This window comes from Callorhinchus milii, unplaced genomic scaffold, assembly GCF_018977255.1.
Source record: "Callorhinchus milii isolate IMCB2004 unplaced genomic scaffold, IMCB_Cmil_1.0 Scaffold2, whole genome shotgun sequence".
NCBI classification, from domain to species: domain Eukaryota; kingdom Metazoa; phylum Chordata; class Chondrichthyes; order Chimaeriformes; family Callorhinchidae; genus Callorhinchus; species Callorhinchus milii.
Window position 1 is genome coordinate 46,054,935 of NW_024704743.1, and position 964,182 is coordinate 47,019,116.

General features: G+C 41.3%; 9 protein-coding genes and 3 long non-coding RNA genes across 14 annotated transcripts in view; 7 read left to right on the top strand and 5 right to left on the bottom strand.

Annotated features, from left to right (window-relative positions):
- Positions 1-5,332, top strand: part of LOC103171707 (zinc finger CW-type PWWP domain protein 2) — a gene marked incomplete at its 5' end in the record, with an annotated part of 32,061 nt that extends 26,729 nt beyond the window's left edge. The window contains 2 exons of the mRNA XM_042346663.1: positions 268-382; positions 5,238-5,332. Of these exons, the coding sequence (XP_042202597.1) occupies positions 268-382; positions 5,238-5,332 (210 nt within the window). The remainder of the gene's footprint in view (positions 1-267; positions 383-5,237) is intronic.
- Positions 5,333-5,428: 96 nt separating this feature from the next.
- On the top strand, positions 5,429-13,334 carry LOC121848144. Its single transcript, XR_006084876.1, has 3 exons — positions 5,429-5,458; positions 8,045-8,118; positions 13,244-13,334. It is a non-coding gene; the product is annotated as an uncharacterized LOC121848144 (long non-coding RNA).
- Positions 13,335-38,678: 25,344 nt separating this feature from the next.
- On the top strand, positions 38,679-603,826 carry LOC103187487 (RNA-binding motif, single-stranded-interacting protein 3). The gene is made up of 16 exons (XM_042346715.1): positions 38,679-38,798; positions 39,615-39,838; positions 81,380-81,430; positions 274,662-274,835; positions 343,660-343,706; positions 356,818-356,876; positions 419,576-419,667; positions 490,781-490,938; positions 497,937-498,016; positions 542,718-542,824; positions 556,916-556,962; positions 559,845-559,941; positions 561,419-561,469; positions 595,304-595,414; positions 601,954-602,034; positions 603,695-603,826. Exons 2-16 carry the CDS (start codon positions 39,632-39,634, stop codon positions 603,824-603,826), a joined length of 1,494 nt encoding a protein of 497 aa, XP_042202649.1. The 5' UTR covers positions 38,679-38,798; positions 39,615-39,631.
- LOC121848104 lies at positions 86,902-88,514 on the top strand. Its single transcript, XR_006084837.1, has 2 exons — positions 86,902-87,318; positions 87,517-88,514. It is a non-coding gene; the product is annotated as an uncharacterized LOC121848104 (long non-coding RNA).
- Positions 603,827-622,032: 18,206 nt separating the features above from the next.
- On the top strand, positions 622,033-676,693 carry colq (collagen-like tail subunit (single strand of homotrimer) of asymmetric acetylcholinesterase). Its single transcript, XM_042346769.1, has 19 exons — positions 622,033-622,152; positions 628,764-628,823; positions 631,632-631,773; positions 638,971-639,080; positions 643,641-643,739; positions 650,816-650,860; positions 651,212-651,238; positions 651,721-651,792; positions 651,952-652,014; positions 654,363-654,389; positions 654,497-654,541; positions 655,552-655,587; positions 656,025-656,105; positions 665,108-665,204; positions 667,355-667,485; positions 668,930-669,049; positions 673,854-673,974; positions 674,451-674,553; positions 675,123-676,693. The coding sequence occupies exons 1-19, from the start codon at positions 622,033-622,035 to the stop codon at positions 675,190-675,192; spliced, it is 1,569 nt and encodes a 522-aa protein (XP_042202703.1). The 3' UTR covers positions 675,193-676,693.
- A 22,951-nt stretch (positions 676,694-699,644) lies between these two features.
- On the bottom strand, positions 699,645-729,466 carry plekha8 (pleckstrin homology domain containing, family A (phosphoinositide binding specific) member 8). Its single transcript, XM_007907010.2, has 14 exons — positions 729,365-729,466; positions 726,521-726,637; positions 719,646-719,801; positions 718,023-718,159; positions 714,901-715,053; positions 713,920-713,960; positions 713,404-713,546; positions 711,843-712,035; positions 707,112-707,197; positions 705,431-705,489; positions 705,148-705,278; positions 703,526-703,596; positions 701,487-701,548; positions 699,645-701,367 (listed from the first exon to the last, which is right to left on the bottom strand). The coding sequence occupies exons 1-14, from the start codon at positions 729,402-729,404 to the stop codon at positions 701,170-701,172; spliced, it is 1,587 nt and encodes a 528-aa protein (XP_007905201.1). The 5' UTR covers positions 729,405-729,466; the 3' UTR covers positions 699,645-701,169.
- Positions 729,467-729,904: 438 nt separating this feature from the next.
- fkbp14 (FKBP prolyl isomerase 14) lies at positions 729,905-741,150 on the top strand. The gene is made up of 4 exons (XM_007907012.2): positions 729,905-730,264; positions 733,331-733,482; positions 736,052-736,179; positions 738,936-741,150. Exons 1-4 carry the CDS (start codon positions 730,050-730,052, stop codon positions 739,092-739,094), a joined length of 654 nt encoding a protein of 217 aa, XP_007905203.2. The 5' UTR covers positions 729,905-730,049; the 3' UTR covers positions 739,095-741,150.
- Positions 741,151-750,445: 9,295 nt separating this feature from the next.
- On the top strand, positions 750,446-814,538 carry LOC103187492 (secernin-1). Of its 2 annotated transcripts, none has more exons than XM_042332391.1 (9): positions 750,446-750,470; positions 769,021-769,180; positions 787,708-787,889; positions 798,793-798,995; positions 800,039-800,242; positions 801,536-801,701; positions 803,486-803,666; positions 810,572-810,739; positions 812,558-814,538. In XM_042332391.1, the coding sequence occupies exons 2-8, from the start codon at positions 769,022-769,024 to the stop codon at positions 810,728-810,730; spliced, it is 1,254 nt and encodes a 417-aa protein (XP_042188325.1). In that variant the 5' UTR covers positions 750,446-750,470; position 769,021; the 3' UTR covers positions 810,731-810,739; positions 812,558-814,538. The 2 variants fall into 2 exon arrangements, with proteins under 2 accessions (XP_042188325.1, XP_042188324.1); XM_042332390.1 differs by having other exon boundaries at positions 810,572-810,731.
- Positions 786,238-805,470, bottom strand: LOC103187491. Its single transcript, XR_488904.1, has 3 exons — positions 805,447-805,470; positions 791,492-791,569; positions 786,238-786,376 (listed from the first exon to the last, which is right to left on the bottom strand). It is a non-coding gene; the product is annotated as an uncharacterized LOC103187491 (long non-coding RNA).
- A 6,493-nt stretch (positions 814,539-821,031) lies between the features above and the next one.
- Positions 821,032-858,815, bottom strand: LOC103187494 (WAS/WASL-interacting protein family member 3). 2 transcript variants are annotated; one of them, XM_007907019.2, is made up of 8 exons: positions 858,607-858,815; positions 835,259-835,367; positions 830,023-830,155; positions 828,937-829,038; positions 827,205-828,005; positions 824,273-824,482; positions 822,533-822,634; positions 821,032-821,378 (listed from the first exon to the last, which is right to left on the bottom strand). In XM_007907019.2, the coding sequence occupies exons 2-8, from the start codon at positions 835,313-835,315 to the stop codon at positions 821,338-821,340; spliced, it is 1,446 nt and encodes a 481-aa protein (XP_007905210.1). In that variant the 5' UTR covers positions 835,316-835,367; positions 858,607-858,815; the 3' UTR covers positions 821,032-821,337. The 2 variants fall into 2 exon arrangements, with proteins under 2 accessions (XP_007905210.1, XP_007905208.1); XM_007907017.2 differs by having other exon boundaries at positions 822,533-822,637.
- A 17,160-nt stretch (positions 858,816-875,975) lies between these two features.
- Positions 875,976-883,083, bottom strand: LOC121852899 (uncharacterized membrane protein YFL067W-like). Its single transcript, XM_042346785.1, has 3 exons — positions 883,066-883,083; positions 876,329-876,628; positions 875,976-876,284 (listed from the first exon to the last, which is right to left on the bottom strand). The coding sequence occupies exons 1-3, from the start codon at positions 883,081-883,083 to the stop codon at positions 875,976-875,978; spliced, it is 627 nt and encodes a 208-aa protein (XP_042202719.1).
- A 62,558-nt stretch (positions 883,084-945,641) lies between these two features.
- prr15 (proline rich 15) lies at positions 945,642-946,514 on the bottom strand. The gene is given in 2 exon segments (NM_001292293.1): positions 945,642-946,226; positions 946,487-946,514. A coding segment is annotated over 1 exon segment (327 nt). The 5' UTR covers positions 946,203-946,226; positions 946,487-946,514; the 3' UTR covers positions 945,642-945,875.
- Between the last annotated feature and the right edge of the window lie 17,668 nt (positions 946,515-964,182).

The following is a 964,182-nucleotide window of genomic DNA, read 5'->3' on the forward strand; positions in this document are numbered from 1 at the left end:
TGTTGAACAAGAGCTTCACAAACCCCCGTGAAGGGTGTAATATAAATGCAAGTTGTTGTTGAATTATTGCATCCAAAACACTGCAATATTGCCATATGATTTTGATTTGATTTCTATCTCTTGTTTTAGATATTTTAAATAGTTCAATTGTTTAATTCCATTTTCCTCTGATTTGATTAGGGTGCCACAGATTTATGTTGTTGGTGGATTCAGTTGTAACATGATGAATTGGTATGATCTTTGTACTGAATCCTTTATGTTTTACAGTCTGAAGATTTCAACAAAAGAAAAAAATTGTATGAAAGTGCAATTGAAGAAGCAAAAATGTTGGCGGGAATCAATTCTAAAGAAAGACTTGGTCAGTGCCAGTTGACTCATGAAGGTATATTCCAAATTGCTTTGATATTCATCAATTAAGTTTGATTATTTATTAATTGAGATTTTATTTGGGATTTTCTGTACTGTTTTGCCAGTAATTCTGCTCCTGTGGAACAGAAAAGCAAAAGTTTGCTTAATCTTAATATTCAGTATGAATACAAACAGTGAAAGTATGGCTTTATCATCCTTCCGGATTTTTGGCTTCTAAGCAGGAGGTGTCAGAAAACTTACCACAGGGATAACTTGCTTGTGGCGGCCAAGCATTCATATTGATGTCACCTTTTTGATACTTCGATATTGACTCTTCCTAACACTGTGAAGCAGAGTTCACCAAGCGTTGGATTGTTCACCCACTAGTAGGTTATGTAAGTTACAGGAAGACTGAAATGAAAATATACAACAATGACAACATGAACTTATATAGCGCCCTTTATGCTTCTCGGAGTACTTAACAGCAATGTGGTTTGATGCCGAGCTGGAAAGAGAAGGGAGGTGACTGAAGCCATAGTCGAAGAGTAAAGTCCTGTAAAACATAAACATCATTGTCTGAGGCTGTACCTTTCATGTCAGCAGGACGTCCCAAGGCACTGTACAGCCAGTGTTTCGGACCCGAGCTGGGGGTCAGGATTGGGGAGCGTGGAGGGCATAGGGGGGATGCAAGGTGATCGAAAGCACAGTCGAAGAGGAAGGTCTTGAGATGGATCTTGAAGGAGGCAAGGGAGGGGGTGAGGAGGAGGGACTGCGGGTTGGAGTTCTAGAGGGTGGGGGCAGAGTGGCAGAAAGCTTGCCCGCCAATGTTTGGGCGGGCGAGGTGGGGGACATGAAGCAGGCCGGAGCCCGCTGAGCGGAGGGAGCGGGCAGGATGGTAGGGGTTAGGAGGTCACAGAGGTAGCGGGTAGCAAGGCTATGGAGGGCTTTGAAGGTGAGGACCAGGATCTTGTACTGTATCCTTTGTGTGATGGAACAGTGGAGTCGGTTGAGGATGGGGTTGATAGGGTCACGGAGCCTGGTGCAGGAGAGGACACGGGCTGCAGAGTTCTGAATGATCTGCAGCCTATGGAGGGAGGAGTTGGGGAGGCCGACAAGCAAAGAGTTTGCATAGACAAGCATGGATGTTATGAATGTGTGTTTGAGGGTCTCGGCGGCCTGCAGTGTGAGACAGTGGTGGAGCTGGGTGATGTTGCGGAGGTGGGGGAAGGCAGAGTGGGTCATAGCACAGATGTGAGGTAGAAAGGATAGTTGAGGGTCAAACAAGATGCCAAGGTTCCGGACCGGCTTAGTAAGGTGGAGTGTGCAACCATGGATGGTGATGCTGTCAGCACCTGAGGTGAGGAGGTGCTGACGGGAGCCAAGCAGGAGAGCCTCGGTCTTGTTGATGTTCAACAACAACAACAACAACAAGATTCCATTTATAAAGCGCCTTTCACGTCAGGAGGACGTCCCAAGGCGCTGCACAGTTGGGTCAGGACCCGAGCAGGGGGAAATGGTCAGGGGGAGGGAAGGGAGGGAGCGAGGAGGGGGGAAATGGTCAGGGTGAGGGGAGGGAAGGGAGGGAGCGAGGAGGGGGAAGAGAGTCGAGAGGGGAGCTGAAGGCTCGGTCAAAGAGAAAGGTTTTGAGACCGGCCTTGAAGGAGGAAAGGAAGGAGGCGGCGAAGGCACTGGGGGATGGAGTTCCAGAGCCTGGGGGCTGAGAGGCTGAAGGCCCGGCCACCGATGGTAGGGCGGTTGGGGCGGGGGACGTGGAGCAGACCGGAGCCAGAGGAACGGAGGGTACGGGCAGGTAGGTAGGGGGATAGTAGGTTGGAGAGGTAGGAGGGAGCAAGGCCGTGAATGGCCTTGTAGGTGAAAGTGGTGGAAGTAGACACACATTTACATTGTATATATGTAGGACCTTTGAGACTTCTTTTTTCTGATTGCTGCTACAGAAATAATACAGCTGATGAAGATCAGAAGCAAAGTTTGCTTCTGATAATAATAATCAAATGCAAGGATTATTATTATTATTATCAGAAGCAAAGTTACTTGATATGCATCTCCTGGGCTCTGCTACATTAGAATACAGTAGAATACATTACAATGTATAGCACAGAAACAGGCCATTCGGCCCAACTGGTCATTCGGCCCAATTCCTTCTGCCCTTCCTGTCCATGTCAAATCCTACTGCTCCGCTCTCGCCTCCGCTAAATCGTCGTTCTACTCTAAGACAATCTTGGAGGCTAAGGACAACCCCAAGCTCCTCTTCTCCATCATGAACCGGCTCCTCTGCCCACTCTCTCACGCCTCACCCATCCTCACCTCAAATGCCAACTGCGAGACGATGCTGGACTTCCTCGAATCCAAAGTTGAGGGAATCCGCTCAGCTGCCTCTGTCACTGCATCTGCTACCCTCTCCCCATCTCCCCCTCCTGCCCTGGCCCCTACCCTTCCCTCTCTCCACACCTTTGAACCTGTCTCCCCCTCCTCTCTCATCACCACCATAACCCGCATGAAACCCACCACCTGCTCCCTCGACCCCATCCCTACCCCCCTCTTTACTTCCCAGCTCCACCTCCTTGCCCCTCTACTCACTGACATTGTTAACCTCACACTGTTCTCTGGTACTGTTCTCACCCCTTTAAAAAAAAACATTGTCATCACTCCTATCCTGAAAAAACCTTCTCTGGACCCTTCTCTATTCCCTAACTACCGCTCCATCTCCAACCTCCCCTACCTCTCCAAGGTCCTGGAACGATTGTTGCTTCTCAGCTTCACTCCTCCTCTCCCACCCTCGAACCCCTCCAATCGGACTTCCGTGCCACCCACAGCACAGAAACTGCCCTGGTCAAAGTGACAAATGACATTCTGTCCATCTGCGACCAGGGCTCCCTCTGCCTTCTCGTCCTCCTTGACCTGGCTGTTACTTTTGACACCATCGACCACTCTATACTCATCCACCACCTCTCCTCTCACCGCAACTTCATGGCACTGTCCATGATTGGTTCAGATCATACCTCTGACACCGCCTGCGTCTCCTCAATCGGCTTCCCCTCTAGCCCCCAGACCATCCAGTGTTCCTCAGGGCTCTGTCCTTGGTCCCCTCCTCTTCAACATCTATATGCCCCCTCTTGGTGACATCATCGGTGGTCAACTTCCACATGTATGTGGATGACATCCAACTCTACCTCTCTGCCTCCACCCTTGACTCCAGGACCACTGCTGTCCTGACAGAATGTCTGTCAGACATCAAGTCCTGGATGAGAGCTAAGTTTCTTCAGTTGAACGTCAACAAGACCGAGGCTCTCCTGATTGGCTCCCGTCAGCGCCTCCTCACCTCAGGCGCTGACAGCATCACTGTCCATGGTTGCACACTCCACCTTACTAAGCCAGTCCGGAACCTTGGGGTCTTGTTTGACCCTCAACTATCCTTTCTACCTCACATTTGCACCATGACCCGCTCTGCCTTCCCCCACATCCGCAAAGTCGCCCGGCTCCGACACTGTCTCACACCACAGGCCACCGAAACCCTTATACATGCTTTCATTACATCGAGGCTCAACTATGCAAACTCACTGCTTGTCGGCCTCCCCAACTTCTCCCCATAGGCTGCAAATCATCCAGGACTCTGCAGCCCATGTCCTCTCCCGTACTCGACTCTGTGTCCCTATCACCCCCATCCTTGCCCAACTCCACTGGCTTCCCATCACACATAGGATACAGTTCAAGATCCTGGTCATCACCTTCAAAGCCCTCCATGGTCTTGCTCCCCACTACCTCTGCGACCTCCTAACCCCCTACTACCCTGTTCGCTCCCTCCGCTCAGCGGCCTCCGGCCTGCTTCACGTCCCCCGCCTTGCTTGCTCCACTATCGGCGGGCGAGCCTTCCGCCATTCTGCACACACCCTCTGGAACTCCATCCTGCAATCCCTCCATCTCGCCCCCTCCCTTGCCACCTTCAAGACCCACCTCAAGACCCTCCTCTTCGACCGTGCTTTCCATCTCCCTGCTTCCCCCCTGCCCTTCCCCTTCCCCCACCCCGACCCTCAGCTCGGGTCTGTAACTCTGTTTGTCCAGCGCCTTGGGACGTCCTTCTGACGTGAAAGGCGCTATACATATGTAATTTTGTTGTTGTTGTCGCTTAACTGAGCCTTCAAGCATAACCTAGTAACTGTATAGATATCATGTTGCTTGCATTTGTTGACACCTTTCATTGAGAGGACATTTCAAAGCTTTTCACAAAATTTTCTATAAGGTATAGTGACTGTATATTTTATAGGTGAATGCAGCATGCAATTTAAGCACAGCAATGTCCCACAAACAGCCATGAGGTCAGTGACTCATTTTATCTGGGGTATTTCTGGTGTGGATACCAGGAGAAACTCCCTTCTCTTTTTAAATAGTGCGATGGTATCTTTAACGTCCATCTAAACAGCCAAATAGCAACTCATTTCAATGTCTCATCCGAAAAACAACACCTCTGACAATGCAGTGCTCCCCCAACACTACATTGGAGTGTCAGCCGAGACTGTGAGCTGAAATTCCCAATGTCGGGCTTGAACCGACAACTTTGTGACTCAAGGACAAGAGTGCTAACAATTGACTCTCAAAAGTCAACTTTTCTGCAAGCCTTTTTTCCTGACTCTGCCACCATTATTTCTGTAGGAACAACAATAAAAAAAAAGGTTCAAAGGTCCTGCCGATACACAATGCAAATGGCCATCCTTACTTCCAGCACTGAGTAGTGACCTCCCAGGAACAGCAACGGTGTCAGCAACAGGAGGATGATGAGGCTAGCATTATCACTATTTTTATATAATACCCAGAAAGAAAGAAATACACTCATATATATCATAAATATCATAACAGTTGATATTTTTTAATAGGAATATGGAAGAAGTTACCCCATGAAAAGAACAGAGAAGACAAGAAAAGAAAGAGAATGACCCAAGAAAAAAATAATCTTGTAAGTGAGAGCTAATTGATCTTCAATTTCAGTTTATACTGGGAAGAATGGGTCTGGCATGAAAAGGTTAACTTCTTCTTTTGATCATTGAAAGGAATTGAGAAGAGCAGTAAGCAGAACTACACCGGGAGGATTAAAAAGGTAGGTTACAATACATGATGCTAGATTTATGGTTGGTTATGTACAGTAATTATAAAGCCATGTTCTTTCTTGCCCATGTTAAATTCTTTAATTTGTTTATGGCTGCAAAAGTTTATATTAACCTTGGGACCCATGAATTTCTGAATCTTGGTTGAAAACATAAATTTTGGTTAAGGGATCTGTGGGATGTTTGAGTTTTTTCTATTGTGCAATTTGTCATTAAATATGAGAATCTTCACAAGAATATAGCATAACAGTGGAAATGTAGTAACGTTAGTAAATGGTTGCTACTAGTTGGAGGGTCAAGCAGATCAGTCGTCTGAGATGATTCCCATGAGTGGAAACAGTGATTCAACTCTGCTTTAATGAGATCTGGTTTAAAATCACGACTTAGAGAGAAAAATTAAAAGGCATACTCAATCAAGAACAATAGTTTTAGTGATTGTTGCCAAGAAATAACAAGGACGATGCTATTTTGAATTGTCTCCAACCTGGAGGGAGAAATTACAGTGGGAATAAGAAGTTCAGTTCCAAACTGTCGTTAAGCACAGAACACAATAACCGCATATTCTGCCCTGTGATAGTTATCACTGATGATGTCAACATCCTGCAGTTTTCTGTTCCCCCGTTCCTTAATTAGGGAACAGAATGAGTTTAAAGAATACCACATTTTTGATCCCATATTTAGAACATTTTAAACCAGTAGACCTAAATGATGTACTGCATGGTCTAGGAACTCCCCAGGGTGCCTATGTCAGAATACCATGCATTTGAAAACAGTACAAGTATTAATACTATTATTGTTTTGTAAGTACATGCATTAAAATACCACCACTTTATGAAGTTAATGGAGACCAGCATTTTTTTAGTCTCCTTTTCGGAATTGCTAAGTGACGTCAGGAAGAGATTGTTTTGTATGCTTTTCATGAAGCCACTCCATTAAAGGGCTCTGGCAATTTGTACTGGCCTAGGAGACAATCTGAAGCTCAACAATCCAAAATGAACAACACAATGTTCACAGAGGACTTCTACATTAACCAGCAAGGAATAAAGAAATTTTATGGTGAGGTGAAAATTGCAGCCTGTGAATGTATCTATTATCACATCACTGATGCATGTGGTGTGGAGTCCTGGAGTTTAGTGGTTGGAGCACTTGCCTCGCAAGCGAGAGGACCTGGGCTCAATTCCCGGGCAGGGCAAAACGTTAGGCAAATTTCCTTAGTCCACACGTCTCTGTTTACCTAGCAGTAAGTAGGAACCCAGTTGTTAGTCAATTGGTGGATCGCTTTTCCGGGGTAATAATCCCTTCAAAAAAACAAATTGTAAAATTGAATAATTTGGTCACTCAATCCATGACTATTTGTGGGAAACTGCTGTGCGTAATTGGCTGCCAAGTTTTGCCTGCAGTCAATTCACTTTACAGTATATTCCGTGATGCGGTTGAGACATCTCAAAGATGTGATAAGGCGCTATATCAAATGCAAGGATTATTATTATTACTACTATTATTGCGGCCAGTTGATAATTAAAGGAGAGTCACAAGTGTGGTCTCACCCAACAAAATTATCTATAGGTGATATTGCAATCCCAGGCTGCAGAATGGGAGATTGGAGTACTGATTAGTGAGATAAGTCCCAAACCAAAAAATCAGAAGAACTAACTGGATCTCATGATAGTGAACTTTTTAGTGTAATAATATCTTGAAGCACTTTGCAGAATTTACTGTAAAGTGTAGTTACTGTCTATTCTTTGTAGGCAAGTGTGGCAGCCAATTTGTGCACAGCAATGTCCCACAAGTAGCCATAAAGTGGAAGATTAATTTTAACTGGAGGATTTTTGGCCATGACATCAGGCGAAAATACCCTTCCTTGTTTCAAATAGGCTGCCTGTATTTCAGGTCTGAATTATGCATGCTGAGCTGAGGGGAAATGAAAATGTACATAAATTTATGTAACAGGGTATTTATGGTCAGCAGCAGGGCTATCAACCTTCCTCAGTGACCACACGTATCAATGATGTGGTAATTGACACATCACATCAATTTTCTTGCTGCCTTATGCAGAACATTATGTTTTTTTGGGGGGAATCATTCACTAGATCCAACAATGCTTATTTTTGGTGCACATACACAGTAATATACAGCATGGAAACTGGCCACTTCAGACAGCGTGTTCCACAATCTCACTACCCTCTGCATGAAATAGTTCCTCCCAAATTCTCTTTTAGTACACATGAATGCCCCTTGGTGGTGAAACAACGGCAGTCGATCTGTTTTGGAATGGTTCAGAGCATAGGAGTATCTGGATTAAAAGAACTAAATAATAATAATCCTTGCATTTGAAATAACATCTTATTACTTAGTCAAGAGTCGATTGTGCCCAGCAGTGTCCTACAAACATTCGTGGATTGAGTGAACAATTTTTTTTAAAAAAGGATTATTCAAGGGATGATTAACTGCAAGAAGACTTCAAGTTTGAGTATAAAGTTGAAATAATCTGTGATATTTCTAATCGAACCTTGTTTTACACTCCTTAAGATGTAAAAAATAAACATTGTATTGAAATTGTGTTGTTTTTGTATGTTTAGAAAAACTAAAATTGATACAGAAACATCTTTGCCAATAGATGAAGTAGATGAGGTATTGGGAAGAAAACCTAAGGGTACGTATGTATAGATTTCTATGATTTTAGAAAAGGTAACTGGTTATTGTTTTTATTTATCCTCTCTCTAGGTTTCCTATAATTTATATTAATTGCACATTAATTATATTGACTAATATCTACAAATCAATTTGGCAATGGTGCAGTTCACTGAACAAAACTCATTTTTTTAATATTGATTTTAATTTGTTACTGTGAGCTGCTGGGTGTTCTTACTATATCTCTTACAATGTCATTACTTAAATGAAGCATGTATAACAGCATGCAGCAGTGTTATGGGAAATCCAATTGGTACTTCCTGTTCCCCAATACAGTACTTCAGTTTGGAGCAAAAAGTACAAACCCAATTTCAGTGCCACATGCACTAATCGATTTCAAGATCCTCACATTCATTTTCAAATCCCTTCATGCCCTAGCACCTCCCTACCTTTCCAACCTGCTTACTCCCAACCTACAACCCACTGCTTCCGCTCAACTTCTGCATGTACATTGGTGGCCACACTTTCAGCCACTATGCCACTAAACTCTGGAACACTCTTCCTCTATCCTCCCACCTTGCCCCTTCCTTCCTCATCTTCAGCTTGCGCCTGAAGACCTTCCTGTTCATCCGTGCTACGGTCACCTCCCCCTCCCCTCGGCTCGGCTTTGTGCCCCTCTACTGTCAAGAGCTCTGTGACACTACATTGTGTGAGGAGAGCTATATAAATATATGTTATTGTTGTTGTTATTTCTTTAATAACATTAAAAACAATCTGTTCACATTTTTTGGGATGGCCAGTGGAGAGCTTTACATTGAGCACTGTGAGCTCCACTGTAATTTCTGGCCTGTCACATTTATACAGCACAGTTGTATCTTGGAATATTTCAGAAATCATCTCCTGCACTTGTTCAAGAAATAATAATAATAATCCTTGCATTTGATGTAACGCTTTTCACGTCTTCTAGACATCTCAAAGCGCTTTACAGAATAGACTGTAAGGTGAATTGACTGTATATTTGTGGGCAAAATGCGGCAGCCAATTGCACAGAAAGGGGCTTTGTTACAATTCACGAAGATAAATGGGATCGCAACCCCTATTCTGCACATTTAGCAGCAAATTACTGCCAAATTTGGTGATTCACTGCCAAACATGCAGAGCATAAATAATAATAATCCTTGCACTTGATAAGGATAAATAAGGTAAGTCCTGAAAGAGATTTATTTTTGACTGCATATTTCCTTCTCCATTCCTCTCTGATACATCAGACTATACATCACATCTTTTATGGGGCAGGAAAGATAGAAAACTCAGCTCACCTTGGCTTCACATGTTGCTTCAGTATTGAAATAAACCATTAATGATTTATTACCGCAGAATGTAATACAAAAAATCAATACTTTAGAAATGACATTCAATTTGTACCATGATCTCTGATAACATTTTAATGGAGAATTATTTTAATTTCTATTTTAGTGCTATCAGTGTCTCTCTCTATATATATTATGCATTAGCTTTCTGTTGTTGCAGGACGCCGAAACGCTCATACACGCCTTCATTACATCGAGGCTTGACTATGCAAACTCATTGCTTGTCGGCCTCCCCAACTCCTCCGTCCACAGGCTGCAGATCATCCAGAATTCTGCAGCCCGTGTCCTTTCCCACACTAGACTCTGTGACCCTAATACCCCCATCCTTGCCTGACTCTACTGGCTTCCCATCACAGAGGGGATACAGTTCAAGATCCCGGTCCTCACCTTCAAAACCCTCCACTGTCTTGCTTCCCCTACCTCTGCGACCTCCTAACCCCCTACCACCCTGTTCGCTCCCTCCGCTCAGCGGGCTCCGGCCTGCTTCACGTCCCCCGCCTTACTTGCCCCACTATCGGCGGGCGGGCCTTCCGCCATTCTGCACACACCCTCTGGAACTCCATCCCGCATTCCCTCCATCTCGCTCCCTCCCTCACCACCTTCAAGACCCACCTCAAAACCCTCCTCTTTGACTGTGCTTTCGATCTCCCTGCTTCCCCCCTGCCCTCCACTCTCCCCCACCCCAAACCCCAGCTCGGGTCCGTAATTCTGTCTGTTCAGCACCTTGGGAAGTCCTCCCGATGTGAAAGGCAATATACAAATGTAATTTTGTTGTTGTTGTTGCATCCAACAGAGAAGAAGCATATTTTTCATTTATTATGTGTGTGCAATTGGCAGGTTAAGTTACACAACTGAATGGCAGGCACATTGGACCATATGTTCCCTTTCTCATACCATCCCACAGGTCATTTTTCTCCTGACGCTGGTGTTTGGTCTGACTGATCAGCTTCCACTTGCGTAAGAGAAGCTGCTTCTCAATAATGTTGCATATGTTTTAGCTGTGCATGTGTGCATTGATAAAATCTTAATGAAGTGTATTTTTCAAGATCTGACCCAAATTCCAGTGACTGTTTCTGGTAATAAGCCAAGTTCTGCTTTGAACATTTGTGATGGTTTCAGAAAGGCATCTAATTGATATTTATGGGGCCAAGACGTTTCTCGAAAAATCGAAGAAAAATCCCCCATAAAAGGTACAGTGCTCTCCGTATAATTGCATGGAGTTGGAACCGGACAGATGCCAGTTAAATTATTTGGAATATGCATTTACCCAAAGTTTATTAGTAACACCACTGTCATTCTCCATACTGCCTCTGCTGTGGCTCTCCGCGTTGTCTCTCTTCAAACGTCCCACTCCGGCTCCCTTTCCATCACTCTCCACCAAACATACACTTCCCACCATCAACTCCTAAACTAATGCGATCAACTAAGCTAATTATGCAGGTACACATGAAATAGACTGGCTATCTTTCATGCGATTAAGCAAATTATGCAATTATCTGATATGCATTTGACCAAGTGCAGTACCATGCAAAGAAATAGTGAACAAAGTTTTAGTACCCAATAATTGCTGTGCATTTAAATGGAGTATGAAATTATCCGATACCTCCGGAATATCGCCAGACTACGGCACTACCTCACCCCTCAAGCTGCTGAAACTCTGGTCCACGCCTTTATGACCTCAGTGGAGTCCTGTAGCTCAGTGGTTAGAGCACTCGCTTTGCAAGTGAGAGACCTGAGTTCAATTCCAGGCAGAGGGCGAAACCTTGGGCAAGTTTCCTTACTCCACACACAACCCTAATAATAATCCCTCCAAAAACCAAAAACAATAATAAATTGGTCATTTTCAATCCACGACTGTTTGTGGGACATTGCTGTGCGCAATTGGCTGCCGCGTTCGCCCACAAATATACAGTCAATTCACTTTACAGTGTGTTCTGTGAAGCGCTTTGGGACGTCCTCTCGACGTGAAAAGCGCTATATCAAATGCAAGGATTATTATTAAGGATGGACTATGGGAACTCTCTCCTCGCCGGCCTTCCCGGCATCTCCCTCCACAAGCTGCAGGTCATTCAGAACTCTGCAGCTCGTGTACTGTCCCGCACCAGGCTTCGCGATCACATCACTCCCACCCTCGCTCGCCTCCACTGGCTCCCCATCCCCCAGAGGATCGAATTCAAGATCCTCATCCTCACCTACAAGGCCATTCACGGCCTTGCTCCCTCCTACCTCTCTGACCTACTATCCCCTTACCTACCCGCCCGTACCCTCCGTTCCTCTGGCTCCGGTCTGCTCCACATCCCCCGCCCCAACCGCCCTACCATCGGTGGTCGGGCCTTCAGCCTCTCAGCCCCCAGGCTCTGGAACTCTATCCCCCAGTGCCTTCGCCGCCTCCTCCCTTTCCTCCTTCAAGGCCGGTCTCAAGACTTTTCTCTTTGACCGAGCCTTCAGCTCCCCTCTCAACTCTCTACCCCCTCCTCGCTCCCTCCCTTCCCTCCCCTCACCCTGACCATTTCCCCCCTGCTCGGGTCCTGACCCAACTGTACAGCGCCTTGGGACATCCTCCCGACGTGAAAGGCGCTCTATAAATGGAATCTTGTTGTTGTTGTTGATACGTAATTAAGCAGGATGCACTGTACTATTTTAATGCAATTTATTACCATTTTCTGCCAAATTGCTGCGAGAAAAGTTTAATGTGGTATAAACTTTGAGTGATTGTGAGTATAAATCAGGCATCCAGCAGTAAAATTAAGTTGTTGAAGATCATTCAAGCTTAGGTGTCTAACGCCTATGGGTCAGAAACTAACGAAAACAAATGATGGAACTGGGGAAATAGCCTCTGGCTGGAACTGGGGAACTAACCAGACAGGCTTGGACTCATTCCTAGAATCTCACTGAACACAAAGTGCCAAATTACCCTCACACGGAGAAAGCAAGCTAATGCAAGAGGAGAGTAAAGCCAACAACAACAGTTGAAGCTTAGAAAGCACAGAAATCCCAACTGGTGGGACCACTGTTTAAGATGGATAGGAGGGCCTATTTCTCCCAACCCAACTATTCCCAAGACAAATTGCTTCTTCCTTAAACATTGCTTCCAGTGCACTGCCACTGCCATGCTCATAAATCCAATGTTCATTTATACTTTCCCACAAGAACTGAGCAAATGGCTACAACCACATGTAGACTATCTAAACTTGATATTCATTAAAAACAGTTTGAATCTAATTTTAATGGTTCAATCTGTCACTATTTATTGCGTCTAAGACTTTTTATTACAATTCTGGATTACATTTTTTGGTGATAGGAATTGTAGAACCTTATTTAATTCTGCTATGTCAGCTAGTTTAACATAAGGATAACGTATTGTACATAATTTTCTGCAACTTAAAACATCAGCAAATTGCAATTGTAAAGATATTGGTGAAATATAGAATATGAACTGAGATGCTCTTTAAATATGCTTTAAATCAAAATGGTGAGCAAATTTACTATTTGTCTATGGAGATACAGGAAACTATATTCAATAACAAGTAATTTCTTTTTATAAAACCATTTTGAATTTCTTTTTAAAAAAATGGTCAGTTACTATGTCTAACAATTACATTCTCCAAACCATGCACTTGCAACTCATATCTATTCCCTTCATAAACATATATATTATATTAGAATGATTTGTTTTGCATTACCCATGTGCTTTAATATATCCTCACTTCTCCACCATCATACAGACTCAAAGACAGCAATGTAACTTTAAACTGAAGGTAACCTGTATTTCATAAGATGTTTCACAGGCAGAGGATTTAATGCAGGATTTGGACGAATTGCTGACGCAGATTTCACAATCTGACAACAGTACTTGTTCACTTACATTGGAAAAACGAGGAAGCATCACAAAGCAAATCCATCAAAAAAAGGTATGATCAGAGTTAGCATTTAACCCTAATAAGTGCCTCCAATTTAGTCAATTCCCTGTTTAATGGGGTTCAGCAGAAATCAGTCTATCAGAACACTTGTTGTAGAATCCTTTGGTTAATGTAATCATTCTCAAAAGTACCATTAATTTCATGTAAAATCCTGCAAATTATCAGGTGCACTCCAGGTGAACATGCTTTTGTGTGTACCTTTCACAATCACTTAGTTGACTAAAATATACTGCCACTTTTCTCCCTGAGTTTTATTGGCTATCACTTGCACTAAATTATAATTTACAGTGTATATTTAAGCCATGAAGATAGGAAATCTACAGAAATTGTTGCAGTAAATTCAGTAAAAATTATTGCCAAATCAGTTGAATTTAGATCCCTAGATGTCATACTCAAGCTATCCCGTGCTCTGGTTAGGCTGCACCTAGAGTATTGTTAATAGCACTGATTATAGTTCTGGTCACTGCATTATAAGGAGACGGTGCGGAAGAGATGATCCCTGGTGTTAGACAAATTAGCTATTTTCTGCCTTTTCTGGACCATGACTCCAAATTTCCTGGTGAATACATTGCGATTGGCAGCCTGTTTGTTTCTTATAGGGCTCAAGGGACTCGTATCCCGCTTACTTGTATGTTAAACTGTAACTCCACACTGACTGATTTATCAAACTTTCCAAATAGCAGGGTGTCCTAGCATTTGGGCAAATTGTATTGTTCCTGCACATTTATAAATTGCCCTCTCTGAACAAACAATTTCTCTATTAAAGTACCCAATGTAGATAGTTGATAAAAAAAGCTCCATTACTGGAAAAAAAAGGCAAGCTTTATTTTGGCTTTGATAACATGACCTGAGATTGCTTAGTTTTTATAAGCAATGGCATCTTTCAACTTGATGAACATCAAGATCTGTCAAGAGATAATATTACTTATATTGGATATTGTGCCTTACCACATTGAAGGCGTCACACAACAGTGTATTTCTTTGAAGTGTGGGAACTGTTATATAGTATATTAATTTGCAACAGCAATATCCCACAATAAGTAACGTGATAACTGACTACCAGAAGCCATACTTTTTCAAAATGCAATTCATCTGATTAGCCAAACAGATTGGGAAGTCTCAATTTAATTTTTTATCTGAAGATTAAATTGGACCTGATGTGCTTGATCAAAGAGTCAAACAGTTCTTTAGTTGTAGAAATAGTGCCCAGATAAATGAATAAACCCTTTGTACCTTGTGGATCTGTGAATTGCTCTTCCTTTCTAAAGATCTGGAATGTGTTGTTACCCAACTTTGCTCACATCTTCCTTCCACACCCTTCTCAAACTACTCCAGTCTGGTTTCCATCCTGTTCACAGCACCAAGACAGCGCTCATCAAGGTTATAAATGATGTCCTGTCTCTGCAACCAGCGATGCCTTTTCCTCCTTGTCCTCTAGGACCTGGATTTGACACAGTGGACCATGCCATTCTCCTTGACTGCTCTCCTCCTTCATCCACCTCAGTGGGATTACTTGCTCCTGGTTCAAATTCTACTTGACCCACTGCCACCATTTCGTCTTCTCTAATGGTTTCTCCTCCCACCCCCAAGTTTTTCGCTTTGGTGTACCCAAAGCTCTCTCCCTCCTTTTTTTTATTTCCATGCTCCCTCGGTGATATCATCCACAGACATGGGGTCAACTTCCACATATATGCGGATGACACTCAAATCTATATTTTTTTCCTCTAGTCATGACCCTAGTCCTATTGATGTTCTGGCTGCCTGCTTGTCTGACATCAAGGCCTGGATGAGTGCTAACTTCCTGAAGCTCAATATGGAAAAAATGGAGGCCATCCTCCTTGGCTTCCGTCAGTGTCTTCACCTGTGGTTTTGACCTTAATCTTCCCTGCCTATCCTCAGACCCACCGAACCTGCACCCAACCATAGCAGGAGGCAAAATCATTTAAAAGTGTAATAAGGAAACATTTGTTCATGCAGTGGGTGGTGGGAGTGGGCAATTCATTCCGCCAGAGGGCAGTGGAGGCAGTCAATTGAAAAATTTAACGGGAAATCGATAAATACTTGATAGACAGGAGTATCAAGGGATATGGAGAGAGGGTGGGGAGGTGGAATTGAGTTGTGGATCAGCCATGATCTTGTACAGGGCCATATCATGTCTCAGGGTCTTAGCGCTTAACAGAAAGAGTTAATATGAAATGAGCCATGCTCCGCCACTGTCAAGCGCTCTGGGACGCTACCCTGCGTGAGAGCGCTATATAAATGCAAGTTGTTGTTGTTGTTGAGTGTTGTATTCCAGACAAATACAGCAGACGATCTGCATCAGCAATTTCCCACAAATGACAATGAGTAACCAATTCATTTTAATTGAATATGGATGAGAGAGGAACATGAGCTGGGGAACATTATACTTGCATTCACAACTACTGTGTACTTAAAGGTATGCAAATATTGGGCAATGTTTTTGTTTATACAGAAGTCAAATAGCTTCAATTAACTAAATGTCAGATTGAATATACCACAGCTGAAGCTCACTCAATGGCCTAGTGAATAAAGACACGGCTTGTTCCAGCATTAAGTTATACAGACAAGGTTGCAGACTGTGCTGAGTCAAAGCCAGACTCAGTCAAGCCAGCAATTGGGATCCTACAATTGTCCTCGGTGCTTTGAGTTTGAGAAGGAAAAATTAATCACACTTTCTACTGCTGATTACAATCCAGAAATTCCCATTGAATGGTGGGACATATGGGTGTTAAGTGAAGGTAGGTTTGTTATCAGCTGTGATGGTCCCTGCAGTCAAACAGCTTATCAATACATTCACTTACAAGACTCAAAAACAGCAACAGAAACTTGCATTTATTTAGCTCTCTTCACACAGGATCATAACTTGGAACACTGTAGGATGCCGAGCAAAACAGAAGGGGATAGGGAGGTTGATTTTAAGCTTGTTAGGCGAGGTAGGTCTTATAATGAGATTTAAAGAGAGATATAGATGGGGTGAGAGAACAACAATAACCAACAAACAGATTGCATTTATATAGTGCCTTTCACGTCAGGTGGACATCCCAAGGCCCTGGACAGTCGAGGGTTTGCACCTGCCTGGAGGTTGGATTAAGATGGGTGGGGGACAAGAGGGGTGGGGGTGGGAAGATGACCGATAGTATGATCAAAGAGGAAGGTCTTGAGACAGACCTTGAAGGAGGCATGGGAAAAGGTGACTCGTAGGGACACTGGAATGGGAAACAGAAAATGTATGTACAGATGTAACAATAGAACAGCACAGTACAGTAAAACCCATCTTTCAATGTTTCCTACATAAAATAAAACCAATATATGAATTGTTTTATGTATATTTAACATATAATAATGAATAAACATAGAAAAATAGCATAAACATATTATAATAATAAGCATAACAATCATAATAATGTCATAAACAGGGAGTCCTTCCAGTAATTGAAAGTATGTAATACTGACTTTCGGGAAATCTGCTCTGACACTATCCATTTCTGGAGTGGATTACCCAAGGGTTGGCGTGAGATACTTCTGGTTATCAGAAAGATTCCCCACTTTGCCCCTCAGAACCATGAAGAAATCCCATTAGAAATTGCTGTGTTTGGATCGCAATGGATTTGAATTGTAAATTGATGCTTAATGAAATTTACAGTAATTATACCACTATTAGAGCAGATATTAGAGTGTCCACTAATGCCACGAAGTTCTGTCAGCCAAAAATGCACCAAAAACTGAATAAGCAACCATATGTGAGCTTATCAGATGCATTTAATAAAAAAAAAGCTAGCCTGGAGTGATTACAAAACTGTAATCTCATTTTTTAGTTTGAAAGACAATTACTGTCCAATCAAGGTTTGCTGTCATGGATTATGATGCCATTTGAAACCCCCTAATGGAATTACTATCTTGTAATCGTTCCTAGGCATCAGTTATTTTGTTCATAAGATCATTATTTAATAGTTGTAGATTTGTTATAACAAAATGCCATGTTTACACATACATTTTTCAAATGGAATTACTCAGCTGCTTGTATGAAAAAACGTGTGTGCATCCCACTGTCACAGATTTGAGTATAAAAACATTTCAAGGCATTGTGAAATTTAACTGAATATGAAAACAGAAATATCATTTTTTTAAAGTTACCTGATTGGAGTGAAGTGGATTCTGAAGTGACAGAACTAAATGATTCCACTGAAGATGAGGAAGATTGCACTGTAATAGACGGAATAGAATTTAAGTCTGGGACATGTAGAGAAGAAATAATGCAGCAGCTGAAAGACATCAATGCACTCTTTGCCGAGCTTGAAGGATGTTTTTAATATCACTTGTATTTTTTTATTTTAAAATGATTTAAAGTCTTAGTGATCTGTTAAGCTATCTGTTAAGCTGAGGTGAATGTCCATCTTCATACAATAACACGAACACACTTGTAGTCATGTATGTTTTGAAGAAGAAAGGCTAGCCTCTAGTTCCTGTGAATGTGTTTATTAGAAAGAGTCAACTTGTTACAAAGTGGTTATTTTGCTTCACATAATAAAACTTGAACATCACCTTATGTTTTCATCTCTGCTCTCCCCTTTGCCAAAAGGATATTTTTCCCTATTGTCCATCAACAGACAATGAGAATAAGAAACATTTGCTATGATATTCCAAATTATTAATGTAACACAATGATACATCATTTTGGAAAGTTAAAGCAACAAGAATGCACTTGGGACTAATTTGTTATAATCTACAAAAAAGCAATTTGTTGGGTTAATTGTGACTTTTGATTTGTGAATATCAGAAAACATTGCATTTGGGACGATTTGCAGAATGGCTACTTACAACAGAGTCCAAGAAAAGGTGTCTTTGATTAGCAGTTTTATTAGTCCAGATTTCACACACAGGATTTAATTGCAATTTGGTTAGTGTTTCTTTCTGTGGGAAGTTGTTTGACACAGCGGTTAATTTCTCGTTCAATATTTCTGTAGTTAAAGCTGTTTTGGATTCTTCCCCCTGGGATCCCAAAACATTCTGTGCCGATTTTGTTCACGTTTTTAAAAATATAATTACATGGTCAGGTTTGGACCAACTTTTACTTAGTGTTTCTCATTCAGGATGGCAGTCAATCTTGTGCACAGTCCATAGCTTTAGAAGCATCCACTGCAGTGATTGCATAGGTGTCATTCATTTATCCCTTCATTTTGTCGGTACCGAGACTAAAAGAGGCCAGCCAGTGCCAGCATCTGGCAGCCTATTTACATCTCAGTCATCTTTGTTATCTGTCTCCTCTATCTTACAACTTTATGGAAGATGGATGAAATAGTACTGTTTTGCTCCTGCCTGGTGTTGTCCTAGAATATTTCCAGTTGTCCTAGGATATTTTTCAGAATAGACTTGTGTTTTCCTATATTACAATCTTTAACAAACAAATAATATATACACTGCCTAATTGCCTAATTGAACCTGGAAAAGAGAACATAGGATTTGTTCCTATTCTATTCTCATTTTAAACTTTTTCCTCCTTATTTTACTAGATGATGTTTCATGTTATTGTTTAACTAACTGCGTATAGTCAAAATGAGAGCACATTTATACAGTAATGAGAGATGAGGTTAGATCATTTTGAATCAGTTCATTGAAGGAACAGACTTTCCAGGTTCAATGAGGTATAGTGCCTATTATATTGTGGTTACCATTAAAGAACAAAGACTCCTATGCTTAACGTGAGTAATGTACCCTTTTCTCTCTGATTTCCTCTATATACAGCAAATTATTTTTATTACTGGCACCTTAAAACTTGACGACTATATGAATGTCACCACCTTTCTTTGTGAATATGTAATTATGATTGATAACAGCTATAGTGTATTATCACCAAGTGTAACTGCCGGAGAATAATAGAAAGAAGGAGTCAAGTTAAATTTTGGAGAATGTTAACTACAAGAATGCTTGAAATAAAAATATTAAAAGTTTGATCATTTGACACAACCTGAAGTTTCCCTATATTACAGGTGCAAGAACTGAGCAAATTGAAAAAGAAAGGCGTTGTTAGGCTGGATTTTGACTGGATGCCACAGCAAATCCTTAAGTTCCAGGCTTCAATCTTGTGACAATTCTCTCAGCGCTCTATATCTCTTGGTTACACAGTTAAGAGGAGGTAGCATTTAATATATATATATATTTATAAGGAATATAGTCAGTAGTTTTAACATTACTTTTCCTACTCTCCTGGAATGTCACCCTTCCCTCTTCCTAGTCATTTCTTTTATGTGTCTGATGTTTTACAGGCCTTCGAATCTACTTTCTGAGACCTGCCAACATGCTTTTCCATATCCTTCTTCACATAAAACTATTGATAGGCCCCACATGTACAACTCACTCATGTTTTTGAAGAGAGAATCAAAGAATATTATTGTAAAGACAAAGTCACTCCAGTATAGTAATATCACTCTGTTCTAAGGAAATAGATCCGCTAAGTTACAGTGGAGTCCTATAATTTAGTGGTTAGAGCACTTGCCTCGCAAACAAGAGGACTCGGGTTCGATTCCTGGGCAGGGCGAAACGTTAGCAGGTTTCCTTACTCCCAATGTCTCTAGCAGTAAGTAGTGACCCAGTTATGAGTCAATTGTCGGATCGCTTTTATGGGGGTAATAATTGCTTCCATTTTATTAAAAAAATTGTGGGAAAGTGCTGTGCACAATTGGCTGCTGTATTAAATGCAAGGATTATAATTAGTATATTCAGTTAAGAGCTTTGAGACATCTTGAAGATGTGATAGGCACTATATCAAATGCAAGAATTATTATATTTTAGAGTACACAATGCATTCACATAAACTCCACCTGCCAAAAACATTTCCAACTTGCTCCATAGAAGTGGCCAGATGCAGCATTTTGGGAAGAGAGCACAATGTGTATTCAGAGGAAGAAATTCCAGAAATAATGTGGGATTCCATGTTTCTGATTGCCTATAAAGTGTGGTATGTGAATAATAATGATCTTAATGTGCTTTACTGGACACAGTAGAGTGAAAAAAATATCACCTGTGTGACCTCAAAGCTATGCTCGTAGGCTAAATTGGCATCCACAAATGTCAAGCTGTGGTTTATGGCAGCATTACCTTGCCAAAGTTTTCACATTAGTTTAGGCTTCATTGTAAAGTAGATTATCTTGGTATTACCTTGCTCAGCGTCCACCCTGCCACTTTGTAGTGCTCTGAGATGTTATTCTATATGAAGAAAGCTATATCAATGCAAGTTGTAAATTTCATTTTTTCTCTCATTTCTGATTCTCCTGATTTCATCCATCACTCTGGCTTTTGAGGTAACTATTTCCCTTCAAAAGAAACAGTTGGAGTCCCATAGAGTATTGGTGAGAGCACTTGCCTTGCAAGTGAAAGGATCTGGATTCGAGTCTCAGGCAGGACAAAACCTTAGACAAGTTTCCTTACTTCACATGCCTGTTTACCTAGCGGTAAATTGGAACCTGGTCGATTGGCAGATTGCTTTCTGGGGGTAATAATCCCTTCAAAAAATATATAAATAATAAAAATTATTTCGTCACTCAATCCACACTTTAAGAAATGAAAAAAATATTATTATTGTTGCTTATATTAATGCATTGGGAGGAAGTCTCAAAGCACTTTACAGGATTACTGTAATGTGTAATGACTGTATTTTTGTAGGTGAATATATTTTATCCAGGTTTTGTACAGAATCCAGGAACCTTCTGATGCTTCACCCAAATGATAACTCTACCGATATGAGCCCATAAAGGTTCTTGGATTGTGGAGAATATTCATTGATCCCAATTCTGTATACACACTTGTCATTTTAGCAGGAGGTCACTGGATAACAATCAGGAGCACAACATGATAATAATTTTCCCTTCTGAGGCAAGGGATGCTGAGGCCAATTATCTTGCACCACCTCCTGGCCAGTTTGAGATCAGTTAGATTAGCACAGGTTACCAGTCTAATCTGGGATCCTCTTGATTTTTACAGCATTACTGAATGGCATAAAGGCAATTTTACATGGATTATATATAGATTTACCAGTGATTAATAATTTGGTTACCCATTCTAATGTAGATACATGTCTGTTATAAATTACTCTGAGATGATATCATACTGTTTAATACTGCAGNTTTTTTTTCCTGTTGTAGATTAGAAAATTCCATTAATTGTAAATTCGAAGACCGGCACAAAACACAGTATCAAGACATTACACCAGACCAAAATGGAAATTCTCCAGTTGATATCTTCTGTCATTAGAGGGAGCTCTATGATTGAAGCACTTCACTGGGGGCACCTAGTGGAAGGTGCTGCGGGATGACAGCACTGTATTCTGCAGGTGTTGCTGAATTGCTTGAGGATCTGTCACTGTTGTTTCAGAATGACGATAGCTTGGCTGTTTATAAAATCTATTCAGAAACATTAAATTATAACACAATTCAATAAAGTAACTCCATCATACTCTCCAGGACTATTGGTGTTTTGGCATTCTGGTTGAATCCAGATGACAACATGAAGGTGGCTTTAGGACTATTTGATGAACCCAACAGAACACAAGGCTGTTCTAAGCCTGTCAGTACTGTATCACAAGAACCGAGTATAATGCTATACTGTATATCACATCTTCTGGTGCAATTATGTTTTCATGCACAGAAATAGGCACTTCCATTAAACATATCAAATGTTACTTTATTTTTTCTTAGTTGGAAGTTCAAAAATTTAACTTTTGTCCTTTTCCAGTTACAAGCATTGAGAAAAAATAAAATGTGTACATTTAGAATTAGGGTTCGTGTATTGAATAACACAATGTAACAGCAACCAAATGAACAGCAGAAACTATGGATCCACCTATCACAACTCACCTTTGACCTTCCCACTTGTGAGTTTGAATAGAAATGATAATCTTGCTAAGGATTGTCTTACCTGTCAAGGTTACGACTCACAGTGTTTAGGAGATGTCTTCAATTCCAAGTCATATTAATGAGTGGATGTCTGGCCAATAACAGTATCTTGGATTATTGGGACTCTGCTTTGTGTCTCTTCACAGCTGGTTCAGTTCCAGAGAAACTTATTCTGCCACTGGGGATAAGGAGTCACATATAGGAGAGCATATAAGTTCCAGTTGTTATGTTCTGGAGTTTGTAGAGAATGGAGTTGGAGAGGCTGCTGAACAGGGTATTGGAAATGTATTGAGGTTTTAGCTGCATTGGAGGAGAGGTAGTAGCAGATATGGGTGATGTTGCAACGATGGAGGAAAACGGACTTGGTCAGAACCTGGATGAAAGGTTTCAAGAAGACATGAGGATTCAACAAAACACCACAGGCTCCATGAACTGAGTAGCATCCAGGGAGGTTACCACAGTCAACGCCTGAAGGGAAGACAGACAAGTACATGCAGGTTTCAATATTTTCAAGTACTGTTATACAAAATACAAAATAACATTTGTAAAGCGCCTTTCACGTCAGGAGGACGTCCCGAGGCGCTGAACAGTCAGGGATTAGGACCCGAGTGGGAAAGTGGGGGTGTTGGTGGGGGCGGGGGTGGGTTGGGATCAGGAAGTGGGGAGGGCAGAGAGGGTAGGAGGATGGCTGAAGGCGCGGTCGAAGAGGGGGATCTTGAGGCGTGAAGGGGGCAAGGGAGAGAGCGCGGCGAAGGGAATGTGGGATGGAGTTCCAAAGGCTGAAGACCCGACCCCCGATGGTGGGGCAGGCACGGTGGGGGACATGGAGCCAGGCCAGAGCCTACTAAGCGGAGGGAGCTGATAAATTGATAAGGACAGGTATAAATCTCTCCTTCTACACTAAACTCTACTCTTGTTTGGGAACATACTGAGCAGTGAGGAATCACCCACTTTCCTGTGATAGGAAATACTTTCTCAGATATCTTTGTGGATAGGGAATCTTGATGGATTCCACTGCCACTAAGTTTGTACGTGATACAGACACACAGTGATATTTAAGTAATAGTTTCTTCCCCATTTCTCCAATTTCCTCCCTTTCAGATTTCTCTCTACTAAAGTGCTCACTGTATAGCAAAGTGTAACACTCTCAGGCTTGTAATTTCTCATGATCTTAGCCTGAAGATTATTGTTTTAGAATTTAAGATCACGCGGAATTTCAGTTTTAACTTTGAATCCGTTTTTTTCACATTTCTTCCTCACAACTTCCACTGAATTTAAGAATTTTTCGAAAATTCTGCATGGTCTTAAATTATTAAATTTTCCAGGAATATTTGCTTCTCAACCACCAGAAGCTATCATTGAAATGGTGGAAGATGAATGATGTCAGTATTTTTCTCTTGCCTTAAGACAGAGCACCTCAATTTCACATTATTCATCCCACAGGCCAGCTGAAAACTGACAAGAACTCACCCAACTGAGGCTGACAAGATCAAACAACAGGCAGCCCTGATACTTAAGTTTGCAACCTTCTGGTTGGGGAATCTAATGCGGAATCACTTGAGCTACACAGCCTTCCAATTTATTTTAGTTTGCGAATGAGCAAATAGAACTGACATTGCATGGATATAAAATGGTTAAATATGCAGCAAGCATATGTTCTTCCAATACAGCGCATCTTGTTCTTCCAATATTTTAAATTTATCTGGAATGGTAGCTAAGCTTTTAGGAAACCTGTGGTCCGCACATTAACTAGTTACCTTCAGTGACGATAGATCAAGTGGTGAGGGAGCTTTTCATTCAAAAGTTATGCTCACCTCCAAATAATTGCATTGGTGGAATTATTATAACAATGACATCTTCTATCCATATCACTTGCCTTGCCCAACAGAGTGTTAACAAAACAGTGTACATTGGGGTCAAAAATACTATTGTGGTCCATCTGACATATCCAAAATAAATAAAAATAAAACAATAAGGTTTATAAGTAATCCAACACGACTGTATGTCTCACCCTTGCCCCACCCTCAACTACATTTTCACAAAATAACTATGTAATTCTCCCTTGAATTTGCTTACGCAATCTCCCTCCACTTGGTTAGGCTATTCCACATATTTACTGCACTCCCAGTAAAACAATTTAATCTAAACTGTCTGTTTAGCTTCCCATTTCTGAACTTGTCAAGTTCACCTTTTCTGAATATAGGACCATGTTTAATGAGCAGTTTTCCAATGCCATACATGTTGGCATAGATATTTAATATATTGAATTTAGTATATTATATTTAACCCCAAACATGTTGGCCTGAAAGAGGCAGAACAATTTTATTGACTCTTCTCAAGGTTATTCTATCCAGTTCATTGATGACATTTTTTCCAATAATTATGCTAATAATGGTTCTTACATTTGACATAGCGGCTTTCATGTCAGCACTTCCAGGGATATACTGTAAAGCATAGTAGCTATTTATACTAATTTCCATACAACAATGTCCCACAAGCAGCCATGAAGTGAATAAATCAATTCTATTTGAGAAAATGAAGGCCAGGACACTGGGAGGAACTCTCTTTTTTAGTGTTCTGGGATCTTAGCAGATATTTAGAGTGCGAAACCATGATGAGTTGTATTAGTTGTTTTGCCTACGGCTGAATTCAACAGGACAGGGTCCCTGAACATACAGAATACTCTACAACAGTGAACCTCGCATTAGATGTATCAGTCAGGACCATAACATTTAATATGACTTATGCAAAGTATGCATAATATATTCCTTAATCAATAATGTACATTGTGCATGCAACAGCAACAACAAATTACATTTGTATAGAGCCTTTCATGTTGGGAGGACGTCCCATGACACTTCAATGCAACCGGTGAGTGCGCATGCGATGATGGATCAAAACTTTGTTTCGCCAGATTCAATGTAGCCGGTCAATGCGGTCATGGCGTTATGAGTTAGGAGATAATTTGCATAGGATTTAAGATGTATTTAGGACAAAGAAACCATTATGATTTAGCTGTTTATCTGATTTATAAATAGACTAGTGCAAAGAAATCTAAATAATTTTTGGTAGGATGTTGAATGGGACTCGCGTGCATGCACAACTTGGGTGATTATATGATTTATAAAATAAGACTTATGCAAGTTTTACTGTAACTCCACTGAACATCAGTTATTATTTTTAATTTATATTTATAAGAATAATACTTGCATTTGATATAGTGTCTTTCAAGTCGTCAAGGTTTCTCAAAGCACTTCGCAGGATAAACTGTAAAGTGAATTGACTGTATTTTGTAGGTGAAAATTAAACCAAGGTCTCATCTACCTGTTCAAATGGACTTTAAAAATCTTACAGCACGATTCAGAAAAGAGAAAGAAGGTTCTGCCAGAGTCCTAGCTAACAATCCTCCAGATAAAATTAATCATTCACTCCATTGGCTGTTTGTGGGACATTGATGTATATTTGCCTGCAAAATATATAGACTCTTCATAGCAAAAATCTTGTGAATTGCTTTGAGACATTTCAACAATGTGATAAAGTGCATTATCAAATGCAAGTATTATGATTATGATTATGAAATCAAATCAATGGCACTTAAACAACACTGGAAGAAGTTGCATTGAATGGACACCAAGGGGAATGTAAAGAGCACAAGCATACTACTTCATTTGATGTGTGCTCATTGTGAAAATCTATTATAACCACTTGTGGAAAGATTGCTTCTCTAAGGGATGATGCTGAGTGTGGCAGTAAGTTTAGAAAACTTTGACAATGTGATAAACAATGGGAAATCTCATCGCTCACATACACTGTCACAATGTACTAAAGGCCATCACTTGCTTAGTGAATAGCACCATTCTGTCGAGAAAATATACAAACAGATAAGGAACACAAAGGATAAAAATCTGAAATTGTTTAACTAACACAAAGTATATGAGGGAGATACTTGAAAGTAATGAATGACATTTCACATTTCAAGTTCTCATGAAAGATCAATGTTAAAAAAGTGTAATCTGTAACACAGCTATTACTTTATAAACCCAAGTAAATGGGTTCTAAGCGCTCTGAGATGCTACCCTGCACAGAGGACACAAATATAAGTGTAAGTTGTTGTTGGAAATATTCAATAATTCGTAGGGGAAATTCCCTAAAATGTATGGTTTTCTCGGCATTTCTTATGAATAAAATCTTTAGATCCAAAACAACATAACCCTCAGCAAATGCTGAGGACATATTAGAGTTTATAGCAGAAATTGTGTGCTTGGCTATGCTACAAATAAAATAATAGAGTCAAACGGATGCTTTTCATTACAAATGAAGAGGAATACTTTGTTACAAGTTTAAATCATAATTGTTTCAAAACATTTTGATTTTATGTTTTCCTTTGTTTAAATAACATGAAATTATGTTGATTTACCTATGTAGCTATGCGTATTTGTAAATTGCATCATACACTGAAACATTGTTTCCATAAGTGATTAAAAAAGAAATCTAGAAGTCTCGAAAGAACACTGAAATTTAATTTAGATTTGATCTTTCAAAATGATTTGGTTTATCATTATAAACAGGTTTTCTCTGCATTTGTTATCTATAACATCTTTAGACATGTAACAGCATGACCCTCAGCGCATGCACAACTGAGGGAAAATTAGAGTTTTTAGAAGAAATAAATGAATTGTTTGTTTAGCTATGGTACAAATGCAGGAAATTGTGCCCTGTGGTGAATCACTTCTCTCAGGAAATGAAGAAAGCTGGATGGATTCTATGATATGGACATTGATCTGTGTAAGGAATGGGATTGAATGGTTTGTTCTATATTTTCTTCTTCACAAAGTGTTTGCCCTCAAACTGACTCCATCAGATTTGAACAAAACCTTAGTGATAGATCGTGTCAGAACACAATTAGTATTTCAAACAAAGGTGTGGGGGGTGGAGAGTGGGCAGTTCTCTCTGCTATACTGGCCTCTCCCTCCGTCTTACATTAATTCATATTTCGCCAACAAAATACACAGTCAATTCACTTTACAATATATCCTGTGAGATGTCTCAATAATGTGATAAGGTGCTATACCAAATGCAAGGATTATTTTTATTATTATTCACTCCAAAATATTCAAATTAATTAATTACTCACTTCATTGTTATGTGGAAGGCATTGCTGGGACAAATTAACCCCTCTGTTTGCTAAGTTAACAACATTCACTTCATTTCTAATTAATCTCCTATTATAAAGTGCTTTGAGATGTTTTGGTTACATGAAAGATACTTCCTAAATGTAAGTTGCTGTTTGTTCTTAGATTTTCAAATGGCCACTCTGCGACTGCTATCTCCTCATGACTTCAAGATCACCTCCTTTATATGGCCATTGAGTCGTGTAGCTCAGTGGTTAGAGTACTCGCTTTGCAAGCGAGAGACCTGAGTTCAATTCCAGGCAGGGCGAAACCTTGGGCAAGTTTCCTTACTCCACACACCTAATAATAATCCCTCCAAAACCAAAAACAATAATAAATTGGTCGTTTTCAATCTATGACTGTTTGTGGGACATTGCTGTGCGCGATTGGCTGCCGCGTTCGCCCACAAATATACAGTCAATTCACTTTACAGTGTGTTCTGTGAAGCGCTTTGGGACATCCTCCTGACGTGAAAAGCGCTATATCAAATGCAAGGATTATTATTATTATTATCAGTCCCTCATTTGGGTGAGTGATAATAACCTCATGATTTCAACAGTACATTGTTTTGGGGCACATGGATCCAAGATTTCTTTATTATATTACTGACAGTTCCTAGTATTCAGATTGTGCTCCAAGGCTATTGATTAACAACCACTTTGCAGTCACTTGCTTTTGCAGCATTTCAAAGAAGGTTGAAGAGAGGATGGCTGGTGGCCAAAGATGATCAACAGCAACATTGCAAAGCACAAGAAAGCAGAGATCTGACTACAAATCGTTCTCTTCCACAACAAGGACCATCACTCTCATGACACGAGATTGTAAAAAGCACAGTAAAGAGAAAACTGAGAAATGGCTCAATGAATGGCTTTCATGTGAGCTCTTTCATTGACCCTCAATAACGAGGGCAATGAGTGTAGAACACGATAGTCCTACAACAGCAGTGTGGCACAATAAGTCTGATTGTTACTAACCAGACATGTGTGGCAGCTTGGCTCAGTTGGTAACACTTCTGAGTCAGAAGATTGTGGGTTCAAGCTCATGCAGGGATGTGAAACTCATCTGTCTAAGCTGACCCTCCATTGCAGACCAGGGGCCTTATTGGAAGTGCTGTCCTTCAGGTAATCCAATGATTATTATTTTAATTTTTATCACTAGAACTGTTAAAAAGCAGAGTTGTGCGCTTTAGCTTTTTTGACAAAGGACTGGGACAAGATGCACAGCAGTAACTAGGACTGTACAGTAATATACAAAGTTGGTGAGTTTAACAGCATACCTCAGTAGCTCTGGAGTATGGATGATCTCCTTAATCTTCTGCCAATTTGGGAATCTCACATGAAAAAGCTTTGACCCAGTAAGATTACCTGTAGATCTCAAATACAGGCAATCCTCTACCTTTACCTTTGTATGGTCTCTCACTTGTGAGGGATATATATGTATATATATAAATTAGGAACCTTTGCAGCATTTTACAAAATTGTAAGATGTAATTTTGTGTTTCTGGATAATTGGGTTCTTTGATAAGATTGGGTATTACTGTGGATTAGCATGCTGCCCTTTCAGCTCAGAGATATAGAATTGAATTAATCCAGACGTATGGAATGAAAGACTTTTCTTTCTGAGGGCTGTAATGATCCTAAAGTGAAGTAAATTTGGGCAGTCTCAACCTAATTACCAGTAGCCATGAGTTTTCCGTACAAAATTGCTCCCAATTAGGTGTTAAGTTGGCAGCTTTACTGAGAAAAGCTACATAAGTAACCAGTGTGGGAAATGGAAATCTCAAACCAATATCCACTTGGTTGATGCTCTTTTGAAGTTGGAGTTAAGGCATAGTACTTTAAAAAGCAATGAACCAAGCACGTTATTTGTACCTATGCTGCCTATCGCTGCTCATACCATATAAGGAAAAATATTACATTGCTTCGTATTCATATCTCTTACTTAATAAGCATAACAACTACCCAAACTATTACAAGATTCATAATTTACTTATAAAATAATTCAACTCACAATTTCCAAGAAGGTGATATAAAATATTTTTGATCTTCAGTGTCCTTCTTGTAGGCTCAGCTTCATTATAATCTGTCAGTTTATCATCAATATAGTGAAGCAATTTGAAGAAGTCAATTTGAATGAAAATCTGGGAAATAAATTGTTACAGAGATTTACTGTAGCTGAGGTTGATATAATATATATGAGCCATTTTCTAATCTTTTGAGGATTCAAGAGTACAACTTGAAAATCAAGCAACCACTATACATGTTATTCTTCAGAATGCAATGGTTAGTTATCAATCATAATTCAAGATACTTCAAGAATATGATTATATAAGGATTGAGTAATATATTTAAAAATGTTTCATTCCAATCTCCCCAAAGGCTGTAGAGTGGAATTCATGTGAGCACGAATGGTATTTTTTTATACCATTTCTAGAAAGCAAGTTTAGGAAAATATGTTTTAATTTACATGACTTGGTCTAAGCGAATCTTTGATACATCAATGCACCCAATTTTTATCACCTAATTAAATGAGCCTAATGGATAGACTTAATTTACACTTTTGTATGAAAGTCTTGAAGACAATGAAATGGTGATTCTCTGATGGATGTGTACGTCTAATTCTCCAAAGGGTGGTAGCTTTAGCAGGTAAATTCTGAACAGTTTGCGCTCCCCTTTTTGAGCTGATTAGCTGCGGAAATTGCAAACGAAATTACTTTAGAGTAGAGCTGCTGGGATCACCTTGAGCATATTGATTGACACACAGTGTTAATAGTATATAGTATGAATACAGCTGGCAAATTGGCATAGTCTCTCTTCATCGAGGCTTAATAATTTGGTTTGGCCAGTGGACTGCACAGAACTTTAAAGGGATATTTTTTAAATATTATTAAAGAATTGGTTTAAATTTTACTAACTGATGTTAGGTTTTAGTATTAAAAACTAAAACCAGTTTTTAATACTAACACCTAACATCAGTTAGTAAAATTGAAAACGAACTATCCTTAGTAACAATAAAATATAGTTAGTGGATTTGTGTTAGCTGAGGAGAATTCTGCACATGCTCAGTATCTGGTGAAAGCCTTAGAGAGTGGAGAATACAGACTTAGCTTCCCACTCTAAATTGTTTTACACGACTCAGCAAAATATATGCTCACTCACCAAGATCCATTTGGAGAATCACCCCCTTTAATTCTTTGAGCTTCTTCAAACGCATGATACACTGATACCTCCTTCCGAGGTATCTCTATAGCATGTGTATGATTCTAAAAACAAATCTTGGAACTAAACCCAGTTGATCCGGATTTTGATTAAAATCTTCCCAATCATGTTTTTTTGAACCTCTGCTACCTTCCAATTTTCTATGTGATTTAAAAATCTCTTATCTGAAACTGATAAAGTATTACTTATGTCTTACTGACAAATAAATTGCCTCATAATATAAACTGTGTTTATTACTGGAAAATCCTGTAAGTCATGCTGATGTGAAACCGTGGTTCCACTCCGAAAACTCACTTGGAGCAGAGTTCTCACAAGATGATGTGATACACCAGACAGTCTAAGGAAAAAAACCTAACTTGAATCCCGAGGAGTGCTTTTTCAACTCCAACATGTCTTTCCTTCTTTCAAGGCTTTACCTGTAGAAAATATCTAGAAAAATAGTAGAAAATAGAAAATCAAGCTGCTTTTTAAATGGGTCGAATGTAATGGCCTCAATCACCTTTTGTGGCAACCTGTCCCAATCATTGATTACCATCTCAGTAAAGAAACACTTCCTGGTGTCTGTCCTGAAATTGCCCTTTACAACTCTAAACCTAACCTATCTATGTCTTCCGTTTGACTGATTTACATAGGAACATAGGAATATAGGAACAGGAGGAGAATGTTCAGTCCTTCGAGCCTGTTCCACCATTTAATTATTAATTTGAGCCTGACTGATCTGAACCTCTCAACTAATCCTTTCAATTCCAATTTCCCGCTTTCTCCCCATATCCCTTAATACCCTGACCTACCAAAAATCTATCAACCTCACTCTTGAAGGTGTGGAGACGGATCCAGCATCCACAGCCTTTTGGGGGAGAGAATTCCAGATTTCTACAACCCTTTTGGAGTGAAAAACTGCTTCCTGATTTCACTCTTAAATGGCCTGGTTCTCATTTTAAGACTCTGACTCTTTGTTCTGGATTCCCCCATCAGAGGAAATAGCTTCTCTGTATCTATCCCATCAAACCCCTTTATCATCTTAAATACCTCAATCAAATCACCCCTCAACCTTCTAAACTCAAGGGAATACAATCCAAGTTTACGCAGCCTTTCTTCGTAACTTAACCCTTTTAGGTCTGGTAACATTCTGGTGAACCTGCACTGCACCCCCTCCAGGGCCAATATATCTTTCCTGAGGTGTGGTGCCCAAAACTGAACGCAGTACTGCAGATGGGGTCTGACTGACGCTCTATACAGCTGAAGCATCATTTCTTCCATTTTTTATTCCAGGCGGCTTGAAATAAAGGCCAACATTTCATTCACCTTTTTGATTACTTTTTGCACCTGGAAACTAGCTTTTAGTGATTTGTGGATATGGGCACCCAAAACTCTTTGCTCCTCCACAGTTCTTGATTTCTCCCCGTTAAGAAAATATTCTGCTTTATCTTTTTTCGGTCCATAGTGGATGACCTCACACTTCCTTACATTGAATTCCATTTGCCACAACTTTGCCCACTCACTTAATTTGTCTAAGTCCCTTTGTAACTTCTTACTCCCATCTACACAATTTACTGAGCCTCCTAGCTTAGCTTAGTGTCATATGCAAACTTGAATATAAAACTTTCTATTCCTTCATCCAAATCATTTATATATATGACAAATAGCTGGTGTTCCAACAGAAACCCTTGGGGGACACCACTTGTCACATCTAAGAAAAAGCATCCTTTATTGCATCCTAAAGTATTAATTTGGGTTTACTGAATACGTCAAGTATTTACCTGATTTGAATTAATTTTCTTCATCAAATTATGAAACACATATACATTGCCCTGATTTTATGTCAAAGTTTGCAAAAGTGTAATTTTAGCGAATGTTCACAAAAAGGATGTGTACTTTAGGAAGAAACCTACAGGTGGCTCCCACCTCAAAGCCTCCAACCCTGAAGAGGAGAGTATTGCAATATGAAACACTCTCCTCTGCAGAAATTTCTGCTGTGTCTGGGCTCCCCCTCCAGAACCTCTCTTGCTTGGATAGTTAAATGTAGAATTCTCCTTAACTATATTTATATTTTTAACATTTAAGCATTTTCTAACATTGCATCAATAAGTTTTGGTTCCAGAAATAGTTTTCAGCTGGCTAGAAATAAGAAAGAACATGTATTTTTAAAGTGGTTTTCACAAAGCATTTCAAAATACTTAACAGCAATTATTGTTAAGTGGAGAGACTCTTTTTGTAACATCTGTTTTGTACATAACAAGGTTTCAAGGTTTTGTACAATACAAGGTAATGACTACTTAATCTGGAAGACTTAGCCAGGATACTGGGAGAACCCCCTCTTTTCAAACAGTGACACAGAAACTTTAATGTTCATGTGACAGATCCTGAGTTTAGTAACTCATCACTTCCAAAAATGCACCACTGGACAACACTGGGGCATCAGCCTTGACTATGAGCTCAAATTACAACGTGGGTCTTCGACCCAAAATCTTTAATCTAGAGGAGAGAGTGCTGCTAACTGCGCCAACTGATACCTAGAATGTGTCTTCCCACACCTCTTTGTGAGACAATGGATAAAACAATTCAATGTTGTTTAAAAAATGACACACCTGATCACTCCTTGGAATTGAACTGATTCCAAGGTGGCATGCCTGGCAATGGAATCGAGAATCGAGCCAGTTTTCTGTGGCGGTCTCGGTAGTCCAGTTCCTAAGCCAGGCGGGTCTGCAGTATTCCAGAACACTGCTGATGCCAGCACAGCCGGCCTGGCTCATCGGCAGGACCTGGAAGGGCAGACCAGTCACTGGTAGGAGGGAGTCATCCCACTCAGCTCCTGTTAACCCTGCAGCCAAAGTGCCAACGAGCTGGACAAGCAGCAGGAAAGCTTACTAGACAGCAATATCAATGGCAAGCTGCGTGGTTTAGCTGGTTGGACTCCAACACACGCTCTGGGGTCCCCAAGCCTTGGCTCTCTTTTGCCCACCTGTGCCTAATACTTTCCGGAATTAGGTAAACAGGATGCGTCCCTCCAGGGGAGAGTGCACATTCCATTCCAGCACTCAATCTCTGGGATTTCCATGTATAGCTGGGAGGCATGGAAATCTCAGCTTGGTTTGGATACTCTTAAGCATAGTGATGGATTTCCACATGTGTCAAACATCCGGCTGACCAAAAAAAACCACTGACTCTACCATTATATTTACCTTTGTACGTACCACTGAACCTGTGCTTCCTGTTGCATTTAGTAAAGTTGCCAATTTTCCAAATAGTGTTACCATGTAACAAATCATAGAAGTCAAGGACTTAATTTCTTTTCATTATGGTACATAATAATCCATTTTGTTCATGTTACATATTGTACAGCTTAACTTGCTTTTCATGGGAAGCCAGAATGTAATGGATTTGAAAATAGGTCAGTTTTACTCAGCACTAACTGATTGGGGAGCTGCCCAGCTCTTGTCCAAATTACCTTTGGGTCCAGGAAATGTAATCTGCTTTGATTTATTGATTAATAATTTAGTCAAGTCTTACTAAAATCACAACTAGGCTTTTTATAACCAAAAGATTTGTTACTCAGATGCAACACATTAGCAAACAGTTGAATTACATCATTTAGTGAGCAATAAAACTGAATATGACAGGCAAACGTTATGAAGGTGTATAGAATTGCTTTAACAAAACTCAATATAATCGCAAATTGTATCATATCGATACATTGCAGGAAAACTTTCACAGTGTAACAGAGGGGGGTGGTGGGGTCAACATTTATTCTTGATCCTCATTTAATCTCACCCAAAATCTCATTAGGCAATAATGAATGGATAAGAAAACATAAGTGTATCAGACCTCTTCTGCTACCAGTGGCTATTTTGACATGATACAAAACTGTTGCCTAAAACCAACTGTAGCATATCAGGGGATTTACTGGCCAGTAAAACTCCTGATATTCTTGCAGTTTGGGTTAATTATTGCCATTAGATAATTGCTAAAGTTTTGAACTTTGATTTTCAAGATTACACATATCACAGCAGTGACACTGATCAATGAAGCGGCCTGAGACTGAGGGAGTACTAGAAAGAGTTTAAAATCATTTAGAATAAAAATCCCCACTCTCGTCTTTCCTCGGCAATAATGTTAAAATGTTCTACTCTCCACGGATAATGTTTCCAATGCGACCCAGCTCAAATACGTATTGCATTTAGGTCTGGAAGAGTGAACTCTTGACTGTTTTCTTTGTAAATGCCACTGCCCTCCCCACTGTGCATCTAGTTCTGAGCTCAGGGGCTGGCAGGCAGGAACCGGCAGAGCAGAGAGGTCAGACCCATTTGTAAACAAAGTGTGTGGCACTGGAGTTCGACCTCACCTGTAAAGAGATAAAAGTTCTGAAATAAGATTGGCTACATTTAAAGTGGTCTTTTGGTAAGTGATGTGCTTCAACAACAATACTCAACTAGTGTAATTGAAGCCTTAAGGCCCGGAAGGAGATTAAAATCAAGACTGTAATTGATTAGATTACTTTTATTCGAAATTTGAAAAGATTCTGAAGGATGAATAGTGAAGTATTATTCCTGCTGGTTCAGTAAATCAGTAACTAGGGGCATAAATTCAATATTGTCAAGGAGTTGTTGAGGAGGAGGTTAGAAGAAAGTTTTTCACACGCAGCATTGTTCAAACATGAAATGCTGTGCCACAAAGTAGCTTTTGACACTGAAGCCATAACAACATTTAAAGCAGAATTAGCAAACATTTATAAGTAACAGTATGAAAGGGATGGAGAAAGAAATTGGGGTTTTAGCTGCTGTGGATGAATTAGTACCAGCATATGCTCGAGAGACTTCCCCTGTGCTATGGTTTCTATGATTCTATACTTTTATTACTGTTGTAAATACGCTGACAGAATCCTTTGTTGCCTCAACAATGTTTTTATACATATCGATTTAGGGGGAGCTAGGGGAACAATTGCACCCTGTAATGGTCATTTAGTGAGTGCAATCCGCTCACATTTGCAATCTAGTATGTCCGTGTCCATTATATTTATTTTATAGGGTCAACTGTGGAAAAGTCAGCATGGAACTGACAACCTGGTAAGAAGTGTGGAGAAATATTATTTGAATCCACTATTCAGGGGAAGGTGTGGGATTTTATTGACCTGACTGGTTACAGTCATATTATAACTTACAACAACAACAACTTGCCCTTCACGCAGGGAGCTTAACAGTGACACAGCCTGATGCTGAGCCGGGGGGAGGTGACCGTGGACACGGTCGAAGAGGAAGGTCTTAAGTTGTGATTTGAAAATGGAGATGGAGGGGACAAGGCTGAGGGGTTGATAGTAATAATAATAATAATAATAATCCTTGCATTTGACATAGCGCTTTTCAGGTCGGGAAGACGTCCCAAAGCGCTTCACAGAACACACTGTAAAGTGAATTGACTGTATATTTGTGGGCGAACGCAGCAGGCAATTGCGCACAGCAATGTCCCACAAACAGTCGTAGATTGAAAATGACCAATTAATTATTGTTTTGTTTTGGAGGGATTATTATTAGGCGTGTGGAGTAAGGAAACTTGCCCAAGGTTTCGCCTTGATGGAAAGAGTTCCAATGTTTTGAAGCATCGTGACTGAAAGCACAGCCACCGATGGGTCGAACAGAGGGGATGAAGGATATGCAGGAGGCCAAAGCCTGTGGGATGGTGGATACAGTGTGTATTTACCTACTGAGTCATTGAGTGAGCTCTTGGCTAGTTATTCAGTTCAATGAATTTGAGGCAAATATCAGGGGATTGGAAAATAGCAAATGTTACTCTCATCTTTGAACACGTGGCTAGAGATGAACTGTCAAACTACAGACTGATAAGCTTCAGGGCAATTGTAGTGGAAATTTTGAAACAATTGATGAAAAGTCATCTTGAGTTTCACACGGTAAGATAAATCATAGCCAGACACAATTGTTTTAGCAGTGGGAGGTTGTACTTCACAATTTATTGAATATCCTTGAGGATCTTACAGATCTAATGTTGAGATGGTGGACTTTATTTAGCAAGATTTTAGACAGGCATTTGACACACAATAGATGACTACATGTGGTTCAGGCATGTTATCAATGTGCCATCAAGGAATGGAAGCAATATATTCAATTAGATTAACAAATAATTATTTAATAGAAAGCAATGAGTAGGGGTGTATGCGAAAGTGTCTGTCAGTGAATCAGTTCTTAGCAGTGTGTCATAGAGGTTGATATGGAGACCACTATTATTTATAATTATTATAAATGATTTAGAGACCTGATTTTATGCATGCAAATTAGGAAGAGTGGCAACAGATGAGAAAGAATACAACAACAAAACTGAATATATAGGCACAAAGGTGGCAGAGGCTGTTCAATGTCCCGAAGCACAAGAAAGGAGAGTGTATAATGTGTGTTGAATTAAAATTTATCAGAAGGGTGGGACTTGGGGATTTTGGTAGGTATAAACAGTATTCCAGGCAGTTAAGACAGTAAATCAATGATAGCTAAGGGAGTAATGTAGAAAGTCAATAGGAAATTGCAAAATTGTATGGTCTTTGTGAGATCATATCTGGAGTACTGCATACAGTTTTGGTCTCTCTATGACAAAAAAGATATTCAGTTGTTGAAGAGGCTGCAGTAGAGGATTACTTGGAGTGCAGAACAGTGAGGGAAGATTGGTCACCCGAGTACTTCTCTCTTCTGAAAAGAGAAAACTTGATGGAAGTGCTTAAAATTCCATCCTATATAAATGCAAATTGTTGTTGCTAAATTGTATCATAAATATGATTTCAAAAAGAAACTAAATTAATTATTGAATCTAAAATGATTTGAGGTTATTCGGAAATAAGATGTGTCAAAGGAATATTTGGTAGGTTGAGTGGGTAAACTAGGTCAATGGTCTATTTCTCTGTGAAACTATTGATACAATATGTTGCTAAGATTTCAACCTGTAGCCTCGGTCACGTGGTGAAAATGTTTCAAAACACTTCACACTGAAGTGTAGTGACTGTGTATTTGCAGGTGAACGAGGCAGCCGATTTGTGTACAACAGCGTGCCACAAGCAACCAAATTTATCTGTGGGATTGTTGGCCAGGACACCAAGAGAAACTCCCTTCTCTTTTTAAGTAGTGCCAGGGGATCTGTAACATCCACCTGGACAGGCAGACAGGACCTTGGTTTAATGTTTCATCTGAAGGGCACCACCTCCAGCAATGCAGTACACCCCCAACACTGCACTGGAATGTCAAAGTCCCCAATGTGGGTCTTGAACCCACAACCTTCTGACTCAGAGGGGAGAGTGCTACCAACTGCCTGAGGCTGACACCGGAGTACACACCTCCTCCTTTACTTACCATCCATTTTTCTTCGCTTACCGTTCCGATATCTTGCACATAAAAGAAATATTCTGGTATGTATGTGCATTGAAAAATGGTGCCTCCCACATCCATTATTAACAAAGTGCCATCAGCCTTCATGTCGACATGTGGGGACGGTTAACAAGTTCCAGCAGCAATTTTTCTTTTTTTTAAAAAAAAAATGGGTTAAATCTTACAGTGGCACTGCCAAGTTTTAATATGCATAGTTTAGTTTTTGATATATTCGTCTTGAGGTGGTGAGATGGACCTGGGCCGCCTGCAGTGTGCCAGCACTGTGCTGCTGTGTCAGTTCTAACGCTGTGGGGGAGAGGAGCTGACAAGGCACTGCTGAGCAATGATTTTTGAAGTTGATGCAATGGACTCGGGATTCATCAAATAAGTTTTTATTATTATAACACACGGAATCCTGCGTGAGATTGTCTCCCCCCCTCTCTCTCTCTCTCTCTCTCTCTCGGAACCGGGAAGGGTAGGGGTTGAGTCAGACTGAGAGTGGAGAGCAGAGATTCCCATTGCCTCCCTGGTTTCCCCCTGTGCTCTTCCTCTCTTTACTCCCAGTTGTGCTGTGCAATGCTGCGCGGCGCGACGCGGGCAGAGTCTGAGTGCGAGAGGGAGGGAGGGGGAGAGGGAGGGAGGGAGGGAGGGAGTGAGGGGGAGAGGGAGAGCCACGGTCACACAGAGGGTATTTGAACAGAGGATCGGAACCGAAAAATAATCGTGTAAATGCCCCATCGGCTCCACGTTTCCCAGGTTTGAGAATAATTTATTGTCTCTCCATTTGCAGCGTTAGGAGGCGGTGTGTGTGTGTGTGTGTGTGTGTATATGTGTGTGTGTGTGTACATGTATATGTGTGTATGTGTGTACATGTGTATGTGTGTGTGTACATGTATGTGTGTGTGTACATGTATGTGTGTGTACATGTGTGAGTGTACATGTGTATGTGTGTGTATATGTGTGAGTGTACATGTGTGTGTGTACATGTGTGTGTACATGTGTGTGTGTGTGTACATGTGTGTGTGTACATGTGTGTGTGTGTACATGTGTCTGTGTGTGTGTACATGTGTCTGTGTGTGTGTACATGTATGTGTGTGTACATGTATGTGAGAGACAAGGGAGGCTTTAACTTTTGTTGGTCAGTATAAGCGGATCTTAAAGCTCACATCACCAGTTACATTGCAGTGATCCCGGACCCCCCCCCCCCCCCCCCCCCCTCTGCCCCTCTCCCTTCTCCTGTAACTTTGGGATGGGTCCAGAGCTCAGATGGGAAGCCGTCAGCAGCCGCCGGTACAGTAAAGTACATAGTGTAACCACAATGCAGCCGCAGAGCCCCTCAGTGGGTAGAGGGCTACTCCGGGTGGGTCAGGGGCGACTGAAGGCCATTGCACAAGGACACATTGCCAAGTGTGTGATCTGTGCAGGACCCCCCCCCCCCCCACCCCCCCCCCCCACCCCCCGGGGCAGCGGGTAGCAAATGCATTGCTGAGATCTCTGCTGTTTTTTTTTTGGTGTGTGTGTGTGTGTGTGGAGGGGAAAAAATATTAACCTCCTTTTTTTTTTGCAATGTAGTGAATTGGAAGATCGAGATGGATGTAAACGGAGTTTCTCAGTGTCGGGAAAACAGGAGCTCAGAGCCCATCCCCCACTCGCAGGGGTCTGGAGGCAGTGGCTGTCAGCAACAGCAGCAGCAGGAACAGCAGCAACAGCAGGATGGGCAGAGGCAGGAGAGTCCAGCTGTCAATGCCAACCTCACTCAGGAGAAGAGACAAGCAAATGATAAAGAAGACAAGAAGGTAAGAGCAAACTCCTTCACTAACCTCTCTGGGCATTCCCCCCCTCCTCCTCCTCCTCCTCCTCCTCCCTCTCTTCACATAACACAATCCATTCACTAATATATCATTGTGTGCTGTTAAACGTGCAACTGTACACAGTACTCTCTTACGTTTGCAGAAAGAGGAATGTCACAAAATTGCTGGCCTCCCTTCCCCAATAAACGTGCTCTTTGTTTTTCCTCACCACTGTGATAATTTGTGAGGGATCAGCGCAGATGTGGGATTACCTGAACAAAGTGGTTAGATTGCAGGAACAATAACAAGGTGAGGTTCAACATTGTCCGCAATTATTGAAAGCATGTTGTGATTTGAAAATAAATACATTAAGTGTCAAAAACAATCATGCCCTAAACTCTTCTGCATCCAAAATCCTCTATTCAGGATCATTTCTTGGAACCTGTAATTCCAAATTACCTGGAGGGGTAAAAGATCATTTAATAATTAAACTTTTACTTATTAAACATGGAGGTTTTCCGCTCTTTATTGGTTTCCATGTGATTATTTTGTTCCCTCTTGACTTAACATAGTTGCTTTTCATTCACATTGAAGTGCAGTTAATGGTGTGCTGAACAATTTATTAAAGTTTTATTTGATCAAAATGAAATGTGCTATTGAATATACCTTTGCCTTTTTGAGCTGGCATTCACTGAAATATTTGGGCAATTTACTTGTTCCACACAGTTTTCTGTTTTACCTCTAATGCAATCTATAAGATTAGCAATGTGATACATCATATTTGGTGTTATGTGTCGCATTGTTTCTGGATTATTTGACTTTACCTGGTCTCTCTATATATCAAATGCAGGGATTATCTTAATGAAAAAATTATATTTGATCAGTTATTGGATTAAAGTTTTGCTGCCATTTGAGAGTTAAATGGATTACACACCTTTATTCGGATTTGAATTCAGACGCAATCATTCCTTTTCTTCTGGAAACCCAAACATTTCGCCAATAAAGATCCAAAGCAGACTCTCTTGGTGAATTGTAGCTTTTTTCTGACAAATGGCTATAATATTTTAGGACATTGCATTTACAATGTCACGGTAGTGAATGTAAATTCATTGGAGAAGCTGTAATTTTCACATTCACCATATACATGAGCAATGCATTTTTCAGCCTAATTCACATGCGTACGTTTTAAATGCTTTTTCCTTTTGTGTTTTCCATGCAATTGGCCATAGAATCACAAGCCACAGAGGTATATTTCAACCTTTGTTTGCTTGTAGACAATTGCTGTCTCCTAGCTGTGGGCAGGCGAGCTGTTCAGATAAGGCCTGGGTTAACTCTGTGCACAGTGGTGTGTAACTTAATAAAATCATTCAAATTTACACTTTCAGCACTGCCACAAGGTGGTTTGCAAAGCACATGCATATTATTTACATGCTTGTTTGTTATTAATTTGTCAGCCTGCAAGCAAGCATCGCATAATTATTCTCTTTATTTTATCAGCCTAAAATAGAAGTTAAGTCAGTTTACCCATGACTTTTTGTGTTTGTGTACACATCCAGATGCTTCAAAACATAATATGGTCTCATAATTCTTTTGTAAGCACTGAAGGAGTATAAAGGGTTTGGCAGTGTTTGTAATGTCTGTGTTTGTGCATGACATAGTGTCCGGCAATATATTGCTATAATTGAACAAATTGTGGTTTTGTAACCAAGTTATACTTTGTAATAACTCCTGCAAAAGCCTGAAGAACAATATTGGGAGAAAAATATATGAGAAGCCCAGACATAAGGTTAAAGCTACTTGGGTTTCAGGGTTAAGATACATTACTAGCACATAAAAGGCAACCTGCATTAAATTAAAATTTAAAAGCCAAAGGACAAGCTAGGCTGGGAAACATTCCATGATTCTAAATGCATCAAAATTTAACCTGCAGATATTCTGTTCTTCACCTATATGTGAAGGAGTATAAAGTGCTTGGTCGTGTTTGAAACATGTATGTGTGTGAATTGCTGTACCAGGTGTCAGCCTGGCTCAGTTGGCAAAACTCTCGCTGCTTAGTGAGAACGTTATGGGTTCAAGCCCCTTGTCAGGACTTTGAGTTCATAGTCTGAGCTGACACTGCAACGCACTGTTGCCTTCTAGAAGGTAGCATATTTCAAATGCAATGTTAAACTGAGAACCTGTCTGATAGTTCAGGTGGACTTTAAAGATCCCTTGCCATGAATCAAAGAGAAGTTTCTCCCTGTGTCCTGGCTAACAATCCCCAGATCAAATTGGTCATTCACTTCATAGCTGTTTGTGGAACTTTGTTGTATGCAAATTGGTTGTCAGGTTTGCCTGCAAATACAAAATCATTACACTTTATAATAATTCCTGTAAAGTGCTTTGAGATCTTCTGACAATGTGATCAGGTGCCAAAATAAGGAATCTTATTGTTATATTGCTATAAATAAACAAACTGTAGTTTTCCAATTAATTGGTACTAAACACTGCATGGACAATACATTTTGTTTGATATACTTAATAATTTGAGTTTAGTTGCTGCATGTTTTGAGACATAAGACGGTCCTATCACCCTATGAGATAACAAACATTAATTACACTTGAGCTACACACGCTAGCAGCCATTTGTAATGAAGTTAATGAAAAAGTGCACGAAGAACCAAACTCTGACTAATGCTCGTCAATAGTCAGAGCACATACCTCTGTTGTCATCAGGTAGAAAAATAGCGACTATGGGCATATGGCGCTCATTCTGTTATGGGTATTGAGCCTCTCCCTGAGTTAGGGCAGCCTATGGGAATTGTATTGCACCAGATACTTGATGTAATTGGTGCCTTTTTTAAGGTCCAATCAGATCCTCCCCTCAGTTGCCCAACAGAGGACAAGTTCACCTCCAATCCTTCAATTGCATATTAGAATGGTAAATTACCCGCCAAATTGTTGTAATCGACGCTAGAGTCAGGCTTGATGGCACCACAAGTATCAAAGACGTTAAGTACGTTAAAAAATAGTATTTAAAGTGCTCGTAAAAAAAAGTATTTAAAGTGCTCGTAAAAAAAAATGTATTTAACGTGCTAGTCAATATATTTAAACAACAGAGGCATAGAAAACAAAAGGTGTGACCGTGACAGACACTTGGGGTTTAAATAAAGAGAAAAAGCTGAAAGACAATATTGAAAAGGAAATCTGCAATTTGGCTCTTCAGTCCTCTGTTTGTTGGAAGATGCATTATTTCATAAATGGTGTAGCAGAAACTGAAACACTATGTTGGTGATGTGCCAAATACCATCTAGTCTTTGACTTCAAATTAAAGATTGCGCAGAATTATGGAAAATTCTTCAATTCAGTTGTAATTTAGAAACCAGTTACTTTGAAAAAAACTGCAAATAAACAACTTCCAAATTAAGACTGAATTTAGGAATTTTCCATGATTCTTCATTAAATTTAAGATGAAATGGTCTTACAGGTTAAGATCAGGTAGAATTTTGGGTCCTGAGGGAAGTAAATTTCAGGTTTAATCGGGCATTGTCACTTTTAATGTGAGATTGATTACAATGAAAGAAAACCAGAGTTGTTATTGTAGAGGTGTTCCTGGCTTAATCTGCTATTGTGAGCTATTGTGGGCAGAGCAGCGCTAGGGGTGGAGAGAGGGAGGAGAGGACAATTTGCTTGATATAGTTACACCTTAGGTACTGCTGCTACAGTACTTATTAAGTTGTTATTCAATCTGCAAAGCATCTTATTTTTTTATCAGAGGCATAACAATCTTTTTTAAACGGTGGACTTTCGCTCACAAAATATACAATCAATTCACTTTACAATATATTCTGTGAAGCGCTTTGAGACATCTTGAAGATGTGATAAGGCTCTGTATCAAATGCAAGGATTATTATTAAATACGGATGAATAATGCGAACATATTTTTTTAAATGCAGTACAGTAAATGTATGTACTGCGTGCATTTACATGCATATTCTTTCTCAAAACCTGATAAATGGAATTATTAAACATAGTTTGTATGTGTAGAGCTAGGAAGGAAATCAGGAGCACCACTCAATGGATAAATGCAGTGTGTGATGTGATAATTCAGATAACTTCTGAGTATCCAAGCTAAACTGAGAGTTCCATGGTATCCCGTCGATACATGAAAATTCTTGAATCTGAGTTGGAATGCGCACTCTATCCTCAGATTGGCACATTGCTTACCTCATTCTGTATTAAGCGCAGGTTGGCAAGAGCAAAGGGTTGGTGACCCTAGAGTGTGTGTTGCAGTACTGTTGGAGCCTATCCAGCTAAAACTGCACAGCTTGCCATTGATATCGCTATTAGGCAAGCTGCCCGCTGCTTGTCCAGTGAGGAGTACCCTACCTGTTAGGGCTTTGCCTTGCAAGGTTAACAGGAGCTGAGTGGGAAGAATCTGCCCCTTGTGACCACCCTACAAGTCATGCCAATTAGCCAGGTTGGCTGGCCTGGTGCTCCTGTAGCCCTACCTGCTTCAGGACTCAGGCTACTGAGATCAGCGCAGAGGGCTGACTTGGACATGGAGATCCTCTCTCTCTCCACCACCCCAACCCCCAGAGGATAACCACATAAATGTATACTGTAATTGTAACAATAACTTGCGTATGTGATTTCATAAAGGCTATAGCCCAAACATATTTGTATTATTCTTGCTGTCACTACAGTTATGTCCAAATCCCTGAGTGTCCAAAAAGTCCAAATCCCTGACTTGCGATGTCCTCCCGATGTGAAAGGCGCAATACAAATCTAATATTTGTATTGTATTGTGCTTTATTTTAGACTGACGGCTTGCTCATAACTCTCTTGTCCGAAAGTTTAACCATTGGCCATTCATGTCATGACTGGTTCTGAGACATTGCTGTGTGCAAATTAGTAGCCACAGTTGGCTTCAAATACATAGTCACTACACGTGAAACCCTATGAAAGTTTTCAAGGTGATAAGTTGCTATACCTAATGCATATTATTTTTTGTAAAGGTAAATTCATTCTGTGGTTCATATGTAAGAAGATTATTTCTTGTGGTTTCTTTCATGTTGGCATCCTTTTTTAGTGTAAGCTGTATGCTTTCAGAATTTTTATTTCAGAAGCACACAATGAAATAAATGAGCTTCTTACAAAATTATGTATTATGTTAAAGACAATCGATTTTGGAGAATGCCTCACAAATGGGTTTTGTTCACAGGATGTGATTAATTGCACTTGTTTTGGCTACACACAAGAAAGACTAACTTCCATCAGGTATAGGGATAAGAAGCAGTGTTTGTGTTTGCAGGTTGGTTTCTGCCTGGACACTTAAACAATTAGACTCTGTTTATACTTACAGTTTTATTCCCGTGTGAAAATGGTATTCAACCCATGAGTCTAAAGACTAACAGCGACCAAATACTGTGATCAAACTGTCAATATACTCTGCCAGCCAGTTGACGGCTCGAACATACTTTGAGAGTAATGTTGCCTGAATATAGTCTCTTGTCAGGATTGCAATTGATATTCACTGTCCAGAATGTTCTGCCACAGGCGTGCAGTGCAGGGCGAATACACTCTGATGGTAAATGTCTTATATCACAGTTGATGTTGTGTGCGTCTCTGCCTAGTAAATGTACAATTGAGATCTTTGTTTGCCTTCAAACATGTTTTTATTGTTATTCTAAATAGCGCTGCACAGGATTTACACGTTTTGTTGGTGGTTAGGCAATAGCAGGTGTATGGTTCAATTTAGGCTACACAGTGCTTACAAATACCCACAGTACATGCATCTGTACATTTAGGTGGCATTAGTCTCTGCACTCATCTCTTGGAAGATGGTTGATAGGCAGGGGAAACCAGGGCTCAGTGTGTTTGGGGTCTGTTACATGATACCCTTGGGTAACAGGGAGATAGTGATGAGCTGGGACCTCACTAATAATTTATTCCCCGTCTCCTCCGGTTGTAAGGGTTTGAGAAGATCTGTTTGGTGTAGGACAACACAAAGGAGACCCAGTTGTCCTCCTATTTTCCAGTCTTGGCTCAGTTCTGCATTACCCGATTGATCAGATTGATCACTGACTCACTGGTGTTCACACATTTGTCACAAGGGCGCCAGATTCTGCTATATAAAGGGGATGGACACCTTTGAAACTTTTGGTAATGGTGGCAGTCTGTGGAATGAGAAAGTCCCTCCTACTGCTGGCCTCATATTGAATAGGCATTGGATTGCGGTTTTGGAGGGAGAATCAAATTATGCTTCACATTCTTTCCAGGACCTCCTGCCAGGATATCTGGAGGCAGGGGCAGCTCATAAGTATACTAGGAGTGTGCAACATAAACCACAATTCCATTACCTGGAATTGATGGATCTTATGGGGTGTGTAAGAGTCTATCTGAGCCACCTGACTCTCATTGTCCTGGAGGTGGAGGTAACCAGGGACACTTTCCAATCCACTCTTGTTTTTTGATTACATTTGACACCGAGTAATGAGTGACTGATGTGGTGGAGAAAAGGAAATGTCATTTGTTGAAGAGCATAAAAAAATAAAAGTGAGCCCTGGTTATTCAGTCCATTCCACTCACTTCATTATCCACAATGTGTTTCAGTAACTCATCAAATCCTTTCCCATTTATTTCCTTTCCTAATTTTACATTCATCTATTTGTTGAATCATGAATCTCCACTTTCCATTTAAATGCTGTATCAACCCCCTGCACTATTACTTCAGAGATGTTTGTAGCAGTTAACATTTGACACTATAATAACTAGAAAGACTTAGAAGTGAGTTTTATTGTGGGAGTAATTTAAGTGAAGGATTTAGTTCATGTACTTGTGTGTTTTATGGATTAATATGGTCTTTATATGACTGAAATAATTCAAGTGAATCTTGAAATGCAATCCTGACTCATGCATACCTCCAGCAGTCATTAATATATCCCACTTTCCCTCAATCTCCATATATGGAAGCTTTAGTCTCTTTCCAAACTATTTTCTAGTTGCTTCACCTGCATGTCCCCTAAACATGGTCGGGCAATGTCCCTACCTATAGCTTGTTCTTTGTTGGGGAAGGCAGAACGGGTCATTGAATGGGTCCGTGCCATGATCTGTTCTGCCTTCTCACAACTCTGCAACATCCCCTGGCTCTGCCACTTCCTGTCCCCTCAGGTTGCCAAGACCCTCATTCATGCATTTGTTATATCTAGGCTCAACCATGCTAACTCTCTGGTTGTCGGCCTTCCCGACTCTTCCCTCCAGAAGGTGCAGATCGTTCAGAACTCTGCAGCTCATATCCTTCCCCACACCAGGCTCTGTGACCTTATCAACCCCACCCTCGCCCGGCTCCACCTGCTCCCCATTCCCCAGAGGATCAAGTTCAAAATCCTCGTCCTCACCTTCAAAGCCCTCCACCGCCTTGCTCCTTCCTACCTCTGTGACCCACTAACGCCATATCGACCTGTCCGTTCCCTCCACTCAGCAGGCTCCGGCTTGCTTGTCCCGCCTCACCATCAGCGGTTGGGTCTTCTGCCTCTCTGCCCCCACCCTTTGGAACTCCATCCCATGATCCCTTCTTGATCCCTCCCATGTCTCCTTCAAGGCACGTCCCAAGACCCTCCTCTACGATCATGCCTTCAATCACCCTCCTACCCTTACCTTTCCTGCCCTCCATCCCTCCTGATCCCAACCCCCTGCTTAGGTCCAAATCCCTGACTGTCAAGCACTTTGGGACATCCTCCTGACGTGAAAGGTGCAATGCAAATGTGAAGTTGTTGTTGTTCTTTGTTGCAATCTTTCCTTAAGTAATTTCTGATTTGGATTTTTTATCCTCTGAATAGTATAGTTGGATGGTCACATATTTCTATTAAGCATTTATTAGTCCTCCATAACATCCGGTTTGACTGATGGAATCTGATCTTGACAAGGCTATTCTCTTGCTTAACAACTGGCCTCACTTTCGGATCCCCCATGCAATGTTGGCCCGAGTGAGACATACTTGATCTCTGCCTCATGTTGGAAAAAGTAAACTATGAATAAATCACTTTCAATTCAATTATGATCATAAAGATGAGTAAGTATGATTTGTAAGTCAAATATTTAATGATTATATCTCACTGTTGCCTTGTCTTGTGCCTTGTGCATGCTCAATAATTTGCTGTACCGTATTATCAGGTGCCCAGGTAAAACTTGTAGTCTATTACCAGTTGTAATATTAGGTCAAATACAAATATTTTATTCACACAGTAAGTACTCTCTGAGCAGAGTAACTAAAGTGTGGATGTAGCCTTTTTGTCTTAAAATTCTGAAATTCATCTTAATTTGGAAGCTGTTTATTTTCTAATAATTGTGGAAAATTGGTTTCCAAATTAAGACTGAATTTAAGAACTTTAAGACAGAATGGTCTTACAGGCTAAGACTAATAACATTTTAAGCCTCCAATCAGAAGTCAAATTAAAAAAAATCACTATTATGAACAGTGGTGGTGGGGAAGGGTTCCCATTAGGTCATTCGATTTGATCAGTGTCTTAAAGACTGAAAATTTGAGGTTGAAATGATCAATGAATGGCTGTTACAATTTCTATGTAATAATAATTGTTGTCTTTGATGTAGCACTTTTCACATCAGGTGTATTCAAAGCACTTCACATATGGGATTGCCATGTATAACCCCTAACCAGTGATGTATGTAATTTACAAGCTGTTTTCTTTGGAATACCATACTAATCAGGCAGTTTTCCCTTTTCCTTTGTCAAAATTCTTGGGTACGACTTCTGATTGACTGCACAGCTAAGAAGCCTCATGCTGATATGAAAATGTGAACTTTTGCACCAGATATAATAATTATAATTTATTGAATTGATTATGAAATCTAATTTTGCCATCTTTTCCTTGGCTGGCTAAAGGGAAGGAGGTAGATGACACTTTCTTCTGTCTTTGGTCCAATGGTTGGTTGGAGGGATCCGTCGTGCCACTGTTGTGTTTGATTGCTGGTTGCGATGTTTTAATGCAGCTTCGTGAGATGCCAGCTTAACTCAATGGTGTCCCATGAAAATGGGACTCAAACAGCTTTCCTGGGATCAGGAGGAAGATTTGGAATCTGCCAGCTAGTGGGAATCCAAGATGCTAGTACAGATCATGGGACCCCAGGCACAACAACACAACGAATGCCTGATGTCACAGTGATTAACATTGCAACAAAACCTACAGTTTGGATTCAAGCATTTTGGTCTTTTACAGGGTCATAATTTTAGCAAGACGCAAAGGACAAAGCTGCGTATTATTCAAATTTAATGATTTCACACTATGAATACTTAACAGTTTGTAAGTAACTGAACCCAAGGGTTAGATTGGACTTAGTTACATATTACTGTAGTTTCTGTGACTTTATACGACATGGTGTGGTTGTTTTTCAGTTATCAGTTATGATATTTATGTCTTACTCTTGTCTAGAGAATTTCAATGTTACAATGTGAATTTCAGAAATTACCAGGAAATTAATTGCTGCAGTCCCTCTCCTCCGGATCAGTCCCTGCCCCCCTCAAAACTGCTGTCATCACCCCCTCTTCAAAAGATCTTCCCTAGATCCCTCAGCCACTACAACTCTATTTCTAACCTGCCCTTCCCCCAAAAGTCCGAGAACGCGTTGTTGCCAATAACTCCACGCACACCTCTCCTCCCACTCCCTCTTCGAACCCCTCCAGTCCGGTTTCCGCCCACAGTACAGAGACTGCACTGGTGAAAGTCACAAACGACATCCTCTCTATCTGTGACCAGGGCTTCCTCTGCCTCGTCCTACTGAAGCTTTCCGCCGCATTCAACATAGTTGATCACGGCATCCTCCTCCACTGCCTGACCTCCATCACCCACCTCAGTGGGACCGCACTCGCCTGGTTCGAGTCCTACCTCACAAACCGCCAGCAGTACATCTGCACAAATGGCTTCTCCTCCCGCTCTCACCCTGCGGGGTGCCCCAAGGATCCATCCTTGGCCCCCCTCCTCTTTCATGGTTCACACCTCCTCCACCTACCCAACCTCCCACTAAAACTCTCCGAACCCGTACGCAACCTAGGCGTCATGTTCGACCCCCAATTATCCTTCCTCTCCCACACCCAGTCCCTCACCAGCACCGCTTTCTTCCATCTCCGACGCATTGACCGTCTCCGCCAATACGTCTCTCCGAAAGCCGCTGAAGCCCTTTGTCACCTCTCGGCTGGACTATTCAAACGCCCTCTCGCTGGCCTCCCCTCCACTACCATCCATAAAATCCAGTTTATTCAAAACTCTGCCGCCCGCATTCTCACCCGCACCAAACTCCGCTCCCCGATCACCCCAGTCCTTGCCAGACTGCACTGGCTGCCTGTCCCAGAGAGGATCGACTTCAAGATCCTCACTCTTGTCTTCAAATCCCTCTACTCCTTTGTACCCCCCTACCTCTATGACCTCCTCTCTCCTCAAAACAGTGCCCGTTGCCTTCGTTCTTCCGGGTCTGGCCTCCTCCTTGTCCACCGAGTCCTCCGCTCCACCCTTGGACAAAGAAAAAAAGGGCTCGGGAAAATTTGAGCGGAGTCTGACAAAATGGATGATGCTTTCAGAGATAGCACAGATGGGATGGTCTGAATGGCCTCCTCCTATACTGCAGAATTTTATGGTTCATTACTTATAATCACAGTTTCAGCTAGTACTCTCTTGCTGTCACCCGCAAAAAGGGTTGCACCTTGGCATACAGCTCCCCTGTGCTTTCTACTGCTCGGTTCCTCACATTTCACAAATATTAAACCACATGGAGGTAGGTTAGGAAAACTTCTCAGCACCTGATGTAGAAATGACTGGGCGAACAGTAAGTTTTATATAGAAACTGCTCAAACATCTGTCCATTGTTATTGGAGTGCATGCAGTAAAAGATCTGATTTCTGTTTTACTTATGGATTAGGCTTACTATTTGCTATATTTTACAATTATCCTGCATTTAATTTTCTGAAAAAGTGATCCTTTATCAATGAATAATTGTGGTAGTTGGAACAAATGTATCAATAATAATCATACTTAGATTTGTTTTAGTACCTATCATGTCAAACTGACAGCATTTGGTAATTGCAGTGAATCATAGCTATGTATGTATTTGTAGGTAAATATGGTAACTGGTTTGTGTACAGCAGGTCCAACGAAGGCTATGGTATGAATGACGAATTCTGTTGCTCAGCTCTTACTGGATTTCATCAAGAGGCATCACAAACTACCTTAAAAGTAAAGGACTGTATAGAGGAAGTAATTTCTGTTCAAAACCCTTCCTTTAAATTTAAAGGCAAAATATGGCCCAAAAATACATTTAATGAAATAATTATCTCTTAGCTGGTATCTCACGCACCAGCTAAGAAATGTGGTGATCCACTGGATCCAATGGGGGCCGGGGCTGGATTTGGAACTAGCTATTTTTCTGACATTGGCGGGGGGTGGGGGCGGCGGAGTCACAAGACATCAACTGTGTTGCTGAGCAGGGAGAAATTTTCTGTGATATTTTAATGCGACAAATGATAAATATTACATGTTCCTATTTTTCACCCCAATATATCGAAAAACATAATCTAGCTGTCGTGAAGAGTCTTCACTCTTCACTGTCCTTCTCAACAATGTCCTCAGGCATAAGGCTGTTTTGGTCATGTAAGAGATGGGGATGTATCCCTGAGTGACTCCATCTATTTTGATGAGGTTGGAACCTTTGGACAGGCATGGGAGCAAATTTCTCTCCAATATTCTAACAGAAACTCATTTCTTGAGGAGCAATACTATATAGTACAGCAGTAAATAGGACTGTTAATCATTATTAATATTCTCTCCAGTTTAAATTTGACCCTCCCGGCATCTTAGGTACCTTTTCACCACATCCTGTTCTTTATTCAACATGAGATGGTTATCTGCAGAAAGCAATTAAATATAACACAGGATGATGGCTGAATGATCAGGTGGATTTTCCTCCTCTCCTTCACTAATTTCACCCGTTTGATAAACCCTGAGCAACAGTATGCCTGAATTAGCAATATGCCACTTTCCATAATTAGTCAAGAACCGAGACCTCAGGGAGGAGAGGATTGCACAGCTGAAAGACAGTGTTTGAGCACATTCGGTTTGTTATTTTTCCTCAGTTGCGTCCTTGGACCAAGAGCTGGATGGTCCTGTGTTTCTAATATTTTAAAGTATATGTTACCTGGGAATGATTACAAAATAGCAGTCTAATGTTCTGTTTACACTGCTAAGAGTTGGAAAAAATGTTTATACTTCTCCACACTTAATTTATCCTCCCAAATCCCTTCTCCTCTTTCTTCAAAACCCTCTTTAAAAACTATCATTTTGAATGTGTCTTTGGTTAACACTGTTGTGATCCCCCACTGTGATCCTCATCGTCTTTGTAAATTGCTTTGAAATAATATCCTGCATGAAACGTGATTCATAAGTGTGAGTTCACAAAGTTCGTGAAGTACTTTGAGATGTTCTTGATGTTGTTGCTAAAGGTGTTATATGAAATGGATTTTTTTATTTTCATAAGTTTTCACAAATATCAAATGAAAAGTATCAATAGTAATTTACACATCTCACATTTCAGTGAAATTGGATGTTCATCTTTTAATGTTCAAAAGACAACTGATTAAATCAGTTTTTAATAACATTAATAATGAAAATAGCTGGTGCGTTCAGTGAACCACTGAGGAGTTTGAATGACCTTGGGGAAGTGAGCCCAGTTTTATTCTTGCCTTTCATGTTTGTACTGAAACCACTTTCTTCAACTGGTGTGTGTGATAGCACTCTAGGGCCTTTAGCCTCCAGGGCCCTTAGGCTCAATCCCCAGTTACAAAAATAGAAATTTACATCACCAAACAACAACAACTTGCATTTATATAGCGCCCTCCATCTGGGGGCTGTCCCAGAGGGCTCAACAATGTTGGAGCCCGATGCCGAGCCAGTGGGAGGGGGAAGGTGACTGTAGGCACGGTCGAAGAGAAAAGTCTTCTGTCACAATCTGAAAATGGGGAAAGGGGAGGGCAAGGCGAAGGGGTTGAGGGAGGGAGTTTCATAGCTTCAGAGCGTAGTGGCTGAAGGCACGGCCGCCGATGGTGGAGCAGAGGATTCGAGGGACAAGGAGGAGGCCGGACTCAGTAGAGCAGAGGCACTGGGTACTGCTGTGAGGAGAGAAGAGGTTAGAGAGATAGGGGGGGGGTGCGAAGGCATGGGGGGATTTAAACACTAGAGTGAGGATCGTGAAGTCGATCCACTCTGTGACAGGGAGCCAGTGGAATTTGGCAAGGACTGGGGTAATTGTGGTGCGGAGTTTTGTGCGGGTGACAATGCAGGCGGCGGATTTGTGAATAGTGGAGGAGGGGAGACCAGTGAGGAGGGCATAAGAGTAGTCCATTCGAGAGGTGACGAAGGCATGGACAAGGGTTCTGTCAGACAAGCTGACAGAAAATCAGAGGACTGGGGGATGCAGCTGGAGGTGGAGAAGTAGAGTTGAGTGTCATCCGCATACTTGTGGAAGTTAACCCCGTGTCTGCGGATGTCATCTCCGAGACGGAGCGTATAGATGAGGAAGACAAGGAGGAGCCTTGGGGAACCCCACAGGTGACCGGGCAGATAAACCATTTGCTTAAATGTAGTGCTGGCGGTTTGTGAGGTAGGACCCGAACCAACAGGTGCGGTCCCACTGAGGTGGGTGATGGAGGCCAGGCAGTGGAGGAGGATCTCGTGATCATCTATGTTGAATGCGGCGGAAAGGTTCAGTAGGACAAGGCAGAGAGAGCCCTGGTCTTAGATAGAGAGGACATCGTTTGTGACTTTCACGAGCGTTGTCTCTGTACTGTGGGCAGTGCGGAAACCGGACTGGAGGGATTTGAGTAGGGAGTGGAGGGAGAAGTGTGCGCAAAGTTGGTTGGCAATGATGCGTTCCAAAGCTTTGGCCAGGAAGGGCAGGTTTGACATAGAGTGGTAGTGCACGAGGTTGGAGGGTTCAGGTTTTTTAAGGAGGGGGGGATGATGACGGTGGTTTGGAAGGGGATTGGGACTGATCCTGAGGAGAGGGACTGATTAATGCTGTCTGCCAGCAATTGGCACAGGAGGGGGAGCTGGCTGATCAGCAGCTGGGTGGAAGGCAGCAGGTGGTGGGTTTCCTCAAGGTGTTGGAGGACTAGAGGAAGGGAGGAGAGACGGGCGCAAAGGAATGCAGAATGGGGGCCACGGTAGGAGCTGAGGTGGGGGGTGGGAAAAGGAGATGGAATGGAGGGGGTGGTAGGGCTCACAGGGCAGGAGGATGAGGCTGCAAGACTGATGATTTCAACTTTAGAGGTAAGGAAGTCCATGACCTCTTCAGACTTGGCGTTTGATGTAATGATTGAGGGGCGCAAGGAGGAGGTGGTGGGTGGTGGAGAATAGGATTTGGACCAAAGGAGACCATTTTGGCTGTGCTGCATTTACAGTGCTATTTAGAGTAATTTCCAAAGGGAGGGGTCCTTGGAGCTGAACTGCCAATGAAATGTCAGAATCAAATCAACCCTCTGTGACGGTCTCGGGAGTCTGGTTCTCAAGTCAGCACATTGGTGATATGGTTTTAGCTGATTACACTCCAGCAGGACTCGAACTCGCACACTGGGGTTCCTAACCCTGGCTCTTGGCAATCTGTGCCTAATAGTCTTTTGCATTAGGTAAACTGAATATGTCCCTGCTGTGAGAGACTGCATAGAGTACTGTTTTCCAGACATGATAAATTCCACATGTTGGTGGACTGCATGGAACTCTGTCTGATTTGAATACTCTTACGATGGTAATGGGTTTCCACATGTCAGAGACCTATCTGACCAACGTATAAGATACTCTCATTCTCCTGCATTTTCTCCAAACCCTTTCGTATTTCTCCTTTTCAGATACAGTACAGCCTCACTCTAAGATGCTTAACTATACTGTTAGTTTGCATATAATGAGCCTGCACTCATTATATTGTGCATGTGCACAGTTAGCCAGTTGTTTTGCACATGCTGTTCAGCTTTTCATGCTAAACTGGCAGATTTTGGCTCAATAGATCAACAACAACAACTTGCAATTATATAGCACCCTTCCTGCGGGGCAGCTTCCTGGAGTGGCGAGGGAGGGGGCAAGGCGGAGGGATTGAGGGAGGGAGTTCCAGATTTGGTCATGTCGCTTCTCACTTTACTGCACATGCGTAAAACTGGAAGTGGTATTGGCGGCTACCTCATGACCAGTAAGTCGACCATTTTAGCTTCTCATACTAAGAAAAATGGATGACTTCCAGATCATAAGTTGCCGATAATAATAATAATCCTTGCATTTGATATAGCGCTTTTCACGTCGGGAGGACGTCCCAAAGCGCTTCACAGAACACACTGTAAAGTGAATTGACTGTATATTTGTGGGTGAACTCGGCAGCCAATTGCGCACAGCAATGTCCCACAAACAGTCGTAGATTGAAAATGACCAATTTATTATTGTTTTTGGTTTTGGAGGGATTATTATTAGGCTCTGTGTGGAGTAAGGAAACTTGCCCAAGGTTTCGCTCTGCCTGGAATTGAACCCAGGTGTCTTGCTTGCAAAGCGAGTGCTCTAACCACTGAGCTACAGGACTCCACAAATGACTCCATGTCATTTACACCTTTCACAGAAAACAGGAAGTAACATTGTTATCAACTGCTGACCTAGAAGTCAGCTATTATTTCTGTTGGCTAGTTGTGCATCTGTTGTCTCACCTGCTAGCTTGCCTCAGGATAACGCAGAGTGGGATTTTGTAGATGGTTTATAATGAGACTGCACTATATTTTTTCCAATTCCTGCATTTCTAGGGTAAACAGCTTCAGTTACTCCTTTCTAAGGTTCTCGTCTGTCCGAGCTCCAATTTAGCTAGCACATTTGGTGGTAAATCATTGCCAAACTTGTGGCATGTTCACCAGGAAACATGCTGAATAAACACATTTGTAACGTGCTACTAAATGAAATGGTTGACAAGCACCATCTGAACTCTGTGACAACTGAATTTTAAAATAATTCCCATATATCTGTTGATTTTATTATAAAAGACAGGTAAATCTCATAAACTGTATACATTTTCATAATCCTTTTGCACCTGATGCTACAGAGGGATGACAGCTTAAATAAGAATAGATAAACTACTTATAGGCAGATGTCATCTAGGTATTTGAGATGATATCCACAATAGTTTTCTACAACAATATTATGTCAGGCTTTTTTCAAAAATATTAATGTTTTGTAATAATAATACTTACATTTGATATAATGCCTATAACATCGAGAACATCTCAAAGCTTGTGTGAAGAATATTTGAAGGCAAATATGGCAGCTAATTTGTACGCAGCAATGTCTCACAAACAGCCATAAAGAGAATGATTTGGCAGACACTAGGAGAAAATCTCTTGTCTTTTTAAGTAGTGCCGTGGGAACTTTAATATCATTTGAAGCGGCAGACAGCTTCAAATCCCAATTTTAATATTTCATCCAAAGAATGGCACCTCTGACAGCGTACTGCTCCATCAGACATTGCACTGTATTGTCAGCCTAAACTCTCAACCAAAATCCTAAAAGGGGGCTTGAACCCACAAAGTGACTCAGAGGCAAGAGTTCTGCCAAAAAGCCAGGTTCATACATTTAACTAGAAACACCTAGTTTCAAAAACTGCTTTGTTTTAAAGAGCACTTGTTGCCTTTGACACTGTTGACCACTCTCCTTCTCCACTGCCTCTCCTCTCAGCTCCATCTTCAAGGCCTGGTTACATTCTTACTTCTCCCATCGTCTCCACTTTGTATCCACCAATGGCTTCTCCTCTAGCCCTTGCACAGTCACGTGTTGTATTCCTCAGGCTCTGTCCTCGATCCTCTCCTTTATAATATTTACATGCTCCCACTTGGGGATATCATCAACAGACATGGGGCTAACTTCTACATGTACGTGAATGACACCCAACTCTATCTTACTGCCATTGTACTCATAATTTAAACCCCAAATAGGTGCCATTAACCCATCCTGCCTTCCCACCTCCACCACATTGCCTGCCTCTGCTGCTATCTCTTCCCTCAAGCTGCTGAAACCCTCATCCATGCTTTCATTATGTCCAGGCTCGTCTACGCTAACTCCCTGTTCACCATATTTCCCAACACTTCTCTCCACAAGCAAGTTAATCCATAAGACCATAAGACGTAGGAGCAGGAGTAGGCCATTCGACCCCTCAAGCCTGCTCCGCTATTTAATAAGATCATGGCTGATCTTCTAACCTAATTCCATTTACCCGCCCTATCCCCATATCCCTTAATCCCTCTATCCTTTAGAAATCTATCAACCTCAGTCTTGAATATGTTCAAGGTCTGAGCATCCACAGCTGAGTTGAGGAAATGTTTCCTTAACTCAGTTCGAAAAGGCTGACCCCTAATCTTAAGACTCTGACCCCTAGTTTTCTGGGGAAACAGTCTCATGGCATCTACCCTGTCAAGACCCTTAAGAATCTTATATGTTTCTATAAGATCACCTCTAATTCTTCTATATTCTAGAGAATATAGGCCTCGTTTACTCAACCTATCCTATAGGTCAACCCCTCATCCCAGGAACTAACCTAGTGAATCTATGCTGCACCCTCTCTAAGGCGAGTATAACCTTTCTTAAATAAGGAGACCAAAACTGCACACAATATTCTAGGTGCAGTCTCACCAAGGCCTTATACAACTGCAGCAAGACGTCCCTACTCTTGTACTCTAACCCTTTTGCAACGAACGCCAACGTAGCATTAGCCTTCCTAGTTGCTTGCTGTACCTGCATACTAACTTTTTGTGACTGGTGTACAAGGACACCCAAATCCCTCTGAACACTAACACTACCTAGTCTCTCCCCTTCTAGAAAATAATCCGCTTTTCTATTTTTACTACCTAGGTGAATAACACACTTCCCCACGTTATACTCCATCTGCCACCTTCTTGCCCACTCTCCTAGCCTGTCTATTTCCCTTTGCATTCTTCGTGTGTCATCCTCACAGCTTACTCTCCCACCTATCTTCGTATCGTAGAACTCTGCAGTCAGAACTCTGCAGCTCGTGTCCTCTCCCGCACTAAGCTTTATGAGCTATCTCCCAGAGGATAAAGTTCATGATCCTTGTCCTCACCTTTAAAGCCCTCCATGGACTTGCTCCTCCCTACCTATGCAACCTGTTAAAGCTTCACCATCTGCCTGCTCCCTCCGCTCTGCAGGCACTGGCCTGCTCCACGTCCCCAACCCTACCAGCTTTACTTTCGGCAGTTGAGCCTTCAGCCATTATGCCCCAACCCTCTGGAACTCCATCCCGGAGCCCCTACGCCTCGCCCCCTCCTTTGCCTCCTTCAAGGCCCTTCTCAAGACCTTCCTTTTTGACCGCACCTTTAGTCATCTTCCCTCCTCCCCACACAATCCTATAGGGTATGTTTTTTAAATAGTGCTAAAACTCAATTCAAAATTCAAATAGTTTTTCTTCCTAATTTCTGTATATCTGCCACAAAACACACAGTCACTACACTTTACAGGACACCTTCCTGACTTGAAAGGGGCTATACCAAATCTAAAGAGGATTATTAGTATTATTATTGTTATTATATTCTGTGGAATAGTGCCTATTGCATTATAATAATAATCCTTGCATTTGATATAGCGCCTTATCACTTCGTTGAGACGTCTCAAAGAGCTTTACAAGATATACTGTAAAGTGTGTATTTTGTGGGTGAAATGTGGCATCCACTTGCGCATAGCAATTTCCCATGAACAACTGTGGAGGTGAATGACTAATTTTATTTGGGGGATTGCTGGCCAGGACATTGGGAGAAACTCCCTTCTCATTTTGAATAGTGCCATGGAACCTTGGTTTAATGTCTCATCTGAGGGACGGCACCTCCGGCAATGCAACACACACTGCATTGGGGTGTCAGCTTAGACGATTTGATTCCGTGTCACGATGTGGGTTTGAATTCAAAACCTTCAGATAGAGTGCTACCACTGAGCCAGGCTGACACACATATCTTGAAAAATATCTTAAAACATCTGGAAAGTGTAGTGACTATTTTCACGCAACAATGTGCCACAATCAGCCAAAAAGTGAATGACTAATTTGACATTCACAATTTAAATGTAAATTGATGTTGTAGTTGTAATAAATTAGATAAAAAAATCAATGTATAATAGAAATGAAAAATTATGATTGCAGAAATGACAAGTAAATGTGAACCAAGGGTTGTACTATTTGGTGAATAGTTGGTGAACAGGTGTATTTCACTGCTCCCTTACTCTCCTTATCTATATCCATTAAAAAAATCCAGAACAACACTATGCCTGAATTAGCAATATCCCAATTTCCACGATCAGCCAAGTACTGAAGCCTCAGGGAGAAACAGATTGCACAGCTGAAAGATTGTAAATTGGTGTTGTGCTTTTCTTGCTGTGTGCAGATCCCACTGTTACTGCAATGTGACTTTAAAAAATAATATAATATAATTTTTAAAGTAAAAACATATTTCAGCGCCACATCTGAAATGCTCTCCAATGAACAAAACCTCTTGTTTCCCCTCTCCCAGCCTTCAAAACACTCCTCAAAAACATATTTTTCAACCATGCTTTTAGTCAACATCCCTAATTCTCAGTCTTCCTATAATAAATTGGTCACTCAGTCCACAACTGTTTGTGGGACACTGCTATGCGCAACTAGCTGCTGCATTTCACCCACAAAATATACAGTCAATTTACTTTACAATATATTCTGTGAAGCGCTTTGAGCCATCTCAATGGCGTGATAAGATTCTGTATCAAATGCAAGTATTATTATTATTCCTACCTAGGTGTAAATCTTCTTAAGACTTTTGTTCTAATTGAAAAGCACCATGTAAGTGCAACTTGCAGAGAAGTTAGCATCTGTTGCTCAAGCTCCACACCTCCAACTGCTTTAGGGATGTATGTCCGAGCTGTGTGCAGGAAGAGAGTTGCTGTACTGAGCTGTGCAACTCACCATGAAGCTTGCAGGGAGTTCCTGGTACTGGACATCTACCTAGAGAGGGCTCAAACCTTCACTTTTCGGATGTGAAATGACCAACTGGTAACCATCCTCCTGGGGTGGGGGGGTTAGGATTAGGGTTGGGTGTGGGGGGAAGGTAAACAGGGTTTCTTTAGAGCTGAACTGGCTCCAAGATGACATGATGACAGTTCAGCTTGCCTGGCTCATTGGCACACCAGTCACTGTGGACAGGGATCCTTCCCATTCAGCTCCTGTTAACTCTGTTGAATTTGGATACTCTGAAGCATGCAGATGGTTTCCACATGTGGCAAACACCCTTGATTATAAAAAAATTGTAAGATTCTCCTGAGTGAACAGAAAAATTATACATACGATTTGCCCATCCCCATTGTATGTCTTATGTAATTAGAGGCGGCAGCAAGGGTCTTACAATGAGAGCTTGGTCTGTTATTCACATGGGCTGATGCCTGGCAAAAGAAGTTCAATACAAATAAATGTAAGGCACGACATAGAGGTAATATGAATAGGTACGATATGTACACCGTAGATGCAATACAACATTGCAAGGAGGAAGCTGAAAGAGATCCCGGGGTGTTAGCTGACTTATGAATGGGTATTCTGGAAGGATGAGATCAAATGAACCAAAATGGTTCATCTGTTCCAATCTTGTGATATTGTGTACGTCATCAAGGTGAGCAGTGAAGAATTTCATCAACATGCAGAATTTCACCTGTTACCTCATTACACAATGCCAGAGACAAAACCAAACCATTTCAGACCATATGTTCAGGAAACAATTCTACAGGAAGGAGATGATTTATATTAATATAAACGAACTGTGAAATTGTCTTTTTCATTCCAAATGTTACATTGACACTAAATAATCCATTTTCAGTAATTTTGCTATCTAAGCATTCTAACTGTATAAAAGCAATATCCTTTTAAATAAAAAAACTGCATGGGCCTGAAATGTGTCCGTTTATAAAACACAAACAGAAAGCCCATTCAACAAACTCTCATCACTGAAAGTAATGAAATCTCATTGGACCCTGACATTTCTATGTTTATAAGAACAGGCATAAAACCTGGGCAGAACAGATTTTCTGAATACACAGACACAAGCTAGAATTACAGCCTGAAAGTTCTCATTGCCAAATGGGTAAATGATGATTTGGTACCATTATTGAAATTTATCAGGTAATGAGGAGGTGCTATCATTGTATTTCATATACAGTTAAAGTGTGGCAGCAGCCATAAATCCAGCTGTGGAATCTGGAAATGTGTTCACCTACAAATACACAGGCACTGTGCTTCACATTAAAATCCTATGAAATCTATGAGATATCTCAATAACCTGATGAGGTGCTATAATTGTAACATTAATCCAGTAGTGGCGTGTGGAATTTAAAGTTCAAAAGTCACCACAGGATGGAAGAGTTTGGACAAGCCTGTTGTTGGCCACACTGTGGAAACATATATACTATATGTTTTGTAGGCAAATAGGGCAGCCAATTTGTGCACAGCAAGCAATGTCCCACAAACAGCCATGAAGTAAGTGACAAATTTTATTTGGGGGATTGTTGGCCAGGACACCAGGAAAAACCATTAAACTGACATTCTGTCTGTTTAGGTGGACATTAAAGATTCCATGGTACTATTCAAAAAGGGAAGAGAGTTTCTCCCGGTGTCTTGGTCAACAATCCCCCAAATTGGTCATTCACTTCATGACGGGAACATTGCTGTATGTAAATTGGTTGCCATGTTTGCCTAGGACTTGAGACATCCTCCTGATACTATATCAAATGCAAAGATAATTATTATTGCTGTATCATTCTTCAATGGTTGACATTTTGAATACACTATCAAGCATACTGACACACAATCAGATGAAAGGACTGGATTGGTGAAGAATAAAAACAAAATCCAGTTTTAGTATTTATTTTGTTGAGGGCGTCTCAATTAAACAAAATACTAAAATAAATGCCAGATTGATACTGTGGAGAAATATCTTTAAAAAGTGGTAATGAAACCACTGAATGGGTTGGTATTTGAAAAATGTTTGAACTAAATGCACTCAGTGATACAGTACTCCAGCTGAAGGTGGACAATGGGTTCACTGCTCCAAGGATCAAGCTCTGTTTGAGAAAGAGATGCTTTTGGAGGTTAAAAAGCCTCTCTATTATCTGTGCTTCTCCTTGGCGGCACAGCACAATCCCATATTAGGATGGCTGCTCTACCGTTTGTGCAGCATATAAGGTTGCGAGTGATAAACCCACTCAACACCTAACACTTCACTTTGGCAGAACACCCTCATTGACTGGAACAACCCTTAATTAGTGAAGGCAGGAAGCACAGGAATATCCAGATGGTCAGAGAGCTCTGCCAAGGTATTCAGTCGAATATCTTCCACTTCAAGCAGGAGAGGTGGTCTGAAGGATAATCAGTTTCTGGGATCCCTGTAGTTATTGTGCAGACCTCGTGGGGATATTAGGGATATGAATCAAATGAACTCAGACGACTTGACTCGCATGACAGATGGAATGCCGTAAATCTGGTGGGCACTTCATTATATAGTGTGTCCGTCTAATGAGAAAGGGTGGCCATTCTCACTTGCAATTGCTCAGATACTTCAGGGTTATGGACTTGAACGCTGAGATTGATTCCAAGTGATGGGACATATTTCTGTGGATTACTTCAAGCACCATAGGCCATACCGAACAAGGCTTCACACAACAGAAAATTATGAATGCATTTCAAACCCCACGTAAGATGTACCACATAGGAAGAAAAACAAGTGATTTATCACCATTGCAATGCCATGAAAGCCATTATCAGTCATGTACTCTGAATGTGTCTCAGGATTTTGGAGGGAGGCGATGCTGTCGTTAAGAAATCTCTTTTCATTTATCTGCTTGCTTTATGCATTTGAGGTATCTTTTGGGGATCCCATGGCACAGTTAATTGCTTGGAATGGCATCTGAAGCACTACAATGCAGTTGGAAAAGCACACAAATAATGGTTTATTTGAGAACATATTCAAGATGTGACAACAAGTTCTTGTTCAACGGAATCCTCCATCGTGATGGGCGATCCCCTTTGTAATGGAGCTCACCATTGTCACAATATGCATAATGCACATGATATCTTTTTGAAAAAAATGAAGTGTGATATTTCCAGACATTAATAAGGCTGTCTCATTTTGTCAGCCATGCAGGGCGCAACGTCGTGCATTTCATATCATCCTTTATTAATGCAGCACTTCCTATATTTCCATTAGAAGGTCTAATCTGCAGTATTTCGCAATGGGATTCCTTCATAACAAATCCTGTTAGAATTCCCATGGACTCACAGAGAACTTAGAAAACTTCATGCAAAAATGAGAGAGAGGGGAATAGAAGGGTGGAGGCTTGTGTGGAATATAAACACCGGGGTGATCTAGTGGGCCTGTATCCGTGCTGTATCATTCTATGTAAAATGCTGGTGAAAGAACAATGCTGATAGTTCAGAAAACCAGTTACAGATGCTTTTATACAGTTATAAATAATACTTTAATTTTTTGTACCTATGATTATATTGAAGTATCTTGAAGTGCATTTCGCAGTGATTTACTTTGAACAGTTAGTGTTAACCAAATTTCATTTTGGTGAATTTTGATCAGGGAGAAATAAATACCAGGGTATCAGAACTCCGCGCTCTTCTTCAAAGTTATGCCATTGGATCTTTAATAGTATGCTATGTTTTTATACTCAGTGGCATTGAGTACAAAAGTAAAGAAATTATGCTTAAGTTTGTATAAATTATTGGCTAGGCTGTAACTGGAGTATTGTGTTTAGTTCCAGTTACCTCACTTAAGGAAAGATGTTAGGGTTTCGAGAGCATACAGAGGAGGTTTACAAGAATGATTCCGCGGATGAAGGACTACAGTCTTGAGGAGAGGCTGTGTCTGTTTTCATCGGAACAGAGAAGGTTGAGGGGGAACTTATACAAAATCATGAGGGGCTTTGTTATACCAACAACAAAATTACATTTGCATGGCGCCTTTCACATCAGGAGGACGTCCCGACGTGCTGGACAGTCATTGCTTCGGACCCTAACTGAGGCTCGGGATTGGGAAGGGAGGAGGGCAGGGGGGAAAGGAGTGTGATCGAAAGCATGGTCAAAGAGGAGGGTCTTGAGAGAGGCACGGAAGGGGGCGAGGCGGAGGGACTGTGGGTTGGAGTTCCAGAGGGTGGGGGCAGAGTAGCTGAAGGCTCGCCCGCCAATGGTGGGGCGGGTGAGGCGGGGGTCATTAAGCAAGCTGGAGCCCGCTGAGCAGAGGGAACAGGCAAGATGGTAGGAGTTTAGGAGGTCGCAGAGGTAGGGGGGAGCAAGGCAATTGAACCCTTTGATGGTGAGGACCAGGATCTTGAACTGTATCCTCTGTGTGATCGGAAGCCAGTGGAGTCAGGCGAGGATGAAGGTGATAGAGTCACAGAGCCTGATGCGGGAGAGAACACAAGCTACAGAGTTCTGGGTGATCTGCAGCCTATGGAGGGAGTAGTTGGGGAGGCCGAAAAGCAAGGAGTTTATGTGGTCAAGTTTTGATGTAATGAATGCGTGCAAGAGAGTTTAGGCCCCTACGCAGTGCGACAGTGGCGGAGCCGGGCGATGTTGCAGAAGTGGGGGAAGGCAGAGCAGGTCATGGCACAGATGTGGGGTAGAAAGGATAGTTGAGGGTCAAACAAGATGCCAAGGTTCCGCACTGGCTCAGTGAGGTGGAGTGTGCAACCATGGATGGTGATGCTGTCAGCGTCTGAGGTGTGGCGACGTTGACAGGAGCCAATCAGGAGAGCCTCGGTCTTGCTGACGTTCAACTAAAGAAAGTTAGCTCTCATCCTGGACTTGATGAGATTCTGTCGGGATAGCAGTGGTCCTGGAGTCAATGGTGAGGCAGAGAGATACAGTTGGGTATCTTACATGTGTCTATTTACCTTTGTTAGGATAAATAGAGAGAAATTATTTCCGCTGATAGGGGAGTCAGTGACGAGAAGACATTAGATGTACAATAACTCCTTATTGGATCATGTGGACACATTCCATAGAACATGATAGGATCCGTTTTTATATTACGGGGGGAAAGAGAGAATGGGGGCAGGCTTCCCTCAGGGCCTGTCAGCTCCATACTGTAGCAGGGTGAAACATTTGGCAAGTTTCCTTACTCCACAAGCCTCTGTTTACCTAGCAGTAAATAGGAACCTAGTTGTTAGCCAATTAGTGGATCACTTTTCTGGGAGTAATAATCCCATCAAAAAATACTCAATCCCCAACCATTTGTGCTCAATTGGCTGCTGCGTTTCGCCCACAAAATGTACAGTTAATTCACTTTACATTATATTCTTTGAAGCGCTTTAAGACATCTCGAAGAAGTGATCAGGTGCTATATCAAATGCAAGGAATATTAATATTATTATATAACCACAAGAGCAAAAGGAGAATTTAGGAGGAATTTTTTCACCTAGAGAGTAGTTGGATATGGAACACCCTGCCTAGTAGGATGATAGAGGTTGAGTCCATTGAAGCTTTCAAGAGGGAAATAGACAGGGAGGGGTTGGAATGGGTATGGGGATAAAGTAGCGTGATGGGTTTGAAGCAATATCCTTGCTCTGTGAGCAGGTGTAGGCTCGATGGATCAAATAGCCTCCTTCTGTGCTACAGATTTCATTGTTTAACATCCACCTGAATATGGAATTGAGATCTCTTTTAACATGTCATCTGAAGGATAGCATCTTTTCTAATGAAGCACTTAATCAGTATTGCACTGGAGTATCGGCCTAGATTACAAACTCAAATCCGAGTTTCGGTCTCAAACCTCCCAACGTTCTTATTCAAAGTACCACTGGCTTTTTGTCTTTGTCAGAGAAAAGTTTGTTCTCAATGGTTAGCACCACCAAGGAGCAGCCAATAGTGACTTGTATTGGGAGTCCTGCCTCAAAGGCTAACCATAAATAATAATAATAAGAAGAAGAATCTTTGCATTTAATACAGCGCCTCATCACATTTTCGAGACGTCTCAAAGCGCTTCACAGAATATACACAGAATATAAAGTGAATTGACTGTATATTTGTCAGCGAAACACGGCAGCCAACTGTGCATAGCAGAGTCCCACAAACAGTCATGGATTGAGTAACCACATTCTTATTTTGTTTATTTATTTTCTTGAGGGATTATTATCAGGCGTGTGGAATAAGGAAACTTGCCCAAGGTTTCGCCCTGCCGGGAATTAAACCCAGGTCTCTCGCTTGCGAGGAGAGTGCTGTAACCACTGAGCTATAGGACTCCACATAACCCCACTACACAAGATCAGCTCGGAGATTCCACATTCCATGCTACTGTAAGATATATAAGCAGGTCAACCTTGCACGTCAAAATCATGAAATATACTGTAATAAATATTATGTATCTGGCTGCGTTATAAGCTTTTTGTGCAATATTGCATAGTGGGTAGCTTCATATTTCCCTTGAGGCAGATCCTCTATAGTGAAGCTGTTAATCCAAAAACTGGAAGAGTGCCCACAGTGCTTCTTAACTTGCCTGAAGAAATGCTAGTTTGTCATTAAAGCACTGTCAGTGTCCCAGCATTTGGATGAAACACCAGGAGATGTCAACCAAGATAACAGTTAAAATGCAGGCAAGATTGTTGGGCTACTGCACGCTTGTGTGGCAATCCTGCAGCATCCTTCTTGTTGAGTTAATAGGGGGAAATGAAATGTCATTGGGATGTGTGATTATACACTGACGCAGACAGTTGCTTCACCAGATCTATGAGAGATAAATAGTTCTAGGGAACAGTTTATGCCCACTGTGTGATTTCATTTGTGAATTTCATGTAATAAAGGTCAATTTTGATTTTTCACCGTCTGAAGAATTATGTGTCATTTGGACCCAAAGCTCCAGAGGCAAGTGCAATGCCATGTCATCATCCACTAGATGTAAAATATGTTACTGTTCGTGGCACTGAAAACCCAACATTGCTAAATTGTTAAAAATAGAATAAGAGCGCCCAAAATATGATCCAGAGAGAGCTGGATTTGTTAAGTGAAACAGGAATAGGCAGATTCAGTAATGATTAAATAAGCCTCCTCAGCATGAAAGGAACTGTAATAACTAGGTTGTAGATTCAAGTTCCACATTACGATTTGAGCTTATCGTCTAGGCTGACACTTTAGTTGGGAGTAGAAGACATTTAAAAAGGTACCCTTTTTTACAATCTTTGTATTTGACATGCATCTAGAAATTTGTAACATTGCGAAGTGTTTCACAGGGAATTGGGGCTTGGGCAATGTTTGAGTGCAAGGAGGGGCAGCATAATAATAATAATCCTTGCATTTGATATCGCACCTTATCACTTTGTTGAGATGTCTCAAAGAGCTTCACAGGATATACTGTAACGTGGATTCAGTACTTATTTTGTGGGCGAAACTTAAAAGTGGTTTCTCAGCAACCTCCTTCATCCTTACCAACCTGGTAATTCCTGTTGTTTGACTGATACTGGCCTCTTCCATGTACTACGCTCTTTTTGTCCACGATCGGTGGGTGGACTTTCAGCCACTTGGCCCTGCTATCTGGAAATCCATTCACAGGTCCTTCCAGTTCCCTCCCCTCTTTGAAGGTACCCCTCAAACAACAACAACAGCAAACTTACATTTGTATAGCGTTTTTCATGTCAGGAGGATGTCCCAAGGTGCTGGACAGACAGAGTTACGGACTCGAGCTGGAGGTCAGGGGTCGGGGAGGGTGGAGGGCAGGGGGGGAAGAAGGGAGATTGAAAGCACGAAGAGAAGGGTCTTGAGACGTGTTTTGAAGGTGGCAAGGGAGGGGACGAGGTGGAGGGACTGTAGGATGGTGTTCCAGAGGGTGGGGGCAGAGTGGCGGAAGGCCTGCCCGCCAATGGTGGGACAAGCGAGGCAGGGGACGTGAAGCAGGCCGGAGCCCGCTGAGCGGAGGGAGCGAACAGGATGGTAGAGGGTTAGGAGGTCGCGGAGGTAGGGGAGAGCAAGGACATGGACTTTGAAGGTGAGGACCAGGATCTTGAACTGTATCCTCTGTGCGATGGGAAGCCAGTGAAGTTGGGCGAGGTCGGAGTGATAGGGTCGCGGAGCCTAGTGCGGGAAAGGACACGGGCTACAGAGTTCTGGATGATCTGCAGGCTGTGGAGGGAGGAGTTGGGGAGGCCGATAAGCAGTGAGTTTGCATAGTTGAGCCTCGGTGTAATGAAAGCATGTATGAGGGTATGAGGGTCTCGGCTGCTTGCGGTGTGAGATGGTGGCGACGTTGTGAGGTGGGGGAAGGCAGAATGGGTCATGGCGCAGATGTGAGGTAGAAAGGATAGTTGAGGATCAAACAAGATGCCAAGGCTCCAGACTGGTTCAGTGAGGTGGAGAGTGCAACCATGGATAGTGATGCTGTCAGCGCCTGAGGTGTGGAGGCGCTGATAGGAACCAATCAGGAGGGTCAATCAGTCTGGATCCTTGGTCGAAAAGGACGTTCGAAAAGGAAGGTTTTCAGACAGAACTTGAAAAAGGGGAGAGAGGCCACAAGGTGGAGGGATTGAGGGAGAGTGTTCCAGATTTTAGGGGTGTAGTGGCTGACAGCGCGACCTCCAGTATTGGAGCAGAAGGTGTGAGGGACAAGCAGGAGGCCGGTGCCAGTTGATTGGAGGCGCCGAGTGGTGGACTGGGGAGTGAGGAGGTCGAAGAGGTAGAGAGGTGCCAGAGAGTGAAGGGATTTGAACACGAGGGTGAGGATATTGAAGTCAATCCTTTCGGTGATGGGGAGCCAGTGGAGCCTGGCCAGAACTGGTGAGATGGGGGGTACGGAATTTGATCCGGGTCAGTATGTGGGTGGCAGAGCTGGATTATTTGAATAGTGGAGCTGGGGAGACTGGCGAGGACTATAATTGAGTAATCCAGGTGGGAGGTGACAAACGCATGCACGAGGATTCCAGCTGCATTCGGGGTAAGGTACGGTTGGAGGCGGGCAATGTGGTGGAGGTAGAGAAATGCGGTGCTGGTCAGGGACCGGATGTGGTGGAGGAAGGACAGCTGGGTCAAACCAGATGCCTAGATTGCCTACTGGTTCACTGAGTCTCAGGGAGCGTCCAGGGAGGTTGAGGAGTTCAGATCCGCAAGAGTGAAGGCATTGATGGGAGCCAAGGTATATGGCTTCCATCTTGTCCACATTTAGCTGTAGGAAGTTTGCACTCATCCAGGCCCTGATGTCTGTCAGACAAGCTGATAGAACATTGGTGGGCCTGGAGTCGATGCGGGAGGAGGTCGGGGACGTCCTCCTGACCTGAAAGGCTCTCTATAAATGTAATTTTGTTGTTGTTGTTGTTGAGGAGGCTAAATAGATTTGTGTGTCATCTATATACATGTGGAAGTTTACCCCATGTCCGTGGATGACATCGCACAGAGGGAGCATATAGATCAGTAAAAGAAGAGGGTCAAGGTTGGAGCCCTGGGGTACCCCGCAGGTGACCAGGCAGGGGCGGGAGGAGAAACCATTTGCCGAGATGAAGTGGAGGTGGTTAATTAAATAGTCCTTCACTTCATCATTGTTTATGGCACACTGCTATACTTCAAAAGCTGTTGCTTACCGCTGTTCTCACGTACAAAATACAGTCACTACACTTTACAGCATATCCTTTGAAGTACTTTGAGACGTCTCGAAGATGTGATAAGGCGCTATATGAAATGCAAGGATTATTATTTATAGTAAATCCTGTGAAGCATTTTAAGATCTTCTCCCGATGTGAAAGATGCTACATCAGATACAAGAATTATTTTATAAAGATGTTAGCATTTATAATTTTGGTACCTTGGCAAGCTTATTGTACAATGAACCTATTTCATATTAATTTGGATACTTTTTGAAGTCAGTAAATGATTTTTGTTCGCTTTCCAGTTGCCTTCACTGGATGGTGGCATGATTGACACAATTTTACTTGCGAATGTATGTATGTGTGTGTGTGCGTGCGTGCGTGCGTGCGAGTGCGTGCGTGCGTGTGTGTATGTATGTATGTATACTGATTATTCCCAGGACTATGAATTTTTACATACAATTTGTGTTTATCCTTGGCTACTTTTTATACACTTGCACAAGAGAAAAATCATTTTCAGGATTATTAATGGTTGATACTCTTTTGTGAGATTAAATGAACTGAAAGACTATGAGTCCAAAATAAACCTTTTGAAGTATTTTAGTGAAAAATCTGATTTTGGATTCACAATGCATTGATTGCCTGGTGAAAATGTAAAGAAGTAGCCAGTTAACAACAACAACAACAACAACAAGATTCCATTTATAGCGCGCCTTTCACGTCGGGAGGACGTCCAAAAGCGCTGGATAGTTGGGTCAGGACCCGAGCAGGGGGGAAATGGTCAGGGTGAAGGGAGGGAGCGAGGAGGTGGGGAAATGGTCAGGGTAAGGGGAGGGAAGGGAGGGGGCGAGGAGGGGGTAGAGAGTCGAGAGGGGAGCTGAAGGTACGGTCAAAGAGAAAGGTCTTGAGACCAGCCTTGAAGGAGGAAAGGGAGGCGAAGGCACTGGGGGATGGAGTTCCAGAGCCTGGGGGCTGAGAGGCTGAAGGCCCGGCCACCGATGGTAGGGCGGTTGGGGCGGGGGTTGTAGAGCAGACCGGAGCCAGAGGAACGGAGGGTACGGGCGGGTAGGTAGGGGGATAGTAGGTCGGAGAGGTAGGAGGGAGCAAGGCCGTGAATGGCCTTGTAGGCGAGGATGAGGAGCTTCTCTTGCAGAGTGAAGTAGACAAGCCATGCAAACTGGCAGTGGCAGTAATTATACGAAGTAGAGAGAAGTGGAGCAAATCATCACCCTCTTCTGAAACTCAATCTAATATCATCAAGGTTATAATTTCCCAATAAATATTTAGCTGTAAATATTTTGGTTGCAATGCTTAGAAAATTGCTTTCAAATGATTAATAATTTACCTTTAGTTTTCAGTAGAATCAAAATACAAAAGAAAGTGATGGTGAATGTGTATAACACATTAGACTGCAGCTGCAATATTAATAATAATCCTTGCATTTGATATAGCGCTTTTCACGTCGGGAGGACGTCCCAAAGCGCTTCACAGAACACACTGTAAAGTGAATTGACTGTATATTTGTGGGCGAACGCGGCAGCCAATTGCGGACAGCAATGTCCCACAAACAGTCGTAGATTGAAAATGACCAATTTATTATTGTTTTTGGTTTTGGAGGGATTATGTTTAGGCGTGTGGAGTAAGGAAACTTGCCCAAGGTTTCGCCCTCTGCCTGGAATTGAACTCCGGTCTCTCACTTGCAAAGCGAGTACTCTAACCACTGAGCTACAGGACTCCAATATTGTATTCAGTTTGGGGCAACTTATCATAGACAGGATAGAGTTTCATATAGGTTCACAAGGACGATACTGCAGATGAGAGAGTTTGGCTAAGGAGAGGGGAGAGAGGTCAGTACTCTTCCCATTGGGTCAGAAGAGGTTGAGGGACGATATTGCAGCACAACACTCCTGAGCCAGGCAGATGAGGACATACAAGGATACTCACTATAACACCGGTTTAATCTTAGGGGAGGGGAAAACTCATAACCAGCTGTTTACTCAGCAGTAAGTAGGAACTGGGTTCTTACTTGATTGGCAGATCGCTTTTCTGGGGGTAATAATTCCTTCAAAAAAAATAATAATAATAAATTGGTCACTTCAATCCATGACTGTTTGTAGGACACTGCTGTACGCAATTGACTGCCGTGTTTCGCCCACAAAATATACAGTCAATTCACTTTACAGTATATTCTGTGAAGTGCTTTGACACGTTTTGAAGACGTGAAAAGTGCTTTATCAAATGCAAGGATTATTATTATTATTAACAGCAACAGCAACACAACAACTGCAGAGTGGTACAGGCAGCTGGATTCATGCGTGGTGCTTCCCATCACCCTTGCAAACCCCTGCACTCGAAATCAATCCCCCAACCTCCACTCTAACCATTAACTAACCTTGGGCCAGCCATGCGGTCTAGGCCTCATGCTCTCTAGCCAAGATTCAGGCCAGGATCTCCACCCTTCCCAACCCAGCCCCAGTAAGTGAGAGAGATTGAGGCACTGTCAATTCCTTAAGAAGACACTAGCTCCATCTCTCGAACCTTCCTACCCTGAGACCCTATTGCCATCTAGAGTACAATAAAGGTGTTTAAGATAATGAAAAGGTTTGAGAGAATTATTTGTGAAAACCTCTTTCCGCTGGTCGGGTATGTTTTGGTGACAATGACTTGCCAGGATCCAAGAGCAGTGCTGATTGGATTATTTAAAATAAAGAATTGGACGGGGACATGAAGAGGATTGGTATTACAGTAAACCTCACATAAGTCATATCAGTTGGGACCATAGATTAATATGACTTATGCAAAATATGAGTTACATCAAACTTGCATAGAATATAAACTCTTGAATGGGATTGGGCAGGTATACGACTTAGCCTATAGATGACCGAAAGCGCGGTCAAAGAGTTTGGTCTTGACATATCTTGAAAGAGGGGAGGGAAGAAAGGAATGGAACTCAGGAGAGTGGGGACAAAATAGCGATGGTGAGGCAGATAGGGTGGGGCGGACATGAAGCAAGCTGGTGTTTGCTCTGCAAAGGGAATGGCCAGGTTGGGAGGACACAGAGGTAGGGTGGGTAGGGAGGTGGAATGAAGGACGTAGAGAATGTTTTCACTGGAAAAGAGGGAGCTTTCTGTGAGGAAACGACATGTCACTCAGTGTCCATCCTCGGTCCCCTCTGCGGTGGCTGAGGGTAGGCTCTGATCATCTGTCCTGACAGTGAACCACAAAATGCTGCTCTCAATTCTCCTCTCTGTTCTCTCACTCTTTTTGTTTCTCTCTCCTCCTCCTCTCATGCTCTCTCTTTCTCTCTCCACCCCACACCATCTCTCTCTCTCTCCTCTCTCTCTCAATCACTCTTTCTCAATTACTCTCTCTCTTGCCCCTCCCCCCTTCCCCTCTCACCCTTCTCCCCCTCTTCCCCCCTCTCTTCCCCCTCTTCATCCCCTCTCTCCCCGTCTTCCCCCCTTTCTCTCCCCCTCCCCACTTTCCTTCTCTCCCCTCACCATAATTTTTCATGAGGGGAAATAGTAAGGATGAAGGGGTAGAAATTGCTGGAAAAATGAAGTGACAGATTGTCGACACCCGATATTTCCTTGGCATAACAAAAGCATTGGACTATTATACTACTCTTGGGAGATGGGCAAATCTGATCATTTTGTTTCTTCTGGTGATGTCCTTGAATAGATATAAAATGTGAATCGAACTCTCCAAATCGTTCATGTAAAAAGAGGTTTATGAAATATAAAATGCATTTAAAATGAGAACCAGATAGACAAATCGAAAAAACAAATTCTAATTATTTTTTCAGCAGGTAAGGATAAACTGAACTGCATTTACCATATTGTATCTGCCAAGCATTAGATTTAGAAATAATAATAATAACAATAATAATAATATTAATAATCCTTTTATTTGATTTGATGCCTAATCTTAAATGTCTCAAAGAACTATTAAAAACTGTTTGGACTCATCAACAAATATATTTTGTAAATTAGTCAGTTAATTTCTTTCTTTACCCCATAAGGAAGCATTTGGAAAAAAAGCTCAAAGGTTATGTTAGCCTTAATTGATTTTGTTTATCAATATATAACAAATCTGGGCTATAAACCTGTGAATGTGTTCTCCTTGTGGTTTATTTTTGGAATTCTGTTTCACTCTGATATTCTACATGATAATGTGGGAATCCAAACCCAACACTGAGCTCAGTATCGACTCAATAAAAGCTGATTACAAGAGAACACTGCTCACTCAAACATTGAAATTACACTGCATTTACCCAGAAAGAATGAAAGGGTTTTTAAGTTAAAAGACTGTTAACGTATCCAGATTGTTTCATGTGAATAATCACCTCTAGTAGGGTCAAAACTAAACAGCAAAAGAGTCGTTAATCTGATAGAAGTTCCACAACTTGGCCTCCAATGCCCACAATGTGATTGTTGACCTCAGGAACTTGCCTGGGGTAGGTTTCACAAGTTCAACTGAGAAAACATGCAAAGATGAACCCAAAGAGTCATTTCTCTGTGCGGCCCAGATTATCTCAGAGGAGAGCATCATGGAGCTTCAGGCGGTTTTGATACCAATGGTAACATTGTAAAAAGAAGACACCAGGAGGGAAACCTGGAAAGAAACAACCAGACGGGTGAATGGGGTCCGATATACCAAGAGTTCCTGCCTAGAGATACAAAGGAAGTATCGTGGTGTTAGAAGGGGTGCCAAGGTACAATAATTGTTTTATTTTTTTCACTATCTTTTCTCCAACATCCCCCGGGTGACAAGAATTTGATATTCAGCCTCTTTTGTGAATGATAGAATGTTTCTCCCCTTGGCTACATTGTGCATAATACAGCAGATTTAAGTAGGGTGACTGTAAAGCCCCACCCAAATTCTTCTAACAGCAATAGTGACCTGGCAATAGTGATCACTCCAAAAGTGACCTCTGGATTACACATATATCAATTCCTGTGAAGAGCTTTGAGACATTCTCCCAACATAAAAGGCACTATACAAGATGCAAGGATTATTATTAATTGTAGTGTGCCACAGGCATGGTTGTTAGTTTGATACCTTGGTAGTTTGGTTGGGGGTGAGGCGCCATTGCTAAGGCCATAGTTCCAATCCCCGCAGAGCCACCCGTGCAATCTACCAAACCCATGGAACATCACGGGATTTTGAGAGGACCTCAAAATATGCAAGTCTTGTAGGAATCCTGAGATGTGACTGTTGATGTGCAAAATGGACCTTTTACTCTTCTGCACCCAGCATTGAGGCAGTACCAACGTTTCCTGTTCATGACGTGGGACATATGGCTGAAGCTTGGATTGCCACCACCCCATGGTCCTTCGAGACCCACCAACCACACGTTAGAGTTTCTGCTGTTAACTATCCTAAAAGCAATATGTAAATTATTGGAAGGTATCAGCAATTCCATTTTCACAACCAAAATGTACAACTGCCACTCTGGAGAGGACAAAGCTTCAGAAAAAGCAGAGCCCAAAGCAAATCTTTATTCATAGGCCCTCCCAATTCCCCGAATGGTAGTTTCTGCTCCGGCAAATTGATTACATCCAAATTCCCGTGTCAAAAATGTACAGTACACAATTTCCTTTTGCAAAGATGAAACTTGATGCAAGAGAAAATACTGTACTGTACATTTTTGGCACAAGGGAAGGGAATGAAGGAGAATATGTGAGGAGAATAGGAGGGCTGTGGAGTGCAGTATAAATACTGGCATGGATCAGTTGGGCTGAATGGCCAGAGTCCCTGCTGTATCATTCCACGTAATTCTAGATGATTCTATGTAAACTTAAGTATACTGGCTTCAAAATGTATTGCTGAATAAAGAAAGAGACTAATTACCAAACAGCTCCATTTAGGAGTTTTTGAAAATACACATGTCAGAATTCAGTTCACAGCTTCAGAAAATCTGTGTTGCATTAGTGGGCAGTATTCCAACCTACTCACCAAACTGGAGGGGAGGGGTGGAGGAAAATGTGATGTGATAATTATTGCTGGTGAGAATATCGTCCGTGATAATTTCAACAACAACAACTTGGATTTATACAGCGCCCTCCACGCCGGACGGCACCTCAGAGCGCTTTACAGTAACGGATCCCGGGACCGAGCCAGGGGGAGGGGGATGAAGGTGACCAAAGGCACGGTTGAAAAGAAACGTCTTCAGCAGAGACCTGAAAATAGGAAGAGAGGAGGTGCGAGTCGAACGGAGTGAGGAAGTGAGTTCCAGAGCCTCAGGGGGTGGTAGCTGGAGCAGAGGATTCGGGGGACAAGGAGGAGACCAGACTCAGTGGAGCGAAGGCAACGGGCACTGTTGTGAGGAGAGAGGAGGTCAGAAAGGGAGGGGGGATGCAGAGGAATGGAGGGAATTGAAGACAAAGGTGAGGATCTTGAAGTCGGTCCTCTCTTTCCACACCATATGTTGCGTTCCTTTCTCCCTCCGCCCCACCCTCCCTCCCCCCACACATGCACCGCTGTCAAGGTTTATTGGTTGGCTCTCACCTTGGGTTGAAGGGAAGATTGAACAATGTTTTATCCCAAGCAGGTGTTCCTCCTCTGGCTAACAAAGAGGCATTGGAAGACATGGAGGGATCTGGGGGGCAAGACAGGGATGGAGAAGGGAGGATAATAAATAACATTATAAGAGCAAATACATTAAATACTGTATATGGAAATTACCACATTCAGAACTGTGTATTTTTTTTCCTTATTTTGAGTGCTTACAATAGATTTTCCTCAAAGTGCTCCTCTGTTTCAGTATTTTTGACTTGGTTCAGCAGTAAAAGATTACATGTTAGAAGTGATTGTGTAAACTGGAGAAGATTATTTGTGCCGTTTTAACTTCTGAATGCCTCCTCTGCATGCATAGTTTCCTAGTGAAATCTCCGTACTAAATGGTCTAACTGTTTCTCTGTGCAGTTAATGTGCTTCAAGAGCCATCAAATCACAAACCAGACTAAATGTGATTAGACACTGTCACAGTAAATTTAGCTCTCATCTGTTACAGAAAGAATTTGGGTCAAAGGTTACTCTGTGGAGCAAAGTAGCTCTTTTAAGGTTTTTATTTGTTCTAATGGGAAATGATAGTTAAAGTGAATCATTTACAAAGCTTTTCTCAACCGTTGACTCCTGAATTAAAAAACTAGCGGGGCTCTGTGTTTAAAATGATGCTGGAGAGCTTCCTGCTGTCAGGTTGTTAAAGAGATCAGAACACATTGAGGTCTATCATGAGCCATTTTTAGTTGTGCACTTGGATGCAGTGCAGCAATGGTGACAATCTTCTTGGCTGCTGTCTCACACCTTCTTAATCCCCCTCTGAAATTTATTGACCTGTGCCTTTTCTATGAAGTTCAGCCCCCTGTGAGCTTTCTGCTGTAAGTAGGATTGTTTAGCTATTCATAGATGCGTTTGCTTTATTTTTTGATTGGCATACTGTTATTATAGTGGGACATGATTGAAAAGCATTCAGTCTTTTTAGCCTCTGCTTGAAAAGATCAGCTTGAATAGCTTTTTTTGTGCATTTGAAACTGTTTAAATGTTCCCTCAAACATTCAGCCATTGAGAGGACTTACCATGAGAAAATCATTGTAGTTTCTCTGGAGAAACTACAAATATCTCTGGGTGATATTTTACTCCTGGTCAGAAAAAATAATGGCTGATTAGCCATAGGGAAAAATTGGAGCTTCATGGCACATTCATGTGTTAAAAATATAAACCTCAATTTTCTACTGGTGCAAGTGCCTAGTAGCCATTTCTCAATTGTTGAATCTAGCAATTGAAGCAGTTAATTGACATTGGAAGACAATTTATCTTGGAAATCTACAGTTCTCTACCCACTCTGGGATTTTCCGAGCTTGTAACAATAGTCCGGGCAGGCACAAAGTCCATAGACAGTGTACAGAAAACTACAGCTTTAGCAGATTGTACAAGAGAATTCTGCATAAGACAATGGCATAAGAGACTTGTACTCCAAATGTAACTGGGGTTATTTTATTTGTGATGGAAATAGATGAAATGCAGTTTAGGGGTCACAAACGGAAGAACCTTTACAGGGGTCAGCAAAGACCTTCACCATCCATGAATCTAACTGATCTTGGCATGCTTCACCCTGATAGTGTTCGTACGGATTAATAAAGCGGAGTCCTGTAGCATATTGGTTGCAGCACTTGCCTGGGTTTGATTCCTGGCAGGGCAAAACATTAGGCACGTTTCCTTACTCCACACACCTCTGTTTACCTGGCAGTAAGTAGGAACCGGGTTGTTAATCGATTGGCAGATCGCTTTTCCGGGGGTAATAATCTCTTCAAAAAAATAATAATAATAAATAATAATAATTTGGTCACTCAATCCACAACTGTGGGACACTGCTGTGCGCCATTGGCTGTCTTGTTTCGCCCACAAAATGTACAGTCAATTCACTTTACAGTGTATTCTGTGAAGCACTTTGAGGCATCTCAAAGATATGATAAGGCTCTAAATCAAATGCAAGGATTATTATTATTATTGTTAATGGTGGCAAATCCTAAGGTATTACACCAGAGAATTGTTGCAGTTACCAATGTCAAAATATCCACTTGGGAGGTTGAAAAATTGTTCCTCAAGAAAGCAATAATGTTATTTGATGTTGGAAAAAGCACCTTGCGGCATAAACTGTGTCTCCAGCAATGCCCCCATATATCTCAACCCAGCCTGCAAGACCTTGCTCTGACCTGCGATTGCATGACTGACGTACCTGCATTTCCCTGCTGGAGATGCAGTTTGGGCCACAAAGTACTTTTTCTGGCAGTTAGATGCCAACAATAATGGATTTCAACCTGAATACAATGATGTGAAATATTCTCAATAAGTACTCGGAATTGAAAGGATACTTTCAGAATATTCACCCACAAAACACATAGTCAATACACATTGCAGCACATCCTGTGAAATGGCTTGAGATGCTTTCCCAATGTGAAACGCGCTATATCAAATGCAAGGACTATTTTATTATTATTTATATCTCAGGATTTTATTTATGTTTCACAATTGTAATAATAATCACTGCATTTGATGTCCTGCTATAATATCAAAACATCTCAAAGAGACTCAAAGAGATAATTGTTTCCAATTGCAGATCTAAATTGCTGAGTAATTTGTTACACTGTTACACTGTTACTCTGTTTGATACACTACCCAATGTACTTCTGTCTGTTCTCATTGGAAAAGTGTAACATTAAAGAAGACTTGTCTTTGACCACTGGCGCTAAAGTGTTTTGGCACAGATGCTTCCAAGTACCAGCATTTGCTAGTAATAAGGGCAGCGTCTTGGGCGCTTAGTGTAGCTTGCGTATTTTGCATCCAAATACTGGATGAAGCTGGTAAACAGGACATCTGTTGGCCGAACAGGGTCACCTGAGAGCATTTCTGAAACTCTGAGTGAGCCACACTCTGCAAAATGTGCATGAGGCAAAACAATTGAGGTCAAACCATGGCTCGGAACGAAGAAGAAGAAATCAATGTCACAGCACACCAGTGTTTGAGGAACAAAAAACACTTCTTATAATCACACACAATTGTTGGAGTGTGTTTTGTGCAAAGAAAGGCTTGTACAAGGTGATTTCTTATTCACGATCCTAAAAGTTGTAAATTACTTGAACCTTAACATGTTTAACATAGATCTAAATGATATCTAAACTTTTACACAAAGCGGTACAGGCTGAAGCTCAGAATAGAGAAGGTGAACAGCCAGTATGGATTGAATTATGCAAAGATTGTGTGACTACTTAGGGAGCCAATGGAGGTGATTTTGTTGGTAGATTCTAAAGGCAATTACCTAACTATTTTTTCAAATTATCAAGCCCATCAGAGTAAGACATGGAGTAGTGTAACTTTATATTTTTGTTTGGCCAGCTGGACAGCAATGGCCATTTCTGATCTTAAATATACTTACATTCTTCTATCACAGTTTATTCCAGCAGATTGTAGAAATAATAAAGGCACATATTATAGAGATAAGGCCAGAAAGAATCACTCCTGTTCTTTGATAGTTTTGACTAAGGTGTGAGAGAGGTTTCTATTGTGCACTAAGTCCTGTAGGTTAATGATTAGAGCACTCGCTTTGCAAGCAGGAAGACCCAGGTTCGATTCCCGGGGAGGGTGAAAGTTTCCTTACTACACATGCCTCTGTTTACCTAGCATTAAATGGGAACCCGGTTGTTAGTCAATTGGCGGATTGCTTTTTCGGGGGTAATAATCCCTTCACAAAAATAAATAAATAATAATAATTATTTGGTTACTCAATCCACAACTGTTTGTGGGACACTGCTATGTAATTGGCCGCCGCGTTTCGACCACAAAATATGTAGTCAATTCACTTTACAGTATATTTGGTGAAGTGCTTTGAGACATCTCGAAAACGTGATGAGGCACAATATCAAATGCAAGGTTTTTTTGTCTAAATTGTGCAGAATGTAACATACAGTAATAATTTTATAGACTTTAATAGTATAATATTGCAGTTTACCCTTTGGGATGTCCAAAGAATTATTGCTTTAAGACTAAATGTGTCTGTAATAAGATGTATAACACTGCGTGCCATTTCTATATCCATCTGTTGATTCACACAGTTATCATTAAGATGGTGCTGGGGTATATCCCTTTTCACTAGTTCATGGCCACCCGAGCATTTTTGAATAGAAGATGCACTTAAACTTTACGTGGGTCAGGACAGCAACATTTAACATGCCAGAAAGAATCACCCCTGTTCCTTGTTGTACAAATGTTCTCATGGTATCAACAACAACAAGGACGACAACTTGCATTTATATTGTATCCTTCATGCAGGGTAGCATCTTGTAATGCTGAGATATGATATACAATTTATAGATTTGCAAATTTGGACTGTAATTGCAGGTGCATCCTGTCATGGAAATCCAGCAATATTAAAGCAATTGTCGGATGTTTTACCTGATAGTGCACTGTTTTACCAGATTTGGTATTTGTAATACGTTAGAATACAAAGCATTGCTTTACCATGTGATTCCAGTTTCTGGCAAATAAAGTAATTTAACATAACAACATTTAATAATAATAATAATAATAATCCTTGCATTTGATATAGCGCTTTTCACGTCGGGAGGACTTCCCAAAGCGCTTCACAGAACACACTGTAAAGTGAATTGACTGTATATTTGTGGGCGAACGCGGCAGCCAATTGCGCACAGCAATGTCCCACAAACAGTCGTGGATTGAAAATGACCAATTTATTATTGTTTTTTGGTTTTGGAGGGATTATTATTAGGCGTGTGGAGTAAGGAAACTTGCCCAAGGTTTCGCCCTGCCTGGAATTGAACTCAGGTCTCTAGCTTGCAAAGCGAGTGCTCAACCACTGAGCTACAGGACTCCACAATCCACATAATGGATTGCTTTGGTAGGTTGTTAACATCTAATACATTGTTCAACAGTGAAATATAACTAACTTGTTTGTGTATATTTTGGGTATGAGTTTATGCTGAGTGGATACTGCAAATTATTTTGTAATGATGCAAATACATGAAGAACAATGCAGTGAGTACTTTGGACTCCAGTTCAAATGACACTTACATTCCTCTTTGGAAAGCTAGTTATATTCATAATGTAATTACCCCTATAGTTGGTATTATAAATGTTTGAAACAAAAATAGAAATGGAAAAAATCTTGATAGATTTGAACTGGGTTGATAAAAAACACCTTCAGCCTTACTGAAGTGCATCTTTTTTGTAGCCTTTCACACAGTATTTTCCTCGGTTTGGTGCATGTTGGTTTATTAACCTCACTATGAGCTGATTTACTGCTTTACTCTGCATTCTTCTGATTGGTAACACTTAGTGGAAAATTGTGACTTATTTGCTAATTGGGTGGATTCCTTTTTTAAAGGTCATAACAGCCGATACGGAGAAATCTCATTTGACTACCTTCGAAGTACAGGTAGGGAATGTGATTTTTGAGCTCAGTTTTTTTTAAAACATATTTAGAATGATTTAGAAGCTATATTAAAAGAAAGTGCCACCACTGCAATTAAAGGAATTGTGTTTATTGATATCATGGTATTTAACAAGAGGCACCATTTCAGGGTTTAAATTGAATCCAAGCATTTCTGCAATATGCTATTTTAAATTTTGTTGCATAATGTGAATGCCTGAAACTGCCAGCAGGTTGCATGTTGAGTTTAGAGATGGCATCAGAAGAGATGAGTGCTGCACTTAGAGAATTATTACACACAAGAATGTTAAATGCAAATTGTAACAATGGGGAGCATTGCCGATGTGATGATAAACCATCAGTTAACTATTGAAGTTACTAACATCTGTGATTTCAGTGTTTTCAGGAGAAAGTGAAAAGGAAAGAGCACATTTGTATAGATGTAGCAAATTTAATTTTATCGCTGTTAAATGTAATTCTTTTTAAGTCACATGACTATAGCACTCGTTTATTTTTCTGGTAGCAACTGTTTTATTTTGGTGGAAACATTTCATCTCCCTGTCCCTTCTCCCCACTCTGCGCTGTCTCCTCTAACCCCCTGCAGTCTCCATGCCTGGAGGCTGATTGCTCTGCCTCCAGTCTCGGCGTGTGTGTTACGGCTGCTGCCCACGACCCGAACTGCTCCAAGATGCCCCCATCCCTGTCCTCTACCCTGCATCACTCTCGCTTTGTCCTCCTCTCCCTCCGTCCTCGTTGCCTTGTATCCCCACTTGACCATCCCACAGCCTTCCTCTGCTCCAGACTGAGAATCCTCCGTCAGACTCACTGTGGCACTCACCATTGGCTGTCCAGCAGCAGATACATTGACTGCCCCATCTCTCATCATTGCCGTAAGGCTCACTGGCCCTAGACCCTAGGGGCTAACCTCTCCTCCCTCATCCATATTTCCATCCTCCCTGCCAATCCATCCCCTCTTGTCTCGCACATTCTTCTGCCAACCACCCCCGATAAACTAGCCCTACAAAATGTCTGCTCCCCTTCCAACAAGCCCTTGCCGTCTACGACCTCATTGTTGATGGAAACATTGATATCCTGACCCTCACAGAAACCTGGATCACCCCAGGCGACAGCTTCCCCTGAACTGACGCCACAACACCCGGCTATACCTTCCACCATACCCCACAACATAAACACCGTGCTAGCGATGTGGCTCATTTCCCAAGTCCTCACTTGCCCTATCCCTCTACTCCTCCGGTTCATTCCCCTCCTTCGAGCACCTGACCCTCTAACATCCCTTCAATTTTTCCCTAAAAATCCCCCTTGTTTATTGTCCCCCCAAACCCTCCCCCACCTTTGTCTTTGACATCTCCTCCCTCCTAGCTTCCCTCTGCCTCTGTTCTGAATGCCTCCTCATCCAAGGCGACTTCAATGAACACTTCACCATCTCTTGCTCTATCTCCACTGACTTCTCCTCACCCCTCTTATCTTACCACCTCTCCTTCCACATCCACTCTGCCACCCACGTTCATGGCCACCCTCTTGCCCTGGTTATTACCTGGGGCTTCAGCTTCTCAGACCTCACCATCACCAACAAAGCCATCTCGGACCATTACTTAATTTCCTTTAACTCCTCCCCACCCCCACCCAATCCACCTCCATCTCGTACTGTCACTGGAAAAAAATAACCCCCTCCATCTCCGCTGCCCTGGAGTCATCTGAACTCCTCCCCTTCTGGGTTTCCTCCTGCACCGACCTATCCTCCTTGGTCACTTTCCTCTACAACTCCACCTCCGCCTCTCTTGATGCCCTTACCATCCTCACCTCCTGAACTGCCTCCTACTCACACAAGTCATCCGTCACCTTCGCTCCCTTAAGGCTCAAGTGCAGGCCGCTCAAATCTAATTTAACGGTACATTCGCCGATCTGGCTGGACCACATCAAAACTTAGAGCTCTGTCCTCACTCCCACCCTCGCTATCCTCCACTGGCTCCCCATCCCCCAGAGGATCGAATTCAAGATCCGCACCCTCACCTACAAGGCCATTCACGGCCTTGCTCCCTCCTACCTCTCTGACCTACTATCCCACTACCTACCTGCCTGTACCCTCCGTTCCTCTGGCTCCGGTCTGCTCCACATCCCCCGCCCCAACCGCCCTACCATCGGTGGCCGGGCCTTCAGCCTCTCAGCCCCTAGGCTCTGGAACTCTATCCCCCAGTGCCTTCGCCGCCTCCTCCCTTTCCTAGCTTCAAGGCCGGTCTAAAGACCTTTCTCTTTGACTGTGCTTTCAGCTCCCCTCTCAACTCTCTACCCCCTCCTCGCTCCCTCCCTTCCCTCCCCTCACCCTGACCATTTCCCCCCTGCTCGGGTCCTGACCCAACTGTACAGCGCCTTGGGACGTCCTCCCGACGTGAAAGGCGCTCTATAAATGGAATCTTGTTGTTCACTAAATCATCCTTCTACAATAAAGCCTTGGAGGCCATGGACAACCCAGGCTCCTCTTCTCCACCACAAACTGGCTCTTTTGCTCATGCTCTCATGCCTCACCCATCCTCTTCTCCAACTCCAACTGCGAGGAGATGCTGGACTTCCTAAAGACGAAAATTGAGTGGATCCACTCAGCCGCCTCTACCCTTCCAACCGCTACCAACTGCCCTTCCCTCCGCATCTCCCCCTCACACCCAGGCTCCTACCCATTCCTCCCTCCACACCTTCGAACCCGTCTCCCGTTTTTCCCTCACCACAATTATAACCCACATGAAACCCACCACCTGCTCCCTCAACCCCGTCCCTACCCCTCTTTTTATCGCCCAGCTCCACCTCCTTGCTACTCTACTTGCAAACGTAATCAACTTCTCCTTGTCCAGTGGCACCATTCCCACCCCTTAAAAATAACCATCATAACCCCTATCCGCAAAACACCTTTCTTGGACCCATCTCTGCTCTCAAATTACTGCCCCATCTCCAAACTCTCTTTCCATTCCAAGATTCTGAATGAATTGTTGCTACCCAACCTTGTTCCTTCCTCTCCTGCCACTCCCTGTATGAACCCCTCCAATCGGACTACCGTTCTCCCCACAGCACAGAAACAGCGTTGGCTAAAGTGACAAATGACATCTTGTCAATCTGTGACCAGGACTCCCTCTGTCTCCTCGTGCTCCTTGACCTCTTTGCTGCTTTGGCACAGTTGACCATTCTATCCTCCTCCACTGTCTCTCCTCTCATCTCAATCTTCATGGTTCTGTCCCTGACTGGTTCAGATCCTAACTTTCACACAGTCTCCACTTTGTCTCCACAAACGGCTTCTCTTCCAGCCTCCCCCTATTGTCTTGTGAAGTTCCTCAGGGCTCTCTCCTTGGTCCTCTCCTCTTCAACTTGTACATGCTCCCTCTTGGTGAAATCATCTGCAGATATGGGGTCAACTTCCACATGTATGCGGATGACACCTAACTATATCTCTCCACCTCCACCTTCAACTCCATGACCACTGCTGTCCTGACAGAATGTCTGTCAGACATGAAGTCCTGGGTGAGAGCCAACTTTCTACAGTTGAACATCAACAAGACCGAGGCTCTCCTGATTGGCTCCCGGCAGTGCCTCCACACCTCAGGCACTGACAGCATCACCATCCACCGATTCACACTCCACCTTACTAAGCCAGTCCGGAATTTGGTGTCTTGTTTGACCATCAACTGTCCTTTCTACCACCACCACCACCACCAACAACAACAACAAGATTCCATTTATAGAGCGCCTTTCACGTCGGGAGGATGTCCCAAGGCACCTTCAAGGCCTTCCATTGCTTTGTTCCTTCCTACCTCTGTGACCTGCTAACTCCATATCAACCTATCTGCTCCCTCTGCTCAGCAGGCTCTGGCCTGCTCCAGGACCCTGCCCCACCCGCCCCACCATCGGCGGTCGGGCCTTCAGCCTTTCTGCTTCCACCCAATGGAACTCCATCCCTCACTCCCTTCGTCTTGCTCACTCCCTTTCCTCCTTAAATCACATCTCAAAATCCTCTTCTTCGACTGCGCATTCGGCCACCCTCTACCCTCCACCCGCCCTGCCCTCCAAACCCCTTGATCCCAACCTCTTGTTCTGGTCCAAATTCCTGACCATTACCTTGGGACATCTTCCCGACGTGAAAAACACTATAAAAATGTAATTTGTTGTTGTTGTTGATCAGCTACCTCAGGAGAGACCTGAAATAAGACTAGGGATATTATTGGTCTGTATGGCACAGGACCACAATAGGCAGTTGAGACGAGTATTTTTATCTTTCAAAAAATCAGCTATACAATCCAAATCAGTTATTCAACCAAGTTATACCCATGAACATTAGTGTGTGAATCCTATGGTTAATGGTGTTTTTCTGTTGCAAGACAAATCAAATGTGAAATTGATCAAATGTACAAATATGATGGAACATGTTTTGCGGTAAAACTGGGTGTAAAGCACGTTTTGTTCATGTCCCTTGTAATATTTATGGTTTTGCGTTCATACTTTAAGTTCTACTCTACGGATGGGGCTGAATCCACATCAGACTCTTTCACATCCAGGTGCTGTCACACTAATGAAGCATCTTAATAAACTGATCCAGGCTTAAAAGTCAACAAGGGCCGGTGATTCTTGTGTACAGTAAGGAAATGTTGATGCATTTTGCAGAATCACTATATGCACCATTTTCCTAATGACTGTAGAAGTAGGTGCCCTGGAACAGAAAAATCCTTTTGGTGGGGAAGGGAAGCCTCCACACTATCACAGGTGGCATGAGACGAGTGTCAGAGTCTGTGAGATTCCGACTCTCAGGGAAACGGTGTGCAACAAAGTGTTATGGTAGTGTGTCATTTCTGAAATGAAGTGCATAGTTTAAACCTGGAGGAAGTTCTACTTCTACATGGATGATGTCAGAAAAACTTTCATTAAAAGTAAAAAGTATCCAAGTTCTGTCAAAAAGGAAGGCTTGCTGGTCTGTCAGTGATTCAAGTATCAGGCCACCAAGAGTCTACTGATATTCCATTGTCAAGTGCATCACCTTGAAGCCATCTCAGCCCCCAAAGACTTGCCTCCTCATAAGGAGGATGGTCACTAGCTTGTTATTAGACATCTGACAAGCATAGATTTCACCCCTTGCTGCATGGAGAGGAGGTACCATGAACTTGTTTTTAATCTGCATGTTGAACATTTCCACCAGCCTCCTGCCCACAGTCTTGATACACGCCCTTAGCCATTGTGTCTTAATTCCACCACCTGAAGGTATGAAAGTCTTTGTATACAAATCAGAGAAGGGGCAGAGACATCAATATATACGTGTATTCATAAACCCAGATCCCAGGTAACTCATTTCAGTACCTGTCATCTCAAGTCTCAGAGTTTCCTCATTTAACAAACATCTTCTTTCACCATGGTAGAAGGTTTATTTAAGCATACCATATTTACTCAACACCAACTGCTTAATCCAGATCCTCACATGGGGGGGGGGGGGCTTTGCATAGAGACATGTCCAGATGTAAACCAGATCCTTTTTTTCAACACCTGCTTCCTCCTTAACCACAAATCCATCTCCCCATTTGGTCCTTGGCTTCACTAGTGGATTGAAGGAAGTCCCACAATTGCATGTACACAGGAGCTTGGAATCATGAAGGAGAACTGTTTGGACACATGTCTTATACACCACAAACTTAACCTGCACTGAGGCTTTACTATCATTGAAGAGAGACAAGAATCATCAAAATGCCTTATGTCTTTTCTCAGCATGATCCTGAAGGATAATATCCAAGCAAAAGCTGTTGACCACCACAACCCTCAGATATCGATATGAATCAACATTTATTTGTCAGGGAGAGTGTTGAAGGAGTGGAAGGTGATGATTTTGAATCCAAGAACAGCTCTTAGTGGTAGGTAATTTATCAGTATGTCAATCTATGCTCCTAAATATATTTACATCTCCACAGACTGTGTTATACACAAGTTTTGCATTGCACCCATAAATGGGATTAGTGTGTTGTGACATGATAAGCTAGCAATATTTTCTAGTATGGAAATGCATACCATATGCATTTTTACTGATAATTCTCCTTCTACTCTCTCCACAGTACAAGGCAACCCCAGTAGAGGCTTGAATTTGAGGACAAAACAATGACCGTCGCACTTCAAACAAACACCAGGCCAGAAACATGCACCTGGGGACATGTAACTAGTGTTAAGCACTGGATGAGTCACCAGGCATGGGGGAAGCTGGGGGAGCAGATGACAAAGGGCAGCTCAGGGGGTTGATAATTGAAAGTGAGGAGCATGAGGGTCAGGATCGCACTTTCAAAAAGGAGACTAAGTACTGCACAAGAGCCATATTCAAGTGCTACCTTTCAAAATTCTTAAGACTCCAGGAGGTGGACTGGACAGTAAGGAGAAGGCATGTAATGCCATCTCCCAAATAAGTAAAGTTGGGGACCATTGGTAGTCTGCAATAGACTATTATGCATTATGCATTCCATTGACTGAGTAAAAGCATCTCCTAGAAAAGTTCCCTCTGCTGTTGTATTAGGCTCTGACTTCCAGAAGCAGTTGGAACTAGTTTTTACCCTGTTGGAGAACTGTTGCGGTGAAACATGCCAGAGAGGCTCAGAAATATCAATGTTCCTCAGTCCTGCATTTGAGATCAGTGGAGTTTGTGTAACAGATTGCTACTCCTGGTGGCATAGTATATCAACACACTTAAATCACCTGTTCAGGTAGATCTGGATAAGTAACATAGACAATTAGAGCTTTTTCTTTGATTATGGAGTCTTAGGGTCGGTAGAAGATAAGGGCAGTGGACATTCTGTACCACCCCAGCTTTTCTTTTGGTAAAGTGCCCATAGTACTACTCCTTCAACAAGCATTGTACACTGTCAGATACTTCCACAATAGCCAAAGAGAAGTTCACGGTGCATGAACACAGTGCAGTGATTGCTTACACCACTGAACCTTCATGGCAGTCAAAATCATGCACAGTTTATTGCATTGTAAATGTTTGCGTTCTTTAAAAAGGTGATGGATCATTGATGGAACAACATACAAAGAGAAGTTATTGTGATGGCAGCAAAATGAAAAACATTCTGAGGGAAGAACTGCATCTTAATTATTGTTGAGTACTTTTTAGAATAAATGGTGACAATTTTATGAAAAGAACTGGATTGGTAAGATTTTTCCAAACTTGACCAGTGGCTCATCCTCAGTTGTGGTGCTGGTTCCTCAATTGCACAATAATTTCTTAACACAATATCTGTAGCATATTATACAGCACAACAAAAAGATTGCTACATTTCATGAACAATGTAAAGCAAGCCCTGAACCTTTCTTTCAAGGTTAGATACATAGAATTGGCAGCAATGTTACAAATATCAAACTAGAATGCACCTGAGCTAATCACTGACAAATGAAGTTCAGACAAAATGCAAGGACCTTTAAATATGCAGTAAAAATAGGCACATGAACTTGCCCGGGAAAGCTGAAAGAGATCTAGGGGTATTAGTTGACCCATTGCTCTCCATATCAAAACAGTGTGAGGCATTATTGAATGAGGCAAACAGGATGCAGGGCTGTATTGCCAAATCAGTTCAATTCAGATTCCCAGATGTCATGTGGTGTTATAGTCAGGCCACACCTGGAGCACTGTGTGAAGCTCTGGTCACTGCAATATAAAGGTACTGGCAAAACCCTGCAGACAATGCACAGGAGGAGAGCAACATGGACGAGTTCCTTTTTTTCAGAGGAATGAACAATAAGCTAGGGCTCTTCAGCCTTGAAAAAAGACATCTCAGTGGTGAACTTATTTCCACAATCTCATTGCCCTCTGCATGAAGTAATTCCTCTTAAATTCTGTTTTAGATCCCCCAGTCGCTATCCTATATTTGTGTCCCCTGGTTGCGGATTCCCCAACCAGTCTAAACAGTCTATTTTTGCTAACCTTATCAAACCCTTTGATAATTTTAAACACCTCTATGAGGTCTCTAGCAAAAAATGACCTAACCCAACCAGTAACCTGTCAGCACTGGCCTCATCCTCATAAATCTACTCTGTATTCTTTCCATTGCCCACAAAATACACACTCTAGAATATATTCATGTGAAGTGCTTTGAAACCTCTCAATCACATGTTAAAGTGGTATATCAAATGCAAGGATTGTTATTACTTTGCCCAATATCTTTAAGAATTTAGTCACAGACTGGATTGAGAACTTTTTATACTGAGTTGTGCTGCTCACCAAGAGGCTCACAAGGAATTTCTAGAACCTAATGAGACCTAAACCCCACACTTGTCAGATGTCTAATAATAATAGATGAACATTTGACAATAATAAATGAGGAGTATAGGTGGGGGGGTTGGTATGAGGGATCTCTTTGGGATGGGCTGTCTCTAAGTTGGCTTGCCTGGGAAAGGCATTTTGGAATGTAGTCGATCCTCTGCGCCTAATACTTTCCAGGATTAGGTGAGCAGGGTGTACACCTCGAGGACAGAATCTGCACTCCAGACAAAGGGAAATTTCCATGCGTGTAGAATTCTCAATTTGGATACTCTTTAACTGTAGTGACTCCCAGCTGATCAAGCAAAAAGTTATTTCAGGAAGTGTAGTACCCTTTGCAGTCTTTATAGCAAACCAATAAAAGAGGCAGACTAATGATGGTTTAAAACTGATTTTTTTTGTTTGTAGACACAAATGCATATGACAAATAAAACATAAAACAAAAACAGTGTAAGTACTTCTAACTTCATTCTGACTATTCTCACTTTTTTTTGCAAAATGTAACAGACCCTATGTTCAAAGCTGGAGTTTCAATCTTTTCCTTTCTTAAAGCAGATTTCACTGTAAACTGAATTGTATTTCAACAACTTCTCCTCGGTTATAGTCAGAGAGATGATATTTCCCTTGAATTCTATGTCAATCAAGAAATTCCTACTGCTGCATCCTCCATCGAGCGATTGTCTGTATTTGAATATTGAAGTGTTTTTCAAAGATGGGAAACTTCATGAAACAGATTATAAAGGTGAAATAAGCAACGGAGCTAGCTACATTAAATGGAAATACAATAGAAAGAAAAGAATAATTCAACACATCCTTAGAAGATGTGCTGGTTCACAGGCAGCAACCAGCCACGCTCTCTTCCCACATAGGCTGGGACTGTGACATATGTAGAAGGTTTTTGAAAGCAAACAAGACTTCCTTTTGTGGCAGCAAGGTTCCAGAAAGTTCAGTGAGGTCAATGATCAATTAATCTGGACAATTGATGCCAGAACACCAGAAGAACTTCCTTCTCTTTCAAATTGTGACATGAGATCTTTAACATTCACCTCAATATGAAAATTGGACCACAGTTTCACATCTCAGCCAATCTCCGACAATGTCACAGACCCCAGTATTAGACTGGAGTATTACATTAAGAACTCAAGTCCTGATGAGGTCGGAGTTCTACCGAGCCAAGTTGACACACAGTAGATCTAATGTTGCGATATAATTCACATGTGCCTTCAAAGTAAATTAAAAGCAACAGGGAAAATACGCAATTGTTTTTATTTATATCTATTATCATCAGATTTATTCAGATTAAAAATATCCTTGTTACTAGTTTACACAGCAATGCTCAAAAATATATTAAAAACATTTTCATTAAAATACAGTGATCCTGTTTATGTGGTAGGTAATCTCCTGACATAACCGCAATAACAAAACGCTGTTAACTACCTCTCCAAAGCACTTAATAACTGATGTCACCTAAGTGGAAAACCTTCTCATTGTATTTTATAACTGATTGAAAACAGTAACCAATTGAATACAAAAATGCAGGTCTCTGTGTGAGTGGTGTACTCGGTGGAATAAAATAGTTTGTTTATGTGAAATGTAATTTTACTCAAAGCATTTTTATATTTTTGGTCAACTTTGTAAGTATGATTTTTGATGTTCTCTTTTATTCCAATTAAAATTAGGTAAGGAACAATAGCACAAAATCCAACTGTATTAGTATCCTAATGTATTTCGTACCACAGTAGTTGGATTGGACTACACTCATTTATATCAATTCAGTGTTTTTCTGTTCACGTAGGACATAATTTCTGTTGGGAGTTGATTAGTTTATGCTGTTTAGGCTGTGTTATTCAGTACCTTTCCTGTGATGATTTTAGCAGGTAAGTTTCTGTCTCGTGCATAAAAAACTGCTTTAAAGTCAGAAACCCTCAACTCTGGGAATACTTGGGCATATATAGGTCATGTTTCCTTGCTGAACTTTTCATCCAATTGAAGACTAACCAACTTTTTGATCCGTCAATTGAGAAATCCAGGAAAATGTGGATGAGTTTGATGGAGCGATTGACTTCTTATTGCAGGCTCATTATGTTTCAGAGTCTTTTGCTTTTGTTATTGACCATTTGTGGGCATTGACCAGTTTCTGGGACATTGTTTTCTGAAGAGACTCTGTCTTTGTTGATTCAGAGACTTGTGTTCTTTTGTTCTGATCAGCATGGGGGTGAAGTGGTTCAATTTGCCTGGGGTAAGATATAAAGGGATTTTTCTCTTTTGCTGTCCCCTTCAACATTACCAGTTGGAATCTCACATGATGTTCATAAAAAAAGCAATGGTGATTACCATAAAATGTCAGTTGCATCACGTGAAGTCTGATGATCTGAAATATCTTTTCTTCTCCCGAAAAACGTTGACTCGTACCAGGGTATAATTCAACAGACACCAGCCGCCCACTGATAGCTTGACCCATTGGCTGTTCTTCAGTTGTGAGAATAGACAGCAGGTGTCAGCGAGCTATTTGACCGTGGGAGTGATGACAGCTAAACCTGATCCTGTCCTCACTTGATGCCCACACACACACATTTATTTCAGCATAGTCACTCAGAGGCAGGAAATCCTGGCTGATTTCTTCCCCCCCCAGCCATTCCCTTTTCTCTAAAACACAGGCTAATTGACACGTCACCACAACCATGCTATCTGGGCTGACATTTCAATATTTACTTTCTTTATTCATTGTCAAGAGAAAAGGTAAAATGATCATGCAGCCGTGGGTGTATTGGCAACAGCAACCTAGCTGCTGTTCACCAATAGGAACAGCTAATACAAAGTCTGTAGTGCCTTTCATTAATGTAATCTGTTAGCTAATAGAGGTGCTGAATTCAGCTGTAAAGTGTTTTTCTCAGGTATAAATTTAGGTATGACTAATTATTTTTTTGTTTATATCAAGTGCGGTATTCAAATTTAACAGCCATTGATTTTTCTTCACTGTTCCTGTTCTCAGTACAACTTTGGAAATAATGTCAAAGGTACTGTGATTTGAAAATACTCAATCTGCTACAATCTGCTTTGTGAAATGCCATTCAGAGTTCACAGCTCAGTAACTCTTACTTTGTACTGATCATGAAACATTATTCGCTGTGAGCAAAGAGTTATTGTTACAGGAAGTCTCCTCATTATTAAAATTATCCTGGTTCACTTTAAGTTGTAATTTCGGTATCACAGACAGCTTCCGAATAGCAATCTAATATTAATACCCAGTTTACTAAAAATACGTAAACTCAGGCCGATGCTATCTCCTGGTGCAGGCAGTCCAGAATGATTTCAGTTTCCATCCTGAAGCAGATTTGAACATATTTTCTCAATGGTCAAAGCTCTGCTGGAATCCCGTTCAATCTGTAAATGTCTGAGGTGTTAATACTATCAAACAAGAAAAGGGACTCTCTCCAGTTTTTAAATGATAGTATAAATGGGATAATAATAAATAACAATCCTTGCATTTGTTACAGCTCCTTGTTATGTTGGCGAGAAGTTCTCAACATGCTTTACAGGATGTACTGTAAAGTGGAGTGACTGACAGTGTTGTAGGTGAGTGGAGCAGCTAATTTGAGGCAAATATGTTCCACAACAACCATGGTGTGAAGGACCAAATTTATCTGTGGGATTGTTGGCTTGAACACCAGGAGAAACTCCCTTCTCTTTTCAAAAAAATGCCAAGAGATCTTTAATGTCAATCGAAACAGTGAGACGGAACCTCGGTTTAATACCTCATTTGAAAGGTCGCACCTGTGACAATGCAACACCCACCCAGTACTACACTGGAGTGTCAGCCTAAACCGTCAGCTCAAAGTCATCATGTCAGGCTTGCACCCACAACGTTTAGCTGTCAACTGAGTTAGATGTGATGAAGGAATAGTTTTGTCAGCATAGTGCAGAGTAGTTTTAAAAGCAGTGAGGTTGTGTAATTCATACTGATGTAAGGAGAATGCTGCAATTTAAGGTATTGTTTCCAAACATATCTGGTTGTTTGGAAACAATACCTTAAATTGTAGGTTTGGGGGTGAAAACTTTTTCTGTGATAAGATAACACAATGGATTTTTCACGCCCAGATTTCAGCTTTCTTTCCTTGCTCTGACTCTGTAGCTCCACATATAAATCAGACTCTATTGGTTTTTCTCAATGACAGAGTGTTGTGGTTTTGTGAATTTATTTTCTGCATACACTTAAACCTAGTTCACGCAGATTTTATGAGTGCATTCAATTGGTCTGCAACATTCAAAGGAAAATGACAGAAAAAGGCAAGTTGGCTGCATCTCCAAGTGATCTGTTCATGAAGTATAAAAGCAGTCAGCAACAATGAACTTATGTTCGTGCTCATGCGCAACATTTTTCACATGCCCCAAACAATATTAGCATTTACACATGCAGCAAAAGAGCATTAGCTTGTTGCAAATTACAGCAGTGAGCCTGTTCTCAGGCTCTGGCAGCATCAACCTCCATGGTTGCACACTTCAACTCACCAAGCCAGTCAGGAACCTAGGTGTCTTGTTTGACCCTCAACTGTCTTCCCCACATCCGAGCCATGACCCGCTCTGCCTTCCCTCACCTCTGTAATATCGCCCGACTCCGCCACTCCCTCATCCCTCAGGTCGCTGAAACTCTTGTTCATGCTCTCATCGCCTCCAGGCTCCACTATGCAAACGCCCTGCTTGTCGGCCTTCCCAACTCCTCCCTCCACAGGCTGCAGATAATCCAGAACTCTGCAGCCCCTGTCCTCTCCTGCACCAAACTCCGTGACCCCATCTCCCCCATTCTCGCCCGACTCCACTGGCTCCCTATCCTTCAGAGGATCCAGTTCAATATCCTGGTCCTCATCTACAAAGCCCTCAATAGCCTCCCCCCACTCTATCTCTGTGATCTCCTAAACCCCTACCAAAACGCCCGTTCCTTCCGCTCAGCCGGCTCCGGCCTGCTACACGTACCCCGACCCACCCGCTCCAACATTGGTGGGAGAGCCTTCAGCCACTGCCCCCAACCTCTGGAACTCCATCTCCCAGTCACTCCGCCTCACCCCCTCCTTAGCCTCCTTCAAGTCAAAACCCTCCTCTTCGACCATGCCATTGGTCACCCCCATTCCCCTCCCTTCTCCCCCCTGACCCCAGCTCAGGTCTGAAATGCTGTACACTGTCCAGGGCCTTGGGACGTCCTCCCAACGTGAAAGAACTCTGCAGCTCGTGTACTGTCCCGCACCAGGCTTCGTGACTACATCACTCCGACCCTCGCTCGCCTCCACTGGCTCCCCATCCCCCAGAGGATCGAATTCAAGTTCCTCATTCTCACCTACTAGGCCATCCATGGCCTTGCTCCCTCCTACCTCTCCGACCTACTATCCCCCTACTTACCTGCCCATACCTCCGTTCCTCTGGCTCCAGTCTGCTCCACATCCCCCGCTCCAACCGCCCTACCATCGGTGGCCGGGCCTTCAGCCTCTCAGCCCCGAGGCTCTGGAACTCCATTCACCAGTGCCTTCGCCGCCTCCTCCCTTTCCTCCTTCAAGGCCGGTCTCAAGACCTTTCCCTTTGACCGTGCCTTCAGCTCCCCTCTCGACTCTCTACCCCCTCCTCGCTCCCTCCCTTCCCTCCCTTCACCCTGACCATTTTCCCACCTCCTCGCTCTCTCCCTTCCCTCCCCTCACCCTGACCATTTCTCCCCTGCTCGGGTCCTGACCCAACTGTCCAGCGCTTTGGGACGTCCTCCCGACGTGAAAGGCGCTCTATAAATGGAATCTTGTCGTTGTTGAAAGGCTCCATACAAATGTAATCTTGTTGTTGTTTCCTGCAGAAATGCACAGGGCTAATTCTCTTTGTCTATCCACGTTAAAATCGTGGCTTCAGAGGGCCATACAGTATTCTACTCTTTTTAAGTACATGTTTGTTTTAATACATAAATAATACATCTACATGTACTTTGGTAGTTTTTTGATAGAGGAATTGCCATTTTAATATTTCTTCAGCCAATGCAATATTGAACCAGGCAGCTTATTTCATTGCTTGAACTCTGTAACATTTCCACTGTTCTCTCAGCATTGGCTATTTCTAAAAATATCCACCCCTCGATGTTGAGACCCCTGTATTTTTCTCTTTTTTGAAATATAATTCATTGTAATTTGGAAGAAAGAAATACACAATAAAAACTCAGTTTCACATTCAAGGATTTCCCACAAAAATAGTTTAGGATCAGATGATAACTCGAATGAAAATTATTCTTCCAGAATGAACAAATATATATTCCACAAGCGAGGAATGAACACCCACAGAAAATATAAAAATCTGACAGTCCTTTGGGATGTCCTTCCGACGTGAAAGGCGCTATACAAATGTAATTTATTGTAAATAATTGAATATAATAATTTTTGCTAGATCTATATTGAAATGGTTTCAATGAATATTTCAGAAATTAAAATTCTTTCACACTTGTTCAATGTCATAATAACTTCAGTTGACTTAAATTAAGCACGCCGATACCTTATCCACGTGAAAGGCGTGATATAAGTATAAATAAAGTTGTTGTTATTGATGTTGTTGTCTGAATTATAATGATGGTGAGAAGGCAAATTTAAAAGTTTCAATTTACCCATTTTCCTCATGAAACATCCTTCTTGCAGTGCTCTTGTTCTTGTCATCTGACTATTGTGTTGCACATTACCCAATGCACTGTTGTTACCTGCCATGTTGTGCTGCTTGTATCGTGTATGTTTCCTCATAGGTTAAGGTGACCATATTTTGTAAAACAAATCTGGGGACACAGTTAAAAAAAAATGAACTCACCACAATTTCTGATTATGGCAATTAATGACTGTATTTCTCTGAAGAGTTTGTCTGTTTTACAACATTCTTGTTCTTGCTCAATTTATTGCTGAACTCAAGACAGGGCAAATTTGGCCAAGAACACAATACCTCATCTGGGAATTGCCCTGGTAAGGTCATCCAATCATAGGTAGACCTTTTTAAGAAAATTGTTTCTGTATTAACCTTCCACATTAGGCTCAGAGAGCCCCAATTTCCATCTTACCATTTATGGAAGTATTGATTGAATTTGAGGGTAAAATAATGCAACTCGTCTTAAAATCCTGGAGAAATTCCATAGACCTTCTTTGTGGTTTTATACTTTCCACGATATCATTGCAAAAACTTTAATTGCAACTCATTAATGGAGATTCAGACCACCATGATTTTACTCTGTAAATTCCATCATTTTAGACTGTGTTAAGGCCAGTGCTGATTTATGGCTGGTACATATTGGCATAAGCATGCTACAGGTTGCAATAGAAAGGGCCAACATGACGGATCAGACATCTGGTACGAGGGGGAACATGCTCCTTTAAGTTTTTCTTTACTTAATCTTTATTTCTATCTATTTCTGGTGTCTGGCATATATGTCCTTGTCTTATGGCTCTGTGTGCAGTTTTTGCACTAACTCTCATCAGATCTTCTTCTGTCCAGACACCTTTCATCGCACAATTTTATTTACCAGCCTTGAGAACGGAGAAGCTTGGAGGAGTCAGACATAACAGGCCTGACTACTATTGATAAGGAAGTTTCTGGACTCAAGAAATTATATTTTATTGCACTATAGGACACCAGTTCAGGTTTCTTAGAGTTTAACAATCTAGAGTGATACTACTCTTTCTTCAAACACAACTTCCGTAGGAAGATTGTTTTTAAAGAAAGGATGCTCTTAGACAAGAGCAAATCAGGTAGTCTGCTTCTACATCTAAACAGCTCTTCAAAATGTCTTAAATCTCAAAACTAATATCTCTGGATGTCATTTCTCTACTCCTAGAAAGGTTAGAATACACATTGAATACACTCTGCATCTCTTGGATGATCAACATTTGGAATCTGTGGGTGTCAGCTTTCATCTAGGCAGATATCCGTCAGATAACTGATGAGAAACTCTGAGGCTTAGGGCGACAGCTGCTGGAAGATGTTACCTGGAGTTCCAGTTCATGAACACATCTAGGCTTGGAATCAACTTTGATTGGTTTGCAGAGAGGTAAGTAGCTGCTGCTCAAACTCCGTACCTGCGACTGGTGGAACCATCGTTCATTGGGCAGGGATGTGTGTCTAAGCTGTGGGCAGGAAGATTTGGGGCATTTGATATAGCGCTTTTCACGTCTTCTTGATGTCTCAAAGCGCTTCACAGAATATGCTGTAGAGTGAATTGACCATATATTTGTGGGCTAAACATGGCAGCCAATTGTGCACAGCAGTGTCCCACAAACAGTGGTGGATTGAAAATGACCAATTTATTATTGTTTTGTTTTGGAGGGATTATTTGGAATCTTCCACTCAACTCCTGCAAGCCAAAGCCCTAACGGGTAGGGTGGTCCTAGTAAGCATCGGGAAAGCTTGCAAGACAGTGATCTCAATGGCAAGATAAGTGGATTTAACTAGTTAGACGCTTGCAATACACCAAAGGACACCGTGGGGTCCCCACGTATTGGCTGAACCTAATAGGGGAGTCCTGTAGAATAGTGGTTAGTGCTCGTCTCGCAAGCCGGAAGACCAAGATTCAATTCCTGGGCTGGGTGAAACTCCTGGGTGGAGTCCTGTAGCTCAGTGGTTAGAGCACTCGCTTTGCAAGTGAGAGACCTGAGTTCAATTCCAGGCAGAGCAAAACCTTGGGCAAGTTTCCTTACTCCACACAGAGCCTAATAATAATCCCTCCAAAACCAAAAACAATAATAAAAACTGATCATTTTCAATCTATGACTGTTTGTGGGACATTGCTGTGCGCAATTGGCTGCCGCGTTCGTCCACAAATATATACAGTCAATTCACTTTACAGTGTGTTCTGTGAAGCGCTTTGGGACATCCTCCCGACGTGAAAAGCGCTATATCAAATGCAAGGAATATTAAATCTTAGGCAAGTTTCCTTACTCCACACACCTATGTTTACCTAGCATTAAGTAGGAACCAGGTTGTTAGGTGATTGGTAGATTGCTTTCTGGGGGTAATAATCCCTCTAAAAAAAAGTAATAATAATTTGGTCACTCAATCCACGAACGTTTGTGGGACACTGCTGTGTGCAATTAATTGGCTGTTGCGTTTTGCCAATAAAATATACATTCAATTCATTTTACGGTATATTCTATGCATTCTTTGAGATATCTTCAATGACGTGAAAGGTCCCAAATCAAATGCAAGGATTAATATTATTTTAATACTTTCCGGAATGAAGTAAGCGGGATGCATCCCTCCAGGGAGAGGGTGCGCATTCCATTCCAATAAATATCTCTGAAATTTCCATGTATGGTGGGATGCATGGAAATCTCAGTCTGGTTTTGATACTCTTAAGCATGCTGATGGGTTTCTGCATGTATCAGACACCCAGCTGAGCAAAAAAATAAAAACAGGAATCTCTTTCACTTTTGCTGATGTCAGGAAATATTGTTGTCCTTTCAGCTGCTCCTCTGGCATCGACTTACTTCGCAAACCAAAGGCACTATTCCCAGATACCAGAATCAGATGGTTGCTTTCAACAATTACTCTAATAGTGGGCAGCGTCGAAGTGGTAGTGGCACCACAGGCTGTAGGTGGAGCGATTCCAGGAAGTAATGAAGGAGCCGTGGCGTAAATCACAGTCTTTTTAGCAGAGGCTAGGAGTAGTATAATAGTAATTGTGTGAATCTTCTGTCCTGGGAGCTTAGGGAGTGTGTAAACATTTTTATAAGAAAAGAAAACAGATTCTCTATTCAACCAACTGGCTTGAGAAAAATACCTCAAGCTGTTTAGAAATGAGCTGGATGTCGGAATTTGTATCTTTTTCTTTTGAATGATTGAGGCCAAAAATCAAGTAAAGAACAAATTCTATTGCATGTGGTTCATTACTTCACAGCTTTGAACTTGGTCTCAGTGTACCTGGCAGCTTTTCCAGAGTCCGGGTCAATGTGACAGAACATCATATATACTTATTTTCGCTCATAAATAAGTGAATAACCATTAAGTCATGCTTGTGAGTTTTTTCCCGAAGACGAATGACAATCACAAATCTTTAGGCTCAGCCAAGCACTAAACTGGGTTGCAGAAGGCAACTTTTGTCCAGAGTTCCTGATCACAGCAATCTCTACTGGAAGTGCGCGCATTCATTTAGTGTTTAGATGAGGACATTATTGGGCTTGATTGTGATTTTCCGCAAGTTTTTCTTGCATTTGATATAGTGCCTTATTGTGTTGTTGAGGTGTCTCAAAGCACTTCACAGGATTTTAATGTAAACTATAGTGACTATTTGTAGGCAAATTTGTGGGCAAACATGGCAGCCAATTTGTGCACAGCAATTTCCCACAAACAGCGATCAAGTGACCAATATTTTGGGAGGATTGTTGAATACCAGGAAGAACTCCTCTTTTTAAATAGACTTTGAATTGAATATTTCTTGGTTTAATGTCTTGTCCAACAGTGAGGTGTACCTCTAGCATTGTACTGGAGTGTCAGCCTCAACTGTGAGTTTAAATGCTGATGTGGGACTTGAACCCACAACTTTCTGAGTCAGAGGCGAGAGTGCTACCAACTAATCCAGGCTGGATCTGCTTTTGATCTCATCCACACCCTCACTTGTGTGAGATACCGTAGGACAATTATTGCTCAACATATCTCAGCACAAGTCAGAGGCTTCAGGAAAGAAGAAGTAGAGAGAGAGAGAAAAAAAAAGCGAATGAAGAAAAATGCAATACTAATTGGATTTAATTATTAAGTTACTAAATTAATTGACTGAACAAGGCAGATACAGAATGCTTGCGTTAATTCAATTGGTGACTGGATTCAAAAAAATACATTGACTTGTTTTTACACTAACTTCATTAAATAATTACCGATTAAACTTAATAAAATTAAATAATTGAATCTGTGGCTACTTTGAATAATTATTTGAGGTCTGCTCCTATTGAACCTGCACTTCCCGAGACTTTCTCTACCTCCTGCAATTTCTGTGTCTAGATGAACATATCGCCATTCGATGCCAGGAGGATGTCTCAAAGCTCTTCACAGGATAGATCTGTCTCTCCTGCCATTTTGTTTCAGATCACTGGTGATCCGCCCTCCATCTGCCTCTCCCAGGAATTGTCCTGGCAGGCCCAACTCCCACAAGATTCCCTCGATTCACATGCTGCTCAGTCGTTAGGCTCCATTCTTTCCGTGTCCCTATCCCCCTCAGACTATATTTAAGATATCAAGTGCTCAATGAGTCTTAACTTTCTCCAGCTTGACATTGACAAAACTAAGACTATTCTGCTCAGCTCTTGTCAGCACCTCCTCACCTCAGGCGCTGATGTTATCAATCATACCGCACCCCATTGCAGCTGAAACCTCCATGCGAGCAGATTTGACTTTTCCAATGCCCTGGTTTCCCCAGTTCCATTCTCCAGAAAAAATTCTCCCACTAATATATCCACTTTACATCATATCCTGTGAAGAGCTTTGGGATGTCCTGCTGAGGTGAAAGGAGCTATACCATATGCAAGGATTTATTTAAGGATTTATTAATTCCAGATAATCCTGAACTTCACAGCTCTTATTCTCTCCCACACAATATCTTGTGAACCTAGCACCCCACATCCTTGCCTAGCTTCCTATTCCCCAGTGGATTGACTTGACAATTTTCATCCTTCAAATGGCTCCATGCTTTGCCCCATCCTATCTTTGAGGTCTCCTGCAACCTGGCCACTCCCTTTACTCCACCAATTCTGACCTGCTTCAAGGCCTCCACCTCCTCTAGCCCACCATTCACAGGCGAGCTTTGAACCACTTTGCTCCCACCTGCTGGAATGCTTTTCTAAACTTCCTCTGCTGTGCTTCTTCCCTCTCTATTTTCAAAACTCGTCTGAAGACCTAACTCTTTGAATGCACCTTCCACCAGCTCTGCCCTATCCCTATCCTCCCTTCAGTGCCGACTCCTACTTTGCCTTTGCAAAGCACTCTTGAAAGGCGTTATGTAAGTGCAAATTGTTCTGTTCGAAAAATGTATTAATGAGAAAAAAAGCACCAGAACAAGATTTTTAAAGTAATAATACTCCTTGTATTTCATATAGTGCCTTATCACTTTGCTGAGATGTCTCAAAGCACTTCATAGGACTTACTGTACAGTGGTATGTGTATTTTGTGGGTGATCTGTGTTTTGTATTTTATGCAGATTCACAACTGCTCTCCTGGCTCGTATCTTTATATGGATGATGATGCACAATGCAGTATCACCAACCCGATCAGCCACATCAGCACCGGCCTCGCTGTATCAGTTCTTGTGTCTTTTATGTGTTAAATGTCATGGCATAAAGGAATTACAGCTTTGGGAAATATTAGAAAAAAATCATCAGTAACGGTTGTTTGCAATCATTAAGCTTGTGGAAAGCAAAGATTTTAAATAAATGAACTTGACTTGAACATTTTACAATAAAAACAGATTTATCTATAAAAATACATTTAATCCAAAGCTGCAGCTTTTTGTCATGCTGAGTTCTCACTGTCTGGCTTAAAGGAGAATAAGTATTGGAACAAATGAGAACTGTGGTGACAACAGGTGTGTCTGTCTGACCCGAGGCTGGCTTATGAAAATCATTTCTCATTAATGATGCTTAATGTTCACAAGTGAAACCATTTTAACACAATGCAGCAACTGAGGATTCAAATTCCACCTGCTCCATCGATGACCAATTTTCAATTCCTACACCTGCACTCCCTCACTCCCTCCCTCCCTTCCCTCCCTCCGTCACCTCCCCCCCCGCCACCAGGGAGTCATCCCACTCAGCCGCTATTAACCCAGCAAGATGGACAAGCATTGATAAAGCTTGCCAGACAACAATATCAATGGCAAGCTATACAGTTTTAGTTGGTTAGACTCCAGCAGTACCCCAGCGCACACACTGGAGTCCCCAAGTCTTGTCTCTTGTCAACCTGCACCTAATACTTTCTGGAATTAGGTAAGCAGGATGGATCCCTCCAGGGAGAGAGTGCGCATTCCATTCCAACAGTCTATCTCTGAGATTTCCATGTGGAGGTGGGATGCACGGAAATCTCAGCTTGGTTTGGATACTCTGAAGCATGGTGATGGGTTTCTGCATGTGTGAGACACCCGGCTGACCAAAAAAATAGTGTGGGCACACAAATGTGGTGATGTCACTTTAACATGCTCCCACTGATCAGATGCTATGAAACCAAGTCACACAGAGAATAATCATTGCATAAAGCCAAGGGCCTTAACTCAACAGTGCACTTTATTAGAGAAATATGGGTACCCTGCAGTGATTTCACTGCTGCAATCTTGTTCTAGGGTTTAGATAACTGTAATAAACTGCAAAAAGCTTCACTCTTGTGGCTCAAGACATCATTTGGGCACCTTCATGAGATTGTTTCTGGCAGTTCCTCCCAATTATTATATTCACGACTCTCTTTATCATATATAACCAGAACCCAGAAAGGAGTCTTAAATCTTAATAGCTGGTAATCACATCAGGTCCAGACAAAACATTTATTTTTGGAGCCACACAGGGTAAATAATCTGAGATGGTTTAGCACATATCTGAGCTTTTTTAGCATTTAGCTGGTGAAACAATTTTGTCTTAAAATTTAAGATGGCCCAGAATTGAGAGAAATTCTTAATTTAATTTGGCCGTTTCTGTTTATGAACTGTGGAAAACTGAGTTCCAAATTAAAACTAGATTTAAGAATTTTCCACAGTTCTGTGCAATTTTACATTTTAAGACAATCGGCTCAGGGTAATTTCGGACCTCCCAGGTGAGTACACCTGCCTTGGTGCTCATCTGAATCTTATTGTGATACAATATATAATGTGATATAATATATGCTGCGGTACCATATATAATAATAATCCTTCCATATGATACATGACATCATTGAGATGTCTGAAAGTGCCTGACAGGAGTTATTGTGAAGTGCAGTAGCTGTGTATTTGTAGGTGAACATGGCAGTTAAATTTCACACAGCCCTACAAACAGTGTATGACCAATATTTTTCTGAAAGTTTGTTGGACTGGGACAAACTCCCTTCTCTTTTTGAGTAGTGTCAGGCAATCTTTGTGCCCATCTGAACAGGCAACAGACTCTGGTTTAGTGTCTCATTCAAAGGATAGCACCTTTAACAATACAGAGCTCCCCAGAACTGCATTGGAGTGTCAGCCTAGACTACCAGTTCAAATTCCTGATGTGGATCTTGAACCCACATGCTTGACTCGGAGGTGAGAGTGCTACCAACTGAGCCAGGCTGACATCTGTGATACAATATATACTGTAGCACAATATATATAATAATAATAATCCTTGCATTTGACATAGTGCTTTACACGTCTTCTAGACATCCCAAAGCGCTTCACAGAATATACTGTAAAATGAATTGACTGTATGTTTGTGGGCGAACGCGACAGCCAATTGCGCACAGCAGTGTCCCACAAACAGTCGTAGATTGAAAATGACCAATTTATTATTTTTTTTGAGGGATTATTATTAGGCGTGTGGAGTAAGGAAACTTGCCCAAGATTTCGCCCTGCCTGGAATTGAACTCGGGTCTCTCGCTTGCAAAGCGAGTGCTCTAACCACTGAGCTACAGGACTCCTAAAGTGTAGTGACTGTATTTTGTGGGCGAAATGCGTCAGCCAATTGCACAGAGCAGTGTCCCACATACAGTCGTAGATGAGGGACCACAATTTTTTTGAAGAATTATTACCCCAGAAAGAGATATGCCAATTGACTAACAATATTTGGTACAATATATGCAATAGTACAATATATATTGGGGTACAATATATACTCCAGCCTGCTTCATGTCCCCCGCCTTGCCCAGCCCACTATTGGCGGGCGGGCCTTCAGCCTCTCTAGCCCCACTCTCTAGAATTCTATCCCACAGTCCTTCCGCCTCACCCCCTCCCTTGCATCCTTCAAAACTCGTCTTAAGACCCTACTCTTCGGTCACCCTACTATCCCTACCCTTCCTATCCTCCACCCAGCCTGATCCCAATCACCAGCTCAGGTGCAGATTCCTGACTGTCCAGCGCCTTGGGAGGTCCTCCTGACGTGAAAGGCTTTATACAAATATAATTTGTTGTTGTTGTTCTATGATAAACTGGGACAATATATTTTGTGGTAATAATAATAATCCTTGCATTTCACGTAGAGCCTTATCATGTTGCTGACACTTCTCAAAAGTGCTTTATGTACAGTAGTATAAAATATAACAATATATACTGTGACACAGTATTTACTGGGATACAATATATACTGTGGTGCAATATATGCAATGACACTATCAAAGATGCACAGAATTCAATTTGTTCTGGATTTTCTTTCTTCAAAAACATTCTTAAAAGCAAGGAGTTCTCTTCAATAACATAATAATTAAAGGTCAAATCTGTTACATAATCTTATAACAATTTAACCATAAACATACAGATTGAATTCTTGCTTCAAAACGCAGATTAAGGAGTGAGTTATGAGGCAATTTTATTTTTCAGCATCCACTGGACAAATATAATTCTAAATTGGTCTGGAGGATTTGGACTTGAGCTGGGGTTTGGGATCATTCAGTCGGGTTACTCTTGTTCACGGTCACAACACACATTAGAATAATAGATAAAGCAGGCAAATTCACTTCTCTTTTAACTTTTCCCCAGTTTTCTTTTCTCTCCTAAAGATGCTGACGTGTGTTTGATTATAGGCCCATGGATACATTATACACATGACCATTCTTAATGTGTGAGCTCCGCAGAGTGTCAGCAGATTTTAATCAACAATAACATGGATTTATATAAGAGGGAGTGTCTCGGAGGACTCTGAGAATAAATTCCATTTGGGTCTTTAAAGACCACCTCAAGACTTACGTCTTCAACTGCACTTTTGGTTATCTTATCCCCCACCACTCCATCCACCCTCGGCCCGTTCCAGTCAATCTCAACCTTGAGTCCCCAGTTAGCTGTGTGCAGCGCTTTGAGATATCCTCCCTCCCAACAGGAAAGATGCTGTATAAATGTAAATTTTTGTGATTTTATCGAGTTGTAATTATATTCACTCTATTTATGCAACACCTTAGAGCGGACTGAATTTGGCAAACTGCTGAATTCAGTCTAAACTTTGAAGTCAACAACAAACAACAACAACAAATTACATTTATGATGTGCCTTTCACTTTGAGAGGATGTCCCAAGGTGCTGGACAATCAGGATTTTGACCTGAGCTGGGGTTTGGGATCATGAAGCGTGGATGGCAGGGAGGGTGGGGGTAGTAGAGTCACCGAGGACGCTGTCAAAGAGGAAGATCTTGAGAAGCGCCTTGAAGGAGGCAAGGGAGGGAGTAAGGTGAAGGGACTGTGGGATAGAGTTCCAAAGTGTGGGGGAAGAAAGGCTGAAGGCCAGACAGCTAATGGTGGGATGGTCTTCAGCCAGTTTTCTGTAGTTCTGAAAAGAAACATTACAGAAAACGTGCTTCAACATTAAGGCTGTATTTAAGATTTTGTCAAACTATAAACATTCTAGTTGCAACATAAATAGAATAAGTCTAGACCCAGTTGACACTTCTCTCCCCATATGCATATTGGGTGTTTGTGGTGTAGGTGGGTGTTTGAGGGACTGGAAATCACAATTAAGTCTGACTCTGCCTCCGTTTGTTGTCAATTTATGCTGATGTTTCAGTAGTGATCATTCACGAGCTGAAATACCATCTGTTTATTCCTATTTCTAGCCCACACCTGTAAAGACTATGTGTAGCATTCCTAATCCCACCCTATATGAGTTCAGCTAACTCAGCACAGAGCAACAACTGACCTGGGAGATTCTCTGCCACTGGCACCTCTAAAAACTGCCGTCATCACTCCGATCCTTAAAAATTTCTCCCTGGACCCATCCAAACTTCCAAACTACTGCCCCATCTCCAACCTCCCTTTCCTTTCCAAGGTTCTGGAATGAGTTGTTGCTTCCTAGCTTTGTTCCTTCCTCTCCTGCCACTGCCTTCACAAACCCCTCCAATCGGGTTACTGTACCGCTCACAGCACAGAAACAGCTTTGGTCAAAGTGACAAATGACATTTTGTCCATCTGCAACCAGGGCTCTCTCTGCCTCCTTGGCCTCCTTGACCTCTCTGCTGCCTTTGATACCATTGACCACTCTATCCTCCTCCACCTCTCCTCTCACCTCAACCTTCATGGTTTGTCCTTGAATGGTTCATATCCCCACCTCTGCAGCATCGCCCAGCTCTGCCATTGTCTCTCACTGCAGGCCACCGAGACCCTCATACACACATTCATAACATCCAGGCTTGACTATACAAATACCCCGCTTTTTGGCCTCCCCAACTCCCCTCCGCAGGCTGTAAATCATTCAAAACTCTCCTGCACCAGGCTCCGCAACCCTATCACCCCCATCCTCACCCAACTCCAGTGGCTTCCCATCGCACAGAGGATACAGTTCAAGATCCTGGTCCTCACCTTCAAAGCCCTCCAAGGCATTGCTCCCCACTACCTCTGTGACCTCCTAAGCCCCTGCTAACCTGCCCGCTTCCTTGCTCAGCAGCCTCTGGCCTGCTTCAAGTCCCCTGCCCAGCCTCCCCCACCATTGACAGTGAGCCTTCGGCCAGTCTGCCCCCACCCTCTCGAACTCTCCCTCCCTTGCCTCCTTCAATCATGACCCAACTGTGCAGCGCCTTGGGACGTCCTCCTGACGTGAAAGGCGCTCTATAAATGGAATCTTGTTGTTGTTGTTGTTGTTGTTCAAGACTCATCTCAAGACCCTCCTCCTCAACCATGTTTTTGGTCACCTCTCCACAAGGCAGAGAAGTACAGTGTTCTGGGAAGCACTGTTTTGTCATTGGTGCCATCCTTTGGATGAGATGTCAAACTGCTAATTGGGTGCCACGTTTGTATACCAATGTACAATTGCTCTGAAACATCTTGACAATGTGATAAGGCATGATATTAATTGCAAGGATTATTATTTTTATGTGCGGGCATTGAAGGACTCAAGCTGACTTTGTAGAAGGGAGACAGTACTGGCAGTGACAATCTGGAGCTGCCTTTGCACAAGGGAGAGAGGTAAAAAAACAAAAACACAGAGATTTATCTTGGAGAGTTTGCTGCTTGATCTGTTGGACAGCTTGTGAGTGTGAACACTGCATTTTCAGTATCAGACATTAGCCATCGGCAAGTTGTGATTTACATTTGCAGAGGCAGGGAATCAGCACAGCCTGGCATCCTTATCATTCGGGAGCCCACATTTATTGGGGATTAGAGAAATATTAAAGAGCAAGAGTAATAAAGGGATACCAGGGCAGAGCAGGGAAGTGGGATGGAAGTAAATGGTCCTGGTGCAGGAGTTAGCATTAGAGTTGCTGTGTCAGAAAATCTCCTCTTGTTTGGTCCAGGATGTCCCTATTATAATGTGGTGGTATGGATCTGTGCACTCAGGTGTTAATAAGGAGGCATGCTAAAAATCGCTACCAGTCAATGTTCATGGGGGTCATTAGACCTCCACTGAAGTAATTTCCTGTGCTTTGTGTGCTGGTTGCAGGAAGCAGCTTGATGTCACTTCCTCTGCAAAATGATGTCAGCATCGCTTTCTGCATATAGCGTGCATGCGCTGTATGCAGGAAGTGATATCAGTAGTGTCGGCGGAGACTGGAGGAACTGGAATTTTTTTCACTGGAACAAAGATGGTTGAGGGGTGACTTGAGAGATTATTTAGAATTATTAGAGTCAATGGCGAGAAATTATTTCCACTGGCTAAGGGGAAATATTTTCATGCACAGAGCAATAATGAAATGGAATGCACTTCCGGGATCAGTGGTTGAGACAGAATCCATATTGGCCTTCAATATCCTATGTAAAAGGAACAAGGCACAAAGGGATTTGAAGGCGAGTATCACGATCTAGAAATCAATCCATTCGGTGATTGGGAGCCAGTGGAGCCTGGCTTGAACTGGTGTGATGGCAGTAGGAGTTTATTATGGAAAAGTATGCAGGCAGTAGAATTCGGAATCAGTTGTAGTTTGTGGGTAGTGGAGCTGGGGACACAGGTGAGGAGGGTATTGGATTAGTCAAAGAGGGAGATGACCAATGCATGGGCAGAGGGCAAAGGCAGGTAAAATGGAACTGAAAGGGAGCTCTTGAGAGAGCTGGCGCATGCACAATGGACCGAATGGCCTTCTTCCTTCTTGTAAATTTCTATGGTTGTATGTGTACTGTACAGAAAGTGACATGATTGGTGCAGAAAGCAAGCCAGCTGGTGCCCCAAGCTGTAAAGGTCTATAGTACCTACAACCATTGTTACAAGTGTAGCCATGCTACCCATGGATATATAATAACAGGGTTTCCCTGTATTTAAAAGCCCCTCTATAATAAAGAGGTCACTTGACTGTGTACAGGTCCACACACCACTGTAATTACAAAGTGGGTAAATACTGTAATACTTTGAGATAAATATGAAGCTTTGTTCTGTAACAAAAACATTGCCCTGGGTACTCAGATGATTAAATTCCAAATTGATCAGCAGCATTTGTCAGTAATTCACATTTTTTGACAGTGAGATATTCTAAGGTTAAGACTTCATTAACAAAATTGCCAACGGCTGCTGTGTGATACTGCAAATGGAGCATTGACTGATTTCTGGAGCCCCCACAGTATTGAAGGATGGCTGCTTTTCTCTTTCTTCTTAATTCTTTAATCAGTGCTCCAAATTAGTGACATCAACTCTGGGCAGATGACACCTTCTGCTACTGCTGTTTTCATTTCTTCAATTCAGTTAAATTATTAACCTGTGGCCGCTCAAATTTCAGAAAAGTGTTGAGAAATATTTCCTTAAGAGGAACTTTTCAATTTTTTAAATGTTTTGTATGCATCAATCCTTATAAAGGCTAACACTTTTTAAAGGGGGGAGAGAATGCAGTGTCTAATATGATAGCTATCTCATGGACATCAAATGCAATTGTAATACTATTAAAGATTTTGTGCCTTTCACATCTCAAAGCACTTCACAAGATTTACTGTAAAGTGTAGTGACTGTATTTTATAGGCGAATGCCTAAATTAAATTGTGTCCTTCAAATGTGCCCTTAATGACAGATTTGCGCTTTCTGGAGAATGGCTTTGCTCACTTGCTTTGCAGATTCAAGGTCCACTCCGGGTTCTTTTTAGACTTTGATATCAAACTTATTCCTGGTTGTAAGAGTAGCAGGGAATCAGATCCCAGCTTCTTATTAAGACATGTAGTAATGAGGAGAAATTCCCCCAGGTCTGGCCTCACAAGCCCCAAGCCCTGGCAGGGGGAGATGGGAAGTTAGGGAATGATGGGAAGGGGTAGCTGAAAGCATAGTCAAAAAGGTAAACCCTAAGGTGGGATTCGAAACAGAGAGGGGAGGGATGGAGGAGGGATTTCAGGAAAGAGTTCCAGAGGGAGGGGTAAAGTGGATGAAGGCTTGCCTGCTGATGGTGGGGTGGAGCAGACCGGGGAATAAAGCAGGAAGGGTGGAGCTGGATCTCAGAGGATGCCAGAGATCCAATTGTGCAAGACTGTGGAGGTATTTGAAGGTATGAAGAGAGGGATCCTAAAGTTGATCCCCTGGGGGATAGGGAACCATTAAATTTGTGGCGCTTAGTGCAAGAAAGGATATGGACTTTGCAGATCCGTATACTCCAGAGGTTGTGGAGGGTGGAACTGAGAAACCTGGGGAAACCTGGGAACATTAAATTTGGAGGTGAGAAAGGCATTGTTAACGGTATGGCCATGTTGCAGGTGAGGTTGTGGCAGAGGCGGGCGATTTTGCAGAGTTGGAAAAAAGTGAACTTGGTCAGAGCCTGGATGAAAGTTTATGATGTCAAGATTCTGCATTGTCTCTGTGATTTGGTGGGAGAATCCAGGGAGGTTGATACGGTCAGTGTCTTATGACATATGAGGTGTTGATGGGAGCCAAGCAAGATGATTACACTTTTGTCAGCATTGAGTTAGCGAAAGTTACAGTCCTGGGGTTGAGGGTGGAGACAGAAAATTAAGAGTTGGCTGTCATCCGCGGACTCATCAAATCTGTTATGAAAAACTTGGAAATTTCACCCTCTTTTGTGGCAGAGATTGACCAATGATGCCTTAGCCAATAGCAATACTCACACTTTATATTTATTGCATCAAAATTTGTCAGAGCCCTTCACATAATGATTTCAGGCCGAGCTGACTCCTATCTTTTAATGGTGCCTCAGTATCATTCATGTGTAAATACACAGGGCTGAAGCTCACTTTTGAGTGTAGCAACTGTTGTTATTTAAGGCAGCAAATCAGCTAATCTGCACCAGCTCCACCCGATGAGCCTAATTCTAAAATTGTAGTTCTGGTGAAATTAGAGGAAGGTTTGTTGGCCAAGAAATGTGCTACCATTTAGTGTTTGCATTTCACACACTGCACAATAAACAAGCCTAAGAGAGAGAGAGAGACTTTTATTCCCGTTGTGCTGCACTATACTGTAACACACTTTTTATCTGATTCTAAAGAGAATATTGTAGTGAGAGACGGTGGCTATTGCAAGCTATTAGCATTACAGACAGACACAGGCAATTGCAAATGCTTGCTGAATCAAATTTGAATGCACTTGTGTTGTGTTAGATCTGTGTCAGAGAGATTGAGCTCCAGCTAAATTTATTTACACACGACTGATACTGAAGCAACGTTGCTGTAATTGAAAGATAGGAGTCACTGACCTGCATACAGCTTCTGCAATGATACTCAAAAGCTGTGAATTATGAATGCTTGGACTGAATTTATATGAAAGACCAGTTGGAAAAGTGGCGGGTTAAGTAGCTTGAATATTATTCTCCTTTTTCTGTCAATTTCTTTTCCTCCAAATCTTACTCTCCTGGTGGTGTTTGACACATAATTCCATTTGGTGCACAGTTCCATAGACACCAGTCACCCAGACTTAAGCATGAGCTTTGATGGTGTGTATTGGCTGGCATGTTAACCATGTGGGTGAGGGGGTGGGTGAGTATCACAACCAACTATTTCCCCACATGAATGTACATCTTCTAGTTGGGGTCTCTGGAGTCATTGCAGGAGCAGGATCTCTGTGTGATTCCCCCCACTCCCCATCCTAAACCAAGGACTCAGAAGCCAGTTGTTGCAATCTGACTGAGATCAGTTCCAGACTAACTCAGTGGAGACAATCCTGTAACTTTTGGGTCTGCAGTGGTGAACTAGACAATGCCTCTATCCACTAGGCCATTGGAGGAAAGACTCAAAGATTTCTTTAAAAAAAGAAAGTTTCTGGTCACTGATATTGACTTAACCTTTGGATATTTGCCTCTAATTAATCCATGATTGGTCTTATTTAAGTAATCCAAGCAGGACACGTTCTTCTGACCCTACATACGCCATGCTGACTGGAAGGAGCTGGTCTGAAAATCAATCATTTTGGAACATACCTTCGAGTTGGCATCATGGACTATGGCAGGGTGGTCCAACTGGCGGGTGGCATCCGCTCAGTTTCGCACACTGCATCATCTCCCTCCATTTTGACTGGCCCACCCACTCCCTCCATAACCTGTAAATATTATATTATGTGTCTGGAATGGAAACACAAAAATGTTGCTTACGCAGCCCACAGACGTTTCTCAAATTGGGCATCCGGCCCTCAGCAGCCATACAGTTGGACCCACCCGGGTCTTTGGCGTTGCTTAACTCATTTATTAGTTAATGAATCTCATTAAGAACTAACACAAAATATTTAACGGTGAGCAGGCAACTGGATAAAACTGTGAAGAAAGCTGATGGGATCATAGGTTTTATAAATAAGGGCATAAAATGTGTATCCATCATGAGTTATCATACCCAATGTTGGTCTCTGCAATTAGGAAGAATGTCAGGATTTGGAGAAGGTGTAGAGGAGATTTACAAGGATGCTATCAGGCATGAGTAGTTTGACCTCTGAGCAGAGGCAATGGGAACTGATCCAGTTTACCTTGGAACAGAGAAGGATGAGTGGAGGCCTGATAGAGACCTGCCAAAATTATGATAGGGTTAATAGAGTAGATAGGAAGAAATGATTTCCATTGATCATTGAGGCAGTAACTAGAGGGCATCAATTTAAGAAAGTTAGAAAAGTGGGACCTGAGGAGGGAATTATTTTCAAAGACAATTGTGTGGATGACGAATACCCTGATGGAAACAGTGGTTGAGGCAGAATTCAGGGAATCAAATAGATATTTTAAACAATTAATTTCAGGAGTATGGGGAAAGTGCAGGTAAATGGACCTGAATAAATTGCTCTTTCAAAGAGTCAGGATAGATACAATGGGCTGAATGACTTTCTTCTTTGTTGTAAAAGTCTATGGTTCTGTGGTAAATTGACCTCATAGAATGTCACAGCATGGAAACAGACAATTCAGCCCATCAAGATCACATTGGTGATGTTCTCCACTGGAACCACCTCCTCTAAACTCATTTCATATACTTGAATACTCTTTATCAAGCATCTTAAGAAATAACTGTTCTTCTGCAAAATATGCTGTAGATTCTTGAACTAGGCTAGATATATGTGACCATGTCATTGTAGCTGTTTCAAAAGTTGAGGATATTATGAAGTGTTATCATGTGCTCTGACCACAGTATTTTCTGGTTTTGGACCATTGGTGCTGTTGGCACACATCTTGTAACTCACAAAGCGATGTGGCTAAATTGTAGAATTGAGATCTTGTAGAAAGATACCATTCTGAAATCATTTGAATTTAAGTAATAAAATAGATTTTATTTTGTGATGAGGCAATTTTTCCACACTAACTGGGAAATGTCAATTGCATTGCTTACCCAGAATTCTCAGTAACAACCACAACAACACAATTACAATTTGTATAGCGCCTTTCATGTCAGGAGGATGTCCCAAGGCGCTGGACAGCCAGAGTTACGGAACCAGGAAGATATGATGATGACTGTGTGATCACAAAGATTGTTGTGAGCAGAGAAATAATGAACAGCGTCGGTGAGGAAGCCAAAATGGAAGCGGAGGTGATGGAATGAATCTAAAATAAATGTATTTGTGGTGTGTACACTGCAAAGTAAAAAAAGTACTTGCTCTCAATGGATATACCTTAAATGTCTCCATTATAAATATTTACAAGGGAGCTTGATACCATTCTCACCAATGTAATGCTGAACAAAATTTATCAAACAAAGGCACTGTGTTTTGGTAGTGCTGCATTTTATTTCCTGGTTTGGCCTACTTTAGTTCATGGAACTCGATCATGTGCCTTTAATGTAAACGGCCGTGAAATAGGATTATAAAGTACTTTGACCCAATTGTTGCAATGATGAGGGAGGGTAAGCTTAGTTGCCTTCGACAGATGATGCAGTGTGCTAAACGGAGCGTATCTTGACACATTTTGGGAAAGTTTGCCACAAAGTTGAACGCATCCTCTGAATTGGTGAGGAAAAGGCTCAATATCCGTGAAAAGTGAACGCAGAGGAGGAGAGGCAAGTTCAATGACACAAAGCGGGATCAGTTCAGAATTGCATGGAGGGGGAGAAATCCATATCTCTCACTAATCTCACTTCAATAGAGGTACAATTATTTTTGTTTTCTCTCAGAGCAAATGGAAGGAGTTTGTTGCTATAGCAGATAGAGCAGATCAAAGACATCTTTATGAGACTCTTCCATTTGCAACAATAGAACTCCTGCAACCACGTTATGACCTTGTATTGGCATTTGGTGCATTATTAGGCTGGGATAACATGTCGGGACAGTCTTCAGGTGGGCTGCAAAGCTGTGGGTTCAAACCCCATGTTGCAAATTGAGCTGATCATCCAGGCTTACTGGTCTAGGCTCAGTGCAGTACAGGAGCAGGATTGTCAGAAGTGCAATCCTTTAGATAAGATATTAAACTGAGGCTCTCTTTATCTGTTCAGATGGATATGAAATATTCCATGGTATCATTTTTCACAGTGTTACAGTGTTCGGAATATCAGTGCCTGGAAGCTGGAATGTCTAATTGCAGCGAGTACAGTATGACTGAAGGTACAATATTCATTGCGTCCCAGTTGCACTGGCATTTTACTTATAATAAATGCTTGAGAGGTTAGCAGAACAATGGCTTGAGACAAGTTGTACGAAGCTTGAACATTTTTATTTGATAAAACAACAGTCAGACTTGTGCAGTAGCCCAGACATATATTGCACTAACAACCAGAGTAGCTGATTCTGCTAGCCTGGGATTATGGTCAGGGTTGCTCTTGACTTCCTTCCCCCATTCCAGAAACAAAAAGTCTCTCCACAGCTCCTCCCCTATACAGACTTCAGACCATCCAGACCTCTGAAGTCCTTCTCTCTTGCACTAGACTCCATGAGCCTTTCTCCTTCATCCTCTCTCAGCTCCACTGGGTCTGCACCCATCTGTGTATTGTATTCAAGATTTTTATCTTCACTTTCAAATGCTACAGCCGTGGAGTCCTGTAGCTCAGTGGTTAAAGCACTCGCTTTGCAAGTGAGAGACCTGAGTTCAATTCCAGGCAGAGGACGAAACCTTGGGCAAGTTTCCTTACTCCACATGCCTCATAATAATCCCTCCAAAAACCAAAAACAATAATTAAAATTGGTCATTTTCAATCTACGACTGTTTGTGGGACATTGCTGTGCGCAATTGGCTGCCGCGTTCGCCCACAAATATACAGTCAATTCACTTTACAGTGTCTTCTGTGAAGCGCTTTGGGACGTCCTCCCGACGTGAAAAGCGCTATATCAAATGCAAGGATTATTATTATTATTATTATTACAGCCTCACCCCACACTAGTTTGTGATTCCTGCAACCCCACCGATCTGGGCACTCCCTCAACTCAGCAAACACTGCCTGCTCCCCCTCACCATTGGCGGGCAAGCTTTCAGCCATTCTCTGGCACCTTTCTCCATCCCTCTCTCCCCACCTTCTTTGACTATGTTTCCAGACATCTACCCTTCCCCCATCGTTCTTCAATGTGTAACATGAAAGACACTGTATATTGTAAAATGCTGTGTTATGCTGCGCTGCAGTGACTTCATCATTTTATTTTGTATATCGAAGGAGATGGAATGAGTGGCAAGGAATATTATATCACAGCCTTACTTTGTATGTATGAAGCACACATTTATCTATTTTCACATAAACAAAGTGTTTTAAATGTAAAGTCAATGTCACACACAGCTGGATGACTTGCTGCCGCCTTACCAGATCCTGGACAACACCCGTGAGGTTTTTTTTAACCTTCTGGCATCGGAGAATCTTTTTACTCGCTCCAACATCGGGAAATCAGAAGAGGCATTATTAATGTGCTTTGCTTCCTTTTTTGCAGGCTATTGATTTCCCTGTTGTCTGTTTAACCTTGAGCAATTGTTTATTTCAACTTCATTACTATTTAATAAAAGTTATTTGAAGCTTTGATTTCTTTCACCAAATCCTTGGGTCTACTTCTGATACGTTCCCACTATGGTCCAGCTCTGTTTTATTATCACCAATAACTTTAGCCCAAATTTTGGCCAGTAACAGCTTGCTTCAACCTGTGCATCTGTATTTAAGGAATTGTATTAAGACATGTTTTGAAATCCTCCCGTCCACCCCCACCCATGGCGTTTTGCTCACTAAACACATACAGCCATGCCACTGAATGGCATATAGCGTGAAGTGCTTTAAAATGTCTCAATGGTCTGATAAGGCACTAAATTAAATGCAAGGATTATTATTTATTTATTACTTTGAATTATGCTCGTATCCAAACTGAGAAACCTTGCGATAATGAACACTATGTACCCATCCCGATTAAAGGAGATCATTTTTAAGCCACCAAAATGTTTTCTCCAAGTTCACTCAGGAAATAGTGGCCTGACTCAGTCCACTCTGTGTTAGGGCAATATCCCGTGAATAAACCTTTCTTAAGCTTGGAAATTTTGATTTAGATCAGCAGATATTTCTGGAGCAAACTGTTTTTATTAAGTGGGTGTGGGCTCTAACACTATTTAGAAGTGGGAGAGGGTGGGAGATAGGGAATATTTACAGAATGTGTTTTGGGACCGTGCAAGTTTGACCCTCATGCATGGAATAGTCTTTTCTTATATGTGGTTAGGCCTCACTTTATTTCTTGTTTATTGTGGCATCTTTCTTTGTGATTTTATTTTTAAACAATAAATCCCTCCCCCAGCACCTGCCTGTGGCTTATCAAAAATTTCAAGGTGACACTCGCCGAGGGACAGTAGCGATTCCCTTAGAAGCCACAGCAAAATGAGACTATGCACACAATGTACCCATCATCCTTAACTATTACAAGGTACTGTGCCAGAGCATGTGACAATTGTGTCCAATTAGCCTTAAGAAAAGTGATTGTAGGTGATGACCTGCTGCTTCTTCCTGGCAGCAGTGTGATCGTGTTCTGGCACTATCCCTGGCTTCTTGGCTTTCCACCATCAGTGTGTCGATGATCGCTTTTGACAGGTCGAAGGTAATACCGCAACAGCGTTGCCATGCCTTGCAGCACACGATAGCAGATTATTCACAATCCTTCAAGAGAATTAGGTGCTGCGCACAAGGTAAGGTACAATGGGAGTGCGGTTGGCGCGCAGTGCACCTTTGCATTGGAAATGTGGTGCAAAATGCGACAGACAGCAAAGCAGGAGTACAGAGGATGGCGTTTGAATACAGCATTGTGCTCAATTATCTTGGATATAGTGCTTCTCTGTTGTCAGTGGTTTGCCTTAATATGACACAGGCATCTTGAATTCCACAGCATGGCTGAAATGGCAGAATTCCAGTAACAAACCAGATACTGGATACTGGGAAGCATGTCCAAAATACTCACGTATTCAAATAGAAAATGTTTTGACAACTGCATCATCTTACATCACAAATTCTTTGGGGAGAAAAATTGCATATTTAATCTGACGTTTATCTCAGGGCTTAAAAATGCTGTTAAAATATAACCTTCAATGCCAAGTTTAGGACTGAACATTCCCTTAATTTGGGAGAATAGTTTCACCGTTCACCAGTGAGCGATGGGTTTTTAGCCACTCTTGTTCTTGACCATGGGAGCAGCTTAAATACTGCTTCACAACATACCAGCTTGCTTGCTACCTAAAGCAATGTCACCAGGATTGAATCCTAATAATACTTACAATTTTTGTTATTCCTCTTTCATGTCTGAAGGACGTCTCAAGGCGCTTCACGGGATTTTACCATAAAGTGGAGGGACTGTTGTGGATAAACGCTGCAGCAATAGCAGTAATCCTGACATTTGATTTAGTGCTTTCACATCTCAAAGCGCTTCACTGGTTTCACTGTAAAATGCAGAGATTGTGCATTTTTTAGGTGAAGATTCCACCCAGTTGGCCCATAGCAATATGCCCCAGACATCCATGAAATGAATGACCAGTTTTACTTGAAGGAGGATTGTTGGCCCCATTAGGAAGAAGAAACTTCCTTCTTTTTTTGAGTGGATCTTTAACATCGACCTGAACAGACAGATGGGACCTTGATTTAATGTCTCACCTGAAGGATGATACCTCTGATATTACAGCACACCCCCAGTACTGCACTGGAGTGCCATCTTAAACTATGTGAGTTCCAAGTCTTGAGATGGGGCTTAAACCCACAACCTTCTGACTCTGAGGCGAGAGTTTTGCACGATGTGGGTGTTTTTTTTTGTCTGATAAATAATGTGTCTAATTATTTTTCTTATTTTGTCCACACTGGCATATTCCTCTCTACTATTGGTCTGGCCTCCTGTTGATGAGGTGTGGGTGCACAGAATCTGGTTCCCCTCAGTGTGAGTCTTGGCGGCAAGTATCAACACCAAGCCTAAATTTTCCTCATCCAGCTACAACGCCAGCACACAACCAGTAGACGGAGCTATAAAGGGACAAGGAGCAGGCATCCTGGCCGTTTTCCCTCTCCCTAATTTGGGGAAGGCCAGCATCAATTTAACCTCCCAATGCAACCCTTACCTGTTTATACCAAGGTATGATATAATTGCCTGGAGTGTCATTTTTTAAAGTGTCAATTACTCAGATCCTTCCTCAATAATGCACAAAACTGCATCATCCGGGAAATTAGTTAGAGACTCCTCTTGTCAATGCCCTTTTAGATAGCTACCAGTTGGATTGACTTACCCTCCAGTTTTGCCTCTCTTTATGAAGAAAGGTATTTTGTTTAGACTCAGCATGTCTGAAGATGATGCCACTGAAATGAAGTCTTCACTGCGTAGAAAATTGTGGCTTTGAACCTTTGTCCTTTTACCACTTTGCCTCCTTTCAAACATCAAGTATCAGAACAAATTGGCTGCCACATTCACCCACAAAACACAGTCACTGCACATTACAGTATATCCGATGAAGTGCTTTGGGACCACAGCTGCAACTTACATTTACATAGCGCCCTTCACACGGGGTAGCATCCCGGAGTTTTAGCATCCTCCCTTTGTGAAAGGCACTATGAATGTAAGGATTATTATTATTAATAATATTATTATTATCTCCTAGATACTTGACTATTCAACTATGGTTTCTTTCTGCTCTAAATTTGTTTCACATTTCTTTCTCAAGAGCTGGCCATTTAATTAAGTATTTTGAGACATTGTTTTATGCAAATGTAGCGATGTAACTGCAAATAAAGTTGTGGGTTTTATTATGGCAGACACGTATGCACACCAATACTATAAATGACAATTAATACAGTCATTATTTATTAAACCCCAACATACACACTCAGTAATTATGTGATAGACACTTTGACAGTAAATCTTCACTGTATAAGAAAGGTTCCTGAATAGGACTTATTGATTAATGGATTACCTAATGTTGCTTCTTTTTGTTCCATAAATTATGTTTAAAGATACCCTGACTATTCTTTTGGGCTCATCTGTGATTAGCAAGGCTTCATTAGTGAGCAGAATCTCTGCTTTTGTGTTATTGTGATTTCTTACATTCTTGTCACAAAAAAAACTCTACTTTTTTTTATATCCCTGTGCAAATATTTGGACAGCCCAAATGTAGTTCAGGAACTTCATGAGGGAAGGGTGGCTGTTATTAGCTAAGGAGTAGCTTCGTGACAATCAACTTTTGTAGATAATGTGGCTGCTGAAGTTCTATAATTGGTTGTTGGCCTGGTTTCTGTTGGATGCATTCTTGTCCCTGATTCAGAAGGCTGTGGGTTCAAGGCCCAAACTGGGACTTTGAGCTCATGTAGTCTCAGGTGATACTTCAATGCAGGATTTACTGTAAAGTGTCAGCCTAGCTCAGTTCACAGCATTCTTGTCTCTGAGTAAGAACATTTTGGGTTTAAGACCACATTGGGACTGTGAACCCACAGTCCAGGATGACACTCCAACTCAGTGTTGGGGGTAAACTGCATTATTAGTGGTATTGGCCTTCAGATGAGTTGTTAAACTGAGGTCCCGTTTGCCTGTTTGGGTGAACGTGAAAGATCTCATGCCGCTTCTTAGTGTCTTCTAATCTTGTTCTGGCTGTTTCTCATATGAGAATGGTGTAGAATGTTGGGTCACTATAAAATATATAGCAGTTATTACAGAATCAATAGTAAAAGACAGGTTACCCATCACTATGTGTTATGCACATTTTAGGTCAAAATAATAGAAATGGGATTGGGCCATTCAGTTTGTCAAGCCTATTCCACTATTTTATTAGATTATGGCAGATCTTGCAATTTTTTAACTCTACTTTTTTTTATATCCCTTAATACCTTTATTTCCAAAGTGCTGTATCTATCAATCTTCCTTTTATAAAAAATCTCAATCGATTTCTCATTTACAGTCTTCCAGAACTATCCCCTCCACATTCCCAAACACTGTGTGTGAAGAAATGTTCTCTAAATTTTGTGTATCTCAATTTATCTGACTAAATGTCAGAAAACAGTATTTCTTTCTTTCTCTCCCCCCCTCCCCATAGTACATCTTTGAGAGAACCTGAGTTAAGAAGAGTATTTGTGAGATTTTATACTACCTTGCTCACACTATTTCAAGGCTTCAATATGTAACTGTAAAGTGTAACCGTCTCTTCAACCGTGCCTTCAGCTCCCCTCTCGACTCTCTACCCCCTCCTCCCTCCCTCCCTTCCCTCCCCTCACCCGGACCATTTCCCCCCTGCTCGGGTCCCGACCCAATTGTCCAGCGCTTTGGGACGTCCTCCCGACGTGAAAGGCGCTCTATAAATGAAATCTTGTTGTGTTATTGTAATAATTTAAATTGGAATGAAACAATGTGTTGAGATTCCTATTTCATTAACAATCATTGGATGTGCTTACAATGGATCTTATAAGTTAAAGCAAAATGATCAAATCCAAATCCTTGGTGCTCTTAAAAATGTCTAGATGCTAGTTGAGGTTTATCTTAATGAGACTTCTCAATAAAAGATCCTGCTATAAGAATTCCTTTCAAACCCCTGGAAGTAAGACATAGTACTGCATATGTGATGTACTTCCTGTTACCAGAAAGGGCCCTATTTTGAAACACTTGAATTACTGTACTTATTAAGAAATTTTGTTAAAAACAATAATAATCTTTGGATTTTATACAACACCTCATCACTTTGTTGAAAGGTCTCAAAGTAGATTTACTGTAAATTGTCAGCCTGCCTCAGTTTGGCAGCTACTCTCGTCACTGAGTAAGAAAGTTGTGGGTTCAATCCCCCACGTTTGAACTTTGAGCTTACAATCTAAACTGACACTACATTGTTGTGTTGGGGGATCGTTGTGTTGTTGGAGTTGCCATCCTTTGGATGAGATGTTAAACCGAGGACCCGTCTGCCTGTTCAGGTGGATGTTAATGATCCCATGGCTACTTGAAAAGAGAAGGCAGTTTCTTCCGGTGTCCTGGCCAACAATCCCCCAAGTAAAATCTCGAAGACATGATAAGGTGTTATATCAAATGTAAGGATCATTATTATTATTCATTTGCTCCATGGCTGTCTGTGTGCAAATTGGCTACTGCATTTGCCTCCAAAACACACAATCACTACAAAATCTTGTGAAACCCTTTGAGGTGTGATAAGGCGATATATTAAATGCAAGGATTATTATTAAGTGTAGTGACTGTGTACGTATAGGCCAATGTCTATATAGCAAAGAAGAAATCTAGCAAATGAAACCCCATTGATTTGTCAGATCCCTTGTCAGCTGAATGTGTAACCTGTCTGGCAGCAGCCAACCTTGGCACACACTGATTGCTGCTGGTGATGTATTGCTTTGGGATCCCATTTCCTGACGTCAGCTTGCACTAAAGTGCACTAACGTGCAGCAAAGAAATAATATCTCTGGGTATTATGGTGCATGGCATGAGCTGTAAAGCAGAAAAGTAATTGTCAGACCTTTTAACTGCATAGGTTTTACTCTGAAATTAACCTTTTTTGTGAATCTATGGAAACCTCTTCCCTCACCATTTAGGAAGGAATAAAACGCAGGAAATTTGCCAAAAGCAAATTACTGCTTTGATACTATTTTTGACCAGTTGATACTTAATTAAATCATTAGTGCTAAAATACAAGCTCTCAACATTTATTGCAATGAAATGGTTGCTACCTCTCCTGACTCTCCTCTCCCTATCACCCCTGTGAACTCCTTGATCCTTCCCCTTGGCTTTTACCCATCCCAAGCACAGACTCAATGAACCAAATGGCATCCTTGTGTGCTGTAAATTTCTATGGTTGAATCAACCTCTAAAATGTCTGCACCTATTCAAACAGAGCTCTCTGCCTTGCCCGCTCTTTCCCATCTTCAGATCATGACTGATACCTTCCTCTTCAACTGTGCTTACCGTCACCTCCCCGCCACGGAAACTACCTAGAGTTGTGTGACATTTGTCTCCCATCCCTGAACTGTATGACCTGGATAGAATGCACCATGGGAATTTCAGTTTAAAGCAATAGTTTTAACTGCACGGTGATTCAGTGCTGATTGATTTTCCAATTGTAGAATTGGATTTAGTGCCAATTGTTTAATCAGCACGTGCTTTATCTTAAGTGAAAGGTTAATGTGTTGGAGAATTAGCTGTGCTATACAATTCCTGTGTTCATTAAAAGTGTTTATCTCATCGCTAATGTGTTGATGGGAATAAATTACACATTTGGACATTGTGAAATACTCTTGAGCATTGTGAAATACTCTTGAGGTGCTTGTTTATATATGTAAAAAAAAATTAATATGCATTTCTAATATAAATATTGCTGTAATGTAATTGGAATAATTCGTAAAACTACATTTTCTATTTGGTGCCAGTGTCTTTCTTGAGGCTTTGGAAGGTCTGCTTTATGTGATGAGTTAATCCATCATTCGTACCTTTCATGAATTCTGAATTTGGATGATTCAAGGTTGCTAATCTTGGCTGCTGGGCAATGAGAACCTTCACAGTGGTGGAATTTGTTTTTTCTTTTGTGCTTTGATGGTTTAAGTGCCACTTAATCACACTTTGCTGTCCCATTATACACCAGGTCTCCTCCACTCTAACAGTTGTCCTGCACACAGGACAACCTGTGTACAGGATAACTCCACCGTGTAGAATGTAGCACCAACATGAAATGGAAACTTAACATAAAGACAGTCAGCAATATTAATACTGCTCCAATCAAACGAGAGCCCCAAAATTCTCAATATCTTATATCAATATCTTAACCTTAAGCCGCTCCCTACTCGAACCCCTCCAATCAGGTTTCCATGCCGCCCACAGTACAGAAACCGCCCTGGTCAAGTGACAAATGACATCCTGTCCATCTGCAATCAGGGTTCCCTCTGCCTCCTTGTCCTCCTTGACCCCTCTGCTGCTTTCAACACCGTTGACCACTCTGTCCTCATCCACTGCTCTCCTCTCACCTCAACCTCCATCACAGTGTCCTTGAATGGTTCAGATTGTACCTCTCACACCGCCTGCACTTCATCTCTTCAAACTGTTCCTCCTCTAGCCCACGCACCATTTCATGTGGTGTTCCTCAGGGCTCTGTCCTTGGTCCCCTGTTCAATATCTACATGCTCCCTCTTGGTGACACGATCCGCAGGCATGGGGGTCAACTTCCACATGTATGTCGATGACACCCAACTCTACCTCTCTGCCTCCACCCTTGACTCCAGGACCACTGCTGTGCTGACAGAATGTCTGTCAGACATCAAGTCCTGGATGAGAGTTAACTTTCTTCAGTTGAATGTCAACAAGACCGAGGCTCTCCTGATTGGCTCCCGTCAGCGCCTTCTCACCTCAGGCGCTGACAGCATCACCATCCATGGTTGCACACCCCACCTTACTAAGCCAGTCCGGAATCTTGGAGTTTGACCCTCAACTATCCTTTCTACCCCACATCTGTGCCATGACCCGCTCTGCCTTCCCCCACCTTCGCAATGTCGCTCGGCTCTGCCACTTGTCGGCCTCCCCAACTCCACAGGCTGCAGATCATCCAGAACTCTGCAGCTTGTGTCCTCTCCCGCACTCGGCTCTGCGACCCTATCACTCCATCTTTGCCCAACTCCACTGGCTTCCCATCATACAGAGGATACAGTTCAAGATCCTGGTCCTCACCTTCAAAGCCCTGCATGGTCTTGCTCCCCCACTACCTCTGCAACCTCTTAACTCCCTACCATCCTGCTCGCTCCTTCCGCTCAGTGGGCTGTGGCCTGCTTCACGTCCCCTGCTTCGCTCGCTCCACTATTGGCGGGCGGGCCTTCTGCCACTCTGCCCCCACCCTCTGCAACTCGATCCCTCAGTCCCTCCGTCTTGCCCCCTCTCTTGCCACCTTCAAGACCCATCTCAAGACTCTCCTCTTCGATCGTGCTTTCGATCTCCCTGCTTTCCCCCTGCCCTCCACCCTCGCCAACATGAAAGGCGCTTTACAAATGTAATTTTGTTTTTGTTGTAATGTGATGTAGGTATTTGTTGGGTCATTATAATCACTTAGCTAGCCAAACAAAACAAAGCTCGCTCGTATTCACCTGGCATTTTCTGTTGTATCTTTTCTGACAGTCTGTGTTTGTTTTGCTTTTGACTGAGTGGAGTTAAGACGTTGGTATCTCAATCCTACACTCCGTTGGTCATCTGTACCATTAATTCTTTCTGTTATGTCTGAAATTCCTATTATTTTGCAATCCTCGAGTTAGCTGGTGAAGCAAAGCAAAGTTTCTCGGTCAGAGCAGAGAAACACGGCCTTTTGGCTTCTGTTTGTCTATTTGAATAGCAATCCATTGCGCTGCCCAAACTTCCTTGTTGAACATTGACTGTTTCCATAGATTCCCAGGATACACTAATATAAAGAGTTTGTTTCTTTACTTAGCAATCCTTGTGCTCTATCTGTAATCTGTCTCTGGCTCTAATCACATTTTATCCCTGGTTTGGTGTCAGTTTAATCTTTTTCACAGCGTGAAGTGACAAGATCAGAATGAGCAGAGGAGCTGATTTCTTCATGATGTTACACTTTGTGTGGAGTCCTGTAGCTCAGTGGTTAGAGCACTCGCTTTGCAAGTGAGAGACCTGAGTTCAATTCCAGGCAGAGGGCGAAACCTTGGGCAAGTTTCCTTACTCCACACAGAGCCTAATAATAATCCCTCCAAAACAAAACAATAATAAATTGGTCATTTTCAATCTACGACTGTTTGTGGGACATTGCTGTGCGCAATTGGCTGCCGCGTTCGCCCACAAATATACAGTCAATTCACTTTACAGTGTGTTCTGTGAAGCGCTTTGGGACGTCCTCCCGACGTGAAAAGCGCTATATCAAATGCAAGGATTATTATTATTATTATTTGTGTTTCAGCAGTTACTGTACTTTGATCCTATACTTTGATCCTATTGATTCTCCCCCAGAGAGTGAACATTTTAAAAGTTAAGTTTTTTATGAAACTAGAAGAAAATTAGTGGAAAGTGAATGCTATTTTTCTTTCTGCTCTCCTGAAGGCATTTGACTCATTTTTCATTCCCGTAGTTCCACGGGCACCAGTCAACCTTTATACCTCACTCGCTCAAGCAACATTATTCATGTAGGAATTTTGATTGTGTATATGTATGTGTGTGTGTGTTTAATCAGCTCTCTGATACCGTTTGGCTCCAAAACTCACTCCTCTAAACCAGTTCTCAGCGTTCCCACCCTCTGCATGTGATTAGCGCTAAGTGATTTTAAAAAAAAAGTGGTTTGAAAAAAAATCAACAGCAGGCAAAAATAAACAAAATCAAAATGGGAACTGTTCTTGAAGGTGCATTGATGAAAACATTCATTTGGATTATGCACACATCAGCAGTCTCTTGGACTAGTCTGGTTGTTGCATGTTTCAAGCAGAGTGCAATACTTGCACTGTGTATTGTATTTTGCATTAACCCTTTCAGTACCAAAGATGCACTGTGATTTTCATGGGGAGCATTGTTTCATGGGTTTCTCAACGGAATAACTTCAGCAAATATGTTTTGAAAATGAAATGGAACATTGGAGATGTGTGCCAAACACCAATCTCTATGCTTCTAGCTATAAATTTCCAAATAGCTGGTGTTATATGGTTTACAGGTTGCAGGAAATTTTATCTCTAAAAGACAAAAGCACCACTTCAAGTGAGTCTGTCCTGCCAAAGTCATTTTGCTTTCAGTGCTTCTGGTGGAACTATAAATGATGTGTAATGTACTCTATTCTCTGAGTGATATAAAAAACCTGTAATCTTGTATTTTTATTTAGCTGCAGAAATGTAAATGCAGTCTCCAGAGGATGTACCTCACAATTCATTATTGTCTGTTAGTTCTCTTCTTTTAGTATGTACAGCTTGGCTTCCCAATACAATTTTTAGACAATCTCTTTCAATTTGTTAAACTCGTTATACCCAATTAAATGTTTTTATACTTTAATACTCCCACTCCACCACAATGATTCTGCTATCTATATTCATTATAAGATAACATTAGCAACGAACATGCTTATACTGTTATGCTGAAAATATGTTTGTGCAGAATTAGCCTTATAGTGCTCCATTATTTGAATTCAAATAATACCTACACTTGATATAGTCTTTGCACGTTAAAATGCCCCACAGCTCTTCACAGAATGATTAAAGTTAAAATGTACTGACTGATTTTGGCAAGCATGACAGCTAATCTGCACCAGCAACTTTCCACTAACAACAATGATATCTACAACAGCAACATCCCACTAACACAAATTAATCTGTTTTTCGCCTAGAGACAAATATTAGTGAAATTCCTTGTTCTTTGTTGAAGCACATTTTTTAAACGATATTATCAAAGTAAAAACAAATAGAATTAGCTACGTTACTGAGTGTTTGTGTTAGTTTATTCAACTGAAAAGTTCATTGCGATGGACTGGAGACTGGAAGCAGTGGATGAATTATTTCACAACAGAATGTCCACAGCTAATATAGATTCTAAGTCTGATGATTATGGAAACCTCTTGCCAAGTTTTAAATCAGCGACTAGGAACTCATAGCTGCATAGATTCTTCTGGAGTGTGCATTCTCTGCTGCAGAGGGTACACCCCACTTTGGCTGTGCCCAGAGGACATAAGTGAGGGCTGAACATAATCAGTGCTCCTGCCAACTCACATTGAAAATGTCTGATAATATAGTATTGACAAATAGTAGTATAGGAGTAAAAATTGTGGCATATGAGGTTGCTAATGAAACACATTTTAAAAATGCGACCAGTCGATGTAATTATTTTATTAATTATCGACTGGTCCTCAAGTGTGCTGTAGGTGACCTGTTCTTCCCCCTCCCTCCCCCAGGACACCATTTCCTATGGTTGAGTCCTGAAGCCAGACACACTGCACAATGGAATGCCAGGTCGCAAGACACCAGCTTAAGTAAAGACGAAAGTCAAAATTAAGCTGCTGTCCTATGTACTTGTACCGATGTAGTCCAATTGTGGTCAGCTTCTGCATGTAAACATCTCCGGAACATCGCCAGACTACGGCACTACCTCACCCCTCACGCTGCTGAAACTCTGGTCCACGCCTTTATCACCTCAAGGCTGGACTATGGGAACTCTCTCCTCGCCGGCCTTCCCGGCACCTCCCTCCACACTGCAGGTCATTCAGAACTCTGCAGCTCATGTACTGTCCCGCACCAGACACCGCGACCACATCACTCCCACCCTCGCTCGCCTCCACTGGCTCCCCATCCCCAGAGGATCGAATTCAAGATCCTCACCCTCACCTACAAGGCCATTCACGGCCTCGCTCCCTCCTACCTCTCCGACCTACTATCCCCCTACCTACCTGCCCGTACCCTCCGTTCCTCTGGCTCCAGTCTGCTCCACATCCCCCGCCCCAACCGCCCTACCATCGGTAGCCGGGCCTTCAGCCTCTCAGCCCCGAGGCTCTGGAACTCCATCCCCCAGTGCCTTCGCCGCCTCCTCCCTTTCCTCCTTCAAGGCCGGTCTCAAGACCTTTCTCTTTGACTGTGCCTTCAGCTCCCCTCTCGACTCTCTCCCCCCTCCTCGCTCCCTCCCTTCCCTCCCCTCACCCTGACCATTTCCCCACTGCTCGGGTCCTGACCTAACTGTACAGCGCCTTGGGACGTCCTCCTGACGTGAAAGGCGCTCAATAAATGGAATCTTGTTGTTGTTGTTGTGAATGGTGTTGAAGTGGCCTCCAGCACATACAGGAAACCAATTGATAATTTAGCACATCACCACCTGTGTTAATTAATACCTTCACGCATTGCAATTTTCATCACGATAAAATAAGAAATCATCTGTGCATATAGTACTGGTTAAATCTAAATCCTAAACTGATAAAATAGGCAGCCAGGGTTGGCTGTATTGCTCTGGAATGTTTTTCTTCATCTCACTCTTGTTTCAGTGTGGATTTATTGTTGAAGGCCACCGAGATTGAGACTTGTTTTTAAATGAGACCTGAAGTTACTTTTGCAAGGTCTCCTGGGTCTATGGACTCAAACTCTTTATCAGTTTTCTCATTTTCAGATGTCAATTCTTCATCCACCTGCTGATTGTGTGGTTTGCTTGTCATGGGTTCAGGACAGTATTTCATGGATGAAGTGCTTCTGCATTTTCATGATAGAAGTTTTAACCCAAATGTATCTCAATTTTTTGTGTATTGAGCAGTTCCTGGTTTTCCCCTCTTTTTCTCTGAATCAAAAGCTGGTGCTGGTGCACCAGATAGATGTCAGGACAACACACAAGTTCTGCCTTTCCTGAATGCAGAAAGTCAGTAAAACAAAGCAGGTTCTCTTGTACTGAATGCTAATGAGAAAGGCTTGCAGGTTAGGGTCACAATTGACGATGTTTTCATCTCAAGTCCAGTTGTTTGGCTAAACCAGACAAGGGCACATCTGCTTCCTTTGCAGAACACCAGAAACCTTGTGAATGTTTGTTTTCCTGCAACACGGTGACTGATTTTTCCTTCTGTAATTTGAGGGGATGTAAGCCAGCAATGTGTGAGTACCCTGATAGCGACATAAGAGGGCAGAGGTTCAGGGTTACAATTTCAGAACAGACACAAAGAAATGCTTCTTTATGGAGGGGAATTTAGTGGAACACATTGAGTTTTGACATGAAAGAAGGATGTGATCAAATGGGTTGAAAGGACTCTTTCCTTGGTCCATACCTCTCTTGTAATTTTGTGAAATATAATTTGGCTTGTACCTGTTATATACTCTTTTGTCATTCTTGTGCTTTTCATTTGACAAATTATTTTTGATCATTCAGACAAGGGACGTTACTGCTGGAGGAACAGAACATTTTGCTACTGTTTCTAGTAAAAGTTAGAAATTTCTCTAAGCAATACATACAATAAACCCCCTTGTAAGAAACACTGTTATGGGAGATGGGTTCACTTTATGTATTTTATGCTCGGGAGGTTTTCTTAGTCCAAGAACATCAAGTCACCAAATTAGCGCAAAACAAAATATGAATCAAACTTTCCAACGAAATTAATGTGGAATAAAGCCATGTTGTTAGAAAACATTTTGTCATCATAGTGATAATTCGTTGAATTATGTGAATACATAATTAAAATAATTTTTCTTTTAAGAATGATGTTTCTTTCTCTATTTTACATTCTATTCTGTTCTCCACCTAACATGCCATCTATATAGTGTCCTGTAGCTCAGTGGTTAGAGTACTCGCCTCACAAGCGAGAGGACCTGGGTTCAATTCCTGGCAGGGTGAAATGCTGGACATGTTTCCTTACTCCACATGCCCCTGTTTACCTAGCAGTAAGTAGGAACCCGGTTGTTCGTCAATTGGTGGTTCGCTTTTCTGGGGGTAATAATCCCTTCAAAAAATAAATAGATAAACAAGTAATAATACTAATAATTTGGTCATTTAATTCACAACTGTTTGTGGGACACTGCTGTGAGCAATTGGCTGCTGTGTTTCGCCCACAAAATATACAGTCAATTCACTTTACAGTATATTCTGTGAAGCACTTTGAGACATCTGGAATACGTGATAAGGCATTACATCAAATGCAAGGATTATTATTATTACATAGAACAGCCTGGTTGATACCATTTCCATTCTAACACCTGACCTCTGTGACTTTAACCATTGGAAATTTTTGTTGCCTTCCTGCATTGGTGTTTCAAGACTCTTGAGTTCAATCTGAAATATTGCCCAGTGTGATTCCTTGATAAGAAATCAGAGTGATGCAAATGGAATTCATCCCAGTAATTTTAAGTACATCACAACAACAATTTATAAAGTCCTTCACGCAGTATAGCGTATCGGAGCGTTGAACAATGGCAGAGTTTGATCCTGAATTCAACTCCATCACAGTCCACTTATGGAGTTCAGTGCTTACCTGTTTCTACTTTTCATTGCCTTGAAATCCACTTGCGCCTTGGGACGTCCTTCCGACGTGAAAGGCGCTATATAAATGTAATCTTATTGTTGCTGTTGTTTACCTTAATTTTAAGGTTTTGGTGCTACTGGTAAGAGGTCTCGGTACATAGCTCATGAAATAATAATCCTTGCATTTAATATAGCGCTCTTCATGTCATCTCGACATCTCAAAACGTTTCACAGAATATGCTGTGAAGTGAATTGACTATAATTGTGGGTGAAACGCGGCAGCCAATTGCGAACAGCAGTGTCCTACAAACAGTCGTGGATTGAAAATGACCAATGTATTATTGTTTTATTTTGGAGGGATTATTATTAGGCGTGTGGAGTAAGGAAACTTGCCCAGGTTTCGCCCTGCCTGGAATTGAACCCAGGTGTCTGGCTTGCAAGGCGAGTGCTCTAACCACTGAGCTACAGGACTCCACAATAGTCGTGTCCTGTTATAGAAGTATTTTAAAATGCATTTTCAGTTTTTTTAAATTAAAAGGTATCACAGAATGATAAAATGTAGGATTGTTCAAGCAATTCTCCCGAGGTTTACATTTGGATCTTTAGGGTCAGCCACTGAGTGGAGCCCAGGGAAAGGTGCTCTTATCCTCCATCTAGTGGCTAGTCAAAGAAGGTCATTGCAAATGCCTGAGAGGTCACTTGCCCATCCTATCAATCAGCGGTTGTATGTACACAGTATGTATGTACTGTATGTGTGCACAGTGTATTGTATGTACACAGTATGTTGCAGGGGAAGGGAGGACTAGAATGTAAAAAAGAGAAAGAAAAATAATTCTCAAAGAAAAATGAATTATACATTTATATTTATATGTATAAATATATATTCAAATATATTCAACAATTATTAGTTGCACACTTAGTGCACAGACACTTATTGTACCGATTTTGCACACAAAATGTCCGAAAAACAGGCATGAAGCTAATGACCATATATATCAAATATTAAATATATTCAACGATCTACCACCTTCATCACAAAAGGTTTTCTGACAATGTGACTTTATTCAATTTTTGGTTTCAGTGCCTCCTAAATACAGTAATACTCTGAAGTCCAGTACAGGGAGAGAGGTATTAAAAAGGGAGCACTTGTCTCTAGGACAGGCAACAGAATCAATTTACTGCACAAGGTAATTGATATCTGTCCAGGATTGATCCTAATGGCAACTATATGGTTTACATTTTTCATTATTACTTCTCTGCTTTGGTCTTATTGCCCTTTAATTTTTTTTCTTTATTTCTTGTTCTAGGTACCCCTTTTTACTACATTTTATGTCTTTTTAACCATATTTTGGTTAAACCATGTTACAGGCCTGACATTTCTCATGGTTTTAGCCTGAAGACTTCAGTCTTAATATGTAAAATTGGCAAAAATTCTGAAAATGTGGGTATCGAGATTAATATTGGACAGATATCAATTACCTGTATCAATCCTCAATCGTGAGGAATGAGCGGGCAGGTTTCATGCACTAGCAAAGGCCAACCTTTAGGATTTGCCAACAAAAACACTGTCTTAATTAGTTGAATATTTCTTGCAAGAAAAGATTCAATCAAGTAGATTGAATGACGCTTAATGCTTTGAGACGATGGGATAAGTTGCTCCATCAGATAATCCCCTGAAAAACATTTAATAATAATTTGGTCACTCAATCCAAGACTGTTTGTGGGACACTGCTGTATGCAATTGTCTGCCGAGTTTCACGCACAAAATATACAATTAATTCACTTTGCTTATTCCGTGAAGCGCTTTGAGACATCTCAATGACATGATAAGATGCTATATCAAATGCAAGGATTATTATTATTATCTTGTGCAGTGAATTGATTCTGTTACCTTAATTTGGAAGACTCCTTTCTGCAGGTCTTGAAAAGAACTTAAAAACTATTTTCCAAAATTCTGGACGACTTTAATCTGAAAATTAAAACCATGAGAATTTTCACGTCTCAGGTTTTTCCACTCCTTTAAATTATTTACAATTGTAATAATTATTGATTTAATATATTGCCTACATCGTCGAATGCCTCAAAGTACTTTACAACGTTTTGGTGCATTTGTAGGTGAGCACAGCAGCTAATTTTGTACACAAAATCTCCCACAATTTTATCTGGGGGTTGTTGATTAGGACATTTGGAGAAATTCACTCTCTTTTCAAATTTCAAATAATAATAATAATAATCCTTGCATTTGATAAAGCACCTTACCTCATCTTCGAGACTTCTCAAAAAGCTTGACAGAATGTACTGTAAAGTGAATTGACTGTATATTTTGTGGGCAAAATGTGGCAGCTAATTGTGCCCAGCAGTGTCCCACAAACAGTTGTGGATTGAGTGACCAAATTATTATTTATTTATTTTGAAGGGATTATTACCCCCAGAAAGTGATCTTCCAATCGACTAACAATTGGCTTCCTACTTACTCCTATGTAAACAGAGGCTTGAGGAGGAAGGAAAATTGCCAAACATTTCGGCCCATCCGAGAATCGAACCCGGGTCCTTTCGCCTGTGAGGCAGGTGTTCTAAGCAATACTGCTCTAACCAGTAACCTGTTGGTTAGAGCACTCGCCTGTTACAGATCAAATAGTGCCTTGGGATCATTAACGTCCAACCAAACATGCAGATGAGCACTTACAATACAATATAAAATTACCTTTGTATAGCGCCTTTCACGTTGGGAGGACGTCCCAAGGCGCTGGGTTGGTTTAACTCATCTAAAGGACAACACCTCCGACAATGCAGTACTGCACATATAATGTCAGCCTACATTGTAAGCTCACCAAAATTCTGGCGTAGGCATGAACCTTCAAACCAGAGAGGAGAATGCTACCAACTGAGCTAGGTTGAGCTACCTATAAGAGTGGTAACTTCAGAATTTCAGACTGTTTTAACTTTTTTTTGCTGACTTTCAATTTCCTACATTTCTCTCTAGCTCTTTTCTTTCTTTTGTTGTTTTCTTAGTTAAGTCTTTTTCTTACTTGCCTAAATTCTGTCCATCTATTTATCATGTGTAGTTGCCTTTCATTGCCTTGCACACCCTCACGTCTATGTGTGTAAAGATAATAAGATCACAAGAGAGTTTTGGATGAAGGAATCCTTTTGGGCCCATTTCATCTCATAAATTCAGAATATTAAGTCTACTGGTTTCTTATTACAGAATCAAGCCGTTTTTTTTAACAAATACAGCATTCTGCCCTCAATCCCCCCCCTGGTAACCAATTCCAGCTGTTGCTAAGTCTCAATATAAAGAAATATTTTAATAATAATCCTTGCATTTGGTATAGCGCTTATCATGTCTTTGAGATATCTCGAAGGGCTTCACAGAATATACTGTGAAGTGAATTAACTGTATATTTTGTGGGCAAAATGTGGCAGCTGATTGCGCACAGCAGTGTCCCACAAACAGTCAGGGATTGAGGACCGAGTTATTATTTTATTACTTTAATTACATTTTTGAAGGGATTATTACCCTTAGAAAAGCGATCCTCCAATTGACCAACAACCAGGTTCCTACTTACTGCTAGGTAAACAGAGATATGTAAGGAAATCTGCCTACCATTTTGCCCTGCCTGGAAATTGAATCCAGGTCATCTCGCTTGCGAGGCAAGTGCTCTAACCAATACGCTATAGGAACTCCACGCGACAGGACTCCACGAGTCCTGGTGTCCACCCTAAATGTGTTCTTCACACCCATGATATTGGAGCCTGCACTTTAGAATTATCTTGAATAACCCATACAAAAACTTTGAGAACTGATTTGTATGTGTACAGTATCATCTTCAAATGCAGCCGTTTGGGAAATCACTTTAAAAATATAAAGAGGCTGTTCTGCAACTCTAATCTCAAATCTTGCAGAACACAGACCATACTAACTGGAAGAGATGGATTTTCCTGTTTATTTATGATAGATTAGAACTAACATAGAGATCCAAAAGAGCTTTGTCTACATCCTATTAGCTACCTACACAGTCACAACAATTGACAGAAATTGCCTATGAAGACTTCAAAATTACTTATGAAAAGCTTTGAGATGTTTTGATATTATATGCATGATGTACAATAAAATACAAATTTACATTTATGTAGTGCCTTTTACATCGAGTGAATGTCCCAAGGTGCTTAACAATAATGGTTTGGCACCCAAGCAGGGATGGGAGCCCTGTGGGGTGGGCGATCAAAGAATTAGGCTTTAAGACAAATCTTGAACAAGCTGAGGGAGGGAGTTGGATATCATAAATGGGATGGGGATTCACAAAGTTGGGGTCCATAGGCGAATATGGCAGCAATGTTCCACAAACAGCCATGAAGTGAATGGCCAACTCCACCTGGGGTCAAAAACAAGCATTATTATCTGATGGGTCATTGGCAATATCACACATGAAACAGTGTGATATTGAAGGTGAAGAATCAGAAAACATAGCACAGAAAGAGGCATTTTGGCCCATCAAGCTTGTTCTAGTATGAGCTCTTCCTATGGAGCTATCTCCTCTAGTCCCAATTTCCTGCTGGTTCCCTTTAGTTTAATAACAATTTGTTTTAACAAAACAACCCAGAAATTGTTGAAAATTTGCTTTAACCTTGGACCTGAAATGCTGAAAGAAGGTGAATGGAATTCAGAATCCTATGTTTAGTTTTCTCCAATTATCTGGTGATTTTAGAAATATTTGAGTTGTTGGCATATCATCTCACTGAAACTGAAGAAGGATGTGATACTCAGCCAGGTTCAATTGGTAGCACTATTGCCTCTGAATCAGAAGATTGTGGATTTAAGCCCCACAGTGGGACCTGAAACTCATATTGTCTAAGCTGACAATTCAATGCAGTGCTGGGAGTATGTTTCATTGTTGGAGGTGCTGTCCTTCAGATGCGATATTAAGCCAAAGTCCCTTCTTCCTGTTCATGTGGACATTAAAAATCTCACTGCATTGTTTGAAGAGAACAACATCCTGGCCAACAATTCCCTCTAAAAAATAGTCGTTCATTCCATAGCTGTTTGTAGGACATTGCTGTGTGCAAATTGGCTGCTGTGTTCACCCACAAATACACAGTCAATCCGCTTTACGGTCTATCGTCCGAAGCACTTTGAGATGTCTCAATGATGCAATATGGCGCTATATCAAATGCAAGGATTATTATTATTTAGTAGTAAAAGACGCAGGAATGAAAGAGTTAAAGCTTTCACTAAACTATATCCTACGTGCAAATTGGCGTGCTTCATAATAGAATCAGTTCAAGTGGGAACAGTTCCATTCTCAATCACGAGCTAAAGAGGCCTTTGTAAATAAATCCTCAGTCTCTAGAATGAAAGTACCAAACTGCAATTGACTAGAAAAAATGCGTGAGAGAGTTGACAATTTCCCTCTTGTTGGCTGTTGGCTATATTTAATAAAGGATTTCATAAATAGTTTAATTCTCAAGAATTCAGGATTTGCAAGTAAAATCAACTATTCCTTAGATGTATGGTCCAGAGGTTTGAACTCATTAAATAACAATGGTTTGCATTGATTTCACCAAGATAAACAAATCTGAAACTTTAACTTTGTGAAATCATTCTTCATCCACGCTTTTATCACATCCAGACTTGTCAATGCCAATGCTCTGCTTGTCGGACTCCCTTGCTTTTCCCTTCACAAGCTATCCAGATATCTGCAGCCCGTTTCTGCTCCCAGGTCAGGCTCCACAAGCCTATCAGCCCCATCCTCGCTTGGCTCCATCAGTTCCCAATACCCAGCACATCAAGTTGAAGATCCTTATTGTCAGGTTTAAATCTCTCCATGGATTCACCCCACCCTACCTCTGTGACCTCCTCAAACCCCACTGACGCCTTCAACAACAACAACAACAACAACAACAAGAATACATTTATATAGTATTGTATATTTGTATTGGTAGGGGGTTAGGAGGTTGCAGAGGTAGGTTGGGGTGAGGCCATGGAGGGCTTTGTAGGTGAGGACCAGGATCTTGAAGGATAGGGAGCCAATGGAGTTGGGCGAGAATGGAGGAGATGGGGTCACGGAGTTTGGTGATGGAGAAGACACGGGCTGCAGAGTTCTAGATTATCTGCAGCCTGTGGAGGGAGGAGTTGGGAAGGCCGACAAGCAGGGCTTTTGCATAGTCGAGCCTGGAAATGATGAAGGCATGAACAAGAGTTTCAGTGGCCTGAGGGGTGAGGTAGTGGCGGAGTCGGGCGATGTTATGGAGTTGAGGGAAGGCAGAGCGGGTCATGGCTTGGATGTGGGGAAGAAAAGACAGTTGAGAGTCGAACAAGACACCTGGGTTCCTGACTGGCTGGTGAGTTGAAGTGTGCAACCATGGAGGTTGATGCTGCCAGAGCCTGAGGTGCTGATGCACTGGCACGAGCCAATCAGGAGGGCCTCAGTCTTGTTCACATTCAACTGTAGGAAGTTTGCCCTCATCCAGGACTTGATGTCCGACAGACAGTCTGTCAGGACAGCAGTGGTACTGGAGTTGAGGGTGGAGGCAGAAAGATAGAGTTGGGTGTCATCCGCATACATATGGAAGTTGACCCCATGTCTGTGGATGATGTCACCGAGGGGGAGCATATAGGTATTAAAGAGGAGAGGGCCAAGGACAGAGCCGTGGGGGACACCAGATGTGACAGTGCGGGGGCTGGAGGAGAAACTGTTAGAGGCAACAAAGTGGAGACGATGAGAGAGATAGGAATCGAACCAGGTAAGGGCAGATCCGCAAAAATTAAGTAAAGAGGAGAGGCGGTGCATGAGGATGGAGTGGTTGACAGTGTCGAAGGTGGCAGAGAGATCGAGGAGGACAAGAGGCAGAGGGAACCCTGATCACAGATGTTCAAAATGTCATTAGTGACTTTGACCAGGGCTATTTCTGTGCTGTGGGCAGCGCGGAAGCCGGATTGGAGGGGTCGCTCAGCTAACAGTGGCCTGCCTCATGCCCCTGCTCTATCCGCCCACCATTGGTTGACAGGCTTTTAGCCATTCAGCCCCTGCTTTCTGGAACTCCATCTCAGAGTCCGTCTGCCTTCCTCCCTCCTCTCTTCAAGGTAATCTCAATACATCCCTCTTCAATGGTCATCTTTTCCCTCTCCAACCCCATCGACTCTCTCCCCCAGCTCGGGTGACCATCCAGCAATGACATGAGATCCTCCTGACATGAAAGGTGTTAAACGTAACCAGTATTTATTGTAATTGTATTTATTGTAATCCAAGTTTGTACGATGTACCTGAACAAATGTACCTGAATGTAACTTTTCCAGTTCAGCTTTTAATATAGGGTTGTTTAATTAAATGTTAGATTATGGAGTGCTGATAAATAATCTTTTCTTCATTGTTAACATATTGAAAGATTTTCCACATAATCAGTTCTAATTTATAGGTTGTGTTAACCATGTGCAAAAGTCTCTGAACAATATCCTTAACCTCGAAAATCTCTCGAATCTTCCAACTTTTTGTTTGGCTTCTGGAATGTGAGTGAATCATTGACATAACAACAACAGAATTACATTTGTATAGCGACTTTCATGTTGGGAAGACGTCCCAAGGTGCTGGACAATCAGTGTTTCGGACCCGAACTGTGGGTCGGGATCAGGGAGGGTGGAGGGCAGGCGGGGAAGCAGGGTGACAGAAAGCATGGTCAAACAGGAGGGTTTTGAAGGAGGCAAGACGCTGACAGGAGCCAATCAGGAGAGCCTCAATCTTGTTGATGTTCAATTGTAGAAAGTTAGCTCTAATCCAGGACTTGATGTCTGACAGACATTCAGTCAGGACAGCAGTGGTCCTGGAGTCAAGGTTGGAGGCAGAGAAGTACAGTTAGGTGTCATCCACATACACGTGAAAATTGACCCCATGTCTGCAGATGTCACCAAGAGGGAGCATATAGATAGTGAAGAGGAGGAGATCAAAGATAGAGCTCTGAGTAACAGCACACAGGACATTGCGGGGGCTAGAGGAGAAACCATTTATGGAGATGAAGTGGAGATGGTGTGAAAAGTAGGATCTGAACCATTCAAGGACAGAATCATGAAGGTTGAGGTGAGAGGAGAGGCAGTGGAGGAGAATAGAGTGGTCAACGGCATTGAAGGCAGCAGAGAAGTCAAGGAGGACGAGGAGGCAGAGGGAGTCCTGGTTGCAGATGGACAAAAAACAGGGCTGTTTCCTTGCTGTGGGCAGCATGGAAACCTGATTGGAGGGGTTCGTGCAGGGGGTGGTGGGAGACGAAGGAGCAATGACTCATTCCAGGACCTTGGAAAGGAAAGGGAGGTTGGAGATGGGGCAGTAATTTGAGAGCAGTTCTGACGAAGGGTCATGGACCTAAAACCTTGGCCCACTTTTCTTTCTCCATAGATGCTGCCTGACCTGCTGAGTGTTCCCAGCGATCACTGTTTTTGTTTTTGAACTTGAGAGCAGGGATGGGTCTAGGGAGGGTAACCTAAGAACATAAGAATTGCTAGATGAAAGAAGACCAAGGTCCACCCAGTTAGCCTTTGACCATCCTAGCAGTCACATGCACATGTCATGTCCCAAATGATATACTGTATTCCAAGATATTATTTTCTAAAAGAAATTATCGAATTTGTTTTTGAAAGAATCAACACTTCCTGCTTCCATTGTCTCCCTAGGGAGCCTGTTCCTACTTGCTCACATGCTGATTTATATGCAAATTGCCGCTCATGTATTACCTCTGGGAAGGGCTCTGGGATGTTACCTTGTGTGAAGAGTGCTAAATAAATGCAAATTGTTGTTGTTGTTATACCTCTGACCAGCAACAGATGAACTCAGCGTGGTGCTGTATATATGTAATGTGCTTCACAAAGTCCTGTTTTTTTATAACCAAATATGTCCCCTGGTCCCAGAACTGTTCAAATTTGTTGCTAGCAATTTGAGAGTGCAGCAGGTCTGCTGTGAAAAAGTACTAACAGCTAGCTTTAACATTGGAAGAAAATAGCAGAATTTTAATAATTTAACCACTTATTGGCGTGTGAATTTTTCACAGAAAGTTTCCTTCTGTTTTTTGACACAACAGTAGATTCTGAAATATAGAGCCATAAAATACAATGTTTTTTTTAAAAAATGGAATAAAAACTTACTTTAATGCTTCTTACCCAATCTCAAATTAGACCCCAGGGAGTGTTAGTTGATATACTGCTAACTATACCTGTGGAAAAACTGTTACTGACAAAAATACATGTATTTTCCCTGTTGGGCAGTTTGAATAGATTTAAAAGTAGTAAAATCCATTGAGTACATTTTATGCATTGTGATGGACACATTTCTCTTGTTCCCAATATTGGGGCAAGAACCCTGAAAACAAAATCAATAACTCAGCAAAGGTCAGGTAGAAGTGAGATCAGAAAATCTTATTTCACACAGAGGGCTGTAAGAATGTGAGAATCAACGCCTCAGAGGCTGTAGATGCAGAATTAATTGGGATGTTTAAAAGGTAGGGGCATAGACAGACAGATGGATGAATGAAGAGCTGGCAAATGGATGGGCACACATAAGCACATATACATACATACTTGGGAAGTTGGGCGGTAAGAGGTGTGTAAATGGGATTAAAAAAACTCTGTTGTGATCTGATATATTGATTCAATGGGCTGAATGACCTCTGAATATTCCTAATTTCATTTGTTCTGTTTTTTAAATCTTGTAGATGTTACACATTAAAAAGACTTGTTGAAAATATTTCATTCCAACATGTGTAGTTGAGAAGCTCATCCCACTAAATAAAGAATTTCAAGCCATAACTGTGACCTCGTTATGAATGTATTTCTCAATAATAGTGGAGATGAGGCAGACTTGTGTCTGGTTCCAGAGCTTGGGGTACGTGGTGCCCAGTTTCTCCCTTTTGTGCCCAGTTCTAGTCATTACAATGAGGAATCCATGTCAATTCTTTCAAAAAGATAAGGGAAGTTGTCCCAATATCCTGGCCAACAATCCTCTAGATAAGTTGGATATTCACATCATTAGCTATTTGTGGTACCTTGCTTTGTACAAAGTACTGTAAGATGCTTTTGAAACATTTTGAGATGATAAGGTGCTACAGGTTCTTTCATCTTTTGGATAATACTTACAAAATACTTAGATAATCTCTTTAGATTTAGAGAATTTAAGATGTTACTGCCTTCCATCATTAGCCATCAATTTATCACAATTGGAAAATAGTGGGGACCCAGGTCCAATGACCAACTCATTTCCCATGTGCTGGTATCAGCTATTAATTTCATAGCGCTCAAATATAGGAGAGAAAATTAGGCCTGGCAGTAGATCACATCTACTGCCTATGATAACACCATCAATCTCTTCCACTGAGGAAAATAGCACTGTTCTTCACACAGTTTTAACTTAAAGAAAAGAATTTTCCCTCTGCCACTTGTATCACATCAATAGATATTGCACAAGGAATAAAGGAAGATGTATTTGTAGCTGAAGAAGGATGGCAAACAGAATATGGGACAGATCATAGATCCATAGGATTGTGCAGAATTGGAAAAGCTCATTGCAGTCCATCTGTATTGGTTCCAAATGAACAAGAAATAATTCTACACTATTTTATCTCGTATTTGACAAAAGATTTCCTTGCCAAATAACTATCTACTGTATTTTTTTTGAATTTGCTGACGCAATCTGCTTACACCAGCTCCCTGGATAATCTGTTCCACACATTTGCCACTCTTTCTGTTAAGGAAATCTGAACAGTCTGTTCAACTTTCCTCTTCTGGGCTTGTCAGTGTCCCCTTGTTTCAAATTTATTGACCTTATTAAACATATTAACATTTAGCTTATCCATGCAATAGATATCATTAGGTGTTATTCTATTATGGAGGTTGAGCTATTTGCAGCAAAGTGATGTACGTAACAATGAAGCATCGGAAATAATTGATCCTCTGTGGTCGTCCCTGTGATCTGGTTCCTGAGCCAGATCGTTCTCCAAAATTCAAGACATTGTTGATGATAGATCAGCCAGCTTGGCTCAGCAGCAGGATTTGAAGGGGCCAGGCTAATCACTATGGGCAAGAGATTCTACTGTGGCAGGCACACAGTTTTGGTTGGTTAAACTGCAATAATACCACAATGCACAATCTGGGTTCCCCAAAGTCTTGGCTCTTGCCAACATGTGCCTAGTTCTTTCTGGAATTAGATGAGCACTTCATTCCAGCCAAAAGAAAATGTTCATGTATATATGGAACTCTTCAGTTTGGTTTGGATACTCTTAAGCACAATGATGAGTTTCTGCATGCGTCAGACACCCGGCTGACCAAATATATTGTGAAAGTCTGGAATTAAACTTCCTTTCTAGCAAAGCGGAGTGATCCTGCTCACTTCACAAGATTGCAAGAGAGGTTCAGATAAAGAAATTGCTTTCGTCATTTGATCATATAAATCCAGAATACAGACCCCTACTGTCTTCCTATTACAGTATCAAGCTTTTTTAAAAAAAATGAGTCCACAGTCATGCTCTTAAACACCCTTACTGGTAACTTGTTCCGGTTATTAATTACTCTTTGTGTGAAGAAATATTTCTTCAGAGCTGAAATTACCGTGACATTCCATGCAGTGGCATTGATAGTGTTAGCTTTAATTCCCCATTATAATCTTGCAGTGTTAAAGTTGCTACACACAACTGCGACTGGTATTTCAGTTCTCTGGGATCTATCCCAAAATTGCCCTTCACAACTCTGAACCTGTATCCTATTGTCCTAATGCCTTGGAATATCTGAATGTAACCTTGGCTCAGAACCATCCCTGTACTGACTTTTGGCAGGAGACCATTTAACTGCACGACATTTACAATAACATTGTTTCTAATTTAGTGAAACATCTACAAATTCAACTGGGAACCAGGCTGCAATATTAGCTGGGCAATTACTATTGCTCTCTAATTATTTGTAAATTGATGCATCCACATTTACTGTATGAAGACTAAGGGAACTAATCTACAAAGTAATCTACTAGCCGCCAATCATCTACAGAAAAGATTGGACCTATGAAATTCTAATGTGAATACACGTTACAGTGTGATAAATTGCCTCCTCATAAATGGTCTTTGCATTAATTATTAGAGATAAATTATCTCATGTTGGAAATATTATGATCAACTGAATCACAGTAAATCTGATAATTTACTGCTACGAACTTCAAAGGGAGACTGCAATGCTGATAACTGGTGCTTTTATTACATTCACAAAGGAGCTGGTGTAACATATACTTTTCAAGACCAGCTTCCAAAGTAATCTGGAGGCAGATGAGTCCTCCATACAAACCTCACAATCTATCTATCTCTGTTTGAAAGAGGATTAATTTCAGTTTTAAGTCTACACCATGTAGGTCAACCTCTGTCTTGCATTAGCTTTACCTCACTAGACCATGGACCCGCCTGGCTCAGGAACTGGACTACCGAGACCGTCACAGAGGGCTGGCTCAATTCCAATATTCCGTTGCCAAATGTGTCACCGTGGAGTCAGTTCATCTCCAAGGAGACCCCGCTTACCTCCCTCACAAGGATGATAGTCAATGGTTGGGGACATTCTCTACTTTTCCGTTGCTCGGCATCTGATCCCGACAGTATGAGTCTTAGAGTTTATCATACATGAAGGGCACTATATAAATGTAAATGGAGTCCTGTAGCTCAGTGGTTAGAGCACTCGCTTTGCAAGCGAGAGACCTGAGTTCAATTCCAGGCAGAGGGCGAAACCTTGGGCAAGTTTCCTTACTCCACACAGAGCCTAATAATAATCCCTCCAAAACCCAAAACAATAATAAATTGGTCATTTTCAATCCATGACTGTTTGTGGGACATTGCTGTGCGCAATTGGCTGTCGCGTTCGCCCACAAATATACAGTCAATTCACTTTACAGTGTGTTCTGTGAAGCGCTTTGGGACGTCTTCCCGATGTGAAAAGCGCTATATCAAATGCAAGGATTATTATTATTATTATTAAATTGTTATTGATTATAAATGGGAAGTTGAAGGAAGATATAAATTATCGTTTTGATGCTAAGAATAATCTTTAACATTCATTTAAAATCCTTTGCATTAACCTTTTATTTATAATAATAATCTTTACATTTTATTTAGCACCTTATCAAGTAACAAAGTAACTCAAAGTGCTTCACAGGATTTATTGTAGAGGGTAGTGACTGTATTTTGTAGACGATTTTCTGTATTAGTTCATGAGAAACCATTTTTAGTATATTATCGCACTACTTACTCACACTTTGAATTGCTGTTAATTTTAGTCCTTGAGAATTATAGGTTTGGGATCAAGAGTAGTAAGCTCAATATTAATGCTTCAATGTAATTAAGTATTGGTGATGCCCTGGAATCACTACTACTAATAATCCCTGCATTTGGTATACAAGCATTGTCTATCACACTGAAAGTCTCAATGTGATTCACAGGTAATTGCTGTCAAGGATAATGACTGTATTTGTAGGCAAACACAGCAGCCAGTTTGCACAGCAATTTCCCATAAACAGCATGAAGTGAATGACCAATTTATCTGCGGGATTGTTGGCCAGGACAGTGGAAGAAATTCCCTTCTCTTTTTGAAGAATGTCACAGAATCATTAACAACCACCTGAACACATAGACGAGACCTTGGTTTAACATTTCATCTGAAGGACTGCACCTCCAATAATAGAGCACTAACTTATTAGTGCTTTGGAGTGTTAGACTTGATTGTGAGCTCTGGTTAAAATACAAGGTGATCCCACAAACCTCTGACCGAGTGCTGGGAGTGCTACCAACTGAGCTAAGATAATATCATCAACAAAAGCCGGAGGACATGACTTCTGATTGGATGCATATTAGGTTTTGCAATACAATAATATACATTTTATAATAATAATCCTTGCATTTGATAGAGCACCTTATCAAACATCAATACGTCTCAAATGCTTAGTGTACACACTTTGTACTGTATTGTATTGTACTGTAAAATGGATTGACTGTGCATTTTGTGGGCAAAATTTTACATTTATATAGCACCATTCACATTGAGAAGACGGCTTAAAGTGCTTAACAATCCTGGCTTGGTACTGAGTTATAGATGGAAGCTGAAAGATGACCGAAAGGCCAGTCAAAGAGGTGCACCTTGAGGTAGTTTTATGCATCATTTAATTTGTTTAGCATCTTCTGTGCTCTGGCAGGCATTCAAGTCAGCTTGACTTGGAGGTAAGCATCATGACAAAAGTATGGCCGGTGGGCATTTGCCGCTGTAATGAGTTAGTCACACATTTTAACAGCCTGGATGAGCAGATAAAGTGATGTAATAGTGTATTGTACCGTAGATTCAGCTGTGAAGAGTGGGAAAAGGATTGGGCTGTGTTTTATTTAGCAAAGCAATGTCACCCTAAATGGGATGAAGACATTTCCAGTTTGTAAATGGAGCAGGAATATAATTGTGTCTATTGTTATTAATGGAAGCAATGACTGAATGTCCATGAGTAAGAGGGTGGAGAACAGCTGCAAACTTTGGAAAATTATATGTGCCAGGTCAACTGGCTGGATGAACAGTTACAGTTAATCGAGTGCAAAAGTGGTGAGACAGTATAAAAAAGGATAATTATATGTTAGGGAAATGCAGTAAATAATTGAATACTGTGTAACAAGTACTTATAATATCTAGCAATAGTGCGGGTATATTCTGAAAATTGTAGGTAGCAGGAACAACATCCATCAAGTGAATCAATGGAAAATTTGAAGTCAAATTTGCGGTATTCTGAAACATATTCTGTTCCTTTATTTTTGGAAACAAGATTAAAGCATGTTTGGGAAATAATGAGAAATAATAACTAGTGTACATCTGCAATATTGTTTGTGCCTTAGTTCATGCTTGTGCCTGATATGAAGCCATATAATACAGCCATTCACTTTTCATAAATATAACAAACCCTGCAGTAGATTCTATATCACAATTCAATGCTGCATAGCCGTTGAAGAAACTAGATAAATATGTGTGCATATTTAGAAACTTAAATAAATTCCATAACATTTTGGGCAAGATCAACTTTTAAGAAATCTTTAACATTTCTACACAACAAATTGTTAATTGACAGCTTATTTGACAAATTTATGTGCATTGCAAATGATCTAATTTCACTGAATTCGTTTTGTCTCCATAGTGCATCTTGTGCAGCTAACCGGCTTTTTATGGGTTACTTGGTCTGCATTCCAGCTTGGTGCCATAACTATCACATTTTCCTCATCAACAAATTGAGAATTTGTGGGCAAATTTTTGCAATTTTTCTGAAAGTATTTCTCAATTTAAAAACTGAGTGAGGAATGCTTCAGTAACTGGAAGTGTGTCAAATCCGTGCCTCCGACCAGAGGAAACGCCCCTTCAAAAAGAGATTGAGTTGGAGCAATGATCCCCTGAGGTGGTGTCATGGGTTTCTTAATTAAGACATCCATTCAGTAATACTGCAAAATAGGCTTCTAATTTTGACCTGGTGAAGGTGATTATGTGAGGAGAGTGCTGCAATTCATCAGTGGGTTAAGAGGAAAGTGGATTTTGTTGAGGAAGCTAATCCCTCAACAGGTGGTGGAGTCACAGCTAGGTTGACAGCCGCTGTTCTAATAAGAACCCAGATACACATGCCCCTCAGTCACTAGTTGCAGCCAGAATCCATGATACCATAGCCATCCTCAGTTGCATATGCAGTTGAACAAAAAAAGCAGAATACAGATATTTAGAAATAAGAGGAGGCCTTTCTCCTATTGAGTCTGTTCCATGAGATGGTAAAAAATATTTGAAATCCATTTCTTTCTTTTCTCCATATCTCTTCCCAAATACTATATTTCTCCTTTTTACTTTTCCTTTCCATTTTTTTCTGCCTATATGGTCTTCTTGTCCAGTCATGTTGTCATATTCATAAAATGCTTAAGTGCAATTTCCAAATGTCACCAAAGTGTGAATAAAGGCCCGAGAGTGAAAATAATATTCCTTGTATTTGACATAAAACCTCGAGTTTGGTATCTAGTGTGATGTGTGAATATCACAAAAAAGATAGCAAAACAAAAGTTACAACTCCCACCCCTTTTGTGTCCTTTGCAAATTACACCTCAATGCAGGTAATTGATCCCAACAAGACTGATGCACAATATCCTATTTTATCTTAACAGGATAACTTGCCTCATTAGTGGGTAACATTAGTAGATTACAGTTATCAGTGGGCAGAGTTAGCTGATTCTAATCCTTTACATTGGTTGTTAATTGTGGAATTAGAGAGCCATGCAATTCCTTCTGTATGCAAATAGTTAACACAATGCGCAAATTAGGTCCCAGCATTCCACCTAAATCATTTGACCAAGAACAAACAGGTGTCATTTTGCTTGGGAAACTGATTCCTTTTCAGGAAGAGGATTGCTGCCATGAAGAATCCATTTTCTCCCATCTCCTTCAGTTTTCAGGAATCTTTCAACCTTGAGGCATTCAGCAATTCTACTTTCAGACCTGGAAATAAATAACATGTGCCTAGATTAAATTCTGCACAAGCTGGTTACTGAAGCCCTGCTTTGTCCGTAGCCTGGGCACGCTTCTGCTCTTCACGGATGTCAAGACTGATGTTCTTCTGGATTGCTAAATTGTATAGAGACAGCACACAGCTTGTGGGTACCTCATCTATCCAAGTGATGGAATGTAAGTTTCACTATGCATAGTAATTGCAATGTGGCTAGGTGCACATCTCTCTGCGTGCACTCAACCGTGCAAATGTTTTTTTCTTTGGCTGCCTTTGTTGACTTCTGTGCTTCATTATATTGTGATGCAGTGGATTACAAATCTGTATCTGCAGACTGGATTTTAGGCCATTCCTGTGACCAACCAGGCCTGCGGAGTCTTAAATACAGGTAACAAATCGGTTCAGGAATTGATCACTCCAATTATTCCAAGGACTATGTCTCCGGGGGTGGGGGGTGGAGCACAGAGGGATCTTCTTTAAGCTGAACTGGCTCCAAGGTGACGTACTTGGAAACATATTTTGAATGTCAGAATCGAGTCAACCCTCTGTGACAGTTAGTTCTTTTCCTCCAGGTTTTGGGACCTCTTTTATTTAACATCTCCATAACCATAAACCACCAGGAATCACAAGCACAGTGGCTAAATTTGCAGATGACACAAAGCTAATGAAAAGTGGTAGACTGCAAAGATGAACAGGAAAGGTTACAGGAAGACTTGAACATTCTTGGGAATTGGGCAGATTGATGGCATATGAAATTTAATGTAATGTAGAGAAATGCAAAGTGCTTCACATGGGGACAAAAAATCCAGGAAGGGACTATTATTTAAATGGTAAGAAAATTATCTGTACGGAAAATTAAAAGGACTTGGGCATCCTGATTGATAATAAAATTAAGCTATCCCAACAGTGCTCGGTAGAAGTGAGTAAGGCTGTATTAACAGGGCAATATTGAGACAAAATAGTGAGGTAATCCTGCCACTTTATAAATCACTGGTACAACCGCACTTGGAATACTGTATGCAGTTCTAGTCACTGCAATATAAAAAGGATATTGCAGTGATTGAGAGGATAAAAAGGAGGGAAACCAAAATGATTGAGGGGTTGGAGGGACTGAACTACGAGGAGCGATTAGATTAGATCATGTTCACACTGGAGAAGAGAAGGTTGAAGGGCGAAATGTTTCGGTCTTTAAGATTCTGAAGTGAATAGATAATGTCGACCACGACAAGCTGTTTTATCTCGTACTGAACAGTAGAACCAGAGAACATGTCCTACGACTGAAGGGGGGTAAATTCAGAACAAATCTGCGGAAACACTACTTCAATGAATGAGTAGTAAACTTCATAGAATTATACAGCACAGAAGGAGGCCATTCGGCCCCTCGTGTCTGTGCTGGCTCTTTGAAAGGAGCTATCGAAATCCATCCCACTCCCCCACGCTCTCCCCATAGTCCTGTTAACTTGTCCTCCCCAAATAATTATCTACTTCTCTCTTAAAAGTTGATATTGAATCGGCTTCCACCACTCTTTCAGGCAATGCATTCCAGATCCAAGCAACTTGCTGTGTGAAATAATGTCTCCTCACCTCACCTCTTTCTTTTAAAAACTATCTTAAACGGTGTCCTTGGGTTACCAACCCACCCGCCAGTGGAAATAGTTTCTCCTTGTTCACCCTAGCGAATCTTCTCATAATTTTGAAAACTTGTATTAAGCCTCCTCTTAACCTTCTCTGCTCCAAGGAGAATAATCCTAGCTTCTCTAGCCTCTCTTGATAACTGAAGTCTCTCATTCCTGATACCATCCTTTGCACCCTCTCTAATGCCTTGACATACTTCCTAATATGTGGTACCCATAACTGACCATAGTACTCTAGGTGAGACCTAACCAGTGTTTTATAAAGGTAACTTATGGAAGAGGCTCCCTAGGGAGACGGTGGAAGCAGAAAATATAATTTGTTTCAAGAACAAATTAAATAGATTTCTGTTAGAAAATAATATCTTGGGATACAATATAGAGTTTAGGACACATGTCAAGCGACTGCCAGGATGGTGGAAGGTAAATTAGATGGACCTTGGTCTTCTTTCGCCTAGCAAATTCTTATGTTCTTATGGAAGGTCAGACACTGGGAGCAGATATTCTTCTCACTTGGCTTCTATAAATCTGCAAAAGCCCTAGAGGGTAGGGTGGTCCTCACTGCACAAACAGTGGGAAGCTTTCCAAACCGTGCTCTCGGTGGCAAAATATGTGGTTTTAGCTCAACCATCCTCAGCTCCTCCCTCACTACAGCCCCACCAGCCACTGCTGTGTGAAGCACTTTGATACATCCTCATGATGTGACAGCCTTCATATAAATGTAAATTGTTGTGGATATTTACAGTCTACAGTGAATGAAACCTGTGTGCTCGCTGCAATGGATTTTATGTTGCGGAGTACAATATCATGTTATAATTGCCAAGTGCAAACCTAGTTGCTGAATTTTACAAACCCCTGAATTTTACAACAACAACTTACAAATATATTTGCCCTTCATGCAGGGTGACATTTCGGAGTGCTTAATAGTGGTGGAGTTTGATACCGAGCCAGGGAGAGAGGGGTGATGAAGGACTTCCTTGCTTGTGTTATTACTTAAATTAAGTCCACGCATCACAGCCTGCACCATCCACCATGTTGACAAATTAAAGAAACTTAACAGCTCGGCATCTTTGTGGAGCGGTTGGTTACTGAAATTGAAGTGAAATATTGGCATCTAGAAGCCCTATTAGCTGTACATCCTGTGACCTTCTGGATCCAGTTTGCAGTGGTGGCCTATGAGGTGCGACTGTTACCTGTCTCTCGTGTCTCGGTAACGTGGCCAAAGGATGTTCAGTGGGCTTCTGTGATTGTGACTGCCAGAGAAACAGGTTACATTGTGACTATCAGAGAGGGTGATTGCAGGTCAGGATTCAAGAGATGCCATACATCACTGAGCACATCTCGGCTGAGTAGAAAGCAACAAAGACATTGCTGCTCTGTCAATGCCAAACTGTTGGCTTTCAGCCTATAAATTCTCCTAAAATAACAATCTCTGTTCTCTTTCCTCTTTTTTTCATGCTGCTGTAAAGCAAATATGAGAAGCACTCGATTCACAGGTGGGTATTTAAAGAAGTGGGGGGTAAGCAAGGCGGATAGGTAGGGAGGTGCAAGGGCATGAACTGATTTGAAAACGAGTGAGAGAATCTTGAAATCGATCCATTCGGTAATAGAGAGCCAGTGGAGCCTGACAAGGACTGGTGTGATGGGGGTACGGAGTTTTGTGCGGGTGAGTATCTGGGTGGCGGAGTTTTGAATTAACTGAATTTTGTGTGTGGTGGAGCTGGGGAGACCAGTGAGGAGGGCATTGAAATAGTCCAGCCGGGAAGTGCCGAAGGCGTGGACGAGGGTTTCGGCTGTGTTGGTTGTGAGGTACAGACGGAGGTGGTTAATCTGATGGAGGTGGAAAAAAGCAGTCTTGGTCAGGGAACTGATGTGGGGTAGAAAATAAAGCTGGGGATCGAATCTGATGCTTTAATTGTGCATGGGTTCAGAGAGTCTGAGGGAGAGCCCGGGGTGGTTGAAGAGTTCAGATCTGTAGGAAAGAAGCCGTTGACGGGGGCCAAAGAGTATGGCTTCCATCTTGCCGACATTCAGCTGCAGGAAACCTGCACTGATCTATGCTTTAATGTCCATCAGACAAGCTGACAGGACATCAGCGGACTGGAAGTCGCAGCTGGAGGAGGAGAAGTAGATTTGGATGTCATCCGCATACATGTGGAAGTTGATCCCATGTCTGTGGATGACATCGTCGAGAGGGAGCATGTAATTGAAGAAAAGAAGAGGGCCAAGGATGGAGCCTTGGGGTGCCCTGGCTGATGGGGCAGTAGGAAAAAACATTTAGCGAGATGAATTGTTGGTGGTTTGTTAAGTAGGACTAACCGGGCTCGTGCGATCCCACTAAAGTATCTGATCCCAAAATAAGTGGACAACAACAACTTGAATTTATATAGCGCTGTACACTGGCAGGTTTGACGCTGAGCGGGAGAGAAGAGGTGGTCTTAGGCACGGATAAAGAGGTAGGTGTTAAAAAATGGACCTCATGGGTTATTGTGTAAAGTTATAATCAATAATCCTTGCATTTGATATAGCCCCTTATTACGTCTTCTAGATGTCTCAAAGCGCTTCACAGAATATACTGTAAAGTGAATTGGCTGTATGTATTTGTGTGGGCAAAAGGTGAATAAAGTTAATACCTGGATGTGAGAGTTGATTTCTCTGAGCGTTAATGTGGTACCTCCTGTAATTCCTATGCTGGAGATTCAAATTTAACTCCTGTATGAGACACAATTAAAATGATTATTGTAATACTCCCAGCTCATCATTAAAAATAACTAACTGGTAACCTTCTACTATAGGCGAGCCTGTCACATATCGCCTTATTTACAATTTTGCTGGTCTTTGAATTAAATGAGCATTTTATGTGTATGTTTTTCAGCTTTAGCCATGTTCCTGATACCTGCAATACCTCATTTTAACTACACTAGGTTTTTCATTGGATGATTATTCATCCAAGAAATAAAATGAACATGTGAGAGTAAAACTAAATGTATTCAGGTGGATTCCCAGTTTTGCATTGTTTAGATTTTCTAGCTCTTATTTCTAGGACAAAATATTTTGAATTACCATTGACAACATTATGTATTTATTGATTTATTTGTAAATCATGATACTTGCGTCTGAAATACAAGTGCCTTTGGAAAACCTTTTGCAATATGGATGAATAAAACTGTAGTCTTGCCAGTAATCACATTGGTAAGAACCTATGGAAGGTAGAGGTTGGATTGGCTCCCCATGCCCCATATGAGCCAAATGACCTATTTAGTCTCACATTTCTGTTCCATTACTTTAGCAAAGAGATTCTTCATTGATAGCTCATAACTGGAGCTAATAGCGTATCCAACATGCAATTATTCGTGCGTACTAATGTGAATATTGCTGTGGTAAGCTTTGCGACAGTACATACAGAAATAACATACATTTTATAGCACTTCATCGCATTGATGTTGGCAAGACAGAAGCCACATTCTTCGGCTCCTGTCAACTTCTTCTCTCCTGCGGATCTGAACTTAGCCTCCCAGGCTCTCCCTCAGACTCAATGAATCCATGCGCAACATAGGCGTCAGGTTCGATCCCCAGCTTTCCTTTTTACCCCACATCCGTTCCCTGACCAGGACTGCTTTTTTCCTATTTTTCTCTGTCTGTACCTCACAATGCAGCCAAAACCTCAACCACACCCTTTGTCACTTTCCACCTGGACTATTCTGATACCCTCCTTACTGGTCTCCCCAGCTCCACTATACACAAAATCCAATTAAATCCCAAACTCTGCCACCCGGACACTCACCTGCACAAAACTCCGTACCCCCATGACACCAGTTGTTTTCAGGCTTCACTGGCTCCTAATTATGGAACAGATCGATTTCAAGATCCTTTCACTTATTTTCAAATCCCTTCATGCTCTTGCACCTCCCTACCTATCTGACCTGCTTACTCCCCACTCTCCCACCCGCTGCCTCTGCTCAGCTGGCTCCGGCCTCCTGTTTGTCCCTCATCCCCTCCGCACCACCATCGGTGTCCGTGCCTTCAGCCACTATGCCCCTCCACCTCCACCTTGCCCCCTCCCTCCTCACCTTCAAATCACACCTGAAGACCTTTTTTGATTATGCTTACAGTATCCTACCACTTCCCTCTCCCCTTGGCTCATTGTCAGTCTTCGCCACTGTCAAGCACTCCGGGACTCTACCTCGCGTGAAGGGCGCTATATAAATGTAAGTTGTTGTATTGATATGTTGCAAGTGGCAAGTGGAGTGACTTTTTTTCAGAGCCAAATGCAGCACCTATTTTTCTCAGCAAGTTCCCATCAACAGTCATGTATTTGTGGGAATAATCAATTAATGTAGTTGATGAGTTGCTACAGTTCACCTGGGTCTTTTGAAATAGTGTCTTGAGATCTTTAATGGCAACTGAACAGGCATTTTGGCAGACGTCTCCAGATTTCTTCCAAATAGTAGGAAAGCTCTTTTAACAGGCATTGTGGATTTTCTCCCAATCTTATGAAGGGTAACACTCTGCAATTCTAAGTGTGCCTCTAAATTCTAAGTATGCCTTTCTTAAAGCAGAGACCCTGTGGAATAAGCTTAAGGACGTAAGCTTAAGCCCAGAAATATCACATCCGCGACACACGAAACTCTACCCTTAGCTGTGCACCAGTCTCTGTGGACAATTCCTGTTTCACTACTGGTTACCATTCTACAGTATTTTCAGGAATTTGATCTGCTATACAAATGTAATTTTGTTGTTGTTGATAAGCCAAGGTTTGGGCCTCAGTTACTGGGAGCTAAAGGACTATGGCAGGAACAAAGAGCACTCTTACCCAGGCCTTGTCAAATTTCTTTGCTAGCATAGCATAGGAACATAAGCTTTCTACCACATTGAGTGGTATAATACCTTAGGCAATGCTTTTAACGTGATTGATGGCAGGATGGGTCAGAATTCTGGCTCTTTTAAAATGAAGATTATAAACCCAGCCTGCTGGAGTGATGTTAAGGTTAGTACTAGGATGTCAGAGCAGTTCAGCCACTATGCCCCGAGGCTCTGGAACTGCCTTCCTCACTCCCTTCGTCTCGCTCCTCCCTTCCCATTTTCAGGTCGCTGCTGAAGACCTTTCTTTTCGACCGCGCCTTTGTTCACCTTCCCCCCACTTCCCCTGGCTCGTTCCCGGGATCCGAAACTGTAAAGTGCTCTGAGACGCTACCCTGTGTGGAGGGCACTATATAAGTGCAAGTTATTGTTGTCGATTAGTATTTTGTCCTTATCACTACCGGTCCTTTGCAATCAAAAGGTGGTTCTTCTGAATCATTTGAAGTGTATGAGGATATCATCTGCTCAAGTTAAAGGAACTGAGACTGTATGTGTTGCCTGCACAAAATAAGGTTGATATCTGATAATAATTCTTGCATTTGATCACATGATCAGTAGAATTCAATATTTTATATTTTTAGCCAAAATTGTACCCCATAATTATTATATTAGCAAAATGTTCTTCAATTGTTATATCATGGGTAAAACAGACAATCTAACAAGTAAAATACTGAATGTCTGTTGTTACCAGATACCTGATTTGTGCAGGCTACTGAAAGCACAGTGTTATTGAGCATTTCCCAACAAGTTACATACAAAGTAACTGATGCTGATGATGAGAGAAGAAGACCTGAATGTGGCCTTGAAGTGTTCTTATATGGTGCATTGGAGTATTCATGTATGGCATCATTGGACAATCATAGGAAGCTTACAGCACAAAAGAGGCCATTCATTGTATTGTGCCTGGCCTGGTGCCACCTCCCCATTGGAGCTTATGACTAACCGTAAGTTCTACAATTTTTTTAATTCTCATAAACGACAGGCATCTGGTTATTTCGCTGGTTGGATTGATCCTTGTGCCCATGAAAAAACAACTGAAGAGCATTTTGTTAAACACAATTATGGGGCAAAATTTTGTTTGAAAATTTGAAATAAACACTGAATTCACCACAGCAGATATAAACTTTGTTTGTGCCACATGAATCAATTTTGGGACTCATTGTTTGATCTTTGATTCTCTGTAGTTCTGGGTAATCTATAATTTCTTTAATTTCCTTGGTCTCCGACAAGCCATCTACGTGCAGTGGTGGAGCTAGAAATAAGTTCTAATTGAAGCTAATGGTAACAACATCAGATGCACAATAATTCTCATAGCCTTAACCGTAAAATTTACATTATGCAAAATTTTGGCACAATATCTGAAATTCATTCATAATTTTGAAGCTGATTCAGAAGGGAGATGTACCACAGAACTCAAAAAGAACTGCAGAAAATCAATTTTTAAGTTGAGATTACATTTATGACTATTATGACTAAGCCTCTGCCTTTAATCCAAGTCGATCTTCATTTGCTTCAAACAGTTTACTCTTAGAAAGTGAATCTTCCACCTGACTTTGTTTGCTAAAATGAAACAACCAACCTCTTTATTGGGGGTAAACTGTGCATTGCTTCTTCTAACTTCTCTAGAATTCAGTTAATACAGTATTCCATACAGGTTTGCACTTAAATAGTACTGATTCGTAGCTCCTTTTTTTACAGGAATATATCATGAAGTTCAAACATGGTCTGGTCTTTTGAGCTCTTGCTGTTTTGATCCCAGTTCCTTTGATCTTCTGATGAAGATCAAAGAAGCAATTGGGATGAAACAACCAGTGGAGCTGTAACTATGATCGTTTGTACAAAATACCATTATATCTAGGTGAGGGGTTATATTACACCCAGACAGAATTAATAGGTTGAGTCCATCAGACACTGATCTCTACCATTATTGATTGTTGTGTTAATATTGTATTCTCATACGCTCAGCATATATTTGTCCTAACAATCAGTACAGAATACACTTCTTTGTATCTCCCCATTTTCCACTCTGCTTCATCTCCATACTTCCTGATTGGATCCACCAATCTCTAGTCCCATCTAACAGTATGGAAGGACTTTTTTTTGTAAAGAAGTAGAGGAAACTCAACCGTAGCAGAACCTATCTCAGTTTGTTTCCTCTTCTGCTGAGTTAAAATGCTGTTAGTCACTAGCATTTGCAAATACAAATCAGCATTTGTGAGCAGGCACTCCCCAGGGCTCTCCCTTTCGTGCAACAGACAGAGTCCTGAGCACAGCTGGTGACATTTGTCAAGTGAGAAGAATGTTGTGTTTCATGACGTGTTCTTGGTGATATGATGATTATTACTAGGAAACATTGCACATTTCTCCCTACGCACAATTAGTTTTACTGGAGTGCTTCTATAGTAATAGATGACAGATTAACCTTGTGATACCTTTGAGGTGTGAAAGAAGTGCCACTGGTGAGAGATCTTTTATTTACTGTGTTCATCGTGGCCAAAACACTAACGGGGAGAAATTCTTCCTAGTTCTGGATTTATGAAGCATTTTAAAGCATTGTTGAATTCAGTCTTAACATTGAAGTAATTTTTGTGTAGTTCTTAAAAGAATCTTAGAGAAAACTGACTTCCGAGTGTGCTTACTTAATTGTGAACACTCTAAAATATGGCATAAAAAGAGTAAATCTAGAGCCAGCTGGAATTTCTCCCTGTCAATTGCCTAACAAATTGCAAAACATTTTGTTTCCAGCCACTATTAAATATTTTGTGGCCAGTTATTATGGCTTCTAGTTACTCAGGAGTCTGATTTTAAATGATCCAGAAACATTGCTCCTAACCATCACGTATTTCAGTCAGACAGTTCAGAGTTTCCTAAATGTCAAACATCTGACATAGTCATACCCAAATCCAGTGAGTTTAATAAATACCATGTACAATTTAATTAAAACCATTCAAGTGGAGATTGTGCAAAATCCCTGCTAAATAGTCCGCTCAAGGCTGAAATGATTTAATATACAATGTTCACACTGAGGTTTATCATGCAGTGTTTGCTATCTTTAGAGATTTTTTTACTTCTGTGTTTTTAAGGACAATCTCAGTATAAAGTTGCAAATATGAGCTTGTTACAGATAATGAACTCCATGTTGTCAAGTCCATTGTCTCACAGTATATAATATAAATGTATCATGATGATTATAAGAACAGGAGTTAGCTATTTCACTCATCAAAATAGTTCTGCCATTTTATTAGGTGATGGCAGATTGTTTAATCTCATTTTTCTATCTTTTTGCCAGCAAAATGTAAAATGCAAAGTTACTATACTTTATATTAAATCCTGTGAAGCATTTTGAGACATCCTCCTGACATGAAAGGCACCATGTTGAATGCAAGGAGTAATTATTTTTCAGCATATTCCTTAACAACAGCTTGCTTTAATACAGTGTATTTCACACAGGAGCCCTGAAATTCCTTATTTTGTGAGTGTATTTTCATCCACTTTTTAAAAATTTCCATTCCCAATGATTCTGCATCTATGTCTTCTGTGGGTGTGCCTTCTACACCGATTGTATTGTGAAAAGATTCTAATCTTATTATAAAAAGTGCCTCAAAGATAGTAATAATCCTCGCATTTGATATAGTGTCTTAACAAAACAAAATTACATTTGAACTCCATTCTCTTTTTAGATAGTGCCATGGGCTCTTTAAGGTCCACCTGAATCAAAGGGGGCTTCAGTTTAGCATCTCATCTGAAGGATGGCATCTCTAACAATGCAGCACACAGCCCCAGCACTGCAATGGCGTGTCATCTGATAGTGTGCAAGTTCACAGTCCTTATGTGGGCCACAACCTTCTGACAGAGATGAGATTGCTACAGCTGAACCTGGCTGACACACAAGTCAACGTGCAGGATGGTGTACGTGAGCCATTATATCCAAATCAGCTCCTGCCCTAATACAATGTCCCCATACTCACTTTGCAGGTAAGATCATTACAAGCCCCCCTCTATAATTACTCTGAAGGTACTTTACTCAGTCAAAGCACCTTAAATGCCACATCAGCTGAGATCCACTGACAGCATGACCCAGTGTAAATCAAATCTAGGATAATCCTGAATTTAACAGATCAGATGGTGAATTTACTCCCTGAGCCATTTGGAGTTCCTTGCTTTGAGAACATTAAATAGGATGTTGCCTTTCATTATTGAAATTATGAATGATGAAAATATTTATTTTAACTTCAATGTAGTTTATGGTTACCCTGTTAGGCTTGATATTAAGTGAGCTGTGCTGTATGAGGAGTAATTGAAGTACTGAATCCTTTCTGTCCCAGTCTGTTTCCCATGAACTAAATGGGGATGATTTGGAAACTATGAGGAGGAAAAACAAAAACTATTTAAAGATTATTTTATACTATTATGATAATCATGGTCCAGGCAACATATTGAACTATACATATAATAACATTCCTCAGTGACAGTACTAGATAAGGTCTATCATCGAAATAACTGAGTCTTTGGCAGATTTATAAGGAAACAGCTGAGATATAGGTGGCCATTGTTTTTCGAGCTGTAGTAGTGTTATATGCTGCCAAGTATGAAAGAGAAGGGCCCCTTGCTGACTAAGCAAAGGTACCGAGCCTTCATTGCTTAACAATGATAACCTACACTTTTGTAGCATTTTCACACAGGAAAAAGTCTCAAAGTTTTCAAAAATTGAATGGAAGATTAAGCTAAGGAGGGAAATATGGTTAAATATGGTTATCATGTGGTTAAAGAGATACAGGTTTTTGAAATCCGAGGAGAGTGAGGAAGCGGAGGGGTTTCGGTAAAGAATTCCCGAAGGAGAGGGCAAAGTGGCTGAAAATGTGGCTGTCAATGGTAGGGTAGAGTGGGTAGGGATTATGAAAGAGACTGGGGGATGTGGACTGGCGTGATTGGTTGGGGAAATTGGGTGGCAGGCAATTGCAGAGATACATTTGGGCAAGGCTGAAGGCTGTGGAGACATTTTAAAGTAAGGATGAGAATCTCAAAAGTTAATTGTCTGGCAGGTAGGTAATCAGTGGAGCTGGGCAAGGAAGGGGATGATGGGGTGTGACAGGGGGATAAATCTGTCCCTGTTTTCTATGGATATAGCTGCTCCACTTATCCGTAGAAACGTGAAGGTTGTTTTTTTGACGTGTAAAAATAAGTTGTCTCAATCTGTGCAGCTAACAGTGGCTGGACTCCAATCAGGCGTGATTGACGTTCCAGGCATAATTGTAAATTGGGCACCAGCCACTTGCTAATGAATCACTATACATATAAGTGTAGAACTGGGTGCAAGAAGGAGGTGGGAGAGCTTCGTAGAAGATGACTGTACAAAGCAATGGCTTCCTTATCTAGCTAAAACCAGCCTTTTTTTTGTTTTAAAATCCTTGGTGCAAATTTGTTTTCTGGCGTGACCCTCACCTTCCTACATAGGGTTTGAAAGCTAGTATGGATAGGATACAGGCTGTAGAGTTCCTGATGGCCTGGAGTTTGTAAAAGGGGGAGCGGTGAAGGTTGGTCTTGAAAATATTGATTTGGGAGTTGACAAAGGTGCGGATGATGATTATGGCTGTGTTGGAGGTGGTCGATGTTGTGACAGTTGCAATATCCCTAAGGAGATTAATAATCGCCTTCAGTAATATTCCACCATGATGCCCCTTTTGGTTCAAAACATAATAAGCTTCAGCGAAAAAATTGCAGCAGGTAATGTAATAAATGTCACATGGTACAGAATTTGCAGTATCTTTTATCTTGTAATTAATGATTAGTTTGGAGTTGGACAACTGCAAATTTGTGCTTGTGATAATAAGCACTGGTGATAATTATCACATCACACACAATTATCACTTCATAGATTCATAGAATGTTATGGCACAGAAGGAGGCCATTCGGCCCATCGAGTCTGTGCCGGCTCTTTGACAGAGCAAGTCACTTTTACTAACCCCAATCACCAGCTTTCTCCCCATAACCCTGCAAACCCGTCTTCCCCAGATATCTATCCAGTTCTCTCTTAAAAGCTGTTATCGAATCGGACTTCACTACTCTTTCAGGCAGATCATTCCAAATTCGAACAACTCGCTGAGTGAAAAAATGTCTTCTAACCTCCCCTCTGCTTCTTTTGGTAGATATCTTAAGACTGTGACCACGGGTCACACACACCTACCAGCGGAAACAGCTTTTCCTTATCTAGCCTGTTGAAACCTTTCATGATCTTGAAGACCTCTATCAGGTCCCCGTGTAACCTTCTCTGCTCTAATGGTAAAGTCCTAACTTCTCCAGCTGTCCTCATAGCTAAGGTTCACCATTCCTGGTATCATTCTCGTGAATCTCCTCTGCACCTTTTCCAGTGCCTTAATGTCCTTCCTGAAGTAAGGTGCCCAGAACTGGACACAGTACTCCAGCTGAGGCCTAACTAGTGTTTTGTATAGATTAACCATAACCTCCCTACTCTTATACTCTATACCCCTACTAATAAAGCTCAGTACACCAAATGCCTTTTTTACTGCCTTATCTACCTGTCCCGCTACCTTTAATGATTCGTTTACTTGTACACCCAGATCTCTCTGTACATTCACCCCCCTTAAGATTGAGCTACCAAGTCTATATTGCCTCCTATCATTTTTCCTACCTAAGTGTATCACCTCACACTTATCCACATTGAAATCCATCTGCCACATGTCAGCCCATTCCACCATTCTGTGTATGTCTACTTGCAGTTGGTTACAGTCCTCACTGTTTACTACCGAAGTTAGGCTGACTGGCCTGTAATTTCCAGGTTTGTCTTCCTGCCCCTCTTTGTAGAGGGGGGTAACATTAGCCACTTTCCAGTCTCTTGGCACCACTCCTGTGTCCAATAAAGATTGAAATATAATGGCCAAAGCCTCCGCTATTTGAACCCGTATCTCCCACAGCAACCTTGGGTGAAACCCATCTGGTCCTGGTGACTTATCAATTTTGAGCCCAGTCAATCTTTTCAGAACTTCCTCTCTGTCTATAGTAATCTGATCTATTTCCTCTACCTTCTCATCCAATACTGAGGCATTTGGGGCATCCATTTTCGTTGTGAAGACAGATGCAAAGTACTTGTTCAGTACATCAGCCATGCCCTCTGCCTCCACAACAAGATTGCAGTCACTGTCTTTGATTGGTCCCACCCTACCTTTAACTAACCTTTTTTCCTTTATGTGCTTGTAAAATATTTTAGGATTCCCCTTTATGTTACCCGCTAACCTCTTCTCATGCGATCTGTTAGCCTGTCTTATCACTCTTTTAAGATCACTCCTGCATTCTCTATAATGCTCTTTGCTATCCTCAGTATCTTGCATCTTCCAATTGTCGTACGCCGCCTTCTTCTGTTTCATCCTAGACAGAATATCCCTGGTCATCCAGGCTGGCTTGGTTGTTGCACATTTCCCTTTTGTGGGAATATATCTATTTAGACCTTGAGCTATCATATCTTTGAAGATTTCCCACTGCTCATGAGTCGTTTTACCTGCTAGTCTTACTTGCGCTGCTATTTTGCTAGTCTTCCTTCATCTCAAAGGTGTATCTGCAACCTACTCATTGGATGGTCTACCTGATTGCATTGCCTCACATTCATGAAGGGAATTTATTGTATTGCTTCTCAGCTACAAAGATATTTAGTTCAGAAATTTGGTAAAAGTATTCTTTACATTTTACACCTATATATTTGAAACATCTCAAAGCATTTTACCAGGAATTGCAGTCAATTGTCATGACTATATGTTTGTAGACCAACACAACAGCCAATTTATCCAGCTGCAATAATGCTTATCACATCCAATACATAAAATAGAGAGATGCACATTAAATCCACTTTTATCCAGACATATAGTATATGTAACAGGATGGCTGTAGTGTCTTCACTGTCTGACGCTCTTGTATTATTCCAGCGTGGAGGAGAATTTGAACTTATGCTCCCATTGTCCATTGAGACAAAATAAGTCAGTTGGCACCACTCTTTTCTGACTAAAATTTAATTTAACTTCACCGATACAACCTCAACATTAGCATTAAAAGTTGCAAGAACTGTACCTGTGTGCTGCACCTCCCCCACTTGGTCTCCAGCAGAAGCAACTGTTATATAAACAGCGTTTCTCCGGTGAATCCTCTGGATGGTACACAGGCCTATGAGAATTCTGGCTGAAATTCCACCTTGTCTTAGACTGTTAAATGCCCTAGATAACCTGGCATTAGGAAATTTCTCCTGCTGTTCTGGCTAACAATCCCCTAAGGTTAAAAATCGGTCATTCACTTTCCAGCTGTTTTGTAGGACATAACTGTGCACTGATTGACTGCTGCATTCACCTTCAAAAAGAGTCACTAAACCTCACGGAAAAGCTCTGTGAAGCGCTATTTGGAAGGGTTCGACATGATAAAGCATGTCAAAAAAGCCTCAATATATATTAAAAATATGAATGACTGGGTCCGGTGTCTCGGGTCAACTTCTGGGTCATCAGATTACTGGGAACATCACTTTCCTGCACACAAGTGCTATTTGCAGGAAGTGCCAATGACATCACTTTCTTTACAAAGTGAAGTTAGAGGCATTTCGTAAGAATTATACAGCACAGAAGGAGGCCATTCGACCCATCGTGTCTGTGCCGGCTCTTTTAAAGGAGTTATCCAAATTGATCCCTCTCTCCCCATAGCCCTGCACACTTGTCTTCCCCAGATAATTTGCTGCACAGGAAGCGACGTTAGCGGTGACTGAATTTTTTGCTGAATTCAGCACCCACTTTGCACACGGCAATATCCCACCAACAGTTGTAAAAATAATGACCAATTTTATCTGGGGGCTTGTTGGCCAGGACACCAGGACTACCTTCTCTTTTTGAAGAGTGCCACCTCTAATAATGCAGACCCTCCCCCCATGTTCCCCCGCTATACAGCATTACACTGGAGTGTCAGGATAGAGCATACACTCAGTTCCAACATGGGGCTTGATCCTGTTCAATCCTCTGTCTCAGAGGAGAATGTTTAAGGAGAAACAAAGTTGAATTAATTGCTTCGCCAATGTCTTTCAGGCCCTCAATACATTCTTATTTTATAGTGATTGTTTCATGTTCCAAGTGCAGTAGGTTCTTAGAGGGGGAGGGGGAAAAGGGAAGTTCCACTGATTGGCATAGTTATCAGTCTTGCTGATGTGCATCTTTCAGAGGGGAAATTCAAATACACGGGCAAACCGAGAAATTCAGTACTATTAGAGGTAGCACTCTTCAAAAAGAGAAGGTAGTCCTGGTGTCCTGGCCAACAAGCCCCCAGATAAAATTGGTCATTAATTTTACAACTATTGGTGGGATATTGCCGTGTGCAAAGTGGGTGCTGAATTCAGCAACAAAATTCAGTCACCGCTAACGTCACTTCCTGTGCAGCAAATTATCTGGGGAGGACAAGTGTGCAGGGCTATGGGGAGTAGGAATGTGTGACAAAGAACAGTGGGATCGTGGACTGAAGTTCCAGTCAAGAGTAAGGTATAGGACAGAGTGACCATATTTAGTAAACCAAATCCCGGGACACCTAAAAGAAATTGAACTCACCACAATTCCTGATGCTGGCAGTACTGGAGAAGCTTGTTGGATTAATTGCTGTATTTCTCTGCTGAGTGGATCTGTTTTAGAATTTTATTGTTCTCGCTCAGTTTGTTGCTGAACTCAAAACAGGGCAAATTTAACCAGCGACACACTACCTCATCTGGGGATTGTCCCTGGCAACCAAGGACGTACGGTCATCCAGTGGGACCCACCGTGATGCGTGATTAGAACGTGGGAAATACAATTTGCAGCCGATAGTGTAAAAGTTGCTACATGTATTGCTGATGGTAATTTCTGTCTATTGATGGCTCTCCAGTACTGCTGTGTATCGTGTTGATGAGAATAAAGAAACAAAACTGATTGCATGGTGAGCAACATTTTCTTTTCTTTTTTTAAAAAATGGATGAACTTCATTGTCTTCAGGCTTGTTCATTGCTCATGTCCTGTGTACATTTTGCTCAAACCATAGAATGACTTGCAGGCAGGCACGCAGGGTTACTTGGATTAGACAATCAATGTGCCAAAAAGAGCAAGTGTACCAATGGGATTACATCTGCAAGCTTGTTCTTAAATAAATGACACCGGTGTTAGCCTAAGTCTCTTGGCACAGGTGAAACCCTCTATCAACTGTTTACAAAATTAATAAGCCTCTAGCGAGTACAGGGAGATAAGCAGTATGTTTTATTCTCCATTCCCCCCACCACCCCTCACACAAACAGAACAGTATTTATGTGCAATAGACTCCAAGCAAAAGCAATTGACAAGTGTCAACTCCTTTTGAAAAGAGCAGGATAAATATTCCAGAATCACAAGAGAGGTTTAGATGAATAACCCATTTGATCTACTGCCAGAATACCAAATCTACCATCTTTGTTGCAGCAGCAGACTGTTCATTAAATGAATCCATTATCCTGGCCTCGGCCAATCCACCTAGTTACTAGTTCCAGCCATTAATTATTTTCTGCATAAAGGAATCCTCAAATTGCTTTTCCAATTTCACAACCCTTTAACTGTTGTTTTGTGCCCTGCTACTTTGCTGTGTCAAAATATATAGAATTATGCTAGGTATATTTTCTCTATCCCATGAAACAATTTGTATATCTTTATGATTATCAATGCTGAAGAGTCTTAACATAGAGATTGTTGCTTAAGGCTCTTCCCTCAAACAATGGAGATCAGCTTTCTTCCGCTGCACTGCCTCTAGGGTCTGGATGCCATCTTTATGTTTTGGTAATCAGAGCCTTTCTCAGTTCTTCAGCTACAGTCTGAGTACCTCGGCATTTGTTTGCGTTCTTTATTTCTACCTCACACCATTTTGTTCTTTTTAAGATCTTAGCAAGAGGCCTCTCTGATTTCAATTCCTTTACCTTAATGATAAAACAGGAGTGGAGTTTCATGACTGTTTGTGGGATACTGCTGTGCGCAATTTGCAGCTGTGTTTCGCCCATAAAATATACAGTCAATTCACTTTACGGTATATTCTGAGAAGCGCTTTGAAACATCTCAACGACATGATAAGGCTCTATATCAAATGCAAGGATTATTATTATTAAAGATTCCAATGTTTGAAAAGGGATACAAATGAACAGATATTGTGTGGAACACAATAGTGTAGTTCCTGTGTTGTTGAGATCTAACAAGCCAAAATCAAAAGCACTAATTGTAATACGAGATTGATATCCTGGAGATATGCCTGATTGATTTTGAGGGTTGGGGACAAAGAGGGAAGGATCGGCATTCATCGAACTTTACCTTCTCAGAGGCTTCTCTTGAGGTTGTCCATTAGGTAGCTGAATGGATTGGGGATACTCATTGGTCTGTGGAGAAAAGCCTTAATAGACCAAATGGCCTTTCTTCATGTCATGCTTTCATATGCCCTTAGAGTCTTATTGAATAGCTTCATTAATGCTGAAGGGTGAGCAAATCTACTGTTCTGACTATTCATTCTTGGCTTTCTGGTATCCAATCACATACTCACTAATTTTCATCTCCTGGATTCAACCCTCAGCCTTTCTCTCCTGACTTCAGTATCCTCTCAATCTTCAGCTTCTAGCTGTAGTCTCCTGTCACCTATTAGTTTTTCTGTTATGGCTTCAGTCTCTCTCACCGCTCAATCCGCATCTCCAGCTTTAATCTACTCTAGACCATTAGGTGCCCTCCCCTGGCTTCTGGCTTTACGTTTCGCTCTTTGACACACTTCTTTCCCCCCAGCATTTTGTTTTAAATCAAGAATATTTCCTAATAATAGTAATCCTTGCATTTAAAATAGTGCCTTATAATACTGTGGAATTATTATAGTGTTTGAATAATTTGGATGCCTACAATTCTCAGTGATTATTTTAAACCATTTTTGAGGACATCCCTTAATTAAAAGGATGTATTTTTATAGGCATAAATATAAATTAATTTTAATTAGCAACCCATCAATGAAGATTTGTAGAGGTATTGCAATTTTATCTTCACATCAACCTAACTGCAGACATGGTGGACTGAGATAATTTGCATGGGTATTTCATAATAGAATAAATTTTTATATACTGTGGCTGAATATGTATTTGGCAGAGAAGGACAGATAAAACTGCTAATCTCTTCATGCTTCCTAATGCTTAAGAGGCTTAATAAAGCAAACTCAGCTGCAGAAGCATTTTAAATTGTAAAGTGAAGAGATTTACCAAAACTGAAAAGATATCATGAACCCACTAAGATCACTTTAACTTTAACCAATCAATAAATTTGCACCCATACAGTGCATAAACTTCAAGTGGAAAAACTGACAGTAATACTAAGGCTTACCTCATCAGGAAATATTTCTTTGCCACTTGCCAAGCTTTGCATTGGAGCTTCAACATTAAATGTTTGATATTGTATGGCCAGGGATTAGTGTGCATAGCAATTTGGGTCATACTTGTATGCCTTTCCTCACTCTGCAGAACGCTTGCTTTTATCTCGTTATCGTACATTTCTGTATTCTGTGGAATTTGAGTTGGATTTGATGTGCTTCAATGCATTTCAATTCAACCTAGATGAATATTATCAGGTAGTTCCCATCACACAGAGGATACAGTTCAAGATCCTGGTCGTCGCCTTCAAAGCTCCCCCCTACCTCTGCAACCTTCTGACCCCCTACCATTCTGTTCGCTTCCTCAGCTCAGCAGGCTCCGGCCTGCTTCATTTCCCCCCCCCTCACTCGCCCCAATATCGGCAGGCCTGCCTTTTGCCACTCTGCCCCCACTCTCTGGAACTCCATCCCACTGTCCCTCTGCATTGCCTCCTCTCTTGCCTCCTTCAAGACCCATTTCAAGACCCTGCTCTTCGACTGTGCTTTTGATCTCCTACAGAATATATTGACTGTATTTTGTAGGTGAAACGCAGCAGCCAATTGTGCACAGCAATATCCCACAAATAGTTTATGGATTGACTGACTAAATGTTTTTGTTTGAGGGATTATTACCCCGAGTCTTCTTGCTTTTGAGGGGAGCATGCTAACCACTATGCTGCAGGACTCCTCCATATTGCAACATGAAGCCTGGGAGAATTTTGATAATTTAGGCCACTAAAACTACTTAATAATAGTGATCTGAGTTGAATTGGAATGCCATAAAGCACATCAAAACCAGTAACAGCAAACCGATTCCATATATAGAGCAAGTCATGTTCATTACAGATTGTGTAAATTACAACAATTTATTTTAATCTTTGTTGCCAACTTTAATACTGCTAGTCACTCCATCCTTCTCCACTGTCTTTCCTCCCTAGTGCAGCTGGGAGGCTTTTTTTTACAGTCTTCATTTCTACCTGTCACAGTACTTTGTCTCATCCAATGGTTTCTCACCTTGCCCCCACAAAGCAACATGTGGTGTTCCCAGGGATATATCCTCCATTCTCTCCTTTTCATCATCTATATGCTCCCCCTTGTTGACATCATCTGCAGGCATTAGGTTCACATTGACATTTACACAGATGACACCCAACTCTTATTTCTATGCCTTTTCAGTCTCCGCCCTCGACTCCAGGACCACTGCTGTTTTTACTGATTGCCTGTTGAACATCAAGTGCTGAATGAGCTGTAGCTTTCTCCAAGTCAACATCGCCAAAACTGAGACTATCCAATTTGGCTCCCTACTTCAGCCCTCCTTATCCAGAGCTTTGTGATGTTCTTCCAATGTGAAAGGCACTGTATACAAGTGTAACTGATTGTTGTTAAATTTAGGTTGTGAACAAACATTTTAATTTGGGTTCCAACTGTTAAGCGGAAAGCGTACTGAAGGGAGGTCAGTGGAGAGTAATGCATCAATACAGCACCTGCATTTCAGTCAGATATTTAATCAGAGACTGGTTTATGTTTAACAAAACAATTAGATGAGCTTCTAAGTGTACCTACATACAGATAAGGTTACCACAGCACCAAGATTGCTTTTCCTTTAGAGTTGATGTGTAAAAAGACTAATACAACAACAAAAAACAAATTACATTTGTAGAGCCCCTTTCAAGTTGGGAGGACGTCCTAAAGCGTACTACCGTGCCTGCTCTAGGATGCATTCAATTCCCATTGAGAAAAATTAACTATTGTCTTTTTTTGTTCAAATAAAGACGCTTGAAATACTGTAAAGTGGATTGACTGTACTTTGTGGATGAAATGCGGCAGCCAATTGCGCACAGCAGTGTCCCACAAACAGTTGTGGATTGAGTGACCAAATTATTTATTTATTTATTCGAAGGGATTATTACCTCCGGAAAGTGATCCAACAATTCACTAACAACAGGGTTCCTACTTATCCTTGGTAAACAGAGGCGTGAGTAATAAGAAAACTTGCCTAAGGTTTTACCCCTCCCTGGAATTGAATCCAGTCCTCTTGCTTGGGACGCGAGCGTGCTAACCACAACACTATGGGATTTGTCTAAGAGCACTCAGTTCCAGTTATCCCTGGAAGCCAACCCCTGATATTTACCAGACAACGGTTTCAATGGTAAGCTATGGGGTTTTAGCTTGATAAGTTTCAGCAGTTTCCCAAAGCACACTCTGTGGTCCCCAAGCCTTGGCTCTTACTAACTCCTCCTGACGTGAAAGGTGCGACACCAGTGTAATTTTATCTTGTACTATATTGTACTATTGGGCAAAGCGGATATGTACCTCTAAACAGTCTTCAAAATTAAGACTGAATTTAAAATTATCCACCATCTTAAATTTTGAGATAAAATGGTCTTGCAGGCTAAGACTATTTGGAATTTTGAGATCGGTTGAATTGCTTTCTACCAAGGTTACACACAACTTAATATTGCATACAAAGGGATGGTTTTCTTTTCCTCTTTTTGTCCACCTTGTACGTGGTTCGTTCCCTTAACTGGAGGATATCTGCCGGCTTGCTCTGGTGCTCTGCCAATGTCACAGTGTACCTGGCTGCCAGATGGTGGCTGAATGGCCAGGGTCACTCACCTGCTGGGTGCCCCTTGTTTCCTGTGGGCAAACACCTGGCCTCTGGTGTGTGTCTGCCGATGGGACGGCAGGAATTGCCACGTATGGAATATTGGGCACAGACTCTTGCTCCTTCGTGTTTCATGGCCACAGACCGTTTGAAGAGCTAACAAACAGCAGTACATAGAGGCCCCTGCATTCTTCTTAAATTTGAACACAGGTCATGTAACTCAGCTAAAGTAAGGGAATATTTTGTAACTGCTGGTTAGTAGTTCTGATGTTGAACTCTACTTAAATACTGAATAATGTGGTTTGCTGCTCATGCCACTTTGTGCTTACAAAACAAACTGGAAGGTTTGCACTGGAATGCCCTCTTTTAACACTGTATTTGGGCTCCATAAAATCCCTGTCAGTATCATTCATAATATGGCATAATCACTGGTCAGCATTTCTGCAGTTATTGCACAGAAAGCCTGTTAGCTTCCCATGCTAAAAACGGCCAATTTCCAAGTCATAAGGTTATTGCTGACATCGCTTCTTGTGCGCACCTAGGAAGTGAAGTTGACAGTAACCCAATGACCTGGATTCTGCCCATTGTTTTAGCACAGCAAACTGGTTAGCTTCTTGAAGCAAGCTGGCTGGCTTTCTGCGTGCATTAATGGATTATTTGTGAAGTAAATGTCAGGGTCCAAACCCCAATTGAAGTGAACCCTCATTATAAGAAAACACATTGTAGCAATGTTCCATGTATTTTGTATTTGCGGCTTTAAGGCTTAAGAGCCTATCCTCAGAAGAGCATGGTACCATCAAATCAAGATGCAGCTTGTCACAACAGTTTCAGAACAACCTGGAGGCAATTTTGGTTTATTAAAAAAATTTGATTTACTCCGGTTTCTAAACAATAGCACTGAGACATTTGTCAAGAAGCTGAGTCATCATAAATATGGAAAAAAATGTTTATCCCATTACTGTGTTCTAGGTTGCATGGTGCCTTTATTGAATTGAATTTTATTTAATTACAGAGGGTATCAGCCAGCAAGACGACAGGTGCTCCATCATATAGCAGATGGTCAAGCTCTCAGCCACACCAGGTACTATATTCTGTGCTATTGCAAAAATAAGGCAGTAGAAATGAGAAAGCTCTTAAATGCTTGTGAACTTAAGGTCTGAGACAATAGAGACAAAAGCTCCTTTTACCGTGGTGACTTAGAAAATGTGAGTCTTTGTTACGAGAAGAATTAATAGTGATTGTAATTCTCTCCTCCTCGCTCTCGTTTGGAGTTTATTTTCTCCCTTCTAGCTTGCGCTCGCGTCATGCACTGATTCCTGATTCTTGGCTTGGAGGTCGGACAGACTAACTACTCCTGGGTCTCTTTGAAGTGCTGCTGGGAGGTGTATGACCGCAGTACCTAAGTACCCTATTTAGTGNTTTTTTTGTTTGTTTGGCCTTCTTCCTGGCTATGGATAAGCACCTACTCTCCAGTCAGTTCCCATGCACAGGTTGGCTGAGGTAGTGATCCTGTTGTGAGGAATAGTGAACACTGCACTCTTGTCCACCACTTTGTGGCTTAGGGTTTTGGAGCACAAGTCACCACACCAAAGAGTTCTTCTAAGCAACTACACTGTTGGATAAACAAGGCAGATTTACCTGGAAAGCATCATGAATGTTGCATAAACAAAGCTTGACTAACTGGTCTTACAAAATCTGAATTTGAGCAGTCAAAGCCACATGTACAAATCTTTACTTTACAAGTGGTCTGGAAGCTAGAGCTATTCAGTTGACAAGAGAAACCCGTTTGGTGTGCCTGTGTACTTGTCACTCAGTACAAATACCTAAATGTTCACCAATTGTGCTGAGAAGAATGGGTCAAAGCACAAGTCCTCTCTCACAGCAATTACAATGCAGTGCTGAATCAGAATATTTTCTCCTATTAACACCCTGTCACAGAAACAGTGCATTCCTTACACTTATGTTTATTAATTTTGACACTGGGTATAAAATTTGATGAAGTAACACAATGGGCCCAAATTAATATTTTTTAGAGTTGCATTCACACTTTCCTGCGATTTTGCAATTTTAGTTTTTGCATAGCGTTTTGTATTTACTCCCATTTTGATTCACTCAAAACCAGCGTTAAAGGCATGAATAACATCAAGAGACCAACATTTATACTTAGCCTCAGTCTGTAAGACTAGCTTCTTTTGAGATTGCACAGAAACGTGGAAAATTCTTACATTTTGTCTTAATTTGGAACTATGATTTTTGAAGAACTGTGGAAACCTAATTGAGCTTCCAAATTTTCCGCTATTCTGCACCATCTCGAGTTTTAAGACAAAACAACATCAGTGAGTAAGACTAGAATTTCAGCCGTTGGGTGTTTTATTTCATTCCTTTCTGCTGTGACTTGCAAACGGAATTTAGTGCTTGCGTGAGGGCGACAGATCAGAGACACGAAAATTTTAATTCAAATAATTTCAGTAATCTAAAAGCAACCTGCATTGCGTTCAATTTGCCCTGTTTAATCGACAAAGGCAGGCTTGTATTGGGCTGTATGCTATCCATAATTTGCATTAATTGGGTCTAATATGCAATTATTTCAACAGATTTCTTAATCAGAAATGTATAATTATCAAATTTCTAAAACATTAATTGTGATGAAGAATCCATTCAATGATGTTTTAGAATTTTGGCAAGCACATTAAGCACCTGCAATGATCTAGGAATTAGATAGTTACGCATATTAAAAAAATCTGTCAGCAAAGGCAAATTAGAGCCTCGTATCCCCTTGAATTAGCCAGTGAAAGTCTTACTTACAGGATGATAAAAAACCACATGTTTGCTCTTCTCTGAGATGAAGCAATGAAACTTTCCATCATTTAGTCAAGTTTGGGAATCACCTCACCACTTCATTTAATATTTTAAATTGAATAGCTGGCCTAGATGTCATCCTCTATCTACTTTTTAGTTCAAGTGTTAACCGTTCCTTGGAATGCTTCTACCCATATGTGGACTCGCCCGGATGTGTAAGGGTCAACGTAACAGATTGTGGAGTCTTTTCACATGTTTATTCTCTCTTTCACCATTTCTTTCTGATGCCATTTTTCTCTCTTCCCTTCAGTTTGCTTTTACTCTCTTTCCCCGGTAGGAACATTGGAAAAGTGTGGATTGCCACTCTATATTTTGGTTTTAGTCTATTCTTTCTTTGTTACAAATGTTATTCCATGGAAATGTTGATGCATTGCATCACAATATGAAGTGTGATGCAATGCATCAACATTTCCATGAAACTCGTCCTACTTTATTCCTACAATCCAGTAGCTACATATTACTGTGCAGCCCCATTCTAACATTCTTCAATATAGCATGAAATCGCTCCTAAGTCAGTTGCTCTGTGCACCACAATCATTTTGGTGCAGACAGTTAGCCCACTCTTGTTAGAATGGCTGACTTCTGGGGCATTGGGTCGCTATCAACAATGCTTCTGGTTTTGCAATGCATATGCAAAGCTTATAAACCCATTATAATGCTATCCATTGGGTCCAATGGCTGAGAGGGCCTATTATAAGGGAAGTGTGGAAAAAATGGGGTACTTCCTGATCACCAGGTTATTGCTGATGTCAGTTCCTGCATGGTGTGTGCTTTGCACAGGAAATAACCAAAAGTCATAAGCAATGCTTCCTGCATAGCACACAGCATGCAGGAAGTGGTCAGCTATGAAAGGAAGTGACATTGGTTGTGCCGTAATGACCTAGAAGTCGGCCATTTTAGCTTCCCGTGCTAAATAATATGGCCAACTTGTGGGTCATCAGGTTGCTCCAAACATCACTTCCTGCTTTGGCAATGCAGAGTAAACAGAAAGTGACATTGACGGTGAATCGATGACTTGGAAGGCGACCATTGTTACTTTTAGCGCAGGAACCGGCTTCCACAGAGCGAGTCAACTGGCTGCACAGATATGCCGTTAAACCTGCTATCACACCTTGCTAGGGTTGGGAAGGGTTGCAATTTTATGCATGCCAAACACTGTGTTGTATGGAGGCTTCACTAAATATTCAGAAATAATTGTTGCATCCTATACAGGTGATTTATGCAAGTCTTTTGGGATTAATATTAGAATACTAAAGTGACAGTTGAAAGATCTCTAGGTTACTTGATTTATTTCAGCGATTTTTATCTTGGATACACACAATTTCTAGAAACTGCCACAGGGAGGCAAGAACAATGAATTAGATTGTTACCATTTTCATCGTAAAGATTGAAGTGAATATCTTTCAGTTTTAGCTGAAATGCTGTACACTATCCAGTGCCTTGGGACGTCCTCCCGACGTGAAAGGCGCTCTACAAATGTAATGTTGTTGTTGTTGAAACCTTTTGAAGAATGGGAATGCAAACATTTGAGGGAGCAGTTAATTGTTGTTAAACTGTATACCAGCCTTTAGTTTAGGGCGTTGACTACTTGCATAGGAATTTAAGAATGTACAAGAATGGAAGAAAACATTGTCGACTTTCTGTGGTTAAGTTCGAGAAAGGGTAGTGGTATGAATGAAAGCTTAAAAGCACTGCCAATAGAAAATTACGGATATATTTGCCAAATATTGTGGGGAAATTTGGCATTATTGAGGAAAATTGTAGGGGTTGCTTGGTGCTATTGAGAGGCACGTTTTATTGCTAACCTACATTTTTGTACCTACATGATTGTTTACGGGAGGCTAGAGGTGAAGCACCAAGAAGTAAAATAGTCTAACAGCTGCTTGTTAGTTAATTGACGGATCGCTTTCCGGGGATAATAATCTCTCCTCAAAAAATAGTAATAATCATTTCGTCACTCAATCCATGATTGTTTGTGGGACACCCCTGTGCGCAATTGGCTGCCATGTTTTGCCCACAAAGCACAGTCACTACAATTTTACAGTATATTCTGTGAAGCGTTTTGAGATGTCTCGGTGACATGATAAGGCCTATATCAAATGCTAACCCTAAATCAAGGGTTATTAGTATTGTTAAAAGGGCAGCTTGATTTATAATTTATTGTGAAAGACATCCTTAGAGATGTTCTCTGTTCCATCTGTCATAACCTTAAGCTCCTTCCAGTCACTTCTGAGAGAGTGCAGGCACTACTCCTTTACTGTATGTCAGTTCCTGGAGCTTGAGTAGACCTTCTCAGCCATCTAGTGATCCAGCTTCACATTGCTCTAAATGTAGCAGCACAGATGGACAAGGCCGTGAAGATTACCATTAGAGTCCTTGGCCCTAAATCCAAGGAATTATAGTACAAAAGGATAGAAATAAGTTAAATTTATATAAAACCTTGGTTGAGTCACATATGGAGCACTGTGCAATTCTGGTCACCATACCACAGGAAGGATATGGTAGAATTGGAAAGAATATAACATAGATTTACTAGGATGTTATCAGGGATGAGTAGATACAACTATCAAGAAAGATTGGGCAGGTTGGAGCTTTGCTCCCTGGAGTTGAGGTGATTGAGAGGGGATCTGATAGAGTTGTTAAAAAAAAGTTATGAAAGGATTTGATAAGGTGGACATTAATAGGTTGCTTTCACTTGTTGGTGAGTCCAAAACAAGGAGCATAAATATAAGATATCTACTAGTAGATCTAAAAGGGAAATGTAGAATTCACTGTTGAAAGGTGTGGTTTGAACAAAATGTGTTTAAGAGGAAACTATACATACATGAGGGAGAAGGAAATAGAAGGGCATAGAACGTGGGAAGAGAAGGAGTGGAGGCTCGAATAAAGTATGTGACCATGTTTAATCCCTCAGGGACTTGCACTCCCGCATTGTGCGTTGAGTTTGTGGGCGTGAACACTCCTTTGAGCACTTCATTCACCTCTACGTCAGCAAATTATGAGTGCTCTCAATTGCTCTGAAAATGTGATGGGTTCCTTAATTTCAATTTGTCAGCATTGCTGTGGTAACTTATAGGGCTCGACGACCTGTTACTGTATCATAGTAATACAGATAATAGCAATTTCACAGATCAGACATAAATATATGTGATGTGTGCGTAGTTTTTTAATGTGGTACTTTTCATAGTACTTTACTATGCTGAGCCCTTCCCTCGACTGCAACCCACCCTCTTATAATAATCCTTGCATTTGATGTAGCGCCTTATCACAGTTTCGAGACTTCTCAAAGCGTTTCACAGAATATACTGTAAAGTGAATTGACTGTGTAATTTGTGTGTGTTATAGTCCCTAAATGTCAATGATTTCCAAGACTGGATTTACAAAGAATTGGCAAACTGTCGTGACATTGCTTAACCATACTTCACCCAGTGGGAACTGGATGCCATGGCAACATGGTGGACTAAATAAATCAATGCTTTGACTGGAAGAATAAAGACACAGGTCATGTATGTTGGAGATTGAGAGAAATAATAACATAATATAAGGAATTAATTTCCACCTATGCTGGATATTTTCCTGTTAACTTCTTCACTTGAGGTGGGTCTGATGCAATTTTCAACTGGAGACTGACTAGGTTTTATGGCAGATTTTTTCCAGTGAGACCTGACTGTTTAGTAGAAACTTTGAAAGTTAACAAAATATAGTCTCTTTCTCTCTCTCTCTGAGATTCAATAGCTAAATAAATATAGAGTGGAAAAATGTGATTATATCTAAAAAGATTAAACTATTGTAGATTGAACATAAGAACATAAAAAAATGCAAAACAAAAAAGACCAAGGTCCATCTAGTTTGCCTTCCACCTTCCTGGCAGTCACGTGCACATATGCCCCAAACTACCAACCTGGTTTGGGAGAAAAGGCCATAAATGGGAATGAAAGGATTGCTCTTTAAAGAGTCAGCATAGTTATAATGGTCTGAATGGCCTTTTGTTCTGTAAACTTGCAAGGTGCTATGGAAAGTGATCATATTATCGGTGACAATTAACTCACCAGACATAAATGCCCTCAATAGTTATTGCTGACCACATGGGATAAGAAGGCTTATTATTACAATGGGTGGGCCCCAAACTCACCTGAAAATTACTGAAGCCCAAATCTTTTCAACATTTATTCAGTTGTCCTTTTTCTATGATTTCTTGGTCTGATCGATTTCTTATCTTTACATACTTGACAGTACAAGTTTAGAGTAGCTGACATTCGGCAAATCAAGTTAAATTGCCGAATCAGTGTCTCAGCTTCAACTGAATTTATCAAATGAACCTTGGGTACATCCGATCCATAAACCAGAATATGAAGCATTGCATTTTCTACTCTTCAAAGCTGCAAACATTGCTTAATAAGATAGACCAACAGGACAAAACTTTCACATTCACTGAGGCAGGAGAAAAGGTTGCAAGGTCAAGGATGTGAAGGGTAAGTGTAGGACAAACACCAGAAAGGATTTCTTTGCACAGAGCAGCTGGAACAGATCAGGAAGGGAAGTGAAACCTAGAATATTGGATTCATTTAAGAAGCAGCTTGATGTAAAAGCAGTAAACTTGGTATTCTGTATTTATGTGATGAAATGGACTATCGAGGTCTTCCTCAGATTGCTTCTTGTGAAATAGGCATGACCGCCCACAGAATTGCATCTCAGCATTTTGTGAAAGATTTTCTTACAAGAGCTGTAAATAATGCACATCAGTAAATGTTGCACTTAGGGAAATAACTTTTAGGAAATTTATGCAAATAAGTATAAGTAAGAGTCGGATAACAAGTTACGAAAGGGTTTTGAGTTATATCCAATGTCTAAGACGAGTTACTTCATGCAGAAAATCCATAGATTTTCTTTAGAATAGGAATGTACTGTTTATAATATCGCTACAAAGTTTTCAAGACACATTGGAAAGAGGAGTTTGCAAGATGGATTTTGTATTGTGTTGTATTGCTTACTGTACCATTTGTTAAATTGTCACTTCTGCTGTGTTTATCAATTTTTATTCTATTCGGTCTAATATCATGAAAGCTGCTAAGAATGGTAGATAGTTATATTATGGAAGACCTACGGTACTTCTAAATTGGAAAGTTAGCTTGTCTTGGCTAAAAATAAATGAAGGCACTCACACAAGGACTGATTGAACTGTTTCTCATCAATATTTACCTGTTAAACATTTATTCTGTTTGTCCTTTTTCTATGATTTATTGGTCTGATTGATTACTTATTTTTCTGTACTTGACAGTACAGATTTGAAGTTGCTAGGGATCGGCAAATCAAGTTAAAATGACAAATTATTCAAACCAGAAGCAATGCCTCAAATCAACAACAACAAATTACATTTGTATAGCTCCTTTCATATCGGGAGAATGTGCTCAGCCTTCTATTCAATCCATGCTAGATCCTGCTAGATCAAGGTATTGGTAGTCCATTTCCTGAGCCAGGTGGATCCGCAGTATTCCAGGGCACTTCTGATGACAGCACAGCCAGCCTGGCTCATCGGCAGGACCTGGAAGGGCAGACCCAGTCACTGGGGGCAGGGAGTCATCTCACTTAGCTCCTGTTAACCAAGCAAACCAAAGCCCTAACGGGTAGGATGATCCAAGCTGGACAAGCAGCGGGAAAGCTTGCCAGACAGCAATATCAATGGAAGCTATGCGGTTTTAGCAGGTTAGACTCCAGCAGCACCCCAGTGCACACTCTGGGGTCCCCAAGCCTTGGTTCTTGCCCACCTGCACCTAATATTTTCTGTAATTAGGTAAGCAGGATGTGTCCCTTCAGGGATAAGGCACATTCTGTTCCAACAATCTATCTCTGGGATTTCCATGTGTGGGTGGGATGCGTGGAATTCTCAATTGGGTTTAGATACTCTTACAAAAACAACTTGCACTTATATACTGCCCTCCACGCAGGGAAGTGTCCCAGAGCGCTTAGCAGTGGCAGAGCCTGACTCCGAGCCGGGTGGGGGGAGGTGACCGTACGCACGATTAAAAAGGAAGGTTTTTAAGTGGGACTTGAAAAAAGGGAGAGAGGGGGCTAGGCGGAGGGATTTAAAGAAAGTGAGGGATTGAGGGATACTGTTAAGCATGGTGATGAGTTTCGGCTGACCAAAAAAAAATCCTTGCTTAATGACTCCTTGAATGCGCTGCATCCGAACCTTAACCTCAATAGAGATAAGTGCTTTCGGACTGATAGACAACAATTATAGGCTTTACAGATTAGCAAAAACATAATAGGTGTTACCACACCGTATGGTTTTGAATAATGGAGCTAATCCTTTTCCAGCTGATATGCAAAGCTTTTCTAGTTGATGTGTAAAGCCAATTTGTCAGCCTGGCTCAGTTGGTAGCACTCTCACCTCTCTGAGGGTTGTAGTTTGAAGGATTTTGATCTCATGGTCCAGGCTTACACTCTAATGCAAAGCTAGTAGAGTGCTAAGGAAATTCTATCAGAATCGAGTTAACTCTCTGTGGTGATCTCAGTAGTCCAGTTCTTGAGCCAGGCGGGTCCACAGTACTCCAGGGTACTGCTGATGACAGCCCAACCAGCTTAGCTCATCGGTAGGACTTTCTCTTTGACCGTGCCTTCAGCTCCCCTCTCGACTCTCTTCCCCCTCCTCGCTCCCTCCCTTCCCTCCCCTCACCCTGACCATTTCCCCGCTCCTCGCTCCCTCCCTTCCCTCCCCTCACCCTGACCATTTCCCCCCTGCTCGGGTCATGACCCAACTGTGCAGCGCCTTGGGACGTCCTCCTGACGTGAAAGGCGCTTTATAAATGGAATCTTGTTGTTGTTGTTGTTGTTCGAGGGCAGACCAGTCATTCTTCAACTCAGCTCCTGCAAACTAAAATACTATGGTTAGGGTGGTCCTAGCTGGACAGCAGCCGGATAGATTCCTGTGAAGCCTCATGCTATTTGAAGCGTCTGTTTGTAATCTGGATGTTCTATGGACATGTGAAAATGGTTTCAACCTTGATGTGGAGTTGGTTTATATAAAAAAGGAGCATGATGCAATATAATGCAATTTATATAGTGCCTTGCATATTGGGAGGACCCCCACGGCTCTTAACAATACTGGCATGAACCCGAGCCGCGGGTGGGAACCAAGGGGGCAAGAAGGGGAAACATAATTGAAAGCTGGTGAAAAAGATAGGGCTTGAGACGACAGTCCTTGAATGAGGTGTGAGAGGGAGCAAATTGAAGGGACTCTGGGATGTCTGCTGAGCTGAGGGACGCAGCTGTGTCAGTAGGGTTTGAGGAGCTTATAGAGGCAGTGTGGGACGAGTCTGTGCAGTGATTGAAAAGTGAGAACTTCATCCACTGGGGGATGGGAAACCAATAGAGCCAAGCGAGGATGGTGGTGATAGGCTTGAGGAGTCTGATGTGAGAAAAGACATGAGCTACAGAGTTCTGATGAACATTTTACAAGCAACAAATAACCAATTTTCTAATCTCTAGGGTTTGTAGATATTCTATAACCTAATAAATATTTTGAATGTACAGAGAAATAAAATGTATTGATGCGTTTCAAAACTTCTTTCTCATAGACCATTTCCAAGCTGGCATTTACAAGTTGTTTAGGGTTAAAGGGGCCTTAATGGGATTTGGTTATTTTAGTCATTGTAAAACACATCCACGTTTGGTTGATGTGGTCTTGTTCCTACCTTCTATGCTTCCTGACTTGGCTTCAGTGGTCTCCTGCTGCCTATTACACCTCTCAGCTTGGCTCCAGTGTTTCCTCTGCCACCTGCTATTCTTCCTGAAATAAAAAAAACAGAAACAATAAGCAGGCAGACATAACAGGCATCAGGAAAACAATGAAAACTAGAATGTGGTCTTTACAGTTACAAACAAAATAAAACTGAAATAAAATAGAAATAATCATTCAAAAAGCATGAAGAAGTTAGCAATATTTTTGATCGTCCCCTAGTGAAGAAAACTCTCCTTCATGGACATTATCCTCTTCGTTATTTATAACACTTTGTCTGTTTACTGATCTCACTTTCAGCACCGCATGAAAAGTTAGCCCTGGCATCTGACACAAGAAACAAGTTGGCTAATTCTCACCAAAGGATGCCTCTGCTAAAAGTATTTTGCCCAAAATTTATCCCAGCTGTTCAACTGGTGGCACCTTTGCTGCTGCACAGATCCCAATTTTAGTGCTCTATTGGGCTATCTCAACCTGAAAAGTTTCTAAAACTGTGCCACAATAATTCTCTACCTGATCGCTCCAAGACATCCGTTATCTCTCTAATCACTTGCAGGGGTCTTTTTTACCCACGTAATTACCGCCAGATAGCCATTATATCCGTTCTTTACTTTGGATCCCCCTTCCCCACCACCAATAAATAAATTTGGTCACTTAATCCATGACTGTTTGTGAGACACTACCGTGTGCAATTGGCTGCCGCATTTTGCCCACAAAATACAGTTAATTATTAATATTGAATCACTTTAGTATCCATTACACTCCCAGGTACTATTTGGCTTTTTGAATCAAATTAATTCCAATCCCTTTGTTCTAACATCTCCCGGATCAAGTATTCATGCCTTGAATGCCCAATACCATTGTATATTGTTCAAAATCTATAAGAACAATCAGTTGCTGTGATTTTACTTCATTGTAATTACTTGCCTATTTTGTAATTGGAGTTTGAGAGTGCCAATTGAATATAGCAGCAGGATAAACCTTCATCCGAAGTTCTTGTAGCAACAACTTGCTTTCTTTAGCGCCCTTTAAGTAGGATTATGTCTCAGAGTGCTTGAAGTATTGTACATCTGCTTCCTATTTGTGACATATTGCTATTTTCAGCTGTCTTTGGTGATTGGGAAATGTGCTGCAGAATAGTTTTTCTGTTACATTTGTTTTCATTGCACTTTAAATTTTGTGTGTTCAGTTATATTAAGATCATGACAGTGGAATCCTGTAGCATAATGGTGAGAGCACGTGCCTTGTACGTGAGAGGACCTGGGTTTGATTCCTGGATAGAATGAAACATTAGCCACGTTTTCTTACTCCACTTGCCTCTATTTACCTAGCAGTAAGTAGGAACTTGGTTGTTAGTCTATTGGCAGATCACTTTCCCGGGTGTAATTAATACTCTGTGAAGCACTTTGAGAAGTCTCAAAGACATGACAAGGTGCTATATCAAAACATGCAAGTATTATTATCTGTAGATTGGATCCATTGGCTGTTAATAGCACCCTGGAATTTGACAGAATCATTTGGTAACTGGTAGCATTCAGTTTTATAGATAACTTGAGGCAAGTGGTATTTGTGCTTGTAAAGTGCTTTTGCATATTCATAACACTGTGCACATGATTTTACTCCCAAAACCTCATATTTCTTCAAACACTTTGGGTCACTAGTGAGGGTGGGAGCTTAATGAAGGCAGTGTTTCAGGTAGTGGAATCACAGCTTGAATTTCATTTCAAAAGAAAAGCCCATTGTCCACATTTTCAGTGCTAGAGTATAAACAAACTCATCCAGTGACTCTATCACCCTTATTTATACACATTGAAGTACCTCTTTGACTGCACTTTTGGTCTTCTTTCCACTCCCCACCTTCTTGGGCTCCCATACCCCAGCTCAGGTGCACAGCCAGCAGTGCCAAGCGCTTTGCGATGTCCTCCAGATGTGAAAGGTGCATTGTAAATATAAATTGTATATTACATCTGCTGGAGCTCTAAGAAGTAACAACCACATTAATTTATTATCCTTTTAAATAATACTACTGAAGACAAGCTCAGCATTAGTTGCAATATATAAAAATGAATTCCTTAAATTTCTGCATTGGTGAATTTGGGATTCATAAAGCAGGATATCTGCTTTTTAAATCAAAACACATCAGAAACGAGACTGTAGCTCCCTGATGCCTGGTGAGCACTGGGCCTTACTGGACTGGGGCAGTAGTCGGGATACTGCAACTGGCTTCAGTATGCCTGCTTTAAGAAGGGGTGAGGCGAAATCTGCCATCATTTCTACACCTGATCCCTGTGCAGCGAATTCAGTTGGAGGGTAAAAATTAGTATAGGAGGAAATTAGGAGAGAGAAACACAATGAAATGACTGTGCAATTCATTGTTCTTTAAATATGCCAACAAGGTGTTCAGCATCAAATACAGTGGCTGCACTAGCAGATACAATACAATTTATATTTATAGGTGGGGGAGGACTTCTCAAAGCACTTGACACTGCTGGCTGGGCACCTGAGCTGGGGTGTGGGAACCCAAGTATAAGTGTTCACAAACCAGATTTATAATGCACTACAATTCAATTTACACTTACATAGGGCCATTCATGTTGGGAAGATGACAATACCAAAATGGGTGACAATTCTTTCTGGGCACCAGAGCTGAGAGGGGTGAGGAGGGATAAGACGATGGAAAGCACAGTCAGGACAAAGAAGTTTTGTCCTGAGATATACTTTGACAGAGTTTTGTTGCGTTGCTGAGAATTCCAGTTTGTACGTGTTGGATTCCGAAATTTGGACTGGCAAATCACCAACCCTAAGCAAGCAAAGTCACAAGAATGCCAGCAAAAAATATCAATAAAGTCACAATTAACATAGCAAATTTGTATTGCAAATATGGTGCTTTATCCCCATTATCTTTATGACTTGCCACTGCTCTTATTACTATTCTACCAATGTTGCTTATGCATAATGACCTAGTGCTGTGGCCCTTGCTATATTTGTGATCTAATTATTCACTGGCAGACCAGCAGCTAAACATGCTCACAGCACTATGAAACCGAATGAAGAGAAAAGATTCTCGTTACTGATAACAGGGTGGCTTTCAAAGGTTAATATTTTACTGGTTTGTTGAATGTGGGATATTTAAAGACTTGCACCCAGCAATCATAGTACTGAGCCTTATATTTCATATAAAATATTAAACAAAAATGAACTTGCATTTGTATTATGATTTATCAAGTTGAAAACTCTAAAAGCATATCACAAGTAATTATTGTGAAGTTAGTGGCTGTTGGTAAATGTGGTAATCATTTTGCACACTTTTATGCGACCAGGGCTCCCTCTGCCTTATCCGCTTGGTTCCAAGCCTGACTTCACTTTCCACTTTGTCTCCTCCTGCCCTTGTATGGTCACCTGTGGAATACTTGAGCGCTCTATCCTCCGCCTCCTCGTTTTCCTCATCTACATGCTCCCTTTTGAAAATGACATCCCCAGACATGGGTTTAACTTCTACATGTATACATGCTTTTCCACTTCCACTTTAGATTCCAGGTCCATTGATGTTCTGCCTGATTACTGTAAAGCTGAGCCAAAATTTTCTGCAACCAAACATGAACAATACGGAAGCCATTCCCCTCAACCACTGTCACCATCTCATTTCAGGTTCTGACCTCCTCAAACTCCCTAACCTCTCTCTTATACTCACTGAAGCAGTGCACAGTCTTAGGTTTGATCCTCAGTTCTCCTTTTTTCCCTCACAGATGGCCTCTGACAAACAATGCATTCCTTCACTTCAGCCACATTGCCTGTCCGTATCTCCCACTCAATTCCACTGAAACCTTAAACCATGTCTTTGTTACTGGACTTTTTGAATGCTGGGTTCCCCAGCTCCACCATTCATGAATTAATATTCATCTTACTGAATCCTTTCATAATTCAAACACCTCTGGTAGATCCCCTCCTCAATTATCTTCTCTCCAGGAACAACAACAAAATCATATTTGCATACCGCCTTTCGTATCGGGAGGACGTCCCAAAGCTCTGGACAATCAGTGTTTCGGACCTAAGCTAAAGGTCGGGATTGGGGAGGGTGGAGGGCAGGGGTGGGAAGGAGGGTGATCAAAAGCATGGTCAAAGAGGAGGGTCTTGAGACGGGTCTTGAAGGAGGCAAGGGAGTGGGCGAGGCGGAGGGAATGTGGGATGGAGTTCCAGAGGGTGGAGGCAAAGTGGCTGAAGGTCCGCTCACCAATGGAGGGGCGGGCCAGGCGGGGGATGTGAAGCAGGCCGGAACCCCTGAACGGAGGGAGCGGGCAGGTTGGTAGGGGTTTAGGAGGTGGCAAAGGTCGGGGGAATGAGGCCATGGAGGACTTTGAAGGTGAGGACCAGGATCTTGAACTGTATCCTCTGTGTGATGGGAAGCCAGTGGAGTCGGGTGAGGATGGGGGTGATTGGGTCACGGAGCCTGTTGTGGGAGAGGACACGGACTGCAGAGTTCTGGATGATCTGCAGCTTATGGAGGGAGGAGTTGGGGAGGTCGACAAGCAAGGAGCTTGCTTAGTCAAGCCTGGATGTTATGAATGCGTGCGTGAATGAAGGTTTCAGCGTGTATGAGAATGGAAGAAAAGCTCTAACCTATCCAATCTTTCTTGATAACTGTACCCACATTTTGAGAGTCAATCACTGCTGATGAGGACCCAATAGATTGGAAGCAAGCAGCGTTCCCAAGTGCGTGCTCATTGTTATGAAATGTTATGATCCAACATTATTTTTAATTTTTTTGATCTATTCTTAATCCATTGATGCCAGTGTTAAACAATGATATGAATCACTCTCACTGCCATCAATTATTAAACTTCAGAAAAGGCTTTGTGTCATCCACAGCTCTAGTATATATGAATTGTGCATTCTCTCCCTCTCTTAGCTCCCTTATTAAGAAACTTTGGTGATCTAACTATTCAACCGTTAATGACTGATTGCTACAATACACATCGTTATCCGATTGCAACATCTCCTGCAGAAAGCAATAAATTTAAAAGAAATCAATGGATTTAAATTATTTATAATAATCCTTGCATTTGATATACTGCCTTATTACCCAGTCAAGACATCTAAAATCGCTTCACGTGAGTTATACTGTGAAGTGCAGTAACTGGATATTTGTAGATAAAAGAAGTAGTTAATCTGTTCACAGCAATGTTCCACAAACAGCTATGAAGTGAGTGGTCAAATTTATCTTGGGATTGTTGGCCAGGGCATGGAAGAAATTTCCTTTCTTTTTTAAATAGTGTAATGGGATCTGTAACATCCATCTGAACAGGCATACAAGACCTTGGCTTAACATCTCATTCAAAAGATGGCATTCCATTGCAGGGTAATTGTAAAATTATTTAGCTAAGATTGCATTAGCACAGCAATGAAGTAGAAAAAATAATCCCAAATCTTTGGATTGAATTATAAAATTAATAATCATTGCATTTGATATAGCGCCTTATAACGTCTTCAAGACTTCTCAAAATACTTCACAAAATATACTGTAAGGTGAATTGATTGTATATTTTGTGGGTGAAACGAGTCAATTGCACACCGCAGTGTTCCACAAACAGTCGTGGATTGAGTGACCAAATTATTTTTAAGGGATTATTAGCCCCCAGAAAAGCGATACTCCAACAACCAGGTTCCTACTTACTGCAAGGTAAACAGAAGCTTGTGGAATAAGGAAACTTGCCTAACATTTCGCCCTGCCAGGAATCAAATCCAGGTCCTCTCGCTTGTGAGGCATTAAGTTACAGGACTCCACAAGGTTTGTGAAGTGACAGAAATCAGCAGAAATAGTTCTGTATCGTCAGTCACTCTTTGCGGGATGTTTAACAGCAAAAAATTACATTTGTATAGGGCCTTTCACGTCAGGAGGACGTCCCAAAGTGCATTCAGATGGGACAGTAGGTACAATAGATTAAAGCATCAATTTGGATTCATTTGATTTAAATATAGGGGGTCGGGAATGCTTTAGTCGATAAGAATATGCCTGTGGTTGATAGGGGGTGATGGGACACATTTCAGGGTGAAAGAGGAAAAGGAATGTGTTAACGGACAAAATCAAATATTTTTAAAATTGCACAGTGAACATTAGAATGAAATGTGAACACAGCCAATGAAAATATTGACATTGCTGGCAGCATTAAAACACAGTGTTAGTGGACAGTAACCATGAAGTGGGGGCCGAGAGGTTAGGAAATGTTTCACAAGGTGAGATCTACAAAGCAAGTCAGAGAAGTGACATTATCGATAAGGGAAATTACAACTCTCTTGTGAGGGGAGATATAATGGCCAAAGCCAATGGAACTGTAGCAATCTGAGTAGATATTTGTAATAACAAATTCAACAAAATGGTAATTAGCAATTGCTACTGACCTCCAGCTCAAACTGTAGATACAGAGCTGATTGGGCAAGTGAGGGAGCCAACAGGAATTGTAATGCGATAAGGGATTTCAATTTCCCAGAAATTATCAAATCAGGGACAACTGGAAAGGAAGGGCAATAAATATTATGGAAGTTATAATTAACTAATTAATATAATTGTATATTTATGTCCCACATCATTTGGACATAGGGAATAGAGGGGTATGGAGGGCAAAGCATATTATAGTTTAGAGGAGATTAGGAGGGTGTCTCATGTGGAGTATAAACATAGGCACAGACTAGGTAGATCAAATGTCTGTGTCTGTGTTGTATCACTCCATGTAATCCTATGTCACACTATCTATTCTGTGAACTGCCCTTCTCAATCTCACCATTGCTCTTCCCAACCATGATCATATCTTGAACACTTTTTGACAATTTTCTGCTTACATTGTAAACTGGAGCCTTCCTTTGTAAAAGTCACAATGAAGATTGCAGCTCTCCTCTGCCTGAACCACACACTTGAACAGATACAGACTGAAGCTGCAATGCTTCACTGAGAAATAATAAAATACATCATGTTCTGCAGAGTGTATTTGAATATCAAATGTCACTCTGAAGTGAATACCATTAAAATGCATTTGGATCTGATGGATAACTTTCAAACTAAACTGAGAGTTCCACATGTGTGTATGCCACCTACATATGGAAGGTTCCCTATGTCTAGAATTGAATGCATGCTCTCCATGGAAGGACATACCCTGCTTACTTAATTCCAGTATAATAATACCTTCACATTTGGTTCGGCACCTTTCATGTCCTAAACTGCATCACAGGAATATACTGTAAATTATAGTGACTGTGTAAGTTTGAGAAATTGAGAAAAACCAAGATTTGGGGACCACAGATGACTTGCTCCTTCCAAGTCCTGTGAATGAACCAGGCTGTCTGGTCTCTGATCAGGAGTGCCCTAGAGTACTGTGGACCAAGGAACCGGACTACCGAGACTGCCACAGAAAGTTGACTTGATTCTTACATTCTGTTGGCAAGCATATTATCTTAGACTTAGTTTAGCAATTTCAATCTCTCAGCAATCTCTCAGAATACACAAGAATACAAAGGAATTGAGGGACAAAAGAAGATCTTTAAACCCCACTGCACCACAAACCATCTTATAGCATCAAGCATCTTAAATGCTTCACTTAAAATCAAATGCAATGATTGCAGGCTAACATGGCAGTTGTTTGCATCAGCAAAGTTCCACAAATACCCATGGAGTTACAGGACCACTGAGCTACAGGACTCGTGGAGTCCTGTAGCTCAGAGTCCTGTAGCTCAGTGGTTAGAGCACTCGCTTTGCAAGTGAGAGACCTGAGTTCAATTCCAGGCAGGGCGAAACCTTGGGCAAGTTTCCTTACTCCACACAGAGCCTGATAATAATCCCTCCAGAAACCAAAAACAATAATAAATTGGTCATTTTCAATCTACGACTGTTTGGGGACATTGCTGTGTGCAATTGGCTGCCGCGTTCGCCCACAAATATACAGTCAATTCACTTCACAGTGTGTTCTGTGAAGCGCTTTGGGACGTCCTCCCGACGTGAAAAGCGCTATATCAAATGCAAGGATTATTATTATTATTATGAGGTGAACAACTAATTAATCTTGAGGATTTTTGGGCAGGACATGGGGAGACACTCTCTTTCTTGCATTGGTGTCATAGGATCATTTTTGTCCATCTGAAACGGTCTAGTTGGACCTCGGTTTAACATCTCATCACAAAATTACAGGACTGGTTTGGATAAAGAAGTCCCTTCGATCCATCTGATCTCATCTCTCCAGAACACCCACTGTTGTGTTCTCCTATCACGTATTGAGCTGCTTTTTTAATAAATCCAACCACCTTTGTGGCAACTTGTTCCAATCATTATTTACTCTCCGGGTAAAGAAATATTTCCTGATGTCTGTCCTAAAATTGCTTTTTGCAAATCCAAACCTATGACCCCTTGTTATACTGACTTGATGCATGCTAAAGTGTTGTTCGGGGTTTACGTTTTCAATCCCATTTAAAATATTATCCACTTCTATGAGGTCCTCTCTAAGTTGTCTTCTCTCAAGACCGAAGAGCCCTAGCACGTTTAATCAATGCTCATAGTTCAATCCAAAAGACCGTACAATGCAGTGCTTCCCCAAATAGATTGTTTATCAGTAGCTGATACAATCTGTGAAGGTTCTTGAGCACAGCTACTGCCATTGTGACTCAGTGTAACATTTTAATATGTGTACCTGACACATTAGAAGGCTGCAGTCCATTATTTGAAGATATGTTATCTGTAATATTTGTAAATGTAAACTAATCAACCAGTGACCTCCATGACTTTGGAGTCACTGGTAAATACATTATCCCAACAAAATCCATTTAACTTTCAGATGAATAATTGAGAAATAATCACAGACTGTCGGACACAATTTATCCTTTATTACCTTCTGAAAGATGTATCCGCCATATATTTGCAACATGTTGTGGACTAAATGAGGTTTGATGCTGTGTTTTGCAGTATCAAATGGTTTTAGATTTCATTCCAGCATTATGGATTTTCGACGCTTTTCAATGAAACCTTCAAAACTGAACCTGAAGCAATAAAAGCAATAAAGTGTGTGTGTGTTTGTGTGTGTGTGTGGGGGCGGTGCGGTGAGTGTGTGGAGGGGAGAGGGGGCTATGGAAGAGAGAGAGAAGCACTGGGGTGCGCATGGACTCAAAATATTCTGGAGGTTTTCATGAAAGGTTCTGAGCTTGCACAGTTCTAAAATTTAGAACATGCCTCATGCCAAAACATGGCTGTCACACAGTATTTGCACAGTGCAATCAGATCTCCTGTACCCTGCAAAGATGTGACTGTTTTCGGTTAATCTGATACATGTGGAAACTCATCACTATGAGTAAGAGTATCCAAACCAAACTGAGAGCTTCCACACATGTAAACCACCATATAAGATAAGATTAACTTTATCTTGTTCTCTTTTTTCCCTTTATGGTTGAATTTTATCTTACCCAATGTCCACATACCCAGTGCTCGCATATGTGCACTATCCAGGGAGATACAGCCTTGCCTTTCCTACCTCTGACCTGCTAACCCCCTATCAACCTGTCCACTCCCTCTGTTCAAAAGGCTCCGGCCTGGTCCATGTCTCATGTCCGACCCACCCTACCATTGGTGGCCGGGCTTTCAGCCTCTCTGCCCCCCACCCTTCGGAACTCCCTCACACAATCCCTTCTCCTTGCTCCCTCTCTTGGCTCCTTCAAGGCATGACTCAAGACCTTCCTTTTCGACCGTGATTTCCGCTGCTATCCTACTTCCCTGCCTTTCCTCATCCCAACCCTGCCCCTCCCCACGCACCCCCCCCTCCCCGCTCCGGTTCTGATCCCAATTGTTCAGCACCTTGGGACATCCTCCCGATGTGAGAGGTGGTTTTCCAAATGTAATGTTGTTGTCATTGGCTAGCAAATGGGATCAGGAGCCTTGGCTGACTTTCTCCCCCCTGCTCCCTAGTCCAGTGGTGCTATGGTTAATTATAACACCCCAATGTTGGCTGATGTGTGACTCTGTGTTACGTTGCATGGCACCTTTATCTGAAAACCTCAATGACCTAAAAAAAAGCCACTGCCAAAGTAGCATTGTTCTGATGGACTAAAGCGACGTATAGCTATATTTGTGGTAGAAAATGTTACACAAATAATGTTTGACCAATTTCAGTAGTGTAATAATCCCTTTAAAAAAAGAAAATTTGGTCACTCAATCCATAAATGTTTATGGGACATTGCTGTGCATTTCACCCACAAATATACAATCACTACACTTTTCAATATATTCTGTGAAGCGCTTTGAGACGTCTTGAAGACTTGATAAGGCACTATATCAAATGCCAAGGTTATTATTATTGTAATGGCAGAATTAGTGCTCTGAGTTGTCCCAAAATGAAACCACTGTGTGTTATGTACACTTTGTTACTGTTAAATGTTGAAATTCAGCTGATCTGAATGCATTTCAGCTCTGTTTACATAACAAGATCTCAATGAGCTTAGATCTGGGTGATCCAAAGTGGAAATAGTCACTTAGAATTTACTTTTCCCTGTGCCCTTATTCATTTCACGCATCAATTGATATTAAATCACCATTTTTTAAAACTTCTTTCAAAATCATTTGCCGAAGATTCACATTGAAACATTTATAAAATTCTAATGCGAATCTCTTGCTTCACAGCTCAGCCTAAATCGACTTTGAAGTTGTGGTAGTTTTAATGTTGACCTCACATTCGATTAAATAGCTCTGCACTATGAATGCTGAGGATTTTACTCCAAATTAACTGAGTAAAAAATATAAACAACAAATATAATCTTTCTGCTTGCAACCAGAGTTTCAGCCTTTCAGCTTTGGATAAAATTGGTCATTCACTTTATAATTGTTTCTGGGACACATAGGATCAAATTTGCTAGTAAAACTTTTTTTTGTATTTTCCAAGGAATTTGCCTACAATATACAATTATTGTACTTTACAGTGTCCCCTTTGAAGTGCTTTGAGATGTCCTCCGAATATGAAAGCCATAGGTCAAATGCAATGATTATTATTAATAATTGGATTGGAATAAACATAATGAAAGGAGAAGTTCTGAAATATTTCTTGGCCCTTATGATCTAGCCTTCCTGTGCACCTACACTCTGTTTAATCAGAAGTGTTGTAAGATAGATACTAAGGCATAGACCAAGATTTTATATATTGCAATAAATACTAGTTATAAATAATATAAATATTAATATTATATATCCCAAGAAAAATAAATATGGCTAAAACAGAGACACCTGAACAAATTTGGTAAAATTGAATTTCTCAGTTATTTAAACGAATAGTCACTAGAGTCCAATTGGGTGATCTCTCTCCTTTCTTCTTTTCCAAAGCTATAAAAGTGAGGCTGTGCATGGTATGCACTGGATTAGCTGAAGAAATAGCATATTTTCCTCCAGTCATTGAAGAAGTTATTTCACAGTGTTCCTATTATAAACCTCACAACTAGGCCTTTGATATGTGATCCCTTTAAAGGGTTGTGCTTATAATCTGAATAACCATTCAATGTAATGTTAGACATTGTGAAATATAATGATAATAATCTTTCCATTTGACATAGCACCTTATCGCATTATCAAGATTTCTCAAAATGCTTCACAAGATATGCTATAAACTAGTGATTGTATATTTGTAGTCAAAGGTGACAGCAAATTTGTGCACAATGTGTCCCACAAACAGTCATGAAGTGAATGATCAATTTTATCAGATAGACAATCGTATGAGTTGAAAAGTGTGACAGTGATATTGTCACTTATCACTTATGATATTGTCACTTGAATATGCTTATCACATTCTTGAAAATTAAGGTTGATCCAATCTATAAAGACTGAATAAGTGTGATCGCTGCTCCCAATGGACACCTCATCTTGAGGTCCCTGGTGTCTGCCATTGGAGTTCTGCCCATATAATGTGGCACTTGACTACTATTTTATGGGATACCAGATTGTCTGGGATTGAATTGAAGCAACACTCAAATGCTGTACTCTGTGGGCAGTAATTCCAATGTACCAAAGTTGGCGGAGGAGGAGTTACATATCTGTGGCCAATCTTCATTTAATAACTGATTTGACCAATGTGATAATCATCACCAGTAATAAATGTCACATCACATGTCACAATTTTCCACCTTATACATACTGATTTAAATACTTGTTCATCTCTCCTGTCAGAATTTATTGGCATCTTTGTGTTGAATGGATCTTTCCCAACTATAACAAATCCATCTATCTCACCTTCTGCACTGTAACAAAAACAATTCCTCTGAACAATTTCCACCAAATCATAGAATCATAAAATCATATAGAATCATAGAATCATAGAATCGTACAGCACAAAAATAGGCCATTCGGCCCATCGAGCCTGTGCTGGCTCTTCGAAAAGAGCAATGTTATGTCAATCCCACTCCCCAGCCCTTTCCCCATAACCCTGCAAACCCTGCAATCCTCTGCAAGGGTAGATGGATCTGGGTTTGATGTGCTTCCTGTCCTCCATCTAAAAGCTTTACATATTTACCAAAGAGAGAAAAGGGAATTCTTGGTCAGATGGGCATCATTTCTTGTCCAAGGGCATTTCATTTCTTGTCTCAGGGTTTGCCCACAATGGACATCCTGCGTTTAAGTCTTGGTGGTAGGTAGCTATCTCCAGGGCTTGTTAAAAGGGTATATAACAGAATAGGGAAGCAATTGCATTTATAATAATAATAATCCTTGCATTTGATATAGAACCTTGTCATGTCTTCGAGACATCTCTATTCACAGAATATACTGTAAAGTGAAATATTATTATAAAGTGAATTGACTCTATATTTTTGTGGGCCAAACTTTTATGATCCAAAATTGTCTTTCCACTGAAAAACACACTGAAGCCAAATAAAAACGATAAGTCTAAAGCTCCACCTAGTCTTAACCTATGTTGTCTTAAAATTTAAGATTGCGCAAAATTGTGCACAATTCTTAAATTGGGTCTAAATTTGTAAGCATTTTTTAAGTGTTGCAAAAAAATGGTTTTTAAGTTTAGACTGATTATAAGAATTTTCCACAATTCTGCACAATCATAAATCTTAAGACAAATTAGTCTCATAGGCTAAGAAATGGAAAATTGGGCCCAAATAGCTTAATTTTTCTTGAAAAGAAATAATTCATGGGGTGGTGGGGAGGAATGTGACATTGCCTAACAAATTTGATTGTTATCAAATGTATTATCAAATTTGTTATAATTCCTAAAGACTTTGTGCTGGATTTGAAAAGCCATCTCCTATCATTTTTATTTATCTTCAGTGTGATACCATCAACACTCTTGAGAAGCTATCCTGCATGGAAAGAGCTATGTAAGTGCAAGTTGTTTTCAATGGAAAGACAATTTGGGATCATAAATGCAAATACCTCCCGGCCCTGATAAATACTCCTCCCCTGAACCTTGGATATTTCTACCTAATGCGAAAGTCAGGTAGAGTAACTGTCAGGGTATAAAACAGACTGCTTACTGAAAAATCCTTTTATAAGCCTTTCATATCTGTAAGATGTCTTTGCATGTTGTCTAGATTGATGAAATGAAAACCTGTATGCTGATGGCAAGGATCTAACTGAAATGAATTTGGGAGGCATCAGGCTAGTTACCAAGTGGTCTGCATCTATAGCACATTACTGGCCGCAATTCAGCAAGTCTTGGCACCAAGTTGGCCATCTCATTGAGAAAGGTTGTAAGGATGGTGCAGAAAATGGAGATATTATGACGGAAAATGCTGTTCTGAGGATAAAATTAAAACAGAGAGTAGAGGGAGCATTATTCCACATGTGGCCTTTCTGTTTCTGATTTGGGAGTGCTTGAGGCTGACACTAGTTTCCGAAAGTGGAAAACCTTAGATATTCTGGGCCTTCATGACATATACAGTGGAAGCTGCTTTAACCGAACAATAGTTAACGTTGAACGCCACGTAGGTTGATCAAAACGCCTGGTCCCGATTCATTTGTATTCTTACCTGTTTTAAATACGTTGGTTAATTCGTAAAACAATACGATTAATCTGGAAACATTCCCACGCTGGTCACCACTGAATGTACTCACTCAGGCCTTCTGTGTCTCACGTCACTCCAGGAAGGAGATAGGAGGAGTCAAATTGCGATTGATTGACAGGGGACTCCAGCCATTCACAAGCAGCTGGAGTTGGGCTGTCAATCAGTGAGGAGGTGGAGGAACAGGAAGAAACAAGGGAGGAAATGGGAGGAGTGAAATTGCTGGAGCAGTTGCTGAATGGGTGAAGTGCCCATTCACAGTGGCTGCAGGTTGTCAATCACCTTGGAACCACCATTAATTGGTTCCCTTCCCGTCCAATAGGAACGTTAATGGGAGGGAGGCGGTGCCACTGCTGGGTGGGAAGAGGTAATGGTATTTCTGCTAACCTCGCTTGTTGCTTAAGTTGGACAAAACGTCCGTCCCCAATGTGTCCAGCTTAACGTCTTCCACTGTACATGATAAATAAAATAGATTTATTAAAATCAAATATTTCCGAATATAAATTTAAAGTTCAAAACTGAAATGGCTTACTCATTGTAAGTGAATTCTTCCATGTTATAGTATTAACACTATTGTTTCAGTAACTTAATGATGACACAGAGAAACCCTGTTATAACGACCTTCCTCCTCCAGTGGAACACTGTCTCACTTAGAGCTATGAGTCTACTGTGGACCTTCACTAACTGGAGGTGTGGTACACCTGGCACTGATTTCCATACTAAAATATATCTGGTATCAGGGTCATTGAGTTGCCGCATGTGTTACGGGACATTGTGCACACGCACATTATACACAGGAAGTTTTGCATTTGTCACTTGCTGTGCATAATGCAGGAAGTGATGTAATTGGTGACCTGAAGGCCTGAAAGTTAGCCCTTTTTAACCCTTTGCTTAGAATGCAGTTGAACCTAGTGGACTGTTTCTACCATCATCAGTATGACAATGCATGAGATGAAAATGTACCAAACCCATTGGCCAAGGGAACTAGTTGTACCTGTAAGTAATCAAATAGTTGTTTCTGCATCTAAGATCCCAAATTCCACCTAACTTGTAAAACTATTTGCCTTAAAATTTAAGATCATGCAGAATTGTGAAACAAATCTTCAATTCAGATTTAACTTAGAAGCCAGTTTTTTTTTAAGAACTGTGAAAGTTGGCTTCCAACTGAGACTGAATTTAGGAATTATCCACAATTCTGGGCAGCCTTAAAGTTTAAGACAAATTGATCTTTGGGATAACACTAAAATTTCAGGTCTGCAGGCTTTACGAGATTAAGCAGCAATACATTACATTAACAGTTCTCAATGCTGTTAGGAGTATCTATCTCTGGGATTCACTCCACAGCACATAGTCAGCTAAAGAGTGCAGAAGGATTTGAGGCCCTTATGTAATTTATGGAATACATATGAGCACAGGCTCTCATTGACTCTGATGAAGTTAACTATTAGGCCAGGGTGATATTTCCCTGTGATCTCCATTTAATCAGACATACAGTTGATTAGATTCCAAATCTATTCAAGCTTAGAAACCTTATGCTCTGGGTTTTGTTTTAAACATTTTGCTATCCCGCAGAGTGCATGTGTTTTTTAACAATGCACAGTTGTACGGTTTGAGAAAAATGGTGCAATCTTTCTGTGATTATAGTGACGGGGGGTGTGGGGTGTGGGGGGAAGGCAGAAGAATTCCTCCTCATTTAAGGCGCTTTTATCCTCAGATACTGTTCCAAAGGTCTATGTCACAATGTGAAACCTTGCCCAAGTGGTCGTTCTTCACTTGTCAGCTTAGACAATGAGTGCATGCAGCCTGTTCAACATTGCTGTTCTCATCCGATGCCCATACACGCACACCTCCAGTAGAGGTCACTGGATAATCAGAAGCAGAAAGCCTTGCGGATATTTCTGCACCCCCTCCCCACCTCCAATTGTGGTCCCCAAACATCCCAGCTACACTTAGTACTTTTCTGAAAATGTTGCACTGCCCTGCTCTTAGCTGCCAAAATATATCGCAGAACCCAGATCAAAAAAACACAGCTCAATTCTGACATACCAGTCAGCAATTGCAAGTTTGAGGAGAGATTCCAATTGATGACGTGCTCTAAACTTCTTTATTAGATTAGTCTTGAAGCTTCCTATTATTCAACCACCTTATCAATTTTTTTTGTTTGTTTCTTTCATATAAGTCTCCAGTGAATGGTAGGGCTTTGCTGTCCTCGGATTGTAACTGGGGATAACATGCATTTACTGTTTCTCGGTGGAAATTTAATCAGTATTAGATGTGTCAAGAAAGATCTGATACCAATCGCCCAGTGTGCATTTGTTCCACCTCACTGCATTTTTGCTGTGGTACCATTCACTGTTTTTCTATTCCTCGAATTATTAAGCTTGTCCATTAAACCTGTTTCATTACCACTATGATGGAGTAAAATACAGAAAGCAACTGGGGTTGACTTGTCATTTCACTAAAAAAATGTAGATTCTGACTTAAAATCTATTTAATTGTCTGAAAATATAGTATTTGAGGGGGAAATCTTGTACTTCTTACCTGTTTAATAACCATTTTAATAACAATCCTTGTATTTGGTAAAGCGCCTTATCATGTCGGAGGGACCTCTCAAACTGCTTCACAGGATTTATTGTGAAATGACTGAGTGATTGTGTATTTGTAGGCAATTGTGCACAGTAATGTCCCACAAACAGCCATGATTTCACTGAATGAACAATTTTATTTGGAGAATTGTAGGGACATCCTCCCGACTTGAAAACCGCTATATAAATGCAATTTTGTTGTTGTTGGACACTGGAAGAATACTCTTCTCTTTTTGAATAATGCCATGGAATCTGAACAGGCAGATGGGACCTCGGTTTTGTGTGAATGGAACTACCATACTCCACATAAGGAGCTACCACAAAAGAGCACATTTATGACAAACACGTCTACACTATTATCTGCTCCTCCAATTACACATATTATTTTTTAGTAGATAGGGCATGCAAGCAAGGTGCTCCCATTGCTGCTATGTAAGAATAGTAACCACACACCTTCACAGTACAAAAGTTTTCCAGCTAGGACCAACCTGCCTTTGTCATCTTTGACTTCCATGTATGAAGACATGCTTTCACCTCCAGGTATCATTGATGAGCCGGACTACCATGCATTTAGATTACTGCAGGTCTGCCAGTTGATGTTGGGGGAGATCCTCCTTAACTCAAATGAGCACAATTATTCATTTTATCCACCGTGAGTGAAAAGCTGAGCAGATTCAAACTGCTGCCCACACGACTTCATGGGCTCTGTTGCTCTGTGTCTGTTCCTAGTTGGCTTTGGGCAGCAATAATAATAACAATAATCCTTGCATTTGACATAGTATCATGTTGTTGAATCATATCAAACAGCTTCACAGGATTTTGATTTTATGGTGTAGTGACTATATGACTGGACTGGAGAAAGGCAGATGTTACTCCTATTTTTAAGAAAGGTAACAAAAGTGACCCAGGAAACTGCAGATCAGTAAGTTTGACGTCCATTGTGGGTAAAATTATGGAGACTTTTATTAAGGATAAAATCTTGGAGCATCTGGACAGAAATAAAATCATAAATGATAGCCAATATGGGTTCATGAAGGGGAGATCTTGCCAATCTAATTTACTAGTTTTCTTTGAGGGTGTGATAAAGGAGCTTGATAAGCATAAGGGTGTGGATGTTGCATATTTGGATTTCAGTAAGGCCTTTAATACAGTTCCTCTTGAGAGGCTGGTACTGAAAGTAAAGAAAGCGGGAATCAGTGGAGGTTTATTACAATAGATACGCAATGTTACCAGTGGAGTTCCAAAAGGATCTGTCTTGGGACTCTTTGTTTAATATATTTATAAATGATCTGGAACTAAGAGTCGCAAGCACAGTCACTAAGTTTGCAGATGATACCAAGCTAATGAAGGTGGTAGATTGCGAAGCTGAACAAGATAATAATAAAATAATAATAATCCTTGCATTTGATATAGCGCTTTTCACGTCTTCTAGATGTCTAGAAGCGTTTCACAGAATATACTGTAAAATGAATTGACATCTTCATTACATCGAGGCTTGACTATGCAAACTCACTGCTTGTTGGCCTCCCCAACTCCTTCCTCCACAGCCTGCAGATCATCCAGAACTCTGCAGCCCATGTTCTTTCCCGCACCAGGTTCCACGACCCTATCACCCCCATCCTTGCCCAACTCCACTGGCTTCCCATCACACAGAGGATACAGTTCAAGATCCTAGTCCTCACCTTCAAAGCCCTCTATGGTCTTGCTCCCCACTGCCTCGCCGACCTCCTAACCCCCTACCACCCTGTTCGCTCCCTCTGCTCGGCGGACTCCGGCCTGCTTCACATCCCCCGCCTTGCTCGCCCCAATATTGGCGGGCGGGCCTTCCGCCACTCTGCACCCACCCTCTGGAACTCCATCCCGCAGTCCCTCCATCTTGCCCCCTCCCTCACCACCTTCAAGACCCTCCTCTTTGACCGTGCTTTCGATCTCCCTGCTTCCCCTCCTGCCCTCCACCCTCTCCCACCCCGACCCCAGCTCGGGTCTGTAATTCTGTCTGTCCAGCACTTTGGGACGTCCTTGCGACATGAAAGGCGCTATACAAATTTAATTTTGTTGTTGTTGACTGTATATTTGTGGGCGAAACGTGGCAGCCAATTGCACACAACAGTGTCCCACAAACAGTCGTGGATTGAGTGACCAAATCATTATTTTTTTTTCTTGAGGGATTATTATCAACCTGTTATCCTGTAACAAGATAGGTTATAGGAGGATTTGAACATACTTGGAAATTGGGCAGATGGCGGCAGATGAAATTCAATGTGGAGGAATGCAAAGTACAGGGCAAAAAATCCTGGAAAAGACTATTATTTGAATGGAAGGAAAATAATATGTATAAAAAATTAAAGGCCTGATTGAATAATAAATTGAAGTTCTCCCAACAATGTTCTGTGACAGTAAATAAAGCAAACCAGATATTGGGATGTATTAAAGATCAATAATGGGGTAATCCTACCACTCTATAAATCATTGGTGAGACCATGTTAGAGTACTGTGTACAGTTCTGGTCACCGCAGTACAAAAAGGATATTGGAGAACAACAACAACAACAACAACAAGATTCCATTTATAAAGCGCCTTTCACGTCAGGAGGACGTCCCAAAATCGAGAAGATACAGAGGAGGGCAACCAGAATGACTGAGGGAATGGAGGGCCTGGACTAAGAGAAACGACTAAGTAAATTGGGCATGTTCACTCTGGAAAAGAGAAGATTGAGAGACAACATGATTGCTGTCTTTAAGATTCTAAAGGGGCTAAACAATATAGTTCATGACAGGCTATTTCAACTTGTCCAGAATAGTAAAACCAGAGGACACAGCCTGCGATTGATGTGGGGTAAATTCAGAATGAATCCACTCAAACACTATTTTAGTGAGCGAACAGTGAACCTGTAGAACAGACTTCCTAGGGAAATGATTGAAGAAGGAAGTGTTGATTCTTTCAAACACAAATTAGATAGTTTTCTTTTAGGAAATAACATTATGGTATATAGGTAGTTCGGGACGTATATGTGCATGCGACCACCAGGAAGTTGGAAGGTGAACTAGATGGACTTTGGTCTTTTTTCTTCTAGCATTTCTTATGTTCTTATGTATGCATTTAACCAAAGAACCATAGAAATTTTCAGTACAGAAGAAACCATTCAGTTCATTGTGTCTGTGCCAGCTCTTCTAAGCACAATCCTTACAGTTACGTTTACCTGCCCTTTCCCCATCCCACTGTAGTTCAGTCATTTTTAAATATTTAGCTTGTTCTCTTTGGAAAGCTAATATGGATTCTACCTCAACCACCTCTCCTGGCAGGGCATTTCATATTCTAACCACTCTATGCATAAAAAAATTCTCTGAAATTGATGCTCTCTAGTCACTGACCCGCTGAACAATAGACATAATTTCTCCCTATTGATTCTATCAAGGAGTCCTGTAGCGAATTGGTTAGAGCGCTCGCCTCACAAGCGATAAGACCCCAGGTTCGATTTCCGGCCAAGGAGAAACCTTAGGCAAGTTTTCTTACTCCACACACCTCTGTTTACCAAGATGTAAGTAAGAAATTGGTTGTCGATCGATTGTGAATTGCTTTCCAGGGGTAATACTCATTGCAAAAACAAATAATAATTTGGTCATTCAATCCTTGACTATTTGTGGGATATTGCTATGTGCAATTGACTGCTACATTTCACCCACAAAAATATACAATAAATTCACTTTACAGTATATTCTGTGAAGCAATTTGAGATGTCTTGATGATGTGATAAGGAACTATATTGAATGCAAGGGTTATTATTATTAAAACCCCTCATAATTTTAAAGACCACTATGAGGTCACCCCTCAACTTTGTTCCAACAGGAAAAAATCACATTCCTTTCATCTCTGCTTATAAGGCAAACAACTCATTTGCAGTAATTCCCTCTAAGCCCCTTATTTGCAGGTGAAGTTTTTCTTCTTATACCTCCCTATAGAGAAGCATGGGTGAAAGTGGGAACCAGAACGATATTTGTTCACTTTTTTTTATTTTAGTTTTTTTGCTCTAATGTTTTGAGCAATTGTATGTTGAACAGTGGTAACAAATCCCTTGCTGGAATAAGTGCGCAGATTGCCAGTGATTACTTGTGAATGACAACTGGTATATCAGCTTCCTGCCTTACAATGGACCCCTGAACAGATGTTCAGGACAAGGTGGTAATACTATAAATGATAGACAACACTAAAGAGGCAGTGCACTCTCTGTTTTATTACTATAATCACTAAAGGCAAAGCAGACTATTGATTCAAAATTCCTAATGCCACCTTCAAAGAAGGTACTTTACATGCTTGACATAGCACATAACAAAATCTATTTCTCAATGCATTCTTATGTAACATAAGATGTCTGGAGCATTTTCAAACAAAGGTTGTATGTAGATTTGATGGGTTTGTTGATAACAATACACCTCCGCCCAACAACTGGTGCCTTGTGCATTGTTTGCATTAATCACCTCATACTATGCTGGCAGTCAGGATTTGTTGGTGATTATAACCATACAGTCTCTTTCTAATTTATAATTTAAATTCACCCTGAAAAATTCATTTAATTTGACTACTCATCTCATTGTTGCTTGTGGGACCTTCCTGGCACAGATTGTCTACTGCATGTGCAACTTGTTGTTGGATTGAATAATAATCCTTGCGTTTGCATGCATAGCAACAAAGATATGAAAGATGTTAGGCAAACCCAAGTTGCTGTACTGATGGTTTTCATTGTGTTGGTATCTCATTCTTGATATCCATTTTATTTCCGGTATTTTGTCCTTTTTGTGACTTTCTGCCTCCACATTCTCATTCCTGCTAGTCTTAGCTCATAGGATCATGTTTGTCTTCAAATTTAAGACTGTGCGACTGTAGTAAAATCTTACATTCAGCCGTATTTCAGTCAGATTTCTGCAGTTCTTAAAAACAGCTAAGCTAAGGCTGAATTTAAGAATTTTGTCAAATTATGCGTTATCTTAAATTTGAAGACAAAGTGTTGTGGAGTCCTGTAACTCAGTGGTTAGAACACTCGCCTCACAAGCGAGAGACCTGGGTTCAATTCCCAGCCAGGGCAAAAATCTTGGGGAACTTTCCTTACTCCACACGCCTGATGATAATCCCTCAAGAAAAAAAAAGCAATAATAAATTGGTCACTTCAATCCACGACTGTTTGTGGGACACTGCTGTGTGCAATTGGCTGCCGTGTTTTGCCCACAAATATACAGTCAATTCACTATACAGCATATTGTGTGAAGCACTTTGAGACGTCTAGAAGACGTGAAAAGCGCTATATCAAATGCAAGGATTATTATTATATTTATTAAAATTATCTTGCAGGCTAAGGCAGGGTGGAATTTTGGGCCAGGGTATCTGTGTTACCATTACATGCTGTGCAACAATAGGCACAGTGTACGACAGTGTTGGTCAATCTCCAAGATATTTGTTCCAACACCATTGTAGGTCTGAGTGGCTCTCAATCTAGCACTTGAGCAAAGAGTCGGATTTAATTGTCAGATGAGACGACATTTGAGCCCGAGATCTCTGATTTGATTGTGAGGCCAGTGCTCTGTTGCTGAAGCTTTGGGCCAGAATTGAGTTGCAGGTTTGTGACTCTTCCACTATCTCTTGTTCCACATTCACATTTGTCTTGAACTGTTTCCCTGAATCATGTAGACAATACATTCCAAAAGCATTGAATTTCAAACATATTAATCTACATTTACAGCACCTTTGAGATTGAATGTTCTTTTAATCAAGTCGAGGATTTTGTCTTTTGAAAACTAAGCCTTGTGCTGTTGTTTCTGTTCCTCACCTGTTCTGACTGCAGAGACAACTGGGAAAAATCAGATGGGAATGATGGATCTGTATGCAAAGGTTAACATTGGGAATAAAGGCTTTCAAATGTTATAATTTTTTTGTTTACTGCCTCGTTTTTTAAAATTGTGTTTTCTTTGGGATTTTTTTTTCTTTTCTTTTTTCTCGAGCTGAAGGAGCAGTAACCACTAAGCATTTTCCCAGGCCTCTGGCAGTGCAGCTCTTGAGATGGGAGACAGGAGATACATAACAATGGATCTGGCTGCCTTTTTTGACCTTTGGGGACGAATATGCGCAGAATTTGGAACTTTTGTTTGTGGTCAAATTATGGATGCAGATCCACATCTGAACATTCTTTGGCTCATCAGTTTGCCGTACCAAACCATCAGTTTACTAAGTCACATTTTATTCAATATTGGCCCTCTGCATTCCAAATTTCAGACACCTGTGAATGTGGTGAATTCAATACTAACACTTAGTATCTGAAGTAGAGAATTGCTCCAAATTATAGGATTCAATCTCTATGTAAAATTTTACATCTTCTCTCTTTGGCATGCAGAGCAGCAGTATACAAACAAGCATAAGTATGTTTTAATAAGGAGACTGTCTCTACATCACAAGATCAGTTTGGATGAAGAAGGCACTTTGACCCATTTAATCTCATCCATCCAGAATACTCATTTGGGCTTCCTCTCAAAATGGCATCAAGCTATTTCTTAAAGGAATCCTACAACCAGATCTCAAAAACCCTTATTGGTAATCTATTGCGGTCAATAATTACTCTGTGGGTACTTCCTTGGGTCTTACGGTCATGTGCTGCCAGTTGTGCTTATGGTTGTGGTTACAGTCACCTCCCCCCCCTCCCTATCTCCCTGGCTTGGCAGAGGACTCCGCCACTGTCAAGCACTCTGGGACGCTACCCTGGGTGAAGGGCGCTATACAAATGCAAGTTCTTGTTGTTGTTGGGTCTGTCCTGAGATTGCCCTTTGCAGCCCTACATCTGTGCTCTCTTGTTCTGCTGCATGGCATTTTATAACAATAATAATACTCCTTGCATTTGGTATAGTGCCTTATAATCTTGGAAAGACTTCTCAAGCGCTTCACAGGATTTACTGTGAAATGAAGTGACTGTATTTGTAGACAAACATTGCAGCCCAATTGTGCACAGCAGTGTCCCATGAACAGTCATGAAATGATTGACCAATTTTTATTTGGGGTATCTCGAATTTCAAGATCCTCATCCTCACCTACAAGGCCATTCATGGCCTTGCTCCCTCCTACCTCTCTGACCTACTATCCCCCTACCTACCTGCCCGTACCCTCCGTTCCTCTGGCTCCGGTCTGCTCCACATCCCCCGCCCCAACCGCCCTACCATCGGTGGCCGGGCCTTCAGCCTCTCAGCCCCGAGGCTCTGGAACTCTATCCCCCAGTGCCTTCGCCTTGCCTCCTCCCTTTCCTCCTTCAAGGCCGGTCTCAAGACCTTTCTCTTTGACCGTGTCTTCAGCTCCCCTCTTGGCTCTCTACCCCCTCCTCACTCCCTCCCTTCCCTCCCCTCACCCTGACCATTTCCCAGGCATTTCCCCCCTGCTCGGGTCCTGACCCAACTGTACAGCGCCTTGGGACGTCCTCCCGACGTGAAAGGCGCTCTTTAAATGGAATGTTGTTGTTGCTGTTGTTGGCCAGGACACTGGGAGAAACTCCATTCTCTTTTCAAATAGTGCCATGGATTCTTTAACATCCATCTGAACAGGCAGAAGGGACCTTGGTTTAACATCTCATCTAAAGGATGGACCCTATGACAATACAGCACACCCCAGCACTGCACTGGAGTGTTAGCTTAATCCATGTGAGTTTAAGTCCCAATGTGGTTGTGGGATTTGAACCCACAATCTTCTGACTGAAAGGCAAGAGTGTAACTACTCAGCCAAGCTGACACACACATTTTGAAAATATTGTTCTGATTTACTTTCTCTATCCCATTTAAAATCTTATAATACACCTCCATAAGAGCCTCTGAGATGTCTCTTTTTAAGATTGTAGAGCTGGGCACCCCAATTATGTCATGACAACCAGAATTGTAACCAGTACTCTAGGTGTGGCCTGACCAGAGTACTATACAACTTGAACATGATTTCAGTGGATCTAAACTCAATAGATTTGACAATGTAGCCCAGTATGATCTTTACCTTGTTGATTTGCTGCCTCACCCTGGTTTGACATGGTGAGCGATGAGTTAACTAACACACCTAGCACTCTTTCAGCTCTCCTCCCACCCCACAAGTTATTTAAAGCTGATAGAGCCAACACCCACACTAAACATCTCCATGGGTCAAACCAGCATATTCAGGTTGAGCAGATGATGTGAACTGAAGGGGAGAGAAGAGCAAGGAAGAATAACAAGGAAGGGATATCAGCTCAGAAGTGATACATTTAATGAGAGGGAGTAGTTTACTAGAATTCTCTAGAGGCATCTGGCCTCTACTCATATCACAATAATCTCCCAGAGGGGATCTGTTATGCCTCTTGTAGTCATGGGTAATGCAAATGCTTCGGCCATCGAGAGCACTCCTAAACCAGTTCAAATCTATATGAAATTGCACTGATTCAGGTGTCATAAACATATGATATTTTCAAACTGCATCCTGTTTGTTAGCAACACAGTCCAGGGAGACCCACCAGATGCTCCATGACATTCCACTAACATTATCGTAAAGTTAGTTGAACAACTGGCTTATTCAGCACATACAAGATCCTCCAAAAGCAGTCTAATGATAACAAGGTAAAAAAATCATGATGCAGAGAAACAGACTTGACTTTCCTTGAAAGTCTAATACTCCACTCAAGGCATAGACTTTTGGGCCTGTGGGGCATGTCACATTGATAAATCAAATGTACATTAGCACAGTTCAACCTGGTTATAATGTGATTATCTGGGTCCAGTGTCTCAGCACCATGTTACGTTTGTGTTCTATGCAAGAAGTGCCCCTGACAATATTTTCTTTACAAAGTGGCATCAGCAGTGCTTCCTGTGTTTAGTGCACATGTGCAGTATGCCGGAAGTGACGTCAGCAATACTTCCTGAATATAGTAATGTCTACTTGTTCAAGTGGACGTTAAAGATCTCATGAAAAGGGGAGTTTCTCCTGGTGTCCTCGTCAGCTTATAAAATTATTGATTCCTTGATGGCTGTTTGTGGGACTTTGCGGTGTGTAACTTGGCTGCCGTGTTCACCTACAAAATACAGGCACCCACTTCATATCTTCTGAAGTGTTTTGAGATGTCTACCTGACATGAAAGGCACTTTATCAAATGCAGGTACTGTATTTTATTTATTTATGTTCGCAAAGCACAGGGAGTGACAATGATGACCTGAAAGCCAGTTATTGTTTTAGTGGGGGAAGCCAGTTCGATAGCACTTGAAGTAAGGTGTATCTGCTTCCAGTTAGCACGGTTCCACACCAGAACTCCAATTCTGTAAGTGACCTGTGTTACATCAGAATATCTCTGTCATTTTTATCCTCAAATTTTTGCTTTTATCTTTGATGTGGTAAATACAAGGAAGTAGTCCGTGCTCCGTTGATGGTGTCTGACTGGGGAATCTTTTTCATTCTGTCAGTGTCGAATTGATATGTTGTGTTGTAGGTTGTCATGCTACAATTTCAAGTGTTTTGACAAGTTTTCCCAGGGATGCTCTCTGCAGTCTTGATTGGGTTAGTGTGACATAGCAGAGTTGGAGAGGGAAGTAGTGTGAGAGCTGACAGCCACAGCACACCCAGAAAATTCCTGCAAGAAGGGTTCAGATGAAGAAGGCTTTATTGTACTTATTTGATCTCATCTTTCCAAAATATCAATCCTGCCTTCTTCCCTTTTCAGCATCAAGCCATTTCACAAATGAATATAGTTTACAAGAGACCAAGCACAGTAAGGTTCTTCTTCAACTAAGTAATTCGCATTTTGACTTCTTCTATCATTCAAGAACATGTCTACATTACCAAATATCATTGATCATCCAAATGAATTAGTATCAAGACAGTTGTGAAGTCCTGTAGCTCAGTGGTTAGAGCACTCAACTCGCAAGCGAGAGACCTAGCCTCCGTTTACCTAGCAGTAAGTAGGAACCTGGTTCTTAGTCGATTGGCAGATAAAAATAAATAAATAAAAATAAACAATAGTAATTTGTTCACTCAAACCACGACTGTTTGTGCGACACTGCTGTGTACAATTGGCTGCCATGTTTCGCCCACAAATATTCAGTCAATTCACTTTACAGTAAATTCCGTGAAGTGCTTTGAGACATCTGAGACTGTTCTACCTTGGGGAGATGTATCCTGTCTGTTTTTCAGGTGAACATTAATGTGTCCCATGGTACTATTGGAAAAGAGAAGAGAGTTTGTCTTGACCAAAAATCTTCCAGATTACTTGATCTTTTACTCCCTGGCTCTCTTTATGTCTTTGCTGTGCTGAAATGCTGTCGGTTTGCTCACAAAAACAGTTTGTACAATTAAAGAAAAGCACTTTGAGATTTTTTGCTGTTCAAGCTGCTATCACAATGCAAGTTCTCTTACCAGATCATCTCGAATTACGTGGAGCTACCCTGGTGAGTCTTTGGATTCAGGTTCATGCTTGCAAAATTCATTTGTTCCAATCTGGCGTTATTGTCATTGCCTGACTGCGTTACTGCACAGATTAATTTTCAAAATGTATCAATACTGTTTTGTCTGTTGTCTGCAGATGGCATCAGTTGGTTTGGTTTCAAATTGACTAGATTTGACTCATAACAGAAACCTATCGAATCTTCGAACAATGTCCCAGATCTATGCAAAGCTTCCACACATTCAGAGTAGCCCATGCATTATGTTTGATATCTTTAATCACTTTTTTCCATTCATTTTCTCTGTATATATACAATGTAGTCTTATGTTCATAATGTCCATTTGACAGGATTACTGGCGGGCCTCTCCTTACCTAGTAACTCCACCTCCTTGCCCCCCTACTCACATAAATAACTGATGACAGCAGAGGAGATGATAGCTCCACTAATCCCTGTCCCAGAGGGAGAGGAGGAGTTTGAGGTTATCTGAAGTGACTTGGCAGGTATTCCATTACCGCTACTCATTTACCTTCATGATGTGGAGTATGTGTTGAGGCTTATCTGTATAAAGATTTTTTTAATGGGAAAGGGTTATTTTCTTAATGAACCTTGGGCACGTAATTCTCATTTCTATCTTTCGGTTCCTGCCATCCCCTCTGTCTGTCCTCCTTTATCTAAGCAACCCCAGCCTCAACACCCCTGAATGACATTTTTGAGGAGGATGTCATTGCTTTATTCTCCTAGAGGAGGAAGAAGAAGAGTAGGAAGTCTACATGGAGGAGGAAATGTCGGGGAAGGATGGCATGGCATCCTCCTCCCACATTGTTGTATTATAGTGTGATTGCTTTGTGTTTCAGGAGATAACTAAAACAAAGTTGGTTTCGCAACACAAACCACAGCCTCCTGGTTACAAAGGCATTATAAATCAGCCAAATGGCAGAATTCATTTACAGCAAAATCAGTGCTTAAAAAGTGTTTAGTGCAATTCCGAAGTAGCCATGAAAACACAATAGTTTCTAACAGCTGAGAGCAATAAAACAAAACTCCTAACATTTCCACAGATTTATGGACTTGCCATAAGAAATAGATGCATTTACCCACAGAGAGGCCTGGCTGCATTAATTTTGATCATTTGCTTGAATAAGACTTACTTGCTATATATAAAAAAGCATATGTGAATTGAGAAAAGAGGACTCTGAAGACTGTAAAACTTTGAACAGGACAGTACTTCTTTTGTTTTGCATGTTTTGGAATAATTTCTTTCAAGACTTATTGAATTAAATCTAAAGACTAACCTCCTTACCATAATATGGAATTATCAAAAATTAATTATCAAAAATTTCTTAAATATTTGTTACTTTGGAAGAGAAGAAAAGGAAAATTGCCCTCTGGTTTTCATTACACTCACTGAACAGCTTGTTTGCTTCACAAACTATATTTGGGTGGAAAATACAATGTTTCTGAAATATTTTTATCACCTCCAAATTGGGATTAAATACTCAGTTTTCACTGATGTCTAAGGGGAAATCCATAGGTGAATTTTACTCAGAAGGTTAATAATATTCCCTGGTTGTGGTATAGCGCCTTCACACCAGGGGCAAGACCCTAACCGCTTCACAGGATTTACTGTGAAGTGGAGTGACTATGTTTGTAGGGGAATGCAATAGTTTAATTTGCACACAGCAAACGTCTCACAAACAGACAAGAAATTAACAAACAATTTTATTTGGGGGATTGATGGTCGGGACACAGGAAGAAACATCCTACACTTGCTAGGTTGTTGGAAAGCCGAACGTTTTAGCTGAAAAACATATTGGTATTTAGAAGTGAATTGGACAAATACTTTCAATTTAGGTTTGGGAGACAGAGGAGGGGCATTGTGGTATTAAACAGTCGGCTAGAGTTTAACCAAGATTTTATTTTAAAAAGTTGGTATTATACAAATGGGAGTGTGATGGATAAGAAGCATTAGAGGTATTAAAATTAATGAGAATTAATCATACTGGGGGCAGGGAGGGGGGTTATTATGAGGAAGTGAGTATATAATAATCCTTACATTTGATATAGCATCTTATCACATTGTGAAAACATCTCAAAGTGCTTCATAGAATTTACTGCAATGTGTAATGACTGTGAACTTGAAGGCAAACAGGGATGCAAGCAGACTTAATCAGACAGGGGAAAGGAAGAGGAAGTATGAAAGCTGGCTTCATGAAGCCGGGTCACACGTTTATCTTTCAGCTCATTTTTCACTGCCTGTAATTGGGATCACAGCTTTACTGAACCTCAGCGTAAAGCTTTAACCCAGCTTCAAGGTGTTGATGTTGAGAAAAAGATGAGGATGTGGGTGGGGATGGGGAAGAGCCACCTTTACACATCCTGGTATTTTGTATTCAATAGTTATGGAATCTCTCAATATATACTATACATTTTCTACCCCCACTGGCTGCTTATATTCGCAGATCACATATTTCAAAGGCTAATTTTCTCAGAAAGTCTGTTTGTCGAGTGCCTAATGAGATTCTCTACCTTCTGTGTTCACTCACTCTTCCAGGTATAATTTCCTTTCAAGTCTGTTGTTATTGACTAAATATGACTCCCCCGTAGCTCATTTCCATTGTTTGTTGTATAATTGGGCTGTCAACTATCCATCGAATGGGCAGATGCGCAGTTGAATCTACCCCTGATTATTATCCCACACTAGGTGCTCGAACAATATGATCAGTGTTACCAGAGTTACCACTGTATTTATTGACAGGTTAATGCTCTGTCCTGGTAAGGCTGCCAGCTCCCTGTAGTGACCAGATCATAAAATTTCCATTGGAATGTACATCATGACATGCTTCCTACTGAACCAAAAATGAAAACTTGAAAGGTTAATTGGACAATAATATTAGTATCCCACTGCCTCACTGTTCATATCTGAGTGATACAGGAAGTGAAATACAGGAGCAGTAGGTAAGTTTTCATACTTAGAGAAATCGATCTGTCTATATATTGGAGGGGTTTTCACTTGCCAATCTTACACAGGAATTGCCTCAATGGCACTGTCACACCAGGTAGAATGTTGACAATGAAATCCAATCTCATTGCTGTGAAATACATCATAAAAGATTCCCTGTGTCATCTCTAAAGCTTCATTCCTGGGTGTAAAACAAGGTATTCACGAGATGAAAGTCACTGCAGCATATGAGATGTCTGATTTTATGCCTGAAATACCGTAGCGCCATTCGCCAAAATAATCCCCATCTGGAAGGCCATTACACAGCTGGCATTTTGCTTTCTGACCTTTATCAGATTTTTTTGTCCCTTTTTATTTGCTGAGAAATATCCCAGGAGCAAAACATCAGCAAACCAGAGGGTGCCAAGAAAATAACTAAGAAATTTGTTAAAGGGTCAGAAAGCAAAACTTAAAATGAATGTTATTTAAATTCTAGGATAATGATTACAACACAGAGCAAACTGGTTCCACATTAAAATCTTGTGAAAAAATAAGTCAGACTAGGCTATGGGCTCAAGCCCTGAAGTGGAACTTAAACCCATAACCTTCTGATTTAGAGGTTAAGATGCTATCAACTGGTCTTAGAAAGAATTGGCGTGCTTACTATAACAAATGCTACCTAGAAATTTCAGCATGAAATTAAATATGGATCTTGAATAAAAAGTGTCCAAACACTTAGTTGTTTTTGTCAGAAGGTTCACTTCCTGTTTTCTGCCTCCAGTGGAGTAGACAGCTGTTGTTATATTAAAGAAACAAGATGGTGTCTGCAGGGATATAATCTCAGCACTTTAAAAACTTCAAATTACTGGCTGTTTGAGATCCATTTTTAAAAAAAATTGAGTTTAGTGCTGCAAAATTTTGATTTTAATATATTTAGAAAAATCTTGAAAACCACGTCTCATAACCTAAGCATGAAATAACAAATTGATCTTTGAAGCTGTTATTGAGGATTAATGGGGATTAATTGCTGTATAAATTGACTGGAATCTTGTTTGAGGAAATCTGGTCTAACTACATGTTTAGCATGTATGCCCATATTTCTTATATATGAAAACTACACAGTATTACTTCTGTCTCATAATCCCTCCGATATTTCCATTACAATAAAGCAAACGTGGCAGACAGTGACAGGAATTGCAGTAAGAACTTTGGAGTAAAGCATTGGGTGAGAGCAGATTCTTTGGTGCAATATGTAAAGTGGAGCTGGGAACGGGCTTTCTGGTTTTAAAAAGGGCAGGAGAGAACCTGTATGTATAGTGGAGAGAGAGAAAGAAAATCCGTACAATAATAATAATCCTTGCATTTGATATAGTTCCTTGTCACGTTCGAGACGTCTCAAAGTGCTTCACAAAATATACTATAAAGTGAATTTGACTGTATATTTTGTGGGCAAAATGCGGCAGCCAATTGGGGAGACAGTGTCCCACAAACGTGGATTGAGTGACCAATTTATTATTTTTTTTGAAGGAATGTAACAAGAAAATTACATTTGTATAGAGCCTTTCACATTGGGAGGAGGTTCCAAGGCCCTGGACAATCAATGTTTCAGACCCGAGTTGGGGTTCAGGATTGGGGAAGGTGGAGGGTAAGGGGGAAGGAGTGTGATCGAAGGCACGGTCGAAGAAGAAGGTCTTGAGATGGGTCTTGAAGGAGGAAATGGAGGAGGCGAGGTAGAGGGACTGTGAGTTAGAGTTCCAGAGGGTGGGGGCAGAGTGGCTGAAAGCCCGCCTGCCAGTGGTGGGGCGGGGGAGGCGGGGAATGTGAAGCAGGCCGGAGACCACTGAGTGGAGGGAGCAGGCAGGTTGGTAGGGGGTTAGGAGGTTGCAGAAGTAGGGGGGAAGCAAGGCCATGGAGGGCTTTGAAGGTGAGGACCAGAATATTGAACTGTATCCTCTGTGTGATGGGAAGCCAGTGGAGTCGGGTGAGGATGGGGTTGACAGGGAGATACCCCTAGAAAAGTGATCCACCAATCAACCAACAACCAGGTAAACTTACTTACTGCCAGGTAAACATCTACGGGATAGAGAGAGAACCTGTTCAGTGGATGGAGAGAATGGGGCCCATGGTCTAGTGGCTTTTTGCTTCTACTGAATTGAATTACTTCTTATTAGAAGATTAATCAGTAATATCAATCTCTACACATGTAATGACATTTCAGCGCACAAAGCAATAATAATAATAATAATAATAATCCTTGCATTTGATATAGCGCTTTTCACGTCGGGAGGACGTCCCAAAGCGCTTCACAGAACACATTGTAAAGTGAATTGACTGTATATTTGTGGCGAACGCGGCAGCCAATTGCGCACAGCAATGTCCCACAAACAGTCGTAGATTGAAAATGACCAATTTATTATTGTTGTTTTTTGGAGGGATTATTATTAGGCTCTGTGTGGAGTAAGGAAACTTGCCCAAGGTTTCGCCCTGACTGGAATTGAACCCAGGTCTCTCACTTACAAAGCGAGTGCTCTAACCACTGAGCCACAGGACTCCGCGATAGAAATGACAGGATATCTCCCACCCCAATTACTGTTTCTTTCTTGTCTGACACTCTGCCATTTTGCTCAATTAGAGTGCAATACAGATTTACATTTATATAGCCCCTTTCACATTTGGAGGATATCCCAGAGCCCTTCACTATTGTGACCTTGAAACCACAGACTTCTAACTCAGAGGCGAGAGTGCAACCACATTGACACCCATCTGTAACTCTTGCAAAGTGCACATTTATGCCAGTTTTTTAATAAAATCATTTCTTTCTTCCTCTCCTGAAGGCACTGCTTGAAGCTGTGATATAGTTCCACACGTGCCAGGCTTCTTCCATTTTCGCATCTGATTGACGGTTTCTCATTTGTGACCCCGCACAGTGAATGTTGGCACCCTATAGGCCATAAAGGTTACTGCAACTAAGCCTGACCCTACCCTTTCCTGCTGGCCACCCAGTAGAGTTTACTGGACAGAGAATATGAGTGGTAAACTTAGCCACGTCTTCCTGTTCCTAGTCCAAGCGCACTGAAGTGAATCGTAGCAACCCTACTGCTGCCCTAGCTGAGATCAGCTAACTTGGCATAGATCAGTTGTTGAACCCAGTTCCTACCCAGTCTATTATGGCTCAGCTCAACGCTGGGCAGTCACTATCAGCTGAGCCATTGAGGCAACCCAGGGATATGCTTTATGCAGCCCAATTGATAGCACAATGCAGCACATCACAGGAACAAAGATGTACTTTCAAAGTGTATGCTGACTTATTTTTGAGCTGCTGTAAGCATTTGCTGGGTGTCTGAAGTGGTGAATTTTGGAGACTAGTTGCATATGTTATTGTTCTGCATGAACAGTATTCTTTTGCTGGCTTGGTTAACTAAACGTTGACAATCGTTTTGTGCTTTGAAGAGCTCACTCCCCTTCCCTCTCTGATTGAATTGACAAAGACGAATGCACTCAAATAGGATAAAGAGGTTTAGGCTTATGAATGCCATTTCTGAACTCCTGCCAAGGCAGATGGCTGGTTTCTACAGAACTGAAATGATCTGAGGTGGAAGCTTTCGGTTATCTGCACCATTTAACCCAGTTTGGAAAGTTTCCTGAATTTGCAGACTTTGCGGTGGCAAACTACTTGAGGGGATACATAGAGGGTCCAGTCAGTTGTGATGTGATCAGCTGAGTTGGTCAAGTAAATCGCAGAATCACAGCTGTGTGTTATAATTTTGGGTGTTCCCGTGAATAAAAAGTGGGAACTAATTTGCGGTATTTCATTGTAATAATAATCCTTGCATTTGATATTGTTTCTTTCATGTCAGGAGTATGTCTCAAAGCACTTATGGAGGATATACTGTGGATAAAGCGTAGTACTGTATTTCATAGGCAAATTAGATTCCTCACGAAGGATTCTGAGCCGTGCAAATGGGAACTTCTGGTAACCAGAACTACGTTACACCAGTCCATGGGAACTCCGCTCTCATACAATCTACTTCTAAAGTTAGTTCCTATGAGACAGTGATAGTTCTATTAGGATTCCTTAATAAGGAATGAAGCTGTTTTGTTTTCTTGTGGGAAGGTAAATCCAATCAATTTTAAGGAGGCAGGTATCCTGATGTCCTGGCTAATTGTTCATCTGACATCAAGTCCTGGGTAAGAGCCAGCTTCCTCCAGCTCAATGTTGGCAAGACAGAGGCCCTCCTGCTTGGCTCCCAGCAGCGCCTCCTCACCTCAGCCACTGACACTATCACCATTCAGGGCTGCACTCTTCACCTCGCCGAGCCAATCCGAAACTTCGGTGTCCTTTTTGACCCTCAGCTATCCTTCAAACCTTACATTCGTGCTGTGACCCTTTCCACCTTTCCACTCCTCCGCAACATTGCCCACCTCCACCACTGCCTCTCACCGCAGGCCTCCGATACCCTGATCCACGCTTTCATTATGTCCCGGCTTGAGTACTCCAACTGCCTGCTCACTGGACTTCCCAACTCTTCCTTCCACAAGCTACAGATTATTCAGAACTCTGCAGCTTGTGTCCTCTCCCGCATCAGGCTCCGAGAACCTATCACCCCATTCTTGCCCAGATTCACTGGCTCCCCATTCCTCAGAGAATCGAGTACAAAACCCTTGTTCTTACTTTCAAGGGCCTCCATGGTCTTGCTCCCCCTACCTCTCCCACCTCATAACCCCATATCAGCCTGTCTGTTCCCTCCGTTTGGCAGACACCAGCCTGCTTCAGGTCCCCCGCACTTCCCGCCCCACCACTGGGGATCAGGCATTCAGCATCTCTGCCCCCACACACTGGAACTCTATCACGCAATCCCTCCACCTCACCCTCCCTCTTGCCTCCTTCAAGTCCCGTCTGAAGACCATCCTCTTTAACCGTGCCTTCGGCCACACTCCCACCCCCACCCCCCCTGCCCTCCTCCGCTTCTGACCCCAACTCCCAGCTCGAGACCAAAACTCCTGATTGTCCAGTGCCCTGGGACGTCTTTCCAACATGAAGGGCGATATACAAGTGTAATTTGTTATTGGTGTTGTTGTATACTTAGATGAAATTTGTTATTCATGTTCTAAATTGTTATTAAGTTAGCCTCAGCCAATGCAGTGAATTATTATCTTCTATTTAATGATGATAATCCTTACATTTGGTATAGTGTCTTTCAGAGGAGGACATGCCAAAGTGTTTCACAGGATATACTGTAAAATGGAGTGATTGTGTATTGTGGGTGAACATGGCAGCCAATTTGCGCACTGCAATGTGTCACCAACAGCCATAGAGTGAGTGAACAATTGTATTTGAGGGATTGTGGCCAGGACACGCTTTTCTTTTCAAATATTGCCATAGGATCCTTAACATCCCCCTGAACAGGCAGCCATGAAGCCTCGGTTTAACATCTCATCTGAAGGACTGCACCTCCAACAGTGCAGCACACCTCCAGCATTGTCCTCCTGATGTAGAAGATGCTACATAAGTGGGCAAAATTGCTGTCCAATTGTTTACAAATATGCATTACATTTGACAGTAATTACTGTGAAGCGCTTTTGGACCTTTTGATGTGATAATAAAATAAAACGGTAGAATCTTGCTGTAATGGGGCAGTTGGGCTTCCATAAATTTCCAACCAGTGCTATGATGGATGTGATCATTGTTTGGCGGCTCCACATTCACTGTGCATGTGTGCAGAAAAACAACAGCTCCGTCAATGCTTCAAAATGGCAGCATGTGAAAAGCCCAAATGGTCGATCTCTGGGTCACCAGATTGTCACTGCTGTTACTTGCTGCTCGCTGTGAATCACACTTGATCTTTTACATAATTATTTGGGGAGGACAAGTTTGCAGGGTTATGGGGTGGGAGCAGGGGAGTGGGATTGATTTGGATAGCTTTTTCCAAAGAGCTGATAATAGAATTATACAGCACAGAAGGAGACCACAGACATGGTGGGCTGAATGGCCACCCTCTGTGCTATATAATTCTATGATTCTATGACCTATGCTTCGGGGACAATTCTGAATATTACGAAATGCAGAGAAAGGCTCTCAAGCAACAAGAACAAATCTGCTGCATGGAGCAAAACAAGCCCATTTGTAATACAATTAAAACGTCTTAAATCCTGTTTTTGTATACTGTACTATTGACATTCTACGCAATTCTGACATCCTACGTAACTTGGTCAGTTCTAGGTTTGAGTTCCAGTGGATCGATTCAGCCTTTGACCCTCTATGTGTGTGTGGGGGTGGGGGTTGGGATTGGTTCGGGGAGTGGGATATCCTTGGGGCTGAACTGTCTCAGAGGAGACCCACAAAACAAACCCTGGCAGGCCCGCAGTAATTAATTCATGTTAGTGCTGGAGATGTGGACATATTCTCAAACCTGTGAATCAAGCACTTAACTGGTTGAGCAGTTTAGTTGGATAAGTACCATCCAAAATGGTAACATTTATTTTACTTTTTATAAATGTTACACTTCTTTCAGATATATTCTAGCATTGATCCTTTGTCAGGATTATAAATGTACTGATAGAGTTTGCTCCAAGGGCAAAAACTAACTTTGGGGCCAGTCTGAACTCGGCACAAGAGAGTCAGTAGGATCTCTGGTATATAGTGATAGTTTTGCACGTAGTGTTGCATTATTTATGTATATGGATATATTTCGACGACGTGGGAGAAAACATCTTCCTGAGTATGTACATCAATTGTTGTGAGGTTTATGCCTTTAAAAATGTGTGTGTTTGTGGGGGGGTTTGTTTATTGAGAAGCAGACTTTAAAGTTCACTTATGTTTTGGCTTCAATAGCCTTTATTTTTTGTTTTTAAACAGTCTTTATTTTCCTGGATTCGTAACGTTTGGAAGAAGTAGCCTAGAATTTGAAGATTAAGGGACTGCCATTATTGCTGTGCACAGCAATGAATCATGGAATGTGCTGGTGTCTGAGTTAATGAGACAACAGGATATGTGTGTTTTAGCAGCTGTTGGGAACTGAAGGAGTTGCTACATCTCTACTGATAAACTGGGATATCAGTCTCAAAGAGTCTTATTTATTTAATCTTATGTTGTTATATTGTATTGTTAGTTTAGTTCCTGAGCCCTCCTAGCTGTGTTTTGGAATTGTGCAAACCCTTACATTATTGAGGAATGAACCAGGCTTACGCTGTGATAGTCCTGGCTTCCTGGCTCACCACATGATCACATGGTTGAGTCTTGTGAGCACCAGCAGGTGCCTTGTCCTTTCTCACTCTGCTGCCAGGTGGAGTTGTTCTGAGATGGTGGATCACTCCGGTTCTCAAGAAGGAACAATGTCATGGCCTGACTTGCCTTCTGTCAGTTTATTATCGGGCATTGTGCCAGTCAGTTGACGCCTTTCCCTCCCAGCTGGAAAGCAGGCCACATGAGTCCTGTAAGGGTTTGGTTCTGGGGATATGGGGGAGAAATGGAAACATTTGCTGAGCAATAAACAAGTGTGTTATTCCTGTGTGAATATCCATAGGTGTTTTTCCATTGAAAGCTATTTAAAGCCACAATACTGTTCTCTTGTTTTGTTGGCATGCTTGAGACCTATCAAAAGAAGTAGCTTAAGCAACAAATACACCTATTTCATTTTGAGATGTGGAAATGTGGTTAAATCCCAGATTCCCTTTGACTCTATCTCCCTCTCTCACTTCTTTCACGGTCTGCTTCAAGACCATCTTTGACCACACATTTGGCCATCTTTTCTCCCCCTAACCTCCTTCGCTTCCTATTCCCTTGATCCCCACCCCCAGCTCGGGTGCAAACCCTATACTGTCAGTGCCTTGGGACGTCCTCCCAACATGGAAGGCGCTATATAAATGTAAATTTGTATTGTATTGTAAATTAAATTGAAAATGGTGGTTTCCAAACTCCATACTGTTCTTGCTTCAGTGTGCCTGTCATGACAACATTGGACTTGAATTAAGAGAAATCTGAATTTACAGCTTTTTTAAAGGGTCAGGTCAGTCTGGCACAATATAGAATCTGTGATAATGGTCACTCTGTGGTCACCTGTGGCAATGGTTACTATAATGCAAATGGTCACTCAGGTACAATGGATAGTGTGGTACAATAGTCATTCTGGTACTATGGTCCAATGGTCAATCTGGCATATGGTGACCCTGGGACAATGGTCATGTGGTACAATGATTTGTACTGGGATTAAGGGGACTGTGAACAACTATGCCAATCGTAATAATAATATTTGCATTTGATATGGCACCTTATCATATTGTTGAAACATCTTAAATCTTGACAGGAGTTTATTCTAAAGTGTAATAATTGTGTAGTCTGTATAATGTGGCAGTCAATTTGCATCCAGCAACATCCCACAAAATGAATGACCAGCCATGAAATGAATGACCATCTTTATCTGGAGGATTGTTGGCAAGCACACTGGAAGGAACTCCTTTCTCTTTTTGAATAGCACCACGGGATCTTTAACATTCACCTGAACAGACAGATGGGAAGTCAGTCATATCTGAAGGACAGCAACTCTTGACAATGCAATGCTCCCCCAACACTGTGCTGCAGTGTTAGCTTAGACTGAGTCCAAAGACCTGATGTGCAGTTTGATGCACATGCTTCCAGGTGCATTACTGAAGTGGAAATTATTTTTTTTGGTGGGAACAGGCTGTAACCTGGAAGAATCACCCAAAGCACATGATGCTGCTTTAATTACTCAAAGCACATGATGCTGCTTTAATCACTAAGAACAGCTCACACCTTTTCAATGTGTTGTGGGATCTCTGAGGATAGGGCTAGAGTATGGCAGGAAATACAGCAGCTTCAAGGGAAGCTGCCTGTTCAGTTGGATGTTAAAGATCTTGTGGTACTACGTGAAAAGTGAAGGAAGTTTATCCTAATGTCCTGGTCAATAATGCCCCAGATAAAATTGGTCATTCACTTTATGGCTGTTTGTATGCAAATTGGCTACTGATGTCACCCACAAATACAAAGTGGCATCACAGTAAAATCCTGTGAAGCACTTTGCGAAGTCTCGACAGCATTAAAAGACATTATATTGATAAATAATCATTTTTGCATTTGGTATAGCGCCTTTCACATCTGGAGGACATCCCAGTATTAAATGGAAAGACTGTTATTACTATAATTGTTTAACATTGAACTAAATGTAGGAGACGTTTTTTCGAAGTTGAATGTAGTTTAACAAATTGTTGGCTTCTGCAGCTGATGATTGTAGTTACATAGAATTACAATGACTTTGTGTCAGTGTTTATACATCACATGAACCTCCCATCTCTCTGAATTCCCTCTCCCATGGTCCTCTATTTCCTTCTCCCTCCTGTATGCATTTGAACATTCAGACAAAGGGCATGTTATTTTCAACAATGAGAAAAACAAGTCAGTAACTGGTGAGGAATATAAATTGGCTGACATTTTGCAATATTCGTAAATAGCAGAACCCAGAATAATACTTTAGGATGTATCAAGACATTAGAATAAGAGGAAATAGGTTTAGAGTTGTGAAGGGCAACTTCAGGACAGATACCAGAAAAAAAAATTACTCAGAGGGCAACTAATGACTGGAACAGGTTGCCAGAAGGGTAGTTGAAGTCAGGACATTGCACTCATTTAAAAAGCTTGATGCTGTGTTGGGAGGACAGAAGGTAGGTGTTCTGCAGGGATGAGATGAGAGCAGACGAGACCCCAGGAGCTTCTGTTGGGTATAACCCAGGTTAAATCTGAGATCAGGGTATTTTTGAAAATATCATTAATTAGACCCCATTCTCCACAACCTCTTCTCTACATTTACATCTGTTTGACTGGGTAATCATACCTGATCTACAATATGGCAAACACAGACACAGATGACTGGAAGAGTGGGCCTGTTACTTTAACATCTTTAATGCTATACATCCACCATGAGATGCATTGACTACCTGCTTTGGGAGCTATAAAAAAAGTCTGGGCCATTACTCAATGAAGTACAAAGCTCACAAGAGCTCACCCTGTACAACATTGAGATGGAGATTGTTGGTGGTTTCGCGACATGGTTATAATTATACGTTACCCCCCCTCATGCAAGCTTTATTTATAGAGCAGGTGTTCACTGAACCAAAAGTGCTCCCAGCACTGAATAGCCAGATGTATTGCACTTTTGATCCAGACACCTGCTCTATAAGTGAAACTTGCACAGGGTGGTGGGGGGCTTATAATTATAACCACATTGTTCTGTGTATGTGTGTGTGTGCGTGTGTGTAGATCTAGGATTTTCAGATGCCTAATTCAAGGATAGCTTGTGTATCTAGAATTGATTCTTTATTAATAATAATGATAATCCTTGCATTTGATATAGGCCTTATCACGTTAGAAGGTCATCTCAAAGCACTTCACAGATTGATTTTACTGTGAAATGGAGGGATATTTGTAGGCAAACACAGCAGCACAATTGCGCACAGTATTGTCTCACAAACAGCTGTGAAACTAGTGACCAAGTTTATTTAGGGGAATGTTGGCCAAGACACCGGGAGAAACTCCCTTCTCTTTTTATTAATGCCCTAGAGTTCACCTGAACAGACAGACGGACCTCAGTTTAACGTCTCATCCGAAGACGATAGAATGTATGGCTTTGCTGACATCAAAATAATTGACCATGAGATTATGGAACTTTAAGGAAAATGTGCACTTGTGTTACTTAATACACTGTGTATGCCAAATTACTCAGCAGCTTTGATACTTCAGGCCTGGTGCAGGTTTTGAAACCCGAGAGCCTTGTAAACTCACTAAAATAAACTAACCCCAGAGAGGCAGTGATGTGATGAAAGAAAGCATTCAGAAGCTGATGAGCTGATGTAATGTGCCAATAGGCAAGGAAGGTATATTTGAGAAGGCTGCTGTTTGTTTCCTTCACTGGTAATCGTTCAGAAATACTTTTGGGAGGTGGAGTTATTGTGTACCATGAAGCACATTTGTTAATGTGGACTAAAAACATTCTCTGGTTAGTAAGCAATCCCCCAGATAAATTGGTCATTCACTTCAGGATTGTTTCTGGCAAGTTGCTTTGCGCAACCTGACTGTTACATTTACCTCCAAAATACACATTCACTACACTTTGCAGTAAATCTTGTGAAGCTCTTTGAGATATTTTTCTGACGTAAAAGGCGCTGTATCAAATGCAAGGACTATTTTATATAAATTGTGCAAGTTTTCTCGCTGTGCTTAGAAATTACTTTAATATAACCTTAAAGCAAAAATAACATGATTTACGGTGTAAAAAGAAAAAAAGTTAGAAATGCATTTGTTATCATGCACATAGACAAATATCTGTTACTTGTTGATAATCCAGGAAATAAACTAAGTGTCAGGATTGAAACATTTTGATCTCTTTCCCTTCCTCCGAAGACAGACCTTCATCAGACAGACAGACTCTTCGTTTTCCCACCTTCACAGTGGGGTCTAACCTACAGCGATTCAATCTACGAGGCACTAATTCCTGCCTATAAAAAGGAAAATGATTCACCCCAACTTGCTCCAGAAATGGATCACCTTGGAGAGGGTTGGCGTGACGCACTTCATGTTACCATATGTTAATTACTAGTACCAGTACGAACTGTAACAACTTCAGTGTCCTAAATAAAATTAATGAAATGCTCCTTCCTCTCCTGCCACTCCCTTCTCGAACCCCTTCAATCGGGTTTCCGTGCCGCCCAAAGCACAGAAGCAGCCCTGGTCAAAGTGACAAATGACATTTTGTCCATCTGTGACCAGGGCTCCCTCTGCCTCCTCATCTTCCTTGATCTCTCTTCTGCTTTCGACACCGTCGACCACTCTATCCTCATCCACCGCCTCTCCTCTCACCTCATCCTTCATGCTCTGTTCATGACTGGTTCAGATCGTACCTCCCACACCATCTGCACTTTATCTCCACAAATGGCTTCTCCTCCAGCCCCCGCACCGTCTCATGTGGCATTCCTCAGGGCTCTGTCCTTGGTACCCTCCTCTTCAATATCTATATGTTCCCTCTTGGTCATCCGCAGACATGGGGTCAACTTCCTCTACCTCTCTGCCTCCACCCTTGAATCCAGGACCGCTGCTCTCCTGACAGAATGTCTGTCAGAAATCAAGGCCTAGATAAGAGCTAATTTTCTTCAGTTGAACGTCAGCAAGACCGAGGCTCTCCTGATTGGCTTCTGTCAGCGCCTCCACACCTCAGGCGCTGACAGCATCACCCTCCATGGTTGCACACTCCACCTTACCAAGCCAGTACGGAACCTTGGCGCCTTGTTTGACCCTTAACTAGCTTTTCTACCCCACATCTGCGCCATGACCCGCTCTGTCTACCCCCATCTCACCCGGCTCCGCCACTGTCTCACATGGCAGGCCGCCGAAAACCTCATACATTATTTCATTACACTGAAGCTTGACTATGCAAACTCACTGCTTGTCGGCCTCCCCAACTCCTCCCCATAGGCTGCAGATCATCCAGAACTCTGCAGCCCGTGTCCTCTCCCGCACCAGGGGCCGCGACCCTATTCCCCCATCCTTGCCCGACTCCACTGACTTCCCATCACACAGAGGATACAGTTCAAGATGCTGGTCCTCACCTTCAATGCCCTCCTTGTTCTTGCTCCCTCCTACCTCTGCAACCTCCTAACCCCCTACCATCCTGCTCGCTCCCTCCACTCAACGGGCTCTGGCCTCTTTCACTTCCCCCACTTCGTCCGCTCCACTATTGACCGGTGGGCCTTCTGCCACTCTGCCCCTACCCTCTGAAACTGCATCCCACCGTCCCTCCGCCTCGCCCCCTCCCTTGCCACCTTCAAGACAATCTCAAGACCCTCGTCTTCGACCGTGCTTTCTATCTCCCTGCGTCCCCCCCTGCCCTGCACCCTCCCCGACTCCGACCCCAGCTCGGGTCCGAAACTCAGTCTGTCCAGCACCTTGGGACATCCTCCCAACATGAAAGGCGCTATACAAATGTGATTTTGTTGTTGTTGTTTAAAAACAGTGATATTGCCTTTGAGGAGAGGCAAAAACTATGTTTTAAAAAATAGATGCACCAAAAATCAGATATAAAACTATCAAATCGTAATTGCAAATGTTTTAATGTGTCACAATTACCTTTGCATCTTCATTTTATCTTGCAAAAATATAAACACTGCCTAGTCTTGATTTCTTGATTTCAAGATCCTCATCCTCACCTACAAGGCCATTCACGGCCTTGCTCCCTCCTACCTCTCCAACCTACTATCCCCCTACCTACCTGCCCGTACCCTCCGTTCCTCTGGCTCCGGTCTGCTCCACGTCCCCCGCCCCAACCGCCCTACTATCGGTGGTCGGGCCTTCAGCCTCTCAGCCCCCAGGCTCTGGAACTCCATCCCCCAGTGCCTTCGCTGCCTCCTCCCTTTCCTCCTTCAAGGCCGGTCTCAAAACCTTTCTCTTTGACCGTGCCTTCAGCTCCCCTCTCGACTCTCTTCCTCCTCCTCGCTCCCTCCCTTCCCTCCCCTCACCCTGACCATTTCCCCCCTGCTCGGGTCATGACCCAACTGTGCAGCGCCTTGGGACGTCCTCCTGACGTGAAAGGCGCTCTATAAGTGGAATCTTGTTGTTGTTGTTGTTGTAGTCAGCACCTTTTTAGCCTTTGAAGAATTACGTTGCTTTGCAGTAAAATTAGTGAAATTACATGCCTCATGAAAAGCTTTTACAAGCATTGTAAGTTAACCTCAGGCCCTTATTCAACACCGATTCATGTTGAACGCAAGCTCGCCGAAGTGCTCTGCAATACTGAAGCAGGCTCCTGAAGAGCTCTGAAGCATGAGTGCTGCAAGGCACAATCAGCAGACCTAGATTTGTACTGTACTTCATCCTTAATCATTGCTGGTCCCCTTGAAAGCATGCAGGCTCTGGCACTTTGTGTGCATCTAAAACACCATCTTCGTTCAGTGCCCTATAATAGCTGAATGGCACATGTGAAGAACACTCAGTTGGATGAGGACCACTGGTCTGCCAGAGCCAATGGATCCATCCTGCAGCATTGCCTTCAGAACAGCAGGGAAAATTAGAGGGTGAACACTGATGCCAGTAACTGGCGAACCTTAATTATTAAGTAGCATTTTCAGTATCTCAAGAAAATAGTTATAATAATATTAATAATAATAATCCTTGCATTTGATATAGCGCTTTTCACGTCGGGAGCGTCCCAAAGCGCTTCACAGAACACACTGTAAAGTGAATTGACTGTATATTTGTGGGCGAACGCGGCAGCCAATTGAACACAGCAATGTCCCACAAACAGTCGTAGATTGAAAATGACCAATTTATTTTTGGTTTTGGAGGGATTATTATTAGGCGTGTGGAGCAAGGAAACTTGCCCAAGTTTTCGCCCTGCCTGGAATTGAACTCAGGTCTCTCACTTGCAAAGCGAGTGCTCTAACCACTGAGCTACAGGACTCCACAGTTCAGAAATTAAAGGAAATTAAATTAACCTGTAAATCATAATTTATTCATCTAATGCAAAAACATTTAAAAAAACTACTGATATGATGTGTGAGAGCCATGGATCTGTAAGAGTCCTTTGCTTTTCAGTGAAACATCCATTCTCTGTCAGCTGATATTCGTTCCCTGTCAGCTAATTCCTAAAAGTATAAAATGAATGAAAATAATTGAGCAAATCCCTGACTGTCCAGCTCCTTGGGACCTCCTCCCAACGGGAAAGTCGCTATACAAATCTAATTTTGTAGTTGTATTTGTAAATACAGGGCGAGCAAAAAGTCATGATACCATTGCAATGTCTAATAAGTCTTAAAAGAAACGATTATTTTTTTTAGATAATAGGATAGTATCACAACCTTTTGGTCACCGTGTATACAGGCGACGAGTGGCTTGGGCTACAGGGGGATCTACCTGTGGAATGAGTAGGAGACCGAAAGCTAGGACCAGCCGTGCCATTACCAAGTCCCCAAGAATTGACTGACATGCGCATACTCTTCACAAAGCCACACATTGGCCTTGTGGGCACTTACGCACAAGTGCCCATGAGGCCAATGTGTGGCTTTGTGAAGAGTAAGCAAATGGGACACTGCCAGCCGGCGCAGACATGGACACTGCTGCTTTCCTCCTTGCGCAGGCGCACTCCTCGGGTGATTGCACTAGCAATCTGCCACCATCCGCCCCGCCAGCCAGTCTGCCACTGGATGGGAGCCATGAGGTGAATGATCAGTTATGCTTGGGGGATTGTTGGCCGGGACACCAAGAGAAATTCCCCTCTCTTCTCAAGTTGTTCAATGGGGTCTTTCATGTTCACTTGAACAGAGCGACAGGATCTTGGTTTAGCATTTAATTTCATTACTTCAATGATGCCTCCAACAATGCAGCACATCCCCACGATTGCATTGGAGGGTCAGCATAGATTGTGAGACTTGATCCCACAACCTTCTGACTCAGACAATGCTACCGACGGAGCCAGCCAGTTTTAGTAGTCAATCCATCAAATTCTGTGTTTTTTAAAAAAAAATGTAAGCTTCTACTAAAATGTTTGTCAATTTAAAATGAATCACTTGACTTTGTAGAGCCCACCCAATCCCGCATGCTCCACCAAGAAAAACTAACAACCGACTGCAATATTTCACATGCAAGAAAAACCCATTATTTTCACACGAGAATTCCTGTCTGTCCTGAAAGGCATATTCCCCAACATTATTTGAATTCAATTCATTTACAATTAAGATTTAGCAAAGGAAATGTAACTCTTCTATTTTAATTTTTAGTGAGCGGATTTGAAATTGAACATTGTCTTTAATCTGTGACGTTGCAGTTTAACTTCCCTTTTTTTCCTTTTCCTTCCTGTAACCTACCTCCTCACTTATTTTTCTCTCAAAGCAATGCTGTACTTCATTCTGTAACTGGCCCTTTTAATTCACATTTTCTTTCCTGTGACATATAGCAGAGCAAAACACAGAAGTAAAAGAACTATATGTTTTCAGTCTCTATATACTGTACCAAAATAGATCTTGATGGGCTCACAGAGGAGGGGCAGAGACAGGTAAAGATTTTTTTTAAAAAATGTTGCGGTTGGCAAAGCAATCTAAATTAATATTACTACCTATGTCAATCAAGCCAGGAATGTAACATTCCTGCCTCCTCTGAAGAAATCACCTGGTAACCTCTACTGCTGCATATGCCAAGTATAAGCGACAATTCTTCACTGCAGGCACCAAAAAACATTTACAGTGTTTGTACTATTTTAGCTCTATTGCAAAAAAACAATGTTAGCTCTTTGCCTGTTTTTGAAAATGATTTTTGTACTGCTGTCCAGCAATACTACTTGCTTAAGAGTTTGTTTTGTCGATGATTAAGTGTGTCCAATTATTTGTGTCCAATCCCTCAAATAAAATTGGTCATTCATTTCATGTCTGTTTGTGGGACATTGATATACATAATTGTGTTGCTGCGTTTGCCTACAAATGTACAGTCACTCATTTCATAATAAATCAAATCATGTGAAGCACTTTGAGGTGTCCTTCTGACATGATAAGGCGTTAACCCAAAAGCAAGGATAATTATTTCAAATTTTCTCATCAATGACGTGTGCCTCTCTGGACTACACTTGCCTGGATGCAGTTCTGCGGGTTGCACTCCAGTACACTGCCCAAGGGTTCCCTTGTGAGCCATGATCTAGGCCAGGGCATTCGACAAGAGAGGATGTCAAAGTGAGTTTGACCCTTTCCTGTTCAGTTGCCACATTGCCAAAGCATACCCGCACAAACAATAGAGGGTGCTATAGAGGAAGCAGGAATCCTGGTTGGTTTTCCCCTTCCAAACCTTGGTATGGCAGGGACAATTATCCTTCCCATGCTGATACCAGCAAACTCAGCATGGAATGGAATTCAAACTAATGAGCTTGTGGTCTGTAAACTGCAGCTCTATACAGAACTCCAATGGGATTTCTAGCTCAAAAACTGAATGTATTGAAACCTGTACATTATGAAGATCCACTGTTGCCATAAATCCATGTTAAAAATAATACTTTCACATATAAAACGGGACTTTTTCTATGTTTGAATGAATGCTTCTCCGAATTCTTGCAAGGCCAATACATTTGTAAAACTATATTGTTCTGGGTTGTTCTCTCATTTCCTGATGGCAGTGACCCATTTAGGTCAACATCCCTCTGCTGCCCTCTTAACATGATAAGCAAGTATGACCAGGATATTGAAACACGATGACCATCAGAGCCACACCTAATCCTGTTCTCACACAGCAACAATGCTTTTCCAGCTGGAACCACTGGGTGGTGATCAAGGTTAGGAACCAGTTGGTCAACTTCACTCAGCCAGTGACACTGAGACCATTGTAGTGCCTCTCCATTGGTATGGCACTACTCAAACTCAACACAGACCAAGATTAAACCTGGAACTCTTCTGCTGTCCTTGGGTCAAACTGTACCACATAGTACTTTTAGCCACTGAGGAAATGGGGTATAATAATGGTTCGCTGGAGATAGCACCTTATGTCAAAACGTCTCAAGTAAGGAAACTTGCCCAAGGCTCAAAGCACATCACAGAATGTTCTATTAAGCGTAGTGTCTGTTTATTTTGGGGGTAACACAGCACTGAACTTGCATATAGTAAAGTCTCACAAACAGCTACGCAGTAAATGATCATTTTTTCAACTGTTGCCATGTTAAATCCATGTTAACAATACTTTCACATATAAAAATAGACCTTTCCTATGTTTGAATGAATGCTGCTCTAAATTCTTGAAGGGGGAGAATGTTTAACATCCACCTAAACGGACAGATGGGACCTCAGTTAGAGACCTATTGGATGGACAGGACCTCCAGCAACGTAGTGCTCCCCCAGCACTGCATTGAAGTGTCAGCCAATATTGCGAGCTCAATGTCTTGACCTCAGGCTTGAAGCCACAAAATTCTATCTCCGATAGTACCAACTGAGCCAAGCTACTATCGTTAACAACTACAATTTTGCACCACAACCTAAAGTACAGTCGATTGTGGCTGATAATTTTGTTTCTCCCAAGAAAATGAATGAGTAAGCAGGATTCTGTACTTTTCTCTAATTTGACTATATGTACATTTGCAATCTATATATCTTATATCTGTCCATATTTGGATGAGGCATTAAACTGAGGTCGTGTCTGTCTGTTTCCAGGTGGACACTAACAATCTTGTGACACAATTTGAAGAGTTCCAGGCTGCAATCCTTCAGATAAATTGGTCATCCGTCTCATGGCAAGCTATGTGGTTTTAGCTGGTTGAACTCTTAACACATACTCTGGGGTCCTCAAGCTTTGGCTCTTGCCAACCTGCGCTTAGTACTCTTAGTAATTAGGGTGAACCACCTCCAGGGAGAGAGTGTGCATTCCATTACAGATGCAGTGAAATTTAAAATGTGTGGGTGATGTGCATATGTGGAACTCTCAGTCTGGTTTGGATACATGATGATGGGTTTCAGCATGTGTCAGACACCCAGCTGACCCATTATTTGTGGAAATGGCTACTGTGTTTGACTTCAAAAACATCACTATATTTGACAGTCATTACTTGAGAAGTATTTTTTGCGATGTTTTGAGGTGATAACAATGAAAGTTCTTTTACAGTAGGCCCAGAGGTTCTACAGTGTTATAATTCCATATTTGAAAGCAATCTCAGCGCAGATTAAAACTGGCTTTTAACCTGCATCTGCACTGCTCGGAGCTTTGCTGTGTTTCGTGATGGAAATTAAAAGCAAGTACTTTCTTAGATTGATTTGCGATAGAAAAGGTGGGTGTCATTTGGAAGGTGAAACAGTCCCGTGTGAGAGGTCAGATGGACTCCAATAGATTTGTGAAAAGGACAGCGCGATTTAAATCCGCGTGGAACCCTTTTCCTGTTAATTAGTAGATGATGTAGATTCATAACAATGCTGCCAATAACTGAGTGCTGCAGTTACCTTATTTCTGGTAAAGTATTGGCCAGGGCAGGAGGCAATCAAAAGGCACGCAGGCTCCTTCAGCACATAAATACCACACAGGAAGGCCAAAGGAATTTAAGACCTTTTGTATCCTCGTGTTACATTTTGTATGTAAAACAATTCTTTAAGTGACTGGCAGCTCATGTTGGTTTTAAAGGAAAGGTACTGCATAACTTCTGCCTGTGTTGGGCTGTAATAACAATAACATAGCATCTTGGATACATGGTGATGGGTTTCAGCATGTGTCAGACACCAAGCTGATCCAACAGAGTCCCTAAGCTCAGTGGTTAGAGCAGTCGCCTTGCAAGCAAGAGACCTGGGTTCTATTTCCGGCAGGGCGAAACGTTGGGCAATTTTCAAATTTCTGGCTCAAGCAAGAGTTCGATTCCCGGCAGGACGAAACCTTGGGCAAGTTTCCTTACTCCACGCACTTGGTAATAAACCCTCAAGAAAAAAAACACAATAATAATTTGGTCACTTCAATCCACGACTGTTTGTGGGACACTGCTGTGCGCAATTGGCTGCCGCGTTCCGCTCACAAATATACAGTCAATTTTACTTTACAGTATATTCTCTGAAGTGCTTTGAGATGTCTAGAAGACTTGAAAAACGCTATATCAAAGGCAAGGATTATTTTTATTTATTATTTTATCTTACTTAACTTGTCTGCCGTTTTTCTCCATGCTGTTTCGTTTTGAGTGAATTATAAATAAACGTCTTCTAGACATCTCAAAGCACTCCACAGAATATACTGTAAAGTGAATTGACTGTATATTTGTGGGTGAAACGCGGAAACCGATTGTGCACAGCAGTGTCCCACAAACAGTCGTGGATTGAAGTGACCAAATTATTATTGTTTTTTTTTGAAGAAGTATCATCCTTGGAGAGGCGATCTGCCAATCGACTAACAACTGGGTTCCTACTTACTTCTAGGTAAACTGGAGTAAGGAAACTTGCTCAACGTTTCGCCCTGCCGGAAATAGAACCCAGGTCTCTCGCTTGCAAGGCGAGTGCTCTAACCACTGCGCTACAGTTCTCCATTATGCGCTATACTATATGGCGTGACACATTTTCAAATTTCTGGCTCAAACATTGTGCTAAAGGGATGCTGGCTGACTGACTCTTCCCTCGTGCTTCAGTCTCTTTCATGACTGACGGCACTGTTTTTCTCATTAAAACTAAAAACAGGATCAGTACTGTTCGCCATCTTAATGAAAAATGTCTTGAGTTCAAGTTTCAGGGCTCTCTTACACTCAAACTTGGCTGCTTCAATTGGATGCTTTAATGGACTTGGTACATTCAGCTTTCTGTGGAGAATTTATACAAGTAGCAGAAAATAGACTTAGATATTTTTATCATTTATATTTGTCTGTAAAAGGGTACAATAGAGTATTCAGATTGTACTCCAATTCAGTCACTCTGCTCCCAGTGGGAACTCTTCCAGAGGTTCATCTGATTCTGGACAACTGCTATGTTTACTCCAGGATAACAAATGGAGCCAGCACAGCTATGAAAGGCAATAGATGTTATGAAAGGCAATAGATATTTTTGGAGGGATAAGAAGAGGAAGAATAAATTGGGCTTCATAAAAGGGAGATAGATCATGCCTACCTACTGTCAAGCCTACCTACCAACCCACCACCCAACCAGCCCACCAGCATGCATCCATCCATCCATCCATCCATCCATCCAGACAGACCAGACAGACAGACAGACAGACAGACAGACAGACAGACAGACAGACAGACAGACAGACGTACAATATAGCACCTTTCACATTGGGAGGATGTCTCAAAGTGCGTCACAGGATATGCTATAAAGTGGAGTGAGAACGTATTTCATGGGTGATTGCAGCAATCATTTTGCACGCGGCAATGTTCCACAAACAACCATGAAATGAATGACCAATTTTATTTGAGGGATTGTTGGTCAGAACACTGGGAAAAACTCCCTTATCTTTTTGAGTAGTACAATAGGATCTTTAACATCCACCTAAACAGGCAGACAGGAACTTGGTTTAAAGTCTCATTTAAAAGACAATTTATCAATGCAGTGCTGCAGCCCAACCACAGAAATATATTGAACTTGATTCTACAACTTTTTTTGACTTCAGTGAGAGTGCTACCAAATGAGACAGGCTGACACACACACATGTATGAGGTATGGAGAAAGTGTGGATAAATGGGATTAAAGATCTAATGAATTGATGGAGCTTGTCCAAAGGGCTGAACAACACTTACCCGAGGTTAGTAGATTTTGCAAAAGCTGTTTGTATGTTCCTCGTTTTCAGATTGAACAGATTCCTTTACATAGGTCAATTACTTGCAGTATTTATGAGCGAAACTAAAGTGAATTTACATAGCCTTTGTCTTTCTTGGTGCCTCATACAACTGAGACAAAATGTTATCTTTAATCTTACATTTTCAAATGGCTGGATAAGGCTTGTTGAGGTATTGAAACATCTCTCCAAATATTACTCCGTGTTGACTTCTGCAGCACAATAATCTCAAGAACATGGGTTGACATTCTGGCAATGAGTTCTGCTTGTTGCACTGTGGCTAGAAGAGGCCATGGCAGAATCAGGCTGGTCTGACTCTCCTCTGGCACTTATCCAACTTGTTGCAATTATTTCTTCCTGCTGATTTCCATATAAACAAATCATGTTGTTCAGTAATCTCCACACTGCTATTACTGTACATGCTGGGGGAGGAGGAATTCATTCTTTTGACCCTTTTGTTATATCTTTTGACCAGATTTGTAACAGGTTTCATTCATGAGTCGTGCTGACCACTGATGCAAGGCACTCTTAATGAATGAGCAGGCAGAACCACACTTTATAGAGAGACAATACCAGCTGGATGCCTGTCCTGCCCTGGGAGACAATCAAGAGAAATATAATACACTAGACGTCTATTGATAGACATAAAATGTATCCAAATCTAGAAGGAGGGAAAAAAATTTAAAATCTGGAGATTCTATATTTAACAAATTCTTAATACGATGTGATAGAATGAGTTAAATGAAATTTAATGCACTTATCACAAATCAACGCTTTGCATAGATTCATAATTACGAAGCGGGAAATAAAGTAGGGAGACTTCTTGCATCGCAGCTCAGAAAAGTGGAGCTATCATCCATCATATCTCATGTGGAGGATGTTTATTCTGAAAGGAATATAGATTTGGAATCAATTAACAGTCCCGGGGATTTTTCTGCTGACTTACATTAATTGAGGATTTTTTTTGTTGCCAAACTGAACTTGTTCACCCTCCTACCCAATTACAGAGAAAACACATTCAGTAAATTAATAGTGTGAGAGGTGCAGACAAGCACTTCACATAGAGCATGGGCACCTGCAGGGTTTATGAAGAAAGTCGGAGAGAGAGAGATTCTGCAGGTCAGTAAATTCATCAACCATAGCGAGCTACACAAATGTGTGTGCAATATCAATGTGTATGACCATTAATATAGGGTGTTTGCATTGTTCCAGTTTTCAACCCTTTGGTGCACATTATGAACAGCGGACATGCCTTATTCAGCAAGTTTAGACTTTATTGAAGATCATTAAAGCAGCATCTTCTGTAGTACATTAGAAAGACACAGAGACCAACGTGTTTTTAAACATCAGTTCAGATTGGGATTATTGAGATTGATGAGTGCTGTGAGTGCAGAGGCGAGTGCAATTCTGGTTATGAAAAAAGTTGATTTCGTGGACATCATGGGTGCCAGACAAAATGCTAGACACCTGCATATGATGGAGAGAGCACAATGCATGTAATCCTAATACATGCTACCCGGAGTAGCTATTTATATTGTGATATATTTCCAAAGACCAGCGCTAATCAGCTATTCCTTATTTAATGCCAGCATAAAGTAACCATAAGCCACCTGTCAATTCTGTTGATTAAGTCTAATCTATTTTGTCTGCCGATGGCCTGTTGATATTGACCCGTGCTAAAGAGGCTGTTCTGATACTTAAATATGGTCAAAAACTCTTTGTAGTTGGGAGGATATGATAACAGTACAGGCATCAATGTAGTCTGCCAGAGGAATTCTGTTAGGGGCCCTGGAACGTCAAAGGCTAAGAGTATTTCATTGAGGTGTGAGAAGGAATCAGTCAGTCTATTTCAGCCTCCTATGTCTCAATCAATTTAGTTACACTTCAGCCTGGCCTGAGGAGGGAAACTACTGTACACCAACACAAACAGAGGAGGTTGTTTAACTATCCAATAATAGTATTATTATAGTAACTATCCAATAGGCACAGGAACTTTGAGCACATTGAAGATCCTACAATTAACAGATTTATTTTGATCAGCCAAGTGTCTGATACTTGTGAAAACCCCTTAACATTGTGCCACATCTATGCCATGACCCGCTCTGCCTTCCCTCACATCCGTAATATTGCCTGGCTCCACCACTGCCTCTCCCATCAGGCCACCGAAACCCTCATCCATGCATTTATAAGGATTATTATTATATCTAGACTCGACTACACCGACTCCCTGTTTTGTCCGCTTTCTCAACTCTTCACGCCACAATTTGCAGATTATCTGTTGATGTTGCTGCTTACCTAATTCTGGAAAGAATTAGGCACAGGTTAGCAAGAGTGAAGACTTGGGACCCCAGAGAGTGCATTCGGGTACAGCTGGGGATCAACCAGGTAGAACTACATAGCTTGCCAATGACAACAATAACAACAAAATTACATTTGTATAGTGCCTTCACGTCGGGAGGAAGTCCCAAGGCACTGGACAGTCAGAGTTTCGGACCCAAGCTGGGGGTCGGGATTGGGGAAGATGGAGGGCAGTGGGGGAAGCAGGGAGTTTAAAAGCACGGTCGAAGAGGAGGATCTTGAGATGGGTTGAAGGATTGACTGTCGAGTGTTGCAGACATGCCTGCTCCAGGAACCAGACTGATGAGATCTCCACAGATGATTGACTCTATTCCGGCACTCCATTGGCAAACACTATTCTCCCCACTCCCCAGGAGAATAATCACTGCAGCTTCGGATGAGACATTAAGGCAATGTTCTGTCTACTTGTTCAAGTGGTCTTTAAAGATTCCATGGCACAATTTGAATCGAGAAGGGAGTTTCTACCAGTGTCCTGGTCAACAATTTCCCAGATAAAATTGGGCACTCACTTCATGGCTGTTTATAGGACATTGCTGTGCGTGCAAATTAATTGCCACATTCATCCACAAATACAATCACTTCCAGCAATTACCTGTGAAGCTCTTTAAGATGTTTCAAAATTATAGGTGCTGTTTCAAATGCAAGGATTATTTTGGTTATTATTATTATTATCTTGTGAGATGTTGGTATTCTGAAAGATAAGGTTAAATAGGCTGAACGGCTTTCTGCAACCTACTCTATTACTGAGGTGACTGATGTCTTGTTCAGGAAGCTTGCTTGTTAGACTGTATTAATGCAGATAGAGAGAGAGTGTCATTTTGTTACTGTAACCCAATTCCCAACAGTGCAAGCTTAATAGACTATCTTATCACAGAAAAGCTTTCACTCTTCTAAATGAGTAGATAATATGTGAACTTAGGAGGATGATAACGCAGTGTTACTTGTAATTCCTTTATTCTGAGGTCATCTAAGGTTTGGATGAATCAGATGGCAGATTACAGTACTTATACACCACAGAAAGTTGTCAGTGTTGTTATGAAACATCATGTTGCATTTGTAATATAGCCACTGAGAGGAGCCTTATCTTGTAACAGGAGGAAAATCAGCACTGAGCAATGGTGGAACATGGAGTCAGGTATCCAGGAGCCACCAGCAGAAAAAGGAGCCAAAGTTTAGCAATCTGTTCTCTTAATAACATGCTCTGATGAGCTCATTTTGTTCAGTGTGGTGTTAAGGACACTCAAGAGTAAAGATTCTCATGTTTTGATTGCATTTGTTGTGAAAGGAGATATTGCATGTCAGTTAGCGTATACAATTGGGATTCATTATGTTTCTAGGAAATGCACTAATACACCTAACAAGAAATTGTATCAAATTAACATTGATCTATGTAGATTCAGTGCCATCAGTGATTGTTGTGCTTTGCCTGCCTTTGCGTCATGTGGATTGTGAACATTTCCTTAGACATTGTGTAAGTGCCCTATTATGTGCACCTCGAGGTGGAGGAGCAACAGTGATGGAAAATATTGCTGACTAAGGATTTACAGAGGGTACAACAGGTAGTAGCTGTATCTGTGACTAAATGAACTCACCCTTTATAGTGTGGGTGATCCCTGAGGTATCAGTTGTTTAAGACAGTGCTCTCAGTGGTGGCATCTTACAGTTATTTCTCCAGGAATACGTGATTGCACAGAACTGTGAGTACTGAAGTATGTACTTCTATGAGTTTTTTGAACCCCACTATCATTGGTTGACTACAGCTGTCCAAACTTGTGGCTTTAGCTGGTTAGACTCCAGCAGTACCCCAATGAACATAGTACCCTAGTGCCTTGGCTCTTGCCAGCTTGTGCCTAATGCTCTCCAGAATTAGGTAAGCAGAATGCATCCCTCCAGGCAGATTGCCCCTCTAATAAATATCTCAGGAATTTCCGTGTATAGGTGGGATGCATGGAACTCTCCGTTTGGTTTGGATACTCTCAACGCCCGCCACCCCCCACCGAAGTTTCATCTGAACCTCCCAGCAGATTGTCTGAGGCTCACAACCACATTAGCTAAGGAGCTCACCTCTTGCTATGCCTGATGGTTTCTCAGCAAAATGATGGACCTCCCTTCTCCATCACAGTGCCCTTTAATGCCCACAATGCCCAGCGCTTTGGGATGTCCTCCCGACATGTAAGGCGCTCTATAAATGTAATTTTGTTATTGTTGTTGTTGTCTTTACACTGCTCCAGCATTGCCTGCACAAGGAAACACTCCACATGTTGGGAGAAACCTATTTCCTGGACCTTGGTGATTCTTAGTTGAACAGAAACTTCTGCGCATCACAGCAGGATTACGGCTCTTTAAATTGTATACTTAGTCAGAACCTTCAAGCAATTGCTTAGTGTGAAAATTGAACAGTCAAAAGGGCTGTGCCCTTTCAACATGACTGAGAGTAGGGCATACGTTTTAATGCCTCAAATTGGGAGTGTTCTGTAGAGCTGAATTTTGAATTGTGTGAAATATTACCCTTTTAATTTCCAACTCAGACTTCAGTTGGAGGTGTAGAAAGGAATTTACCCCCCCCACCCCAAAAAAACTTTCCTTCAACCAGCCAATACTCACAGTGCTTCCGTAATCTACCCAGGATTGTTTGGGCTGAAATTCCATCCGGTGTTGTCCAGTGGGCCTTTGATGATAATGGGGAAATTCTATTAGCTGCTGACGCTGCCAAATATATACCACAACAGGAATTTCAACCCAATTACGTGCAGTCAATAAAGCCAGGCTTCATTGTCCACAGACAGGAATAGCAGATGTTTACATTAATCCTTACATTGCACAAAATCTCAAAAGCTGGTAGCTAAAAAAAATGAAACTTTCTTGGTGTTATAGAAGATTTGCTAATTCCTAAGAGGGTGGACATTCATGTTGAAATCTAAAGTACCTGAGCTGAGCAATCTTCATTAAGTGAGCTCACTGTTGCTATTGCTGAAGCAAATCTTACATAATTTGTATAAATTACATAGACAGAAAGGGATAGAAATGATAATGTTGGAAGGAGGAGACCATTTGGCCCATTGAGCCTCTGATGGTACTAGTTGCTATAATGGATCTAATCCTAATTCCCTGCTCTTTCCTTCAACACTTTCATATTGATCCTCTTCAAATATTTTTAATAATATATAATCCTTACATTTTGAATAATAAATAGCACCTTAACACGTCATCAAGACATCTCAAAGTACTTCACAGGATATGTTTTAAAGCGACGTGACTGTGTGTTTTGTGGGTGATAGTCAAAGCGGTGGTAGACTGCCAGTGCCAATTACTACTATTAATAGAAATTCAAATTCATTTTATAATGAATTCTAGAATGAGAATAATGAGATTTGAACAGGTTATCAGACTATTGTTTTAAAGTGGAGGAGATTGTTACCAGACAATGAAAGATGCATTCCCCAAAAATCTGTAAACAATTCGACAAGAGAGGAAGCACCTGATCATATCATGCTTTGAAAGAAGCCCAATTAGGCATAGCAGATATTACAGTAGATTTCAAGGTAAGAGAATTACAGTGAAGAGGAATCCTGCAGACTTGCCAGAATAGAAAGAAATGGGTGCTCATAAATCAGCAGTAAAATTGCTACCCAATGGATGATTTGACCCCAGGTTATTTAATTACCCCGAGGTCCGAGTCCTCGAGACAACAAGAATAAAATTAGAAAGCTTTAACAGAGAGTAAACATTACAACCATTTTTTTCCCACCAACTCTATTTATGGAATACATTCCAAACACATGTACACATACAATGGTGTATGAACAAACGCCTTGAAAAAGGAATAGGGAGAATTCTAGTAATATGTAGAGAAACTACAGGACTTGGTGGTTTCCACTTCTTTTGGGTTGTGATAATGTCATCTGTGGAATTCAACTGGATGGGGTTCAATAATGTAGATTGACAACATCGAGACTTTGCTTTATGAATGTCCTATTGATAACAATGATGATCAACTATACATAATTTCAGTAGAGAACAACACACACTTTTCAGATTTCCCCATCTTCCAACAACAAAAGCCGAGTACAAACTTATAAATTACAATAGGGTTTAGACCCATTACAAAAATATCTATCCCAGAAATTGAGAGAAACACGGAAATAATTCATGTCAATCACACTTAGACTGAGTCATGAAAGACAGGCATTATGGATTTGCACATGGACATTGATCTTTACATTTTTACACTCACAGAAGCATTCTCTTGCACATAGTGAGGAACTGTACAGTGCCCAGCCCCAGTTTTTAAACCATTCTAATCCTTAACAACATATACTAATTTTCTCCATTATTCTAAAAGAAACTTAAATTTCCACCCTTGAATAACTTTTTTTACATTTACAATATTAAGAATATGAACATTATACTTAAACGGAAAACAATACTAACACATTCAAATTAACACCTGAAAATAACATTTTCATAAATTTATCCTACTAGACTCAGCCTACTCTACTTCCTGCATGACACATGAGAAATATATGAAAGTTTTTTTGGGGGTCAGCTGAGTGTCTGAAACATGTGGAAACCCGTCACCATTGCTTAAGAGTATCTAAACCAAGCTGAGATTTCCATACCTACACATGGAAATCCCAGAGATAGATTTTTGGAATGGAATGTGTATTCTCTCCCTGGAGCGAGGTATCCTGCTTACCTAATTCTGGAGAGTATTAGGCGCAGGTTGACAAGAGCAAGCCTTGGAGTCCCCAGAGTGTGTGTTGGAATACTGCTAGAGTCTAACCAGCTAAAACTGCATAGCTTGCCATTGATATTGCTGTCAGGCCAGCTTTCCTGCTCCTTGTCCAGCAAGGACCGACCATCTACCCATTGGGGCTTTGGCTGCAGGGTTAACAGGAGCTGAGTGGGATGACTCCCTGCCCCCAGTGACTTGTCTGCTCTTCCAGGTCCTGCCGATAAAAGACTGGCTGTGCTGTCATCAGCAGTGCCCTGAAATGCTACAGACCCGCCTGGCTCAGGAACCGGACTACAGAGACCGTCACAGAGGGCTGGCTCTATTCCGACATTCTGCTGCCAGGCATGTCACCTTAGTGCTAGTTCAGCTCCAAGGAGACCCGCTTACCTATCCCCCAAGGCGGAAAGTCACTAGTTGGTCTTTTGACATCCGACAATCATGGGTTTGAGCCCCCACTAGGAGGATGATAGGTACAAGGTACTCCCTGCGAGTTTCCTGGTGGGCAACCACAGCTCAGCATGAAATGCGTGAGAGCTTTGCCACTGTGTTACTTTCCACGTCTCACGCATACATCCCTTCCCATTGAGCGATGGTTCCACCAGTTGGAGGTGCGGAGTTTATGCAGCAGTTGTTTGCCTGTCTGCAAACCAATCAAGGTGGATTCCAGGCGCTGGACGTACGAACGTGTTTTCATAAACTCAGACTCCAGGTAACACCTTTCAGCAGCTGTCACCCCAAGCCCCAGGGTTTCCTCATCAGCTATCTGGTGAGCATCTGCCAGCGTGGTGAGAGTGAACAGTGCATGTTGGGGAGGTGTGGTTCTGTTTTAAAGTTCCAAACCTCTTTACAGGTGGAGTGCATCGTCAAGATAGCTGATTTGATATCACTTCCTCTCTGACATACATGCAGAGTAAATTATGTCAAGATAACTGTCTTGATTATACACCTCCTTTCCTGATGCTTTGGAGGCTATTTTGATTCCATGCTTCCTTATCTTCTACTGGAGCCCATAGATACAAGAGAGAACTGCAAATATGCAGGAAGCAACTGTGCAAGTGCAAAGTGAGAGAACTGAGTGAGGTAGAAGCTATAATAATAATCATCCTTGCATTTGGTATATATTTGTGAGGTCCTGTAGCTCAGTGGTTAGAGCACTCGCTTTGCAAGCGAGAGACCTGAGTTCAATTCCAGGCAGAGGGCGAAACCTTGGGCAAGTTTCCTTACTCCACACGCCTAATAATAATCCTTCCAAAAAATAAAACAATAATAAATTGGTCATTTTCAATTTACGACTGTTTGTGGGACATTGCTGTGCACAATTGGCTGCCACGTTCGCCCACAAATATACAGTCAATTCACTTTACAGTGTGTTCTGTAAAACGCTTTGGGACGTCCTCCCGACGTGAAAAGCGCTATATCAAATGCAAGGATTATTATTATTATTATTATTATTATTGCCTTATCAGATTGTGAGGATGTCTCAAAGTGCTTGACAGGATTTTACTGTGAGGTGGAGTGACTGGATTTATAGGTGAACCGGCAAAACAATTATGCACAACCATGTCCCTGAAATGAATGGCCAATTTTATTTGGGGGATTGTCAGCCAGGACACACCTTTCTCTTTGAATGTGAGAAAGTCTGAATGTAAGAGATAAATCTCCATTTGAAATAAAAGTGAGAGAATGAGGGAGGAGATAGAGGTAGTAGACAGAGGAAGTGTGTGAGAGAAGGAAGAGAGGGGAAGACAGTGAGTGAAACCGAAAATGACTAAACATGGCAGAAACAGAAAAACAAGTGAATATGTGAGAGGGGAGAGTGAGAGTGAATCAGCCACAGTGCGACAAAATCAAAGAAAACAGTGATGGAGGGGGGGCACGGCTGGTCCTGGAAGCAACATTTACCAGTAATAATAATAATTCTCATATTTGATAAAACGCTTTATTACTTCAAAAGGTCTCAAAGTGCGACACAGAGATTTCTGTGAAGTGTAGGCAAACACAGCAGCCGATTTGTGTGCAGCAAGACCTACAGGCAGCTGTGAAGTGAATGGCCAATGTGACATTTATATGCTGCGTTCTTAGCTTCTGATGTGTGCTCCTTCAAACTTGGTTCATAATTCTGCTTTTGATAACCTCTGAGCGAGGGATAGAGTTCAAGGTAATGTTGCCACCTAGGGAGAATTCTACAGTGAAAGTGGTGCCTGGAGCTTCACTGCTCGTATTCTGTCCAGACCTGATGGATTGATGGCAAATGTTGTTGCCTCAGCAGCAGCAACAATAACTCCAAAGCTCAAAATTGCACATGGTCTTAACCTTAAGATCATTTTATCTTAAAATTTATGATTGCATAGAATTACATAAATTTCTTAAATGCAATCGTATTTTGTCAGCTGATTTTGTACAGTGCTTAAAAAGAACCGGCTTCCAAATTCAAATTGGATTTTAAAAATTCTGTATCATATTAAATATTTAATGGCCTTAATGACCATCAGACCTCTTGTGCTCTTGGAGTGAATGTTATTCCCAGTGAATTATTGAGAGCCACTGTTTTGAGAACTGAATTCCATGTGAAGAGATTCTATTTCCTTCTATATTAATAATTGTGAAAAATTTATTGGAAAAATGAAGGTATAGTCAAGATAAAATTAAACAATATTAAGAAAATATATTTGGATGGAACAAGGCCATATAATTGGAACTTATCGCAAGAATATTTAAGAGTGGAATCATAGTGGATACAGTACTACCCACTTATGTTTACATATTGGGGACTGTTCAAATGTTGTTGACATAGGGAGAATGTCGGCATAAATGAACGAACAATACAGACGCACATACACTGTGTTTAAAAATTGTTGAAACATTTATTTACATGTATTCTATATCCAATACTGTAAGTACAATTGTTGTCCATTTATTTACAAATGCTTCATATACTTTGATTACAATTTCTGTACATTTATTTATGTGGATTTTCCTTAATTTATTTAATTTTTATTTTCGAGTAATCTGTTTCATATGTGAAACTTGTTCTTTTCAGATTAGAGCTCATTGTTTATCCAAATACTTTGTCTATTTCTTTTGATAGCTCCGATTGATATGTCACATCCTGAATATTGTCATAGTTGGTCTCTTCATCATTGTTTTCAGGTTCCTCAGAAACGTGTTGGCTGTCCTTTTGATCCTTCTATACTGAGACAATGATATCTTCATTAGTGTGGTACACTGCTCATTTGCATCCACATGAACAGCAAGATTTATGAACTCCTCTTTTTGCAAGCCAAGAGCTTCATACAGCACCTGATTGTCGGTGTATTCCTTGGCATTATCAGATGTGAATCCATGGAAGTCATCATCATGTGGATCGCAGGAAAAAGCACACATGGAACAATTCCAAATTGTCTCTTGTTTTACCAAAGTCCAGGCTTTTTTAAAACAAAATTGCTTTGCTCCTATTAGGTTTTCTGTAAACTCTTCCTTGGCCTCATTGGATGCCAACTTTTTTATGAGCTAAAGGTTTTCTGTAGTTGCATTTAAGATTTTGAATAAACCCTTGATCTATTGGCTGGATTAAGGACGTGCTGTTTGCAGGAAGGAACACTAATTTAATGGCTAGTAGATTATTAACATGAAATTGGGCAGATCAGTTATCGACTCATAATACTATTTTCTGACCAATTGTATAATTTTTTTTGCCATCCAGGCTTTGGGGTTGGCCTCAGAATTGACTGGGTGATGTGTTATGTTTTTGAAGCATTGCGTCTTTTTTGACTTTCCTGTCATGAGAAGTTGTAGTTCCAGTTCCAGTCATGTTGGCAGTGACCATAATCAAAACACAATCCCCCAGTTGTCCCATAATGCAATAAGTTTTGTCTGGGGTGCACTTAAAATACAAGGCAGTATTTTAAATTCAAATTTTGCACTTAAATTTAAGGATTATTAAGGCAGTATCGCTCATGTAAAGAATACAGTCCAAAGTGTAGTCCTGCCGAATTTAGTTCCTAGAAAATTAGTCAGTAAAAGTCAAAATCTTCAAATCCATTCACATATTCCTCTTCACTCCATGAAATATTCGGGAGGGAAGTAATTTCTTAAAAGGAAAATGTGTGTGTTTGGTATCAGTATTGCACTTTTCAGTATTGATTCAAGTTCAGTCCACTTTAGGAGGTACTTAGACATTCTTTCTCAACCTAGTTAGAGGTAAGATTCCCAGTAAATCTGGAACCTTACCAATATAAAGTGCTTTTTCCCAGCCCTCATGCCTAAAAGCTTGGGAGACTGTTCCCCAACATACTCTCTGAGGAATGCACAAGTCTATGCACCTTTATGTAATGATCAAAACATCTCTTATAGATATCACGAATTTGTAAAATATATTTAATTCCCTTTTGTATTTGTGTTTTTGTTGTAGATTGAATTTTTTTGTTTGTGAGATGGCAGTCTTTCTTGTATATTATCTAATCCAATCTCTGGTGTTGCTTTGTACTATAGAATCATTCACCTAATACTATTAAGCCATAAGCACGTATGACAATAGTCTCAACCAATATTGTGTTGAAGCTGAGATTTATGTGACTCAACACAAAGTAATTCAGTTGAGTCCTGTTAAATGTGGGATGAACCAGGCAACTGCGAAGCAAGAGCTGTGTGAAATGGGTGAAAATGTGAATTGTCTGCTTCAATTGGGATTGCTGTATGGATTATTTCCTAGTCTGTAATACTGTATGAAAACAAAATGTGCGTTCCTAATAATAGGAATAAGCAGGACCGGAGGAGACAATTGTGGTATCCATCTGGCCAGTTCTAATGTATGTAGATGTTGAGTGACGACTTAGTGTAGTGAATTATTCCTTACAAGATAGTTACCTAATGTATAATGGTGTCAGTCATTCATGGTTTGGAAGAATTCTGGATGATAACAATGCCTGAATGATAACTGGGAAATAAATGGTTTGCAATATACAGAATTTCAAAGGGAAACACAATCTTAATATGCACCAAGAAATGTTTTTTTTAAGAAGACTGTGAAGTTTAATAGAACACCAGTGTGAACAAATATCTAATCATAATTTTGCCTGTGGGGCAATTTATTCAAATTTAAAAATGAGTGTTCTGAATGTAATGAATTGAAGATATTATCCTGAGAGTTGTCACAAGGATAAAGTAATTGTTGAATATATAAGTAAGAATAAAATTAATACTATATACTGTTTACAGCACTTCTAAATGTCTTCTTTTTTCTCTCAAGTAAGGTATTAATTTCATATACTGGATTTGGTTTAATATCAAAATAAAATTAATTATACCTGGACTAAATAACATTTTAAATTTGTTCACTGTATAATGTGTCATTAATAAATGACCATTTTTCAGTTATTTGCTGGTACTGCAAAGTTATCTAGATCACTCAGTCTAAAAAACATCCCAACTCTCTTGTTGCCCTGACTGCTATATTGTCAGGCTTCATTAACCTTTCCCTGTAAAATGAACCTGAGGAATATCTTCTGATGTCCCCCTTTCATTTACTTTTTCTTTGAGCACTAGTAAAGATCATTTATTCAGTAAAGACTCTTGATTTCTCTTACTGAGATCTAAGATGCAATGATCTCAAACCAGAATGATTGCATTAATTGTAACTTCTGCTTTGAGAAAATTAGAAAGCAAAAATTCCAGATACCTTTTTGTATTTTAATTCTTCACATCTTTAAATATAATTCTTTATTTCACACTAAAAGTACTCGGCTTCAATAGCAACTTGCAGGAACTTGGTCCACATCTCAACAATTCTTTGCGGGTAAAAAAAACACTTGTGACCTTTGTGGTCGCAGGACTGATCTTCAGGTTACCCCCCATTCTTGCTGGTTGATTAAACAGTAAATTTGACCTCCTTAACCCCTGTCATTATTTACTTTCCTCCTAGTTGAGACATGGCTCTGTGATTCCGATTGCATTGTATTTCTCAATTTGGAAAGTATTTCAAATAAAGTAGGGACTGTAAGATCATCTTCTTGAAGCAATATTCCACAAACAGCCATGAAGCGAATGACCAAATTTATTTGGGGGATCATTGGCCAGGACATCAGGAGAAACTCCCTTCCCTTTTCAAATACTGCCATGGGATCTTTAACGTAATTTGAACAGGCAGACAGGACCACAGTTTAACGCCTCATCTTAAAGATGGCAAGTTCAACAATACAGCACACCCGCAACACTCTATTGAAGTTTCAGCCTAAACTATATGTCTTCTAAGTCCTGATGTGGAACCTGAAGCCACAACCTTCAGATTTAGAGGTGAGAGTGCTAAAACTGAGGCAGGCTGACATACAGATACATCAAGGGGTTGGGAAACTCATATCTATTTTCAAGGTAATGTTTTTTTTCTTGAATTGTAAAGTTAAAAGCAGCAGAGTTTGCAAGAGGAGGTGGTAGATTTTAGCTTGGCCACAAGGAAACCATCATCACGATCTGTTTATAATCATATATGGAGGAAGTTTTCTCTCTGGTGCCAAGACCGCTGCTAGGATACTGTGCGGTGTGAAATTCCATTGAGTTTGGAATAGGGAGACAGTCTGGAAGAGTTTGGACTTGCGCCCAGTTCAGTCAAAACACACATAAAAAATGTCAATTTCAGTTTTCATTGCCACACTGCAAGGTAATCCTTTCGGAGTTCATCTCATCCTATTAATGTTTATTAAGGAGATTGGGACATAACTGTATCTCTTGACTGGCCTTTTCCCAACAGTGGGAGCTAAACCTGGTTTCTCAGAAGCCCACTTGTTGCTCTGTGGTTGACCTTTTCACTGAATGGTGGTGACTCTGTTGGCCTTCCCACAGTGCTTGGTCGGGTCCATCTGCTGTAACAGCAGCTTTTTTTTAAACTTACTGACATTTTTCTTATTCTTATTTACATATTTAGGAAATTTGTGTTCTTTCATCAAGCACTCCTTTTGTTAATGATCCAAGGAGTATGTTATAAAAAATTGCAACTTTCATTGCTTAATTATCAGCGACATTAACTGACCTGTCATTCAGGCACAGATCGCTGCTCCTGGGATGGACAGCTTCTGTGGCCACCATGTTAAATCCCTTCCCACCTTCCCTCCCTCCAGTCTTGGAGCTATTCATAAGTCTGAGAGAATTCCCGATTTTAAACTTAGTTTGGTGGCCTAAAAGGCTGCGTTTGCCTCAGGTCAGGAAATTCACTTGGTAAAAGCTGTTTCCGTGCCAGTAGGTTAGAGAGAGGTTGGGCTAAAAATTCAACTCTGGGACCGGCAGTCTCAAGAGCTGTGTGAGCAATGAGCATCTTCTACTACTTTGCTCAAATTGCCACTGGCTGCACTAACCTTTGGAACTCTCTCCCGAATTCCTTCCACGTTTCCCCTTTCCTCTCTGCTTTTAAATCCTGCCTGGATATTGCACTATTAGTTGTTTCCCCCACTCCCGCTCAATTTGATTTCTTACTCAGTCTCTGTAAAGTACTTTAAGATGTTCTCCCAACATGAAATGCACTGTATAAGTGTTAGTTGTTGTCTCCATAGTTAAAGATAGAGATATTCTTCTGGAGTGAAGATAGGCAGCTCGTCCGGTCTATTAGCAGAAAGGACTTGTGTACATGTGTGTTTATTTAGTAAATTACACAGTTTAGTAATGGATCAGTAGGTGAATCGGTTTTGAAACTTGGTGCAAAGTTTAGTTCTTCAGATCTTGCAGTCCATATGTAGTGGGGCTAAAATAATCTCTGCTGACTGTAGGGTTAATCTAAAATGTTGACGAATGCAATTCTTAGCCACGGTTTACAATAAATTTAAGAGACATTGTGCACAAAATTCCCTTTATTCTGCACTTTGAGCTGCTTGAGACTATAAGAGGGTTAGAAAATGTCTGTGCTAATTTGTGCTTCAGGGGTCGTCAATGAAGATGGGATTGACTTGATCCCAGGGTGTGTAGCATTGCATACTCATTCTTCAGTATATCTCTTACCAGATGTACAGTGAAACAATGGCCCATTGTCTAATACAGACAGTCTTTATCTCTCTGTCGATTTATGGGCATGAATCTGTGTATCAATCTGTTTGTCTATACATTTGTGTATTAGTCGATCTTTCACTGTCTTCTATGAAATGCAAATGCAAAAAGTTCAAAAAATAAAAGATATTCTAGCTACGAGCTCTCTTTGCTTTTAAATAATTCATAATAGGAAATGTATATCTTAATCTGGAGTTCTATAATGTAAGATTGAATTCTAACCCTCCAATTTTCCCTTGCTGAAAAGTTGCAAAACCTTACTGACACCTACTTTCTCTCCTTTCTTCCTTAATGCTGGCTTTGCTCCATTCCACGGCTGTCTCCATAGCAACCCCCCTTTGTGGATACAATAACAGAAATCTGAGGCAGCTGCCTGCCGGCAAAGCAATGCCATGGTTTTGCTGCCAGGACTCTGACCGGAGCTAATCCCAGTGCTCTCACTGCATTCCAGACAAGGTGTATGCTGCAATTGGACGAGGAATGCAGAATGAGACTAGCCGCTAAAACATCTGGAGCCTATCTCAGACAAGGCCCCAGCACCACAGGGACCAGAACATTTGCATGTTTGTCAGACAGACGCAAGATCCTTCTGGTTACGTCAGGCTATAGTAATCTGTCTTTCTAAAACTGAATGTTCGGAGACTTATGTTAAACTGGAAGTTTCAGTATGATAAATAGCTCTTTTATTTCCATGAATTTGATGCAGAAGATCATGGTCTGGTAAAGCGTAATGTCTGATAACAACAACATGTGGAAAAAAAGCACTATAAACGTTTGGGTTTAGTCCTGTTTGTACTCGCTTTCTCTTCTAACCCCCCTCCACTACCATCTAACATTCAAGGTGATGACACATGTTAAGGTACGGTTCTACAGTTCCTCCAATTACCTCAGCTAAGTGGCTAGTCTTCATGTCTGAGCCGAGTAGGGTATTATACATGAGCTCACAAAAAGACTTGTATGTAAACAGCTAAAGGAGGTTCCTTGTACCTGGCAGATCATAATTTAGCCTCCCTCCCCCCACTCCCCACAATTAGTGCCCAGCATCACAGCCAAATCCAAGTTTACCTTCACCTGATATTCTCATTATAAGGTGGTCATTGGGTCCATCCCAGATTGACGCTAACCTCCTTCAATTCGACCGACCCAGCCACACCCTTCACTCAGTGAGCCTGCTTCTTATCTCCCATCCTATCCACACCCACTTCGCTCCCACCCCAGCTCGGGTGCAAATGCAGCACTGTGAATGTGCTTTGAGACATCCTCTCAACATGAAAATCTATGGTCACCTTTCCCTCTTCCCTCCCCTTGCTTTGCTTCCGACCCCCTGTCTTTGTAAAAAGCTCTGAAATGTTATCCAACACAAAGGTCACTTGTAAATGTAAGTCGTTGTTGATTTACAAAGTAGGAGTACGAATTACAGGGATATGTTTTTCTTTCTGGTAACTGGGGAGTTTACAACTTATGGCAGCGGTAAACAATGCCAAATTGCTTAGATAGTTCTCAATTGACCTGAGATCAAACATGCAATTTATAACAGGATGCTTGGGATGAGGAGAACCATGGCTGATTATTTTTTCCTTCCTTTGTTCAAATACACTGAGGCCAACAGTAGTTGACATTAGCTAACCATGACCAGGATCTTCTAGGTCGGTTTCACATTGAGCTGTGCATTAGGGGTACTCTAGAAATCTTTGATTTTGTACATGAGCAGGTCCCCAGATTTTCATTCTGCCTCTAGAAGGCCTATTGAAATAGGACACCAGAGGAAGTAGGCAGAATATATCAGAATAATTACGATTACTTAGAAAAAAAAGATTCCCCCAAGCGTTTGCTCTTTTCATCTGCTCTTTCGGTCGATTACTCGTTCTTCTCACCCTCTAAGCTATTCCATGCTGGTCAAAACTTCAGCCACTGTACCCCAAAACTCTGCAATTCTCTCCCCAAATCTAATAATAATAATAATAATTCTCTCCCAAAATCCCCTTGCATGGAATTTTTCCCCTTTTTAAAGCCTCTTAAAAACCTCTCTTCAACAATGCCTTTACAATAATTCAATCCTTACATTTGGTACAGTAATTTCATGTCTTGAAACACATCACAGGTTATATTGTTTGATTGACGGTGTTTTGTGAACTCCCTCTCATTTCCTAGTTCCTCGGTGATGCCCATCATTGTTTTATATTAATAACAGTAATCCTTGCATTTGATATAACGCCATACCATGTTTTGAGACATCTCAAAGCACTTCACTGAATATGCTGTAAAGTGAATTAACTGTATATTTTGTGGGCAAAGCATGGAAGTCAATTGCGCCCAGTAGTGTCCCACAAACAGTCGTGGATAGAGAGACTAAATTATTATTTTTTAAAGGCATCATTAATCCCAGAAAAGCCATCCGTCAATCGACTAACAACCGGGTTCCAACTTATTATTAGGTAAACAGAGACGTGTGTGAGTAAGGAAACTTGCCCAACATTTCACCCTACCCGGAAATCGAACTCAGATCCTCTCGCTTGCGAGGTGAGTGCTCTAACCACTGAGCGACAGAACAAAACACTGAGTTTTGAAGTGTGTCCGGACATTCATTCTTCCTGAAAGGTGTTATGTAAGTTTTTTTTCAAATTGGTTGTGTCATTTCATTCATTCTGCCCCCCTCCCACCAATCCCACAGTGTCCTGTTGCCACTTACCTTCTCTGGACAGAATGAAGATCTGCTTGTGAGCCTCTGTTGTGATCAACCCAGGTTCTGCCCAGCAGTTCCCCTCACCCCATAGTGATGTGGCTGAGATCAAGAGCACATCATATGGGGAATGGCAGGTGCAAAGTCTCACCCAACACTAAACAAACAACAGCATCAAGAAACACACATTTTTGTTGCTGGAGGACAGGGCTCCAGTCATAACCTCTAACCGCATAAACAAAGCCATACTGTCCCAGGATTTGGTGTAATGGTAGTGTTCAGCCATTTTCAACACTAACATAAAGGTACTTTATTGAGCACACAGCAGCATGTGGTGATGATATAACAGTAAGGGAAGCCAGCTTCCTAGCCTCATCCTCTTCAGACTCAATTTAGATGTAAATCTTTTTACTGTTTATAAAATCCTAAAGCTTCACCCCCAGTCTACTGTCAACTCCAGCTATATATGGGGCCTGTTGGTCTGAACAATTGGAGGGCTGCTATTTCTGACCATTAGATGTTCAGTGTTCCAATGCGCTACCCCCCATGATGGGCCCTGTATAAATGCAAGTTGTTGTACATCAGTGGTGGCAAAACTTTACTGTCACCAACAAAATAAATTTTCTTGATTGAATATTTCTTGATTTATGCCAAACTAAAACTCACTACCGATTGAACACAAACTTACCTAAACTAGCGTGAATGTTCGAGGGCACTTCTTGATGGTCCTGTGCACCACTTCCAGCCCATGGGTAGATGGTACTGTGCTCAGAGGTCACTGCGTTGTCTTGGACTAGGCAAGGATGCAGGTTACTTGGATGTGTGTGGTAATTTTAGGTAAAATTGGTCAGTTACTTCATGACTGTTTGTGGAATGCTCCTTTGCGACAATTGATTCCTGTGTATACAGTCGCAGCAATTTGCAGTAACTTCTGTGAAGCACTTTGAGACATTTCGACAATGTGATAAGGCACTGTAATCAAATGCAAGAACTATTATTATTTATTGTTATTGGGCCTGCCATTGTTGGGGCTCAATCGCTGATAACACATGCTGCTCCTGCTCGACAGGTCAATCATCCTCCAGTGGCCTTGAATTATTTTTCTTTCCTTTCCCTCCCCCATGGCAGCACTCTCTACGAGCATCAAAATATATGCTGTGCATTAAGAAATAGACAACTGTATAAAGGACTGCTTGATGCTATAATTACAACATTGTAGTAGANTTTTTTTCACTGCTTTTCCAAACAGCAGTAAACCCACCCCAGGGCTCTTAAAAAACTTCCCAGGTTGATAATGCTTGCGCTGCAAACCTATTTGGAGACTTTAAGTTGAGCAACTATTTCTATGAACATAATAAAGTTGTCTATTCAGGTTTCTCCAGATCAAATTATTCCCCGAATAGCACCTCGCCCCTTCAATTGACAATGGGAGGAAGCGACACCAGGTGAAGCACAGCTTGTCCCTCATGGGATGTGGTCTGAAGCAAGCCTTACTCTGCAACTTCATTTCCCAGAAACTAAAAGTTTTCCCATATCTCCTCCCATTTCAAAAACAGTCACGTGTTGCTTATTTATCCGTTTCAAATATTAAACCAGATGTGATGTATTGGCCACAATTTCTCTCCTTGGCAGGGATTGCCTGAACCTTACACTTACTGTTTACAACTTCTCAATAAGATATAGTATTCAGTAATTGTGCTGGTGACAGAAGATCTTTACTGTGATAATCTTTGCCTTTTATCCTTTCACAAGGCAGCTCCAAATCAGAGCTGTGCTGGCAAAGATATTGATGTGGGTTAAGGCGCTATTCTGCTCCATTTGGTGAGTTTAGTGAATTTGTACCTTTGCTCTTATAAATAAATGTATGCAATTTAAAATTATAAATAAGCTGAAATAAGATCAGAGCAGAATGTTCCTCACACCCTTTAAGCCCTGAGACTAATCCCCTTGAATGCCTGGTGGTTAAAGGCAGTGCCTGGTGTATCCCTAATTCATTCAGTCACTGGGGGCGGGAGTCATCCCATTCAGCTCCTGTTAATCCTGCAAGCCAAAGTCCTTACAGGTAGGGTGGTCCAAGCTGGACAAGCAGCAGGAAAGCTTGCCGGACAGCAATATCAATGGCAAGCTATGCGTTTTTAGCTGGTTAGAATCAAGCAGTACCCCAACGCACACTCTGGGTTCACCAAACCATGGCTCTTGCAACCTGCACCTAATACTTATTGGAATTAGGTAAACAGGATGGTTCCTTCCAGGGAGAAAGTGCGCATTCCATTCCAACAATCTATCTCTGGGATTTCCATGTGTATGTGGGATGCATGGAAATCTCAGCTTGGTTTGGATATTCTTAAGTATGGTGATGGGTTTCCACATGTGTCAGACGTGACCTGGCTGACCAAAAAATATCCAGGTCAGAAGGTCGCAGATTAAATTCCTACTCGGTGCTGAATTATTTGGAGTGTTACAATTGACTTACTTTAGGAGTAGCAAAACTGCAAGGATTCTTATGTCTGATTCATTGACCATTGCTGGAAAATGTGCGTAGTGGCTATTGAGTGACAACATGGTTAACAACAAAATCAACAACAAAATTACATTTGTATAGTGCCTTTCACGTCGGGAGGACTTCCCAAGGTGCTGAAACATGATTCTATTAACACAGAATCGTAGAATCCTATACCACAGAAGTAGACCATTTGGCCCACCGTGCCTGTGCCGTCTCTTTGAAAGCGCTATCCAATTAGTCCCACTCCCCCACTCCTTCCCGTTGAAAATGTTTCCTTTTCAAGTATATATCCGATTTGCTTTTGAAAGTCATTATTGAATCTGCTTCCACCACTCTTTCAGGCAGTATATTCCAGATCGTAACAATTCCCTGCATAAAAACAAAATTGCAGTATTTGTCTTTAGAAAGAGGAGAAACAACAACAACTTGCATTTATATAGCGCCCTTCATGTGGGATACCATCTAGAGCTCTTAAGAAAACAACACAAAAAAGCTGGAGGACAAATAAATGGGAATAACATAGGATTCAAATCAGACTGGGAGTTCCAAACTTTCATGTCACCAATTCATTGGAGATTTCCCTTGACTGGAATGGAATGTGCATTCTCTCCTTCGAGGGGTGCATCCCGCTGAACTAATTTGGAAAAATATTAGGCGCAGGTTAGCAAGAGCCAAGGTTTGGGGACTACTCAGAGTGTAGATTGGGGTATGCTGGAGTCTAACTAGCTAAAACTGCAGGCCATTATAAACACCGCAAGGCTAGCGCTTTGCTGCTTCTCAATCTAGGATCATTGTTAGGGCTTTGGCTTGCAAGGTAACAAGAACTGAGTAGGAAGAATCCCTGTCCCTAGTGACTGGTCATTTTAATCCAATTATGCTTATTACACTTATTGTGCTTATTACCAATGCCATTTTTTTTAACATCAGCTTCTTGGGGGTCAATGTGTTGCCCATGCAATGCAGGTCAAAAGTTGACATTGTTTTCAATCATGTGTGAATTCATTACAGCGTTAGTTTAAGGCGTTCTGCCAGAGCAAGTACAGTGTATTGATCTGTGAGGTTTGAAATTTACTGCTGATGAACTGTGATACTAATACTTGCTCAAATCAGCATTGGTGATGCTCGCTGAACACCCTAAGCCAGTGCCAGCACCTAGCTGGTGTTTTCATTAAAAAGTAATAGCTGCTTGGAGGCACTTGCACGCAAACGGAGGCAAAAAAATGCTCACACAGGCAAAAGGAAATGCTTTACAAGAAAGCTGGCCTCGTGTCATCTATTCCATCTGCTTACAGCAAGAAGATGGATGTCAGTAGCCCCCGCTGGGTGAAGGTCCTGGATACTGATACCGTGATCATTACTTGTTGTAATGAAAGCTGCTAGTAGGCCATGCAGGGGAAAATGTGACGTGTGATGTGATAATTATCACCTGGACAGATAAGGCAATTAAATAGTAGCCTTAAAACCTATTCTTAATGACTTCAGAAGAATGGTTTGGCCCAGAGATGCTGAAGATTAAATACAAACATTTTTTTGTTAGGTAGTGAGCCTTGTGGCCACCGTTATTGCTGGCGATCAATGCTGATTCACCACTTACCAGCTTCCTTTTAATGGGTCAACACTCACTGACATTGAGCTCACACAAGGGGAGATATTGACTAAAAACAAAACACAAAATACTGAGATGCTGGAATCTGAAAGATACTGACTGCTTGGGCAAGATACTGCTGCCATCTTTGGAACTTACCACAGCACTAGCCAGTAACATTAGGAGAGGAAGAAATGGCAGAGAATAAAAAGGCAAGAAAAATCACACTGGGATTTAAATAAATCCTTACATTTGATATAGGGCCTTATCAAGTCATTGAGACATCTCAAAGCTCTTCACAGGATATACTATAAAGTGGACTAACTGTGAATTTTGTGGGTGAACATGGCAGCCAAATTGCACACAGCAATGTCCCACAAACAGCCATGGAGTGAATGACCAAATTCTATTTTGGAGGATACTTGGCCAGGACACCAGGCAAAACTCTCTTCTCTTCTCATAGTGCCATGGAATCTTAAACGTCCACCTGAACTTTGGTTTAATGTCTCATCCAAAAGATGGGACATTAATAAACCATTGTATCCAAAGGATTCTTCCCACTCAGCTCCCTTGCAAGCCAAACCCCTACCAAGTAGGGAGGTCCCAGCTAGCAATGTAGTGGGAAGGTTTGCCGGACAGTGCTATAAATAGCAAGATATGCGGTTTTAGCTGGTTGAACTCCAGCAGTACCTCAACAACAGTGTGGGGTTCACAAGCCTTAGCTATTGTGCCTAATACTCTGTGAAATTAGACAAGCATGATGAATCCCTCCAGGGAGAGAAATCAAATTCCATTCCAATCCAATACACAGTAACACAGTAATTTCCATGTGTAGTTGGGATGAATGGAAGCCTGTTTGGTTTGGATACTCTTATGAATGGTGATGGGTTTCCGCGTGTGTCAGACACCGCGCTGACCCAAAAAATTGTATTCAAAACCGTTACTTAAAAGAAATTTCACTTAAAATAGAATTTGAGGAAAAGTAAAGAATCTTTCCCTGGAGGCCAATAAAAAAACTAAACGCCATTTTTAATTGTTAAATGTGAAAGAATTAATTTATTAAAATGACTTGGCATAAAAATGTTAGGTTAAAAAAGTTTTGTTACTTTAATTAGGGTCCTTAAAATTTAAATGATATTCATTGGCTTCACATTTAATAAAACGAGCAGGGAAATTGTTGCTGCCAGGATTTTCAAAGTAAATATTTCAAATGAACATTTGTAGTCATTTATTAATGTCTGATATAATCCAATGGAACTAAAGTTAGTTTTATTCATCAACATGTCTTTTTTTATTATTTTTAAAAAATATTATTTTGGCAGCTCCAAAAGATACAACCCCGATGGGCTGTCCTCTGTAGCTGACAGAGTGACATTGTGTTTCAGTTGCTGAAGTGTGAGTGTGGTGCTGGTTGTTAAGCTGCTGTTGCTGGATGATAGGGTGCTGGCAGCTTGTCAACTGGATGTCTTGACACACTCAAAACCACCTTGCTGTTTATTCCAGCTGCTTAGAAGGTACAAGTGGAGCTTCGCTTTACCAGGTCTGGAGTGCACATTCTCTTTCTGCGATCATCTTCCCCCCACCGTGCCCCACCGCCACACTCCCCCATTTATATTAGTAGGTTGCAAGGACCTGGTGCATTGTTGTGTGGTAGTTGATGGAGTGATAACTTACAATACAATTTACGTTTAGATAGCACCTTTCACATTGTGAGAATGTCACAAAGCACAATCACAGTGCTCGATGGGCACGCAAGCTAGGAGTGGGGAGGGGAAAGATGACCGGAAGCACAGACAAAAAGAGTTACATCCTCTTTGTGTGGAGGGAGGAACCCCAGATGGAGTTCCAGAGAGTGGGGGGGAGAATGACTGAATACCCACCTGCCAAAGATGGGGCAGTTAGGGCAGGGGATGTGAAGCAGGCTAGTGATGGCTGAGCAACTTGTTAGAAGTCTGCTGAATACAGTAAACACCTGATAACTCATCGCTCCCAGGGAAAAGGGCTCAGTGACGAGTTATCCATAGTGGCGAGTTAAGCATATGTAAAAATACATAAATAAATACAGGCAGGCTATTGACAACATGATGACTTAAGTGGTAGTGACAAGTTAAGCCAGGGTCAAGTTATCAGGGGTTTACTGTATATTGAAGTTAATGTTATCCCACTGAGTTTTTAATGAGTGCTGGTGCATTGATGAGAGATATCAGGTTAATAATGATAATAATAATAATAATCCTTGAATTTGATTTAGCGCTTTTCATGTCTTCCAGACGTCTCAAAGCGCTTCACAGAATAACTGTAAAGTGAATTGACTCCATTTTTGTGGGCGAAACCGGCAGCTAATTGCGCACAGCAGTGTCCCACAAACAGTCGTGACCAATTTATTATTGTTTTTTGTTTTCGTGAACGATTATTATTAGGTGTGAGAAGTAAGGAAACTTGCCCAAGGTTTTGCCCTGCAGGGAACCAAACCCAAGTCTCTCGCTTGTGAGGCAAGTGCTCTAACCACTGAGCTACAGGACTCCACAGGTTAGCTTGTGATGTGGGAAATATCACATTGCTGAAAATTGCGATCAAATTATTTTATATTTATCGATTGGTCTAATTAAATTAAGGTGATATCCTGTGATGCAGCACAAAATGGCAACAATAGTGGTGGTTTCTGGCCAAAGCACCCATAGACAAGTCCATGATTATTGCATGGCTTCATCCTGGTTTGTGGCATTTTGATATCACCAGTGATAATTATTACCACATGTGACATTATTTTCACTATTTGGCCCATCAAGACTATGCAGGTGATTTCTCCTCATAAGCCACATTGTCTCATCCCATTCTCTTGCTCGCTCTCCATATCCTTAAATAGTCTTCCTCTTTGAGCATTTATCCAACTGCCTTTTCAAGTAATTTTGAACAAATGCTTCAATTATAGTGTTTGTGGCTCGATTCCATATTCCAGTCATTGACAGTAAAATCCTCATTCATGTCTTTATCACCTAGAGGATAGAGTGCTCCAACATTCTCACTAGCTTCTCAAGCTCCACCCTGCACAAGCTCTATCTTGTCCAAACATATTCAGCCCATATTCTGTCTGGTATCTAGAAGGGGGATTTTATTTCTGGATATGATATTACAGATTTCCACGTAGGCCTGGCTAGCCCTGTGGAATGAACTATTTCAGTCATCATAAAAGCTGTAATGGGAATACCCGCAGCTTAAGTGTTTCTGCTGACTTTGCGTTCGTATATTCTTACTTCCTATTTGCAGTATCTTGTATTTATTTATATTGAACTTCATTTGTCAGTCATCAGCCCATCTGAATCAAGCACTTCGAAAGACCTTTGCTACCTCCTCTGATTTCATAGTCTCCCCTCCACCCCTTCCCCACCTCCAACTTAGAATCATCTGCAAATTCATTGATTTTTTTTATTGTTATCATCTTGCATTGGGCCTGCAAAACCAGTCTATGTACAAGGAACACTTTAGTGAAAGCAGAGTTGTGAAAGCATGACTACCTGGTGTAACAACCAATTGTGGTTCTTTCTTAGTATTATATAATAGTAATCCACGCATTTCACATTGTATTACTAGGACCGACCCCTGAGCCACCCCACTTAATATCTCCCCTGGCTCCCCTGACAAGGACCGTATGCTTCCTTCCATCAGTCAATTCTGAATTCATGCCCATGCCTTGCCCTTGATACCCAGTGACTACAGTTTGTGGAGGAATCTTTTATGTGGTACTTTGTCAAACACCTTTTGGAAGTCCAGATATACTTCCAACGGTCACTTTGAGCTGTCACTTCCACAGAAAAGATCAGACAAGGCCTCACTCATTTTAGCTGTCATTTATTAGATTATTTTTATTCTGATAATTTTGCCAATTATTGAGGTCAGGCTAATGATCTATAGTTGCTAGGTTCCTTACCTTACCTTAGTGAAAGCACAGTTGTGAAAGCACGACACCAGGTGTACCAACTAGTTGTGATTCTTTCTTAGCATTATATAATAATAATAAAAAAACATTGTATTTCATATAGCACCTTATCACGTCATTGAGACATCTCAAAGTGCTTCAAAGGAAATACTGTGAAGTAAAGTGACTGTGTGTATTTTGTGGGTAGTCTAACTTTACTCTATTCAAGGCTGTTGGAGATTTTTACATGGGTATCTTCTCCCGAGTGTGTCGTCTACGCCCAATAAAAAGAGATTAATCTGATACAATAAAATTGAATTCTTTGCCTGTGACGCTATATGAAAAAAAATCTTTTTCCAAAGGTGAAATAGTAGGCTTATTTGCATATTATGATAAATACTTCCATTACTTCAAGTCTGTTGTCTGTACAACAATGTAAAATGGGTACGCTGTGGAATTCTTCTATCCAATGTGAATTTCCTGAAAAAGAAAATGCACTACAATAGATTGAAATGATTTTTCATGTGTATTTCTATATAATGTGCATTTTCAGTCTGAAGACTTTATATGTAATAATTATAAATTCTTGCAATGTTCCAGAAGAGAAGCGGGCCAATTAGTCCATCAAATTTCTACATGACCCTTTCAACCCAATCCCATTCTCCTGCTCACTGTCCTTTAAATGGTCCTCTTTTCTCATGCAATTTTCTAATTACCGTTTAAAACAAGTTATGGACTCTGCTTCAACAACAATTTACTGCAGACAATTCCACACTCCAACAGCCCTTTGTGTAAAGACAAATTTTCCAATCTTCCCTTTAATTTCTTTTGTGATTACTTTAAAGTGACCCATTATATAGTGCTTACTCTTAATTTACAGACACTGCTCAGCCATGCAGTTGTGTCTGCAGTGGGTTTTAGTCTTTCGTCTAGCAACACATGGTTCACAGATAACTCAGATGGAACAATCGGCACCTTAATGTCACTGTTCATGCTTCAAGCTGATTTTTGAGGCTTTTCTTCAAGTTATATGTGGGGAGGGGAACGACTTTTCTTTCTTGGGGGAGGGGAATTGATTAGTGGCACATTTTCCAGTATACATCCGCAGGCCCATTGTGCAAAAAGCCTGTTAGCCAAAGGCTCTATCCTCGGTCTACTTTTCCTCATCTACATGCTCATTTTTGGTGGTGTCATCCGCAGACATACTGGAATCCCTTCAATTCTCTCCGTCCATCATCTTGTTCGAGCTCTGTCTCAAGGCTTACCTCACTGACCGTGTTGTTGGTCATCCTTGCCCTCCCCAACCCCCTCGGCTCCCAACTCCAACTCGGGTCCCAGGACTGTTAAAGCCTTGGGATGTCCTCCCAGTGTGAAAGGCACGATATGAATGTAAATTTTTATTGTATTGTATAAACACCTGCATCATGTATTGTATAAACACCTGTGGAGTCCTGTAGCTCAGTGGTTAGAGCACACGCTTTGCAAGTGAGAGACCTGAGTTCAATTCCAGGCAGGGCGAAACCTTGGGCAAGTTTCCTTACTCCACACGCCTAATAATAATCCCTCCAAAACAAAACAATAATAAATTGGTCATTTTCAATCTACGACTGTTTGTGGGACATTGCTGTGCGCAATTGGCTGCCGCGTTCGCCCACAAATATACAGTCAATTCACTTTACAGTCTATTCTGTGAAGCGCTTTGGGACGTCCTCCCGACGTGAAAAGTGCTATATCAAATGCAAGGATTATTATTATTATCATCTCCCATATCAAACTCTGTATTCACCTCAATTGCCCCAGTGATCACCTGGCTCCATTTGCGACATATGGATTGATTTTAAGGTTCTCACCCTCACCTGTACATCCCTTTATGCTGCAGCTCTTTAATCTTCTATCCCACTCCTCTGCTCACCCCTCTGCTTTGCTAGCTCGGGCTTTTTGCCTATCCTCTGCTTCCTCTGTGCCACATTTTTATATTCCTCTCTGCCACCATCAGTAGTCAAACCATCAGATTCTATGTCCCTAATCTTTGGAACTCCCTCCCTCTACCCCTCATCTCACAGCCTCTCTATTACTTCCTAAAACCTACCTCTTCACCCAATGCCTACGGTTTGCTTACTTCCCACTACCACCACCCCGAGACTTGGCATGCAACCACCTCATTGTGAAGTGCTCAGAAATGTTATCCTACGTGACGAGCACTATATAGGTGTATATTGTTGTTGATATTGACTATCTTATAATATGGAAAAGCAGTGGTGTGAAGAATAACTCCAGGATAAACACTATTCTGATCACTTAATCACAGAATCCTTTTTTTTTCACTAACATTCTTTAATTTCCACCTCCCCATAAATAGCAAGATTCTGAGGGTCCTTTTATATTGCAAGCACATTAGGGCAGTGTGGAGTTACTGTATAAAGCTGGCTCATCATCGCACTCTGCTTCGCACATATACTACGCTTGGCTAATTGGTATTGGAGAATTTCTGAACTTGTGAACTTTGGGCTTCAAGTTTAAAAAAAAGTTCACTTTGTACTGTTTGTAGTTATGATGTAGTCAGTAAAAAGCCAGAGGGGTGTGAGGCTGCCTGCTGGAGGCAGGTTCACTTTCCTTAAAGATGAATCAATCCCTCTTATTGTGAAACTTGCATTGAATCAATATGTGGAGCCCTGGAGCATAGTGATTAGTGCGCTCGCCTCACAAGCAAGAGGACCTGGGTTTGATTCCCGGGCAGTGCAAAATCTTAGACAAGTTTCCTTACTCCACATGCCTCTGTTTACCTAGCAGTAAGTAGGAACCCAGTTGTTAGTCAATTGGCAGATTACTTTCCGGGGATAATAAACCAACCCCCAAAAATATTGGGTCACTTAATCCACGACTGTTTGTTGGACACTGCTGTACGCAATTGGCTGTCACATTTTGCTCACAAATACAAAGTCAATCCACTTTACAAGATATTCTGTGAAGCGCTTTGAGACGTCTCAATGGCGTGATAAGGCACTATATCAAATGCAAGAATTATTATTATTATAAACTATCACTGGCCCATTGCACTCAGACTGGACACATGTCATGTTCAGTTGCTGCCATCATTGACTCTTCTCTATTTAAAATGCTTCTGCCTCTTATTTTACATCTCAGACATTGCTCCGTTGAGCTTTTGCCAGCAACATTAATTATTTAAAATGCCGAAAGACTGCCCGCAATGGATTTAAATGTTTAAATTAAAGCTTTCCCACCCAGACCTGAGAACAGCTGGAGTGGAGAGAGATCCACTGATTTTGTTGTATGCCTGCTAAGCTCCAAAGAGGATCAGTGTTTGTTTTAGGAGATACTTGGTGGGTCATGGCGTTTCACTCAGCAGTAAACTAAGGATTAGTAAAAGGATCAAAGAAATAATGGAGGAGCACATGTCACCATTGTCAGGATCCACATTAGAACTCAATTCCAATTGTTGCTAGCTTTTGGATTGGTGCTTTCAATCTTTCTATTCTTGCTTGAATATTTTATTTGTAAACTGCTGATCATATCACCAGTAGGGCTTGGCTAGAGGGGCATAACAACAACTTGCACATACACAGTGACCTTCACTTAGGGTAATTTCTCAAAGCATTTCACAGGCACAGTGTCGAAGGCTGAGTAAGAGAGGAGAGGAAAGGGAGGTGGCCAGAGGTGAAGTCAAAGAAGTAGGTTTTCAGGCAGGATTAATAATATAATAATAATGCTTGCATTTAATATAGCGCCTTATCATATCTTCGATAAGTCTCAAAGCGCTTCACAGAATATACTGTAAAGTGATGAACTTTATATTTGTGGGTGTAACGTGGCAGCCAAGTGCGCACATCAGTGTCACACAAGCAGTCGTGCATTTAAAGATAGAGAGAGGGTGAAATGGAGGGATAGATGGGAGCAGTTCCAAAGGATGGAAGCGTCATACCTGAATGCTTGGAAACTGATAATAATAATAATAATAATAATCCTTGCATTTGATATAGTGCCTTATCACATCTTCTAGACATCTCAAAGCGTTTCACAGAATACACTGTAAAGTGAATTGACTGTATATTTTGTGGACGAAACACGGCAGCCAATTGCGCACAGCAGTGTCCCACAAACAGTCGTGGATTGAAGTGTCCAATTTATTATTATGATTATTATTTTTTTGAAGGAATTAGCTGACAGGGAGAGAATATCAGCTGACAGGGAGAAAATGGATGTTTCACTGAAAAACAACTCTCGCACATCATATCAGTAGTTTTTTTTAAATGTTCTGTGCATTGGATGAATCAATTATGATAATTATTATCCACTAAAATCCGATAAATTATAATCCACAAACAGTTGTGGATTGAGTGACCAAATTTATTATTTTTTTTTGAAGGGATTATTACCCTTGGAAAAGCGATCCGCCAATCGACTAACAACAGTGTTTCTACTTACTGCTAGGTAAACAGAGTAGTGTGGAGTAAAGAAATTTGCCTAACATTTTGCCCTGCCGGGAATCGAACCAGGTCTCTCGCTTGCAAGGTGAGTACTGTAACCACTGAGCTACAGGACTCCTTGGTGGGGTGGAGGATGAGCAGCAAGCACCAGTTTGCTAAACGGAGGGGTAAGCAGAAGAGCGCGGTGGAAAAAGATTACAGAAACACATTTTTAATGGGGTTTAAGGAGCAGAGAGACCTGAGGGTTCACATACACAGGGCTTTAAAGGTGGCAGGATAGGTTCATAGAGCTGTTGAAAAAGCTAAAATAGCAGCATAGAGTACAAAAGCAAGAAAGTTCTGCTAACCCTTTAGAAGTCACTGGTTAGGCCTCAGATGGAGTATTGTGTCCAATTCTGGGCACCACACTTTATCCACAAGGTCACCAAGAAGATGAGGATCAATACTCCGTGCACCAACCAGTTGTGCAATGCACGACTGTGTCAGTCTTTCCATTGGCTAAACACCATATCTAACTTGACCGTGGTGAACCTTTCTTTGCGCGATGATGTGCAGGTTTTGGTGACAGATGGCAGAATCGTGGTGGTGTCGCACAGCTTGTGTGTAGGAATGACACACTAAAGTATATAGTGCTCAATGTTCATAGGACCTTTAATATATCTGCTTAAATTAGCCCTGGCGCATTTCTTATATAGGACTGATACATTGCTGCCAGAACTTGTGCCCATTGAAGCCAAAACCCCAAATCATGGCCGGTCTTCCATTGCTATCCAATAAATCCAAGTGCTGGAAATAAATATTTTGTGCATTTGAAGTATGATCGAAACCAGGTGTTTTCAAACCACCTGCCAAACTGACTTGAAACTAAACTCTGTAGTTTCTTCACTAAAACCCGATCCCCTTGCCCTACAATCTGTATTTTCAGCTACAGAAAGGAAAACACTCAATGCGACGTTTCCCCTGCATCCACAATAAAAATGCATAAGGTATTTTAAAATAATCCTACAATTGTCTAAACCTATTGTTCCAAGTACTGTCTGAAAAGAAGCATAGTACAAAATGTGAAGACTTATTACAATATAAAGACATTTTCTAAAAGAACATAGTGCTCTATTAGAGCTATGGAGTTTTAGGCTGCTGGATTTTACAATACTTGGTTTAATTCTGCAAGCAGGGGGAATGTTAGCAGCACTTTTCATTTGAAGTTTGCCTGTCTGAGTGGGCTCGCTAGCCTAAATGGTTGTTCTCATTCCATGCTCTCATATTTTATTATGAGCTTTGACCACAGAGTCACCACAGACCATCCGGTTCTTTTCTTGTGGATGAAGGAGCCAATTGAAAGATGTTCAAATACACACGTACAATAGAATCCTTTAATTTGCTGTAATATAACATGGGTTCACTTATTCCTGGCAAGTTAAGGGCATGGATCCTGATATTTACTGTCCAAAATATCAAAAGTACAGCAATGTAGAAAGTCATTCAAGCTCGCTTCAAAACACTGGCCAACGCTTCTCGCGTGTTGCAAAGTGGCTTTTTGAAGTAAGCCAGCTGTCTATGCACAAGTGTTGTGAGTGCAAGTTGTTGACCAGTGTTTGCGGTGCTGCGGATTTTATGGACTTTGGCTATCAAGTTATAACAGGGCTTCCCAATACCAAATTCTGAATATTTTTTTAAGAAACTGTTACATCCATGAATCCAAGATCTGTCCACCAGATAGGAATTTTAAACTGTCTGCCTGTTCAGGTGGACTTTAAAGATCCCACGGGACTACTTGCAAAGAGAAAATACTTTCTCCCAGGGTTCATGCAAACAATCCTCCTGATAAAATTGATCATTCACTTCAAGGCTGTTTGTGGAACATTACTGGTCCCAAATGAACCGCACATTGAAATAGTCTCACTACACTTCACAGTAATAAATCCCCCAAATAAAATTGGTCATTCAACTTCCTGGCTGTTTATGGGACATTGATGTGAGCAAATTGGCTGTTACATTCACCCACAAAATGCAAAACAATTACTCCACTTTACAGCTGTGAAGTGCTTTGAGATGTCCTCCTGATGTGAAAGTTGCTATACCAAATATAAGGATTATTACTATTATTAGACTGCTGCAGATTGGCAACATTTCAATCCTATTTCAGATTTCTAGCCTCTTTCAGTTGTCCTTATTTCAGCAAAGACCACTACCTCAAACCATTCAGTTAAGTTCTCAATGGGTTGTTATATAAATACAAGAATCACTTAAATATTATATTTTCTAGCCTGTTAACTTATTTTATTGGTAGCCTGAATTTACATAGATTTACATAGACTATACAGCATGGAAACAGACCATTCAGCCTAACCAATCCACGCGGGTGTTAATATACCACATGAGTCTCCATCCACTCCTTACTACCTTCCTTATCCTTCTATTCCCTTCTCCATCATGTATATACTGTATTTAATATACACATTACAAATTCTCTGCAGTGATTTTACAGAATTTTGATTCCTGCTTTACACCAATTTCTGCTTTTCTCAGTGACCTTGTAGTTTGTGAATGTGTTCAGCTCTCAAGGCAGCTGTGCTATAGGAGAAATCTTATTTGTGACATTTTCAGTTTCTTCTGCAATTGTAAAAAAATAGAAGAGCCACAGACTAGATAGGTGCGAGCATTCCTTATTAAGATGACAAGTTTTTCTATAAGGTGATAGCTTCAATAATGGGTTCAATTCTGTCCTTGTCACTTCTTATTACTACTCAGGAATGTTATGTTCTAGCCTTGACAGATTCAACTTTTTGATCAAGTGTGATATCATATGATTAATTCACAGATAGTTTCTCACAGGATCGCAAGTGTATCCTGGAACAAGTATATAGTTCACTGCACTATCTACAATCTTGAATAAACGTCACATTTCTTGTGCGGGTCTCAGTGCCCTACAATAGACTGATTTCCTTAATCATAATGAATTTCCTTTGCCATAATGGATTTAATATAGCATAATGGCCTGGCCGCTACAATACAGTACACCCAGTGATACATTGCAGTGGAAGACACATGTAGCTTATTTGACATTTGTCATCAATTTTAATGGCGTTTCCAAGCAATTTAGTAAACGTTTGAACACAAAATAGGTTTTACTTATGTACCATGAGTCGTTTTTGAATTACTCTCGAAAGTGCAACTTTATCCCTGTGTCAAAAAGCACCCTTTGTGCACTTGGGTTACTTTTCTGTTCTTTGCAATGTAATGTCAGTTTGGGATTCATGTTCATTGAAGGACTGGATGGATTCTGCCAGAGCTCACTTCACTTGTGATCCATAACATTCATTAGGGAGAAATGATGCTTTAACCACGCTACCCAAGGCTAGAATTGAACCCATTCTACTGGTGAAGGCCATTGTCTCTGATTGATGTCTCTTCCTACAGCACAAGATAGCTGATCGAGGAACAGAGTTTTACTACTGCTCATTCTGAGCAATGCTTCTGATATAGAATTGCTCATTGATGCAGGCATTTGACTCTCCCTCTACTGTTCTGTCATACTTACAGATTGTGTAGTTTACAGGCTTTGAAATTAATGTTTCCATAAAATCTACATGCTGGAGTAGAGGATATCAGATACGCTTACGAATACACGGTTACTACACTTTACAATATATCCTATGAAACGCTATGAGATGTCCTCCAGATGTGAAAAGGTACTAGATCAAATGTAAGGATTGTTATTTTTATTCATCTGCAGCTAATTTTTTACTCTCTCATTAATCAGCACTAATTTGTGTCTGACTATAAAATAGGAGCAATACTGCCATTGTAAGGTGGAACAGTTTCGTTTTTGCAAAATCTAATATATAATATTTGCAACAAAGGAAGGATTTGCAGTTTATGGCTGGCTCTTGTAATGTCGAGGCATCTCAAAATGCTACATAGTGATTGCCATCAAGTGTAGTGACTGTTTTTTGTAGGGAAACCAGTGCACCATTTTGCATACAGGAAAATCCAATATAGAACTATGAAGTGATTTAACCTCATTAATCTGGAGGGTTGTTGGCTAGGGCAGTGGGAGAATCTCATTTTTCAGTTAGTATCTTAGGATCTTTGAAGTCCAAATCAAATAGGGAAGAACAGACGGGGGAGGGGACTTCAGTTTAATGTCTCATTAGAAGGATGTCACCCCTGACAATGCAGTGTTTTTCCAGTACTGCACTGGTGTCAGCTCAGAGTATGAGTTCAAGTCCCAATGTGGGGCTTGAACCCACAATCTTTCGACCAAGCAACAAAGGTGCTACTAACTGAGCGAAGCTCCCACTAGTTAAAAAAAAGTGAAAAATAAACACTGCAGAATAAATTCATAGAATAGAGCTTTGGGTAAAATTCAGCAAATGTTATTGCCTCACTTCATTCACAGTGTTGTGGAGGTTCAATACCCTCCCTTCCCCCTCCTCCCAGCGACAGCGATAGCATAAACAGAGAATTCTAAACATGTGATGTCCCCTTTAGTGGCAGTAACCTGGTTCTGCTTTGTGTGTTTTACCTACTTCATGGGCGCCCTATCTGGAAAGCAGTCAACTTTTACCATTCCTGGCTGATGATCTTCCCAGTTACTGCAGTAAGTGCATATGTACTGGTGGTCACAAATATCATAGCATTCTCATTTTTAGTAGCAAGTCTTATTACGTCCTTTGGATGAGGCATTAAACTGAGCTCCTGTCTGCCTATTCAGGTGGAAGTTAAAGATCCCACTTTACATAAAATCTATGAAATGCTTTGGGAAGTTTTGACATAAGGCACTATGTCAAATGCAAGGATTATTATTATATGTTATTTCAATGTCTATGATCAGCAATAATGGAAATGATGTTTGAAAATGCAGCACTGTGTTGCAATGTTGAACAGAGTGCAGTTTGTACATGTAAAAATAATAGAAGCATGGTCTGAGGAGGTCAGAGTGTCACTATACCTCAATCCTATCAACATAGGAACATGGAATGCAATTGAGAAGTGTTTCACAAAACTCAGTTACTTACAGAAGTGATATATTTCTCTCGGTTAAGAGGTCGCTGCAATTTGTGGCTTCATATCATTTATTACGTAATCTGCGGTTCTAAACTTCAAATATTTAGTGTCAATTTCAGGAAAAGTAGTTTCAGTTAATACTTGTGGCTTGGCATTGAAAGCTGAGGTTTAACCTATGTACCCCGTGAGAATGTGTTTAAAGAAGACTTTAGGGTATAACCTGCAGGTAGCTGAGGTAGCTTCATAGACAGGAAACTTACTGTTGCACCATTCCTTCTGTGTCTAAATTTACAGACTGTTGGAGAGTGAGCTGCTTCTTTATTCTCTTATTTTCTGTTGAATTCATGGGCTAGAAGCTCATTAGTAAAATGCTGTGCATTTCCATCTCTTCAGCGATTGCATGCACCACAGGATATGCAATAAAACTGAAGCAAAACAAGCACTTTCCATTCATTTATGTAGACTGCTTGATGCCCTAATGCAAGGGCAGTTGAGTTGTTACTCTGGAAGATTGGAATTAAGTGCACTAAAGAGTCTTGCTCATTCACATCTCTGGTGATCACTGCTTCTGTGTTCATTCCTTCTGTTTTAGCCATTGTTCAGTAACCGCTTGATCAAGAACTTGCCCAATGTAATGTTACATTACTTCCCTGTTGAAATCGTGGAGTTCCTGGTACCCACCATCCACCTAGTGAGGGCTCAAACCTGTGCTTGTCGGATGTAAAACAACCAGCTAGTGACTTTTCTCCTCGGGTGGAGGGTGGAGATAAGTCATGTTTCCTTGGAGCTGAACTGGCTCCAAGATGACATGTTTGGCAATGAAATGTCAGAATTGAGCCAACCCTCTGTGGTGGTCATGGTAGTCTGGTTCCTGAGCCAGGTGTGTCTGCAGTATTCCAGGGCACTGCTGATGACGGCACAGCCCAGCCTGGCTCATCGGCAGGACTTAGAAAGGCAGACCAATCACTGGGGGTAGGGAATCCTCCCACTCAGCTCCTGTTAACCCTGCAAGTTAAAGCCAAATCTTAAAATTAAAGCTGGGCCATTTAAGAGTGAAATCGGGAAGCACTTTGTCACACAAAGGGTAGTGGAAATCTGGAATGCACTTCCATTAAATGCTGTTGATGCTGCATCATTTCAAATTTTCAAGACTGCGGTTGATAGTTTTTTTTTAGTTAAAGGTATCAACAGATATGGAACAAAGGCAGGTAAATGGAGTTAACGTACCATGGTCTAGTAGAATGGCGGAACAGACTTGAGGGGCTGAATGGCCTACTCCTGTTCCTATGTTCCCTGACTGGTAGGGTGGTCCCAGTTTGACAAGCAGCGGGAAAGCTTGCCAGACAGCGATATCAATGGCAAGCTATGTGGTTTTAGCTGGTTGGACTCCAGCACTACCCAAACGCACACTCTGGGATTCCCAAGCCTTGGATCTTGCCAACCTGCGCCTAATACTGGAGCCACAAAGACAAGATATTAATGCCTGCATTTCTAGGGAGAGAGTGCGCATTCCATTCCAACAACCTATCGCTGGGATTTCAATATGTATGTAGGATGCATGGAAATCTCAGCTTGGTTTGGATACTCTTAAGCATAGTGATGGGTCTCCACATGTGGCAGACACCCAGCTGAACAAAACAAAAAACTGCAAACACTGCACACACCCTTTCTTTCCTGAAAAATGTGTATAGTAACATAAGAAAACAAGAAAAAAATGATCTGGTCCATCAAACCAACTCACTTTACATACAATGAAAATTCACCAGAATACAAAAGCGGAAAATGATGAGAAATGTTTTGAAAAAAAACCCCAAAATACTGCAGTTGCTGGAAATCTGAAAACAAAAACAGAAGTCGCTGGGAATAGTCAGCAGGTCAGGCAGCATCTATGGAGAAAGGAAAGTGAGGCAACGTTTCGGGTCCACGACCCTTTCGTCAGAACTGGGGCTTGTTGGGAGGGAATGAATCAGAATCAGGTTTAAGCAAATAGCCTGCTGAAACTAATGAAAAATATACATTTCAAATTTGATTCAGTTTAATGTGATATATTACAAACAACATTGGGAACTAGGGAATCCTGAGTTAAAACTCTGGAAGGAGTTACAACTACACACATCACAAAATCAACCATATAAAGTTGGTTTCCTAGGTGTTTTTTTTGCTAGTATTCAATCAGCTGATCTGGCTGGCTCCAAGGTGATGTACATGACAACAGAGTCAACACTTGGTGGCCGGCTTGGGAGTCCAGTTCCTGAGCCAGATTGGTTGCAGACTAACCAACCAGCCTTACTCACCAGCAGGACTTGAACAGATCAGTCACTGGGGCATGGATTCTTCCCAGTAAGCTCCTGTAACGCTGTAAGCCAAAGGCCTAACAGATAGAGTATTGCTCGATGGTCAAGCTGCCTGGAAGTTTGCCAGACAATATCTGCAAACTGCAAACTAAGTCGTTTTAGCTGGTTAAAACCCAGCAGTACCCCCATTGCATATTCTAGCGTCCCTAAGCCTTAACTTTTGCAAACCTGAGTCTAATACTTTTCAGAATTCGATAAGCAAGGTGCATCCTTCTGGGGAGAGAGTGTGCACTGCATTACAATCGCAGGGATATCTCCATGCATGGATAGCATGCATATGTGGAGCTCTTATTGTGGTGTGGAAAGTCTTACACATGACGATAGGTTTCCATGTGTGTCAGGTAACCGTATGACTAAAAGAAATAGGGTGAAGCTCATTTCAGTAAAACAGAAATCGGTAAATAAATTCATTGGTCACAGAGTGGACTGGAGAGATTGTCAGAGCCAGTTCACTTACTACATTTTTCTTTTTTTAATCTGTGGTTTTATCAACTTGACCGGCTATGGACCTGAGCCCAGAAGGGGCCTTGCTGCCTTGTTGCAGTACACAAAGATTTGCAGTTCCTGCCAGAAACCATGGGCAGAGGTTGCTAAATTTTGACTTCCTATTAAGCAGGACAGGAATAATAATAATAAACCTTGCATTTGATATAGCCTCTGCTCACTGTAGAAGAAGACCATTTTATTAGTGGGGGCGTGGGGGAGGAAGAGAAGGGCTGCTCTTCGAACTCTGAATATGTACATTTATATATTAATACTTTTGAACCGCAGCCTTTTGGTCAGGCAAAGCAAACAAAAGAACCCTTGTAGTCTTCTGAAAACAGTAATGATATTGGCCCACTTTGCACATGTACATTATGTTCCATTTAACTCTAAAAGTAGAAAAAAAATACAAAATATTAAACTCCAGAGGCCTGCCTGAAAATTTAGCTAGTCTGCTTCATTCACTGCTTGTGGTGAACTGTTTAATGTTTACTTCTAATAGGATTTCCTCTTGTAAGTTTACATTGACTGATTGCCTATGTTCTTATAATTAACAGGGTAGAATAACCCCCAAAGCAGAAGAGTTTGTGTATCAGTCTTTTGCTTAGTCTCCTGTTGTCATCCCTGTCGATATTACTCTTCATAACAATCTGCTCACTTTGCTATTATTCAGTGGCAAGGTCGGATCATTTATTTAGTAGCGGTGAGGACGATGGTGATTGGGGCCTTATTATTTAAATCAAGCATGTATCAGGCTGGCTTAGTTGGTAAAACTCTCGTCTCTGAGTCAGAAGATTATGGGTTCAAATCCTACTTCAGGACTTGGAACTCATATAATCGAAGATGACGCTCCAATGAGGCATGGGAGTGTGCTGCAGTGTTTGGATGCGATGTTCAGCTGAGACATTAAACTGAGCTGAATGGCTGCCTGTTCAGTTCGACATTAAAGATTCCATGGCACTTTTCAAAAAAAGAGGTGTTTCTCTTGATGTCCTGGCCAACCATCACCCAATTGAAATTGGTCATTCACTCGTTGGCTGTTTGTGGGACATTTCTGTGCATAAATTGGCTGTCGCATTTCCCATAAGTACTAAAATTTGTGAAGTTGTTTGGGACGTTCTCCTGACATACCATATGCAAGGATTATTATTAATAATAAACATTTTGAATAATAAAATATAGGTTGTGTTTTTTCCAAGAGGGATGGTGCTCGATTCACATTAACACACAAGATACATATTGCCATTTAATAATAATCCTTTCATTTGATATAGCATCTTATCACATCGTCTAGATGTCTCAAAGGACTTTGCAGAATAAACTGTAAAGTGAATTGACTGTATATTTTGCGGGCAAAACACAGCAGCCAATTGCACACAGCAGTGTTGAACAAACAGTCGTGGATTGAGTGACCAAATTATTATTCTTATTAGTCTTCAGCTCCCCTCTCGACTCTCTACCCCCTCCTCGCTCCCTCCCTTCCCTCCCCTCACCCTGACCATTTCCTCCCTGCTCAGTCAGTCTGTCTGTCTGTCTGTCTGTCTGTCTGTCTGGGATTAGTACCCCCAGAGAGTGATCTGCCAATCCCCTAACAACCAGGTTCCCACTTACTGCTGGATAAACAGAAGAGTGTGAAGTAAGGAAAATTGACGGTTTCACCCTGCTCAGGAAGCAAACCCGGGTCCTCTCACTTGTGAGGCGAGTGCTCTAACCAACATGCTGCAGGACTCCACCATTTGGCAGGCAATAACAGATGTACCCTTTATAATTGCTGTGCCATGCTCCAATGCAATTGATTCACATTTGACTCCATGTGCCAATTCATAACATTGAGATCTTCTCTTCAATGCTCTTTTACAAAACCCTTGTATTTGTCAGTTAGCCACATAGCGTGGTACCATCAGGAAATGTTACATTCTAATTTGTGAATGTTTTTACGTTTAACACCTCAATCTGCTTTCAATAGTGTTGGCTTCCAACTCATTCTTTTGTGCTGTAGAATCATGGATGTTCCAGCACAGATGGATGTCATTCTATCCATCAATATGTGTGTGGTGCTTACTCCACTTCTAGTGCTATCTCCTCTAATCTCAATTACCTGCTCATTTCCTGTACTTTTTTTTATATTGTTGGCCTTCAAATTCAATTTGCCTTTGAATGATTTCATGGTCGTACCTTCAATAGCCTCTTGTAATAAAGTGTTTTATGTTCTAATAGCCCTTTATGTGAACATAATTCTTCCTACATTCCCTTACTCGTCCCCCCCATCCCCCCAAAGTTCCAGAAAGAACCTGGAGCTCATTCATACGATGCCCGTTCACTATAATGCAGACGGACTATGGTGTACCGAAGTGCGGTACAGGGGTAAACTTTCGCTGCCGACTGGCTGGCTTCTTGAATAAGGTTTATATGCAAAGCATGCAGGAAGTGATGTCAGGATGACCTGACCAGCAGCATTTCTAACATACCCTATTATAATGCGGGGTCTGAATTTATATTCCCAAAAACTACTATGTTAAAATGGGATTGGCCTGTCCTGCTGCTGTACTTCAGCAAAATAACACAAGGCAGAATATCAGGGAATAGTGAGCTGAACAACACCTAAAAACACCATGCAGTCTACCTTCAATTGTTCAGAGTTCAACTATAAAATGCACAGTCGCTCCACTTTATAGACATCTAGACAATGTGCTCCACTTTATAGACATCTAGACAATGTGCTCCACTTTATAGACATCTAGACAATGTGCTAAATATCAACTGCGAGGATTATTTTAAGCATTCTAAAAGACCATGATTTCAGACAGTTACATGCAACTTAGTTATATTTTTAGTATACATTCTATTAAGACCATCACAACATTCTGTACAGAGAAGGGCTGATCTCTCACCTCCCTTTCCCCCAAACATATTCAAAGGTAACTGACTTAGAAACACAATTTTGTAAATACACTGCTGACTCTTAAGTTGTTTATTAATTTGAGATCCTTTAAGGTTATATAATGGTCTTCATAGATATATAACATTTGGCTAATTATAGACCCTCAGTACAATATCAAAGAATATGAAATGGTCATATCAGGCCATACAAAGGTGCTCGTAGCTAATATCAGGCTATATAGAACTGTTCACTGTTAATATCAGACTGTACTAGTGTAATCTCAAGCTATATAGAAGGCTCATTATTAATATCAGACAATTTAAAGTTAGTCACTGCTAATATCAGGCCTTACAGAGATATTCGCTGTTAATATGAAACCATATAGTTGTATATAACTCACGTTCTTCACTAGTTGAACTGTCTCTTGCTGTCCAAACAGTGTGTGGCAGCAATAAGTAAGGCAAACAAGATGCTGGGCTATGTCTCCAAATCTTTTATATTTAGCTGTACAGAGCACAGGTTAGAGAGCACACCTGGAGCTACCTGGAATAGTATGTACATCTCTGATTGTTATAACATAAACAGGCTGCCAGTGTCTTTCAGGAGAACAGCAAAGCTGATCCCCAGTGTTGAAGTGATGATCTATGAGGAACGCCTAGATTAAACCTTGAAAAGACATGTCTGAAATTTGGTACTTGAAGCATGAGTTGCCCCAAGTACCAAAGAGAGGAAGATAAATGAATCAGGGTTTTAAAAAAGACATGCTAACTGGAAGAGATACTTTCTTAGTGCTGTTGAATTGCTGTTGAATGCTGTGAGCATGCCGTGGAGCTGTTATTTGTGATTAGACTGACGTACCTATCAAAATTATAAGATAAAACTGTTTGAGGTACAATGGTAACTAAAGGGCATACATTTAAGATCTTTTTATCAAAATCCGAATGAGAGGTTGAGAGATTTTTTCTGATACAGAATTTTGATAGGATGTGGAATAAGTCATGAAAAGTGATGGTTGAAGCAGAATTTGTTACCTTTTAAAAGGTAATCGACTAAATGAATAGTATTCTTAGAGAGCTGGTGCACACACGATGGACTGAATGGCTTTCTTCGGTACTGCAACATTTTCTATTATAATGAATGACTTTGTATCAGAGGACACATAAGTAATAATAATCCTTGCATTTGATATAGGGCCTTATCACGTCGTTGAGCATTCTCAAAGTGCTTCACAGCATACATATTGTAAAGTGGATTGACTGTGTATTTTGTGGGCAGAAAAAGTAGAAAAAAAAGACTTTTATGTTAAAGAAGCAGACTACCAGCAGTAGGTTCTTATTATAGAAATTTCCAGAGACCTGTGCCAATATGTGACTTGTGACAATCCTCATCAATGTAGAACATGTTGAGTGGCAGCAGATAGTTCTGTTATCTATAAATAAATGAAGCTGCTGTGAACGCCCGAAGAGAGCAGAACTCCAGATCAATCCAATTCCTGCAGTTACTTGTGCAACAGAAGCTTTCAATAACGGAGACCTGACCTAACCTCCAGTAGTTGTATTAGTGGAAATCATGGATTGTCTGGTATTTAGGTCAGTAGTTTGAACATATTTCTGACTTTGAGTTCTAGAGGTCTTGCTCTCTAAAACCATTACTCATAGATAGTGAAACATTTATAATCCACTGGAGACGAACCACCTCTTCTGCTACCAACAGACTAAATATGACACAGGAACTCTGACACCTTGTAGAATCATATTACATTTGAGTCTGGAGGTTGTTGGCCTATTGAGCCTATGTTGGTGTTAACATTATTTTATCTATCAGTGTCTGACACATGCAAATATGCATCACCATGATTAAGAACATGAATATCAGATTGAGAGTTCCACATATGTGTGCTACCTCCACGTGGAAATTATTGTGTCCAGAATGAAATGCGCTGTCTCTCAGAGGGAAGAACCAGAGGGCTGCTCCAACACACTATCCTACATGAATGGCACTATATTGATGAAGGTTGTTGTTTCTTACCAAATTCTAGAGAATATTCGGTGCATGTTGGCAAGAGCCAAAGCTTGGGAGTCCCAAAGTGCGCATCTGGGTACTGCTGGAGATTAACCAGCTAAAACCCTCATATTTTGCCTTTGAGAGCACAGTCTGGCAAGCTTCCGCTGCTTGTCCAGCTAGGATCACCTTGACCATTGGGGCTTTGGCTTGCAGAGTTAACAGGAGCTGAGTGGGATGAATCCCTGCTCCAGTCTTTGCTCCTCCACCAGAGTTAACTACGTTACTTTCAAATCCTTATTTCTCCCTCTCTCCCACCTCCCCTGTATCTTTTATATTGTTTCTCTCCAACAACTTATCCAATTCCCTTTTAAATGTGGTTCTGGCCTGAGGGTCAGCCATCCAGTGACGACATGGTCCTCATGTGTTTACTGAAATTACTGTCGCTGACACCACAATGTGGGTTAGAAGCTTGTACTGTTACCTCACAGTGTCCAGGTTGCGAGCTGATGTAAAAACATTCTGAGGCTGTAACAAGGTATCAGAGCAGATCTGAGATTGGACCATCAGACATCCAGATGAAGCATTGTAAGTTCAGATCTCAGTCTGCACTCATTGTCAGACTGCCGAGTTTAAGAGAACAAGCAAATAATAGGCTTTTTATCCAATTCAGTGCAATGCTATTGTGGCAGGCTCGTTTCGCTGTATTTCCATTTGAGCTTGGGGTGTCTCCCATCGCTGTAAACCTGCAAAGAAGCATTGCTGAGAATGTAGAAGGTCGATTCCTACTGTGAATAATTAAAAAATGTACTATTATGTACTGTGGGTGGGTGGCAAAACTGGTATGAGATGTGATAATGATTACTCTGGAGATGTTGCTGTCGATAAGAGCTACAAGGCTTCACCCTTTTACTTTGTTTTTGTTCAAAAGTTATTTACTTGTAGTTCTCTTGAGTCAGTGGGTGGTAGTTTTGAAATACTACTAAGCCTTGGTTCTTGCCAACCTGCACCTAAAACGCTCCGGAATTAGGTAAGTTAATAACATTAACTCAAATGTTAATGGAACTGGTGTTCCCTGACCTGCTGGAGGGGCCAATACAGCAGAAGGATCAAAAGTGCTGCCAACGGTTGCAACAAAGTCATTTTAACAAAGTGGGGTTGGTCCTTGAAGCTCTTATTCACCAAAACATCTCAGGAGTGGAATGGCCCATATTGTGGTCATTGTTATATGATATACTGGATTTTTCACCCTTATTATCTTATTAAGACTGTTCTTTGAATTAACTGAAAAATTGGTACCTTGTGACATTGGTTATGAAACCTTTGACTATGGAGTTTTTAAAAAAAATCTAACTATACGTTTCTGTCTGTCTGCACCTCATTGTTATTGACAACTCTAATCTTGTCTGCCTTTGCAGCCAGGCCCTGCAGTGAGGACTTACCAGAACAGTAAGGCGAGGGTCACAATGAGCCCCGGCTTCACCCCACAGTGGAGCAACAACCAGTCTGCCTGGAACAATTACGCCTTCCCTAGAGCTAGTGTTCACTACCAGTCGCATGCCAGTTACAGCTACTGTCCTGGGCATCAAGCCGTAAGTACTCTATGACTCAGCTAACATATTATGCAGGAAAATAGATTAAAATATCTTCATTGGAAATGTAATGCATGTAGTTTTTCAAAACAAAAATGAAGAATGTTTGGATAAAGCTGGATTATTATTACTCTTTGCGTTAGAATATGATAAAAGTGAAACGTGTACAGAATCAAATTCAGTTTGCTGAAGGGAACATTGAAACATAGTGGGATGTAGTTTTGAAACTGGAGGATTTGTTTGCCATTATTTCAATTCAGTTGGGCCAAATACCTATTGTATACTCGGGGAGGAGGAGAGGAATAAGCTCTTAGTGTTCCGATTGTGATTTGTTAGGCCTACTGTATATCTGCAGTGATTTTAAGACTCTCAGCTTCTGATCTTGTTTCTCTGTATCTTTATGTGTGTCATGTCAAATTTAAAAGTATGGAGGCATTGCTTTGGTGAAGCTCTTTTGCTTAATAGTAAATAATTGTCTGTTTAAAGGTGGTTATTTTCAACAGATAATTTTTTCCTAAAAAAAACACCCTAATGTGTAACTTGCATGGCTTGATGTTCCTGAGAATTTTCAGCTATTGAGAGGATTAACCTGAACTAGTGGGTGGTCTCTTTGCAGACCAAATGTTAAGTCTGATTACTTTTGACACTAGGGAGCTCTAATATTTGCAAGGAATTTTGGAGTTATCTCGTGGCAGTTTAAAAACTGCTATCAAAATGACATTGGTCTTGTAGGTAAAGGCAACAGGCAATGCCGGTTTGCCAATGTACCTACAATGGAATAGCCTACCAACACTAACTGCAAAACTTTACATGTGAGCAATAGCCATATCGACATGGACCTGTGTAAATTATAATTGATATTGTAATGTCTTTTTAAACATTCTGTTCCGTGGCTCTAACCTGGAAAGGAAATCCCCTCCAGAGGTTGACATTCTTCATGGTCTTAGTCTTAAAAAGAACTGCTGGAGACTAGCTTCCAAATTGAAATTAAATGAAAAAAATTTCAAAATACTACACAATGTTACAATCGGTTAAGGCTAAGCCAAGGGAAATGTCAGGCCTCGGATTTCTTACTGGTCCAATTTAAGGTACTGCATTCCCAACAAACTAATAGTCTTGTTACACAGCAGTAATCAACCAATTAACTAATTTTTATGTATTTGGCACCAAAAATTGATACTTTGTAACACTGAACATTAGTTTTAGGATACTTTTCTCTGGAGAGAAGTGTGTCAGGCTGGTGCTCGTATGGTAAAAAAGCAAAATCGAATTTGGTCCCAAATTGCCCCTAGTTTTGAATGTTTTGATTTTGGTATGTAAGAGCAATGGAAAGGCTTCACATCTCAGTCTGAATTACATTGCCAGACTGACTAGATCACCATTGAAAACATGGGGTGAAGTGAAAATGAGACACTCTGAACCCATTGTAGTTGAGCTCCATTGAGCAAACATGAACAGGAGAACTTGGAATTTTTTTAAATGTTTTTGATAAAATGAATAATGTCTGAAAGTGCTATATGATTGTATCATCTTCCCAGCCATGTACAGTAAGGAAATATGCAACCATCAACAGCCATTTCTAAATGGAGACGAATAATAAAATATAATCTTGAGAAAGCAGATAATGTTTTCTACCAAATAACAAGAAATTGATCTCAAGTAAGATAAAACTGTACCAGTGAATTTGGGACATTAAATTACCGAACAGTGAATGAAGATGCTTTCACACTCTATGTGAATGACCTTTTGCCAGATTTGGAGAGTTTAGCTATAGTATCTCATGCTCTACACTTTTTTACAATAATACCTGTGACATTTACCATGTGAAAATATGGCTTTGCTAATAATCTTTGAACGGTTGACTCTCTTTAATTGTACTAGCTCTCCAGTGCTGATTTCCACTGTTTTATTAAAGTGATGAACTGCGTTCTCTCCATTGTCCCAAATTACGTCACAAGCTTCTTTTCCCCAGATCTACAGTTAACGTAGGTCAAATATTAACAGATATTCAATCAGATTGTATTGAAAACCTAGTTGCACATGTGGCCAGTGTTTATTTTGAAGAGTGACGTACATTCTGTTTTAAAACCAACACCAGTGATAGTCATCCCCATTGGTGATACTTGTCAGCTCCGTGCAGTGCATGGTAAAGCTCGCAGCAGAAAATAGCAGGAGAGAATTCTTTAAATAATTATAGTTTCAACATGTGCAAAAGTAACACAAAACCAGAGGTGCCATCAGGAGTGCCAGCATGTCTTATTTTCAGCGCTGGGCTGCCTGTTTCCTATGGCTGGTCAGACATAATGAGGCAGACTCAGGATAAATTCTCAGTTGGACAGAATGGATATGTATGATCCCAGTGGTTACAGCATCAGACCAGTGAATACAGGCAAAGAAAAATCTCAGGAAATGTTGTTTAAAGATTATTCCTAAATGGTTAGGCAAATTTTTCTGAAACACTGCTAAAAGTCACATAGCCTTAATGTTTCCAATATTTTGTTTTTTAGGCTGTAATATTTTAGGATACTTTAAAATAGTGTTTTTTTATAGTGGAGATTTGATCAATGCCAATGAAGCTACGGTGGAAAATTATGTTATCATGTCGAAGGTAAGCTGTTTTGCTCCGTGTGTATGAGAACCTGTGAAGAGCATGACTAATCATGTCTTCGTGGCAGTGAAGCCCTTTGGCAAGTTTCCGTTTCAAAATGTGTTCTGATGAACTGAGGCGTTGTTGAATACTTTATTGTGGCAGACGTACATTCTGCAATGCTGGGCCACATCTTCCACCTGCTGATGAAGGCATCAAGTCTTGCCTAGAGCCTGTAAATAGGGGCTGCAAACCACTATTGCACCTCATAACACTCAAGAATTATGTGAAAGACTAAAGGAATTACTTGTAGCTGACCTTTCTAATAGTTTTATTCAAACCATTATTTGTTTCTCTTTCACACATCTCTTAGACCTAGATTTGATTTTCTTGTTACAATGCATCTTTTCCATTCCTCTCTTGTTTTTGCATTATTTATTTGATTAGTCAGTCTCCATTTTCATGTCTGTATGTCATGTCTGTATGAACACTCTGAAGGCGTAGATAGAAGCAAAAGGGCTGAAATGGAGTATGAAAATGTTACAACAAATGTATTAGTGTATTTCTGGAACTCCATCCCAGAGTTGTTCTGACTCGCTTTCTCCCTCACATCACTTAAGGTCTGTCTCAAGATGTATATCTCACTGACTGCGCTTTCAGTCATCTTTTCCCCCTCCCCACACTCCGTAGTTCTCACCTCCAGCTCAGGTTCTTAGTGTTAGTGTCAAGTGCTGTGGGACATCTTGCCAACATAAAAGGTGCTATATAATATACATTTGTAATGTATTTAGCAGCATTACCTGCAGTGGACTTCAACAAATCATTGCAAGGTAAAGGAGGACCCTCAAATATCTCCGACTTTGCAGTAGTTTTATAGGTGACACATGGACCTCTACTAGATGGCTATATAAGATACCCTGAAGAAGATATTGCCCCAGAAAGCATTTCAATTTGCAACTGGTTAAAAATCAGCCAAACCGCTTTGCAGATCACCTGCCCCACATGGCTGTGAATTAACAAATATATTGTAAACTGTCTGTGTCTGTGAGTGTTTATATTTCTTTACTACAGACACAATGGAGGAGTCTTTTTAACTTTTGGCAACAGGGTAAAATCAGAAGGGAGTTGATGACCACTCAACCTACCAAGTTAAATAGTAAATGGTTTGGTAGTAACAGTGCCCTTCCTAGTAACAGTGGCAGACAAATATAGATCAGTTAATTCTTCCATATGGAATAAATGGGCAAATAAAGACTGTAAAGTGTTTCAAAAGGGAACTAGGCAAATTCCTGTCAATTCATAGGATTCATGACTTCTTACATTTAGAGATTGGTATATAGAACAAATCTTGTGGGAAAATAGATGGAGTATTCTGGATGGTTTATTCCTGCCTGTCACTGTTACTAGGAAGGGGTGAATAGTTCTGTTTAACTCTCAATAGATTGTGCAGCCACTCACTCCCTTCAGTTTTGGATCCTGCTGCCAATATGTGAGCAGAAACTTGAAAGTGTGACTGAAGGACACAGGAGTGGAGATCACATATTCATCCTTATCGTATCCCATATATGAGACAAGCAAGATTGTTTTATAATGTCAATAAAATAGTAAAAGGAAAAAAGATTCAAATTCCATTCATAGAATTGTTATTTTGGGTAGGAATATCATTGGAGTCTATTATGTGAGTTGTGTAAACCATATGTAAATGCTTGGGGCCATTTTACCAGTTGAGTAAACTATGTTTAAATGTTTCATTGATTTTCAATTAAATAACCAATGTCACCTATAATTGCCTCTGTACACTTGCATCTGCACATGCTTTCCACAATTTGCAAAATAGACCCCATTTGTCATCAGTATTGCAGGAAATCCTCTCCAGTTAACATGGGTACTGCTGTTAATCTAAACTGAGCATGCTTATCTTCTCAGAGTCACTATTTCGCAATCAGGACTATTTATATTGTTAGCCTGCAACGGGAAGGAAATCCTCCAAGATTCATGTTACAAAATATTTCCAGGCAAAATACTCATGAGACCAAAATGATAAATGAAGCCTAAACCATCAGTTTGTTTTCTACATGGAGGAAACTGGTTTGAAATATTGCTTTGACAAATGTTTCCTGAAAATAAAATTGGAAAGAGATTGCCATTTCCATGAGTTTCCTGCTCGCAGCTATTATGGAGTCCTGTAGCCTTGTGGTTAGAGCACTCGCCTTGCAAGTGAGAGGACCTGGGTTTGATTCCCGGACAGGGCAAAATGATGGGCAAGTTTCCTTACTCCACACGTCTCTGTTCACCTAGCAGTAAGTAGGAACCTGGTTGTTAGTCGATTGGCGGATCGCTTTTCTGGGAGTAATAACCCCTTCAAAAAAATTAAATAAATATATTAGTAACAATTTGGTCACTCAATCAGCGACTGTTTGTATGACACTGCTGTGCACAATTTGCAGCCGCATTTCACCAACAAAATATAGAGTCAATTCACTTTACATTATATTCTGTGAATATATAGTTTGGTAGTTTGAGACATCTCGAAGAAATGATGAGGTGCGATATCAAATGCAAGGATTATTCTTCTTATTATTATGCACTTTGTTTGTCTGACTAGAGTTTCTGTACTCTCCGAAAACTTTGTATGACTATATATTGATTCTGGCATTTCTCTGTTACCATCCATAAAGATTGCATAACATAACTGCCATCGTGGATGATCATTTATGCTCTTTAACTCTGATATGCATCTGTACAGAGGGCAACGTGCTTGGAAATCACACAGGAGCAAAGTCAGGGGCTCTTACATATTCACTTATTATTGAAGGAATCATTACTAAAAGGAATCAACAACAGCAATAATGTTTTGATGTTATAAGCCCACTACAATAATGTAACTAATTTATTTACTTGATTCAAATTGGGATTATGTGACAAACCCCATTAGACCATATCAGGCTTGAAGGCACAGATAAATGAGTTGTACGGGCTGTTTCCATGCTGTATCACTCTATGTAGTGGTCTACATAATGTGGATCCAACCTATACCATTGGTATAGGCTGGCTTCCTGCGCTGACTACATGACTTCTTGTGCAAAAAAATGTTCTGGGTGACTGCTGTACTTACTTCCTGTGTGTTGTGCACATGCATATTATACACAGGAAGTGGTGCTGGTGTGTCACTTCCTGCATGCTAAGCATGGGTGCTACACACAGGAAGCACCACTGACATCATTTCCTGCATGTTGTGCTGTGTGCAGCAAATACTGCTGACATCAGTTCGCGCAGGAAGTGACATCAACTGCAACGTGATGACCTGATAGTGGGATCAGTGGTCTTTTTTCTTCATGGACCTGTTACAACACAGTGTCTAATTGTTTGAATTCGAGGCATTGTATAAAGTGGTTGCCCTGTGTGATAGAATACTCATTCCCAATAGAAAGTTAAGTGTTAGGAAGGTCCCTTTGCTTACACCAAAAAAGTGGCAAAAGTCTTCAGCCATAACCAAATATGGACTGGGATACCACCAGGAATGGAATGTCCCATCGTGGGCTAATTATCACTGGGCACAGTTAACACGTTGAATGTTGTGTGTTTAACCTGCTGTTACTATGCATCACTTTCACCGAGTATGGATTAGGTTCCAGATGCAGGGGAGGGATTTCCAAAGGTGTTCCACCTTCTCTAACTCTCCTCTCTCACATAACTCCCAAATCTAGTCATCTATAATTTGTTGTGTGCAAATTGGCTGCTCTGTTCACCTACAAATACGCCATCACTACACTTTACAGTCAATCCTGTGAGGTACTTTGTGACATTTTGATGACATAAGGCACTATATTCAAATGCAAGGATTATTTTTATTATTTGCGTGAAAAGTCCATTTTTATTCAGAAGTTTCCTAATGGCTTTTTGTAATAAAGCAACTTTTCAGTAAGACACCTCTGGCAATCTGAGTAGGACCTTTATGTGCAAGTAAATGATAACTTTTACAGTACTTGTTTTTTTTAATAAATTGCTTGCACAGAACCTTGTACGTGTCCAATACCTTGTGTGTTGGTATAGGTGTAAAAATTAAAATGGCATTATATCCTGAGAGGATGGAAATGGACAAAAGGCAGTGTACTGGATTAAACGATCTGCCATGATATGAACAGGCTCGATGAGCTGAATGGCTTCCTTCAATTGCTATGGTCTCAATAAGATAGTCCTGGCTGCAAATTAAGCTTTAATTAACAGATGCCTACTGATTGATGTTCCTGGCCTTGAAATTGCAACAACAGCAGGTGAACCAGAGGCAAATGATTGACTCTAAGGATTGAGTATACTGCAAAACTACAAAACTAAGTACCAAAAATAGTTGGCTTTACAAACTTCACAATGACTGTGATAATTTGTGTTGGATCTTTCCTCACATTTCTGCAGCAGACTCCAGTAGAGCAGCTGTTTACAATAACATAATTAAAAAACATAAGTTTTGGTATAGCTCTGTAACACACTGAAATACCTCAAAGAGCTTTACAGTTTTCTGACTGTTTTTTACAGTGACTGTATACTTGTAGGTTAAGACAGCAACCAATTTGCACAAAGCAGTGTCTCACAAAAAGCCATGAAGTGAATGACCCTTTTTTAATCTGGAGGTTTGCTGACCAGGACATCAGAAGAAATTCCCTTCTCTTTTTGAATAGTGTCAGGAAATCTTTAACATTCACCTGGACAGGTAGATGGAACATCAATTAGCGTCTCCTCTAAAGGATGGCACCTCTGACATTGTAGAGGTTCTCTCAGCACGCACTGGAGTGTCAGTCTAGATTGGGAATTCAACTCAATCCACAACCTCTGACCCAGAGGCAAGTGCACTGCCAATTTAGCCAGGCTGACATTGCACTGCAAACCTTTCTTTCAGGACACAGTTAAAGAGGAAGAGGTAAGAGGTGCTGGTTGAATTATCTTCATTTTCTATTTTATTGATTTCTTTTCTTGAAGCATCTGAAGTCCTGTAGACATTTTTACACACTGTATTTCTGACTCAACATAAGATTGTTTTGCAGTAAACAAAAGCATTGAAACAAATGAAGATTGTTTGTGAGAACATACATCAACATTCATCAACATTTTCCAATCCTGCGACTATCATTTTTTTTAATACATATTACTTACTGGCATATATTGTATTTCTCAGGGCCTCTAATAAACATATTTAAGTTTCCACCCTTCATATGACAGGAGACAGGTGTAAGTTCCACTCCTAGTTGAAATGGTCCAACTCAGCACGGACCTCGATCAAGTCCAAGACTGTCCCAGTCTGTATGGAATGGAGCTGTAATTTTATTTCTGATCAGAGAGTTCTGGAAAAAATAGTTTTGTTTCATTGTAAAAAATAAATATAAAATAAGAGAGATCATTAGAGGCTTGCACAGTAAGGGATTTGTTACTATGTGCACGCAAATATTCTGATTAACATTTGTTTATTCAAAAATATTGAAATTTTTTCTGTCCATTAGTACTGTAATCATAAATGTTATCTCATGTGGCTCCTGGAATCCCACAATATTGGTGGTGGAGGCTTTCAGCTGATATCAGTGAACAGCTTTCACAGACCTTGCATTGCTTCTTCACGGCCAGGAACATCAATCAGTAGGCATCTGTTAATTAAAGCTTAATTTGCAGCCAGGACTATCTTATTGAGACCATAGCAATTGAAGGAAGCCATTCAACTCATCGAGCCTGTTCATATCATGGCAGATCGTTTAATCCAGTACACTGCCTTTTGTCCATTTCCATCCTCTCAGGATATAATGCCATTTTAATTTTTACACCTATACCAACACACAAGGTATTGGACACGTACAAGGTTCTGTGCAAGCAATTTATTAAAAAAAACAAGTACTGTAAAAGTTATCATTTACTTGCACATAAAGGTCCTACTCAGATTGCCAGAGGTGTCTTACTGAAAAGTTGCTTTATTACAAAAAGCCATTAGGAAAACTTCTGAATAAAAATGGACTTTTCACGCAAATAATAAAAATAATCCTTGCATTTGAATATAGTGCCTTATGTCATCAAAATGTCACAAAGTACCTCACAGGATTGACTGTAAAGTGTAGTGATGGCGTATTTGTAGGTGAACAGAGCAGCCAATTTGCACACAACAAATTATAGATGACTAGATTTGGGAGTTATGTGAGAGAGGAGAGTTAGAGAAGGTGGAACACCTTTGGAAATCCCTCCCCTGCATCTGGAACCTAATCCATACTCGGTGAAAGTGATGCATAGTAACAGCAGGTTAAACACACAACATTCAACGTGTTAACTGTGCCCAGTGATAATTAGCCCACGATGGGACATTCCATTCCTGGTGGTATCCCAGTCCATATTTGGTTATGGCTGAAGACTTTTGCCACTTTTTTGGTGTAAGCAAAGGGACCTTCCTAACACTTAACTTTCTATTGGGAATGAGTATTCTATCATACAGGGCAACCACTTTATACAATGCCTCGAATCCAAACAATTAGACACTGTGTTGTAACAGGTCCATGAAGAAAAAAGACCACTGATCCCACTATCAGGACATCACGTTGCAGTTGATGTCACTTCCTGCGCGAACTGATGTCAGCAGTATTTGCTGCACACAGCACAACATGCAGGAAATGATGTCAGTGGTGCTTCCTGTGTGTAGCACCCATGCTTAGCATGCAGGAAGTGACACACCAGCACCACTTCCTGTGTATAATATGCATGTGCACAACACACAGGAAGTAAGTACAGCAGTCACCCAGAACATTTTTTTGCACAAGTAGCCATGTAGTCAGCGCAGGAAGCCAGCCTATACCAGTTTCAAATCTGCCAGAGTAGGGTAAGTACACTCAATTATCCTTCTGCTTCCTTGTCCTCCCTTCCCTCCCGCCTCCAAAAGCCAAACATCCCTTCCCCCTCCCTCATCCATACCTTCTCCAACTCTTCCCCCTCTTCAAACTGGACATTGATCTCTCCCCCATGACCCCAAATCCTCTCCATACCACTCTCTCCTCCATCCCTCTCCAGAGCAGCAACCCCATCTGCATTTCCGTGCAAAATGTCCGCTCCCTCTCCAATAAAGCCCTCAGTATCCATGACCTCATCCTGTATGAGCACATGGATATTCTTGGGCTTTCGGAAACCTATCTCTCCCCTAGTGACTCCATCCTCTAGTTGAAGCCTCCCCTCCTGGCTTCATCGTCCACTACACCCTCCTCCCTAACCAACGCGGGGTAGCCCTCATCTCCGAAGCTTCCCTCAGTCTATCCCCTTATTCCTCTGGCTGCTTCTTCTCATTTGAGTACCTCACCCTCCACCTCTCTCTCACTCAATATTCTCCAGGTTTACTGTCCCCCCCCCAAACTCCCCTGGCTCCTTCCTCTCTGATATCTCCACCTTCCTCTCCTCCTTGTCCCTCTGCTCAGAACCCCTGCTCATAACTGGCAACTTCAATCTCCACCTGAACTCCCCTCGCACCACATCCTCAGATTTCACTGTCCTCCTCTCCTCCCTAAACCTTACCCTCCACATCAACTCGCCGACCGACAACCCTGGCCACCCCCTCGACCTCATCATCACACATGGCCTTGGCATTTCCAACCTGTGCATCACAGACAAGGCCATCTTGGATCACTTCCTCATCTCCTTCCCCTCTTGCGTCCCTCTCTCAAGCCCTCAACCATACTTTTCCGCCCATGGAAAAGGCTTTCCCCTGAGACCTTCACAAAGGCCCTCTCATCCTTAGACCTCCTAGCCCCCTGGCCTTCCACCTGTAGCGACCCTGAAGCAGCTGTCAAGCTGCTCCCTGATCGCCTCTCTTCCACCTTCAACTCCCTCGTCCCCCTGAAATCCAGGACCATTTCCAAACCCACCCGCTCCCCCATCTCCGCTCCCTAAAATCCCAAACCTGATTGATCGAGTGCAGGTGGAGGAAAACCAACCCCACGATTCACCACTAGCTGTGGCTCTAGCATCTTCACACCCACCATCGCTCCTTGTCGCAAGCAAAAACTGCGCACTACTCAAACATCATACTGGAGGCCAACAATAACTCCAAAATCCTATTCTCCACCGCCCACCGCCAAATCCGTGAAACCCCTTAAGCACCCTCAATCATCACATCCAACGCCAAGTGCGAAGAGGTCATGGACTTCCTTATCTCTAAAATTGACAACATCCGCCTGGCAGCTTCATCCCTCTGTCCCGTGTCACCTTCCATCACCCCCATTCTGTCTCCCTTATCCACCCCACCCACAGCTCCTACCATCCTTCATTCATTTGCCCCCATCTCTCCTTCCTCCATCTCATCTACCATCACGACACTGAAACCCACCACCTGCTGCCTTGACCCCCCTCCCACTCCCCACCAAACTGCTGATCACTCAGCTCCCACTCCTCTGCCCACTGCTGACAGACACTATTAACCAGCCTCTCTCCTCAGGTTCAGTCCCACTCCTCCTCAAAATCGCGGTCATCACCCCCACCATCACCTCCATGAAACCCACCACCTGCTGCCTCGTCCCCCTCCCCACCAATTTTCTGTCATCCAGTTGCCCCTCCTCTGCCCACTACTGGCTGACGTCATCAACCAGTCCCTCTCCTCCGGTTCAGTCCCTGCCCCTCTCAAAACCGCTGTCATTAACCCCCTCCTAAAAAACCTACCCTGGATCCCTCCAACCTCGTGGACTATCGCCCTATCTCAAACCTGCCCTTCCTTGCCAAAGCTCTGGAATGTATTGTTGCCAACTAATTCACGCACACCTCTCCCTCCACATCCTATTCGAACGCCTCCAGTCCGGTTTCCGCCCTGTCCACAGTGCAGAGGCAGCGCTTGTGAAAGTCCCAAACGATATCCTCTCTATCTGTGACCAGGGTTCCCTCTGCCTCCTCATCCTCCTGGTCCTCTCCTCTGGGCTCGGCACAGTCAATCATGCCATCCTCCTCCACCGCCTGACCTCCATCATCCACCTCAGTGGGAAAGCACTCGCTTGGTTCGAGTCCTACCTTACAAACCGACAGCACTATATTTCTGCAAATGGCTTTTCTTCTTGCTTCCACCCGGTCACCTGTGGGGTACCCCACAGATCCATCCTTGGACCCCTTCCTCATCTGTATGTTCCCTCTCGTGATGTCATCCACAGACATGGGGTTAACTTCCACATGTGTGCGGATGACACTCAACTCTACTTTTCCACCTCCAGCTGTGCTACTCCAGTTCCATGATATTCTGTCAGCTTGTCTGTCAGACCTCAGGAGCTGGATGAGAGCAAATTTCCTGCAGTTAAACATCAACAAGACGGAAGCTATACTACTTGGCTGCTGCCGACATCTTCTGTCCCACGGTTTTGACCTCTTCAATCTACCCGACCTGTCCTTAAAACTCTCCGAACCCATGTGCAACTTAGGTGTCAGGTTCAATCCCAGTTTCCTTCCTCTTCCACATCCAGTTCCTGACCAGCACCGCTTTCTTCCACCTCCGCCACATTGCCCGTCTCCGACAATACCTCACCCCAAAAGCTGCCAAAACCCTTGTCCACACCTTTATCACTTCTCGGCTGGACTACTCTAACATCCACCTCACCGGTCTCCCCTCCTCCACTAATCACAAAATCCAGCTCGTTCAAATCTCTGCCGCCCGCATTCTCACCCCCAATAAACTTCATACCCCGATTACTCCAGTCCTTAGCAAACTCCACTGGCTCCCTGTCACAGAGCGGATTGACTTCAAGATCCTCACTCTAGTGTTTAAATCCCTCTATTCCTTGACACCTCCCTATCTCTCTAACCTCGTCTCTCCCCACAGCAGTACCCACTGCCTCCGACCTCCTCAGTGTCTCCCGAATCCTCCGCTCCCATCATCGGTGGCAGTGCCTTCAGCCACTATGCCCCAAAACTTTGGAACTCCCTCCCTCAACCCCTTCACCTTGCCCCCTCCTTCCCCATCTTCAGGTTTGCGCCTGAAGACCTTCTGCTTCGACCGCATCTATAGTCACTTTCCCCCTCTCTCTGGCTCGGCCTCAGTCTGCGCCATTGTTAAGCGCTCTGAGACGCCGCCCGACGTGGAGGGCGCAATATAAATGCAAGTTATTGTTGTTGCTTTTATATTGAATTAGCTCTTTTAAAAGAGGGTAAGAAGTGCCAGTGCAAAAACAATTTCACAGCAAAAACCTAAGGAGATGAAATTTAGTATGGCAGTCGTTATCAGACCATTTTGAAAGAATAATTTTCAAGCTGATGCCATGTAGCTTTTTAATAGACACCTATCTTTGAAAAATAATCATTATAGAAGAATTTTATGATAAATTAATAGCCGTGTTGTACTCCTTGGGGAAAGGAAGAGTGAAGAGATATATTGAAAGTGTCTCTATTTGAATATTCCTTTCCTTGTGAGGTAGTTGAAAATGTCAGAGGTGTCATGAATGAGTAATTACATATCCTTCAAGTAGCCTGATTTGGTTGTTTGAAAGGAATTGACACACTCCCTTGCCAGTTATGGTGGTGTTTGGAAATTCTGTTTTGAGAATTAACTCTGGCATTGATTTTTCATAGGCATATTCTGATTGGAAAATAGTAAATTTAGCAAACAGTTTAGCCTGATTGGTGTGGCAAATTTATCGGGCTGTTCTGATTTTATTTGATTGGCTGATTTTATCTGGCTGTCTGATCTTAGGCATGAGCTAGATGTCCCGTTATTTGGCAACAGGTGGAAAGTACCAAAAATAAAAGATAATGTAGTCCAACAATGAACAGGTTCAGAAAAGACCATTGTGGTCCACATGAGAAGGTCCCAAAGTTGAACAAAAATCCTGTGCTACTCAATCTCAATTAATTTCTTCACCAAATAGCTTTCTAATTTCTCCTTGGATTTTATGTTTTTATGAATCTACATCTAGTCAGAATCATATTTTAATATACAGTAGTTCAAATTATTTATTGTTCCTGACCAGGTTTTACTGATTTCCACCTGACTCTAACCTGAGAACCTGCGAGTCTCACAAATCTGGTGTAATATAGTTGGAGACAGTGCGTGGTCTCATGTGTCACTTTTACTCTCATGTCACCACTGTACCATCAACGTTATTAACGGAATAAGATAACTACAATTCAAAATAACTTCATTTTTCACCCCAAAGTATACACAGTCACGACAATTTACAGTATAGGCTGTGAGGATTAGAATTCAAAATCCTCATCCTTAGAGTTCAAAATAGGGCCTTCAGCCTCTCTGCCCCCACCTTTTCGAACTCCATCCTACAACCCCTTTGCCTCACTTGCCTGCTTCAAGGTCATCTCAAGACCTTCATCTTCGAACACGCCTTTGGTCACTCTCCTACCCCTGCCCTCCACCCTTCCTGATCCCAACCCCCTTGCTCGGATCCAAAGCCATGACTGTCCAGTGTCTTGTATACAAATGTAATTTGTTGTTGTTGAAGTGTCTTTGAAATGCTTCGACAACGTGACAAGTGCTGTATGAAATGAAATGATTATTACATAACCAGTAAGGGGAACTGAATGGCGACAAATGTCTTATAACATTGATTTCCTTCCTGGTGTTTACCCAAAAGGTATATTGGTGATTTTTCAACCTGACATTTACTTGAGTAGTATTTATTTTAATCTATGCTGGGTGGAGTGAGATGTGGCCTTCAGGAGTGGAGGGTACATTTTATTTTAAAAGAAGTAAACTCAGATGTAAGTCAATTGAGATATTCACATTGTAAGCGAATTTAATGAACTGAGAAAAGACTTCTCTAAATGTAATGAGTAGTATAACTCTTTGGGGACCTCAGTCATCACTCTACCCCCACCACCACTTCATGACACCTGGCGTCCGTGACCCAACTCAAACAGCATTTTCTCAATGAAATCCCCTTTGTGCTAGATAAACACCGAGATCTCGGCCCTGATAATCGCTAACTGAAAAACAACCACATTTCTCAACATATGTTATGTGAAACTTATCACATTGAATATGTTGTGAAATGCCATATTTTCGCTTGCTCTCAGCTTGGGTGCAAACCTTAGACTGTCCAGTGCCTTGGGACGTCTTCCTAACATAAAGCAAGTTGTAGTAATGTAAATTTGTATTGCAATTGTATATATTTTCACCCAGTGGTGTGGTGCGGTAATTGCAAGATTATAATTGGGACATATTAATTCAGAGTGTTGGGTCTCCAACCCCTGGGTCTAGTGGTGACGTCTTCAAGCAACGTCTGAGCAATAACGTGATCTGTTGGGAAATGAAATCCACCTTGTTCACGCAATCATACAATAATTAACTTCGGGGTGCTCGGTGTGCTCTGCGGGCATTAAGCGCACTGATGGATTGTTTCAATGACTTTCATGCCTGGGCTCAATATTGTCCTCCTGGCCCTAGCTTTGTTTTTCCAAAAGCAGTAATCAAATGTGATTAATTCAGATCAGATCAGCTTATCAGCTTGCTTTCTTCAAAATGCTTTCATAACCATTCATGTGTGCCAAGCCATTCAAAATTGGTCAAGGATTTCACACCAGAAAGCTTCAAGGAGTGACTTTCAATGTCAATGCTCTGAGTCAACAGGGCATGTTTAAATCATTTTCTTTCTTTCTCAGCTTTGTTTGTTTTGCAAAAAACCCTCCTTTATATTTAGCCCCACAGTTAAAATATTTTAATTCCCTGTGTACATAATGTGCTTTGAAGCATGCAGGCTGGTGGGATGCTTTTCAGTGTGAACCAGATGTCTTGTAAATTACTGCTGTGTGGGCAACTAACTCTGACAGTAATAACTGTGATTAAACATCAGTCACACTTGGTCACCGAGACGATCAAATCTACAGTCATAATTCTGATGGATGGATCGACTGGTGGCAAAGTTGTTGGAATATTTTTATTTGCCTGTTTTTCTGTACAATTAATATTTTCAAAGTGGGAATATACCATTGTCAAACACTGGGTGTGGCTGGGCCAGTTGCAGACTGAAATATTTAGAACTTTATTCCAGGGTGTGAGCAAACTTCCTGGATGAGTAGCTCACAAGGATCAGGGCACTTGGTGTACAAGGTGCTGGGCTGGTGGACAGATGTTTGGTTTCTTCCACTCTCTACTAAATTCCAATTTCACATCAAACTTGGGAAGAGTATTGGGTAGGGGTGGTGGAGAGAAGGATAGCGAGAGAAAGAGGAATGAGAATTAGTTCCAGGTTGTCCTGATGGCTAGCTTGGAGCAGCATTGAAAGAAGCTTGAATGCAAGTGCGTTTCCATTCTTTCAGTCACAGGTGGTGAATGATCTGGAGAAAAACTAAGGGAATATTACCTAAGTAATATTCTGGATAACACATGCACAGTAAGTCTGTACCAGTATATTACATAAAAAGTATGTCATGTGATGATAATCTTAACAACAACAACTTGGATTTATATAGCACCCTTCACCCCAGGCGGCATCTCAGAGTGCTTCACAGTAACGGATCCTGGGGCTGAGCGAGGGGGAGAAAGGTGACCAAAGGCACAGTTGAAAAGAAAAGTCTTCAGCAGAGACCTGAAAATAGGAAGAGAGGGGGCGAGGTGAAGGGAGTGAGGAAGGGAGTTCCAAAGCCTTGGGGGATAGTGGCTGAAGGCACGGCCACCGAGGGTGGAGCGGAGGACTCGGGAGACCAGAAGGAGGCCGGGCCCGGAGGAACGAAGGCAACGGGCACTGTTTTGAGGAGAGAGGAGGTCAGAAAGGTAGGGGGGTGCAGAGGACTGGAGGGATTTGAGACAAGGGTGAGTATCTTGAAGTCGATCCTCTCTGAGACAGTCTGGCAAGGACTGAGGTGAGCAGGGAGTGGAGTTTGGTGCGGTCGGCAGAGTTTTGAATAATCTGTATTTTATGGATGGTAGTGGATGGGACACTGGCGAGGAGGGCATTTGAATAGTCCAACCGAGAGGTGACAAAGGCATAAGACCAGGGTTTCAGCGGCTTTCGGAGAGAGGTATTGGCGGAGACGGGGCGATGCGTCGGAGGTGGAAGAAAACAGTGCTGGTGAGGGACCGGATGTAATTGGGGGTCGAACCTGATGCCTAGGTTGCGTACAGGTTCGGAGAGTTGGCAGGCTGTCAGAAATCAGGGGACTGGGGATCTCAAAAAGAGGTGGAAAAATAGAGTTGGGTGCATCTGCATACATGTCGAAGTGTACCCCATGTCTGCGGATGACATCCCCAAGAAGGAGCATGCGGATCAGAAAGAGCAGAGGGCCAAGGTTGGATCCTTGGGGTACCCCGCTGGTAACCGGGAGAGAGCGGGAGGAGAAGCCGTTGGTACATATGTACTGCTGGCGGTTCGTGAGGTAGGACTTGAACCAGGCGAGTGCGGTCCCACTGAGATGGATGACGGAGGAAAGGCGGTGGAGGAGGACGGCGTGATCGACTGTGTTGAATGCGGCGGAGAGGTCCAGGAGGACAAGGAGGCAGAGAGAGCCCTGGTCACAAATAGAGAGGATGTCCTTTGTGACTTTCACAAGTGCAGTCTCTGTACTGTGGGCGAAAACCGGACTGGAGGGGTTCGAAGAGTGAGTGGGAGGAGAGGTGTGCGCGGAGTTGATTTGCAAAAGCGCATTCTAGGACTTTTGCGAGGAAGGGCAGGTTAATAATAGGGCGGTAGTGGCTGGGGTTTGAGGGATCTAGGGAAGGTTTTTTGAGGAGGGGGGTGATGACAGCAGTTTTGAGGGGGCCAGGGACTGATAATAATAATAATCCTTGCATTTGATATAGGCTTTTCACGTCTTCTCGACGTCCCAAAGCGCTTCACAGAATATACTGTAAAGTGAATTGACTGTATATTTGTGGGCGAACGCAACAGCCAATTGCGTATAGCAATGCCCCACAAACAGTCATGGATTGAAAATTTATTATTGTTTTTGTTTTTTGGAGGGATTATTATTAGGCGTGTGGAGTAAGGAAACTTGCCCAAGGTTTCGCCCTGCCTGGAATTGAACTCAGGTCTCTTGCTTGCAAAGCAAGTGCTCTAACCACTGAGGAGAGGGACTGGTTGATGACATCAGCCAGTAGTGGACATAGGAGAGGGAGCTGGGTGACCAGCAAGTTGATGGGGAGCGGGTCGAGGCAGTAGGTGGTGGGTTTCATAGAGGTGATGGTGGGTGAGAGGGTGGAGGGAGAGATGGGCAGGAAGGAATGTAAGATGGGGGTCGTGGTAGGAACAGATGATGGGGAGGGTGAGGGGGACAGAGAGGGTGTGGTGGAGGGTGACAAGAGACAGATGGATGAGGCTGCCTGGTGGATGTTATGAATTTTAGATGAAAAGAAGTCCTCGCACTTGGCATTTGATGTGAAGGAGGCCTGAGTAGGGGCACGGAGGAGATACTGAGTGGTGGAAAAAAGGATTTCAGGGTGTGTTTAGCCTCCAAGATGATGTTGGAGTAGAAGGCCGTTTATGCGTGTGTTTTTGCGCGTGTCAAAGAACCGCGGTAGCTGTGGAGATGCTCGAGCCACAGTTGGCAGTGGACTGTCAGGCCAGTTTTCTGCCATCTGCGCTCGAGCAGCCGGGTTTGGGTTTTTAGGCAGCGGAGATGGTTGCTGTACCAGGGGGATCGGGTGGGTTTGGAGATGATCCTGGATTTCAGGGGGACAAGGAAGTTGAAGGTGGAGGAGAGGCGATCGTGGAGCAGCTGGACGGCTGCTTCAGCATCTCCATAGGTGGAAGGCCAGAGGGATAGGGTATTTGATGATGTGAGGGCCTTTGTGAGGGTCTCAGGGGGTAGCCTTTTTCAAGAGTGGTAGAGAATGGTTGAGGACTTGGTGGGGGAGAGAGAGATGTGAGAGGAGAAGGAGATGAAGAAGTGGTCTGAGATGGCCTTGTCCACTATGCTAAGGTCGGAAATGTCAAGGCCGTTGATGATAATGAGGTCAAGGGCATGACCATGGTTGTGGGTTGGTGAATTTATGTGAAGGGTGAGGTTTAGGGAGGAGTTGAGGGCAGTGAAGTCGGCTGTAGTGGTGCAAGGGGAGTTTAGGTGGAGGTTGAAATCGCGCATTATGAGCAGGCGCTCGGAGCAGAAGGACAGGGAAGAGATGTCTGTCTGTATCAAATCTTACATTTGGTATAGCACCTTACCATGCTGTTGAGATGGCTCAAAACTCTTCACAGGATTTTATGGTGAAATGTTGTTACAGTGAATTTGTGGGTGAATATGGAACTAATTTGCACACAGCGATATCCCACAAACAGCCATTGAAGTGAATGGCTTGTTTGGGGGATTCTTGGCCAGGATACTAGGAGAAACTTCCTACTTTTGTGTCAATTTGCGCCACAAAATCTTAACATCCACCTGAACAGGCAGACAGGAATTTGGGTTTACATTTCATCTGAAGGACGGCACCTCTGACAATCGAGCTATCACCCAGAGCTCTGCATTAGAGTGTCAGCCTGGACTGTGAGTTCAAAGATCCAATGTGGGGCTTGAACCCACAACCCTCTGACTCAGAGGACAGAGAGTAAACTAAGAGAGTCTGATACCTAAATCCCTTCCCATGCTGAGATTTAAGATACAGTATTTCTAAATCAGCTTCTTTAATCCTGTTAGAATTCCCATTGATCCATCTGCTCTCGAAGTAGATTGCAGGTTTGTGTGATGTGCTCCTTATTAATGGAAGTAATTTAGATTCTGTTTAAAGGAATGCCATGAAGAAATAGAACAAATTAGGCCCCAATCTTTATTATTCTTCATGTATAAAACACCACTGTACAATATTCACTATGCCATGGAGACAATGGTAAAATATTTCCTCACCCTCACCAACTTGCAACACACAGATGCAGAAAATATCTACAATCCAAAATATTTGCTCCTGAACATAATTTGCAGATAAATACATTTGGGCTCAGAGAGCATTTCCCTGTTGAATGTAAGAATAATCTCCTACCCTGTGTTCAATGGAATACTATATATTTCTACAGTTGAGAATCAGGCTCCTTGGTGGACTAGATGTTTTTCAAGTTCTCATGTTTTTAAAAGTATTTCTTCATGTAAAATCCTGGAAATTCAAGAAATTCATTTGATTTGCTTTACTTTGGATCACTTCAGATCAGTCGTATTGACTTTGAATCAAAGTGCTGGAACACAGATCAAAAGACTACTGATATCTTCCCAATTTGATCCTATTTTTTCCTTACTCTTGCAGTGTAATTTGCTGTCACTGTTGCCTGCCAATCTACTCCAGATTCACTCATTAATAATCTATTCATGGAATGGTTCTAATTCATTATTTAATAACTTTAAATCTTAAATTTATTCGATTATTTTATTGCTGTTATTTTGAGGTCATGACTTGAATATGTTACACCTTGTCATTTGCTGTTTGATTTTGGTTTGAGGTGTGATGAGCCAGTGCCCACTTGTTGTTGTTTTAATCATGTCGATATGTTTCAGCTGATCTCTGGGATCTTGAATAACATCTCCCCAGACTCAGCACATCACATGCAGACTATTCCACACCTCACACTTACACTCACAGACATCACTATTCCACACCTCACACTTACATGTGCGACTATTCCTCACACTTACACTCACAGATGCCACTGTTCCACACTTCACAGACTTTTCAAAATTTACAACCCAGAAGTACCTCATTAGCTGTTTCATTGTTGTAAGTGCATTGACATTGACTGCTATGTTTCCTTCAACACTAGTAAAATTACTTTTCTGACACTTAGGAACTTCAGATGTTTATGTGATTTCTTTAGTGCAACGTTTAGTTGATATCTGTGGACAGCCTGTTTTGTTCCCTTGCTCTATGGCAGTGTGCCTTCCTGAAGGTCCGATTTGCTTTTCAGTTAAAGCATTTTATTATTGAGCTGAGTTGACAATGCACATTAAACTAAAGCTCTCAGAATTACTTCGAGTGTGAGTGACCATAATTTCAGTGCTATGATTACATTAGAATGTCATTTTCCTTGACCTTTGAGTTAATCCTTTAATCCCTTCACACCTGTCTCACAATATCCCTACAATCCACTCGTTCCCACATCTTGATTTTATCTTTCCCATACCTGTGCTTCGCTTTCACTCTTTTCTCAGGTTTAATTATTACTTTTATGCTCAACCCTTAATACCACTTCTGTCAGTTCTTCGAGGGAAGGATATAAGATCCTGTGTTACTATTTCAACTGAGAAAAGTGTCTTGATTGACAGTCCTTTTGGCAAATTGGCCATTCACCTCATGGCCGTGGGAATTTGCTGCCCTCCTTCCTCCACTATACAACAACAACGTGCACTTATATTGCACTTTTCAGGTGGGACTTGAAAAAAAGGGGAGAGGGGGAAAGGTGGAGGGATTGAGGGAGACTGTTCTAGAGTTTTGGGGTGTAGTGGCTGAAAGCACACCTCCGATGGTGGGACAGAGGGTGCGAGGAATGAACAGGAGGCCAGTGCCAGTCGAGCGGTGGTGCCGGGTGATGGATTGGGAAGTGAAGAGGTCGGAGAGGTAGGGAGGTGCCAGAGAGTGAATGGATTTGAACACGAGTGTGAGGATCTTGAAGTCGATCTGTTCGGTGATGGGGAGCCAGTGGAGCCTGGCCAGAACTGGTGAGATGCGGGCATGAAGCTTGGTCTGGGTCAGTATCCAAGCGGCAGAGTTTTGAATGAGCTGGATCTTTTGAATAGTGGAGCTAGGGAGACCATCGAGGAGTGCATTTGAGTAATCCAGGCAGAAGGTGTTTCGGCTGTATTTGTGGTAAGATATGGTTGGAGGCGGGCAATGTGGCAGAAGTGGAAGAAGGCGGTCAGGGACCGGATGTGGGGCTGGAAGGCAGTTGGGGTTCGTACTGGATGCCTAGATTGTGCAGTGGTTCGATGAGTGTGAGGGAAAGCCCAGGGAGGTTGAGGAGTTCAGATATGTAGGAATGAAGACGCTGACGGGAGCCAAGGAGTATGGCTTCCGTCTTGTCCATATTCAGCTGCAGGCCCTGATATCTGCCAGACAAGCTCATAGAACATCGGCAGACATGGAGTTGGTACTGGAGGAGGCAAAGTAGATGTGTGTCATCCGCATACATGTGGAAGTTTACCCCGTGTCTGCGGATGACATCTGAAATGTTTTTGAAATGTTTTGCCATGATAAAACTCTTTATGAACAACAACAAATTCCATTTGTATAGAGCTTTTAATGTCGGGAGGACGTCCCAAGGTGCTGGACAGTCAAGGATTTGCACCTAAACTGGAGGCTGGGAACAGGAAGGGTGGAGGACAGAGAGGGTGAGGCTAGGAGGGTGACCGAAGGTACAGTCAAAGAGGAAGGTCTTGAGACTTCATGAAATGTCAGTCTGGCTCAGCTGGTAGCACTCTTGCCTCTAATTCAGAAGGTTGAGAGTTCACTTTTATCATGGAAACCATATTGTCCTTGGTGACACTCCATTGTAGTGCTGGACGTGAGTTGCTTTGTCAGAGCAGCTGTCCCTCAGATGAGACGTAAGACCAAGGTCGCATCACTTTAATTGAATATGAAGCTCTTTGAGATGTCTTGACAGCATGATATGGCACTATATCAAATGCAAGGATTATTCTTAATAATGCGATCTCTTTCTTCTAACCTTTACAATTCTCAGAGTAGACATATGCCACTGTTTGAATTCATCTGGGACTGCAACGAGGGGCAGAAGATATAGATCTGGGGCCCAATCAAGGTAGATCAAAATGACATCTTTTTGGTCTTGCAATTCAATCAAAAATGGGATGAATGGTGCATTGCACTCTGAATTTACATTGCTATCGGAGACAACATTTCCAAATGCTTATAGTTTGAAAGCGATACAACATAAAGTGAATGTTGGATGTAAGCCAGCATGCTGGTTTGGACCTGGTTCTGGCATTCTTTTCATGGTAATTATTGACCCCCATTTCCTCCATAAATGAGGACCATTAAAGTCTTTGCACAAACTGAAAACCTGGGTTTTGTCAGGGGTCTATTTGTGTCACAAGGACTAGAGAAAATCTGGCGTGGGGGGAATTTGGTACAAAATCCTGGATAAATTCAGTGAAAATCTTTCTTTGCTGTGTCCTCTCATTCTGTCTCTCTTTAAATGTCAAATGTCAATTCACTATTTATGAATCAAATTAGGGATAGTATTATTTTGTTGCAAATTGACCTTGACGAAGAAACACAAGTACTTTTCAGTAGAAATCGGTAAAACTAACTTAAATTATCCTTATCCATACATTTACATTTAGCAGTTCATGATCATAAACTGCTGTCATAGACATTATTGGAACCTGTTCTTCTGAAGGTAACTTTTATTTACAAGTTTTCCTTATTTCCTCCTTCAGTGTCTTCTCTCTCTCTCTCTCTCCCCCACTCCTCTCGGCCATGGTCAGGCCTGCAGGTTTCCACTTGTTTCTGAGAGCAGCGTTTTAGTATGGTTACAAGTAGGACACAGTCTTGCCTGAAGCCATACCCAGTAAAGCAGCACTTGATTGCTGGCTCCAGGTCAAATAAAAAGAATTGGGAGCATGATCACTGAGCCAAGATGGGAAACCAAGCTCGTGGCATATTTGTTTGAAAAGACAACATCTTGCATTTATATAATGCCCCTCAAGTGTCTCTGAACACTGAAGACAAATCACTGTGCCAGAGCCAGGGAGAGGCGGGAGAGGGGAGAAAGAGCTCATTGCAAAAGACAAACGTAGCTTTGATCACAATTTTTGACTAGTCGATTAATCTGTTAATTCACGAACAGGATGTGTTTTGAAACACTGCAATTTCTCCTAGATTTATTTGAAATGTCCCTTGTCCTTCTGTGTTTCTTTTTTTGAAAATCCTTGCATTAATTTTGAGCTTTAAACTTCACTGAAATATGTTGAAGAGCTTCACAGATTTCCTGTGAGTTTGTAGGCCAATTTGCACACAAATTGTCCCACAAACAACTATAAAGTGACTGACCATTTTTTATCTGAGAGATTTGGCGTGCCCTATGTACCAACAAGAGTACTTGTTGGTTTTAGTTCTGTACAGACAAATTTGAAACGTTTCCTAAAAAGTGTCTGTCAGTATCTGAGTTGCTTTGTAACGAGTCAGACAAGGTCTAGCTAGTTGATATTTGCAGCTTTAGTGTTCCTAACTTGTGTGAAATTGAAATTAATTCCAGTCTGGATTGGAATGAAAACATATTTATTAAAATTAAAAATGTAGTTTTTTAAAATAATGTTCAAGCCTTCGGATTAGAAAGGATACTCGAAAAGGCTGCTACAGAAACCATAAGCTCTTGGAACACATTATTTCATAAAAACAAATTCATGAGCAAGTTTGCACATCAGTGCTATGTTTGTTAAAAGATTTAATTTGCTGTGTAAATGGTTCTTTTAATCAGCAATCAATCTAGTTCCTGTGTAATGGTGTAGTTGTGGTTGTGGCACTTTGTGCCTGTGTAGTGACTCAGTAATGCTGAGCTGTGAATCTCTCATTTCAGATAAAGAGGGATTTGCCACCACACACATCTTCGGTCAGGGTCATAGCCCGTTGTAATAAGCCTAGGTTTTTTTAAAATTGAGAAACCAAGGAAAGGGCTAAAGGGCTATAGAGCTCTCAACACTGAGGTCCAGAAGAGAAGATGGGATATATCAAGCCTGTTAGAGTGAGCGAGAATGGTAAAGACAGGAATACATTCAGATGTTTAAAATAATAATAATCCTTAAGTTTAGGCATTCAATATATATCATTGAATGCCTATAACATTGGAATGTCTTAAAGAGCTTTACATGTACAAGGCTCTATATCAGTGTAAATTGTTGCTAAAAGGAGTAAATTATTTGGATTGGGTTTTTTTTGTGTGAGTTGCACTTTTCAATTTGAGCTATAGAAAAGGTTATTAGCAGAACAATGAGGGGAGAGGTTAGAGGGAATTTCTTCTCTCAGAGGGTTGTTGGGTTTGGAATTCATTACTACAAGTGGCAAGATTGGGACAAGATCAATACAATCATTCTGAAGGGAGTGGGATAAGCACCTGAGTGGTCAGGATTTGAAGGGATTAAAAAAATTATTCAGTGTCAAAGACATGATGGGAGAATGGGTTTCCATGCAAACAATTTCAAACATTGTGGTAATTAATTGAAATAGAGAAAGGCAAAAGAGGAGGAGAGAGGCCACCTATCAGCTGAGAGACTTATCTTACGCTCTGGCAAGACGTGTGCAAGGAGGTCCTGATTATAATAATAATCCTTGCCTTTGATATAGTGCCTCATCATGTCATTGAGATGTCTCAAAGCGCTTCACAGAATATACTGTAAAGTGAATCGACTGTACATTTTGTGGGCAAAACACGGGAGCCAATTGTGCACAGCAGTGTCCCACAAACAGTTATAAATTATCCACTGCAGACATGGGAACAGTAAAATGTTGATCTTCACAGAAAGTTGAGAGTTGTTGAACGGAAAATATGTGTTTGACACCAAAGAGGAAACCCAATGTCTTGGGCCACAGTTAGCAATGAAAATGATGTGAGTTCCATTTTTAGATGAGGCAATAGTGAGGCAAAAATATCATCAGATGAAGACGACTGAAGCTATTAAAAGCTTGAGATGAGGGACATGAAGTTCTTGAAGAGTTGAAAGAAACAAGTTTCATTGCCTTATTGGAGGGCATGGAAGAAATCATGATTCAATCGTTCCACTGTTGGATTGAAGGGAAGTGGCCACATACAATGCAATAGTCTGTAAAGTCAGCAGCAGCATATTAGAATAGAGATCTCAATGCACCAATAACCTGCGATTTGTCAAGCTCTTGGAGACATCCTTCGGAAGTGAAAGAGGCTAAAGAAATATAAATTGTATTTATTCCTCAAGAATAAAGGGTTGATTGGTCCAATATGCACCATGTTTGGGTTATTCTATTTGTTATGCCTTTGACCTCATCTGGGGCTCTGGTTTGACATCCAGCTTGAAACTAGATCTCAGAAAAGATTCATACAGATTATTAATGCAAAAATACAAGAAAAGCATAGTGGCAGTGCATGCAGCAACAGGAAAAGAACCTTTTTAGCGATTCTCTTCGGTGCTTAACCATATTGATCTAATTGGCTATTCATCTCGTTTGTAGGACTTTGCTGCTTCAATGTGCTTTTCTTCAAAACAACATTCACTTAATTTCTGAGTCATTTCATTTTGTGAAGTGTTTTGAGGCATTTTGTTTACATTAAAGGAGCTACATAAATGTAAGTTGTTGCCTTTGAGATGGAATGAAGAGTAACCTCAAAAGTTAATGGCAACTGTCTGTGTAGACGTCAGCACTGCCTCATTCATACATGCACCCCTCATTGGTCAGAGTACTATAATATAAACTGGTTCTGTATTACACTCTGTTTTTTCCAGCAATCTCGCATACCCAGTGGATTTTGTTGGGTCGAACCTGTGGTTATTCTATTGAATCCAAACCTGCTTTCCAATTGCTAAACTCTTTCCTATTCACTTCAGCAACTACACAGCTTTCTGCATAACTCGTAACAGGAAATGACTCATACCTGGAGATTGTTAGCCAGGTCATTCTCTTCCAGACAAAGCAATGCCAAAGAGCTAATTCAGTGTACAGTAATTGCTGGAAAATTACAAGAATAGTGTGCATTGTTTTGCCCACAAAATACACAGTCAATCCACTTTACATTATATTATGTGAACCGGTTTGAGACGTCTGAAAGACGTGATAAGGTGCTATATCAAATACAAGGATTTTTTTATTATTTCTTGTTTGTAAATAAATGTGGCACTTTTACCAGAGAAATAATCCCTTAGTCCAGCTACTCCTGCCTGACTCTGCTTTGTTTGTAGGTTAGCTACAGTGATAGACAGTAGATCAATTTGATCACATCTGCCATGGCGCTCTGCTCTGCCTGGGTAACTAGTTAAAGCCGGTTCAGCGATGGATGCAATGCCTTTATCCAGCAAGCTTGTTATTGTACTTACCATTAAAATAGCTGGGGTCCCCAAACCTTGACTCTTGCCAACCTGCACTTAATACTCTCTGGAATTAGCTAAGCAGGGTGCATCCCTTTCGGGAGAGAGTGTACATTTCATCTCAGATGTAAGTCACATGCATATGTAAAACTCTCGGTCTGGTTTGGATACTCTTAAGAAGGATGATAGGTTTCAGCTAGTGTCAGACACCTGCTGACAAAGAATAAATGACCTTAATTTGAAAGTAACTTTCATATTCTCTATTGGTATTGCTCAGTGTGAATGTGAGCCACGCAAAGCAAGAAAGCCCCAAGTTTAATCTCTGTTTCTGTGTTTAAAATTAGCTGTTGTCACCCATGCTGAGCACTCCTGGATTTAGGTAAGGGAAAAAATCAGCCAAGTGACCTTCTGGTCAATACCATTAACCATGCTGGAAAGTGCATGCATATGAATGTTGGATGAGAATGGTTTACCAATTGATGTTTTCTAACCACTGTCTTTACTGCTCAAGTCATTTCCAGTATTTGTATTTATTCAGTGAAAAGTTTGGTCTAATATTGTGCCAAGAGTCAGCCTCTGAGTCAGAAAGTTGTGGGTTCAAGCCCAATGTTGGGACTTTGAATTTACATAATCTTGGCTAATACTCCAGTACAGTGCTAGTGGAGCACTGCATGTTAGGAGGTGTCATTCTTCAGATGTAATGTTAAATCAAGATCTGTCTGCCTGTTCAAATGGATGTCAAAGATCCCTTGGCACTATTCGAAAAGAGAATGCAGTTTTTCCCAGTGTCCGGGCCAATAGTGATTCTCCAAATAAAATTGTTTGTGGGACAATTGGCTGCTGTATTCGCTTACACAATTCACAGTGACTACTCTTTACAATAAATCCTGTAAAGCAATTTTAGACATCTTCCCGATGTGAAAGGCACAATATCAAAAGCAAGTTTTATTATTACATATATTTCTGAATTAACTAATTATGGTACCTAAGATAATGTGATTCCAGTTTTGACATTGGTAATTGAGTGGTGGATAGTTCCACCCATAAGAACATCACAAACATGGAATGACAACAGACCCTTTAATTCACAAAATCCACTTCTTCCAAGGAGAATGAAAAACAACAACAACAAATTGTATTTACAGTAGCCCCCGGCTTACCAACTCTGGGTATTTGGAATTCGAACCTAGCCAACCGGACCCAAAACCTAACATTTAAAAAATAGTCTGTGGGCCTGCGAGCATATAGACTCCAGCCCAACCCCCACCTCACCATCTTTGCTGACCTTCAATGGCCAGGCAGGGTTATCGACTTTGACTCAGATTGTTTGAATTCCGTGAGCAGAAAACAGCAGGATTCAGATAATTACAATACTGGGACTGGCATTTTTGAAAATAGCTGGTAAATGCCAGTACCGGCATTGTACTTACACTTAGCTGGGAATTCTGGCTCGCTGGACCAGATTCGCTCCCCCATTAGATGCTTAACAGTTGAGGGTTTACACCCAAGCTGGGAGTTGGATTTGAGAGGAGTGAGACCAGAGAGGTGGTGGTAGGAAGATGCCTACAAAACAGTGTGCCCTGTGGAGCTTTTTAGGGGAAGTGGGTGTGGAAGAGGGGCAAGAATTGAAAATCATAAGCTTCCTTGTCATCCTGCAAGGTTCTTCAATCCATCTGATCTCATCCTTTCAGGACACCCATTCTATTATCCTCCCATTAGAGCATCAAACTGTTTTTAAATGAGTCTAACCATCCTGGTCTCAACCACACTTTCTGGTAATCTGTTCCAGTGGTTAATTATCCTCTGGGTAAAGAAATATTTCCTGGATTTGTCTTGAAATTGCCATTGGCAACCTTAAACCTGTGACCTGGTGTTCTGCTGCATCCATGTATTCCAAAGTATTGTTCTGGATCTGCTTTCTCAATTTCATTTAAAATCTTGTGTGCCTCTAAGGCCCCGAAATGTCTGCTTTCCTTGTTGTTCTTCTCTGCCCTGCCTCTAGGGCCTGGGTAGTCCCTTGTGTAATGGTGACCAGAATTGTGCAGTACTCTAAGTGCAGCCTGAACAGAGAACTATACAGCTTGAGTATGATTTCTTTTAAATCAACCGATTGCTCCGCATCCTGTTTGCCTTGTTTATTGCTGCCTCACACTGCTTTGACGGTGAGCAATGAGTCAACTAACATCCCTAGATCTTTTTCAGCTTCTCCCCTAGCAAAATCAGTCCCATCCATGGAGTAGATTATTTTGCATTTATCTTTCTTGACCTTAAATTCTGAGCACTTTACAAAGACTGAGTGTGAGCAAGGGCTTGAGGCGGGAGTAGGGGAGAGGTGTCCAAAAGTATAGTCAAAGAGGTAGGTCTTTTGGCAAGATCATAACTTCATCTATCATAAAATATAGTGAATATGGACAAGTAAAAAAGCCCATTGTGGTCCAATTCTGAAAGTGGCTATTTGAGAAATCCTTTTATGAACACTGCAATTTCAACCTCAATATGAATACATACATTCCATTTCAGTGAGATTGCAGTAACAAAGCCCTTGCGTCAGTGTGTAATTCCTAGAATCAAGAGCTGCTGGTTCTCCAACTTTTGGAGACAATTCCTTTCTCATGCATTAAACATGAGCAAAAGTAGCCTTGGGTGCGGAGGAGGGGGAGGATCACTTTTTCCTGGAAAATCGTTCCTGCCCCATGTGCATATTGATTTTAATGGAAAATAAATTTGTTGTTTTAATTCCAACAGATGGTTTCAATCTCAAATGTACCGTCAAAGGTTAAGATTCCAGAGACGGTCTTGCAGACCAGATACTGAAAGGCAGTCTCTATTTCCGCTCGTGCAGTGTAATTTTTTAAAGCTATTTGTTTATCTTCCAATATTACATTTTCTTTTGGATCATTAATTATGATGTCCATTGGCAGGAATAATATTTATATATTTATTCAGCATGTTTTAACTCTGTGAGGATTTGATGTTTGTTATTTCTTGGTACATGTCATGCACTGATCCACAAAGCATACAGTAATACCCATGTCTATACCGTCTATACTGGATTATTCTTTGCAATTAGACAATAGCCTTTCCTTTAAATATTTAGCATAAATGTCATTGTACTTTTAATCAGATTTTTCTTATTGTGTTCATTCGCATCATAATTATGCCACTGATGAAGTTACTGTTTGATATATTATTGGTGAGCTGGGTATCTGAGACACGTGGAAACCCATCACCATGCTTAAGAGTATACAAACCAACTGAGAGCTCCATGCATCTCACCTACACATAGAAATTCCCAAGATATTTATTGGAATGAAATGCGCACTCTCTCCCTATAGGAATGAATCCTGCTTCCCTAATTCCAGAAAGTATTAGGTGAATAGGCAAAATCCAAGACTTGGAGACCCCAGAGAGTGCATTGGGTTACCAACCAGCTAAAACCGCAAAGCTTGCCATTTAAAGCACTATCTGGCATGCTTTCCCGCTGCTTGTTAGGGCTTTGGCTTGCAGGGTTAATGGGAGCTGAGTGGGAAAAGACCCTGTCCCCACTTACTGGTCTAACCTTCCTGCCAATAAGCCAGCCTGTCTGTGCTGTCACCAGAAGTGCCCTGGAATATTGAAGATGCCTTTGGTCTTCCCCCCCACCCTCTTAAGGCTCCCATCCCACCCCAGTCAGCAGTATGAAGTACTTTGAAACATCTTCTTAAAGTCTTCCCAATGTGAAAGGAGCTATATAAATGCGAATTGTGTTGAATTGTGTCTCTATAACGGATTGACAGATCATTTTTCTGGTGATAACAATTCCCCCAAAAAACAATAAAAGTCACTCAATCCCCGACTGTTTGTGGGACACTGCTGTGCGCAATTGGCTGCTGCATTTTGCCCACAAATACAACAAGAAGATTGCATTTATAGAGCGCCTTTCACATCGGGAGGACGTCCCAAGGCGCTGGACAGTTGGGTCGGGACTCGAGCAGGGGGGAAATGGTCAAGGTGAGGGGCGGGAAGGGAGGGAGCGAGGAGGGGGTAGAGAGTCGAGAGGGGAGCTGAAGGCACGGTTGAAGAGAAAGGTCTTGAGACCGGCCTTGAAGGAGGAAAGGGAGGAGGCGGCGAAGGCACTGGGGGATTGAGTTCCAGAGCCTAGGGGCTGAGAGGTTGAAAGCCCGGCCACCGATGGTAGGGCGGTTAGGGCGGGGGATATGGAGCAGACCGGAGCCAGAGGAACGGAGGGTACCGGCAGGTACGTGGGGGGAATAGTAGGTTGGAGAGGTAGGAGGGAGCAAGGCTGTGAATGGCCTTGTAGGTGAGGATGAGGATCTTGAATTCGATCCTCTGGGAGATGGGGAGCCAGTGGAGGCGAGCGAGGTGGGAGTGATGTGGTCCCGAAGCCTGGTGCGGGACAGTACACGAGCTGCAGAGTTCTGAATGACCTGCAGCTTGTGGAGGGAGGTGCCGGGAAGGCCGACGAGGAGAGAGTTCCCGTAGTCCAGCCTTGAGGTGATAAAGGCGTGGACCAGTGTTTCAGCAGCGTGAGGGGCGAGGTAGTGCCGTAGTCTGGCGACGTTCCGGAGGTGGTGGAAGGCGGTGCCAGTTGTGGCGCGGATGTGGGGAAGAAAGGACAGCTCAGGGTCGAACAGAACACCAAGGTTCCTGACTGGCTTTGAGAGGTGGAGAGTGCAGCCTTGGATCAATTCACTTTACAGTATATTCTGTGAAGCGCTTTGAGACGTCTAGAAGATGTGAAAAGCGCTATATTAAATCCAAGGATTATTATTATAACATACGGTCCTCAAATTATGTCTGTACAACAAACTTACTTTGAACTGATGTTCTACAACAGATATATCTATGATTCTATGGCACACATACTTCAAATAAATATTCTATGACATTCATACCCTCAAACCCTCATAATCACACTTAAAACACAAACTATCTATAGCATGTGCAATATGAAATGTGCCAGTAGTATAGTATTGTACAGCAACGAGTGAATTGTTTCTTAGGCTCATTGGATTAATCTGACTTTCATTATTTGTCAGGAAACAGCTTTGAAGGGCTATTTCTTTTGTAAAACAGAATTCCATTGAAGAAAACAGATAGTGAACAGCAAATCTTATTATGCTATCTTTATATTTTTATCAGGCGAACTTGGCTGGAATCGAAAACATCTGTGAGCGTCACCATGTTTCATTTTTGAAAAGCTTTATCATTTGGATGTTGAGAGAAATTTGTCCTGTTCATAAATCACCAGATGATATTTAATAACATTACATGAGTGTAATGTTTGCTTTTGAAATTCACTTGTGTAAGATGATCTGATCTACACTGATTTTAGACTTCATTAAAGAATGGTGCTGGAGTCTAGTATTCTACGTATGGTAAATTTTCATCAGCTATCAGATTCTGTTGTAAGGCTTCAAGTTCTACATTATGCAGCAGAGACATTATCCACATTTATTGGGACCGACCCATTGTGGATATGCAGACCGTGGAGATAACTGAACTATAAGGCTACGGTGCTTGTAAGTACATTTCTTCATAGCAGAGTCCATTTTGGGTTTCAAGAGGGAAGTAGATTGTATGAATGTTGGAGGTTTGAATGGGCATTAGGGTAGGGCAGGACAGTGGGATTGATTCTGTGACAGCTTGCCCTGAGAGCTGGTGCAGACTCGATGGGCCAAATGAACTCCTTCGGTGTTGCAAATTTCTTGCTGTCTCTCCCAAGTCTCTTTCTCTGTCTCTCCAATTTTCACTTTCTCTATGACTATTTCTGACTCTCTCTCTCTGACTCTTTCCCACTCTCTAACTGTACACTGCTAAAAATAAAACTTTGTGCTGCCAGCAAAAAACGATTTTCCTGTGCAGTGTGACTAAATTGTGGGGCAAATTATGGGATTGTGTGTTACTTCATGTGTATATGCAACTGGAATTTTTGTTGTGAATATGATATTCCCAAATTCACTTTCACATCAAAGCCTGATCAGATAAGGACTAGGCAGCTCCCCCCACCCCATCATGTTGTTGTGATCAGAACTGTCCAGAGTATTCCAGGTGCAGCCTGACCAGAACAATATACAATCTGAGCGTGACTTCTGGGGAATGGGAATTAACTGATTTGGCAATGGAGCTCAGCATCCTGTTTGTCTTCTTTCTTGCTGCCTTGCAGTGTTTTGATATAATGAATGATGGGTCATTGGGTCTCTTTCTCTTGGTACGTTCCATCCTATCCTTGGAGTTTGACATTATTTTTACTTCCATATGCAGCATCTTGGTTTTCCAACTAGAACTATACACGACACTCCAAATGTGATCTAAATCAATGCTTTTATTTAATTTTAACATCACTTCCGAAATCAACAGTGTGATCAATCGCTATATCAAATGCAAGGATTATTATTATTATTAATAAATAATCTTGGTTTAGATCATATTTGGAGTACCTGGCATTTAATACAGCGTCATTCATGTCAGGAGAATGTCTTTAAGTGCTTCACAGAATTTTAATGCAAAGTTTAGTGATTATTTACTTTACAGGCTGAACACGGCATTATTGGAGATCACATCGTTTGTGTGAGACATTAAACCGAAATCGACCGGTTTTCAGGTGGACGATAAGGACCCATGACAATATTCTCAAACAGGAAAATAGTTTCCCCCCTGAGTTTTTGCCAACCATCTTCCAGATTAATTGGTCTTTCACCTCATAGCTTTCTGCAGAACTTTGCTGCTGTAAGTGGTTGCCACGTTTGTCTCCTAAAACAGTCACTAAACTTGACAGTAATTGTAAAGCAATTTGAGACAATTCAGCGTGATAAAAATTCGAATTCTCTCTTTGCCGCTTCTGAAGCCGTGTTGTCTGTCATTTATCAGGTTATGCAAGCAATCTTCCACTTCACTTCTGATTTTGCATGCTGCTGGTGTGTTTTCATCTGTGTGAGATGGAGTGGGGGTTGGGGGGGAGTGTTGGGGGAATGAGTGGTGGGGGAGGTGAAGTATAAAGAGGAGAAGAATAACACATTATGTGTACATTGTATATTCATGAGAACTTGATAAGAAGACAGCTAATGTTGCACAGACAGCTTGGGGGTAAGTCAAACAATTTTATATATTTATACGAGAAGAAATAAAGTGAAGAAACAGTTTTAAAAAAATACTAAGTTCTGTCCAACCATTTCGTAATGCAGTATATGACAAAAATGAGCTTGTTTAGATTTGAGAGCTTTTCTCTATTATGTATTGTGCTCTGTTCTGGAGGACAGAGGAAATATCATATGTGACAGCAACAATTTGCATTTGTATACGGTGCAGCTCCATTATCATGTGCTTCACTACAGTGCAAATTTTGGACCCCATTCATTGTGATTTCCAGGTGGGGGCAAAGTGGCCAAACGTTCACTCACAAATGGCAAGTGCAAGAAGCAGGCCAGAGTGGGTGGGAGTGACCGGGAGAGGAGGACCACAAGAGATCACCGAGATAGGGGGTGCAAATAGCGCAGGCATTTTAAGGTGAGAACAAAGATCTTAAAATCAGTTAGCTGGGAGAGAAGAAGCCAGTGGACCAGGCAAGGATTGGATGGTTTAGTGTAGGAGAGGATGAGGACTACAGAGGTCAGGAGAACTCAAAGCTGGTGACAGAGATGTGGAGGAGGGCTTTGGCTAGTTGGGGTTAAGGTAATATTGGGAGCACACAATGTTGTGGAGATGCAAGTGGCGAACTGGGTCATAGCCCAGATGAAAGGTTAAATGAGAGTAAGTTGACTGTTGAACAATACACTGGGGTTCCACACAACAATAAGTTTAGGTGTGAACAACCTCTCCTCTTTCTTTCACCCCCTTCTCCACCAGCTTTGGCACTTCAGTAGAAACCTGCTGGCTTGTGAAAGAAAAAATGGCATTGAGATTTAAAGTCAGTGGGGGGAGAAAGGGGAAGGGCGTTAACTTGCAAACCAGTCGCGAAGGACAGGTTTTAAGAATGTTTTCTGTTCATATCATAGTTATCATATCAAGTACCATGTTTCCTCTCTTCTCTTCCTGCCCCCCCCACCACCCCTTATTATTTGCCTAGTATTCATGCCCACCCAGTTAACTTAATCAATACTGCAGGGTCTAAACCTTGTCTTATTAATGTTCAGCAGTTCTGGCACTGTTGGTAAGACCTGTTAGTCCTTCAAAGATTAAGGCCCAATGATAATGAATAGAGCGAAGTAATTCTAATGTGTAACTGCAGTTATTATTTTATGTCCCAGTTGTAGGAAATGTAATTAGTTAGAATTCTCCACAATATAAATCATTCATACTTGAATTAAATAGTGCATTACAAGATCATTTGTATGGGACTGTATATAATTTTTAGTTCTACATGAAAGCCATTATTTTGGAGATTGGAGTTTCAAAAGCACTTCTCAGGTAAGAAGAAACATTGCTGCCACAAAGTGCTACGTGACATAAATTGTGTCTGTGGCAGTAACTCAGTATACATCACTCTGCTCTCTTCCCCCTCCCCACTCTTCCCTGCACTCTCATCCCCACCCCATCCCACACCTTCTCCAATGGAGGAGCATACTATGTGTGGCATTTGCCTTTCCCCTGAGAGGTGGTAGAATTGGCTGATGTAAACAGTCCCTGGTATGACCCCCAAAATCCCCAAATTTTCCATGTCCTTAATAATGCTGGCAGTGTAAAACAAACTGATATTTCAACAGGTTTCTGACTGAACCAGTTTGTTTGTTTGTTTGTTTGTTTATTCATTCATTCATTCAGTGCATTTTTCTTCAGATCAGCACCTTTAGAACAGCTGCTTGATAGTGGGGCTAATATTAATATCCTCTGTTCGTTTTGTTTTAAATTTGTTAAAGTAAAAACCTACTTCTTATGATTCTAATGGATAAAGGGACCTATTTATTCCTTTGGAATTAATTTAACAACCTTTGGTATTTGATGTGAATGAATATGGAGAAGCTATTATTGCAAACACTATGGTTTTAAAATCCTTCACTTTCTCTCTTAAGGTTCAAAACAGTTATTTTCTTTGCTCCAAAGATGCAGTTTAAGGCCCAGCTGTCACACACAACAACAAATTGCATTTATATAAAGTCCTTCATATAAGATGATGTCTTGGAGCGCTTCACCTAGATGATATTGGCTGCTGAGGAGGGAGCAGGGGAGGAGAGGTGACTGTAGGTGTGGTTGAAAAGATAGGTTATTTGATGGGATTTAAATAGATAAGAGAGCAGGTGAGACAGAGGGAGAGGGAGGGCATAGTTACGCAGAGACCAAGGTTTGCCAGCTGGAGTAAGTAAGCAGAACAGTGAGGTAGGGGTGTTGGGGCGGTACTCAGGAGTGAAGGGATTTATTGGTGAAGGTAAGGATCTTAAAATATGTCCGTTGGGAGCCAGTGGAACCTGGCAAAGGCTGGAGTGATGGGCGTGAGGATACAGGGAGTGGAATTTTGAATGAGCCGGAGCTTTGGATGTTTGTGGAGATGTTTGTGGAGTCCTGTAGCTCAGTGGTTAGAGCACGTGCCTCGTAAGCGAGAGAAACTGAGTTTGATTCTCGGCAAGTTAGGCAAGTTTCCTTACTCCACACACCTCTGCTTACCTAGCAGTAAGTAAGAACCTGGTTGTTATTCGATTGGTGGATCGCTTTTCTGGGGGTAATAATCCCTTCAAAAAAATAAATTAAATTAAAAAAAGTAATAATTTAGTCACTCAATCCACGACTGTTTGTTGGACACTGTGGTGTGCAATTGGCTGCCGTGTTTCACTCACAAAATATACAATCAACTCACTTTACAGTATAATCTGTGAAACGTCTAGAAGAGTTGATAAGGCACTATATCAAATGCAAGGATTCTTATTATTATTGGTTGGTGGAACTAGGGAGATTGGCGAGGAATGTATTGGAGAAGTAGAGCCGGAGATAATAAGTGTGAATGAGGGTTTTGGAGGCGTTTTGTGTAAGATTGGGTCAGAGATGGGCAGAGCGCCGGAGATGAAGGAAAGCAGTCTTAGTCAGAGACCAGATGTGAGGAAGGAAGGAGAGCTGAGAATCAAACTGAATACCAAGGTTGTATATTGGTTCAGTGAGGTTGAGAGGAGAGCTATGGAGGTTGAGTAGGTCAAAGCCAGAAGTGAGGAGACATTGGTGGGAGCCGAGGAGAATGGCTTCTGTCTTGTCTATGTTAAGCTGCAAGAAATTGAGGCTCATCGGGTCTTGATGCCTGACAAGCAAGCAAACAGAACATTAGTGGACCGGGAATCAAGGGTAAAAGTGAAAAAGAGAGATCTGCTTTACGTGCCACTCTACTCCATTTAATTGACTTTAATGTGTTTTATTATTTACTGCTATTTATTGAGGTGGCATTTGTCGAAGTAGACAACTAATCATTGAGAATAGCCAACACAAAACCTTTTATGAATGGTTATAATTTGTGTTGTGCTGGAGACAAAATGTGCAATTCAGCAATTTAAATTTATATAGCACTTTTCACATAAAATAATGACTCTTACAATGGCAAAATTCAATCATGGAATGAGTTTCCACATACCAATAACACCCAATTCAACTTCCCTGTTTTCCTCCTCTCAATTCCAGAACTGTCACTGTTCTGACCGAATGTCTGCCAGACACAATTTTGTATCAAACTGAACATTCTTCAGTGAAATTTCCATCAAAACTAAAAGCCATCTCATTCAGTTCCCACCGTAGTCTTTGTGGCTGTGACTCCCATCAACATCCCTGGCCATTCCTTCTGAGCCAATGAATAACCGTGACAGCTTATTTTATCCCCAGCTGTTTGGAGCCCTGTATTTAGTCTTTCTTACCAGGTTTCACTGACCCTTAGGACCTTAGTGGATCAACTTCAAGATCATCCTGTCCTTCATATCCCTTTTGTATCTTCCCTCACTCTAGTCCTGCCTCCCTTGGCAATCTCCTCCAGCCCTGTTTTCCTGCCCATGCTGTTTGTTCTGAGGACTTCAGTTTACTGCTAATTCATTGCCCCTTCGTTGCTCCTTCCATCCCACTATCGGTGGCTGAGTTTCATGGCCTGTTTAGTTTGAGTTAAATACAATTAATGTTGTCATCCATTTGAATAGAGTGACTTGTGTGGTCCAGATTGGAACTCATATTCTCCAGTTGGGTTGACAGATTATGACATCCAAATTACTTATCATAATTAATGCTGAGCAAATTTAAATTGTTGGTTCAGATTTTCCTATTTTGATTATTTAATGTGTTTGTGCATTGAATGCTCGTGTTTGTACTGTACATTCACCACACAGCTTGTGTGCATTAAATTTCAGTGTTTGTGTATTCACAGCTAGGAGGGTGATCTGCAATGCACTTCCTGTGCTACTCTTCATTCTGCTATTCGCTCATAAACGATCCGAGAAACTACTCTGCTTGAAGCTACCCAGTGCTTTGGGACATCCATCCTGACATGAGAGGCGCTATACAAATGTAATTTGTTGTTGTTGTGAAGGGTGCTGCATAAGTGTAAATTTTTGTACTACTTGTTGAAGTTTTTGGCAGAGCTGCGGATGATATTCCTGTGGTTTCTATTTATGACAGTGGGAGAGCCGGGATCAGGGACGTTTGAGGAATCACTGGTAAAAAACAAACATTAAACTCGGTGGAGCCCCTCCATCTCCTCCCTGTAACTTACATCAGTTTAGAGGAGCAGTGGTCTCTGACTCTGGTCATCCATTGAGCTGTGTCACAGTATTGCTCAACATTTCACATGTGCTTCATCCAGTCACAGAGCGGAAACCTCATATCATCTCCATGACCTGATATACTCAACAGTGCAACATGTATGAAGCTTGCATCATGTTGCCCTCTTGAATTAAAGTCTTCAATTGCCCCAGCGCGACTTTCAAGCTGTCAGACTGATTTCTGGAGCAAGGTATAAAGCACCTCACTTGACCTGCTGAGAAGTTTGAAAGCACCCTCAGTGGTTGTGTCAGCTCTCGTGAAAGCAGGAATTGTTAATTATTTTAAATGAATGAGTCACCTTCTATGAAAGCAAAACAAACAGTGAGGAAGTGTTATCAGATAATTCTGACTGTGGAATAAATCCTGCTCTGCAAATCTTCCCCACAAAATGCCCTGTATTATGAGCTGCATTTTCAGTAATGTTTCCAGTCAGAGGTCTATCCTGGAATATCTTTGACCAGACTCTATGTGTGCTGCAGATTTCAGTTAATCAAAAACGGCCAAGATTTGTTCTGTCACAAGCCAGTAGCAATTTGGTTAATCTCTTAAAGCTTTTTGTGTATCTAATGGTAATCCTTTCCCTGCTAAATTAACAGGAGCTCCAAATGGTAAAATGCCAGGGTGAGCACTTCAATGGTTAATTTGGCCTAGGGAACATGAATATTTGGCAATTTAATGATTGTCTCCCTATTTAACCTCTTCCCCAGGACATTCCCTTATCCTGCACAGCAGATAGCAGATTGTTGGGAATGATCACAAGGCTATCTAATCACGGCGTTCAAGAGATCTTATAAACCACGGGAGCAAAACTCCACTAGTTCTAAGATGTCGCAAAGAATTTCTTCAATTACTTTGCCACTTTGCAATATCTCCTGGCTACCTTTTCTGTCTTTAAAGGGAAAATAAAGTCTAGAGGAAGTGCTTTTTATGCATATAACTCCCAATAAATACAGAAAAATATATATTGTTACGGAGTAATTCAGCACTTTCCCTTTAATGTACAATCCTCAAGATAACAGTGGATTCAGGTGCCTCAATTAGCCCATGCCTTAATGTATGTTTCGGAAGGAGATAGAGTGGCTTATCTGCGTTTAATTGGGGCAGGAGCTTTGGAGCTACCTGGAAGTAGATCCAGAGCCAACCCATTCCAAAAAAATGTTCAGTGCCAGCTGGCTATTTGTGCAATGCATTTTGGACTCAAAGATCACTGCGCTGTGTGAGACCTGTGTGAGAATCAGAATTGCTTAATCAGAATTAAGCCATGTATGCTTGTGTCACCAAGGCCTCCTTGGGATCAGATGGTAATCTGGGTTCTACTTTGGTTTATTCTATAAAGTGAAAGCCATTACGACCAGTACCAGTGAAAGGCATCTGTCACCTAACTGTCTGCGAAGAAAAAACAATCCATTGTCACAATTGAGACTCTCCTGTGGAGTTGCAGCCTAGCATTAGCCTGAATGTTGATTTCAGTTCTGCTCATATAAAGTTCCCGAGCCAAGTACTTGCTGTATACAGAAGCACTAGGAATAGTTCAGGAAGCCAGGCAAAGAGTTGGAATTTATTGATGAAATGGAATTGGCCACCTAAAGTTATTTGCTACCTATTTATTAATAAACACACAGTACAGTATTAGTGATCTTTCACACTCGTATCTTGTGAAGCAATTGCACCAATGACCTGGAATTTTTCCAATGCCTTCTCGCCAGTCTCCCCAGCTCCACCATTCATCAAATCCAATTAATTCAAAACTCCTCTGTTTGTGTTCTCATCTGTACCAAATTCTGCACCCCCGTCACTCCAGTCCATGCCAGGCTCCACTGGCTCCCTATTGCAGAACAATTTTAAGATTCTCACCCTCACGGACAAATCACTTCATGCTCTAGCATTTTGCTATCTCTTCAACCTACTTACCACCGCTCTCCTCTATCCACCCCTTTCGCTCAGCTGGCTCCAGCCTCCTGCACATCCCTGGTCTCTCCACTCCACCATCAGCCGTTACCCCCCAAAACTCTGGAATTCTCATTCCCTCTGCCTTGCCCTACCCTGGCATATCTTCAGATCACATTTCAGGACTTTCCTCTTCGACTGTGCCTTTGGTCACTTCCCCTCTCTCCCTGGCTTGGCATTAAGCTCTGCAACTGTTAAGCACTCCGAGATGCTACCACATATGAAGGGCACTATATAAATGCAAATTATTGTTGGTTCAATTTTTTAATTATATTTTTTTACTCACCCATATCTCAGAGGTCATATCATCAGTATTTTCAGCCAAGACGCTAACTGCCTGCAAACAGAACCACTGTCATTGTTGAGACTTCCTTGTGGAGTTCCACCTAGCATTTGCCTGAATGTTGATTCCAGTTGACTCCAAATAAAATCACGGAAAAGTATTAATAATCCTTGGATTTGATACAATAATAATACAAATCTTACATTTGATATAGTGCTTTATCACATCTTCGAGACGTCTTAAAGCACTTCACAGAATATACCGTAATGTGAATTGGCTATGTATTTTGTGGGCGAAACACGGCAGCCAATTGTGTACAGCAGTGTCCCACAAACAGTTGTGGATTGAGTGACCCAATTATTATTATTTGTTTATTTAATTTTTTTTAAGGGATTATTACCCCCGGAAAAGCGATCCGTCAAAATGTAAATTAAACAAATAGAAAAAGTCAGTACCTAATGATTAGAATAATACATGTCAAATACGGCTAACTTTCTAAAACTATGTACTATTTCAGGTATGATGATACATAGTCATGTGTGTCATATGATTTGGTGAGCACCATTTGAGAGAAATTGGAGGTAGACTGCAATACAGAGATATAGCTAAACATGTCAGTTTGTAGTCTGAGAGGCGGGAAGCAAGTGAAATACACAGTAAAGAATACTGGGAATGAGGGAAAAGAGCAGAACAGGGATTAATACTTCTTAAGTCACAGGAGACTACTTTCAATTAAAATTAAAGATCAGGAGGGCAAATCGGAGAGAGAACAGAACAGGCACCAAAAAGTGAAACTGATTTTCAGTCAGAGGCCTTCTGATAAATATTAAGCAGCTGTGGGCGTTCATCACATTTGAGTGTAATACAAGCACCACTTTACACAGCTCATACATATCCACACTATTTCCATGTACATACAGACACTATGCACACCGATGTACATTACATGCACACAGTAAGTAGTATCTGTCTCTACAGGGCATGCAAGCACATATACTGTGCACAGTCAAACATACTCACACTGCACATCACCTTGTTCTTGTAGGTTGCGTGATACACATATGGTATCACTATTTACAGATCTTTCATGGGCCATGTTATTACCAAGTTTTCAGCCCTATTGTACATCTATGAAGTTCTGAGTGCTTTGCGTGTGAGAGTGGATTCAGGAATTGTCAGAAAAGGGAGTTGACTGGAACCTTGACTTGCACAGAAACACACTGAACAGCTGAAAATGACCATTATTTGAATGTTCTTTCCTTTTGCTACAGGTTAGAAAGTAATGGAGTATTTTAAGGACACTGCAGAGGAGTATGCAGTTTTGAGCCTGTGAGATGTGCAGGAAGAAACCAGTGCACTGACACTGGGGCTGTAAAATTCTGAGCAGTCTCTAGACCAGGTGGTTTCAATGTTTTGTTTAACAGCCCTGTAGTTATTGGTTCTAAGTAGTGTGGCTGCCAGTCACACAGTCTGTCTGGCAGCCTGGTGAGAGTTCTGTCAGGGTGTCTGTGGATGCTGAGAGGCTCACATTAGTGCCAGCAGAGTTGGTGGCACTTGCGCCTGCTGTCAGCTGAGCACAGCATGGTTCTGGCACTGGAAGAGAGTCAATCAAGGCCATGTCCCTGCTCCTCCTTGTCAAAAATACGAGTGTGTAAAAGGCCCCGAGAGGCAAATGAAATAAAGAGTGAGGGATGTGCAGAAGATTTTTATCATACAAGTATTGAAATATCTATGTTGAATATTTTTGGTTAATAATCACATTATGTTTGATTATTTCTTTCATGTCTGAAAATTAAAAAAAAAACTGATCTGCTGTATTCTTTATATAAAAGGAAAAAATGGGAGAACAAAGACTAACTTATTTGTGAAAAGACAGTTGTTTCACTGGCACTATGAGGTTCCATCCACACCAAAGTGTGAACGAGACTAATGTGGTTACAGAAATGTCAGAAGTTTGTGTCCATCCTCCCTTTCCTGACCAGTTGAAGTAAAGCTCTTTGAAGTTTATCAACTTGAAGTTCAATGAACAAAGGGCTACCATCTTTCAATGATTTGTTAAACTAAAGAACAAGCATAGAGTTTGTTGGGTATAAACAGACTGTGGAAATGCTTATCTGTGAGCAAGGGAGAATGATCTGAAAGAGAGAGAAAGAGAACTCGCTTCTTCTAAAAGATAACTTGCTGTTTGAATCCACCTTTTGAAGCTGGTAACTATTATATTTAGTTCTGTTATTTTTTTATTTTCTTTACACAATCCTTTATAATCTGTGCCATTCATGTAGTGTCTTATTTTTAGTAGTTCTTTGATTACAATCCTTGCATTTGATATCTTATCATGCTGTTGAGATATGCTTCACAAGAGTTTCCTGTAGTAATAATAATCCTTGCATTTGATATAGAACCTTATCATATCGTTGAGACACCTCAAAACGCTTCACAGAATACACTGTAAATTGTAGTGATTGTGTATTTTTAGGCAAGTTGCAAATAAAACTGAAGTCAGACACATGTACTAAAATTGCGACAGTCTATCTAGAAACAGGCCTCACCTGGTGCTTTACTGCTTCCTTGAACTTTGTCTTTGACTTTCACTGTCCCATAAATTGTGCTTTGCTCTTGGCCAGTGTATTTTTTCTTCTCAGCAGAAGGTTAAATCTTTATTCTAACCTAATTCCTAGTGGGATTTGTTTGCTAAGTCCCACAGGATGTGGTTCTAGACACCTTGGGTTTGTATTTAAGTTCTACTTGTGGTGAAGGAATTCTTTACAGCTGAATGAACAGATCCCTGATGGAGGGCTGGTTGCTTAGAGGTCGATGATGTGGAGAGGGCCCAGATTACTGTTCTCCTTCACTCTACACCCCCCCCTAACTGTATGGCTGAAATCAGGAATTCATTGGCAACAAGACCAAGGATTACAGATATATAAATATTTAAATGGGAGTTTTATATACTGTATAGAGGCTTTGAATCTAAGAGCCAGAAGTTAATGTTCATTTTGTAGCTATTGTTTAGTCTGCAGTTGGACGTATTGAGTCGAGTTTTGGGCATTTCATTACAAAAAAGGCATCAACAACAATCAACAATTTATATAAGGCCCTTCACGCAGGGCAAGGTCCTGGAGCGCTTAGCAATGGGGAAAGTACAGTGGCGATTCACTAGAATGATATCAGAGATGAGAGGTTTTAGCTATGTACAGAGGCTTGAAATATTAATGCTAGCTTTTTTGTTGAAGAGAAGATTAAGGGGAGAATATAAAGGAGGCTGGAAGATGTGCCTGAAAATCAGGCAACTGCTTTAGGCTTTTGCAATTTCACAACCATTCTTTGGGTAGTGGAAATCACAAAACAAGTCTGATAACAATCCTTGCATTTGCTATAGCACTTCATCACATTGTTGAATGATCTTGGAGTGCTTCACAGGATTTATGGTAGTGCAGTGACTGTGTATTTGTAGGCAAACACAGTTCATGCATCCACAATCTCTTTCACAATACTTATTTGATAACATCAAGACTCCGGAGTCCATTTGTTGGAGTGCAGTTTATACTGAACAAATGGAATCCATGGCTTGTCACTTCAGATTTTCACTAAGAGAGGAATAAATCTGCAATGGTTTGTTTCCCTTTGAGAATATTTCTCAATATGTTCTCAAATATTCTTACTATAGAAATGTAATTTTATTGTTGTTGCTGTGATTTCTTGCGCCCCACCTTTAATAATGTTGTGGAGCCTCATCTCATTTTAAAATTATACTCAATCAACAATTTTACTTGTGGAATTCTGGGTGCCACTAAATGCTGATATGTATTTTTTTTGGAGGGTGTACCATCACAGCACACAATCCTATTCCTACTAAAATAATCTAATTCTGAAAAGATTTAGAGTTGGGCCAAGTGTTAATTAAATGCCACATAACTTTAACTCTGGAACCTTGTACAGTGGAATATTTTATTCTGGCTTGGACATTTGATGCTCTCTCTTCCCCCTCCTGCCCCCATATTATATTTTAAGTATAACAGTAAAATGTGCTCCCAATAAGATAAAGTTTGCAGCGAAAATATTGCTGCATGAAAATACTTAATTATATAGATATTTGACATTTGAACTCAAAAGCAATATGTATGTTAACAGGCTGAAGGCAGAGTGTTGATAAGCCTTTAGTATGAACCCTCTGAATTTGGGATTGACGTGGCAACAGGAAGCTGGGAGCAGAGCTCCTGACATGAAGCGGTGATAAAAGGCCAAGAAGAGCCTTGGTCGTAATGGCTGTAATTCTTCCATTCCTATGAGGAGGGAATGTACTACTAGTGACAGCAATTTTCCATCACTAGTAATCTTCAATTTGTTTTGCTATGGCCTATAGTTTTATGGTAACATAGGCCATAGGAATATTTTTGTAAAAACTGTGTATCTTCTCAGAGTTGTTGTATTCAGGGCTTGCGCCGATTCCTTTTATTTTCCCACTGCTCAGCATCTGCAGTAGAGTGCTATCCCCTGGACAGAGGATGACCATTTGACAAGGAGGGTGCATTACTGGGGTATAAAAATAGTAGAAAGTTTACAGCACAGAAGATCTTTACACCTATCATGTTTTTGGTTACTGTCAGCTTGGCTCAGTTGGAGGCACTCGCACCTCTGAGTCAGAAGTTTGTGTGTTCAAGCCCCACTTTGGGAATTTGAGCTCACAGTCTAGTCACACTCCAATGAAGTGCTGGGGGAATGCTGCATTGTTAGTGTTGCGATCCTTCGCACAAAATGTTAATTACGGTCTGTCTATTCAGCTGGACGTTAAACATTATGTTTTCTCCTGGTGTCATGGACAAAAATCTTCCAGAAAAAATTGATCATCCACAAATTGTCTGTCACGTCTGCTTACAAATACAACCACTACACACTTCACAATAAAATTTTGTGAAGTGTTTTGAGACATCTTGATGATGTGATGAGGTGCTATATGAAAATGCAAGGATTATTATTACAGTATTACTGCTACCTCTCCCACTGCAGATAATCCCATTCTTTTGCTCTTTCTTCATGTACTTCAAATTTATTTTTCCTGAAATTTTTCTGCTGAATATCTCTTTTTATTCTGTTCTGCCATTGATTGTTGGGGCGCGGGAGGGAGGGACAAAGTAAACCACTTTTTGTATCACCTCCGTTCCTGGTTGTCAGTGTTCCTTGTGTCTCTGCAGAGGTTACTATGGTTTGGGCTATAGGTTATTTTTGCCACCCATGATTTCACACGGAAGTTGCTGAGTGATGCATTCTGGCACAATTTATGTTTTATTTAATGTACACTCTAGAGTCTGCAAACCTTAGCTCTTGCCAACCTGCTTCTAAACTTTCCAGCATTGAATAAATGGGGTATGTCCCTCCAGGGAGAGTACAAACTCCATGCCAGACAAATGGAAATTTCCATACATATGTGGAACTCAAATTATTTTGGTTTGGAGACTGCAGTATTAAGCATAATGATGTGTTTTCACATGTCAGACCAACAACAAATTACATTGAATTGTGTTTTAAAAGTAGAGTGATGTTTCCCCTATAGTTCAGTAGGTAAATGGAATGTCTGGAACTGAACCATATAAGATTCCAAGTTCAATCGCTGGGTCTGTACATAAGTGTCGGATCTCAGTTGATGCAGTTCAGAGAGCATTGCAATTGGCTTAGGAGCGAAGCAATACTGAGCAAAGGAAAAAACCAACCAGCGACTCACTCCTATAGAATGACCGATGATGGAAAGTGTTTTTGTGTGTGTGTACACGTCAGGGGAGAACCGTGCCTCAGCACAGTCAGTAGTTGGCTGACTCTCACTGCTTAAAATCACATGTAAAAAATGACCAATAGACAACATAGCCCAGCAAAATGTAGCTCCTTCAGCAGATGAGTAGAGAATACTGGAGGAAAGAAGTGCAGAAGTAGTGCCTCTGCTTTATGTTCCATGAATGAAAAAAAGGAATAATACAATGCAGAAAGATAAGTTGCTAAACCTTAAGTGATTATCTTTGGAGCCAGGGAAGAACTTTACAAAAATTTCCCTCAGGAGATTAAGTGGATGGATAGAGTCCATGATAAGGTGCATTGCAGACTTTGAAAGAACCAGGTTTGATGTACTGAATGGCAACTTCTTCTTGCCTGCTTTTTTGTCTTATGCTGAGTTGCCAGCTTTTACCACATCAAAAGCTAAGCAGGGGCTGCAGTTATGACTCAAGTTCAGAGGTTTGCTTTTGTCCTGATCTAAAATTCATTGACAACCTTAATAATTAATAACTCTGCATTATGGGATGTATGGTGTTTGCTTTATAATCATTTCTGATATTCTGACCAGTGTACATAAACTCCCGAATGACCAGACCAAACCTGAGGCCCAAAGTTGTACTTTGTCTTTGGCACAATTCTGCATTATATTACATTTTCCATCACAATGTAAGACTACCAGGTGGAAGTTTGGGCATCTGACTGAGTAACACATAGATTCACACAGGGGCTATGTTTTTGTGTTTCCCTTGTGAAATGACCCAACTAGTGACTATCCTCCATGGAGAGAAGGTAAGCAAGTTCTCCTTGGGCTGAACTGGCTCCAAGGTGAACAAAACACAAAATACTGCAGATGCTAGAATCTGAAACAAAAACAGAGAGAGCTGGGAAAACTCAGCAGGTCAGGCAGCATCTATGGAGAAAGGAAAGTGAGTCAACGTTTCGGGTCCACGACCCTTCATCAGTTCAGATGCTGCCTGACCTGCTGAGTTTTCCCAGCTCTCTCTATTTTTGTTTCTAACTCCAAGGTGATATGCTTGGCAATGGAATGTCAGAATCAACTCAACCCTCTGTAGTGGTCTCAGTAGTCCGGTTCCTGAGCCAAGCCACAGTGCTCCAGGGCATGGATGATGCAGGTCAGTCAGTCTAGCTCGTCGTTTGGAGTGGAGGGGCAGAGCTCACTGGGGTGGGGGTTCTTGGCTCCTGTTTGGCTCCTGTTTATCCTGTAGGCTAAAGTCCTAGCTGGAAGAACAATTGTCGGGCAGTGCTTTCAATGGCAAGCTGTGTGCTTGTAGCTGGTTAAACTCCAGCAGTACCCCAACATACACCCTGGGGCTGCAAAATCTTGACTCTCACCAACCTGCACCTAATATATTCCACAAGTAGATAAGCAGAGTGCATCACTGTAGGGGGGAGTGCATATTCTGCTCTGCATCACCAGTTAAAGTTCTTGCCTGACTGTGCCAGTGTAAAAACAGTCTGAAAACATCCATGCAGTTTGGCATTGAACTTGCAATCCGATTTAGAGAAGCCATCAGAGTGACTGTTGTAGATATGAATATGGAAACTCACACTGGTGTGAGAGTAGAATGCCCTCTGAGGTGTGGAGTCTTGTAGCTCAGTGGTGAGAGAACTCGCCTTTCAATGGGTTTGATTCCTGGACAGGAGAAACATTAGGCAAGTTTCCTTACTCCACGTGCCTCTATTTACCTAGCAGTAAGCAGGATTGAGGGACGCCCCCCCAAAAATGTGGTCACTCAATCCACGACTGTTTGTGGGACACTGCTGTGTGCGACTGCCTGCCGCGTTTTGTCCACAAAATATAGAGTCAATTCACATTACAGTATATTCTGTGAAGCACTTTGAGATGTCTCGAAGACGTGATAAGATGCTATGTCAAATGCAAGGATTATTATTGATTATTATTAAGGGGGCTGCGGTTAAGCATATTTGTGGGGCGGAGTGGAAAGAGTTTTACTGTGCTGTATTTGACTTGTGAGTTTGTGATGCTAATACTTGGTGAGAGAAATGGAAAAATTGTTTCACCTCCATGGACTGAGGGCTCTGAAAGTCAGAGAGCATAACCTCACCCTCTCTCTGAAGCCAATGGATTTAACTCCAGCCATTAGTCGTGCAGAAAATGTTTGACATGTTCAAAGTTTTAGCTAAATATGATCCATATAAAACCTCATTTATCTTTTAAACAATAACATTTCAAACCGAAACACAGGTTGATATGTTTGAAAAGTCTCTCACTGCTGTGCCCATATTGTAACCAAATGTATTGTAGTGTCTGTGACATGGAAGAGATGAAACCTATACTGTGAAATTAGCTCATTCAACGCATTATAAATATCATATTGAACACATTATAGAACGCCATTAGTTTCACCACTGTACAAGTATGGATCTTTCACATGGGCGTGTTACATGGATTAAGCAGAGCAAAAAGCCACAGCGTCCCCACTCCTGATCACTATTCAGTGACCCAGATGAAAAATGTGCAAATTACAGATGCCCGGTGAAGCAAGTATTATTCTTGGCTGTGATGGCAAAGTGAATGTCTGAGGCTCACGCATGAAGAATACCAATTTTTGGCAAAGTACTGGAGGATTGAAACTTCCCACTGAACTGAACCCCATAAGATGCCTTCAGGGAGAAGGAAGGGAGGTAATCGAACCCACATTGTAAAACTTAGGATGCAGCCAACTGGATGTGAAAAGGGGAAGTGGAGCAAACATTAGGTAGGTATTGTGTAAGTGGAGAACCCAAGAATACTGCAGTAAAGAAGGCATCTGGAAATGTTGTAGAACAGGTGTAACAGGATTAAAGGATTAACCCCAAAGGTCAGAACAAGTGACATTCCAGTGTATTCACAGAGCGAAAGCAGAGATCCTTTGCACCCCCACAACAACAACAACAACAACAACAAGATTCCATTTATAAAGCGCCTTTCACGTCAGGAGGACGTCCCAAGGCGCTGCACAGTTGGGTCATGACCCGAGCAGGGGGGAAATGGTCAGGGTGAGGGAAGGGAGGGAGCGAGGAGGGGGGAAATGGTCAGGGTGAGGGGAGGGAAGGGAGGGAGCGAGGAGGGGGAAGAGAGTCAAGAGGGGAGCTGAAGGCTCAGTCAAAGAGAAAGGTTTTGAGACCGGCCTTGAAGGAGGAAAGGGAGGAAGCAAGGCGAAGGCACTGGGGGATGGAGTTCCAGAGCCTCGGGGCTGAGAGGCTGAAGGCCCGACCACCGATGGTAGGGCGGTTGGGGCGGGGGACGTGGAGCAGACCGGAGCCAGAGGAACGGAGGGTACGGCAGGTAGGTAGGGGGATAGTAGGTTGGAGAGGTAGGAGGGAGCAAGGCCGTGAATGGCCTTGTAGGTGAGGATGAGGATTTGAAATCAATCCTCTGGGGGATGGGGAGCCAGTGGAGGCGAGCGAGGGTGGGAGTGATGTGGTCCCGAAGCCTGGTGCGGGACAGTACACGAGCTGCAGAGTTCTGAATGACCTGCAGCTTGTGGAGGGAGGTGGCGGGAAGGCCGGCGAGGAGAGAGTTCCCATAGTCCAGCCTTGAGGTGACAAAGGCGTGAACCAGGGTTTCAGCCGCGTGAGGGGTGAGGTAGTGCCGTAGTCTGGCGATGTTCCGGAGGTGATGGAAGGCGGTGCCAGTTGTGGTGCGGATGTGAGGGAGAAAGGACAGCTCAGGGTCGAACAAAACGCCGAGGTTCCTGACTGGCTTTGAGAGGTGGAGAGTGCAGCCTTGGATGCTGATGGTGTCAGCGCCTGAGGTGCGGAGGCGCTGACGTGAGCCAATCAGGAGGGCCTCGGTTTTTCGCACGTTGAGCTGAAGAAAGTTGTCTCTCGTCCAGGACTCGATGTCGGACAGGCAGACTGTCATTGAGGTGAATTTACGATCTCACTTGGACAATTTTGCTTAACCAATTTTAACATGAGGGAAAGTGGGACCGTTTAAGTGGAAAGTTCTGTTGAAATTCCCATGGAACACTACCTCACAGGTAGCATTCTACCCCCTGAGTCAGAAAGGTTCAAAACCATGTCAGGATTTGAGCTCCAAGTTCATGTTGAAACTCCAGAACAATTCTAAGGAAGTGCTGCACTGTTAGACATGTTGTCCTTGGAAGAGATGTCGAACTGAGGTTCAGTCTTTCTGTCCTTCAGGTGGTCATTAAAGATCCTACAACACAACCTGAACAATTATCCTCCAGATGAATTGATCATTCACATCATGGCTGCTTGTGGGACATTGCTATACACATAATGTTTAAATCCAGCTCGGCTACAAGTTGGGGAGACACCTTCAAGAAGAAAAACTCGTCCTCGTAATATAAAACAGGATAAATTTTACAGATATTGATGGAAAGTTCATATAGCATTGCTGTGGATTAATAGCCAGGTGGCAATTGGATACACTTATTTACCATCAGGACAGCCCAGTCGACACAGTGAAAGAGAATTGACAAAGTGATGTCCCTCAGCTTTAGTTCTTATTGATAGAATGAGTACAGAGAAAATAAATCCAATTGATACATTTTATTCATTGGGAAAGTGGCAAACTGGATGGAAGGTGATACAAAGTGTAATGGCTCTCAGAAAATTTGTCAGCAGCTCTGAGCAAAGCACCATGTGGTTTCAGCCTCCTTTTTAATGCTGATGGGGTGCCAACTGAAGTCCAGGAAAAGAAACATGAACTTGTATTTCTATCATGTTTAATCACATTGTTGTAAGTTGTCCTTGGGATTAGATGTCAAACTGTCCTTCAGGTGGATGTTAAAGATCTCGGGGCACGATTAAAAAGTCCTGACCAATAATCCTCCAGATAAACTGGTCATTCATCTCATGTCTGTTTGTGGGACATAGCGGGTTGCAGTAATTATTGTCTACAGTGAGTTTTTTTGTAGAAAATACAAGAGTCATTTTGCATAGCCATGAAGTGAATGACCAATTTATCTGAAGGAGTTTTGGTTCGGTCACAGGGAGAAATTACCTTTTATTTTCAAATGGTGTCATGGCATCTTTAACATCTACTGAAAGACTGGCTGACGGGTCCTCAGTTTGAGGTTTCACCCGAAAGACAACACCTCCAACAATGCAGCCCAGTACTGCACTGGAGTGACAGCTTACGTTGTGAGCTCAGGCTCTGCAGGGCTTGAACTCTTCTGTCTCAGAGGCTGCTTTGGGAGGGAGATTAGTCTTACCCTTGGCAATACTTTTGTAAAGATAGGAAATAATCCTGGGAAAATTGATCACAGTGTTTCCAATTAATGAGCCGATGTCTTAAATGCCAGACAAGTAAAAATCAGAGTGTATTCATTCATACCCATGGGTATGGCAGCAACAGATTTGCAGATCACTTTCTTGAGCTACTTATTGATTAAAATAGGCAGCACATTCTGGAACCCAACTACTAAATGCTGTGCTTCTCTTGCAGAAGAATCTTTCATCTCTCAGACTCAGAAAAAGTCTGGTGCAGCCATTCTGACAACAACAATGTGCTTTTATATAGCGCCCTTCACTCTACGTGAACAATGGCGGAGTCTGGGGGAGAGGGAGGGGGGAAAATGTTATTTGAATATGTCCTAAGTATCATGAGATCTGATTCTACCTCCCATTACCTTGGCAAGTAATTCAGTAAAAGAAAGACGACATGTTACAGCCCCAAATTAAATTTGCCAGCCTGCCATCAGAACTATTTTAACAATAATAATTACAATCCTTACATTTTCTAAAGCGAATCACGTCAGGAGGACGTCCCAAAGTGCTTCACAGGATATACTAGAAAGTGCAGTGGCTGTGTTTTGTGAGTGGGAACTAATTTGCACATAGCAATGTCCCACAAACAGTGCCATTAAGTGAATGGCAATTTTTATTTGGGGGATAGGCAGCCACGACACCGTGAGAAACCCCCTTCTTCTTTTGAATATTGCCATTGGATCTTTGATGTCTCCTCCGAAGAATGGCTCCACAACAATGCAGCACTCATTAGAGTATCACCCTAGATTATAGGATTTTCAAATCCTGATGTGTAGCTTGAACCCACAGCCTTCTGACTCAGAGATGAGAGTGCTACCACATGAGCCAGGCTGACCCCCCAATAAAATGTTTGCTTTAAAACATATTGTTTTACCAGTTCAAATAATAAGCTAATTGAAAAATAAGCCTTGCGTACAGTTTCCATTGCTTAAAAAGAGCTCGAGTCCCCCACATAAAAACTTCCATTTTAACTTCTTAAAATATTAAACTGTAGGTTTTCAGTCGATAGGTTATTGATGGAATTGATAGTCAGAAGCACATTCCCACTCATGAGCTGTCAAGTCAGACTCACGTGTGAAGGTAGTAATTGACAGTTCCATCTCACAGCGTTAGTGCTAGCACAGCCTCTATTTGTTATTGTGGATTCCCTGACCTTAAGAGGGTTATGATATGAAAAGGGCGACAGGTGATCACTGACAGGTTCCCCATATAGAGAGATATGGTGATGGGAGGGGTAAGGAAGAATTTAAAGAGTTACACAGGGTGATTTCCAAGCCCGGGGCTGTCAATCACAATAGCAGCAACTACGGTGAAATGGAAAGGTCAGCGGCACTACACTGAATGATGGTCTCAGAGACCCTATTGGAAATATATTACACTTCCCCACATCAGATCCTGTTTGTATCCAGTTTCAATGCTGCGGTTTCTAAAAGGAAGATTATAATAAGAATCCTTAAATTTGATACAGTGCCTTTCATGTTAGAAGCGCTTCACAAGCTATACTGTAAAGTGCAGTGACTAGTTTTGTGGGTGGAAGTCAATTTACACACAGCAATGTGGAATATGGAAACATTCCTGATGTTTGTGGCTGTCCCACAAACAGCCATGAAGTGAATGTTCAATTTTATTTGGAGGATTGTTGGCCTGGACACGAGGAGAAACTCCCTTCTCTTTTTGAATAGTGCCATGAGATCTTTAAAGGCCACCTGAACAGGCAGGCATGGTCTTGGTTTAACGTCTCATCTAAATAATGGCACCTCCAAACAATGCAGCACACCCAAGCACTGCATACAGACTATATGCGTTTCAAGTCTCAATGTGGGTCTTGAATCCACAATCTTCTGACTCAGAGGCAAGAGTTCTACCAAATGAACCAGCCTGTGAAAAAGATAGGCTAAAGATAGGCCAAAGAGTGGTAAGTGAATTTTTAATGTAAAATGATGTACGCTGGAACAGGACGTGGGAATATGTAAACAGTGAAGGGCTGCCCACCAACAGAGCACCAAGGTGTAGAAGTTGGGAAAGGTTGTGATTATTGATCATACAGAGAAATTGTCCTGTCAATATGAAGCTTCTATCATCCAGTTCTATCAGTTGATGAAATGCTAGACTATATTTCAAGGATATTTAGTTTTAAATTAAAATAAATTGATTTTACTTTCTTTAGTTGACTGTTGAGTTTGGAACATTGATGTCCACTTTGTGATATTTCATAACAGATTTATTAAGAAATGGGAAATGAACACATATATAAACCATTGTGTTCACATTCAGTATTTCAAATTCAATAATTCCATATTTCTTATTAAGAAATGTGTTAAGAAAGAACAGAAATTAGATCCCACCGTGTGGAACTTGGAGCACTCAACCTTCAAGATGCATTGGAGAGAAATCAAAGAGTGATAAGGATTATTTCAGGATATAGAACTGTAAATTCTATGGAGTCCTGTAGCTCAGTGGTTAGAGCACTCGCTTTGCAAGCGAGAGACCTGAGTTCAATTCCAGGCAGGGCGAAACCTTGGGCAAGTTTCCTTACTCCACACGCCTAATAATAATCCCTCCAAAAAAACAAAAACAATAATAAATTGGTCATTTTCAATCCACGACTGTTTGTGGGACATTTCTGTGCGCAATTGGCTGCCGCGTTTCGCCCACAAATATACGGTCAATTCACTTTACAGTATATACTGTGAAGCGCTTTGAGACGTCTAGAAAACATAAAAAGCGCTATATCAAATGCAAGGATTATTATAAATTATAAGAGAGGCTGACGAAGCATAAATTATTTTCATCGGAGCAAAAGAACATTTAGAAAGGGACATGTTCCAGACCCTTAAAATGCTGCGAGGTGCAAATGATCTAGTTGTAAGCAAAGTATTTGAGCATAGAAGTTGAGGGTATAGGTTTGAAATAGTATGTGAATGAACTCCTTGAACAAATGATTTGATAAATAATAATAATCATAATAATAATCCTTGCATTTGTTATAGGGCATTATCACGTCTTTGAGACGTCTCAAAGGGCTTCACAGAACATACTGTAAAGTGAATTGACTATATATTTTTGTGGGCGAAATTGAGAGCTCCACTGCAGGTTACAGGGATATACAGAGAGAAGGATAAACAACAATTGGGAGAGGGAGGGAGGGAGGGAGGGAGGAAAATGTCTGTGGAAGGCATAGGCCAGGGATTTAATAGCACAGATGTGAGATGGATAAATGTTCTGGAGGATTTGCTTGCTTAACTTTGGGAATTATCACTGGGTATCTATACACCAATGACTATCTTACCTTACAATTCAATTTCAATTTCCAGAGTGCTTGGTTTCTAGACTCTATACCCAATTGTATAGGAGCATACACACAGGAACATTTCTCTTGCAAGATTACTTGAATTAACACAGGCATTCATGTGAAGTGAAGCCCCACAATTATCTACAGTCGGTAATAGTACGAGCGGTATGAGGGAGTCACAGACTGGCATTCTGACTATTCTGGATAAAAGGTCATTCTTAAGTGATGCAGTAATTCAGTTATTCTTGCAGTATGGCCTGCATCAACCAGATTTAAGTAAAGACAGCACATATGTGAACACATATTATTAGAAACAGAGGGACTGCAATAACTTCATATCCAGTCTCAATGTTCAGTAATAAAATGGAAACTGAATTTCCAGATGATTTTAGGTGGTGCTTACACAAACGTATGAGACTGCGTCAGAAAACCAGCTGCTAGGGAAAAAGCCCACAACCTATACCTAGTCAGCAGTTTTATCATTAATATTTGGCTGCGTACTCATAGAGATCTTCTGTGGAAGTAATTCTTACATATTTGGTGTGAACTTCCTCTTGCTACATGATCTAGCAACTTTAATAGTGTAAAATATTAATCTAAATGCATCTTGTCAAAGTCAAATTGGTTAGCACTGCAGGGATTTACAAACATTTTGTGTCTTAATTTCTCATAGATCTTAGTTTTTTCAGTGTTCTTTTTGAACCTCTAATGAATATCAAACGCTTGTTATTTTGGTATTTTTTTTCATGGTTGACATACGGAAGCCCATATTTAAGAGTTGACAAACCAAAGTTCCATGGATGTATGACTCACTCCCCAGAGAGATGTACCCTTTTATCCTATTCCCTGAAATTTCAGTGCAGATTAGCAAGAGCCAAATCTTGGAGACTCCAGAGTGTGCATTGGGGTACTGCTCAAGTTTAACCAGTCCAAACCACACAGCCTTCTGTTGGAGTAAGAGTAAACTTCTTGCTGTTGTCCAGCTAGGAACACCAATTTCTCAAGATCCCAAGACTAGTTGCAAGGAAGAAGGCCCTTCGGCACATTTGATTTCATCTTCCTCAGTAACCACCTTACCATCATAGTATCAAGTTGCATTTTAGGAACGACTCAGCAGCATGGTTATGTATAACAATGGCTATCATGTATTGGCCTGTATAGACATCAGCGCATTCATCTACCATGACGTTATTCGCACTTCATTGTTGGCACCATCATCCTCGAGTAAAAGGGATATTCATTACTAACCTCTAGGTAAACAAAAACACTGGTGATTGTCCATAAATTGTTCTTTGCAGCTCCAAACCTACGCCCTCTTGTTCTGCTTTCTCAATGCATCTGAAGGTATTGTTCCAGGTTTACTGAAAGCTGTTGTGATGTGCTAAAAGTTTTAAAATGGTAAATAATATGATTTAGTGATCGGTTAGTGAGCAGGTCTTGTGCGTATCCAAACTTCAAAGTTCATTTAAGTTGCCCATGTCATTTACTGCCATTCCTACTGTACACAATCACTAAATTTAATTTAAATTATTTATAATCATAATCCTTGGATTTGATATAGCACTTTTCACGTCTTCTATACGTCTCAAAGCGCTTCACAGAATATACTGTAAAGTGAATTGACTGTATATTTTTGTGGGCAAAATTGTGAGCACCGCTACAGATTACAGGAATGGTTTGAATTGACTAATTTTTTTTTGTTTTGTTTTACTGAATCTCATTTCCTCTTCCATCAACTTTTCTCCTCTAATTTTCTCCCATTCCCTCTTTCTGTCTTGAAGGTAAATGATTGCTTTTTCCTCCTGCTGTGCCTTGACAGAAAGTCTTGTCCAGCTATTCAATGAAGTGACATCACAGCCGAGGCAGATCCTGTCTCTGCCAAAGTCCACACACACCCATCCAGGGTCACCAGCTAGTGACCAGGTGCTGGAAAGCCTGGTTGGTTTTCTCCTGTGGTCATCCCAGTGCTGATTTAGAGATTATCTAATCCAGCACTGATTGAATCTGTATGGCTTAGTTTAAGGTCCCTGTTAAATATTTTAACAGCAGCTGAGTAGTAAGAATCATAGTCCCGAGTGGTTTGTCTGCTACTCCAAAATTCACCAATGAGCCACACTGGCTGGTCTATCATCAACGGTCCAGTGCAGTTCTGAGGATCCTCCTGTCTTAGGTATTGAATTAGTTAGATTGCAGAGGATCAACTCGATTTCAATCTTCCTTTTCCAAGCACTTCACCTGGAAGCCAACTGAGCACCAAAGAGCTTACCTCTTCCCCCGCCCTTCCCCAGGATAGGCACTAGTTGAGCCCTTGCTGCCTGTGTGTGTATATGGGAGGGGGAAAATCTCTAAGTTAACATTTGTAGGAAAATAAAATGCAAAATTGCCTGTCCATGATGGTACATGCCTATATTCCTTGCATTCATGTACAATACTTTAAGAATATGTTGTGCTTTAGAGAAAAATAAAATTGATTTTAATAGAGTATTTTTATGCTATAATTTGATAACATACTTTAACAAAAGTTATTTCTGCCCTGTCCAGAAACCAAGACTTGAGAGGATTCTCCTAATAGCAGGTTAGCTTTCTGTGCTCTTCTCCTTTTATCACACTGAGTACAGAGTAATTATCAGGGTGAATTAAGCCCAATTTTTTTACAACAGGGAAAAGCAGCCCTTCTTGCTTACATTACACATAGCAGCACTCAGAGGACTCAGACTTTGTTTAGAAATTCACTCTGCTCACAGAGCTCTGCTGTGAAGCTGCTATTCTGCTATTCTGAACTGAGACAAGAGGGTGTGGTTTTCTCTCGCTCTCCAAATTTTCTCCTCCCCTGAAGGCAGTTAACTCTTTTCTTTTCTACTGAGTACATCTGTGCCTTCCGCGAATATGCTCCTAACCTTTGATGCTCCCTGCCTCAAACCTTGTGCCTCGCCTCCTCTTTATCGATCTTTAAGCCAGTGCTTCGGGATGTTCTCCCGACGTGAAAGGCGCTCTATAAATGTAATTTTGTTGTTGTTGTTATAATTACTACTTTAAGAACAATCTCTTAGACCGTGGCTATGGTCACCACCAGTTCCCCACTTCTCCTTTGCTGAGCATCCAACCCTTCCACGGTGCAGCTCTCCGACATGCTATCCTGTGTGAAGGGTGCTACCAAGCTCAATCCTGTCTTCATGTGAAGTGCATACAGGCACATTTTCCAGCAGGGGTCACTGGATAGCAACTGGGACCTAATTGCATCTCCTTCTGAACCCGAGGGATGCTGAGGCCATTGGCAGCACTGCCTGAAATTGACTGTCACAGCACAGGTCAGGGATCAAACCTGGGACCTCTTGCTCTGTACGTCTCTTGAGAACTTTCACATCTCTGATTGATTTTTGAAAACATGTGAGGGAATTTCTTTTTTTTAAAACCACTACTTTGTTGTTTGAATGTTGGTGGATCACTAATTCTAGTTGGGCTTTTGGCTTCGGCTCAGTGCCTTGTCTCACAAGACGCAATAGTAATGGTGCAGCCTTGATTCAAAGGACTGCACAGCTTGTACAGATGGTGCCACATTGCTGCAGCCTTCGTGTGTTTAAGTTGCATTGTTCTCTCTTACCAGCTGGCCACTAAATTGATTCCATTTGCTGTGGTCTGCAGGGATTTATTGTTCCTAGGTTTGAATTACACAAGTAAACCTGATCAGGTTCCACAAAGATTCGGTCTTTTAGTGTAGGTTTGACACGTACAACTGAACCTGACAGTGGACAGATAAAAGCAAATCAAAAAAGGAGAAAATATCCAAACATTAAGTAGTGTTTCTTTTCTTCGTCTCATTTCTTCAAGAAGAGGGTCATGTTAGAAGGTTCCATTTCATTTTTTGTCTCTAAAGTTTTGAAATGGTTTTGAAGAGCACGATGGAAGTTCCATAAAATAAACTTTGTTAAAAGCAATTAGCAGCAACACACAAGGCTACTTACAACAAAAACAACAAGATTAGATTTGTATAGCGCCTTTCACGTCGGGAGGACATCACAAGGCCCTGGTCAGTGCACAGCATTTCAGACATACATCTGTGATTATCAGTTTATTTCAATGTTTGTGTCTTGTAGGCACCAGTGCAGTCCCAAATGCCAGCTAGTTTTATGACTATTCTGCTTTAAAATTTAAGATCACACAGAATTGGGTAAAAAATTTAAATGCGATCTCAATTTGGAAGTTGAGTTGTTTTAAGAACTGCGGAAAACTGACTTTCAAATTAAGACGATATTCCCTCATTTTCCACATTTCAGAGCAATTTAAATGTTTAGGCAAAATGATTTTAATGGCTTAAGTGGAATCTCAGTCCAATAATAATGCACAGGTTGCAATGTGTTTCGGTACTTTTGAGAGTGCCTCTGATTTGGAGTTGGGGTTATGCAACCTCAGTGCCCTCGTGGGCAGAGTGAGAATGAGGATAAATAATGAAACAGTAAGCACAACATTGCTCATTTATCCGTTTAACAACAGACAAAAAATCACAGTGCGATTTACAAAAAAAGTCTGATCCTTTGTTACATCTGGCAGTTCACCAAGAGTGATATCCAACACTCCCATTGCATCCTTCCTCCCAAAGATCTCCCCCATTCTCTCCTCGTGTAGTGTAAGATTTTAGTATGAATGCTGGCTTTGCTCCAGCCCTCCTTGCTTCATGACTATTGCATGATATTTTGGGCCAAAGAGAGATTCAATCAACTGGGTCAGAGGCCTATTTCATCTGCACCTCTCCTGTGTCCTTGTGATTTTGTTCTGTCAGCCAGGTGTCTGACACACATGGAAATGCATCAATTTCCTTAAGAAAATGCAAACCAAAGTGAGAATTCCATGCATCCCACCTAACCATGGAGATTTTTAATTGAGATTAATAGTCCAGACTGTCCAGTGAAATGTCTAGTGAGTGCTAAATTATCAGAGGTGCGTCCATCGACTTTTGGGATAGAGAAAAGATCTCTTTTATGCACTTATTTTAGAATTCCATAGAATATTTGTGGAGTCTTGTAGCTCAGTGGTTAGAGTACTCACCTCTCAAGCGAGAGACCTGGGTTTGATTCCCAGCAGGATGAAACCTTGGGCAAATTTCCTTACTCCACACGCCTAATAATAATCCCACAAGAAAAAAATAATAAATTGGTCATTTCAATCCACGACTGTTTGTGGGTCGCTGCTGTGCGCAATTGGCCTCTGCGTTTCACCCACAAATATACAGTCAATTCACTTTACAGTACATTCTGTGAAGCGCTTTGAGACGTCTAGAAGACGTGAAAAGCGCTATATCAAATGAAAGGATTGTTATTATTATTTTACAGCAGGAATCTTGTCAGACAATACTCTTAATAGCAAACTTGTGATTTTAGCTGGTTGAACTCCCAACAGTATCCTAACACACCCTCTGGGGTCCCCAAGGCTTGGTTCTGTTCAACCACCTGCACCTAATACTCTTCAGAATTTGATAAGCATGCCATTTCCAAACATCTTTTGGAACTTTCACACCAAGGTGGCATACATATGTGGAACTCTGGTTTGGATACTGTAAAACATAGTGACGTGTTTCTCCATGTTTTAGACACCTCTCTGATCAAGAAAAATGAGTAATCTCACACATCACAACAGCAGAGTACAGTCAACTTCATGCCATCAGGACTCTCAGGTTGGGTAAAGCACCAATTACAAAAAGAACGCTCTGTATTCGTCTTAACAGTGCCTTAACCTTTACCTCAGAACTGCTCCATTACTGAATGCCTATCCACTTCTCTCTGAGTGAGATTGGGCTATCCTAATTGGCAATATAGTGCCATTTAGATAGCTCTGTAGTATTTCCTCCCCCCCAACCAGGAAGTAGGTTGAGACAGCCCAGATTTTTTACACTTGACATCTTCACAGCCATCAGAAAGCTTAGGCTTTCATCCTATCAGCCTCGGCTGGATTCAAACTTTTATCCAAAGGAGTGAAAGGTCAGTGCTCTCACTCACCTGACAACCCAGTCCCTGAAGAAGAGGTTTCATTATTTCCATACAGTGCCTTGATGTATTTGTTACTTGTGTTTATCCAGAGAAAATAAGGACAGGGAAAATTACGCTGGGAAGAAATAGTGCGCTGCAGCTAATGAAAGTAGGACAACATTATTGCGTGTGGCAATGTAATGTTATTTTTCCTTTGAGTGGAAACAACATAATTTTCCTGGTCAGGGTTGGACTGGCCAGCCATGTGTTTTTTATTTAGTGCATATGTGTGTACGCGTGGGAGTTTACAGAGAAACAAACAAATCATTGATTGCATTCTGTTAGTTTTCCCTGCGCTTCACGTAAAATGTGCCTGTTATTGGACAACCTCCTCTCCACCCACCCCCCTCACCTCCGATGAACCATTCACTTTATGGCTCTCTTGATTAGTTTGTTCCTTTGTAAGAAAGAAAACTTTGTGTTTTTAAAGCACTTTTTTAGGTTGAAACATCCCAAACCTTTGCACAAGTAATTATTGTTAATTAATGTTGTGACTGTAAATTCTGTAAATTGCTTTGAGCCAGTAAGATCTCACAAACAGTGATAAGTTGAACGACCAATATTACCTGGAGAATTCTTGCCCAGGATATATATATCAGTCAGGTGGGGAGAGGTCAAGCTTGGCTATGATACCTTCTACAGTTGAGTGCACTCCAAATATTCACTGCCAAGGCTCACAGATAAAGATTGGACGGGGTACTGGAATATAAGCAGGAGCAGAGAATAGAGAAAAAAAATTGGACACAATAAAATTGATGTATGTGAAAATGAAAGGGTGTCTTGTTGGCTGAACTGAATCTCTGTCCGTGAGATTACTCGAGTATATCAGGATGTTCTATTTACCTAGGAGTAGGCAGATACCTGGGTGTTAGTTAATTGGTGGATTGCTTTCTGGGGATAATAATCTCTCCTCCAAAAAAAATATTAATTTGGACACTCAATCCACGGCTGTTTGTGGGACACTACTGTCTGTGCGCAATTGGCTGCCACGTTTCACCCACAGAATACACAATTCACTTTGCAGTATATTCTGTGAATTGCTTTGCGATGTCTCAACTACATGATAACGCACTATATCAAATGCAAGTATTATTATTATGGATGGATGACAAGTCTCCTGCTCTCCCCAGCTCTGTTCGGCACATAGTAAGCCAATCCTTCTGTTCTTTTCTACATCTACTCCTGCTATTTTCTATGGCAGTTGCAAAGGGATGTGTGGGCAGGGGAGCTGTGACCTGAATTACTGCCATAGCTTTTAATTCTAAGAATGCATGTACTCGCAAGTCTAATAGTACAATTAGACTCAGCCTGGGGCAGTGTGGGGCGTTGCTGAAGGAGCCAATCAGGCGTTACATATTTAAAAGGATTATATTCGATTAAAGGTTCTTTGCTTGCGCTTGACTTTATTTTTAATCCTCCAGGGGAACTCAAAAGGGGTGCTGAATTACTGTGATGAAGTACCAAATTCAAGAGGGGAAACTCCGTCACTGCAGGCCTGCCAAACTCCATCTGAAACTTCAGTATTGGATAAGGCTGCCCCCTTCTCCCCCTCAGAATAATAAGGCAATTTAGGTATATAAGAAAAATTGCTCTTTAGAAGCTCTTATCGGCTCAAAGTGTTTTCTTTCAACAAAATTGCTGCCATTTTACAGAATTGCAAAGTGGAAGACAAAAGGCCTTATCCACAAGCACACAAGAGCACTTTGTGCTTTTGCATTTTGAAAATTCAGCCAAATTGTGCCTTGTATCATGGAGGTTTGGTCCTCACTAGTAAGATTTGCCCTTTCAGTGATTCTTTGCCTGTGAGTGAAATGCTTATGCCGAAGATCAGTAACTTCACTGACAAGAATAACCCGTATACCATCACGCGTGAACACAGGTTGTCGCTTGCTTCAACAAACACGTAAAAAATCATGCACACACACACACACTCAACAACAACTTGCAATGTATAGGGCCCTTCACACAGAGCATCTTGGAGTGCTTTACTTTACGTTCACAGAAAGACTTCAAAGTATTGAATGTGATATCAAAGAAAGAATAACTAATCCTTGTATTCAATATAGCTAGTGACTTAAAATATTGTTGAGATCCCTCAAAGCACCTGAGTAGTGACTGTATTTTGTAGGCGAACACCTCCAAATGTAAACGTGGAATTCTCCTCTTCTTTAAATTGCTTTCTACTCTTGCAGACCTACAGGCTTGATTACAATGGATGACTATGTAAATATCATTTATTCCCTAGCATGTCTTCCATCGGTTTTGATGTATGATATACTCCAGAATGTATATACGACTGTGAACACAGGGTAATTATATTATCCATTCTTTCTGTGTGTTATTTATATGGGTCAAAATTGCTCCATTTGATAATGCCTACAATAAAGTCACTACACTTCTCAATACATCTCTTTGATGCACTTTGAGACAATATTATATGATAAGGCACTATATTGAGTGCAAGGATTAATATTATGGATTATCATATCCCTGGTGCTGGTTATTACATTAACCAAAGATTTGGTCAAAAGCAGTCAATACTGTGGTTAACACTGTCTTTGGGAATCCTAATTTTAGTTGCTTGATATTTATCACCAGTGACCACCTTGCTGGCTATCAGGAAATCATAGACCATCCATGCTCCCTTAAAAGTTTATTTTATTGAAGGTCCCCTTAAAATAAAAATAATGATAATAATTTGTGATATGGTGCCTTAGGTCAAAATTTCTCAAAGTGCCATTTTAAGAGTCTTCTGTAAAGTGCTACTTTGAGAGTCTTCTGTAAAGTGCAGTGATTGTGTATTTGGAGCAAACTCTACAAACAATTTATGCACAGAAATGCCTATAAGCAGCCTGAACACCTTCCTTCCCCATCTTTAGGTTGCACCTGAAGACCTTCCTCTTTGACTGTGCCTACTATCACCTCCCCCTTTGCCCATCTCCCTCTCTGCCACTGTCAAGCACTCTGGGACACTCACCGATGTGAGGGGCACTCTATAAATGCACATTGTTGTGAAGCCTGGATGTGCTACTTACTAACTCAGGCTTGACACTTGATAAAACTTCCTTGAGTTATTTTTCTTCCTGCTCATTTGGACAGGGGTTAGGGGAAATTTATTGGATATAATGGTCAGTGCATTTAATGGGATTTCCCATGACACGGTGAAGGCTGGTAAATTTTCTAATATAAATTCCAGGCTGGGTGAAATTTCACCTGCATCTAAAACTTGTGAGGCTGATCTTTATCCTCCCGACGTGAAAGGTGCTAAATAAACATAAATATGTATTCCATTATCACTTGTAAGGAAAGATTGCTGGAGGTTGTGACCACCAGTGATTATGGGAATTATTCTACACAGTGTGACCATGTGTACAGTGTACTCCATCTGGGGTAGATGCTATTCTCTGTACGGTATATTTCGTAAATTAGTCCCTGTGCACTTTCAATAACGAATGAGTTTCTGGAGTGATAAGGCATGCAAACAGACTGTTTGGCCTAACTAATCTATTGCCAGTGTTTATACAGTGCACGAGCCTCCATCCTTCCTATTCCCCTCTCCTATATCCTCTATTCTCCCTTCTTCCTCATGTATTGCAGCAAGTTTTCTCTTAAATACATTATTTAAAATTAAATGTGGTGCTTTTTGTTTCAACCATAGCTTCTGGTGAGTTCCATATTCTTGCCATTCTCTGCATGAAGAAGTTTCTCCTTCAACCTCCTCCTGGAAAAGAAATGCAAGTTGTTGTTGGAAACTTCCTTGTAGGTCTACTGTTAGTTGTATTATATGTATGTCCTCAGTGCTTGGTTAAAAGTCTATATCTCCTCTGGGGTTACTAAAATCTTCTTTAGGAAAATGGTAGGATTTCAGGTGTTTCGTTCGGTGCCATGTGCTCTACCCCAAATCGATCAATGCATGAGGCCATCTCCATTAAGAGGTGAGATCTGGTGGGAAGTATGTGGGATTCCCTCGTGGATAGGCAGTTTACGCTATCAGGAATTTTTGATCAATGGCAAGACACCAGTATCATTCGAACTTTTCAGAGGAAACCATTTCCCACTGTCATATTGTTCAGAAATCGAAAATAATTCCCAGTGAGAAGAATGTTGGCGCTGAGAAATTCCACAACTGCTTGACCCAGGGAGGATGCAGCTTCTCTGGACCCCACGGCAGTTGAAAGGTAAATAAATAAACTTGCTTGGTGTATGTGCATGTGGGCACAATGGCATTGAAACACTGAAAAGAATTAACAGCAGGTTAGACACAAGTGACAGCTTCATGTCTGGAACCTTATTGTGTGAAGGTATGAGGATTAGTTACTGCTAGGAATACCAGCAGGGTCAGAGCACCGGTGTGGCTGCAACTGTGGAATACCATAAACATGGAGCCATAAATATCCAGCAGAGGAAACATTGTTCACTCTTCCTCCATCAAATTCGGCAGTATAGAAATATTTACAGTTAATAACAAATGGTAAAATAACTTTGCGAGTCTAAACTAACTATGCCTTCACTGAGCAGGCTGAGGAGCAATGGTGATGACAGCAATGGGTGGTGCAGTGGCCCTGTGCCATCCTGTGGTGGGACATGGATCTGCATTGATGCCTTCCATACGCAGCGCCTTCCACACCCATCAAGCACTAAGGGCGGTCCTCAAATAAAACCCACTTGGCGAGGAGACTGAGAGAAACTCCTTTTTCTTTTTGAATAGTGCTATGGGATCTTTATCACCCACCTGAACAAGCAGACGGCATCTCGGTCTAACATTTCATCTGAAGAACAGCACTTCCGACAGCATAGCTCAACCCCAGCACTGAACTGGAGTGTCAGCCTAGACTAAAAGCTCAATATCCTCACATAGAATTTGAATTCACAGCTTTCTCAGGGTAGGCACAAAATAAAAAGCACTAAGACGCTTGCCCTTACAGGAAGGTTAGTTGGTTCTGCCCATCAACCTCTAACCACAGCCACATAGTGTGCAGGAAGTGATTTTCTGAACACCTGGAAGTTGGCCAGTTTCTTGCTCTTCACTTAATATGAGGCCATTATTATATTGGACCCAGAGGACTGTGCCAGAACAGGGTTGCCCTGTAGTTTGTTCCATATACTTGTCATCATGTAAAAAATATTTCTCCTGCACGTTCTTTTTTGTTTTACTTATTTTGAGCTTTAATACCTCCTTTTGTGAATCTTCTGCACAGCAGATCAATGTATCTCTATGCATCTTTTTTAATGCTTTCATGATTTTGAATACCTCCATTAAGTCCCCTTGGTCTTCTCGTCTTGAGAAAATATTCCTAGGTTGGAGAAAATTCCTCAAATCTCTGTCACCCACAAAATACTCCATAGAATATAGAATATAGAATATCCTGCCAAGCGCTTTGATAATAATAAGATTACTATTATTACCACCATAATCAAGAATTTGGAACTAATCTGGAAGTTCTCGTCCTCTTCTGTACCAGAATTATTTTGTTCATGGTAAAGCAAGAAAACAAAGTTGCATGCTGTATAAAACGTATAGTCCTACCAAATCCAGATACAATCTCTTTCTCTCTCTGGTACTTCAGATGTTTCTCTTGGCTAACAAAATGCATCTATCTGCCCAAATATGAGGCTTCTGATCCTTCTGAAATGTTTTATCAAATATCCAAACCTATTTTGGTGCTATTTTAAAGCTTCAGGCATAAATTATAAAATTATAAATTATACATCACCATATATCTCTGTCCAATTGTCCTTGTATCTTTGTATCAGAACCAGCCTCTAACCACTCGTGGATTAAAAAGAACACCGTAACTCTAAAAAAGTAAATAAGCAGTCTTTCTCCTGCATATTTTAAACATGGATCAGAATGAGTTTTTTAATGTTGCAAATTGAAACCTGGTCACTTGTATATGGTATTATACAGCTGCCAATTGCGCTCAGCAGTATCCCACAAACAGTCGTGGATTGAGTAACTAAATTATTATTTTTTTGAAGGGTTTGTCATCGTTCCGCCAATCGACTAACAACCAGATTCCTACTTATTGCTAGTTAAATAGTAAATAGAGCCGTGTGGAGTAAGAAATCTTGCCCAACGCTTCGCACTGCCCGTCCTCTTGCTTGTGAGGCAAGTGCTTCAATGACTAAGATACAGGACTTCACGATGTGGTCTTTCTGGACATTTTCCCCTTGATTCTGCTTTTAAGTAAGATAAAATACATTTGCACAAGTAGATTTTGTGCAAGTCACATCTACTCTGGCTGAGAAGTACATTATGGAATACATGCAGCTGCATACTGCAAACAGCAATATCTGCTTCAGTGGGGAAGAGGCTTTGATGGTAATGGTGTAAATGTAGAAGAAGCAGCACAGAACCAGTTGAGGACAAGGATCCATGTGAGCGACAGAGATAGACAGACCTGGATGATTGTAAAAGACAGCGATCTAAGACACTCTAGGCAAAAAGGCAAAGATAGAGAGAAATAGTGATGTTAGAGAAATAATGAATCAGGGCAAATAAAAAGTTAATGATTCAGAAATGGATGAAGAAAGGCAAGACAGTAAAGATAAGTGACTAAAAACAGAAAAAAATGAAAAATAAAACGTGGAGTTCTGCAGCTTAGTCGTAAGAGCACTCACCTCACAAGCGAGAGGAACTGCGTTTGATTCCTGGGCAGGGCGAAACTTTGGGCAGGTTTCCTTACTCCACACGCTTTTCCGGGGGTAATAATTCTTTCAAAATAAATAAAAATGATTTGGTCACTCAATCCATCACTGTTTGTGGGATACTGCCACATATTTTGAGACGTATCAAAGACATGATAAGACGTTATATCAAACGCAAGGATTAATATTATAGTATTATAAAACATTAATCCTTGCATATGATTCAGTGCATTATATCAAAACGCCTCAAAGCACTTCACAGAGTTTTCTGTAAAGTGTAGTAACTGTGTATTTGTAGGCAAGCATAGCAGCCAATTTGCTGGAACCAAACTTATTTTGATAGGATATGTACATGGACTGATTACTGGCAAATCAAGTTCAATCCAAGTAAACACAAGGTTTTACATATAGGAAGTAAGAATAGAAATCATTTAATTTATGGATGGGATAGAATCTGCCAAGGGGAAGCTAAAAGAGAACCAGAAGTGGTACTTGACTAAACACTGACCATGGCAAAACTATGAGACAGTAATAAACAAGGCAAATAGGATGATGTTCTATATTGGCAAATTATTTGTGTTCAGATATTCAAAAATCATACTCAAACTAATAATTATTCAGCTAATATTAACATCCTCTAATTGGATTTGTTTGTTAATTTGTTAAAGTAAAAATCTACCTTCTATAATTGTAATGGATAAGGGACATATTCTCATTTGGCCTTAATTGAACCTTTTGGTATTTGATGTGAATGAGCGTGGAGAATCTATTATTGCAAACACGATGGCTTAAAAATACTCCACATGCTCTATTAAAATTCAAAAAAGTTATTATCTCGGCACCAAAGAGCCAGTTAAAGCATTTATATAGTGCCTTTCACAAAGGATATTAGTTGGGAGTGCTTCACACGAGGCGGTTGGATGCTAAGCAAGGAAAAAAGAAGATAGGAAAGAAACAGGTGACCAGAGGTGCTATTGATTCATTGAGAGAAGGGGAAACAGTGGAGTGGTATGGGTGAGGATGCGGGTGGTGGAGTTTTAGATCAGTTGCAACTTATGGATGGTGGAATAAGTGAAGTCGGCAAGGGGAGTGAGAAAAGTCTACTCGGAAGGGAACAAACAAAGGCATGAATGATGATTTTGGTGGCCTTTGGAGCCAGATAGGGGCATAGGAGGGCAATGTGTTGAAGAAACGCGGTCTTGGTCATTGATATAATGTGAGCAAGGAAGAACAACTGAGGTATCACACTTGTTCAGTGAGTTTGACTGAGATTGAGGAGGTCAGAGCCGGAAGTGAGAGGACATTGGGAATCCTGGAGGATGGCTTCCATCTTGTCAATGTGAAGATGCAAGGAATTGAGGCTCAATCCAGACCTTTATGTTTGACAGGAAAGGCAAGCAGATAGAACATCCATCCATGGGTCCTGGAATGAAGAGTAAAATGGAAAAGTAGATTTTGGTGTCATCCGCTTACATGAGTATCAGCGCCATGACCGGCACTGCCTACCACCACCTCCACAACATCGCCAGACTCCGCCACTGCTTCACCCCTCAGGCTGCCGAAACCATCACCCACGCATTCGTCACATCAAGGCTCGATTACGGGAACTCCCTCCTCATCGGCCTTCCCAACTCTTCCCTTCACAAGCTGCAGATCATCCAAAACTGTAGCTCATGTACTTTCACACACCAGGCTCCGTGACCCCATCACTTCCACCCTCGCCCGACTCTACTGGCTCCCCATCCCCTGGAGGATTGAGTTCAAGATCATTGTCCTCACCTTTAAGGCCATCCATAGCCTTGTCCCCTCCTACCTCTCTGACCTGCTGACTCCCTACCAACTTGCCCACTCCCTCCATTCAGCGGGCTCCGGACTGCTCCATGTTTCCGCCCGGCCCACCCTACCATCGGTGGCCGGGCTTTCAGCCTCGCTGCCGCCACATTTTGGAACTCCATCCCGCGGTCCCTTCGCCTCGCTTCCTCCCTTGCCTCCTTCAATCATGCCTTTGGTCTCCCTCCCAGCTCCCTGCCTTCCCTCACCCCTACACCACCCCTCCCCCATGTTCAAGCCCCGACACGCTTTGGGACGTCCTCCCAACATGAAAGGCGCTCTATAAATGTAATTTTGTTGTTGTTGTTGTTGTTGATGAGGATGTTTAACCCCATGTTTGCAAATCATGTCACCAAGATAGAGCTGTATAGAGTTCTTGTTGCCATGTCATAATGTGGCTGCCCAGAGCTTATAGAAGCATACACGATCCTAAATAGGGTTGAGAAAGTAAATCATGATCAATATTTTTCGACTTTTGGAAAAGAAGGCAGAACAAGAGAACATAGCTTTAGAGTTGCAGAGAATAATTTTAGGACAGTCCATAAAAATATTTTTAGGGTAATTAATGACTGGAACAGATTACTAGATTGAGGCCAGGATATTGGACTGATTTTTAAAAAAACTAGGGAAGTTAGCAAGGAGAGTGAGAAAAGTCTAGTTGGAAGGGAACAAACAAATGCATGAATGAGGATTTTGGTGGCATTTGGAGTAAGATGGGGCATAGGAGAGCAATATGTCGAAGAAAAGTGGTCTTGGTCAGGGGTATAATATGAGGAAGGAAGGATAGCTGAAGATTGAACCAGACACCAAGATTTCACTGGATTGTGAGGTCAAAGGCCTGAGTGGGATGCTTCTGACTTAGAGATGCAAGTGCTACCAACTGAACCAGTCTGAGCAAGAGGACAGAATTGAAAGACAATAAGGAAAGCAACAACAACATCAAAATTACATTTGTATAGCGTATTTCATGCTGGGAGGACATCCCAAGGCGCTGGACAGTCAGTGTTTCGGACCCGAACTGGGATCAGGGAGGGTGGAGGGCAAAGGGGGAAGGAGGGTAATCGAAAGCATGGTTGAAGAGGAGGGTCTTGAGATCTGTCTTGAAGGAGGCAAGGGAAGGGGTGAGGTGGAGGGACTGCAGGATGGAGTTCCAGAGGGTGGGAGCATAGGGGCTGAAGGCCCGCCCGCCAATGGTGGGGTGGGCGAGATGGGAGATGTGAGGCAGACCAGAGCCCGCTGAGAGCAACAAGAAATTATTTAAATTCAACAACTAAACTTAAATCATTTCAAAATATATATTACGTATATATATATATTTATTGCAGATAAAAATGGAATAAAAACGATTAAAAAATATTTTGCTGTCAGAATATACTAAGAGAATTAATAACAGTCAGTAACATTATTGTACAGACTTCGCCCTTGAAATCCAATTTTTACTTTGCCAGGTAAGAAGCCCTTTCTGTGTACATGTGATGTCTGGAATTATTTTATCTTACAAATCAATGTAATCTGCCTCTTAGTATAAATGTTTTCAAGCTGCAGCCAAGCAGTGCATTTCTGAAATTGACTCTCCTTTGGGAGGTGGGGGCCTGAAATTATATGTGGGTTATACTTAATCCACACTTTCTGGAAGCAACACGGTATGTAGGCAATTCACGGCATCATCACAAATTTACATTTTATATCACTTTTCACATCAAAAGGATGTCCCTAGGCATCTTCACCTTTGTCTACCTTCAGGAATAGCAAAGTGCAGAATAATTAAAGGAAGTCTTCATTATTCTGCTGGGTCTGTGTGAGGCACTTGTTCCACGTTGGCATGTTTTTTTAGTGAGTTTTAATAAAGGGATAGAATCAGAGGAATTTTCTGCAGGAAGGTAGGATTTTGCCAATGTTGAGAAGGGAACAACAGCAACAACAACTTGGACTTATATAGCTCTCTCCACACAGGGTAGCAAATTGGGAAGTTGGAAGTTTCAGAAGTTGACTAATCTTCAATTCTTCTGACTATGTTTCCAGGCAAAATCCCCTTGTGTCTCTTCACAGGTGCCAGTGCTGAAATTGGCAACTGACTGTGTTAGGAATTGGGACCAAGAACGTGTATCTTTAGGTGTTAGCCTGGCTCAGTTGGTAACATACTCTTCTTTGAGTCAGATGATTTGGGGTTCAATCTCTGCATTAGGTCTCTGAGCTCAACATTTCAGTTGACACTCCAGTACAATCCCAGAGGAGCATTACAATTATCAGAAGTACCTTCATTCGGATGAATCGCTGTCTGCCCATTCAGGTGGATGTTGAACATCCCATGGCAATATTCAAAAAGTAAGTGAATTTCTCCTGGTTTCTTAGTCTCCTGACCAGTAATTCCCAGATAAAATTATTTGGTCACTTCATGTTTGTGGGACATTGCTGTGTGTACTTCCATACTTTACAGTAAATTCTGGGAAGCTTTTGCGAAATTTCCATGATGTGGAAATGCAAGGATTATTTTTCCATTCTGAGGTAAACCAACGTGGAACCCTGGCTGATTCATATTGAATTGTCCACTGTACTTTACTCATCAGTCAATCGCAGCAATATCAGGCCAGAGAAAACAAACATTTGTTCAATGGAACAAGCTTAAGAAAAGGTTTGTTTTTACTTTTTTGCAATGAGCCGGAAAGATAATTGGATTGCATGCAGATAATAATTTAGTGGAAAATACATTCAGAATAGCAAGTAGAATTAGAAATGAAATCACAGAGTTAGTCTGGTCTCAACACAACAGGTAGTACAGACAGAAATGAAGTCAGCATCTCGTCGTCGTCTGCTGGTCTTCAGGATCGTATGGTGTAAGAATATAGTACTTTCTGTTTTGTCTCCCTTTCAGTGTTTGCTGGATGCAGTTGCACTGCCCATGTTTCCTGCGGAAGGGTCATGCAGATACCATTGAATGTCACTTCCACAACTGTCTGTTACTTACCTGATTAGAAAATAATAAATATCATTCCACTTCTGAGCTCTCCAGTCTATTTCTCCTTCTCTAAGACTGTGTGATTTGCAACATTCCCAGTGCAGGATAGGCAGATCATTGCTCTCAAGGCCACCTTTGCCCAAAGTGTCAGAAGGTCTGAGATTAACATTATAGGACCCGTGCTCTTTCGGGGAGCTGTGATCCTCAGGTGCTATTTACAGAAAGGTGGATACAGTCAAATATTGTTATAATGCAGTGGTTGGTGCACAAATAACGAGCTCCTCTGTTATGACAATAAAGCTGCATTATTATGCAGCCACTCTCCTGCACTTTTGGGGTCATTGGCTCTCATCACTGAGCCCTGCTGAACATGTGGACCATGCGCTGAATGCTGCCTTGTCAATGGAAATTGCTCTGAGCAGCATTTCCATTGATTGCTGGGGATGCAGCAGATATCCAAAGGCCCTTGGCTCAAGTGCCCCACGTCAGTCAGTGCTGGGAGCAGGAAGTGTACAACACTTCGGTACAATAGGTGTTTGCTGTGTTCCCACATCAAATCTGAAGCGCGTGATACCGAAGTGTGGAATAACAGGGTCAGCCTGTATGCACAATAGACTATCCAGGGGAGGTGGTGGACACAGATTATGTTTGCAAATCCAAGAGGGAGGCATGGATGGCTGGTGAAGTAAAAAGGGCTATGAGAGCTGGGTGGTGTAGGATTATTATTTATTACTTGGGAGCGGTCTTTTCTAGTCCAGTACATTCCTATGCTCCTATCTAAAGGATATTGTAAATCTTCTCCAGTTTAAGGTTTCAATCACTGTTACTGTTGCTAACTTTGCCAGATTCCCCCTTCGAATCAAGCAGAAACTGGGTTCTTGTAGATTCAATTTAAAATATTTAAGGTGTGTTCATTGTGGTCTCTTTTATATTGCTACTTTGTACCTTCTCTGAGAAAACTGGGATTAAATTCCTTTGCTGTTACTGCGGTGTTGGCTATGGAGTCACGCTGGTGATTTCCCCTGGTCTTCATCAGACTGTTGTCATTACTAACCATCCCATTACTTACTGGAGACTCACTTGTCCCATTTCTTGGAGCCAAGAGATTAAAATGTGATATTTCATAACAGATTTGACACTGGCAATTGAAACTGGGATCTGATTGGCTAGAGATATTGATTAAATACAGTTTCATTCCAGCATAACATTCAATTGCATAGGAAGAATCTCAAAGGCAAAGCCATGCGATTTTAGCTGGTTAAAGTCGAGCAGTTCCCACTGTATTTTCCACACTCGCCCCCCCCACGGCCTTGGCTTTTGCTAACATGTGACCTAATTCTCTTCGGAATTAGGTAAGCAGGGTGCATCCTCCAGGGAGGGAGAGTGTTTTCCATTCTGGACATGAAACTTTCCATGTGTGGATGGCATACATCTTACAGTTCTTGTCAGTATGGTGATGTGTTTCAGCATGTGTCGGACATCTGGGTGACCAAACAATACAGGGTTATAACAGGGTTGGTCTCTACCTCGTGCACTATGACTACGCAACACATATTGCACAGCTAAACCTAAGTGTTTTTGTGGCCATGGGCTGGCATGATGTGCGTGACATATTTTCCAGTTACTGGAAGGATTCCCCCTTGGATTTCCTAACTGAAGAATCCCATGAGAAATCGCCACATATTCGACGCTGGCGTCACTGTTTTCACCGGTGTTTACAACAGCAACAGCAAATTGCATTGATATAGCACCATATATTACATGACCAGGAATGAGCAGACTCAGAGCACGGTTGTTTAAATTTGCAGAAGATACTAAGCTAGAGGGTACTGTGGAATCAAAGGAGACAACCAAAGAGAGCTTGACAGTGTAAACAGATGCTGGTTATTGGATCACAGAATGAGTGTGAGCACCTTGTTGACCAGTACTCAGCAATGTGGAATAGGTGGCATAATTTGGAGTTAAATGTTCACTGTTCTGAGGCAGCTTCCAGGGTCAAATTGTACCAGAAATATTATTTGGCATTCTGTATGTAGGAAGGGCTCACTTTTTAATGTGGCCTCAGGTTGGAAGCAGTGTGAAATGAATTCCCGAACAGTTGTCTAATTTCCATAAACCCGTGCAAAACTGTAAAAGAACAGTCAGCTCCTTCGCTGCTAAATGTCATGGTTCCCAGCAAAGAAAACTGTTGTGCAGACTAAGATTTATTGAAACTCCAGTGTCCTGGCTTCAACTGCTCTTCCTGGGAACGTGTTCCAGTCGTTAATTAAACTCTGCGTAAAGAAAACCTTCCTGGTATTTTCCTGAAATTGCCCTTTGGTAGTCTAAACCTACTGTCTTGGTGCCTCCTAAATTGTTGTATCGGGTTTACTTTTTCAATCCCATATAAAATATTATACAACTCTATAAGTCCCCTCTGAATCACCTTCCCTCAAACTGAAGAGCCCTAGTGGAGATCAAATCGTTGAACTTGTTGGTCTGCCTGGCTCATTGGATAACGTTGCTTGCCATGGTGGAGGGGGGAGCATGACTGATATTTTTATTCCACTCCTGTTACCACCAGACAGTAAATACTGGAGTCATCGGATCACAAGGAGACAGAACTCCCTCTATCTGTGGAGAAAGATCTGATGTAATGGAGGAGGAGCTGTGGTTTCTTGGATATGCTCCACATTGAAATGGACTGTCATTTAGTTCAGAAAAATATTCACCTTTTACCCACAAAAAACTACCCCATGCCTTGCAAACAGGAACACACCCCTCTCATTCGTCATTTTCTGACAACACTACCACAAAATAGCCAGTCATTCTATTTAATTCTTACCATTACCTGCGAGTGTTATTTGTAGTACATCGGGGAAACTGAGAGGCCATAAATCCTGCGATTAGAGTCATGGTTAGTATTAAAAAGGCCGTTGGGTTTGGTAGAATTCATATAAGAATCCAAAATCCATATATTTTTCCTCGCTCAGCAAAACAGTGCACACATAAGGCTGGAATGTATTGAGTATTTTTCTTCTTTTTTTTAAATTGCTGATTTTTTCAGCTGAACCTTGTAGAGCTGGAGCCAAGGTAAGCATCTTGCAGCGTGGGAGTGGACGGCGAGTGAGGGGAAGCAGTCAGACTCAGAGGAGGCAGCAGAGGCGATTTGATCCAGGTTCTCCACATTCCTGTTTCGTGAACCTCGCCAGAAACCCAAACTTTCTCATGGTCTTAGCTTTAAGACCATTGTCTGAAAATGTAGGTTTGTGCTAGGTCTGAGTCAGTTATTGAGTTCTAACAGAGTACTTAATTTAGCTGAGTTTGGCGTGTTTAATACTGCCAAATTGGCAGAATTAGCAGATGAATCTGCTGTCTGTAGCATCCCAAATTAAATCTGAATGAGCATAAAGACAAAATAAAAGCAAAGTTATTAGTAACATTTCATAGCAGATTGGTTGGGAGAATTATCAATGTGATAATTATTGATTTGATAATCTGTTATGAAATGTTATTAAATTGGAAGTTTCACCCCTTACATCTGATGTGCGTAAACGGATCACGTAAACCAATCAAATCCAGTCTGCGATTGGGCCAAATGATCAGTGCACCAGAATATATACACCAAAGTGTGGGATCCACAGACTGAGAGGAGACAAAGTTATGAGTTGAGAGTTTTCACATAGAGAATTGTTGCGACATGGAATGCCCAGCCGAGTAAGATGATAGAAGCAGAGTCCGTTATGGGTTTCAACAGAGAAGGGAACTTGATAACAGATATTTTTGTCTTCTAAGAATCTTTGATCCTGGACTTATAGGAGCATCCAAAGTATATATGTCTATGGAGTCGTGTAGCTCACATGGAGTCCTGTAGCTCATGGTTAGAGCACTCGCTTCGCAACCGAGAGACCTGGGTTTGATTCCCGGCAGGGCGAAACCTTGGGCAAGTTTCCTTACTCCACGTGCCTGATAATAATCCCTCAAGAAAAAAATTATAAAATTTGTCACTTCAATCCTCAACTGTTTGTGGGACACTGCTGTGCGCAATTGGCTGCCGCGTTTCGCCCACAAATATACAGCCAATTCACTTTACAATATATTCTCTGAAGCGCTTTGAGACATCTAAAAGGAAAGCGCTATATCAAATGCAAGGATTATTATTATTATTATTATATGAAACAAAAAGGCTTGAAGGAATATGGTGATAGGGAAGGGTAGTGGAATTTAATTGGCAGTGAAATTCCGCTTGCTCTGAAAGCTAGTGCAGATTCGATAGGCCAAATGGCATCTTTCTGCGCTGTAAATTTCTAATGCTTGAATTATGGTGGTGCATTTGAATTGCAACACTGCATTTGAAAAGTACAAACCAATCTCGATAACAGATATTTTTGTCTTCCTACTGATAAGAATCTTTGATCCTGGACTTATAGGAGCATCCAAAGTACATCCTGTTCCTTGAGATGCTGGCAGGAATGTTTTGTTCCAAGATGCAAGACTAAATATGCTGCCGAGTGTGTTGCAGATGTTTTAATGAGTGTCTATTCTGTATATGTACTTTTTCCTTTATAGATAAAGGAACCTTAGTGAAAGGTACCAGAAGTGCAGATGGATCCTTATTAATGTGATTTCCTCACAGAGGATTCTTTACCTGAATAAAACTTGAAATTTTTTTTTTGATTTCTTTGCTGCTCCTGTTTCACTGACAAGCATTCCTTTTCAAAGATTGAACTGAATTCACTCGCTCCTTCGAAGGCTCAGTGAGTTTATCCAGTGTGTAGCTGAGCTAGATGCAATAGGAAAGTCTTGGGTTTGATTCCACACCAGCATTACTGCTCTCAACCAGGATGCCACTCGGGATGCTACAAATAGCCTCTGATAGCTCAGTGGGTAAAGGCAACACTAGCCCAGGTACATACTGGCAGGTTCAAATCCTGGTGTTTGCAGCCATTTGGAAAGCAGTTGAGGTGTTCAGTTGCCCTTTGAACCTGGGTTAGAAAGAGGAAAATCAGCCAAGTTTCCCACTTGTGGCTACTGTTCAACAACCCCTACTGGAGGGGTATGTGTGTTTCTGTATGTGTATCACTGTCGGGTGAGGACAGGCTTAGCTTGGCAATAAGTTAACTCAGCTGACCAGTATGCCAACACTCACAGTTCAGGTTCAAGGGGAGAGTTTTGCAATATCAGCACAGTGATGTTTATTAAACTGCTTGCAAAGGTAATTACATAACGGCAGGAGAGAGGATATCCTTAAAATGGAGATTTTGTCTCAAAGATACAACATATGAAGATAGAAGATTGAAGGTTCTTATGTACTTCCCGCCCTCAGTGTTGCTGAAAGTTGATTTCGAGGATGTTTATACCGCCCACATTTTTTGCTTTCTCGCCTGATGTGTCAGTAGCAATATAGGGTTTGAAATCAAATAGAATGCTCAGTATACACCAGAAAGGAAATCCTTTATTTTATGTGTTTGTGTCTCCCAGGTATTTGTTGTCTAGGATTTTTGTGTCTTGTTCCTCATGCTGGAATAGTAATCTATAGGTGACTGGTACCTTATGCATGAGACAAACAAACGGAGAAACTGTGAGAGCCATTACAGCTCAGTTTGACTTGGTCCTCATCATTTTCTCTTTCTCATTGTCTCACTCATAGAAAGGTAGAATTACAGCAACAACTAATTAACACTATAAGAGTGCCTTTCATGTTAGGAGGATGTCCAAAAGTTCTGGACAATCTAGGATTTACACCCAAGCCAGGGGTAGGGGCTGAGGGGGTGCATGGAAAGTTGACCAAAAGCACGTTCAAAGAGGGCTTGAAGCGTACCTTGAAGGAGGCGGGGAATGGTAAGTTGTAGGGACCTTGGGATGGAGAGTGGGGGCAGATAGCCTGAAAATCTGTCCACAGTGGTGGGATGGGTAGGGCAGGGGATGTGAAACAGACAAGTGCCCACCGAGCAGAATTTGTCAAACAGAAGGAACAGCTGGATTGGTAGGGAGAAAGACCATAGAGGGATTTATGTACACCATGAACAGTACTGCTACTGTTCATTATGGATCCCTCTGGATGGACGCACACAGGCACCTTAAGCAAGGTGACTGGGTTGTTATAAGGTGCAATAATCCCAGCCTGATTTTCTGCCTTCCCCCTCCCAGCCTAAAAATTCAGCCCAGAAATCAACAACAGCAACTTGCATTTATATAGCACCGGTCACACCTCGGAGCCCTTAACATTGGCAGTGCTTGACGCCGAGCCAGGGAGAAAGGGAAGGTGACTGTAGGTAAGGAGGAACTAAGTGAGGAAGGGCTCTCTGTATTGTTCCCACTGCTGCTATAGCTGAGATCTCTTCACTCAGACCTGACCAAGGACTGAATGCAACACTTTCAGGTATGCATGGCTCAGAACCACATTACATGGTGCATTTACCTAGCAAGGCTATTGGAGTCTAACCTTGTGACGATGACAAATCTATTGGAATTATCTTTTTGCTACTGAAATGAAATTCACTAAAGCATTCCCTCACAAAATTCTCATTGGAAACCATACCCAGCCTTTTCAAAGTGTCTCAGTTGATTTGATTTTCAGACCTGAACACAGGATGAGGTAAAAACTTACCTTTTCTCATCCGCTGCATGGCTAGAAAGAGTTGGCACTGTCTGCATTCATCATTTTTTTTAAAAGAGAAATAGATTGATTTTTAAATGCATCATTGATATAATAAGCAATAAAAAAACAGATTTCTAAATTTTAATGCAAAGAACAATTGAAAGTGAGTATTTCCTTTCTTTAGTGGAGTGGAACTGAATTCAACGGCATGGAATTTCTGTTTTTTCACATTTAGTGATAGGAGGAATTACTGAATGAGATGTGGCCTTAGCATTTTGAATACTATTAATGATAATTGATTGATATGGTGCATGTAGAGTTGCAACATTTTATATGTCATCATATCTTTATTGTAAAACAGACAAGCACAGAGCAAAAGAAGGAAATTACAGTGTACAAGGTTACACTCTAATTTCCTTGAAAGAGCTGGGGTTTGGAATTAAGATGGATGGCTCAATCACCAAAACAAAAAAATCGGTTGTACAGTCTCTCACAGTTAATAATAATAATGATAATAATAATAATACTTGTATTTGGTCTAGTACCTTTTATGTCAGAACTTTGTCCCAAAGCACTTCACAGGATTTACTGTTAAGTGGGGATTGTGCATTCGGCGAATGCTGCAGCCCAATTGTGCACAGCATTGTTCCACAAACAGCCATGAAATGATGACCAGTTTTATTTGGGGGATTGTTGACCATTTTATCCAGTTCTCTGGATAACCATCACAAATCACTTTACAGAAAATCGCTGTCAAGTGCAGTGACTGTGAGCATCAGCAAATAATGTTTTCTAACTAAGATGTAAACAATGTAATCCTTATATCCATTGCCGACTTGGAAATTATGTCCTTCAGATATTTATTCAGAATGTCTTGAAACAGGGATGTTCCAGTGAAGTTCAGAGTGCTGCAAACCTGTAATGATCATTACTGAAAGGAAACATTCAAGTCATTACAATACAACTGTCCATAGTCACAAACAAAAGAACATCCTCTGGCCTGTGATTTGGACTGAGCATCACTTCCATTCTACTCATACAGAATAATGCTTACATTACAAATACTTACACATTCCAGAAAGCAGCAAAGTGTGTTTACATCAATAAATCTATCCCTTTTAGTGGCTGTCATTTGCTTTTGCACCTCTCAGTCCAGTTGAGTCAAAGACAGACTCAATTAATTTTTTGGGGGGGTCTTTCTTCCTTAGCTATTATCTGTCAGCTACAATTTCTTTGTTTGACAAGTGCAGTTTAAGACAAGCGATTTGGAGCCTTTCACACTGATCACATCTCACATCAGCTGATAAAATAGAAACCAAGTCCCCGCTTGTAACAAAAGATGATAGAGTCGTACATAATTGTGATCATTTTGATATATCTGTGGTTTTGAGGCATCAAAACAGAATTTCACTTCTGATAAATTGAGCAATGTTGTTGAGAAGAATGGTTTTCCAAACAGTGTCAGCAACATCTGTTCAATGTTACATTGATTGTAAGACTATTTAGAAAGGATTTGGATAAATGTTTGAAGAACAAGAATGAAGAACAAGAATGTAAAAGGCTACTGGGAAATAGAAGGAATTAGAAATACCAGAAGTTTATGGAGTCCTGCAGCTCAGTGGTTAGAGCACTCGCTTTGCAAGCGAGAGATCTGGGTTCGATTCCCAGCAGGGCGAAACCTTGGGTAAGTTTCCTTACTCCACACGCTTGATAATAATCCCTCAAGAAAAAAACAATAATAAATTGGTCACTTCAATCCACGACTGTTTGTGGGACACTGCTGTGTGCAATTGGCTGCTGTGTTTCGTCCACAAATACACAGTCAATTCACTTTACAGTCTATTCTTTGAAACGCATTGAGATGTCTAGAAGATGTGAAAAATGCTATATCAAGCGCAAGGATTATTATTATTATTATTATTGAGTAGAGCCCAATTATAACATTGTATTTGAGGTCAATACAGTGAAATCTCAACCAGTGTTATAACAAGGCATGATAATAATAATAATAATAATAATCCTTGCATTTGATATAGCGCTTTTCACGTCGGGAGGACGTCCCAAAGCGCTTCACAGAACACACTGTAAAGTGAATTGACTGTATATTTGTGGGCGAACGCGGCAGCCAATTGCGCACAGCAATGTCCCACAAACAGTCGTAGATTGAAAATGACCAATTTATTATTGTTTTGGGTTTTGGAGGGATTATTATTAGGCGTGTGGAGTAAGGAAACTTGCCCAAGGTTTCGCCCTGCTGGAATTGAACTCAGGTCTCTCGCTTGCAAAGCGAGTGCTCTAACCACTGAGCTACAGGACTCCACAGATCAGTAGTCAGTGCTTCTACATCCACTTTGACTATGTGCAGAAAGCTAGCCAGCTTCCAGGTAATGACTAGCTTCCTGATCGCCAGCTGCCTACCCATGCTAAAAATGGGCAGCTATGGGTCATCATGTTGCACATAGGAAGTGCCATCAACAAAGACCTGATGACCTGGAAGTTGACTATTTTTCAGCACTCAAGGAGCCACCCATTGCTTTGAAAAGAGTTAACCAACGTTCTGTGTAAATTTTATAGTTTTTGGTAAGTAAAAGGTCCATAGCCCAATTGTGCTGTAAGTGAACTTGCATTATAATAGAATGCGTTATATAACACAGTTCCACTGTAGTTTGTTCCAATGGATCAGTCAGCCCCAGTTCAGTCTAATGGCTGAATAGCCCAATTTAGTTTCTTATTCTGCAATTTCAATGATTCTAGGACTGTTCTACAATGCAAAATTTCTGAACATCTTGTAGGAACACCTTGTACAATGATACAATACACATATTATCATTCAACAATGGCCGTATTTGTTCCCCATTGAGTGAAGAAAGTCTCCACTTCCACCTGGAATTGTACTTATATAGTTAATGGCTACCAAAGCCATGACTAATAACAATAATCCTTACATTTGATATAGGGCCTGTCCAAAAGCATTTCACAGAATATCTTGTAACCTGCATTGACTATAAGTTTTGTGGACAAACATGGCAGCGAATTTACACAAAGCAATGTACTACAAACAGCCATAAATGAATGAACAATTTTATTTGGGGTTTGTTAGCCTGGCACTGGAAGAAACTACCTTCTCTGGAAATGAGTCTAAGATCATAATATGACTGAAGAATATCTTATCTTTTTCAGGTATGGAAAAATAGTATCAACAAAGGCCATCCTAGACAAAAACACCAACCAGTGCAAAGGTATGTATGAAAATGTTGCATTTTGTACTTTGTGTAAGTATGATGGTATGTGCTTGTGTTTTTTTCCTGAGAATTATACTCTCTTTTTAAGATATTTTTGACATTATCTCCCAAGCTCAAGATCAAATGTGGGTCTGTACTAGAGCCAAATGAGCCAATGGCTGTTGAGCCATTAGGAAAATCCCCCACTGGGAAGCCCTGCTTCTCACCACCACCATCTTTTAACAACACAGTTGAGGGCTGGGAATTCAATTAATGGGGGATTAGGAATACGAAACTTCATCCCCACCACTCTATGCACCTCGACAACTTTACTTTTATGCAAAATGTCCAACAGATGTATTTATTTGCATCATGTGTCATGATGATTGTCAGGAGCTATTCTTAAATCATGTTTTACACAGATACATTCAGTGCTTTACACCATGTACATAACTTAGGATCCATTGAATTCTGCTGGGAGGAAAAGAAATACTGAAATACAGCCAGGTTTGTTTTATTGTCAGTTTGGATTGACGGAGACATTCTTCACCCAGTCGTTTATATGATGTTGAAGATATGAAGCGAGATTTAATTGTAAATTGTGCAGACCTGACATTCAAGTGTTTACAGCCTTAGAATGCTTTTAAATATTCCAGTGGCTTGAAATTTCACCTGTCTCAGTCCGTAAAACCATTTTGCTGTCTTAAAAATTAACATCACTCAGAACTATGGAAAATTCTTAAACTTGGTTAACTCAGAAGCTGTTTATCTTCAGGTCTTATCAAAGAACCGACTTTCAAATTAAAACTGATTTCAGAAATTTCCCTAATTCTGTGCAATGCAACCTTAAATCTAAAGGGAAAATAGTGTTACAGACGCAAATTAGCTGGAATTTTGAATCTCAAGCCTAGACGGTGGATGAAATTATTCTGGGGGTATGGGGGGAGGGGAGCAAAACTCAGTTAAAGGATCATCTCTCCAACCTCAAAGACTCTAACGTCAAAGACTCCCTCCCTCTGGCCCTTGGTCACGGTCAGGGCAACTGAGAACAAAGATTTTTTGCTGTTTAATGGGAGTGGGGATTAACACTTAAAAAACAAACTTGATTTCAAGTCAATTGCAAGCTTAAGGGTGTCTGCTTTGGTTGACCTTTATTGGTGCATCAGTTCTTAAACCAAACTAGAGAGTTGACAATTTTTCCAAATCTTTTCCCGGTTAACATAGAATAAAACACCCAGACAAGCAAGCCATTAAATGCTTGTGTGTGTGCATGCGTGTGCGCACATTTAGAAAAATAAATGACTAGGCAGAGGTCAGCTAATGTCTTTGAAAATCCTGGCAATATTGCTGCCGCAGATCCATAAATTTCTCTATGTAACTGATGTTATTTCAGTCCCCTCAAAGTACTCATCTCTGTAGCTTCTCCCAGCCTGTTTCCGTAATGATGCCTGTCAGAACTCACTGTTTAATTGAAAATATTGCCTGAGAAAACAACAGGATAATTCTTTGTAACTGATTTTAAAAGGACGTTCTGATTGGGAAACTCCTTTTATGTCAGCTTTGTGCTTTTTCATTTTAACAACACTCTTTTTAGTCATTACTTTGTAGTACAAAGGATGATTTGATGGTCTGGATGTTTCAAGCTTGTGAAATGATTGAATCAGTCAGTAGGAAATTGTTGCATTAACTTATACTGTATACAATTTCCCAAATTATGTGAAAATCAGTGTCCTGAAAATCAAGAGCACATTTGAATGGCTATATACTGTATTTACATTGTTTGTGTAACTTTTAACACTGTAGCATGAAAGTGCCATCTCTGATTTAAAAAGAAAACAAAAAATGTATTATAATGTTTGAAAATATACAATGAACTTTATCAACATCCTCTCAGCCCTCAAGCTATGCTAGTGACTTGAAACACACTCCAAGGTCTGAGATTTTGTGCAATATTGTATATAGATTAGTCATGATTTTATACCTTTTTTTCTATCCCTCTTGAACTGCAGCTATTGAGATCCAAAATAATTCAACCCCGCTATAAACTAACCCATAAAACATTCTTTGTTGGTCAACATTTCTGGGTGTTTGATGTAACCCGGGCACTGTGTGCTGCAGCCCTTGTGATGTACTGTATAACACAGAAACGAAAGAGTCCTACCAACATCAACAACAACAGCAAACTAACATTTGTATCACGCCTTTCACGTCAGGAGAACGTCCCAAGGCGCTGGACAGACAGAATTACGGACCCGAGCTGGGGAGTCGGGGTCAGGGAGGGTGGAGGGCAGGGGGGGACGCAGGGAGATCGAAAGCACGGACAAAGAGGAGGGTTTTGAGGTGGGTCTTGAAGGTGGCAAGAGAGGGAGTGAGGCAGAGGGACTGCGGGATGGAGTTCCAGAGAGTGGGGGCAGAGTGGCAGAAGATCCCCCTGACAATAACAGGGAAAGCAAGGCGGGGGACGCGAAGCAGGCTGGAGCCTTCTGAGCGGAGGGATTGAGCAGGATGGCAGCGGATTAGGAGATCGCAGAGCTAGGGGGGAGCAAGACCGTGGAGGGCTTTGAAGGTGAGGACCAGGATCTTGAACTATGTGATGGGAAGCCAGTGGAGTTGGGCAAGAATGGGCAGTAACCTGATGATCCACAAGTCAAGTCTTAGCATACGCAGTCCTTTCTTGATAATCAGGTTCCCCTGTAAATGAAGGAGTCCATCACCTATCCATCTAATAAGTGAGTCAATGTTACAGTACAGGTTGATATAATGAGATACACCAGTATTCAGTTTACTATATTTTTTCCCCTTGAGGTCCGAAATTTCCCACTGACTTTAATAATTGTGCAGAATTTTGGAAAATTTCTAAATTCAGTGTTAATTTGAAAACCAACTACTGAAAAAGAACTGTGGAAAATTGGCTTACAAATTAAGTTTCCAACATTCTGCAGGTTCTTCAATTTTAAGACTAAGAACTTGAGGCATTGCAACCTCTCTCTGCTTGTGTAGCACATGATTAGATCAGTAACGAGGTGGTAGACAAGAGGGATATTATATCATATACACAAGACCAACAATTTTACATTCATACAGGGCCTTTCACTTTGGGAGGCCATCTCAAAGCACTTCACTGAGGTCGACTGGGATTCTGAGCTGAGGATGGGGAGAGCTGAGGAATAAGGTCGGAAAGGCAATAAGAAGCACGGTTGAAAAGAAAAATCTTAACATGGGCTATGAGGGGGAGAGGGAGGGCGAGATGGAGGAACTCCAGAATGGATTTCCTGAGAGCGGGCAGGATGGCTGAAAGCTCGCCCACGATGATGCAGCAGCCAGATGAGCGACATGAAGCAGGCTGGTGTTCGCTAAGTAGAAGAGGGAGTAGCTAGGGAGGTAGAGTTACAGAAGGCCACAGAGGTAGGGTGGGGGAGAGGCCATGGAAGAATTTGAATGTGAGGATAAGAATCTTGGATTTGATCCACTGGGGAATAGGGTTTCTAAACCAGGGGTTTATTTTGTTGCCTGTTTCTGGGTAAAACTACAGATTTGTTTTCTTTATATATAATGTTCCAATGTGTTAAACATTTTAAGCTACATAATCAGAACTGTTTGCCATGATAGGAGCAAAAACAATGGCTGGCAGATGCTTTCATTTTGTGGAAAGAACATTTAGGATGATTTAATACATATTATGGTTACTGGTGAAAAGGTTGTCTGCAGATGTGCCTGCTAAAGGGATAACTTCATTCACACTAGCTTTCTCCTCACTCACTTATACCTGAAACTTAGTTGGAAAGCTGTGCATTATTCCATAATAGGTCAGACTGCAGGGGGATAGCATTTTTATACTTCTGAAACTCTTGGTGCTTCTCCAACAACCATTGAGTCATTGCCATGTACTGTACATATCTTTAGATTTTGGAAGCTTTGGAGAAGCAGCCACTCTCTATCACTCTCCCAAAAATCCCTCTCCTTCGCCTCTGCTTCCAAAACCGTTTTAAAAATCTACCTCTTTGACTGCACCTCAGCAATCTGGTGGTGTTTGATGTGGAGTCAGAGAGCAACAGTGAGCTGCTAGTATTTGCTTTGGGGGTGTGGATAGAAACAACATTTGCTAAAGATGATGATAATACCAAATTAGGCATTATTAACAAGAAGAGAACAAAACACAGAGGGAGCTGGCCAGATTAGGTAATTGGACTGATAAGTGGTAGGTGTTTAATGTGGATAGGTTTAAAGTATTGTGTGCATGTCTGGTAGTTGCACTGCAGGAAAGGCATCCTACGATTGTAGAGCAATAAATAAATGATAAATAATTTTTGCATTTGATGCAAGTGCCTTTCATATCAGCAACAAGAACGTATATATCACCCTCCATGGAGGGTAGTGTCTCAGAGCGCTTAACAGTGGCAGAGCCTGACTCTGAGGAGGGGGGAGATGGCCATAAACATGGTCAAAGAGGAACGTTTTCAGGTGGGACTTGAAAGAAGGGAGAGAGGAGAAAGGATTGAAGGAGAGTGTTCCAGAATTTTGGGACGCAGTGGCTGAAAGCATGACCTCCGAAGGTGGGGCAGAAGGTGCGAGGGACGAACAGGAGGCAGGTGCCAGTCGAGCGGAGACGTCGGGTGGTGAATTGGGGAGTGAAGAAAAGGTGATAGACTTTTCTGATCCCACAGTATTATAATAATAATCATTGGATTTGGTGAAGCATCTTTCACTTTGGGAGGTCATCTGAGAGTGCTTCACAGGATATACTGTAAAGTGGAGAGACTGTGTGTTTTATGGGAGAAATACATTATGCTCCTAGGATTTGAATATCAAACAGCATTTTTTTCTAGTTCTTAATTATTTAAGTAAGCACATCCTCCAAACATGAAAGCCGCTACTGTATAAAAATGTAAATTGCATTGTATTTGTTGGTTTCTTTCTGAGATTCAAAAAACAGTGAGAACATTGAAGCTCTAATTCTTTGGTGTTTTCCTGATACTAGAACATGAGATTTTAATGCCTGGTGGGTTTTAGATTTATATCAATCTTTGTGAGTATCAGGACATCAGAGAAATTGAAACCACGTGAATCCAACTGTACATATTCCTTACCTAGTTGTATTAGATAGAGGTACATAATTAACATGTTTATGTGCTCTATGGCTCTGTTGACAAGAGTTGTCTGATTCTGTATTTGAATGCGTTTTGGCTTGTTCTAATATTATACACACCAGACTATGAATGTCTTAGTAATGAACTGTAGCTCATTTGACAACAAGCCCTCAGTGACAATGGCACATTAGAAACTCTTTTTGGGTAGGTATGAGCTAGTCATTAATAGCACGGAGAGGCTGTTGGGACTGATAGATGTTCCCTGCACAAAACTGCACTCAATGAATTCGACCCGATAGAGATTTGAAATCACATGTATTGGAAACAACAGAATGAAATGTATCCAAATATAAACGAAATGGGAACGTTCTTAATGGAGTGCTATGGAGGAGGGAAGATATCCAGGAGTACAGATGCATTCTTTAAAAGTGAGAGTACAAATAGATAATTGTGGAGTCCTGTAGCTCAGTGGTTAGAGCACTCGCTTTGCAAGTGAGAGACCTGAGTTCAATTCCAGGCAGGCAGGGCGAAACCTTGGGCAAGTTTCCTTACTCCACACGCCTAATAATAATCCCTCCAAAAAACCCAAAACAATAATAAATTGGTCATTTTCAATCCATACGACTGTTTGTGGGACATTGCTGTGCGCAATTGGCTGCCGCGTTCGCCCACAAATATACAGTCAATTCACTTTACAGTGTGTTCTGTGAAGCGCTTTGGGACGTCCTCCCGACGTGAAAAGCGCTATATCAAATGCAAGGATTATTATTATTATTATTATTATTATAAAACCGTTAAAAATAGAATTCTAGGTTTCTGGGTCCCAGTGTGAAATCTTTGTGTCTTGTCCAACTGTTATTTAAACGCCAACCACATCCATGCTCTGACCAGTTCAGCTTTCAACCTCTGCAACGTTGCCCACCTCCGTCACTAGCTCTCCCGCGGGCTGCTGAGACCCTTATCTGTGTTTTCATCATGTCCAGGCCAAGTCTCTGCTCCTTGGACTCCCCAACCCTTCCCTCCACAAGCTGCAGACCATCCACAACTCTGCAGCTTGTGTCCTTTCCTGCACTAGGCTCCACGAGCTTGGGTGCAAATCTTTGACTGTCCAGTGCCTTGGGATGTCTTACTGATGTGGAAGGCACTATATAAATGCAATCTGTTGTTGTGTTATGTATTGAGCAAGGAGCTAGCTTTGTATTTGACATCAGTTAGGCTCTAGTTGGAGTATTGTATCCTGTGTTGGGCCTACCATAATAGAAGAGCCATCACGGCTATCAAGAGAGTACAGTGGAGATTAACTAGGATGGTACCAGGAATGAGAGGTTATTGTTGTGTGGAGAGAACAATCGGGAGTGTTTCGAACCCGAGCTGGGGGTCGGGATTGGAGAGGGTGGAGAGCAGTGGGGGAAGGAGGGTGACCAAAGGCATGGTTGAAGAGGAAGGTCTTGAAGGAGGCAATGGAGAGGGCGAGGCGGAGGGACTGCAGAATGAAGTTCCAGAGGGTGGAGGCAGAGTGGCTGAAGGCCCCCTCGCCAATGGTGGGGCGGGTAAGTCGGGGGATGTAAAGAGGGCTAAGATTCTGTGTTCAAGTCCCAATGCTTGGAGAAATATAGATTAATGCAGAGAATAATACATGTAGAAAGTAAAAATAGGAGGCACACACAAATAATCCTTGCATTTGATAGAGCGCTTTTTATGTTGGAGGAAGTTTCAAAGATCTTCACAGAATTTAACTTGGAAGTGTAGTGACTGTGTATTTTCTAGGCAAACCGTACTTAACACATATTGATGTTGTGGCCAAGTCTAGAATAGCATTTAAAAGGAAATACGATAAATATTTGAGAAAGAAAATAAAAAGGGAACCAGAAAGAGAATGGAATTAGAAAACATAAAGTGGGGAGCTAGCTAACAGCAGCACAACATGATGGGGCTTGACCTCTTTCTATGCTGTAAATTTTCTATGATTCTAAAGAAGTTACGGGTGATTACTAATGTGTCACCTCAGGGTTCAAGTGAGTCACAAACCATTTGATACTCTTTTGGGTTCTTGCATTATCAGAACCCCTTTGATTGTATTGTTGCCTTTGTAGTTTCTGTCAGGCATCGTTTAACATCTATATGTTATAGTGAAATAAATGAAACATTGGGAATTGTGATCTGCACTATCAATATCTCCCATGACAGTGTATTAGAGTTAAGCCTTCCAGTGTTGGAGAGGCTTTACAGGAAATTGCTCTCCTGTTGGCTTTCAGAAATGAATCCTCATTGATTGAGTTTCAAAGCAAAATAACACAAGCTTCACATAAAACATACAGACCGGAAGGCCACCAATTCAAACCTGTACTGATTTAACTAATCGCAGTTAGGGCAGGAGTTAGGGCAAAGTCATTAACCTCAGAGTGCCTGGGTTTTTAGAAGGGAAATTTAGAGAAGGCACCTAATCTCTAAAGAGCCTTGCTGGAATGTGTAGATGTTGGATAAAGCATAGGATCAGGCTACGCATGGTCAGATCGTCTGTCAACACTCACTGTCAAGGGTCAAACATGAGTAATGGCAATTTGGACGAGGCACCATAGCCTGACAGACATCATGAAACATTACCCCAGTAGAAAGATAAAGCATTGAAACACCTTCAGGAGAGGAGGGGAGAAAAATGGATGAGATGATTCTGTAATTCTTTTCATTGGTTGTTAATTATAGAAGTAAGGCACCCATTTGCATTTGCACATTGTTTGCGCATAAGTTGGCAACCCATAAATTAGACGGATTGTAACAAGAGAGTCCCTGCACATACTTGTTTCTGATACTTGACACTCTCATTTGACTTCAGATGGCATGTTTTCAGGCAAAAGGGGAGAGAGAACCCAAATTCCCAAACTGTATGAATTTACGTTGTCTTGCACCCAGTAAGGTTTGATTAAAAATGAAAGTGTCATCACAAAAGGTGGAACTTGCAAATACTACAGAACAAGAGCAGGATCCTAAAAGAAACTTCTTGTGATTGTCCAAGAAAAACACTCTAAACTTCAATTTCAGGAGGAATCTCTGTGGAGTCTCTTATCAAGAACGCAAAGACTGCAACTTATTGCAAGCTTGCGATAACACGCGTTACATGAATGTGCTAAGATCAGAGTGTGTGATGTTGATTAGAGCACTTCACAAAAAGAAGACATAGGTTTAGAGTTATTAAGGGCAATTTCAGGACAGACACAAATAAGTTTTTCTTTACGCAGAGGATAATCAACAACTGGAACAGATTGCCAGGAAAGAAGGTAGCAGCCAGGACTGGACTAATTTAAAAAGGAGCTTGAAACAGGGTTGAGGGGATGTCAGTGTTTTCAGGAGGGATGAGATTGGATGGACCAAAGGACCTTCTTCATTTTTTGTAGACCAATCTTGTGAAACATTCTTTTATCATGTGGATTCTCATTAACCTGTATGGAGTAAAAATCAATTCAGACATTGCAAAATACTTCAGCTTGCCTGGCGCAAAGCCAAGTTTAGAAATGGACTTTACTATTTAAGAACTGCACTAGCATATTTATGAATGTGCAAGGCCAGAAAAGACTATTGGGTACCTTTGGGCCAGTTTAATAAACTGGGTTGAAATGAGAAATACTTTTCATATTCAATGGGGTGGAGGCAGAGTCTGTTCCCAATGGTTAAGTCAGAGACGTTGCATTGGACTTTATGCTTGCACTGCTGGTTAGCAGGATACTGGATTATTTTGGTCTTATGAAAACCCATTATTGCTCAAACCATCATTTGGAGGCCATGATCCCTGGGCTGTAATTCTAAGAGTAAGGACGCTATTTCTCCAACATCATTGTCAAAAACAACCTCGAGAGGAGGGTAAGTTCTACTGTGGACCCAGTTGATGTCATAAATATTGTTTGGACTGCAAAGTTCACCCATGTATGTATTTTTATCCCACAGATCACTCTTTCAATACTCACTCAATTTATTTCCAATGTCTGCCTCCACTATCTCCCAGGGAATCTGTTCCATAACTTTCACAAATTCTACTTCCTAAGCATGCACTTTTTTGGTAAATTGTGTGCCCTAACCTTAACTTCAGTAGAGAAGCCCATACAGCAATGTGAATTTTCCGTTTTCCACATAAGCTTCCTTTGTGGTCTTTTCTGAGTGTGATAATTTGCATCAAATTAAGGAAATGGGTTCAAACTATCTAAACTAATGGAGCTGAAAGGTGGGCATGTTGTCTTATGAGTACTCCTGGTCCCATTCTTCCTGATATTTAGCTGTTTGTGGGACATTACTGTGCGCAATTGATCCCGCGTTTCGCCCACAAAACGCACAGTCCACTTTATAGTATATCTTGTGAAGCGCTTTGAGACATCTCAACAACATGGTAAGGCCCTATATCAAATGCAAGGATTATTATTATTTCTAGGGAACAAAATAGTACAGTACAGTTTTAACTATAGTAACGTAATGAAGACTTTCAATATAACATCAGCTTATATTGCCAAACAAGCTCAGTATATAGTAACTACTGCAGCTGCACAATCTCTTTGCAGAGCATTAAATGTAGTAACAAACATTCAGTGAAGTATTACTGTAACTGAACAGCACTTTCAGTGCAGAACTAATGAGTAACAAAATTGCTTAGAACAGTACACAACAATACTTGCATCTATGTAGCGTTCTTCAAGCAGGATAACGCCTGGGAATGTTTCAATGTGGTGAGCTAGAAGGGGTCGGGAAGGTGACAATGGGCCCTGGTCGAAGAGATAGGTTTTAAGGTAGGATTTAATGATCGATAAAGAGGGAATGAGACAGAGGGATAGAGACAGGGAGTTAGAGGAGTAATAACTAATGACTTGTTAACCAATGGTGCCATGGAGGGGCTGAGTATACATAGCAGGCCTGTGCTAGCTGAGCAGATTGGGCAAGCAGAGGACTGGGGTACGAGGAGATCAGAGAGATGGGGAGGTGCTGGAACATGAAGGGAATCATATGTGAGGGTGAGTACTAGCTGTAGTCCAACAGGATTATGCCATGTTGATCTGAACTGCATGTGGTACTCTACTTGCGGGCTAACTAGAGCACTGTACAACCAGAGTATGACTGGGGATCTAAACTCAATTTATTTGTCATTATAGAGCAGCATCTTGTTTACCTTGTTTATTGCTGCCTCACACTGAGTAAATTTACACCCCTAGATCTCTTTCAGCTTTCCCCCTTGGCGAGTTCTATCCCATTCATGAGTACATGCATTTCCTGCACGTATATAGTAGGAAGCACGTAGTACAACAACAAGATTTCATTTATAGAATGCCTTTCACGTTGGAGGACGTCCCAAGGCGCTGGACAGTTGGGTCGGGACCCGAGCAGGGGGGAAATGGTTAGGGGGAGGGAAGGGAGGGAGCGAGGAGGGGGTAGGGAGTCGAGAGGGGAGCTGAAGGCACGGTCGAAGAGAAGCAAGTACCTTGCATTTATCTGTATTAAACTTCATTTACCAGTTATTGGCCCAAGTGTGTACCCTGTCAAGTCTCTTTGTAAGAACTTTGGTAACAAACATTCTCAGATGATATTATCTGCAGTAACAAACGGTATTACACCACAAGCTGTAGTAAACATTATTGTTACTACAGTAACTTAGTTATTAGTACCCTACCGCATTGGGAGGTAAAATCTCAATGTCTGGATTTATTACTGTTAAGTTCTCACTTTTTCAATCAATAAAATTAAATAGTGATCTCATCTCAGCATAGAATCTTTAAGGCATCCTTCACTGGACAAATCTAAAATATATAACTAAAATAAATTGACTTAACATTATTTTACAGAGAAATATGGTCCTATTAATTAAAAGCAGATTTCCAGAGTAGGGAAGGACAGCATTTCTAAAGCAGCCAACTGGCACCCAACATACAACACTTATGTGATTATATAGTGGTTCTTCTTTCAAACAGAAATAAATATCCTGGGGGAGTGGTATGTGGAGTTTTGCTGGGGCTAAACTGACTCCAGAGAGAGAGGTTTGGCAACATCAAGTAGGTCCATGATAATTTGAAGGCCTTATTGATGGTTTATCAGCCAGACTTGTGCGTCTCATCAATGAAGCCAAAGTGTATGTATAACCGTAAATCTGTTACCCAAAGCCCTAATATGCAAGGCAGCCCAAGCAGGGTATCTCTGATTGTCCGGCACCTTGGGACATCCTCCCGACGTGAAAGGTGCTATACAAATGAAATTTGTTGTTGTACTACAAGGTTATCAGGTGAACTATTGGCTTTTATTAGGCACCAATAGATTTGATTGAGTCCTTTGATATTCATTCTATATTGTCATTAATATTTTAGACAGATCAGATGGAAAATTAACATAAATACACTGGTGTGCAAAACCTGTTTTTTTTTGCATCCAGCATGTTCTGTGCACATGTGCTAAAGAAGATAAATGTGTTTAGTTTAAAGACAACAAGAATAGATTCACTGGTCCAAAACAATTGATAATTAAAAAAAGACTTGTGAAAAACATTATCTGTCTCCATTGTGTAAAACACTCCTTCTGTTATTACACTGACTGTGAATTTGCTCACACGAATAAAACCCTTTTGTATAAATGTCATCTCAGCACATAAATTACAAGAATTGTGTGTGTGGGGGAGTGGGGGAGAGAACATTTTATTTTGTAAGAGTTCTACAATTAATTAATTAATAAGAACATAAGAATTAGGAGCAGGAGTAGGCCATTCGACCCCTCGAGCCTGTCCCGCCATTTGATAAGATCATGACTGATCTTCTGACCTAACTCTAATTACCTGATTGATCAATTAATTTGCTTCTATAGAACGATACATTTTACTTTTTATTTTGCATTCGTAATCTATCCACTGGGTCTGCGGTAGTTTCAAATTTACCCTATTTGTTTCCTGAGTCTGTGACTTTTATGTTTTGCTCTGTTTTGGAAGCTAAGTTGTGTCAGCACATTTTCCTTCAAAATTAATTAGTGGTATCCAGTGCCTGTATGAGTGTGCAGATCAACAATAAGGGAAGTACATTACTCAAATACTTTGGATAATGAAGCCCCTGACAAAACACTACTTCACAGCAAGTTTAAAATGAATACATTTTTGTGGATTATAGGTTTCAAACACACATCTTATATTCCCTCAGGCAGACTGTCATTCCGCAGACGCTGTGTTTGAGGGTCTTTGGCTTGCAAGGGCACCAGGAAATTGTGTATGAAGGAAAAGGCATGTGCAATAACCGCTGGCTTTGCTGTTCCTTACTTTTGTGTTCTTTCATACTGAATCTTTCCAAAGACTGTTTGAGATTGTCTCAAGTGCTTCTTTCACATGCAATCAGCGATTGCTGTACAGAAAATCCCTCCTTTTATTTTATTCCCCATTAGTCGGATTTTTATTTTTTCCTTGAATTTGATTGGAAGTGCACTTGAAAGTTATGTCTTGGCTCATTCCCATGTTCAAATTTCTTGGCTCGCTCCCATGTTAATCTTAGCTAAATATGGAACTCTTTAGTGCTGAGGGGAGGAGAGGGAAAGAACATAAAAAGTGCAGTTTTGTTGTGATCGAAAGAAAGTAAGAGGCCAAAAGCCGGGTTGCAGGCCCCAAACATAACATGACTCTGAACACGGAACAAAAGGGATGTTTGAGACATTGTGGAAACCCTTCACCATGCTTAACAGCATGCAGTCTAGAGGGTTCCACATATGTATGTCACAACATATGGTAATTTTCCTGTGTCTGGAAAGACATGCCCTCTCATCCTTGGAGGGATGCACCCTGATAATCCAATGTTGGAGAATATTAGGCACAGGTTGGCAAGAGTCAAGGCTTGGGGACCGCAGAATATATGTTGGGGTTACTGCTGGAAATTAATCAGCTTGCCATTGAGAACAACTGTTCAGCTAGCTTTCTGCAGCTTGTCCAGCTAGGACCATCCTACCCATTAGAACTTTGGCTTGCAGGGTTAACAGGAAGTGTGAAGAATTTTAGTGATAGACCCAACCGATGAGCCAGGCTGGCAGGGCTACCATCAGCAGTGCCTGGAATACTGTAGACCAAGATAGCTCAGGAACTGGATGATTGAGACCACCACATAAGTGACTAATTCTGACATTCTATTTCCTAGCATGTCAATCTTGGAGCCAACTCATGTCTGAAAGACCCAATTACCTCTCCATTCCCCCCCCCCCCCCCCCCGCCCCTACAGGAGGATGGTCACAAGTTGTTCATTTGACATCTAATGAATGCAGGTTTCAAAGAGCTCCCAGCGAGATTTCTGATGAGCAGCACAGCTCAGCATGTATTGTGTGAGAGCATTCCCACCAACCTCCCGCCCAGAGCTAAGCCGCACATCTTTACTGTGGTGGGAGGAGTCAAGTAATCACACTACCTCAATCCTGTGTGTTTTGTTGAAAATGTTTCCCGTTTGTTCTAGCTTTAATTGATAGGCTAAGGAGGGAAGAGATCCCAGCAAAAATGATCACCGTAAAGTGAACTCAGTAATGGTGTCTTCCTAGAAATGTATTGTTTTGAAGATACCATCATTGATTTTCTGCTGCAGTTTATATATTTTAAATTACATCTTCATTTCACACAATGTGTCATCTCAACAACAGCATTGCACATTTTTTATCTTGTTTAATGTCCTCCATTTTGTTACTTACTCTCACTTTCTAACACACTTACAATTTTTGTAACGCATTCCTCACTGGTCTAATTCCACTATCCATATGCTGCAACTTATCCAAAACTCCGGTGCCTGCATCCTCAAGTCTTTACCAAACTCCACTCTCTCCTTGTGTCCCAGTGAATGAATTTCAAGCTCCTCACCGTCACCTATAAACCCCTTCAAGCCGAGACACCTCCTTAGCTATCTGATGTCCTCCTACCCCACTCCAATTGAAAGAATTACTGCACTTCCCCTAGCTCTCGGTGCCACCGTCAGAGACTTCAGATTATATGCCCCTACCTCTGGAACTCCCTCTACCCCTCTCTCTCTCTCTGTTTAACTCCTGCCTTACTACCAAATTCTGCGACTGTGCCTATGGCCGCCTACCCCTTTCCCTTCTCTCTTGCACAGTGTACAACTCCACCTTCATAAACCACTGTGAGACACCACCCTGGGTTAATGACCACCCTATATAAATGAAAGTTGTCATTGTATTTCCATGTTTGGAGGACAATGATGCTATGGCTTTAAAGACCTATATGAGACATATCATTCTGGTCTGAATTAACTCCAGGTTCAAGAGGTGAAAAGCTAGGGTCCACTAACTTAATAAAATCTAAACTACTCTGTACTAAATGGTCAAAGACAACACACCAGTTGGTGTACTGGAAAATAAAAATGTTACATGTCATTTCCTGGAAGTTATTTGCAAGATTTCCAAGTTGATGGTAAATAGTGAATCCTGCAGGACCAGGTGTCTCAGGCTGATCTTCCAGAACTCTCTCAAGCAAATATCTGCCACCTGGGACCAGGAGCTTCTGCTCATATACCAACCTCCTGCCTGGGACTGGGACCGTCCTCATGGTCACCAATATCCTGCCTGGGTCTGGAAGTATCCACTTGGTCATGTCCCTGGGAACACTGATCTACCCTCCGCTCAGATGCTGATCTCCTGAATGGAATCAGATGCTTCTATGTGCTACAATCTGGCTTCACAGAATCAAATCTGAGATCAGAGTTTCAACAGCACACAGAGCAAATGTGAAACGAGGCCAGTGCATGAGAAGCAGCCACTGCTAATGTACATATATACGATCCACTTGGCTGCAGAAAGGAGCCACACGAGGTGAATCTGTGTAATGGTGCAATAGACTGACTAATGGAGCAAGTGGAGCCTTTTTCATTGCTTGTTGTGCTTGTGTACCAATTAATAGGTTCCAGATGGGCAAGATTAGCCATGGTGCTTTGTAGCCAAATATTTCTTCTTTTATAGAAAAATAGGACTGAATTTCTACAAATCAGATACGTTGGCTATTATTTCTCACCTGGAACCTATTGGTACATGCTGAAACAACAACCTGGGAGAAAACAAATGAAGGTCATTAAAGATTAGAACACATATTTCTGATTTAAGGGAATTGTGTTCCTGGAGAGGGGGGTTGGCGGATGGGAATGTGTGTTCTCCAATGAACTTTACCTATTTGAAAATGATCCTGGTGTTTGTGGAGCCAGACTCCAAGAGTGAATTTGCATTTTATAGCACTCCCATCATTGCCAAAGTGTTTCACAGGGAATTGCTGTCAGGTGGAGTAAATGTTTCTATGGGCAAATAGAGCATTAATCTGGGGGCCAGGATACAGGGAGAAACTTCCTTCTCTTTTTGAATGGTGGCATGGGATCTGTAAAGCTTATCTATAAATAATAATCCTTACATTTTGATACAAGAACATAAGAATTAGGAGCAGGAGTAGGCCATTCGGCCCCTCGAGCCTGCCCTGCTATTTAATAAGACCATGGCTGATCTTCAGACCTAACTCTAATTACCTGCCCTATCCCCATATCCCCTAATCCCTCTATTTTTTAAAAATCTATCATGTTCAAGGACTGAGCATCTACAGCCTTCTGGGGTAGTGAATTCCATAAATTTACTACCCTCTGAGTGAAGAAATGTTTCCTCAACTCTGTTCTAAAAGGCTGACCCTTAATTTTAAGACTGATCCCTGGTTATAGATTCTCCTACCAGGGGAAACAGACCCTCAGTGTCTACTTTATCAGCCTTTTAAGAATCTTATATGTTTCAATAAGATCTACCCTAAGTCTTCTGTACTCTAGAGAATATAGCCCTAGTTTATTCAGCCTATACTCATAGGTCAGTCCCCTCATCCCAGGAACTAACCGAGTGAATCTACGCTGCACTCCCTCTAGGGCAAGTATGTCCTTTTATAAATAAGGAGACCAAAGCTGCACACAATACTCTAGGTGCGGTCTCACCAAGGCCCTATACAGTTGCAGCAAGATTTCCCTAATCTTGTACTCTAAACCTTTTGCAATGAACGCTAACATGCTGTTCGCCATCTTAGTTGCTTACTGTACCTGCAAACTAACTTTTTGAGACTGGTGTACAAGGACACCCAAATCCCTCTGAACACTGACACTATCTAATCTCTCCCCCTTTAGAAAATAATCTGTTTTTCTATTTTTTCTACCTAGGTGAATAACTTCACACTTCCCCACATTAAATTCCATCTGCCACCTACTTGCCCACTCCCCTAGCCTATCTATATCCCGTTGCAATCTTTTCGCATCATCCTCAGAACTTACTCCCCCACCTCGTTTACTGTAATCTGCGAATTTAGATATGTTACATTCAATGTCCTCGTCTAGATCATTGATGTAAATTGTAAATAGCTGAGGCCCAAGCACTGATCCTTGTGGCACTCCACTAGTCACATCCTGCCAATTCGAGAATGACCCGTTTATCCCTACTCTCTGTTTTCTACCCGTTAGCCACTCTTCAAACCATGCTAACACGTTTGCATTAATCCCATGGGCCTTAACCTTTGCAATAGCCTTTTGTGTAGGACTTTGTCAAATGACTTTTTAAATTCTAAATATACTACATCTACTGGTTCCCCCCTATCTAACCTGCTAGATACATCTTCAAAAAAACTCTAAAAAATTAGTTAAGCATGACTTCCCTTTTGTAAAGCCATGTTGACTCTGCCTAATCTTGTTATGGTCTTCCAGGAATCCCATAACGACAACTTTAATTAAGGACTGAAGAATTTTCCCTATCACTGATGTCAGACTAACTGGTCTATAGTTCCCCATCTTTTCTCTCCCACCCTTCTTAAATAGTGGGTTACGTTTGCAATCTTCCAATCAATGGGAACCGTTCCAGAATCCAGAGAATTTTGGAAGATCAAAGACAAGCCATCCACTATCTCAGTAGCCACCTCTTTTAAAACCCTAGGATGTAGGCCATCAGGTCCAGGAGATTTATCAGTTTTAAGACCTGATAATTTACCTAAAACCATTTCTTTACTAATATTAATTCCTCCAAGTTGCTCGCTAACATTTTCTTCTTGGTTCCCCTCTATTCTTGGTAGGTTTTCAGTGTCTTCTAAGGTGAAGACAGTAGCAAAGTACTTGTTTAATAACTCTGCCATGTCTTTGTCCCCTACTATAATTCCCCCCCTCTCTGCCTCTAATGGACCCACATTTACCTTTGACAGCCTCTTCCTCTTTATATATTTGTAAAAACTCTTGCAGTCTGTCTTTATGTTCCTCGCTAGTTTGCCCTCATATTCCATTTTCTCCCTCTTAATCACTTTTTGGGTTCTCCTTTGTTGATCCCTAAAGTTCTCCCAATCCTCGGGTTTACTACTCATTTTAGCTGTTTTATAGGCTTCTTCCTTTAACTTTATACTTTCCCTGACTGCTCTAGTTAGCCACGGTTGGGCAACCTTTCCCATGGCATTCTTATTCCTCAAAGGAATACGTGCTCGCTGGGAATTAGCGAGTTCCTTAAACGTCTGCCATTGCTGGTCTACTGTCAAATCCTTAAGTCTAATTTCCCAGTTTATTTTGGCTAAATCCTCTCTCATACCAGCAAAGTTGGCTATACTTAAATTTAAAACCTTTTCTTCGGACTTAACTACTTCAACTACGACTTAACTACTAGTGTCTTATAATGCCTGGTTTGGATACTCTTATGCATGGTGATGAGTTTCCGCATTAGGTCTGATACCCGGCTGACCGAAAAAAANTGTAGTGCCTTATTGTGTTTTTGTGACACCTCAAAGAGCTTCATGGCTGACGGTGTGGATTTTGTGGGTGAACGTGGCAGCCAATTTGCATACACCAATAGCTCTGCAGCAAGTGTTCAATTTTATTTGGGGGATTGTTGGCCAAGACATTGGGAGAAACTACCTTGTCTTTTTGGTTAGTGACATGCTATTTTTAATGTCCACCTGGACAGGTAGATGGGTTTAACGTCTCATCTGAGGGCATTACCTGCAACAATGCAGCACACCCCCAGCACTGTATTGGAGTATTATCTTAGACTATATGGGTTCTATGTCCCATTGTGGAGCTTGAATCAACAATCTAATTAAACTATAATTAAAACTTAGTCCTGGTATTTGATAATAGTACTTTTAACATTAAAACATCTCAAAATGCTTCACAGGTAAGGGTGAGGGATAAGGTGACATTAGGTGGGTCAAAGAGGTAGGATTTAACAATAGGAGTGCCAATGATTATGCTTTTAATTAGAGGGAGAACCGATTACCAATTTATGGTATGGGGAAGGTAACCATGGGTAGGGTTGAAGAGGAAAGTATTAAGATAGGATAGTGAGGTAGAGGGAGCTTCAGCATCCACTTGAACCAGCAAATGGGATTGGATGTTTCATCCAATCATATAGTGCTCCCCCAGCACTGTACCAGAGTATCAGCTTAGAATGTCAGCTCAAACACCCACCCCCTGGGGCTTGAACCCATAATCATCTGCCCCAAATACAGGAAATATAAAATTGCACATAAAACCTCACAGATATTTCCCTTCTCTGCCTCAAATCAAATTGTGCTTTCTTGTGCACATATTGTGCTCTGAGGCAGTACTGCTCTGACAGATTCATGTGGCGTTCTGTAGCTCAATGGTTAGAACACTCGCCTCGCAAGCGAGAGACCTAGGTTCGATTCCCAGCAGGGCAAAATGCTGGGCAAGCTTTCTTACTCCACACGGCTGTTTACCTAGCAGTAAAGTAGGAACCTGGTTGTTAGTCGATTAGTGGATCGCTTTTCCGGGGATAATAATTCCTGTAAGAAGTAATCATTTTTTACTGGGAAATAAAGAAAAACAAATTTGTATCCTTATACCACCTACGCAACAACAACAAATTGCATTTATATAGCGCCCTTCATGTTGGGAAGACCTCCCAAGGCACTGTCATGTCAATATATTTCTAAAGTAATCCGAAAGAAATTACTGTCAAGTATAGTGACGGTTATCTTTTGAAGTGCTTTCACTGAGCTCTTCTCCCAGGCACTCCAGTTGAGACTGAAAAGTCCCCACAAGGGGATCATGAGTAAAGACGCAGGTCCTCCCACTTGGTGGTGCAGTGAGTAAATGCACCAAGGCACTGTGCCATTGGGTTCACTGTTAACATGAGCCTCTTGTTTTCTGGCAGAAGGATAAAGAGATAGTAGGCGTGATTGAAAATGTTTCCACATCGTCCTGCTTTTCAGTCACATCTGGAAAGCAAAATATCTGAAGAAATCTCTTGTGACTGGAATGGGAGGAAGTAGAGAGAAATTGTTCTGCATTCAAAGAAACAGAATAATGGAAATAATGTTTACTGAATAGCATTCATTGAGTAGGGGTGCCTATGATAATGTTATTGATGTATTACAGAGGTGAGACTCACTACCAATTTATCTTGCAAATATATGAAGTGCAAGGCAGATTCAAAGTGTGATTTATAGATTTAATAGCAATATGAATATTCTAAAGTCAGTTATTTTTATTATGTTTTGAAATATTTGTTCATGGTAAGTTGAAAAAACATCGCCTTAGGAGTTATTTAAAATACATGATCTTTGCTCTTGAGTGCATCACCTAATAAAAGGATTGATTTATTGATTTATATAATTTAAAGCCACACCAAATGTTGAGGGCACTTAAACATACATTACAATAGAGTCCCTCTACTTTACACAAAAGAATGATTTCAAAGAAGTTACAATAATAACTTCCTTTGCGTTCTAACATTTGCTAAACTTGTAACTTGTTTTTCCACCATACAGTAGACGTAAACATTTCCTTTTGTTTTTTCCTTTTTTATCTTAATTTTGAAGCAAAACATTGATTTCAGAAAGCTGACATGGTGCGCTGAACTATCTCCTTCTCCACTGCAAACATCTTGAGGTTCTATAAGCTCTGCACATACACGTAATAAATTTACAGCACAATTGTTTCACTGGATTTTGTTCTGCACAGAAACAAATGAGAAATGACGTGTAACAAACTATAGCCTCGTAGATCTGTAGCAATGCTTCTAACATAAGATGGTAAAATGTGACATTGTGTCTTGGTAACATGACACCTCCTGTCTTATCTAAATGCAAGTATAAAAATAATCACTACTCCTTGCATTTGGTATAGCGCCTTTCACATTGGGAGGACATCCCAAAGCGCTTCACACTATGAAGGGGAGTTATTTGAAGGCGATCATACCAATCCAATTGCACACAACGAAGTCCCACAATCAGTACAGATTGAACCAGGACTATGGCATGAGGAAAGAAGTTGAAATGAGTACTTAGAAGAATTGTTAACCGAATTCTAGGTTTCTGTGCTTTACACTTGAACTTTTTCTCTCCTGAAAGCCCACTCATATTCATGATTCGAACTAAGCACAATAGACTTGCCTGGAAGTTGTCCAAATTGTACTCTTGTCCAATTCCTGAAAGAGAAGTTACTTATGGCAACCAGACACAATTAACTTGAGGGTATTATTAAACTGCAATGTTATTTGGCATTACTTCAAAATCAATTATGGGGTAAATATTTCTTATTTGCTGATGATGATATTTGTTGCACGGCATATGCGGGGAACAGCCATGCATTTAACCAGTTCAGACGTTTCAGTCCAAATCCAATGAGACAATAGATGAAAGGAATAGACCAGATGATTCCTCCACAGTTTTGTAACATATTTTCTCTGCAGCTTGCCCTTCTCTTGTACCAACACCTTTCCCTGACCTAGAGGATAGGGAAACAATCTGCCCCTAGACATGTGCTGTTGTGGCTTTGAAGTCAACTGCTGAAGATTGCTTAAGGATAACAGAGGTCAACTCATCTTCCAATAATTATTCTCTTCCTCTGCTCAAGGGCCTTGGATTCAGACAACATTTAATCACATACAGTCCTCTGCAGTTGGGAATACAACCTAGTACAAAGAATGTATCGCTCAGAAACAAGCCGCTTGGCCCAACCAGTCCGTGCCGGTGTTTACATTGCACAAGAGTCTTCACCCACTCCTTATTCCCACCCAAACTCTTCTATTCCCCTCTTCCTCATGTGAAGATGTATTGTAATTGTATTGGATTATATTCAAAGTCTTTGTAAACTTGGAATACTATCCAATACAATTACAATACAGCTCTCATTTACATTCACATTGAAAGGATGTGTTGAAGCGTTTTACGCAGCTAGTTGGACACCGAAAACTAGGGGATCCGGGGAGGGAGACGAACATTAGTGGGGAGAGAGGTTGTGAGGCAGAGTATGATGCAGAATTATGCAAAACACTTCTTGCCTTGGTGGCATGTCAACATGGTGTGCCACAGGATTCCCCAGAGCCTATGAGGTGCACAATGCAGTAAGCGATGTGATAACTAACACCAAAGAAGTTGAGTCAGTATTCCCCGAACTGACCCCAAATTGCTGGAATCTGCACAGTGACAGTTTTAGCAGTGTTCTTGGCTAGCTCAATGGCAGCAGCAACCATCTTTGGGCAAAACCATTTAAATAAAGCCAGAGGGAGGGGATGTCCAGTCACAACAGTTATTGACTGGAACATTGCTGTGATGGAATATCCCACAAAGTGATCATATCACATGCTGCATTTTTCACCCCTATATGTTTATTAAACTGTCATATAACTAAGCTTAGTTGTTTCGTAAACATATTACTAAAACAGTAATATGTTTTACTACTGTCTAATAAAAGCAATAGCTGGACATTTATAGGCAATCAGTTTGCTGCGACACTGGGCTCCCCATTGAGAAAGGTTTGCATTTCTCTCCTTGCTGATCACTGGCAGAAAACTGCGCTCCTCGCAAATGCCAGCAAACAAAAAGCAGTTGACTGTGAAGTTTATCAAAAGTTTATTCCGTATATGTTAAAAACAGCACAGTTAGATCCTTCTCAGGCATTGTTATGTGCTGTGCTGAGATATAATTCATTTTCAACACCAGCAGATTATTGAGCACAGAGTTAAAGAGGCAACGAGTTACTACAAGGGCAGGTCTTCTGTTTTTCATGACCTTGGTTATAACACAATCTCTGTGTAACACATTACTTGGCTGTTTTCCAATTGGTGCATTAAGGTGACTTCACTGGTTTCATTGCATGTTCTATGTAGTTTGTACACTTAATAGAAATGAAAAGTGTTGCCCTAGCTATCGCATTACAATCAGTTCAAGAATGTGATCAATAATACTTAATGCTTTCATCTACTAATATCAATACACTAAAGCGCACAATAAGGCTCAATCTGAACATTTAGCTAAATATGCCAGACCATAATACTCACCATTGTGCAGTTCTTCAACTTCCCAAAAAATCAGAAGTGTGAAATTTGGGGGTAGGGGAGGGGGATCTGTGAATGGTCAAATTTTACCTCCTGTTGTCCATCATTTAATGGATGTGGCTAAAAAACCCAGTTGAACAAGCAGTGGGAATCTTACCACACAGAGTTTTAGCCGGTTAAACTCCAACAGTACCCCCAATGCACAGGCTAGATACCCAGCCCTTGACTCAATCCAGCTGGTGCCTACACTATTACCATCCAGAATTAAGTAAGCAAGATGTGTCGCTCTATTGTGTACCATCCATTATAGACACAAGTAAATTTCCATGTGTAGGTGGCATAAATATATGGAACTCTGTCTGGTTTGGATACTTTTAAGAATGATGACACATGCAGACACGGGACTGAAAAAAACTAGTTAACTTACCATACATGATTGGCATAATTTTTTGCTATGTTTTTTCTCTGTGAGTGAACTTTAAATGGCCCTATTGTTGAAGAACTGAGGGCTGCGCTGAAAGGGTTATGATCCACTTTTTTATCTGAGGATCTTAGACAAAATTTGTTCTGTACTAATAGTTTCCAGTTACTCATTAAAATCTTTTATCTGAGTCTAGTAGTGGAACGACAACAAAGCCAGACTTGATTCACTGTCACCTTTCTGAAGAAAGTACTTTTATGAATGGAGTCGTTTCAGAGTATGACCCCCTAAGTTGTTATCTATGTCAGCATTGAACACTATGACGGAAGTATCCTCCATGAATCTCTGGACTATGACACAGTTTTAATGCAATCGGATTTGTATGACTTTTGTAAGAGACGAATACACAGCTTGCAAAATGTGTCAGCAGTTTGTAAAGCAATTTGCTGTCACTGCCTACACAGTGCTGATGCAGAATAACTAGAAGCAAGACTTACAGGAACTCTTGGTGCTGCGCAAATTCATACTTTCTCCCAATTAGTTGAATGTGTTTTCTGAGCACCAATTCAGAATTTACTGCACATTGCCCCTATGGTGATTTTAATGTCATGGAATATTAGACTCTGTTTACAGAAACTTTCCAGAATTAATGCAGTTTATTTCTTCATACCACATTAGTGTTAACCTTGGAGTATTGCCGATCGGTTCCCTATTTATCTCCTTGCCTTCTGGGCCATAGGTGTTTGTCCTTCAGATGAGACATTAAACTGAGGTCCCATTTGCCTGTTCAACAGAATGTTAAAGATCCCATAGCACCATTTGGAAAGGGAAGGAAGTTTCTCCCAGTGTCCTAGTCAATAATCCCTCAAACAAAATTGGTCGTTTACTTCATAGCTGTTTGTGGGACATTGCTGTGTATAAATGGTTCGCCGTGTTTGCCTACAAACATAAAATCACAGCACTCTACAATATATCCTGTGAAGTGCTTTGAGACAGCCTTCTGGCATGAAAGAACCTATGTCAAATTTAATGATGATGGTTATTCTTATTAATAATAATTATTATTATCGGGTGCACTCACTCTGATAGACCACCAGAAATCTGACACACACATTCTATCGCATATCATTCCTTCCTCCTCATCCAGTAGACAGCGAGGGATTGTTCACTTGCAATTCAGGAGATTCTGTTCTTCCCTATTAGATCACTAGGGACTGGATGTATCTAGATGTACACAACTGCACAATCCATTGAACTGGAGAGATCAGATGCACTATTCACATCCCTTCTCTCTACTCAATTCCAAATAATTAGTCAAAATTACTATTTGACCTCATAAAGCCATCTTGTTATTGGTGGGAGCAATGTTTAGTGGTGTAGTGAATGAAAGATGCAGAAAATGATACCAGCTCCAGTAATTTGTGAATGCTATTCATTGCACCATCTTCCTCAGGCATGTCCTCCAGCTCAGTCACATCTGTCAAAACATGGAACAGAATGTCTCAAATGACACTATAGCAGGACACCAAAAATGACACATGGGCAGAATCGTATCTTGGTCCATTTAATATTACAAAATGGAAATTACAATCACAACTAACAGCCTGCTGATTTTTTTGCCAAAATTAGTATTTTGATTTGAAATTACATTATTTTATATTCTGGGTAAGATAGAATTGGGATCCATCCCAAATCTCAAATGATCCTATATTCTGTTGCTCAGCCTTCATAAATACAGACTTTATGGTTACACACACACATACCAAGAAAATTGGAGATTATGAACAGATCATCAGCCTTTTTTTAATGTTCAGCAGTGTATATTTTATTGGATGAATGGGGGAAAAGATTAGTCACACAAACTTTCAAAGGCTCAGGGGCTCATCGACTGATTTTCTTTTCAAACACTATACAGTATTTGTATTTTCCATTAGTCAGAAAAGGTCCAGCTTGTCAACAACTAATGATTTTACAAGGACTAGGATTCAGTAAACATATAGGTCCTGAATGCCCTCTTACACTGCATATTAATATTCTACCCAGATAGCAGTATACAATCCGCCACACCATAGCTTCCCAATCTTATTGGACTACTTGGAACAAAGTGCCGGTTGAATTTCAAGCATTTACCCAGAGGGGGAGAATAAGTTTTAGAAGACAATATATCAGCTTTTATCTTTATCTGATTATCACCTATGAAAGTGAATGCGCCTCCACACGCCTGTTAATAATCCCTCAAGAAAAAAACAATAATAAATTGGTAATTTCAATCCATGACTGTATATGGGACATTGCTGTGTGCAATTGGCTTCTGCATTTTGCCCACAAATATACAGTCAATTCACTTTGCAGTATATTCTGTGAAGCGCTTTGAGATGTCTAGAAGATGTAAAAAGCGCTATATCAAATGAAAGGTTATTATTATTATAATGCATATATGGTGATTGTTCTACTAACCCATATGGAGAGAGATTTGTGGCATTTCATAACAGATTCGATGTGATATTGGAAGAAACACAGGGAGAACCTAAGGGGAATGAAAAGTTGGAAAGTGAACAAAGCGTACCAAACAAAGTAGCAGACTTGTAATTAACCATCAAAATATACCAAAACAGGATGTTTAGTATATGGAGATTTTAACTGCATTCAACAAGCAGGAAGTGTTGCATCCGTATTCATCCCTGGCATTTTCATTAGGAATATATTATTGGTGTCTGGACAAGCAGGAAGCATGCTGGTGACATCATCAGCACCCAAGCTTTGATGTGTCAGACAACAAAACATTTGGTAACAGTTGTTTCATGTATATCGAGGCAAGTGGGTGTAATACATAACCACTGCTTGTAACTTCAGTGGAAAAATTCCTTTGTGTTTTTCCACTTGACCACCAAAGGATTGTGTAACAGTTTTAAAGTGCTGCCTGAGCGAAGGGTCCCGTCTGGTATAATCTCACCCTTGTTATTGGGCATTGACACTCAACATTGCTCCCTTTATATTCTTGACAATGTTCTATTTCTCTGAAAGGTATCAATTCTTTTTTGATAATTTCACAGATATGAATCCTGTGACTAGCCTCCTGGTTTCCAGACACTTTACTGTGAGGGTGAGATTTCTATAGTAACATTGGCTGTATTTGCATATGGTAATTTGTATGTGTGCTCACCACTTTCTGCATTGGCTGTCCAGTAAGTCTTATTCGTGGGCTTTGCTTCTTACAGTAATGAATGGATTGCTGTCCACTTGATTTTCTCAGCAGCTTTTGAGACATGTTTGGGCCAGTTCAGTTCCTGCCTCTTTCTGTCAGTGTAGCCCACTTTGGTAATTAAAGTTTCCCTGAACAAATGCAGTCAGTGCTTAGTTTGTATGGAAATCTTACAACTGCCCCTTAAGGCATTTGTATGGAAGAAAGGCTGGATAAAGACTATACATGCAGATTTGTGCAGCTGGATCTAAGCAGCTCCACCCACCTCTTTAAAATTTCTAACCATTTAAAATGTGATGCACAATCTACCCTGATGGCCTACTGGGTAAATGCAGATGTATCACTGGGTAATAGAGGTTGCAGGTTTGAATCCCATTCTGTGCTGGTTTTGATATCAACCAGTTGTACTTGGTACCCCAGGTTAGGAAAGGGGGTTCAGGTTTCCACTTCTGACCACTATACCGAGGCTGGACAGCACATATTTGTGGCCTTTGGGTGAGGACAAGATCAACTGTGATATTCTTCACAGTTGAATGACTTGTTGACACCTGATATCAAGGTCACAGGGGAGGATTCGTCACTTGGCAAAGTTTAGGTTAAGAATTCCTTCTCATTGTTCAGTGCGAGGAGAAAAACGAGGGAAATTAATCTGGGGCTTGGAGACCTGGAAACCCATGTTTCTCATAGCCTCTATTTTCATCTTTCTGTAGATTCATAAAAGGGAGTTCAGAAGGAATATTGTTAGAGATCAGTGAAATTGTGGAACTCATTGCTGAGGTTGTAGTTGAAGCAAAAAGCATCAACGTATTTAAGAAAAAACTTTGCTAACATGAGGGAATAGGGAATAGAGGGATATAGGAGAGGAGAATGGGAGGGGTGGAGGCTTTTGTCGAATATATACAGAGGCATGGACTAGGATAGGCTTAAGGCTTCCTTCCGTGCTATATGAATCTTTGTAATACACTATATCCCTGAAATCAAAAGCAATATAGGCGTTCACAGTTCAAATAATTTTCCCCTTAAGAATGTTCTGTGAATGCAATCATCCAACCCATGTCTGCCCACTGTGGTGTGTCTCCCACACAAACCAACTACCTTCCCTGCATACTTTTTTCTTAAAGAGACTGAATTGAGCTGTTGGTTGACTGTTCTACAGTCTCCAAGCATGAAAATAACTCATTTTAATCTCATTAGTCACCTTGCTTTTTCTTTGCTCTAAATTGATGTTTATGGAGAGTGAGGAATTGTTTACTTCCAGATTATTTTCTTGATCGAAGAGCAAAATTCTTAGGGGGATTTTCAGACTATGTGTGTGAAAAAAAAATCACAGAGTTTCATCGAACCGACAAAATCTAATCTTTGGGATGCAAAATACCCAGCTGCTCTGCATTCCTTTTTATAATCTGTTGAATTATCCTTTAGCTGCATTTGTAGAGTTTTTGTTTTATGCCTACGTTGCAATGTGCACAACATTGTCAGAGGAACTCTGGATCAAAGTTGAGGCTTTTCTTTCTTGAGTAACATAGAGAAGGAAGTTTCTCCCATTGTCCTGCCCAAGAATCCCCCAAATAAAATTGGTCACTTACTCCATGGCTGTTGTGTGACATTGCTGTGCGCAAAATTCGCTGCCTTGTCTATACACAAAATACGCACAGTCACATCACTTTACAGTAAATCCTTGAAGAGCTTTGAGATATCTCAGCGACATGAAAAAGCACAATATTAAATGTAAAGATTATTATTACTGTATTATTATAAAGAAGTGTACTCCACTCAGTGGGATTCTGTCAGAGAGGTTGAGTTGCTGGTACAATTGATACAATAGAAATTACAATACAATGCAAATTTTGTTAAAAAGGGAAATTTCTACAAGCCGATAAGGATTTTATAGAAAATGATGGAAATGTTGTGCAAGCTCTAGGTAAAACTTCAAATATATTTTTGTCATTCATTAAATCGAAAACAGTTATAGAAAGAAATAATGTAAAGCAGTTCAAAACTTTTAACACATGTTACTCTACCAGCATTTAGTATTTCCAAGATAATGTACCTAAGAACAAAACATTTTCCATCACTATTGACAATATGAATGAGAAGACTTTGGGGTATATTTGCGAGTAATTTATCTCATGACATCTTTCAACATGATTTCTTAACAGTTATTCCCTAATCCTGCTTAAAAACGTTCAAATATTCAGTAGCAACTGAAGCAAAGGTAATGCTTTAAATGCTTGAGATTTCAGTTGTGCTTTACCTTCCTAAGCATACCTTGAATGCCTGGAACAGGTAACAGAAGATATGTTTGGTTTTCATGCGTGAAGTTTCCATCTACATCACCTTCACATCACTGGCATGCAATCCGAAGTCTTAAAAACAGAGCATTCACCCTTCAGTGAAGAAATCTAATAATTTTTCTTTGAGGTTCACTTTGAAGTAGAGGCAACTGAAGTGAGAAATCTGTTTCTGCAGATTGGTTGAGTGATCAGTTTGAATGCTTTAAGAAGTCTCCCTTCCACAAATCTGTCATACTGTCTTTCAACCATCTTTTCATATGTCGGTCAGTATGAACTGCAGCTTCATCCATGACTATCTTGGTGTCCAGCACAAGAAGGTCATTATGTTCCTCATTAAAGGGGGCTGTCATGTTTCTCAATGGCAGACACATGGGAAGACTATGGCCTTCATCAGCCAAGTTTCTAACACATCAAAGAAAACCATCACTATGCTTAGGAGTATCCAAACCAAACTACTGATAGTTCTACGTATGCATGGAAAAATCAGTTTGTCTGGAATGAGATACTGACTCTCTCTCTCTGCCTCTCTGAAGGAACGAGCTCTGCTCACCTAAAGCTGGCATGTTTTTGAGTGGGAGTAATCCTTGCACCCAGTGACTGGTCTGGCCCTTTAGGAGTCCTGCTGATGAGCCAGGCTAACTGGTCCAGTTCTGCAGAGTAATGCATATGTGGCTGGCTCAGGAACGTGTCTACCGAAATCAGCACTCAGGATCATCCCAATTGCCAGTCAAGTCATCTAAGTCCAAAAGAGCATGTTCTTCCCTCCCAACAAAGAAGATAGCAGGAAAACTGTACAATGTATCTTGTTCATTATTGTATCTCTGTCATTGCCATAAATTCTGTGTTTTTACTGAATGCCACATTTTGGATGACATTATCTTTTGAAGTGTGGGTGCTAGTTTAGGGCACTGATGCCCCCATGCTACGAGAGCATTCGTACCCCCAAAGTACTGTGCCATGCTGAGCATGATATTTACCATATTCCAAATATCAGTTCCAAATTTAATCTGTGCTGTCAACCTGAAGGACTGCACTGAAACCCAATAGGTGGGAGAGGATAACAATCAGGCCTATGATTAATCCCGTGGGAGAATTTCATGCTGTCAAAATACTTCAGAAAAGCTTTCTCGGTGTTTGGATAAAATAGAATCACCACTACAAACATAAATTATAAACACGCTTATTATAACACCTTGAGCTATATTGAGGAGGGCTTTGAATTAGTTTCATTAAGTCAAAGTAAATTAAAGAATGATAACCCTAACATGTGAAAAAGACTGTGATAAAAAAAGTGTTGACAGACATTTGAGTTTTAGTTTTGAGGGAAGGGGAGTTTCTGGGAAGCTTCTGCTTTGAGACCGACTGAGCGTTTCCTCAGAAGTTATTATTATTGTTTAAATTGAGTCCCAGTTAAGCCTTTGAGAACGGACTATCCAAATACAAATGAAGTGTCATTGGCCAAGAGGACATTTTTCCTGAATGAGCTGAGTATCAAGGGAAATGACTTTGACGTTTCAGATCCTTTGATTTCCTCCCTAGAAGATATCTCCACAGCTGGAAATAACCACTCCATTGGGCCTGGAGCCAATGATTATAGGAATCCAAAGATTAAAAGAAGCATCGAAAGTAAATGGCCTGTTTTACAAATGTTGTGCATTCACTTTACAACTTCTGAACTATTGATAAGGACCCGTCGGCTGGAAAATAAAGTGGAGGAAAAAGTATGAATGTTGATCAGCTTTACCTGGGTCATAACTTTAGGTCAACTTTCTCTCCACCATTGCTTCTTACTTTATTCTCCAGAATATTTTCATTGTGTTAATTGTTACTGTTAAGATAATTCTCATTACTCTCCTTTGCACTGCCTCTAGGTCCTGAGTAACATCTTTCTGTCGTGGCGACCATGGCTGTATTTGGTACACTAAGCTCAGAGGCTGCTTTAAGGAAGTGTATCAGATTTTAAAGGGAACTGAATAAATTTAGAGCAATATTTTCAGATTCACTGAGACAGAAGAACAAGTGGACACAAATTCAACATTGCAAAGTACAATTTTAGGACTGACACCAGGAAGTATTTCTTTGCCCAGAGGGTAATTAATGACTGGGACATTATTAGGGATGTTGAGGTCACTCTGCTAGACTCATTTAAGAAACAACAACAAAATTACACCTTTCTCATCGAGAGGATGTTGACATTCAAGTGCAGGAAGTTAACTCTCGTGCAGGACTTGATGTCTGACAGTCTGTGAGCACAGCAGTGGTCCTGGATTGAGGGTGGAGGCAAAGAGGTAGAGTTGGATGTTATCCGCTAACATATGGAAGTTGACCCCATGTCTGTGGATGATGTCACCAAGGGGGAGCACACACATATTGAAAAGGACAAAGCCTTGAGGGACACCACACATGACGGTGCAGGGGCTGGAGGAGAAGCTGTTAGTGGAGACAAAGTGGAGATGGTGGGAGAAGTAGGATTCAAATCAGGCGATGGCAAGTTTGCAAAGATTGAGCTGAGAGGAGAGGCAGTGTAGGAGGATAGAGTGATCAACAGTGTTGAAGGCAACAGAGAGGTCAAGGAGGCCAAGGAGGCAGAGAGAGCCCTGGTCGCAGATGTTCAGAATGTTGCTAGTGACTTTGACCAGGGCTGTTTATGATTGGAGGGGTTCAGAAAGTGAATGGCGAGAGAGGAAACAGGGTGACTCGTTCCAGGGCTTTGAAGAAGAATAGGAGGTTGGAGATGGGGTGATAGCTGGAGTGTAGGGATGGGTCCAGGGAAGGTTTTTTGAGGGTGAGGGTGATGACATCTGTTTTTAGGGGAGTGGGAACAGTTCCAGTGGATAAGGAGAGGTTGATGGTGTTGCTTAAAAGAGGGCCCAGGAAGTGGAGCTGGGAGGTGAGGAGAAGGGTGGGGATGGGGTTCCAGGGAGCAGGTAGTGGGCTTCATTTTTGAAATGATGGAGGTGAGGGAAGAGGAGGAGACAGGGTGGAAGGTGTATAGGGAGGGAATACTGCAATAGGAGAATGGTAGGTTGGGTATTCTAGAAGGATGAGAGCAGATGGGCTGAAAGGACCGTCATCGGAACCTATCTTGTGATCTTGTGCATTATAATTATCACACTGAATTTGTTAAGAGTCATCAGAATTTCACACAATAACTAGTACCTGGTTTTATAATAATAATAATAATCTTTGCATTTGATATAGCGCTTTTTCACGTCTTCTAGCCATCTCAAAACGCTTCACAGAATAGACTGTAAAGTGAATTGACTATATTTTTTGAGGGTGAAATGCAGCAACCAATTGCGCACAGCAGTGTCCCACAAACAGCCATGGTTTGAAGTGACCAATTTATTATTTTTTTTATTTTTCTTGAGGGATTATTATCATAGCTTTGTGTGTAACTGGCACAGTGGTCGGAGATTTAAGCACTACAGTTGGTTTAAATCTCCCATTGCAACAATAGGTTGCAGCTTCACAGATTAGTGGCTTAATTTAATCAGTAACCTGCGAAGAAGCAGTCAAGCATCCGGCCTGGATTGAGGACAGGAATTTCAGTGGCAATCTGAGATGGTGGCCCAGAATTCTATAATTGGCTTCTGGCTAATGTGCCATAATCAGGGGAGCCGAGCGAGAATTCACACCTTGAACCCAGTCAGTAATTATCAGCTGAAATGCCCAATGTTCAGTAACAAATTGTCAGTGTGATAATTGCCTATTGGTGCACTGGAGAGAGATCAGAGAAGAGCCGAGTAACATTGAGAAGAGTTGATTCTGTGGTTTCAAGCTCTAAACCATGACAGTGGAGTCACAGTATTGAATCGGTTTTTATTAGAAATAAGAACAACTGAGAGAAGCCATGATCCAGAATGTTAAATTGCTGAGAGTAATGATTATTGTAGATACAAACAGGTTGTTTCCCTTAAACTATGATTGGAAAACTACAGGATACAAGTACAAAATTACCAAGCCTCAAGCAAGACTAGGGATTAGATTTTTCCCCCACAGAGTAGTGGACATATTGTATGAGGTATAGATTCCCAGTTGACACAGTTATCACTATGTTGATTCATTTATTTTAAAAGTTCTGGATGAATATAATAATAATATTATATAACAATAATAATGATACAACAATCCTTACATTTGATATAGCAACTTATCATGTTGTTTCAAAACTCTTCCCAGAAATACTGTGAAGTGTAGTGGCTGTGTTGTTTTAGGTGAATGTGCCAGCCAATTTGTGCATAGTAATTTTCCACTATGAATAGTCAGCGCTTTGGGACGTCCTCCCGACGTGAAAGGCGCTCTATAAATGGAATCTTCTTGTTGTTGTCAATTTATGGATTGTTGGCTGGAAAAACTCCCCTTCTCAATCGCTAGAAAACACTTGTTGATTAAAAATTATGAATTATGAATTAATTTTGTGTCCTGTCAAAACACAAATGAATTGGATCCTAATGAACCCAGTGTTGGGACTGAAGGGTATAAGAATAGACAAAAAAAGTCACATGCTCTCTAGGGGCGATAGTTCCAGTGCTGCAGGCTTCTATAAATATGACTGATTAGAGTTATAAATGGTATGGATTGTAAGGTTAGATTTATGTAATCTAGAGTGTCAGAGTGTGAGGGACAGGTAGAAATCTCACCAAGTGATACACTTGCCTGCTTATCCGTCCTTCGAATAAGACATTCGACCAAGGGCCTGTCTGCCTGTTCAGATGGATGCTAAAGATTCCATAACATTATTCGAGAAAAAGAAGGGAGATTCTCTTTCCCGACATCCTGGCCACCAATCCCACAATTGTAATGAGTCATTCACTACATGGCTATTTGTGGGACATTGCCATATGTAGTTTGGTTGCTGCATTCACCGACACTATACAGTCACTGCACTTTACAGTATATCATGTAAAATGAATTGAGATATTCTCCAAATGTATATTCTCCAATTTGTGATGAGCTGAGAGTGACGTTGTGTTTCAGATTTTCTTCTGTTTTTTGGATTTATTCACTCGCAATAGACTTAGATTCTAAAACATTTTGAAATACTTGTCATGACATTCAGATCAATATGTTTTTTAAATCTTCAACACCATAACAAAATGTAGTTACACATAAGGTAATTATAAAACCATCGATATCGAGAGACCACATCTATCACTATAAATTCTGAATTAAAGAGTTAACTGCCTATGAAGCATTTTGAGATGTTCCAGCAATATAAACGACTATGAATTGTAAGTTCTGTCTTTACCTGTGTGATGAATATAACCTGTGTTAATGATACTATCTGCGTCATGTTAATAGTTTTGCAATACAGCCAGTGTAAAGGCCAATAAAATGAGTCATGTCACTTTACAACTGATTTTTGGCATGGAATATGACAGTAACACATTTGGAAATGATTCAGAACTGATGTTTATTACATAGTAATAATGCATATTAAATATTGTTCTCAAACAGAATTGCATTGCTTTAAAATTTAGATTGACAGCCTAACTAAACCGTTGCTACTTATTCCCTGAATTCTTACTTACCCTTTTCCTAAATTACTTTGCTGCTTTCCTGAAGAGATTAGACTCTTGTGGAATACAATTTTAAAAGTGCTGATTGCTGTCAGAAAGTCTTGATGTGGAATCCTACATAGTAATTATTGTCAGGCTGTTTGGTCACAGGAAGCGTCATAACTGAGGCCAAACCTATCCTCACCATCCATGCACATCTTTCCAGCAAGTCTAGTGCTCTTCAGTCTTGAGAGAAGATGATTTGGAGGGGACACCTTAGCGGTGTATAACATTTTAAATGGAATTGAAAAAGTAAACCCACATCACTACGTTAGGATGAACCAAGACAGAAGACAAGAGGACATAGGTTAGAGTTCAAAGGGCAATTTCGGGACAGACACCCAGAAGTTTTTGCTTACTCAGAGAGTAATCAACAACTGCAACAGGTTGCCAGGAAAGATGGTTAGTGGTAGCTTAGTGGTTAGAGCATTCGCTTCACTAGCAAGAGGCACTGGGTTTGATTCCCGGCAGGGCAAAACGTTAGGCAAGTGTTCTTAACCCACACGCTTCTGGTTATCTAGCAGTAAGTAGGAATTTTCTTGTCAGTCGTTTGGTGGATCGGTTTTCCGGGAGCAATAAACCCTTCAAAAAAAAAAAAAAATTTGATCACTCAGTCCATGTCTGTTTGTGGGACACTGCTGTGTGCAATTGGATAGCATGAATGGCAATCTGAGCCTGAAACATCTCATGGTCTTATTATTAAGAACATTGTCTTGAAAGTAAAGGTTGAGCAGAATTTCAGAGAATTCTTGAATTCAGTCTTAATTTGGATGTTAGACGCTATATGAATGCAAGTTGTTGTTCCTAATTTCACTCTTACCTTTCCAAACGTCTCCACTTTGCATCTACCAATGGGGTTAACTTCCACATATATGCGGATGACACCCAACTCTATCTCTCTGCCTCCACTCTCGATTCCAGGACCACCGCTGTCCTGACAGAATGTCTGTCAGACAACATGTCCTGGATGAGAACTAACTTTCTACAATTGAATGTCAACAAGAGAGAAGGCCTCCTGATTGTCTTCCATCTCACCCTAGGCACTGACAGCATCAGTATATATGAATCAGTATTCCACCTCACTGAGCCAGTATGGAACCCCGGTGTCTTGTTCAATTCTGAACTGTCCTTTGAACCCCAAATTCATGCCTTGACCTGATCAGCATCCTTCCACCTCTGCAACATTGCCGGCCTCCGCCACTGTCTCTACTCTTGGGCTGCTGAGACCTTCATCCATGCTTTCATCATATCCAGGCTTGACTAATGCTGACTACCTGCTCATCGGACTTCCCAATTCTTTCCTCCACAAGCTGCAGACTATTCAGAAATCTGCAGCTCGGGTAGCCTCCTGCATGAGGCTCCATGAACCGATCACCTCCATCGTTGCCCAGCTTCACTGGCTCCCCATCTCCCAGAGGATTAAGTTTGAGATCCTCATCCTCTCTTTCAATGCCCTCCACAGTCTTGCTCCTCCCTATCTCCGTGACTAAAACTATACCAACCTGCCTGCTGCTCTCTCCACTCGGTGGGCATTGGCCTGCTCCATGTCCCCCGTACTGCCTGCCCCATCATCGGCGGTCGGGCCTTCAGCTTTTCTGCCCCCACCCTCTGGAACTCTGTTCTAGAATCGTACCACCTCGCCCTGCCTCTTTCCTCCTTTAAGGCCAATCTCAACACCTTCCTCTTTGATCTTCAGTCATCCTCCCACCCCCAACCCCTTTCCCTCAACCCTTCTTGATTCCAATCCCAGCTCATCTGCAAACCCTTGACTGTCCAGCACCTTGGAATGTCCTCCTGATGTGAATGGCGCTATATAAATTGAAATTTGTTGTTTGTTGTTGTCCAAATACCCTCCTTTTGTGCTGCAACTGTTTTAGTTCTATGCCGCCACGCTAAAATTGCACCAATAAAATATTAGCTTTTTCATTTCTTGCAAAAATTTACAAAATAACATTTTTAATAACAAAAATGTTTTCTGGATTGCCAATCGAGCAAGCCCATGAATAGAATAATGCCTTTTGCAAGGGATATGGGTGAGTAATTGGCCTCACTGAAAATCAACAGCTCTGGGAAGAAGGTAGACATCAAGATAGTCATGGATGAAGCTGCAGCTCACACTGTCTTGACATATGGAAAAGATGGCTAAAGAACAGTATGACAGATTTGTGGAAGAGAGACTTGTTAAAGCATCCAGACTGATCACACAACCAATCTGTGGAAACAAGTTTACTCGCTTCAGTTGGCTCTACTTCAAAGTCAACTTCAAAGCAAAAGCTTTAGCTTCCTTCACTGAGGAGCGCATGTGCTCTATTTTCAAGACTGCATACCAGTGATGTGAGGGTGATACAGACAAATTCTTCACGTATGAGAACTAAACATATCTTCCATCTCCCACTTAGTTAAGAAAAAGGTATCTAGGAAAGCAACATTAAATTGGAATACAGGGTATGAAAGCAATAGGCAAAATGTTGCAGACACTGGAAATCTGAAATAAAAACAGAAGTCACTGGGAACATGCAGCAGGTCAGGCAGCATCTATGGAGAGAGGAGAATGAATTAACGTTTCAGGTCGATGACCTTTCATCAGAAATGAGGGATAATAATAATCCTTGTATTTGATATAGCGCCTTATCACGTCTTCGAGACGTCTCAAAGCACTTTGCAGAATATACTGTAAAGTGATTTGAATGTATATTTTCTGGGATATTGGAAGGGAGCAGATTATGAAGACAAGCATAGAAGGGAGCAAGGAAAGAAAGACAAAGGAAAAACGTAGGTGGAGGACAGGCGATGATGAGAGGCAAAGAAGATGAAAAATGTATGTGGAGGACAGGAGATGAAAAAGCCCAAAGCAATGTCTTTGCTCTAGTACACACCAAATAGCATGATCACACTGAGGTGTCAATTTGACTTGATTGGTGATTCTCTCACCTTTCAGTTGATAGTACTCTCTTCCCACTCAGGACTCGTTCTCATAGACTAGACTGAAATACTGAAATTCCAGTGCAGTATTTGGGGACTGATATGCCGTCCTTTGGTTGAAACATTAAACCAAGATGCCAAATGTGTTCAAATGGATGTTAAAGTTTCACACGACACTATTGAAGAAAAGATGAAATAATGTTGTGCCATTAATTTACCAAATATCTGACTAATCCCTTATTGAATGACCTCTCAGGAGCCCTTTTCGCTGTTATTACAATTCTACTTGCCCCGGTGTGTACTGATTATGGAGATGCAAGCCATCAAGCTCAGACTAATCCAATATAAAATACTGGGAAATCATTTAAGATCCTCACAAAATAAGGACAGAATTATATCAGCAATCACACCTGCTCCTTTCCAATTACAGAATTAAGCTTTTAATTCCAAATGCTATCTGAATCTTATAAATTTAGATATATGGATATGTATGTACGCAGACTTTGTAGATAAAATAATCAAAACAGTAGAAAAAAGTTTTGCTGACGATCTCTTTTTTTCACACAGTAGAGGAACAAAAGTTATCAGTCAGGCAATCAGGCAGGTCCTCTCTGTCTCTTGGTTTGTTTTTCTCTCTCTTGTTAAGACATGCTGTTCTCTCTGATGTTCCCCGCCCTATTTGACCTCTCCAGATAAACCATTTTTGAGGTTTGCCAACCCCTAGCAAAATGTGTTTGAATTTTAACAAATCATGTTTTTTGTGTTGTGGGATAGCTTCAATTTAGGACTTACTCAATTCAGGGTGTGAACAAGTGTTTTGTCTTTCAAATCAATTTAAGGCCTCATCTAATTCTCACCTAAGCGTGAAATGTTTGAAAAACACATTTTTTTGAACTTTTCCAAAATTAACAGGCTGGGTATTTTTTATACACTGTGGTTTGACCACATTTTAAGAACCACAGAAATTTAGAGCACAGAAGAAGAGCTACCCAATCAGTCCCACTCCCCCATTCTTTCCCATATCCTTGCAAATTTTTCCTCTTCAAGTACCTATCCAATTCCCGTTTGAAAGTTTATTGAATCTGTTTCCACCACTTTTTCAGGCAGTACATTCCAGATCGTAACAACTCTCTGTGTAAAAAAAATTCTCCTCATCTCCCCTCTGGTTCTTTTACCAATTATCTTGAACCTATGTCCCCTGGTTACTGACCCACCTGCCAGTGGAAACTGTTTCTCCTTATCTACTCTTATCAAAACCCCTCATAATTTTGAACACCTCTATTAAATCTCACCTTAACCTTCTTTGCTCCAAGGAGAACAATCTCATCTTCCCTCATCCCTGGTACCATTCTGGTAAATCTAATCTGTACCCTCTCCAAAGCCTTGATATCCTTTCTAAAGTGTGGTGCCCAGAATTGGACACAATAATATATCTGAGGCCTAACCAGTGACTTAATTCCTGTCAAGAGCAAGCAGCAAGGTTCCCACATAACTGGCATGAGGTGAATAACCAGTGTATCTGGATGAATATTGGTCAAAAAAACTCAAAACTGTGAAGAAAACACAAAACTATGGAATTATGGACTTCCCTCAGTCTTTTTGCCCAACCATTATAGCCTTTTAAAAAGTCTTAATTGAACACAAGTTCTTTACAATTTTTAAAAGCATTGAATCTCCTAAAATGACTTAACTAATTCTATTGCCTATACATTGAATGGGAGGTTCTCTCTGATATGATTACAGTTCTAGATTCAGCTTGCAGGCTAGAGTTACTCTGAGTTCATTGCTACTCAGCTAGACCTACCACTGAAGTGGCCTAAAGATACTGATGGCTGAATTCCTCCCCATTTCGATTATAAGATGCAATATCATAATAATAATCCTTGGATTTGATATATTGCCTTATCACTTTGTTGAGACATCTCAAAGCCCTTCACAGAATATATTGTAAAGTGAATTGACTGTATTTTGTAGGCAAAATGCAGCAGCCAATTACACACAACAGTGCCCTACATTGTGATTGAGTGACCAAATTTTTGTTTTGAGGGGTTATTTCCCCCAGGAAGGTGAGCCACCAAGTGACTAACAACCGGGTTCCTACGCACTGCTACGTAAACAGGCTTATGGAGTAAGGAAACTTGCCTGAAGTTTCACCCTGCCGGGAATCAAATTCAGGTCCTCTCGGTTGCAAGGAGGGTGCTTTAACAACAACAACAACAAGATTCCATTTATAAAGCGCCTTTCACATCAGGAGAACGTCCCAAGGCGCTGCACAGTTGGGTCAGGACCCGAGCAGGGGGAAATGGTCAGGGTGAGGGGAGGGAAGGGAGGGAGCGAGGACAGGGGAAATGGTCAGGGTGAGGGGAGGGAAGGGAGGGAGCAAGGAGGGGGAAGAGAGTCGAGAGGGGAGCTGAAGGCTCGGTCAAAGAGAAACTACTACACTACCCGAATCCAAGGCACCAGCAACAACATAGACACAATTTTGCACACACAAACCCACAAGCGTGCAGTCACTTTGAAGTTAAAAATCACAAAACTAGTATTAACTGTCTGAGAACATTTTCCACATACTGGACAAATTTGTGTTCTTGTGACGAAGGCCAAAATCGTAAAATGTACGATACAGTGGAAGCCGGTTAAGCCGGACCCATTGGGGGCAGACGTTTTCTCTGGCTTCAGAGGTGTCCGAGGTTAGCCGAAATACCATTCCCGCTCAGCAGAGGAGCCCCGCCAACACCCTATGTGAATAATGTTGTTTCACTTGAAACAATGTTAACTAACCAAATAGGACACCAAGTATTTTAACCTAGGAGTTAACAGTTAAAATCTTGTACCTCACACAATTCAGTAAAACATATTTACCTTTGTTTGGCTGCAAAACATCAGCAGAGGAGCTTCCTCCCTCCTATTGCCGTTCCCCTTGGACAGGAAGAGTACCAATTAGAGGCGGCCTGAGGTGAATAAGCAGGAAAAACATGGGGGAGTATTTGGATACCCGATTACCAACTTCAGGAACAACAACAACAACTTGTATTTATATAGCGCCCTTCACGCGGGATAGCGCAGAGCTTGTCAAATCCAGCTAAAATAAAGATGGTAGCAAGTTATATTAAATGCAAGTTGTTGTTTTTGTTATAGCAAACAGATCCAGAAGCAGCAATTAACACTCGTTATTGTCTTTTGAGTAGAGAAACAGATTAATTTCTTGGGAGGTGGTGGCAAATCTTCTCTGGAAACAACAGCCCCATCTCATTTATGTTACACGGTTGCCACCAAGGACAACAACACTGCTGTGCATAGTAACACAGTGAACCCATAAGCCAGTATTATTCTTTTATGAGCAGAGAGTGAGTCTCAAGAGCTGATCAATGCTACTGGTCTTTTCTCTTTAACTGTAATGCTTCATATTAAAATGTTTTATCACACTTTGCATTATCGCCCTTTGTCACATTGTACATTATCACATTATTATCAAATCAGCTCCATCCAAGAAGGCTTTTTGTGACTATTTATTTCAATGAGAGCCAGGATGGGTTTGCCTCCACCACTTGCACGCGCACAATAAGTGTGAACTTCCAGAAAATACAAGGCTCATTTGTTGTGAATTTGAAAAAAAATGCAGCACGGATATTAATCTCACAATTATTTGTGTCTTTTTCAAAGTGAAGAACACAAAGAAGGAGGGTAATAGTGCTGCAGGTAATATGTCATTTTGAAAGTTCCACTGGTTATGAATAAAATAGTATTAGAAATGAAAGATTGTGACCTCATAAATGTTTAATAAAAGGAGCTTGGTATTTCTGAAATTGCTAATTTGCAGTTGATTTAATGCCCATAAAAATAAGTTCTTAGTAACAATTTCAGATGTTAACTGTTAGTAAATTATTTCTACAGTTTAATCATAGTAAACTCCAGAAACGTTATGATTGTGTCATGATCTCATATGTGCCTCCTATTTGTATTATTTAATATTTGGGCATCAATCCATTTCGGCTGAGGTTACAGCTGAGTTTAAATGGAAACAGTTCATTTTGCAGTTCATATAGTCGCATGATAGTGTGACACTGTGGAGTGCTGGGATGTCTGTTTGTCTAGTACAATGGATGCCAGTCTTAAGCTTAATATCTGTAGGAGTTGAATAGAAAGAGGAAGAACCATCACTGTATTGGGTTAACTTCCATAGATTTGCAGATGACTCCCAACTCCAGCTCTCTGCTTCCATCCATGATTCCAGGATCACTGCTATCCTGACTGATGCCTGTCGGGCATTATTTCCTGGATGAGAGCTAACTTTCTCCAATTGAATGTCGACAAAACAGAGGCTCTCCTGCTTAGCTCCCATCAGTGACTTTTACCTCTGATGCTCAAAGCATCATTAAATATGGTTGCACACTTCACCTTACCAAGACATTACAGAATCTTGGTGTCTTGTTCAATGCTCAGTTGTCTTTTAAACTGCATATCCTTGCCTTGACCCGTTCAGCTTTTACTCATCCTCACAACATTTTCTGCCTACCTCTCCCCTCAGGCAGCCGAGACCCTTATCTATGCTTTTACCACTTCCAAGCTGGACTATGTTAAATCTCTGCTCATTCGACTTCCCAACTCTTCCTTCCCCTTGCTGAAGACTATTCGAGATTCTGCAGCTCATGTCCTCTCCCACACCAGGATCTGAGCCTATCATGTCCATCCTCGGCTACATTGGCTCCCCATCCATTAAAGGATCAAGTTCAAGATCCTCATCCTCACTTTTCCTCAACCTCTACAAGATCTTGCCCACCCTACCTTTCTGACCTCCTAAAACATTAGCAACCCACCCTTTCCCTCCACTCTGCAGGCTCTGGCCTATTTCACGGCCCCTGCTCTTCCCATTCTACTATTGGCAGTTATGCTTTTAGCCTTTTTCTCCCAGCTCTGGAACTCCATTCTTGAACCTCTCCACATCGCCCCTTCCTTCACCTCCTTCAAGGTCCATCTCAAGACCTTCTTCTTTGTCCGTGCCTTTGGTCATCTTCCCATCGCCACCCCTTACCCCCTGGTCCCCATCCCTTCTTGTATCCAACCCCAGCTCAGGTGCAAACCCTTGATTGTCCAGCCCGTTAGGATGTCCTCCCGACATGAAAGGCACTTTATATAAATGCAATTTGTTGTTGTTGTATCAGCAAGTCTTCCTGTAACTACCGTAGTAATGTAATCTTGTTGTTGTTGTAGGTGTTTGTGAGAGATTAGAAATACAATTTAAAAGCAACTTGAATTTATGTAGAATCCTTCACTTAGGATAACATTTCAGAGCATTTCCCATTGGTGGGTTTGGATGCTGAGCTCGGAGGAGGGAGAGGGGACAATTGGTGTCATTGAAGATTTAGGTTTAAGATAGGATTTATAGACAGATAGAGAGGTGGATGGGGCGAGAAGGAAGGATAGAGATATGGCACATAGGGTGATGCAGAGTTTGACGTGAGTTTGACAGGCAGCAGCGTTTTGCATTAACTGGACCTCGTGAATGGTGGAACTAAGGACACCAGTGAGGAGTAGTCTGAGAAATCAATGTGGGAGGTGACAAAAGGGTTTTGGTGGCATTTGCTGCAGTGTAAAACATGATATTTAGACTTTCATTTTTATCGATGGACACTGTGGCTATGATACAGATTCATTTGTTTTGATTCAGGAATCTTTAACCCAAGCAGACATCAGTACAGCGTGTTTCATGAAGAGACTCAAATAATTAAATGTCTACAGGACAAACAAGCTAGACAGGATACTCCCTAGAATTCTCAAGGAAATGAAGGAGGAAATGGAAGAGCTCTGGTTAATATTTTTAGGCGCTCCATAAACAGTGGAGCTTTACCCGAGGCCTGGAGGAGAGCAAATACCATTCCACTATTCAGAATAGGAGTGAGACACAAGCCTGGAAACTGTAGAGCAGTTTATTTAACATTTGCAGTGAGGAAAATACTTGACAGCATTATATTGCCTATCAATGCTCATCTTAAAAGCGCAGAGACTCTGAGGAATAGTCAGTGAGGATTTAGAATCAATATGACATGTTGTGTGAATCTACTGAAGATCTTTGAGATGGTAATTATGCTAATGCGTAGTGGTATTAGGTGGATATACAATATTGTTCTATGTTGAATGCACACACCTTCCCTGCATGTGCATCAAAAATTGAAATTAGCGGGTTCTTCATATCCACAGCCCTAAATCAAATCCAAACTGACAAGTAACTGGAACTAATTTGGTCATGCTCTCTCTTAATACAGCAATCTTTTCTATTTTTAGTAGGTAACTAGGATCAATGAGGTGTAACACGTAATGACTGGTACAGTTTGAGGTGTGGGTTGCAGAAATGTTTAATAAACATCAATTTACGATAATTAGCAAAGGGGAGATTAACAACAACAACAACTTGGATTTATATAGCACCCGCCACGCCGGACAACGTCTCCGAGTGCTTCACAGTAACGGATCCTGGGCCCAATCCAGGGGGAGGGGGAGGAAGGTGACCAAAATCTCAGTCGAAAAGAAAGGTCTTCAGCTGAGACCTGAAAGTAGGAAGAGAAGGGGTGAGGTGAAGGGAGTGAGGAAGGGAGTTCCAGAGCCTCGGGGCATAGTGGCTGAAGGACTCGGGGGACGAGGAGGAGGCCAGACCCAGTGGAGCGAAGGCAACGGGCACTATTTTGAGGCGAGAGGAGGTCAGAGAGGTAGGGGGGGTGCAGAGGAGTGGAGGGATTTGAAGATAAGGGTGAGGATCTTGAAGTCGATCCTCTCTGAGATAGGCAGCCAGTGCAGTCTGGCAAGGGCTGGGGTAATCGGGGAGTGGAGTTTGGTGCGGGTAAGAATGTGGGCGGCAGAGTTTTGGATGACCTGGAATTTATGGATGGTAGTGGAGTGGAGGCCGGCGAGGAGGGCATTTGAATTGTCCAACCAAGGGGTGACAAGGCATGGACCAGGGTTTCAGTGGCTTTTGGAGTGAGTTATTGGCAGAGACGGGCGATGCGTCGGAGTTGGAAGTAAGTGGTGCTAGTGAGCAACCGGATGTGGGGGGAGGAAGGATAATTGGGGATCGATCCTGACGCCTAGATGGCATACGGGTTCAGAGAATTTTAGGGGGAGGTCGGGTAGGTGGAGTAGGTGAGAACCATGTGATTTTAGCCGTTGACAAGAGCCAAAGAGTATGGCTTCCGTCTTGTCAACATTCAGCTGAAGGAAATTTGCGCTCATCCAGCCCCTGAGGTCTGACAGGCAGGCTGACAGAACATCAGGGGATTGGGGGTCACAAAGTGAGGTGGAAAAATAGAGTTGGGTGTCGTCCGCATACATGTGGAAGTGTACCCCACGGATGACATCCCGAAGAGAGAGCATGTAGATTAAGAGGAAATTACCCTGTCGGGTGTGGTGGTCAAAGTAAAATCCATATTAGCTTTCAAGAGTGGAGTCCTGTAGTTCAGTGGCTAGAGCACTCACCTTCTAAGCAAGAGACCTGGGTTCGATTCCCGATAGAGCGAAACGTTGGGCAAGTTTCCTTAGTCCACACGCCTTTGTTTACCGAGCAGTAAGTTGGAACCCGGTTGTTAGTCGATTGGCGTATTGCTGTTCCAGGGGTAATAACTCCTTTAAAAAAAGTAATAAATTGGTCACTCAATCCACGATTGTTTGTGGGACACATCTGTGTACAATTGGGTGCTGCATTTCGCCCACAAAATATACAGTCAATTCACTTTATAGTGTATTTTGTGAAGCGCTTTACATCTTGAAGACGTGGTAAGATGCTATATCAAATGCAAGGATTATTATTTTATTATGTAAGAAAGAACTAGATAGATAACTAAAAAGAAATAATTTGCTTGGGTATGGGAAAAAGGCAGGTAAATGGGACAGAATGGATTGCACCTTCAAAGAGCCAGCACTGATACAATAAGATGAATGACCTTCTCTGTGCTGTAAATTTATATTTCTATAATATTCTTGACATGTAAGAGGAGACATTCATGATTACTCTTGTGTCACTGTTGCACAGGACTTTCCTTCAGATCAAAATTTGTTGCAGTAGCTTTCCCCTTAGTTATCGTGTTCATCTTTTGTTTCTGAGCCCAGTTAAAATCCATTTCAGAATGAACAGCAGACTATTGGATATACTGTTGATGGGGCTTCTAAAGGTTATCTTCGTTGCAGTTTCTGTGCGTTTGTTTCTGGTGAAGTTTCTCATTATTATTTGCTGAAGCTTTGATAGCTTTTCATGTTGCCACTGAATAACCTTATAGTCCCTCAGTGTTTGTTTACTTGTACATCCGCTAAAAAGGAATTTGTCTGGTGTGGTGAGGATACAGAAAGCATTCCCAATCTGCGGCCTTTTGTCTCCATCTGTGCTTCCTGTTGACCAAGCAATGACCTGGTGACCAGATCATAATCAGGTTGTTCACCCAGGCTGGGGGTCAAGACACTTGACTGAAGAGTTGGAGATGTCCAGAGAATGATTTTTTGTCACTGACACTGTGCCAAACTATTGCAATTTCCTGTACTAATCCCATGGTTATAAAATACCTGGATGTAACAAAATAGAGCGTGAACGTATTTCCTAAATAATTGGCCAACAAAGTTCAGACACTGCTGTAGCTTATGCTGTTATTCTTAAAGCCAGTATTTGAGATGGTTGGGGATAATGTGTGTGTCTTTCTATAATAATTTTCACTTCTATGTTTCCGAGTTATGCGATTTACTGCAAATGTTAAAAATATCTTTTCAAAAATTATTTATTATAATAATCCTTGCATTTAATATACTGCCTTTCAAGTCAAGGAGACATCTCAAAGCACTTTACATAATTTACTGTAGGTATTGTGACTGTATATTTTGTAGGTAAATATGCTATTTTTTTACAGTAATCATACTGGGATGTACGTATGTCCTCTCTTCCCCCTTACCCCCCCCCACACCATGCATTGCGCACACTGCCTTTACTAAGATGGCCATCCTCCCTCCTCACCGCCATTAAAGATTAATGTTTTACCAAGATGGTCACTATCTCCTGCACCCCCCCCATGAATGGAAGATGGTGCCCATCTTGGTAAAGACAAAGCCAGCAATGCGTAGTGAGTGCAGGAGGAAGGCAATGGCTCTCAGTATCCTTTCCTCAAATGGAGTGAGCTGTGGCTCCTCCTAGTTGACTTGCAAATGTTTCTCTGCCAATCAACCCAGGAACATTGAGCAGTGACACAACTCTGCTGGTACGAGCAACGGCTTTTATTCACTAACATCCCCTCACAGCATTCTCACAGTTAAATTGTATAATTGATTATCATTTTGTAAAACACTAAGTGGTTGAATATTTCTTCCTCATTATATTTACTGTACAATATATAGAAGTCTATTTAAAAGGATAACCTTTGCTCATTTCTAGATAGCCCCGGTAGTAGGCCATATACCTATAAAACTATCTACTTTCACTGCATGCACAAAGTCATTTAGTTCTTCCCATGCTCAATATCTTTGCAGAATCATAGAAATTGACAGCGCAGAGAGGAGGCCATTACAATGGACTCCACTTCATTTACCCCTTAGAAGATCACACTGTAATCTGTAGAGTTGAAAACTTTGTTTCAGGTCAATAAAAGCTATGAATCGATGATCAATGACCTTGCCTATTGATTGGCTTTTAAACATTCAAAAAAGTCAGTGATTTTCTGAGGTATATAAAAACAAGGATTGCATTACTGCCAACTTTTCTGAGTCATTATTTAAACCTCTGGCATTAGAAATTCAATGTTTTGTCACTTTTGTTTAAGAATAACACGTAATAGGGCACTGTATTGTATCGGGAATGAAGCCAGTTTGTTCCAATCGCAGGTAGATCAATGTACAGCTGCTGTGTTTGAAACAAATTCTTAATCATAAATAATAACAATCTTTGCGCTTGGTATAGAGCCTTTCACGTCAGGAGGCAGCCCACAGCGCTTCACAGGATTCGCTGTAAAGTGTAACGACTATGTGTAAGCAAACGCAGCAGTCAATTTCTAACAGTAATGTTCCGCAAACAGCCACGAAGCGAGTGAACAATTTTATTTAGGAGATTGTTGGCCAAGACACCGGGACAAACTCTCTTGTCTTTTCAAATAGTGCCATGGGATCTTTAATATCGACCTGAACAAGCAGTTGGGAACTTGGTTCAATGTCTCATTCGACCCCAAGAGGATACTGCAATAATTTGGATTACTAAAGGGTACAGAAATATTTCTGATCATTACCTTATCCACATATTCCTTGTGCAGGCGGTGGCTTCAGCGTATCTAATGTTTTACTGTCTATGGTGCTTTGGAACGAAGAGCAGTCCTTTCATTTTGGTGAACACTCAAGCAAGTAATAGATTTCTACGTAAGACTCAAATGGAAAACAATCAAGAGTTGTATTACCTGCTGGCACAACTAGCCAAAAATAAGTCAAAGTCATTATAGTGCTATGAAACCCATTTTAATTTGCTCACATTCAGTCACAGCCGCTCAGAATTGAAATTCCCAGTGACAAAGTGAATTGAGTCTTCATTTGTATCACAGGCTCTCAACTGGCCCAGGATTGATACCCTGAATGCAACAGAGGTGAATTGCTGGTTGCCATGGAGCTGAAGCAGTGATTGCGAGGGAGCTGATGGGGTGGTTTTAATGAAGTTGAACAGGTGGTTGCAATGGGGTGTTGCGGCAGATGCAGTGGAGCTAATGCAATGAGTGGAATAAGTATAACAAATCAGGCAGAGTTCTGTGGAATCATGTAACAAATGCCTTTAACCATTTATACTATACTCTCAGACCTGGTCCCAAATACAGGTGTTATGCCAGGATTAACTAAGAGCACAGAATTCAGCATATTGATATTGCTCACTTGAGTTCATATGCATCAAATTGCTGGATCTGCCACTGACCTCCAGTTGTCCTTGTACACCATTATAAAATGTTTTGTGGGCAGACTTCTTGGCCCATTATCTTTCCAGCTACTGTATAGCTTAAGGATACTCTAATCAAATGTAATAATTGCTAAATTATCTCATTTTAATTGAGAATAAAATAAAATGACAGGATAATTCCTAAAACTGTATAATATTCAGCACTGCAACACTTCAGTGTATTGGAGTGGGGAACATATCCAAAGGTAGCAAGCTGGAATACATTTCTGGTTGAATGTTGATTTCAGTTAATTTTCTATTGTTTAAGTTGAGCATTCAGCCAAATGTCAAGACTCCGAGTCAGTTCAGGAGGATTAATTTAATTGGAGGGTGTTTGGTTCTTTTCCATTTGCTTTGCACCGCTAATTGCTGTCATACCAGTCATTTCCTGACCAGCAAATAAAAGAAGACAGAAGCAGTTTGCTGGGAAAACACGCCGGCTGCTCTTTTGTTTGCATTTTCAGAAGCTTTTGAACAGGCTGCCAAACTTCATTATAAAATGGAGAAAATGAAACCCGCAACAACTTCAAGCTTAGCGAGAGGGCAAAATGTAGTCACTTTAATGGATTTAATTTTGTTGCTGTTAGCTGCCACTTCTAAAGCAGGCTGGAAAATGGGGGTTTGTTTTATAATAATAATCCTTGCATTTGGTACAGGGCTTTTCATGTCTGGAGGACGTCTCAAAGCACTTCACAGAATTAACTATGAAGTGGAATGGCTGTGTATTTGTAGGTGAACACAGCAGCCCATTTGCACACAGCAATGTCTCATAAACAGCCACGAAATGAATAACCATTTTTTTTACTCAAGGGTTACTTTGACAACAACAACAACAAGATTCCATTTATAGAGCGCCTTTCATGTCGGGAGGACTTCCCAAGGCGCTGGACAGTTGGGTCAGGACCCGAGCAGGAGGGAAATGGTCAGGGTGAGGGGAGGGAAGGGAGGGAGCGAGGAGGGGATAGAGAGTCGAGAGGGGAGCTGAAGGCACGGTCAAAGAGAAAGGTCTTGAGACCGGCCTTGAAGGAGGAAAGGGAGGAGGCAGCGAAGGCACTGGGGGATGGAGTTCCAGAGCCTAGGGGCTGAGAGGCTGAAAGCCCGGCCACCGATGGTAGGGCGGTTGGGGCGGGGGATGTGGAGCAGACCGGAGCCAGAGGAATGGAGGGTACGGGCAGGTAGGTAGGGGGATAGTAGGTCGGAGAGGTAGGGGGGAGCGAGGCCGTGAATGGCCTTGTAGGTGAGGATGAGGATCTTGAATTCGATCCTCTGGGGGATGGGGAGCCAGTGGAGGCGAGCGAGGGTGGGAGTGATGTGGTCCCGAAGCCTGGTGCGGGACAGTACACGAGCTGCAGAGTTCTGAATGACCTGCAGCTTGTGGAGGGAGGTGCCGGGAAGGCCGGCGAGGAGAGAGTTCCCATAGTCCAGCCTTGAGGTGATAAAGGCGTGGACCAGAGTTTCAGCAGCGTGAGGGGTGAGGTAGTGCCGTAGTCTGGCGATGTTTCGGAGGTGATGGAAGGCGGTGCCAGTTGTGGCGCGGATATGAGGAAGAAAGGACAGCTCAGGGTCGAACAGAACGCCGAGGTTCCTGACTGGCTTTGAGAGGTGGAGAGTGCAGCCTTGGATGCTGATGCTGTCAGCGCCTGAGGTGCGGAGGCGCTGACGTGAGCCAATCAGGAGGGCCTCAGTTTTGCGCACGTTGAGCTGAAGAAAGTTGTCTCTCGTCCAGGACTCGATGTCGGACAGGCAGCTGTCAGGACATCGGTGGTCGTGGAGTTGAGGGTAGAGGAGGAAAGGTAGAGTTGGGTGTCATCCGCATACATGTGGAAGTTAACCCCATGTCTGCGGATGATGTCACCAAGGGGGAGCATATAGAGGGTGAAGAGGAGGGGACCGAGGACAGAGCCCTGAGGGACACCGCACGAGACAGTGCGGGGGCTGGAGGAAAAGCCATTTGTGGAAACAAAATGAAGACGGTGGGAGAGGTACGACCTAAACCACTCAAGGACAGGGCCTTGAAGGTTGAGGTGGGAGGACAAGCGGTGGAGGAGGATAGCGTGGTCGACCGTATCGAATGCTGCCGATAGGTCGAGGAGGACGAGGAGGCAGAGGGAGCCCTGGTCGCAGATGGTCAAGATGTCATTGGTGACCTTGACCAGGGTGGTTTCTGTGCAATGGGCAGCACGGAAACCCGACTGAAGGTGTTCGAATAGTGCATGGGTGGAGAGGAAAGAGCGCAGCTGGGAGGTGACAACTCTTTCAAGGACCTTGGACAGGAAGGGGAGGTTGGAGATGGGCCAGCAGCTTGATAGCTGCGATGCATCAAGGGAGGGTTTTTTCAAAGTGGGAGTGATGATGGCAGTTTTTAGGGGAATGGGAACAGAGCCAGAGGAGAGGGACAGGTTGATGATGTCTGTGATAAGTGGGGCAAGGAGGTGGAGCTGAGAGATAAGGAGTGGAGTGGGGATGGGGTCAAGGGAGCAGGTGGTGGGTTTCAGGGACAGGATGAATTTGGTGACAGAGAGTGGGGAAACGGGTACGAAGGTGTGTAGGGGAGGATGGGTAGGAGTCAGAGTGTGGGAGGGAACGGGTGGGGGGTAGGTGGAAGTTGGAGGGGGAGTGACCGCAGAGCGGATTCCCTTGATTTTGGATTCAAGGAAATCCAGCATCTCCTCGCAGTGAAGGTTGGAGGAGATGACCTGCGCGGGGTGGCGGGGGGACGGAGAAGTCGGGATGTGGTAGAAAACAGAAGCCTGGGGTTGTTCTTCGCCTCCAGGATTATCCTGGAGTAGAAGGACGACTTGGCCGAGGCTCGAATGGAGCGGTAGATTTTGAGGAGGTCCAGCCAGATTTGTCGGTGGACCGTTAAGCCAGATTTGAGGCAGGTGCGTTCAGCGGCTCGCACCTGGCTCTTCAGTGAGCGGAGGTGGGTGGTGAACCAGGGGGAGGGGCGAGAGTAGGAGACAGTACGGGAGGTGATGGGGGCAGGAGTGTCGAGTGTGGAGAAGAGGGTGTTGTGGAGGAGGGTGAGAGGAGAAGAGGGGTCAGTGAGGGTTGAAGGCCAGAGGGAGAGGAGTTCAGAGGACTCCAAGGCAGCGGTTAGGGATTGTGGGGGTAACTTATTCCAGGGGCAGTAGAAGATGGTGGTGGGTCTGGTGGAGGTGGGGAGGGGGGTGGAGGTGGTGAAGGAGATGAAGTGGAGGAACTCCCTTCTTTTTTGAATAATGCCATGGGATTGTTAACGGCCAAATGAATAAACAGACGGGTCCCCGGTTTCATGACTCATCTGAAGGACGGCACCACCAACACTGCTGCACACCCGCAGCACTGCACTAGAGTGTCAGCCGAGATTGTGAGTTCCAAGTCCTGACACGAGACTTGAACCCATAACTTTCTGACTTAGAGACAAGACTGCTACCAACTGAGGCAGACTGACACAGACTGAAAGAAATATGACTACAAAGGACTAATGGTTTTCATCTTACATTTGTATACATGTGTGTATACATATGTATTGTTATGTTATATTTGTCACCGTTTTGAGACCCCTCACTGCTATGCCACAGAGCATTCACTGACTGTAGGGATACAATTTGGTCCCAGAACTAGGCAACTAGCACCCTTGAGCTGTCCATGAAGTAGTGAGTGAGACCAATGTTCTTTCATATGGATATTCCCCTGGAAATTTGCCACTCAAAACCTCTCCAGATGATCAACAGCAATTGTGAAAATCGTACATGGGTTTGAACATTTAATATCATGAAGATGGCAGCAGATACTAAAGCAGGTCTTGTATTATGAGCTAAAATAAGTAGTATAGACAAGATATGGATAAAATGCTCCCTAATACAGGGCCACCTGTAAGAATGCACTCCTGTTCAGTTTATACCATGGGTGTGCAGTGGAGCTGCAGGCCTTTGGCACTGACTGACCAACAGTGTCACTTCCTGCACACTACCCAAGAAGTGATATCAGTGGTGACCTAAGAAGTCAGAATCACTGACCAGCAGCCATTTCTTAATGCTACTCCATTACGTGGGGTCTGATTTAGGATACAAACCACCCTATTATAATGAGATCTCCCTGTAATATGTTTAATCTGGTTAAAAACTCCAGTTGATGGGGATAATGTATCAAGCTCAAGGAAGGTGAACTGACAGTGTATGGCTAATTATTTTGCACAGAGAGTGGTGAATATGTGGTACAGACTAACCATTTGCAGATTCTATCAGCAAATTCAAGAGGGAATCTGACAGCTATTTGGGAAAGAAATTGATTAAGATCTGTGAGGCAGGTTGTGCAAAATATTGCCTTAATGTAAGAACAAACAAATCACCAAGTTTGTTTGTTCTCTCTGCTACCTATAAGGTGGTCTTAACTGAATTCCTAGTGGGTGTCTCATCATAGACTGGAACTAGATTAGAAGTATCATGAAGAGCTACCAACAGAGACTCGTTTTGGGAAAAGGAAATGTCACACTGGTGCAGTGAGTAGTGTAGGATTTATTTTTATTTTATTTACTTTGGGGCTTGTTAGATGCACCACAGTAGTCTTTTCCTATATACCTGAGGAGAATCCAAAGCAAAAACAAAAGTTACGTAGCACCAGTGGCAATACTAGGGATCGACTAGCAAACGTCCATGCAAACTGGTGTCAGAAATGTGAAAAACAACTTCAAGCCATCCTGGGATAAAACACAGCAAACTGTCAATCCTGATCACCCCCACTTGGGAGTGTGAAAGATGTGGAAGCATCTGTGTGTCATAAATCGACCTTTTGAAACACCAACAAGTCAGAAGAACTTCAAGTTTTGATAAAATTATCTTTAAGAATGAAAGGCAGCACACACTGACAGATAATGTGTTCATTTCACTGCCTGTTGGCTTGAAATGACTGGTTCCCTTTTGAGTAATAAAGTGAAATAAAATGATAGAGGGAAAAATTATTTTAATTAATTTTTCTATCTTCAGGTAGACATTCTCTGATCATTTATTTGGCATTTTATTGACAGGAACAGTGATCTGGAAAAATGTAAAGCAATTTTACTTATAATGCGGATGGAATGTAGATTATGTGGGTCAATGAAATAGGATATCACTCGTTGGGGAAGGTAAAACGTTTGAAGGAGTGGCATCTATTCTGGAGAGCTTTGTGATACACACTTAATGGGAATTTGTGACTCTGAAGGTAAATCAATAGTGACCTGCAATAGGAAACCTCTGAAGCACTGAAATAAACTGAGCTATTTTAAAGCAGCCCATGTATATGGTTTTATTTAGGGCTGGTGCACATGATGTACTTTTTCATTTGCCAATTGGCCTTGCTTCTAATACCAGTTATCATATTTCTGAGGTTAATCACTGAGGAGGGGTGAAATTCCTTGATTCAATTTAGATCATGCCGATGCAGTAAACCCTGTGCTGCAGCACTCACCCATTGATGTGCATATATTCTAGGCATGTCCTGATAATAAGCTATAGCGTTTTTTGTTTAGAATTTAAGGAATATCTGGATGCCCTTGTACTTTGCTCTACTCCCTGGTATCTCCCTCATTACTGGCCTCTTTTGTGTAGACTATTGGCCATTCGCCTCAGTTACTTGTGTTCTGAATGCAAAATGGCTGACACGCTTATCTGTAAAGCAAGTCACTGTTGTTTATATTGATTGCTTTTCTATTGTGATGATGGTGCCACAAAAATCTAAGTGGTTTCTTGCTTTCTTCTCCAATACAGACTCCCTTGGACCAGTTCTCCAGACTATCTTTTCAGCACTCCCACCTTGCACTGATGAGAACTCTACTCATGTCCCTTCCCCAAAATGCCTCTAAGATGAGTTTGATAGCTCATTGTTTCCTTAGACAAGACTTTGCTCACCTTTCCCCATGGTTTTCTAAAATCAGAGCTCAACTTTGATGTTTTCCACACATTAGGACATTTCTTACCTCATGGATCTGTGGATCCCGACTTCCAACTAGCTCGCTTTGGGCAAGGCATCTTTGCGTACTTTCCATCTCACGCTGTATCTTTTGGCACTTGTGGACTGATCTCTCATTCCAGCTTATAGTGCAATAACTTACCTGAACTAGAATGTTTAACAACTTCAATCTTCATTCTTCATGCTTGCCTCCACCCTGCCCCCCACCTCCCACACACACACACAAACAATCTAGTTCTTGGTCAACTTCCTTCACTTCTTTGGATCAGATTTCCCGCCCAACAGCTTTATTTAACCAGGTTCCTCTTGTTTCACCTCTTTCCTCAGATAGTTTTCCCTGAAGCCAAACCAAATAGCTAGATGAAACAAGTTAATTGAAATAATTGCCAAGAAACTAGGGCTGTAACAAACCCGTGTTTGGGGCTTTGAGGCTTCAACTGTGCATGATACTGAAACCTTGATGCATTTAATTTTATGTTGTGGTCTGCAGCAAAGAGGTTACATTAGCTGTGGAAACAAGTATTCATGTGTTCATGCAAGGCAAGATTCAGGACTGAAAAAAAGGTGATCTGAGCTGAGATTTCAAACCAGTTTTTGCAAGTTTGGAGTCTTGATAGAATGCTGTATCTGAGTTTAGCCTTTCACTAACAACAGTTCAGAGACTCAAGAAAAATATATTTTATTAAAAAAATCATACTTGGTGCCCACCAGACACAAAACCACAATACCTCAGATGTGATAATTTATTGGGACAAATTCCAAACAGGTCTAGATTTACTCCCATTTATTGGCAAATTCATAAATGCAGTTTCAATTTTAAAGCTGGGATTCTGTGAGTTTCTTTCAAGAACCACAGAAAACCAACTTCAAAGTTACAACTGAATTCAACAATTTACCAGTTCTGGAGGCTGTAAAATGCTATATAAATAGAGTATGTCTAGACCCAGGTGGAATTTCTGCCCATTAGACGTTTCCCTATTTAGAGGATCAGATTAAAGGAAGAGAGAATTCTTCTGTATTTAGGTTAAGGGACAAGCTAATTTGCTAGTCAGCTTGTATTTTATACCATAGTCTGTGTTTGATGGAAAATAGAAAATGTAACAGTACAGCTCAATCATTTTGAGCCTAGTTTGGAAGCAAAAAGGCACCTTTTTTTTCATTTTGTGTGAATCGATGAATTCATGGACTTTCAGTTTTACTGTTTTGAGACACAATGAATAAGACTCTAAATGGTACCATTGGTATTAAACAAAAACAGAAGTCACTGGGAACACTCAGCAGGTCAGGCAGTATCTATGGAAAAAGGAAAGTGAGTCAATGTTTCGGGTCCACGACCCATTGTCGGAAATGGAGCATGTTGGGAGGGAGAGGCTTTAAAGGGCTAACAGAGAAGGGGGAGGCAGGACAAGGAAGACAACAGGGAAAATGGGGTAGAGGATAGGGGATGATGGGTTAAAGAGGTGTTAATGATGCAAAACAAAAGGGGGAGGATTGCAACAAAACAGGGGAATAGAGGTATTAATAATGCAAAACAAAGTGGGTGTGTGTGGGCGGGGGGGGGGGGGTGGGGGGGGGGAGAAATTGCAATACAATAGGCAGACCAGAGAGAGTAAAGGTGTGTCTGGGACCCAGATGATGTGGGAATGGTCACAGAGGAGGGGGAGGGGGAAGGTGATCTGTTATGGTCTAAAATTGATGAAATCAATATTGAGGCCAGATACCTCAACTTAATTCACTGCCACTTCTCTTCTAGAAATGCCTACCTTGAAGACGTTCTGCTCTTCTCTTCAATGTGACAGTCCCCGTCCCTTTGTTATTACATAGTTATGCATGATGACACATTAGGTACGATCCCACACAAACCTTTCATGATTGTTGTATCCCATATTGTACCAATTAGAGCTCTTTGAATAAGGCATGCATTTATTTCTTGGAATTTACTGTGTGTCAAAAGTTCCAGTACATTAAATATTGCAAAACGCTTAAGGGGATTCATTGGGAATCTCATTCTACTCATTTTCCAGTACCTATTGCGATTAGCGTGTCACTTACTCCTGATATCCCCACTGCTAGAACGAGAGTACTAACAATATCTCAGTATTCTCGGAGTTACAGTCACTACATCAAATGCACTAATTATTGTTATTGATGAAGCCCACACATTGTTATAGAATAAACTGAACACCTGCTGGCAATTTTCTTAATGCGAAAAAGTCATTACAACTCACTTCAGACTGTTGGCACATCTAGATAATTTGGTCAACTTTATCTGTACAGATCCTTTTGTTTAGCTTCCCAGTGGGTAATCACTCGAGCCCAATCATGACTGAAATCTGATGTGCATAAACGAATCACATCTGAAAAGCAGAGTATTGTTCTTGCTAGTCAGCGGGACATGGCACAGTTGGACAAGTGTTGTAAAACTATTGGTGGCACGAACAACCCAGATTAGAGTTAAGCCAGGAGAGAAGATATTAGTTAGAATGTCACTTATTAAGATGGATCTGGTGTTGTGAAGAGTCACATTGACAAGATTTCAACCTCGATGTACCACAAACCTATCAAAACCACATTACTGGTATTTTGTTCAGCAATTGTGATCACAGCATCTGAAAATGAAGCTTTCAGAGTTGAATTAAGATGGTACATTCGAACCAGTATTAAAATACTGAGTGACTGGATCAGAAGCACTGCATGCTGGCTGAATAGCTACAGCAACTGGTTTTGAGCGAAAAACCACTTTAACTAAGTCAGGGCCTGTGGCAGTTATTGACTGAGACATCTCCAGGGGCGGATGTCCATAATGTGGTAATTATCACATCACATGCCGAATTCTTCACCTCGTCTTTTAGCCTTAGATGTTCCTAACTTTATGGTAGAATATAATTGTGCTCTTGAATCTGCTCAAGACGAATAAAGGATCCATGTTTGACCAGTCAGCACAGTCACTTTGACAGTGAATTTGCCATTACAATTTACACATCGGGAGGACGTTACAAAGTGCTTTACATAGCTGGCTGAGCAAGATAGCCGGGGGAGGAGGGAGATGGGGAATATGATAATAATGAATAATAATAATAATCTTTATATTTGATATAGCGCCTTTCAGGTCTTGAGGAAGTCTCAAAGCTCTTCACAGTATATACTGTATAATAATAATAATAATAATTCTTGCATTTGATATAGCGCTTTTCACGTCGGGAGGACGTCCCAAAGCGCTTCACAGAGTACACTGTAAAGTGAATTGACTGTATATTTGTGGGCAAACGCGGCAGCCAATTGCGCACAGCAATGTCCCACAAACAGTCGTAGATTGAAAATGACCAATTTATTATTGTTTTTAGTTTTGGAGGGATTATTATTAGGCGTGTGGAGTAAGGAAACTTGCCCAAGGTTTCACCCTCCTGGAATTGAACTCAGGTCTCTCACTTGCAAAGCGAGTGCTCTAACCACTGAGCCACAGGACTCCACATGCAGTGACTGTGTTTTTTGGACAACCACAGCAGCCAATTTGCATACAATAGTGTCCCACAAACTGCCATGAGTGAATGGGCAATTTTATTTGGGGTATTGTTGGCCAGGAGACTGGGGAGACTCCCTTCTCTTTTTGAATAGTGCCACGGGATCTTTAACATCCACTTGAACAGTCAGACAGGACATCTCATCCGAAGGTTGAAGCCGAAAGTGTGGTAATTCTGATAATGCAGTCAAAAAAATCTACTGTGGTTTTTTTAATAAGGTGAGATGATAAACAGGTGAACATATATATTATTCCTTTGCAAGTTTTCCCTTAATAATTAAGCTCCTAAATGATGAGTGAAACTTATGCGTTTTCCATTTTAATTAAATTGGCCTAAAGGCTTGAGCAAAGGATTTTTCATTATCTATTAGGTGTGCGAAATTGACTGCCGCATTTCACCAACAAAAATACAGTCAATCCACTTTACAATATATTCTGTGAAGCACTTTGAGACGTCTCAACGACATGATAAGGTGCTATATCAAATGCAAGGATTATTATTCTTGCCCATTCGTATTCCCAATTTGAAGAGGCATTAGATTCATAGCATTTGAATCATGGATTAATACTGTGGTATTTTAGGTATACAGCCATTTTAGGAGTGGTTGCAGTGTTTTATTTATACCTGTTACTATCTGAAAAATCTTTCAGAATTTTCTTCATATTAAGCATTTCACAAATGCTGGCGTTTGTTTCTCCCAGAATCTTGGCCTGCAATCCTTCAGATGAAAGTGGTCACTCACGTCATGACTTTTTTGTAGCCTATTGCTGTATGCAAAATTGGCTGTGGAATACACGGTCACTACACTTTACAATAAAACCCCTGTGATACACTTCAAGGTGTTCCACGAAGTGACAAGGACCTATATCCTTTGCCTGGATGATTATTAGAAATTAAGCCTCCCTAATAACTTTGTGATAGTGCTTGTAAATAATAGCATTAAATAGGTTGTAATATATGGTAGATTGGTACTTTATGATACTTTCATTGAACTTCTTTCTATATTGGAATGCATTACATCAACAGAAGTGCATAGAGTGAAGTCAATGAAGATATCTGATGGTTTTTTTAACAATCATAATTATTAGAATGTTGGATTTTTAGATGTCAATTCTAGGTAAATATAATTGCAGTAAAATATTATTTGACACTTATTCCTGTGAAATATTGTCTGATGGTATAGCCTTGATGTTGGAGCTAAAAGCATTCCTGCCAGGTACTCAACAGAGCATGACATTTACCAAAGGGATATTTAAATGCATCAAGCTATCACTGCTAGACATTTTGTTAAATTACTTCAAACATAACTAAAACACACCGTTTCCCTCACTAAAAACAGACCTTGAACCATGCTGGTTTGCTGCATTGTGGATTCCGTAATAATTGTGATCGTCCTTGAAGTGGCTTACAAAGTTATCAGATAAATGTATTTTCTTTTGAAAATCTTGTTATTGTTTCTGTTAACAGATTTCACTTGCCAGCATTTTCAATCCAAAATGGAATCTTTTTTGACTCTGCCTGTTACAATTCATACTCACATTTATATTGTTTTTGTAGTGAGACACGGATTTATTTTAAAAAATGTAGTTTGATTTACGCTATTCCTTAACACCATTCCTTAAAAAGAAATCCCATTCGAATTCCTGTCGACATCCAGTAAGTAACTAGCTCACTTCAGAACAGAGTTCCTGCAGGTTGGTGTGACTTGCTTCCAGTTCAAGTTCCTATTTGCGTGACTCGGATTCATTATAAAGGAATCCTATTACGAAACCTGAAAATTAGACCCTCATATTGCCATAAGGATATTAAATTCAGTTAAGTGGTCCATTACTCATTAATAAAAACCCAGTTGAAAGCTTACTGTAGTTATGTTAGAGACAAGATGTGTCGTAGTCTGATGTGTGATATGATCAAGACCTTTACCTTTTTGGCTATGCCAGGTATAAGTTTCTGACTTAGGAATGATCCTGGTTGTATCTCATGGCTGGCTGTGAAACCACATCTGTTTAAGTGGTTGTAACATAATGCTTCATGAGCTGCTAGGATCATGAACCTGCCTTCTATGGGAGACTATTGGCCAGGGTTAGCTGGCAGGTAGTGTTGTGGAGCAAATTAAAAAAACTACTGGGAATAAGCGGCAGGTTGATCAGCACCTGAAGAAGAAAAAGATATGTTATTGATTGGATTTGTAAATATGGGATGTTGGATGGCCAACCCTCTGCAACTTCGCTCGGACACTTTATTTCTCTGAGGGAACAGGAAGCACTGCAAACTTAGAGATTTAATAAAGTAAAGGAAGAAAGTAGGGAAAGACCTTTCACGCAAGGTACTTGTTTCCTGGCATCCACATAGCAGTAACATAATCGAATCTTAGAGATAGCCACAAGCCAGTCCTTACTGACTGAAGAGTGTTGGTGAACGGGGATTCTTTAACCAAAGGGTGAAATAATATAGTTTTGTCAATATACTTACTGTGGCTAATATAGTTATTATAACAATAATAATACTTGCATTTGATACAGGACCTTGTCATGTCATTGAAATGTCTCAAAGAGCTTCATAGGAGGCTGAATTTTGGGCTTTATCTTATTATCATACCACTCAAATTGTTTAGTTAATAAAAACGTTTCTTTCGTTTTTTTTAAAAAGTATGCACAATTTGGCTAATCGTTGGACACATTTTATTTACACTACAGTGAACATGTTGTACCCTGGTTCTATACAATAATGTCACACTTAATTTCAAAATATTATTGAGATGAAAAGCATTGACTTTACAATAGGATTTTTCTGTGACCTTATTCCCAAATGATGCTGAGTTTGTAGGACTCCTGGGAAATCCTTTTGATGTGGGTGGAGTACTATTTACCTATGTGTTAAACCTGAATTAATGAATAATAAACAGATAAATCCAGTCTCCCATTGATTTATCCACTTGAGGATTGCAGTTGTGTTTAGTGCATCATCCTAACAATAAAGTATCTTCTCCATCTATTTTTATTTCTGGCAAGATTATTAATGAGCTAATCCTTTTCCCACCCATTGTTAATTGTATAAATACACCATATGATGTGAACCACGTCGACCAGGAAAGGCTCACGTTGAACCCCTGGGGTCTGTTGTTAGCTGGTTTCAACCAGTGAGATACAATACCAGGGGCCTGCATTCATTCCCCAGCTAGGGACGGAAGCCAGCAATTTCACTTCTGATTGATTTCCAGTTTGTTTGTGTATGTTTGTTTATGTCCATGCATGTGTTGTGTTTGAATGTGTGTATACATGTCTGTGTGTGCATTAGTGTCCGTGTGTGTCATGAAGTGTGTGTATGTGTATATTTTATGTGTGTGTGACTATGTCCATTCTTGTTTTATGTGTGTGTGTATGAGTGTGCATGTATCTGCCGATGTTGAGTAAGAAAAATGTTAAGCTTGGTTGTGACTGTCCCTACAGTCAAATAGCCTGTCAGCATCCTATCCAGGCTGGCATATCGAAAACGGTCACTTGGGTGAGATTGTCTAGGTTTGCTACCCATGTGAACCATTCTGCAGTACAAGTCATAGCTTTCAGGAGAATAGAGGTTTGGGGAGAAAATTGGAGGAGAAAAAAAACAATATTTGTTTTGATTTCATTTCCCTGCAACATAGAGTACTTGAGATTCCATTTTATGAAGTAATCTTTCATCCGGAAGGTGTTGAAAGAAAATCATTGGGCTGCAGAAATGTCATAAAAATTCTATAGTTGAAAGGATTCGTAGCAAAATTAGTCCATGCTGGGCTTCTTAGGACATTCGTAAGCAGGTCAGTACCACAGAATATTGATAATATTGTAGGTGTATGTTGATGCTGGATAAATACAGAATTAGGCTTGGCTGTTATTGTTCTGAAACCAGATTGCAAAGGATTATTCAGACTTAGTATAAAAAGCTGTCTTTCTCAGTTCCTCAGATAGTGTTGAGAGTCCTGACTAGAATTTGAGGCAATTCACTTTGTCAGGAAAAATAAAGAAGCAATATATAGTCTAGATCAGAGATTGCCCACATGCGGTCCCTGGGCTGCATGCGACCCACAGGCCAGGCTGGCCATCCCTGGTCTAGATGGTAGGAACCTAAGAGGATTAGAGGAGCAGAAATTGCTCTATTCCTAGAGGAAATAGGGATTCAGATCCACAAATCTCTAAAAGTAGCTACACATGTAGATAAGGCTATTAAAAAAAGGCTAGTGAGGTTTTGGACTTTATTATCCATAGGGATGGAATATAAAAGTGAGAAGGTGACGTTGAATTAATACAAATCCTTGATTAGACCACATTTGGAGTATTGTGTCCAATTCTAATCTCCACATTATAAGAAGGATATAGCACCGATGGAAAGATATAGCGTAAGTTTACAAGGATGAATCCAGGTTACCGCTATCAGGACAGACAGAATAGTTTAGGCCTTTTTTTGCTTGAGTAGAGACGTTTACAAGGTTTAAAATTATAAAGTGCTTTGATAAGGTTAACATAAATAGGCTGTTTCCACTGTCGGGGAGTCGTAACCAGGGGACCACAGTATAGGATAGTGACGGGGGTACTACTTCACCCAGAGGCTAGAGATTGTGGAACTTGCTGCTCAAAGCTGTGGAATCAAATAGAGTAGATGCATTCAAGAAGAAGTTAGACTTTCACATGAGAGAGAGGGGAATAGAAGGGTATGGGAAAGAGTAAGGAATGGATGGAGATTCTTGTGCAGTATGAACAATGGCACATACAGGTTGGGCCGATGGGCTTGTTTCCGTGATGTACAATCTTTGCAAATCTTTGTCTTTGTGTACCCAATGGATTTGCACACTTATCCCCCCCAGCTCAGTGTCGTGCTCCGCCACTGTCAAGCTCTTTGGGAGGCTACCTTGGGTGAGGAGTGCAATGTAAATGCAAGTTGTTGTTGTTCTTATTCTACTACATCCGAACGACTGCTGGAAATGTCAATCTCTTTTGCCAGGACTCTGAATCATTTGAAACTTCCTCCTGAAGTGAAAGGTGCTTTGTTAGTCTAAATTGTGTTGTGTGAATTGGCCAGTCCCCAGCCAGTGCACTTCTGTCACCAACTATCTGCTGCTTCCTCCAGCCTGCACATAGCTGGCTCACATCTTCATTTAGTAAATTTTTCCCTACATACTCTTGTCAGTGTGCAGGAGTCAACTAGCTGTCGAAATCAAACACAAAAGTAACGATAAAGAAATATACTGGACACGCATCAGTACTGATGTACATACATGCAAGAGCAGAAAATGTGTTGTATTAGCAGCAATGAATTAGAGAACAACTCACAGCTAAAGTGATTGTTGTTCAGGAATTGAATCATGGTTTACAAACATCAATGTGCCTGAGAATATGAGGTTAGCTCCCTCATACAGCACTGCAAACACCCTCAGAATACAGATGTCATGTGGCTGTCAGAACTGAAGCAAAAATATAGAATGACTGATTTTTTTGTCACTTTAGCCTGATCCTGGAGCGAGGAACAGGTTTTCTCTCACTGTGCACTGCTGTCATATGCGATGTACATTATTGATGTTGATAATGTAACTGTTTTTCACAGGCTATGGATTCGTAGACTTTGACAGTCCAGCAGCTGCACAGAAGGCAGTGGCATCTCTCAAAGCCAGTGGAGTACAGGCTCAAATGGCAAAGGTGAGCACTCATTGACAAGTGGGCAATTCGTTGTGTGATTAGCAGTATTTCCCCACCAGGATTGTAAATGCCTGTGGATGCAATAAGTTGTTAAATAATTCTCATAGTGCAATGCTATCATTGTCTGGTTTATAATGAAACTTGTGCATTCATAGTTGCGAATATATATGCACATGTTGTTGAAACAGACACAGATATACACACAGAGAGGCAAATTGCACTCTTATGGAGAGTCGCACACATACAAAGATGTACCTAAATTTAGATACAGGCAAGCAAACACCTATAAATGAGCGTACAAACAATCACAGAGATACACATACAAATGTAGTACTAAAACACAGATATATGCCCACATTCATATGTGCACGCACATACACGCACACATGCACACACAGTCTTGCTTTCAGGTTTGCTAACAACAAATGGAATGTTCAATATTGTTTATAAAGATGATAGTTTGCGAATGATGCACCTCAGAATATCGATGGAGACTCATGTTTTTAAAGGAGCACGTTCATTGAGTGAAACTATTAGAAGAACCTATATTCCTAATAGTGATCAGCAAGTGGCAAAATGCTGGCATTTTCCTCACAGTTGGGTGGAATTTGCAAGATTCTCAAAAGAATTTGTGAGTAACAAATCATGAAGCTTCCCAGATGAATGGCAAGTTGATACTCTGGAGCTTTGCTCAGACACTGAACCCCCCCCCCCCCCCCCCGAATGGATGGCTCCCTTGCGTTTACTTTTTCAATTGATTTTGGGACAAACCATTGTGCTGAAGGTGGGAAGGGGGCAAGTGTTCATTCTCAAACTTGTTGATAGTTGAAACAGATTCAAATCCTATGTTTTGGGTGATACAGTGTTTGCATTCTTCATCCAAACAACAGAAAATGGGGGAAACGCACAGCAAAGTGATCAGAATCTGAAAGAAACAGTACGGTTAACATCTCACATTTGACCATCCATCCGAATTTCTGCAGTTTAGTTATTTCATTTCTGATGAAATGCCTGGGGAAGACTTTGCTGGGCATCCTGTTGTGTGGCATATCTGAGTTAACTGCTGCTCTTGACAGAAGAACCTTCCCTCATCTGTTATCAACAGCAGCAACAAATTGGGGATGTGCTGCCTAGCCTGAGGCCTGTGGAAACACATAACTCCTGCCCATAATGAAGACATGTTTGAGAGAACTGTTTTAATTGTATGAGAATGAGACAGTCGGGGTCTTTAAGTATAAACTCACTTCTTTCAACTTCACATTTTGCCAGAGTAAATGCAGTCTGCAGCTATCAAGCAAGTTCTCAGACACTGTGATCTCCCCAACTACATGATCCTTTCCTTCTGGGGATTTTGCCTTTGTTTGATGTCTATGATAGCTTTACTTGTTTGAAAGATCTGGTTGACTTATTTTACTGTATTGTAGTTTCCATGACATGTTGTGAGGTGGCCACGGCCTTGAGGAGCAGTTATCTCAGTTAGCCACAGTTGCTAAAAGGACTGGCTTCCATATTGAGACTGAATTTAAGAATTTGTCATAATTCTATGTAATTTGGCATTTTAAGACAAAATTATATTACATGAAATTTCAGTCCATTAAACCTCTAGTTTGCATTATAAAATTGTCAAGTATGGTGGCTAATATGATGACAGGGTGATGTAGTCAGATGTTTGTGGGTTCAATTCACAATGAAAACTTGGAACTCATATAGTCTAGGCTGATACTCCAATAAAATTGGTGACTATGATTGTACATGTGAAATTGCTATGTGCCCTGCTTCATCCACAATATACAGTCACTGCACTTTACAGCATACAGGATATTATATATATAGATTCAAACCCATACGCTTGTCAGGTGCTTATTGCTTGCTTATCAGACATTAAGGCCTGGATGAACATAAATTTTCTGCAGTTGAATGTTGACTTGACTGAAGCCAGAGTGCTTGACTCCCATCGACGACTTTTCTCCTGTAGCCACGATCTCTTCAACCTCCCTGGCCTATCCCTCTGATTCACTGAATCTGTGCATAACCTAGGCATCAGGTTCAACCCCCAGCTATCCTTCCTTCCCCACATTCAGTCCCTGACCAGGTCCACCTTCCTCTACCACTGTCACATTGACTGCCTCTCCTGTACCTCACCCCCAATTCAGCCAAAACTCTTATTCACGCATTTATGACCTTCTGCTTTGACTTTTCCAATGCTCTCCTCACCGGTCTCCCCAGTTCCACTATCCACAAACTACAATTAATTCAAAGCTCCACTGCCCGTATTCTCCCTTGTATGAAACTCCATACCCCATCAACTCAGTCTTTGCCACACTCCACTGGTTCCCTATCACAGAACTGATAGACTTCAAGATTCTCTCACTTGTTTTAAAATCTCTTCATATGCTGGCATCTCCCTACCTCTCCAACCTGCTTATTCCCCATTCCCATCATCCCGCCGCCTCCTATCGGCTGGCTCCAGTCTCCTGCATGTCCCTCATCCTCTCCATTTCACCATTGGAGGGCGAGTTATGCCCCAAAACTATGGAACTCTCTACCTCAGTCCCTCTGCCTTGCCTCCTCCTTCTCCATCTTCAGATTACACCTGAAGACCTTCCTCTTCAACAGTGCCTATGGTCAGCTTCCCCCACCCCCCAGCTCGGCGTCAAGCTCTGCTACTGTTAAGCACTCTGAGACTCTACCCTGCTTGATGGGCCTTGTATGAATGCAAGTTATTGTTATTGTCTGCTACTTCCGCTTCTAGACTTTTCAAAATATAACACTTTCAATGCAAAATTACTGTGTAAATGAGTGTTTAGACAGTTTACAAAAGAACATGTAACAGTATTAAAAAGCGAGTTTTATTCACAATAGTTTACTTTGTATATAAAAAAACTTGAGTATTGCTGGAGTGCTTGTTGCTTGGTTCACAAGATTGCTTCACAATTTGACAGAGAGCATTGGTGAAACAACAGAATGGGCTAAGATAGCGTTGAGTATCTTGCCCAAAATGTGGGTGAAGGATGTGGTCAAGGCACAAAATATTCTATAATTTCAAAATGCATGCATCATTTGGGAATTGTATTTTATCCAAATGTCTGTTAGATTTTTAGAAGCAATACATTTATTTGGATTTGTAGAGGCAATAACAAAATAAATGTGGTCACTCAATCCACAACTGTTTGTGGGACACTGCTGTGCACAACTGGCTGTCGCATTTCTCCCATAAAGTATACAGTCAATCCACTTTACAATAAATTCTGAGCAATGCTTTGAGACATCTCAAGGACATTATAAGGTGTTATATCAAATGCTACAATTATTATTATAACATACTGTGCTTTTTAGATGTTGGACACGTTCACAGCGACCATTTATATTGAAGTTCAGTTCCATACATTCATGTTTTGTTAATGCAGCTACAACAACAACAACTTGCATTTATATAGCGCTCTTCACGCCGGGTAGCATTCCAGAGCCCTTGACAATGGCGGAGTGTGACACCGAGCCGGGGGGAGAGGGGGGAGAGGTGACCATAAGCATGATTAAAAAGGAAGGTCCTTAAGAGAGATTTGAACATGGTGAGGGACGGGGCAAGTCGGAGTGATTGAGGCAGAGAATTCCAGAGTTTTGGAGTGTAGTGCCTGAAGGCACGGCCACTGATAGTGGAGCGAAGGGGATGAGGGACAAACAGGAGGCCAGAGCGGAGGCACTGGGTGGTGGAGTGAGGGGTAAGCCGGTCGGATAGGTAGGGAGGTGTGAGAGCATGAAGGGATTTGAAAACAAGTAAGAGGATCTTGAAATTGATCTGTTCGGTAATTGGGAGCCAGTGGAACCTGGCAGGGACTTTGGAAGTTGACCCCATGTCTACGGATGACATCGCCAAGAGGGAGCTTGTAGATAAGGAAAAGAAGGGGGCCAAAGATGGAGCCTTGGGTAACCCTGCAGGTGCCGGGCAGGGGCAGAAGGAAAATACATTTGCCGAGATGTATTATTAGTGGTTTGTTAAGTAGGACTCGAACCATGCAAGTGCTGTCCCACTAGGGTGGATGAGGGAAGAGAGGTGGTGGAGGAGGATGGCGTGATCGACTGAGTTGAACGCAGCAGAGAGGTCCAGGAGAACGAAGAGGCAGAGGGAACCTTCATCAGAGAGAGAGAGGATGATATTTGTTACTTTGATGAATGCTGTCTCTGTTGTGGGCAGCGCGAAAACTGGACTGGAGGAGTTCAAGCAGGGTATGGAGGGAGAGGTATGAATGAAGTTGATTTGTAATGAAACATTCCAAAACTTTGTCTAGGAAGGGCAGGTTAGAGATGGGTCTTAAGTTTGTGAGGTTGGAGGTATCGAGATCGTTTTTTAAAGGAGACGAGTGATGACAGCGGTTTTGAAGGGGAGTGAGGCAGAGCCTGAGGAGAGGGACTGGTTGATTGTGTCAGCCAGCAGTGGGCAGAGGAGGGGAGTTTAGTGACTAGAAGCTGGGTGGGCAGGGGGTTAAGGCTTCATCTGGGTGATGATGGGGGAAAGGGAGGAGGGAGAGATAGGGGCAAAAGAGTGTAGAGTAGGGGCCATGTTAGGAACCGTAGAAGGAGGAGAGGTTGATGAAGGTGGCGTGGATGAGAGGGGTGTGGGTAGGCAACATGTGCAGGGAAGAGAGGAGGCAGCCAGGTGGATGTTATCTATCTTAGAGGTAAAGAAGTCCAGGACCTCTTCGCATTTGGTATCAGAAGTGCCCTTTGTAGTTTTAAATTTATTCTTTAACCTTTATTTTAAAAAAATTAAATATTCTAAAAATGCCATATGACCTTTAAATCCCTCCACTGTATTGGCCCACCCTACCTCTGTGACCAGCTCAAGCTCTATTGACCCAGCTGTTCCCTTCTTTCAGTGAGCCTGCATTATGTCTCCTGTTCTATCCACCCTGTCAATGGCAGTCAGGCAGCCCTTTTGCCCCCACTCTCTGGGACTTCATCTCAGAGTCCCTCCACCTCGCTCCCTCCCTCACCTCATTCAAGGTCCTTCTCAAAACCTATCTCTTTAACTGCTCTTTCAGCCATCTTTACCCTCACCACTTTCGTTGGCTCCTATCCCAGCTTGGTTGCCCAGCCAGTACAGTTAAGTGCTTTGGGATGTGCTCCTAACATTAAAGTTGCTGTAGAAATGTAAATTTATATTGTATTGTATCTTGCTAATCAGTAGTCTAATGCTAGAAGTCCAATATGTGAATAGCTTCTTACATTGAAAAGGATGTCTTTGGGGAGGTGGTGAAGAGTTCCATCTTCAGCAGACCTGCAGACCAATCATTGAGCTAAATATCATAAGTTCTCCAAATTTAACTCATGCGTTAAATGTGTCACTCTACCACAGCTTACATACACCCTCTGAGGTTTGAAATTCCGCCTAATCATAGCCTACTGGATCATTTCATTTCAAAATTTAAGATGGTGCAGATCTGTGGAAAATTCAATCTTAATTCAGTGCCACAGTTTTTGAAAAGAGACAGTTTCCAAATTATGACTGATTTGAAGGATTTTCTAGAATTCTAACCAATCTTAAATTTTAAGATAAAATTGTATGATAGGCTGCTACAGGATATCAAGTCTCTGGAGCTCCTTTGACTGTTTATATCAGTGATATAACTGAGAGGCGTAGCACTGACTGAGGTGCAGGTTGTAACATCATTGTGTAGGAATGGCAGCGCCTGACATGGGAAGCTCGTTGTATAAAGAATGACAGTGAGTGAGGTGGGAAGCTTATAGCTGTTTATTGAACTTTGCTGATGCAAAATGTCGCCCACATTTAGCTACAAAAAGTGTATACACTTGACAGTAAATACATCTGAACATTTTGCGATGTTTTGATGTTTTAAGCCTTATAAAAATGCAAGCTATTTGTTCCTTTCTCATTGCGTGAGGATCCACACTGGTTTGAACCCTTGTCCTGAAACTATGTGATGCTGTGTGCTGACGCTGAATCTCCACCAAATGGTATCTTTGACCTCCTTGGTATTCACTTCCATTTTAATACAAATCTCCATATATGGTAGAAAAGCAACATTCGCCTGCATAATGTCTGTTTATATGAAAGTCAAATTGTTTCAATTAACTGTCAAAAGTCTTTGGGTGAAATACAGCTTTAAATGCAACTGAAGCAAATCAGGCTTCAGACCCAATTTTCAGAACCGCTCACCTAAAAATAAAGCCATATTGGAAAATATTTATGATGAAAAAATAATAATCAGACTCTAAAAGGCAGGAACAACGCTGTCTGGGCCAGTAGATAAGTACCAGCCTTATTTGTTTATTCCCCTTCTCTCTAAACACTATGCTTTATACACCTGGAGATCTGCTGATCCACTCTGGACTTGAGTCCAGTTGTGTGAATCTTTTTTAGAAATGACTGTGTAACTTTGTATCTTGTATACAAATGGCAGCCAATTTGCTCACAGCAATGTTCCATAAACAATAATAAAGTGAGCAATTTTATTTGTGGGAATGTTGGCCAGGAGAAACAACTTTCTCTTGTCAAGTGGTGCTATAGGATCTTTAACTTCCACCTGAACAGACAGACAGGATCTTGGTTTAATGTCTCACCAAAGGATAGCACCTTCAAGAATGAAGCAGGATTTTGAACAAGAATTTTGAACTCAATCCTCTGGGCTCAATCTAATGGAGTCAGATGAGGATATGGGAGATGGGTTTACGGAGCCTTGTGTGGGAGATGACATAAGCTGTAGAGATCTGGAAGGAAGGAGCTAGTTTGTGGTGGAGACGAGGAGCCTGGGGTTGTCCTTGGCCTCGAGGATGATCTTGGAGTAAAAGAACGATTTGGCTGAGATGAAGGCGGAGCGATCGATTTTAGCCTGGCTCAGCCAAATCTGGTGGTGGACCATTAGGTTGGATTTCAACCAAATGCATTCAGTGAAATTTACCTACCACTTGAGGGTAACAGTGTTCTATTTTGAAAGCAGAATTAATTAGACAGGTAATGCACTGACCACTGTAAAATTCATGGTTCTAGTTTTACCCTACTTCAAAACATAGCTTTATTTCTACATGTGCATTATTTACATAAAGCTGCTGTTTGCTGGGGTAAGGTTACCTTATGTGCTGATACACAGACTTTTAAATTGAAAAAATCTGGTTCTTAGCATCTGAAAATAAATGTCTCTGTGTCTAACTGGTAAATATCGTGCTGCTGACAATTTTCCTGTCACTGTTTCTCAAGAGAGCAACGGTTGTCCTTGGTAAATTTGCTTCTTTGTTGGCGGGATAGAAGTTGCCAAATTGACAGAAACCTAGGGGTGTTAGTTGACCTGTCACTTACCATGTCAAAACAGTGTGAGACAGCGATAAACAAGGCAAACAAAATGCTGGACTGCAATGCTGCATTGGTTGAGTTGAATTTAATCCCCATAAGTCATGTGATGTATAGCGCACTGGTCAGGTTGCACTGTGTACAATTCTGGTTGCCGCAACATGAGGGGGCCCTGCAGGCAATGCAGAGAAGAGCAAAGGGGATGATTCTTAGGGTTAAAGGCATGAGCTACGAAGAACGATTAGATAAGATAGGGTTATTCAGTCTCTAAGCAATGTCTTAGAGTGATTGTTGTTGAAGTATATAAGATGCTAAATGGTATAGAGAAAGTAAAACCCAAGTAAAGCTTTCAGATATGTCAAAGGCCTTCTTCATCTGAATTTCTCTTGTGAACTTGTGATTCCAAAGTCAATTGTGTCACTGTTTAGTTTCTGCTCATGTGTTAATACACAGTTTAATATGTGCCATGATTGGGAACATGGGCAAAGTGATTTGCGGATGTAAACAGAGACAATTGCAGATGTGTGAGGTTAGGTTGGAGTTGTGTGCAGAAAGAATTGCAGATGTGTACAGAGAGAATTGCAGGTGTGTACAGAGAGTGTTGCAAATGTGTACAGAGAGAATTGGTGTTTTTAATTATATAATTAATAATTAATAAAAGTACAAGTGGTCTGTAGAATTGTATTTGAGACGGTTTACCTTAATCATTAAATTCATTCTGAATGCTTATAAAATAATATTAAAATTTCCAATATATATTTATACTAAACACAAATAGACCTTATATATTTTAGTGAGTTATTTCCTGATTTCAACAGAGTAATGACATTTTACGCTTACTAAAATTTGATTAATAATAATCCTTGCATTTAAGATGTTATCTTATAGGACAGCAGAGTAGAGGCATCAGCTTAGAGCTGGTTGCTTAAGGTGCAAAGAAAGTGTGAGAATTTATCTTGTTTAAATGTGTTAATGAAAAGATGACTAGGGTTTCCAATAGCCACTAACATCTACATATTCAGTCTGTTAAAATGGTGATTTTTGCACTGTGTCTTGATAATGGGTTATTTTGTAAGATAGTCTCAATTACACTGTGAAGCAGAATTTTGGAGCAGACACCCTCTGTCTGCAGGTTGATAAAAACATTCAGCAGTCCAACATAAACCTATTTTCCAGTATTTGATTTTAAATTAATACTGATATATGACTTGCTCCAGACAGGCCACAAACACCCTTTCTCCTCAGTGCCAATTCAGTGCATGTAATGTTGAAAGCATTTTTAATGACTGCCATACCTTTCTGACAAATAGTGATAATCCTGACCAGTGGAGAACGTTTCTCTTAAGGAAGCCTCTCTGAATGGAAAAGTTTTAATGGTATTTGTTTCTCATTCTTTTTTCTCTTCTTTCTTTTACACAGTGAGCTACTCTCAATTGTAAGCTTTTTAAGTGCCAATTATTATTTTATATTCCATTGTAATGCATTTGCAGCCAGGAGGTGCCTCACCTTGCCAACATGCTGGGTTGTGTTTCTGACTGCAAATAAGAGAGAAAAAAAGATACATTGGCTATTGTTGAAGGGTGGTGACTCTGCGCAAAGGACAGTATTGGCTTGTTGGTGAGAAAGCAACAATGAAATGTACCCAATAATATGGGATTTATAACATTATGGGAATTACTTCTGTATTTCAAAGATACAGTATTCTACTGTACTGTTTATAGTACAATTTAGAGGTTTTATTTATTTTTTAAAGTACCTTGAAATAAATATGTTTACAACGACACAACAACTTATATTTATATAGCACCCTCCACACAGGATAGCATCTCAGTACTTATCAGTGGCGAAGCCTGATTCTGAGCCGGGGAGGGGTGGGTGGGGGAGATGGCCGTAAGCATGGTCAAAGAAGAAGGTTTTCAGGCAGGTCTTGAAAAAGGGGAGAGTTGGGAGTAAGGTGGAGGGATTGAGGAAGAGTGTTCCAGAGTTTCGGGGTGTAGTGGATGAAAGCACAACCTCCAATGGTGGGGTGCGAAGGACGAGCAGGAGGCTGGGCCAGTCGAGTGGAGGCGCCAAGTGGTGGATTGGGGAGTGAGGAGGTCGGAGAGCTAGGGAGGTGCCAGAGAGTGAATGGATTTGAACACGAGCATGAGGATCTTGAAGTTGATCTATTCGGTGATGAGGAGGCAGTGGAGCCTGGCCAGAACTGGTGAGATGTGGGTAAAATCAGAGATCTTCTTGTGTAAAGATTGTAGATCAGGACCCAACTGTGGAATCAATGCAATGGATCAAGAGGAATGGAGTAGTTTATCTAGCAGCATGGTGTAGAGATGCTATGAAACAAGTACTTACTCTGTGAGGGATATTTTGTAAGTGTGCATAAACAGTGCTGCAAATCACTGTGTAAAGATTGTAGATATTTAGTTCTGAGAGTTTGTATGAGTTTGGAGTTTCTAGGTTATTTGTGTTTTTACAGTGCTGTGTAGGAATTCTTTGAATTTCCACACAGGTTGAATAAGGCAAAACCCAATTCATTCTTATATAGTCTTAATTAAACCAAGAAACACTTGACTGACTTATAAACACAAACACACACACTCACACTTCACTGTTGGAATTTTAGCATTTTTGTGCACTGGTTCAGTTTAGGATGAAGACTGAATTATGCAAAGACATTAAATGCACTACTTGTGGCCTTTCTACTGATTCCATGATATGTGGCAATGATCGGATAAGTTACAGAAGCCACAACGTGTCAAATTGTAAAATCCAAAGTTGAAACAGTTCAATAGTGATATTTGCCAGTTCTCCAGACTTCAAGGGAGCAATAAGAGAAGCAAATAGTAGATTATATTTAGATTTGCCTAACTTTGATTTTTGTTTCAGTTCGAATTTTAGGCAGATAATGTTTTATTATTGATTTGTCAATCTTGATTTTTCAGATTTTTTTATCTTTAGGGAGCTTTTCGACTTAAAAAATGGCTGCATTCCAGGTCGCCCCGGATGTCACTTCCTGTGCAGTGTCTACCTCTAATTCATTATTGATTCACATGGACAGTGCATAGGAAGTAATATCTGTTACAACCTTACGACTGGGAAGTTTTCCAATGTTATAGTTTAAAACAATGTTAAAAAAATTCCACATTCCTTTATTGGGAAAAAATTGGAAAAACTGATTTTTCACTGATTAAAATTGGAAAACTGCAGGCCTAAATATTTTTAAAAAAGATGAAGCATTTTGAAACTTTTTGTAAGGCAAGAACAAAATCCATTTTCCTACACTTAACACTAAAATCTACAAACCTATGAATTGGGCCCATGTAAACAAGGATAACATGTGTTCAGTGCTGGAAACTGAAATGTGACACGTTTAAATAGGAGAAGAAAATATTAAGAGTGACCTTTATTGCTGTAAATGAATCCATTTGGAGGGCATGCTGGCAAATGGGCCGTAACCACTGATTTGCTTCAGCCTTTCAGAGTACAGCAATGTAAAAGTAACTACAAGCTACATCCGTAGAACATTCTTCACACTCGAATCATTTCCAAATGTTCTCGACATCTTTCCATCATGAAGAATAGTAATTTGAGTTGACTCCAGGATAGAACTGTCTGAGTTATTGATGCAGAGCTTCACGCCAGGACGAAAAAGAACAAGCTTGGATTCTTTAAAACATTTGAGGGATAGAAATTGCGACCTGGGTTACTGAACACAGTTTTGAAATGATTGCTCTTTTGTTAACTGAAGACATTAACTGGTCATTGTGGCAACGGAGGGGGAGGGGCTATCCCTTGTGGACTAGTTAATGTTGTTCATTGTCAACCAGCAGACTTTTCAACAATGTGTTTGCACAGTTCACAGTTTTCATCTCTTTATGTACTTAATTCCAATCCCATATGCAGATTGGGCATATGGGTATTTTATTTCAATTAATAAATAAATAACCCTTACATTTGATATGGTGCAAGGATTCTTTAAAACATTTTGGATTGGGAATTCAGAGCACCTGTCGCATTTCGCTAGAGTGTCAGCCCAGACTATGAGCTCAAAGTCACAACTGTGTGGCTTGAACCCACAACCTTCTAATTTAGAAGTGAGAGTGCTGCCAACTGAGTCAGGCGTGGGCACAATTTAAGAGTCCCAATCCCTTACACTGTCTATTTGAAATCTGGACAAAAGCCCTCTGAGCATGACTCAAGGATTGAGGTTTGCTTACCTGCAGTTAATTTAATCTAATATTTGAATCCCAATTGTCTGAACCCACCAGGTTAAAGCTGGACGTATTAGATTTTCTGTACAATAGCACTATTTTTACCCTTTAATTAGTCTTCATGTGGTAGAGTTTACAGATTGCATGAAAAAATCTCTTCCTCATTTATGATTTCCACAGAGATAATAATGTATGCCACTGATCAGTTTACTTCTCATGGAAACTCTGGGGCTGTAGCATGTTGACTGACTTTAATCATCTAAGCGGTGAGCACCCACATGCACTACTGGCCTCATTTGACACGGTATCACAGCAGTACAGCCCCTGTGGGAGAATCAGTCACACATGTTCACGAGTCGCTGGGTACAGACAAGGGCACTTTAGAGCCTTGAGCCAGTTACCCTTCATTGTGTCACCGGCACTTTGTTGGGAGTTTTGGATCATTTTAATAATACTGATTCTCTTCAACAAGCTGATTTAAGTGACCCAATAAGCAGACTTCTTCTTCCCATCGCGTACAATCTGGGCTGCTTTTGTTCATTTGCACCCTACCCTCAGAGACGTGTGCCCATGTGTGTGTGTGGCGAGGAAGAGTTGCTGGTTTTCTGAAGATGGATGTTACTTCATGGACCAGTCAGGTGTACAGTAAAATACACAGGAGTTTTATTTGCAGCCAATTCCATCACTAGACACTATTTACATATGGTTGAATACCAAAACACTATGGCACGTAACTCTCAGTTTAAGCTCCCGAAAAAAGTTTTCTAAATTCTCAGTCCCTTTTAACATGAATGTCTAATTTGCTTTGGTGTGATGAACACATTACTCTTTCTTCCCTAAACCAAATAACCAGATTTCTCATGCCCAAATGCCAGCATATGTTGCAAATCCCGTAGTTTACTTGGTCCATGGTGTTTTTCAGCTGGCATTCATAAGATGAAATGTTTCTTTGATCCATATTGACTGCTCTTTGAACAAGAGTTTATCAACAAATGTTAAAATGGTCTACTGCATATTATTCAGACAATTACTCTTTCCCAGCCAAAGCATTCTGTGGATAGAGGCAATTCACACCTTTTAACTATTAAAACCACACCGCTAGTAGAACCTTTGATCTTTACCAATCAGTTCATCGTTTTAAAATGTTACCAGTTTAATTTTATGTAAAAAGTTCCACAAATTGATACATTTCTACCATTAATGCACTGCACTGCAGCATTGGGATAAAGGGGGCAAAAAGACTGTATTCACAACTGGATACACTGATTGTCCAGTGCCTTGGGACATCCTCCAGACATGAAAGGGACTATACAAATGTAATTTTGTTGTTGTTGTTGGATACGCTAATATTGAATCCTGATGCAACTGTAAGGGAGTCACTCCAAAGGAACTCTGCCCCACGTGACTGGACACAGTTGTGCATATGGAGTTTTTCACTCCATGGCCAGAGATTTTTTGCATTTATTGCATTGTAGACTTTAGATCTCAGAATCCAGGTACAGAGGGACTAAGTTGGTCGTGTTCTTTCACCTCAGCTTTCGCTCGCAGCCCAGACTGATCTGAGAAACGCTCCTCTCAAGGTCAGCTGTATATAGGCCTTATGTGTAATGAGTTTGGCCACCTAAGTCCAACTTCTAGTGGATGTGGTTTCATAGCATTTTACCTGACACTAAATTATCAATACAACTCAGAGAAACTGTGTTGCCATTTAAAATGTCACTCTGATGCAGCAGGAAATGCTCTTTGGGACAGAATAGAAGGAAATTCACTTTGTATCTACCATAAGTACTGAATGACTGAAACCTAAGTATGGAATGACACCCATGCATTTTGTGGGCGTAAAGGTGAGGGATCTTCGCGCTTTCCAGTTATGTTATATTTACACTGAAGGGACATTAGTGTTATGCTGCTGTGAATCCCAGAGCCCCAGTTCCGAGAAAGCAGTGGGACATTTTTATGATGATGTGACTACAGTATTATTGTTTTTCACTAAAATCTACACTCCAGAAAGAACTGTCCAAGCCTGGGGGAGCGCGGCATTGTCAGCGGTGCTGACTTTCAGACAAGACATTATTCAACCAAAGACTTGCCTTCTTGTTAAGATGGGTGTTTAAGCTCCCATGGCACTATTTGAAAAGAGAAGGTATCTTGGCCAACAATCGCCCATTTTAAATCAGTCATTCACTTTCTGGTTGTTTGTGGGACATTGCTGTGTGCAAATTGGCTGTTGCATTCACCCACAAAAAACTTCACTTCGCTTTCACCCACAAAATATACAGTCAATTCATTTTACAGTATATTCTGTTAAGCGCTTTGAGACATCTTGAAGAGAGATAAGGCGCTATATCAAATGCAAGGATTATTATTATTATTTACTAATTATTTATTTACTGTGAAGCTTTGAGACATCATCCTGAAAGGCACTATATCAAGTGTACGGATTATTTATGCAGCAAACCCTTCACTATTAACTGTTTAAAATAGTCACACAAATCCAAGAAATTATCAATAAAATGAACTGCTGAAGTTGCTGACACAGCAGTTCATGTTCAGGAAGTAACTTAGTGGTGATGGTGGGAGGGGTGGACTGTAAAGCCAAGGAGTATTGAATGATACAATGGCACTTTTGGCACTTGTCACAGTGAAAGTGATATGAAGCAGTCACTGAGTGCCTGCAGGGCCAGAGAGTGATTTTAGCTTAAGGGGGTGATTAAACAAAGACATATTGCAGTTTGTGATTAGAATTTTTAACGCATTGCTCCATGGGTTGCAAAACTGACCTGTAATGTGCCCCAAATACCCTCGACCTTCAGCTCGCTTGCTTTTTAAAAAAGTATTATCTTTAGTGCAATTATTTGGTGCTTCAAAAATAGTTCTTTCATATTTTATACAAACATTGTTTGTATCTGCCTTCACCAAAATAGCATGTTGGTCTGAACAGAATACTATACCCGCCCCCTGGTTTTATAAAGAATGCTGACTGCTCCATTTAATGCACTGTGCACTGAGGCTTGAGTTACCCGCTGGATACGTGTGTTGATTTGCAGCTGAAATCCGCAAGCGCTCCCGTTTGCCATTTACAAAGTCTGATGTAAAACTACCAGTTTCAGTCAGTCAGTGTGGGGGTGAGAGGTTTTGTTTTGCTGCAGGTCAGAATTTCAACAATGGATACTCAGGAGTGTTCATACATGTGATTCTAATCTGCAACGGCTGCACATTTATTTCTAGTACAAATTTGCAGCTGCATTAATAAACTGGGTATTAAAAAATTGCTGACAAAGGACTGAAGGGGCATTGGAATGAGCTGAGTGGATTAAAAGTGCTGCAGCATGGTGGTTGAGGAGGGATTGGAGGGCAGGGAGGAGTCTGACATTGCAGCAGTTCAGTGTGGAGGAAACAACTGAGATGACAGTATCCTTTACTGCATCAACACCATTAACGTTAAAACTATTTGACTGAAAAGCTGTACAGTTTTTTTTATGTATAGGCAAAGCCCTTGCGTGGAGAGCCAAAAGAGGTCAGAAATAATTGTTTGGTATATTGTGTGAATCAAAACAAAATGATTTCTAAGTGAGTTTCTTTTAAACAGTGCCAATTTAAAATGTGTTGACAATAGAACGTTGCAGAGGCTATTTCTTGACTCGTGCCACAGAGTCTAGAGCTCACGTAACATGTGAATACAACACACTGTGAATATGTAAAGATAATGTTGGGGGTGGGAGGACGAATGTGGTATGTGATGTGACAAGTATCACATCACATACCACATTTTCCCTTCCTCGTCTCCCCCAATCTTCTATGAGGCAAACGCTGTTTAAATTAAATTTGCTGCTAACCATTCTGATGACAAGCAGATTCATCCTTGACATCCCTCTCTCTCTCTAGATCCAGTCATCAGTTTCTTGTGGTTGAAAAGCTGGTGCCAGAATTGGCACAGGTTTGATGACACACAGGCAGGACCTGGTCTGAAGTGAGGAAAGGCAAAGCAGACCATAGTTGAATTCCACAGAGTATACAAGTGATTAGAGGCACCACTCTTGAGGCTCATACAGTTTATTTAGAGAGCAGCAGATACCTAGGAAGCAGTGGTAGACTGACTCCCCAAAAGGGTTCAGGACTGTCATGTAAAATGGGGACATTGATTGTGGGGGATACCAAAAAGCATCAAACAACGATATTTTATTCCATGTTAAGAGCAAATTAAGAACAAAATCTTTTATTATGCAAATGAACATAAAAAAGTGAGGAAAGCAGAACATAAGAAAATGTTCTCATGAGTCTCAGTAACGTCTATGTGCCTGTTGGTAATTTGAGTTAGTAGTTTCACTTAACCTTGTTAGCTGCTAACCTGTTAGGAAAGAAAGTTGCGTTCAGCACATGTGGACACTGGGCAGCTCACAAAAGCAAAATCTATATTTTTGGACTGAATGCAGTCTACTTTTTTGCCTCAACTGAATACAGACAGACTTCCCGAATCAAATATTGAAAAAGTCCTGGTTTACTGGATTGGGTCCCCCCAAGACTAGCCTGGTTCAGAATGTCCCAAATTATTTTGTGAAGGTTGCAAATTCGCATACCTTCCATAATTTACTAGGAAGATTTTCACCTTTGCAGCCTAGGTGCTGATGACCTTTTTTTTCCAATTGACTTGACCTTGCATTCCAGCTGAACCTTTTAATCCTTGAAAACAAGTCAAACCTGAGACAAATTTTTAAATGTTTTTGCCCAAATTACAGTTGAAATCCTGCATTTCTATAAGTTCAGTAATTTTTTTTTAAATTTGGGAGCCATTCACAGAGTCACTCAGGGACCATTATTAAAATAACCTAAATTGTTTTTGGTTTGCTACTCTGCTTTACTGAGGCACTGCATTGAAAATTCTAGCTTTAATGCAGATGAAGAGAAAGTGGCAACCTAGTGGTGCAAAATCGTGCAAAACCAACATGCTGTGCTGAGAAATTGTACACAAGAGGATTGCATCCTCCTGTTTCTTATCACAGGGGGAGAAAATGAGTCAGTACAACAACAACAACAACAAGATTCCACTTATTGAGCGCCTTTCACGTCGGGAGGACGTCCCAAGGCGCTGTACAGTTGGGTCAGGACCCGAGCAGGGGGGAAATGGTCAGGGTGAGGGGAGGGAAGGGAGGGAGCGAGGAGGGGGTAGAGAGTCGAGAGGGGAGCTGAAGGCACGGTCAAAGAGAAAGGTCTTGAGACCGGCCTTGAAGGAGGAAAGGGAGGAGGCGGCGAAGGCACTGGGGGATAGAGTTCCAGAGCCTCGGGGCTGAGAGGCTGAAGGCCCGGCCACCGATAGTAGGGCGGTTGGGGCGGGGGATGTGGAGCAGACCGGAGCCAGAGGAATGGAGGGTACGGGCAGGTAGGTAGGGGGATAGTAGGTCGGAGAGGTAGGAGGGAGCAAGGCCGTGAATGGCCTTGTAGGTGAGGGTGCGGATCTTGAATTCAATCCTCTGGGGGATGGGGAGCCAGTGGAGGCGAGCGAGGGTGGGAGTGATGTGTTCCCGAAGCCTGGTGCGGGACAGTACACGAGCTGCAGAGAAGACTTTACAGTAAGACTTTAAACTCATAATCCAGGCTTATACTTCATTGCAGTGATTGGGAGGGCCATGCTGTTAGAGATCCCACATCCTTTGGATGAAACATTAAACTGAGATCCCATCTGCCTATTCAGGTGGACATTTAAAGATCTCATGATTAGTTTTTTTTTGGTCAGTGGAGTGTCTTGACACATGAGTAAACCCATCACCATTGCTTAAGTGCATCCAAATCAGACTGAGTGTTCTACGTATGTGCCCCACCTATACATGGAAATTGTTCTGAATGGAATGCGCACTCTCTCGCTAGAGGGTCGGTCCCTGGTTACCTAATTCCAGAGGATATTAGCTGCAGATCGCCAAGAGCCAAGGCTTGGGGACCTGATGGGGTTGGCTGGTCTACCACAGAAATTTAACCAGTTAAAACCGCATAGCTTGCCAGTGAGAGCACTGTTACAAGCTTTTCGTAGCTTGTCAGATGAGGACCACCCTACCTATTAGTGGATTTGGGTTGCATGGTTGACAGGAACCGAGTGGAAGAATTTCCAAGCACATTACCTTGAAGTCAAATCATCTCTAAGGAGATATCACTTCCCCTTCCCCAGCCCCCGAGAATAGTCAATTGTCAGTCAATCTCCCTGTAAGCCTATATAAGTTGGGTACGTTATACGTGCACAAAATTTAAAGAAAATATGCGTAGGACACATGTGTCAGTGTCAATCTTTTAATATAGAGCGGAATAGAGAAAGGCTAAAGAAAATGGAGGGATATAGGTGAACTTTTGATGATAGAGATTTTACACTTCAGAGGGTTAGTTCAAATTAATTTCCTTATTTCTTTCAGTGGTTCAGGCAATCTTCCCCCAGAAATAATGGGGTCAAAAATTGCAGAATACAATCTGGATTTTAAAGGATTCCTAAGCATTGAATCCTGCGAGTAACCTGCTGTGTGCTATACCAACCTATGACTTGCTCTGAAATCTTCTTCCGGATGTGTCATAGTTTTGGAGTCCTGTAGCGCAGTGGTTAGCGCACTCGCCTCCAAGTGAGAGAATCTGGGGTCGATTCCCAGGCAGGGCAAAACCTTGGGCAAGCTTCCCACCCACACCTCCCACCCGCCACAACAGCTCAGGTGCCCATCCAGTTATGTAAAGCACTTGGAGAGATCCTCCTGCTCTGAAAGATGCAATATGTATGGAAATGTTATTGTTATGCAAATATTCCCTCTTGGTAAACAGATTGCATAAATTTAAAATAATTACCCCCAAAAAAGAGCAGTTAGTTTTTTTTCAAAACACAGAGGGTTATTAGGATCTGAAATGCTCTTCCAAAACCATGGTTGAAGCAGAATCTACAATAGCTTTTTAAAAGGAATTAAACTAACATCAAATGGCTTTCTGTGCTGAAAAAATGTATGATATCCCCCATAACAAATCCAAACTGTTATCACATTCTGAGGAATTATTTCCCCTGCCTCTCCCCCTGCCCCATCCTCCCAGCACAGGTCTTTTCAGTGATAATGTCTTACCTGGTACAACATTCCTTGTGACAGATTCAAACTATTGTAAGGGGTTTGGTGTAAAATAACAAGCTGTGGCTCCACAAAGAAGCTTATCAAGCGGATTTGATACATCCCCATCCCTGGTAAGAGAAGGTTACAAGCTCTTTGCAATTTGAAAATAAGTTGCAGGTGCAATAATGTTGCACGCCCAATTTGTGACATAAACGCAAGCTGCAAATGGCCTGTGAAAATTGACCCCCATGGTACTGTTTTCTTGATGTGGCCTGGATCTTCAATTAAAATGGAGCCTCATAAAATACCTCACATGGGGAACCTTGCAAAACAGCCTTTAAGTTTATTTTCAAAGGAACCAAAGTATGCAAGCTATTCACTATGCTTTCTAATCTTCCTGTGGTGGCATCTGTTTGAAACCCTCGTCTTTGCTGGAGCTGGAACTGACTATTAACAGTGCCACCAGCCTTCACTTTGTGCCACAATTGATTTGAAAAATGGTAGACATGGAACACTGAGTATTCCTTACCCTGCAGCCTTTCTTTAAAATACTATAGTTTAGACAGTCTCAGGTGGCCTACGCCTGAGCACTTTAATAAATGTAACCTACGGCTGAAGATTAAATTCAAAGACTCCACTTTATTGAGTCCAAGGAGTTCACAATTTTTGTCAGAAAAATTAAATTTATCCGCTACATTGAGGTTCTCAACTTACTGTTATCACAGTCTTTGTCAGACCATCTGTTTTACCCTATTCTTGGCATAGCAGTGTTGTTTTGTATGGGATTTACTTTACTGTAACAAAACACAGAAACGGCCCCAAACCTTACAAATTCCACACAATAGCCATTAAGCTGGTGGCCAAACTGCACCATGTGGAGAATTCTCATAGAATTCTTATGTAGAGAAAAGTTCGGAAAAAAATCAGCGGCTTCTGCACATTAAACTGTGTCTTTGTCTACAGAGGGCCAGGAGGTGAGGATAGGAGTGGAGCCATTGTGTCCAGTAAGGGGCCTTGTTTGGAAGCTAAATTATATGATAATCGAGTCATTCATTTTGACTCATTACTACCTCCAGTAGAAAATCTATCGTACAATACAATTTACAATACAATTTACACTTACTTCCATTTCAGCATAATTATCACTTTAGTGACTGACGTTTCTGCTGGTACAGTTCAGGTTCCAATAGAATTAGCAGGCATGAAAGACGGTTGAGTGTACTGGTGTGCCAAAGCAGGTGGATGGATGAATGGGATTTAAAGTCTCATTCCTGACCAGCCACTCTCACAAGTAGGGAGAAGGTGCTAAGATAAGAAGGCAATTTACCTGGGGTCACTCTCACACTTCCTGGGAACACCATCCAAGGACTGTAGTTGTTTAAAAAAGAAAGCCCACCTTCTTAAAACAACCAGAGATGGGCAATGAATGCCTGCGGGTCCTGTCAGCATCAGCCACATCGGAGACAGAGTGCAAAAAGTGTCCGGCTGTACAGTGACCTTAGTAGACGCCTGGGAACATGCTGCCTTGTCTGGCATTATTAAGTGATACTGATAACAGTTATTGCATCTGGTGTACATGGATGAGTTGGTTGACGTCCCTGATTGTTAAGAACAAAAAGCCAAATTTAAACAAATTAGTATTGAGATTAAATTGACTATTCTGTACATTGCTCTCAATGTATATTTGCCCCTAGCAATTATATCGTGAAAAATATCCTCGATTGCAGGATTTATTCTATTTATTCCTTGTAATGTAATAATGGGATAAATTTTGTGGTGTATTCAATATTTTTCCAGCTTGTGGACTTTGGGCTTCAACAGCTAAATAGCGGCTAACAGTATCTCTCTAAGCAGCAGTTGAAAGCCATGATGTTCTGTGACATAGACCCAGCACCATGGATTGACCATTGAGAAGGTTGCTGGGAGAGTTCATCTTGAAGATATCCAGTGATACATTCAGTGGGATAAACATCAGTTGTACCGCTAAATGGTTATCCCAATAATCAAAATGCCCATGTACAATAAAGCTTAAGTGGAAGGGTTTATATCTTGTATGTAATACTGAAGCAGTATAATTGGCCATTTGGGACCACAGCCCTTCTGATTTCATCAACAGAAAACCTGCACTTGTTTAGAACCTTATCGCAACTGACGAGCATCTCAGGAGTGCTTCCCCAAATGAAAATAATTAGAAATTAAATGAATGGTGCTATGGAGAAAAATGTGACAGCTAATCTGCACTAGCAAGACTCCACAATAATAAATAATATTCATATTCAATATAATGCCTTATTATGTCAAAACCTACCAAAAAGTTACTCTCTGAAATGTCGTGAATTTTGACAGGTTGGCAAATCTCTTGGGAAACAATAAAGCACAGTGGCTAATGTAACTCAGTAGGCAGATTTTTAGCATTAAAATAATGAAATTCCTGGACCTGCCATTGTTTTCCTACTGATTTATTTTCAGTATTAATGCCAGTGTCGCAGTAATTTGAATGAAGGTTTTGTTGTGATTAGTCTTGCGATATAAACTTTTTTGTATTGCAAAATCAAGACTAATATTATAATAATTCTTGCATTTGATTCAGCTCTTTTCATGTCTTCCAGATATCTCGAAAGCGCTTCACAGAATATACTGTAAAGTGAATTGACGGTATATTTGTGGGTGAAATATAAGGGCCTATAGTGTAATATAGAACCAGGGTTGCAAACAGAGTGGAGACAAACAGAACAAATCAAAAAGTCCAGGGCAGCCCCACTATAATGCATCACTATAAATGTGAGATCGATCTAATGCAGTTGAAATTTTCCTACCTAAAAATTGAAAACCTGACATTGTGCACCCAAATCAGCCCTCCAATTCAAAATAAATAATAATAAGTCTTGCGTTTAATATAGCGATTTAGCACAGTGTCAGAATGTTTCAAAGCCTTTACAAGATTTACTGTAAAGTGTAGTGATTGAGTCTTTCGTAGGCCGAATTGCACACAGCAATATCCCACACACAGCCATGAAGAGAATGATTATTTGCCAGGGCATGGGGAGAAACTCCCTTTGAAAGTGATTTTATCACAGTGCAAACTGTACCATCACTCTTTACAGTACTTCAAGATGGTTATACTGAAAGCATGATGATGCATTTGGAAGCAGATTGCAAATTCCATCGTCGCTTGAGCACCAAGGAAGCCGGCTGGCCTTCTGTGCTCATGTTCAATGTAATCAATCATGTCTCACTCTAACACAGTTTGAGATTTTATGGCTCCTATGCACTCTGGAATAGGAAAGCTGGGTGCATCCCTGCAGGGACAGTATATGAATTCCATTCCACACAGACACCAGGAAAGTTCCATGTGTAGATATCATACCTATGTGGAACTCCCAGTCTGGTTTGGTTACTCTTAAGCAAGGCAATGGTTTACTGAATGTGTCAGACATAGAAAACAAGTGAAGGCCACTGTGATACTGATAAAACAAGAAACAAAAAGGAAACATTGTATCAGAGTGGGTGGTAGAAGCTAAAAGTTTAGAGAAGCATCATCTAACAAGTGATGCATTTCTCCTTGTATCATGTCTCAAAGAGTATTCAAGTCTTGGATGGACTTTGTCTTTATAGAGAGATAAGAGTTGTTGAGGATAAAAGAAGTGATTCGCATGAAAGAGGAAACTGAGCTTCCTGGAGGCAGGCTAGAAATGGAGATATTTGGGATCAGAGGAGATAGTGAGGCCAAGAAGACATCAATGCTGGTAACAGTTGTGACAGACATAAGAAGCTGTCTTCGAAAAAAGGAAAATATAGTAGTTGTCAAGCTGGAATGTCTCAAAATGCTTCACAGAATTTTCTGTGAGTGTATATTTATCGGCGAACGTGGCAACCAATTTGTGTTCAGTAGTATTGCACAAACAGCCTTGAAATGAATGATCATTTTTTGTTTATTTGGGGGATTGTTGGCAAGGACCCAGGAAAAACTCCTTTCTCATTTTGTATAGCCTAATGGGATCTTTAACACCTGCGTGAACAGGCAGACAGGACCTTGGTTTAACATCTCTTCTGAAGGATGGCACCTTCGACAATGCAGACCTCCCCCAACACTGCATTGGAGGGTCAACCTAAACTATGATCCATTATTTCATCAAAGGTCCAAGGTTTAGTGTAACAGTTGATGCTTAAAAGGTTATTAAATAAATTATTTGATTTTCTTGTGGATATTTGTCATTGCTTTTGTAATGCAAAATTTCAATTCCCTGGTATTTAAAAGAGAGGCTAGTCATATGAATTAAACAAAAATAACTTATAATAATAATCCTTGCATTTGATATAGCGCTTTCCACGTCTTCTAGACGTCTCAAAGCGCTTCACAGAATAGACTGTAAAGTGAATTGACTGTATATTTGTGGGTATTTAGCATGCCTCACATGGGCAGCACTTAACAGTGGCAGAGCTTAGTACAGGAGTCCTGTAGCTCAGTGGTTAAAGCACTTGCTTTGCAAGTGAGAGACCTGAGTTCAATTCCAGGCAGAGGGCGAAACCTTGGGCAAGTTTCCTTACTCCACACAGAGCCTAATAATAATCCCTCCAAAAACCAAAAAACAATAATTAAATTGGTCATTTTCAATCTACGACTGTTTGTGGGACATTGCTGTGCGCAATTGGCTGCCGCGTTCGCCCACAAATATATAGTCAATTCACTTTACAGTGTGTTCTGTGAAGCGCTTTGGGACGTCCTCCCGACGTGAAAAGCGCTATATCAAATGCAAGGATTATTATTATTATTATTATTAGAGCTTGATACCAAGCCAAGCGTGGCACAGCATGGACCAAGAGGTAGGTGTTTACATGTGATCTGAAGATGTGCAAGGAGGGGGTGAATCAGAGGTATTGAGGCAGGGATTTTCAGAGTTTTGACCATTGTGGCTGAAAGCATGGGTGCCGATGGTGGAATGGATTGGAGTGGACGAGGGACTCTCCCTCCTCCACCCACCACTCCTCTCCGTTGCTTGACTTGCAACACATCACTGCATAGAACTCTAAGATGCTATCCTGCAAGGTACTATATAAATGCAAGTTATTGTTGTTCTTTGGAACGGTTCTCTCAGGTTTTGAAGAATCAGTGTTAGAGATTAAATGAAGCACATCTCATGTAAGCAGTTTACTTCGTCCTTACGGACTCTTGGAGCACTTGCTTCAGTGTGAAATTTCAATCTCCAGCTTCAGTTTGGGAGTGGGTTGATCACCAACAAATGAGCAGAGCTGTGTTAATTAGTGCCCACTTCCCTCATTAATCCTGGCATGCTTAGGCTTGGTGTGGGCATCGTCCTCGCTCTAATGTGCAACAAGGCTGCATTTATTCAATTAACATCCCACATTCATGTTTACAGAGACAGCAGAGTATCAGCAGTAGGTGAACAAGGGTTTTATTTTTGTGTACTTGGCAGAGCACATTGTATGATCTTTAACCAAGATTTCTAGCTTTGCGCCTGTTATCTTGTTTTAAGAAGCAGGTGCTATTTTCAAAGGCTGAAAAGGGTCCTCGCACATCTGTTTTCCTTTACTTTCCAATTTTCTTTCAGTGCGACTCCTCTCCCTTCCTCGGCCCCTAAGAACATGCAGTTCTAAGGCTCAGAATGTTTTCTCCAGGTGTTGAAGGATTGGGCTGCCAGGTTGTTGATGGAGATAACTGAACTGTCTTCCAACAACATAGTGCTACACAGATGTGAACATGGGATCTTGTAGAGCCTCCTGTATACCCATTTAAGACTAATCAGTTCTAAGACAGAAATTTAAAAAATATATCTTATTTTCTCCTCCAACCTTGAAAGTACTGACATGCTGGGTATAACTGCACTAATGCCAGTTGCATGTTGCCCAACTGACCACATGTGTAGGACTAGACAGTGGGAGACTATCGTCTACTGATTGATAGAAATAGCCATCTTTGCACTGTGACTTTAAAATTGGATATTTGGCAATTGATTTACATTAGATGTCATTGAGTGACTTGTCCTCAATTGATATCCCTAATTATGCACTTTCCATCAGGGCCCTTGAACTCAGTGCCAATGAACCAAGTTGGCTGTGCTGTCATCAGCAGTGCCCTGGAGTACTGCAGACTCGCCTGGCACAGGAACTGGACTACCGAGAACCCCGCAGAGGGTTGGCTCAGTTCTGACATTCCATTACCATGCTTGTCACCATGAAGGTAGCTAAACTCCAAGGCATGCCTACTTACCTCTTCTCCAAGGAGGATGGTTGCTGGTATTCTGAGTGAATAACCAATCAGGCATATATAGCATCATGGTAACAACAGATTTCAGCTTGCCTGAACCACTCGAGTATTGATTTTGGTGTGAAGCTATGCAAGCATATGCTGCTTAATGTGCTGAAACAAATTTATTCCAATCCACTTGTCTATTTCTACAAAAGCATGTGGTGTGTGACAACAATCCACTCAGCCTTTTATCACGGCACACAATAGGTAACATTATTTTACAAGAATATCTATTAATAAATCTTGAAATCTGTGATTCTTTTTATTATTTAAGTTAAGTGTAACAAATGTGCATTCGGGATTGTTTTGCTGAACCAAAATAAATCAAAAACCATCAATGTATTTAAGAGAAAACTATGCATAATGAGGGAGAAAGAAAGAGGGATATAAGGTGAGGGGAATAGGACGAGTAGAAGTTTGTGTGCAGTATATACACCGACACAGGCTAGTTGGGCTGAATGACCTGTCTCTGTGCTGCATCCCTCCATATAACTGTATGTAACCTGAGAAGTTCACGGTGGGTTATCAGTGTTTTTCGTTTCGTAACTATGGGGAGAAAAGAGAGAGAGAACTGCTGTATTTCCATGGATTGCAGTAACAAGAGAGCATAAATTCAGGGTAGACACCAAAAGGTGCAGGAAAGAAAACTTATTTTACACATACTTCCCAGCTGATACCCAATATTCTCTTCACTAAGCACATTCCGTAATTCTGCATTTCTGCCTTTCCCAGCGCCAGACAGACATCTCAACTGGACACAAGTCTCATGCACACTCCTGCTTTACGTTCCATGACCCAATAACTCCCAAGTTCGTAGGCGTAGCTTTGGGTGTCATTTGTGAGATTTGTAAAAGGATTTGGTAATAGTGAGGGTTCTAGAATCTGGCATGTGTCGGTGGCCGAACCTTTGAATACCATTGCCAATCTTATTTTCAACAACTTTCGAATCAGTGTCCAAGCAACATTCCCAATGCTCATCTGTGACACATCCAGGATTCAGGATTTACCAATCCTTTGCGATTCTTCCAACTTGGATCGTCCATTCGTTTTTTTTAAGTTTCCAACAAATATTGCTGACTTGTGATGTTCAGTTTTAAATAGTACTTCTAACACTGTGTAGATTGGGCACGGACCACACTATCGTTTTAGAGAGAATATTCCTACTATAGCAGCCTACATAAACATTACCAAGTAATCCTGTCAATTTGGAACAGAGGTGGGTAAGTTAGATAATTTTTTTTCGGTGTATTTCATGCGTGTTCTGTGAATTTTAGCTTCACTGACAGTAATCCCATGGAGTATTTTACCTCCAATTGAGCTGCAGAGATGATGGAAATATAATTAGAACTTTTTAGACAGGCTAATATTTGCCAGATTCAGTACAAGGTCACCAGAGACATGTGAAAGGATACAGATACACTGAGTAAAAAATGTATGCTCAGATTAAGACGCTTGCTTTTATTTCCAAATGTGTCTATTTTAATTGATGTGTATACTGTTTGCTTTACCTAGATTGAATGCCTTTGGGAATTTGGGATTCAGTAAAACGTGTTTATGCATTTGCTATATTAGGCTGGTTTAGCTGAAGCACAGAAGGCAAGGGAAGCACAGTGGTAAATTGCTGGGGAGCTGGATTCTCAACTAGGTGACCTGAGGTTAAATTTCCTTCTCAGTGTATGTTAAGACTCAAAAGGATGAATGTGCTAGTCACAGTGTTGCATTCTAAAGTAGGGAGAGTGAATTTTAGTCTGGAGGTTCTTGCTGCACCATTAAAACATTCCACCCTGTACTTTATAAGAGACTTTTGAATGAAGACGGCCCTTTGATCCATTTGATTTTATCTTTGCAGAATGCCAACCCTATCTTTTTACCAAAATAAGGAGCATGGAGTGTGATGTCCACTGAGATATCCATGTCTCAGACCTTTTCTATCTGGCTGGCCATGTGACATATGTTGAAACCCAAACCAAACTACTGAGTGTTCCACATTTTCATGGAAATTTCTGTTTGTTTGGAATGGAGTGTGCACTTTTCCCCCCGATAAATGTATCAGGCTCATCTACCCCATTATAATGGGTCTGTACTGTACCAATAAGGAACACTGAATGATCATGAGGCGAGGGAGCAAAACATGCTAATATGTTGACAGACTTTGATAACTAATGTTACAGGACTCAACAGAGAAAAGAACTTGGTAAATATCTGGTTAGGAATTGTGAGACCTCGGTAGTGAAAATAAGCTTACCAAATAGTGTATGAGGTTCTTGTGCTTTGGGGGCATGGAAGTGCCATCTGTGGGAAGCAACTGTACAGGATTAATGAATCTCCCAAGCCATCAGTATGATATGCTGCAGTTTTGTGAATATTCAAAAGGAGGCCTTTGTTGTCCAATTCCAGTGACATACATAGAGAATTTCCATGAACCCAACGCACTTCATCCAGGTATGGCAAATGTTTTAAATTTAATCATTTCTATATGTCCCTCATTTGAGAATTTTGGAGAGTTTGAGAAACTGACATTATTTGGTTAGAAAATGATAATGTGCAAACAGAAGTTAAAAGGTGAATAGTTCTGAAATATCACACTTTGCAGCAATGTCATTGCAAATGGCTTGCTTGACCGTGCAGGTAAGGGTGATTGTCTATGCAGACCTTGCTAGGTGCAGTTTCTCTTTATTTTCAGCTTTGAGGAACCTTTTGTGAGCTCTTCAGCATTCAGCGAACAATACTTTGGGAATTGTAGACATTGATAGATGTCCGGGAACAACCTAACCTGTTCCTGTTAATGTTTAAAGGTGTCTAGTTCTGAAATATTTAAAACAATACACTTGTTCCTGACAAGGACTCCAATTGAACTTAATGCTTTCAATATTTCAGGAAAGGTACTGAAACATATCAGCAATATTTAAAAGAAAATCAATACAAATGTATATGATTCAAATCAATATCACTTCAGTGTGTCCACTGATACCAGCGATAATTCTCTGTTATGCTCTTCAGCAGATCTCAGCAAACCTGAGCTACCCTTTACATAGTACAATATTAACAGGTGGAATTCAAATTTTGGCAACTGATGGAAAAACTGCATCACAAGTTCCTCTCTTAAATCAAGAAAGAGGCCTTGGTTATTTGGGGATTGTTACACTGCCTCCCAAACCACACCATTTTACCAGACTCCATTCAGCATTCTTTTCATGTTTGAGTGAACTGAAACTTTCACTTCATTTTTGATCTGAACACATCTGGTATTTTGTGAAATGCGGCTTTTATTAAGATTTACTGAGAAAAATGAAAGGTTTCAACTGGTGTTGTAATCAGGGTAAAGTGCTGGTAATCTAATTAAGCCATATTTGGGTTGAAACAGAAGTAATAGCAGTCAGTCCCTTCTCTCCAAGCTAATCACATTTTCTGTGCATTAGAAACTGGGAGCAGGGAGAGAGCCCAGCAGAAGCTTGTAGTCATTTGGTTGCTCTCTAATGTTAATGTAATTGTTTAGCAAAACCTTATCTGTATCTTGTGTGGCTTACTTACAAAAGCAAATATAAATGGTCTTTGCACTGTTGATGTCTTCTAGTAATCCATGTGGCAATGTTGTTTAATATGAAAGGAAACCCATGATGCATGACTGATATGAATCTCGATGTCAGTCAGCTGTTCAGCTGGAGGTTAATTGTTTGCATATTCGTTTTGCAATGAACGCTTTCTGTTTCAGAATGTAGCATTGATGGCTGGTCTGGTTTTGTTTCAAATGATGTTTCCTCTGGTGTTTAAATGGTTAATCATATTACAGTAGTCACTTTTCTATCAGAAAATGAAAATAAGGGCTGATAATACCACACAAAACACAATATTACATTTGTATAGTGCCTTTCACGTTGGAAGGACGTCCCAAGGCACTGGAAAGACAGGGATTTGGATCCGAGCAGGAAGGTTGGGATCAGGGAGGGTAGTGGGCAGGGAGAGTAGGATGGTGACCAAAGTCGCGGCCGAAGACGTGCCTTGAAGGAGGCAAGGGAGAGAGCGAGGCAAAGGGAATGTGGGATGGAGTTTCAAAGGGTGTGGCAGAGAGTCTGAAGGCCCGACCACCGATGGTGGAGCGGGCCGGTGGGGGACATGGAGCAGGCCAGAGCCTGCTGAGTGGAGGGAGCAGACAGGTTGATAAGGTGTTAGCAGGTCGGAGCTAGGGAGGGGCAAGGCCGTGAAGGGCCTTGAAGACGAGGATTTTGAACTCTATCCTCTGGGGGATGGGAAGTCAGTTGAGGATGGGGGTGATTGGGGTCACAGAGCCTGGTGCGGCAGAGGACATGAGCTGCAGAGTTCTGGATGATCTGCAGCTTGTGGAGGGAAGTATTCGGGAGGCCAACAAGCAGGGAGTTTGCGTAGTCAAGCTTTGATGTTATGAATGCATGTCTCGGTGGCCTGCGGTGTGAGATAGTGGTGGAGCCGGCCGATGTTGCAGAGGTGGGAAAGGCAGAGCGGGTTATGGCACAGATGTGGCGTAGAAAGTACTGTTGAGAGTCAAACAAGCCGCCAAGGTTCTGGACTGGCTCAGTGAGGTGGAGTGTGGATCCGTGGAGGGTGATATGGTCAGCGCCTGAGATGTGGAGGCGCTGATGGGAGCCAACCAGTAGGGCCTCGGTTTTATTGATGTTCAACTGTAGAAAGTTCATAAAGAGGTAATAGTAAAATCCTTGCATTTTATAAAGCACATTGTCATATCAAAATGTCTCAATGCGCTCCACAAAAAATACTGTAAAGTGTAATGTGTATTTTGTAGGCGAACTTGGCAGCCAATTGGTCCCAAAAACAGTCATCCAGGGGATTATTGTCCAGCACGCCAGGAGAAACTCCCTTCTCGAATAGTATTGTGAGACCTTTAGCGTTTCAGAATATCTAGGACTTGGCAAATTGTTAATTTCAAACTCAACTTTAAAGCATTTTTTGTAGTTCTTAAAAGAAATTTACAGAAAACAGTCATTAAAATGAAATCTGTGTTTAAGAATGACAAATTTAGCTTGTTCAGAAATGTTACATAAATAGTTTTTTTTCCCCTGACAGTACCAAAAAGGTACGAGACTCAGTTCAATTAGGTTAATGTTTTCATTGTTGTTACTTTCTACTGCAATGCAGTGAGGGAAATGGTACCAGATGTCATGATACATGTGTGGAAATTTACTTCTCTAAAGAACTTTATAGTGCCTCTTGGACCACCATCTAAACAGCATCAGATGTTTCCAAGCAAGCTGTCTTCAAGCCAATTCTCACCGGACCGGCAGAATGAATGAATTAGCATGAATAATCACAGCTGGATGGTTACAATTGAGTTTTGCCAATCTTAGCCTCATCTGCGCAGGACATGGATTAATCCTAATTTATTGATTTAGGCCACGTGAATTCAATGGGGGTGGGGTGGGGGGAATGGTGTTAGTATCCATTTGAGAATATGCGAATGCATCTTTTGGTACTGTAGCATCGTCGTTAATCGCCGTTCTCTGCTCCAAATTGAGATTTAATTTCATGGGATTTTGTTAGATATGTCAGTTGCAGCAGCAAAAGGGTGACAACTCTGGTCTCTCAGATTTTCAAGTTTATTTACAATAAAACACAGCTGGGACTTTCCCTCCATCTCTGTGAAACTCCAGCCAGCTGCTGTATCCAGTTTACCTGCCTATTTCCAGTATAAATCCTGTAGTCCTGTAGCTCACTGGTTAGAGCACTCGTCTCGCAAGAGACCTGGGTTTGATTCCCAGTAGGGTGAAACCTTGGACAAGTTTCCTTACTCCACATGCCTGATAATACTCCCTCCAGAAAAAAAACAATAAGAAATTGGTCACTTCAATCCACGACTGTTTGTGGGACACTGCTGTGTGCAATTGGCTGCCTCATTTCACCCACAAATATACATTAATTCACTTTACAGTATATTCTGTGAAGCGCTTTGAGATGTCTCAAAGACATGTTAAGGCACTATATCAAATGCAAGGATTATTTATTATTATTATTATCATTATCATTAAATCTTTTTCCAGAGTTAGGATCTCAATCCAGAACCTGGCTGGAAACTTTCCCAGTTTCAGCCGTCCCTGTACCTCAGGCAAACCATCCTTGACAAATGAGCTCTCCAGCTTTAGCTTTCTGTGGGCTGGAAATTCACCCTTAAATAGATTGGACCTTCTTGCCAACCAATCATTAAGTGGCCATCAAATGAACCAATTAATTATTTGACCAGTTGGTTCTCACTTGTGAAAAAGTGAAAAATCAATTTTGTAACCTCAATTCCTTTCAGCAGGTTACTGACTACTCTGCTAAATAATTTTTCTTTCTCTCTGCACCCTCCACCCACTCCCCTTTCAGTCACTGGGCTTTATTGCCTCCTGTGTTCCCCCATTCATTGGCTCCCCAGTACACGTGTGACTGACATTTTACACTCTTTCAGCTCCCTTTTTCGATTTGCTGTTCTCCATTTAAAAAATTGCATCCATCCTCTTTACCTCTTTGTCCACCTCTTCTCCTTGGAGAGCTTAATATGGTGCATCCTGAATTTCCTGGCGTGATAATTCAAGCTCTTGAGTTTACTCCTTTCAAGGTCACTCAGCTTTTCGTCACTTTATCCTTCAATTCTGCAATAATGTTTTGTTTGAATCTTAAGAGCTTCCTTTAAAATATGTTGCTTTCTTGAGCCACATTACCCTCCACCAATTGTTCCCGTGCGTCCTTAAGAGCAGGGAATGGAGAAGACGTCTCCCCTTCAACCTGCATGCGCTGCTGTTTCAGTTTCTGCATTCCAGACAGATTGAGTTTGCTTCTGTTCATGTGGGTGGACAGCTCCTTGAAAAAGTCGGCCTTCTGTGCGCCCTCAGTTGTGCCTATCATCCCTGGGGGAGTTGCATTGGCTCCAAGGTGACAAGCTTGGGAACAGGATGTCAGAATTGAGTCAACCCTCTGTGATGGTCTTAGTAGTCTGTTTCTTGACCAGGCAGTTCTGCAGTACTCAAGGGCACTGGTGATGGCAGATCAGCCAACCTGGCTGTAATAGGGATTCTTCTGACTCAGCTCCTACTATCCTAGCAAGCCAAAGCTCTAATGTCATTGCCTGATGACTGTTTGTGAGACATTGCCTTGTGCACTTGGCTGCCACGTTTTGCCCACAAAATACACAGGCAATCCATTTTACAATATATGCTGTGAAGTGCTTTGAGACGTCTCAGAGATGTGATAAGACGCTATATCAAAATGCAAATATTATTATAATGGACAAGCAGCAGGAAGCTTACCAAACAGTGCTCTCAATGGCAAGCTTTGCAGTTTTAGCTGCTTAAACCAATAGTATTCCACCATACTCTTTAAGTTTGCCAAACTTTGCCTCTCACCAACCTGTGCTTAATACGCTCCAGAATTTGGTAAGTCGAGCGCAGCCCTCCAGGGAGAGAATGTGCATTCCAATCTAGTCACAGGAAAATGTCCATGTGTAGGTGGTGTGCATATGTGGAACTCTTGTCTGGTTTGTTTACTTTAAAGCACAGTGCACCCTGAATTTTCTGGAGTGACCACATATACAAGACACCCGGCTGATCAAGACAAAATATGCACTCGGTCTTGAACATCTGCAGGCCTGTTCTGTAACTGTCTGTCCATTCAGGATTTCAATCCCTTCCTCCCAGTATTCTCTCACGCATTTCAGTCCAACAAACTTCATCTGGGTTTTCTTCAACAGGGAGACCTGTTTCTGTAGAATGTTCTCCTCCAGGTTCATACAATTCTGTAGCTGCTGGGTCTCCTGGACTTTTGACTCCTTGATCATATCTTGTAGCTGGCAATTCTGGGACTCACTGAGTAACCATTTTACCACTTCGGACATTGTTGCCTTTGCCAAAACTTGGCAGATGAAGATGTAAACTGTACCTTAAGATGGATTGTTTTCTGACCCTCATCCCTTGCCAGAATGTTGCCACTTTGCAATTACGCTTCCTCCTCCTCCTCCTTGAGTTCGCGCTCAATATGAAGCTCTTGTTGGCCTGCCATCATGTCATTCACATGAATCGGCTTGTTGAATTGCATCTTGAGGTGGTAACCATACATTATAATAATAATAATCCTTGCATTTGATATAACACTTTACCATGTCTTTGAGACATCTCTAAGCACTTTACAGAATATACTGTAAAGTGAATTGACTGTATATTTTTGGGCAAAACACAGCACAAAATTGTGCACAAGAATGTCCCACAAACAGTTGTGGATTGAGTGACCAAATTATTTAAGGGATTATTACCTGCAGGAAAAGCAATTCACCAACTAACAACTGGGTTCCTACTTACTGCTAGGTAAACAGAGGCATGTGGAGAAAGGAAATGTTTCACCCTACCCGTGAATCAAACCCAGGTCCTCTCACTTGCAAGGCAAGTGCTCTAACTAATATGCTGCAGGACTCCACAAAGTCATGGTGCATCTCATAAACTGGTCATTCCTGATCCACCACTGATGTTCTTTGTCTCTCCAGACTCGTTCCCCTGTGAACTCCAAGTGTGATTGTCCAATTACATTGAGCTCCAACAATTCAAGACTGAGGTGGAGGGGGCAGGATTCCCAGAGAATGGGGACAGAATGTCTGAATGCTCACAAATCATGCTGGGGTGGAGCGGGCAGTGCATAAGAAACAACCTTCTGTGTAAAAAAAATTCTCCCAGCCTCTCCTTTCGCTCTTTTAGTAATTAAATGTGTGATAACAAGGGGCACCCAGATCAGGTTACATTACAGAGAAATTTCTTATTCTGAATGGCCGAATTATGTGCATTTTCCAATAAAGATTAACCAGAAGGTGTTTGTTTCCCACCACCATAATATTTGGCTCGAACCTTCCCAGAGGCTGACAGCAAGTTTCAGGTAGATCACAAGAAAAATCCCAATCTGGCAAGAAAAAGATGTTCAGTTTCTAATTTGAAATAATGCCTCCTAAAAAACATATGCGTTCAAAGCAGTACTAAAATACAAACAATATAAGGATTAATTGGTGTGGATTTGTAAAACGATATATGCATATCAAATTCCACACATACCTAAACACTAAACAAACAGAACTCTGCTTGCATCTCATTTCCAACATCAAAGTAATTTTTCGGTACCTAGTTAATAATTGGAAGAGATTGGCATGGGAGCAGAGTTCTGGAGGGTCAGCATGAGACACAGGGAGCTACACAGATAGAAATCATTTTTAGAATCTGTAGCAGGATAGTTGGGTTATTCTACATGAAGGGCACTGTATATAAATGAAAGTTATTGGTTTTGCTGGATGTTTGACACATGCGGAGACCCAATCGAAGAGTTCCATTCAGCCCATCTATACATGGAAATTCCAGAGATATTTATTGGAATGGAATGCACACTCTCTCCCTATCTACCTAAATTCAGAGAGTATTAGATGCAGATCGGCAGGAGCCAAGGCTTGGGGACCCCAGAGTGCGTTTGTACTGCTGGAGTCCCTGCTCCCAGTGACTGGTTTGCTCTTCCAGGTCGATGAGCTAAGCTGGCTGTGCTGTCATCAGCAGTGCCCTGGAATACTGAGGATCTATCTGGCTCAGGAACTGGACAGTACTGAGACCACCACAGAGGATGGGCTCGATTCTGACAATCTGTCGTCAAACATGTCATCTTGGAGACAGTTCAGCTTACCCCCCACCCTCTCCCCTCCCTCAGCTAGGAAGATAGTCACTAGTTGGTTAATTGACATCTACTAAGTCTGGGTTTGAGCCCTCACGAGGTGGATGGTAGGTACCAGAACTCCCTGCAAGCTTCCTGGTGGGCAACACAGCTCAATGAGAGCATTGGCATCATCTTCCTGTCCCCAGCTTAGACCCACATCCTTTCCCATTAAATGATAGTTCCATGAGCTGGAGGTGCAGTGCTTTTACCAATCAAAGTGGATTCCAAGTCCTGGATATACAAATGGTTGTTAACAAACTTGAACTCGAGGAAACTCCTTCTAGCAGTTGTCACACCAAGCCTCAGTGTTTTCTCATTGGCTATCTGGCAGACATCTGCCTTCAGCTTGGTGGGAAGACACAGGACAGCTTGCGATGTGCCGCCCATCTTGATGTTCCCGAGGCCCAAGTCCAATGCGGTGTACCAGGCTTACTCAGCACTGGCTGCTTAATCCAGGTCCAGATATGAGTGGCTTTGTCCTTTTGCTGCCGTGACCTATGTATCTGTAACATATGGTGGTAGTGTGCCACCTTTCTCCTCCCCCTCAGTTGTCCCCCCACTCCCCTCAGCTTGTGTTCCCAGTCAGTTGTGCAAAGAGCTTTGAGACGTCCTTCCAAAGCGAAAGATGCTATATAAATGTAAATTGTGGCTGTTTGTTGTTATTGAGGCCGAATCCATGTAAGTTTTAAGTAAGAGGGAATAGGGAAATATGTGAGTAGGAGAGATATAAAAAGTTGTGAGGAAAAGACAGGAATGAGACTAAAAGTACAGATTTTTATGATAGTCAGCTGAAGCACAATGGTTTCCTACTTTCTGTGAATTTCTGTGGTTCTATCGTCAATGTCATGACACTTAACAACACATGTAATATCTTGTACCCATGGGGTTTCTCATTTCATACCACAATAGTAATTTCCTGCTGTTTGAATGTTATTCTAATTTAATCGCTAATCTCGTTCAATATTTTCATTATTAAATGAAATTGTGTCAATTTCAACGGAGCCTCCATTTAAACAATGCCAAGATGCTGGCTCACATGAAATAGAAAGATGGGATTGTAGACAAATAATGAAATGATTGTGGCATTCAGCAGGAATTTGGGGCAAAAAATCAACCCATACATGGACTTGTGCATAGGCAAGGTTCACAGCAGTCAGTGAATGTGCAACAATGTATTTATTATTCAGTATGTGGTGTTGTCACTGTGAAATTAATATCTGCCGAAAGAGAAGTGTTTTGTAGGAATTTCAACTTTATTCATGTTAAGTCTTTGGCAGAGAATCCGCAAAGCCTTAGGAATGTTTTCAATGACAAGACAACTTTGTGTAAGTGAGAGGATAAAAGGCCTACAGTATGCCATCTAAAGCATCGCCCTGTGCTCTGTCTTTCAGATGCATGTTCAAAGCTGCACAGGACTGACAGATCAGATTTGAAGCAGCGCTGCTAGACTTTAAAAACATATTAATTTCCTTTAGTAAGCGATGCGTGGTGTGACATATTGGATAGAAATATTCTGCTTCAGTGTAGGTCTTTGTGTGTTTGTCACGCCGTTTTGGTACACTGAACATTAAAGATAATACAGCGTCATTTATTTGACCTTTTTTGGGGGGGAAATATATCTGCTTCACTTGCATGTCATATTTGTTCTTTCTTTACACTTTGGTTTATTTGTACCTCTGACATTGTGGCTACATTTGTTATGCTGCTCTGCTGGCATCACGCTCCCATTAACTGCCTTGCTCCCTGACATTCACTGCCACATTGCTGCTCCAGTGCCTCACATTTGGTATCTACATCCCAGCTTCATACATCTACAGCTCTCAGCAACAAGTGCTCACTTCTCTATGCAGCTGATTTATGCTGACACAATGCTGTCATTTGTTAGCAATCAAGTCAAGACAATAACTCAAGCCTGCGCATTTCGTAAGGGTGGCCAGTGGATGATATCTAAAACAGCGGTTCTCAAACTCACCCAAAAAATCTTTTTGGGTGGCTTCAGTGTGTGGCCATCAACACTTACTGCTGGCTGCAGTGCTAGATTTTCCTGAAAATACTTAGCTAACCATATGAAAAATATAGGAAATATAAACAGATCTAAAATGGTTTTCATTTATTCCTCTATATCTGACAAACCGTATTTGAGGTAACACTTTTTATCATACAAATCCTTGCATAGAGAGTAACAAGATTAGAACAGCATGATAATTGAAAACTATTTGAGATGTGCATAAAAATTATATTAGGGCACAGAATGGTCGGTACTGTTGTTTTGATACTTTGCACTGTATTGACACTAAAACTGGCCAATATTTAGCCCCTGATTTCTGCCCTCCCTTCATGTGGGGGGTGGGGATAGAAGAGTATGGAAGGGAGTAAAGGAATGGGTGAAGACTCGTGTGGAGGGTAAACATTGGCAAGGACTGGTTGGGCTGAGTGATCTGTTTCTGTGCTGTACATTCTTTGTAAATCTTTGTGTACCATTTCCCTCATGGCAGTTTCAGCTTGCTGTAGGTAATGCCATTCAGGTGCTAAATCATTTTTGAAATCTGCAAACACTAAAACTTAAGTTAACCAGTGCCCCATTCCACATCACAATATCTCTGTTACAGAAATATATATTTTCATACTCAATGAGCTGCCTGTTACTGGACAAATTGCATGTGCTTACATAATGTTTGTGTCTTTCTAGCGACTTTTAAGTATTAATAATAACAATCCTTGCATTTTGTATAGCTTTTATCACATCAATGAGATGTCTCAAAGCACTTCACAGAACATATTGTAAAATGGATAGACTGTGTATTTGTGGGTGAAACACGACAGCCAATTGCTCACAGTAGTGTCCCACAAACAGTCGTGAGTTGAGTAGGGGATGGGAGGCACAAGGCATGTGTGACTACAGAAAATTTAATTTGTTAAATACTTTAGATCCGTCAATCCTTTAGATATTTTCTCGAGAGATAAACTCCACTGCTCAGTGACGGTACAGGCCTTACCTGCATATTCTTACTAAGGGAAAGATCCAATTATATACACACCACCACCAGTGGAAATGTGTGCTCATCAGCAGGTTCAGATATTACATGCTAATATGCAACCCAGTGTTACAATACAAAATTACATTTGTATAACGCCTTTCATGTCGGAAGGACATCCCGAGGCGTTGAATGTTGTTGAAGGTCAGATATTCATGTGGACTTCTCTTTTGCCGTTTGATTTGCGATATTGATAAAATGGCCAAAGTGTAAAAAAATAGAGAATGAGTTGGATTTTCCAGTCTTTTTTCCTCCTTTTGTCCTGTTTCAGGGAAGTTAAACTGTCAACTAATAGCTGTGACCACTACTTTCTGTCCATTTACAAATCATTTTCAATTGTCCCAACCAGAATCCCCGTGTCTGAAAAACATGAAACATTTCATAACAGATTTCATTTCATGATTCAAAATGATTTCTCCGGGTGCCCGTTTGGGTCCAGCACAATGGTTTCTCCTGAAAGTTGGTACCATGTTAAGCAGTGCTCAGATGCTGCTTTCTGGATGTCACATTTTCCCAGGCCTGACTTACCTCAGTTCAATTATCGTATGAAATAATTAAGTAATGATCATAATGAAATACTAATTTCACCCATTGTGTACAAGCTCACTCGCTCTGGGCCACTCAGCGAAAGGACATTGATACATTGGAGCAGAATCAGATAAGAGCAACAAGGACGTTTCTGTCACTTAAAAGCTTTAAATTATGCAAATAGACTCACAGCCCTCAGTTTGTTTTGAATGGAGAAGCTTGAATGAGGATAGATCACATTTGTGCTTTCCCAGGTACAAGTGTAACATTTCAGCTGGCTCACCAAGTGTGAAGAGTGACATTACAAGTAACAATCACTCACTTTGATTCCAAAGATTGCTTGGAATCAAATTGATCACTCTTCTAGGTGAGGTAAGCAGCACGCGTTGGCCAAGTCACTACAAATTTTCAAACCAACATAAGCTCTTGCAGCACAGCCTCACTTTAAGGGATCAGAACCTGTTGTGGAGAAGAAGTGTAAGACCACGTTTGGGAGGTACTCTTTGAAACTGATACCTTTAGTGGTATGTAACATAGATTCCTTTCACTGAAGTACTACTTGAAAGTTTTGTTAACTCCGGAACTCCCTGCCTCAATCCCTCTGCCTTGCCCCCTCTTTGCAGTCTTCAGGTTGCGCCTGAAGACCTTCCTATTCGACCGTGCCTACAGTCACCTCCCACTCCGCCCAGTTCGGCGTCATGCTCCGCCCCTGTCAAATGCACTGGGACGCTTTCCTATGTGAGGGGCGCGTTATATAAATGCAAGTTGTTGTTGTTTTCTTAGCTTAGAAATGTCCTGAAAGCAAAGCGCTGGTTTTGATCAACCAGCGTTTTGCTATCGTAAGGTTTCTAAGGTTTAAAAAAAGCCTAAAGTGTCCCAACAAAATATCAGAGAGCAAAACGCTGGCTGGCAAAATGGACTCCAGTCGTCTTTGGGATTGTCAATCTCAGCAAATGTCAGTCCCAAACTAGAATCTGCTTTTGTGTAGCAATTTGCTAAGTTTTGCGACTGCTACACGCTGGCTTGTGTCAACAACAACACCAAAATTATATTTGTATAGCGCCTTTCACGTCGGAAGGAAGTCAGACGTTTAGAAGGGGAAGAACTCTTGTTCATTATATATTATTATGTTACAAAGGTAATTGGAGGAATAATCATTCACTATTTAAATTGAGGTAAGTCAATCTTTGTAAATTTAAGTATAATAATAATCCTTGTATTTGATATAGCACATTATCACGCCATTGAGACATCTTAAAGAGCTTCACAGAATATACTGTAAAGTGAATTGACTGTATATTTTGTGGGCGAAATGCGGAAGCCAATTGCGCACAGGAGTGTCCCTTAAACAGACATGGATTGAGTGACCAAATTATTTTTAAACATTTTTTTTTGAAGGGATTATTACCCCTGGAAAATTGACCCGATAATTGACTAACAATCAGGTTGTTTACCTTTACTGCTAGGTAAACAAAAGCATGTGGAGTAAGGAAACTTGCCCAACGTTTCGCCCTGTCCGGCAATCGAACCTGAGTCCTCTCGCTTGCGAGGCGAGTTCTCTAACTACTGAACTTCACAGAATATACTGTAAAGTTAATTGACTGTATATTTTGTGGGGAAAATACAGCAACCAATATTTAGCTCCACTTTTGAAATAAAGAAGTGTTGGGGTAAAAAATCACTGTAGATCAATATTGTAGAAAAACAATATTAGGGGGAAAGAGTTGAGGAATGGGATTAGAAGAGATATTTCCAGTCAGTGAGCGGGTGAGCTCCAATCGGGGAGGTGTGTAGTCTCCAGTCGGGGAGTGAGTGATCTCCAGGGGGGAGCGAGTCAGTAATAGCACAGACACGATGGACTGAAAAACCTCAGCCTATGCTGTAAAAATTCTCTGATCTGATAAATGTTCTCTAGATTACCACTGATCTTTAAACTGGATGTTTATTTGATATGATTTTGAAAGTGCAAAGGGAAATCACAAGGGGACGCTCACAAGATAAACACATTCACTTTGCTGTTTCTCATCCTGAGCAGTTGGTTTTATTGAAATCTCCTCATAGGAAACCACACCTGGCCATGTTTAAGTTGTGTACGAGGTAATAGTATTTTTCCCAAATCCCATTTATCACTGCCAGAGCCCATTAGACATTTTGCCCATTAATCCCTACAGGCTATTTAAAGCCCAGGTTCGACTCCTTAAACTATTTGGTAATCAATACGTTTAATTTTAACATGTCATCCATAGATGTATAAATGTGTCTCACAGACCGAAGAACTGTCAGAAATAAAAACAGTGTTTATTAACACTGGTAATCTTAGAAATTGACAGCTTTTTCATTGGGTGCCAGCATTATCCTTCAGATTCCAATGCATCATCAGGTGCCCCAGTTGAATGAGTTTCACAAAAGCAGCCACTTTTTTTTTGTTGTATTCTTACTTTTTTAAGCTTCAGTTACTTTTCACTTTTGGTATAAAGAGTCTTGTATCTATGCCTCTGACAGTGCAATGGTTGACGTGTCCTGCATTGCCAGATCTGTAAATGAACAGATTCCCATGTCTGTGAACAGGATAGATAGAACTGCTTGGGATGTTTGCAGATTGCATTGAGAGATGTGGACCAGGACACTTCAATACTGCCTTTGGTCACAGATATCTGCTGATATATTTTCAGACAGCATCAATTTTTTAAAAAAAGACAGAGATCCTTATTTATTTAGACTGTTCAAAAACAGAAGTAGTGAAATAATAATAATATAATAATAATAATCCTTGCATTTGATATAGCACTTTTCATATCTTCTAGATATCCCAAAGCGCTTCACAGAATATGTTGTAAAGTGAATTGACTATATATTTGTGGGCGAAAGCTGGTTTAACAAATTCCTTAACAAATTCTTGTTAAACAAATTTGAGTAACTGCTGTGTGTCAGAAACCCTGTCAGATCAGGTTATGCACTTGTCATGTCTTGAAAGGCTGTAGTGTTAATTAAAGTAGAAAACCAGTGCAGGCTCAATTTTTTTCTGTCTGAAGTGATAGATGGGGTAAGGAACCGGAAGGTCTGTGGATGCTGGGAAGTTTACAGGACACAGTGGAGTTTGGTACAAGAGTCCAAGATCCTATTCTATTATGGGATGTAAAGTTCAGAAGCCTGAAATTGTACCTTGCCTTTAGAACATTTTATCTTAATATTTAAGATTGCTCAGACACAGATAATTCTTCACAACTAAATCGTGATTTGGAAGCTGTTTTTACACAGTTCATAAAAATAACCTTCTTCCAAATTATGACTTAATTCGTGGATTATGGACAATTGTACCATTTTAAGGTAATCTGATTTCATAGACCCAAGACAAGCTGGGATCTCAGACTTCCGATTATTATGTCACAGTGGTTGGACTCAAATATGTCTGCAGCCCCTACTGAACTTGTCCAGCTTGTACCATTTGTGTGCTGGGTAAGAAAACGCCAGCTTAACTCGGTTTTAACAACAAATAATTTTAACAACAACTTGCATTCGTATAGCACCTTTCACATCAGGCGGACGTCACAAGGCACTGGTCAGTCAAGGGTTTGCACCCGAGCTGGGGAGTCAAGAGTGTTGGAAGGCAAGAGGGGTGGACTATCGGAGAGTGAGTTAGTAAACGACTGCCTTTCCCGAAACAGGCCATCAAATGTCCCAGTCTGAGAGTGGGAAAGTGAATGCGTGGCTTGGCTTCACCCACATGCGTGTTTGACTGGGGTAGTAGTGTGGTGGGGGTGGATGGGAATGGGGGCTGCTGCCTCCTTCCAGAAAATTTGAGTATATTCTCAATCGATAATAGAAACGACTAATTTCAAAGTTAAAATGAAGCCCAGCAGACTGTTCAGAAAGTGAACAATGTGGCTTTTTTAAAAATTCCTTGTAGCTTCAGGACTTGTGGGTTAGCAGGCCCTACTCCCTTGCAATGTAAACTCTGTCTGGAGTGCTTCTTACTTAGCATGTTTCTTACATGCAAGGACTTCAGATAGTAAGCCAGCAGATTGTAATGAGAAATGCAGTATTGGCACCTTTTAGTGTACTGTTTATGCCTTTGATCATTCACAGGCAGTCAGATCTCGCTCTTTGATATTTATATATAAGAAATTGTCAAAACATGCACACATTGAACTGATAACAATTCCCACCATGCTAGTGATCTGCTGAATTGTAGTTCCTATAAAACCATTGTTTACGCTGTTCTGATACATCACAGCAGAGCTGATGCAATGTAATGTTTCCTTTTAACTCTATTACTCCTTGAGTCAGTTATGTGGTTTGCTACATTAACTATGCCACATTGTTCATCCATTCCCTATCTGCGTGACAATGTATGAACACAATTTTTCAGGGAAAGAATGAGACCTGGAGGCTCCCTTCCTGCTTGTGTGCCTTAAGGGATATATTGATTGTGAAACAGATAAGTCAAAACTAAAGGGCATGATGTGCTTAAAAGAAAACATGAACCTGTCTCTCTATATATAAATATCTATCTCCCACTCCATACAGCGCTGTCATTACATAATTCTCTATTGAAGAATCATCAAAAAACACAGCGAAAGCTGTATTCAAAGAAGGGTGTTTTCCACATTTCCTTTTATACATCAAAGACATAAGCAATAGATTTAAGGTTAGAAGAAGGGCAGTGCCTGCCTACTGATGTACTGACAGTGTTGTGGAAAGGATTTACTATTCCAGAGTAGTATTTACAATGGCTACCCATTGCAACATATATAGGTCCCTGTTTCATCCTCCAAATAATATAGAACGAGCAGGATAAAGGTCTACACACTATATTGGACGTGTGATTTGAAATTCAAATCCAGTTGTCAGCTTGGCTCAGCTGATAGAATTCTCGCCTCTGAGTCAGATGGTTGCGAGTTTAAGCCTCACATTGAGACTTTGAACTCAAAGATCCCATGGCACTACTCAAAAAGAGAAGTAAGACAACAATACCCAAAATACAACAATGTCATTCATTTCATGGCTGTTGATGAGACATTGCTGTGCACAAAATGACTTATCATGTTTGCCTACAAAGCGCACAAATACACAGTCACTACACTTTATATTATTTCCTGTGAAGTGCTTTGAGATGTACTCCTAATGAGAAAGGTGCTTTATCAAATGTAACGATTATTAATCTAGGGAAGCATTAAGGAATTACGAATTAATGCTGTATTTATATTGCACTTTTGGTGGTGAGTCACTGTAATTTTGCCAATGATTGCCACCAAAGGTACAGTGTATAGAGTGTATATAGAGTGAATGGAGGGTGTGGGTTTTAGGCAGTTGCCCTGCACATGACAACATCTAGAATGCATGGTTTCAGGAACACAGTCATTCATGAAGTATAAACACATCCGGTGCAAATAATCAACATAGGCTTCACTCTCCTTTCAAAATTCTTGTGTGAGAACATTGGGCAAACTATTTTTTAATGATACCTTATTGCTGATCTGTTCAATTTCCAATTACCAAATGCACATCTTCAGGTGTTTGTTTTTTCGGACTTGATTCAAAGTGTTGTAAAGTGAAAAGTATAAATCGGGATCCTGCTGCACATTGCTTCACTCTTGGGAGCAAAAGTTCTCAGCGGTATGAAGGCAGTATTAGTCTTTTGTGTATGTTGCTCAGAACCCATGACCATCCACCTACATTAAAGTTTACAGTGTCAATGTGAGCCAAGCACATGGATACAAATGAAATACTTTCCATTTTAGTCACTAATCCTGCAATATTAGGGTAGGAAAAGACTTCATTCTAATGCTTTCCAGAATTTCCTTACAAATGAAACAATGGGAAAAATAATGGCTGACAGGCGGAATGAAAAGGGATTACTGACCATTGATGACATAGTCCTGCATATGAACCCTTTTTACTGTACTCAAGAACCACACCCAGAGAGTCAAGAAGTTTCCAACAAGCTCCATATGTTTCCAGCTCAAACTGTGGTATAATGAGATAATCATAAAAACAAGAAAAACTTCATTTGAGGATTTCCCAAATGGAAAAAAAGCCAAATGACCTCAAAATGATTTGACTGCCTCTGTACCCATATGGAGGTGGTTTTGTATCTAGTTAGGTAGTGAAAGCGCCAGTGGCTTCATGTAACACACCAAGTGTGTGGGAAGAATAGCAGTTTGATAGTGAAACACCATAATAGTAAACCATTTCACAGATATTTTAGGTACCAATTTAGGAGGCACTGCACATTTAATGGGGGTCATTTGTTTTGTTGGACAAGGTGAGCTACATAGTCAGCTCCAAGATAACCGTTGCTTTTATATTTCCAAAGCTGTTTTGTGCAGTATCTGTCTTTTCTTGATCTAATTCTGATTCTGCCTTGACATAGTAGCGGCTCTGATGCAGAACAAAGAGATTCAGTGAAGCTGTGCTTCTCTCATAACCACGTAATAGCTCTCAGAGCCCTTATTAGCCCTATCTCTAGTCTTATTAAAAATGCATGAGCATTGCTTAATTAATAATTTTTCATTTGCTCTTGTAAATGAAATTGATTTCAGCTAGAGCTTAAATTTGCCAGTGTTTTGCTACTCTTGACCTGATAAATTAGCACATGCTCTACAGATGCCGCTTTGTACAATTACACCTCAGTCTGCAATTTAATGCATAGTAACAATATTTTGCTTCTGTTGTTTTTCTTATTTTTTACCAGCTCATTTTTTCGGCTTCACTCCCGCTATTACTTGTGTTTCTGCCTATGGCCAGCAGGAAACCTATTGCCCAACTCCTGACTGTTGCTCCCGGACTGGTTTAATAAGAGGTGTCCAAGAGCAACATGTGTTGTTGCTTTGACTCATGCTTTGACTTTTCCCTCCCCTGCAGGAAGTACCTCACTTCCGCAAAATTTGTGGTGTGTGAGAACTCATATATTGTCCTGCTCTTTAGTGTAGTACTGAGGTTCTATGCAAATCATACCATCCACTTGAACAGAGTAGATTCCTGGGCAATATTCCAAGTTTGGGATCAGTATTCCAGCATTAATGCGTTAGTTCCAATCTGTGAAACCACACCATTGGACCTATTTGGTTACTGGTAGCTTGCAATATAAGTTTAAGGATGTAGCTTTATTAAGAGGGTTTATTTGAAAAACATGATCCTGCGTTCTGACTGTAGCCTGTTGTTATTTTCACTTTTCCCACACAGTCATTCTTTCCTGGCATGCTCTCTTACGAATGTGGCTACATTTCCGCCCCACAAGCAAGGCTTGTATTTACCAAGTTAGTTCAGTTGTGTGGATTGGCAGAGGTGTACAAGTCACAAGCCAGACTACTTCTCACTCAGGCAGCATTAACTTGCCCTTTATTGTCAGGCAGTCATTTCTTGTTCAAAGAGAAGCTCGCAAATTGTAATATTTGCACTACTGTTCTGGAAAGATTATTAACATCTACGGTAAGACGTTAGCAAAATGACTTGACTAGTTGTTCTTTATTGATTTAGAAAGTTTTGACTTTGGAACAGCCTGGATAAGCCCATTGGTCCTCGTGATGGAGGATTATATCAGTGATGGATCATAAGACTACTGGTTGGGGGGGGCTACGAGGTTGAGTTACAACAATGTGCACTTATATAAAGCCTTTCATTTGGGGAGAACATCTTAGAGTGCTTCACAAAGTGAAGTGGGAGCCCATGCTGGGAGGGAGACGGGATTAGGGGAAGGGTGGTTGAAGGCAAGTTTTGAAAGCAGACAGGGAGGGGGCATAATGGAGAGATTTTGGAAGAGAGTTCTAGACGATGGGAGTAAAGTGCCTTCTGATGATAGGACAAAGCAGATGGGCTTGAAGGTGTCCAGAATTGGTGGAGTGGAGAGAATGGCTGGAGGTTTAGAGTCTCAGGAGATGTCAGGGATAGGGTGAGACAAGTGCATGGAGGCACTTAAAGGTAAAGGCGAGGATTTTAAAGTCTATCTCCTGGGGGATAGAGAGCTAGTAGAGCCAGGCGAGGATGTGGGTGTTGGGGACACAGAGCCTAGTGCCAGTTGGTAGCACTCTCTTATGGGTTGAAGCCACATATCGGGAATTTGAACCCACAGTCAAGGCTGACACTTGAATTCAGTGCTGGGGGACTTTAAACTGAGGTCCCATCTGCCTGTTGAAGAGGACATTAAAGATCCTATGGCACTGTTCAAAAAAGAAAACATTTCTCTACATGCCCTTGTCAACAATCCCCAAATTCATGGCTATTTGTGGGATATTGCTGTGCACAGAATAGCTATGGCATTTCTGTACAAAATACACAGTTACTACACTTTACTGTAAATCCTGTAAAATACTTTGAAAGGTCCTGCTGATATGAAAGGCGTTACATTAATTGCAAGGATTATTATTAATGGGGTGAGAATACAAGCTGCCAAATTGAGATTGATTTGCAGCTAAAGAAGGATGAGGTTGGGGAGGCCTGTGAACAGGGCATTAAGAAGTCAAGTCTAGAGGTGTCAGAAGTGTTGTTGAAGACTTTGGCTGTATCGGGGTGAGTTAGTAACAGATACAGGTGATGTTGTGGAGATGGAGGAACCCAGATGAAAGGTTTGCTGGAGAGATGAGCGTTGAATACAGGCTGAGATTCCAAGGCTCCATGAGTTGGAGTGAGATAATAGAAAGGTTGATATGTCAACACCTGAGGTGAGGAGGCACTGATAATATAATAATATAATAATAATCCTTGCATTTGATATAGCGCTTTTCACGTCTTCTAGAAGTCTCAAAGCGCTTCACAGAATATACTGTAAAGTGAATTGACTGTATATTTGTGGGCGAAACGCAGCAGCCAATTGCGCACAGCAGTGTCCCACAAACAGTAGTGGATTGAAAATGACAAATTTATTATTGTTTTGTTTTGGAGGGATTATTATTAGGCGTGTGGAGTAAGGAAACTTGCCCAAGGTTTCGCCCTGCCTGGAATTGAACCCAGGTGTCTCACTTGCAAGGCGAGGGCTCTAACCACTGAGCTACAGGACTCCACTGGAAGCCAAGCAGGATAGCTTCAGTTTTGTTTTGTCAAAGTTGGGCTCAAAACAGTTCAGGCTCAGCCAGGACTTGATGTCTGACAGGCAATTGTTCAGAACAGCAGTAGTCCTTGAGATGAGGGTGGAGACAGAAATGTAAAGTTGTGTTAACATAGGCCATCTCATCTGTCTTCATTGCTAGTATTGGAGTGTTAGGAACTGTCTTCAGCACATTGGTAGGATGAGTCTAGCTCGCTTCAACATAGTTTGCCTCAGTTTGTACTGTTAATTATGTCTCTCTGAGGAAGAGTTCAGTGAAAGCCTGAAGAATTCTCATAAGGAATGATAGGAAACAATCAGAGTCTCGGAAACTTCAGTTCTGTGTTACTTAAAACATATTGAACAAATGAACACATCATGATGTTTGAGTCTAAACCTCATTTAGTGCAGGAGTGCATGCAGAGGCTAGCGTTGCTTACAGTACTTTAATTCATCATGGGCTAATACAGGTATAAGGTACAAAGTCCTTTCTAAGTCCCTTTACCCACAGGAATTCATGATAGAACTTCTATAATGCTAATAAGTATTTATTTGCTTGATATGACATATCTGTAAGAAACATTAATGCCTTAATAAAAGATTACATAAAATAAGAGGGAAATGAATAGTGGTTTATGCATGTGTGTGGATGTTTTGACGAGGTACGTTCATTTCTGCAGTGCATTGGAGGAGCTTCAGTCTGGCAAGCTTGTCTGCAGGTATGTGTTTTTGTACTACTTTCTATATCAAGTCTGACCTAGTATTTTATCACTGTTTGTGCAGCACAGGTAGTGAATGTTGTGTACCCAGTAGGTGCTGAGCTGCTTATTGACACTGAGAGAGTTTTTAGCTTTCCTGCTGGAGTAGATTGATTTAGTTTTATTGAAAAAGGATCAGACTCCATTGTTAGATTGCTTGAGAAGTGGTTTCCAGGAGAGAGCTCACGGCAGGCAAACACCTGGAAAAATAGTGATTGTGGGTTCAGTTTTAAGTAGGGCTTTCAGGCAGCAAAGAGAGTGAATGAGAGAAAGAAAAGTTTATTATCCAGCAATAGTTTGTATTCTGAGCGTAAAATAAGAAGAATGTGATCCGGCGATGGGCAGTGATGAACATAAGGAAAAAATGTTTCATGATAGATTCATTTTACTTATTATAATTAGCCCACTACTGGCTGATATTATCAACCAGTCCCTCTCCTCCGGATCAGTCCCTGCCTCCCTCAAAACTGCTGACATCACCCCCCTCCTGAAAAAACCCTCCCTACATCCCTCAAACCCCAGCCATTACCGCCCCATTTCTAACCTGCCCTTCCTCTCAAAAGTTCTAGAACGCGTTGTTGCCAATAACTCCGCGCACACCTCTCCTCCCACTCCCTCTTCGAACCCCTCCAATCCGGTTTCCGCCCACAGTACAGAGACGGCGCTTGTGAAAGTCACAAACGACATCCTTTCTATCTGTGACCAGGGCACCCTCTGCCTCCTTGTCCTCCTGGACCTCTTGGCCGTTCGACACAGTCAATCACTCCATCCTCCTCCACCGCCTTTCCTCCGTCATCCACCTCAGTGGGTCCGCACTTGCCTGGTTCAAGTCCTACCTCACGAACCGCCAGCAGTACATCTGCACCAACGGCTTCTCCTCCCAATCTCTCCCGGTTACCTGCGGGGTAGCCCAAGGATCCATCCTTCACCCCCTCCTCTTTCTGATCTACATGCTCCCTCTTGGGGATGTCATCCCCAGACTTGGGGTACACTTCCACATGTATGCAGATGACACCCAACTCTACTTTTCCACCTCACTTTGCAACCCCCAGTCCCCTGATGTTCTGTCAGGCTGCCTGTCGGATCGCAGGGGCTGGATGAGCGCAAACTTCCTTCAGCTGAACGTTGACAAGACGGAAGCCATACTCTTTGGCTCTCGTCAATGTCTAAAATCTCACGGTTCTCACCTCTTCCACCTACCCGACCTCCCCTTAAAACTCTCCGAACCCGTACGCAACCTAGGCATCAGGTTCGACCCCCAATTATCCTTCCTCCCCCACATCCGGTGCCTCACTAGCACCGCTTTCTTCCACCTCCGATGCATCGCCCGTCTCCGCCAATACCTTTCCCCAAAAGCCGCTGAAAACCTGGTCCAAGCCTTTGTCACCTCTCAGCTGTACTACTCCAACGCCCTCCTCGCTGGTCTCCCATCCACTACCATCCATAAATTCCAAATCATTCAAAACACTGCCGCCCGCATTCTCACCCGCACGAAACTCCGCTCCCCGATCACCCCAGTCCTTGCCAGACTGCACTGGCTGCTTATCCCAGAGAGGTCGATTTCAAGATGCACTCTTCTGCACCCCCCTACCTCTCTGATCTCCTCTCTCCTCAAAACTGTAGCCGTTGCCTTCGTTCCTCTGGGTCTGGCCTCCTCCTCGTCCCCCGAGTCCTCCGCTCCATCCTTGGCGGCCATGTCTTCAGCCACTATGCCCCGAGGCTCTGGAACTGCCTTCCTCACTCCCTTCGCTCCCTCCCTTCCCATTTTCAGGTGTCTGCTGAAAACCTTTCTTTTCGATTGCGCCTTTGGTCACCTTCCCCCCCCTCCCCCTGGCTCAGCCCTGGGATCTGTTACTGTAAAGCGTTCTGAGACGCCGTCTGGCGTGGAGGGCGCTATATAAATCCAAGTTGTTGTTGTTGTTGATAATGTTAAAAATCTGTTCAGACGCAGTGCAACAGAAGGTGAGATGTGATCCCCATCCTTCCCTCTCCTGGCCCCCCACTCCCCTCCCTCTGCCAGCCTCCCACCCTCCCTCTCCTGGCCACCCCAACCGTCCCTCTCCTGGCCCCCCCTCCCTCTCTCGGGTCCCCCCCTCCCTCTCCCGCCCCCTTCCCCTTCCCTCTCCCGGCACCCTCCCTCTCCCGGCCCCTCCCAGCCCCCCACTCCCTCTCCCGCCCACCTCTCCCTCCCCTCCCCCAGAAGTTACCAGGAGTTCTATACTTTAATGAGTGTACTATCTACTGCATGCTTTGTGAATTGATTTCTTACTCCCTACTTCCAACGATTTAGCTAATAACATTTGTGGAACTGTAGCAGTAAAAGAAACTGATCAACCACCAAGACACACAAAACGCATTATTTCTAATTGATTATGAATGTGAAAGTCAATTGTGTTGGGAGTGGAAAGGGTCAGTGTGATACACATCTGGTTACCAGCAGATTTTTTATGTTTGGGAATCCTGTTGTGAACACTGAGTTTTTAACCCACGTATAGAAGAGTAGGCGCTGGGAGGATGTATCAAGTCTAGCTGTGAGAGAACTATTTAAGAAGTACAGGATCAGATGACTCACAGAGATTTAAGCAAACAGCTTTGTGTTTTTCCCCAATAGTTTACTAAGTAAGTATATAAAGGATATTCATGATTAGTTCAAGGAATATTTAATCAATATTGTGGACTTCAAGTGCAACATGAAAGCATATCAGATGTTTTGACTTTCCCCAACTTTGTTTGCCTTTAGCCAAAGTTCTATTATTATTTGAACTTAACAATGTTTTGAAGGGTTTGTTTTATGGCGTGTGAAAGGTCTTTCACACATTTCCCATTAGAAATTGCTGCATATCAGAGCCGTGTAACATTCTGAGGACGTTTTCAAACAAGAGCTAAAAAGGGGTTTTAAAAGAGTACAATAGTTTTGTTTCATAGCCCTGAAGAGAAAACCTTGTGATGTCACTTTATCTTGTTGTGTTACAGCAGGGGAAATCTGATTTCCACACACACGGTTATTTTTTTAAACAAATCTTGTACGCTTTTGCCATCACCCATAGAATTGACAATGCAACCTCAGAATCGAGCCAATCCTCTGTGGTGGTCTTGGTAATCCAATTCCTGATCCAGGTGGGGCCGCAGTATTCCAGGGCACAGCAGTATTCCTGGCTGATCAGCAGGACTTGGAGTGGTAGACTAGTCACTGGAGGCAGGGATTCTTCCCATTCAGCTCATGTTAACCTGTAAGCCAAAGCCCTAATAGGTAGGGTTGCCCTAGCTGGAAAAGAAGTGTGAAAGTTTGCTAGACAATGCTATCAATGGCAAGCTATGTGTCTTTTAGTGGTTAGGCTCCATAAATACCTGAATGCACATTCTGGGGTCCCCAAGCCTCGGCTGTTGCTAACCTGTGCCTAAATACTCTCTGAAATGAGATAATCAGGATGCGTCGCTCCAGGGAGAGAATTCCTCAGGAATTTCCATGTATAGGTGGGATACATGGAAGTCTGTTTGGTTTGAATGCTGATTGATTTCCACATGCATCAGATACCTGGTTACCCAAAAGGAAAAGGCCACCGATGCTGTAGGAAGAAAAGTTTCTGAAAAAAGGCAAGAAATATTGGAGTAGAAATTGCAGGAATGATGTGATATCACATTGCTGATAAATTTAGTCGACACAGTTAGTAATCATTACCTTGGTCTGTGGGTAAGGAACTGAACTCCCCTCCCTCCCCCCCCAACTGGTACTCGACTTATAATAATAATAATCCTTACATTTGCTATAGCGCATTTTACGTCTTCTCGACGTCTCAAAGCGCTTCACAGAATAGACTGTAAAGTATATTTGTGGGCGAAACGCGGCAGCCAATTGTGCACAGCAGTGTCCCACAAACAGTCGTGGATTGAATCCCCCAGATAAATTGATCACTCATCTCATGATTGTTTGTGGGACATTGCTGACATAAATTGACAACAATTACACTCATCAGACTTGACAATAGTTACTATGAAGCATTTGAGACATGATAAGGTACAACACAAATGCAAGTTCCTTTTTATAGAATAATAGACAGTTTCCAGCAAAGAAGGGCGTGGTTCAACCTATTGTGTCTGTGCTGGTCCTAGCTTTCCCACAGCTGAATAAAACCAAATCACGTTCCCCTGGGCTGTGATATTTTTTCTCAAGTATTTGTAATAATAATAGTAATAATAATAATCCTTGCATTTGATGTAATGCTTTTAATGTTGGGAGGACATCTCAAGGTACTTCACAGATTTACTGTAAAGTGGGGTGGCTTTATGTAGCAGGCAAATGCAGAAGTCAATTTGCGCACAGCAAATTAAGGACTTGATAACAACAACAAATTACACGTATAGTGCCCTTCACATCGGAAAGATGTCCCAGGGCGCTGGGCAATCAGGGGTTTTGGACCTGAGCTTGGAATTGGGGTCAGGAAGGAAGTAGGGGGGTGGGATGGTAGCTGAAGGCACGATCAAAGAGGAAGGTCTTCAGGCAGGACTTCAAGGAGGCAAGAGAGGGGGTGAGATGGAGGGATTGCGGGATAGAGTTCCAGAGTGTGGGGGCAGAGAGGCTGAATGCCCGACTGCCAATAAGATGCTGTATCAAATACAAGAATTATTTCTGTGCATAGAATTCAACGTGGGGTCCTGTAGATCAGTGGTTAGAGCACTCGCCTTGCAAGCGAGACACCTGGATTCAATTCCAGGCAGGGCGAAACCTTGGGCAAGTTTCCTTACTCTACACGCCTAATAATAATCCCTCCAAAAAACAAAACAATAATAAATTGTTCATTTTCAATCCACGACTGTTTGTGAGACACTGCTGTGCGCAATTGGCTGCCACATTTCACCCACAAGTATACAGTCAATTCACTTTACAGCATATTCTGTGAAACGCTTTGAGACGTGTAGAAGACGTGAAAAGCACTATATCAGATGCAAGGATTATTGTCATTGTCTCAAGAATAGTAATTTTGTTCAACAATGCTACTGTCACTTATGAGTGTTGCTTACGAAGGACAAAGCAATTCCATTCACTTTGAGTACCCACAATAAGGGCAGTGCCTCTTTAAAGCACCTCCCGGAACTAAGCTTACTGTACCCCTGCCAGCAGAACAATTGAACTGAGAACTGACTGACTCAGGTCATTCAATTTGCATCATACGTCCCATCGTTCACAACGACGATGACAACAACTTGCATTTATACAGCGCTTTTCATGCAGGGCAGCATCTCGAAACACTTAATAGTGGCGGAGGCTGATGCCGAGCCAGGGGGTGGGACTGTAAGCACAGTCAAAGAGGAAGGTCTTCAGTCTTGATCTAAAAGAGGGGAAGGAGCGGGCAAGATGGAGGGATTGAGGGGGAGGGTTTTAAAACTTTGGGTGTGGTGGCTGCAATTAAGCCCAGAGACAGCCAACCGGTGGCAGCGGATGTTGGAGTGGGGAGAAAGCAGGTCGGAAAGGTAGGGAGGTGTCAGGGCATGAAGTGATTTGTAGATGAGTGAGAGAATCTTGAAATCAATCCGTTGTGAATTTACAGGCGGCGGAGTTTATTGGCTGGTTTGAGGCAAATTCTTCCTGAGAACCCACGTAAAGAGGGAGAACTGACTTAAGCTGTTTCTAATGTAATCGGTCCGTATGTGTTCTTTAACAAGTGCTTCACCGAGATCTTTAGCATTCTGCTAAAATGGAAGGAACTTCGTCAGCTATCAATTCCTATAGGTATAGTTGATGAATCGGTCTGTGGTTGATTTGCATTTCATCATGTCCTGCAACCACATACTGACTGTCACACAAGCAGACATCCCAGCAGAGGCCGGCAACACTTCTGCCTTCCAGTCAAGGTCGGAAACGTAGTAATCCTAGACATATCTGTCTGAAAGTGAAAAGTCTCTTGCAAAATACTTGGAGAAAATATCTGGAATAACATAAAGAGTTATGGAAATGCCTGTGGGTAAGAGAAACCCTAGTTCTTCAGAAGGTTTGAGGTCATATAATGGCAACCCTGTTACGCCAGACTATGAGTAATTATTTTCCAGTGTAATTTGGACAGGTTTGCTGAGGTTGCATGCGCAGTTCTCTTCAGTGAGCAGTGTTCAACAAAAATCCAAAGCAAAGAGGCTCACTGCCCACTACCTTCGATATGTCTCATTACAAACAGAGAAGTATCAGTGTGCAGCTGGATGACAGCCACACTGTGACATAATCGCTGCCTGAGGCAGATATTAATGAAGTTACCATTGTTTAATACTCTATAACACATGCAACTTAATTTACTGGCCCAAGGGAGAGGGGCCAGGAAATTGTGAAAAGGGTACTGGATAAGCACCTGGGAAGTAAACACTTAAACAGATACAGGGAAAGAGCTGCAAAGTGAGGTTTGAAACAAAATGGCTGTCCACTATTCTTAGCTATGTGTGTTTTTCTGATGTGCACTATGGAAAGACTAGTTTACACGTTAGCTATTATTCTGCAACAATACTAGCGAGGAATAACACCTAAAGAATTCTTTACCCAGGGGTAATTAATGACTGGATCACGTTGAAAAAGCATACTGATGTTATGAAGTGATTAAATTATTATTATGATAAATCCATAACTGTCCAGTGCCTTAGGATGCCCTCCCAATGTGAAAGGCTCTATATCTATATATCAATTTCAGGATCCTCACCCTTACCTTCAAATCCCTGCACTCCTCTGCACCCCCCTACCTCTCTGACCTCCTCTGTCCTCAAAGCAGTGCCTGTTGCCTTCGTTCCTCCGGGTCTGGCCTCCTCCTTGTCCCCCGAGTCCTCCGCTCCACCCTCGGTGGCCGTGCCTTCAGCCACTATTCCCCGAGGCTCTGTAACTCCCTTCCTCACTCCCTTCACCTCTCCCCCTCTCTTCCTATTTTCAGGTCTCTGCTGAAGACCTTTCTTTTCAACCGCGCCTTTGGTCACCTTCCTCCCCCTCCCCCTGGCTCAGCCCTAGAATCTGTTACTGTGAAGCACTCTGAGATGCCGTCTGGTGTGGAGGGCGCTATATAAATCCAAGTTGTTGTTGTTGTATACAAATGTAATTTATTGTTATTGTGATGAGAGGATACATGGTGGGTAGGATCTGGAAGGATGAGATTAATGGGCCAGAGAGCATTCTTCATTCAAACTAATCTTGTGATACAGTGACTATAAGAAAAAGGAGTCACTTTCCTTAACAACGTATACCTATAGCAGCTTTCACATACAAAAACATCTCAAAGTGCTTCATAGAGAGAGAATGGGAGTTTGAGTCAGGGCACAGGGATAGGAAGGAAGTGGCCAAAAGCACAGTCAAGTTAAGAGGTTTTTAGAAGGATTTTGAATGCAGAGAATGTGGAAGCGAGGTGGAGTGATTTAGGAAGAGAGTTCCCGAGAGTAAAGTGGCTGGAAGTTTGCCCACTGATGGTGGGGCAGAGAAGGCAGGAGATGTGAAGCTGAGCCGAATTAACAGGACAGAGGGAGTGTGTGGGCAGGATCTATCTCTTTCCTTACCTAAAGGGAAAAAAAGTTTTTGTACGCTTAATCCAACATGCAGTGTTTTCTGATTTTAAACGAGTAATATTGTACTTCATGTGAAGCAGACAATGATTATTGCTGAAATATATCAAAGGTTATATATCATATAGTCTTTCATCCAATCTTTCATACTTGTCTATGAGTAGGAAGATAATGGTTTTAAGTTCACATTGGGATCTTGAGGACATAGCCAAGCCGACACACCAATGCAAAGCTGGTTATATTAAGTTTAAAACTGAATATACTATTATTCTATATTAATATATAACATTATTAACATCACCCCTGTGATATTACTTCTCAATTCTCTAATAATATTACTTCCCCCTTTTGCAATATTTCCAACATCAACGTCTTTCAGAAAGAGCTCAGCAAGTTTTATATAAAAAAAATTATTGCACACTGTTTCAATGATTTTATTATTAGTTTACCATAACCTAATAAATTTGGAAATAAACCCATTGTTGGAACCAATCGGTGCTGCATCACAAAAGGTCTACGTCACAGGCATTCATCCAGAGAAAGTTGACTCTCAGGAGATTTACTTAAATAAGCTCCAAATCTGTATCTTGCATTAATTGCCTGGCTCAGTAGCACTCTTGTCTGTGAGTAGGAAGATAACGATTTTAAGCTCACATTGGGAGAGTTTTGTGCGGTATCCGAGCAGTGGAATTTTTAATTAATTGGATTTTGTGTATGGTGGAGCTGGGGAGACCAGTGAGGAGGGCATTGGAATAGTCCAGCCGGGAAGTGATGAAGGTGTGGATGAGAGTATCGGCTGCGTTGGTTGATGTCAAGGCCTCCAGATAAAAATTTTCCAGATAAAAAATGGTCATTCATTTCCTGACTGTTTGTGGGACAATGTTTTCTGAAAATTGACTACATTTGCCACAAATGTACAGTCACTACACTTTCCAAAAAGAAGCAGTGACATGGTTTGAGAGCTTTTGATGTGATGAGGCATGATATATTGAATACATTGAATTATTATATATTACAAAGACACTGATTCTTATTTTTGGTTTCTAAGGTTAATTGTGTTTATCAATCCACTTTACATTATATCCTGTGAAACTTCTCAATGACGTGTTATTGTTGCTGTTGTTGACGTGATAAGGCACTACATCAAATGCAAGGATTATACTTATTATTTAAATATCATAGTTAAAGTTTATAAAGATAGCAATGTTAGAACCATATTTTCTAGTTATTAATTCATGCTTTTATTGGTAACTATTTCATTTCCTGCTAATATATACAGAATTCTCAGGAGTGTGAGGAAGTCTATATTCATTTTACTTTAAACATAGCATGTTGAAATGTTATGGTACAACATCCAGCCAGGCAGCAGAGAGAAAGTGTGCAAAATTGTGATTCTTTTGGTGGTGAATCAGCATAAACCCACTATCTCAGCAGACTGGTGATTAGGTGCTATAATGCACTGACTCACTGTTCTAGATTGTAAAGATCTTGTTTCTATTATTTTGGTGGTAGTTCAAGTGAGTGTGGTACAGAAAAACCCTAACATAACACACTGTTTCAGGTCCATCACTTTATAACGGGGCACAGAGCCAAATTGGCTGCTGCAATGTCACTTATTGTGGGTCATGCATGCAAGATGTGCAGCTGTTGCCATTTCCTGTGCATGTGTGACGGTTTCCCAAACTAAAACTTGGCTGACATTGGGTCATGAGGTCGTCAGCAATGTCATCCTCTGCTCTTGTGCACATGCACTATGCACAAGCACTTCCTGCACATATCATGCATGATATCATGTATGTACAGCATGATACAGCAGGACTCTACACTGAGTCCTGTAGCTCAGTGGTTAGAGCACTCGCTTTGCAAGCGGGAGACCTGAGTTCAATTCCAGGCAGGGTGAAACCTTGGGCAAGTTTCCTTACTCCACACGCCTAATAATAATCCCTCCAAAACCAAAACAATAATAAATTGGTCATTTTCAATCTACGACTGTTTGTGGGACATTGCTGTGCGCAATTGGCTGCCGCGTTCGCCCACAAATATACAGTCAATTCACTTTACAGTGTGTTCTGTGAAGCGCTTTGGGACGTCCTCCCGACGTGAAAAGCGCTATATCAAATGCAAGGATTATTATTATTATTACAGCACCCAGGAAATGATGTTGACATAGATTGATGACCTGAGTACCAGCCAACCACAGGTCCACAGACACCCACAGAGTTCTATGGTATTGGATGGTTCCAAGCTCAATGGCTGATCTTTGTTGAGTTACGAGATAACACTCGAACCATTAATGTTACTCTTACAATTGGTTTCATTCCCCCTGGAGAAGGCTCCTTAAAACACTTCTCAAAAAGAGATTGTTGTCCTGGCCAACAATTTCTGAATAACGTTGGGTATTCACTTCATGCCTGTTTTGGGTCATTGCTGTGTGAAAAATTGGCTGCCGTGTTCACCCACAAAATGCACAGTCGCTACACTTTACAGTACAATCCTGTGAAGCTCTTTGAGACATCCTCACAATATTAAAAGCCCTGTAGCAAATGTAAGGGTTATTATTTATTGATAGGGTTGATTGTAGATAGCCTGTGGAGTAGCCTGTTAGTCTGGATATATTTTTCTCATTCAATGTCTCCTTATCTGAAAGGGAAAATTGACATTATCAGTTTGCTTGGCTGCCTTCACCTTTATCACTGGTGAACGGTGCCTCATATAGAGGGATTTCAGTAATCGTGGAAAGTACCCGACAGAATGAAATGAAATGTAAAAATGATACACTAGACAGCAAGTTGAAGCAAAGGGGTTACTATTAGAATTGAGTGAACACTATTCTGTTTATTTCCTATAATTCATGGCTCCTAAATTAATCACACCCCTCTGCTATCTTGCTTCTGGATTCATATTGAGTTTTATACTAAGACATTGTAGTTGGAACTTTTTTTCAGTTGCCTGGGTATCTGATACATGTGGAAATGCTTATGAAGAACCAAATCAGACTGAATTACACATATGTATGGCACCTATACATGGGCATTTCCCAATGTCTGGAATGGAATGCGCAGGGATGAGGTGAAGGTTTACATCTGTCATTGCAGCAGGATAAACTGGCATCTGGCCAACAGCAGAAGGTGGCCAGCTTCCAAGACCTTGTGCAAAAGAACTTAGAAAACCTCCTTAATGTTGGAAAAATGAACAAGGTTCCAGTAATCTTTGAAGCACTATAAACTAAAACCATTATATCAGCAAAAGGAACAGACTAGGTCAGTGGTATCAGTGCAATTTCTCTGTGAGGTTGACGTGGGTGATGGACAGTAATGATTTGAAGACAATCATTATTTTTAAATAGAAGATTGGAAATTTCCCTTCAGCTTTGTTAAGTGTGATGCACAGGACAGGATAAATATAGATCTGCTGGTGGAGTAAGTTCAAGGAGGCCTGTCATCTGCACACAGGAGGGTTATTAAAACCCACAGCTCTCTTGGCAATGGAAAGCCACAAAATAGATAGTGTTAAAACTATCTCCAGCTTCTAGATAGGACAGGCCATTCAGAGTTAGTATTAAGAAGCTGGAAGATGTCTGAAGGTCTTAATTGCAGATGGTAGAATGAGGAAGGCAGGAATAATAATAATAATCTTTGCATTTTATATAGCGCCTTATCACGAGACGTCTTAAGGCTCTTCAAAGGATATACTGTGAAATATAGTGACTGTGTGGTTTGTGGGTGAATGCAATTGGTTAGTGCTTACAAATCTGAACCTTAATCTGTCTGTGTAAAAGATTCAGAAAGGCTGGAATCAGAGAATTCACCAGATACTTCTCAGAGTCTCTGTCCTGGGTGGAAGCTTCCACTTCCCAGAGGAATATTTCTCCGGGGACATTATATATTGGGTTCCATTTGCAGTAATGCCTAATGGGACTCTTTAGTAAGAAGAAGAATCCCTTTAGAATTTCTGTTGACACCAGTAACTCCAGTCTGCAGTCACATTGTATCTGAACAGAGTTTCCTTTCCGTTGGTTGCCATGACATAAATCTGATTAACGTTCACCTACAAAATACACAGTCACTATACTTTACAATCTTGTGAAGCGCTTAGAACATGAAGCATGCTATATGTACCGCAAGGATTATTGTTATAACCTCAGGATTTGATATTTTTAATCCTTAGTTTGAGACAAGCATGTTTTTAAACCTAGTGCGAAACAGTTACAATGACAGTCAGCATTCACAATGCGATAATTATAACCAGTAATAATTAACACATCACAGTGGCAATTTTCACCATTATTTTTCTTTTTTTTTGTATCCTCCAGACCTGCTCCCAATGTAATTAACTCCCAAGCTCTTTGCAAAGCCCCACAGTGAGGGAATGAAGGCGCATGTACTCCGAAACATATTAAATTAAACTACCAGTGAATATCTTATTCAAAAGAGATTGGGGGTTTTGAAACCTTACCTATTAGTGCCAATTTACTGGGGTTTTTTTGCATTATAAATGGCTTGGGCTGTAGCTAGAACTGGATGGAGGGGTCTGAACACAGTGCTAAATGATCATTGAAAACAGGTTTGTTCATTAGATGCCAGGTTTTAGTTTATATCTGATTTCTCCCTGACATTCAGTTGCAGCAACTGCTTTCAGACATGGGACAGAAGCTTTCTGGAGAATTTCTTCCTGACCCCACAAGTTAACTAAGTAGAGTTCCCGAATATGCATCTATCCTTACACCTCCATTACTCTGGACATTATTTTCCACAGATGACATTTCCAGAGTCCCAGGAGCGAGGGCAAGGCCATTTGTTGTGTTCCATAGACAATATGATAATTTGTTTGCACAATCTTTTTCTGTTTATATTCCTAAACCAAATTAGCCATCTAATTTAATCTATTAATTTACAATAGGAAAATAACAATAATCCTTACATTTCATATAGCGCCTTTCACATTGGGACGACGTCTCAAAATACTTCACAGGATATAGAGTAGTGTAAAGTGTAGTGGCTGTGAATTTTGTAGGCAAATGAAGCAGCCAATTTTCAGACAGCATCATACAAGCAGTCAATATTTATTTATTGGCTGGCCACATTGACCACATTTATTAACAATGTCCCCAGTGATAATTAACACATATTAGCAGCAATTTCCACCACTACTTTCTTCTTTTATATCCTATAGTTCTGCTCTCCACATAGTTAGCTCCCAGGTTCTTCGCAAGCTCCACTGTCCCAATGAAGACTGGCACCGCAAGTGTTCAATCACTTATTTGTTACTGATCTGTTCTGGTGGATTGCTAAACACTAAATCTAATAGAACATCTATCCAGTGCTCTACTTCTCACCTGTGTCAAGATTGCCTCTTTGCAACGACTTGTACTTATAACCTTTCCTTTCATGTTTCTCTGCTGTGTCCACTTTACCCCTACAACATTGATTTGCACATTACCATTCTATGATACTTTTCTTACTAGCTCGAGCAGCTCTTCATCTACCTGTTCACCTTGAGCTGCTGATCAATTGTAGGTGCCAGATGCTATTCTGTTGCTCTCATCGTGACTAACCTGTTCAGATTGCTTGTGCTGTCTCCCTTTCTGCTGTTATTTGTCCCTTTCAGTAGCTGTTGTTAGCCGTATTAACTATAATGGCACTTGGCCACCAGTCTTTATAGGTTTACCTTCACAAACTATTCCATAGCTCCTTAGCTCTATTTCATGTCCTACTTCAGTGCAACTGTGGAATGAAAATTATCATGTTTTTCAACACGTTGTGTCATTGAATCTGTTAAGAAACATCAGAATTTTCAGTCGAGTATCTTTATGTGAGAACACTCCCACTTATGTTTGGCACAATGGTTAACACATCATATCTAATATTGGAAATTGCATGTTTTACCTTAATGTTTCTGTGATGCCAATGTTATAATAATCCTTTGATATTTTGACAGAATGTCATAGAAAAGTCTCAAAACACTTCATATCACTTCCTAGGGATTTCACTTTAAAGTGACTATGCTTTTGTGGTAAATGTGGCAATCAGTTTGCGCACGGCAATGTCCCACAAACAGCTATGAAGTGAATGACCAAATTTATCTGAGGGATTGTTTGACAGGAAACCAGAAGAAGCTTCCTTCTCTTTTTGAATATGCCATAGGATCTTTAACGTCTATCTGAACAGGCAGATTTCTGTTGTCATCTCTGACATTGCAGCATTCCCCGCACTGCACAAAATTGGAGTTCTGTAGCTTAGTGGTTAGAGAACTCACCTCGAAAAACAAGAGGACCTGGGATTGATTCCCAGGCAGGGCAAAATCTTAAGCAAGTTTCCTTACAACAACAACAACACAACAAAATTACATTTATAGAGCGCCTTTCACATCAGGACTTGATGTCGGACAGGCCTTCAGTCAGGACACCAGTAGTCCTGGAGTTGAGGGTGGAGACAGAGAGATAGAGTTGGGTGTCATCCGCATACATGTGGAAATTTACCCCCTATCTGCGGATGATATCACCAAGGGGGAGGATGGAGGGTGAAGAGGAGGGGACAGAGCGCTGAGGAATGCCTCACAAGATGGTGCAGGGGCTGGAGGAGAAGCCGTTTGCAGAGACGAAGTGGAGGCAGTGTAAAAGGTAGGACCTGAACCAGTCAAGGACAGAACCTTCAAGGTGGAGGTGGGAGGAGAGGCGGTGGAGGAGTATTGAGTGGTCCACAGTATCAAAGGCGGTGGAGAGGTCGAGGAGACGAGGAGGCAGAGGGAGCCATGGTCACACATGGTCAGGATGTTATTTGTGACCTTGACCAGAGCAGTTTCCTTGATGTGGGCAGCACTGAAACTCAATTGGAGGGGTCCATGGAGGGAGTGGGAGGAGAGGAAAAAGCAAAGCTGGAAGACGACGGCTCTCTCAAGGACCTTAGACAGAAAAGGGAGGTGGGAGATGGGTCGGTAACTGGATAGCTTTGATGGGTCAAGGGAAGGTTTCTTCAAGGTGGGGGTGATAGTGGCTGTTTTGAGGGGGGTAGGAACAGTGCCAGATGACAGGGAGAGGTTGATGATGTCGGCGAGTAGTGGGCAAGGAGGTGGAGCTGGGATTTAAGGAGAAGGGTGGGGATGGGGTCCAGGGAGCTGGTGGTGAGCTTCATGGAGGATATGGTGGTGATGTCAGAGGAGGGGGTGACAGGTTCAAAAGTGTGGAAGGAGGGATGAGTGGTGGTCAGAATATGGGGAGGGGTTTAGGTTGGGAGGGCAGTGGTAGCTGAGCGGATTCCCTCAATTTTGGACTCAAGGGAGACCAGCATTTCCTCGCAGTGGGAGTCGGTGGAAAGAATCTGTGAGGCGTAGCGGTGAGGGTGGAGGAGCCGGTTGGTGGTGGAGAACAGGAGCCTGGAGTTGCTGTTCGCCTCCAGGATTAACCTGGAATAGAAGGACAATTTTGCCAAGGCGAGAGCGGAGTGGTAGGTTTTGATGAGGTCCAGCCAGATGTGGCGGTGGACCATTAGGCCGGATTTGAGCCGTGGGTTCGACAGTCCGCACCTGGCTCTTGAGCAAGAGGAGGTGGCTGGTGAACCAGGGTGAGGATCGGGAATAGGAGGCAGTTCGAGAGGTGAGGGGGTCAAAGGCATCAAGTGTGGTGGAGAGGGTGCTGTGGAGGAGAGTAAATGCAGAAGGTGGGTTGGTGCGGGAGGTGGGCCAGAGGGGAAGGAGTTCAGAGGACTCCAGGGCGGCGGAGAGGGATTGTGGGGAGATCTTTTTCCATGGGCGGTAGAAGATGGTGGTAGGTTTGGAGGCAGTGGGGAGAGGGTTATAGGAGTTGAGGGAGATGAAATGGTGGTCAGAGATGGCCTTGTCAGTGATGGTGACATCCAAGGCGCTGAGGCCCCGGGTGATCACTAGGTCGAGCGGGTGGCCGTGAACGTGATAGCAGAGTGGATGTGGAGGGAGAGGTTGAGAGAGGAGAGGAGAGAGAAGTCTGAGGAGGTGGAGCAAGAGGGGATGAAGTGGGGGTTAAGTTGCTTAGGGTGATGAGGCGGTTGGAGCAGAGGCAGAGGGAAGCTAGAAGGGTGGAGATGTCAGAGATGAAGGTGGGGAAGATTTTTGGGGGTTGGTTAATTAGGTGAATTTTTAGTGAGAGATGGTAGGGATGGCAGAGGGTAAGATGTTCAAAAGAGGGGAATGAGCCAGTGAAGTAGGGGAATAGGACAAATGACGCCCTGGAGATAAGTGCCACACCACCGCCACAGCAGTTGGGGCATGGTAGTAGGTATAGCCATGTGGTGTGGCCTCAATGAGGGGAAAGGTGTCACCTGGGGTGATCCAGATTTCCGTGAGGGCCATAATATCAACGTTCTCATCGAGGATGAGATCTTTGACGGCTAGGGTCTTATTGCAGATGGAGTGGACGTTTTGAAGGCCATTGAGGATTGGACAATTGACAGGGGGATGTATGGGATGGGAGGGGTTAGTGAATTGGTTGGCAGGGAGGGTGGGGATGCAGATGAAGGGAGGAGAGGTTAGCCCCCGGGGTCTGGATCCGGGGTGGCTTGTGGCAGTAGTGGTGAATGGGGCAGTCGGTGTGGCTGCTGCTGGACAGCCAACGCTGAGTGCCACGATGTCCTATTCCCCGATGTCCATCATATCATTTATACCTGTAGATGAGCCCAGGGGAGGATTCCCAGCCTGAAGCAGAGGGAGGCAGTGGGGAGGTCAAGCAGAGATAGGAGGTGGGGAGGGTGGAGAGAAAGCAGGACAGAGCGGGAGAGTTACAGGGAAAGGGGCATTTTGAGAGAGGGAGGGCCAGAAGCCTCTGTTTATCTAGCAGTAAGTAGGAACCTGGTTGTTAGTCGATTGCCAGATTGTTATAATCCCTTTTTAAAAAAATATTAATAATAACTTGGTCACTCAATCCACGACTGTGGGACACTGCTGTGAGTAATTGGCTGCTGCATTTCAGCCACGAAATATACAGTCAGTTCACTTTATAGTATATTCTGTGAAGCGCTTTTAGGCATCTAGAAGATGTAATAAGGTGCTTTATCAAATGGAAGGATTATTATATTATTATAATATTGCAAGATTTTCAGTGTTGACTAGCTCAAAGTCTTGTTGTTGGGGCCTAAACCCACAACCTTCTCACACAGAGTTGAGAGTGCTATCAATTGAGTCATAATGCTATTGACCACATGTATATTCCCAATGGGACGTCCTCCCGACGTGAAAAGCGCTATATCAAATGCAAGGATTATTATTATTATTATTATAATGTTCGTTGTCCTTCAACACTACCTTTCCCTATTTGATTATTTTGTTATATTTGTGTCTATTTTACTTTGTCAGGACTGATACATTATCTTCTCATACCCTCTTGATCAACTGCAAACCTTCGTTCATTTATATTCATTCAGCAGTCATTTGTCTTCCAGCAGAATTTAGCTTTAAATTAATCTCAATTGCTGTCTTTTATTTTACTGCCAAACCTTAGTTGTCCGTCTGCTTATGTGCAGCCATGCTTGCTGTATAAGTTATTTCTACCTGAATAAGCTCCCAGTTATCTGAAAATTTGATTCCCTCAAACTCAATAAAGCCAATAATCCTCAAATCTTTTAGTGTCTCTAGTCTAGACAGTTGTGGCAGAACCCCTATACCAACCGATTTGCACCCCTCATTTTAAAGGTATACACTTTGCCTTTATACACACCTTTTAGTTCTTCATACTTTGTCCATCACATCATTTATACCTGTATATCATATCAACAGCAATTCATGCTACTCTTCTATCAGTCCTTGTCCGCTGTGCAACTAAAAGACCTGTTTATAGCAGTGAAATCACTTCCCTAGAGCGTGTAAGATAGGAGCAGTAAAACAGTGAAAGTTCATAACTCCTCTGGATGTTACACAAGCCTTTGGTTTTGGAAATGATGATGTTCAAATACTAGGACTGCAGGAAGACCATCCTTTGAGAGTGATTATTAAATATGTTTAATAATCCAGGCTCTGCAAGCCTATCATCCTTCCCTCACTCGGCTCCATGGGCTCCCCATCCCCAGTGCATCAAGTTCAAGATCTTCATTCCCACCTTTAAATTCTTCCATAGTCTCACCCTACCATACCTCTAGAACCTCCTCAAACCCTACCGACCTGTCTGTTCTCTTCCCTCACCTTGTTCAAGTCTATCTCAAGACTTATCTTTTTGACCGAACTTTGGGTCATCTTTCACTTCCCAACCTCCTTGGCTCTCTTCCCCTAGCTCGAGTGGTCAGCCAGTACTATTAAGCGCTTTGGGACATCCTCCCAACGTGAAATGCTCTGTATAAGTGTAATAGAAGCCTCTCGTACTCTGGTCAAATCATGTCAGTTAAGTTATTATGGAGATTATATTATGAGATCAATAACCGATTAATTGGTTTTATTTTTAAATTTGGATGAGGGAAGAATATTTGCGAGGATGCTAGACAACTCTTTGCTTTTCACAATAATAGTGCCATCAATTGTTTAACATCCACTTGAACATGCAGACAGGATGCCAGTTTAACATTTTATTTGAAGAACATTCCTCCAGTAATGAGGAGTTCCCTCAGCATAGTGACAGCCTGGATCATTGAGCTCACTGGGTGTCAAACTCCGAACCCTCAACCTCTGACCCAGAGGCACAGTGCTACCAACAGGTGCAAATTGACCTGCGCATTTAAAACATGGGAACAACTGCCATCTCAATTACATTCTTTACCAAGATCTTAATACGTTCCATTCCAAATAAAACAAATCCCCATCTGAATAGAGCTATAACATCTACTTCAAGTGATCCTGTTTATTGTAACTAGTTTCTGGTTAGCTTAATGTACAGAGATTGATATGAGTAGTTGGTAAGGTAAAATCAAACTCAAACTAAGGTGAAAGGCTAAAGGCATATTAAATTAGCTGTAGTGGAGTCTCATACATGGGAACTCCAATCAATCAACTGTGGAACACATTTCATTAGGCTGTTTAGATGAGCTCAAGGGCTGGCAGAATTGTGGTGAATCCAGAAAATTATACATTAACAGAAATCCTTGGCTACTGCAATATAGATTTTTCTTTCAGTTTCAAGCAAAATATAGGAACTACCTCAGTTTAATATCCATTTCTTATTCCCAATGCCAATGACATTCTTTATCATATTTATTGTGTGTTGTTTCCATTGTGTGCCATAAGCTTTGAGCGCTAAGTGCTCTGAGAGGCCTGTATCAATATATAAACTATGCTGGAAGACATAATAATTAAATCTCTGTGAAACATATGAAAGAGTAATTTGCACTGGAGTAAAGGTTAGTGTGCACCTTGTAACTCAATGCATCCTGTGTGTTTAAAACCTCTGAATGGGATAAAAAGTGATTGATCGTTCCTGTCAGGAGTCATAAAGTTGGAGGAGCTTGAAACAGAACTTCAAAGAGTTTGTTGACTGACAGCATTTGATTCTTCTTTTGTTTTGATTTTTTGACTTCTGACACTCTAAACCTCTGCTGCACCCCAGAGGAATGCAGTTTCCAAGGGATACCCAGGTTCACAATACACTTGATTGAAAGAATAATCAAGGGCAACGGATGGATTTGAAATAAATTGGGATTGTGTTTTTAATATGAGGTTTACTGGTACATGGACATGCTGTTTCATTTATTAAGCTATTTATACGGAGGCCACGCAGTAGGTGGGCTACCCAAGAGTGCCTTTATATACTTATTCATGGACATAAGCTAATGGCAACTGGTGCACATTCTTCACATAGTTTTCAATCATTAATACTCTTAATATTGTGAGTTTGACTCAGTCATCACTTTGTTACTTTTTTCTCAGAACATTTTATATTGTTGGAAGTAATTCATTATCCCTTCCAGCAATTTGGTGGGAAGGCTCACAATGTATAATTTCCACTCCCAATTGGAATTGAGGAGAGACACACTACTGTTTTTATAAATGTTATTAAAGAACCGGTCATTTGGGCCGCCCAAGAGCTTTTAAAGCTGCTAATTTTGAGTGGTGGCTAAATCGATTCGTACCGGCTGGATTTATACAGTAATGATGTGACTGCATCTATACAGTGACAATCCTACTGCATTTACCTGGAGATGGTCTGAATCAATGATGTGGCAAAATCAACTCCTTAAGATAGGCTCCATTGCAAATCAGCTTGACTCAAGCCTGCTTTATGTTCTCCAAAACACACTCTGGGGTCCACAAGTTTGGATTCTTGACAACCTGCACCTAATTCTCTCCCAGTATTAGGTGAGCAGAATATGTCCCTGCAGAAGAGAGTGCACATTCCATTTCCATGTGTAGGGAAGTTTCTATGTGTAGGTGCCATACATATGTGGAACTCTCAGTTTGGTTTGGATACTCTTAAAAATGGTGATGGGTTTCTACTTGTGTCGACCTAACAAAAAGGTGTTTTGTGATGATTCGGCATGAAAGCGTAGTATAAACCTTCCGAATGGAGAAGCAGTTATTTTTCAGTGTTTGTAGTATCAAGATTTCCTGAAAATGAAGAATTTGTTTAGCTAACTTTATTGATTTTGTACATTCAGAGCTTGAATCTTTGAAATATTTGTTGGGTTGAATACTATAAATCAAATGACCAGCTGTCAGATTGCAATAAACCTATTTTCTCGCTGATTGAATTGTATCTTGTATTTTTCGAAGATGCAATCTTCTGCTTTAAAGATGTTTTTTATCAACCATAAAAGATTTATCATGGTTGAGAAGAACAGTCTAATTTTCATTTTGTAGAGTTACACAGGGTGATAGACTGTTACTTACATATATCATGAAAACAGGCCATTCAGCCCAACTTGTCTGTGCCGACAATTCAATTTTATTTAATTGGGAAGAGTAATGTGTTTCGCACTCTGATAGACCAAGTACACTTAAGCAAAGATTCTGTTACTGAAAATAGAGTGACAAATGTATTACCATAGAAGTAGCATTCGAGGCATTCCTGAAGTTTTCTTAGATTAGTGTCTTAATGATCGCCACAATTAGCTGTTTCCAGCTAACATTCATAGCTTCACATTAAGCTTCCTGTCATGTTTGGTCAGGTGCGTTGTTTGACACAAGCAGGAAAGCCATCATCATTATTAAGAGGGAGAGTTCCACATATAGATGGAGATATCTCTATCTGGAATAGGATGTACACTCTCTACCCTGCTTGCCTAATTCTGAAGTGTTTTAGGTGCAGGTTGGCGAGAGCCAAGGCTTGGGAGTGTGCTGGAGTCCGATCATCTAAAACTGCATAGCTTACTATTGAAAGCACTGTCTTGCAAACTTCCAACTGCTTACCTAGGACCATCATTAGGGCTTTAGTTTGCAGGGTTAACAGGAGGGAAATTGAAAAAATCACTCTTCCCAGTGACTGATCTCCTCCAAGTCCTGCTGATGCACCATCCTGGCTGGTCTGCCATCAGCTGTGCCTTGGAGTACCAGAGCGGACCCATCTTGCTTAGGAACTGGACTACCAAGACCACTATAGAGGGATTGATAAAATTCCAACAAGTGTGTCATCTTGTAACCAACTCAGCTCGAAGAGGACCCTGATTACCCCTCCCCGGTGTAATACACAGAGCGGCAATTAACAGTTTACCAATGATCGGTTGTTTGGTCAGCATGCTCAATAATTACGTTACCCTATATACTATATTGGTACAATTATAAAGCCCAAGATTGTTCCTGGAATTTTGTTTCAAAGTGTAAGAGAAGCACTGACTTTCTGCCCTCTCAGACTCCAGCCTGACTAATAGCCTTTCAAATTAGCAGTCACCCTCAGTTGTTAGCTTTACGAATTCCCGCTGCAGCTCTGGTGCCAGTTCCAGGTTCCTAAGTACAATGCACAATTATTTTTGGTGGTTTTTCCCCTGAAAGGCTAGAGTGGTGGTTTTACAAGAAATAATTTGGAACTATTCTCTTCACTTTTAATTCACCACAAAATGTAATTAGATCATTGTTTCATAAAGCAGAAAAGCCATTCTGTCATTTAATTACTGCCAGGATGCTTAAATGCCGTCTTCTGCTTAGAAGCCAATGTTTTCCAATTCAAAGTATTCTGTAGAATGTTCAAGATTTTGCATCTTTCAAAAAGCTCTTTAATGAGGCTTTGCATTTTAATGTGCAGCAATAGTTCCCAATTACTGAGATTTAACAAGCTTAAGAAAGGATCTTCCAAATATTGCAATTTATTTTACACTCTAAATGCTCTCTCTGGAAAGACACTATTACATTGCGCTCTCATCACTCTTACGACTGATAAATGGTAATTGAGGCAGTAGGTTAAACTTGAAACATTTGTACAGATATGTAATTGAAGCTTTGCTAGTGTTCAGAAGCTTCTTTTATATTTTTCAGCCGACTCCCATTTTCTGATTTAATTTCCCCCAAAACTAAACTATTCAGATATCTCATTGCCGCTTGTCCTGCACTTCAGATGCGGAAAGAAAATCTTTGGAGATATTGTTCAGAAAATGTAATCAATCACCTCCCTGACCCATAATGCTATTGTAATCTTTTCCTAGACCCATATCTGTAAAATGCGGCATTGGTTCCATATAAACATTTTAAGAAACTGCTTTCTTTAAAGGACAAATGTGTGGTTTAAGGATATAATGGAGACTTTCTTCCTATTATTTGCCAATGCTGCTTCTACCCCATTCAGACATCAGCCCAAAGTCACTCTGACTCTTTCACTCCCTCCCCTCGTTCAAGGCACCCCTCAAAATGTGCGTTTTTGACCACATTTTTGGTCATCATTGCCCTCTCCATCCCCTCGGCTTCACCCTCTGCCCCCATCCCCCACAGCTTGCATGCCCAGAAAATATTTATTGTCAGGAACTTTAAAACATCCTCCTGATGTTGAAGGGCTTAATAGTGGTGGAGCCTGATGCCGAGCCAGAGGGAGTAAGCAAAGAGGAAGGTTTTCAGGCGTGATCTGAAAAAAGGGAAAAGGAGAGGGCAAGGTAGAGGGTTTGAGGGAAAGTGTTCCAAAGTTTCAGGGCTTGTAAATGTAAATTGTAATTGTAATTCAATGTAGTTGGGGTTAGCACTCCGATTATTTATGGCTACAGATTCCTGATAATTGGGAGGTATGCTGAAAATGTGAGATAGAACAAGGACCAAGGAATATTCTGCGCTGACACCTGTCTTTTTAAAATACAATAATAACAACTTGTGTTCACATAGCTAGCGCCTTTCATGTAGGATTCATCTCAGAGCACTGCAAAATACCTTCTTGAACCATCTGCTGAGAGGTGAGACTTTCTGCTGTTGTCTCCACATCCAAAGTGTCTTGATTGTGAACTTCCAGCCTCCTCAAGTTTTGGTGCTGTATTTTACTTAGTGTGGAGTAACCCATCCCCGATCTGTTTTTATTTATTGTGGATTGTATATATTGTGTATTTTTTCCAATGTCTCACGCCTATGTGATCCGTTTCAAACTGAATTAAATTGAAGCCTTACTGGGAGTTATTCTGCTCCATTTCATAAAGTGCACAAATCTTTGGATTTGTGCAAAATCCAACATCAAAAGATTTGATAGAACAAACAGATATAAAATCGAGATAACGACAAAGATTTTTAATGATGTTATTATGGCACTGTGTGTGTGTGTGTTCTTTGTTCAAGCCCTGTTGATGTGATTCTGGAATTAATGAATGCTCTTGTTTGACCTTCAGGGATTCATGTGAAATTTTCTTATTGTCTTACAGCAGCAAGAACAGGACCCAACAAACCTGTACATCTCAAATTTGCCTATTTCCATGGACGAGCAGGAACTGGAGAACATGCTGAAACCCTTTGGCCATGTGATCTCCACAAGGATATTAAGAGATGCGAATGGTGTAAGCCGAGGGGTGGGATTTGCCAGGTGAGGGACATTGGCCTTTTCGTTTGTGAAGTAATTTTAACAGATAAAGGATTCAACAAACAGACACGCTCATGCATAAAAAAAGATTAACAGTTATTGATATGTTCCCCGTCAGCTGCTACATTGATGCTCTCCTTCCCACCTAAAGGGCATCACTGCTGCAGCACTGAGCTGATACACTTCAGTTAGTATTATAATGAGATGGAAAGAGTCATTTGAAACATTTATTGATTTGTTCTATTGCTGGAAGGGTTGCAGCTACTATACAATGGCACCTCGCATATATCAAGGCTTGAGCATTCATGTTAGTCCAGGCACTGGACCTGAAGTTACATGGACTTATAGACTTAAAATGAGAATGGGATGGATTCCTGAAATTGAGCCCCTCTCCACCCCCATCAGGTAAAGACAAGGACACATTTACCTTTAAATTGCAGGTTGTGCTAAACATATGTAAATGCACGTGTAAAGAGGGAATTGCTAGTACTGTAATTATGATATTAAAAATGAGTATAAAGAATAACAGAATTGTTGGGTCGTTAATTATATAATTACGGGCAAGTTTAAATTTGTAATGCATAGAACTTGTAAAAATTTACAAAACAGAAGGCCATTTGATCTAGCATTCCCATGCTGTCTCTTTGAAAGAGCAATTCATTCAGTCCCATTTACTTGCCTTTTCCCTCAAACCATACAAATTATTCCTTTTTAGTTATCTATCCTGTTCCCTCTTGATACTAATACAATTTCTGCCTTGACCACCACAAGTGGCAGGGCATTCCCCATTCTAACAACTCGCCATGTAAACAAAATTCCTCCAAATCTCCTGCTTTGCTCCCTTGGTGATTATCTTAAATTGATGGCCTCTAGTCACTAACTCACATGGTTAGCACAAATCAAACCTCATGTGGAGTCCCGTAGCTCAGTGGTTAGAGCACTCGCCTCGCAAGCGAGAGACCTGGGTTCGATTCCCGACAAGGTGAAACTTTTGGCAAGTTTCTTTACTCCACATGCCTGATAATAATCCATCAAGAAAAAAAACAATAAATTGGTCACTTCAACCCTCAACTGTTTGTGGGATACTGTTATGCGCAATTGGCTGCCGCATTTCGCCCACAAATATAGTCAATTCACTTTACAGTATATTCTGTGAAGCGCTTTGAGACGTTTAGAAGATGTGAAAAGCGCTAAATCAAATGCAAATATTCTTATTATTATTGTTGTGTCCAATGGACCACTGTTGCTCAGACATATACTGTACTCTGGAAACATGAAATGTATGCCCTTTAATTTTACAAGAACACTACTTGAAATTCAATGCTATTTAAAACTAAGCCCTCCTAAAGTTGCCCTGGTAATGGAATCTTTATGGTGGGCATTAAAGAGAAGCACATACTCAAAAGGAATTTTGCAGCTCTACATTTGTGGAATATAGTATTTATAAACAAACTCATCTTGTCAAACCTAATGTTGTTAAAGTGAAATAAATTGTGGAGTCCTGTAGCTCAGTGGTTAGAGCACTCGCTTTGCAAGCGAGAGACCTGAGTTCAATTCCAGGCAGGGCGAAACCTTGGGCAAGTTTCCTTACTCCACACGCCTAATAATAATCCCTCCAAAACCAAAAACAATAATAAATTGGTCATTTTCAATCTACGACTGTTTGTGGGACATTGCTGTGCGCAATTGGCTGTCGGGTTCGCCCACATATATACAGTCAATTCATTTTACAGTGTGTTCTGTGAAGCGCTTTGGGACGTCCTCCCGACGTGAAAAGCGCTATATCAAATGCAAGGATTATTATTATTATAAAGGATACATTTTGGGTCATTGTGCCTACACTTAAATGGTAGAGGTTAGAGCAGTCGCCTCACAAGCAATAGTAACCCGGGTTTGATTCCCGGACAAGGCAAAATCCTAGGCAAGTTTCCTCACTCCACCTGTCTCTGTTTACCTTGTGTTAAGTATATATTAATATATTTTACAATATATTCTGTGAAGCGCTTTGAGGTGTCTCAACGATAAGGCACTATATCAAATGCAAAGATTATTATTATTAAATTGGCTATCTTTGAAATTTCAGTTCTTCTCTCCAACTGTCCCCAACACAAGAATTATAAATTTAAGAAATAGATAATGCTTGTTCCTAATATTTTCAATAATTTTACCCACCACATTAAAGTGTTTTTGCACTAAAAACACTTTAATGGGGTGGACACAGTCTGCAAGGCGTCAATTACACCACTGTTGCATATGTAGCATCTTTGTATGAAGGTGTAGACCATTTATGCAGGAGCCCTGTTCACGTCTGAGCCACCAAATACATTGATTGGTCTATCACTAATATGGCTTTTCTATGTCAAAGAGCAACACCTGTGTGATTAATGAATCGTGTGCATCTTTAACTTTCATCATCAATGTATTTTGCAATCCTGCCTATTCCTTTTTTAAGTGTCACATACTATGGTGGGAAGGATGCCAAATGGCATCTTTGTTAATGAATGAATTACATTTTTCTTATATTACATGATGTTTCTTCATCAGACTTGCCTTATTGCTTGTAGATAGAATAGTGCTAAGGTGATTGTCTGCTTGTCAGTAAAGCTACAAATCCTATGGGATGATCTTGTAATCTTATTATATTTTAAGCACCTGACTGAACATCAGTAAATACAGAGGAACCTCATTATAATCGGCTCATTTGGCTCCAGGAGCTCAGAAGCCATGTTACAAGCAAAGTATAAAACAAGGTGGCTAACTTCCAAGTTGTCCTATCACCTTCAGAAATTACATCAATGCACTTCCTGTGTTTCGTGCACATAATAATAATAACAAAAATAATCCTTGCATTTGATATAGCATCTTATCACATCATTGAAACACGGCAGCCAATTGCGCACAGCGATGACCCATAAACAGTCGTGGATTGAGTTACCAAATTATTATAATTCGTAATATTTAAATTGCAGGAGTGTTAAGCAAGTTTCTTTACTCCACATGACTCTGTTTACCCAGCAGGAAGTAGAAACCCGGTTGTTAGCCGATTGGAGGTCGCTTTTCTGGGGGTAGTAATTCCTCTAAAAAAATTATAATTTGATCACTCAATTGGCTGCCGCGTTTTGCCCACAAAATATACAGTCAATTCACTTTGCAGTATATTTTGTGAAGTGGTTTGAGATGTCTCAAAGACGTGATACAGCGCTATATCAATTGCAAGGATTATTATTATTAGAACTCAGTACAACAACAACAGCACCCTTTAAATGCGGGTTTTGAATTTTCTCTTTGAGTCTTTGACCTTGTCACAAACTTAGGTCTCGAGATACAGACCCAAAATACTGCTTTAGTTTTCGGAAGCCTGTAGCAGGCAATATTAACGCTTTCAGGATTTCATAGTACTTTTAAAGCTAATTGTTCTAATCAGTTTAGGAGTCACTGCAGTTACTGATGGCTGACCTTGTTGGAGATGCGATGTGATGATTTAATAGAAAGAACCATAAGTAGTAAAAAGTTACACCCTTGCAGAATTGTATCAGCAGCGATTGCACCAGTTTCAGATGATCTGACTACGGTACTTGGTACTGAACCCAGACTCAATTTCCTTCATTTCATCAAACTTGTCAGTTTGGAACATACAATCAATCACCAGGCTCCAGATACAGTCAAGCTGCTGATGTAGCAAAAACTGTTATGGACAATCGAGATTTCACTAGACAAAATATCCGACTGTATTTAGAACACAGACTGATAGGACCGAGCAAAAGATCTCCTGTATTTCCCGCTTTCTATAACATTCAGTTGAAAAGATGTCCGTCAACCTGCCCAGTTATGTAATGGCTGGCTCCCATGAATTTCAGGCACACAGAGGATGAAAGGTCCACTTGTGGTAACTGAAAACCACGTGAAGAGAGAAACGTAAACAGCTTTCCATTCTCCTTGCTGGCTGCTCGGTCAGGGATGATAAATTTTCACTTGATTTCCAGCCAAGCGTGTGCCAGATTACTGATAACGTGTGCTAGAGTTTCACATCAGCTAATTGAGAAACTCTAGTAGAAAATGAGCACATTCTTTACACAGCTGCAATTCACTGAGCACAGATCATCCCTTAACAGGCAGTTTGTTAGAAGAGCTTATGTGGGCTAAATCTTTCTTAAACGTTTGTCAGACATTAATTGCAATGGATGATTCTTTTTCCTGCTACACCTCAGTTCACAATATCCTGACAGCAAGTAGCTAACATTTTTAAAAAGGGTCACATTTTTTCAGGTTTATTTTTTCCCCATGCAACTCTCCAATTCTGCTTCATCCCATCACTCCTCTTTGGGCCACAATCCTAGAAAGTGATGGGACAGGCTCGATGGGCTGAATGGCCTACTCCTGTTCCTATATTCCTATGTTTCTTTGTTCTTTCAAATGAAAGGACTGGAGACCTGGCAATCAGCTCCAATGAATAATATTGACATGTACAAGCTTCCATAATACAATTGGCCTTTCCAGTTATTAATTGTAACCAAAAATGAGATTATGACGTTGACTGATTTTCCTATGCGACGAACTGGCGTTCCTATGACACTGATTGCCATTGCCTTGATACTAACTGGCATTTCTGTGACACTGACTGGAATTTCTGTGATACTGACAGGCTTTCCCTTGACACTGACTACCAATTTATGTCAGTGACTGATATTCCTGTGTCATGACTGGTGTTCTTGTAACATTGACTAACGTGGCTATGACATTCAATGCTATTCATGTAATCCACATAATCATTATGTCCAGGCTAGATCCCTTCGGCTCACCCTTTCCCTGGCCTCCTTCAAGGTCCAACTCAAGACCTTCCTCTTTGACCACACTTCCAGCTATCTTTCCCCCATTACCCACTTGCCCCCCATCCCAGCTCAGGTGCAATCGTTGGACTATCCAGCGCCTTGGAAAATCCTCCTGATGTAAAATGCGTAATATAAATATAAATTCCTGTGACACTGACTGACATTCCTATTGGCAGTGACTGGTGTTCTTGTGACTGATGTTAATACTACAGCCCTTGTCTACCCAGTCTTCTTAACTCAAAGATGGCACTTGTTCCTGAAAAATGTTAATTTTGCACTAAGATGCTCTAGTTAAGTGCTCACAAACAGTTGTACTTTATTCACATTCCCAATAATTTAAAGATTTTCGATTCTTCTCTTCTTTTTGTATTTAAATTTTTTCATTCTTCATCTGTCTTTGATACTTACTTTCAAGCCTGTTTTTTCTCTAATCTCATTCCAATGCATCAATGCCTTTTTGAATGTAGGGTGCCAAAAATTGGTTATGATAGTTTTAATCTGACCCCAATAGTGATCCATGTAATGTTAAAACTTATTTTGACAAAATTTCATTCTCCCAATATGCAGCCTAATACTTGGCTGGTCTTTCTTAATGAAACAATAGCAACTTGCATGTATATAGTGCCCTTCACGCAGTATAGGGTCTCAGAATGCTGCACAACAGTGGGGTAGGTCGCTGAGCAAGGGAGAAGAGGGGAGGTGACCATAGACATGGTTTTTAAGTAGGATTTAAAGATAGATAAAGAGGGCGAGATTGAGGCAGGGAGATCTGAGGCTAGGGGTGTAGTGGCCAATGGTGGTGCAGAGGGGTCAGGAGACACAGGCCTGGATGAAAGTTTAAAATTGACTGGATACTGTACTTTCAATGAATTGTCAGTAATCACAACCAAATCCTTTTCTTTTGAAGTCTTTGCTAACGACATCAATTCATTAGGTATAAATCCCTTGTGTGTGAAGTGGGATGGACTGGAGTTGCCGGGTTGGGGAAGGTACTCCATCAGAGGCAACCTGCTTCAACCTGGAGTCCTTCAGCTCAGTGGTTAGAGCACTCGCTTTGCAAGTGAGAGACCTGAGTTCAATTCCAGGCAGAGGGTGAAACCTTGGGCAAGTTTCCTTACTTCACATGCCTAATAATAATCCCTCCAAAACCAAAAACAATAATAAATTGGTCATTTCAATCCATGACTGTTTGTGGGACATTGCTGTGCGCAATTGGCTGCCGCGTTCGCCCACAAATATACAGTCAATTCACTTTACAGTATATTCTGTGAAGCACTTTGGGACGTCCTCCCGACATGAAAAGCGCTATATCAAATGCAAGGATTATTATTATTATTTAGTTTCATGGATTTCATAGGAATTTAGCAACAAGATGTCAATGGGCCTATTGACCCTGTTCCGCTGGTAGCGAATTCCATAGACGAATGCACTTCTACCTCTCCTAATCCCACTTCCCTGATTTCTCACTACAATAATAAAAACAATAATAATAATAATCCTTGCATTTGATATAGCGCTTTTCACGTCGGGAGGGTATCTCAAAACACTTCAGAGGATGTCCTGTAATGAGTGAATTTTGTAGGTGAACATGGCAGCCAGTTTGTGCACAGCAATGTCCCACAAATAGCTGTGACCAATTTTATTTTGGGGGAATTGTTGGCCAAGGAATCAAGAGAAATTCCCTTCTCTTTTCGAGACGTGCCATGGGATCTTAAACATTCACCTGAATAGGCAGATATGACCTGAGTTTAACATGTCATCTAAAGGACAGCACCTCCAATAATGCAGCACACCCCCAGCACTGTATATGACTTCAAAAGCCAGGCATGTGGCCTAAACCTAGAATCTTCAGACTCAGAGGAGAGAGTGCTACCAACTGAGCTAGGCTGCCACACCTTGAACATTTCTAACTTCTGATTCCCAAGTATCTATCTGTACTTATAACAGAGTGACTTTGGTTGTGATTGCAGAGCTAGGACAGAACACGCTTCTTGATTGTCTGTCATCAAGAACCTCACCTATCTGTAGCTTCAACATGAAAGGCGTTGTCAAATATCAGTCAATCAGTATGAAAGAGAGAGTGTACAAAGGAAAGTGCAATGTGTTTGTGTCACAACTGTCGGGCAATGTATTACATGGTTCTGACATAATTCCTGTCTCTTGTCTACCTAGAATGGAGTCCACTGAGAAATGTGAAGTAGTAATTCAGCATTTTAATGGGAAATATCTGAAAATGCCACCAGGCGTACCAGGTAAGAGCCTTTCTTTCTTTTGTTAATATGGTAGAACCTCATGTGTTTACACTTCAGAAATTATGCTTTTCTGAAAGTTTTGTAGCTCTTTCAGATGGAAATTAGCTGGAGATTATGTTCACTGGATAATTTCTGGCATTTACTAAATAGGATTTTATAGTAATAATAATGCTTGCATTTTATATAGCGCTTTTCACGTCTTCTGGACGTCTCAAAGCGTTTCACAGAATAGACTTTATTTTTTCACTGTTCAAACCATTTCTTCACAATTCTTGCATTTTACTTCAACCTATGGTACCTCCTAATAACAGCAGAATAGTCTAGTTTGTTGCCCTCCTTAAACAGCCAGAGTCCTCTGTATCTGAGTTCATGCAAGAAACATATAGAGGAGGGAGGGAGAGAGGGAGTGACTGTAACATGAAAATCTTATCAAGGGTTTCAAGTAACATTATTTTTAATGTGGACAAAACGTCAACAACACAAGGTTGTGGTCTCAAACTCAGAAAGAGGAGGCTGAATAGACAGTTTAGATTTAATGACTTCATACAGAGAATAATGAACAGTTTGCCAGTGGAAACGGACAGTTTTAAGAGTGAATTTGGTCATGTTAAAACATGGAAGGAGATTGGGGGATTGTGAGTAAAATGAAATTATATTTGAAAATGGGACAGGCCAGATGGTCTGCATGGTGTTTCCTAATCCTGTAAATTGCTTGTGTTCCTATAAACTGCATAATTTAATTTGAGTGTTTTTGGGGTCTTGCGAAGCACAGTATAGATTATTTTTATTGTAATCGCTGCTGACACCACCAACAGTTCATGCAATAAGACACAGCAGGGTTATATTTAACTGTAAGGATCTCTGACCTCTTGTTGCTGGGTGTAAGACGATTGCTTTTAAGCGAGGCTGGCGTTGTAGGCAAGGACGGTTTTCTCAGTTGATGCTTGATGACCTACTCAGCAAAAGGTTACATTTCAAAGTCCTCCCTGTGGTATTGCAGGACTGCGGGAACTGCAGGTTTTCCAAAGTTTCATTCAACACAACTTGTATTTGTACAGTGCCCTTCACCTAAAATAATGTTTCAGAACACTTTACTGTGATAGTGACAGCCCCTAAAGTAGGGGAAAGTAGGAGGTGACCCAATAACAACAAATTACATTTGTATAGCGCCTTTCACATCGGGAGGACTTCCAAGGTGCTGGACAGTCAGGGATTTGGACCCAAGAAGGAGATTGGGATCAGGAGGGAGGGAGGGTAGGGGTAGGAGGGTGGCCGAAGGTGTAGTCAAAGAGGAGGGTCTTGAGACGTGTCTTAAAGGAGGCAAGCGTCGGAATAAAGCAAAGGGACTGTGGGATGGAGTTCCAAAGGAAGGGGTCAATGAGGCTGAAGGCCCAGCTGCCAGTGGGGGTGGGGGAAGGCAGGGGATATGGAGCCTGCTGAGCGGAGGGAGCGGTTGAAATGGGGTTAGCGGGTCGCAGAGGTAGGAAGGAGCAAGGCCTTGGAGGGCTTTGAAGGTGAGGGTGAGGATTTTGAACTCTATCCTCTAGGGGATGTGGAGCTAGTGGAACCGGGCAAGGGTGGGTGTGGTAGGGTCATTGAGCTTGGTGCGGGAGAGGAAACGAGCTGCAGAGTTCTGGATGATCTGCAGCTTATAGAGGAAAGAATTGGGAAGGCCGACAACAGAGAGTTGGCTTAGTCAAGCCTAGATGTAATAAATATAGGTGCTGTCAAAGTGCCAGGTTTCAAGGTGGGACTTGAAACTGGATCGATGTGGGTGAGATACAGGCATAGAGGGAGATACAGGGGTAGAGGGAGGGAGTTCAAAAGAAATGGTCGTAGATTTCGAAAGCTTGGATAACAATGGTGGCACAAGTAGAGCAGGAGATGCAATTGCAAGCAATTAAGCAACCTCATGACCAGTGCTACTTATAAATCTTGGAATACTGGAGTACCAAAGATGTTCATATTACGTTTAACACTGCTTTTCTGGGAGGGTGGGTGGGGGTACACTTTCTAGGCATAGGAGCAAAGTTGAGCACAATTCTTGTAAGTTCCTTGGCTAAGCAAGATGAAAAATGAGGCTGTATCATTGACCCTTTATTCAGGAGTTTTCAAATTTAAACTTGCAGTATTAGGCAATGCTTATGTGCACAGACTCATAAGTCATCATGCAATGTTCTGCTGGCCTCCACTGTTTCAACCCGGACAAAAATAAATATCAACCCTGTCACATTTACCAGTGAAGGATTTTGGGTCTGTGTGTGAGACTTTAATATACTCTGACCATCCCCTGAATCATCCTAGTAATACTGCAGCTATCATTGTGAGTACCAAATTGCTGAGGTTCCTGAGCACATGACTTGTCAGATAGATACGAGCTGAGGGCATAGGACTGCAAAGCTATGCAAAATATTAACACGGATCAAAATCACCAGTAACTGCACACCTATTTGCACTGATAAAAAGGGGGACTATTGCACAGGATGGAATGTAAATTGTTGTTTTAGTATCAGTATGAATTAGTGGCCATTTGAATAAAGGTTACCGCTGCGCACTGCCAATACTTTATACTTACAAGAGAAATGGAAACATAATAGTCTTCACATCTGATAGAATGCTGTTCACGTGAAGAGGACATCTCAAAAGTGATTTACTGTGAATTGGAGTGACTGGGTTTGTAGGTGAATGCAGCAGCCCACTAATGCACAGGTATGACTTATAAACAACCATGAGGTGAATGACCAATTTTATTTGGGGGATTGTTGGCCAGGACACTGGGAGAAACTCCCTGCTCTTTTTGAAATGTGCCATTTATATAGCGCCCTTCACGTATGGTAGCAGCCCGAAGCGCTTAACTTCAAGCACAAATGGCCCTCTACTTAACATCTCCAAAGGGTGGGCACCTCCGACAATGCAGCACCTCCCAGGCACTGCATTGGAGTTTCAGCTTAGAGGATGTGAATTCCAAGCCTTGTGGAGCCAGATTGACACACGATCTTATCTTCAAAACCCTCAACCATTTTTCCCATTAGAGAACACAAAATTTCTTGCTGAAGGAGAGCTAGCACACCCACATACTATCACCAATATCAATAAAATATACACCAAGTACAGAAAGTGAATTTTTCAGCTGTGTGCAACTGGACACAACCACTAGCTCTTTCATACAGCATGGCTAATGCATGAAAAGTTGTAAATCTACTGATATAACAGTAGTTTAACATCTGGAAGCATATAGCTAGCACATAGCAAATATCGTTGGTTAAGTGGTCCATTGGTCTAATAAAATCCAAGCTGTCGATTTTAGTCGGGTTCAAGACCCAGACCCACTTAATCCTTCCAGCCCTGTGGCACCTCTTTGGTTACAATGTTATGACAGCTTTAGCTGGTAATTATAAACAGACTGGTGTAATATAAGCTGCTTCAGGGGCAGACAGACTTCAAAACTGAATGAATATGGGGCAGTTCCTCCCCATACTATTGTAAACAGGTCCTGTGGAGCAGCTTCCCTATTTGTGTTAGCTGCAGCAATCAGCATTCAAAAGGTACAATTACAAGGGTAGACACTGATAGTTTGAGTCTTGCTTTTACGCAGCTAATAGTTACTGTGAAAGCACTCAGACAGGGCTTCTTTTGTAAGTCTGCAATAGACTGTTTGTTAAAACATTAAAGACTACAAAGGATGCTTTCAAACATCCTCCAGACTTCCCATAAATACTGTAATAATCAGAGGTGGTACAGAGGAGTAAAACTCTTCAAAACAAAACATTGCGTGGAAGCGCACTTTTGATTAATGCAAATCACATACTTGTCTATCAGGGCTAGGGGGACTTGCCTGGATTTCTATGGCTTCAAATTCCACCTCCTCTTACCCTGTGAGACTATTTTGTCTTAAAATGTAAGATCGCACAGACTTATGGAGAATTCAGTTTTAATTTGTAAGCCAGTTTTTCATAATAACTATGTTAATCAGCTTCAAAATGAAGAGTGAATTTAAAGATTTTCCACAGGTCTGTCCAATTTTAAGACAAATTAGATCAGCTAGATCTCATGGATGGTGGAACGAGTGAGAGCAACATTTAGAGCTAAGTCAAAGCAGCAGAACAAAAGAGAGCACAGCACGGGTTCAAGTTTGAGTATGCAATTTTAAAGTGCACACCAGGAAGTATTTCTATACACAGAACAGCTGGAGTGGGTTACAAGGAAGAGTGTTAGAGGCCAGAACACTGGATTCATTCCAGACACAGTATGGTGGGGATAATGGGAAGAAGGATGGCCATTCTGAAGGATGAGATAAAATGGGGCATTCTTCATCTTGTGAACTTGTGATTAGGAGATCTCTGGGATGTTACACTGATGTTGTAAACCACTCGGAAGCTTTTCTGTTTAGATCTGTACTTTGGAAGACAGTGAAGAATGACATTACGGCAGTCACAGTGCGATAGGAGTTTGCTGCATTGTGACTTGCGTATGTTTTTCAGGAAGAGAGCAAATGCTGCTGGGCTGTCAATCAGAACTTCATTTTCGATTTTCATTGTTAAACATGTGAGCAGTGTGTTAGGAATGAAACGAGAAGGTCAAAAAAAAACTATCGGATGGAAATGAAAGTATTCCCTTGAGTGACACGTTCTCAGGGGTGAAAGTATCAAATGATGACACGGCCTACATTTTATTGTGCATTTATACATTTACAGTGCGTTCTTCAAAACTAATGAATAGTATGTAATGGAAATTAAGTCAAAATCCTGCTCGCTTATAAGGGAGAGAAAGACAGCATGTGATATTACACTAAGTGACTGCTGGAAAAGAAGCTAATACAATCTCTGAATATTGAAGGAAGATGCAGTGTTCCTTCACTGCAGGTTAGAAGCAATCACTGCTCTGAGTGGAACTGGAGCTTAGTTCCAATAACAATTGCACCTGCTTCACTAGCAGTCAGCACCTTCGGGAGTGAAGGGGAGAAGTATTCTTCATTCTGAGTACTTTTTTCAAAGGTATTTGGCATAACTCCAGATATTTGCATGTTGGTAGTAGGGGCTTCAAATAAAACCATTAACATGCGCTCCTAACAGTTGAGAGTTCTATAGTCCATGTGATAATTATCACAGCACACGTTGCAATTGTGAATTGAAGGACAAATATTGTGATTGTTTTTTTCTTTTTTTTTAGGTGGGTGGGTGGGGCGTAAAAACAATACAATAGAAATACAATGACCTTTATGTAGTGCCTTTCACGTCCGATAGAGCTTGCCACTGCTGGTTAGGCATCCTAGCTGGGGATAGTTGCTGAAGGTGGTGGGGAGAGAAATGATGACTGAAAGTGCGGTCAAGGAGGTACATTTTGCATCAGAACTTGAACATGGAAGGGAACGGGTCTGGGGGCATAGAATGGCTGAAAGCCTGCCCTAATGATGGAGTGGATAGGCTGGGAGACATGAAGCAGGCCAGTGCTCGCTGAGTGAAGGGAGCAGCAGGGTAGTAGGATTGAAGGAGGTCACAAATGTAGGGCGGGACGTGGAGGGATTTAAACATAAGAATGAGGATCTCGAACTCGATCCACTGGGGGATGGGGCCCAATGGAACTGAGCTAGGATAAAGGGTGATAGACTTGTGGAGGCTGGTGTGGGAGAGGTCACGGGCAGCAGATTTCTAGGTAGTCTGCAGTCTGTGCAGGGAAGAGTTGGGGAGTCCAATGAGCAGGATAATGGCATAGTGAGCTCCATCGATGACTGAAGAAAAAATGGTCACCATAAAGCAGCAATCATTCCCATTTTCTGCGAATGCTGTCAAGATGAAGAGTGAAGGAATTGGAGTTTTCACTGGCAGGAAGTTTGCTACTGCGCATTGAGTGATGACCCATCCAGTCCATGTGAATCTAGAGAGGAACAGTGAGGTTACAATAAATATGACTTAGCTGACAAAACAAAATAGAAAAAATACTCACCAAAACCTGTTGGGTTAAGCTGAACATATGTGAGTATGTCCATATCCATTTCCATACTCTGAATGGAAATGGATAAAACACCAGAGATACAGAGTTGATCAGCTCTTGTTTAACTGATGGTAGGACTCAGCAGCATTGGTTGAGAGTAGTGTCTGTGTCATTTAAATATCTCCAAGCATCTTAAGTAAGTAAATATCACAATAACTGCAGCAACATTGAGACCTCAAACTCACATGATGCTAAAGATCTACAATCCTCTCAAAGGTGGTTTGCTCTTACATAAATGTTACATCCTGGCAGCTTGGCTCAGTTGGTAGTACTAACGCTTCCGGAGTCTATGAGTCATATAGTCTAAGCTAACACTCCAATACAGTGCTGGGGGCATACTGCATTGTTGGAGGTGCTGTCCTTTGGATGAGATGTTAAACCGAGGCTTCTGTTCAGATGGATGTTAAAGATCCCATGGCACTATTCAAAAAGAGAAGCAAGTTTCTCCTGGTGTACTGGCCAACAATCTTCCAAATAAATGTTGTTATTCAATTCATGGCTGCTTGTGGGACATGGTTGTGTGCAAATTGGCTGCCGCGTTCCCCACAAAACACACAGTCATTTCACTGGGTTTATACTGTCGTTGGGGGGGAAGGGGGTTAACAGTTTTAGCAGGTTTTACCACAGTACTTTTCCAAATTGTAAATGAGTTGAGTCCCAGACATCAATCTGTTGCCCACATGAGGACAAGCATGGTTGCTCTTCAAAGCGTTCCTCTGTGAAATGAGGCACCACTGGATTGTGCCTGTCTCCCTGCACCAACAAAATGGCTGTGTGGTATTTCAAACAGCTGTTAAGTACTTCAATCTCAGTTCAGGAACGTGCCGCTTGACATTTGCTGTATGGAGTTTGAGACTGTGCAGGTCCAAGAATCTATGCTGGTTTTAACTGTAGGGACCAAAGTGCATTTTATATCACCCACTTTATATTAAAACAAAAAACCCACTAGATTTGGCATTTGAGGTAAAGTGCATTTTGGTATTCTGTAATTTAATGATGTTGAACAGCCAATCATGTGAAAGGCGCAAAGTTTCTGGGCCATCTAGTGGATGAACCTGGGGTATGTAGCCCAGTGTAGTTGGTATGTGCCTCGTTTATATTACAGCGATTGAGAATGGCCCTCCAGCTTAAGTGATGGACATTGCTCCAGCACCATTCATATTGTTTATACTTCATGTTTGTAAGCAGATCACTGTCTGTCAACATCACGGTCATTTGCAACCAAACCTGCTCTGTAAATCCATCATTTAAAACCTGACAACCTTTCCCAAGACAGTTTAATAATTGTGAAGAAATTTCTATGGTAAACACACCACTTGCCTCAAAAATACTTTGTGGGTTTGAATGTAAGAATGGTCAGAGAAAAGGCCATTTGGCCCACCAACCCTAACCCTTCTACAGTCTATGTGCAACAAGTACATCCTGAACACATACCAGATAGTCGATTTTCTTTGATAATCATTTTATAAATTCTACCTCCGTAATAACCTCTTTCATTGGACCAATCATTCCTGATAAACCCTCATATCACCCAGTATAAGTTCTCTGTTGTGAATCTATAACCTATTAAAGGGCACCACTGGTACTTTTAATCCTTCCACAAGCTCCGCACTGAGCAATGCCGTCCACAACTGCTGCACCACTCATATTTGTGAAAAGAGAGCTGAGTAGTTAAAAAAAAACACACCGGTATTGTGACAACTAACTGAGCTTTTCAAAGTGTCTGAGTTCATCCAAGAATCATGGTATGCCGAGTCCAGTGCTGTTTCGAATACCTGTATCTTCAAATTGGAGAAGATGGCATTGCCTTGACTTTCATGTCTCTGTACAAACACATGAGGAGGGAGAACTGCCTGCAGCAGCAGCTTAAATGGAAGCAGAAAATGTGTTTTTCTGTTTCTGGTTGGGTTCCAGATGGAGAGCTACAAGAGGAAATTGCATGTTATGAAGCAGCCATTGCAACTGCTGGGTAAACTGAGAGGAAACTGATCTGTTGTGTTTTCTTCTGTTATCTTCTTGGCTTTCCAGAGGGGTGTTAGGCTGAACTTCCTGACAGTAGGATCAGGAAAGTCTTTAATCAGCATTATGGATGTTGTGCTTCTTTGCAGGCAATGGCTGAAAATTAATTGTAATATAACACTTTAAAGCTAAAAATTTTCTCATGGCTGGGATTCAAAATCTCAACCCTCACTAAAAGTAGAAAGGAAGATGGCCAAATTGCCAAAGGGTGAAAACATTTTCACAGAGTCAGGAGCTTTCAATCACTAACCTATCATCAAGGACAGTTTACAGTCAATAGTGTTGCTTATTTGTCCCCAGTGATAGTTAAAGTACAGAATATATAAAGGAGTAAACAAAACGCAAAATACTGCAGGTGCTGGAAATCTGAAACAAAATCAGAAGTCGGTGGGACTTCCTCCAAGTAAAACGTGTCACTATGGGAACCCACATGGGTCCCAGCTATACTCATCTGTTTGTTGGCCACCTGAAACACTCTTTCTTCGGGGCCTACTCAGGTCCGCTCCCTGACCTGTTCCTCAGATACATCGACGACTGTTTTGGGGCTGCTTCCTGCTCTCAACAACAACAACAACAACAAGATTCCATTTATAGAGCGCCTTTCACGTCAGGAGGACGTCCCAAGGCGCTGCACAGTTGGGTCATGACCCGAGCAGGGGGGAAATGGTCAGGGTGAGGGGAGTGAAGGGAGGGAGAGAGGAGGGGGGAAATGGTCAGGGTGAGGGGAGGGAAGGGAGGGAGCGAGGAGGGGGGAAATGGTCAGGGTGAGGGGAGGGAAGGGAGGGAGCGAGGAGGAGGAAGAGAGTCGAGAGGGGAGCTGAAGGCTCGGTCAAAGAGAAAGGTTTTGAGACCGGCCTTGAAGGAGGAAAGGGAGGAAGCAAGGCGAAGGCACTGGGGGATGGAGTTCCAGAGCCTCGGGGCTGAGAGGCTGAAGGCCCGACCACCGATAGTAGGGCGGTTGGGGCGGGGGACGTGGAGCAGACCGGAGCCAGAGGAACGGAGGGTACGGGCAGGTAGGTAGGGGGATAGTAGGTTGGAGAGGTAGGAGGGAGCAAGGCCGTGAATGGCCTTGTAGGTGAGGATGAGGATCTTGAAATCAATCCTCTGGGGGATGGGGAGCCAGTGGAGGCGAGCGAGGGTAGGAGTGATGTGGTCCCGAAGCCTGGTGCGGGACAGTACACGAGCTGCAGAGTTCTGAATGACCTGCAGCTTGTGGAGGGAGGTGGCGGGAAGGCCGGCGAGGAGAGAGTTCCCATAGTCCAGCCTTGAGGTGACAAAGGCGTGAACCAGGGTTTCAGCAGCGTGAGGGGTGAGGTAGTGCCGTAATCTGGCGATATTCCGGAGGTGATGGAAGGCGGTGCCAGTTGTGGTGCGGATGTGAGGGAGAAAGGACAGCTCAGGGTCAAACAAAACGCCGAGGTTCCTGACTGGCTTTGAGAGGTGGAGAGTGCAGCCTTGGATGCTGATGGTGTCAGCGCCTGACACTCTCGCAGTGAGCTGGAAAAATTCATCAATTTCGCTTCCACCTTCCACCCCTCCATAACATTCACATGGTCCATCTCCGATCCTTCCCTTCCTCGACTTCACCATTTCCATCTCAGGACATAGATTATCAACAGATATCTTTTACAAGCCCACCAACTCCCACAGCTACCTGGTCTAAACCTCCTCCCACCCCACCTCCTGTAAAGTCTCCATTCCCATTTCCCAGTTGCCCCGCCTCCGCCTCATCTGCTCTGCCTCCACCTCTGCCTCATCTGCTCTGCCTCCGCCTCTGCCTCATCTGCTCTGATGATGCCACCTTTCACACCAGAGCAGTTGAAATGGCTTCCTTTTTCCTCAACCGAGGATTCCCATCCACTATGGTAGGCAGGGTCCTTGACCATGTCTGCCCTATTTCCCACAAATCTGCCCTCACCCCTTCTGCCTCTTCCCAGAACCGTGATAGGGTCCCCCTAGTCCTCACTTTCCACCCCACCAGCTTCAACATCCAAAAAATAATTCTCCGCCTTTCCCATGCCAGCGCAGGAGATGCAATACCTGCCCTTTCACCTCCTCCCATACCACTGTCCCGGGCCCCAAACACAGTTTTCAAGTGAGACAGTGATTTATGTGTAGCACTACCAATATAGTTTACTGCATCGTTGCTCACGATGTGGTCTCCTCTACATTGGGGAGACGAAACACAGATCGGATGACAGATTTGCCGAACATCTGCATTCTGTCCATAAGCTGCCGCATTTCACCCACTAATATACAGTCAATTCAATTTACAGTCTATTCTGTGAAGCTCTTTGAGGCGTCTAGAAGACGTGAAAAGCCCTACATCAAATGCAAAGATTATTATTCATATTCTTCTTATTATTATTATACGCACAACCCTGAACTTCCGGTTTCTTGCCACTTCAACAATCCCTCCCACTCGCACTCTGACATCTCCATCTACGGTATCCTACATGTTCTAATGAGCCACAGTGCAAGCTCGAGGAACAACACCTCATTTATCTGCTCGGGACCTGTAAGCAGACCTTAAAATATTGATTTCAATAATTTCAGACCATAACAGATCACCTTCCCCCTCCCCCTCTTCTGTGACGATTCTCACATCATCTGGGTCCCAGACACACCTTTTCTCTTTCTGGTCAGCCTATTTTGTTGCAATTGCCCCCACTGTTTTGCATTATTAACACCTCTTTAACCCATCATCCCCTGTCCTTCTCCTTTGTCTTCCTTGTCATGCCTCCCCCTTCTCTGTTAGCCCTTAAAAGCCTCTCCTCCCAACATGCCCCATGTTCTGCTAAAGGATCATGGACCCGAAACGTTGACTCATTTTCCTTTCTCCAAAAATGCTGCCTGACCTGCTGAGTGTTCCCATATAAAGGAATAATGCAAATCTGACCATTGCTTGTAATGAAACTCCGAAAGCTGGATCTCGAAGTGTTCAGCTATTTAGGCTGGCCAGGGTATTGTAGACTGTCTGGATTAGATACACACTAGCCAGAATAGATGTAGACTGTCTGAAATAATAATAATTACCTTTGATATAGCACCTTTCATGTCAGAAGGACATCCCAAAGCACTTCACAAGATATACTGTAAAGTGTAATAGACATATATATACATATATGTTTATATATATAGAGAGAGATAATATTTTATATGAATAGATATAGACTAGGCCAGAGATGGTGTAACAGAAAATTACAATATAAGAACAAAGGTGTGACAATTCTATGTGCTAACAGTGTTACATGCCTCCTGTTTGTCACTTGTCCCCTCCATTCTACCATCAGTGGCTGTGCCTGCAGCCACTAGGGTCTGAAACTCTTTCCCTCAATCCCTCTACCTTGCCCCCTCCCTCCTTACTTTCAAATACCGCCTAAAGACCTTCCATTTTTCGTCATGCTTACGGTCACCTCACCCCTCCCTCTCCCTTGGCTTGGGGTCAGACTCCACTACTGTCAAGCACCCTGGGACACTACCCAGTGTGAAGGGTGCTATATAATTGGCAGTTGTTGTTGTTGTATAGGTGGTTTTGTTCATTATTGGCACAATAATTGTAATGCCAGATGATTTCAAGAACTGTTTGGTGTTGTCTGTAGTGTGAGACAGGCATTGGCATCACTGTATTCATCAGGTAATGAGTCGGTAACTCCAATGTTCATATATGTTAGGAGTAAACCAACAGAAATGGATCAATCACAAGGAACATCAGATGACAGGCATTGCAGAGCATGGTTGATTTTATCCATGTTACTTTACATGAACCCTCTAGAATACAACAACAACAAAATTACATTTGGGCAGATTTGGGATGACGGAGGGCAGAGAGGTAGGAGGGCGGCTGAAGGCACAATCAAAAAGGAGGGTCTTGAGTCGTGCCTTGAAGGAGGCAAGGGAGGGAGCAAGGCGAAGGGATTGTGAGATGGAGTTCCAAAGGGTGGAGGCAGAGAGGCTGAAAGCCCGGACGCCAATGGCAGGGCAGGTCAGGCGGGAGACCCGGAGCAGGCCGGAGCTTGCTGAGTGGAGGGAGTGGGCAGTTTGACAGGGGGACAGCAGGTCAGAGAGGTAGGAGGGGGCAAGGCCGTGGAGGGCCTTGAAAGTGAGGACGAGGATTTTGAACTCCAACCTCTGAGGGATGGGGAGCCAGTGGACCCGGGCGAGGGTGGGGGTGATGGAGTACAGAGCCTGGTGTAGGAGAGGACTCGAGCTGCAGAGTTCTGGATGATCTTCTGGAGGGAAGAGTTGGGGAGGCTGACAAGGAGGGAGTTTCCATAATCAAGCCTTGAGGTGACAAATGCATATATGAGGCTTTCAGCAGCCTGAGGGGTGAGACAGTGGCGGAGTCAGGCAATGATGCAGAGGTGGGGAAAGGCAGAGCAGGTCATGGCATGGATATGGGGAAGAAAGGACAGTTGAGGGTCGAACAATACGCCCAAGTTCCTAACTGTCTTGGTGAGGTGGAGTGTGAAACCGTGGATGCTGACAACATCCAAAGGGTTTTATTTGCTTATACACATGATAATCCACCTCGATGCTATGTACCCTGAGGCATTTGCTTTCTTCCACCTCGCTGCACTGCTCCTTCTTCAATTTGTCTGTCCCCAAATTCTCTTCACAACCTTTGACAGTGCTTTTGATTAACATGCTCAAATTTCTCCTTCCCACCCTGCTCGGTGATTCCCCATTGCCTTTGTGAAGCCGTTTGAGACCTTCATTCTCCATGAAAGATGTAATATAAATGTATTTTGTTGCTGTTGATCTTCAAAGCTCTGGCCCTCTTGATTATGAGGAGCTCCGGGTTAAACAGTTTCCTTTTGGCCGCTGACTGTTCGGAGGCACCTGCAACAGAGGAATGATTGCCTTTCAGCAGGTGATGAGTAGGACAGGGTTTCTCCTTGAGATCAGTTTGGGCATTATAAACTAAAGGTACCTTGACTGGGCAGGAGTAGTCTGCATTCTGGAGTGCAGTATAATTATTTTAATATTGTTATTATCGTTACTCCACAAAAATTGCAAAGTAACCATTTTGTGTTGTATTTGTATAATATAAATACAGAAAGAGTGTACAAATAATCTCGCCTCTTCACTACATATAACCTCTCCACTATCTTCATTCGCTGGTGCCTGCTCTGTGGATGCTTGATGCCCTGCTCACTGTTTAATACTGTAGCTTGCAATTTTGGGGGAGAGGAAAGGTTTTTATTCCAGTGCTTCTGGTTCCAGTGATTCGTTAGAGAGTACCAAAGTTTACCTTCTATGGACAGCAATAAGAACTGTGAGAATATGCATTGACATATGCCAATGACAGTATGAAGTGCGACTAATAATTTTAACCTTAAAACATTTCTTTGCTTTGATACTTGAGGACTTTCAAATTGTTATTTACAGATCAATGGGTTATCCTAGCAACATTCTGTTCACTGTTGCAGTTCCAGCATCAATTACATTCTGCAGATTTTCTTCCTACTAATTACGTGATAGTCTGCTTACAAATAGGCATCTGTCACCCGTCCTTGATGCCATCAAATTATATGTGGACTTTGCTTTTGAAGTTCAAGGAAACGATCATTTGTGCAGTGTAATCCAACATGGGAAATGGTACAAGCATGGCCTTTAATACAGTAATGAATAAAGCTAGAGCCGCCAAATAAAGTACAAACTGTTACTTGACTCTGCATGACAACTATATTATGCTGCTGAGATCTTCTTCACTGCTCCACTGATACAGATCTGACTCACAGCGATTTCAAAGCTTCAGTTCCCCATTCGTTTGGTAAATCCAGATCTGTATGAGGGCACAGGTGCATTGATATAATAAAAGTAAAAATTAGATTTGATATAGCACCTATAACATCAATAGCCCCAAAACACTTCACAAAGTTGCTGTAAAGCTAATAGTTGTAAGCAAACATTATTTTAGCTTCATTGCCATGTGAGAAATTACAATTGTTGTATAAACCATTTGTAAACAGGGAAATGTGGATGGCTTTAATGGGGTAATTAATGATTATAGAATCACCTGCAACTGCCTTGGTACAGATGTTTACACAGAGTTTATACAAGCTACAGAATGCACATGATTGACAGCAGAATTTGTCACTACTGGGGTGCACTCACATGCACACTGCTGGAGGGATGTCCTTGAAGCAGGAATTGGTATAGTTGACGTGGTAGTGGAAAAAACTACACATCTCTGTGTGCACATTGCACTTAACACAAATCCTCAGGTCTGTTTGCTTATACCTGAAGGAGTGTAAGAAGTCTACTGAAGAGAGGAACCTCCCCATTTACCAATAAATACCAGAATCCCAAGACTTTTGTTTTTAGCAACAATGAGCATTGTCATATGCAAACATTTAAACTGTATATAATTTTATATTAATAATTCTTGCATTTGATATAGAGTTGCTGAGACTTTTCAAAGTTCTTCACATGACTTTAGCATGAAGTGTGGTGACTGGATATTTGTTGGCATGTATTTCCTTTTATGAAAGGAATGTGAATGTAGAGGTCGCTTAAAAAAATAGAGAAATTAAAATTGGAGCATTGACATTATCACTGATGATAATTATCACATTATACATTATGTCAAGCTCCAAAAATATGGTCAAAAGTAGTCAGTAGTGATCACCAGTTTGGGGTATGAGTCTACTTGTCTAAAATGAGTCTAATTAAATTACGATTAGACAAATTGGGCTCTTCAGTCTCAAAAAGAGACACATCAGAGGAGACATTATAGAGGTATTTAAGATTTAACATGGGATTGAGAAAGTAAACTCAGAGCAAAACGTTTGGATGCACTGAGACATCAGAACAAAGAGGACACAGATTTACAGATGCAAAGGACAATTTGAGGACAGACACCAAGAAGTATTTATTTACCGAGAGGGTAATTAACAATTGGAACAGATTACCAGAAAGAGTGGGTGAGGCAAGATACTAGGCAGCATAGAGCAGGTCCTAATCAAATACATGTCTGTGGATTGCTCTAATCAGGAGTTCACCTGTCTGCTCCAAGTAACTGATCCCATACTGATACACTGAGCAAGAACTATTCCTTCATCAGTTTCTGTTAAGAGGCATAACCTCCATTTTAAAAGGACAACGGGAACTTTTTAAAAGCCAAAATAAGTCAATATACTCCAATTAAGAGCATGATACATACTGGAAAATACTGATCACCGTTATTTGTCCTGTAACATGATAGCTCAGTTTTCTGATCATCTGTTAGAAAAAATATATTAACATATTCTAAGGCAATTCTGTGTGCAACTCTGGGTCAGTAATGGAGTGCTCTGTTGTTGAGACTAACTGGTGGAACGTCATGAGAGATCATTGGTTTGCGCTGGAGCTGAATCAAACTCCACTTGAACAACAAGAGTTTGCACTTAACAAGTCTCGAGTGCCCGTATGAATGAACCAGCCAAATGTGTGCATCAGTAGCCCACATTTGATCAACGGCAATTTAAAATCCCCAGAAAAAACAATATTTTTACCAAACTATATTAAAGTCAGAGTGAAAGTCTGCTTTGAAAAGATTACATTCTGTTTATCAGATTATAAGTGAATTTACCCAATAAGAAAAGTCTTTAATTGGGTTCGACTGTAAACCTGGCCTCAGAAAATTAAGAGAGAACTTAAGGTTCTTAGGCTTCAGAAATCCACATTTGTTCACCTACATCTTTTAATGCTCTTCCTTTGACTTACTGTCAAAGCAATTGTCCAACTAAATACCATTTTGGAAGACTCTAAACTGGATCTGATACCTAACATTTTGTCGGTAGATTTGACAGCAATTACGTGTGAAGCAATTTGTTTCATTTTGATGTGATAGGCGATAAAATGCAAGTTGTTTCTTTCTGGGGTTGAAAAAGCTCTCCTCTTGGAAGATACACGACGAGAAAGAGCGACAAAATGTCCAGAGGGTCATCAAGTTCACTGGTGGGAGAATCCTCCCATTCCACCTTTCACAGTGTATATTCACGTACTTGTCTATCCTGGTATTTGTTATTTAGTCCATGTGGCAAGGTAAGCATGGCTGGTAGGACCATGGGGCAAGGAACTCTGCAGGATGACACAGTCTGATGAGGTTGGTTAAATAGTCAGACTTTCTCAAGGATGCTCTTAGAAACAAAATCCCAGTTAACTGAGGCAGCTGGCTAATGCAGCACAAGCTATTTTACCAGCAAAGTGTTGGGTTGCAGAAAACAGGGGGAGGCCAAAACCATGGCTTTTCTGCAGGAGTAGTTGGCCTCCAAAGTTCAGGTAATCTCTTATGGACATTTTTTTTAACGTTGTTTGTGTTGTGTGTTTTTATGTGGCAGGAGTTGTTGGAAATAAATCAGGCCACAAACTGTGAACAGTGCCTTTCTTAACAGTAACAGTAAGAACGAGAATGGGAAAGTTGCACTATCTGTGCCTTTAATATAGTGCCTTATCTCATCATCGAGATGTCTCAAAACGTTTCACAGGATAAGTCCAAAGGCTGAAGGCCCGACCGCCGCTGGTGGGACAGGCTGGGCGGGGGATGGGAAGCAGACCAGAATCTGCCAAGTGGAGGGAATGGACAGGCTGATAAGGAGTTAGCAGGTCACAGAGGTGGGGAGGAGCAAGGACATGGAGGGCTTTGAAAGTGAGGACGAGGATTTTGAACTCTATCCTCTGGGGCTGGGGAGATAGTGGAGCAGGGCGAGGGTGGGGGTGATATGGTCATGGAGCCTGGTGCGGGAGAGGACACGTTCTGAATAATCTGCAGTTTGTGGAGGGAAGAGTTGAGAAGACTGACAAGCAGAGAGTTGTTGTAGTCGGGCCTGGATGTGATGAATGCATGGATGAGGGTGTCAGCAGCTTGAGGGTTGAGGCAATGGTGAAGTCAGGTAATGTTGTGGAAAGGTGGAGGAGGTGGGGAAAGGCAGAACGGTCACAGCACAGATGTGGGTTTTGAAGGACGCTGAAGGTCAAACAAGACGCCAGGGTTCCATATTGGCTCAGTGAAGCGTAGAGTGCTTTCATGGATGGTGATGCTTTCAGTGCCAACACATCAGCCAATTTGGGCACAGTAATGTCCCAGAACAGCCATGATATGAATGACTGATTCTATCTGGAACCTAAGGCTAGGTGAAATTTTAGACTTTACAAGTGAGAAATCCTGGCTCATTTTCCTTCTGTAACCAGAGACTTCTCCTTAGCATTTCAGAGCATGAAATTTTAGGAAATTCTTAAATTCACTTTTAACTTTGCAGCTGGTTTCCATGGGTTCTTTTAAGAACAAAATACAGATGTAACCCAGAGTCTCTGAGACCTATTTTAGCTACTCACCAGATGGTGTCATGACTGAGTCCACAACCTCAGATGAGTGATTAAACCTGGGACTTTCCTGATCTGGAAAGCTGAGTTTGCATGTGGTAAATCAGTTTAGCAGTTGAGCTTCAGGGGAAGAAGTTCTGATGTTCTTAGCATTAAAAGATTCTACTTATTTACTGAATTTTCGATCCACAAGGCTTTGGATTGTTTCATTTTGTTTTCAGTTGTAAGAATATTCAGAACAACAGTACACACAGATCCAGGTTTTATGCAAACACCGATTAAGCAACTGGTTTGGAGGAGCTATCATGTGGGGCAGATTCTTGCCAACTGCTGACACGTGACTCTGACCCTAATTTGTGCCAGGTTTTCTATTTCCATGAGTCTAAGTACCGTCTTCCTTGAATCTGGGGCAAAGCCTGAAAAAATGAATCGTCTCTTCCTTTTTAATGTTATGTGGCTTTGGGCTATCAAACCATGAGAGCTAAACAAGATTACGGTTCTCATTTCACAAAGGTTCTCTTGTTGGTGGCTGCTTCAGCTCTCTCTTGGAACTCGTTCGAGTGTCTTTAGGAGTCAGGCAGGAATTTTGCAGGCAAAGAAAGATGCCAGTCTGACATTATGCAGGATTCTGCTTCCCTAGGACAAACTCACAAATGCTGCTTCTTCAGTTATCTGTAAAGTGTATGGACTATAACAGACATCTTAGTATTTGCTGGTCCTGAAATTTATGGAGCTTGGCTGTGAGAGATTATAGTGGGATTTGTTTGGATGTTATTTGACTGACGGATTATTCTGCATTCATTTTCCAGCAGGGACCACTGAATAGTGACTTCGAGCAAAATTCTGGCAGCTTTTATTTACTCTTAGTTCATCAATCATAGACTTTTACGGTCAGAAGGAGGCCATTTGCCCTATCGTGGTTGTGCTGGCTCTCTGAAAGAGTAAAGCATTCAGTCCCACTCCTCTGCCCTTTCCTCAGACTATTTGTATTTTTCTTTTCAAAAATTATCTAATTCCCTCTTTAAAGCTATTATGGACCCCAGGCATTCCATTGTCCTGATAACCTCTTATGTATAATGAACTTAAATCAATGCTCATTAGTTACCAACTTCCTGCATAATAGGCAAAATACTGTAGATACAGATTTTATATAAAATAATAATCCTTGCATTTGATATAGCGCTTTTCACGTCTTCTTGACGTCTCAAAGCGCTTCACAGAATAGACTGTAAAGTGAATTGACCGTGTGTTTGTGGGCGAAACGCGGCAGCCAATTGCACACAGCAGTGTCCCACAAACAGTCATGGACTGAAAATGACCAATTTATTATTGTTTTGCTTTTTGGAGGGATTATTATTAGGCTTGTGGAGTAAGGAAACTTGCCCAAGGTTTTCCCTGCCTGGAATTGAACCCTTGCAAGATGAGTGCTATATCCACTGAGCTACAGGACTCCAGATTTAGATGCTGCTTGACCTGCTGAGTGTTCCAATGACTTCTGTTTTTGTTCCTGAATAATAGAACTGTTTTCTCCTTATTTACCTTATCAAAGGCATTCCATCAACAACAAAAACTTGCATTTATAAAGCGCCCTTCACGCAGGGCAGTGTCTCAAAATGCTTAACAGTGCCGGAGCCTGACACAAGCCGGGGGGAGGAAGGAGGTGACTGTATGCACGGTCGAAGAGGAAGGTCTACAGTTGTGATTTAAAAGAGGGGAAGAAGGGGGCTTGGCAGTGGGAATGAAGGAGAGAGTTACAAAGTTTCGGGGCATAGTGGCAGAAAGTGCAGCACCCGATGGTTGAGTGAAGGGTATGAGAGACAAGTAGGAGGCCAGAGCCAGCCGAGTAGACAGCGAGTAGTGGACTGGGGAGAAAGCAGGCCAGAAAGGTAGGGAGGTGCCAGGATGATGTTTGCATGTTTTAGGGAACGACTACTTTGTTAGCCAATGAAGCCCAAAGAGCGCGGAGGCCAATGGCAGCACCCCAACCTTATGCACCGGCTGAGATCAGTTCACTCAGCACAGAGGCACTTCGGGTCTCTGTGTCCCGTTGTTTCAACAGGAAACAATACATGTTCCTTCATGCATTAGCCACCAAGGGGATACAGACATTTTCACTTTCACATTAACAACAGTGAGGGGCTGAAAATACTCTTGGAAGGATAGCCCTGGTTTTATTTACAGAAGAGAATAGGTTGTTCACAGGCTAAGATGGCATTTAGAAATGAAAATAATTTAATTTTTTATCATTACTTTTCTCACTCAGTATTTGTATTAAAACAGTGAATCAAGTGTTGAAGTGATACTGTGTAGGCTCATACTAACATGCAATATGGCAGGGTGAAATTATAATAATAATAATAATGATCCTTGCATTTAATATAGTGCACATCACAAAGTCTCAAAGCACTACACAGTGACTACTTTTAAGTGTAGTGACTGTGTATTTGTTGATCTTTCGTCGGGAGGGAGGGACGGGTCAGCCTTCACCTATGCTAAACATCACACAAATTTCATCTGATAAAATCGGATGCTTGGGTGCTTTAATATAAATTCTGCGACAGATTTACCATATACTGCAGTAAGTAGGGCAAAGCGAATGGAAAACATGAAGCAGAATATTATGCCTGGTTCAATCTGGTATCTTTGGCACTTAATTCATGTGCGTTTTTCCAGAGTATTAGTGTGGGTGATAAAGGCACCGAAGAAATCCACATTAGTTGACATGTAGACTTTCAGGGCAGAGGCATTGGCAGGACGACGTCTAATTTGTCTCATGTCACCTAGACAAATGTCAAGCCTACCGAGATGGTCTAACAATGGGTGCACTGTTTCACAGCTGTGAGGTTGCATGCTTTGTAGGTCATTTTTGTTCTGGTTCTGAACACTGATGAGTATATGAGTGGAGGGCTTTCAAATAGGACATTATGAGATCAGCATGAAAGGATCTGTGAATAATTTTGGAATGCAGCGGAGAATCAGCCAGACTGATTATTATTATTTTTCTTTGATCCCGGGAAATTTTACAGCATTTGAATGGGAGACAACTGTCTCCGAACCAACAGGAGGTCCATTACACTGAGAAGCCTGACGTCTGTTAGCTTACAAAGTGTACCTTCATCAATGTTGTTCTGTTAAATAACACAGTGCTGGAGATTACGATGCAAATAAACCAAGTGGACACTCCAAATACTATGCTTGGGCACTCAATCTGAGCATCCTGTGAATTTGCCTTTGACACAGCAGCTTCAGTAAGCCAAATGTCTGTGTTTTTTCTGGTTATAATACAAATAGTATGTGTGGATCCTACCCCACATCCGGTCCTTGACCAGGTCCGCCTTCTTACATCTCCGCTACATTACCCGCCTCCGACCCTAAATGCAGCCGAAACCCTCGTGCATGTATTTGTCACCTCCTGCCTGGAATACTCAAACGCACTCCTCGCCGGTCTCCCCAGCTCCACTATACAAAAGATCCAGCTCATTGAAAAAACTGCCGCCCGCATACTGACCCGGACCGAACTCAGTACCCACATCTCACCAGTTCTGGCCAGGCTGCACTGGCTCCCCATCACTGAACAGATCGACTTCAAGATCCTCACACTTGTGTTCAAATCCCTTCACTGTCTTGCCGTTCCGATATCCTCACTCCCAAAACCATCACCTGGCACCTCCGCTCAACTGACTCTGACCTCCTACTCGTCCCTCACACCCTCCGCCCCATCATTGGAGGTCGCACTTTAAGCCACTACGCACCTAAACTCTGGAACACTCTTCCCTCAATCCCTCCTTCTTGTCCCCTCCCTCCCCTTTTTCAAGTCCCACCTGAAAACCTTCCTCTTCGACTGTGCTTACGGCCATCTCCCCACCCCACTCCCCGGCTCAGAGTCAGGCTCTGCTAGTGTTAAGCGCTCTGAGATGCTACCCTGCATAGAGGGCGCTCTGTAAGTACAAGTTGTTGTTGACTAGTATTCAGTCATTACGACTAAGATTCTTTGCACACTACATTTATAATAACATGTTAATTCAGAACCTTTGAAACCAAAGATCATGCTCATTATTTCTTTTTCAATGAACTATTTTCTAGGGAGCTAAGGCAGCAGTGTATCTGGGAAACAGCAGATTAGAAATCCGGTACAGAGATTTAGTAAATTCAACATCCCTTATTCTCTCTTCAGTTTCTGTTTGTTTTGAACTATAATAAACTTTGCATTTTTTATAGCACCTTTCATGTTGGAAGGATATCACAAAACATTTAATAGGATTTACTCAGATTTAATAGGATTTAAGTGTCGTGACTGTATTTGTAGATGAATTGTTTGTTTAAACAGTGCATCCAATGACAAGTTCAGGGTGGAAAAACTGTTGAATCCAACAGTACGGGAAAACTGAATTAATATCTTTAAAGATCTTTAACGCAGGTAGGGTAAAATTCCAACTGAGCCTAGATTTACTGTATTAATTAACATTTTAGAGGGTGCAGGTATGGCAAATGGGTGAATTCAGTCTTAACTTTGCTTAACTAAGTCTTAAAAGAACTTACAGAAAATTGGCTTCAAAATTAAAACTATATTTAAGGATTTGCCAAATTCTGGATGCTCTGAAATGTTAAATCTAGACCCAGGTGGAATTTCTATCCAAGGATGCTCCAATCTCAACATCTGTGTTTATTCTGAAAACAAAAACAGAAGTCGCTGGGAACACTCAGCAGGTCAGGCAGCATCTATGGAGAAAGGAAAGTGAGTCAACATTTCAGGTCTACAGCCCTTTGTCAGAACTGGGGCATGTTGGGAGGGAGAGGCTTTTAAGGGCTAACATAGGAAGGAAGACAAAGGAGAAAATAGGGTAGAGGACAGGTTAAAGAGGTGTTAATGATGCAGAACAAAGGAGGAGGGGATTGCAACAAAGCAGGGGAATAGAGGTGGTAATAATACTGCAGAACAAAAGGGGTGGGGGGGAAGAACTTGCAACAGAACAGGCAGAGCAGGGAGAGAAAAGGGAGTGTCTGGGACCAAGATGATGTTGTAATGGTCACAGAAGAGAGGGAGGGAGAAGGTGAGCTGAATCAATTGATTTCAATAATTTCAGACCATAACAGCTCACCTTCCCCCTCCCCCTCTTCTGTGACCATTACCCCATCATCTTCGTCCCCTCTCTTAGTCCTTAAAAGCCTCTGCAGTATTTTGTGCTCTGTGTTTATTCTGTTCCTTTGTACCGTCGGACTCAAACTTATCCTCCTGGCTAGCTCTCCCAGATGATCTCATCCCTTACTGAAGCAGTTAGGTTCATAAAATATAGATGAAATTGAACCCAAATAGTTATGATCAGCGTCACAAACACTTGAGAAACGAACATCAACTCCCAAGCTTAGAAAAGTGAAGTCAAAAAGACAATTTAGATTCAGCTGCTTATCAAATATGGGCTAAACATGGGGTGTGTCATGTGTGCTAATTATCATATCGGAAATTGCAATAAAACCACTTGCATTTGATATACAACAACAACAACTTGGATTTATATAGCCCCCTCCACGCCGGAAGGCGTCTCAGAGCGCTTTACAGTTTCGGATCCCAGGATATAGTGCCTTTCAGGTCGAGATGTCGCAAAGCGTGTTGCAAATTCACAGGAAGAGAAATTTTGAGACATAGTGTGAAGTATAGTGACTGTATTTTGTAGGTGAATACAACAGCACGAAGTAATGTCCCACAAACATCCACAATTTAAATGACCAATTTTATTTGGGAGATTGTTGGCCAGGACACCCGGAGAAATGCCCTTCTATTTTTGAATAGTATCATAGAATTTTGAATGATCAACTGAACAGGCAGAAGGGACCTCAGTTTAATATCTCATCTGAAGTACTTGGACAATGTAGTGTTCCTCCAGCACCAAATTGCGTGTCAGCCTGGACTATGAGCTCAAAGTCCCAATGTACAGCTTGAACCAACAACCATCTGATTTAGAGGTGAGAGTACTATCAACTGAGCCAAGCTGACATTTGTTAGTTATCGAGAAGGAAGAGAGATATATTCCATATTACATAGCGGAAGTGTCCAAAGATAATCAGAACCCTCTTTGGAGCTCCCATTCATGCCATCAGTATGCAGGTGGTACTTCTCATGGTTATATAAGCACCACCGCACATCACATGGAAACACACTTCATATTTTTGGCACAGATAGAACTTTGCTGTTTGAAACTAAGTGCTCCCAGATCTTCACCTGCAGCTTATTACAAACGGTTCTGATTCTTCTCTTCTTTTGAAGGGTATTTTGGCTCCATATTATGTCATGCATTAAGTAAAGTCCTATAAAAACTGCTCACTTAATTTATGAGGTCCTCCAGAGCCCAGTTACCTTTCAAAGTTTAGGAAAATCAAACACACCTAAAATTTGGCATCAGTCTGAAGGCTGGAGTCCAGTTTTCTGAATCCATTTTTTTAAGTTACCAGACCGTTCTGAAATGCTGATGGCTTGAGTGCTACATCATAAATATCTTGACAGGTTCATGAAAGGTAATTCTTTTTTACCCTTCAAAGGTGAGTCATTTTGATGCTTCCTAGGCACTTCAGCAGCACTGAAGGTTTCAGTCTGTGTGGACTGATTGACATAGCCTCGCTTTGACCTCCGGTAGACATTGCAACACTTCCCTACTTCTGCCCATTGGACTGTTTCATCTCCACCTTTTTTTCCCACTTCACCTGATTTCAGAAATTCCAATAAAGTCTTTTTTACCACAAATCAGATGCCTTTCAGTATTTGTAAAGCACAGTGGTAACAGCCTTTGGAATCCAGTTTGCGAGTATCACCACTGTCTTTGTTAAACAGGAATGTGTTTGCCTGTGTCTGCCAAACACTGTAACTTGATCATGCAGGGAGAGAAATTCTGCCTTAGCTTTTTACTTGCTTTCACAGCATGCAAATGTTAGCCAATTCTTAAATTCTGTCTTAACTTTCAGCTTTCTCTCAACTCTTTTTAGAACTGTAGAAAACCAGATTCACAATTAAAAGACCGAATTTAAGAATAGGGCAAAATATGCAAGCACTGAAATGCCAATCTAAATCTAACCGAGATAGAAATTTCTCACGTAATTTATAATTTTAAAAAATGGCTTGTTGTATTGATTCTCAATACAGTAGATTATGATGGGTGTGATGTCACCACAATTAACATGATGTCAGGCCTGTTCCCTCTTCACAGGAATCGAGACTGAATATAATTAGAACAATCATTGCATTTGATATAATATCTTATCACATCAAAACATCTCAAAACTCTTCATAGTTTTTCTGTAAAGTGTAGTGACTGTGCATTTGAAGGCAAATATGACAGCCAATTTGCACACAAACAGCCATGAAATAAAGTGACCAATTTTTTAATTTGGGGATTGTTGGCCAGGACCTCGGAAGAAACTTGATTCTCTCTTTTTGACTATGCCATGGAATTTTGGATACAATGGGACCACCCTGCTGTTATTATTTCAAAGAACGTGAATACTTTTTCCATGTTATTCTGGTTTATATCCCCTCCTAATCCAAATTAATTTCCAAATTCAAATTAATGTGATGTTCATCTCATTGATGTTTATGTGATGTTGCTGGTGTAGATTAGCTGCCGCCTTTTGCTTATATGACAACATTCACTTAATTTCTCATCAGTTATATGTTGCAAAGCACTTTGGGATCTTTAATTTTAAGTGAAAGGCACTGCATGAATGCAACTTCTTGTTATTGATGCTGAATAGGACAGAGCTTGTAAAAGATCTTCATGTTTTTGTGGTATTTAAGTCTATTCTGTTTTTCCCTTCCTCTGCAAGACTCCAAAGCTCAGATGTCTAGCTGCAATGTTTTGTACTCCACATTTCTGAACCTTAGGAAGTCCAGAAATTTATGTGGGTGGGGGAGGGCTCAATTGGAACCAACTGAGCAACTGTCCAGCGCCTTGGGACTTCCTCCCGACGTGAAAGGCGCTCTATAAATGGAATCTTGTTGTTGTTGTTGTTGAGCAGATACGCTGATATGAATTGCACATCAGAAGTAAACAGTCATTTCCCTTTATAGCAATTCTTTACAAAACACTTTGAGATGTTTCAAAGAAATAGGCACTATATCAAATTATAATGTTTGTGTCATGATTGGAGGGCAGGTAGTTAATACAACAACAACAAATTACACTTGTTTAGTGCCGTTCACGTTGGAAAGATGTCCAATAAATACCAATTCATGCAAATAGCAACACACAGTTAGTACAGCAGCTGTTATAACTAATTCTTTAATTTAAGAAACATAAGTAATTTTACACTAAAGGGGTGAGGTGCTGCTACCTGCTGCCAGATGTCACTATTCCACTTTGTTAATATATAATAAAACAGTGCTCATAGTTTCCACCAGTGCCATCTTGTGGTTGAAAGTCTGTGTTGGATAGAAGAAAATAAGGCAAAGTAATTGACAGCTGAACAAGGAGACATTAAATCCAGGTGTTCGTGCAACTGAACAGAAATATTATATGAATGACTTTCAATTTAATAAGTGAGGAGCATATCTCAAATGCACACTGCATAGATCTATGATACAATAGCTCCAGGGATGTATAAAACATCAGATCATTAATTATATTGTCCAAATAAGACATTTCTGACTTTGATTATTTTTAATGGTTTGGTGCATAAATGATGGCATATAGCTTGAAGCTCAGACTGCACCGCTTTTCAGTAATTATATTTGGAAGTACAAGAATTCTGTCTATGGAAATAAAATAGACATATTGAGAAGGCATAATAGGTAGCTATGAGATATGCTTACAGTATGTGAGTAGACTGACCTGATAGCTCTTTACTCATCAGTAATGGGTGGCTATAGATCGTATCTAGTCGATTCCTCCTCTTTACGTTATTTGCACATCACAAAGGTGAGGAGAATTAAAAGTTCTGTGTAAGAGAGATGTACATTTCAGGAACTTAGGTGACAGTGACCTGCTTTTTTTTCAAAAACAAAAGGGAGGAATTGATTATCTGCCCTGTAACACATCTGCTGGTTTCGCATTTCCTTAGTTGCAAAAAATACTCGAATGAGGGGTTAAATCCCATATTTGCAGCAATGAATGTTTGTAAAATCCAGCCCTGATTGAAATTGAATGTGAACCAGCTGTCCTCTGTCTATCAGCACAATTCATTCTGCTCTACATAAGAATAATCACCCATAAAACCAGCCAAAAGAATACATTTTTGAAAAGGCCCCTTTCAGCATCTTAAAAATAATTACTCATACAAAAAAAATCCTTTCAAGTGTGTGGGTAATGTGAGCTGGATGATCAGGATTCCAGCTAATTCTCTCTGAAGAGATCTGGAAGTGGCACTGATGTGGAACCAGCAGCTGACATCTGTGTGCCCAAATGTGGAAATTCATTTCCACTGGAGTTGCTGTCTGCACTGATTCTGGGCCATAGTGTCTATCAGCAAAACATAGCAGAGCAGCATGTGTTGCTGGCTTGAGTTTCTCGTACTGCAGATGTGATGTGATGGGTCTTGTGATCACAGTCTATGCTGACAGTCCAGTGCAATGCTCAGGGAGTGTTGCAATATCAGAATACCTTTCTTCAGGTGAGCCGATAACTGTCTGCTTGTTGTTTGGGTGGATGTTAAAGATGCACAAAAAAGACTTGAGTTTACCTACAGAAACATTCACTATGCTTGACAGTAATTACCCGCTTTGAAATGTTTTGACGTGATAAAAATGCAAGCAAGATCTTTCTTCTCAATGCTGAAACCACATCTTCCATTATATCTAGGGTTTGTGGTTTTCAAGTTTTATATTTTTATTTTCAGCAAGTAATATGAACATTTATAAAATGACTAAAAATGAAAAAAAAGTGGTCACTTAATCCACGACTGTTTGTGGGACACTGCTGTGCACAATTGGCTGATGCGTTTTGCCCACAAAACATACAGCCAATTCAATTTACAGTTTATGTTGTGTAGCATTTTGAAACGTCTTGAAAACATGACAAGGCACTATATCAAATGCAAGGATTATTCTATATTATTATATAACTTCTGGAATGTAAGGTCACCATGGATGACACTTCCTGCTTGCTGAACATGTTCACCATGCACAGCATCCTTTACATAATTTCCTGTGCACCTAACATCAATTCCTGTGCACTGTGCTGAGTTCGAGCAGGTGCAGCATGCAGGAAATGATAGCCGTGGTGATCTTACAACCTAGCAGTCATCATTTTTGCAATTCAAAACAATATATTTTAAACTGTTTAGCGATGGGAATTCATTTTCCTCCATTTGGAGAAAATTAGAAAACCCACCGAATACTAATTTTTACCAATTACAATCGGAAAATTGCAAGCCTAACTATAACAACTCAAACACCTCAAAACTGCAGTGTGATTGTAATACTCAAACAGTGGGAAAAAGCTGGAAGAGACTCATTATGGTTTGAACAAGTGAGTTTGTATTACTACAAAACACAGCCAAATAGTATACAAGTACTCAGGGTTCACTGAGAAAGGATGGCACCTCAGATAAATGCAGTCCCATTCCTGTTTCCAGTTTAGATTGTGAGTTCCAGGTCCTGATGTGGAGCTTGAACCCACAACCATCTGACTTGGAAGCAAGTGTGGTACCAGCTGAGCCATATGTCTGCTACGCATGGAAATTGTCCTCATTCTTCCTCTATATTTTTGGTATTTAAGTGTTTATCTAATTCCCTTTACATGATACAATTATACAATAATTTCCTAAAATAATCTCTCCATCAAACTTTAGAAAAAATGACAGAACCAAAATGATTGTTGAACCTGAAAATGTATTCTGGAAGATGGGAGGAATGGGCAAAATCTCAGCATAGCTAATTTTCTACTGGGCCGACATGCTAAAAATACACTTTCAAAACATTCGCATTTTAGTTCTCGGATGTTTTGTGAAATTTCCCCCAGGAGCCTTACAAGTCAGATGAATAAAAACCTACATTTGTGGAATCAAACACAGATCCCTAATGCCTCCTGCATTTTAATGGCTCCTACGAAAATGAATGTGGGCATCAAAACAGGAAGATTGCAGTCTCTGCAGAATTAACTGCAAATGTGATTCTATCCATTCAGATGATTGCCTGTTCTCTTCACTTTGCAGTATTAGTTCACTGCAATTCACTACTGAGCGTGTCTGTTTCAAAGAGAGTGCTGCATGTCTGCATTAAGACCACCCTCAAGCTATTCCAGGTGTCTTTTTTATTGAACAGATGGGCTTCAAAATGTGGTTCTACATTTTGAAGGCATGCATAGGCTTTAAAATCCAATTCTGCTCTCCAGTTGCTCAACATGCTTGCTTTGTGCCATACTGCTAGAGTTGGAATTGAGTGGTATCTTTTATTATTATATTATTACAGAATAATAATCCTTACAGCCGATACAGCATCTTATCGTATTGTCGAGAAGACTCGAAAACTTCACAAGATTTTACTGTGAAGCACAGTGACTGAGTATTTTGTAGACAGGTGTGACAGCCAATTTCCAGACAAACAACCATGAAGTTAACGACCCATTTTATTCGGGGGATTGTTGGCCAGGACACTGGGAGAAACTCACTTCTCTACGGATAGCGCAATGGGATCTTTAATGTTAGCCTAAACAGGCATCTTGATTTAACATCTCATCTAGAGGTTAGCACCCCCAAAAATGCAGTGACCCTCAACACTATATTGAGGCGTCAGCCGAGACGTCTGAGCTCAAAGTCCTGACATGGTTCTACGACCTTCTGACTCCGAGGTGGGAATGCAACCAACCGAGGCAGGCTGACACACACTGAAAAATGTTCCGTGTTCAACTCTGTATCCCCAGCTGACAATGAAACACCCCAGACCACCCAGAAACTGCCTCCAGGGAAGAATGGTGAATAATGGGGCAGGGTAGGAGCAGGGCAGAGTCATAGCAATCACTGGGCTAGGCCCCAACCCTCCAGGCTGATCAGTGAAAGTTGCTTTGTTGGCCTAGAAGAGTGTGGATTTTGGCCCTCCAAGACAAACCAACCCTGGGAAATCAATATTAAACACACAAACAGACCGGGTCGACTCTGAGCAATGGCTTTCCAAACCACTTCCAACTCTCTGGGCAAAACATAGGAACAGGAAAATGAGTTTCATCTTGTAACTATCAAATTGAATGCTAAAAAAAGGGGACCAGTTGCAGACCTTCTGTACATTTTGCCAACTCTCCTATTAATAACAAACCAACTTTCTGGGTGAAGGAGGAATTTTCAACGCTTGGGTGCCAATTTGTGTGTGACCACACAAGTGCAGTGCACCACAGGGCCTCTTCCACAAAAATGGGTGGATCTGTATTTCTTTTTAGTTTGAATGCATTAGTGAACTGTTCTATCTTTACTCTGTTCTTCTTGACTTAAATGTGGTTGGAATGGTCACATGGAGTGTGAATCAGTGTAAAGCTTCATTTCCCTTCTTTGCACAAAAAAGCACCATCAAACCAAATTCAATTTGTTAACAGCAGCAACTTTGACAGATATGTAAACTTCACGAGATCACAAAGTTGGCTCATCCCATCTCATCCATCCACAACAACCACCCTACCGTCCCATCACTGCATCAAGTTGCTTTTTAAATGAGAAATTGCCCTTTACGATCCAAAACCCACATCAACAACAACAATAACAAAATTACATTTATAGAGCGCCTTTCACATCGGGAGGACGTCCCAAAGTGCTGAACAGTCAGGTGTCGGGGCCCGAGGATGGAGGAAGGGTGGTGTAGGGGTGAGGGAAGGCAGAGAGGTGGGAAGGAGACCAACGGCACGGTCGAAGAGAAGGGTCTTGAGACCGGGCTTGAAGGAGGTAAGGGAGGAAGCGTGGCAGAGGGACCGTGGGATGGAGTTCAGAGTGTCGGGGCAAAGAGGCTGAAAGCCCGGCCTCCGATGGTAGGGAGGGTCGGGTGAGAGACATGGAGCAGGCCGTAGCCTGATGTGCATCCTCTTGATGTATCCTAAAGTATCGATCTGGGTTTACTTTTTTAATCCCATTTCAAATATTATACACCTCTATGAGGTCCCCTCTGAGTCATCTTGCTTGATTTAGATTTTTTAAAATCTAGACAGATAATATTGATGTTTATTTTATCTTGATTTTGTTCAGATTTATAGCAAGTTTGTCCATTTCAAAACGGGTTTATAAAATAGTGTGGATGTTGTGGTTAATGGGCACAGATCAATGTTTCTAATGTCACATCCTGTGTAGCATGGCACGCATGCCCAGGATAGAGTAAGTGACATCCACGGGGACAAACAAAATCCCCTGATCTTTAATAGTGGGTATCCTTCTATAATAATATTAAAATTATATATCTATAATTCCATTTGGTATAGGAGATTCCTGTAGCTCAGGGGTTAGAGCACTCGCCTCACTAGCAAAGGACCTGGGTTCAATTCCCAGGCAGGGCGAAACGTTGGGCAAGGTACCTTACTCCGCATGCCTCCGTATACCTAGCAGTAAGTAGGAACCCGGGCATTAGTCGATTGACGGATCCGGGGGTAATAATCGCTTTAAAAANTAATAATAATTTGATCACTCAGTCAGTCCACGACTGTTTGTGGGACACAGCTGCGCATAATTGGCTGCCGCGTTTCACTCACAAAATGTACAGTCAGTTCACTTTACAGCATATTCTGTGAAGCGTTTTGAGACGTCTCAAATACACAATGAGGCACTACATCAAATGTAAGGATTTTTTATTATTATCCTATCATGTCAGAAGGATATCTCAAAGCCTGCACAGGAATTACTGTGAAATGGGGTGACATCAGGCAAATACAACAGCATAATTGCACACAGCAATGTCCCACAAACAGCCATGAAACAAATTTTATTTTGGGGGATTGTTGGCTAGGAAAGTGGGAGAAACTCCCTTCTTCCTTGATTTGGAGAAAATAAAAAAAAGAACCATACTAAGTTTTATTAACTTAAATCAGAACTGATAAGCCTTTCAGTAGAATGAATGTCGTAAAGTGCAAGGAGCAAGGAAAGAATTTGGGGTTCATTTAATATTATTGATGACTAACAAGTGGTCAAAAGAGATATGTTTTAAAGGTGGGAGAAAAGGTGGCACATATTGCCCGCCACGTTTGCCTACAAAACACACAATCACTACACTTTGCAGTATACCCTGTGAAGTGCCTTGAGATGTTAACAACAACAAATTATATTCGTGTAGCACCCTTCACATTGGGAGGACATCCCAAGGTACTGTACAGTCAGGGATTTGAAGCCGAACTGGGGATTGGGATCAGGAAGGGTGGTGGACAGTGAGGGTAGGGGTAGGAGCGTGGCCAAAGGCGCAGTCAAAAACGAGGGTCTTGAGACAGGCTTTGAAGGGAGAAAGCATAGACTCCGTCTATGGGATGGAATTCCAAAGGGTGGGGGCTGAAGGGGACATGGAGCAGGTCAGAGTCTGGTGAGTGGATGGAGCAGGCAGGTCCATATGAAGTTAGAAGGGCACAGAGATAGAGAGGAAGCAAAGCCATGGAGGGCTTTGAAGGCAAGGATGAGAACTTTGAACTGTATCCTATGTGGATAGGGAGCCGGTACAGCTGGGCGAGGATGGGGATGATAAGTTCATGGAGCTTGGTGCGGGAAAAGACATGAGCTGCAGAGTTCTGAATGATCTACAGAGGGAAGAGTTGGGAAAGTCAACAAGTTTGTGTGGAGTCTGTACGTGATGAATGTGTGGGTGAGGGTCTCGGTGGCCTGAGGGGAGAGGCAGTGGCGGAGCCGGGTGATGTTGCGGAGGTGGAGGAAAGCAGAGCGGGTCATGACATGGATGTGGGGTAGAAAGGACTGTTGAGGGTCAAACAAGATGCCAAGTTTCTGTCTTTCTGTTTCTTCAGTTTTCTTCAATCTTTTTATTATCCACTATTGTAAGGAGATGGTTGGTTGAGTCAGAGGCACCTGTTGATACTTCCCTACAGGATTCTAAAAATGCACATTATCTGTAGCCAGCTGTCATTGAGCAAGGAGGAAGAAGCCCTGTGTAATGTATGCCCGGAGGGATTTTGCTATGGTAAGGACATCTGAGGCAATTTACTAGGATGCAAAGATCTGCGACCTCCACACTGCTTTGCTCTTATCTCCAATTACCCATCTTTAAAGTGACAATTTAATGTGACAGGCAATTTCAGCTGATTTCTTTCCACATAATAGAACTGGTAACAGGAACAACAGAGAACGCAAAAGGTTTGTACAATTCTCACAAGGAACAGAACTGGAGTTGTGGGGTGGTGGTGGGGGGATTAAGATGGGGGTGTGTGGAATTTCCTCTCAGTGATCCCATCCTTCACCGATAGGATCGGTAAAGCTTGGATTTGTCTCTCTCTGATGTTGCACTCTGTAACCCTGGCACTTATTCACTCCTTATACTTGAGGCACTCCAAAGAATAATTGTGAAGCAAACAGCAACAAAGTCTTTGTTACCACCATTCCCCCTGTAACCTATTAATGCTTTCTTGTTAGATATACAATAGCTGCCCCTTCCAGACTATATTATCTTAGTGAATAACAAGGTATTGAACACATCCAGTCTGACCAGCAGTTGGTCTCATTTTATCATTTTGGAAGAGAACAGTGTATCACTCATTGGCTTGTGTACAGTTTTATGGTGAATGGGAACCATAGGATATTCGCACAGAATGATTTCTTATCCATCCCAGTGATTGTCATTCATGATGGAATGCCCCAGCTTTCAAGAACACCTACATAACACAGCCATTCTTAACTCTTGAGTTTGAGGAGTGTGTAAAAAATAATTCTCTCATCCCACCTTTGGAGGCAGAGCACATACTTTCTCTTTAAATTGTCGTAATGTTTCAAACTCAGTAATGGGGGTGGGGGGGAGCACCTGGAAGATGTGTGCCAAACCAAGAGTGATCTGTTTTATTTGTGCCCCATCTCTTCACATAACTGTAGCTTCTGATGTATTAACATTGTGTAAGTGATGCAGGGAGCAACATGGCTTCACACTGAGAGTTCTCTTTCAGGATGAGCCAACAATTCAGTCATAAGGTGCAGAATATAGAGTGAAGCACGCATTAAACAGAGTGGAGCAACCTTCAAGTACCGCCATCAAATAATATTTCATCTCTTTGGAGATGCCAAGCTTAAAGGGCAGTAAATTGGCAGATGTAGAAAGGCTGGTTTAATAATCTCTGTAATTCCTCTGGTGGGCTGCTTTTCTCTAGTTAAAATAGAATAGTCGTTTGAAAGTTTAGCCCATGAAGTTGCTCTATACTGTAATTGGGAAGATGACTGATTCCTCGATACGGAGAGATTAGCCTGACAGACGGGTGTGCAGACGTAGCCTCTGATAATCCCCTTTTAATGGCTTTCAGAAACTGAACTTATTTATCACCTGATGAAAAACATCCTGCGCAGGATTGCAGGTGTTAGCCGATACTCTGCAAAATCATGCAGGCTTTCGAGGGGACAGTGTCCTTTGGGGCCAGTGTTCAAAGCCCAATGTCATTGCCGCCTACCGTTCCCTCTGCGGTCTCTGTCTGTTCTTTTGTTCACATTCTCCTGATGGTCAGATCTGACTGCTTTATAATCTGAATCCAGTGATCTAGATTGTATAACTTCATCTTGCAAGTAAAGAGCTGAACTTTGAATACTCATCCCAAATGATGACATTGCTTGAGAGCCTATTCTGGGCTGTTGACATCATAAACATTGATTCCTTCATGTTTTCTATTTCTTATTTAAGCAACACAACAGCAGTAGGGGCTTCACTCTTCTGGTTTGTGTCTTGATTAACCGAGGGTCCATTTTACTTTGACCCCGACACAAACCATCCTATTTTGTAAATTGTAGGCCCTGCATTGAGTTCTATGTCTTTTTGTGTTTGATAATGTTTTCCTGGGGTTCATCTGTCTTAAAGCCCTGAAATCTGCACTCCCTGAAGCCCAAACCAAGTTCTTTCATTTCACTATAATATTCATGGTGTAAAAACCAAGATCCCCCATCAATTTGCTCCCTCCATGTTTTCTCAACAATGTGCCTTGGCTTCTACAATGGTTTGCAACAACAGCAACTTGCATTTATGTAGCACCCTTCATGAAGGAGGATAATGTCTCGGAGTGCTTCAAGCGCAGTGGTTAAAGAAAACAACTGGACATTTACACCAGATAAGTAGCCAGGGAGCTATTGGGGACCTGAATTGACCTCTAAGACCCTGAGTTAAAAATAAGACAAGATTCCTGCTTCTTGTTGTTATTCAGAAATGCCTGTTGAATGGTGGTTGCCCACGGACATCGGATGAGGTGGGATTGACTTGGCTGTGGTGCCTGCCCCTTGTGGTTGAACAACTTGCCAAAATTCACTGTCAAGACTCCCATATGAATTATTACCACATGGGTGAAATCTAGAAGGCTGGCATAGAACCTGACCCAAGTTAATGGAGTCAACACTTTCAGGAGATGAGGAATGGGAATTGGAAGGAAAAAAATGCCACTTCTTAGACATAGTAAGAGAATATCTGTCTAATTTTAACAGACTCAGAAATATGAGAAACTAATGTAGCGGAAATTTCTACAGAATTATGCTGTATTTATGTCTGAATTCAGTCAGGTTAGTTTCATCCAAAGTAAATTGATAGTCATTGGCAGCAGGTTTCCATATATGTTTCCCAAAACACACATCAACATGATAAAGTAAGGCGAAGCATTAAAGGAAATAAAAATATCAAAAAGTCATTACTCAATGCCCTGCCCATGTATGCTTGGTTGGTATATGTTTTATGCAGACATCCCATTGAGCATACATATTTCTTAGAGTCATTTAGTTGTGTTACGTTGTCAAATATGTGGAGTCCTGTAGCTCAGTGGTTAGAGCACTCGCTTTGTAAGCGAGACACCTGGGTTCAATTCCAGGCAGGGCGAAACCTTGGGCAAGTTTCCTTACTCCACACGCCTGATAATAATCCCTCCAAAAAAAAAATAATAATTGGTCATTTTCAGTCCACGACTGTTTGTGGGATACTGCTGTGCGCAATTGGCTGCCGGGTTTCACCCACAAATATACGGTCAATTCACTTTACAGTCTATTCTGTGAAGCGCTTTGAGACGTCGAGAAGACGTGATAAGGCACTATATCAAATGCAAGGATTATTATTATAAAATAGATTTTTTTCTCCACTGCTTTCAAAGATTTCCTACTCATTGGGAGCCTTTTCACAGCTGTTTGAGGGAGATACTAATCCAATCTTGGAAATGGTCTGCACTTTGCAGTCAGGGACATTGAGGAATTTTCTCCACAGAATTACCACCACCAGCGTTCAGCCAAATGGTAGTAATTTAACGTTGATGGTTTGTAGTCGGGGGTCTGAGATGCCAGAAAGAAGTGGCATTTTTTCTCACCTGTTACAAGATTACAGCATTTTGTTTCTCTCTTCACAGTTTAGAGGCATACTCTGGCAAAACTTAATCCGCTGACATGGAATAGATAGCAGGCCATTCACTTTGTAATGTTATTGTTGAAAATGGGTCATCGTGTCGCATGGTTCTTGTTCAGCTAAAGCCACCAAAAGTAGGGCTTTGGATTGCAGAATTCCAGAATTCCTGAATTTTGTTTGGAAAGTATAATCATCTTTGCATTTGTTATAGTGCATATATTGTCAAAATGTCTCAAGACATTTAATAAGTAATTGCTGTCAAGTGTAGTGACTGTGTTATTGTCTGCCACGTGGCAGCCAATTTGAACAAATTAATTCATGACGTGAATGACCAATTTGTGTCTGGGGATTGAATTTTTAACTTACATCTAAAACAGCAGACAGAACACTTCTCATCTGAAGGACAGTGTCTCTAACAACGCATCACTTCCCCAGTACTGCATGAAACGCCAGTGTAGGTCGTGATCTTGAGCTCAAGTTGGATGTGCAGCTTTGAACACACAACTAACTGAGCCAAACTAAACTTGTACAACTCTCTGCATGTATTCCTGTGCACGCAAGAGCAGGTTACCGCGGAAATATCCTCCAGTTTCCATTCAAGCCTTGCTTTATGTTATAATATTGAGGTATACTTATTGTGATGGATATAAACTATTATTATAGTTGATAATTATCACATCTCAGAAAAGCACCTCATCGATGTCTAGCTTCAAGTGTAACACTTTCCCTCCTCCCCTTGACTTTATCACAGTGCCCAAAACTGTCTGTGGCATTGGACTTCACAGCCAACACACACAAAAAAAGAGTTAAGCTATTATCCTGCAAAACAGCTCTCCAATCCAATGCTTGGCAGGTGTGAGGACTGGGTCACTGAAAGGGGTGGAAGAATTTCCCTGAGTTGAGACTTGGATGTGCAGAGTGGTGGGATGGGTTGACTGCTGCTGAAACTAGTCTTGGCCATCCCAAATATGGGCAGGGCTCTGCCATGTTGCTGGAGAACTTGTTCTGCCAGAGTCCCCTGCAATGTAATGTCCCACAAACAAAGTAGTGAGTGACCAATTTTATCAGGGAATCGGATTGTTGGCCAGGGAGAAACTTCCTACTCTTCGAATAGTGCCATGGGATCTTTAATGTCCACTTGATCAGGTTGATGGGACCTCTAACATTCCCTAGCACTGTATTGGAGTATCAGCTTAGATTGTTCGAAATCTCAATGTGGGGCTTGGACCCACAACTTTCTGACTCAGAGGCAAGAGATCTACTAACTGAGCCAACCTGACACTTCCAGTACTAACTAGAGTACGAACATGCAGCACTAACAAGAGCATGGACAGGATGATACATGGGCTGTCTGTAATACAACAACCCTGAATCCTTTTTTAAAGTGACTAAGTCTGAGAGTGAGACTTCAGGAATGTAACCAACACTCCAGTTCCAAGGCATTGAGATACGTTGAGTTTGTGCTATGGGAAACATTCTGAAATCCCCTTGTTAATTGTGGTTGAGTTTACTAACAATGTACTGTATGTAGATTTGTGTGTGTACGAGCTTAAAGAGTTTCCTCCAGAGATAAACAGGAAACCTGTAGCCATGGTAAAAGTATCAACAGCAGAGTTAAAAGTATGCAGTTGAGCATTATTCTGCTATCTAGGCCAACCAGGATGACAGAGTGAAGGACAGAGATGTCTCACTTGAATAATATCATCTGTTGTCCGCTTTGGGAAGTGCCTGTGTGTGAATTCCATGCTCCAGTTAGTTTTCTTCTGTTTTCATAAACTGCTTGGCATGACTGCTTCTAGTTTATGTATTTTTTTTATCCAGCCCTTAAAGCCTCATTGTCTCTTAGCCACAAACATTCCCTTGAGAAATAGTAACAATCGGGGTCTATTATGTGCCAGTTCAAAAAAAAGATTGTTTCTGATGTGTTTGTAACATGTATTTCCTTCTGATTTTCTCATTCAAAACACGCCAAAACCATCTCTAGTTTTCACATTCACTGCATGATAGACCCTCAATGAAAGCCCCTCCATTGACTCAGGAACTAAGTGTACAAACTCGGATGCTACTGAGCCACACTCCTGGAAGGTCTTGGGTTTGATTCGCTGTTCTTTGCTGAATTGGGTGATACAGACAGTGTAAGAGTTATAAGGGTTCGCTTACAAAACACATAGTCACTGCGTTTTATTGTGAAACACATTGAAACATTTCGATGATGTGATAAGGTGCTATGTCAAATGCTAGGATTTATTATTATTATTTATTACTATACACTGTAGGGCAAAGTAGGAAGAAAATCAGCCAGTGTTCCTGTTCTTGATCACTACCCAATGACCCCTTCTATAAAGTACAAGCACACCAATGTTGGATGAGAACTGGATCTGGTGTGAATGTGATGTCTCCCCATTCAAATGGTCTGCTGACACTTTGCCGGCTACGAAGGCTCATGTGTTCAAATGACCACCTGGGAGAAAGAGCGAGGGATGCCATGGAGTCATATTTCAGCACAAATCAATCTCTTCAGGAGAGGAGGGATAAACAAAATGCATCACAATCAATGGAGCTCACATTTGTCACTTAAGTTTTGTTCTGAAGGTTTTTTTCCATTGAGACTGAGATTTGTGATAGTCGTTCCTTAATAGTGGAGCTGTGTAATAATGCTACTGGATCAATATCCATCAGATTTATAGAGAAAGAAACATATGAGAATTTGGAAGTTCAGAGTAGAATAGGAGTTTTGTAAATATTAACGTTTCACTCTGACCTTTGAAATCCGTCTGTAGAGGCAGCGTAGCTTATTTCTGATTCAGTATTCGGGATACTTCAGATCCGTTTCTGAACTATTCTGAGATTGCTGATGTGAGGATTACCTTATTATTCACTCTACAGGGCAGACACAAAGCACCCGTAGCAACATAGATGTCAGCTTGGCTTGGTTGACAGCACTCTTACCTCTGGGTCAGAAGCTTGTGCTTTTTAAGCCCTCTGTTGTGACTTGAGCTCACATCGTGTCACACTGGGGGTAAAGATGGTGGGGAGTGGGGGGGTTTCTGCATTGTCAGAGGTCCAGTCTTTTAGATTGGACGTTAAGTCAAGGTCCCATGTGCCTGTTCAGGTGGAGGTTAAAGATCTGGTGGCACTAATTGAAAAGAGAAGGGAGTTTTTTCCAGTGTCCTGGATAACAGCACTCCAGATAAGTTAGTCATTTACTTCATCACTAATTGTGGGACCTGTTTTGTGCAAATTGATTGCTGAGTTAATAATAATAATCCTTGCATTTGATATAGCACCTTATCAGTTGCTTGGCAGAATATACTGTGAAGTGAATTGACTGTAAATTTTGTGGGTGAAACCTCTTTAAGTGTACAGAACTATGTTTAACAGCAATTACCTAGGAACATTCAATACAGAATTGCTGTGTGCTTACTTGTTGCGGAGCTCTGACGCTCCTTGCCTACTTCATTGCAATGTGACAAGAGCAATGTATTCACCAATGAATAGATAGTGGGAAAAGGGCATAGACAAATGCATTACTACAGAGTATCTGTCTGCCAAACCCCCTTTCCCAAGACTGCTGAATAACTATCTTGTCACAGATTGTCAAGAAGCTGGTTCAATTATCGATTCTCTGCTCTTTCTCCTATGACAATCGAGGGTTATATTGTGAAAGCGTTGAAGACCTTTTTTTAGAGAATGCAAAAGGCTGAATCATTTGTGGCTTGTTCCTCTGGTTACTGTGCTGAATACATTTTGCTGTGCGATGGATATTAAAGAGGTAGAAAGTTCACCTAATGTTAAAGAAATAAGGACAAAGATGATACATTCCAATGTTGTGTTTATCGTATAGTGAAGATAGTAAAGGGAATTGACAGAGAAGGAGAGACTCTTTCCTTTAGTTGTAGAATCCAGAACAAGAGGGTATATTTTAAAAATCAGAGCTAAACCTCTAAATAATGATCATTACGTTTCATACAGCATTTTTCAGGTCTCAAAACACTCCACAGGATATCACTGTGAAGTGGAGTGACTATGTATTTATAGGCAAGCACAAAAGCCAATTTTCACACAGCAATGACCCACAAAGAGTCTTAAATTGAACGGCCAATTTTTTCTGGAAGATTATTAGCTGGAACACTGAGAGAAACATTCTTGTCTTCAAGTAGTACCATGGGATCTTTACCATCGACTTGAACAGGCACACAGGACCTTGGTTTTAAATCTAATCTAAAGACGGTACCGCCAACAATGTAGTGCTCCCCAGCAATAGAGTGTCATCCTAGACTGTGAGTTCAATGTCCCCCAATACTAAGACTTTGACATGACATGGAGCATTTTCGTGATTTCACCCGGGGGTGGGGGTCTGAAGTATTAAATTTTTTTAGGAAATGTTAAAATAATAACTACATTACAAATCTAGAGGCTTTAACGTATATAAACATCGCACAGAGTATTTACTGAGCGTTTTCATAACAGATTCACAGTGAGGTGACTCCAAAGTCATTCTGGAGGCCAAAAACAACCCAAAGACACTGTTTTCCACCATCCATTACCTCCTCCGGCTTTCTTCCACTCCCCCTGAAAGCTGTTGTTATGACATCCCTCCCCAAAAAGCCACCATTGATCCCTCTAATCTCTCACACTACCATCCCATCTCCAACCTACCCTTCCTTGACAAAGTCCTGGAATGCATTGTTGCAGGTCAACTTCGGTCACACCTCTCCCTCCACTCCCTCCTCGAGCCCCTGCAGTCTGGTTTTTGCCCTGCCCATAGCACAGAGACAGCGTTTGTCAAAGTCACAAACGCCATTCTCTCTATCTGACACCAGGGCTCCCTCCTTGATGTCTGCCTCGTCCTCCTGGATCTCTCTGCCCTGTTCAACACAGCCGACCACACCATCCTCCTCCATCGGCTCTCTTCCCTCATCTACCTTGGTAGGACTGAACTTGCATGGTTCGAGTCCCACTTAACCAACCGCCTCCATTTCATCTGGGCAAATGCTATCTCCTCCCTCCCCTGCCCGGTCACCTGCGGGGTACCCCAGGGCTCCATCCTTGGCCCTCTTCTTTTCCTCATCTATATACTCCCTCTGGGCGATGTCATCCGCAGACACGGGGTAAACTTCCACATGTATGCAGATGACACACAAATCTACTTCCTCCAGTATCGACTCCAGGTCCGCTGATGTTCTATCACCTTGTCTGGCAGACATCCAGAACTAGATGAGTGTAAACCTCCTGCAGCTGAATGTGAATAAGATGGAAGCCATACTCCTTGGCTCCTATCAACGCCTTCACTCCTGCGGACCTAAACTCCTCAACCTCCCTGGGCTCTCCCTCAGACTCACCGAACCAGTGTGCAATCTAGGTATCCGGTTTGACCTAGCTGTCCTTCCTCCCCCACAGCCAGTCCTGTCCAGGACTGCCTTCTTCCACCTCCACCACGTTACTCGCTTTCGACCGTACCTTACCCCAAATGCGGCCGAAACCCTCGTGCATGGGTTTGTCATCTCCCGCCTGGATTACTTGAACGCACGCCTCGCTGGTCTCCCCAGCTCCACTATTCAAATGATCCAGCTCATTCAAAAATCTGCCGCTCGCATACTGACCCGGTTAAACTTCATACCCACATCTCACCAGTTTTGGCCAGGCTCCACTGGCTCCCCATCACCAAACGGATCGACTTCAAGATCCTCACACTCGTGTTCAAATCCCTTCACTCTCTGGCAGTGACATCACAGAGAGCTTACATTTAGTGTTGCCTTCAAATTAACAATTAAAGGTGGGACTTTATTTTAGCTCTGATCTTTAAACATGATAAAAAACAGCTCATAATTAAAATAAATACTTTGGTCTTCGGTGGGGTCTCGGCCCCCCAGATCCACCCCTTTAACAATGCTACCAACTGAGCAAGGCAGACATTACGAGTAGTGGAATCAGAAGACTTTCCTTTATTTAAAGAGTTTGGGATTGTGGAATTTACTTCCTCACTGTTTGAGGGGGAATGTTTAAAAGGGAAGTAGATAAATACTTGGCTGGTAAGAATATCAGAGGGTATGGAGGAAAGGCAGATAAATGGTGTTGAGATACAGATCAGCTTTGATCTAAGAAAATCACAGAGACGCCTAACTCCTATTCTTAAAGATTGTTTGATGTACAACTATTTCCCCTGGTAAGTGTATCTAATGGTCTACTGTTTTGAAGATCTGCTGGGACAAATGTAACAAATGGGAGTTTGCATTTATGCCTTTTGAATGTTACTTGAATATAGATACAATCCGCACAAATATTTAAATTTTACTGTGATGATACATAGATAATAATATTAATAAAATCTGCAGCATAACAGGGTGGTTATCCTCAGATCCTTAATTGCACTGTGCGTGCTTTGGATCTTGGGGATCTCGGATCTTGACATGTATCCTAAATACTTAAGAAAATGGTTAACTTGTAACAATAACTTGTGGATCCACATTGGGTCAGATGCTACTGTTAGTAATGTTACTGTTCAAACTATGTTATAAATCTGACTGAACAGTACAATTAGATCGGACATTTCTCAGTCAGAGTTTCCCCTGAATTTAGAGAGCTGATTCTTGGCAATACCCGGAACTGTCTCTAGTCTAGACGTGTATTTATATACACTGGTCTGAATTGGACAACACAGACGCTCGGAGACACTTCAGTCTGTTAAATCCGTTAAATTAGTTAATATAAAGACCTTGCAAGGGAAGCTATTAATTCACAAGTGTGTAATTTTCCATATGTTTCCTGTACAAATATCCTTATAGAAGCAATGAGATAATGGCTTTCTCCACATGAGAATAACATGGATCCTAATGTTTTAATCAGAATTGAGAAAACGGTCCTGGAAGATTTCTATCCAGTTTGTTGATCATCCTGCTGTAAAACATATATTTTCACAATAAGAAAGCACAAAAATGAAAGGAAAGTCATATGCATTTCTGACTAAGATGTAGGAATGCAAACTGAGAATAATCTAATATTATTTACTCCAATATGCAATAGTGCCAATTATAAGCATAGTAAGGTATTGTTACCCCCATTAATAAGAAATCGTAGGCTAATAAACGAGTGAGACAATGGCTTCTGTTGGCTTCATTCAGTTGTATCAATGGGTCTCCTACAGAATGAATTGAGGACACTACACTCCATTACAGTATTTGGGGACTTTAGTTACAATCCAGCCTCAGTTGTGATTTCTAATTAAATCTGGCAAGCATCCAGACACAGATTGAAATGTCACTGGCCATTGCAGATTCCTTCGTGATGATGTGGATCACCCTGTATTGGACAATCCATGCAGTGACATGGACCGCCACTGGCTGGCTTAGAGGCCTAGTTGCCCATATTTGAAGTAGAAAAAATGCTAATAATTCTTTAGTGTGCGCATGTGTTTGTGTGAATGTGCACCTTTATGTGTTAGGGAGTAAATGTGTGTGTGTTTGTGCCTATGTTAATGAATGTACATGTATGTGCATGTGTAAAAGTGAATATATGTGTGGATTTGTGAGCGAGCAATGGTTATACAAAGAGAATTTGATATTGCGTGCACTTGGCCTGATAGCTGGCAAATGAAGTTCAATAAAGATAAATGTAAGGACGTATTCAGAAAGAATCGAAGGAAGCCAAAACACCGCATAATGCTTTGTAGTGTGAACAGGTTTATGTGAACCAGCTTGTTCTTTATGAATAATACAATGGTGGAGAAATTTTAGACAACCATTCAAAGTAAAAGTGGTAAGCAGAGAAATGCATATCTGATCCAATTTAGTTGTCTTTCATGCACTACAAAATGATATAGGCCTAGGTGACCAACATGATACATTATGTGTAGTTAACAGCTATCGTATCTTATCCAGTGATCCTACACATTGGGACTCCTGTGTTAACTGTTAAACCTATCTTTGGGTTTGCCTGCGCAGGCACTAGCACAATGACGTGGATTTAGTGATAACTGTGTTACTGGAATTGGCCATCAATTGCTCTTAAATCAGGGCTCAAAAAAGCTACCCCTCGTGAATTCCTGAGACCCTATTTCCCTGGGTCCTCCTTCCCCGCAACCAACTGGCTGCTTATGCCCACTCCACCCCACCATCAAGATTTGCATTGGTGGTTACTGCGTTAGTATGCAAATTGTTGTTGTTGTAAATCCGAGACCATAAATATAATGAGTGTTCCCCTCAGACATGACAGAAAAGAGAGGTTTCAGCAAGCTAGCATCAATCGTCATATTAAGGATTAGTGCGCTTTTCTATATCTATCCAAATGCAGGGAATATATTCAGCATATAATCCAGCAGCAGATAAAATTTCAGACTCGAGCATGCACCACATGGAAGGGAATTCCAGAGGTGGTCATTATTTCTTGATTTCTGGGCCCAAACCTACTTGACAGGCCATCAGCTATGTCAATCCTATCGTGCCAACTGCATTCAAAGCATTCAACAAAGAAAGCAGCATTATAAAAACTCATGAATAGGTCCAGTGATTTGAATGAACTTGAACACAGAGCAATCCCAGTTATAAAGATGCAGCCTGATGGAAACGGCTTGCTCAAAGGTGCTGGGTTTATTTTTGGTGTTGTACATCTGAAGACACCAACAGATAAGGGGTTTATCCAGCAAGACAGGTGGGTAACCTTCAATTGCTCTGGTGGAAGAGTGGGGGAAACCCTTATCTTTTTAATATTTTCAGGAATTCAGTCACGGGTGTAGGATAATGTAATTCTTGTATTCCTTAGAAAATGTTTTGAAGCTCGAGTAGTGTGGAAGGCTCTTGGCGCACAGTATGAAGAGACTCGGAGTATCTGCTTTAACAAGATATACTTCAAAAGAAATCTAACACACACACACGAGTACTTCTGCTGATAGAATCGTTTCTCTGTTGCTAACATGGCCTTGGCTTTTTGCCTCCGCAGCCCCCAATGAGCCTTTGCTGTGCAAATTTGCCGATGGAGGGCAGAAGAAAAGACAGAATCAAAGCAAATATACACAGAACGGAAGGCCGTGGCCCAGAGAAGGAGAGGTGAGCTATTCTGTACGTCTGAAGTTCTGAAAGAGAAAGAGATTGTCACATTAGTGACAAAAGCGATCTGTAATGAGCCTGTGAAGCCTTTTTTGTTTTGTGGAAAGGTTTCTAACCTTTCTGTGTGCAGTTACATGTTTGGAAATAAGCATTTTTCTTAAGCTTTTTTTCTACAGCCTGACAATGGAGGGTTTGACACAGCAGCTATTTGAAAGAGTTGTAGTTCTTAATCAGGTTATTGGTTGAACAGCTAACACAATGAATTACACAATTCACCCCCAACACCACTGTCAGTGTGCCAATGGTTCCTTTTTAAATGATCGTGGTGCATTCTCTTTCACCCTGCTCTCTGATCAGGCAACTTGGGCTCTTTAGTCTTGAAAGGAGATATTCAGAGAGGGATCATATAGTGTACAAAATATTAAATAGAATTATAACAGTAAACAATACTTAGGATGCAGCAAAACAACAGAACAAGAGGACATAGGTTTAGAATTGCAAAGGACAATTTCATGACAGTTACCAGGAATTTTTTTCTTTACTCAGAGGATTATTAGCAACTGGGACAGGTTGCCAGGAAGGGTGGTTGAAGCCATGACCTTGGACCCATTTAAAAACCAGCTTGATACTGTGATGGGAGGATGGTAGGGTGGGTCTTTTAAAGGATGAGATCAGATAGGCTGAAGGACCTTCCTCATTCAAACTAATCTTTGTGATTTTGGAACCTTCTCTGAGTGAAAACACTCCAAGATGCTACCCTGTGTGAAGGACTTTATATAAAAGTTTGTTATTGCTGTTGTTCCTCTCTTGGTCACAGTAAAGTCCCCAACCAACACAGCACAAGGATATACAGACTGCAAACCTGTCTTATGCTTATCTCCACCAGCGATTGAAGCTCCATTAGTGGTGGGGTGGGACTAATTGCAGTCAAATAGATTGGTTTTTAGATGGAATTTGAAAACAGAGGAAGGGGGCATAGTGGAGGGATTTCAGGAGAGAGTTCCAGAGAGGAGGGGTGAAGTGGCTGAAAGCTTGGTGGGGTGGAATGGAATTAAGTTGGAGGGGAAGGAGTGTCCATGGAGGTAGGGTGTCAGGAAATCACAGAGTAGGCTGAAGCAAGGCCATGGAGGCATTTGGTGTAAGGATGAGGATCTTGGAGGTATTCTGTTGGGGGTCGGGGAGTCAGTGGAGCCAGGGAGGCTGGGGGTGATTGACCCATGTAATCTAGTGGTGGGAGGATGCAGGCTGTAGAGATCTGTATGATGTGGGGTTTGTGGAGGATGGAGCTAAAGAGACTGGCGAGCAGAAGTCAAGTGTAGTGGTGACAAAGGGGTGGAGAAAGACAGGTAGAAAATGATTTTGCGGTGACTTTATACTCACTCTCAGGAAGGAGATTGAGAGGAAAGTATTTTAGTATCAGCACCAGACAGCATTTCAGGACCATTATTAGTTCAGGATGCTACAGCATTTAGATGGCAGCCAGATAAATGAATTATATGGATGGCTCTGCTTTTTGGTGGCTGAGTTCTAAATGAAGTAAGTTTCAAGGTCACAAGCCTGAACTGCAAAGCCATTGTCCAAATAAATAAGTGGGAGCATGATTTTTTTAAAGTGTCCAGCCCTTTCACTGATACCTACATGCATCCAATCTTAAACAGCAATGGGATCTGAATTACAGGATTACCAAAGGGATCCTCTCAGAGATGTTGGTATCCTGCTGGGCACTGGGGCTGCAATCCAGAAACTGAAATTGAGAGTGCAGTCTGAGGAAATTCCAGAGAGACACATCTGGATATGCGTAGGATTCACTATTTACAATTTTGCGAATCTTGTAAATTAGGCCCATTGTATACATAATGCTGGCAACCATCCACTGGGACAATATCACTTCACTGTGCTCCATCCAGTGGAGATTGTCCGTCAGTGCACCACTTGGTTGGCTGTTCATTGCTGTCCGTTACAGCAATTCATTACTGTCTGTGCTGCTCTGTAAATGCCTTATTTGAATGTGTGAGAATGGTCTGCTGATGGAGGGTTTCGATCACATAATAATATTGGGGGAATGGTTAGTGATGTGTTTATAACTATCACACGTTTGAGAGTCCAACACAGGAATGAGTGGTGGGCCAAATACCACTTCTCCACATTTCTGTGGTGGCAATTTCTATGATTCTTTGAAGAGCTTGTTGTCACTGGGAAAAGTACAATGGAATATAATTTGTGTTTTTTTTAACAGGATTCTTTAATAAGGGCTCTGAGTTAGAAATAGAGAACTCTGGCAGTAAGTGGAAGTGCATCCCTCCATGATTTACGTCCGGTGTTCTGGCTACCAGCGGGATTCCCTATATGCAATTTAGAATCATTATTGGGGAATTATGTTCTGAAACACCGTAAAATAGACCCTGATATCTGCTCTGAAAACATTCCAACATGCAGCAGCATGGTGAAAGTGAAATAGCTATTGATATTTCCGTTGTGCTCTGGCTTTATATCATTCCTGTGCATAAGCGTTACAGAGGTGCTGGAGCCAATTTAATGAGGTGCGTGCTCCAGGCCAGCAGTCCAGGGGTGCAACATCTTATCACCCAGGTTCCATCGGATGTCCAAGTCTCATTCGGACCGCTTATCAATGATCACATTGGACTGTCGGGGCAAATCTAAAGAGATTTGAATGCTGGATCAAAGTGTGAGAGAATTGAAAGAGAGAGAGAGAGAGAGAGAGAGAGAGAGAGGAGACTGACCAAAACAAACCAAAGGCAGCAGTGGTGCTGATATCCCACATGGTCAGGTTTCTGTCTGGTGAGTGGATAGTCTATGTGCAGGAGTTACAGAATGGGTGACTGGACAGAGCGAGAGTAAAACAAAAATGTTGCAAAGCAAGCTTTTTTTTTGAAAATGACTCCCATTGTGTTTATGAAGCCTCCATTATTATAATAATAATAATAATAATAAACTTTCTGTTTCTTGCAAACTACAGCAGCTGCTTTAAATGGATCTCACCAATTGATGTAAATCTAATCTAAGAGCAATGAGATTACAATACATCTAGAATATTTTTCTGAAGGGATTCAATGACAGGATACAAAATGCACTTCAAATGTCTTGTGAGATTGCATTCACAACACAGCTGGAAACAGCATGTCAGTTTCTCACTGTGAGCTAGGAATGACATGCAGATCCACAAGGTCTCTGAATGAAGCGGAGCTCCAAAGCACAATAAACATCGCTTCCAGCCATCCAGCAACCTTGCAGAGGTCAATGCTCTTCCCATTCAAAGGAGCTGCAAAGATTTTCCACTCAGGAAGAAGCCATTTGCTCTTGAATATTTGGCACTGTTTCGATGAGCATTCTTTTTCCTTTCCCTTATGCACCCCTCACAGGATATTTACCACAAACTGTGAATGACACAGCCTCATTCATTGGATTGAGAACCCACGCAGAAACCGAGTAAAGGTTTCAATTAGAATCTCCCTGTTTTAAGTAATAGAACCTTGATTTTTATGGTACTCCTCTGATCAGTCATAGTTTCCTAAATTATTTTGATGTTTCTCACACTGGCTTGAATCACTTTCAAATGAAGTTACAAACATCACCAATAAGCTGGTTATTGAAACCACTGAGGAGCAGCTTTTCTTCATGGCTTAGCAGGTTTATCCAGTTGAGCCAAAGGGCACCTTGAAAGTCCCGTTAGATCCATGCTCTGTGCAGAGACATCTGATCTTACATTTGATGTAACGTCCTACCATGTAGTTGAGATGTCTCAAAGCAAGTCACAAGATTTACTGTAAAGTGTAATGACTGTGTATTTTGTAGGCAAATGCGACAGCCAATTAGTGTGCAGTAGTGTCCCACAAAAAAGCCTTGAAGTGAATGACGAATTCCTTCATTTTTCAAATAGTGCCATAGGATCTTTAACGTCCACCTGAACAAACAAACAGACAGGCCCCGGTTTAATATCTTGTCCAAAGAAGAGCAGGAGTTGGGGCCATGTTTCCCTGAAGTTAGGGAGGAGATATTGTGGCTCCTGATCTTTAGTGAGTGACCCCTGCTGGAGGTCTGCTTGTGCTGATATTGAGTGAGAACAAGATAACGCTCAGCTCTATGGCCACCAGAATACAATGTCAACATTCACCACCAAGGTTCACATGTGAATGGCCACCAGGTAGAAGAAGATGACATCTCCTTTGCAACCATATTACAATAGTAGGAAAAAAGTCCAATCACCAACAAGGGAAGGGGAGAGAATATTGCCTACAGCTCCCCGATTTTACATTAAGCGATTAACGCAAATTTTATGTAATGCAGAAAATGACCACTTGGTTGTTAAGCGGCATTTGAACACTATTTATATAGTGCCTGTCACAGCAGGAGGACTTCTGAAAAAGCTTCACTCAATTGACTAGGAGCCTGAGCTGAGGGGAAAGGGAGGGGAAGGAGCTGAGGAGGAGGAGTAAGATCGCCCAAAGTGCAATGGAAAAAATGGGTCTTCAGGTGGGTTTTGACAGTGGGCATGGAGGGGCAAGGTAGAGGTACTCTGGGTTGGAGTTCCAGAGAGCGGGGACAGAGTGGCTGAAAGCTCGCTGATTGTGCAGTGGGGGGATTGGGCAGGGGGCAAGAAGCAGTAACAAAAGATTGCAGAGGCAAAGTGGGGGCGAGGCCATGGAGGGATTTTAAAGTGAGTACAGGATCTTGAATCTGCCCATGCTGTGGGGATGGGGGTAATGGGCTTGTGGAGCCTGGTGTGAGAAAAGAGTTCTGAATAGTCTGCAACTTGTGTAGGGAGGAATAGGGGAGTCTGGTGTCTGACAGTATTTACGTCCATTTACAATTGAAATCTTTACCATTGGTGGAGGAAACTTGGCAATCGTAACAATTTGTGGATATGCAAAAATAATCTTTTGCATGCTGCAAATCTTGAATAATTATTCGGCATACTCGCTATTCACAAAATAGTTGCATTATTTGTCTAGAAAAACAATCGCGACCTACACTTGACAATAATTAGTGAGGCACTTTGAGGTGTTTCAAGGTGCTGTAATGCATGTTCTTTATTTCCTTCTTTCTGTCACTTATTACAAAAAAAAGCGAAACTGTTTCCCCTACAAAATGTATAGTAATTACACTTTACAGTATATCCTGTGAAGCGTTTTTAGACATCTCTACGATTGGATAAAACAATATATGAAACTCAAAGATTATTTATTATTACCACAAACATTCTAAAGCAGTTCTGAATACTACTGTCAGGAGTCTGCTAACCATTCACATGCTAAAAGAGATGAACCATCTTACTGAATGCACATAGTGTACATGATGAAAATTCAGCATTTCAGTGGAGCAGAAAGTATTCTGTTTGAAATGGCACAAGTCAAGATATCCTTGATGTGAATATATCACTGTCAGCCCCAGGGTAAAAGAGGCCACACATTAGTGGGCATTTCTGAAACCATTGCAGCTCTAAAAGGAGGCTGAGTGGCCACCAGGCTGAAGGAGCAATCTGCATGGAGCCAGGATCGAAAACCACCACCAAGAATAAGAAGACACAGGGGACCTAAGGCAGAAGAATAAATCTCTCTTTATTATTTCAACAACTGGAACACCAGAACAGGTAAATAAAATATCAATATTGAGCAGTCAACTGATGCAGAATTAATTGATGTTATCTCCACTACAATCTTAGTAACTTGTATTGACTAGATTAAGTGCAGGAACAAATGAAAGCAACTGCGAGATTTAGGAACAAAAGATAAAAAGTGATCTTAAACTATAGAGACATCAATGTTCATGATAGTGAAATGTGTTCATCGAACTGAAATGTGTTTATTTATTCTGTTTTACAGATGTATAAACAACTGGCTGTTGAGCTTTGAGAAAAATCCATCCATCACATGGTGTTACCTTGGGTGGTACTCTGGAAACTGGAGAGAGCTTCTCAACTAAGACAAAGGAAAAATAGATACTGATCCACTGATTGTCACAGTAAAGGCTTTGAATGGTGCAGAAGCTCTGAGTGGATACCTTGTGTAGCAACAAATTCCACCTAGTTGTCAACTTAAAATTTCTAACTTCAATTTTAATTTGTAAGATGGTTTGTTTCTAACACCTACGGGAAACCGACATCCAAATCAAGACTTAATTTTCCACAATTCTGAACCATTTTAAGACAAAACAGCCATACAGACCAGGACTTTTTCAATTCCAGGCCTATTGAGGTGATGCACCAGTGTGGCGAGCAGTTTGATCAGAAAATCCATCTATAATGCTGCCTCTGCCCAGCCCAACCATATAAGATTATGTAAATCTACCATGCACTGTATGTCTAGCTGTTTCAGAACTGAATCACGGTATGAACATTGTCGACTTCCAAGATCCTCACTCTCGTGTTCAAATCCGTTCACTCTCTGGCACCTCCCTACCTCTTCAACCTTCTCACTCCCCAATCCACCACCTGACGCCTCCACTCAACGGGCACCGGTTTCCTATTCATCCCTTGCACCCTCTGCCCCACCATCAGAGGTCGCGCTTTCAACCACTATGCCCCAAACTCTAGAACACTCTCCCTCAATCACTCCGCCTTGGCCCCCTCTCTCCCCTTTTTCAAGTCCCGCCTGAAAACCTTCCTCTTCGACTGTGCTTATGGTCACCTTCCCCACACCCCCATCTCAGAGTCAGCCTCTGCCACTCTTAAGTGCTCTGAGATGCTACCCTGCGTGGATGTTGATGGCTCATTACAGCCTTCACAGGCTTTGGGATGTTTGCAGTGCTTGGTACGCGTGTTAAAGATCCACCATAATAATAATAATAATGCAAGGATTATTATTATTATTATTATCAATTCATGATTATGGGTAGAGGGAGGTAAGCGGGGTCTCCTTGGGTCTGGAGTGGCTCAAACGTGACCTATTTGGCAACAGAATGTCAGAATTAAATCAATCCTTCCATGGTGGTCTGGGTAGTCTGAGTCATGAGCCAGCCAGGTCCACAATAATCCAAGACACTAATGATAACAGACCAGCCAGCCTCACTCATCTGCAGGATTTGGAGAAGCATCTCTGAGACATAGATTTATCTGTTAACCCTGGAAGCCAAAGCTCTTAACAGGTAGGCTAGCCATTGCTGGATGAGCAGCAGGAAGCTTGCTGGACAGTGCACTCAGTAACTAGCTACGTGGATTTATTCCAAATGCAACCAACAGCCAACCCTCCCCTGGCCAATACCTGGATGAAGGGTTTAAGCAGAAGCAATGTGGTGTTTGTCATCGATGTGCGCTTAACTAGTTTTGCAATCTACTTTCTTATTTTCCTGTTGTTCTGGCAACCAGCACAGCTATAGAGATACAATCTTATAAACAGTAAAAATTTAATTGCAAACATATTTAAATTGTGAGATCTGTATGGGGATTGCCAGCCTTTTTCTCCCCTTTCTTCCGTGAAAACACTGATTAGTGCTGACATACGGATCCACCAACCATCCTCAAGATCTCACCTAAATGGCCATCCATCATGTGTGAGCGTAGACAATGAGTGTCAATGGGATGTTCAACACGTGGAAGGCATCGCAACCAAAGCCTGTTCTCATTCTTGCCCAACATTCCAGTACAGATCACCAGATAGCAATGACTGATCAACTGTCTCTGGCTGAGATGAACAAACTCAGCACTGTACAGAACCAATTCTGCAACCTCCTATTGCTACATATGAAGATGACTTTGCCCACCAGGCAATTGAGGGAAGCCTCTGTGTTTCAACATAAGGGCTAAACCATTCCTGTCATTAATGCTATCATTAATGACTTTGTTATCATTTAGCAGCCGCTGATAGTGGAATAGTTTACCATTTGCTTTTGGACCTATTGTCAGATTTTTCACATTTGTAGCCTACAAAAGGCCTGAAAAAGCCATACAAATGGTGTTCCCTCAGGCCTTCAGCCGCTATCTCACATTGTAGAAACACTGAAGGGGCAAATACCCAATCCCTTTGGCTCATATGTTGCTTCGGTTGCTAGATGCAAGACAGATGAGACCTCATCGTCTTGTGAGGGTGATCATCGTCCTGGAGGTGAATAGCTCCAGGCTTTTCCCTTTCCTATTGTGTCAGGTCCCTCAGATTTTGAGCATAGTTGTCCATCCCTCCCCTTTCCTCCATTCCTTCCTCCTTATTTTCTTCTTCCTCAGAGAAAACGATGGCAAGCCGATTCTTCAGACAATCAGTTATGATTTAGAAAGTGGACAAATCTTCAACCTACAGCTATCTTTTAAACCCCACAATTGTGCCTTCACCTGCTCAGCTTTCCCCCACCTCCATAATATTCAACGTGTTTGCTTTTCTGCTGCACAAGACATTGTGCTGCATTCAGAAAACTTTACGGATAGTGCAGACACTGAATATGAGATATGTGTTTTTATAGGCCCTGCAATGTGTTATTGGATTCAGGATCACGTCAGCCGTCATTACATCTGGTTGATATTAATACGATGAATGTGAAAAGAATACACAGTCTCAGTGGGCGTCCTCTCCTCACTCACATGGTGCTGAGGATTGCCGCCCTTATTGTTGCAGTTGTCAGTAATTTTGTCAGTAAGCGCAGCTCCGCCCCTGCCCTGGCAGCATTTAGAATGAGATTCCTTCACCTTTTCTGCCCTTTTGAAATTGTTCGGCTGATTGTTGCTGTCTTCTTAATCTCCTCTTGATGTTTGACATGCTGATGTTTTTAGGCACTGTTGTAGTCTGGCTATTTCGGTGCACTCCCCGCTTCCCCTTCCCATGCGGTAGGAAAACCATTATTTCTCTTTCCTTCATTGGAAACACCTCTCCTTGTTAAAATGTGACTTGTGCCTCCGCGTGGTTTGATGCGTCATCTGTGCTCACTTTCTGTCAGGGTAAGATGAGCCACGCTTATTAGCAAAAAACAAGTGGCTGATTTTTGGTAGCTAAGCAGTTTTATTTGCATCATTATATATTACATTCCTTTGGATGGTTTAACTTACCATCTGCTGCAAATCAAGATGCAAGACAACAGAAAATGGCATTCCAAAGTTTGGGCGTCAGCTGAGTGTATCTGCTGGGCAGTCACTGTTCGAAGAGTTTAATGCCCACAGGCAGATTGTGTGTATGAGTTAAATGGCTGTTCTCCACAGCAAGGCAGGAATCTTAACAACAATTTTCTTTGAAACAACAACTAAAAGAGCAAAATTACTGCCAAACCATCATCTCATTCTTTATTTACACTCTTAGCTAAAAATATCAGTAATAATAAAAATAATCCCTACATTTGGTATAGCACCTTATCATGTCATTCAAATCATCTCAAAGTGCTTCATGGGAATTACTGTGAAGCGATTGTGTAGGTATAGGCCAAAGTTCCATGATTCTGGTAGCCAAATGTTGTGAGGGTTAATGTCGAGGGGGGCTTCGGTGGTTGGGGTGTGTGTGTGGGGTGGGTTTGCTAATGTTCAGTTGAGGCTTGGTATTCCGGAGGATATGTACATCTTCACAACAACAGCGAATAAAATCAAGTGATTCATTCTATCCTGTAACTAGTATATAATAATAATATAATAATCCTTGCATTCGATATAACACCTTATCATGTCTTCGTGACGTCTCATATAATTTGAATGTGGATGAGTTTCCCACATTAAAGGTGCTATATAAATGCAATTTGTTGTTGTTGAATGTGGGCATGTCTGTTGCCTTCAGAAACCATGCTAGCTATATCTCCTTTATGCTGTGTATTATATCATGAGAACACTACCAGCCTTGTCAATCACCCGCTCAGTAGCTCCAAACAATACACGATACGTTATTGGTCACAAGGCCAATAAAACTTTATTGCTGGTCAATAAAGAGATAAATCTTGCGTGTATACATATCATTGAAAGTCTCTTGTTATTAAAAAAAGTCATTCAACTTGAAAGATTGCTGTAAGGATTTTAAATTATTGGAAAATTATCAAGAATAAATTATGTCATTAGTGCCATTGTGCCCAACATTTAAAAAGCAGCTTAACGAAGTGATGGGTGATGGTAGAGTGGGTATTCTGGACGGATAATAATAATAATAATCCTTGCATTTGATATAATGCTTATCACGTCTCTGAACAGAATATATTCTAAAGTGAATTGACTGTATTTTGTGGCAATGAGGATGAGATCAAATGGACCAAAGGGTCTACTTCATCCAAACCCTTCTTGTGATGCCTAATTCACTTACACACCATAACCAAATCTATAGATGTTACACAAATACACAGACACACAAATATGCCCCCAAAATAACAACACATTTGAAAAATTGAAATAATGGCAGCCTTGGAATCAGTGTCACTGTCAGGCTCACACAGTTATATGCTGGTAATGTGCCACAATTCTTTGGAAGTGCAGTTTAATTTTGTGTTCAACTAAGGGTGATCTTATAGATGCTGCAACATTTCCACCAGAGCCATAAAGCAATGTCCAAGTATCCTCAAAGTCGTTGAAATGTGAAGGCAGTTATAACTCAAATTGAAGAGATAGTAGCCGTGAGCAAATGGTCAGTTGAATTAGTTTATATTCGTTGTCAGCTTCAGGATGTAGTTTGTATTTAAGAAGGTGGGAATAGTTTCTGTGGACTTTGGTTAAGAATGCAGTGATGTGTGCCATAGACCGTCTGTGCTGGCTGGAGAACTTATCAACTGCTCTCCTGCATCTCTGACTGATTCCTGCCCACTGTGCGTACCTTTATTTCCCATCTGCACTGATTGTTGGGGAAGGAGCCATTGTTTTGATCAAAAATCAATGCCACACAAGTAAAAGAGAGGAAAGAAACAGTTCCAATCATGAAGAAAAGTAGATACCTAGAGAATGCACATGTTCATCATCCAAAATTTGTTGGGGTACATTTAATGTGATTCTGCATGTCCGGCTCGTGGAGGATCGGTTGAAACAACTGGGATCACAATATAGCCAAGTGACGTTGGCTCATGTTTTGAAGGATAAATCTGCTTGACCTGCTCGTGGGATCCAGAGATCCTTTCCAATGATTCTAGCAAAAAAGCCACATTCTGAAACAGGATTTCTAAAGGTTGGTTGTTTGGTCATTTTGAAGAGCTGTTTTATGCCCAAATAGAGGGTCTTGTAGCTTTTCTGGATGGAAATAAACTGGCATTTTGTCAAAGCAGCCATTCCCCAAGGATAATGGCTTCTCTCAAGACATGAAAAAAGAATCATCACAACATCGAAATCTCTTCCTCTACCACACCTCCCCCTTCCACCAACTTTTGTCGAACAAAAATGACCAGTGTCCTGGTATTCGTAAATGTTATTTTTTTGTGAAGAGATGCGATTTATCAATAGCAGCACAGACTATAAGGTGTGACTTTTCACTTGCTAAGCATCTTAAGCCCAGCAAAGTAAGTGAGGGTAGACAGTCTCTCTGTGCAAACTGCAGAGGAAGATCTGATCAGAGGAGCTGCACTTCACCTCACACAGAACTAGTTACAACAACAACAATTACTTGGATTTATAAAGCGTCCCCCACGCCGGACGGCATCTCAGAGCACTTTTCAGTAACAGATCCCAGGGCCGAGCCAGGAGGATGGGGAGGAAGGTGACTAAAGGCGTGGTTGAAGAGAAAGTCTTCAGCAGGGACCTGAAAATAAGAAGAGAGGGAGCGAGGCGAATGGAGTGAGGAAGGGAATTCCTGAGCCTCGGAGCATAGTGGCTGAACGCACAGCCACCGAGCGTGGAGCGGAGGACTTGAGGGATGAGGAGGAGGCCAGACCTGGAGGAACGAAGTCAACGGGTACTGTTTTTAGGAGAGAGGAGGTCAGAGAGGAAGAGGGGTGCAGAGGGGTGGAGGGATTTGAATACAAGGGTGAGGATCTTGAAGTCGATCCTCTCTGGGACAGGCAGCCAGTGCAGTCTGGCAAGGACTGGGGTGATCGGGGAGCAGAGTTTGGTGCGGGTGAGAATGCGGGCGGCAGAGTTTTGAATGATTTGGATTTTATGGATGGTAGTGGATGATAGAGATGACAAAGGCATGGACTAGGGTTTCAGCAGCTTTCGGAGAGAGCTTTTGGTGGAGACGGGCGATGAGGTGGAAGAAGGCTGTGCTGGTGAGGGACTGGATGTGGAGGAGGAAGGATAATTGGGGGTCGAACCTGATGCCTAGGTTGCGTACAGGTTTGGAGAGTTTTAGGGGGAGGTCAGGGAGGTGGAGGAAGTGAGAACCATGAGATTTTAGACGTTGACGAGAGCCAAAGAGTATGGCTTCAGTCTTGTCAACGTTCAGCTGAAGGAAATTTTCGCTCATCCAGCCTCTTAGGTTCAACAGGCAGGCTGACAGAACATCAGGGGACTGGGGGTCGCAAAGAGAGGTGGAAAAAAGAGTTGGGTGTCGTCCGCGTGCATGTGGAAATGTACCCCATGTCTGCGGATGACATCCCCAAGAGGGAGCATGTAGATCAGAAAGAGGAGGGGGCCAAGGATGGATCCTTGGGGTACCCCACAGATAACCGGGTGAGAACGGGAGGAGAAGCCGTTTGTGCAGATGTACTGCTGGCGGTTTGTGAGGTAGGACTCGAACCATGCGAGTGCGTCTCACTGAGGTAGATGACGGAGGAAAGGTGGTGGAGGAGGATGGCGTGATCGACTGTGTCGAACGCGGCGGAGAGGTCCAGGAGGACAAGGAGGCAGAGGGAGCCCGGGTCACAGATAGAGAGGATGTCATTTGTGACTTTCACAAGCGCAGTCTCTGTACTGTGGGCGGAAACCGGATTGGAGGGGTTCGAAGAGGGAGTGGGAGGAGAGGTGTGCGCAAAGTTGATTGATAACAACGCATTCTAGGACTTTTGCGAGGAAGGGCAGGTTAGAAGTAGGGCGGTAGTGGCTGGGGTTGAGGAATCTAGGGAAGGTGTTTTGAGGACAGGGGTGATGACAGCAGTTTTGAGAGGGGCAGGGACTGATCCGTAGGAAACTGATTGATGACGTCAGCCATTAGTGGCAGAGGAGGGGGAGCTGGGTGACCAGCAAGTTGGTGGGGAGGGGGTCGAGGCAGCAGGTGGTGGGTTTCATTGAGGTGATGGTGGGTGAGGGGGAGGAGGGAGAGATGGGGAGGAAGGAACGTAGGAGGGGGTGGTGGTAGGAGCGGATGATAGGGAGGATGAGTGGGACAGAGAGGGTGTGGTGGTGGGTGACAAGAGGCAGGTGGATGAGACTGCCTGGCGGATGTTATGAATTTTGGATGAAAAGAAGTCCATGACCTCCTCGCACTTGGCATTTGATGTGAAGATTGAGGAGGCCTGAGGGGGAGCACGGAGGAAGTAGTGGGTGGTGGAAAAAAGGATTTTAGGCTAGTGTTTAGCCTCCAAGATGATGTTGGACTAAAAGGCCATCTTCGCTCATGTCAAGGAACGGCGGTAGCTGTGGAGATGCTCGAGCCACAGTTGGCAGTGGACTGTCAGGCCAGTTTTCCGCCATTAGTTATTGTCTAAGAGGCAGATAATTATTGACTGAAGACAGCAATTGAAAATAAAGTTTCACCTAAAGGAAGAGATACCCCATCCGACCTGCTGTCCAATCGGTCATGTTGGTCCCTGCTACTGTAGCGTGTTTGTAACCTGTGCCAACCATATATCAGCACCTTAAAGTGCTGACGGGACACTGGAATTGAAGTAGTCTAAACAATGGAATTTGCTGCATGAGTTAATAGTGGTATCAACTTCACCTATTAATTAAATCCATTTAAGGTTTTAATGTTGATAACATGGACATGTTTATGTCACAAATAAAGACCCTGTGAATTTTCACTAGAGATTTTAAGACTGTTTGTCTAATTTTACTTTAGATTCAGCCATTAACTTTACAAATGTAAAGACGACTTTAATGCCCAGAGAACTGTCCTGTGTTCTGCTGGCGTTCGGGACAGATTCTCGTCAGATGGGTATTGGATTTGGCACTCAGGAATGAGAAGACTTAGCTCAGTGATGTGTTGTCGACAGAATCTTCTTTAGTAACTGTGTTTCTATTTCATATGAGGAGCACTGATTCTCTGTGTAATTCTTCAGTATTCTTTCTGGAAAGTTTTAAAGTCTTGATTCATTTCTTTCTTTTAGACTGGCATGGCTTTAACCTATGATCCCACCGCGGCTATGCAGAATGGGTGAGTATTTCATTATGCAAGTAGCTGTTCTTCATAATAACAACAACAAAATTACAGTTATGGAGCGCCCTTCATGTCAGGAGGACTTTGCAAGGCGCTGGACAGTCAGCGGTCAGGACCCGAGCATGGGGGAGGGGTGGGGTAGGGATGAGGGAAGGCAGAGAGGTGGGAGGATGACTGAAGGCACGATCAAAGAGGAGAGTCTTGAGACCGGCCTTGAAGGAGGTAAGGGAGGAAGTGAGGCAAAGCGACTGTGGGATGGAGTTCCAGAGTGTGAAGGCAGAGAGGCTGAAAGCCCAGCCACCGATGGTAGGGTGGGTTGGGCGGGAGACATGGAACAGGCCGGAGCCCCCTGAACGGAAGGACGGGCAGGTTGGTAGGGAGTCAGCAGGTCAGAGAGGTAGGAGAGGGCAAGGCCATGGATGGCCTCTAAAGTGAGAACGAGGATCTTGAATTCAATTCTCTGAGGGATGGTAAGGCAGTGGAGTCGGGCGAAGGTGGGAGTGATGGGGTCACGGAGCCTGGTGCGTGAGAGTACACGAGCTGCAGAGTTTTGGATGATCTGCAGCTTGTGAAGGGAAGAGTTGGGAAGGCCGATAAGGAGGGAGTTTCCATAATCGAGCCTTGATATGACGAATGCGTGGGTGAGGGTTTCGGCAGCCTGAGGGGTGAGGCAGTGCCGGAGTCTGGCAATGTTGTGGAGGTGGTGGTAAGCAGTGCCTGTCATGGCGCGGATGTTGGGGAAAAAAGACAGTTCAGGGTCAAGCAGCCGATACTGTCAGTGCCCGAGGTCGGAGGCACTGGCGCGAGCCAATCAGGAGGGCCTCGGTTTTGCTGACGTTCAGTTGGAGAAAGTTGTCCCTCATCCAGGACTTGATGTCGGACAGGCAGTCAGTCAGGATGCCAGTAGTCCTGGAGTTGAGGGTGGAGACAGAGAGAGAGAGTTGGGTGTCATCTGCATACATGTGGAAATTTACCCCATGTTTGCGGATGATGTCACCAAGGGGGAGCATGTAGAGGGTGAAGAGGAGGAGACCAAGGACAGAACCCTGAGGAACATTGAGACGGTGCGGGGGCTGGAGGAGAAGCCGTTTGCAGAGACAAAGTGGAGGCGGTGTGAAAGGTAGGACCTGAACCAGTCAAGGACAGAACCTTGAAGGTTGAGGTGGAAGGAGAGGCGGTGGAGGAGGATTGAGTGGTCCACAGTATCAAAAGCGGTGGAGAGGTCGAGGAGAATGAGAAAGCAGAGGGAGCCCTGGTCACACATAGTCAGGATGTCATTTGTGACCTTGACTAGAGCAGTTTCCGTGGGCAGTTTTCATGGGCAGCATGGAAACCTGATTGGAAGAGCTCATGGAGGGAGTGGGAGGAAAGGAAAGAGCAAAGCTGAGAGGTGACGGCGAGTAGTGGGGAAGGAGGTGGAGCTGGGATTTAAGGAGAGGGGTGGGGATGGGGCCCAGGGAGCTGGTGGTGAGCTTCATGGAGGATATGGTGGTGATGACAGAGGAGGGGATGACAAGTTCAAAGGTGTAGAAGGAGGGATGCCTTCAGGAACACAAGTAGATCACATCGAGTTTCCAGCAGGTCGTAGCTAAGTACTTTTGGTAACCGGAAGTAATCCTGTTCTGCACAACTTAGATTACTTATTAAGGAATCTCATTAAGAAGTGTTAAACACTGTATTCCCGCATCCCCCCCATCCCACCACCACCACTCCGGTTGCCCCATCTACCACACTTGAATCAATCTGGAATTTAGCTTCAATATCGAGGCATGAGACCTATTCCAACAAAGCTGAGGGCTGTAAACTAAATGCGTCTCTGGTAAAGAAATACCGGATTTATGTCAACATTTTATATCTGCTATTTGCCACGTTGCTAGCCCAACATTAGTTGTACGTCAGTGTCAGTGATGAATAATCATGTACCAGTATTTACACATTTAAGGGTTAACTTGCATGAAATGCTATAAACATGCTTAAGTGCTCCTCTCAGCTCCAAGCTATTTGCTCTATAGGGAGTGGGAGAACCTACTGCCAAAAGACATAATATATTTAAAACTACCTCCCTTCCTGCATGCCCTCCCCCTAGTACATTACATTAATAAACAGGGAAGGAAACTCACCATCATACCCTCAAGAGTTACAGACACACAGAATGCTTTCCTCATATTCTGAATTAAATGCATTAGTAAACCAGTCTTTATTACCACAGTGCTTCCGAATGTTAATCCCTGTAGTACAGCTAGGCTGGAGCCATGCACTAATTATTTTGTAATAGAGTTGCCACAGCAGCAATTGCTGCAAAATATTCTTTTTTTNCTAATATGACCCTACCTGTGGTTCACTGTTAATCACCAGTCTCTTTCTTAAAAATGTCAAAATGTTTCCAGGTGTTGCAAAAAACCTTAGAATAATTCTTTTTTTCAGCATAAGTATGTGTATAAATATTTAATCGAGCTCTGTCACAAGGGGCGATGGCAATATAGAAAATCCACTTTGGATGCAATACATTTTCAGTGTGCATCAGAATTTTACCAAGGCTCACAGGGATTCACACACGTACACATAAGAAAATAGGCACATATGTAGACATATGAGAGAGAACAGAGAGAGAAATAATGTCATATTTTGGCTGTCAGGCTCACGTTGGCAAACACTTTGAGAATGAAATATTATGGCTGAAGGACATCTTTAAACATGAGCAGTCAGCGTTGCCTGACCTTTGATCTGTGCTATTTCACAAAGAACCATTGTAAATGTGATTCTTATGAAACCTCATTGCCCAGGAACAGACTTTAGAAGTTGAAAAGGGAATGATGCCAGCTGCTGTCTTGGTCTAGAACTTTGTTTTCTTACACTAATACTGTGTTTGCCTCCTACAGTTTTTATTCTTCACCGTACAGTATTGCCACGAATCGTATGATTGCGCAGACATCTATCACACCATTCATTGCTGCTTCTCCTGTTTCCACGTATCAGGTAGGAGGGAGTTTGCCACTTTGTGGTGGAAGCTGCTCTTTATTTGTTTTATTACAAGCACATTATTTTGCCCACAAACGTTAGCAGCGGGACTCTCAGTGTACCTTTCAAGCATTCAGCAGTTCGCTTTCTTATTGTCACTTGTGCAAGAGCAGGAGCTTTGTCAAACCTCTGAGTTGGTTGTGAGATTCTTTGATGAGTTGGTGCTGGCTGCAAGCCACGGGAATGTTACACCTGAGGTCTAGTGATGAAGACGTCTCATGTTTGTTTCTCCAGCAGCCCTGACACTCTCAGACTTTGATTCAGATTTGTTCGGTTGCAAGAGACACTGCGAGGCAGTCTCTTCATTTACTTGGAACATTTGTGGATACGTGTTCCAGCTCACCTGTCCATCCCTGGCTGGCTCGAAGCCATTGTTTGATTTGCAGATCACCCATCAGTTCCTCTGTCCCTATCTCACACCATGTTCTGGGCGACATAGGTGCTACTATGTTAACATAATCCCACAGGCATCCAAAAATGTCTGTCTTTTTCAGGATGCTTTTATTTCTGAATAGTAAATTTGTAGAAAAGTGTAACTGTCTACCAACATCAGTTAGTCTGAAGGTAAAAAGGGAATTCTGTCATGTCTTCTATGCTTGAGTCGTTTACAGACTCCAAGGATCACTTGCCAGGAACAGACACGAGCTCCAGCTCTCCAACATTGCTGACACACTGATTGTTTGTCATCCATCCCATGTTGAAGTAGCTCCTGCTGTGTCTACCCTCAGTTGTGTCTGACTGTTATTTTAAAATGAGACACTGTGTTTGCACCTGTACCCTGACTCGGTGGCCCAGTCTGATGGAATCAAAATCTCTTCTCTCTAATGGCTCCAATGGTCCTGGGAGGTAAAGATATCTCCTGCCCCTTGATCCCATAGCTCATGCTTTTTATATATCAGGGAACCCTCACAGTAGATTAATTAGTTAATTAGTCAGGTGGATCTATTGGATATCATCAAACTTTTTTTAGGAGGAAAAATGATGGCACGAAGGCAAAAATTTGAATCCAATTGAAATGAGGAGGGATGCGTTTCTTTAATGTTGAGACACATAAAACAAGATTACATTTTCTCACAACTGCCATTGGCTACTCGTGAGGCTTGAAAGGTTTGCTAAGCTTTCAGAAAGTACATGCAGGCACCTGCACAACCTCAGTGTGTGGTAAAATGCAGAGTGAGAATCCGATAGCGCAGTCTAAAATGTTGCCGAATGCTCAGTTATCAAGTCAGGGAGCGAGCTTGTTACATCATGCTGGTTTTCCTCTCACAAGCAGAACTCTAAATTACTGCCTGTTTATCAAACTTTAATTTTCCAAGCCTGCAGCTTGTGCAGATTTGCTTAATGTACATTTGTGGACTAAAGATCATTGTATAGGTTTGAGTGTGTAATGCATTTGTTGATGCATTGTGATTCATTTGGTTCGTTTTGCACACAGGTCCAGAGTACATCATGGATGCCTCATCAACCATATGTTATGCAACCAACAGTAAGTTGTATTGATACCTTGTTTTCTGAGCAGATATTTCTGTCAAAGCCGCAGTCAGCCACCTAGTGCACAGGCAGGGTTTTGGCAGAGTAAAGTGGACTGGGCACATTGAAGTGGTTGATGTGACTTGTGTCCCTTTTGCAAGGCACAGTTACAGCAAACAAGGAGGTTCCAATATTATGGATAGGCAGAGAAGCCGGTTACAAGGGTCTGTGTTGCATGTACATTAAAAGGTGTATCGCTCGTTTCAACATGTGGTAGCCAGGAACACAAGTGGTTAAAAAAAATGTTTCACTTGAATTATTCACCTTTGACACACTCAAAGAACTGCAGAGACAAACTTGTTTTCATTGGGGAGAAGATGATTGGGGGGAGGAAGCGGCAAGATCCAGGTCTTTCAAATGATGCAAGTATTGATACTTCCGGTGCAACTAGACTTGGTCTATGAGCATAGGTTTAAACTAACACAAATCTCTAGTGACAAATCTCTAGCAGATTCAAAGAGCTGTTATCACGTGCTGTATTGTGTATGTGGCTCAGACTGCCACCAAAACATTCAAGCTGTCTTAACTAACTCCTTTCAAAAACAACTGGCTTAATGTCTGAGGCCTGAAATCTCTCACTGCCTTAAAATTTGGGGTTGTGTGGATTTTGGGGGAAAAACTAAATTTGGTTTTGATGTTCAGTTTTGATGTGAACTACAAAAAATAATTTGACTAACGAATTTATTTTTTTCCCCCAAAACCTGCACAATCCTAAGTTTTAAGACAATGGTCTTAAAGCAAAAATATGTACGTTTCAGTCTTCCAATTAGGAACAATATTGAAAGGGTATAGGGACAGGTAGAGCCTGAGATAAAGCCACATGATTTTTGTGCTGCTGAAGGCAGGTGAGAGGACTGTTGTTTGTAAGGGAGCAAGTCAGGTATGAGAAGGGAAGATGGGAGCATGAATAAATATTCCCAAAGTTTTTCTTGCTCATATTGAGTATTTGTTAAGAACCTTCCTCTGGGAGACGGAGTGGCTTACGGTCACAGTTGATTATCTCTTGCGTGGTTGGTGGAGTCAGTTTATAAACTTCACACAATTTGAAAGATACTCATTAATAATTTAAATTTATCAGCCAGTGTACTCAGTTTGAAGTTACAGAAAAATGAAATATAATATCAGGACATTCATAACATTTCATAACAGACCCGGAGTGATAATTATTACATTCACTGTGTTATTAAACCACATTTTTCACACCATTTATTTTCACCCATGGCTTAACACCTGAGATGGATAACCACAACTTGCATCTTTATAACGCACCTCAAGCAGGGTAGGATCCCAGAGTGCTTGACCAATTAACAGAAGCTCCTTGGATTTCTATTTTAAATCATTTCCTGCCCCCTTCCTCTCCAAAGGGCCCAAAATACTTATATTTAACCCATGAGAATATTCCTAATAATAATAATCCTTGAATGTGATATAGTACCTTATTATGTTGGAAAATGGATCAAAATGCTTCACAGGATTTATTATTAAAAAAATCGTTGCAATTGATATAGCACCTTATCATGTCTTTGAGACGTCTCAAGGCGCTTCACACAATATACTGTAAAATGAATTGACTATCTTTTGTGGGCGAAACGTGGCAGCCAATTGTGCACAGCAGTGGTTCACAAACAGTCGTGCATTGAGTGACCAAATTATTTTTAGAAAAAAGGCAACTGAACTTGTATCAAACTTATGTGGACTCACAGTGCCACTGTCCTCTGTAAAGTCACAGTGCCACTGTACTTGCTAAAGGCACATTGCCACTGTCACGCCTGTAAATCCTAAAGAAGGTTGATAGTCTGAATTTATAAGTATTTAAAAATTCTAATACAAGCTATTCAGGTTAATTAATAATTGATTACCCTAGCTTAGGTGCCCATCCAGCATTGATAAGCAGTTTGAGATGTCATCCTGAAGTGAAAGGCGTTATATAAATGCAAATTGTTTTGTACTTTATATCAAGCTGTACACTCCAAAGAAGGTTTGAACCCAGGTCTGTTGTGGATAAACTGATCTCAGCCGGCGCAGCAGTGGAGATTTTCCAATTAGCCTCTGCACGCTTGGACTAAGCCGTTGACAAAAAACACATAAAGAAAGATCACTTTGTGCAAAAAGGTTGACTAGGGTCCATTGTGCCTCAAACTGAGCACCTTCAGTGATCCAAACTCCACTTAGTCTTAGCCTGTAAGATCATTTTACATTAATATTTAAGATTATGCATAATTTTGGACAATTCTTAAATTCAGGCTGTGTTTGAAAGTTTTTTTTAAATTTACTGAATTTAAGAGTTTTCAACAATTCTGCTTGATTTACACAGATTCACATAAATTGTAGATTACAGAGACAGGTCATTCAGCTCAACTAGTCCGTGCCGGTATTTATACTCCAGTTGAGTCTCCAACCATTCCTTATTCCTTCCCATATCCTTCTATTTCTTTCTTCCTCATGAGCATATCTAGCTTCCTCTTAAATGCATTGTTACTATCTGTTCAACCACTGCTTTGGACAGTGAGTTCCACATTCTCATTAACTTCTGCGTGAAATAGTTCCTCCTAAATTCCATTTTAGATTCCCTAGTCACTATCTTACACTTGGGTCTTATGGCTCCCAAACCAGTGGGAACAGTCTACTTATGCTCAATGTGAACTTTTAAAACAGAATACACCTACAAATACACCTATGCTTGTCTACAAATAATAATAATAATCCTTGCATTTGATATAGCGCTTTTCACGTCGGGAGGACGTCCCAAAGCGCTTCACAGAACATACTGCAAAGTGAATTGACTGTATATTTGTGGGCGAACGCGGCAGCCAATTGCGCACAGCAATGTCCCACAAACAGTCGTAGATTGAAAATGACCAATTAATTATTGTTTTTGGTTTTTGAAGGGATTATCATTAGGCGTGTGGAGTAAGGAAACTTGCCCAAGGTTTCGCCCTCTGCCTGGAATTGAACTCAGGTCTCTCACTTGCAAAGCGAGTGCTCTAACCACTGAGCTACAGGACTCCACAAATACACTGTCACTTCATTGTACAATAAATCCTATAAAGCATTTTGATCCATTTGACAACATAATAAGGTGATTATTATGTTGGCAAACGGCACTTCAGAATTGTTGTATACTCCAAGATGGAGGACAAGTTTTCAGCCTCACCATTCATGCAGAGGGAACACTTTAGCCGCTTCCAGCCCACATATCCCTACTTGCAACACGAGATTGATCTTCATCCAACCATCTCTCTGTCGGGTGGAGAGAAGCCTTCTCCCTATTAGTGGCTGTGTACCTTACAGCTTTGAGACCTACAGCAGCAGGTAGAACTGAACTCGGAGTCGGTCAGGGCGCCACCTAGCCAAACCATCTTTGATGGTGGTTTGATACAAGTTCAGTTGCCTTTTTTCTAAAAAAAATTTGGTCACTCAATCCACAACTGTTTGTGGGACACTGCTGTGCGCAATTGGCCACAAAAATATATAGTCAATTCACTTCACAATATATTCTGTGAAGCGCTTTGAGACTTCTCAACTATTTGATAAGAGGCGTAATCTATAATAATTATCACCTAATATATCTATAAGGATTATTATTATATTTTTAGAACCCAAATAAATCCAACACTCTGGTCATATTTCAGGATTTGCTGAAATGGCAATCTCACAGATTGTACCTGCTATCCACATGCAGTCAAGTTCATAATGCAACTCAATTAATTAAGAGCAGAAATAAAAAAGTCCTCAATCCCACACCTCGGATCTTTCAAGGGTGAAAAATATCATCTGAATGTTAAGCCATTTGCCAAAGACTGTTTCCTTTCCTTTGATAACCCCAGGATTTTCATTGTAGTTACTGCTGTTGTGGTTGTGATTCAATCAAAGCTCACTGTTGTTCTGTCTAATATCTCTACCAAGTATCTGTCCTGCTGACAAAGCTGTTTATTTTGGACTCCTGTGGGTTTGCTTTGGAGATGAGCTAACAATGCAAACAGTTCTCTTATCCACATTACTGCCTTCCTGCTGGGATGTTAATGAACCCTACAAATATATACCAACGTCTTTATAATCTTTCAGGAAGAAATACAACAGCTTCCAGTTATGTAGTAATCACTGAAATAGAACCTTAAAATAAATCCGAGCCAGTTACTCATTCCTGATGCAGACACTTTCTGACTTAATAACTCCTTCATTGTGTAGTAGTGCCAGAATATGCTTTGTAGATGATTTGAGACTGAATCGAGTCTGTTGCCCTCACATGACGAGGCAGTCTGGGGTGGGTGTTGGTGCCACGGTGGTGCTTTGCCATGTCATTTGGACTGACTCAGCAAGGTGGTGGGCAGTGGGGGGGTGGGGGGAGAACAAGGCATGAAGTCAAACTTCCAATAACACATTTCAATAAACTGACTCAGAATGCTTAAATCTGTGTTAAAATGAGTGTGTTTTGGAAGCTGGGTTTATACTGATCGAAAATTTGCACTATTTGCAAAAAAATTTATGAGTGATGGATTTGGAGCTTGGATCACACACCTGGAGCCGCCTGTGGGGTGAGAAATCCCAAATCGTATCAGATGAAATGTTTTAAACTGATGCCTGTTTGCCTGTCCAGGTAGACGCTAAAGATCCCAATTTGAAATGGCACTATTCAAAAAGAGAAAGGGTTTCTCCTGGTATCGTGCCAATAGTCTTCGAAATACAATTGGTCATTCAGTGCATCGCTGTTTGTGGGACATAGCTGTGCAAATAGCTTTCGTGTTCACCCACAAAATAAACACAGCCATACAGCGAGATCCCGACAACGTGACAAATCAAAATGTAAAGGTTAATATTACACATCATGCATTACTATAATTTCAGAAAGACACATCCGAGTACCTCCAGGATTTACTATTTACGAATCCTTTGGCAAATACTGTATCACAAAGTAAACTCCACTGCATTTTTCATGGCTGTGGAAAGTGCCTGTGTGAATGGGGCTTGGCTGGTGGCAAATCACACTGGAGTCTTGGAGTGAAGAGAAGGTGTTTTGAGGAGGTACGCTTTAGGAGAACCTGAACTCAATTCAGTATAATGATAGACCGGAGGAATTGTAATAGGGGACAAAGACATGGCAGAGTCATTAAACAAGTATTTTTCTACAGTCTTCACCGTAGAAGACACTGGAAACATACCAAAAATAGAGGACCAAGAAGACAATGTTAGCGAGCAACTTAGGGAGATTAACATTAGTAAAGAGATGGTTCTAGATAAATTGTCGGGTCTTAAAACCGATAAATCCCCTGGACCGGATGGCCTGCATCCGAGAGTTTTAAAGGAAGTGGCAACTGAGATAGTGGATGGCATGTCTATAATCTTCCAAACGTCCGTGGATACTGGAAAAGTTCCCAATGATTGGAAGATTGCAAACGTAACTCCATTATTTAAGAAGGGTGGGAGAGAAAATAGGGAAAACTATAGACCAGTTAGTTTGACGTCAGTTGTAGGGAAAATTCTTGAGTCCTTAATAAAAGACGTAGTTATGGGATACCTGGAAGACCATAAAAAGATTAGGCAGAGTCAACATGGCTTTACAAAAGGGAAGTCATGCTTGACTAACCTTTTAGAATTTTTTGAGGATGTATCCAGCAGGTTGGATAAGGGGGAACCAGTAGATGTGGTATATTTGGATTTTAGGAAGGCATTTGACAAGGTGCCACACAAAAGGCTGTTACTCAAGATCAAGGCCCACGGGATTAATGGGAAAATATTAACATGGATAGAAGAGTGGCTATCGGGTAGAAAGCAGAGAGTAGTGATAAACGGATCATTCTCGAATTGGCAAGATGTAACTAGTGGAGTGCCACAAGGATCAGTGCTTGGGCCTCAGCTATTTACCATTTACATCAATGATCTGGACGAGGACATTGAATGTAATGTGTCTAAATTCGCGGATGATACTAAACTAGGTAGCAGAGTGAGCTCTCAGGATGATGCAAAAAGATTGCAACAAGATATAGATAGGCTAGGGGAGTGGGCAAGTAGGTGGCAGATGGAATTCAATGTTAGCAAGTGTGAAATTATTCACCTAGGTAGCAAGAATAAAAGAACAGATTATTTTCTGGAAGGGGAGAAGTTAGATAGTGTTAGTATTCAAAGGGATTTGGGTGTCCTTGTACACCAGTCCCAAAAAGTTAGTTTGCAGGTGCAGCAAGCAACTAAGAAGGCGAACGGCATGTTAGCGTTCATTTCGAAAGGTTTAGAATATAAGAGTAGGGAAGTCTTGCTGCAACTGTATAGGGCTTTGGTGAGACCGCACCTAGAGTATTGTGTGCAGTTTTGGTCTCCTTATTTAAAAAAGGACATACTTGCCCTAGAGGGGGTGCAGCGTAGATTCACTCGGTTAGTTCCTGGGATGAGGGGACTGACCTATGAGGATAGGCTGAATAAACTAGGGCTGTATTCTCTAGAGTACAGAAGAATTAGGGGGATCTTATTGAAACTTATAAGATTCTTAAAGGGCTGATAAAGTAGACACTGAGGGTCTGTTTCCCCTGGTAGGAGAATCTATAACCAGGGGTCACAGTCTTAAAATTAAGGGTCAGCCTCTTAGAACAGAGTTGAGGAAACATTTCTTCACTCAGAGGGTAGTGAACTTATGGAATTCACTACCCCAGAAGGCTGTAGATGCTCAGTCCTTGAACATTTTCAAGGCTGAGACTGATAGATTCTTGAAAAATAGAGGGATTAGGGGATATGGGGATAGGGCAGGTAATCAGAGTTAGGTGAGAAGATCAGCCATGATCTTATTGAATGGCAGAGCAGGCACGAAGGGCCGAATGGCCTACTCCTGCTCCTAATTCTTATGTTCTTATGTTCTAAACAGCAGGTGTGAGTCCAGACCACCTCCATTCCCAAATGCTCTCTTAAAAAATCTCCTTGGGTGGTCCAATAGATGGGCCAGGGTTCCAGAGACTGCATTTTAATTTTATTAAAGTTGCCGATTTGGCCCTTTCAAAATAATAAAACTAAAAACAGATTTCAAAATCCAGTTTGTTAATCTGGAAAGCCAACCCCAGGCTCCCTGAACCAAATGATTCCAAAGCAATATGAAAGGGACATTAAAGAAGAGAGTCTAAAATCAGAAAATAAAGGAATTAAAATCTCCCAATTCCTGCCTCAGAAATCCTTTTAGTTTTTAAGGAAAACATTCCTGGGGCTGCTCTCTTCCTCAGGTTACCAGAGCTGTTGTTTTGAAACCAAAATGCCCAGGATATCCCTTTGTGCACTTGTCCCCGAATTGTTTTGAACTTGATTTATAAAGTTGCTGAAAGATTGATCTGCTCCAGGACATGGCAATGAGGCAAACATTCCAGCGATTCCTCCCGTTAAAAGACTGGAGTTAGACTGTGTATATGGCAGGCCAGTTCTTTCAATATCTACACTGAGTTTTATTTTATCATTGCTGCCAAAGCAACTTCAGCGTGGAAGAAGTTGAGTTTGTTTGTAAGGCGGAGTCACATCAAGGCTCGATTACGGGAACTCCCTCCTCATTGGCCTTCCCAACTCTTCCCTTCACAAGCTGCAGATCATCCAAAACTCTGCAGCTCGTGTACTCTCACGCACCAGGTTCCATGATCCCAGCACTCCCACCCTCGCCCGACTCCACTGTCTCCCCTCGTCCTCACCTTTAAGGCCATCCATGGCTTTGTCCCCTCCTACCTCTATGACCTGCTGACTCCCAACCAACCTGCCCGCTACCTCCGTTCATCGGGCTCCGGCCTGCTCCATGTCTTCCGCCCGATCATCGGTGGCCGGGCTTTCAGCCTCTGTGCCCCCACACTCTGGAACTCCATCCCACGGTCCCTTCGCCTCGCTTCCTCCCTTGCCTCCTTCAAGGCCGGTCTCAAGACCCTCCTCTTCGATCATGTCTTTGGTCTCCCTCCCACCTCTCTGCCTTCCCTCACCCCTACACCACCCCTCCCCCATGCTCAGGCCCCGACATTTGACTGTTCAGCGCTTTGGGACATCCTCCCAACGTGAAAGGCGCTCTATAAATTTAATTTTGTTGTTGTTGTTGTGGTGTGCGTTGGTCATGTACAGACAGCAGGAAAATACGCATCATCGTGTGCACTTTCCACAGACTTGAGATTGTATGTCTTTCAAAACCCAACAGCACAAAGCTTTCCCAAGGAGGGGTGTATTGCATTTTGGGGCTGATATGAAATCTTACTGGCTGATCTGTGTTCCCACCAGAGAATAGGTTTCCACTCCAGGAGGTGTCAACTTGAAGCTTCTTTAAACTGAGGCCAGTCAATGATGACAGTAGAATTGCTTAGATGCAACTTGGAGCAGGATGTTTCCTTCCGAATTAGTTTCCGACTCCAAATCCAGAGCTGATTGCAGGAAGGTTTGAACTATAAAACCCTGATTGTAACTGGATGTGGGTCACCCTGACTCACAGGAACTCCTCTCTCACGCAAAGCTCCAGCAAGTCAGGCCAATGTGGTGACCTTCAGGGTTTGATGAGTATGAATTCAGCAATAAACACCCCTGTTTGATTTCAGTGTTTCAAACACAGTTTTAATGCATCAGCGCTCTCTTAAGGTTGAGCTCAATTTGGCAATTGACAGAGCGCTGGCACTTACTTTTTTTTGTTCTACAACTACCAACAACAACTTGTATTTGCACAGCACCTTCACATAGGGCAATGTCTCGGAGCAGGGACAAGGTTGGATGCCAAGCGAGGAAGAGGTAGGATTTCCAAAAATAAAAGGACACCAGTCTGTTGGCTGAAACCCTGTATCTTTAGTCAGTTTCAAAGGTCGAGTTAAGCCTGTATTCCATGAACCAGCTGTGAAATGCTGGGCTCCACAGGCCAGCCTGTTTAGTGCTGCAGATGGCTCTGGGGCCAAACATTTTTACAGAGTTTTGAAGGAGGGGTTGAGGGCGCTATTCACCCGAGGCCAGTTATTGACTGGAGAAGGAGGGGCTCTTGCTCCTGGGAATACCCTCGTAGAGCAGAGCCGGCACTTGGTGACGTGGGGAATAAGTAGGTCGGAGAGGTAGGGAGGTGTCAGGGCGTGAACAGATTTGTTGATGAGTATGAGGATCTTGAAGTTGATCTATTCTGTGATAGGGAGCCAGTGGAGCCTGGCGAGGACTGGAGTGATGGGGGTTTAGAGGAGTTTAGAGCTGGTGAGTACATGGGCGGCAGAGTTTTGGAACGGTTGGAATTTGTGGATAGTGGAGATTTGAATAGTTGAGGTGGGAGGTGAAAACGGCATGGACAAGAGTATTCCTAGGAGCAAGATATTCCCGATATTACAATATACAATCCCGACCCCCAACTCGGGTCCGAAACACTGACTGTCCAGCGCCTTGGGACGTCCTCCTGACGTGAAAAACGCTATACAAATGCAATTTTGTTGTTGCTGTCTGACAATAATAATAATCATTGCATTTGATATAGCGCCTTGTCACATTTCCTAGATGTCTCAAAGTGCGTCACCGTATATACTGTAACGTGAATTGACTGTATATTTTGTGTAGGTGAAACAACAATCTACTTATCCCTTATTACAATTATGGCATCAAATTCCACATTGAACTTGTAATTTGTATGTCGAACAAGGTTGAACATTCCAAAGAATGCAGGGCTCAGTTTAGATTCCAGCACTACATCGACTAACTATTACATTCATAAACACTTTTCTCTCTGCAGCAAGTGGCAGAGCGGAACAAGGTAATTTGTGCTTCTTTGGTCATGATGAAGTCCTACGCAAAAGACCATCTTAATGCTATGTTGTAAACAACATGATGAGAGCTTTGCATAGATATTTCTTTGTGAAAACAGTAGGTTTATAAGCATTCACTGTAAAATCACCAGTGAAAATGATGCCTCAATATCGGATTAAGCACAAACAACAACAACTTGGATTTATATAGCGCCCTCCACGCCGGACAGCATCTCAGTGCGCTTTACGGTAACGGACCCTGGGACCAAGCCAGGGGGAGGGGGGGAATGTGATCAAAGGCACGGTCGAAAAGAAAGGTCTTCAGCAGAGACCTGAAAATGGGAAGGGAGGGAGTGAGACGAAGGGAGTGAGGAAAGCAGTTCCAGAGCCTCGGGGCATAGTGGCTGAAGGCACGGCCGCCGAGGGTGGAGCGGAGGACTCGGGGGACGAGGAGGAGGCCAGAGCTGGAGGAACGAAGGTAACGGGTACTATTTTGAGGAGAGAAGAGATCAGAGAGGTAGGGGGCTGCAGAGGAGTGCAGGGACTTGAATACAAGGGTGAGGATCTTGAAATCGATCCTCTCTGGGATAGGCAGCTAGTGCAGTCTGGCAAAGACTGGGGTGATCGGGGAGCGGAGTTTCGTGCGGGTGAGAATGCAGGCGGCAGAGTTTTGAATGATTTGGATTTTATGGATGGTAGTGGATGGGAGACCGGCAAGGACGGCATTGGAGGAGTCCAGCCGAGAGGTGACAAAGGCATGGACCAGGGTTTCAGCGGCTTTTGGGGAGAGGTATGGGCGGAGACGGGCGATGAGTCGGAGGTGGAAGAAAGCGGTGCTGGTGAGGGACTGGATGTGGGGGAGGAAGGATAATTGGGGGTCGAACCTGACGCCTAGGTTGCGTGACATCTGTGGCGCTGGGAAGTGACACTGGGAAGGAATGAGAAAAAGCCACCCATGACTGAATAGCCCACCTACCTTGAACTGCATCACGTGTCACTTATATATGTGCCAACAACACAATGAAAATCACAGTCTTTTTGGCTTCCCTCCCTCCCACAAGAAAACGCTATGTCAAATATCTTTTGGACAAGGAACAGTAACCTTTAAATATAGGCTGTGTAGGTTATCAAAGAGTGGTTCAGACTTGTGACATATGGTGTTTGAATGTAGCATGCGCAACATATCACAACAACTGCCAATTGAATTGCCAATGGTCTGATTTTTAACAGTTTACAATGCTTAGGCACTTAGCTAATATTTGACATTTCAAGGTCAAGGCCCCAGCTTGTTGTTCCCCAATGCAAACGTAAGTTGTTATTTGGCTCCATTTCCATACTCCACTAGGTTCCTTTCATGGATTGTGCTGCTTAATCCACGGCAAGTTCATGGATGCAGAGTTTTGTGCCAAGGCAGTTTTCCTGTCTATTTGCTTTATAGCTTTGGACGTGACCGCTTAGATCCTGTGAGGTCACTGGGAAGGAATGAGAAAAGGCCACAGATGACACTTGAACTATTTCCACTGTTGGCTGCACACCAGCAGCACTAACTGTTCTTTGACTAGCACATGAGCTCATTAAGAACATGATCGAAAACATCTGCTGTCTTGAGCAAAACAACAAACAATGCACATTTGAAGAGTCCATTTTTGATGAGATCCATATGTGCCACAGCTTAAGTTAAACTCCATACTCGTGTTAGTTCATCCCTCTATTACATCTCCTTAAGAAATGCAGAGTATTTGGTCATGGCTTTTTGTGGGACATTTCTGCACACAAATTGGCTGTGTTCACCCACAATTTATACAACCACTCCACTTTAAAGTATATTCTGTAAAGTGCTTTTAAATCTTCTCCTGACGTGAAAGGTGCAACATCATATTGATGATTTTGTTATTATTTTCTCTGGATTTTTTTGCGAGAAATGCTTATGAATTTAAATTGATGAAATTGGCTGCTGCGTTTAGCACAGTTTTTGTTTGGATTTTTATATATTATATAATGACACGTTACGCTGCCACGTGAGCTCACTCTATGCACCTCTCCCTCAAACTTCTGCCTGTCCCTGAACCCACCTCAACCAAACAGGCAGAAAATATTGGTGAACATAATTTTTAATGAAGTGACTAACTTCCCCTTTAAAATAAAGACTGTCTTATTTTGTTAGCCTCCCTGGGATTTAATTTTTTTTAAAGTCAAAAGCTGATCCACACAATATGTTCCTGGGGGTGCAATTATATGTGTAACATATAAATCAAGCATCTGTTTTCCTTATTTAATTCAAGAAAGGAACTCAGGATGTCTTACATTTTGATGCATTGATTCAAATATGAATTTAGGCAGCTGGGATTCATCCATTTACAGTGTAGATTACAGAGGAAGCTGGACTTTGCCTGACCTCACCAAAAATAAGACAGTTTTTGTAAACGCCCCCGAAAAATTAAGAATGCAGATTCATCGTAAAATAAATTGTACAAATTGATGAAAGAAGAGAAACAGTATTGCTAAGTCAGTAAAAGTGGTAGTTGAGCTTTATTTCAAAACAACATCAACTTGCATTTTATAAGCACCTTTCATGTAGGATGATGTCTCAGAGCACTTCATAATGGAGTGTTCCACAACTTGTGCCATAATGACTGAAGGCTTGGTGGTGCAGAGAGGGCAGGGCACACACAGGAAGCCTGTGTTAGCTGAGCTAGGGATGTTCAGAGACAGGAGGCATTAGAGCCTGGCAAGGTTTGGGGTGATGGACTTGTGAAGTTTGGTGCAGATGAGGCTGAGTTTTGGATTAGCTTGACAAGATAAGATTGCACAGGTCCATGGAAAATGCACTACGTTTAGCATGGGTCAACATATAGCACGGGTGCACTGTGGACTCCTGTGTACTGTGGATAAGTGCAGTACACTTCGCATCTGACATTGAGCAGTCAGCATCCCATGCCAAAACATGGCTGCCTTCTGGGGCATGAGCTCAGCATGACGCCATTTTCTGTGCATTGTACGAGTGAAGGAAATGTGACACTTCTTGTGCACGTGCAGCATACAAAAAGTGATGTCATTGCCAACCATCTGACCTGGAAGAAAGGGGAGAAAACCATTCGGTCATATTTGATTTTATCAAGGGTTTCTGGGCTTATGGACCCAGACCACCGCATTATAATAGTGCCATTCTTCAAGAATATCATAAGGAAGCAGCATTCTCCCCTTTGTCTGTATTTTAAGTATTTGATTTCAAGCAATCCCAAGAAAGGTTCAGTTCAACTTCTCAATTTAAAATGAATAGTTTGGAAATTTGCAATTACTTCCAAAAAGGTACACTGTTAGAATTATGTTGTACGCCTGTTGTAAACGTTAATCTAGAATGCGGAGTGGGGGGAATTGTGTTTTTTGAATTAATCATCATCAGTGATAATCATCACATGAAGAAAAAATGCTATCAAAAAGCAGTCAATACTTACTGATGGTCGCAGAGGATTGCTAAGACTCAGTTTTCTTCTGTAATAAAAATGAAGAAAATAACAATCTTTACATTTGATAGAGTGCATTCTACATCAAGAGGATGTCCTAAAGTGCTTCACAGAATAAACTGTAAAACGCTTACTCTGGCTGTGTATTTTGTGGGTGAAGGAGCATTTTATGGGGTGGCAAATAATCTCCCTTACACGCGTTCTCTATTGATCACAGACTGCAGTCAGAGTCGCACTGCAATGAACATATTAAGCAGCAGCTCCAGCATAGCTACATCCTTGGCACAATGGAGAAAGAGTGAGCTGACACTTGTACAAACATTAAATTAGTGTGTGGGTTGTTATTTCCCCTGGCTAGACAGGAGCTATTTTTCTGAAAGCAAATCCACTTTTGCAAAGGTTTTTTTTAACCTTTTATGGATGTTTTCCATACGACCTGCTGAGCTGGCTCTACATGTAGCGGCAGTAACTTTCAGGATGAAAACTGCAGGTATAGAATAGAATAGGAAAGTTGGGGGCTGGGAGGCTGGCACACACAGAAACTCTGTGGGGCCTTTCAAAATCTCTTTCGAGTTTGCTACTATCTGAATAAATGTGCCAGTCCTGGGGGAAAAAAAGCCCAGGAGCAAAATTACGTGATTTTCAAGCGCCTATCCTGGCCTCCGCTACTCTTTTTACAATAGGGGCTCCGATCAGGAAAAGAACAGTTGACAGGAATAGAACAGTTAATGCAGCCTGGCACAATTGGTGAAAGACGTGAAAAACGCTATATCAATTGTAAGGATTATTATTGGGTTTTTTCACTGGCCAGTGAAAGGAGAGAAAATAGTGCTCATCTCAGCAACATTCTCTGATGGTCAGCCTATGTGGTCGAGAACACTGAGGTGTTGATGTCCAGTTATGGTTAACTAGGGTTCCCAGATATACTGTAGTATCGCAGTTTTCCACACACAAATACAAGTTGAAATTACAAATAACACAAATTTATTTATTTTATCTCCTACTAAGTTTTGATCCTGAATAATTCCGAGAAATATTCCCGATGCCTTACTGATCTGCTGGAGACAATTATATTTCACATTTGGATCAATGTATTTCGACCACTTAATGCATTTTGTTATACAGGATGTGCAGTGTTCTGTTGAACAGCTGGGAAAGGACAACCACTTAATATAACAGTGGAGTGAGGACTGGATATTATTTGAAAATAAGTTCTACCAAAAGACATTACATGAAATGCAAGGATTATTATTATTGTTATTATTAGTTCCATGTGGCCTACGCATAATACAGATATATATATATATATGACATACAGAATCCAGTGCTATCTAAAGGTAACCGCTACGGTTCAAGTTTCGGAGCTGATGGTTCAGCATTGCCTATAGTGCAGTCAGTGTTGCAATACAACAACAGCAAGTGACAGTAAAAACAGACAAGTGATTTTGTGGTGAGGATAAAAAAAATGCTTGGGTTGAGTAGCAAATGTTATTAACTTGGCAACGACACAGAGAGGTTTATGTATTTTGCTGGTAAATTCATCTGGAGATGATTGGCATTTGTTCCAACTAAACCGTTGGATTAGCATAATGGAGGGTGTAAATATCATTTGAAATGATGCCGAATGTAGTCATTAACTAACTGTTGAATGGAAATATGAAAGATGAGTCTCAGAATTGACCTGTAATTTATTGTGATGTGATGTAAAATAGGAATGAACATCCAGACCTGTATCTGTCCTAAATTTGCATCTTATCATGGGCTGGAACACTGACCTTTAAAACAACCTGGACAATTTATGATCTATATAGAGCAATCCTTATATTTTATATATAGTATCTTAACACATTGGCCAAACCTCACAAAGCACTTAACAGGATCTATTATAATGACTGTCTACTTTGTAGGCAAACACTGTAGCCAATTTGTGCACAACAATGTCCCACAAATAGCCATGAAGTGAGTGATCAATTTATCTGGAGGATCGTTGCCCAGGACACTGAGAGAAACTGCCTTCAGTTTAAATTGGCCATTCACTTCAAGGCTGTTTGTGGAACATTGCTGCTGCCTCCAAATACTTAGTCTACAAATACTTTGTCATTGCATTTTACAATAAAGCCTGTGAAGCACTTTCAGGCAGTGTGATGAGGTGTTATATGAAATACAAGGATTATTATTATTACTTGTTATTACTCTTTTTAAAAATGGCAGAGGATCTTTAGCATTGTAAGTACTTGATTCTGATTAAAAGGAAGTATTTTAAATACTCTGAAATCCCAAAAGATATATATTTTAAAACATCCTTGCATTTGATAAAGTGCCTTTCATGTCAGGAGGACATCTCAACGCATTTCAACATTTTACTGCTTAAAAAAAAGCACAGAAAAATATGTAGAAAAACTATCTGGAAGATAACTCTTCCTGCATAAATGCTGCTTAAATATATGTGGTTATTTTTTGGTTAGCCAACTATGTCACATGCAGAAACCCATCACCATAGTTAAGAGTATCCAAATCAGACTGAGAATTCCATGTAAGGCACCTAGACATGGAAATTCCCACGTGTGGGATGGAGTCCACACTCTCTCCCTGGAGGGGTGCATCCTGCTTATTTAATTGCGTATTTGATGGTGAATCACTCTCATTCTAACAACTACTTACATAGCAATAGGACTTGGGGTTCATTTAAGAAACCGCTTGATGCTGCAGTGACTGTAGAGTGGGTATTCTGGAAGGATGAGATCAAATAGGAGTATTATGAGATTGCATCTTTGATACCAATTTCTAAAAATGATTGTGAATATTAAATGCAGCTCATCCATCACTACCAATATTGAGTATCCATAATTAGGGCCCGATGTAGGTTTTTCATCTTTTGCAAGTTTCTTAGGTTTGCAGCGCTGACAGAGAGGATGTTGAGAGAGCATGTCTGTCAGGAGGGGTGGAAAATTATATACAGCTGCTACTCCCATCTGAAGAACTGAATCCAGCACAAAGAACTAAAGGAGGTTTATAGTCAAATGAATCCCTTATCTTCAGTAGTAAGCATTACCAGATGCCATTGAATTATCAACAGAATTCGAAAGCCTATAATTTAGTGATTTATCAGTTACCTGATGTATGTCTTTGGACATACCTTCCTTTCTAATGGTTTCTACACAGCTGTGATGCAGTGGTTCCTCTGTGGAGTGGTCGTTCAGGCAGTGGAGCACCATTGCATATAGCACTGCAGGTGTTTATCGATGACATATAATGGAAAATCTGCTTAGCTTGCTGCATAATTGGTGCCTGAGGATTTCTCTGTTACATGGCTGCTCCCGATCACGGAGATCGCTTTGGAGTGAAGATAAAAATAGAATAGTGGTTTACCTCATTTGGTAATCTCTGAAGCAGCACTCAGAGAAGTCTGAATTCTGGTTCCAGTATAGAAAAAATCTCAGTTTTACCTCTATATGTGGGCAAGCAACAGGGTCTCTCTTTCTTCAAATTGCCTCGAGGAGCAAACCAAGGTGCCAGGTTCCACAGCTAGTCTTGAGATGGATGGAGAAATGCAATGTTTCATAACACATTTTATGTGATACCACATCAAACCTGTTATGAAAGGTTAAATCTGTTTCTTCGACCAATTTCATGAGAATGATTATTTCTTTCAAATCCATGTTGATATGTTGAAAGATGTCAAATTTGACATGTGACGTGTTCAATATTACAGGGAAAACATTGCTGATTATATACATAGGTATCCTTTGTAACCATCACCTGCTCCAGACCTGTGTCTGTGCTTCCTTTACCTGGCCAATAGGAGGTTTGGAAGAATGTCTCTTTCTCTTTCGTTCTCTCTTTCTCCTCATGACAAACATTGGGTCTGTACTTACTCCCTAGTTGGATTTTATTCTGCTTGATTCAAAATAGTTGGCTTTAGTTTCCATAATCTGAAATGACTCAGTGAGTTACAATGCACCATCCAAGTGATGTAATGGGATGATTCAATTGTTATTTCACAAAGTATCACAGTAGCAGTTTTATTGTTGTTAAGTGTTTCACAAGATCAGTTGAAGAAGAAAGCCCTTTAGCCCACCTGATCTCATCCTTCCAGAACACTCAACCTTACTGTCCTCTCATCACATCATCAAGCTGCTTTTTAAATGAGTTCATTATCCTCGCCTCAACAACCCTCCCTGGTAACCTGTTCCAATCATTAATTACCTTCTGGTTAAAAAAAGTACTTCCTGGTGTCTGTCCTGAAATTCCCTTTTGCAACTTTAAAACTATGTCCTCTTATTTTACTGGCTTAGTGCATCTTAAACTATTTTTCTGGGTTTACTTTTTTAATCCTATGTAAAATCCTCATTGCTCTCCTCTACAATCTCTCTGGGGCCTTATGTTGAAGCAACCAGAACTGAAAGTAGTATTCTAGGTGCAAATTGACCAGAGTACTCTACAGCTTGAGTACTGTGGGGAGCTGAACTCCACTGATTTGGCAATATAGCACTATAGCTTTATAGCAATATAGCATCCTGTTTATTGCTGCCTGATCTAGTTTTGACATGCTTTGACAATGAGCCCTAGCTCTCTTTCAGCTTCCCCTTTGGCAAGTTCTATCACATCCGTCGAATACATGTGTTTCCTATTCTTATTTCCTATATGCAGTACTTTGCATTTTTACCTCTGACTTGCAAAGGGCAGATCACAGCAACACAGTCAAGAACTTACAGTGAAATATACAAGAACAATTGCATAACAAAAGGGAAAAAGGCTGATCAGTCTCATAGAGGGAATTGATGAGAGTGATGCCCTGTGATACATTTACTGCATATTTGAGGACATCCGCTAATATAATATATAATAATAAAAAAAACTCCTTGCATTTTTATATTGCATGTTTCATATCCAGGGAACCTCTCAAAGTGCTTCACAGATTCACTGTAAAATGTAGTACCTATGCACTATTATAGGGGAACATGGCAACCAATTTGTACACAGCACTGTCTCCCAGGGCAGCCATGAAACAAATAATCATAAGATAAATAATTTTATCTGGGGAACTGTTGGCCAGAGGAGGAGAGACCACCCTTTCTTTTTGAATAGCACCATGAGATCTGTGACACCCACTTGAACAGGCAGATGGGATCTAAATTTAACATTTATCAGAAGAACAGCACTTCTGACATTGCAGCCCATCCCAGCACTACTCTAAAATGTCAGACTGTGAGTTCAAACTCCCGACTTTGAGATAAGCATGCTGAGCCAAGCTGACACATTTCAATTCTCCAGTAACACAAACAGTTCAGAGATACTCAATTGAATGTATTTGCTGCTGATAGCATTCTGTGCAAGACAGTGTTTGTTTTGTGGAAAAAATGTGCACACATTATCTAGAACAGTAAACATTGGCACATGCCAGTAAACTAAGCATCAATAATTTAGGACCACCAAGAAACAATGTTTAAAGAAATAAAGAAACAAACATAGTTCTGAGTTTTAAACTTTTAAATTTTGTTGTTAAACTTTCTGGGCCCCTTGTGTTTCCAACGTGTGTCGTAGACAGGAAAACCTCTGGTAGGTCAGGATCTAAAACCGGTGAGTTTAACCCATGGAAGCAGAGGTCTGGAACTAAGAGTGAACTTGGGGTGAACTATGTGTAAGTGGGTCAGTGTTTGCAGTGTGAACCCATTTTCAGTGTAACATAGAACACCGTTTATGCAATATAATACAATTTACATGAACTCAACTGACTTGGCAATATGTGCAGCATGTTTCATGTTGGAAGGATGTTCAAAGTGTTTTACACAAATGGCTGGGCACCCAAACAGGACTCTGGACTCATTTGAAAAACAGTTTGATGCTGTGATGGGTGTTCTGGAGGGTGGGTGTCCTGGAGATCAGATGGGCCAAAGGACCTTCTTCATCCAAACATCTCTTGTGATACCAGGTGCACTCAGTAATATGTATTGCAGTGCACCAAATGTTGTCTGTTAGCACTGGTTATATATAACTGCACAAATAGCAAAAATATCACCCCTGGTGTTTCTAGATGTTGACCTACTGGTTTAAGTCCTGAAACAATATTCCCTATACAAGCCCGGATATCATGCTTTTATGTGTACATTGCTGCAACCTTTAAAGCATCTAAGCCATAACAATCCTCTGATGACTAAGTCTGGCTTGAAACTGTACGCGTTGTGCATTACTGTGCCTGTTAATGCCCTGTGCATGAAGAAATGTATGCAGATTATCAGAACTCACTGAAATTAGACACTCTAAAAGCCAAACATAACAACTTTGAAATCCAAAACTGAGATGATTGCTTTTTTTGCAGTACTCAGGAGCCTTTGTAGTTAAAACCTTTGTAGTTGTGGATACTTTGCATCAGCTTGTCTTGTTTATCCAACGTTTAATTTGAGAAAAATGTGGGTTTAGTTTTAGCTGCTGTACATAATCTAACTTGTAGTGATGTTACCATGCTGCCATGACAGCCTCAAAAGGGTCTATTCTCACCTTGGCTTGAACTATGCAGCGGATAGTTTTTTTTTTAAAAAAACAGAAGTTAGTTGTTTGGCAATTCGGGACGCAGACGAGTTTTGGGGGGATAGGGGCTTGTCTGCGGGGACAACCCTCTTTCCCAAAATGGACTGTTTCTGTCTAATTTGGTTAATGGGGGTTGAGCAGGACTAACCTCGCTCACCATTAAAAAAAAACGTTAGTTGTGAGGGGAACCAGGTCAAAATGGAGAGGAGGGGTATATTACCCAGGGTGTCTCAGGGATCTGGTCCTGTTTCTTGCATATTTTAAAGACCTGTATTTGCAGACCCAGCACAAGGTAGTTGCATTTGCCGATGACACCCAAGTTTGGAGAAACTGTGAAATCAGAAGGGGCAGCAAAGGTCGTATAAAGAAAGTTTGATAGGTTAAGCACATGAGATGCTAACTGGTAAATGAAACTCAATCCAGTTAAATGCAAGACACTGAGTATAGGAATTAAAATTGGAGGCACAAGTGCTGCATGGATGTGGTAGAACTTTCCAAAAGGGAAGCTGAAACAAACCTAGGGGATCTAACTCTCAGTTTATTCACAAATAGTGCTGATATTTTCTGCCATGTGATTGGCAAGAGCTTGACCTGAGGATCAGGAATCAGAGCCATTGGAAAAGAACAGCAATTGTGCATGCGATCATTCATTTTGATCATGTCTTACATAAACTGCTCGAAAAATGTGACAAAAAAAAGTTTTTTTTAATAAGAAGCAAATTGAAATTCTGCAGTGCAGTTCACCTTTATCTTTATATTTGAAAATATAATCAAGTGTCTGAATGTTTGAAACAGATTCTGTTTCCAGGGCATTCAAGGGTGATGAAGTTTGGAAAGTTGGAGATGTGGCAATGAAGTGCAGGGATCTTGGGGATAGATTATAACGTTTGGGCTCGATACTGAAGACATTGCATTAAAATGGAATACGATAAAATAACCTACTTCTGTGACGTTGAGTTGTTGTCATTGTCACTTCCTGCACATTCTGTAAGCGAATTTGTCAAATGATGTCAGCGGCACTTCCTGAGCATAACAGTATACCAGGAAGTGACATCGACAGTGATCCGATGACCCAGAAATCAGCCATGTTTTAGTGCAGGAAGCTGGCAATCCGTACCAGAAGCAGGAACTGTGTCACAATTCCAGCAACTGGGGGTCCACAGGAGACCAGGGTTAAAATTGTGCCAGCGCTCTAGCAAGGCACGTAATAAAGGGTGCTTTTCCTGATGTCCTATCTGTTTGTGGGGCATTGGCGTCGCTGTATTTCCCCTCAAAAACAGTCACTATACTTGAGAATTACCGTAAAGTGTTTAAAATATTTTGATAATGTCCTGTCCCACACTATAACCTATAATCCATGTCCTTTTCTGGAGTCCTGTAGCTCAGTGGTTAGAGCACTCGCTTTGCAAGCCGCATTTCACCCACAAATATACAGTCAATTCACTTTACAGTATATTCTGTGAAGCGCTTTGGGACGTCCTCCCGACGTGAAAAGCGCTATATCAAATGCAAGGATTATTATTCACTGGCTCTGCATCCCCCAGAAGATTGAGTTCAAATTACATTTGTATAGTGTCTTTCATGTTGGGAGGACGTTCAAAGGCGCTAGACAGTCAGGGATTTGGACCCAAGCGGGGTTTGGGATCAGGAGGGTGGAGAGCACGGAGGGTAGGATGGTGGCCGAGGGCACGGTCGAAGAGGAGGGTCTTGTGATGTGACTTGAAGGAGGCAAGGGAGAGAGTAAGACGAAGGAACTGTGGAATGGTGTTGCAAAGGGTGGGGACAGAGAGGATGAAGATGCTCATCCTCAATTTTGTAGCCCTCCACAGTCTTGCTCCACCCTACCTATATGACCTGTAAAACCTTACAAACTGACCCATGCCTTCCGCTTAGCAGGCACTGATCTGCTTCACGTCACCTCCCCTGCCCTATCTGCCCAACCATCAACAGTCGGGCCTTCAGCCTTTCTGCTCCCACTCTCTGGAACTTCTTCGCGGAGTCCCTTCACCTCGTCCCTTCAAGGTCTGTCTCAGGACCTTCTTCTTTGACCATGCCTTTGGTCATCTTCCCACCCTCACTTGCCCCCCCCCACCACCCCTTCTGAATCCAACCCTCAGCTCAGTTGCAATCCCTTAACTGTCCAGTGCTTTGGGATGCCTTCCCAATGTGAATGGTGCTACATAAGTGTAATTTGTTGTTGTTGTTGATGTGATAAGGGGCTATAAAATTAGTGGTATTTCTTCTTTCCTTCTAACAGTCACACACTTTGGCTGTGGGCATATCTAACAGAGGTCGGCTCAGCAGTGAACTTATCGAATGGTTACGCCTCTCCACTGCAAACAAGTGGTACAAATACTTTACATTTACAAACACAAGCTTCCAATGTTCATAGGAAAATAGCTGAGAAAAATCTACTGACTTATAATGCAGTCGCCATTTGCATTGCATACCTAACACCCTGGAAATGTGAGTTTATTGAAGTGACATCTGTACACAGTTTATACCGACCGAGTTTGATTTTGTACAATGCAACTATCAATATCGATCAGCATCAAGCGAAATACAAATGCAAGCTTCCTTGCACCTGACATGATCTCGAAAGCTATTCTGCTTGTCTGTGTGGAGATCGTTGAAATTTAAAAGAAGTGCTATAAAAAATTGATAGTGCACTTAAAAACAGAAGGGCTAACACACTTACTCAAGCAGGAAGGCAGAGAAGCCCATTTTCTCCTCTAGTTTGTAGTTGAAATTGTATTGTAACGTTGAAGGTTGCAGTTCATGAAAGTACAATTCTTGTTGGTATCATATGATTGTCGGTCAGTTTTCAAAGGCTGTCACACCCTGGAATCAGAGTGGATAAGGATCTTCTCCAGTGCCAATGCCCCATGCATGTTGTCTGTTGTGTGTTCTGTCTGTCTAGTTTTTAAATCAGTTTGCTAATTTCCAAGGCTAAAACAAATCGCAGCAGGACGCTGAGATCTCGGCCAAGGAAGCAGTGGCTAACTAGTGCTCGAGTGAATCAGTACTAGATGGGATTCCTTGCTTTAGGAATTGTTACAGTGGGATAGACTGCAAGGCCAATCAACAAGAGCACACAATATACAGATGCTTTCCTCCCTTTATTTATGAATAACAACAACAATAAGATTACATTTGTATAGCGCCTTTCACGTTGGGAGGACGTTCCAAGGCGCTGGACAAAGTACAGCATTTCAGATCCGAGCTGGGGTTGGGGGTAAGGGAAGGGAGGGGAAGGGGGGTGGCCAATGACATGGTCGAAGAGGAGGGTCTTGAGGCAGGACTTGAAGGAAGCTAAGGAGGGGGCGAGGCGGAGTGATTGGGGAATGGAATTCCAGAGGTTGGGGGCAGAGTGGCTGAAGGCTCTCCTGCCAATGGTGGGGCGGGTGGTTCAGGAGACGTGGAGCAGGCCGGAGCCGGCTGAGCGGAGGGAGCGGGTGGGTTGGTAGGGGGTTAGGTGGTCCAGAGGTAGGGTGGGGCGAGGCCATGGAGGGCTTTGTATGTGAGGACCAGGATTTTGAACTGGATCCTCTGAAGGATAGGGAGCCAGTGGAGTCGGGCGAGAGTGGGGGAGATGGGATCACAAGTTTGGTGCGGAGAGGACACGGGCTGCAGAGTTCTGCATTATCTGCAGCCTGTGGAGGGAGGAGTTGGGAAGGCCGACAAGCAGCGCGTTTGCATAGTCGTGGCTGGAGGTGATGAAGGCATGAACAAGAGTTTCAGCGGCCTGAGGGGTGAGGTAGTGGCGGAATCGGGCAATGTTACGGAGGTGAGGGAAGACAGAGTGGGTCATGGCTTAAATGTGGGGAAGAAAAGACAGTTGAGGGTCGAACAAGACACCCAGGTTCCTGACTGGCTTGGTGAGTTGAAGTGTGCAGCCATGGAGGTTGATGCTGCCAGAGCCTGAGGTGCTGAGGCGCTGGCGCGAGGCAATCAGGAGGGCCTCAGTCTTGTTCACATTCAACTGTAGGAAATTTTTCCCTCATCCAGGACTTGATGTCCGACAGGCAGTCAGACCAGATCCATTTAAAGGATCTAAATGATGACTGAGTGTTGCAAAATAAGGGCCCTGACAATGCAGAAGAGGACATGTTGCTATTACGTTTTCAATAGCAGTGGAATAATTCTATGATAGCTTGCTTGCTGTCTCACCATAAGCTATAAAGTCCCATGGAACATTCGCGCATTCATTTAGCCTCCAGATGGTATGGAAAAAAGTATTCAGCCACAATTCTGTACAGCCTCCTTCACTATTCGACTGTCAGGAAATGTCAGTAATCTCAGACTGATGACCCCTCTGCTCTCAATAGACTCACATTCAGATTTTCTCACTGGATTGCCCGAGAATTTGGATGAAGTTCCTTTACCAGAGTTTTAATAAAAAACTCCTCCCAATCCTTCAACTTCAACTTAGTTGAAGGATCCATTGGGACATGTTGAATATGTACAAGAGATATTCAGCCTAGGTTATGAGATGGGCACTCTGGTAGAGGGATCAATATCAAAGGGACATAGATTTGTGATTAGAGATGGTTTCAAGTGGAGATGAACAACAACATTTTATATTTATATAGTCCCTTTCACTTCAGGAGAACATCTCAAAGTACTTAAACAGTTGACAGGAACCCAAGCCAGAGCGGGGATGGGGGTAGTTTAAGAGGGAAGGAAAAACGACGAAAGTGCAATAAGAGATTGGGTCTTAAGATGGGCTTTGAAAGTGGGGAGGGAGGGGCCAAGGCAGAGGGCCTCCAGGATGGAATTCCAGAGAAAGAAGACAGAATGATTGAAAGTTTTCCCACACCGATCGTGGCCAGGTAGGGAATATGAAGCAGACCATTGCAAACTGAGCAGAGGGAATGGTCAGGTCAGGAGGATTGTAGCAGGTCACAGAGGTAGGGAGGGTTGAGGTTGTGGAGTGACTTGAATGTGAAGGCGAGGATCTTGAATGGGATCCTGGGAAAAACAAGCTCTTCGCCCAAAGTGCTGTGAGAATGTGGAATTCAGTTTGTCAGAAGGCTGTAGATGCAGTGTCATTTGGGATGTTTAAAAGAGAGGCAGATACTCAGAAAGTAAGCAGGATAGAAGAGGAATGGAATCAAATGATATGCCATGATCTAATAAAATGTCAGAAGAGGTTCGATGGGCTGAATGGCCTCAGCTTTCTACTTTCCTGTAGGTGTGCGTAATCCCACTAGACCAAAAATGAATGTGGAAGCAGATGTTCCTTTTCCTCAAGACATACTAGACAATAAAAAACTGAAACGTGTTTTATAAAAAAAATTCCAGTCACTTCTGAGACACAAACCTCTGACTTACAAATGGTACAAATGATACCATGGAAGTGAACAGGCAAATTGTCCTTATGTGGTGTGTTTTCTTATTGAGATAATTCTGATATTCCTTTTGGATTTACACCTAATTCATGTACAGCATCATCTCATAAATACACTCTTAACAATATTTGCTTTTAATTTTGATGACATAAAGCATAATTGTAATAGCATTGTCTACCGTATGACTATCCTGGCCACTTACAAGGCATTAATCAACAACAACTTGCATTTATATAGCACCCTCCATGCGTCCAGAGCGCTTAGCATTACCTCAGTATTTTTGCACATGTCAGGATATTAATTTCACAGGCATACACTCTGTGCGGCAATTGTCACTTAAATTTAGCACGCGTCAGAAAATTGTACATTTCTAACAAATCGTTCTTGAAGTTTTGTGTAATAGGAATAATGAGGCTAAAAGAGTTGATATTACAACATTCCCAGCAGTTAGTCTAGTGCTTAACCTTGTAATACTGTATTTACTAATACAATTCTGCCAATATTTATCCCAGTATTACTTACAAATACAATTTATATTTATATAGTACATTTCACATCAGGTGGATGTTTCAAAGTGCTTCACAGAGCCAGCTGGGAGTCTGAGCTAGGGGTTGGGGAGCTGAGGAAAGGGCAAAAGTAATCAAAATCACAGTTAAAAAGAAAGGTCTTAAGGCAGGCTTCAAAAATAGGGAGGGAGAAGTGAGGCAGAGGGACTCCAGGGTGGAATTCCAGAGAATAACGCAGAGTGACTTGTGACACTGTACATTGTAAGAGTGACTCAGAATGTACATTATTAAATTCAGAGTGTATATTATGAGATTGACTGTGATAGTGTACATTGTGAGTGATCAAGAGTGTGCATTTGCTAGTGGTGAGAATATTATGGCTTGAATATTTTAACTTATGCAAATAAAGAGATCATTTTTGGGGGGAGCATTGTCAGAGGTGCCATCCTTCAGATTAAACATTAAACTGAAATCCTGTCTACCTATTCAGGTGGACATTAAAGATCCCATGGCTCTATTCGAAAAGAAAAGGGAGTTTATCCCTGTGTCCTTGCCAACAATCCCCCAAATAAAAAAAAATTGTCAATCATTTCATGGATGTTTGTGGGACATTGCTGTGTACAATTATGCTGCTGCATTTGCCTGCAAATACAGTCACTCTATTTCACAGTAAATCCTGTGAAGCACCTTGAAACGATCTGCCGACATGATAAGGTGATAAGCCAAATGCAAGGATTAATATTATCCCACCATGCTGGATAACCCTGTGGACTCATGGCATCCTTCCACTTGCTTTCCTTGGATGCATCAAGAAATTTCACCTGGGTGTAGATTTACTATTTTTTAGATTTTAGATTTTAGTTGGTTTCTGTAGTACTTCAAAGTTGGTTTCTGTAGTCCTTCAAAGTTAAGGCTATATTTTAAAAAAATCGATATTCTAAAATATCATATAGAGAAAGCTGGTGGAATATCTCCTCACAAACAAAAGACAATGAAAATAAATGTCAAAAATCTTAAAAGCCTCTTTAGCCCATTGTATTAATATCATTACTACTGAGATTAGACCCTAAAGGTATTTTTTTGGATGAACATTGAAAGCATGAATTGTAAGGAAAGGGTTGTTAATTGGCTTTTTGTCTTGTTTTGCCTTTACAATGTTTTACATGTTATTAGTGAGGTTGGTACGTAATGTGCCCTGTTTTTTGACGCCTGTTGTCATATTAAATGTTGGGCAAAAACTATCGGCTTTAATGACAATGGTTATTAACGTCAACTCTTTCAATACAGTAATTATACTTCAGACCTCAGACTGCAGATGATGATGAGAAGGGAGGCATTTGAATAGAATGAAAACTGGGCAATATATTTTTAAAATGTATTTCTTTAAAAATTTGCTATGTATCCAACATTCCAATTTCAAATGGAAATGCATTCTATTTTGAAGATTTTTTCAAGCTTTTCTACTTGGGAATGAACTCTGCCAGCCAGTCAGGAACCTGGGTGTCTTGTTTGACCCTGAACTGTCCTTTTTCCCCCACATCTGTGCCATAACCGGCACTGCCTACCACCACCTCCACAACATTGCCAGACTCCGCCACTGTCTCACCCCTCAGGCTGCCGAAACCCTCACCCACGCATTCGTCACATCAAGGCTCGATTACGGGAACTCCCTCCTTATCGGCCTTCCTAACTCTTCCCTTCACAAGCTGCAAATCATCCAAAGCTCTGCAGCTCGTGTACTCTCACACACCAGGCTCCGTGACCCCACCACTCCCACCCTCGCCCGACTCTACTGGCTCCCCATCCCTCAGAGGATTGAATTCAAGATCCTTGTCCTCACTTTCAAGGCCATCCACGGCCTTGTCCCCTCCTACCTCTCTGACCTGCTGACTCCCTACCAACCTGCCCGCTCACTCGGTTCAGCGGGCTCCGGCCTGCTCCATGTCTCCCGCCCAACCCGACCTACTATCGGTGGCCGAGCTTTCAGCCTCTCTGCCCTCACACTCTGGAACTCCATCCCACGGTCCCTTCACCTCGCTTCCTCCCTTGCCTCCTTCAAGGCCGGTCTCAAGACCCTCCTCTTTGATCGTGCCTTCGGTTGCCCTCCTACCTCTCTGCCTTCTCTCACCCCTACCCCACCCCTCCACCATGCTCGGGTCCTGACCTCTGACTGTCCAGTGCCTAGGAACGTCCTCCCGACATGAAGGTCGCTCTATATCTGTAATTTTGTTGTTGTTGTCTGCACTTTTCCCCTTCTTCAGCTGTTGCACAGTACAGATCTCCGTTCTGTGAGACTTGTTCCTGTGATTTGGAGGCTTTGGAGCAGTACTAAAGTGTGATGTTCATCGCAGCACATTGTGTTTTGTGGGTGCTAATTTGTTGACAAAATTAGTACAGATATCCCTGAATGACTTCCACTTTTAAATGTGATCTTTGGTTAAGTAGTGTTCAGATTTTTTTTAAATGATAAGAGTATTCAGTTTTCTCCATGTACATATATAATAGTGAACCATTTTTACCATTCTCTGCTATATTTGATTGGTTACTAAATGTATGGGTAAATACATTTTCTTAATCACACACTCAAAAAATCAAAACAGCATAGGTTATAGATGGAGAAATAAATATGTAGGTGCATAGTGTCATGGATTAGTAATATGTACATTATATATAGACAGAGGGATAAGTAGTAAGGCAGATAAATATGATTGATAGATGAATACATAGAAAGTTCAGTCAGATAAGTGAGTGCCTTGGGCCAGACATATTTCAGTATACATAGCTGCCCATATAATCCTTTAAGGATTGAAAAACCTTTAAGCCTTTGAAATACACACATCTTTCTATCACTCCATTTTTGCAAAACTATCTGTGAGGTTTTAATGAAATGTACCCGTATGACGCAATGGGTTTAGAAGACTGCACAGAATATGGGAATAAATCCACCCAAATTAGAATTCTCTTTGCATATTCATGATGTTGCTGCAGTTTTCAGGGTTGGCAGGAGTAGGCACTGCCCTAACTAGTGATACATAATTGAGCACTACGATTATGGAGAGGCAAGATTACAATAAATAATAATCCTTGCATTTGATATAGTCCTTTATCCTGTCTTCAAAGCATCTCAGAATGCTTCACAGGATTTACTGTAAAGTGGAGTGACTGTATGTGTAAATCATGGCAGCTAATTTACACATGGCAAGATCCCACAAACAGGCAGGAAGCGAATGACCATTTTTTAACCTTTTGGCATTTATTGAACAGGATACTGGAAGAAACTCCCTTCTGTTTATTGAATAATGCCATGGCATCTTTAATGTTCATCCTGAACTGGCAGATGGGACCTGAGTTTAACATTTCAGCTAAATGATGGCATTTCCAACAATGTGAAAGGCGCTATTTCAAATGCAAGGATCATTTTTATGATATCACACCGAAGCTGTCACCTTTTGGACTGCAGTGTTTTAAACAACTCTGCAGTCTATTGGTGAGAAGCTATGAAGGTTATTTGAGAGCATCTCATTGTTATTCATTATCAGGATCAAACCAGAAAAACCGAAGCAGCAAATCTGTCCTATTAGAAATAACACGTTATAAAAACAATTTCAGATTAAGGTCTCAACCAAGATGACAATTTTAATGACTGGAATGAATAATTACTGTACAATGATAAATGATTACAGATGTGTTTCTCAGTCTACCCCAGGAGCGATGCCATTTGGAAAGGAAGGTTTAGTTTACTGTGTCTGAGTCAATTCATTGACGCACTCAAAACCATCTCTCTCTTTACATTGTCTTGATTAAACAAAGAAATAAATTGAAATAAACAAGGTGCTCAAAATTCCTCGCTTTGTGAATAGCAAGAGAAATGTTTTCATATTCATCTTATGTATTTGCACTATTGCCCAAAATCCCAGTGCTGAGTGTGCATATAATCATTCTGTTCCTTTAATTAAAATAACTACTCAAGACAAAATCTTATTGATCAGCATTTTACACACTGAAAGTGCATGGGTCCTGACTTTCCTTTGTAATTAACATTTCAATTATGATCTGCTGAGCGTTAATGCTGACTGTGGATTTATGCATAGAACTGTAAGTTGCAACAGCAATAACGCAACATGTGTCTAACATAACAACTTCAACAAGAACTTGCATTTATATTGTGCCCTTCATGTGGGGGAGCAGCTGGGAGTGCTATGGCATTTTGGCACATGGTATGATGTGTCCATCGAGTGCAACAGCGACAATACAAATCTTGAGTTTTAATTGTACAAATGTACAATATATCATAGTGCAATCTGAATATGCTGGCATTCGTCCAACACGGAAGCGTTTCACCTTTGCCCGTCTGTCCTCTAGTTTCCTCCCTCTGCTTTTACAGCCATTTGGTTTCAAACATAATTCGGGTATCAACTCATGAATGACCCTGCTGCCCTATTTGTTCTCAGGAGTGTTTGCTGCATGTTATAAGAGTACCTAATTGCTCTGGGATGCTACCCTGCATGACGGGCGCTATATAAATGTAAGTTCTTGTTGTTGTAATTGTCCCTTTCCCTCTAAATTAGAGAGTCCTGTAGTGTATTGGTTAGAGCACTTGCCTCGCAAGCAAGAAGATCCAGGTTTGATTCCCAGGCAGGGAAATTTCCTTACTCCATACATTTCTGTTTACCTATCATTAAATAAGAAGCTGGTTGTTAATTGATTAGCGGATTGCTTTTCGGAGGTAATAAACTCACAAAAAAAATGTGGTCACTCAATCCACGACTAGTTTGTGGGACACTGCTGTGTGCATTTCGCCCCGCATTTCATCCACAAAGTATGCAGGCAATTCACTTTACAGTATATTCTGTAAAGCGCTTTAAGACATTGCGATGACGTGATAAGGCGCTATATCAAAGCCAGGATTAATATTATAAATATGTTTAACTTTGGATTGCAAGCAGGATGAAATGTGATAATTTCCCTTTGGTGTGAATTGCTGGTATTCCTCTCTTTTTGTTCTTATTTATGCCATCCATTAGCGAACAGATGAGTTGACACCTAAATGAAATCCTTGGAAGAGGTTTTTAGGGATTTGAAGTGGTGGCAGTCTTAAAGCGTTTTAGAGACTTCTGGCTGGGCAAAATAAGAGGCATTGGCACAAAAAATGAAATAAAAATCCAACTATTTCAGCAACAGTACAAAACAAGTACTGTACTCAAAAAGTTTGAACAGCAAACAAATGCCAAGCTATGGAGAAATGATCAAGTCAGTGCTTGAAATTTAATGGCTTGCACCTTTTCAGGCTGTGTCGTAAATGCTGAGAGAGGTTGAAATCCTTCCTTAGTTTTTGTGAGAGGTTAGAGGCCTGTGTTTCGTACAATTACCAAAATATCCTTCATGATATACTATTAAGATACATGCCTGTTACAGCAAATCTTATAAGCACCCAATTCATTTTATTGGGTCTTCCTGGGAGGAAATGGAATCCACCAGAGAGTCTGTTTGCTTGTAGCCCACAATTGCATTGCAGAAAAATCTGTAAAAAAAATGAGTTCCTCAAGCAAAACACTATCCCAAAACGAGCAACATGTTTTTGAGGAAGAATTCATGATGTTTCCTAACAAGTGGATCCGTGCAGTCTAACGGGGAACGTGAAATCACATCACTTTAATGCTCTTGGGAAATCTTGTAAAATAATGATAGAAAGTGCTGATTTGGAATTGTGTCTGCTATTTACTCATCACTCACTTATTCATTCAGGTGTCTGTCCCTCACTCAATAATATCCCTGTCACTCATTCACTCATTTATCTGTCACTCACTCACTCACTCACTCAATCAATCACTCAATCAATCAATCAATCAATCAATCACATGTCCATTGTCACTCACTCACGTGTCCGTCACTCACTCACTCACTCACTCACTCACTCACTGCATTCTTCTCTAGGTGCTGAGAATACAATGACAATACTATGTACTGTTTAGTGAGCGGGTGGAGGGGAGCACTGTTTTTGTAGTCAGTAGAAGAGGTGTTCCAGCTCTACTGCATCAGATCCTGATTAAAATTAAAGTGACAAAATAAGTTCTACAAACTTGTTCTCTCTTGTTTGCTTGTAATAGGATCGGGAATCTATTCCTAATCCAATTATTTGGTGGGGGTGTGTGGGGAAAGTTTTGGGAGCATCTCCAAAAGCTGTTATTAACTTTTCTTACAAACTCAGCAACTACACTTGACAGCAAAACCCCATCAGATATTTTGATAATCCTTGTGTTTAATATAAAGTTTATTATGTTAAAATGTCGCCTAGCTCCCAGATGCAATCTTGCGTGAAGGACACTACACACATCCAAGTTGTTTTAGCTGTCAGGTATAGTGACTGGGTATTAGTAGGCAGATATGGTACAGCACTAGAAATCTCTCTCTTTTTCTCTCACCCAACCAGCTAATGGGCTGCAGCATCACTGGATGCCTCTTTGTGAATGAATAATGGAGCTTAAATCAAACTCCACAAGTCAGTCCCCTCTGTGCCCCTGTCAGCACATCTGTGCTCTGCCTTTTCTTTCAGATAAAGACTTTTGGTTTTAAAAATGAAAAATAAGTGAATAATGAGTAAGAACAGCCGAAAGGAAGCCAAACACTTACAAACCACAAATGTAACATTAATGTACAGAACCTATAAATAGTTTGTAAATTGGCTGTGAATATTTCAGCTCCTGTCTTCCTTAGTTGGTTCATATTCATAATTGAGGTCAGAAGGCTGTGGTTATATTCTGTCTAGGCAAGCTGCGTTATGTCTCTCACACAGCTCAGGATTCCTTTCTCTCTTACTTCTGGCAGGACCTGCAGTAGTCACATAGCATTTGTATTGGCCTGAAACAAAACAGCAATGGATCTAATTAGCATACAGCACAAGTCACAGAAAATGGTTCCCTGCTGGAAATTTCAAAGGAAATGACTTTGCTTTGTCTTTGTTTTAGGATCAGTCCATTACCAACTGTGTCTATGTTCAAATATAATGCATTACTTCTTTTCCCCTCCCACTTCCCCATCCCCCACTAAAAAAAATTGCATAAATGCTGCAGTATTTAATCCAGGACAGTACAAATGACCTTCTGACTCTTAAACCTTATCCATTGTCTTCTGATGGGTAGCACAGTGCCATCTGGTGTATGTGAAAGGAAGAATGGTTTCCAGTTTCCAGCCATTAGACCCACAAATAAAATACAATGCCAACATAGAAAACCATTGATTGTTTAAGTGTGTAAAAGGCTGCGTCTCCTGAATGTTCCCTTGTCACACAGATATCTCTTGGTACTACTGATAGATTTGTTCCAAGTTGGTTGATAGATATGTGTGCATATACAGAGCTGCAGAGGAAACCTACCTTTTGAATCCAAACAGATCTATTTTTTCTTTGAACTCTGCAGCAATAAGAGTTTCAGCTTCTGTTACCTTATTCGGTGTTCCACTGCTCCAGCTCTTCAATAATTATACTGAGTCTGGATTGTCATACTGGATCTCAGATGAAACAAGACATTACTGCTAATATTTAGTGACTGTTTATCACATTTAATAATAATAATCCTTGCATTGATTACAATGTGAAGATGTCTCAAAGCCATTCACAGCATTTACTATAATATGTAGTTACTGTGGATTTTGTAGGTGAATGTTGTCGTCAGTTTGAACACAACAATGTCCTACAAACAGCCATGAAATGAATGATCAGTTTTATCTTGCGTTTCATGTCTAGGACACCGGGAAAAACCCTCTTTGAATAATGCCATGAAATTGTTTTTTTACCATCCGCCTGAACAGGCAGCTGTGGCTTCAGTTTAACATTTCATCCAAAGGACAAATAGTTATACTGGATGAGAGCTAATTTTCTCCAGCTGAACATTAACAAAACTGAGGCTCTCTTGATTGTCTCCCGTCAGCGCCTCCACACTTCAGACACTGACAGCATCACCGTCCATGGTTGCACACTCCACCTTACTAAGCCAGTCTGGAACCTTGGCATCTTGTTTGACCCTCAACCGTACTTTCTCCCCCACATCCGTGCAATGATCCGCTCCTGTTTATCAACTCCTCACTGTAAAGTCAGGAGTTGATAAACAGGAAATTTATATCCTGGATCCAGTTATATATCTCCAGTTTGATTTTGCAATGTTGCGATCATTAAGTTTGTAGATGGTGTCAGTGTAAGATTCAAAAAACCTGTTTTTCAACATTACTCTTGTGTTGCTTTTCAGGGTGCTGTGATCACGCCCACAATGGACCACACCATGTCCATGCAGCCTGCCAGTATGATGGGACCGCTAGCCCAGCAGATGAATCATCTGTCACTGGGCACAGCAGGAACAGTAAGTTATGGCAATATCAAGCATCTTTAGCAGGAAACTTCTAATCTCTGGTCACTTTCTTTTTTGGTTCTGCATTGTATCAATAATGTAAATGGAAATATTGCTGACGAGGTACCATTAAGGATATGGAATATATTTTAAGGCAAATGACTTGAATCCAGTAAATTGAAGTACTGGAGTTTTTCTACAGGTTATTAATGAAATTGCTGCTCCTTCTCCAATGCAGTCATGTCATAATGGAAAAGCCCCATATTATCATGATAAATTGGTGTAATATCTGTACTGAATACTGTCTTGGATTGTTACAAAACTGGCAATTTTTTATTGAAGAACCTAGGTGATGAATGAAATTCCATAGTATACAGTATACCACCATGATGAAGAAAAGAGAAGAGATGAAGTAAATTAGGAGGGTGTGGTTAGGTGCACCATGCTTGATATAGGTGCCCTATTATAGCTTGTACTCTGAACCCAAATGTAGACTTCAATTCAGGAAGGAGGAAAAGTGTGTAGGACATTTAACTATGAAGTACAAAGCTCCTACTGCTTGTGAGTGCTTAAAATAATATTGAATATTAATATTGAAATGTCAAGGATCTTCCATCTTTAGTAATTCCATTCTACATTCTTTAAAATCCATACATGTGCAATCTCTCCTCATTTTCCTCTGCAATTAAATAATAATAGTAATAATAATCCTTATATTTGCCTTATCATGTCATAAATTCAATAGTTACAGTAGCACATAGTAAAGAATAACTTAAGCTTTGTTCTGCTTTTTGCTTTTTTTGGTCTATTAACAATTGAGACACCATTTTTTTAAAAAAACAAATCTTGTTATAATTTTTTTTGCAATGACATGAATTGCACTTTTAGATAAATTAGCCAGATTGTCTGAATGAAACAACAGTGCCTCTTGGAATGCAACATCCTCTCTGGGCTGCACTGGATTGTTAGCCTAGAACCGCAAGCTCAAGGTTACCATGTGTGACTTGGACCCACAGCTTTCTGACCAAGAGGTAAAAAAGCCGCCAATTGAACCAGGCTGATACTCGAGGATCGCTTCCACATGGGATAATAATATTAGGCCTGTTGGGGGGAGGGGGTGGGGAAGAGAGTGGGTACATTCGAAGGTAAAGTTCCGAAGGACCTCCTTCATCCATCCAGACCAATTTGGCAATCTTGTGAAAGTCCTTATCACGGAAGAATTTTGCTTAAAAGTAGTGTTCTCCTTTAAACGCATGTTTTAAACAATGAGATAATGTTTTCATTTGGCCAGGTTATGCACTGGATTTTGTGAGTCAATATCTGAAGGAATATGACCCTTGTGGACACGTTCTGTTACTAATCAGAGTTTTGTTGAACTGCAGAGATGCTGAGAGCAGCAGCTGGGCCACCTATCACTATATAATTATCCTGCTCTCCCTCTGCTCCAAAAAGAATGAGATGCTATTTAGTTTTACCATCAATAATAATCATAATTAAAAAGTGCATATCCTGTACAGAACCAGAAGTAATAATGTACTTTTATTTTCCACATTGTTAATCAGTGCAAGTAATGGTCTTTAACTATCTAATTAGGGAATTAGAAAATGTCCAACCATTTGCGAACTTGTAATGCCCTGATAGCTCACTGGGGGTGAACAGGCAGTCGGCCAAAAGATATCCCAGTAGTTTGCATTATAAGAATGTGAATGACTGTGTCATTCAGCAGGATGGCAACTGCTTGTCATTTTGACAGTGAAGTGAATGGTTCCAGATTCAGTTTCTCCTTCGACTGGTAACTTGACAGCCCTATGCAACGGTGAAAATGGATGCAATTGACTTAAGGCCATGAGATGCCTCCTCTCCTTTTTTCTGGATGTAATAAATGTTGTGAAATGCATGAGAGTGGGGAACAAAACCCTATTGCATTTTTGAGAAGTGTTCTATTTTCTTGACAATGATCAGGTATTGTGATGTTAAAGAAGGAAGGTCTTTTCTGTATTTGCAGTCAATTTGTGCACAGTAATGTCTCACAAACAACCATGAAGTGAATGATCAATTAATCTAGAGAGTTGCTGGCCTATAAAGGAACATTGCCAAACATGGGTCAACTTTAAACTAGAAAATGAAATAAGAAACACTGGAAATCAACAACAGTCGAGTTGGCCTAATGTTCCAAATGTAGGTCATTAACCAGAGCCTGCTGGACCACATACTTGTGTGGATGTCAACTGAGGACAGGATGAGGCATACAAGTACGTGGGCCTCACCAGTGATTGAAAAGTCTGGCAGAATCTCAAGGATTTTACATGAAGCTACTTGGTGACCACACTGCAGTCAATAGAATCGTACCCAGGTAGCCTTTAGGAGAGGCAGGGGTGAAGGGGAGAAATTCAAAGGGGGAAAGGGGGATGGTGGGAGTGGTCTAAACAAACAGGAAGGAAAGTCTCCAAATCAGTATGTGTGCATTACAGAACTTGCAATTGCAGATAGGAAAATGCAGAATCGGAAAAGATTCTGATTGACTGCGAATACAGAAAAGACTTTCCTTCATTAACAATCCAATCCAAAGGCTGTGTAATTGTATAGTTTGGAGCACAGCTCCAGCAACGGTTGGTTGACCAGTTTTCATCTGGACTCATGCTTCTTGTCAATGTATTGTTTTTACTCGTGCCTCTTGGCATATGTGAAAATGTTTGCAAGAAGTAGGATAAAAATGGGGTGGGCTAATGGGATAATTAGCTAGAGTCCCTGGAGTAGTGGTTAGTGCATTTGCCTTGCAAGCGAGAGGACCCAGGTTCTATTCTTGGGCAGGGCAAAACCTTAGGCAGGTGTCCTTACTCCACATGCCTCTGTTTACCTAGCAGTAATTTGGAACCTGGTTGTTAGTCTTTTGGTAGATTCCTTTCCGGAGGTAATAATCCATCCAAAGAGAAAGCAAGAAAAACAATTCAAATCTTAATATAAGACCTGAAATTTACCAAATAAAATTATTTGCTTCAGAGTCACTAAATGACTCTTCGATCACACCTATGTTCCCCTTCCCCTCTACCCTTCCTTTCCCCTCCTTAGTTTCCAAACACGACAGCAGAAACTCAGTAAGCATCCTCATCCCCACCTGGACAGGTGCCAATCACAATAAGGGCATCGGAGTGGAGGGTTGGGTCTTTAACACATGCTGATCATTAACAACCTAACTTTTTGTTACCTGTTTATAATAAATTTCCCATTCTAAATCCGGATGGGTTATTGGACAGCTGGTGTTCGATCCCACTGCATGGAGCCAGCCTCATCCTCTCAGGGAGGAAAGAAGTAAAATCAATGGGCAGCTTGTTGCATAAGTGACATGAATACAATGGGTTGAATGGCTCCCTACTGCTCTGCTCGTGATCTTCCTTGGTAGATTTCTGTGGGTCTATCGATCAATCTGGGCTGCTCTTAGGCTCCCCCTAGTGTGAGGCTAAAGTGCAATATTCACAAAGAACCTCCTAGCAAGTTTCCTTGCCTGTGCTTCTTGACAGAGAAACGCCATGTAGCACAAGACGGTGCAAAATAGGAGGAACACAATCTGAGGGGAGTAAAAAATTCTGAGTGGAGTAAAACAAAACTTATATTTGATCAATAATAGCTCCTGCATCTTTGCTTTGACTGCTAGATGATATGACCCGAGAGAAGCTACAGGTTTGAAATGATTGTAACCTGCAGACAGGCCTCAGATTAACTGCTTGAAGTGATGCTGAATTTACATGGAGGCAATTAAACTAATGAAGAAGATTGCTCCATACTTCCAAACAGAGACCTATAATAACTGACTTTGCAGGTTTCATTTTAATTCTCCATTAACAAATATAAATTACACACTGATCTAGAGCGTGACGATAGACAGAGAGTCAACAGAGAGTAATTACAACAAATTTATGTTTATTATTAACGGCCTTAAAATCATTTACAAGTAAGAAGAGAATTCAACTTCAGAGACTATTCCTGCACTAATCTGTTATTTATTCAATTTATGCAAAACATGATAGATAGGAACATCATCACAATGATTTGCTTTGTTTCAATGTTAATAATTTAATAGTAATAATAACTGTAGAGTGATACTGTCCTGCGCTGTTTACAATTCCACCTGGACCAGGACTGCAAATAAACCAAAATGCCAAATAAGTGTGACAGCACTATATTGAAGGGCATTATAAAAAGGTTCCCCTGTATTAACAGTCTGTGACCAAATTAACTGAGAGCTCCACGACCTACCTCATGCGAAGAACAAAAACCAGAATGGAATGAATGGCTCGTTTCCATGCTGTGATTTTAAGTAATTCCCTTTGTTTTCTCCAAAATGAGAGTATTTCACTATCCCATGTTTTTAACAGTACTATTAAGAACCATTTATCCTTTGAGAAGATAGACATTGAGTATTGATACAGAGGAATCCTGCTGTAGTGGCCTTCAATATAGCGTAGCTTTGCTTATAAGTTGGGAAGTTAATGGACCCGACATTTTGTGGAATCAAGGTATGAATTGCCATTGTCGTAAGAATAGTACAACAGTTCACACTGGTATAGCTGCAAACACTGGATAGAATCCAGAGAGGATAACAATATGGTTTAGATCATGGAGCTGTTTGGAGAGGCTTTGGAAATTCAATCTATTCTCACTGAGAAATGACATTTAAGGAGAAATGTGATCCAAGTTTTTAAAATAACAAAAAGTAACATGAAGGCACAAGTCTATTCTGTGCAAACCTTGTGCTACATGGCTGCTGTTAAGATCATCTTGCAAGTGGTGCTATATTATTCATACTTGCATCTGATAAGCGCCTCATTGTGTCGAAACAGCTCAAAGCATTTTGCACAATGAGTTCCTTTGAGGTGTAAGGTATGTAGGCAAACAAGACAGCTCATCTATACTAGAGATGATATAAATGATTACATTTGATTCAGAGAGGAATGTTGACCAAGACATTGGGAGAGCTCCCAGCTCTACTTTGAAATAGCCCTATGGGATCTTTAATAATAATAAACCTTGCATTTGATATAGCGCCTTATCATGTCATTGAGCTGTCTCAAAGCACTTCACAGAATGTATTGTAAAGTGGATTGATTGTGTATTTTGTGGGTGAAATGCGTCACCCAGTTACACAGAGCAGTGTCCCACAAACATTGATGGAAACAGAGGCATGGGGAGTAAGGAAATTTGGCTAAGGTTTTGCTCCATCCAGGAATTGAACCTGGAGCCTCTCACTTGTGAGGAAACAACTATGCTACGGAACTCCACATGTATCTGAACCACTAGATCAGGATCTTGGATTAGGGTCTTTGTGTAGGACTATGACATTTATAGAGCTGGTCTCAAAGAGATCCCAGGGGTAGGATTTTGTCAATGTGTGACTTGTTCTTTCTTTTATAAGAGAAGAACTTAATGCCATTAGCTGCCCCTATCAACCTCTAAAGCGCTCCGGGACACTATCCCGCATGAAGTGCACTATATAAATGGAGATTTTTGTTGTTATCAACAAAACAGCCAGTCAAGGCGACATTGGCACAAAATACAAAACGAACAGAGAGAAAAAAAAATACCTGCATATACCTGCAGGATGTGATTTGTTTAAAAAAGGTCACTGAGCAGAATGTAGTTTTTGGGTGATGCAGTGGAATGTGGTTGTAGTCTGTCCTTAGTCCAAAAAACACATCTCAGATAATAATCTGTAATTACATCCTTACGGTTTGTGAAGGGGACATAGCTCCATGTTCTGCAGGCATCCAGTGTCTAATTACACAGTCCAGGAGAAATTAAGCCTGGGAAGACACGGTGTAGTTAAACTCTTCTCTTTAACAGCTGCTCTGCTAATGTCATCCTGAGATGCCAGACCTAAGCCATGTCAACCATACATTTTTATGAGATTACATGCATAAACATCCCTAAAGACATGTGACAACCAGGATATGACTCTCCAAAGATAGGATTTCCTTTTGACTTTCAGATATTTCTGCATCCGGGGGAACCCCATTATAGTGCCCTTCAGTAGAGTGCTACCTGACGTAGAGCATGAGTCTCCTGTGGACTCGAGGTATATGAAAGTGTAGTACTCTGGCTTCTAGCAATCACTAGCTGGCTTCTCATGCTAAAATGTGTATGAATTCCTGGATGTCAGGTCGTTACTTCCTTCTCATTGCATGTGTGCACAGAAAGTGTTGCTGACTTCTTGCATCACACTGTGCAGGAAGCACCACTATGTCATTTGATAATGGAAGTGATGCCAGCAGCACATCTCATACATAGCATCCACGCACAGCGTGCAGAAAATGACTTCAACATCAAACTGATGGAAGTCGGACATTTTTTCAGTGCTCTTTTTGTTCTGGAATAATTTGGAGAAAAGTTACAGAATAAGTCCTGAACCTAAAATATATTATATAGTCTTATATTTCTGCTTCCGTTTTTCAATCCTGTACGATATTATTGATTTATTGTATCAGTTTTTAAAATATCCTTTGCTGTTCTCAAGTGTGAGCTGAGAAATAACTGATGTGATGCTCTATGCCTTTCAGTACATGACAGCTGCAGCACCTATGCAAGGGACCTACATTCCCCAGTACACTCCTGTGCCTCCAGCAGCGGTGCCTGTTGAAGTAAGTACATTGTACATCGAATAATCTGTCCGAAGGTCTGAAATCACATGGTCTGAGCCTTAGGATCATTGGCTTCAAATTTAAGATGGTGAAGAATTTTGAAAAAATTAAGTTCAATCGTAATTTAGTAGCTGTTTTTCCACTGTTTTTTTAAATTTTCAGAATTATGACTGAATTTAAGAATCTCTGTTCAGTCTTAAACGTTAAGAAAGGGGTATTTTTGTCCTCAATATTGCTTGCCTGGATTGTGGAGCGTTGCTTGATTCAAATGTTTATGTTTCTGGTCTTTCACCGTAATTAACCCTTAGAGTCCTTGCAGATCTATGGAGATCTGAGTTATCAACCTCTCCCTTTCTGTGCAATCCCTTTTTCTTGCCTCTTGTTAAATTCTTGTCATCCACCCCTGGGGAGCCAAGGAGCTGACCTGCTCTCACGCATACTTTCCAGTCTTTGGCTGCTAGAAGGGGCCTGAGAGCAGCCTGTGATGTTTTGCTGCCTGGTTTTCCCTCTGTCCCTGTTGTCTCTTTGGCCTCCAGTGAGATTTGTTATTAGTAAAAGGGTGAGAAGTGTAAGGAACAAATTACTTGTACAGTTCGGATTTCAAAAAGGAACTAAATACATTTCTGGAAATTAAAATAATTCAGGTTATTAGATGATGAGATAGAATATATTTTGGGAACTTGGATGAGTAAGCTGGATGGAATAATGGTATCCCATACTCTGCACTCCACCATTGATGGCCGAGTTTCAGATAATACGGCCCTAAGCTCTGGAACTCCCTCTCTATCCCTCACCATCTCATTGCTCTGTGTCTGTAAACTTCACCTTAAAACTTTGACCATGCCTATGGTCACCTCCTCCTTCTCCTCTACATTCTCCCTCGCTCAGCATCCACCCATCATTGTAAAGCACTCCAAGATATTAACCTACACAAAGGCCACTACATAAATGCAAGTTGTTATTGTTGTATGTATTGGAGAGTGATGGATGTAAAATCTTAATTGAAAACATAGGATAAACAAACAAAGAAGAATGTTCTCTTTAGTGAGTACAAGATGGGGTCTGGTGCCAGTGGAACCATACCCCAGGGGAAGGTGAACAAAGACAGGCAACAAAATGGAGGGGAGAAACATTGACAAAAAAACATGGTTCGTTGGACAGAATGAGCTGAGGGGAAATATTAATAATCCTTGCATTTGATAGTGCAATGTGTCAGCACTTGTAGGCAAATGCGGAAGCCAATTTTCACATAGCAAGCTTTCACAAACAGCCAGCAAGTGAATGATCAATTTATCAAGACAATTGAGGATTGATATAATGGAAGAAACTCCATTTACTTTCCAAATAGTACCATGGCATCTTTAACATCCACCTAAGCAAGCAGAACCTTGGTTTGACATCTCATCTGAGAGATGGCTTCTCCAACAATCCAGCACTCCCCCAGCCTAGCCTGTGAGCTCACGTAAACTCAAGTCCCGATGTGGGGCTTGAACCCACAACTTTCTCACCCAAAGATGAGAGTACTACCAACTGAGCCAAGCTGCCATGAAATGGTTTTCATTCCATGGATTCTTATGTTCTGACAGAATGCGCTGAGTGGCACATTAACAGAAAATGTGAGTGGAGGTCTTATTTAGATCTGCTTCCTTCCTAACTTCAGGGTGTTGTTGCTGATACCTCCCCACAGACAGTAGCGCCTTCATCACAGGAAGCCAGTGGTCAACAACAACAGATACCAGTGGAAACAACCAATGAACACGCGCCTACCTATTCTTACCAACAAGCTAAGTAAGTGTTGCATTTAGTGGCATCAGAAACAATAACCATTCCCTGAGTAACTGGGCACTCTCTCAGACTGCAACCTCCAACATTAGCTGGGACAGGGTCTGAAGCCCATAAGACAGAAGATGAACAGGCTTTTCCGATTTAATTACTTTGCACAGAGAGTGGTGAATATCCAGGGAGATAATGGAGGCAGATTCTGTCAGAGAAGAGAAGATTAGATTGTCGTTTGACTTAGAATTCAATTGAGGTGTAGGAGAGGTAGAATATGAGAGATAGTACGAGAGATTGGGTTGTTAGGAGGTGGAATACTCTACATGGAACCATGGCTAAGCCAGAATCCATATAAGCTTTTAAGAGGGAATTAGATAAATATCTGAAAAGGAGAGGTTATGAAAGGATATAAGGAAAGAGAATGAGGCTAAACAGATTTTCTTTCAGAGACCCCATGCGGGCACGATTGATGGATGGCATTCTTCTGGGCTGTAAATGACTATGGTTCTATAGCAGGATACTTTATTTTACAATGCAATACAATGCAATTTACACTTATATAGTGACAGAACGAGGTCCCAAAGTGCTTGACAATTCTGTCTGGGCACTGGAGCTGAGGGTGAGAGCTGAATGTGCTGTCAAAGAGGTAGGTTTTGAGGTGTACCGTAAAAGAGGGGAGGGAGGGAGCATGTTGGAGGGATCTGGGAATAGAGTATTTATTTAAAAAATAAACTTGGGAACCAGCCAGATCGATCACAATGCCTTTCTCCAGTCCTGTACTTTTCTGTGTTACTATGGATAATCGCCATCCAAGGTCCAGTATATAAACCACTACCCACACTTTCATTTCAAGGCTTAAATCCAGCCATGCTTTGTCTGTAATGGACAAGGGGAAATAATGCATTCTTCAGTATTTGACAATTTAAACATGAGATTAACAATTTCTTGTTGAGAAGTTGCTAAGAAATATCACAAATTAGACCCCATAAATTTGTCTCCATATTCTAAGAATAACAAGTATTGCTATTAATGATCATTCCATCATGCACCTCTCAACTGGATTTATAAATGAGGAAAAGAGTCTTGAAAGTACTTTGCCTTTATCATCCTGTCCCTTTACTCTAGAAGGAATATGCATTGTTTAGTCCATTCTGAGAAGTATTCTTTTGAGCCAAAAGAGCCTTCATTTAGCTGGTGGTTCCTTATATCTAATCACTTTAATACTGCTACAATATATCTACACAGATAAAAATCAGTATTGGTTAAACATATAAATATATTTGTATGGCATATATATATAAATAACTAGTGGTGTACATCTATCTATATGCACTATGTATGTGATATGCAACTTAAATAACAATAACTGAGAAGTGGAATACTACCATTTCCTGATTAAGTAGATTTATATTTTCCCAAAGTCTAATAACTCGGAAGAATACATCTGTCTACGTATATTTAGCTACTGCATATTAAACAATTGATAAATTCAGGGCACACTTAGAGGGCTGAACAGTACGGATATATTTGACTGGATGCCAACATTTCAAGCCCTTGTCTGAATATTACAAAGATCTCCATGGCCAAAGTGATTGATATCGCACTGAGCGAGTAGCTCTGACCTTTTCCACATAGGCTATCTTTTGTCACTGTATGAACTGCCGATGCGGTTCCATGCTCTAGTAGTTGATGACTCTTCCAAGAATGTAGATACAAGCTTGACTGAAGTGACAGTGAACAGGACTGAAACAGGAATACTAGCTTCAGAGCTGGAAATCTGTCTTGTGCTCAAAAGGGTACGAATGGGGAGAGGGAATTCTCTGTTTGGCAGACGTGTAATGTAACAGAAATTGCTATAGTTTGTTATGAACAGAGGATTTAAGTTTAATAATGTGCACAATTGCCACTCACTCTATTGACTCCTGCTTCTCAGCTCATCAATACGAATGCTGCCATTGATCTTCCACCAAAAGCAGAATCTCCCACAGGGTACTCTGTAATTAACATGATTATTTCACAGAAAGTCACGTCATTGGGACCGCTGGGCAAGATATCAGCAGTTTGTCAAGTCCATCTTCTTAATTTACACACTTTAGGTGATACTTGTCGATTGTGTAGTTTTAATGTATAATCTTTACTCCAGGCTGTAGAGGTACAGTTCCCATGGGTCAGCTTGATGTACTTTTGGTTATTGAAACAAGTCTCCATTTACTCAACTTGGGTTTCTTGTTAAGGAATCCTGTTAAGAATTTCCACAATGTGTGTGTGTGTGACAGCCAGATGAGGAGAGGTCAGGCTTAGCTGTATATTTAAGTGGCTTTTCCAGGTTCACACCTGGATAATGGCAACTTGGACAGGTTACCAGAGGGCAGCATAGCAAGAGGAGCCCAGACCAGGAGCAGAGAGTTATATGCCAGGGAGGGGAAATTAGAAAAGTAATAAATTGAACACGCTAAACTTAAAAAAAAAGCCCCAGCCCTGCTTTAATGCAGTTGAGAGTTCATTGGTGAGCTAATAATAATAATCCTTGCATTTGATATAGCACTTTATATCTTCGAGACGCCTCAGAACGCTACACAGAATATACTGTAACATGAATTGACTGTATATTTTGTGTGTGAAACGCAGCAGCCAATTGCTCACAGCAGTGTCCCACAAACAGTCGCGGATTGAAGTGACCAATTTATTATTATTATCATTATTTTTTTGAAGGGATTATTATCCCTGGAAAAGCAATCTGCCAATCGACTAACAACCAGGTTCCTACTTACTGCTAGGTAAACAGAGGCATGTGGAGTAAGAAAACTTGCCCAACGTTTCATCCTGCCCAGGAATCAAACCCAGGTTCTCTCGCTCGCGAGATAAGTGCTCTAACCACTAAGATACAGGACTCCATGATAATAGCACCTTCCGTCGGGTGGATGTCTCGAAGCACTTCACAGAATTTACTGTAAAGTGTAGTGACTGTGTATTTTGTGAACACGTCAGCCAATTTGCGCACAGCAACGTTCCACAATCTGTAAAGTTTTATCAATAAAATAATAATAATCCTTGCCTTATTAGGTCATCGAGAAGTCCAAAGCACTTCATAGGATGGATGCATCTTTAATAGACTGTTCATACAGCAATTCTGCCTATGCCAATTAACTTGACTCGACTCAACTAACCACAAAGTTACATTGAATTCCCATTGAAATTCCAAGGATTGGATAATTGTATTCTAACCACGATGCCTCATATTCCCCTCTGCCAGGATGAGACATTAAGAAAGGCAGTGCACTTAGTTTTATAATAGACAGTTACTTGAGAACCTTGCAATTGGAGCATTCTGCAAATAGATCAAAATTCAAGAGGTTTAACTTAACACTTAGATAGGAATCCTGTTAGATCATTGCATTCTGTTCAGTTGCTGCATAATTCTGCAGCTTGTGCCGTTTCATCTTCTAACTCCTAGGTGGGCAAACCTTTCTTTGGTGTGTTTTACTCTTCAATGTGGGTGCAGTGTAATGTTGTTTGCGTGTCCCTCTTTTATTCTCTCTTTCCCTAATTGTCTGTCTGTGACTATCTGTGTGGGTGGGTCTCTCTCTGCAACTCTTAACCGTCTTTGTATCTCTGTGACTGTATAATTCTCTCTCCCTTTTTTTATGTGTGTATGTGTAAGCTTGTGTTTTTTATCTGTGCTGACCCACATCTTGTTCTTATCTGGTGCTGCCAGTTCACCTTCTCTGCATTAAAATCCTGATCCTGGACATCTTGTATGTATGTGCGCAACTGAAACAAATTCCCAACATCACATTCCAGATTGACTTGTGTGTTGGTCCCCTGCAGGTAGCCAGCTTGTAGATATTGCGTGATCTACTATACACTTCTTTTGGAAATTTTAAATGTTGAATCTTTATTCTCTTGACTATTCTGTACCAACACATGGGATCTGATCTTATTTCTCCATTTATTTTCCCCCACAGACAGTAAACAGGACTGAAACAGGAATCATGAGCTGAAAATTGTCTTGAACCAGGAAACTTCAGTGAATATGAAGGTGGCTTCCAGTTTGCACAGGCGTCGAATGAATGCTTTTTATTTCCTACCTTACCTGACAAAAAAAAAGTGTTTTTATGTGCTGTGCAAATGGTTCAGTGATGTAGTCTGACAGTTTAATTTTGCTATAAAAGCTTATTTTTAAAAGAGAAAGAAAAACCCACAAAGGGGATTTGTTTTGACTTTTCATTCAGATGAACAGGTAAACTATAAATGATTTGTATGTTCAGATAGACTTAGAACTGTAAGACTGGCAAGATTGGAAGAGGAAGGAAGCTGCAGTGTTTTTAGGAAAGTGTAATTGTCTTCCTCTGATATTAAGCTACTTTTTTTTTCCTGTCTTTTATTAATTTGTAGGTTTTTCAGAAACGTTTAGCTAAGATTTATCTTGACTTAATTGCCTTAATTTTGAGGACGTCAGGCTCTCAAAGCCAGCTGTCGACATTGCGTTAGAAATTCTAGAGTTATCTGAAAATTATGTGCTTGGACCAAGAGGTGCAAGAGTTTGATAAAAAGCTTACTTTCTAGGGAGGTAAAATAGCTAAATAAGCTGTACAGGTTAAAAAAAAAAAAAAAATTGTTGCTTGTCTTCTTTTGCAGAAGAACGCGATTTTATTGATAAAGAACAAGGACTATCAACAAAATCTGAAAAAAATTGCTGACACTTTTAATGAATTTTGTCTTAAAGCAGTGGAAACTGACAATTTGCAGAAGGCTGAAGCATTTTGCGATTTGAAAAAAAAATTGACTGCATTGGAGAAAATGTAGTTTATCGCTTAATGTAGATTGTTTTATTTACAAAGCATAATTGCTCGCAGCGGAATTAGTGCTTTATATTTGCAATCTTTTTTATTCGCTTAAAAAAAAAATTTTTAGTCTGCTTTGCTTGTCACCTTGCAGATGGAAAGCTGAAGAGTAAAAGGTGCGAACTAGATAGATAGGAGCTTATGGTTAAAGAAAAAAAATCAAAGCAAAAGCAATAGATTGAAGAAATTGTGGACAATTTCTGTAGTCTTTAATTTTCATAGTTGTGGATCAAATGCAGCCTAAGGATGGCCTATTTTATACCAAAGATGAAGTGACACCCTAAAGCAGTCAAGAAGCTAGAGATTTTTTTGTTGTTTTTTAAATCTTTATTTGACCTACATGGCCGGACCAGTTCTTAATTTTGTTTCTTTAAACTTTTCTTCCACTGGTACTTCTATAACATACACACTAAGAATGTTTGTATAAAATATTGGTGGTGCACTGGTATTGGAAAAAAAATTATCCATGTACATCTGAGGGAGGATCAATTCTGTAAAATACCAACTTGTCTGTCCTGACTTTGGCCTTAACGTGTTTGTAAATGTACATTATGTGTTAACTTTGCAAAGTAATATTGTTAATTTTCAGTCTTCCTTCATACTTTATGCATCTGGATAGCCCATTTATCTACCTCAGTCTACGCCAGTGTGCTGAGCAGCTGTTATCCAGTACTTTGCAAAGCTTCATTTTTGTCCCATTGTTTTGTACCCAGCATCTCTTGTGTGCAGATTGCCTCAATAGGACATTGATGAGATGTAACAGCTTGACATCAAGTCATTGAACAGCCCAGGAATAGTGGCTGTGCGCCCTGGCTTAGATGTTTCATTAACATATCATTTAGGCGATGGTCAGGGTTATAAGTAGGAGACTTGTCCCAGTGATGTGCCACTTTTATACCACACTCTAAAATCAACCTATTTTTATCTTAAAGTTAAAAGATTGTCTTTGAGCTGTGCAGCTATATTGATAATTTAGTGCTGTTCAGCGTATTGCCACGGTGAATCATAGACTCCATATTTTGGTTTGGTCTGGTCAAGAAATGATACTATTTTAGTGACTACACAGTTTTCTCTATACCTTGGGTTCAACGTTTGAGGTATCACGTGATATCCACCAAAAACAAATAACCTATGTAAATTGTGGAGTTAAACATTTCCCATTCTAAAAGTTAACTCCTATTCGCTGTAGCTGACCCCGTCTGTCTTTTAGCACAACAGTGAATTCTTTATTAATTTTACCGTTGAGTTCCAGTGGGATTTTACACTATGTGGATGAGTGAGGAGGAGAACAATGTCCTTCAATGGTTGTTTCTGGTTTCTAACCAGCGTTAAAATCCTGAAAGACAATCCTCTCCCTCCTGATCTGATTTTTAGAGAACTGGAAGATATTGCTGACAATCATGGGTTTCTTAGGAGACAAAAGAAAGAATCAGGAGAGAAAGTGTTGAAATTCTAGCTCAACCGATTGATGTGGTGGATCAGGGTTTTAGAACATGTTGCCCAATGAACAGGAAATAACAACAACAACAACTTGCATTTATATCATGCCCTTCACGTGGGATGGCATCTCGAAGCGCTTAACAGTGGTGAAGTTCGAGAAAAATAGGAATGGATTTCCAGACAGTTCATCCCCTCCCTAAATACAACCGGTGAAATTCCTATGCCTGTAGTGACAACCATCACCGTATGCCAAGAGCACGATTGAATGAAAAATTCAGGATGAAATTGCCTTTGCGGCGAAGTATAGCCACTTTGATGATGTGAACTTGTAAAGGGATTTTCCAAATTCTAAGTGTTCATCATGACTTTGCAACACATAACAGCAAAAGGAACTTCACCCCTGTATCTTTTTGCGTCAGCCTATGCAATGTGTAATTCCATCTACATTTAAAACTCAGCCCGATCTATTCACAATTTCTCAGATAACGTAAAATATCTGAGAAATAGTTAATTATTTGATTACTATTTGCTACCAAATTTCCAGTTTGTTTCTTGTAGGTCTCCCATGTATTGTTCTTTTGGTCAAATTTAAATAGTATTCTTTAAAATAAGAAAGATTAAATATTTGAGAAGCAAATGATACATAGTTTTGTTTTAGTAACTCCAAAATATTCAGCTGATGGAAGTAATACTGAGCTTTAAGAAAGTAATGATTCATATTTGCTCCGTACACAATGCCTACAGACACAAAGTACATATCATATTCACTTAAGGACGTTTGATTATTCTTCTCGTATTTTGATGTACCACAGGTAATGAGCTTACAGGATCCACCTGTGGCATCTTTGAAATGTGGAGGTTTAAATCAATCACCTTTTCAGAAATACACAGGTGTTGCTGTGCCCTGAAATTAATAAACAATTGTTATTTTGTGGACAAGAGGGTAGAAGTTAAAACTTTGGAAATTGGTCATTTCTGTTCCTGAGAAAGAGGTGATGTTTTGTACCCTTACTAAGGGTGTCCCGATGAAATGGATTTAGTGCAATACATTAACTTATCTGCTTAGACAGTCCCCCTAACTGAACCCCTCTCAGGATAATATAACAACTTGCATTTATATAATGCCCTTCACATAGGATAACATGTCATGGTGCTGCGCAGGGATGGTATCACAAGCTGGGCAAGTGGGGGAGGAGGCCTGGTCGAAGCGGTAGGTTTTTAGGCAGGATTTAAAGATAGAGAGGGAGCAAGACCCAGGGGTAGAGGGAGGGAGTTGCAAAGGGTAGACGTAGAATTGTTCGTAATAACCTCATACTTTTTCCTTCCACAAAGTCTGGGTTGCACTCACCTCGAGAAAATCACATAGAAATCATCTTTCATGGACAGAATGTCGTTGGGTCGATGTATGTATGTCCTGGTAGGAAAACAATTCTAGACATTTCAAGCTAGTCCAATATAGGCAACACTATGATGAAGTAAGCAGTAAGCATTGAGGATTGAATTAAGGGGTGACACTTCTGACATTAAGTTTAAGATACGCTTTTGATAAATCACTTCCCTCCATGTGAAAACAGTAGATATCAAGGTTATTATGTGGAGTGAGGAATAGTCTGACGAGTGGCCTAGTTAAGCAGGTTTTTACTGTATCGTAATACAGTTTGAACAATTTCCTTTGCTTTCACATTGGCATTTGGCGAACCGCAAAGTGGTACTTTAGTTTGAATTTTCATTCATGGAAGTGTGATATGTAATAGTGCTGCTAACCAATCGTGAAATTTTATTTTAAAGTGTTTGTGTGTGCGTGTACGTGCGTGTGTGTATCTACTTGGATGTGTGTATGTGGTGTGTGTGTGTGTGTGTGTGTGTGTGAGAGAGAGAAAGAAAGAAAGAGAGAGAGAGACACTGTTGCCTTGCCTAGGCACTTCCAAGCACTTATCCCCGACTTTGTATCTAATTAGTATAGAGATATTTGTATTGGTAACACAGTAGTATCTTTGTGTTTCATCAGTGTAAAGAGAATACAAATTATGAGAAGAATGCTGGTAAGGAAATGGATCACTTAGAACAATTTGCACACAAGACATGTACATCAAATTAGCTTTATTTTTTTTGTTTGCGCTGGCAGTTCCTACAGTGTTATCAAGAGGTCATTCTCTGCTAAAAAATAGCCTCCAGTTGTCGTGTCCATGTTACATCCACAACAGGCTACATATAGCTAATTATTAACACATCTTTGGGGAGACTCCCATCCAAGTTGCCTTTTATTAGTTAATGACCGAAGTGCCCAGCGACAGTTAGTATTTGTACCGCAGAGAACAATGTATCACTGGTACATATATGGCCGTGAGCTTGGCCTTGCCTTGTGGCTCAGAGAGCCATGTCCAGACCTCTGTGATTTAGTCCTCTTAACTACATTTCCAAAATAACTTGGCAAACTCGCCTCAGCAGAGCAACTCCCAAGAATACTCATGATTCTTTAACAAAGGATGTGGTCAATAACCAGAATGTGAAAACTTCCACTGTTCCTATTGTGGGCGTAATATCAACACTAAATATCATGCCACGGCATCAGATTATTGGAGGAGGTCCCAGTTTGAAATCCTCCAGGAAGGTACATTGACAAACCAGTTGATAGCTTCACTACATTAGTACGTGCAGATATTGAGGTTGCTCTGTGTATCTATTCAGATCTATGCTGCTTTGTTCAGACACAAGGTTTTCATCATTTATAACCTCACAAGATAAATGTTTTCATCTTTTTAAATTCATTCAGACAGGGGTCAGTCTAAAACGTCTATTTAACTTCCTAAGTTCAATGAACCTTCAAACAAGAATGATGAAACTCTACAGAGACTCTTATGCACAGTCCCTTGTTTGCTATGCATCTGAATTATGAGTGACATATTGATGTTTCACATGCAGCAGATATATGGCATTATTTCTCTCATCTATTGCTGTTGTTTAGATATTTGTTCTCAAATGTTGGAAAGAGCACTGGGGGAATAAGTCATTAATTGGCTGCGTCACATCACAAAAACATCGATGCATTTGATGGCTGTCTGTAAAATTTTCTTTTTGAGGGAGAGTGGGAGGGAGGGAGGGAGGAAGGGAGGAGTTTTCTACTTCAAAGTGAATGCATTTCTCAAGAAACGTGAATTTAGAAATATTGTACTAAATTGAATTTTCAGTGTAGCGATCCAAGTCGAGAGCAGTTTGGCTGACAAATGAAATGAGGGACAAAATGGTTTGTTGAGCTGTTAGCAGTGTTTTCAGAGACATAAAACTTCTATCTGAACCACAAGGTAAAACACGACATGAGAAATGGCTTCCTCCAGAAAGCAACGAACACCGATATTCAATTTCAGTGCTGGCAGACTGAGTCAGCAAAGGTCTTGCTTTCTGTGGAGATTTAGTCAAAAGAATAAAATAAAAAGTCGATTGATCATAAAAGCACCTATGGACTGAGCAACAGATGTCCCATCAGTATGTTTTTCTGTTGCACCTTGTCATGTGAGAAAGCTACAGAACTTAGAGAAAGTTAAATGCTGTTTCCTTCTGTCTGATCTGATTTATTTTTCATTTGTTTCAAAACTACGAAACAGGGAAACTCTGTAACCTAGTCCTAGGCTAGGACTCTTACACCAGTCATTAAATTATGAAAGCAAATTTTAATTTATGAAGACCTTTTTTGTACAGTTCTTTTCATTTTTAAAAAAAAACTCATAGAGATGTCTATAAGGTCAAGAAAGTTGATTTTTTTTATTTGTGTTTCAGTTGTGCCACAAACATGCCTGGCATCACTTTGTCAGGCAGTTCTTTCATTCTCTGTTTGCTCCTGGAAATTTATGTAGATCAGTGGATGTTAGGTTTAAAATTCTGTTTTCTTTGATGAAGCTTTCAATAAAAAAGAAACCTTTAAAAAAAAGGTAGTTTGTGTGTATTCTGTGTGTTTTGTCGTGGCTTTGGGTTGCATTCACACAGCAAGGAAACTGGGCATCATGTCCTTCAAGTCTGTCCAGTGTGTGTTTTTTTTAAACATTAATGGTAGCAACTATCCTATCAACAAAAAGAACGACAAATTGCATTTATATAACGCCTCTTCACACTGGGTAGCGTCTCGGAGTGCTTAACAGTGGCCAAGCCTGATACCGAGTCGGGGGAGGGAGGAGATGACCAGAAACACCTTCTTCAGTCGTAATATAAAAGAGGGGATGGAGAAGGTAAGACGGAGTGATTGGGGGTGAGTGTTCCAAAGCTTCGGGGCTTAGTGGTTGAAAGTGCAGCCACCTATGGGGGAACGGAGGGGAGAAAGCAAGTCAGAAAGGTAGGGAGGGGGTAGGGTAAAGCACCTCCTGTTAACACCTCACTCCTCCCAACAAACACTCCTCCTGTTTAACACCTCACTCCTCCTTGCTCCCCGCACCTGTTAATGTTTCTGCTCAGCAATATTTCAGTAATGTAGCAAGGCATGCCTGAAACAAGGCACATTAGGCATTTGCTCAGTTTGTAGCTTATTACTTATCCTGGGGTAAAATTAGATATTTTGCAATGTGTTAATTAACATCTAGGGACTCATTCCAGGTGCTAACACAACACATAATAATGATCCTTGCATTTATCACGTTGTCTAGGCACCACAGAGTGCTTCACAGAAGTTTACTTAGAGTGTAGTGACCGTGTAAGTGTAGGCACATGGTGGTCAATTGAGCAACCAGGGTGCTCTCTCTGGCCCCCATTCCCCAGCACCTTTGTCACTGGTTGTGTCTGAGAAGCTGGCCTCACCACACATTGAACTCCTTATCCTTGGATTGCAACTTTGTACTGTCAAGTTGCCTCAGTTGACCTTTTTAAACCATCTCTTTCATTAGCTTTCCCCGATTTTGCATGAAGAGGTTCCACCTGACTTTGTTCCTTATCACCACCCCAACTCTTATGTCAGCCTCATCCCTTGGGTCCAGGACCACTGCTGTCCTAAAGGAATGTCGTTAGACATGAAGTCTTTCTCCAGTTGAGTGTCAACAAGATCGAGGCCCTCCTGATTGGCTCCCATCAGCGCCTCCACGCCTCAGGTGCTGACAGCATCACCATCCACTGATACACACTCCAGATCACTGAGCCAGTACAGAACCTTGGCATCTTGTTCAACACTCAACTATCCTTTATACCCCACATCCTTTCTACCCATTCAGCCTTCCCCCACCTCTGCACCATTGCCTGGCTCCCCCACTGCAACTCTCCTCAGGTTGCAGAGACCTTCATCCATCCCTCGTGATCCCAACCATATGCTCTCAAGACTGTCCACCATCTTGAGATGTCATCCTGATATGAACATAGAGCAAATAAATAAAAGTAATATTGCAGGTAATGATGGAAGATTATGATAAATGATAGAAGCTTTATATCCGTCATAACGTAAATGGTGCACTCATGACTGAGCATTTCACCATTAAGGTAACAATGTGTGTTTATATAGCGCCTTCGTAGGATGTCTTGGAACACTTAAAGATGCATCTTAAGGCATATTTAATGCACAATGAAGTGGAAAATTGCACAATACACTGTTTTAATCAAAGTGTGTTTTACTATCATTTATTAGCACACTGAAGCAAATACAAATTTACAGCAAGTGTGACAACATTAGAGTGACTGATAAAAGTATGCAATTGTTAAATGTTACAGGGAGTTCCCATTGCACAAAACATTCTGGGGGACAATTTCACCCTGAGAGTACCCACATATATGATGTTGTAGGCTTTCTGGAATCTGGTCCATACAAATGTAAGTAGATAGAACTCCTTTCTTTCTGGAAAACTGGGAAGATTTGGTGCACTTTTGCAGAGCTCACCAAAGAGCTTAACTGGAGCACCAGCATCCCATTATCATCAACCATCTTGTCAGCTGCTCCTGGGAACTGCAGAATGGGTCACAGTTTTGAGTGTAGGCTTTCCCTGAGAAAGGAAATGAAAGCACCTTGAGAAGCCTAAAGTTATTTGAATGCCTGCAGGCTGATTAATATAGGAAATAGATTGGCTTAAGTCTTGATAGCATAGCAATTCAGATGCATTAGCGTAGAGTCCCAGAAGATGTGCAGTAAAGTGATCTAATGAACTGTTGTTACAAATCACTGTCTCCTTCGCATGATCCACCTTGAATGATCCATGAAAGACATATTTATTGAGCATTGGGCATATTAGTAACTTTATGTACTAATAGCATTCGGGCTACTGATGATCTAAATCACACAACTGATGGCAGAAAGTATTCATGAGACTGTCATTGGAAGCAGTGTATCAAAACAACGACAACAACAAATTGCATTTATATAGCGCCCTTCACACGTGGTAGCATCCCGGAGTGCTGAAAAACACATTATAGAGAGGGGAAGGTTTTAATGCCTTTTTCCTGTTGGAAACAATCCTTATGAGCAATACTTGTCACATCAAAGAAAGTTGCAGCAAGGAGGTAAAATGTCAAGGAGGCATCATTCAATGAATCTGCCCATAAAAATACCGATTGAGCACTGTAATGTAGCCCCACTGTGGTGTGTCTGCACATGGTGACAGCTTGCCTTTGGTTATTTGCATATGCATACGTAATTCAAATGATGAATGCTGTGGGAATATTGGTGAAATGTGTTAGAGGGTCTGAAATTCATCGGCGAGGGGAACCTGAATCATATTAATTCTGACTTCTTCATTGCTAAGAAATTACAAATAACATCCTCCTACAGTTATCCCTCATTAAAAATGTTTTTTTATAGCTTCCAGTCACAGCATTATAGTCAAGCTGTCATAGTATTCCATGGAAGTAACGTGTTCACAGACGTTAAATATTTGGATCTGCATATATTTGGAGATGGAAGCTCTCAGCTCTCCATAGATCAACATTGCAGAATAGATGATGAGAGAAGGGCTTGTTATTCTGGAGTACTGTGGAATGGGAGGGAAAGGTTTAAATTAAGAAACCTTGGGCAAGAGCCAAAGTTTGTAGCACAGCCATTACCGAGGTTCAAAAGGGAAGGTATCATGATAATTGCATTGTCAAAGCACCTCAGAACGCTTCACAGGATATACTGGAAAGTGTGTATTTGTAAGCAAATGTGACAGCCAATTTGCACACAGCAATGTCCCACAAATGAAGTGAACAACCAATTTTATACGGAAGATTGTTGGCCTGGACACCAGGAAAAAAAATATTTTCCAATAGAGCCATAAGATCCTTAACCAAACAGAATTAAATGGACCTCAGTTTAACATCTCATTGTAAGGATGGCATGCAACGCTCCTAGTTAGACAAAATAAATGATGTACAACACCAACAAATTGCATTTATATATCACCCTTCACCAGTATAGCAACACTGCACAGTGGTGTGACTACACGCCAAGCAAGGGAGGAGGGTGAAGTGACCATAGACGTAGTCACAGGAACAGGAGGAGGCTATTCAAGACATCAAGCCTGTTCTACTCAAATCACTAAATGGGAGGGGTTCTCAAGATGGTAAGTTGGTAATACTTGGTAAGCATGGAGCTCCAGCTTTGGATTCCTTCCTTCCCACCATCTCCCGCAGGAAAGCTGAGGAGAAGCTGATTTTTAAATTGAGAAACTTGGGTTTAAGGCTCAGAGCCATAGTGTAGTACATCATTAAGAATGAAAACACAAGGGCGCACATTACTGTTGATTCGTAATCTTGCCAGCCTTGTGGCTCCATTATATACACAAGGTAGGTAACCATTAACCAATGGAATTATAAAAATCATTGCATTTGAAATGCTGCCTATAACATCAAAAAGCACTTCATGGGTAAGTGCTGTAAAGTCACTGTTTTTGTTGGTAAATTTGGGAGCCTATTTGTGTACAGCAATGTCCCACAAACAATCATGAAGTGAATCACCAATTTATCTTGGGTATTATTGCCCAGAATACTGGGAGTAACTCCTTTCTCCTTTTAATTAGTATGGGATCTTTAACATTCGCCTGAACAGGCAGACATCAGATTAACATTTCATTCATAGGATAACACATGTGACACTGCAACATTCCCCCAGCACTGTGCTGGAATGTCAGCCAAGACCAGAAGCTTAAAGTTCTGATGTATCAAAAATTGACAAATCAAGAAGTTGGGTTAAAAAGCCAAAACGAGGAGCTCAAAGTCCCAATTTGAGGCTTAAACCCACAACCTTCTCCCTCCAAGGTGAGAGTCTTACTGAACTGGACTGACACCTCATTTCTTAGTTACAAAAGAAAATTAGTTAAGTGGGTTTAAAATCATGTAGTTTGCGGGGGAAGAAGTCTACAGTTTGTTCACACATATCATGGAGTCCTGTAGCTCAGTTGTTAAAGCCCTTGCCTCACAGGCGAGAGACCTGGGTTCAATTATAATAATAATAATAATCCTTGCATTTGATATAGCGCTTTTCACATCTTCTAAACGTCTCAAAGCACTTCACAGAATGTACTGTAAAGTGAATTGACTGTATATTTGTGGGCGAACGCAGCAGCCAATTGCGCACAGCAATGTCCCACAAACAGTCGTGGATTGAAAATGACCAATTTATTATTGTTTTTGGTTTTGGAGGGATTATTATTAGGCTCTGTGTGGAGTAAGGAAACTTGCCCAAGGTTTCGCCCTCTGCCTGGAATTGAATTCAGGTCTCTCGCTTGCAAAGCGAGTGCTCTAACCACTGAGCTACAGGACTCCCCGACAGGGCGGAATGTTGGGTAAGTTTCCTTACTCCACACACCTCTGTTTACTCTGCAGTAAGTAGGAACCCAGTTCTTAGTCAACTGGCTGATCATTTTTCAGGGGGTAATAATTCCTTCAAAAAATAATAATAATAAATTGGTCACTTCAGTCCACGACTGTTTGTGAACACTGCTGTGTGCAATTGGCTGCCGCGTTTCGTTCACAAAATATGCAGTCAATTCACTTTACAGTATATTCTGTATAGTGCCTAGAGACGTCTTGAAGATTTAATAGGGCACTATGTCAAATGCAAGGATTATTCTTCCTTATACTGGAATTTGGTAAGCAGGGTGTGGCCCTCTTATTGTGATGGGTTTCCTCATGTGCCAGATATTCGGCTGACCAACAACAAAGCTGGATATCTTCTTTTGGTTTTGACTAAAAGTTGCCAGTTCTTACAGAGCTAAACATGTTTTCAGCAATCACTCAGGGAACTGGACTAAAGTAATCTCTTATAAGGATGGCCTCTGAGTAAGGGTTCGTTGGTGTGTGTAGAATTTCTTAATGCATAAATGTGTAGAAAAATACAGTACACAAACAAACCCATAAGCTCTTGGTAGTTCTAATAAATGCACTGAATTTACTGCACTAATTAATTTTGTTAACGTATGCTAACATTAAATACATGTAATATTACAAGGAGTCTAATAGGAGTCTACATGCGGGCCTGCGGAAATCGGTAATGCATTACTGGTAAGTACACTTAAATTCACTTAGAACTGGCCACTGAAAAGGTTGTCTGTACACTGACAGGGCTAAAAACAATGGTGGCCACTGGTCGTGGTTGCTGAATAAAGTTGGTTTATTGTGGAAATTGGTCGGTACTGTTCCAGGATGGTTGTTGACAGCAGGTGATTGCTGAATCCATAATGGAGTTGGTTGCTTTATATGCATTTATATGTAACTACTGCTGTCTTAGATCATAGTAATATTTTTATATCAAGTCACTAAGCAAAATATGTAAAGAACATGCACTGAAATGCCTGTCAAAAATTATAAAATACTCTGTCAAAAGAATGAACTGAAACTCTATTTTGAAGTACTATCCTTGTTGTTTACCAGCTGTTTATCATTATTCCTGTCCAGCTGTTCAAGTGGACATTAAAGATTCCATGGCAGTATTTGAAAAGACAAGGGAATTTCTCTCAATCTCCTAACTAACAAATTGCCTAAATAAGATTTGTCATTCACCTACTGTTTGTGGCACTTTGCTGTGTGCAAATTGGCAGCTGATTTCACCTCCAAAATACACTGTCACTGCACTTTACAGTAAATTCTGCGAAGGGCTTTAAGACATTCTCCCCACGTGAAAGGCGCTATATCAAATGTAAAGATAATTATTCTTATAATAGTGTATTACAGAGAATACTGCAGTTCAAAGACAAGGCACAAGGTGGCAATAGGGCTTCTGAAATCAACTGTCTTGAAAACATAAATATTGTATGTATGAGGATGTATCTGTGAACCAGAGATTTTAAGACAAACTGGAAAGATTAAATAAATCAGAAAACAATGGAATACATAGCAAAGAATCAACATCTGAAAGACAAACTATGAGTTAATCTCTCCAATAGGAACCAAACTAACTACCGTGTTTTTGTCAAAACATTTTTTCACACAAGTTTGTGAGAATACAAATGTACTTTTCTCAAAAGGCCTTAAATTCCCAAATATTTTGGAATGATTGCAAGGAAAATTGGCACGTAAAAGGAGGGATTAATGTATATGAAGAAACGACAGGGAAATAGGATTAAAGTGCATTTAAACGATAGCACATATTTGTCTTGCCCCACCTTCTGAAACTCTCCCCATCTCTGCGTGTAAACTCTTCCAAGCAGGGCAATTCAAATCAAGAGCTCTCCTGTCCACAAGAACAGGAACCCTTATCAATGATATGCTGCTCAACAATTCCAATGACAAAAACAGCCCAGAATCCCCAATGACACAAAATTGTCTTAGAAGAGTTGTAAGGCTGTGACAAATGGACAGATCCTCTTGGTTTTCTTCAGTATCCACTGAACTGTTCTTACCATTGTGCTATGATGTGAGAAACCTGACAGCAGAAGTGCTGCTCCCAAGTTCAGCCCCTGCTGTGCCTGTTGACTGCTACTTTTATTGTCATTTCACCTTCATTAATCTCAGTTGGTGAATTCTGAGCAGCAACTCCAGGGAAGTTAGACACACACACACACACATACACACATACATACAAATCGTGTCATGGTGCTTAGAACTGAAACAAACCAAAGTTGGATGAGAAGGCTAGGTGAACCAAATATGTCTACTCTTGCCCTGAACTGTTTCCATGTTAGTAAATGCCAGACATGGTGTTTATACCCTTTGAATCCTTTGGGTCAGTGTATCATAATGTCATATCTCTCCTGTTAGAGGACAGGCTTTGAATTCTTGCTCTGATTTTCATTCAACTGCTTGTATCATTTTTGGTCAGCTGGGTGTCTTGACATATGTGGAAACCCATCACCATGCTTAAGAGAATCCAAACCAAACTGAGATTTCCATGCATCCCACCTACACATGGAAATCCCAGGGATAGATTGTTGGAATGGAATGTGCACTCTCTCCCTGGAGAGACGTATCCTGCTTATCTAATTCAAGAAGGTATTAGCTGCACTTTGGCAAGGTTTAGGCACCCCAGAAGATGCGTTGGGGTACTGCTGTAGTCTAACCAGCTAAAACCGTAAAGCTTGCCATTGGTATCACTGTCTGACAAGCTTTGTTGCTGCTTGTCCAGCTAGGACCAAGCTACCCGTTAGGACTTTGGCTTCCGGGGTTAACAGATGCTGAGTGGGAGGATTTCCTGACCCCAGTAACTGGTCTGCCCTCCCAGTTGAGGGAGGCTCTCTGTGTTCAGGCTCTCTGTGCTGTCATTAGCAGGACCCTGGAATACTGTGGACCGGCCTGGCTCAGGAACCGGACTACCGAGAATGCCACAGAGCTGCCACTCCAATAATTCAGCCTCAAGGAGACCCCGCTTACTTCCGCCCCAAGGAGGATAGTCACTAATTGGTCTTTTGACATCTGACAGGCCCGGGGTTTAGGTAGGTGGATGGTAGGTACACCAGGAACTCCCTGCGAGCTTCCTGGTGGATAAAACGGCTCAGCATGAAAAAGCCGTGAGCGTTGCCCCGTCTTCCTGTCCGCAGCTGGAGCACACACCTTTTCTCATTGAGCGATGGTTCCACCAGTTGGAAGTGCAGAGTTTAAGCAGCTTGTGCTTACCCCTCAGCAAACCAATCAAGGTGGATTCCATGCTCTGGATGTACGAACGTGTGTTCAGAATCTCAGACTCCAGGTAACACCTTCCAGCAGTTGTCAAGATGTATCAACTGTCTGAACAAAGCACAGTCTATACACAGCATGCAATATCAAGATGCCAGATGGGAATCACTGAAATGGCTTTGGCTCACAATGCTACCAACATCAGCCCTACATTTGTTACTTCAAGCAAACTATGAGGTCCAGAATATTCAGAATATGAGGTACAAATGATCACCCGAACAGAGTGAATCACTGACAGGTACAGTTATAACAACCCTACCAAACCCGAGATTGCTGTTGCCATGGCAGACAATGCCGTTGGAATAAGGCAGACCAGTGACATTTTGTAAATGACCCAAAGATATCTTTTCAAAATCAGATTTGAACAGGCATTAATATGGGATATTTTATACTGTGCTGCTTTTTACAAATGCCCTGTCAGTATGTGGCATCTGGAATTAGACCAAGGTTCACCTCCGTTGTTTGGAGAGTTTACACCCTCAACTCCTCTGCCGAGAACCAGTCACAGTGGGAAATTTGTCTGCTCTTCACTCCGAATCACTGTGCCACTGGAAGTCAATTGCATTGGTGCTAAAGTTATTGAAAGTACCAATGCACTGCACAATATTTTGTGCTTAACAAAATAAAACAGTGCTCTGAATATATTTCCTCATATCGAACGTTAGCATAGATTTTAAGTGTATCTTTTATCTAATGAATAACCTTTCAAAGTTGCAGTGGTCACCTGTTCCTAACTATCATGCTGACCTGTTGCTTGCAAGCACACTAGCATTGTAAAGAATGGCATTAGATTAAATTCTAATCCATCTGTGATCTGTGACTGAATATGTTCTGCACTTACATAATCAACGGCCTGCAGTCAGATGATCCGAATTCTAGTTATTGTGAACATACCCACTCATACACCCTCCATATGCGAGTTGACATTGGGATATACAGTACGATCGTCATCAAATACTCACTAAAAAGCAGCGTTACTCAGATCAGTAGTTGTGTTAACTCAACAATACAATGCTCATCCAGTTGTTCCAGAGATAGGTAACAATATATCTGCACCTTTTCACTATCTTCTCACAGGTACCAAGTAGTTAGATAAGAGGGTAGTTAATACTCATAACAGTGCACTGTTTATCAGTTTTAAGTGTGTGGTGTTCACTGATATGATATATTTAAATGTATCAAATTAACCTAAGGTTAGAAAGAGGCATTGTAACTTTTCCAATTAATTTATTATGACAAGAATAGCTATGTGACTAGAAAGAGAAACAAGGTTCAATGTCATGTTCTTTTAATTGATTTCTAAAGGATAATGATACCTAATATAGTAAAAAGAAGTTAAAGATTAATTAACTGCATTAACATTGTCCATGAACTCTTGCAATACTTAATTTCTCAGAAAATACAATTGTGTTGCAATTACCTAATTTCTGAAAGAAATTTAATGAGGTAATGATGTCGGACTAAATAGGTTCGAAACTTACAAAGTTGATAAAGCTGTAGGTAAAAGCTATTAAAAGAGTCCTACGTTTTATAAATAGAGGCATAAGGTAAAGGGCATTGATAAACTTATACAAGTCATTAGTTAAGCCTTAGTTTGAGTATTGTATCTACTTCTGTGCATCCACTTCTGGGCATTCTACTTTCAGAAGAGTGTCAAGGCCATGGAGAGGGTACAGCGGAAAGTCATTAAATGATACCGGTGTGAGAGGTTTTACTTATCAGAAGAATTAGACAAATAATTGAAAAGCAAAGATCTAAAGAGGTATGTAGAAATAAACAAATAGTTCTTACAGATACCTGGCATAGGCTCAATTGGCAGAATAGCATCCTGCACTGAAATATTCTATGATTCTACAAAAAGAAAATAAATGATTTCTTTCTACATATATATTTTATGTATAATATATTTAAAACCCGGAACTCTGACCTTATTGAAGTGTGCAATGACATAAGAAGTGATGTAAATTTGCCTACTCCAGAGTGAAGCTCACACACTATAGTTATGGCATAGTGTAATCATGTGTTATGGTTAGGGCATTTGGGTTTTATTTTAGTAGAATGATTTTTCTTAACTGTTTTCAATGTTTTGGAGAGCTTCAATCAGCCAATAATCCTCATATTTTATGTAACTCATGCCACATTAGAGAACTGAAAAAAGCAAAGTTTGTTTCACAACATATACATTTATAATAATGTCATCCTAGCTCAGTTGCTAGCAATGTTGCCTCTGAGTAGGAAGTTTGTGGGTTCAAGCAGTACTTTGAACTCGCAGTCTAAGTTTACAATCCAATGCAATGCTGTAGGAGCCCTGTAAAGCTTTGTCAGAGCTGCAATCCTTTAGATGAGTCATTAAGACAAGGTGCTGTCTGCCTGTTAAAATGGATAGTGAAGTTCCCATGGCATTAATCGAAAAGAGAATTGGGTTTCCCCTGGTGATATTGCCAACAATCCTTCAGAGAATTTATTTTCGTCATTCATGGTTCTTTTGAGACATTGCTATGCGCAAAAAATAGCTGTTGGGTTCATCTACAGATATGGTCACTCTTTACTGTATAACCTGTGAAGCACTTTAAGATGCGCTCGTGGTGTGAAATGCACTGCATTAAATGCAAGGATTTTTATTACAGATACACAGTCACAATAAATCTTGTAAGGCATTTGAGATATCTTGATGATTTGATAAGACACTAAATGCAGTACTATGATCAGGTTGTAGATTTTTAATGCTTATCATACATTATTATCTTGGTAACAGAAATTAAAATTATTTTGAATAAAGAAATTCAAATTTCTTTTGAATTAAGAAACATGAAGAAAGAGTAAGGTTTCAGCATTTGCAACATGAATGAAGAGAAATATATTGAATTCTGACTGGGAATGCAGCCAAAGATAAATAGATAAATGACTAGAAGGAGATCCAATGATATTTACATTATTGCAGTATCCACAGAAGAACATTGCTATGCACTGAAGGACGAGTTTATTGACTATGTGATCCAGTGATTAATATGAATTTAATTTAATTTGATGTTGGGTTAGACTTGCTGCAGAGTGATCATTTCTAAACTCAGCAATCAATAGACGTAGATGGCTGACACTATCTGATGCCTTGTCAATGTATCCTGTCAATATAGCAGGCAATCCACACAAACAGACAGGCACAGGAACACAAAAATATGGAAGCAAAACATTTTGTTTGTTGCAAGAACAAATTGGATAGATTTCTGCTAGAAAATATATAGTTTGGGACACGATATGTCAAGCGACTGCCAGGATAGTGGAAAGCAAATTGGATAGACCTTGGTCTTCTTTCGCCTAACAAATTCTTATGTTCTTATGTTATAAATAAAACTGTTCATTTACACCATGGCTACTTGAAGGACACATTATCAAATTGTGCACATATTGTCTGCTGCATTCACCTACAAACCACACGGTCACTGCACTTTACAGTAAATTCTGTGAAGCGCTTTGGCATGTCCTCCTAACATGAAAGCTATACCAAATGTAAGAATCATTATTATTATTATTTAAAAACCAGGGCTCTGACTCTGATCACCATCCAGTAACCCTTTTGAAAAATAAGTGTTTGTGTGTGTGTGTGTGTGTGTGTGTGCATTGAGTGAAGACAGGGGACCAGGCTCAGAATCATGTCATCCCATTTATCACGATTGAAAAGGGTGGCAACACTCACTGTAGGCTTACATATGATCAGCCATTTGGACGAGCTATCACTGCCATCCATAGAACCCCAACCGAAGGACAGGAAGGGAGAGAATAAAAATGCAGTGTTACTGCCTAATATATTATTGAATAATAAAGATTCATGCCCCAGAAACTATCTTAAACAAATAAATACATTTTACCATTAAACAACTAGAACAATGGCATTCACCAACCCTTTATTGAAGACCATTATCCAAATCAATGTCGCTCTCAGGAACGATCCAATGCACAACATGACAAAGAAGAGGATCAAATTATACAGTATTTGCATAATCGCAGAATCCACAGAAGAATATTAGGTAGCAGACTCCGATTTGCACCTGAAATAGGCTTCTAGTTATACTTAAGGCACTATGTCCCTTCCCTCCCCTCACCCTGACCATTTCCCCCCTGCTCGGGTCATGACCCAACTGTGCAGCGCCTTGGGACGTCCTCCTGACGTGAAAGGCGCTCTATAAATGGAATCTTGTTGTTGTATGAGCAACTGATAAACGATGAGCTCACTTCTGCACAAGCTGGAGAGGAAACCGAAAATTAGTCAAGTTTCCCACCTCTGTAAATTGCGCAGTTGCTCTGGATCTCTTGCTTACTTCAGTTATAATAATAATAATAATAATAGTAATAATAATCTTTGCATAAAATTTGATAAAATATGGCAGCCAATTGCGCACAGCAGTGTCCCACAAAGAGTTGTGGATTGAGCAAACAATTTTTGTTTGTTTATTAAGGTATTATTACCCCGGGAAAGCGATCTGCCAATTGACTAACAACCTGGTTCCTCTTACGTCTTCGGAAACAGAGGCATGGGGAGCAAGGAAACTTAGCTAAGGGTTTTGCCCTGGCCAGGAATCAAACCTGGGTCTTCCCGCATGCGAGGAGAGTGTGCTAACCCCTAAGCTATGGGACTTATATTGTCATGGGGTTAGTGGTTTGGCCTATAAACAGAGACTGGAGGAACTCGGACTTTTTTCGCTAAAACAAAGAATGTTGAGTGCTGACCTGATAGAGGTCTTTAAAATTCTGATAGTCAATAGGGAGAAATTATTTCCACTGGTCAGTAAATTAGTGTCTAAAGGGCATTAATTTAAGATTTTTAGCTTAAAGTAGTTTGCTTTTACTGAAACCTATTAGACTCTTTAAAACTGTTTACCTATGTATTACAATTACAGGCTAACATTTACTTTCAGTTTCATTAACACACTTTCATTAACACACAGTTTCATTAACACTTTCATGTGGAGTCCTGTAGCTCAGTACTTAGAGCACTCTCTTTGCAAGTGAGGGACCTGGGTTTGATTCCCGGTAGGGTGAAACCTTGGGCAAGTTTCCTTACTCCACACGCCTGATAATAATCCCTAAAAAATAAATAAATTGGTCACTTCAATCTACGACTGTTTGTGGGACACTGCTGTGCACAATTGGCTGCTGCGTTTTGCCCACAAATATACAATCATTCACTTTACAGTCTATTCTGTGAAGCGCTTTGAGACATCTAGAAGACGGAAAAGCAATATATCAAATGCAAGGATTATTTATTACTTATTATTATATACTCTGATTTTTTCATAATTAAAATGACAGCTTCAGTAATGTTCCTTCAAATTGCTGAGCAGTTTTTCATCTGGAAAGTCAGCCTTTTGTATGTGAAAACCAAGAGTGGGGATATTCCTTCAAATGACTGAAGTTCAGAGACTTGAATTGATTAAAAGTCTGCAGGAAATGTGCGTCAAAAACAGTACTACAGTTGGTTTAAAACAGTACTTTCAATTGCTTTGGGGTGCAAGGATAATTTCCTTGGGATTTTTTGCTGGATAGTGGAAACCTAGAGACAATAGTGCAAATCTCAGCATCATTCCATGATGGTCAGCCTTTGTGATGGAGAGAAGCTGAGGTGGTGATGTTCACCTCTGGTTAACTAGAGTTTCCAGAACCACTATAGTACTGTATCACAGTTTTCACACACAAATGAAAGTCAAAACCGCAAAAAGCACATTGATTTATTTTGTCTGCTGCTAATTTTTGATCTTAAATAATTCTGAGAAATATCCCTGATGCTTTGCTGAGCACAGGAGATTATTATATTGTATATTTAGATCAATGCACTTCTACCACTCCATGTGTTTCATTATACAGTATCTGTTATTTTGTGTTGAACAGCTGGGAAAGGACAAATATACCTTAATATGACAGTGGAGGAAGGACTGAATATTATTTGAAAATAAGTGATGCTGATCGGGTTTTATCAGAAACTTAGTACAGGAGTATTTTAATTCACATACAGGTTATATAGTATCCCCCATCCCCGCAATGCACAACTCTGTAAAGCTCAAGGCATCATATAAATGTAAATTTTACAGTATTTCCAATAAGGAAACAGTAAAGAATTGTAGTCAATTTCTGAGGTTCATTGAGGTAGGAAGCTATAATTCCTATTACAGGAATTTGTAGGCAAAGGCATTCTGCCATGGTTTACAGAATACACATTGCACCACACTTTACAGTAAAATCCTATGAAGCGCTTTGAGATGTTCTCCTGACTTGAAAGGTGCTGTGTCAAATGGAAGGATTATTACCTGTATTACAGGGGGAAAAAAATAGCTAACCCTGTAAACTCTTGTCACAGTGCCGGAACACCTCCCCCACCCCTACCGAAAATGCACTTTTAAATATAGATAATTATAACCTGGTCAAATAATCTTAAACATGTACTGATCTAACCATTTCCAAATCAGATCACACGGGAAGTGATCACTTTGGACGAGCAGTAAACGGACTGAACCAGGGATCGGGCTGTTTTTCAGTTGTAGAAAATACACAAGGCATTTCCCTTTGCTGTGTATATAAAATATCCAGTGTCCATCAGTGCCGCCATATAACTAACTGTAGTATCCATTTCAGCTCGCAGCCTGGCAGTGCAGTGTGGCCCACTTCGCTGGGAACATTATTTCATTCTGTGGGGTAAGAATCTTTTTTTTTCCTTCATTGCAAAGGCGACCCCAACAAAAGGTGCAACTCGAGGGCTTTGACTTAAACGTGTTGTTTGAGGCGGAGTACTCACTCCCTTCTGTTTAACATTACCTTAAAACTGAGCAAGATGCCAGCCAGCAGCTATTTGCAGGCTGCACTCTCTGATCTGACTGCATAGAGATGCCAATTTGCAGAGGGGAAACCGGTCTGTGGAGAATATTACTTCCACATGAGGCTATTGGCAATGTTAATTTATATGCTGTCCCTCTTTGATTCCTAATGCTTTCTTTCTCTCGTACTGTGCAAACGCTTTGACTATGCAGCTTTTTTTTTCTCTCTCCATTTGTTAACCTCGCTCTTAAATGCAAACAAGCAGGATTTATTGAAATCTCTGGGGGGTGGGAATAGCTACTCACTGGAGCCACACAGCGCGGTGGAGTGCCTCTGGTGTTCAACAGCATTTGCCATTAGTTCCAGGTACGATATGATGGAGAGGTTCATAAATCTCTGCTGAAGCTGATCAATAAAAAAAAAGCCTTATAACCGCAGTTGAGGAATCCCACTCCAGCGCTGAGACACTGACCAGCAATTCATTTGGTGGTGAGAGAGAGAGAGCTCTGCGCATTTGAGCATTTAGTTTAGGTGTTAGTTACTGTAAAGGTGGATGTGGAGAGTGCTCCTGACGTGCATCTGGGGATCTGCGGAGGGCAGAGAGGAGGTACAGGGAATGGGACGAGGATATTCAGCTGCAGGTGCTCCATAATATTGCCTGGGTCTCAGCCCCAACCAACGCCAGTGAGTCTCAAGTCGATGTCACGCCAATCTACACTGTTTGAACACTTGGGAAAATGCGTGACCAAAAAAAATGTAACCTCTGGTTAATTACTCTTAAAATATTCTGTGGTTTTGCTGATCTCGTTTCTAATTCTGTCCGCGTGGAAAGCGATCGGTTTGGAAGAGCAGTGGACAGACTGAGTTGGGATCAGGCCGGGATGCCGATGTGGATTGTGTAGGGAACAGAGGCGAATGGCATATAGTCTAACGTTAGCACTGTAGCCAAACACTTGGCAGTCAGAATAAACCAAGTTACTTTCCCTGAAAGAAATATATGGTGTATTTGCAGTGTCAATATCTGAGAGGAACATTTAAATGGGGCTGTGCAGGCAGATGAGTGGTAGGGGCTAAATAATGGAGATGTAAATGTCTGCTATTAACTAACTTGGATACATTTCTTTTTAAATAGACAGAGCCACATAATAAGCAGACGCACAGATCTATAAATGAGCACATGCATGAAGATAGATGTTGGGAAAGAGAGTCGGATCGCATGTGAAACCCTTCAGACTTTCGATGGCGAGGCTTTAGAAATAAAGTTTAGCTTTTCTTGGAAATTGCCTTTGCAGATCTTCGTTTAATGTGTGACTTACTCTTGCTCTTCGGAGATAAGATAAGCAGCGTTTGAATCCCAGCCTCAGATACCTAAGACAGAATGCAGAGAGAAGCCCTGGCTTGGTGTAATAAATAGTTCCCAGTGGGAAAAATCTTGCACTGTTAGTTCTTAAAACATTATTATTGAGTTTGTGTTTGAGGTGCCGGGCTGGTTGTTGGAGGTGCTGGGGTTTCAGTGAGAGCAGTGTGTGTGTATGTGTGTGTGTGTGTGAGAGAGAGAGAGAGAGAGAGATGCGATGCCACCTGATGGAGACGGCATCGCTGTGTGAACTGTCTTTTTTCTCTCTCTCTCTCTCTCTCTGACCATCTCCAAAGCACCGCCACTCACTGCCAACCCTTCTCGAGTGCATGACAGCTTCTCCATGAGCTACAGTTAACCAGACATCTGGGGCTCCAGATGATCAACAACATAGGATTTTAACCAAAAAAAAAGACTCCATGTGTAGCGAATGTTCAGTAAAGTCACAATGAATTCTCTGGAGGGAAGTGTCTCTGTGAGGTTAGGATAAACAGGAAGGGCAGTCTGTGGTGCTGGGTTTGCAGGCTGAGGAACACTGTAAATTTGTGCCCTGCAACTCCACACTGCGGGTCTATTTTATGTGGAAATTGCCAAGTTCAGGGCGGCACTGGGGAGTTCATTGTGGGGGAAAAGAAAGATGTAAACGAATCCTGCCAACTGGTGTGTGAACTGAGTTCATTTGCTTTTCAATGCCTCTGATCGATTATGCTGCATAAAAACCCCCGGGGGAGGAGGGAGAGCGAAAATGCGACATTTTATAATACTTATCACATTTTCACCTTCTTGCTCCTGTCCAAAGTTCCCACATCACTGCTGTGGAGATAGATATCTAAGGTGATCTCATATCTAAAGTGGTCGATCTTACTCATGTGGCTGATTTGTTAAGAGTAGCATTTGGAGACAGTCCTATATATATATATATATATATATATATATATATAAAGGGAGCGATAAAATAGACAGAAGTGGAAATGATATTACTGGAGAGGGCAAAGTGCGAGCAGAAATAAGAGTGATTAAATGTCAGCACGCCTTTGTAATTTTGGTGTTGATGTTGTTAAAGGTTTCGACACCATCACTGACTCTCTCCTGTGGTGCCAGTGGGAGAGAGCAGGAATGTGCTCCTTCTCTGTCTCTTGGTCTCTGATGTGGGATTGCATTGATGACTTTCTATCAGCGGAGCAGCCGTGTAGCGATTGCCAGCGGCTAATGTCCGCGTTGGGGTGGGTTTGTGTTGTCAAAGCATCTGATCTGCTCTCTGGTTAAATATAGCCAGTCCTGCAGCGAGGGGAAGATTTAATGGCAAATGATTGACATTCTTTTTCCAAAAGGCAACAGCGACGCCAGCATCAAGTTTGAACTGCAGCCGAGTCGGGATGTTCCTCATCGCCTTAGGACTTTTTCAGCAACTCTGTTTCTGCCATGTGTTGGCTGAAGCCAACTTCTTGGACAACCCTCTCGGGCTGCAAGCAGGTAAAGCAGGGGCGAGATCACACCAAACTCTCTCTCTCTCTCTCTGTCTCTGTCTCTGTCTCTCTCTCTCTCACACACACACACACACACAGCCTTGCGCTTGCACACACCCCACACCCCCCACCCCCCACCCCCCTTTGCCCAAATGCATGCGATCCGAAACGGTGGGGACTCACTCACCACTCACCCCGGGGCGAGTGTGTAACATTGAGTGGTCAGCACTCCAGATGTGACCCAAACCTTGTTCTCATTCAGGCACTGAGCGAGGTCCCATCCCATCCCATCCCCGCCGTATATATATATAGATATATATATATATATTATATATATATATCTGACCTGGATCTGGATGTTAAGAGGTGTTTTTATTTCAATCCCCAGTATTGTAAACCCGGTGGCGTGTCTTCACGTTGCCTCTATTTTCGGTCAGTTCACGAGGAGGGGAGGAACAGGGTCCACATGTAAATCTGTTGCTAAAAATACAGGCGGCCCCTTCCTTATTGCTATAGGACTCCAATCGGATGTAAGAGAGTAAACATCAGCTGGCTCCACACATATCACACTCTCAGCTAAGCATGTACTGAAATAACCTGCTCGGCCAGGAGGGTTTAGTCGGAAACTATTTTTGATTGTTTAGCACGTTGTCGTGGAAACACCAAAGTCACACATCTTTCCCTTGGAGTTAGCGAGGAGGGCAAGTTTTGAAGACATCTGTCAGAGGTTCCACTGAGCAGCTAAAAAATGCCATGTAGGAAGGAGCCAGAGTGCAACAGGTGCCCCACGTTTTACATGTAATAATAACGCAGATCCTCTTAACTCTTTTAATTCTGGTTTATTTTCTTTCCAAACCCTTTACTTGCTTTTAATACTGATGCTTGCGTTTGATACAGGGCCCCTTATCGAGTCTTTGACGCGTCTCAAGAGCGTCTCGCGACGCTTAGAGCGTTCTGGGACGCTACCCTGCACGAGGGGCACTATACACATGCATGTTGCTGTTGTTGTCTTAGAAGGCTTCACAGAGTATACTGTAAGGTGAATTGCCTGTATATTTTGTGGGCAAAACACGCCAGCCGATTGCGCACAGCAGTGTCACAAAAACAGTCATGTATGAGTGACCAAATTATTACTAATATTTTTTTTAAAAATTAACTTTTATAGCATGGTTGAAACGAAACGAGCGGAGGGGAGAATACAGTTCAATCCAGCTTGGGCAGTGTTAAAATATGCCTCACACACTATCATTGTACCATACGGCTCCATCCCAGATTCAGTCACTGGTTGGTGGGGATATGCGTTGTATACCAGTATTAATATTGCAGAAGGAATATAGATTCGGTCAAAGTGATAAAAGGCCAATTACTATAGATTTATTCGGGGAGTACAGTATTTTCTTAGTTTATTTGTATTTTGAACAAGGTCCAGCAACGATAAAGCGATTCACAATGAGTACCAAAGTAGACAAAGAAAAAAAGAAAAAAATCAAAAATACTTTTTTCAACATTTTGGACCTTAATAAAAATAAATAATAATCCTTGTATATGATACAGCACCTTATCATGTCATTGAGACTTCTCAAAGCACTTCACGGAATATATTGTAAACTGAATTGACAGTGTATTTGTCGGCGAAATATCTTCACAATCTAACATAGCAGTGAATCAGCCAGCAGGTCTGCAGAAGCTGCAGTCCTCCCATCAGTGCAGCAACAGTGTGAGTGGCTCAGCCAGGGTTAGAGAATGGAATTGGTTCCCAAGGGTAGGGTGAAAGGGAATGTTCATGAACCTGGCCTCCTGCCTAGACACCTTCAATGTTATTCAGGATAGAGAACCAGAGACTCATAATTTCTCCTAGTCTAAGCCTAAAGACCATTGTCTTAAAGTCTAAGATTATAATGATTATCAATTTAATTTGGGAGCTGGGCTTCTGTAGATATTTATAAAAAGTAGGTAAAAAGAATCCAACTTAAGAGTGGAATTAAAGGATTTTGTAAAATTAAGTACAATCTTAAACAATCATCTTAAGGCTAAGACCAGGAGAAATTCTGGGTCTGAGGCATATAGGAATTTAGTTGTGAATATGCCTTTCTTTTGCAGTCTGATATTAGAGTATAATCATTCAGTAACTCCTAAATCACAGCTTTAAGTTATGTATTCATAGCAGTTACATGCAGTGATGATGTAATTATTATTAATAGAGTACTGTAAAAAAAGGCTGAAAATGTTGGTGATCAAAAATAAATATGACAAAGCAACAGTTAAAAATAAAGATTTTAAAAATAAAGCCATTCAACACTATAGAGGTTATTATTTACTTGTAGGTAAATTGACCACAGTGCATTATTCAATACTCGTCGGAAACATTATTGACCTTTGGTGATGTGTGCTTACAATGGATACTGTGGCAAAGGTCAATATATATGTTGATAAGAGTAGAATAATTTACCAAAAGACCACGGCCTCTGCAGTATGTATGAGTGAATTCTAAAATACTTATAATGAAATCCAGTCTATTGGTTACAGCAGTATAATGTCCCATTGATATTTCAGGTTAGTTTAACGCTTATACCTGCTTTGGAACAATGCACACTGATATCATCAAGTTGGACTCGAGCAAAGTAGAGCTCAGAAAATTCATAATTGCACTTATGTTTCAGTGTTTATGAAGTGCCAGTACCACTGTGGGCTCTTTACTAAGCTCTATTAATGCCTCTATTGTCAATTAGATTCAATGTATCTCCATTGTGAAGTGCTGTAGGTCAGTGGTTAGAGCACTTGCCTCGCAAGCGAGAGACCTGCGTTCGCTTCCCAGCAGGGTGAAATGTTGGGCAAGTTTCCTTACTCCACATGCCTCTGTTTACCTCATAGTAAGTAGGAATCCAGTTGTTAGTCGCTTTTCCGGGGGTAATAATCCATTAAAAAATAATAATTTGATCACTCAATGTATGACTGAGATTGAGTGGGACACTGCTGTGTGCAATTGACTGCCACATTTTGCCCACAAAATATAAAGTCAATTCACTTTACGGTATATTCTGTGAAGCACTTTGAGGCATCTTGAAAACATAACAAGGCGCTATATCAAATGCAAGTATTATTATTATTATAAACATTATAAATTTTAAATTGAATGGTTTGCTTGACAATGTCTGCAGGTACACTGCAGCTTATCCAAAGTTAGAGCTGGTTTCATATTGTTTTTGTACTTTTAAGTCAATTTGCAGAATTGATGTTGATTCACTCTAAATCGTCCAAATGAAAGTGTGTTCATGTTTTGCCACATTAGAGCACTCCAAACAGATGCAGCTCGTCTGGAGTAATTAATGCTCAGCATAGGATTAGTAGAAAGTATATCACCAAGCAAAGTCAAAATTATACAGTCCATTATCACGGTTCACAAGTTCAGTTTCAAATGTTTTAAATGGAACTCATGTTCAGTTTCAAGGGAGGCTCTGATGAGAGATAAATCATTAAGGACAAACCATATTGAAACCAGGGCAGAAAGAGCATGAGAAAATATTGCACTGTTTCCCGGCTCTAGAAAACTTCCTCGGTCCACCCTATGCTCATCAGACTTTACTCTTTGCCCCAGCTCAAGACATTAGTTATACATAATGCCAAATGCAGATAAAACATCCCATATTAATATGGTTTGGTTAATGCTTAATGCTTTTTCAGCCTGAGCTCCTTCTCTAACATGGCAATCCTTCAGTCAGAATAGTGGGAATAGGTTTGATTGAAGTTCAAGCAATAGAAGACATCAAACGTAGCACCAATGAACACAGACAATTTATTTACAGTATTACAACACAATGCATTCTCAATCTCCAGACAGCCCCGATGGTATAGTGGATCAGCATCAGCCTACTGACCAGTAGCTCGCTGGTTTGTTGACTTCAGTGAGGGCTGTTTCAAGAGTCTAAATTGGCCCTGGCTTTTCCTGGATTAGGGAGGTTTAAATCAACAGGATAAGCATTCCTGGTCCCTCTAGCACCCTCTACTAGTGATGAATGTGCGTGATAGACAGGGGTGAGAGAGGTGGGCTCAGCTCAGACATCCTCTGTGGTCGAGTGGGCAGCCAATACTTACTGCCAAGGCTCACACATGAATAGTGACCACTTTGGGTATGGGGTGGGGGCAGTGCCATGGAACCACACCACAGCATGAAGAGGATGGAGATCAGGAGCAGAAGCATACACCAGTGGGGAGAAATTTGGAAACATTATTTTTTTAAATGAATTTGAGATAAGCAGTGTTACACTTCTAATCCAACTTCAAGTTTATCAGGCACAACTAACTTTTAATCTACCCCTATGATCAGATTTAGGTGCAGGTGGAGTAGCAGCAGACTTTTTTACAATAGAGAGCAGTCCTATGTGGAAATCCCTCTTATTTAATCTGTGCAATGCTTCTCTCTCTGGATGACCTCTATGTGGCATTATACTTCAAGTACAGTACCAGCTGCTGAACTCAGGGCTTGCTGACAAGAGCACAACCAGGAGAGAATGAGCACGGTTAGAGAAAGCGAGAGAAAGACAGGAGTTTGCCTTTCAACCTGGTTTCTTTCCCAGTATGTGTTTAGCAGAGATAGCATTGGGTGATATGGTGATCTGTATGTTAGGGTAAAGGCCGGGCAATCGAGCTTTTCCGCACAGCTCTGCTGAGATCAACAAACCAGTGAGCTACTGGCGAGCCACACCAACCCCCCTCCCCCTCCCCACCTCATTATTCTCATTACTATAGTACATGGAGATTCCATTTGCTCTTTTGAACCCAGTGATCTCCTCCAGCTCTATTCCATTGAGCATCTGAGCATCCCCTCCCTTCCTCTGCTATTTTAGGTCTGAGAATGGAATGAGATCAGGAATAATGCAATTTTACATTTCACAGTAAAATTCCTGTGAAGCACTTGGAGATTTCATAAAAGGCATTATATTAAATGAGGATTATTATTATTATTTTGACTCCTTGCATGTTAATATGTCTGATGTGATGATGGTCCTATGAATACTGAAAGTGAAAGATACAGGGCTCTGCCAATTGATGTGATTTCAGTGAAAATTACAATCAGCGCTTATACTAATGGCACAATAGGTAAGTAATCATTCAAGCAAGGGAGAGGGAAAAGGGGAGATGGGCAAGTGGCCATAGAGGTAGTCAAAGAGGTAGCTTTGAAGGCGGGTTTGAAAGATAGAAAGAGGTGGTGAAACAGAGGGATAAAGGGAGTGAGTTGCAGAGGTAAGGGGCATATTAGCTGAAATCTTAACCACTGTTGGTGGCACGTTGGAGGCAAGTGAGACCCAGCAAGCCCAACTTAGCCACAGGAGGGAGCAAGCCTAGGAATAGGGTAGAAGATCACAGATATAGGGAGGTGCCAGAGTATGAAGGGACTTACAGGTGAGGGTGAGGAACCTGTAATCAATCTGTTGGAAGACAGGAAGACAGTGGAACCTGAGAAGGATTGGGATGATGGGTGTGCAGAGTTTGCTGCTGGTGAGGATGCGGTATCGAAGTTTAGGATTAGCATAATTCATTTACTTTCTCAGAAGATCTTCAATACAATTCCACATGTGAGGCTTTCAAGAAACATTAGGCTCAGACAATTAATGTAAAATGAATTACCTGCATTGAAAACTGGTTTAGCAATTAAACCTAATGAGACAATAAATGGCTGCAGGAGTAATGGTCGTCTCAGATCATTTAAATATCTCACTAGTAGTCAGGAACGGGGGAGAAATGCTTCATGCGAACACGGGTATTTAAGTACAATATTCATGTGTGGAGATTATTATTCCTCGAGTAATAACAATGTAGGTAGAGATTGAAAACACAGCAAGCTCCCTGCCTGTATTGCTGTGATAGTAGAACACATACTGCAATACAAAAGTGGCATTCATGTGTACAACATTTATTTCTTTTGAGTTTTGAGTTTGCTTGGAGTTTAATGGAAACAGATCTCTTGTAGACACTGAACACTGTGTTAACACTACACATCACTCCCCAATGTAACTTGTTAATTTACAAAGGATTCAATAAGGCACTTTAGAATAAGACATTGAAATGTATACATGCAGTTTAATCTGTCTTATTTTTGTGAATTACTTTAATAACTATTATTACTTTGAGATAATTTTTATTACAGCAAGTGCAAAACGTGTTTGGTTAATTATTCTGGGGAGATTCTGAGAAAGAGATGGCATCCATGTATGATAGCTTCACATGAACAGCTCCTCAGCTAAGCACACACATTAACTATCTAAACTTGCAGTGCCTCTCGTACTGAGCTGGATTGATATGACAATGGCATAGCATCAGTGGAGTAAAACTAACTTATATCAACACATTTAAAATGTAGCATTAAACACATTTGGAAACCTTGACGAACAAGACAAGGACTTGACTGACAAGGATTGATACTGGCTTGTATAATTTTGCTTCATTTTTTAATAATAAGGGAAACTTCAATTAATATGGAGGAAGGCTACAAATACGTTTACAGATGTTGGCAACAACAATTTGCATTTATATGGCACCCTTAATGTTGAGGTAGAGTCTTGACATGTGAAGTTTGACATGGAGCCACAGAGAGAAAGGAGGTGACCGTAGGCACATTTAAAGAGAAAGGACTTCAGCTGTGATCTGAAGACTTGTAAAGAGGGGGCAAAACGGAGGGTTTGAGGCAGAGAGTTTTGGGCGTAGTGTCTTAAAAAAGAATGGCGGCTGTTGATGGAGCAGAAGGGACAGGAAGGCTGCAGCCAGCTGAGTGAAGGAAGCAGATAGAGTGGGGTGTAAGCAGAGGTAGTGAGGTGCCAGGACATGATGGATGAGAACATTGTATTCTCCACTAGTCAATAAATTCACAGACTTTGAAAGTGTGAGTTTATAACATATCTAATACTAAATTCTCATTGTGAAAATCTGTAAATCTATGGATCAGCAGAGAGTACAGTGTTCCCATCTTTCAAGGCCCATAAATTGACAGATAATTGGGGAATCAATCCCTTTGTTTACTTTATGAACTGTGTTGCAATACTAAATTGCTGCTTTTTAAAAGCAAGACATTGAAGAGGAATTGCCTTTTAAGATCATTCTATTTCATTGTTCCAATATCTGGTTTCCTTTCTCCTTAAACAGAAACATTCTGAGCTGCAGCAACTACAAGAAGGTAATGTGTTGATTGTATTTTCCTTTTATGATGTAGCACTGACGGCTGTGGAACACAAGAAAAGAAGCACTAACAAATGTTGTCTATTGACCCCTCCACCACCCCCAATGCTTCCACCACCCTTCTTCAGTGAACGCAAAATTCTTGTGAGTACCACTGAGTTTCTTAATGCCATGCCATGGCTCCGACCTGCGTGGTTCCCACTTGTTGCATTACTCAGGTGACTGATCCGAGCTCTACTGATCTTGTTATGTTGGTGACTGTTCTGAGCACCGTTAACCCCACTTATGTATCTGATGATCCAAGCTCCACTAATCCCATTATGTGAGTGACTGGTCGGAGTTTCATTCCAGGATTACTCACCTTTGTGAGTGTTGGCTCATCATTTGCAGATTTCAACAGGCATTGCCTTGCATTCTATAACAGCTGGAAAAAAAGGCTTTGAAGATAGATTTTAAAGCTAAGACACTGCTGTGAACTGCACTGCACTGAGTATAAATACACTTGATGAAGATTATCTAGTGATGTATGAGGGTAGGTTACCAAAGTACTGTGCCATGGAATGCACACTGTGAATTCCCAATCAAGCCAGGCTCCTCACCATATCACTGTAAGGCACTTATCTTCAGGGTACTATGTATACTATGTATTGTCACTCCTAGTCAGGGAGCATGACAAAGGCAGAGATCTGCAGCAGAGCCCAAAATTCCTTATTGCCTTAGCTGCATAATCATTTTCAGAATTGCAAATTCTGCACAAGTTCTTGTTATAACTGTGGGATATTGGCTTCCAAGTAAGATTGCATTTAAGAATTTTGCAAAGTTCTGTGGGATCTTAGGCTTTAAAGTAAATACTGTGCGAACATTTAGGGGTTTAGTTCCTTATGGCGAATCTTTCAGGTGGGAGTGGCATGTGAGTAAGACGGACTATTATTTAATGAGGTTAAACCTAATAGGGGGAAAGAGTCTGACGTTGAAAAATCTTTTTCAATTTGGTACAAGGTTGCCACTGAAGCTTATGAAGGGAAATGACCCTGAGTTTGATGAATGGTATCCACAGTGTTATAAAATACTGAATTGTTTCCCATGACAGCTGATTATGATGTTTAAACATCACTAACTGTCTGCAGCATTTGGACGGGACGCTAACCAGCCGCACCATTTACTGTATTAATGAGTCAATGTTTATAGGAGCCAGTTGCGATGTTTGTATAACAGCAAATATTTTAATGGTATTTATCCGTCTGCAGTTGTTAGATAATAATGTTTGAACTGCTCTTTAACTCATGATTGAGTTAAATCCTTGTTAAAAAATCATGGCACCATGTGCAGGAATGCACATTTAAAAAGAGAAGGGAGTTTCTCCCAGAGACCTAGCCAACAATAGACCTCTCTCCCCCCAAAAAATGGTTCATTGGCTTGTGGAACATTTCTGTGTACAAATTGGCTACTGATTTGCTTATAAAATACACACTTTATAGTGTATCCTGTGAAGCGTTTTGAAACATCTTCCCAAAGTAAAAGGAGCTATATCAAATGTAACGATTATTGTTAAATGTAAAGATTATTATTAAATTTAAGGATGGTTTTGGTTGCACATTTCAATGCTGACTATTGCAGTCAGTAGAGGTTTTCATGATCAAATAGCTATTGAGGCTTAGACCAAAATGACATTTAAAAGGGAATTTTGAAGGGGAACAATATACATAAAATATATATACCAGCATATAAAACATTCGTTTCATATCCCCATTCCTATTTGCCTCACCATTGGCAGTCAGACTTTCAGCCTCTTTGCTCCTACTCTCTGGATCTCCGTCCAGGAGTTCCTTCCGACTTGTTCACTCTATCAGCTCATTCAAGGTTCGTCTCAAAACCTGCCTCTTTGACCGTGCCATTGGTCATCTTTCCCCTCCACATCCCTGTCAACTCTCACCCCCCCACACCCAAGCACAGGTGCTCAGCCAGTACTGCTAAGTACTTTGGGCATCTTCCCAAAGTGAAAGGCGCTACTATATAAACATAAATTTGTATTGTAATATAAGAGTGTGTGGGAAGGTAGCTAGAAATTGAGATTAGAACACATAGTTTAAGTGGAGAAATTGGCACCAGAGGCTCGAATGACACCTGCCTTTCTGTGCTGTAATTTCTATGATTCACTGGTGCTCCTATTATCTTAAAGAAGGAAACAGTATCTTTGACTATCACACAATGACTAACTGGAGGGTTGCATAAGGATCTCGACTGTTCTTTTCAAAATTCCAAAACATTCCTTCAAAGTTCAGACTGAATTCAACAATTTACCAAATCCTGCACATGCTAAAATGCTAAGGCAATATAGTACATCTAGACCTGGGAGAAATTTCTTGCCTTCTTCCCTTCCCTCCCCCCCAGGAATTTGTGCTGGAGGATCATGGTAGAAAAATTGCCTATCTTTGCCGTTTAGTGCTTGTTGAAGTTGTTTGCTTCATGGAAAAATTATAGTTGAGCTGCTGAAACAATTTTCACTTTGAAGTGAAAAACAAGGAATAGAATAGAATGAATTGCCCTGTATAAAAACATTGGAAATGATTTGAAATGATGCTAATAAAACGAAAAAGGAACGCTAAATAATTGCTTTGAATTTACCTATTCAGTTCTTCTCACTGTTGACGTGCATTAAAATGATGGGAGCAGTGAGGCATGACACTCAGGAAGCATTAAATATACATTTCAAGTAACAGTGCTGCTGTTTATATTACTAAAAAAAACATGTAAAACAATGTAATGTAAAATATCCAATAACAAAGGTGATGGAAAACATGCTATTTCAATCTTCTGCAACTATTATTTAATGACTTTGTAATGTTGAGCAGGTTTCTTTAAGTGTAAATATTTTTTTCCTTGTATCCATAAACGGGTCTTTGAGGCCAAACCTGCATGTGCCAACCCAGTACTGTCTGATCTCTGCTGTGCTCAGTCAGCAGTAAACGTGTTACAATGGCTCAGCCCACTGGCAGTCTAGCTTTTGACCTTCCATTCCCTCTAGGAGTTTATGAACGACAGCCATAAAGGCTGAACAGGCTATAAAATTATCAACTGGTTTTAATTAGTTGACAGCATTGACATGGTACAGCGAAAAAAGACCTTGGGAAGTTAAGTGTAGAGAGGTGAAATGTGCACTGGGAAATTATTGATAAAGACATATTTATGAAAGTCGCTATTCGGGAAACGGCTTCTCCTCATAATGGCAGAAGGATCAGATCCTCACTTTCTGTCTGTGGATATGTTAGGGGACACATCAACTCAAACACGGGATCTGAAGAGCAATTTCTGACTTTCCTTTAACAAGTTCAGAACTATTTGACAGGAAATGGAAATATCTCTATTTCTGTTTTACCCTATGAGGTGCATGACCTGTCGAATGAGCTTGAATGTACCCAAATATCTAGTGCCACTGGAAATGTTGGCCTTCCCTGGGACGCCACTTTATTTTGGCCAACACTGAAAGCAGGGCAATCGTTGGGAGGCAGATAATGGTTAGAAGGACATTGTTTCCCTTTAACAGCCCTTTACCACCACCTACTGCAGTGAGCAGTGCAAGTTTTCTGTATGAGCAGCGGTCAGTGCACTTCTTCAACAGTGACTGTCAGGCTGGGCAGCCTTTGCAGCAAATATCAGGAGCTGTTCCTTCTCCCAGACCAGTAGAAGCTAAGATGGTGTTCTAAAGTTTGGAATAATGAGTTGTACGTCAGTTGTTGTTTTCGTCCGATGACCCTCTCCCACCACACCCCCTCCCCCTGCTGATTTTTCTTTCCAATGTGGACGCTTTCATACTACATTCCACACAGATTACTTCACTGCAATGGACAAATACCCCTCCACCTGTAATTTTGCTTGCCCAAAGTTCTGGATATTTACACCTGTGGAAACTGCCATATACTAATAATGGGAGCATTAATCATTTTCCTCGTGCAACCTTTCTCTATGGTCACATGATAATAATAATAATAATCCTTGCATTTGATATGGTGTTGTTGAGACATCTCAAAGCGTTTTACAGAATATACTGTAAAGTGAATTGACTGTATATTTTGTGGGTGAAAACGCGGCAGCCAATTGAGCACAGCAGTGTCCCACAAACAGTCGTGGATTGAGTGACTAAATTATTATTATTTTTTGTGGGGGTATGTTGTTTTGTCGAAATATCTTAAACCACTGAAGGCGAAATAATTTTTCATGGTTATAAAATGTGAGCAAGGCGATTTGCACTGTACTAGAAAGTGCCTTTTGTTATTTCCTAGTTAGGTATTATTATCTTTCATTATTCATATATATATTTCATGTGCTCTGTACTAATTAAATGTCTTGTAACTAAAACACTAAAACTTAGATTATAGTTTACTTGTCATTTCTGAAAATGGTGATTGTGTTGTGTGGTGGGAGCAGGTGTCATGCACCTATCTGTGCAATAAAACGTATGTCAGGCAGCCTTATTCTACTCCCCAATGATCTAGTCTGTGGACTTGTCACACACTAGGCTTTGTTTAGTTGTGTGGTTGTGACTCTTCCCATTTGATGGATAATGCTATAAGCAGTGAATATTTCGATGCTACTGACCTAGCACAAATAAACATGTCTAATTCCCATTATTTCTCAATGTTTGGCTGCTGGAATTTCTCTCTCTTCTGTCTCTATGACATTTTGTTTAATGTCTTTGTTTCTTAGCAACTCAACGAAGATTTGAAACATTTAGCTTTGGAAGTAAAGACAGCTGAATCTGAAGTATCAGGTACAATTGGTCCTCCTGGGCCTCCAGGCCCCCAGGTAAGATTAGTTGATAGTTTCAGTTCAGTACAAATAATCTGAAGCCTGACTCTCCTTCAAACCAAGAATTTGCATTATGCATATCCAAAAAATGCAAATTCCAGGTTTTTCAATGTTTTTATATGTATCCCTAGATTTGGTACAAAATAAGGTCACCATATACTATAATGCTGTACAAAAACACATATCAATGTAACATTAAGAACTTCACTGCTACCTGCCAACATCTCCCATCCACCGTGCTTGGGAACACTCAATTTTAACCCATTGATATAAAATTTGCAGTGTTCCTTAGAGTATTCCTTGCCTTAAATAGCAAAAAGACCATATTAAGAAATACCATAATTAAACCCAATAGACACTGTTTGAATCTTCTCTTAAATGACACAAATTGTTCATGCTCCCCAGGTGTGGGGTGCTTTTGCAGGTTAACCAGCTAAAGATTGCAACTGTGAACACAATGGTGTTTGTACAAATTGAATCTATCAATAACACCTCTTATAATACCCACTGAGCTTCTTTAGTTAGCTCTACTTCCCGTCCTAGGAAGTGGATCTTTGTGATGCTAGAGCAGGGTATAATTGAGGAAGGAAGGGGGTCAGCTGGCAGTCAGAGGCTATAAAGAGAAGCAAAGCAATCGACTATTGCTACTGAACAACATTCACTAAACACAGAGAACATGAGATAACACATCAGAGTTTTACAAATTACGTAACTGAATAGCTGGAAATGTATGGAATCATTTTTTTCTTCATGCTCAATATTTCACAGAATATTAAATATTGGCAGAACCCGTGTATTCCAACTCTTGGAAAATACCACTTGCACAATTGTACAATTTCATAAGAACATAAGAACATAAGAATTAGGAGCAGGAGTAGGCCATTCGGCCCTTCGTGCCTGCTCCGCCATTCAATAAGATCATGGCTGATCTTCTGACCTAACTCTGATTACCTGCCCTATCCCCATATCCCCTAATCCCTCTATTTTTCAAGAATCTATCAGTCTCAGCCTTGAAAATGTTCAAGGACTGAGCATCTACAGCCTTCTGGGTAGTGAATTCCATAAGTTCACTACCCTCTGAGTGAAGAAATGTTTCCTCAACTCTGTTCTAAGAGGCTGACCCTTAATTTTAAGACTGTGACCCCTGGTTATAGATTCTCCTACCAGGGGAAACAGACCCTCAGTGTCTACTTTATCCAGCCCTTTAAGAATCTTATAAGTTTCAATAAGATCCCCCCTAATTCTTCTGTACTCTGGAGAATACAGCCCTAGTTTATTCAGCCTATCCTCATAGGTCAGTCCCTCATCCCAGGAACTAACCGAGTGAATCTACGCTGCACCCCCTCTAGGGCAAGTATGTCCTTTTTTTAAATAAGAAGACCAAAACTGCACACAATACTCTAGGTGCGGTCTCACCAAAGCCCTCTACAGTTGCAGCAAGACTTCCCTACTCTTATATTCTAAACCTTTCGAAATGAACGCTAACATGCCGTTCGCCTTCTTAGTTGCTTGCTGCACCTGCAAACTAACTTTTTGGGACTGGTACACAAGGACACCCAAATCCCTTTGAATACTAACACTATCTAACTTCTCCCCTTCCAGAAAATAATCTGTTCTTTTATTCTTGCTACCTAGGTGAATAATTTCACACTTGCTAACATTGAATTCCATCTGCCACCTACTTGCCCACTCCCCTAGCCTATCTATATCTTGTTGCAATCTTTTTGCATCATCCTGAGAGCTCACTCTGCTACCTAGTTTAGTATTATCTGCAAATTTAGACACATTACATTCAATGTCCTCATCCAGATCATTGATGTATATGGTAAATAGCTGAGGCCCAAGCACTGATCCTTGTGGCACTCCACTAGTCACATCCTGCCAATTCGAGAATGATCCGTTTATCACTACTCTCTGCTTTCTACCCGATAGCCACTCTTCTATCCATGTTAATATTTTCCCATTAATCCCGTGGGCCTTGATCTTGAGTAACAGCCTTTTGTGTGGCACCTTGTCAAATGCCTTCCTAAAATCCAAATATACCACATCTACTGGTTCCCCCTTATCCAACCTGCTGGATACATCCTCAAAAAATTCTAAAAGGTTAGTCAAGCATGACTTCCCTTTTGTAAAGCCATGTTGACTCTGCCTAATCTTTTTATGGTCTTCCAGGTATCCCATAACTATGTCTTTTATTAAGGACTCAAGAATTTTCCCTACAACTGACGTCAAACTAACTGGTCTATAGTTTTCCCTATTTTCTCTCCCATCCTTCTTAAATAGTTACGTTTGCAATCTTCCAATCAATGGGAACTTTTCCAGTATCCACGGACTTTTGGAAGATTATAGACATGCCATCCACTATCTCAGTAGCCACCTCCTTTAAAACTCTCGAATGCAGGCCATCCGGTCCAGGGGATTTATCGGTTTTAAGACCCGACAATTTACCTAGAACCATCTCTTTACTAATGTTAATCTCCCTAAGTTGCTCGCTAACATTGTCTTCTTGGTCCTCTATTTTTGGTACCACTATTTGGGGGTCTATAAACTACTCCCACTATAGTTTTCTTCCCCTTGAAGTTATGTATCTCTACCCATACTGACTCTACATCTTGCTTTTCAGATTTAAAATCTTTCCTCTCTACTGTTTTTATCCCATCCTTTATTAGCAGGGCCACTCCCCCTCCTCGTTTACCACATCGCCTATCTTTCCTATATACCACGTAGCCGGGAATATTCAGTTCCCATCCCTGATCACCCTGTAACCATGTCTCGGTGATGGCTACTAGATCATACCGGTTTGTCTCTATTTGTGCAACGAATTCATCTATCTTGTTACGAATGCTTTGTGCATTCAGATATAGCACCTTTAATTTTGACTTCTGGCTATTAACCCTATTCACCAGTACTCTATCATTGTACTTCCTTTCCCTGCTTGACACACTTTGCTCTTCTCCCTTGTTAATCTGCTCTCTTGCTTTTATTGATCTCAAGTTTAACTGTGGTGGACTATACTTTACTATGTTTTTACCTCCCCCACCCTTAGTAGTTTAAAGCCCTTTCTACCTCCCTATTTATTCGCGTAGCCAGGACATTTGTCCCAGCCCTAGTTAGGTGGAGCCCATTCCTTTGGAAAACCTCCCATCTTCCCGAATACTCGTACCAGTGGCCCATGAATTGGAATTTCTGTTCTCCGCACCACTCTTTTAGGCAGGCATTCAGATCTATGATGCTCTTTTGCCTGTACCAATTAGCTCCTGGCTCAGGTAACAGTCCCGATATCATCACTTTGGAAGTTCTATTCCTTAGTTTACTTCCCATTTCCCGGAACTCGCTCCTTAACTCGTCCCTACTGGGGTCATTGGTCCCTATATGTACTATTATGATTGGATCCTCTCCCTCATGCCTCAAATTTATCTCCAGCCCGGTGGTGACATCCTTCACCCTGGCCCCAGGAAGACAACAGAGTCTTCTTGTTTCCCTGCTACGGCTACAGAAAATGGTATCAGTCCTCCCGACTGTCTCATCCCCAATAAGAATTACATTTTTAACCTCCTGCACAAGGGTGTTGGGGTCAGTTTGCCCGTCTTCCTCGCAGATTTCCTTGTCCACACAGGTTGCCAATATTTCAGACCTGTCAGACAAGGCTAAAGTCTGGGATTCTTCAGCCCCTCTCTTTCGGGAACGCTTGCCTGCCTGCCTGACTGTCACCCAGTCATGTCCGTCGCTGCTACATTCTTCTTCCTTGGGACTCAGGGGAGTGTCCGGCTCCAGGATAAAGCTGTCCAGGAAGTTTTCTCCATCCCTAATGCTGCACAGCATCTCCACCTGAGACTCCAGCTCAGCTACTCTCAGCTGGAGCTCTCTGATTTCCAGACACTTGCAGCAGACGAAGTCGCCCGGACTTAAGGCGCCCTCCATTGACTCCCGTATGTGACAGACCTCGCAGTTTACCTGCCACACCATCTTCACAAACTTTATATAGATACAAAGATATATAGCCTGCCCCCACTTTCCCCTCTGCACCTAATTCCCACTCTCACCAAATTCCCTCACACTCTGGCCTCGCCTCACTCCGGTCGTAGCTCACTCTGGGCTCTCGGTTCAGAAGTAAAACTACATTGCAAATACAAATTCATCCCATCTTTGAGAAGCAGGACCCAACTATTGTTCTTTGAAGTTCAGGCCCTTGATTCCTGAATTCCCCATATGGATTTGTTTGACTCATAAAAGATCATTCAGGAAGATTAGTTCCCAGCTGTCATACAGCTCCATGGCTAATAGATCCACATCACACATGAGATGGTGAGATAAATCTCTACTGGAGTAGAGAGAATTTAGTGTAAGTGAAATCAGATCTATCAGTCTTGCATAGATGTATCTAATGAAGCATTATGAATGACATACATATTTTGTTTTACAAATCATTTTTTTATACATCTATTGGAATTGCTTGGGTCTTTTGGAGTCTTTTGTAATTTATGCTGCTATACATATGATTAATGCATTCTCTCCATTGTAAACAGGGTTACTAGTAAATCATTTTCAGATTGTAATGTCTGTCACACAATTTAAAAATTGCAATGCATAGTATATCTTGAAGATGTAAATGTGGATATCATGTTAACAGAATGCAGTGTGAAAAGGCAAAGAGTAGCTAGAGACGGAAACAGAAAGGAGCAGATACAAAGCGGTGCAGACTGAGATAGAGAAAGGAGGAAAAGAAGTGCATCTAATAATAATAATAAATTGGTCACATGAATCCACAACTGTTTGTGGGACACTGCTATGCGCAATTGGCTGCCGCATTTCGCTCACAAAATATACAGTCAATTCACTTTACAATATATTTTGTGAAGCGCTTTGAGACGTCTTGAAGATGTGATAAAGTGCTATTCCAAATGCAAGGATTATTATTATTATCACATAATGGGTGAAGGGGAAAACAGACAGATGGACAGATAAAGACAAAGAGAGTGATTCTGCAATAAAATTTGGCACGTTTACCAGTTAAAGTAGAGACAGTACATTTTGGAGGTGTAAAACCTCAAGGAAGATTGTCCTTTTGTAAACTCACTAGCATAAGACTACAAATTCACTGACCAGCAGAGATCTGTCTTGAGACTGTCAGAGAGCACAAGAAGCAAAATAAAACAAGGCAGAGTCGTAGAGAATGGGGTTAAGGAAAGGAGCATAAAGGGTAATAAATAATTACATTGTCTACATAAAGCACAGTTCCTGCTCTGTAAGTTCCTCCTCAGGTCATTATTCCATTACGACAGTAACATACAAGCTGGCTTCAACAGGTGTGAGGAACAGCTATAAAACTGTGACCCCGATGCATGTGAAGTTTTACATCTTGTTCATTCCTGGAATGAATTGGGTATTCAGCTGCTCCCTGCTTGTGCAGCCCCCCTCCATTACAATTAATGCAGCACTTAGAACCATAGAAATGTACAAACCATTAGGAGACGATTCGATTCATTATTTCACAGCGATGTTTTGCTCCTCCAAGTAGCCATTCTTCCTAATCTCAATTCCCTGCTCTTTCCCCATAACAATTACAACTTCCCCATAACTTCCCTCTGCATGTGCCTGTTCAGTTCTTTTCAAATGCTGCCATGAGCACTCTATCATTTTGTTGTTCTTAATAATACTAATCCCCCTGCATCAATCTTCTTCCATACCATTCAGGCCTTGGGACGTCCTCCCAATGTGAAAGGTGCTATACAAATTTCATTTTATATTGTATTGTATTGTAAAAGTCGATGATATGTTCACTAGAATCCATTCAAGGCTGCTCTGAAACCAGCCTCAAGCAGGTCAATGTAAGAAGCTTGGGATGATGTCACTCAGTTGACATTTCAATGACATGATAAGGCACTATATCAAATTCGAGGGTTATTATTATTATTATTATTACCAGGTGTGAAAGCACTTCTGTGCCTGCCCGTGAGACCAAGTCAAGATTGGTGACTCATTTGATGAAGGATGCATTGTGCTATGAAATAGTGGGAATGCCATTTACAGCAGTGGGTCACCCATTCTCAGCCATATTACTGTGAGCCAGAGCTGGGAGGAAAGAAGATCACACTTGGGCACGTTATGGGCAACTGCTTCATAGTAACCTTGACGGAGCTCTAGCAGTGGGTAGCAGCCAACCTTTGTCATGGACGGTGCACCGTATGAGGAGGCTGAGTGAAAGACAGGAATTAACTGGTAAAATGGGACAGCATTGCCTCTGCCTCCTTCTCTAAAATACATAAGAGACAACAGGGTCAAATTTCTGATAATCACCAGTGGAATTGTCATTTTCAGCAGTAAATATTAAAAACATTCAATTTGTGAAATTCCTAAAACATCTAATTCTGAAAGTTGGCAAAGTGTGAGGGAAAGGCTGGTGAGCAAAATGTTCATCATATCCCTCTTCCACTTTGCCACCTTTCAGAAATCACATTGAACTGTTTTGTGCCACTTAAATTACTTTTCCCTTAATGGGTGTTACAATTAGAGCTTCAAATCCCACATGTGAATACCACAAAGTAATATGCAGTGTGTAATAAGCAGTTTACCAGCAGAGAATCAACTGCAAGGATGTGGGTTGCAAATGCAATATTCATTTGTCAAAATATATTGGCATTTGTCAGTCCTCTGCTTTGGTTCATGTACATTTGTGGTGAAAGAATAGCTCCAAACACAACAACTCAGCTGTTCAGCTATTGGAACAACTTGTCTTATTTATGTATTTACTTAAATATTTGAAAATAAAAGGGAGTTTTTCCCTGTCAACAATCCCTCTACAATCTCCTGGGCAATAAGCCCCCAGATAAAATTGGTCATTCACTTTATGGCTGTGCACAAAATTAGCTATTATATTCGCTGACAAAACACAGTCACTACACTTTACAGTATATCATGTGAAACGCTTTGGGGCATCCTCCCGATGGAAAGGCACTTAAATAGGAATAAGGAATATCATTAAATATAACAGTGATTGCATTTGATCATCTCCTGTTGCTCATTGAATGTTTGTGCAACTGATGTAATGCAGTTTTATTTGTGTGTGACCACAGGGTCCACAAGGAATTCAAGGGATTATGGGACCAAAAGGAGAGAAAGTAAGTTTGTTTGTTGTGGTATTTCAATCTGACATTGCTAAGGCTCAGTAATATCAGTGTTGGTGTACTCTCTGTTCTGTTATATTCTCTTGCTCCCTCACCCTTTCAAGGTCTGTCTCAAGACATTCATCTTTACATGTGCCTTTGGTTATCTCTTTCCTTCCCACCCCCATCAGCTCCCACCCGTAGCTCAGGTTCCCAGACAGGACTATCAAGTGCCTTGAGGGTGACCTCTCAACATGAAACATTCTATATAAATATAACTGTGTATTGTATGAAGCTCAAATCATTCCAATTATTGCTTTGAGAATAATAGCATGTGCCAATGAAATCTCTGTCTGTCTCTTGCAGGGGGATATTGGAAGACCAGGAAGGAAAGTAAGTAAGATCAAGCTTGATCATATGTGTTTTTTCCTTGGATATTTGAAAGTCCTTTGGTCGTGTTGCTTAAAAATGAGCTGACATTGTATTGCAGCGGTGAGGTCACAACTTAAGGCTTGCCAGTTTGAAACCTATTGCTCCATACAGAATGCATTGCAAGACATTCCAAGACATTACTTCAGTTTGGTATCCCGTTTTTTAAAAAATGAACCATGTGTGGACATAAAATATATTGGGTTGAATGAACATCCAAATGTGTTGTGTTAAAGCTCAGACAATTGTAACCCAGAACTGTAAATAAAAGTGACAAAAAACGTTGTGCTTATGACCTGAAATATTTTCGAATTGAACACCCGCATTGGCTGGGTCCATGAGAAACTTGTGACAGTGGTTGATTCACAGAGTTATGGAGGCCTTCTCTTTATTTTATTCCTATCAAACAATGGATGTCTAACTAACTCTCTAATATTACTTTGCAGGGTAGAGCAGGTATTGTCGGCCCCCGTGGAATGCCAGGGGTCTCTGGTTCACTGGGACGAATGGGGCCAAAGGTAAGCACTGTTGATTTTCTGGGTTTATTTAGACCAGTGGTGGCCAACCTTTTTGGTTGGCCAACAACATTAATGTTCTTGATTGAATATTTCTTGATTTATGCCATTAAGTGTTCTCGCATTTTATTACATGCACCTGATTTATGTTTCTAATTTTAGGGTGAAATGGGCGATGCAGGATTAATGGGATTTCCTGGTGCAAGAGGACCAATGGGCCCTAAGGTTTGTAACTTTGTGTTGTGTCTTGTAACCAGTGGCACTTGGTACAATATGCACTTTATAAAGAATTTGGGTTTTTGCTCCTCCACTTCTGAAGAAACAGATTCAGACTGGGGTGCAGTTTCTTGGGCATTGGCATCCTTCTTTCTCTCATCCAGATGATCAGGCTTAGCCTAGACAGTAAGTAGGAACCTGGTTGTTAGTCGTTTGGCTGATCACTTTTCTGGGGGAAATAATCGCATTAAAAATAATAATTTGGTCACTCAATCCACAATTGTTTGTGGTACACTGTTGTGCGCAATTGACCGTGCTTTGCACACAAAATATACAGTCATTTCACTTTACAGTATATTCTGTGAAGCGCTTTGAGACGTCTCGAAGATGTGATAAGGCTCTATATCAAATGCAAGGATTATCATTTATTATTATAATCATTACCAGAAAGATTCTCACTCCCAGACACTCAGACCTCACTGCAAATACTGTCAGGCGCCTATATAACTCACACAGCAGTGTAAGTTACTTTTTAAATTGTGACTGGCATGCCATGTAGTAGGAGACAGCAAAACTAATGCACAGCAGCAATCAGACAGGTATAGTAGCAGCCCTCGCTAAATTTACTTGTAATGGGTTTGAATGGCATCCACATGGTGTAGATATCTATCTATAGTGCAGTCAGTGGAAAAAGACTGCCTTGTTCCTACTGTTAAAATGGAAATCAAACTGTTTGGTAACATATACAGGAAAACAGATGCTTGCTGATTAAAATATACAGATCACGACAGCACTGTACAAGAATTCTGCGTGTGGCTGTTCTCACCTTTACTGGAGTCAAACAATGATATGTTATTAGTCAAGCAATATCTTTATTAGTGTTATGGTTAACAGTACAGGAAACGTTTAGACATTGTTTTGGGTCAAATTATCTCTGGCCTAAAAGTATGAAATATTATTTAAAATAAGTAATTTAATCGAGGGGTTCGGATGATGTTATAAATTGCGAGAGAGAAACTTTATGGATGTTATCTGAACCCTGAGATTGGGTTACAGTCTTGAAATGACTCCCTGGTATCTTACTATTTATAACGCTAAGTTTAAATTTAACATCAGGAGAGAGTAGTATTTTGTTTTTGTGCCTTTTTTGTGCCGGAGGCTGGCTCTCAGTGTTCTCTGTGTCCTTGAAGCATGATGAGAGTGATTCAGGCAGGATTGCTTGATGTGGCTGGAACTTCACCTCTCCTTCTGTCCCATTTCTGAAGATTTATCACAGAACAATCTGCCTTCGATTGCCAGGAACATTGATGCTCAGCGTGTTTCACTCATTGCATTTCAAATAAATAATAATCCTTTGCTTTTGACACAGCGCCTTTTATGTCAGGAGGACACAGAATTAATTATAAAGCGGAGTGACTATTTTTGTCGGTGAATGCGGCAGGCAGGCAATTTGCACACATTGAACCAAACTAAACCCCCTTTATTAGTCATTTACAAAGCAAATCTCTACGATTTTCTCTCTCACAAAGACCTGCAAAAAATTATTTGAGTCAAAAAAATGCACATGAGACTTTGATTTTTTTGAGTACATTTTTTGTCAACCGGATGACGCTGACACTTGTGGAAACCCATCACCATGCTTAAGAATATCCAAACAAACTGGTGAATTCCATGCTTCCCTAACACACATTATCCTGTTTGTATTTTATTAATGTGTGTTGAAGCATAATATTCTGATATATCAATCCTCTCTGACATATCATGTCCTATTTGTTCTCTCTTGCCTCTGCTGTCCACCATGCTCCTCCTTTAGTCTTCTCACTTTGACTGCTGGCATCTTCATAGTTTCCTTCAAATATGCAAATCAATATATCCAAAATACTATGAATCTATACATTTCACTGCAAGCTGCTTATAATAAAATAAGCGCGCTTATTCTGTCCGTTTCTCAGAGTTTAGATCATCAGGGTTCCAATGAGAGTGGCCCTGAGAGGAATCTTTAGGATGTGAAGGAATTAAGTGTTATTTAGTCTCAGTGCTTTACTTATTGTACTTTGTGCCAAATGGCATTCAATTTAGATGGAAAATACACTTTTGAATGTTGAATTTGTTCAGAAATTACCAGGGCTTTTAAGAAGGTGTGAACGTTTCATGCTCCGAGGATTAAAGGCCTCCTCTGTCTATTCAGTCCCAGAACTTATTGTGGGCAAATGGTGCCTTGGAAATGGACAGTTTTGGCAATGTGGGCTAGGACCACAAAATTATACAGGCTCCTGTATGGATTAGAGGTGAAGAAGTGAATACCTGTGACTTGTGCAAGATATTTTACTTTATTCCCATTTTTCTCTTCATTCTAGGGGATAATTGGACCTAAAGGTGATAAGGTCAGTAGTTACTTAAATATTGTGAATTCTGTCTTGAAATACTTATTCTTCTCAATCATTTATTCGAAAGCTGGGGTGATATTTGAATGTGTTTGTGTTTCCTGCAGGGGGTAAGAGGTGGAAGGGGTGAAGAAGGAAGCAAAGGAGAAACGGTAAGTATCATGATGTGAACTGAAACATTTTATAGTTGAGGATCAAAGTTACTTTCAGACAAGGTCCAGTCACTTCATTCTCTAATCTTACGAAGGCCTGAGGTTCACATGATTCCTACTCAATCCCACTTTTTATTGTGATTAATAGAAGCCACAACTTGGTTGTCACTACATTTTTCCAGATAAAACTGATTCTGGGTCCACACCCTGCCTCAAATACTAAGCAGATAGAAATCAGGAACTCTGGCTGACCCACAGTAATTTATATGAATGTATTTAAAGATCATTCAACAGAAAGGGAGAAGGGGGCCATTCCTTTATTCACTTAAATAAAATTGCACCTTGATGAAAGCCAAGTCAATTTTCAACTGTTCTGATCTGCTGGCTTGGAGCCTTTTACACTTTAATTAAGTGCTCTGGGACACCACTCTGTGTAGGGTTGCTATATAAATGCAAGTCGTTGTTGTTAATTCATTCCTTCTCACTCATGGAATAAACTGCACATTGAACTAACTGTCTTAGATTATCAGCCTGTCCAGTCTGTGTCCATTTAAAAATAAGACTATATCCGGCATACAGTTCCGTTAACAAAAATGATGTGGCCATAAATAGAATTGTAATATTCAGCTCTCAATTTCCCCGAGACACTAGCTGCGTGAAGAATGCCATAGTGTAAAATGTAATAATAAGAATGGAAATGCAGCTGGAAATGTGGCTAACAATCAAAATCTTGTTTCCAAATTCAGTAAAGTTACCTGGAATCAGAAAGACTAAATCCTCTATAATGCATCATTTACTGGTCAGGCTCAGGTTCATAGGACTCGTCACCATACTGGGAAATCCACCTTTAAAGTGTACAGTATCTTCTGCCATTATTGTGTAGATATACATATATGTATATTATATGTATATAATATAAATTGCATTTTCTGTATTTGAGCTGAAAAACAGAAATGCAATTGTGGAAAACAGTGCTGACACAAGTAATAGCAGAATATCTTTCTTTCCAGGGTGTTATGGGCCTTCCTGGAATGCTCGGACAGAAAGTAAGTATATCATAACTACCGCAATCTCATGTAGAAATCCTCAGTTAGTGGCTGGTTAGCAATAAGCTGGAGTTGCCATGTGCTGTGTATAAAATAACTTAAATCGGAGAGAAAGAAAAGTGAAATAAAATGGAAAAAACAGGGAGGAACGACAGTCAGAAATAGAAATGAGCTGAAGTGGAAAGAAAATGCAATGTATTCTTTCCTCTGGCAATTATGCACTCCAGTGCTCAGGAAGTGAAACTTTAAGAATTAGATAACAAATTCGTCAGCTACCTTCTGCATTCATTGCCTCCAAGTATCCACTTTAAATCTATTCAAAGCTGTTGTAGGGGCAGGAAGGCATTGAGTTGACCGGGTTGGGTGGGTGTATCAATGAGGGCTTGTCTCCACAGCCCAGTTTCAATAACTTACAATAAATTAAATTTTTTTTAAAGGGAGAGATGGGTCCAAAGGGAGAACCTGGAATCCCTGGACACAGAGGACCTGTTGGTAGACCTGGAAAAAGAGGGAAATCTGTAAGAGCTGCTCTTTTGTTTTTACATATATCCAATTTACCCAATTTGTTTTTCCTTGTGTGGTCTTGTATGGCAGTGTAGGACACATTGTCACATGATGCTAGGGTGGGCACAAATCACGTTACATGGGGAATGCAAATGTTTCCTCTCATTCATTTTTGTTTTCTCAATTTTATTCTAAAATTATATGTGTGAAAGTATAATTATCCTTCTCATAGACAAGAAAATGATTGCATGACAAGCTTTCTTGTATGGGGGTAACCTGATAAGGTACAAAAGATTAGAGATATTGCCTTTGCAAGTCAGTATCAAGTGATATTCATGCACATCATGAATACGTGTATTGGTAGACGATCTGTTCTCATTTACCTCCTTTCTGACTGGAACATGAATTCAGCACTTAACATTGATTTCCTGTCTCAAAATGTAATGTTGAACTAGATTTCTATGCTTGTAAATTGGTTAAACCATTATTTCATAATCTTATGTTTCTCCCCTGCCAAGTATAGGGAATAATGTGTGTTCTGTCTCTACTGACTCAATTCACTTGAATTAGTCTTGGTCAAGCAAAATAATGGCAAAGAAGCATTCAGGAGCTCAGACATATGACTCATAAGATACCTTGTGCAAACATGTATGTATTATGTAGAAGCATGTTATAAAATGTGGGAAGCATGTTAGATAATACATACATATTATGTACATTACAGTACATGTATGTACAGTAGAAATTATCTTTAACTGCTTAATTATATATTTGACAACCAATACTTTTCATTGACTGTTAATTCCACAATTAAAGGCATCTGTAATTCTGCTGGTACATACACATTTACCTGTAACTTACACAATGTGCATTTTAGATCCTGATTCAGAGCCATGGAAAAGCAAGTATCCATTCTGTGACAATGGATTCAGGTTTAGAGGCTTCTGAGTGAGTTGACCACATAGCAGCTTTGGTTTGCCAGGGAGCAGACAGCAGCCTTCCTCTCACCAACTAGATAGTCAAGGATGCAGACACAAGTTGTCATTATAGTGCTGCAGGATTTACTGATTATATTGTGTATTTTTGGTCAAGCTGGTTGCTCTTTTTTCAGCAAAAACGGACTACTGTCTCAAGATCTTGACATACTGAAAATGCCACAGAGGTTTTGATTTGATTGTAACATTTTATTGCCAAGTACATCACCTTGGAACCAGCTCAGCTCCAAGGAGACCCCGCTTATCTCCTCACCTCCAAGGAGAATAGTCGAATGGTCTTAAATAATATGTTTTTTTTTGTACTGTATGTTGTGGTACATATAACATTGGAGGCAAGGTGAAATGAGCAGAAGCATATTAATTTTAACTGTCAGATGGGGGAAGAGTGCAAGTCATAAACTATTATCTCATGGTTGAATAGGCAATTAAATCCTAACAACGGTGCTGTGATTAAATAACTGAGAAAATAGACAAAGGCGATGCTGTGGACGTGGTATATATAGATTTCAGAAGGCTTTCAATAAGATGCTGCATAAGAGGTTTGTTAAAAAAAAATGAGGGTGCTTGGTATTAATGGAAAAGCAGCAGCATGGATAGAAAGCTGGTTAAAGGATAGGAAACAGAGGATGGGAGTACAGGGTCGTTATTCTGAATGGAGTGAAGTAACTCAGAAGACTTGTCAATGTCACTGAGGATCCTGTTTGCCCAGTTTATTGCTGCCTCACATTGTTTAGACATGGTGTTTGATGGGTTACCCAATGGCCATTCAGGGAAGTACCAGAGGGTGAGGCTGTGGAAACAGACTCCAGTGTGAGCTAGATCTTCCAGGAGATGAATACAATGATTTTAATACTTTTACTTTGTTTTTGTTCTGTTCTGCCCAATCGACAGTTTAAAACTGTTCCATTTCCCTGTGACAATAAAATAAATAGCATCTCTGTGATTAATAGCCCCTCAGCTCTCAATGAGGAACAGTTTGTGAAATCACAATGAACAACACGGAAACACTGATGGTTTGTCAAATTTCAACAAAGAATGAGAACACAGTGAATGGCTCCTCAAAAGTCATTGAAGAGAAAGGCCTCAAATACTTGTCTTGGAGTAAAGACATGGCAACTCCCACAGTAAATGGCAATTGGCTTTCAGATATAACACCCTACTGTAGTATAAATCACACTTCAGTTTTATAAGGGCACATTACATTACACATATTATTTACTGAAATTTGAGAAACAAGCTATTTCAATGGGATTTCAGTCAGTGTTCTTCATTGTGATTTGACAGACTTCTTTATTGATACTCATTCTTTATTGAGATCTGAGGGGCTTTTAATCTAGGGGATGCTAATTCTTTAGTGACTAATACAGAGAAATAGAATATTTTTGAACTGGAGCAGAACAGAACAGAAAACAATATAACAGTCTTATCATTGTTGCATGCAACTCCTGAAGGATCTAGCTCACACAGAGTATGATCCCACAGGCACCAGACACACCCTCTGGTTCTTTGTCCCAGTTGCAGTAAATACTCAAGGTCTACTCACAAGAATATGAAAGTATAAATCACAGAAAGCAAAAGAGCACTCACTTTGCATGCAAGAGGACCTGGGTTAGATTCCCGGACAGGGAGAAACCTCAAGCAAGTTTCCTTACTCTACAGGCCTCTGTTTACCTATCAGTAAATAGCTGAGGGGAGCTGGGAGGGCGAAAAAAGACTGAAAGTGTGGTCAAAGACATTCGTTTGATGGACCTTGAACGAGGTAAGGAGGAAATTGGAAGGATTCCAGAGAGCGGGAGCAGAAAGGCTGAAAGCCCACCTGCCAATGGTGAAGCAACAACAACAAGAATTGCATTTGTATAGCGCCTTTCACGTCTGGAGGACATCCCAGGTACAACAACAACAACTTGCATTTATATAGCATCCCTCACGCAGCATAGCGTCTCAGAGTCTTTGAACATGAAGGTAGTGGAGAATATGAAGCAGGCTGTGCTTGCTGAGCAAATGGAACGGCCAGTTCAGTAGGGTTTGAGGAAGTCGCAAAGGTAGGGTGATATGGTGCATGGAGATGTATCAGCAATGTAGTGACAAATGTGTACGCTTTTTCTTGAAGAAGCTACTTTTTATAGTCATTACTATAACAGCTCCATGTGTGAAGCCCAGTTTAACATTACTGGTCTTGTTTTCTTCTTCCTCAAGCAATGTGACCAAGGATCCTATTTCCTTGTTTATTGCTGCCTCACACTTACTGATATGGTGACAAGTTGCTGAGTGGTCAGTTGGGTAAGGTTCTACTGGCTGGCTGTTCCTATGGGTGAGTTAAATCACATAGTCTACATGCATTCAAGAGACAGTTAGATTTTCATATGAGGGAGAGGGGAATAGAAGGGTATGGGAGGAAGTAAGAAATGGGTAGAAACTCATGTGGAGTGCAAATACTGGCATGGACTGGTTGGGCCAACTGACCTGGTTCCATGCTCTACAGTCTTATTGGTCTGTTCTACTCTATCTTCAGTTCAAAAATATAGACATGGCAAGCTCCATTTTCACTTAGTAGCTAGTGAAGCGTAATATCTCAGTGATGAATGAACTTGTATCTCATTGAACAACAGTCTAAAATCGCAGTGAAGAAAAGCCCTTCAAAAAAGCTTGAATCTAAATGATGAATGGAAACCTTATTGATAATTTTTATTGCAAATTTCAGTGAAGGGCATTGCTTCACAGTAAATGCCTTTGAATTATATTGAAGCAACATTGTAATGTTAAAATATTGCCGTCTTGTACCTTCTTTGCCACTCAATAGTACAGTCTATTTATGTTTTTAGTGTACTTCATCATTCTTGGTTTCCTGTAGACAAGCTGTTACACTTACTTTTAGACACGTGTATTTTTTTCCCTTTCCAAGGCAATGCAGTGTATCATTTTACAAGAGGACGATTTCTGCAAGTCTAAATTTATTTTCATAGCGTGTCTTTAGTTTTCCCTCTGTTCACATTATCTAAATTTCAAATTACTCATTTATTTCCTTCATTCTCCTGTCAGCGCCTCCTCATCTCAAGCATTGACTGCATCGACCTGGACCTATCCTCATTCCACCTGACAGAGGCGGTGCCGAACCTCAATGTTTTGTTCAACCCCCAGTTTCCTTCAAACCCTACATCCAGGCTCACTCAGCCTCCCCTCATCTCTACACCACCTGCCTCTGTTACTACCTCTCGCCCTGCCAAGACCCTCATCCATGCTTTGCTCACCTCCAGGTTCAACTATTCCAACATCCTCCTCAGCGGACTCCCAAGCTCATCCCTATGCAAGCTGCAGACCATCCAGAATTCTGCAGCTTGTGTTCTCTCCTGCACCGAGCCCCATGAGTTGATATTCCCATTCCTCGCTCAGCTGTGCTGGCTCCCCGAGAGAATCAATTCAAAATTCTCATGCAATCTTTGCAAGCTACCGCTCTGCAACCTCCAGCAACCTACTGGCAACAACATTTTTATAATAATAATAATCCTCGCTTTTGATATAGCACCTTATCATGTCGTTGAGACATCTCAAAGCATTTCACAGGATATGCTGTAAAATGTATGGATTGTGTATTTTGTGGGTGAAAAGCCAACCATGGAGTGAGTGACCGATTTATTTAGGAGATTGTTGTCCAGGACACCAGGAGAGAGAAACTCCCTTCTCTTTTCACATAGGGCCATGGGATCTTTCAAGTCCACCTGAACAGGCAGATGGGACCTCAATTTAATTTGGTCTCTAAGCAGGACTTCATGTTCAGTTCTCTTACTGAATTCGGAATTTGAATCATGGCTTTAGCCTTGGCACAAGCCAGTGTAGAAGCAAATTTGTATCACCTCTAAACTTCAGTTTCCTGCATTCAGTAATTTGCACATTATTTATAGGAACATAGGAATTAGGAGCAGGAGTAGGCCATTCGGCTCCTCGAGCCTGCCCTGCTATTCAATAAGATCATGGCTGATCTTCTAACCTAACTCCATCTGCCCCCCTTATCCCTATATCCCTTAATCCCTCTATCCTTTAGAAATTTATCAATCTCAGTCTGGAATATGTTCAAGGACTGAGCATCTATAGCCTTTTGGGGTAGAGAATTCCATAAATTTCTTCAACTCTGTTCAAAAGAGCTGTCCCTTATTCTTAAGACTGACCCGTAGTTCTAGATTCTCCAACCGGGGAAATAGTCTTGCACTGTCTACTCTGTCAAGCCCGACAAGAATCTTATATGTTTCTATAAGATCACCCCTCATTCTTCTGTATTCTAGAGAATACAGCCCTAGTTTACTCAACCGATCCTCATAGGTCAACACCCTCATCCCAGGAACTAACAACAACAACAACAACAACAACAACAAGATTCCATTTATAGAGCGCCTTTCACGTCAGGAGGACGTCCCAAGGCGCTGCACAGTTGGGTCATGACCCGAGCAGGGGGGAAATGGTCAGGGTGAGGGGAGGGAAGGGACGGAGCGAGAAGGGGGAAGAGAGTCGAGAGGGGAGCTGAAGGCACGGTCAAAGAGACCGTGTAACCTAGTGAATCTACGCTGCACCCCCTCTGAGGCGAGTATGTCCTTTCTTAAATAAGGAGACCAAAACTGCACACAATATTCTAGGTGCGGTCTCACCAAGGCCCTATACAGTTGCAGCAAGACTTCCCTACTCTTGTATTCTAACCCTTTTTCAATAAACGCCAACATGCCATTAGCCTTCCTAGTTGCTTGTTGTACCTGCATACTAACTTTTTGTGACTGGTGTACAAGGACACCCAAATCTCTCTGAACACTAACACTATCTAATCTCTCCTCTTCTAGAAAATAATCTGCTTTTCTGTTTTTACTACCTAGGTGAATAACTTCACACTTCCCACATTAAATTCCATCTGCCATCTTCTTGCCCACTCCCCTAGCCTATCTATATTCCTTTGCAATCTTTTTTCATCCTCAGAGCTTACTCTCCCACCTAGCTTAGTATCATCTGCGAATTTAGATATTTTAAGTTCTATGTCCTCGTCCAGATCATTGATGTAGATTGTAAATAGTTGAGGCCCAAGCACTGATCCTTGTGGCACTCCACTAGCCACATCTTGCCAATCTGAGAAGGACTCGTTTATCCCTACTCTTTGTTTTTTTCCCATCATATCATGGATGATGCGAGGAATTCTCTATGGGATTATGTATGAAAGAATCCTGCAAGGAAATACCACAAATTAGACCCCTACTATTCTTCCTAACTTAAGAACATAAGAAATGCTAGATGAAAAAAGACCAAGGTCCATCTAGTTCGCCTTTCCCACAATGTTATTTCCTAAAAGAAAACTATTTAATCTGTGTTTGAAAGAATTAACACTTCCTGCATCAACTGCCTTCCTGAATCTCTGATGATGTCAACCTCACTTCAGGGGGTTACACTTGTATTAATTTCTAGGCTACTGTCTTCAGTTCTTTCAGTTCCTGGAATCAGTTCTGATATGTTAAGAAAGTCATGAAACGTAAATCCCTTGATATTATATGGAGCTATTATATCATGTTAAACCTGTCAGAGGCCAGTCTATTTCCTGTCACAGTCTTCTTCATATTTAGTTTGACATCTTAATATAGAACCAATGTTCTGCTTACTCCACTGAAAGCCTTCACTAATTCAGGGGAAAGGAACCTCCCATCTCCACTTTAACTTCCAGCCTGATGATCTTGATCTATGTTCTGATCTCAGCTTGACAGAAGCATGATTTCATTTTGCAATACTTGTTCAAAGAAGCCACTGTATTTCTTTTTCCACAATCCATTCATCCCATAGACAACAACAACACCTTGTGTTTATATCGGACCCTTCCCACAGAGTCGTGTCTCAGAGACGTTAACATGCAGCTTGATCCTGCGCCAGGGAGAAAGGGGAAGTCGTAGGTACGATCGGTGGAAGTGGAAAAAAAGCAATCTGAAGCCAGTCAAGGAGAGATTGAGAACTTTTTGAGTGATTTAGAACATAAGGAGTGGTTGATTCAAAGATGTCTGAGTCATTTCTGTTGCTGACAAGGTTTTTGTGTAATGTCCTCCTGGCTTTAAATGATTTTAGCAAAAAAGCCCTAATATAAAGACAAAAAAGAATGATACAATTTTTATATGCTTTGCACTTTAAAAGTGATGATGTCTAGTGCTTTTTTTCACAAAGAATGTTGCCAAAAATGTCTTGTTTGCAAACAAAACTTCTGGCATACAAACATTGAGCATTGAATAATTATGGTAGTTTTATGAGTCCACAAACCTTTTTGAATGCTTTGAGCAGTTGCTATGTACAATACAAATAGACTCGTGCAAATAGATATACATTTAGCAGGATCTAACACACATTTACTAGGAATTGTTTCATTCCATTCTGATAAGTGAAAATCCAATCTGATAGCAAACAACTTGGGATGAAAAGTCCACTGCTGTAGATTTACTCTGTTGACTTAGCATTTCAGAGTATCTAGAATTTGGCAAATTCTTATATACAAATCTGAAGCTCATTTCCCCTCTCTAAATTCTTCTAAAAATGACAAAAAAATGAATTTAAAGTTCAGATTGAATTTGCACTTGCCAAATTCTGTATACTCTGAAAATCTAAGAAAAGAAAATCAATCCAGATGGGAATGGAATTCTTCTCCTACCATATCTTGGATCATTTGTAACACATCTCTTGGGATCAGCCTAACGGCTGTAAAAATGAACTGCAGAAAACACATTAAGACTGATTTTAAGGATGTTCTTAATTGGTTACATTTTAAGGCAACAGGCTTAAGGCTACATTGATACCTAGTCAGGAAAGAACAGATAAAATGCCAGAGGTCAATCATGTTCATTCCCAGGATAATTCTCCATTCCACTTCCCATCGCAGGATCTACACATCTCTCCTTGTTTTGGCCACTTGGTGCCCTCCCAGGGGATGAGGGGATGTAAAAAACAGAGAGAATAAAGAACAAATAGCTAATTATTGGAGGGAAAGGGGGGGAATTACCTGCAAATTCCTTCCTAAATCCCGACACTCAAGCGAGCTCCAGAAAAGGGCTGAACCACCACCAACACAAGAGTATCTATTGTTTATATCTCCTTGCATCCTACTACTATTGACATTGGTTGGCAGATCCTCGCTTCCTTAAGAAATCTGTCTATATTTCTTTTGAATACATGGATGCTATCTGTGTAACCAGTATCACGTGTGAGTCTGAGAGATATCCAATACTCACTGAGTGAATACATGCTTCCTCATGTCCAGTTTCTAGGTGTGACCTGTAGTTCTGGAACACATGTTGACTGAAGACTATATTGTCTGTCATTACATCAATTCCATGCAAGATTCATAGATTCATAGAATGTTATGGCACAGAAGGAGGCCATTCGGCTCATCGAGTCTGTGCCAGCTCTTTGACAGAGCAAGTCACTTTCACTAACGCCAATCACCAGATCTCAACAAGATCTCCTCTCAATTTGCTCTGCTTCAAAGTGAGCAAGCCCAGTTACTTGAGCCTTTGCTATAGAGTTACCCTCTAAGGATGGAATCAACTTGGTGGACTTTCTCTGCATTTTCTGCAGTGCCATTACACCCTCAGTTCGGTAGGACATCCGGAACTGGACACAGTCCATGAGGTGGGTGGGGCAGTATATGGTACACTGTCAAAATAAGCTCTTAAGATTTGTAATCGATTGTTCATGCTAAACATCCTATCACTCAGTTGACCCTAGCAATGGCCGCCTTGCACTGTGTGATCAATGATCTGTCTTGAGGGAAAGCTTGCCCCTAAGGTAGTAAAACTAAGATTTCTAGTCCTCAAAGTCAATCACATTACTCTGCACTTTTTGACCATGAAAGAACATATTATTGCTTGATGCACACTAAGAGAAATATGTGATCTCAGATGTTGACATATTTATATTGCAAGATTTGTATTTGAAACAATGGTTTACTGTTGTTATTTTATCATCCTGAAAGTCTGTTGGGACTGTATTAAGAAAACATACTTTTCTTTACATTCTAGGGGCAAAAAGGTGATATTGGTCCTGCTGGACTTCTGGGTCCTTCAGGTCCACCGGGACCGTCTGGTCTTCCTGGTCCTCCCGGGAGATCTGCACCAGGTGAGAGACATGCCCCAGACTTGCTTCTAACATATAATGACAAATGGAATTAATCAAAGAAGAAAAGTGGAAGTTAGAATACATTTTTTTTACAAAGAGGTATTAGGAATGTTAATGCAAGAGGTGATCCTTCAGCCGCTGGGCCAGTTGATTATGTTGTAGCAGATGTTTTAATCCCATCCTATCTCAGGACTTTCTTTGGCTTGTAGAGTTAATGAGAATTGAGTGGGAACAATCCCTATACCCAATGACTAATCTTCCCCTCCTAGTCCTCCTGATGAGTTGCCCCTGGAGTATTGCAGGCATCACCTGGTTCAGAACTGGACCGCCAAGATTGCCACAGAAGGCTAACTCGATTCCCACCTTACATTGCCAAGCATGTCACTTTGGAGCCAGTTCAGCTCCACTTCAAGGAGACCCCGATAACTTCTCCTACCCACCCCCCGGGAATAAAGCAGCAATTCTAAATAATAGGTTTCGACAATGCAATGTTCACTGAAGTGATTGGAAGTGCCAGCTGGAGGCACTACACTCAGCCCAAGAGGTTAGATTGAGACTAGCTATTTGTGCAGATCTCCAGGGTGTGAGGAATGCCAGGAGCGTGAAATGGGCGGCTGTGAGAGATGGCCTTTTGCTCTTTGACTATTATTGCACTTCAGTGGCATTCGGAGGTCACCATTCATATTCGCTGTCCCTTTTGCCAATATTACTAATTATGGAGGATTTCAGCAATCACTATTAGCACTTCCCCTGAAGTTTAGCAAATATCGCAAATTAGACCCAAAGTGTATAAATGAGCTAAACACAAAAATCTGTTCTAATTTAAACATATTGGGTATGGGTTAACCATTCCCTTTAAAATAATGAAAGCAGCCAGTGGTTAGTGGGTATTTTTCCCATCCGATTGTTTATCTAGTAGGTGGAGCTCTCACACAAGTAGTCCATTGGGAAGGTTGAGGATACACACAGTGGAGAAGCTGTGTAATGACTGCACACTGACCTTTGATGGACCAGTAGTTCCTGACTCTGCAGATTTAGTTGAATTAATACTAAAGAGCTCTGGCAGTTTGAATCCATCTGAGATTGTGGCTTTCAACATAAATTTAACTGCTCCATTATTAATAAGGTTTTCACAGCTAATCTGACTAGATGGTTGTTCATTAGATTCCTGCAATCTCATTTGTGGCACGTTTTTCTCAATTTCAAATGAAAGGACATTTGGGGGGAAAGTGAGAACAGCCTCACACATTGCTGATGTAATGAGCTATCTGGGGAACACTGCGCAGAATCAGTAAGACAGAAAGCAAGGCAGAGCACTTAAATTACCCTGGCAGTTTTAATACAACTTAAATTACTATGAATTTCAGCAGTAAAAACAATAAAATATCAACCCGGCTGTTCAACAAACGTAATAAAAAAATCTTTCCAACAGTGTGCGCCAAATACGAAGTAGACATTGCTCTGACTGTTCAGGGAGCTCCCCAAAGGACACATTCTCCTGAAAGGAGACAGGAAACTGCCTGTAAATAGCTTGTATGAGAGACTTGTCAGACCTTAAACAAAATGCTAAATACGATTGAGAAAGTAAACTCAGAATGGTACTTTCACTTGAAGCAAGTTAGCAGAATAAGAGAAAACATCATAGGTTCAGGGCTGTGAAGGACAATATCAGGACAGTCACAAGGGAATATTTCTTTACACAGACAGTAATTAACAAATATAATAATAATAATAATAATAATAATAATAATAATAATAATTCTTGCATTTGGCATAGTGCCTTATCACAATCTTGGAGACATTTCAAAGCGCTTCACAGAATATTCTGTAAAGTGAATTGAGACTGCATATTTTGTGGGCGAAACAATAAGAATGAGTTTTACAGAAAGAGTGGTTGGGATCAGGCCGCTGGATTCATTTAAGAAACCGTTTAATGCTGTGATGGGAGGACAGTAGCTTGGGTATTATTGAAAGATGAGATCAAATGGGCCAAAGGCCCTTCTTCATTGCAACCTGTCTTGTGATATTGTATGGTCTTGTGAACTTATTTGCAGTTTATTCAGTCATAGTAACAGAGGATTGTGAAATTCAGAAGAGCTTTATTGAACATCTATTATTAAATACTAAAGTAATTTGCTTCCATTGAAAAGGCCGATTAATGATTGGACCAAAAGGTGAAAGAGGACCTCAAGGACGATGTCACTGTAATCTCCGACAGACCATTAACAACCCATCGCATGGTCTACTCCCAGCCTCAGGCAACTCGCCTCAAGTGCCAGTAGTAAGCGCTTTGTGTTTTATAGTCATTGCCAATCCTACTTTGTATCAGAATATATTAGATTTATCACAGCTAGTTGATTCAAGAATTACATTTGAATGAATCATCCCCATTAGATGGAAGTTCTGTTCTAAGGTTATTTCTCAGATAAACAGTTACACTTTTTTCATTATTTGTTCCATCATTTGCTGCAGGCACTGACACATGCTGGAGCAAGTTGTCATTCTTCATGAGTGAGCCTAGAGTGTGTATTGATAACCTACCTGACTGTGGTAAACACCACAGTCAAATCTATTCCTGTTCTCGTTCAACACTCACACACACGAACTTCTAGCAGGATCACTGGATAGTGATTAAGTGTAGGAGGCCTGGCCAATAATTTTCCTGACTTAAATAGGAAAACTAAAGCCAATTATAATATACCTGCTAATGCCTGGCTGACATCAGGCAACTCTAAACAGAACAGGCACCAAAACTAGGATCTTGCTAGTCAGTATGATTCAGTACCAAACCATGTGGCGGGTTTACCCAGTAATTCATTAAAGGAATACTATTTTTTAAATCCAGATTCAACTGCAGTAATTATTAGTGAGTTTGTGTATGTGTGCGAATCTGATTGTGTGATTATGTGTTTGTGTGTATCTGTGGGACTCTGAGTGTGTGCTTCATTGTGTTGGTGATCATGTGCAATGTGTTACTCTACATTTGTGTGTGTGTGAGCCTGAGTGTGTCTGACTCTGTGTGATTGTATGCACTGAATCTGTGTGAGTGTGTGTACCCAATTCTGTGTGAGTTTGTGTCTGAATATGTAACTGTGAGTGTTTGAGCCTGACTCTGTGAGTGTGTGTGGTGGAGTGTGTCCTGGCCTCAGTGCAGTGGGTGTGCCTGAAAGGTTTTGTGCTCCATTTCAGAGATCGTTATTTTATTGGACCTAAAATATGATACCAACTGAACTCTGCCAGTCTTCCATGAAGCAGCATTCAAACAAATTAGATTGTCTAATTGAAAATCCAAGATGGGCTGACATTGTATAAGAAACAGCTTAGGACCATAACATCCTGCTGAAATGGTGGGGGGGGGGGAAGAGGTATGGTTCATACCACAACCAGTTTTTAGGAATAGTTGTGAAAATGCCACACTTCATAACCGATTGGATAACTTGTTCAATAATTAATGAATCTCTTATGAAAATTGGCATTTTCACCCCAGCAGAATATTGTAGCAAAATATGTTGGTATATGGCCAATGTCCCAGCTAACCGATGGCTTGTTTATACACTGTAGTCACAGAGACCAAATCATCAGCTTCATTATTTAAATTCTTCTGTAGTTCAGTTATTCAATATATTTGTTAATCATGCCCCTTCCTTCCCAGCCCTCTAGAAAATGTTATGACATTATGTGTTATTTGATAGAAACTAAAACCACATGCACTTTTTTTGGTTTAGATATTTGTTGTAAATAGTGAAGAAGAACTGGAAAGGCTAGACACTGAAAATGCACTTGCGTTCAGAAAAGATCAGAGGTCGTTGTACTTCAAGGACACCATGGGATGGCTGCCGATTCAGGTAATAATATTTTAACTCCCGAGACTTCCTCTAAGCTGAACGCGTCCAGTTGAGAGTAACAGAGAAGTTTATATATATATATATTATTAAGCTATAACAAAGTGATATATATACATATATATTATATATATATATGTATATATATCACTTTGTTACAGCTTATGTTCAAACTTCAAACCCATTTCCCCTGTCCTATAGTTTAGAACCATAACGGAGCGCCATCTGCTGGAGTTATATATTAGCCCGAAGAACTAATTTAGGTTCTTGATCATATTGGAAAGAAAAGAACTTGAATTTTTATGTTGCTTTAAGCGACAAAATAGCTCAAAATGCTTTAATAATAATAATAATAATAATCCTTGCATTTGATATAGCGCTTTTCACGTCGGGAGGACGTCCCAAAGCGCTTCACAGAACATACTGTAAAGTGAATTGACTGTATATTTGTGGGCGAACGCGGCAGCCAATTGCGCACAGCAATGTCCCACAAACAGTCGTAGATTGAAAATGACTAATTTATTATTGTTTTTGTTTTTGGAGGGATTATTATTAGGCGTGTGGAGTAAGCAAACTTGCCCAAGGTTTCGCCCTCTGCCTGGAATTGAACTCAGGTCTCTCACTTGCAAAGCGAGTGCTCTAACCACTGAGCTACAGGACTCCACGAACTTTACAGCAATCATTGGCAATTATAGTGATATCTTGTAGTTAAACACAGTTGTCGTTCTGCACAAAGCAAGATCCCACAAACAGCCATGGGGCATCCTGTACAGCCACACATTGCATTGATTCCATCCCACAATTCAAAAAAGGAAAGGGATTTTCTCCTGGGGTCCTGCCTGAAAATCCCTTCTTGGATAAAATTGGTCACTCCGTACTGTATGTAAATTGGATCTTGCATTCATTCACCAACAAAATGTACACATGAAAGCGTGAAAGGACCCATATAAATTAAATTTGTATAGCCATGAAAGGCGCTAAGTGAAGGGCGCTATACAAATGTAATTTGTTGTTGTTGCTGTACAATCACTACACTTTACAGTAGAATCCTGTCAAGTACCTTGAGATGTCCTGCCAACATGAAAAGACATTATATCAAATGCAAGGATTATTATTAAAATTAGTATTAAGGCTAGAAAACAGGTTGTGTGAATCCTACAACTTGTAGGTATATAGCGCCCCTCATGAAGGATGGTAGGAATCCTTAACTTTGACCATCAACAAGTAATCCTCCTGGTGAATGAATACAACATCTAAACACACTCTCCAGCACCTCGGGACGTCCTCACAATGTGAAAGGAGTTAAGTTTTCCAATGCTTGGCTCTTAGCCATAAAGTCAGATTTTGCACCCAGACTAGCAACTGTTCAAATTTAGTGAAGAAGGTTGTCTTAAATAAGGACAATAAGGGAATGGCAGACTTGTTAAATGAATATTTTGCTTCCATTTTCATAGCAAAGGAACAGGACAAAATACCAACGGAACAAGGGAACATAAAAATAAGCTAAAGAGAAGTACTAAATGGATTTAATATAAATAAAAAATGGCAATGGAGAAAATAATGGGACTAAAGATAGACAAATCTCCAAGACCTGATAGATTCCATCCCAAGGTATTAAAAGAAGTGTGGGAGGAAATTGCAGATGTTTTAGTCATAATTTTCAAAAGCTCTCTATATTTGGGAATTGTGACCTTGAGTTGGAGAATTGCAAATGTCACTCCATTATTTAAGAAGGAAGGGGGGAGAAACCAGGTAACTACAGATCTGTCAGCTTAACTTCAATTGTGGGGAAGTTACTGGAACCTCTTATCAAGGACCGAGTGACTGAGCACTTGGACAAGTATGAGCTAATCAAAGAAAGTCAGCATGGATTTGTGAAGGGTGATCATGTCTGATGAATCCAATTGAATTTTTTGAGGAGGTCACGAACATGGTGGATAAGAGTGTATCTATGGATGCCGGCTACATGGACTTCCAGAAGGCATTTGATAAGATTCCACACAAGAGGCTATTAGCAAAAATGAAAGTGCATAGATTTGGAGGTAACCTTGTGACATGCTTGGTAATTGGTTGGGAGGCAGGAAATAGAGAATAGGGATGAAAGGCACATTCTCTGATTGGCGGGACGTGACAAGTGGTGTTCCGCAGGGACCTCAGCATATATATATATATATATATATAAATAACTTGGATGAAGGAACAGGGAGTCTTATATCCAAAATTTGCAGATGACACACATTTAGGAGGCATAAGAAATTGTGTCGATGGGAGCAGGAAGTTACAAAGGAACTTAGACTAAATTAGATTAAATGAGTGGGCAAAACTGTGGCAGATGGAATTCAATGTGGGGAAATGTGAAGTCATTCACTATGGATCCAAAAGTAGGAAAACAGAATATTTTCTAAATGGTGAGAAACTAAGAACTGTGGAAGAGCAAAGGGATTTGGGTATCCATGTATACAAATCACTAAAAACAAGTTCACAGGTACAAAAAGTTTTCAAAAAGGTTAATGGGATTTTGGCATTTATCTCAAAGGGGTGGAATATAAAGGAAAAGAAACGATGCTTCAACTATATAGAGCTTTGGTTAGACCGCATGTTGAGTACTACATTCAATTTTGGGCACTGCACCTCAGGGAGCATATATTAGCTCTTTGTAGATTCACCAGAATGATACCAGGCTAAAAGGGTTAAATTATGAGGACAGGTTTCATAAACTTGGTCTCTATTCCCTTGAATTTAGAAGGTTGAGGGGTGATCTGACTGAAGTTTTTAAAATAATGAAGGGGATTAGATAGGGTAGATACAGATAAACTGTTTCCTCTGGTGGGGAAATCCATGACAAGGGGGCGTAATCTTAAAATTAGAAACAGGCCATTTAGGAGTGAAATCAGGAGGCAGTTTTTCACCCAAAAAGTGGTGGAATCTGGAACTTTCTCCCCCAAAAGGCTGTAAATGCTGGATCCATTCACAATTTCAAGACTGAGGTGGATAAATATTTGTTAGGTCAGGGTATTAAGGGATACGGGGCAAAGGGGGTTAATTGGACTTGAGGTACAGATCAGCTATGATCTTATAGAGTCGTGGGTTTGCACCCGAGTTGGGTGTTGGATTCAGGTAGGGGCCAAGAGTTTGGGGTGGAGGGAAGATGATGAAAGGATAAATCAAAGACCTTGAAGAAGGCTAGAGAAGAGACAAGGTGTAGAGACTCCAGGATGGAGTTCCATAGGGTGGGAGCAATAGGCTGAAACCCCAACACTCCATGGTGGACAGGGCAGGGAACATGAGGCAGGCCAGTGCCTGCTAAGCGCAGTTTGGTAGGGTTTTAGAAGATCACCGAGGTAGGGAAGAGCAAGACCTCAGAGAGATCTAAAAGTGATGATGAGGATCTTGAACTCAGTCTTCAGGGGGATGCAGAGCCAGTGGATCCAGGCAAAGATCAAGGAGATGGGCTTGTAGAGCCTAATGCAGGAGTGGACATGAGCTGTAGGGTTCTGGATGGTCTGCCGTTTTTGGAGGGAAGAATTGGGAAGTCCGTCGAGCAGAGAGTTGGCGTTGTCTAGTCTGGACAGAATTAATGCATAGATTAGGGTTGCGGCAGTCCAAGGGGAGAGGTAGTGATTGTTAATAATAATAATAATAATAATAATAATCTTTGCACTTAATAGAGTGCCTTATCACATATTTTAAAATGCTTCACAGAGTTTTCTAGAAAGTGTAGTGACTTTGTAGGTGTGAGTAAACACAGCAACCAATCTGAATTATGTCTAAACAGCCATAAATTGAATGATCAATTTTATCTGGGGGAATGTTGCCAACACACCGGGAGAAACTGTTCTCTTTTCAAGTAGTGTCATGGGATCTTTAACATCTGCCTGAACAGGCAGTACATGATCTGTACATGCGTCATTGCAACAAAACTGGAGGGTGAAGGTTCAGGTTTATCCATAGCAATTTTAGAACAGACATTAGGAAGTATCTCTTTACACAGAGGATAATTATGAGCTGGAACGTATTACCAGGAAGTGTGATAGAGGCCAGCATGTTGAATACATTTAAGAAATAGCTCACAGCTTTAATGTGAAACCCGCAGGGTGTGTTTCCTGGAAGGAAGAGATCCAACAGGGAAAGCACCTTCTTCTCCCAAACCTTGCTTGTTAACCACAAACAAATCTGTTTTTTTAACCAAAAGTTAATGTTAAAGGTATTGTTTAACTTTGTGTCAGCCTGGCTCTGTGTGTGTCAGTCTGGCTCAGTTGTTAGCATTCTCACCCCTGAGTTAGAAGGATGTGAGCTCAAGCCTCAAATCGGAACGTGGACCTCATATAGTCTAGCCGACGCTCCAGTGTAGTACTGTAGCTGCCCTCCCTCAGATGAACATGAATTCGAGGCCTTGTTTGCCTGTTTAGGTGGATATTGTAAGTGCACGTGTCACTATTCGAAAAGAGAAAGGATTTTATCTGGTGTCCAGGCCAACAATCCCCCAATTAAAATTGTTTATTCACTTCATGGCTGTTTGTGGGACATGTGCAAATTGGCTGCCACATTCACTCACAAAGCATACATCACTCCAGTTTACAGTACATCCTGTGAAGCCTTTTGAGACGTTCTCCCAACATGAAACATAAGCTATACCGAATGTAAGGATTATTATTAATAACTGATGAGATATTAGGTTAATTGTCAGCAGTAAAGTGATGATATGTTACTGACCCATACTCCATGATCCTAGAGTCAGATAGATTGGTTTTCACAGAAAGTTACCAGCACATAATAACCATGCCTTGTACATTTTGCTTTCATGCAGCTCTCCCCGTTCCAGCTAGTGGTATCTTCTCCAGTTGGGTTCTGTGGGGATGGAATAGTTCAAGAGGAAAGTGGTGAGGAATGTGATGATGGAAATAGGATCGTCACTGATAGCTGTATAAGTAAGTCGGCTAAGTTTCATCTTTAATAAAAAAAATTGTATGACACAATGCAAACTCACGTTATAATTTAATTTAGTGTTGCAGAGCTCAGCTCATTTAGTTTCAGGCAAACACAAATTTGAAAATTTCTGGACCAAACGAGTCAAGCAAACCATGTGCACTTACATCACTCCTACCTAAATTCACCCAAGTATTGACATAAAAAATGTCAATGTTAAAGGAAGGTCATGGTTGACCAACTTTATTGAATTCTTTGAAGATGTAACTGATAAATTAGACAAGGGAAATGCATTGGATGTAGTGTATCTAGATTTAGAGAAGGTCTTTCATAAAGTGCTAATAAGAGGCTCATTTCCTGGGTCAATAGAAATGTGTCTGTGTGTTTGTGAGTGTGTATTTCTATGTCTGTGATTATGTCTCTGATCTGTGTCATCAACCTCTGCAATACAGCTGTGGTATGTGTTGGTTTGTTACAGACTGCAAGCATGCTTCCTGCGGTGATGGATACCGATGGGAAGGAGTTGAACAATGTGACAGGAAAGATTTTGGTTACCAGACCTGTAAAATATATCTTCCCGGGTAAGCTCATAGAGGGCATCACTTCCTTACCTTTAATACAGCGCAACCTTCCGATTCAAATAAAATACAGCAGCTCTGGGATTCCTCACAAAGAGCATGCAGCAAAAATATGCAGCCATTTTTGTTTTATAAATCATTCCCTATATTTTAGCCTTTGTTTCTCCTACTGTAAAATTCTCTGGAATATTCTTCAATCCTGTCCAGTAAGGCAATTAGGAGACCAGCTGGTAGTTGAATTCTGCAAATGATGTTCTCTAACCAGTCTCTAGGAGATGAATGAAACTGGCCAGGGTGAGTGGCCCTTAAAGTCATCTCCGTCCTGCTGATCTATGCTGAGTTCACCTTCCTAACCACCCACGGCTGAGATCAGGAACTCAGCGATCACAAAGCCTGTGTGCTGTCACTCAGTATACAGCACATCTGCCTGTCTCGTACCTCTTCTTATGTTCCCTTTGGAGGGAGAAGTCTCTCTGTGTCCAGTATTGTATGAGCGCATTTACTTGTATATAGTTTTCGCTAAACAAACATAAATGAGATCTTGTTCTTTCTTTGTGTCCTGCTTCCTTTAGGTCTTATGGAAACCTGAAGTGCACTTCCTATTGTTACATTGACTCCACAAGCTGTCGATATTTCACATGAGGCTGAAGGAGGTGGATGCTGTGTCACTTCCCACTGTAAAACATTCATCTGGTGCTATCGCAGAACCAATGGGATTGTGCTATGCACACTCAAACCTCCATTCAACAAATAACAATAATCAGTTGTGGCTGGAAGGCACTTAGAAAGCCAGGATTTATTTCAAGTGATTGTCTGGATGAGAATTAGGACCATTGCATTTTGTCTTAAAAAAAACAACAGCAGCAAAAAAGGATGATATTGTATTTGCTTTACAGGAATACCTTTAAAATACCCTTTTCTGGATGGTTACATCCAGAGACTGTTCATGGTTGTTGAAGGACAATACTCAGGCTGAAACAATAGGCAATATGATATCGTTCCTCAAGAGACCGGAATCAGAACTGCCATACCTCAGTTGTGCACTGTTACAGACTAGTGTAGTTTTACATACAGGCTTATTCAAGGAAAAGAAAAAAAAAATTGGATCCTGGATGCTGTGTTGATACGGTGACAAAAATACCAACAATTATTGTAATGTGAAGTGCTATTTATTGCATTTGCATGAGTATTTATGCAACAAAAGCATCAATCATATATGAAACTTTTCCATGCCATTATCCTGCAGAGTTTAGTGTTTTTACAAGATGCACATGTTTTTGTCCCTCCCCTCAGCCCCAGCTACGTGTAAATTTAAATGCTTAATGCCCTGACCACCAATAACCATTAATAATGGAAATCTGCCATGTTGATGTGTATACTATGTTACATGGAAACAGGTTGTGGGAAACGGACAAAAGGAAACAGGGAGGCTTCTCCCCCCATTCCACACACCCCCAGGTACACACGCATGCACACGCACACACACACACATCCTGTAATTTGGAATACAAACAAATGGATGTGCAACTGAGTGTATTATGTCTTTATCAAGCATTACATCCAAGAGTGTATCTCTGGGGAGATGGACATTAGGCGTTGACAGCAGGAATAGGAAGAATGATTTGCAGAAACCCCCCACCCCATCCATTTCGCCCAACAAATATACAGTCAGTTCACTTTATAGTATATTCTCAAGCGCTTTGAAACGTCGCGAAGATGTGATAAGGCACTATATCAAATGCAAGGATTATTATTATCATTAATATCCCCGCCAGCACTGTTTTCCCTTTCCTCCCAAAGCAGAGAATTTTTAAAGAAACCTGCATTACATTTGGAATGTTACAGTTGGACCTGGGACTGCTTTGAACCCCGGGCCCAGCTCCCCCACTGCACCAGTGACTGAAAGAACTGAATGCATAAAGAAAGTATACGCGCTGCATACATCACAGTGGATGAGCTGTCAATGGTTGCACAGCAGTCTGCTACAATTGGCAATGGAGACGTGCATAATAAGATGGACATTGTAGTTAAAGTATGATTGATCCCCTCTTTGACTTCACAGAAAGAGTTTTGTTACATGTACCTATGCATGTCCATGATACTGGAGTTTACAAACTGTAGAAATAAAAGGAGCTCAATTAGGCTTTCTTTGTTGTATTTTATTCTTCATTAAACAAACCCATGCTAATCCCTGAACATTATTACTGTGCCAAATATATGTTTCTTTTAACTTATCAAAAAGCTTAACCATTGTTTCCCTTCACGAGGTGAGGGATGTGAATAATGTGTTCTACTTTTGACAGTCAGTGCTGACACTAAGTGCATTCAGGTTAAATGTAGCAGACGTGAAAGGTGGAATGGAGTACTTTGTGCCCCACCAAAATGTGGAAAAAATTCCATCCAGTGTTAGAAAGAGCGCCTTTAGCGACTGCAACAACACCTATTTATATTTATACAGTGCCCCTCAACCAGGATAGCATCTGGAATGCTGCACAGTGGTGGGATTGGACCAGACCATGGGAGAAAGGGGAGGTGACCATAGGCACAGTTGAAGAGTTAACAGGGATTTTAAGCCATAGATGTCTCAATCCAAACAAGAACAGGTATCCTTTCTGCACCAGCATGCCATCTCTTTTTACAACGAAGGCTTCTGAATGTGATGGTATGGACTGAATAAATTAAGTTCACTTCGGATCCCTCTGGTCGTCAGCTGGAGAAGGAATGCGCAAAACTAGCTTTCTGTTTGTTTCCCACCTGCTAGAAATGAGGAAAATGTTATAACCCACTGCACTATCTCAGTCTGCCTTCCACATCTGATGGTAACACTGAACAGTAATGAATGTTTATGTCTTATTGCCTAATTTTCTCTGCAGTGTTTGATCAGGTCACAGCAGCATGTGGCTGGGGTCAATATTATTGCTGCTCCGTATTAACTGAAACCATAATGGTCTCACTGCTTCAGCTCCTCACTCGGAGAGATGCTGGAGAGAAGCACCACATTAGTATGAAGATTGGGAATAAAATGACATCACTGAAACTGCCTCAATAAAGTCAATCTCTTACTTTCTAAATGCTCTCAGTTCCGTAAGCCCCAAATCCACTAATTCTTGGAAATTTGCAGTGAATTGTTTTCATGTTCAAAAAGACTGATTTGATTCTGAACGTTAAGTTCCAATTGCTAAAAATCTGCTGACTCTACAGACAATTTGGCACAGTTACTTTCAGTAGAAATAAAAGTTTTGGCTTTTCTGTGGCTTTGTTGAAGGAGACTACCAACCTGACACAAACAATAGGCCCTGTTGTGGTCTGCATCAATCCTACCTAAATGCTTTTCACTTGAGATTCTTAAAGCTAGAACATTTTAATCCAGACTGATGGGACAAGGTTAGCGCCGGTTAGTGAATGGGCTGTGTTCCCTTATTACCCACTGCCTCATTTAAAGTCCATCTAAAGTCCTGGCTTAAATTCATTTCCAAATATTTCACTGACAGCCACATTGCATTCCTTAAGGTGATGACACACCAAGGTCAACTATACACTAAAATTATTTTTATTACCCCTGAATTACAGTATTTCCCAATATAGAAATGTAATAGTAATATTGTTGTTTTCACCAATTGGTGCATATTGGGTCCTAATATTTTATATTATATATTGCCAGCATCTTGGGATGTCCTTCCACCGTGGAAGGAACTCAATAAATTTAATTTGTTGTTATTACAGTTTGATACCTTTAGTTCGAAATTCCTCAGTGCTTGTTATTTTTCATTGCTTATTCCCCAAAAGTTTTTTTTATATTTTACAATTGTGTGGTTTGCTAAGATAGAGATTTGCTGTGAAGCATCAAAGCATAAATACTGTTTCAACGGGACCTGTGAATTTTCTGGTGTTCAAGTAAAGCGTTATCCTTTGCTTGTGCCTAGTCAGTGGTGGATTCTCCATGGGGTGCGGTCTGTCATTTGGATACATTTGGGACTTAAATTATTGTATGTATATACAACCTCAAGGAATAGAGTGTGACTGAAGCCATAGGAAGATCCTCATGTTGGGCAGTAAACATAGTTAACAAATCAGGTGGAAAATATGGAGGCAAAAGGACAGCAATATTAAGAAGCTGAATCATCAACAGCAACCACCCAGTCAATTAACCCAGAGTGCTCCAGTTTATTACTTATGTGGCTTTAGCCCTCTATGTTGGTTCACCTCTCTACAGGACTCATTAACTCGGTTAAAATCATTTCTATACATAACATTATCTGCACTCGCTATTTTAAACAAAGTTCAAGGAGGTGAAAAATGGAAAGAAAATTCAAAGTCATATTTATCACCGGTGACTAGCACATGTTTCTCCCGGCAGAGTTAAAACTTAACACATAGTTGTTCTTAGTTATTCATTTAAAAAAGTGAAATTACCGATGAGATGTCATCAGAAAAGTAGTATTTAGAAGGTGTTTAGTCGAGTATAAGGTTGGGTTATGATAGTATTCCATAAACAGGAACTGAACCATTGTGATCTATTCGGCTTCAAAGTCAAAGGCTACATTGGGTAGCCGAATGTATTTTGAGTGAAACCATTTGGCAGAAGAAGAGAGGAATGTCCCATGATGTGAAAGTTATCATCAGTGGTAATTATTATATCACATACCACATGTTTCACCCTAGTAGGTTTGGACATCTCCCCACCAAAATAGCAGATTAATCCTCTGCAATTCGGATTTGCAGGACCAAGGTCAGATTTCTGCTGGCGAGGCCAAATTTAGAATTGTGTATTCTGTGCAGTTTTGGGCATCCTTCCTTCACAAGGAATTTGATGCGTTAGAGAGAGTTCAGAGAAGAATAGCAATGATAATAAAGAGAGTCATACAGAGATGGGGAAAATAATCTTGAGGGACTATAATAATAATCATCCTAGAGTACTTTATCATATTGAATTATTCAAAGTGCTTCACAGTGTTCACTATTAAGTGTAGTGACTGTGATGTTGTGGGCAAGCAAAGCAGCCAAATTGTCTTCAGCAATGTCCCACAAACAGCCAGGAGATGAATCATCAATTTAACAGGAGGATTGTTGGCCAGGATACTGGAAGAAACTCCCTTCTATTTTTGAATAGCATCCTTAACATTTACCTAAATAGACAGATGGAACCATAGGTTAACATCTCAAAATTTGTGAGTTGTGCTAACCAAATGCCAAACTCAAATGTAAAGATTTAATTACAGATGCCCTCAATTAATAATAATAACCCTTGCATTTGCTATAATGCCTTATCACTTCAACAAAATGTCTCAAAGCACTTTGCAGTATTTTTCCTGTGAAATATAGATGACTGTATTTATAGGCAAATTGTCTTTAACAATCAATAAAAAGGATTCCATGTGATTCCATATTCTTTACATTGGTTCTTAACAGCATGATTATAGACAGCATTTAGACATGCTTAACCCACCCCATAAATTAAACACCATGGCAAAAACTGATAGGATAGATTAGATCAAAGTAAGTTTCATCTCTTCCAGAATTTGGAACTATAGATAAAATAGCATAAACTAAACACAGGAATATCATTTCATTTCTTTGATTTTGTTGACTTTCTTTATTGCACAAGCTCTACATGCTTTCTCCTACAAAAATACACAGTCATTACACTTTAAAGTAAATCCCGTGAAGCGCTCTAAGATGGGCTCCTGATACTATAAAAGGCGCTATATCAAATGCAAGGATTATTATTATTATTTAAAGAAATACCTTGAGTCACGACTACAATTTTACGAGTATTCTCATCCATCATCTGCACTGATTGCACTCTGCCTATCTATTTGTTATGAGTTAGAATTTGTGTTTTTTCCATTGGAATCACATAACAAAAAGATTGCTAGGTTTAGCAATCAACAGAGGATAAACCAAAGGCAGCGATCAGGATGAATTCTGTAGCATCAGTGAGGCACTAAAAGAAATTATTCTAAAAACGAAAGTCTACAGCACATTTAGAAGAGGAAAGGTTTCCCATTTTTCTTGGACTAATCTCATTTACTTGTGCAGAATATTCCAGTCACGTGTTTAGCCCTTGTGAGAAATGCACTGACTGTAGAATCATCTATCAAGCCTGAGCTCAAGTAATTGGGGTCACTTGCAACAATAACTCTTTGAGAGTGGTAAAATAAAAACGGAGGCTTCTTTTAAGCTAATGAGCTTTTTGAACGATTTAAGAGGCTTTCAAAAAAATCAGGATTTGACATTTCTCTCCTGTCCTGGAAGTGTGTCCAAGATAACTTCAGAACATTACGGGTTATATTATGCTCCAGTTTCTTGCACCAGAAAGTATGGTAGATGGGTATGTGACTCAAATTTCTGCATGTTCTGTTCCTAATTTCTATTCTGAGCAGCTGGCACAGGCAAAGAAACATAGAAATCTACAGCACAGAAGAAGGCCATTCGGCCCATCAAGCCTGCAGAGCTAGGATATCGCTTCACCGTCTTGCCTTCGCCCCAATACTCCTTCACCTCCACCCGTTCATATGCCTATCTACTTCCCTCTTGAAAGTTACAATAGACTCTGCCTCCACCATCCTACTCGGCAGAGCATCCAACTACTCTCTGAGTGAAAACAAATCATCCTAAGTGCTCCTTCCACTCTTCTTGTGACTATTTTATAATAATAATAATCCTTGCATTTGATATAGCGCTTTTCACGTCTTCTAGACGTCTCAAGGCGCTTCACTAAGGCCTTTTTGAAGGCAGGGGCAAAAAAAACCACTGAATCAATAATTGTATTCAAGCTCTATTTTTAATGAAGCACAATTGCTCAATCAACGCTGAATTAACCTAGCTTCTGCACAACAGACTATTGGCACCAATAGAGCAAGGGTCTAGTGATTCTAGACCCAGGTGAAATTTTTCCCCTGATGTGTTTGATAAGTTGATGTCATATTAATATCATATCATTATTTAATTGTATTTATATTTATTTTGTGTTTTTCCTCTCTGCAGCGCTTCTTAAAATCATTAAAAATGCGATTGAATTCATATAAAAAAACCGGAAACTTCCACAAGATAATATTCCAATGGGGATAATTTTAGTAGTGTCCAGAGTTTGAACTGTCCTCACCAAAAATAAAATGTTTATTTTTTTAAGAAAGAACATTGTCAACATGACAATACAATCCTCAGAGGAATACAGTAACTCAAGATATCTCCTAAATCTGATGGATCTCAAAAACCCAGCTATTTATATGAGGCTAACAGCTATCAGCAGTCAATCATTCTGTTCACTGTCCTTTGAACGACTCTTCGCTTGTAGAAATATCAGAGGCAAATAAATAACAATGTTCCTTGCCTCACTCTGCCCTCCTATAACATTATATATTACCCTTTAATACTTCATTTTGCCATTGTGTGAAAAAATATTCCTGGAATATTGATACATTTCTGATGGTGTAATAAAAGGAAACAGCAGGATTGAGCCAAAGTGCAGTTGATGCTAAATTAGATACAATTCATGTCTATACTTTCCTACACACATTTTTTGAACAAGTTTATATTTTCATAAAGACGTTTTACCCAAAAAGGTGTTGCCATTCTACTCCTGATTTCTCTGAAGTGCCCTGGCAGCCCGGTCTTGCAGGTGATTTCAATACTGCGATTCTGCATTTCATGGGATTTCAACAAGTTAAAAGACAGTTGCTAATGGGAAACTGTTGACCTCAGAATAAGAGCTGGCATGTGGTTCTGACAAACAGGTGGAACGATCGAGGCAAACACTGTAAGCAGCACCACTCGCCACAGCTCAGGGAGCATAATTGAGGTCTACCAAATCCTACAGGGATTACACTATTTACAAGTACGCTAATCTTATAAATAGCTTCCAAGAACTACAGCTTGTAGCAAACACAACATTGTCCACTGAGATGAATTCAGTATCAACAACACTTTGCCATAAAACTGCAGTTTCCCCTTATGTGGACCCAATTGATTCTTTTTTCCATTGTACATCCCATCACATTCCATTAGTAATTTATTATATTCAGCAGTTTTTTTTAGGAATCACCAGTCATGTGATGGGTGACATCATGATGCAGAAACCCTAACCGCTCTTGATCACTTCCTGTTTTACGGTGAGTTGGAATTGTATGTCCTATTATTCGGGTGTCACGTGTGGTTATGAATATTTAGTGTACAGTGAACCAAATTAAGAACTGGTGATATCAAGCCTCGAAATAAACTCCTCGCTTCAGGTTCCTGTACTTCTCTCACAGTCCTGGACAGAATACAAAAAAAAACTTATCAATACTATGATGGATATTATTTCTGTAAATGTTCCACTTATTCCTCCAAAGCACCAAACACACAGTCCTCAGTGGGATAACAGGATATCCTATTGTTCCTCTCTGCATCGTGATTACAGACTGCCATGTAATGTTAACGCAGTGTAGCAGAGTAATAATAATCCTTGTATTTGGTATATTACAGGGTACGGGAGGAATTTAAGCAAACCTATAGTGTTCTTGATGGCTCGGGGCTCTTCCAGAGCTTAGATGACTACCTTCAGGAATCGGGGAGGAATTTTCCAGGGACTGTAAACCCCAGTTTACCAGACTCCTGGTATCCGGAATTTGTATCTAGCTGGGCCAGGCCCAAAACTCAAACATTTTTGAAACATTTCACATGGGTGTGAAACATGTGTGTGTGTAAGATTCCTGCCAGCCCACGCTCCTAAAGCACGATCCACCCTCACCGTGCTCGATGGCCTTCAGTGACTAGGCAGGGATATCGACTTTGAGTAAGTTTGAATCCTGCGAGCAGAAGGCAGCTTATTCACTATCTTCTGCTCAAGAGATCCAAACAATTACAATGCTGGGAGCAGCATCTAGCGGCATTTTTCGGCACTGAAAAAAGCCAGCACCAAAAAATGCCGATAAATACCAGCATTGTAATTACACTTAGCCGGAATTCTTGCCAGACTGGATTTCCCCCCAACCCCAGTAGTCTGGCGAGCCGGGGGTTTAGTGTAAATCTTTTTTACTCCAATTGCATGTTTTTGTTTTATTGCTTTTATTTTTCCACCTCCCCTAGGAGAGGACCAAGTGATCAGCAGCAGGAGTAAGGTGTCGACCAATTTTGTGTGAGAGGGAGTGAATTGGACTTGATGCCCCTCTGGGCCTTTGTTTTTGATCTTTCCTGTGTGTGTATCAAAGTGTGTTTGTAACATATCATACTGGCTTCTACTCTATCTCCTTCCTTCCCAGGACCCTGTCTCACTCCCAACCTCTCTCAGTCATCCAGTTTTCCTACATTGTGACAATCATCATAATAATAATATCCTTTGCATCTGATATAGTACCTTATTACGTTGCCGAGATGTTTCAAAGTGCTTCACAGGATATCCTACAAAGTTTATTGACTGTGTATTTGGTGGGTGAATGCGGCAGCCAACAAGTCCCACAAACAGCCATGAAGTGATGAGCGGAGAGGGAGGGAGAGACAGAAAGATGACTTTAGGATCACATATAAAAGGACAAGTTTGCTGTGTTGGGACTGTTGCTTTCTACAATATATATAAATTTGGGGGGAACAAAAACAAAAGTCGCTGGGAACATTCAGCAGGTCAGGCAGCATCTATGGAGAAAGGAAAGTGAGTGATGAAGGGTCATGGACACGAAACGTTACTCACTTTCCTTTCTCCATAGATGCTGCCTGACCTGCTGAGTGTTCCAGCAATTTCTGTTTTTGTTTCAGATTTCCAGCATCTGCAGTATTTTGCGTTTTGTCCATTTTGGGGGACATGGACTTAGGAGGTTTGGCCATCTGATGTGATGAATATCAGAATATCACATAGACCAAAACATTGACCACCTTCTCCATCTTTTTACGCTACTTGATATCCTGTGTTGTGGTTCTTATAATAATCCTTACATTTAGTATAGCGATTTTCATGTCAGGAGGACATCTCAAAGCACTTCACAGGATATACTGTATAGTATAGTGACTGTATTTTGTAGCTCGTCACCTATGTTTTTCAATGAAATGAAGTGCAAAACTTTGTCTATTAAACATGTGCTACTCTGTTACAGCGGTTATTGTACTTATGTAAATTCAGGGTTTTCTCAGAGCTGAATACTTTTACAGCACCTGTACCTGTTGCTGAGAAAGTGTCAGCCAGAGCATGTTGTATCATTTCTACACTATCCCTTCTAAACACTACACTTGTCTGTCAGAGGTACTGCTTCCCTATTTTAACACAGAGATCTATTGCATTCATACGGCAAAGTTGCCTCAGCAGCTTTGTGGGTGACCTGCTCCATAACTCCCAACATTGATAATAATGTAAGAGCATTAAAATAGTGCACATCAAAAGAAATAAAGGTTTAAGACTCCTCTCTTTCACCATGTACAGTACTGGATGATGGCATCTTTTGTGAACTGGATCACATTCTGCTGCTATACCACAATTGCATTTAAAACTCAATACATGAGGCAATTAAGCAAATAGGGCTGAGTTACTTAAGTGGATTCAGTTGAGACCATCCATTCAAACCAGAGTGTAGCTAGAGATAAATTCAATTGCAAATTACTCTAAGGACCTTGTTGGCAAGAAAGCTGAATCCATTAGGTTTGCCTGTCATTTCTCCACTGCTTCAGTCACTCAAATTTCTTATTTAAGTATACCTAAACACTGATGGATGTTGAATATCTTTTTAATGTAATGCTTAAGCCAAGGATTAAGCTTACACAAGGCAGCTGCATCATCTTGATTGATTAACTGACCATGTGATGGAAATGTAATGGTACTTTGCATTATTAAACAACCAATGTTGTCTACGTTCCAAGGGAACAAAAGTTGCCAAAATTGCATCGACATTGTTGCAAATGGTATCATTAACATAAAGCCCTAATATTCAAAATTGGATCTTAAATCAAAATGACCAGCAGTTCCACAAAATTCAACTTAATTTGGAAAACCAAAAGGAAAGGAGGGAAACTGGGTACATTTCAGAATAATAATCCTTACACTTGTTATGGCACCTTTCACATTAGTCAGACTTCTCAAAAGCACTTCATAGGATATATTGTAAAGGGCAGCGTTTGTGTATTTTGGGGGTAAACCCGGCAGCCAATTTGCACACAGCAATGTCTGACGAATAGCCATGAAATGAATGGCCAATTTTATTTTCCAGAATTGTTGGACAGGACAGCGGGAGAAATTCCTTTCGCTTCTCAAATAGTGCCATGGGATATTTTACATCAGTTTAACATCTCTTCTGGAGGACGGCACCTTCAACAACACAGCGAAAGCTCAGCACTGCATTGGAGTATCATCTTAGACTATGTGAATTCCAAATCCCGACATGGGGCTTCAATTTACAACCTTCTGAGTCAGAGAAAGAAGTGCTGCCAACTGAGTCAGATGACACACATGACATACATTTAGTTACAATTACACATACATACAGAAGTTACGAACATTGTGGGTGATATAAAGAATCCTGTAATTCTGAAAATAGTTATAAAAATGGTTCAAATCCTATTGAGAGATCTTCAAGGCTATGAAGCTTTACTAGTAAACAGTAATAGATTATTTCCACAGGTCGCAGGTAGAGAGGCACAAAATTAGGATAATCCCAAACAGAATTAAAAGGGAGGTTAGAAAACATTGCACCAGAGGAGAGCTGGAATTATGGGAGTCAGGCTCCGCCATTGTTAAACTCTCTGAGACTCTACCATGCATGGAGGTGCTATGGAAGTGTAAGTTGTTGTTGTTGTTCTCTGACACAACCGATGTTGATGCTCTTTTAATAGCTGTGAACAAAGCTGATGGGAAACTAGATTTTCTAAATAGGGACATGAAATTTAAAATTGCACAGATGATTCTTAACCTATAGAAATTGTTAGTTAGACGTCAGTTAGACTACAGTGTCCAACTGTGGTCACCCAACTTTAGAAAGACCATGGAGAGGATGAGGAGGACATTTACTAGGATGCTACCAGGGATGAATGGTTTGCCCTTTGAGAAGTGGCTTTATTAACTGAGCCTAGTTTCCTTACAACAAAGAATTAATTGAATTGAAAAATGACAAATAATAAAGTGCATGGTGAGCAAGCAGGAGAGTGGGATTAAATAGACTAGGTGTCTCATGTGTAGAAAATCACCAGTGCAGACTTGTGGGCTGAATGGCCGGTTGTGGTGCTGTAACATTCTATGATTGTATGAACTGATTTCCTAGTCTGTTGTCATAACAATAACAGCAACTTGTATTTATAAAGTGCGTTTCACGCAGGATAGCATCTCGGAGTGCTTAACAGTAGCAGAGTTTGATGTTGAGTAGGTCGGGGTATGACTGTAGGCACGGTCGAAAAAGAAGGTTTTCAGGTGTGATCTGAAGACAACTATGGAGTGGGCAAGGGGGAGGGATTGAGGCAGAGAATTCCACAGTCTCGAGGCATAGTGGCTGAAAGGAAGGCCGGCAATGAACGAGCAGAGGGGAAGGGAATGTGGAGAAGGTTAGAGTCAGCTGAGTGAAGGGAGCGGGTAGAGGAAGGAGTGTAAGCAAAGTGTCAGTATTTCAGTCTGTGTCAAGCAGTGATGGCAGGTTATTTTCCAGACAGGCTTTATAAATTTCAGCTAAATGTGTCATTCCAGAGACATTGAGAAGATCCAGAAAATAGCCTGAATGATTGATAGGCAGATGATATCAATAGGCAGCACTCAATGCCACATGCTTCACATTGTGTTACCATGTAATACAGTCAAGACCTGTGAAACACACAGCTTCTTTGCCAGGAAATGTTATGCTTGAGTTATATTATCCCTGCTGCAGAATTCCGATAAACTCTAGCCAGTTTTCTTACCCGTTATGCCACAGCCATTTTTGTCATCTGTCTAGCTTCAGTTGGATGAAAACAAAAGAAAACACTTGACAAAGACATTTACCTTTGGACACAAGTCAAACATCAGAGACGGGAATTGGACAGGAGCCATTGCTTCGTTAATAAGTAGAGAAGAGTGTCACACAGCGTTACACTAAAAAAGTAAAGGTAGATAAACCACTTCCCTTGAATCGCTTTCACCTTCTGTTCAGCAGGTAACGGTGATACCCCTTGATGTTCATCCATATTAAAATGAGGTAAAACTTGCAGCATATATTAAAACATTCCTTAACTTATATAAGAAACAACAGCAAATGGTGACCCCCCAACCCACAGATTCCTCTCAGGATCCAAGTGCCACCATTTTCACCCACAAAATATATAGTCAATTCACGTTACAGAATATTCTGTGAAGCACTTTAGGAAGACATGATATATCAAATGCAAGGATTATTATTATTATTATTTTATGACCGTGAGGCAAGTAATTTTATTTTGCAATTGTTATGCGTTATCAACTCTGGATTGTACTATTAATTTTGTTTACCTGGGGGATAACTGCTGAGGAGGGCTGAAATTTATGTTTTCCAAAGACAAAAAAAATCAGAATTTAAGGTGACACTAGGGGTGCACTGCATTGTTAGAGGTATGAGACATTTAACCAAGGTCTCGCCTTCCTCTTAAGGCAGATGTTAAATATCTTATTTAAAATAAATAAAAATACCACAGTCAATCCACTTTACAGTATATTCTGTGAAGCGCTTTGAGACTTCTCAACCATGTGATAAGGCACTATCAAAATGCAAGGAATATTATTATCATTACTATTATTATTATTGTTATTATTATGGTGCTATTCAAAAAGAGAAGGGAGTTTCTCCCGGTGTCCGGGCCAACACTCCCCCAAATCAACTTGGTCATTCACTTCATGACTGTTTGTGGGGCATTGCTGTATAAAAATTGCCTGCCCCATTCATCTACAAAATACAGTCACTACACTTCACAGTAAAATCATAAAGGCATGATAAGGCGCAATATCAAATGCAAGGATTATTATTAACAATAATAAAAGTAACTTCAACAATCAGGCTGAGGCTTCGGGCCGAGCCCATCCATTCACTAATTAATTTTGGCTTTGGAGAGTTCAAATTTCATCCCTCCCCAATAGAAATGGGAATGCAAAAGTGAACTATAAACGTTTGAGCTTAACGTAGGGCCTAAAATTTACAAAATAAAATCGCTTTATAATAAGGTTCACAAAATGGCAGCACCAATATCTTACAAGGAGCAAACCATTTACAGAATTGGAACATCACCTGCTGATGTTCCTTAAAATATTTAAGGAACACTTTAAGGAATATTACAAATCTTGCCCAATGTGTCTGCAACCATAAGTCATGCATGGCCTGTGTTGAGGCAGACTCCCTTTGACTAGCAGAGCAACAGTACCTCAATCTATTGCTGTCAGCTTATTTCACAGCAGGTTCCAGAGATCAAGAATCTGCACCTAATTATATTTCAGTGGAATCTATGAGCTGGGCAGAGGGGGTGTCGGTGTGGGAGTGCTTGTATGCCTTTTACAATAGGATTGCCTCCTATACCAATAATAATCCTTACATTTGATATTGTGCTTAATCGCATGTCAAATTGTCTCAAAGCACTTCACAGGATTTACTGTGAAGTTGTGACTGTGCATTTTGTGAGTTAATGCGGCAGCAATGTATCTCAAACAGCATTAAAGTGAATGATTGATTTTATTATTGGCCAGGCCTGTAGTCCACACCAATCACTGGGGACAGAGAATCATCCCACTCAGCTCTGGTTAACCCTTCAAGCCTAACGGCGGTCCTAACTGGATAAACAGCAGGAAATCTGCCTGACAGTGATATCAATGGCAAGCTATGTGTTTTTAGCTGGTTAGAGTAGTACCCCAACACACACGCTGGGGACCCGAGCCTTGGCTCTGCCGACCTGCACCTAATACTTTCCGGAATTAGGTAAACAGGATGTGAAGCTCCAGGGAGAGAGAGCACATTCCGTTCCAACAATCTATCTCTGAGATTTCCATGTATAGGTGGGATGCATGGAAATCTCAGCTTGGTTTGGATACTCCTAAGCATGGTGACGGGTTTCTGCAAGTGTCAGACACCCGTCAGACCAAAAAATAAATAAATAAAAATTGGCAATGCCTGTAACACCTTTTCTGATCGTCCCACAGTTGCACTCCTATCTAAGAGACTACTTTGCCCCACCTTTTCCTGGGTGGCCAGCTGTGTGGGGTTGGCCAAGGAAATCTGAAGTTTAAAATATAATTTTGTAAAAGTATCCGTCTGTAGTATAATACATGCTGCATGGTTGTATTCGCACACACACCACCATAGTGATTTACTTTAGTCTTCTTCTGCCATAGTCATTGTGCAAAGATCAATTTGGAGTCCTGTAGCTCAGTGGTTACAGCATTCGCCTCACAAGCGAGAGACCTGGTTCGATTCCCGGCAGGGCGAATGATGGGCAAGTTTCCTTACTCCACATGCCTCTGTTTACCTAGCAGTAAGTAGGAACCCGGTTGTCAGTCAATTAGCGGATCGCTTTTCCAATGGTAATAATTCCTTTAAAAAATAAATAATAACAATAATAAATTGGTCGATTAATCCATAGCTGTTTGTGAGCCACTGCTGTGCACAATTGGCTGCCACGTTTCATCCACAAAATATACAGTCAATTCACTTTACAGTATATTCTGTGAAGCGTTTTGAGACATCTTGAAGACGCGATAAGGCGCTATATCAAATGCAAGAATTATTATTATTATTAGTGTAAGAGTAAAGTCGAGTAGCATAGGAAAAATCATAGCTTAGTGATTTTAACCATCATAGCATGGTTACAGGTGGGCAAGAACGGGATGGCAGTTATGTGTTTTTTTTTCTTCTACCAAAAACTATCCATAGAATGAAAAGGAACCAGTGTGTGCATTAGTGTCAGATTTAAATTGGATTAAAATCTGATATCCGTCTACTTTCTTTCCTGCTGATCACAATGAGACACTCCCAAATGCATTTCCCTCAGTATCCTTAAAGCCATTGGAAAGAGGGGAGAATGTTATCTATTTAATCCAGCTTTACTTTGAACCTGGGCTTTAAGGTCGAATAAATTATATAAATGAGTTTTAAAAAGATGCAGATTCATTTCTGAAGAGAGGGTAGGAGAATTCTATGAGGCAGGGGGTGTTCAATATCAACCAAAGGCAGATTTTAAGCTCAATGGCCTTTTAAAGTCTTTACAATGCCATATGTGTAAAGGCAACGTTACTGCTGACAAAGCCACCTGCCCTCACTTCCACATCTGGATTGTTTGCCAATGATGATGTTCTCTGTGCAACATCTGTTGTTGTGTTACACGAGAAGGTCAAGGACAACAACAACAGTTATGAGGTTTAGCACATTACATGGTAGGACATTCCAGTGATATAGGAATACCTTTGCTGCTGTAATGCGGGCAGATTAACAGTCACAATATATTATTACAGCAAACATATTGCAACAGAAAATGTCACCATAAATCAACATCTAAAGGACCAATGAGGCATGCCCATTGGTATTCTTATACAGAATTTTCAAAATGATTATAATACTTCAAATGCTTTATGTGGATTCAAGCTTTTTAACTGTTCAAGGCTTGATGCTTGATGTTGTAGAAATGTCTATTTAAAATATAAAGATTTGGAATCATGGGAAACGTAAAATATTAATGTTTTAGCTAAGGGAGAGAAAACATTGGAAAAGGTTGTGATAGATACCACACCCTACATTCTTCCAATGTGTCAGCTGGCAAAGACAGCACTCGTTGTGGAGCTGAGCCATGCACATAAGGAAAAACACAAATTCAATCTCTGCTGGAAGATGAGTTAGGTGGGTGAGTGCTACAAATGGCCTCAGAAACAAAGTTCCACTGGTTTGTCATTCAGTGTCTTTTGTTAAAACATCCATGCGTATAGGCCGCACTGAGGACTTCAATGCAGTGCTTGAGGGAGTTGCTTCTTTCGGTTGAGACATTAAACTGAGATGCCTTCTATCTGTCCAGGTGGACATTAAAGATCTCATGGTACCACTTGAACAGAGAAGGTAGTTTCTCTTGGTGACCTGCCAAATAATCCCCTAATACGATTGATCATTCACTTCATGGCCTCTTTGTGGGATATTGTTGCGTGCATCTTAGCTGCTTCATTTGCCCTTAAAACACAGTCACCGGACTTTACAGTATATCCTGTGAAGCATTTTGAGATGTTTCAACAACGTGATAAGGCACTATCAAATATCAAATGCAGAGATTATTGCAATTATTAATATTGGGTTTGGCTGTGATCCTTTACTTCCACATGGTTAAATAGCCTCTATCCTTCACTATTTAAGATTATCCTTGAAGAATAGCCCTGAATAAGGTACTAAAGTGCAGCTGGTGCCTGCCGAATTGTACCTCAGAATGAGTCAGTACCTTCTGGAGAGGAGAAAATTGAAAATGTATACACATTGCTGTCAGGTTGACTGATATTGGGAGATCTCCATTGAGCTTGTTGATGGCAACATGGACAAGATTGAAAGTCAAGAGGGAAATTATCTAACGGGAAAAGTTATTGGATCAAAATAATGTCTTCCAATATCAGTGACTGAGAAAGCGAAAATCTTCTCTGTTTGAAAAATGAAGAAATAACTTTCTCACATTGCTAGAGTCCTCTCTATGTGGGATACACAGCCAGATAGCTTATACCAAAGGTTACTTCTGCCATTCAGTCTATTACTCAGTCCAGAGATCTGACCAATATACGGAGAGAAGGAAGTGGAGTCTCGGTAGAAATCAGTACAAGTGTTGCTTGTGCTAACAACGCCATTTAAAGAATGTCACTCATTTAAGCACTAGTATTAAGTTATTAAATGAGGGAAACGAAAAGAGTAAGTGCTCATTCAGGTATAGTGCCAAGCCAATATGAGAAACTGGAAAGGCTTAAATTATTATAATTACAAGGGTGAATACAAGATTGAAAGTTAACACGACCAGAAAAACAATATAATAAAAACTATGCTGGAAATTATTTCATTTTGTGGGTGAAGTGCAGCAGGCCAATTGCTCTTGATTTTTTGCTGTGCACTATAAAATTGCAAGAACACTATCATAGCTGTACAAAGCAAAGTGCATCTTAAAATGTTGTTAGCAAAGCAAGGGTAAAACTCCTCAGGACCATCTATCCATTCACTATAAACATCTGTCAGAAACTCTGAACTAACTCGAAGGTTGATCATTGTCACCTTGACTGATGTTGGGAGACCCCAATTCAGTTAATTAATGGCAATATTGGACAAGATATAAAGTCAAGAGAGAGATTAACTTTCTATAGATCAGGTTGTTAAAAAGTATGATTTCTTTGTAAGAGCCCTGTATTAATACAGTGTAAGTAAAAAGAATTGCAATTTTTTTGGACAGCCGGATGTCTGAAACATGCGGAAACTCATCACCATGCCTCGATATGTAATTTCCAGAGATATTTATTCGAAGGTAATGTGCCCTCTCCCTATGAAGGGATGCACCCTAAGTTTATGTAATGCTTTGCTAAATAATTGTTAAATCATGCAAAATATATACATCTTAAAAAAGCACCATAGAAAATGTAAATGTTGGCTTTATCGTGGATTACAACATGCCTGAGTGGTAGCAATCACACCTCGGAGTCAGAAGGTTGTGTATTTGGAATCACATAGTCTAACTCCCACGCAGTGCTGGGGTTGGTGGGGTGTTTCATTGGTCGGAGGTGCCATCTTTCAGATGAGACATTAAACCAAGATCCCGTCTGCCTATTCAGGTGTATGTTAAAGATCCCATGGCACTATTTAAGAAGGGAAGAGAGTTTTTCCCTATGTCCTGGCCAACAATCCCCCAAATTAAAAATAAATGGTTAATCATTTCATGACTGTTTATAAGATGTCGCTCTGAGCAAGTAGGCTGCCACATTTGCCCTCAAGATACACAGTCAAACCACTTTACATTATATCCTGTGAAGCGCTTTGAGATGTTTTGATGATATGTTTGGTGTTATATCAAATGTAAGAATTATCATTACTATAGATTAAATTTAAGAATAACAGGTCAAAATGTATTTTACATCAACTTGGAATTAATATTACCATTTCAGTTCACAGTAATGTACAGATATAAAATGAGACAAGGTGGACCAAAGCCTGGAAATAACCTGTAACTTAAACTTGGCTAAGAAAGCATTTGACTCTTGTACATAAAATATAGAAATGTTTGTGCTTTTAATAATGTAATTCTTTAAACAAGCCAATAATTTGGTTAGTATATTTGAAAATGCAACAATATGAAGTGCAGTATATTTGTCCCAAAATGTATTTCTTGCCTTTTACATTGACTTGTATGTTGGTTTGTTTATGGTGAAGCATTTTCTGAGCTACTATTGCTTGCTTGTAGCAACGCTTCCTCTAGTGGTAGGATCTTTTCAGTGTTACATAATTTCCTCCGCCAAGCATCTTCCCAAAGTACAATATTGCGCATTGATTTATCGTTATCTAGAATATGCAAACACTTTGGGATATCCTCCCAATGGGAAATGTGGTGTATAAATGTAACTTTGTATATTGTCAGAAAACACCGATTTAAAAATACATAAACAATGAGTAGCCCAGAAAAATCCCGCCACCACACTAACACTGGAATTAAATAGTCATTCAATCCTAGAGTTTCAAATTTGAGCAGCATATCTCGTAAACAAATACAGTACAAATATGTGACCCAAATATGCCTTTTATTTAAAGACTTTCAGAAGAGAAAACAATTTCTCATCTAATCCAAACTTTATATGTTCCCCATTAATTTTTAATTTGCCACACACTAAATAGTCAATCTACCACCTCATGACACAAAGGAAAAAATACACTTTTAGAAAAGATTTTCACGTAAAATATATTATTGTTTTTAGGCAACTTGTTTAAAAAGTTACTGTATTAATATTTGTGGTTTTCTTCCCTTTCTTTTAGAATCCAACTGCGAAAATAACCTCATATCATTATTGTTTGCCACCAATAAATATTCTAATTTACATGTTGTGTGTCTGTATGTGTGTATGTCATACACACAGACAAATAACATCTCCCTTTGAATGACAATTTTCTGATCTGGGAATTGCACAAAGAGTTTAATTGTGCATAGAAAACTTCCTTATCTTTTTAAGTTCTTCCGGTCTGAAGGGAACAGCTGATGAAGATTCCAGTCAGTAGTTGAAGTGTCCTGGAAATATTTTTACACTGCATCAAAGACAGGAATAAAGTCTCAACCTAATTCATCATGAGCGATCTATGCCACATGAAATTCTTTGTAGACAAACTCTGTGTGAAGATATTAAACATTAAACATTAAAGGATTATACTGTCAGAATAACATTATTATCAACATTGAAGGTCAAAGTGTTTAACATCTGCATCTAAGATTGATTAAACACTCGAAACACATGCTGGTTTGTGTAGCATGAATATATATATTCATGTAGGAAGGTCTTATTTGGCACAAGGAGTAGTCATGGCAAATGAATGTGGCTTCACTGTGTTTCATAGCATGTTCCAGTTTAATACCTTTCACAAGAATCAGTGCTTGGGCCTCAATTATTTACTATCTACATTAATGATCTAGATGAGGACATCAAACTTAATATATCCAAATTCGCGGATGACACTAAACCAGGAGGGAGAGTAAACACCAAGGATGACATTAAAAAATGCAACGAGATATAGATAGGCTAGGTGAGTGGGCAAATAGGTGGCAGATGAAGTATAATGTAGTGAAATGTGGTTATCCACCTAGGTGGCAAAAACAGTAGAGCAGATTATTTTTTTAGAAGGGGAGAAATTAGATTGTGTTAGCGTTCAGAGGGACTTGGGTGTCCTTGTACACCAGTCACAAAAAGTTAGTTTGCAGATACAGCAAGTAGTTAGGAAAGCTAACGGTATGTTAGCGTTTGTTACAAAAGGGTTAGAATATAAGAGTACGGAAGTCTCTTCCGTATGGAAGAAAGTGGAGTCCTGTAGCTCAGTGGTTAGAGCACTCGCTTTGCAAGCGAGAGACCCGAGTTCAATTCCAGGCAGGGCGAAACCTTGGGCAAGTTTCCTTACTCCACACGCCTATTAATAATCCCTCCAAAACCAAAAACAATAATAAATTGGTCATTTTCAATCCACGACTGTTTGTGGGACATTGCTGTGCGCAATTGGCTGCCGCGTTCGCCCACAAATATACAGTCAATTCACTTTACAGTATATTCTGTGAAGCGCTTTGGGACGTTCTCCCGACGTGAAAAGCGCTATATCAAATGCAAGGATTATTATTATTANGGGGTACAATGTAGATTCACTAAATTGGTACCAGGGATAAGGGGAATGAGTTATGAGGATAGGTTGAGCAATTTAGGCCTATATTCTTTAGAATATAGAAGAATGAGAGGTGATCTTATAGAAACGACAGAATAGATAGTGGAAGACCTTTTCCCCTGTTTGGAGAAACTATAACCAGGGGTCACAGTCTTAAAATTAGGGGTAAGCCCTTTCGCACTGAGTTGAGAAAAACATCTTCCCTCAGAGGCGAGTGAATTTATGGATTTCTCTACCCCAAAGGGCTGTAGATGGTCAGTCCTTGAACATATTCAAGACTGAGATTGATAGATTTCTTGTAGATAAAGGGATTAAGGGATATGGGGATAAGGCGGGTAGGTGGAGTTAGAATAGATCAGCCATGATCTTATTGAATGGCGGGGCAGGCTAGAGGGGCCGAATGGCCTACTCCTGCTCTTAATTCGTATGTTCGTATGCTCTATGTATCTTACATATATGCATGTTTCTCGCATTACATATATGGATCAGCTTCTTGTGCAATACAAGTGCGCCAGTGCGTACAAATGAATAGTTGAATAACAACAATAACAATTAATAAATTAATAAAATTAATAAGGCACTATATCAAATGCAAGGAATATTATTATTATATATCTTTCACATTGGAAGGATGTCTTAAAGTTCTTCAATGTGGCAAACTAGTTTATTTCTATTTCCTGCTTAGTATGACATTTTAAGGAATAATTTGTATATATCACCATATCATATTGAAATGCTTCAAAGTGTTTTACAAATACTGCTAAGTTTCTTACACCAGAAAGATATCACAACATCCTTGAGATGAATTGACTTGAAGGATTGTTGGCCATGACATACAGAAAATTCCTTCTCTTCCTATGTGTCAAAAAATCTTTAATATTCTCCTGAAAACAGACAAGACCTCCATTTAACATCTCATTCAAAATATGTACCACTACAGCGCATCAAGGGACATTCTCATTTGTACATACCAGGAGAAAACCTACAAACAGCATAATCTTTTATTCAATATCAAAATTATCCACTTTTATGGTTCCTTGCATGACTCCCTTAATAATAATAATAATAATCCTTGCACTTGATACAGCGCCTTATCACGTTTTCTAGATGTCTCAAAGCACTTCACAGATTATATTGTCAAGTGAATTGATTGTATATTTTGTGGGCAAAACGTGGCAGCCAATTGTGCACAGCAGTGTCTCATGAACAGTGATAGATTAAGCTACCACATTTTGTTTTGAAGGAATTATAACCCCAGAAAAGCGATCTGCCAAATGACTAACAATCAGGTTCCAACTTGTTGCTAGGTAAACAGAGAGGCGTGGAGTAAGGAAACTTGCCAAACTTTTCACCCTGCCAGGAACAGAAGCCAGGTCCTCTCGCTTGTGAGGCAAGTGCTCTAACCACTAAACTACAGGACTCCCTTTGGATACAGTAACAATTCTAAGAAAGCACTAATACAAACCTGCACATGTAGTTTAACAATAGAAATAATCGTTACATTTGGTAGAATATCTTTCGTGGAGACACCTCAAAGTGCATCACTGTAAAGGGATTTGGCTGTGTGTATTTTGTTCACAATAATGTCCCACAAACAACCATGGAGTGAGTGACCAATTTTTAAAAAATCTTTGGGGCATTTCTGCTCTAGCACTGTCAAGTGTTCTGGGATGCCACCCTTCATGAGGGCCACTATATCAATGTAAGTTGTTGTTGTTGACCAGGATGCCGGAAGGAAGTCCATTCTTTTTGAATAGTCCCCTCGGATCTTTAACATCCACCTATATAGGCACCTCCGACAATACAGCACAACCCCAACATTGTATTGGAGTGTCAGTATAGATTATATGGATTATGAGTCCTGATGTAGGACTTCAATACAAAAGGAAAGAATGTAAAGGTATTTAATACATACATGAATCTTAGAATTAATCTCTTCAGAGAGAAAGGTTACCCTCTGACCTAGTAGCCTTGAACTGCAACAATATCATGAAAGACAGCCAACTGGTGGATGTTGGAGGACAGTGTTGTGTAAAGTTTAAGAGGGTGTTGTATATCCGAGTCCCAATCTCAAATGTCAAACATTTGAGTGAATTGCAAGAAGCCTATACCGAAGACAGTGGAAACCTAGGGCTGCATTGATGTGCTGTGGCTTATTGCTAGGAAGCAGCCTGAGTACCAGCTGTTAAGCGAAACCAAGTGGAAAACTGTGACCTATAGGAAACTATTTGAGGCACGTCTCTCTCTGAAGAGCTCGAATGAGCTGACCATAACAGCAATGGAAACAGATGCTAAATTAGATTGAATATTTTTGGCTGGGAGCCTCAGCCGTGACTGCTGCCTTCAAAAAAGATGAGAGATCATTTACTCGCATCAAAAGGCCCATCAATTGCTCTGATGAGGGATATAAAACTCGTGCACTGTACTAAAACAGCACCAAAGAAAATTCATAAAAAATAATCAATACATTTGATGTCAGGGGGATGCCTCAAAGCGCTTCACAGGATTAATACAAAGTGTAAACTGTAGGCAAATGCTTAAAATGTGAATACAAAACTATTTTGTAATGTCAAAGACAACATAGATTAGCCCTGTAGGCTGTAGCATATTGGTTAGAGCGCTCACCTCGCAAGCAAGAGGACCTGGGCTCAATTCCTGGGTGGGGTGAAACTTTAGGCAAGTTTCCTTACTCTACATGACCCTATTTACCTAGCAGTAAGAAGGAATTTTGTTATTGGTCAATTAGTGGATCACCTTACCGGGGGTAATAGCCCCTTCAAAATCCCTTCAAAAAAAATTAAAAAATCATAACTTGGGTCACCCAAATGTTTGTAGGACACTGCTGTATTCAATTGGCTGCCATGTTTCTCCCACAAAATATACAGTCACTATACTTTACAGTATCTGCTGTGAAGCTCTTTGAGATGTCTCAAAGACGTGAAAAGGCAAATGCAAGGATTATTATTATTACAAAGAATGTACAGCATGGAAATAGGCCACTCAGTTCAAGCTTATACTCCCCACAAGTGTTCACCCATTCCTTTACTTCCTTCTGTACCATTCTATTACCCTCTGCCTTGTATAAAGGTTGAACTTCCTCTTGAATGCATCTACACTATCTGGTTCAACCACCATTTCAGGCAGTGTGCTCCATAGTCTCACTGCCCTGTGTGAAGAAGCAGTTCCTTCTAAACTCCTTTTTTGATCTCCTAGTGACTATCGTATACTTGTCATTCGGCCCATTGTGTCTGTGCCGGCTCTTTGAAAAGAGCTATCCAATTCAATCCTACTCCCCCGCTCTCTCCCCATAGCCTTGCAAACTTGTCCTCTCCAACAATTATCTATTTTTCTCTTAAAAGCTGTTATTGAATTGGCTTCCACCACCCTTTTAGGTAATGCATTCCAGATCCGAACAACACGCTGTGTGAAAAAATTTCTCCTCACATGTAAAAATGGCGGTGAAAATCGTAGTGAAAAAGGTAGATCTTCAGACAGCATTTGAAAGCAGAGAAGGAAGGGATGTGAATCAGGGAGTTCCAGAGGGGGCAAAATGTTTGAAGGCTTTTTCACAGATCTTGAAGAGAAGCAGGCAAGGGAGATATAGCAGGATATAGTTAGTGAGCAAAGGATGTGACGAGGTGAGTAGGGATGCAGGAGTTCGCAGAGGGGGTTGGGTGGTGTAAGACTATGGAGGTATTTAAAAGTGAGCAAAAGGATCTTAAAATTCAGAAGTGTAAAATGAAAAAGTGTGATTGGGTGTAAAACACAAGAGATTTTAATTGTACCAAAAAGTAACCCATCCGCAAATTAGAATAAAAGTGCAACTTTTTATTAAATAAGTACAAAATATATCCAGTATATACATACAGTGCATTTCTCAGTTAAATAAATTCAAATGGCTATAACTGCAAATGTTAAGCACACTGTTCATTTTCTGCATTACAGAAGGCTTCTAAAAACTACACTAAATCAGGTTAGCTCAGTCATGTCCCATGGCAAATGGACACAACAATACATTGGCCAAAAAGGTAATGTTGGCAAATTCGTAATGTTTCTTCTAAATTGTTCATGTCAGCATCCTCTACTACATTCCTTTCAAAGCCAGGCCTTTCCCTGAATGTTTTTTTGTCCAAAGTCTTAATAGCCAGTGTCCATCAAGTGGTCTATCTTACGGTCACTGCAATGACCTCCTCAGTCAATGGTCTACATATGCCTAGTGAAAGCTATGTCATATTCAGTCCATATTAAAGTAGTGGACAACTTTGGCATGTACATGACTCACTTAAAATAAAATGTCACTTCATAAGGTGCGATGCTTTTTAGGTTACGATCACGCCACTACAGAAATTCTTAGGCCTGTCTTAGATTGGAATGGTTTATAAGGATAAAATATGATCAATTAAATGTATGGACTAGTATGGAAAAAACAGACAAAATCGCAATTGTTAAAGCTCCAAAAAGGTCAAATCAAAGATTTCTTTCTAACCTGAAATTTGAAAAACAAATTCAGCAGAACTCGCCATTGGGTAGTTTTGTACGAAAAACAAAAGCAAATTATCTCAGTACATCAATACATGATGATGAGTTAGCATATGAATTGAAATGTAAGATTTTGCCTTTGTTCACAACACATTGTAGTCCCTTATTATATCATAAACTCATTCAATTCATAAACTGTATGATCGGACCAACTGCAGCTATTTGTAGGTAAGCCCTTTCTGAATGAATGACGTTTAAGAAAAGCCTAAAAATGAATAACTACTGCTCAATTTATTACACTATTCACCATAGCTTGTGAACAACTAAAGTACACCAAAGCAAACCACATTCTGTAACAAGATGTGAACGTTTTGTGGAGCTTAGTCAATTTTAGCAAATTTTAGATGTTAATAGAGTCGCAAGATAAAAGAACATTGACATTTTGTTTCAGGGCTGTTTTATGAATTTATGAGCATAGCGTTTAGTGCTGCTTCAGAACACGTTAAAATATTTGACAACAAGAATTTATAAAGGTAGTGTTTGGCTCCAGAGAAAAATCAAAGATCTTCAAAAAGATCGGCCTCATATTCACGTGAATGTTTTAAATTCTGCAGTAGTCAGTCACACAGAAATTTAGTTCTATTTCCCCATCATAATTCAGTAAACACTTTCCTATACCTTGGCAATTAAACAGAATGCCGTCTAAATGTAAAACAGGCAAGTATATAATCCAAAACTATTTTTGCTACAACTTTGGTCCAGAGATAGATTTCCTTTCTCCCACATCCAGCTTGCTCCAAAATCAAAATTTCTTCCTTAAAAAGTTGATGTTATGAAAAATTCCAGTTTATTTTTATACCACTTCATCGGATTCTAAATTGTATTCTTCATACAAAGCATCCAAGATATCCAGTTGCTTCTCTATAGCTGGAAGATAGTCGCTTAAATCAGTCTGCAATCCTCTACAGAAATATTCCTTCTGCTCATCACCTTCATTTACAGCAAGTGCTGCCATGAAACCTTCATAGTACGGGGCAGCCCTTAATGCCAACTGTAAGGCAAAAATAAGTCAATTTACTTCATTTAATTTCTGGGAATAGGAAACATGCAACTGTGGTATAAATAAATTAGATTTATGCTAAGTATACGAGAAAAACAAAACCCACTTACCGCAAACACACCTCTAACAACCCAACCGTGGTATTGCCGTAGTGTTCTTCCATAGGCAACATCTGGACAAATAACACAAACATTTATTTGCTTTGCACAAATATAAAAAGATATTCACAACATTTTAGTCTATTTACAACTTTGGGAAACCTATCACCCAAACTCAACCTACATCACATTCAAGCAGGCAAGGCAATACATGCACTGTATACATGTGCTAAACAGCTAAAAGTATACACTTAAGGATGTCACATTAACTTTGTGATTAACTTGATAATACATTAAGTGGGATTTCTGTGCGCTTTACTGATCAGGTTGAGTTTAGTTTTCCAATGAACAGTTTAGCATTCATTCGGGAGTTCTAAAATGATTACCTGAAAAACATAAGCTATGAATCAGAAGAACTAAATAGGATCAGTAAAATAAAGCCTGTTTTAAGGCTCTTCATTATATCACGGGGTCACTTAGAGAGATGGGACAACATTTACTTATTTAACAACAACAATTTGCATTTGTACAGCATCCTTCACATAGGGTAGCATCTCAGAGCGCTTATTGAAATCTAAAATGTGAGCAGAAAGCCTTCTTGGCTGTTTGTGGGACATTGTTGTGCCAAATTGACTGCCACGTTTGCCTACAAATACAGTAACTACACTTAACAGTAAAATCCTGGAAAGCAGTTTGAGGCATCTCAATGTGGTGATAAGGTAACATAAGGATAAGCAAACATAAGGAACTGTATATATTTGTGTATTTTATATTGTGCTGAAAATAGACATTAAAAAATAGCAGTTTTATGAAAAAGACTTAAAAATACTGGAATTGGACTTTTCATTTCTCTTCCACAACAGAGTGTAAACTGCATTTAAAACTGATTAATCACAAACAGCCCACAAATGAGTGCAGTTCATTACGTAGGTATCTGCCCATTTATCTGGCTGTGTTGCCATACAGAAAAATAAACATTGAGCATTCTGCGATTTTCCAAACCCATTAAAGACTAGACTTGTATTTCTCTGAGTATTTTTGGCAGAACAATTGGAATCAGAGGAATATGGTTTCACTTTACTATTTAATTTAGAGAAATCATAAGCCATCACCCTAAAACAGCCAGACTCCTGTACAAGAACTGTCATCATCAGGTTAAAATACATTGAAACAGAGATCATCTACCTTGGTTTTGAAAGAGGTTATTATTATTACTAGGTCCACAGAAACATTGAATTCAGTCAAGTCATCGACAGGAAAAACAAAAATCACAGGGACTGTCCCTGAGTCATTCTCAGATCAGAAATACAAAGAGTTCCCATAATCAAATGAAATGTCAGAGCAGGCTCAACGACTAAATGGCCTTTTCCTCTTCTCCTTCTAAGATTGTCTGTCAATTCGTTATGCATTGATGATCTCTTTGGTTTAATTCACAAATGTCAAATTATTCAACAGTAGGTCCGCTTTTTTACACAACTGAAAAGTAACAGGAATGGTTATCACATGACAACTTGCATTTATATAACAATCTTCAAACAGGATAGAGTCTCAGATTACCACTCAGTGCTGGGCTTGAATACCGACCAAGGGATAGGGGGAGATGACGATAGGGGCAGTCAAAGAGGTAGGTCTTAAGGTGGGAATTAAAGATGGATAATGAGGGCCAAGGTGCAGAGATTAAGGCAGGAAGTTTCAGAGGTTAAGGGCCGTAGTCGCTGAAGGCACAGCCACAATGGTGGCACAGAGGTGTTGTGGGACACAAAGCAGGTGTGCATTAGGTGAATCAAGAGGGATGGTATATTAGCAGGTCAAAGAAGCAGGGAGATGCTAGGGCTGGATGGGATTGGTATGTGAGAGTGGTTTGTACGTTACATCCTCCAGACGTGAAAAGCGATATATAAATGTAAATTTGTTGTATTGTACTGAGGATCTTGAAATCAATCTTTTCGGAGACAGGGAACTAGAGCAGTCTGGCGAGGATTGGGGTGATGTGCGTGAGGAGTTTGGTCCAGGTGAAGCATTAGTCATTGTGCTTGTTTGGTTAAACTTACTTAGTGCTGTTTGGATGTCCTTTTCTCCATTCATCACTTCCTCCAAAAATCCTTTCAGAAATTTCAGTCCTCTGTCACACAAGCACATGGAAAAGTCATTGAATTTTAAAATGTTTAAATTCAATGTCGAGGTTGATTTCAGAAAATAAAATGTTTTTAAAATACAGGACACTGAACTGATCACTCCAAGAGAAAACTGCTCAAGTGACAAGTATCCGGAGTGGCAAATTAGGTATAGGTGTTCTGGGGCCGCAAGAGGATACTGTGAGCAGGTATTGTATACACTAACACAGAGAGAGCCACTGTCAGTAGTCATACATGTCTATAATACATGTATTATATGGAATATTGACAATGTGGCGTCTTAAATGGTATTGGCTAGTGAAGCCCAGGAGTTTACTATATAACACAATCTTCAGTGCAGCAGAAAGAAGCAATAGAGAAAGGGTAAAACAGTGTCATAAACCACAACTGTGAACCTCACACTGGTTGCCCAAGAATAAAAATGACCTTGCCACCTCTGAACTTTCACTGAATGTACTAGGTTCAATAGCATTATTTTAGAATTAAGCCAGAGGCAGAAAGGATCGTATCAATAGCTAATTTTCTTACTTTATTCCAACAAAGTTCAATTTTTCTCAGGTAAAGTGCATTCTAACACTAGAGGGCAGCATTGGATAAATTGAAAACTCAATGAATCTTTGTATGCTTTATAATATAAATAATAATAATCCTCGCATCTGATATAGCTCTTTTCACGTCTTCTCGACGTCTTAAAGCGCTTCACAGAATAGACTGTAAAGTGAATTGACTGTATTTTTGTGAGCGAAAGGCGGCAGCCAACTGCGTGCAGCAGTGTCCCACAAACAGTCGTGGATTGAAATGACCAATTTTTTTTTTGAGGGATTATTATTAGGCGTGTGGAGTAAGGAAACTTACCCAAGGTTTATCTACCCTGTCATCTGACTATGTATATTCTCCCACAAAATACACAGTCACACCACCTTACAGTAAAATCTTGTGAAGCACTTTTAGATGTCTTCCCTACGTGAAAGCGCTATACCAAATGGTATGATTATTATCATGATTACTAAACTTCACATGGCTATTTAAACCAACCATACATTTTCTGAACTATTATTTTAAAACAATTCTGTAAAAATTTGTTGGCCAAACGGTCTTCTTCTGTGCCCTAAATTTCTATGCTTCTAAATAAATAAGAGGTAGGTATTTGCCTTAGGTTTGGGGGGAGGGGGAAGAAAAGATATAAGGAGAAAGAAAATAGTCAGCCAGGGTTTCCACTGCCGACTATAACCCACTGACAGGAATGGTGATAGCCTACACAATTTGAAGGATGAAGGAGGTTCTTTAAATTATCTGACTCATCCCTCGAGAATACCCTCCCTAACGCCCCTTGCCCCCACCCCATCTCCATATCACAGCATCAAGCTGCTTTTTAAATGAGACAGTCCAGTGTCATGACAAGCCAATTGAACCAATACTTTTCTACGGGCAGATAGCCTATTGATACTCAGTGTCATGGAGTTCTAGAGTCCCATCACCAGCAGAACCAGAAGTCTTTCATCGTGACAAGCTTAAGGGTATTAAAGCTCAAACCATACCTTTTCAGCCAAAGCAGGGCCTCAGTTGCAGAGTTTCTGACTGTGGCCACATCTGTTTCAATTTCATACAGTACTATCTTCTGAAGTGTGGTGAACCTTTCAGGATCAGTGATGTACTTCTGATTTACTTTCTGGAAGCAAAATACTTTTTTTTGCAATATTGATGGGATGATGTTTTGAACCATTTAAAAGAGCAGCACTGCGTAAAACTATAATTTGTAATGTTCAGAAAAAATGCATTTATCATTTAAAATTAGATGAACAATAAATTAGTGACACTTACCTTAATATTACCCACAAAATCTAACTTAACAGGTGCAAAGACTGTTGGACCAAGTTTATCTATGAGGGGAAACAAACAGCAACAGAAGTTCAATAAAAAACAATAGCATTCCATCATTTGTTTTGTAAGAAACAGACTTTTGCAAACAGCTCATCTACTTTTGCATTTAATGCAGACGCAACATGAAGCAACTGTAAACCTCTTGTTGGAGAAATTAGAAAGGTAGCTGGAATTATTTACACTGAAAGAATGACCTACATTTAATTCTTCTCTAAAACTAAACAATATTTTGAAAAAGAAAAGTCAATACATTTTTAAACTACTGAATGCTTTTGTCGCATGAAATGTCACTAGTTTCACAATCACACACTACATCGTAGGTTTCAGATCAAGGAGACGCCATGAACATTTTTCAAACAGTTTTTTTTCCAGAATGTTTTTGAACATTCTTAATCTAATGCGGGCGACTGAAAGGCAGCAACTTTTTCTTTCTGCTCGAGCTGTCTCACCAGTCACAATGGGGCCCTCCATCTTCAAAAACGAAAACATCTGTGTACAATAGAGCTTCCAAATCCAAAATGAATGAAATTGGACCTTAATTTTACGTATTATCTTCATATTGACTTTTGCCATTGCACTTCAAAAAAAAGTGCTGCACATTTTGGGCACTAAACTTGCCCAATTTGCCACACTTTCAACACTAAACATTAAACTTCATATTCAACTTGAAAGGAATTGAGTGTCTGAGTCTGTGTACTCTCTCAGACTAAATGCAGGTCAATACAGCCTCATATCATGGTTACCTGGGTCCAATATGTCAGAGGCACGACAAAAAACACAGAATAATGCACAAAACGCACAGCAAGTGATTGTCAGTGGTTTCCTGACAACCCAGAATGGCTTCCAGATTGTTTGGTCACCTCAGATATCACTTCCGGTGCAATGCACATGCCTGCTAGGCAGCAAAGCATCACCGACATCACTTCAAAAAGGAAGTTGTACTTGCTGCAAATAGAACACAAGTGCAATGTGCAGTAAGTGACATAGTGACATTAATAGAGCTTCCTGCGCTCAGTGCAAATGAATGCAACATGCATGAAGTTGATCATATCACTCACTCACAACATGGTCACTGCGACACTAGATGCAGATGGCCACACTTACAACAAGGTTTCCTTGTGTTTGTATACGTATCAGTTCAAAGTTCAATAGTTGGAAGGTTACATTTACTTATTTACAAAAAGGCTGTAACTTACAAACTATTTATGAAAGGATTCTTAAATGTTAAAATGTATCGATTGAAGAACTTTTGCAGAACAGAGAAATCAGATACTAACTGCATATTTGAGTGTATTCATGTACTTAACTCCCACAATCTTAGTGGGGGAGATTAAATTATGATCAACCAGTGTAAGGCAAAACAAATTTAAAAAATAATGTACACAACAGCCATCAAAAGAAAAAAAAGAAAAGCAAGCATCGAGTAGAAGAGGCATTAGCACAATCATGTTTAGGTTGGAAACTGGGGTTACAAGACAATCGCTGACAACAGAAAAATGCAAAATAAAAAGTTAAGATATTAAAATGAGTTGGTTTCCAATTAATCCACAGGAGAGTTTGTACTATTAGTTTAAAAATGTGAGCTAGAATATTGCAAAAATGAATATGACAAAATTCCTACCTAATACTGGAACTATTGCATAACATGCTTCCAGAAACGGCACAGTTGGGATACCCTTGTCTTCTTCAAATTCAATATCATTAAATCTAAAAACCAAAATAGACTCACATATACCGGCAGAAAGGATCAAAAACAAAAACAATACAGGCAACATTGGAATTTAACCCAAGCAAGAACAGACTGGACAGCCTACCTTAGATTATTAAAACTTAGACAGATTAATCTTTTAGCTCATCTTCAATTTGTCAAGACAGTGCATATTGCTGTGCGCAATTGACTGCTGCGTTTCGCCACAAAATATACAGTTAAATCACTTTATAGTATGTTCTGGGAAGCGCTTTGAGATGTCTCGACAATGTGATAAGGCGCTGTATCCAATGGGACGATTGTAATAATGTCTAATTATTATTCATTCAGTTATACTGACATATTCTAGATTAAAAAAACACAAGTGAATATCAAACCCTCGATTGTTAGCAATGTCTTAAATCATTTGAAAGATTCAACAGTGCAATATTATAGAAACAAGAAATCATGTGAATGAAGCTACTGTATATTCAAATGAGAAATTAAGCCAGCCACCAGTTGCAGGAGCTTTTTGAAGCTTAATTGTTTTTTTAATTAAACTGATCAAGCTGAAATCTGGGCTGAAGATGCTGCTTCATCTGAAGCTCTCTAACACAACACAAGGTTCCTAACACAAGAAACAAGGGAACTGCAGTGATCATATAGAATTAGATTTTTGGAAGCCTTATGACAAGGTTTGATTTTATGTAATTAATAGCTAAGGTAAGGAGGCAAAGAATATGGGGTAAATACTTGGGATAAATTATGGAAAATGTAAGGTGGCCGTAATATTGACCCCCTAAGTGACATTGTTGTACATTTCAGGTCCCCACTAAACCACTAAAACCTGAAATCATAATCTTTCCAGGTTAACACTGCATCTGAATTCTTAAATTGTATTACATTGTTGAAGGTGAACTGACATGGAACCAATCCCATTGGCTATGTTTAAATTGGGTATCACTTCATCTCCAAATGGATTCCTTTTTTAAAAAAATCAGTATGAAATGCAAAACCATCTGGTCATACGGTTGCCACAGATGTTTCTTGCTGTGAGCTGCACAGGCAGAACCTCCAATGTTATTTCTTTCATGACGTTCCAGCTCATTCACAATTTTTAATTTATATCAAAGTCTATTTTCATTTGTAAAACTCTTCTGCTGGTAACTGATATTACTTGAACTAATAGGGAGATTTCCTGCTTATTTAGCCAGGTCTCCGAAAATATTATGTTGCGTATTAACAACCAACTCTCTGGGAAGAGAGGAAGCATATTCAATTTGCTCTTGAGCTCACAGATTCGCTACATTTACAATTCAGTTAGTGATTATCAGTGCTATCCATGATCAGTGGAACAATTGTCAGCAATCTTAACAGTCGCTTAAAAGGATTCAGTGCTCAGAACAGAGAAAAACAATTCTGAGTTAGTTACAACATCTGGGAGAGTAGTTGTAGTCCGGTCTTAGAGATGTCTCAAATCTACTTAATTTGTTGTTTCGTATGATTTAAACTTAAAAATATTTCTTCGGATTTTCTTTGAAAGGATTCACTATAATGTGATGTTTCACACTTGTTTACCTTGATGTTTTTCGCAGCTTTAAGCAATGCTATTTTATCCGGAGTATATAAACTTTCCAAATAAATATGGTTTTAAGTGCTTCCCTACATAATTTGAAATTTCTGGCAAGTTGGAAATATTTACAGGTATTTCAGCCAAGTTTCCTTTTGGTTTGGCGCCACGATCAAGCCCCCGTACTGTTCACTACCACATCATTCTGAGATTTGGGGTTGGCCACTGCCAGAAAATTGAATCCAAAGCAGGCTACTTCTGATTAATAAGAAGAATAATCCTTGCATTTGATACAGCGCCTTTTCACGTCTTCGAGATGTCTCAAAGCACTTCATAGGATACACTGTAAAGTGAAATGACTGTGTATTTTGTCGGTCAAACACGGCAGCCAATTGCATACAGCAATGTCTCACAAACAGTCGTGGATTGGGTGACTAAATTATTATTAATATTTTTGAAGGGATTATTATCCCCAGAAAAGCGATCCGCCGCCAATCGACTAACAACCGGGTTCCTACTTACTGCTAGGTAAACAGAGGCGTGTTTGTGTGTGTCTGTGCGTGTGGACTAAGGAAACTTGCGTAAGGTTTCGCCCTGCCTGGGAAGCAAACCCGGATCCTCTCGCTTGTGAGGCGAGTGCTCGAAACCCTGAGCTACAGTACTCCACACGTCCTCTCGCTTGCGAGGCTGGTGCTTGACGGAATTGTACATGGATACGACTGGTCTTTGGGCTCATATGCTTATAGATGGCGATAAAGGGTCGAAGTCTGCGTACTGGGAGCTCGCTGAGAGTGCGGGCTGACTGCCAGTCTACACTCAGTTCAACAGATTTCCAATGTTTCATTTCAGGAAATCTCAACTCAGAGTAGTTTTGGATTGCTTGCTTAAAAGTATTATTGTATTACTTTAGTATTCCACTGTCGAGAAAGAAACTGTCAAATTCAAGTGGATTCAAAAACTATAAACTGTCTCAGAGCGCATGGGCTTGAAGTTTCAAAATGTAATCTGTTATCTCAAGTATATACAGTAGCTAGTTATATATGGGTTTATTGCTATCGATGGAATTAAGAGTTTTCTTCAAATTATTTGACTTCTTAATTTTTTATTACCAAATTCAGCTCTTTGCTTTTTCTCCTGTAAGGTTGGGTCTGGTAATTTGTACAGGGCATAACAATTCTTTAACTGATCCTCCACACCTGCAACTAGCTCAAAGAAAGACAAATGGATCTCACTACTTTACTTTTTTTTATATAGATGTGTGCTATAATCATTAAACCCAGTTTCAAGCACAATAAATAGAGATCACCAGGTTCCCAGTCAATGCAAAACCAGAGAGATCAGGTGAGCAATTTTGTATCAATTACAAAAAGCAAAAGCTTGAAAAGTATCCCTCTAAGTAAATGATGCACAATATTTATTTTTAATAATAATCCTTGCATTTGATATAGCGCTTTTCTGTGACTGATCATAAAGCTAGAATTTCTATATATGCTAAAATGAAAAAAAATGAAATCTATGTAACACAGGACTTCAAAAGCAGTGGTAACATGGTTAGCTATTGATAATTTAAAATAGCATGCATGAATTAGACATCCATAGAACATTGCAAGAACAGAGTAGACACAGTTGTTGAAAGTAGCCACAGGTGAAAGATGGTGGAGAAAGACAAGTGATTCAGAAGCATCATGTACAAACCATATACAAATGGATTTCTATGATGCACCATTTGTAAATCTGTATAGGTGGAATAAGTATGCTTAATTATGTGAGTAACAAGGAATGAAAAGGGTTTATGATGCAAAACAGTCAATCTTTTGCTTGATGGTTACGTACTTAAATGCACCCAGAATCCCTTCTATGAACAACAATTAAGATATGGCATTTACGAGACTCCCTAGTCACATACAAATCAAAGGATTTTGATGCTACCCAAACAAACATTTATACAAAAGAAGCTGAAGATATTTGGCAAAAAGTGAATTTGCATTGTATATCCAAACAACAGGATCAGATAACAAATCAAGCAGATCTGAGACCAACTCCGAAGCCACAAATAAGAAATATTTTAATAATAAATATTTGAGATAGCGCTTTTCATGTCTTCAAGATGTCTCAAAGCGCTTCACAGAATATACTGTGAAGTGAATTGACTGTATATTTGTGGGCGAAACGTGGCAGCCAATTGCACACAGCAGTGTCCCACAGACATTCGTGGATTGAGTGACCAAATTTTTTTTAAGGATTATTATCCCCAGAAAAGCGATCCGCCAATCGATTAACAACCGGGTTCCTGCTGGTAATTGAATCCAGGTTGCGCTACGATTTAATTGAGGTTGCTGCAAATCGTGGCAAGAATATTTTGCCCTAAGAGCTTCAGAGTCCACTTAACTGTGAGCAGACCACTTCTACAGCACTTTTGGTCACTAGGGTGACTGTAGGCAAAATAATGGTAATACTGCAATTTTAAAACTATATAATCAATTTATATTAAGATTTCTCCAAAACTAAACTAAATATTGGAACATTCAAAAACACTTCAGAAATCGTTTTAGAATGTCAAAAGCAAATAGATAGAATTTGCAAATGACTACGCATAGGGTTCACAACTCATTACATTCAGAAGATTTCAATGTTCTGAAAAGATTTACTCCTTGTGTTCCAAATGATTGGTCTTTGCTTCCTCTGGAATGGAAATTCCACCAGATTTACATGAATTTCTTAGCATTTCAGGGTGTCCAGAATTTGGCAAATTCTTAAATGCAGCCTTAATTTTGAAGCCAGCCAGAATTAAAATAATTCTGTGAATTCTTTTAAGAGCTACAAAATACTTGCTTCAAGGTAAGACTCTATTCAACATTTTGCCAACTTCTGCAAGCTGCGAAACACTACATAAACTGAGTAAATCTAATTCCAAATAGAATTTCTCTGCATTGGTTACTGATTTAAAACAGACATACCTACACAGAGAGTGATTACAAACTGAAGCTCAAACTTTTAAAATACAATTAAATTCAATACAAAATAAAACACAGACTGAAATCCTCCTATTCTGAAAGAGTTAATGTTGCTTGTGCAAACTGTGGAGATTTTCATACCTTTGTTCCATCGCACTAAAAAACGTTTCAATCTTTTCTTCCTTCTCTTCTGTGGGAGGTGATGCACTGTCCAGTTCCTCCTGACTGCACTCCTCGATCTCATCTTCAGTAGTTGATGCAGACGGCTGGAGTTCAACATTCACCCCGGTCTCCTCAGTGGCCACATCTTCTGATTTGGAAAGATCCATTATCCCTAAGGAAATAACAGGGAACAAAAACACAGAATTAGACAAGACTGTTTAGAAATATAACAATTAGGACACTAGAATTAGCTAATAAATTTTCACCATTGAATGCCATTTGAATTAAGTATCCAATATATATTTTTTTAATAGAAAAGGGGCACACAACAGAATTCTGATATTTCTATTATTTCTTTCTCACAGGTTATTGAGAATGCAGTAAAAATGAAACAAAAATGCTTGAAATATAGTGCAAGTCAATCAGTATCTGAAAGTGAAAAATAGGTTAACATTTCAGACTGGCCCTATATCAGGAATATCAAAGATAGTTTAACTTGTTTTTATTTGCTGTATTGGCTCTTATACACGTCTTCTCTTTACCGCAAATAACAAAGAAATCTCAACGTAAAATCTTGATAAGAGCACGTTCTCGTTGTTAAACTGGTGTTGTATATTCTCTCGTGGCTGGTGGGTTTGCCACTGAATAGATATGATAGTCTCAGCCAAATGAATTAACAAAATACAAAAAACACCATTCAGAGACTGAAGTAGAGGCTGTGTGCTGCATGGGCAGTTTCAGGATTGTGCAGTGCTGCAGTCGAACCATGCTCGCCTTATCAATTTGCATACAGTGATGGCCTGAAGTATAGTGCTCCTTTTCTTCAATCTCAGCTGACGAGAACAAAAGGGGATGTTTCAGAAGAAAATAGTAAGATACTGGACAATGTAATGTAAGCAAAGCCATTGCCCATTTGCTTGATTGCCTTTTTCAACACGCATTTAGATCTTTTTTTTATATATATATATATATAAAAAACAATTCAAGTATAGATTTGGTAGTCGGCGCAGCACGACGCATATGATGCATTTTTAAAATAAATCTTATAAAATCCACAAAACCAAATCTGAGGACATTTTACAAGTTAGAAGCTAATCGACGCAATAACACTTTCATTTGCATAGTGCTTTTCATGTAGGGCAATGTCTCAAAGCACTATGCAAAAATCTGATTTAATTTCTGCAACAGAAATTGTCATTAAATAATGCTGTAACAGATCAACTCCGAGGAACACAATATATTTTGTAAATTAAAATTAACTTGTTTTTTTAAAAAAAACTCAAGTGCATTTTTATTTCCTCTTTTAGGTAGACGTGGATCATTGAAGTATTTTACAATTAGCCAAGAGCAGCATTTCCATGTGGGCATTGAGACGTTCTCCTGACATGAAATGTAATTTGTTGCTGTTTATCATATATCCCCTTCAATAAGTTTTCCTCCATCATGCTGTCAATTGAGGAACACTACTCCAAGGCTTTGCTGTTTCTGCTCTATAACCAGAGTGACTCTGCAGCAACTTTGCTGTCTTAAATAGACTCACCCTCTGTACCATTTTCTACACTCTCCCGTCTTGAAATTACTTCATGTTGATCATGGTTTTCACTCAGTTCCCGTTTCCAAGTATTAACGTTGGCTTCTTCTATTGCTGACCCATTTTGACAATTGTTGTTTAGCTCTTTCCTCCTAAAACAAACAGTAAGATTATTGCCTTAAATAAAAGCTGATGGTGATGAGGAAGGTGGGAGGGAAGATAGGGAAAAGGGAGTGATTTAAGTATATAGTTCTTCCCTTCATCAAAGTTACATAAATAAAGGATCACGTTTCAATGAAAGAAACTTTTAACAATCCATTTGTGGTTTGGGAGGAACACACATGTTGAATGATGATGTCACAAGTTATTTACTAATATTTGTACAGTACGGTGGGTTTAGAAAGCTGCTAAGAGATTTTTCCAATACGACTCTTTAAAATATTTTCTTTCATTTATGCCCCAACCCTCACACAGATATGTTATTAACTACAACTCCCCACGCCTGAAAATCATTACCACTATTACCTTTCCACAGCACTGCAATTGGGCAGAGGAGGATGCTTAACCTACAAAAGAAAACAGTCGAGAACAAAGTACAATGAATTCAAGGGTTTGAATAAATTGTCAAACACCAAAAAAGACTTCACATTGTGTGAGCTTTGCAGAAAGAACAGGTATATTCATATATGTACTTATATGTTGGAATGAATGAAGCAACTTTACAATAATTATCATTAAACTAGCAACTGTTTTTCTTGTAAACAAACACAACAGCCATTTTGTGCGCGACAAGGTTCCCCAAACAGCTGGAAGGTGAGTTACCTGGAAGACTGCTACCCACTGCTAATTTATTTACTACAATGTGGTAATTACTCACTTCTCCACAAACCGTCTGCCTCAATGTGGCCTCTCAAGAGCATTTGCTCCTGAAAGATTTAATACCTAAATGATCCACATCAGCTTTTCTCCTGCGTAAGAATGACAATAGCAGCTTCAAACTGTGCCTTGGACTTGTCCCATTAAAAAGGAGGGTCACAATACACAAAATCCCGACACTAGGACCTGTCCAGTCAGTTTAGATCCAGTCCTAAACTTTTTTTAAAAAAATAAAGTTTGGTATTTTTTAAGGCAGAACATTTAATCAGATAAAACAAAATTTAAATGCAAATCAGGTACCCCTTTTTATGCAGTGGTTGATCAATTTGAAATACAGAGATACTAATATCGAGATACCAACAAAGACATCAAATCTGTTGCTGGATGCTGAATTTGCCCCACTGCTCATCATTTTCAATAAGTAGGCTAAGAGCAGACACCTACCTGACAGTAGAATACCATGTTTCAATACTCAACTCAGAAACATTGAAGAGAGAGTTTTCATCGAGTATCTTATATTAAGTTGCAATTGCTTATTTTATATAAATATGATATTCTTTGAAAAAAATGCTCAAATAGCCACAAATCATCAGAGGTTACAAATTAACTTAAGACAGGCAGAAAACCTACCCGGTTTGGTTTCATGATAGCCATGTGCAGGGAGTCTAGGTGTGTGGGATACAACAGTTCAGGTCCAAAGGTAGTGTTTGAAATTTGCATGCACTCTTCCAATGTTTTCATGAAGGAGTTGCAAGTTGTTCTTAGAAGAGCTCCCATATCAATCTTCTCGCAGCACATACAATTACAGGGTACAAGGAAACATGGTCATCAGATTAAAATTTTACTGCAGTCAAAAGTCAGTTAGTGATAGGGGAAGTGTCACAATTGGCTTAGCCTGGCAAATTTGTTAACCAAACCCCAAGCCGATGCAATCAAACCACATAACCAGTCAGGAAAACACCTGCTATACCATGGAGATAAACCAGTAATAGATCAGCTATGGGTTATGCTAACAGCTTTGTGATGGATGAAGGAGAAAGAAATGTGGTGTGCACTGCCTCTGTATTCTCAGGCCAGGGTTTGGGAGGGAAAAAGAAACTTAACCTACTATATCCTCACCTACAAGGCCATTCACGGCCTTGCTTCCTCCTACCTCTCTGACCTACTATCCCCCTACCTTCCTGCCCGTACCCTCCGTTCCTCTGGCTCCGGTCTGCTCCACATCCTCCGCCCCAACCGCCCTACCATCGGTGGCCGCGCTTTCAGCCTCTCAGCCCCCAGGCTCTGGAACTCTAACCCCCAGTGCCTTCGGGGCCTCCTCCCTTTCCTCCTTCAAGGCCGGTCTCAAGACCTTTCTCTTCAACCGTGCCTTCAGCTCCCCTCTCGACTCTCTACCACCTCCTCGCTCCCTCCCTTCCCTCCCCTCACGCTAACCATTTCCCCCGTTCGGGTCCCGATCCAACTGTCCAGTGCCTTGGGACGTCCTCTCGACGTGAAAGGCGCTCCATAAATGGAATCTTGTTGTTGTTGTTGCTCTGTGAGCCAGGGGGAACTCGATGGCTGAATGGCCTAACACTCGCTGTAGATTTCTATGTTTCTATCTCCTTAACAATGACAACACATTTCATTTGTATAGCACCTTTCACATCAGGAGGACATCCCAAGGCGCTGGCCACAAATACAGAAAATATATTGAGCGTGTGTGTAGCGGGGGGGACAAAAAGAACAGAAGGCGGCAATTTGCAAACTAATTTGTTTGCAATATTGATTTATACTATTTGTGTGTGTTAATAGTTTTGGTGTATAAAGTTCACTTATATCCATAAGGGAATGGAAAAGAATCAAGTGCAGCCTGGTGGGTGAGGTAAGGTAGACATGTATAGCAATACTCCTTTCTAACTCTACAAAACTCTTTGATTTACGAAAATAATGAACCAACTCTTTGATTTTAGAAAATAATGAACCAAAAGCAGGTTCAAAGTCATGTAGATGACATGACCTGGCAGACGCTGAGGCCTATTACTGTGCCTAATGTTACTAGCAGATGTTAAGCTCCAGGAAACAAGCCACAGTACAAATACCAGCACTCCTGGCTATTAATAAAAGTAACAATATGTACAAAGCACATGTTGATGCAATTTGATAAAGCTGCTTGATTAAAAAAACATTAAATAAAAAACACCTTTCAATCTGCTCCAAATGCTTTGAATACATGCGAGGAGCAGTCTACCTTTAAACCCTGTAGTATACCCTTCATTCAAATGTTAAAATAATTTTAAGAAAACAGCTCTACCTGCATCCCAAAATATGCCTGCCATGCAAGCAATGTTTTCTACATCTTAAGAAAAAGTAATTTGCAGGTCTATGAGGAACAGACACAAATGGGATTGAATTGATTTCTCTTTCAAAGAGCCAACACAGACATGATGAGTCAAATGATCTTCTCTGTGCTGTAAATTGCCATTGTACCAAAGGGTACCAGGCAGCCTCTGTATGGCACAGATAGTTGTGAAACTTTGGCAAGGAACCGTGTTCTCAGTGGCCACCTGACAGCTATCCAGGAGTGATGCCTCTAGATCCTTTGGATGGCAATATCTTGGCAAATGCTTAGATTTTCCAAAATTCTTTTGGGAATTTTGGGAACTCAGGTCGTCAGGAATGGTGATTGAGAAAGAAAACAGTCCCAGCCTCCATAGACAAGTGTTGTAACAGGCACAGAAATACACAAGCTCTCACACCATATATGGTCTAAAAGGACAGGGCACAATGAGACATTTTGTAAAAGGAAACAGTAAACAAACTCCAAAGCTCCCAGTTGATGTTTTCTCTAGTCCCTTTTTAACAAACCTATGGGAAAGTCCTCTTCGTATTTTAACCCTTTCCCAGCTCCACACAAAATACCATTAGATCTCATTTGTTGTGGCCAGAGACCCATTGTAATTAAATACCTGTGTTGATTATGGGGTAACACTGGACAAAGGTCCGGCACTTTGCCCTATGGATCAGAAGGCTGGTCACCCTAGCCAGTAACTTTGAGTGTGGTTGGAGGCAGATCACAAACCTCATCGGTTAATCACATAGAGTGTGTGACAGAAGCAAACAGCTTTAAATGAAATGTCATTCGTAAATTTTAAAGGTCACATTATAGTATATTACTCACTACTGACTTGCCTATTGTATTATTCATATAGAAAAATAAATACTTTCACTGCGAGCCAGAGCACCACCCAACTGTATTTGATCATTAAGTTCCATTTCAACAATTTGGGGTCTATTTCGCAACAATGTGCAAATGAATTAAAATAAAAGGGCACTAATTATGGAATTCATCAATAAATAGGTTTGATTATAAAGTTAACAAACAATTCCTGTCATTGGTTTATATTTCCACAGTTATGGGCACCTGCAACTCTCAATGTACTTGTTTACAAATGACACATAATTCACAAGGTTCACACATGGCACATAACGGAACCCATTATTTACACAAATCCAATGAATGTTGCATAACATGTGCCCGATAAAAGCCAATAACAATAATTCTTGTGTTTGATGCAACACCTTATGACATCAAAATATCTTAAAGCATTTTGCAGTAATTACTGTTAAGTGTAATAACTGTGTACAAATAGGGGAAATAGAAACAATAAAATGTCTTTACTGTCCGTTCTACAGAATTTACATTCTACACATCTAGAGATGGTACGAGAACTTCTGATGATGGATATGCACAATGCAATAGTAATAAGCACCTCTGAACTGGTTGTATCTTTAGACTGATCCAGTTGTGTATTTTCTTTTAAGGTGTTCACTTGCTGGAGGAGAAGATCACAATATAATCTCAGTTCGGATATCTTCTTTTTCAAGCATTCTGTATTTTCACCTATTTCTTTAAAACAAAGAAAAACATAATTTAATTAAAAGCAGAGGGGATAGAATAACATGTAGAAATGAAATGTTCCACGCCATGGGACTAGCCAATGTCAATAGCAAGGCAATTCTGCTGTGTAGATTGCAGGCTCAACTCCAAATATGCCAAGTGCTTTACAGGAAACTCTACCCATGGTACAAAGAAAGACTCAATTTCTCAAAGGTTACCAGAGGATGACAAACCACCATCATCCATGAGGATGGGCAACTCATTCTAATCTCTGTTAATGCCATTCTTGAGCTTACAGTGCATAATTATCCAGAACTTACTTCCCCTGCACAAGACTGCTGTGCCCTCCCTCATGGTGAGGACACTGGAACCCTGTAGCTCAGTGGATAGACAGAGCACTCACCTCGCATGCAAGAGGACCCGGTTTAGGGTGGGCGAGACGGGGGATGTGAAACAGGCCAGAGCCTGCTGAGCGGAGGGAGCGAGCAGGATGGTAGGGGGTTAGGAGGTCCCAAAGGTAGGGGGGAGCAAGGCCATGGAGGGCTTTGAAGGTGAGAACCAGGATCTTGAACTGTATCCTCTGTGGAAAGCCAGTGGAAATGGGCGAGGATGGGGGTGATGGGGTCGTGGAGAGAGGACACGGGCTGCAGAGTTCTGGATGATCTGCAGGCTGTGGAGGGAGTAGTTGGGGAGGCCGACAAGCAGGGAGTCTGCGTAATCAAGCCTGGATGTTATGAATGAGTGTATGAGGGTCTCGGCGGCCTGCGGTTCGAGTCAGTGGCGGAGCTGGGAGATGTTGCGGAGGTGGGGGATGGCAGAGCAGATCATGGCATGGATGTGAGTTGGAAAGGATAGTTGAGGGTCAAACAAGACTGGCTTAGTAAGGTGGAGTATGCCAGAAGTCAATGGATATTATTATTATTAAGTCTCAATGACATGATAAGACACCATATGAGATACAAGGATTATCATTACTGTTCTCTGATTGCACCTCTCCAATACAACCTCATTGTCACTGTTAGAGCATGAGTTATGACTGAGCAATGATTAAAAAGCTGCGGCTCTTCAGTCTTGAAAAGAGACATCTCATAAGGGACCTCATATGAGGTATATAAGAGTCAAAATGAGATTGAGAAAGTAAACCCAGAATAATACTTCCACATAAACCAAGGCAGCAGAACAAGAAGGCACTGGTTTACTTTTGCACAGGGCAATTTCAGGACAGACCATAGGAAGCATTACTTTATATATGCCGATTGGAATTTTTATTAGGAATGGGGATCAATACCAGGAGGCTGGACTCTTAAGAAACAGTCTGATACTGCAGTAGGGTGGGAATTCTGAAAGGATGAGATCAAAAGTTGCTGAAGGGCCTACTTCATCCGACCCTCTCTTACGATCATAGCCTTCTACTGTAAAATATCTTATATTGTAATGTTACGTGTCAAAAAGAAAATGCTATGGCTGTTCTGACGATGGATTAAGAAAAAACTACCTTTCTCTCTCTTTGTCCTACTATCCATTAGACAAGCCTTGGATGACCCCAAGGCAACAATCCATTTTTGTCTCTCAGCAGCATTAATCGCCTTCAGGTAGAAATGTTGCTCTCCTGGGATGATCAGCTCCATTCTTGTGCTGTCACCGGTGTGTACTGTAAGGCAAAGAAATCAGTTATATCACAGGAAGATGCCATGATGAAGGGGATTCACAAGGACCTTTTAGCTACATAAGTAGAAACTCCAATCAAACAGACAACAATAAATTGAACATTGAAAATGGGGTTCAAAGCACGTGAGTCACAAAGAGGTCGATTACTGGTGAATCCTGGAGGTCTCACACCCGATCCTCTGGAACTTCGATATAATGCCAACGGAGATTAGCACCAAGTGGAATTGCAGAAGGTCGACCGTGATACGTCTAGGGATTCACTAGTTACAAGTTCTTTTATAACATCGCAATTTAGTCCCTAATGTGTGACAGATGCAACAGATTCTCAATATCACATTCGTCACTGTACCATACAAGCTGTGCACGAACAGATACAAAGCAAAGACATTATTGGGAGTAAACTTAAATTTAAACAAAATTGGACAAGCCAAAAACTGAGCAAATCAACATTGAAAAAAATTATTTTCAGGCATATTTTCAAAACAAACTTGCACTCCAATAGCACTTTGCAAGTAGGATGAATGTCATAAAGCTCTTTATAGATGCAATAAAATACTCCATGCAGAGAAGAGTGAAATTTTTAGAGGTTGACGAAAAGCACGTTCGAAGACATTTGCTTTTAAAAGCGTTTTGAAAGTAGGGAAGGGGCAAGGCAAAGAGATTTTGGAAGAGAATTCTAAAGGACAGGGGCATATTGGTTACAGGCTACGTAGTTATGTAGCTTTACTAGAGCTACGTAATAGATAGGATCAAGCTCAAGATCAACATGATTAAATCCTGCCAAATATAATGTTGAAGCACAAATTTATAATCCAGTCATTTGAGAGAATATTTTCAGCCTTCTCATCTCATCGCATCTGATCAAATTGCAAGAAAGATTTGTGGTTAAGCAAATCTTTCAATTTGATTATTTTTAATATTGTCAAAACAACAAGCGCTGGGAGTGGGGACAGGGAAAGTGAGGTCTTCCCGGGACTTAACAACCTTCAAGGAAACACTCCTAGTAATGCTGAGCTGCAAGGCAGACTTGGAGGTGCATAAATACTACTATTACTACAACTATTAATAAAATAAATAAATACCCCAATGCCTAGAGTGGTCCGAGGTGGACAGGTGCTGTGCTGTTATATATTTTAATTAAATGCTGACATTACTGGAGATGTGATGAAAAACATTCAATCATCCATATTGCATTCCTAAAGCGTAAGTACCACCAAGGAGTTTAGCCTGTTTGATCGCACCCCATGGATTTACATTTAGATCTCCAGAATATACAACTCCTGTCTTTTTCCATTCCATATCAACAGATAGGAATCACTTTGGTGATTTGTACCACCAAAGTGATTCCTATCTGGGATATGGAATGAACAAAGCTTAAACCAAAACACTCCAGAGGTCACTGTAGCAAAACTACTCTAATTTAGTTTAATTCCTTAGATGAACTGGTAAAGCAGCCAAGCTGATAAATAGATGTTAGATTTGAACCCAAAAGTGGGACAGACTTTCTACTTTCATGAAATAACAATACATCAAAAGCCTCCTGACTCAGTTGGTAGCACTTTTACATTGGAGTTAAATGTTTGTGAGTTCAAGCCCAACATCAGATCTTGGAACTCATATTGTTTAGGCTGATACTCCAATGCAGCGCTGGGGGCATGAGGTATTGTTGGAGATGCCGTCCTTCAGGTGGACATTAAAATTCTCCCAATGTTCTGGCCAACAACCATCTAAATAAAATTGGTCATTTCAACAACAACAACAAAATTACATTTATAGAGCGCTTTTCACGTCGGGAGGACGTCCCAAAGCGCATTCATTCCATGGCTGCTTGTGGGACATTACTGTGTACAAATTGGCCTGCCAGGTTTCATCAACAAAATATAGTCACCCACTTAATATATCCTGCAAAGTGCTTTGAGATGAATTGATGACATGATAATGTGCTATATCAAATACAAAGCCTATTATCAAAAAACTATTTTCAAAGATCAAGAGTATAAACTTTCTTACACTCCAATACAGGGTGACTGACTCTGAATATAGAGAATTACTGAATTAAAATCTCATAGTTTTTATATGACTGTATTCTTTAACATTTTCCTGGCTATCAAAGTGGTGCAATGTGGTTGGAGTTATTAATTTTTGAAGCTACGCGAGTTTGCTGAAATTTTGAAGGAACATGACGAAGCTTTCCAAACTTGAGTTCTACGGACTATTTACAGATCGACTACATAAAGCACCAAGAAATCTCCTACTTATAATTATCGATGGAAAGTCCTAATAAAACATGCCAACTATTTTAGCAGAGAACCTGTTACCTTTACATCAGGATCTCCAACACACTGTAAATAAAACTGACTAGTCTGAAGTCTTTGTAGCACAACTCATTTTAAACAGGGAAAGTCTTTACCACAGTAAACAAAAATTGCTAAAACAATGGAACACAATAACACAATTGTGTCAAAAGAAAACTTGTCAAAAAACAAAAGCTTCAATGCGTTGTTTGCTCATGACATCGCTTCTATTAAATGAGGGACAGTTCTTCATTTGTCTTTCCTCTGTAACACATCAAGCTAAACAATAGTGGGGAGGCTGGTACAAAAAGGCTGCTGACACTGGATGGAGTACAGAAGTGGAATGACTTATATTTAGTTTGGTGACCATAGAAATTACAGGTTCTACTGATGCAAACTACTATATTGAGCTGCATGTTCTAATCCCAATTCCCTGCTCTTTCGCCATACCCTTCTTTATTGTTCTTCTTCAAATGCTTATCAATTCCCTTTGAAATGTCGTTATGGTCTTAGATTCAATATCCACTTTTGGCAAAGCATTCACTATTCTAATAACTCTAGTATAAAAGATATTCTTCTAACTTCACCCATGATAAAGCTATCAAAGTGCTGCATTAATGTTATATTTATGACAGATAATGGAAGCCAAAATGAACACAATGCAATTCCTATTTAACATTCCAAGAAACATTAATCAAAAGAGATTACTTAAATAAACCCTAGTTTTCCGAAGGTTTCCAACAGTGGGAGGCAAAATCCAGTGATGAAGACATTGCTTCATGGCATGGTATGGAAAACATTAGGAAAGATGGGGCAATCGGGCTAACTTCAGCAGCAATTGGTTATCTCCACCTGCTGGCAAATTTGCCTTGCAATAACAGTGTGGCTTTGTCATCAGGATATCAGAAGACTGAATGGACAGAGCTGCTTTTGAAAGCTATTTTACATTTCACAGTATAGATTAAAATATAGACAATACCTTCTTTCACAAATCACACAAATCATGATCAGGAGCCTTAAATGGTCTTCAAGACCATTGTCATAAAATATAAGATTTGTAAAGAATTTTAGAAAATATTTAAGGAATGAGACATCTCTGTTTTGCGTGTGCACAATTCGCCTGCAAAATACACAGCCTATTCATTTTGCAGTATATTCTTTGCAATGAATCACGTGAAGAAAAATTACAGCCACAAATCTGCATCACATCTAAGCCCTGGAGAACCAACATTTGATATAGTGCCTATAATAATAATAATCCTTGCATTTGATATAGCGCTATTCACGTCTTCTAGACGTCTCAAAGCGCTTCACAGTATAGACTGGAAAGTGAATTGACTGTATATTTGTGGGCGAAATGCGGCAGCCACACAGTAGTGTCCCACAAACAGTCGTGGATTGAAGTGACCAACTTACTATTGTTTTTTCTTGAGGGATTATTATCAGGCATTTGGAGTAAAGAAACTTGCCCAGGTTTTCGCCCTGCCGGGATCGAACCCAGGTCCTTCACTTGCAAGGCGAGTGCTCTAACCACTGAGCTACAGGACTCCACAATACCAAAGCGTCTGAAAGAACTTCACAGGCAAATGTTATCAAGTGATTGTGCGTTTGTAAGCAAACACAGCAGCCAATTTGCACACAGGATCCCACAAACAGCCATGAAGCCAATAACCAATTTATCTCAGGAAAGTCCCTTTTCTCTTCGAATAGTGCCATGGGATCTCTACCATTCATTTGAATGGACAGACAGGGCCTCGATTTAATAACTCATCTGGAGGATGGCATTTCTAACAATAATACTGCATTAGAGGGTCAGCTAAGACTGTGTACTCACAGTCCTGGTGTAGACTGAAGTTACTAAATGTGAACATTTATAGATTGAAATGCATCCTAAGATATTGAATACTTGCATTAGATTTTCTATTGAGTAGTTACTTCCTAACAAATTAACTCAGAAAGTCCCTCTACTGCACAAAACAACTCCACATTTCAACACAGGTTGAGTTTCATCATAGAGTTATGATTGTCAAGGAAACCAAAAAGTATTAAGTTTACCCAATTCTTAGATGACAGGCCCAATTAACTTAATCTTGCACTTGTTTTAATTTCTGAATGCAATGATTCACTTCCAAGAAACATTCACTACACATTTTGTACATTTCCAACAGTAAGCAAACCTTTTCTTTACATAGTCATGATGACCCCCCCCCCCACCAAGGTCCGGTAGTGTTTTGCAGGTCGCTTTGCGAGTACCTATTTCAAGGCAATATTTTTATATTATGCCCCTTCCAGCTCATTGCAGTTATGCAATAAGATTTATTACAAAGATGGCATCAAGCAAGGTTTGGAAAAAAACATTAGTGTTACTTCATGGTGTATTATATTTCATCAGTCCAATTTAAACACTCAGCTTGTCAGGAATAAAAAAAACTTATTGCCTTCAGTCTGTCAGTAATAATAAATTCTAGTCTTTTGGAAAAACAACTCTCCTCAAACTATGCACATCTGTTACACTTGCATAGTTTACAAAAGAGTGTCTTTGGAAGTTAACCACCACTTGAAAAGCCCTGGACAGAGTGACACCTGAATTCAGCCCCACAAAATCTATCAAGTATTGTTGTACCAACATAAATATAAGCTTTGTAATAATTCTTTTAGTCCTTACTCGTCTACTGTAGTTTGTTATTTTGTCATGTAATGATGATGGATTTTCCTTCCACATCCATTAAAGAAACATCCATTTTAATTTTATCTTTTTCTCCAGCTCATATTCCTACTTAATGCTCCCTGTCAGACCTGTCATTTAGAAGACCTGGCTCTCTACATGTTATTTTTGGTCTTACTTTGTTTTATTACAATAAAATGTTTAAGTTACTAATCAAATCTAGTTAACTACAACATACAGTATTAATCAGTATAACATCAGCCCACTTAAATTCTATTTAGATGCAATTATTTATTTACTCGGAAAATGGTCCATACGGTACCGTATTTCACTTTTGCCATGTTGTTTTCATTTACTGAATAACTACTATGATATACTTGTTCTTACTTTGTGGTTATCAACAGGATATTATCATCATAGGAAGTTTCTTTAATTAGGCCTTTATTCAAGGAAACAAGGTTACAATGTCACCAGTATTTAAACCGCTGCCTGGTTTTATATCAACAAGAACATTATATTGCACTAAATAAATACAAAACTTAAATCTATGTTTATTTGATCAATTATGTGATCAAACCAAGGTCCAGTCTACCTGTTCAGGTGCATATTCAAGATCCCAATGCACTATTCAAAAAAAGAAGGGAGTTTCTCCCAGTGTCCTGGCCAATAATCACCCAAATAAAAAGAACTGGTCATTCCCTCCATGTCTGTTTGTGAGCTGTTGCTGTGGACAAATTGGCTGCCGCGTTCGACCACAAAAAACCACAGTCGCTCCACTTTACAATATATGTTGTGAAACCCTTTGGAAGTCCTCTTATGTGAAAGGTGCTATATCAAATGTAACGATTATTATAATAATTTCTCAATTGATAGGTATACTGCATTTAGATCTTAACTGTAACAAATATTGGATCAGTTCATCCACAAAATAAACAGTCACAAAACGTTATAGTAAATCATTGGTAGGGCTTTGAGCTATGGAGTCCTATAACTTAGTGGTTAGAGCACTCGCCTCGCAAGCGAGAGGACCTGTGTTTGTTTCCTTATTCCACAGGCTCCATTTCATTTTAAAGCAAAAGTATGAAAGATACATCAACTTCTCAAAGCTTGCAATCATGTATAACTAAAAATGGAAACAACTCCACAACAATGTCTTCATGCATTTAAAAGTATACCACAGCTCATTCAAACAAAAACCTTTCCCTGACTAAGCTATTGTTTCTCTATTCTATTACAATCCATTTACTCCTTTGTTTGTTCAATAATTTCAAGATTTAATAAAGGTGCAGAACATTTTTCATAACAATCACAATATTCTGTAAAAAATATATTCTGCTACAGAACCTGATAATAATAATCCTTGCATTTATTGTGGCGCCTTATCACATCGTCGAGACATCTCAAAGCGCTTCACAAAATATACTGTAAGTGCCCTACAAACAGCCGTGGACTCATTTTATTACAAAAGGTGCCATGCGTTTAACATCCACCTGAACTGGCAGACAGGACCTCGATTTCACATCTCTTCTTAAGGATGTCACCTCAGACAATCCCACATTGCATTGGAGTGTCATCTTAGACCATGTGATTCCAAGTCCTTGAAAGAACTGCCTCCTGACTCAGAGGTGAAAATGCTCAGACTGAGTCAGGCTGATAGGAGTGAAGCACTCCACTGTTGCTGTTCCAGGCTCATAAAACATTCCAAACCAAGTTAGTATTAGGTTAGCAGCATTTATACTTCACCTTGTATTTCACATACTGCCATCTTAATGCTGCCTTTGCAGCCCTTCCATGTATCCTCCTCGGTGTCATAATAGGACAGAATTTCACCATTGAGAACAAACCAACGTGGCTGCCATCCTGTGCACATAAAATAACAATTTCACATTAAGACACAGAGAGTAACATAACTATAAAGTATCATAAGTATTCGCTCACTGAAAAGGTATTTCCATAGATTCATTCTCAATTTACTCCCCTTCAATCACAGGCCCTACCCTCTGGTTTTACACTTCTGGACTGGTTGAAACTGACTGTCATGATCTATATTGTTTAGCCCCTTTAGAATCTTAAAGACAGCAATCAAATGGCCTCTCAATCTTCTCTTTTCCAGTGTGAACAAGTCCAATTTACTTAATCTCTCCTCATAGTCCAGTCCCTTCATTCCCTCAATCATTCTGGTGGCCCTTCTCTGTATCCTCTCGATTTCTCCCATATGCTTTTGTACTGCGGCATCCTTTCTTGCATTTTATCCTTTTTTTTTGATATAGCGCCTTATCACATCTTCGATTCGTCTGGACAGTCCAGGGTTTGCACCAGAGCTTGGGCTAGGACTGAGGAGGCCGAGGGGAAGACAAATGGCTAAAAGTGAGGACAAACAAGAAGGTCATGAAGCAGACCTTGAAGAAGGGTTATGGGAAGGGGAGAATTGAAAGGACTCCGGGATGGAGTTCCAGAGAGAGGGAGCAGAAAGGCTAAAATCCCAACAGCCAATGGTGGAGTGGATGGGCAGAGGACATGAACAGTGCCCGTTGAACGGAGGGAGTAGCTGAGTTGATAAGGTTTGAGGAGGTCTGAGGCAAGATGGGGCAGGACTATGGATAGAACGAGGATGTTGAATTCAATCCGCTGAAGGATGGGGAGTCAGTGGAGCAGGGAAAGGATAGCGACAATAAGGTTGAGGAGTCTAATGCAGAACAGGACACGGGTTGCAGAGTTCTGGATAATCTGCACGGAGGTGAGTCCATAAAGCAAGAGAATTGGCATAATCTAATGTGATATATTAGGATTCTCAGTGGTTTGAGGGGAGAGATAGTGGCGTAGGCAGGCAATGTTACAGAGATGAGGGAAAAGCTGAGCAGGTCAGAGCATGAATTACTTGTCAATGTTTAATTGAAGAAAGTTAGCTCTCATCCAGGACTTGATGTCTGACAGGCAATTGGTCAGAACAGCAGAGGTCCTGGAATCAAGGGTGGAGGCAAAGAGATAGAGTTGGATATTATCCGCATATATGTGCAAAATTAATCCCATGTCTGCAGATGACATTGCCGAGTGGGAACACGTAACAGCCTTTGATTAAAAAACAATGCAATGACTGTACCCCATTTATTTTTTATCTTGTGGACCTAAAGACTTGCTATAAAATTAACCATTGCACTCAACAGGAATTACCTGCAAAACTACAATCGATATTTTGACATGAATAAGTGTTATAAAAATGCCAGATAAGTTCTGTCTTTCTAACTGTAGCAGTGATGGAAGTTGCAGCCTGGTTTTACTGTTGGATTGAACTATCGGTCTGGAGTCACGATACACCAGGGAGGATGCCAGATAATAATGGAACCATTAGAAACAAAGAAATAATCAGAACAGAATACATTACATCAAATTTATTTAAAATTCTGCATATTTCAGTGGGAAACAACCATACATTTCAAATGTATTAAAACGCATATATTTAATACATTTCAAATGGATTCAAAAGCAAATCTGACCTTTTGGTTACATCAATAGATAGGATTTTTTTTTAAATGTCCAGAACTATGTGTGAAGAACAAACGTACAAAGTCATTCATATTGGGAGGAGTAGAGAAGAAGCCATGAGGGGCACAATACCAGTACTGGGAAAATTGCTATAAAATGATTATAATCATTATCATCAGTGGGAAAATTGTGCAGCAAGAACTTCTCACTTTTTCTCTCCTCTCCATTAAGCATTCCAGTTACTTTTTTAAATCGTTTTCAACACAGGAATCTGACATCGCAGATACTATTAGCGTAAATGACATCCCACATAGATCTGGAAAGCGACAGATAATGACATGTACCGTGAGCAGCGATGGTGTGCAGACAGACAGACAGACAGACAGCCCTCACACCACACAACACAACACACAAGGTCAAGCTCCTTAACCTACCCCCCGCCATGTATTCCTGGGTATCGTTTAACTCGGTATAATTTTAATGTCAAACGAGTGCCAACTGGAGCAGCACTGCCCTGACAACAACAACAACAACAACAACGACGGCAGCTTCACAGCCCCACATGACCCAGATACCAATACAGATAACGCTGCTGCTTCCCCTCAGGCGGATGCAGTGCATCTTAGAGGCGAAACTTTGTTGTATTTCATCCTATTTGTGACACAGTGTCTTTTTTAAAAAAAACGACACAAAAGGCCTCTTTTTTTTCCCTCCTCCCCCCCCCCCCCAAAAAAAATAAAAAAAGCAAATGAATGAATGGATTAATGTCAGTACTTCCTGCGGGAGCTTTTGCAGACGTCAACGTCGAGGGCAAACCCTCCCCTGAAGCACTAACTAAAACAGGCCTCTCAACTGCAACTCTCTCTCGGACTCACTCACTCACTCACTCACTCACGAGCACAGCTCTTGGCGTCCGTACGCCACACAATTGTTTTTTTTTCTTTTTTAAAAAAAATTGTCACTTCTTTTTTGTTCGGGGCTTTTTTTTTAATATATTAAAGAAAAGAGAAGCCAAACGGCTCACACCCGCCCGCGGCCCCAAACACACACAGTCTCACACACACACACACACACACAGTATTTTTACTCGCGAAAAGCCTTTACCGCTCAGATAATTGGTCCACTTAGAGAGCATTCCTTCCATGATAACTCCGCGGACTCCCCGCCGGCCATTGAGTCCCTGGACGCCCCCACCCCACCAGCGCCCCCCCCGCCCGCCCAGCGCCGCCCTGCACCGCCTGCACCAATCACACGGCCCTCTCCCGGCAGCCCAGGCCCGCCCTAAGGCGGGCTCAAGAGCTGACTGACAGCCAATCGCCACGGCCGCCCCGTGACTGACGGCCCGGCCCGGCCAATCGGCGCCGGCGGGGTTGCGGTCCCGCTTGACGGGCGCGCGAGCTCCCGGGAAACGTTCCATCGGCGTCCGCTCGACTTGGGCAATCAGCCGAGCAATCAGCGCGAGGGGGGCGGGGCGTGGGGGGGCGGGGCGTGGGAGGGGGGGGCGGGGCGGGGCGCCGAGGCTTTGTGACGTCTCGAAAGGGGAAGGGGAGGGGTCGGGAATGTGATGTGTGATTGGCAGCCACGGGACCCGGCCCATTGTGACGTGGCCAATGAGCAGGGCGCGCGGCGGGTGAAGCCGTGACAGAGACCCCCAGAGGGAGAGGGAGGGACTGGCGTTCGGTGCCACGTTTGCTCCCATGTCTGAGGGCAGCGGCTGCGGGGAAGTGCAGCGGCTGCTCAGGGAGGGAAGACTTGCCGGGGGCTTACCCGGGGGGGCAGTCCTGCCGCCATGCCGCTCGTGCGTCCTCCACAGGCCCGCCGGGCGCTCGCTTTCGCCCTGCTGCTGGCGGCCTGCGTCAGCGGGGCTCTGATACCAGAGCCAGAGGTGAAGGTCGAGGTGCTGTCCAAGCCTTTCATCTGTCAAAGGAAGACCAAGCTCGGCGACATGTTGCTGATGCATTACTCCGGCTTCTTGGATAAGGACGGCACCATGTTTCACTCAAGGTAAGGAGTGGCTGTGGAGGACCGCGAGGCACTCGCCTTGGAAAGCAAACGTTGCAGTGCAGCTTTGAGATTGTTCAGGATAGGGTTTGGGTTACACTGACCCCGATTCACTGACACCGACGCTGCTCTCCACTGGTGAGGCAATTAAAGATGAGCAGATGGTTAAAAACTCCAGAAAAAGCTGCAGACCCACGAAGTCAAATATTTTTTTAATGTGCTTATTGATGTAACATCAATGGGAGATGGTTTGAATGAATTTGCATTGCAACTAATAGGGAAGAAAGTTTTAGAACCAAAGCCATGCAGTGATTCACTCACTCCCTCCTCCTGACCTGGGATTTGACAAGTTAGTGTCAAACATCCACAAATTAAGGCTTACTAAAGGCTCTTTAGTCCATCAAAATATAATTTGGTAGAGAGCTGGTGAGTTTTTGCTGGGTTGGTCCCTTGCGGTGAAGTAGTCGGTTTAAATGAAATACCAAAACAATTCTAAAAATAATAGGAGTACTTTGATGAAAATTAATGTTGCCTTTCCAAATCTGTGAACATTATTTTTAATGTAGAATATTTTTAACATTTATTTCACTACACTTGAAAACGGAGTCCTGTAGCTCAGTGGTTGGAGCACTCGCTTTGCAAGTGAGAGACCTGAGTTCAATTCCAGGCAGAGGGCGAAACCTTGGGCAAGTTTCCTTACTCCACACACCTAATAATAATCCCTCCAAAAACAATAATAAATTGGTCATTTTCAATCTACGACTGTTTGTGGGACATTGCTGTGCGCAATTGGCTGCCGCGTTCGCCCACAAATATAGTCAATTCACTTTACAGTGTGTTCTGTGAAGCGCTTTGGGACGTCCTCCCGACGTGAAAAGCGCTATATCAAATGCAAGGATTATTATTAATGATCCCTAAAAATGTAAAAAGACGATCCAAGAGCCATTATATATGAGTTTCTGTAATAGTCAATTAGATTATATTCCCAATTAAGGTCCTAGATTTAAGTAACTAAATAATTTGTTTATTGCGATAAACTTGTTTATTTAATTGTCTAAACTCCTTGATGGGACGGTGTTGTGAACTCGCTTCAAGGTGATGTACATAGCAATGGAATGTCGGAATTGAGTCAAAACTCCACGGTAGTCTCGGTAGTCCGATTCCTGAGTCCGGAGGGTCTGCAGTACTCCAGGGCACTGATAATGACAGACCAGATAGCCTGACTCATCAAATGGAGGGGCAAACTAGCCATCAGAACAGGGATTCTTTCCACTTGTTTCCATATAAACATGCAAGCTCCCGGGCATGTCAAAAGTCCTAAGGGGTAGGGTGGTCCTAGCTGGACAAGAGTCTTTAGGGATAAGATAGACCTAAGAGTGGTTCTAGCTGAACAAGAACCGGGTTGCTTTCCAGACAATGCTGTCAATGGAAAGCTATGCAGGTTATTTAGATGGTACAACTTAAGTCGTACTCCAATGCACACTCTAGGGTTCTCTAGCCTTGGTTCTTGCCCAGCTGTGCATGCTTCTCTCCAATGACCAGGTTTTATTCCTCCAGGGAGAAAGTACACAATCAAAGTATACTTCCCAGACACAGGGAAATGTCCATGTGTAGGTAGAGCTTGTGTAGAACTCTCAAATCGGTTTGGATACTCTTAAGCATTGTGATAGATTTCCAAATGTGTCAGAGACACTCAGCTGGAACAAACAAAAATATAGCTTTTGTGCATGATTTTAATTTTATATTTTAGAAAGCTACTGTTGCCCAAGTGTTAGCACGTGATTTTTTAGCTTGCCAATAATTCCAGTCTGTCTGGGTCAAATCCCTTACCAGTACCTCAACCATGAGCCACCTTCACAGCTTGTTGGGACTCCCATATTAATCGCAATGTGGATCATCCTGGCTATGTGACACTAAGCAGAGCGTCTCTGCCCTAACCACCTGGAACTCTATCCTACACTACCTCCGCCTCGCCCCCTTGTCTCAAGACCCTCCTCTTTGACCGTGCCTTCGGTCATCGTCCTACCCATACCCTCTCCGCCCACCACCCCTCCTGATCCCAACCACCAGCTCAAGTGCGGATCCATTTCTGTCCAGCGCCTTGGGACGTCCTCCTGACGTGAATCTTAGCTGTTTATACCAGAGCAGAGCTTTGCCATACGCCACTATGCGTCTGTACAAAACTCTGCTAGCCAACACTAAACGCAGGTTACGTTTTTAAAGTTATTCAAGAGCCAGGAGTGCAATCTAATTGATAAGCATTGATTCATTTCTGAATTTACCTGTTGATGATTGTTTTAGGAGCTCCAAAATCAAATTGTTGTCACCAACCTGAATCTATATGATAGTTTTAGTATCGGTAATGAATCAACATTGAGTATAAAAAAGGGCACTAATGGACTTCATTCCAATCACAACAACTCTCTATTGATTATGGTTCGAGATTGCAGATATTTTATTCATCCTGTCAGATGCTACTTTAGGTAACACTTTTAAAGCTCAAATTCCTAAAAAAGAAAACCAAGCCTACAGTCAGCATTTAAATATAAATACTGCATAAAAAACGTAAATGGAAATTGATCATACATTACAGAATAAGGAAACGGAATATATACTTGAGAAGAGCAGGCTGAAGGGAGATGTTACGGTATTGCATAATTAAGTAGAATAAATGAATGAAATCATAATATGTTCAACATGATCACAAGCTTTGCAACATGAGACTATAGACTTAAACTCAAAAGAGGGATTAAATAGATAATTTATATTCAACTACATTGCACAGAGTGGAGTGATTATTTTGAATGGGCTTCCTAGGGAAGCAGAATGTGCCAGCAAATTTCTAGAAAATTTAGATAGCTTTTTGGTGAATAAAATGAATTGAGAGATAAAAGAGAGAGAGTAGTTTAAGCACGTCTTAAAGCACTTGATAGTATAAACCGGTAAATTGGAGTGACTGTTTTCTGTGGAATATGTGTTGTGGGCCATGTGGGCATTTCAGCCGCATGGATCATTGCTGGAAAGAAACTAAATTGATTGGATGGATTTTTTTGATATGTTTTTTTCCAGTCATAAGCAGAACAACGGGCAGCCAATCTGGTTTACGCTCGGGATTAAAGAAACCATCCAAGGCTGGGACCGAGGTCTACAGAACATGTGTGCAGGGGAGAAGAGGAAGCTGACTATTCCACCAGTCTATGCTTATGGGAAAAAGGGAAAAGGTACAGAATGTAATTATACAAATGAGAAATATGCTTGACATTGCAACTAATGCAATGTATCTTCTGGCATTATTTCTGCTGCATGTTTCTCATCAGTTAAAGACAACTGATAAATCAGTGGTATGTTTTGCCAGTGCAGAGGCATGAACTGGATACTCTTGAATGCTTCGAATATATTCAGAAACCCAATATTTTCATAAAACCAACTGTAATACTTCAATGGGCTGGAAAATACAGTTTATTTTATTCAGTGACTCATTTTGTTTTCAATAACCTTCTGTGCAAATGTGGATCATGGCCTAGAACCTGCTTATCTTTAAGATTGTCTCCTATCCCGCTCTTCTGCTTGATCCTTCCGCTCATCTAACTGGACACGTCCCCTCACCCCTCTGAGTTGCCATAAGTGGCCAAGCCTTCAGCTATTGCTCCCAGTACCTCTGGATCTCCTTCACTCTGCCCCTATGTCTCCCACTCTACATCTTAATAGTTAGAATGCTGAGAATAGCTACAAAAAACAAAATAGATTGTGTCGGCAAATATATTTCATATTGGAATTAAAATACTCTAATATTGTTGTGCTTTTTATACTTTGTAAGTTACTATAGTACTAAACTATGTGTATGAGAATCTGTAACCTTGTTTTGCCTTTACTAACCATTCAATACTTTTTCTGTTTAGTAACAGACAACATATGAACATAAAATCCATGCATGTCTTTGGATTCACACTTGCATTACCCAGTGGCGATTGCATGCTGATTTTGGTTGTTGTGAGTTTTGCATTCTGGTAAGATTAGGTACCATTGGGAATTCGGGAATGGGAAAACTACATACAGCAATTATAAGTGAAGTGTGATAAATTAATTCAAGTAGTGTGCCTTAATCTTTTCAAAATTAAGTCAGATAACAAAGGAGGAATTCAATTCCTACAAGGGTTGAGGAAGGGATAAATCGGGAGTAAAAGTTAGATGCAGTCTTCTAAGATGCAATGTGAAAGTAGTAATAACAATGGCCCTACAACTCTCGTAACCGTTGAATTTTTTTTTGCTGTGGGGAAGCTAGAACCAAGAGGCAGATGTGAGGGGAAGGGATGGATATCAATATGTTAACATAATTCATTTAGTACTTTGTTTTGCATTCTATCTATCTCAGGCCATTAGGATTCTTGAACTTGAAGTGGTTTGTTTTTGTGCATATAAACTCATAACCCGGTGCGTCACCTTCAAATTTGCCTCTTGTAACCAACTCATCACTCAGCTACTGATCCAGCCAGGTCCTCAAGTCACCTTCTGGCCACAATCAATCCAGTTCTGTCACTAGTTACTTGACCATTTAAATCAAATTGGGTAGACCACACCATTTTTTTACCCCTTTCAACAGGTTAACATGCCTGACTCTCCCTTACTGAGAGGCCAGCAGCCCTAGAGCTTGGATCCACAACTGTCAGGAAGATGTTTGGGGAGGGGTGGGAGATGTTTGGGGGAGGGGGTAGGAGAGAAAAGTCTGGGGAAATAAACTTATTTTGTTATCTTCTATCCCAGCTCAAAATTGATATTTTAACAACTCCCTACAGTATGTTCTTAGTGCAATAATGTAGTCAAGCAAGGTGGTTGTGAAAACCAGTATTATATTTTCAAACTGAGTGGTTTTGAAATGAATTGACTGGGATGGAAGGTATTCTGAAGGGATTTAAAAAAATGCAAATTTAAAGTTAAATTGTGTTCATTTAATTCAAAGGCAATTTAATTTAGTCTTCTTAGTGATGAATTTTAGAAAATTGATTGCTATCACTTTTCAAATTTAATTAAAAACATACATAATATTAATGTGCATTCATGGCCATTTTAGCATTTCAACTTAATTTGTTCTAAGTCTGAGCTCTCATGGTCATTATATAACTGTTGATGGATGCCATATGTGACTTGGGGAAGTGGGGAGAGGAATGGGATCTCCTTGCAGCTAAGATGCTCCCAAGGTGACATGCTTGTCAATTGAATATTGGAATCAAATCATTCCTATATGTGTGTCTCAGTGGTCCAGTTCCTCAGACAAGGTGGGTCCACAGTACTCCAGGCCATTTCTGATAACCAAGTCATAGATAGGACTTAAAGAGGTGTAAGCCAAAACCCCCCAAAAAACAAGTAGGGTATCCTAGCTGGATAAGCAAGGAGGAAGCTTGCCAGGCAATGCTCCCAGTGGCAATTTATTCCGTTTTAGCTGGTTAAACTCTCGCAGTACCGAAACGCACACTTTGGGTTCCCAAGGCTTGGCTCTTGTCATCCTGTCCCTAATACTCTACAGAATTTGGTAAGCAGTGCGCATAGCTCCAGAGAATGTGCTTTCAATTTCAGACTTGGGTAAAAATCAGTGCTTATGTTGGTACCTATGTGGACCTCTTAATCTGGTTTGGATACTTGTAAGCATAGTGATGGGTTACCGCATATGGCAGACACCCCACTGTCCAAAAATAGCCATATTACATCTGTTCTGCCTAAAAGCTTAATTTGTTGTGTCCTTTAACATTGGGACAATACTATTGTGTTTCATCACTGAATGACTGTGTTCTACAGGAAAAATTCCCCCTGAAAGCATTGTGATATTTGAAATTGAGCTTCTTGAGATCAGAAATGGACCAAGGTCTCATGATTCATTCATGGAAATGGACCTCAATGACGATTGGAAATTGTCCAGAGATGAGGTAGGTATCCTATAGAACATTTACAACACCTGTGTTGACCATTCAAAGAGCAATCCAGTCAATCTCATTTACCTGCCTTTTCTCCCCATACCCCTGCCCAAGATATATTTTAGATAACTATCTTGTTCCCTCTTGAAAGCTAATATGTATCCTGCCTCAACCACTACACCCAGCAAAGCATTTCTCACCTTATAGAAACTCTCTGTAAATAAAACAAGTTCCCCCTTCCTCCCCCCGGTAAATACCTTACATTGATGCCTTCTCGTCACTGATCAGTGGAAATAATTTCTCCCTATCCTACTCTCTATTCCAATAAAAAAGGCCCAGTTACTTAAGTCTCTGCTCATATAATACAAATTTACCCTTATATACTGCCTTTCACGTTGGCAGGATGTCCCAAATTATTTAACATTACTGGCTGGTATATCCAACTTATCTAAAAGTCTGTATTGATATGAGATAGCCTGTATTCTAACCCATGCCAATTTCCACACACCCCCACCACCCAGGCTCCACTGGCTCCCTATTACAGAACAGATCAATTTTTAAGATCTTTACGTTTGTACACAAATCAATTCATGTCCTACCTCTTCCCTACCTCACCAACCTTATATCCCACAACACTACCCAGCCCCTTCGCTCAGCTGGCTCCAGCCTTTTACTCATCCGTTGTCCTCTCCGCTGCACCATCAGTGGCCATGTTTTCAGCCTTGACACCAAACAACACTGGAACTCTCTGCCCCAAACCTTCTATCTTTCCCTTTCCTTACCAGTCTTCAGGTAACATTAGAAATATCTTCCACTTTGACCTTGCCTATGATCACTTCCCCTCTCAGCGACAGACTCTGACATTTTTAAGCACTCCAATGCTACCCGCATGAAGAGGGCTATGTAAATACAAGTTATTATTGTTGCCTGGGCAACAGCTTGGGATGGGACCTGAGGCGATGAGGAAAGACGATCAAAAGCACGGTCAAAGAGATAGGTCTGGAGAATGACCTTGAACAAAGTGACATATCTTAATACTGCATCTTTCTGTGATGTATTACGAAATTATATCACCCCAAATTATATTGAATGCCAATCCTGTTACAGTTGTACCAAAGTAAAATAGTTTGGAGAGGTTCGGATGAGGAAGGCTCTTGAGGCCCATTTGAATCTAATTCTTCCAGAATCCCGACCCTCATATTACAGCATGTTGAACACTATAAACCTGGAATTTTCATGGCCCCTGAACCAGCCGCGTGTAATTTGGGTACTTAGTGCTTGTCCTGCTTCTTTCCAAAATGATCGGGCTCAGTGCTCTTCCCCTTTCCCCAGTTTGTTTATTATCAAATCTACAATCGAACACTTTGAAGTTTCCTTGGATAGACTGTTGACTGTCTTAGTTCACTGTCACTGCTGCTCTGAGCTAGCTGTTAGTCGCCATGGAACATAAGAACGGTACAGTGATGACTTTCCCAGCATTTGTGTCTAGCATCCAGTTCACACCTCAAGGTGACACGGTTGATATTAGAAGTTCAGTGGAGTGGGGAATCATACCAGTACATATCACCCATTGTTTTCAATTCCACTGCCATGCACCTGTCTTCAAGGACTATTTTGTGCTAGGTCAATCAATATACTTTGTTCTTGCCGTGACTGGCTCTTTCCAATAGATTTACTTGATTTCACGTTCAGCTTTAGATTACGTGAAGTGGTATGTAGCCACCACAAAAGTTGTTTTGTGCAGGATAAGTGCCACCAGGTTGAAGCAAATTAAGTGTAAAGAGTTGCATTTATCCACAGGACCACTCAAGTTTACTTCATACCATAGTAAAGAGCCTGCACTTCCACCATCTATTTGTTACCAAGGTGTAAAAAAAATGCAATGTGATAAACGTTGCAGTCAGAATTGTCTTTGACATCTCAAAATCTTATTTTACCGCTCTGACTTGTGGGTAATGTCTTGGAGTGCTTAACAGTGGGGGAGCTTGACTTCGAGCCAGGGAGAGAGGGGACATGACCGTAGAAGCAATCGAAAAGGAAGGTCTTCAGGTGTGATCTGAAGACGTACAAGGAGGGGGCAAGAGGAGAGATTGAGGTAGAGAATTCCAGAGTGTCGGGGTGTTGTGGCTGAACTCTGGCTGCTTCATTCCCCTGCCTGATTCACTCCATCATTTCAATCCATCTTTTGAATTTCTCTTCCAAAATCTCTCCACCTCACTCTCTGTTTTCAAAACCCGTCTCAAGACTCATCTATTTCATTGTGCCTTCAGCCAACCCCTCTGCCCCATCTCCCTCCCAGCACTGGCTCCCGGTCTGTCTGTAAAAGGTTTTGAGATGAGAATGGTGTTAGATAAGTGCAATTGATTGTTGCAAAGCAATATTTTTGTTAAAAAATTGAATAACCATAGCGTCATAAGCAGGTTACAAATTGAAGGCACTGGGGTGGTGGGGGGAGAGTCATAATATATATAATATATGCAATGTTACAACAAATGAATGTAAGAAATCAAGATGTGTTTTTGAATTTGGATTAGTAAAACTTTTTTTTGGTTTGTAGCAGTCATTATGCCTTTTGCTGCCTCCAATTAATGTGAAAATCGGTACATGGTGCCCTTTGAGATATACCCCTCCTGGAGTGAAAAGCAGTATAGAATTGTAAATTGTTGTTGTTGAATCCAATTTTACTTAATCCACTTTTCTTGCTGCCTCAAATCCTTTGCTACTGAATGTTTTTGAGACATTAATCCAGAACTATCTTTGTAAATTAGGTGAGGCACTATCTCCGCAAAGAGTTTGAAAAATACGGAGTTCCACAAAATGAGACCCATCAGGAGAATCTGGTGAAAGACATCTTTGACCATGAAGATGAAGACCATGATGGGTTTATATCTTCCAGGGAATTTACCTATAAGCACGATGAGCTGTAATTTGGTTTTTGCTCCATACCAGCATACTTGGACACTCTGCGTGTGAAGTTATGAGTTTATTCTCTGAACAGAAAAGTAACCAATAGATTATAGCTCTGTTTATTCCAAGATTACAAAGTAAACCAGATGTGTAAAGTTGTTTTTAGTATTTTGTAATTCCAATGTATTGATGCTCCTTTTAAAAGAAGATCATGGCTGATCTATTATTCTGCAATGGCTTGTTCAGATATTCTGGATGTGCAGTGAGTGAAGCCATTTTTGTGCTGCTGCCATTACCTGTGGTACAGTATTCGGATCTTAGGAACATTCAGAACAGTGTTACTGACACCCTCCAGTTGTACAGTGTTTGTTTAGAAAGAACTTTTTGCCATCACTTCAAAGAATGCAAAGACCTAACTGTCATCATGGCATTGGAAGATGGGGTAGAGTCTAATGAAAATCTGTTATATCCAGTCAATTCTTCAACATGGGACCTGACATCCATTTTACACTATTATCTTCCTGCCATTGATATTTGCTTTAATTTAGTGTGTAAAAAGCAGTAAACCTGCAGCGAGGAGTTGAATATATTTTTAAAAAATGACTTGGTACTAGAAGTGGAAAATATTCACATCATCTTAACTTTTTTTCCCAAATGGAAATAGACCCTTAACACCAAACACATTTGCAAACTATACTCAGATGTCTATAATTGGACCAATCCTTTTGGCACAGCTCTTGTATAATCTTTTGCCGCCTTTAAATCAAATTGTTGCAAGAAGATTTCCTAATGCTACAAAAGCCAAAGATCCTAGGCTTTTATTATAAATACAGACTTGTGAGGGTTTAGTGTTCCTACTATCAGAATTATTGATGAAAGTATAATCCTCATGTACTTGATCTTGCAGATTAAATACTAGACAAAAATATGCTTACTTAATCGATGCTTCATTAACTTACTTGGATTGGGAGCTACAATTCAACTGACACTTTCTGATTAGGATCAAGCTCTGCAAATATGTGCAGTGTTTTTGTTTTGAGGTTCACACTATTCCACTGATGTCTGGTTCAGTATGACCTGCCAGCAGATGGGTACATAATTTCAACCATTAGAAACCTGCATCTTGCCAGCACTTTAGATTTGAGGTCAGTGAGCAGAGCTCTGGATGATTCTATATATGTCTCTGGTTTCCCTGATTAGAAATCGGACCAAGTAGGCAATATAACCTCTCTAATATTGGAGCCAATGTATTATTGGACCAGAAATCAATTTCATTTGTACAGATCAGGGATACAACTGAGTAATTGATCAGGGTGAATCGGCAGAACTTGATCAACATCTAAAGATAAAATTAGATAATGTGTCAGGTGTGACCCCACTTTCCCCCGCCCCACCCATTGCAAGGCTTTTCCTTCTGCTCCCTTAATGCTGAAAGTTTATTTCATTTTGCAATAGGACAAACAATAGTTATACTCAGATATTGAAGTTTTACAGCAGACTTTGCTACTACACAAAAAAAATGCAATGTGACTGAAGCCTCGCCCTCATTACGTTTTACCCCCGCTTTATGTGCCAAATGCTTGATTCAGTTCCTTGGCATACAATAACACCTGCAGTAAGTTGTGGCCTGGCTCCATTACTTGGTTGGATAGCTCAGGAAACAGAGAATAGATGTTCTGTGTCTTTTGTATCTTTAATTTATGGAAACTGTCTCTGGAGATGTTGGATTCACATTACACATGTATTTCAGCGTCAGGACCCACAAGGCAAGTGGGACAGGCTTCTATATGTCATGGGACAATGATTTTGAGCAATGATTTTATCTCATTAATGCAGGAGTCAAAACAACACGCAATTGGTTAGGATGGTCTGATTTAACCCAAATTGAAATCTGACATCTTGCCACTGGTTTATCGTGTTTTAAATACAAAAAGATAGGTGCACAATAACAACTGTTGTTGCATCTTTAAACCATAACAGGAGCTGTTAAAAAAAACCTTTACTAATGGACCAAATATCATTGAGCCTCCAGCTTTGTAATTCTTTTATATGAAAATAAACATTTTCTTACACCTCTTCCTGTTGTTTCATACTTTAACACAAGTACATTAACCGGAGAATCTGTACAATCCTTCTTTTGGTTAATCATGGCTCACCTGCAGAGGAATAGATTGTGATGGTGAATGAGGATGATCGTATAATGGAAATGAAAGAGATGGCCTTCTTTGATGGGGGCTGAACCAGTTCTGTTACCAGATGTCTTTGCTGCTGTGAACGGTCAATATTTCCATTCTCGGTGACCAAACAACTTGTGCATATGTGGAGCCATTACTAGATATGTATCATTACTCATGATATCATCATGTTTGTAGGCAATGATGGCTCATGGACCCCCATTGCATGTGCACGCGCAGAGATTTGCTCAAACATTTGCCCAACCAGCATTCTGTAAAATGGTGGAAGGATTCAAGGTTGGCGTTCCTGAAGGTGGCTGAAGGCTGGCTCACTGATGGTGGGGCTTATAGAATAATTACTGTAAAATGCTTCCAGAGAGACCTCCGGTGGATACACGTTGATACTACAGGGTTAGGCTCAGTTGGTTAGAACTTTCACTTCTGGGCAGAAGGTGGTGCTTTCTGGGCCCATATTGTGAATTGAGCTCAACCTCGGTTGATCTCTGTAAGGGTGTCCTGCATGGGAGAAGATCATATATTTTGGATGAAATGTTAAAATGAGGTATTGGTGTATTTTATGTGGATGTTTAAGATCCTAATACTATTGGAGGAAAAGTAAATAAAATGTATCCCGGCCAACAACATACAAAATAATCACTCAGTCACCTCATGGCTGCTTGTAGGGCTTTGCTGGTGCAAATACTGCTCAATTTACCTAGAAAACCAGTTTTGACAGTTACTACTTTTGTGTGATGAGAGGCACAATGAAAATCCAAATTGTATCCATCTTTAATGAGAGCATCCAAGTACGCTTCATTAAACATGAAAGTCCACATTTCATGTTTTTAGAAATTTTGCTCAAGGCTACCTGAAGTAAAATGAATGACAAACTGTATATCATGTAATATTAGAACATGTTTGTAATCCATTATATCAACAGCAAGTGTTCACTCAATTGCAAACCTCTTGAGATGAGAATAAAATGTGCATTAAAAAATAGCTAGGCTGGAAAAATAATTTGCTTTAACTCAGCACAAAATTTTAGCTTGTACAAAACCATAACTGATGTGGCTAGAATAAGATAAGCAACTTACAAGCTGCGGGATGCTAAATAGATTTAAGCTGCATTTCCAAGTTTTAACTTAAAAGTTTATCCAATGAAACTACTTTTTGATGATCAAATTCTCCTCAGGTGACTTTTCAGGATGTTTCATCCATGTAAAAACTCACGTTGCTGATGGCAGAAATTGTTTGCTGTGAATAAATCACTGTAAATTTCTACAAACAGCTTGGAAAAGGTGACCTGGTCTAAAATAATTCACTCGGGAAGCTTTCTCTCTGCTCTTGTCTGTGAGAATGGGTTAAGAAGTTGTTTTGGTGCACAGAAGTTGATCCTGAGACTGAATAAATACATTCATGACCCATGTGTAACTTTGGGATCAAAGATAAGATTGCAGTATTGATGTTTGCCCAAGGTTATTAAAAATATAACAGTTGATATTTATTTTCTATAATCAGTTGATTGATGTGTGAATTTTAATTTTGCAGTATTTTTTCTTGGATATTATTTTCTTGACTAAACAACGAAAATTCCGAGCAGAAAAATAATAAAAATAAATTGGTCTTTTCAATCCACAAGTGTTTGTGGGACACTGCTGTGCGCAATTGGCTGCCGTGTTTCGCCCACAAAATCTACAGTCATTCACTTTGCAGTATATTATGTGAAGCACTTTGGGACATCTAGAAGACGTGATAAGGCTATTTCAAATGCAAGGATTATTAAGGTGTTTTATGACTTAACTCCTCATTAGAAAGATGCAAGTACTATATAACCTCATTAGCACTTCTGGACTGGAATAGATTATTTCCAGACCAGGTGGAAAATGGTCTAAAAGGCTAAGACAAGGTGGAATTTCAGACTTCAGAAGTATGGAATGATTGAGCTGAGAGAAGTTATCCGACATGGAGCATTCAAAAAAACAGGAAGAAATAAACCAAGGAATTATAAACCAGTCAGTTTAATATTAAGCGGGGTCTCCTTGGAGCTAAACTGGCTTCTAGTTGACATGCCTGGCAATGCAATGTCGGAATTGAGCCAACTCTCTGTGGCGATCTTTGTAGTCTAGTTCCTGAGCCAGGCAGGTCCGTAGTATTCCAGGGCACTGCTGATGACAGCGCAGCCAGCCTGTTTTTTTAATCCAATGCCCACCCTGGGTTAAAGTGGTCTTTATGTAAGGGTAGCTTCTGAGTAAGGGTTCGTTGATTCAATGACCGGGCCCCAAACTTTTTTTTAAAAAATTCACTGGCCAAAAATTTCCCTGGGCCCTTGAGTAGACTCCCGCTGGAGTCCTAGTGCATTAACCAACACCGCCTTACTGGTGAGGTGGGAAACTGTGGATATCACGTGGGCTGCTCTGTGTGGCATTGGTAAATTCTCTTAGAGTCTAGCGGGAGACTACATACAGGCCTGCAGAAATTGGTAATGCATTATTGGTAATTACACTTAAATTCACTTAGAACTGGCCACTGAAAAGGGTGTCAGTACACTGACAGGGCTAAAAAAACAGTGGCCACTGGTTACATTAGACAGGTGGTTGCTAAATAGAGGTGGTTTATTACGGAAAATGAGTCGGGACTGTGCCAGGGTGGTTGTTGACAGCAGGTAATTGCTGAATAGAAATGGTTGCCTTAACAGGTTTCACTGTATATGCATTTTCAGAAAGCATTTGTTGAAGTGTCATGTAAAAGATGATTAGCTAAAATTAAAGCACATGTGGGAAGGAATTCCACCTGGGTCGAGATTTATCCTAATTACGTAGCATTTTAGAGTATCCAGCTAGTCCACGTCAATGTTTATACTTCACACAAGCATCCTATTCCCCTCTCCTGCACCACTACATAAGCTTCATACAGTTCATCTTGGAACAGTAAGTTGACTATGTAAGCCACCTGCTTCCTCAGGTAACACACATCCCAATTGGACATTCATAGCATTGCACCTCGATCCATTCAGCCTTCTATTGAGATACCAGACAGGATAGCCATCATCAAGAAGAAACAGCATTGATATTATCAACTGATCAATATCATCTGACTGACACAATTGCTTTCAGGCACAAGGGCTTATAAGTTCTCTTGAGAAATGTCAACTTGATCAAACCATGAACTGCAGTGATCTGCATGATCCAGCATGGGATGGTGATTGTGCAGATTCAGCTGGTATAATTCTGGGGAGTGTATTGTGCCACATTGAAGGGCTGCCACCTACATCTCGGTTGTGTATTTTCAACATCCCTAATGTTCTCCAAACAGTACTGCGAGTTATTGGGTGACATTGATCCTAACGTCTCTCTGCAGGGCAGTGTGAATTTATAAATGGAATCATTGGCAATGTTTCTGAATCATTAGGTGCTGTCCGCTATCACCCTTCTGTCAGCATTCTCAATCCTTCTGTGAACAGAGATGAAAGACGGCAGTCATGTCTGGATCTCAGAGAGTTAACTCACACAAGGCATGTCAGGTATTGTTACTTTTCATTGAGTCCTAACCTTTACAGTTTCACATTGCAGTGTCATATAAGCAAGGAAAACCTAACTTTAATGATGTGGGCAGTCAATACTACTCCATATTTATATAAAACTGATACTGGCTTTGCCTTTGCGGTTTTGAGCTTTAGTGAAACATGTCATAATGTGCACTCTTCACTGACGCAGCTGTGACCTTTGGATGCATGTGCACATGGCAGGCTGCTTAATAAATGTGTAATCATCAGATGGAGTCTGGAGAGGGCCAGTAGCAAAAATGTTAATAGCAGTGAAAAGGACATTGGTTCTCATTGTAGACTAAGTTCAAAATCTTCCTTCAAATCTCGACATTTGTCAATATTGACTTGCCTGCTGAGTCACAAGCATATGCACTGTGGTCCTTAACTAATTTGCTCTATTTATGGAGCATCCAGAAACTAGCAAAATGTTAAATTCACGCTTTGAAGTTGTTTGTTGAATTCAGAAAGTCTGAACGTTTGTTATTTCTTGAAAGAACTTACAAAAAAGCAGCTACAGAGTAACGGCTGTATTTGAAAATTTGACAAATTCTAGATGTTCAGAAATGCTATGTAAAAAAAGAAAATATAGACAGCTGGAATTTCTCCCTACATATCTTTATGGGCTCAATGGACTTCTTCTGTGCTGTATATTTCTATGGTTCTAAGAATGTTAACAAGAATGTTCAATACAATATTCAGTAAAATTCTCTGCTCCATAGAAAATTCTGCTATTTAATGCATCCTAATACTTATTTCTATAATAAAAGCTGTTCCTTAGCATATTTGATTATTTGTAAGAAGTTGTCAATTTTACAAAATTCCTGTGAAAATCTTCAGCAGTATAATTCCTATTGAAATTTTATATTCTTAAAGACACAGCAGTTGACGTTTACTTTCTATAATCAGTTAATTGATTTGTGAGTTTTAATTTTGCAGTATTTTTTATTTTTATTGGATATTATTTTCTTGGCTAAACAATGGAAATCCTGAGCAGAAAAACAATAATAATAATAAATTGGTCACTTCAATCCACAACTGCTTATCAGACACTGCTATTCATAATCGGCTGCCGCATTTCACCCACAAAATATAGTCAATTCACTTCACAGTATATTCTGTGACGCGCTTTGCAACGTCTTAAAGACGTGATAAGGCGCGATATCAAATGCAAGGATTAATATTAGGATTATTATTAAAACCAGATCGACATCAGCTGTGAAGTAAAGCAATGTAGTGCCCAGTATCAGCATAGAACTATGAGCTCAAAGGCCCGACATTAACCCACAACCTTCTGACTCAGATGGGAGATTGCTAATAGCTAAACTGACATGATAGAAAGGTCAAAGATGTCTTAAAGGAGGAATGGGCTGCAGTCAATTTGTTGATGCAAATAAGGGTGATTCAATAACTTACATCATAAATCAAGTTCTACCAGCTAAAACCTCATAGCTTGCCATTGAGAACACTGCCTCGTAAGCTTTCCCACTGCTTGTCCAACTAGGACCATCCTGGCCATTAGAGATTTGTTAATTGGAGCTGAGTGGAAACAGTCCCTGCCCCCAGCGGCTTGTCAGCCCTTCCAAGTCCTGCCAATGAGCTTTGGAGCCAGTTCTGCTCCAAGGAGACCCCATCTACCTCCCCCTCCTTCAAGGAAACATCTTCACACGAACTGTTCTGAAGCTTTGGTATGCTCTTACAAACATGATGCAAATGAAATTCATAAATCACAACACTGTATATATGTGATGTGATTTCACACTGATGGGAAACATTGTGCACAAATAACTACCAGAACAACATGAGAGAATCAACAGTTAAGACTTCATATGCAATTTTAGTTTTTAACAGCACTAAGTGCGGTTTGTAAAACTGCTATTTGATGTTCGGAGACAGTTAAAAGCAGGTAGTTTTACTCCACTCCGAGTCATAGTACATAAGAAGTTATTTAACCATGACCCCAGTCACGATTTGTTCACTGAGTGCTATTGCTTTAGTGGAGGGTTCAAAGGTCTGATTATGGAAATTGCAGCTGACACTATATTACTAGAAAAAGAGAGGGATGAAACGGAAGCAAGGAGACACAGGCCTGGACTCCATGTACAGTATTTGGAACAATTTTCGGGAGGAGGAGGCTAATTGAGTTACAGGCCCAAATTATCTTATCTCAACCATACAAAGTACAGTGTTAGCAAGGGCTGAGGCTCTCCCCTATTAAGTGGCAGAGGAATTCTGTTGTTCTGATGTTCTGATTCACTTATCAACAGAGAGCCAGGCAGACAGGTGGGGAGACAACATTGCCAATGCCGCTGCAGGTGTCCCATGGTTGTTGACTTTGCCTTTATTGCACATGACTATCTTCCTTGGCGGGGTGGCTGTGGGTGGTGTGGGGGGACAGGCAAGTTGAACTGGCTCCAAGGTGACATGCCTGGCAATGGAATATCAGAATCGAGCCAGCCCTCTGTGGGAATCTTGATAGTCCGGTTCCTGAGCCAGGCAGGTCCACAGTATTCCAGGCACTGCGAATGACAGCAAAGCCAGCCTGGCTCATTGGCAGGACCTGGAAGGGCAAACCAGTCACTGAGGGCACGGAGTCATCCCACTCAGCTCCTGTTAACCCTGCAGCCAAAGCCCCAACGAGCTGGACAAGCAGTGGGAAAGCTTACAATATCAACAATGGCAGTCTATGTGTTTTTAGCTGGTATGACTCCAGCAGTACCCCAAAGCACACTCTGGAGTCCTGCCAAACTGTGCCTAATACTTTCTGGAATTAGGTAAGCAGGATGGGTCCCTCCCGGGAGAGAGTGCACATTCCATTCCAACAATCTATCTCTGAGATTTCCATGTGTAGGTGGGATGCTTGGAAATCTCAGCTTTGGTTTGGATACTCTTAAGCATGGTGATGGGTTTCTGCATGTCCCTCCAGGGAGAGAGTGCACATTCCAAAAAAAAATTATTGCTCACGTTATATTGTGGACTTCAACATGAAAGTTTCCACTCCACATTACAGGGTCATGCATTTTAAAGCACAGTACCCCGTACAGTAAATTAAAGAGTGGTAAGAAAGAGGGGAGAATTCATGTTTATAGCTCCAGTAGAGAAGCTGACACTTGGATGTAAGAATAGGTGGAGGGAATACAGGTATGTTGAAATTGGGAAGACTGTAAATAGATAAGTAAAGGGATTTAAGAGTCTTGTGCCTTAATTGTTAAAATCTAGTTTACTGCAGCCAATAAGAATCAATAAGTTTAATTGAGTGCTGGGCTTTATAAAAAGTCAATCTGGAGCAAAAAATAGCAGGAAAGTACTTTTGGTAGTCAGTTGTGTGAAGCACTCTGAGACATTCTCCCGACATGAAAGGTGCGATATAAATGTAAACTGCTGTTGTTGTTGGAATTATATTGGTCAGAAGACAGTAGAAACAGAATCAATTAATATAGAAAAACTTGAATTCAAAAATGAGGAAGTGATAATGAATCCAGAAGACATTGTATCACCTGCATTTGGTATATTATGTTTGGGTGCTGCATTTTGGAAAGAAGAGGGTGCAGAGAGGTTCACAGGATGATAGTGGTGGTGAGAGAAAATAACATAAGGATCAGATAGAATTCTTTCCATTTGAGAAAAAAANTGGTTGAGGGGTGATATGATAAAGGTGTTGAAGATAATGAAAGATTAAAGAGGATAAATAGTGAAGAACCATTTTGACTGGTAGGTGATAAAGATGAGGACAGAGATTTAAGATTATGACTAGCAGCATGAAAGGGGATGTTTGGAAGATATGAAATGACTTGTGTGAGGCTGTGGAAGCAGAGATTGTTGCGTTTAAAAGGGAATTAGGTAAGCACTTGTGGAGGAAAGGTATTAGAGGATTGGAATTACGATCGATAATAATCCTTACAATTGGTATAGCGCCTTATCAGGTCGCCAAGGTGTCTGAAACCACTTCAGAGGATATATTATAAAGTGGCATGATTGTGGATAGTTTATGGATGAATGCAGCAGCCAATTTGTGCACAACAATGTCCCACAAATACCCATGAACAATAACTTGCATTTTTATAGCGCTCTTTACACTAGGTAGCATCTTGGAGCACATTTCCTCACCCTACTAAACCCCATACCCCCATCACACCTGTCCTTGCCAGGCTCCACTGGATTGATTTCAAGATGCTTACACTAATGACAAATCACTTCATACCCTGGCTCCTCCTCTACCTCTCTGACCTGCTTTTGCCCACAAAATATACAGTCAATTCACTTTACAGTATAGGCTGTGAAGCGTTTTGAGACGTCTCAAAGATGTGATAAGGGCCTATATCAAATGTAAGGATTATTATTATTAATACCCACCTCTGCTATCTGTCCCTTTGCTCAGCTAGCTCCAGTCTTCTTCATGTTCCTCATCCCCTCTGCTCCACCATTGTTAGGCCTGGTTTCAGCCACTATGCCCCAAGACTCTGGAAGTCTCTGCCTGAATACTTGGGCCTTACCTTCACCTTGTTTGTCTTCAGATGATAATAATAATAATAATCCTTGCATTTGACACTTATCACCTATTCGAGACATTGTAAAGTGCTTCACAGAATAAATTGTAAATTGACTGAATATTTTGTGAGCGAAATGCAGCAGCCAATTGTGCACAGCAGTGTCCCACAACAATCATGAATTGAGTGACCAATTTATTATTTTTTTTGAAGGAATTATTACCCCTGGAAAAGTGATCCACCAATCGACTAACAACTGGGTTCCTACTTACTGCTAGATAAATAGAGGCATGTGGAATAAGTAACTTGCCCAACATTTCGCTCTGCCGGGAATAGAAACCAGGTCTCTCGCTTGCGAAGCGAACGCTCTAACCCCTGAGCTACAGGACTCCAGACCACACCTAAAGGCAGCGCCTAGAGTCACCTCCCCTCTCTCCCTGGCTCTGTGTCAGGCTCCACCTCTGTTAAGGCCTTGGGTAGTGGCGGAGGTGGGCAATATTTTGAACAGGTATAAAAAGGGCTCAAAAGGACTTCAATTCCGGTGTGGTGTAGCCTGCAGCTTAAAACATGACCAGCAAAGGCACATGTTCCACTCAAAGCTAAGTTCAAAAAATGAGTGTGCGTGGTCTTGCGCATTGAAAGAAAATAATTCATATCGGAAATGTCCAGCAGAGAGGGGGCACACATGAAGATGCCAACAGGTTGAGGGGGAGAATGCTGAGTTTTATATTCATTCACCAGGTGGCGCTTTACCAGGTGTCAATATTAGACACTTAATATTCTCAACAGGGTCTCACACCTTGAACACACATTATTATTATTATTATTATTATTTTTTGGCCAGTATACAGTATTTAAGATAAAATCAACTGCGTTTAGTTTGCACTTCAGCCTATTGTTTAAGGGAGGATTGATGCTTTATGACAATGTATCTGCTGTGCATGTTCCCTGTGGGTGGTGGTGGCTACAGTGCATTGTAACTCCAGCACTTGCTCTCTCCCTCCCTCCCTCCTTCTCTCTCTCCCTCCCTTCCTCCCTCCCCCTCTCTCTCTCTCCCTCCCTCCCCTCCTTCTGCTCCTATCACATGATTTGGGATCCAGGCGCTACCCAGAGCTACAGACAGACAAGTCAGTCAGTCAGACAGACAGACAGACAGCCCACACAGCACAGACAGGACAGGACAGCAAAAGCAAGGTAGGTGCAATGGCCAGTGCTTTGCTGGTGGGGCAAATAATGTGTGCAAATAAATACATATATATATTTGTTAAATGCAGATGTATGTATATATATATATATATATATCTTTTGTGTCTCTGAACATTTTGCTATTGAGTAAGCCCTGTCTGGCTGTCTGGTTGGGGAGGCTTTGCTGTGGGTGGTGGCTGGTTGCTCAGTTTTGCTGCTGCTGAGGAAACCTCTCCATCTCTCTCTCTCTCTCTCTTCCCCTCTGTAGTGTGGGCAGGGAGGCCAGGGACACACAGCTGGGTTATTGTTTTTTTAGGCTTTTATTTATTTTAAGCTATTGCAAAAAATAACAATAATGATAATAATAACAATAGCAACAATAACAATGCTGGAAAGAGGGGTTTTCAGCTGCCTGGCGGATTCCATCAGTGTCCTCCTCCCTTCTCCTCTACTCGGTTGCAGGAGGTGAGACATGAGGAGGAAAACCTCAGAGAGAGAAAATGTGGCTGGTGTGGGGGGACCTGACCTGACTCAGGCTGTGGACAGTCGCCAGCTCCCCCTCCCTCCCCCACTCCAGGCTGTATAGAGTAACTCCCTTCCTCCCCCACTCCAGGCTGTATAGAGTAGCCCCACTCCAGGCTGTATAGAGTAGCCCCACTCCAGGCTGTATAGAGTAGCCCCCTCCCTCCCCCTCTCTCTACCTCCCACAGACTGAGCTGAAACATCTCCAACCCCCAAAGCAGCCAAGCTGTCCCTAACTCACTCACTCACTCACTCACTCTGTGTCCTACCTTCTCCACCCCCACAATGCTCTTGCCACCGCCCTCTCTTTTTTTCCCCTGCAACTTTCCTCTATTTTGCTCCCCACCCTATCATTACTCCCTTATCAATCATTTATGACTGCCCTTAAATGTTTTCTTTTCTTTGTATTTTTGCTAAAAATCCAATCCATTCCTTAATTGGAAACTTGTCATTTAGTCTCCTGTCCTTTGACTTTTTTTTCTCCTTTCTTCCTCGTCATCTCCTTCATCCTCTGCCCTTTATTCTTTTCTCTCTCTCCTCTGCCTGCTAAGTTCCTTCCTTTCTGCATGTGTTGTATGGACCAGCTGTGAAAGGAATGCAAGCCCACAGATAATTGCACACCGCGAGGAAAGAAAGGGCATCGTAATGGAAATGTTGTACATTTATTATGATAATAATCCTTGCATTTACATAGCACCGTATCACATTGCTGAGATGTCTCAAAGCGTTTCACAGAATATATTGTGAAATATATTGTGAAATAAATTGACTATGCATTTTGTGGGTGAAAATAATGAAATTTGCAATGTAATGCTTGAAGTACTGCCCGTCATATCACAAAATTGACTGGGTTTGATGTATCATTGGCCGTCCTGATTTACTGAGTGTTTATTCAGTTGACATACAAATGAGAAGCTTGTGATTCCACCAAATGCATATGGAGAGGTAAGCTTTAGTGCTCAGTAAGTTGGATATTGGAAATGTACTAGATGGTAAATCCAGGGCCTTGTGCACTTAAATTACTGTATTCTATTGTTAACGTTTGTACCCTGCTTAATGATTGAGTCATAACAGGGTTGTCATATAGTTTAATTTGGAGCTAGATTTATTTTTGTTGTAAATTTCCCTGTTGAGCACAGGCTACTTTTCTGCCACTTCTGTCAGCCTGGCTCAGTTGGTAATACTCTTGCCTTTGAGTCAGAAGGATGTGGGGGCAAGCCCCACATCAGGACTTTGAACTCATATAATCCAGGTTGATTCTCCAATGCCGTGTTGGGAGTTCTGTACTTCTAATGAGATGTTAAACCAAGGTTATTGAGGTGGACTTTAAGGCTCTATGACACTGTTCTCAAAGGGAAGGGAGTTTCTGTGTGGCCTGATTGGTGCTATTGAGGTACGTTTTACTGCCAACCTACATTTTTTCACTGTATTGATGAAAACTGAACATGAGCAAATAACACATGTGGAATCCTGTAGCTCAGGGGATAGGGCACTCACCTCGCAAGCAAGAGACCTGGGTTCGATTCCCAGCAGGTCGAAATGTTGGGTAAGTTTCCTTACTCCGCGTGCCTCTGTTTATCTAGCAGTAAGTAGGAACTCGGTTGTTAGTCGATTGGCAAATTGCTTTTCCGGAGGTAAGAATTCCTTTTTTAAAAAAATTGGTCATTTCAATCTACGACTGTTTGTGGGACAGTGTTTCGCCCACAAAATATACAATCAATTTACTTTACAGTATTTTCTGTGAAGTGCTCTGAGATGTCTCGAGGATGGATTATTATTATTTTATTAGATTGTTGCAAAAAAATTAATTTCTTTTTCAACAAAAACTGGATGGCCCATTTGTGGGGGTGGGGGAGAACATTAGCGCAGAGGTCCGGGGGCCAGAAACTTCATTGTTAGTGGTTTTGTAGTGGAGGCACTGTTTATAGTGGATGCCACATAAAAATTGCATCTGCAATTTTCTATTGGCCCTGGCCTACAATCCCCCAGGAAGAATTGGCCATTTACTTGATAGATGTTTGTGGGACATTGCTGAGGACAAATTGCCTGTTGCATTTGCCTTCTGATGTGATTTATTATTATCATATAGTGTATTAATAAAACTCATTATAAAAGCAGAAACTGCAAGCTAGTTTGCAAAAGTTTTTTTGTGGAATATACCATAATTTGTAATTTTGCCATTAAATGTTTAATGAATAGAAATTATAGTATAATGCTAGCTAATCGCACTTAATATTCATCTTCAAAGAAGCTATTTCAGGCACAAGCATGAAAATACTGTTGTGTTTTACTTAAATCAGAGCTCATGATGTTCAAAATTGCAGTTAATATGGGATTGCCCATGAATGTGTATGAGATTGCTGGTTGCTTAAAATAAATGCAACATCTGCATGAACAGAGGAATGCTGTCACTATGATCAGAATAATTTATTGATCAGAATGTGCATCAGTATAAACGTACAGGATTTATATGAGCACAAGACAGTTCTGTCAATAACAGATGAGACCTATGGAAATGAAGTATCTCAGTCAATATGTGCTTCAAAGGTGTTTACTAATATACAATGTATCAATATTCAAAAACTGCAGCATCAAGTCTCCAAATATAGTATTTGTAACAGTTTCAGGTCACTTGCAGAATTTCTAAGTGAATTAAATGCTTCTCATTTGATTTCCATTTTGATTAATAGTTGGGGTAACTAATTGGTTTAAAACATTGCAATTAAATATAAGTATCTTTTGGAAATATTCCTGGGGATGCAATGATCCTGTGATATGTAACATCTTACATAATGGAGGATTAACATCAGGTGCAGTTTTTGACCCAACAATTTCTGTTGCAAAGCATGAATTCTAACTCATGGTTATCCTGGAGATTATCTGCCTTGCCCTTTCCCTCACCACCATTAAAGCTTGCTTTAAAACCTTTCCAACTAACGTTTGGTCATACTTTTTCCCGGTTAGCTCTATGAAGTGCTTTGAGACACCCTCCCAATGTGAAATTGTATCAGTATTTCATACAGATTTTAAAATAACATATGTATTGCATGTCTGATTAATGGCTTCGTTATGCTAAATTAAAATTGCTGGAGGATCCTATTTAGCCTTGAGCAAGACTAAAGATTAGAATAAAGTCCCTTTCCCACACAAATAAGTGGAACAGACTCCCAGCAAAGTAGCTAAAGCTGTGTCAGTATGAACTGTTGCATGATTCTGCAAATAGTGTAATCAGAATCAAAGAATCTTACAGCACAAAATTGAGCCATTTGGCCCATCGACAGGAATCGACTTAATTCTGCTCTTCTGCTCGCTCCCCACACCCTGTATTTCTCCTCTATTTCAAGCATGTATCTGATTCTCATTTGAAAGAGTTTAATGAACACATCTTAAACAGTAGTTTGTGGCTGAGAATTATATTTTCCAGGCCCCTTTGTGTAGGCATTTTCCAAATATTTCCTTTAATTTTTGTTGCCATCCTAGATTTGTGCCCTCCCATTAATTATTAAAACACACGTTTTCATTCAGTATTGAGTAGCCACCTTTGGAAGGAAATATTGGCCTCTGAGAATGTTTAATAACAGTGAATAAACTGGAATGAAGGAAGTTTGGCTATCATAAGCAGCTAGATGAACTTGGTTTGTATTCCCTCGTACTAAGATTACAATTATTCCTAAAACAATGATTTGGGTGATCTGAATGATTTGATGGTCTCTAAGATGGCGGGAATTAACAAGACACATAGAAAATGATCGTTCCTTTTAATAAAAGGAATCCAGAGCGAGGATCTCAAAACCAGAACCAAGACTATTAAAAGTGAATCCAGAAGCCATTTGTCCTTACGAAAGAATATTTGCTCTTAAGAAAAATCAAAAAGTGATGAATATGGTTACCCATTTAATGGGTTATTAACTATCATATAATTTACTGACTGTGGTAAGTGTGTCCAATCCCTGCTGGTTGGGGTAAGCTTGTTAGAAAGTGGAACCGCTTGTTTGCCAAGGTCAGTAAAATTTAATGAACTAGAGAATCTCCCCTTAATTTGTTTTTGCTTATTGGGGATTGTGAAGAGCTCAGACTTTATCCTGTGTGAAGAGTGCTGTGTAAATGCACATTGGTTTTGTAAATAGTTCATAGTTTTAGGAACTATAATACAAAAATACTGAAGCTGTGCATAAGCAAATTTTATCCTGTTGTACAAAACAAAGGTGAAACATGAGGCTGGAAACAATATACAGTCTACCTCAACATCTGTCAGGGGAAAATGCTTGAAAACATTATACAGGATGCTATTAATTCTCTATCAAAACAAAAACATTTTGCAGTCTAGTTAACAGAGATTTAGAAGCAATATGTCATGCATCACAAATCTACTAGAATTTGTCTGAGGAAATTACTAAGGTAGTGGATGTAATTTACTTGAATTTGAAAAGCATTTGATAAAGTTGCATGCATGAGAATATTCAAGCATATGGAATTAATGGCAATTTCAGCGATAAGTGGAAAAAGTTCTGTGTGGGACGTGGTTAGTGGGATTCTGTATTAATCTGTTCTAAATCCTGCCTTAATTTCTAAATGACACGGGAAGCAGTATTTAATAATACTGGTGATATCAAGCAACATGTACGTACTAATAATATGAGGTGCAGATACAATATCCAGTTCATTTTGACCATTTAACAGATGGACAAAGAATAACAGATGGATTTTAATTTAGTTGAAAGATTTTTTAAATCATTTCTTGCATTAATTGAGGTGAGGATGTTATAATAATAATATAATAATAATCCTTGTATTTGATATAGTGCCTTACCATGTCATTGAGACATCTCAAATGCTTCACAAAATATATGATCAAACGAATTAACTGTATTTTGTGGGTGAAATATGGACTATAAAATATTAAATGCTGGACTCATTTTTTTAAAAAAGCCTTTCTCTTTGGCTCCATTATACTGTGAACATGGCTAACACTAGCACTGTCACTTCATCTGCTTCAATACGTCACAGCAAACTGGCGACGTAACTCCATCTAAGCTTTACCTTGTCCAGCTGCACAATAAGCTGAGTTTCCTCCCTCAATGCATTTTGTTTCCTCATGGCCTTATTATTCTTGAGGAGAGCAATGTATTATGTGCAGAGTACGTAGTTTATTGCTTTTGCTTTGGTTTCTTGGCATAATGGAACCGTGGTCTGAATCCTTATGAGCAATTGGAATTGGCATTTGCTGCTTTTTATTCATTTTGTGTTTGGGAACTGGAATGTGACACTACTTCAAGTGACAGAAGGTGCAAAGCAAGAGCACGACCTCTCAATCTACAATAACCACTTCATTCCCTGGCGCATTGAACAAGTGGTAACATCACTAGAATTCTATCCTTCATGATAACACAAAGATTAGCTTGTAATTAACAGAAAATAAATATGTAAACAGCATTTATGAATAAGCTATAAATAAATCTGGACCCACTCCGCTGTCTGGCGTGAAGGGTGCTATATAAATGCAAATTGTTGTTGGACAAGGCCTGGCAGACATTTAGATCATTTTCACAGTAGGGTCAGTCCCCACAAATAGCCACAAGGTGAATGATAATAATAATAATCCTTGCATTTGATCTAATGCCTTATTACATCACAGAATATACTGTAAAGTGAATGGACTGTATATTTTGTGGACGAAACGCAGCAATCAATTGTGCACAGCAGTGTCCCACAAACCATCACGGATTGAGTGACCAAATATTTCTTTAGCAGTGCCAGTTATTTTTATTGTTGGTTGCTTTCTGCCAGGCAGACAAGAATGCAAAGAGATATGAGTGAAAAATATTTCCTTTCAACTGTTCACTACTCACTGCTGATATCATTGTTCCTCAGTGTTGGAGAATAAGCTGTGAGAAACAGCTGGATAGGTTATTGCCCTTCAGCCTCTTAAAGGCACATCTTAGGATGGCGGGGGAACCTTATAACTCTCCGAGACACTATCCAGGGTAAAGGATATATCCTTTTTTTGTGTGGTGGGGTGGAGGTCAACTGGGTGTCTGACACTTGTGCAAGCCCATCACCATGTTTAAGAGTATCCAAACCAAACTATGATTTCCATATATCCCAATACACATGGAAATTCCAGGGATAGATTGTTGGAATAGAATGTGCACTCTCTCCCTGGAGGGACCCATCCTGTTACACAATTTCGGAAAGTATTAGGTGCAGATTGGCAAGAAATAAGGTTTCGAGACCCCAGCGTGTGCGTATAGAGGTATGTAAGTTGTTAAAATATGATAGAAATACTTATATATGTCAGGTTCAGTGTTGTGAAGAGCATATTTTAGATGACCACTAAGTTTTTTTTACGCAGTGTAATTAACAGTTGAATACCAGGAAAGGTGATGTAATCCGGGACATTGGACTCCTTTAAGAAATGATGTGAGACTATAATTGGTAGATTTGGTATTCTGAAACGGTGACATCAAGTGCTGAAAGTCCTTCTTCATTTGAACCACTTGATGCTGAAACCAAGCTGTAAAGTTAGATGACTAATAGACATAATTGCTAGTATTCAAAAGACAATGGGAAATTAAACAGATAGAAAAATGTGAAGAAATATACCTCAGGACTGGAAACCTTAATCAAGTGGTAAAACTGTAAAATGAATTTGGAGTGATTGTTGTACATTAACTAGATCTTTATCTAGATAAAGATTAACAGCTGGGAGAGATTCCCTGTTACATTAGTTACCAGCTTGGCAATATCACTTATGCTTCCTGTAATGAGAGTGGTTCTGGAAAAAGATTACTTTGTATTTCCTCCCTTTATTGAGAACCATAAATCAACAGAAAATACACTAGGATTCATTTCAAAGGCTACCTGAATAAGCTGAGTGTTAGTTGAATCCCATTGCAACTCTGTAAAAAGCAGTTCTTTGTGCATAGCAGTGATCGCATGACTAAGATTATTGGTAGCCTAAAATGTTCAGTCCCTACAGTCTTTTTGACTGTAATTTCTTTCAGTTGTACACATCAAAGGGAATCCTGAGTACCATTCTATGTGGTGGGCAGAGTCACGGGTGATTGCTATATGACCGAGTGCTAAAATTGACACTATGTTAAACCATTGAAAAACACTGAACTGGTGCAGAAAGATGTTTTCTACAATTACAGAAAGGTTTTGCAGTGCGTCTTCTTCTTTCCTTCAATAATTCTTCATTTCAAGTAATTCAGTTTTGTATTTGAAATCATTTGGTACTGAACAGTCTCCACTCCTTCTTTCAATGTCGTTCTCCCCTTGTACCTCTAGCCAAGAGGGCAGCACATTGGATTATAAACTTGTGCATAACTTTTATTACTTCCGTGTATTTCTTTTGTCAGAGGTTCAGTTAGAGAGGGATTTTAATAAATGCTATTTTTCTTATGGTCTTCCTATGTGGAATTCCTTGCTGGCACAGTTTTAATTAACTCAAGGATCTGGATTCAACGATATTGTATAAACATGCTTTATGTTTTTTGCCCAGCCCTATGTTATTTCTGGGGTTGAGGGGTGACGACAGTTTTATGTAAATGCTCTCTAATTCACAGTGCTAGTCGAGCAAATATTTTTAGAATATTGTATAAACAAGACAAGTAGATTGCAGGATTACATTGCTAAATCAATTGAGTTCATATTCTGAGGGGTCAGGGTGAAGTTATATAATGCTCTGGTCAGTCTGCACCTGGAGTTCTGCCTACAGTTCTATTTGTCATGACCTAGAGATGGTGCAGTGAAGAGCAACGAAGATGAGGAAAGAACAAAGACCAACAATGTGACAAGTGGATGTGTATTACATCACGGCTTCAAGACGTCTCAAAGTGCTTCACAGAATATACTGTAAAGTGAATTGACCGTATATTTTGTGTGCAAAGCATGGCAGACAATTGCGCACAGCAGTGTTCCCCACAAACAGTCGTGGATTGAGTGACCAATTTTTTTTTAGGAATTATTACCCCCAGAAAAGCGATCCGCTAATCGACTAACAACCATCTTCCTACTTACTGCTAGGTAAACAGAGGCGTGTGGAGTAACAACAACAACAACAAAATTACATTTATAGAGCGCCTTTCATGTCGGGAGGACATCCCAAAGCGCTGAACAGTCAGGTGTCGGGGCCCGAGCATAGGGGAGGGGTGAGGGGAGGCAGAGAGGTGGGAGAGAGACCAAAGGCACGGTTGAAGAGAAGGGTCTTGAGACCGGCCTTGAAGGAGACAAGGGAGGAAGCGAGGTGAAGGGACCATGGGATGGAGTTCCAGAGTGTGGGGGCACAGAGGCTGAAAGCCCGGCCACCAATGGTAGGGCGGATTGGGCGGGAGACATGGAGCAGGCCGGAGCCCGCTGAACGGAAGGAGAGGGCAGGTTGGTAGGGAGTCAGCAGGTCAGAGAGATAGGAGCGAGCAAGGCCATGGATTGCCCTAAAGGTGAGGACAAGGATCTTGAACTCGATCCTCTGGGGGATGGGGAGCCAGTGGAGTCAGACGAAGGTGGGAATGATGGGGTCACGGAGCCTGGTGTGTGAGAGTACACGAGCTGCAGAGCTTTGGATGACCTGCAGCTTGTGAAGGGAAGAGTTGGGAAGGCCGATGAGGAGGGAGTTCCTGGAATCAAGCCTTGAGGTGACGAATGGTGGGTGAGGGTTTCGGCAGCCTGAGGGGTGAGACAGTGACGGAGTCTGGCAATGTTGTGGAGGTGGTGGTAGGCAGTGCCTGGTCATGGCGCGGATGTGGGGGAGAAAGGACAGTTCAGGGTCAAACAAGATACCCAAGTTCCTGACTGGCTTAGTGAGGTTGAGTGTGCAGCCGTGGAGGCTGATGCTGCCAGCGCCTTTGGTGCGGAGTCGCTGGTGCGAGCCAATCAGGAGGGCTTCGGTCTTGCTGACATTGAGTTGGAGTTAGTTGACCCTCATCCAGGACTTGATGTCGGACAGGCAGTCGCTCAGGACGCCAGTACTCCTGGAGTTCAGGGTGGAGGCAGAGAGAGAGAGAGTTGGATGTCATCCGCATACATGTGGAAATTTACCCCATGTCTATGGATGACATCACCAAAGGGGAGCATGTGAAGAGGAGGGGACAGAGGACAGAGCCCTGAGAACACCACACGAGACAGTGTGGGGGCTGGAGGAGAAGGCGTTTGCCGCGACGAAGTGGAGGCGGTATGAAAGGTAGGGCCTGAACCAGTCAAGGACAGAACCTTGAAGTTTGAGATGGGAAGAGAGGCAGTGGAGGAGGATTGAGTGGTTCACTGTGTCAAAGGCGGCGGAGAGGTCGAGGAGGACGAGGAGGCAGAGGTAGCCCTGGTCACACATGGTCAGGTTGTCGTTTGTGACCTTGACCAGAGCAGTTTCCGTGCTGTGGGCAAACTTTGATATAAGGGCAAACGAAAAGGGGAGTGCTCAGTCTAACACTAAAACTAAACTCTAAAATATTCAGTGGACTATTGTGCAGTTGACCACAATTAAATCATCCAAACATCAGGGGTGTCATTGTGCAGGGGTGTCTGGCAGTTCACATGGAATGCAAGCTGGCAGAGAGATACTGTCAGATGTTCAAATTGCTTCCCCCCCCACCCCCGCCACAGAATACTGCATAACATGGGGGAGGAAATACAAAAATAATTTTTGGTATCTAATTTTCAGACTATGTGGCACTGTGGTTTTGTTTTATTTCTGATAGGATTTTGAAATCATGCAGAATGGTTGGAGAAGTGTGATCTGCTTTCTTTGTTGTGCACAAACAGAATTATGGCAATAAGACTGTTTGGGATCTAAAATTAATTAACTCTCCAGTTATCTTTTTATTCATTGGTCCTGAAGTGTTGTCCAGTTTGCAGTGAATATTTTACTCAATTGTAGTGATTATAGTTGCTTTTGACTCAAGGAATGCATTACAATATGTCCGTTAGGTGGGTGTGAAATGGTTCTGCAATTAGAAAAGATTTGGCATACTGTGTTTGATAGCCAAAAAGACAGCATGCTGGAGGTTAACCACGTAAAATACTAGTGACAAATTAAGTCTTATTGTTTTTAAAGACATTTCAGAATATTTTGCTTTGCCTGATGATTTCTGTAAATCAAGTTTATCGGTTTTGATGGTGAATATTGAGTGGAATAATAGAAATGTACAGGGCAATGGGGAGAAAAAAANCTTCTATTTACTATGTTTTGGTTTCAAGATTGGTTTGGGAAAAGAAAGGCAACTTTTGTATTAGTCCAGACAAGTTTGTATCCGAGGATGCTCCTGTTTTAAATGCTGCAGCTCTAAATTTTTGAAAACCTAATGAGTTGTTTATCCTTGTAAAAGAGAAGATTCTTCGTTTTTTAAAAAAAAATGCACTCTTGTTCACAGTAGCTGGAAATGCTCTATGAATGCTGAGCAGCTGAGCTTTCTTTGTATGAACTAAATGTTACGCCTGGTCAGCAGCTACTTTTGACCTGAGCCAGTGTCTGGAAGTTGGTAGCAGGCCGACAGCAATATGGCACCATTCCCAGAACAACCTCAGTTACTTCTCAGATCAGTCCAACTTGCTGTTATTGGTTCCCAAAATATATTGCACAGGGGTGCCAGGTTCGATCCCCAGCTTCCCTTTATACCACACCAGGTTCTCTGACCAAGATCGCTTTTTTCCACCTCCGCCACGTTGCCCGTCTCCGTCCTTACCTCAAAACCGACGCATCTGAAACCCTCATCCACACCTTTGTCACTTCCCAGCTGGACTATTCCAATGCCCTAACCCCAGCTCCACCATACACAAAATCCAATTAATTCAAAACTGCCACCTGGATACTCACCTGCACAGAACTCCATTCCCCATCACACCAGTCCTTGCCAGGCTCTACTGGCTCCCAATTACCGAACAGATCAATTTCAAGATCCTCTCACTCGTTTGCAAATCACTTAATTCCCTCACACCTCCCTACCTATCCGACCTGCTTACCCACCATTCCATCACCCGCTGCCTCTGCTCGGCTGGCCTTCTATTTGTCCCTTGTGCACTCCAATCCACCATCAGTGGCTGTGCCTTCAGCCACAACGCACTGAAACTCTTTCCCTCAATCCCTCCGCCGTGGCCCCTTCCTCTCTACCTTCAAATCCCGCTTATAGATCTTCCTTTTTGATTGTGCTTATGGTCATCTATCCCCTCCCTCCCCCTGTGGCTCTTTGTCAGACTCTGCCACTGTGAAGTGTTGTAATATTAAATATAAGGATGTGTAGATGTTGTGAAGTTCACAAATTAAAATGAACTAGAATGGTCCTGATATAATTTTGACTTGACTGTTACTTCTCAGTTCTGTATAAAGAGAGCACATTGTTGTATCTTTGCTCAGTGAACTCCTGTATTCATGTTCATAATTCTTATTAGTCTGGGTCAGGAGAAGGAAGGAGATGGGGGGAAGGAGGGTAATGCTTTGGGGGGGAGGAGGGTAATGCTTTGGGTGGGGGTATGAGGGAGATGTTTGGGGGGAGGAGGGGGATGATGTGGGGGGGAGGAGGGGGATGATGTGGGGGGAGGAGGGGGATGATGTGGGGGGAGGAGGGGGATGATGTGGGGGGAGGAGGGGGGGGGGGGGGGGGATGATGGGGGGGAGGAGGGGGATGATGTGGGGGGGAGGAGGGGGATGATGTGGGGGGAGGAGGGGGATGATGTGGGGGGAGGAGGGGATGATGTGGGGGGGGAGGAGGGGGATTCTAGAGTGGGGGAGGAGGGGGATTCTAGAGTGGGGGGAGGAGGGGGATGCTAGAGGGGGGGGAGGAGGGAGATGCTAGAGGGGGAGGAAGTGGATACTATGGAGGGGAGGGGGATGCTATGGAGGGGAGGGGGATGCTAGAGGGGGAAGCTATGGGGGGGAGGAGGGGGATGATAAGGAGGGGAGGTGAGGAGGAGGAGATGGAGGAGGAAGAGGTGAGGGGGAGGAAGATAAGCAACAACAACTTGGATTTATATAGCGCCCTCCAAACTGGACGGCGTCTCAGAGCGCTTTACAGTAACGGATCCCGGGGCCAAGCCAGGGGGAGGGAGGGGAAGGTGACCAAAGGCGCGGTCGAAAAGAAAGGTCTTCGGCAGCGACCTGAAATTGGGAAGGAAGGGAGCGAGACGAAGGGAGTGAGGAAGGCAGTTCCAGAGCCTCGGGGCATAGTGGCTGAAGGCACGGCCGCTGAGGGTGGAGCAGAGGACTCGGGGGACAAGGAGGAGGCCTGACCCGGGTACTGGTACTGTACGGGTACTGTTTTGAGGAGAGGAGTGCAGGGACTTGAATATAAGGATGAGGATCTTGAAATCGATCCTCTCTGGGATCGATGGAGGAGAGAGGGGGGGAGAGGGGAGGAGGAAGATATGTGTGCAGGAGAACAATATGGGAGGGGGGGGGGGAGAGAGAGCGGAAAGAATGCAGGTGGCCAAAGTGCGATTGTGAGAAGATTTGTGTAATGTTGATATGGAGTTGGTTAAATCATGCATGCGTAGTGCAGCCCATGGGCAAAGGGTCCACAGAACACCCGCTTTATGAGCCATAACTGGACTACATTTGTAAGATTTTGTTTGTTTCCAATATTGGACTAAATTGGTAATTATATTTTTTTATGTATTAAATTGTGAGGTTATGGGAGTTTGATACTTGTTGGAATCCAGTCAAACCCAGAATGGATCAATACTCATTTGATACAACAACAATGCTTTTAGTGTAACTGAAGGGACATGATGACATGTGTCTGTGTTCAATAAGTAATGAATTGTTGGTGAAAGGGCTGTAGGAACAAGTAGCTTAGTTTGATAGCAAATTGATGATATTCATTGGGATCTCACAACAGGAAAGAAAGGTTTGTCAGGACTATGTGTAGGAGGCTTGTTTCCAATCGCGTAAGAAGAAAAAGTTGAAAACACTTAAATTATTCCAAGGCTCCCAAAAACTCAGAGGAAGAATAATTGTACAATTGCAGGAGAGGATACGGGCTGTAACGTTCTGTACGGGGTGGAATTGGGTAGGCAGGTGAGCAGGGCATTGTAAAAGTCGAATAGGGAGGTGACAAAGTTGAAGAATAAAATGCTGAGCTTCCACACAAATACAATTATTATTCCTATTCCAACAACAACAACTTGCATTTCTTTAGCGCTCTTCACAAAAGTAGCATCTCGGAGCACTTAACAGCAATGTGGTTTGACACAGAAGTGGAAAGCGAGAGGAGTTGATTGGAGTCGCATCGGAAGAGGAAAGTCTTTAGATGTGATTTGACGAGAGGCAAAGAGGGAGCAAGGTGGAGAGATTAAGGCAGAGAATTCCATTTTCTTTGCAAATGTTTGTAAAATCTCCCTCCCCACACACACACTCACAGTAATGGTGGATTTCTTCCACTTAAGTACATTTTTTATTTCACAGATCCTCATTATGCTCACCTTAGCTAATGAGGTATTTTGCAAGTTCTAGCTGTATCTCATCCTCAGTTGTGAGAAGCTGTGAATTGACTTCCCACGGAGTCCTGTATCAATCACTTGATAACATTTGCCTGTGAAGTTCTTTCAGACATTTTGGTATTGTGGAGTCCTGCAGCTCAGTGGCTTGAGCACTCGCCTTGCAAGCCAGACACCTGGGTTCAATTCCAGGCAGGGCGAAACCTTGGGCAAGTTTCCTTACTCCACACGCCTAATAATAATCCCTCCAAAAACAAAAAAAAGATAAATTGGTCATTTTCAATCCACGACTGTTTGTGGGACACTGCTGTGTGCAATTGGCTGCCACGTTTCGCCCACAAATATATGGTTTATTCACTTTGCAGTCTATTCTGTGAAGCGCTTTGAGACGTCAAGAAGACGTAAAAAGCACTATATCAAATGCAAGGATTATTATTATTATGCAGACTGGTTGGCAGCTGTGAGTGCTTAATAATTGTTCATCCTCAGACAAGGGACTTGGACTCTCCAGCTATGTTAAATGAGTGAGATTCTGATTTTTAGTTCTTTATGGTACAACTGATCTATCAATTATTAATTATGCCTGTATAGAAACTTTCAAAAACATTAAAGCTCATGCAATGAATGGCAAATTATGAAATTGGATGGAAAATTGGCTTAGCAATAGATAACAGAAGGCGATGATAAATGGTGGAAACAGCCTGGGGCAGCAACAAGCAGTTCTGCAAAGGTCCGTGCTGAATCCTTTGCTGTTCACACTATCATAAATAACTTAAAGGAGTGCATTTATAACATTACAGTATTTGCTGGCAAGACTAAACTGTGGGGAAAAGTAAATTTACATAGATTTACATAGATTATACAGCATGGAAACAGGCGATTCAGCCAACCTAGTCCATGTCGATGTTTATACTCCACATGAGTCTCCACCCAATCCTAAATCTCTCCCATACCCTCCTATTCCCGTCTCCCTTATCTGTATATCAATCATGCACAAGACTAGAAAATGAATGTACAAAGATCATACCCAATTAAGTCAAACAACTAAAAGTGGTAGATGGATACAATATTAATTTGAACAAATGGAAAGTGAGGCATAGTGAACCATGTCCACAATGCATGTATGTGTCACATTAGCAGAAGGTATAATTATTGATCATGCATCAAAGGTTTCCAGTCAGTGTAGCTGCTGTTAAAAATGGTATTCAGTTGCATCACAAGGATATCTAACTAAAAGTCCAACAACAGTATTCTAACCTTGTATATATCATTTGGATTACCTGGTGAAAATTGCAGAATTTCATGTAATTATTAGTGGGTATTATTATTCCAATTAGTGGGACATGCAGTTTCTCCTAGTGTGAGGTGTAAGAGGAGGGGCATGTTATGAAATGAAACCCAGCAATCCTTAATTTACAGTCATATTAGACATGTGCCTCAGAACAGCCTTTTTGCATTGCATCACGCTGCCAGATGCCATCTTTATTTTCCAGTCACCTTCATAATTTGAGGTCCTGTTGTTTTTCCAGGATATAGTATTAAATACAACTAAGAATTGATTTAGTTAATTTCACAGTGTACAAATCTTAATCTTATCAATACCGGAGAGAAGTAGATAATGCCTTAAGCATTGCATATTTTGCTTTCATAGAGATAGTCCTATTTTGGATAGGGGGAAGAATTTTTAAAAAATCTATACTGTTGCAACTACTGCTTAGAAGTCAATTAACTTTACTGGTAAATGCCAACAAAACTTTGAAACAGATATATTTATGTAATCGGAAGAAAGTGACAGCTATAAAAGGTTTACTTTATAGGTTATTTTTCCAAAAGCCAAGAATTGAGATTGTCAGGCAAAGCAATAGTCTCAAGATTGTGGCTTCTGAGAATCAATAGAAGGAACTTTACTGAGAAATCAATTTTTCCAATTAGTGGGTCGTGGATGCCCAGTGGGACATGCAATTTCTCTTACTGTGAGCTGCAGGACGAGGGGGACTTAATTAAGTCAAGAGAGCTTCTTCAGAGGCAGACTTGACTCCTTATTCCATATTAATATCGCACAGTCTACTGAAGGTGTTACTTTTCAACTTGACTCAATACAGCATGTTCAATTTTTTTGGCTTTTTTCCTTTCGCCCCCCACCTCCCCCCAACCCCCCACAATCTTCTTTTTCTTTGCAAATGCAAACATTTAGCACTAATCAATCAAACACAACATTTAAATGATCTTAACAAGATTTATCTGCTGCAGTCAGCAGACAAATGTTGTCCTCATTTCCACCCCAGGGGAGAGGATACTTTTGAACTGTGGCTGAATAATGAAACCAGCAGAGTGCTGAAATAGCTGGAAATCAATGCACACTGCATGATCTAATGGCAGGAATGCAAGTCACCATTGTGGGAATTTCTTGAATATTCCTCTTCAATCATGAAAAGGATAATGTATACTTTTCTTTTAAAAATAACTTGCTATGTGTTTTTTTTATACAGCTTCTAATTTACTCTGATTTTACAGATTGCTTTATAAGGGAAAAAATGCCAATTCATTTTTGACTGGGTGCAATGTATAATTCATTTTGATTGAGGTGGCTTTATGTCGACACAGACTCTTAATTTTGAAGTGCTGACTCCAGGTGGAATCAATATATTGAGCCCAAAAGGAAATTATTGGCAAAAAGGGCAGAATTCTTGAAAAATAGTGCCTTCATTTCCAAGGGATTGTTATTTCTTTGAGGAATTTTTACATCTTGCCATTCACTATTTGTACCCTTGATTCCTTATGATTTTCAGAGACTTTTGTGAGCCAAATCTGAAATGTACTCCAAATATTTTGTTATATAGCTGAAGGTTGATTACAACCAATTATACAGTTTAAGTGTTTGGATCTACCAAAGAAAAGTTACAACCAGCCTTATTCGCCAATGGTTTCTCTGCCAGCCCCCCCATAATCTTGTGTGGTGTTGTTAGAGGCTCTGACCTTGGTCCCCTCCTCTTCAACTTCTACATGGTCCAGCTTGGTGACGTCATCTGCAGACATGGCCTCGACTTCCACATGTATGCGGATGACACCCAACTCTATCTCTCTACCTCCATCCTCGATTTTTGAAGGAATTCTTACCCCTGGTAAGAATTCGCCAAACGACTAACTACCGGGTTCCTACTTACTGCTAGATAAATGGAGGCGTATGGACTAAGGAAACTTGCCCAACATTTCGCCCTACTGAGAATAGAACCCAGGTCTCTCGGTTGCGAGGTGAGTGCTCTGACCATTGAGCTACAGGACTCATCACAATAGAATTAAGGCATGCTATTAAAAATGACTGCACATTGAACTCAATTGCCTGGAATTTCGTTATGCTCCACTTCTATCATCGCTTCATTGAGGTTTTGGGTCAGATTTAAAAACTCCCGGTAAAGCATCAATAGGAGGTGGTTTTAAATCAGAAATGATTTGCATCAGCTTTTGTGCAAATGCAACAGATCCAACATTGATGACAAATATATTGTACAAAATCCTTTGTCACATTATAACCTTATGACACCAGTGTTAGAGAAAAGGGAACAGCCTCACTTTTTTCTCTAACCACTGTGTTATAATGTGACAAAGGATTTTGTACAATATGTTTGTTGATGTGTAAGATTGTAAGATTGTGGTTTTAGATCAGAAATGATTTGCATCAGCTTTTGTGCACCTGCAAAGATCCAGCATTGATGACTGGGCTTCACTTCTCTTTCTGACCACTGATGTTCTGATGTAATGAATGATTTGTACAATATTTTTGGTGACACCTAAGTTAGTGTGCAAAGAATTTCAGTAATGTGAATGTATTGGTGTGTAATCTGGTAGCCTCTAAATCAGATGGTTGGGGGTTCAAGCCCTAAGATGGGACTTGGAATTTATATAGTCTATATAGACCCTTAATCCATGTTTTCATTACATCAGGAACTATATCAACTAACTGCTTGATTTCTGCCCCTCCCGAAATTAATTAACGGTCTGAGAATGTTTTATCGGTGATGGGGATGTCCAAGACAGTAATGCCTCAGGTAACCACCACGTCAAGGGGTGACCTGAATGCGGGTCGCAGAGGTAATGTGGAGGTAGAGAGAAGGGAGGAGAAGTCAGCAGAGGTGGAGCCAGAGAGGTTGAAGTGAAGGTTGAAGTTGCTCAGGATGAGGAGACGTTCAGCGCACAGGCTGAGGAAAGATAGAAGGGCAGTGATGTCAGAGACAAAAATGTTGAAAAGTTTGAGGGAGGAATGAGAGATGAGAATTTCAAAGCAAAGGAATGTTCAGGAGGACCAAGTGTAGACCACGAGATGAGAACCACAGTCGTGGGGTATGATGGAAGGTATAACCAGGCAAATGACATCAGCGAGAGGAAAGGTGTTGCCAGAGTTGATGCCACCAACTGAGACAAGCTAACACCTAAATTGCCAGTGAACTTAATCCTGTGAAGTGCTTTGAGATATCTTCCCGAGGTGAAAGGAAATATCAGGATTGTTATTAACTTCTGACTTGCAATTCTCATTTGATTTGAATGTTTTATTGCCTGTATAAATGTATGTTTTGGTATCAGGTTTATATAGTGTTTCTCTTGATCTTTTTGTTTCCAGAATGGCTGCGGCTCCTCCCAGCTTCTGCTTTGTAGCTCTGCCACCTGCCACCGAAGCTGCATGTGTAATATTTGGGATAAACTCAGCAAGACCTAACAATGAAGTCCAGGAAGTAGTTTATTTTCCCACTACCTGTCATGAACCAGGATCCAAGGTTCAGGTAAGTGATCTGTTTGTGATATTACACCTTGAACGACTGCATAGTCTGCAAATAATAATAATAATCCTTGCATTTGATATAGTGCTTTTCAGGTCGGGAGGATGTCCCAAAGCGCTTCACAGAACACACTGTAAAGTGAATTGACTGTATACTTGTGGGCGAACGCGGCAGCCAATTGCACACAGCAACGTCCCACAAACAGTCGTAGATTGAAAATGACCAATTTATTATTGTTTTTGGTTTTGGAGGGATTATTATTAGGCGTGTGGAGTAAGCAAACTTGCCCAAGGTTTCGCCCTGCCTGGAATTGAACTCAAGTCTCTCACTTGCAAAGCGAGTGCTCTAACCACTGAGCTACAGGACTCCAAATCAGCAAAGCTGCATTCCTTGATCCTAGTATATTCTAGACCAGCGCAGCACCTACTCATTATAATCTCAAATATTTTGATGACCTTTCCTGTTTAATTTTTAGATGTCCCTGGGTCAGTTGATAACACTCGTCTGAGTTAGAACACGCCCTACATCAAGTCTCACATAGTCCAGCCTGACACTCTAATACAGTGCTGGGGGATTCCTGCATTATTGGAGTTGCCATCCTTCACTTTACAGTAAAATCCTGTGAAGCACGTTGAGATGTTTCGACATAAGATGCTATATCAAATGCAAGTACAGTATTATTAATAATAAATAGGGATTTTATTTTGATTCTGAATTTTTCTTCAGAAAGGCCTAATTTCTCTGTAACAGAAATGTTCTGCTCCGAAGAAGCTGAATACTGTCACGTCAAAATGTATCCATTCAAAATTGGATTTTCATGTGATAATGCACAGTATTGACATAATCCTTTTCACGTGAACTTTGGAAAAAAAGGAATGGTTTTACCACCTGGTATTGTTGACTGTGATTAGTATAGTCAGTGCATTTTAACAGTCTGTTCACAGATTTAATAGATGGAAAACTCAAGAGTACATAAATTATTTTGGAAAAAGTTGGATGCTTGAAAAAGAGAAGTATTAAAGGGTGTGAATAGCGAGTAGAAGAATTAGATAAGAGTAGGTGTTTCGTTTGGATAATGAAGCTCAGTATAGTCCCGACGGTCTGAATGGCTTGTTTCTGTGCTGTAGCATTCTTTGATGTCAGCAAAATTAGCACGTAGTCAGCGTCGCCACATAGACTGGCTACATGTATTCAGTGCAACATCTGACGTAATGTCTACAGTGAAAGAAATTAATGCATCAAAAGATTTTCCTTTGTCTCCACACTGATACATTTCTTTGGTTTATAAAAAGCTTCTGCCTGATTTGAGGTCTCATCACAACAACTACTATGCCAATTGTACAACTTAGTGTGATGTGGCACAGGCCCGCTTGATCTTATCAGTCTCCGTTCTCCTGTGCTTTTATCTGGTATTTGCTCATCTTTATTTTCTTTCCAATTTTAGTATTAATCCCTGCTGAAAGTGGTAGAGCTTTATTGTAGCAGTCTGAGAATGCATTTTGCTTCTGTGAAAGTTTCTTGTGGTGCTTATTTGTTGTTTGCAAATAATTGTTAATGTTTTTAAATTTATCTCCTGGTGTTTAAAAATGTAAACACATTTCAATTTCAGACTTGGTGAGAATTTTTTTTGACTGAGAGCCTTTTTGGAGATCAAGGTAGACCAGGACTCTAGCAGAAAATGTCTTCAATGATATTGTAGGAATTTTAATTTCCACCTGAACAGACAGTTTTTTTAGTGAGCCTGGTGTCTGACACATGTGGAAACCCATCACCATGCTTGAAAGTGCATCCCACCTATACATGGAAATTCCATCAAGACCTTGTTTAACATCTCATATTAAAAGATGGCACCTTTGACAATGTCCAGTACTGTACTCAGTACTCCAGTCAGGCCTCCATTGTACTGTGATATACATTACTGTACCATGTACCCAGTATTGTGCTATCTGCTTGGATTATGAGCTTGGGTCTCAGTGTGAGTGTACCAATGGAGCTAAACTGAAACTTGCATATAATTTTCATCTCTTTAGTCAGCACAGTACTTTTTTACATTACTGAGATTGTGCAGTTGCTGAATTAGACTAGATGAATCAATTGGAGAAAAACACCAGTGCAGACTTGATGGCCGAATGAACTTTTTCTGTGCTGTAGCATTCTATAAATCTGTATCGACTTTGCAGTTGTCTGAAATATATTACCAAAGCTATCCCTCTAGTGCATTAATTGTTAAACAAATACAATTACAAAAGACTCTAATTTCATTTTTGATTTTCATATTCTAGGTTCAGCAGAAAGTGAAGAGAACAAATGTCTCATTAAGTTGATTCCAGTATTTGCTTAGAGAAGAAAATGTCTGTTGTGTTATGAATGGAGACTCATTGCATTTCCACAGCCTAAATGCACGGGACAATGACCCTGGTTTAGTGAGCATTAGTTGACTTTGGACATTTGCTTTCAAAAGCCGAGGATTTTTNGGCAGTCTGTCTGGGATGGAGCTTGATATAGGCAGGAGAAGTGGTGCATAGTGGTTTGCTGCTGGTATTTCTGTAGTACATTTGAGGCTGTTCTGTGAAGATTTGTGGATTAATATATATTGAGGTTTATGATCTGTGTGGATTTTTTTGCATTGATACACGATAATATCTATTTTATGGCACTAAAAATAGTGATCTTTTCATTTTAGGGAACCTTGAGGAAACACATCACTATTTTTAGTGAGCATAACATTGACCTGCAACTGCTCGTATTTTGGGATATAAACATGGAGGCCTGACTCAAGTGCAAACAACTCTGGTGATTTTCTGATTGTGATCTTAGAGAATCAACAATTCTTCAGTGCTGGTTTGGATATTCTCTAACAACAAGTAGGTCATCCTCATCAAGACCACTTGATTGAAGCTGTGATTGAAACAAAAAAAGCCTCAATGTATTTAAGAGAGAGCTTGATACATAATAATAATAATCCTTGCATTTGATATAGCGCCTTATCAAGTCTTTGAGACTTCTCAAAGCGCTTCCCAGAATACACTGTAAAGTGAATTGATTATTTTGTGGGCGGATGAGGGAGAAAGGAATAGAGGGGTGTAAGAGAGAGGATTAGTAAGCATGGGAGTTCATATGGAGTATAAAAACCAGCATGGACTAGCTGTTTCTGTGCTGCATCATTCCAAGTAATTCTAAGTAACTATGTATAACATAGTTGATTGTAATAACCAGAGAATATTGGAGCATATTTGCAGTCCTAAATCTACAACAGTTTCTGAGAATTGAGACACAAAATGCATCTAGTCTTTCTTTATTGTTGTGTAATATCCAGCTGAAGTTACTTGAAATCTGCTTTCATCTCTTACTCCAAAAGCTGCTATCATATACTTGTGACAAAATATCTGAATATTGCATTCATCTGAAAAGAAACAGACAGGCTAGAGATTGAAGCTGATGTGAGACGCTGAAATTAAATAGTATATTGTGAGTTTGAATACATATTTATCAGGTAGTGAATTTAAGTTGCAAAGAAATCCCATGTTGACATACAAATTAGTTATTTGCATGCATTATATGAACTCCTACCAGAAATGAGCAAGTATAGTGAGATTGGTTGTCATGATAGCATAATGATAAAAATCTTTGGTAACAATGTGAGGTGCGTGTTCATTCTGTTCACAAGCTTATGGTTGGTGTTTCTACTCCCTGACAAATATTTACCAAAATATAATCTGTACTTGGTAAAGATGTAAATTTTCAACAAAGAGGAGAGTAGCTATCATTGGAGAGTCAGCAAATGGGTTACAGGTCCTGATGTGGAACTTAAACCCATGACCATCTGACACCGAGATGAGAGTGCTACCATTAGATCTGCAATGACCTACATCATCCATCCAATAAAAATGGTAGCTTCAGATCCTGCATGGGTGTGTCATATGATAACAAATAATTTGCAGTTTGCTCCAGAATATTAAAACTAATTTTATTGACCAAGAAAATATTAACATTTATCCTGTAAGTTGGCTGAATGACAAAAAAAGGAATATCATTAATACTGAGACCCTGGGCCAATCCTTTAAAGAACTATAAGCGGGAATTGATTCTGCTATGTTTTAATGAACAAAGGGTACATGTCAAAGAGTGATTTATCCACGATAAAAAGTATTGAGTGCTGCCAGTTGCATAATTCATCAGCCACCATGGCCATGATGTAAGTGATTTTTTTTTGTAAACTCTCAGTCCCTGGTGTATTCTGTTTATGGTATATGGTTCTTTTAGCCACCATTTAATTGTGTTCCATTCTGATTATTTCTGGAATACTTAATAGTACATAATTTAAAAGAAGCTGGGGAATAATGTGTAAAGTCAAATATTGGAAAGAGGCCTGGAATTGTGGGGGGGAAACTAAGCTTTCAACATTTTAACCAGAGTCCTGTTTATTAATAATATAAATAATAAATCATCCTTGCATTTGATGCAGTTCCTTTCACATTAGGAGGATGTCTCCAAGTGCTTCACGGGATTTTAATGTGAAGTGCATTGACTTTATTTTTGTAGGTGAACAACTAAATAACAATAACTAAATGGGTTATTTAGTTAGGCTTTACAAATCACCAATCCAATCCTCTGGTGGTAGTTTATGGATCATGGTGAGATATATGAAGAATGTGAGGAAGTGCGAAAAGAGAAACATTGTTCCTTCGAGACGTTGTGTGAAATCTACCCTGTCCTGCGTGCTGACCTTTCCATCCAATCCCCTGAGGGAAAATTCTCAATAAATATTCATTGATCTCAAGTTAATGGGGGAAAACTTCTAAAATGTTCAGCCGTTTCCAATATTCTACCCTGACGTGCCAGCATGTGTGGAAACAAAGCCTGTAAGCTATTTTAATAGGGAATTAAAAGGAAAATAATATTAAAGAGTAGGGGGTATGATTATACTGGGTAGCTTATGTGGAGAAAAAAAACATCAGAGTAGACTTAAAAGGCTGAATGGTCAAATGGCTTTACAGCACTCTGATTCCACTAAAAAAACAGCAACCTGGGCCCAGCAGCACAGAACTATAGTGAGCTATGGTGGATTGATTATTCCAAGCTGTACAATGATTTCCAATCAGATTTTCCTGCAGTATCTTTTTCAAAAGGTCATTCAAAATGTACAATATCCAGCAACAGTTATCTGTATTGTATGTTTTAAAAGAACTTTTCAAAACACTTGACAAGTGTAATAGTGGACAGAATCGTGAAATAAGAAATTTTAAAGATTTTGATCAAAGACACAGTTGAAGAGAGACGTTTTTATGATTTTGAAGGTGAGGGTGGAAAGAGATGGGAAGACAAAGTGATTTGGAATTGAGATTCAAAGGACTTGGGGGCATGGGGTGGTGAGAGTCTCCCTTTGGTGGAGCAAAGGGAGTAGGAAGTGAGCAATACTAGAGTCAGAAGGGCTGGAATGTAGAGTTGGAGAAGTATTGTGGGGAAGAGCATAAGGAGATTGGAAGACAACAAGAACTTGCATTTATGTAGCTCCCCTCATACAGGGTAGCATCCCAGAGACCAGGACAAGTTGCTAAAACTTGGTACTGTGGGCAAGTGTAACTTTGTGGGGGTGAGGGTAACGTATGAGGGGAGTTGTGTTGGAGAGATATTTGACTGTGGAGTTCTACATCATTTGAAGCTTCTGGAGAGCAGAACTCGGCATTTTTGCCAGAAGACTGTTCTACATATCTGCTGCTCTGAAGGAAGGGATGTATTTTTTCCTAATCTTCTGGGTTACTTGGGGCTAAAATAAAGTTGCATAAATGCCATTCAAAGAATTTCATTGTGTTCATCTTCTAATTTGTACAAATTACATAGCTCTCATCAATTCTTGTGTAACTATCATTTGAGACGGTTTATATTGCATTGGTTGCCTGCACAAAAACAAACCCAAACCTGCATAAGACCACTTTGCAGACTGCAATGTAACTTATGAAAGATCCTAGGAAAAAAAATTCAAGTTACATGGTTCTGTTTTATGGCTTTGTTGTTCCTTCCCTCCACTAGATTATTGTAATTACAGTCGAACGTGTTCAAGCAACAACCTCCTCTCGGCAACCATTCCCTGTTAACAATCATCCTGGGACAGCCCAGTTCGCACACCAACAGACCCTTATTCAAAGGCCACCCTTTGGCCCAGTCCTTTGAGCAATTGTTGTAGACAGGTTTGACTCGATCCAATAACTAAAGTGTAATCTCTGCTTTGTTTTTGAGCATAATCCAGCAGGCTCAGCCTTAGGCTCAGAACCTGGAGATCATCACACGGCCTCCATGGATAATCCATCTGCTGATTGAAAGTGACTGATGACTGCCGTTCCTGGTTTTGCTCAGTGGGCTCCGGCCTGCTTCATTCCCCCTCCTCGTCTGCCCCACTATTGGCGGGTGGCCTTCTGCCATTCTGCCCATCCTCTGGAACTCCATCCCTCAGTCCCTCCACCTTGCCCCCTCCCTTGCCTCCTTCAAGACCTGTTCAAGATCCTCCTCTTCGAATGTGCCTTCGGTCACCCTCCTTACCCCCACCTGCCCTCCACCCTCCCCTATCCCAAACCCCAGCTCGGGTCCGAAACGCTGATTGTCCAATGCCTTGGGCCGTCCTCCCGACGTGAAAGGCGCTCTACAAAATGTAAGTTTGCGGTTGTTGTTGTAAAGTGATGAGGGGGCATTTTACGTGGCTAGCAAATGGGAAGGCTAGGAGAAACATTTTCACACACAAAGTGATTAGGATATAGAATATTCCGCTGGGAACGATGGTTGAGGAGGAATCTATATTAGCTTTCAAAAGTGAACTAGATAGATATCTCAAAAGCAGGAATTTACAAGGATATGAGGAATTGTCAGGTAAATGGGACTGAAAGGATGGCTCTTTAAAAGAACCAGCACACGATGATCTGAATGGTCTTCTTCTGTACTGCAAATTTCTACGGTTCTATGGATTGCAGCTCTAGGTTATGAATTATTTACTTTGCTCTATAGACATCTCAGGCCCATCAGTCACTTGGTACACATTACCTTTCACTGAAACTTTAATCAGAAACGGGAGTTGGATATTTAATTAATCTGGGCTTGTCTGAAAGTAAATGTAATTGAGCGTAGTTGGTGAAATTTGGTGAATACTGCAGATCTGTTGGCAAATGTGTATGAAGTTTACAGATGTGAATTGTTCAGTGATTACCTTTTTTTCTGTAATAGAATTCTTCATTCATGTGATACTGGCATTTCAAAAGTGATGGATCTGTCAGTCACGTTCAAAACCATTGGTAATACAGTACTGTTTTTTCTGAAGTGAATTAAATTGGTATCCCATTAGATTCACCTTGTGTAATTGTGTGATATTTAAAATAGATTCAAACTATCACCTTTATTTGTATAAAACTGTGTGCCATTTCTAATGGGATGTGCTACTAAACATGCAAATGCAGATTTACATTGCTTTGCAGGTCAGAAAACTGAGGGGACCTCCTTTAGGCCTCCAGTTTAATACCTTTGTTTACATACCTGTTTCAGTGGTAATTCATCTGCCTTGACCTTAACTATAATCTCATCTATATGAATGATCTCATCTGTAGATCACTTGGAAAATGAAGTTGCCTTATGTAAGATGCAAAAAGTAGCGTTCCAATGCATTTGCTTGTTCAGAGCTTATGCTAGACAAAGTGATAATTAGAGCATCATCATCCTTACTATTGCAGTGGCAGTGATGGACATAATTCCAGAACAAGCTGAGGTTGGGTGTTGCAGCTCTTGATCTGTGTGCTTTTCCTGCTCCTTAGCTGAAAATCCATACCTTTAATGGCAAAAACAGTGTGCAAGACTGATTTCAATTTAAAGGTAATCGATTAGTCCAATTGGATTCTATTGGTGGCTGAGAAGGAAATTAGAGTTTTTGTTTATTTCTTATTTTGAAAAAGGAACATCAGGGGTCATGTCTTATTCTGGGCAGAAAGGTAGAAGGCAGAAAGATTTTTAACATAAGCAGCATCATGGTTAAGGGTGTTTTAGTTCAGTGAGTTAGTACTCTGCCTTTTAGCTCTGAAACCTCAGTTTAAATCCTGCACAGATATGCATTGAGATTCTGACTCAAGGTTTTGTTTGCAGAGGTGCATGAGGCAATGCTATACTGTTAACATTGCATAATCCAAAATAAAAAGAAATTAGAAATCTCACAGTTCCAAATACACAGATCTATTAAATCTCACAAATGCTCAGTAACTTCACATTTGGCAGTATTGTTGAAAGCAGATGTTTGGCGCTAGCCACTGGTCGTCAGACCATCTGGAAGAGGTGTTCCTATATTGCTCGTACTGCTCAGAACTGTAGCTGGCATATAGTGTGCTTTCTTAACTTTAAACTCAGGCGATCTGCCATTCAATCTCTAAAAAAAAAGTAATGTTCAGAGATTATTAATATCGCTGGTGGCCAAGAGGGCAATGGTTAGTCCACTGATTTAATATGATCAGGGTTTTTGATGAGCAAGCTGGAAATGCTTCATTTCAACTTGCTTTGCTCCAATGTAATATACTGTCAGAGTGGTATTCTCTTATGTTGACATGACTCATGTATGACTTACTACATGCTCAAAGGAGTCGTCTCTCTGAAAGGAATCTTGTTAGCAATTGCTACTTATTAAGGCCTTTTTGCATGTACACATGCATGCATTAAGCTCTGGTGCCTCTTCCACCTCCCTCCTCCCAATCCCCTGGTCGCTCTCCACCCACCCCACTGCCCCCTTTCAGTCCCCTGGTTCTTCTTCCCCCTCCCCCATCCCAATTCCCTGGGCACTCTTAATAATGATATAAGGAGCAATGTAACTGATTTGGTAACCCACTTGCATCACTGCTAAAAATGGTCAGTAAGGCACTACCTAATGGTTTGTAACTAACTGTAGGGTAACGTTTGATAAGGGCTTGGGACACCCACTAGTTTAATGTTGTTGACTCTCTAAGGTTTTGTTTGTGGAGATGTGTGAGGCAATCTTACACTGTTGACTATTGGTGTGTCATGGGAATACAGTGAGGTGCCAAATAGAAAAATGAGCTTTGTCATCTATATGACTGACTTTGATCTCTGACTGACTTCCAAATCTTTCCCTTCTTTGTATAACTGAGGTAGTTATTTTGTTTGTCTTCACTTCACTGAAGCTCTACTGAATGTCAATTGACCTGGAGTGCCTTGATCAGAGTTCGCATTTATCTTCATATTGGGATGAAAACTCATCCCTCAGATGTATATGATAAGTCACATTCTTCCCCAATGCCCCCCTCCTTTAATGCTTATCCCCTTGACAGACGTTAAGTAGCAAATTTCAAGCAACAGTTTACAGTAACTCTGATGTGAAATTTGTGAAAGAAATTTGCCGTTTTGGCCTTTGCTGTCAACCCTGATCGGACAATTCAAAGAAATTATGTTCATTTAAATTCCTCCAAAGTGAAGGTATTTTGTAGGTGTGATACTTGGCATTGTTTGTAGCGTATTCATTGAAAACTTAGTGGAACATAAAATGAAGCTATTGGGACATAGAGAAGAAATGCATCCTTCAAGTGTAACTCCATCCACATGGATCGTTTCCATATTCACAATCTCTTTCTCCAACATTACTTACAGCAAATATTTGGTTCTAAGCTTAATTTCTTTACTTGCACTTTGATAAGCATTTTATGAAATCCTATTGTAGGGTTTTGTTTTTCGGATCATTTTTCAAACAAGTGGCTTGTTTGCTCTCAAGTGCCCATTGAAGTATTATATGTTCACCCACAAAATATACAGTCAATTCACTTTACAGTATATTCTGTGAAGTGCATTGAGACGACTAGAAAATGTGATAAGGCTCTATATCAAATGCAAGTGTTATTACATACTCGAATAATATGAGTTCAAATGAGGTGCATTTGAGATTTAAGGCATTTTATTCACTGCAGCTTTTGTAGAACTCCCTCTTGTGGGAGATGAGCTGTTGAAATTGGTGAATATTAAAAGCTCAATTAAAAATGTATAGAAAGCGTTCAATTGATCAAGACACCTGACTGCAAGGGTTTCTGACAACTTCATTCAATAGACTATCTCGCAGGTGGTTTTCAAAAATGAGATAACCCTTGTGACAACGTGAAGCAATCCACACACACTATCAATCTGTGGGTGATACCAATTGAAAGGGAATCTTAACAACTAAAATTCCAAGTTCAAGCTGATGCCAACTAAGTGTTAGTTAGCCCAAGATTGATGAGGCAGTCGGGGTGAGCTCATGGTACAAACCTAAATTGTGAACCAGGTTGGATGCTCAGGCCCAGGGGCAGGCCGGACCACAGGGGAGACATAATGATGAAGAGATTTGTTAACCTGATAGTTTTGTACAATGTTCAGAACGAAAATTCCTAGATATGGAAGGAAACAAGTTTTAGATTGGAGACTCTTAAAAAAATGTGAGAAAGTAGACACTATAATTCTCTTCTAGAGTAAGGAAGAGCAAGGGAGAGAGTTTGAAATAATTACAAAAATCTCTCGTCCTCCATTATGAAGAAATATGACTTCAGCCCTTGTTATCAAACAACAAGAATAAATTTACATTTATACAGGAATTTTCATACTGGAAGGGCGTACCACAGTGCTTGACAGTCGAAGCTTTACACCCAAAGTGGAGGTGGGGATCAAGGGGATGGGGCGAGTGAATTTTGACCTTGAAGAAGGTGATGGAAGGAGTTAAGCTACCTATTAAGCTACCTTTAAATTAACAGTGAGCAAGCAAAAAGACACCAAGATACCAACTTGGAACAGTTTGTGGGTAGCTGAACCATAAAGCCATGCCCCATAAACTTGTGAAGGTTACAGAGAGGTCAGCTATTATACCGACCAAGCAGGCAATACAGAAGAACTACTGGATTAAAAAACGCTTGAAATGACAAATGGAAGCACTCATATTAGGTCAGTACTGTCACTTGCAACAACACAGCAGGCAGAGTTTACTACTTAATTTGCTGCCAAAGCTCTTAAATTTTCTTACATCTTAAAACGATGACCTCTGGTCACTGACTCACCAACCATTGCAAATCATTTCTCTCAAAAACCAGTAAAACTCAAATAAATCTTATCATTATAAATCATACAATCTCCTAAGTCGTACATCCACCCGAGTCTTATATGTATCCTATCAAAACCGCTTAATTTATTTATTTGGAGCCCCTGGCGCTACCCCACATGAAGGGTGCCATATAAATGCAGGTTGTTGTTGTTATAATCACCTCCTAACTTGTAATGCCACTTCTCTACTCTCCATTACTCCTGCACTTACCGGCTGAATTGAATTGCTGGTAATGTCTCCCATCTGTCGACGCATGTTTAGAAGAATATAATTTGCCTTGATTGAATGTGATTCAGTTTGCCGGTATATGTGTATGCGCCAACGGGTCAAGATGTATTGAATCGCAGGAAATGTAGTCTTGACCCATCACCGCATGTGCACTTACTGGCTGCAGTGAATTATGCGTGCACAGTGTAGATTATTGACTATATTGAATTTTATATAGTTTATAGAGTTTGCCTGCAAATCAGACTTCACGTAAGTTATATTAAATGTTTTGTTTCCAACTGATACAACTTGTGTGCGTTTTACTGTACTCCATCAAAACCCCTCATAATTTTAAAGACTTCTATTGGGTCTAATCTCAACTTTCTCCGTTCTAGTAAAAATAGTTCCTCTAATCTCTGCCTTTGTGTCAAAATACCCTATTGTTGGTATCATTGTAGAAAATCTCCCTTGCACCCTCCTTATAACCCTGGCATCCTTTCTAAAACGGGGAGACCAAAGCTGGCTGTAATTCTCTAACTGCGGTCTAACTAACTATTTATAGCAGTTAACTTTCACCTCTTTGATGAAAACATTTTGACTCTCCTGACTAAGAGAGTAATTTGTAATTATAAGCTTTTTGTAATCATTATAGATTTGTCTAATTATATGTATTCTGTATCTTGGAGTGATTAAAATAACTTAGCTGTGTCTTGTCTCTGTCTCCTTGATTAACCTTTAGTCAAGAAATGGTTAAGCTTTATTTGAGCTGTGTGCTGCTTGGTTATTTTCTGAAAGATCTTTGGTTCCAATAAGGAAGTTGGTGATTTAAGTATTCTTAAAACGGGATTGACAACTGGAGACATAACTGCCTATCCTGTTTGTGCAAATCACTTAATTCATTTAATACTCTGGAGACTCTTCTTTTCATATTTTACATCTAAAAGGCAGTATAACGATAATTTATTATTTAGGTGATTGCATTAAATGTATGTCCACTACCTAGGTTCTTAATATTCTGACCATAAAAAAGATCAAAATTTTCTTACACTATTAAGTCACTTAAATGCCTCTAAAACTGATCATGCTTAAACCCTCAATTTAATGTTCCTGGGGGCAGGAGATGTGTGTGAGTGCTGTCTGATTTCCTTCTCTGTTAGCAAGTGCCATCTTACCCACTAGTGTGATCTACTCTAATTCCAATTACTGGCTTTTCCATATCTTTATTTTGTTCCTCTTCAAATATTCATTGATGATTCCTACAAGCAGCTTGGTTCAAAAAGCTTAAATGCTCCCATGTGCTTTATGTTGGATTAAGGCCTAAAATCTGATGTCACAGAGTATTGTTTGCAGATCCGGCTGCTCAGGCAGTGCAGTGAGGAGTAATAAGAGATTCCCAATATTGTAGTTACAATAATGGCATTGTTCTATAACTTACGAGTTCTATAAGGTGATAAATGGAAATGAGAAAGTAAACCTAGAGCAATATTTTCTGATAAAACAAAGCAACGGAGCAAGATGCCACAATTTGAAGACTGACATTATAAAACACAGTAAATCTTCATACTGAGAACAGTTAACTGGAATGAGTTGTCAGTAATGGTAAAGGTGTTGGCGCTGGACTTATTTTAAAAACCTGCTTAAAGGTGTAATGAGAAGAGGGTAGGGTAGGTATTCTGGAATAAGATGAAATAGGTGAAGAGACTTCTTCATCCATACCTCTCTTGTGATCTTGTACGGCCGCTGCCAGTCAGTGCCCCTTTGGGGGCTGACTCCAGCGAGGGGGAGGGCAGCTGTCTTTGCCTTTTGGTGTACAGTGATCATCAGGAATAGTCATCAGCTTTCACCTCAAGGAGGCAAGGGAGGGGGTGAGGCGGAGGGACTACAGGATGGAGTTCCAGAGGGAGGGGGCAGAGTGGCAGAAGGCCCACCCACCAAAAGTGGGGCGAGCGAGGCGGGGGATATAAAGCAGGTCGGAGCCCACTGAGTTGAAGGAGCGAGCAGGATGGTAGGGGGTTAGGAGGTTGCAGAGGTAGGTGGGAGCAAGACCACTGGAGAGCTTTGTAGGTGAAGACCAGGATCTTGAACTGTATCCTCTGTGTGATGGGAAGCCAGTGGAGTCGGACGAGGATGGGGGTGATAGGGTCACTGAGCCTAGTGCGGGAGAGGACACGGGCTGCAAAGTTCTGGATGATCTGCAGCCTATGGAGGGAGGAATTGGGGAGGCCGACAAGCAATGAGTTTGCATTGTTAAACTCTGATGTAATGAATGCGTTTATGAGGGTTTCAGGAGCCTGTGGTGTGAGACAGTGGCTGAGCCGGGCGATGTTGTGGAGGTGGGGGAAGGCAGAATGGGTCTTAGCGCAGATGTGGGGTAGAAAGGATAGTTGACGGTCAAACAAGACCCCAAGGTTCCGGACTGGCTTAGTAAGGTGGAGTGTGCTAATAATAATCCCTCCAAAGAACAAAACAATAATAAATTGGTCATTTTCAATCTACGACTGTTTGTGGGACATTGCTGTGCGCAATTGGCTGCCGCATTCGCCCACAAATATACAGTCAATTCACTTTACAGTGTGTTGTGTGAAGCGCTTTGGGACGACCTCCCGACTTGAAAAGCACTATACCAAATGCAAGGATTATTATTATTATTATTATTATGGATGTTGATGCTGTCAGCACCTGAGGTGAGGAGGCACTGACGGAGCCAATCAGGAGAGCCTCGGTCTTGTTGACATTCAACTGTAGAAAGTTAGTTCTCATCCAGGACTTGATGTCTGACAGACATTCTGTCAGGACAGCAGTGGTCCTGGAGTCAAGGGTGGAGGCAAAGAGGTAGAGTTGGGTGTCATCCGCATACATGTGGAAGTTGACCCCATGTCTGCAGATGATGCCACCAAGAGGGAGCATATAGATATTGAAGAGGAGGGGACCAAGCACAGAGCCCTGAGGAATGCCACACGAGACGGTCCGGGGGCTGGAGGAGAAGTCGTTTGAGGAGATGAAGTGGAGGTGGTGCGAGAGGTACGATCTGAACCAGTCAAGAACAGAGCCTTGAAGGTTGAGGTGAGAGGAGAGGCGTTGGATGGGGATAGAGTGGTCAACAGTGTCGAAGGTCAGAAAGCAGAAAGGTCAAGGAGGAGACAGAGGAAGCCCTGGTCGCAGATGGACAGAATGTCATTTGTCACTTTGACTAGGGCTGTTTCTGTTAAACACAGCCACATCTAACATGGTTTTGCTGTTTTTATGTAATGATTAATGAAGTGCATGTTGTGCTATGATTTGTTTGATGCAGAGTGCCAGTGACACAGAAGGGTTCTGCTGGACAAAGATGAGGTTATGCAGGACAGTTCACAGGCTGCAGATGGTAACAGCCTTTAGTATGTTAGCTCACTACATGCATAATTTAGGAACCCATGTGGGACTACAGCTTCTTAAATAAAATAGGTGAAAGCAACTTACTAAGTGACCACAGTATCTTCTTTCGTGTGCGGAGAGAGCTGTTCAGTGCTCAATAATAAATTGAATGCGGCAAGGTCTAAATCACATATTCATAGCAACAGTTGGTTCAATCTAAAGTTGATTTCAGTAATGAGCTCCAATTATCTCCACAACACAGAATTGCATTCATTTAAGATGTGAAAGAAATGCTTTCTGCATTGCGCAATGCTGCACAAACATTGTTATGCTTTTGAAACTGACTTTTTTGACATTTTGTCATGTTTCTTTAATATCATTTCAGTTTTACTTCCTGTTGCGTATACTTTCCAAAGAATAGTGTGATTTATTTTCATTTTACGCTGTCTTCATTTTTCAGGATGCCTAATTCCCTCGGAACCTAGAGACACATAGCTCTCCAGCCAAGAAAGCAGACGGGCCTCAGGCTTTTGTCAATGGCATTCCACTGCAGGCTGCTAGGAGATGTGTGTGACAGCACAAAATTCCACCCTAGAGTATTATCCTGCAAGACTATTTTGTCTTCAAAATTTAAAATGCAGAATCGTGGAAAATTCTAAAATTCAGTCCTAATTTGGAACTTAACTGCAGAAAATCAAGTTCGACATGAAGAATGAATCCAAGGGTTTTTCCACAGTTTTGTACAATTTAAAATTTGAACACAAAAGAATTAGGCTAAGACTCGGTGGAATTTCAGGCCTGGAATGAGAACATTTCTGCAAGCAGAAAGGAGGCAGAATTGCACCTGTCATTAGATGCTGTAGAATGGTCTCACCAAGAACAGTGGCTCCAGTCTCATACACTGTGCCATGTTGTGACATTACTGAACAATTTTTTTTCTCAAGGGCTGGTGCATGTAAAGCATGTCAGCTGTGCTATTAATTCATTAGGCACTGGGAGCGGCCACACACTGCCAAAACTAGAGCCAAAGTGCCTCTAAATGTATTCTAAATCATTAACGAACAAAATATTTGCTGAATTGTTTGAGCTCAGATCTAACATTGAAGATGGTTTCTGAATGAATTTGCAAGTGATTAATTCGTTGAATTGAATTTGTAAGTGATAAAGTGATACATTTTGTCATTTCACACAAACTAGTTTTGTGAATATGACTTGAATCTATAAAAGGTAATACATTGAGCTGTAAGTGTTGCATTGGAATTGCCTGATCTGCTCCATCTGATTAATAATTTGAAGGAGCAAGTGGGTGGTGCAGTGCGTTCAAAATGCATTCAGTTCAGTTTTGGGGCTTGGGCTTGTATCTAGCACTGACTGATGGGATGAAAGTCTCTCTCTCTGCTGTAAGGATCCCCAATGACATGTTTAAATAGTGGACTGGATCAGTCAGCACAAAAAGACCCAATAATTAGGCACTACTGTAATTGACACAGAATAATCTTTCACTGCCAAGCCACCGGAACATGGACAATAGATATGTCCCACTGGTGCAGTAAGAGTGATGATGCTGGGATTAACTTGCTAGTGGAGAGTAAATTATTTATACTACAGATAACCTGTGTCACATCAGACCTGAACATTTCTGGATTTTTAAAATTTATTAAAACCTTTATTTCAAGGCTTTAGGTTCAATGCAGTGTATTTCTGTCATTATATCATAGCTTGAGATAATTATTGTATTGCAGTATTGTATTAAAGTGTCAGACACAGAAAGCCTCTCTGCAACTCCGGCAACTGCAGAAAATGCCTTTGAGAACAGTTAATAGTGCACCCAGTAGTTCATTGGTGACTTGCTGACCTAGAGGTACTGACTGGAGGCCACTTTATAATAGTCTGTTAAAATGCAGGGACTGATTTTATTTTTATGGAATCATAGACAGTGTTATAATGGGGGTCTGACTGTATCTAGAAATAAGGTAGTATTTCTGTGAAGGTCTTCATACATGTAGCTGTTGGAGGCTGTCGAATATCAACAGGATAATAATAATAATCCTTATATTTATATAGTGCCTTATCACATCTTCGAGATGTCTCAAAGCGTTTCACAGAATATACAGTAAAGTGAATTGATTATTTTGTGGATGAAACGCAGCAGCCAATTGCACACAGCAGTGACCCACAAACATTCGTGGATTGAGTGACCAAATTATTTTTATTTGTTTTTAAGATACCATGACACAAGCCATATGTGATAGGGTAGAAATTTCAGTCAGTCATTCTCATTCCCTTCAGTTGCAGATACAGGCCTTGCATGTTAATAAATTTTGATCTAAATATAATATTTCATAAATGAAGCATGGAAATCCAATGAACAACCATGCATTCCAATTAGAAATGAAAGTCGGGATTAATGAAAAATTCTTTGCCTTTTTATTAATAAAAGTAGAGGGAGATGAGTCGTTTTTCAGGATCCAAATGCCTTTCAGTATAACAGCTTAACTACTTTGCTACTGTTCAATTACCCAAATAACCCCGAACTGTCAGACCTGTCAAATTTAAAAAAAAGCACAATTACATTCCTGCCAAAAGGATTTACATCAAGTACATTGTCAATGCCGCATTTTAAATAGAAGAGATTTATGTGATCTTCAGTTTTGTACTCAATGTCTAAGACTGGTCCACAGGATTTCCACCTTTTGTGAAGGTGATGTGTTGTTTTATTCAACAACAGTACATTACAATATGAAGGAACAATAGGTAAAACATTCTTGGCGAGAGGTAAGGCTATATTTTATTTCATTCAGCGCATAGTTTCTGAATACGTCTAATCATTGCACACAAAAACGTTTAGTGACCACCATAAAAGTCGCACTCCAGAAATTATTTGAATGCTGTAAATGCCAAAGTCGTATATTCACCCGAGTCCCATCCAATTTCCTATCAAAACCACTTTGATTTCTTTACACTACTCATGGTGCGCAAATGCTCTGGGATGCTACCCTGCATGAGGGGCATGATACAAATGCAAGTTGTTGCTGTTGTATTACTCACCTCCTAACTTGTAAAGTCGCTCCCCAAACCTACATTACTCCCATGTTTACCGGAGGCCTTGAATCATGAGAATTTATGTCCTTGCCTGTCGACAAATGCTCACTTACTGGCCGGCTGCATTGAATCACTGAAATCGTAGTCTTGATCCAACGATGCATGCACAGAACTTTATTTCCCGTGATTCAGTGCGATTCCAACATTTGCCAGAGAGTGTGCATGCCATGCTGAGTGAAGACGCATTGAGTTGCAGGAAATGTTAGTCTTAACCCATCACCACATGTGCACTTACCGGCTACAATGACTAATTTCTGCAATGGACACTTACCGTCTGCAATAAATTCACATTCGCAGGGTAGATTGATTAAGTCAGATTTTCTAACATTTCTATAGTTTGCCTGCAATTCAGGCTTCAGGTAAGTCATATCAAATGTTATAGTCCCAACTGATGATGATGATGATAATAATAGTCCTTGCATTTGATATCGCGCTTTTCACGTCTTCTAGACGTCTCAAAGTGCTTCACAGAATATACTGTAAAGCGAATTGACTATATTTGTGGGCAAAACGTGGCAGCCAATTGCACACAGCAGTGTCTCACAAACAGCCGTGGATTGAAAATGACCAATTTATTATTGTTTTGTTTTTGGAGGGATTATTATTAGGCGTGTGGAGTAAGGAAACTTGCCCAAGGTTTCGCCCTGCCTGGAGTTGAACTGAGGTCTCTTGCTTGCAAGGCGAGTGCTCTAACCACTGAGCTACAGGCCTCCACAATACGACTTATGTGAGTTTTACTGAATAATCTTTTTTTAAATCTTGTTTTTGGCAGTGCACGTACATCGTAATCGATCAAGTAGAGAAGACGCATGCAGTTATGCTAAGCAAACCAGCCTGGCTGTGGGGGGCAGAGATGGGAGCCAATGAGCATGGAGTCAGCATTGGTAATTTGGCTGTGATCACCAGACAACCAGCTGAGGAGACGGAAGCACTACTTGGGATGGATCTTGTCAGGTAAAGGAGTAAGTGGGAAAGTAACACTTCTGCCCCAGTTGTTTCCTTGTCTGGAATATTAATAGAATTGTTAAACAAGACTGATTAGCTGAATTTTTTTAATTGCTGGAAAAACATTCTGTCTGCTTTACTATTGTTCAGTTGCTGGAATGAGTAGATTGCGTAAGTGACCCAGAATAATTGTACTTACAGTTATAATTTACCTTTCAGAGCGACAAGTGCAGAGATGCACTCCTGAAATACAGATTGGTATTGACATTTGGAAATATTGGGTCATGTCCTCAGTAATAAATCTAACACGGTGATAGCTGGAATACTTGATTTGATATTATGCAAGAGAGCCACTGGAAACATTCTGTTGTGAGGATGAGAAAATCAGTTTTGCTTTATGGTTCATTTCTTTTTTGATCTGATCCTACCAAACAAGATGGAACTCAATTCTGCCGAAGTTACTGTCAGTAGCAAAACTTTTGTTCCTGCCACAATTATGGCAAAAGCCTCCTGTAATATGCCCACATAACTATACATGTAAATTGTCATCAAAATATATCAGCTCGGCTCAGCTGGTAGCACTCTTGCACTGTACCAGCGTGATAGCCTAGATGTTACCATCTAAGCCAGAGAGTCACTATGAGAATTTCCACATTATTGACTGTAATTCATATATATTTCTTCACCACAATTATCACTTATGTGGGTTATACTAGGTGCAAATAACATTGTATAGCAATTCAGTTTCTTCTGGATTATAGTATAGACAGCATCAAAGAAAAATCAGTGCGGGTTTGTTTTCCTGTTTTGGCAGGACTTCTGACAATTTATTTATTTACTGTCAAAGATGTGCATTTGTTGCTCACTTGATTTTTGATATTTTTACAATTCAGATATTGTGTCTGTCTCAATAGCGAATTGCAACAGCAAGAAAAATGGAGTAGTAATTGAAAATGTGATGTATTCATCTCGAAATGCTAGTTTCATTTGTTAGTTATATAATATTAATAATACTCATTGCATTTGATACATCACCTTATCACGAATATATTGTAAAGTGAATTGACTGTATTTTTGTGGGCAAAACAAGGCAGCCAATTGTGCTCAGGCAGAAATGGTCGAGGATTCAGTGACCACATTTTTAAAACATTGTTGAGGGATTATTATCCCTGGAAAGTGATCCGCCAATTGACAAACAACTGGGTTCCTACTTACTGCTGAGCAAACAGAAGCATAAGGAAACTTGCTGAAGTTTTCGCCTTGCCTGGGATCCAACCCAGGTTCTTCCGCTCACGAGGTGAGCAAGCTATCCACTATGATAATAATTAGGTAAGAGGTACACTAAGGTAATTTGGTCTGGCGGTTCCAATAATGTCACAGCTTGTGTAAATAGTTTGAGAAATCTGAATTTTATCTGAACGTCATGACTAGAGTAGGACACAATATCAAATCCAAGTCCTAATCTGAGTTGCCTTGAGTTCATCCGAATTGTATGTCTTTTTTACAAAAAAGTACATTTGCATTGAGCTTGTTTTTTTTTGGCCTTGTAACTAAGAGTGAGTTACTCAAAGTATTGGGTGGCCATCTCTAGGAGGCCCAAATAAAGTTCAGAATCAGTACAATTGTAATTGCCGGTTGGAATTAGAGTACCTGGGGGCTTCATTGGTTCTTTTCTGAGACGCCGTCCGGCGTGGAGGGCGCAATATAAATCCAAGTTGTTGTTTTCTGTTCACATAATGGTTGATGTGAAATTCAAATTCTGACAGCCTGAATTATGAACACTATGAAACTGAGTCCTAAATACATTTGAACTCTCGGCCTCAGTGATTTGATTGCTCATAAACCATCCTCCTAATGTTCACACTAATATAAATAAGTAGTTTTGTGGAATATTGTTTTGTTACTGTTATGGATGATGACTTTATGGCTCTGAGCTTGGTTACAAGGTGATGAGCACGTGTGTCCCATCTGACTTATTGTTGGAATATGGCTGTTGCTGTATTATGAGGAATAACAGTAATAATCCTTGCATTTGATATAGCACTTTTCACATCTTCTCGACATCTCAAAGCGCTTCACATAATAGACTTTAAAGTGAATTGACTGTATATTTGTGGGCGAAACGTGGCAGCAGTGTCTCACAAACAGTCGTGGATTGAAAGTGACCAATTTTTATTGTTTTTCGTTTTGGAGGGATTGGAGTAGGCTGGTTCATTGGGTTCGAATCTTTCCTGAGAGCATTGCACAGAGGTGGCTTCAGTAGTCACCACAGTTGAAGCTCACTGACCGATTGCTTCTGGCTCCCACCAACCGCTGGTTCTTATTCCCTGGCAGGAGGTCCTTCTTCCAAGCGTAGAGGACTTCTGTGAGGTCTGTCCGAGGGAAGGCCTGTGACAGCCGAGCTTTCATCAGCGCCCTTTCCAACATGGCAGTCCTGAAGCGTTCTACGTTGAGCTCCTTACGGAACGGTGCTGCTAATTTTGAGCAATGCTCAAACGTCAATGCCACCACTCAAAGCATTGCTCAGATGGCCTTAATATAAGAGTAACATTAGTATACACTGAATTGGTCCCGGTAACTCCCGGTACATTGCATTTTATTGGCTGCTTTCATTCACATTAATCGCAAAGTGCAAAGCTGGTTTTTCATTGATTTTAACCTTATTGCATTGTCACTCACAATTTATCCAAGGCAAACACTGATGACTTCCAGCAGTCAAAGAAATTGTACTTATAAGATTTTTTTCTCCTTATGATTTTGTACGTCAGGTGTGCTGCTCAGTTTCATTAGAAACTGCCTCTTGACAAATGATAAGGTCACCTTTTACTTGGTGCATTCTCCTGTTTAGCTTTGAGACTTGAGTTTGATTCAAGCCCAAATTGATAGCTTGGAAATCCTGGCTTTGTGTCTTGCTGCAGTTGTGTCCCAAGTGAAATTTGTTTGAGGAGCCTTCATTCAATTCACTCAGTTTGTAATAGATGCGAGTCCATGGTACAAAATGGCCTATATTTGGACCCAAATTCACACAACTTGTAATCTATGTTTGACTAGCTGTATCATTGGCTGAAGTGGGGCTTGTTAGTCCTGCAATAAATCTTTCTCTTTAACGTTAAAGTGAAAAAAACAAAGAGCATCTCAGCTGGTGACAATTGATGCTGTCACTTGGAGCAAAATCTAGAAGTGTTGTGTGTGATAAGTACATTCCCACTAGTATTCTTTCAAGAAGCAAAGGAAAGGAAAGAATTGAACTTTAGTATTTTTCTATTTATTTGCAAAGTAGATAAAATCATCAAATATTCAAAATAGTAAATTAGAATTAGCTGTGTACTTTTGATGGTGTAATCATCATCTTATTCACAGTTAAAGACAAGTCTGCAAAGAACTGTTTGTAATAGTGTATTTGATTAAATTATCTTGAATATAATTTGAATGCTTCAAGAATGCAGTGTGAAACCTCAATGAAATGTGAAACCGAGAGATAGCTGAGAAACAGTCCAAATCACTTAAGTGCTGCAATTAAAAAGAAAAGCTGCAAGTGTTTCTTTTTCATAAGTATCCGAAAGAGGGAGGGAGGTGATTATTTGAAAATAACAATCAAGAGAGAATCTTACCTGTAGTATCAGTCCCCTTTCTTTCAGATGTTATTGTCTTCTTGTTCATTTCCAGCATTTTCTGTACATCTAACTAATCTAAATAGTAACAAAAATAGAAGTCACTGGGAAGACTCAGCATGTCAGGCAGCATCTATGGAGAAAGGAAAGTGAGTCAACATTTCAGGTCCATGACCCTTCGTCAGAACTGGCGCATGTTGGGAGGGAGAGGCTTTTAAGGACTAAGAGAGGGGGGAGGCAGGACAAGGAAGACAAAGAAGAAAATGGAGTAGAGGACAGGGGATGATTGGTTAAAGGGGTGTTAATGATGTTCATAATAATTTAAATAGTTTTGTTTTGCTTGTGTAGTGGAAAAACAAAATTGTGAAGAGGGACAGATATTTGAAATCTGATTTGCCTTGAACTTTCGATTTACAACTCTTAAAGTAGGATTGCACAGATATACAGCAAGATACATTCTCTTCATGATTCCAAATAGCTTCAGATGCAAACAATTGTGCAGATTAGTTCCTTTCTGGTTTGATTACAGATAAATGCATCTTCACAGCACATGTGCAGTGAATTCAAACTATTTACCACAGATGAGGGCCTTTTGGTTTATAAAATCTATGCTGGTGTTTTTGTCTCTGTGGTACACTTAATCTTGTATCACTCCTGTTTGGTCCTGTATCTTTAAATATTTTTCAAGCATCTACAGTAGGAAACCAATTGTCCATAATAATTGGGACCGGTCCAATACCAGTTGGTCATCGTGTAAGGTATAAATTGGCTTAAACTCCATCAGGCAGTTTCTTCAGAAGTGAAACGTCTCATTGATTGTAACATCCTAGTGCACATTTTCCTTTTGGTTTTATTGCTTTCCGATAAATGGGGTGCCCAGAACTGTGCAGATTATTCCAAATGTGTCCTAAGGTTTTGAATAAATAATTTCATCATTACATTCTAGTTCTTATATTCCATGCCTCTAGATATAAAATAGATTGAATTTGCTATTTTATGGCCTTATCTATATCCACTGCACTTTTAATGACCTGTGAATAATTGGTCATCGAGTAAGATATAAATTATCTGTACATGGCTGTACACCCTTTGCTCCTGCACTCCACTTAGAATGTTAATACTACCATTTAAGATATCCTTCTCTATTCATGATTCCACAATTTACTACTTCATAGATTCTGCATTGAACTGCAGTTGCCATGTCTTTGCCCACTTACCAATCAATCTATGCTCTCCTGAAAGCTTTTTTTTAACAGTCCTTGTTGCAATTTGTCCTTGTGCTATTTTCAGCAAATTTCAATATTGGTCCCACAGTTCCTGAGTCTAAATGCTTTATATATACAGGAAGTAAAAGCCTTCTACAATACAGAACTTGTAGAACAAAGCAATATGGTATTGACAAAATGCAACAGATAAAATTTGACCATGTTGTAAATCTGATTTTTGCCATCCCAGTTTTGTGACCATAAAAAGGCACTAAATCCTGAAAAGAAGTTTATCAGAAAAGTGTTTTTACCACGAATATTCCAAAGAGCATTCTGTTTTATATCAGATTCATGTGGACAGAATAGTCATCCAACAGATGATGAAACATCATGAGATTAACATCTTCATGCACTGCGTCCAATATAAATGGATTAAATACATCTGTCTGTTCAAGGTTGTTTGATTTCCTCCCACTTGTTCATTCAATCTGTAAAATCCTACTCCCTTTCTATAATACCTCCCTATCCTCAGCTCGATTATAAATCCCCGTCCTGCTTTTTTTTTTAGAAAACTAGGGGAAATGCCAAATTCCATATGGCAGCTGACTCTTTAACTGAGGTTGAGAGTTCACGAGACAAGATGAGATAAATTGAAAAATATTGGTTATAAAATTTTTTAAATTGAGAGGTTGCAGTTTGTATTGGTGCCGGATGCAGTTTTACTATTCCAAAAGTTTTAAGAAGAAAATAGATTGAAGGACACTTGACCCAGTAGAGTATATTGTATTTTAATTTCAACCCAAGTGACTATGCTAGAAGAACAAGAGCTTGTGGAACTCCGTAAGAACAATAGAAGAAAGTTTTGACAAATCTTAATTTCTAATTAATGGGAATGGATAAAGAAAGACTGGGATAAATGGATAGAGGATTGTGATGGGAGCAATTGTTAGACAGAAATTTGGTGCCATTATCTTTAAATTACTGTTGTGTAAGGATCTATTGTGTGAGGATCAACAAGAGAACAGGAATGGTATTAAAGGGCATGAGGAAAGACCAGTAAATGACTACAAGGGAGGAGTTAATGCCATTACACACAATTGACCTTCTTCTATACTGTAAAGTCAATGATTCTATTAGCTCAGCAGCATTCCCTGTGAGGCATCTGTGCCTGTTTAAAATATATTGGTGGAAGAATCTTCAAAGTACAAATGAAAGAAATTTTATCTAAAAAGATTTTGATTCCCAAATAATCTGAAATGGTTTACAATTGTGTCAGCATGCAGTAAACTTGCAAAGTGATCAGCTTTAAATCATTAAATACCGTATATCAACGTTTTTAGAAAATACTGCCTGCTAATGCCCTTCTGTCTTTTAAAAATATATAAATGACTATTTATTAATCTGATTTTGAAGACTTTAAATGGAGCAGACTATATTCAGAAAAAGCTTCACCCATCAGCTTTGCCCACTCTTATTGTCAAAAGTCTCAAAAGCTCCAGAAGACTGTTTGCCAAGGAATTTGCCATATCATGTTGACTTGTATTCAGTCTGACAAAGTCATTGTGCTGGTAGCAGCAGACAAGACTCTTTCAGTTGCAGTTAGGATTTTGTGTGTCTTGTTCATCAGAATTGATATTTGGATGCAGCTGATTATATGTCACATTACTTATTATCCATTGTTTTTCCAATCTTTAATATGAATTCTGTGTTGGGAGAACAGTTTTCTGCTGTGAGAGATGCAGATTGAAATTGTCAATACTTCTTTCACTTAGGAACTATCTAAAAGGGGATTTTTATCCTGTATTTCCAGACTTCACTCAGCTCTGTTCAATGAATGAAGACTGTATTGTGGAACTCGTCAACACATTCAGTTTACCAGGAAGGGATGCATCAGTGCTGGGCACTGAATTAATTCAAGAGTTTGCTTGTTTTTTTTATTGGTGAGCAAGGTCACCTCCATTAATTGAATTAGACCGAAAAGGTTCCACTAGGGAACGAGGGTTGTCCCCGCAGACAAGCCCATATATCCCCCCAAACTCTTCTAGGCCCCAAATTATCAAAGAACAATGTGGACCTGAACCCTGTCTTCACGGCCAACTGTGCAGGACAGGTGACCGGATCACCTCTCCAGGTGGGCAAGCCCGGCCTGAGCCTAGTGACCAAGTGCTCACGTTAGCTCTGCATTCACTTCCTCTTTTTGAGGGTAGATCAAACTCCTCAGATCAAAAATACTGTGATACTGATCCCAAACTACAGAGGGCTGAAGGCATGGCTTGCCAGGAGCTCAATCCCTCCCATAATCCCCTTACTTATGGATGAGATTCGGTCATGGTAACCAGCACAAACAAATCTTAACTGGGGAACATTTCTGGCAGGTGCTAGCCCAGGGAGTAACTGATAAGCATACATACTACACTTGATCTTCGTCAAAAGGCCGAGAAGCTGCTTGATGCTGCAATGGGAGGAGGGTAGGGTAGGTTTTCTGGAAGGATGAGATCAAATAGGTTGAATAGGCTTCTTCATCCGATCCTGTGTTATGATGCCTGAATAATCTTACTTAACAAACTGAATAGCCATCACTATTATAAATTAATGTGGTGTTACAATGTCAAAAATACTTTTCCACAGAAGGTATCGTGGAATAAATAATCACTATCACCTGAAAAATAGTACAGTAATGCAATAGACCTTTCCCCACCAAAATTAATGTTGGAGACAATGTTCAGTTTCAATTCTGAATTAGTCTTAAAAATAATTTAAGTGAAAAGAGACTGTAGTCTAATTGCTGCAATTTTATGAACAACTAAAAGTACAATGGTCATCATTTGTGTTAGCACCACATTGTTGGTCCCATGCTGTCATTTCTGCGATCCTTATTTGAAGACTTGGATGGTACCTTCTTGACATTTTAACACATACTAATCCTTGCATTTGATACATAATAAATAAATAATAAATTGGACACTCAATCCACGATTGTTTGTGGGACACTACTCTGCGCAATTGGCTGCCGCATTTCGCCCACATAATATGCATTCAATTCACTTTACAGTATATTCTATGAAGTGTTTTGAGATGTCTTGAAGACACAATAAGGCGCTATATAAAATGCAAGAATTATTATTATTAACACAGGAATATTAAATATCAGAAGCAGGGAACTAAAATAGCCATGAATGGTTTTATTAAAATATGGCATGAGTAGGAGACATTTTGATCCAGTGAATTGGAGGTTTAACACATTATACCACAGAATATTTCCTGACATGCTGAATACTCACTCTCAACTGTGCTATTGTGATGAGTGCTTGATGCTTCCCAGAAGATGAGGGAAGGAAAGTCAGGAGGCACTGTCTTCATCTTCCAAGACAGCTTCTGTATTCTTCTGGTGCTGTGAGTTGCATTATACAGTGGCTACCCACTGTTGACTCCGCGTCTTGCAATGAGCAAGTCAGCTTGATGCTTCATCGGTGATTGAGGTTGTGCCAGAAATAGAATGGACTTCATTCACATTACTTTGCCACATCCGAAGTTCTGGGGTTTACTGCTATCTTCTAGATCACAAACTCACAGGCAGGAATTTCAACCTCCAGCTGTACTTTGTGCTTGGAAATTGCTTGTGTAGGGAATCAACTTCACATGACAAAACTAAGTAGCAATCTCTTTGAGTCTTGTTTCTCTAATGCAGTTGTACAGCATACACTGGTGCCTGCCAAAATGCAATGATTTCTCGCATATCTTTCACAAATTCTGGTGAAACTGAGCTCCAGATCTTACTCACAGGAGCTGCAGTTAATCGGATTCGCACCATTTGCCACTGGATCATGTTAATCGTTCAGTTCTGGTTAATATTTCTGGAGCTAATCCTTATGGTACAATTTTTCTAGAATATAATGTTGATGCTGCATCGCCCACGTCTCACCCACAAAATATACAGTCAATTCACTTTACAGTATATTCTGTGATGTGCTTTGAGATGTCTCAAAGCTGTGATAAGTTGCTATATTAAATGCAAGGATTATTATTATTGATTGTGTTATTTCTCTGAAATGTTACAAGGTGCAACACTGAGGGGAAGAAAACAAACAATGTTGTTGTAGCTTCCAGTATTGTATTCACACTCCTTAACTTGTTTCCACTATTACATATAGCAGCACAAGATTGGATTGCAACAAAATGTTCAGGAAGATTAAAAGTCAATTTGTGGCAATGTTACTTTGAAATAAACTTGAACTGGTAACAACTTGAATGGCTTCATGTTTGAAAGGTGCATTGATGCCATGCCTCACTCTTACAATTTGCACGAATCTACACTTAATATATATGCTTCTTTGCAAACTGTTACTATTGTGAGAATTGTGAATTACTATTGTGAGAATTGTGAGAACCCCATTGTTAACAATACAAAAAATTACATTTATAAAGTGTCTTTTACATCGGGAGGACATCCCAGGGCACTGGACATTCAAGGATTTGGACCCAGGCTGGGGTTGGGATCAGGGAGGGTGGCCAAAGGCGTGGTCGAAGAGGAGTGTCTTGAGACATGCCTTGAAGGAGGCAAGGGAGGGAGTGAGGGGAAGGGAATGTGCGATGGAGTTCCTAAGAATGGGGGCAGAAATGCTGAAAGCCTGACCGCCAATGGTGGGGCAGGCTGAGTGAGGGACTTAGATCAGGCCGGAGCCTGCTGAGCTGGGGGAACGGACAGGTTGATATGGGGTTAATAAGATTCAATAGTTGATCCAATATTGATGTGATACTTTGCATAAGACCAGCCATCCCATCTGGTGGTTTTCTGAAGCTTTGGGCACAACCTTATTTAGTTTACCATAGAAACCCTGGAGGGTTCAAACCCGCCCTGAACTAATGCTTTCTTCATGGAAGCTAAATTATAAAATCAAGGCTCAGAGTAAATCATGTAAACAGTACATCTGGTTCTTGTTATGCTTGTAAAGAGGGATCCATTAGAAGAGAACAGACAATGGACACTTCATCCTTATGCTGTTTACAGATTTCATTCCATTTCTAATGATGCAACTTATTGCTTTTGTTTCTGTGCTGAAAGCAATGGACTCTATTTCTTGACTACGTCTTAGAGTACAGAGCAGGCAAAGTGCACATATTTAAACCAGGGTAATGTTGACTTCGCAATAGTTACTTCTGTTGTAATTTAGCCAAGTTAAAATCCCAGTTGCCCTGTAAGAAAATTGATGAAATTATTTTATTTAAAAAAAATAAAAAGCCTGATATTGTCTCTTGTTTTCTCACATGTTCATTCTCACTCATTTAGCTAGAAGTGAAGGTGTGTTTCTGTGAGGATTTGAGCCCTTCTTTCTCTATTATTATTATTATTATCTGGTGGAATCACAGCTAATTGTGTTTAACGATTAAATAGCGGAATTAAGCAATAAATGTTGCCTCCCAGAGCATTGAGGGCAGATATGTCAATCAATCCTTAGGGGTTCCATTGACCTGAGGTCCTGAATTCTGCATTGTAAGCATTGGAGGAATCATTTACTTCTGTTTTGTCATATTTGCCTTTTGCCCTGAATGATTCATTTGTTTTGACTGGTTTCTTCCAATGTTATCTTTTTCATAGAATTGTTTGTGTACACTGCACCATTCCTCCAGTCTGCTGAAACTGCTGTGATTGTTTTACTCTCATAGTCTGAGCTGACACTCCAAAGCACTGTGCTGTGTTGTGCTGCTTTGTTGGAGGTGTCATCCTTTGGACAAGACATCTTCAGGTTCTGGTGGACATTAAAGATCCCATAAATATACATTCATTTCATTGGTAATTTAATTTTTTTTAGGTGGAAAGCTTCCCTTCTTCCAAACCATTTTCTTACCCAGTTACTGGGAGGACAAGTTGTTAATCTGGTTCAAAACCTACCCTTCTATTTGATTCTTCTGTTCTGGTGGTACTGTGGCCATTGAGCAGCCAGAGATGCATCATCATTTCAAAGGATTACAATCGAAAACGCTCATTGCAGATCTTTGGTTTCCACAGAAGAAGCCTTTTCTGCAAAGGATAGAATAGATTTGGCATTTTCTAAATGTTAATACTGCTCTTCTTCTGTTCTTTAATGTTGCTTTCAGGCTTGGCTTAGAAAGAGGTGCTACATCAAAAGAGTCGTTAGATGCCATAGTGTCTCTTTTACAAGAGCATGGACAAGGTGGCAATTACTTTGAGGATGGCAATTCACTCCACACATTTCACAGTAAATTTCTGATTGTGGATAGAACAGAAGCCTGGCTATTGGAAACAACTGGGAAATATTGGGCTGCTGAGAAAATCACAGGTTGGTGTTTCTAAAATGTTGATCTGCAATACTGTACTGCAAAGGAGAAATAATCCAGTTGAATATACACAACCTCAATTTTCAGTTAGAACTGGGGATCTAAAATGCTTTGTTTGCAAAATACATGTCCCTGAGCTACTTACTACTGAGTTGTTAGAATCACTAACCCACGTGGCAATTTCATTTCAGGTAATTTCTCAGCCAAGAAAATGTCTAAAAAGTCTTGGTTTTGCTGGTATTCAGGATGGTAATTGTATTTTTATGTAAAATTTCACAATGTAATTGCAAAAAAAACTACAATTAGCAGCAACTTTCAGTCTGTAAATCTGTATTTAAATAATCAGTGAGTATTTGGTAGAAATTTGTGGATGAAACATGCATCATATGATCATTCAACATTTCACTAACACCCTGGAGAGGGGTAAGCAGGATTTCCTTTGCGTAGAGATGGCGCTAAGATTTTGTGCTTGGCAATAGAATGTCAGAACCGAGTACCATTTGTGGCCATCTCAGTAGTCCAGTTCCTGAGCTAGATGGGTCTGCAGTAACTGTTGATGACAGACCAGCCAGCTTGGTTCATTGCTAATAGATGAATGGCCAGAATGATTCCACAAGTGCCAGTGTTTGAAGAATCACTGATAAAGAGATTCTTCCCACTCAGCTCCTGTTAAACCTGGAAGTCAAAGCCTTAATGGCTAGGGTGATCCTAGCTGGACAAGCAACAGGAAACTTGCCAAACAGTTGCTCTCAGTAGCAAGCTAGTTAATCTCCAGAAGTACCCAACATATATTCTTATTTTAATTATTTTAATTTCAGCTTTAATACAATGCATAGGGGAAGCACGATCAAGCAGACTGTGTGAAAATAAAGGGATATGAAGTGGAAGTCAGACTTGCCATGCTAGGGGGAGGGGAAAGCGGGCACTAAAAATAGTGATTCTACAGTGCCTTGGGCCGTCCTTCCAACGTGAAAGGTGCTATGCAAAGGTAATATTGTATTGTATCACAGACAATAAAGAGAGCTTTGTTGTATTTTATTCACAGAGGGCTTGAAGAGCATCTGCACCCAACTGTCTATAACCACTAAAATTGACGCGGAGCATCCTGGGCTCAGAGAGTATGCCCAGAGTCAAGGCTGGTGGAATGGAGAGGATGAATTCAGCTTCAGTGCAGTGTTCTCACCACCAGAAGCAGGGGAGTACATGGATCACTGTTGTGCTACCAAAGCTCATCTAGAGGAGCAAACAGGTGGGTGTAAAGCCTTGGAAGGGGAGTAAATAATGTTGGGAATATTGGGATTATTCCAATGTGATTTTTAATCAGTCAAGCTAGTAATGAACCATAGGACTTTACAGTACAGAGGAAGACTATGTGGATAGCGAGCATGTAATGCTGCAGGAACCTGTGCACTGTAGATAATAGTCATGAAAAGTTAACTTTCAGGTAAATGTACAAGTCTGATTCCTTTTAAGAAATCCTGTTCTAACAAATTAGATCACAAATGGCTATATCAAAGCCCCTTGTGACAAGAAAGCACTGTATTCCCCTGATCTAAGATGAAGTTCTATTCTGGTAGTTCTCTTCAGACTTTAATGTGGAGAGAGTATTTATTTTTAAAGAAGTGTTTACCAAGTCCTCTCAAAGGGAATAAGGCATCTTGTATGCATTGAAACTACTACTTTATTATGGCACATTGCTGTTAATACCAGAAAATTGACAAGCAATGTCTGGTGTCCTTTTGATGACATTTGTAGTGTTAATCAATAACGTGTAAGAGGAGGACATCATGAAGGTTCTCATTTCACTCCCGTGCCAAGTTTAATTTGAAGCCAACACAGCTTTCTGCTTTCAGAGGGGAGATAGGAGGATCTGTCAGCCAAACCCAGATAGTTTTTTCCTGATGTGCTGCTCAGTGCTTAATATTTCTTCAACAAAGAAAACAAAAGACAAATGTTAAAACCACTTCTTTTATTCACAAAACTGAACCAATAATATATTTTTGTTTGGGGTCTAGTTTGGGGTTTTCTTCAAACCAGGTACCTGTGTCATGCAATTACCTTCTGGTGACCGGAAGTGTTTCATACCTGGTTTGACTCTGCTCCAGATCAAACTACTTCCGGAGTGGAGTTCCCGCAGGGCAACAGAAAGTCTTAACAGGATTACAGACTACAAACTAGTTCCCCTTTTCTGGTATTATGTCAAATGTGGCATCCCCACCCAAAATAGTAACATTGTCTGTGGGCAACCTATCTAAAATGACTGTGATGAGGAACAGAGCAGTTATGTCATGCAGTTGTGTATTAACAATTCTTGTGTAAAGAAAGTATTGTACTATAGATGATTTTTTTTTAATTGTGATATAACGCCAAAAGAGGTTTCACAAATAAATACTTTTAGTATAATCTTTGATTTCACCTTGGATTCTGTCGAACTTTCAGAAAAGGTTGTGTTTGTTTCTGGTAATTAATGCTAGATTGACATTTTATGAAGTAACAAATATTTGAGCTCACTGTCGGCTTCTGATTGCTCGGTGAACACTAGGAAACATCACTGTGCAAACGCTGATCGATGTCCTGCGCCACAAAGAGAACAACGACTGCGCGGATCTGCCTCCTTTCCTCGTCACGGCGAGCATGGTGTCTGTCCTGCCTCAAAGCAGTGATTCAACTTGTGTCCACTTCTTCACCGCCACTCCTGACCCAACTAGGTTGGTCATATGTTACTGGTTAACCTTAGGCAAAGTTATATAGACCTAGCAGAGCTACTTCATTGCCAAGAGCATTTGTGCTTTTTTGTTGATACATTGAGTAGAAGCACGGTTTAAATGAAGACTCCAATCACCCGATGGCAGTGAATTTATATTCCTGGGCATTTGTATTTTGTAATTTATCCCTTTACTCTCTTCTGGGTTTCCCAAGCTTTCACTATCTCTATCTATAGGCTTAGCTAACATTCCCAAGCCATGCTGGGGTTGCGCTGCATTGTTCGAAGTGCATTCTTCAGAGAAGACAATAAAACCCAGGTCCCGTCGGCTTATTCAGGTGGACATTAAAGATCCAAATGCATATTTGAAAAGAGAAGGGAGTTTCTTCCCACAGATAAAATTGGTCACTCATTTCATGTCTGTTTATAATAATAATCCTTGCATTTGATACAGTGCCTTCTAACAGCATTGAGACGTCTCAAAGTGCTTCACAGGATTTACTGTAAACTGGATATATTTTGTGGGCAAACACGGCAGCCAAGTTGCTTACAACAATGTTCCACAAATAGCCATAAAGTGAATGACATGGATGAGTAGCACTGGGAGAAATTCCCTTCTTTTTAGAATAGTACCATGGGATCTTTACAGTTCACAAACAAGCAAGTATGATTTTGGTTTAACGTCTTACCTGAAAGATGCCATCTCCAACAATGCAGGAGGACATTGATGTGTGCAAATTGGCTACAGCCTGTGACTACAAACTTACTACACCTCACTGTTAAATCCTGTGAAGCTCTTCAAGACACATCTTGATGGTATGATAAGATGTTATATCAAACCAAGGATTATGGATTATATTACAATAAGAAAAGAGTCCAGACTATGCTTACTGCCTTCCCTGATAGGTACCAAGAACACAGGATTCCAGAAAATCACCAGCAAGGATTCTTTTGGCTTTCTGTTTTGTGACCTAGATGGTCGAACTCTACCATGCTTCACATCACCAATTAAGTACAAATCTACCGTTTTGCTTAGTATTTTAATGCTGCTGTTTGACTGTGAAGACCTTCAGTGAGCTTAGTGAGTAATAACGCACTCTGGTGGCATGGGCCAGTGTTGCAGTATTTTGAGATCTATAGGTTCATCACTTCCATAGATACAGCCACCAGAAGTGAAAGGCACTATATAAATGCATTTTGTTGTTGAAGAGATTCCATGCGCTATCTGCCAGTTTGCTGTGTTTAAGCAGCTACATTGAGTGAAGATTTCCTCAGCAGTTCTAACATGTTCTATCAACTGCGGGTTGAGTTGAAGCTCTCCATCATGATTCCTTTACAACTGGTAAACAAATCGATGGCTTTTGCACAGATTTTGATTCTGTTATTTCTCTCTCTCTCTCTCTCTTGCTCTCCTCTCTCTCTTTCCCCCAGTCCCATATCTTTCACTGAGATTGCACAGCATTTAACTAAAATGGTATTATAATTTGAAAGTAATCTGAATAAGCTGCAATGGGTATTGGGGACCACTTTTACAGACGAGATTTGTTCTCTGTTGCCCAGTACTTTAGTGTTTCGTTGGCTAAATGTATATAGACTGATTTTGCAATATGATGAGGTAGTTTGGGAAGGGGAGGAAGGTGGTGGATGTATCTGAGAGGAGCAAGAAGTGTTAAATGAAGCAGATGGCTTTCATTAGCACTCTGTATGTGGGATTGCTCTGATATCTGTGAAGTGGGTGAATAGGACCTTTGCACAGCTATCAATAAAAGTCTGATTTGTTTGCTTCAGGTCTATCTTCAAGCCTTTCATCTTTGTAGATAATGTCAAGCTGGTTCCTAAAGCACAGTCTCCGAGCTTTGGTGATGAGGACCCAGCAAAACAGGAGCCTCGGTTCCAGAGCAGACCTGACCGTAGGCATGACCTCTACAAGGCACACAACGGTGCCAGGTCAGTCATGGAGGCTGACGAGGTAGGTGCAGATGTTACTTTAGGATTTGCAGGTTCTTCATCTGACATTTCTTTGGATTTAATTGTAATAATTTTAATCATTTTTGAGTTACAGTTAAATTATTACAAGGGCACAACAAAGTTTCTTGCTGAGCCATGTGGAGAATGCCAAGGTAGGATCACTGTGTGAGGATGTCAGGGCAGAGTGATCACGGTGTGAGGGTGTCAGGACAGAGGGATCACTGTGTGAGGGTGTCAGGGCAGAGGGATCACTGTGTGAGGGTGTCAGGGCAGAGGGATCACTGTGTGAGGGTGTCAGGGCAGAGGGATCACTGTGTGAGGGTGTCAGGGCAGAGGGATCACTGTGTGAGGGTGTCAGGGCAGACACCCTCCTCAAAAAACTTACCCAAGATCCCTCAAACCCCAGCCACTACTGCCCTATTTCTAACCTGCCCTTCCTCTCAAAAGTCCTAGAACGCATTGTTGCAAATCAACTCCACGCACACGTCTCCTCCCACTCCCTCTTCGAACCCCTCCAGTCCGGTTTCCGCCCTGCCCACAGTACAGAGACTGCACTTGTGAAAGTCACAAATGACATCCTCTCTATCTGTGACCAGGGCTTCCTCTGCCTCCTTGTCCTCCTGGACCTCTCCGCTGCCTTTCCTCCATCATCCACCTCAGTGGAACCGCACTGGTTCGAGTTGTACTTCACGAACCGCCAGCAGTACATCTGCACTAACGCTTCTCCTCCCACTGTCTCCCGGTTACCTGTGGGGTATCCCAAGGATCCATCCTTGGCCCCCTCCTCTTTCTGATCTATATGCTCCCTCTTGGGGATGTCATCCACAGACATGGAGTACACTTCCACATGTATGGAGTCCTGTAGCTCAGTGGTTAGAGCACTCGCTTTGCAAGTGAGAGACCTGAGTTCAATTCCCGGCAGGGCGAAACCTTGGGCAAGTTTTCTTACTCCACACGCCTAATAATAATCCCTCCAAAACAAAACAATAATAAATTGGTCATTTTCACTGTTTGTGGGACATTGCTGTGCGCAATTGGCTGCCGCGTTCGCCCACAAATATACAGTCAATTCATTTTACAGTGTGTTCTGTGAAGCGCTTTGGGACGTCCTCCCGACGTGAAAAGCGCTATATCAAATGCAAGGATTATTATTATTATGTATGCGGGCGACACCCAACTCTATTTTTCCACTTCACTTTGCGACCCCCAGTCCCCTGATGTTCTGTTAGCCTGCCTGTCAGATCTCAGGAGCTGGGTGAGTGCAAATCTCCTTCAGTTGAACGTTGACAAGACGGAAGCCTTGACAAGACTTTGGCTCTCATCAATATCTAAAATCTCACGGTTCCCACCTCCTCCACCTACCTGACCTCCCCCTAAAACTCTCCGAACCCGTATGCAACCTAGACGTCAGGTTCGACCCCCAATTATCCTTACTCCCCCACATCCGGTCCCTCACCAGCACCGCTTTCTTCCACCTCCGATGCATCGCCCGTCTCCGCCAATATCTCACTCTAAAAGCCGCTGAAACCCCGGTGTCCATGCCTTTGTAACCCCTCGGCTGCACTATTCAAATACCCTCTTCGCCAGTCTCCCCTCCACTACCATCCATAAAATCCAGGTCATAGAAAACTCTGCCGCCTGCATTCTTATCTGCACCAAACTCCGTTCCCCAATTACCCCAGTCCTTGCCAGACTACACTGGCTGCCTGTCCCAGAGAGGATCGACTTCAAGATCCTCACCCTTGTCTTCAAATCCCTCCACTCCTCTGCACCCCCTTTACCTCTCTGACCTCCTCTCTCCTCACAACAGTGCCCGTTGCCTTCGTTCCTCCGGGTCTGGCCTCCTCCTCGTCCCCCGAGCCCTCCGCTCCACCCTCAGCGGTCGTGCCTTCAGCCACTGTGTCCCGAGGCTCTGGAACTCCCTTTCCTTCGCCTCGCTCCCTCCCTTCCTATTTTCAGGTCTCGGCTGAAGACTTTTCTTTTCGACCGCGCCTTTGGTCACCTTCCTCCTTCGGCCCCTGGTTCGGCCCCGGGATCCGTTACTGTAAAGCACCCTGAGACACCGTCCGATGTGGAGGGCGCTATATAAATCCAAGTTGTTTTTGTTGTTGTTATCACTGTGAGGGTGTCGGGGCAGAGTGATCACTGTGAGGGTGCCTAATCACTGTCTTCGTTTTCTTAGGGAGAAAGCATTCCAATGGGTTACAGTTCTGTAATGTGGCATTTGTGCTGAGAGAATATATATATATAAAAAAAAGAGCGTCTCCATCACGTGGCCAGCACTAAATATAGAAACATTTTCAGCACACTATAAAACACGAGAAGCTATTAGCAGCTACTGGCTTACTTGAATGTCTGGCAGTTTGTCAAAAAGCTGCTCGCTCGGTACAGTATTGCTCACTCTCCAGCAGATTTGCGACATTACCATTGACATGTTTGTAAACAAAAAGAATAGGTACAGGACTGGAAAAGATTGTTGCAGAAAATTATTTTTGCTGTTTTTAAGAACCTGTTTCTAAATTCAGATTGACTTTAAGATATAAGAATTCTACAAAACTCTGAATGATCATAAATTTCAAGGCAATATTTTCTGAGTTGTTTCATAACTCTGGGATTCAGACTTGCCTTTGTCTTGTTTGGAGGTCTCTTTGATTGTGAATGTGAGCACTTAGTTGTTCAAATGTGTCTGATAGCCACACATACACACCTACTGTAGTAGTTGTGCTCTACATCCCTCGCTGAAATTACTGTAGCAATAAAAACTGATCCTAATTGAGATGCTGCTCATGCACTATTAAGAACCAGACTATAGACAGTCTGAGCATTCACCAAGGAAAAAAATTATTTTAAATGTTTTTAAAAAAAACAAATAGATTGTGAAAAGAACCTCTCCTCTCAGCTCTCATAATAAATTCTTCTTCATCGTAGACTCTCTAATTACTGAGCTGAGAGTACTGACAGGTTTGATTAAAGCAAGAGATAAAAATGGAAACCGTTCAGCTCTCCCTATATGTTCAACGAAGTCTCGATGCAGACCTAAACCAGTTGCAATACACTTAATAATAATTATGGTCTTTCACATATTTAGAGCTATTTCTGGATGCCACTGATTTTCTGTTTTTTCTGCTCTTTCTCTGACCCTGGGATGCTTTCTGATCCAAAATTTGAGTAGATTGTGGTTTAATCCAAGCATGCTGTGATTAAAGAAATGCTCGATTGTTTGTATTTTTTCAGTTATTTCTTAGAATTATTATATAGTTGCATTGGTTTAAAATGAAGTTTATGTTTATGCAGTGCTGCAGCTCACTGTAACAGAGCAACAAGCTAGGGAATTCCTACAAAATACACAGTCAAACTACTTTTCAGTATATTTTGTGAAGCGATTTGAGACGTCTCAACAATGTGATAAGCTGCTATATCAAATTCAAGAATTATTATTCCTTGCCCAATACAACAACAACAAACAGCAACAAAATTACATTTATAGAGTACCTTTCATGTCGGGAGGATGTCCCAAAGCGCTGAATAATCAGGTGTCGGGGCCCGAGCATGGCGGAGGGATAGTGTAGGCGTGAGGGAAGGCAGAGAGGTGGGAAAGCGATCAAAGATCGAAGAGAAGGGTCTTGAGACCGGCCTTGAAGGAGGCAAGGGAGGAAGCGAGGCGAAGGGACCATGGGATGGAGTTCCAGAGTGTGGGGCAGACAGGTTGAAAGCCCAGCCACCGATGGTAAGACAGGTCGGGCGGGAGACATGGAGCAGGCCTGCTGAACGGAGGGTGCGACCAGGTTGGTAGGGAGTCAGCAGGTCAGAGAGGTAGGAGGGGCAAGGCTATGGATGGCCTTGAAAGTGAGGATGAGGATCTTGAACCCGATCCTCTGGGGATGGGGAGCCAGTGGAGTCGGGCGAGGGTTGGAGTGATGGGGTCACGGAGCCTGGTGAGTGAGAGTACACGAGCTGCAGAGCTTTGGATGATCTGCAGCTTGTGAAGGGAAGAGTTGGGAAGGCCGATGAGGAGGGAGTTCCCGTAATCGAGCCTTGATGTGACGAATGCGTGGGTGAGTGTTTTGGCAGCCTGAGGGGTGAGGCAGTGGCGGAGTCTGGCAATGTTGTGGAGGTGGTGGTAGGCAATGCTGGTCATGGCGTGGATGTGGGGGAGAAAGGACAGTTCAGGACCAAACAAGGCATCCAGGTTCCTGACTAACTTAGTGAGGTTGAGTGTGCAACCGTGGAGGCTGATGCTCCCAGCGCCCGAGGTATGAAGGCGCTGGCGCAAACCAATCAGGAGGGCCTCAATCTCGCTGACGTTGAGTTGTCACTCGTCCAGAATTTGATGTCGGACAGGCAGTCGGTCAGGTCGCCGGTAGTCCTGGAGTTCAGGGCGGAGGCAGAGAGATAGAGTTGCGTGTCATCTGCATACATGTGGAAATTTACCCCATTTCTGCGGATGATGTCACCAAGGGGGAGCATGTAGAGGGTGAAGAGGAGGGGACAGAGGACAGAGCCCTGAGGAACACTGCACAAGACGGTGCGGGGGCTGGAGGAGAAACCGTTTGCTGCAACAAAGTGGAGGCGGTGTGAAAGGTAGGATCTGAACCAGTCAAGGACAGAACCTTGAAGGTTGAGGTGAGAAGGGAGGCAGTAGATGAGGATTGAGTGGTCCACCGTGTCAAAGGAGGTGAAAAGGTCGAGGAGATGAGGAGGCAGAGGGAGCCCTGGTCACACATGGTCAGAATGTCATTTGTAACATTGACCAGAGCAGTTTCCATGCTGTGGGCAGCACGGAAACCCAATTGGAGTGGTTCATCAAGGGAGTGAGAGGAGTGGAAAGAGCAAAGCTGGGAGGCGATCGTTCTCTCAAGGATAGGAAAGGGAGGTTTGAGATGGGTCGGTAGCTGGATAGCTGTGATGGGTCAAGGGAAGGTTTCTTCAAGGTGATAATGGCTGTTTTGAGGGGGGGAAGGAACAGTGCCAGATGACAGGGAGAGGTTGATGATGTCTGTGAGTAATGGGACAAGGAGGTGGAGCTGGGATTTAAGAAGAGAGGTGGGGATGGGCTCCAGGGAGCAGGTGGTGAGCTTCATGGAGGATATGGTGGTCATGACAGAGGAGGGGGTGACAGGTTCAAAGGTGTGGAAGGAGGGATAGGTAATTGTCGGAGTGTGGGGCAGGGGTAGGGAGGGGGAAAGTTGGGAGGGCAGTGGCAGCTGAGCGATTCCCTCGATTTTGGACTTGAGGAAGTCCAGCATTTTCTCGCAGTGAGAGTCAGAGGAAAGAATCTGCGAGGCGTGGCGGGGAGGGCGGAGGAGCCGGTTGGTGGTGGAGAACAGGAGCCTGGGGTTGTCCTTCGCCTTCAGGATTAACCTGGAATAGAAGGACAATTTGGCCGAGGCGAGAGAGGAGTGGTAGGTTTTGATGAGGTCCAGCCAGATGTGGCGGTGGACCGTTAGGCCGGATTTGAGCCAAGTGGGTTCAGCAGCCCACTCCTAGCCCTTGAGCGAGAGGAGGTGGCTGGTGAACCGGGGTGAGGATCGGGAATAGGAGGCAGTTTGGGAGGTGAGAGGGGCAAGGCATTGAGTGTGGTGGAGAGAGTGCTGTGGAGAAAAGTAAGTGCAGCGAGTGGGTTGGTGCGAGAGGTGGGGCAGAAGTGGAGGAGTTCAGAGGATCCTGGGCAGCGGAGAGAGACTGCGGGGAGATGTTCTTCCATAGTTGATAGAAGATGGTGGTAGGTTTGGAGGCAGTGGGGAGAGGGACATGGGAGTTGAGGGAGATGAAATGTTGGTCAGAGATGACCTTGTCAGTGATGGTGACATCTGAGACGCTGAGGCCCCGAATGATCACCAGGTCGAGCGGGTGGCCGTGAACATGGGTAGCAGAGTGGATGTGGAGGCAGAGGTTGAGAGAGGAGAGGAGAAGTTCTGAGGAGATAGAGCAGGAGGGGGTGAAGTGGAGGTTGAAGTCGCATGAAGTTGAAGTTGCGGTATGTTCTGCACCTGAGATATCACAGTCGGAGGTTTCCTTTCTGTGAAGAAAAANTCAAAGGGAGAAGGAGCAATTGTCAATAAAAATCATGCACTTGGAATAAGAAATGTTATTTTGCCATTGATTTTATTCCTTCCACAATTCACATGCAATCCTCTTATCGTGAGGAACTGGCCAGACATCCTTTTTCCTACGCCCAGCTATCAATTAAAGCCCTTCAATACCTATCTGAAATTGTATTTGTTAGCCAAGACAAGTTTCTGTCAGCATGATACTGCTGAGCTGGGTTATACTGGAGGAAAGGAAGGGTTAATTTTAAGCACATTAGGACATTCTCCTGATATGAAAGGCCCTACATAAATTGAAATTTCTGTTGTAATATATTGTAATGCAATATTTAGCTATCACTGCTGACATATCTAAAGAGGAAGATTAGAATAGGTCCTAAATATTGAAAGTATGTGCCTATGGACATTATTTAAAGAAACAAAGTATTTTGTTCCAGCTTTTTACCTGCATAATATGCCAAACTTTTATTTGCAGTGGTCTAATTTTGAATATCATCTTTTTCTAGAAAATAGCCAATATAATTGTGATATAAGGTATAGTTTAGCCTCCATATAAGAAGGAACAAACAGCTGAAAACTGTTCATATTAGCGTATTAATCCCTCAGATAAGATTGGCTGTTTGAGGGATAGTGTTGTGCACAAATTGGCTGCATATTCATCTACCAAAGTCACATCACTTCACAACAGGGATTGCCAATTTGAGGCCTGCATTGCGCATTCGTAGAGTACTCACACGAGCCGCAAGTTGTCCATCCCTGCTTTACAGTTTATCCTGTGAAGTGCTTTGAGGTGTTTTGATGACATAAGGTGCTATATCAAATGCCAAGATTATTAAATGCATGAGTATTTTGTGTATAGGAGCCTGGGCAAAAACTATGGAAAACCATGCTAGACCTGGAGAAGCAAGGTCTAGAAGCCATGCAAGACATCCTGAATTGCCAAGAGCATGTAGATCCTTCGGAAGTAGCAGACCTCTTCTATGATTGTGTGGACACTGAAATCAAATTCTACAAGTGATGTAAGCATGTTAGTAATATTTTTTCTTTATGCTTTAATATCTCGAATGAATGATGGATAGCACAGTGGGCTTGGAAACTGTCTTTTCCACCATAGAGTCTGGATGCAGCCCAGACAGGGTGGGACACAAGGCAGCTCTCTCTGCTGGTCTAACCAATCTAAACTATATATATATATATTCAATGGGAAGAAATGTTTGGTTTTAATATTGGAATTTCAGAAGATGAGGGTCTTGTGTTTAAAGGAGGCAAGCTTGGGTTTTAAGCAGTGTGTTTTAATATTAAACTGTTTGGGATTTCCAATAATGCATTTTATTGGATTTAATATTTTTGCTGTATCGTTGGCAACGAATTGCCCCAATTTGGCAGCGGTTTGCTGTGTGGTGTATAAACAAGATCTCAGTCAATGCAAATATTTTTTTATTCAGGAGAAAGATATTGGCAAGCCGCGGTAGGTTGGATTCAGGAATCATATTCATCTTCATTTTCCTTGCAATTTTGAGATTGACCACTTTTCTCTTCTGTAACCTCTGCAGACATATTTTTGTTGTGATCATGTCACTTTATAGAAAGAGAAGGAGGCCATTAAGACTATTGAACTGTTCTACCAGTTTATTTGACCACAAAAGATTTTTAAATTTGTCTTTCCATATCCTAAAATCTACCAGTCCCCCAGATTCCTTGCCTATCTCTCTTTGAAACATCCCAGTTGATTCTACTTTTAAGTCCTTCTGGGTCAGTGCATTCTGCGCTTTCGCAACTCTTTGCAAGATATTTATTCTGATCTCAATGCCACCCATTCTCTATTTTTAATATTATGTCCTCCCTGGTTTGGATAATTCTGGAAGTACTTGGAATTGCATTGTGAGTATGTCGGCAATGATATTTCACACACACTTGAGGCCCATTAGGCATGTATCTGGCAATCTGTACCGTACGTTTGTGTGTGGGCATATTAACAAGGAAAGAATTTCAAACCTACAATCTGATATTTTATATAATTGTAGAGATGATAGAAACTGTGGCACATGAGGAGGCCATTCAGACCATAGAACCCATGCTGATGATAAGCTATTATGATCCCAGGTTCTTGCTTTTTCCCAGCAATCTCTCAAAATTATTCCTATTCAGATGATATGCACCAACCTCATTAACCACTTATGGCAAAGCTTTCCATGTTCTAATAATCTTCTGTGTGAACAAAATCTTCTAACTGACCTATTGACATACCCATTGACGATCCTGAGCTAATTAGAGAATTGAGACATATTTTAAAACAACTCATGGGAACTCTCTTCAACATTACCTGCTTTCAGAGAGGTGTTCTTATGAATTGCCATGCTACACTGGCTGCTGGAATCAAGCCCCACTTGGATCCTATTAGAAATCACTGAATTTTAGACCCCACTGGTGAGATCCTAACATGAAGCTGCTGCTGGCTGAAATAGGAAAAAATATTAACTTTTAGAACACAAGAAATCCTACACGAAAAAAATTTGCCATCCACCTTCCTGACGGTCGCATGCACGTATGTCCCAAACTAGCTATGTAACATATCCCATGACGTTATTTCTTAAAAGAAAACTATCTAATCTGTGTTTGAAGGAATCAACACTTAATTTCCTTGTTCTGTTGGCCCAGTAAACGCAAAGATTCAACACGTTATTTAAAAAAAAATTGAAATTGCCGTCTAATTTATAAATGTTTTCTACAAGTCTCCTGCTAACACAGTAATAATCGGTGATTAAAATAAAAATGTTACTTGAGGAGCAAATGAATCTCTTTTTGAAACAATTCCAGCCACTTCACTCGTGTTTGTGTTCTGCAGGTAGAGGCGGTTGCCCATTGTTCACTTTTAGCCACTCTGGAGGAAGAGGGCGAGAGAGAAGTTCTTCATTCAAATAACTACAAAAGATCGTCTTGACTGAACTGAAGTTCCGAAAGAGGATCAGACTTACTCATCCTCAATTGGTCTCCTGTTCCAGATGTGTCAACTACTTGCTGAAGTGAATGCTTCATACGTCCAATCATGCATTGTCTAACTTTTGTGTCTAGTTGTAGGGGGCGGCCAGCGGTCAGTTACTAAATGTGTGCATGCGGGTTGATCTAAGGCAGGATCTTACAATTGCTTTCTGTTGTGACGGTAGCACTTACATTCTTCAAGTTCTTTCAATAATTAAGAGAATAAGACCCAGATGGTACAATGAGGAGAAGCAGGGCCAAGTCGATACTGAACCATGGTGGTGTTTGTGGTGAATAGTTTGCCTGTCAAATGTGATTTAGACTTAACCTCACTCTTTCCATAGTTAAGGGGCGGCTTATGGGTTGATTTTAAATAATGTATACTGTTTGGACCTATAGTCTTATCACAAATTTCTGATAAACCTAAAGTAATGATATTACAAAGGAGACAATATTTCTCTATAAATGTTAGTCATCAGTGCACTGACAGTCTACTGAAAGAAAACGATCAATCCTAATTTACTGACAATGCTATGTACTATATGGTGGAAAACAAGAGGTAATGGCACTGAAATAAAGGCTATGGTTTCAATTGTGCTTATAATTGTGACAGCCTTGATCTTGCTATTTAAGATGTTGTAATGAACTTGTAGCCTTACAACTCAGTGGAGTGTTTTCCATCACCCTCTTCATGCCATTTCTTGAATAGTGTGCTTCCTGCTTTCAGTGATCTTCTTGAAGGGTATCTTTGGCCGTCTTGGAGCAAAGAACAGGAGCTCAGTGGACAAACACAATGGTGCAAACCAATACCTGTCTTTCTGCCTCTTCATCATTGGTCTACAGAGTTACATTTTGTTACACGTTGGTTACATTCTCGTCTGATAGATTCCAGTCGTTTTGTATCCAGTGTTTCTTCTCCTCAAGGAAATCTGGTATGGTTAGCTGCTTCTAACTAATGCCACTTATTTTCAGAGTTTAAAAAAAAATCAGACACCTTTCTTGGCCCAAGATACAAGGCAAAATGTTCTCTCCTTCCATGTTGCATGATATGTAATAACAAATTCATTGTAGTTGGTGTCAAGTTAGTTAGTTGCCCTCCATCGTAATTGTCCTAAACATGGATCCATTAACTGCTCCAGCAGCCATGATAAAATCCCCACTTGTCTCCCATTTCCAAAAATACTGTACATAAATGGTGCCACTTAAGCCTGATGACCATGATGACTGCAGCAATCTCAAAAGTAAAAAGTGATTTTGTTGTTTAACGTTTGTCGTGATTCAGTCGTTTACTAAAATCTCTGTGTAATGAATGTGAGTAGATGTCTTCATTCAGTCACATTAAATAGTGAATACTGGTAGAACAGCAATAGGCTGTGACACTACTGGTTCCCCCTTGAATTGTAATGAACTATCACAGTCTGCTACTGTCATTTCTTACTAAACTGAACTGTTGTATAAGTCAATAGTGACTGTTGTATAAGTCAGGAGGCTGCACTAGATCCTAGTACCATACATCACAGTGTGAGTCCTGTGCATGTTGTCATCAATATCAGTTGTATCAGTGGGTGTTGAATCTAAAGATGCAGTGTGTGGCAAATTGAAGTGCACTGTTTAGACATTTGCAGTGATGGTTGAATTTTCTTGGTCACTTTTGTACTGGTCTGATGTACCTTTATTTCCTAGTTCCTTCAGCTTGTCATGGCAGTGGAAATGTCTGGATCACACTAGAACCGCTTCAGAATTTTTCTCGTTTTTTTTGCAAACATGATGTGGATTTGGTCTGCTTTTCCTCCAGCAGAACAGTGGTGTGCAGAGAATAACGCTATAATAAACTAATCAAAAACACAGTCTCTGGTATTGGATCTGTGTGTGTCTCATGGGTCAGTGTGTTGTGCGAAGGTTGTGAAAGATTAAGCTGAGCAGATGTGGAATTTATTTTGATCTTGTTTGTTCTTTCAGCAATGGCACCGACCAAGTTTCTTTTACTTTCCTCGTCTAGTGTTCTGAGTGCTATTATAATTGTTTAGAGAAGTTCTATAGAGCAGTCAGTCCAGTGTTAAGTTGATGCATTTTAAAATTGACCCTGAGCCTTATTGAACATTTTAGAGTCATCCTTTAAGAGTTTGTATTCTGAACAAATGCACAAATATTGGTGACCAAGAGCATTTATTGTTTATGAAGTAAACACATTGCACGTTGAACATACGAATCCTTTGAGCGTGTCATTAGTTTGTCTTCTGTTAAACAAAACTGCACTCACCAAGTATCTCGTGTTCAATGTTCTTAATGGTGGTTTAACAGTGTTCTGTTAGTTTGACACACTAGATTATGAATTTGGTCTTTAAGATTCTGAAGGGAATAGATAATATAGACCATGATAAGCTGTTTTATCTTGTATTGAACAGTAGAACCAGAGGACACGACCTGCAATTGAAGGGGGGTAAATTCAAAACAAATCTGCGGAAACACTACTTCTGTGAGTGGGAAGTAAACGTATGAAACAGCCTCCTAAAAGAGATGGTGGAAGCAGAATGTTATTTGTTTCAAGAACAAATTGGATAGATTTCTGTTAGAAAATAATATCTCAGGATATAGTATGTAGTTTGGGACATGACATGTCAAACAACTGCCAGGATGGTGGAAGGTGAACTCGATGGACTTTGGTTATTTCGCCTAGCTAATTCTTATGTTCTTATTATACAATAATCCAACCAATTGCACTAAATTGTGATCCAAGGCCATCAGTATTTAAATACGTTTTTTTTTGCCCCAAGGGAGTTATTGCACTTCTAAACACAGAGTAACATCCTTTGATAGCAGCCACCAGATTTAATTTGCTTCACTTACTAATATGAGAGGGTCATTGCACTATGTAGTGAAGGATTATTGCATTCAACAGAAAGATGGAAGCTTTATTTCCTGCTATTTTAAGCACAAGAGGACATTGATGACTATGACCCTTTTAATGCATGTAAGGGAACAGTCTTGAGTCTGAGCCATAGCTCATAGGTCAGTGATTGATGGCATTTAGATGCAGTCAGTCCAAGTGTTTCACTTGATTCCTGAATTGTGCATGGTTTAATTTATGTTGGGAGGGTGGATGAGCAGATGGGTACTTTGCAGAACCTTTACTCTGGATAGCATGCTATCGAATTGCATTCTATTCGATGGAGTTACTAATAACAATAATCCTTGCATTTGGTATAGCACCTTATCAAGCCATTGAAACGTCTCAAAACGATTCAAAAATATACTGTAAAGTGAATTGACTGTTTTGTGAGCGAAACACAACAGCCAATTGCACACAGCCATATCCCACAAAGTCATGGACCACAAACTCTTAAGAGAATGGCCCTAAAATGTTAAATAAGGCTCAAGGTTAATTATTATTATTTTTTTGAAAGGAAATCAGATATCAGAAAAGTGAGAGAGAGACGAGAAAAGGGGGCAAAAAAAAGGATCTGAAAATCCTTCAGGCCTTTCTGGCAGTATGCCACTATTATTACTAACACAAATCTGAGAATAGTTAGTAAAGAATACAGCAGATTCTATTCATCTGGTCCCTCTGTTTCTCTACAAACTGCATAATAAGTGTCATTATACAAAATAACAACTCTCTGGTATAAATACAGCATTTGTAGAGTTCACAGTAGAAGGGATGAGGTCTGTAGAACAAATAGGTTTGATGTAATGAATGACATTTTTGCAAGCTTTTATATTATGTACAGTACAGGGCCTCGATTTAACATCTCATGCAAAGGAATCTAACAGTACAGCACACCCCCAGCAATGCATTAGGAAGTCAACCTAGGTCCTGCCGAACCTTTGCACTAGTTTAGTCCAACCCCCTCCCTACCACCACTCCTCACAATTACCCATCTGACAATTACCCATCCCTCCTTCCACACCTTTAAACCTGTCATCCCCTGCTCTGACTTCAACACGGTAACCTCCGTGGAGCCCACCACCTGCTCCCTCAACCCCATCCCTACCCCTCTCCTTAAATCCCAGCTCCACCTCCTTACCCCACTACTCACCGACATCACTAACCTCTCCCTGTCATCTGGCACTGTTCTGTCCCCCCTCAAAACAGCCATTATCACCCCCACCTTGACAAAACCTTCCCTTGACCCATCACAGCTATCTAGCTACCGGCCCATCTCAAACCTCCCTTTCCTATCCAAGGTCCTTGAGAGAGCAGTTGCCTCCCAGCTTCGATCTTTCCTCTCCTCTCACTCCTTCCATGATCCCCTCCAATCGGGTTTCGTGTACTCGCACTCACCAGGCTCTGTGACCCCATCATTCCCACCTTCGTCCAACTCCACTGGCTCCCCATCCCCCAGAGGATCGAGTTCAAGATCCTCGTCCTCACCTTTTAGGCAATCCATGGCCTTGTCCCCTCCTACCTCTCTGACCTGCTGACTCCCTACCAACCTGCCCTCTCCCTCCGTTCAGTCGGCTCCGGCCTGCTCCATGTCTCCCGCCCGACCCGCCCTACCATCAGTGGCCGGGCTTTATCCTCTCTGCCCCCACAATCTGGAACTCCATTCCATGGTCCCTTCGCCTCGCTTCCTCCCTTGCCTCCTTCAAGGCTGGTCTCAAGACCCTTCTCTTCGACTGTGCCTTTGGTCTCCCTCCCACCTCTCTGCCTTTCCCCACCCCTCCCCCATGCTTGGGCCCTAACACCTAACTGTTCAGTGCTTTGGGACGTCCTCCCGACGTGAAAGGTGCTCTATAAATGCAATTTTGTTGTTGTTGTTGTCTAGGTGAACCTGTTTCAAATTGATGCCTTATTTCCAGTTTTTATGACATAAATCATGAAAAATTATTTTGTGGGCTGACCTAAGAGGTTGGCCACCACTGGTCTAGGCTATATGAGTTGTAAGTCCTAATGTGGGGTTTGAATCGACAACCTTCTGACTTGGAGGCAAAAGGACTACCAACTAAGCCAGGCTGACACACCCCCAAAGACCCCTGACATAAAGTGTTCAATACTGATTCTGCCCCAATAATTGTAAAGAATGACCCCAAGATCTGAAGCATGATTAACACAAAACACCAAAAGATGAATGTTTCTATTAAAAAGATCAAAACACCTGTGTGATATTCCAAATCTTACTAAGCTTCTGCTATTGATGCGATTCGTAATCATGATGAACGATTTCATGTGACGAGGTTGCCTGATGGGATGATTTTCCACAGCAGATGATAGCCTTAATCCAAGATATTTGACTAATAGGTGAATCAGATCAAATACTGTACTTTGTGCATTTCAATGATGATAAATTACACACTGAGAGAACATCCCTTATACCTTAGTTGATAAACATACCACATGGTGTAGCATTAAAAACCAAGTGACAGGTTTGTGAATCTGGGTTTGTGTTGAGTAAATTGATTTCATCTGGGGCAATTGTGAGGATGTTACATTTGACTTCAGATCTCCTATAATAATCCTTGCACTTTGATATAACGCTTTTCACGTCGGGAGGACATCCCAAAGCGCTTCACAGAACACACTGTAAAGTGAATTGACTGTATATTTGTGGACGAACGCGGCAGCCAATTGCGCACAGCAATGTCCCACAAACAGTCGTAGATTGAAAATGACCAATTTATTATTGTTTTTGGTTTTTGGAGGGATTATTATTAGGCGTGTGGAGTAAGGAAACTTACCCAAGGTTTCGCCCTGCCTGGAGTTGAACTCAGTTCTCTTGCTTGCAAAGCGAGTGCTCTAACCACTGAGCTACAGGACTCCACAAATCCTATGGTGCATCAGCTAGGATTCCCATACCAATGGCCCCTGCTGGAAAGAGCAAATTGGAGGATGTCAGGTCTGCAAAGATTTGGACTTCATTTGTTGCTTACCACAGTCAATAGCCTGCAAGCACTCGCTGCCTGAACCTACACATGAAGAATGACCACTTGGGGTAATTTACAGGTGAGTGTCCAGTCGAGTTGGAACCCTATGTCAGCACCTTTGGGACCAGAGGAGGGATGAAAAAGATGCTTAAAGGGGGAAATTGTGGGGGGAAGGAAATTGTTTTAAATAAAGTCAAAATATTTTCAGTTTGGTTGCAATAGTTTTTAATTTTATTTATTTTTATAAATCAAAGCAATACTATTTTAAATGCATCTCAGGTAGGGGATCTTTATGGAAGAGTATCATTCACTAACTTCCATTTGTTAATTAGACTGAAGTGCCAAACCGATGCAGCTGATGGCAGTGCATGACAACATTTCTGTATTTATATGGTGCCTCTCACATAGGATAATGTCTCAGTGTACTTCACAATAACTTCACACCTGCAGACAGTACAGTATAGTAGGATTAGTGTGTGGGTTGCAGTGCAACAAATAAAAACAACAAAATCACATTGATATAGTGCCTTTCACGCTGGAAGGATGCACCAAGGTGCTAGACAGTTAAAGATTTGCACCCGAGCTGGGAGTTAGAGGGTCAGAGGTTGTTGGTGGTTGAAGATACGGTCAAAGAGGAAGGTCTTTAGACGGTCCTTGAAGGATGTAAGGGAGGGGACTGGGCAGAGGGATTCTGCGGTGGAATTACAGAGGGTGGGGTAGAAAGAGTGTAAGGAGGAGCAAGGCCGGGGAGGACTTTAAAAGTGAGGACGAGGATTTTAAACTTAATCCCCTGAGGGATGGAGAACCAGTGGAACCCGGTGAGAATGGGGTGACTGGTTCCAGAGCTTGGTATGGGCGAGGATGCGCACTGCAGATTTCCAAATAATCAGAAGCTTGTGGAGGGAAGAGGTGGTGAATTGAGAACTTCATTCTTAGTCAATTTTAAGAGTGCAGTTTCCAAAGTCACGTGAACAAATCTACTCCTTTGCTGATGGAACAAGCCATTGGGTGAGTTTGATCTGAATCAAAAGGAAGAGAATGAGGCAATTATAAAACTGCTGATGGCATTAATGTAGTCTAAATACTGGTTAAACATATATTTTAATAGGAGCTGTGATACGTATCATTACATCTTACCATGATATGCTAGTTAAACTACTAATACAGTTGTGGACCAATTCTGTTTCAATCCTGTTCATCAGCAAAGCTTTCCAAATGGCCTGCATAGGCTTTGCCATTATTTGCATCATGGTTTAACCTGAGATGGCAAAATCATGCAAGCAGATGTGCAAACCCAATGTGAAATCTGCCCACATGCATAAGACAACAAAAGCAATGGCCTGCAGACTTAGTTTCACACTTACATGTAACAAAACTAAATGAGAGGCAGCTTCTCAGGTTCCACAAATGGTATTTTGTGTGGCATGTCTCTACAGGGGGTTTGCCAGACGAAAAGTACGGAGATACTGATAACAGTGCACTCTACTAATCATTGTATTTAAAGCACTTAAATAATAAATAGGGTCTATTTACAATTAAAACAACTTTAAGGTCCCCCCCATCACTGCCCCCTCCCCCCAAAAAAATATCTCGATACCATCACCAATCAATGCTTTAACGTCAGACTTGTGGGATAGGATAAACAAAGGAAACTGAATTTGCATTATTTGCATTGCTCATTCACAAGGGGGAGGTCTCCATGTACAAAACCACAATGCAGATTCGCTGTCATGTATAGAGTACAATAGTGCCACCTGCTGACATAACTATTGCAGTAATAGATGAACAAAAGATGCAATTAGAAAACAAGATAAAAAGATCAGCATTTATAATCAACTGTGAAAGACTCCAAGCTAATTTTACCATCCACCTAAGGGGGCACAGCCTGCTTAAAGAGTAGTACAAATGCCAACCATTTTAATATTAGCCAGTTACAGGAAAAATGTGCAAGAGATTTGGAGGGCAAGAGATTTGGGGAGTTTCGTTTCATCAGTTTAAAATTCCTGCAGAAGCATAAAGTTAGGAGGATACCACAATTGAGCACTTTTCATACAGTTAACAGCAGTGAAGATATAAAGCTATAATGTATCTGATAAACTGTTTCGCACATCATTACTTCTCTTCAAATGTTCAACTTTTGTAAAGAGATGAACAATTCTGTGATAAAAAGAGAAAAGGCTAGAGATTCACAGTATAGAAGTCAGCGGTCAGTGTGCTAATGTTCTCTCTGTAAGTTTACCTTGTTTTTTCTCTTGCAGATGAAATAACCAGGCAACGATTTAAGATGCTGTGATTTCCAGAATTTCCATTTTTATTGCATTCAGTTTTTGTTTTTAGCTCCAAAACGTTTGCATATCATTTCTGATACGATTTAAAAATCCTTACATTTGGTATAGCACCTTTCACATCAGGAGGACGTCTCAAAGCGCTTCACAGGATATTCTGTGTGACTGTGCGCTTTGTGGGACTTTGAATATATTTTTTTAAAAAATTAAATGGAATTTTACTTTTTCATAAGCACTCATTTTAAATCACATGAATTTGCTTAATTCTTGATACAACCCATTTTGCTACAATACAAATTTAAAAATACAGTTGAAAAATGAATTTCAATTTTGCGAGTGCAGTTAGCTATGTGAACAAATCTACATTCACGCGTTTGCTGATGGAACAAAGCCAGTGGGTGAGTTTGAGTTTGAATCAATCTTCATGCAGTAGATCCGTGTTCCACCTTCAATGCAGCGGCAAATGTGGGACAGCAATTGGAAGCAAAGAATGAACATTTCATCTCAGTGGTGATGCAAACCAACGACCTTTCTGGTTACCTGCAAAAGGTAAAAAAAAATGGTTGGGAAAGTAAACATGCCTTTGTTTATAATTCCCAAGTTACGATTAAGCAAATCTTGCATTTAGTACAAAGAGCAAACTGGAGTTAAATAAATTCTTTGCAATACACATGTAAGTTTGCAAATAAAATGTATTTCTCTCTGGCAGTCAATTAGGTAATGTCTGAAATTACTAGTTTGGTTTTCAGGAACACATTGATGTGACCAACAATAAATCTGTTTGTGGGGTTGGGTTAACAACATATGCACAATTTACAGGTTGGGTTAACAATGCAATTTACTATAGCATCTGAAACCTTTTCTATCAGATATTAATAACTTAATTAAGGGGCCTTCAAATACTTCCAAACTCTGTATATGTACATTTGAAAACCTGCAATTCCTCAGTACAATTTGCCTCAAGTTAGGAAGGGGAGAGAAAAAAAGTCTACCGAGATTTCTGCTCCAAATCTCTATTTGGTGACTCTATTGGTGTGGAAATGTGTGGACATTGGGTGACGAGTATATTTTCTACGATTAGACAGTGGGCTACCTAAATATTTCCAAACTGTTTAATTTTTATTTTCTCTCCAATCGTCTGGACCCCATTCCACGAAGCCCTTATTCTTGTTAATGAGATTCACACCATCATGAGTGCTGATCACCTTCCAATACCTCACCCAACTGATCAGTATTTATGTACATAGCCCATTCTAATTCTCACTCAACACACACACATGCAGTGTGAACAAGCAGCAGAATCACTTATAGCTCCTTCCCATATTTCTGGACCATCTCCTCCCAACCTTCTCTCATCTCCGCTATCCTCACCTCCAATTACAAATGTCAGCAGCTCACAGACTTTGTGGTGTCCAAAACTGAAAAGATCCATTTAGGTACCTCACTTCCACATGGATGATGCCCAACTCTGTATTTCTGCCTCTACACAGAACCGCTGCTGTTCTGACTAATTGCCTGTCAGAATCAAGTCCTGAATAAGCTTCACCTTTTTCCAACTTGACATTGCCTTATCCTAGTCACAAATGTAAACCCACACTTCATACAATAATAAGACCCTGACACATTTACTATAAGATACAGTGTAAAAAGACATTTCATTCTAAAATTGAACAACAAAATATGTAGTTGCTCACCAATGACCTCCTTGCTGGGGTATGTCCTGGGAAATGGCTTGTAATCATCTGGAGGAGGAAGTTCTTCGACTGAATGAAAATTAAACTTCGACTCAAAGTCATCTGCTGAATGCAAACAGCTACATTTTAGACACTAAATAAGGGAAATAGTCTTTCAAAAAATATTTTCCTGAAAAAAGAACATAATCACAAGTAAAGTTCAGATGAAGAAGATCCTTAATCCTATTTGAACTCATCCTTCCAGATTACCCACTTTACAGTACTCACATGACAGCATCAAGCTGTTTTACTGAGTAGAGATAATTCTTGGTGTCTGTCCTGAAATTGCCCTTTGCAACCCTAAACTTGTGCCCTCTTGTTCTGCTGATCAGTGCATCCAAAAGTATTGTTCTGGGTTTACTTTCTCAATCCCATTAAAAGTCTTGTACACCTCAATAAGGTACTCACTGAGACATCTCTTTCCAATCATGAAGAACCCTAACCTGTCTACTTGCTGCTCATACCAAATGTAAATCCCTGTACTGCTTGGGATCATCTTCGTTGCTCTCCTCTGCACAGACTAGTCTTGGGCCTCACAGTAAATCCTGTGAAGCGCTTTGAGACATTGACAATGTGATAAGGTGTTATATTTATATATTAGAAATGCAAAGGTTATTATCTACATTGCGATTATGAGGGTTAAGTAAATGATTGTTGAGAGAGAATCCGCTCACTTGGGCATAGTATGCTGACACCTAGTGGTCATTTAGTGTTAAACACCAAAGGCAAAAAACAGCAACTGGGTCAGCTCTTCACATGGATTCAATAATAATACGTTACACCTCCATTAACTAGCACCAGCTTCAAAGCAACCAAGGAGTTGCCCATCCCATTCTTATCAAAGAGTAAGCAGCCACTGCCCATTAGCCTCTGGGCTTACCCCAGGGCTTCATACTTCTGTGGCTGTTTGAGCATAGGCAGGAGTCACCAGCTCAAAATTACATGGAGAAACTGTAGCAGACAATATAATAATAGTCCCTTTTGCCGTCACGATGCCTCAAAGTGCTTCACAAAATTTACTATGAAGTCTAATGTATTTTTTAAGCAAGCACAGCAGCCAATTAGCACACAGTAATAATGCCCATGAAGTGAAAGACCCATTTTATCTGGGGGACTGTTGATACTAGGAGAAACGCCCTTCTCTTGTTCAATAGTGCCATGGGATCTTCAACATCCAGCTGCACAGGCAGACGGGATATTTCAACCTCATATAACGCCCACCATGCTGGGCTGAGTCTCAGAGCGCTTAACAATGGTGGAGCCCAAGGCCAAGCCTGGAGGAGGGGGAACGTGACCGTAGGCGCGGTCGAAAAGGAAGGTCTTCAGGTGCGACCTTAAGATGGAGGAGAGGGCAAGGCGAAGGGGTTGAGAGGGTGGGGAGTTCCAAAGTTAACATCTGATTTTTTTTGTGGGGTCGGACGTGTATCTGACACATGTGAAACCCATCACCGTACTTAACATTCCATCTGAAGGATGGCACTTCCGAGAATGCAGTACATCCGTAGCACTGCACTGGAGGGTCATGACGAAGGGTCATGGACCCGAAAAGTTGACTCACTTTACTTTCTCCATAGATGCTGCCTGACCTGCTGAGTTTTCCGAGCTCTCTCTGTTTTTGTTTCACTTTACAGTATATTCTGTGAAGCGCTTTGAGATGTCTCAAAACCGTGATACAGCGTTATATCAAATGCAAGGATTTACCAAAGACTTGTGGCAGCACAACTTGAGGCTGTCGATTTTTAACAGGGAGTGGTGGTGGCGGCAGAGGAGGAGGCGGAGGAGGGGGAGAAATTTGCAAAGATGTCCATCCAGTGCCGGCTGCTGCTGGATGTGTTCTGCTTGTAAGTTCTGTCGTGGGCGATCTGAGTGGTGGAGGAGGACGAACAGCCAGCTTTCCACCACCGTTGTGCACTGGAAAACAGAAGCGTTAAATATGTAACTCACCCAGGCAAAAGCAACATTGATAACACTGCAGAATTGACAAGCCACACTGCAGTCTACAGATACTTAAACACCAGGTTTTCAACAACAACAACTTGGATTTATATAGCGCCCTCCACGCCGGACGGCATCTCAGAGCACTTCACAGTAATGGATCACGGGGCTGAGCCAGGGGGAGGGGGAGATGGGTGACCAAAGGCACGGTCGAAAAGAAAGGTCAGCCGAGACCTGAAAGTGGGAAGAGAAGGGGTGAGGCGAAGGCAGTGAGGAAGGGAGTTCCAGAGCCTCGGCGCATAGTGGCTGAAGGCATGGCTGTCGAGGGTGGAGCGGAGGATGAGGAGGAGGCCAGTCCCGGTGGAGCGAAGGCAACGGGCACTGTTGTGAGGAGAGAGGAGGTCAGAGAGGTAGGGGGGGTGCAGAGGAGTGGAGGGATTTGAAGATAAGGGTGAGGATCTTGAAGTCAATCCTCTCTGGGATAGGCAGCAAGTGCAGTCTGGCAAGGACTGAGGTAATTGGGGAGCGGAGTTTTGTGCGGGTGAGAATGCAGGCGGCAGAGTTTTGTATGACCTGGATTTTATGGATGGTAGTGGAGGGGAGGCCGGCGAGGCGGACATTTGAATAGTCCAGCCGAGGGGTGACAAAGGCGTGGAGCAGGGTTTCAGCGGCTTTTGGAGTGAAGTATTGGCGGAGACGGGCGATGCGTTGGAGGTGGAAGAAAGCGGTGCTGGTGAGGGACCGGATGTGGGGGAGGAAGGATAATTGGGGCTCGAACCTGATGCCTAGGTTGCATACGGGATCGGAGAGTGTTAGGGGGAGGTCGGGTAGGTGGAGGAGATTTTAGACGTTGACGAGAGCCAAAGAGTATGGCTTCCATCTTATCAACATTCAGCTGAAGGAAATTCACGCTCATCCAGCTCCTGATTTTTGACAGGCAGGCTGACAGAACATCAGGGGACTGGGGGTCGCAAAGTCAGGTGGAAAAATAGAGTTGGGTGTCGTCCGCGTACATGTGGAAGTGTACCCCATGTCTTCGGATGACATCCCCAAGAGGGAGCATGTAGATCAGAAAGAGGAGGGGGCCAAGGATGGATCCATGGGGTACCCCACAGATAACCAGATGAGAGCAGGAGGAGAAGCCATTGGTGCAGATGTACTGTTGGCGGTTCGTGAGGCAGGACTCAAACCAGTGCAGTCCCACTGAGGTGGATGATGGAGGAAAGCCGGTGGAGGAGGATGGCATGATCAACTGTGTTGAACGCGGCGAGGTCCAGGAGAAAAGGAGGCAGAGGGAGCCCTGGTCACAGATAGAGAGGATGTCATTTGTGACTTTCACATGCGCCGTCTCTGTACTGTGGGCGGAAACCGGACTGGAGGGGTTCGAAGAGGGAGTGGGAGGAGAGGTGTGGGCGGAATTGATTGGCAACAATGTGTTCTAGGACTTTTGCGAGGAAGGGCAGATTAGAAATAGGGCAGTAATGGCTGGCGTTTGAGGAATCTAGGGAAAGTTTTTTGAGGAGGGGGGTGATGATAGTAGTTTTGAGGGGGGCAGGGACTGATCCAGAGGAGAAGGACTGGTTGATGACATCAGCCAGTATTGGCAGAGGAGGGGGAGCTGGGGGAGCAAGTTGGTGGGGAGGGGGTCGAGGCAGCAGGTAGTAGGTTTCATTGAGGTGATGGTGGGTGAGAGGGAAGAAGAAGAGATGGGGAGGAAGGATTGTAGGATGGGGTCATGGTAGGAGCTGATGATGAAGAAGGTGAGGGGGACGGAGAAGGGGTGGTGGAGGGTGACAAGAGGCAAGAGGATGAGGCTGCCTGGCGGATGTTATGTATTTTGGATGAAAAGAAGTCCATGACCTCCTCGCACTTGGCATTGGATGTGAAGATTGAGGAGGCCTGAGGGGGAGCACGGAGGAGGTAGTGGATGGTGGAAAAAAGGATTTTGGAATTATTTTTAGCCTCCAAGATGATGTTGGAGTAGAAGGCCGTTTTCGCGCATGAGAAACAGAATGACCTGGATAGTGCTTGTCACAGACTTAATGAAAAACCTCACCAACTATAAAAATCCCCCTACCCTTTGGATCTGATCCTCTCATTGCTCAGACTCCTCAGCAGGTCAACCAAATAGCATTGAAATCTTCTCCTCTTCTGGTTCCTTTCTGAAGTCTGGCAAAGTTTTACTTACATTCTGCCTTGCAATCACACCTCTGGGATCTTGCCTAATACTCCAGTGGGAAAGTGTCAAAGCATTTCTGTGAGAAAGCAAGTGTCTGCATCTCTAGCCAAATGAAAAAAGGCACTGGCTTCCCAGTGGACTTAGAGGTGGGTGGGATGTCAAAACCACAGTGATTTCTGAATTCTTTAATAAGGGCTCCTCCATTGAAATGGATATTCTGCATCACCACAGCATATAAATTGGGCATTACATTACCATCTGAAGGTTAAATAATTCTGTGCTTGTGCTTATGTCTTTCACTAACTTATCGTACTTACTCCAAACCACTGAGAATAAAATCTTGATCTACTGTTTAATCAATGTTTCAAATATCATCAAAGCACTCCATGGGGATATATTGTAATGTGTAGTGACTCTGTGTTTTGTGGATAAAACTAATTTGCAGGCGTAATCATAGATGGTGTCAGTGGTATCAGGCAACTAGTGACACCAGTCTTGCTGTAGTCCACTAGAACTCACCTCCACCCCTGGGTGGGACGTCCCTTGTAGGTAATTGAGTCGTGTAGGACATCTGAACAGAAGATGAATTTGGGAGATGTAAGGGCATCGGTGGTGGCGGTGGTGGTGGTGGTGGGGGAGGAGGCACCACTTGCCAGTTGTTAGAGTTTGGTAATTTTGGAGGTAGAGGAGGAGGAACATCTGCTTGATCCAAAAAGAGAGGCGGCGGAGGGCTCTCAGACACTCTATAGGGGAGAATGTAAGGAGCTGGAGGTATTGGAGGGGGAAGAGGGAAGTCAATAGAATCGTCTCTGAAACCTAATGGTGGTGGTGGTGGTGGTGGCGGTGGAGGGAACGAGAAATCGAAAGCTTGGTCTTGGAAAGTGTTAGTGGGTAGAGGGGGAGGAGGAGGGGGAGCAAAAGGGGGAGGCGGTGGTTGCATATGTTGAGGTTTGTATGGTTTTGTACTTTGTGATGGAGGAGGAGGAGGAGCCAGGGGGAGAGGAGGAGCAGGCGGGGGAGCAGGATGCACTGTCCATATAGATTTGGGAGGCTTATTACTGGAAGAGGGAGCTGTCGGGGGAGGGGGACACATAGGCAGAAATATCCCATGAGACACAGGAGGAGTGAGAGGAAGGGGAGGAGTGGAAGAGGCAGTCATATTAAGGCGTCCTTGAGCTCCTCGATGCACTTTGGACGCATCAGGGGGCTTCCAAAAGTCAGGTGGGTTGGACGTTCCATTGTTATCATCAACGTGGGCTGCAAATCTGGGCGGCTGCATTTTCGCACCAAAAGGCTGAAGAGGTGGTTTGGTACTTCTCTCTGCAATAAACAAAAAGCACATAGCGATGGTTAGAAAAAACATTATATCAATTCTATTTTATGAAGGGTTTAACTGTAAATAAATATTCAAGTGCACTGTGGAATCAATTCATTTTACAGCCATAGTTTTGATAAATTCTATAAACTGAGTCAATGAATCTGCATTTTTGGAGCATCCTATATATCAAAACATCTCAATGTTCTTTACAGTAATTAATGTCAGATGCAGTGATTACTTTGTTGTAGGCAAATCTAGCATCATGAACCACAAACAGCCATGAGGTGAATGATCAATTTATCTGGCGAATGGCTGGTCAGTAGACTGGGATGGGAGAAGTTCTCTTCTCTTTTTGAAGTGTCATGTGACAATAATGTCAGGTGGATAGGACCTCAGTTTAATATTTCATCAGAAGGATGTCACCTTAGATAATGCAACATCCCCCCTCCCCCCATTACTATACTGGAGTATCAGCCTCAACTATGCGCTTAAGAGCAGATGCAGGACTTAATCCAACAATCTTGTGACCCAGAAGCAGGAGTGCTACCAGCAGAGCCATTTTTCACGTCACCTGTTGCTACATGTCTGTTAATGTTGAGTAGGAAGAGTACATAGGTTGTGGTTAACAGATTTTGAACAAGTACATAAGCTTCACAGTTCACAGCCTGTGACATCTCATTATTCCACGTAGTAACACTATCACATAATATCAATATGTTTTTAGAATACACATAAGACATAGTGTATAATAGAAATATATTCCCAGAAACCATTTGAAAATATAATACAATTTACATTTATACCGATGTCTCAAAGTGCTTCACAGAATATATTGTAAAGTGTGTTTTGTGGGCAAAACGCAGCAGCCAATTGCACATAGCATTGTCCCACAAGCATTTTTTTGAAACTTAATTACTAATTATATAGGACGACCTGGACTATCTCGCTGTCCCGAGGGTCTTAGAGCAGGAAACCCTCCCTGAAACAAGCCCCCCATAGGGGCTGGTGCTGCTCCACTGCCACCTCCAGCTTTTTCTATGGACAAAACACAACACACAGTTTGAGGTTATTTTCAATGGAAAACGATTGAGAGCATCAACCGCTACTGTCACAATCCTTATCATTTTTTCAGAAGAATGAACTTGCAAACCATCTGCATATGTTCTGTTCTAGTAAAGAATCATACTTACAAGTCACTTAAAATCACCAAAAATAAAAATTACTGGTATATTTTTCATTCAACACCAGCAAGGAATGAACTTGTGAACTAATTCAATGTTAAAGTCTATGATTAAAATAAAATTGGATGCTAATTCCTCTTTTTAGAAAAAGACAACTTTTGCATATCCAAAATACCTCCTTGTATAAAAAGAATGGAAGTTTTACATAATATCAGCAGTAAACTTGCCTCATGCTATGTTGGCCAGTTTTATTTATATTGTAGTTATCATTAGTCCCATCATGCAAAATGTACATTTGATTTCCTTCTGCTTTTCTTTTGATTTGCAAACCTGTAAAATTGCAGGTAGAGGCCAGTTTGCAAAACCCCTCCACCTTTATGTATCTTGAAATTAGACCCATTTTTGTGTATATCAAGTAACTTTTCTTTCCATAACAACAACAGCAACTTGCATTTACACAGCAGCCTTCATGCAGAATAGTGTCTCGGAATGCTGCACGGCAACGGGATTGGAAACTGAGTTAAGGGGAGGTGACCATAGGTGCGGTCGAAAAGGTAGGTCTTTAGGTGGGATTTAAAAATATGTAAAGAGGGGTCGAGGCGAAGGGATTGAATCATGTAAATTCAAAGCTTAGGGGTCTAGTAATTGAAAGCATGGCTCCTGATGGTGGCACAGAGGGGTCGGGGAAAGCTCAGCAGGCTGAGCGAAGGGGACAAGCAGAGAAGCGAAGTATAAGCAGCTACATTTGCGGTATCAATGTATGTATCAATGAATATCAAATGTCCAGATGCCCATGCATGTCCCCGGTCCCAGGGTAGTTCCAAACTGCAGCACTTACTATCGATGGCTGGGCCACTTCTGTCATTGATCTGGGTCACCTTTTTCAAGCGAGCTCCTTTGTGGATATCCGCTAGCAGTGCATTCCGATCTTTTGGCTCCCCTTTACTCTGTCTGGGCAGCTCTGCGCCTGCCTGCAAACAACATGTAGCATAAAGATTATCTAACCATTCCATCAGCTTGTCTCAGTCTTCCCAAAATATCTTTCCATAATTAAGGATCAAAAATGTGCGAGAAATCAAGATTTACGAATGTTGCCAATTGATGAAGATAAATGCTGTATCGATTAAATTAAACCTGAAAAAGCATCATCAGGTTCTCTAGGAACATACATGTTCCCATAGAAGCTAGAAATTTATATTATTTTCAAAAATCTAAAAGCATAAGTTGGTCGAGGACATTAAGCCACAGATGAGCAATCACCAACTCACAGCGACACAATTGCAAACAGACTTATTGGAGCAATGTGCTACTGATGGGCAGACGGTTTGCAACCTTTGGAAAAGTGCAGATGTATTCAGTGTTTTCAGGGTCTCAGAAGACAAGTATAGTTTTACTTGCTCATGGCCCCACTTTATACTTTAGATTCAAAAATTGGCCTGTTGTATTTAAGACACAATCTTGTTAAACTTCCATGTTAACCTGGCTCAGTTGGTAGCACTCTTGCCTCTGAATCCACAACAGGACTTTGAAATTCCAGAGTCGCCTCTGACACTCCAATGTAGTACTGGGGGTGTGCTGCATTGTTGGAGGTGCCGTTCTGTGGATGAGGAGTCCTGCAGCTCAGTGGTTACAGCACTCACCTCGCAAGCAACGAGACCTGGGTTCAATTCCCAGGCAGAGCAAAACTTTGGGTTATTACTGAAAATAAAATACTGTACACTGTGTATGAATATATTTTCAGTTACCGCCCGTTAAAACTTTTACAGATTGCCTCTAGATGGCACAATAGTCTCAGCATTGGGGCAAATTCAGTTCAGGCATCATCAATAACACAGAGCATGCCCGAGAACAAGCTATTCTTCTAAAGCCATACAAAATCTATTCAATTCTATTTCCTAATTGGGAGTTGTTAGCTTTATCATAGATACTCCAAATCCCTATTCTTTGATCAGCTGGATGTCTGACACATGTGAAAACTTATCACTGTGCTTTACTGTATCCAAATTAGACTGCATTCCACATATGTATGCTACCTACACATGGAAATTTCCCTGTGTCTGGAATGGAATGTGCACTCTCTCCATGGAGGGATGCATGCTGCTTACCTAATTCCCTGAAGTATTAGGCATAGGTTGGCAGGAGCCAAGTCTTGGGGACCCCAGAGTGTGCGATGAGGTACTACTGGAGTCTAAACATATAAAACTACAAATTTTGCCATTGAGATCACTCCCTGGTTAAAGGAAATCAGGAACAGAAGGAGTCAATTCAGACAAAACTTTTATTTCCAATGCCACATCCTTTTTCCACACACCTTAATAGCTCTACTATTCAGGTTTCTGTCTATCTCTCACTTAAACTTCCCCAATCATTTTACCTCTACAGCTTTCTTGGGCACAGCATTCCACATCTTCACAACCTTCTTTGTGAAGAAAAGCCTCCTGACCTCAGTTCTAACTATCTCAGATCTGACTTTAAGTCTTCGCTCCCTCGTAATAGATGCCCCTACCAAAGGGAAGAGTCATCCACTATCTAACCCACAGCCTTGTGTGTGTTTGTGGTACTCTGTTGGAGCAAATAGCTGTCGTATTTGTTCCAAAGACAATCATTACACTTGACAGTGATGACTGGTGAAATTCTGTGTTAAGTGCCACAAAAATGCTAACTCTTTCTTTTAAAACCCACCTGATGCCATCGCCAAACCACTTCTAATCTTCTCTGCTATTCTTTTCAATCTTGTTCAACAGCTGAATTATTCATCACGTGTAGCAAATAAATCTTGCCACTGACATAAAGGGCTCTTGTTCAATACTGAATGTAATATGAACCCACAACTTGATGGCATCTAGCAACGTGGATCTCGGTCCTTCACCTAGCTTCACCTTATTATAAAAATAGTTAAATTATGACTTTAAGAAAAACATTTTCAGCATTTGCAATATTTCTTTTTTCCTTTATGGGAACATATGCGAGGGGCAAAGGCTATTACTGCAGTGTGTCATCAAGGTTGAAAAGGATAGCAAAGAATATGAGTTATGTCAAGTAATTCAGGCCAATATCCTTCTGTTACAAGTTGTGCAAAAATCTTCTAAAGCTGCATGATACAACCATGCGGGATTGTGGAAATAAAGGATAGGGATTGTACAGGAATACGTGTAAGGTAGCTGGTTATTATCCTGCTGCTTCTGTAAATAATAGTAATAATAATAACCCTTGCATTTGATATAGCACCTTATCATGTCATCAAAATGCTTCACAGGATTGAGTAAAGTGGATTGACTGTGTATTTTGTGGGCGAAACGCGGCAGCTAGTTTTGTACACAGCAATGTCCCACAAGCAACCATGGAATGAGTGACCAATTTTATTTAGGGGATTGTTGGCCAGGATAAAATTAAACTTAAAAAAACTTTTGTATTAATTAATAATATTGTTTCAATATAAAAGTATTTCTTTGCTTCATGTGCACCCACCCAAAGTAGATTCAGCAGGAAGATTGAAATCAATATGTATTGACTGACGGACCACAGGTACCAAGATCCCAGCTCACTCCAAATCCGAAACTATCAAATGAATTATTAATCATCTGTGGCAAATAAATCATGTTGCTGGCACAAACCACTTAGTTCAACTAGGAATGTTATGTGAACACACAACGATGATCTCAAAAATGAACAGCGTGTGACTGAAATGTGTTCACATAGCCCGAAAGCAACTTTAAAAAAATGTTTATTGTTATTTCTGCAGTTCCTCCTTTAAGCTAGACAAAGAACATTTTTTTGACTGTTACATTTGTGATAAATAAACGTGCTTGTGGGTAAGTAAGAAATGTTTCAGTCATACAACTGCTTCTTTTGTGGACTCCAGCAAACATACATTTCTTTTGTGTATTTTTTGGTATAATCCATTGAATTAACTAGCAGATGTTCCTGGACAGAGGTGACAGAGGTGAACAGTCTGACATATAGCAAAAACAATGATATTGTTAAAGGTCCTTTGGTATTGATGTGAATTCAGATATTCCACAGACGTTCTTAATTTGTGACTGTTTTCAGGAATCACTTTGGCTCATGGGGCCATTTAATGTTTTGAGACATTCTCCGGATATGAAAGGAACAATCTAAATGTAAATTATATTGTTTTGTAAATTGACCATTTTGCAAACACCACAAATTAAACCCAACTGAGTCCAACAGCTGAACATTGTTAATTCTGTAACTCTTTACGTGTTGAGACAATACATTACAGATTTTGAGTGCTCAGAATCCACCATTTGAACAAAATTATGGGGAATGGGTAGCACAATAGGTTAGATTTGAGACTTGGGAATGAATCTAGCCCAGACTACAAGAGGAAATTAGACAACTGTTGGGTAAATGGATTGAGAGGCATATGAAACGAGGCACAACTTTGTTGCACAATACGGCTGGCCACATCACAAGATTACTCTGGACGAAGAAGGCCCTTTGGCCATTTTATTTAATCCCTCCAGATCACTCACTGGTGGAACCATCGCTCAATGGGAAGGGATGTGTGCCCAAGCGGTGGATAAGAAGATGGTGGCAATGTCATCACACATTTCATGATGAGCTGTGTTACCCACCGGGAAGCTCGCAAGTTGTTCCTGGTACCTACCATCCACTTAGTGAGAGCTCAAACCTGTGCTTGTCAGATATTGACTATCCTCCTTGCGGGGGAGGTAAGCGGGGACTCCTTGAAGCTGAACTGGCTCCAAGGTGACATATTTGGCAACAGAATATCGGAACCAAGCCAGCCCTCTGTGGCGGTGTCGGTAGTCCGTTTTTTGAGCCAGATGAATCCATAGCTCCAGAGCATGCTAATGACAGCACAGCCAACCTGGCTCATCGGCAGGACCTGGAAGGGCAAACCAGTCACTGGGAGCAGGGAATCCTGAACTCCTGTAAACTCTGCAAACTAAAGCCTTAACGGGTAGGGTGGTCCTAACTGGACAAGTTCAGGTGTACAGCCTTCTTGATACTAACACTGAGCATATAAAAGGAAACACCAGGCACAGAACTGCTGCTCAACACATAATGAACACGCATTTCAGCCCCCCCAAATTGTACAGAAATAAAATTAAATTTAGACTTTTTTTAAATCAGGAATACAAACAAATACATATTATTGAAACTTAAGTCTAACAAAATAAAAGGCTCAGTTTGGGTATCCACCAGTTAATCAACCATTTTCTCTCTCTTAAAGCACTATTTTAATACTATTCCAATACACTAATCTGCACACAGCCAGATTTATAATGGAGCAATGTGGTGTGGACAGTACACTGAAGCAAACTTGGTAATAGCCTTCTGAACCTGCATCACACTGGCAAGAAAACTCTATCTTGCCAAGGCGAGTTATTACATTACGGATTGCAGCTGTAAAAATTGGCCTTGAAATGCTGGGGCAGACTGACTACATTTCATGAGTTAGCACAACACAAAATGTACTTTTTGACATGTTGGACTGTATTTAAATGAGACCATCTGCTTGATGTAGTATAACTTTGATGTATTCTAATATTGTTTTCTATTCATATGGATTTTTTTTTCTCTCTGTGTACCATTCCCGACCAAGGGTCCCAGGTGCCACATTTGAACTACAGTCTGTACTGAGTTGGCTGCTCTCAGCCATGGAACCAGTTGGAGTACTACAATTGACCATAATGCTTACAATAAAGATGGGAAAAATCAGCCACACTTCCCACTTTTGATCACTATCCGAAGACTTCTATTGAACGTTCAGATGTTGGATGAAGGCGGAATCCAACTCAGCTACAATGTTTCTTCACCTGACTGCAACTAAATAGCCTGCTGAAACTCACTGTCAAAGATCACACATTGATAATATATCATCTGATACCAAAGAACAACCGTGAATCATATGCAAGTAAAAGGTAGAAGGAGTCAAACTTGTTCAAGAGCATTGGGAAGAAGAACAAACTGGCAGAGCAAGAAAAAGCTTGTGTTAAGGTCAATGACACCATTTCCTGATGTGTAATAAGCCAACATTAAAAGGCTTCAAGCTTGTTACGAGAACCTGTCGAAAACAACCTACTCACCGAAGATGGAATTGGTGGTGGTGGAGGAGGCGGTGGTGGTGGTGGTGGTGGTGGCATACTTTTACCATGAGCGTGTTCTCCAATATAATTGATGATGCTTTATCTAAACCTGAAAGACAAGGAAGAGTGTTATTTTTTGTGGTGTGCACTAATCAAACTTTTCTGTAATCATTTTTATTTTATATTCTTTACTTCCCTGATCTGTTGATCTCCCGCACACCTTGCTCCCAGCACAGTAAAGTGCTTTACAACAACAACAACAAGATTCCATTTATAGAGCGCCTTTCACGTCGGGAGGAATTCCCAAGCCGCTTTAAGGCTTCTGTCACGCTGAATTCAACTGATAAGGGAAGTGGAAGGATGACTGACACTTGGCTCACTCTCCTTCCTTCCTTCTTTCTCTGTGGGGGACATGCACCACCTTAACTCAAATCTCTCCCCCGTCCCCCACCGTGGCAAAGATAAGATTGGGAGCTTGGTGTCTGCGGGACTGTTACAAAAACAATACAAAATTACATTTGTGGCGCCTTTCACATCGGGAGGATGTCTCAAGGTGCTGGACGGGGGGGGGTTGAGGGTGGAAGCCAGGGAAGGTAGGAGAATGGCTGAAGTCACGCTCGAAGAGGAGGTTTTGAGACATATCTTGAAGGAGGCGGGCGACGCGGAGTAGGTCGGAGCCTGCTGAGTGGAGGGAGCGGACAAGTTACTAAGGGGTTAGCAGGTCACAGAGGTAGGAAGGGACAAGGCCGTGGAGGGCCTTGAAGATGAGGATGAGGATTTTGAACTCAATCCTCTGGGGGATGGGGAGCCAGTGGAGCCAAGCGAGGGTGGGGGTGATGGGATCATGGAGCTTGGTGCGGGAGAGGACATGAGCTGCAGAGTTCTGGATGATCTGCAGCTTGCGGATGGAAGAGTTGGGAAGGCCGACAAGCAGGGAGTTGGTGTAGTCGAGCCTAGACTGTTGGCCCAAATTCACATTCCATCACGCTTTCACTTTGGACCATTGCAGTAGATCTGGGCTGTGTTACAAAGTAACGGAATGATATTTTGAGTCCAGATGAAATTCAGTTAGTGAGCCGAGAATGTAAAATGTCATTAGGACAAAAATGCAATAATATTACTCCTTACATTCGGTATAGCTCATTTCGTGTCAGGAAGACACCGCCAGTGGTTCACAGGATATAATGTAAAGTGGAGTGACTATGTATTTTGTCAGCAAATGCAGCAAACTAATTTGAGCACAGCAATGTGCCACAAACAGCCATGAAGTGAGTTACCAATTTTATTTGGGGGATTGTTAGCCAGGAGACTGAGAGAAACTCCCTTCTCTTTTCAAATAGTGCCATGGGATCTTTATCATCCACTTGAACAGGCAGATGGAGTCTCGATTTAATGTCTCATCCAACAATACAGCATACCCTCAGCACTGCATTGGAGTGTCATCTTAGATTATGAGTTCCAAGACCCAAAGTTTTGTTGAAGATTCAAAACTACATTGAAGCGGTTATGAAATGTCACATTTTTCACCCCATTTAACAAGAAAATGGAGCCCTGTAGCTCAGTAGTCAGAGCACTCGACTCGCAAGTGAGAGAGCTGGGTTCGATGCCCAGCAAGGTGAAATGTTGGGCAAGTCTCCTTGCTCCGCACTCCTCTGTTTACCTAGCAGTAAGTAGGAACCCAGTTGTTAGTCGATTGACAGATCATTTGTATGGGGTTAATAATTCCTTAAAAAAAACAATAAATTGGTCACTCAATCCATAACTCTGTGGGACACTGTTGTGCACAATTGAGGTGTCTTGAAGATGTGATAAGGTGCTATATCAAATGCAAGGATTATTAATATTATCATTATTTAGGCCACCAGATTTATTGCTTCCAAATTCTATGCAAAATATCCCCTGGAGTGGTCTCCCCACACACTCGATCTCCTTGGGAAAAGTATGAAAATCTCCATGCATATATGGAATTCTGATTTGCTTTGGATACACTTAATCCCATGGTTTCTGCGTGTGTTATACCAAAAAAAAGATCCTTTATTAAAGTTAACACAGATACTCGCTGATGCCCAAGACAACCATAGAAGTAGTCAAGAAAAAATCTCCTTTCCCACTAATCAACTCCACTGCACTGCTCTTCCCCACGGGCAACATTTCTCCCTGTGTTTTCCAGCCCCCAGAAACAAAGGAGTCACTGAGTTCCATGATCTGGAAACATTCCCACAAGGAGTTAAGAGAAAAACAGCAATTCTTCCAGGAAAATCTCACGCACCTCTTTAGTGACTACAGTAATTACAAAACAGAGGTCCGAGTGAAGCTTGCCTGCTCTACCATTCTGCAGGAGGCCAAAGAGAGTAGAAAATTACAAACAAACCTATCCTTACACCCAAATTCCCCAAAACCTATGTTAATGAAAGGTCCTGAATTAGTAAATTGATCATTTCAGATTGGTGGTTGTTTAACTGAAGATAAACAACGTACAAAAACTAAATCATTCATAATCAGGACTGTAGAGTGACAAAGACCCCTAATTGCCATTAACATGTTGTACTTCCACTGTTCCCATCACTGCTCCTTCAGATACTTAGTTCAGTTAAATCTCCATGAAATATTAAAACAATTAAAATTACTTTTGAAGCCTGCTTATGCCTGTAAACCAACAACGGAAAGTGCAGCTTTATTAACAGCAGACGTCTAATGAACGGGAGTTCTGAAAGGAGCTGTTGTTTTCGAGTGAGATTCGAGACATGTGCCAGGAAGGATAGGCACAGCAGAGGGACAGCTGCTTTCTGACAGTCATGTATTCGCTCTTTCCACTCATACACCTGCTTTAATTTAACAATTGTTTGTGGCAACGGCCACATTTAACATATCATTACACATTTATCATATCACTTTCTCATTACACGATCCATTTAAAACTGCTGGAGCTGTTTTCAGTAAAGGGTATTGCTTGGAAGATATTTCACTATGTTGCCAGCAGTAGTCACTGCAGGACAGCGAGGAACAGGAACTGTGGCTGAGGTTTTCTCCTGTGTTTCAAGGTTACTTGTTATCAGTCAAAAAGAAGCTACCTGGCAGGAACTACTTGTTGCAATTTTGGGCAGTCTGCCTTCAAAAGGCAACTTCTAGTGGAATGGGTTTGGGGAACATTGACAAATACTGTATGATTCTTATTCAGCAACTCTGCTCTTATTTTCACCACAGAAACGAGGATCAACAATGATCCAATCCTGAAATTCCTCAGAAGCATAGAGGATGCAGAGGTAAGGGGAAGCTGTTTGACATGGCCCATGAGTGCAGAATTAGAAGGCATGGGTTTAAAATGAACACATCTCAAGCAAGACCCCCCCTGTATGGAGATAATGTACCTAGTATCCTCGCTACCCCCAGATAAGTGGATATGAGCAATGAGCTCCCAACAGAAGCTACTTAATTACTTGGGGGGAAAAAATGGATAAAGAAAGATTGGCTTGGGGAGCAGCATTGGAAGCTATAAGAATATAAGCAGGTGGGGTTGAAAATATACTATAAAGGTCATAATGGGTTCAGTGCTGCTTGAATCAGGTCATGCATACAGAGGAAAGAAGGACAAGGTGCAATAGAGAAAAATGTGGGTTTGGTTGAATAGTCTGGAGCAGTGGTGGCTTACCTGTTGCCCGTGGGCCAGAAGTGGCCAGTGGAGCTGTCAAGAAGCCCCCCAACCCCCAAAACATTTGCCCGAGTACAGGTAAGTCCGTATTCAATCGGTAATGTATTTTCAGTTTTTTTCTTGATAGAATATTTCTTGATTATGGACATTGATTAACTCACATCCTGTTTCAGAAAGCAGTGAGGAACATGAGCAGTATTGCCAGAAATCTGATCAGATCAGTAACAAATAGTGTTTGCCAAAAAATTGCTGGCAGCCAAGAGGAGCCAGCAGGAAAACACTGAGGAAAATAATGAGTTCATGGGAAACTTGATGGAGCAACTACAGCTGAATGACTTTCACAAGTGGCCAGCCTTGGGTGCAGGCAGCTGCGAGAGGCTTTGGTTCCTCAATGCCTACATCAGTTGTTTACCGGCTCATATTAAGCAGTGGATTTCATGGTCATCAGATTTCATTGCATTCCACAGATTCCTGTTTAGTTCTACCCACTTTATTTTCCCCTTGCCATTCTAGCAACATTGTTATCTAACATTTCCTGGAAAACAATCCACGTGACTGGGCAGTGAACACATTGGATCTTCAGTAAGATATTAGGTATCACACCTAGTAACTATTCAAAAAAGAACCAATTTGCTCTCTCCCCAGTTTCAAAGCTTTATATTCCGCTTTTGATTTTTCACATACTCACACATTTCCATATCTCAAACAAACAGCAGGATCACGAGTCCCCAAACGTCACTAATAATAAAAATAAGGAACAATTCTTGCATTTGATATAGCTCCTTATCACAGCGTCGACATATCTCAAAGTGTTTCACAGGATTTACTGTAAAGTGTAGTCACTGTATTTGTAGAACAGCCAATTTGCAACCAGCAATGTCTCACAAACAGCTATGAAGTGAATGACTAATTTTCTGTGGAGAAAATGTTGACCAGGACACCGGGAAAAACTCCCTTCTCTTTTCGAATAGTGCCATAAGATCTTTAACATCCACCTGAACAGGCAAATGGGACTTCGGTTTAATGTCTCATCCAAAGGACGGGAAGTTAGGAAGATCCAGATATAAGATAGTCACAAGAGTGAAAGGAGAGCTTATGGATTTTTTTCCATTCTGATTTTCTGAGGTGTGGAATGCCCTGCCAATAAAGTGTTATGAGAATACGGCGATGCAGTGGGATTGAGTGAACAGCTTGTTCTGAGAACCAACTCAATGTGCACGTGCAGACTCGATGGGTTGAATGGTCTTCTTCTGTGCTGTAAAATTTCTATGATTCTTGGATAACGTCTAAAATGGGGCCAGATGTGGAGCAAGGAAGAGGTGAACTCTTCATATATCCCTGGCTACTTTCAAAACTCCTAATCGCTCCATCTCCCAACCTGTACAGGCTCCAACTCCATCTCTGTGAAGATTCTTCAAGGTGTTTTTCTACGTGACAGGCACCTTATAAATGCATGTTGTTTGTTCATTTAAACTTACTGAAACGGCACAGAAATTAACTTCATCAATCGTCACTCTAAAAGAACAATAGGCCAGAATTGAAAATATTTCCAAGAATAAAGCTAAATTGATGAAGCTTATTTATTGCTATTATTCTTACAGTCATGGTAGCTAGACTTAGATGGTATCAATCCTTAGTGGAGTCCTGTAGCTCAGTGGTTAGAGCACTCGCCTCGCAAGCGAGAGACCTGGGTTTGATTCCTGGCAGGATGAAACCTTGGGCAAGTTTCCTTACTCCACATGCCTGATAATAATCCCTCAAGAAAAAAAATGAAATAATAATTTGGTCACTCAATCCACGACTATTTGTGGGACACTGCTGTGCGCAATTGGTGCCGCGTTTCATCCACGAATATACAGTTATATATTCTGTGAAGTGCTTTTGAGACATCTACAAGCCATAAAAAGCACTATATCAAATACAAGGATTATTATTATTATAAATATTCTGTCTGTCTTTAGCCTAGAGAGGAGATATCAATGTGTCAGGAAACTTGATACCGTATCTAATTTTCAGTGTTTGCAATAACATTAACACCACCACTGGAGGTGTTGATGTAAGGTAAACAGGACTTAAAGTACTATTAAAAGGGGCAGTTTTCTCCACATCTCCAGAGGCAAAAGAGTCAGAGACATTGGAAAATCTCTCCTTCCCATGAAACACACCTTCATTTCTTTATCAGGCCAGGAATGTTCATGAGATAAGACATTTGATTTTTCACATCACTGACTTGTATAGGGGTCCGCCCTGCTGTATAAATAGGGCAAAATCCACAGCACAGCTAATCAGGATACTGCTGGGCAGTTTCTTGTCGAAGCAGCTTTGCTACATAATGGCAACATAAAACTCATGCAAATAGTTGATGGGAAATCATTAATTTTCTAGAATAGGAAACCTGGTCAAAATGGCCACTAATGTAAATACAAAATGCAAATCTAACGGCAACATGCTTTTTTTTTGGAATTGTAAACACAAGCGAATCGCAACAGGAGATCGTTCCTCAAGGCGCATATCACAAGGAGTAACTGATAAGAACAGATATTACACTTGATCTTAAACAAAAGGAAGAGCAGCTATCTTTGGTCTATACAAGCACTCAGTCACTTTCTCACCTCAGGAAGTCTTCCTGACCTGAGACATGCTATACAAATTTGTTGTTGTTGTTGTTCTCACCTTCACAGATTTGCAGCAGTAGAAACAAGAACAATTATATATTTGAATACCCCCTTCCATATTGGGAAGATGTTGAAAGCATTTCACAGATATGTCTGTGACCCTGAGCTGGGGTTGGAGGGGCTGAGGAAAAGGATGGTGGGGGAAATGACCAAAGGGACAGTCAAAAAGAAAGGTATTAATTCAGGCTTTAAAGGGAAGGAAGGATGGGCGAGGACGGAGTTCCAGAGTGCGGGGGCAGAATAGCCGAAAGCGTGCCCACCATAAATGGGGCAGGTGAGGACATAAAGCAGGCCAGTGATGGGGGTGGTAAAAAAACAGGTGACTAGGCAGGGGCTGGAGGAGAAACAATTTGAGGAGATGAAGTGAAGGCGGTATGTTAGGTAGGACTCCAACCAGGATAGTGCGGTCCCACTGAGGTAGATGAGGGAGGAGATGCGGTGGAGAAGGATGGTGTGGTCGACGTGTCGAACACAGCGGAGGTCCAGGAGGATGAGGAGGCAGAGGGAGCCCTGGTCACAGAGAGAGAGAGAGTGACATTGTTTATGACTTTGACAAGCGCTGTCTCTGTGCTACGGGCAGGGCAGAAACCAGACTAGGAGGGGCTCAAGAAGGAAGTGGAATTAGGATACTTTAAGCATAGTCAACTTATTTTTAAAAGCAATCACTGGGTCTGGAGAAACCTTAGTGTGTGCTTTCAGGTTAGTGTAAAATCAATTCACGTTTAAGTCGTTCAAATGATTGGCAACTGTTGTAATAAGAGTACATTCAGTGGCTGCACACAGCAGTTGTTCCTCAGTTTGTTGCTGATTTGGTTGTTTTGCCATGTCATGCGTGGATAGCAAGGAAATGTGAAACATTTAATCTGTACAGTACGGTGACGACACAGGGATAAAAAAAAGAGTTCAGGAACAAGAACAGCAATGCAAATAGATAGTTAATGAATAAGCCTGTTTCACCATCCTTAACCCTACTAAATATCAACTGGTACGACAAATTCTCATTAACGCTCATGAATTTGATGTACTGTTAATAGTGTTTTCCTTAAGCATTGATTATTTTCTGATGATTTAATCAGAACTAGCAGAGAGAAGTTACTGGGCCTAACAATGTTTTACAAATGAACTATGATCAGGTGTCACCCTGGCTCAGTTGGTAGTACACGCACTTCTGAATCAAAAGGTTGTGGGTTCAAGAGCTTGTCAGGGGTGGTGTTCTTTGAATGAGATGTTAAACTGAACTTTAACCTAGGGAGTTACTCCTGTTGTCCTGGGCAACAATCCCCAAGATTAAAAATTGGTCATTCACTTCATGGTTGTTTGTGGGAATTGGCTATTGTTTTTCCTACAAATACAATTTTTTTTACATTTTACAGAAAACTATGTGAATCATTTTGAGACATTTGGATGTGATAAGGTGCTACATCAAATGCAAATTGTTATTATGAGAGAGAGATTCCATTTCTCTGTCCAGTGTGTTTAACCCAGGAGTTTTGATTTCAATACTCTACATTAATTTCAACAACTTGCATTTTTATAGCTCCCTTCACGCGGGTAGATCTTGGAGCGCTTAACAGTAGCAGCGCCTGATGCCGAGCTGGGCAGAGAGGGGAGGCACAGTCAAAAAGGATGGTCTTCAGATGTGATCTGAAGATGGGCAAGTGTGGGTGGTGGGGCAGAGGAATTAAGACAGAGTTTCAGAGCATAGTGGCTGAAACTACGGTCCCCAATGGTGGAACGGAGGAGACCAGGGACATGTAGAAGGCCAGAGACAGTTGAGTGAAGGGGGTAGGTAGGTGTGTGTAAGCAGATCGGAGTGGTAGGCTGGTGCGAGGGAATGAATTCATTTGTAATTAAGTGTGAGGATCTTGAAATTGATCCATTCTGCAATGGTGACCCACTGGAGCCTAGCAAAGACTGGGTAATGCAACCTCGCTCCAACTTAGTCCCATTTGATTAAACACATCCGCAGCTGCTGTGAAGCAACAAAGAAACAAAATGATGCTGGTAACAATTCTTTGTAGTTTGTTACAGAAGAAGTACTGACAGACACTGACTGTTTCAGTTCTATGCAAGATCATCTAGTGATGTACCGACAGTTACAATTTAATTATAAAAGTATCTGTTTTCTTTAACATCGCTGGCCTCTGCCTCTGCCACTACCTCCTTCCCTCCCCTCCCTCTCCCGAACGGTCAAGACCCTTATTCACGTCTTTATCACATCCAGGCTAGATTATTCAAACACCCTGCTCACCGGTCTCCCCTCCCTACACAAGCTGCAGACCATCCAGAGCTTTGCAGCTCATCCTCTCCTGTACCAAGTTCTGGTCTACCAACCTCATCCTTGCCCATACATTACTCCATCCTTGGCCCCCTTCCTCATCTATACTCTCCTGCTTCGTGGTGTCATCCGCAGACATGGGGTAAACTTCCACATGTATGCGGATGTCACACAAAATCTACTTCTCCTCCAGCTACAACTCCAGGTCCACCGATGTTCTCTCTGGCAGACAACAGGGCCTGGATGAGCAAAAAGTTCCTACAACTCAATGTTGACAAGACAGAAGCCATACTCATTGGCTCCATTCAACATCTTTTATCCTCAGCTCTGACCTCCTCAACCTCCCTGACTTAACCCTCAGACTTACCAAATCAGTGTGCAACCCAGGAGTCAGGTTCGACTCCCGGAGACAGCTGCCTTCCTTCCCCATATCCGGTCCCTGACCAGGACTGCGTTCCTCCATCTCCACCGCATTGCCGAACTCCGACCTTACCTAATCCTAGACCCAGCTGAAACACTCATCCATGTGTTCATTACCACCTGACTCGACATCACACCCCATTAAAAACCGCCGTCATCACTCCTATCCTTTAAAATCCCTCCTTGGACCCACCTCTTCTCCTGAACTGTTGCCCCTTCTCCAACTTCCCTTTCCTCTCAAAGGTCATGGAACGGGTACCTAGCTTCGCTCCTTCCTCTCCCGCCACTCCCTTCACGAACCCCTCCAATCGGGTTTCCGTGCTGCCCACAGCACAGAAATAGCCCAGGTCAAAGTGACAAATGTCATTCTGTCCAACTGGGACCAAGGCTCACTCTGCCTCCTCGTACTCCTTGACCTCTCTGCTGCCTTCGACACCATCGACGACTCTATCCTTATCCACCGCTTCTCCTCTCACCTCAACCTTCACGCTCTGTCCTTGACTGTTTCAGATCGTACCTCTCACACCGCCTGCACTTCATCTCCACAAATGGCTTCTCCTCCAGCCCCCAGTCCGTCTTGTGCAGCGTTCCTCAGGGCTCTGTCCTTGGTCCTCTCCTTTTCAATGTCTGTATACTCCCCCCTCTTGGTGACATCATCCGCAGACATGGGGTCAACTTCCACATGTATGCAGATGATACCCTATCTCTCTGCCTCCACCGTTGACTCCAGGATCCTTGCTGTCCTGACAGAATATCTGTCGGACATCAAGTCCTGGATAAGAGCTAACTTTCTGCAGTTGAATGTCAGCAAGACCGAGGCTCTCCTGATTGGCTCCCGTGAGCGCCTCCTCACCTCAGGCGCTGACAGCATCACCATCCATGGTTGCACACTCCACCTTACTAAGCCAGTCCAGAACCTTGGCATCTTGTTTGACCCTCAACTATCCTTTCTACCCCACATCTGCGCCATGACCCACTCTGCCTTCCCCACCTCCGCAACATTGCCCGGCTCCACCACTGCCTCGGACCATAGGCCACTGAAACCCACATACATGCTTTCATTACATTGACACTTGACTATGCAAACTTATTGTTTGTTGTCCTCCCAACTCCTCCCTTCACAGGCTGCAGATCATCCAGAACTCTGCAGCCTGTGTCCTCTTCCACACCAAGCTCCATGACACTACCATCCCCATCCTCGCCCGACTCCACTGGCTTCCCATCACACAGAGGATACAGTTCAAGATCCTGGTTCTCACCTTCAAAGCCCTCCATGATCTTGCTCTCCCCTACCTCTGCGACTTCCTAATCCCCTACCATCCTGCTCGCTCCCTCCGCTCAGCGGGCTCTGGCCTGTTTCACATCCCCGCCTCGCTCATTCCACTATTGGTGGACGGGCCTTCTGCCACTCTGCACCCACCCTCTGGAACTCCATCCTGCAGTCCGTCCACCTCGCCCCCTTCCTCACCTTCTTCAAGACCTATCTCAAGACCCTCCTCTTCGACCGTTCTTTCGATCTCCCTGCTTCACCCCCCCCCCGCCCTCCACATTCCCCGACCCCGACCCAACTCGGGTCTGAAACTTCTCAACCCCCATCTCTCCGACCTGCTTATCCCGGAACCCACAACCCACTGCCTACGCTCAACTGGCTCCGGCCTCCTGCATGTCCCTCCTGCCCGCTGTTCCACCATCAGTGGTCGCACTTTCAAACTCTGGAACACTCTCCCAGAGATTCTGGAACAACCCCTCCGCCTTGCCCCTTCCTTCTTCATCTACAGGTCACGCCATCAGGTCCTATTCCGTGTCTATGGTCACGTCTTCCTCCCCCCGGCTCGGCGTCATGCTCTACCACTGTCAAGCTCTCTGGGACGCTACCATGCATTAGGAATGCTATATAAATGCAAGTTGTTGTTGTTATAACAGAGTGTTGTATAGTGCTTATGCCTATCTGCATTTGCCTACAAAATGTACAAGCAAGAACCTTTATATTAAATCCTGTGAAGCACTTTGAGACACCTTCCTGTTATGAAAATTACTATATCAAATACAATTCAGATTTTTATGAGTACTTTAGCCAGTCTCACATATACAGTATTATAATTCAAAAGTAAATGTGTATAAAGGCTCTGTAGGCAGTCATTGATAATAACTAATGTGCATTTAAAAAATAAATACTGTAAATGCACAATTCAAATTTTAAATATTAAAAGCAAGATTTAGAAACACTATTTCTATTTTATTTAACCCTAAAATATTTCCCCCTAACCAATGAGACCTGGCATGGTTTCATTTGCAAAGCTGTTTATGGCTCAGAGATCTTGACTGTGACTCCTCCTGTTCCTTGCATACATTAAGGACTGCATCACAGGCCTAGTCTTGTGTAAGGCAATCTGGTTTGTATACTCTTAGGCAATGCTACTGCATTTTTGCATGTTTCAGACATCCAGCTGACCAAAAAAAATTGTGACATTGGGTCCGTTCATTGAATCCATATAGTGGCTAGTTTTTGTGTTTATATGTTAACATAAAATGGCAACGGATATGAGCAATAATATTTTTACTTATTACTGGTCAATAATAATCCTAAAATCCTTACCTTTGATAGAGGATCTTCCCCATCAGGACAATGTCTCAAAGCACTTCACAGATATACTGTAAAGTGGAGTGGGACGCTATCCTGCGTGAGGGGCGCTATATGAATGCAAGCTGTTGTGGTTGAGTGATTGTGGGCAAAATATATAGGAACAGAAGTGAGGTGGCCTTACTGTGGATTTTTAAGATATAGAAGACACACAATGTCTTCTCAAAGCAGTGAATGAAATTGTTGGGGCTGTTGGCATTCCGATTGGTATTGCAGAGACCAGTTTAATTGCTTAGTGTCACCACGCTTGGTGGTGTAAGATTTGCTTTTAGTGTGTTTTTTCAGCTGAGTGTGAATATACAAGGCAACTGTTTAAACAGTCAACATGAACAGCTCTGCCCATAAAAGGATTGATGATAAATCCACCCCAAAAATTCGCATCTCATGGCTGAATATGTGTACAATAACTTAACAACTTGCTGCGTGAAACACTTTGAGCTGCCCTCCTCACATGAAAGCTGTTATATATAAATTATTGTTGTTAAATGTACTAGAATAGGAGAGAGAAAAAAATGAACTAGTCTCGTGCCCTTAGCTAGTGCAGAATGGTTGTACCCCTGCATGATTGCCTTTAGGCTATTGGTTTTATTAGATTTATTATGAGCATACTGAAGTGTTTTGATGAAAAGTCAGGAGATTTGGGGGAGTTTTCTTTTAAATTAGTTAACTTGTAGGAATCAACAAAAGTACAAGGGGACTGTATGAGGGTGAAGCTGTTTACTAAATAAAAAACAGGAGCTCAGGGAGTGAGCTCACACTAGCCTCCCAGCACGTAACAGAAACATCACATCACTGAATGCCTGTTGGACATCAAGTCCTGGATGAGAGCTAACTTCCTTCAGTTGAACGTCAACAAGACCGAGGCTCTCCTGATTGGCTCCCGTCAGCGCCTCCTCACCTCAGGCGCTGACAGCATCACCATCCATGGTTGCACACTCCACCTTGCTAAGCCGGTCCAGAACCTTGGCATTTTGTTTGACCCACAACTATCCTTTCTACCCCACATCCGTGCCATGACCTGCTCTGCTCTCCCACCTCCGCAACATCGCCCGGCGCTGCCACCGTCTCAGATGAGTCGTTAAACCAAGGTCCTGCCTGCCTGTTCAAGCGAATGTTAAAGATTCTGAGACATTAATTTATTATGTTTCTAAGTTTCCTTACTCCACACACCTAATAATAATCCCTCCAAAACAAAACAATAATAAATTGGTCATTTTCAATCCACGACTGTGCGCAATTGGCTGACACGTTTCGCCCACAAATATACAGTCAATTCACTTTACAGCATATTCTGTGAAGTGCTTTGAGACGTCGAGAAGACGTGAAAAGCTATATCAAATGCAAGGATTATTATTATTATATTAATTGAAAAGAGAAGGGAGTTTCTCCTGGTTTCATGGCGAATAGTCTCTCAAATAAAAATTGTCATTAACTTCATGGCTACTACGTTTGCCTACAAATATATGTCATGAACCTTCCCTGTAAACCCTGCAAAGCTCTTTGAGAAGTTTCAATAATGTGGCGCTATATCAAACAAAAGGGATATTATTATTTGATATTTCCACTTGTCAGGGTAGTCAAACAAAATTCCCATGCAGTAAAGATGTTTCATAACCAATTTGATAACTATGGAATACAGTATAGCATTTTTTACACCAACACATGCAAGAGTGCCACAGAGTAACTCCCTAAAATAGCATTTTGAAACAACTTTGGCAAAATGAATAGCAGAACATGTGAGAGATAAAGTAGTTTAAATTGCAAAGTTGAGATAAAAAAATACAACAATTCGTAATCTGACAGAAAAATAGAAACACACAGCAGGTTAATCAGCTTCTGAAACAGAAAGTAAGCATAGCATTTCAGGCGTAACTATAAAGATAGGTTAGCATAAACATTTCTCTCTCTCTCACTGTGCTGATTGACTGATTGTACTATTCCAGTCTCTTTTCTTTATTTCATTAACTCACCGAGGATTTGGTTAAAGCTAAAGTCTCATCTAATTAGATTGTACTTTTTCATCGAAGATGTGAAGCTGGTAGAAATACAGAGCACTGTTGTATTTAAAAATTCAAAAAGGAAAGCTGACTTACTTCACACTGTCTAGTATATTAATAATAATAATCCTTGCATTTGAAATAGCGCCTTTCTCAAAGCACTTCACAGGATATACTGTAAAGTGGATTGACTGTGTATTTTCTGAGCGAATTATCACTCCCATTAAATTGGTAGCACAAATGTAGATAGATTTTATTGCCTGGTAACTGCATTATCTTATCTTCCCAAAATATAATTCAAGAAATATTCATTTGAACATTGTACTAATGTCATAGATTCCTGATTGCATACAGCTGATCAATGCCTTGCCATAAATAACACTAAACAGACTCTGGAAAATTGGAAATGCACAGCAACGTTATTATCATCTGAGAGAAAAATTGGTTAACATTTCATGTGTGGCCCTGAATAAAACAATCTTCTGTACACTTCCAGCACTGGTTTACCAAATGGCATTATTTTGGTTGGTTGCTTACCTTACAGGAAAACCTAAGAGGCTGAATGACAATCCAATTTCAGTGCTGCGCATTTCCTTCTGCATCCCTTTAGCAGTTTGCCACATACATTTCACACGTTCTGCAGTCATTAATTCAAAGTACTTTTTATTGCAGTGACTGGGCAATAAAATCCATCTACATTTGTGCTACCGAGTGAAGACGCTAGAATCAATGTTAAAAAGTGCAAGTAAATGCAGAAGCATTTAAAATCTGATGAATCGCAAAAAAAGTCACTTAAGTTGATATATTTGGCTCATTGCTGATGCCGCCAAAGGTACTGAACTGTGGTTGAACAGGAAACTAAAGAACTAATTGAGTTATGTACAAGGACAAAATTGGCAGTTCAGAGTGAAAGAGTAATAAGCATTAGTTAATAATGTTAGCACATGGCCTTTCCCTACATTTCTTTTTAAATTATATATTACAGTAATAATAATTATCAATAATAATTGTAATCCTTGTATTTGATACAGTGTCTATCACTTCAACAGGATGCCTCAAAGCTCTTCACAGGATTTACTGCAAAGATGAATTATATCTGGGGGACTGTTAGCCAGGACACCAGAGGAGACTTCCCTTTTTGAAAAGTGCCATAGAATCTTTAACAACCACCTGAAAAGGCAGACATGACCTCAGTTTAACTTCTTATCCAAAGAGCAGCACCTCTAACAATGCAGCAAACCTCTAGCACTGCACTGCAGGCCACCGAAACCCTCCTACACGGCTTCATTACATCGAGGCTCAACTATGCAAACTCACTGCTTGTCGGCCTCCCCGACTCCTCCCCACAGGCTGCAAATCATCCAGAACTCTGCAGCCCGTGTCCTCTCCCGCACTCGGCTCTGCGACCCTATCACCCCATCCTTGCCCAACTCCATTGGCTTCCCATCATCGGAGGATACAGTTCAAGATCCTGGTCCTCACCCTCAAAGCCCTCCATGGTCTTGCTCCCCCCTACCTCTCCGACCTCCTAACCCCCTCCCATCCTGTTCGCTCCCTCTACGCAGAGGGCTCTGGCCTGTTTCACGTACCCCGCCTTGCTCGCCCACTATCGGTGGGCGGGCCTTCCACCACTCTGCACCCACCCTCTGGAACTCCATCCTGCAGTCCCTCCCTCTCATCCCCTGCCTCGCCACCTTCAAGACCCACCTTAAGACCCTCCTCTTTGACTGTGCTTTTGATCTCCCTGATCCCCTCCTGCCCTCCACTCTCCCCCACCCTGATCCCAGGCTCGGGTCTGTACCTCTGTCTGTCCAGCGCCTTGGGACGTCCTCCCGATGTGAAAGGCAATATGCAAATGTAATTTTGTTGTTGTTTTTGTTGTTGAAGAGTCACCTTAGATCATGTGAGTTCAAAATCAATGCCTTAGAAACAGCCATGAAGTGAATGTCCAATTCAATATAGTGGAGTTTGGGCCATGACACAAGGAGAAACTCACTTCTCTTCAAATAGTGCCATGGGACCTTTAACATCCACCTGAATACGAAGTCAGGCCCTCATCTCATCCAAAGAACACCAAACAATAACAATAAATTTACATTTATATAGCATCTTTCACTTTGGGAGAACATCCCAAGTCACAAAGTATTCCAAGGTACTCATTTACTGCAACTTGTGGAGTCCTGCAGCTCAGTGGTTAGAGCACTCGCCTCACAAGCAAGAGTCCTGGGTTCTATTCCAGGCAGGGCAAAATGTTAATAATAATAATAATAATCCTTGCATTTGATATAGCGCTTTTCACATCAGGAGGATGTCCCAAAGCGCTTCACAGAACACACTGTAAAGTGAATTGACTGTATATTTGTGGGCGAACGCGGCAGCCAATTGCGCACAGCAATGTCTCATAAACAGTCGTAGTTTGAAAATGACAAGTTTCCTTATTCCACACGCCTCTGTTTACCTAGCAGTAAGTAGGAATCTGGTTGTTAGTTGATTGGCGCATCGTTTTTCCGGGGATAACAATCCCACAAAAAACACAATAATAATTTCATTACTCAATCCATGACTGTTTGTGGGACACTGCTGTGCGCAATTGGCTCCCGTGTTTCACCCACAAAATATACAGTTAATTCACTTTACAGTATATTCTGTGAAGCGCTTTGAGACGTATGGAAGACGTGAAAAGTGCTATCTCAAATGCAAGGATTATTGTAACTTCTCATATTTCAAACCCGCTATACAAATGTAATTTTGTTGTTGCTGTTCTCAGTTTCTACTCAAAATGAAAACAGTCCAGCCCACAATTCTGTGCCTCACCATTTATTTCCCTCTAGAATCTGGGACCAGCCAGATGGAACATTAATATGCTGTATCATACATTATAATAATAATAATAATCCTTGCATTTGATATAGCGCTTTTCACGTCGGGAGGACGTCCCAAAGCGCTTCACAGAACACACTGTAAAGTGAATTGACTGTATATTTGTGGGCGAACGCGGCAGCCAATTGCGCACAGCAATGTCCCACAAACAGTCGTAGATTGAAAATGACCAATTTATTATTGTTTTGTTTTTGGAGGGATTATTATTAGGCTCTGTGTGGAGTAAGAAAACTTGCCCAAGGTTTCGCCCTGCCTGGAATTGAACTCAGGTCTCCCGCTTGCAAAGCGAGTGCTCTAACCACTGAGCTACAGGACTCCACATTAGCTCACACCCAAACCCCGTATTTTATCCGTGCCATTCTGGAGAGATAGACAGTAGACGGCAGATGCTTTTGTATAAGAAGGAAAGCAGATAGACCCCTACACTCCTCTCACACATTCCTGGACTGTTATTGGTTAGCCAAGTGATCTTACCAACTGTGGAATGGTGTACAGAGAAAATAATAAATATTTGTGCCTTACAAAATAATTTGTTGAAAAANTACCTTGTGAAGACTTTTGGCATTTCTTTACTCTCAGAACTACAGAACGCTTTGCTGAGAATTGATGAGCTAATATTCAAATCATTTCAAGCTTTGCAAATGAACAGAGCAGCTGCCAGCACTTGCTGGTTCTAAACATGGCTAAACTAACTACCTTCAACATTTCCACACTCCACCTGCTGATTTTGTAGGTTTCTAGAAGCGAAGAAACAGTGAGAACAGTGAGCAGGAATTTACATATATTTAGCATACTGTAAAAAGAGCTGTTAAGCAAAACCAACCTTATGGCAATAAGTGTATTGAATAAATGTGAAATACAGTGTCGTAGCAGTTAAATTTTTTGACATGCAAACGAGTTCACCCCCAATTAATCTGCAGTTCAAGAGTCAAGTCAATGGTAAAACAAATTCTATGCTCCAATGCTATCCCACATTGTTGTACAATGTTATAAGACTCCACAAATAGCACAAATTGATTTCCCTGGCTGGGATGGGCACCATCGGATTAGAAAGTCAAATGTTCACATTGCAAATTTGAAACTCTACTTTTATTCCCACCATAATTCACCCTTTCGCCCACAATACATAGTCAATTTACGGCATATTCTCTGAAGCACTTTGGGATGTCTAGAAGACGTGATAAGGCACTATATCAAATGCAAGAATTATTATTATGAAGAAGCACTGCCTGATACTAATGTAAGTATAAGCCTTCATTTAGAGTATCTCGGAAAAAATGAAGTAAGGAGAAGTTCAAGCACGTACCTATTTCCTTTCTAATTTTCTCCACTAAACCTCTTCCACTCCTAATGGAGATTGTGTGTCAGCTCAGCCTGACTCAGTTCGTAGGACTCTCGTCTCTGAGTTCTGAAAGGTTGAAGATTCAAGACCCAGGTTGGGACTTAGAACTCATATAGTCTACTCTGCACTTCAGTGCTGGGGGTGCGCTGCATTATTGGAGAAGCCGTCCTTCGGACGAGACATTAAATCAAGTCGGGTGGTCACTAAACTTCTCATGGCACTATTCAAAAAGAGAAGGAAGTTTCTCCCAGTGTCCTGGCCAACAATCCCCAAAATTGATCATTCACATGATGGCTGTTCTTGGGACAATGCTATGAATAGCATTTCTGATGCATTCGCCCACAAAATACACAGTCACTACACCTTACAGTATATCCTGTGAAACACTTTGAGACCTGACATGAAAGGCGCTGTATTGAGCTCAGCCTGCAGGACTAATAATAATAATAAGTACTATTGGGTATGGGGCTACTGGAGGAAATGGCAGGAATTCTTAAATAGTGATACTGACGACTTGCATTCAGCACTGGGTGTTGTACTTCCAGTTACCAAAAGGAGGTTTTATTCATGACTCAACGTTATTATACAATACAAAATTACCAAATTAAATTTGTATAGCACCTTTCACATCGGGAAAACGTCCCATTATATATGCTCCATTATGATCAACTCCCATTATATAGTGATGAAATCTACACCCATGGTGACTCTCAGCACCTCATATCCACGACTGAACATTGCTATGTTAGTGGACAGTATCACAGCTGAATCTGGTCCTGTTGTCTCCCAGTCCCTGCACTTCTATCAGGTCCTGGGGCAGTGATTCAAAACTCTTCCCTACTTTTCTCCTCCCTAGCCTAGGGAGGCTGACGTCAACAGCAGTGCTCCACCTGGATAAGATTAAACCAACAGCCCAGGGAAGCGATTTATCTTCAATCCTACAAATCTGTACAATTCAAGATGGCACTACACAAAGCAATTATCCACAAATTTTGGTGCATATCAGGAGAAAGTGATAGTAATAGGAATAAATAGAGCCTCGTCATGCCAAAAAGCACTTCACATAATGAATTATATTTTAGTGTTTCAAATTTAGAGGGTGAAAAATGCAACATGTGATGTGATCATTTTTATCTCATATACTGTATACATATTTAGATTTGTAGTATTTCAGCAATATACAGCTCAGACTCAATGTAGAGGAAACTTTACTTTTACTCCAAATATTGTGCAATAACCTCAACTTCTCCTACACTGGAGTGAATGTTTCTGTTACAACACCAGCCATTCTTGGACCCTTCTAAGCAAGTTTCAGTGTGCAACTTATGTGCCTTGGGTCCATGGTCAGGGACTGTCCAAACACATTTTACATAGTACTATTATAGACAGCAAAGATTAGACTGGGCTGGATAGAGACCCAACTCCCATAGATTAAATGAAGATATTCTTATCTATCTCAATTATCAACCAGATATTGTATTGCAATTATTGTTTATAACTTCAAGACACTACTTTGTATTGTTACTTTAACACCAGTGGAGATGCAGTGAGTCAAGGAGTAAGCTTCCAAAAACATTACCTTCATTTTCAGGCACTTTTACCATTAATAATAATAATAATAATCCTTGCATTTGATATAGCGCTTTTCACATCAGGAGGACGTCCCAAAGCGCTTCACAGAACATACTGTAAAGTGTATTGACTGTATATTTGTGGGCGAACGCGGCAGCCAATTGCGCACAGCAATGTCCCACAAACAGTCATGGATTGAAAATGACCAATTTATTATTGTTTTGGGTTTTGGAGGGATTATTATTAGGCGTGTGGAGTAAGGAAACTTGCCCAAGGTTTCGCCCTGCCTGGAATTGAACTCAGGTCTCTCACTTGCAAAGCGAGTGCTCAACCACTGAGCTACAGGACTCCATAATAGTATGGAATTCCCCCTTCACCACCCTCCCGATATAAGAAACTGAATAAATCCACTGAAACAAACAAAATATAATAATATAATAATAATAATAATAATCCTTGCATTTGATATAGCGCTTTTCACGTCGGGAGGACGTCCCAAAGCGCTTCACAGAACATGCCATAATATTTCCAACAAAGATCTAATGGAACAACAACAACAACAACTTGCATTTATATAGCACTCCTCATGCAGGGTAGTGTCCGAAAACCAAACTATGATACGAAAAAAAATATTGGGCACTTCATAACCTAAAAATCACATAGGAACTTGAGACCAATCTCTTTATTCAGAGAGGAAGGAAGGAGATGTAAAGCTAACTGGACAATAAAACATCATATATTTAGATGTGGACAGACTAGCAACAAACATCGAACTTCTGCAACCACTACAGTGACGAGTGCCTTTGCTCAATGTGCTGCATGCTAACAGGACCTGGATAAATTCCTCATGTGACTCTGATGAAACCCTAGCTCCAAGATTCGGTGTTCAGAAGAGTGCTTTGTGACCCTCAGCTTGCCAGGACACTGAGTCATGTAGCACTTCTTCAGGTTAAATGTTCAGTCAGCTGTTAGTGTAAGAGTAAAACTCAGTCTTGATCCCAAAGACAACTAGAGAGGAGCCATAGTTTTACTGAATAAATTACTTATTGATTTTGTTTTAGTTTCCAATCCACTGGAAAAATGTGTAATGGATTACAATATAATCCATTTTAGTTTCTATGTAAATGTCTGCACACGTTACACAGCAGTTACCGAATAGTATGAAATCTGCACAAATTTTAATTCTTTGTGTTTTGATTCTTAAACGACTGGGACAAAGAGCATCTTAGCCCTCTAAGAATATAGATTCACTTTAATTAGATTTATTTTCCTAAATGCACTTTTGGACAAGAAGTGCTGACTGCTTAAGCTAATAAAGAAGAACGGACTTGGCATGATTTTTGCCAAACAAAATGAATACAGCTTTTTAATCTAATGTTTTACTGCAATTCAAAATGTGTAAGAGTCTAAGTTTATTGCTGTCTGTTTCCATTTGTTTTCAGATGTAATTGTACCATTCATTTCCAACACTGAAATGTAAAAACAAGAACTTCTGGTGCATAGCTTGTATAGAGATAAGATTTGCTTTGACATTTGTATCAAAACAAGAGCAGAGGGGAGGATTGGCAATCCCAAGTAGTGGATATCAATCAGCAATAATAAAGAATAATACAATAAAAAAAAGAGGCAAACTAAAACGTAGTGGATGTCAGGAAGAGAATGTTACTCCCTAGATTAAACAGCATTACTAACAAAAAGTGCCTAGGGTAAGCTGATCAGCTTCCTAGGGATTACTCTACAATGTCTCTCTGCACATAACAATACCAGAAGTTCTTGTTTTTACATTTCAGTAGCATGACATTCCACATAGTATTTTGTATTTTTCTTATTAATAAACACTGTACCCATTGAAGTTGCATTTATTCTAGGCATTGTGCATCATGACTGCAGGCAAAATGCATTACAGATTGTATATTATAATAATAATAATAATCCTTGCAATTTGATATAGCGCTTTTCACGTCGGGAGGACGTCCCAAAGTGCTTCACAGAACACACTGTAAAGTGAATTGACTGTATATTTGTGGGCGAACGCGGCAGCCAATTGCGCACAGCAATGTCCCACAAACAGTCGTAGATTGAAGATGACCAATTTATTATTGTTTTTGTTTTTTGGAGGGATTATTATTAGGCGTGTGGAGTAAGGAAACTTGCCCAAGATTTCGTCCTGTCTGGAATTGAACTCAGGTCTCTCGCTTGCAAAGCGAGTGCTCTGACCACTGAGCTACAGGACTCCACGAAAGTGACATACATAGAATTACAGGAAATGAATGCTACAATTACATCTGAAAACAAATGGAAACAGACAGCAATAAACTTAAGACTCTTACACATTTTGAATTGCAGTAAAACATTAGATTAAAAAGCTGTATTCATTGTTAGCCCCAAACTACTTGCACTTGCTTGCATGGCACAATATCTAGAGAGCATTCGTCCATTTCACTTTAAATTCCTTCTTATAAGACTTGTACTTTCTTAACTACAAACAGTTTGAAATGAATGGTTAGTAGTTAAAACATTCAAAAGCAAAAAGCGCCATTTGAGAAAGTATTGTGCTTTGGTGTTGAATTGCAGCTTCTAATTCTACAATACAGTGTTTATTTACACGCCAAAATAAGATCTCACGTCAGGCTATATAAATAATGTTTTCAGCTGATTATTAGGCTAAAGCTTCATTATAAAACATAGGGAAACACAAACCTCTATGTGCTTAATCACAAACTTTCGCCCATAAATAGTCAACCATTTTACAATATATTCCGTGAAGCACTTTGAGATGTCTCAACAACGTAATAAGGTGCTGTATCAAATGCAAGGATTATTTATTATAACTTTGCATCTTTGATTTAAAAAAAAGAAATCTATTCATCGTATAGGAATTGTCTTCCTCCTGAGACATGAGAGTAAATTACTTTGAGACATTTGGATTTTATATTGTAACTTAGGTGCCCTTAAATTTTTTTGCAAAAAAAGTTATTTAAAACAAAACGATGTCAGGGAAAGAGCCTGTGAGATGCACAGAGTGAGTGAGTGACTGAATGAGTCAGTGAGTAGGTGCTAACCTGCTCTCCCATGGCTGTGGGGCTCTCACTGTGGGTGTCACTGCCACAGGGAAAAGCTTTCATTTTAAAAGAATAATAAAAAAACTCCCCCCAAAAATTGTCAAACAGTTCGTTCAACTCGGCGCTGGTGCTGTTAGACTTTAAGCAATGGTCGCAAATACTGTTAATAAAATGAAAAAAACACACACACAAATACATTGAAATTACCAATTGTAGAGTGGGCAACAGACAAGTAAGTCATGGGTGTGAGTGAGTGAGTGTGTGAGTGAGTGTGTAAATGTGTGAGTGTGTGTGAGTAAGTGTGTAAGTGTGTGAGTAAGCGTGTGAGTGTGTACGTGTGAGTGAGTGTTTGTGTGAGTGTGTGTTTGTGTGTGTGAGTGAGTGTTTGTGTGAGTGAGTGAGTGTTTGTGTGAGTGAGTGATTGTTTGTTTGTGTGAGTGTTTGTGTGAGTGAGTGTTTGTGTGAGTGAGTGAGTGAGTGTTTGTTTGTGTGAGTGTTTGTGTGAGTGAGTGTTTGTTTGTTTGTGTGAGTGTTTGTGTGAGTGAGTGTTTGTGTGAGTGAGTGAGTGAGTGTTTGTGTGAGTGAGTGAGTGAGTGAGTGAGTGTTTGTGTGAGTGAGTGTTTGTGTGAGAGAGTGAGTGAGTGTGTGAGTGAGTGAGTGTTTGTGTGTGTGAGTGAGTGAGTGTTTGTGTGAGTGAGTGAGTGAGTGTGTGAGTGTTTGTGTGAGTGAGTGTGTGAGTGAGTGTTTGTGTGAGTGAGTGTGTGAGTGAGTGAGTGTGAGCAGCGAGAAGTAAATGAATACGTCCCCAAAACACATACAGAGAGGAACCCACCTTGGCGGCTTGGCAGGTGCCCTCCCTGACAGGCAGGGCAGGGCAGGGCAGGCAGGGCAGGGCAGGGCAGGGCAAGGCAAGGCAAGGCAGGGCAGGTGTGTGCTGTGGAGTGGGGGAAGTCACTGCACTTGCCGGTAACTCAACACTTGGACGAGTTCCTACTCCCCAGCGACTCCTCCGCAGCGACTGTTTCCCCCACTGCCGGGCAGCCAGTCAGTGCAGGGCAGGCAGGCAGGCAGGGCAGGGCAGGGCAGGCAGGGCAGGGCCGGAGGCGGGCCAGCCAGCCACACCTGCCCTCACACTGTCAGCTGTCATTGCAACACACACCCTGCCCCCCTCTGCCCAGAGTCTGGTGCCCGTCAAACACTGATCCACCAGAGACCTCTGCAGGAGGCAGTTCAACATCTTAGCACTCAAGGAGAAAAAGAGCTTTAAAAGCTCGTGGCATCTAAAAAAATTTTATACCTCCTAAATAAATAATAATAATAATAAAATAATATCCAAATGGCTCAAAGCAATTTACTGTTACGCCGAGTGGCTTTTTTTTTTGTAGGCTATTGCCGTATCCACTTTGCGGCAGCAAATGCCCTGCAAAGAGCCATGAAGTCCGTCACACCAGTCCTTCCTTGCCAGGCTCCGCCGTCGCCCGCTTACCGAACAGACGGATTTCAAGATCCTCTCACTCGTTTTCAAATCACTTCATGTCCTCGCACCTTCAACATCCGTTGTGGGATACTGAATATTATAATAGTGAATTTAAACTATTATATATTCTATTAATCTATTAATTTGCTTGTTCCGTTGCCTATATAAGTATTTTTTGGTCAGTTGGGTGTCAATATCTCAAAATCAATTGACCATTATTTACCATGTAAAAATTTCGCTTTGTTTCGATAAGATTTGGATGATTCCAGCACTCAATGATCAATAACTGAAAATACTCCTTTTGCATCTACAGGTATTTACTTTTAATGCAACTTTAATCAACTCTCATTTGAGTCGAGTGACATAAATTCTGGTGTAGTGCAGAAAGGGGACAAACCCGGTCCTTGCTTTTTGGACTCCCGAAGATTTCAGCATAAATCTTTTGATAGGATTTGTCTTGAATTTTTCATTTACTTTGCTCAGCCTAATAAGGCTTTTTTTTAAATCCCAGGACTGAGCAATGCATTGTTTAAGGAACTCATTAATAGATGCCACAGAGTTGCAGGTGTAGGGCAGAGCAGCTGTGTACCTCAAATAGATTTCCTCAGACTCTCTCTCACTTTCTCTTAGCTTAGTATATGATCCCCCGCCCACTCTACCCATATGTCAATGATCAGTCCTGATAATATGACGAAATATAATTTTAAAAAGAATTCTTGTGCTCATTGAAATGATAGAGTGCGGAGACGTCTCAGTTTTGATAAGCGGTTGGCAAGGTATTATGGTTCCTTATCATGTCAGAACCGATCTAATATGAACTTTGAAAATGTTAATGGTCTTCAGTGAAACTCCTTTTCATCACTATTTCATGAAGAAATGTTTACAATAACTATTAAAGGGCTGTGGTAGGAAGGCATATAATTTAAGTCAATCAAAAGGTTGAGAGATTATTTTTTGTACAAACTGTATTTAGACAGTTCTGTCACCCTTATATATACACCCACGATATGGCTCGCTCTTCCTCGCAGTGTACTGGGTAGTCTCTGTGTTCAATCCTCACTAATGAATGCAAGTCCCTATAACTAGGTGTAACTTGACTAATGAGTTCTTCCACAATGACAGGTACTACTAATTGCCATTTAAATTAAAGCAAATAGAGAAGCTTCAGTACGCAACCTAGGCGTGAGGTTCCACCCCCAATTATCCTTCCTACCCCGCATCTGGTCCCTCACCAGCACCACTTTCTTCCACTTCCGATGCATCGCCCATCTCCGCCAATACCTCACTCCAAAAGCCGCTGAAACCCTGGTCCATGCCTTTGTCACCTCTCGGCTGCACTATTCAAATGCTCTCTTTGTGTGTCTCCCCTCCACTATCATTCACAAAATCCATGTCATCCAAAACTCTGCCGCCCTCATTCTTACCCGCACCAAACTCTGCTCCCTGATTACCCCAGTCCTTGCCAGACTGCACTGTCCCAGAGAAGATCGACTTCAAGATCCTCACCCTTGTCTTCAAATCCCTCCACTCCTCTCACCCCCTACCTCTCTGACCGGGACTGGCCTCCTCCTCGTCCTCCGCTCCACCCTCGGCGGCCATGCCTTCAGCCACTATGCCCCGAGGCTCTGGAACTTCCTTCCTCACTCCCTTCACCTCACCTCACCTAGATCATTGATGTAGATGGTAAATAGCTGAGGCCCAAGAACTGATCCTTGTGGCACTCCAATAGTCACATCCAGCCAATCTGAAAAGGACCCGTTTATCCCTACTCTTTGTTTCCTACCCATTAACCATTCTCCAATCCACTTTAATATGCACCTCCCAATTCCATGGGCCCTTATCTTTTGGACTAACCTTTTATGCGGCACCTTAACGAATGCCTTCTGGAAGTCCAATAGACCACATCTACTGATTCACCCCTATCTAGTTTACTCGAAATATCCTCAGAAAACTCTATGAGATTTGTCAAACATGACTTCCCTTTTGTAAAGCCATGTTGACTTGGCCTAATTATATTGTGCTTCCCTAAATACCGCACTACCACATCCTTAATCAATGATTCTAAAATTTTTCCTATCACTGATGTGAGACTTACTGGCCTATGGTTTCCCATCTTTTCCTTTCCACCTTTTTTAAATAGTGGTGTGACATTTGCGATCTTCCAATCCATGGGGACTGTTCCAAAATCCAAGGAATTTTGGAAGATCAGACATAAGGCCTCCACTATCTCATAAACTACCTCTTTTTTAAACCCTGGATGCAAGCCATCAGGACCAGGGAATTTGTTACTTTTTAGTGCTAACAATTTCTCAAGCCCTGTTGTGTCTTCTAGGGTGAAGACAGATGCAAAGTACCCATTCAGGGATTCTGCTATGTCCTTGTCTGTCCCCCATTACACCTTCTCCCATCTCTGACTGAAGTGGACCTACATTTACCCTCACAAGCCTATTCCTCTTAATATATTTGTACAGTCAGACTTAATGTTCCTAGCTAGCTTACCCTCATCCTCCTTTTTCTCGCTCTTAATGAGTTTTTTGGTTTTATTTTGCTGGTTTCTAAAACTCTCCCAATCTTCAGATTTGCCGCTTTTCTTGGCAGTTTTATAAGCCTTTTCTTTTAATTTGATGCATTCCCTAACTGCTCTAGTTAGCCACGGATGAATTGCTTTCCCTGTGGTACTCTTATTCCGCAAGGGAATATGCGACCGCTGAGAATTTTGCACTACATCCTTAAATATTTGCCACTGTTGGTCTACATTTTTACCTCTTAATCTTATTCTCCAGTCTATTTTACCTAAATCTTTCCTCATACCTACAAAATTAGCCCTATTTATATTCAGAATACTTGGCTCGGATTTATTCTGGTTGATTTATATTACAAGGTGAAGACACTAGTAAACCACTTTTAATTTCCGTTAATCATCTGAAGTAGAAATTTATGAGCTCTTGAAAACTACTGTCTACACTTTATCATCTGAGATAGTCTCAATAATAACATCAAAGAGCCCACTGTACTGCTTTCACTTTAATGCATTCATACTGTCACTTGGCTTAAGATAAAGCTTATTTTCTCTTTAAACAAAACTTCTTATATAAAAGTGTGTTTCTCTTCACTACATCCGAAAGTTCTCTTGACCTATAAAAGGTCATTTTCAGCAATTCTGTATAAAATGCTTATTTTAACTGCTATACAACAGCTTTTGGCACTATTTTGTAAACATGTGTTTAGGGCTCTCTCTACTGGACATATCACAGTAGTGCCTTACCTGAGTTATTACTTGATCTGACTAAACAATAAGCAAAGGAAGATTCAAGTCCCCGTTCCTCTATTTGAGTAAAGAAAAACTGTCTTTTGAACATTTGGCAGACCTTGCATTAATGATCTTTTCACACTTCATTTCAAGCCATTCAAACTCTATCAATATTGAACATGATGATTGCTGAACAAGAGTTTTGCAAAGCAAGTTTCAGGGAGGAGGCTCTCTGCAAGTTATGTGGGAAGAAATTGCACCCAAGTCTATTTACTCTATTTCCCTAACATTTCATAATTTGGCAGGTTGTTTAGTTCAGTTTTAAATTTGAAACGGATTTTCTATAGTTCTTAAGAGAAGATTGTGAGTTCAAGCTCCATGTCAGGACAACAATTGCATATATATGGACCGTGGTACAGATATGACTCGTATACAGCATTTGTGCAGCACCATATGGAAAAAGAAGCAAGAATGATTTGAGTGGCCATATTTCATTGCTTGTTTTCTTTATCTCTTAAGGTAACTGGGAACCAATCTTGGGCCCAATCTTGGGCCCAATCTGGGAACCAACATTTATTTGTTTCCAGTTTATTAGTTGAAATTCTGGTGGACAAGTATTAAAATAATTAATGTCATTTGGCTTTTGTTTTCCCGCCAGATCAGTTGCATTCACATCGTCCGTAGAACCATCTAGCAAATGGGAATTGGTGCAGCCAATCACAGCCTGGCATACTCAAACCCATTTACAACCGCAACTTGCATTTATATAATACTCTTCAAGTGAGATGGTACCTTGGAGTGTTTTGGAGACACTTTTGCAAGGTAATCACCCAATCGATGAAAGTAGAGTAGATATGGTCGAAGAGAAAGATCTTTAAGGTAGTTAGGGAAGTCAACAATATCAACAATTTCAATGAACAGTTTTGATGAGATAAGTTGACTTTGACTATAAAGCAGCTAAGGTAATCTCGACCCAAAGCAAATTTTCTTAAAAATGGCTTCTACAAACACTTGTCAGCTATTAATTAGTGTTGATCTTAACACAGAATAAATTAATGGAATTTACAGAATAAACTAACTCTTGCCTTTACCTCATCCGTTAATGAGAGCCAATTAAGATGTTTACTGTGGAATTTTTGACGCAGGAAAAAGGGATGCAATTTCCTTTTGCTGTGTGGCCTGCTCAGATAGGTTGTAGTTAAGAAGGCAACAGTATGTTAGAAAAGATCAACTGGTCACTTGTGCATACTCCAATAGTAAATGTTTGGCAGCTTTCCTGTTTGATGGTGCACTGGCTACAATCTTATTTACATTATGCATTGGGATTAATAATAATAATAGACATCAATAATCCTGGCGTTTGATATAGCACCTGATCACAAGTCTCAAATTGTTTCAAATTAAAGTTTTGTGATTGTGTGTATTTTGTACACAAACAGAGCAGCCTGTGCACAGCGATGTCCCACTAACAGCCATGGAGTGTGTGTCCAATTTTATTTGGGGGTATGTTGGCTAGCACACCAAGAGAAACTTCCCTCTTTGATCGAATATTGCCAGGGGATCTTAAAAGTTCTTTAAACCGCAGATAAATATGTGTGCGCAACTTGGCAACAATTAAAATTAAATTCAAATCAAATCAGGAAAGATTAACTTCAACATTTTCACACTTTCTAAAAATGCTGCCGTAATTTGTGAATTTGCAGTGGATTAAAGACACCACAGACACAAATAACAGAATAATTTATGAATCTTCAAGTGGAATATTTTTTCTCTTGATCAAGAGTTGAGATAAGGGATAGTGAAGAAGGTAATAATACAATTCAGGATTTTTTTCCATTGCCCAGTGGTCATGGAGTAGAAAAGGCAGAAGTTTTGATGCAGACTGTCCACTCAGTTATTAAACAAGCAAGGCAAACACGATGCTGGGCGACAATGTTTAATCATTTCAGATCAAATGGGTCAAAGAGCTTTCTTCACCCAAAACTTTCTTGTGATTTATTGTATTGTATTTCCAAGTCTGGAGGGAGTTAGATGAAACTTCCACCTTCAAAATGGAAATCTCAGGAGGGAGCCAAATGACCTTCATCATGAGAATTGCCACATACATGGAACTTTCAGACTGGTTTGAAGTCTCTTCTGCACGGTGATGGATTTTGCATGTATGTCAGACAACCAACTCACCAAAATACTACTACTAATACTACTACTACCAAAATACTACTACTCACTGCAAACGGCTTTTCCTCCAGCCCCCGCACTGTCTCATGCGGTGTCACTCAGGGCTCTGCCCTCGGTCCCCTCCTCTTTACCCTCTATATGCTCCCCCTTGGTGACATCATCCACAGACATGGAGTTAACTTCCACATGTATGCGGATGACACCCAACTCTACCTTTCCTCTTCTACCCTCAACTCCACGACCACCGATGTCCTGACAGTCTGCCTGTCTGACATCGGGTCCTGGATGAGAGACAACTTTCTTCAGCACAATGTGCGCAAAACTGAGGCCCTCCTGATTGGCTCACATCAGCGCTTCCGCACCTATGGCGCTGAAAGGATCAGCATCCAAGGCTGCACTCTCCACCTCTCAAAGCCAGTCAGGAACCTCGGTGTTCTGTTTAACCCTGAGCTGTCTTTTCTTCCCCACATCCGCGCCACAGCTGGCACTGCCTTCCACCACCTCCAGAACATCGCCAGACTACGGCACTACCTCACCCCTCACGCTGCTGAAACACTGGTCTACACCTTTATCACCTCAAGGCTGGATTACGGGAATTCTCTCCTTGTCGGCTTTCCCCGCACCTCCTTCCACAAGCTGCAGGTCATTCAGAACTCTACAGCTCGTGTATTGTCCCGCACCAGGCTACGTGATCACATCACTCCCACCCTCGCTCGCTTCCACTGGCTCCCAATGCCCCTGAGGATCGAATTCAAGATCCTCATCCTCACCTACAAGGCCATTCACGGCCTTGCACCCTCCTACCTCTCCAACCTATTATCCTCCCACGTACCTGCGCGTACCCTCCGTTCCTCTGGCTCCACTCTGCTCAACATCCCCCGCCCTAACCGCCCTACCATCGGTGGCCGGGCTTTCAGCCTCTCAACCCCGAGGCTCTGGAACTCCATCCCCAAGTGCCTTCGCCTTGCCTCGTCCCTTTCCTCCTTCAAGGCCAGTCTCAAGACCTTTCTCTTTAACCATGCCTTCACCTCCCCTCTCGACTCTCTACCCCCACATCGCTCCCTCCCTTCCCTCACCCTGACCAATTCCCCCTTACTCGGGTCCCGACCCAACTGTCCAGTGCCTTGGGACGTCCTCCCGACGTGAAAGGCGCTCCATAAATGCAATCTTCTTGTTGTACAAATAATAATCCTTGCATTGGATATAACGCCTCATCACATCTTTGAAACGAGTCAAGATGCTTCACAGAATATATTGTAAAGAGGATTGACTGTATTTTGTGTGCGAAACACGGCAGCCAATTAATCACAGCGGTATCCCGCAAACAGCTGTGGGTTGAGTGACCACATTTTTGGAGCACAAGATATTATTACCCCCGGAAAGCAATCTGCCAGTCACCTAACTAACAATCTAACAAAAAATAAATTTTACCCTCATTGGTGCCCTGGGTGTATATTCGATGGAAGAATGATTAAGTCAGAGGGAATTGGACTTTATATTATGGGTAACTGAATTCAATGCAGTTCTTGGATGTGTGGTATTCCATCCATCTACAATAGATATCCACATTAATCTTGTTACTGAATTTAAACAGGTTGAGATTGTGAAGGTAAAATGCCATCTCGCTTGTTACCAAGGTTTATACTCAATTTATTTGAAATCTAATTGATTTCAAATGCCATTCCTAAGCCTAGCAAAGAAGCATTTCATGCCATGGTACTAGTATTTTACAGATTTAACCAAGATTGGTTCCAAGATTGGTCCCAATATTGGTTCCAAGATTGGTTCCCAGTTACATTAAGAGATAACGAAAACAAGCAATGACATATGGCCACTCAAATCATTCTTACTTCTTTTTCCATATGGTGCTGCACAAATGCTGTATACGAGTCATATCTGTACCACGGTCCATATATATGCAATTGTTGTCCTGACATGGAGCTTGAACTCACAATCTTCTCTTAAGAACTATAGAAAATCCGTTTCAAATTTAAAACTGAATTAAACAACCTGCCAAATTATGAAATGTTAGGGAAATAGAGTAAATAGACTTGGGTGCAATTTCTTCCCACATAACTTGCAGAGAGCCTCCTCCCTGAAAATTGCTTTGCAAAACTCTTGTTCAGCAATCATCATGTTCAATATTGATAGAGTTTGAATGGCTTGAAATGAAGTGTGAAAAGATCATTAATGCAAGGGTTGCCAAATGTTCAAAAGACAGTTTTTCTTTACTCAAATAGAGGAACGAGGGCTTGAATCTTCCTTTGCTTATTGTTTATTCAGATCAAGTAATAACTCAGGTAAGGCACTACTGTGATATGTCCAGGAGGGAGAGCCCTAAACACATGTTTACAAAATAGTGCCAAAAGCTGTTTTATAGCAGTTAAAATAAGCATGTTTATATAGAATTGCTGAAAATTACCTTTTATGGGTCAAGAGAACTTTCTGATGTAGTGAAGAGAAACACACTTTTATATAAGAAGTTTTGTTTAAAGAGAAAATAAGCTTTATCTTAAGCCAAGTGACAGTATGAATGCATTAAAGTGAAAACAGTACAGTGGGCTCTTTGATGTTATTATTGAGACTATCTCAGATGATAAGGTGTAGACAGTGGTTTTCAAGAGCACATAAATTTCTACTTCAGATGATTAATGGAAATTAAAAGTGGTTTACTAGTGTCTTCACCTTGTAATATAAATCAACCAGAATAAATCCGAGCCAAGTATTCTGAATATAAATAGGGCTAATTTTGTAGGTATGTGGAAAGATTTAGGTAAAATAGACTGGAGAATAAGATTAAGAGGTGAAAATGTAGACCAACAGTGGCAAATATTTAAGGATGTAGTGCAAAATTCTCAGCAGTCGCATTTTCCTTGCGGAATAAGAGTACCACAGGGAAAGCAATTCATCCGTGGCTAACTAGAGCAGTTAGGGAATGCATCAAATTAAAGAAAAGGCTTATTAAACTGCCAAGAAAAGCGGCAAATCTGAAGATTGGGAGAGTTTTAGAAACCAGCAAAATAAAACCAAAAACTCATTAAGAGCGAGAAAAAGGAGGATGAGGGTAAGCTAGCTAGGAACATTAAGTCTGAATGTACAAATATATTAAGAGGAATAGGCTAGTGAGGGTAAATGTAGGTCCACTTCAGTCAGAGATGGGAGAAGGTGTAATGGGGGACAGACAAGCACATAGCAGAATCCCTGAATGGGTACTTTGCATCTGTCTTTACCCTAGAAGACACAACAGGGCTGCCAAGAAGAGAGATGCACCAAAGGGATAAGGACAGGGAGCAACTTAGGGAAATTTTCATTAGTAGAGAATTGGTGCTAGATAAATTGTTAGCACTAAAAAGTAACAAATTCCCTGGTCCGGATGACTTGCATCCAGGGTCTTAAAAGAGGTAGTTTATGAGATAGTGGAGGCTTTATCTTGGAAACAGTGGAACCAATCTTGGGCCCAATCTTGTGCCCAATCTTGTGCTCAATCTTGTGCCAAATCTTGGGCCCAATCTTGGGCACAATCTTGGGCCCAATCTTGAGCCCAATCATGGGCCCAATCTTGGGCCCAATCTTGGGCCCTATCTTGGGCACAATTTTGGGCACAATCTTGGGCCCAATCTGTGGTGGAAGGCAGTGCCAGCTGTGGCGCGGATGTGGGGAAGAAAAGACAGCTCAGGTTTAAACACAACACCGAGGTTCCTGACTGGCTTTGCGAGGTGGAGAATGCCGCCTTGGATACTGATGCTTTCAGCGCCATAGGTGCGGAGGCACTGACGTGAGCCAATCAGGAGTACCTCAGTTTTGCGCACATTGAGCTGAAGAAAGTTATCTCTCGTCCAGGAATCGATGTCGGACAGGCAGTCTGTCAGGACATCGGTGGTCGTGGAGTTGAGGGTAGAAGAGGAAAGGTAGAGTTGGGTGTCATCCGCATAAATGTGGAAGTTAACTCCATGTCTGCGGATGATGTCACCAACGGGGAGCATATAGAGGGTAAAGAGGAGGGGACCGAGGACAGAGTCCTGAGGGACACCGCACGCGAAAGTGCGGGGGCTGGAGGAAAAGCCGTTTCCAGTGAGTAGTCGTATTTTGGTAGTGGTAGTAGTATTAGTAGTAGTATTTTGATGAGTTGGTTGTCTAACATACATGCAAAATCCATCACCGTGCAGAAGAGACTTCAATCCAGTCTGAAAGTTCCATATATGTGGCAATTCTCATGATGAAGGTCATTTGGCTCCCTCCTGAGATTTCCATTTTGATGGTGGAAGTTTCATCTAACTCCCTCCAGACTTGGAAATACAATACAATAAATCATAAGAAAGTTTTGGGTGAAGAAAGCTCTTTGACCCATTTGATCTGAAATGATTAAACATTGTCGCCCAGCATCGTGTTTGCTTGTTTGTTTAATAACTGAGTGGACAGTCTGCATCAAAACTTCTGCCTATTCTACTCCATGACCACTGGGCAATGGAAAAAAATCCTGAATTGTATTATTACCTTCTTCACTATCCCTTAGCTCAACTCTTGATCAAGAGAAAAAATATTCCACTTGAAGATTCATAAATTATTCTGTTATTTGTGTCTGTGGTGCTAACATCTTTAATCCACTGCAAATTCACAAATGACGGCAGCATTTTTAGAAAGGGTGAAAATGTTGAAGTTAATCTTTCCTGATTTGATTTGAATTTAATTTTAATTGTTGCCAAGTTGCGCACACATATTTATCTACGGTTTAAAGAACTTTTAAGATCCCCTGGCACTATTCGATCAAAGAAGGAAGTTTCTCTTGGTGTGCTAGCCAACATACCCCCAAATAAAATTGGACACACACTCCATGGCTGTTAGTGGGACATCGCTGTGCACAGGCTGCTCTATTTGTGTACAAAATACACACAATCACATAACTTTAATGCGAAACAATTTGAGACTTGTGATCAGGTGCTATATCAAACGCCAGGATTATTGATGTCTATTATTATTATTAATCCCAATGCATAATGTAAATAAGATTGTAGCCAGTGCACCATCAAACAGGAAAGCTGCCAAACATTTACTATTGGAGTATGCACAAGTGACCAGGGTCTTTTCTAACATACTGTTGCCTTCTTAACTACAATCTATCTGAGCAGGCCAATCAGTAAAAGGAAATTGCATCCCTTTTTCCTGCATCAAAAATTCCACAGTAAACATCTTAATTGGCTCTCATTAACGGATGAGGTAAAGGCAAGAGTTAGTTTATTGTGTAAATTCCATTAATTTATTCTGTGTTAAGATCAACACTGATTAATAGCTGACAAGTGTTTGTAGAAGCCATTTTTAAGAAAATTTGCTTTGGGTCGAGATTACCTTAGCTGCTTTACAGTCAAAGTCAGCTTATCTCATCAAAACTGTTCATTGAAATTGTTGATATTGTTGACTTCCCGAACTACCTTAAACATCTTTCTCTTCGACCATACCTACTTTACTTTCATCGATTGGGTGATTACTATGCAAAAGTCTCTCCAAAACACTCCAAGGTACCATCTCACTTGAAGAGTATTATATAAATGCAAGTTGCGGTTGTAAATGGGTTTGAATATGCCAGGCTGTGATTGGCTGCACCATTTCCCATTTGCTAGATGTTTTTTTCGGACGATGTGAATGCAACTGAACTGGCGGTAAAACAAAAACCAAATGACATTAATTATTTTAATACTTGTCCACCAGAAGTTCAACTAATAAACTGGAAACAAGTAAATGTGGGTGGTTTATTCCAAGATAGTTGAAAAAGGTACATCTGTCAACTATCGACACATTGGTCTCATCTTGATGAATGGAAAATGCATTATAGCACACTGGACAATCATCTGTATGAAAATAGTCCCACAAATGATCGGAGGATAAACCATGTCACTGCCTTTTATAGTTATTGGTGATTAACCTATGTTAAATGGAGCTAACAAGGGCTGGACTCCAATCAGACTTGAGTAGAGTTTGTGATAATTGGGCACCAGCTCTTATGGATAATTGAGTACCAGTATAAAGCTGCGGGCTTGAGCATGTGAGAGGAAAGTCTGGCGAAGGTGCAGAGTTCCCTTCTTAAAGTAAACCTTTTGTTTGAGGGTGTGACCCATGCCTTCTTACAGACAGCCATGAGTGCTTGGAGTCCAGATGATTGTATTACTTCAGATCTTTAGCAAACGTCTTGATATTGGGTTTGGAATACAAAAGGATAGTTATGTTGGTAAGTAAACAAACATATTATTTCCTCCCATTCAAATAATAGTCCCTTCCTGGATTGTTTTTTGCCCATGTGAAGTAGCTTACATTTTTCCATGTTGTCTAATGACATTCCTTGTACAACCATGCTCTAGGTCAAATTTAGTGGTCTTCTTTCCTGGGTCACTTTTGTTGCCTTACTTACAAATAGGAGTAACATCTGCTTTTCTCCAGTCCCCTGGTACGCTCTGGTAGTGCTGGTAGTGATATGAATAGTATTGCAAATTTCCTCTGTGGCATCCTTTGAGTTCTCTTTCCAGATCAGATGGGTTACCTGTCTGCTCCTCAGTAAAAACTGAAACTTGGAATCTATCTTTGAACCTATTCATAGATTCATAGAATGTTATGGCACAGAAGGAGGCCATTCGGCCCATCGAGTCTGTGCCGACTCTTTGATAGAGCAAGTACTTTCACTAACCCCAATCACCAGCTTTCTCCCCATAACCCTTCAAACCCGTCTTTACCAGATACCTATCCAGTTCCCTCTTAAAAGCTATTATTGAATCGGACATCACTACCCTTTCAGGCAAATCGTTCCAAATTCGAACAACTCACTGAGTGAAAAAATTTATTCTAACTTCCCCTTTGCTTCTTTTGGTAGATATCTTAAGACTGTGACCACGGGTCACGGACACACCTACCAGCGGAAACAGCTTTTCCTTATCTAGCCTGTCGAAACCTTTCATGATCTTGAAGACCTCTATCAGGTCCCCGCGTAACCTTCTCTGCTCTAATGGTAAAAGTCCTAACTTCTCCAGCCTGTCCTCATAGCTAAGGTTCACCATTCCTGGTATCATTCTCGTGAATCTCCTCTGCACCCTCTCCAGTGCCTTAATGTCCTTCCTGAAGTAAGGTGCCCAGAACTGGACGCAGTACTCCAGCTGAGGTCTAACCAGTGCTTTGTATACATTAACAATAACCTCCCGACTCTTATACTCTATGCCCCTACGAATAAAGCTCAGTACACCAAATGCCTTTTTTACTGCCTTTTCTACCTCTCCCGCCACCTTTAATGATTCGCTTACTTGAACTCCCAGTTCTCTCTGTACGTTCACCTCCCCTTAAGATTGAGCTACCAAGTCTATATTGCCTCCTATTGTTCTTCCCAACTACGTGTATCACCTCACACTTATCCACATTGAAATCCATCTGCCACATGTCAGCCCATTCTACCATGCTGTGTATGTCTGCTTGCAGTTGGTTAGAGTCCTCCTCATTATTTACTACCCTGCCTAACTTTGTATCATCTGCAAACTTGGAAATAGTGCTCTCTATACCCAAGTCCAGATCATTAATATATATTAGAAAGAGCAGTGGTCCCAATACCGATCCCTGGGGGACACCGCTGCATACCTCCTTCCATTTCGAGAAACACCCATTAACCACCACCCTCTGCTTTCTGTCACTCAGCCAGTTCTTAATCCAAGCTGCCATTGTTCCCTTAATACCATGGGCCTCTAATTTTTTTTATTAATCTCTTATGTGGTGCTGTGTCAAAAGCCTTTTTGAAATCCATGTAAATAACATCCACCGCATTTCCCTCATCAACCCTCGCAGTCACCTCTTCAAAAAATTCTAATTGATTTGTTAGGCAAGATTTGCCTTTAACAAATCCATGTTGGCTGTCTCTAATTACCTCATGTTCCTCTTAATAGAGATTTATTGTGTCCCGGATTATGGTCTCCAGTAGTTTTCCTATTACCGAAGTTAGACTGGCTGTAATTTCCGGGTTTGTCTTTCTGCCCCTTTTTGTAGAGGGGGGTAACTTTATCTGTGTAAATCAGATAGATTTCCTCAGACTCTCTCTCACTTTCTCTCAGATTAGTATATGATTCCCCGCCCACTCTACCCATATGTCAATGATCAGTCCTGATAATATGACGAAATATAATTTTAAAAAGAATTCTTGTGCTCATTGAAATGATGGAGTGCGGAGACGTCTCAGTTTTGATAAGCGTTTGGCAAGGTATTATGGTTCCTTATCATGTCAGAACCGATCTAATATAAACTTTAAAAATGTTATTGGTCTTCAGTGAAACTCCTTTTCATCTCTCTTTCATGAAGAAATGTTTACAATAACTATTAAAGGGCTGTGGTAGGAAGGCATATAATTTAAGTCAATCAAAAGGTTGAGAGATTATTTTTTGTACAAACTGTATTTAGACAGTTCTATCACCCTTATATATACACCCACGATATGGCTCGCTCTTCCTCGCAGTGTACTGGGTAGTCTCTGTGTTCAATCCTCACTAATGAATGCAAGTCCCTATAACTAGGTGTAACTTGACTAATGAGTTCTTCCACAATGACAGGTACTACTAATTGCCATTTAAATTAAAGCAAATAGAGAAGCTTCAGTACGCAACGTAGGAGTGAGGTTCCACCCCCAATTATCCTTCCTCCCCCACATCCGGTCCCTCACCAGCACCGCTTTCTTCCACTTCCGATGCATCGCCCGTCTCGGCCAATACCTCACTCCAAAAGCCGCTGAAACCCTGGTCCATGCCTTTGTCAACTCTCGGCTGCACTATTCAAATGCTCTCTTTGTGTGTCTCCCCTCCACTAGCATTCACAAAATCCATGTCATCCAAAACTCTGCCGCCCTCATTCTTACCCGCACCAAACTCTGCTCCCTGATTACCCCAGTCCTTGCCAGACTGCACTGGCTGCCTGTCCCAGAGAAGATCGACTTCAAGATCCTCACCCTTGTCTTCAAATCCCTCCACTCCTCTCACCCCCTACCTCTCTGACCGGGAATGGCCTCCTCCTCGTCCTCCGCTCCACCCTCGGCGGCCATGCCTTCAGCCACTATGCCCCGAGGCTCTGGAACTTCCTTCCTCACTCCCTTCACCTCACCTCACCTAGATCATTGATGTAGATGGTAAATAGCTGAGGCCCAAGAACTGATCCTTGTGGCACTCCAATAGTCACATCCCGCCAATCTGAAAAGGACCCGTTTATCCCTACTCTTTGTTTCCTACCCATTAACCATTCTCCAATCCACTTTAATATGCACCTCCCAATTCCATGGGCCCTTATCTTTTGGACTAACCTTTTATGCGGCACCTTAACGAATGCCTTCTGGAAGTCCAATAGACCACATCTACTGATTCACCCCTATCTAGTTTACTCGAAATATCCTCAGAAAACTCTATGAGATTTGTCAAACATGACTTCCCTTTTGTAAAGCCATGTTGACTTGGCCTAATTATATTGTGCTTCCCTAAATACCGCACTACCACATCCTTAATCAATGATTCTAAAATTTTTCCTATCACTGATGTGAGACTTACTGGCCTATGGTTACCCATCTTTTCCTTTCCACCATTTTTTAAATAGTGGTGTGACATTTGCGATCTTCCAATCCATGGGGACTGTTCCAAAATCCAAGGAATTTTGGAAGATCAGACATAAGGCCTCCACTATCTCATAAACTACCTCTTTTTTAAACCCTGGATGCAAGCCATCAGGACCAGGGAATTTGTTACTTTTTAGTGCTAACAATTTCTCAAGCACCAATTCTCTACTAATGAAAATTTCCCTAAGTTGCTCCCTGTCCTTATCCCTTTGGTGCATCTCTATTCTTGGCAGCCCTGTTGTGTCTTCTAGGGTGAAGACAGATGCAAAGTACCCATTCAGGGATTCTGCTATGTCCTCGTCTGTCCCCCATTATACCTTCTCCCATCTCTGACTGAAGTGGACCTACATTTACCCTCACTAGCCTATTCCTCTTAATATATTTGTACAGTCAGACTGAATGTTCCTAGCTAGCTTACCCTCATCCTCCTTTTTCTCGCTCTTAATGAGTTTTTTGGTTTTATTTTGCTGGTTTCTAAAACTCTCCCAATCTTCAGATTTGCCTTTTTTCTTGGCAGTTTTATAAGCCTTTTCTTTTAATTTGATGCATTCCCTAACTGCTCTAGTTAGCCACGGATGAATTGCTTTCCCTGTGGTACTCTTATTCCGCAAGGGAATATGCGACCGCTGAGAATTTTGCACTACATCCTTAAATATTTGCCACTGTTGTTGTACATTTTTACCTCTTAATCTTATTCTCCAGTCTATTTTACCTAAATCTTTCCTCATACCTACAAAATTAGTCCTATTTATATTCAGAATAATTGGCTCAGATTTATTCTGGTTGATTTATATTACAAGGTGAAGACACTAGTAAACCACTTTTAATTTCCATTAATCATCTGAAGTAGAAATTTATGTGCTCTTGAAAACCACTGTCTACACGTTATCATCTGAGATAGTCTCAATAATAACATCAAAGAGCCCACTGTACTGTTTTCACTTTAATGCATTCATACTGTCACTTGGCTTAAGATAAAGCTTATTTTCTCTTTAAGCAAAACTTCTTATATAAAAGTGTGTTTCTCTTCACTACATCCGAAAGTTCTCTTGACCTATAAAAGGTCATTTTCAGCAATTCTATATAAAATGCTTATTTTAACTGCTATACAACAGCTTTTGGCACTATTTTGTAAACATGTGTTTAGGGCTCTCTCTACTGGACATATCACAGTAGTGCCTTACCTGAGTTATTACTTGATCTGAATAAACAATAAGCAAAGGAAGATTCAAGCCCTCGTTCCTCTATTTGAGTAAAGAAAAACTGTCTTTTGAACATTTGGCAACCCTTGCATTAATGATCTTTTCACACTTCATTTCAAGCCATTCAAACTCGATCAATATTGAACATGATGATTGCTGAACAAGAGTTTTGCAAAGCAAGTTTCAGGGAGGAGGCTCTCTGCAAGTTATGTGGGAAGAAATTGCACCCAAGTCTATTTACTCTATTTCCCTAACATTTCATAATTTGGCAGGTTGTTTAATTCAGTTTTAAATTTGAAACGAATTTTCTATAGATCTTAAGAGAAGATTGTGAGTTCAAGCTCCATGTTAGGACAACAATTGCATATATATGGACCGTGGTACAGATATGACTCGTATACAGCATTTGTGCAGCACCATATGGAAAAAGAAGTAAGAAGGATTTGAATGGCCATATTTCATTGATTGTTTTCTTTATCTCTTAATGTAACTGTGAACCAATCTTGGAACCAATCTTGGAACCAATCTTGGAACCAATCTTGGAACCAATCTTGGAACCAATCTTGGAACCAATCTTGGAACCAATCTTGGAACCAATCTTGGAACCAATCTTGGAACCAATCTTGGAACCAATCTTGGAACCAATCTTGGAACCAATCTTGGAACCAATCTTGGAACCAATCTTGGAACCAATCTTGGAACCAATCTTGGAACCAATCTTGGAACCAATCTTGGAACCAATCTTGGAACCAATCTTGGAACCAATCTTGGAACCAATCTTGGAACCAATCTTGGAACCAATCTTGGAACCAATCTTGGAACCAATCTTGGAACCAATCTTGGAACAATCTTGCCAATCTTGGAACCAATCTTGGAACCAATCTTGGAACCAATCTTGGAACCAATCTTGGAACCAATCTTGGAACCAATCTTGGAACCAATCTTGGAACCAATCTTGGAACCAATCTTGGAACCAATCTTGGAACCAATCTTGGAACCAATCTTGGAACCAATCTTGGAACCAATCTTGGAACCAATCTTGGAACCAATCTTGGAACCAATCTTGGAACCAATCTTGGAACCAATCTTGGAACCAATCTTGGAACCAATCTTGGAACCAATCTTGGGCCCAATCTTGGGCCCAATCTTGGGCCCAATCTTGGGCCCAATCTTGGGCCCAATCTTGGGCCCAATCTTGGCCCAATCTTGGCCCAATCTTGGCCCAATCTTGGGCCCAATCTTGGGCCCAATCTTGGGCCCAATCTTGGGCCCAATCTTGGGCCCAATCTTGGCCCAATCTTGGGCCCAATCTTGGGCCCAATCTGCCCAATCTTGGGCCCAATCTTGGGCCCAATCTTGGGCCCAATCTTGGGCCCAATCTTGGGCCCAATCTTGGGCCCAATCTTGGGCCCAATCTTGGGCCCAATCTTGGGCCCAATCTTGGGCCCAATCTTGGGCCCAATCTTGGGCCCAATCTTGGGCCCAATCTTGGGCCCAATCTTGGGCCCAATCTTGGCCCAATCTTGGGCCCAATCTTGGGCCCAATCTTGGGCCCAATCTTGGGCCCAATCTTGGGCCCAATCTTGGGCCCAATCTTGGGCCCAATCTTGGGCCCAATCTTGGGCCCAATCTTGGGCCCAATCTTGGGCCCAATCTTGGGCCCAATCTTGGGCCCAATCTTGGGCCCAATCTTGGGCCCAATCTTGGGCCCAATCTTGGGCCCAATCTTGGGCCCAATCTTGGGCCCAATCTTGGGCCCAATCTTGGGCCCAATCTTGGGCCCAATCTTGGGCCCAATCTTGGGCCCAATCTTGGGCCCAATCTTGGGCCCAATCTTGGGCCCAATCTTGGGCCCAATCTTGGGCCCAATCTTGGGCCCAATCTTGGGCCCAATCTTGGGCCCAATCTTGGGCCCAATCTTGGGCCCAATCTTGGGCCCAATCTTGGGCCCAATCTTGGGCCCAATCTTGGGCCCAATCTTGGGCCCAATCTTGGGCCCAATCTTGGGCCCAATCTTGGGCCCAATCTTGGGCCCAATCTTGGGCCCAATCTTGGGCCCAATCTTGGGCCCAATCTTGGGCCCAATCTTGGGCCCAATCTTGGGCCCAATCTTGGGCCCAATCTTGGGCCCAATCTTGGGCCCAATCTTGGGCCCAATCTTGGGCCCAATCTTGGGCCCAATCTTGGGCCCAATCTTGGGCCCAATCTTGGGCCCAATCTTGGGCCCAATCTTGGGCCCAATCTTGGGCCCAATCTTGGGCCCAATCTTGGGCCCAATCTTGGGCCCAATCTTGGGCCCAATCTTGGGCCCAATCTTGGGCCCAATCTTGGGCCCAATCTTGGGCCCAATCTTGGGCCCAATCTTGGGCCCAATCTTGGGCCCAATCTTGGGCCCAATCTTGGGCCCAATCTTGGGCCCAATCTTGGGCCCAATCTTGGGCCCAATCTTGGGCCCAATCTTGGGCCCAATCTTGGGCCCAATCTTGGGCCCAATCTTGGGCCCAATCTTGGGCCCAATCTTGGGCCCAATCTTGGGCCCAATCTTGGGCCCAATCTTGGGCCCAATCTTGGGCCCAATCTTGGGCCCAATCTTGGGCCCAATCTTGGGCCCAATCTTGGGCCCAATCTTGGGCCCAATCTTGGGCCCAATCTTGGGCCCAATCTTGGGCCCAATCTTGGGCCCAATCTTGGGCCCAATCTTGGGCCCAATCTTGGGCCCAATCTTGGGCCCAATCTTGGGCCCAATCTTGGGCCCAATCTTGGGCCCAATCTTGGGCCCAATCTTGGGCCCAATCTTGGGCCCAATCTTGGGCCCAATCTTGGGCCCAATCTTGGGCCCAATCTTGGGCCCAATCTTGGGCCCAATCTTGGGCCCAATCTTGGGCCCAATCTTGGGCCCAATCTTGGGCCCAATCTTGGGCCCAATCTTGGGCCCAATCTTGGGCCCAATCTTGGGCCCAATCTTGGGCCCAATCTTGGGCCCAATCTTGGGCCCAATCTTGGGCCCAATCTTGGGCCCAATCTTGGGCCCAATCTTGGGCCCAATCTTGGGCCCAATCTTGGGCCCAATCTTGGGCCCAATCTTGGGCCCAATCTTGGGCCCAATCTTGGGCCCAATCTTGGGCCCAATCTTGGGCCCAATCTTGGGCCCAATCTTGGGCCCAATCTTGGGCCCAATCTTGGGCCCAATCTTGGGCCCAATCTTGGGCCCAATCTTGGGCCCAATCTTGGGCCCAATCTTGGGCCCAATCTTGGGCCCAATCTTGGGCCCAATCTTGGGCCCAATCTTGGGCCCAATCTTGGGCCCAATCTTGGGCCCAATCTTGGGCCCAATCTTGGGCCCAATCTTGGGCCCAATCTTGGGCCCAATCTTGGGCCCAATCTTGGGCCCAATCTTGGGCCCAATCTTGGGCCCAATCTTGGGCCCAATCTTGGGCCCAATCTTGGGCCCAATCTTGGGCCCAATCTTGGGCCCAATCTTGGGCCCAATCTTGGGCCCAATCTTGGGCCCAATCTTGGGCCCAATCTTGGGCCCAATCTTGGGCCCAATCTTGGGCCCAATCTTGGGCCCAATCTTGGGCCCAATCTTGGGCCCAATCTTGGGCCCAATCTTGGGCCCAATCTTGGGCCCAATCTTGGGCCCAATCTTGGGCCCAATCTTGGGCCCAATCTTGGGCCCAATCTTGGGCCCAATCTTGGGCCCAATCTTGGGCCCAATCTTGGGCCCAATCTTGGGCCCAATCTTGGGCCCAATCTTGGGCCCAATCTTGGGCCCAATCTTGGGCCCAATCTTGGGCCCAATCTTGGGCCCAATCTTGGGCCCAATCTTGGGCCCAATCTTGGGCCCAATCTTGGGCCCAATCTTGGGCCCAATCTTGGGCCCAATCTTGGGCCCAATCTTGGGCCCAATCTTGGGCCCAATCTTGGGCCCAATCTTGGGCCCAATCTTGGGCCCAATCTTGGGCCCAATCTTGGGCCCAATCTTGGGCCCAATCTTGGGCCCAATCTTGGGCCCAATCTTGGGCCCAATCTTGGGCCCAATCTTGGGCCCAATCTTGGGCCCAATCTTGGGCCCAATCTTGGGCCCAATCTTGGGCCCAATCTTGGGCCCAATCTTGGGCCCAATCTTGGGCCCAATCTTGGGCCCAATCTTGGGCCCAATCTTGGGCCCAATCTTGGGCCCAATCTTGGGCCCAATCTTGGGCCCAATCTTGGGCCCAATCTTGGGCCCAATCTTGGGCCCAATCTTGGGCCCAATCTTGGGCCCAATCTTGGGCCCAATCTTGGGCCCAATCTTGGGCCCAATCTTGGGCCCAATCTTGGGCCCAATCTTGGGCCCAATCTTGGGCCCAATCTTGGGCCCAATCTTGGGCCCAATCTTGGGCCCAATCTTGGGCCCAATCTTGGGCCCAATCTTGGGCCCAATCTTGGGCCCAATCTTGGGCCCAATCTTGGGCCCAATCTTGGGCCCAATCTTGGGCCCAATCTTGGGCCCAATCTTGGGCCCAATCTTGGGCCCAATCTTGGGCCCAATCTTGGGCCCAATCTTGGGCCCAATCTTGGGCCCAATCTTGGGCCCAATCTTGGGCCCAATCTTGGGCCCAATCTTGGGCCCAATCTTGGGCCCAATCTTGGGCCCAATCTTGGGCCCAATCTTGGGCCCAATCTTGGGCCCAATCTTGGGCCCAATCTTGGGCCCAATCTTGGGCCCAATCTTGGGCCCAATCTTGGGCCCAATCTTGGGCCCAATCTTGGGCCCAATCTTGGGCCCAATCTTGGGCCCAATCTTGGGCCCAATCTTGGGCCCAATCTTGGGCCCAATCTTGGGCCCAATCTTGGGCCCAATCTTGGGCCCAATCTTGGGCCCAATCTTGGGCCCAATCTTGGGCCCAATCTTGGGCCCAATCTTGGGCCCAATCTTGGGCCCAATCTTGGGCCCAATCTTGGGCCCAATCTTGGGCCCAATCTTGGGCCCAATCTTGGGCCCAATCTTGGGCCCAATCTTGGGCCCAATCTTGGGCCCAATCTTGGGCCCAATCTTGGGCCCAATCTTGGGCCCAATCTTGGGCCCAATCTTGGGCCCAATCTTGGGCCCAATCTTGGGCCCAATCTTGGGCCCAATCTTGGGCCCAATCTTGGGCCCAATCTTGGGCCCAATCTTGGGCCCAATCTTGGGCCCAATCTTGGGCCCAATCTTGGGCCCAATCTTGGGCCCAATCTTGGGCCCAATCTTGGGCCCAATCTTGGGCCCAATCTTGGGCCCAATCTTGGGCCCAATCTTGGGCCCAATCTTGGGCCCAATCTTGGGCCCAATCTTGGGCCCAATCTTGGGCCCAATCTTGGGCCCAATCTTGGGCCCAATCTTGGGCCCAATCTTGGGCCCAATCTTGGGCCCAATCTTGGGCCCAATCTTGGGCCCAATCTTGGGCCCAATCTTGGGCCCAATCTTGGGCCCAATCTTGGGCCCAATCTTGGGCCCAATCTTGGGCCCAATCTTGGGCCCAATCTTGGGCCCAATCTTGGGCCCAATCTTGGGCCCAATCTTGGGCCCAATCTTGGGCCCAATCTTGGGCCCAATCTTGGGCCCAATCTTGGGCCCAATCTTGGGCCCAATCTTGGGCCCAATCTTGGGCCCAATCTTGGGCCCAATCTTGGGCCCAATCTTGGGCCCAATCTTGGGCCCAATCTTGGGCCCAATCTTGGGCCCAATCTTGGGCCCAATCTTGGGCCCAATCTTGGGCCCAATCTTGGGCCCAATCTTGGGCCCAATCTTGGGCCCAATCTTGGGCCCAATCTTGGGCCCAATCTTGGGCCCAATCTTGGGCCCAATCTTGGGCCCAATCTTGGGCCCAATCTTGGGCCCAATCTTGGGCCCAATCTTGGGCCCAATCTTGGGCCCAATCTTGGGCCCAATCTTGGGCCCAATCTTGGGCCCAATCTTGGGCCCAATCTTGGGCCCAATCTTGGGCCCAATCTTGGGCCCAATCTTGGGCCCAATCTTGGGCCCAATCTTGGGCCCAATCTTGGCCCAATCTTGGGCCCAATCTTGGGCCCAATCTTGGGCCCAATCTTGGGCCCAATCTTGGGCCCAATCTTGGGCCCAATCTTGGGCCCAATCTTGGGCCCAATCTTGGCCCAATCTTGGGCCCAATCTTGGGCCCAATCTTGGGCCCAATCTTGGGCCCAATCTTGGGCCCAATCTTGGGCCCAATCTTGGGCCAATCTTGGGCCCAATCTTGGGCCCAATCTTGGGCCCAATCTTGGGCCCAATCTTGGGCCCAATCTTGGGCCCAATCTTGGGCCCAATCTTGGGCCCAATCTTGGGCCCAATCTTGGGCCCAATCTTGGGCCCAATCTTGGGCCCAATCTTGGGCCCAATCTTGGGCCCAATCTTGGGCCCAATCTTGGGCCCAATCTTGGGCCCAATCTTGGGCCCAATCTTGGGCCCAATCTTGGGCCCAATCTTGGGCCCAATCTTGGGCCCAATCTTGGGCCCAATCTTGGGCCCAATCTTGGGCCCAATCTTGGGCCCAATCTTGGGCCCAATCTTGGGCCCAATCTTGGGCCCAATCTTGGGCCCAATCTTGGGCCCAATCTTGGGCCCAATCTTGGGCCCAATCTTGGGCCCAATCTTGGGCCCAATCTTGGGCCCAATCTTGGGCCCAATCTTGGGCCCAATCTTGGGCCCAATCTTGGGCCCAATCTTGGGCCCAATCTTGGGCCCAATGCTCTGGCCAATCTTGGGCCAAACCTCACTCCAAAAGGCGCTGAAACCCTGGTCCATGCCTTTGTCAACTCTCGGCTGCACTATTCAAATGCTCTCTTTGTGTGTCTCCCCTCCACTATCATTCACAAAATCCATGTCATCCAAAACTCTGCCGCCCTCATTCTTACCCGCACCAAACTCTGCTCCTGATTACCCCAGTCCTTGCCAGACTGCACTGGCTGCCTGTCCCAGAGAAGATCGACTTTAAGATCCTCACCCTTGTCTTCAAATCCCTCCACTCCTCTCACCCCCTACCTCTCTGACCGGGAATGGCCTCCTCCTCGTCCTCCGCTCCACCCTCGGCGGCCATGCCTTCAGCCACTATGCCCCGAGTCTCTGGAACTTCCTTCCTCACTCCCTTCACCTCACCTCACCTAGATCATTGATGTAGATGGTAAATAGCTGAGGCCCAAGGACTGATCCTTGTGGCACTCCAATAGTCACATCCAGCCAATCTGAAAAGGACCCGTTTATCCCTACTCTTTGTTTCCTACCCATTAACCATTCTCCAATCCACTTTAATATGCACCTCCCAATTCCATGGGCCCTTATCTTTTGGACTAACCTTTTATGCGGCACCTTAACGAATGCCTTCTGGAAGTCCAATAGACCACATCTACTGATTCACCCTATCTAGTTTACTCGAAATATCCTCAGAAAACTCTATGAGATTTGTCAAACATGACTTCCCTTTTGTAAAGCCATGTTGACTTGGCCTAATTATATTGTGCTTCCCTAAATACCGCACTACCACATCCTTAATCAATGATTCTAAAATTTTTCCTATCACTGATGCGAGACTTACTGGCCTATAGTTTCCCATCTTTTCCTTTCCACCTTTTTTAAATAGTGCTGTGACATTTGCGATCTTCCAATCCATGGGGACTGTTCCAAAATCCAAGGAATTTTGGAAGATCAGACATAAGGCCTCCACTATCTCATAAACTACCTCTTTAAAACCCTGGATGCAAGCCATCCGGACCAGGGAACTTGTTACTTTTTTGTGCTAACAATTTCTCCAACACCAATTCTCTGCTGATGAAATTTCCCTAAGTTGCTCCCTGTCCTTATCCCTTTGGTGCATCTCTATTCTTGGCAGCCCTGTTGTGTCTTATAGCGTGAAGACACATGCAAAGTACCCATTCAGGGACACTGCCATGTCCTTGTCTGTCCCCCATTACAACTTCTCCCGTCTCTGACTGAAGTGGACCTACATTTACCCTCACTAGCCTATTCCTCTTAATATATTTGTACAGTCAGACTGAATGTTCCTAGCTAGCTTACCCTCATCCTCCTTTTTCTCGCTCTTAATGAGATTTTTGGTTTTATTTTGCTGGTTTCTAAAACTCTCCCAATCTTCAGATTTGCCGCTTTTCTTGGCAGTTTTATGAGCCTTTTCTTTTAATTTGATGCATTCCCTAACAGCTCTCGTTAGCCACGGATGAATTGCTTTCCCTGTGGGACTCTTATTCCGCAAGGGAATATGCGACCGCTTAGAATTTTGCACTACATCCTTAAATATTTGCCACTGTTGTTCTACATTTTTACCTGTTAATCTTATTCTCCAGTCTATTTTACCTAAATCTTTCCTCATACCTACAAAATTAGCCCTATTTATATTCAGAATACTTGGCTCGGATTTATTCTGGTTGATTTATATTACATGGTGAAGACACTAGTAAACCACTTTTAATTTCCATTAATCATCTGAAGTAGAAATTTATGTGCTATTGAAAACCACTGTCTGCACCTTATCATCTGAGTTAGTCTCAATAATAACATCAAAGAGCCCACTGTACTGTTTTCACTTTAATGCATTCATACTGTCACTTGGCTTAAGATAAAGCTTATTTTCTCTTTAAACAAAACTTCTTATATAAAAGTGTGTTTCTCTTCACTACATCAGAAAGTTCTCTTGACCTATAAAAGGTCATTTTCAGCAATTCTGAATAAAATGCTTATTTTAGCTGCTAAAAAACAGCTTTTGGCACTATTTTGTAAACATGTGTTTAGGGCTCTCTCTACTGGACATATCACAGTAGTGCCTTACCTGAGTTATTACTTGATCTGACTAAACAATAAGCAAAGGAAGATTCAAGCCCTCGTTCCTCTATTTGAGTAAAGAAAAACTGACTTTTGAACAGTTGGCAGATCTTGCATTAATGATCTTTTCACACTTCATTTCAAGCCAATCAAACTCTATCAATATTGAGCATGATGATAGCTGAACAAGAGTTTTGCAAACAAGATTCAGGGAGGAGGCGCTCTGCAAGTTATGTGGGAAGAAATTGCACCCAAGTCTATTGACTCTATTTCCATTACATTTCATAATTTGGCAGGTTGTTTAATTCCGTTTTAAATTTGAAACAGATTTTCTATAGTTCTTAAGAGAAGAATGTGAGTTCAAGCTCCATGTCAGGACAACAATTGCATATATATGGACCGTGGTACAGATATGACTCGTATACAGCATTTGTGCAGCACCATATGGAAAAAGATGTAAGAATGATTTGAGTGGCCATATTTCATGGCTTGTTTTCTTTATCTCTTAATGTATCTTGGGCCCAATCTTGGGCCAATCTTGGGCCCAATCTTGGGCCCAATCTTGGGCCCAATCTTGGGCCCAATCTTGGGCCCATCTTGGGCCAATCTTGGGCCCAATCTTGGGCCCAATCTTGGGCCCAATCTTGGGCCCAATCTTGGGCCCAATCTTGGGCCCAATCTTGGGCCCAATCTTGGGCCCAATCTTGGGCCCAATCTTGGGCCCAATCTTGGGCCCAATCTTGGGCCCCAATCTTGGGCCCAATCTTGGGCCAATCTTGGGCCCAATCTTGGGCCCAATCTTGGGCCCAATCTTGGGCCCAATCTTGGGCCCAACCTTGGGCCCATACCTCACTCCAAAAGCCGCTGAAATCCTGGTCCATGCCTTTGTCAACTCTCGGCTGCACTATTCAAATGCTCTCTTTGTGTGTCTCCCCTCCACTATCATTCACAAAATCCATGTCATCCAAAACTCTGCCGCCCTCATTCTTACCCGCACCAAACTCTGCTCCCTGATTACCCAGTCCTTGCCAGACTGCACTGGCTGCCTGTCCAGAGAAGATCGACTTTAAGATCCTCACCCTTGTCTTCAAATCCCTCCACTCCTCTCACCCCTACCTCTCTGACCGGGAATGGCCTCCTCCTCGTCCTCCGCTCCACCCTCGGCGGCCATGCCTTCAGCCACTATGCCCCGAGTCTCTGGAACTTCCTTCCTCACTCCCTTCACCTCACCTCACCTAGATCATTGATGTAGATGGTAAATAGCTGAGGCCCAAGGAACTGATCCTTGTGGCACTCCAATAGTCACATCCAGCCAATCTGAAAAGGACCCGTTTATCCCTACTCTTTGTTTCCTACCCATTAACCATTCTCCAATCCACTTTAATATGCACCTCCCAATTCCATGGGCCCTTATCTTTTGGACTAACCTTTTATGCGGCACCTTAACGAATGCCTTCTGGAAGTCCAATAGACCACATCTACTGATTCACCCCTATCTAGTTTACTCGAAATATCCTCAGAAAACTCTATGAGATTTGTCAAACATGACTTCCCTTTTGTAAAGCCATGTTGACTTGGCCTAATTATATTGTGCTTCCCTAAATACCGCACTACCACATCCTTAATCAATGATTCTAAAATTTTTCCTATCACTGATGCGAGACTTACTGGCCTATAGTTTCCCATCTTTTCCTTTCCACCTTTTTTAAATAGTGCTGTGACATTTGCGATCTTCCAATCCATGGGGACTGTTCCAAAATCCAAGGAATTTTGGAAGATCAGACATAAGGCCTCCACTATCTCATAAACTACCTCTTTTAAAACCCTGGATGCAAGCCATCCGGACCAGGGAACTTGTTACTTTTTGTGCTAACAATTTCTCCAACACCAATTCTCTGCTGATGAAAATTTCCCTAAGTTGCTCCCTGTCCTTATCCCTTTGGTGCATCTCTATTCTTGGCAGCCCTGTTGTGTCTTATAGCGTGAAGACACATGCAAAGTACCCATTCAGGGACACTGCCATGTCCTTGTCTGTCCCCCATTACAACTTCTCCCGTCTCTGACTGAAGTGGACCTACATTTACCCTCACTAGCCTATTCCTCTTAATATATTTGTACAGTCAGACTGAATGTTCCTAGCTAGCTTACCCTCATCCTCCTTTTTCTCGCTCTTAATGAGATTTTTGGTTTTATTTTGCTGGTTTCTAAAACTCTCCCAATCTTCAGATTTGCCGCTTTTCTTGGCAGTTTTATGAGCCTTTTCTTTTAATTTGATGCATTCCCTAACAGCTCTCGTTAGCCACGGATGAATTGCTTTCCCTGTGGGACTCTTATTCCGCAAGGGAATATGCGACCGCTTAGAATTTTGCACTACATCCTTAAATATTTGCCACTGTTGTTCTACATTTTTACCTGTTAATCTTATTCTCCAGTCTATTTTACCTAAATCTTTCCTCATACCTACAAAATTAGCCCTATTTATATTCAGAATACTTGGCTCGGATTTATTCTGGTTGATTTATATTACATGGTGAAGACACTAGTAAACCACTTTTAATTTCCATTAATCATCTGAAGTAGAAATTTATGTGCTATTGAAAACCACTGTCTGCACCTTATCATCTGAGTTAGTCTCAATAATAACATCAAAGAGCCCACTGTACTGTTTTCACTTTAATGCATTCATACTGTCACTTGGCTTAAGATAAAGCTTATTTTCTCTTTAAACAAAACTTCTTATATAAAAGTGTGTTTCTCTTCACTACATCAGAAAGTTCTCTTGACCTATAAAAGGTCATTTTCAGCAATTCTGAATAAAATGCTTATTTTAGCTGCTAAAAAACAGCTTTTGGCACTATTTTGTAAACATGTGTTTAGGGCTCTCTCTACTGGACATATCACAGTAGTGCCTTACCTGAGTTATTACTTGATCTGACTAAACAATAAGCAAAGGAAGATTCAAGCCCTCGTTCCTCTATTTGAGTAAAGAAAAACTGACTTTTGAACAGTTGGCAGATCTTGCATTAATGATCTTTTCACACTTCATTTCAAGCCATTCAAACTCTATCAATATTGAGCATGATGATAGCTGAACAAGAGTTTTGCAAAACAAGATTCAGGGAGGAGGCGCTCTGCAAGTTATGTGGGAAGAAATTGCACCCAAGTCTATTGACTCTATTTCCATTACATTTCATAATTTGGCAGGTTGTTTAATTCCGTTTTAAATTTGAAACAGATTTTCTATAGTTCTTAAGAGAAGAATGTGAGTTCAAGCTCCATGTCAGGACAACAATTGCATATATATGGACCGTGGTACAGATATGACTCGTATACAGCATTTGTGCAGCACCATATGGAAAAAGAAGTAAGAATGATTTGAGTGGCCATATTTCATTGCTTGTTTTCTTTATCTCTTAATGTATCTTGGGCCCAATCTTGGGCCCAATCTTGGGCCCAATCTTGGGCCCAATCTTGGGCCCAATCTTGGGCCCAATCTTGGGCCCAATCTTGGGCCCAATCTTGGGCCCAATCTTGGGCCCAATCTTGGGCCCAATCTTGGGCCCAATCTTGGGCCCAATCTTGGGCCCAATCTTGGGCCCAATCTTGGGCCCAATCTTGGGCCCAATCTTGGGCCCAATCTTGGGCCCAATCTTGGGCCCAATCTTGGGCCCAATCTTGGGCCCAATCTTGGGCCCAATCTTGGGCCCAATCTTGGGCCCAATCTTGGGCCCAATCTTGGGCCCAATCTTGGGCCCAATCTTGGCCCAATCTTGGGCCCAATCTTGGGCCCAATCTTGGGCCCAATCTTGGGCCCAATCTTGGGCCCAATCTTGGGCCCAATCTTGGGCCCAATCTTGGCCAATCTTGGGCCCAATCTTGGCCCAATCTTGGGCCCAATCTTGGGCCCAATCTTGGGCCCAATCTTGGGCCCAATCTTGGGCCCAATCTTGGGCCCAATCTTGGGCCCAATCTTGGGCCCAATCTTGGGCCCAATCTTGGGCCCAATCTTGGGCCCAATCTTGGGCCCAATCTTGGCCAATCTTGGGCCCAATCTTGGGCCCAATCTTGGGCCCAATCTGGGCCCAATCTTGGGCCCAATCTTGGGCCCAATCTTGGGCCCAATCTTGGGCCCAATCTTGGGCCCAATCTTGGGCCCAATCTTGGGCCCAATCTTGGGCCCAATCTTGGGCCCAATCTTGGGCCCAATCTTGGCCCAATCTTGGGCCCAATCTTGGGCCCAATCTTGGGCCCAATCTTGGGCCCAATCTTGGGCCCAATCTTGGCCCAATCTTGGGCCCAATCTTGGGCCCAATCTTGGGCCCAATCTTGGGCCCAATCTTGGGCCCAATCTTGGGCCCAATCTTGGGCCCAATCTTGGGCCCAATCTTGGGCCCAATCTTGGGCCCAATCTTGGGCCCAATCTTGGGCCCAATCTTGGGCCCAATCTTGGGCCCAATCTTGGGCCCAATCTTGGGCCCAATCTTGGGCCCAATCTTGGGCCCAATCTTGGGCCCAATCTTGGGCCCAATCTTGGGCCCAATCTTGGGCCAATCTTGGGCCCAATCTTGGGCCCAATCTTGGGCCCAATCTTGGGCCCAATCTTGGGCCCAATCTTGGGCCCAATCTTGGGCCCAATCTTGGGCCCAATCTTGGGCCCAATCTTGGGCCCAACCTTGGGCCCATACCTCACTCCAAAAGCCGCTGAAATCCTGGTCCATGCCTTTGTCAACTCTCGGCTGCACTATTCAAATGCTCTCTTTGTGTGTCTCCCCTCCACTATCATTCACAAAATCCATGTCATCCAAAACTCTGCCGCCCTCATTCTTACCCGCACCAAACTCTGCTCCCTGATTACCCCAGTCCTTGCCAGACTGCACTGGCTGCCTGTCCCAGAGAAGATCGACTTTAAGATCCTCACCCTTGTCTTCAAATCCCTCCACTCCTCTCACCCCCTACCTCTCTGACCGGGAATGGCCTCCTCCTCGTCCTCCGCTCCACCCTCGGCGGCCATGCCTTCAGCCACTATGCCCCGAGTCTCTGGAACTTCCTTCCTCACTCCCTTCACCTCACCTCACCTAGATCATTGATGTAGATGGTAAATAGCTGAGGCCCAAGGACTGATCCTTGTGGCACTCCAATAGTCACATCCAGCCAATCTGAAAAGGACCCGTTTATCCCTACTCTTTGTTTCCTACCCATTAACCATTCTCCAATCCACTTTAATATGCACCTCCCAATTCCATGGGCCCTTATCTTTTGGACTAACCTTTTATGCGGCACCTTAACGAATGCCTTCTGGAAGTCCAATAGACCACATCTACTGATTCACCCCTATCTAGTTTACTCGAAATATCCTCAGAAAACTCTATGAGATTTGTCAAACATGACTTCCCTTTTGTAAAGCCATGTTGACTTGGCCTAATTATATTGTGCTTCCCTAAATACCGCACTACCACATCCTTAATCAATGATTCTAAAATTTTTCCTATCACTGATGCGAGACTTACTGGCCTATAGTTTCCCATCTTTTCCTTTCCACCTTTTTTAAATAGTGCTGTGACATTTGCGATCTTCCAATCCATGGGGACTGTTCCAAAATCCAAGGAATTTTGGAAGATCAGACATAAGGCCTCCACTATCTCATAAACTACCTCTTTTAAAACCCTGGATGCAAGCCATCCGGACCAGGGAACTTGTTACTTTTTAGTGCTAACAATTTCTCCAACACCAATTCTCTGCTGATGAAAATTTCCCTAAGTTGCTCCCTGTCCTTATCCCTTTGGTGCATCTCTATTCTTGGCAGCCCTGTTGTGTCTTATAGCGTGAAGACACATGCAAAGTACCCATTCAGGGACACTGCCATGTCCTTGTCTGTCCCCCATTACAACTTCTCCCGTCTCTGACTGAAGTGGACCTACATTTACCCTCACTAGCCTATTCCTCTTAATATATTTGTACAGTCAGACTGAATGTTCCTAGCTAGCTTACCCTCATCCTCCTTTTTCTCGCTCTTAATGAGATTTTTGGTTTTATTTTGCTGGTTTCTAAAACTCTCCCAATCTTCAGATTTGCCGCTTTTCTTGGCAGTTTTATGAGCCTTTTCTTTTAATTTGATGCATTCCCTAACAGCTCTCGTTAGCCACGGATGAATTGCTTTCCCTGTGGGACTCTTATTCCGCAAGGGAATATGCGACCGCTTAGAATTTTGCACTACATCCTTAAATATTTGCCACTGTTGTTCTACATTTTTACCTGTTAATCTTATTCTCCAGTCTATTTTACCTAAATCTTTCCTCATACCTACAAAATTAGCCCTATTTATATTCAGAATACTTGGCTCGGATTTATTCTGGTTGATTTATATTACATGGTGAAGACACTAGTAAACCACTTTTAATTTCCATTAATCATCTGAAGTAGAAATTTATGTGCTATTGAAAACCACTGTCTGCACCTTATCATCTGAGTTAGTCTCAATAATAACATCAAAGAGCCCACTGTACTGTTTTCACTTTAATGCATTCATACTGTCACTTGGCTTAAGATAAAGCTTATTTTCTCTTTAAACAAAACTTCTTATATAAAAGTGTGTTTCTCTTCACTACATCAGAAAGTTCTCTTGACCTATAAAAGGTCATTTTCAGCAATTCTGAATAAAATGCTTATTTTAGCTGCTAAAAAACAGCTTTTGGCACTATTTTGTAAACATGTGTTTAGGGCTCTCTCTACTGGACATATCACAGTAGTGCCTTACCTGAGTTATTACTTGATCTGACTAAACAATAAGCAAAGGAAGATTCAAGCCCTCGTTCCTCTATTTGAGTAAAGAAAAACTGACTTTTGAACAGTTGGCAGATCTTGCATTAATGATCTTTTCACACTTCATTTCAAGCCATTCAAACTCTATCAATATTGAGCATGATGATAGCTGAACAAGAGTTTTGCAAAACAAGATTCAGGGAGGAGGCGCTCTGCAAGTTATGTGGGAAGAAATTGCACCCAAGTCTATTGACTCTATTTCCATTACATTTCATAATTTGGCAGGTTGTTTAATTCCGTTTTAAATTTGAAACAGATTTTCTATAGTTCTTAAGAGAAGAATGTGAGTTCAAGCTCCATGTCAGGACAACAATTGCATATATATGGACCGTGGTACAGATATGACTCGTATACAGCATTTGTGCAGCACCATATGGAAAAAGATGTAAGAATGATTTGAGTGGCCATATTTCATGGCTTGTTTTCTTTATCTCTTAATGTATCATGGGCCCGATCTTGGGCCCGATCTTGGGCCCGATCTTGGGCCCGATCTTGGGCCCGATCTTGGGCCCGATCTTGGGCCCGATCTTGGGCCCGATCTTGGGCCCCATCTTGGGCCCCATCTTGGGCCCCATCTTGGGCCCCATCTTGGGCCCCATCTTGGGCCCCATCTTGGGCCCCATCTTGGGCCCCATCTTGGGCCCCATCTTGGGCCCCATCTTGGGCCCCATCTTGGGCCCCATCTTGGGCCCCATCTTGGGCCCCATCTTGGGCCCCATCTTGGGCCCCATCTTGGGCCCCATCTTGGGCCCCATCTTGGGCCCCATCTTGGGCCCCATCTTGGGCCCCATCTTGGGCCCCATCTTGGGCCCATCTTGGGCCCCATCTTGGGCCCCATCTTGGGCCCCATCTTGGGCCCCATCTTGGGCCCCATCTTGGGCCCCATCTTGGGCCCCATCTTGGCCCCATCTTGGGCCCCATCTTGGGCCCCATCTTGGGCCCCATCTTGGGCCCCATCTTGGGCCCCACCTTGGGCCCCAACCTTGGGCCCCAACCTTGGGCCCCAACCTTGGGCCCCAACCTTGGGCCCCAACCTTGGGCCCCAACCTTGGGCCCCATCTTGGGCCCCATCTTGGGCCCCATCTTGGGCCCCATCTTGGGCCAGCTTACCCTCATCCTCCTTTTTCTCGCTCTTAATGAGATTTTTGTTTTATTTTGCTGGTTTCTAAAACTCTCCCAATCTTCAGATTTGCCGCTTTTCTTGGCAGTTTTATAAGCCTTTTCTTTTAATTTGATGCATTCCCTAACAGCGCTCGTTAGCCACGGATGAATTGCTTTCCCTGTAGTACTCTTATTCCGCAAGGGAATATGCGACCGCTTAGAATTTTGCACTACAGCCTTAAATATTTGCCACTGTTGTTCTACATTTTTACCTCTTAATCTTATTCTCCAGTCTATTTTACCTAAATCTTTCCTCATACCTACAAAATTAGCCCTATTTATATTCAGAATACTTGGCTCGGATTTATTCTGGTTGATTTATATTACATGGTGAAGACACTAGTAAACCACTTTTAATTTCCATTAATCATCTGAAGTAGAAATTTATGTGCTATTGAAAACCACTGTCTGCACCTTATCATCTGAGTTAGTCTCAATAATAACATCAAAGAGCCCACTGTACTGTTTTCACTTTAATGCATTCATACTGTCACTTGGCTTAAGATAAAGCTTATTTTCTCTTTAAACAAAACTTCTTATATAAAAGTGTGTTTCTCTTCACTACATCAGAAAGTTCTCTTGACCTATAAAAGGTCATTTTCAGCAATTCTGAATAAAATGCTTATTTTAGCTGCTATAAAACAGCTTTTGGCACTATTTTGTAAACATGTGTTTAGGGCTCTCTCTACTGGACATATCACAGTAGTGCCTTACCTGAGTTATTACTTGATCTGACTAAACAATAAGCAAAGGAAGATTCAAGCCCTCGTTCCTCTACTTGAGTAAAGAAAAACTGTCTTTTGAACAGTATGCAGATCTTGCATTAATGATCTTTTCACACTTCATTTCAAGCCATTCAAACTCTATCAATATTGAACATGATGATAGCTGAACAAGAGTTTTGCAAAGCAAGATTCAGGGAGGAGGCTCTCTGCAAGTTATGTGGGAAGAAATTGCACCCAAGTCTATTTACTCTATTTCCCTAACATTTCATAATTTGGCAGGTTGTTTAATTCAGTTTTAAATTGGAAACGGATTTTCTATAGTTCTTAAGAGAAGAATGTGAGTTCAAGCTCCATGTCAGGACAACAATTGCATATATATGGACCGTGGTACAGATATGACTCGTATACAGCATTTGTGCAGCACCATATGGAAAAAGAAGAAAGAATGATTTGAATGGCCATATTTGATTGCTTGTTTTCTTTATCTCTTAATGTATGTTCGAACCCATCTTGGAACCCATCTTGGAACCCCTCTCGGAACCCCTCTTGGAACCCCTCTTGAAGCCCCTCTTGGAGCCCCTCTTGGAGCCCCTCTTGGAGCCCCTCTTGGAGCCCCTCTTGGAGCCCCTCTGTAAAATACTACTACCATGGCATGAAATGCTTCTTTGCTTGGCATAGGAATGGCATTTCAAATAAATTAGATTTCAAATAAATTGAGTATATACCTTGGTAACAAGAGAAATGGCATTTTACCTTCACGATCTCAACCTGTTTAAATTCAGTAACAAGATTAATGTGGATATCTATTGAAGATGAATGGAATACCACACATCCAAGAACGGCATGGAATTCAGTTACCCAGAATATAAAGTCCAATTCCCTCTGACTTAGTCAGTCTTCCATCGAATATACACTCAGGGCACCAATGAGTGTAAAATTTATTTTTAGTGAGATTGTTAGTTAGGTGACTGGCAGATTGCTTTCCGGGGGTAATAATATCTTGTCCTCCAAAAATGTGGTCACTCAACCCACAACTGTTTGCGGGATACCGCTGTGATTAATTGGCTGCCGTGTTTCGCACACAAAATACAGTCAAACCTCTTTACAATATATTCTGTGAAGCATTTTGACTCGTTTCAATGATGTGATGTGGCGTTATATCCAATGCAAGGATTATTATTAGTAGAACAACAAGATTGTATTTATGGAGCGCCGTTCACGTCGGGAAGACGTCCCAAGGGATTGGACAGTTGGGTCGGGACCTGAGTAGGGGGGAATTGGTCAGGGTGAGGGAAGGGCGGGAGCGATGATGGGGTAGAGAGTCGAGAGGGGAGGTGAAGGCACGGTTGAAGAGAAAGTCCTTGAGACTGGCCTTGAAGGAGGAAAGTGAGGTGGCAAGGCGAAGGCACTGGAGGATGGAGTTCCAGAGCCTAGGGGTTGAGAGGCTGAAAGCCCGGCCACCAATGGTAGGGCGGTTAGGGCGGGGGATGTTGAGCAGAGTGGAGCCAGAGGAACGGAGGGTACGGGCAGGTTCGTGGGAGTATAAAAGGTTAGAGAGGTAGGAGGGTGCAAGGCCTTGAATGGCCTTGTAGGTGAGGATGAGGATCTTGAATTCGATTCTCTGGGGGATGGGGAGCCAGTGGAAGCGAGCGAGGGTGGGAGTGATGTGATCGCGTAGCCTGGTGTGGGACAGCACACGAGCTGCAGAGTTCTGAATGACCTGCCGCTTGTGGAAGGAGGTGCCGGGAAAGCCGAGGAGAGAATTCCCGTAATCCAGCCTTGAGGTGATAAAGGTATAGACCAGTGTTTCAGCAGCATGAGGGGTGAGGTAGTGCCGTAGTCTGGCGATGTTCTGGAGGTGGTGGAAGGCAGTGCCAGCTGTGGCGCGGATGTGGGGAAGAAAAGACAGCTCAGGGTTAAACAGAACACCGAGGTTCCTGACTGGCTTTGAGAGGTGGAGAGTGCAGCCTTGGATGCTGATGCTTTCAGCGCCATAGGTGCGGAGGCGCTTATGTGAGCCAATCAGGAGGGCCTCAGTTTTGCGCACATTGTGCTGAAGAAAACTGTCTCTCGTCCAGGACCCGATGTCAGACAGGCAGACTGTCAGGACATCGGTTGTCATAGAGTTGAGGGTAGAAGAGGAAAGGTAGAGTTGGGTGTCATCCGCATACATGTGGAAGTTAACTCCATGTCTGCGGATGATGTCACCAAGGGGGAGCATATAGAGGGTAAAGAGGAGGGGACCGAGGACAGAGCCCTGAGGGACACCGCATGAGACAGTGCGGGGGCTGGAGGAAAAGCCGTTTGCAGTTAGTAGTAATATTTTGGTAGTAGTAGTAGTATTAGTAGTAGTATTTTGGTGAGTTGGTTGTCTGACATACATGCAAAATCCATCACCGTGCAGCAGAGACTTCAAACCAGTCTGAAAGTTCCATGTATGTGGCAATTCTCATGATGAAGGTCATTTGGCTCCCTCCTGAGATTTCCATTTTGAAGGTGGAAGTTTCATCTAACTCCCTCCAGACTTGGAAATACAATACAATAAATCACAAGAAAGTTTTGGGTGAAGAAAGCTCTTTGACCCATTTGATCTGAAATGATTAAACATTGTAGCCCAGCATCGTGTTTGCCTTGTTTATTTAATAACTGAGTGGACAGTCTGCATCAAAACTTCTGCCTGTTCTACTCCATGACCACTGGGCAATGGAAAAAAACCTGAATTGTATTATTACCTTCTTCACTATCCCTTAGCTCAACTCTTGTTCAAGATAAAAAATATTCCACTTGAAGATTCATAAATTATTCTGTTATTTATGTCTGTGGTGCTAACTTCTTTAATCCACTGCAAATTCACAAATGACGGCAGCATTTTTAGAAAGTGTGAAAATGTTGAAGTTAATCTTTCCTGATTTGATTTGAATTTAATTTTAATTGTTGCCAAGTTGCGCACACATATTTATCTACGGTTTAAAGAACTTTTAAGATCCCCTGGCACTATTCGATCAAAGAAGGAAGTTTCTCTTGGTGTGCTAGCCAACATACCCCCAAATAAAATTGGACACACACTCCATGGCTGTTAGTGGGACATCGCTGTGCACAGGCTGCTCTGTTTGTGTACAAAATACACTCCATCACATAACTTTAATGTGAAACAATTTGAGACTTGTGATCAGGTGCTATATCAAATGCCAGGATTATTGATGTCTATTATTATTATTAATCCCAATGCATGATGTAAATAAGATTGTAGCCAGTGCACCATCAAACAGGAAAGCTGCCAAACATTTACTATTGGAGTATGCACAAGTGACCAGGGTCTTTTCTAACATTCTGTTGCCTTCTTAACTACAACCTATCTGAGCAGGCCACACAGCAAAAGGAAATTGCATCCCTTTTTCCTGCGTCAAAAATTCCACAGTAAACATCTTAATTGGCTCTCATTAACGGATGAGGTAAAGGCAAGAGTTAGTTTATTCTGTAAATTCCATTAATTTATTCTGTGTTAAGATCAACACTGATTAATAGCTGACAAGTGTTTGTAGAAGCCATTTTTAAGAAAATTTGCTTTGGGTCGAGATTACCTTAGCTGCTTTACAGTCAAAGTCAGCTTATCTCATCAAAACTGTTCATTGAAATTGTTGACATTGTTGACTTCCCGAACTACCTTAAACATCTTTCTCTTCGACCATATCTACTCTACTTTCATCGATTGGGTGATTACTATGCAAAAGTGTCTCCAAAACACTCCAAGGTACCATCTCACTTGAAGAGTATAATATAAATGCAAGTTGCGGTTGTAAATGGATTTGAGTATGCCAGGCTGTGATTGGCTGCACCAATTCCCATTTGCTAGATGGTTCTACGGACGATGTGAATGCAACTGATCTGGTGGGAAAACAAAAGCCAAATGACATTAATTATTTTAATACTTGTCCACCAGAATTTCAACTAATAAACTGGAAACAAGAAAATGTGGGTGGTTTATTCCAAGAGAGTTGAAAAAGGTACATCTGTCAACTATAGACACATTGGTCGCATCTTGATAAATGGAAAATGCATTAAAGCACACTGGACAATCATCTGTATGAAAATAGTCCCACAACAACAACAACAACAACAAGATTCCATTAAAAAGCGCCTTTCACCTCAGGAGGACGTCCCAAGGCGCTGCACAGTTGGGTCATGACCCGAGCAGGGGGGAAATGATCAGTGTGAGGGGAGTGGAGGGAGCGAGGAGGGGGGAAATGGTGAGGGTGAGGGAAGGGATGGGAGGGAGCGAGAAGGGGGAAGAGAGTCGAGATGGGAGCTGAAGGCTCGGCCAAAGAGAAAGGTTTTGAGACCGGCCTTGAAGGAGGAGAGGGAGGAAGCAAGGCGAAGGCACTGGGGGATAGAGTTCCAAAGCCTCGGGGCTGAGAGGCTGAAGGCCCGACCACCAATAGTAGGGCGATTGGGGCGGGGGACGTGGTGCAGACCGGAGCCGGAGGAATGGAGGGTACGGGCAGGCAGTTAGGGGGATAGTAGGTTGGAGAGGTAGGAGGGAGCAAGGACGTGAATGGCCTTGTAGGTGAGGATGAGGATCCTGAAATCAATCCTCTGGGGGATGGGGAGCCAGTGGAGGCGAGCGAGGGTGGGAGTGATGTGGTCCCGAAGCCTGGTGCGGGACAGTACACGAGCTGCAGGGATCTGAATGACCTGCAGCTTGTGAAGGGAGATGGCAGGAAGGCCGTCGAGGAGAGAGTTCCCATAGTCCAGCCTTGAGGTGACAAAGGCGTGCACCAGGGTTTCAGCAGCGTGAGGGGTGAGGCAATGGCGTAGTCTGGCGATGTTCCGGAGGTGATGGAAGGCTGTGCCAGTTGTGGTGCGGATGTGAGGGAGAAAGGATAGCTTAGGGTCGAACAAAACGCCGAGGTTCCTGACTGGCTTTGAGAGATGGAGAGTGCAGCCCGGGATGCTGATGGTGTCGGCGCCTGAGGTGCGGAAGCTCTGACGCGAACCAATCAGGAGGGCCTCGGTTTTTCGCACGTTGAGCTGAAGAAAGTTGTCTCTCGTCCAGGACTCGATGTTGGACAGGCAGGCTGTCAGGACATCGGTGGTCATGGAGTTGAGAGTAGAGGATGAAAGGTAGAGTTGGGTGTCATCCGCATACATGTGGAAGTCAACTCCATGTCTGCGGATGATGTCACCAAAGGGGAGCATATGGAGGGTGAAGAGGAGGGGACCGAGGACAGAGCCCTGAGGGATTCCACATGAGACAGTACGGGGTGTGGAGGAGAAGCCATTCGTCGAGACAAAGTGAAGACGGTGAGAAAGGTACGACCTAAACCACTCAAGGACAGTGCCTTGAAGATTGAGGTGGGAGGACAAGCGGTGGAGTAGGATAGCGTGGTCGACCGTATCGAATGCTGCCGATAGGTCGAGGAGGACGAGGAGGCAGAGGGAGCCCTGGTCACAAATGGTCAGGATATCATTGGTGACCTTGACCAGGGCAGTTTCTGTGCTATGGACAGCACGGAAATCTGACTGAAGGGGTTCGAAAAGAGAATGGGTGGAAAGGAAAGAGAGCAGTTGGAAGGCGACAACTCTTTCCAGAACCTTGGATAGAAAGGGAAGGTTGGAGATGGCCCATAAATGATCGGTCCCAATCTAGGGCCCAATGTGTAAAGTACTAGTACCATGGCATGAAATGCTTCTTTGCTTGGCATAGGAATGGCATTTCAAATAAATTAAATTTCAAATAAATTGAGTGTAAACCTTGGTAACAAGAGAAATGGCATTTTACCTTCACAATCTCAACCTGTTGAAATTCAGTAACAAGATTAGTGTGGATATCTATTGTAGATGGATGGAATACCACACATCGAAGAACTGCATTGGATTCAGTTACCCAGAATATAAAGTCCAATTCCCTCTGACTTAGTCATTCTTCCATCGAATATAAACCCAGGGCACCAATGAGGGTAAAATTTATTTTTAGTGAGATTGTTAGTTAGGTGACAGGCAGATTGCTTTCCGGGGGTAATAATATCTTGTCCTCCAAAAACGTGGTCACTCAACCCACAGCTGTTTGCGGGATACCGCTGTGATTAATTGGTTGCCGTGTTTCGCACACAAAATATAGTCAACCTCTTTACGATATATTCTGTGAAGCATTTTGACTCGTTTCAATGATGTGATGAGGCGTTATATCCAATGCAAGGATTATTATTAGTACAACAACAAGATTGCATTTATGGAGCGCCTTTCACGTCGGGAGGACGTCCCAAGGCACTGGACAGTTGGGTCGGGACCCGAGTAGGGGGGAATTGGTCAGGGTGAGGGAAGGGAGGGAGCGATGAGGGGGTAGAGAATCGAGAGGGGAGGTGAAGGCACGGTTGAAGAGAAAGGTCTTGAGACTGGCCTTGAAGGAGGAAAGGGAGGAGGCAAGGCGAAGGCACTGGGGGATGGAGTTCCAGAGCCTGGGGGTTGAGAGGCTGAAAGCCCGGCCACCGATGGTAGGGCCGTTAGGGCGGGGGATGTTGAGCAGAGTGGAGCCAGAGGAACGGAGTGTACGGGCAGGTACGTGGGAGTATAAAAGGTTGGAGAGGTAGGAGGGTGCAAGGCCTTGAATGGCCTTGTAGGTGAGGATGAGGATCTTGAATTCGATCCTCTGGGGGATGGGGAGCCAGTGGAAGCGAGCGAGGGTGGGAGTGATGTGATCGCGTAGCCTGGTGCGGGACAGTACACGAGCTGTAGAGTTCTGAATGACCTGCAGCTTGTGGAAGGAGGTGCCGGGAAAGCCGACAAGGAGAGAATTCCCGTAATCCAGCCTTGAGGTGATAAAGGTATAGACAAGTGTTTCAGCAGCATGAGGGGTGAGGTAGTGCCGTAGTCTGGCGATGTTCTGGAGGTGGTGGAAGGCAGTGCCAGCTGTGGCGCGGATGTGGGGAAGAAAAGACAGCTCAGGGTTAAACAGAACACCGAGGTTCCTGACTGGCTTTGAGAGGTGGAGAGTGCAGCCTTGGATGCTGATGCTTTCAGCGCCATAGGTGCGGAGGCGCTTATGTGAGCCAATCAGGAGGGCCTCAGTTTTGCGCACATTGTGCTGAAGAAAGTTGTCTCTCGTCCAGGACCCGATGTCAGACAGGCAGACTGTCAGGACATCGGTGTCATGGAGTTGAGGGTAGAAGAGGAAAGGTAGAGTTGGGTGTCATCCGCATACATGTGGAAGTTAACTCCATGTCTGCGGATGATGTCACCAACGGGGAGCATATAGAGGGTAAAGAGGAGGGGACCGAGGACAGAGCCCTGAGGGACACCGCATGAGACAGTGCGGGGGCTGGAGGAAAAGCCGTTTGCAGTGAGTAGTAGTATTTTGGTAGTAGTAGTAGTATTAGTAGTAGTATTTTGGTGAGTTGGTTGTCTGACATACATGCAAAATCCATCACCGTGCAGAAGAGACTTCAAACCAGTCTGAAAGTTCCATGTATGTGGCAATTCTCATGATGAAGGTCATTTGGCTCCCTCCTGAGATTTCCATTTTGAAGGTGGAAGTTTCATCTAACTCCCTCCAGACTTGGAAATACAATACAATAAATCACAAGAAAGTTTTGGGTGAAGAAAGCTCTTTGACCCATTTGATCTGAAATGATTAAACATTGTAGCCCAGCATCGTGTTTGCCTTGTTTATTTAATAACTGAGTGGACAGTCTGCATCAAAACTTCTGCCTATTCTACTCCATGACCACTGGGCAATGGAAAAAAACCTGAATTGTATTATTACCTTCTTCACTATCCCTTAGCTCAACTCTTGATCAAGAGAAAAAATATTCCACTTGAAGATTCATAAATTATTCTGTTATTTGTGTCTGTGGTGCTAACATCTTTAATCCACTGCAAATTCACAAATGACGGCAGCATTTTTAGAAAGTGTGAAAATGTTGAAGTTAATCTTTCCTGATTTGATTTGAATTTAATTTTAATTGTTGCCAAGTTGCGCACACATATTTATCTACGGTTTAAAGAACTTTTAAGATCCCCTGGCACTATTCGATCAAAGAAGGAAGTTTCTCTTGGTGTGCGAGCCAACATACCCCCAAATAAAATTGGACACACACTCCATGGCTGTTAGTGGGACATCGCTGTGCACAGGCTGCTCTGTTTGTGTACAAAATACACACAATCACATAACTTTAATGTGAAACAATTTGAGACTTGTGATCAGGTGCTATATCAAACGCCAGGATTATTGATGTCTATTATTATTATTAATCCCAATGCATAATGTAAATAAGATTGTAGCCAGTGCACCATCAAACAGGAAAGCTGCCAAACATTTACTATTGGAGTATGCACAAGTGACCAGGGTCTTTTCTAACATACTGTTGCCTTCTTAACTACAACCTATCTGAGCAGGCCACACAGCAAAAGGAAATTGCATCCCTTTTTCCTGCGTCAAAAATTCCACAGTAAACATCTTAATTGGCTCTCATTAACGGATGAGGTAAAGGCAAGAGTTAGTTTATTCTGTAAATTCCATTAATTTATTCTGTGTTAAGATCAACACTGATTAATAGCTGACAAGTGTTTGTAGAAGCCATTTTTAAGAAAATTTGCTTTGGGTCGAGATTACCTTAGCTGCTTTACAGTCAAAGTCAGCTTATCTCATCAAAACTGTTCATTGAAATTGTTGATATTGTTGACTTCCCTAACTACCTTAAAGATCTTTCTCTTCGACCATATCTACTCTACTTTCATCGATTGGGTGATTACTATGCAAAAATGTCTCCAAAACACTCCAAGGTACCATCTCACTTGAAGAGTATTATATAAATGCAAGTTGCGGTTGTAAATGGGTTTGAGTATGCCAGGCTGTGATTGGCTGCACCAATTCCCATTTGCTAGATGGTTCTACGGACGATGTGAATGCAACTGATCTGGCGGGAAAACAAAAGCCAAATGACATTAATTATTTTAATACTTGTCCACCAGAATTTCAACTAATAAACTGGAAACAAGTAAATGTGGGTGGTTTATTCCAAGAGCGTTGAAAAAGGTACATCTGTCAACTATAGACACATTGGTCTCATCTTGATCAATGGAAAATGCATTAAAGCACACTGGAAAATCATCTGTATGAAAATAGTCCCACAAATGATCGGAGGATAAACCATGTCACTGCCTTTTGTAGTTATTGGTGATCAACCTATGTTAAAGGGAGCTAACAAGGGCTGGACTCCAATCAGACTTGAGTAGAGTTTGTGATAATTGGGCACCAGCTCTTATGGATAATTGAGTACCAGTATAAAGCTGCGGCTTGAGCATGTGAGAGGAAAGTCTGGCGAAGGTGCAGAGCTCCCTTCTTAAAGTAAACCTTTTGTTTGAGGGTGTGACCCATGCCCTCTTACAGACAGCCATGAGAGCTTGGAGTCCAGATGATTGTATTACTTCAGATCTTTAGCAAATCTCCTGATATTGGGTTTGGAAGACAAAAGGCTAGTTATGTTGGTAAGTAAACAAACATATTATTTCCTTCCATTCAAATAATAGTCCCTTCTTGGATTGTTTTTTGCCCATGTGAAGTAGCTTACATTTTTCCATGTTGTCTAATGACATTCCTTGTAAAACCATGCTCTGGGTCAAATTTAGTGGTCTTCTTTCCTGGGTCACTTTTGTTGCCTTACTTAAAAATAGGAGTAACATCTGCTTTTCTCCAGTCCCCTGGTACGCTCTGGTAGTGCTGGTAGTGATATGAATAGTATTGCAAATTTCCTCTGTGGCATCATTGAGTTCTCTTTCCAGATCAGATGGGTTACCTGTCTGCTCCTCTGTAAAAACTGAAACTTGGAATCTATCTTGGAACCTATTCATAGATTCATAGAATGTTATGGCACAGAAGGAGGCCATTCGGCCCATCGAGTCTGTGCCGGCTCTTTGATAGACAAGTCACTTTCACTAACCCCAATCACCAGCTTTCTCCCCATAACCCTTCAAACCCGTCTTCCCCAGATACCTATCCAGTTCTCTCTTAAAAGCTGTTATTGAATCGGACATCACTACCCTTTCAGGCAAATCATTCCAAATTCGAACAACTCGCTGAGTGAAAAAATTTCTTCTAATCTCCCCTTTGCTTCTTTTGGCAGATATCTTAAGAATGTGACCACGGGTCACGGACACACCTACCAGCGGAACTAGCTTTTCCTTATCTAGCTTGTCAAAACCTTTCATGATCTTGAAGACCTCTATCAGGTCCCCGCGTAACCTTCTCTGCTCTAATGGGAAAAGTCCTAACTTCTCCAGCTGTCCTCATAGCTAAGGTTCACCATTCCTGGTATCATTCTCATGAATCTCCTCTGCACCTTTTCCAGTGCCTTAATGTCCTTCCTGAAGTAAGGTGCCCAGAACTGGACGCAGTACTCCAGCTGAGGTCTAACCAGTGCTTTGTATACATTAACAATAACCTCCCTACTCTTATACTCTATGCCCCTACTAATAAAGCTCAGTACACCAAATGCCTTTTTTACTGCCTTATCTACCTGTCCCGCTACCTTTAATGATTTGTTTACTTGAACACCCAGATCTCTCTGTACGTTCACCGCCCCTTAAGATTGAGCTACCAAGTCTATATTGCCTCCTATCATTCTTCCTACCTACGTGTATCACCTCACACTTATCCACATTGAAATCCATCTGCCACATGTCAGCCCATTCTACCATGCTGTGTATGTCTGCTTGCAGTTGGTTAGAGTCCTCCTCATTATTTACTACCCTACCTAACTTTGTATCATCTGCAAACTTGGAAATAGTGCTCTCTATGCCCAAGTCCAGATCATTAATATATATTAGAAAGAGCAGTGGTCCCAATACTGATCCCTGGGGGACACCGCTGCACACCTCCTTCCATTTCGAGAAACACCCATTAACCACCACCCTCTGCTTTCTGTCACTCAGCCAGTTCTTAATCCAAGTTGCCATTGTTCCCTTAATACCATGGGCCTCTATTTTTTTTTTATTAATCTCTTATGTGGTGCTGTGTCAAAAGCCTTTTTGAAATCCATGTAAATAACATCCACCGCATTTCCCTCATCAACCCTCGCAGTCACCTCTTCAAAAAATTCTAATTGATTTGTTAGGCAAGATTTGCCTTTAACAAATCCATGTTGGCTGTCTCTAATTACCTCATGTTCCTCTAAGTAGAGATTTATTCTGTCCCGGATTATGGTCTCCAGTAGTTTTCCTATTACCGAAGTTAGACTGGCCTGTAATTTCCGGGTTTGTCTTTCTGCCCCTTTTTGTAGAAGGGGGTAACATTAGCCACTCTCCAGTCTCTTGGCAACACTCCTGTGTCCATTGAAGATTCAAATATAATGGCCAAAGCCTCCGCTATTTGAACCCATATCTCCCACAGCAACCTTGGGTGAATTCCATCTGGTCCTGGTGACTTATCAATTTTGAGCCCAGTCAATCTTTTCAGAACTTCCTCTCTGTCTATAGCAATCTGATCTATTTCATCTGCCCTCTCATCCAATACTGAGGGATTTGGGGCATCCATTTCCGTTGTGAAGACAGATGCAAAGTACTTGTTCAGTACATCAGCCATGCCCTCTGCCTCCACAACAAGATTGCAGTCACTGTCTTTGATTGGTCCCACCCTACCTTTAACTAACCTTTTTTCCTTTATGTGCTTGTAAAATATTTTAGGATTCCCCTTTATGTTAACCGCTAACCTCTTCTCATGCGATCTTTTAGCCTGTCTTATCACTCTTTTAAGATCACTCCTGCATTCTCTATAATGAGTTTTGCTATCCTCAGTATCTTGCGTCTTCCAATTGTCGTACGCCGTCTTTTTTTCATCCAAGACAGAATATCCCTGGTCATCCAGGCTGGCTTGGTTGTCGCACATTTCCCATTTGTGGGAATATATCTATTTAGACCTTGAGCTGCCATATCTTTGAAGATTTCCCATTGCTCATGAGTTGTTTTACCTGCTCGTCTTACTTGCCAGTCCACCACCTCTAGGTTCCTATTTAGCCCATCAAAATTAGTCCTTTTCCAGTCAAGCATTTTCACCCTTTACTGTACTTTGTCCCTGTTCTTGAGTAATCTAAATCTAATAATATTATGGTCACTGTTACCTAGATGCTACCCTACAGAAACCTGTTCAACCTGACCTATTTCATTCCCCAGGACTAGATCCAGCAATGCTTCCTTCCTTGTAGGACTGGAGATATACTGCTCAAGAAAGTTTTCCTGTACACAGTCTATGAATCTTTCTCCTGCCTTGTCCTTAGTGCTGCTATTTTGCCAGAATATATTGGGATAATTGAAATCCCCCATTATCACAACTCTGTTTGCCTTACATCTCTCTGCGATCTGGTTGCAGATCTGCTCCTCTATCTCCTTCCTGCTGTCTGGTGGTCTATAGTAAACTCCAATCAGTGTAACCAGTCTCTAATCAGATGGATTCTATTGTCGGGCTCTCCAGAGCCACGTTCCTTCAAGATCGACTTCAAGATCCTCACACTTCTCTTCAAATCCCTCCACTCCTCTCACCCCATACCTCTCTGACCGGGACTGGCCTCCTCCTCGTCCTCCGCTCCACCCTCGGCGGCCATGCCTTCAGCCACTATGCCCCGAGGCTCTGGAACTTCCTTCCTCACTCCCTTCACCTCACCTCACCTAGATCATTGATGTAGATGGTAAATAGCTGAGGCCCAAGGACTGATCCTTGTGGCACTCCACTAGTTGCATCCCGCGAATCTGAAAAGGACCCGTTTATCCCTACTCTTTGTTTCCTACCCATTAACCATTCTCCAATCCACTTTAATATGCACCTCCCAATTCCATGGGCCCTTATCTTTTGGACTAACCTTTTATGCGGCACCTTACCGAATGTCTTCTGGAAGTCCAATAGACCACATCTACTGATTCACCCTTATCTAGTTCACTCGAAATATCCTCAAAAAACTCTATGAGATTTGTCAAACATGACTTCCCTTTTGTAAAGCCATGCTGACCTGGCCTAATTATATTGTGCTTCGCTAAATACCGCACTACCACATCCTTAATCAATGATTCTAAAATTTTTCCTATCACTGATGTGAGACTTACTGGCCTATAGTTTCCCATCTTTTCCTTTCCACCTTTTTTAAATAGTGGTGTGACATTTGCGATCTTCCAATCCATGGGGACTGTTCCAAAATCCAAGGAATTTTGGAAGATCAGACATAAGGCCTCCACTATCTCATAAACTACCTCTTTTAAAACCCTGGATGCAAGCCATCCGGACCAGGGAATTTGTTACTTTTTAGTGCTAACAATTTCTCTAGCACCAATTGTCTACTAATAAAAAATTCCCTAAGTTGCTCACTGTCCTTATCCCTTTGGTGCATCTCTATTCTTGGCAGCCCTGTTGTGTCTTCTTGGGTGAAGACAGAAGCAAAGTACCCATCCAGGGACTCTGCCATGTCCTTGTCTGTCGCCCATTACAACTTCTCCCGTCTCTGACTGAAGTGGACCTATATTTACCCTCACTAGCCTATTCTTCTTAATATATTTGTACAGTCAGACTTAATGTTCCTAGCTAGCTTACCCTCATCCTTTTTCTCGCTCTTAATTAGATTTTTGGTTTTATTTTGCTGTAGTTAGCCACGGATGAATTGCTTTCCCTGAGTTAGTTTCATCTGAGTTAGTCTCAATAATAACATCAAAGAGCCCACTGTACTGTTTTCACTTTAATGCATTCATGCTGTCACTTGGCTTAAGATAAAGCTTATTTTCTCTTTAAACAAAACTTCTTATATAAAAGTGTGTTTCTCTTCACTACATCCGAAAGTTCTCTTGACCTCTCAAAGGTCATTTTCAGCAATTCTGTATAAAATGCTTATTTTAGCTGCTATAAAACAGCTTTTGGCACTATTTTGTAAACATGTGTTTCGGGCTCTCTCTACTGGACATATCACAGTAGTGCCTTACCTGAGTTATTACTTGATCTGACTAAACAATAAGCAAAGGAAGATTCAAGCCCTCGTTCCTCTATTTGAGTAAAGAAAAACTGTCTTTTGAACATTTGGCAGATCTTGCATTAATGATCTTTTCACACTTCATTTCAAGTCATTCAAACTCTATCAATATTGAACATGATGATAGCTGAACAAGAGTTTTGCTAAGCAAGATTCAGGGAGGAGGCTCTCTGCAAGTTATGTGGGAAGAAATTGCACCCAAGTGTATTTACTCTATTTCCCTAACATTTCATAATTTGGCAGGTTGTTTACTTCAGTTTTAAATTTGAAAAGGATTTTCTATAGTTCTTAAGAGAAGATTGTGAGTTCAAGCTCCATGTCAGGACAACAATTGCATATATATGGACCGTGGTACAGATATGACTCGTAAACAGCATTTGTGCAGCACCATATGGAAAAAGAAGTAAGAATGATTTGAGTGGGCATATTTCATTGCTTGTTTTCTTTATCTCTTAATGTATCTTGGAACCCACCTTGGAACTCACCTTGGAACGCCTCTTGGAACTCCTCTTGGAGCCCCTCTTGGAGCCCCTCTTGGAGCCCATCTTGGAGCCCCTCTTGGAGCCCCTCTGTAAAATACTACTACCATGGCATGAAATGCTTCTTTGCTAGGCATAGGAATGGCATTTCAAATGAATTAGATTTCAAATAAGTTGAGTATAAACCTTGGTAAGAAGAGAAATGGCATTTTACCTTCACAATCTCAACCTGTTTAAATTCAGTAACAAGATTAATGTGGATATCTATTGAAGATGAATGGAATACCACACATCCAAGAACTGCATGGAATTCAGTTACCCAGAATATAAAGTCCAATACCCTCTGACTTAGTCAGTCTTCCATCGAATATACACCCAGGGCACCAATGAGGGTAACATTTATTTTTACTTAGATTGTTAGTTAGGTGACTGGCAGATTGCTTTCCGGGGGTAATAATATCTTGTCCTCCAAAAATGTGGTCACTCAACCCACAACTGTTTGCGGGATACCGCTGTGATTAATTGGCTGCCGTGTTTCGCACACAAAATACAGTCAATCCTCTTTACAATATATTCTGTGAAGCATTTTGATTCGTTTCAATGATGTGATGAGGCGTTATATCCAACGCAAGGATTATTATAAGTACAACAACAAGATTGCATTTATGGAGCGCCGTTCACGTCGGGAGGACGTCCCAAGGGATTGGACAGTTGGGTTGGGACCCGAGTAGTGGGGAATTGGTCAGGGTGAGGGAAGGGCGGGAGCGATGAGGGGGTAGAGAGTCGAGAGGGGAGGTGAAGGCAGGGTTGAAGAGAAAGGCCTTGAGACTGGCCTTGAAGGAGGAAAGGGAGGAGGCAAGGCGAATGCACTGGGGGATGGAGTTCCAGCGCCTCGGGTTTGAGAGGCTGAAAGCCCAGCCACCGATGGTAGGGCGGTTAGGGCGGGGGATGTTGAGCAGAGTGGAGCCAGAGGAACGCAGGGTACGGGCAGGTACGTGGGAGGATAAAAGGTTAGAGAGGTAGGAGGGTGCAAGGCCTTGAACGGCCTTGTAGGTGAGGATGAGTATCTTGAATTCGATCCTCTGGGGGATGGGGAGCCAGTGGAAGCGAGCGAGGGTGGGAGTGATGTGATCGCGTAGCCTGGTGCGGGACAGTACACGAGCTGTAGAGTTCTGAATGACCTACAGCTTGTGGAAGGAGGTGCCGGGAAAGCCGACAAGGAGAGAATTCCCGTAATCCAGCCTTGAGGTGATAAAGGTGTAGACCAGTGTTTCAGCAGCCTGAGCGGTGAGGTAGTGCCGTAGTCTGGCGATGTTCTGGAGGTGGTGGAAGGCAGTGCCAGCTGTGGCGCGGATGTGGGGAAGAAAAGACAGCTCAGGGTTAAACAGAACACCGAGGTTCCTGACTGGCTTTGAGAGGTGGAGAGTGCAGCCTTGGATGCTGATGCTTTCAGCGCCATAGGTGCGGAGGCGCTGATGTGAGCCAATCAGGAGGGCCTCAGTTTTGCGCACATTGTGCTGAAGAAAGTTGTCTCTCGTCCAGGACCCGATGTCAGACAGGCAGACTGTCAGGACATCGGCGGTCGTGGAGTTGAGGGTGGAAGAGGAAAGGTAGAGTTGGGTGTCATCCGCATACATGTGAAAGTTAACTCCATGTCTGCAGATGATGTCACCAAGGGGTAGCATATAGAGGGTGAAGAGGAGGGGACCGAGGACAGAGCCCTGAGGGACACCGCATGAGACAGTGCGGGGGCTGGAGGAAAAGCCGTTTGCAGTGAGTAGTAGTATTTTGGTAGTAGTAGTAGTATTAGTAGTAGTATTTTGGTGAGTTGGTTGTCTGACATACATGCAAAATCCATCACCGTGCAGAAGAGACTTCAAACCAGTCTGAAAGTTCCATGTATGTGGCAATTCTCATGATGAAGGTCATTTGGCTCCCTCCTGAGATTTCCATTTTGAAGGTGGAAGGTTCATCTAACTCCCTCCAGACTTGGAAATACAATACAGTAGATCACAAGAAAGTTTTGGGTGAAGAAAGCTCTTTGACCCATTTGATCTGAAATGATTAAACATTGTAGCCCAGCATCGTGTTTGCCTTGTTTATTTAATAACTGAGTGGACAGTCTGCATCAAAACTTCTGCCTATTCTACTCCATGACCACTGGGCAATGGAAAAAAAACCCTGAATTGTATTATTACCTTCTTCACTATCCCTTAGCTCAACTCTTGATCAAGAGAAAAAATATTCCACTTGAAGATTCATAAATTATTCTGTTATTTGTGTCTGTGGTGCTAACATCTTTAATCCACTGCAAATTCACAAATGACGGCTGCATTTTTAGAAAGTGTGAAAATGTTGAAGTTAATCTTTCCTGATTTGATTTGAATTTAATTTTAATTGTTGCCAAGTTGCGCACACATATTTATCTACGGTTTAAAGAACTTTTAAGATCCCCTGGCACTATTCGATCAAAGAAGGAAGTTTCTCTTGGTGTGCGAGCCAACATACCCCCAAATAAAATTGGACACACACTCCATGGCTGTTAGTGGGACATCGCTGTGCACAGGCTGCTCTGTTTGTGTACAAAATACACACAATCACATAACTTTAATGTGAAACAATTTGAGACTTGTGATCAGGTGCTATATCAAACGCCAGGATTATTGATGTCTATTATTATTATTAATCCCAATGCATAATGTAAATAAGATTGTAGCCAGTGCACCATCAAACAGGAAAGCTGCCAAACATTTACTATTGGAGTATGCACAAGTGACCAGTGTCTTTTCTCACATACTGTTGCCTTCTTAACTACAACCTGTCTGAGCAGGCCAATCAGGAAAAGGAAATTGCATCCCTTTTTCCTGCGTCAAAAATTCCACAGTAAACATCTTAATTGGCTCTCCTTAACGGATGAGGTAAAGGCAAGAGTTAGTTTATTCTGCAAATTCCATTAATTTATTTTGTGTTAAGATCAACACTGATTAATAGCTGACAAGTGTTTGTAGAAGCCATTTTTAAGAAAATTTGCTTTGGGTCGAGATTACCTTAGCTGCTTTACAGTCAAAGTCAGCTTATCTCATCAAAACTGTTCATTGAAATTGTTGACATTGTTGACTTCCCGAACTACCTTAAAGATCTTTCTCTTCGACCATATCTACTCTACTTTCATCGATTGGGTGATTACTATGCAAAAGTGTCTCCAAAACACTCCAAGGTACCATCTCACTTGAAGAGTATTATATAAATGCAAGTTGCGGTTGTAAATGGGTTTGAGTATGCCAGGCTGTGATTGGCTGCACCAATTCCCATTTGCTAGATGGTTCTACGGACGATGTGAATGCAACTGATCTGGCGGGAAAACAAAAGCCAAATGACATTAATTATTTTAATACTTGTCCACCAGAATTTCAACTAATAAACTGGAAACAAGTAAATGTGGGTGGTTTATTCCAAGAGAGTTGAAAAAGGTACATCTGTCAACTATAGACACATTGGTCTCATCTTGATCAATGGAAAATGCATTAAAGCACACTGGACAATCATCTGTATGAAAATAGTCCCACAAATGATCGGTCCCAATCTTGGGCCCAATCTGTAAAATACTAGTACCATGGCATGAAATGCTTCTTTGCTAGGCATAGGAATGGCATTTCAAATCAATTAGATTTCAAATAAATTGAGTATAAACCTTGGTAACAAGAGAAATGGCATTTTACCTTCACAATCTCAACCTGTTTAAATTCAGTAACAAGATTAATGTGGATATCTATTGTAGATGGATGGAATACCACACATCCAAGAACTGCATTGAATTCAGTTACCCAGAATATAAAGTCCAATTCCCTCTGACTTAGTCAATCTTCCATCGAATATACACCCAGGGCACCAATGAGGGTAAAATTTATTTTTAGTGAGATTGTTAGTTAGGTGACTGGCAGATTGCTTTCCGGGGGTAATAATATCTTGTCCTCCAAAAATGTGGTCACTCAACCCACAGCTGTTTGCGTGATACCGCTGTGATTAATTGGCTGCCGTGTTTCCCACACAAAATACAGTCAATCCTCTTTACGATATATTCTGTGAAGCATTTTGACTCGTTTCAATGATGTGATGTGGCGTTATATCCAATGCAAGGATCATTATTAGTACAACAACAAGATTGCATTTATGGAGCGCCTTTCACGTCGGGAGGACGTCCCAAGGCACTGGACAGTTGGGTCGGGACCCGAGTAGGGGGGAATTGGTCAGGGTGAGGGAAGGGAGGGAGCGATGAGGGGGTAGAGAGTCGAGAGGGGAGGTGAAGGCACGGTTGAAGAGAAAGGTCTTGAGACTGGCCTTGAAGGAGGAAAGGGAGGGGGCAAGGCGAAGGCACTGGGGGATGGAGTTCCAGAGCCTAGGGGTTGAGAGGCTGAAAGCCCGGCCACCGATGGTAGGGCGGTTAGGGCGGGGGATGTTGAGCAGAGTGGAGCCAGAGGAACGGAGGGTACGGGCAGGTACTTGGGAGTATAAAATGTTGGAGAGGTAGGAGGGTGCAAGGCCTTGAATGGCCTTGCAGGTGAGGCTGAGGATCTTGAATTCGATCCTCTGGGGAATGGGGAGCCAGTGGAAGCGAGCAAGGGTGGGAGTGATGTGATCGCGTAGCCTGGTGCGGGACAGTACACGAGCTGTAGAGTTCTGAATGACCTGCAGCTTGTGGAAGGAGGTGCCAGGAAAGCCGACAAGGAGAGAATTCCCGTAATCCAGCCTTGAGGTGATAAAGGTATAGACCAGTGTTTCAGCAGCGTGAGGGGTGAGGTAGTGCCGTAGTCTGGCGATGTTCTGGAGGTGGTGGAAGGCAGTGCCAGCTGTGGCGCGGATGTGGGGAAGAAAAGACAGCTCAGGGTTAAACAGAACACCGAGGTTCCTGACTGGCTTTGAGAGGTGGAGAGTGCAGCCTTGGATGCTGATGCTTTCAGCGCCATAGGTGCGGAGGCGCTTATGTGAGCCAATCAGGAGGGCCTCAGTTTTGCGCACATTGTGCTGAAGAAAGTTGTCTCTCGTCGAGGACCCGATGTCAGACAGGCAGACTGTCAGGACATCGGTGGTCATGGAGTTGAGGGTAGAAGAGGAAAGGTAGAGTTGGGTGTCATCCGCATTCGTGTGGAAGTTAACTCCATGTCTGCGGATGATGTCACCAACGGGGAGCATATAGAGGGTAAAGAGGAGGGGACCGAGGACAGAGCCCTGAGGACACCGCATGAGACAGTGCGGGGGCTGGAGGAAAAGCCGTTTGCAGTGAGTAGTAGTATTTTGGTAGTAGTAGTAGTATTAGTAGTAGTATTTTGGTGAGTTGGTTGTCTGACATACATGCAAAATCCATCACCGTGCAGAAGAGACTTCAAACCAGTCTGAAAGTTCCATGTATGTGGCAATTCTCATGATGAAGGTCATTTGGCTCCCTCCTGAGATTTCCATTTTGAAGGTGGAAGTTTCATCTAACTCCCTCCAGACTTGGAAATACAATACAATAAATCACAAGAAAGTTTCAGGTGAAGAAAGCTCTTTGGCCCATTTGATCTGAAATGATTAAACATTGTAGCCCAGCATCGTGTTTGCCTTGTTTATTTAATAACTGAGTGGACAGTCTGCATCAAAACTTCTGCGTGTTCTACTCCATGACCACTGGGCAATGGAAAAAAATCCTGAATGGTATTATTACCTTCTTCACTATCCCTTAGCTCAACTCTTGATCAAGAGAAAAAATATTCCACTTGAAGATTCATAAATTATTCTGTTATTTGTGTCTGTGGTGCTAACATCTTTAATCCACTGCAAATTCACAAATGACGGCTGCATTTTTTGAAAGTGTGAAAATGTTGAAGTTAATCTTTCCTGATTTGATTTGAATTTAATTTTAATTGTTGCCAAGTTGCGCACACATATTTATCTACGGTTTAAAGAACTTTTAAGATCCCCTGGCACTATTCGATCAAAGCAGGAAGTTTCTCTTGGTGTGCGAGGCAACATACCCCCAAATAAAATTGGACACACACTCCATGGCTGTTAGTGGGACATCGCTGTGCACAGGCTGCTCTGTTTGTGTACAAAATACACACAATCACATAACTTTAATGTGAAACAATTTGAGACTTGTGATCAGGTGCTATATCAAATGCCAGGATTATTGATGTCTATTATTATTATTAATCCCAAAGCATAATGTAAATAAGATTGTAGCCAGTGCACCATCAAACAGGAAAGCTGCCAAATATTTACTCTTGGAATATGCACAAGTGACCAGGGTCTTTTCTAACATACTGCTGCCTTCTTAACTACAACCTATCTGAGCAGGCCACACAGCAAAAGGAAATTGCATCCCTTTTTCCTGCGTCAAAAATTCCACAGTAAACATCTTAATTGGCTCTCATTAACGGATGAGGTAAAGGCAAGAGTTAGTTTATTCTGTAAATTCCATTAATTTACTCTTTGTTAAGATCAACACTGATTAATAGCTGACAAGTGTTTGTAGAAGCCATTTTGAAGAAAATTTGCTTTGGGTCGAGATTACCTTAGCTGCTTTACAGTCAAGGTCAGCTTATCTCATCAAAACTGTTCATTGAAATTGTTGATATTGTTGACTTCCCTAACTAACTTAAACATCTTTCTCTTCGACCATATCTACTCTACTTTCATCGGTTGGGTGATTACTATGCAAAAGTGTCTCCAAAACACTCCAAGGTACCATCTCACTTGAAGAGTATAATATAAATGCAAGTTGCGGTTGTAAATGGGTTTGAGTATGCCAGGCTGTGATTGGCTGCACCAATTCCCATTTGCTAGATGGTTCTACGGACGATGTGAATGCAACTGATCTGGCGGGAAAACAAAAGCCAAATGACATTAATTATTTTAATACTTGTCCACCAGAATTTCAACTAATAAACTGGAAACAAGCAAATGTGGGTGGTTTATTCCAAGAGAGTTGAAAAAGGTACATCTGTCAACTATAGACACATTGGTCGCATCTTGATAAATGGAAAATGCATTAAAGCACACTGGACAATCATCTGTATGAAAATAGTCCCATAACAACAACAACAACAAGATTCCATTAAAAAGCGCCTTTCACCTCAGGAGGACTTCCCAAGGCGCTGCACAGTTGGGTCATGACCCGAGCAGGGGGGAAATGATCAGTGTGAGGGGAGTGGAGGGAGCGAGGAGGGGGAAAATGGTCAGGGTGAGGGGAGGGATGGGAGGGAGCGAGAAGGGGGAAGAGAGTCGAGATGGGAGCTGAAGGCTCGGTCAAAGAGAAAGGTTTTGAGACCGGCCTTGAAGGAGGAGAGGGAGGAAGCAAGGCGAAGGCACTGGGGGATAGAGTTCCAAAGGCTCGGGGCTGAGGCGCTGAAGGCCCGACCACCAATAGTAGGGTGATTGGGGCGGGGGACGTGGAGCAGACCGGAGCCGGAGCAACGGAGGGTACGGGCAGGTAGGTAGGGGGATAGTAGGTTGGAGAGGTAGGAGGGAGCAAGGACGTGAATGGCCTTGTAGGTGAGGATGAGGATCCTGAAATCAATCCTCTGGGGGATGGGGAGCCAGTGGAGGCGAGCGAGGGTGGGAGTGATGTGGTCCCGATCCTGGTGCGGGACAGTACACGAGCTGCAGAGATCTGAATGACCTGCAGCTTGTGGAGTGAGGTGGTGGGAAGGCCGGCGAGGAGAGAGTTCCCATAGTCCAGCCTTGAGGTGACAAAGGCGTACACCAAGGCTTCAGCAGCGTGAGGGGTGAGGCAATGGCGTAGTCTGGCGATGTTCCGGAGGTGATGGAAGGCGGTGCCAGTTGTGGTGCAGATGTGAGGGAGAAAGGACAGCTTAGGGTCGAACAAAACGCCGAGGTTCCTGACTGGCTTTGAGAGGTGGAGAGTGCAGCCCGGGATGCTGATGGTGTCGGCGCCTGAGGTGCGGAGGCGCTGACGCGAACCAATCAGGAGGGCCTCAGTTTTTCGCACGTTGAGCTGAAGAAAGTTGTCTCTCGTCCAGGACTCGATGTCGGACAGGCAGGCTGTCAGGACATCGGTGGTCGTGGAGTTGAGAGTAGAGGAGGAAAGGTAGAGTTGGGTGTCATCCGCATACATGTGGAAGTCAACTCCATGTCTGCGGATGATGTCACCAAGGGGGAGCATATAGAGGGTGAAGAGGAGGGGACCGAGGACAGAGCCCTGAGGGACTCCACATGAGACAGTGCGGGGGGTGGAGGAGAAGCCATTCGTCGAGACAAAGTGAAGACGGTGAGAAAGGTACGACCTAAACCACTCAAGGACAGTGCCTTGAAGATTGAGGTGGGAGGACAAGCGGTGGAGTAGGATAGCGTGGTCGAACGTATCGAATGCTGCCGATAGGTCGAGGAGGACGAGGAGGCAGAGGGAGCCCTGGACACAGATGATCAGGATATCATTGGTGACCTTGACCAGGGCAGTTTCTGTGCTAAGGGCAGCACGGAAACCTGACTGAAGGGGTTCGAAAAGAGAATGGGTGGAAAGGAAAGAGAGCAGTTGGGAGGCGACAACTCTTTCCAGGACCTTGGAGAGAAAGGGGAGGTTGGAGATGGCCCACAAATGATCGGTCCCAATCTTGGGCCCAATCTGTAAAATACTAGTACCATGGCATGAAATGCTTCTTTGCTTGGCATAGGAATGGCATTTCAAATAAATTAAATTTCAAATAAATTGAGTGTAAACCTTGGTAACAAGAGAAATGGCATTTTACCTTCACAATCTCAACCTGTTGAAATTCAGTAACAAGATTAGTGTGGATATCTATTGTAGATGGATGGAATACCACACATCGAAGAACTGCATTGAATTAAGTTACCCAGAATATAAAGTCCAATTCCCTCTGACTTAGTCATTCTTCCATCGAATATAAACCCAGGGCACCAATGAGGGTAAAATTTATTTTTAGTGAGATTGTTAGTTAGGTGACAGGCAGATTGCTTTCCGGGGGTAAGAATAACTTGTCCTCCAAAAATGTGGTCACTCAACCAACAGCTGTTTGCGGGATACCGCTGTGATTAATTGGCTGCCGTGTTTCGCACACAAAATACAGTCAATCCACTTTACAATATATTCTGTGAAGCATTTTGACTCATTTCAATGATGTGATGATGCGTTATATCCAATGCAAGGATTATTATTATTACAACAACAAGATTGCAATTATGGAGCTCCTTAACGACGGGAGGACGTCCCAAGGCACTGGACAGTTGGGTCGGGACCCGAGTAGGGGGGAATTGGTCAAGGTGAGGGAAGGCAGGGAGCGATGAGGGGGTAGAGAGTCGAGAGGGGAGGTGAAGGCACGGTTGAAGAGAAAGGTCTTGAGACTGGCCTTGAAGGAGGAAAGGGAGGAGGCAAGGCGAAGGCACTGGGGGATGTAGTTACAGAGCCTAGGGTTTGAGAGGCTGAAAGACCGGCCACCGATGGTAGGGCGGTTAGGGCGGGGGATGTTGAGCAGAGTGGAGCCAGAGGAACGGAGAGTACGGGCAGGTACGTGGGAGGATAATAGGTTGGAGAGTTAGGAGGGTGCAAGTCCGTGAATAGCCTTGTAGGTGAGGATAAGGATCTTGAATTCGATCCTCTGGGGAATGGGGAGCCAGTGGAAGCGAGCGAGGGTGGGAGTGATGTGATCGCGTAGCCTGGTGCGGGACAGTACACGAGCTGTAGAGTTCTGAATGACCTGCAGCTTGTGGAAGGAGGTGCCGGGAAAGCCGACAAGGAGAGAATTCCCGTAATCCAGCCTTGAGGTGATAAAGGTGTAGACCAGTGCTTCAGCAGCGTGAGGGGTGAGTTAGTGCCGTAGTCTGGCGATGTTCTGGAGGTGGTGGAAGGCAGTGCCAGCTGTGGCGCGGATGTGGCGAAGAAAAGACAGCTCAGGGTTAAACTGAACACCGAGGTTCCTGACCGGCTTTGAGAGGTGGAGAGTGCAGCCTTGGATGCTGATGCTTTCATTGCCATAGGTGAGGAGGCGCTGATGTGAGCCAATCAGGAGGGCCTCAGTTTTGCGCACATTGTGCTGAAGAAAGTTTTCTCTCGTCCAGGACCCGATGTCAGACAGGCAGACTGTCAGGACATCGGTGGTCGTGGAGTTGAGGGTAGAGGAAGAAAGGTAGAGTTGGGTGTCATCCGCATACATGTGGAAGTTAACCCCATGTCTGCGGATGATGTCACCAAGGGGGAGCATATAGAGGGTAAAGAGGAGGGGACCGAGGACAGAGCCCTGAGGGACACTGCATGAGACGGTGCGGGGGTTGGAGGAAAAGCCGTTTGCAGTGAGTAGTAGTATTTTGGTAGTAGTAGTAGTAGTATTAGTAGTAGTATTTTGGTGAGTTGGTTGTCTGACATACATGCAAAATCCATCACCGTGCAGAAGAGACTTCAAACCAGTCTGAAAGTTCCATGTATGTGGCAATTCTCATGATGAACGTCCTTTGGCTCCTTCCTGAGATTTCCATTTTGAAGGTGGAAGTTTCATCTAACTCCCTCCAGACTTGGAAATACAATACAATAAATCACAAGAAAGTTTTAGGTGAAGAAAGCTCTTTGACCCATTTGATCTGAAATGATTAAACATTGTTGCCCAGCATCGTGTTTGCCTTGTTTATTTAATAACTGTGTGGATAGTCTGCATCAAAACTTCTGCCTATTCTCCTCCATGACCACTGGGCAATGGAAAACAATCCTGAATTGTATTATTACCTTCTTCACTATCCCTTAGCTCAACTCTTGATGAAGAGAAAAAATATTCCACTTGAAGATTCATAAATTATTCTGTTATTTATGTCTGTGGTGCTAACATCTTTAATCCACTGCAAATTCACAAATGACGGCAGCATTTTTAGAAAGTGTGAAAATGTTGAAGTTAATCTTTCCTGATTTGATTTGAATTTAATTTTAATTGTTGCCAAGTTGCGAACACATAGTTATATACGGTTTCAAGAACTTTTAAGATCCCCTGGCACTATTCGATCAAAGAAGGAAGTTTCTCTTGGTGTGCGAGCCAACATACCCCCAAATAAAATTGATCACACACTCCATGGCTGTTAGTGGGACATCGCTGTGCACAGGCTGCTCTGTTTGTGTACAAAATACACACCATCACATAACTTTAATGTGAAACAATTTGAGACTTGTGATCAGGTGCTATATCAAACGCCAGGATTATTGATGTCTATTATTATTATTAATCCCAATGCATAATGTAAATAAGATTGTAGCCAGTGCACCATCAAACAGGAAAGCTGCCAAACATTTACTATTGGAGTATGCACAAGTGACCAGGGTCTTTTCTAACATTCTGTTGCCTTCTTAACTACAACCTATCTGAGCAGGCCACACAGCAAAAGGAAATTGCATCCCTTTTTCCTGCGTCAAAAATTCCACAGTAAACATCTTAATTGGCTCTCATTAACGGATGAGGTAAAGGCAAGAGTTAGTTTATTCTGTAAATTCCATTAATTTATTCTGTGTTAAGATCAACACTGATTAATAGCTGACAAGTGTTTGTAGAAGCCATTTTTAAGAAAATTTGCTTTGGGTCGAGATTACCTTAGCTGCTTTACAGTCAAAGTCAGCTTATCTCATCAAAACTGTTCATTGAAATTGTTGATATTGTTGACTTCCCGAACTACCTTAAACATCTTTCTCTTCAACCATATCTACTCTACTTTCATCGATTGGGTGATTACTATGCAAAAGTGTGTCCAAAACACTCCAAGGTACCATCTCACTTGAAGAGTATTATATAAATGCAAGTTGCGGTTGTAAATGGGTTTGAGTATGCCAGGCTGTGATTGGCTGCACCAATTCCCATTTGCTAGATGGTTCTACGGACGATGTGAATGCAACTGATCTGGCGGGAAAACAAAAGCCAAATGACATTAATTATTTTAATACTTGTCCACCAGAATTTCAACTAATAAACTGGAAACAAGTAAATGTGGGTGGTTTATTCCAAGAGCGTTGAAAAAGGTACATCTGTCAACTATAGACACATTGGTCTCATCTTGATCAATGGAAAATGCATTAAAGCACACTGGAAAATCATCTGTATGAAAATAGTCCCACAAATGATCGGAGGATAAACCATGTCACTGCCTTTTGTAGTTATTGGTGATCAACCTATGTTAAAGGGAGCTAACAAGGGCTGGACTCCAATCAGACTTGAGTAGAGTTTGTGATAATTGGGCACCAGCTCTTATGGATAATTGAGTACCAGTATAAAGCTGCGGCTTGAGCATGTGAGAGGAAAGTCTGGCGAAGGTGCAGAGCTCCCTTCTTAAAGTAAACCTTTTGTTTGAGGGTGTGACCCATGCCCTCTTACAGACAGCCATGAGAGCTTGGAGTCCAGATGATTGTATTACTTCAGATCAAACCTCTTGATATTGATATACTTCAGAGCAAACCTCTTGATATTGGGTTTGGAAGACAAAAGGCTAGTTATGTTGGTAAGTAAACAAACATATTATTTCCTTCCATTCAAATAATAGTCCCTTCCTGGATTGTTTTTTGCCCATGTGAAGTAGCTTACATTTTTCCATGTTGTCTCATGATATTCCTTGTAAAACCATGCTCTGGGTCAAATTTAGTGGTCTTCTTTCCTGGGTCACTTTTGTTGCCTTACTTACAAATAGGAGTAACATCTGCTTTTCTCCAGTCCCCTGGTACGCTCTGGTAGTGCTGGTAGTGATATGAATAGTAGGATGGGCAAATTTCCTCTGTGGCATCATTGAGTTCTCTTTCCAGATCAGATGGGTTACCTGTCTGCTCCTCTGTAAAAACTGAAACTTGGAATCTATCTTGGAACCTATTCATAGATTTATTGAATGTTATGGCACAGAAGGAGGCCATTCGGCCCATCGAGTCTGTGCCAGCTCTTTGATAGACAAGTCACTTTCACTAACCCCAATCACCAGCTTTCTCCCCATAACCCTTCAAACCCGTCTTCCCCAGATACCTATCCAGTTCTCTCTTAAAAGCTGTTATTGAATCGGACATCACTACCCTTTCAGGCAAATCATTCCAAATTCGAACAACTCGCTGAGTGAAAATAATCTTCTAATCTCCCCTTTGCTTCTTTTGGCAGATATCTTAAGACTGTGACCACGGGTCACGGACACACCTACCAGCCGAAACAGCTTTTCCTTATCTAGCTTGTCAAAATCTTTCATGATCTTGAAGACCTCTATCAGGTCCCCGCGTAACCTTCTCTGCTCTAATGGGAAAAGTCCTAACTTCTCCAGCTGTCCTCATAGCTAACGTTCACCATTCCTGGTATCATTCTCGTGAATCTCCTCTGCACCCTTTCCAGTGCCTTAATGTCCTTCCTGAAGTAAGGTGCCCAGAACTGGACGCAGTGCTCCAGCTGAGGTCTAACCAGTGCTTTGTATACATTAACAATAACCTCCCTACTCTTATACTCTATGGCCCTACTAATAAAGCTCAGTACACCAAATGCCTTTTTTACAGCCTTTTCTACCTGTCCCGCTACCTTTAATGATTCGCTTACTTGAACTCCCAGATCTCTCTGTACGTTTACCTCCCCTTAAGATTGAGCTACCAAGTCTATATTGCCTCCTATCATTCTTCCTACCTACGTGTATCACCTCACACTTATCCACATTGAAATCCATCTGCCACATGTCAGCCCATTCTACCATGTTGTGTATGTCTGCTTGCAGTTGGTTAGAGTCCTCCTCATTACTTACTACCCTGCCTAACTTTGTATCATCTGCAAACTTGGAAATAGTGCTCTCTACGCCCAAGTCCAGATCATTAATATATATTAGAAAGAGCAGTGGTCCCAATACTGATCCCTGGGGGACACCGCTGCACACCTCCTTCCATTTCGAGAAACACCCATTAACCACCACCCTCTGCTTTCTGTCACTCAGCCAGTTCTTAATCCAAGCTGCCATTGTTCCCTTAATACCATGGGCCTCTAATTATTTTTATTAATCTCTTATGTGGTGCTGTGTCAAAAGCCTTTTTGAAATCCATGTAAATAACATCCACCGCATTTCCCTCATCAACCCTCGCAGTCACCTCTTCAAAAAATTCTAATTGATTTGTTAGGCAAGATTTGCCTTTAACAAATCCATGTTGGCTGTCTCTAATTACCTCATGTTCCTCTAAGTAGAGATTTATTCTGTCCCGGATTATGGTCTCCAGTAGTTTTCCTATTACCGAAGTTAGACTGGCCTGTAATTTCCGGGTTTGTCTTTCTGCCCCTTTTTGTAGAGGGGGGTAACATTAGCCACTCTCCAGTCTCTTGGCAACACTCCTGTGTCCATTGAAGATTGAAATATAATGGCCAAAGCCTCCGCTATTTGAACCCATATCTCCCACAGCAACCTTGGGTGAAATCCATCTGGTCCTGGTTACTTATCAATTTTGAGCCCAGTCAATTTTTTCAGAACTTCCTCTCTGTCTATAGCAATCTGATCTATTTTATCTGCCCTCTCATCCAATACTGAAGGATTTGGGGCATCCATTTCCGTTGTGAAGACAGATGCAAAGTATTTGTTCAGTACATCAGCCATGCCCTCTGCCTCCACAACAAGATTGCAGTCACAGTCTTTGATTGGTCTCACCCTACCTTTAACTAACCTTTTTTCCTTTATGTGCTTGTAAAATATTTTAGGATTCCCCTTTATGTTCACCGCTAACCTCTTCTCATGCGATCTTTTAGCCTGTCTTATCACTCTTAAGATCACTCCTGCATTCTCTATAATGAGTTTTGCTATCCTCAGGATCTTGCGTCTTCCAATTGTCGTACGCCGTCTTTTTTTCATCCAAGACAGAATATCCCTGGTCATCCAGGCTGGCTTGGTTGTCGCACATTTCCCATTTGTGGGAATATATCTATTTAGACCTTGAGCTACCATATCTTTGAAGATTTCCCATTGCTCATGAGTTGTTTTACCTGCTAGTCTTACTTGCCAGTCCACCACCTCTAGGTCCCTATTTAGCCCATCAAAATTAGTCCTTTTCCAGTCAAGCATTTTCACCCTTTACTGTACTTTGTCCCTGTTCTTGAGTAATCTAAATCTAATAATATTATGGTCACTGTTACCTAGATGCTCCCCTCCAGAAACCCGTTCAACCTGACCTATTTCATTCCCCAGGACTAGATCCAGCAATGCTTCCTTCCTTGTAGGACTGGCGATATGCTGCTCAAGAAAGTTTTCCTGTACACAGTCTATGAATCTTTCTCCTGCCTTGTCCTTAGTGCTGCTATTTTGGCAGAATATATTGGGATAATTGAAATCCCCCATTATGACAACTCTGTTTGCCTTACATCTATCTGCGATCTGGTTGCAGATCTGCTCCTCTATCTCCTTCCTGCTGTCTGGTCGTCTATAGTAAACCCTAATCAGTGTAACCAGTCTCTAATCAGATGGATTCTGTTGTCAGGCTCTCCAGAGCCACGTTCCTTTCTCCCCTCTTGGGACCCCTCTTGGGACCCCTCTTGGGACCCCTCTTGGGACCCCTCTTGGGACCCCTCTTGGGACCCCTCTTGGGACCCCTCTTGGGACCCCTCTTGGGACCCCTCGAAACTATACACATGAAGGATATTATGCAAATGCAAGATGTTGTTGGTGTTGTTGGATAGTCCTGTTGAATTTTAGTTTGCAGTTGATTTTTATGCTGCCAATCATTAAGATATTTCAGTAAACTGAGCCAAATATTTTAGCAACATTTGACTTCATGTACTCAACAGGGGGCAGTGTTTCTCTAAAAAAAACAGGAGGTCTCTACACCTTGGGAATCTATTGTGTTGACATTCTGTTAAACTCTATCTCTCTCGTTGGGAAGCGACTGTGTATGTATTTGTTCCATTATTGTCTTAAACAGATCTTTGACTAGGTCTATGGTGTGAGAAGGTTGGAACGCTTTTTGGAATGTGCCTCTGTGCAGAGAATGGGTATGGACAGTGGATGAACAGCCTTTTTTCTATTTGACACGATAAAAAAAATAATGTCATTAATGACTTGACACTGCAATACAAATAGTGCACAAAGGCCCCCTTCCATTGGAGTTTTGAATTCAGCTCATTCATGTGGCCCATGATATCAATGGCAAATGCGAAATCAGAGAGCCAATTCCCATCATTCAGCTGTGGGAAATCTGAATCTTTTTGTTTCATGTCCAAAAAAAATCAATCTCTGTTCTCAGTTCCACACTCTTTTTAAGACCTTTCCTAAACTAAGCCAATCTTACATTCGTGTGATACAGAACATCCGTGTGCTCGGATTTCAATTCCTCAAGCAGGGTTACAAATTGCTTATGGTTTAATCCTCTTGCTCGAATGTAGTTGACCACTTTCATATTTGCGTCCATGACATTGCTTAGTTTTAGAACACTCTTACAGAGGACCTCTTGGTAGATAAGTCAGTGTAGAAAAATAATATTCTGTTCTGGATTTGTTTCTTTGACTTTGACTCCACTCCTAATTTTAAGACATATTTACTGCCTCCAAAAAGTCTTCTCCAGTTGTCGTATCTTTCATTGACTGCATTGATGCCAATTCTTCTGTGAGCTCAAAATGTTTGGTGATACCTCAAATACAAATTATCAACTGGGCTGCGTCTTTGACATCACAACTCTCATTGAGTGCCAGTGAAAAACATGCAAAATTGCTTACTTTATTTTGTAAGTGAGAGACCTGGGTTCGATTCCCTGCAGGGTAAAACCTTGGGCAAGTTTCCTTACTCCACATGCCTGATAATAATCCCTCAACAAAAAAAAATTATAATTTGGTCACTTCAATCCATGACTGTTTGTGGGACATTATTATTATTATAACTGCACACAATTTTTATTTTTTAAAATTTTTTATTGCATTGCATTTATTTAATGCCTTTCACCTCAGGAGGACTTAGACTCAAAGTCCAGGGTGACACAACTGCAGTGACATCTTGATATTAAAGATGCAATATCAAATGTAAAGATTATTATTCATGTTTTTGTAACCAGCATAAATAACTGCAATCACATTGATATAATGCTTATTGTGAGTTCTCTGGGGCTAGGAGAGAAGGAGATTATAGTGTTTAAGATTTTGTGTTCACGTGTAGAAAAAGGCAAGCATAATACTTAAAAAATCTTAATATAAAAACTGCATTAAATGCTGCTTTACCCTTATGCCTTGCCATGAAATCTTACTCATAGAGGATAACCCTAGCCAATGGTAATAATTGCCTTTGATATAGTGCCTACAACATTGAAAAAACATCTCAAACCTCTTCACAGGACATTCTGTTACTATAGTATTTGTGTTTTTGTAGCTGAACAAAGTAGCCAATTGCACACAATGTCCCACAAACAGGTATGAAGCGAATGATCAAGTTTATCTGGAAGATAAATGAAGACCAGCAATCCCAGTGCCTTTTAGAAATACAACAACGTACAACAATTTGTATTTACAGAAGACAAAAACAGTACAAACAACCATGAAGTGAATGATCACTTTTATCTGGATAACTGTTGATCAGGTGCTGGGAGAAACTCTTTTTTGAATAGTGGCATGGGATCTTTAACGTTCATCTGAAAAGGCAGACAAGACCTCAGTTTAATGTCTTATCCAAAGGACAGCACCTTTAACATTGCGGCACTCACCCAGCACTGTATTGAAGTGTCAGCCTATACTGTGAGTTCAAAGTCCTGACACAAGGCTTGAACCCACAACCTTCTGACTCAGAGGTGAGAATGTTACCACCTGAGCCAGACTGACACACAAGCTTCCTCACCTCACATTAACATCAGCAAAGATGTGTTAGACCCTGATAAGACCTGACTGGTAATTCTGTTCTGTTGCATGAGCAAGGGATGTTGAAATTTTCATTGAAAAAAATTAATGACATAGAATTATGAGCATTGATCGATTTCTTTAAAAGTAATTCTTCAAAAGCCTTCACACATTTTAACAACCAGTGCCAGTTAATCCAAGTTAAACAAAATAGCCACTGCTATTTATGGATGCTTTCATATAAATCTTTTACAAACACTCAAAGGAAACATTCCTGCTAATCAGGATCAATGCATTTACTTTGACTGGGTTTCATCTTAGTTTAAAACATTAAGCAATCCTGTCCATAGACATCTCTAACGGCAGTAAAACATTTTTTTCTTGGTTACATTAACAGGAAGCAGATGAGATTAATATTGGAAAACCATCAGTTGTACACATAGTTTTCTCTCTATTCCCAATATCTGTCCTGGTTCTAACTCAATAGGGACAATAGCATGAGGAGACCCCTACATGGCTGTTCCCATTAAAGGTTTCTACTGTAATATATAGTATTTTGATCTCCTTACAAAGGAATGGGCATGTGTCCAGTGAGTAACTAATCATACACCAATAACTTGTGTTTATATAGCGCCCTTCATGCGGGCTGGCTGGAGTCTAACAATGAGCTGGGGGAGAGGGAGTGGGGACCGTAAGCATGATCATAAAGGAAGGTCTTTAGGTGGGATTAGAAGGTGGGGGGGCAAGGCGGAGGGAGAGAATTCCAGAGTTTCAGGGCTTAGTGGCTGAAGGCACGGGCACCAATGGTGGAGCGAAGGGGACAAGGGATAAACAGGAGACCAAAGGCAGCGGGTGGTGGAGTGAGGGGTAAGCAGGTCGGGAGGTGCGAGAGCATGAAGGGATTTGAAAACAAGTGAGAGAATCTTGAAATTGATCTGTTCAGTAATTGGGAGCCAGTGGAGCCTGGAAGGATTGGGGTGATGAGTTTTGTGTGGGTGAGCATCTGGGTGGCAGAGTTTTTAATTAATTTTATTTTGTGTATGGTGGAGCTGGGGAGATCAGCGAGGTGGGCATTAGAATAGTCCAGAGGAGTGGATGAGGGTTCGGGATGCATTGGCTGTGAGGTAGGGACGGAGACCAACAATGTGACAGAGGTGAAAAAAGCAATCCTGGTCAGCTACCGGATGTGGGGTAGAAAGAAAAGCTGGAGATTGAACCTGATGCCTAAGTTGCGCACGGGTTTGGAGAGTCTGAGGGAGAGCCTGGGGAGATTGAGAAGTTCAGACCCACAAGAGAAAAGATGTTGACTAGCCAAAGAGTATTGCTTCTGTCTTGCCGACATTCAGCTGCAGGAAATTTGCGCTCATTCAGACCTTGATATCCGCCAAACATGCTGGCAGGACATTAGTGGACTAGGAGTCGCAGATGGAGCAGGAGAAGTAGATTTGGACGTCACCGCACACATGTGGAAGTTGACCCCCTGTCTGCGGATGACATCGCCGAGTGGGAGCATAGAATCATTGTAGAGCACAGAAGGAGGCCATTCGGCCCATCGTGTCTGTGCTGGCTCTTTGAAAAGAGCTTTCCAATTCAATCCCACTCCCCTGCTCTCTCCCCGTAGCCATGCAAACATGTTCTCCCAATATTTATCCAATAATTATCTTGTAGTTGAGGAGAAGAGGACCAATGATGGATCCTTGAGGTACCTCGCAGGTGACTGGGCAGGGGCAAGCGGGAAAAAAACATTTGCCAATATGTATTGTTGCCAGTTTGTTGTTAGAACTAGGAATTATATGAAAATATTACTCATTTCTCACTGTGATATTCTTCAGCAGGCACACATCCTGGAGTTTCAATTGAGTTTTCTGTAAACACAACAATAATTTGTTTATCTATATATACATTTATATAGCTCCCTTCACACTGGGTAATGTCTCAGAGTGCTTAAAGAAATCTACAATAAAGAATGCAAGGAATTATGCACCAGAAATGTTTTGCTTCTCTTTGGATAAGTATGAACAATATCATGGTAAAAGGTTATAAGTGGGTTGTGTTTTTTTGGTAATTTTCTTGCAGGGTTAATAGGAGTTGAGTGGGATGACTCCCTGCCCCCAGTGACTGGTCTGCCCTTCCAAGCCCTGTTGATGAGCCAGGCTGGCTGTGCAATCATCAGCAATGCCCTGAAATACTGCAGACCCATCTGGCTCAGGAACCTGTCTACTGAGACTGCCTGAAATGTTAACTTATCTTTCAGGTGCTGCTTGATTTGTGATCTATTTCCATGGTTTTGGTAACACAGAACATTGATGTTGTCATTGCTGATGTATTGGACATGGTGCCACAGCAGCTCAGTCCCATAGAGTGGTCAACAAATGTGTTAACTGACAGGTTCACTACATAGCAGATTTACAGCACAGAAGCCGACCATTGTATCTGCGACGGATCTTTGAAAGAACAATCCATTCAGTCCCATTTGCCTGGCTTTTCCCCAAATGCCTGTAAATTACACCTTTTTATATATCTATCTGATTTCCTCTTGAAAGCTAATAATGGATCCTGCTTGACCAAGGCACCCAGCAGGGCTTTACACATCCTAACCTCAGAGAGGTTCTGGGCTTTTGCTTTCTGTTAAATACAGTTCTGAGGTGTTGTCGCCACCTTCTGGCACTCTTCTGAACAAAGTAACAGCTTATCTTTGCACCTTTATGGACATTGCAAACAGTGGCAGTGGGGGTAGTGAAGCCAACTGAATGTTCTGTGAGAGGATTAGCATCTTTTAATAGTAACCTTATTTTTAACATAATAGTCTAGATTGTGATCTAAAAATAATATTTCTCCCAAAATAACTTTTCCTTGACTAAATGAATACCATGGGAGTGCAAAATGCATCACAAATTCAATGTGATAATGTGAGTTTTTTACTTCTATCAGAGTTGGAAAGTAGCTTATTATCTACAACAGAACATCTTTTGTAATTTGCCTGTCTTTGATTTGCTATATTCTTTAATACTCAGCACTGTGAGGGATGTCAGTGTTGGGGAAACAGCACTTTAAACTTTGAGCACTAAGGTACAACATAAGAACAATAATAATCTTTACCTTTGATATGGGAAGATGTTTCAAAGTGCTTCACAGGATATAGTGTAAAGTGTAGTGACCGTGTGTTTTTGTAGGCGAACATTGCAACCAATTTCCACTCAGCAACATTCCACAAACAGTTGTGAAGTGAATGACCAATTTTATTTTGGGAGAATGTTGGCCAGGACACCAGGAGAAATTTCCTTCTCTTAACTCCAGGCACTCATAAGCCATGATCAGCACCACTAGCTGCAGAGTGACTGCCATCTACTCCTACCTTCAATTCGAAGCTTGGAAATCACTCCTTACTCTAGAGTACAACCTTTGCTTTTCATTTCCCAAATCAGCATCTCCAGAAATTACCTTGACTAAGACTGCTTTTATGGGATATAGTACATAGGTAGTTCGGGACACATCTGCATGTGACTGCCAGGAAGGTGGAAGGCGAACTAGATGGACCTTAGTCTTTTTTCGTTTAGCATTCTTTTCGTTCTTATGTTCTTATGCTGGCTGCATCCCCCACTCTCTCCACACCACCCCAGTGGCCAGTCCTTCTGTTACTTTGCCTCCAACTTCTGTATCTCCATCCCTGTTCCCCTTCATCTCATCCCCTATCTATCTGACTTGAAATCACTCCTAAAAACCTCCCCTTTCCCCCAAATGTCAGGCTAGGTACTGGAAACATTTGTCTGCTCACTGTGAGGGCTGCTCATTTACTAGTTTAAAGTACAACTATTGTTCCAAATAGAAACGGTAAAGAGCCTCAGAACTTGAACAAAAAACAAATTAAAACTTTTTTGATCAGCTGGGTATCTGACATATTGTTAAGTTTAAGAGTATCCAAACTGGATTGAGAGTTGCACATGCGCTTGCCACTTATGAACTAAACTGGAATACACACTTTCTTGAATTAGATTGGAATGCATACTTTCTTCCTGGATAGACCGCACCCTGCTTCCCTAATTACAGAAAGTATTAGGTGCAGGTTAACAGGATCACCAAGTATGTGTTGGGGTGCTGCTGGAGTTTAACCAACTAAACCCACATAGTTTGATTGAGACGACTGTCTGGGAAGCTTCCCACTGCTTCAAATATATTTAAAAAATGGTCAACAGCTGTTTGGAAAATAAGCAATTTGGAACCAAATCCACTGAACTGTTTTACTCATTCAATTTAGTAATGTGTGTCGGTCTAGCTCAGTTGGAGGAGCTCTCTCACCCTTGAGTCCAAAGTTTGTGGATACAGGCTACAAGAAAATGAGTCAGAAGGTTATGTATTTTGAGTAGACACCTCAACACACATTAGGGGTATGCTGCATTATAGGAGGTGCCATCCTTCAAATGAGTCATTAAGTCAAGGTTCCATCTGCCTGCTCAGGTAGACTTTAAAAATTCCATGGCACGCGTTCCTCTTTGAAGAGTTGAGTCTTGCTCTTGTTAAATACTAATATTGGTGTCACCTGTGGATGATCTAAAGACCTATCTGTGAAACTTTCAAACAGGAATATACTGAAGTGAAATCAATAGGTATTTGAGATACCCATCTCCATCATCCTCCATCCAATTGCCTCCACTCTGCTTGGCCAAAACCAATTGTATTAAAAGAGGTATGTTGCATCAATATCACCTGTAAATTACACAATCACAAGTATGATATGTATGAAGAAGATCTTTTGCTCATTTGATCACATCCTTGCAGAATGACTATCTTCATCAAGTGATTTTGTAAATGAATCCAATGCCCTGGCCTCAACCATCCTTCCCAGTAACAAATTGCAGCTATTAATTATCCTCTGCGTAATGAAATGTTTCCTGGTGTCTGTTCTAAAGCTGCCCTTTGCATCCCTGTACCTATGCTCTCTTTCTGCCTTGGCAAGTTTACAGTATATTCTGTGATGTGCTTTGAGACGTCTCAACGAAATGATAAGGCAAGGATTATTATTATTATTATGCAGCCAGAATGCCTTACAAGAAAGTACTTTCTGCCTTACAAGAAAGTATTGTTCCAAGTTTACTTTCTCTATTCTACTTAGCAATTTATGTATTTCTAAAAGGTCACCTTCTGAGTTGCTTGTCGTGCCATTCCGTACAGATTATCCCACTCACTGGCCAGATCCAAGTAATACCTAGTGAGCAGCCTTTCCATATTGCAGGAACCAACGCCATGCAGAGCAGCTCCTGCAAATAGACATTGGAAACTGGAAATTCCCCCTAATCTTAACCTGTCAATCCATTTTGTCTTAACTTTTACAATTGAGTAGGAAGATGGAATATCTTAAAATTTGCTCTTAATTTGGAAGAGAGATTTCCACAGTTTCTTAAAAAGAATAAACTTCCCAATTAGGACTGAATTTTCTGAGCAAAGGCAGCAGCTTGGTCGGTGGGGTTTAAGGAGCTTGCAGAGGTAAGGTGGGATAAAAATGTGGAGGGATTTAAAGGTGAGAATGAGGATTTTGAACTTGATCTGCTAGGAATGGGCAGCGAAACCTGGTGGGGGTGAGCAAGTTGGCTGCAGAATTCCAGATAGTCTGCAGCCTTTGCAGGGAAGAACTGGGGAGTCCAATGAATAGTATTGTCATAGAGCTGGAAGAATTTATCTGTTGGCATAATCTCTTCACATTCTGTCCCATTGGCACATGTCTATGCTTTCATTGCAGTATAACAATCAAACTGAATCTCCGTCCAAACATCCTTGGACTGGATAACAGGTTGATTGATTGCCATGTGCTGGCACAGGCACTTCTACTGGCAGCCTCCTGATGATGTGGGTGTATTATTACTGTATAACAATATAAAGGAACAAGGTGCAGCTTTGTGAAATTCTGCTCCAAAAATGTCTTATCAGGTTACAAGGCTTTAGCGGGTTAGAAAATCACAAGATTGGTTTGGATGAAAAAGCCCCTTTGGCTCGTCTGATCTCATTCCTCCAAAATACCATCCCTCCTTATCCCCACCATCACAGGATGCACAAAAGCAAAACATCTCATTCTGGTAGCCAAGCTTTGTGTATGAAATAAAGCAGCTCCTCACAATCATGACTCCTCTTGGCTTTGGGCACTATTTCCCCCCTTCCCTTCACTCAGATACATGGGATTAGCTAAGAAGGGTGCACCCTCCATTCCAAACAAACTCTCAGCAGTTCAGGCTGGATACTTTAAAGCTTGGTGATGGGTTGCTGTGTGCGAGTCATACGTCCGTCTGGTCACCCGCCTCCAACTACATGCACAATTTGTAAATAACAAGGTCATGACTGTTGACTCTCTTCACGTGATTCCACATGTTAATCTCCTAGCAAATTACCTGCAATTATCGTGTCTTATAGTCTTATAATCAGTAACCTTCGATATTTTTAAATTACATCCATTTTGAGAACAATGTTTTCTCACGGGTACTCATTCTGCTGATAAGATGACATAAACACGCACGAGGCATATACATGGCCTTAAAATGCCTGAACTAGTTTACACCAGTTAAGCATCAATGGGTTTATCTTTGTTAGTTTTGCTGTTTGTTGTACAAAACTAACAACTGAACCTTGCTGTGTAACCCTTTAATCACTGTGAACAGAGTTAAGGATAAAAGAGATAAAGGTTCACTTATAATAATAATACACTTATAGATGGTCTATACTTCAACTGTAAGCAATTTTGATGTTCACTTATCTCTAGGAGTTGAGATTACTTTGAGGTGGTATCAACGCAGTTCATAAATTCCAATGTTGATTTTATACAATTGAAAATGTTTATTAATAATAATAATCCTTGCATTTTTCCCACAAAATACAGTCATTCCACTTTATAGTATATCCTGCTTTAAGATGCATCAACAATGTGCTAAGGCACTAAATCAAATGCAAGAATTATTATGATTGATATAAAATCTTATCATGTTGTAGAAATGTCTTAAAGCACTTCACAGGCCTTTACTTTAAAGTGTAGTGACTACATACCACACAACCTAATGCCATACATAATAAAAAATAGTGTACTCGACTTAAAGGTTAAGGTGCTGTTCTCCCTTTGCAAACATACTGAGGCAAGTAGTATTATTCTGTTTGTTGATATATATACCTTCAGGGCATTTTGTTTCCTGTGGTTGGTAAAACTTACTGGTAAAAGTCACCATAGATCTTCTTATTAAGTAACTATGGTTGTGTGTTACATCTATTGCTGAAACAACTCTTGAGTTGAACAGGCTATTCCTGTGAGTGTTATTGTGAAATGTGCTACGGCCTTCAGAGACCTGAATACTCTCCCGTACTCATGTCTAGTGTAGTAAAATAGATTTTAAACTGGGATGTCTTTAGGTTCTAATTATATTTTTTAAAAATCCGTAAAACGGAATGCCATTTTTCACTTCTGAATAAGCAACTGCTAACAACTTAAGATACTATTCCCAGATAATAAGTTTTACATGGAGGTCCAGATTGCAGCTTCATCCCAGCAAAGAAGATAAATATTTAATGGAAACAAAAGGAAAAGTGGCATCTCCCTCATTTTCTCACTCCATTGCCTGCGATTTTATTTGACCTCAGTTGTATTGGAATTTAATACCCGCTTTTGTTTTGCTAAACCTCTCAGTTACCTGTAGGTTGCAATGTTTCATGCCTGTTAATACCTCTTGGTGTATATAATCAGGTTTAGGTTCTCCCTAGTGTCATGTTTCTAGATATACCTTCTTCTGTTCTATTGAGGTTACTTCCAAGCCCATTGATTCAATTCTCATAAAGGGTACTCATGAAATATTAACCCATCTCACTCTTTCAGAACCTAATTGACTCTCTGTGAATTTCCAGCATTTCAAATTTTAATTTAAGATCAACACAAGTATCTAGTAAGGGTGATGTTGCATTGAATAGAATATTAGAAGTCTCTTTAAATTCTGGAATAGAAGAAAGTTAACAGCATGAAAATACCTCAAATGTGATACTTAGCACTAGAGAATCAAGGATTGAATTCCTAATACTAAGATTATGAAGAGATGAACTGTGAGATAAGTACCATAGTGATACATTATTTGTGGATATGCTGTAGTGTGTAGTTCAGATGGTGCTTTTGCTATTGGGACAATTCAGATTGAATCTAACCTTATTTGTTATGAGGTTCTTGCATAGTGTAAAAAATCCTCTGATCTCCACATTAATCTTTCTTCAACAGCATCTTGGACCTCTTGCATGTGAATGGATGCAAACAGGAAAAAGTATAAAAAACGATGAGGAGAGTAACTTACATTATTGTTCTACCCATTCAGATAAGACGTTAAACTGAGGTCCTGTCTGGCTGTCCTGGCTGATCTCATGGCACTATTCAAAAACAGAAAGAAATTGCTCCTTGTGTCTGGCCAACAATGCCCCAAATAAAATTGGTCACTTAGTCCATGGTTGTTTGAGGGACATTACTGTGAGCAAATTGGCTGTTGTGTTCAGCCATAAAATACTCACCACTTTACCATTTCAAAACTTGTGAAGCATTTTGAGATGCCCCAATGACATGATAAGGCACTATATCAGATGCAAGAATTATTACTATAAAACTGGAATGAATCTTGTGGCACTCTAGTGCAAATTACCTCTCTTCTGTAAAACCTGCATATAAAATAACATCTTTCATTCTTTCTCATTTCATTTTCCCTTCACCTATGTTATCACTTTAGAAGGTCCTGGGTTCAAGCCCCCCAATGAGACTTGGACTCATATAGTCTAAGCTGACACTCCACTGTAGTGCTGGGGTGTGTTGCATTGTCAGAGGTATCATCCTTCAGATGAGTCATAAAACCAAGGTCCCATCTGCCTGTTTAGGTAGATGCTAAAGTATTAAACAGAGAAAGGAATTTCTCCTGGTGTCCTGACCAACAATACCCCAAATAAAATGGGTCATTCATTTCATGGCTGTTTGTGTTCATTGCTATGCACAAATGGGCTGCTGTGTTCACTCAGTCACTACACTTCACGGTATATCCAGTGAAGTGCTTTGGGATGTCCTCCAGACATGAAAGGTTTTATACCAAATGCAAAGATTATTATTCTATTATCCTGTCTGGTTCTCATTCTCTCTTTAACATATTTCATGTTTTATGTATTTATTGTTCTTTATTCATCCATTTTTTCACTTTTCTTTTTAATTTCAAGGTTTGACATTGCCTTTTATTTTTATCATCTTGCACCTTTTATTTCTCATTTTCTGTAATATTCTCATTGTGACTATTCATCTGTGTTTTCTTGTCAATTATTCTTACTTGTCTCTTTAGCATGTTTTCTTTTCCTTTTTTCTTCCTAATTACCATCTTATTCCAAAATCTATATATTCTCAGGCTTTATCTCTATGAACCATAAATCTGGAATCAGTAGACCAACATGATTGCACTAGCTCCTGTCATTGAGGTACAGTTTTACATTACACAGCCAGTCTCTTATTCTGTTTGATTAACAAAATCATTGACTATATTGCACTTTGCACTAGGTTTTAAACCAATTCTTGAAATCTTTTATTTAATATAATAGAAAATAAGGGCAGAACGGTCTCACAAACAAAAATAATGCAGAATTGACCTGGTGTCTACTCAGACTCAATGTCTCTATAGCTCTGGAATCCTTTTTTATAGTTAATGTCAAACAATGATGTTTTGTAATAGATACTGTCATACACCTTGTCTTCTGTGGGCTTAGTATCTGACACAATAATTCCTGCCAAAATAATTCCTGCCTTATTGCCTACTGTGTAAATCCCTCTGGAATGTTTGTCCTAAATTATGAATATAATCTATCGCTTTAACAAATTCCCAGAGTGGGGAATAACACCATGTAAAAGCTGCAGGGAGATGACTTCAATTAATTAGAAGTAGTTGTTCTCAAACTTTTCTTCATCCAATAATATTTAACACTTGTTAGGAAGAGGTATACCTTTAACATGAAATCTAATAGAATAGTGTGCAGAGCAATAACAATGAACACAAATTCAATTGTTCAGGGACCATGTAAAGGAAAAAAATATTGTCTAAATAAATTCAGCTAGTTTTGTGTTTAATATTAATATACAGGGTATGAATAATTCAAAGTTTGAACATACCAATTTCCAGTGTCTGAAAACTAAAGATCCCAATCAAATCTGTACTTTTTGTTCCACCGGAACAAAACAGGAGGAATTCAAAACTGAAGGACACTCAACTATAGTCAGATTAAAAATAAGGCCTTAAATCCTGATTGTGTATCAAACTTCATTGGTGGGACACAGGTCTGCTTGAAACTCTACTTTGTAACTCTCTCCCTCTATCCCTCCGCCTTGCCCCCTCCCTCCTCACATTCAAATCCCTCCTAAAGACCTTCCTTTTTGATCAGGCTTACGGTCACCTTCCCTCCTCCCTTTCCCCGTGGCTCGGGGTCAGACTCCAACACCTGTGTGAAAAACTCTATCTAAATGCATATGTTGTTGTTTGTGTTTATCAGTCAGTAAATCAAAAACATTAAAAACTAAATCAATGCCATCAGCTCAATGGCTGCAGTTCCAAATTGCATTTCGTCTTTAAATTCAATAGAAAGTGTATTAAGTGTAAGCCACAAATTACAATTTGACACATCTCTGAATTGTAGTGAAATAGTAGGGAACACTGTCATTCTACTTTGGTGTAAATGTGATACACTGTTGCGATGATTGTTTGTCATGATATTATTGAGATGACTTTTTTGGTGTCAATCAACAAAAAAAAAGGGTTTGTTTGGTTATATTAGATGCTTGGATTTGAAGCTCTTTGGTTCTACTGTGTTGCAATACTTTAATTGTAATGTCATACAAGTTGTACAAATCTACATTTCACATGCATATCATATTGATGAAATAAGAGAAGTTCACACACCAATCAAATCTATTTTTGGCAGATTCATGAAAATAATTTTATTAATAAGTAACATTTGCATAAATAAATATCACTGTGAAGGAAACACATAATAAATGCATCAAAGCACAGAATCAGAAGTGACAATTTGTCTTTCACTCTATTTTAGCAAGATTCAGCTATGTAACTCACAGATATAACAGCGATATGGGGTCTTCACTTCACACATAACCTTACATTGCCATAATTTATCAGTAGAATTTGTGGAGTCCTAAGCTCAGTGGTTAGAGCACTCGCTTTGCAAGTGAGAGACCCAAGTTCAATTCCAGGCAGGTCAGGGCTAAACCTTGGGCAAGTTTCCTTACTCCACACACCTAATAATAATCCCTCCAAAACCAAAAACAATAATAAATGTCATTTTCGATCTACGACTTTGTGGGACATTGCTGTGCGCAATTGGCTGCCGCGTTTGCTCACAAATATACAGTCAATTCACTTTACAGTGTGTTCTGTGAAGTACTTTGGGACGTCCTCCCGACATGAAAAGCGCTATATCAAATGTAAGGATTATTATTATTACTATATTAATGTACAGTAATGTGTAGCATAATATAAGGCAAGGTAATATATTTATAAAGCACCCTTCACACATGGTAGTGTATTGGAGCACTGATCAATAATTATTATAATAATTACAAAGTAGAATTAAGATATTGTATTTAGTATTAGATTTTCGAAAAAAAGCATTATGTAGAAAATAATGGATATTGTGGCATGAGAACAGATCTGATGACTCATGACGTTGCTATGACATATGACAAGTCATGAGATTGAAGCTGAAACTTTGTAGTGGTATCTATCTGAGCCTTGATATCAGAGGAGAGCCTTGAAGAATTTGTACTGTTGAGACATCCTTTTGACTTGAAAGGTGCTCTACCAAGGATTATTATTACTGTATATTTCTAATATTGTCTCAAAGGATTTTATTACATTTATCAGAATACTCAGTGATTTCCGGCTATTCTCTTTGACAATTGCTGTACATCACAAAATAATCATTGTTAACACTGTTAATGCAGACTAATTCAAAATTAACTGACAGTTGTTTACAGGGAAATTCTGGGTCCAATAAAATAATATATTGCTATGTAGCTCAGTTTTATCCACATCAAAATTTGAACATCAGAGTACTTGTGTCTGCTGTAATCCATTGAGGATATTGCACAATGTACAACTGGGTCTATTTCATAAAGATATAAAATATACAGTCACTCCACTACAATAAACTTTTGTGAAATGCCTCGAGATGTTTTGGTGGCATGGTTAGGCACCATGTCAAACACAAGGATTATCAATATGTATTAAAAATTACAATGCATAATTTACAGGAATCTCCCTCCCTCCTCTCCCGTTGTTAGTGTGGTGTGGGGTGAGGGAGCTGGGCAGTGGGTGGGTGGGGAGTCCAGGGTGTGAGGCGGGGGAGGCTGGGGGTCAGGGCCAGGCTGTGTGTGGGGGTTGCTGTGGGTAGTGGAGGGGTTGACGGACGGAGACAGGACCCTCATCACATCACAGGATCCCCACAACCCCAACCCCCAGGCTGTCTGTCTGTGACTGTCTGGAGTCCTGTAGCTCAATGGTTAGAGCACTCGCTTTGCAAGTGAGAGACCTGAGTTCAATTCCAGGCAGGGCGAAACCTTGGGCAAGTTTCTTTACTCCACACCCCTGATAATAATCCCTCCAAAACAATAATAATTGGTCATTTTCAATCTACGACTGTTTGTGGGACACTACTGTGCGCAATTGACTGCCGCATTCACCCACAAATCTACAGTCAATTCACTTTACAGTATATTCTGTGAAGCGCTTTGGGAATCTAGAAGACGTGAAAAGCACTATATCAAATGCAAGAATGCAAGGATTATTATTATAGAACAAATGGCAAGGAAATTTACCTTGCAAAATTTCTCATCGGTACAATAAATGCATTCAGAGAAAAAAAAACTACGCATGAAGTGTTTCAAAAGCAGTTGTTTTCCCCTTAGGGTTTATTTCTCATAGCATGATCAAGAACAGTTTTCTGAACCTCCAAGATTTGGAAATATAGAAGATTGTCATTATGACAAATCGATTAGCTCATATTTCCTAAATGCTAGCACACAATTCTCATTCTTTTCCATTCTTGCTGCTGCAGGGCCAATGCATTTATACCAGAACAAACTAACTCAGTTAAAAATAAAACACAGCATGTTACAATATACATAAGCCGATTTGTTTCTAAGGCTCTGTTTTTTATTAACACCTCCACTAATTAAACCTAACTGAGAAAAATCACAAGACAGGATCAAGATATATGTACATTGTATAGGACTATATACACAGTATATACATGTATATGTGTGTGTCAGGAAACATGCTTATTTGTTTAAACACAAAAGGAAACTCAAAAAGTAAACAGCTGGTGTAGGGACAGAATAGTTATGCTGGGCGTGAACAGCTTTGCCAATTTCTTTAGTAAGATGCAAGGTTTCTGCTGAAAGGGTATTAGTGCCTCATACAGTCTCCATAGCATTCGTGGGGTGCCCTTGTTTTCTTTATCGTGGCAGGAGCTGCCTGGTGCAACGCTGATATGTCTCAGTGTTTGCACTGCCATAAAGTTCAATGTTGGGTCACGTGACTTGTGCCTACTCTGGTGGAAATGAAGTTGGTCATGCAACCAACCTCCTGTGAATAGCAGACATGGCAGATGTAAAAGGTTTATTAGAACTAATCCAAATTGATATACTGTAGAAAATACATGACTGGAATGGACTTTGATAAAATGAATTTATACATAGCTTAGTCCTGTTTGTGAATAAAACAATGTATCTCTAATATTATGACCACAATCCTATCGTGCACTGGCTCTATCCTTTGGTAACCTAATTAAGATCATTTAAAATTGACTGCTTCCATTCACACTGGAGTCAGGTCATATTTCTGTTCATGTGAAGCTCATGCTGTCTGAGACTAACGTGGAGGCATTGTGGATCAAGCTGAGCAGCATTGAGTGGATCTGTTATAGACCACCAAATAAAGTAGTGTCATTAGAATCACTTCAAGATGTTCTTTCTACATGAGAGGCTCTATATGAGTGCTCTTTCTTACTCCTGAGCTGCAACTTTTTTCGCTCACAAAATATATGGTCAATTCACTTTACGATATAATCTGTGAAACGCTTTGATACTTCTAGATGCCTTTGAGAGAAACAAATTTGATTCAGTATGAGAGATGTTGCAAAAGAAACAAGCACAAAGGATGAGCATTGGAGTGTTATTTGGGCCAGTGGGAAACTATTTAGACAGGATGGGCTTCACATGAACAGAAATAATCCCAATGTCTTCATAAAAACAATAGATAGAGCAGTGGGAAATGATTTAAATTTGTAGAGTAGGGGTAGAAGGAAAAGCAAATTCATAAAGTAATAGAAAGGGAAATGAGAGCAGACTACTACTAGCGAAAATAAAGAAAATGAGAACTAGAAGGATAAAGAGCAGATGTTATGGAACATTGGACGAGATGGTGAATGAAATAATAGTGCAGGCACTGATTCAACTTAAACAAAGGCGGTGAATAGGGATATAGACATACAGTACTTCTACAGTAGGGAAAAATCAGTATGAAATGAGAGTAAAAGATTGTTCAAAATGGTGGAAATAAATGTCATGATTTTTAGGAGTAAAATTGAAGATCTGGAAGTCTATACTTACAAAGAAGATTCTGACATAAAGAGCTCTATGGAGCCTTGAAGAAATAATGAGATAGTGTGGGGAGGATGGAGGGAGGGTGGATTCTCCAGAACATAGACTCCTTTTCACAGATTGAAAGATAAACTAGAAGAGGGTATAGAACTTTTTTATGCGACGGTGGAGACGATAACAAAGTAGGCAAATTGATATTGTCTGAGACTAACGTGGAGGCATTGTGGATCAAGCTGAGCAGCATTGAACGGATCTGTGAAAGATCCAAATAAAGTAGTCATTAGAATCACTTCAAGATGTTCTTTCTACATGAGAGGCTCTAGATGAGTGCTTTTTGTTACTGCCGACCTGCAGCTTTTTTCGCTCACAAAATATATGGTCAATTCACTTTACGGTATATTCTGTGAAGCGCTTTGAGACGTCTCGAAGATGTGATAAGACGCTATATCAAATGTAAGAATTATTATTATCATTTTTCTCAACCAAGGAAAGTGTACAAGGCTGCTAAAAAAAGTTTTCCTGAAATGTAAAATTATGGGTAGAATAGGGTCATAGGAATACTTTAAACTTCTCTTACGTGGTTTCTTGCATTGCCTTTAATTTGTTTTTGAACAAAATGTTGTCAACCACTATCTGCACGAGGAAAATGATAACTTCCAAAAGCTCCTGTGATGCCCAAACTCCAGATTTTCCTCCTGCTGCTATTCATACACTGAACTTACTGATGGATTTAATTGTTAGAATCATGTATTCTGTAAAAACAAATCAGGAAATATCAATTTAAATTAAGTAAGTTACACATGTTTTACTTGTGAAGATGAAACATGGGGAATGTGAAATGTGAGAAGATGATTATTACATGTGATAATTAAAGCAGCACATACTACATTCCCTCCTCCAACCCCACCCTCTCTTCAAAACTGCAAATTAGCTCATCATACCATGCACCTTTCATGTATTCTGCTTGTGATCTGCAACAGTTGTTATAGCACTTACACACACACCTGTGGAGACCAAGGATCAATAGAAACCATTGGAACAATTTAGAACAGTTTAGACCAAAGTTGCTGCATTTTAATGAACTATTGTATGAATGAATCAATCAATGAATCATTTGAATCAATGCACCAATACCTCAGTCACTACACTCTACAGTAAAATCCTGTGAAATGCTTTGAGACATTGCAGAGATGTGATAAGGTGCTATATCAAATGTAAGGATTACTCTTATACATTTCAAGACTCTTCACAATAATTTGACAAGTGTAGTGACTGATTTTTATAGCCAACCGCAGGTACTTTCAACATGTTGGATCTTCATAATCCTGGTAATATAATCCTAGCATTTGATATAGCACCTTATCACAACATCTTAAAGCATTTCACAGGATTTTTACTGTGTAGTATAGTGACTGTATTTATAGGCAAATGCTGCAGTCAATTTTCTGCATAGCGACTTCCTACAACAGCCATGAAGAGAATGATCAATTTTATCTGGAGGATTTTTGGCCAAGACACTGGGAGAAACTCTCTTGTACTTTCAAAAACTGACATTGGATCTTTAACATCCACTTGAACAGGCAGACAGGTCCTCAGTTTAACGCTACAAACAAAGTACAGTACATACAATACAAAATTACATTTGTATAGCACCTTTCACATCGGAAGGACATTCCAAGGCGCTGGACAGTCAGGGATTTGACTGTCTGACAATGTAACACTCCTCCAGCACTGCATGTGAGTGTCAGTCTAAAATTGGAATAATTTGATGAGTAGAAATATTCACACAAACTTTTATTGAAAAGTTGCATAGACCAGTCAATAAGTTAGTTAATGTATTGATTGATTTTGGCACAGCAGCATAATGGTCCTCAAAGGGTTAAGTAATGCACATATATTTAAAAAATTGGTAACCATGAAATCACCAACAATTACAATAGCAAACTTGGAATATCATGCCTCAGAATCTCTCACACATTTCCTTTCTGGAATAACTTTTGTTACAATGCCAAGTTCTCAAGGACACAATGTACCAGTGTACTCCTATTAAAGGTATAACTGTAGCCAATCGCTTATACACTCATTGGCTGTACACATTCAAGTAGAACAAACACAAAGTAATACACAGCACAAACATTTCAAAACATTCTTTTCAATAGTTCAATAATGAGACCATTTATTTGGAGATATAGTAGCATGTCTTGCATTTTAAAGACATAAAAGACTTCGCTGAAATCACGTTTACCAGGGCAAAGCACAGAAGCAAATCGTACCCCACACTTGGAATATATTAGAAATAGCAAAGACTCAGCAACATATCTGAAGTGATTCTCAACTGCCCTATTCAATATCCTGACTCCATTCCTGACACTAGCAATGTTTGCTATTGTGAAATATGGGCTTGAAATGCAGAACAATATATTTTAAACAGAACAGTATACATCAATAAACACTAAACAGAAAAGAGGATCTTGACAAGGGATGAAGAGGGAACTAATTTGGCTTTTAAAAAGATACAGTTAATAGAAGTTAAGACCATTGTGATATAGATGATCATGATTATTAAAACATGGCTACTCACTTCATTCCTATTGCTGTGCACAATTGACTGGTGTTCAAGTACAAATGTACAATCACTGCACTTTACACAAAAACTCAATAAAGCACTTCCAGATGTTTCAATGTGATTAGGCATTATATCAAATACAGTGAATATTACCCTAGAGCTTATTCTACGCTAAATATTGAATAATGTAATAATTCTTAAACTGTGTGTCAGTGCAGGTAACTGAAAATATTTGCTTTTCATTGCCTCTGTATTCTTAGCATAGAATCTGTATTATATCTTTACTTTTTCATCCTATCTGAACACGGTATAATGTATGTGATGTAATTTGTCCTTCCTATACTCTTCAATTATCAGTAACTGTATAGACACTGGACTTCCCCAGTAAACAAGGCTTTTATTATGCACATTTACTTTGCTCAGATTCACACGCACAATTAAGTCACACTTCCTAGCAACCTACAGAGCACAAAATTAATATTTGGTGAATACTATTTGAATGGATTAAGAACCAAAATATTTGCATAATTTCATATGTAAACATTACAAACAGGCATATATATGTTCTTTTCAGTTCTCACATAAAATTATGTATTTGATTCTGATGTTTATGGGAAAAATCCATCATCTAGCAAACTCTTGAATGAAAACCATCAATTACTTCACCAAAACATAAAATATTCATTTATTACTCTGACACTTATTAGTACAATGTAAGGATTATTTATTATTATCTCAATAGGCTGTTGGACATCCTTCCGACGCGAAAGGCACTATTCTAATGTAATTTGTTGTTGTTGTTAATTATGCCAATCCAATAATTAATATCATTATTTAAAAGTACTGACAGCCTCAGTGCTGCAATAAAACTGCAATTGTTATCCTCTTTTTTGATATTCAAGGTGATTGTTTTGGATAGCGTTTGGATTGTCAAAACTTTTCAAATCCATGTTTTAAATTACAGCATTCACTTTATCTAAATACCCATTTCTGTTTCTTGACTCTTCATTGTATTCTGATCGGATCATCCATTCCATTCTCTGTTGAGTCTGGGTGAATACATTCATAAGTCTGTCAAGCTTTACCCAGATATCAGTGAATATCAGTGAATACTGCTGTTTACTTCAGTAAAATTTAAATAGAAAGCCTTCATCTCATGTAATTATGTTGCTCTGTTGTAGCAACTGTAGAAATTTAATTTATTTTAAATTTAATACAGAAATACTGTTAATTGTGAATACTCATGAGAGAAAGGTTTTTTGTGTTACCATAACATTTGCCATTAGAGAATTCCAAAAGTAAAGTAGCTGTAAATATATACATATTGAAGAGTTTTCAATTCCTATAAGAATTAATGGACGGAATGGCCTTCTTCTATGCTATAAATTTATATGGTTCTAATGCAGCAATATAGATAAAATGGTCATGTCAGCTTACAATGTATTCTGCTTCTGGAATGCCTGTCAGCATTGCATAAATTAAGACATTTGTACCATTTGAAAACAACAACAAGATTACATTTGTATAGCGCCTTTCACGTCGGGATGACGTCCCAAGGTGCTGAAAAAGTGGCATAATTTGTGTGAATAAACTGAATTCTGCAATATTAAAATATTGCTGTTAACATAAATAGCAAGATAACAACATAATATGCAATGCACACACAGCACTGAATATTATAGTGATTGCACTGGGTCCAAACCTAATATAAGAGGCCATAATAATATAAGCGTGTTTCTCACGCACTTGCTAATTTCTACTCAGGTATAGATCTATGATCCAGAAGGCCATCTTGGAAAACATGCTCTTTCTGGATAGTGTTCAACTCGAATGGCATTTGTGTCTACTTACACATGGGCATTGATTTTACTGCTATGTGAAAACATCAACATTTAGCAATTTTGAATGCAAATAGACATCGCATAAAATTGGGAGGTAAAGAATTCCTTTCAAATTTAACCAGACATGAAAATTTACAGAGGAACCAGCTGTGAACTTTTCCAAGATCAATTAGGATTATTATTTTAAAAAGCATACCTTATGGATTTTGGAATGAAAACCTAGTGCAATAGCACATGCAGTGTTGCAAATGACAGGAGAGAGACCCCATTCAAAATTTTGTCTGCCCACACATTTGCTTGGGACTTGAGAAGCTACATACCATATACGAGATTGAACTCATTTACATGTAAAGTACAGCCATAAAATGAAGGATAAAAATTTGCACTGATCTGTGTGATTGCACTTGGGAGACAGATTTGATAACTCGCTCACTTATCTCAACTGCCAATATATGACAAGTCCCCAGGAAGAGCTTCCAACCAGGTAGAACTTTCTTCCCCTCCTGTCTGCAGTCGCAATATTCAGTGTAACGTTGTCTAAAGATAAATATTTATCCGATCTGTCTAAATGTGGAAACACAGCAACCGTTGGCGGCTATTGATCCCCAGGCATCACTTTGCTTTTACACTACCTGGTTGGCTTAAGTTACCTGACCTGACGGCCAACCTGAAGTGAGTGATCGACAGTAAAATCAGCATCACCTTCATAACAGGACATGGTGTTTAGAGTTAAATTGAAACCCGACGCAAATATACCTATGTAGATAGATATTGTGGCAAAACTCCAGCCGTAAAGTGTTCTGCTCGATATAAAAAGCTCCTTCGTGTTGAGTTACTGGGTGTGTTGCACTCTTGAGTGTTTTTTTATGTCAATCATTAACTTTTATAGTGACCACCTCACTGCGTTTCACTGAAACCTCCAAATAAAAAAAGGGGGCCGTCTGCAAACATCAAACAATAAAGCTCTGACTTTTACCCCACAAGAAAAAACACTTTTTTTTAAAACATTTTAAAATAAAATCCAGCTCCTTTTCGATCTTGACTATAAACAGTTGTTGGGGTCGGAAGTCCAACGTGGGTTTGTGTTCTTCAACTTGCACAACAGTCACAGACAAACATGTCTCTTAAGAAGTATATGTCAGTTCTGAAGCAATAACATTACTTTCAAGGCTGTTTCTGAGTCAGAACCGGGTTTTCTTCATATTTCTAAAGCCACGCAGTGCATCAACCTCAACTGCTGCAGTTCACACACCTGAACAGGGGAATGAAGGAAATGGAGGAGAACTTTATAGCCCTGGGTAAAAAAATAACTAAAAGCAGAAAGGATCTGCATTACGACAAATAAATATTTAATGCATAATTCATGAAATATTCAAGGTATTATAAATTGACACTTTAATTTCAGCTCATCGCTATTTAAATTAAGGGGCTGCAAAACAAAACAATCTCCAGTTTAAGAGTCTTGTTGACAAATCCTAGGAAACGTGAAAAACTTTTCTTTTGTTTTTTTTGAAAAAAAAGGCGAGTGGATTGTATTGTTTTGTGTTTTGTTTTGTTTCTGGGTTACTTCTCTTCGTGTGACTTCCCGTGAGTGTTGTCTTCAAAAAACTTGGGGCTGTCGGGTAGAGCAGCCCGGACCCTGCGCTTCTCTTTGAAGCGCCCTGAGCGGGAAATGTTGAGGTTCCTGCGGGTGGATTTCTCGTTAAAGAGTTTGGAGTCTGGATACTCCTTGTCCTCGATCAGGTTGGGGGGTTTGTTTTCCTGGGCCCCCGTTTTGTCTGTGGCCGATTGCACATGCTCTGCCCCTGCCCCGATCTCCGCCAACTCCTTCGGCTTCTTCTTCACCGTGAAGGATTTCCACCAGTTGGTCTTTCCACCACCGTCAGCCATTCTCTCCCTCCCACCTCAGTCCGACTGCAACAGTACAAAGCATAGGGTTACACAAGCCAAGTGTGTGTGACAGAGAGAAATAATGTATATACAGTGACATACATTAAACAAGACAAGAATATTGAGTGTCTGTATATACAGTGACATATATTACAATAAGAATAATGTTCATCTGTATATACAGTGACATACATTAAACAAGACAAAAATAATGTTCATCTGTATATACAGTGGCATACATTACAATAAGACAAGAATAATGAGTGTCTGTATTAGTGACATACATTACATAAGCCATCACTAGAGGTGAAATCAGTTTAAAAAAATTATGATAGGTATAAAAATCCATCACGAATTTTATGATCTGTGCTCCACATCATCAGTTCTGCACCCGGACTCTCTCACTCCCTCTTTCCCTCCCTCCCTCCCTCCATCACTCCCTCACTCTCTGTCTCTCTCACTCACTCCCTCACTCTCTGTCTCTCTCTCTCACTCACTCCCTCACTCTCTGTCTCTCTCACTTACTCCCTCACTCTCTGTCTCTCTCACTCACTCCCTCATTCTCTTTCACTCACTCTCTCACTCACTCTCTCACTCTCACTATCTCTCAGTCTCTCACCCTCTCAATCTCTCACTCTCTCTCACTCACCTGTTTGCTTCTCACAAGCCTTGGAGTCGCCTCTACCTCCTCAACAACTTATGTATCAAATCCAGAGGTTTCTTTCCGGCGGCCGCTGTTAGTCCATGTTTGCGGGAAGTCCATGCAGTTGGTTTTCTCGTGTCCAAATGTGGGTGAAACAGGTCAGCAAGTCACCAGGAGGAGAGGAGCGGAGTGGGTTAGTGTGTGAGCCAGTGGCTGCTCTCCTCTCAGCTGCAACCTGCACAGGTAAGGCTGGCCCACCCCGCCCCCTGCCTGCCCCGCACCGCTCCCCATTGGCCCGCTTCAGCCTGACGTGCGCCCAGTGCAGCAGGGGCTCCACCCACCGCCTCAGGTGTGTGCTGCTGCCTGGAGCTGCAGGTGGAGGTAAATGTCACTTTACCAACGCCAGTTCAATCGTGCGCAAATATTCTGGGCGAGAAATACATCTTCCCCAAAAATTTCCAGTAAGTGGAAAGCAGCAGAACAAATCACAGCCTGCACTGGTCGGTTAGTGAGGTTAACAAACTCCCATCACCTAGCAATGACACAAGAAATAGGAAATCTCCGAGGCTGGAGCTCAGACTCATTCCACCTGACCAGTAACTCACGAATTATTGCCACCTGGGACTGCTCTGTTGTGTTAAGAAGCCCTGCTAGCTGTCAAAATCTCCTTTACCCTATATATTGGTATTATATTATGGCTTTAATTTATTGTGTCACAAGGACATGCCAGTTTATCAATCTCCTGCACAGGATCCGCTAAACAGCAACAACAAGATTACATTTGTATAGCGCCTTTCACGTCGGGAGGATGTCCCAAATAGTACAAGATGGATTTAAAAAACTTACATCCAGGTCATGGGTTCATTTGATCTTTATTACACTTCCAACAACAATAATGATCTTTACAGTGACTGCTTTAACAATGGCAATTAGTGAACAATATACAAAAAAAATTATATGTGTAAATATATATTTATCAAAGTCTATTCCGCATAAAAAGGACAGTAACAGGAAAAATCACAGCAAAGATAATAGTACATTGTTGGCTAATTAAAAAAAGGAGTAACACCATTGATACCATATACCTCCATATTTATGTCACTTATAAACTATAGACAAGTGTGTAGATGCTAAACAAATAAGATAAATGGTACAATTTTAAATGGGGTGCAGGAAAGGAGAGAACTGGGGGTTCACATACACAAATCTTTGAAAATGGCAGGACAAGCTGACAAAACTGTTAAAATAGCATATGGGATCCTTGGCTTTATAAATAGAGGATTAGAGTATAAGAGAAAGGAAGTTATGTTGAACATTTACAAATCACTGGTTAGGCCTCAGCTGGAGTATTGTGTCCAATTCTGGGCAACTCACTTTAGGACAGGTGTCAGGGTCTTGTAGAGAGTGAAGATTTACAAGAATGATACCAGAGATGAGGGACTACAAATATGTGGAGAGATTAGAGAGGCTGGGATTATTCTCTCTAGAGCAGAGAAGCTTGAGGGGAGATTTAATAGCTGTGTTCAAAATTGTGAGGGGATTTGATACAGTAGATAGGGAGAAACTGTTTCCTCTGGCGAGTGGGTCGGTAACCAGAGAAAACAGGTTTAAGATAATTGGCAAAAGAACTAGAGGGGTTACAAGGAGAATTTTTTTTTACCCAGAAAGTTTTTACGATTTGGATGGCACTGCCTGTGGAAGAAGATTGAATAATAGCTTTCAAAAGGTAGAAGCTTAACAAGGAAAAAATTACAGGGCTATACGGTAAGAGTGGGCGAGTGAGCCTAGTTGGTAGCTCTTTCAAAGAGCCAGCACAGGCACGATGGGATTCTTCTTATTATTATTCATCAGATGCTGGGGGATATTCAAGGTGACTCAACAGCTCCAGCATTTGGCAGATTAGGCCACAGCAAGGGATCATGATGTATCTGGTAGCGCAACTGGAATCATGATATAACAATGTTAACCAAGTGCCTCCAAACATTTTGAAGAAAAGCCTTAACCTGTGCATTAGTGCCAACTATTCTTTCCATTTGCCTTCACCAAATTGTCACTGCTTCCACAAATGTGATTTTGTTGTTTGTTGGTTTTTAGGCATTTAGATTAGGTGCGTTTTGTCGAAAGAGACTATTTGTTCTGGTCATTTCTGGATGGATGGAATCCTGCACATGCTTTCTCAAACATGAAATTTAATCAAGCAGTTCTTCAAAATGGCTTTTTTCAGAAGTTGGTACTTTGAACAAAGATTCAAGATATTTATTTCCCCTTCTCTAAACCCCCCCACAATGTCTAGCAATTTGGAACTCCATCCCACATTCCCTTTGCCTCACTCCTTCCCTTGCCTCCTTCATGGCACATCCTCTTCAACCATATCTTCAGCCATCCTCCCTGATCACAACCCCCCTGCTCTGGGCCAAATCTCTGACTGTCCTCCTGACGCGAAAAGGTGCTATACAAATGTAATTTTGTATAGTATTTTAATTTGTGAAGCAGTTAAAAAAAATCCTTGCCTTTGATATACAGTAGTGCCCTATCGTGTAATTTCAAAATGTTTCACAAGATTTCCCTGTAAAATAAAAAAGTCTACTGTGTATGTATCAGTGAACCCAGCAGCTAATTTGCCCACAGTATTGTCCCACAAATTGCCAGAAGTGAACAACCTATTTTATCTTGGAAATTGTGGGCCAACACATTGGAACAAACTCCCTTTAATTTTCAAATAGCATTATTGGATTTCTAATGATTGCTTGAACAGGCACAACCTCAGTTCAATGTCTCATTGGTAGAACAGTACCTCCAACAGTGTAGCCCCTACCACGACCACTGCACTGAAATGTCAACCTAGACTATGAGTGCAAAGTCCCGATGTGGGGACTTGTACCCACAGCTTTCTGATTCAAAGGGGAGCGTGTTGCCGACTAAGTCAGACTGCCATTCTTATCCAAATAGGTCCACTACAGTTATTTTGATCTTACCTTTCAGTGATTTTCCACACCAGTAACTTTCTCTCTGGTTGGAATCAATCATGTATTAACCATTATTCATAATGGCTGGATTATGTGTCCATTATACAAAGTACACAGGGATCAAACTATACAGTATTCTAGTCAGGCTGTACCTTGAACACTGTGTACAATTCCGGTTGTCTTGACATAAGGGGCCTGCACAGTTTCCAGAGGCAGTACAGGGGAGAGCAACAAAATGATCCCTGTGTTACAGGAATGCTCTATGAGAAATGATTTGACAACGTAGGCTTCTTCACGAGATATCTCAGAGCTGTATAAAATTAATGGGATTGAAAAAGTAAACCCGGAACAATACGGAACACATCAAGACAGTGGAAAAGGATGACAAGTGGCAGTTTTAGGACAGACATCAAGAAATATTTCTTTATCTAATTAATTAATAAGTTGCACAGGTTACCAGGAAGGGTGATTGAGGATTGGATTCATTTAAAAACAGCTTGATGCAGTGATTGGAAGAAAGTAGGTTAGGTATTTTGAAAAGATGAGATCAAAAGGGTTGATGTGCCTTCTTCATCCAAACCAATCCTGTGAACAGATTTATAGAGGATTATTTCCTTACAGTTCTATTTGCTGTTGGCTGGGACCTAGATTTGTGACTATAACATACAAAGACTTACAAATTATTTCCAGAATAGAGACAGACTACACGTCCTTGTCAGTGTTTTTGCTCCACACGAGTCTTCACCCATTCTTTTCCTAAAACCTCTATTCCCTTCTCCCTCATGTGAAGGTTTAGCTTCCTCTTGAATGCATCTACATAATCTGATTCAACCACTGCTTCAGGCAGCGAGTTTCACAATCTCACTACCTTCTGGATGAAGTAGTTTATCCTAAATTTTCTTTTTGATCCCCTACTTGTTATCTTATATTTGTGTCCCCTGGTTTCTGACTCCCCAAACAGTGGAAACAGCCTATTTATGCTAAACTTAATAAACCGGTTTATAATTTTAAACACTTCTATTAAGTCCTCCCTTAAACGTTTCTACACTAGCAAAAAAATTCCTAACCTGTCCAGTCTATCCTGATACCAGTAACCTGCTGACTCTGGTATCATCTATTGGTAAACCTATGCCTAAGACCCCATTAGCCTTTTTATAACCTTAAGTGTAACTACTTTTAGAGATTTGTGGATCTGAATCCCCAGATTTCTTTGTTTGTTTACTCCTATTTGGTCCCTACTACTGTAGACATCCTCTTTATTTTTCCTGCCGAAGTGAATTACTTCGCATTTTCCTACACTGAACTTCATTTAGCATCTATCCACCCATTTTGCTGGTCTGTTTATGTCTTCCTGCATTTTTCTGCAATTCCCTTTCACTGTTTACCATGTCCCACATTTTGATGTCATCTTCAAATGTTGACATCACATTTCCTATACCTGAATCCAAATCATTTATGTATATGGTGAACAGTAACCATTCCAACATGGATCCCTATGGAACACCACTTCCTACTTCTTACCAGTCTGAGAAGATATCCTTAGCTCCTACCCTTGGCTTTCAGTTTCCTAATCCTTCCTTAATCCATTCTGTTATCTCTCCCATGATTCCACATGTTCCTATTTTTTGCATGACCCTCTCACACAGCATTTTATCAAAGACCTTTTAGAAATGCAGATGAACCACGTCGACTGAATTTCCTTCATCTACTTTATTAATTACATCTTCAAAGAATTCAATAAGATTAGCCAAGTGTGTCCTTCCTTGTGTGAATGCATGCTGGCTGTTATTATATTCTCCTCTTTCAGATTCTATAGTAAAACCTGATTTCTGAAATATGAAAGTGACTCTCAAACAAATATGGTCACATTCTACTAATGTCTTCTCAGTAGAAATGTTGCTGTTCTCACCACTCTGCAAATATCTGTCCACAGCCAGATATTTAGAAAATCATTGGTTCTATGCTTCTAGTCATAGCTGTGCAGCTGCTCTGGTAAATGATTAATGGAATTCTGAGCCATTGGTGTCAGTACATTTATTTGTTCTTTTAATAAAGCTGCTTCATTACTGCATTAATGTAATGGTATAATTTGAGAGGTTGAATGTCTTCCAATAAACAGGATGATTTAACTTAAATTATAGTACACTGGGAATCCATTTCCTTTGTGTCGCTGGTCTGACCAGCTTTTCGCACATGCATAGTAACATTCAAAGTCCCACCCATACATAAACTGTTGTTGCTTCTATGGCTACTACATAACACTGAAGTGGATACAAAACAGTTTCTGTGACATAAACCACAAGAAGAAGGTGTGACCTGCCAACTTTGTAATACATCTTTCCAATACAAAAACTCAGAGTACAATGACATGCCTGATTACGTACTAGCAGAATGTTTAGCTCAAAGTACATGCAAAACAGTTATTAAAGAACATGCAAAACCTATTTTTTTAAAAATGTATTATTCACATCTCAAAAATCTTTACAGCATATACTGTAAAGTAACTTTGTAGACAAATGTAGCAGCCAATTTGCACAGAGCAAATTGGCATAGCTACTTATCACGTCTTCGAGATGGATCAAAGCACTGCACAGAATATGCTGTAAAATGAATTGACTATATTTTGAAGGCCATAAGTGAATACCAATTTTAAGCGCTCCATGATCATACCTTGTGTGATATACAAGTTGTTGTTGTTTATTTGGGGGATTGTTGACACCGGCCTCCTGCTCATTCCTTGCAACCTCCTCCCCACCATCGGAGGTCGCACTTTCAGGCACTACACCCCAAAACTCTGGAAGACTCTCCCTCAATCCCTCTGCCTTGCCTCCTCTTCCCCCTCTTTCAAGTCCCGCCTGAAAACTTTTCTCTTCGACTGTGATTACGGCCACTCCCCACTCCCCCCTGGTTGGAGTCAGGCTCCACCACTGTTTAGCGCTCTGAGACACTACCCTGCGTGGAGGGTGCTATATAAGTGCAAGTTGTTGTTTATGTTGGCTGGGACACCAGGAGAAACTCCCTTTAATTAGGTTAAAGAGTGAAGGTTACCTTACACACCTTCTATTGTGATCATCTAATATTATTTCCAACGATATTATAATCTGTATTTGTGGAGAGGAAATTATAACTGTACAGCTGCCTAATGTAATGGAGACCATAATATTTTCATTCACTGCAGCATGTTTCACATTTAAATTCACCTGTTTACAGTGCTCATATTCCATGCCTCAATGGTTTGGTTGGTAAATAAACTTCACTGAGTAAAACAGACCAGGGAAGTGTCAGGTTCAGTCTTTGATCTGTACTGAATTAGCTAAGCTCAGCCAGAGGAGAAACTGAAGCCATCCCATCCAGTTACTCCTTTCGTCATACTCCACTACCCTTGCCCTCCACCCCTCTTGATTCGAACCCCCAGCTCGGATGCAAGCCCTTCACTATCCAGCGCCTTGGGACATCCTCACGACGTGAAAGGTGTTTTATAAATGCAATTTGTTCTTGTTATTGAGAAGGGTAAAGGATCTTTGTCCTCTACATCTCCAAGTTATACCAGGGTTCCCTGTCATGGTAACTAACCATTGAACGCTGTTGGGAAGCATGCTCTATGGATATTGTGTTCAAACAAAATTGAACTTGATGTAAAATATCTAACATTCATATGAAGAATAACCACCTAGGCCATGTACCAAAGGGACACAAGTAGTTTGTAACCTTGCTGCAGCATAAATCACTATCACATCTCATCACATTCAAAGTGCACATTTAAAACTAAATCATGAAAAATATTTTACGCTGGGCACCTTCACAGTTCAGCTAAAGAAACAATAAGTGCATAGGGATAAAATGTAGAATTGTACTAAACAGTAAAAGAAAATGAACCGTAATACAGGAGACCTTGCTAAGAACACAGGGAACAAGAAATACCTGTTATTGGGTTAATATATTTCATCAGTAAACTGAGGATTCATTTTCATAACTATTCAATTAATTTTAAAAAATGTTGTGATCAGATGGGTGTCTGACAAATGTGGAAATCCATCATCGTGCTTAAGAGTATCCAAACCAAGCTGAGATTTCCGTGCATCCCACCTACGTGGAAATCCCAGAGATAGATTGCTGGAATGGAATGCGCATTCTCTCCCTGGAGGGAGGCATCCTGCTTACCTAATTCTGGAAAGTATTAGGTGCAGGTTGGCAAGAATCAAGGCTTGGGGGCCCCAGAGTGTGTGTTGGGGTACTGCTGGAGTCTAACCAGCTAAAACCACATAGGTTGTCATTGATAGCACTGTCCAGCAAGCTTTCTCAAGCAAACCCAACTCCACTGACTTCCCATCACACAGAGGATACAGTTCAAGATCCTGGTCCTCACCTTCAAAGCCCACCACGATCGTGCTCCCCCTATCTCTGCGACCTCATAACCCCCTATCATCCTGTTTGCTCCCTCCGCTCAGCAGACCCCGACCTGCTTCATGTCCTCCGCCTCGCTCGCCCCACTATTGGCGGGTGGGCCTTCCACCACTCTGACCCCTTCCTCTGGATCTCCACCCCGCAGTCCCTCCACCTCGCCCCTCCCACCACCTTCAAGACCCATCTTAAGACCCTCCTCTTCAACAGTGCTTTCGATCTCCCTGCTTCCCCCCTGCCCTCCATCCTCCCCGATCCCGACATCCAGCTCAGGTCCGTAACTCCGTCTGTCCAGCACCTTGGGACATCCTCCCGACATGAAAGGCGCTATACAGATTTAATTATGTTGTTTTTGTTGTTGTTTCTTGCTGCTTGTCCAGCTAGGACCACCCTACCTATTACCACTTTGGCTTTCAGGGAGTTCTATAGCTCAGTGGTTAGAGCACTCGCCTTGCAACCGAGACACTTGGATTCAATTCCAGGCAGGGTAAAATCTTGGGCAAGTTTCCTTACTCCACACGCCTAATAATAATCCCTCCAAAAAAAAAGACAATAACAAATTGGTAATTTTCAATCCACGACTGCTGTGTGCAATTGGCTGCCGTGTTTCGCCCACACATATAAGGTCAATTCACTTTATAGCGTATTCTGTGAAGCGCTTTGAGACGTCTAGAAGATGTGAAAAGCACTATATCAAATGCAAGGATTATTATTATTACCAGGAGCTGAGTGAGATGACTCCCTGCCCCCAGCGACCAGGTACCGCCGATGAGCCAGACTGGCTGTGCTGTCATCAGCAATGCCCTGGACTACTAGTGAACCGCTTGGCTCTCTGTACTGTCATCACCAAAATCAATTAACTGTAAGAGAAGTAGTTACATATTACTATGGCGTATTAAAATGAATTTAAGCATTACTCAAATAGCCTCTTTCTGCAAATATACTGTAATTCTATTGTCAGATTTTGGTGCAGAATAACGTTAAATACCTCCAAAATATATATAATGGGCCAAACATCATTTAAAGCAGTGATCATGTTTGAGATGGGAGGATGTGAAGATTGAAGGGCAATTATCTTCATGAAAAAATATTGAAGTGGCTGGGAACAGTCAGCAGTTCAGGCAGCATCTATGGAGAGAGGAAAGTGAATTAACGTTTCAGGTCGATGACCTTTCATCAGATGGGTCATCGACCTGAAACATTAACCTACTTTCCTCTCTCCATAGATGTTGCCTGACCTGCTGAGTGTTTCCAACACTTTTTGTTTTTATTTCAGATTTCAGCATCCGTAGTATTTTGCATTTTATCCTCATGAAAATATGTTGGCAAAACCTCGATTTTTAGGCAACACATATTTGGAAGATCCTTGTTTGATGAGGTATTTTGAATTGGTTTATTTCATTGTATCATTGTTTATTGCTTTAAAGTTATTCAGAAGTGCAATGAGAACAAATTCTTGGTCAAAGTCATCAAATTCAGATTAGTTGGCTATTCATCTCATTGTTGCTGATTGGACACTAGTGACGCAGATTGGCTACTCCCTTTGCCTTCATGTTGACATAACCCAAACACTAAATTCACTTTAAGATGATATAACGTGATAAGGTGTGAGATGACTCACCGACAGGACTCAATCTTGGGTGAGTTACTTGGAACCATACGTCAGCATGATGCATAACTTCAGGAGAGGATGGGTTAAAAGCTAAGTCTAACTATTGCATTTTAACAGGTTATTTATTAACTTAAAAAATGTATTACATTACAATTTGCAATTCAAAAGTATATTTTTAAGAATAAATTAGGATTATTTTTCAGGTTGACTTCATTCTTTTTTCAAAGTACTAAATTGTGAATTTGAAATTGGGCCAAAAGGCATGTATGGGATAGAACCATAGAACCTGCCAGAGAATTGAAAGAGACTGAGGGGTGTTAGTTGATTCATTGTTCAGTTTATTCAAACAGCGTGAAGAACAATAAGCAATGCAAACAGGTAGACTCCCTTCCTTGTCTCTCAGAGTGAACGTAATAGACTCTAAAGCTGAGATTGTTATATGAGGAAGCAGTGTGTGGTGAATGGAAAGGTTAATTCACATTGTTAGATGTACAGCAGTAGAAATAAATGGTAGAAAGTGTCAGTATGTTTGTCTATCTGGAGGGCTGGCAACCTAATGTGATTCACTATTTAGAAACAATCTGTGTTTGAAGTCTGTCCAATATCAAATAGTGAATCAATATTCACTGAAAATATTATACTTGTACTTCAGGATGTGTCACGGAAGGTGATTACAAGCTTGGCATTCCTACTTGAGTTTAATGGCATGGAAACTAGATGGAAGGACGTATTTGAATTTTTTATACCATTTTCTAATGTAACGAAATTAAACTTCACGTTATCTTTAGTAACAGATTTTTTTTAAAAAATGAAATGTAGCAAACTGTAGATAATAATAATAATCATTGCATTTGATATAGCGCCTTATCACGTCTTTGAGACGTCTCAAACCACTTCACAGGATATACTGTAAAGTGAATTGACTGTGTATCTTGTGGGCGAAACAAGCAGCCAATTAATCGTGCACAGCAGTGTCCCAAAGACAGTCGTGGATTGAGTTGACCAAACTATTACTTTTTTTTAAGGGATTATTACCCCTGGAAAAGCGATCCGACAATCGACTAACAACCAGGTTCCTACTTACTGCTAGGTAAACAGAAGTGTGTGGAGTAAGGAAACTTGCCTAACGTTTCGCCCTGCCCAGGAATCAAACCCAAGTCCTCTAGCTAGAGGCAAGTGCTCTAACCAATATGTTACAGGACTCCGTAATCACCACATTGAGAAATATCAGTGAATATACAAATACAATAAATATAAATTTATATAGCACCTTTCATGTCCGGAGTTTGTCTTAAGGGGTTTAACAATCCTGGCTTGGTTCCAAGATTGAATATAAATAGGTTTGTCAGTGAAATGTAAAGAAAAGCAGGTTATTGACTTTGTGGGAAAAGCAACAAAGCCAACAATGGAAATTGATCAGGATTGATAAAACTGAGACCTGATGAGGAAAAATTGAGATTAACAGATTTTATTTTATTTTATTTAGCAGCTGCAGGTTCTTCCTTTACAGAACTACTATATGTCAAGATTAGCATGTTGGAGATTAATTTTATGTATACTCTATGGGAATGGCTTTTCAAGTTTCAATAGGGCTGCTAGGTCACCAAGTTGAGAAGTCACTAATAATTGAGAATACTAAAAAAAATATTTTTCCCATAAGCACGTAAGGGTAGATCTTGTCTCCAGACATTTCTTTATTTCATTGCGTTTATGTCAAGTGAAATACAAGAAACAAAAAGCAGCTGAAAGGAACAGATATAATGAATAACTTATGGGTTTCACTTTGCAGCGTTTCATATGATTAGGATTGATGCAGTGTGATAAAACACTGTATCAAATGTATCAAATGTAAGGTTTATTATAATGAGTGACACATTCTAATGGATAAGATTTCCCAACTGTCAATCCCAATGGGAGAGATGTTTCAGATGTCACTAATGATGGAAAAAATGTAGCAGGCGTCATTCCTAATGGGAGAGATGTTCAGGTGTCACTCCTAATGGGAAGGCTTCATTAAGCACATTCTTGGTACATTCCGGAAAAGTGACAGAGGAGAAATCTTTCTAAGTTTTTTTTAACCAAAGCCTAGATTCCAATTCATGCTACCTTTAGCAGAAAACTATATTTTATCTAAAAATACACATTTTCCTGCAAAGTTACTGAAGCCAGATACAATATTCAAATCTTCTGAAATCCAAGTTGTTTGCACTAGTTCAACACTTCTCTCAATGTAAGTTAAATGCTTGAAGTATTAGAGCAATCATTCTCAATTTGCTACCCACACATTTCAGAGTGACTCTTATAGTCCTCAAAAAATAATAACTCTAAAAGGATAGAGATTATTTTGTAATCCTGGAAAATGAAGAGATTATTCTCCATTCGTTGATAAATTTGCAAGTCTTAGCATCGGGTATTTATGTTTGTCAGTAAAATTACTGACCTTGGTGGAGTGTACTGAGAATGGGAAAATCCCATTGTAAGTAGTTGCTGTCAAAGTCAATTACATTAAATTAATGAGATGCAAAGTTAAAGTAAGATTACGAAACAAAAAGCCAGCTGCCTGAATGATTTATTTGTAAGTCATTGCCTAGAGGCAGCCACACAGAAATGGAAATTCCCAGGTTCAGTCCCTATTTGTTGTGTTGAGTTTCAAAGTCTAGGTTTGTCTCATCTGAAGCAGCAATAGGGAGAAAATGGTTCAACACCAACATTGCACAGGTCAATTTTGAAGAAAACTTTCAAAAGGCCATTTGCAAGTGCTTATGGAGATAGTAATGGAACAATGCAATTCTATTTTTGGTAAGAAAGGACAGTCCCCATCCCTTCTCCCCTACGAACAACCATGCAATTCCAACACTGCTATTGTTATCTTCTCTTCCTCAGACAGCATCTCCAAAATAAGATTTGTATGAAGTTACAATTATCATTGGAGGTGCGAAATTTCTCATGATTTTACTGTCTTCAAATGAAATGTCATACCTCATTTTGGAAAATCCTTAAATTTAGGTTTAATCTGCAGTTCTTCTTCAATGCATAACTTCATATTCAATTGTTAAGAACAGCTGTTGCTGATTCTGGACATATTTAGCAGAGTTGACCTTGAATATTCACATTCATCTAAATCATTGTGCCTACTGACATTAATTCAGCTTCCTCATACTGGTCAGGTTTAGCATTACCTCCGAACAAGTTCCCCTAAAGTGATTGATGCTAATTCCTTCACAAACATATATAAAATAATTCTTAACTCTTTTAAAAGTAGTCACCTTCATAACTTCATATTCAGCTGCTACTAGTAATATATCTGTATTTTTTAAATATAGGTTTAAGTTTGAAGCTGATTTTCTGTAAGTTCTTTTGAAGGCTACAGTAAATGGGTGGCAGACTACTAAGACTGATTTCAACATTTTGCCAAATTATGCAATTTCTGAAACACTAAGAAAATAGAGTAAATCTATAGGTGAACCATATAAGAACATAAGAAATGCTAGACAAAAAAAGATCAAGTGCCATCTATTTCGCCTTCCACCTTCCTGGCGGTCGCATGCACATACTTCCCAAAGTATACTTCCTATGTACTATATCCGATAATGTTATTTTCTAAAAGAAAACTATCTAATCTGGGTTTGAAAGAAGCAACAATTCTATCCCATAATTCACTAAACATAAATGGAAAATAAAAGCTTTGATTTGATTGTCTAAATCCTTCCTAGAAATAGCTAATCTGTTTGTTATCTGTGTTTATACATCATGGGTTCCGCATACAATCAGCATTATATGCCTTCACCAGACCAATGCATAACTTTTTGTCACTTGTCTGGGCAGGGGGGAAGGTAATTATGCCTTATCTGCTTGCTGTGATTTAATCTTTTAATTAAAGCAATATATTGTACTGCTCTTGGGCACACTGGGTTGGGGTGAACAGGTTGGTAGAGAGGAGGAGTCGGTTCCTCCCTGCTGTTTGATGTCAAAGTGAGTCTGGAAGAGAAGGTGGAACACACGTTCCTAGCTTTCATTGCTCTTTCACATGGTTGATTTTTGTTTAGGTTAAAGTTGGGGTTTGGTTAAAGCAGTGGTTACTTTCAATTTTTAAATCATTACTAGATTTAATATTTATTAGGCCAATGATACTTTAGGATTTGCATTGATTTGATGGAACGTTAAGTTGAATCCATGTTAAAGCTGTAGTATAACTGCATATTAACACTAGCAAATTAAGATATAGTCAAAGGTAACACGCCAGTACTGGGGATGTGCTGCATTACTGGAAATGTTAAACCGAGTTCCCATCTGCCTGTTCAGGTGGGCCTTAACGATCTCATGGCACTATTCCAAAGGAGAAGAGATTTCTCCTGGCAACAATCTCTCAGATAAAATTGGTCACTCACTTAATGGCTGTTTGTGGGACACTGCTGTGGGCAAATGGTTGCCACTTTCACGTACCAAATTCATAGGCACTACACTTTATAATTAGGGCTTCTGATTTTCGTTTTGAAGCGATAAACCTCAATTAAACACCCCAATAAACACTGGAAAAACACCGGAAATACTTGTCCTGATGGAACTCCAAGGTGAGGTTTTCTCTCTCTCGCTCACTCTCAGTGGCCTCCTGGTGCGGCAACTGCTTTCCAACTCTTCCTCTCCTCTATGGGTGCAGGCGGTCTGGTGAAGCGTTTGTGAGGAGAGAGGCACTGTGTACGCACAAGGGCGCCTCTCTCCCCTCCATATATACAGGCATGTCTTCTCATTAGAACAACAAATTCTTGATAACCCCCCCATCCCATGATTTATATAAACACTCTAAAATTGCTAACTAAAAATTCGAATAACCCAGAAAAATCAAATTAATAAACCCTGAAAAACAGAAGCCCTTTTTATTGTATAGCCTGTGAAGTGCTTTGAGACATCCTCCAGACATAAAACAAAAAAAAATACATTTGTATATGTCAGTAGGACGTCCCAAGGCGCTGGACAATGAATGTTTCAAAGCCGAGCTGGGTGTCAGGTACATGATGGGCGGGGGGGAAGCAGGGTGACCAAAGGCACAGTCAAAGAGGAGGGTCTTGAGATGTGTCTTGAAGGAGGTAAAGGAGGGGGCGAGTCAGAGGGACTGCTGAATGGAATTCTAGAGGGTGAGGGCAGAGTGGCTGAAGGCCTGCCTGCCAATGGTGGGGTTGGCGAGGTGGGGGATGTGAAGCAGGGGACACTGAGCAGAGGGAGCGGGCAGGTTGGTAGAGTTAGAAGGTCATAGAGATAGGGGGAGCAAGGCAATGGAGGGCTTTGAAAGTGAGGACCAGGAACTTGAACTGTGTCCTTTGTGTGATGGGAAGCCAGTGGAGTCAGGCAAGGATGGGGATGATAGGATCGCAGAGCCTGGTGCGGGAGAGGAAACGGTGGAAAGACGGAGTGGGTCATGGCACGTATGTGGAGTATGAGGGACAATTAAGGTTCCGTATTAGCTTTGTGAGATACAGAGTGCATCCATGGAGGGAGATGCTGTCAGCGCCTGAGGTATAGAGGCTTGACGGGAACCAAGTAGGAGGGCCTTGGTCTTGTTGACATTCAACTGTAGGAAGCTCTCATCCAAGACTTGATGTCTGACAGGCAGTTAGTAACCCTAACCCTAACCCATAAAGGTTACTGCATCAAATATAAGGAATATTAATATTATTGATCAGCTCTCATGAAATTGGTACGACATTACGTCAAGGGATTATTCTTACCAGTCTGTTTGCACACTGGCACTCACAAGCTTCACTTAATACCCTTGTGCATTATGCAGTGTCAGTTCATACTGACTCAGTTGGTAGCACTCTCAGCTCTGAGTCAGAAGTTTGTGAGTTCAAGCCATACATTGGGGACTTTGAGCTCCCTATCTAGGCTATCGTTCCACTCCAGTACTGGGTGGGGGGAGGGGCGGTTCAGGAAAACAACATAGTTGAAGTTAAGATACTTTGATGATATAAGCAATATGTTTTCTATGGAGTTAATGGAAACCTCACTCAAAGTAGAGTCTGAGCAGAGGCAGAGTTGGGAAATCTGGGCAATTGAACACAGTCTAACAGGTTAGCTCATAGTTTGCTAAATGGCAGAGCATAGTCCAGAACCCAACAGTGCTATAATATTTTTTGTTACAAGACATGAGTTTCAAGTTCATTATTATACAAGAGAGCTTGCACAGCGAGTTGACTTTCAACGATTTGTCTGTGATACATAACTTTTACGAACACACAGCAGTGGCACCATCAAATTGTAGTTTTTATGGCAGTCCCTGGAAACTGGCATGGTGGTGTTGACGTAATCAAGGCAACAAACAACAGATGCCTGACAGCCAATGCTTCTGTTTCTGGATACATAATTGCTGAAGAATGCAGTACAATATAAATATACAGAGTCATAGCTAGGGCCACCAGGCATGCTCATTTGCAATAAAACTAGAAATTTGCATAGAAGCGAAAGGACGGATCAAGAGCTTCACTTGAAAAAATTGTGCTTGAGGCAGTTTATGTGCTTCCTAATTACAATTGTTGGTGTGACTGATAAATTGAGGAATTTAGCAATGTTATGAATTAGGGCAGTAAAGTGGAATTAAATTGCATCTATTGTGCAGTTTATGAAGGTGCAATTCAAAATTTAAAATGGAATCCTCCCTAAATAAATATTGTGGACTATTGATTGTGCATTACTACCATGCTTTGTATTGTGCTCTTATGCAGCAATAAGTTCTTTTGAGATTTTTTTCCCCCACACTCAAAAAACAATTGTCATATTACACTGGTATCCTAGCACTGGTGAAATGCAGTATCCCAGCAACTAAAACATATTTCTGTGCAGCTGATCTTCCTGTTAAGTGGTGTGATACCTAAGGACTTTTGTGCGATGTGATCACTTAATCTGATCACATCACACAAACTCGACCACTCAATGAGCTGTGCATTAGCACAGCTGATCACCTGAGTGTCGAGTGGAGCTGGTAACCATGTGGTCACTGGGGGACAAAGAAAAAAATGGAATTCCTTACGGGATTTGGAATTATTCAAACACATAAGGACTCGAATGAAGACGAAGGGCGTGCTAATTTTCAAGGAATCATAAATGAGAAAGTAAGTGGAATGATGAGTAACTTTTAATAGAAACAGCAAGATTCTTGAGCAGAGAGTCCAGCAGCATATGTGAGGACCAGGATCTTGAACTGGATCCTCTGAAGGATAGGGAGCCAATGGAGTCGGGCGAGAATGGGGGAGATGGGGTCACAGAGTTTGGTCTGGGAGAGGACACGGGCTGCAGAGTTCTGGATTATCTGCAGCCTGTGGAGGGAGGAGTTGGGAAGGCAGACAAGCAGAGCGTTTGCATAGTTGAGCCTGGAGGTGATGAAGGCATGAACAAGAGTTTCAGAGGCCTGAGGGGTAAGGGAGTGGCAGAGTCGGGCGATGTTACGGAGGTGAGCGGGTCATAGCTTGAATGTGGGGGAGAAAAAAACAGTTGAGGGTCGAACAAGACACCCAGGTTCCTGACTGGCTTGGTGAGTTGAAGTGTGCAGCCATGGAGGTTGATGCTACCAGAGCCTGAGGCACTGGCGCAAGCCAATCAGGAGGGCCTCAGTCTTGTTCACATTCAACTGTAGGAAATTTGCCCTCATCCAGGACTTGATTGAAGATACAGTTACAGCCCTGGAAAGGGACGATGTGCTAAAGGGTCCAAAACCAGAATCTATTTGGATAGAGTTAAGGAGCAGAAAAGGAACTGTTATTCTGTTGGGTGAACACGATAGACCACCAAATAGTGGGAAGGAGATAGACGAGCAAATCTGCAAGCAGATTTCAGAAAGATGCAAAAACAGTAGTGGACTTCAATTATCCTAACATAGACTGGCAAAACAACAGTGTAAAGGGCAAGGAGGGGGACAGAATTCCTGAAATGTGTGCAGGATAACTTTCTGGATCAGTATGTTTCCAGCCCAACGGGGAAGGAAGCAGTGCTGGATCTAATTCTGGGGAATTAAATGGGGCAAGTGGAGCAGGTTTCAGTAGGAGAGCACCTGGACAACAGTGGTCACAATATCATTAGGTATAGAGTACGTATGGAATGGGACAAGGAACAATCAAAGGTGAAGATACTCAACTGGTTCATGATAAATGTCAGGTCAGAAGATAATCAAATAGAATATAGAAAGTACAGAGAAGAACTTAAAAAGGAATAACAACAAGAGGATTACATTTGTATAGCGCATTTCACGTCAGGAGGACGTCCCAGGGCGCAGGACAGAGTACAGCATTTCAATAAGAGGGGCAAAGAAATTGTATGAGAAAAGATTAGCGTGTAACATAAAAGGGAACCCTAAGGTATTTTATAAATTTT

Excerpts from the sequence above, each read along its gene's own strand:
- LOC103187487 (XM_042346715.1), top strand. The coding sequence starts at position 39,632 with ATGGATGTAAACGGAGTTTCTCAGTGTCGGGAAAACAGGAGCTCAGAG. Across the intron at positions 559,942-561,418 it reads CTCCTGTTTCCACGTATCAG|GTCCAGAGTACATCATGGAT; the intron begins GTAGGAGGGAGT and ends TTTTGCACACAG. Across the intron at positions 561,470-595,303 it reads CATATGTTATGCAACCAACA|GGTGCTGTGATCACGCCCAC; the intron begins GTAAGTTGTATT and ends GTTGCTTTTCAG.
- colq (XM_042346769.1), top strand. The coding sequence starts at position 622,033 with ATGGTTCCACCAGTTGGAAGTGCAGAGTTTAAGCAGCTTGTGCTTACC. Across the intron at positions 651,239-651,720 it reads TTGGAAGACCAGGAAGGAAA|GGTAGAGCAGGTATTGTCGG; the intron begins GTAAGTAAGATC and ends ATTACTTTGCAG. Across the intron at positions 651,793-651,951 it reads TGGGACGAATGGGGCCAAAG|GGTGAAATGGGCGATGCAGG; the intron begins GTAAGCACTGTT and ends TTCTAATTTTAG.
- plekha8 (XM_007907010.2), bottom strand. The coding sequence starts at position 729,404 with ATGGAAGGAATGCTCTCTAAGTGGACCAATTATCTGAGCG. Across the intron at positions 718,160-719,645 it reads TAGGACAAAGAGAGAGAAAG|AAATAGGTGAAAATACAGAA; the intron begins GTAGTTTTTTCT and ends TTTGTTTTAAAG. Across the intron at positions 705,490-707,111 it reads TGCAATAGTTCCAGTATTAG|ATAAACTTGGTCCAACAGTC; the intron begins GTAGGAATTTTG and ends TTCCCCTCATAG.
- fkbp14 (XM_007907012.2), top strand. The coding sequence starts at position 730,050 with ATGCCGCTCGTGCGTCCTCCACAGGCCCGCCGGGCGCTCGCTTTCGCC. Across the intron at positions 730,265-733,330 it reads GGCACCATGTTTCACTCAAG|TCATAAGCAGAACAACGGGC; the intron begins GTAAGGAGTGGC and ends GTTTTTTTCCAG. Across the intron at positions 736,180-738,935 it reads GGAAATTGTCCAGAGATGAG|GTGAGGCACTATCTCCGCAA; the intron begins GTAGGTATCCTA and ends TTTGTAAATTAG.
- LOC103187492 (XM_042332391.1), top strand. The coding sequence starts at position 769,022 with ATGGCTGCGGCTCCTCCCAGCTTCTGCTTTGTAGCTCTGCCACCTGCC. Across the intron at positions 787,890-798,792 it reads CTTGGGATGGATCTTGTCAG|GCTTGGCTTAGAAAGAGGTG; the intron begins GTAAAGGAGTAA and ends TGTTGCTTTCAG. Across the intron at positions 798,996-800,038 it reads GGCTGCTGAGAAAATCACAG|AGGGCTTGAAGAGCATCTGC; the intron begins GTTGGTGTTTCT and ends TTTTATTCACAG.
- LOC103187494 (XM_007907017.2), bottom strand. The coding sequence starts at position 835,315 with ATGCCACCACCACCACCACCACCACCGCCTCCTCCACCACCACCAATT. Across the intron at positions 829,039-830,022 it reads AAGTGGCCCAGCCATCGATA|AAAAAGCTGGAGGTGGCAGT; the intron begins GTAAGTGCTGCA and ends TTTTGTCCATAG. Across the intron at positions 824,483-827,204 it reads CGTCCCACCCAGGGGTGGAG|TGCACAACGGTGGTGGAAAG; the intron begins GTGAGTTCTAGT and ends TCTGTTTTCCAG.
- LOC121852899 (XM_042346785.1), bottom strand. Across the intron at positions 876,285-876,328 it reads GCAAGATTGTTCCAAGATTG|ATTGGTTCCAAGATTGGTTC; the intron begins GTTCCAAGATTG and ends ATTGGTTCCAAG.